This window comes from Monomorium pharaonis, chromosome 2, assembly GCF_013373865.1.
Source record: "Monomorium pharaonis isolate MP-MQ-018 chromosome 2, ASM1337386v2, whole genome shotgun sequence".
NCBI lineage: Eukaryota > Metazoa > Arthropoda > Insecta > Hymenoptera > Formicidae > Monomorium > Monomorium pharaonis.
Window position 1 is genome coordinate 30,423,482 of NC_050468.1, and position 1,063,954 is coordinate 31,487,435.

Consider the following 1,063,954-nt stretch of genomic DNA (forward strand, 5'->3'; position numbering starts at 1 on the left):
AGTGTTGGAAGCCGCGTCTGTGTAGGAAGATCCTTCCCCATGAACAGCGCCGGGAACATTCTTACACTAGCAAACGAGTTCAACATGAACGAACGGAAGGTATATGAGAACCGAATATCGTGAGAAACCATGAGGGGCGTTTGCGTGTGGGAGAAACTTTTGGCGTTCCCACCATGAGTCAGGGGCTTCGCTAGTCGTTAATGATTGCGCGAACTCTAGCCGAATGCATTAGCGAAAGTTTCGGGCTATGTGTCGTAGAGACATTTCTATTAATTTCGGCTGCGGTCGTTCGAAACAGATCGCGGTGTTAAGTAGCAGAATTATCCTAATATCAGTATCAGTTGAAAATCAACGCCATTCAAGCTGTTACGTTATCAAGCACGTTCGGTGTCTCACGCCCGTATCGTGCAGGAAGTCCGATATCGACGTCACGCGAAACGTTGATGTATTATGAATATAGACAGAGATAGCCGTGGTGCTACTGCTGCTGCTGCTACTGCTGCTGCTGCTGCTGCAACCTCCTCCTGCAAAATCATGAACCATCTCGTACTCGATCAGCGAGATCTGCTGGTGTGCGTCACGGCGCACATGTTACTACTACCAGCAACCAGTCATATCCACCGATATACCTCTGCAAACGTGGAGACATCCACGAACGCTATGACGTCCTCACACATCTGCATTAACATCGCCATCGGTGTCCTCCTTGCTGCTATACCAATACAGATTTCAGGAATACCGTTGCACGTTTTCCTCCTCACATACAGCACCCAAGACAAGGACACGGAGAGTCCATATCCCACGTAGGAACGTTCTTGTGTTAAGATCCTGCGTTCTCGCGCAGTGGTTCTCTTCGCGCAGGTCAGAATCTCCGTGACGGTTGACGAGGGTAGTAACGCAGGGGTGAGATCACGACGATCTATATACATCCGTCCATTTCTCCGTCTCCTATTTTCCCTTTCTCTCTCTCTCCATCCCCATTTCCCTTCCTCTCTCGCCTCTCCTCTTTCTCTCCCTTTCCCTCCCTTCTCTATCTCTCTCTTTCTCTCTCTATCTATCTCTCGCTCTCTCTCGCTTCGTTCATCCCTCCATCGCTAGCAGCTTCTCGCTGTGTTTACGGGGCGTCCCGACAGAGGTGCCACCACGGGGTTGTGTGGTCACGGTTGGAAGTTCCCGACGTCGATCGAATCCCCAATTGGGTGGGAGGCGTGAGCACCAAGGGTCGCTTAGCCATGCCGGGTGGCACAGGTGAAGGCTAGAGGGAAATACCGAACCTTCCACGCTAGCATACCATTCTTCGCGGGCACCCTCCATCCCTCACTCCCCCGCCACTGATAACGGTGCTACGTTGCCACTACGCGAGCTTGTGAATGAAGACGAGGATGGGCCACTTTGTGGGAGAGAGTTGTCCGGGAGAGAGTGTCTTTCTGCGATCGGCCGAGAAAAAAATCTTTAATGGCCATCCCGACCGGTGATCGAAAAGCTTTTTCGATGTATCAAAAAAATTGATGATTATATTTTAGTATTTTAAAAGTAGCCTGTGAGGTCAGCTAAATCATTTCTTATTTCCTTAAGTGTAAAAAATTATTTAAAATTTTATTCAGCTTTCAGAATAATCAACGGAAGACATACATAGCTAAACTACCAATCAATAAGATATAGAATGTAGGTATGAATATATCTATGAGGTTTATATGTATGTACATACATATCTTATCCTTGTGTGCGTGTGTGTATGTGTGTTGAATTAGATGGAATCTATATGTTTAATGTAATATATATGATATGATTATGTTCTCATTGTGTTCCTCAATATATCTCAAAAGTGAGGTACAAGATAAGGTATTAACTCGGTTAAAATGTCCGAAGATATAAAACTTACCGAAATTGTCGAAAATTCAATCAAACTACGATTGCACTTACTTGCTGGAAAACAAAGGCAAAAAAAAAGAAACCCAAGATAAATTGGCGAAGTTAATAAAAAAGGAATACTAGGCGTATGCATTTGTGACAGGGTGAATCAAGCTTTGGGATTGTATTTCCCTTTGTTTATTCGTCCTCTCTCGCGTTCTTTTGCGTTGTTTTTTTCTGCCGAATGCAAATGGAACAGAGAATGTGTGTGCCAGTAGAACAGATCGTTGCTCGGACAGATTTGGTCCGACTACCTGCAAAGAGCAAAGTGACAACACAAAATTCCGTTTGCTGGTAACTTATATAGTAGTCAAGAAGATCACAAAGAGTTTATTGTATAGAATGGCACATACGTTTGTGTCGAATCTTGTGTGATTCGAAGCTGCATACTCGATCAATGTTTCGCGCAGTTTTCACACTGCCAGTTATTTGAATCATCAGCATATTGTCATAATGTGATAGTAACAATATATAAATAAAACTTTTCTGGTGCGTAAAAAAATACTCGTATATCGGTATAAAATTGTGTACATACACGCGAATATTCATCTTTTAGAGATTTAATTTTTTTACCTCTGCCAATTTTTTTTTTAAATATTTTTTTTGTCAATTTTAGCCAGTTTTCCGTGACTTTCGGACCGTTTAATCTTCAGCTAAATAAATATCAATAGATACAACCTCTTTTGTTAATTAATGTCTCTGTCTCTTTTCATCTTTCTTCACAAAACTCTATTTTGATTATTTTTACTTCATATGCATTTTTATGTGCTTTGATAAAAAAAAATTAACTATTATCACAACTTAGTAAAAATAGAAACAAATAAAATAAAAACATTTATAACTAAGTAAATTTGAAAATGTTTTGAAAAAAATTAAATTATTGAAATTTAATAAAAATTTCTGAGGTAAAAATAATTTTTTATAATCAAAATTGATTAAAAGAATCGTATATGTATATTCTTTATTGTACTTTATAAAAAATAATTATAAATATTAATATCATTACTCATTTCCATGTTATACATTTAATACAAATCATTATTTCCCTCATTTATCGTTATTGATACTGTTAATAATGCTATTGAATATTGTTAATACACATTACATGCACAAGTGACTAATTACACGGGCTCGTATGCACGCATCGATCATTAAACTGTCACAAAGTTGATTATATAGAGTGTCCTAGACCTTCGACCGCGCCATTTAGCGAACGTTCGCAATTCGATGTCTCGGTTTCGTGCGACTTCGGACTATTTAACTCTCCGTCCAGACGAGCACCAATGATACTTATTCCCTTCCGCCTCTTTGAGGGTGTCTTTCTAGCTCTTTTTCACAGTGTTTGAAGCCAAATATCCTTCCGCTTCAACGTCTCCTTGTTGTTTTCCACTGTTGCAATACGACTTGTTAGTCCCAAAAGTTCTTTTAACGTTTGCATAATTTAGCGGGGTTCGCACCACGTGCAGACCACGCCCGCTTTTTATTCCGCGATCATCGATTTCCGCGAGAGCATTTTATTCATGCCATAAGAACGAACGTAGCGCGTGAAGTTCAATTACAAAATTTTCTCATAAAAATGGAAAAAGAAAAAGTTGACTAAATTAAAACATTTTCAATTTATTTAAAAATAAAAAAATTTTTGTTTTTAAAAGTTAAAATATCTGAAATATAAAAAATATCCAAAATATTTGATTAAATAGTATTTAAATAATTTTATAATTACGCAATGTATACTAAAAAAAAATCTTTTGCATTAAATAAACATATTTATTATTTTAATATTACACACACACACACACACATTTTTATATATATAAATAAATATTATCAAGTATAAAATAATATTTAGTAACCACTCCGTTATTAGTAAACATCGGGTATTTTGTGGTCATGAGTTTAAATAATCTCAACCGATTATACTGCATAAAGAATGCGTTACAAGGAAGCGTGACATAGCTAAAACATTTTTCATCAAAAACATGAGCATACCATTAATTTACAAAAGGATACTGACAACTTAACTGGAATTTATGATAAAATAATTAAATCGACATAGGCGTTTAAAGATATCGATTGTATCTGATGTTAGGTATTATCTTTGTTTGTTTATTTATATATTTTTACCATTAGACTCCGCACCGCAGTCGAGCCTCAGATCTCGAGGGAAACACACACATTAAACTTCAATGTATCCAATCATTTATTATTTCTTACTACACAAACTTGACCACACTTTTGATTTGTAAACATTATTATTGATTTGTATTTTTAGTGTAATTCTTCTGTAACTTACTTTGTTTATATTGTCTTTCAGATAATATCTAGGCACATATTACAACTCAAAATGTGTACCACATAATTTTTACGTATCTAAACACTTGATAAGAACCGAAACCAACGGTTGAAACGTTGTGCGCTATTTATTAAATATATTTGAGGCCAGGTCAAACGTAATAATTGCATTGTTTTTTCTTTTATAATCACTGGTGAATAAATAATCATTTTATAAAATAATATCTTTATAAAATTCTAAAATATTTTTTTAGTCATTTAAATCAAGGAAATAATTCTAAAATAAATATATTTGTTTAATAACAACAAAATCTTTTTAATATGTAATTAATAGATATAATATAAATAATATATTAATTACGAGCACCTTGAATATTTCAATTATTATTTATTATTGAATGTAATATATAAAATTACGTTTTCTAAAAAATATGCCTACGTAAAATGAAATAAATTTAAGGTTCTTCGAAAGTTCTTTTTATAATGAATATACAAAATCTTTTACAATTGCATAGTTTCATTCTATATTCATACTAAATAAATAAAGATCTATAAATCATAATCATTAACTCTACTAACAAGCTAAAATTAACAAGCTTGTTAACTGCATAATAAAAAAAAAGAGAGCGTTCTTGGCGTTAGCCGCGCATAACTTTTAATCATTGATATGTTTATGTAGAAAACACAGTTACGGTAACGTCAATAGATGTAATAATATTAACAGCTGCGTTTATACCAATCTCATGCAGCTGCTTTAATAATAGAAATGCACGCGCATATTTCCTCAGAGACGCGTTTCAGGTATTGGTTGAACTCCATTAAAATCGCATTAACGGAAGCACGCGTTTGCAAGGATATCAAATAAGACAGGGATTTCCGAGAATGTAACGGTGCATTGATCGAATATCTGGATACATTCATGAGCGTTAAACCACGTGTCGATATTAATACCCCGGTGGCCCCCGCATCGGGATCGATCTCATTTCCGCTCTTACGAGAGAGAGGCATCTTCGTAAGTGCCTAAAAGCAGAGATCCAGATCGGAGTCGTGGCAGAACCGAGAAATCCTTTGGCAACGAATAACTATTCACGGACGTGGAAAACTCGTTAGAGCGAGGAATACCTCGTCTCGTTTTGCGAGCTTATACCGGAAGTGGGCTTTAACGGAAGCAGCAAACTTACGATCCCCGGGTGCATAGCGACTCTTGTAATCCTCGAGGAGACACCGTAACGAAGTATCGAATATAAGAAGAATGATAGTAAATCAAATTAGTATACCCTATACTTTCGCAAAGGTATCGTCTATTAATGGAAAAAGTTATTAAATTTGATTGTTTTACTCTTGCATAAACTGTCTCCGAGCGCAGCAAAGGATTCATTATAGAACAAAAAGTTTTTCTCTAGTCTCTCCAAACTTTTCTAATTTAACGCTATTATTTCCTAATAAACGCATACACAATTATTACCGTCCTTTGTCAGTTTTATATCGTCTTGATATTTAAAGTAGCAATGACGTCCAGGTTTCTCGAGCGACGGCCGGTTCAAGCGCCTTGAAAACAAGCGAATCTGTAAAATGCAAGTTTTCCAGAAGGATGGCTCGCCGCCGAGGGAAGGATAATCGCGAGGAAGCAATCTTTAGGACGCCAAAGGCGTATCCTTTCGTAAGTAAAAAGAATAATGCAGCCGACTCCTGCTGCAGCCAACTTGAAGTTTTCGCTGCAAAGACTGCGCGCGATAAAGACTGCGCATTCCGGCAAAAAGCCATCTTCTAATAAACTTCGCGATGACAGACCGACGACGGGCGCGGTGCAAAACAGGAACCATCTGGCCTCTATCCTCACGTACGCATCAACTTTCCGCACGACTATGTAAATTCAGGGATACACGCCGCGCCGCGAAGTTTGCCGTGTGACGCACGAGTGGGGAAAACACGCTGTCACGAAACGCACGGTCTCGTAATTATCTCGAAGTTACCGATGAGAATTTTATGTCATGTCGATAACCGGTGTCGTTTTTATCGTCATCGAGAGCACGAATATTTATGTATTTTGTGCATATGGCCTGGCGATGCGAATATACGCGCTGAGTTCTGCATGTACCATATCTACACGCAGAAGAACGCGACGCGACGGTATAGCCTCATATTATGTATACATATATACTTCTGCTGTAATATGCGGAGCATCGCCGGCGCATTTCTTCTCGGCAAAGCAAATTCGTGCATGCGAACGACATGAAAATCGAAATAAGCGTAATGCGATGGCACACGTATGGAAAAGGGATGTCGGGGGGGGGGAGGGGGGAGAGGCGACGGAAGGAAACCGGAGACGAGCGAGACGCCGCGCGACTCATTTTCGGAAGTGGTCGTGCTCCTTATTTTATTCTATTCTAGTTCTTTTTTTTTTCCTATTCTTTACCATATCGCGTAGTTCTTTGTCCGCCGAAACAGAGACGGCTTTTGCGCACGCGACGGAGCGGGACATGGAAGAACGCAAAGGAAGTGAGCTTGGGAGAAAAAGGGAAAGTACCGGTTCCCAATCCTTCACGCAAGGACAAGGAATGTCGAGCTCGCCGTGTCACTTCCAACCCCCCGCAAAGACCTTCTTGGGTCCTCGACTAGTCTCTCTCTCTCTCTTTCTTTCTCGCGCGTGCGCCACTCTCGAGTAAAAGTATCTCGCACGTAAAGTACTCCTGGAACTCCGCGAACTCCAAAAAGTTCGCCGCTCGACTGCTCGAATGACACTTTACCATCGAGTTTCGATCGGCAAATATCCAATGTTCAAGTGAGCGATACGGCCGAGTTTCTAAAACGTTCAAGAGCAATTACGAAAGATGGGCTGAGAGGAGAGACGGGAATAATGGCACGGAGAGAACATTCCTAAATGTATCAATTAAAGTTCAAGAAAGTTAACGTATTTAACCACGTTATTACAGAGTTCGTGTTTAATTGACACACATTTTCTCACATTTAGTAAACTTATGTGATTTTATCGTTGTTTTGCTCATCACTCTTATTTTTCATATCGGTTATTAACATGATTAATATAAATAGCCGATCTAAAGAAGGATTCTTTACCGGGAAAAATAGACCATCGTCAAATTAATTTCCGTTTCAAAGTATATACTATCGACCGTAGTAGCCCGCAAGTTGCTGTAAGAGGATCACGCGAAGCCACAGTAGAGAATTGATTCTAAAGTAATACATCTACAAAATTTAATTTAAAATCTAGAAAACTTTTCACATCTGTAATTCAAAAGCAAGATATCGATAGAACGATGATTACGCAATAGAATGAAGCAAATGCATATGAGAGAAATGAAATAAATGAATTTTTTTTAATTCAGTATATTTCTATTTAAAAATTTCAAAATATTAGCAAACGTACATATTCTGTGCGTTTATATTATACTGAATTTTAAAACAGTGCATATATTGCTCTCTAATAAACTTCAGTGACTGCGTTTCTCGCTGCATCTTTCATACAGTTAACCGATGCGAATATTCCAACCATTGAGTACATTAAACAAAATAAAGGTAACAATGCGCATATCAATATATTCGTTGTAGTGAGTGCGGCTATACAACTGACTATTTTTGCAACTTGTGAATGTAACAGGGAAAAATAACAACGTGAGAAAATATAAAACTTGGTCCAGTTTGTGCAGTTTATAATTTGTCAGCAATTGCGCAACCCAGTGTCCAGAGAGAGAAAGAGAACGAAAGAGAATGCCAGCATGTTTTTCTCCGCAGTGGTTATAAAAAATTCTCCATAAGAACCACTTCTCAACGTTGTTGCTTAAATATGAGCTTGGAAAATAACCTTAGGCCGTTGGCGGTCGCTTTTTTAAAAGAAACGAGATTTTTCTGTCCGCCAGGATGGACGCAAGTTTTGGTTATACGACAACGTCATTGTTACGCCGCGTGCTTTGCGGTAGCATACTTAGTAAAACTCGTAGAAACTCTCGACAAAGTTTGCGTGACTACCTCAAAGAAAGCCGGCAGCTTCGAACGGGAGCGATTCAGTGGCCATCCTTTGTTCAACATTAATGTCGTCCTTCGTATTTAATGAACCGTTTACAAGACAAGTGCATCACCACGAAACCGAATTTTTGAACCGATATAGACGCAACGTTGCATACAAATACGTCCTCGGTCGTCGGTCGAGGAAAACTCGAGCGGCCACGAAAACTCGTTTATACTTTAATATACTAATCATTTCCCGTTGCTTATTAAAACTTGCTCTCGGCGCGGTGCACCGCGGCTCGATACGCAAAACTTCTTAATATCGGCGTATATAATTAATCGTGGTCGGATATAAGCAAAAGTAAATTGATACAGACGCCTGAAGCGCTTAACATAATTATCGGCTATTACTTTATAATATGCACAACCTACCATCTGATATCTCGTTGGAAAGAGTAATTTGAAAAAGCGCGACTAATCACAATTCTAAAGCTAAGAAAAGAAAATAATGTCCCAAAAAATACACACAGATAATATTTTATCCTACACAGAAAAAAAGCAAGTGTCAAATTAACTCTTTATATTCATATGAACGCATTCATTGTTTCATATATACGCAACAATATATAATCTTAGAAGAGTTTGAAAATCTTGAATTTTAACAATATTATAGCATTATTTCAATACTATAATTGTTATTTCAAAAATATAATATTATTTTTTTTGATAATTTTATTCTTAAAAAATTATAATCTTTGATTTGAACATACAGTATTTTCTATCATTTTTTTTTAACATTCTTTTATTTTCATTCAAGAAAATTATTCTTAAATAACAAAAATATAATTTTCTTGATTAAACTAAATAAAATCTTAAAATAAATCTTAAAATAAATCTTCATTCAAGTAAATTTTTTTTATTTAACGCAATATAATCTTATTTCAAGATTTTCATTTTAAAACTAAAGGTATTGTCAAAATAACAATATTCTGTTTTTCTGTGTAGTGAATTTCTAAAATATTAAATAATATATGCACTTTCAAAAAATTTAACAATAAAAATCTGTACAAATATTAGAAAATATATAATTAAAGCTAATTTAAAAAAATGATTCCTTTGTTTATTTGAAAACTAATTTTTCTTTATGAATTAAAATTAGAGAAAAGTCGTCATATTGGCATGAATCTTAAAGCGGTATCCCCTTATTTCTCAAAAACTAAACATTGCACTATATTAATGCTGATAAAAATATGATTTGCTTAGATAAATAAAAATATAACCCATATGTTTATGCTTTTTTTATATCAAATCTAAAAATGAGAATAAAATGTCAAAAGCAAGAATAAAATTTATCTTTCTTCTAAAATTGCATACAATAGATATATTATTGATAACTTTAGATTATTTTATATGTTTGTAATTTTCTAAATCTATTTTGTTTATATTTTTCTCTTTCATGTTTTGTTTTTTGTAATGCGATATGAAACATAAAATCGTCGTGGAGCATAAACCGATACATTTCTCTGTTATTCAGAATTTAGATTAGACATTATAGATACGTAGTCTGTTCTTTTTATGGCATAATTCCATTTTAAATAAATTTTCCATTTCTTAAATAAATAGTTTATTTTTATTTTTAGTCCTTAAATTGCTTTTATTCTGAAAATGTTCAACTTTAGTCTTTTTATTTTATAAATTTTTATATATAAAAATATTTAATAACAAAATTGCCTTATTATTAGTTTATCAATTCATTTTACAGTTAACTCCTTCATTACGAGGTCGCGTCTAAATTTTTTATTACTGCTTACTACTGCCAGTTTTGAGATACAGTTTCTTAGAGGTTTATTTTTAATTATGTTGCGAAAACATTTATTACTACAAAATATAAAACAATATATAAAATATGAAACAGTATTATAAAAACTTCTACACCATTAGATAGATGATATTTTCTAGTTTACATTTATGTTTTCAAAGTTTTATTTTCAGCTTTTGTTTAAGAAATATTGTTTGAAAACAAAGTAAGCCAATATTGGTGACCTTCTTCTACATATTTCTAATTTGAAAAGCTATAATTTTATGAGAATAGTTATATAAAACAAATAAAAATATAAATAAATATAAATAAAAATATAAAATATAGTAAAGTATAAAATAAAGTATAAAATAAAATATTAATAAATAAAAATTATTTTGAATTAACATATCTTGTTAAAAGATATGTTAGTTCAAAATAAGAAAGATTTAAATAGGAAAAATTAAAAATTTTATATCCACAAATTTATTGGATTAATGTTGACTCAGAAATAATTTTTTTCAGATGATATTTTTCATAATATGTAACACACATTCTAAGTAGTATAATATTTTACTTATTTCAGTATTGTAACTTTTTATACTGTTTTTAACTTTTATACAAAAAATCTTAAATATCTTTTTCAGATATTTGCAAAAGAACATTTTTGCGCTCATGCTGCATGTGCTTGAATTATCTTTCGCAAGATCTCACATGTCATGTACAAAAACTGATTGTCTCCCAGGTGATACATTGATGTATACATGTCTGTCTTCAAAGTGCTAACTTTGAAACTACTCAAACTCCTCAAACGCTCTTTAAAATTCTTCAATAATCCCGCCCCCCCTCCACACACACAAAATCTCAAAGAATCGATCGAAACTCGTTCGTCATCGTTTCAGGATGTAATCAACGTCGCAGTTCCATTCTTCGAAAATTTTTCACCACTATCCGTACGACCATGATTAATCGCTATTTTATTCTATTCGGTATGCCGGTGGTGTCGGCGTCTAAAGAAGGAGTTGCTAGTGTGGAAGAAAACCGACGAAAGTAACTAAAGAGGAAAGAAGAAAATCCATCGTCTCCATGCACTCACCGATGCAGGACGTCTCTTCCATCTTCGTTAATATATTCCAACCAAGGACAGGCCCTCGTATCTTCTCCAAGCAAGAATAAATTATTCCCGAACAAGTTCTAAATTATTTCTAAGTAATTTCATATTTTTTCAAGTGTGATAGATTATATAGAATTACTTATGTCATAACGGTCTTAATATACAACGGTAAATGTTGAGTCGTGAAACTCTTTACGAAAATATGGTTTATTTACTTGTTTTAAGATTTTCGGCTAGCGTTAATGGAAAAAAAACGTGCAATTTATTTCTCATTAGTAAATTGAAAGGAATAATTTATCTCCTTTGCCGAGCACTGTTTTGTAAGAAGGCGAAAATAATGCATTAAAAGTAAAAACGTATCCAAAAATAAAAATGCGCTCAGGGAAAGGATAAATTTTATCATGAAACACTCATTACCGTCACAATTATGCTTCTCATTATCTTCGGTGCTATTGTATTTCGTCGCATAATGCTATCGAGATTTCATTGCTACGATAACAGTCCATTTTGTATACTTCGAAGTTCAGAATTTATATTTATAATAAAAGCGAGTATATCGCACGCTGTAATTTGAAATAATGCAAAATCGCCTGCGAGAGTAAAAAGTTAATACGGCGCATCGCATACAAGTGGCTTATACAACGTACAACTATTTATTGGCGCGTTAAACTATTGAAATTCCTTGCAATCTCCCTACTATATGTTGTTTTCCTTTGTTCATTTCGTCGCTCATCCAGTACAACATTGCAGTGCGCATCGTATTGCAAATTATTATTACCGCGTTGTAAAAAGTATCAATCAAAATATAAATTATTTTTTTTTACAATATGCGTTCTTCCATGCACGAATAAACCAAATGCATTTTTAATATCAAAATAGCCTTTTTAAAACAGCAATTTCTGTAAACACCATGGTAATTACCACTAAAATAAAAAATTGGGCAGATTATAAATAGAAAAATTAAAACGTGGTTTATCAAAAAAGACGAGGAATAAGCTATTTAAAATTTTTCAATGGTAGGAAACAAACGCTTTTCCTTTTTCATTTATAAATAGCAAAATAAAAATAATTTTATTTATTTATTAAAAATGTGTAAATATGCACAGATGTTACTACTTATACAAATAAATTCATTTTTCAAATAATTTTAAATATTCTTTTAATAATATTTTTCTTTTTGAAAAAGAGAAAAAAGTTAAAATTTATATTTTAATTTATGTTTCCAAATTTATATTATATTTTCATATTTCATAAATTTTGTAAATTAAATTTAGAAAGATATTAAATTATTAAAATTATACTATTAATATCATAATCATCTATATTTCAACCAAACCTTTTAAATATAACGAATTTTTATCAGAAACACGTATACGGATAAAATGTTAAATAATGAACTATCGGTTATTACGCTGGTTTAATGGTATCGCTAAAAAAAAACGTTACGCTCTACAAAATTGATATTATTCACAATAATAAATAGCAATCACCTGTGCCTGACAAAGGCACTAAACGGGGCTATAGCGGAAAAATTCGTTGCGCAGGAGGAAAACGCGATAGATGACATCGATCGAGTCGCCGGGTCTGCTTATTAATCGCGAACGATTTCATTCGACAAACAAGCGGTTTGCAGTCTCTCCCTCTCTCTAGATTTCGGAGCAACTTGCAACGGAGCATATTGCAGCGTCGTGTGCAACCGACTGGACCAGATGCAGGATCCTAGGTGCATAGCTGGAAAATCACACGAGAGAAGTAACGCTATCGACAATGTGCCACGTATCCTTTACTCTTCACGCTCAACCTTACCATAAACGCGAATAAACGCAAACTATATATTCATTAATTGGCTCGTTATCGTTAAACGTCGTGATCGATTTTGAAAATTGTCTGTCAGTTTCGAAGTGATTGCCGAAGGACCGACGATATCAGGCTGCACACACGGCCACAACGAACAAGTTCAATCAGCACACGCAGGTAGTGAACTGAGTTTGTATATACGATCCCTGGCTCGTACTTCGAATCCAATATACGATATCTCGATCCATAAACCAGACTCAAATGTAGAACCAGACGAGGCAATTACGGCGATTCGTGTGGTCTTTGCGAGTGCCTCACAAGCAAAATGGTGTTCAAAAGAAGTAAAAGTATTATACATCGTGTTATTGTTACTACTCTCTCTATCATTAATATTTTAAATTTGCTGCCTAGTCCAATCTTTTCTAAGTAATATCTAAAAACTACATGGACAAATATGGCAAAAGAATTTATTGTACTTTATTGTTTTCTGACCGCAAGCAAAGTGTACGATTCTCTTATTTTACATATTTTATTCTTAACAAAATGTAATATCATATATGAAAAACATAAAGACGCTAAAAACAAAATGAAAGTAAAACAAAATGTTATATTCAATTAATTATATTTAATTAAGCATAATAAATATTTAATATTCTTTATACTTGACACCATCATGTAATATTAAACCTTTTAAAGTGTAATTGTAATAAAAAAAAGCTGTGTCCTTTGAAGCTATAATAAAAATCCATAATTAAACTAATACATAATTAAAATTTAACATTTAGTTATATTGGTGTAAAAAAAAAAATGTATATTTACTTTCTATCTTCACACATTGTCTGACTATAATTTTATCTCTATCACTTTCTTCTAACTTGTCTTTTAGTTACAAAAATATAAAGCTACTTATACATGCACTTTGCACTCATTGCATTACATCAATACGGAATAATACGAATCATCATACATACACTTTTCGTTTCCACATCGTCTCACAATAATTCCCTATAAGTCTCGATCACCGATATCCTTCTGTATTACTTCCTGCTTTACGGTTAGCTTTCATATAATGTTCCCCGTTTATCGTCATTCCAACACGTTTCTGATTCCGTCTCTCCGTCACGCTGCACCTCCCCGATCTCGTCCCGCCGTCACTCGGAGTCGGTTTCTACTGCGGGAAGGGATACGCGAGAGAGTTAAGCCAGACCGTAATAATTTTGAATTCGGTTAACCTAGCTCCGGCACCTCGGCAACCTTCTCGTCCCTATTTCCTAAACGCCGCCTGTACCACTACGCTCTATCACTGCGAAGGGTGTAAACTGCTTGCGCGCCCTGCGATAGCCACGGTAAATCATCAACCCGATAAGCTGACTTGCTCCTCCCAGTGCATTAGCTTAATATCGTTACATTGATTCGATTGTGTTTGGCACATCGCGATTTACTAGAAAGACACGATGTCGCATAATACAGGAAGTAATAACAAAAGAGAGGAAGATTCTCAATATAAAACATGGCTTAGTTTAATTTATTATTACGATAATATTATTAAAGACTGTTTAACGTAAACAGTTATTAATCAATAATTGATATTATTGATATATATTTAATTAACAATATACTATAAATAACGTTAAAAATAACTTAAAATCACTAAAAACCATAATTTTCAAGTTTTAATATTCTCAATATTTTCAAAAAAATTTATACGATAAAAATTAATAATAGATATTGAATTAATGGAAGAATGTTAAAGTTTTATATCATTGAGAATATAAAGATGAATAAATCACGCCAATGGTGTGAGTGCGTGACTAAAAGCAAAAAACGTTTTTTCGTTGTACCGCGTTTTGCTACTTGGAGATTTATAATGTATCCGTTGTGAGCGTGGCTTGGGATTTTTAATTAAATCGAACGACCTGCGGTCGACTCGACTCGTTAAAACACCGCAGGAAGAAAACGGCGATAGGAACAAGAAACAAAAAAATTTCAGAAAATATTCATATTTCAAATAAGTAAAAGAATAACTATTTATTTTGTAGTTTAATAATCAAACAAAGCAATCTTGTGTTTAATGGATGCTCAATTTTAAATAAAATAATTAGTAAGTTAGAATTGTAATTTTTGATCCGATATTTTTAATCAAAAATTTTAATAAATCCCAAAATAATAAATAACGTATACGTTTTTCTTCTATTACATCATAAAAAAATTTATTTATTATCAAACAAATTTATCCGGAAAATCTATGTAAGTTATAATATACAATATACAAACATAAATGTCATATATATAAATAAATTAAAAATAAAAACAATTAGAAAAAAATATTTAACACTTAACAACATTTTAATTATTTTTTGCGTTAAAAAATCAAATAACATATAAATGGCACACAAGCATTAACTTTCAAATATAAATTAATAAATAATTTTTTTATTTCATATATGTTTTACAAAAAAAATTGGTTAATATAGCAAGACTATAAGTTTGTTACACAACTTAAATAATATTTGTTATATAAAATCTAATTAGTTATAAATATTAAACTTGCATAGCAAGCTATAACTTTGTTTTTTTTTCGCTACTTTTATTATAAAAAGAATGGTCTAACCTTGAATTTTAATGCAATTGAAATTAATGAATATATATTTGTACAGTTTTACATAATCTTTTCATAATATGGAAATCTGTAAAATAATTTACATTTAAAATTTAACAAAGATATTAAACATTTTTAATATATTTACAGACATTATAAAAGATTTATTGCATAAAATTGAGTTTATCTTCTTTTATTGGAAATGCAAAACAAAAAAGAACTACAAAATTCATAGATTTGATGCTCCACAGCATATATGTATACGTATCACTTAAGCGCATCTAACAGGCATGTAAAACTCAATTAGAGATCACCACTTTGCATCAAAGCCCTGCGCAGATAAATCATTTTCATATTCTGAGAAAGCTTATAAATGCCGAGTGAATAGAGGAATACTATTGCACGCAAACGATTATCGTTATCGTTAACGTGTTTTGACTTTCGTTTTCCGTTTCCCAGGCATCCCTGGCAAACGATGGAATCATTTGCACGGGCAATAGCAAGAAAATCTATGAATTCAAATTGCAGCTTCAGGAAAAACGCCGCGTATTTTTAATTAAAAAGAAACGCTATCGCAGATAAGTACTGGGATGAAACAACCTCTTAGAAAATACAATCTCAGTCGTTAGAACTTCTCCTCGCGGCCTTTTTCGACGGCGCTTTTCTACGGCATCGCTCGTCGCCCGACGGTTCTCAGAATGCTGCAACAGCAATCGGCGATACACTCCTATTTCTCAACAGAACACAATGAAATGAAATTCGCTTGATGTCTTTTCCGATCTCATTGTTGTATTCCTCGTTATCGTGACAGTCGCGGGACATGCGGAAACGTGATTTTTCTTGTTTTCTATATTGCAACGTCGTTAAAATTTCATTTTTACATTTCTTTTTTACTTATATATACAATAATAATAAATAGAGACAATAAGAACTTTGTCAACTTGTAATAATTATAACTTAATAATCTGTATTTATTTTTATTATTTTTATTTAAACATTTCTTTAAAAAATGATGCATTATTATGAGATGTACTTTCAATTAACAAATTTACTTTCAATAATAAAGTTTCTTTCTCTCCTTATTTGTGGTATTATTTGTAGTTATTTTTTAATTTCATTATGTATGCGCATATTTGTTTTTCAGTTACATAAAGAAACAAGATGTTAAGCACAACTTTTAATTTGCTTCGCATAATCCTCGGATTATATAACATTCTTTTCTACGAATCTTGAATAATATCAAACATCAACTTTTTAATAGCTATTTTCTTCTTTTCCACTTGTTAAAGATCTTTCCCACGAAACATTTAATTTCTATTTTAGTTTAATTGACAAAGATTACACAATAATAATCACAGATTAATAATCGCACATTTCTCTATTTTATAAATTTAACTAGATCTTATCTTTATTCTATATTTTTATGATAGTAGAATTTTAATATTTTTATATTTGTATTTACTAATCAAATTTTTTTATTACAAATAAATTTATTGCAATTGCAAAACACTACAATTTCTACTACATATTTATATTGTTTTAAATTTTAATCTGTAAAAATTCCAAGCTTCTCAACTTATTTTAGAATGCGATATTTTCACTTGTATTTTTCTTTTTAAATATTAAATACACAGAAACTAACAATTAAAAAAAAAATTTTTCTGTATTATTTTTTTTACTATTTTTCTATACTGTTTTTCTACCTTTTAAGTATATTTGCGTATATCCTTTGTTTTCAATTAACAGAAATATTGAAAGCCAATAAATTTACAAATCGATATGTATTTGAAACTTTTTTTTCCAATTCGTGAAACATGGTAGAAAAATAGAATGTAACAAATGTTCAAAGAAAATTTGATCAAAATCGGGATAAAACACCATGTCTGACAGTCATCGATACTATGCTGAATGTGAATTTCCACATCGTGAACAGCAGAAATGCAAAGTTTGATCACATAGAAACAATCTAGCAAAGGGCGTTGCTTCGAAGTGCCATCTGATATATCGATTTACCACGTAATATCACAAAGAAATTTGACGAGCTCTGTGCAGCTCAAGAGAAATGATAATTATGACGGCAATTATTCTTTTAAGGCATAAAATATTATATAAAATATAATATTTTATTTGAGATGAAACCAGGATGTCTTGATTTTCAAACTGTACAGAAACAGACATATAATCGTTATTACATACAGAGTATCTATAAAGTTTCTCTATATTTCAGAATGGTTTAAAATTATGCAAAACCGCGAAATACGTATTTCATCATTTCAAGGGGCTTTTAAAGGGGATGTAGAATAGCCTTTTGAAATTATGAAATACGTATACCGATTTTCATAATTTTAAACAGGAATATAATGGGTAGAGACTGATTTTATAGACACTTTATACATACATTAAATATAAAAAAATATACAAATACAAGTGTAGAGGTATTACACGCATAAACATGAAATTAAATGTGTGTGCGTGTGTGTGTGTGTGTGTGTGTAATATGCATATAATATGCAACATATAGAAGAAAGTAGTCGAAATACCACTTTGTGTTTGGATTATATTTCAAATAAAAATTAAAAATAAAATTCTTAAAATATGAATACGAACTAGTAAATATCCTTTATCACGCGACATAACAGATTTTAATATCGTTTCGAATATTGTAAGTTTATTATTAAACGAAACTGAGCGTTCTAGCCCTAAAACCAATGTAGATAATAATACCACATTTTTCTTTTTTTTTATATGAGTTATCTATAAATAGTACTTATAAGTTAAAGTATGTGAGGATTTTTAAAAGCCTTTCACTTTCATGTAAAACGATGCTGGTCGATACAAATACTTTATGTTATTCCGCAAGTCGCAACGTGCAGCGCGATAACATAAAAATGATTAACTCAATAGATATATACAAAGATTATATAGATTAATAGATAGCTGTCATAAGTAGATCATATTTTTATCAATATTAATAAAGTGCTTAGTTTCCGAGTTTCTGAGAAACATGGAAATATTGCTTTAGGAGACCTATGTTTGAATTAGGTGACTTTTCTCTATTAATTTTTCTTTTTTTTTACAAAAATCAATAAAGCTTTCACGACAGTACCATGTGCCAAGTAGTAATAATAATAATAATAATCCGTACTCAGCAGATAGAGAAGCAAGAGAGCCCCTTTCATCCTTAATGACTCTTATTTTATAATAAAATCACCTGTTACATCATTTGTTATTATGCATATATGTGCACTTTCTGATAAATAGCACGCGAAAAGTGGATTTTCCATTACACTCGCTGCACATTTTAATAAACTATGTCGAGTAATCGCCATCGCTCTCGTATATGTGCCACAGATGTAAAGCGATTCGATATCGGATTATTAATCTCTCCATCCGTTAGTACAATTTCATCACACAGTTTGACGTTCCATTATCAAAACGCATTTTTTTCTGTATTTTCTTCGGTATTTCTACAACGTACGATTATAATTCATTTTCAGTGTAATAATAATTTAAAAATGTGTAATAATATAACAATGTTACGATAGTAATGTAATCGATAACACATACATTTTACGCATTTGTTTTCTGAAAAAAAACTCTTTTAATAACAGGTTTTAATAATTTCCCTCGAAAAATATATGAAAAATTCGTATTTGCAAACGATACGGAATAGCGATCAAAATTGTACTATTACAAGCAATGATAATCGTTGAATTAATGTTCTATTAACATGCGCAATGTGCACGACATTAACGCAAGCATGCATAAAGACAATGTTGTAGGATATGTTAGGCGCAGCATGCTCCCGCATAACTCCAAGGAGGCGGGCTGTAATAATCTATATGTAAGGACCTTGACTTGCAAATTAGTATATTATTTTCGCACGTTTACGGGATAACCGTATCGCCATCTCTCTCTCCTTAGGCTTCACAACGACGTAAATGCGCCTGACCTGCAGGCAAAGTACTGCTCTCTGTAATTGGACACCCCGCTAATGCACCCCGTCCTCGTTCGTCGAACGTGAACGGAATAGGGTGACTGCGAAGGAGCCGCGAGAAAATCGAAGGGAAGAAGCCGAAGAAGAAGAAGAAGAAGAAGGAGACGTGAGGAGGGCGTCACGTGCCGGTGCGGTAAGCGTCGTTATTTAGTTCGATCGCGCAACCGATCTATTCTACCTTCGTAGTAGTACCACCGATGGGGTAGTAGTACCTTCCATCTCGATTCTCTCGCCCTCGACACTCTGTCGACGCTTCTGTAGAGCTTTCCGTTCGGTGTGTCGCTCACTCAACTTTTTCACCGCGTCGTCCAGCCCGTCGTCGCTTTTACGCGGTTTCTTCACTCCGCATAATGCACTCCGTTGCGTTTTCCATTCGATGTCTACATCGACGGAAACCACGGTTACCATTTTTATTTTTCCGCGAGGTTTCCTTTCCTTTCGCTCGTTCGACGTCCGCCTCGCTCGTTTCACCTGGCACAATGCGCGGCACACACTTTTTCGACCTGTCTTCCCGCGATCCTAGCCCTCCTTTTCCTTTTCCATTGCCCTTCCCATTCTTTTGGCGTGTACTTCCTATTTCCAGATTGAATCCCTATTCTTCCGAGTCTACTTTAATGTGCGGAGCGCCGCTGCCCACCTCCAACTGCGGTGAACTGAATATGACCTTATCGTTTCGATGCTGCACGATGCTATAACGTCCTCCGCCGTTCTGCCATACTCCGATTCAGAGCCCGCAGCTTCTGGGAGCTTTAGTTTCTCCCGCAGCTCGAAGATGCTAACCTCGAGATAGAATCGACGACCCTCGAACGTTTCAAGAGTTCGCAATGGTGCTCGGCATGGCCATATTTCGTTCTCGCAAAAGCGCGATAATCCGCCCGAACTTTCATTTACCGAAGATGTTCAACTCAAGCTCGAAGACAAAGAAAGAGAGAGGGAAAGAGAGAGAGAGAGAGAGAGAAGATAAGGGAGCTAAAGAGGATGGTAGCGATAGACAGGACCAAAGAAATTGAATCCATTACGCGATAGATCCGATGATGAAATCTCGGAGGGGTTTATCTTATACCGTGCCGATGTTCTCGAAAGTTAAATGTTCTTCTAGGCTACATTACATTGTTCTCCGATAACAAGAAACTCAATCCGATCGTTCATTACAATGTAAGTAATTCAAGTCACTATCAACTTCTTATTAAAAAATTTCAAATTTAAGAATAAAAATTTGATTTCATCCCATCTTATAATATTATTCTTGTTACCTTTTTATCTGTGATACTATTCAGGGAAAGAGTGATCGATCTTCGTTTATATCATCGATTATATTTGCAATTCTATAAATCGTATAAAGTGCAGCTTATAAAATATTATATTTTACTATTTTAGTTATTTTATTATTTTTTACTATAGTATTTTTTGTATTATATAAAATAAAAATATTAAAATAAAAAAGTAATAAAAACTATAGTAATAAAATACTATATAAATATCGAAAACTTCGATTCAATTGACATTTGCACGACATTTTGCAGTGAATGAACTAACATTAACAGGCTAAAAAGTTTGACGGTAAGTTGATTCATGGCGCAGTGATAACCAGCGCTTCGTTTACCAAAAGGTGAGACGCGCCCGAATGCAGGAAGGAATAGAAATTGAATATATTACGGCTGAAGCGTCGCTGTATAACGCAGGGTCGTCTATCTTACTGATTTTCCTGGCAAACTCATTCGCTCCTTAGACGATGCATTCATATCGCACTTAAACTCGACAGAACATTGCCCGCTATACAACGTTTATTATTGACGAATAAACCATTCGCAAATTTTATGCAGATTCGTTTGTTTTACAGATAACTTTTATGCATATCATACATATGCATTTAGCAACAGCTTCAATCCTAATTTAATAACTTTCTATACAAACTGCACTTGATAAACTTGAACTTCAATGACGGTATATTCTTTCAACTAATTGCATAAACTGCATAAATTGTTTAAAAGAAAGCAATTGCAACTTCTTTAATTTGAAAAAGGGAGGAGAAGTCTAATAGATATCATTGCCATAATAGATACTTGCTCTAGCATTAGTATTATTAAATTAATTATCAATTTAATATTGGAATAATATTGTGCTTTAATTCAAGAAATTGGGTTTTAAAACTACAAGTAATGCTGCCGCGACAAACAATTTAAGAAATTAGAAAATGCATATACAATATTATTAACCACTAAGATGTTGCTATGATACTTCGTTGAACTTTTTTCGATTTTAAAAGTGTGTTACGCATATCACTTATTTCAATTACTGTCTGAATTATTCTTTAATTCTTTAATGTTAACATGTTATAACCTATACATTTATATAATACTAGCTATGCCCTGCCACGCGTTGCTGTGGCTCTCCATTCTTATGCTACGGTTTTTTAAAATTTTCTTTGCTTTTGTTGTTTAACTTTCAAGAGCCTTGCTTTACTGTTGCTCTTTTTATTTTATTTTTGAATAAGCATTTATCTATCTTTAATAAATATAATATTCATTTATTCACGTACTTCTAACTTTTTTTTCTAAAAACTGCCATGGATTTAGAAATTCATTCAAAAGACTGTTTTAAATAAGTTCCTTTTTTTTCAATAAAATAACAGCTATCTTTATTTTTCTTATTACCTTAATTTAAACACAATAGAAACATTCTTCGCCTCTCCTGATCTCTCCCCGTCTCTCCCCGTCTCTCCCCGTCACTTCCGGTGTCTACCCGTCTCTCCCGGTCTCTCCCCGTCTCTCCCGGTCTCTCCCGGTCTCTCCCGGTCTCTCCCCGTCTCTCACGGTCTCTATCCGTCTCTCCCCGTCTCTCCCGGTCTCTCCCCGTCTCTCCCCGTCTCTCCCCATTTCTATCCGTCTCTCCCGGTCTGTCCCCGTCTCTCCCCGTCTCTGCCCATCTCTCCCCGTCTCTCACGGTCTCTATCCGTCTCTCCCCGTTTCTCCCGGTCTCTCCCATCTCTTCCCGTCTCTCCCCGTCTATCCCCGTCTCTTCCCATCTCTCCCCGTCTCTCCGGTCTCTCCCGGTCTCTCCCGGTCTCTCTCCGTCTCTCCCCGTCAATGTGTCAAAATTTCAATAATATTAATAAAAAACTATTTATTACACTTAAATTATGGCCACCATTTTTTAAACACACGGTATTTTCAAAATCAGACCCCATAAGAACACTCCCGGTTACGAATGCAACGTTGTGTCAAAATTTCAAAGCAACCGGTGAGAAACTTACGGAGATCTTAGATAAGGAACAAACATTTGCATTTTTATTTATATAGATATGTTAAAAAGTAATAGCGAGATAAGAAAGAGATGTTCCTTTCTTATGTATATATATGTTCTTTATATATGTTTTATATACGCAAAGGTATCTGGAAGTAGAAAACTATCTTTAAAGTTATATTAACATATTTAGATCGAATATCGAATAAATCTACTGTACAAAAATACCGCTTAAATCCACAGATATTTTGCGATGCTAAAAGCGATTTTTATTACATATAATGTCCATAAATATTTCGAATTGAATATAAATTCGAAAAAATCTAAATGGATAGATATAAAATAATGTAAATATCGTGAAACATTTATTTAAAATATTTATACAAAGTCGGCAATATTTAATCAAAATTATATATATCGAGTTTGCTTGGAAAAATAGCTTCAATTTTTGTTTTTCTATACCATATCCGAGGTTCCTCAAAAATGAAAGAAAAAACTACAAATGTTTTCTCTATGTTTTTTCATTGAAAGAATAATATTGAAAGAAAAAGTAAACTTAAAACATTTTAAATGGAAAAGAATTAAATCTAAATATGAAGAATATGTAGATTTCAACGATGCAAAAATACACTTTCTATCTATTCGGAGCATATAAATGCGATTAAAATTAGAGAAACTATAAAGCATTTTATGAAAGTTATATAACTAAATATTAATAATTAAATTTAATTGTACGTTATTATACTACTAAGTTATTAAATTCGTAATATAAGCATTTCTCAAAGACAAATTTTTTATTTTATTTGCGTGACATGTAGAATCCATAAGAAAAACAATATATTAATTAATATAAAAATCTTAAATATTAATAAAATCTCGCCGCATAATAACTTGTAATAACTCTAAAAGAAAATATTTTTTAATATAACGATAAATTAAGAGATAATTATAAATGTATGTGTAAGTAATTATTAAAACATTCAACTTTTAAATGTTTAGTAATAAAAACTTAAATATGCTGTAACAGCAGCTATTTTTACGAAATCTAGTAAGTAGATACCGTTACATTATCGTTCATTATATTCCACGGTATCGTTAGCGTTACAGCTTCCGCGAAGAAAGCTCTCAAGAAAGAACATAATTATAATGATGACGACAAGAAAGCATAATAAGAAACTATGTTAATGTATTTCGAAACCCAATTATTAACAATAAGTAAGAAAAGAGCACATCTAGCGACTCTGTAGTGGCCCCCTTATGAATTTCTGCGTTAGATTATTAATGCGTTAAGATTATTTAATGAAAGGAATAAAGCGACACAAGCGTCGTTTGAAGGTCCGACGATGCAAAGCGGAACGAAGGAGAGGCAGGTAGTCTATTATGTACCGAGTCTAATAACAGCTTACCGGAGCTTACTAAAGCTTCCTGAGAGCTCCTGGAAGCGAAGTGATTGTTACAGATATCGAGCGTGACAACAAAGAGGTAGGACCAATGGGATTAAAAAAATATTCACTAAAGAACTCTTATCTTTTTATAGTAATTTCTGCGATTGTTGATTCTTTGTAATTGCACAAAAATCTGAGAGATTTTCCGAATTGATCGGCACGATACGAAAATTACAAAATGAACATGGAGAAATACCAATATTAGCTTAAGAGGATTCTAAAGCTTTTACCGATTATTTTGATTATTTTCAATTCACTAATCTTCTAATTGTATTTACAGAATTAAAAATCCTTTTCCATAATTAAAATACGGTAATATAATGCGCACGTAAGAATTTTATACAAAAAACAAAAAAAAGTTTAATATGATTGATAAATTAGAATTTTTTTTGTTTTTTATATAAAATTCTTATGTGCGTATTATATTACCGTCTGTACTTTAATTGTGGAAAAAGATTTTTAATTCTGTAAATACAATTAAAAAATTAGTGAATTGAAAATAATCAAAATAATCGATAAAATAGGATAGCTTTAGCATTCCTGCTCCTAATGTTACAGGGATTATTTGATTAACTTTAACTCATATTTATCGTAATATTGCTAATAAAAAATATACATTGTTTTTCAAAAGGTTAATCTTAACAATTTTTAACAAAAAAAATTAATATTTATTAAAATAAACTAAAATAATTGATTTTAAATTAATGTTATAGAATTCAAAATGGTAAATAAATTTATGCACATACATTAATTAATATAAGTAACGTATGTATAACATTATTAAAATTGAGAGGTCAGCGAACGATCATAGTAGGATTTTAATGTTCAATAATATGCAGAACTTATTACGGAAAATATTACCTCAGGATTTTCCGTAATAAGTTCTTTGCAGTACTTTAAAATATTTAAATATAATAAAAGATGCTCGTTAGCATCAGTATTATTAAATTGATTATCAATTTAATATTGCGATATTATTATCATGGTTCAGTTTAAAAAATTGTCTTTCAAAATAAATATTTTCGGTCGCGCTATTTAAAGAATCAGAAAAAATATATAAAATCACACAAAATGTTATGTTTGAGTATTAAAATCCTGTTATAATCCTTCGTTGGGCTTCTCTCGATTTCAATTATAATATGTGTGTGTATATTACATACTGGATTGCTAACAATAACGTATAACATTCTGTCCTAATCAACTTCATAATAAAAAATTTTTAATTCAAAAAGCAAAGCTTTCTTTTCAAAGCATTCAATCATTTCTTTAATTATTTAAAATACTATTATTTTCATATGATTTATATATTATCATTTGTCGATTTATGACAAATTAATTGGATTTGTTTATACATCATCAACATTTCCAATGTCTTCTATTTAAATATTTTTCTCTGAAAGGCAAGTTCTTTACTTATTCAAGTAGCTTTTATCATTAAACGGTATAATTAATCAAAAATATCCCATATTATCCGATTCATAAAAATTGGACGAAAGTAGAACATTTACGAGAATACTTTGATAAGTGAATATCGATTAGTGCGACATCGTTAGCTTGAAGGAACTATCGATCCGATTCGAGGGGCAACAGAGAATACTCAGGCGTCAAATGTCAACGAATGACAGCGTTCGAGTTTCACGAAAGACGATAATTCGTCGTGCAGATATTAATCGAGAAGATCATTTGTCTTTTACAAATCGCGAATAAAAAGGAAAGAATAATGGTCGTCTGTTGTCCTTACCTTTCCGGAGCCTCTCGAGTTGCATAGGAGAACACCGGCAGCGTGAATCCTGTACTCTTTGTCGAGTTGCTCGTGCTGTCCTTGAATTTTCCTGTAGACAAAGAATTTAACGGAAAGATTAATTTAAAAGCGTCTCATAAAGGCGAACACAAAATAGCTACAAGCTTTCTATAAGCTACTAAATTAAACGCATCATAATGAATAAAATTATGTTAAAAATTAATACCAAAGCTGAAGTATGAACAGTATACTCATTAATCACAAATAATAATCATTAATCACAAATTCATTGAAAGTAAACATTATCTTTTAATTTCTATGCTGAGAAAACATCTGCCTAAAGAAATATATCACTTTGAGTCCTATTTTCGCGTGAAAGGAGTAAAAAGGAGAAAGTAAAAAAACTGTTCGGCTACCACCTTTAGATCCTTTGGCTACGAGCCTAAGTCGCGGTAACGAGAAGAAGATGGCACCTTCACGACCCAATGACACATTTTTCGAGGGACTCTCAGCCGGTGATTCATAAACTAAAAAGTTCCTCGCAAGAAAAGCAACTTTAGCAATTACGAGAAAGCAGTCTTATAAATTAGGGTTCTTCCATTCGTGTGGGATGATCCTGTGCACTCACGTGCACTTGCATATGATCGCAAGCACATGACGGACTAGCGCAAGAGCGGGAACGTTCTCCATCTCGTATCCGGGAAATTCTCCAAAGCTTGACGGCGCAGTAAAGTTCAGAAGGGAATTAATTGCGCAGGCGGGAGGTATCGTATAAGCTTTTTTGTCGATTAAGCTGATTTTGAAAGCGGTTGCTGGACGCTTTAAACACGTCGAGCGACGGCGATAACATGCTAATCTTGTCTACAAAGACTCTGCTAACGTCGTAGACTATATACGAAACACTATACTCAAGAGAAATAAGGGAATATTAAATACAAAATTGAATAATACTTCATGGCTTCGCAGGCATTGAAATTATTAAAGAAGTTCTCAATTTTTTTCACGTTATAAAAGAACTTTTACTAATCAATTTTTAAGAATAAGTTTATGATTAATATATATATAGACATTCTTGAATTTTTTTCCAACTTTTTAACCGTACAGTTTTCTTTAAACTTCAAATATAACTTTTTGAAAAAACCGTTTTACTTTGAGAGAAGAGAATTTTAAATAATTTAATTACAGAATTATTAATATATATGAGAATTTTTAAGAACTGTATTTCTAAGAAAATCATTTTTGTATAAGAATATGAAACGTTTATAAATTATACAAGACTTTTTAAATATGATGTCATACTATGAATGAATATGTCACAGTGTCGCTTTTTATCGTGCACATTTAATCATTGTAAACATGTTGTTCGGAAAAATTATTATACTTTTCATCTTACGTAAGCGGCATGTATGTACAGTAATGGCAAAAAAATAGGTATACTTGTTTTTGTCTGTTTTTTTATTGTAAAAATTTTTTTTTGTAAAATATTTTCTATACATATAAATACACTTTTAATCCATGCCGTTGTAAAAAAAAAAATATTTTGTTTAAGCGTTAACGCACGTGTTTTCAAATTTAAAAATCAATAACAAGAGCAAGTGTATCTATTTTTTCTATCACTATTGTAGATACATCATAATTTTTTTCATACAGATATTTTAATTATTTTGTAATGTTTAACAAAAATTTTGACCTTTATAACTTTTATAAAGCATAGAAATAAAGCATAAAAATTTTATCTTTTTTGAATAAAAATTAATTTATTATATATATACTTACAATATCGAATAATAATCGAATTAAAAATCCGAAAAAAATTTTTATCAAAATTTAAGCCCGTTTATTTTTTTTATTCAAATAGATAAAGAAATAAGTAGATAAATGGAATTATAAGGAGTGTATAATACTCTACTTTCAACTTTCAAAGAAAGAAAATAATATAATAAAATGCCTTTGAACAAAATAAATTAAATCTGTTCAAACAAGCATAATGCTCATTGTGTTATACTGCAAGACAAACACTCGCAAGAAGCTTATAAAGAATCAAGACTGCTTAGAGATTTGCGAACAAAGCAAATAGTTGAATTATATATAGTTGACTGAGGATGTACGATTTCATCTCCCGTAACCTTTACCATGCAGAGAATAGAATTTACTGCGAACATAATTTCTCCTTTAATATTTCTTACAATATGCCAACATATTATACTAAAGTAATACTATATATAGTAATATTTCATCGGATAAATTTACATAAGCGTTATCGAGATTCGCTTTTGCTCCAGATTTTCTCTTCAAAAGATTTTCCAAGCCGCCAGAATCGATTTAAGTAAAGGTTACCCATTCGATTTCCCCCTCAAAGTACCTTGATTCCACGATCAGAAATCTTTTTCCTTACAGCTCCATTTCTATCTCTTGTCTCGGCCAGGATTAGTGGTAGCCGCGAAATAATAAATATGTAGACGTTTTTATAAATACCAAGAAATGTTGCATTTATCACTTTTATTATATAATTCTGTTATACTTGGTTACATTTGGATCTAATACAAATCTATAATATACTTTAATATTAATCTGTTCATAAATGTTTGTAACAACAATCTTACAATTAGTCTAATATCATTAATTTGTGTAACAGCCTGAACACATACAATTGCTTCCTTGAATACATACATATTGTCTCGTGCATTGGAGAAGAAGATTAGAAAATTTCCACACAGCCATTATCTAATAAATTTAGCAATGCTACATAATGAAAGAACCGACTGCGAAAGGTTCACCCGTGTGCAAACACGACGCGAATAGCGACGATGAAACTATACAAACAGCTTCGTATTATACGTGTGAAAAGAGTCTCGTGTCTCGCTGACCCGTTCTCTTTTTCAAAGTGTTATCTTCTTTCGTCACGTAATATCGCGAAGGACGAGAATAATTTCAAAAGAGTTTTAAAAATAAAATGAGAGATGCGTGATGCGGCCGAAAAATATGTCATGTTTCCGTTTCCGAGTCGATTCATTATGAAATCAACGCCAAGTATTTACGGTAAATCACGTAATTGAACTTTCACGTGACGATAAGATAATGCACAAGTTACGAAACTTTATGATGCTGCGTACTGTAAACTGAAAAGTTAGTTTAAACCTTGATATTAATGAGTTAAGCTTCGTTAAGACGTAATTTTGCTCGTTATGTTCGCTTGAGCATTATGCAGAGTATGCTGACGGTAACGCGATGAAACATTTTCTACGATGGGAGTAAAAAGTGCTGCGATAAAATTATTACTCCGTCAAGGGACCGCCCTCGCTAAATCTTTTAGAAGTTAAGCTCTTGCATTCCCTTAGGAGTCGATTCTAACATAAAGTTTGCGTTTATCCCGCATTTTAGTTTGCCTCTCAGTAGATGTATTATTCGAGAGTCTTTTGTTGCACAAATAATTACTTGTCATAACACATATAAAATTGCAAGAACTCTATCTTTTTCTCTTTCTGTAAAGAGAAAGGTAATTTTTGATAATCTTACTGATAAAAATCAGTGTGTCTGTTAAAAAAATTAACTTACACGTATAAAGATATACATGTAAAAGTATAAATACAAATAAAACAATAGAACGCGCCATAAATTGAAAGAAAACTTTTGCAATTTCATAAAAGTTAATTCAACAAATACGCATTTAAAATACACCAGCAGCATTCATATTTATACTCAAAGATATTTTTAGAGAAAACTTACGATATAGCGTGCAGCAATTCCTGTCGCTGCTTTTCCTTCACCTTTACGCTTCCACCTTCCTCGAGGGCTGCTTGCAATTCCCTTTGCAAGACTGCCAATTTGCGGCGCTCACCCTCCAAGAGTAATGAAGTAACCTGAAGCAAAATAAAGATTATTTGCTATCTCGCTGGATAATTAAACACATTTAATGAAATATATTTCGGCTTCTCGATACAGCATATCTCGAAATAAAAAACAAATAAATAATAATTGCTAAAAAGTAACTTTATTTAACTGGTATTATGTTCCATGTATGTACACCAAACAATGGTAAATTATCTGCAGCTACATAAATAGTGATATTATAATTGTCATTAAAAAAAAAATAAAAAGAAACGTAAAAAAATATTCTTTTGATAAATTCTTTACATGAAGATATTAAGAATGTCTTTAAAAATTGCTAAAATCTCAATTTCCGTAAAGATCCGGTACTATTCTGAGCAACAGTTGATGCATAAGATTTACTTATAACACGACTTTCTGTGAATAAGAGCTTATCATGCTTTCTTCTATTACCTTATTCTATTAAAAGCTTCTTACCGTAGACCATAGGCGTAAAAAGAAAGAAACTGTTACATTTACCATCTGAGAACACGTATGATAAAGAAGAGAATATTGGAGAATATATCAGCTGATGGCAATACAGTACTTTCTTCAATAATCGTGTGTTGATATATAGATTTAACACTTTGCCTATCGACAGGGTTTCCAAATTAATAATTTTTACCAGTACAACTTTTTTAAAAAAAAATTAAAATAAATATAATTTTAAAGATAATAAAATAATTTTTAATACGACTTTAATTTCAATAAATGCAAATAAAATAAATACAATATGTTTGTAAAAACCAGTTTATAAAAATTTGTGATTAACTTTTGTTATAAATTTTTTATGTTATATATACGTCTATAAAATCAAATGGCAAAAGAAATAAAAATCTTAAACATAGGAAAAAGACTAAATATAGAACACACGCACACGCACACACAAAGTAAAAGTTTACGCACTCTTAAAACTAAAAGACATAATGATATTAAATTATGAATTATAGGATTTTACTTGGCACAGTTTCTTATTACTACTTTCTACTAAAAACGTTATAGCCTCAACATTCCGAGCATAAACAAAATTAATGGGTTAAAGAAGCGTATATTCTTTATAAATGCTATGAAAGAGGACAGCGTAAAAAAATCTCATGTTTTTATTTATACCTCGTAACGATTTCAGTTTCCCCGCTGCGCCCACACGAGCGCGATAAATCGTGCTGTACGCATCAGGCGCGTATATTTCGATTTCACGCGCGCGTACTGTAGCTCGCGCGCGAGCGTCTCGTACGCAGCGACGCGTGTAAAACACACGCGCGCGTACATGGAAATCGTTTCTGCACTTGTAATACAAGCCATGGGGTCACTCGTGCACGTGTATATTCGCACTCGTATACACACACGCGCAAGGAGATACCTGAATAGATAAACATAAGAGGATACGAGCTGCTCGCCGCCGCGACGACTCGCCCTTAAGCTCGTTGCGCTCGACAGAGGATCGCCGCATACGAATGTATTTTATAATTGGCCGAAAGCACTGGACTTCCTACGATTATACGAGTTATTAATGTCAGAGTATGCTAATTCCCCAGAATGAAAGCTCGCGTGGTTACACTCACGAAAGCGCGTCGTGCTGCTCTTTTGGTTTTGGCGCACCGGTTAATTGGTTCCCTATCGGGAGACCAGGATAAAATCAGAAGATATCTTCAGAATGTGTCTTCGGTATCTTCGCTATCTTTTCCTTCTTACATTAATTTTATATAATTTAATATTATGTATGTACATCATATACATATCAAAAGTTTGACAATAATTATAAGATAACTGTAATAAAATGTTGATCTTTTGCGAAAAGTAGTTAAAGGATATAGAAAGATAAGTAAATTTAAATGATTATCTGTGTAATATAAAATTATCTGTTAATGATGAGAATTACACAACTAATTAATCGTCAACAGTCAGGCTATTACATCTTTATTCAAATATATGTATATTTTTTAAATTCTTTCTTTTTAAATTGAAAGAAATAAGACAAAGAAATAATCTGGCACGTGAGAATCTAGCAAAGTTGTTGGTGTGTAAATGAATATCTTCAAATATAAAAACTACCTGAATTTATTCATCAAACATATATGTTTCTCAATATGTTTCAATGCCAACAATAGATAAATCCATCCAAAAGATCATAAAAGCTTGAACAAATCATGCCAAATAATACAGTTTAAAATAAAAAAACAAATAATAAAAGTATATGTCACAAACAATTACTTATTATTAGTATTACTCTTAATTTTTTAGCTTCTCTTTTCTTAATCTAATTATATTTATGTTTACCTTTAAGTTTTTTAATTTTTATTTTAATACGTCAAAAAAGGCAAGTTTTGTTAAAAAAATTCTGTACATATAAATCTGCATTGCGAAAATCTATGTAGAGACACTAGCAGCCGCGAAAGAATGAAAGGCATTCAGCCTTTTACAACCGTATCGCGCGACATGTTAAATGTTGTGTTTCAAGCCAGAATTTAAATTATATCGCGCCGCAACCGGTATAAGGAAATTCGATTCAAGTAGTTATGCAATAAGCAAATCATAATACATTTTTACCCAATTTTTACAATAATGATTTATCTTACAATGAGTTTGCGCATTACGTAATATTCCGCGATAAATTAGAAAAAAAAAACTTAAATATAAATATTAATAAATAACATTTCTTGAAGTCCAAACGAGTACTTTATTTGCATTGCAATTTGGTGTAAAACAGAATGAAAATAGTAATTCATACATTTCTATACTATTACAAAAATAGTATTCGATTTGTATATTAATATTTTTATATTCTATCAAACTCGTAGAAAAGAAAAGAAAAATACTCTCTAAAAGAGAAAATTTAACTTTTCTGTTAATTTGCACGAATTTTTTGGCACAATAGTTTACAAATTTGAAAATACATAGAGGAAATATCAAGAACGTGATGCACAATAAAATCTCATCGTAAAAACTTCAAATCGAGTCAATTGCGAATATTGCGTTATGACGAATCGCGCCCGCACGTCAATGCAGATAGCGGATTTCGAGGAAAGAATTCAAAGGAAACTTCTTTGCAGTAAAAATTTCGTTTCGCATCTACGTGCCTTGTTATAACTTAAAAGTCTATTTCAACAAGCGTGCGGATAGATGTATTTGCTCCTCTCCAAGATACGTCTCGCTATTTTCAATTGTTCGACTGAGTGTCTCTGAGGAGTTTCTGAAAGAAATGGCTCTCACAAGAGAAGATCTCTAGAGGGTCATGAGACTTTGTCCCGGCTTTCTTTGCGAGAGATTTTCTGAGAGTTGGATCTCCTTGGTGGAGAGAACCCTTCAGTCCGCTATCAGTCGGGAATCGCGGCAAGCGCAACGTGTCGATTAGGTTCACGCGATCACCGGAAGTTTCCGAACCGCCACCGGAACGTGCGAGTGCTCGTTGCCAAAGGTTCGTTATTGCACAGATCAGACTACCTTAGTTTGAGCGAAGTTCAGCGATAAGTCAGTTTGAATTGCCGGTCTCGTAGTAGCACGGGTGTCAAATCAGACTTGGTCAGCGTAAACTTTTATTGGCGAAGTTTGTTGGACCGGAACCGCTCCGGTCAGAAAGCAGTTTTTAGTAAGACCGTAAGATTAAGAATGTTTTGCCTTTATGCCAATATACCAGCTAGAAGCTATCGAAATTTAAAAACTACAAGGCTTCCTAGATTTATCCTTTGTTGTTCAATCATTATAAGCAATGCTACAAGAAGTTTTAAGTTTTAACAATTAATTTAAAAGCCTAATTATAATGATCAAATTATTTTCAGATCCCACTAAATTTTTCGACACCCTGAAAGAAATGTAAAACAAAATTTGAATATGATTAATAAAATAATATCGCGTTGTTAATTAAAAAATTGTATCGTCTTAGCCAAATATTTTGATTAGACAAACTTTTTAATTACTACAACGGTATTGTTTCATTCCTCGTACACGTATATCAACCAAATTTTGCTTGCTACAAAATATTTTTTTCGGTGTACTTTAACAAAACCATTCTTTCTGTGTAACATAGCGCACAAATATTGTTTGCTATCCCGCTCGATAATAAATCTTGAATTTTTACGCCGTTGTTTTATCTTCTATTGTGAGCTTTTTTTTTATAGCGTATGCATATTTTTTTGAAACATTTTTATTAGATTTTCCAAATAGCACCGACGGACGCATCGTGTTGCATCGTAAAACGGATATACGACACGATGCATAGACTCAACCGTCTGTCGAAATAAAACTTTACGCAATCACTTGGAGCACCGACTCCGCTTATTAAAGATCGCCGCGATATCGTACTGATTACGAGTATACCGAGCTATTATCCTGTCTAACGTAATCGCGCGTTCTCGCTGGCTTTCCGGACGCCCATGCTGATCGAGATGGAGAAAATGAAATGATTGCTTTTAGATGAACGTTGCACACAGCTGCTCAATTATGCGTAATTAAATTGTTATCGATAATTCATCACAACATTCGTGCGCACCCGTAATCTCGGTGGAAATTGTGAAATGCCGGTAGCATGGATTATATAAAATGTTTATGAATACTCATACATGGTGCGGAAATCTTTATGATAATGCTCAGTCATAATATTCTTACACAGGTATTCGCGGAAGTCTTTACTTAAACATATATTAAAACATATACTAAAAATTCAACACACTTAAGGAGAAATAAACTTACTATATATAACTTTTTGTCTGAAGTTTCGCTTTTCTTAATTATCGAATCCCACAGCACGATTACTGCATGATTACTTAAAAAATTCTTTGTGGTTTACTTTCGAGTAATAAATAATTCGATGTCGTTATGAGCGATTCATGTTGCAACATAATTAGATTAGGATTCTGTGTATATGTGTCTAATCAATTATTTTTGTTTTTATCACAGAAAATAAAAAATAAATAAATTATATAATTATAAATAAAAGAATACTAAATTTGACAATTAAAATTTTTCTTGTAATAGTGACAACTGTACACTCTTCCTAATAGCACAAGGTATTAGTACAATATTGGGAAGTAATGTAAATGCAATATCCATCAATATTGATCCAATATTGTAAAGTGGACGCTTCACTTTATTTAGCCAATTTGTCTAAGCAGCAATATTAGTTCAATATTTGTTCAACCAATTGGATCAATGTTAGATCAATCAATTTCTCATATTGGACATTAATTGCATCTTAATTTGGAACCAATAGTTATGACCAATATTAGCATTACATGGGGAAAACATTGGCCAATGCACTCCCAATATAATCAGTGTTTAGCAAATATTAGCCTATGTACTGCCAATATATTGTGCTACTACTTTCTCTTTTATTTTCCCCTTTCTTTCCCTTTTATTTTTTTTTTTTTTTTTTATATCATATGACAACATGTAAAAATTTTTTGAGATAATATAACATTTAGGCTGATATCGCGCTATTCTCACGCATATTATACAGATTTATATTTTTATAATACAATATATTCCATTATGTGACTTTGATTTCTAAAAATTATAGACTCGTGTTGTTTTCAAAATTGATTCGATTAAAGCAAGCGTTCACGTTGATTTATTTCATCAGCGGTAAAACACGAGCCTTAATTTTGCTTTCGATTAGTTTGACGATCTCCTCAATCGCGATTCTGTTATACCGGAACATTACACGATGCGGTGGTTGAAACGGAATATTATCCATGATGAAGCGAATTAACTGGTAAGTCCAGAGAAATCTAGCATAAAGAAACGACAAAGAAGAAAATTTCTTGATTGCTCGCTCGTACAATCGTTTTTTCTTAAACAAATATAATTTGTGCGCGCGAATACTTAAACAACATTACCGGTGGTTCAACAATATACAACAATGTCATTAGCAAAATGCATACGCAAAAAAAGAACATAATTTTAAAACGTCAAAATTTAATTGACAAAAATTTATTTTTAATTGTAGACAAACAATTTATTTGTAATATACATGTATTACAGATATTCATCAGAAATTAAATTATTAATTAAATTCTTTAGAAGTGTATTATCAAAGGTAGGAGATTAAGAAACTGTGCGCGCAATATGCATATAATATAATGTTTTTCATATTATCGCATAAGTGATTACCCTTCATTCTAGGGTAACTGCCCCGATCACTGCCAAAAATTACCATTTTTTTCAATTGTAATATCAGAATAAAAAATACGTATGATAGTGTTGTACTAATAGTAACGTTAAATATATCATAATAATATAATGTTAAACTAAGATTATCATATAAATATATAAATAAATATGAAGACAATATTAGATATAATATAACACGTGCAACAGTTATCGAGATAAAATACAAAAAGACAATATTTAGAACATTGATTGGCAGTAATAGATTCATATTATGTTATTTCTTTCATTATATTTAAATAATTATCTTTTGAATTTGTTGTTCTTAGTTTGTGTAAATTAAAATTTTTACTTAAATAATAATAAAGAAAAATTTTATTTTTATTATTATGTAATGAAAAAGAATTTTATTCGTTATATATTTAAATAACTACAAAATAAGCATATCAACTGCTACTACGTAGAGCGACAATAATTGAAACGTGTAAGTTTGGTACAAGAATATTACTATATCATTATAAAAAAAAACTTATGGCAGTATGTGTCTGTGTCAACATAATGCCAGACAATTTGCGTGAAAACAAATGAAAACGTTTGATTTATCAATATCGAAATCACTGTCATTATTTTATACAAAGAATTCAGCAAACTCGTTTATTATTAATAACGAGACTTCAGGGCAACAAATATACAAATAATGGACGACTCGTTCGTTCTTTGAAGAGCTCTGACCTTTACAATTCTTCATGCCTAATGCTAAAGTGAAAACGATCCTGGATTCACAGACCGTAACTAGGTTTCATGATACGCACGTGCGCAAAACTTACAAAATGTGTCCGCTTCTTCTTTTTTCTCGATACTATTTCACTTTCGATGGCACGATATCCTGAATAATTTCGCAAGATAAATCGTGTATCCCGCGAGTTGTCGAACGAGTATTGATCAAGTGTGAATTATAGCAGTGAAGAACAGAAGTTCATTGTCCTCCAAAAGTTCAATTCTGGTTTTGTTTCGCTTTTTGCATCGTACGTGTGTATCTCATATATATCAATTTGTTACGGGCGCATCGATCAATTAAACTGACGCTCATTAAATACTAGTAATAACAACGAAACATCGAGAAACCATTACTTACATCAAATCTTTAGCTACCATTAAAAATTAATTTATGTTAAAATAATGGTTGCACTACATTTGTGTAATAATTCACGAAATGTCATCGCGTGACTGTCTTTGCTCAATAATAATATGTCATTCGTTATTCGTTCATAATCATGCAGTTTCGTTAATTATTACACAATACTGTACAATACGAAATTTGAGGTTTAACAAGTTATTTCTTATGTGGTTTTGGTTAATCATAACTTTAGGCTTAGAATATGTTTATCACATTATGTCAAGATTCTGAGAAATCTACTATAAATGATAAAAATTACAATTTTGATATTTTTCGATAATTAATAACCACTGATTAAGCTACAAATTTATACAAGGTTTAAAATAAGAGATCAAAATTACTGTTGACAAAATTAGACTAAACAAAAATGGTTTTAAGATTATAACCTCACTTAAACTAATCTTACTCATGAACCTATGTAATTTATGAACCAATCATGGACACATTTTGTTCTAAAAAATTAATTTTTATAAAATATAACTTTTTCATATCTTTGAAGTCATTAAACACGAATTTAAACTCAAATTGTAAGCATCCTAATTATACATTCTCCAATATAAAAATTATATATAATTTAAAACTTTTCACATTTTAACCGCTATATTTTAAATTCGCCATTTTTTATTTTTAGAATTTACGTTTAAATTCGTATTCAACTCTAAAAATAAAGAGATTATATTTTCAAGATTTATATATTCTATAAATCAATTCACAGGCAGTGTTTTAAACTCTTACATCAATCTTCTCAAACATGTTCTCGTCATAAAACTCTAAATTTTTATTAATTTCTCTTCAAAATAATTTTGTAAATCATTTCTTAATTAACAATTTTTCTGTCTTGCGCGCGCGCGCGTCTGTGTTTGCGTGTGTGTGCATGTGACTCAAGTCATTAAAAATTTTTATTGATACTATTTAAACGCTCCTATTTAAACGCTCTTTATACTTATAAATTATTAACCTTTCTATCGAATTGTAAAAAGATTCAATAATTGATTATTTATTTTATCATTGTAAAAAGATAGTCAAGAAAGTGGCAATTGGACATGGAAAAGTGAAATATAAGAAAGCGTGATTAGAAAGCATTCCTCATCAAGGCACAAATTCTCGAGACCAGATGGCGATCAACATCTGACTTTACTAGTACCCCATACGATCCGCCAGAAAACAAACGCGGAGAAAGGTATAACAGATTGATCTGCCGCGACAGGGAGGAGAGTGCAACGATCGAACTTTCCTTGGTCGTTTCGGTTTCAGGTAGCTGACCGCTATACCAGAACCGATACGAGTTTTCTGGGTCGAGCCTCTCACTGCATGGCCTACACTACAATCGCCGGCAAAAGTGACCATTGAAGTCAACCAGTATATGCTCTCAGGTGAATGGATAGCTAATCCTAGCTCGAATATATTTCTCACCCTCGACAAGGATACCGGAGATCGTGCATTAAGCTACGCTCGTTCCTCTTTCCCGATTGTTCTCACTTTCAAGATCTCTTTGCACTAACAAACCTAGTGCCTTGGAAATAATTTTATAAGTTTCGCGAAACTTGTTGTGTGAATCTTTGTACATTTCGGTTAATTGAATGAAATTCCCACATGAATCTTACCTCCAACTGCACGCCGAAGAGATCTCTCGACCTGCCTGGTCTAGGAGCATTCAATTCTTGCATCTCGGCTTCTCGTTCTACCAGTCCCATTTCTTCAAGATACCTGAAAACATACGACAAAATTCTAAGTCTAATTGGATTTTTATTTGATTCTTATTTCTTGTTCTTAACAATAATATATGTAACTTATATTCTAATAATTAAAAAATATGAATAGAAATTAGTATGCTTCAATATTACAACAGCTTCATAAAATTAGTGTATACATTAAAAACATTTTTTTTAAATTTTTATTGAAAAATTAGTTACGCTTTTTTCTCGATCAAAACAATATGTTATGATATATGAATTATTAATTGCGGCGCCAACAAAATAGCGCAAATAGCAACGTTACAATGACTGAGTTTAACAAATATGCTTTTCTCTCTCCATGATGTATTACATCCGTTTCGAATTTCTTTTGCTTTTATGAAACGGTTAAGCATCATAAAAATGATATATATCATAAAATGATATATATGGCGAAATTAAATCAGAAGTTTTCTCAGAGAAACTATGGTAAAGTAAACCGGCTATAACAGAAACAAGGTGAGTTTGATATACGAAGCATTCTGCAGTGAAACATGAATCATTCGCGAAAGACTCATAACAGTTGCAAACGCATTTAAATGTCTGCATGACGAGCCCCGAGACAAATCTATTTTTTATAGAAAAGCAGTTAAGGTAAAAAAAAACATTTAAAATATTAACAATTTTAATGTAATGGTAATATCAATAAACTCTCTCACTCGTAAAATTTAAAAATATTTTTAAATAAATATCTTCGTAGAAGATCTTAACGATAATGAGTAATTTCTAACTATAGAAAAACATTTACTTATTAAACTCATTTACATACATGTTAAAAAATTTAAATTTAATTTCAATTTAAATGTTAAGAAAACTGTATCTCGAAAAATTTATTATTATGTTCATAATTAATTTTTTTTTCATTTTCTAATTTTTATTTTTCTCGCGCTTTATCTTATTTAAACTTTGTCATTATCAATTTTCATATTAGCTTAAAGATATTAATTAAAATAGGAATGACAAGAACGACAAGTTGAAACAGCGGAGTAGCATAATTCGAGGATATGAAAAAAAGGATAAGCTGGAATTAAATTTGATGATCAAATTTAAGATATTTCATTAACTTTAATTCGCAATTGCATTTTAAATCCGACAACCATGCAGTTTATGAGGAACTGAAAAATGTATTTAATTATTAATATAAAAATATTATTTGTAAGCAGATTCGCTTCGACGACCTCTTCTTATTTCTTGAATTACTTATTATTAATTATTATGTAATTTATTTAATTATGTTATAATGTAGGAATATAATATATATAAGAGGTATTAATCTACATTTCTGAATTTTTATCATTTTCTCTTCCCCGCCAAGCGTGAAAACAGCTTGAAAAGGTTACGCTCTTCCTCTCGTTTCGCACATGACACTTTCGCGTAAGCGCTATTACTCCGTTGGCATTTAAAACAATTACGAAGCAGGGTCATTACCGCGGCGCCGAGAATACCGCGACGCGCCGCGGTCGTCGTCAAAGCGTGCGAACCACCGGCTCATTGTCTGGGCGCGATCCGACATCGAGGAAACAATAAAGCCTGCAGGAGTGCCTGCCTGCGACTCACGAGAAAAACCGACTGTGCGTCGGATACGATCCTGGCAAAGAAAATTTCCCGCGTGAATCATTCGGCGTCCCTCGCGGATCGGCGACTTCAATAGCAAGCGGTAGAAAAGCGTCATGAAGAATTCGCGTGATTTCGCGAATCACGAAAAGTGTTTGTTTTTTTTTTTCCTTGATTCATTCAAAGAAGAGGCTCGACCGGCGGGAGAGTGAGAGGGACGGGACGGGAGAGAGGTGGCAACGCATCAGCAGGATGCACCGCAACAATGCGTCTGGGTAACGCGCGCGAACAATGAACGATATACACGGCGCGTACGTCCTTGTACCGTTATCTCGCTCGCCGCGGAATTATCCGCTAATTATTTGTAATTAATCGCGGAACCGCATGCGCGCGCGCGGGAGAGGGGACGGGGAGCGACGCCCCCCCCCCCCCGACGCTCTAAGGACAGCATCGTCCTCCGTCGTCCTGGGTGTGCGCTGATGGCGGTTTATCGTCTATCGCGTTACTACATAGGTTGTTAACGCCGCGCTGTAACGAACGTCGTTGCGCGCCGAACGTAATTGGTCTCCCCGCATAATTTGTAATTGCATTATTATTATTATCTCCTTTTCTGTGAGCGTTCTAATGCGTCGTGCAATTAGGCGCATAATTAATAGTTAATGACTACTGGACTATCTTGCGGCCCGTTCCGTGCCTTATCCTAATAGCGCATCGCGCCGTATTAATTTGCGTTGCAAAATGATTGCGTTCGCCATAACTTTTGTTACGTCTCACGTAGTCTTCCCTTTTATATTTCCTTTCTAGTTAAGGATGTACTACGTGTCACGTCTTAGATTGATTATCAAAAATTAAAAAATTTTTTTTTTTAGATCGTTCTATCATTACGTTTGAGTATCTGTGCAAAATTTGAGCCTAATTCTCTTATTGGTTTAAAAGTTATTTAATTTTTTACTCTCGATCTTTATGTAAATTGGTGTTTTTACAGAGTTGAAAAATCAGTGTTAAATTTAACACATATTGCAGGTCCAAAACGGTTCACATAAATTTTTCTGTTAATTTAGCATATTAAGCATATGTTAAATAGCAACATATATGTTATATTTCAACATAAAAATATATGTAAAATTTATAATTTAATATAATTTTTATGTAACAATTTAATGAGAAAATTATGTTACAGTATAGACATATTACGTGTTACTTTAACACTATTATAATGTTAATGTAACATATATTACGGGATCGTGTCGAGAAATAAGTCTTTCGAAATTCATTTAAATTTTTGTTAAACCTCACTCGAGCTCAGTTTCAAATGCTAGTTCCGTAATTCCCCCCAGTTCTGTAATCTCCAACTGCAAATTGGCACTGCTTGCTCCAGTTCCCATGACGATCGAGTTAATTGAGGAGTGAAACTTTCCGACAGACGCGCATAAAGGAAATAGAGCCATCGGTTTATCAACGGTACAGGCTGTGTGTGTGGTATGCATAAAAGGATTTACAGAGCTTTCCCGTAGTAGCGAGAGAGGATTCCCCCCCGGCCGCACGGCGGCGATGTCCACGTTCGCGCGAGGCCAGAAGCGGAAGCGGAGACGACGGCGGCGCGGCGATGCACGCTGGAGGAGGCGAGCCAGGCCTAACGGGATCGCGATACGGATCATTAGCGCTGTTTAATCTACGAACGAGCGCTCTACGCGCGCCGATACGGCCGCCGGGGCTGCATCGGAATCGCAACGCGGCGCGTTGTAAAATCAACCGCGTCACGCGGGAAGGAAGGAATCCTCTCTCCCTTCGATTTCCGCGCCGCGGCGAAGCGAGCGTCTCTCCTGAGTCATCGTGAACATCATCGTGATTTCCGCCGCTGCAAACGGAGCCGAGAGTTATATACGAACCACGGATAGAGACGCGCGTTTCTTTCTTCGCCTCCTCGGGAACGATCGTTTGGCCTAAGGAGACCAAGAGTTATTGCCAAGAGACCGTATCGAAACGCACGACACTTCGTTGATATTTCGCTCAGACATCAGCTAATTACGCGAAATGATCATTAGCGACGGCGGATTCCCCAATCGATAGGAGAGGATGTTTTTGCAGGAGGGAGAATAATTAAAGTTTACCACCGCCGCCGCCGCCGGTGTCACGCAGCGTTCCCCAGTGTAAACAACACGCCACCCCCCCCCCCCCTGTCATTGTCATGTCCGACGCGAATGCACCGTCCGTTGTCCACCGATGGACGGTGGACAAATAATAAGCAGTAATAACAATGTGGTAGACGTTAAATGTGCCAGCGCATCATGGCCGTAGGTCTAATCGGAAACGGCGATCTTGACGAGCCATATCGTTGCCATCCCTCTTTTACACTCACTTATCTTTTTTTACCCTTGGCCGCATATAAACGTCGCACAACGTCAGTGGACATCGGCATTAGCATTCGTTTCACATAAACCCTCGATCCTTTTGTCTCTAGTAAAAAAATACTGGACGAATAAAAAAGAGTCGATACGCAGTAAAAAAATTTGTGTTAAATTTACACGGATGTCGCCTGTCCCAAACGGTCCACGGAAATTTTTTTGTTAATTTAACATATTAAAGCATATGTTAAATAGCAACATAAATATTATGTTATATTTTAACATAAAAATAAATGTAAATTTTATAATTTGACATAATTTTTATGTAACAATTTAATGAAAAAATTATGCCAAAATAACACATGTAAGATATTATTTAACACTATTATAACATTAATGGTACATATATTACGAAATTACGTCGAGAAATAACAGTCTTATATTATAGAATAAACTCAACATCATTTTGTCAATTTTAATAGACAAATTCTATCACTGATAATAAGGAACATATTTATTGTGTAAAATTAAAAATACGTGCACATTGTATTACTTTTACACTATTTTCAGTAATTCTAAAAACTTACACTTCACTTGAATTAACACAACAGTAATTATGTTAAAGTAACGAGCAAATGTGTTAAATTTTAACATAAAAATTTTAACAAGAACCGATTTCAACGTAAATACAAAATGTTTTTTGCTGTAAAAATTTATTTTACAAAAGTTTTTAATTAAATTTAATAAACTTGGTTCCAATCTGTGTGATAATATTTTTTCTAATTGTATTTATTCTAAATTTTTTTCTTTCTTCTCTCATTTACAAGCGGCAAATTTTATAACAGTAATAAAAAAAAAGAAGTAAGCTTATCACGATACGAAAGATTACATATCGCAGGTTGGAGCGTACGCCCAGCTAGAAAATACAAGGAAGGTTAGTAGGAACAGAGACGAGAATATTTTCATGGAACTGCAAGACTTGCAGTTAGCGTGCTCGTCCAGAGCCGCGGCTTCCGAGAACGCCTACGAGTCCGTTAGCACGCGAGTCGGTTGATTTTGTTAAAGAAGACCATGCAAATGCACGATTTGCATTTATTTTCTGCATTTGTCCGCGATTAGAAATGAAACTATCGCGTCCACCATCAGATAAGGGAAAGAAAGGTGACCGTAGGATTACCCGGCTTTAATGACGGTCACGCAGTTCTTTCGATCTCAAACATGATAGGATTAAATCGATCGGTCGTTTTTCGTCGAACAATGATCTCCGTCGAAATACTGCAGCTCTTCCAGGTTATCATAGAGACAAAGAGCACAAAACCGAGAAATAAAATTCCCATCGTCATTGTTATGTCCGAACGTTAGCGCTGAAAAATGACGACATTAACATTACCGGTAGTAGCCAAGTAGGTCGCAACTGCGAGATAAACGAGCGATCGAGACCACTGACCACTCCTTGACCTAGACGTCTCGACATTAACCTGGCCCGACCTACTCTTCATCCTGATCTTGTCGGAGCGCAATGTCACGAGGACGCGCGCGATCGTAAAAGTTGGTATACCAAAGGGTATCGTCAGTACCCCATCAGTGCCGTATATATATGTTTTAATTTAGTGCATTTATGATGAGGTTGTTTAGTACAGCGTGTCATGCAATCCTGTTATAATTACAGTTACAAAAAAGGGAAAAGTGTCTTAATAGATTTTAGTCAACTTATATGTTTCACTTTAATTAATAATTAGTATAACTCTACACGCAAATTTTGTGATGAATATGACACATTTTTTTTGTAACATACAATTAAACTTAATTGTATTATACCTTTTACATCCTATTATGTTATTACTTATAATTAAATTTATAAAACTATTTTAACCTTAAAGTTAAATTTTTCGTTGATCGATTTTCCTTTTATTCAATGCCCACTAGCTTTAAGTGCTCTTCCTTATCTTTAGTGTATATATTATACTTCTTTTATTTCACATGCAAAACAAATTATTTAAATACAATTTTAGTAAATATATTTCTATCTGTAATGTATCTACTGTTTCAAACATTTTACATGTGAGCTATAAAAAAATTAAGAAAGAATATCTTCGAGCACAATAGCCACATGATGACTATTATATAACAATACATACACTTGTGAATCGCCCATAAATCCTTCACCTTTCTACGCAAGGTATCATTTGTTATTATAGTACGTCTTCAAAGACTTGTCTTACGAATATATCATTGTTACTTCTCAAGAAGTAATGGAGAAAGAGAAAGTAACAGAAAAATGTGCAGTAAGTAAAAGGTATTTTACGGCAAATTTTAACACAAATTCTTACATTATTGTTATTTGTATTTTACATTTGTATCTTTATATTATATAAATAATTAAAAATACAGATGAAAAAGTAGGTACTCGTTACTTGTATGTTAAGATTTGGAGGAAAGTTTCTTTGGAACTTCAATCTAAACTCATATAAAATAAAATGAAGAATTTAAAATTTAAATTTATTCTAGCTTTGTAACATCTTAACATCAATTTTATACAACGTAACTTGAAGAAGATATTTCCTCTTTATACGAAAATAGATGTAAACAGCGCAAAAAAAGAAGAAGAAATAACAAGTGACAAAAAAATTAATATTAACATCAAATACGAGGTAATAAATATTTCGAGTAAAGTTATGTTTCATTAATTTCGTATATGTTGCGGCACGTTCCGTCACTTAAATGCCAACGAATTCTCATAGCAATCACGAGCAACCCCGATCGTAGAATACAAAAGGGTAACCGTTGACAATTCCTTGAAATGCCAACAGCGGGTTGTACGCGCTACGTTGCTTGTTCAGATTTTAAATATAAACGACATTTGCGAAGCACTTATCATATAAAATCTATTTGTCTATGCATTTTGGAAATCAGCCGTATCATTTAAAACTCATTTTAAGTTTCATTATTAATCTGCATTATTCTTTCATATTTATAATGCGTGTGTATACAATTATCATAAATTGACAAGTATTGTAATATTTATGGATGTTTCCTTTTCTGTCGATGCAAGAGATGTGTATTTTTATTACTTACCAAATTAGTTTCTTTATTGATTATTCTCTATTACCCAAGAAACGAAATTTCCAACATGACAATATTTATTAAATTATATGACGAAATTTCGCATAAAAATTATAATCTGCAACTATATAAATATATTTACAAAAATAGATGTAAAAGTATTAACTTTTTGTAAAATATTGATAACTGTGCAATTAATTTCGACACAATATTTCGTAAAACTATAAGCATATCTATTACAAATTATTTACAGACGTTTGTATTTGCAAAATTAAATTTAGAAAGAAACAATTCAATAATTAAGAAACACATTTTAGCTTTAATATAAAATATTTATAAATGTATTTAATAACGTCATATATGTACATGTTTACAAAAATATAAAACAAATTATAATATAATATAGAAAAATTATAATATAGAAATATTTCAACATAAAATATTACATATTTACCATAGCACAACATTTTAAATAAAAAATAAAAAGCTTTCTAACTTAATCGTAAAATATTAATATATCAAATTTAGATTTTTGTTTAATTTTTGACAAATATATATTATTCAAAAATTTTAATCGGATGAAACTATTGCGTTATGGCGTATAATCTTAGCACAATTATTGTGAAATTTTTATTGTCAATTCATAATACCATTGTGCCATATTTGCATCGAGAGTGACGTCAAATAATATCTTAATAATATTTTAATTTTTGACGTCTCTAAATTTGTTTTGCAGGGCGATGAAAATTATTCACGAAATTTAGAGATTATGTCATTCTTTCTGATGATTTGTAAACCGTAATTGCAGAAGCTATATTTATGTAAATGTAAATAGATCTTTTTACTGTATTTCTTACATAATCTTGAATTGCCTCAGCGAGAGAGTAAGCAGCTTCTGCACGGGATCATAAACTTCGATTAAAATTTTTATTGAAAGAAAACACTCGCGCGGATATTAAGATCGTTCCGACGTGGTCCATAATATTGCGGCAGAGAACCGCAAGAGCTGAGAAAGCTCTTGGGGAAAGACGAAAAATCTGCGAGCGCCGTCGCGCCGTGTCGTAAAGTCTTTCGCAATAAGCGGGCGATAAGTGTGGTGTTTCTATGTACGTGTGTGTCTTTTCGTCCTCCTATATATCTTACTTTTTTCCACTTCGATGTCCGTGCGTCTCTTCGCTCGTATAAGGATCGTACGTACCATGTATGTGTGTTGGCAAAGTAAACCCGCTTTATATGCGTTTACATGGGACACGGTATCGACACCTCATAAACTAGGAGGAAGTCGTACCTCTCTCGCTACACACACACACACACACACACACACACGCACACCTTAATAAAACGAACATTTCGCCGTTGTCATCGCATAGCCTGTCGCTTGTATGGACACACAAAAATATCGATCGGCCGTATTTCGCAACGCGTTGGTGCGAAAACATCCTTAGTAATAGAAAAATATCCCATAAAGAGACGATGGTCGAGTAACGCGGACGGAATTGCCGGTAATAATATTTAGACTGCCCTCATACTGCTCGGTAATGCATATTTAAACATACGTCATTCTCTTCTACTGCTTGAGAAAATTTTAATAATAGATTCGACAAGACGTTTTAAATCCCATTTAGAGTAATGTAATTTGATACTCTTTTCCGTACAAAATTATAAATTATATATTAATCTTTATTGATTATTTATTGGACAAAAAGGATCATTATAATTTATAATGCAAGATGCACACAAAAAAAATAAGACAGAATTTTTCACTAAAATAAAAGACAAAAAAAGATTTAATAATAGATTTGACAAATCATTTTAGATCTCACTTAGAGCAACTGATAAATCATATATTAGCTCTTATTGATTAATTTATTTATTGGACAATACCATTATAATTTATAGTACAAGACGTACCAAAAACATGTAAAAAAACTTCATTTTTTAAAAAGCGAGAAAAAATTTAATAACAGGCTCGACAAGTAATTTTAAATCTTAAAATAATTCATAAATCATGTATTCATTTTATTTCTTAATTTATTTATCAAACAAAGAACTACATTCTGTTACAGCAGCAAGGTATACAAGGTATAAAAAAGATAAAGTAGAACTTTTCACTATATAACAATAACTATACAACATTATATAAAAGAAAAGGGGCGAGAGCGGTCACTGGTTGCACTTCAAACAAGGAAACACATGAGGAAACATGAACGCGGTGTAGCATCGGCACCTCGTAAACAACACTGTCGCCTCATTGTCGGGTGTGCACGTTGCAATAAAACGGCTCGACGAGGTGCATCGTCGTGCCGCGCCGCGTCTTCGCGGCAGCGTTTCTTCCGGAACACGGACGCTTAGCGTACGCGAAAAGAAACGCACGTGGAAAACACGTAGGAACGACGTGCTTGCGTTTAAACGGCGGACACCTCGCCGTACGTCGTGGTGCGTCGCCGTAGCGCGCCAAGAACAAGAAGAAGAACGGAGAAGAATCACGCCTCGCTCGTTGCCAGCACGTGGTTACGCTTCGAATCTCCTCTCTCTCTCTCTCTCTCTCTCTCTCTCTCTGTTCAGCAACCAGTGCGGAAGGATCGAAAGACCGTGAGAGAGTGTAGACCGAGAATAGAAGAGAGAAAGAGAATGTACGCGAGGGAGGTCGATGATCCTTGAGAGGAGCTTCACGACCTTGTCCGAATAAGCATCGATTCGCATCAAAGGTTGATTACCACAATGTCAATCGCGCACTGGCAATCTCATCGAATCCTCGCTTCAACGTTCTGTATACGTGAAACCGATATTGCATTACGGATCGAATCAATAATAAAAAAAAAAGGTAAAGAAACCGACAATACCATCAATACCTAGGATAATTAAGTGATTCTGCAAACTGAACTAATTGACTGAATGACTTAGCGTAATAAATTTATTATTAGTAATGTCACGTGAAACGACAAGCAACAGACAAGCAACTGAAAAGGAACATAAATCATTGAAGAGTCGCATTCTTTTTCGCAGCTTTTAAATTCATTAACTATTGTTTTATTTTTTCTCTTTTTTAGCGATTCGCTTCCTCTAAGAGGACAAAGAATTGATTGTTATTAAAATATCACAATTACTCGCAAAATTATATGCGCCAACAATGATTTCGGGATTAATAATGTTACGCAAATAAAGTGGACTTTCTTAGATAGTCTTTCCACTTGGCACTTTCTCCATCGCACTAATCTTCGTTCGGTTAAACAGACGCGTCTCAAGTTTCACCGCGCAATATTCATCTTCTTGCACCTCCTTCGGCCTACCACGAAGTCCGCTAAGTCTGCATGGTGAACGTGGCGCAAAGCGTAGGAAGGAAGTTTTCTATCGATCCATGCCGGTGTTTTGAGGTCAGGGCGCTGCGCCAGCACTGCGGCTACCAACTACCGAAACCAAGCTACACCGACGGCATCCCCGTCTTTACCGTGCCAGACTCGTCGTACTTCAGTTACCGATCCGATTTCGACCGCAGGAAATCATGATAAATTGCTAGTAATTAATGGAAATAATCTCGATGATTTATAATAATTATATATCTTGAAGAAGTAATCCATCTATTAAACTAAACTGTAGTGTTAATAGTCATTTAAGACATTACAAAATTATAAGCAAAAATAAAAATCTTCCAAAGTAATAAAGAAATGTTACATTTCTAATTAATATTCTATCTACTTGAAAAATAAAAAATAAAAAATTCTATACTATTTAATTTCATAATAATTTAATCTATGATACTACATATATATAGCAAAAATATGTTATATTTTAATAAAAGACATGAATATAAAATTAATCAAATTTAACGTGCGCTCGTGTTAAATATTTAATACTTTTTGAATGTTTAATATTTAAATATACATCTTTTCCATATATGGTAATGCGCACGCGTACTACATTATACATGTAGAAAAAGGCACACTAAAATATTTTTGAAAATTCTCCCTTTAGTTGTTTAATATATTTTAATATATAATACAAATGGTGAATAAATACATAAAATAATTGTAAAAATGGCGATCATTGTGCCGGACATTGAAATAAACCGCAAGAGCCTTTCAAAGCACGAGGACCACAATGTTGTCGTCGCGTGACTTTTCAAGTAAGTTACTTCAAAAAAACCGTCGATCCGTCAGGCATAATTTCGCAGGTGCCCGTCGCCGACCGCATTGCGGATGGAATTTTCTTTCATCGCTTGCACGATCAATGGATTTATTATGCTTTCTTTTGCCAAAATCACAATCATGTATTCATGTATAAATTATCTTTAAAGAAAAGTTATTTCGACGAATACTAATCCTTAGCAAGAAATATGAAATATTACCATAATATAATTTTCTATAAAAATTAATTTCATATTTTGTAGAAGAAAAGTTTTTAAATTAAAGAACCGAGTAGTTTTTATTTATAAGTTAAAAAGAAAGTGTTTAATAAAATTGATTAAATTTATACATGGCATACTAATAATAGACATAAGAATAAAAAAGTGAATATTTTTACTTTACTGAATATTTATTTCATTAAATACTTAATTATATTTTACTTATTTAATATCTTTATCGAAGGTATCTTATAATCAAGAAAACGTGGCAAAATTAAAATATAGGATAAGGCATTTGTTTATCGTATGACCATTTGTACTAATTGTAAGAATAATTTCCCTGCAAATTTCATATCTTCTTTTATTACATTCGGTGACCGCATTACGAAGCAATAAATTCAATCGCACAATTTCTTTTCCTGGAAGTATAAAAGAAAACCGTATAACAGCGATAATTTTATTTCTGCGTGCAAAAAACTGTACATTCCAATCGTTGATGAAGATATCGCTACATCAATAAATTGGAAAATATCCGCGTTCTAAGTTTTGCAGGCATAACATTATGCAAGACGCAACATTGTGATAATTTATGATAATAATTAGAAAGAAAGTTAGCAGTTCCGGAGTATTATTAAATATGAGTTGCAATTTACTAGTGCTGCTCTGATAGTCGCGATAAAGAGATGTTTCGCTCAAGGACTTGTCTCAAAACTAGATTCAAATGTAAGATGTTATTGCATTTACAAATTAAGCTATATTAGTGTTTTTGCAATATATGCAAATCTCTGGTCAATAACAGTTTAGTTTAAAATTTAATTTAATTTTAATTAAAGTTCTAATAAACAAAATTTATGATAAAATATGTTCGTTAATGACAAATCAAGTTGTCATAGGAAATTAATTTGGAAATTCTCTTTATATTTTTTTTAACAATAGTGTAGATTATGCAATATAATTTTAAAGGAATATATACACCTACACAAGACCTAACTCTGCAAATTTTTTTATAAAAAAGATAGAAAGAAATAAAGAAGTGGTGTTTATTCCATTGTACATTTTTTTTATATTTGATATTTAATTCTAATTAAAAAGTAATATAAAATAAAATTGTTATTCAAGTTTTTCTATATCATGCTTTTAAAAACGTTATTTAAGGTAACTATTGCTATTCTCACAGATAGACAAAGTAAAATGACACAAGCTCTATAAAATTGAAGCATAAATCTAGTGCTCCTGACATAGCAGTAAATCTAGCACCGTTTTTCAAAATACTACGTTTATACAAAATGACAGCTGGTCAAAGTCAACATAGCAGTTTTTCACTGTAAGTTTTACTCGTTTTTTAGCTGCAACAAAAACTAAACATTGTTAAAAATATCCTATGTCAAGCAATAACTTTTAATATCTAAAACAAGTGTGTAAAGTAGCAAGTCAAGTCTGTCTTTAAGATATATTGATCACGTTTTAAAAATATGATTTAAACAGCGATGTTATATAAAATTGTTTAATAAAATTTAAATGCCAAGTACAGAAAAGTATAATCTTTACAATGAAATACAATAAAATCTTTACAATGAAATAAATACTTCCCTATATTATAGTCGAAGAATAATTGACTGTGATTAGTCACTTTTCTTATTGCCTAAGTTTTGTTTATGCCACGGCTCTAAAGAACTCTAACGTAAAATTTGTTAAGATTTGTAAATTTATTGCGCGATTTTTTAACGTATTTGATTATAAAGAAATGTTAAATATAACATTTAAAATCGTAAGTACTTTTTAAAATAAGAATTTTAAAAAATTGTGAGCAAAGCCTAAATTTCAGATGTTTTTATATCTTTTACTGACTTTTCCAAGTTTTCCTTGATTAAATTTAAACAAAATTGGAATTTTAATTTCCATTTTTCTTGATTATTCTGGTTTTCTCGATTTTCCATATCTACAATTCAGCGAATTCAAGCAACTGATTCAACGAGCGAGAGATTTTGCTCGTTACCACTATCATTTGCGTTTTTCAGAGTAAATAAGTGTCACCCTCTTCGTAAATTCCTTCATCATTAAATTTCCTTCTTGCCTACTCACGGAAGAAGTGCACCCATCGGCCAACAAATGAAATCATTCACCCCCGTAGATATTCCGTTTGAAACAACGTAGGGGAAGCTCGAACAAGTTTTATTTGGGGTGGGGAAGACAAAACCGGTTATTACATAGCGGTTGGTTCCACCCTCTTGTCCGACCCTCTTTTGCACTCTTCCCTCGCTGTTCTCCCCGCGCGTAGTGCAAGTAGCAAATAGTAGCAAATAGTGATGATGCATAACAAACAATTAAAGCCAATGTTGTCCCATATCAAGTGCATTATGTTATTTTTTATCTTTCTAAATTCGGAATAAAAGGTCACGTCAAGTAAAATAAATAAAGATAGATATTATTTTCACTGTATAAATACTATATTCAGATTTACAGAAAGTTATAAATACATGGAGAGAGAAAGAAGAAAGTAGTTACAGCAATTATAATATCATTATAATTTATAATCATTTGTGGACTCAACCATATTTTTACAGTTATTCAACAATATAAATTACAGTTTGTTCAAACTGTATTAAAAGTTGTCATAATCATAATCTTGATCTATGCAAATAGCTGCCATTAAAAGGTTTTAATAGAGTAAATTGTACTATGAAAAAATTATTATAAAGATCAATATTATCACATATAATTATCATTGCTTATAATTACTTATAATACTATAGCAACATTCGTAATAAACTATAAAAATGATATTCTTGACTGATAATTATTCTACTATGTCACTATGGAATTATAGTTGCACATATCATACTTTTGCTTTCAGGATTACTGTAGATATAAATTGTAAGAAATTATAAATAAGTTCACATGGGATAAAAATTGAGGAATAATACGAATAATTATTTTTTGTATCTTCTTGTTGATTTCGCAGGGTTAATGGGACACTCTATTTGTTGGAAGACGCAATTTTGTTCAATTTACTGGACGTTATAGCGGCGCGCCGAGCAGAACGATACTCCTTTCAACATCTATCTTACGGGCAACCGCACCTAGCTACGGTATCGCGTCTAACAGCCACGGTATCGTAAGATAGGTAGTTCACGTACATAGATCAGTTCAAACGCTCGGCGCGTACGTCCACGTGTAGCGCATACGTAGGAAAAGCTACGTACTTACGTGAGACATACGTGGACATGAATGACCGCGCGACATATGGCGCCTAAGCACACGTTGTGTGCATATTTTCACCTCTCTACAACCCTACTTTCTTCGCGATCGAAATGATCGAGCGTTCCCTTGTTTTCACTTCCCTGACGTGCGCCCGCGATCGAAATGTCCCCCAATAATGATCGATTGTTACCCTCAAAAACTAAATTGTAGTTCCGGAGAACACATATTGGATATTGAAGCACTGTTGTCGCAAAAACCAAATTGAAGCTTATCGCTGATGAAGAATAAGCTGGCAAGACACATTATTTAAAATTTTAACTTTGTAGAAATTAAAAAAATGCGAAATTATAAATGTTAATTGCTACTGAAAATTTGTAAATATATATCTATGGAAAATACATTTTATTCTTACAATAAAAAAATCTCTTCGTTTCTCTCACTCTTCATGATTTTTATGTCTTTTTTGCAGCTTTGGAAATTATTAAAAGAAATTTGTAACGGCTACGTCGATAATAATGGCCGTCGCAATGTTTTAAATACCGCCGAGACTTTGAGCGCAAAATCCGAGTAAAACAAACGCCATTGCAAGCAGCTTAAAATACCACGTCGTCTTAACGATTTTCTTCAGATGTGAAACGAAATTACCGATAAGAGTCGGATTCGCTCGGCCCGTCGGAAAAGCACCGGCATGGCGCGCTTAATAATATTCTCGTGACCCGAGACTGGTTAGTCGGGAACCTCCGGTCTGTTTATCGATCCGTGAACCGAGTCACGCCAACCGACCCTACGCCTCGAGGATTCGAGCAACGTTAATTCAAATTTCTTTCACGGAAATCAGAGAGAGACCAAGCATCCGCTCGTATTCCTCCAGCGCCTCCCAATGGGGATAAAAAATTGCCAAGTACGCATTGTAATTTGATATCGATCACCAGTATATCGACCGGCGGTCGTAGAATAATGTCAGACAGATCGCAAAGTCTCACCACGTGGACTGGTTCCACGGCGACACATGTTCGGACGTGAGTATTTCCGCCGATTTCTTTAATTCACGTAAAGGGACATCTCTTCACGCGCCAGCACTCGGGGAGAGATCCGGCTAAACCCCTCGTCCGAGGGGGTTCTAAAACCACCGGGCTACAAGAGGGGAAATTGCGCGCCGCGGAGGTGGGTCACGCAAAGAATGGGCGGAGATTCCAAAAATAGGACCATTACCGATAAGACCTAACCGAGGCGCGCCGCCGTAGGTAGGTAGGTATATACTGCGCGAGCTGGTCGGTGATGGCAGGTGATAAAGCGAGGGAAATGGGGTGAGTTAAGGGTGGAGGTAGGACGAGAAGGTGATGATGGCGTTGGCGAAGTCGGCGGAGTCGGCGAAGGTGGTCGTTGCTGTTCGCCGGCGATGGTAACGGCGCGATGGTGCTTGTTCGTCGGGCGAGGCTTCGTAACAATGGGGGGGGAAAAAACGGGGATCGACGCGTGAATGAAATAAAAGGTTATTCCTAGTTTGATATTGCGCCCTGTCCGCACCTCGACGTTCTTCCGGTTTGAGAAACCTAATTCGACCGGACGATTTCGATGGGAGAACCCCTTGTCTTCGTATTATAAAAACCCTATATTGTGGAAATAATATTTCTATAATTCTTATAAGTCTCTACACTTTTATGATTTGCCGTTTATTTGAACGCTCGATTTGCCCCTCTATTATACTACGATAATCGATTTCACTCACTCTATGGAATTTATATTAAATATCAACCGTTACAAATATTTAGTGACACGGGACTTGACGATCGAAACTTAGGTAACTCAACGATTTTTACGAGAAGAGGAAAAATTATTTTTAACGACGACTGAAACGTAAAGATTTCTGATGAACGTTCAAGGATATAAAGAGAGAGAAGAAGTGAGAAAGGAGACTAGGGAGAAAAAGGCACAGGAAAGGCTTGAGTGGCGTTCTACGACAGAATCGCGTGACTACTCACGGATCAATAGTTTACTCGTATACGTAGGAACAGGAGTTGGCTTCTACGAGGTGGGTTTGGGCGGTGGTTAATACCGTCGAGGGTAAAAAGACAGCGTTGAACAAATTCTTCGAAACTTTGTGTATATTCCGTCTTGATGGTATGTTAACAATAATCACTTCGGTTATAAGATAAGCTGTAAATCTGTATTATGACTTCTTTCTTATATCCTAACTATAAATATCAAGGACTTAAAACCGGACTTAAATCTAGCATACATACATTCTGTTTCAAGATAAGAAAATTTAGTTTTGTATTGCCGTAAAATTAAACCATAAGAATTGAGCGATAATGTTACGTTTTCTTTTTTAATATTATATAATTTAATATTTAAAAAATTTGAAGAAACAAAGTTTTTATTGTAATTCGTTAATAATATATATGTATATATATATTTTATATATATATAATATATATAATATTTAATACTAAATTTTAAAAAACATAAAAATTTATATTTAATCTTGTGTAACTTCTCGAAATTGAGAACTATTTCAAGTAAAATATCTAAATATCTAGTAATGCATATAAATTATTGTATTATATGTATATAAATAGAAATGGATACGAATATGCTACTAGAGAAAAAATAGTTTTGTAGTAATCATAATATCCCTACAATTTATAATTATTTTTGGATTCAATCATATTTTTATAGTTGTCTAACAATATGTTAGTATGTTAAAATTATATTAAAATCCTTATAATCATAATATTGACTTATAACTTATAATGTGGTTGTCATAATAAAAATTGAAATGTTAATATAGTAAGTTGTACCATAAAAGAATCACTATATATAAGCACTTATTATAAGCATTTCACTATTACCAATATTAATAATCACATACACTATAAAATTGATATTTCTGACTAATTATTTTACTATGATTATTTTACAATTATAGTCGCAAGTATCATACTTTTTTCTCAATTTAATGGACACGGAATTTTAACTGTCTACTTAGGCAAAACCGAAAATAATGCTCCGTACTTTGATACGGAAGAATATTGTATACTCACTTTGTATAGTTACGAAGAAGAAACAAACTAGAGTCGGATTAATTCCAAGGAATATTTAAAATACGCGTGTTCGTAGACATCTGCATTAAACGGATCGATTGTCCCAGCGCTTGTGCTAATTTTCATAGTGGTAGAAGAACTATGTGACAATAATGTGGCAGGTATTCTTTCCAAGCAATGGCCGGCGCCACTACAATCCGCCACCCCCTTTATCGTCAGCTTGTGGATTATAAATTAACGTTGAATGAGGAAAGTTATTTTCAACTTTGAGATCGTTGACACTTGATATTCTGCGAATGCATCAGACACAAATGTGTGTATTAACAAAAGGTTAAATCTCTCACTTCTTCTCCCTCCCTCAAAAAATTTATATTAAAACAATTATTTATATATTAAAAAAAATATAATATTTAGCTAGCAACAGTAGTGTTATCAATTTAATGCGAGCTATTTTTATGAAACCATTGCGAACAATCTTTATGAAGCATCAAATAACGATTGTTGTCATATGTCGTGTTGCAATCAGAAACGATAAAATCTCTTTTTCCATCGACCAAAGTGCGTTAGAATAATAAATATTATTACTACACTATCTGCATACATATAAATAATACACGCAGTTACCGTTTTTCTTTCTAAAATTGTGCGTGCAGACAAACGGGTTACGTCAAGTATCTAATCATATAATATGACAAAGCGACTTTTTTATCAGTCATATAAATATCAGTCATTTCTCTGTCTTGATTATCAAAATAAAATACACCTATTTTAGTAGAAGATATTAATTGACAAAGACGTGCTCCAATTATTTCAACTTTGAGACCGTTGACACTTAATATTCTGGGAATGTATCGGACTGAAATATACACGTATTAAAAAAAATTATATATAAAACTTTATTCTCCTCCCAAAAATATATTTTTTTATTAAAACAATTATTCGTATATAAAAGATATGACAAGTCCCCCATTATTGTTGCTAGTTTAGTGCGAGCTATTTTTATAAAACTACGACGGGCTGTCTAAAACATCAAATAACGATTATTGTTATATGTCGTACGTCGCAATCAGAAAGGATGAAATCTCTTTTTCCATCGGGCAAAGTGCGTTAGAATAATAAAACAAGTGCTATTATCATACCATGCGCGACGCGAGTATGTAGATGATACACGTATGCAAGAGAGAAGACGAGCGTAACAGCACGGCCTATCCACCGGCAGTAATGGCAGGCTGTATCGATCGAACAAAACGTTCTTGGAAACACGACAAGCTCGAAACTCTTTTTTCTCGTTCACTTATTGGACGTATGGCGTGCGTACGTGCTTACGAGCTTGCGAGCCCTCCAACACTTCAGAGGGATTTAGGCTCCTCCCTCCCGTCAGTGTCTAGAAATTTTGTAATGCCGAGTTTATGTCACGTATCCTGACGCTAACGCAAATTATATTCCTACAACTAATTTCAAGCTACATTTTACTGCATTAAACATAAGAGACACTTTGGAAAATACGCGTAATGATAGTAAGGTAAAGAGCAACATTCTCCACTGCACCTTAAAGTGGCTTTTTTCTTTCTCAAGGAATGTCATTAAATCATTTTCACAATTTATTTTCACTTTCGACTGATTTACATATTAATTTCGTTTTCGTGTTGCGTACATAATAAGAATATTTTTAACGTTTTCTAAAATATATGTATCGTACTACGAATTTGAGTGTAAACTATAATAAAAGGAACATTTATAATTTGACTGTCTCATTGAAATCCGAGAAAATCAGTGAAACAGCGTTTGGTTAACTCCGCCATTGATTTCCGTTGTATCCAACATAAATAAATTGCCGCGTTCTGTATCTTGTATCGAATTCTCCACAGAGAGAGAGAGAGAGAGAGAGAGAGAGAGAGAAAGAGTGAGCGTGTATACCTGTGAGCGGTATGTACACGCTCACCCACATCACGCTTGTGTACGCAATGATTGATGGACTTTTTCGTGACGTTTTCTTGGCAAAGGCATATCGATTCGTAGGCCGGACCCTCGCGCGCTACTATCTTCATGCATTTATTCGCGTGTATTAAGGCGCGTATATATGCGTGAAAATAAACTCATTTATAACCAAATATTAATCGCGTGATGTTTTGTTTCTGACTATTAATCATTTTTTAACATACATGTATGTATGTACAAGCTAAATAAAACATATATATTGTCCTCGCGTGTGCACGTTATATCATTTAAAATATTCATACTGCAAAAATATAAACGATAACTATTTAATTTGTATCAGTAGTCTGCTGTAAATAAAATTTGCTTTAGGTGCTCAATGTTACGCTAAATGCGTTTGACCGATATTTATCTTTTTTTTTGCCCAAAGCTAAAAAAAAGTTACTCAGAATAAATTTCAACTCGATACACTAAAAAAAGGTATTAAAAAATTTATTTTTGAGATATAAATTTATTTGGTTGAAATAAATATTTAAATATGGTGAAATACAATTTTATTCCTAGCAAATAAAGTAATTAATAAAAAAAAAGATATATTTTACAGAAATGTATGTTTTGTCTTTACGGTTAAATTTTTTTATAAACCATATAAATCAAAGAAAATGTCACAAATAACATTTGATTGCTAATATTTCGACTTTTTTTTCTCAATATTTTGACAAAATCACATAAAAAATCCTCTCTTTTTAAACTGACTTCTAAATTTTTTTGTTTAGATTTAGAAAGAAAAGAGTATATTGTAGTATCATTTACACAGATCAAAAGGGGATAAAAGAAGGGAAGGTAAATGAAAGATAGTTTCCCACGGGCAGAATTCTCACGTGACACGATGATCCGACGACCTACAGATCGGTCAACTTGATTAACACATTTTCCAGAAGTCGTCGTGCTCCAATTCGAGATTATGCTCAAACCTGAAAAGTCAAGCGACTCGAGACCATGCCAAGTACATACGTACGAGCCACTAGACGAGACCGTTATAGTCGCAAAGAAATCGGGCGACAAATTTCTACAGTGAGATTGGTAACATTTTTTCCAGCAATAAACAAATTGCATGCCAACAACTTGCTTAATAAATTCCAAGGTACTTTAGCATTTCTTAGCGTGACATAAAATTTATCGTAAAAATTGCATATTTTCCATCAGCCATGTCCTGTCTAATAAATTTACTAAAGCTCTATTTGTTTAAAAAAACTATGTAGCAATCTATTTTCTTTCGCAATTTATTTTTAACATCACAAATAAATAAAGATCGCATCGAGAAAAAAAACGTTACAGTAATCATAATATCGCTATATTTTATACTTATCTTTAGACTCAACCATATTTTTATAGTTATTTTAAATCATAGTAAAATATAGTTCTCATAATCATAATATTAGTCTATGTAACTTATGATTACCATAGTTAAACTGGAGATTTTTATATGGTAATTAGTACTATAAAATAATTATTGTAATTATTACTATAATATATAGTGATAATTACAATAGCTATTATTACCAATATAATAATAATAATTATTAAATAAAAATAAAATATTCCCGACTATAATTATTTTACTATGCAATTATAATCGCAAATGTCACAAATTTTTTTCTCAGTGCACATGCAAAAACTTTGTTAAATTAGACAGGAAATAGGATTTTTATTTATTCGTCCTTGGCCTTTAGCATTCATACTTCACAAAAGATAACGTCTATCTTGCATATATCTATGTGTACGCGCGCATAGAGAGCTGTATGGAATATAAATTTTCTTTCTCGCTTTCCCTACCTTTTCATATATTTCCTTCGTATATACCCGTCGTGATACCGGTCTCCTAATCGCAGCTTTAATATACGCAACTTGACGTAAGACAGCGAAATAATAATTTATCAGAGTGCGCATACGAGTGGCACACGTGCGCTCTAATGCGAATACGGCGAAGGGAAAGGAACGGTCGCCGCGCAGAAAGAGAAGAGGAGAAACCGGAAGCACGGCCGCGTGCGCGCTTGCTTCATTCACCTCTTGCCACCATGTTCGCTCCTTCGTCTCTACCGCTTCTCGATCTTGCCTTCATGGAATCTACGTAGAGTTTATTGCTATTCAACGGTCTCTTCGTTTGCCTCATCTAACTTTTCACTGTGCATTTCCATCATCGTTACCATCCTCCAGTGTCCCAGCTCTTACGTTATTCGACGGTCTCTCCCGCGTTTCTCGAGTACGTATGTTAAGTACATCTCCATCGCCTCCGTCATCATTCGCCCGCAGAGCGAACAATAGAACCGGCGATACCGGGAGTAATGCACGCCAGAGGGCGATTAATAATTCCGCGAGCGGGTTCAGCAGCTAGACGCCAAGCACGACATCCGCAACATTTCCTGCGACGGCGTTTCGCGATTACAAACTATCGTCTCGAGCCACACACGTAATACGCTCCGTGTCGCTCCTTCGTGCGATCGTCGAGCTCCTTCGTGATCCGCCGAGCCGGCAGACCGGATCGGCGAAAAGAGACTGAGGGAGACATGCATCTTTTATTTCGCGATCGATCGTCGGATTTGCACCCGGCCTGTACAATTATTACGCAAAAAACTCTTATTCGGTTCTTTTTTTCACATCTCTTTGCAAACGAAATACGCGCAGCATTTGAATCACTAGAGAACGTGATTCCCTCGTGGCGCCATTTGTTTCAAGATGTGTCGTTAGTTTTAAACTCCCTCTACTTTGATTATTCAACTTCCAAGACGTCGGACGTTTCGTGCGACGTACGTATCTAAATGTTGTGGCACGACGACGACGCCGCCGCCGCACGGCTTGCGTTGCTTCATACACACGCCGAGCAAGTGATTTACGGTTCAGCCGCACTTGGTAACAGCATCGCGCAGCCGCCGCCTCTTAAATTCCGTCTAACGTTACCGTGTACGTATTCCAGTAATTAGCGGCAATGCAATTATAGCAGTTATGTTTAATTGCAACTGAGGCCTGTGGGTTTTACGAATGAATATACTCCGTGCAATCGGTCACGCCTCGGACACGAGGAATCGTAAATTTACGGTTGGAGTACAACTGAGCGGAAGCGGTACACAAGCATCAGGTGCGAGTGGACCCACCTGCTTTACATCCATCCAGTCCTTCGCACCTTTGCCGACAGATATCCGTGACGGTTAAAAAAAAAGAGAGATAAATAAAATCATTTCTTTTAACGCTGAATAGAAATGATCGGAATTTCTAGATAGCCGAGTTATTACTGTTGATGGAAGAAGAAAAGTTGTATATACCGAGTCAATCGAACCTTCTCGTACAACCTGAAGCACTTTGATAAATTGACGCGCGATAAAATTATATCGCAAAATGAAGGATTCTCGGTAAAAACGTACAAATGTTGCCAACGTTTTCTATAATGTTTCATAATATCGTTTCTATTTTTTTTACTCCCTGCAAAGTTGACGATGAACTGATAGTCGAGGTGAATAAATAGAATCCTGGTTAACGTAAACTGAAAATTTCTACAATGGAATCGAACTGCAACTATTAACGCAATCAATCCGTAGTATCAATATTCAAATTTCAACAGTCATCGGGCGTAGTATCAATGTCAGTTAACGTCAGTCTCCGTAATGCCATCGATATCATGTATTAACACAACATTATGTTATCGAGGTAAGCTTCTAAAAGCTCATGTCGCTTTTGCTTGGAATGATCGCAAAACAAAACATAGAGAAGAGAGAGAGAGAGAGAGAGTGTGTGTGTGTGTGAGTGTGTATGTGTGTACGTGCGTGCAGAAATAATATTAAAAACAATATTGGTCCTAGAACAATTTATTTTTTTATTCTAAATAAACGTACTGACTGAGTTAAAAAACGTTGACGCCTTTGGTATTTACGGTCCGCTGATAGAAAAGTTGAATAAATAACAATTTCACAATAGCCTTGGGCAGATATATCGTCCATAGTTACGAAATGAAAAGCGGAAGAGAGGGTTGTGAGGATGCAAAAGCATTTGCACCTCTAAACGTCCGCAATTTTAGTTTAGTTTTCATTGTTAAGGTACGTGCATTTACGTATATGTATGTGTGTGTGTAATAAAAATTATACGCGTTATGAATCTAACTAATAAATAAAAAACTATATCCTATTCTTTTTTTCATTCTCTCTCTCTCTCTCTCTCTCTCTCTCTCTCTGCGTACAACTTTATTATTTTATTATTATCGAGATTTAGAAATGTGTCGAAATTAATTTCTGACTACGCCAATGCAGGCGGAGATTAGTTTGAATCTTTGAATAGGCATTGTTCCACTACACCCCCGCCATTCGCTGCATCTCTCAGTCTCGCTGTCACTCTTCTCTCGCTTGCCCGTCGATTCAAATTACCTCCGCAGTAAACACCGATTCTACCTGCTGACGTCACTTCCCATTTCCGGGATGCCGCCTAGCCGAGGTCGTGTAGCATTAACGCGATCACTTTGTAGCCAATAAAATCGATCGCCATCAAATGCTAGTGCTTTCTTCTGGTTTAGTACATTTACATGAAATTTTATGCTTCTCTTGTATAGTTAAAAAAAAATTATAATGCCAGAAATAAAAAGTATCATTTTTCGGTCGAAGCTGGTATTGATGCTTAATAATATTTCCATATCCATCATTAAATATTTCAAGCCCGACAATCATACCGCGTGTAGTTTCAGTACAATCGAAAGTGTATTTAACAATTATAATATAAAATTATTAGTGTCTCAGTTCCGAATAGTACTCTTTATTTCTTGTGTTACTCGCATCTTGATCTAATATTCAACTTACTGTAAAATAATAATCTACTTAGTAATTAAAAGTTTGACCAGGATAACTAAACACGTTTTTAATTTATACAATTAATTAATTAATTATACATTCGCATGCACATTTTGCTTCTGAGATACGGGAACGGAGCCTAAATAATTGTGGCCACGTTTCATTAATGATTTATGACCTTCCTCAACGCCCAAAATTCATTCCTCTCCCCTTCGACTGCCGTACCCGTGCATGCGGAACGTACGTATGTAGGGTACTCCGCGCTTCCCCTGCTTTTATCCACAAATATCTTAATTAGTTCGAAATGGACATTTCCATCAACAAAAGTACAGTGGTATCGCCAATCATTACGCGGACACTCTCTTGCGAGTGCGTGTCTGTGGCTTCAAGGCGAATCGATGGCTCGCGGAAAAGCAAAGCAGCAACGGCGGCGGCGGCCTTTCCGCAAGCGACGCGATTAATCGCCGCTTTTCTTACCTCTTGGGCTATACAGCAATCTGATTTCGCGCGTGCACGCACGCATGCACGCACGCACGCACGCGGGCTCGGGGGCGCGGGCAGGTGTGCGCGCGGGCCGGGGTCGGCCGGACTACCGTGATCCATAATGACGGCCGGGTGGTGGTCTTGTGTACACGTGGGGCTGGCATGGCAACCGGGTCGATAAATACCCCGGCACGGCACCGACTTCCGATTTCATCGTCGACGCCGCGCCGTGCCCGGCCTCATCGTCGTCGTCGTCGTCGTCGTCGTAAAACGCGCGCGCCGGCATTCCACCCGCGTGCCTTGTAATTCGCCCTTAACGTGGCATTAACGCCACGTTTCTTCAGAACCGACCCCTCCGGCCTGTCCTGCCCTGTCCTGCCCGCGTTATTTCAAAACCATGGCGGATCCGCGCCGCGTTACCCAACCACCTCGCCTCACGTCGGTGAGCTTGCGCCGATCTCTTCCTGCGGATTACGGCGCCCCCGCCGCGCCGTTCGGAAGTGATGGATCGATGTCATCGAGGAGGAAACTCCTCGCGGGGAAACCCTCTAATACGATACGTTACGTTCGCTTGCGTATCCTCTCGCCTGGGAGGCGCGATTTATTTATCGCTCGCGCGCGATACCGAGCGACGCGTCGGTCGGCGTTTTGATTTGAAAATTCATGCGATCAATTAAACCCCCAACAACTTCGATCCCTATCGGGGCACTTCATGAGCATGTACGTATATCGGGCTTTTTTTTGCCGCAGTAGCTCGTAACTTCCACTTTACATCGCGATTTCACGCGAGAAACACATTTCCCTCCCCCTCGCAACCCTGAAAAATTACATAGGCAAACCTATGACCTATGACGTGTGCAATTTTTTACGATCGATAGAAAACCGCTAAAAGTTAAGAATAAATACGCTCTAATTCCTACCATAACAACAGAGAGAGAGAGGGGTGAGGAGGGAAAAGGGATTCTCGTCACGAAGGTATAAAAATATCGCGTAAAAAGTCTCCCTCGTTTATCCTTGACACGTCGTTTTACCTATTCCCTCTCTAGATTTGGTTGCTAGCAAACCAAGAAGATTATTACGGAAGGGCCGCCTTGTGTTTTGCCACAACCACCGCCCCGCATACACCTGTCGCGATAGACGGACCTCTTATCTGCGGCAGGTGCACGGCCACGAGAAAATGTGGGCGAAACTGCACGTAGCGCCGCGATAAAACGCCTCTTTTTTTTCTCTCTCTCTCCTTTTTCTTCCTTTAACACCCGGGACACTACTGTTTCTGTTCGCGCGCACGAGGCAACATCCGATACCTCGGCCCCGATAACTTTAATCCCCACGTACACAAACACACGCGCGCGGGAAGTTTTCCGAGCAAAGTTGACGGGAGATCGCGGCTTTGCCGTGACGTCACAGCGCGACGGATTAAAATGACAAATTGCACGGCAAATCTCGAATATCGAATACCGGCTCTCTCTCTCTCTCTCTCTCCGATGCTCCGGAGTTCGATTTGATTTCTTAAATCACGACTATGCAAAACACGTAACGGTTATTCCTCGGTGTGCGGAGCATCGCGGGATTTAGATTCGCATTTTTTTTTTTTGACATTTTTACATTGTGTACATTTTATATTACCAGCCAAGTAAGCGAAAAAAAATGTGGGCAATTGTGCGCGGTGAAACACTTTCGTCACAAACTAAAAATCAAAATAAATGAAATATAAATGAAATATAAATTTTATTTCCACTTTTTTTTTTTTTCGAGAAACCAAAATTTGGCAGATCCGAGGACGCGCAAGAGGTGTGGCGTACATGTATAAAAATAGATTTTATTATTTGATTTTTTTTTGTCACTCTTTATTTCTGCAATTCAGAGGGGAGATACAATCGTTCGATCTTATCGGGCAGATATCGGGCGCATGCAGAAAACATTATTTTTCTACGGTATCATTTTGTTATCGTCATGCTACAGTATCACTCTACGAGAGTCCTATTCTAGCGCTACGATCGATACAATCACGCACGCAGAATATCTTGATATAGCTCACCGCGTTTCGATATAGCATCGCCCTAAAGCTATGCTAAACCAATTCCTGTCATTCGCAAATGGGGCCAACGGTTCTTTGGAAATCGACGAAAGGACCGAGGGGGGAGGGGGGAGGGGGATTGCTTTTCTACGCGCGAAATTGATTCGAGCCCCTCGGGCCCCGAGAATCCCAGGTACAATAGGAGAAATCGGGGAATAGTAACGTCGAGGCCACCGTGAATGATCCACCTCTTCGATTGGAAAACGCTTCGCCATCCCCGGGCAATTTATCGCGGTCGTCACCGTCCGCCCCGATGACGATGGGAAAGGATTACCGTTCGCCGTATCGCTCGTTCTTAATCGGGCGCATCGGGGAATAGGTAATAACCGCGGCAACGGAAGCAGCTGCAACAGCAAAGCGCGGGCTCCAACGGAGTGCATCTATACTTTCACTGGGCCAGGCGTAGGACACGCTCGAGAGAGCTCCCGGACTAATGATCCATGGCGCCTGGTGATATCCATTATAGATCGCGCCGGTCGCGGTCGGTTCGCTTCGCGGGCACGAATCTCGACTCACGAAATCGTAGAAAAGGCGATTGGATTCTTCGTGCAGCGACAGCGATCTCCATAATGTTTGTTTACCCGTCCGTTTCCTCTCTCCAAATCGCTGCGATCCGCTTGAAAGCCAAATTACACCTTTCGCAAGATTTCCAATAGGCAACCCCGGCAACATCTGCGGCGACAGTCGCGGTCGTCAATAGGTGTCTCGCCGAAATCTAAGGGAGAAACGGGGGGGGGGAGTCGGAAGTGTGACGTTGAAGGGGCGCGACGATGTCCCTCGTTGATCCGGTATCCAGCAAGTGATGGCATTGGATGATCCACGATTACACACTGCACATCTGTGAATTCTTCCAGTGCCAAGACCCGCCAGAACCTTCGCCACAATCGCAAATTCCAATTTCGCCTGGCGCAACAATCTTATAAAGTAACGCGTTGTTTTTGTACGCGACACACGACAGAGCCTGTACCGAGAAGTCGATCCGATTATTTGATAAAACGGCACGATCGTTGCGACTCGCCGGAGAAGGGCGGCCTACTTTAACGTCTCGGTTCCGATGAAGTGACGCGCGCTAACCGAAGGAAACGAAATACAAAGGTGGAGAAGAGAAGAAAGAACGGGCAAGGTCTCGCGACCATTTTCGGCACATGACCGACGTGTCTCTTACGTAACGCTACAGTTTTGCGACAGCCTTGACGTTATGCGGACAACGATTGTCTTCTTTTTTTTTTTTTACATCGAGATGTCGTGTGTACCGCTACAATTTTACGAAACTGAAATTTATTTACATAGCGCTACATACAAATATGAAATTCAAACGCTGTAACTTTCAAAATTGTTTATTGCAAATTCGAAGAGGAAATATTTCTCTTTTGGATTTGCAAGAACTGCGTTTACAGGGCTACAAATGTGCGAGAAGTATGCAAAAAAATTAGTTTCCGATTAGTAAAATGGATCGACGACGGTGACAAAATCGTTAAGATTAAATACAGTATCGTGAACGTGGCAGCGCCTCACTCGTATACGTCAGCGATGTTAAAAGCCGATTACATAACTATTAGATTGATACTATTCGATTGCGCTGACTGCAACAATTCCAGCAAGGCCGTTTCCGAGCCGTGGCTTTTATATACTTGTATATAGTATTTTGTATATAGTATATATATATATATATATATATACTACATACAATTACAAAATGTCCATTCTTTTCCGCCGAGGCAACAAATAGCATCCGGGTGAACGATATTCTAAACCATCAATCGAATCGTTACGCGAGTTTCCCGCGGGGTCGATAAACTCTTTCCTCACTATGACGTCAACCAAAACACCTGGCGGTGTAAGAAGGACCTTATTACCTTATTATTCATTACTCATTCCGAAGAAACTGGTTTTCCACCGTAAACTTTCCATTTCGTTTCCCGTTTCGTTGGACACGGTACGTATTTTACACGATAGTGTATACCTTGTTACTCGGAATCAGAAAATGGAATCAGGAAATATTATTCCGACGAGGTTTCTTCTTTTTGTGTTACACATTTTTAAAAATATACAAACCTTTACAGCTTACCGTATTTATCCATTTTCGTTATTGATAAAATAAGAAGTTTCACAAAACTTATTTGTAGCTTTAAAAATTAAACTTATATATGTATATCTGTTACGATTTTTTACTTGATTCAAAGAAATAAGTAAAAAAAAAAAACAAGATAAAACGAGACAAAACTAAACTACGCGACAATTTCGAGCGTGGCACTGATTTCGAGCAGGAATGAATAATTGAAATAGAAGAAAGATACGAGAAAAAGAGAGAAAGAGAGGGATCTCGATACGTGAATCTACAGACAGATAACGTCGAGGAAGTGGAAAGAGGAATAATAATTACGTCGACGCGCGGTCGAAATTTAAATTACGTTCGCGCGCGCGCGAGATCCTCCGTTTCGAACGGGATTTTGCCAGGGCCCCCTCCGGCAAAGCCGAGCGTGAACTACGCGAAGCGACGACACGTCGCGCGAAGAATGACGTTACGACTCTCAACGTCCGTCCACCACGTGTATCTGTACGTACCACACGTGTCGAGGCCGGCCCCTCTTTCGCGCTCGTACCGCTTCACCGGCTTAATGTTACATACGTCAAATTCACCGGATGCGCCGCTCAGCTGTCTGACTTGCGAACCTCCGGAGGAATCCTTGCGGTTTCCAGAAGAATTTCTCGAGGTCCATTAGAGACAGCCTTCCCGGCCAACGCGTCCGGCAAATTTGTCCTGCGGCATGTAAAATATTGACTTTGCTTTATCGCGTTCCCCTGTCGTAAATTCCTGCTATTTTATCTTCACTTAGTGGAGATAAAAGGAGGAAAATTACTTAGATATTAGCACATAGTACATAACGAAGTTCAATTCTTCAAATTAAAGGAACATATACATAATTCAATTTCGATTAATTGCCCGATCAACGGTGTTATTCGGGGATCACCGCCGTGGAATTTTTTTCTCACACATACAGTCTGGAAAAAGAATAGATGATTTCCACACATCTCCTCGCGAAACAGTAAGTATAAGCAATAGTTATGTAATATATTTCTTAACGCAAAATTTTCGTATTAACTTTATTGATTAATTTTGATTAACTTTATCGACGCTGCCGATATTAATTCGCGCTAACTTTAAAGAAGCTTATTGTTCGAGTAAATGCTACAATCGTTTCGATACGATAACTTTATCGAGCTCGTCTTTTCGTGATAAAAACGATACGCGCGCATGCGATCGCGGACTATTATCGATGAAATATAAGAATTCTAGGCTCATTCAATTATCAACTTTTCCTGCAAAACGACAGATAAATTGAAAGAAATTGACAAAGATGTATGCTTTATGTAAAATTTACAATCTATCGATCTCTGAAATTAGGCGCACGATCAAGATTCAAAAATATCTGTCGACTACTTTTCCTTAACTTCAATTTTCCCAACCGCGGATAGACCGGGGGATAATAATAAATTTGATTTCTAATCGAAACTTTACAATCGGCTTTAATCCAATCACATCGATCAGTTTCGGAGAACGTGAAAATATTGGAAAGAGAATTTTTTTGCCAAGAGAAAATTTTCGGAGATTCCGATTCACTCGATTCCTCTCGATTCACCCGCGCGGTCTTACGCCGGGGTAAATGAGCACTTAGGCGGTTTCCCGGTGCCCACGCGGGGCACGACAGCGCACGGATCGAGCGCGGCGCGCGTACTGACAATGAGCACGAAAAAAGCGCGTCTGGTTCCGCTTTCGCCCTTCCCTCCCCCCGACGCCCCTCCGGCCGAGCCGCCGATGGCTCTCGCGCCGGTGTTCCGCTCCCGGTGCTTCCGTCCACGGAAACGTATGTACAACGTACGACACAACTGGCGGACAGCCTTTTTTTTTCCTAATCCGCGCGATTTCCTCTTCTGCCCTCATCGCGCCTCTCTCCCTCGCCGGTCCGGTCCTGTCCTCTCGGTCGTCGTGCTCCTCGTCGTCCGTCCTTAGGCCTCTGCCGCCCCCTGCTCTCTTTCTCTCTCTCTCTCTCTCTTTCTCTCTTCTGCCCCATCTACGACCGCGACTTTCGGCCGCCGTCGACCGGCCGAAACTGACGACGGGGCGGCTGACGTGCCGCGTGCGGGGGTGCTCGTTCGCCGCGCGCGACTGCGCTCCCTTTTTCGAGCGTTCTCCTCCCCCCCCCTCCCAACCCCGCAAACTCCCACCCCTGCGGCGCGAACGCGAACGCTAGGAAGGGTTGCGCCGCACGACGCGGCCGTCGTCATTAGGCTCTGACCGATACCGCCCCTCTTCCTCCCTCCCTCCCTCCCTCTCTGCCTCCCTCTCTTGCCGGCGGTGCGAGTTGATTTCGGAAGAAGCACTCTCTTGCCTGGCAGTCCTCCGCGATTCTTGTGGAAAGTTAATTAAAAGTGTATACTTCAGAAAAAATCTAGCACGAAGAGATTTCGGATTCACCAGAACAGTTGTGTAACGAATACGAATTATCTCGATGTGCTGCAATCTTTTTTAGTCGGACACACGTAATTATATGAATATAATTGCGTAATAATAATGCATAATAATAATAATAATAATAATAAAATAATAATAATTGCGTAATAATAATGAAATAATTAAATAAAATAAAAATCCAGCCGAAGACCTTTTCTGAAGTATATACGTTTCCGTTGTAAAAGCAAAGTGAATAAAGATGTTATCTTCGCTGAGAGATATCGCTGAGGTATTACCGCAGATAAATTATTATCTCTTATTGCATCATATGTGTTATGAGTTTATTGAGATAATATCTGAATAATTAATCTGTGACTAATTTGTGGCGCTGTATAATGCACAACTGAATTTCAAAACCGGAGATGTTAAGATCTACTAGGAGCTAATGAAAATAAAATGCCTCAAGAGGATTGCAATATTTTTTATATAATAAAAAGTAACACAAAGAAGACACGTATAATACTACACGTTTATTTAATATCATTAATCTTCCACCTTATATCTTTTCTATGTCGATTTGATAACTATAACCAAATTATAATCATTAAAAAATCAAGATACTGGTAAGACGTATGTCGATCAGAAAAGTCAGAGTAAATGTCCAGCCTGACCATCTTTTGTATCCTTTTAAATTCCCAGTCATGTCCCAACGAACGCGGCTGCTTTTGGGCTATCGATCGCAGCCACGGCAGCAGTCTAGACCGCAAAAATTCGCTGTGAAATTTAAATAGACGTGAAAAATCGAGCAATTCGGGTCGAGAAAACTGGAACGTACGCGTTTCGCCCACACCTATATCGCCGATCGATACTAACACGTCGCTTAGACTACTACTACTGGCATAATCAATACGGGCTGATATATCTGGAATGAAAGTGAAAGAACGCTCGTAGGAAACGAAGGAGTCATAAACCACGGGGACGAACATCGACGATAAATTGTCGTCGACGGACAGTAGGATAAAAGCTCGAATGGTCGTCATAAAACGGCGGTTTCCTCCGGGAGAAGATTGTCATTCGCGAGAGAATCACGCGCCTCGTACGACTGTGTGTAAAGCAATGCGGATACGAGCTGTGAGACACACAAACCCGCCATACTGTAAAACGTAGATTTGTCGCCAAAGAATTTCAAACTTATTATTCAAGCTGATATTAAAAACAAATGTTTCTGATAAATTTAAAATCGATTTTGGGCTAAATTTTGATAAAATTCACTATCTTTGTTATTTTGACATCAATAAATCGAATTATATTACAATCTTGAATTTATGTGTATATTCGAAAAGAACATATGGAATATATTTGAGAGATGTACATTTGTAATACCATGTTTTCCTGTTATTTGTACTCTAAAAAATAAAAGTGTCTTTCTTTTAATCAATTGTGTTTTATTAATTATTTTTAAACAATTTTGAAGCAAAGTGTAATAAGCATGTAGTTTCTTTAAAAAAAACGTTAATTAAAATATTTCTAATTTTATATGTATATTCGTATATATATATTTATATCATGTCACAGAGAGATAGCAGAACAGTGAAATTTAATAAAAATATTATCTAATAAATGTTATAACAATTATCGACTGAGTAAGGTCTAGTTTCGATTTCAAGGTCTATTGAAGAAAAGTAAAACCTAACTCTAACTGTATATCGATCGATTTTTATTAAACACATCTTTCTTGCAATATTTTTGAATAATCACACAAAATGTTAGCGCAATGTTAGATAACGCTTGTCTGTTTAAAATTTATAAAAGTTAATTTTTAAGGGAACAGCGAATTAAAGGAATTGCCATCGGCCGTCAACGATAACACAATATTACCGACAACGGATAGACTTGAACCAAGATACGAAAGAGCTAAATTTTCTTGTATTTAAAAAAATCCCTATTTACACACATCAAACCACAGTTGCACTAAATGCTAAATTATTTTTCTTATTTTCTTTAACAAAAAGCTAACACGATAATAGCAGCCTTTTGTGGCAATATACAAGTCGTATAGCTATTATAGCCTATAGAAAGTACATGAAAATAAGAGACTAAATATAGAAAGATTGAAAAGAATTGTAGCTACCAGAAGAATTGTCTGGTGCGAGAACTGTAGAAGGTATATAATCAGCATTGTGACAATCCGGCACGTAATATATCAAACTGACAGAAGCTCTGACGTGTAAACCCGTTTCACATAGGGCTAAACCGGTTTCACGGGCGAAAAATTTATATGCGAATGTAAGGTGCGCGAGTATGATTTGCATGGATTTCGCCACTTCTGACGTCATAATTCACCGCGATAGGTGCACGTATCAGCTTTCAATATACGTGCGTTTGCTATTAATCCAGGTAATATTACCGTCATTACCAACAAACCTACGCGCTACGTGATCGACAACAACGCAGAGTGCAGTTTCCAACACCTGTTGCGTAATCGTTCCGCGCGGGCAATCTATCGATCCATCGAAAATGAAAAGATCCGCGAGACAGCGCGGGAATCACCTCTCTCTCTCTCTCTCTCTCTCTCTCTCTCTCTCTCTCGAACGCGCGAGGCAAATATGATTCTAACGGTGATGTAAATTCGACTAGATCTACCACTTTGGAAACTAACAGGATTCAATCGATCGCGTTCACGCGTTCTCGCTCCTGCAGAAACGTCCTCGTAATTTACAGTCAACTGAACAGGCAGTGAACTGCACCCGACGTTGCACAGAAGAAAGTATCAAATATAATAAAGCTATTATATTTAACACAATATTTATATATAATAAATATATCCATACTTACTGTGTAAATTAATTTTCTTTAAAGAATATGTATAAACTTCAATTTCAGCGAAATATTTTTAATATTGTAATTAATAGTCATCTAAAGAGTACAATATAATTGTTTTTATAATAATAGTTAATTAAAAAATGTTTATCCTTAGCTTAAAAATATTATTTTATTTACAACATTCTTTCCTCTCAGCTTTCAGTAAAAATTATTATTAAAAAAATAATTGAGAATCTATTTTTCTTGATAAAACTATAAAAAATTCTTGATAAGCAGTTATATGCTATTTAATCTCATATAATTTTAACATATTGAAAATAAGATCGTCAAAATAAGAAAGTTCTTTAGTAAAATATCAGTGACAATTCTGATGAAAAAGAAAACAAATAAGAACAATTTAATGTTAAAGTGCACTTAAAAATAAAATAAAAAACTTCCTACACTTCTGTTCCCCTTCAACACTTTTGTCCCAGTCTCTGTCTTAGAAAATTCGAATCTTTAGATAATCGAAAATTGAAACATCAAATTAATTTTTCGTCCAAATAAAAAATTGAACGTCCAGACAACGTTCGATTCTTGAATCTTGCGACCTTATTATGAAGTTCATTTCTCACTTGTTGTCTTTGCAACGTCATTTGCACCTAGTCTCGCTGACGCTTTCGTTTTCGCTGACTTTGCGCAACTTTTATTGGATCATAAAAGCGTAATTCTCAGTATCTTCTCATCCAATAAGACTACCGACAATAACAAATCTTTAGAGTTTAACGAGCTATTATATGCGATCTAGCGCTGGCTCAGTTACACCAAATGAAAATGATAATTTCTGTATTAGGAATGCGTATCGCCAAGCGATGCGCATGCATTACAAAACTGACGTTTATGATTATGGAAATAAGTGTGGCAAAGAATAGGATGGTAGGTCGTAATCCTAATCGCCCGATGCCTCGCTGTATCGCCCGATGTTGACTAACCGTAACCCACATTAGAATGGACTTAAAGATGGCGATATTGTGAAACGTCCCTAACACGTAATTGCAGAAACCATAGTGGCGCGAGCAGGTTTTGCAGGTAGAAAAAGATTAGAAAGTGCTTAGTAAGGAGGGAAAAAAACCGTGGAAGAAATTAAACCGCGTTGGAGCGAGGAGCATTGCTGAATCGAGAGGAAAAAAAAACAGATGTAACGAGCGTGGAAAGAACACGAGCAGAAAGAGCTAAAAGCGCAGAATAAGACCAGCAAATAGGTAGAGTGTAAGGTTGCAAAAAATTCAGCGGCGTAAACGTGCGTGTTAGAAAAATAAGTGTCTGAAAGCAGGAAGATAAGAAATCGCGCGCGGAATCGACGAGGGAAAGGAATGAGAAGCGAAAATCGCACGCGTCACGAAGTGTGAAGATGCTGAATAAAAAGAAGAACAAGAAGGCAGGAAGAGAACGTAAAGGAACGGGGCATGAGAGCCTGACAAAAGCCCCGCACCGTTAGGGTAACAGACAGACAGCGCGTACACACGGGAGAATAAAAGCGAATACGATACGACAGAGAGGGACGAGGGAGCGAAGACGAGAGGAAGAGTAAACCACTGAGAAAGAAGAGCCGCACGTCGAAGGGAAAACGAACGGACGATCGACAGGTGCCGTGGAAGAATTTCCGCGGCGTTAGTTTATAATAAGTACTGTCGTCCCGTTCGTCTAACGGGTGGTCGCGCCTAACTGCGCGCATTTCTCAACGCGATAATTCAGAGAGAACATCGAGACGAAACGCAAACAGATCGTAAAAGCTCGTAAAAGCGTGATAAAATAAAGTAACTTGGTTGGTGTGAATTAATATCGCTGTCGCCGAGGCGACTTTTACCTCATACATGATTGCATCCCGCGGCTGGTCAGACACGTGTGAAACTCGATCCTGTTCCGAGCCAGTAAATAATAGTCACGTAACATTAAAATGATGTAGTAGCAATAAGATGTTGCTTGTTAACGAGCAAACGGAATATTTAGGGTCAAATAAGAGTATTCCAACTCGTGCTCCTGCTGATTGAAATTCACCTTATTATGTTTTGCGTGTAAAAATAATCAGATACTTAAGTGTAATCGTGAGAAGAAAAAGATACTGCGAATAATAATTTTTAAAAGTATCTTGACGCATTTCTATTTAAATATAATTATAAGGATTTTCTTTTTCACATGTGAGAAAAATTCTCGCTTAACATCTTGCATCATAATTTTGCATTATAACCCCATTATAATATACGCAGAAAAATATGAATCTTATGCTAAGAAAACTGATTGCGCAACATTTTTTTTTTTTTTTTATAAATATCTTTGCAAAGAATATTTTCTTTATAACAGTTTTAAAATATGTACTTATTATTCACTTAAAAGTACTTACAAGTATTTACTTAAAATGAACTTCTTTGTACAGGTAGAAAAAAAATATATTTAATTTTTTTATTAAAGTACAAATCACTTGTTTTAAATATCTCATAAGTTTATATATTTTGATTCCTAGTAATGTAATAGTTAAATCAAGCATATTAATTAGATACAAAAATTCAATTTACTTATTATTCTGACTTATTTAATACATATGCAAAAAGTTTTATAATATTCTGTACATCATATAATATTTAAAACAGTATAAATATATAATACGTTCTTTTCGTATACGATAACAAGTTTTTCTACAATTTATAATAAGTATATTTAAGACAACTATTAAGAAAAGGTTCTTTGTCAAAGGTAACTATTACTTAAAAAAAAATTAAACAGTTTGTTTTTCTTGGCTGTATTTTTTGTGTGCAAAATTATAAAATTATAATATTAAAGTTGAAGATTAATTTTGTAATTCAGAAAAAATATTTAAACGATATCTTGCATTATCCACAAATTGCCAGTAAAAAAGTAGAGATGAGGAAGAAAAAGCCTTATTAAATTATCATCGATATTGCAATTTCCTGACTCAATATAATAGAAGGTTCAATTGCAAAGCGTGCAAGCAAGTTCAAGGGCCACGAACGCGATCTTACCGTAAAAAATCCATTCTTCCTGTAAAATCTACTCGTGCACTGGGTGTTTCGCGGAATTTCAATTCATCTGCCATTTACAAACTTATAATTCATTACTCGAACTCACGCGTAATATCAAAGTCGCTTCATTTTAATTTCAGATTCCAATCGCTGCTCCGAATCTCCAGCGGGTAATAATGAACTTGGCATACGATGATAATGGAGAGCTCGAGAGTAATAACCGATTTTTTTTTCACACATATCGCGCCGCAAACATCTTGTTATTTTTTTCTCGTGATGTGTTAACGTTGCACGTCGGCCGCGAGAGAAATAACGTTTCAGTAAACGAGGCGACGAAAAGTTCCGTTAATAACGAAATCACTGCGCCAGAGGCCAGGCATCACGCCTACCATCACGAGGCGCGAACAGTATCTCGCAATGGTATTGTATAAACACGCCGGTGTTAATGATTAATAACGATACAAACAAGATCGGCCGGCGTTGATAACTCACTCAGCTGAGTTCAGATATATCCGCGTAACGGACGCTAATTACTTTTTACGTAATCGCACCCGCTGCATTATCGCAGTTACGACTGCGAACGATTCAGCGATGGGTAATGCGACGATAATTGCCCCGTTCATTGTGCGCGTTAGTACTTTCTCCAGCACGATTATCGGCGTAATCATCGTGATTAGAGAGTCGCATCGTGACGCTAATCACGTGCCAAACCTTTTTGTTTTCCGCGCAGGGAGAACACACGTCGCGTCGTTATGCGGCGCTACGCGTTTATAAGAAACATATATCGTCGGGAGAGAAACTTTTTCAGACGAATCTGATAATAACGCGCTCTCCAGTGTCTCGAGGAAATACATTTCGCCCACGCGATAATAGTCCTCGGATTTACGCAACCTTTGCCTGCGAAATCGGAGTCGGATAGGCAAAGAGCGTTTTACATGGGAATCCGAGGAAAAGTGAAACCCCGCCGATGGCAGGAACAGAAGGATCAATAAGGCCTTGAGGTATAACGTGCTCACAAGCTCATCGCTCGGGCGGAGCGAGAGAAAGTGGTCGCGCGAAAAATATAATGACGGACGTGGTCTTCGTCGCGCGAAAATAGCGCGTCTGGGGCGCGATTTACGTGGCCGGGGGAGGGTGAAAGGGGCGCGTTAGGATATTTACGGCGGGGCCGTCATCCCGTAGAGATTATCCGGCCGACTGATGCGGAAATAACGACCGAATACGAAAGTCCGCGCGTTTTACGAACGGGCCATTACGTCTCGCTGTACCGCGCGGCTCGCCTCGTACTCGTCTCGTATATACATAAGTACGAGCCAGGCCGTAACGAGCGGGCGCGCGTTTACCCGCCTGGCTGACTGGCTGGCTGCACGAGCGACGACGATTCCGCAAGCTAGACCTTGCGACTGCAAATGGCACACAATGCGCCGCTCGTTTTCACCGCGCGGTTGTTTAAACGCGCATGGCTTAAACGAGGCACACTTAATCCGCCAAGGGATTAGTCTCTCGCCAATTTTCGAGAGGGTGCTCTCGATACGAGATGAGCTTACACGCGCGCAATGCACTGTTTCGCAATTAGTATGACGTGTGGCACCGCAAGGCGATAACGCGTAATCTGTATAACAGATTGTACACACAGAAAAGTATAATATTAACTTCTACTGCTGAGAAAAGTTATTACTCAATTTATTTTTTTTTTTTAGAAACAACATACTCGTTCAATAATTCACTTATGCAGCCATTGTTATTTATTTGTATATTTGTTCATATCAGAGGCTAATAATTTTCAATGTTATTAACTTTTAAGAAGTTAAAACTGCATCCAATTGACTAGAAATTTGTGAAAATTAAAAGATTAATTAAAGATAATTGTGACGTTTAGATAACAGTAAAGTAAATTCCAGAAGACTTTATTTGTAATTAATGATTAGTTTAAAACTTATTTATTATTTTTAGTTTCTTTTTTTTTCAGGTCTTCAGTTTCCAAAAATTAAAATAAAATAAAATAAAAGAACTTTTACACGCATCTAATAGGAAATAATGATTGTCTTTAATGAAAATATTTTCTAGATAACTTAAAATATTGTGTATATTCATAACAAACTTTAGAAAAACTCATTATTATGTATTTAAAAAGAGAATTTATACTCTTTCGGAGAATAGAAGAATTATCAAATTTTACTGAAGAAAATTGAAAATAATAATCAAATCAAACTTGATGTATTGAAAAGTATTAAATATGTAATATATATTACTAAGATTCTAGAACATATTTTAAATAAATTTGATGCTTGTGGCTGCGGTCAATGTAACGCTACAAATGCTTCGAAGCGTTTGTCTGACCAATGAAAACGAAGAATTTTACGAATTAATTGATCAAAAAATGCTTCGAAGCGTTTGTAATGGCTACGGTCAACATAACGCTACAAATGCTTCGAAGCGTTCGACTGATTAATCACGTGAAACCAAGATTTTCACGAATTAACCATCAAAGAATACTTTGTAACGTCAAGTTGACCGTAGCCTATGACAGATTTGCGGACATATAAATTTATGAAATATTTTAAATAACTAATAAATTTATTTAATTAAAATATATCTTTTACATAAAATATGTGCACGCAAAAGTCTATTTTATAAATAAATATCACTTATTTCAAGCAGATGATGAGCATATGCTGAGACGTTTATCGAGAAAACATTCTTTGTAAAAATAACCGTTAACTAAAAGAAAAAAAAAGCTAAAAGTTGAGTAATCGCTTTTCTCAGTACAAAAATGACATTCTTCTGCATGTAAGAAGCGCAAAGAAAACACCGGTGCCCAGATAAGACGGGAAAATACGGCTGCACAGTGAGATTACCAACTTTTTAATAATCGAGCCTATCAATAGCGCTAATAAATCACAAGTAAATAGCCCGTGCTCGTTTGCTCCATTGATTTGAAAGCAACAATAAAAAAAAAAAAGAAAAGAAACACAGTATTGAGTGTCAACGGAGAAATCTGCGTGCGAATATCCGCGTAACGTTATAGATATATCGGATTCGCGAGCACGCGAGATCCGTTTACTAACCTGGGCTGCGAGCGACGGTATTCTCAGCGGGGACGACGTCGAGTCGCGAGACGATAAATCCTCCTCGACGAGCAGCTCGCTTCCTTTCGCTCGCGCACAACGGCGACGTACTTCTTCTCTCCTGTGTGTTTATGCCTCGCTTCCTTCTTCCCGCCGCGAGGAAGAGATCTCTCGCTCTCCTCGGGGTACCCGATCGAGCATTCACCGAAAGGACACCGAGGGAACGGACGCGTATCGCATCGGTCTTGCGTGTCGCCTCGGTATTTCCTCAGCACCGATATATCATCCGCCTTTATACCGTATAGTCCTTTTGACTCGGCGGCGATCGGCGACGACGAGCGTGACGGAAAGAGTATCTCGGAAGACGCACACCACACAAAAGACGGTGGAGGAGGAGGAGGGTCACTCGACGACGACGACGACGACGACGACAACGCTGCCAGACGTCGTTCTGTTCCACGGCGGGAGCGGCTAATCGGCGGGATACCGTTTTAACGAACCTCCGAGTACGGCTTAATAAGCGCGCTCGTGCAGGTAATCGACAACGATCCGCCAGTCGTCGGCGTTATCGCCGTTCGATAGATAACAAAAGGTGTGCTTCGGAAGCGCTAGATTTGCCGCCGGCTTCGCTCCCGCTGCTATCGCTGTATACTGATGTCGTATTACGCTCTTCTCCTCTAATGATCTTAATGCGTTTCCTCCAGGCGGAATCCAATCGCGGATGGATCCTTTGTCCCCGCGCGACTGCTGGAGGACGAGCGACGACGCGAATGAACGGAAATGAAAAAGAGTCGGAGTATTCGGATACACGCGACTCTTATAATACTTGGCACAATCCTTGACTCCTCTTCGGAAAATTTTAACGATTTCTTCTTCGGGAGATTCCCGGCTCACTGTTCCCGATCCGTATTCCGTCCGGCACCACGCGGCTCGCACGACTCGCGGCGGCAACGGTGGCGGCGTCGATGACAGGCCTCGTTATCGTCTCGATGCGAAACGTCGTTATCGTCGCGACGACGACGAGAACGACGACGAAGATAGCGCGCAGCCGAGCGTGGCCCGAGGCCTTGCTGTCGCGGTAAATGGCGCGGAAATCCAGGTTGCGCCGGCCGCCGCGCGCGTTCGACCTGAAGCCGGCCCGAAGCCGATTCCACCTTCCCCGTCCCTGACCCGCTCAACCGGCGACCTCGATGAATCACGTCGGAAGCTGATCCCCCGGGCGGACAATCGACGAAAGTTCACACGCGAGGGGGAGCGAGGTCTCTCTCTCTCTCTCTCTCTCTCTCTTTCTCTTTCTTCTGCTTCGCTTCACGACCTTCGATGAGCGAAAAGATTCTCGCTTCGACGAAACGATTATCGAGATATGCGACTGATGATGCACGATAACGCACAACGGTGAGTTATCCAAGTTCTAAGGGCGAAAGTCTAAGAGGAGCGAGCTACGCCCGTTCCTTTCAAGATTTCTTCTTCTTCAACGTTCAGATTTATTTCATTTCATTTCCGATCGCATTGGGATAGAAGATGCTGGTATTAATCAATAGTCTTCGCTTTGTAGAGCTTGAGGGGGATGGCACAGAGGAATCCCTCTTGCGAAAACGGCGGCGAATCCACCCTGGTGAAACGTGTCCCGTCTGTTGTATACGAGGAATAAGCGCGTCTGTCTAACCGAAGCTCCGATCGAGCGTTCGCAGGAGGGAACGAGGCGAGTCCGCGCGAGGAATTGGAAATTATCCGCTTCCGCCTCTCGCTTCGGCGATCTCCGCGGGAATCTCGCGAGGAGGTCTCCGTTCAGGGCTGGGAAGTGACTCGTTGCTCGTAAACGAAGTTACAGTTAGAGTTACTTCTTTTCAGAAACTGTAACTTAACTGCGATCCTCTCTCTTTCTATATGTAACTGTAATTTTTAACTTGGTTACTTTTTTTTTTTTTTTTTTTGTATACCCAGTAAACTAATTTGGTAATTACTTTATGTATTTCAAATGCTCGTTCGTCAACGTGCGTTCAGCGAAATGAGAAGTGATAAAGCATCTCTTCGAGAACAACCGTCATGTGAACGTTAAAAGTCGAGACTTCAAAACAAATCCCGCGGGTTTTTTGTAGTCACGAAGAAACATTAATTTCATATTTTTTATGCATCCCAAGTAACAAGATATTAATTTATTAGGTTAGTTAAAAATATTAAATATCTTTTAGTTTTAAAGATACAGCACGTAACCGAGTGTTTGATACAATAAGTAAAATAATTTGAAGTAAAAAAAAAATGCAAGCTTCTTGTATTTAAACAAACAGCGGTGCAGAAAACATTACAAGAATTTAAGTCAATAGAGAAGTAACAACTCGTGACTTTTCGAGAGGGACAAACTGTAACTGTAACTAGTTACTCGAACAAAGGGTAACTTTTCCAATCCTCTTTCCGTTTGAAACAATCCGGTACACAAGGCGATTACGAAATCCGAATCCGCAAGCGCGCTGTCTCCGCGACCTCAGAAATCGCCTCGGAGGCGGCGAGAAGATCGATAGGGCATCCGTCCGAGAATCAGAGGCGACCACCTCCTCCCGATCAAGACGAGGTGCTTTGTGCCCCTTCCTGAGATACTTCCGAGTATCCTTCCGCGCGATTCGAGAGTCCCTTCCAAGTGATTCGCTCTCTTCAATAACAGAAGATCGTCTTCAATAACGAGGAAAATGATCCCCGGTGATGAAGACGGAGCCTCTCAATGACGGGTGATTACCGAGGCGCGCATCCGAGCCGCAGCGGATGCCAGAGACCGGTCGGGTAGCAGGCGCTACCTCGTCTTGTCGAATCATTCAGGCAGATTAAGTCGAGATTACGTTTTACCGCCGGGGGAATGGGGATTCGATTACGGCACACTCGCGCGGCACACTCACGAACATTCAGTGATGAACTTGGGCCGATGTGGATACTTTAAACGACAGAACCAGTCGAGCTATTCCGTCTCCTCCTAACAAACTAGCCGCGGCACAATTTGAACCCGCGGCACCGCGCGACATTCACACGGACCTCGTCTCACGGACAATTCTCTCTCCCGCGAGAGATATCGCGAACCGAATCCCGCAACAGCGGCCGACGATCTAGCCAACGATCGATCGATCGATCGATCGCCGCTCTTCCGCGCGCATCACGTCACCACGCGAAGCGGAAGATCGCGTCACGGAGATCCCGACAGCATCGCTCCCCGTCGAGGGTGGGAAACGCAAAAAACGCGCGTTCGCGCGCGACCAATGGATCCCGGGGATCTTAAAGCCGATCGTGCGCGCGCGAAAATACGATAAACCGAGCGCACACACGGCGCAGGTAAGAGCGGTTTTCGAACAACTACGTGCCGGTCGGAAGGCGGCGTTTCTTTCTCCCCTGCATCGTGCATCGGCTCGCCGCAGAGAGAGGGAAATGGCGAAACCGTCGAGGTAGGAGGTGGAGGTAGGTGCTGTGCTGCGAAACGCGAGGGGGAAGGGATGTGAGAGCGCGAGGATCTATGATAGTCCCCCGAGTGGATCGAGATCGGCGGTGGCTGGCTATCGCGAAAGAAATAGGGAGGGAGAGGTCTCTCGGAGACGAGAGAGAGAGAGCACCCTCCGGTGCTGTTTTTATCGGTTTTCCGTCAAACTCGCCGACAACGATACCCCTTACGTTGGTATGCCACCATCTCATTTTATGGAAATCTGTAAAACTTGGTCATTTTATTTATATTTTCGCATCTTTAATAATCATCTCTTTGTTGGTTAAACACGCGAACTATATGAGCAGAGCTCATGGATCATGGAACGTACGTTTGACAAAATTACGAATGACGTGATTGAAAAAAATTTCTCCATATACTTTTTAAACTTACATTTCATAAACGAGATTTTTTTTTAAATTATCCTTGTAGATTTGTAACGTATAACGTCCACTTTAAAATTCTTTTAACTCGAGCTCGGTCTCTAAATTCATTGCAAGTAAAATTTCAAGCGGCGCGATTGTAGCTTTTAAACCAAGGTACTGGGTTTTATTTTTAAATAAAAAAAATTCTATCTGTAAAATAAAAAATATATTTTGGAAGAGAGAGCGTTCTACATGCAGCGTACACAACTTAAGTCGCAATTTTACGCGCAGTGAATCGACTAACCCCCCGACTGTCAGTTGGTTCCTGTCTAAAGCAACAGGTGCTCGTCAACCGCTGCCATGTGGTGGTCGCACGAATGTAAGGCAGTACGCTCATTACATTTTGAGTCACGATATTCAGGATCGTGACTCAAAAGAAACCATCATTATTTGCTTTCAATTTTTTTCATGTAATCAAAGCAGGGTTGGATATATATGTTAATATTTTTTTATCTAAGTTAAAAGTTCAAGTTAATAGCTTGTAAAATTAATTTAGTTATATTAAAAGTTACATTAAAATTAAGTTACATTAAATTAAGTTAAATAGTAAAAGTTATTTTAGAAAGAATTATTTATAAAAGATTATTATATGTATATATAAATTAAAAAGTCGTAATCTTTTAAAGTTTGATTACTCAAAATATAATTATATAACATAAAGCATGAAATAAATTTAATATTTTATTTGTAAATGAAGTTTATATAAAATAACAAAGAAATATTATTTTTTTGTTATTAAATAATACAGTATTTTTCTTTTATATAAATTTTTAATTTAAAAAAGCTGATAAATCAAAGTTTGTGTTTTTAAAAGAAAAATGAAATCATTTAAAATTAAGTCTAAAAAAGTTAAAAGTTATTAGCTTTTTAACTTTATTATTCAACTTTCATCTTTTAATTAGTCACTAGTCACCAAATCAAATGGCACATAATTCTGATGTGCATCTTGGCGTAATAAAGAGGTAATAAAATAAATTCCCCGCCGATTCCTTACCAATTCTTTAATTGTTCATATAATTGTTTTGCTGGGAGGGATTTACATTAATGGGACTATAACACCTATGCGCGCAAATCTACAAATGGTAATCTTAAATATGCATTCAATATAATATTTTGCCACTTATATAGTGATTGGTAGACTTTTCTCTTCGCCTCTCTACACGTATGGTAGACAGATTATACAAAACATCATGTCGTACAAAATAGTAGTAGTAGTTTCATTTATCAATTTCGTTCCAACGGATGACCCGCTACGCACGGTACTGATTATATTCAGTCGCGTAATACTTACGCTTTATACTTCGAACGCGCGAGAATTCTAAGAAACATTTTTCCACTAGGGAAATTAACGAGCTTCGTGGTCCTTTATATCCCGAAAAGCGCCTGGCTTTTCGCTACTTAATGAATATATATCCAGAAGGATAATTGAATTCAAAAGTTCGATGTACCTCCTCTCTTCGCTAAAAAAATACCGTACGTAGTGGTTTGTTAATACAAATTAAAACTCGAAGTTTGAAGATACTCGATTCTAAAATCGTGATAAAGACAAAGCAATATAATTTCTAACATAAAAAACAAAACAAAAGGGGCGAATATCCTTATTTTTAAATATTTTCGAGTTCTAGAAATATGTATGACATTTAAAGAACAAGTCTGAAAATAAAACTTGTAAAGATAAGACTATTGCTCTCCGTAGATGCAATAATCTTCTTTTTGCAGCACACCTTTTAGACGTGTGCTATCTTTTCACGCTATATCTCGACAGAGAATATAACTCATTTTTTAAATATAAATTCTCTCTGTGTCATACTTTTTCTTTGCTGTATTTTGCGAAGTAAAAATGTGTATACGTGTATAAACTTTAAGAAATTTTATCAAAGTATTAGTTTTTGTACCATTATGAATCGTTAATAAATAAGCGTGGAAGATGGATCTCGATGTGCGGGACAGGATCACAACAAACAAACGAAACTGAAAAGACGGGAGACATTGTATTATGTGTGATTCAAGTTTTATTAAACAAATTAAATACAAAAGATATTCTGTTGCTTGCTGTCCGCGTTATATAGACGAATATATCTCGGGGTTATAAATAATTAAAACAACAGAATGAGGCATGGTATAAATAAAATAAAGAACGGAAGAAAATGCGGCCCGTCTTAACTTACGTTTCTCGAGCAATAAACATTCTCGCGTGTTCGCATTGTATAGTTTCCTGCCGAATTTCATTAAAAGAAAAGAGTATGTTAACTACGAAGCGTCCAAGCTCCTTTAAATTTATGACGCCATTAAAAAGTTAACATGATTTTATTGGAATAATATACAATTTCCATCGAGAATTCCGCATTCCAATTTGTATTATAAAAAATATATATTTCATATGGTTTAGTATAAAATTTATTTCTTATAAAAAATTTCTTGCATCTAAAAGAATTGTTAGAAACATGTCGGTATCTCAATTGTAATAAACAAAATAATATTCTCGATATTCTGAATTCTCGATAAAAATTCGATTCTTTTCGAGAGTATTATAAATGCATGTGGAATGATGTAAGAGCCTGGTACGCTAAAATGCAAAAGATGACGAGAGAAAGAACAAAGATAACAATAGATTTGTTGCATCGGGCCTGAAGAAAAGAAAATGATTTAGATTTCTTGATGATGCATTACGAAGTATCTTAATTACCGGTAAATACGCTTAAAAATTTTTTTCGAGAACGTTGGATAATTAATATTTAAAAGTCGTTAGGATATGTACAGAGAGATATAATATATGAATATGAAGTGTATATGTGTAAATATATTCCTGTCCCGAAAGACCGAGCTGGAACACATCCCTTTCGATCCTTCGGAATCAACTACATCGAAGAGTAACACAGTCTTTGTGGATTTCGAAGTTGGTCTTTTAATAAAAGAAAACAATTAAGGAAAGAAAAATAAGTGAGCAAATATTAGTAAGTAATGTTACTATTTAACAGTAGTTTGTTAAATGAAAGTTCTTCGCTTTTTTCCCTTTCTTTTTTTAGGAAGAGAAAGCCATTTGTTATCTGATGATGTAAACACGGCAAGACAAAGTTTGGAATGTAATTAATGACAAAGAACGGAGTATCCAAAAAAGCACTGTGTTGACTTTCGATACTCTTTTTGTCTTTCTTTCTGACACATTCACACTCTTTTGCATTCTCCCCTATTTTTTCTCGCGCGTTTTTTCGATTTCCGCTTACTTGGCAATCGCAAAAACGGTGCCTGGGTAATTAGGCCCTCTTTGCTAACGCGTCGATACATATCGTGCACGTGAATTACAGTTTTTTTTATAATACTTGTAAAAGGGACTCGAGTCTCGTGTAAGAATAGACAAGAGCGTATATGTATATGTAGGTGTATGTATGTGCGCGTGCATGTGTACGCACATATGTTGTATCTCTATATGTGTGTCTCTGTGTGTGTGTGTTTTATATATATATATATATAATATACATAGATAAATCTACTATATAAAGCCAATCGCTTCTCTCGTACCGACATGTAAAGTAGCGAAAATGTTATTTCTTCTTTTTATCTTTGTCCTCGAATTTTATGACATACGATCCGAAGAAATTTCTTTCGCACATTGTGGATTACATCCGTAAAACTAAAAACAAGTAACCAGGACATTCATAAAATAACAAAGAATATAAACCCGATGATAACTCGATGGTAAAGTATCGAACTAAAGACTGAAATTAGAAAAATAATTTATTTACAGATTAAAATTCGTTATGCATTCTGTAAAAATAAATGGAGCAAAGTATAGTTTCGTGGGTTATATAGACACGCTTAAAAAAACTGTGCTATTATGAAAAACAATTATCTCGATCGTAGTTTTCGAGAAATTCTTTTTCTTTGTACTTGATTACGTTGTCATTAAAATTCAGCAAAAGCGTAAAAGTACATCAACTTTTCTTGTAAAACTTGAATTGTCTGTACCAGAGCCAGATTGGCTATAGAAATCTTTTAAAAGGAAGGCGCTTAAAATGGAATAAACCGTTTCAAATAACGTGCAAACAAAATTTAAAACGATTATGAGACATTTCCATTTTTTACCGATAAGAAGACGAATCTTTTTACTTCTTAAACACATACATGCTAGTGAAACCACCATGTTAAACACAAGACCGCATTATATTCTAAACAATGAATCTTTGTCTCATCTCTCGTAGTCCCTCTGATCTTTTTCTCTAAATACTATAACACTACGCTATTTACACCAACTTATACTATTAGGGGACACTAAATATTAACCTACCAAGTATATATTACAGGACACGCCGTCATATATTCGTACTTTCTCTGCAGTATATATAACACATCTTTGGACTTGGTTTTATTACACATTTATATAGAATATTACGCGATCGTTTTCTCTTCTCCCTCATTTAATTTGCTTCTCGCCATCTCGTGAAAGCCTACGAGCGCTTACTCGAGAAGCGTTCTTTCAGTCTAATAAAAGAAAAGTATTTTCCTACCGTTTTCTCCCGCTTACCGACATTTATCATTTATTTGCCGTTTTCCACGATACGTTGTACAAATATTTTTAACGCTTGAGATTCTCGGTGATTCCTCCTTCAGGTTCGCCTCGGGGACCCTTGGAAGACAAGCGTTCCGTTTAAATAAAAATAAACGCCTTTACACCTAATAAAGTCTAAGTAGGTTCTACCAACGCGAAAATTGGTCTGCACCTCAAGAAAAAGTGTCACATGTTAACGACCATGAACCATTGAATTAGGATGCTACCGTTACGAATACAAAAAGATATTCGCCGTTACAAGAAGAAAGTTTGCAAGCGTCGTCAATCTTTCTTGTAGTCTCTCTTCATTAACGGTCCGCGCATGGTATCATCCGGAAACGATTTCTCTTTTAACCGTGTAAAAAGAAATCGTATGACAAAATTAACTAAACGGTAATCGAGACGAAACTCGTGGACCACTTAAACCGCCGACACTTGAGCGTCTTCGTCATCTGTAACATTTCAAAATATGTTTTAGTAAATGACACATTAAAGTGCCAAATATATGATAACTGGAGAACGAGGGACTCTAATTTAGATCAATACAATTTAATACGTGTAATTCTCTTCGATTTAATGATTAATCTATTAAAATCAAAGTAAAAAACAAAAAATATTTTAATAATGGTCGATAATGGAAAGATGTATTTCTACTAAAAATTAAAAAGCTAGAGTAAAAAAATTCCATGCTATGTGATACATTTTATATTTATTTTCTATATCTCTACATGTTAAAGTCTCTCGTTAATGCGATACTTATAAACATAACGTATTGCATTTTCTCAGAAATTCTAAATATAATTGTTTTAAATTAACTTAAAAAAAAAAAATAAACAATTAATGCAAAAAAATGAAAGAATAAATCGTGCGACATGGACAAGCAACAAATCATGCCTTGGTATCACGCAAAAGATAAACAAAAGTGCAAATTTAACATGTTGTAACGTTTCAATGCAAAATTCAATGATGATAGGCAAGCCAGTGTATTATGCAATGATTACTAATAATAAATATTGACATAATGCAAACAAATATGATTATATACGAAATAATGTGATTATGCTTAATGAATGCTGCATGACGAGCACATTGATTAAACATAAACTTTACAAACATGTTCTGCAGGCATTTTGTTCATTTTACAAGTAAATATATTTATTTACACTACATACTAAGAATTATCCGTCAACGTAATATTGTTTCTGTATGTTGTAATTGCGTTCAAAATTGTGTTCATAATCGTGTTTACTGTTACAATCGAGATTTCGTTTCAATTATGCAATAAAATGTTTTTCAGAAGTAAAAATAAAATCTTTTTTAGAAGTAGAAAAAATCATTCCAAAAAATAGTTTGCAAAAATTTCTAAACTAGCATCACATATCAGAAGAAAAGACAATAGCCTTAAAAATATCATTATCTGTTTAAATGAATACACAAAAATTAGAAATGCATAGCGTCAAGATAATAGTCATTTTCGGACGCATGATAAAAAATCAGTCAGACAAGAAAAATAAAAATAAAAAACATTGCGCAAAAATTGATGGCCGTGAGAGTTTATTTTACGAAAGCAATTCCGACAGTAGTGAGCTGACAGAGTGCTTTCGTCAACAAAATTTTGGCACTCCTCGCCGTGCGTGAACGTTGATAACGAGAACGTAACAAGCCTCAACGAGCGTAAATAGTTTAGATGTGTGTATGAGAGCGTGTGTGAGAAACGGTAGAGCGATTTGGCTAGATGTAGTACCATCTTCGTGATCGGTGCCCCGATAGGTGACCCCCTCGTGGCTGTTAGCACGACCGAGTCTGTGCAATCTCGCCATCTGCTGCGCGACTTTGTATGCCGGTGGTTGACGGCATTGCGGCGCGTTACTCATGCCAGATCGCATCGACGACGACGTCATGTTGCCCGCCATGGCACTCATCGTCGTCATTATGGTCGTAGTCCCCGCTCCGGGCGGTGGTAACGGGGCTGGCATCCCTAGGCCCATGTTTACTCCTAATCCCGTAGTACCTGAAAACCCTCGACTCTCTCGATCTCTTTTTCTCTTCGTTTCGCAGCCTCTCCTCCGCCCTCTCTCAACATCCTCCCTCTCGTCGACAAAATAATTCGCCTGCCACCGCGGAAACAGCGTTTGTAAGCGAGAACGTTGAAAGTATCGAGCAAATTCGTGTCTGCTTATATTACGTAAAACTCTAATTAACGGAATGGGTATAAAGAATTCGAACATCTTACGAAATAAGATATTAAATACATTGTACTCTTGCAAAATAAACTACATTAATAAAATTAATAAAACAAAAAGATCTCATTTTTATAACATTCCATATTTGCTTTCTTCTCTACACATTTATAATTTACATTTTGCAACGCGCATGATACTATTCAATATTATTATCCTTTCTTTTGTCAATATTCAATACATTGATTTATATCGATTGAAACCTCATCTTTTTCATCCTTTAAAAGCAGCATAAAAACAAATTACAGCATTCAATTAATCATTGGGAGAAATGAAAGATTGTCGCGCTTACAACCGAGATCCGCGAGAGGTAAACGAGTTTACTGAAACCCGCAAGAGACATTCGTCGCTAGCCACACTACCTGCCCAAGAGGAAGAAAGCACAGATATACCATTTTACGTTAATATCCTGAAAAGAACGGTCAATTATCTCCACTAATACTACAGTACACACAAATAGCACGGAGCAAGCTGGAATGCAATGGCATTGTGCTTTTCTAGGCCACATTCGAAACGAATAGTAGTACTACATGTGTCACCAGTTTTGCGCATTGGCAGATTCATTCGATAAATAATAGTTACACGCACGGCAACGTTACGTACCAGAAACGCAATCAAACACTTTTCCTCAAGAAAGAGAATTTCCATTAAGAAGATTGGACAAAACTTCAAAGCTGTGTAAAGATGCCAAAAACCAACAAGATTACTTTCTATTACCACTTCGATATGTTATTCCGCATGCATGAGCCATACTGTGTGTGCATCCTCAAAATAATATATTCCGTTTTCGAGACAGCAGAGACAATAAGATCAAGTCGCGATGAATCAGTGCAGGCCAAACAGCGAAACAGGCAAACAGTCGCGAACTCACCTTGAGGAGTTGGGGGTTGGTGGTGATGATGAAGATGATGATCGTGATAATGTTGGTGGTGATGATGGTGGTGATGATGATTGTGGTTCTGGTTGTGATTCTGATTGGCAGGAAGCGGAGGTAACACTGCTACCGCGTGAGGAAATGGGGGTGCTCCGCCTCTTATAACAGACCCTGCACCATACAGAGGCCACAATGCGACAGTTTTTTTTTTATTTACAAAATCTACAAATTTGTGCCGTCGCTGGATACGCGAAGAAACTCTCCCCCTCCCCCCCATCCAAACAAATTTGCTTTTATGCGATAGAAATATTTTCATTAAAAGGGCACAATTGTGATGAATAATGCATGAAATATCGCCTGCGAGATCGAAGCGAATAGTATAATAAGCTGTGAAGCGAATCTTAGAAGCGGCGGAACCTTAAGAAGCGATTAAAAGCACAGTTATTATATACACTATATACGCAGTGCTCGATGACGCGAGTATCAATTAAAAAAAAAACATGACACGCAATGTTTTGCTAACTATATTTAATTCTTTATGCGCTCATATGGATATTTACGATAATCCGTTTAACGCTTGAAGGTACGTGGCCATGGGACATACGTTTTTCAGTTATAAAATTTAGTGACATAAATAATTACATAAATAAAATAATACATCAACGAAAATTCCTAATATTTAATACTCGACAAATCAATAATTAAAATCATATATGTATTTAATGAAAATAATTTGTAAACTCAAGTCGTGATTGGACACTGAAATTTCGGTTTTTAATTTTTCAACGCTACAGTATCAAACACGAACATCACTCTTGAATACTTACAGCATTAAAATCACACCAAAATTATAATACACTAATTTTGACTCTAAATACTATCAAAAGTATTGTCACTCAATGCAAAACGAGAGACATGTAATCTCAACATAAAAACAAATCAAATAATGCAAAAACCAACGTAAAAAAACAATATAAAAACGAGCAGCGAACGGAGATGTAAACAACCGTAATCTCACATCGTAAAAGTGTGTATCCAGCTCTCATCGTGAGTGCGCCAAGGAAAATTTCGATTGCCGGTCCGACACCGGCACCGCGAAAGAAAGTACTACGTCTTGACTACTTCTCTACTACGGTGTGTCTCTACGGATCGGGCAAGAGGAACAGCACACGAGCACACTTCGTCATAATCCGTTCTCTCCGCCTCACTCTCGTTTGTTTATTTTTTATTACGTACCTTGAAGAGCGGAGTGCCGTCTTTGCGGTGGCGGTGGGCTGCCGCCCGCTTCCACGCTGCTCCCGCTGTGGCTGTCCAGTTGAGTGCTATGACCACTGTCACTGCTCGTCACCGAACCTACGCACAGGTTCCCAAGACACTTCTATCACTACACACGTTCTAACCGAGGGATTACGCCCTGACACGACTGCTAAACGGCCCTATTTATTGTCTACAAATCATCGACGCACATGCGCCTCTCGTTCATAATCTGTAAATCTTTTTGTTCTAAAAGTAAACAGTCTCACAGAGAGCCGGCGCAAGAGTCTAACGTAAGCTAGTCACTTCGCCACATTTCCTATCTATATATATCTTTCTTGCCGTTTACAAGCATTTACATCCTATTCATTGACAGAGCGTAATCAACAAGTATATCTTATGTGCGCGATGTTGAAGTACTGTACGCCGTTTTAAAGTCATTACCGATGGTATTTATTGATCCCTTGATTGATACGACATTCAGAAATCGGGTTGCGAGTACTTAAATGATTGATTTAACCTTCAATTTTTAGACCACGAATGTGCAAACTATTTTATAAATTTTTGATAACCTTTGCGAATTAAGATTGTCAAGATTTATATTTAATAATTTTCTATTTCGAGTGCGTATAAAAGCAGCGCTGTCGATCTCATTAAAATACGACTCCGTATGTCCCATGGTATGAGAGCTCCGAGTCGAAGCCGTAGTACGTTAGGAGTTAGGCATTTGTGACGTCTGATTGAAAAGAAAAGCTCGCGCTATAGTAATCGGCGTACAAGATGCGTGTGTGAGTGTCGTGTAAATATGGATCAACTAAATAACATGGAACATTTATGAATTGCGTAAACGGCTGTGCAGCGTGCATAATAATGAGACTCCTTGTTGCGAGACCTGACCAGTGTATGTAACGAGCAATGAAAGTGCGTGATGGTGCTGCACGAGATGCGTGTCTACAAAGTCGATATTTAATCGCTCGAAAAATCTATCGGTCTATCAATATGATCTAAAAAAGTTATAAACGAAAAGCTATTAAAAAAATATCGTAAAATAAAATAACTCGAACATCTATTTAGATGGAATAATCCATTTAAATGTCTTTAGAAAAACTTAAAGAATGTATTAATATCCCGGACAGCATCTCGCTTCATACCATTTCATAAGGAAGGAAATTGTACTCACCGCTTGTTAAAGTTTTCCTCAGTGGCTGTAAATTGCTTAAGCTAGTTACGCTACTGCTCTCCGCGCTAAGGTCAACCGGCGGCGGTAGGCTGGCAGGAGTATCGCTGTGGGATCGTTCATGCATCGGTACTCTGCTGCCAGATCCTACTCTCCTAGGTGCACCCGGACTTGGCTCCAAACCGCTCGAATGCAGCGCTAATCCCGGTACAGGTAGCGGTGGCGGACAGTGCTTAGGTTGATATGGTCGTGTCTTGTGAGGATCGGACAAAGCCAACATCTTCCTAACTGCCTGCGGCGACGCGGCGCCGAATTTTGTACCTATAAATTCATAATTGATACAAATTACAAAATCTTCAAAAAAATTTCTTACAGTGCAATTGTACAAAACAAAGATTCACCAACCTTGTATACTCTTCCTGCCTTCGCTGGTACTACTGGCGCTACTCGTGGTCGACAGAGTAGGCGACGGATGTCGTCTTCCCCGACTACCACCCAGTGGTACCGCAGCTGCAACTGCAACGGCTCCTGCATGTGGCTCGCAATCGACAGAAAGTTGATGCAACCGTTCCTCATCAGTGATAACTTTCATGTTTGCGAGATAGGCCTTCACCCTTCGGACCATCTGTGCTTCCTCAAACATTTTCTTCGGATTTGGTGCAGCTGTAGATTTTTTTCGTCGTTTCACTGTTGCAGTTTGGCCGCCTATAAATTACAATAACACAGATGTTCAAATATTGTATATTAGAAATCAAACTAGCGAAAAAGAATCAACTCACCTTGATTACCAGTAGTCATTTGATTCAGAGCTACCATCGCGGAACTTGGTGGTTGCCCGCCCCTTTCCAGCATGGTTAATAAATCATAAGGTGAGGAACACATGTTCGTTAATGTTCTCACTTCCTTCGCTATCATCCTGAGTTTTTCAAAATTTACTAGACCTTCTACTCTTGAATCATTACCAAGATGTATGAAGGTCAAATCTTTTTTCACAACTGGATAAAAAGGTATCTAAAATAATCATTTAACTCGTTAGTAATAATTAAAAGTTTTCATAATACAACTTAGATTACAGAACAAAATAATAAATCATAAACAATAAATAATAAAATAAAAACGTAAACGTAAAGATAATTTTGTTATAAAAGGATGACTCACTATCGGTGGTTGCGTTTGTTCAGACAACACCAATTGTCGGTATTTACTCATGTTACGACTGGGATCCATTAATTCTTGTAGATCGCTGAATAGTCTTTGATACTTAGTTGGCAGTTTTTCCCACGAAGCTCGTAACCTCGATACTGAGCCATGACCCAAACCGGATACGATCGCAAACATGGAATTGAAATTTTTGCACTCCTTGCATTGGCCTACACAGAAAAATATCATCAATGTAAAATATGTAAAAAATAAAATAATGAAAAAGGTGCAAAAAATACTTACGCGCTATTTTAATAAATTGTTTTATAATCTTACTGCGCCGTACGAGATTATGCTCGGAACAAACTTCCGTTACGACCCAAAACATTTCTCTGTTGACTAGTTCTGCAAACTGACTGAGCATAGGCATACCGTACCTACTTTTCAATTCAAACAAATCATCCACATACTCTGTGGATTCGATTTGTCTGTAACAAAACACACGAAAGTGAACTTATTATTACTATAAAATATATTTCAAGTTATAGATTTGCATTGAGCAAGTATTTGAATATTTTATAAAATGTCAAATTACCTGAATATACTGAAGTCTTGTAAAGTCAGTTGTATTGCTACTTCCACAGCATTCAATTGCAAAAAGTGTACTTGAGACTCTCGAATAAGTTCCGGAGCTTGATCGTCAGCTACTAAAGTTTCGGAAATCCCGTTGGTCTTTAAATAGTATCGAGAACTTAATCCAATTCGTTCCGCAAGATTCTGCATCTGATCTGGCAATCTACGTTGCTTGATCATGCCACCTTCACCAACGCTTACTTCCGCAAGAGAAAAATTGGAACTGCTCTCTGTTATACCAAATTCTTGAAGTGCAAGCATCACCACCTATAAACAAATTAACATATTATTATTATTATATAAACTATTATATGCATTTTTCTTTAGTTAATGTCAACGGAAAAATTTACTTACCTCATGAGCTGTCGTTTCTTTGTGAATAAGGAGATACTTGCAGGTTTGATCAGCTTTATATACTTTGAGCACATGTTCAGGATAATCGTTTGCCCTCAAGTCATCGTAACAATAAAGTGACGTAAGATCTGGATTACTCTTCGAATGGTATAGATTAGTAGTAGTTTGTGTAAGCCCTGTTCCCGGTGGTGTATGTGGTGGCGCAAGAGAATCATCTACATGTACACCGTCGCTATTAAAGTAAAAAAATATCCCATGTTAATAAAGGATTCATGTGCATTTAATTATTTATTATTAATTTAATTATTATTTATGCATAATGTTTTAATACACTCACTTGATCGTATTCTTTGGCAGTATGTTCATTTTCATAAGTGCTTTCTGTAATCGCCGTTTAGGTCCAAGAGTCATAAAGCCCTTGTGCTCTTTTTTAGCATCTTTGCATGGAGATACATTGTTGTCCGGAATTAATAACGGTACTCCACCAATCATAGGATTTAAAGGATTCACAGGAGTCATAGGATCTACATGCGTTGACAATCTAACTCGTGGATCCGATGGAAGCCTAGGTATTTCTGGCTTATTCGTTCTACCTCGGGGTCTTGGAGAATTGTCTGGCATTTGAAGCATTTCTTTGAAAGCTGTAAAACATCAAATAATTAAAGATTTAAAAAAGGAAAATTTTATGATTTCTAGTTTTTATTGGTCCAGTTGTAAACCTACCAAGCAAATTAGATTTGACAGTTATACTGAGATGTGTAGAAGATCTTAAAAGCTCGAGAGCTTTTGCATGATTTACGTGCTCAAAACTTTGGCCGTTTACTTCTAAAATCTGGTCACCTCTCTTTAAACCAACATCTTCAGCCTTAGATCTCTTATCAACTTTTGAGATAAATATACCAAAACCTCTTTCAAATCCTCCTAAAATGCTAAAATTTAAGACTTCTTCCCTGTTTGGCCTAGCTAACGTTACGTTTCGTGTCCTTGCTTTCGCCGCACATGCTATATTTAACAACCTAAAATTCCGATTATAAATTAATAATTATTTTTTGTTTTAATTTTTTTTTCTTTAAAAAATAAAATATTACCTTTGCTGTCCTAACATTTTCTCTTTTTCCAGCCCATTTTCGAATGCTTCTAAAAATTCCATCATAGCGGGATCAGTCTCAAAATCAGTAAAATGATTGTTCACCCATAAGAGCACGACACGAGCAACGCGATCTCGCACTTGTGCTTGATCAAACCACTCCAGCAATTGACTTGCAACTAACAACGGACTATCAATGAACGTTCGATGAGTCAATAAGAAATCCTCTACATAAGTAGGATCGGTAATACTGTTTTCTTCAATGAGCTGTAACATCAAACGCTCTGGCGTTCCCCGAATTACCACGTGGCCTTTTCGCGCTCCACCATCCAATGCTCCTCGCAATTCAGTCACTAGAATCACCCTTCCGTTCTCTTCATGCCTCCTAGTATTCTCTTCACCTTGATGTTGTATTCGAAAATAATCTGCTTGTGTGACGCAAACAAATTGGCAATCGTCGCACCTGCAAATAGAAAATCTCATTTTTATCTTCCTATACCTTTTCAGGTATTACGATTTATACATGAGTAGGAAAAAAATCAAATTACGAACTTTGTTCTCATAACTCCGCGATGTAATAATCTCTCCATAGTAGGCAAGATACCAAAACTATCGCCGAGACCGAGTTGTTCAATCTCGCCATTGCTGTGCTCAATCTCAACAGCCCCATTGATTAGCACGCTCCAACTGTCGAGTTCCTCGTTGTCGTTCAAGACCACCATACCGGCACGATCAACTACCGCGAACACCATTACGGCACACAGCGCTCTTCTAACAGCCAAAGTCATATTTGTGAAGGCTTTCAATTGTTGTGTGAATTCTAAAAGCGTCTCTATATCGTCCTCTGTTCTCTCAACAGGATCCTTTTCTAAACATTCTCGTACGGGATCGCGCACTGTTAAACTCTAAAATATAAAATTATTAAGAATTAGAATCACATCCAATGTATCTTTTAAAAAACAAGATAAATTGTAGTATATTATGCTTACGTCCATGCTCTCTGCCAGATCCTCCTCCTCATCGCTATCAACAATGGACTCCACAAGACCTGAAAGATCCACCTCATCAGGATCTGCGTCTAACGAACTTTGTACAGATGTCATGGTGTCGGATCCACTATACGCTGAACTTGTGTCACTCGAATGGCTGCTCCTGTTTGATTTCTGATACAGCTCCGGCCTGCCCGTGAGGCCCTGGGAGAACTACAAAAAAAACATTTTTATTAGCTTATTTAATATTATTTCTAAATTGCAAAAATATTTAAAGATCTAAACTGCATTAAAGATTTATGTACTTGTCTTTTTGCTATAATTTGTTAAAATCTACCATCTTTATGCACTATTTTTACAAGTAAAAAACATTTTCTATCAAACTTTATAAAGTAGTTTAATCAATTTTGTATTTTCTCAATACTAAATATTACATATGTTTATTTAGAATATAAATCAATATAATAAAATCTTGATATGCAACATACATACAGAGTAAATCAAAAGTATGTTTTAAAATTTCATGTGTGCATTCACAGATAAAAAGGAAGAACAATTTCTATCAAAATTAGACTAAAAATATTTCTTTATTGCAATAATGGATACAAATATATTTGAAATAACCAAATATCAAATTAGATTCTTCGTCCAGGATCATTTAAAGGCCATTAATTTATAAAACAGCTAACAATAAAAAGGATCTGTAGAAACTATAGAATCTACTATTATTTAAATAAATTTAATATTTGCTCCTACTGTATTTGTGTCCTTTATTTGACAATAAAGCATCTTTGACGCGACGTCCAGCAACACGCAAAATTTTAAAATCTACTTATGATTCAACCTGTATATTACATTCTACAAACTTTATAGAGTTAGCAATGAAGTAAAGAAAACAATAAAAAAGAATAAAACTTGGCAAACATTACGCTGATAAAAGATTTATCTGTCAGCATGTCTACACGAGTTGTACAAATTATAAAAGTATACGATGTGAAATACAAAACACTAGTAGTAAGTCATCTGCCTCATTTATTAACGATCAATCTAACGACTATGACAATGCACCTAATCAAGAATCTTCTAAAATGATGATCCTCAAGGAAGATCCTAAAAAAAACCAAAAACCCATGCTGCTCCTGAGGCTCGAAGACAACCTGTACCTGCATAGCTCTAGATGCAAAACAAAAACATCGACGCCGCTCGCTCGCTCGCAGAGCAAAGTAGGAAATACCAAGAATGGGCGTGATTAGGATACAGGCTCTAGCTCGCGGGTAGGTTAGGTTAGGTTAGGTCGCAGCGACATGACATCACGCACGCATGTACATACAAACGGTTTGTTTTTTACTTTTAATAGCTGAACCAATGTTCACTCTCCGTACCTGATGGGAAAAGAAAATGGACATGATTCAAAACTTGCGGAAAGCGAGAGGGAGAGAGGAAATTCCAGTGGGGTTCAGAGCGGCAATAAAAAAAATCTATACGTGCGTGCATCGGGACACGAGCGTACGTATACTTCACGCGCGCGCCCATATAAATTATACTCGTCGTCCAAACAAAACACCTACGACGAGACTGTTGTCATGTCATCGCGAGGGGCGGCCGCAGCATACATACGCCCCGCGCTCTCGGAGAGCCGATGCTCTCCCGACGGGGCGAGAGAAAGAGAGAGGAAGGGAGACGGAGAGAGAAAGAGAGCCAAGGCCATTTTGAGTAGGTATATCTTCTCGAGTGAGGCACTCACTTGATACACGCCGAACGCGTCCATCGCGTCGTCAGCGAGGGAACCCGCGCGTAGTCGTCTTGACTTCTCGTTGTTTATTCCTCCTCGGAGACGCGATTACGACGACGACGACGACGACGACGACGACGAATCGTCCGCGGTGGGACGCGTCCGCATTTTCCTACGCGCGCGCCTTATCCTTATATTCGCGATATCGTTTCTCACTCACTCGACGCGCGTGAAAGCGGACGACGCGACGCGGCGTGACCCTCCTCGTACGGCGGTCTAAACGCTAAACTCGTGACGCGTCCGACTGTCCGTCAGTCCGTTCGTTCCGTTCACTGTTGTCGCGACACACCGCTCGTCAGCTCAGCGGACACAGGACTGTGCCGTGCCTCTTCTCGTTCCCCCGTCGCGTCCCGCCGCCACCCGCGCCGCTCTCTCACCGACTCGAGCCCGCACCGTGCCGTGCCGCTGGCATTTTCTCTCCCTTCAGATCGCAGCGTAGTCACGTGACCCGCCGCGCCGTGAACGGATCCTCAGGTCCGTGTCAACGGAGGGGGCGCGCCACGCCGGCTGCGGGGAAGCGAGGGGATGCCGGGCCACCTGTAGCTTCCACGCGCGGTCATTTTTCTTTTTTTCTTTTTCTTTTACCGAATTCGATGTGGATCCCTTGATCACTTTGCCCGCGAACGTACCAATTACAAACCAGAGTATTTACTCAAATTTTGTGAAACAACTCCCGGGAGAAAATTCTCGATTGCTCGAGGAATTTTATCCAAGATTCCAGATAGAGATTTTTTTATGCACCTTGGAAATATATTTAGTTTATTATATTTTTTAAATGTTTCTCATATTTGTTTTTTTATATAATTGTAAATCACAAAGAGCAACTTGAAGGATTTTGATATTAAATTTGAGTGCTAAAAAGAAATGAGATTTAGCTCAGCAGAAGTACAGAATTCAAAATATGATTAAATACACATCAATTTAGAACAGTGTGTATTGTCTTCTATTCGCACTGATTTTTTTATAAAAACATCACACGAGATCGCACGTGAACGTACGTGATGTGTACGTCATATTTATTGCTAATTCATTGTCGACATTTTGTATTGAAAAAAATGAAAATCCCAGATAGTACACACTTTGGTGATTGAAACCGCGAAATTAAATTTGATTGAAATATAGCACCAAATTGATATCAGAATTTTACATTTATATTATGTCAAAAATTTGAATTACCTTTACACAGAAAAAAATGCTGTTATGTGAATTAAATCAGTGCAATTGAAATTATTGTTATTGAAGTAACATCAATATTAATGAAAGAAAATCAACAAATTGTTTTAATAATCGTGACGGTTGATTTAGTAATATCAATGATTTTGGAGAATGTAATTAAATGATCGATATATTTATATATCAATTATATATATATCAATTATAATTGTTTGTATTGTGAATTATATATATTTTTATTATAATTGCATATGCAATTAATAGTTTTGTTTATACGAGTATGTAGTTGAATTCTATGTAATTCATATAATTATGTTTGTTGTCAATTCAACAAAATAAAATAATAAAAATAAATCAACCATGAAATTGAGGGTACTTTGATTGATAGAAATGCATTATTTCGTTAATTTAAATACAATGTATTTAATTTGTATATTTTTTATATATTAGAACAAAAGAGAATTTGTCAGATGTTACATTGACTCCTTATTGCATTTATATATAATTATATATTTAGAAGAAGTGGAAATGTGTTTATATTAATTACATATGGACTTGATACAATCAACACGTGTAATTATTAATGTGTATATGTAGATAAAAATAAATATTATTAAGTACACGTTTTAATTGCAGCAAGCGTATGTGTAATTAATATAAAATCTTTCTATTACCTGTAAATAAATTAATACATATGATTCAATAATATTGAAATAAAATATAAGATTCAAGTAATACTGTCAATTTATTTACATGAAATGGTTAAAACGAAGCAACCGAAGAGTTAATGCTATTATAAATTACACAAATGCATTATGGTTGAATAGAAATAATATGCATTTAATATTGCTGAACATTGGTTCAAACCATTTATGTATTGTATCAATAATAAATAGGTTTGTATGGAGTATAATTTATTCTTGAGATGGAATTTTTTTCACTACCCACAACAAAATGCACTATCTTATGAATAAAAGGAGTTCGCCAAGACTGCGGAAAAAAGCAAGATTTCGTCATCAACATATAATTCTAGATCGAAATATGGCAATCTATAAAAGGGATTGAAAAGGATAGAATTGTAAAAACTTTTATGTGTGTAAAAATGTTTTTAAAACAATCACTTTTTTATTTTTAAGACAAAAATCAACGCTTAATTGAATCATATGTATAAATTATACAAATATATAACTTATGCATTTATCTGTATATTTAATCAAATCAAATAAAAGTTGTACATGATTAATATTGAAATACAAATTGTAATGTTTATATTTAGCATTTATCTCATAATTATAAAGTATTTAATTCTCAACTTAAAAAAAAAGTACTCTGATATGTATTCACTACAGTATTATATGTTATTGATTTAATTGTATACATAATTCGTTTGATATGCAAAATAAAAATTGCAATTAATAACAAATAAATTGTATGAATCATTTATGTAGTTGACAGCCCGCAACTACACCGTTTAATTGAAACAAGTCACTTTTTCATTAATTTTACAGCATTTTTTCCCGTGTACTTTTCCTATAACCTTTCGTATATCATGTGGAATTTACTATATAAAAAAATTTTTTTAATTTATAATTTTTTTGCTATGCATAATTTTGTCATTTTAACAGATAATAGAAATTTAAGGTGTGCAAAAAATAAAATAAAAGAAATTAAAGGAAGGATCGATATAAAGCGGAGTTAATATCGATATGTTAAAAATTGTTTCGTTTTATATCAACTGGAAATTCAATTAAATTTTGTTCCCCACATAAGGTTATAGAACGATGATTAAAGTTTAATGAAATTTTGTTATCCATATTGCATGGGGATTAAATTCAATTTTGTTACACTGAATACACACCCGTATCTCTAGTGTACCTCTAGTATATCCAGTATCAGTATTCGTAATTTCACAGTGGCTCGTAAACGCAGTACGGATTTGCATCTTTATAATCTCAATATTTACATGCAAGCAATACCGTTCTATGAAGACGCGTTCTACCATGCTAACATAGTGTATAAAACCATTGTTACTAAACTGACCTCATTACAACAGTTGCGGTATGCAAATAGAATTTCAGACAAAAATGAAAAATAAGGTGAAAATTACATAATAATAATAATAATAATAATAATAATAATAATAATAATAATAATAATCTGAATAATTTATTAACAATCGAGCTACTGTATGCTGGGAGAAAAGGGTTGAACGTAATTTGCGTACAAGGGAAAGGAATTTAAATAATGATAAGCGCCTGATTCGCGCGTGGGAGATTTTACTTGATGGGATTTGAAAGCAATTTGACGATGAATGATTATGAATCATTAGTTTGCGTGAAAGAAGAATAAAGGTTGTGACATTTAAAATTCTCCCCAAGTTTGAATTTTTTAAAATTATAATTTATATATTTTATGATACGCACGTCATATTAAAAAAAAATTAAATGTAAAAGCCATCATAACTCATTAAACACTCATTTTTAATTTTTAATTAAATAATAGAATTATTCGAGTCATATATATGTTTGTTTATAATCTTGAAAATTAACTATAATTAAATTATTGCAGTTAAGAAAACTCCGGTTTCAAATAATGACCATAAATGAGATTTAAAAAGAAAGACTTTTAAAAGGTATTTAATTAATCTCGTAATACAATTACTTTGAATATAGATATTTCATTAATAATGATAAAGAGAATGACAACAAAAATAACCGAGATTAAAAATACGATAAAGCTTGATACGTAATGTGAAGCCTGCTTTGATTTGCATACCCACGCAAATGTCAGCGGCCGATGCAACGTTGTAAGAATATTACTTAACACGCTCGAGAAAGCCGATCGAGAAAGAACGCGCCGATGCTCCCGCGCGATTAATATTCATCAGCCTTCGCGATTAGTTAAACGCCATGCGGAACAATAAGCAAACAGTGACGTAAATTGACGCCGATAACGACACCTGAATTGATCTTAAGAGGCCTCTCTATAGAAAGCCTCTGCTGCTGAACGAACGTGTGAAATGCGCTTAAGGAGTCGACGGACGGTCGATCAGGCCGCAAAGGACCGAGAGAGAAAGGGAGAAAAACGAAACGGGAGAGAGACGGATAAAAAGAGATGAGACAGGCGGATAAGGATAGAGAGGCGCCGCCGCTGGCTCCGCTTAAAGCATCCCATCCAGCGACGGATAGTAACCGCTCAAAGGCCACTGTCCGACCCGACGGATGATTTATATGACCCGTTATGTCGTTCGTGTCCCCGTGTATCTCACTTTTCCTTTTGTCCCGCGCCACCATACTACTTCCCAAATTGCCTCTCCCATTCAACTTCTTGCCCGCCACCGCGTCGGAAGGACGATTCTCCGCAGGTACCCCTGCCGCACGCGCTCTCGGACGACAGATCGGCGAAACCCTGATTATCAAAATTATCCGTTGACCAGTCTTGCCATCGTTCGCACATAGGCGAACCGATACCACCGTACTAGCTCTTTCGTTCAGCATGAATTTTGATAAAAATAATTTATCGTTTCTCAGTTTGGAAACGAACTATGTGTTGTAGACATAGATTTATGTCTACAAAAGCCTTCGCAGATTTTCTCATTAGATCTCAAAAAATTGCGGACGTTTTACAAGCAGCTTTTTTATAGATAACTCTTTTATAGACTGCTTGTCGTAGCAATTATTCAAAGAAATTTTAGTTGCCCTGCGTCCTGTAATGATTGGATACCAGATAGAAACGAGAAGAAACACTTTCATCAAGCTCCGTGAAACCAGATGGAATGGCAGTTTGTGAAAAAGAAGCCATACGCAACCATGAATGCCCGAGAGGAGTGATTTATGCCAACGAGATTTCCTTGAAGGAGAAGGGTTTCCTCGTCTTCGCAAGGTCGAAATAATATTTACTAGACACTATTTGCTCAGATGAGTAAAAGAAGAAACACTCGTATACGCAAGTGATCATGATCGCAAGAGATTATCATAAATAAATAAATAAAAAGGAAAATATTTACCGTGTCATCGAAGACCAGGTTGACCTGACGGTGATCGGTTATGGGATGGGGATGCGGTGGTCGATGCATCCTCCCTCCGCCATGAACTTCCGGGTAGTCGATCTACAAAAGACACATTGATTTATAATAAGCTGATAAGTGAACTATAAATAAATTATGTACAGCGCATAAAATCTATTGATCTTGGTTGGCAAGTAATTATGCGCGTGTTTCCTAATGAAACGTTTGAATAATCAACGAGGAATGGTTGACTGATTGTCAATTTGCAACCTGATATTGCGTTTGCTAACTTGAGCCGTTCAACTGAGACAGATAAGTGCTATATACAGCGATATTTCAAAGACAGATATTACTAGTATTATTAGTTTAACGTTCTAATCTTTCTTGACACAAAAATTTGATTGCAAACCAAACCATCTTTCAATCTTCATTGAACATCTTGATAACTAAACTATAAATTAAAATTACATCAAAGAATAAATGAATTTATTAAACAATTTTTAGATTTCCATTTCTGCTCTCGAGATGTCTTAAAATCTTCATTTTCAATTAAGATCACATTAATATTGTTTATATTTTTGTGGACACTTTTATCACAAATTCAGAAGAAAACCTTTAAATTGAAGTAATAGTAACATTTTTCAGAAAATATTATATTTATATATTTTTTTGTTTCTTACGAGCATAATCGTAATGAAATCGTATCAGTTCATCCTAAGATGACTGATATTTTTTTATATTTGATATCAATTTTACATAATTACTTTTTGGATTAGGCATATACACAATTTACAGAACATCTGATGAAATATAAATCGCGATTTAGATAAAAATAATAATAAATAAGTTCCATGTTATATGAGGCTCTGATACTCTCCCTACGGACGCTGATACAATGAAAAAAAAATTAAGTTTTGGTAAAATAATTTCAATGAAATGTTTGATTGATATAAAAAATTACTTAGTAATTGCATTAACAGTAACTAAACATAATAATAATAGTAATCAATCATTATTAAACAGTCAGCAAGCATGTATTAAGTATTACTTATTAATTTTTTTTATATTATTAACTGAATATTTAATTGAAATTATCTCACCAAAATTTAGCAACTATCTACACTGAAGAAAAAATATTAGTCATGTTAATATTAGTTATGTTTTCTTTAATAATTATTGCTTATAAAAAAATTCGAGATAAAATATATATTTCTGTAAAATATAATTTATTTTCTTATTAATTTGTTTATTTGCTAGAAATAACATTTCATATTTCATCATATTTAAATAAAAATTTAATTCATGAATGATGTATGATTCACAATAGATGTATAATTCACATACATTTTTAAATATTTTTCTTTAGTAGACTTGATTATTATTATCAAACCTTTTTTCAATGTAATCTAATTTGTAGAATGCTGCCTTGTTTTTCTATGTTTTATATGATATATAAAAATCATTAAACCCACTAATTTCAAATTTCTCAAGAAAAGTAATATAAGAAAAGAAGAAAAAAGTATGTATTAAGTATTACTTAATAATTATATTAACAATAAATTCACAAGTTTATTATGAAAAAGCAAGTGAAAAAGTCTCTATTAATTGAATATCACAGTATTATCGAAAAGTTAACATTTAAAGTCTTTAATTATTAACCGGTTACAACGTCGGTTTTTGACTCTTCGCGAGAGAGTCTTTTTCGGTTGACAAGCAATAGCATTCGTTACTGAGCAACGAAAAAAAAAAAAGAGAATGAAAGAGAGACAATGAGACGAGTGCGCTACGGGCCGGAACTCGTAGGCCGGACTTCCGGTAGATATGCTGGGTTATACGTTCCATTCACAGAACCGCTCCCTCGTGACTCGATTGTTACAACGAATGTTTAACCAATTTCACGATGAAAGTTCAATTTTCACAGACGATCAATCGATCGAACGACGTTCTGATTCGATATTTTTCGCAGTCACACACACACGTACACGCACGCACGCACGTACACGCACACAGTCATAACATAAAAAATAGTCCGGCGTATTGCATTACTCGTTAGATCGTATGAAAAGTGATATAACATGTCAGCATGTGCATTTTTCCCGGAGAATTTAAACACATTTATTTTCGTGCTACATAATCCTTAAAAGAATTGCAAACTAACGCCGGTATATATCAACATTAATGTCCTCGTACAACTGTACGCAAATAGCACATTTTATGCAATTATAGTCTTTCTCCTCCTCTTTTTGCTTAATAAAGCTTGAATCCAAAAGTACGCGTAATATTCATAATCAGCAATTAAAGGCAATCATGACGCAATATATAAACAAACGAGTGCAGAATATGCATGTGTTTTTGACGTAACAACTGAATTGTAAACAATTATCGCATGTGAAGTATGAATGCAAAACAATGACAAATTATCTGAGCAAAAATATTTTACAATGCGTTTAATTACGTCGCATTCAGCGCATACCGCCCATTTGCTACAATGACGTAACTCAAAAATTGTAACTTATTTCCTTGTCTGAAAAAAAAAAACCAGAATTTAAATAAAAATTTAATACACTAATGTTATATACTCAATCTCTATTAATTAACAGTCCAATAAAAATATAAGCATCATTTATATCGTAAAAATTAAACCTTTATCAAAAACATAATAAATAACAGCAAGAAAGGTTAAACATTAAATTGAAGATACAATCAAAATTTTATTAAGAATGAAATTCTTATAAAAATAAGAATATTGCAATAAAAAATACATCCTTCTTGCAATTGAATTGACATTCATGTACATTCTTCAGTAATTTCGAGATATAATAAAATTATTACTTATTCATATATATAAGCTCAAATTTATGTACAGAAATGAATAACCAACCATTTATACAAATTATCAATGTGCAATGAATAACACATTTTACAGGATTATTAAAACGCGGAATAAAATAAAATTTTATTTCGAGATGTAAAAAAAAAGTATTTATTTCTAATATTGTTCATCCTTCCATGATGAGCGGTTAACTACGGTTAAACGAGAAATACTCAATTATACGCTCTCATTCATTCCGTTTGTCGTTCTCCTACATTGTGCGCTCAATCTCTGCGTGGGACCTTCGACCCGTGCTTCGTAGGCGGCATACGTTTACACAAACGTGTGTATGTGTGTGTATCATGTATGCGAGCAAGATGTGTACGATCGCGAGAAGATGTCAACGTCGTTTGCCTCCTCGTTATTCTTTACGTTGATTTCGAGCGTTAATGACCTCGTTATTCGTAGACACGATCGCTCGTATCGCTCCAATGTACAAGGTTATCAAGAGGAATTAACGCCCTGAATCAAGATATCGCTGCAGTGTAATCGAAACCTGATACGAAATAAACGATTGTTTCCGCAACGGAAGAAGATAAAACACCAGCGATTAAAATCATTACGAAAGATAAAAGATCCGCAGCCGGATGCCTAGCGTGAAATGGAAAGGGAAATATCTAGTCAATTTTATCTTACATACTTTCGATAATGCTCTCTCTATAATGTGCATTTTTATTTTTATTAAAAATTATTTTCACTTAATTTAATTATATTAATCACAATTTATGCAACGCATAAATTACTACACAGAACTTGTGCAATTCAATAAGACATGGAATAAGCAAAAGGTATCGGACCAGTAAAATATCTCGAATACAAAACATTTGAGAAAAACACGTTTCATAGTTATGTAGTCAAGAGTTATGTAATTTGAACAGAAAATAAGGTAAAATTAATTTTCGAATCAAAAACCATTCTTCGAAATCATATGATGATAATCACCGTTTTTTAAATTGGGATTATATAATTTTTTTACATAATATAATTCTCCTCTAATTATTCTGCATATAAAGTATTAAGGTAAAATAAAATACATAATTTACGAGATATTTTATACTTTTTATATTGAAATACGCCAGAATAAAGTATAAAATACCTCATAAACCACCGGTTTTTCGATAATTTTATCTTAATACTTTTGTATCCAGAATAATTAAAGGAATTATATTGTGTAAAATAAATAGTACGATTCCGATATCTTGTTTTCAAAATATGTCTAGCCACTAGTCCGATGCTTTTATTCATTTTGTATAAGGTAAACGTGGCCGGACATGTATCTATACCCGAACGCTTACACAAAATTTATTATTATTAATCTCAAATGCTTTTGTTACCATAATATTACAATTTAATTGCAATCTTTAAATATTCAAGATTATAATTAAAATTTTATTATTATTAAAAAAAGAACATTCGAGATTAATATTAAGTTTTCATGTCTACGTTTACCTTATATGTTAATATAATCTATCATAAATGTACACAAATTTTGTGCACGCCGTGTTGCATGGAGATCCGTGTGTACTGAGATTTCGTCGACAGTTGTAACGGACGTAGAATATTCGGGAATCGGCAAACAATGCGTAGGCGCGTCGTTTCAGGTACGGACATGAACTCGGTGCGTCAATACTCGACGTCACGAGAACAAACCAGACTTTTCGAGGAACACATAGCGTGCATATATAAAGGGCGGCCTGCTCACAATACAATACGGCAGATTATTGGTCAAATCGGGCTGCAACGCGTTTCACATACCTGAACGACGCGCTTCCACTTTCACTCGATCCGGCAAACGGAACGCAACCACGACGCGTTATAATTGCTCGCCAAAGAGGTGATCGGAAGCCGAGACTTCCAGGCGGTATCATCGCGAGTCAATCCCGTAAAATAAAAAGGGAAATCGAAATTGTAACACAAAAAGCGAGACTGTAAAGTGAGTGCCACAATGAACTCAGTGACGCGAAAACACGGAGTGAAATTAATCACCTCGCTTCCCACGAAAACACGCTGCGTAAGCGGTTTTAAACTGTATTGTTATTAATTCAATTGTAAGAGCCCTTATAAGTTCAATTAATTTTCAATTAAAATATTTTCATAGTAACATAAAAGTCAATAAATTATATAGATAACGATTTGTTTGAACAATTTAATTTTAATTCAAATATTTCTCGTTTAAAGTGGCCTACGAAAGCGAAAGCGCTTTTCATCAGCTGTTTTCCGCAATTTCCGCGCAAATATTTTTGTTCTCTCAAGTTTCAGAGTAATTATAACAAGTTATTAAAAAAAAAAAAACACAAATTTGCATCATATAATTCGCAGCGGTAATGGATATTGACTTTTCGGATGGAGTGGACCTCTTTACCTCGGACGACACGATCGATAGAGTCTTCGGTGTACCAGGCCAGCTTCTGGACAACGAACGTCCCTTCCGTTTTCTTACGACGACCCGAGGCCGTCCAGTCCTGCTCGTCGTATGTTTCAACATCGCGAACGGCTCAGATAATTCAGTCGGAATTACACACTCTTGATCGCACACCGCGATCCATGCGATACCTTCATTGCCATCACCGCGCAAATCGTTCTGCGAACGTCATTACTTCACTGTGTCAACAAGACCCCACACCGGTCATCCCCGCGCTGCCGGATTCGATGTCTCGCTTCGATATCTATATTTCTCAATGCTTTTGTAATAACAATTCGCACATTTCCACGTTAATCCACTTTATCGGACGACACTTCGCGAAGGCACGTACGTGCCGCACGGAGAAAAAAAAAGATCGAGCGGCGGGCTGTAAAACGTCGAAAGCGATATATATCTCTCGCATGAACGCGGCCGGGATTTACGGGAGCGCGAAGGTAACTAACACAAGCGCTCCTCTCGTCTACGTGTAATCGCGGCGATTCTATCGTCTCCACGAGCGGGACCTTGCGAACCGTACAATCTCGAGGTCGACGTCGACGGAATCGCGGCCTCCATAAAATTGTTAATGCGATTATATCCCGCTTGGATATCGTGTTTCGCGTTTGACGTACGCGCGCCGCTCCCACGTACGTCGCGTCTCGCGGGGAACTGACTCTGTGGAATCGTTCACAATTCTTCAAGAGGGCCAAAGACCGACCTGCTGCTGCTGCGGTCACGTGATTTACGCGCTCAGGAACGTAGAAAGGCTTATGCGTATGTCGCAACGTGTAATTTTCCTGTCAACGCCGGAAATTTAAAAAAAAGAAAATCTCGTATGAGAAATTAATGGAGGATAAAGAATTTTCGTTCTAAATAACTCGTGATCGTAAAGAACTTAAAGTTGGTAAGTCGAACATTGAAGTCTGAAAGATTAAAATTAATAACTTAAATGTGCATAACAGTTATAATATTTAACATAAAATAACGCAATAAAGAAATGTAGCTTTTTATAGTGAATTTTATCATCAAATTTGTACACATTCAATAAATGATAAAGTATATATTATTTTTAATTTTTCAGGTTTCATGTAATATTATTCCTCTAATTAATCTGCATGCATATATGTATATAGAGTTATCAAAAAATCAATAAAGTACAAAAGTTATTTTGTACTTTCTGGCATATTTTGACATAAATTATATAATAAAATATCTCATAAAAATTATTGATATTTTTATACTTTAACACTTTTTGGATGCAGAATAATTAAAGGGACTATCTCATAGATTTAATCGGAACCGCAATATTCTTCTATGATAATGTTGACTATTCTGTGACATTTCGTGACGCAAAAGAAAATAGTGCTCTTCCGGCGTTGCCTGAAGTAACAGGCGTCAAATATCATACACACATGTTAAACGTAGAAGGCAACACTGCGTCTCTAAATAATCAAAAAAATATAGGACTCGTGTTACAATATTTTAAAACCCGAGACAAGCCACTTGTGAAATGGAGACGAAGGGGAGGACCTTTCGAAAAAAATCTCGTGACTGATTTTGGGCGTGTTTTAAACGGATTAGTCAAACTGAAGAACTTGATGTAACGGCGAAAAAGAGTCGAGATGCATTCGCCTAAAATAGTCTAAACCATTAGTTTAAATTATGGTCAATTTCAACCATTTTTTTTTTAATTTTCAAAGTCTCGTCATTTTACACGAAAGGCAATCAAAATGTGATCAAAAATTTATTCGTGATGACACGTAGACATATTTATCGGCCAATTCAAGGTCGGTAAAACATTCACACGTCATTCGGTGTCTCAATATTACAAAAAATAATATACGCGATGCCCGTGGCGCGCGAGGCCGTTCGCAAAATTTGAGGCCGCGATTCAACACGTGCATATAACGCGCGGAGAAAAAAAAAACGAGAGGCCGTGAATGTCGAATAAGACATAAATTACGATGAGAAAGGGCACGTTGATGAACGCGGACGCATATAAACCGTCTCCCCCGAGTCATGTCCTACAAGAAGTCTGCATTACGCGGGGCGGCTACACGCGGATGCCGCGCGCTAAAAATTTCTTTCTCTCCGCGAGACCTCCGCGTGCAAGCTGCATGGTGCTCGTTGGCGCCTGTCTACTTTATTTTCGGTCGTTCCTGCGCCACATCGGCGTCCTACGCGCCCGGTCCTAAAAACCTCTCCGGTCGCGCGCAAGAAAGATCTCATGAAAACACCACTGGAATCCATTAAAAAAGGAGACATCGCCGCCGCCGGTTGGCCGGTCATAGAGAAACGCAGAAATAGCACCGCTCCGCATTCCAATCGAATCGGGGAGGCGGAAATTTGCATAGTGCGCGAAGAGACGAAAGAAATTCCATTTCCAATGGTGGGAGGATGACAGATTGCCAGAACAGCGACGAGTTAAAGTTGTCACAGCCGAGGGATGAGAGGGAAAAAAGACGGTGAAGATATTTCCACCGGCGGAGGAAAAAATTACAATGTCTTACGAATTGTAAAAAAAATAATATATGTTTCCTGAAAAATTCGCGAGGCCCGCAAGATCAAAGAATAAAACGTCCGGTATTCGAGAAATCGCTATTAAAATTATAATGAGAAAGAGAGAGAGAGAAAAAGAGCGAGATTTCAAAGTATAGATATTTCTGCGTAGAAATTGAATTGTATCGAACGGAAGTAATTTGAGTTGCAATTATGCAAATTGCTGAACAATTATCGTTGAAAGCTTCAACGTGTGATTCGCGTACGTCGCGCCCGTTTAATTCTCGCCTTCCGAAATGCGCGCGGATATAGAGACGAAGCCCTGTACCCCAAAGGACACACACGATCGCGCTACGTGACGGAAGTGCTTAGCCGATAGGCTTCAAAGGGTCCTCGGGGCTTCCGAAAAAATCGTTTATCGTCGCCGACGTGGATGCCGAGGGAAACTCTATCGGCAAGATATTGCGCAACGCGACTTCCAAAGCGCGTTCTTTCACCGCAATCGCACCCTCGAAAATCTACTCGAGACCGCCGCAAGGTGATTCGTCTCCTTGACTCACAATCGATCTTCGACAAAAACGCTTCGCGTGCACCTCTCGGTTAGTATCGCACGATCGCTCGTCACTTCGCACTTTCGATCAATCGCTGTATCCAGAATACGGACGGCAGCGCGTCGTCGACCACGCCGAACGAGACACGAAAAGCGACTGCAATGTGTGCGCGGGATGCCGCACTTCGTCCGGCGTACGCCGGATGATAAGCACGCTATCTTCTTCTTCACGGATGTTCATTTTTTGTCGCGTGCACGAACACTTAATCACCACTGCAATCGCCGCACGCGGGAGACAGTTCTATCTTGCATACAGCGGGGGACCGCAGTGTCAACCGCTCGTGGAAAAAAGGGAAGATGGGAAGGGGGGGGAGATCGTCCGAGACAACTTTTCGATTTATGCACCTCGCTTAAGACCGAACCGGTCGTGTCATTTTAATTCGCCGACGTGTGTTCATTTGTCGTAATTTCTTACAAGCTATAACATTCCGCATGATGTTCAGCATATCTGATTTCATTAACAAACCAAGCTTCGGATAACAAGATCCTATCTGTTCAATTCAAATAGATTTGAGCTTTTTAACAGAATTTTAATTAAGAAATTAATTACGTATGAAAAATTGTAATTTAAAATTGGCTGTAAAGAAAGAGAAAATTCTGAACCGTAAAACTATAAAATACTTTTATTCCTGTATAATATATCAGTAGACCAAATTGTTAATCGCCAAATTCGCATTTAAAATTATTACAAAATTGTAATAGTTTAAAACTGCTAATAGTTTAAAACTTGTAATAGTTTAAAATAATAGTTTAAAATTGTAATAGTTTCAAATTTGGAAAATTTTGTTTTTCGAGTTACGTCATTGTTACAGCAAATGAGCGATATCCGAAATAAAATTTGCCAGTAAAGTATAACATTCTCGCAATCGGTGTCACAAAAGCAGAAAAAAGCCACCGTTATTCTCGAGTTCGGAGAAGGAAAAGGAAGCATTCAGTATAAGATAAGCCACAGAGCAGAGAACGATGATTCCAAGATGTTGGGCAATGCATCCCCTTATTTAGACACAATTTCTGAATATACATGTCGTCGTTATCGTGTGTTATCGTAACGATTAAAAAAACATTCTCGTAAGAATGTAAATATACTGAGAAGAAAAAAGATTATGACTAAGCTTCTTCAAGTTTAACTTCTTCAATTCAAAAACTTTCTCAGTTTAAGCATTTCAATTAAATACATAAATAATTAAATTGAAAACTTCAAGTATCTTATATATTTAAGTTAAAAGCTAAAATACTTGAACTGAGAAAATACTAAAGGCATTTAATCAAGTATGAAAAATTAACTCTCAAATTAACAATTTTTTCCCCTCAGTGTAGTTACTGAATTTCTTCGTGCGCGAATTTCTTCACTCACACATACACACGCACACGCACACGTATGTCCAATCGTGGGGCATGAATGAGAAGTCTATCGTATGATACAAACGCACGTACAAGTATATGTATCCATGCTTCGGGGAATCGATATAGTTCGCCAGTCAAGCTTGGTATCGTGTATCCTACCTTCGCCCACTCGCGTCACAAAGTCGCCGCAACAGGGCTGCAATCGCGATAATGTGTGAGCAATGTACGAACTGTGGTTTCCAGCAGAGTGCAAGTCCAATCGTAACCCATAATCGGTCGAGCGTACCGCGGTAGCCGTTGCCCGCCTCGTCAATAAACCACGGAACGTAGGCAGGTGACGGGTGCATCTAAGCGGTACTCAGGGGGAGAGGGAGGGGGAGAGATCTGGGTCGCGTACAATCACGTCACTTGCCTTCGTTGGCGACGATTTACCTTCACCGCCTCCAAGATCATCGAACGATCTTGCACTCTCAAACGGTGCACAGAACGTAGCATAGGGGATCAAGGGGGTACACGTTGTTTCGCTTCGAGTTTTTAAGGACTCGGAAAGAACTATTTCACTGCGGTCTATCTATAAATTTAGTTAAATATAGATCAGAAAATAATTTCACGTTTAATTATTAAAATATAAATTATGTAGAATGCCCAAGCGTGATAACATTGCTGCAAAAAATTTTGACATTTTAAGCAATCAGCTTAAAAATTTAATATGATTTTTAAATGCTTTAATGTAAATATTTTCAGAATTTTCAGCAAATATTTTCAGCAAATCGCTTTTTCTATATATTATCCGATCTCAAAAGCGTTATATCTATTCATACTTCCTAATTACACGTTAAACTAATTCCGACAAATTTCCGGAAAATTATTTGTAAATCTGAGAATAATAAATGATATTCGCCAACCACGTGTGCCCATTGAATCGCACGATGAAATTGCAAGCACGTGAGCAAGTACAAGATAACGGGAAATAACTCTGTGGCATGTGAGTGATTTAAACCGAGGAAATTAAAGATGCGTTTCAATAATGAAAAGAGATAGCGTACACTTCCTGCGCCGGAAGTGTGCTTATTTGGAATGCATATTTAAAGGAGCCTAGGAATACGGTATTTGCAGATAAAATATGACGAATGAGTTTAAAGTGTACCGACATTCCGACTGACCTGATTAATAAGATTTTACCAATAAAATAATTATTTGTGCGCCGGTCAATCTTAGAATTTTACGTATCACACTACATTACAAGATTAAATGAAATAATAACTGGTAATAACTCAAAAAATATAAAAGAATTGCCGAATGCGTATCACTTTAGTTATTTTTTATATTTTTCATTTAGTACTTTTTTCAATAAAATAAGTATTGGATATTGTAGTTTGATATTTCGAGTTCATTAATTTTTTTAATAATATTTAATCTCTCTTATTAATAACAAATTAATTTATTATAAGCCTTTTAAAAACATACGTTACAAAGGACATAATTTAAACAACTGGTCTCCTAAGTTGTATACCTGTTTATCTTATAAATTGTACCCGCCTTTGAAAGTATTGAATTAAGATAATTAGAAATATAAAAAGTAATTTATTAATACTCATTATATTAATAGTTTATCGAAAAAATATTTAATAATTAAGAGAAAAATGAAAATGTCGAAATAAAACTGGCATAAATTTATTTTGCAATTTATTTTTATATTAATTATTAGTTTTACTATCATTTATTAATCTTGCATTAAAATCAACACATTTTATAATGGCACGGTTATATGTCACTACTTAATAAGTATTAAAAATATCAATTTGATCTTTACAATATGTATATATAATGAATGTATATAAAATATTCTACAACCTTCTTTTATAAAAATATAAGAATTCAATATAAAATGTATAATTATCGACTAAATAAATTAATCAAAAACATTATAAAATTATATAATTTTTAAAAATATCAGCACATATAAAACAAGAGACATGGCATCTGTTTTGTTTATATTACTCATTTCTCATCTATTCTCTATTTTTGTCATTAAATGTGTTTTATATTAAATAAAAATGTAAAATATTGATGAAAGACAATTTAGATAACCGGTTGTCTACATTCGGCAACTCTCTCCTACCTCAAAAAATGTTTGAAAATATTATTTAAAAATAATTTAAAAATTTATTAAAATTTTACCATTACTTCTCATCGAAAAAACAATTACGTACGTATACAATACGCATATACATTATACAAAATACTCCATAAAAGAATGATCAAATATTGAAATCTACGGAAGAGCTAAACAAACTTGCATTACACAGGCAAGAGTTCACGCAACAGAAATGCGCTTCTATTCAGACGAAACGCAAACTTGAATCGCGTAGACGACCGGTGGAATTTACAAGCGAGGAAAAAAAGATGCTGCGCAGCACGCTCTTGTAGCACGGACTCGCACATAAACCAGAGGGGAAGAGAGAGAGAGAGAGAGGTAGGAACACGCGTTGTCTGGGCGGGAATTTATTTTCGGAGCGGATCTGGTCGCTTTCTTTCACTTTTTCCATTTTTCCATTCTGGCAAAACCGACGCGGGGTTTAGCATTTTTGCCAGTCCGAGAAATCCCGCGATTCCATCCGTCGTTGTGACGCCGCAATTCCGAGAAATATTAACCGTAACGAACAAAACCTTACGATACGGCTAATGAGTCTCCTTTGTACCATCGAGTTATGTCAACCGAGCTTGCTATTCAAAATAGGTTGGCGTTACAGGCTTTGTCACCCTACTTGACATTTTCTGCCGCCCCCGTAACTACACAAAGTATAAACTGTGAAAGAGTTATATCCTTCTCCCTTCAATATTATAATTTATAATTGAGTTGTGGCTACACAATTTGTATGGAAACCATACACGATTTTAATATGCGGTATTATACTCATGTAACCGAAACCAGTATATTATATCATAAATAAATTACGCGTATCAAAATAGTTACGTAAACAGTTACTTTTACAATAAAAAATGTATAATACAACTGCTCATTTAACACAGTGTTGTAATGCAAATACGTATAACGAGGAATGCCGGAGTGTCAAAGAGGCGAGAAAAGCGCCAATATTCACACACAATCGAAATACCAACTATGTTGCAATAAGCTAGTATATCTCACAATAACAGTTGGAGTAAGCTCCGATACAATATCAGGCCGCGCTGTTGGATATAGCAAAGTATGTCAAAGGATGAAAGGGACACGGTCAGAGTTCACCCAAAGTATGTCAGAGTATACCCGAGCAAATCGAAACTCGGACACTACACATCTTACATCGAAAATCAATTATTGTAGCAATGTAATGTTCAGAATTTGATTGTAGCGTGAGATAAAAACAAAGATAGAAAGACTGTGTGTGTGATTGTAAAAAATAAAATTAATACACTTTTAATATGATAAACTTAAAACATATGTAAAATCACAAAAAAACATTAACACTAAAATATTCTCTTATTGTGTGTGTAATATTATTATTATTATTATTATTATTATTGTATTTAAACTTCTTTAAAGTTTTAAAAGCAAATTTGAAAAAGTGTCAGAAGAAAATTATATAATTAAGTTAAGTCGCCGTTATGCGAGTTTTGCTTGTTTAATATGAAAATCTCATTTAGCATCGCATGAATATTAAGCAGCCACATTTAACGCTAAGTACACGTCGCGTATAAATAACGTCCCGCAGAAAAGTCCCTTCGCGTGGATAGCAGCGGGTGTTAAAAAGAGTCCGGAGATAAAACTGAAATCTGAGTAATACCACGACGAGTCACGGACCCCGATTATACTCAAACTTCCTGTACGCAGAGATCCCCGTAATGGATCCTTATCCGGAGGCGCTTACGCACGGCGGATGTGGCATCGTTCGCCGCGATTCTTACGTAAATGCGCGTATATTTATATCAAATATTCTCGCGATCGTATATATTTATGATCCTATTACAATTAAAAGAGAAAAAAAATAGAAAAACACTACGCGGCAGAGCTCTCGACTATATCGACGCGGACTTGGAAATTGCGCGACTTTACTCCCCGCGTTATTCGCGGATAAGAAAGGTAGTCTCGCTCGCATCTGGGTCGGTGAGAAATAATCGTGGGACAAAGATCGTAATTTGTATAATTGAGTGCACGGAACGTGTGCGCATGTGCGCGGAACGGACCGGTACGGAAATTATAGTAACACTGCAATATCGTGCGCAATTATTTTTTCCACGTATATCATCGCTACTCGTATCAGTGTATTTTTCTCTTTCCTTCTTTTTTTTTTCTGAAAATGCGCACAGGATACTTTTCCTCCCTGGATAGCCCAGCGCACTGGTGACGGTTTGCACGGCAAAGCGAGGAGAAATGTACGCGATCGGAAAGCGGAGTAATGCTTGCTGAGCGGATTATTCGCGGCGCAGCGGCATTACGACTGCAACTTGTTGGTCTCCGTAGAGGCGAAGTTTCCGTATTTGTTCATTCCGTATACGGCGGCCGTAATGATCGATTCGCCTCCGGTTATCGGTTTTCCTATGGAAATTGGCCCCGCCGAGGCCGATGCGCATGTACTTTTCCACGTAAATAGGAGGTTTCCCTTTGAGGGATAACTTTCCGTTCGCATGAAAAGCGATATCATCTTGCCGGAAGTTTCGTTCTTCTCCGTCCAAACGTAAATGACAATTTACTTTCTCAACAACAACAAGCAATGAAAATTGCCGATGGAGCTTCGTTTTAATTATCGTTATTTTCCGATAACGAGAATCTCATGTAACCGAATAAATAAATAACATAGATATCCAATTTTTGCGAGTATAATATATATATACATATACATACATATCGGTCGATTGTTATCGCTTTCACAATTTTAACAAGATAAAGTTCTTTTTTTTTTTTTACTTTATAAATGTGTATAAACAGCGCGCAATCGAAACTTTTAACAATTACAAAAAGATAACGTTCCATCCATTTACAATTTTACAAGAAGCTGAGGAACATTGATAAAATTCAAATGCAATACACAATTTTCCAGAATACATAAAATTAAACGTTACCCTCAATAAAATTTAAAAAACAAACATCAACAACACAGACAATGTTACATTCATCATTCGGTTTCTCGTCTGACGACGTTTCTTTCTGCTGTATGCGAATGAATCGTAAATGGCGATCTGATTGTGAGTTCCGCAAGGAACAAAGACGATTTATGTATCATAAACGCGGCGTCAGGCGCCGATGTGCTTTCAGATGCCCGACGTTGTTTCGTCACTAGAGATAAGCTTCTTGAAAATTGCACGCGCTAACGAAACGAGGGGTGCATGCGAGAGACGTGCTGGATTATGCAATTAATGCCCGCATCCTGCGCGATGCTCCGTTTCAAGCGATATTTCCCACAAATAATAGAGGAGAGCCGCTAATACCGATATAGGTAAAAAGATACCTCCTTATTTTTTTTTAATTAAACATTGCATTTTATTAATACTGATAAAAACATGATCTGCTTGAATAATTAAAAAAGTAAAACTCTATAATTCCTAGATTTTTTTCTTTATAAAATTTGCTAAAAACGAATTCTTCGATAGAAGAATAAAATTTGCACGATTTTCTTTTTGGCAAATTACATAGTTTAAATAGCGAGTTTATTATTGATAATATTAAATAACTTTATCTGATCGTAGTGTCTGTTTATACATTTCTTCCTTTTCTAATATTTCTCATAATGCAGTATTAAACCTAAAGTCGGGGTGCAGCGGAAACTGACACATCTGTCGATAAGACAGACCATAAAAGATAATAAAAACCATATAGAATAGAATGAAAGACCTAATTAAAAGATCTATCTATTGAGTTAGTAATTTAATCTTTATATGTTGCGCTATATATCATACTACGTGTTGCGTCTTGTGGAATAGCATAAGATATTTGTATAAATCAACAAAAACCGTTTTATATTGAAGTGACAGGCTTCTAAGAATTCTCATGTCACAAACATGTGTTTTATACAGATGACTCACGTTAAAGGAAAAGTAAAGAGAAATGTAGCATTATTGCTTGGTATGTTAAGTTTGAGGATCATTTTTCAGATATTCATTTTGACAAAAAACTGAATTAATGCAAAATTTAGAACAATATTATAAATTATATCATTACAGATAGAACTTTAGTTTATTTGTTATGTTTCCAAAGATTTTTTGTAAAAAAAAATTAAATTATTTTTTCTTAAAAAAATCAACAATTAAAAAACAATTTTTTAAAAGGGGTATGTTAAATTGGCGACCCTCCTTTACTGTTTCCTCGATCTCGGTATTAAAACTAATAACTCTCATTCGTTAGCCGCAAAAATAAATATTGATTGGAGGTAAAGAAAACAAGCCACGCGAACAAGACAGCACGAAGAATTATTATCGGAGCTGATTCGTCCTCAGCTGTTTGTAACTCAGATTGTTCGTTTGACATTTAAGAAACGACACGTCCAAAATAACTCCTAATTAATTGAAGAATCCGACGCTAAGAGAGAGAAGAAGGACACTTTGAAAGTTAGAGAAAGACACTCTCTAAAACACCCATATGAAATACATTTATATGTATTCCCTTTAGAATTAGGATGCGATATTTATCCGCGAGGAGAGACTCCGCGAGGCGATGATTAATCTTCATCCGAAGTGTCGGGCGTCGACGATGGAGCCCCCACACAATGAGCTCTCGGGTGGCGCGTGTGAGCGAAGCGACAGGGATAAAGTGCCACGGTAGTGCGAGAGGAAGGTTAAAGGTCAGACGTCCAATTCGCGTACAGGTCACAGAGTCGCCCGAGGATACACGTGAACTCGCGTGTACCCAACCTGCCACGGTGCCGCCGATATTTTTTCTGACATTGCGTGGAAAAAAAAAAAAATTCCACTCATCGGCAAACACGCGACCGGAACTCGTCAAAGCCGATAAATGTTGCATTATCTCGACGATAAAAAAAGTCCACGTTGATATTTCGCGTGCGTGCGGGAGAAAAATTAAATAAATTAAATAAGTTGTTTGCACTTTATGTTTTCAGACACTTTTAACGGTTTTGATTTGCATAAGCTATTTTTTTGTGACCTTTTCAGCGGATGAAATGCATATGCTGCAAAAACGATAACAAACGATAAACATAAAAAGCAAAACTACATTGTGTTTTCAAATTGTGTTTCAAATTCTGTAACAAACCATTATTTTCCTATTGCATAGAAAAACATCGGCTATAGGTGGAAAAGGTTTCACGGTTCGCGAGGAGTTCACGTTAGCCGGGGGTGAGTAAATTTTATAATTAACGTTTTTGCGAAATAACAATATGCAAAACTGCGTGGAGCGTTTCACGCTGCGAAATTTCAAAGTTCAACGCGGCGGGGCGCAATACGCGTGGTTATTATGAGCGATGTAACCATTGGTGAACTATCTCGGATGAGGCAAAATTGGGTGCAGGGTGCATCGATTAATACAAAGCTCGGATACAAATTGTATTCGAGTAAGCCGGGCGTTTAATTGAAAGCTGAATCTGATTGATATAGAACACAGAACTGAACCAGTTCAATCCGGTAAACGACAGTGTCTACAATTCTTCTGTTACAATTAAGTCGAATATATATTTACTGCAACGCTATAATATAATTCTAGTACTTCTTACTGATATTTTACTTATGGATTAAGATATTTAACTTAAAATTTTAAAAAATCATAAACATCTCTTTTCTCTTTTATCAAGAATAAAAAACTGAAGAGCAAATATTAATTTTTTTTTAAGTCGTCAAACTTTAAAAATTACATTATGTTAAAAGATTTTTTTATAAATAAATTTGCTATAATATAATTAACGATGCTTTATAAAAGATAATCTGTATATAAAGAAAAAAAATTCACAAAAAATAATGTTAAAATATCTAAATTCACTAAATCCTAATTTCCAGATTATTCAAAATATTTTTTTTCTACCATTTTTTTGTATAATCATATCGTCATCATGTGGTTTAATCGACTATCAGCAAGTACTGTGGCGAAATTTGTCGGTAAAGCAGTTTAGAACGCTCGAACAGATGGCAGCTCGAATCAGAAACTTAATTTTCTGTCCACACAGTGTAATTAGAGATGCAAACCAGCGTTTTCCAACAACTTCGTAGGTCCGAATAAAGTTCACCTGCAATATCAGTGCATTCCGTGCAACTCTGCAATTAATGTTGCGACTACAAACGTAATTAAATCTGGCTTATGCGATAGTCGTTTCACATTTTCAATATAATCTAATAAAAACGCACGAAGAGCAATTCGAAAGAGAAAATGTAGCATATTGCAGTGGCATTTCACTTTTCTTTTATAGGAAAAATCGTAACATCGCTTCAATTATTATTATTATTATTATTTTATTATTATTATTATTATTCGCTTCTTTTTTCCGCTGAGACTTGTTAAAGTACAAATCTATTTTTATAAAAGATTTTATACGAGATAGAAAATGTTTCATTCAAGATACGAGATAGAATCACTGAAAAACGAGATAATGGATTATTATTTAAAAAATAAATTATAAAATTCACAACGCGTAATAAAAATTAAAAAACAAATAAATATAAAGAGCTCGTTAATGCTAAGCAAAAATAATACGATAAACAGATCAATATATCGAGCCAAGACAAATTATCCTAATACAATATAATTTATTAAATAAAAAATATATAATTATAAATGCGACTAAAAAAACAACTGTGTTAAAAATGTTAAACAAATTTCGAAACGTTTTGACTATACATAGTCTTCTTCAGTCGTAACAAATTACCAATATTTATAAACTTAAACATGAGTGAAATAACGCAAATGAAATTATAATTAAACAGTTAAAAAATGATGACCATTGAACAATCATAAAACAACGCATATCGTCTATAAAAATGTGTCATAACAAATAAAAACGTGAATGAATAAATAATCCAATCAAATAAGTAATAAAATTTTTCCGCAAGTCGGTTCTCATCTTAAAAAGACAGAATAGATGGTCAGAAAGTATTAAAATTTTATCTTAATTGGCATCTCTTTCATACAAAATTCAAATATATATATATATATAGTAGAAGATCCGTTGAGAATACTAAAAGCAAAATTGCAAGGCAGGTGTCCATAATGTTCTCGAGATTTGCGATTGGCGGGAAAAAAGGGCAGCTTTCGTAAGGTTCGTGCAGATCTTCACGTCCGAGAGTTTGGCCTAATTTCGGTATATATGAGAATCGACCGTCGTTGGGAACGAAATAAAGCGAGCTAACTGCGGGAGCGTGACGGGGGATTCCAAAACTCTTCTCAACCCGCGAGCATAATACCGAGTGAGAGAAACTATCGATTAACTGTCCGCCACGGTTGTGTCTCGCGAGCGTCCAGAGAGTCCCGCATTGTCTTTTCGCCGCGCGATATCGCCGCTTATGCCGCACACGGCTCGCGTACGGCGCTCACGATAGAGAATATCTCCGCTCTGTAAACGTTTAAACGCACGCCGCGCGCGCGGCTGTTTCGCATTCCGCGGTAAACCAGGCGGAAAAAAAAATTACGCCCGCCCGCCCAGTTTCGATTGAAACTGCGAGCGTGCATGCGCGCGGAAACGCGAGCGAGTATATAACCCGCTCTTTCGTAAAAATGAAACTGAATAAATAAAGCGTTCCTTTTTGGCGCTTTCAAACTTTCTCAAAAGTGTTAATGATCCGCACAGACGCGTTCGCTTTTTTTTTCTCGTTTTTTTTTCCTTCTCCTACAGTTTCTTCCCCTGTTCCACCTCACTTGTCGCGAATAAGAAACAAAAATCTACTCACGACAATCATCTCGGATGGCTCGAGGACGAAGCATTCGTTGGGTCGTCTGGCGCTGCCACCCGTCCGCTTCCCGAAGCTGCAACAGCAATAAAAGAAAACATTTTTCCATGAGAACAATTGATCACATTATACGAATGTCATTACATAACACTTTTCTGTATACATTTTTAGATTTATATTTAAGAAATATATAGAATTACGTTACGTTATTATAAGTTTGTAAAATAGGTACGGAAGTAAATTTCCTAGATCTCTTAAAATAATTAAATCGCATAATTAAATGTGGCCTATTTGTGTTTGAAAAAAAAGGAAAAAAAAATTCTGGAATAATAGAAGAATTAAGTATATAATGCTGAATATAAAAGTAACAGCATTTTGTCAAGAGTCAACAGTCTGGTTTCTTTTGAATGTTGTATATCTTGTGAAGATAAAAAGGGGAGACTCTCTCGTGGAGATACAAAGGGGAGACAAAATTCATCGTATAAACCCCCTCAATTTCACATCGTTTCGAATCGAACAATAATACGAGGGTGTTCGCACGCTCGTGCACACACCTATTATTCCGTGACGCTATTCTACGCCCCAGCATTAACTTCTACGACCAATATTGGTTAGTACGACGCCATCGACAGATGTTCCCCATCGTCAAAAAGGGCACTCCCTAAATTAACCATAAAAGCGCAACCAATTTTCGATGATATAGGAGAAAATCTGCGGTTATATATTAGATGGAAGCTGCCGAAATGTGATTGCCCAAATCGAAATCGTTTTTTTCAATAGAAAGTATCATAGCGTCAAGCTACCTTATATTGTAGTTTAACTAACGCCATAACAAATTAAGAGATGAGATCCCCATCAAAAGTAACTTTTTCGAACTATTTAAAATTAATTTTTAAAAAAATACATGTTTTTCTAATGTAGATTATCAAAGGTCTTAATTTTCTATTTGTTTAACTCTTTTGAATCCGATTTTCTTTACAAATAGTATATTGGTTATTTTTTTAAGATTTCGAAAATTGCTACATACTAAAATAAGATCAAAACGTGAAAATTCGAAATTTAATATAAAAAATCTATAAAAAATACAATATCAAATAGTAATAAAATTGTTTATTACGGGGTTTTTACTAAAATACGAGATTAATAATCGAAACATGATTCAAAATGGCAAATCTAATATAGCGAATTTAAAAAATACAAATCCTACGAAATTATTTAATGTATAACCCTAATTAGACATATTTTGACTTTTATTGGACAAAATATAATAAAACTATTTATTATGAGTGTTTTTTTTTCGCATTTGTAAATAGTAATCAATCAATCTCATTTCTTCATCAATAATTATTTTTCCTATCATTGAAATACGAAAGGTTTGAAGATTACATTCTGTATAGTACATAATCAGAAATTTATATCTTATATTTTTTATATATTTTTTAGTAATCTCTACACAAAAGTAATATTACGCATCACGTACGAATCTTTCATCCGAAAACTTTCCAATTTTACTGAGTAAATAACTTCTTATATACTTTATTATTATGTATCATAATTCAATATTTTCAATTAAAGTTTGAACATTTTCCTGCAAATCAAATATTGAAGTAAATAGCTTAATATTCATCACAAAAATATGGTTTTTAAAAAATATATGTCCCATCAAATCTAAAAGAATTAATGAAGAAATACTACAAAATAAAAAAGAAATAACGTTCGCACAAATTAAGACACCGATTACCGCTGATGAGAAAATGTCCTTTCCCGTTTTCGAAGCGTTGTACCTTTTCACACCTGAGAATATCGTTTACCACGGAAAGTCCTCTCAATTTAACGGTGACGACCATGAATCGAACGTCGATGCTCGACCGACCGAGAATCGGAAAACCGAGATGTTGGATAGAGGGAAGGAGGAGGAAAGAAAGGTTGCAGAAGGCCGTAAGGTTGTCGAAGGCTGTTGACCCGCGTGTTATCCCGCTCCTCCCTTGACTTAAACACACAAGCGAAGCCGCGATGCGTAACGCACGCGTAACGCATGCGTAACGTATTGCTTATTCTATACGTGTGCATATGTGTATGTGTCCGCATGTGTAGGTGTGTATGTGTGCTCATGCATTTGTGTATCACTCAAAATTGAATTCGACGTGGATGACGTTTCTCCATCTCTTTAAGCCTATCGCGGGTTAATCCTGCAAATGTCACGTTGCTCGTTCCACTTCCTCGGGATTATAATTATTTTGTTAGGCATGTAGGTCAGCCATTTTCCATACGTGTGCCGACATTTCCGCTTTTACTTGAACAGAAAGATCTTGAAATGAACAATTTCCATCAATGTGTTATTTGTCAAACTAATTTTGATTATGATTGAATGCTAATTACTATTCGACCGATTGGACGAAAAGTGACACTGATTAAAAAACTAAAATAAAGTTAAATTACGAAAATGTGAACGAAGTAGTTTTGGTTCTGAAGTGTATATCTAATTTTGCAATATATTATCGATATTTTACAATTCTGTTGAGAAATAAATTTCATACATTAAATTTACTTGACGTTCTAAATTGATCGACATATTGACATTCGAGTATTCAGCTTGTCGACTGGCACAAATATGATAAATCCCTATTTGACCTTATTTCTATAGGGTAAAGTCAAGTAATATGGAATAACAGCTTGTTCTTTAAAGAAAGCACTGCATTCAGATGACAATCGATAGAAGTTGAGATTGCAAAACACGTTATTATAATAAAAAGGGAACCTGTACGACAATGATTTTCTTTGATATCAGTATTTATTTATTTTATTGCTCTAGAAAATATTGTGTTTTTTCAATTTATTTCTCATATGCGATGGTTTCTATTTTATGTAAAATGCATTTTATGTAAAATAAAACATTATTTTTTTAAATAACAAATATTTTATATAAGATATATGTCATTTTAAATTATTTATTCAAGTACAACAATATACGTTTTAATTCTTTGTGTTGTGAAAAATAATGTTTATTATAGATGATAATGTTTAACTTTACATCATAATTTAATAATGTAAGATTTAATTTTATTGCACGTACGTAATATAATATTATTCTTCTATGTGGTACTTACAATAAAAATATGAACTATATTTAATTATGTGTATTTTAATCAGTTCATATAAATAAATAAGTTTTTATTTATTGTGTTGTTTATTACCATTCCTAAAATGTGTATTTCATATTATATTCTTTCCATTTTTTAGATTCCCTTATTTTCACATTTTTATCTTTTCTTTAATACTGAAAATTTAAATTTGGGAAACTTTTACTAATTGGACGTACAGCTAGCATGTTTGTCAAAAGTTTTGTATAAATTAGAAATCTTATATTTATCGGAGTAATAGATTTATTCAAAAACAAGTGTGCCTCGTCATCTTTACCGCACACAAATCTATAATTTTTTAAATATAAAAAAAAATAAATGTATGTTACGTGATACAAAATATAGACGTTCATATTATAGAACGACATGAATGAAAATGTGTTACAACTTTCTATACGGCGTATACGTTTATACGGCTGCGGTATATATTTTATGTACATGTCATACGCACAAACAGAGTGTGAAAAGGAGAAAAAGAGAATGGCGAAAACCGAATGCAGAAAGGGATATTTAACAGGAGCGGTAGAGATATTTCCAACGGTTTAGCGAGCGATTCATCGCGTACCTTCAGCTTGTTTTCCGCCAACGCTCGTAACGGAAGCAATCAAAGTGCCGTGCGCGCGCGCGTCGTCGCATCGAATGCCGCGCGTCCGCTTTATTCCGCAGCGGCGTGTGAAGCCTCGGCGCAAACTTTTGTCCGGTCATGCCTTTCTGTTCCCATTTCCCGAAATACACCCGCAGGGGACACACGCTCGTTATAATTCGCTCTGATCTCAACCGTAGACCGCGACAATGGCGTAGCCAGTCGTCTCATTGTCGACGATCCCGCATGCCTAAGCGTTCTTCCTCTCTAGCTTTCTTTCCAAGTTTCTTTCTTTCTCTCTCCCTCTCCCTCTCTCCGTTCCTCGACGACGTCCATTTCGCGAAATTATCCGTGTCATTTCACAACACTAAGCCACCACGTGGATCCACTCGACGTAATGAAATATTTCTATGACGTCGTTAGAACTTATTACCCTTCCTATTATGCTTTCTTTTTAATCTTATTCACCGCACTATTAGGCTCCTCTTTCACGCGGCCAAAAGCGCGAAATTGGCCATCAACAACTTCCGTCAGGGGAAAATTAAATATCTCTTTGCAATAATGCAATGCCTTTTACTTATTAAAAAATATCTTGAACGCAAAAATAATTTTAAACAAAGAAAAATTCATTTCACATGAATTATCATAAAAATACTCATATTTCAAAAATATATTTGTAGTTCCGAAGTATGTTGTTAGTATTTACGGATTTTTAAGGAGAGAGAGAGAGAGAGAGATATATATATATATAAGTTATCTATACTGCACAATACATAAACCGAGATTGCGGCTTGAACTACTTACTTATCAACTCACAGAAATGAAAACAACAGGTAATTCAGACATCTCTTATGTAAAACTGTCAGATAACTCATAATCACAAATTACAATAACAAGAATGATCTTACATTTCACATGCGCAAAATTATATGATAACGCTTGCTCTCGCGATAGCGTATCAGTAGTTGAAAAAAATATAACTGCATCAACTGCCAACAGAAAAGTCTTTATTGTCAGACTAGTCATCTCTTAACACAAACTACCAATTTCTATCCTAACTTTCCATGCAATTCGCGAGATGATTCAATATCCGTTTTCCTCGTCACATCCAAATTATGCTAACGATAATAAGTATAACTTTCGCAAAAAAATCGAAAGTCGAAATATTTCCTCAACGTAAATCCTGCGGGGGACTCACCACACGGAAAATCTCCTCCTGGGGAATGCGGGTGGTGGCGGCGGTTGAGCTCGATGAGCCCTGTCGACGGACTCGCTCCTGAGGGCTTGCACCGCCTTAGGCACGGCCCTGAAGGGCTCCTGACAGGCTTTCGTGATTATGCCGCCGTTCCCAACGCCATCGTTGAAATTGCCCGTGCCCGTGCCACCGCCACCGCCACCGCCACCGCCGCCACCACCATGGAAGCTGTTCCATCTCCTCACCGGGCCCTTGTTGGCGCCGTGATAGCCGCCATTATGGCCACCCGGACCGCGAAGCTGGCTGGTGTGCTTGTGCATCCTCTCAGTGATCTTTTCGCCAGGATGCACTAGGTTCGTCCATCGTCTATATCGTGACCATACGCATTCGCGTGAATCGCCTGCATTCTCGATGTCTTTCCATCATCATCATCGTCATCATCATCATCATCATCGTCTTCTCTTCGGCCTTTCGGAAACTTTGTTAATATCGGGCGCACGAGCGAGATATTCAAAATCGATGCCTCTGTCCTCACGACGGATCACGCCGGCCTGGTAGCTCCATAAGCAGCGTTCTAAAGTAAACCAGTGTGTTCTCAGGATTACGCGCTCGAGTTCGAAGATCAGCGAGCCAGCCATCGATCGATTAATTTCAAAGATTAGTCGCGCCGCGTTGTATCCGGGATACCGGACACCGTCTTTCGCGTCTTCGATGTGTTTATCAACATAACTCTCTGCTAATCTTACTCTTTTCCTTCTGTTTTTATTGCAAAAGTTTTCCACGAACACTCTACATTTAAAAGAGGGGAGGGGAAAAAACGCGAAAAAGAACGGAAGAGGAATCGCACGCGTCCTACACAAAGAACAGGCAATTCTCACAAGTGGAGAGAGAGAGAGAGAGCGCAGTTATAAAGAAATACTGCACAATAATTTTTTTCCCATGGTGCGCGCGCGTGATATTTGGATCGAGTTGGCGACGGGGTCGAGTAGAGTCAAGTGATTCTTAGTAGTGGCTCTTTCGTACGTGGCCCGCATACATTTACCATGCGACTTATGGGACTCCTCGATCGGAGACTAACGGCGGTGTCGTCCGTCGTTTCTTTCGGCTTTATCGCACGCCCGTACGTTTTACGCGGAAATGCGATAACGGGGAAGAGAGAAAGAGAGAGAGAGAGGCCGGCACACGGGTGATTTTATACACCGGCGATAAAATCCAGGTATAAAAGGGAATAGAATGTCATGCAGATGCAACGATAGCCGGGGGCTATCGTGTCAAAGCAGCAGCGCGCGATAAACGCGTCGCCTTCCTCAAATTTCGGAAGCGTCGAAAGCGCTCCACTGCACCGAGAGAAAAAAAAAAATAATTCCCGTAACCGTGATATATCGCTGTAATTTACAGTCGTTTTTGGACCGAACCATATCTTTACAGTTATTCAATAATATAAATTGCAGTTTGTTTAAATTACATTAAAGTTCTCATAATCATAATATTGGTTTATACAACTTATGATGTGGTTGCCATAAGCAAAACAAAGATTTTGATAGAGTTCTACCATAAAACAATCACTATCAACATTTACTATAGCCATGTAGTTATTATTACCAAAATTAAAGTAATAATTACTCTAAAAATAATATTCCTGACTATAATTATTTTACTACACAATTATAGTCACAAATGTCACACATTTTTTTTCCTCAGTGTGCAACGTGTTATTATGTGAAGTGACATGTAACTTTTTTTTCTCGTGGTTATTAGAAACTGCAACTGATTCTTGCCTCCTATACTATTTAATATAATGTCTATATGATTTCTTTATTCATTAATATAATATTATCGAGTTTGATAAATAATTTGTAACGACGAGAGACCGAAGAGAAGAAAGTTCAGGGTTTTATAAACTTTTTTTTCCATTTACGTTTTTTTTTTCCAATGAAAAAAGAAAGGTATACTTTCGTGTAGATAAAAATTTTGCTGCTTACAAATGGTGATGTATTGAAAGCGCCCGAGGAAGAAAAAAGATATAGCCACTTAATTCTTTTACCCTCGTGTTTTTACCGAACCCTCTCTAGGGTTCGCGGCTTTTTAGTCTCCGTTCTCCTACAGCTCGACGACGCGCGCGCATCACTCAAAGCATCATTATTCATCTGACGATCTGCCGCACCCCGACGACCACGATTTGTCATGATATGTCAATATAAAAAAGGATCGGCACAATAAAACAAAGCCGATATGCGGCGCACGGACGCGACGGCGCTCTTGTGCCGTCGCTTCCCTTTTTTTTTTCGCGATTTCGCGAAGGTCTGCCGACGCTTCGAATCCGTGGGAAAATCTCTGGTAACAGCGGTGCAATCCGCAGCGCGCAAGAAGCCCCGGCCGGAAGAATGGGGGTTTGTAGGAAGAGGGTACGTAGGCCTCCCCGGACGGGCGTAGAAATTCAGGGAGCTTACGGAAGCTCTTGAGCACGCGCTCGAAAAGGAGCGGCTCGTTTTCTCCTCTCTCGGGGGAGAAACGTGAGAGACGCTCGATGCCCGGCGCGCTTTTTCACCGACGGGGCAAATAAAAAGCCACGACCGACCAATTCGCTCGCGTTACGCAATATAAGGTCTAACGCGATTATTATCCGCCCAACGATAGCTTTTCGGACTCCCGAGTCAGAGAGCTCGAGCGGAAGCTGTCAATTTTGAAAAACGCCCAATGTGAAATCGGCGAGACCTGTGACCTTTTAATAGACTACTTGAGCCACGTGGGGACGCGTGAATAAAATTTTCTGCGAAATCCTCGTGTGAGAGAACGACACGAATTATTATCTTAATGGCAGAGAGACAATGTGCTTCAGGCCGTTCGTTTTCTAGTATCTCAACGGGAAATAGTAACGAGGGAATCCCCCAGTTTTACTACTTGAAACGTTATGCGTATAATTCCGTGCGGAGAGGAGACCTCACTTGATATCGTTATGTTTCACTTTCTGCCGTGTGTGAAATTGAAATCGGCTGTTTGCGTTTTCGAAGAGACACAGGAAATACCGTTGCACGACATAATTATCACAGATCTAATAAGAATAATGAATATATAAGAAAATAAAATGATACAAAATTAAAAATAAACTTGACAATTGCGCGAAATATCTAAATTTACATATTTAAGCCAATCTTATAGAACAACATTAAAATAGCTTTATTGAACAAAAGTTTTGAAATCAATTCCAATTTTTTATATAATATTGCCCGAATTAGCTTTTTAGTCAGTTGACGATTATTTTTGTGATAAAATGTAAATTAAATATAGGTTAATAAACATTGATATAAGTGTGTAAAACGCAGGTTCTCGTGCACTTTTAAATTCGTATTTCTTGAACTTATGTGTACTTGAGATTTTCATAAAAACTTTCCAATATATCTTCAAACGTTAAAAAATAAATATTACAAAAAAATAAAGTTGTTGATTACTTCAAAAACATTTTTTTAAATTATCGGATCTAGAAATTTCGCTCTCATAATTCAAATGTTACAATAATAAAGGATATGTTTACATCAATCTTTCTAACGGCTGATGTTAATTAACGTTACGTTTCTGGCAAGTTTACCATGTAAAAAAAAAATATAAATTTTAAATGAATCCCTCTAGGCACTCGCAAAATCCGGTCTTACACGACAAAAACTACCTTGAGCGCACGAAAGCATATCTACGATTGTAACAGGTCAATTTGAGCTCCCGCTGCACGAACGTGCTAAGAGAGAAACAAGAAACTCAAGGTGAGAATAAGAAGCGCGTGAACCTAATCGACGAAGATGGCAATTAACGAGACGATGGAACGGAGGCAGGAAGAATTTCCATTTCCAGCGGAACACGCAGAGCGTGCCTTCCGGTACAGCGATCCAGCGGCGCGATTATTAGTTATATGTTAGTTATGTGTTGGTACATATCCCACCCCACATGCTTTCTGCCTCGCTGCCACGAAAGTCCGCTTTGTGTGCGAACAAGTGCGTCGCGCGCGTTTCACGACGCGCAACAAAAGCGGGAAAAAAATTCGGGGGAAAACGGGTACGCTTTCCAAGTTATGGCTAGAAAGTAATTGTAAAAATTAATCTCTGTCTAACTCTTTCTCTAGACTTACGTCAGTATGAAACGTAATCATTTTACCAAATAACGGACATCTCGGAACGAAGTATATTCGCTTACTCGCTTTACTACTTAACCCTGCTTTCTTTCACTTATGTAAAAATCTCATCTATCACGCTTTTCTATATAGCTGCACTAATTAGGCATAACAACTTCCCCTTTTTTTTTATAATTAAGAACGAGAACACATCAATCAGAGTTTATGCGCAATAACATTAAAATAATATGAACATTATTCATATTATTTTATGACATGATGAACGACGAGAGAATCGCTAAATCTAATTAAGATTGTTATTTATCATAAATCTAAATTAAATATGAAAAATTCAGGAACTGTCAGGAATTAATTCTTTCACGCAACATCAGACTACAAACATGCGGATTCTTCAAATTCTGCCATCCACGAGCTTTAATAATTATTCCTGGGCGACTGAATAAGTGATTATCGAGCTCAATGGGTTAAGAAACAATCGCCTGTTGCTATTGTCGATGATAATGGCGGATAGTCTTCGCCACGACAATGCGGCAGTGTGGCAACAAAAGAGCCGCGAGATCGGAGAAAACGGTAACAGTAGGCGAGCGCCCTCCGTGAGGAAGAGAGCGAGAGGAAACGGGGGAGGAGATGAAGCGAGACGGAGAAAAGTCGACGGAGAAGAGAATCCTTGCCATACAAGGACGACAGACTCGTCCATTGTTGCTGCACGCCCTAATCCCAGCGATCCCGGCATCTTCTCTCTCGCCGCGCGCTTCTGCTAACGAGCACCATTCCCATAAGTCCTTCGCTACCGGCGTCGTTCTCCTCCAGTCGGTAGCTCCTGTTCCAGGAGAGGACGTTCGCTGATACGTCGTTAAGAAGGCGCATAGCTCCGCGTTTCGATCGATGTTTACGCCGCTGTCTACGTGGATTTCTCGAGAGCCGCGGTTGATGTCGATACCGAGACTTCACCGCTGTTTATGCTAAGCAGCGATCCACGGCGAATTGTTGAACGCGTGAGAAAATCTTGTCAATAAGATCTATTATTGTTAGTCTAAATACCTTTCAAGTCACAGCGAATAAAGAATTAGCTTTTCATTTTACTGAAATTTAAATCTAAATCCCAAAAAACCTATCTTTTTTAAAATAATCAATTTAAATATAATATTAAATCTAAAAAGAATCCTACATGTAAAAAATGTATATTTTAAGATTGTTCAAACACAAATATACAGATCATATAATTAGCCAAGTATTTGACTACACGTGAAACATGAGACTATTTTATTAAATAAATAGCTTATCTAAATATCACTTTAACTCGAAAAAATATGTATTCCTCAAAGATAAATATTAGATCTTATTTTGCTGATAAAAAATATATATATATATCTTTTAAAAAATCTCACGTAATTTTCTTTTCTTCACAAATTATACAATATATCACCGCGAGAGAGGCTTCGAGCAGCCTCCTCCCTTCCGCAAAGATAAATTTTGTTATCTCACAATCTTGCTTTCGACGTAACATTTTACCCAATCTTTTTTTTTTTTTTTTTCATTTATATGATTAAAAGCAGGGATTGCCGGGGGCATCGAGGCACGAAGCGAGCGCACAGATGCATGGAAAGTGTGTATGCGCATCGCCACCGCGCGAAGCCGTAAAGCTAGCCTGGCCGCCCTCGTTTGACCAGGTTTTCAACTCTCTAAAGCCCGGGCCTTTGTCGGAGGCTGGAAATCCGCGTGTCTCTCCTCTCCTCTCGTTTCCTCTCCACGCTCGCTCGAAGAGGAGGACCCCGCACCGCAGTCCCGTCCTCCGCTCCCGCTCCCTCTCTCGGACTCGCTCGCTCTCGTTAAAACGGAAATGCGTATCGTAATTCGAATCGTGACCATAAATATGCACGGCGCGCGTGCATATGTACGTACGTGCGCGAGTGCGTGCCCGCATGCTACGTGTCACGTTCGGCGCGTGCGTCTCTCTCGGCCGCTCTCGGGACACGCCGGGTTGCGTGCGATGCAACTGCGACGCATCGCTCGATGCATCATCCGTTACGAAATGTATGGGATACGTGAGCATCCGGACGTTGGTGTTCAGGTGTACACACGCGCTCGTCTTCTCTCGATTGCCTTTGGTTATTTGAAAAAAACAAAAGTAATCGAAAAAGTTCGTCTTTCTTTTTTTTTTCTTTCTTTCTTTCGGCCGAGGAAAGCCGTTATTGTTTCATAAAGAATATCGCGCGCGCAAACACATAAGTTCTTATTATTCAATTTATTCTTCTCCATTTGCTCGCGTTCATCGTCGTGTGCACGTGTGCCCCGGATTCTAAATACATTTATCACTATTACTGCTACGACGACTATTATATTATATAGGTACAGCTACGATAGAAGGACATCGTGTCGCTAATAGCAGAACTAATTAACCAAGGTCGTTCGACAGCAATCGATTTTAAGTACCTTACACGATTATACATTTCATTATTTTAGCGTGACTCGTCAGATCGAAGTAAATTATCGAGAAAATTTCACTTCTCGTTATGCGTTTTATTCCTTCCCGTTTGTTTAGGACAAAACTAATTAATCTTTGAAAGGTGGAAGTTTCTTTTGATCCCCCAAAAGTGAAGAAAATTTTTCGAATTGCAATAAACGAACTAAATTAATACAAGGACACGTGAAATTATTACTAATTACTAATCAATACTTTTCTGACAGAGGAGAGAAGAGGAATCGCACGAAGCATGTAGAGAGACCCGCAATACTTTCGTATAAGAAACATCGGGATGATGGCGTGATTTGATCATTTCAGCACGCTCACCACGAATTCCATCGTGATGCTTTGAAAGGTACAGTTATGAGAGGTTGCTGGATGCGATGGAAGAGCGGAGCGCGGAGAAGCGAAGGAGAAAAAACCTATGGGGAGATGCGCGGGATGCGCTCAAAAGGGATGAGATAATGTTTCCATGGGGTCTTTCAAGAGGACCTGGTGCCTCTAATATTAGACCACTGTGTCCTACGAGATGCCTGTTGTAAGACTTCATCACTGGCGCTCCAGCGCTTTCTTTTAAACGTTGCCCCGTAAATAATTAGTACGGGAAAAGTATTTCTCATATCTCGGTGGCGCAAGGCGAGAGCTCGACTGGACCGATAGGAGGAGCGATGATTAAATAACTTTTTTTTTTTTATTCCACATGCATAAGCAATGGGAAAGTAACATTGGGTAATATCACAATGGTTTTATTCGAAAAATAAATCAAAAGTTCGCGAGTTTTTAACGAGTTTCGAAGAGAGAATTACAATTCAGGAATATTCCGCGTAATAACCTCACCGTATCCAATGTACTTTGAATTTTCTAATAGACCGTCACACATGCGTTTGATCCGACGCTCCGTACGCGGGGGATACGTGTGATTTGCATTTGATCGCACCGAGTCCCGCGGTCTCGTAAATTATGTGTCAATCACAGGGGGCGGCGGCAGTTAAACGTCGAAATCCTAGATAGGTAGCTGAAACGTTATAACCGATAACGCCGGGCGACATTTTGCGCTGTTAAAATGTGCAACGTGGGTGAAAGTGGACGCGCACGCACGCACGCACGCACGCACGTACGTACGTACACATTTGTCTCGCTGGCAGATCCCATTTTGTGCCTCGCACGTACACACGCGCACAAAACGGTGCGCGCACCGTGAGAGAACGACCCTGGATCGCCTTGGGAGTCGGCCTCTATTGAGAAGTCGTCGAGTTTCCCACCGGCATTCGCGGCGAATCCGCGCGAAGGAAAGGCACGAGGGAAGAAGCGCGGTGCAAAGTTCAGCGCACCTAAGCCGCATCGACGAACTTCCTCCTCGCTTCATACTGTTGTATATGTGTTTACAATCTGTGGCCAATGATCTGTTGCTCCGCGGATACGAAAAAAGTTTACCAGAACCAGCGCGGAACCAGCGGCTCCGTCGCGTCGTGTCTCTCTCTTTTTTTTTTTTCAAAATCCACACAAAAGCAAAAACGTGGCGACGCACGATATTGTCACTGAAATTTTAATCTTTCCGAGATCGTGCGCGCAATAACCGATTGATTTTCGATACCTTGCAAACGTCTCCGTTAATTAAATTTCAAACGTTAATTAAATATTTGCAGCCCGCCACGCGCGCTTGAATTAGAAAAGCGGGGAGGATTGATTTGCCCAAATCTCTTCTCGTGCGATCTCGTGCGAGAAGCTTTTTGTTTCTCAATTTGAACGCGAAATGGAGGAGTTATATCAGAAAAACGAAAAATCAAATTCCCGTCACCGCGAACAAAATCGAACGCGAGAAACGAGCGTTTCTCACGAGGGTTTCTCGGATATGTAATACCACTTTCCTCCCGTAGATGATGCGGCAGATCTAGGAAACACTCTCCATCTGGAAACACCATTACTATCTCCTCGGCGGCGCTTAAGCATAGCGAATCGCCTTAGCACAGCGACTGGTGACGGTAGCGGCAACAATTTTAACACGGTTTCCCATTTATTCGAAATGTCGACGCAACGAGATCATTTCTCGCGTACTCCCGAGGGAAATTCACCATCCGCCGAAGTAGCAGTTTCCACAGGTAGATTCTAATATGTCGGGACTCTTAAAAGGATAGAAAAAGAGAGCGACAATGGACGTGGATGCGGTACGGCGGGAAAAAAAAGACGAGAGAAACGAGAACGCTATGAAAAGAAACGACCGACGTCGAAAAGGCAAATTGATCGCGAAGGACACCGTAACGGTGAAATACCTTTTTATGCCTTAGGCCTTATTATCTCTCCCGTTAAACCGCACGGATTGACCGGGTCCGAAAAAAGCACGCTCTTTTAAAAATTCAATCACAAAAAGTTGAACGTGTCAGATTTAGGGCTTTGTAGAAAACATAATCGACGCTCACTACTCAAAAACAACTGGATCGGATATTGGAATTTTGGCGGTACACGTTTAAAATTCTCCCCGAGGAAAAGATGCTGCAAGATCTCATTACATGACGTGAAAAAAGTTACAGATTCAGATACGCAGATCATAATCTCAATCAAGAATTAAATAATTTAAAATTAAACAAACGAGAATGTAAGATAAATTTCGATTAACTAAATAATAATTTCTTCTTGGTGCTTGCTAACAGACATTTAAGTGCAATTTAAATTGCATCAAGGCGATATCGCAAAAACAATTTAATTACACGGAGAGAATTTTTTCTTAAAATTTACCCTCAAAATCTAGTAATTGTGGGATGATGTGCGACCTCAAGGAATTTTACTATACTTTTTAGTAAAATTTAATATACTTTTAGTAAATTTTACTAAAAAGTATGGTAAAATTCCTCGAGGTCACACATTCTCCCACAATTACCAAATTTTGAGAGTAAATTTTAAAAGAAAATTCTCTCCGTGTATTTATCATTTTACGTGTCATTAAATTATTTAGCTACTCGACGCTATGCGCCAGTTGAGATATCTAATTTCCATCCATGTTTCATTACAGTATCCATATCTATTTATACATTTCTGAACACTACGTAATACGATGCTTACTAATTATTACACGATGATACTAATTAACGAGCTGTGGAAGAAGCGCTCGCTTACGTATTATTTGATAAGAGAATAGAATTGCTTGGCGAAACTAATTCCTAGCGTGTGCAATTTCCATCTTAAATTTTGACGAGATACATTTGCGCCAAAGAGAAACAATAAAACTGAGCCAATGTAAAACTGATTCGCTTTAAAACTAAATGGACTTGATTCTTCCTCGCGTGTTTGATTGAAAATACTTTGCGTAGGGCGCTACGTACAATAGATGTACGGAAAAGAAAAGAGTCGATGCCCGATAAAAGTCTCTCGACTCAAGCCCGAGCCGTAGAAAGCCTTAGAAACTACCAGACTTCCTGCGATGAAAGTGAGGAGAGACGATTCAATGCGTATTCTCGGAGCAGCGCTCGGGTAGCTGTAGCTCTAATGGAATTGCCAGTCGATCACCGATTCCGTCTTAACGACGACGGTCCCGTATTTGTGTTGTAGACTCTAAACTTGCGCGACCGGAAATTGAAAATCTCAAATGCGATCGATCCTATCTCACCATCTTGGTTTGCATACGCTGTCAAAAATATTTCTATTGTATGCGATATACCGCCGATAGAAATTATTGCGATGATGCAGAGCAACGTTTAATTGTTGCATAAACGTTACGGTGAATAACAATATTTACAACTAGAAAGGAGTCGGAGGACAAAATCGCTTTTCATTAACGATACTTTAGCAATTTGTGAGAAAAAAACGTTTTTAAATTAATCCAGTTGCAAATTTATCGAAGCAACGATCGAGAAAGAAGAATATTACAAAATCGAACAAAAGAATGTAACGTGATTTAATGGAATTGCTTGCACACGATTTCATTCTTGCAGGAGCTCTGTCGCAGAGCGCTATAAGCATCGATCGGTCTCGGCAATAGTAATCGGTTTAATGTGATCCGATTACATTTAGAATCTGTTACCTTACGAGCGATTCACTCGATTTTTCGATTGAATTCGCAGCGGTACTCTCGAAAGAAAGTCAAATCCCTTTACGCGAAATAAATTTATAAATTTTATTCTTCGCCAAGTTTTTCCCTCTACGCAAAATTTATCGTGTACACATATCGTGCACAACCGGGTACTACGTTGATTATATTTCACGTAGTTTCGCTGCAGAAAATACGTAAAGAAAGAAAGGGAGAACGCAGGTAATGTATTCCATAAAGCGGAGCACTCCTTTCGTAACGATTATGACCAAGTTTTAAATAGCGCTCGAGGAAATCGTAAAATTTTGACAGTGTTATGAAATTTTAAACTACTCCCGTCTATGTCATTCCGCACTTAAGAGGATTAAATGCAATAAACGCCACGAGCATTTTCGTTGCATAAGTAATTTTTAGATTTTTCAGACAACTGTTCGTAATAAAGACAGGTTGATTTTGAAAACGTTTAGAAATTTGTGCCCTTTTATTACATAGTAGCAGTCGTGGAAATTGGCTGTGAACTGAAATATTTTTATCCTCGACGCATTTCATCCCATCATCATGAACAAACTTTACTACCGACTAAACCTAGCTGAAGGACGTAACTGAAGGACGTAACCGGGAATAATGAAAAAGTTTTATGTTTGAGATTTTTTGTGAGTTTTTTTAGGATATTCAGCTCTCTCGTCTCTTTTTTTTCTCTATTTTTTTCATTTCATTTCATTTCATTTGTCGTTATTCGAATTTTGTCACTCTTTTTTTATATGTAGATTCGGTATTTCGATATACTCTTCGACCCGCAAAATTATTACATGGGTCAGAATCTCGCACAAAATATCATGAATAAAATATGGAAAATGAAAGAGAGAAAGAAACGTCGGAAATGATGATAAATGAGCGGAATATTCATAAAAATGCTGGAATCAATTCGAACGCGAGTTCTTCGTTAATGCAAAACCGCGGTAACCGAAAGAACAACGTGAGTTTGATATTAACGGATGCTTATTTCGAGCGTGATAAATTTTTCCTGACGCCTTAAATTCCAATGCGACAGATAGTGAGTATAATACCTGGAAACATTCGCCACGTGAGAAAGGAAATATGACTAATAAAAGAAACATCTTTAGCCTTTCGAGATTCATTCAGAACCAGAGAGAAAGAAAGAGAGAGAGAAAGAGAGAGAGAGAGAGAGAGAGAGAGAGAGAGAGAGAGAGAGAGAGAGAGAGAGAGAGAGAGAGGAATAAAGGAGTAGTATTCTCTACCTGAATAATCTCTTATTTTTGCTCTCTACTCGAATCTAATGTCCGGATTACGGTTGGACCTACAAAAGGCATTAAATTACTTTCTAATGAGTTCATGGTGGAATATATAGAACTTTATATCAAGATGGAACACTCGCAAAAGTTCAAAGTAGAAAAGTAATATCATAGGTTTCAATCCAGAAGATAAATAGATAATTCGAAATAGATAATCTTCTCGACATCAAGATATTTTCTCTAGTACCATCTGTTCCGTCTTTAATACTTGTTAGATAGGCGAGCTTGAGATATAGAATGCTCTGTACAGCCTGTCATGTATAGAATTCACGAGAAACTGCTTTCAAGCCTTAAATATGCAGCTTTGCACATACACAAATGCTGTATTTGAACGCTGCACCGCGTTTCTGTTAGATAGCTCTGAAGATCAAGCGTGACGTGAAGCTTCTAATATATAAAGGATAAATTCCATAAAAGGGTACATCTAAAATATTTATATTAAAATGCAAAAACGGTCTGGAAATATTTCAATTTATCATGAAATAAAACAAGAAAATTGTTTAAAATTCTGCGATACGGTAACGAATCAATGATAATAAAATTAAGAAGTTAAATATTACTACCAATGTTGTAATTTTAAAAAAAGTGTGCTAACTTAAAATTAAATAAAAAGTCTTTATCTTCCAACTCGATTAATAAGTGCTGCTAAATACTTTTGCGCGTGCAAGATTTACACGCGAGTATCGTGATTACATTCTTCTCAAACTTTCGTAATCAATTACCGATTAAGTTGGGTTGACACTGACGACATACCAATTTTAGCTCAAGGTCCTACATTTACTTCAAACTTAATTAATTGTTATTACATCGATCGATGCAAAAGCGTGATGACCTTTTAGAAACGTGACTAATCGTCCTCATTCATTTCTGTGGAATAATGTCTGGAAAAATATTGATATTTATAATCGAACAGTCTCTCAATTTTTGAAATACGACGTGCTTCGATCGCTTCAGATGGTAGTAAACACAATATACATACGCGTGTCCATATTTCACACGATTCCAATTTTCTGTACATCCCCAGCGCATACATAGGCGCGCACGTGCACGCACTTATCCGCGTTGCATCGTCAATTTGGCAAAGTCTGGACGCGTGCACGCAGTTAATCAACGGATGAACCGAAACCAAACAGGTCAAACCGGTGGGTGTGTCATTCTCGTGCATTCGCGCGTTGCGTTCGCTGCACTTCGGTTCTCGCGTGCGTGCTGGAGTCCCGCTAAACACGAGTGTACCGAGGACGAGTGTGTGTGTGGGTGCATGTACGTATGTGTGAACGGCAACGCGTCTGCGTAAGTGCCGTTCGGCCGTTATTTGGAGCAATCTGGAGGTCATAAATCGCGGGCGGAGGTATCACGTTCGTACGTTCGTTTGCTGGATATACGCGAGGCGATAGAAAAATGTCAATAAAGCAGCCCCGGCTCGCTCGCTCGCTTTTTCCTCGTCACGTCGTCGTCGTCCAAAGTCTAAACGCATCGTCAACGTCGCCGCCCCGCCTCTGTCGACGCTCACGTTACATTTACCGCGTATCGATGTGACGGTGGCGAATCGATTTCAACGGCTCGCGTTACTTCCGAGTTACTCGCGCGACGTCGATCCACGCGCGTACACAGGCAAGGCAGGTCTGAAAAAGAGACGAGTGGAAAATACGAGTGGCGGCGAGAGATAAATAGCGCCACGTAAACGCGATTACTGTCCGTGGCAAGTAAATTGATATTTATTTCGAACGCAATTAACGTAGGCACTGTTACGTTCGACGCGAGGCGCGCTTTCGCGCATTTCAATGTCCGAGCAAAAATTCGGAGAGCGTCGAGGAATTTCAAGAGTTACTTCACCACGCATTAATATTACGTTTCAGCGTTTAGGACTGAGGATAGATCTGTTTTACCGGTAAAGCAAAAATCTTTGTAACGAGAGAGATTTTATATGCATTTCTTTTATAAATTTGAATATTTTTTCCGTTTTCGGTTAGGTCCAGTTTACAGACTGATATTACTACGTATACTTTAATTCTAGAAGAGAAACGTTCAACTTCGTAAAAGAAATACGTACGAAATCTCGTTACGAAATTTTCGTTACGTATTTCTTTCATAGATTCGGAAATTTTTCCCCGAACTAAGGTACGCGTATTAACGTTAGTCTGTGAACTGTGGGCTTTATATCGAGGACGACAAGGATAATACGCACAAAATCTTGTTAATAATGTGCGCCAGTGATTCTACATTATCGAGTTTGACGGTCACACCGGGGCGTTCCAGGGAGGCACAACACCGCGCGCGATGTTCACGCCGCACGATTTGCCTCCGTAAGCGACGAGCCTCTCGAGCGGCCGCTAGAAATAATCTATCTCTTCGTATTAAGCGATGTAAGTGCGCGCGAGGCGCGCGAGCTTCGTGGCGCGGAAAGAACGCGCGCTCGTCATGCATCGGCGGGATAACAACGTTTATATATCGCGCGGGTTTACGTCGCGATTTCTATCGGTCGGTGCGGACGACACAAAGTCCGCTGTCGCAAATATTTACAGAGAGCATCGACAAATCGATCCTTCACGCCCGAGCGCGGATCAACGATGCTATCCCTCTCCCCGTTGGAGGGGGCAGTGACCGGTGGCGAGGGGAGGAAAACAAGGGAAAATAGGTGCAAAAATCGATGACGCAATCGTTTCAGCGCACCGCGCGCATACTAGAGTATCGGTACCGGCTAGCGGAATTTATCCGATAATGCGATGATATGGCTGGCATGCGATGTGTACGGTGTCGTTAGTTAACCCTCTATAAACCACATATCTGCCCCTCTATGGAGAATATTATAATCGTCAGGGAGGGGAAAAAGAACGAGTACAACACCGACGGTGTTATCCTCGTCCGATCGATATCAAGTTAATTGAATAAAGCGCCATATTATTTGCATAATTAATGTAACGGTGAACCGCTTAGCCGATTGATCTCCGTCTTCCTCTTAGAGTTATTAAAATGACTGCGGGACAAGAAGACGGGCGATATACTGCTATTTATAAAAATATCATTTTCATCATTAGTTTTCACATTATAGATCTGAAGAACAAGAGCAAACAATGTAATAGATACTCGCGCTCTCTCTCTCTCTCTCTCTCTCTCTCTCTCTCTCTCTCTCTCTCTCTCTCTCTCTGAAGAAATAAATGCATCTACGCAAGTTCCAATTGATCGTCCTACGAAAAAAGAGGAAGGGAAAGGGAGGAAACGAATGGTTTTACATCTGTATGCCTTACGTAAGTCTCGAAGGGAAGTGTATCAGAAATACCAGCTCAAAGTGATTTCGAGAACTCAAGACACGTGTTTGTCCTTTGGCAGAAAGCGACGCGTGTATGTCCCCGCACGATCTTTTCACAATTAATTGGTAGACACAATGTCTCCGAGAAGAACTCCCGCCCTAATGCGAGTCACGTTGTCTTTAGGAAAATGCAAACGGTTGATATTTCTGAAAGATACTATTGCGAGAAATAAAGAATTGTAGCTATTTAATGAAACGGCAATGTGCCTTACAAAGATAATTATCGAGCACACTGTAAAAAATTATATAAATTATGTAATATAAATAAATAACATTATATAATATAATATAAACTATATGTTATTTAGCGTGATAGACTGTGATAAGTGAAAGAAATTGGCGTTATGGGTGATTCTGACTCTTTAATCGAAACGTGCCATGCACCTTTAGTATATAGTTCGATGTACATCGATCATCATTTCGCGATGTGTACATGGCAATCAAACTTCCACTAAATCATATACTAAAACGTCAATCACTTGTCATTATATTATAATAGGTATAGCCAACACAAATGGAATTGTTTTCAATGTTGTAACTCGTTAATGGAATATCGTATCGGAATGGAATATCGCGCGCGAGAACAAAACTTCCCGCTTTACAGATTTACAATGCGCGAAGGCACGTCGGAACGATTGCTTTTTATGGGTTTTTCGGAGTAACCGAGACTCAAAATTCGTTACGTAAAAATATGATTTTAACTTTCTAATGGGCATTTTTTCCCCCCACATCCGTTTTTCACGCAACCATCAATTACATTAATATTGTTTATACCGTTTAATATATCTAAAATCGAGAAAGCATTATGAAACATCAATTGCCTCACATATTACGCGTTATAAAAGAAAAAAAAAATGAGATCCCTATCTCGAATTCCAAATTTCACGAGTATTATGGGTGACTCTGACCAACAGGATTGAATATCCAATCTGAGTTTAACATCAACCGAACACACCGACGGAATAATTATCACGATGGGTGTCGCTCTGCTCCCGAGCGATTCCTATTGGCCGCCGCGATTAATTATCGCTGCCTGACAAGCCGTATTGTTTCACTTTGCTGTCCGACAAACGCGTCTGCCGCCGTTACCGGAGTAGAAACGGTAACTCCCGCCTGTACGCTCGTAACAGCGTCGAAACGGCGAGAGAAATGAGGAAGCGGAGCAACGACGTGTAACAAAACGCGTACGTGAACGGTGCCGATCGAAGCACCGGAAAACGAACGCGTGCGAAAATACTCGTCGCTCGGAGGAGAAGACACGTCGTCGTCGACGATCATCGACTAAAAATTAACGGGAGAAAGAGAGAAGCCGGCAACGCAAAAAAAAGCGGGCGCTTTTATCGAGATTGAAATCTTTCTCCTTGATATTTCGGGATTTCTACATATTCCAGGTGAACGATCCGTACTCGCCATCCATCTCGATGTGCCGTCGATGGAAAGGTAAATTTAGAAGCAACGACAGCGAAGCGCGCCAAAAATAAATTAAATTTCAAGTTATCTCGCTCCCATACTTGTAATAGAACTTTCCTTTTCACGTTTCAAAATTCAGACAAAGAAAAAATTAGTATCTACAATCATTGTTTCACATATATAAAAAAAAACATAAAATACTTTTTGTAGAATTGGATCATCTTAAATTTCAGCAAAAATATCATATCTTTCAATATTTTAATAGTCATTGTATAAAAAACACAATATAATTGTTTCGATAATAATAATATGAACAGATTCTAATTCTTTGTTTGAAGATCTTGTTATTTTTTATCCAATATTTTTTCCCCTCAATTCAATGAAAATTATTACTGAATAATAGGAATATATTTTTTCTCGGTGAAAAACTATACAAAGTTCTTCATATAAAGTAAACTCGAATATAATAGTGTCTTTAAAATGCAAAAAAAAACGTATTTTTATTTTTATTATTTTTTGATAACACATATTATATTTTACTAAAACTTAAAACGCGTAATGCTGTCTACATTAAAGAAAAAAATATTCTCAAAAAATATTATATTATCAAAATATTGAAATATAAGCATTGATCATTTTCCCTGATTTTTAGGCAAAAGATGGTCATAGTATTATGAAACAGTGGACCATACATATTTTGTATACTTAACATTTTATAAAATAATAAAAAAAACTTATTAAAATTTAAAAAATAAAACATCTTATTCAAACTGTGAGAGAAAGAAACAATTTCATATTTATTTTAAAAAAATAAAAGGAAATAAAAGATATAATCACATGTTACAATTTACATATCTTCGTTATGTCTCTAACATTGATTATGATCTCAACTGTAATTTATTCGACGTTGTAGTTTTCATTAAGCACAAGATAAACTTTGTAGGCAGTCGAAAGTAAAAACGTGATATAATATTCACAATATATTATGTCAAATAACGTACATAAATTACTGTAAATATTGATTATCTTCGAGAATAACCACAAGACATTTAGCAATTATTGAATAAATTTTAGTCTATGGTAATCTTTTTTCGTATGGCCATCATACTCTAGGAATCTAGTTTATCCTAAGCAAATCTGTTCAAGTTTAACAAGTTCCTTAATGAAGATTTCACATTCCTGCTTATATATGAGACAATGATTGTAGAATGATTTGAGACTAACTTTTACCGTGTAACAAATCGTATATTGAATTATTAAGCTACAACACGCGCGATCGATAAAAATCTCTTCTCTTCAAGTCGTATAAGAACTATCACCCAATCACGCGTCTTATTTTCATAAATTCGCGAGGCTGCATCTTCGTATCGCGGTAACGACGAGTAACGGCACTCGTTTACACGCGACTCGTTGCAAACGAACGTGGACGCTTTCAACGAGATTGGGTCTCGACGGAATTGCTCGCTCGCGAAAGGGAAAAGTTTCGTCGGGGGGGAAGAGCAAGAGAGAGAGCGAGATTCGCTTTTCTCCTCGATAGTCCCCGTAGCCGGCCGACCGTCTCATTTCGAAAACGAAGTTCTGGTATTGAGTAAATAAGTGCAGATTGCAGCACCACGGCTACGGAACGGATAAATATATATATATGTATACACGGGGCTTGAAAATAATTTCGTTGCTCGCAATTTCCGTTCGCCGATGTTACGCGATGTGCGCGCCGCGCGCAGTAACGCAACGTTAATTAAAAAACGGCGTAATGCAGTAACTGGCGCAAAAGCGCCGGAGATACGCCGGATTATTCTTTGCCGAGCGTGAGCTACGAGCTCGCGGGAAAAATTTGCATCGTCAGCGCCGCGCCGCGCCGCCGCCGTCGTCGTCGCCCCGTCGCGTTGCGAACGAGCAGCAATTTCTATACCGAAACTGCAGCGGCACGTGGTGCTCGTTCGGCAGCGTCAGCTGGGTCAAGGTCCTCCTCCTCCTCCTCCTCCTCCTCCTACGGAGTGCGTGTGCACGGCGAAATTTTGATCCGCGGGAGGAAAATTTCGCGGCGAGGGCGAAATTCCTTTCCGGCGGAAACACGAGACACGGCTCGGCGCCGAGAGCGCCCGCCCGCAATGTAAAATTACAATCCCGCGCGCGTTTAAACAATTCACACACGTCGAGCACACACGCCGGGTAAGCCGTTAAACAGCGGAATCAGATTTGCTAGAAATTATGCAAAGGTTTTCAATTCCCCTTTCTCACTGTTTATTTGAAAGCTTCGCAAAATATCAAAGGTTGCGCGCCGCATAACAAATTCTCGAAAGAAATTAAATTAAAACACGGCGAGTACCTTCAATCGTTTCTTCCCTTTTTTTGCCGAGCAGGTCTGAAATATATATGATTGCGACATAAAGGGGGATAATCATCGTCGGTATTCTGGAAATTATATAAAGCGCGGAGGAGAATGGCGTAATGAGACGCTCGCCGATGCGTTTTCCTCTTGCGTATTACGCAATTCTCGTAATTGCAGGAACAACACGTACGAACGCACATCAGCGCCTAATTCATATATATAGAGAAGGTGATTACGATTAGATGTGAAGTAATGGAATTTACGATTTACTTTGTGTTGAATTTTGAGGATAACTGTCTAGATTATTTCTTTACACATTGTGTAGATGTTATAACATTGCTACTAGTTATGAATATTTATCGCGCTGTCAAATAAAAGCTGTATTTCAGTATTGCGGGTAAATGAAAGTTTTGCAGATGTGTATTCTTTATGTCATTACGAGAAATATGTCGGGTATTAATCTTTTTAACTTTAGTGTAAAGGGTTGAAGGGTTTGAGTATAGCTTTTGAATGACGTAATTGAATTTAATTATAATTGAATTTAATTAATTGCATACATATATTTGACGTAAAAAAGTTATATTGCCTGCATTCAGGATTATGGACCACTTAAGAGTCTAAGTACTATAATCCATATCTAAATCTATACTTCGAATGTAATTTGATTATACTTTTATTTTACTTATTAACTAATATATTGTTTATTATAATACTTTAATAATACTCTTGTATATATAATGTGCAAAGTCGCAGATTCTTTTACATCTATTTTTGATACTTTTCTGTGCTATTATGTACAAGATATTGATACTTTTGTGATTTGACAAAGAGCGTTAATTTTTTACTTTTTAGACATAAAAATAAAATTTTGAGAATATTTGTTGATTGTTCCATATTCCCCTACAGGTTCCATAACCGCAATCTCTTCAGTAAATTATTAATTACGTTCGTTATGTATATCCGAAGAAGTTTTGCTTATAACATGATTAGAACTTTATGAGTGACAAACTTGTACCGACAAGAATCATGTCACGTAAATATTTACTGAGTTATTAAAATAAAACAAAATAGTAGTTCATAATCCCCCTTCTCTCCTCTATACGCTCATGGTTAATTTATATCGCGCGTTCTCGGCGGCGATATCGCGAGATAAAAGTTTTTTGCGTTAACGCTTTAATATTCCTTTAATATTCCAACGATATTTTCAAATCTTATCGCTGCTGACCTTCCCTCGTTCACGTTACGTTTGTTTCCGGCCTTCATTCATAGAGCTGCACGAACGTTGATTCATAAAAACTAGGTGACTATTTTCAACGACTTTTCCAGCCGGAATATATGTATATTTATATATATTTAGCGCGTTATGGTTTATTTTTTAATTATGCGCGCGCGCTCTCATTGTAAAATAGTCTTTCAACTCGCCATGCATATTCCGCTATGCATATTTATATCACCGCGACGCTTCTCCGCTCCATCCCGCGTGAAATGAAATTATTTTCGACAGGCTTCCTCATCCATCTCTTCTCGTAATCGAAAAATGCGCCGCGCAATTAAATTGAATTGATGAATTGGGGAAGCGTGAATCGAGCGTAAAACGGGCAACGCGGATTTCCTTTCGAGGTGAAAAATTTTTCTGAGAGAGGAAACCTCGAGTGCGGCATAATCGTCTATAACGCTTTTCAAATAATTAATGTAAATAAAGTAAGTTATATATTCTGATTGTCGAGTCTCTTACGGGGGAAAATTCGCAAATAAACGCGCGAACAAATTCACACGGTGCGCCAGACGTATATGTTAGAGTCGCGTGAATCGACCGGAAGCAAATAAACACACACGGCTGTTATATTCAAAAAGCCACGCATAGTTCCGGCTAGATAACGCGAGTACCGCCCGCCGCCGCCGCCGCCGTCGCCGCTCTCGCGAGAGCAGCGAGATTATCGCGGAAGTGAATTATCGTTCGGTTCGCGCTTTTAATAACAACGCGTAACGTTATTCTCAAATTTCCCGCCGCGTCAATGGGACCGTAATAATAGCGGCGGCAAACACATCGAGGCACGCATCGCGCGTGTGTACACACACGCGCGTAAATAGCGCCTCTCTCGCCGTCGAAAGCTATCGACGCCCAAACAGCTCCGGCAACAACAATACGTGCGTGTCCTACCTCAGAAATTCAGAATTACCGGCGATCCGGACCACGCCAATGACCGACCGAATCGATTATACATGAATATATTAAAGGGCTGGAATATATTTAAAAAACAGAAAAAAAAAAGAGGAAAAGAAACGTAAATAAAGATCTCGCGCGCGCGAGATGGGATTAATGGCACGATCGATGAGGCCGGCTCGCGCGAATCTCGGAGCATTGCAGGCAGAACCCGCCGCCCAAACAACCTGTCCTGTTGTCTCGTCCTGTCCTCTATCCTCGTCCTTCCTCCTCCCTCTCTCTCTTTCACTCTCCTTCTCTCTCTCTCTCTATGTCTCTCTGCCGCGTCCTGTTCGGTCGCAGCTGCCGCTGCTGCCGCGCTCGTAATCCACTCAACAAGCGGCACTCAAACTCCAAGATTGACACTCCGCGAACCGAGGGAGAGAAAAGGCGACGACGGGGAGGAAGGGGAGATTTTCCTCCCCTCGCACTGCCACGCGCGTAACGCGGTCGTCGAACGGGAAGGCGGAAATCACGACGAAATATTGGCGTTCGTCGATGTATTTTCCCGATGCGATGCGGCTCGCTTCGAAAGACCGGGAGCCGCGCGGTCGACACACACGCGCGCGCCCTCCGTGACGTCTGAAGGTATACTGGCGCTCTCTCCCGCTCCCGCGCCGCCGCTCACGCGCACGACGAACCACCACGACGACGCGCGCGACGCGACGCCGCGCCGCGCCATCCGCCGTCCGGCGCTCGCGCGCCCTGCCGGACGCTTCGGAAAGCAAATTCGGAGTATATCCGCACTCTCCTCGTGCGATCAATCCGACACCGATTGCGACGAGGTGAGAGATTTTCTCTTTCCGGCATGCCGGTTGCTCTCGCGCGGATCCAGGACGTTTTTACGCGCATAAAAGTATGAATAATCCACACACATTCAGGATTTGTGTATTTCTCAAGACGTCTGTATCTCTTTTTTTTTTTATGTGGACAGTAACAAAAACAACGGGAACTATTGTAAATTGGATATGACGATCAAAGCTGGAGATTTTAAATATAAAATATGAATAATTAACATTACTTGTATGTAATACAAACCATATAAACTATTGTTTTATACGTCGCCTGTAATAAATAATAATCCATAGAAGATTCAGGTTTCTATTAGAAATAGTGAAAATTGTATTTCTTTCACTTTTAATATTATCAATATTAAAGTTAGATATATAATATTATCAATTTCATGTGTAGTATTTTAAAATAAAACTATATAATACTAAAAAATAAAAGGTTTACCATTTCTGATGAAATTTGAATTTTCTATAACATAGAAAATTAATTATTAATTTATTATTGTTATTGTTATTAATTAATTATTGTTTACGCATAAAATATAATCGTTTATAACGTCCGATCCTGCTCACATTACATGTATATGTAAACTATATTTTACGTGTCATTTACATTTATGTAAACAGTAATTCATAAAATATGTACATAAAATGAAAATTTTATTATTCACAGTAAAAATTATATTCCATTTTTTAATTTTTAATGTTATACACTTTTATTTTATCAATCTAAAATCTAATATATATTAACAATCTTATAACCTAATTATTTTTGTCCGCAACGTAAATATGTAAATATAATCCATGTAGACGTAATTTTAAACTTTATACACAACCCTGCTCAGATCGGAATGGCTCTCTGTATTTTCGGAATTATTGACTTTAACCGGATCACTTTGTTGTCGAGAAAAAAATTCGCTCTCTCGCGGAAAATAACACATCCAGCGCTTTCTAAATGTTTTGTGATTATTTAGGTCGCCCTTTACGTTTTCAATTAATGTTTTCCCTCGCTTCTCTTAAGCGAGCCCTCGAAAAACACTACTGCTAAAGGGGAAACGCTACTCTCCGCTTTACTGAATTTCCCATCCTGTTCTCGAGTAGCAATTTCTCGCTAGCGCTCCAGCTGGCGGATATTTTGATTTACAACGGCCGAGCGATACAGCAATTTTTGCTCAGCGCGGAAAGGGATAGTTTACGTGGCACGCGGAAACGAGTAGATTTCCTATGGCAAATTAAATCCCGAGCCGAGATGGAAGATGGTAGGTGCAAGTCGAGGAGGACACGAGGAGCGAAGGAAATGCGAGGAAAATGCGGCGGATGCGCGATTCCTTTCGCTCGGTTTAACAATTCTGCAGCGCGCGTTAAAAAAGCTTCTTCCGTTTTTTTTTTTTTTTTTTTTTTAATTATTCCATTTAAATCCGCGTGGGCGCACGTACACGACTCGCGAACACGGTTCTTCCAAATGCAAAACTACTGCAAGTGCCAATTAGAAAAGCGATTAAACGGAGATAGTGATGACGGAGGCAGAAGTCTGTCTCCTCCGAGGCACTGCTTCGTAGTGAATTTTCCCCGCAGTATTAACAGTACGCAGAATTAATTCCGTTATATCGCAAATAATCCTTCTCGTTCGTATGTTCTAAGAGAAATATATCCATTTTTTCAGAAAGCATATAATCATCTTCATCGCTTACGTTAATTTTTTAAAAATAATATTATAAATTTGTAGTCTTTCTTCTCTCTGTTAATTTGACACGTGTTTCGTCATTTATATTTTTTAATAGTATCATTAATATTTCTTAATTTTTATCGATTTTATATTATGTTACATAACACAGAGAGAACTCGTAATATCTTAATGTTATATACTTAAGTGTATCACACAACTTCTGTAAATATTGATGTGTACAACCTAAGAAAAAAATTGTGTATTTCTTACCGTAGTACCTAAGCAAAACTTGAGGTAGAAATGTGCGAATCAGGATTTTCTGAACGCTGAACGAATCGAATTATTGATTCATAACTTTTAATTATTATTAACATAATTATTAACATAATTATTAACATAATTATTATTAGGTTGAAATTAATACATGGATAAATAATAAAATATTTTTATACTGTAAAAAAAATAATATTGATTATGAAGTTTTAAATAATTATTTGATAAGATATCCAATATATGTAATTCATATTCGAACCTCTTTCGTTCGTACATCTCTAACTTGAAGCCTCAAAATTAATATGTAAAAATCGTTCGCGGTAAATTCAGTCTCTACTCCCATAGTTATTGCTCCTCTTCTACTTAAGTACAAAACGCTCGTTACTTTACTCTCATCGCGATTCGCTCATTAATGAAAGCTTAATTAGGCGAGTTCGCCTTTTTATCCAAACGATAGTTACTTCCGGTTCCGCTTCCTTCAACTTCTGTGCAAATGAGCTGACTGAGATTATTTTACCGTCATCTGCACGAATCTATTAGAGTTAGAATTATTTACTCCCAAATCGGGAGATAAAATCGACAGCAATAATCTCTTTCCGCCGAAACGAGCAATTATATATTAAAAAATGTTAAAAGCCAAAAAAAATCGATATTTTATTTTCTTCCCAAGAACGTACCTTTTTGTTTTCTCTCAGAATAAAAATTTAAAAAAAAATCCGAAGCTTTCTTTTCTAAATAACCTCTTCGTGACGAGTTATTGGAGTCTCTTGAAAAGCAATCGTGCGTGCGTGCGTCGAGCAATAACTGCGTTGCCTACCTTGTATCTCTCTGCTCCCCTCAATTTCTACGAAACCATTAATTCGCCCAACGTCTATTAAACAGACTAGTCAAAATGACAATTGTGCGTTTTCCTTGTACATAATTTCTAGGAATTGATGCTCGCGAGATACAAAGCGTAACTTGACATACCGTGATACCGTTTCGTTTTCATTTCCATTCGCCACGTGGTCCCGCGTCTGCGATCCGTTTAAATAATTTTTGCCCCGCAATTACATCAATTTTCGCGCTAGAAGCTAATTAAACTCACGGCGTCACGCCAGCGCCGAGCATAGAGTGAAAAACGTTTCTACTTTCTTAATGTAATTATTGCGCTGAAGTATACCGAACGGTGTCCCGGTTATAAAATACGGATGATACCTGTTTTTGCCTATATTACGGCATTGTGAAAGTTCAACATCGCAATGCGAGAACGTTTCGCCAACGTTTTGCTACGTGAATATTGGGGAAATCGAAAACAACCGTCTATTGTGGAATAAATTGACATACATTTTTTATAGCTACTTAAATCTTCTCAATGTTTTAATATATTCTTTGCACTAAGAATATGTGAAAACAACATACAAAGTGTCCAAAAATTCGCTAATTAAAGTATCATAGTTCTAGAGAAATTAAGCAAAAATAACACCGCAAATAATATTATTAAATAGACGTAATCGGCGCTTTTTTTTATATGTAATATTAAAAATGATCTGATAACAGATCGAAACGTCTATTAATCTATTTTGTCACACATCTAAAGACAATGAATTGCTACATAAAAACCCCCCGTAATGACATCATTTCCATTAAATTTTAAGTAAAAACGTTATTTGTAAATTTTATGTAGTCTTAAAGCTGGTTAATCACAGATTAAACGGTCACCTGTGTCGCGCTACCGTACCAATACCACCGCACGCGTGACTCATGAACAAATGAGGTTTATAATTAGCCAGAGTTTTAAACCTTATTTCTCGGAAACTACAAAAAAATTTACAATTTAAAATAAAAGCTTGCAAATAACTTTCTTAATATTCCAAGGATTTCCGTGGGTCGCCACGTAAGTATATTACCAATACACATATATAGATGTTGACTTTTGACGCTATGTACATTCGCTTCACATTCTCTCTCGTTTCATTTGGAATTATTGATTCTTTAAATTAATAATGCGGCGCTAAACGAAGAAGTCCCAATGTAACATGTTAATCTTGATAAGCGTCGCGATCGATCAATAGCAGCTATTCATCTCTGCGTCATTTCAATTTGAGCCAGCAACAGTTGGCTCATTTCGCCTCCGTTACAGTCATTAATTGTAACTCATTTCGCGCCCGAATCCCGCGTTTGTAATACACTCACATCGCATGAAAAGTGTAACGGTGATGTGATACAGCGTGAGAACGGTGTTGAAGCGAAATGCGGTACGGTATACGATATACGATATAAATCCCTAGAATCCGTGAAAAATTGAATTTGAAAGGAAGCGAATTCTTCGAACGATTGATATCGGATCACGTTTTTATGCGTCATATCGAAAGCGCGATTTATTAAAATCAATTCTCCAAGACAAAATCTTAACAAATCCTCCTCCTCCCAGATGAGTGGCATCGCGAAACGAAAACGTGGAAAACGTTATCAAATTTCCACGTTTGCATGTACGCAAGGTAATTACTGAGACTCGTCCGGTGAAGAGACTCGGTGTTTCTCGTACGCGACGACGACTACGATGCAGCACGTCCTCTCCTCGAACCCGGTCGGTCTATCGATCACGCTAACGGTGCGCGGTGGCCGGGATCGTGTGGCCCTTTCGCGTGTACCGACCGTGATGTCTTCTCGTGCTTCGAGCCTTCGCGAATCGTTTGCCAATCTGCCGCATGTGCATGTACCCCCGTTGTCATTTCCCCCTCCCGCCCCCCCTCCCCCTTTCGACTACGATCGCGTTTTGCTCCTGATATTGGATATCCTCCTCTCTCGGCGCGCGTCGGGTCGTGTCCTGCGGACTCCGGTGGCGGTGCCATATCGACCTGGCCCGCCGTCTAGACTAGACCTTCACCAGAATACCATGGCGATCGACCCGGCAACGTACCGGGTTTCCGGTACCGTTACGACGCTCGCTTTTTTTCGTCCTCGATGTTATACGCGCGCGTATGTGCCTCTCGATGAGAACGGCGAGATGAAACGACCGCCGTGACAACAACGTCGCGATATGGCGGAGCTCGCGCGCGTACATACACGGGCTCATGAATTCGTAAAAACGTATATGTACCATAAAAAAAAAAAAGCATGAAAAACGTCGACGTGACGTTTTATATAGTGCCGCGGAAAGGCAAATGTACAAATCCACTGAAAACTCGCTGAAAAAGTATATGTAATATATACAGGGTGTTCCGAAACTCGCGAATCAAGCGGCAAGAAAGTTTTCTTAAATTTAAGCAAACGGTTATTTGTGGATTTTTACTTCAAGAAGTAATTAATGAGACACAAAAGCTCACCAAATTGATCAGTCGGAGACGCTTAGGCTTACATTAGATTGCCTGTCACGCGGTTACTGAACTGTCAGTCGCACGACTCACGCGGTTTGTCTTGTTTAGTTTGCGCGATTAGCATTTTTAAACTCCTATATTTAAAAAATTGTCGAAAACGAACACTTACGAATAAATATTTTACTTAACTTTTCGAACGTTTCCTCGTTGTAGTATTTGAAGTCGCGAATTTTGGGACAATCTGTATATAACAAATGTTTGTCTTGAATCTTGGAATATTATCAACGTTGAAATTTCATCGTAATTTTACAATCGATAAAACGTACTGTTTTTAACATAAGTTATCATTAAAAAGTGAATACCTGCATGTGTACTATTTGCAATAAACGCATAAAATAATTCACGAAATCTAAGCAAATTATAAGTTTCGTTTTAGAATATTTACATTATTAATGAGGCGTACGTTAATACCGGGATTCTCCCGAAAATGGCTTTAATCTTCTGATAATCGCCATTAACGAACAATGACAGTGTCTCTCTGAGATTAAACGTACGTCCCAATCGGATCCGATCTAATCTGGTATTATACGACCAAAATCGGAAACTGGCATCGCCAGATCCGTTCGAATGTTGGAAGAAATTTCCAAAACGACAACATATATACTATTTCCTCATGAATTGGAAGCTGTGTGAAATACGTCCAGCTATAAAATCGCCACGTAATTCATTTTCTGCTCTCGATACGCCAAACCTGTCGATACCAGCACTGCGAAATAACCACGTAACCGTGGGAACACATAGAAAAAAAATTGCGAGAAGATATAAAATATAGACGTCATAGTCGTGAATAGTCATGGAATATTAAACAGAGCGCGAGCCATAAAACTTGAAATTTTTCCTATGCGTAAAATTCGGAAGGGAAAAAAAGTTGCGTAGCACAGCCTAAGAGAAAACGTAAGACGTGTAGAACAGAGAATAAAGTCTTGTCGCACGCTCTCGTCGTGGAAGTTATTAGGTCGAAGCCACTTCAGGAAAAATGTCGACCGACGACGAAGCGGTGGCAGGATTTTCTAGCAGTGCAACCGGATATAACGAAGTATTACGACCTACACAGACGATAAACGGGGGTGGCTTTTTGTCACGTAATTGCGGTGTACTATTCCCGAACTTATTACGAGTACAGTACAGCGCATGAGTTTTTTAATAATTGCAAAAAACGCATGTAGCAAAAATGAAAAATTTCATCAAATCGAAAACGTTAAATGTAAATAATATACGTTTGTATTATGCACATTGAATTATACGCATCACATTGAATTATCAATTATATAACTCTGTAAAGATAATATTATATAATAAAGTAAAATAATATTTTATTATTATATCTGTTTCTCCACGTACATTTTTACTTTTATTCAAAAATCTATTGCAATATTTTTTATTTCAATTAACTTCACGAAATGTATTTAAAAAATCCGTATATAAATGGACTATCCTTGTTAAATAGACCTCTATGGTTTATTATACAAATGTATCCTGCAGAAGGCCGAAAAATATCATATGGCAAACACGTGCCCCGCTTAAAGAATGTGAGCTTAGGAGTAAAGTTAGGAGCTTAGGATTTTCTGGAAAGGTTGCCGAGAAATCAACGAGAAAAACAGATCTTTTTTTATCACAGATATTTTTCATGTTATCGCATACAGTATGAAAAAATAAACACGATCGATATCTTGCGGCTGTTGAATATATTAGTTTTTACGCGTTGGATGAAAGTAACAATCTCATGAATATTTCAAAGTAAATATATTTAAGGCAGAAATAGTTCCATTATAATAATAAACTGATAGATTGAAGTGGATGGAGTAAAATCGATTTCAGAGATATAGTATTTCGAGAATGAGACATTAGGATAGAAGATATCTGACAGCTGATCGACGAGGAAATTCACTTCGAGCAAACGACTAATTAGATTAGACCGACTCTTCGCATCGAGTATTCTATCCACTGCCATCCATTTTTAGATTTTCGTTGTATTCCTTCTTAAATATTTTCTGTAAATATTTCAACAAAATATCCAAATATAAATTAAACAAGAATCGTCATATCCTTTATAAATCTATCGATATAATTAATAATTTAATATTACAGTTTTTAAAATATATGATGTGGCGTGTAGCGTATTTATATATAAATTTTACATATAAATACAGTATAAAAGTATAAAATAATAATATTAAGTTATAAGATATTTTATATAAATAGCACAGGACATAAGTTTTTCGGTCGAAACAAATCTTAGTACTTAATATTTTCTTATCATTTACTTATTAAATACATTAATTATTAAATGCATATTTTTCAATTCTATAAAAATATAAAATCGTTATATCTTCTTAAAAAAAAAAAAAGAAACGAAATAAATCACGTTATCATTTATTAAAACAACAAATATTTTCCAATTATTTTCATAATTTTGATAAATCAAAATATCCAATTATTTTTATAAAAACATAAATTAAAAGTACATATTTTTTAAATTATGATTGGTTTAATAAACTTCGAATCAATAATAATTGTATACCATTATTTATAATTCTAATATTTCATCATTCAATAATTATACAGTAATTTATAACATAGAAAGATTAGAATTTTTGAAAATTTTGACATCTATAATTTTTTAAAGCATACATCCCTCACATCTCAAATCGATGTTTTGCTACGATCGATAAATCGCGAATGCACGTTTTTATTTGCTCGACCTACGTATCGGATCTAAAAAATGAAGAGGCTCTAAGAGAGTCTTGAGTAGCTGGGGAAGCGCAAGGTGACTGCATCAAACCATCGGTCTTTTCTTGTTTTTCTTTTCTTTTTTAATTGAAAGAATAAAAAAAGATGAGAGGGAGAGAAAGCAACCACCACCACGCCGTGAGAAGCGGTTTCGCGATGAGAGAGGGAGCACGGTATTTCTAAAGGTACTCGACGTACTTGATGAAGCCCGCGGCAAAGAGTGGTTCGCCTGCAAATAAGCCGGCTTGGTCTTTTTTTCTTCCCCTTTCAATATCCAACTATGAACTCGAGCGAGCTCATTGGATCCCGACTAAATACTCCAACTTCGCGCACCCTCATATGTCAATCCAAACATCGAAGTTTAATGCGCGGAATAATTAACACTTTATTCCGAGTATAACAGTTTTGATGCCATAGTTCTATAATCTTATTTAAATTTTTTTTAATTTTTCGTTTTACTTTTAAATTAGTAGTTAAATGTTCATGTGCATCCTTCAATGTGGCAGCAGCTGATTGAATTTGACAATTTGAAAATAAATCACAGCTCTCTTCCTTTTCGATATACGATAAAATAGTAAACATTCTTTACCATCAGCAAATTGTGCCAACAGTTTCGTTACCGATCGTTGTTCGCGCGCTCAAGAGATAAATACACTAGAATAGTAGGAGTGTATATAAATCTACAATAAATGAATTATTGCTGAAAAGTGCGAAAAAGTATTCGATCGATTAAAGACATCGAACAAAAAAAACATTACAATACAAAATACGAACTGCTTCGATTAGATATCATAACGTAATATGTGCGTTACATAAAAATACCCTTTTTTTTTAATTATTAGCATTTTTTATATTCAAAGCATCTTATTGCTATCTAATATTTTCTCAGAATTAAATATATATGACTAAATTAAGAAAATAGCTTTTGTATATAAAAATATGGTGAGTAATGTGACAGAACTTTACTTGATACTAAAAATATATTTAAAAACATTAAAAATTAACAAAATTACACTGTATGTTTGCAAATATTAATGTAAACAAGTATTTTTGTCACTACAAGATTAAATGATATTAAACAATGAAGAATTAATCTATTATTATTATCGTATTTGGAATCTCATCTTTCATCGATATTCATAAATCACATTGAAATTCTTAAATAAACCACTCAATCATGAAAATACCATCTTCAATATTATATAAGAGATTATTTTACCAGGTAATTGCAACTCGGTCATATCCCTTCCAATCGCGATATAGCTCCATCGATCAATTTAGATTAACAAAAACAAATCAGTAAATATATTCAAAAAGAAGCGAAGATTCTTCACATCAATTCCAATTCTAGATTATATTTATTTTTAGCTCGTTTTTTTTACCATTTCAACTAACAATTACGAAAGATCAGAATATATTTGAGCTCATCAATAAAATCACCGAAAGATTTAAAAAAAAAAAACAATTTGCAACTTGCATGTGACAATGCACCTAGCAGTCTAACAACTGTTTTTTTTTTATAATCTATTTTTAAATTACACTTTTCGAACATAAACAACACATCCCACTCGGTTTAATAATAAGAATATGACATTATACGAGCGAGTATAGTAAGTAATTATAATTTACAAACGACGCAAAATATGAAATTTTCAGCTCTCGGAAAGAAAAATTGTATGCTTAACGATTATGTAGAACGAAAAAACATGAGATCGTTCTAGTTAGACGACTTCAACTTCACAACAATCAGTAAAGCAGTAGAATGTGAAATGTAGACTTGTCGAATTTTTTCAATTACACTTAATTGGGAAACAGGAAACCTGGAGTATCGAGGGCAACGTATCGATCGCGATCTCGCGATAGTGCAGCCACGGGACGGCGATCCGATTCTTACCGATCCTGTCCGACGCAAATGCCGTTGCAACCGGCTCGAAGCAGTAAAACGAGATACACGACACATGACGGACCGAACAAACGCAATAAGTCGCCAGCTACTTTCTAGCCCGCGGCCCTGGCATCGCGAAACGCACCTTCGCGCGCTCTTCTCGCGCAGCTTCAACGGTGTATTCGCGTGCGTTAGCGGCTGCTGCGCGAGGGAGAATCCTTTTGTTCTTCATTTTTGACGCGCGGTATATATTACGGAATAAAAGTAACTACAATAGTAATTAACTATAATAAATACATATATTTTCATGTTTATCTTGTAGGAATCCGGAAGAAGTAATGTTTCTTTGCAGCATTTCATATAATTATTCGTTCCAAGTGATAAAGACTTATTATTTTACCAGCTTCTCGTTAGACATAAAGATTATTCCTCCAAATTTTTTTAATAATCAGTTACTTTCTAGGTTAAATTTTATAGATCTGTAAGAATAAAAGCATAAGTTTTTAGGCATAAGTTTACTTGGAAAGAAAAAGTAAAAAGTATTTTTGAATTTTATTTTTAAAATATACATGCACATAACTGTTTTTTGTAATGCACGTACAAAAAGAACGATTTGCTGAAGCATTTAAAAAATTAATCTATGGATGCAAACCTGAAAGTAATTTTGCTGAACCAAAACAATAAGGACACTCAACTAAAAATGTTGCAAAGTTTTGACATTTTAGCAACCAACGTCCCAATTATTTTGATGGTATAACAAAATTATTTTCAGATTCATATCCAACTAAATTTTTAAATATCCATTCCATGTATACATAATGTGTATGCAAATTCATATATTATTTATTCCAGAAGGAATAGGAAAAATAGAATATAAATTATTGTTTGGAAGACTTATTTTATTTTATTATGGAATCAAAGTATATGCGATTCCAATCATTCAATTATTTTGTATATCCCTGGAGAATATCTGTGAAAACTTAAAAAGAGCAATACCGAACGCAAGTGTCCCTTCACATCAGTCATGTGAGGTGACTTTTATATAATTCACATTACATCCCTGGAAATTTCGACGGTGGGCGGTCGCGTGTGGGATCTTAAAATGGAGTTCAAGGGCTCTCGTTCCGAAGTGGAGCATGCGAGTGTCACTTCCAGTTCTGGAAACTTAACAAACACCTCGACACATTGACGGATGTGACGATGTTGGGTCAAAGATGCGAAGATATGAATGACACATTACGATATTCCCATAAAAATAAAACTCCTAAATCCGATTATTTATCTTTAAATCACTGTTTTAATTTAAAAACGTTTACTTCCTTATTTGTTGGCAATGTAAAAAAAACTTGTACATAAGAAGAGAATATGATGCATACTAATATCTTCGAACATTGTTGTTGTGTCATTTGAAAATAAAAGGTCGAACGCCCTATATACACGTGTAATATTTTTCTCCTTCTATTTTTTATAATATCATATAATTATAGTGTAAACTGTATGATTACCGGTTATTATTAAGTTATTATGACCGAAAGAAAATTATAATTCTCTAGAAAAGTACATTTTCTAATTAAATAAATTATTGTATTTATGCAAATTCTGTAAAAGGACAGAGTAAACTTCAATTAAGTTTTAAAAAAAGCAGCATCGATTTTGTAAACCATGTATCCATCACTTACATGCACACAAACACATACAAAAATAATCAAACTATTTGACACATTATGTGAGTGACATAGAGACTATGCATTTAAAAAAATGCATTAAAAATAGAATTTTAATATATTTAAATTTTTAACGATACACTAATTTCATTTACAATAAAAAGCTGTTATCAAACATAATTTTAAACTTTTGTGCAATATTTATGAAATTTTAGAAACATTATGAGGAACATAATATGCGGTTAAAAATGACGCAAATTAAATATGATTTTAATTACTTAAAAATGTTTCATACATTAGTTTTGCTTATATTAATTTTAATATATAACTGCAATAACAATACACGCATATCAATTCTACTGAAGAAAAGTAAGCCGAGATTACTTGAAAATGAAAAGTAAATATTGACAATAATTTTTGTAAAAACTACTTGTAAACAAATATTTTTTAGATAAAAATATTTTTTACTTATTTAACAATCAAACCAAAAACTACAATTTTAATATACATATAAGATCTCTGTTAGAAATGTTCTTTTAAAAATAAGATAATTTTGAATCTAACAAATTAATTCCTACATAGCATACAACTTTCTATAAAAAATTAATCTCAAAACTTATACGCATACACACACACGTGCGCATACCACTGTATCCAAGAGACATTTAGAAATTTGCTTAAATAAATTATAATGCTTGGATAGAATAATATGACGGATAGAATAATATGAATAATATAATATCATATGAATAGAAATAAGCTATTAGGTCCGAAACTATTACTGTTGCTCGCATAAGTATAAAATGTGAGATTTCACCGAAACTTTCCTTTACTTTTCGCACGATATGCATTGTTGTCTATATCAAATAGTATGCAATGCATATATAGAATGCATCAACACGCATATTTCGGTATCATCACTTTTTTCATGCACAGAACAATAAAGTTCGTTGGCTGCAAAAAAGGATTATATAATATCTGAGATATGAAAAAATTCCGATTTCAATGAAAATGAAAAAGATCGCATAAAAAATAAACATGGAAGTTCTCAGAAAAATTATTTACAAACAGCGCTCATAAAGAAGTATAAATATTTTTTATTATTTCTTGATATTTAAAAATAGGAAAAAACTTGCAGAATTTGAATTTAATTAATATTTGTCTGAACAAATATTAAGGTTTTAATATTTAAATACATTATCACAACATCGAGTATTTAAGTAATTCGTTGTATTTGTTCAGTTTCTTTTTCTTTCTTGCAGTGTTTAATTGATAATATTATATAATACATAAATTTTCTTTTAATCAATCTTAATTCTCTCTCGAAATCAATTTACTAAAAAATTAAAAAAGAAACTTAAAACTTTTCAAAATAATAATCTAATGTTATTTTTTATTTTTATAAAAAATAAAAGATATAAGAAAACTCTTATAAGAAATTCAATCAATCCTAATTTCTTCTACAACCATTCAGCATAACCTAATTGGCGAAACCAGAGTAACCAAGAGGATAGTAGAACCGAGTCGAAAGTATCAAGTATCAAGAGTTGTCAGCGATTTGTGGCTATTAAAGTGACCATCCTAGTGAATAAAAATGATAGAACATGCGATAATAATGAGTTCGCGTCCGCCGTTTAAAGTAACAGGCAATGCCAAGATTTCAAGGCAATTCCAAAGTAATTCAAGGTGAGCACAAGATGGATGAAACGGTGCTCCAGATCAAAGCAGCACACATTCCATCACAGAGATTGGTACAAGAAAATGCGAGCTCTATTTCAACAAGATTAACAGTTACAAAACGTACCGTTACTTCTCGCGGTTATTGGTATCTCATGTTCCTTATTTAACATTTTCTTAAAGCTTTAATCTTTAAAACATGCATGAAATTAAAATTTCATGCTTAGCTTTGCATCATTTCTGTATCCTCGATTTACATAATCAACACGTAAGACCTTTCGATGCTACTCCGTCGGATAAATACTGCCTTTATTTTTATCGTGACAGCAATACAACGAGAAATTTATATTAAAGTATGTATAATACATACTGCGAGACTTTATTTATACCTGCCATTCATTCAGAATGTAAATTTATTTAATATAAAAGACAAATATGATTTACAAAAATCACGTAATACCTACGTAATCTGTAGATATTTCAGTTTTCGTGTCATCCGAAAAAATTTCAATTTTTTTTAAACAATTATTCATTTTAAATTTCCTCGCATTGTAAAATGATAATGTGACTGAACTCATATTTGCCGTTCACAAAAGAGCACGCGGAGAAAAGCGAGGAAAGAAACGATCAGAGGCGGTCAACGATCAGTTGAAGCGTGACGCTTCCATAATGTGCGTTCAATATTCGCTCTTGTAATACCACTAGACGGAAACCGGTGTACGCAATCGTTCGATCATAACGCAAGCCTAACCGTAAGATAAGAATCGCTCTCTCACGATAGAAATAAATTCATTTACGCAGCCTCGCGTCGAGGAGTAACATTAAAAATTTCTTTCTTCGCAAAGGGCGGCCGGCTTCCTAGGGCACGATTAAAAATACACTAATTACGTAATCGTCGCCGCCATAGGCGCGGGGCCCACCGAGGCGTGAGAACCCGTGTGTGTGTGAGCTCACCGATATATAAAAATATAAACTTTTACAGAATCACAAAGAAATAATAGAGGTCGGGGAGTGCGGTAGCTCCACGATGCAGGACGCGGCACGTTTCATGCTAATTACGTTCTCGGCTCTCGAGAACGTCAGCAGGTAAAAGGCTGCTGCACCGTGGTGCCAGGCCCGAGCCCTGCTGCTCTAAGCGGGATAAGTAACAGCGCCGGTGGTAGACGTAGTCGTCGTCGCAAGATATAGTGTATACACACTATAAAACACCGGCGATGGCTTCGGAGCCAATCGGGCGTTTCGCTGCACCTCGCTGCGCATTTTGCTTTGTACGGTGCGCCAGTGCACAATGCTCCCGTTGTCACAACACAGTGGGCCACGTAGCTAGACAGCTGTCTTTCTCTCTCTCTCTCTCTCTCTCTCTCTCTCTCTCTCTCTCTCTCTCTCTCTCTCTCTCTTTCTCTGTGGAATCGTGAAGAATTACTATGCTATGTGACACGTGAGGAAGATTCCGAATAGATAAAAGGAAAGTCTTGCAAACGCAATATACGGCAAAAAGCGTACGTGATTGCCTTTCCATTGTAACAAGCTGGAGAAACAGTAACGGCTTCGCGAATAACGCTTGTACAAAGTAAAGATTTACCATGGAAAGGCAATGTATGCGCCGACGACAAGTTATGGAAAAAACGTACATCAACCCATTTTTTATTCACAATCAGTCACAAAGAGAGAGTCACGGATTACGGTAATTTAATTTACTGCGCCAACTTTCTCTACCATTCGCACTTTCGTCGCAAAGTGTACCACAAGGAGGGAAATAAACTTGTGAATATTCGATGAGGTGTGGCTTTTAAATTTAAAAAAATTTTAAACTTCCCTACTCGAACAAACTTTGAAGTTTGCGTATAAGCAGCGAGAATAATTCCGTGTAAAGAAGTAAAACGGAATTCAAGATATACGAATTAGCATCGGAATTTATCTTAAATGTGCGCAACGATCCGAAAGAAAACCCCTCATTCAAGGAATCACTCGAGTTTACATGTACCGCCAATTAATTCCAGCCTCTCATTTTATTTGGTTCTTGAGTGATCACCGCACATTCTTTTCGTAAAAAGAGAAAAATCTCGAAAAACGCACGGCATAATAATGATACGATACGAGAAAAGAGAAAAATATCCCTGTATATTAAAAAACTTTTCGTTTCTACGTCTCACTGAACTTCGTTCGTGGCTCGTTTTCCGCCACGTTCAGCACAAATTGAGAAAAACTTTGGCGTGCGATATTCTACCGCGATACATACAAGATGTCTTGCAAATCTGAAGAAGACATTGTTATTTTTTTCTTACAAAATTTCAAGCAAGTACACTTCATCGAGACAAAAATTAAACTTCCATTCAAGACAAAAATTATTTTAAATAAAATTAAAGGAGAGTAAAAAAAAAGAGGGAAAAAAGAAAAAAATTGTTTGCTTTAATAGTAAAAAAAAACTTATAATTATTACAACTTTTGTATCATTTTAAAACTGTAGAAATTCTAGAAAATTAATATATCTTCACGTTTTCTACTATCTACTTGCATATATTGTTCAGCTGTTATCATTCTCCAAGGTTTCGAATAAAATAAGAACGAAACTCAATAAACTCAAATGCAATAAAGACTGAAAAAAATTTTATCAAGATTTATCCGACACCCTGTACGTCAGATGCGGAAAACGAGCCGGAGGAAACTCGTGTCGCTCCTTTTCCCAAGGGGAACAGACTATCGATCGTACTTACGTCGAGAGAAACAACGTGTCTCGATGCGGCACGCAATATACGAAAATTCAAGGTTTCCGAACAAGTTTAGCTCTGTCCTGTCTATTATATCAAAATAAATCGTAGTACTGTAATATTTCGAGGAATAATTATCGGTAAGATTCTTACTAAAAAATAAGAACAAATTCTATTGCGACAGTAAGTAGAATTGAGAACAGCGAAAAAAAATTAAGTCGGAATAAAATTAATTCATCACAAATAATAACTGTTTTTTAAATTATTAAAAGAAATAAATTTTACTTCTAAATATCTTGATATGTATTACTTATATTTTAATTGCAGACAAAACTAAAATATTATTATCCATTTTAAACATCGAACGTTGCAGCTCTTAAGAAATATCATAAACTACAAAATTTAATGTAAACTACGTTTTTATAAAGAGACTTACGGACCATCGTCGAGAATTTTACTATACGTTATGAAGTGCTGTGCACCTCGCGAGAACCTATTGTATGACCGAAAAGCAAACAACTCGAGTAATAAAATAATCTCGATTGCTAATTCACACAAATGTTTTCAGCACTCGAAAGAAAGGGGGATTTCGAAGGGTACTTTACGGTGTAGGTACGTTTACGCATTTCATTGAATGTCAACGGTCCTGAGAGACGCGGCACTTTCACGGAGGGGAAGAACAATCGGCACTATTCGGCACACGCGAATCGAACGAATACGTGCCACTCAAAACAATAGTCGAAGAAACTTGGACCATGGGTTTCTTTTTTCCAGACCGCATTTGCATAACGGATATTTTTCACAAAGCTCGCGTTTCGCAGTCACATGGCACGTGGCGCGCGCGGCGTAATGCACCGGGCCGAAGCTTGCAACGCGGCACGTGCCGCGTGTCATAAGCACGCAGTGAGTATCAACGAGATAGAATCGGCGGGATCGTTGAACGTAATGGATATCCGGTCTCATTAGTTAGCCATCTGAATTTCGATATTATCTAAAAAAAACGAACTCGCAACGAAGATGAATAATGAATTGCATATCATCCCCTTTTCTCATCAAGCTCATTAATTCAATTTTTTTGTTTAGTCACTATCTTTTAGACAGATCTTTAGTTTCCTTCGACTAACTTAATATTCCTTTTAATCCTTCCTCGTATTTAAACGAGGAAAGCACTGATCGTATTTTACAAAAAACAATTGTACACGGTCAGAATATTCTACGCACAATATATCTGTGTACAATTTTTAATTCAAGGATAATTCTTGTGCACAGATTTTCGTTGTACATTTTTTTTTTTACAATATATTTGTGTAGAATATTCTGATCGTGTACAATTATTTTGTGTAGAATATGATCAGTGCCGTATTTAAAAGTTCAATACTTCTAGTTAAATACTTTTTCTAAAACATTACGGTCACATTTAATCTCTTGCGAAAAAAGAGCACTTTATATATTTACAAAATCTCTTAAGAGGTGACAACTATAGGTATTATGTTTTATCGAAATAATAAAAAGCAAGCTCCCAGGCAGCTCCCGTGTGATATATTTTATGAAATAGAATTCTTTATAATTATTAGATATAAAGAAAATGCCATAACCTACTTGTGCAAGTTGTTTCTCTAGCTAGAATTGATTTCACGGAAAATTGTAAAGTGCTTCGAGGAAAAAGCTATTACCGCTGTTTAGCGCCGTATATCAGTGTCACTCCGAATCTATAACCTGCTCGAGTTTTGTTTGAACGCACACAATACCTTTACTCGTCGTCACCATCTCTCGCAGCGAGATAACTGTTGTGATTTAATCATTCGCATTTTACGATTTTTCCGGAACTAAAACGAGAGACAGCGGGTCGTTATCCCTCGGCCGCTTCGCGGTAATTACCACGTGCGAGCCGTGCACGCGAATCTCTACGTTCGTCGTTGGTAAAAAAAAGGAACGATACGACGTTGGCACGTTGTATCGTATCAGCCTCGAAATGTTATTCAAATCTCGAAGGGCGGCATTTAATCGATAACACTGGTAACACGATAAATTACTGCAATTAATTCAATAACACCGCCATTTAAAGGTTATTATGTGACATTACAACAGGCAGTTTCTGTTTTGCCACCGTCAGCTGAGAATCCAATCGGTCACCGTAGCTATTCGATCTTTTCCCTCTTTCGTTTCGTACTCTATCCATTAACTCCACGTATGCTTGAAATTTCACTGTAATTCAAGCATACAAAATCATAACGATATCTTGCAAAATCACATTACCGCAAATATTCCAACAATCTAGGATTAGATTAGAAAGTCAGGAAAATATCCGGGAAGATTATGGTTCAGGCGAGCAACTTTTTGTTACGAATATTGCCATAACTATTAAATATTATCAACAATCAAGCACTATTAATATCACAATCATTTATCAAAAATTGAACAAATAATTCTAATAAATTTTCTTCTTTAAAAACCATGCTTTTTGTTAAATAAAAATTGCAGCCATATTTACTCCAACCAAAATTTTTGGTTTAGTTTACCGCTCACACTGATAAACAATAATTGTAAAAATTAATTTGGTTTCTATTATATAAAGTTATAATGTGATATATTATACCTGATATTGATTATTTTTTATCAAACAATTTTAATCTTTAACAATCTTTCTACATCTACATTTTGGCAGTTTAATTGAAGCTTAAAGCCTTTCATGAAATATACAACAAATGCGAATAGTGAAATTAGAAGATATAAAGATATCGTTTCCCAAAGAAGTATGCCTACGGAATGCACTCGATAACCTTGGCATAACCCTCGTAAGACGGGTTTAAGTTGTGCAAGAGAACGCGTGTTCTGTATGGAGCCACATGAAATCTCGAGCACCTTCTACAGGACGTTCGAGATCGTCTTCTCTTCCTGCAAAGTCTAATCTTCGCAAAGAAGTTTATTCAACAATACAGATGAATACAGTGAAAACAATACAGTGAAAATAAAAAAAATAATAATAAAATAAACATTTATTTCCTCTTGAACAAAAAATTTGTTTTCCCTCGTCCAGTTTTAGATCAAATTAAATTGCACTTGTTTCTTATAGTGACAAAATGTGGTTTATCATACGTATTATAAAAATTGGCAATACGCATCACATTTCAATATTTACGCGAGAAATGAGATAATTAAAAATGTCAAAAATACACGATAAAGTGCGTCAAACTTTTGGATATCGTTACCATGGATAATCAGATTTAGAAAAAAACAAACTCTCTCGCGACAGGCACAGCATTTAATTTGGCTGGAAGACCGATAGGATGCGAAACGTCTCACGAACAAAAGTACCTAACGTATCCGTTTCGCATCCACGTGCTCACGAACCCTCTTACGTAGCACGAGCAATAAAGTATTTGTGTTATTATTAGATCGTCATCGATGGACCCTGTCTTTTTTTTTCTCCCGATACAAAGATCGTAGCCCGAGCTGTCGACGCTTTGCGCTCCGTTCGTACCAAGCTCGAACCACCGCGGCTTAGATTGGAAGTCGGTCGATACAGACGCTGACGTTGGAGCTATGCATAGTGAGTGGAGCATTAAACGAACCAACGATAGGAACCTCATTCAGAAGATCCGCATCTCGAGCTGTGATCGTTCTAACGATTCGTCTTTACGATCTCACAAACAATTTCTACGCTAATTGTATAATATTAAATAAAAAGAAAGATTTTGTTTTCGTTTCTTTTTAATTCAAACGTACAAATTTACAAAAATCCTTTCAACTTATTTAATATGAGATATTCAATTAAGTTCGTGAAAGTTTTCACGTACATCAATCTCATCGGGGAATCTATTAAGCGTATGAAAGTGAAAAGAATTTCTATCGTCACACAATTTTTCTTCTAACAGCGAGAATGCGGATCTCAATTTTTCAAATTAGAAAAATCAGGATTTAAATAAAGCGTCAAGACAAGGACTACCTTGTGCATTTCTCATTGCTCTATTTTCATGCAAATGTCATTTAGTAGATCTACAAATTAATGCAAACGTTGTAGGAAGAGCATTAATCATGCAAAACGAGAACTATCGAATATAGAACGACTTGCGTATTCAATTTGACCTCGAGTATTAGTCGTCGGCGAAGCGAACAGAAAGAACAGGTGACAATAGGAGATCGTATCCAACGTAACGTTCATTATACGTTATACGCTACAATGACAATAATAACTACTGTAAGCCGTCTAATTGTTTCATGAAAGTCAATAATTACCTTACTTTACTTGCGTCACATTGAGACAGAATGTATAGGGTGTTGTAGAAAAACTTAAATATGCATAGTAGCATCTTGTTAAAAAATCGCAAGGTCTCTTTCTTTTCGTGTAAATAAAATTAAGCTTTTCAAATTGATTTTTACTTATTGAATTAAAAACAAATTTAAACAGGCTCCATTCTATAAGAAACGAGATCCGTGATTCATATTTATTTATGAACACTACGTAGGTATACGTTGATATCCCACGTCATCCCGCCTTTTCACCTTTTTCTGAAATCACGACGAAACGGCTAGGTAAAGCGCGGTCAACCAACGAAAAATCAATACTCTATTTTACAAGCAATATCGAAAAGATCGCCGGAAGTTTAAAGCAATAAAACGCCAGCTGACTTATTTTCCATTTTGAAACATTGTGGAAGAACAACCCAGTTTACAGAAACCGTGAAATCTTTCATAGAAAACTGTCACCGCGATAAAGATAGAAATATAAGTGTAACGTCTTATCGAATTTCTATCTATTCTCTTAAAGTTTAATCAAACCTACTTTTGTTCCAAGAATGTTGAACATCAACGAAGTACTGTGACTTTTGTGACAATTATCGCTATAAATGGTCATAATATTATAACAAGATAAAAATACGTGAAATACGTATTTTACGTGATATATTTAAATGTATAATCATTTATATATCAACAAATTAATTCTCAAGTCAATAAGCTTTTCAAATGGCAAAAATGTGAAAGGTAAAAGTTTTATCTAAAAATACAGTTTCGAAACGATCTTAAATTAGAAAAGAATGATTTGCATTAGAATTATATTTTTTAAATTCTCCAATACAATTGTATCTTATACGAGTCGATATAAACAATTCAGAGCAAAATTTTTATTGTCCCACATTCCCCATCTTTCTCTATTTTTAAAGCAGATCTTATTTTACTTAATGCTTGCTGAAAAAATTTTCAAATACTTACTCATTAAAACATAAATATTTTTACACCAAATTACTAACTTATTTTCATTTCTAATTTTTTATCTAAAAGTTAAAAGTATTTCGAGTCCTGTATAAAATCTGCAAAAAGATTGTTTTTAAACAAAAACGATCACACAATGTTATGCGCAGATAGAAAAGTTTCGCAACGGGGAGTCCTTGCCACAACACAACGAACGCGATCCTAAGATTCTTACCCTCACGAAACGTGACTCCCCGATCGGCACATCTCAGCACCATTTTACTCTGTAAACCTTACCGTAACGCGATACACTACACTGTTTACCAAAAGGGAGTGAAACGTGACGCGAGATACTGACAATTCCTCGTCACGTGCACGCACGCGTGACAGCCGCGAAACAATACCCGTTCCGAAAGCCAACCACGAAACGTATCGTAGCTGAGCCTCAATGATCGCTAGGCCCATTATCCCGTGGATCGAAGCCACTCAGTCGGAAGGAGCATATCGAATTATTCGCTCAAAATTTCTGCTCAATATCCAACCCTGTCGACTAATCAAATTGATTACATAATCGTCCATAATCCGATATCTGATTCGTGGATAATTTGCTAACTACAGAAACAGCTCCAATCGTTGAACTTTCAACCTGTTAATTTATTTTTATCCAAATATAAAAGAACTAGTTTTCGTCGACCAAAATATATCTTTTAATTATCGTTAAAATTATGAAATATATATTGTACGTATATTGTGTTACCGTTGACACACTGCATATCATAATAACGCAAACATAAAAATATTTAACATCTTTTCTCTATTTTTATCTCTCTTTTTCATTTCAATTCACAAATTTTTAGTAGCACTTATCTTCGCTCACAATAGATTTTAATTTTGTCAAACACAAGCTCGAGCGTCTGTGAAATACGTGTTAATCAGGAGCTTAGTCGTATAGCTATTGTACTACGTCGTGCTCTACAATTTGTTTAATTTAATAATTGCCCTAAAAACCTATCTTCCCTCCACTTCAATTTAAACATTAAATCATCTTCAAACCTATTACACTATAGCAAAAATTAATCCTACTGGAGTAACTACGGCGATGTAACTTTCTAAAAATAAAAAAAATAAAAATTTGTGAATGTCGTAATGACAATAGATAACAATATTCGCCTAAACTCGCATGGATAATGACAAACGTGCAAGCGTTTACTTCACCGTGTAACACACGTTCACGAGAAGTTAATTCCAGAGTGTGGAAAAAAAATGTGTCATTCGCCTGCCACGCGTACGTGCACTTTTAATAACGGCGTAATAATCGCACTACCGCGCGTTACCTACGTTCAAGTCGTTAAGGATGATTTAAAGTTTCTCACCGGTCATCCTGCGTGACAGTAATGTCGGGCGGGGGCGGAGGGGGCGAGGCACCGTCTGTAGCATCCAGCTTGCCGGCTTTTACTGCGCTGCTTGGCTTCTCTGAGAGAGAAGGAGAGAAAGGAGGGAAAGAAAAAGAGAGAGAGAGAGAGAGAAATAGGGAAGGGGAGGGAGGCGAGACGCGTCGTCAGCCGACGAAGCGCGAAACACGTTGTGGTGGTGCGGTAACTCGCGGTCGTCGTGACTCGTGTCTTCACGCCGGCGACATCGCGACAGGCGGCGACGACGACGACGACGACGGGGTTGACCCCGGTGGAATCTCGCGTCGAGCCTCTTATCGCCGAGCCGATCGATCGATCGCGTGCCTCGACGGTGTCCTGCCGCGCATTCGGGGAGCGATATTCTCCTTCGCCTGTTATTCCCCCGCGCGTCCAGGATCCCCCTTCAGCTCCGTAACGCCGCGGCTGGAGTATGGACTCTCGTTGGAATTCGTTTAAGACGCGACGAGCCTCAATTGCCGTCGTCGTCGGTCACTCTCCTCGTGAACTCTCGAAAAGTTTCTATTGCGACCCACTTGGCGAGGGCTCGTCTCTCTCTCTCTTTCTCTCGCGCGTTCCTCTCGCGGGATGATCCTCTTCTTCTCTCGATCTCCTCGGCAATTTCGTAAGACGCGCAATCAGCAGCGTCGGGACGAGCGCCGGCGAGCAGCAGCGCGCGGCGGATAATATTCGCCGTGAACCGTTACTCCGAGCTCTCGCTATTAGATTTATTACGGAATTACCTGGCGGCTGCCGCGCGCGAGCCCGCGAGGCTCTGCGGTGAAAGCGAACGGCGACGATTATCGCGCGGTGCGAGCGGGCCGCGAGAGAGGAACCTCGGCTGTAAACGTCCTCGCCGTAAACGCGGTCGCTCCCCTGCGCGCTCTCCGAATACCAAACCGATCCCTCCGGCGCGATCGTCGCTGCTGCGAATGCTGCTCTGCGGCGTTTCGCCAGGTACCCGGATATCACCAGCCTGCCAGACAGTCACAAGGACGATCGCGAATCAATCGACGCTCAGACGGCAAGGTCCAGGAAATCGATCGAAAAATCCGAGCGACGAGAAATTCCTTAAAGTCGCGAAAGCGCGCGGGTCACTGCACGAGAGACGGGGTCTCGGACGCCGCTTTTCCGCGGAAAGGAATCGCTTCTCTCTTCCCGGACGTGACCCCGATGAAAATTCAGCTCAGCTCCGAGCTTTGTTTCCCTCGCTCGTCGACGACAAGACGCTTTCGGAAAAAGAATCGAATATACTTTCGTCAAGTCGACGCGCGCACGTGACCCTTGGATCTCTCTCTCTCTCTCTCTCTCTCTCTCTTTTTCTCTCTTTCCCACTCGTAGACGATAATAACGAGAGTTGATTCTCCTTTCGCGAAACGAAAATCCTGCTATCTGTAAGATTTTAAAGAGAACACTCTGCGATTGTCACCCGACGTGGTCGTCTTCGCGAAAATGGATGTACTCGGCGGTTACTTTCTCCTTTCGACTGTCTCTTGGCGATCAAGAGAGAGAGAGAGACTGAAGATCTGACTCGCGGCGATAGACGATCTTGAGATTAAAAGACGAAAGCTCGAAGAAGCATTTAATCTCTCTTTCACCTTCTTCTCTTCTCTCTCTCTTTCTTCCTTCCTCTCGTCTTCCTCAGCAAATCCTCTTCAATTCCAAATCCCCACACGTTAATCGACTCTCGATGGGAATTAACCGAGCACGCTCCGTTTCATGCGCGACACAACGCGCGGCGATCTGTCCTCGGACGCGATTACGTCACTTTACAGACGGAAAACAATATTACATCCGGCTTTACGGAGAGGCGCGCGCTCGGGGATTCGCGCGAGAGAGATTCGCGATTTCACTCGCGAGGAAGATGTCACTTACGCGTGGAGAAAATCCATCGATATCGATCGGGATCGCGCGGCGCGCCGATCCGCGAGTCCGATTTTTCGGCGACACGCGTGTTTCCGACGCTAGTACCATCGGACGAGTGACAGTCCCGACGCCGTCCCGACACGGTCCATCGTACGACACGGGGGACCCGCGGAATAATTTCCCGATCTACGACCGGCGCGACCGCATCTCTCTCGGCGCACAGAGAGAGAGAGACTGTGTGTGTGTGTGTGTGTGTGTGCGCGCACGATGATCCTCCGGACTCTGGAAATCGCGAGATCGGAATGCGAGTCGAGGGATCGCAGTCGCTATTAATCGCGCAACGCTCGCCGACCGCCACGGAACTCTCGACAAGACTGGAGGTACTCTTGGTAGGTGAGGCCGGCCTGTTTCTCTCTCTCTCTCTCTCTCTCTTTCTCGCTCACGTCGGCCCAGGAGCGTATCCGGCGTGTCGCGAACCCAGGTAGGTCTCTCTTCCGTAGAGATCCAATAAGTGTCTACAGGATGTGGGCGCAACGTAGAAAACTATCATTGCTAGTCGAGTGCTTTCGTAAGATAATGTCGCTATGCTCAACCGCTCAGGAGACGTGTAATTCTTCAAAAATATTTTTCCCATGTGTCGTACTTCCCACACAGAAAAAAAAAAATTGGTATCAATTCAGCGGTCATCACGTCTGACGTAGATATTAAGCGAAGATATTAAATCTCCTTTAAAGAGTTTGATTATTTTAAATATCAGCAAAATATTAATTTTTTTATTTTAATATCATAATAGAAATCATTTAAAAACACAATACAATTGTTTCGATAATAATACTATTAAAAGATTCTAATTCTTTATTTGAAGATTCATTTTTTAGTTTTTTTTCAATATTTTTTTTTCTTTCAATTCGATAAAAATTATTGAGTAATGAAAATGTATTTTTCTTGATAAAATTATACATAATTCTTCATAAACAGTTATGTCTGTTCAAGATTATCAAATTCTTTAAAAAAGATTTTATATTCTTATTTTTATATGGAACAATGATTGAAAACTTGAGAATACTTTTTTTCTCTCTTTTATCGAAATAATATTATACTTTTCATAATGAGAATATACACGCTATATTAATCTTATATAAAATAAATCATAGCTGATCTCATTTCCTATTGATTTCTTATCCTCTATTTTTATAATTTATTTTCAGAAACCAATATCATTTGCTCTTTCGTTCTTTTAATAACCTGTTACAGCTTTCGCAGAAACTTTCCAAAATTAGCCGAATATATATATTTTATTCGCTACGTTTGTAAATTTCGTTATCATGTACTTTAAAAATCAAATATATTTTCGAATTAATAAATATATACATAAATAAAAACGGAGTGGAGTATGTGATTAGTGTTACAATATTGGAACATATTGAACTACGTTTAGTTATGAGGCAATGCGTAATTAATCGAAATCGCGTCAGTGATTGTTGCATGGAATATTGCACGCTTTTGTATAACGCGGATATTACAAAAAGCTTCGTTATCGTAATATAGTTTTATTTTGACTAACACTATTTTCGAGCTGTTTGTAACACAGTGCATTGTACGACGCAGTTTATTCAATGTGACACGCCAATTAAAATTGCGTCGATGCTATATTATAGCGATCGTGTTACGTGTTTTTATATCAGTTGACCGATTCAAATTGCGTTGATGTGACATTAAGCGAGTTATATCTTGTTCGTAATACACAAGTCACTTGGCATTCGAATCGTCAAAAATACTAGCACATATACATATATTGGCGAATGCAGTGCACGGTGATAAAAGAAAATTGTAATAGTGATTAAACTTGAATGACAATCAATCATGTTCCATTTGAGATCGATTTAATATAACTCGCGATTGAAATATTCTAGTCCGTACGTTATGGAATGAGATAATTATAAAAAATAAAATCTATTTCAAGAGTTACGAGAGCTCACAAAATAAAATATTTCGCGTTTCGCTAATTATTATTCTATGATAAATAAATTATTAATGAAATTGAGTATCAATAGACTAGATGTGTAGTGCATACAGCACTGCACATGCAGCCTTTCTCACTTTATCGATGCTCTTTATCCTTCTCTCTCTCTCTCTCTCTCTCTCTCTCTCTCTCTCTCTCTCTCTCTCTCTCTCTCTCTCTTGCTCTCTCTCGTTCTGATACCGTCTCTGTCATACCAGACTACTCGCTTTAAGTAGGATGTCCTCGTCTCTCCCCTTTCACCCTCACTCTTCAATCTGACCGATCTCTTCTCTGCCATTTATACCGAAGTACCTTTCGGGTGAGTTCGTAAATTTTCGACACGAACGACAAAGAGAAGGTTAACGAAATGAAAGACTACAGATCAGGATAGAAAAAAAGACAAAAGAAAGAGAAGACACAATGGGAATTAAAAAGTATAATTAAATAACATAAATATAATAATATAATACTATTTAAAAAAAGATAAGACAGGAAAAAAAATGAAAAACAAAATGTAGAACCGTAATATACAACTAAAGAAAAAAAAATTATTAAAAAGTGTCAGTTCTTTCACCGAAATGTTAAATTACAAGATCTGGAAAAGATCAATGGAGTTCACTGTCTTAAGATATCTATAAGAATTCTGTGTCTTAAGATAAAAGTTTCTTTAGAACATTGTATTCGGGATAAATAAATGAATAAAAAAAGTAGATATACAATGCAAGACGAATGAGCACAGAGACAGGAAGAAAAAGACGTGAGATTAAGAGACAACAAGAGAGAAGTGTCATTTCGTCATCGCAGAGAGGCGAGAAATGGTGACACCGGTAACGAGAAGGAGACGGACAATAAAAAGAGCGACGGAGAAAAGACGACAAACACGGAGACGGTGGGAAAGAGCGGAGTTAAAATGAGAAAGAGAGAAAAAGAAATAGAGAGAGAGAGAGAGAGAGAGAGAGAGAGAGAGAGAGGGGCAAACGGGGATAGAGGAAGCGAGGAACGTAAGGGGGAGTCCCGAAGGGAACGAGAGGAGAAGGTTCTCTCCCACGTAACCACGCCCCACGTTCGCCGACAGATTTTTACGTGCAGAACGGAGGAGGGAGAGAGGCAATCCATGGGTCGCCAGAGTGCGGCCCTCGTTTGCACCATGAAACACATCTCCCCCTCTCACTCGCCTTCCTCTAGCCAAGGTGGAAATGCATGCGGCGCGTACACGCACAGAACGTCGCCCGGAGTTTTCCTCCCCTCGGAAATACGCTCGCGCGATACGCTCGAGCTGAGACACGCTAGAGCAACGTCGCGAGTTTGCTCCATCATTGGGGAGGATTCCGACAATCGGGAGAAGGCCGAGGGGGAGAGCGAGAGGGAGAGGGAAACGAGGAAACGGCGCATTAAAACGGTCATAGATTAATTTGTTGAAATTTGTCGGAATCGGGCACCGATGCGCCTTCCTCCCTCATGATAGTGCTCGCGCGCGCGGTCGGCCGCGTCCCTCTCGTCGCCATCGTCATCGTCGCATGCCCGTCTATGCACACCAGAAAGAGCGTTCCACCAAGCGGCAACCGAGCGTGTGATGGCCGCGGATAATAAGCGCTCCACATTCCCTTTTTTTTCCGCGGGCGGCATCGCGCGCCAGTAAAGAAGCGCCCGTCGCGCACGAGCGTGTGTGCCTTCCGCTTAAGCAGCCTCTTTAAGCGGAAGAAACAAAATAAAACATCGATTTAGTTATATCACACAGTATCCCCGCCGTATGCTAAACACGGAAGTTTCAGCCTAGTCCTTTAAACAGTATCATAATCCTTTAGTCCTTGTTTAGCATTTTTAAAATCTAAATATAAGTTTTTTTTTTTTTTAATGAATGTACATTATAATTTTTATATTTTAATTGTCAGTGATCGTAAACAAGATGAGTTTACTTTTCATGTTGTTAAATTATACTTTTTTTTCATTTTATAAATATATATAAAAATTGAACGATATTTGTCGGTTAAAAGAGAAATCAATTATCATGAATTCAAGAAATCAATTCATGAATCTCTATATGCATATGAATGAGGAACCGCTACGTTCGAACAAATAAAACGACAACAAAAGCTCAAAGAAAGCTGTTCCGAATTTAAGCACTTTACTCTGAATGTCTGAATAGCACGATTAATGAAAATTTCCGCGGTTTGAAAGGAATACTGGGAAAGAAAATTGCGACCATAACCCTGACGGAAAGAAGCCAATTTAACGAGCGCTTTGCATCTGCATGCGACATACGCTGTGTCTCGAAATAACGTCGCACGAATTACACGACCATTAATCCATTAGCTACGGCGTTACGCTATGACGAACATCCCTAAACGCGACGATATAAGCTTTATACGCTCATTATAACTCTGCTTATCGAGTTTAACGTGGGAGAACAGTGATGAAACGTTCCATTATGTACAAAGTTTCGGAAAGCAAACTTGTTTTCTAATAATATAAACAAGAAAATTTCAATACTTAATCATTCGTTACATTATCTTAACTAAACGATATAAAATCTTCTGAAATAGAGGTAGATTATGATTTTATAACTTTCTCCCATTAAACTGAGCAATAATAATGAAACTTGAAACAACAATTTCTGAGTTAAAGCAATTAAAGTAATTTTTTTAAACAAACACTACGTTTTTTAATAAAAGTAAAAAACAGTCCTATCTTTCGAAAATGTTACTAATAATAATTTTATTTATTAATAATAATTATATTAATAATAATAATTTTCAAAAGAACGTATATTAGCATAGATGATTTAAAACGCACCTGGTATCACGGAAATGCAATGTACGTATTACGATGAATTTTTAGATTCCCCACGTAAAACGCATTCGGTATATTAGAAAGCAAAAAGAAAGATATGACGACGTCATATTGTTGAAAAGATGTCACGCATACGGAGTATCTGATCGCGGTAAAGCACGCTACTATTTTGTGCATCATACAAACGTTTTCGTTAGAGCGCGCGTTTTCGTGTAGAAGACAAATCTTCCACAACGAATATTCCCTTATGATTATACGACCTACATCGGATTGTGAATAACCTCAGTTTTACGGAAATGTTTATGTCTAAAAATACGCGCGACCTTTTCTCCCTATTTTGACTTTTGCGCGTAACTGTGAGACCAGAATAGCGCCGAATTATTAAAAAGTCAATTAAACGCGCATACGTCAAGAGAAAGTTCATCGTCGTGCTTTCTCACGTGATGAATCTGACTGTAGAAAAAAAAAATGGGAACGAGAGATAATATCGTTCCACAGAGAAGTTTTTTTGTCTCGTGAGACAAAAATATATATTCACTGATGTAAAATTGTGTATAAGTCCTACCTTGAACGGGGGAGAAACATGGACCCATCGATAAATACAGAGCCGGAGAGAAGTATGTACCAACTTGTGGCCAACTCGCCGGTGCTGAAAATCATAATTTTTTTTAATTGCTTTCGGTATACATTATACATTATCGATAAATTTACTTACTAAAAAAATAAATAAAACACAGAAGAATAGTTTAAATATAAAGTTTAAGACAAAAGTGTTCATAGAATAATCACTGAAACATTAATAATTAAAAATCGATATTTATGATCGCGGGGGGATTAAATTTTTCATTAAAAATCTTCTCACAATTAATTACCTTTCTCGTAAAATTTTTTTTCTTATTCGTAAAAGTATAATAAAAGTAATATGATACAAGAACAAGCTTATACATATATGATATACATAAGTTATACATGAAAATATTTTATACAAAATGTCTTAGATCTATTATGATAACTGTTAATGGTTTCAATAAATTCCTGAAATTATTTTAAAATAAAAATTTTAGTATTAAAATACTGATTAATTATATTAATTTTTATAAAAATTTTAAAACTAATTAAATTGTCCGACATTTGCATGCTTAAACATATCGCACAATAAACCGATTTATAAACATTAATCCTACTTTCAAAACTGTTGTAATTTTATGTGAAACAGTGGTTCCAATTGTGGATCGAGTTCTAATTACAGATTAAATTTGCGAAATTAAATATTGTGCAGACATACACATATTAATAAAATTACAGAAAATTTACGTTATTCTTTAATTCTTTTGTAATAATTGTAACATAAAATCAAGTTCTCAATTATTGCTGATGTGTAGGAAAAAAAGCGGAAAGTTAATTTTAATAATCTCTCTAATAAGCTCCCAAATATTTTTTTAATTATTTCTTGAAATTCTGATACTCTTAATAGATTGTATTTAATACATTACATTAAACATGTAATAACGTATATTAATATACATTAACATACGTTTATTTATGCTAACCCATAATTGGGACTTATGCATAAACATTTATTCAAAATCGGTTTATTATATATATATATATATTATATATAATATTTTCTCTTTAAAATAATATTTACTACATTGACAATACATAATAATTTTTAAAAATATTTGTTCATTAAATTTACACAAATTAATAAAAATTATTTTACCCTAAAATGACCGAATTGAGCCGTCACTTTACTCTTTATATACATTCTCCTATTCTTATTTGGGATAAAATCAGATTGTATAGCATGTGTTGGTGAATGAACGTATTCGATTATTCTATTATTGACATTCGTTTCCATTAGAATCCTAAAGATCAAAGAAGCGCAAATTCATTCCTACTTCTTTCTGATTGGTCGGTTAACCCGTCATGTCACGCACACAACATGTAAGTTTGTGTTTGTTGTTTTTAATGTAAGGATACACGTGATGCGGCATGGTAGGAGTAAAGTTTGCGCCTCTCTGGTTTTTAGGACTCTAAGGAATTCGACATGTTGGATTGGGAGACTGTAACCGTAACCGGCTGAATCGAGTACGTGATTGGTCAAAACCTTACTGTTCCGTCTTACAGAAAGTCTGTGCCACAGACCTAATTTCCCTTCATCACTTGCCATCACTTGATGACGATTCGCAGATTCGCACGTCGTACACTTCTCATTCATAAGTAACTAATGCAGCCAGTAACGACATCTGTAGTCACGACTTCGTAAGTTTCTTTTACGATACATGTGAAAGAAATATCGTGACTCGATAAGATTTCGCGACATTACCATACTGTCGATAAAGAAGATTTCTTCCAGATTTAAGTAAACATCTGAAGGTACGTATAATGTGTATCACTACAATTCAATTTCACGTGATGATACAGTCGTCACATTTTACATATAGTACGGATACGATTGCATATGTATATGTACATACAAACAAGCATATGGCTCCATTCATAAGTTACGTCAAGAATTGACATGTCAAAATTTTTTGATTCTTTTTTCACAAAACTTTTCTTAAATATACTCAAAATTGTAATTATAATAACGTGTTTAATTCTATGTTTTCAACATAAAAAATATAAATTGGACTAAAATTCAAAAAATGCTCCAGTTTTATAATATTTTAAAATTTCATACAATTCTTTTGGAAACAATAAAATGCTTAAACACACGCATAATAAGATCTGCGGCTTTCATTTTGAAATACGAATTAACATTTTAGCTCTTCTATTTAAAAGCACTTAAATCTGAACTTTCCTTATTATTAATTTATGCTGAAATTTAATTAATACGTTTTCAATGTTCATTTTTAAGATAAAAAGACATTGTCCTACATCCAAATGTATCGGTCTTTTTAATCCAAAAATATCAGTTGCTCTAATTTTAAAATAAGACGTAAATAGAGAACGCTGGTAAATAAAGAAATCAATAACTGGCAACTCTCCCAGATTATCCTAGAAAAGTTCCACAATAACGGAACTTTGGACCATATATAAAAGCGTCTTTATCTTTTAGAAAGATGTGCTTCAATTTTTGCAAAATTTCTGTAACTTTTTAAATTACGATGTATTTTTACGTTAAAACATAGATATCTCTTTAAAACTTTTTTTTAACCAAATATATATTTTTTCATTTTGTTGAAAATAACTAAAAATTGTTGACGCAATATTTGACATGCAATGTGGATTTAAAAGTATCTTTTTAATTACATACACCTTTCTGTTTAAAAATTGATTACAAAATCGTTTGTACAAATCTGACTGAATAATCTCATATTTCCACGTGCCCAAAGTACATGCGATACTTACTAGTAGAGGACATGATTCGCATGATGTCTCTCGTAACGTACGATCTTGCAGAGCCCGCGAAGAACCGAGTCTCTGCACGGACGCAATGCCTCCAGACCCAGTAGCCCATAGTATATGATCTGCAGATCCTGAAAACAGAACAACAAGAAATAAAATAATGCGAGTGACCGCGATCCAAGGCCCAGCACGAAAGCACTTGCTTGCACACGTGTTTTCTAATCGGTATCATCGCGCGCATCTTTCGCGACCGGCCGTCGCGTTCAGTTTAGCAGTAAATTACAGTTGCAAAGCTAAAGTAATCGTCACGAACTCAATTTGCCACATTACCTCGCAGTGCGATCTATTTATTGGTAATGTAGGGCACGCAACGGCAAAACTTGTCGGCCGGTGTATCCGTAACTCGCGGCAGTAAATCGGCGTGTAAAAGTGATCTTACAAATTCTCGCGAACAAGAAAACAAACCGTGCATTTGCCTTACGCTATTTCTATCCGTTTCACGTTCTGCGGAAGCTGGTTCGTACATTTCAAACTTCCGCATCCGTTGCCTACTGTGCGATTTTCAATTAAACATATCACATAAATATACGTCTGTGATCTATTCCAAGCATTCATCGAATTAAAAGCGATTAATTCTTTCACTTCTTACGGCAGTTTGAAAAAAACTTCATTAATATTTCAGTAATGTACAAACCATATGAACGATGTAAAGAAATAAAACCCACTATTAATAATACGAAGCAATAGCATTTCTCCAAATTGTTGTATATATTTTAGAAGGAAGAAAGTTTATACATAAACAATATAAATTATTACATCTAAAATATTAAATCTAAAATATATGAATTAATAGATGGAGAAAACTTTATTGGATCAAAACGAATCTTGATGATTAAAACTATTTCTTGTGCGAATCTTGTACAATTTCTCCAGTAAAATACTATAATAGAATACAAAATTTTCTGAGAGAAAGTTCTTGAAAGACTTAATGAACAATGCTCTCAAATGCGTAATTGAGATGTAGAATAATTTCCATCGAATAATGTCTTTATTTTTAGATATTAATATTTTTTAAATGTTTTCAGCAAAGCATGAACTATTAGAGATGATAGCATTAATATTACATCTTATTAGCAGGAAAATATTATATAGATTAATATGTTCGTAAAGCTCAACAATAGTAATTTATAATACTGGAGGTTTTTAACAAGCTTTATATGCTGTTTTTAATACTTTTTTTAACAATTTAAAACTTTTCTGAAAGCTCAGATTTAACAGCTCAAAACAACATTACAAAAAAACCAATATTATTATTGCTTGCCACTCTGGGGGCTAAAATCAAAACTCATCCTTTGAGATCCCAAAGTGTCAGACGGCGAAGTTAACGGTGCAAACTCGCGCTCCACACTTTGCACGTATCGAGGGAGTTGCAGTAACCCTAATGTTCACGCGTGGCAACTTTGATCCGTATACCAAATTATTGCAAATCTAATTACCCTTGAGTCATCTTCGTTAGATACGCGGGCGGGACCGTCGCACAATTTCACGCTGGATTGCTGATCGAAGAGAGAGAGAGAGAAAGGACTTGCCTATCCATCCATCCATCTATCCCGACGGGACGTGCGCGCGTTTCTAACTCTAGGGCCAACTCTCATCGGCGCCGTTTCGTCTGGGTTGTTTGCGAACGCCGACCGCAATCAACGTTGTGCCACGCGAGAGGCGGTGTACCTACCGATCCGCGTGGCGCCGCTGTCGATTCGAAACATGCGACGATACCAATTTCGCTCGGTTAATTTCGAAAATGTCTCTCACCGCGGTAATTACATTTTCCCGTACGATTATGAACGAATTATGCGGCCTGCGTTCGAAACGCGCGCGATGTGTATGTACCTACAGCAGCGGTTTCCGGTGTATCCCGATTTTTGCGTTTACGTCCGCGGTGAACTGCAATCATGCTTCTTGCGCACAAGCTTCAGCCACGTTTATCTCAAAATGCTTATCTCGTGTCTGTCGTGAATTCTTATTAATTATATATTTTTATTATTGTACAATGTTTTTAGAATATTTATACATATGTAGTAGAAGCTTTGAGAGAAATAAAAATGTAAGCGACTTTATTGAGCTCATAGATTATAGAGAATGAGAAGTGAAAACGATATTAAAATAAGTTATTAATTCAAATTATGCAACAAGTTTGTACGCTACACGCTCATTTTTCGTATATTAAATTTTAATAATTCACATAATTACATTTTACATCTTTAATATTTATTTTATTATTGTACAGTATTTTATAATAGAATTATACAGCAAAACCTTTGAAAAATATAAAAATGTAAGCGACATTGTTGAACTAATATAAATCGTAGAGAATGAGAATAAAAATATCATATATTATAAGATAAGTTATTAACTCAAATTATACAACAAGCGTTCGTTTTATTACATTACAAGCCCAATTTTTGTATATAAATTTCAATAATTCACGTAATTGCATTTTAATCTTTAACTCGACGTCTACTATCTCAACTGCGGAGAATCATGGCCCGCATCACGACGCGAGTGAACTCGGGAGGATTTATAAAACTGGAATTAAGTGTCGCCAGATGTGATGCAGATAGTATAGCGTGGGACAAACTCCCGAGGGAGTCGAAACGAGATTATAAATATGCGCGAACGTGTATACGGCTAAGTATCTCCTCGAGAATACGTACGCCGCTCTGGGGTGTCTGAGAACGTTTCGCACGCAAAAGGGAACGGACTCTCGCTCGACTTTGCCAGTCGGCGCGCGATCTCGCGCGGACTCTTTTTCTTCCTTTTTCGCACGAAAAGTGGAGCGAACACCGGACGACCTTCGCGTACGGATCGCACGGTGCGCGCCTCATGTCCCGTGAGATTTTAAAGGGACTTTCCACTCGCCGGAGTGGACGTAAATCTGAATTATTGTTGCCGTGTGTCAAAAGTGCCGTCCGCGTCGTGCGAGCCCCAAGTTTTCCGACTGTTCCGGAGAGTTATGCATAGTTTATTATGAGACACGCGACGCCGTCGTGCAATCGGAACCCGCTCGTCGTCTTACAATCGGAACATTCGCTATCTCCGAAATTCTTATGTTATGTATTTATTAGTTGCGTCTGGAGAAAACGATAGCGCATAAAGCGTATTATATCTTATCTACGTACGCTCCTTTTTCTTCGTATGAAGCATTTTGAAGAGAGACTATAAATTATCATTAGCTTCTCTTTACGCAAGCATGCAGAGATAAAACGTGTTATTTGAATAACAATTGTTTTATCATGTCGCTGGCATAGACAGAGAATACGAGATTCACGAAGAACTAAACAATTAAATATAATGGCGGCTTGTATATAGAGCTTTTGACAATATGTATTGAATTGCTTCAATACATTCTAGAAAATTCTTGAAACGCGCCGTTAAAAAATATTTTATTATAAAATGATACTCTGTTAATCTTTCCTTTTTTCATGATGGTTTCTCTAAAATTCACCTAGCAATTTATTTATTAATATAATATTTTTTGCGAAAAATAAAAGTCCAAAAATTACATACACAAAGTATTTTTAGAATTTATTAAGAATTTTCGTGAGTTTTATTCAAAATTTAAGATTAGAAAATTTTTTAACACGGCTTTAAAATATATTTATTTTATTATATTTTTAATGTTTCTTATAATCGTACAATCATAAAGAAGAGCCACTTAAGTTTTGTATATTAAATTGGGGTAGGTACTAAAAATAAATAGTATGAACTAAATATGTCATATAACGATCCAGAATACATGATACTAACGCTACGAAAGCCCAAAATTCAAAAGATGACACACGCCAAATGGAACAATGTACCGTCTTCTATATCGTCACTAATTTTAAATAAAAACTTGCAGGTCACACGAGAATATATGTGTATATGCCATATTTATTACTGATCAATTTTAATTGATTAAGAAAAAAATGACTAAAGAAATAATTTTATCAAAAAAAAAAATAAAAATTAAATTTAAAATTTTCCGTAAGTTTCCCCCGAGTATCATTAAAATTTCATAAAAATCCATTATTTTCAAAAAATTAATTTCCTGAAAATTAAAAATTGTTCCGATAGTAAACACTAATATACCTAGCAATTCGTCGGATAAAGAACGATACCAGCGAAGGTTCATTAACTTGCATCATTAACGATGGCGCAACATGTTGTCGAAACTTTCTAAGAAAGTATATTGACCGTCGTGCATGTCGTGACAATAATTAGTATAAACACGACAAGTCATCGATTTCCGCGTTCCAATAAAACAAGTATCACAAGAGTGAAAATTTCCATCCGGTATTCTCGATAAATGACATTCTACTCAGCCGGAAAACAAATGTCATATACATAGATGTATTTTTAATTCATTCTAGACGAACATTTATTTAATTAGAAACCCATGTTCGTTTTCTCTGAAAAACTGATGAAAAATTTTCCGTATAAAGAAGTATGAATTGATTCTATACCGAGAGCCGCATACGGTTGAGAATTTGTTTGCGTTGTTTGTATCGGAAGATGCGTTCCCAGAGATTCGACCTCATAATTAAGAGAGTGTTCTTTCTCTTTGTACTCTAGTCGCACGCGTATGCTATCGCGAGATGTTCACGACCTAGCGGTGCAATGAATATGTTGCTGTTATACTTTCTAAGACTATTATCAGTCTACACGATCTACGATGCACGTGTTTCTTCGGAAACATCCTTCATGTACCGTTGATACGTTTCTCCACGGATTACTACTTAATTTATCGTACTACTAATAAGTAGATGCCTACGCATACACATTACACATTCGATACGTTAACGCGACAATTAATTAACCAGAAAAAACAATAAAAAATTGGACAAAAAAAGAAAGAAATTGAAAAATATGCTCTGTTCCGTAACTTGGTTAAATACCATGAAAGACAAATATTTGACTAATTAAAGCTCGAAGGAATGAAATAAAATCTGGATCACGGAATACTTTTTAAATAAGCACGATTCATATTTTTCTTCACAGCATGTTCTCATAAGTAAAAATAAAGAATCTCTATATTGTTTTAATATCAAATGTATTCACTAAACAAGCCATCAATAAATAATTATTAAAATATGTTCATATTTCATATTGTGAAAAAGCTCTCGAGGATCTAATCTCATTGGTGATTCGCAATTTCGTCGTATTTTACTTTTCTCAATAAACATGAAATAATTAATAATTGAAGACTAGGACTTTACGGAAGATTCACAGGAAGAATGTTATCTCGATTACGTAAAACTAACAGAAGGTTGATAGTTTGGAAAGTTCAGATTGCCTCAAGATGCCAACGAGAACCTTTGACCTTTACGTCGTTGTGAATGTACGCGTTTACATAGTCGAATGCATATAATGTGTATAATCGCGCGGCTATACACTCTCACAATTCTGCACTACGTTCATTACACTGAGAGAAAAAAGTTATTAATTTTACAAAATTTTTCAACTTGATTAGATTTTTTTAGTTCAAGTATTAAAATTAAATGCATACATACTTAATACTTAATCAATACTATTTCATTAATACTACTTCCTATTTAAGTTAAAAGCATAGATATTTGAACTGAAGAAATTTAATCAAATTGAAAAATTTACCTAAATCAATAACTTCTTCCTCGGTGTACATAAATGAAGAAGCTAATAATATGTTCATATATATATTCATAAAATTGCTCGCCAATTTGGTCTACGTCCAATTCAATTTCCTTAAAGAAACTTCAAAAGTTAGGGGGATAACAATAATTTACACTCACCTGGAGGGTTCGTCTTTCTGGATCACGGCAAAGAGCCCGAACAAAATGTGGATCCAAGTAGTCCGTCATAATAAGCCCGCAAGATTATAGCACAGTCCTTTTCTTAACTGCTCTCGCGTAGTTCCGTGTCTTGCTCAAATACTCGTTCCTGAACATTGCCGTCACCCTCGATCGGAGGGGCGACGTTCGATGATTTCAATGACGTACGCGCGACACCGTGTCTATCATTGGTGAAACGAGCTGTTCTCTATCATCTTATCAGTCGTCACAAGACACGTTGATTTCTCCTTTTACGAGGATATTTCCGGATATCATCATCAATTGGATCACGGGCGATACGTAAACTTTACAGTCGCGGAAATCGCGGGATATCCCTGTGGAAAGACGTCTTGGCGCATTTCCGGCATATCTAACAGCCACGGCGTGGGCGCCTTTCTCGATTTCGTCGATCGTATATACGGGATTCTGCAACAAAAAGACAGATAGAAAGTGTAAGTAGGAAAAATAAATTTGGCATGCTATTCGCGTCTCGCAAAGGCAAACATATCATTTTACGCTGAACACAATCAATGTTCCTTCTCCTCTTTTCTTTTCAACTTGTCTACTTTGTTTCTTTTTTGGTAAATCTCAAATGACTATAAGCACTTCCTTAAGAAAATGATTAATGAGCTTTCCTCGTGGTGAAAAATACGATTAATCTCTCCCCCGTGCAGATTTGAATTTCTCAGTGACGATAAAAAGCACCGTTACGAATCGCGGGACATGCAGGTAGAATTATAAACGTCGCGGATCGGAAGTCGCTCGTTAAGGTGCACCTGCAAATGTGCAACATGCATCGACCAAACTGGAAACGTCAGCATGTTGACCTTTAACTCCTTCACGGCCAGAAGAAATCAGTGGAAATTACGCCTTGGAACGTCGTCAGCACATCAATTAATAATCTTATATCAATAATTTGCAGTAAATCTATATATAAATTCACGTGTCGTTAAAAATTTAAGTAATTAAATAAATAATAATAAACTACACAGGTCTTTTCAATATTAAATTATGTGTAATCAAACATTAATTCAAATGTATCGAAATATATATTTTGTACATAGAAAAAATGATTTCTTTGAATAGTTTTTTTTCATTCCTTCATTTAGATTTACTTATTTTATTTGCTTTATTCAAATAACATAATGTTATATACAAACATTATCTTATTGACAGAAAAGTATTGTTTCATTGATAATCAAACAGTTTATTATTAGTAAATAATAAAATAATTATACTCGTTTCTTCAAATAAACAGTTTTGTTTGACTATTCCAAAGTAAATTTCCTTTGTTTTTAATAAATGTTACCAAATTTAAAGAAATCTTTATCTCCGTGCAATAAAATCATACAAATTTCTATTACACGTAATGAGATAATCTAAATATAAAAAATATAAATCACGCGCGTTTTGGTAGAAAATTTATAGCTATACATAAAAAATAAATAAACTAAATAAATCAATATTTGTGTTACAACACAAGTTGAATAAGAAAAAAAGACATTGCGCGTTACATAAGTAGAGAGCCTCTGCGGAAGAGGGAATTTAGATTCCATCGATTCCAAAAATCATTTTTTACGAAACGCAAAGAATGAGGGAGTTACGCGATCCTCAATTTCCGAAGCCATCTTCCGACCTTGGATAGGTAACGTCACGCGAGACACGTACCTTAACTACCTTGAAAGCGGTAAGTCGAGGTCGTGCAAGTACTCCCGGTGCTGCGTTCAGCACCCATGAACCCGACAAACGTATTTTAGAGGTTCTTGATCCTCGAGGAACGGGACTGGGTCTCGCTTCGATTGGATCGGGCACTTGAGAATTTATCTGATTATTGCGCGACAGCGATTTTTAATTTAAACTTTTTTCATCACCCGCGCGTAACACACCACTCGCAATTCTCACATCCATAATAACGTAAAATTACTCGATACTTATACATTGAAAAAAATCTTGATGAATTAATCGGAAATCTGGTAGGTTCAACCAGAATCTGATTGAACCTACCAGATTTCTAATTAATTCAACAAGACTCTTTTTTTTACAGTAATACTATAAATATTACAATGTATACTATACATGCTACAGTTGTTTACTGTAAAATGTCTTTACGTAATGTGAAATATCTTCGAGATTTTTTGCATAAATAGATTCCGCGCCGGTTTAGCCATCGCTATACGGGAAGAGGATAATTTTAGACGTGCGGACTAGCAACTTTTAAATGGTCAAGAACAAGTGGAAGATTTCGCTTCTTGATTGAAAGGAGACGAAAATAACTCGTCGGACGCGGACAAGACAAAATCGATCACGACCTCGAGTATATTCAATCCTATCTCAGTCTGGTGTTTCGCGTATTTCTTCCATTCGCCTGCAATCTCGCTTAAAAAAAGAACTTTATAACGCGCTGTCGCGCTGTCGAAAGGATTCCACGGTATTCATGTATTATTTCTCTGTTCGCCAATCGATTCTGTCGTTCGAGAATATTCTCCTCTCATTAACCCATTATCCATCGGCAGAACAGTTCAAGGTTCTAATTTGTAAAATATTTCATTGTACACCGCGAGACGAATTCTAAAAGAAAAAAAATTTACACCGTATTCGATTTGTTTGCAGGCAACAAACAAATTATTGAATATAACCGTCCGTTTTTTCCCCACGATACAGCGATATCAGAGGCACCGTAATCATTTCTAAAGGTGATCTCCGAATCACCATACGCCACCATTCAACAGAATTTCCCTCCATCTAAACAAATTATCATTTGAATTGCGCGCGTATGCCGAAACTTATTTACCGGCTGCCACGTCGCGTAAACCTTCACACGCGAATGTACGAGGGAGAGAAAGCAATCTATTAGGGATAAAAGCCGTGTGTATGCGAGCGAGGGAACATTTCGAAGGAGCTGCCACGACGGGATAGAGTACGGGGGGAAAGGGAAGAAGAAGAAGAAGAAGCGCGGAGCTTCGCCGGCCTTGCGGATCGTTTCTGTTTAGCTTTCGTACTACTTGTTTTTCCCCCTCTTCATCGTCGTCGTCGTACTCTTCTTCTTCTTCTTCTTTTCCCGCCCGACCGGCTCGTTCTTTCTCCCCTTCGCTGAAAGAAACTCGCTGAGTCCGCGTCTCCCGTCTTCGCCGACGACCGCCTATGCACCGCGAAGCGAAACGCCGTTAAACAAAAGCCCCGCGCCGCGCGCGAAGAGTAGTTCAGGCGCGTATATCAATTTACTAATCGCGCTCGATCATCGACCGACGTCGAGTTACCAACGCGTAACGATCCGTAATTGACGATGGGGGCTGGGCGGGATTGATGCCGGATCGAACAACAGCGGATACGTAATGAGTTATTGTATCAATGCCCAGCCGCGAACGTAACGTACGGCCTCATCGCATGTAGGTCGTCGATCGTCTCGTTGAGTCGAAACGTTATGAACGAGGCTGTTATCGGCGACCTGTAAAAAAATCTACAGGCCCGATAATAATGCGGGCGTGGCGCGGATGGAAATCCAGCATGCAACCTTCGCGGGAGCGATGTGTCCGCGATCCTGTCGGCGCGAACAGGTGATGATTCACCGTCACGAGTCATTACGAGTGGGCGCGTTGGATAACCGAACGACAATGATACACGTATCAAACGACGGGAAAATGTGCGAAAAGTATGTGATACTCTGTTTAAATTAGCTACGCGATAGAATTGTAATTACAACTTCATTTTCCATAATATCTGGGAGATGCTCTGGGGGGGAAAAAAATACGGTTATAACCTACTTTGGGGCTCACGATTAGATAATCAAATTGTTTGGATTGTTTGTAACTCTAATTTTACGTTTATTGTTTCGAATTAACTCTATGTAACTAAAAAGTGCAATCAGCTATTCTATCTACTTCAAAGATTTTTTAATTACACTAGTCAAATCTCTCAATTGGTTCCGTCGATATCCAGCTATGCAAAGATAATTTTTACTTAAGTGTGGCACTAACCAAAATATTTTAAAAATAATAAATAATATAATAAAAATATTAAAAATATATAATAGTTGCTTAACTACGAAAAAAAAACAATCAAAATCTTTCCAAAGTGATTGAATGAGATGATGCTCGATCTTTATCGGATACTGTTTGTAGAAGATAATTGCGATTAATGGAAAAAAAAGGATAATTCATGAGTGTGATTAAAGACTACGTCACGGCCTGTTTACCGCCGCTATGCTTTCCTAGACAACGCGTTGGTCCAAGAGTCAAATCTGTCTTCGGCCGTGCATGTAAACGGCTCATCGATAAAAATACCCTCGGTATATGGGGCAGTTCGTAAAGCCGCCTTCCTATGTGAAATGAGACCTGCAGAGCAAATACTCTATCTTCTAATATCGGACGACCGGCTTACATAATTACGTATTTATATTTCGGTTAGATCACGTCGTCATACGTCATAGCGTATTAACAGTATTTAACCTTTATTTCATCTGACGAAGTTGAATATATGAACTTAAAATTGTGACAGAAGTAAATTTCATGTGCAGAAGTCGTTTCAGTTAACATGGGAATAAATAACAATCCTCTTTTATATAAAGAATATTTTAAAACCGTAAAAATATTCTAATAATTTCTTTTTTAAACCATCTACGACAAATTTCTGCAATAAAGATTTGATTAAGGTTTATTATTTAAAAAAAATTTTTATTACTTCATCTTCTTTACTATTCTTATTAAACTCATTATTTCAAATCTTAAAAATATCGATTTTCATATATTTAAACAAAATCAAAAAACGTCTGTCTTGTTTTAAATAAACCATTTCTTCTCGCTAAAATCAAATCTTTACATTATGCAATCACTAAATAAAAACTGTAAATGCCTATTAAATCTTTCTTTTAATCTGTCTTCAATTTTTTGCTTATCACTAACTAGAAAGAGCAATGACATTCTATCTTAAACGTTTTTCCATTTTATTTGCAAAAACAGTTAATACCATGTTGCAGTTCCGATGACAAATCAAGTATAATTACCAAAGTAATAATTTTCCTGCCGTTACTGTAAGTCACTCTTATTTCCTCATCGCGCGTTTAGCGATAAACGTAACTGTCTTATTTGTCTAAGACTCGTAGGTTTCCTCAAAGCAAGAATCGTAACAGCAACATCGCGTGCTAAACGTATGTACAGTGAAAATATAGCGGCCGTTAAGTTCTAAGACTGCCTGAAAAGTTACACGCTACGGTAAGATATTCGAGGTAATCCGAACCGCTGATCGTCGAGACGGCCGTGCGGATTCACCGTATGTAAGCGTAAACGTGCCGTGACCATCGCGAAACAAAATGCCCGAGCGCTTGCAGGTGGACGGGTTGCATGGAAATGGAACGGGAACTGGAATTGAGAATGAAGCACGCGCTTACCGTTGTTTGGAAAGTGTATGCGCGCCAAGCGAGTAAATCGAGGGATTATTCGAAAGAACGTTGCAAGCATTTTTTAATTCGTCTGCAGAGGAAAGAATTCAATCTAGATCAGTCTGCGAGAATTATTGCGCGAGTACAAAACTTTTCGCCCTTTTTTTAGCTTTCCTTTTGTTACAATACCAATATATATGTCTATAGAAAGGTTAATTTATCAAGCATTATTTATCATCTTTAAAATAAATAAATTATATAAAATAGAAACTTTTATACTGTCCACTATTTAAAAAAAAATTTTGAAATATAAAATCTTTTTTTATTCGTCTTTTTACTTGAAAAAAATTGTAAAAACCTTTGCATATATATATTAGTTGCAGTATATCAAAAGAGATGAGCTATATAGTAGATTAAGCTAAACAAAGAATATGAGAACTAAGCACTTGTATTTTGTCGTATTCCATCTTTTACTATTCCCCTACACTTATGTCACTAAATAACTTCTAAGCCTTTTACAAAAGAAATAATCATTTTATGTAGGTTGTAATAGATTGTAATACGCTACTTATTCATTGACAAATCGATTCAACTCACTGGTTTCGTTAATATTCACAGTAAAAAAGCTGAAATTACACCGCGATACTAATATAACATAACGACATATAATAGGATGATTGCGTGCAAATTACCTTCGCTCATTCTACTTTCTTTTTACGCCTCTGCGGCATAAATATCGGAGTTGTTTTATGTCAACAACAGATAGGCGAATTATACTTTGTCGGAAAGATAACGTCAAGAGCTATTTAAAAAAAAAATGTGCTTGGTGTTATTTGACTATTATTTATAGTAATATTTTATATAGCAAAAATAAATTTAAAAAAGAAAATGTTTACGTGCGACTATAATATACGAGTTTCGAGGAGGAACAAAAATCGCGAACGCCATAAGAACATTGGAAATTTTTCAAATTTATCGCAAATTTTTTTTTACAGCGTCTACAATATTTTATTTCTTTCCGAAAACTTGCACACATTAAAATTGAAGACAAGTGTCCCTTTTTTAGATTCATTGGTGGCACAAAATAGTGACACGTAAATAAGTGACACCAACTTCTTGTTACAGACAACTCTTGACGTCACTCTTTCCAATAAATAATTCGCCGTGACGTCCGCACAGTGTAACAAGAGCAACGCCAAAAAAGGGCCATAACTTTTGCAACCAACCCCAATTCGAGATTCAAGCGCGAAACTTTATCATGCACGAATCTATCTGGCAGATCGATGGCAGAGGTCTGTATTTCAATCGAATCTCAAACATGCGCGATTAGAATGGGATAAACAGAGCTTGCTGTTTGTCACACGCGTACGAGTATTCGTCGAGCGAGCTAGATTGGATCGAGATATGCTGACGGCGATGTTTCGGACAGTGTACGATATCACAAAGGGCCGTCTGTTAAAAGCGCGACACGCTGCTGCGGAATGCCCTTCATCTCCTACTGGCTTATATACAACATAGTTTCTCTCTTTGACAGCTTCATGCAACACGGCGCAAAAGAACATAAACGTCCGAATAATGGTGGATCAGGGAGAAGTGATGTATTCGGTGTCCTTTTGTGTCGTGAAACAAAATCGATTACAATTTATATCGCTACTTTTCGCGTGACCTTCTTCCACATCGGGTTTTTCTATAACTCCCTACCCTGTCATCGATCGCGCGCACATTTGTTCATTGGCGTTACTCGCAAAAGACGTACGGCCGTCAAAAGATTATCAATCAAGTTCTTCTAAGAAAGTTGAGCATTTATCGGTCGTGTATCAGCTACGCCTTCTTGAAAGACGCTTGGTAGTCCAGTATCAGATGTCTATTATTGATCGTTGCCTTTTTCGCATACATACATTTTTCAGTCTGCAGTCTCCTGCTAGAATATTTACACATATACGCTCGATGTATATTGCACGTGTATGTCCATATTCAAAAATATAATGTATCTATTACGCAATAAGTAGATAACGTACGTATAATTAAATTAAACAATTTTAACGAATTTTACATTAACGTGAGGTTTTCATACAAAAATAAAATTTTGTAAAAAAATTGTTTACTTTAACAATAATTTTAATCAGAAAGATCAATAAGAGAAATCGTGAATATGAATTTTGATGTAGTGAATATTGAAATGCAACAATTTACAGTCTAAATGCACGATACAAGAACTTATCCTTATTATTATTATTATATTATCTGTAATATTTATGATAAAATTAATTTACAGGTTAATATCAAAATTATTTTTTATAAAATCTTTCGTGCATGCGCAAAAAAAAGTTAGCCTAAAATCTGCAATCATATAAGCAAAATTGTCTGTACAAGCAAAAATATAAAACCTTCTCCTAAAGAATTTAATAATTTGGAACACACATGACTTGCTCACATAAAAAGATTTTGCAATTTCATTTCATTATGATTGTATTCATATTTTTATATAAAAGTAATTTTCGTAAATAGAAAGAAAAAAATATCGGACAAAGAATAACAATATCTTCAAACCAAAAATTTGAATTTTTTAATACCATTCCTATATATGCTTCCACAACGAATAAGCATAAATCAAAGTTTTCTCGTAAACACGAGATATAGCACATGTTCCATTTTTTTTTTTTCACCGTAATAAGGCTATCGAACGTCTTCGGTAAAATCAGTGATCGGCCTCTCTGAAAATCCTTGGCCTACTCCCGCGTGTTCGTGCCGTTGTCAACGTTATTACACATCCGCGCTACCGTTACCATTATTAGCGCCGCTAACATACCCCACGACGCGATTAGAAACGCGACGTGCGACCTACGCCGCCATAATACGCGTACATCCTCATTAAACGAGCGGATCGTCCCCCGCTCGCTTATCTACGCACTTTTTTTTATATAACATTCTATTAATTCGCCTTTCCCCACTCTCCCACACGTCGCGCCATCGCGAATGACAAAACAGTCCAATTTGTGCGTGCGTGTATGAATGCGACTCTCTTCAGTAAAAACGAATTTAATATTAAGCGCTTTAATATTAAGTCTGGACAAAACAAAATCAGAATGAGAAAGAGAAAATAAAGTTATTAAAATAATAAATTAAAATAAAGAATATAAAATTTAGTTTGTTTATAACTGATTAATTTAGTTAATGTAAAATAATATCTAATTATGTATATATATATATATATATATATATATATATATATATATGATATTCAATCGCAATTTTCCATTCATATAAATTATAAATTATAATCATACAATACGTATAATTTCTTTCCTTACTTTTTGCAGATTAATTTGTGTGACATAAGTGAAATTTAGTAATATATTCATTCTCTTTTAAAATATTCTTATCAGATTCGATCATAAATGCATTTATTTCTGAAAAACTTTAATATATTTTATTTAATAAAATTGACAGATTGCGCTGTGATTCCTAAAAAGAATTAATTTTACTAATTTTACCAATTTAACTTGTCAATAACTTTTGCATTTACTAAGAAATCTTCTCACGTTATAAAATAATAATCTGAGTTAGTTTCATGTCTGCAGTTAAATGGATTACAAAATATAAGAGAAAACCGTTTGCGCTCTGTAGATAGTTTTAAATGGCGTACGTCGCTGGAAAACGGAGTAAACGAGAAACGGTTGGGAAAATTTCCAACAATCACCATAGTCCATCGCCACGTTGTGAACACCGAACAATCCCGAACGCCGCAATAATCCCTAGAAATACAATAGACAATGCAGCATACCGTCACGGATCTTATTTGGCACGGTTTAATGACGGTCGATACGATATTTCGTACCCAACAATCTTTTTATTAAGAATCTGAGGTACATTAATAATAATTCTATTAATCACAGCAGATTTTTTTAATATCATATAATACATATGCTCTGTTTAATATAATAAAAAATTAGAACATTGCATAAATATATTAAAATTTTAAGTTTTAAAATGATTTAAGAAAAATGCTCTGAGATTATTTACCAGCTAAAGTGTTTTTAAATTTAAAACAGAAAAGTTAAAAAAAAAATTATTTAAAACCGTTTGCCGTTTGTTTTTCTTATTATTAGCATATTACCTAATAGGTTACATTAGAAATTGGCATATGAGATCAACCGTTTACAGACTCACGTCCACGAATAGCAACAATGTTTGAAAATATGAGCAGCGTTCAACGTGGAAATTCGAAGCGCGCGCGCGCGCATGCAACTTTTCGAGAGTGAAAACGGTGGAGTGCCCATCACACAGCACGCTAGCACAGGGTTCGCGGGGGTGCTGACCCTTCTTTGCGCGTCCGCCATCGCCCCCGATTTTGCACGCACTTAACACCGGCTTCTCCAGCCGAAAAGTGCCTCCGTCGGCTACTTTGTTCGCGTGGAGAGCGACTCTTCAAACTCGCCTGATATCAGAATTACTGACAGAAAAGCCTTCCCTCTTTGCCTCCTTCCTTTCTCCCCTGAGCGGAAAATTAGAATATTATTTCTCTCATAAAATAATATTTCTCTATTCGTCCATCCAATCCAATGAAACATTTTTCGATCTTGCACAAATTTGACAAAACATACCACGCGCGATATTAATAATCATACTCGTAAGATAGTATCACGATGGATTTAAATTATAACGTTTCCCTCGTGTACAATAGAATTGGAAGAGGAGGAATTTAAAAAAAAAAATTATTCAATCTAAAATTCACAGCTCTCCTAGGTGAATGCAATTCTTTTAACAACAGCTAATTATACCCCCGTTTCAACATATCACGCTCGTGCGAGAGCTCGATCGTGTGGAGCTCGTGAAAATTCCTCACCGAAGAAGAAGAAGAAGCGGCAAAAGTGAACGGTCGAACGGAGCGGATGTTTGCTCGCGGAGCGGGATCGCGGAATGACGAAGGAAGCGCGGAGGCTCCTGATGCGCTCGTCACGATGGCATCGAACCGGCTGTAATAACCGCTTCTCCTGGCACGGCCATCCGCCCGACGCTACGCGCTCCGACTGCGGATGCGTTCCCCACGGCATAGGCACGGATGAAAAAGGATGAAAAGCCGAGCCGAGCTGGAAAAGTGGAAGCCCCCCGATGGCGCTGCGCTGTGTTGCACCGCGCGCTGCCGCGCGCTCCTGCGTGCATATCCGCGGTGCGTGGGATAGTTCTCATCGCATTATTATCGCCGTCCATGACGACGGGCGGCATATACGCAAGCACGCACGCACGCACGCATGCACGCATTCCGCGCACGTAGCCGATAAATGCTCGGCGTTATATGCAGCACATATAGAACGCTTCCGAGACAGCGGCGAAGACAGTCGCGATGGACGAGGCTTTCTCTAAGAGCCTTTGGTTGTTAAAAAGTTCCAAGCTGTAAAATTAAATCAATACGTGTCTAACAAAGTGTTGTGTTATACTTTTAGTTGAATTAGATGGAAGAGTTCTAATGTTTATTTACACGTTCGATAATTTAATAAAGCTATGATGTATACCTCAACAAAAAATATTGCTAAGAAAAGAATTTACTTTATATGAGCAAAAAGTACGTTGGAAAATTACATGTCCCGTTGTTTCAAAAGCGCTTAATATTGTTATTGAAGGTTAATTTATTCCCATTGCGAAATCGATCTTACAAGAATAACTTCAATGATCTAATCTCTCAGTAATTGCAGGATACAATAATTCAAAATTTAAAAAATTAAATACTTAATATAGTGTTCATCCTCTCTCTAGAAAATATATAATCTTAAAATCAGCTCTGAATTAAATAATGTTGTCAAATTATGACTAGCAAATGTTGCCAAATTAAGGCTAGCAAGTAATTAGCAAATAATTCCTATATTAATGATTTTTTAATTTGATTAATGTATATGGGTTTTTTCTATTGGCTAGACAGCTTAAAAGATATCTAGCCTTTGGCAACTTTTTTGTGGCTGAAGCAAAAAAAATTTTTTTCGCAACAAAAAATAGCAAATAATTAGCAAATAATTCCAATGTAGAAATCGATGTGTCCTAATGATATGGCTCAGCTAGCTTAATATACCTCAAATTATGTATTAAATCAATCCAATTCGGGTAGATATAGATAGATATTAACAACGGAAAGTATAAGAGATTCGTCACTTTGCTTTACATAAGCAAATTGAGAATTAGACCCCCAGGAGACATAGAAAACGAAGAAAAAAAAAATAACATAACAAGCCGAATTGAAAGCGGACTTGCGAACAGGCTCCACGAAAGGAAGCGGCTAACTATAAAAATAGGATACCCTTTATGCACTCACGCACCAGTCGGCACCAAGTGCCGAGGTAAAAAGTCGTTTCCGTTTGTCCATCTGCCGATCTCAGGGATAGGAGGGACAGAAATGTTTTCGGACCAGAGGGAGGGGATCGTCGACGTATTTCTTCCTCCCTCCTGGTGACAATGTACGACCTTGAGAAAACTCAATCACGGCGAAGGTCCCGATCTATAGGACAGCACATCTCGGTGATTCGTCGCGTCATATCAAAAGCGTCATGTGAAATAATTTACGTAAACGTGTGGGCCGCATCACGCAGCTCGTCGCACTTTGCGGTTTCCGTTACGCTCTGTGACAAAAGTGTTATGTATTATAGCTTTACGAAGAGGAATAATCGGAACGTTCTTCTTTACCGCTTCTCTCCCCGAACAAATATTACGTCACATAATATTACAAAGGTTTCAGGTGTTTATTCTGTCAGGCTTTAAATGTGACATAACGCGCTCTCCTGTTGTTTCACATTTCATATTTATCCAGCGCCATTGTAATATTACAGAAATCTCTTTGAGAATCTGCCAATGTTTCAATAAATTGCGTGCGCGTGGAAATGTAGATATCAATTTGTAAAGCATAATTTTTATCAACGTAACCTTCAAATGTCACTACAGCGTAGCAAATGTGATTGCATTTAAAATGATTATTTAAATTTTTTAAATAATTATTTTGAAAAATTAATATTTCATAAATTATATATGTATTTCAAGAGAATGCGGTATTAAAATTTATTGAATTTATTATTTTCCGTGATAGAATTATAATCGTACCAGTAAGTAAAATATTATATTTTTAAAACAAAACTATATACTATTGTAATTTTAGAAGAAACTTTTTAATAACGAATTTGAGTAAAAACATTAGATAATACGTATTAATAAAAGTACAATATTTTAATTTTTGATGAATTGAGTCTTTGTCATTGAAAAAATTCCTTTCTTTTTTGTAAAGCAAGTCAATTTTTTTCGACGTGGAAACTAGACGAATTTACGGTTGAGTAATCGATATTACGTCCGGATAATCGACGGGCACGAGTGAAGCTTCGCGAATGTCGCGTCATATTTCAAACATGCCTGCGTGCGTGTGCGTTATACCGTACACGACAACCGCAGGCATATGGTGTAAGGCTTCTGTTCGGAAACAACGCGTTGTCTCCGGTCTGCCTTGAGACTCGAAACGCTATTATTCTCCCCCATACAGACTGTATTAAAAACTGAGAATATTCTGGACAATATTTTTCTAGAGAATACGTTAAAACGTGATATCATATTGAAAATTAGTTAATTGTTCTTGTACACATATACCGATTATTATTATTGCTCCATCAAAAATTAATACAGCTCCACAAAAATCATCGAAAATTTACTCCCCTCTCGCGATGCAAAATACACAAGACTGGGGTGTCTCAAAGAATTAAAAGGAGATTTAGTTACGATAATCTTAATATGATTGATACAAGAATACATATAGATTATGTTTTCATTATCTTGCTGCAGTGTTTCTACCGCGCACAAAGTAATTTTTATCGGATTGAACGAGATATCAGTCAAGGTGAATAAAAAAACGATTAAACGAAACGACAAGTCGAGCAAGATGACACAGAGTCGCGGTCATAACGCGACTTCTCATTAATCTGATTCTATATGTATAATTAATGATCGCCGTCTCGTGATTATGCACGAGTCCTTGTAACAGCGATTAGCCGCGGGAGGCATTGCACCCCGTGCTATCAAGGAAATCGGCTATCTTTTAGCCTTCGCACGTAAGTTTTCTTCCGTGAGCGATTAGTCATACTTAATCGTTTCACAGTTTACGCGCGCCTTCAGAACTCACCTCTCTCTTTCACGCGTGCACATCAATGACACATAGGAAATTCTACAAAACGCTTATCTAACTCGTCCCGCGCATTCGCGACAACGACGTGAGTTTGTATTCACGATTATCCGCAATAGTTACATACGAACTGAACATGCAGTTCCACCGTCATTACAAACAGTTCCAGAACTCGTTTCATTATACAGAATACATTCCATCAAGTTGTCATTACAAACAGTTCTTTCTTTTCTCTCCATAAAAAAAAAAACATACGCAGAAATATTATTCTCGCTACGTTCACGTCAAATAAAATTAAAAAATACGTGAAATTTCACTGATTCACTATTTAAATTTTTCGGTAAAATAAACAAACGTAAATAATTCGCCATTATGTGCATCGCTGACAATTTAACGAACATTCTTAAGCTTAATGAGCCAAAAATACTAGTACTTTCGGTGTAATTCCATGTTCGCCAAAGCAATACTTAAAATTCCAACCGACGCACAGTGAAACACTGCTTTCTCTTTATCCGCTTGTCTTTATCCCTTCTCCGCGTTTCCTACGTCTCTCGACGAAGAACCTCCCGGCATAATCGACTTTATTATACTCTCTTTCGCTTTCTTTTCCGTCGGCCTTGCTAAAGCTCCTCGCAAAATTATGCCCTCTGCACACCAAAGACTCGCCATCATTTCTTTCCGTCCTATCGTTATTCGCAGCTTTACGCGACAACGTTAAAGTACATAATGATCTCTTCTCCATCTCTTCCTTTTAATTCCATTGTGGATCTTTCTGCGCTTAACAGAACTGCCAATACTTACGTCGATAGTAAGTCTTGAGTTCCGTGGGGAATATAAAGTTCGTGAAATCCGAATAGAGCGTTTAGCTCAATTGATCTTTATAAAGGAACAGAAATATCCTTCTCCCAGACGTAACATACATCGCGCCGGAGTCGTAAACCAGGAAACATGTGATCAATTTTGCACAAGGGCCCGAGGTTTTACGCATCACAGACGTCTCTAAACCCTCGCCGAATTCAAAATGCAAAAGGTAAAGCGCTCGTAAAACGCACGAAAGTACCGCATGAATACTGCATGACCCACGACTGAATGAAGAATCGGTTCAGCTTAACCCGGTATCCATACAAGCACGACATTGAGATTAGGAAATTATAAACATTTTTTAACGAGGGATCAAAAAAAAATTTCGAAGTAGTTCAATCAAACAATCGACAAAATGATCTACATTCCCGTTGCACATTTAGCTTTAAATGTATATAGCTGATACGATTCCCACCTTTCACTGACATTGCATGCCATCTTTGCATTAGTCAGATAAAACTTGATATCATATCGCCACATTTAGCACGTTAACGTGCGAAGTGAATATAGGTCAATGTCCCCGTTTTATACGTTTTTCATTTTAACTTTGTTTGCTTCGCATTTCGCTGGAGCTGTTGATGACGACATTCGTACGCCGACGACGCGTGCACCGAAGTTAAAGCCACGATACGGCTTAGCAATGCGGCATACAATACACAACGGAGCAACTCGAGGAGTCCGAGTTGCTCGATGGTCACTGAACCTCCCCTAACGAATCGATAGTACGACGGACGCTTTAATACGCGCGCACGCGAGATCACGGAGAGTGGCACGCGAGCGAATGGCTCACCTGCTGCGCGATCGAATTCCAAGTCCGCGCGCACCTGGCACCGTCGAAAAGTCAATTGTCTCGGCCATCACGGACACATGTGTTTTGCAGCTAGAATGATGCCGCGCGGCTTCTTCCACCGGAAAAGCAGCTAGCGCGTTAAGAATTGGCGACATAAAATCTTAAAAGAGGATCGCAAACTTGTATTCAATAACAGAAAGGTATAAAGTTCTTCGTTCCCTGATAATAAACAAGATTAAATTAACTCGTCTCTGATATAAGTGTAAAAAAATTTCGTGTCTCATTTATTATGTTATTATATCATTTATATTTTAATATTATCATATTGTTTGTATGTGTACAAAAATATTTTTAATATTAATTATTAATTATTAATCGCCATGTCAGAAAAGCACGGATGTAATTTTTTTTTTTCTTTTAGATATTGCAAAATAGAAACCATTTTTGAATGGATAACCGATAATGGATTTACCCGATACCGATACAGCTATGTTAAAAAATTTATATTGTGTTACATATTATAATTCACCTGTGAAAATAGCTGCGAGAACTTCATTAGAAAGTTCAATAATTAAAAATGATACAGTTTGGTGTATCGATTATCGATTACACGACATTAACTTACGCGACCGAATGAAATATTAAATTGAAATATTAAATTAATTGTAATTCTAATGGTTATATATTCAATTACATTCGTGACGACATTCTATCAACGACTAAGTTGCCAAAGGCAAAGAAACGGCGAACGCTACTTGCAGAGAGAGAGAGAGAGAGAGAGAGAGAGAGAGAGAGAGAGAGAGAGAGAGAGAGCTGGCGATCGATTCTACCTTTAAATTACCAGCTCCCTCATGTAGAGAGCCTACCTCTATATACCTTGTCGTTGCACCTGCAACGAAACGTTATCAGAATCAGATCGACCGCAACAAATGCCTTGCCATTTCTAATGTACCCACGCACCACCGTAAGTTCGCTCGCAAGAATTCATTCCCGATGACATTTTCGTTTCTGGGCGCGCAATCATGATACGATTGAATTTTCAGCACACGCGAAAGATATGTATTGTATGTTGCCGAGATAGAAGCTGTTATTATCACGGGCGACAATTATTTTGAAAGAGGAGAATGCGTGCTGTGTGCGTGGCCGATCGTAGGGGCGGGAACGTAGGGAGTAAACTCGTATCTGTGTATATTTTCTTTTCATGAAGCTAATATATGTATCGCGCGTGCACATAGGTTTTCAACGGTCGTTGCACAGGCGACAATAAACCGTCCTTTCCCGATACGTGGCCGTGCGTGTCCAGACAACCACTTCCGGTTCCTCGTGCCGCAGTCAGGACATGCCTCAAAAAAAAAAAACGCTACGTGGCATGCGGATTAATGAGAGTCGTTATTGCGTGCAAGGACGGGAGATTAAGGCTCTGCTTCGCTCTATGCGAAACTTATCGCTCTTATCGTGATAAAACGGCAAAGACGGCGTGTTATTACCAGAGATTAAAACCGGCACTAGCGAGTTTCATTTTCGAAACTTGCGGATACGTAAAAAAAAATATATATAGCTTATACGCAAACGCTCGCATTTTCGTTATCGTGAATAAAAACGAGCAGGTTATTTTCTTATGTCAACAGAACAGAGATTTAATTATAATTATATCAGTTTTTTCAAACATTGTGCAAAAATAGCGAATATGCGTTTAATCTCTCATTTAATAAATATAATCGTAATATATTTCAGTCTACTTCTGGCTAGAGATAAATTCTATCATAAGTATCGCAAATAATTTTTACTTCAAAAAGCGATAATCAATTAATGGCGAAAATTTTTCTCCTCCAATCAATACCGATTTAATTTCCAATTACATTATCAGAAAATTTCTCCGGTATATGGAAACGAAATGCTTCTTAGATGCGTTTCCTTCCCTCGTGCGAAAGTCTCGGTCTTTCTCCCCCTTGCTGGAATCTACGAAGGGATCAGGAAATTGCCGCGAAATTGCCCGAAAATTGACGCGTCACACCCTCCACGCATAAACGCATTTTCCGCGGCTTCTCACATCGGGAAAGCTTTTAATATAAATTTGAGATAACTTATGCCTGACTTCTCGTTTTCCACCTCGACATCGATCGCGCCAACCCCTGTACCCTGTTTTTCCTTCAGAAACGCACAGGAAATTCGTCACAAATTTAATCTTCAAATATGATAAAATATCCAACGAAAAAATTAAATGCAAATATTATTCGTGTTTATTTGAAAAATTTCGTAAAAAAAACCACACGTTAAATTGAGTAAATTTATCAACGATAACTGATAAAACATCGCCTTGTTGTTCCAATAAATATATATAATACATATAATTCACAATTGTAATAAAAAATTGAGTGAATTATCGGTATTTTAATTATATTATAACAAATAACATTAAATTAACAGTATGATATATTATATAACAATTTTTCATTCAAATAAAGTTTCTTGTAAGTACAAATTATATTTACATCATCGCAAATATTTTTCCTTAATACATTTTAGACATTTATGACTTTAAATACTCTCAAGCTCTCTTTCCCCACTGGACCCGAAATTCCTAACGCGTCTCTCGGTGGGGAACACAAAAGTGAAATTCCATGCAATTTTCGAATATTTACACAACAATGCCAAGAGAAAAAAGCAATAGTTTAGATATGACAAAAAAAGAAGACAAAATTTATCATGCCACAGAATTAAATCTATATTAACAATACAAAATTATTATATTTAAAAAATACATATTAATAACAAAAAATTATTTTTTTCTGGCACTAAAAAAAGTGTTTATTTTTTAAATATTGCAATATTTTACTTTTGTTTCCGTTTTTTGAAATATTTCAGTTTGACATTATATTTAGATTTAAAATATTAAAACGTTTAAAGCTGTTAAGGATATCAGCTTTAAACGTTTCAGTATTTTAAATTTAAACACTGTTTGAAACTAAAACATTTTTATTTATATAAAAATTGTAATATTTTAAAATAAAACACTTTCTTTTTTGGTGCATGTTATTCAATAAAATTCAAGTAATTAAAAAAATATTAATAAAATATACAAATTGGTAAGAATATTTATCATATTGTTCATTTTTTAAATTATATGTGTATCTACTACACGGAAAGAATTTTTTCTTAAAAATTACCCTGAAAATCATGGTAATTGTGGGACAACGTAAACCTTAAAGAATTTTACTATACTTTCGACAAAATTTACTAAATTTTAATAAATTTTATTAAAAGTATGGTAAAATTCTTCAAGGTTTACATTGTCTCATAATTATCACAATTTTCAGGTTAATTTTTAAAAGAAAATTCTCTCCGTGTATCGTAATTGTAAAAGAATAATTAAAAAAAAATAGAATAATGTAATAAACATAATTCAAGATAAACATGAATGAAAAACGAAGCTTGCAATTGCAATTATTAAAATTAACGAAATCGAATTGAGTATAAGATGGGGGAAGAGAAGCAAGAAAAAGAAGAAATAGAAAAAGAAAAAGAAAGAAGAACGAACGAGAATGATTCGACCGACGTGAAGTTATGCGAAGCGTGGGACCGGAAGAAATTCAAGATACAATTGGCCGGAAACGAGGACTCTTCGGAGATGATGCGTTGAATATTTCTTTTTTTTTTTCTTTTCCCCCTTGATAAGATCGAGAATAAATCGTAATCTCGTGGCGCGCGACCGGCTCTTTCGCGAATTTGATCCCGGACCTCATTTTGCAGCTACTAACTGCCTCTTGCCTGTTCCAGAGAGTGCCCAACGACAGTAGAGGCACGGAATTGTGCAACTCCGACCATTGTCTTTTGTGCGTGCTCTGCTGCTTTCTGGAAGACGTACTACACTTTCGACTTTGTCTCGCGCAAAGGTTAAAAGATCGTATTTCTCACCGATTACTAAAATCTCTTTATCCTCTTATTCTTCTAAGTCTCTTATCCTCTTTCTCGGACATCTGCTTCTTTGCTGAGACGTAATACTTCTCCGTTTGTATTTGCTTATCATTAAATCGCTAAAAAAATTATTTACTATAATAATGACTTTCATTTGTAATATGCAGTGGCATAATGATAAGTCACTAGTGAAACTTTAAAATTATTTTTTTCATATATATATATTTGTGAACAAGTTTCTCCAATGTTTTACTTTATTATTCGTTTGTCATTATATATTGAGGTTAATCACGATGTGTTAATTAAAATGTAACTAAAAATTGTGGAGTCATAATAACGGTTAAATATGAATAAAATTATTATGCTCTTTATGCAATATAAGATAAATATTGGTCAAATTTGTTTTATTGAAATTCTTCCGATAGAGAGGTAAAAGGAAAATAATAGAACAAAATTATAAATATTGACGTTTTACATGTAAAACATTGAAATACAGAATAAAGCAGGGATCTACGGGTATTAAAATCCTTTTATGTTGCGAAAATATTATAACGTGAAATCATTAATCAATGCAAAGTGATGTGCATGCAAATCCCCTATTGGAAACAATGCTCGCGTGATTGCGTGTAATGATTATTCGCAATAAATTAATTCAAATTACGTCCCGTGTGAAGAATCAAAATATCAAATGAAGACAGTTAATTAATAATTTGTGATAAATATCTATACGTAAACCATAAACAATGAAAATGTAATATGATTAAGCAAAACAAAAGTAATCACGAATTAATAAGGAAAGAGTCGTCGAGATTTAATAGAGATAAAATTAAATTAAAACTGTAAATGTTAAATAAACTGTGTATCTTTTAAATAAAAATTAATGCATCTCTATCTCTTTTTTCACAACTAATCGTTCATTTCACCTACAGAGTCGCCTAATGGGCTATTAATAATAAACGCTCATCAATATTCAATTAAAGAAGACGGTGTCACAGCCAGCTGCATATTAAACGTCTATAAATCAATGCCACTAATTTACGTAAATTCATTCAGATTGCCGCGCGGGAAAAAATCTCATCGAAAGACAGATGGACTTTGCGGAGGTTTTCAGCAACGAGATCGAGAGATCGCAGCGTTACTACTTTACACGCGGTAAGGCCGCAACTTTCCAGGCCCCATTTTCATCGGCTGTAATTTGCAAATACGTGCCGTATAACCGTTTGCAAATGTAATGTACGCAACGTTTGCGTCGCAGAGGCGCGAACGAGGCTGAGCACGTGTCGTGCGTGGGATCGTTCCCTTTACGCAACTTCTCGCCCAGCGGCGTGTAAGAGGCTTCGAAGGTCGGAATTTTGAGATACACCTGCGAGAGCGTACACAGCCGTGAGACTTTCTACGTTCAAAGAGCCCTCCACGAGACGGAAGCCCGAGATTGGATTCCTTTATTTCGTTACGCAACAAAATTTCATAGCGATTCCGAGCGATACCATAAAACACTTCCTTCAAACAATATTTAAAAGTCACCGAGGTCTAACATTTTTTTTATTAAGAGACCAAAAACTTTGATAAATTTTGAAACGCATGAAATTATAATTTATGTTTATCTCTTTTTAAATTGTCCATTTAACATACGCATCCGCTGTATAATTCCAATTAATGAATTCACCAGAGCGGAACACAATGCAGCGGTTGATTGCTGCGCATCGAGATAACACTGCGGAAGAAAATGGGAGGCATGAATGAAAGATCGCCGATTTAATAATTGACACGCCGGGGTGTGTCTCTCTCGCGGAGTGGCTCTTCAGCATAACCATCGCGGGCCATCTAAAGCCGCAGGTGTAACAGTAGAGGCGAATATGGTGCCCGTTGGCGGAAGAGCGAAACCGACGGCGGATGTGGAGGAAGGAAGGACAAAGACGGGAGAAGGAAGGACGCGCAGATACGAGGAGAGAGATAACGGAAGAAGGGGGAAGCGCACGTTAAGACAGGTGGTGCGGATAATAACATCTAACGGAAAGTGCAGGCACAATAGTCACACTGTCGGTCACAACAGTCGCGCTTATGCACAGCGCGACCATTTCGATCGCCACACTTTGGTCGCGGCTTAGCCTACTTCGAGAGACCAATAAGTCTCACGCATTTCATGGACGTTGTTATCTCGCTCGACTATCAGTTCGCGGCTTGTTACAGTGTGCGCGAAAAAAATTCTTCCTGCGAACCGATTAATAATCATATAATTTTCGGACTGCTACTCATTTTGAAAGAATATAAAATAAAATGCAACGCTTTTAATCAGCAAAAACTCATAAAGAATTATTACATAGATGAAAATCTAATATTTTCTTTAGTCTAATATTTGTCAAAGTTGGTTGAAATTTTTGAGAATTTATTAAAAGAAATTTTCACCAAAAAAAAAAATATCTCGATAATAGAGGGAAAAAATTCATTTTTCCTACATTGTTGCTTCGCATTTATCATCCGCGTGTCCTCCAATATGTTAATAAATTAAATTTATACTTCTGGTGAAATATTACGAGTATCAAAACAATAGTAACTAATACTACGACGTGATGGATGGCGTTTTACCCAAAAGGTCTATTCCCCAGTCATTCATAAATACACAACGTGTGTGCGCGTAACAGCGATAAATTCACTCTGCACTTCGGGAAGTTCATCCAACAACATCGCGTATCGCGACAAAAAAGAGAGAGCTTTGCGCCATAAAAGGTTAATCGATCTGGTGCATTCATCGCTTCCCCACGCGGCGCGATCACCTTCATTCATAAGTGCAACGAGCCACGATAAAACTCAATGTGCACTTAGAAGCGTAAATATCGCGGGCGCACCGGCGAGACAGAGACGCTAATTGATCGGCTTCACTTTTTTTACTTGACGTCTGCTCATTCATTCATTCTTATTAATGACATGGGATGAGAAACGTTAGAGAATAAAGATTCTCAGACAATTTTGCAAGCATAATTTTTCGAAAGTTACATTTTAAAGCAGCGTTATACGCTTTTTTTTTATTCAAGAATTTGGCAGAAAGAAATTTATCAAGTTTCGCAAAGTTTGTCAAAATTTTCCAGCAAAAAAATATTAGACACAATAATTTATCAATGTAGAATAACTTACGAGGTCATTCTGCGAATTCTGTTAGACACGGATGTGCGTAATGCATGTATGTATACGTTTGATTTACACTAAAATATGAAAACGGAACTCTACGGACCCCAATCGTGCCGACCTCGTTATTCGATCTGCACCGCTCAAATGCGTGCGTTGCACACATTTCTCTCCGATTTTTCCATTACCGCTATGCAGGCGGCTCGCTCTTAATCTCTCAACGTTTTCCGCGACGAAAGCGCAACGTAATCCCTCGATCGCCGTTCCTTTTGTTCGTGAAAGAAATCTTCCTTCGTTACTTTGTACGCTGTGCGAATTATCGATCGGTCTCGAGCTCGAGGTTCAGAAAAACGTATACGCGAGTGCAGGTGCATTCTAATGCAACTTACGCGCTCACGTCGATTTAAACTACCAGCAAAGTGGGAGCCGCAAGGAAATGCTGTGACTCACAATATAGAGTCATTATTAATAAATTTAGCTCGAAAAATGTTGTTCGATAAGCTTTCCTTGGCGAACAAGAAGGCTGTATTAAACATATAATATTATCTAGAGAAGACAAGGGAAAGAGAAAGAAAGAGATATATGACACTTTTGTCCTAAAAGTAAAAAGTTTTAAATGAAAACTATAAAAATAAATGTTCCATGTGCTGTGTTCTGCAGTTACGTAAAACTTGATTTGTCTCTCGGCCAAGTGGGACAGTAATCTCGGGATTTTCTGAAGCAGAAACAGCACAATTTCCCCAAACATTCGTAAAAAGAGAACAACAAAAATATCAATTGTTAAAGCGCATTTTATCTCTCTGAATCACGCGAGAGATCCAACAAATATTAAAATGCGATGTATAATATAAAATCACGCGTATCACAATACTTCAAAATTAATCAGCGTTCACACTCAAATATATAATCTTGCAAATTCAACAAAAATTATATGTGTGTAAAAATTAACTGAGATAAATAAATTATTAGCAAATACTGTGATACGTATATGTATTGCACTTACTCAATCTAACTGATAGAAGCAGAATTTACAAATTCTATACGTGGCAATCAAAATTCTAATAAATACAAAAATTTGCGATACATTTCAGGAATCTTTGAAGCTAGCACGACATTCTATTAATATCGTGCACATTTTTTAATTTTTATTTTTTTCATATACACTGATAAAAAAAATATTGTTGACTTGATAAAATTTTCTATCTAAATTAAAATTTTATCAGTTCAGGAATTTATGCATTTAACTTAAATGCACAAATTTCAATACAAGTATTTAGATAGTTAATTAAAACATATAAATACTTGAATAGACAAAATTTAATTCAGTTGGAAAATTTAGTCAAATTAACAACATTTTTTTCTCAGTGTAAAAATTGCAGAACTCTTTTTTATTTTTAAAAACAACGCGATAACTATGGAAAGTGCTACTAGAACTGTAATTATTTTTTTTTATATTAATAAAACCAACTTCACAGATCCACATTTTGGTTATGGCATCAAAACATCTGTTTATATCAGCAAATTTTTTTAGTGTACCGTTATCCATATAAAATTATTTAAATCATCTATGTGAGGAAATAACTTTATCTTATCTTTACCCAGCTTATAAGAATGTGTATATTATCTCCATTTTCATTTTCAATAAATGTTATTTTTTCAAATAATCTAAATTAATGTAAACAACAAAATATTGTCTTTAGCATTAATTTTTAACAATTATTTCAATTTATTTGGAAGTTTTACTCAACAGGTACCTATTTGCCTCTATTTATTTAGAAAGAAAAATAAAGATAGACACATTTTACCCGAGTGGATAAATAAGTTTATCAAGAGGTTGAAACAACCGTAAGCCTTTAAGTATATTAGATTATTTATCCTAATAGAACTTTTTGAAAAAGATAACAATAAACTACACAGATAATTCAAAATTATGTGGTTCGAAAACTTACAAAAAATTTTATCAGTCATTACAACGTGAATTATATATTTCCTCAATATTTTTCAATCAATTTTTATTTATGTACTAATAATTCAAGTCAAAAGAAAAACATTTTGTCAGATTGAATTATTGAAAGAATTATTGTGTTTAAGAAATAGAGATTTCTAAACAAAAAAATATAAATATATTAATTTTATATCCTAATATATATTATTTTTATATACTGTTTACTCAACAATATTATGTTTAAAATTATTATTTAGTTAAAACAATATATAATTTTATTTATTTAGATAAAAAAATCAAATTATTTTTACTTATTCTCTAAAATACGTTTACATGTAATTTGTCTTATCTTTATCTAGATAATGTTCAGTCATCTAGCGCAATCGTGGGATTACTTGTTCCTTGAAAACCACGCGAAATTTTTCTCGGCACAAGCATTTCAATATTTATCGAGCACAAGAGAGTGTGAATAGGTCTCCGCGGACAGCTTTTTACACGTTTTTTGCACATCGTTTTGCAATCTGCATCTTTCAGTTGCACCTAAGCGTCACGAGTTTAAACATCTCGTCAAAACAGCAAATATACGAACACTGCGATGACAGACCGGAGATCCTATTTTTCTTTTTTTTTTTTTGACGTCTGCGAGCCACACGGCGAAGCACACGGCGAAGCACACGGCGAAGCTCGCCGCATTGTTTCCATCCCGTTGGTGCATTACATAAATGAGAATAGTACCTCGTGCATTGTATCCGATTCACGACAAGTCACGTCACGATGACGTCCCTTCAACTCCTAATCACCGTGTAAAGTACCCTCTCTCCTCTCACAAATGCGGAGAAAGCACTTAGGGGAAAATAAATTATCGACACGCGCGCGGGGGCTTCTCTCGAACGCCATAAATGTCCTCTAGACATATACGGACGGATAATCGATCGATTTTACATTAAATATTAAGTAAAGGTTGAAAGTTTGAAAATTCATCGCGTCAGGAAATAGCGAGGTACAAAATTATATCGGCACACTTCCTTATATCATTCTGTTCGATCATTAATCATTTACGTTCCGCAGTATTTTCGCACAAAGATAGGATTGTATTCCTTGCCAAACGAAAGATAATAAACGTTAATTCGATTGGACGCCAATTGTGAAAAGTATCAGCTCCCATAATCGACCGACCTAGATTCCGAAATTTAAGGAAGACAATTTGCGCGTGTTTGTTCCGCCTCACCGGACGGTTTTAGGTCATGTCGAAAAATTCAAAGCGTCCATGCATCAGACGAAAAATTCACATTAAATTCTTTTCTCTGCTGAAAGCACTTCTATTTTACTATCGTATAAACAACACAGATCTAATTAAAAATAAATCAATATTAAAATTAAAAAAGATAGAGTTAATCAATAACAATCATAACAAATTAATTAGTACTCTTTACAGTATCTCAGGATGCACAAATCTCATTAAAAAAATGTTCGTTAATATTATTAAGTTATTAAATTAATAATTAATTTAATATTGTAAATACATTTTGATTTATTTTAAGGGTTACGTTTCGAGATCAAAAATAACGACACTTCGAAAAAGTCTAGAAAATATATTTAAATGTATATATATTTATATAAATAAATAAACATTATTTTGTAACCGCCTTAAAAAAACATCAAACATTAATATTATATTAATTTAAACACAAAGTTTGCTCTCATTGAACTCTTCATAACATTTTCAATATTTTAACTCTAGACAGCCCTCAGACACACGTCCTCCAGCTCCCTTAAGAATTTTATTCTCGATTAGTGGTAACCTCTTGAGAGCGCGATAATCAAGTATCGTTGTCAGTACCGCGTCCATCACGAAGCTGTCGTTCGAAAGTTGCTCTCGAAAAAAAGTAAGCAACTTTCGAGATGCATCTGGGCGGCCTTAGCGCCAACGTTAATCGCCGTATGCACCCGAGAGATGAATCTGCATGCGCGCGTAATTTCTACAAGATCGTGATTCGCGCAACCCAATTCGTCGACGGTATATCTCGCGGCCCCGGCGAGGTATCATCACCATCGGATTCAATTACAGGTAGTAGTCGCGCGTATGCGTGTGTGTTGCACAGCCGACCACCTGCTGTTGCGCGGATATAGTTGCGAGCTACTCGGATGAATCTCACGCTTCCTCGTTTTCCTTCTTTATCCCATTTAAATTCGTATTACGTTATTGTTACATCCTACTCCTAATTTGATTCTCTTGCGAACTCTACACGATCGAATTAAGCAGTAAGTATAATCATGAGAGTCTCGGAAGCCAACTTAAACTACTTCGTCGAATAGCAGGTAGAGAAAATTAATATTATAAACTAACAAGAAAACACGACCAAGTGTCCTTCCTGCGTCTGATTTCAATGAGCTTTGAATGTGTTGAAATATAAGGCAAAACTCATATGTTTAAGCGAATGAAGCACCTCTTTAAATCCGTTTTTCTTTCGAAGCAAATATATTAAACTATAAAAGATAGAAAAAAATATTTTAAATAGAGGAACAATTCGAATAGTACTTATAATAATAATAATAATAAAAGTTTTCAATAAAAATTAAAAAATTGCCATGTTATACTTTAGATAACATACAACTTTTATTTAAAAAAAAAACCTTTTTATCTTTTGTTTTCATAATTTATTTTTAAAAAACTAATTTTTTCAAAAAGATAATTTACTTGTTTAATGTGCAAGAAAGCATTTGTAAAAAAAGTCTTATTTTTATCTATTTTAATATATTTAAAACTCATTCAATTCGAAGACAAATACTTGATTACATTTCCTTGTAAGCTATAAATTAATGTTACAAACTGTTTATGTACTGTGATACTAAAATCAAGACAGAAAGCGGAGTTGGCCTGAGACCAGTTTGGCTTCTAAGAGGTTCATACATCACTGAAAACGTTTATTTCCTTCTACACTTGAAGAAAACTTCCACTTTTTGTTTAAATCCCAGTAAATTGTTTTCAGCAGAGAAGAAATTTATTCAATAAAATTTTAGGAAATTAAAACTTGCAATTAGTAAACAATATTAGCAATAATAATAATAATAATATTTCTGTAATTAATAATTCTAAACGGACGTGTTCGAATAATTCTAAGAATCGTATTTTGCAAACGAAAAATCTTAATGGAGTTAAATTGTTCCATTAATCGGGATTTCTATTAAGATACTGCGGTGATTAATGTTATTATCGTCAAAATGTTTCTGACATTTCCGCCAATGCCACGTGATGACGAATCCTCATCGTCGTAGGTTAAGTGATTAGACAATATTGCCGTACACCCACGTAAAAAATGACCTTCAGAAACGTGCCAAGATTATTTGGACAAACTGTAAGAACCTCGACCGATTCTTAAGAGATTTTATATCTTACAATCAATTCGAGATCTTATCCACATAACATTCGATCATTGTAACTCTACCATTAATAATAATTGAATTACAGTAACTAACAGTCAATAAATTAATTCAACCAAGCCAATTGTAATTATTAACACGCGTAAACTCCGCGTGCAAGAAGTAAATAAAATTAATTTCTTCGATTCGACATTCAATTTAATATCGATTTCTACATACTCAATAATAAATTATATCACGTATATTTTAATAGTACCTGTTAACTATTGAATGCACGGAACAATGCAGAGAACAAATTTTGTTAAAGCATTTAAAGATTTAACTCTGAATACACATCTGAAAATAATTTTGTTAGGCCATTAAAATAATTACACAGAACACTCAAGCTGCTTGCTAGAATGTCACAACTTTTTGTAGCACTGCTCATTATGCTTGAGACGTCCTTCGTAATGACTTTTGATGGCCCAACAGAATTATCTTCAGCTGCATTCAGCTAAAAATAATGAATTCTTAGAGATTTGAGAAAAAAACATGCGTGTGTACACATTCTTATTCATTATTAAGGGCCGGTTGTTCCAACTTCTTGGTAAACTTACCCAGGTAAATATATGTCTGTCTTTATTTATATAAGAAAAAAAATAAAGATAGAGGTAGAGGCATGTTTACCTAATAGATAAATTTATCAAAAAGTTGGAACAACCAACCCCAAATGATTTTCAAATATTACTCACTTACATGTAAATGTAAATAAGAATGAAAATACTTTTACCCTGAAGTTAAAGAAAAACGGAAAAATAACATACACATCGAGTCAGGAAAACCCACTTGAAAAGACTTACGAAACTATTTTTCTAAGATATCGTACAAGGCCAGCTTATATGTATATGCTGCACTTCACAATGCAACCTTCCAATTTTGCCTAATTGCATTGTACATTCGTCCGTGCCACCGTTAATTATTCAAATGTCCGTTGGCATTGATATCAAGCATTTCTCGATTCCTCCGTAAACACTATAATGCGAATCTAAATTGTAACAACAGTGTCGTCGAGACGTCATTAACCGGCATTCGTGTCACATATATATATATCGTGAGTACAGGCAATATCTATGCAAAGCACAGTGCATTTTGCAGGATTTCTTTTTTTTTTTCTTTCGCGACAGCATATCTCGGATGTATATGGTAAATGCAAATCTCGCGGCAACACGAACGCGGCACGACGAAGGTGAAGACCGTCATGACAACTGGTAATTATTCCCCGCACAAGGACGTAGAATTTTACCTTCTAGCCCGAGCCTACGACACGCGTTACAAGTTCCGGAAGCAAACGAGCATCAGCAAATCGTCCCGTTCACGCGGGTCACCAGCCTGGCCTTTAACGCGCCAGAGGTGCGTCGAGAATCAGAACTCCGGGAATCTCGGATAAGCGCGAGAGATACACGCGGATGGATCACGTATATACACGTCGTCCGGACGGAGAAACGAGTTTACGCGACGCAGCACGGTGGCCTAGCGCGCGCGAAGGCGCTAGGAATCCGAAACTCGCGGAATCCTTCCGCGAGAGTCAACGGACCGACCTCTCCCCTCCCCCCCTCCCACCCGCCCTTCCTCCCGCGCGATCGCGCGCGCGTTCGTCTCGCGTTCCTCCGCGTGAGACAGAGGGTCCACGCGATCGAACAGTTTTTTTCCGAGCATCGAGCGCGAAACAGGTATTCCCGACGTCGCGCGAGGAGGAGAGACGAGAGGGGACAGACGGGTAGGTAGGTTAGGTAAAAGTATATACCCTCGCTCGCGCGAGCACGTAGACGAGAACGTCGTTTTCCCCGAGTTACGACCGGGAATAAAACATGAGGACGCGGTGCCGGGAGTAGAATTTCCCGGAAGAGAAAAAGAGGGAAGGTCGAGCGCGCGCGCGCACGAAGGACGCGAAGGGCAACCGTTGCCGCCGCGGGCGAGCAGCGAGAGTTTCAAACGCGGAGCAAGCGCGACGGGGTCGGCGATCGACGGCGCCATCGCACCAGCCGGGAGAGGCAGTGCGGAGGACGGCAGCGCGAGGCGGCCGTTCGAAATGTCGCCGGCCGCGTTTCTCCCGTCGCTTTTTTTGACACAAGAATAGAATGGTACACTCACCGGTCACGGCGCGGAGGCGGGTCCCCCGCCGTCCCCGGCGTCGTCGGGGCGACGCCGGCGGTAATCCACGTGACGGATGATCAATCCGGGTACGATCCCAACGGGCACCACGCGACCAGACGTCAATTCAACACTCGCGGAATTCACACTCACCCGCACGCACGTTCCGTACGCTCGTAACGGCACGCGCGAGCCGCATCCATCCTGGGCACGATGTATGCGCGATGCGAGCGAAGGAACGGGAAAGGTGAAAATAAGAGAAGCGCAGGCGGAGAGAAAGAAAGAGAGGCACGTCTCTGACGGATGAAAAGCGCGGGGAACGCGACGCGCGCGCGACACACATTCACCTCACGATCGCTTCTCTCGCGTGGCCAGTCGCGGCACCGCTCCGTCACGAACTCCGGCAGATTCGCTCCGACTCTGCTTCGACGAGACCCGCTCCGACTCGTGCGTCTTCGTGTACCTTCGCCGCTCCCCGTGTCGTCGCTCTCTCCTGTGTGCGGCGGCGGCACCCCGTCGCCGTTCGGCGTCACTCGGCACCACTCGGCACCACTCGGTCGAAACCGCCGAATTCGAACTAAACGACCGCGCTCTACTTGATTTTCGCAGGAGGGAGAATGTTAAATCTTTCGTGTATTATATTGTATTAGATAGAAATCTTCGTAATGTAAAACATATATTTTAAAATTATATAACTTTATCTTTTATCGTTACAAAATTAAAAATAATTAGATATCTAGAAATTGCGTACAATAAGTTATTTTATTAAAATCAATTAAAATGAGATTTATTAATAATTCACTGTCAAGAATAATTTTTATTTGCATATAGTGGAGAAGATTAATGAAAAGACAATTTAAAAAAATAAAAATATATAAATTGTTAGCTTAATATAAAATTATAAACTATTAAAAAATGAAATATATATATATATAAATTGTTAATTTTTATTTTCATATTTTCAGTGTTTTAATTTAAGTATATCACATATTTTTTTAATTTTTGTTTCCATTTTCCATGTGCGTATCTTTCTTCAATTCATAAATCTGTAAAAAAAATACAATGGTTATCTTAATATTGTAAATTATAGGAAAGAAACAAGTATTCTTTTTCTATTCACCTGTATGTATGCTTCAGTGAGAGTGATCATTTGGGGCAAGATTTGTGTGACATGCAAATCTTGCAATTCGTACCAATGACCAGTGGCTCTATGCAAAATATGAACTCTGTACGTTCCTTGACCAGGTTCACCATCGTGTACTATATTGGCTACTAAATCATATGTCGTATATGGATGTTGAGCCTTTACTTCCGGTGTTAAAATATCTCCAAAATCGACATTTCTGCAAATATAATCAGGGTTTATAACTAATTGTTAGCAGACATATATAAAGTATACGAGAGGAGAAAACATCGTGTATACTCACTTAACGGGAAAATTCACAATTGTTGGATTTTTTTCAACAAAAAATGTATTTTTTGTGAATCTCTGAAACCAATAAAAAATTATTACATAATGCGAAATATATTAGCATATAAAAGAGGTAGTATTATATTTGTACAACAAATGTAATAATGGCTCAAGACTTACTTTTATGTAAAGTATGAGATATGGTGGTAGTTCGGTAATCTCAAATCTTTTCATGAAATTTTCCTTGTAAGTTTTATATTCTTTTTCAGTGATGGCGTTGAATTTGTTTAGAAGTGTATACAGATTTACCTGGATAAATAAAAGATAATTTTTAACTCCTTCTCTACATTCTATTTACAACATTCATGAATACAATACCAACCTGTGGAATAATATTTTCCGTAAATTGATCTTTAAATAATGGAGGTGGCGGAAGATCGCAAGTGAGATATAAAAATGGACTTTCTGTCACTGTTTCACCATATTCGACTGTGTGCAACAATTCGGTTCTTTGGCTGTCCTCCAGCTCACATGGTGGTATCTTTCGCGTATATATCCGCATATGACCCAAGAATGTTTTATAAATTATGCTAGAGTTACGTTTTTTTGTGCCGTTTAGTGCCAAGTGAAGAGCATTTAAGAACCACGACAAAAAATCCACCGGATCACCTAAACAATGGTTTATTGGTAAGAATTTTAATTATGCAGAAAAATAAAAATTGGTGAAATCTGTTGCGCACCTTGTTCCGTGAACTGAAATCTTTTTTTACTCCACAAAACTACTGCTTGCAGCATTTCATGAGGACTCACGTGAGCTTTAAAATTACGTGGATTCCACAATTTACGCATAAGCTCTCCAAATCTTTGCACCAAGAGATATGATGAATCACCAGGTGGTCTCCTTACATTGGAATAGTTCGATTCTCTTAGAAAGAAGTCTCTCAAAGGTGTAACATGCGAAAGCGCCTGTAAAATATAAAAATCACAAAATACACAGAATGTTGAATAATACAAGACATTGATTTATTAAAATAGAAATTACTTGTAAAATGACGTTGCAGTAATCATTTGCTTTTATGTTGTTCATTCCCACTATCCCTGGCGAATACATAGAGCCATCAATTGCTCTGGACTGTTTATCACTTTTGTCTAGTTGGGCTATTTGCATTTTGTCGAACGTTGGATTTAACACATATTTAATATCATCCAGAGATGAATCTAATAAATATATAAAATTTTAATCGCTGAATTACAATGTGTAAAAATATGATATAGGTTTGTACCTACCCACTATCTCATAATTATCTGGTAAACAATAAAATTTAAGCGTATGTAAATTAAGAAAGACATGATGACTCTCTGCCACACTGTGTGTATAAGCATGGGTATTAGTTCCCCTCCCTTGGAAATATTTGCCGCAAACCAAACAAGCATATACATTGATCCTCGACAATGATACAGAGCATAATTTTTCAAAATCAAAATCTAAAAATTGTCGATTAATCGTGTCCAAGTATGGACACAATCGTGGTGCATCCGATTTTCCTTTTCCGTGCTTTGCATTCTCTGTAACAAAACATACATCTCAGATAATGTTTTAGGTTATATAATTTGAACGGGACGTGTAAAGAGTAAATACGTGAGGCTAATGGTTGTTTTTTTTTTTTTCATGTTTTAATTATAGATCGACCCCCGTATATATTAAATGTACTGTAGAAATTCTTCTAAAAACAACGAAAATCATAGTAAATGCCACTTAACCTCAAATTGCATGTAAACAACGCTTTGTTGTGTTCTATTAAAATCGAAATGTGTATCTAGGATATCAATTTAAATCGTCAATAATATTACATCACACGAAATCACATGTACTTACTTTCTGTTTCATTATCCGAGTCGCTACCGGTATCAATTAACTTTCGTTTCTGGATACCTTGCTTATCGGACGCCATTTCTAGAATTATACATACACACGACAATTTAAATCACGTATAAGTCTCTAAAATTTATTCAGACAAATCCGCACAATTGTATAAAAAATAACAGAAAAATTTTAAATTATCAACCAATTAAATTTAAAAAAAACAACAATATAACTTTGTTTATTGGATACACAATACGGAATTCATATTTTGTTTAGCAACAAAATGCTCATACATAGCATCTCGAGAATGTGTTTAAGACGATCTTAAATTATATTATTATTTTAAATAGCGCCCGCAATTAGTTGATTGTTTCATGGATTTTTATTTTACATTCTTCCGGAGTTGTATTAAGTAGGTTAGGTTGGTTAAATGCACGTGGTTCGCGCAGTTTTGTTTTTTAGGTGTAACTTTTTATACTTTCTGCACTCAAACCGCTATACGTTTTAGATTCTGCAAAGCAGAAAAGCGTAAGGTTTGTATTATATAAGCATCATTTAGGGTCAATTGTTCCAACTTCTTGGTAAATTTACCTATCAGGTAAAATATATGTTCGTCTTTATTTATTTTAAGAAAAGAAATGAAGATAGACACATGCTTATCTGATAGGTAAGTTTACCAAAAAGTTGGAACAACCGGTCCTTGATAGAACGCTGTGAGCGCCAATCGAATGCAGTCGCGATGTAGAAAGTGCAACTGCACCGTGTTTATTCGTGCGCGTACAACTGGCAGGATAACACAAAACACACGGGTGAGTAGAGAGGCTTTTTTGTGTACCTGCGAAAAGGAATATTTTCGGGAACATTCGAATGCATTTCGTAGATTTTAAACGGACCGTGAGAAAGAGAGAGAAAACGAAAGCGAAAGTGAGAGATTAGATTAGAACTGCATTCCTACATCAGTAAGGTTTCTTTTCTGCTTTACATTTGCAGTAGTATGGTAATGCTTATCTGATAAGTTAATCCGATAAGAAGCATAAAAAACAATTGTGCAGTTATTATCACATCTGATCACATCGTTTTGTCTTGAGTTAACTAATTTTTTTATAATAATATATTTGTATCTTAAAGAATTATCGTAGATCTTTAAATTAATATAATCATTTACTGGTGTTTAACTTGAGTATAATATTTAATTAGAAACAATACCCTCAAAATAATATTCAAGTAAATCTTGAGTTTACATCGAACTTTCCAAAAGTAATCATGCCTCGTGCAAAGAGAGCCAGAGCAAAGAGCGACGATGTGCCCAGTGAAAAGAAGTTAAAACGATCAAATTCAAGTGTCATGGATTACATGACCCAAATACAGACAACTTTGGGAATTAAGCAACAGGCAGATGAAAATGGAGACACAAAGGAGCATGCTCCTGTTTCTGATACAAAAGCAAAACAAAATACAACTGAACATGATTCTGCGATACTTACAGGTGCTTCTAATACTGAAGCCTCTAATATTGAAACTTTCAATACTGAAGCTTCTAACACTGAAGAAAATGAAACTACAGTCGATCACACTTCTGCAGTATCTACATCCATCTCTGATAGATTACTGTTGATTGAACAAGAGCTTTGTACCAAATTACAGAACGTTACCTTTCCATCTGCCATACAGTATATTTACAATCCGCTTGAGTATGCATCCAAAACGCATGCTATGTATGTGCACAAATACTGCAGTGGCGTAAAGAAGATCTTGTTTGTTGGTATGAATCCTGGACCATGGGGTATGTCGCAAACTGGGGTACCGTTTGGAGAGATAAATATGGTGCGTGATTGGCTCAAGATCTCGGGTCCTGTTGGCAAACCCAAGAAGGAACATCCTGAACGGAAGGTGACGGGATTCCAGTGTACACGCAGCGAAGTCAGCGGACAGAGACTGTGGGGCCTTTTCCGGGACCTTTGTGGAAGTCCTGAGAACTTCTTCCAGCACGCATACATGCACAATTATTGCCCTCTCGCGTTCATGGACGGCAGAGCTCGAAACATCACCCCTGCGGAATTAAAGGCAATATTTATTGTTGTTGCATTCCTTTCTTCTTATGCTGAACTTTTCTGTACTTTTCAGGGTGATGGACAGAAGATCTTACATGAGACATGCGACAAATCCCTGATAGATATAATACAACTTCTGAAAGCAGAGATTGTCATTGGTATTGGTAACTACGCTGAGAAAAGAGCACAGATTGCAGTTCAGACAGCAAATCTTCCAGTACAAGTAATACATGCATATTATTTTTTAAGAGTATATATGTAATCATAATACGATTTGTATATATATACTCAAATATACTAATAATTTAAAAAAGGCTACAACGAGCAAGTTAACAAGGATAATAGTATTTATTTTTTATAAATAAAGAATTTAATAGTAATATCATGGAAAAGAGTTTAACAAATAATATTGCGATACATATTTCTACCTGATTTTCTTTATTTGCAATTTTAATTATTGATTGTACTGACAATATATTATTAAAATTAAAACCGTAATTTCAGTTGAAGAAGATCAAGTATAATAGAAACATGTAGCGCAACATTATTTGTTGAATTTTTTATTTATAAAAAATAAGTGTTACCATCTTTATTAATTTATTTGTCATGTCTTTTTTTGAATTATTAGTTTAGCTTGGATTTTTATTGTTATATGAAATAATTTATATTATGATTCTTTCAGGTAATGGTCCTGCGACATCCCAGTCCAAGAGCTGTTGGTAATCAAAATTGGAACGAAACGGCTATGAAACGGCTAAACGAATTGAAATTACTTAAGTATTTTGAAAAGAAGAGTACTGTCTAAATTTTCTGTTGTGCAGGATATCATTTTTTTTTAATAACATTAATTTTTTTTATAAAGAGTTTGCAAAAAATAATAGTTTTATAAAAAAAAGATCTTTAACATTGAATTTTACGAATATTTTAAACTCGGCAACATATATTACGATATTCAGTAATACTTATTATGGATGCTTTGGCATGGATGGACGTTGCATTACAAAAAGCTGAGGAATCGTTGAGAGCTGGTGAAGTCCCAGTTGGTTGTTTATTTATATATAATAACGAGGTAATTGCAACGGGTAATAATACAGTGAACGAAACTTGTAACGCAACTCGCCATGCCGAGATAAATTGCATCGACCAGGTCTTAAAGTTCTGTAAGGAGAAACGCGTGGAGTACGAAATAGTGTTTCGTAATCTAGATGTAATTGTCACGGTAGAGCCGTGCATAATGTGTATGTCAGCATTGCTACAACTACAGGTACGCAGTATTATATACGGCTGTGCAAACGATCGATTCGGCGGTTGCGTTAGTGTTCTCGAAGTGCCCAAGTTTTACGATCCGAAAATAGTAATACAAGGAAATGTTAAGGGAGAGGAGGCTATGAAGTTGCTCCAACAGTTTTATAAAGGTGTTAATCCAAACGCACCCGAATCAAAAGTAAAAAAGGGTCGTAACACTAAAGGGACTTTATCCACAGAGAGCAAATAATCTTTTTTACAGTTTTTATAATTTTATGTGAGACTTTTTTTTGTACATATTCATTTGATATATCACAACAATATGTGTGAAATATGTTTTTAGTAATACATTGCTCTAGCATACAATTTTATTGCAATAAATCTTTTTATAATGTCTTATATTCTAAATGTACAATGTACAAATAGAACAGTAATAATGATGCTATAAAATTCAACACTTTCACGCGTTTTTACTTTACATGTGTATTTCACAATGTTCATATGCTAGTGTTCCTACCTGTTTATACATTATATATACAGTTTTATACACTTGAAATAAATATTATATAGAACTCAGGATATATTTGTGATTATATCAACTGCACCATGTCTTATCCAATTTGCATTTTCCTTGATACCATCTAATAAGTAGTTGATTTCTCAGTGTATAGTTCTTCAGCGTCATGTCTCGCGTCTATAAAAGATACATCCAATTAAGATCTGGATGATTAGTTACATGAAATAGTATGACTTACTATGGGCGGTGGAAAAATTCTTTGAAAATCCATCCGATTCTGATGCTCGAGATAACTCTGCGTCAAAATAAGTTTTGTTTCCGATGTAAAGCATGGTCGGCATAGTTGGCACTCTACGCGAAAACAGTCGTCGCATTTCTTGCAAAGCTCCGGCATCACTGCGACATTCTTGTTCGCTACTTCCATTTCTTCCTCCTTTTTATTTCTGTAATATATCGACAAATCAATTATGTTCTATATAAATAATTCTATTGTATTTTTTTAGGTGTACAGTTACATTTCTAAAAATATCTATGTTTACAGGAATCTTTATCCTATGCTACCTTGTTCTCAAGGATTCTCTTCTAGTTCTCTTGGCGATACCAATTAACGCGAACGTATTGAATATCACCTGCTCGTAGAGCAACTGATTCGGTGGATAATGCGCGGAGGACAGATTCGGCGACATGTTCGCCTCCATCATGTAGACATTCAGATCCTCGTCGAGGGCTAAATCGAATCTCACGAGCTCGAAGAAATTTCTGCCGTTACCAAAGCGCTTGGAGACCTCTCTGATCTGCGCCTCCTTCATCAAAGTGACTTCCCGGATAGCATCGTACACCTTCTCCCACATTTCCTCCGGATCTTTTCCTTGCTCTCTGACGTATGCGTCGAATGAGTCCTTCATCGAGTGTCCGAGTTCAGTGTAGTATTTCTTCAAGGACGGCACGTTCCAAATCGGCAGATAATCATCACCAACTACGTACTTGTCCAGAATCTCCGGGTCGAACGGGTAATACTCCACTGGACAGAAGCGAAACAACACGTCGCCCTTGTAAACATACACTCGCAGCGGATCCACAGACGTGACGACGGTGTAGACGCCGATATCGAATTTATAGCCGTCCACGAGGAACGGCCGCTCGATGAACTCCTGAACAAACGTGCCGGCGGTGAAATTCGCGTCATTGCTGCCGCGAATGCGGATGCCTCGATGATCGTTCGACTTCTGTACAAACAGCTTTTCAGGATTCGATCTAGCATAATCAAGAAAGGCTTGCTGATCCTCTGGCATCTTGAATGCCGCCGGAATGTACCGGCCGCCATGCGATGTCGACAGGTCCACCTTATTCGTGATGTAGCCGCAGCCAGGGAAATGATTGACACGCTGATGCTGCTGCAATTTCTTCAAGCTCGTGGACAACACGCGAAATGGATAATCATGGGCCCATAACAGGTCCCAGTCAGATTCGTTATTGCTTTCCTGGAAGCCGAGTCGTTGGAGCACCGCGTACACGTGTTTCAGATAACTGGTGTCGTTTCTCTTTGCATAGACCCAGTACTTTGGTCGAGCTTCACTTATTATCACCGGTCTCTCTAATAGATGTTTTAAATGCGTTTGATAACGCAAATATAAGAAAAGTATGCCATAGAGAATAAGAGGACCCACTATAGAAGATAAAATAATCTTCAACATTGTCTTCACCTTTAGATTCATGATACTTCTTTTCATGGCACATGGTGTTTTCTGTAACAGTGTTGTGTCGATTAGAACTTTCTTAAATTAATTTAAAAAAATGAGAAAAATGTAATTTAATATCTCATGATATTAATAATTTTAGTTGCACGTTAATAATAAATGTTAATAATAGATGTCTTAGAAAAAAGGAGAGAATTAAATCTTTAGTTATTATTCCACAGCATTGACCTATATAACTAATTCACCATTATATAGCAATAAGAATAGTTTCTAATTCTAATTAGTTTTTACATGTCGTACCTCTTGCTCTTTTTGAAGCTTCTTTTCGTCTGACATAGCAGTATTTTGATTTAGGCGGGACTAGAATTAATTTAATCGGTCAGTCCACAACGAGTTTATACTTTTGAACAGCGAAATGCACATCTTGTGAAAGTATGTACCGTTGTAACTTATCCCCGCTTTACCAACCGCCTTCCACGTGGGAGAATCATTGAAAAACCGGTTTCTCTTTACGTGAGTACAATCCATGACATAAATTACGACGTTCATCATAAAAACCTGCATTGTTAGAAACAACAATACTTGTTTGTGTCAAATTTTTATATGCATTGTAATATATATTGGTGACTTGATATATTTTATGATAAAAATGATGTTAATTATATAATGTTAAAATAGATAAAATAAAGATTAACGAGACTCATATCTTATATATTTTTATGCATCAAAAATGTGATATTTAATATTTAATTTTAATTATATATAACTATTTTTAACTTTTTAATTAAAAATTTTTTAAATTAAAATTAAAGTTTAAAAATTAAATTAAAAATTTTAAATTAAAAATTTTTTGTGTAAAATAAGGTGTAAAATAAGAATTTAATAATTACTTTCTACATATGCTGTAGATATTAGATAGTCTGCAAATTACACTTTATGAAATTTTCTAGCGAGATAATTTCTCTATAATATTTAATAAAGTTTCTCTTTAATAATAATATTTGAATTTCATACGCGAGAAATTGCAATAAATACACGCGTTTTTCTTGAAAACTTAAATAAAATTTATTTAAAAAATACATACTAGTGTTTTTTAAAAAATATTTGTTTTATATATACATATACGTGTGTGTGTGGTGTGTGTGTGTGTGTGTATTCTCGCTTTATAATAAAATCTAATAAATTCTACTTGACGCATATAATAATAAATAGTTATTTTGTGTATTATTAATATAAATATAAATAAAAGAGAATAAGTAGATAATTTATATGCATTCAAAATAAGCGCTTTTTGATGTAATCACGTGATCGGGCGCTCAGATTAGATCAGGTTAGGTTAGGCATCTAGAAGTTGCCGCGCATGGTGGAGGTTGCAATTCTTCCATCTCTCTGATCTTTCATCTACTTCCTGTCTTTCACGTTTGTGGATTCATTGCAGGAGAAACCTGACAATACGCGCAAACATGGGTTTTCAGAATATTTGGTATTCACATCCACGAAAATATGGTCAAGGATCTAGATCCTGGTTAGTACAACGTTTTTCTTGTTCTCGCTAGTTTTTATTAACGAATTTTTACTTAGTACGTAGAATAAAGTGATCGACATAAGACTGTCGCGTGGCGTCGTCACAAGTCATCTCACAGTATTAGTAATAAAAAGTTAATTTAAAGCAAAAAGTTTGATGAGATAATTGAAATTTGAAGTAATTATTTTTTACATGTATTCTCGTCTATTATTCGTATAGTATGTGCAGACATGTATTTAAATGTACATTCTAACCTAAAAAATACAAGTTAAGTAAATTATCCATTTTGGTTTTTGACCAAATTAAACTAAAATTGTTCATTTTTTTTTTCTTTAAAATATTTAAAATAATTATAAATAAAATACATAGATGAACTAGTTTCTGAATTATATTAATATGCATATTATATTTCTTAGTCACAAATTTATGTATCATGTGGTCTGAATAAAATCGATTTTGTTGCAGTCGTGCCTGTGCAAATAGACATGGGCTTATTCGCAAATATGGCCTGAATATCTGCCGACAGTGTTTTAGAGAATATGCAGCTGATATTGGTTTCAAGAAGGTAAAAATTTGTCCATATCTCTTTGATTACAAGGTAAATGTGAAAAATTTAACATAGTTAAATATATTATTTTGTTTTATAGCTGGATTAAATGTAACGTAGGAATAGTTCAACTACTTAAATCAATAAAACAAAACTGGATTTCTACTATTCTTGTCTCAGCAACATCTTGGGATTAAATTGACATCTAAAAAACAAAAATTGTAACATCTGGCTTTCACTATGTGACATTCTTGAAATAAATATATTTATGTCTGTGTAATCCAACAGTTTAATTTTATATTTTCTTATATCCTTTGATGGGTGCAAACAGCTTTTTTTTAAATTTTGCTACAGACGTGAAAATTAACTAGAATATATTGTTGATTTGTTTGAAAAACATTAATATTACTACAAAAAAAAAAACAATATTAAGCATAAATATCAATTTTGTTGTAGTAAACAATACATTAAAAATTCTTTAAAGAATTTAGTTGGATAACTGCTTAATAGATTGTACATATATTTTTTAAATTTACATTTTATATTTTAAAGAGCACAAGAATCTCTAAAAGCAAATTACTGACATTTTAACAAATATTTTTGAATCAACTTTACAGAATTTCAAATTTTTTTACGTTATTAAAGCTTACACAAAAATGAGGACAAAGAACGATTTCATATTACAAAAATTATTTTAAATTTTTAACGTGCTTGCAAAATGTTTTTGTTAAAAGAATTTGGAATTTTGTAAACCTTATTAAAAAGTCTTTTTTAATTAGCTTGTCACAAGGATAAAAAAACCTTAAAGATCCGCGGAAAAAATGAAAAAAATCGGTTTTTTCCGAGCTTTTAAATCTATACTAAGAATTTTTTAAAAATGAAAAAAGCGCGAGAAAGATTCGCGGGCGATTCTAATTAGTACTGCCAACTGCTAATTTGGCAGCACTGCAGCAATGGTGGACGGCGGGGAGAGAAGGGCGTGAGACACGTAGGGGGCGTAGGGGTTAGGTTTGATGCGGCGATATCGTGCGTGTCTCTCGCGCTCAAAGGTATCGCGCGTCCGCGACGACGACACATGGAGAGAACGATGTCGGAGCAACCGGCTTTGCAGACGCAAACGGAAACAATCTCCCCTGCGGACGTCACCGATTCCGGGTCGCAGGTACGTGTAGGGGGCCACCCCCTCAACGTCGTCACGACATGTTGCGAGACACGGTCTCGGCCTCGACGCGATAAGACGAGATTTTGACGAGGGTTGAGAGATGGTGCATCGCACGACAATGTCGCTCTTATCACTTTTCGCGGCCTGACAGGTCGACATGCGACTTACGTCGCCGGGATCCTCGTGCAAACAATCGCAAAAAACGTCGCGTCATATCGGTAGCCGCGAGACGAGATTACGCGTTCTGTTGCGTGCCGCTTGACCTTTTGGGATTTAAAAGACTTTCGATCGATAATCTTGAAACCTTTTAAAAGTCTCTTTCATCCTGTCGAACTGTTCCTTTAAACGAATAACATCTAATACTGTATTCTTTATTTTACAATCTGCGTTGCAATTTTTTGAGTTGGAGAAAAACGCAGGTGCCAACGCCTACTGTCTCGTAACTGGGTACGTTTAAGTTGTTTCTATCTACGTTGTTTCTATTTTTTTTCTAATAATTCTACATTACAGAATCTTCAGTTACTATTATTATTATCGAGACTATTATTTAATAAAATTCCTCAATAACAATAAAGATTTTTTGAACTTTAGTTCTCATTGGTAGCAATTTGGACTCGTCTTCTCTCTCTCTCTCTCTCTCTCTCTCTCTCTCTCTCTCTCTCTCTCTCTCTCTCTCTCTCTCTCTCTTTTTTTCTCTCTTTCTCATTGCTGTTTGTCAAGAAAGAATACATTAACTCTTAAATTACCTAAGTGAAATTTAATCATGAGACTACCCAGATATCCAAACGCCTATGAAGTTGCCGTCATGTTGCTGTCAACCGTTGCAGCAACAATTTCTAAAAACTCGAGACAAGGTGCTTCAGCATTGTGTGTCTTAGGTTTACTCACGTGAATTCGACACTAGACTACAGCATGTTGACGGCAACTTGTTGATGTTGGTTTGCCTCACCCTGTATATTATGATAAAAGAAGTAATTTTAACTAAATAAATATATAGTGTTTTCAGTAAATTTAATTATAAACCTAATATTAGGCTTCTGGCCAGGGAAAGGCCATTAAATATCTTGTATAGGTCTTTAGATATCTTTGATATGTCTAGTTCGAAAATTTTAAAGACATCTTTTAAGATATCTTCAACAAAATCTTTTTAGATATCTTTTAGATATATTTTAGAAATGTCTTGAAGACATCTTAAATAAGATGTCTTTCCTATTTCTACAAGATATCGATGTTTACTGGGTTGTTGGCAAATTGTTGTAAACATTTAATACTTACACATTGTTTCAATTTTGTTAACAATGAGAATCAATTACAAAACTTCAACGATTGAGGACAAATATGGGATACCCGAAGGAAAACATTATCTCTTTTTCGTTACCATCAAAATGCTGTTGACCGCTGTTGAAGAAACGACAAGTCATCAGTTGTCATCATGTTGTCGTCACATTGCTAACAACATACCGTACTAATATTACTGACCGCTTGCTCTTAAAATGTTATCAACTGAATTCTTGTATAATCACTCACGTTGCTGAATACGATTGCATTCCTAATGTGATGATTAACCACGCTTGGTTATCTGGGTAGTGTCTCCGTGTACGTTTAGTTTGCGCTTAAAAATATTGCGGCACGTAACAGTTCGCCTCATCTTCAAGATTTTTGACTTGACATGATACGACGTGGAATACTCGCAACTTGCTGCATGCGAAGCCGCGCGGCGAGCGAGAGGCCTCTCGCATGGAGCCGCAGACGTGAATTCTGCACGGCCGCGATCGAGCCTGACGACGGTCGCTCGCCGTTGAACGGGATACGAGTTCTGGATCTGACGCGGATCGTGGCCGGCCCCTACTGCACCATGATCCTGGGCGATCTCGGCGCGGAGGTCCTGAAGATCGAGCGACCCGACGGCGGGGACGAGGCGCGCAACTGGGGTCCGCCGTTCTGCCAGGGCACGCGGGAGGCCACGTACTTCATGAGCGTGAACCGAAACAAGAAGAGCGTCTGCGTAGACCTGAAGAGGGGCAGAGATATCATCTACGAGTTGGCGCGGACGTGCGACGTCCTGGTGGAGAATTACGTGCCGGGCAAGCTGAACAGCATGGGCCTAGGATACGAAGATGTGGCCAGGATAGCGCCGCGTCTCGTGTACTGCTCGTTGACGGGCTATGGGTCCCAAGGACCGTACGCGAGCAGACCCGGGTACGACGTCATCGCCGCTTCCTTGGGCGGCCTGTTGCACATCACCGGACCGAAAGACGGACCACCATGCAAAGTTGGCGTGGCGATGACCGACCTGGCGACGGGTCTGTACGCTCACGGAGCTATCATGGCGGCTTTGCTGCAAAGAATGAGAACCAATAAAGGCCAATGGATACAGTGTAATCTCCTGTCGACACAGATCTCGTGCCTGATAAACATCGCCTCGAATTACTTGAATGGCAATAAGGAGGCAACGAGGTGGGGGTCTGAACACGAGAGCATCGTTCCTTACGAAGCCTTTTCCACGAAAGACGGATACATGACGATCGGGATAGGAAGCGACGCGCAATTTATTGAATTAGTAAAAAGATTACAAATGCCAGAACTCGGCACCAATGACAAGTTTAAGAATAACACAGTTAGAGTTAAGAACAGAACAGAGCTACTTGCAATTCTTAGAGATACGCTTAAAAAAAAGACAAATCAAGATTGGTCTGCAATACTGAAAGGGGCCTCGTTTCCTTATGGAGCAGTAAATAATATAAGAGAGGTGAATTAATTACAATCCGAACTGAGATCTCCATGCATTATTCGTAATGTAATAAATTTCATGTTTTTGAACTTTGCACATAACTTCTAGGTATTCGACGACCCCCACGTAAAATATATAAAGTTGGTTCAAGAAGTAGATCACCCAGTTGCTGGCAAAGTGAAACTTGTTGGACCACCTGTGACATACAGCTACGCTACCAATATAGTGCGATCACCACCACCAGCATTGGGACAGCATACGTCAGAAGTTTTAAGAAACATATTAAACTATTCAGATGATAAAGTAGAAAGTTTAAAGGCACAGAAAGTTGTGCGATAATTCATAAATCTCTTTTTATCTGTATATTTTTATCAGTGGGGTAACAAATCTCTATTTTATAATAAAACAGAGTTGTTATGAAGCAATTTTAATAATAGTGACCAATGCATATTGTATCAAGATGTATTTCATCATATTATATGAATGTTATATTTTAAGATTTGTATTTTATCGATATATATATTTTTTTTAAGACTTAAGATATATTTTACTTTAATAAAATGTAATAAAATTAAAAAACTGTAAATTTTGTTATATTTTTAAAACATGTATCATTTTTAACACACTTAATAAATTATATTAATTTGTATTATGCTTATTGTAACAAATTTTTTCTACAATCATTTAAGTTTCAATCATTCTACAATCATAAAGTTAATTATAAAAATCACTATGTATAATTAAAAAATTATAATATAAAAATTTTTATATTATATAGGATGTACCTACTGTACGATTACGTCTACGAAAGCCAAAATCAAATAAAAAGGTTCAGTGGACTCAAGGGACTGTAGATAATGAAAATTTAAATAAAAAGAAATCAAAATGTAAGTATATATATTTATTATTTCTGTACAATTTTTCCAAATTATTGAACGGAAAGACTTTTATATATAATCTTTTATTTACAGGTTGTTGTATTTATGAGAAACCAAAAACTTTTGGTGAAAGTAGTTCCGAAGATAGTGATGATGAATGTGAACATTGTCATGGAGATAAAGATTCTCATAAGAAAGTATTACCTAAACCTGGTGATCCTGCGCGAGAAGGAATGTCTTCACATCCTGGTAAATTTTTCGTAAATAAAATATGTTCATACCCCTAATAATATATCCTTATTTCATGTCATTGTTTTTCTTACAGAACCGATTGCAACAGGATCAACATAGTGCGTTTTCATGCTTACTGACGTTTCCCTAAATGGAAAACAAATTCCTTTATGCTATTTCTGGAATCAGTGTGTCATACCGAAAAAGATGATGGATTGTAGGTAAGTATATACACATACAATAATTAAAGAAATAAATTTTATACAACATTGATGACACCATGTTGCGTTGTCGTTTTAGGTACACAAACGATAACTATGATTTTGCACTAGTACATGTCTTTATATTACAGTGCTTTAACAATACCGCGCAGATTACAAAATGTTGTTCAAATTGTTAATTGTTATATACGGATCTTGAGAATAGTACATTGTCCAACATTCTTTGGAAAGTAACTTTATCATTCCATATATATATATATTATATTTCCAAATTAATGTCATTTTCTTTATATGTACTATTTGTTATTTACTATCTAATATAGAAATTTAGATCAATTTAGATTTTAAGTGCTAAGAAAATACGTGTTGTTACTTTTTGTGACTTACATTAATAATTTAATTACAATAATATTGGTTCACACATTTCATTATTACCAAATGAAGTTTAGAATCATTTTCTGATACGCAGGAAGATGAGGAATATGTTAAAATTTTATTTTTGTTTGGGAAATTTATTATATTTATAATCTTATTATTGATATATACAAGCTCAAAAAATGAACTAATGTATTACAAGTTACGGCATGTATTATCGTATGTCATAATTATAACTAATTATATCTCATTACATACGACAAAGAAAAGATAAAAGATACAAAATAGTGCACATTTACATTTATTCCTTGTTTTCTCTATCTATAAGTAGACAAATAAAATTTGTAAATATTTCAAATACATTATATATAAGACAAAATAAAATAAAGATTCGATAGATCATATTCATAAAAAGAAACAGAATTATCAGAAAAAAATTAATATTCGTTGCACACTTTCATTAAAAGTTTCAGCTTTTCTTTTTTTTCTTCAAAAATTAAAACTTTTAAATCTAGTTCCATATACATAGACTTTATAGTTAAATTTCAAGTTGACGATTTAAAAATATAACATGGAATAAAATGGGACATTTTTTATCATTAGGCAGATCACTAATCTAATATTTATGAGTTGAAAATGTTAAAATAGTTTGATAATAATCTGAGTAAGAATGATGTAATTTTAAAATCTTTTGTGTTAGATATTTTATAATTTTGCATAACAGATACATCAACAATATTCTTATGATATTTTTATTCTTTTAACAACTTTCTTAGTAATTTTTAATTTTTTTTTTCAAAATAGAAGTACTCATCTAATAAGATTCTATATTGTCAAGAAATGAAAGTCTGCATATCCATTTACATAATTTCAGATAATCAAAAATATATTCTCATCATATTAGTGCTTTTACGCAATAATAGCATTCTGGACGATTTTGTATAGTATAACTTAAGTGCAAAATATATCTCTAAGATCTTGTAAAAATAAATGTTTAAATTGGAAATTTAATAGTTTTTAGTCAGTCAATATTAGTAGCACGTTTTCGATACCAATGTCTCCTTCGTACCTCCATCCCCCTACGATAAGACTTTTCCTCTAATCCTAAAGCCTTCACCATAGCCCGACTCCGCCATATTTTAACTGTATAATCGTCACTGGTTGTAACTAACATTTCAGGATCGCGTGGATTAAAAGCTACTGAATTGACTACATCATTGTGAGGAAATTTTGCTAAGCAATTTCCATAATGTCTATCCCATAAGTAACCATGTTTATCCTCTGCACCACTGCAAACAAGAAATTTTATAGCAAATGTTTCATATTCTAAAAATATTTCGACATCAAATTATATTAAATTAATACAAATGTTATTAATTATCACCTTGCTACATATTCGTTACATACATCCAAGAATATAAAGAAACATTCGTTATTAGGCGTATATGCTTTGTGCGCTCTTAACATCGTGCCAACTTGTTTCAGTGTTACCAAATCGATTACATGAATATCGATTTCTTGAGCTATCGGCGGTGGTTGTAAAGGATTAGTAATAACGTAACCTTTCGGCCATGGTCTTGTATTCACATAAAGATATCTGAAAACATATCCATTATTAGTTGTATATACACATTTCAAGTATACATTTAGTCTGCATGATGATTGTTAAATGACCTATGATCGGGTGAGAGTCCCATTCCAATAATATGACCATGAAGATCAATTAAATGGTCTATTTTGTCGAACTTATCGGCCACAGATTCATAATTTAACCAATCTTCCACTGACTGTGTATTCCGTCTTTCTCGCGCTCTCTTTTGTTGTGCTATTCTCTCGCGCAGCGGTGGTCCTGGATCCAATCTTCGTGGAAAAGTGACTAATTTGATCCTCTTAAAGCCAACTTTATGCGGAGTATATGTTTTTGAGCCAGTTGTAAAAATAAGAAGTTTCTCGGGATTATTGGCTAACTCGTCCGTATCACATTCCTCGTTTAATGTCGATTCTGTAAATTTATAATTTATTGGCATCGTGTCTTATGCAGTGATTGATGATGACCGGTTATAGTCCCCTATTGCCATACATCACGCACGTGATTTTCCTACCTCCAGATTCACTCTCCTCCCACTTTACAATCTCATTTTCGCTGTCGCTTTCATGCAGTCCAGATTCACTCTCCTCCTCCACCTTTACAGTGTCACTTTCACTGTCGCTCTCTTCTGCGTCGTGTAGTTTTTTCTGCATCTCAACCTGCCTATATTCTTGATTGTACTGTATAGGAGTAGCATATTCAAAACCATCACCAAGTTTCTTCCAGTTTGAAAATGCACCTTCTAACGTACTATATCTATCGTATAGTATGTAATATTAGTCACTAATAAAAATGTATGATTTATTACACATATTAAAAAAAAAAGGAGATCATACTGTATTCTGGATGACGTAATGTAAACTGGCTCTTCCTGACCTTGCGAGCTATTGGACTCGCCCGAAGGCGACAACAAATCTTTATGACTCGGTGGATTTCCTTTTTCTTCCTTAGTATTCGAGGAAGATGGTTGGCTCTGTTGTTCGGTAGATTCAGCTGGAGCAGGTGCTAGACAATTTGCAACCATAATTGCCCTAATCGAGGAAGCATTTCCATTGTAGAATCTGTAAAGCATTACAAGAACACGACAAAAAAATTATAACTCCATTTAAGAAAGTTTCCTTATGTTTCTAAACGAAAAATTAAATTGAATTAAGGATTGATTAAAAAGATATTATACCGATTTATCACTTTACCTGAAAAGCTGCGTCATAATAGGCACATGCTCGCTAGCTGATTCCTGGTTTGCCTTATTGAGCCAAACTACGCTAGTACTAACCAAGTGTGCCAGCCAATGCAGATTTCCACTCAAAAGGTAACGTTCACTGTACCATGTACCAAATATGTCATACGGCTTATTCACTACTCTACATTGGAGGTCAAAGCCAGCTACATAAGTAAACAAAAAATATATGAGCGTTTATTTGCGACCAAAATAATTTTTAAAATAAAAATTTGTATGATTAGATAATTTTTTTAATTGCTTTATCAGTTTCTGCGTCGTGTAATCTTCATCTTATTGATACATATAAGATCTTAATCGTGTTTGCACTTACGTGCCACTCTGAATACTGCTATTTCTCCTGAAGTACTATGGGGTGTACCAAAGTGGACACCAGACACAAGAAGTAATGTATCTGTACAATTAAACTGGGAAAATTGTGTGTACTTCCAACTAAATGTCTTCATGTCATGCGAATATTTTATAGTAACAGGATACTGACTTTGCCATACCTAAAATAAAAGCGTGCAAGTAATATAAATATAAATGTTTGCGTGATAGAAAAGAATATATAAAAAAGCGAGAGGCAAACTTACAAGAATATATCCATCTTTTGAACAGGTTGCGAACATTTTGCCATTGTGGGAAAAGCTCACGTGTAAGACTTGATGCGAATGTTCTTTAAGAACTTCAGTTTCTATCAGTGGGGTGTGATATGCCAAGCGTTTAAATTCTCCAAACCAGGAGGTTTTTCCTACAAGAGGATAACAAATCTCAGATATTAAGATATTGCGTTGATAAAATTAATACATGTGCATATAAATTAAAACACAAGATAGATCTCTTCAAGTGCAAAAAGTTACTCTGAAATATTACTTTCATTATTTGATATAATTTTTTGCTTTGGTATCAAAGCAAAAAATTATATCAGATCTTTGATACAAAACAATTAATAATTTTTATTTTTGTTTTGATATCAATGATCTTTGATACCAAAGTAAAAAATAAAAAATTATATGTATGTATTGTAAGATGATCTCATGAGAGTATGTGAGAAGAAAAATAGCAAAAACAATAGTATTATAAAGAACCAATATTACTATTAATTTGTTAATAATGATTAGGAAATCTATGATAAATTACGAAACTCATTCAAGTTTACTCAACATTGTTTGATACATATCTCTCTTTTTCTTTAAATACTATTTTAATTTAAGAACTTTGCTCCAATCTTGAATCAAACTTCTTCAAAAGTAGATGGTATACAGAGAAATTTTTTCTTAAAACTTAATAAAATTTATTAAAAACAAAAAATCCTTTAGAATAATCAAATAAAACTATTTAAAGAAATATACAAATATGATTATTTGATTATTTATTAATCATAACATTTGATACAACGAAACAATACTTTTTTCAATATAGATAATAAAGATAATGTTTCGTATGACATTAAATTGTTTGAATGTAAAATAAATCCAAACAATAAAAAAACTTTTAAATTGTTGTCTGCATATAAATTTATGTATTTCCGACTTATGATATCCAGTGGGAGAGTATTATTCTCAATCACGTTAAAATGCCACGAATGTCGCATCCGTGGCGAGATGTACGTACCTGGCACGATGCCGACATCCGGATCTATCTTGTACGTCCGATAAAATAAATACTTCCACAGGAACTCGTCACGCGACACCCTGTACCACGAGCGGCACACCTCGCCCGCGGTGATCAGCTCCCTCGGCTTCAGGTACTTGAAGATGCTCAGGAGGATCGAGTCCAACATCACGTCCCAACTTATCTCGCACTCGCCAGACGACGAGGACTCGCTGCCGTCGTCCAGCTCGCTAACGTCCGCCTCTTCGCCGTCGGACGACCGCGCGTCGCTTCGCGCGGTATCCTCCACGTCGTCCATCGTCGACGGTCGTGCACGGCGGTTTATTTACTGGAACAGCTGATACCTGTCAAGCCAAGCTGACGCTCGGCCGTCACGCCAGGAGATACGCGGGCGAGCTCGACTGAGGTTAGAATCACGTAGCGCAGTCCGTCGCACGCGTCGTCTCGTCTTTCGCTGTTTTCCGCGCGCGTCCGTTCACAACTAACCGCATCGCGTCGCGCAACACCACGTAGCACCACAATAAAAATATGATACGAACTGTTGCATCGCTCGGAGGTGGGCGACACGTATCCACGCCAATTCGTGCTCGACGCTATACCCGCCGCCCTCGATGAATTTTGGAACGCCCCCTTTCACGTTTCTCCTCAGTTTCGATTGTGACACGATACGGCCAGGGTTCTCTCTCTCTCTCTCTCTCTTTTAATTCATCGATTGATCAATCGCGTTACGCGCAAATGCGAGTCTCTGAGAAGACAAAGAGAATGAAAAAACGCCTATATATAGATCTTGGAGAAAAAAAAGCGAGAAACTTATATAAGTACGAAAAGCGAAAGTAGAACGAGCAGATCTAGGCCTATTAAATGAGTATTTTAATAAATTTTCTTTCTAATAGATATTGGATCTAGATTCTGTTCATTCTATATACATATAGACATATGTTTTATTTGAGTTTTCCTTTTTTTCTAAACGTGTATAGATTAGAGATTAGATGATATAGCATCTCCTAAAACTTTCGGCTGGAGCAAGCAGCTAAGAATACAAGTAAATAAACAATTGTATCCCCGATATTTATAGCACGCTATTGCTGTCAATAAACTTTCTCAATGCAAAATGATGCCAGTGAATGCCAATCATAATTCAATTGCCAAAAAGTACATACAGCGATAGGTTTGTTCCTTGCTGAACTCTTCGTATACTTTTTATCTCTCTCCAACGCACATTTATCTTATTTTAAGTGTAGAAAGTACGAAGTAGTGCAGCTAGAAATTAAACACAAGCGGACAAACCTTGTGTTCACTCGTGTTTACCTTTCTGTAAGCTTCCTAACCTAGCGTAAACCCTTTACTTGTAATTTTACTGTTAATTGATTATTTATAAATAAATTTTAATTGTACAGATTACGCGGAAAGAATACTGTGTAAGAATGTAATATAAACTTCGTGCGTAATTTTTTTGTATAAACATAAGTACAAAATATGTATATATCTTTCTTAGGTTATCCTAAGTGTAGTGTATAAATTTAATAGAGAATTTATAAAATTAAATGTCTGTAAAATGAGGACCGTAAAGCAAAATTTTATTTGCAGGCAATAATGTTATGTAAAATCATTGATTACTAGAAATTAGTTGACTTTGTGACAACGCAGAACGAAAACTGTTTCAAGATGTTGAATCTAGTTTTAAAACATCCTATTGCTCTTAAAACATTATTATCTCAAGTACGATCTCTCCATGGGATAAGGCAAAAATATTTTGTATGTGACAAGAATATATTTTCAACAACAATGGCTGTTAGAATGTTTCTAATGAGATGCACAAGGTAAAAAATATGTTTATGATATAAAACTTTTAATAAATATATTTTATAAAAGTATAATGTTTTAGTTGTTGATTATTAAAAGAATTAACATTTATGTAAATATATATGGGATATTGTTGATTTATATTGTTACTTTTTAAATTTTAGATGAAAGAAATTAAACTTTAAAGTGCAATATTATTGTCAAGATATCAATATTGTTTTGACAGTTTTTGGGAAATTAATGGCATTTAATTAATCTACCATTTAAGAAATTATTAATTCCGAATTGAATATATATATATATATATATATATATATACGTATATATATAAGCAACAATAAAATTGAGATATCCTATATATTTTATAGTTACAAATTGATAATGTGATATCTCACAAAATAACATAATAAATCTTAATAAATATGCAGACTATCTGATGGAGCAACAAGGCCAACAAGTTTTCTTAAACCTAATGGATTACTACAAAATTTACAACGTCGACAAATGTCACAATTGGATGTAAACATAAATGTACAAAATAATGTGTTTTTATATAAATATGAGAAGCATAATTATTACCGAAATGTAAAAATTTTTGGAGTTGGACAATTGTTTGGTTGGTCAATATTGGCTTTTTATACTTATACACCATCATTTTGGGATATATTCACTACTGACATAAAGTTTAGAGAATATTGGATGAATCATATGTTTCGACTTAGCATGTTTCTTTTCTCACTTTTGGCAGGTAAGAAATATCTTTTATATATTTATATGTATAATTATATATATAATAAATTAATTTTATATAGATATGCATGCAAAAGATTTACATATTTTTTAAAGTGATCCTTTACATTTATTTTTATAAAAAATGAACATATTTTTTCTTTTTTTGCTTATTGTGATATTTATTTTATAGCTACTACCATGACTCTTTTAATTTATGCTATCTGCGCACGTAGCATCAAGTATATCATCTTAAATAAAGGTGGTGAAACATTGACAATTGTTACTTATCACTTCCGTAAGAAGAAATCCACTCTAAATTTACCAGTAGGAATGGTAAGAATTTGTACATATAATTACAAATATAAAGTTAATTAATATTTAGTATAAAACTAATAAAATTTTATATATAATAACATTATTATTTATGCTTTTAGAGAACATTAATATAAGGATAAAAATAAATATTTTTAATATTTGAAATGTTTCTTATTTAAAATATTTTTTTAAGGTAAAATGCAGAGCAAATAGAACGAGTACCGGAGTAACCTTACCACTTAAAATATTGGATAAAAGTTTTTTCTACTTGGTTGATAAACAAGGCACGTTTGTAAATCCAAAACTTTTTGATTATGCATTGGGATAATTTAATTTTATAGACAAATAGTATTATTATAAATGTTTTCTTGCTATAATAAATTGTACAGATTTATAAAAAATTATATATTTATGTTTTAAAATGTAAAAAATAAATACATACTTAGAATTAGCTCTTATTAGAAATGTTAATATATCGATACACTAAATTGTGCAAATTATCAAGTTAACACTGAACATTCTATATGTTATTTTTGGGAAAAGTGATTATCTTTTGTACAGGTTTTATATTTATATTAATATTACAAAAAAGGTATATTTATATTTTTTGAAAAAGAAAAAAGAATGTTAGTACAATATTTATGCAAATACATATAAGTACTATATTTTATTGCACTGAGATTAGTTTTTCTATTCGTCATTGGTTTTTAGATCCTTTGCGTAAGAGTTGGTAGAATAATTGATATTTTAATTAATAGTTTTTACCATTTTTAACATTTTAATCAATATCTCTGATTTTGCTTGTCGTAATACTTTCCCGAGTATTTGCTGTATCTATCACTGTAGCCATCATCTTGATATTTGTCTTCTGGTTTATAATAAACTTCAGGTGCTGTAGAACCAACACGGCCTTGCCAATAATGGGTCCAATATAGATCTTCTGGATTGATATCATGTGGATGTTTGGCATTTTTGAACACATGTACACAATACACTAAGCTACCGATTAATGTCAAAAATCCAAACACAAGAAATACTATTCCCAAAATCCTAAAAAAAATTTTTACATTACATATCAAATTTTTTAAGATATATTTTTAATTACATTTTTCTTTTACTAATAATTATTAAAAATATAAATTGATATAGTTTTGCAATGATAAATTAGTCATTTATAATTGAAATTTTTATATTTTGGCCGATTATGACATAAAAATTTATTATACAGTATACTTACCAAACAACCAACGGCTGGAAAAATTGTATGACGATAACGAAGCCTAGAGTAACTAAAATTAAGCCAAGATTGAGAAGTAACATGAGGCAACAGACGCCCTTGGTATTTGGACAGAACGGATTAGGCGTCGACATAGTTTCCACAATTATACCGCCTTTCCGCGACGTACGAGTTTTCACTGTCGAAGTGCCTGACCTACCGGAACCGTAGCTATAATGACTAGGCGCTCTGTGGTCCAATCTGGAGCTTGGTGCGAGGCTGTGACGCGATATCCGACTGTAAGACAAAACGTACATGTTATATTGCTAGTATATTTATGGAATATTGAATGCTACGTTTATAAAGCTAAGCGACCTTATGTCGGAAGTGGCTCTATACGCAGCGCTGGTGACATATATATCTGAACCATTGTCACAAATGCTGCCGTGTGAGGCACTTTTGCGAAGTGCATGCAAACTATGTTTCGAAGATCCGGATAGTACCGAGTCGCGAGTATTATGCGCGCTTCTGGATCTCCTGTCTTCTTCTCTGTCATATTTGTCCGCGTGATTTTTTCTTGTAGGTTTTACCTGAAAAGGAGTTTTACAAAATTTTTTTTTCCTTATTTTAAAAATAATGAAATGTGTACATGCCAATGTAATAAAATAGAATATGCTTTAAGCTAAAAGAATATATTTTCGCTATGCGAGTATATAAGACGTTACATTACCATGGTGGTATGTTCGTTAGCAACTATATACTCGGACACTGTGCGATCTGAAGGAGCTCTATGGCTCTCTTCGCCGTCCGTAATGTAATCACGATTTCCGTTAATGTGATATCCGGCATATCTCGAGGTATGCATTTTTGAGTCTGTATCAGTGGACTTTGTGCACAAAAAATGTGTCCTAGATAAGTACCTGACCGATCAATAATATTTGTCTAGCTCATCTAAAACAGAAAGAAATATAATCAATATAAATGAGTTAAACCTCTGAAGAAAATAAATCATAAAATAACGCCAAAGCAATCGTGTATATTAACAATTTTTTCTTGTCAGCGCAAGAATAATAAACGTTTTGGCTCTATAGAAATTTATTGACAAATTGTTAGGTTGGAAGTTATGGTCATCAAAAGACAAAAAGCAGGATTGTGCTTACTTCGCGAAGCGTAGAAACGTAAGCGTAGAAACATTTTTATTCCTATTTAAAATATACTACGTATTTTGAAGGAGAGTTATGCGTGATATGCATCATTCATGACGACGAATATACTTTATATCGTCGTCAAGAAGATGAGGTGAAAATTTTTTATGCAAGAACATATATAAATATAAATTAATAATTATACATATATTTATATATTTTTTTTATTTATATACTATTATAATTTTTTTACACTAAACAGAAATTTTACAAAAGAAAGTAATTAATATATGAATATATATGGACATATTTTGTTTATATAATTGTGTATATATTTATATTTATAATATATGCTCTTAGACAAAAAAATTTTACCGGAGATATTCGAGTTCTTAAATCTTTTTCCTTTTTTACATATCTTTGTTTCTAGTTTTGTTTAGCAGTAGCCAATTTGGGATTACTTTTTATCCAATTGCGTAGTTCTTCACGATCGAATGCAAATATATTATATATAGGTGTGGCATTCCATTAAGTTCTGCCTGCGCATAACGATTGCAAAATGGTGCATCAGTACGGGATTGTCTTGCGATCCGTGGGCAGTGCCCACGGCGTGTATGTCGCATTGGGCAAATCCTTATTTAGTACGATGATGTCATTTGACAAGGACATGTGCAACATCTTCGACCGATAATGCGTGCGTATTCTTTGCCTCTCCCCGATCATTCCCCCGCGATTTTTTCAAGGCGGCATCTCGTTGACACAATAAACTGTCATATCTCTCACAGTTATATCTTTATTAAATGTGTACGTATATTCAACGTGTCGTAATATTTTTTTATTCTTAATGTAAAACAATCCTGCGATCGTATTTTCAAAAGGAAAAAGTTTATAATATAGATTCATATCGAATTTTATACAAAATGATTTTAGTGTGAAGATAATAATAAGAGAGAGCGATACGTGAAAACGTAACAAATTAAAGATAAGCTTTATTCAGTCTGAATTTTAGTGATAATATTTCTTGTAAGTGTGATTTTATATAATATATATTTTTACTAAAATGTATACCAAATAAATGTTTAGTTTTGACACAGTTTTAAATTGAATGAGAATAGAATTATTTAAGATTAAATTGATAATCAATTTAACAATAATGATGCTATAACAAGTATCTATTATGGTAATGCCAATGAAAACTCCCTTTCCTTAAACTGTGCTGCAACACTGAGAAAAAAAAGTAGTTCCGGTTATACTATAATTTAAGTAATTTATAGTCATTTGCGGTACCATCTATGTATTTACAGTTATTTTAACCATGCAAATTATAGTTATTAATCGAAAGACTCGATAGTGTTTCGCGTCAAGTAAACGCGCGGTGTGAGACCGTCCGTATAGCATTACTGCGTAAATAATAAACAAATGTTAAGAAAATATAATTGTGTTCATTTAATTTATTTAATTTTTACCATATCTTGATATTTTGCTCTTGACATTTGAAATTATAATTTATAAAATTTACTCATAATTTATAAAAATTAAAACACACGATTATTATTATTATCTAACATTATAACAGTAACAATGATAAAAATGGATACCATACAATGATAGTCACAAATACCGAATACTTCTCTCACTGAAAGAATTATGTTGCGAAAACTAACACACAGCTACAAATTCTTATGTCGGGAAAAAGAGATTCTTATTGGAGATTCTATATCACACCTTAATAGAGGCTTGTCATTATTAAGTTGATTATCAATTTAATATTGTGATATTACTCTCGTTTTCAATTTAGGACTATGTTTAACTGTGTCAAAATTGAAAAATTATTCGATGTGCAGTTCAGTGAACTTGAAAATGTATGTAAAATCTTACAAGAAATCTCAGCACTGAAATACAACTACGATCAATGAATAAGGTTCATCTTTAATCGTATTTAAAGATAGACACATTTAAATAAAATATATTACGATGTATTATTACAATTCTCTAAAATTGAACGCCCAAATTTCGCCCAATCGTAAATCCAAATGGCTCGATCCTTTCTTTTCTCGTAACTTTGCGAAATTTGTTCGTAACAATTAACTAAAAATTTGCTATATATAACTAACAGTCCGTGTGAAAATTCATTTACTTTCAGGACAAATATGCATGACGGGCGATATCGATGATTAATGCCATCCGTCCTCTAAAATACGTTCACTCTCGTCATCTAACCGGTTATTAAGCTCTTACGTTTTTCTCGCGTTTTGTCGTGATTTTTAAATACACGGCACGCAGGAGACGAGGAAGCGGCGGGAGGACTGCGAGGCGCGCAGGCGCCGTAGATCCGACTGCGACCTGTGCGCGCGGCACGCACCGTCCTCCCACGATATAAATCCCCGAAAAACAAGGAAAACAGAGCGACGGAAAGAAACGTCAATGAGAGGCGGCTCCTCGCCGGAGCGACCTGACGGTGAAGCGTGTACGCGGGAGCGCCGCGCGCGGAACCGAGAGACAGAGCCGAGGGACGCGGCGCGTGTGAATCGAGAAAGCGTTTTCGCGAGGGCCGCTCGAAGGAAGGGCCCGGAACGGAGGACCCAGGGGCCCTCGAAAGGGACCCCAGAGTCCATTGATCATCACGAGTTGCCGTACCTTGCCGATCCTTTTATCCCCGGGCGATTCCTCTCCTCGTGGGGTGACGCGCTGGTGGCCGATCGTGGCGTGCCTGGATCGCCGTGACATATCGATCGCTCGGTCACGCGAATATTCGCCGCCTTCGGTCCATCCCGCGTCCTTTTCTCCTTTTTTTTTTCTTTCCTTTTTCCTCCTCGCAGATCGGTACGTTGTCCTTCCTCGCAGCACCCGCGACTCGCGCGTGACAATCCCGACGACGGCGTTCGCGCGGATCGACAAGCGATCGACGTCAATCGTATACCCGACCCGTCTCGCGACCGAGCCCCGCGCTGCTCTCTCGCCACCCGCCGACCTGTCTCTCTCTCTTCCTCTCTCTCCCTCTCTCGCCCGTTCTGCGGAGTCGCTGGAATGGCTCGACGACGACGGGCGGCCCGCGAGACCGCGCGCGCGAGCGAAAGGCGCGTTTATCGTGGCGTGTACGGCTTGGTTTTCCACCACGCTTCCGTCCGACGCCTTTAAAAGGCGCGAGCTCAGGTGTGTGTGCGCGCGCGCTAACTAGTCCTGATCGCCGCCCGCGATCGCGCGTCCATCCACCTCCCTGCGGATCAAACAGACGCAAAATCAGGTCGCGAGTCCCTCCAGGAGATGCCCCTCTGTCTGAGTTCTGTTCTACGATTTGCGATTTTCTCAAGAAATCCATAGAAAATATAATTATAACCCGGAGAGCGTGTTTCTACGATGTAGCTTGATTTTAAACTCGGTTTAACATGTCTTTTATTTTTTTTTTTAATTTCTTGAACTAGAAAAAGATTAAAGGTAAATTGAACCGAGTTTAAGCACAAACAGGTCTTAATATTTAGTTCGACAAATAAAAATAAAACATACGAGTTACATTTCTTCTATGAATGTATATAAGATATATTTAGATCTAGAAATAAAAGGTACAATTTTAATTAAGGTAAATGTTCTGGAGATATATTAGAAATTATAATTATTAAGAATATTTAAAATTTATGTAATTAATTTTAATATTAGAAAAAAAATTTAAATGATTGTCTAAGTGTCTGGTCACTGGGATGCTTCTCTTATTAATAATTAAAAATACGAGGCCACGTGATAGAATGTTTTTACACAGTTTGCGTCACATATAATGTTATAATTATATTTTCAAGTGAAATATATTTTAATCCTTCATTGACACACTGGGTGTGAGTCACCCATACGGTAACTTTGACGCTGTGTACCTTTTCCTTTTCCTTTTCTGACTTCGACGCTCTGTCTCTTTTCCTTTTTCTTTTTTGACTTTGATGTTCTCTACCTTTTCCTTTTTTCTGGTTTTTCATTGATCGAAACAGCCTATCTTCCATATGCAAAATAAATATCTGTCGAAATTGATCGAAAAAAGCTAGAGGTGTGTCAACGAAGGGTTAATCAAATTTATATGACAATTTAAAAGATTAAAAGTGTATTAATTAATTTGTAATTTATCACTGTGAACTCTTATTATTTAATATTTATTATTTCTTCGTGTTTTGTGAAAGTTGAGTATTTTTCGGTAATTCTCAAGATGATAACTAATATAAGAATGCATTTTATTAGCATCGTAGATTCCGAAAGTAATTTCACGATCGAATGCAATTAAGCAATATAGATCTTGCTCTGAAAAATAAAACTGGTTTTGAAAGCAGCCCAGATAATTCGAGAGTCACGATCTTGAAGTTCAAGAATCTCTGCAAAATGTGAATTCATAGCTCTGTTATATCAGCTCTCTGACATATCAGTTTCGTTAGTATCTTTCCCAAAGGCTCGAAGCTGCGAAGGATTAATTAAATTTCGATTATCCTGTCGCATTCCTCTTATTATCGCTTTGCAGGTTCAATGCATATAGCCAATAAACAAATAAGAAATTGAGCCAGTTAATAAAAATAAATAAAAACAATTTAATATAATTAAATTTTTAAGTAAAATGATATTTAAATCTGCATATAATATTGGACCTAATTCAATTTTATAATTTATTATTTTGAAGTGTTGTTTAATATTTTTCTTAAACACTATACACACAGTTGATGTTTATTGACGATTGCTTAACGACTGGTACGCCGTACAGCGATCCTATCCCGATTTTTAATTCTATTTTTTCTATTGCTACAAGACGCGACGATTTTACAAATTAAAAAAGAATTATTATTGAGATTTTATTTCGTATTATTCCTTGAATTTTTACATAATGCCGAAAAAGAACGGGAAATCTTCGTAGGTACTTTTGGTTCTTGATACGCGTGCGTGAGGCGGGAAATCGCGCTAAAATCAAAGCTGCCCGGTCGAACGTCCGATACCGCTGTTGTTGGTAAACAACGTCCGTTCTCGACGAGTCCTGCTGTCGTTGCCTGCGTTTGGATATTCACGCCTTATATGAAGTTTCCCATGAATGGAAGATTTACGATGGAGCAACATGGAGCTACTTTGCAAACGTATAATCAAGAGCTCGTCAAATGTAAACCATCATGTTTAACCTACAAAATGTCATTTGTCACTGTTTACGTGCCATATATCTATCATAGATCTGGCACATTAAACCTATACAAAAAAAAAAAAAAAAAAAATTTGTCACTGTTATGAAGTTACGGTTTAAAAGAGATATGTGCCCTTTAGAAATTAAGAAATTGATTAAAAGTAATAAGAGCATTATAGATAAAAGAAAACGAAAATTAAGAACAAGAAACACCTTGTGTCATGTAACCCAAAAGATGGATGTTGAAGAGATGTCTTGGTTTCTTCAACTGGAGGATATTTCAAAAAAATAGTTTATCACATATTTATAATTGTGAAAAAATAGGCAAAGTCAACAGTGATATAATGGTTAAAGGATCTTTGATTAATTTGCGCTTTGGAAAATTAGAATAAAGTATAAGTACTCTTTCTTATGCCTTGTAATTCCAACATGATATCAAAGGCATCTTAAACATGACATTAATTATCTCAATCTCTCTGGATTCTTACACTTATTAAAAAAAAGTTTCCCTAGGTTTGGAAGAGATGAAGCTGAGGCGAGCAGAACTTCAAGAACAAATAGAATCTCAGGAAGAGGAGAAGAATGATTTACAATGCGAAATCGAAAAGTTGTCATGTAAGCTCACGCAATTGAACGACAGCTTGGCAAAGAGAATCACGGTCAGAAATGAGTATGACAGAACTATTGCTGACACCGAGGCAGCATATGTAAAGGTAAAAGTTATATTTTTTTATTAATCCAGTTTGAAATTGGATGTTACTCTCATGGTACCTTGTATCTCTCAAGTCTTAATATTTACTTTGTTGTAGATTTTAGAAAGTTCCCATTTATTGCTCAATATGATCAGAAAAGAAGCTGTTAGTCTAGATCAAACTTTATTGAAAGCCAATATTGATAAGCAGCAGTACCGGTAATAAAATGTGAATTAGAGAAAAACTTGACAAAAAATTTGTAAGGAGTCAGATATTTAGAAAATGTATTTATTAAATTATCAATGAATCACAAAGATATAATAATTGATAAGTACAAAATTGTAAATATAGATTTTTAAAACGTACAAGTTTTTTCATAGCCTTTGCAAAATTTATTAATTATACAAATACATAATATGTTAATTATTTATTTTATAAAAATAATAATCAGTCTGTGTGTATGTGTATGTGATTAAATAAAATGTACAATAGAATATCTTCAATAGAATAATTCTATTTGTAAACTTGAGCAATGAATACATATTTGGTGCATAATTTATTATGATGTAATTATAACTATAAGTACTAGCAGTGCTTGTTTCATTTAAATGTGTTGCCTAAATAATGTGTAATATTGATAAAAATTAGGCTTTTTATTAAAAAATATTAATTATATAAGGACTGTTGTAGAACCAAATCTACTCTAGAAAAATTACATATTTTTATAATAAATCGAACGTTTTTATATAATTATGATTTTATGTACTCTATTTTCCATAATATATATTATATATATATATATATATATATATATATATATTGTATGTATATATATTATAGATATATACACGTATATATAATATTAATTGTATTATAACTTGAATATTTTCGCAAAGATATGCTACTGCAATACTTTGTTTTCTATTTTTAAATGTCTAGATCCATATAACAGTATAAATTATGAAATTTGCATATTATAAATAGATTTAAGCGTTTCCAAGAGCTTTTTGCTCGTTCCATATTTGTAAGAGTTCATTTGGATCGTCATATCCATGAGATGTTATGACATACTTGTAACTATACTTCGTATAAGCTTTTTTATAAAAATGAAACTCTTCGCAATGAAACGGTACTATATCAGCTTTCTTAGCTACTAAACCAAGAAAGATATCGTCGAACCTGAAATGCTTGGTATAGAAACTGGTGTAATATAAGTCTAAAAGAGCTTCCTTCGACAGGATGTACGCACCGGCTGTGACGTATGGTGGCCATAAATGATATGGATATTCCTTTAACGTGACGTACCATTTTGAGAATTTATGCCGATGTGGTGCAGCTCGCATAAATACGAATCCCGCAAACAGTCTAATATTGTCTGGTAGTTCAAAGTCGAAGATCTGTCGCTTTATTCTACTCAAGAGAGTAGATGCATTTAATCTGAGCAAATGTTCATCTTGTATTTTATGACTTTTATCGATCCATTCCCCTTGTTTCTCACGCGCGTTATTTTTCCAACTATTATTACTTGATTGGTGAGCAGTACAATTTTGTGTAAAAGACATTTTGATTTTTGAGTCGTATGTTGCATTTTTATTATTAAAATTAACGTTGTTGTAATCCATTAGATCAGATTGTTTGATTTCTCTTTTATGTATGCTGTACACTTTTCTGGATTCCATCAAGTAAAATGGATAGTTAGCTGGGTTTCTAATAAATGTCATTACATTTTTTACCGATACATACATGTCGTCATCGACAAACATGTAAAACTTGGAATTGGGACAATACTTGATTAACCATTTGAAACTCATTATCGTTTTTATAGTATTATTATAATATGAATCTATAAAATCCGCCTGTACGATATCCTTGTAGATTCCTGCCTCTAATTTTAGTTTGGCTTCAATTTCTTGGTCGTCTGGATGCGTACCTACCACAAAAATAGTCCTTGCTGGCACATCGAAGAATCTCTTTTCGTTTCCCCATGAATTACGTATAGCAGTTCTTCTATCAAAATTTTCTATAGCCGACTTTACCATATATACAAGACGAAGCGTGCCATCGGCATTTTTACACTTTTCTGGCTGTTTTAAGTTAAAAGTGTATTTATATTCGTTTATAGGTTCGACCTCAGGTTTTTCATTACGTCGCAGAGCATTCACAAATTCATGTACGTTGCCTTCGTACGGATATACAAAGTTTTCGTCGTACGTGATCTCAAACAGGTGTACAAATGCTCCAAAAAATTCTAACAGCGCTATCATACCAAAGCAAAAGAGTACGTATCCCAATTTAACTTTTGATATAGTTCGGCGACACCTTTGAAAATAGAGGCGGAATAGGTAATATTCGAGCAGATAACAGCACATTTTGTCAGCCAAATTTCTGCCTAATATTCTGGGCAAATTTTCTCCCTCCAAGAGAGTTCTCAGTCCTGTAACAATAGAAATCTCTATGTTTAATCAGATCAAAATAAATTAGCCAGAAGAATGGGTAAGTAAAGTTATTGAGATGTAACATAAACAGAATTTATTTATATTAAATTGAAATAAGAAATAAGGATGTCTTGTATTCACTTTTTTACAGCAAACATAATACTTTATACTCAACAAATAATTTAATTTAAAAATTACCTATAAAAAATGAAGTTAATCATATAAAAATTTAAGAAAATGTTAAACGTGAAAAATAATTTGTGAAAGATTGTACAAACAATTCTGGGATAAAGAAGACGAATTATACAATTTATACTTTTTACACAATTTTCGACTTCAAGATTCCTAAAATTTTTATATGTTTATCCTTTATACTGCAGTTTTAAAATTATTATTAACATATTACTAGTATATAGCTAAAGAAAACACAGTGAATACAAAATGTACTTATTTTCAGATAGACAAATCTGACAAGAGTACATACTGCAAATATATGTTGCATATTATATTAGCAAAATTTTAGCAACAGCTAAGTATGTACGTTTTTCTGTTCCTTTAATATCGATGAAAATGTATCAATAAACGAGCAGCTATGCTATGACAATGTGATAGTTAAGATGTCTTGCTGTATTTTTGTAATACTATGATTGACAAGATATAATGGCAGAAACAAAGCATTTTAAACAGAACACAGTGAATAGTGGAATCTACTCTACAATCATGATTAATTTGCTGGCACACTAGTGTTTTGTTATCTGGAATTCTTATTTCGATTTATATGATTAAACTACATTTATTACATCTTTTTGCTTACTCATTTCCTTCGCCAATTTATTTCATATTATTGCTTTGATTACGTAATGAGCTTGCTTCTACGTTTTAATCGATTATTTTTTTATTTATAAAGATACTATTATGCTTATACATATATATATACGAGAATTCATTATCGGTCTATTGTTAAGAAATAATATTTTAAATTTATTATCTCAACCTTATTTCTGTTTCTGTAATTTGGAAACGTAAGTAGCTACTAGAAGGCAAAATTTTCTCTGGAATAACATCTGAATGTACTTAATTGTGCTAAGCAATTAATTAATAACTTAATTAAAAACAGTCTGTGCGCTTGATTTATAAAGTGGCAACTTACGGATTGTCGACAATCATTTCTCGTTCAATCCATGCAAGAGAACGTGTAGAGATCTTTCACATATGATGTGTTTCATTTTTTTTAATATAAATGTAAAAAGTGCAACATTTTTCTTTATTTTTTTTTCTTGAACGCCATCTGACCGATCCCTTTCAGGGATCATCGAGAAGTGAATCGTGGCGCCTCTTCAGGAATTTACTCTAACTAAAATAAGTTAATCCGATCACATGCAGCCAGCCGACTTGACGTCAATATAACTGCGATTGAAAAAAATCTTGTCTCTCCGTTGGAGAAAGAAAAATTATTAAAACATAATATTTTGCAATACGATATAACTATTTTGATATTTTCGAAATTATGTTTAAAATATAATTTAAAAATCAATTAAATTAGAAAAAAAGATATATATATATAATTATAATAATTACAATAATTTAATATATAATAATATGAGAAAGAAGGAATACAGGGAAGAAGAAAATTATGTTTATTTTATATTGACATTTTATTATTTTATATTAATTTAGAATACAGCTATACTTTTCTCATATTGCATTATATTTATTTATATTTAAATTAATAAGAGATTTATTTATAATTTCTCAAATTTATTAGTCAGTTTTGGTGTCTCTAAAATGTTGGTGAAGTTGACTCTATCGCGTTCATTGTCCACACTTCTGTTCATCTGCCGTGCTTGTTGCGAATAAACTCAGCGACTCGGAAGGATGCACAGTTTACGTTTTATTTCGGGTTGATTGGTTACCGATTGGCAATTCGATGTCGAAATACTTCTGAGTACAATTTGTAAAAAAGTGAATTGATAATCATTGTCTTAGCAAAATCTTTATTTAACATTCTTACGTTAAATATCTTCATTCACACTTCAAACATTGTTCCATATTTTTTTTGAGTAATTAATATATTTGCTCCACCTTGAAGTACAGAAATTTCATACCAAAAAGTCCATGGTAAAAACTTTTTTATTTTAAATTTATTTTCCAGTTTTCTGCAAAAAAATATCGATGAAATGATGAGAGATATATAAATATACTCAGTATATAAAATTAAATCTCGCGATTTCAAAATAAAAAAAGTGCCATTTCTCAGCCGAAACAGATCGTGGTTAATTATGTATTTTTATATCAATTATTAAATATCTTTTTCAGTTCTGTAAACTGCGTGCCGATGTAGGATTTAAAATCATAACTTGATCATCATAATATTTCAAGTTAATTTATATGATCATCAAACTTATTAATATGCTATAAGCATCTTAAAATAACGCAAAGGATCTATTGTGAAAAATATCATCCTAGCCGGCATTATTTTAATTATTGTTATTTATTAGTTATTTTTTACATTTTTTAATATTCAAAAAATATTTTTTGTTCAATTTGCAACTTGATTAAGAAGGTCGGAAAGGCTTTTAAGAAATCTTCCAAGAAAATTAATTCTTTCACATATTGTTACATCTATTGTCAAGTCTTGCGAATCAAAAATTCGGCGGAAATTGAACTTCTTGTGCTGGAACAGCTGCGCGATCGCTTCCACGACATCCTCCGTCGTTTTGTCTCTAACACCCTTAGATTCCTTTTCTTCTCCTTTGATCGCAAGTCACTCGTTTTATAATAACATCTTCATATTTTTTCTCTCTCGCGTGACATCATCTTTGTAAGCCGCTTCCTCGACATTTTTATCCGTGACATTATTCGACGCGATTGCTCGCTTGCGTCGACTTCCCCGTCCAAGCGGTTTTTCCTAAGTGCGAGCACAAAAATTCACCGCTCACCCTCCTCTCTACCATCGCGACCCCGTTTATTTCACGCATCGCGAATGAATCGCGGGACCGCCCGTCGTTTCCGCGCGAAAACGCGGACCTCCTTGCCGCGGCGCCGAGGAACGAGGTGTCTCGGATCCGCGCTCATCGTCGCCGGTGGGTCTTTATCGATTGACCGAGCGGAAACGCGATCGGGCGAGAGAAATGTCTCTGACAATGTTTTCCGCTTGAAGGAATCAGCCGCCGACGTCGTCGTCGTGGGGACATCCTCCTTCGGCGTTGGCGACGCCATCGATCGCGCGCTTCTCGCCGACGAAGGAATACGGGACGGATCTGTGTTCGCTCGGCGGCGCCTTTCGACCTCGATCCCGATAATTTGACACCACGATTATTAATCTCCATATCGAGATTCCGCCGTTCGTCATCCGTCATCCCGACTGCCTCGCCGTTGACGTCAATTGCTTCCGTCAAGACCCTAAAGGGCTGACGACCCTTGTATCGGCCAATGGGAGAACCAACCTTTCCGAAAACCTGTTTCTCGACTCTCGTAAAATCGTGTCGTTTTTTTTTTAATTTATAAAATTTATTTTTTTCCTCGTTAGTGTGTTAATCGTGGAACGCATCCCCTCTTGTTTGCGCCTGTATAGTCTCTTTTCTTGGAACGTATCGAGTATCGGGAGGCGTCTGTTAGATACTTATAATATGCACGCACGTATATTTTTCCACGAAAATAAACGAGTTTATTATTCTTAGTTATTGTGATCCTATCTAATCACGCTGTCGCAAGGTTGCCATAAACGATACTTACACTATGGGTGGACTCGATTGTCGCACATACGTTTTGCAATTGTATCTAAACGAAATGATCGAATCTAAATCTTCAATCTCTTTAAGATTATCGCATTTTTGGCGCGGTATACTCTGGACATATTAAATTCATAGGAAATGGCAAAATTCCAATTTCTCTGAATGACGAATATTCCGTTTGTTTAACTGAAGAATTAATTTTGTTCCTCGATGTCTTATCTGTATTTTATATTTAAAATCGCCAATCGATATTTTCAACAAAATATACAAACTTTCATAAATCTATTTAAAGGTTTGCAGGACGATCGAGGAAAATGTAAGAAGCTCAAGATCAGAGAATTTAAGAGTTAAACATTTTTTTTAATTAAAAATTTTTTAAAGATAACAGGAATAGAATTTTGACACATTTTCTCTAGTCACATAACGGTGAAAATTATAATCAATGCCTTATCCTAAAATAAATTATTATTTTCTATATTGATCATATTATACGTGAATCGTCTAGGATAGAAATGACTAAGAAACCTAAGGTTAAATACGAGAAGTGTTGAAAAGTATTCTTTGTCATATAATTAGAAAATTGTATTTGCAACTGAAGTAAATTTCCCAAACGTAATGAATTAGTTGAAACTAATTGGCGTTTATATTCTTTTTATATTCTTTTTCTAAAAATTTTAATAAGCATTTAATAGCACAAATGGAGAAAGCTGGGAAACTCAAATATTTCTAATATTTATTAATTACAAAAATCAAAGTAGCTATGATCTCTTTATTCTCTAATAAAGGAAGAAGTAATAATGAAAAGTTCGAAAGGTGATAATCTTTGTAACAAAGGAAGCTTTACACGTTGGTTGCAGATTTTGTAGCATACGGCAACTCTGATCAATTGCATTTTAATCTTTCTTTATTGCATAATCTGTATTATCTCTTTATGATGAAGCATTTGCCGTAAACAACAATTAATAATAGACCCTGTTATTTGTTCAAGCAGTTTGACCTTAATAAAAGGTTTAAGTCTATCATCTGCTACGTGTTTAAATAAATCCCGTACACCTTTACGTTACCTTCCTGGAGCTTGCGCAGTGTATATTTTTCTAAAGCAAGGCCCATGAGGTGGATATGCCACAGGTAAACCTGTTAGAGTCTATCATGTCTTTATTGAAAGTAGATTTGCAGCTGACCGGAGATAGAAGGGGAGAGACAGACGTGCGTGTGAGAAAGACGTGAAACGTCAGACAGTAAAAAAAAAAAAAAGCTTTTATTTAACTCGACAGTACAAATTCTTTAACGGTGATCTTAATTCTTATAATTAATAATCGGCGGAACGTAAAATGCTGACAGGAATAATCGACGGGTTCGTATACCGCAGTCCTATAATAAATCCTTTATTAGCAGTAACGTCATTTTGTTTCACCTTATTTCTAATTAAATGTTAATTGAGTTAATTCTGAGTTTATCGCGAACCAAACTGGTTTCAGCAATCACGCTCATCATCGTCGGCAATAATATTTGTTATTCCTTTTGTTTCGTACGTGAGATCCTGATGAAGATGCTTTTTACAGTACTCAGTTGTGTTGTGAAGATGACAATTTCACGGTCGGACGCACGCCTATCGAGGACGACATTGCCCAGAGTCAGCTGACTTCTTTGATGCGGACTTCCTATGGTATCGTGGTCCCGATCATACTGTCCATCGGCGTTTTGGGCAATGCGGCAATCTTGGCTGTGCTGTCCAGTCCAGTGTTTCGCGGTATCGCGTACTTGTATCTCAGTGGACTCGCGCTGGCGCACATCGGTGTTATCCTGTCTTGGATAACGATCAGTTTGTATCCAGATTTCGACAATGTGCACTGCCGGAAAAAAAGTACCGCTTGGCCGAAGAAAACTGGCTGTTGCGTCCACGACACGATAACAAATAAATTATTTTTTTTTAATAAATCACAAAGGCTCTTGTCTTATTTATATTAATATTGTCGCTTTTGTGACAATTATATTTGATTACATTAATTGTAATTTGATTACAGTCAATGTAGTTTCTCAATGCATCAGCCTGTAATTCTTTTGTTCGATCGCTACAAGAATTTATGTTCGTAGCAAGCAGTCCTTTTTTTCAGTGCACAAGATGTTACAATATAATATGTATATAATAATTATAAGTATGTATGTTTTTCAGCGCTGAGATTAAGCTACGGCATGAGCAATAATTACCCGGCAGCTTTCTACCATGCTCATCTTGAGCTCGTTATTCTGAACGCCTTCTCGGCCGCCAGTGTTTTTATCATGGTCTGCTTAATTGTAGACCGATACATTTTTGTATTTTTCCCGGCGCGTATTCGCCCCGGAAACACTCGCAAGAACGTCAACTCCTTCATACTGTGTTCCTTTATTGCTGGCTTCATGGTAAACTGCTTTACATAAAATGGCACTCTTATATATTTATTCTTAAAAAAAAAAAAAAAAAAAAAATGCACTTAGGTTTTCTTGGTCGTAAAAATTGAAATATTGAACATTGTAATTTGTAATTACATTACGAGCGAATCTTCACAAGTAGAGGCAACAAAATAAATATGTATAATAATTCGATGCATAATGAAATAATTTTGTTCTGTTCGTTAGATCAGTGGCCCGCTGTCGGTTATGAGAATCGTTCGTGCAGAGCAAGATGAATTCGGTACTTCTTTTATATTACGTGAAAATGTGCTCGTTACGCAAAACAGGATATGGAGAATATATATTTGGATAATGGCGATCGCAGTGCGAATATGTCCGTCGATCATATTTATTGTATTGAATAGCCTGGTCATTAAGAGGTTTCTGCAGCTGAATGCGCAAACCCGACATTTCCATGCCGTTTCAGACAAGCTTCGGGCCAACAAGCCTGATACGTCGTTATTATCTCGCAATCGAGGATACAGGTATAATAATAATAATAATAATAATTTTAAAAAAGTAATAATAAATACATTTTATTTTTAATTTTTTGAAACAAAAGATTAGATATTGTATTTTTAATTTTTACAGAGAGGAGCAACACTTGGCGATATTGACGACAACCATGATTCTATGCTTCTTTATGACGGCAGTTCCGCCAAGTCTTACGTCCATGCTCTACGCCGATCGTCATCCGTTGGACTTTGATTATCAAACCTTCCGGGTGTGTTCAGCGATCATCGAACTCAGCAATTACGCCGTTTACATTTTTATATATCTTATCTGCAGTGCACAATTTCGAAGAGAATTGCTGCGAATTCTACAGGTGAGCTCACGTGCAGTCAATGCGACAATTCTCATTTTAAAATCCTATTATAAATAAATGAATTACGTTTTTAATAAGTCGCAGCAGTGAGAAATAGCGTAAAGCGATATTGCTGACGCTTTTGCCACTTTTCCTCTTATCACATTGCCTCACATTCCTATACATTCCTCTTATACTTCGATTTTTATTCCTATCGGGAAAAATGTCTTAAATATAAATAGACTATAATTTGCAATCGTCGAACTTAATGGGAGTACAATTTGATCAATTTTTTATGAACAGGGAAAATGTAACGAGAGTAGGGGGCAAGACATTGATCAGCCGATAGGCGAGATTGAAGACTACAGCCGGCACGGCACTACCGTTCGACTGTCACCGGAACATACCAAATTGAATTCCCCCGAGTCGCCGACCAAGGAAACCAAAATGGAGGAGGACGTGCAACCATCAGATGCAAACGAGCTAATGCTAGAAAATCGTGGTGTTACCGTATAATTGTACCCGCTGCGCGCTGAAATCAAAGACAATCGTTCGTTTGTATTATTTATTATATGTATTTATATGTATTATATTATTGTACATTTTTAATGCGTCCACAATGGAATTTTGTGTATAATTAGTAGCTCTGAGTTAATGTACGAAATATTAATTGTTGCGAGTATTATAATTCTGTATAATACTAATGTATGTATATCAATTTCTGTATTATAATATAATACTATATAATTTGGATTAGATTAATGTGAATTAAAAAGTCAGTCTCTCCCAATTGCACTGCTACACGTATCTAATAACATTAATTGCTTCTTTATTTAATTAATGCCACGCATTTACTTATATATGTTTATCTATATAAGAGGTTTAATTTTTAATATTGAAACATTTTTAATATGCAACGCTCTCATATCTTTTATTCTAATAATAGTAATTGGGACACTGGCAGTAATTGGAATATCCTAGATCAACTTTAAATTTAAAAATCGATATCGATTCTTTTCTTTCGTATCTCGTTCATCGACCTGCGATAGCTACGATCGATACTCTCGTTTCATAATTTTCCTTTTTGACTCTTTTGCTTTTTACTTATTCCTTTTTTTTAGTTTAATTATTGTTTTATCATACATCAGATTTATCTTAAGAGACAGAAATTATGTACATACATACATATATTATATACGTAGTTATAAAAAGCAAGCTTCATTGCGATTACGTGTTTCTCCACGAGGGAATTCTAACCTAACATGTAACTCTTGACCGATGATGATTTATAACCTAGATCTGAACTGTCAAAGTGCAAAATGACATGTTAATCACGATATTTGGTGATAAAGCAATTCGCATCTTAGTGTTATTCGATGTAACTCGTTCGTAAACAGATTTAGGTATTATTGAGAAATGATATTAAGACTAATATTGAGGAGTTGAGAAAAGAAATTCTCAACACATACGTCTGAAATTTGCAAGAGTTGTTGATTAATTACCGATTGTCACTAATTCTTTCAGCAAAGTTTCACGATGTTCGAGTTGCCGGCAGAATTGGTAGCTAAGCCTTTAGCTTTGATAGGTTTGACTGGATTAGACATTGCAAATCCAGTCCATCGTTCTATCTGGGATGCATTCAGCAATAATCGTAGACCAGATTGCGCAGCCGTTCAATTCAAGCTCCTTAGTTTGACGCACGAATTTCCTACAGTCAAGCCAAAGGTATAACGTTTAATAATGTGATACACTTGTGAAGGAAATATTCAAGTAACATTAAATAATAAGAAGAGAATATAAAACTGACATGTGAAAACACAACTAAAGACGAGCTTTATTCAATCATAGCTGAATTTTCTGCTGCTGATATTTTTTAATATGATTTTACATTAACTTGAAAAGATATAGTCTTGTCTTTAATTAGTTGTGTTTCTATTTGACATTATTTATCTGATATTGCTATGTATTATCTTTATGTGCTTTAGCGTAGCTCATACGAATGGTACATACCTAAAGGAATTTTAAAACGGAATTGGATGAACAAGTACCTAAATGACATTCCTTCTGTAGTTGTTGTATTCTATGATTTAGATTGGAATGACCCTCTGTGGAATGAGAAAAAGATGGAATGTGCTTCTAGAGTGCAATCTTTAAGGTAACTTTTATAATAACGTTTATAATTTAATGATATTATATTGTGGATGCATTAAACTGTGCGATATGATATTTCTTTTAGAGCTGCCCTTGATGGAAGAAGTACAAAAATAGCTGTAGTATTGATACAACATGCTATTCAACCGCTTCCTGGTGCCGAGGATGTAGTTGCAACTGAGCGTGCAACAGCACTGTGTGGAGCTTGTGATTTAACTGCGAAACTTCTATATATTCTGCCACATGCTGATCACTTGTTGGGTTATATATCTAGGTTTTTATTTTTATAGTTTTCCATATTTTTTCCATTTTTGAAAGGAAATAATATATTTTGTTTACATAGGTTAGAGACTGCATTCTATGATTTGGCACAAAACTTTTATCATCATGAATATCGGAATGTTAAAAGTCATCGTGATCAGCTCACTAAGAATGTTCATCAATATTTATTTGTCCGTCATCAATTTAAAATGGCATTTTTAAACGAACTCAAGCAGGAACTGCATCTTGCCCAAAAGTAAGATTAAAAACACATGAACAGTTGTCTATTGCAATAGATATATTTATTTATAAGCATATATATATGATTGTTTTGCAGGCATTATATGCAAGCCTACCATAATCTTCTGGAAACGAGAATGACAGATGCAAACGCAGTAGAGATAAAAACTATTGCTGGTTTTATAAACTATAAACTGTGCAGAATAATGTTTAGTTTGAATCTTCCAAAAGATGCCATTTCTCAATTTAGACTTCATACAGAAAGGTAAACATTTGCTGTAATAATTTACCAAAATTTTAAACTTTAAGAGTAATGATTAATCTAATAATATTTATTATTAGATTTAAACTAAAAACTGGGCCAAAGGAGCTTATGTTTGAACACCATGCTTGGATGAGCAGCCAGTTCTCTACGTTTGCAGAATTATTCGATGAAGCCATTCGTCAAGGTTTGCCTGCTGTTCAAACTCAACATCCAGGGTATTATTTCCAATTAGCTGCTAATCACGCAAGTTTACGACAGTCTGCGTGTAAAGAACTTTGCCAGGTACAAATAGTTCAGTTTTTTAACAAATAAGTATATCAGGGATACGCAATTTGCGACTCGTAATCCGGATTTGGATCCGCAAAGCTTTTCAGTTCAGCAACATTCAAATTTGACTTAAATTATTAAAAAAAAAAAAAAAATGAATTATTAGTATATGCTATTGAATTATTTTATTATTATTTATTAATGTAGAGCAATATATAAAATATTATGTTTTAATGTATATAAAATTTTATATATAATATATAAAAAATAATTCTATATTTAGTTACTGCGCTCTGCAATATAATTTAATTTTCAAATTTGATCCTTAAAAAAATCTGGTTGCGTTTCCTTGAAATACATTATGTTTTCTGTTTTATATTTTATTACTTGAGTTTCAATATTGTTTCAGCATATAAACAACTATTCAGATCCAGATCCATTATTGGGTGAAGAAAAACTCGAATTTTATGGACAACGACCTTGGCGACCTGGAAAGTTAAGTGCAGAACCTGCAGATACAGCTAGAGAAGCTATTGGCATACAAGCTTTACAATATAGAGAGAAGACTACAGTTAATCATTCTGTAAGATAATTATATATTAATTTTAGATAAAAATGCGATAATTAAATTGCTATGAAACATTTACATTCTTTTTCAGATGATAATTATTGGTTTACTAGGAAATGCGATATCGCAATTCAAGGTGTACCGTTGTCCAAGAATGCGGCGATTACTAGGTACAATTTACTTTTGAAAATTTACATACAAGATCTACTCGTAATAAATTTATATTATAAAATAAACTTTTATTTTTCTTACAGTTGTGCAAATGGCAGAAGAGTACTTTAATGCTCGAGATTACGGCAAAGTTCTTACGTAAGTTAATTCATCTTTTTTTTTCTTTGTTTGTAATGAAAGCAGCAAATAAAACTTTGTCATTGAACGGCAAAGTCATCGAATCTTTCATTATTTTCTTTAGACTTTTTTTACACGTTAATATAAAAATTTATTGATCAGGTAAAACTTTATTGATCAGGTTATTGATGCACATGTTATGGGAATATCATGGAGAACGATGGCCAGTCTTACTCACAGATATTTTAAAGAATGCACTACGAGCCGCGTATCTGTCGACTAGTATTCAAGATTATCTTACTTTAGCCCTTGAAGCTTTAGGACCTTCAACTACATTTTCAAAGGAACGACAAACTGTTATTCATAATAATATTATGAATATACTACAGGTTAGTTTGATGAGACATTTATGTTTTATTTATATACTTTTACTTATATGTTTTACTTATATAGTTATATACTATTTACTTATATAATGATTTTTGCATAAGTAAATAAAAATTTTATTTAATATGAAAACTAAACAAAAATGCAATAACAGACATAAAGCCTTTTTTTATTTATTAACAGAAAAAACCACCAAATCCAGAGCCAGATTTACCAGATGATAAACATCATGCCATGGAGAAATGGATGTTGGAATTAAATCGTTCAGAGCCAAATATTTTTACAATTGATGACAATAATATGACATCATTTGTTGACCTTAAAGCAAGGTTTTTGCAACAAACATATGCAGTGAACACAATGATAACAGTGGAAGTTATTATAAGGTATTTAACTCTGTCTTAGATTTAACACTTAGAAATATAACTTTAAAAATTGTTGAAAGTAATTGTATCTCTTTTGCTGTAGGAATTCTTACTGTGGTATGATTGCATTTTCTAATGCAGCGATAACAGTAAGTGGACCTGGTTACAATGTTGAAATTCCTATCGACGAGGCTCAACAATCAAATCTCGTTTTTCAAGCAAAAGAAACAAAAAAGTTTTACTTTAATTTTAAAGCGCCTCATCAAAATGATGGCGTAGAGATTCGTATTAGTACAGTTTCCTTACAAATGGGTGATAAGGCGCATTGCTGTATTATATTAAGATTTTCAGCTATGGGTAGAGAAACAAATTTGTTGGATCGTTTATATCCTGAAATACAACAACTTCGGTATGTCTATTCTTTGTAATATTTATTATTAGTTATTTGAAAAAAACTAACATGTTTATTTGTATTAGTGGAGGCGAGTTTGAAGCAATAAGACCGTTAATTCATGCAGAGATTAAACAGGAAGAATCGAGTTTAAGTCTAGATGTAGAATCCAATAATCCTGCGCTTACAGGCGAATGGTTACCAATCACGATATCCCTATCATCTAATGAGAGTATTAATGCAGTCTGTTTGTATATAATACTTGTGTCAGATGGTGGTAACGAGCAATCAAGTATGTTTTCACGTTTTCATCGTATTATATTTCTTTGTAGATTATTTTATATCTAGCTTGTAATATTCTTTTTCCATTCTTTTTCTATCAACTATTCTATGTATATTTCAGCTGAATTAAGTATTAATATGCTTACTAAAGAGTCAAAATTATCTGTTCTTGTTGGTGATATGGTAAGAGGCGCTTCGACCAAACATATTGTGTATATTAGAGCACATAAAGTAGGCGATAGAAATATCATAATAAAGGTACTAAACAATTATTTTTATACATTAATATACCGATTTTATAATGTAATATAATATTATCATTTTGATCATGATTAACAGGCAGATTATACTAGACCTGAACAAATTAGAGGAAGCAAAGAATTAACATATTCTTTAGCGGTTAAGAAACCATTCGAAGTGGCAACACAATTTTACACTACACTCTTTGAACCACTAACAAAGGGTTTTGTTAACGAACCCTTTATCATTATGCCTCATATTACATGCGTTTCCCCATGGCCTATAAAAATTCTAAGTGCATCTATAGAATTGGTGAGCTTCCATAAAATACACTTACATATCTAATTTAATTATCTCTAATATTCTTATAATATTCTAATGTCTTAATATAAACTTATAGAGATATAAGTTTATTATTAAGACATTAGAATATTATGGTGAACTCAAACTTAAAATTAGGCAGATCCTAAGGAAGAACAGATTCAAAGAGAGAACAATCTTGACAACCGGGAGTCTATTTTAGCGGGTATTGAACTCTGTAATGGTGAGACAGGAACTGATGCTTATTGTTTGATTCCAAAGATAGGTGGTGAGCAACCAATTAGCATTGGAATGTATACTATCAAGTGGAAAAGGTAAAAGCAACCAACCCAGATAAAACTTTGTGGCATAGTATAGTCTGTAATCCTCGTTATTTTTACAGAGCAAATGATGAAACTGCATTGGAGACTAGCAGTAGCGCAACTTTAGCTCCTTTATGGGTCGAAAATGCGGTGATTGGATTGGAAGCCAAAATGCCAGCCCATGGATGGGTTCGAACGCCATTCTGTATATCATATTTCATAAAAAACCATTCTGATTATCTTGTCACTTTACGTTTAGCTATGGAAGGCAGTGATGCTTTTATGTTTGCTGGACAAAAACAAGTACGTTTTTGCTTACATTTCCCCTATACGATATATATAAAATTTATTAAATAATTTTTCAGGTCGATATTTACATATTGCCTAAAAATGTTCGAAAGGTTGATTGGGTCTTACGACCACTGGTCGCCGGCTTTGTCGCTCTTCCAACATTATCGTTGACTGTACCTGCAGGTAATATCTGCTACATAGAATAATTAAAAAATTATATATATATATATATATATTTTTTTTTTAACACCAAACTGTACAGATGAGGAACACAAGTTGAGTAAAGTACGACTATCAGAGATGATTGAACGTTCATTGCCGAGTCATATATATATACTGGTAAGAATAAAAAAAATATCGGTAAAAATGTTTTAATAATGCTATATTGTTATATTTTTACAGCCGAAATCACAGTCTTTAGAAGAAGAAATAAATTCGACATTGGAATCTTTTTAAAGAAAAATATACCTTTTTCAATCAAACTGTAATTTTTTGCACAGACAAATAAGCTAATATATGTATCATATTTATATTTAGAATTATGAGTATATATTTTTCTGTAACAAAATTTATTTAAAGTATTTTATTATTGTATTTAATTAAATATTCTATGATTACAATATTGTACATTTTTAACAAACACTAGTAGTAGTCGTATTGCTATCACGCGCCACAATTCATATGTAGAAATCGATCATTTCTTCAAAAAGCACTTAAGCATTGTTACGCGTTACCGTGGAAACTATGCTGTCTACACTCTATAGTACTAGTAAACATAATCAATGGTTTTCTTTCTCATTTCTGTTTCTTTATTATAAAATAATTTTAGACTACATTTGTTAAATACTAAAAACATCGTTAGTGTATATTAATAATTATACTCGCATATAGTGGACCGCAACAGTTCCGTGATGGCGAAGAGCAGCAATATTAATATTGAAAGTATTTTTGAGGAATACCTGCAAAAAGAACAGCAATTCGAACAGGAAATAGAAGAACGGTATTCTGAAATATCTATCAATATTATTGTGGCTAATATTATATACATGCGTATCTTTCATACCTTTTTATGATTAACAAAAAACGCGTCATTTTTCATTTTATTTTGCAGTAATAAATTACGTTGTGATATTCGCAATAGGAATATTCTCAACATTTCCTACTCATCTTCAACAAACTTTTCTTTAAACTTGGAAAAATCACGCATTCGTAACCAAGCTCTTTTAAAGGTTTGTTATAGTATTTTTTTTAATATAAAAAGATATGAAAAATGTATAAGAAAATCATTGAAAGCCAAATTTAAATGTAATATAAAATGTATATAGAATATAGAAGCACGTGCGATATGTTAAACATGTTGCTACTTTAGTAATTTTTTAGTATTTTTTTACTGATAAGTTTGTAATATTGTTAATGTTATCTATTGTTTTGTCATTTTTTGCCATTGGAAGTTTATTATAAAGTCAATTTGAATGAACTCTTTTCAGAATAGAAGTCTTAAGTTACAACTTTATTCCATAACATAAAAAAGCTAGAGAGATATCAAAGAAAACACATGCACACATACATACAATATTAAAATACATAGTGAAATGAAATACATATAAAAAATTATATAAATAGAATTTATTAAAAAATTTAATTACAGATTGTGTCTAAAATAAGCTTGATTTATTATTTTTCTTTATTACAAGCTAATATTGAAATAATTTTTGAATTCAAAAGATCGATATTGTGAGATAATAAAACAAGATGTTTATATAAAAGTGTACATGTTTTGCGCAACTTCCCCCCCCCCCCTCCACACACATGTATATAAAAATTATCATATTTAGAGTAATTTAAAGATAACAAGGTTTTGTTTTTTGAAAATTAAACTTTATGATTTTTGTAGAATATAAAGTTTTTTAAAAAATAAAATAAAAAAATTTAATTTTCAGAAAACAGAAAACTTTAAATAGTTTACTGTATAGTAATTTGTGTGCGCGTGTGTGTATGTGTGTGTGTGTTAAAAAGTTATATTATATAATAAGTAATAAAACTTGAATAATATTAAAGCTTATATATTATTTTTATACGAGGATTTAGAGATGTCTAGAGCACGTCTGAGAACTTACGCTTCTTATACGCCTACCGATGCAGAATTACAGCAGATTTCGTCGGCCTATCGGACTCATCTTCGCAGAACTGTCCAAGACACGGAATCATGATAAACTCATGCGATTTCCATGCGATCGATTACTCGTTGATTCATCTTTTCAACCTGATAACTCGAGCCGAACGAACAAACTTTTAAATGAAAAGTTTGTTGATCGTTGGGATCGATGGATCGGGTTGATTACTGTGTGAACTATTTCATGACGTGGCCGATTCTTCGTATGGCGAGAGAACTGATCCATAAAATATGCAAAACGTGAGCACAATGCATATTCGGGCGTTACAACAATGTTAATTCGAGCGTTAATTAATGCGAATAACGGCTACTATATTTTTTTAAAGTAAAGTAAAGCAAATTGTCGAACATATACTCTCGTATTTTATGTATTTTACGTGAATCCATATTCTATTATCGCTTATAAAACAATTATCACCACATACGATAACATCATACATGCTACATTGTAACTCGAACAGCGTGAACGTGTAAAACAATATATTGCAAAGGAATATACGTTTGCGCGCGGTAGACTTTTTCTAACGAAGTATGAGCCGCGGACTGAAAGCTAACGAAACTAATTTGCATTTTAATCTATCCGTTCAAAGGTTTCGAGAAGCTTCTAATTATAAAGGCAAAAGCGTGTTATTTTTGAGGACAATCGCGCGACAATTGTTGGAGCTTACCGTGCGATAGGCCGATGGGATTGACGGAATTTTTTTTTTTTTTCTTTATCAAACCCTGTTGGCACCGTCTCCAGGAGCTTCTCGAGGAATTACACGCAGAAGAGGACGCGTAAAGAGGGTGCGTGGACAAGTGGCGAACGGTGTCCACCTGCGCGACTCACTCGTGCCATATTCATATTTATTTTCTATGTATGACGGGGCATTATCGTCGCCGATAATTATACTGACGTGCACAACGTGCATACACGATAGCACGGCCACGCATTCAGAAATTGCCCGATAAGAAGCTCCGGGGCCAATAATTTGCACGGGGAAAACTTGCGTTTATTTTAAGCCGCCTGCGTTTTTACACATTACACGACTCGCAAACGCGAATCCCGACGTTTCGTGGACTATTTGTCTCTTAGACGTGACTTTCCGACGTCAAATTCCTTGGTAGATTAGATTTACAGTTTTATCGTCGGCCTCGTAACGCGAAAATGGCTTTTCGAACTTTGAAAATGCGCAATTTATGCAAATTATCGTAGAAGTCGCGCGCGGCCTTGCCTGTAGTCTCACTTACCTGTTTCGCGCCTTCGGAAAATATTGGAAAGATACACGTTGATTGCGAGCAACGTACAAATAAATGTTCCGTACGTTGCAGAAAATTTGGATGGACTGGACTACATACGAAATGTAACGTGAATTCGAAGTTTTCGAGGTATAATTTCGTATTTCTACGTGGCATGTACAGCTATAACAGCTGAGTAAACGAAATAACGCTCTGTGGCTTCTTACTTTGACCATTGTGACGCCCGCAAACATCTGTATCAACAGCCTCATTATCTCGAAGATACCATTTCTTTCACGGTTTGGTCAGAGATCCCGCGACTCCCCACGAATCCATAAATTTCTTTTTCTCGAAATTGAGACCAAATAAAGATTGGTTTGTTCCTAAAAAAATCTAAATAAAATTTTCTTTTTAATCTAAATAAATCGAAAAATCTGAACCTAAATATGTATTACAATATTTGACAAGAGAGGACTTGAATACAGGTTGAAATTAATACCGCCCGCTTTTTTATTGTGATTAGTGAGTGCACCTGTATCATTTAAAATTTATATCACAAGTATCTACACTTGTCGATACGTTATAATCTGCATGTTGTACATCGTTATTTGAGTTTTAAAATAATTTTATATTATTGCGTTATTACAATAACGCAATAATATAATTTTTACATTATTACTACGACTTTGCGCAACGCTATAAAAACGTATGGCTTTTTTATGAACTTATTTATCTGGAGCACGTGTTTTGGATCACGCTTTTGAGCCACTAAGATGTTTTATGGAATTGATATAGAATATCGCGGTTTCTTATGTTTATTGTGTGTCATATAAGCTTAAACTTAACCGATGCAAGTTTTTTGTAACTGACCAGATAGACTGTCAACTGACTGTCGAGTATTAATGTATTATTGTCACCGCCAGTGTTTATTGGACGATAAACGTATGACGTTTACTGTCCTTGGTATATGCAATGTAGATCAAGACATTTATATAAATTTTTCATTCTATGTTTCTCTTCATAGCAAACTTGACTGAAGAATAAAGAATAAAGAACCGTAAGTTTTGTTATACAAGTGAAATAAAAATCTAAAAAAATTATATCTGTTTTAATTGATCTATTTGTTCTATAATCACTTAATTGTATATCGCAATAAATGTTGTAAATATATTATAAAACTATATTTTTTTAACATTATAAATTTTTTAATAACGAAAGTTATTACAATACTTATACTGCGCTTTTTAAATAATAAAAGTTGTGAATATTAATTTATTATTTGAATAATTAATACGTAAGGTGAACGTAAGGTTCAAAATTCGCGAATCAAACTATAACAATAAAATTCTTGAAAAATATATAAAATTATGTAAAATAATTGCTTAAATTTACAATCATCAGTATATGCTGTGCGCCGATAAATTCATCAGTCTTACAACAGTTTTTTTTACCGGAATATATATATTATTAATTAAATTGAAGCACGTGTATTCAAATACTTAATAGAAAATTTTTATTACCAGCTCGAATGATTTTTAAAATTATAAGAAATATGTATATTTAATATCGCCTGTATGAGCCAACACTATAGATGTTCGCGTATATAATTAATTACTTAATTTATAATCATCAGCATACTATGTAACTATATACTATACGTCGACAAATTCATCTTACAAGTTTTTTTTTACCGGAATATATAAATTAAATTAATTAGCAATTTAATATCTTTTTGATACTAACAAGCATCTATAAAATGTTACCCAATTAAATCTTGGGATGGAATTCATAGATCGATCTTAAGTTCAAGAATCGTCTTAAGTCTAGCCACGAGAGACTCTAGAAAAAAACGGTAAAGAAATTATTGTGAAAAATAAAACCTCAATCAGGGTTTGAACCTGGATCTTTCATTATTCCGTGAGAGCGTTCTAGCCAATTCGATCAGCGAGGCATATGGTGATACTTCTCGCAGTAACCAATATATATCTAAACAAATGGGATAACGCACACTTTTCAGTTTTCAGTATATTCAAATGCTAAATAGAAAATTGTTTTTATTACCGGCTGTATAATTAATCACTTAAATTTACAATTAGTATACACGCAAACATCTAGTGTCTGCTCATAAAAATTAAATATACATATTTCTGATTTTTAAAATTATTCGAGCCGGTAACAAAAATTTTCTATTAAGTATAAGATAATTGTAAATTATTAAAAAATTTTTGAGATAAGTTTAAAATCGAAAAATCAAATTAAAAACGCTTAATAAAATGTGATAAGTTGCACAAGAGATAATATTAGTGACAGACAAACATAATCTTTGATTAATTAACTTTAAATTTTGTATTTCAAATTTTTCATATATATTGTATCTCAAAAGTTTATTACTTTAAATAAAAATCGACAAACGTATAATTTTTGCTCAGTTTTTCGAGAACTTTCTTATCATAGTATTTTATTTCTTTATTTTATCTCTAATTTTGAGAGAACTTGTATAAGAATAACAGGCTAATATCGTATGTACTAGGATAAAATAATTTTATTCTAACGTATTAGTTAATTTGTTGTATATCATAAATTTATTGTCTTTTTAAAAAAACACAAAAAGATATTAATATTAAATAATTTATTAACTATCATGTAAAAGCAATATTAGACAATGACAAAAATTGTAATTTATAACATATACAATAATTATGTTTTTAATTTATACGTATTTCTTGATATTCGTTTATCACAGCACTAATTGTGCTAACAGCACCCTATTTTCATGTATAAACAAATAAAATAAGTTTATTGATTCAATTTTTTTAAAACTTGCTTTTTAAAACTTGACACTTTTTAGTGTAATATACTTTTAATAAAATTATTTTCCAATTATAAAGCGCTATTTGTGCAAAATTTTAATAAAATTGCATATGTTCAAGCATAAACATACATGTGTTAAATATAAATACAATCTCCCGTTAATTTGTACATTTTAGTTAGATTTTCATATATCCACTTTTCATAAAATCAACTCAATCTTAAGTAGCTGGATTCTTAATTTTAAATAACTGCATTCATTAATAACTCTAAACAATATTACTATCAATTCTCTAAGAAATTCTGGATTATAGGCGCAATTTTTTCAGGCTCATTCAAATGTACGTGATGTGTGCCTTTCACTTCGTGATACTCGAATTTTTTAGCTCCTACTTTTATGACGTCTAACACTTTCTGATAATTTTCTGGCTGTTCAAATTTCATTCCAGGAATAGCACGAATGTTGAGGTAAGCGCATTTGATCTGAGATGCATATTCAAGTATTATATCTAGAGATATCATGCCTAAAAGGGAAACCTACACAAAAAATAAATCATTTTAACAATATTAATACACTGTTCTTAGAAACATAAAGATTACAATCTTAATAGATAATATACTGTACGATTAAATGCTTTACCTTTAATCTTGGATCACGAGAAAAATAATATTTGTTCTTTACATATGCCGGTTGTATACCACGTTTCATTAATATTTCTGCTCCTTCCTTTGTTATAGAACCATCGTATGCTTTCTCTACTATCTCGAGCATTTCGTCGTATTCATAACATGGGATATTGTCCAATGTTAACAATTCATACTTCAAAAATTTGTCGATATACTCTCCAGTAATTGCAGCTGTTTTCTTGACATCTCTCACGCTCGGGCTAACAATATCCAAACTTATAAGAACGTCGACTTCATCTGGATATGATGCTGCATACAGAAATGATATAGCACCACCCAAGGAATGTCCAAGAAGTTTGACCTATTTTCATTAAATAATAGAATTATAACAAGCTTATACTAACTTAGTAAATATATAGAGGATATAAGTATATATTGATAGTGCAATAGATTTTGTGTGTAATTATTCTTATACATAACTTACATACATACATAAAATTCTAAATCACAACACATGTAACTTATATGTTAAATATTCATATTAATATAACTTCCATCTTTATAAAAAATCTTTATACAACATTTTCATGCAATATGCTTGAGTAAAATATAAATGCAAATCAAGTGCAAAATAAGGATGACTGTTAGATATGTGTGACTGTGAGAACACATAAATATCATATTATTGCAAAAGATTCAAACATTAATTTCGATAATAAATAGAGTGGGTTACATTTATCCACCCGCTAACCTTATTCCATTTGAAATGTTTAACAATTCTACGAAGGAATATGACACCATCCCAATAGACATAATAGAATTGACTTTTCGGATAGTGAGAAGATAAACCGTGCCCCGGCATATCCAAGCAAAGAATGGAAACATCATTGGACAACAATGGTATTAGTGTGTCAAAGCTGCCTGCATTATCCTGGCGACCATGTAGTGCCAGTATAGGTTGGACCTCACTAGGCCCCCACCATTTGCCTACAGGTAAGAGTCCCACAATTATTTATTTTTATTTCACTTTCTCTAACTCATTATATTTTTGTCAGGGCACAGATCTTGCTTTCATTAGCTTGTAGAAAAATTAATTAAATGAGAAGAGAAGAATTTATATTTTCTTCAAAAATGCAACAAAGTTACAGCTGAGTTAATAAGCTTTTTTTTATCCATCAATCGAGAACATAATGATAGTATGTTTTTACAACATATGCAGTTATACAACGATACTTTACATTATGTAAAATATTCTCTTGAATAATCACCGTGCTGTTTTATATCAAGAGCTTTGATATTTGTATCAAATATATATTACTCATACATATTATTCACAGTCAGCCTTTTTTTTAATTTATTTGATTAAGATTTATGATATAATTATATGTATTAGATAGTCAAAAAAGTTCTATTGGTTTTTTATGACAGAAAAAAACATAAAAAAAAAATCAATTTATTAATAGTTATTCTCACATATATTACTTGTTTCAATGAAAAACAAGCTTATTAATTCTGTTTTTGTAAACAGTATTGTAAAAAATAACTAATCTAAAGACGGAATTCATAGATCTTATCTTATTCAAGATTCATTTTAAGTACGATCTTGAAACGTCAATACCATTATTTCATTGGTTAAGTAAAGTCTTAATTCTGCTCGTGGCTAGACTTAAGACAATCTTGAACTTAAGATCGATCTATGAATAATATATAATAATATTCAGATAAGAATTTCTTATGCATCCTTATTTGCATGATGTTATCCTTGGAATTATTAACAATTTCTAAGCTTGCAGAATCAACAGTTCAGAAACAAAGAAATTGTCAAAAAGATGAACTTGGAAAACAGAGATTATAACTTTTACAAAGAACGTATTAATATTTACAAGTTTGTTTCTCAGAATAAAATTGAAATTAATTTGATAAATAAGTTAGTTTCTTTCTACATTTATTGTTTGTTTTATGCACGTTTGCTTTATGCCATAAAAAAGCAACTAAACTTTTTTGATCATCTAATATAAGCAGTGCAATGTAAATATCAAATGGTGAATTTTACAATGTGTTATATCTCAACGTTGAACATATAAACTGCCACCATTGCAAAATATAAATATTTCAAATTAAAAATATGCATGTTAAGTGATTGGAAAACAACAAATAATATAAATAAATTTAACATACTCCATAAGTTATTCCATAAGACCTAACTTTTGCAAACAAAGCATATAAAATTCATGCTTTTGTCTCTACCCCATGTTGTATTTGTAGCTTAAGAAAGAAGAAAAAGAAAAAATTTTAATCGTTGTATAACAACTGACTTGTATAACAACTGGCTAACCTTGTTCCACTTGTAATATTTAACAATTCTACGCAGCGCGAGAACCCCATCCCAAAATACATAGTAGAATTGTCCATCTGGTAGGTGAGAGGAAAAGCCGTGACCCGGCAAATCTATGCTCAGTATAGATACGTTTGGCAATAACGGTGCCAACTTGTCAAAAGATCCCGAATTGTCCTGCCAGCCATGTATCGCCACTATAGGCTGCTCATCTGCCAATCCCCACCATTTTCCTAAATTTATCAATACAGTGAGCTTGATGTAACATCTGTCAATAGATCTTTAATTGCTCTTTAATCTATATTGGTATTTTTTCAAGCTAATTTTGTAACATTTATGAGAAGCAAACTTATGATAACATTCAAACAATCATTTCAAGTCTCCTTAAACACGATACAGAGTAAAATTATTTTTCCATTTTAAAACCATTCACGATAGAGAACAAAAATAAGATAAGACGTAACTGACCTCGAATGTGGCCCCATGGCATTGGTATCTGTACGTCCTTAACATCTATAAAAGAAATATTTTGCAATTAGTTATTACAAAATACTATTGCAAAATACTTTCAAAACTGTTTCAAATAAATTATGAGATAATTTATCTAAAAAATGGGAGTATCTGTGTTTATACATTCACTACACATATATCTGTGTATAAATGATCACACAGTTTAACCAAAAGCGGAACAATCAACTCTTAAGCCCGGTTCCACAACTCACAGTTAAATTAACTGGCCGATTATTCCATTAGAATTGACCAATCGTATTTGTTAATTTTACTTAACGACAAATACGATTGGTCATTTCCAATGGAATAATCGGCCAGTTAATTTAACCGTGAGTTGTGGAACCGGGCCTTAACCATCTTTCCGCAATCTAGGTTTTTTTTTTATACAAAAAAACTTTACTCTTAATTTCATTCTTCATTAATTTTTTATTAAATCCAAAAGTATTAACATTCGAGTTCGAAAACTATTTGATAATGTAATATAGATGTTAAAAAGTGATCTTGAATTTTTCCAGATTTTCTGAAAGTCTAAATGAATTTTTTTAAAAAAGGTGAGCTGGATGAAAAGTTGCAGACGAATAATACGTGACACGACGGTGATTTAAACTAACCTTCCTTTTTGTATCCGTTCATTGCACTTTCGGGCGGAATCTTTTTCTCTTTGGCATCCATGTCAGCGATCAAAATGCGAAGAAGGACCTATGAACCTCGCGTACGTTTCGTCAAGAGGGCTGCAAGGAGAGAAATCGTTGATCAACGTCTCGGCCGAACGAGCAACCTCACAGAAATAAATCTCTGAAACGGTAAATTTCTATTTCGTTGGGTACGCTGTGCGGGAAGATTATCGATTCTGTTTTCGAAAAACTTACTTATTTTATATATCTGGCGTCGCAGGCACACAACTGAATTGCTCCGCAAAAAAAAAGTTGTTTCCGTTACTTGTTTGTCGTCGAGTACGGTTTCGTAATCGTCGCCCCTCAAGGCGTCGATGACACATGCAGAAAGTGATCAGTAGGTTAATCGTAGCGGTTTTTATCGAGCATGATTGAGCATGTCACTGTTTGCTCAGCACAGCCGCGTATTCTATTGGAGCGGTGTTGCTCGCGCGCAAATAGCGAACATAATAAGCAGAATCGCCGAGTGCGGACGGACCGGACGGACGGGCTCACTCGCGTACAGCCACAGCCACATCTAGCCACATCACATGTGCCCCACGAATTGGCCAATCGCGCGCGTCTAACACGAGAACGTGAACATATGGCCTGTTCGCGTTACTTGCACTTTTCGCACTCGACATCTTCGCTTTCTCTTTCTCCAGTGCTCGAGTATATATTTATCTCGTTTAAAGTGCAAAACATTTTTGCAAGCAACGCGAACAAACCTATAATTGCGGCTTAGGAGTTAGACGCGCGATTGGCCGGCTGCTCCACGCGTAATTGGAGCGACGTGCTTTCGAATCGATATATTCTTTTCTTCCGCATTCCGTATGCAGAAATATCACTATACATATATATCGGAGTATGTTACACTTTGTTCTTTTTGAATAATGTTTCTTAAACGAAAGGAAAATTTTGAAGTCATAAATGTATAAAGAATTATTAGAAAATGTCTTCTGTCTAGTGATTGTGCAACAGTTTTTATATATTATATATTTATTGTTATTTTATAATCACATTTCGCAACTGGCACGATATGGACTATATTTTTCGTTCTTTTTCTTTAATTTGAATGTCTTCCATTTAATTATTGTGTAACTGTGTGTGTGTGCGTGTGTGTGTGTTTTTTTATATTACTGTTATTTTGTAATCATATACTTCGCAACTGGCACGATGGACTACATTTTTCTTTTTTTTTTTGTTTAACTTGAGTCATTTGTATAAAATACTTTTACGAGTTAATGTATATGAGGATTTTTACAGAAGCTTTTCACTTTGATGTGAAACATTTATATTTTTTATTTTACATCAAAGAATTAAATAATGGTGTTAAATGTATATACATTTTATTTTCATCTTATTTATAATTATAAAGATGCTGATTCAAGATCATGAATTAAATAAAAGGTTTATTATGAGATTTGTGTATTACAGTTAATTGCAATTAATACAGTAATTAAATTTGTAATATAGTAATTTGGTTTGTATAATAATTGCAATTACTATAATATGCTACTTTTTACATTTTTGTGTAAAATTGATTATATATATATATATAAAGAGAAAAATTGCTAAAAATTATGAAAAGTAAACGCCTTTTTTTACCTCCTTTGTTTTCACCTCTAGATGACTAGCGAATAAATTAGATTTCATTAGCTGAATGCATTAAATGCGTAGTAAGTGCAATACCCGACGTCACACTCATAATTCTTTATCTAACTGTCGTATATCTAATAAATTAATCCTTTAGATGGTTAATTTTTAAAATTTTATTTTTTTTACGTAAAAATGTAAATATATATTTATATACATATATATATATATATATTACGTAAAAATGTAAATATATATATACATACATATATATATATATTTTTTTTTTATTTTTTTACGTAAAAATGTAAATATATATTTATATACATATATATGTGTGTATATATATATATATATATATATATGTATATATATGTATATAAATATATATTTACATTTTTACGTAAAAAAATAAAAAAAAATATATATATATATGTATATAAATATATATTTACATTTTTACGTAAAAAAATAAAATTTTAAAAATTAACCATCTAAAGGATTAATTTATTGGATATACGACAGTTAGATAAAGAATTATGAGTGTGACGTCGGGTATTGCACTTACGCATTTAATGCATTCAGCTAATGAAATCTAATTTATTCGCTAGTCATCTAGAGGTGAAAACAAAGGAGGTAAAAAAAGGCGTTTACTTTTCATAATTTTTAGCAATTAAGGAAAGAATTAAGATAAACAAATTAAATTATGAAAATAATTTTATCATTAGCCAATGCACGGTTTTTATATTACTTTCTGAAAGGGACAAATAGAAATTTATAAAAATTTAAAAATTGGATCGAACTAGCAGTGCTAAAAAATTATATTAATTAAGCTAAAATTTTCTTGCTATCAACGAAATATACTTTGTATATTTTCTTAATCCAATCATACATAACAATTGCATTATTAATGATGTTTTAGTACACGTCATTGCAAATGATAAAAACTTAGTTGCAATCAACATATTAAAATCGTCATTAATGTATGATAATTATAAAGTGTACAGAGAAAAATTGCGATAAAAGCAACCTTGAAAAAGAAGCACAAGAAGAAAGTTAGCTGAGAATGTTCGAAAAATTACTTTTAATTTAAATATTTCAATAAATTTTCTGTGAAAATAAATTTTGCCCTCTCCCCTCAATATAGGAACAGGAAATAAAGAAAGAGAGAAAGAGAGAAGATCCTTTCTCTCTTTCTCTCTTTCATTATTTCTGTTCCTATTGCCTGTTGCCTGGCATTGTGTTTAGACCCTTACAATCTTAAAACATATTTTATGGTTTAAGCCTTATGTTTTGAAGCACGCACAATAACTCTTGTGTCTTAATGGCAATATCGAAGACGACAAGAGGCAAAAAATATTGTCATTAAGACACAAGACAGTTATTGTATGTTGCTTCAAGACATAATAATGCTTAAACCATAAAACATGTCTTAAGATTGTAAGTCAGCCATTCTGCTAAGGCCCTATAATAGGGCCTATATCTTTTTGCGTGGAAAAAAAATCTCACAACCGCGCTTTGCTGAGCACATATCGCTGGTGCTTATTTTTTGTTTTGAAGATAATTGCAGGATGATAAAAAAAGTAACTGTAAATGTAGATTCCCACACAGCACACGTGGATTCTGAGAACGTTCCGCAGGATATCTGAACAGTAAATTGCGTAGATACTGGGAACAATCGAGATACGTACTGAGAATACAAACTAATAGCGTTTTCTACTGGGAAAACTGGTGCAGCACCAACGCTGCGGTAGATTTCGATAAAAACTCCACTAGCGTAATAATAGTGCAGGTTTAGTGTGGTTCAGTGAAACATATCATTAGACAGGTTTAAAAAATGCGTGCTAATTTAAACTGCACATCACCCTCGACAAATTTCCTCGAGCTATCATCAGCATAGTTAAATAAATCGGATAAATTTATTAAATACATTGCACTTGTAAGGCACCATTGGCGAGTTCTTTCAAGTTCTTTTCAAACAATTTTATTTGATTTAATTTACTCATTATAATACTGCCGATTATCCGCAAGGCGGCGCCACAAGTCTTAACAGGCCGAATAGTTTGTCCAAGTTTGTCTCACCGGTCTCACGTCTGTGTATTCTGTGTCTGCCGCCACTTTTAGCAGCGAGGAGCCAAGAGAAAGGTTATAAATGGGGGTTACGGGGATCTCTTTTTGATCTGGTTTGGTGATTTATACGTGCACAATTTGTGCGGGTGTCGTCGGTCGTTATCCAATTACGTGTAGTGCTAGTTGTGAGAGATAAATACTGTGCGAGGCAAGAGACAGCAGGATCTCGACAATATGGTGAATCTTCATGCTGTGCTTACGAATTAACGAGGTACTTGACAATGCGGCAATGGCTTAATTATCACCGTCCCTTTTCTTTTTTTTTTTACAGATGCAATTTATGTTACTGTTCAGTCGCCAAGGAAAGCTTCGTTTACAGAAATGGTACGTCGCGCATCCAGACAAGCTAAAAAAGAAAATCACGCGTGAATTGATTACTACGATACTGGCACGAAAACCGAAAATGTCGAGCTTCTTAGAATGGAAGGATGTTAAGGTTGTTTACAAAAGGTATGTAGCTCAATGATGTAATGATTCGTCAAGGGCGGATCTCATTAATTTTCATTTCCTTAACAAATTGACTGACTAATTTTGTGAATCGTCAATTATGAAACAAAATTGATCACTTCTAATCTTTTTTTTTTTTGCTAAAAAATGACTTAATATTGTTAGTCGAAAATATTATATTTTATATAAATAAACAGTAACTAGATGAGAGAAATAAAAATAATGATTAGTTTCGAGTTTTGTAGTTGGTAATTTATAGATTTAATCAGCTGATTTTTAAGTTAATTGAGGTGATTAGATTTTGGGCCATAAGAGGGAATTTGATCAAATTCCCACTAATTTAATTAGATTAACTTATTGAATATGATCTACATTTTGTTGATAAAATTATTAAATCTTTAATATATGGAACAAATACTTACATTTGGGACAAAAAATTATATAGAAATGCTTTGCTTTTGATAATTTTGTATATATATGCATATAATGTGAAATCTTGAAAAAAATTAATAATTGATAATGATTGATATAAATTTAAGTAATTAACATAAATACAATTATTAATTTGTTAATATATGAAATAAAGATTAGATAAGCAACAAGGATTTATATATTGTACAATATATATTTATTTATACATTGTATAACAGTAAAACATTGTTTTTATTAAATTAATTAGCAATTAATCAGTTTTATCATACTTGTCTGACATATCACATTTTGTAATGTAATTGTGCAAATTTTTTAAATGTTTTTATAAGAATCCTTTTATATCTTCTGATGTTTACAGATATGCAAGCTTATACTTTTGCTGTGCAATTGAGCAGAATGATAATGAATTGCTAACACTGGAGATTATACATCGATATGTTGAATTGTTAGATAAATATTTTGGCAGTGTGAGTATTATTGAACTAATATATTTAAAGTGTATTTTGTATAATTTGTTGTTTAAAATTATGTATTATAATTGTAATATATTATAATATTATAATTTATTATTGATGATATATTACTGTAGGTATGCGAGTTGGATATAATTTTCAATTTCGAAAAGGCATACTTTATCTTAGACGAGTTACTTGTTGGTGGAGAGATTCAAGAAACTAGCAAGAAAAATGTATTGAAAGCCATTGCTGCTCAGGACCTGTTACAGGAGGTTAGTTACGGGGATGTACCCCTTGAATTGTAACATGTCTTAATTTATTAATAGCACCCACAGGTTGTATACATGTTGTTTCCTTTTACAGTTTTTTTGGCTGTAAAAGAAGTGTTTTTAGATCGTTTTATCTTGCTACTATTTATACTATGTTTATTTAAGCAACTATCTAACAAAACAATCCACAGATAGAAAGTACAAACAAAAATGTTATACTTGCATTTGTTAATAGTTAATATTTATTAATACGTTAAAACGATCTATTGCTCCTTCTTGCCAGTCATGTATTATTTTGATTAAATAATTATAATATTGCAGGAGTTCATATGCATAAAATCTATTTAAACTAAATGAAATCATACAATCAAAAATTGCTTTTCATTTTCTTAATTTAATTTTTTACGCCAGAGTTTAATATTTCCTTTTTATATAAATCAACATGTGAAATATACAATATTGAAGCAATTTATTTTTATATATAATTAGTTGACTATTATCTATTTTTTGAACATTTGTATTCAACATCTAGTAATAATAGATTTATGTACATGAACGAATACTTACAGATGAAGGCATGAAGGCATTAAAAAATATTAATAATTGCTTCTTTATACGAAGCAATTCGAATTTCTTAGCTTAGTATTGCCTGTCTTGCATAATCACAATAATGTACATATTATATCTATTTATAGCCAAATGAGCTTTCTTTTTTGTTGACAATTTTGTGTTGTTGTAATATTTAATGTTGCACGATGTGATCGAACAATATCTAGCTTTTGCATTCATATTGATATTTTTCCGTAATTATAAAAAAATATTATTGCTCATATAATATGTATATTCACAATTTAGCACTATGCGTTTACAAATTATTTTACCTGTGCTGTCTTATATAACATACAGAATGTGACGGAATCTAATAACTTGTAATATTCCGTAATATTGTTTTTTTATATATTACTTATTACAAATATTACTATGGACTGGGAGACTTTCAAAATTAATAACTCTCTTATCAAGTCTTTGGTTTCTGTCTCTTTCTCTCTTTGTCCAAGGGTCTTTATTATAAATATAGCAACTTTCTATTCCAACTATCCTATTTTTTTAAGCATGAGCAACATATCGTCTGCATTGTAATGTTATATATTGATGATAGAAAATTGTAAGATAACAAGTTTAATTGTTAAATATTGAATGTCGTTATAGGCAATTCTGCGTGCGTAAACGCTTGAATATGCTTCTCGTTTGATCTTTATAAATGAATTTGTATAGTATTTTATTTTAACATTTTAATTATTGCCAATAATATGTATCTGTGCAACAGCATTTATGTAACAAATATTATGATAATATTGTTGTATAATTTATATGACATGAGACAAAGATATTTTTTGAAGTTTGTATTTTTCTTATAAAAACGTTGATCATTTTTAGATTTTTGATAATTGTAATTTTGATAGATGTAATTTAAATCAAGAAACATAGTACAAAAGAAAATATTTTTAATACTTGCTGAAAGATAAAAAATGATATTTATCAAGCTCAAAGTATTTTAATAACACACACACACACACACACACACACACACACACACACACACACACACACACACACACACACACACACGCGCGCGCGCGCGCGCGCGCGCGCGCGCGCGTACGTACACTGCAGAGTTTGCAGTCGATTTTATTTATTTATTTAAAAAACAAATAATGCTAAATTTTTTAACCTATGTGCTATGAAATTATTCTGTATATATTTTTGTGCTTGGGGTATTGATACGTTTAAAATATTGTACAGGGATTATATGAAACATATTGCTGCAAAAGAAAACTGAAAGATTAAAGATATTTTAAATTGGTGATATAAGCAAATGTATAAAATGAAAATTGAGGCAAAAATATCTTAAATTTTACTTAAAATATGCTCATTATTCGAAATTTCTAGATTATAGTAATGAATGAAAAATATTTTTTACTTATTTTATTCAGTTTGCCATTTGAATAGTTCAATTAATTAACTTGTATATTAATTATATCTATATATCCATATATATATAGTTTTCAGTATATATGCCATTAAAATTTTGATTAGAATAATAAAAAATATCATTATTCATTCTAGTCCATTATTAGTTTTTTTAAATTAAAAATTACATAAAGTTAACATGATAAATATCATATTTTACATGCACAAAACTTTCTAATTAAAAAAAATATAACTTATAATTAAGTTTACAAAATAAATTTAACAGAAAATTACTTTTTGTCTTATTTATAAACTACATTGTTCTATATATATTACGTGCTTAAACATTATTTCAAAAATGTGGTAGTTAATATGTTCTTTCATTGTTATTAGTAAGTTATAACAAAATGCATTGTTTTAAAATGTAAACTTTAAAATCTTAAACAAATGGAAAATAATAAATAAAAGTACTATGTTTACACTTATAAATAATATGTACATATTTATAAAAAAATATTACATACAAGATTTTATGAAAGAAATCAGGTATAATACAACATATAATTAATTCTTTGTAACATATTTTATGTAGACAACATAAATAAAATACTTATGTAGGCAGCATAAGTTTCTGTAGTAAGAGCTTATAAAATAGTGCACAATATCCATCGTATTGGTACATAAGTTATTTTCAATATCAAAATTGCGTTTGAGTTGTTTAAACTACATATGTATGGGTTTAAAATAAACCATGTGCATGTAATGTTGACAGAATGATGAAATATTTTAAACCGAATGAAGAAGTATTACTAATAATTAGATTGCGGATTTGTTCAATCAATTTGCTCAGTTATTGACGATAGTCATTGTGTCTGACGAAGATAGAAAAGTGTAAAGTATGAAAAATGTGGATACAGCAAAGAGAAAAATATTACTGGATATAATGACTCTCGTCAGAAACTGAGCAGCTCAATCAGGCGAGCTAATCCGTAAACTGCTATTAACTGCCATATGTCTATATGTTTATCGTACGAAAGCATGGCACTATTGCAACGATTTATGCACTTGTATCGTTTTCAGTAAAGATAAAAAATCGCGTTAATGTGTTATTGCCATATTAATATGTTATAAATTTGGTATTCAAATTTAGATTAATCAGTTATTTCATAGATTACGATAGTGAGCACTAGAACTAGGATAAATGAGAAGTGTATTACATATATGTTGCCGTTTATGAATAGAATGTTGATATGTGTACATGTATGTCTTCAAAATCTAATAAATATTTTTCAACAATTATATTTATTTTGTAACATTTATCTCGTATATTTTGTTTTCTAAATAATACATTACTTAGTCTTATTTTTCACGAAAATATTGAATTCCAAAGAATTTTATATAATTTTATTAATAATATTAATTATCTTACAGGATAAGGCATTTAAAGTATGGCATTTTTATTAATTACAACTTTTTAAAAATACTGATTTTTGGGGAGAAATGTTATAAATTAAAGTTGTTACAATTAGATAAAGTTAATTGTTATGATAATTAGCAATTTGTCAATAAAACTTTTTTATGTATTCTCCCTAAACAAAACGAGACAAAAAATGGAATATTATTTTTATATAATATTTATAATAATATTTCTCAAATTTTGAAGAAATAAGTAAAATAATATTGTAAAATATTCGTGTGATTTGGAAAGAATATTATAATTTTTCTAAAGAAAAGTTTGATATTATAAGTATTGATATTGTACAGTGTAATATCGTGTGCATAAAGCCGATGGTAGGGACAAAGTAGAAGTTTAGTGAAGACTAGTTAGTTTTTCTTTGTTTGTTGTGGAAGGACGAAGCTGTGGAAGGTGCTCTGCGGGAGATAGGGCTTTTATAGGTACCCTATTGTTTGCATGAGCTTCATGGACAAAGTATCGACCCACACGATCGACCGAAAAACAAGAAAAGGCTTACCGCTGCATGATATCATTACGACTCTACTATATAAATACATAAATTTTCAAGTCATCTTTACTAGTCATATACGAAACGTTTGAAACGTCGTGCATTTTCTTTCGTTTGTGACAAAAACTTGATGAAAAATAAGTAATAAAAATATCCATTAATTATTTTTTTCTTTTTAAATATTTTCAATAGATTATAATTAAATCTAAAATTTTGTTATAAAATATTTCTTGTCTATTAAAAGAAATATAAAATTTTTGTATATTTGAAAATTTGAAAAATACTAGGGAAAATTATTTGCTTATAATTCTAAAATTTGCTCTGATATTAAAATAAATGGAATAAATGTAAATTCTTATTATTGGTTTTTAGTAATCGCAGTTGACAGAAAGTGCACGATGCTTGGAGCACTCCGTGTATGTTATTAAAAATATATTTTTATATCGAGAAAAATTACACATAGAACAAGTTGTTAAGTTACTAACCAAAGGCTGAACAATGGTTCTTAATTGAAACTTTTTAACATACGTATTAACGAATAAGTGATATATATAGTTACCCTCTATACGTATTCTACTCTTCAACTATGGCAATAAAATTATCTGTATTTGTAAGTTATTTTTATGAAACGTATATTATATATTACTGTAAAGCGTCAGTATTAATGTGATTATTGCATAGAACGTATACTTCGTACACATCTATGTATCTACTTAAAAGAAGATAAAGGAAAGAATCTATCTTCATCACATAGAAAATAGAATATAAAAATAGAAAACATATATCTCTTTATACTCTTTATATATGTATATATGCATATATTACATAAGCATTGTCAATTTTTAATGTCATTATACATTAAGTGTATTAGTAATAAATATATTATACGAAATATTTATATTGTAATTGAAAATTAACATATAATACCTTGTTAGCCTTGTTAATTAGATCAATCGTTTATGTTAATTTTATGTAAAAGTAATATATCTCAAATTTTTATTGAAAATGGATTTAGTAAATTACTGGTATTTTTTAAATTAATAAATAATATAAGAGATTCGCAAAGATAATGAAATAATATGTTAGCTGCATATCTCTTATTATAAACTATCGCGCAGTGTGAGGATATCAAGCCGAATCGTTTTTATTCTGATCCTATCTGGAGAATGGGATCTCCATAATTCGACACATTGCATGTAAAACAAGCAATTTTTATTGGCGCTTAAGATTTCAATCGAGGCAAAACATGAACATGCGCTTTGTGTATCCAAACAAGTAAAAGTTACTCGGTTATATGAAAAGGGTTCAGTTCACCATTTGAAGCTGCATCAAGAAGGGAATTTTATTATGAAGTAGGTACGTGTACGTTTATATATATATTCTTTTTTCATTCTACTTTTTTGTAAAGTGTGTAAAGTGCAGCGTCAAAGTAATTGATCCCTGTTCATATTATTACAAGACATTTCAAATAATGGTATCGATGAACTTGTTCTTTTGTGTGTTGCAGGAGGAGACTCCTCAGGGATTCTTCGAAGATCACGGATTGGGATAATATTCTTTAAAACGATACGCGTGCTTTTTTGTAAGTCTACATTCCCACAACTATGTTTTACCATTCCACAGTTCCATTAATGTTCGATGCAATTTCCATTACTTGAATTTAAAAAATTAAAAAGAAAAAAACAAAAAGGACTTATACATTTTGGAGTGCAGACGTTATACACATATTTTCAATTGTCAAATTTATTATTTTAATGATATCGCTAAAAAATATGAATTAGAAATTTTAACTTTTCAGGATATAGGATTTTAGCTTTAAATAAAATGTATTTGCGTATGTTTTCAAGTATTATATGAATCATATTTACATAAGTTTATCGATTTAAGAAAAGATAAAATGGCAATCAGGCGTGTTTTAATATATACGTAAATAAATACGTCATCTATTTGACACACATTTTATTTGTTTAAAGCAAATAAGTTATGTAATTTATTAAATGAAAAAAGAAATGACACAGAATATTTAAAAATTATTAATGAGAAAGTAAAACTCCACGTTTCTTACGTATCACAGAAAATGGAGAGAAAAATATAATTTTTTAAATTAATTAAAAACTTTTTTCACAAAAATTCTATTTACGTACTAATACGAAATACGGTTTAATGAACTGAATGCATATAGCATTCAAAAAGTTTGAAACATAAGTTTATACACAATCACTCATAAGATGTGATGTATTGTTAATTAAATATTATATTTCGTAATATATTACATAATATAGCATATGTTACGATGCGCCCTCGCCTCGTTACCAAACATCTGTTTTAACGCTTCCCCGTAAGCAAAATATCATTAATACATCATAACAATGATATTTTATAATATATAACATTTTCAAATACATAGTTCTTGATGCTGTATACAATGTTATTATGAAAAATATCAGAATATTAAAATAAATATTACATTATGGAGTAACAATTCAAAAACATTGATAAAATATTATGTCAGTGTTTATAAAATTCACATAACATCAGTGTTATAAAAGATTGATTTATATAATGTTTCTTGCTTACTGGGCTTGCGCCGAAATGCCACGATGGGAAAACATACTGTCACAAGCTATCGATAAAGTTCCAGATCTTTTTTTGATCCTGGATATAAATATACAATAATAACTGTCTGCACATTTTTAAACATTGTTAACAAAAACATAATCTATAATAATAAAAATATTCTCTGGTTGAAAGAAGTACACAGACTGAATCGGTAATAAATATGTACTCTGCCGCAAAAATTGATAGACTTTTTAATAGGTTAAAATTGATCAAGTTTAATTTATAATTATAATAATTAAAAAGATAATAAGGTTTCATTTTGATATACGTTTATCAAATATGTGTTTTGTCAAGCTATATATGTTTACGAATAGGAATTTATTAATGACTTGTATGATTGCCGATTATATATGGCAATCATACAAGTCATTAAATTCGAAGAATCAGTAATTGGGTTGCTACTTGCGGTTTTTATTTTAAAAAGTTGAACATATCAAAGTTTACATCTTTACTACCGTTTATCCTTCACATAAATCAAGAGAATAATTAGAAGTATTAATATTTTTTAAGAATAATAATATTTTTCTTTAACTCTTAACTGATATAAGTTTGTATTTTAAGAGGCTGTTTTGTGCAAATTATTCTTTTTTTCCTTTCTTTATTAAAAAAAAAAATAAATTAAATTAATTACAACTATTTAAAAAAGTTTTTTTTTTGTAAAAATAAAAATATTATATTTGCTCTATTTGTTAAAAAGAGTACAAAAATGTGTTTATAAGAGGCAAAAGCACTCATATGAGAAAGCTTTTATTCGTTAAAAAAAAAAAAAACAAAAAAAACATTGTTCATTAGTATCCAGATTCATAAATAATATAAAAAGCTCGAAAGCGAAGAGAACAGTACGCGCGGCTAGGAAAAGATATGGAAATCGGCTCACGTTCATGTAAAGAATTATTACTATGTATTCGAAGTTAATGACACCTAATATTTCGATCTATAGCTTAAAATGGCAAGGTTAAAACTTTCTTTTTATCCCAATTAGGAAGTTCTAGGATCTCCCGTATTTCTACAGAACTAAAAATAACCTATCAAAAATAACCAAAAACACATTTTTTGCACTTTTGATCACTTATTTAAAAAACTGGAGCCAATTTATTTTTAAGACCAGATTCAGTGCATCCAAATTAGTAAACAATTTTTGTTGTAAAACAAGCTGAAAACGATAAAATTTTGTTAAACAGTGTTATCTCAAAAATTTTTATCAATATTAAATCAATGTTCTTGTCAATGATTGAAATGTATTCTTTCTTTCTCTTAGTTTTTTTTTATATTACTTTTTTGGTTCCGTAGTATATAATAGTAATAATAAATATTTTTACACCTCATAAATACAGTTAAGGGTTAAAGAATATTTTAATTATTTTTACTAGTATTTTATTATGACGATCGCATTTAAGTGACACAAATTGAATTTAAATTCAATTTTTTGGCAGTAGATTTATTAAAAACGCTTAATATGATATATATATATTTGCCTATGCATCCTTATTGAAGAGTTACATCGTATCGTGTATTTTTATGAAGCTTAAAGCGTGCATACGACGTATTAGTGTAGCGAAATGTAAAAGTTATCGATTTTCGTGTTTAATGCAGTTGTTGAAATAAATCGAGATATTTTGTTACATAAATGTACACCGTTGAGACGTGCAATCGAAATATACCGACATATATTTAAAATCTCGATTTGTACTATCCATGTTAAAGATCAGACAATAAGTTAAATATATTCTTAAATAATTCGCTTGTAACATTTATATGTTACGACATTACGATATATACACACGCGTTATGTACACACATATCTAATTATAATGGATGTAATTGAATCTACCGAGAGGTTTCATGTCTAATAAACGGCGTGCTCGTTTTAAATGTTCAATACGCAGTTACATTTCTTTAAAGATTTTAGAAGAAAAAACAATATTTATATAGTTATATATATATATATATATATATATATATATATATATATATAATATAGCCTTTTCATTCGATTTTCTATGTTTAAACAGCCTTTTTGTTACAAATATCGCTTGAAAATTGATAAGGCTTTAAAAGTAGGAGACATATGATATTGTTACATGACATATTATAAAAGAGGGAACGCGACAAAGTTTATATATCTCCGCCTATGACAATTAAATCAAACCTATTTCGTGTACCTGCGTAATGTTATTTCATTTGACTTTCATGTTTTTTAAAGTTTATTTTATTTTGGTCGCCCAAATATACTTACACATATCTTAAGCGAAGAATCTTAACATTCGTTTATCAGAATTAACTAACAAGGCACGTAACATTCTTATTCTTGCACTTTATCCAACGACACGATTGGTCTGTGACACGCAGATACGATAGTAAACGTCGCGTTTTATATTACGTTATACTATACAAGGCAGCATGGCATAGTGTACATACTTTGTCACAAACGAATCAAAATAGTTTATAAGTTACTTTTTTTGTTGCTACCGCTGGTACTGATGTTTGATGAAAACGACTGTAGGATAAGACTTTATCGATGTTAAGAATGAAATATGTATTACGTTAAGAACAAATGTTGCATTGACAAAAGACGATGCTTTGTGCTCCGTCCAAAAAATAAAGCATATAAAAACAGACGATTTATTTAAGTTATTGTTTCACCGAATAATTTCAGAGCTATCTTAACTTTTTGCGTCCCGTAACAAATTTAACATTTTGCTCCACCAGCTCTAAATGAAGGTGAAAGGATTTTGAAATAAAGAAATAAAAATTTTAGATATTTTTCTTAATAGAAAGTAAAGAATATATTTTAAATATTTTACAATTATTAATATGTATTTCAAAAAAATAATTTGCTATATATATTTTTTATTTTAAATTTTAATAACGTGTATCATCGCTTGAAAAAAAGCAATTACCTGAAGCTCAGATTTTCGTTTACAGGGAAAGAAATGGAATAGGAAAGAAAGAATGATTTTTTTTCATAATAAGATTAGGGTGAAAAAATTGAAAATTAAATATTTAACAATAATGAGACACAAAATATTGATATAATATAATAATGAATCATGTAATAAGTATAAAAAATAATTTTAATTAAAGTATAGAAGAAAGAACTCCTTGTGTTGAATTCGTTTGACATTGAAATCTTAAGGATTAAAAAATAAGAATATCTATGAAAACGATTATTTCTCACAGCAAAAAGATAGTGATTAGGATTTATGAACACTCCACATTTTTGAACATGTGGAGTGATTTACGCATTTAAACAATATTATTAGCCTGGAGTATTAATATCTGCGTGTATTTTTAAAAGACGATCGATCCAGTAATTGTCTCGTGTATATTCTTGAATATTAGACGATTAGCGAGTTAATTAGATGAGTTGGAGGGGTCGTAATTTTATGTCAAACATTTGCTAAAGGCTAAAGCAATTATATCGTGTGCCTCCGTAGTTTTATGCCGAATAAAAAAGGCATTACTTCTTCGCGAATTTTTCGTAAGTTAAACGACGGCAAAGTTAAACGACGAAAAACGGAGAAGCTGTTATCAAGATTACCTTATACTTAAATTTACGCTTTAAAATTATGCTCTCTATTTTTTTTTTGTTATGTTTTTTTAATGTAATTTATTTTAAATTATATTCATATTATTATTTTAATTCTCTTTTTTTCCTTTAAACTTTTACTTCTAAAATACTTTACATACTGTTTCACGTTGTACTCTTATGTTGTACTCCGTCCAAAACTGTCATGCTTTTTCTATCATTTTATGTCAGTACGCTTCAAGAGATGCTGTCCCAGGCTCTTTAATAAATAACGATTCTAACGATTCTCTCTCTCTCTTTCTCTGTCATCGAATGTAATTCGATTTCTAACGCATTTAGAAGCGTATGATTATAACACTAGTTTGTAATAACGACAGTTGATGCATTTAGCACGTTTCTCTCTCTCTCTCTCTCTCTCTCTCTCTCTCTCTCTCTCTCTCTCTCTCTCTTTCTATCATATTGAAATTTAAACCCATTTCATTCACATTCGAGCACAATAGAGAAAAGCAGAGAGAGAGAGAAAGAGAGAGAGAGGTGGGGGGGGGGGGGTAGGAGAGAAAGAGAAAGAGAGGGAGAAAGCGCGGCGAGAGATATAACTTTATAATGTCCGTCAATGTAGGCATGTGCAGCAGACGGTTTAATGAATACAAGGGACGTGACAGGGATGTGAAAATGCGTGCCACCCCCTCGTGCTTCCGTTATTGAAAAATCCAGCGCGAAGCGCGTCCGCAACCTCCTCTCGATTCACGCGGCTCATTGTGCCCGTGTGTACGCGCATGGCCGTGTACGTTTGTACGTGTGCAATCGCATATATCCCGGATGCGTGTATCGCGAGCGAGCACAAGCGCGCGCGGGCCATACAATGCGACGACGGGCGTCGCGACGATAATAGGCGGTATTCATTATCGAGAGGCGACGATTAAATGGAACGCGCTGCCGCGCTTTCTGTTTTGCCCGCCTTCTGCCTCGTCCTTATTCACACGGCTCGGCGAAGAATCGAAAGGGGGGGAAAAGGGGGGGGAGGGCATCCGATACGGGGTCGCGCGGTTTGGACGCGGCCGCGAGCAAATCGGCAACTATAAGTGGAGGACAGGTGAGGATCTCGCGCGAGAGGGATTCTGAGAGGGTGAGCGAGCGAGGGAGGAGCGAGATGGAGCGTGCCAACAATGGGACGCGCACGGGCGCGCGGCGGATGCGTGACACGAGGCGCGTCGCGGTATAGAGGGAATTCGAGAGGCGGCGGGAGTCTCGCGTCGGCGCGCCGCCGCGGAATACGACGTTGACGTCGCGCGCCGTCACTGACGTCGACGCCATCGCCGTCGCCGTCGTGCTCTCGTCGACGTCGGGACGCTCCGCGCGATCATCATACTCCGATCATCGTCGCCGATCGTCGCGCACCGGCGGGTGCGAGCGTCCGCGGCGCGTGCGCGCGCGCGCCTTTTGCGAATCGGCGCGACGAGGAGGAGAGCGGACGAGACACCGTCGTCGTCGTGGCTCGCGCCGCCGTTGCGTCGTTGCGACGGGTGCCCGTCGTCGAGGATTGAGAGATAGACAGAGAGGGAGAGAGAGAGAGAGAGAGAGAATCGTGAAAAATTAGAAAAATTACAAGAGGAGGAGCGGAGAGACGGTATCGCGGACTCGCTCGCGCGACCAGCGCGACGTCGAGGAGGCGAAACGTAGACGTATAGGCGCGCGAATAGGCCATATTCCTGTTTTCGAGATAATGATGTTATCGAGATTGAGACGCGGGTCCCGAGCGAGAGAGGGGAAGGGGGAGACCGATCGGAAATAGACGACGATGGTTCTAGCTCTCTAGAGGAGGAGGCGAGGAGAGGACGTTATAGTTGTGCGTGCCACGCAGGGGGGAATTCACGGAGGGAGGGAAAAATACGACCGCGTTTCCGTCGCTGCTCGCCATCGTCTCGGCGGCAGCGGCAGCGGCGGCGCAGCGGAGATCTGGAGTGCAGCAGTGGTGGAGAACGAAACCATCGGATCCCCGCGTGTACTCGCGCGCTGTCCCACGTGGAGTGAATTTTAAAGGTTGGCCCGCGCCGCGTCGATCGGACGATGGGAAGAAGAAGAAGAAGAACGACGACGACGACGATCCCCCGAGAGTAGTAGTAGATCAGAGAGTCGAACGGCGGGGGTGGGAGGTGAGGGAGGGAGTGGAGTGCGCCCTCGAGGGTGCCTCACGGAAGAGGGCGGTTCGCCGCTCGCTCGCTCGCTCGCTCGTTCGGCTCGGCTCGGCTCGGCTCGCGGCCCCCATATGACGCCCCACTTAGGCCGCTAGGGCAGCGCATCCGCCACTGGCCGGTGGCGGTGACGAAAAGGGGCTGATGTCAGTGCGGCCACAGTCACACGGCGGCGACGTACGGCAGCAGCGGAGGAGGTGGCCCGTCGGATGCGCGTATTACGCGACGACATTGCACGCATCGCATCGCGAGCGACGACGACGACGACGACGACAACAACAACGACGAGGAGAAGGAGCGGCAGCAATAGCAGCGGCGGCAGCACTCGGGCAACAACGCCAGTGGCAGCAGCAGCAGCAGCAGCAGCAGGAGCAGCAACAGGAACAGCAGAAGCGACGGTGATGCTCGGCGGCGGCCGCGAGATCGGAGCGGTGGCGATCGGTGGCGGATTGGTGACGATCTACGACGTCGACGACGACGACGCATCTGGCATCGCGCGCGATCGTGGCTGCAGCGGACGCGACGACGACTACGACGTCGCACGTACCGTGGCGCGGCTCGTGGAATAATGCGTGTTAGGCGCGACGACGACGACGTTACCACGACGAGGCGCCGTACGAGACGACGACGACGACTACGGTACGACGACGACGACGGTGCGAGTGCGGGGCCAGCGTGCGGCCAGCGACGACGATCACTACCGTTACTACTATTACTACGACGACGACGATCATCATCACCACCGCAGCAGCAGCAGCAGCAGCAACGACTGCAGCAGCAGCAGCAGCAGCAGTAGCAGCGCAGTTATGTACGCGTACGGTTTCGAGATCACGTAGTGTCGGGCGTGTAATTATGTTGTCATCGTCATCGCGCGGCGCGCCCTGCGTAGCTTCACGGTGAAAATCTGGCGTGAACGGTTCCGCGGTGGAACGGGGAATATGGCGTCGGTCTCGGCCGAGACTCCAGCCAGCCATGGGCACAGCTTCAGTAAGAAAACGTTTCACAAGCCGACGTACTGCCATAGCTGCACGGACATGCTCTGGGGCCTCATACAGCAGGGGTACATCTGCGAAGGTAAGCTCGAACCCCCACCTCCCCCTCCCCAGCCTGGTTCTCTCTAACGTACGTCCTTCTTTGCTCCGACTCCGACCGTGTTGCGAGCAATGTCGCGATACTTGTCATTTATTGTTGCGAACGATTCTCGTCGCTGTCGCGTGTACGCGGAAGCGAGAGAAAGAAAAATGTGCGAGCCAGCGAGAGCGAGAGTCGCGAGGGGCGAAAAGGGAGGGAAAGCCCGTAAGAGGTCCTTTAAACGCGTCCCCGTGGGGGAGCGAGAGCACACGTATCCTCCCGATCTCGTCCACGCCGCCGGAGGATGCGCACAGGAGCGGAGAGGAGCGAGCGAGCGAGCGAGCGAACGAGCGAGCGTACGAGGGCGCCTCGTCGGGTTAATACTTGCGCCTCGGATATTCCATATTTACGATTTACGCGATGTGTCCGCTCCTAGTTGGCCCCCCCCCCCCCCCCGCGCGAGTTGGTCGCGTCGACCCGTCGTCGCGCAGGAAAGAAAAGAAAAGAAACGAAAAGAGGAAAGAAAGAAGGAAGGAAGGAAGGAAGGAAGCGACGGATACGCACGGGTTCTCGCACGCGAGGGTGCTGCTCTTTAAAATTTCAAGCGACGAGATACCGCGGCGAGTCGATCGATAGTCGACCGCGCGCTCGGTAACGCGCTCGAATCCCTTGGATTCTTTCCCGCGATTCCGACTGGCACGATCGAGATACCAGAGGCACCACCGAACGGCGGCTGACGCTCAATCGGGTCAGGGTGTCGCGTTCCGAGTGTCTCGGGGCATTTTAGCGCCAGCCGCGCGAATCAGTGCAACAGCACGCGAGAGGTAAAGATAGATAAAGAGAGAAAGAGAGAGAGAAAGAGGGAAAGAGAGATGGAGTAATCCGTCGAGAAAAACGGAAAGGGAGGCCAGAAGAAGAGTGGAGGAGAGAGGGGGGGGGGAGAGAGAGAGGAGAGAGAGAGAGAGAGAGAGAGAGAGAGAGAGAGAGAGAGAGAGAGAGAGAGAGAGAGAGAGAGAGAGAGAGAGAGAGAGAGAGAGAGAGAGAGAGAGAGAGAGAGAGAGAGAGAGGGGGGGGGCGACCGCGTACACGCAGAGGGCGCGAGCGCGAACGCGCGCCCACCTTTTCACGAGCATTGATCGCGAGGGGTAGGGTAGTATGGCTGAAAGACCATGGATAAGGTTGACGAAGTGGAAGGGGTGCGCGGGCGCTCGACGGCGGCGGCGGCGGCGGCAAAGAGGGTTGTCTCGGGGTAGGGGCAAGCGTGAGAGCTCGCTGACGGGTAAAGAGGCGTAAAGGACCTTCGTTGTAACGCGCGAGCGGAACGAGCCGTGGTGTGTGCTCTCCTCTCGCACTCTCTTTCCTTCGAACACGTCGGTAGGTTCGATCAGGGAGAGCCCCTCACCAACCACGCGGCAGCGCTTGGACTCCGCTCGAGGTTTCGATCTCCAGGCCTCCGTTCGAGAGCAAACTCTCGCGGACCTAGTAGTACATGGATATTACAGCTAAATATGTTTAACATTTCGAGAAGGGAGGCGGTGCAGGGGAAAACTATAAAAAACGTTCGTTAGGAGTCTACCGTCGTTAAACAGGTCGTTAAGGCGGTAATGCAAGCCATTAGGTAGCCACTATCAAGACGGCCGGGACTTTAAAGCCGTTATGTTTGGATACGGTTCAGATAAAAAGGTTACCGAAGTTATTTTATTCAAAAGCGGATTACGCCGTTACTCCGGAAACGAATACGTTGTTTCTTATAAATATCTTCACGATATTGCGCGTTTTTGTATTACACCTTTGAGACGCCACTATCAATCGACACCGTTATTCAATTTAAGAATTCGAAAATGCCAACTTCACGTCTTTATGATAGCAAAGACTGGCAATAACTTTTTTTACTTGAATCAGAAGTCCCTGAAAACATTAGATTTCCAAAAAGAAGTTCTTTGGCTCTCATGATGAGTTAAAAAATTTATTTAATATAACAGTTATATACCTCGTTACTTTATTATAATTATATATTTGGTATAATGTGAAATTGGCATATCTTTAGACTGTTATTTTTGCATTCGATCGTCCGAACTTCTTTTGAAGACGTATCAGGAACTCCGGAATTGGTCGGTGAAAGCCTGAACTCTATCAATTATATCGAAATCCTAGAAATGGGATGCTAACTTCACAAAGGGCGAGGATAAAGCGTTATATTTCTAAAGCCATTGTTAAACCTTGCTACACAATGTATTGATCGCTTTGCCGTCGGCTGCTTTAAATAAAGTTGTTTTTATGTCTGCAAATTATACTTAGCATTGTCAGAGTTTAAATCCAATCCACGATATAAAATCCTAATAGCTGTTTACAAACTCCTTTGAGACGATTCGAGTTTTATGCTTATTTTTTATTTGAGCTTCGAGTTATTTTTCGAGTGTTAACTGTGCATTATTGCACAGTACGTTTATTTATATTATACAATCACAATACGCTGAAGATGCCTTTGATGAAAAATGTTTGTTGAATTTTACACGATCGTTAATGATTAATGCACAGTGATCACGATAAATGGAGCAGCAATTTTTTTATATATAGTATAAAATTGCGTCGGTCTTAAAGATTACATTTTCAATATTTTATTTTTATAAAACAAGCGCAAAAACATTAAATAATTTAAAATTGTACCATTTGGATATTTATTCATGGCTGTGCGGGCGCGCGCGTACACACGCGCACACACAATGCATCCATTTACATACTATTGTACATGGGAAAGTTCTAGTTTTCATATGCAGAAATGAGATAAAGGTCTCAGTTGATACATCCGTTACCGTACATGTCACACATGTGTGACATTCCGATTCGCGTAACAAATCGTTTATAACAACGTTATATAATGGCAGCGAACGCCATTAAAACTTGCTCAATATGATAGTAATAGAAATGAGAATAGCGCGTAACTGTAATTTCTTATGTCATTTTAAAAACAAATTCTAACGCAAAGTGAAGTAATATTTTGTTTACTACTTTTCTTTAAAGTAACGCGCGGCATAATAGTGATGATAAAGTAATACAAATGTAATTTGAAAAGTAATGTTTATCTTCCTGAATCTCTCTGTCTCGACGCAACTATCACGTTCTATGTCATGTGTAATAAGAATTCCTTTTTCCCCTTTATTATTAGCATTAGCATTAGCTAATCCTCAATTATTACAGAAACCATTAGGAGTGAATCGTGTTTAATTTTAATATCAAATAGTATTATCTGTATTCAGCGGACAAAGCAAATTAATAATTTTTTTATTATGATTGGTTTCTATGATTGGTAAATTCAACAAAGAATTAAACATAAGGACAAATAATGTTTAAAAAAAGATCACTGAGCACTTCCTGATCTGCTTTGTTTGCTGAACGTAAGTATTGAGTTTTATATTAACGAATTGAAATGCTGTAATTATGTTTCTCATAAATTTTTTTCAAAGACACATTGAGAACGATAACATACATGAGGTTATATAAGAACTTGAAAAGCAAGAATATTAAAGAAAGAATATATTGACGACATAAACGTTAATAAAACAAAATCATGAATACGTTTTAAACTGAATAACAGTTGTATTAACAGTATCACACGATCTTTGGCTATATTCTGAAAATAACGTATATTGAGTTTACCACGCATATTGTATGTGACTTACATTATGGAGCAAATTGCAGCAATTTTTATTTATTCGTTTATTCTTAGTTCATTTATTTTTGCTTTCCCTCCAATTTGCTATATTTTCCACAGCTCATCTTGATTCTTAAATAATAGCGCCCGTGATGACGTATGAATTTTATCCGCACAATTGTTGATCAAAATCACAATGACACTATGTCAACTCAAAAGCTTATTAAAACAGAAAAGTAATATTTGAATCATTTATAATTTATTCGAATTTGAGAGTAAAGAGAGATAAATCGTATATTCACACACGTATTAAGTTACGAATAATCTTTATGCCTGTTGAATTATTGTATAAGTTATATTTTTAAATAAAAAATTAAACATATTTTAAAGATATTAATTTAATATCACGTGCCCTTCGTGCCGGGAAATAAAATAGAATAAGCAGCTCGAAAAATTCAGATGTACAAGAGATAAGTTTAATATGCACTGATTGCCAACTTATAATTACTTAATTTAGAAGACGCACATTTAAAAAGCTCAACTAGTATTAATTATATTATCATTATATTTGGCGTTTCTCGCATAACTTTCAAAACAGATTAACTGTCTTTGATGTTTTCTGTTGACAGTATATATAGGTACTATATATATGTCTGGTTTACACATAGATTAACGGCATATACGCTTCTCTTTAAAACGCTTTTTTTTACATCCGTACGAAAGCAAGGTACGCTTTTTATTCTACTCTTTTCGGATAAGCTTTTTCTAAACAATGAAAATTGATTGCCAAAGCGTTGCTAATGAAAAGGATCGTCCATTAAAGGTATCATATATATATCGCGTATCACAGCAATATCGTATATTTTGAATGCATGAAAATCTGAAGTGTCGCATTACAATTTCACTGCGTCGCTTCAGATCTCGTGTATTTATTCCACAGGAATATCTCGCAAGGTAGGAGAAAAAAAGACGTTTCCTGCGATACATATTGTCCTAGTTTACACCGCGTACGGCTTTTTAATACGCGAGTCAAATGGTACGCACTCTAAAGGTTTGATCTGAGTACGCATTGAGTTACATCGGACGATACCAAGTGAATAGAGTTGATGAGTAGTACAGATAAAGTTTCAATAAAGGATCACAGATTCGCTGTCGTCATACTGTTAGCACAGAAGACAACTGAAGAAAATCCCAAAAATCATTACCCAGAAAATATCGAGGTCTTATAACTATTTTATTAAAGATATTTTTAGATTAAAAGACATCTTTAAGGATATGTGCCACATAAAATCTTATCTTTTAGATCGCTGAAAGATATCTTTTCGAAACCTTTCGAAAAAATGCAAGACATCTCAAGATGTGGTAAGATGTCTTTTAGAAATTCAAGAAATATCCTTTTGTTTGTGTGGATATTTAATACGCAAGCGTGTTTAATAAGCAAGCGCTACAAATGAGTACTGAGTACTCACACTAATTTGATTCGATACATCTTTTTCTGGTATGTATCGTATCAGGCTAGTACGTTACCGTTTGAACATCGTTTGAACTAAGTTAATTTAGTACGAATAGTGCTGGATATAGCGTATCAGACGGTCGGTGATGTAAACTAGGCCATTAATTAACGCGCTACATGCTTTGTTACTGTCTTGATTTTCTATATTCTTTCCTTTGAATAACTGTATAGAAGAACTGTAAAGAAGGAAACGCAGACGATCAATGTTACGATAAATAAGACTATGTAGGAATTTGGTTTGATCTCTAAATTAGGAAGAAACGTTCAGATTCGAGAGGTAGTCGTGGCGCCGTTCTTCGCAGCATCGATAGCCGATTCTTCCAAAGCACGAGTAATCTTAGCCTAGGCAATTTTGGTTAACTTATCGCGCTGCTCCTGATCGATTGGGATCGTTATAAATAGGACGACCACCTGCTCCGAAAGCTAATCGAGTAATAAAAGCATGCAGAGAGTCCCAAAGTGATCACCTAATACTGTATATTGAAAACCAATACCGCTGTACTCGATATTATTACATGATTAGCAAAGGATGAATGGAATGTAAAGAGGCTTTCTCTTTCCTTGTTTCCTTTTTACCGGGTAGGCACGATTTAACGCATGCATCTGCATTTGTTCCTTCAAGGTCCGTTTGCATCACAACGTAGCTTCAAACTTGGTTTTATTTATTTTCTATCTTTCTGGCTCTAAGAATTAGAAAGGTAAAAGTAAAATAAATCTAAGTCTAATTTTATAGTAAACCCAACGCAGACATCGACAGAGATTTTCTTTTCTCCTTCTTCCTCGCGTTTAGAGTAAAAGCATACTTGTTTCATAGAGAGAAGAGAAAAGGGTGTTTAGATATATACAGTAGAGAAACGGATTCCAAATCCGGAAACTCGAACACAGCACTCTTTCCGAGAGTATCTTAGAAAACTTCTTCTAATGACGTAAGTTGTATTAATTGTCTTCCTCCTTATCTTCGAAGAATTGTATGCCATCTTACCTATTTTCTCAACGCTTTAGCTTTGTCTCATTATTCGAGCGGACGAGTGGCGCCTGCGTTGGTCGACGAATGATGATATAAACACAATTCGCGGCTAAGTATGTATGTACATACATTAAAGGCTTATTGGGATAGATTTGCATAGGCGCGTGCACCGCGAAACGTAGACCGATCGCATGTACAACGGCGATTGCGTCAAAGAATCCGGATGAAGATTTTCAAATACCTCGCAAATACCCGGAACAAACTTTAACGTCCATTTCCACCAGTGCGAATTAACTTTGATCTCGGTTTATAATTTGCTCTTCACCTTTTTTTAGTTCTAAGAATGGGAAAAGGATAGAAGAGCGAGAGAGATGAGAGTTAATCTGCATTGCTAGAAATGGACGTAAATGTTTCAAATGCTCGGAAACAGACCTTGAACGTTGCAAACGCTTGAAACAAATCTTACACTTCGTAAATGCCTAAAACAGACTTTGCTGCATACTAGAATAGATTTTAAACATTGCAAATGTCTGAAACAATCTCAACTCGTCGCCTAAGATGTTTCTTACGCCTCAGTAGTCAAGAAACGAAGCTCAATACGATAGAAGAATTTCTATTTATTTATTTATTTTTATTTTTCTTAATTTATATACATAATGATCGTAAATACATTAAGATAAGTAGAATAATTGTTTGCGCAAAACGACTAGGTGACTATTTTCCTATTAAACGTCGCGAATACCTGGAATAAATTTCAATTATTTCAAACGCTTGGAAGAGATCTTAATCATTGCAAGAGAATGTCCGGAATAGACTTGAAGCGTGTCTCAAACGGATCTTAAGTGTTACAAATATCCAGAACTGATATTAAGCGTTGCCTAGAACGGACCTTAAATGTTTCGTTAGGCGAACGCTCGTTTAACGTAACGCATGGTATCTTTTACGAGCAAAAGGCACGCGTAAACAGACGGGATCCTCTTCCTCCTTTTTCCTCCTGCTTCTCTACGGCTACGGTGACGAGTCTATCTCTTCTTTTCGATTTGAACTGCCCACTCGGCGAGTTAAAGTTAACTCGGCATTCGTGGAACGACGGTCGATCGTCGATGGCGGCTGATGGCGCCTTCTTAACGAGGCGGATGCACAGTACTATTTCGGGCCGCACCTGCGCGCCGATGCGACAAATTTCCCACATCTTGCCTGATTAGCGTCGCAAGAGCGCGCGATAGAACGCGATCATTACTCTGCTCCGCAACGCGATGATGGGGGAGAACGTGCGACACTCGTCACCTTGTGGTAGCGAGTGGACGATGCCGGATAATAGCGGCGGGTGACGCGATATCGTCACCTCCGCCGAACCCTGAAAAAATATCCAATTCTCTCTCGGAGAAAATTGGCCAACCGGTTCTTCCGCACGCAGCAGCTCGGAGGGTCCCACTGTTTAACACACACGACGCTCTCGATATCGACCCTAAATTTATAATCGATAACATTAGCAGGCCTGTACTATCGGCTTCGTTGCAATCTCTGTCGAGTATATTGCTTTAGAAACGAGAGAAAGCGCGGGCCACCCACTTTTAGGTAAAACGCTTAGATAAAAAGAGAATATCGCGAGAATCGAGCAAAACGTGATTTTCCAAACAATTGCGTATATTGTATACACGTGTTTTTTTTGTTTCTGCAAAAGTTTAGTGGATCATCGCCCGCATATTTGCTGTCCGATTACTGGTAGTGGCATTAAATAACGCCAACCGCGTATGATTCTCGATGTTTTTTACCTGCACCGCCGAAAGGTCAAAAGATCTTGTTATAAATTACGACATGAGAGCGGCTCGTATTGATTTATGCTAAGGTGTATACACTAGGCACTAGCCGATAATGCTAAATCTTCGATTTAACGCGATTAATCTCTCGCGCGGATCTCCTCTTCCCTCCTGCGAATTTCTGAAATTTCCTCCGCCTAATGCTTTTTTTTTCTCTCCTCTCGTTGCAGTGTGTAACTTCGTGGTGCACGACCGCTGTCTCAAGGCCGTCGTCTCTCCCTGCTCCAGCATCGCGGCAAGCCTGATTAAGGTAAGACAACGGATTAATCCGCCTGTGCATAAATATATAACGTCTATACTTAGAATATAGGAAAGCAATCTTCTCAGGGATATCGTAAAATTACTGAACGTTACAATAAAATGAGCAGATTTTGCAAGTTAAAAGAAAAGACTTGATGTCAAGAAGAATGCCTGGTTGCCCGTTGCGACATGTTCATGTATTGAAATACCCATTGTCACCTTGTAGAAACCAATCTTAATGTATGTATAAGAAGATATTAATAGAGTTTCTTCATTGGATGTGTTGCAGAACCCGGTTGCACACTGTTGGTCCGAACAAGTACATCGCAAAAGGAAATTCTGCAATGTCTGTCGGAAACGATTGGATGATAATCTATCCATACACTGTGAAAGTAAGTTCTGAAGTTTCTTTTACTCAAATGAGAGACTCGAGGCGCCTCGAGAGGGGCGTTAGCCCGTGTTTTGGGTTTCTACTGAAAATGTTAATCACGGTTCACGTTTGCCCGTAGTATGCGAGTACTTCGTGCACATAGAATGCCAAGACTTCGCTGTGGCAGACTGCAAGGAGAATGCCACGTACCTACCTGGGAAGGCTCTGTCAGCAGTGAGGCACACTCACCACTGGCGGGAAGGCAATCTTCCGAGCAGCTCGAAATGCGCCGTATGCAAGAAGAGTTGTTTTACTGCCGAGTGCCTTGCCGGGTTCCGTTGCGAGTGGTGCGGCATGACGGTAATAAGAAAGAAAGATTCGTTACATCATTTAGATTGCCTTTACTTTGATTTTTGCGTCTATTCATTCCGTTTCGTCGGAAATGGAAATTAGAATTAGAATTAAATATTATATTGCATTGTTATATTTATTTACTTCAAATCAAATACGTAATACGTGGCTCTTATGAAGAGAGAGAGGAGAGAGAGAGCATATTTTGTTAGCATGATTAAAGTTCTTCCTCCCCCTCCCCTTCCGTAAAGATGATACTTAATGACAAATTTGATTTCGTCTCTTAGTTGCACGCGTATTGTTACAAGAATATTCCCCAAGAATGCACCTTTGGTAACTTGGAACCAATTTACCTGCCGCCACACGCAGTTAGTATTCCGCGATCCGACGTTCCCATGGAAGCCATCATTGGAGTAGAAGTGCGTCGTAAAGAAGTGCTGGCGCGTGAGTATTCTTGCCGTAAGTGTCTGCCGTGTAATTACGATGTGCGTGTTAACAGGTAATTAGAATAATAGAATGAGGAATTGCGCTTTATCACGTGCCGCAAAGCACCTTACTTAATATATTTTGTTAATCAGTCCAACCGGGAATATGATTTGAATATTAAAGCAACTCTTTTTACAACGATCAGGAAAGAGGCATAAAATTAAACTGAGATCAGTGGATCTTTATCTAATTTTTTTAAATTGAAGAATGTAGCCGTCTTTAAAGATATTAACGTTACAAATTAAACTATATCTGTAATCGATAAAACACATATCCGCGTTGATAATTACTAATACATCGGTACTTAGCTATAAATATATAGCATAACTATAAAATCTTGTGAGTATATATTATACGCAGTAAATACACCATTTTTTACGTACGCGAGATTTACGTGTTTCTAAATAAATTACATTAATACATTAAACTCAGATAACAAATAATGGCAAAAATACCACGTCGAGAGTCTCTATCCGCTCCGTTTAATAGAATTGGACATCGTATAGATTATATCGCGTTTTTCATGTGTGCACTGTGAATTTCATTGTTGATTAGCGCTTCATGAAATTTTTTCAGTCCATCATTCAGCATTTCCGTATTACCTATTGACACAATTGATTATTTTCACACTGTGTCTCATATATGTATGAGATTTTCTATTTTTACTATGCATAGCACATGTACACGTATGCAAATATGCACTGATGATTGGTAGCAGAAAATATTCTACACCGTACTATGTAAAGTTTGAAAAAAGAAGAATGTAGTATATGAAATATTTTTCTTATACATTAATAGAGAAGTACTTGTAAAGAATATAATATTAATTTTTGAAACTAATTTTTGGAACAAATTTTTTGCATGACACATTATTTTAGCATTCACTCACGCGTGTATAAAACCGTCGGTTTGTAAATACATATACATGTTCTTCCTTCTTTTCAGAGCATGCAACGTTGACTTTCTTCAATATGAAACGAAAAAGATCCTACCTATATTTTGAAAGATTATTATCGCCTCAAAACTTTCATTGTTCTGTTACATCATGAATTGAAAAACTACGTATATACCGGACGTTATCCAGTAGCCAAACTTTTGTAGTCAATTTGATATTTTTAATATTTTATATAAATATGTATGTATATATATATTTGCTACTTGCAGTTTTTTACACTCTCAGCTTTCCATACATTTCTACAAATACGACATTTTTATAAAGACGCTATTAAATTATAAATATTGATTTTTTAAACAAAATGAAAAGAAAGACAATGGATTGAGTTAAAACGTGGAAAAGTATTACAAGATACTTTTATAATATATAGTTTATACAATGCAATCTTTACATAGCAAAATGTGTGTACTAGATGCTAGGGATAGGAAATAAACTTTTAAATTATAGAAAGTGTGATTGCTGTTTAAATATCATAATACACTCGTGATTCAGCCATTTATATCATCAAATCTGCCACGTGAAATCTATCGTGAGAGTCATATCATCAGTTGCGATTATAGGTCAAGATTTAAAAAATTATTATTGTGCGAGAGTTGCATTAGGATCATGACGTATGCGTAAAAATTAAATTGTACAAATAAAACTTTGACAGATAATTTAAAATTGTACAAGCTTCTTAAGCAACGTTAAAACTACGTCTATACATATTAATTAGATATTTTGTTTATAACATATTTGTAAACTATGGCTTTTGTGGCTGGTTGCTCTTATTAATTGCTACTTTCAATGTGCTTTTAATAGGCCTAACATATTTTAATAGATACAGCATCTATTTTATAGAGCTTCATAATTTAGACAGTAATTGGAATGGCGTTTACGAAATTAAATAAGTTTACTAAATAAAAATTGAAAGTATAACAATATTTTATTTTAGTAATTACAAACTTTGGATGTCGTTACTGTTCGATATCACAAAGAAAGCAAGCATCTTTTTATAAAATTAAGCAAACTTTTAACAGACAGAGAGAAAGAGAGAAAGAGAGAAAGAAAGAGAGTAAACACAACAAAATCACCACAAATCATTACAAAATACCTAAACAGAGGTAAAATTTATAGATTTGAAATTGTGGTAACCGTTAAAATATTCGGTCTATCTTTGCTTCTATGTGAAGATAACATCGGAGAGCAATTCGATTTCGCTGAGAGTGAACAAAACGGGGCTGCAGGCCGCCTAGCCGAAGCTTTGAGGCGCCTTTCGCTAGTTTTGCCACGTAGCTGCCATGGAAATTGTCATGCTTCCCCTCCTTATGTTCGAGGTATCTAGAATATTATCATCGTCAGACATTCATCTGTGTGAATGTACTCAATTCTAAGATGTACTTATCGTACGAGACTGAGAATAACTTGAAATACGCTACGTAGTGGTCGTTATTGCTATTATCTCTACATGTAACTATACTTATTCAACATTTGCAGTTAGGATTGAGAAAGCGCTGTATTAAACGACGTAATCATATTTATTTATACATTTTTTTAATTTTGCATAACAGCAATACAAGTATTTAGCTTGCTTTCATCATACTTTTCGACATTAATGAATGACATTTTACTGTCACATTACATACACATATTTTATATGTAATTATTTTATATGTATTTACTACTTCATATATTTAAAATACGATTGAACTAATTTCCTGACAGGAGCTTTCTTATAATATTATTCTTTATCGCTTATGAATCTGTTTGACTCGCACAAATGTGAACAGTTGACAACAAAATATAATATCATTTACGTGAAATTAATTCAGGAAGTAGGAAACAATGGCATATACTTGTCAAAATAGATATTGTCTAAATTGCATATAAATATAATAAATTGTCACACGACATGCATTTACATAAATATCATAGTGCACCAACCTTTTTTTATATAGATGTTATTTTGTTACTGTTTACGTTTTAGCATGTATGTATGTCTCGCTTCAGTGCATGCACTGTCATTCAGCCCACTGGATGCTATGAGATTCCATGACGCTTATCACTCTACTATGCAGTGAAATGAAGTTCAAGAATACTACTGACTAATTCTTCCTATCGTGTCTGTGTTCTACAAACCCATCGTAAATAATCGATGGTAAGAGATGTAATTTATTTTCGAATGATGAACAGAGTTGTTACAACGCTCTTTGTATTTATATAAATTGTTTTTAAATTTATTCATTACTTTCCTTAAAGTATCTGTTTTATGCAAATCTTTCTCAAATATTTGTACGCAAATTGTACGGTAATTTATGCACCACTAATAATTTTTACAATTAATCGAAATATTGATTATAAATGAATAAATTATAAATAAATATAATATCGAAATATTAAATTAAAAATAAATTGTGTGGTAATTTAATGATGAAAGTGTTACAGCATAATATTTTTTTAAAGATTGCATTAAATTTTGTTGTTCATAAAATATCAAATATTTTATAATGCTCTTCAAGAGAGAGATACCATTAATGTTATCTGAGTGAAAAAATAAAACATTTTCTCAAGTTGGATGTACTCAGCGGAAGGAGATGTATTATTAATTTTATGTTTTATTTAGGTATTATTGTGTATCTTGTATTAATAATATTTTGTTACATTTAGGTATTTTTGTAATCTATATAAAATAATATTCTATTATTCAAAGTATGATTTTTGTTTGTGTTAACAGCGCGGAGCATATCAGAAGAATTTGGTAGTGATCCAAGGTATCGTGACAATGGAGAATCGACACAGGGTGCAACGCATAGCCGTGATCCGCGTTCTCCTAAAGAGAAAGAAGAAAAAGATAGAGGTGACGAAGGTATTCCAATATGACTTCCAATTAATAGTTGCAGAATTTTCGCCTCTCTAATCTATGAATTCGAATTTTCTCACAGAGATGATCAAAGTGTACGATGGCAACAGTTCCTTGAGGCGAAGAATATTTCGGGTAATTTCGGTACCTAGACAGGCTACGATAGAGCAGATTCTCACATCGGCACTGCGCGCATTTCACATCACAAAAGATCCTAGTATGTGCATGTCAACTAATTTAAAATATAATAAATATATATGGGTTAAATAAATTTACTAATTTAATCAACTTTTCAATAAATTCGGGAAAATTTAGGTACCTTTTACTTAACTGACCTGTATGCTGCGGAGGAAACTGAATTATGTGACCCAACGCCTGTTTTAAATTTGACTCGCAAAGAAGGCAAACGTCCGGCTGTGTTCTTGCGATTTAAGTAAGTTTATACTACATTTGTCGAAAATAAGAAAATATATCGAATGTTATTATATATGTTTCTTTATTAATAATTTTTTTAAAGAAAAAAATGCGGTAGAAGATGAATATTATATTGAATAATATATATATAATATCGTATTAAAAATAAAGATGATATAATGATCATTGATTTTTTTCAGAGATAATGACAGCGGAGAGGTACGAGTTTATCCGGGCAGATTGCAGGTATCAGAGTCATTCTGTATAGTACCTGTCACTGAAGCGACAACCGTCACAGATTTAATAAGCGAGGCACTGGAGAAGTTTGGTTTACAAAATTTTAACTGTGATGACTTTAGGTGCAGCGAAATTCTTTTAGACCGTGGCGGTACGTTTCAAGTTTTTGTCCAATTTGACGTTTGTAATGTGGCTTAATATTCTTTAAGATCACGTCGTTTTGCGCGTTATACAGAAAATATAAAAGTTTTATTTTTCTATTAGTAACGGAAAAAGTTTTGCCCTATGATGCGCGACCCTGGGATATCGTCAAACAGTTGGGAAAAGATTCTATTAGACAAATGGAACTGATGCGGTTTTACCTACAACTAAAGCGAGATCCCCATGGACCTAATTTGGCTTTATTCGTGGGCAACCTACCGCAAAATCTTTCTGAAAAAGGTTATGAAAACTTACTGGTAGAATTAGTAGGAAAAGGTTGGTGATTTAAAGGAAAATGAACGTATCTGTAAGATTATAAAAATATCTATCTACATATATATATATATTTTTAGAAAATAAGCCTCATTCAGTTGGCCCATATTATTATGAATATGGTTCAGTGGTTGTTACATATGAAGATTTGGATGCTGCGATTAGAGCATTATATATATTACGAGAGACAAAATACGAAGACAAACATCTTTTAGGTATTTTTGTGATATATATTTTTATGTATTTATGAAGTGAAAGAAAACATTGATTAATATCAAGATAAAGATTTATAATATAGTTAGTTACGTATAATTATGTAATTAATTAATGCATGTATTATTTTTTCTATTGAGTTATTTTTTGCTTTTATTTAAATATTGAAATATTCTCTTTTCTTTTTTTTGCTAGTAATGATTTTACCAAGTATCGAGCCGAGTATGATACCAACGGGCGTTCAACCGCTGCTCGTGTTTGTAAATGTAAAATCTGGTGGTTGTCAAGGACTTCAGCTAATTTCTAGCTTTCGTAAACTACTAAATCCTTTTCAAGTGTTCGATCTCGATAATGGCGGACCTCTCCCTGGGTAAGCAGATCAATATCTTAAATAAAGAGAAATGATATGTATATATATTTGTATGCATGTATATATGTATATGAGATATATATATATATATATTATATTATACATCTTATATATATATATATTATATATATATATATATATATATATATATATTATATATATATATATATATATTATACATCTTATATTATATGAAGCATACACAATATTATACACTCAGCTAGAAGTAAGTATTCTTTTTATGTTACAGACTTTACGTTTTTCGTCATATAAAGGACTACAAGATCTTAGTTTGTGGTGGTGACGGAACGATAGGCTGGGTATTACAGTGTTTAGATAATGTTGGTCAGGATAGTCAGTGTTCTTCTCCTGCTTGTGCTATTGTACCTTTGGGAACGGGAAACGATCTTGCTCGTGTACTATGTTGGGGTTCAGGCTACACAGGTGACGAAGATCCACTGAACTTATTGCGAGATGTTATCGACGCGGAAGAAATAATATTGGATAGATGGACCGTTGTTTTTTATCCAGATGAAAAGGAAAAAACTCCAGTAGTTTGTAACGCTGCAGGTAAGAGAGGCAAGTTTCTTAATACCACAAGAGAGTTTCAGAATTGAAACGAGAAAATTTTAATTACGAAAATGTATTACAGCTTCTCAGCATGTAGCATCGCGCCATTTGCAAATCACAGGCGCTGGTATAACTAGCGAAGACAATTCGCAAATGTATGTAATGAATAATTATTTTGGCATTGGCATCGATGCAGACTTGTGTTTAGACTTTCATAACGCAAGAGAAGAAAATCCTAATAAGTTCAAAAGCAGATTACGAAATAAAGGCGTGTACGTGACGATGGGTTTGCGTAAAATGGTCAGACGTAAACCGTGCAAAGATTTACATAAAGAAATTCGATTAGAAGTAGACGGTAAATTGGTCGAATTACCGCAAGTAGAAGGAATAATAATTCTGAACATTTTAAGGTAATCATTATGGAATATATGTCATTACAAAGAAAAAAAGATGTTTTAGATACAGTTTTAAACAGATGCTTCTTTTTCTCGTTTAGTTGGGGTTCTGGTGCTAATCCTTGGGGACCAGATACCAAAGAAGATCAATTTTATACACCGAATCATTGGGATGGCATGTTGGAGGTTGTTGGAGTTACAGGCGTTATGCATCTTGGACAAATACAATCGGGTTTACGTACGGCCATGAGGATAGCCCAGGTAAATTAAAATTAATAATACAAGTAAAACACGTTTTTCGTTTCTAATATAACATGTGTCAATTTATTTGTTTCGATTTATAGGGCGGACATATAAAAATTCACTTAAACTCAGACTTACCTGTACAAGTAGACGGTGAACCGTGGGTTCAGAGTCCTGGAGACATCGTAGTCTTGAAATCAGCGCTCAAGGTATTACTTTGACGTAAGAGTGTCTTTTACAGAACTCCCCATAATTCCACAAAAATATCGGACAAAATTGTAACGTAGAAACATTTTGTTGACATAATAATATGATATATGGAACATTAGTGATATATCTTTTGAAATGTAATGAATAAGAACTATTGCATTTCTTACTGTTCGAGTTTAAGTAGAATAATGGGGCTTACATTCTTTTGTGGCACGTAAATCTTTTTAACAAGCGCATCCCTATGCATTAATTTGTAGCACTTTATTTTCATATTACAATACTCTATCGTATTCATCGTAAAAAGCGTAACCTCTGATTGCTGATGATACCTATCAGCGCATGCTTCCCTCCCCTAATTGCACTCGACTAATATCTCCTTGTTCCTTTGTTCACTTCAGGCTACCATGTTGAAGAAAAGTAAGATCAAGCGTCGCAATACCGAACCGTCGATTCTACCTGCTAATGGGGAGGGGGGCAAGAGCACGGACGAGTAATCCAACTATACCACAACTTACAACCGCTCGATTGTTTAATCGTATCTCTCTCGTAAGATGCGCAACATCACAGCCTAGACTCCTCGACGCGCACGAGCGGAATGCACGCGCGAGAGAGGAGTCTCGGTGTGACAAACGTGCCGTCTAGAATCCGATTTCACTATCCCTCCAAAGAAAAGAACGAAATATCCCTCCCGATCCCTTCGTTGATGCATGTAAAACCAATCAACTTCCGTGATACATTCTCGATGCCTCGTTCCAAATGCAGCTAGCTCGAGCTTGTAATGTGTGGATTAGACGCATTATATCGGACAGTAGTGTTAGCTTTACAAAAAACATTTCTTCTCTTCCTTCTTTTTCTACGTATAAGTTGACCATGAATTTCGTAATTTCCATTTTTTCTCTTTCTACTTTATACTTCTACTTTATACTTCTATTTTGTCAGCAGTATTGACTGACATTTTTTATCGATTGCTCCTTTGTGCGCTCCCTGATCCTGTCCCTTCCTAGGCTACGATGCTGAAGAAGACTAAGGGTAAAATGAAGCGGCGTAACACGGAATCCAGCATGCAGTTGGCGCTTCAGGCTGCACCGTCGAGCGATCCGGACGAAGACATCTTCTGAGTGAACAAACATTATGTGAAAGTGATCGAATACGTTGCGCACGTAATGCAAGGCACGTAGCGAACTTGATCGACTAGCGTATGTAAACAAAACAAAAGGCCTCGAAATCGTCCGACGGCGTTCGCGCTGTACGAACTTAACATAAGTACTTACTTACAAGGCGAAAAAGAAAAATCACTCGTGGAAGTAAGAAGGGACGGGGTAGATAAGGTTTTCAGATACACGGACACACTTATATACAGCATAAAATCCATTATCGACTCAATGAGATTCTTAATGTTTGTTCTTACATTAATAGAAAATGAAACTAGATCTCATTTTTAAATGTTAATAATTCTAGCACCGTACGTAGCTCTTATCGATTAATATTTTTTTAGTAAAATTATAATAGATTTTAACACACACGTTACCACACATACACGTACACACATGTTACCAGTATCGAAGGAAGTTGACACGCTCACGCGTGCTTACGACGATGTTGATTTCCATTTACGTTCCAAGCTTGGTAGTCGAGCAAGATGGAGGGAATCGTAATGTATATTACGTTTCGTATGGTATTCTACCGATCTATGCAGTATTGCGATACGAAACGTGTGTATCGAACGATATAAAAAATACGGAAACAGGTGTTAATAATATATTATATATATAGAGAGAATATTTATGATTAAAATATTAATATATTTACATAATATTGTATTAGTATTACGATATTAAGTTGTGATAATTGTTATGTATGTCTGACTGCTGGGCAGTCTGGAATTCGCTGAGTACCAGTGGCAGTCAGTTTTTTTCTAGGATACGATTAAGAAGAAGGTAAAAGAACAAGATTACTGTAACTTTCATAACAATAAGACCGCATTGCGGGCTAAGCGCTTTGCCGATCCGTCTCCGCGAGACGGCGAGAGGAATGTATAGCGAATAAAAAAAAAATCGCGATGCGTACACATACACATACACATACACACATTTACACATATATACGATGCGATGTCAGAGAGTCGGATTGGCAATGTACTGACCACATTACTGGCTCTGACAGGCTCCTGTAAACGACGTAAAGTTCGGCGGTGCCACCGGCGACACACATTCCACTGTAACACGAAGGGTGAGGAGGGGGTGATAGACGCGAAGAGATATGTATATTTGTAAGCTATGCCAAATATGAGAAGAGGAGATACGGGGCTTGTAATCGTCACGCTAACACACTTAAAAGAGATTCGTTGGCACGCGTCGTACGTAACTAAAGCGTTCGTAACGGGCGACGGCCGGACCACGCGAATCGGAGGCAATACTATTTCTCGAGCTTCCAAGGTTTCGATCCTTGGTGCACCGGCGCACGAATCATCGAGTGTTATCAATGATCACCGAGCGATCGCCGACTCGTGGCGAACGACGAAATACCTTTTACCTGATGTCGCTCTCGGACACACGCTCTCGCACGTTCACGTTGGATCTTCGCTGGCATCGTGCGATTTGGAAGGGGGGAAAAAAAAAGAGAGAAAAAGAAAATGTAAAAGACAAGACAACCAATTCGGTGCCAAACAATTGTATATAATATTATAAAAGTAGGAACTATACATATAAGACGGATAATCGCCAGTTAATCACGATGGCATTTAATGCGACGGACGTGAGAGAAAGTAGTGCGCGAAAGGGGTACTTTCTTAACGTTAAGAGTATTCTTCAGAAAAAAAGGGGGTGGGGTGGGAACTCTTTTGAATTACGTACACATTGCGTTGTTTCGTGTAAACGTTTAACAAAACAGAAAAAAAAAGAAAAAAAGAGTGCAAGACAGCGCGTACCTTTGATACGTGGGAGGTAAACCATGGGGCGGAGGATAGGAATTCTTAGTACGCTTTTAGTACGCGCTGTGTGAACTTAGTTAATTATCTAACTAGACTTCTCTTGTGGATGTCTTCGATTATGAAAATGATTATCAAAAAAAAAAAAGAAACTAATCAATCACATTTCGAGCAACCAAATTTCAAGCGGAGGCCATCATGCCCGGATGATTGATTTGGCCTCCGGTATGTCACAACCTGCCAATGATGTTCACATAGGCTCGGTTATTCATGTTATATCCGGTGTAGCGACGTGGATAATCACATCGGCGGCAGATTGGAGAAAAAAAAACGTTTGTTAATTTGACCAAACTATAGTATATTTGCTGTTGCTATAAAAAAATAGAAAAACAATAAGCTATGAACAATCTACGTATAATAAATCAATGTATGTGCTACAAGTTGACTATTCTTTTATTATCCTTATTTGGATTTTTACGTTTACCTCGTGTTATTCTTCTTCATAATTTCCATTACCGATCTTGGGTGATTTTGACTAAATGTCTATTTAATCGCCTGCGTCGTTTAATTGTTTATTATGGATAGAATTATTTATTATCTATTGTTTCATAAACATGAAAAATTAGATAAGTTTATAATGAATTATGTAATTATAAATGTTGCAAACACAATTTTGCTCATCGAGAGTTAGTTAATATATAGTTGGTTAGTGAGTTAATTCAAGTTTGGCCGAAATCACTGTTAATGATATATTCATATTTATGTATCTCGTCTTACATTAAATGAAGAAAAAGATTGAATAAATTTATTTATTATTTAGTTTGTTCCTTAATTAGATGTATTTATTAAACATAATTATCTATATTAAATAATTTCTTATGAAGAAATGTGAAAAAATTCCTAGTTGTAAATAGAGAAGATAAATTAGAAATAATATTATAGTTAAAAGAACAGATTAGTTAATATTCATACTATTTAGAGTGCTTACAGTTTTGAAATATCTTAAATAATTTTTATAAAAAATGTCATAAAGATTTTTTTTTAAAGTGAGTATAGTTGGTGACTGTGTTGCTCATGTCGCGCATGCGCAGAGAGCCGATTCTCGTTCTGGCGCACATGTGCGCTCATGCAGTGCGTTATGCATATAGCAGCATATAGTAATATAGGTTATATTAATTTGCAAAAAAATATTAAATTGTGATTTTAATATAATAATAATTCATTATTTTGTCATGCCTACTGTAGATAGAATCAAGTAAGTTATTTGTCACGTATTTCAGTGTATTTAGAGTATAATAAAGTAATATTGTACATTATTTTTCAATATATGTAGTCATATATTGAACGTCATTGCTTATTTGCTGCAACATGGAAATTTTCCAATTTAAATATTTTGAATCATTAAAATCTTGTAATATAATTTTTTAATCGAGATTTTGATGTAGTATTTGATTGTAAACTAATGAAAAAGTATCATTCAGGGTATAGCTTTTTATTCAGTGTAGTAAATTCTTAGGATTCTTTTTCTTTTTATGAACTCAAAAACCATCAACATTTGTATTTTGTGTAATATACTTTTTGTAGAAAGCCCACAACACACAAGGGCAAGAAAGCTATATTGAAGAGAGAGCCTAAGCTAATAGAAGATGCCAAGGAAGCTTTATTTTTTAAGGGTAACCGTACATCACAGATGGTTATCGATTTTATGAAAGATTTGGTAAGCACGCATGAAATAACTTTTATTATGTGTTTTAAAATTTTAAGAGACAAGACAGTTTAACTTATAAATAAAATATATTTTTTCCAGTATGATCTAAAAAAACCTAATGTGCAAATGATGAAACAGAAGAATGACATACTGCCATTTGAAGATATTACACCTGTGGAGAGATTTGCATCCAAGTACAATATGTCTCTTTTTATGATGGCTTTGCACAATAAGAAACGCCCACACAATCTCGTGATGGGTCGAATGTACGAGCATATGTTACTGGACATGGCAGAATTTGGTGTAGAAAATTATAAAGGATTAAAGGACTTCAAAGTTGAAAAGATCATCTCGGGAATAAAACCATTGTTAGTCTTTAATGGTGAACTATTTGAGAGTAATTATGAGTATGGCAGGATCAAAAACTTGCTCATTGATATGTTTCGAAGAGAAGAAGTTGAAAAGATCAGATTGCAGGGTCTTGAACACGTCTTAAGTTTCACAGCTGTCGAGAATAAAATACTTTTACGTAGTTACAGGTAAAATATTTTTCTAAATATTTTTGTTTCTTTAAACAGTAATGAAAATTGAATATTGCAATAGTGTGAACAGGTCAAGGAATATGCTTACAATTTTAATACACAATTCTATTTAGAATTTAGAATATAACTATTGATTAATATTTATAGGATACTTTTGAAAAAATCCAACATGAATATACCTAGGATAGAACTTGAAGAAATAGGCCCACGTGCTGATTTAGTTTGCAGGCGCAACAAGTTTGCCTCTGAAGACTTATTTAAGCAAGCTTGTAAGAGGCCCAAGACACTCAAGGTATTGTTTTATAATAATTATTTTAGATTTTTATAAATTATCAATGAGTAAAAAAGAGGAATTATTTAATAATTGCAATTACAGATGAAGACGAAAAAGAATATTTCCAAGGATACCTTTGGAACAACGTATGGCCGTATACATGTTGGTGCACAAAATATTCAGAAAATTCAAACAAGGAAGATGAAAGGGTTAAGAAAAACATTATCAGAAAAAAATACTCAAAAGAGAAAAATTACCGATGATAATGATGCCGACGCAAAGAAATTAAAACAAACTGTAGATTGAAAGATTGATTGGGATGTTTATAATTAAAAAAAAAGTAATTTTAATACACTTTTATTCAAGATATGATTATTTCCAACTCCAACTACTAACATTTTGTTGATCCTGCAATCAATAATATAGATCTCGTATACACATTTTTTAATCTATATATTAACATATTAATTTTTTAACATTACTAACATTTTAAAATATGATTATTGTACAATTTTACCTTTACTATAATCCTGCAAGTAGATAAGCATTTTCTTACGTTGTCGCATTCTTTCAATATAATTGTGTCTTTTGGATTTTGCTCAAGTGCTCTGATTCTAACAGCCGCTCTGAAGTTTAGGAAATGATCAATAATGTCTTCAATTTGTTTATTTTCTATTGTTGATTTCGTAGATCGTGAAATGCCAAATTTAGAAAGAGTATTCGAAAGATAATTTGAAACAGCAGCAATAGCGCTTACATTATTACTGTGAGGTGTCTGCAATTAAAAAATAAGCATAAACAAATAATTGAAAAGTAATATGAATGTTATAAATAAATTTGAGACATTAGAGATATTAATATTTCTTATGTAACTGACTTACAGTATCTTTATGAAGCATCTTGTTTCCTATTCCAACGAGATTTATAATTGCATGCATTGCTTTTGAAGTGTCAAAATCATCTGCTAATGCTGAGTGAACTTGACTTCTCGTGTCATATAAAGTCTAAAAAAATATTTAAATTTAACATAACAACTTAATAGTGTAATATTTTTTATTGCATGTATATGATTCAAAAAAGAAATTGAATATTTAACTATAAAATTATATTTTGTAAATTCTTGTATGTTTGCACATTGCATACATAATGATTTGTATTAAAAAGATAAACTCATTACATGTAGCAATTAAATTGACTATATATAAATAACTTACTGCAAACAAAAGATTTTCATCAATTTCACCAGTTTTAAATCTTCCAGCAACATAATTATCACAATCATTTATGAAGTTATCAAGTTTTTTGGTCACCGACACTGCATTTTGCATGATTTCATCTGAGAATTCAATATCTGCAATAGAATTCAGTTCATTACACATGGATTCAATTATATAAAATTTATGTTGTACATTATTGTACATACTATTTCGATAATGAGAAAGTAGGCAAAGCATTCTAAGATGATTTGCCGAATAATTTTCGAGAAAATCTTGTATGCTTATGGTATTTTTTAGACTCTTCGACATTTTTACATTTCCTTTCAGATTTAAATGGCCACAGTGAAGCCAATAATTAACCCATTGATTGACACCATGATAACAGCAAGATTGTGCCTCTTCATTCTCGTGATGTGGAAAAGCCAAATCTATCCCACCACTGTGTATATCTACAGAATTTCCAAAGACTGTGCTGATAAAAACACATACTACTATGTAGATCGGCATTGTCGTACAGACAAGTATGTTTAATATTAAAATTTGCAAACACACACACACACAAAATTGACTTTTAAAATTACCTTGCAATTGCGCTGCATTCTATATGCCAGCCTGGTCTACCATGGCCCCATGGAGATTTCCAAAATGGTTCGTTCGCTTTCGCCGCTTTCCATAATGCAAAGTCCAATGCCGATTTTTTCCCTATATGCTGATCTGTTACAACATCAGATTGTAAAGGAGTCGACAATTTACCATATTTGTCGTATTTACTAGTATTAAAATAAACGGATCCTGTAAAATAAGATTTCTAAATAACCAAGTCAGATATATTTTTTTCAGACAAAATCCAAATGTGTACAAATATCGTACCGTCCTTTGTAACGTAACCGTCATCCTTGGCTATTAGTCTTTCAATAAACTGAATAATTTGCGGCACATAGTTTGTAACTCTACAGCGTAAATAAGGCTCGCGGATATTTAACTTATTCATATCCGCACAAAATTCATTCTCAAAATGCCTTGATAAAGTCTCGAAATCCTTTTCACTTTCAATGGAACGTTTTATTATTTTATCATCAATATCAGTTATACCCATAACCAACAACACATCTATATCAAAATAATCTGATAGAATTCGACGAAAAATATCAGATTTTATGTAAGTGCTACAATAAATAATAAAATAAATTTTTTCATATAACGAGTGAAACAGTAAAATTTAAGATTGTAAGATGATATTTTTAAGTCTACTTGTTACAATTAAAATAAATAATAAATATGCTAGCAGAATTATATAAATTATAATCTTGATGCTCAAAAAATAGTATTCCACTGCTATATATGTCAAATATTGTAATAATAATCAAAAATTCTTATAACACTTTGTAACATTTTTAATAGAGGAAAAAATTAAAATCCCAGTTGTTGATTGAGACTCGAACTCAATTTGGTTTAGCCGTAACAAAAGCAAATAAAACAGCAATGGTGAACAACAGTAAACGAAAGTTCTTATAATATTTCTTACGTTGCATGCCCAATATGTGCTGAGTCATATACTGTAGGTCCACACATATACCATTTTAAAATATTTTTTGTCTTTAGGATAAGTGGCATCTTGCATTTTGTTATCGGATTATATATAGATACATTGGTTTCATATCCCACTGGTTTTGTCCATTTTGACTTGTCTTGACATTTTGCCTTAGTGTTTACAAAACATTTGCAAACTTGGATCAACTTACATGTTACCAAGGTTGGGTAGTAACTAAAAAAGTTAAAAATTTAACAAAGTTAATAAATTTTAATTTAACTTAGTCAATTTTAAATGATTAAATTTTTAACTTTATTAGCTATTTTTAAAATGTGTAAACTTCAAATTATTAACCTTTTTTCAAGTTAAAAATTTATCCGTATAAAACAAAATTAAGAAAAATGTTTCCACAAAAAACAAGATTTCTTTGTTATTACATATAACTTAATTTGTAAATAAAATAGTAAATTTGAGACCCAATATTATTATTCTTTTGAGTAATCTAACTTTAAAAAATTGTGATTTTCTGATTTGATATAAATAACGTTTTTCAAAAAAAAGTTAATTTAATTTAATTTTAACGTAACTTTTAATTGAATTAAGTTTTTGATGTAACTTTAGAAATTAAATAAATTTTATAAGCCATTAACTTTAACTTATTTTAGTTAAAAAATAATTAACTTACCCGATTCTGTGCGTTATATTCATTCTTTTTTTTTTAGTTATCTTATGTATAAGTTTTCTAATCCTAATAATCTAATGATCTATTTTTCTCTCTTTTTTTAAGTTTACTGTGTCACATTAATGGATCTGATACTTTTGACTGTATTTCGGTTTTTTCCCCTTTAAAAAGATTAAGGTTAGATTTGTTTGAATGTCTTCACTATCTGTTAAATTATTGATTTGGTGTAAAACTTTTTAACTTGTATTAATTTTCTTTTCAATTAAAAACTCGAATAGGTTTATAAATTAAATATATATTTTCAATAAAAAGATCGATACCTTAACCTGTAAAAACCGCACACATCAAAATCGTAAAATTCTCCTTATAGAAAAGTGGCGCTCTACTTTTCAGCGCCATCTACCTAATAGCCCTGATATGACGAACTAAGATTGATCACGTGATGACGAAGGAGTAGTGTTAAATTTAAATTTGTTTCGTAGAAGAACCTGCCTATATATTATTTGTAAAAATAATAAATTATAACTTAAATAAATTAAAATTAAAATAATTAATGAAAAGAAGCTCTGATGATGTAAACTGCAACGTTTGCAAAATGTTGGCGCAACGCTGTACTAAGATGCGGCATGTATTCGAAATTCTTTTCTATTGGAAGCATAGAGATATAAGAAAAGAGTACGTAAGACAGTCGAAAAAGCGATAGAGAATTAGAAAGAGAGCGCTAAAAGGAAAGGAAATAAAAGGAAATTGAGCAATCGTTTAGGGATTTGTAGACATATATAAAGAACAATATCTATTTACATGAAAGCGTATAATCCATATTTTCTATCTTGTGAATATATTTATTAAATTCTCGTTGAGTTCTGTAAAGCAATATAATAGAATCTAGATGTTGGAATTAGTTAGCTGAAATTAAACAGCTGCTATTTTGTTTGCTATATGTAATGATAGTATAGTGTTTATTTCTTTCAATTTCACTTATTAGAAAATAAATGTTACTTAAAAACTTGTATAATAGTTATATATTATTTTCAGTAACTTTTCGATTGTTAGGCTATGTCTTTATAATATACATTTTACATAAAAATAACTGCAGTAATGATAATTATTGGTATAGGCAAAATCGTTATTTATTGAAATTTATTGAGCACAATTAGTTCTCCTTATATTTTACACAAGTAAATCTATATTAAAAGTTGTTTTTGAAATTGTGTTTACATAGTGTCTTAAGTTTTATCCTTTACACACACAAACACACGTGTACATATGCGTATGCTCGTATATTTGATGTACGTTTTATATTTAAATTTATTCTCTGTAATACCCACACGATGCATACTAACAGTACATATCAAAGTCTTATATTACACTGGCGCAATAATAATTATAGTTATCTGACAAAATACGGAATCTCTGATTTTGGCGCACAGCTATCGCCACTGTCGTTTATTCCCTCTCATTCTTTTTATTATTATTATTATTATTTTTATTTATTATTCGTGTACGCGAGAATTGCGAACTTCCCTCGCTATTATTACTTTACGAAGTATTTTAAAATTTAGATTACAAATGGAGCACTCCGACTCTCGTCGAGCAGTTCGAACATATTTAATCGTTGATTTTTATCAAAGGGGACAATAATCTCATCGTTTAAAGTGAACCAGAAAGCTCGCATACGTCAGAACACATCGATACTTTATATTTCCGTTCGCTTATTTCGTTGCCGTGATTTCTTCTCTGTCGCATTCTGAAAACAATTTCTTTTACTTTTATACTTATAACATATACGGATGACTTTCCTCGTACAACTTAAAACTAGATGGCTATGTCTGATGCTAAAGTACGATCGAAAGATAAAAGAATCATATAAATAAACGTACAATTATCATATATATAAAAAATATCTCTACATTTTACGCATTCTCATTCTGTAATAATTATGATACCAAGTATCGGCCTATCGTTAACGGGGAGGGGGAGGGGGAGGGAGGCAAGAATTTTTTATACGTTTGCGTGTCTTTTTCTTTCGAACACCGCATTCTGGTGAATGTGAGATCTCTGATTCCTCTAATATCTACATCGTATAGTTTGAAACATTGAGCGAATACAGTCTGTTAATCGATAGTGCATTATAGTACTTACTATTTCGGAGAAAAAGTGATTCGAAGATAAAGGTTAAAGTTTAAATGCAAACAGAGTTTTTGCTGTATGATAAAAAAAAATAATATAAAAAATTGTATAAAAATTGTTTGCGGGACAGTGTTATCTGGCAGTTTGTGAGACAATGTTCATAAAGAAGGTGAAGATAACGCTTATAATGATGTTTCTGAAAGATTAACATAGCTTTTCTACACGCTTCTGCAATATCTCTTTCACGTTTGCATTGTTCGGCACTCTTTTCCTTTTCAATAGAGGTTTCAATATTAACCAGCTCGTACTAAACTTGCGAACATTGCTAAATTGTTACCCTTAAAGTAAAGAAAAAAGATACGAGTAGATAATTAACGCGAACACGCTGCTCTTTATTACAATCGACGCTGATTTTTAGCCACGTTTCGCCTTCGGTGACACGAGTCGTGGTGGTTACACTATACAACAATAATATAGAATTCGTTCGAACAACAGTCGCTTTCGCGCTACAATCTTATGAGTCAATGAGAGTGATGTAAATTGTCCTTAATACTCTCTTGCTCTGCAAATTAGTTGAGAGAAAAATGTTTCTTCCTTTTACATCACTCCCATTATAAACTCATATGTCAGAGACGGGCGCGATTACATTATATAAATCAATTTATGCTTCCATGAATTTCGTCTAAGTGCTTAGAGCAATCTAATAAATAGATACTATTATTCAATCAAGAAATTCTAATAATAGCAATCGTGTAAAACCACAAGTTTATTCTCAATTAAATTTAATAACGCTAAAATGATTATTTTGATTATTAAATATTGCTTTAATCAATTATAAATTTTTATAAACTCTTAATATCAATAAAACAGAGAAACTTTTACTCTTTATTGTTCCGAACACAATTTTTACTTTCTTTCACCCAACAAGGTATAAAATCATTTCTCGTCATTTGAAAATCGTCAATTCTCAACAACGCTAACGTACAGTGATCTTGAACTTAAGTTTAGCAATATAATTCTAATAAAAATCGTGAGATTGATTTGCGATTTATTCGATCGAGTTAACGAGAATAAAAGACAAGCCCGTCCCTGTTATATGGCACCTTTGCGTATTATAAATCCTGCGGTCAGTCTTCGCGAAGTGTCGCGTGCGAAATCTCGCAAGGATTTGCGATAATGATCATCATCATCATCAGTATCATCATCAAATCATCATCGGACGAGATCATAGTAGCGTTTCGTTTAACTTTTCAAGTCTTTCATTCCGACGAGAAGGATTCGTTGCGTCGATGATCGATCGCGAACCTTAGAATCGCGCCTCCTCGTTTCATTTGCCTTCTACGGATTTCTATTCTGTTCTATCGGCAAGTTCTATAACGCTTGTTCTAAATAAAACTGTCTACACTAAGTAGATACTACACAAGTAGCGGGTAACTATAAAATCGAAGAGAAAAAAACGTTTCATAACGATAAAGTCTGTCAACGTACAACGCTTCTTTCTTAAAAACGTATGCAGTACTTCATAAAAGTAGATGAACTAAAATGTATGGAAAGAAATTCAGGTCCATAATAATGTCAATATTTCATTTCCATCTAGACAATTTTACAATTTGCGATTTTTGCTTTAATTTTACTTTGACTTTATGCAAATAAATAAATGCCGCATGATAAGTGCGGCAATATGATGACCAATAAGAATTTATTTTAAATCTTAATTTTCATTATCTTAAAAAGAATAATAATATAAATTTATAATATAAATAATTTAAATGTATTTTATATAATTCCTAATCGTTATCTTCTTCTCTCTTATAGGAATAAAATGAATAAACGGAATATTAAAAAAGACATGAAAATTGTAATAAAATTATTCTATGTTAGAAATTTGTGTAATAAATTCTAATTCTTTTTAATTTATCTATCTTTTACAATCATATATTTAATAATAATAATATTATTAATAATTTGTTTTGGAAATTGTCATAATTAAATTTTAGGGCAGTGTAATTGGTTCCAATAAAAAGGGCAGTGTAATTGTTTGATTTTTATCATCTAATATACTTTAATATTTTTTAAAATAAAAAATAGGATTTATATAAATATGTTTTAGAAATCTATAAGTTACTTAATTAAAAGTATTATAATTTAATGATGATAAATAATGATTAGGATATCTAAAATTTAAATAATTCGAATTTTAATAGCATCTTATAAATGAAGCTTGAAAGTAATATCGAATGAAAAATTCGTAGGACGGTACAGAAGACGCAGGGTTATATGATCAAAAAACAATCGCGCTGCTAACTTTATCCTACCAATCACACTAAATCGTTGCGTTCGCAATCTATTTCCACCGGCGTTGTTTGATTTACACGCTGAGGCGAGCGAAGTGCTATTTCGATTTTTAACTCATACCTACGAGCACTTGTCAAAATCAATGTATCAAACATTTCCAATAGCCAAAATTCCTCTTTACACAAAACTTTGGAGAGATATTGGCATTGATATCACGTCCAATATCGATAAATATTAAAAATCACTGTAACTTTTCAATTATAAGATTTACTAACTAAACTTATCTTTAAAATCTTGTAGAGAATGAAATGTCATTTCAAAAGAGTGAAGATGGACTTTGTGCAATTTCTTTGAGTGATTTACTACTTTAATAGAAGTCAAAATTCATACTTTATAGAAGAAAAAAATTCACTTCTATGGACTGAAAATTGAGCTACAATTTTCGAATAATTTGTTATTCTACGAGATTTAGAATATTTAGAGAAATTGCAGGAAAGAAAATTAATATAATTTCTACTTATCCTAGAGAATGCTCTAAAATATTCAGTTAAAATTTTTCGTTTAACTTTAAGTTCAACTTTTTCTACACGAAGAATCAAATAATGTTCACGGGTATAATTGTAGGTACGTAAAAGTTGCAGAGAAACACACCGGTTTTTTTGCACCGCGCCGGAACAACGGTTTTTTTTTACACGTAATTATTGCCAACTCTCCGATAACATTCATCGAACAACAAATTCTCGATCGACAGTACGAAGTGAAACGGGATCAAAATAGTGCGTTCGCCCCGCCTCGAATTTTACGGACGGCTGAAAAACAGTTTTCGATCTTTTTCCCGGCTCCAACCAACCACTATCACAAAACACTCGGTAAAGCGCATAATCTATATATGTGTGTGTGTATATATATATATATATACTCCGCGCGATTTCATTAATTACTTTCATCGTCGAACGAATCCTCTATTTATAACACTCGTAGTAAAGGTCTAACAATCTCTACCTCGGTGGAGGACCATGGCACCTCCTTCGAAGAACTCCTTAACACGTACGTAGATCGATGTGTACTTTTATTTTCTTTTTCTTCCGAGAAGGGGGCAGAGGGGAGAGGGAGAACATTAAGAGACGTTTAGGAGCGAAATGGAATCGTGAATTACGATGCAGCTTGCTGGAATCATGTCGTTGGCGCGTTCGAGGAAGGCGGCGCGTCGGTGCGCCAGATTGAGCTGCCCGAGTGGCTGATCGTAGTGATCTGAAAGAGATAGATAGAGTGTAATTAAAGACTAGTTATCGCCAGTTGAGTAGCGTTACCGCAAGCAAGCAACAACATCGGCTTATCTCAAAATTTAATTAGCTCGCAATTTGCTGCACAAATCTCATTGTCGCCCAGTTTCATCATAATTTTGCATTAATTGTCAAGCATTCTCAATACGATGCTTTTTCCCCCTCAAGAAAGTTTAATGGCATTCGAAAGCTGAGGCTTTAAAATGTCTATACGAAAGTTTTAGTGATTATTCTTCACAAAGTTATGTAAATTTTTATTATGTTATTTTGCCAATTTGAAATGGTCTTTTAATTTTGTCAAGACACAATTAGGTCTCGAAATAATTAAATGTTAATTATTCAGCACTTGAATTATTTTTTCAGGTAATTTTTTAAGAAAATCTTTATTGAGGCAAGTATTTTGATTATATAAACAAAATGTATTTACATGCATTTTCGTGAGACTCAACAAAATTTTTGATGACCATGATTGGATTCCAATAGCTCTAGAAGCTTTGATAGATCTTTAACTATAATTTGACTGATCCTTAATTACAAGGATTATATTAATTTTTAGTAGACATTTTTCAGTTGGACCTATAAAATTTATAAATACATATATTGACTAGACGTATTTCTCTTAATTAAAAAATTGTGTTGGCATAAAATAAATTTAGTATTAACATAAAATTCTGATATATTTAACCAAAAGAAATTAATTATACTTATTTGGTAATGTGTTATAAAAATTTGTCTTTTTGCAAATACACATATTGATTAAATTTACCAGACATCCATTAACGCTATTGGATCTCATGTCTAGTTGTAGGATTTGATGGAAAGTAAATTATAAACATATCGAGACTACAACAAAACAGTTTGTCACTTTTGCACGTCTATTACCTTATTGTCGTGTCCGATCAATGGTGTCTCCGCCGTAGTTTCGTCGCTAGAACGATTCATGTACGGGTGTGGCGGTGGCACGTAAATCGGTTTAGAATGACTGGCGACTTGCGCGTAAATCGTCGGCTCCTGCATCGGCTGTCTGCGCGTCAAAGTCGACATGGGCAGCAGCTGGGGCCGTTGAATGCTGGAGATTTGCACAGGCTGGTAGCAATTCGGAGGTATTCGCCGGTTTCCCCTTAGTGCTAATTCGACGTATGTTAGCTCGGGTCCCTGCTAACAACAATATTGTTCCCAGAATTTGAACAATATGATTTGGTCGATCTGACTTAGGCACCTAATATCGAATTGTATGTTTAAATTGTATTTTTAAGGGGATGCTGGACTGCCTCTCAAACTTGATCGAGGTCGATAATGTAGAGTCATTTGTGTACATCATTAATGAGATTTCGTATATATTTCTTTTATAGATTTAGAAATTCTTTTCCAGAATTAAAATACATATATTAATATTAATCTGTGAATTAAAATAATGCTCTGTTTCTATCCTCGGACCGCCTCGGACCGATTCCTCACTCACACATATATACGAAATTTTCTCTGAGGCTTTTTTCTTACACCAAAGCTTCTAGCTCATTTCTACAAGCATTTTATTATTCTTTCATGTAATAAGATTAGTGTGTACTAGTTATTTGTACGTACAGAGTCTTTAAAACTTATGTGTTACAGATGAAAGATATGAGGCGACTGCACAAAAATATAATTTTCTAACTTTTTTTGTTTTTTACATAATATTATAGGTAGGCACTATTTGTTATTGTCTATACTTTAATTCTGGAGAAGGATTTTTAATTTTATGAAATCAGTAAAAAAATAGGCTTAATTAAAAATAATAACGTTCAATCGATAAAACAAACGACTCCAGCATCCCCTTAATTGGTGAATTTTTTTATTACAACTGGGAAAAGGAAAGAATCGTAGCTGTAAAAAGTACATAATTAGAGAAGTATTTAGGAAAATGAAAATCTTATACAACAGTCAGTTTGATGTGTGTGTGTGTATAAAATAAAATAAAATAGATAATTGTTTAAAAATAGATAAATAAATACAAATTGTTAATCGTAGCTCAATTTTTTTTAGAAAAAAAATATCATCTAATATCATAATAAGATATAATCTAAAAAGTTATCTATAAGTTAATTTAAAAAATATAGCTTTTTTTCAATTAAATAGACAATTTTCAATTTTTATATCATAACATATTTAGTTTCAATGAGATTCGTTAGTTATGTTTGTATAAGTAAACATGTTTATAAGTAATAAATTGTGACGTTTAACAGATTGAACTTACGTTGTTCGTCGTTGATAAGGTATTCACTTCTGAACGTTGCTGCTGCAGTACATATCGCGGTGATGCACTTTTGCATAATTCCGCATACGAATTTTCTACAATACAATAAAGTACTGATACAATCATTGTTATTTCGTCGCATTATTAAAATCACATACATGCGTTACAACTGATTATTAAATTAATGTTGCAATTCTTTCTTTGAAAAAACTTTGATCGAAAGATCGTTTTCGCAATTTATTTCATCTAATATTTTTTAAAAACAGTTTATAATTTAAATTTATTGAATCTTTATAAATATGCATGGCTAAAGAATAAAAAATTAAGATTGAATTTTCGTGAAAGACAGTTATTTAATTTTAATAAATTGTAATTAGTATGAAATCAATTTACTTACATTAAAACACATGAAAAATATTTTGTGAAAACGATCTTTAATCTGATAATTGAATTTTGAAGCACTGATTAATTCTTTTGCGCTATTTGATGTGAAATTAAGCATAATTAGGAGATAAAATAAAAAGATAAAATTAATTAAAGTCAAAAGCTTGTTTTATTATAAACGTTTTTGTATTTAAATAAATCGCTATTATAGTGTTCTTATTGATTAACAACAGTAATCTATTAGTATCTGAAAGATTGTTCTTTACCACAGAAAAAATATTAGCATTAATTCATTGTCTCATATGTGAGAAAACAAAATCTTTTTTTAAAGAGTTTGATAATCTTATTGAACAAAATATTACACTTTTATTTCAATATTATAACTGTCATCTAAAGAGCACGATATTAAAAAATTATAATTCTTGATTTAAAGATTTTTATTATTTTCTATCTGATGTTTTTTTCCCTTCACTCCACATAAAAATTATTTTTAAATAAGATTGAATTTTTTATTTATAATGCATTCTTAAAAATATATTTGTTTGATAAAATATAACATAAAATTTCTTCATGTGAGCAAGTTATGTCTGTTCAAGATTACCAAAATCTTTAAAGATTTTTCATATGAATAAGAGACAATAATTGTAGATATAAGACTAATTTTTTTTCCCAGTAGAAAAGCAGTCTAGCGGTTAATAACGAGAGCGATTTGTCTTACACATGGGTACGTTTATCATGCAATCACCGGATAAACCAGATCGAGGAGCATGCTGCGAAGCGGAGTGACAGGTACTCTCGCCTACCGTTCGCGTGCGGTATTATATCGGGATTCTTCTCGAAGCTCTCGATGCTATCGGTACTGAGGGGCAAGGTCGACGATTTGTCATGCGGAGACGAGGTGCCGGTTCCTGACGCCGCGAGATTCGCCATGCCGCCGTCGTCGTGAGAGTCCTCCTGAGATCGGGGTCGATAGCGGAGCTTGACAGCCAGCACGATCACGAAGATCACCAGAAGCAACCCCGCTGCGGCTCCCACCACGGCGCCCAATAGTGGACCCGACAGCGACAGCATAACTGGTGTGAGGGCTGCAAATTGTGTCCAATTGTTTCGGGGCGAATACGAAGAAAGGGGGAGGACAATAGCGGAGAGTGGTCGAATTTCGCGAAGGAAAGTAAAGTAGTTGCAATAACGCTTCCTTGAATTTTACTGGAACTGGAAATGCTCGCATTGTGTCGTTCGACCAAAAAGCGCAGGAAACATTATAATAATATATATTCGTATAACTTTTTTCCTTCTAACGAGAGAGGGAGGGAGGGAGGGGGAGAGAGAGAGAGAGAGAGAGAGAGAGAGAGAGAGAGAGAGAGAGAGAGAGAGAGAGAGAGAGAGAGAGAGAGAGAGAGAGAGAGAGTTTTCGCAGAAAATGTTCTATTTAAACTTAGGTTAAATTAAATTGAATAAATTAAAGAATATACTTTTATTTTTCTCCGAAGATGCTGCAAATAATCTGTTCGTTCTTTAATTATAAGGAATAACGGCATTATTTTGCGTCTTATCTTTACGAATAGAGAAAACTTTGATGTCTTTTATCTTGCTTATTTAAAAAAAAAAAGTGTTAACAAAACAACATTGGATAGAAAATGCGATAAAACGGCGATGAAAAGAACTGCATCGCTACGTCGTGATTTCCTCATGAATGACGATTCGATTATGGATAAAGCATTTTTCGATACAAAAGCGGCTTTAGTGTAATCCTTATAGAGAAAGCTCTGAGTTTTGTTTACAGTTTGACTACTTTTATCGCGACTGACCGAATCAAGACAATCGCGTTGCCAGATCAGATTTGCGAGAAATCAAGTACAACGTGTTTGATCTTCCCAGTGGATTCGCCATGTCTTTCTCACGTAATCTTTTCCTTTACTGCTGCCGATTACAATAATTTTGTTGACGATAACTAAAAATAATTATTCATGTCGTTGATTTATTATACAAGTGGTCTTTTTTATTATGTACGCTAGAAAAAAATACGACACGAGCTCGTAAAACAAGAAGGGAAAAAATATGCGCGTCTCGCGTGTCGGAAATATTTATAGGCAAGTGTCGCGCGTAAATTTATAAATGCAAATTATGACAGATTGTGACAATCGCGTGAGCTAATGCACGTGCACTCGCTTTAAGCCCGTATTAAACTACGCATTGAAGATCGAGAATTGCGAGTTGAAAATTAGAATTCAACCAATCAGAACAAAACTAATTAAAATTATCTAATTGATAGAATTTTAATCTTTGATTTGCAATCCTCAATATCCATTGTATTGTCTGATGAGGCTTTAAAGTAAAGTCTCAGTAATCGGACGTACACCTATATCTGGTGTTATTTTTTTAATTAAAATTTAAAATTTAATTGTGATCAAAAGAGAATTGAAGGCAGAAAGGGCAGAAAAAGAGTTAAAAAAGATAAAACTTGAAGCGGTGTCAAGAAGTTTGTTGTAAAGTTAAAGTATTATATGTGTAAAATGTTTAATTAATTTAAAATTGATAGAACTATAAAAATAAACACATCACTCCAAGTATTATTTTTTTACGCCATTCTTTCTCATTGAATGAGGAATCAGTTGCAACATTTTCATTTTTTTTTTAATGAATAGATTTTTCTAATTGTAACCAGTTTATCATGAAAAATGATTTTTATATCATTTTATTTTTAACTTCTCGTTATTATTATTATCTATATCACTTGTGCTTTCAATTTTTGATTTAATTTTTTGCCTATTTATTTCAACAGTTTATTACTTTTGACTGATTAAGTCTATCTATATTTATATTTCGGTTCACTGATAACTTCGTAAATATAACTGAATAAATTCGTAATGTATTGCATTAATTTGATTATACGTACTAATAAATTACAATTTTACATTTTAATTAAGTTCATTTTTTGTCCTTTCTTAATTCTCTTTTGCTCAGCTAGTTTCAAACGTAAATTGATACTCTTAATTATAATATTTAAATATTTAAAATTATATTTAAATTTTAATAAAGAGAGTATTTAAGATCAATAATAAGTTTTTATGTGGATGTCCAGTTACACAGACGTTTATCTTAAGGTGTTACTCGACAAGAGGAAAGCTCGAAAAAGCTTGAAGAAGGCAACATTCTTTAATTAAAAGAGAGAGAGAGAGAGAGAGAGAGAGAGAGAGAGAGAGAGAGAGAGAGAGAGAGAGAGAGAGAGAGAGAGAGAGAGAGAGAGAAAACGAGCGACGACGTGAAATGTATCCACGTTTTTGACCGCGAGGATCTTAACGAATATCTTTTTTATTCACGTGCGATTAAAGTCCGTGGAAAGTGTAGCTCGCAACATAAATCTAACTCGGAAGCAGAAACACTATGCCGCAAGCGAAGCATCCTAGAAGCATTCTGTATTCTTCTGATACATTGGGAGTATGCGCGATAGGTACGTGTGTGTGTGTGTGTGTGTGTGTGTGTGTGTGTGTGTGTGTGTGTGTGCAGGATGTGCGGTATGGACCGTAAAATGTGTGGTCGTAAAAAATGCGCACATATAAGGTTTCTCTTAGCTGCGACGCGCGCGATAATAAAGGCAGCTTCGGGTCGGAATCTACCTACGCGGTAGCATTCTTGGGGTTTATCACGATCTGCTCGATTTATGGAATGCAATGAGAATTTATAACGTCCCCCTCCCCCTCCCTCCTACGTATCTTAGAGATAATCTAATTATATTGCGCCGGCGTTGTTGCTTCCCGGCTGTTAATATCCATCCGAGTATCGCTAAAAATTTGAATCATTCACTCGCATAAAAAAGGGGGTAAAATAACGGCAAATTAAAATTCTCTACATTCTACCCAGGTTTTTATATCCGGCGTATAGCTTGTGTTAAAAAGCTTCATTTTCCCCGTTTGTAAACTTTCAGTTATTTTCGCTTTAAACGTGTGATGATCGTAAAATTGAAACTTGATACGGAACTCGTTCTCGCGATTAAATATTAGTAGAGATTCGAGTGTAATATAGCTTTGCGACTTTTTCGGCGAGTGCCAAATCCGCGCGCGGTATTATCGTAAGAGGTAAAGCCGGGATTCGTGGAAAAATAATCCCTCTCAGATACGCGGTCGTCGAGTGTTTGCGCAGATCATAGATCATACAACCGCATTAGCAATGAATTTGGGATTCAAATGCACTCCATTCTGAACTCCGGCGGTACACTCAAGTTCGAGGCTAATCAAAACCCACTTATATCCGCGAACTCTGTTAAATGAATGCCTCTCTGGCACTCGTCCTTGTTCCGGCTCCGTTCCTTTCTCCTCATCCCTTCCTCCTAAGGTAATATTAAAGCCAAGGATGCGTCAACATTCGCGACCATCAAACTAAGCTAATGACGATTTGAATTCATGCCTTTGTATGCGCGTGGAAAATCTATTCTGTCAGACTTGCGAATCTTCAGATAATCCCTCTTCATTTTTTATTTGAACGCAGAGTTTCAGAGAACAGTAGCGAGAGATCATAAACAAAAATTCTTTACGAGTTTATATACGTATTGAAATAATATAAATCAGAGAAGATATTTTAGTAGTACTAAAATAGACGCGAAGAAGACAGACTCGACTAAAAATTTTAGTGTTTGCAAAAAAAGTGTATCAGTTTTTTTATTAAGCTTGCAAAGCACTGTCTCCTCTGATAGTGTGGAGTAATACAATAAAAGATAACGATAGTAATAAAACAGTAATTCATTGATTATGCCGAGAAATCATGAAATATTTACTCTCTGACAGAAAAGAATGGTCAAATGAGATAAATAAAAAGAATGTCATGTAAGTTTCGTGAGATATTCAACAAAAAAATAAAATCAAGCGGCAATGCGATACGAGCACGGTAAGTAGAGCGCAACAAATTTAAGGTAACGAAAATCGTAAATGAACAGTTTAATGTATGCACGTTTCGGCTCTTTTTTGGGGCTTTCTTCAGCAATAGAAAAAAGAAGAAATAGTTAATCAATAAAGATACATAAAGATAAATAAAGAGACAAATAAAAATGTAATAAATATTAAAATCTGTATCTAAATATAAGATAATCTTCACTTTTTTAGATTCATATATGAAAAGAAACGTCTTTGAAGTTTAAAATGCTTATATGTTTATATGAAATGTATATTTACAGCTTCTTAAAATAAAGATTTTAATATTTATTACTGACTTCTTTATACGTAGTTTGTTTATTTTACCACTCCTATTACATTGCGTTGAATAATACGAGCTTAATCAAATATATATTTTTTTGATCACTCTTTGATTTTTTATTAATTAGATTTCGTAATATCTCTTGCATCTATCATTTTACACTAGATTTCTCAAGTGAAGATTTTCTCAAATGCGTGACACATAGCGATTAAAATTTTGAAAATCGGCCAAAATTCTAAAAAAGATAATCAATTCGATTATTAAACTTGAAAATTCTTTAAATTTTAATTTGCGTCGTAAATTCTAATAAATAAAAACGTTTTTCTTTTGCATGTTATTAGTTTGCACAATAATTTTTGTTAAAAAATTTTTTTAATATAAAAAGTTGGAACAGGAATTTTTAATAATTAGCTGAAAACTTCACAAATAATAGAAAATAATATGTATAAAGACAAAATATATAAACACCAAACAAAATGAAATATTATCGAATCTGAAGAGATCATGAATCAAAGTGTTGCCACAAAATTGTATTATTATTGTCATAATATCAAATAATGTACTATAATATATATCTGTAATATCATGTAATGTACATACATTCAACATTTATTGCAGCTTGTCGCAATTGAGTGTTTTTGGATTAAAAACTTTTTTAACTAATTGTAAATCCATGTTAATTATCTACAGCAAAATTTAATTATACGGCGTTTGTGCAAATAAACAAATTTGAAAATAGATATAAACAAATTTAATAAAATTTTCTTTCTCTCTCAACCCTTTGCAACGATATAAATAGTGCAGCAAAAAACCGTTGGAAAAACTGAACAAATTTTATTCATCTTGACTTTTGATCTTTTAACATCCTTCGTTAATTAATTTGACTCATATTTTGCCTCGGTGAAGCTAAATTCTTAGATATTTATTAGTAAAAACAAAGTTTGAAAAAGTTAAGCTACAATATTTTTGAAAAATATTGTAGGTAGAAGACCAACACTGTAATATTATAAAGTAAAGTTTGCTACGCCGATTTAATATCCGCTTACTTAATAATGAGATATGCGCGCAATCTGCGTATAATATTCGCTGAATGTCTACGAAATTTCCGTAATGATACATGAAGCGGGATAAATGTAGCCGTCTTTGAACATGAGATTAATTTAAATTAGATCTTCCGAATTTATCCCGGACTTGTCTTACGAAACATCTCACGATACAATGGATGGATGGCGAACAAATCTCTGGTGCATGACTCGAGCTCTTCGTGCAATAACGCCGCGTTCCGTTCCGCGCGTCACTTGTGCGTGCAGCTTCATTGTCTTCGAACTTAAGCCGCTTTTGGTGACCTTATCTATTAATTTGCGAAAGATTAATTGAAAGCGCCGTTCCTGAAACTACTCCCTCGTGCTACACGTTGCCTCGCAGAATCTACTTCATTCGGGAAGCTTAAGATTGTTTGATCGTAGCAGCCTGTTGTATAGGCGACCGTATAGCGGAAACATTGTATAAATAAATGAAACATTAATAATTATACATTAACGCGTTTAAAATGACGACAAAGTCTACAGATAGCGTAAAATGTATTTTGCAGAATGCGAACACACACGTTGGCAAGTTTAAATTTTATTAAATTAAATATATGTCAATGCGCGCGTGTCAAGCAGGCGACTGACCGCACATTGAAGTTTTGACATTCAAGTTATTGACGTTTCCGTTTCCTCCCGATAACATTTCTCGTGATACTTGAGAGAAGTTTACGTACATCGTACCGCGCTGACGATCGAACTGGAAGATCAGGCTTGGCCACAGAGCAATTTTGGATGAATGCTTCTCGACAGGATTTACACGTACAGGCGGTCGCCTTAGCGGTATCCCTTGGAAACAAGTTCTTCCGACTTTGCTATCTCGTGCGCGTGTTAACTGTTCGAGGGATACGCCAAGGGTAAACCGACTTCCGTCAAGAACGCGGTGAAACCTTCAATTATCTGTGCCAGTTATCTTCACGGTGTCGCCCGTAATATCGCTATGTGCATATTTAAGTCTGGCAATGAGAGTGCAATGCAACAATATAATCGCACTTAAGTTCGATAATATGCGCTGCATATAAATTGTTTGCTAGCGCAGTTGGTAGACAAAGTTATAGCTCTAATTTTTGATAATGTCACTTTTAGTTATATAGAGGCATCGCTTGAACTTCTAAAAATGTTTCGTAGAATAGAACATAAAAATATACCACCTAAGTAAATCATTTCAAAATTTATTATAACTTCACGTGCGTGTACTTTTTAAAATAATTTTATTAAAACAGCGACCATGTTGATTTAATATGGTATATTTTATGTTAAAGTTAATGAATATTTTTCTCATTTATGTCAGTTTTCACTTGCATGGATATGTGGTAGATACAAAATCGATAAAATATTTTCACATGACGAGCAAAGTATTTATAATACGACCGATTGTAAAATATAATTACTTTAAAACAGCTCTCTCTAATTGGAGTTGCACAATATTTTTTAATATTTGATACGCGCGCGCCGCAAAAACATATAGCGAAATTAGATTTCTTCATCTCTCATTATGTCATATGTTAAATGTGATTAATATGTAGCAAGAAAATGAAGAGAAAATAATCATGACGCGTCAAAATGATCACATTAACACGCTTTAGTAAATAAAAGTGAATTTGATATATAAATTCACTTTTATTTCTTTGACGTTTTAAATATTACAGCACAAGTATTTGTTGCATTTGAATATGAATAAAGACTCATTCCTTTGAGCAGTTTTAATTAAATGTACGACGGTGACATTTCATCAACAGACTGTAACGTTTGCTTCTCGCTAAACCTTATATTAAAAAATAAATAAATAAAAATTCATAATTAATTAACATGCAAAAGCATCAGCAGCGCTTTTCATATAATACAGACGTACGGTTTCTTTCTGTATGTTCTAAGTTATACGTAATACAGGAAAATTAACGAAATAAACATTCACGAATACGTGCGAGAGAAATTTGCAAGCGAAAGTTTGAATATAAGGAAATTTGAAATGATATAATTGCAATAATTGTCTATGTTAAAACAGGTGATAACAATACATACATCTAGTGATTGAATCAAGGAGACGCTTTCTACAACGGTGACCACGTAGCGTAACGCGTTTTTTTTTTTTTTTATGTTAACACGGATCTGGCGCATGCAAGATCTGACCGTATCGTACAAAACAGCGTAACAATATTTTACAAGTCAATCGCGAGGTTCCCTGGTGATTGCCTTTAACTCGATGGTTCGAGCTTCTCGATGGACACGGGGGAGGGGAAAAAAACTTGTGTTACGTGCGCAAAACAAATATGCAAATTTTCGAGATACTTCGTGATGAATTTGCCAAAGTGTTGACCTGTCGAGTGGTTTCCACTGACTGAGCATTTTCATCGCGAGCGAATTGTTGTGTAGAACGCGAAGTTCGTTTCAGCACGCGTTGCACGATTCGCGAATGAAACGTTTTTCTGTACAAAGCATTCGTCGCAACCGCTTTCACCGACCGCACGGACCGTATGAGACCAATATTCGTTAATAGGAAGAAAATTTACTATCTATTCAAAGTAAAGGCATATAAAAGGATAGTCAATTTCCGAGCAATTTCGTGTTTCTTGCTCAAAACAAGAGTTGCAGAATATTATAAACAAAAATTCACACAATAGGAGAATCGATGGCCACTTTTAATCGTTATTTCATCAATTTTACAGGAGAGTATTATTTCCTGATTCACTAGAATAATGCTTCGTTCAAAAACTGAGGGAACGGAAACAAATGTGACGGAGCGCGAGGGATTATTATACTACTGCACAACATGGAATCACAAGAAGCAATCACAGATTGCAAATACAAGCGGATGTGGTCGAAAGGTGGAAAATAAATTTACTACTTGGGTTTTCACACATGACTAGAAATGAAATATAAACATCGCAGACCAATAATCTGCTTACTCTTATTTAATTATTGTATTTTACTGCGATGCTTGTATTTCTATTACCGAGACATAACTCGTACAACGTAAGAATTCGGGAACGGTAGTATTCGAAAAAATGTAACAATTTCAAACACTGATAACAGAACGAATACACACTCGATATAGATCTCGCGGCCGCGATATGACAGCAACTCTTCTCCAAGGCGTCAGGGAGAAGAACAATTTGAATTGTACAAGCGGTAAAGGAAATCGACGCGATCGATTTTCGTAGCTCGCTCGACCATAACGGCGACGTCGCTTATCGCTACCGCGATGAGCTCTCGTGCAAAAAGCACCGTCGTGGAAGAGTAACGGGGGAGGGGAAGGTTGAGGCCACAGGGCTTAGAGGGTTGGTTGGTAGGACGATCCATTGTGTATCTGGGCCCTACCTGGGTAACGTTGGTGCTCCTTATTGGTATTACCCTCCTGTACAAAGTGACTGAAGAGGACCGTCGCGTCGCTCATCGCTTGCTCCGTCATGATTCTGAGGGACAGCATGAGGCCGGAATGGCTCCGGTCGGCCGGCAGATTCGTCACCTCGAGCATTCTCGGCGTCAGGCTCGATGAGGACGCCAGCAGATGCCTGGTGTCGGCGTCGAAGACCTGCAGTACGTAGATGGCCGTGTTCGCGTCGACGTATTCGCTCTCGGCGCAGCTCACCCGCACGGTCGTCCGGCTCTCCTCCCGGATCGTGCAATTCTCCGGCGAGGGTGGTTGCGCCAGCTTTTCACCTGCTACCGGAAGTGGCACAACACACCAGCCTCAGCCTTCGTCTAACTGACTCGCGAGAGCGCGCGGGATGGGATTGCCGGACGGGGGATAGGGGGAGCTTCGACGGCAACGCGTGGTCGAGAGGTGTTTTTGACAGTAGGGAGATGTACGTGACGTACGGTGAGTGAATGAATGGCAGAAGATTTACGAGTGGATTATAGCGATGGTAATAAGCTTGTTTTGAGCAATGAACTTTGGGGGGGGGGGTAATCGGCGAGCTCGTGTCATGTTACAATTGGAGAGAAAGATTGACGAATAAACAGTTTAAAATGTTCTCATTTGTATAGACGTGGGAAACCGAAGAGGTGGAAATTAGAACTTACAATTTTGTCATAAAGAAGGAAATTCAATCGCAGGCGATGTCTCCTTTTTTTTAAGACTTCATAAATCTCCCGCACAGAAAAAAAAAGATAATATAGCCAATAACATATGTAATTGCGGGCTGCCAACTACATAAAATACTCAATACAATAATATTTACTGTTGATGCAAGTACAATGTTGATACTGCAATAGCATATATTATTGTATTGAGTATATCTGTAGTTGGCAGCCTGCAACTACATATCTTATTGGATATATTACTTTTTTTTTTCAGTGTGATAAAAGATACGCATCAAGATTATCGATATTCAAAGATCTCAAAGTTGAAGAACACGCTTTTACATAAAATCACGAAGAGTAGAGTTTCTCTTAGTATATGTATAATCATATCTTTCCTTTAAACATTGTTATGAACAATTAGTGTCGCTAATTCAATCTATTTATATTTTGTACGGTTATATTTCTTTAATATTAAAAAAAATGTTTGAACTCTTTTAATCAAAGCGATAGAAATAAAATAGTTTGGTGATTTTTTTTTATTAAAATATACCAAATCATCTATTATAAAAATAATAGATATTCGAAAAATCCACGTGTTTGTTAATGTTGAAATTGTCAAAAGGTTTGTTCACAAATTTGTCCACGATTTATATTTATAATGCTAATTACTTTCTGATTTTCGTACGACGGGTCCTAAATTGGATTTGTCTTTGAAAGGATTGATGGGCCGCGGAAATAATTGGAATTTTTCGCTTCGGTAATTTACGGCAATCCATCGAGGAATCGCTATCAAGACACGTAGTACACCTGAACGAACGGAGCTTAATCAGTCGTAATATTGCCTCCCCTCCCCCCCACCGTAATGCGTCCTCGCGTTTCCGCGAGTCTGATGGCGCGCGAGAGATCTCCTCGAGAGAGCTCGATCACCCCGATGGATTTCCATGAAATGTGCCAATCGTTCGTCACGCTACACATCGACGTATTTTAATGCAAAACGTCAAAATGCAATCGATACCTGCCAGTCATCGTGCGAGACGAACCGATCCGCGCGCGTATTTTTGTCATTTTTATCACCGCGAAAGCTGCCATTCGATGGTATGTAGTCGTTTTAACGCGTGCTACAGCTTTTATATTGCGCGAGCAAAGTGTATCTTTTTCCGCCTTTGTCCAAGCTGAATTTGGAGTTCAACAATACATAAAGAGTTCCCTCACACTTGCTTTTTATTAATGTACAGTTTTCAGCTCCCGTAACGAGAAAAATTCCGGACTCGCGTTTCCTATCTCGCCAGTACGATTCGTGGAACGAAGTTTGATTGAATATTTTAGAAACGTATACACCTATATGGTAGAATCAAAAACGGAAGCAAAATTGTGGCGCTTTTGAAAGCTCTTTTTTTTTTCCTTTTGCAAGGGCAACAAACACGTATCGCCAGGTCTTGTTAGTTCAGGCGGCGGCGAGATCGGATATAAATCGGACGAGAGTAGCGTAAGGAACGGCGATTTGTAACGAAGGAGGGCCAGCTGACGCGAAATACGAAAGCCTTTTATAGTCTGGTTTACCCGTATCTCGGATCTACCTGCAGTCCAGCGGTGGCCGCAGTGGAGCGGATAAACGGCGAGGCCGACAGGTTCCGCAGCCGCCTATTAGCCGCGCATTATTAACGCGCGTAACACCGCTTAACGTCTGTCTACGTGCCACCCATGGGTTAATCGCGAGCAATTAGTTAGAAGAATGTGGCAGAGCGGACCGAGGTCGCCGGCGAGCTTAAATTAGGTCGAGAAATTTGTTTAATGAGGTTACGGCATAAAGTTATCACCGAAAATGTAGCTCCCGTGACGCGGATGACTTTAGAAGCGCAGGCCAAAGTGCACGCCCAACAGCAAAAATTCTTCCTGCTTTCCTTTAAGCATCCCGATTAAAAGGAGTCATAACTTGCGCTTCGATTTTATTTAAAGTGAAATACTTAACATCAGAGAATAGGATGCACCAAATAAGTAGGAGAGTTGCTGAATACGCACCGATCGCCTAAATCATATTTCGTCGATACTTTATACTTTTATTTAATACAAACAATATTGACAAAAAAAATTGAATACTTGAGAATATGAATGACGCGTAGACAAAAATTTAATAGATTACATTTTGTTTTGTGCTAAAAACACTTAAAAAATCAGATGCAACTGATATGAATTTTTGAAGAATTTATACAAAGAATAATGTAATTACGGAATTTTTTATATTGCAAAAAAGATGAATTATAAAATATTTGTTGTATATATTGCAATTATTATGAAAAATTAAATAGTTATTTTAATAAAATCTGTCTAAGCGTTTTAAACGTTTAGTACTACACAAATTTTACGATAATATTAATAAATGCAAGATTGATAATAGCAAAATAATAATTAATATAAAAAATATGTAAATTGCAAAAATAAATTATATTAGTTTATTATTAACCTTTATCTTTTCATTATTTTATTTATTATTTATTAAATATCTTATTCTTTTCGATATAAATTATTAATAAAATAAGTATTATAGTTAAAAAATCCTTTTTATATTTGTAATTACTTTAATTTATAAATTTATGAAATAAATGCCTTCACATATGCACACACCTAAAGACAATATGATTTAGGCACCGGTTGTCTACACCGTATTTTTTATAGCATGTTGCATAAATGCTTATAATAAATTAATTTATTATTGATAGAAAGTTAAACATTGTAGTGAGAGGAACTCATCAAGTTACAGCTTAAGTAGTACGTATTCGGCTACTCTTCTCTATATATGCTTAAGAAGAGTTTGTCTTTTTATTAATTTACGTTGAATTCATGTGAAATAAATATCTATGTCGATAAATAATTATCAATAAATTCTGATAAATCAATAATATAAAACAAGTTTTTCTGCGGGGGACCAAAAACGACGAAATAAATGCATTTATTTTTTCGAGACAGCCCGTATATAATATTGATGCGTGGAGTTATTACTAATTATCTTGTTTATTTCGTCTTTGATTTAATATTAATTATCATCAATAATGATGGGAATAAAAAGGTACGAAACGGTCATTGATGAGCTATCATGCACCGGTGTCGGTGTACATCTAATTGCAGTACATTTCATAAATATTGTACGATCTGCTACGATCTCAATGCAGTTCTCTACGTAATTCTAATACGCTTACAGCTCCATATGACATGTGCTTTGATTGAAGTAAAAAGATAATACCGTCATAATGCCGAATAGACGTGGGTTTTGGACGGACGGATCCAATATCATCGTAACTCGTAAAAAATGTATATTTTTCGAAAGAGTACGTTTCATACACCAAAAAAAAATTTCATATATACATAATGCATGTATATTCTGCGAATATATTAGCGAAACATGACGCTTGCCCTCTGTATAACATTCGTGTTCTGAAAACTAATATATATAAACGCCGTTGTTGAAATATTTTGTAATCAGTTTTCTTTTTGCGACGGCGAACGAATGTTAAAAATAATATTATATAAAGCACTGTCGAATACCTCCAATAAGATGCAGAAAATGCCAGATTATTACATAATTTAGAAAGAATTTTTTCTTCAAGCAGCTTCTTTTAAAAAACTTGTTATAATATTTTTATTTTAAATACATTTTTTCATCTTTATTTTCAAAATTCAACTTTTTCGATTGTCATAATAACATTTTAAACAAATATATTATAATTTTTTTTTTCTAAAAAGAATAATAAAATCACGTCAAAATGCATTATAATACGCATTCTGAAAAAACGTATATTCCAAAGGAATAAATATATGTATATATTTTTTGGTTAAAATTTGTATTTACTGAAATAGACTTTGGATTTAACGAGTTGCTGCATAAAAAAGTAAAAAAAAAAAAAAAAGTCAGTAGAAGATATAAAAAATATATTTATGCTTTATAATTTTATCGTCGAACACGTGTTTCTCATCAAAGTTAATAAATTACCGTACGTCCCACTTATCAAATAAATTTGCTCAAATTCCTTATTTATATTATATTATTTTCTTACATTTCTGCCAAAGAGAGGGAAATTGAATTCCGCTATGATCTTATTACCGATTCAAACTTTTCCGTAGTGGTTTGTCTAACTCATCGGGCGGTAATGAGGAATATCTAGTACAAACTGCCCGGGATAATCTCGCGTGAATCAACACAAATGTACGATATTATGGGTCGTCCGCGCGTAATATACTCGTGAACTTTCATGCGGCCACTCAAAAAGCCGCTGAAATCGAGTTACGATGTTATTGCACGAGAGACATAGAGAGAGAAAGAGAGAGAAAGAGAGAGAGAGAGAGAGAGAGAGAGAAAGAGAGAGAGAGGATCAACATGTTCACACGAGCTCTACGATGCAAGGCCGTGCAGCGTAGCGAACAGTGCTCAAAATATTAGATCGATTCATAAGCAATATCCGTCTATGATGCTTCCTTTATATTCCACTTTCCGTTCATATTTCCCGCATGCATTTACGGCGCATTCATCGTTTTACATCGCGGTGATAGCGAAGCGTATGGGCGGTATTGTTACGGCATTCGCGCGATCAGCAGATACATTATAGACTACTCGATAAACTATATCGAATCTATTACGTCGAGATTGAGAAAATGTCTCACCGAGAGAGTGTAATTATTAAATTATGACAACACATTGCTTGAACGATGTTTAAAATCCTTGATTGTAAAAATGCGTTATAAATTAATAAAGTTAAATTTTTTAAATATACACTGAGAAAAATATCTAGTTAATAATCGTGTAACCAGAATTCTGGTTAATCTCGCCAGATATTTTTCTCAGTGTATCTTTAATAATTACTCACATATCCACAAAAATATTATATATGCGTACACAGAAAGAATATTGTTAATTTGATAAAATTTTCCAACTTGATTAAATTTATTCAGTTCAAATATTTAACTTAAATGCATAAAATATTTAAACTTTAATTCAAATATATATATACATACGTATATATTTGAATAAATACATAAACTGAAGAAATTTAAGTGATTTAATCAAATTAACAATTTTTTCTCAGTGTAGACTTTCATAATAATTGAGAAATACGTTTAAATCGATGACAAACAAAATACGTAAAAATATGTCAGAATTTGGAATAATTTATATGGTCATTAATATAGTTATTACTACTGTTAGCGTTATTGTTATTAAAGCAGCTTTATCGTAAGCGGTATTTCACTCGAAACACAAAGCCCCTTAAAACTCTCCACGGAACATCTCCCTTTCAAAATCGCTTAACGACACCGCACCGCTTCGGGATGCATCGCGAAGCTCACTTATGAATCGTCTAGTCAGATACATCGTGGACGACTTAATCGCGATCGATCGTTCTCCCCGGTACGTTTTGTGTTCGCGGCTGGACGACTCACCTGTTCGCCTCTCAGGGAGATTCAGGGTGGTGGCGCGAAAATGCACGGTCTCGCTGCGACCTTTGGCGTTAGTGGCGTAAATGGAAACCTCGTAGTTGCTGCCGGGATCCAGATTGCTGACGGAGAAAACCGGCACCTTGCTCGTCTGGTTGTAGACGGTCGTGGGGCCGCCGCTCTTGCCGGACCCGGGCTCACGGTCCACCTGCATGGTGAACTTTTGCGGCAGGCCGCCGTCAAAGCCCTCAATGCATTCCACGTAGATCGAGTCGGTGGTTTGGTTTAACAAGGAGCAGTTGTGCGGCGTGTCCGGGCGGCCTGTTGGATTTTCGCGCGCGCGAACAGCGTCAATATAACGGATACACGGATTTCTGCGTGTCGATTAGCGACGTAATTAGCGAACATGAATAAATGCCTAATTGGCGAATTTGAAGGGTATCCTACGTTATCGGGGAGAATAATTTCTAGCCTGAGGTGGAAGTGATTCCCGCAAATGAACATGATGGTGGAAACTGTACGTGGCAAGAACCGTGTTAATTAAATACGTAATTATATTTGGCTTGAGGATGTAATTTGATTCAACCGGAATTGTTTAATTGAGAGAAAGTTTTTATTTACTCTTACAATGTCTATATACTTTATACTGTATATTTGACATAAATTTTGATGTGACAAAATTGATTTCAAGTGTCCGAGAAAAAAAAAAGATATTACTACATATATCCACTTAAAACTGCTGCAGCGTTCAGTCTTTTATTTGTACGCGTAGGGTTGTGTACGTTTAAAGATCACTTTAAAAGCTCTCGGTAAAATAAAACAATTGTCTATTTTAGACGAAAATGAAGCTTTCAAAAAAGCTGCTGACACAGCAACTGGCTGATGGCAACGCGCTTCTAGATTTAATCGCCTCTCATCGGCCGATACGAGTTTAGTTTGAATTTTCGTTTTTGTCCGAGCGACTACGCTGGTACTCAAATTGACATGTCCCTTTTGCGCAATGTTCACTTTAATGACGGTTTTTATCGCACGTTCCAGTAGTTTAGTACCAAGCGAAGTACTAAAATGCGTTTGTCACGTATTGATGCGCCCGTCTACGACCCACCATCTCATACGACCACGATCTTTACGAACCAGGGAGATCTTCTATGGCGAAGATTCTTCCGCGATGTGTGTGAAAATGGTTGCATGCTCCCTTAAACCCGTTTGCACGCGAATCTTTATGCTCAGTGTGGCGATAAAAATGCGACGACATCTCTTTTCAATGTTTTGAGAGAATACGAGTTTTCCTGATAAACTATATTATCCTACATTAAATTAACCTTCAAAATGCAAAACCGTATAGTAATACTATATATGTGCCGACAATTCGAGATGCACAATTTAAATAATAATCGTGGAAATTGCATAACGTCTTCAAAATATATCAATATAAAAAAATTATAATAAAAGTTATGATAACTTCTTGCTTTTACATTTTATTTCTCAAGATAGTTTTTTTGTTAAATGCAAAGTTACATGGTAAAAAGTAAAGAATTAAGTTAGTGTATTAGTAAGGAATTTATAAATTTAATATATTCAATATATTCAAGAATATAAATTCAATGTTTACGAAACATTATAATTCTCCTGTTGTTATGTGATAACAAATGCAAATGTAAAATAATAACGGCAACGCACAAATATAAATATATCGTTTTAACCGATCGATGTTAATGCTTCTAAATTAATTCAGGCTCCTTTTCTTATTTTAAATAATAGTTCTTTATTAACAGTTTCTGATTTATTCTTGAATATTTTGAAAATAAAGTATTGGAAGCAAAAAATTCGAGGGGCACGTCGAGATCTATTGAAGTTACATTGAGTCCCCTTTACGGTTTATTGAGATGCCGATAATTCGATAGAGAACGCGTTGCATTTATAATTCAGCGGATGTCGGATGGTAGTGTTTCGACGACAAGAAGAGTAAATGCATCGAATCTATCGCGAATGCGCTTTTCAAGAGTTTCGGAACGGCACAACATTCGTTTCTACTAAAATCGATTGTCGTACTCTAAAAAGTTGTGTCGCAGCTGCAACGTCATCGAAAGATTTATTTCTGTCTTCGTTCCATTTGATTTATCGTCACCTGGCGACGACGATGTTAATATCAGCGATCGCGCAAGGTCCATAGAAAAATAATCAAACGTCACATCATTTATATCAATTTATGTAATTCTTGTAATTTGCATGTTTGCGTTTCGATTCAATCATCGTGTTTCAAAAAATTCAAAATGCACGGCGCGCGATTACGATTCAATTCAGAAAATACATTCCATTTATTGCGTTATTTAATTATGCCACTTTAGACATTTGCATATGATATACTTTCGGCGAAAATTATTAATTATTTCGTAATTGGTTTCAAAACACACGTTGCGCAGCAATTGCAATACGAAATAACAGATATTATCACGATATACTCAACTGTGAAAACCGCGTCTGCATTTCAATATTAATTCTCACCTACGGTACGCGAGATAAAACCGCTTGGAGATGAATCTAAGAAGATCGCCGCGTAAATATCCTTTTGTCAAATCGATCGAAGCGAAGAGGGTGAGCGCGCGAATTGCGAGGACACCGGGAGACGTATGTGGGCCAGATCCTAAGCAATTTTTCCGACAGTTCAGCGAGGTCGAGCACTTACCAGCTGGCACGATATGGTAGACGCACGGCTCGAGCTGAGTGCCCTGGTCATTGCTGCCCCAGCAAAGGAGAGTGCCGTAGTCCAGCTCGGTCATCGGTGTGTAGGAGGCTGTCGAGCGTGTACGGTCGCTTGTGACGTGCGCCTGAGGTATGTCCACCGCTTCCATTGTATTATTGAATTTCCAGGTGAACGATACTTCCGGCGGGTTCGCCTCCAACTCGCAGGGGATCCTCACGGTCTCCTGTCGCGCCACGCCGAATACTTTCGTCTGCCCGTGCTGGCATACCGGCACGACTGAAAATGTAAATGTTTGCTCGTGCCGTGAGAATATAAGCTTCGGGCCGCGTGAGTTTATCTTGCGCGAGAGCATCATCGCGATGATAAACATCATTCGACGGCGGGCGCATACGATATGTATTTCGCGACATGCCGTATGCCTCAATTGAATTTCAATAACTTTCATGTGGAGCACGTGGCTAAAGAGGACGTGGAACGATCCTCGCTGCTGCTTTCCAATTACGATCGTTAGAGATAATAATAATAATAAAAATGCGAAGTCTGGTAAATAATCAAAGTTACCTAACGTTTAAGAATAATTTTGTGAAATAATATTAATTAAAGAAATGGAATAGCACAGTGTGTTTTTAGTTTATTAAAAAAAATATGTAACGTAACATTTAAATAATATAATAATATTGAGAATATATTAACAATTTTTTAAGTTAGAAATGCAGAGATGCGGCTGATTGTCTGCTTCACAATGAGTGCCATTCATCTATCACTAGGTGCATCTAGTAACATGATTACATCTTTTCATCGGTGATCTGTATTGGGGAATGATCGACATGTATATTCTAGTATACGTCGAACGCTAATACGATTATTAAGCACTACCCGTAATTAAGCATTAACGATGGAATTCATGTCCCCGCACCATTCCCGAGTTTCGTGTCAACCTCAGTCGACACGGTATCTGATATCGCCGTAATATACATAATACGTAATATACATGTACATATCCTGTAATCTACATATTGCAATAGTGCGCCATTAGTAGAGCATGTCTTCATTGTTCAGCCAAGGGTGGGAGGCACATTTCGCGCATGTTATTCACTATTTTCTTCCATTATGTTCTCCGCCCGGAAACGGTTACCAACATCGTTTCACAATTCATGGCAACTGAAAGTACATTGTTACCTACTCGGTAAGAAAATAACCCCCCGGTTGCACGCCGCGGGGGGAAAAAAAAGTGGGAAACGTGCATTCTCAAGTACTTTGCGAACTATTCGCGCAGCAGTTCGCAAATGAAGAAACTGTATAAGTTTTAGATATTCCTACACTCTTCAACATACCAACTTTCTCTATCATAATATGAAAATGATAATAAAGTTTATATCTATGAAATAAACTTTATATACTTAGACTATATACTGGAAATAAAGGTGGAGGATTCGAGACTATGCATTGTATGATCTTCCTGTATATAATTCTATGAAAGACATATCTTTTCTGAAGCCATTTGACAAATAGACAGTTTTGACAAATGGATTTCGAATAATTGAGTATATCTTGAAAAATGTATGTATTAGATGAAAATTGTTCGAATTATATATATTTCTTAAAGCTATATTATAAAACTGTAACAATGTGACAATTAAAATAAATAAAAGAAACATAAATCTTCAATTACGAATTAATTTATGGTTAAAATAATTCTCATTAGTGTAAATTTAACGAATAAACATTTAAAAAAGTTAATGTTAATGCAAACAGTAAGTACTATTTTAAAGAAAAATTATTCAATAAAATGGAAAATTAAGTGTTATGTAATATATATGTATTTAAAAATTAAGCATATATCTCAGTGGTCGAGATTACACTAGACACTTAGACACGTGTCCCGGAAAGTCCTAAGTTCATTCCGTGAGTGAGATGTTAATTTTCGTAACAAGGCAAAAGTAATTGAATGCTTGTTAGAGTCAATTGTTAGCATCAATTGATTATCAACTTAATATTGTGATATTACTATTCTCGTTCAACTTATAATTGTGTTTCAAGAGCGAAAATTTATTTAGCATAAAGTTTGATAAATTTGAAAAGGTATATAAATATAAGAGATATCAGCACGAAGAGTTAGCTATGACCGAATAAGTTTCATTATTTACATTTTTATTCGAGTTTTAAACTGGAAAGATTCACTCAAGTGTAATATGAGAATGTTGTACAACATCCTACGAATTAAAATAGTTCTTGCTTATAGTTATTACGCATCCGGATGCATTTGAAGGCGTTCATCAACGACCCCGAGGTGCGCGATCGATCGTTATCTCCGGCAGTATCTGCAATTGACATTCACTTCCATGGACGAAAGAAGATATTCGGTGTAAGCTGACAAAGGATCCCCTGCGACCTCGACTCAGAACGGAAGACTAGTCCGTCTCGTCTGGAAATTCAATAATACTTTGGACGTGGAAGTGGAGAGCCGTAGAGCATGCGGGATATCCGGCGCACATATAGAGACTAGACCCTTCATTGATTAGATCAGTCATAAAATTCCGGACGGTATCCGGTGCCTGCGTATTGCATCCCCTTTGTACTTTGCACAGTTGTCGAAAGGAGTCCGATCTTGGGGATGCTTGGAATGCTCTGGACAACGTCTTCCTGCCCGTACGTTGCACAAAGTTATACGAAAGGCGAACCTTTGTCCTCTTACGGCGATCGTTGAAAAATATCTTAAGGATGTTATAAGGTTGCAATAAAGGTCACGAGGTGGAGCGTTACACGATTATGTGCTAGGAAAGCGAATTCACCTTTTGTGACAAATGCGATTCCGTATTTCTGCATGTATGCAGATATCGTGCATTCGCTACACGTTCTACAATTCATTGGAAATTTATTGTATAATATATTTCAAAAGGACATTTTTCTAAAACGCCTCGAGAAAGATGCCTTACTATAATTTGTCCGTTAGGGCAGTTTGGAAAATAATATACGTTCTTTCGTAAAAAGAAAAAAAATATTAATTCAATTGTGTAATAAAATATATTTTACATAGAAGCTAAACTTGATTTACTTTGTATCTATTCTTCTTTTATTTGATATTTATTTTTACCCGCATTTCATGTTATAGTTAATTTAATACACGATCACCAATACTGGAATATCACTTTCCTTTGAGATGATCTTTCTAAAAAAGTAAAACTTTGAACATAAATATAAACTGGAAAGTGTCTTTAAATATCTTAAAATTTATCTTAAAGACTAAATGTAATTACACCTCTTTTTTCTTAAGTGTTAAGAATATCCTGCTTGGACAGATTTGTTTTTCTGGTATAAAAGTTATAAGAAGTGGTATGCATATTCCCTTGAACATTTATCTTAATAACGAGCTTTATAAATAATCGAATAATATTAATCATTTATCGCGTCCCCCACTTTAAATCTTTTATCGACTCGCGCGGAAATATTAAGAAAGAACGAGCCACTTCGTATATGTTGCTCTGTACTGTAATACTTGAAAATATGCATAAACTTACGGAAATAAATGAATATAAAAGTTTGTCGAGAAAAATTTCGAATGTTCAAGAGCGTGTACCGCGAGGAACTTGTAGAATACATCGGCGAAATGGACTTTCATAACATAACACTGGAAATGCAAAGTGCAGATTTTTACATGTAAATTGTCGATGATGGTTAAACTCGACATGCGCACAACGCATGTACGCGGTCACCGCATATGCCGTTTTCGAGAAAGGGCTATGAGCTTCCGGGCTAAGAGGGAACTCTCTCTAAATCGGAATCAGTGTATTATTCATTGGAAGACAGTGAATCTGATTTCAGTGCTACACTTATAACTGTATTAATCAGTAATACATGCACTGCCTTTTAATGCTAATATACCGATTCCAAGAGTATCACCTTTTTATAATCACTGAAAGACAGTAATTTAAATATTTTATTGATAATTACAGTGAGATTTCACTTATTCAGAGATTTGGAGAGCTTCTCTTTCTCTTAAGGTGGTCCTTCAAGATTGAAGATCGTGGTTTCTACTTATTGCATGTTCTCATGCATGCTCCATGATGCTAACTGTCTTGGCAAAGATATTCTCTGTGGTTTTACCTTCCGAGAGATAATTAATTAAAAATTTGAACCCTGGGGCGCAGGGAGCAGAGATGCGCACAGAGTAGAAAACATTTTGTATTTTCGTTATAACCAATCCTGGTTAAATTTTTTGTGTTAAATTTTTAACATGTTCAAATATTAATATAACACATTATGTTATTTGAATATTTTTTAATATGTTGTTAGATTAATACAATTTATGGATAAATAAGCAAATAAAAAAATATTTTAAATAAATTTCAAGATAAAATGTTACTGTATTAAATGTTAGTTTTGTTAAAGAGGTATGTTTCCATATTTCGTTTTCGAATCGTATTAAAATACTACATTTCTTGTTAATTTTAAAAATAATATTTACGTTACTGTCTATCAAAATTTATTTTGTGTTAAATTAACACAAAAATTTGAGTGGACTGTTTGGGACATGCGGTATATGTTAAATGTAATACCAACTGCGCGACTCTTACGACCACCACAGAGAGCTCGATTCGATCATTTTATTGTCTCAAAAAATGTCAAACAGAATTTCTTTCTGCTCCCTGACAAAAGCATGCATCGAGAACGAGTACATCGCGATACCGCGGAAACACAGAATGTGTTGCGATCGATGGTCGAGGCATTGACAATAACCAATTAATGCCGGTCATTAAGCATCAGTGACAGATCGCTCACGCCAAGCGTCCGTGCCAGATATCGAAATGATATCTGCGGCGTGGATGCATAATTCAACGGGCCGCAATATCGGCTGCGTCGTGAAAAATGCACGTCGATCTGTCGCGCGTGGATCGCATGGACATACGCGTAGAAACGAAATATGGGGGCGAGCAGAGAGGGGGGAGGGGGGAAGGAGGGAAAAGGGAGGTACGCTTTTTGTTCTATTTGGGAGAATTCGGGCGGTCCATCTCGATTATCTATGAGAGCGAGTCGACGTGAGGGGTGTAACGTATCCTAAATATTTCGGAACTGCAGAGATGTTTTAATCCCAAACACGTCGGAAGGTTCTTTTTGCTTTAGATTATAAGAGCTAATACAGAATTACTCTATTTTTTGATAATTCCTTTCTCTCTGCACGACATGTAGTCTCGCCTCGCACATAATTTACATATACGAATAATTTTTTCTCATAAAATATACAACCTTATCTCTTCAATAATTTCTGTTTCTTAATAGAAAAAAATAATAAATATTGATTGAAAGCTTAATAAAAAATCTAGTAGAAAATGTTGACAGTTCTAGATTACATCGTGTGATCATCGGTCACAATCATTTTTAATCTTAATCTTCAGGTTTTAAAGAAAGTTCAATTTGTGAACCGCGGTACAATTCTCTTGAAACAATTAAGGACTTGATATTATAGGAGGCAAAGAATATCCTACATGCGCATAAAATAGATTCAATTTCAAATAAGAGTCTCTAACACCCCAAAAACACCTCTCCACTCGAATATAACGTGTACGCACGCTATTTATTTAACTGGGAAAGGGACGTCTTGTTATTACGCGAGCGCTTAACGAACTTCTCGCGCTCTTAGGAGAGTAAAATTACATACTCGACTATATATATATATATATATATACATATTATACATGTATAAAGTCTGTTAAAGTCTTTCCGAGCGAGCCTGACAGCAAGTATACGTCTGTAGAACACGCGCGGGGGGACGTCGACCCGCGGAGTTATCGGATATCCTGCCGTCGACAGATTCCTTAGGAGATTTAACGGTACATTAGTCCCAGGACATCCTACACAGGCAACGGGAGGGGAGGGGGTGAGGGAGGGGTGCGCCCAGGCACGGCATATTATTCTATGTTTGCGGTATTTGCGTCATGAATCTTCGTCGATCGCAAGTTCGTGCCGCAACAACGTGGTGTACATCATCGCCGCCGTTGAAATTCGTAAGAACGTCGCCGGGGCGTAAGTATACGTCACGGGGAATTTATAATAATAATAATGTACGGCGTGCGTGTACGTGCGTGCGGACGGGCGGGCGAACGCCGCGTGCGAGTGGCTATTACGTCAAATAACGAAGATTTATGCCCGCGCCGTGGCGGCGACGACGACGACGACGACGACGACGACGACGAGGACGACGAGGACGACAACGACGAGGACGATGTTGTAGATATAATACACAGGTTGCGCGGGCGGGCCCGCGGCGCGCGACTACATCGAGATATTATATGGGCCGAGCGTGTGGCCGGGACTTGCGGGATGATACATGTGTGTCGATGCCTCGCCTAATCAGATACATTAATTAGCTGGCGTTAATGGAGCCAGTTAGATACGCGCGCGCGCGCGCGCGCACCATGTGGCCGATCAATGGATCTTCGACGGAGCGTTATCGAGCGTCGTATCTCACGCGCGATGACTATCGGCGACTATCGGCGCGACAAGGATCACGTCTCCGCGGGCTCTTGGGGAGGGGAGAGGGGGTGCATTCCCGAAATGTTCAGCGCCGGAAAAATCTCGTCGAGAATTTTATCTTAATCCGAATACCTCCCCGATTAATTCGGAGCGTTAATGAAGCCGTCGGTCGCGCGCAATCGCACCGCCGCGCCGCGCCGCGTCGAACGCTATCGAGCGACGCATCTTCGACGGCCGTCAGGGTAATTATCGGGCGACGTGAGCCGCGCGGCTGCATCTCCAACACAATGGCCCGTCCCTTGAGATATTAATACAGTGAGTAATTAATTCGCGCCGCATTCCACCGGGGGAATCCCTTCCTGCCGCCGTCGCCGCCGCTCCCGGAGACTGAACTGAAGAATCGCTTAAGGAATTCCGCCGCAAACCATCACCTAAAACGTCGCCCGGCGGCGGGCGACGGCGTCGGCGTATTGTTAAGGATTACAGATGGGTGACGTTACGTATCGATCGATCGCCATCCGGGCGACGTCTTGGCTCGGCTTTTTTCGCGCGACTACATAATCTATCCAATCTATCACGGCGAATAAATCAAAACGCCCCGGCGAGAAATCGAATTCACTTTTGCAGCGCGAATAAATGTCCGGGCCCCGGCGGCTGCGATAAATTCATTGACATATTTCATTCGACGGCGACGGCGGCGGCGGCGGCGGCGGCGGCGGCGGCTGCATTCCAGTTTGTGCCGTCCGTCGTGTAATTAAATTACAGCGGGCGGAATCTAAAGTTAGCGAAACGAATTCCGCGAGAGCGCACGTATTGTGCCCGATAACAAGCCGGCTGACCGATGACGTACGTATCTACTTCCGCCGGGGAGTAGAGAGAGAGAGAGAGAGACGGTCGCGGCCGGGCGATCGAGTCGCGTTATAAATCGGTATGATTTTGTTGTCGCGCGCGAAAATAAAGCGCCCCAAACCTTTTACCATATCGCGATAGTAGTCGCCAGTTAATTCGCCGCGTGCACGCGCGTGTGTGCGCGTCTGTGTGCGCCACTACGAAACTTTTAATCCCGGCGCACTCGTGTTTAATACATATCGCGTATCCTAAAGCGGTGGAATTCAAATTTTTGTGTTATTAATTTAACGCAAGACGAACATGTTAGATAACATAAATATTGTGTAAAACATTATCAGAAAAATGTAATACTCTGGCACAATTTGGAAACAGCGTGGAAACATATTTCTTCAATAAAATTTATATGTGACATACATTTTGTTCATTAATATCTTAAAATATGCATTTTAAAACTACATTACTTTTGTTTATTTTTTACTTTTATATATTATTAGTAAATGGTATTATTAACATTTAAATGCATTAAAAATTCAGCACAAAAAATTTAACAAGGATCGGTCTTAACATAAATATAAAATGTTTTTACTGTGTAATACAATTATATTACGTTAAATAATGTTATTCCGATATGTTGAAAATTGAACACAAAAATTTTACTAATGATTAGTTTTAACATAAATATAAAATGTTTTCTAACATTTGGAGATTTGTATTAAATTTAACATACATATATTGCATTTTCTAAGCGTTCCACTTTTTTTCATTTAACTTATTGTATTAATTTAATAAAAGATGACTTCTTCAGTAAAATTTACATTTATAATATGATCATTTATCTTAGAATTTATGTTTTTAGAATTTTCAAAACTATCTCAATTTTATATCATTATATTATTCATTTACCCATAAATTATTTTAACACTAAGCAATGTTTAATATTAATTTAACTGTAATATTTAAATAATGCATAATTATGTCACATTATGTCAAATTTAGAGTATGTTGAAAAATCAATCCCAACAAATTTAATAAAGATCGATTTTGGTAAATGCAAAATATTTTTTTATTATGTATTTAAACGTATAAAATTCGATCACATAATTACGTTTGGCATACGCTAATACGTCTAATGCTTTATTGAATAAAAGATTTATAAACATTTTAAATGATAATTCTGTAAAATATACTGAGAGTGACAGATTAACGAAACACAATGGGAATTACTCTTGTTTATTAAAAAAAGAACGACAGTTCAAAAAATTTCAATCCATTTTGGGCTTATTCTAATCCTTTTGCAAGAGACACTATCTTTTGCTTGCCCGTATTATAATTTTTGACGCTTTCTGTATATCATGTCGGAATAATGAATCACCTAAAACAAAGAGATTCCGAGAGAGCGGACCCAGGCCGAGAGAAAAATCGTCTAATAACGAAATCTCGCCGCCGCTTTCCTTCTTATCGTTCGATTTATATTCGCGCTAAATAAAAGAGTTTAATATTTCATTCGCATCAGGGTTTCTCGCGTGGAGTTCACGTGACAAAAGTTCTATAAGCGCGCGAAATTGCCGCGACGTGCAATTAAGTATTAATCGCGCAATTTCTATTTGCGCGACCTGGATTATTTTGCGAGCGGCTACGCTCGCGTCGGCTGGAGGGCCGCGTGTTTATGCCACGTTCGTTTTGAGAAACCGCACTGTTACGACGAGAGAAAATGAGATCGTTCGAAGGAACTTTGCGTGCCCGTCCCATGAGGAGTATTATGATAATCAGATAAGAAAAGTACTTTGATAACTAACAAAAACAATGTTACAACAATCTCGCTTTTTTTCTACTCCGGAGAGAAAAAAAAAAGAGATGAACCCAATGGACTTTGTATGGCAAATTCTACTTTCCTGGTGTATCTTATTCATACGACGTTGATCGATGTGCAATTTTGACAGTAATGTAAAGTAATAATTCATATCTTTTTATTAAGAGAGATAAGTTATCTCTGACGTAGGTCTGAGGTAGGTCAGCGTGACTTTTCGACTAAAACGTGTCGCCTATTATTGGATAAACAATACTACTGTCATAACAATAATAATACTCGTGTCTGTTGAATATTTTAAAAACTCCTGTTCAGGTTTGAAAAGAGGAGAGCGGCGCATTCCGTTTTCGCATTATTTTCACAGTTGTGCTAAATTTTAATTCTGCGTATTTTCACGTCGTCTCGCTGCGCAATGGTGTGCTGCGGCACATATATAATTTTCTTTTTCTCTCTTTATCTTAATCTAGATAATAATATTCAGCTTACATATGTAAGCCAGTTGTCGACCAGTCGCTCCCGGCTAATTACTGTTATCGGCTTTAATCGCCGCGTTCCAGTTAAAAAAAAGCACCTCCGATTAAGTGCGGCGTTAACTTCAACGAGTGGCAGAATTTTTAGGCTCGACGCATTAATTATGGGTTGTTACGACGATGCTTGCCTTATAATTTGCGCGATACTGACGGAAGCTCGAATTCCTCGTGCTAAACGTAACTTTTACGCACGCAAAAATCGAGGGGAAAAAAAAAAGGAATTCAGTCGTCGACAATCTTCGCTTTCTAACGTTGGTTGGTATCGATTCGTCTAAAGTCTAAAGTAACGTACCTCGAGAAAGGTTACACGTGATCGCGTTAGAAAGACGCATTGCGGGTCGGTGAATTTTTAAGCACGTGTCGTGTCCAGAAAACCCAGTATAGAATATTTCTCAAGAATTTCGCGCGAACATCGTGCGTTATCTAATTTCGCTGTTAATGCTGTCGGACAATTTATAATCGTTACGTCTTTTCCTTAATGTGCGTTAGTCCGACAGTGATTAACATCACTAATTCGCATCTGCTCAACGGTATTGTCTTACATTAATAACATTTTTTATAGTTTGGATTCGTATAATATTTTTGAACTAAGTTAATTTTTCTTCTTAACCAACATTTTATTCTTCTCGAATTATTATTTTAATCAAAGATGCTAGAGAATAATCTCAAAAATTATTTATTATTATAATTTTTATACGTAATAGTATTGGTATTATTATAATTTTACATGCATATAGCACACAAATATTTTGCGTACATTATCCAACATTAACCTGATTTTTGACATGGTAAATGTATTAGGATGTTCGAGAAAATCTGCGAACTCGTGTGTACGAACGAGTAACGTAGCTTAAGATTTTAATTCAGTTTCAGCACGTATAATTATGCGCGCGGCAAGAAGCTTCTCCTTCGGGCTCTGCCGTATCCGGGATCTTAAGCCGCTTAGTTAGCTGTAAAATAGCGAGGCTGTAGCCTGGAGGAACAAAGAAAATACGGATTATACGGGAACATTCGACGTTCACGAGACTCTCGTCCGTTTACCCTGCCAAAAGGGTTATTAAAACCCTTATAATCGTAAGTATAATTACGCGAAATTTTGTGTAATTTTTACCGGCTGTCTCGGCATACAAAAGTGCGCACATGAATCCACGGTGAAGTTTCCACGAAATACGTTCTGATGACGCGCGACATCTTTACTGGCATGTACTCTTTGAAAAAAATAAACGCTATTTTAATTTAATGCTGTTTCAACAGAAAGGAATGGAGAAGATTAGCACAACGGCATTGCAATTTCAGTTAGAGCTTTAGTCGCAGACATCCTACAACGACAGTTAAATGATAAAGGCGGATTTTGTTGATACTGCATTCATAAAGCGATGAAATGATGAAAATTTCCGTTAATCCGCGCTTTATTTTTTCATTGTAATTTAAATCAGCATGCGACCCAAATGAAAATTCTTTAATATATCTCTCTTAGATTAAAAAATTCTACAAAGTTCAATAATACAAATATAATAAATTTCTGCTAAATTTAAAAAGAAATTTTTATCACCACCCTTACTATATTGTAATAAACAAAGATGTTCAAATATTTCTCGGAATATTATTTTTTTTATTACTGTAATTTTTTTCTTTCGATTTCTTAAAATAATTTCTTTTCCTTGCTAAAATGTAATCATGTATATTTTGTGTATCAAGCTAATTTTGTTGAGATAGCTTTGTTTAATTGTTTATGAAATAAGTCCCCTTGATATACATGATCTATACATATATTATGATTAAGAGAGAGAGAGAGGGAGAGAGAGAGAGAGAGAGAGAGAGAGAGAGAGAGAGAGAGAGAGAGAGAGAGAGAGAGAGAGAGAGAGAGAGAAAGAGAGAGAGAAGGTACTGATATAGTACTGATCAACTATTAACCTGTACACGGATTAATTATGGATAATTTATGTGCATTAAAGCCACTAAATACTGATGAGCACACCTGCTGTATAAACGTTGGCGTATGTCAGTCAGTCGTAAGTTACACGCAGACTTTAGGACTATTCGGTTACGCGTGTACGTGTATATGTTCCTACGTATGTAAAGCAGTTGGAGTGATTTAGTATTCGCTGAATTCTACACGGCGAAAGACATTTTACTTAAAAAATGCAAAAACAGATCAGCGCGTATACATTACCGTAATAAATTCCTCGTAAATCGTACAACGAAGGCGGCAATATTTCTCGTTAAAATCTAGCAAGAATTTTGTACTATTCTGTTACTGAATTACTGAATAAAATACACCGTGTAATATATGAATGATTAACGAGAATTCGGGACACAAAATCTTATATCGATATACATCGAAAGCCAATTACAACTTTCCAGATAAAATGAGAAAACAGGATCTCTTCAATTTAACCCTCTCGTGCCTTTCGAATTTTTGTAGAAATAATTAGCATCAAATTTACGTTTTGCTAAACATTTCGGATCTGTCAAAATTTTAAAACCGCGGTTTAAAACAAGTGTTTATTTAAATGGAGTTTATTTAAATCCAATAAAATTTAGCATTTTGGTCCCACATTGAATCCGTCATTTTGTTAATTAAATAGTAACTTTTTTTTCTTAAAGCTCTTACGTTGACTTTTAAAATAAACCCAGAAATAACTCATTTAATTATCTTGATTTTTATGGAATATATGTGTTTTTCTTTTATCATATTTTACGAGATTTTATTTGAAGAGGTATGCAGATTAAGAGATAAAATTCGCTTAAAAAGAGTGATGATTTTTTATGAAGAGTTCTATCTTTTTTTTTTTTAAATGAGTCCAGAAAGAAATCACCATTTTTATTTTTGTGGAAGATATACATTTTTGAAGGACCGGGATATATAATACAAAAGTATCTATAAAGTTTATCCTCACTTTTTATTATATATTTTGATCTCCAACTTCAAAAAAATAGCCCCTTAAACTGATTCAAAACTTATTTCGCGGTTATCATGCATGTCACGCACCAAGCAGGAAAGAAATTCGGCAGAATCAAAATATTTTTATCCAATTAGCATTTGTTTCTCAGGAAATCCGTCGATTAATTACGCGACAAATTTTTCTGTCATACTCGTAGCATCTCGAGTTTTATAACTCGTAACGTTTAAAACTAATATCGGGACTTGCAATCCTTTTTATAACGCGTTGAAAAAGCTGTCGAAACTTACTTATGGTGTTTAAGTTAACGCGCGCACGCGAAATTGCCTCACGGTCGCTCGGCTCCTCGCCGCGGAAAGCCTTTATGAAACCTCGTTTTCTTTTATAGTGCGCGATATTAAACGTCAATATGAGGCCTGAGATCTCTCGTCGCCTCCGCTCCGCGAATGCGCGGACGTTTCCTCCTGCGTGTCGGATTTATGTTCCCTCGTAAACAAAGCGCATCCCCTAAGCTGATTTAACGTCGATCCGCGCATACCGGTGCGTCAGTATCAGTTACGTGCCAGAGTGCGGTGAATGCAGTGACACAGAAATTAACTCTAGCGTCTGGTCCGGAGAGACTCTAGATTCGGAGGACAACGTACTCCGGCTGTCTCCCGTTTCCTATTTTGGCTAAAACCGTCGTTTCTCAGTCGGTAGATACAGGACACGCCGAGAAATTTCGTATACAAGCTGCATCTGAAATCTGCACTGGAAATTTAAAAAGAACGAAGAATCGTTCTGTCTCTTTCATTCTCTCTCTCTCTCTCTCTCTCTCTCTCTCTCTCTCTCTCTCTTTCTCTTCCTCTAAATGTAAATTTCGAAATTTCTTATTTAGGTTCATAAGTGCGAAATTATATCATATAATAAAAGTTCGAGCATACGTTCCGAAACTTTTACGAAATGTAACGCAAAGATTTTACCTAACTGACTATTATACATTTCAAGTAAAAGTAATCATCGGTTAATCAATTTAAAAACAAAAGGTATATATTGTATGAGCGCTGGCGGTAGATTGTCACGAATAAATAATCTGTGATTAGTTTAACCTAATTAGAGCATCAATATAGATTATGGCGAATGACGGGAAATACGGGAAATTGTGTGTGTATGCATGTGTAACAGATACTCACACTTTATGTCCAAGTTCAGTGGATTGCTCTCGCCGTCACCCTCTTGATTATTGCCAATGCACGTGTAAATCCCAGCTCTACTGCGAGTGACACTTTGCAGCACCAGGCTCTGATTACTTATTATCGTTCCGGTTGCCGCGTTGTGATACAGCGGATTGCCCTGCGAATGCGAAATCAAATGGGACCATATTGTGCTTCCTCAGTTATTATACGAACAAACGCGAACGCAGCTCAGAGTTACGCAAATCACAGACTACTCAAAACTTGCAAGAGATACATTGTTATTACATATTTTACATTGGCAAATCGCAAATCGAAAGATTCATATGAAAAAAGAAAAAGAATCAGAACCATTTTCCCTTCTTAATGAAAAATTTCGCAATAGCTGGTAATATATAATAATATGCAATGAAAAAAAGAATAAATAATAAATAACTAAATACTACAAAAAAAAAACATGGACAGGTAAATTATATACTTGCTACGTGCGATATTAACGCTGCGAAAAAATGCGGGTGGAGCTTTTTTGCGCTTAGGCTAAGCTATAATAAATCCCGCATGAGAAATTCGCGACGAGAAGCGCTGACAGTTTTTCGTTCCCTCGTCGCATGTGCGACTTTCGAGACTGCGAAAGCGGCTTTGAGTTTTCGCGAAACAAATTTCGAGTCTTTGAATCGAGGGAATTGATTGGGATTTGCGTTTTGCGGTGTTTCCGCGTATACGACATTCGTTCGCGATAAGAGCCGTCGAAATTGGCTCGAACGGATATCAAAGTTCAGAGAGCACCGCAATAACTTTAATGTTATAACATATATGTATATTCTTTTGAAACATTATTCTTTTATCTCCGCGTTTATCTCGGAGATGTATTTGTCAGCGGTAAATCAAAACTTGCAACTATTACAAATATTTTTAGTTTCGTTGTTTCTCAACCAATTTTTCTTCTAATAAATAGTACACCACTCTTAAGTTATAAATTTTTAATAATTAAATGTGTAATGTATTCGATATTGCAATGTTTGCTCGTTATTATCTACTATTTATTAATAATAAGCAGATTTTTTTAGTTCAACAGAACTTTTGTTTTTCAATTTCTCAGTTACTAAAGGTACATAAAAAAAGGTACTCAAAGTTAAGAAAAAAATATCTTGGAAGAAAACTTAAATAAATTTGTTTTAAAAATAAAAGGGTAAAAATTTGTTTGGGAAAAATTTCCATTTTTATATTTAATAACTACTAAATGCTGTGAATATGTTCGACAGCAGTAAAAGTCATGTTTTATATCGTAGGATTAAAAATAAATTTAGGATGATTGAATGCAATTGCTTCCCGGCCGTTTAATTGCGACAGGAGATATCTTTTGATTTATACGTATGATTCATGCTGTGTCATCAATTCCAAATCAATCGCGTTTATGATTTTATCATGAATAAAGACAAAACGTTCAAAACGAATGAAGAGATTAAAATACATTCGAGCATTGACGTATGGCATTCTTATTAATCGCTGATAAAATGTTCCGATTTATACCTGCATTTCGATCTACTGCTATTATTTCTGTTCTACATCAATGACGCGAATCATTCTAATAGCGAAGAAAAACATTGTATACTTAAGCGGCTTAGAATAAATTCGGACAAAGCTTTGTGCCGATGAATTACCATTTGCATGGATACTCCGATATTTATGTTGGGCGATTTGCATTCAAGAGTTAAACACGCGAATTATTTTGATATTAATAAAGGTAATTTGTTTTTACGCGCGCAGTACTTGTCTGTTAATTTATTTTAAAAAAACAATAAAACAGTTGACGTACCTAATATTATCTCTCAGTTTACAAAATAAAAAAAAAAATTGAAAAAATATATAAGAATAAAAAATTAAATTATCTCTCCTCTCAAAGAAAAAAATTAGAAATAATAGTTAAATATTTGGGAGTTTATAATACTGATACTGAAAATGTTTGGCAATAAGGTGTCTTTGATTTAATTTAGTAAATGTATAATGTTCTTTTAAAAATTTTAAAACTTAGACTTTAACATTATTTAACCAGAAAGATTGTTGACACTCGAAAGTCGCATTACCATTAGACATTGAAAATCACGTTGTTTCAATGACGGAAGTCTAATTCGAAAGAAAAGAAATCGCATGACATCTCTTAAAATGCAAAATAATTGTGAGAAATTTTTCTGATTGTTCTCCGAAAATTAATTACTGTACGTGGAAGTTTCGCTTTATATGCACGTTTCGGCGATACGAATCCGAGATCAAACGCGCGAGTTTTCGGCCAAAAGTTCGTGTGACGCAGGTGCGCACCGTCGTTCCCTTATCTCGACGCGATTAAGCTTCGTCGGCTTATATTATCGATTTCTGAACGCGATTCGTTATCTGCGTCCCGTACGATGGGCGTGCTGTGTGGACTCACGTTATGGCGCCAGGAAACCTTGTAAACCCAGGGATTGGACTTGATGTTGCACTCGAAGTAAACGTCGATACCCTCCCGAATAGCGCTCGAATTCAAATTGCTGCCAAGCTCGAGGGTAACCACAGGCTCGTCTGAAAACAGAATCACACATCAAAGCTGAAACGCGTGAAATGTGCCAAAATGTGCCAAAATGAGAAACTTCGCTTTAATTACAGTAATTGACGTTATTAATGCCTAGATATTGCTCTCAAAAAAAAGAAAAAAATACGAAAAGTTGACCTTTAGATAAAAAAGGAAAATCAAAACGTTTCTCTTATCACATTTTGATATTAATATCGACTCATCAATTATTACCAATTATATTTATTTGGTTTATTTTATATAGAAAAAAACAATTTTATCAAAGTAAAATCTAAAAACTTACAATTAGTTAAATACGGATCTAAAAATAAATTTGTCGGACCATTAAAATAATTATGAAGAACATTCAAATATAATGAGCAATGCGGCAAAACGTTTTCACATTCTACATGCAGAAAATTATCATTCTCATGCTAAGAAAAGCAATTACTTAATTTTTAGTTTTCTTCTTTTAATTAACGGTTGTTTTTGCAAAAAATACCTTCTTGATAATAGTCTTAAAATATACTCATTATTTATTTAAAACCAATAATATTTATTTAAAATAAATTTCTATACTCCCCACACAGAAAATAGATACTTAATTAAGTATAGACATTATTTAAAATATTTCATAAATTCATATATATTTTTAATAATATATAAGTAATATATAATATTAATAATATAATATAAAATTAAAATAAAAAATTCAAATTGGTCTTAATATTCTGATTTTTCTGCTTCTGATATAATTTTATAATATTCTTCGTAAGAGTACAAATTCTTTTTTTAAGTATGTGACAATAAGTTTTTCTAAAATTCGTGATAAGTATATTTTAAGACAATTATCACAAAAATATTTCTTTGTTAGAGAAAGATTTCACCATTTACTTACTAAAACAAAAGATAAATGAGTAATTATTTTTCTTAGTAATATTTTTCTGTGTATAGTAATCATTTTGAGCGTCGTAATTATTTTGATAGTCTAACAAAATTATTTTGAAATCTATATTTTAGTTGAACTTTTAGATATATACTTTTGAAAAACTGTTCTTTGCATCTACACACATGTGAATTATATACCGAGTATACAATACTCGATTTTATTTTTCTCTTCAGTTTTTGCCAAATTTAAAGCTAAATATCTTTATGAATCCTTGTGTTTCAAGTAATAGGAAATTAAAAAAAAATCATTAAGAGATTGCTTTGTCGACTAATAATCATTTGTTGTCGAAATATTCAAAACAGTTTCGTTAATCTAACTCGCAGCACGGATACATTTTTCGACATTGTTTAAATAATGGTCTAGCGCATACCGACGCATTTTTTCATCGTCCGGTGTCCAATCCGCTGTATTATTTTCATGGAAAAAAAAAAAATGAACGCATCGAACATTACTTATGATTTCTTTCGCGGCGATAGCGCCATCGCGAATCCGATAATTCCGATTCGCCGATTCGCGCTCACAATAAACGCAGTAAGAGTAAATTTCCTCGGCCCTCCCTCCACCCCCTCCTCGGGAACACAGCCCGCCCCGTAGAATTACTGGCGAACGCGCGACTAAATGGAAAAAACCGTGAAAAGACGAGAAAATGGGGCTGCCAAGGTAGTCGAAGTGGTGGAAAATGCGACGCGTAATCGGACTGAATCTTCAGCGCGGCGGATCGGCATGTGCCATTAATTTCCATGCGATGCGAACCTCCCTCTTGCTCCTCCGTTTCTCACTGTATCTCGTTCTCTTTCCCCCGCCCCGGATCGGTTAGGGGAAAACTTTTATATTGGACAGTGAAATCACGGCGTTAATCCTGGCCGGCTGCAACGTCGGACTGCGACGCTTCGCGGCGATTCGTCCTGCAACTTTGCGTATTAATGGCGTTGGAAAGTTGCACCGGGGGTGCAATTTGGACTACGGCGCGGCGGACGGCATCGACATTCGTTGGACGACATGACCGTTGGGCCCACGCCGGTCTTCCCTGCGCGCCGATAAATTTGAAAGAATCCAGAACACGGAAAACTGTCGAGTGTGTAAACGTGCCGGTTATCGATAAACGATGGCGGTGAATCGAGAAAAGTCAAAGCATTTACCGAGATTAAATGAAATTTTCAATTGCGAAATTGATGGCAGGCATGTTGATCAGAAATATCTTCTTTTTATTTATTTTGTAAAGATGATTTGACTGCTCGATCAGCACTCCAAAGGATATAGCAAATCTCTCTTTTTTCTTTCTAAATCTTTTACATTAAATATTAAAGAAAATTGTACTAGATTATTTAAAGAAATAAGTCGTGTACTTCAATTTTGGTGCATAATTTCCTTGGATAATTTAGTTGAATAATTGGTAATTCCTTTCTTCGAAAATAAATAATTCTATTTTTTAATACAATATAAATTTAATCTTTTATTAAAATCAAAATTTAATAATCCAGTATTACAGTATTAAATGTTTACTTAGTAAAATTAATAATAAATTTTTTTCGTCCAGTTTGAATTTATTTAAACAAGAAAATATTCTTGCTTTTGAACTTCACAAGATCAATTATTTTTTTTGACTAATTGATTGTTTAAATCTTGAAAAAGAGAGAGCTTTTAAAGATAAGAATTTTGCAAAAGTTCTTATTAACATATAAACTATTTTAACGCGCTTTTTTAAATCTAACATAAAAAAATTGTTGCCACTCATCTAATTTTAATCCGATTGACTCAAAATTTGTAAAAGATAAAGAGAACTGCATTTATATAGATTAGTAACTTCCTTCAATTTTTATTTTAGATGTGTAAAGAACAAACAATATTCAAATATCATAAAGTGTACCAAGCTTGTAACTAGTTTATATTTTTTAAAAAAAGGAAATTGAAAGATTTAAAGATTTAAAATTGCTACTAAAAGCGAAAATATTTCCTTAAATCAAAGCTAATATCAAATTAAAGGAAAATTAATTATTTATACTTTTGAATCTTAAATCCCAAGTTTCCTTTGATTCTTGATATTAAAATATTTTAGAATATTTTATAGAGGAAAAAACAGCTCGACCAAGAAATCTATTGCTTCAGCGTTACGATCTTTAAAATGAAGTACGTAACCGCTACGTTGTGGGTAGACGTGATCCCAACGGTAAATGTTGTTGCGTTTTACGCAAACAATCCGCCGATAGCGGCGAGAGATCCGAAGTACAAAGAACGATTTAGAGAAGTAGATTCTCGATTGAAATTTTAATGTTGACCTTATACAGCATACGTACGACGGCATGCATGCGCGATGTGCCTGTAAAAATATTACATTGATGGAAGTTCCTACTGTCGCGGTCGCATACGCGACATAAAATTGCGGGAGGACACCCTCTCTCTTTCCGATGCGTTTCTATGAAAACACTCACGGAGTATATCGAGCTTCCATCCTTCCTCCATCTCCGAGTCCGGAATATCTGGCACGCTGGCGCGACAGTAGAGGAACTTTCCGGCGTCTTCGATACTCGGCACGAATGTGAGGACGCTGGTTGTTACATTGCCGTCGGGACTCGTCTGTCGGCGAGATTTCATGAATTTAAAACAGTTCACTAAATAATTTAATAGGCGGTATGTATATACACACTCTGAATCGCCGTCGTGATCGGATTAGGACCGCTAGATGACAATGATTACGCCGATATTGGACGCCTATATTAGTCAATTACGATGGCAATATTCGTGCCTCCAGAAGTTTACAACTGTCACGTCGGACGATATATAAGCTGTCGCGTTATATTTTCATCTATTTCGGAAACTCATAAAAACAAATTAAATTTAATAACAAAATTGAAAAATAAATTATGTAAAAATACATTCTTCTAATGAATAATAATACAAAAATTTGTATATTTTTGGAAGGGGGCGGGGTAAATATTGATAAATATAGATGTATGCAATTTAACAACCGGCAATTGATCGCGGAAAATGTGATACATTTGTAAATAATTAGTTTGTTACTCGAGGCAATTTTCCACGCCTATACATCGACGCTATATATCTATCAGTTTTCGAAACATGAGATAATAAATTAAAAAATAATCACAGAAACGCGTTAGGATGCGATTTTCGAGACACGTGTCACGCGTGATTTATGAGAGTGCATTAAATCGCGCCGACGATCTATTTTAAATCGTACCGTCTCTCGTGCATTTCGCAGTATCATGTTCCCTTTGGACCACGTGATCGTCGGGTTTGGTCTGGCTCCGACAACCTCGCAAGTTATCTCGTAGGTCTTGCCGGCGCTAAGTGGACGGTTCTCTCCTTGAATTCGGACCCAGAGCGGTTTCACTGTAAAAGAGTGTGTCACACTCGGATTTAAGCACCCATCGATCCGCGTACGGGGGTCGTAAAGTTAATAGAAATTTCTCTGGCAAAGACTAAATCCACTGGTGCCTCCTGAGTAAATTGAAACAATCGATACGCGACGTTTGTTAAAACTGATGTCACATAGTAATTGAACTAAATTAATAATTATAAAAACGTATTTTTAAAAATATATTTATTGGTATATGAAGATATATTTAAAAAAATGCGTTTTTCTAATTATTAATTTAGTTCGATTACTATGTGACGTGGGTTTTTAACAATCGTCGCGTATCGATTGTAACAAATTAAATATAACGAATATGTATCTCTTGTTCTTCCTTAATATTATCCATCTTTACCATATTAGAGATATGTGAATAAAGATTATTTGACACTGAATCGAATTTTATTTCTTGTTACATAAAACTGTTACTTTTGTTCACTTGCCTTTCAGATCGCAATTGGAAAATATCTTACTGTCGATACTCACAATTCATATCAAGTGACACCGAACTTGATATCGGCGCCACCATGTTGTTGTTCTTAGCTTGACAGGTCAGAAATGCACGCAAATGTTCGCGACCTAACTTTTCCAATTGCAGCACGTTCCGCACCCTTTTAGCATCCACGGTCTCGTAGGTCTTGTCCAGTAGAGCAGACCCCTGCCACCATGTCACTTGTGGTTGCGGTCGCCCTGAAGAAACGTAAGGGTTCGGAGTAAGTATATGTCGATGCTACGTTGCGTTAACTCGCTCGGCGTGTAATCGCATCTCGAATCTTAACGCTCTATTATACAGGCAGAATTAAAATCTTTTTAGTGAGATTAAAATTGCTGGCAAGTAGGAGATTCGTAATTTCGGTTTTACAAATAATGTGGTAAACAATCTCGAATAGTTGTACATCAATTTGTTAAATATATCTTATATATATATTTTTTATACTTTTGTCGAATTTTTAATTGTTATTCGTTTTAATGAGAAAAAAATTATTTCAAATTTGAAACAGAACACCCTTACAAAAAGATCCAAAAAGGGCCCCTATAAAACCCCAGAACTTGTTATTTATGTATCATTTATACATAGTTGAGTCGATATTTTAATTTAATCTTTTCAAAAAATAACAATTATTTTACTTTTATTTGAAAACATGTAAAAATATATTTCTATTGTTATTAAATTATATTTTCTTTTACAATAATTTATTATATACAATGTATAATTTATTTGTTATTTAGACATCTTTAATGATTATTACAAAATGTAACTTTTGGAATAAACTTAAAATTTTACAAAACAAATACTCACGATGGATCGGGGCTTTTAATAATGTATATTATACATTTGCAATAATAATTAAAAATGTCTAAACAACAAATAAATTTTACGTAGAATTTATTTTATTAAAAAAATAAATAAAAGAAAAAAACCTGTAAGAAATATTTTGCTAGCAAATAAAATAACACTATAATTATTTTTTGTATAATGCAAAAAAATATATTTAAAAAATAAAAGCACGTAAGAAATGCAAAGAATATTACCAAAATAAAATATTATCAAAAATAAAAATTTATTAATAGATGCAACAAATAAGAAATGTTGTAAATTATTTTAAAGTGCATCGCGCTAAATTTTATTTGGTGGTCAACTAATTAAAAAATATTTAAGAAATGTTCAAATTTTTTATATTATCAAAATATATTATACCCTTATTTTTTCTTCTCCACTGTTTGATATTTATACTTCGCTTTACCTCCGAAGGCGTTACTATCTATCATTCGAAATTCAAAACGCAAGATCACGTGTAGTACATTCGCTTAAGCGTCAAAGAAATCGAGCCGCATTTATTTTACGTAACTCAAGTACCGAAAGTCGAGGGAACGACGTGGCGCCTGAGCGTTATGAGAGAGCGAATGCATCGGAAGTGCATCGTCGCGTCGTACACTTACCACCGGCGGCGACACACGTGATATTGAGAGACGCTCCTTCAGTATACGGGCCAAGGATGTAATGGGGAATATGAGACCTTCCGTCTTCGTCCAATATGCTAAGCTGCTCCGGCGGTACTACAATAATTTTCACAGTAAGAAGCTTTGCATTTTTTTTCTATTTCGAAGTGTCTATGGAAATGCAAACGAGGGAAGGGGAGAGGAGATCTCAATCAATTTGTGTAAAGCTGTATCAGTCGTATAATGTCACCCAAGAAGATAATAACGGTTACGACTGCGACTTTATACGTTACACGTAACAAATCTCCATTTAAACGTAAATGAAATCCGCAACGAGAATCAGAGCGAGAAATCTCTGAAAAAACGTGAAATTTTTTTAATATCAGAAGGCTATGTTAAAAAAAAATACACGCTTTTTCTGAAAATGCTTTCAGTAAAGACGTCACTGAACTGTCACAAAAATTACACCGTGGAATTTTCACCTCCAAATGTGCTAAATTTGCATCTAAAACCAAAATCCCTGAATCAAAGTAATTTTAATCTGAAGGCGTTAAATAAAGAACATAAAAAAAATTCTGACGTAAATGTAGCATGTCAGCCGCAAAAACTGCAAGTATGCAAGCGGCGTACAGATACTTCGCCAGCACGTAAAGTGTTAATGAAGTCGAGAGAATGGCGGTAATTATCGTTATCAGTTTCATGTCAACCTCATCTTCGTAACAGTGCAACGTACAAGAAAGAATTTAGATAAAACCGTAGGCGCGCTTGTCTTCTTAAAAAAAAATTTTATATATATGAAAAAAAGAAAAAACTGGAACAATAAAACATGCAGATGTTATTTACTTTTAGAGATCGAATTGTATGCATTTGTACGTAGTGTTAGAATCTTTTTTTTTACATACAATAACTATCTTTGAAATTTTAAATAGGCTTTTGCCTATTATAATCGGCACTAATTTTATGCATAAAAAAATTCGCGATAAAAACATTAATGTTCGCGTCGGCGTGCGAGTGCCGGCGCGAAGTGCGAGGTGAATCAATTTGCACGGCGATGTATCAGTCTGCGCCGTCACGTATCGCCTTTACCATTAAGGGGACGTTGTTTCTAAGATAAAAAATAAATTTTAATGTACCGGTACGAGAGAGCGGAGGGGCTCGATGTTTATCCGCCCGGTATTATCGGCCACGGTCACGTAACCGTTCTTCCATTAAAGGAAACGTTACTCTAACGCGATGCAAAAGAAAAAGCTAAATACACAGCCGGTGCACTATTTTGAGAGTGGCGCGCAGGTGGTCGGATATCGGCTATTCGACAATAACGATGTCGCTTCATATTAAATACGGTATGGCGAATATGAAATTGATCAACGTAATCTCGGGGTATGCCGTACAATTTCATGCTTCGGAATTCGATTATTATGAAATTAATAAAAATTTTCAACGTTTCCGACAAATTATATAAAAAAATTTGTCGATTAGAAATCATAAAAGAAAAGTCCTTTCGGTTTACTAATTGATAAAGGACCTCGTACGTAGCCGCATAAGAAATTGTCTCCAGGTGAATTTCGTTTATCTTTTATAAATTTGTAGTCCATGTAATGCTAATCAAAAGTGTAAAAAGAGACAAAACTCTCTAGGTACTAGAGTTCAGTCTGCAGAAAACGTTAAAAGTTGAAAACTTTTAAAATTATAATGATAAAATTATCATATTTAAATTCTCTGTGAATATTAACATATGAAATACCCTAGAACTCATCACGTAAAAGTATCTGCAATTCGATCAATCTCATGCTTAAACAACCGTCCGTGAAGCACCGTATCTAATAATTGCACATCGTGATTATAATCTTCTAATTAATAATAATCATAATTTTATTACATTACCTGCATCTTGTACTCCATTTAAAAAGTTTGACGATGGATATTTTATAATTTTATGTCTCGCATACTTCAAATACTTACTGTAAAATACTATTGACACAAGTAAATATTTAAAAATAATTTTTTGTTTTGTTATCGTTGGATAATGTAAGTTTTTCAGGATAGGACATTCCAAAAGTCCGGATAAGCATGAGAGAGATATATACTTTAATATACAGCTGGTGTTTACGAGAAAAATCAAGAATGCGTATCGAAAGCGTTTCCAAATGCTTTTAGATCGCTTATTTCGTTATCAGAATTGTTTGGAAATAAGGAGTACATATAGAAGTGATACGTATTCAAAGGAACGCGCGGCGCGGGTCCTAAGAAAGTTACAAAGGAACGTGCCTCGCTTCCCTTTATTGTCGGGCGCATCTTATATTCAGGTCAATGCGGAATATCGTTTAGGAACTCACTGATGACCGTTAGATTGACTTTGCTGTTGCGCGTCGGCGACTGCTTGAAGTCGACTCTGCATCTGTAAACAGCTGCGTCGCTCTCGCGAACCTTTTCTAGAGTGAGCTTCGCGGAGGTTTCGGAGTGCTTAAAGAACGCTCGTCCTTCCAGGCTGGGATCCTGCCAGTGATTCCCTTGATCCGGGGTGTCCCTCGATCTTGTGTCGAAGCTACGACAAAAATCAAATTAAAGTTTATTAAACGATGCAATTTTTATGAAACATACTTCATAAATCAATTCAAAAAATTTTGAAAACAACAGTATTATATATATATATATATATATATATATATATATATATATATATATAATTTGTTTTAATATTTTACCATGTCGTGAATATTGATGGAGAATGCAGACGATTGGAATGTATTAAAATTGTTTTGTTGTCGTGATAAAATTATATATATATTACACTGAAGTATCTAAAAGTTAAGCTAGATAAAAATCTAAAAATGACGTTGTTGGAACTATGAAAATAATTATGAAGGACACTCGAGCATGATGAGCAATGCTACAAAAAAATTTTCACGTTCCGGCAACCAGTTTGAGTGTCCTACATAATTATTTTATTTTCAGATCTGCATTGAGCTGAATTTTCAGATACTTTAGGTACAAACCGTTTTTTTCCGTACACACACGGAATGAAATGGCGGATTATCGGTAACAGTGATTCTCATGTACAATTAGTAACAGTTTACATACAATCTATTGCATTTACGATTTCGCGTTAAAAAATGATCGGAAGTTTGTCTATAAAAAGCGGGAAATAAGAAAAGCTCTCGCGCCCCTCATATTTTCTCTTCTTTTTCCTTCAATACTCACTAATGCGCGTCATCGTGTTTCTCGGACAGGCGGACGTATAGAGAGAAACTTTTATATTGCCCCTATTAAACTCTCACGAGACGGTCAATCGAGAAAAATGCCCCGACGTGGCGTAGTTACCGAAGAAAAGTACAGAGTCACGCAGGATTCTCGTAGCACTTTGCCCTCTAATATCGGCCCTTTTACGTTAGCGCGCTGCCCTCGCTAGAATTTCTATCGGCGAGCGGCGAACAGAAACGAAGCTAACTGAATTTATGCGGCGTCGTTGCTACAAAGAAATTTTCCAAAGAAATTTGCGACGGATCGGGGCCATAATGAAATTCCTTGGTAACTTTTCAGAACTCATTATTGTGCTTGAGCGAAATTTTCGACGAAGCTTGGACCCAGCACATTTAACATTAAAAAGGTAATTTTTCTTCGAATAACGTTTATATGCATCATTATTGTTCGCGCATTGAGCATATAGGATGTGTTCCGGATCTTAATTTTAATTAAAGGTTTCCGAACTTCCTTTTTAATAAAACATTATCGATCATTTTCTAGCTTCAATGAAGCTTGAATCAAGTGACTAAGTTGTGAAGTTATAAGTTTTCAGAGCTTAATTAAATAACAAAATCTGTGTTTAAAATTAATATAAATTAATTTTCACTTTTAAGAATTTTAATTCAAGATATAAATGTGCTAACATATTTAATATCGACTATTAAGATATGATAACGCGTGACCATTTTCTGATGTCTTCTTTAACTTTTAGAGGGCCGGAAATTATCTCATAGATATTTTCTCATAGATGTAAGACATATACAGTATTCTAGTATACATGAACACACATTTATACACGCAGCACACTTTTATACATACAAATACACACGTATATGCAAACGCACACACACACACACACACATAACATGCATATCTATAGGCAGAAATTATAGAAGAAATTTGTATAGATAGACTATGTTCCAAACTAAATCATTTTTTATAATAAAAAAAAAACAATATAAATTAGAAATAATTTTAAATTAAAAAAATCTCTTAAAAATTGTTTAATAACAAAATTTTTAAAAAATTAAAAAATTTTAAAAATAGACAAAAAACTACAAAAATAAACAAAAAAAAGGAGCTACATAAACTCTCTACGTCCATGTTATTAGCGCCGGGTAATGTTAAAGGAGAGTTATGATGTTTGAATTTTTAACATTTTTGGGGATAATAATAAAGTTAGGAGTAAAAAATTTCAAAATTTGACGTTACCGTATTCAGCGACTCCGAAAACCTTTATATAAGCTTTATTTGCAAAATTAAAAATAAAAAAATTTTTTTTTATCCTTGAAGGCTGGAAAACCGATGTATCGGCTCAATCCATGATCGGAACTTTGTATATAATAAACTCACGATATAAGATACAAGTCTGCGTTATTTTCAAAAGAAGTTTTAAGATCTCAAATCCCGGCTCTCGAAAGATTAAGAAAAATTCAAATCGTTTACAGCTAAAATCGAACCCGATATTCCAAAAATATTACGAGGACGCACGAAATTTTTGAAAACAGTTAGAACGACTTTAATTTAACACAACTAAGCTAAATGTTGCTAATTTATTCCCTTAATTCACCTCAATTGGATTCGCACCGCAAGGAGATCTAAAGCGAATGCGATACGTACACTCGAGGTAATAATTAACCACTATAATTTCCTTATCTCTTCGAAACGTATACGGTTCTAATGTGCAATACAGCTCTGGGTGCATCTCACAGCAGTTTCTGCGATTCTGTCAGCGTTATTATACCATGGCGTCAGCTGTACGCCACGGCATTCCGTTATCATGGAACTTTTAAGCGTGCTGCGGTAGACATTGTCTGCATATCGGCGGTCATATTTTCCTTGGGATTTTGAACTGTCAACTCTGCACGAACGTGCATGAGAATTTTGCATATAACGTCTAATTATATCTCTTGACAAAACCGAAAAAAAAAAACTAATTTATTTAAGCCAAATAATTAATAGAATATTGATTATAAAAAAATATCTCTTTATATTATAAATATTATAAATAGACAATATTTTCTTCTGTATTAATAACATATTATAAGATTTTTCATATTATTAATACTACATATAATAATAATAATAAACAAATTATTATTATCAATATGTTGAAAGAAAAAGATAAAGTCAACAAACAATTTTGATCGTGTTTTGAACTTTAACTTTAATAAACTGTTTATTTAAGAAAGACTATCATTACGGAACTATTTCTCTTTGGAAAGATCAACTGTTATAGAAATTGTAAGAAATCTTAACCACGTTCTCCCGAGGAAATAAAACGATATTTTATTAACGCTCCCGCAAATATTTTTCGTTTTGAAAAGAAGAATCGGCGTTCAACAAAAATAGTTTAAGTACCGCCAACTTGTATTGAAAGTCGAAAATTGGAGGAATTGATTTCATTCGGGATGTGACGAATGTTGCTCTCGTTCGCGTTGCACCTGCTCAGGTGCGGGCGCATCCCCGAAGCCGGAGGAAGGTTTGCCGCGCCGAGCGATATATGTGCGAAGTAGTTTCCTGAAACCGGTCCTTGGAGGACGTTCATACTTTTATATGATCGCGTTGGTTCGCCAAGGCGAGTTACATCGTCAGCCGAGCGTGTGAACGTTCGCGCTTGTCCGAACGATTTTCTGCGTCTTCGATTTTCTGGAGCGCCTTCCTCGGGTCTTTTGCTAAACGGTCGAGCGATAAATTACGTTAATCAAAAGGGACACCGGCCGCAGTGATGAGACAACATACGCAGGAGATATAAACACGACATATCCGTTAATGAGGTGTATGTTACTATCGTCTTTAATTTAAAATATATTTTAGGCCGCGTCAGTTTTATTCCGACTATTACACGTTATTCATTAAATTATTGCTACTTCATCGAATTTCGAATTTCGAAGACCCAATTGCGGTAGGATAAAAAAAAAGAGGGTAAAATGTATTTTTAAAGAGAGCCACAAATATTTTTAGTTTTGTTGTCTATTTCAAACCTACTAGGGTGGATTTATCGTCATATAAGTAACGTTTTGTATGGCAGACATAAAAGGCGAATTGCTTAATGTAAAATATAATTTGTAGCAATTGCAATCTGTAACAAATGTAATTAATTAGGAACGTTATTATTCGACATCGTTTACAAACGCGTTTATGTCTCGTGTAGACATTTCAACAGCAACGAGTGGAATAATCGTATGTTGGACATGCAAGTACAAAGGATTACTACACTACAAACAGATGAGAGATGCGCATCACGTGCAGAACGTGTCACGCTTTTGCATTTCCTTTGTCAACGTTGCGGCATCGCTTTGACTGGCCTCCACTATTATCGATAATCTTCATTAATTATTTGTCCGGAGGAAACCGACCGTAATGATACTTTGAGAAGAGAATCTCTTCTGCGACTTTTCCCGAGCTATTGTATTATAAAGCATACAACCGACAGAATTTCTCTCATTTGCAGGTCTTTTGGCCAATTCAAACTTGATTTGTTTGAATTTTAAGAAACATGACACAAAATATTTTTTAAATGAGTGCAATCGATTACGTGTAATTTTAAAGATATGTTCTGTTTTGTACGTTAAATTTAAAGAAACATATTTTCAAGAATTTTCTTTGTAGAAAAGTATTAACTCAATTAAGTGTATTGAAGCAATTTGTAGAAAAGTTGAAATTAAAATATTCAAAATAATTTTGGAAAGCTGCCATTTTTTCCATTTTCTTTTAATCAAATCAGAATTTTGTATAAGAAATAAAAAAAAATTGTTTTTACATTTTAGATCAAGTGACTGTCAGTCAATCCTATAAAGAGAATTTATAGTCCCTAACTTAATATTATCTACATATCATTCATCGGGTAGTGCATTAACAAAAAAAAACCGTAATTTACAAAAATAATAACTATTTCAATTCTTAAAAACATTTTTTAAATCTAATAAATAAAATATGCCCTTAAGAGATTTGGTTCTTAATTTGAGAAACCTTTAAACTTGAAAAAAAAATTATCAAAAGAAATAAAACTCTAAAAGAGAAATTTTCGCACTTCAGGTATTTTTGTATAAAAGAAGAGAATCAATAGCTCTATACACATACACATACGCATTACGACTTACATCCGTTGCCGATGAGTTTCGAGTCGTGGCAGCCCGGAGCCCGGAGCCGAAGAAACAGACGAAGATAAATCAATTGGCGCGGGAATCGGGCGTATCTCAAAAAACAAGGCCGCCGCGGCGCGACGGAGCACTTCGTCACGGGTCGGGGGGAAGACTTTCAACTTAATAAAACCGCGAGAGTGCCCGGGAGGGATAACGCGATAGATACGCGTGGCTCTGCGCGCGCCAGAAGAAATAATATCGCATCCATAATTTCGTCCTGGGATACCTTTAAGAGTTACCGCGCTACAATTCATATATCAGAGTCGCCTCTCCCGGCGACGTGTTCGCGAGAGAAAAGAACGAGAAGCAGAAGGCGGAGAATGAGGAGAAGAAGGAGGAGAGGGAGGGACGACGGAGGAAGACGGGGGGAAGAAATAAAGGGCAGCAGCCAATTCGCTATATGGACCACCCTAGGGGGAACACTTCCTCGGCGGGCGCGGGGAGTATAGATATACGCGCTAATGTAAGTGTGTCACGGGGTTGGGTTGCCATGATCCCGCGAGCCCGTGGAAAATATGGGATTCCTGGCATCGCCTCGTTTCTATGCATAAACCGCGGATATCAACTCGCGGAATAAGAGAATCGAGGGGACGGAGGAAGGGAGGAAGGAAGGGGGAACGGAGAATGCGTGCGTACCTTAATCCAGGGTTTTTCCCGCGATCGAGAAGCCGTTTCGATCGGAACAACGAGATTAACTCTTTTTCCCAGTTCGCCCTCCTTCAATTCCCAACCAACGTACGGGGCCGCGCATTAAATTGCAGCGCCCGAACGACGTGACGTTGATACGCTTAGATAGTAATAAATTAATTTATCGTACGGGGCCCCTCGCGGGACTTTATTACTTTCGCGCGGGCAAAGCAAACGCGGGCGATTTAATCAAATTACCGTAATAATTGCGCTCGCTTCTTCGCCCGCGTATTAATTCTCGTGCAGTGCGTGATTTTGTGCAGACGCATCGATTGTGCGGCCGCGCATCGGTTGCCAAGCAACGAATACATTATCAAGATCGAGCGTTGTTGCACGCGTGCTATAACGGGATAATTTCGGCTATCCAGCATGCTTAATGCATTACTCTGCCATTTAGTTAATAACCGAACTAAAGCAACGCAACGCGCGCTACGCGGGGCCAAGCGCGAGCCGCGTGCAATTTCCTCCGAAAGTACGCGGGGCACATCCGCGGAACTTCAAACGCGAGAGATGCGTATAAATCCGCCGGCAAATATAATAAGCCGACAATCCGCCGGCAAAGTTGGCAGTGCCAGTTGATTACGTTTCTGGGCCGTGTAATTTACAAATTAATTGTGTCAGTCGTATCACGAGATACGCATGCGTATCAAGCAATTTATCCCGGGTTATGCGCAAGCTTCTCTCCCTCTCTCTCTATTTCCTTTTAGTCGTGATGCGTGCATCCATCGGGCGAATTTCTGCGCCGTAAGTCAATCGTGCGTTTAAGCCGGCTCGAAAAATTCAGAGGATCCAGCAGTCATTGTATTTCCTACGGCAATTGCGCTTCGTTACGAGAAAATATGCGGCGGCGCGCCGTGTTTAAATCCCCCGATGGTGGAATCGCAGTTCAAATTGCAGCCGCTACAGCGGCGTCGCGAATTAATTAATCCTCCGAGTACAATTGGCATACATTAATTTTTCCTTTGACGTACCTCGGGCAAACTAATATCGAGCTGTCGGCAGAGAGAACTCTTTAGCGAATTACAGACGTAAGACGCTTAACGGGAAAGTTTTTTCATTTCAATGAAAACAATCTGCTGTAATGCGCCAGTAGTTCTCTAGAAAAGAGGTTCAACACGGTAGAAGTGGATTAAACATCTATAGGATATCCATTTTCATCGCGTTATCGTTATCGTTCTTCCTTATTTGATCTATTTAATCAATTTATGATAAATTGATTTTAAAGGTCTTCCATAGCAAGGGCATAATAAAGAAGTCTTCAAAAATGTTAGAAAGAATTGGAAACGTTTAAGTCGTGAGAATAATGTACCGTATAAATTTGAATTTATATATTGTTATAAAACAGAATTGACGTAGAAATGATAACATGTTTTTATAATTAAAAGTATATCATAAAACAAATTTTTAAGGATAAATTTTTTAAAAATATACGAAGCGTCAAAATTCGTATAATAAATCGCCACGGAGAGCCGATATATAAAATTTAATAAAAATATTATATGGTAGAAATATTTTTATACAAACATAAAAATAAATTCTGCATACATATATCGAATGATTTAAAACTATCGAATTACTCTAATCGGAGGCGTTATTTATATGCAAAATAAATATAACAAATGGAAATAACAATAATATAGTTGAAACGCAATGACATTTGCAGTACACATTGTACAAAAACATTTTGTATTTATGTTAAAATGGGTCTTTGTTAAATTCTTTATTAAAATTTTTAGCATATTCAAGTGTTGATTTAACATAATGTAATTATGTAATTTGAATATTTTGTATTAAAATGATATTTAACATTTTTTAGTGTTAAAATCATTACACAATTTAAATAAATAATTGACATAAAAATAATGTAGTTTTAAAACATAAAATTAACGAATAAAATATGTGTCAATATATTAAAGAAATATGTTTCCATATACTCTGTTTCTAAATTATATTAAAGTTTATATACATTTTTTATGTTAATTTTTTACATGTTTTTATGTTACTTTTTAGCCTATTTATCTCGTGTTAAATTAACACAAAAATTTAAGCAGATTATTTGGGAACTGCGATAGAGGAGAGTTGCTGAATGCGTATCAGTTGACTAAAGTGCGTACCTTTTCAATATTTTCACTTATAGTTTTACTTAATATAAGCAACATTTAGTAACCGAAATATAAATATAATACTTATTTTAGTAAGCAATAAATGAGTGAATATAGACAAAAAATCAACAGGTTACATCTTGTTTTATGCCATACAGCATTTTAGAAAATTTGCTACAACTAATGTAAATTTTTGATCAATTTATATAGCTGATAATAATGTAATTATGCAGTTTTATGTAATTATGAATTTTTATGTTTTCTAAACGAAAGTTATTGTAAAATATTTTACATTTATAGCATATAAATTTACAATTATTATAAAAATTACATCATATGTTCAGCAAATTTATTAAGTTTTCTAAATCGTATCATCACAAAGATTTCTATATTGTACTAGTATAATTTAAGACACATACTAATATACTCATGCTCTTATTTTTACGCTACGTAACATAATCTTTTTTTAAAATTTTATTTTTTATTTTTTTACACGATCAAAGGTCAAGTCTCTTGGCAAGAGAATCGTCGAGTTGCGTTAAATTTTTAACTTTATTTATATATTTGAACTTTTCGTTTGGTAAATTATAAATAAATAAGTATTAGTCCATGATTTCTTTTATTAATCTTACATTTTAATTATTTTTATTCATAAATTTTTAGTGCTTTCAAAGAAGATCCGATTTAGTATGACAGGTTTCCTAAATCGTATCTTTTGCAGCATGTTACAGAAGAGCTTATAACACATTAATTTGTTATTAGTAAAACTTTTAACATATAATAATAGGTGTTTTCAATACAATTTCCAACGTTTATTTGTATCCCAAATAATACCAAACGCAAAATATCAAAAATAATTTAAACAGTATGCATTTAGCAACTCTCCCGTATATGTTAAATTTAACAAATTTTCCAACTGTACGTAAACAGTAGTTTAAAGTTTTCTTTGTATGAAATGTGTCATGCGTGAATGGTACATGTGATGAAAATCTAATTAGACCGACTGTAAATACGACTTGCTAGTAGTACAATTCATTAACAATGATCATATTGTCAGACGTTTACATCGTTTGATCGACGATCGCATTAGCGGTCAATTAACATATCTCTCAGATGTAATTAATTTTAATTTAATGAACGTCGAAGGGTCCTAACTAGAACATCGAGCGATTTTCCTGCAGTTCTCTGATATGTCACTTTCGCGGGGCGGAATGTAAATTATGCCTGTCTTTCTGTTTGAGAGGCATTTCCATTTGCACGAATTAAGTCCAATGCGGAACAAACGGAAGAAGTTCGTTTTCTCAGCTGACTCGAGTATATCCCGCGCATAATCAGAGTCCCGTCTCAAGAAATTGATAAATCTTATTCTAAAATAATTACTGCTTGCAATTATCTTGTCAGAAATATTATTTGTACCATTCTTCAAGCATTACACATTAAATTGTTTTGTTGTAAAATTATTTTATCGTGTAACTTTATAGTTCAAATAGCAAAGGGTGTTCAAACGGTTCGTTAAATAAGTTAGTCTATATTAAGATATTTATTTACATACTAATTTTACAAATTCGACTCCAATGCATAATTTTATCGAATGTTAGTTTCGTGGAAGCTATTATCTATTATTTTTATTTATAATCATTTGTTACAATAATTTGTTAAAGCAAGTTTGGTGCTATAAGGAATAGCATTGCGTGTAAAATCGTACTATAATTTATATATATTGATAAACAAATAAAAAAAAATTTTGTGATGTTTTACGTGTGTCGTAATGCCTCTCATATTTTTATGTTGTATGTGTATGCGCGCGCGTGTGTGTGTAATGTTATCATTCCACATATAATATATGAAATGGTTAAGCATTGCGTTGCAATGTTAAATGTGTACAAAAGAATTATTGTGTTAGATATCTAAATCATTAGTATACGTTATATATATACATATATATACGTTATACATTTACATATACATGTATGTATACTGTAAAAATTAACAAAAGTTAAAAATTAAAAAAGTGAATAAAGTTTTTATTTGCAGTAAAAGGATTGAGATCAACTTCTGTCAGTGAAAACGCCGAGGTAATACCTTCCGTTATAAATCAGTCGAAATATAACGGAAAACTTTTTGTTCATTTTATTTCTTTACTGGCAAAAAAATTTGGTTTAATCTAGCGTGACGTAATGGACTTTTGGAATAACCGCTGCAGCAAGAGTATTTAGAAATGGGAAACTTAAATCCTTTATGCTAATTTCATCCCGAAGTTAGATATCAAAATACGAAATCTGCAAATAACTTACAGCGTCAAACGCCGCCGTAATAATAATGAGCACGCGACTTCGCGGTTTGGTATTCTAAAAGCGGGAACGATATTGCATGCAATCAACATAAAATGGGAGAGAAAGAGGATTCAAGCGGGAAAGAGAAGCGTGCAGAAATGGAAGAAGAAGAATTTACCTGTATATCGGCGCATCTGCCTCTTCCTTATACCAAATAACTAGGTGCAGCTTGTCCCCCGAGAGCGGTGGTTTCACGTCGCATGGTAGCTGAGCAATTCCGCCTGCCACTGCTTCCGCATCTGTCATTGTCACTGTAATGACAAAGTCGGGTCGAGAGTCAGACCAAGATCATATAACCGGAAAAACGTGGTCGGAATACACGCGGGCTGCAGAGCGCGACTAATCTGCCTCGTATTAATGGCTCGATTCGCGCCCGGTGATTTCACTCCCTCACGACGGGATTTAATCCGCGACGACGACGACGACGACGACGACGCCGACAACGACGACGACGTCGCGTCCTCGAGTTCACAAGATCACTCGTGCGCGATTTCCTTCTAAGCCGCGGATCTTCTCGAAAGGTATCTCCGATATTTTTCCAGACTGTATTCTCTGCTTGCAATTCACAAGGGAGCGAGTCCCGGGAGTGAGCATTTCTTTTCACTCCAAATCGGCATATATACGTAGAACGTGCGGAAATATAAGAGACGTATTTCCTTGTATCGCTGATAAACGATTTCAAAAGACAAAACATCCCTTGGAAGTTTACTGGCCGAAGAATTCTTTATTTCACAATAGAATGTAAACTTTACTATTTGTCATATTGAAACATATTTTCAACAAAAGTTATTTAATTTTTAACGTAAGGATTACTAACAGCAATGAAAAGTTATTTTGAAAATTATCGATTTGCAAAATTCAAAGCAATATTATATAAATTGTTATATTACCTAAAAAAACACTTTTCACTTATGTTTGTATTTATGTAAAGTTTTATTTTTAGTTCTTATTTGTATTAAGAGGTATGTAAGTCAAAGAAGTAAAGTGATATGTCAGGATTAACAATCTTCGTCTAATAATTTTGTTTAAGATTATGCTTTAACTTTGCAATGCTACTATGATGAATTTTTATCCAGGTGCTAATTCATATTTAGTATTTAGTAATTAAAGTTTTTTGTAATAAAAATTATGATAACTTATAATAACGGTTAATAAATTTTTTTACGTTAATATTAATTTAATTACTCTGACACCTTGCAATCTATCTATGTATTTCTAGTAATAAAGTAAAAATAAAAAAGAGATGAAAAGTTCTTAATTATATGGACAAATTTTCATCCAAAATAATATTAATCTAAGATAAATATGAGCATTCCACACACAGGATTGATCTTACAAATACGTGAGTGACTGTTAGAAGATGAAAATTTGACAGTCGACGCACGTTTCTATTTAATCGTAACATTGGCGACCATACTGTGGTCCTCGAACAAAAGACTATATATAACTTCCATCACATAATAGCGTCGATTATAATAACAATGGGACAATAATTTCGACGGAAATGCAATCGCGCTCGAGGGCTGAGAAAGATAATGTAATTAAGATCATTAATCAAATGTAATTATACCAATTAATCATGATATTTTAACAACCAAGTTGGCTCAAGATGTGATCTGAATGTATAATTTTAACTAATAATTAAATTCAAACAGAAAACAGATATCGTGCTCGACGTAACGGCAAATTCGCTGTTGTTAGTAATGTTAATACCGAAAAAGTATCTCACATTTTATTTCTATTGTCAACGCATTATCGTTATACGATATTATAAACTTCAGTGTTTTACCACATATACAAGATGTCCAATAATAATTGCATCACTTGTCGTGGGCAGATATAAAATAGATTAAAGAAGAAAGTTCTGCAAATTCCAACAATGAATAAAAAACTATTTAATAAAAATCCGCGAATCATTGACGAAAAACAATTCAGTGTTTAAACCGCGTTTACATTTGCTACGAGCGATATGTTTAGAGATACTCTATGAACGACACAATTGTAGTCACGCACTTCTCTCGTCAGTGCTGTTTGTAGAGAGAGCCGTTAATCAACAGAACTCCTTTTCTAAACTACAGAGAACTTTTTATCTCTTCAAAATGAAACAGGAATTCATATCAAAACTACCGAATTTTAATGTGTGGGGGCTAACTTAATACGCGAGAGAGCCTATCTCTAAACATCTCGTGCATCTCCTACCCATATACAGTTGCCAGACATTATGACAAAGCCGATGTTTGGCTGGTTTATGATCGTTAACTATTCACCAACATTCTGTTTAGTCGGTACTGGACCAGCATTGGCCACCAGACTTGCAGCACTGTGTGATGCAATGATAGCACGACCGGTTCAACACTAGTTTCGAATAACAATATGGGCCCAATGCTGATAATCAATACTGGCGCATAGAATTATGTTGATGAGTATCGTAGCCGCCGCTGAAGCCGGTCGCTGGGTCGGTAATACCTACCATTGCGGTATCATCAGTACGTAAGTTTCACATTTCGATTAAATGATCTCTTTAAGTTTCCTAAAATGTATGCATCTCCTACGTTTAATTTTTATTAAAAGAAAAAAAAGTCAACTTCAAAACGTTCGGCGTTATTTTGCGTATTGCACGATTATCGTTGAAATTCTGCCGAAAATGCTTAATGATCCGGATGTTCAGTAGAGCGGGCCTCAGTACCTTTTGAATAGTGACCATGGCATCTGGTTATAATTAATGCACGATCAATTAATTTCGTCCCTTGTTTTACGCCGTCAACGACAAATTTACCGGATCATCGTCGCGTGGCCGGCGAATTTACGCGTTTTAACGTACGCCCGTAAAGCCGAGTGCACGCGAATCTATTTAATGCTTCCGTAATTGGTGGCCGATATGACGCGAACGAAATCGCAGCGATAATTGGCGCTCACGGGGCTCGTTGGCCGAGTATAATCATGTGTTCGAATATATTATGGCCGTGACGAAGTTTCTTCCTAAAATTGTATGCGGCGTTTAATATCCGTGTTTTCGTTACGTATTCAACGCTAAATGTTGCCACCCTTTCTGTTTTTGAGCTTTATTTATCGAACATGGAGAACGCATTAAACGCACATATCGGAATGAGTAGAAAATGAGCGCCACAACGGGCGGCTGCTAATGTGCGGTGCATTTGGGTCACGCTTTTATTCCTTTTTTCCTAACCTCGCATCAAATTACGCTGTTTACTGTATATGTCGTGTTTTATTTAACTTTATTATATCAGGAGAAAAAGAGAAAAATCTGATAAGTTTACCCTTTTGTTATTAGACCTTAATGCGTCCAATTATGCTACATTAAAATATAGCAGACGTAATACAAATTACAATTTAGAGGAAAGGAGAAAAAAATTTGACGAATACGTATTTAGAAACAATATTGAATTACATTTGTATACGAAATTGAAAACTCTAATAAACTATTTCAATTTTTACTCTCAAAATATTCAGTCAGCACGCCAAGCAAACGTTCTCTTTTTCTTTGTCCTCTCTCTGTATTGTTGTTATTCAGAGTTTGATTTTTTTTTAAAACGTGATATCCAGGACGACATTTCGAGGCAACGACATCGCCGCGGGCTATTTATTGCAAACGCCGCGGGCTAAACTCGCAGGATCGCGATCTCCATTTTAAATGTAATCCCGCAAAAGTATACGGCTGCGGCCGCGTGGTATCGATAATGGTAACTGTAATCAAGCCGGAAGATGAAATTTAACCGATCAATTTTGAGGATGGCTATATTAATAAAATCGATGCTGCGGCCACGGCCGCGTTGTGCGCTCGTGACATTTCCGACCCCGGAGATACTCTTTTAATTGAATTTTTATTCTTTTTTCTTTGCGAGTCCGATAGCGAAACGTGGTCACATTTGAATATATAATTGGCAGCTTTTTCCCCCCCCGCTTGTGCCCGTTTGATCTGATCATCTCTTCGCTTCTTTGTGTCTTATGTTTGTGCATTTTCTTCCGAGCCATCGACCAATAAAATATGATTTAATTCCAATTCAAAATGAGAAAAGCGACACGCGAATATAAAATCGCTCTGGAACATTAATGAAAATGTCAATATTGACCACGCACTCGAAGCATCTCGTCGCAACTTTCATATTTGTTTACCTCTATTTCTCTTTATAAGTACTGATCACTGATATATGGATGATATATGGAATAAACGTATACCAATCTCTGAATCTTTGAAATAAAATATAGCTTTGCCAAACAAGTTTCTTTATGCTTCACAAAATTGTTTGGAAAAACTAGAATTAATGTACATAATATAAAATTACTTCGTAAATAATTCTGTTAAAATTGAAATGCTCAACGAAAGTAGTCAGAAAACAAAAAACTTTTAATAAAGCAAAATATATCGTTAAATATTGAAATTTAAAATAGCTTGCAAATAAATGTAAGGAATATTTAGTGTACCGTTAAATATTAGCGTAGTGCTCGTTTAAAACACATAAGTATATTTTATAAATGTTTGTCGTTATTATTATTTATCATTATAATGATTGCTATTCAGATATCAAATTTTACTTAAAAAACGTTATTTGAAATTTGCAGTTGTTAACAAATTTTAGTTGTTGAAATTCTTGAATTTGATGTCACGCACATTGCAAGTACGATAAAAATATAAATTCAAATAGAGTACGATTTAGTACGATTTAGTACAATTTAATTCGGGATAAAATAATGTTATCGATGTGATATGAATTTGGTATAAAATATATTTATGAAATTTTTATAAGAAAATGTCACAGAATAGAGACAAAACCAAATTTTTCCCCTACAAAAATCCACCAATTCGCGAAACATTAAGAATTATTACAAAACATTTTACCTCGTCACGAATTTTTCGCGACACGCCAGTTTCAAATTGAGGGTCTTTTCTACACGCGGCGAGTAGAGAATGTTTCATTCCCTGAATATGCGGAACGCGGCGCAATGATGCAACTTTCGCGCAGAGAGGCTTTTACCGCGCCGCAAACAACCGTTTTCATTTAGCTCTCCCGCGACGCTAAGTGAATTTTGCCGGACGCCTTTCTTCCGTTCTCTTTATACATACGTACGAGCTCGTGAGTCCCGTTATAAAGTCCGGTTGAATTTAATCCCTGCTTTTCATGAAATCCGCCGGCCGATCCGACGCATTTGCAGAAAAAAAAAAAGAGAAGATAAAAATAACGCGCGCGCGTACGTATCGTCGCGGTTGCGGTAATTCCGAAGAAAAAACCCGGATGTTAATTATTGCCATCGGCGGCAAAATATCATCCCGCAAATTACTCTCATCCATAATAATAAGAGCGCTTTCGCTTGTGTATTATTAGAGATGATGCGCGCAAAGGACTGGGGAGAGGGCATATATTTGGCGAAGAGTTTGTTGCAAGTACATGTGCAGATAGATGCAATGTAAATGCCGAGTGTACTCGATGGTTTTGCGCGCCGTGGTAAAGCAAGTTCAACATCGCTGCGAGCGATGTTTGACCGAAAATATAATGCGTGTCCCGGATTTTCGCGAAATTCTGTTAAACATAGAAATTTTCATCTTTAAATACAGAAAACCCGCTTCGTGCTACCGACCTTACGGCTACCGAAAATGTGCATTAAGATCTTGCAAATTAAAGCGTTCGGATTAAATTAACTTATCACAGTGATAAAAAATTATTTAAGATTAGTATCTAATCATAATTATTAATAATTTTGAGTAGAAGCGAGGATCTTAACATCTGTTAAATTAACATGGAGTAAATGGCTTACAATTACTGACAGCGTTGAATACAATTCAATCATAAATTATATTTTTTAATTAGAAGATTGAAATTTTGTTGTTAATAAAATGTTCTAATGAATAATAAGATTCTTCAAGAATTCAAATAAAATTAAATATAATTATGTAAAGAAAATAATATATTTAATTTCCATGTATTAAACAACAAAGTTTATAAAATAAAAGACTAGTATTAAACATAAAAAAATACAAATTTATTCGAAATAAAATTGTTTCACTCATAAAAAAGGCATGTTATTGATTTTCTATCGCTTTTTTCATCGATACTGATTGTTTTTTGATTGTCAAGTTCGTGCTCTGTGATTTGTTTCACTTTGTGCCATCTACTGCTAAAAAAAGGACCCTATATATATGATCTGTTCTCAGTAACAAAGAAATGTACTTGTTTACACTCTACAATGATTTCATGTTTCAAGTTGCATTGTGAGAAAAAAAAGCGAAAGAGAAAAATATAAACAAAACAATTTTAGGAAGCCACAAACATGTAAATAATTTAATATCATCACTAATATAACTCACTATTGTTTAAACTGTACAATTTGTAAAAGAAAAACTTATTCTTGCTTTAAAAAAATTCGTTTTTTTACAAATTTTATACAAGAAAAGAACCTCAAAAATATAAACTATATATAAATATGTATTTCTTTAATTATCTAAACAGATCATATTTTTATCAGTATTAATACAATGCAATGTATAGTTTTCGAGAAATAAGGGAGTGCCGCTTTAAGAGACCTATGTCAATATTGTGGCAACCTTTATCTGTATTAAAAAAAAAAGTTTAAGATAAAATTTCCAATATTCAGGACACTGTCAGTAATTTGGCTATTTACTATATAAAAGAAAAAGCAATGAATTTGCCTGTTATTATAATAAACATTTAATGCTCCCCTGAGTTCTCTATTTACATACAGCATATAGCTATTAGTGGCGCACTCGCGATTCCAGCTATTCTTTTATCGCGGATTCCGCCGTTTTCATTTGCCGCTTCGCCTCAGCTGAAAAGACTCCTCCCGCGCGCAAAACGCGCCGTTACACAACTCGATATGCACTCCAATTACAACGCGGCGTATCTCGCAACTCGGATTGCGGCGCGATAAAGAGAGCAAGGGGTGACTGCTGATACAACCGGGCACCCTTCCGTCTGCAACTCGTCCTCCCTGTCTCCCCCCCCCCTCCCTCCTCCCATTTTTGTTCCATCTCGCGCAAAATAGTCTCATTGTCTCTCGCGTCCGATTGTCCCGACATTGTCCTTTCCAGGCGCGTGTGCATATGTCGGAAAAAAAAAATAAAATAAAAAAAAAACTGTGGGACCTAACCTCCCGCCACCTCGAACCCTTTCACCTGGTAGCCTCACCCCCCTCCGAAAGTTTCTTCGGGCGATGGAGCGTGCCATATGTCATTAACCGAACGGCATTCATCGTCGTCACCCCAGGTGTGTACGTTCTCTAATGCACCGTGCACCGTGCACTTCACGGGGGTCACCTCGTCACATCATTATCCACTTAACACCTTGTATTTATCGTTCTTCTCGTCGAGAACATTCTCGTCGCGTATCCTTATGTCGGGCGCTTTGGCTCGTTTCCCTTGCCGTATAATTACGGAAAACACGGAATGACCCGTGTAATGCGACGCGAAAACGCGAGACGGCCACGTTAACGGATGAGAAATGCGCGTTGAGATTGCGCGTCGAAACGACAATGGAGTTCTACGATAAATCCGCATTAGTTGCAAGGTAGCATTAGAAGTGGATTGGACTTCTACCCTTCGGGGAGATCAATTTGCGTCTTTCTCCGCCGGGCGTTGCCGGTTATCGAGCGACGAACACGAATTATTTCGAAAGCAGCGAAATTACGTAGCTTTGAAGAGATATAAATAATTCAAACAATTTAAAAAAAAAAAAAAAAAAAGGCAAAATCGATAATGCAATACAGTAGTCTAATCTAGGATCTGCACCGTACCATCTCGGATATAATTGAGTAAAACTGAGAATCGCAGTCTCGTTTTGACATGACGGAATCTCCCGAGCTGTAATAGAATATAACGAACGGTATACGCGATATCGCGCGCCTAAGATCCCGCGAGCGCCTACACCAACCGAGAGGGTTAAGCCGGGGGTCTCAGGAAGCACTCTGTACACCGAGAGTCACTGACGGTTAACGTAATACGAAACGTGGCACCCTTCCCCGTACATACGTATATGTGCTATCGGTGGAAACCTACGCGCTGATTATAGCAGGCGCTACGCAAGCACGTGCTACGCGTACGTGCATGCACGCGTGCACGAATGCGTGAATGAATACGTGCACGCGCGTGCACAAGTATGTAGGTACGCACGCTCACTCTCGGTCGCCGCCGGGCGACCCTCCAGATGCAGCCGGAGAAACAGGATTCGGTGTGTGCAGTCGAGAGATACGTGAAACTCTCGTGCCGATGCGGAGGGGGGGGGGGGAGGGAGAAATGAATTCATATTTACGGAAGCTGCATGCATATGCGGAGCTTTAAGGCAGCCTCGCGTGATACGCGGGCGGAGATACGTACGCGGGAACTTCCATTCAGCCCGGGCGATTCCGCCGTGAATTACGCATACGGCGTATAAAGAACGAGATATATCCGCGAATATCGCGTATATCGGCACGATTTCCGTCGCGATCGACGCTATTCCGGCTCTTTCTCTCTTCCCCTGCGCGTCGACGCACATTCGTGTTCCACGAAAAATAACGGGCCACGTTTGCATTGTCTCTGACTTTTCGGTATTGCCGCGCGAGTTAAATTCGGAATACGGAGTGCCACCGAAAAATATACGTATACGATAACGCGGAACTCCGCATTGAACTTCAGCTTTAGATCTTCTGAAGTTCGACGGAATCGCTATCTTTGTCACAACATTTGAATTTTAACAGCGAATATTTTAATAATATTTTGGTATAGGTATGAAATTTTTATCTCGCACGAACATTGTAGATCTTGTGAGAAAGCTTTGTACGCGGCAAAAGATAGTAAGTGAAAGAAACGCTGAAGTTTATGCCGATAGGAGCTACGTTAAAAAGTAAAGAAAGGTCATCAATACTGACGTACTACTTTTCCCTTGGATTTTATCATCCAATCATTTCTTAAAGCTAAAGATAAAACTTTGAAAACAAAATGAAAATTAGAAAGTGTTTTCTATTCAGATAGTCTAATAGGTTTTTATAGCATTGTTTTGTATTTTGTAATAATTTATGTTCTTGCAATATAACCAGAAATAAATGAGAAATAGGCCCCGTAATAGAAGAATAATAAAATATAATTTATTATTAAACAACAAAATGTGTAAAATAAAAAGACTAGAATATTAAACATTGTAGAAATAAAAATTTAAAGACTGAAAAATAAAAATAAATAATTTATTTGAATAAAATTATGTTATGAGAAAGAAATAGATTATGTCGATGATATGTTTTCAGTAAAAAATGCACCAGCTCTACGATTTTATGTTTCAGTATGAAAAAATATAAATAAAACAGTTTTAAAAAATTGCAAACATGTAAAATAATCTAATATTATTAATAATATACTCATTATTGTTTAAGTTACGCAATTTGTAAACGAAAATTATGTAAATTTTCATTTCACCGTTGATGAATTCGTTTTTAGCAAATTTTATGAATACTTTATTAATTATCTAAGTAGATCATGTTTTTATCAGTATTAATATTGTAAAATGCAATGTTTAGCTTCCGAGAAATAAGAGGGCACCCCTTTAAGAGGCTTATGTCAGTATAGCCGACCTTCTTTTAATATGCATAATAGTAACTGCTAGTTCCAAAAAAAAAAAAGATAAAATTTGATGTAAAAATTATCTTTTGGCAATTTATTACCCTCTCGATAGTAGAAAGTTAAAATAATTAAATTCCGCAAATTGTAGGGGTTAATTAAGTGAGACGGAAATAAGAGATTATATTACTTCCGGGTTTCCTTACGATCTTCCATGTCGAGCGGAAGAAATATCTATTATATTTCGTCGCGGGCGCGTATGTGCATAATTAATGCAAACGAGGATCCTCCCTTATCAGGATACCACGCACGACTCGGTCCTAATTAATATCAAGGCCGCTTCTGGAGAGGCTACGACGGAGAGGGCTTTTAATCTGGTCGTAGTCTATATCAGCGGCAATACCGTGCACCGGCCGTGCGAGACAACTAAAGATTACTCCGCGTTGCATTATTACGGCTGCCCCTTTTAATGCAAAGTCTGAAAAAACCTAATAATCGCGTTGAGAGAAAAATAGCGCGCGAATTTTCTGACAAGAAGGCATTCCAAGGGAAATTACAAAACACGATTCAATGCAATCATGAATAATTAATTACGAATAACCTTCTTGCACAGGTTTCACAAATGAGCTTTGCGTATTTATTTCTGGTGTTATGTTTTTCACGATGAAATTGTTACAGACAGTGTTTACGCATTCACAATTAATGGCTTTACTTCTTTAAATAAGGTGCTGTAATACTGTCAATAAATTGAGAAAAAAAGAGAAAGAAAGTAAACATTCATTACGTAAAATTAATTAAAAATATATCACAGAATATTGCAGAATAATAAAATAACGGATTTTATTTGCCACTGTAAAAGGGGTATTTATATGTCTACGTTAACTTTCGAGATATGTATCACAGATTGTTTGCGGGGAAAAAAAACAAACAAAAAAAACAACCGACATGAATTATGAAAGAGCTAAATTATGTGCGTAAGTATGCTGTGATTCCGTCAATTGTTTGTAACTACTTTATAGGGTATATTGTTAGTAATAAATTCTAATATAGTTGCATCACTTTTCACGATAATAAACCAATATCCGATATAACCTGCTCTTTATCTGTTCCTCCACATTACTTCTTAACAATCTACAACAAAATGGATACGAAATAAATTGTAACAAATTTACGCGCTATAATTAATGATATCTCATTATATAATTTACGGGCGCGTAAAAAGCAATTCTCTCGAGTTAATTTTGACAGGCAAGCTCGTATACCGTGATATACGATCCGTTAATTACGCACATGATCAAGACCAACTTCATGTACTTACCCCTTTACTTTACCACCCCTTTTACTACTACATCCTTCTTACCATGCAGATTTAATCTTGACTTAGCGGCGAGATTACAAGATTTGTCGTCGTGATAAACCAGTTACTCTCGATGAAGAGCCGAAACGTCGAGTCAGCATCGTAGAGAGAGGGGGGGGGGAGAGAGAGGGGGAGGGAGGATAGAGGCTCTAGAAATCTCTCGTAGCTACGTGTGTGAAATGTCGCGTAACTTCTCTCACTCGTGCGAAAACGCGCGCGCGAAACAGAAAGACGACTGACGTCTCTCGCTAAAATATTATCCTCGTAAAAGAGACAACGCGCGCCGGCCCACCAGTTATCCGGGGGTAATCCGGGAATGTCTTGTGTATTTCAGCGCGACGACGACATCGGCGACTAGATAAACGGCGTTGCCTAACAGGGCCGGTTCGAAATACTCCGGAGCCCCTTACGAAACGAGATTTGGCGTCGCCGCATATAAATCTACGTAGATTATGAATTTAACACGAGTAAGTCTATCTCGACCGAGTAGCGTTTTATGTTTCACGTGTTACAGTATCGTTGTAATCCGAACTGTCGTAATTCAATTCTGAGAAGGAGAATTTGTTTCCTTCGCGTTACTAAAAATACCGCTCACAACTTTTGCAATTTTACTTACCCAAGTAATATTTAAGTGTTTCAGATTACTTGTTTTTTGTGCACTCTAAAGATGTGTCGGATTCATATATCGGAATAATAAGGGCAGGACGCGTCCGCGGCTTTTATTTAAAGTAACATGAGAAAGTAATCAGTATGAAAACCAGACCGCGAAATCTGAGAACGATGCTGGTCCCGTGATCAAGAAATTATTAAAAAGAACATAGGATCTCCTCAAGTTTTGAATTTCATTCTATTATAAAGTATTGACCCATTAATAAACATTGAAAAGAGAGTCAACTATTATTTCATTATGATAAGTAATAAAGTAATTAATCAAGTAATAGATTTAAATAATTTTCGATACTGCAACACAGGAAATACTTTGTATTTATATTTTGTATTTTACTTTGTATTTATTTACTAATAAATTGTGTTATTTTAACATTAAAAAATGGTAAATATCAATGTAATGATGTAAAATATAAATACTTTGTATTTAGAAAACCAATTCTTATTAAATTTTTAACATTTCCAAATGTTAATTCAACATAATGTGTTAATGAACATAATGTGATTGTAATTTGAATATTTTACATCGTTACATTGATATTCAACATTTCTTAATGTTAAAATAACACAATTTATCAGTAAATAAACAAATAACAAAAAAGTAATGTTGTGTTACAATACAAATTCTAAGATTATAATAAATAAAATGTATGTGTCAACATAAGTGTCAATTTTACTGAAGAAATACGTTTCTACACCCTGTTTCTCAATGTATCAAAGTTCAACATTCTCTGTGTTAATTTTTCACTTTGTGTTAAATATAATATAACTTTTGAATGAGCTGTTTGAGACATGCAATGTTAATGTATATATGTTAAATTAATAACTCCAATTTTTTAATTATAAATGCACATGTGTTTGAATATTAATGTACAGTAAAATATAGTTTAAATAAAGTCTTTCCATGCTGAAAATTACCTCGAAAAAAAAAGAGAGAGAAATCGAGTGATTATGACGCATGTTATTAGCAAAATTTTTAGGAGCAATATTATTAGGAGTTGTTACGGTCCGGAGATCTTCGGGTCTTTCAGGCCCGACAGAATAGCGGACTCTTTTGCATCCGTGTGCCGGGCCCCGTCATTCAATATGCGAAGAAATGGGGTACCCGGCACAACAATTATGTGGGCTCCTTTTTTATGAGACGGCCACGTGCACATTTTGCAGTGCGAGGGGAGCAAAATCACATTTACACAGTGTATGTTTACGGCCTTCATGGAATTCTGCCGCGCAGAACTTTTAGCCTGTTTCAACTGGACGGCGCGGCGTTGCAATTGGGTGATGTTAATTTGCGGCCATTCGATTCGTTCGTTTCGCGTGTGTGTGTGTGTGTGTGTGTCTTTTTTTTTTGAGTTTGCGCTGAGTTTGCACGGTCCGCCTCAATGTTCAGTCAGCACGAACTAGATATTAAGAGGTAGATCCTCGCTCTCTCGGTACATTTCATTTTGCTTCCTCTTGGGCGCGTCTTACACATATTGCGATATCGCGGGTAGACATAAATAAAACGTAATTTTCAATTTCTTTTATTAAAATTTCCCTTTTCAATTTTCGGTCGGAGTGCTAAGAATTAGTTTGTTCCTGCTCACGTTATTGGGAAACGCTATTAGCGCAAAGATCTCAAACAGAATGTTTAGTTCACAAGCAAGAAGACAAATAAAACGAAAAGACGCACACGCGCAAAGCTCTTTCAGTCGCAGACGAGAGAGTAGCAGTTTCGAGCGCAAAGTTCCAGCAGTAGACGCGGTAGACGGGAAGTCGCGGGAGCGCGCGTTATTGCAAGAAAGGCTGGGACAAGCGAACGAGCGAGTGAGCGAACGAACATGCGAGACAGAGAACGGGACGAAGCGGCATCAAAGCGTGTGAGACAGGCCAAACCAGTTGTTATATCCTCGAGGAGCATTCGAACTCCGACATGAAAAGAGAAGCCCGCAGTGTTAACGAGGATCTGTGTAGAAACGCCTCGGGTTGTACGGGAAGCGAGGGAAGAGAGGGGGGAGGAGGAGAGGAGAGGAACTGTATATACGCACGCTCCGACGTCGCAAAAGGGAGAAAGAAAGGGGTTAGCGGGGTGGAAAAGGGGCCAAGCAGAGAGAGAGAGAGAGATAGAGAGAGAGGTGGGGGATCGCACGGGGTTCGCGCGAGCGAGTTGTTCCTCGTGAGCACTCACGACCCTCCGAGCACTCCGTGCTCTCGCTCACCCCTTCGCTCTCCTTCTTTCATCTGTCTTGCGCCGAGCGCTTGGGAAGCTGATCCCAATTAAAGCGAGTAGATATGCTCCACCGCGACGACGGTTCAAGGAGGCCAGGGTGGAATTCATCGTCTCAGTGGCGACGAAAAGGGAAGAAAGAGAGGGTGGCGGGAGGGGGAGGGGAGAATAGAGAAAGACGCTCTGGTAATATTGCCGCCGGATGCGATCTCTCCGCGGCGGCGGCGGCGGCGGCGGCGGCGGTGGCGGAAACGGAGAGGCTCGCTCGGGTATGGCCGATGAGAAGCTGAGATGGGTCCCGCGATAAATTGAGGAGGGACCTCGCCACCACCGGAATTGATCCTCTACCAAGGGCGGCGGAATCTCGAGTGCTTCCTTCGGAGCACCCCGGTCGTTTGTTTGTTTACCCGCGCGTAACGGTGGGATCGATCGATAAGACGATTGTGCTCGGAGGAATCGCGATCGCGATCTAGCTCGATCGATTCTCCGCTTTTGCGGAGATTCCATCCTCTCTTCCGTGATTTAGCCGATACGTTTGGGGGAGGGGGGAAGGGAGGAGTGTCGGGGAGCTCTCCTGATGCGTGCCGGTCGCATACGGTGAGTTATTGTCGTTGTTTAATTTATGTGAATGGGCAAGCCTTTTGTACGTTTTGAATGTAATAGCCGTGTCGGACAAATGGGATATTTATGCGGGGTGCATTAGAAGCTTCAAACACCTCTCCTAGCCACTTCTTCTGCGCGCTGCTCCGTATGATAAATCTGAAGTTGATGTCCTTTCGATGAAGACTTTGCGCGAAGTCATCATTGCGTTGCAGAAGTCTGTGACATGTGATATTAAGTATCTTCACAATTAAGCATTAAATTCAGTTTTTATTAAAATAAAATCCGCATTAAAAAGTAATGTTTTCCTATTTACCTAGTTAAGTTTTAGTTAACTTCGAAAGTTCAAAGGTTTGAAGCTTCGATCATAATTATTTTCTATGTTAAAGTTTATTGTAAAAAAATGTTACTTCTCATTTAATATTAATCTTATTTTGATAAAAAAAACTAAATTTAAGCTTTGAACTCTCTCGAAACTTCAAATATTTGGAAAGTAACATATACGTATACGATAATTTATGTAAACCTTAATAATTCGATAATACAATTTTGCCGCGAAAAGATGGTCACAAGTTTAAGCGGCGCGAAACAATGTAGGTATTGTCCAGCCATAACGAAATCGTTGTAAATTCACCGTACCTTTTCGTCGATGTACTTTTTTTTTTTTATAAAGCACGAATGTACATATACGTCTCTGATCGGATCCAGTAAATTGCGACGCGCATTCAACCGCAGTTACAGTATGCCTGACAACATTGTTCGCGGTGCGCGATTTATTTGCAGCGCGCCAGATGGCGCGATGCACGCGGAAATGGCGCGCGCGCGCGCGCGCGCGGGCGCATAAAAATCCCTGAATGACTGCTATCGTCATTATTAACGAAACTATAGCAGCCTCGTAACAAAGGGGAGAAACGACGAAAGACAATCGGGAAGTTCCGCGCCTCAACGCGGGTGACAAAGCGGGTGTTGCACGAGAGGGCGAAGGAGGATGGCAAAAGAGGACGGCGCGAAGGGAGGAAACGCGCAGCACGTGGTGAGCTGCGGAACGATATGCAGGGAGTCATACATTAATTACTCGGATGTTATATGCATGTTGATGAGATACATATGTATGAGCACTCGTAAGTAAGTTGCGCCGCGCCGGCAGGGAATACACGGGTATCGAGGCACCCGCGCTCGGCACTCGGCGCGCGCGTTCTCCACCGAACAAGTGCATCGCATTGTCCCGGCGTCGCGTCTGGTCTGGATGCGAGTCGGGAAATTGCGCCCGCGGCGCATTAAATTAAAACCTTGAACAGGGCGAGACGTCGGAATTGTCGCGAGCATTCACGCGGATACGTACAGGAGTATTACCGGCTGAGAAAAATCGGAGTACGCACGTTCGCGTAGAATGCACCGAAATAACCGCCCTCCTCGCGCTCTTCTAAATACGTGGAATTAAACTGGAATGACCGTCGTAAAGCGTAAAGCCGGTATTGTTTCTTCGGATTAAAAGATGAAAATTCTGTTTGCGGAAAAGTATATTTAATAATTGATATGGAAATATTATTGCACGTAGAATACGTTTTACATTTATGATAAAATCGGTCCTTGTTAAAACTTTGTGTTAAATTTTTAACATATTTAAATGTTAATTTAACCTAATGTGATTATATTATTTGTCAAAGGAAGAGAAATGCAAAATTATTTTAACAATCATTCTTAACAAAATATTTATTTTAAAAATTAGTATCAATTTAACAATTATTATCGCGTATGAAGCAAACGAAAATATAAAATTTTCTTTAAAAAGTTTGATAACTTTAATTTCAGCAAAGTGTTATTACATTTTTTATTTCAGTAATAGGTAGCCGTCTAAAGAGCACAATATATAATTGTTTTAATAATAATAACATTAAACGAGTCTAATTCTCTGTTTGAAAATATTGTTACTTTTGATCCAATATTTCTTCCTTTCAATTCAATGTAAATATATTTTTCTCGGTAAAATTATACAACATTCTTCGTGTAAACAAGTTATATGTCTGTTCAAGTTTAACAAATTCTTTAAAGAAGAATTTTATATTCTTACTTGTATACGAGACAACGATTGCAGATTTAAGATCAATTATTTTTGCGTAGAAATTTGAAAATAAATTGGAACAGAAAAAGAAGAAACAAAAATATAGGTGGCACAAGTATAGATGTGTGTAATACCTCACGGGCGGACATTATTAAAGTGATGTTAACGCATGTTTGCGTTTTGTTCTGAAAAATTTCTGCGGGGGCGATAGCGATAGTGTACACTGCAGAGGAGATTTATGGCGGGGGGATCGCCAACAAACTTCTTTCCAGAAAGACATCAATTTTTACGTAGCTGCCGCGCGAAATCAAAACCGGTCTTTCCGTAGGAAAAGTAAATGCCCTGAATTTTTCATCGACCGCGCTGTTTACTGGCCGGGTTAACCGGATAAAATTTATAAATTTTCATGCGTCGATTACCTTGGAATAAAACCTGCAGGCCGCAGGGTGCATGGTCCCGGCGCGTAACCTGAATTTTTCATCGCTTCGTGCGAAACGTTGGCCCTTTCCTTTCGGGCTCATTGTTTCAGGATTAACGAATCGATCGAGTCCGTCTCGCGATAAATCGCTGCCGCTAACGCGACTCGAAATATAGCCGGTCGTAATTGAACTGACAATCTTGCTCATGAGAGAACGACGTTTCATTATAATGAAACATTTACGAGGCGTCCACGTTGAATTTAACGTTTTCATTGTATGACTCTCGATATGAATAAAATATATTGATTGACACTGCCATTGGAAAAGTTATAAACAACATTCGGCCGGCAAAACTGCGGAGAAACAATTCTAAAATCGAATAAATCATTGATCAATTGTTCAAACGCAGAAGCGAGTAAAGAAATTAAGCGTATCTATTCAACGAGAACATACGACGAATGCAACTTCAAAGCCGGCTCCGGCGAGACTTGTTAGCGCAATTTCCATAATGCGACCGTAACTTATACACGTTCCGAATGAGCCCGTGCACGATTGGATTCTCCGACTTGCCTTTATTTACAGTGATACGTGACTGTATTCCTGATTACGGTAAATGCGTGAAAAGTGCTTTAGTACTTATCGATACATTTCGCAGGATTGCGCTTTGTTACAAACAACCGTGTAACTTAAGAGAATCGAAGATACCTTCCAAAATTCTTTTCTGAATTATGCAATAGTCTCCTTTCATATGTTAATCATAACGGATATATGGATCATCAAATTGTTGAAAAAATTAATTAATATATTGCCTATTATAAAATAATTAATTATAAATAATTATACACAATTGTTGATAACGTACAAAGGTAAAATCTTTTTCCTTTAAATTTTACATTGTTCCATATTACTTAACCATTTATTGATGCCGGATTAAATTGACAAACCTTGTCAATATGTTCGTCCAAATTGGACATGGAAATGCATAGCGCCGTAATAACTATAGTAGTTAATTAATTCATAGCTTGGCTTTGTAATCGGTTCAAAGTGAATTGAATCTAAATATTCCAGTAATTAGTATTCAGTATAATGCATAGATTCGTGGATTACAGCGGATAGTGTCCTTTTTTTAATCCAACATTTTGCTTCACCGTTATTCCTCCTGCAAAGTTGCGCAAACGTTTCTCGTAATTATCTGCGAATTTTTCTTCTGCTCGCGGACGCGGAATTCTCGTATCCCGGCAGCTAGGTCATACTTATTATAAGTTAACCGGATATAACGACGAGAAAGTATATTTAATTCATTAAACTCTCGAGGAAGTCGGATTTCCGGTGGATAATTTATCAAACTCCATTCGCATCGGCGTTGCTTTTTTTTTTTTATTACCGAGGACACTGAAGCAGTCTGAATTGAAAGTTAAGTACATTCCCATGCAATCCCTAATGAAATAATCTTATCGGAATCGATCGTGTAATACAGTATTCTTGATCACGACGCATTTAATTTGGAAAAGAAGGAGAAAGGGGCAGAGCAAAATATTCGCAATCAGAATATTTAAATTAGATGAAAGTAAAGTTTACGTCTCTAAAAGAAAGAATATCATACAAATGCAGACAGTAAAAATCTACAATTTCTTTTTATAGTGGACTATTATGAAAAATATTAAGGGAACCGGAAATATATAATATCGTTTTTTTAAATCAAATAAACACACACACACACACACAGAAAGAGAGAGAGAGAGAGAGAGAGAGAGAGAGAGAGAGAGAGAGAGAGAGAGAGAGAGAGAGAGAGAGAATATGTAGTTTTACTAAAATAATTTATTATTTACTCAATAATATAATATATAGAGAATAATGACAGTTATATTATTGAATAAATAATAAATTATGTTAATAAAATTATATACTATTTATGGACTGTATTTATTTATGTATAAAGACAATATTATTTGTCGGTTCTCTTAAAAAGAATAATGAATGTGTAATCAAATAATTTCGACATATCTTCCTTAAATTTTTAATATTAAAAAAAAATACATAAGAATTAAAAACATCTAATTATATGTAAGTACATTTAAAATTGTGATAAACTTATGTAAATGAAATGTACGTATCTCTACATTCAAGCGTTAGAGATTGATTTAAATTTTTCTAACGGTGTAACGTGGGAGCTCATCTAATTTAATTGGAGCAATTAGGAAGTGGTAGTCAAAGTTGTCCACTTGACGGCGCAATTTTCTTTTTCTTTCTCTTTCTTTCGTTTCATCACTCGCGAGAGCACGAGAAAAGAAGAAGACGCGATATTCGTCCTCCGCTTGTTCTTTCCTTCTGCGCGCACCAGTTGATGGAATGCATAATTAATTTTTCAAGCCGGGTGTCAAGCACGGTCCTTTTCACAAAATCACCGCGATAAGAGTAAGTAGATTACCACGGGCGTTGAGAGGACGTTATACCTTGTCCAATTTTACGTGAATTTACAAGAATTCCGAGGTCCCCTTGCTCCTGTCTACAAAACGGAACTTTTGATTACTTATAAATTAAGACCGGTTGAAACTGTTATTCCCTTGCAATTCGCGAGAGAGTGAAATAATTTCGGAGGGGGGTTTGATTATCTGGAGAACCTAAGCCAAAGGTGAAATATGTTCCCATTACGCGATAAGAGCGGGAAATAAAATCAATGAAATAATTTATTATCCGTATTATCTGTATTTGGGCGTGGAGACTCTATTGGCTGGAAAATTATTCGAAGCTTAATTGCTTCATTTCAAGCAGCACTACGCAACTTTGGTAATTTTACGTTGCCTCCTCTTTGCATCTGTTCGCACTTCATTTTGCGAAGTTACATGCTGGCGCTTCGCACATTTTCGGAAGTAAATGAAAACTTGATGCTGTTGGCGTCGACTTGGTTGCCCGCGAAGCGAGTTCTACCTTATTTCTTAATTCCCTAACTTCTCGCAGTATACAAAAAAGTTTCTATCTACTTCGCGTTGTTTTCTTTTTTTACGCAATATTTTGAACAATTTTCTAATCATCGAGCATTTGTAACTTTTTAAATGACAAACATTTGTTTACAAAGTGCAACGCATTTTTAAGAATTTACCAACAGCGAAAAACTTATTAATTACTAAAATTCGTGTAGCTACGTCTGTATAATATTTTCATATTCCAATTTTTATTCTGTTCATTTTGCATTGCTGCTGGTGAATATTTCAGAAAAAAAAAACGCATTCAGAACCTTCTTTCCAACGAAGATACGAAAACTCTTTTGCATGGAACATTGGTCTTCGAATGAAAAATTCCATAATAGCCGTCTACAAAAGAGCGAGTGCACTAAAAAGCAGGAAAACAATTGTGGCCCCTCGACGACCGCAATTAATGCGCGCTTCTTAGAGCCGCGCGGCGAAGAATTGCTGCAGCAACGCCGATGCGCGTTTCAATTGCAGCAGAGCAACGAGTAGCAATTAAGTGTGGCTGCAGTGAAATAAGTCGCAGCATTGATTATTGGTCATCATTTGAATTGAGACGTGGAGCATCACAAAAACTAAAAGAAAAAAAAAATCGAGAAGAGGAAAACGGGAAAAATTCTTTATGCATTCGAAGCGGTGAGAACATTGCAAAACACAGGAGAAGAGAGGAGAGAAAGAGAGAGAGAAAAAGAGAGAGAGAGAGAGAGGGGGGGGGGAAGAGAGAGAGAGAGAGAGAAAATGCGTCGAACGAAAGAAAAGAAGATCTCTAAGATCCACTTGTGCTCGTTGCTCGATGAAAAGTGCTATTCGCTAAGAAAGAATGAAAGAAGGAGATGAGAATGGAAAAAAAATCAAAGAGCGGGATGAGAAAAAGAACGACCACGACGGGGGATAAGGAAGACTCTGAGAGTCTTTTCCACGCGGCTATCTACAGGGTGACCGCGAATAAAGCTTGAAAGATTTTCGGGGATTATGAGATAGACGTTGACTCTAAGCTGAACTTAACCCGTGAGATAAGACGAGATAAATTGTGGTTAATTGTCGACATTCTCGAGAAACTGTACGCGATAAAATAATTGATAATAAAACGATACCCGAAACTCTAAACCAATACAAATGGGTGCAAATGACCGCCGAATAAAATTTGCGTACATATCTGCAAACGCGCTGTAACTTTACCTTAAAATCGAAGTTAAACTGTATTGACAATAAATTATATAGATATCACGAAATTCAATTGCAGAAGTCATTAGGTTAATTATATTATTATATCATATGCAATTAATTACAAATTTAAAATAATCACATAATAAATAAGTAAATAACATTAGTTTCCATATAAATTATAATTTTTTATATTTATTATTTTATAATACGATTATATGTAATTGCAAGATTAATTAAAATCCAAACAATTTAATTTCGGCCTAAAGTTGATCACGTACATTAATCACGCAAAAGTGCAGCTGCCCTAAATAAAATTAATTCACGCGAAATAAATTTTGGTGTCCACTTTATCTAGATGAGCGCGATAATTTTTGAATGTCATTTAGATTGTTAGTAGGACATTGTTTAAGCGTACTCTACGGCCATGCGGCCGCGCGCTGATTAAATCTTTTAATTAAACACTGTAGATTTTGCGCGCACAGCCTACTTAACGAGAGCGCAATTAAAATTGGGGAAGATTGAATCGAGCGCCGATTAATTAACCGATAACTTCATCGCTTAACGTATCAAACGGATAATAGAGCTTTACAATTATAATAAATAATTTAATCTGTATAAATAAATTATGCATTCTGTATCTCTTGACGGTGACTGATCAAATTAATTCCGTCAATTAATTAATCGAGTTCAGGTGAAACCACCGTATTTAGCTCATAGTAATTTCTTATGAGCTTATACCACCCCGTAGACACCTCGGTGAATGAGACGCTGGAAACCGTAAGAGCGACCAAATGTCGGCGAGGGAGGGCAAGGGGGAGGGGGGGTGCTCAGAACGGGAGTTAGAGGAGGGTTAGAAGATCAGTTGGAGCGCGTAAACAAGGGCTCATCAATCATCAAAGTGCAAGGAAACGAGAGCCCATTATGGATGAGGTTCCATAAGGAGAAATCTCGGATATTTTCTGTCCTGTTCACTACAGCTCTCTCTCTCTCTCTCTCTGTCTGTCTATCTGTCTGTCTGTCTCACCTTCCTTTCCTCTTTCCGTCTAGTCTATATATATCTATTCGTGCATAAATCTCGACGTTTCGGCGCATGACAGCCAAACTCGTGCAAATATGTCGCGCCCTCGTCGGAAAGGGGAAAAGGAAGATGCACGATCCTCTCGCAAGGATGTATTATAGATCCGTGCAGGAGGGATTAAGAACTGCTCGAATCGATTGCTCGCCTGTCGGCAGAATGGCGATGAAGATGGACACACGAGCGTTGGCGGGATAAGCGACGATAAGATGGTGGATGGTAAATATGGAAAGATAAATCTATCCGACATTCCCGCGGAGAAGTGGGAAGATAAATTTAAGAAGGCGGCTCGGCCTTGGAAAGAGCGACGAAAATGGCTATATCGAGATAAATTTCTGATAAACCAAAATAAAAGTAATTGAATCTTATTAAAATCTGTTTAGAAGTAATCAGTAAATTTTTACTTTTGCTTGATTTGCATAAAAATAACCAATAGTTCTCCACTATTAAAATCTTTTCCAATCAAATTCTTACGTTGTAATTGGTCGCAGAATAATGAAAGTTATTTTTAATGACAGATTATTAAAAAATTTTTTAATTTTATTTTTCCCAAATAGAAATATTAAAAATGTTCATTGTTATTGCAATTTTTAAAACATCCCATTGTGTAAAAAGCACAATTTATAATACATTTAATATAAAATAAAAATTGTTTTACTGTATTTTACTGTTCCTTTTGAAATGTATAAACTAATGTACCAACGTACTAAAAGGGCTCGTGAAAAATCCTTAATAAGGACTACACAAAGACAATTCCTACTTTAATGGTTTTGTTTCGCAACATTTGATCTCTAAGCTGATCAAAGAAGCTGTTAGAATTCGATTATAATTTACTTTAGGGCACAATGCACATAGTAAAAAATTGTAAAACATGAGAGCAAAAATATTTATAAAAATATGTAGAAAGTATTTTCATATATTATTAAACTCATAGTGTCAAATTACACTCAATTTGAGTCATTTTTAACTATTCCATAAGTTTTGCCTCTACTGCTAACCAATATGTTATTAATTTTAATAAAAAACATGGAGGTTAAATTAAATAAATCAACGGCATATTGAATAGATATTTACTCAATATTAGTACATTGAAAAAAAAGTAATATATTCAATAAGCTATACTCAATACAATACTGATATACTCAATACAATAATATATGCTATTGCAGTATCAACATTGTACTTGCATTAATAGCAAATATTATTGTATTGAGTATTTTATGTAGTTGGCAGCCCGCAATTACATATGTTATTGGCTGTATTACTTTTTTTTTTTGTGTAGATTTTACTCAATGTCGTTAATTATGTTTTATTGATTTAGTCAAATTAATCAAATAATGAGCGATGGCAATTCAATGAAATTAACAATGTACTGTACAACGTATAAAACTGTATGTTAAATATTGTATATACATATAATATAGAGATGTGCACGAGTGCGATACGATTAATAAAATCGAGTTACTGGCTAAAAATAAGAAAGATATATGATAGGGACCATTCAGAAATATAATCAAAACTCAGTATTGCACGTGCAATAAAACGCATTCAAAAGCATAAAAATCTCGCGAAATGCACAGGTTATTGATAAACAGTCGCGGTTTTCCGCTATTTGAATCAATTCGTCCTGCGATCTGTGTATCATTCTTCGCTCCCGACATTTAAATATGGAACAAGTTACATTTAAATTGGCAAAAAATTTAAATTAAAATGTAGTCAAAGTCTAAACATTCTTAAAAAAAAAAAATTATTATCGATAAATAACATACACGCAAACACAAATAATTTATAATTCTTATTTTCTATCGCTTCGATGTTTCCATCTCAAATGAATAAATCGCGAAATATCTGCTTTGCAATTAAATAATCATTATTTCGTAATGCTCGTGAAATATTAAATATGGAAATTAAAGAATAATAATCGTTAATTGTTTACAGAGAATAATTGCGATTTTCTCTTAATACTTGCCGATTTCTTGTTAGCAACTCATTCAATCACTTCACAAATAACAATAGTAACAATGCATGTATAACAATAGCATTTTGTAGGCCAGGTTGTAAAAAACGGACATTCTATACCATCTATTTCGCAGCCACAAAATCTATAACACACCGTTAAATTAATGTCGAATGTTCTGTTGTCTGCATTTTTGTTTTTCTATTTCAAGTCAACTTAAAAAAATGGGCTATTGTTGTATTTATATAAATCAAATATTTATTTAAAGAATAAAAATTATCTTCTCTGTAGATAAAAAAAATTACGTAAATGAGTTCATCATTATTTTCGTTACATTTTTACACATTTTAAAATATATAAAATTATGTAATTTTAATAAATCAAAAATATTTATTGTTTACTTTAATAAGTCAAGAAAATGAAATAAAACCGTAAAAGCCGCAATAATTTTTTTTCCTTGATTTATTTTAGAAGTTTATCCAATTTTATTCCTCTCTAAAAATAAAAATATACAAAAATGTATTATAATTTTTATTTTTCGAGCAAAATAAAAATAAATATCAGTATTTGTAAATTCACAAATTGTGAATCACAACTGATATTGTATTGTATTAAAAGATTTAATAATTACACATTTAATAATTTTTAAAACTAAACTAATTACTTAATCATGCACCTTTTATAAAAAGAAAATGTTAAATAATTTGCACAAAACGTTTAAAATATTCTTAATGTTTAAAATACTATTTTATCAGTATTAATTAATTGCTGCAATATATATAATGCCTAGACATAAGGAATTAAAAGGTAAAATCAGCTAAGCAGTAAAATCAATGAATTGATAGTAAACGATAAAAATCAAATAATACATACAGAATCTTCGGAAATCAAACATGACTGTAAACAAATTTGGACATTATTTACAAAATGTCAATTGCTTCATCGTTCTTATTTATTTTTATGTTATTTTGTGTTATTTCAAATATGACACGCAGTGCGCCAATATCATCGGAAAAGCGCACATTCCTAGCTCCGGGAGATTTTTGACTTCTTTTGCGTAGAAACACGAGGAATTTTATTTAGTATCTGGCACTAAACTCTCAAAGAGGAAATGCCTTTGTACTGGACTCTGGTCCAGTACTGGCTCTGGATTTCCAAAGTATATACTCTAGTAAACGTCTGTCGACGAAACGATTCGAGGACACAGCTCCGCCCCGTTGAATTAAGCCTTTGCTCGCCTATCGGGTGGCGTGACCGAAAGAAAGCCCGTTTGCATGTAGTACTTTAAGAACGGGGTATTCAATTTCGTACGCACTCTATATGTATATTTATCATCTTTGTAATCATCATCCAAATTTTTCCTTTATTTAATGTTATCCCTACGTTCAATTATACAATATCAATGCAACAAAAAAATTAAACAAGTACATGTATCAATTGTACGAATTATGGATTTAAAACTAAAATGTAATTTTTTAATGCGACTAATTTATTATTTTGTTAATTTTTTAATATTAATACAGGAAAGTCTCCAATACTGACAATAGGTCCGTAATCTTCTAAAACGACATTCTTTTATTTCTTGGAAACTGAACATTGTACTTTATTAAAACCAAATGTAATTTGCTTCAATATAATTAAAGTAATAAAAATCCATAATTCATGCCTGTAGCCATTTTTTTCTACATAATATCTATTAGAAACAAGTTCTCTAAAAGCGAGAATAGATTTTGCACTTATTATTATTATATTATTCATGCATTAATATACATTTCATAAAAAATAAAATATTATATAATTGTATATGTATATATAAAATTACTTATTACAAAAGTAATTTTAATTTATGTTGAAGGTGATTATTTTTAATAACAAAATAATATAAATTACAACTACACAATGTTAAAATAATTGAGAAATAAATCTATAAAAAAAAGAAAAGAAAAACTCAAGAAAAAATTACAATATTATTGATTTGTTTATCGAATAAATAAGCAGTCAAGGTAATTAATGACAAAATAATAAAATTATATACCAACAAATTTGATTACACACTTTCATCAATTTTTAAAATCAATTTTCTTGCTTCCATAATTAGAAATACGTTTTACACTGTTGCTAATTGGATATTTGATTTCATCACTGAAAAATTTTATCGTTTTCTAATTATTTCTAGATTGTTCATTATATTTATATTAATAGATTTCCTTTGCAGATCTCTTTCGTAAAATCACATAATTTTATTTTAATTTATATTTAATAATTATTTTTAAAAGATTAAAATGTTTTACTGTTAAAAAATATCTTTAATGGAGAGTGTGTAATTAATAAAAATTATATCATTGTTTTAAAGTTAACACAATTTATTTTCTTTTTCTATCCTATTAAATTATTATCATATTTTTATATAATAACAAGGTTATTTCAAATCAAATTATATTATTTTTGCTTTTATATAACTTCATTATAATTTTTCATATGTGTAAAAAATATTATCAATAAATACTATCAAAAACAATATCATATAAAATTAAACAAACAATTCAATCAAACAATAAAACAAAAAGTTTAGTAAAATTTTATATATATACAATCAATGTTTATAATCAAACTTTGAATTTTTTAAATCTATATTTAATTACGTATTTAGTAAAATAACAAATTTAATTTTTGCGATGTCTACAGTTAATTTTGTTTTTTTTTTAATTCGCGTATTGATATTGCGTATGTTTTGATATACATTTAAAATAAGTATTCGATTAATATATGTAAAAAATAACGATTTGACAATTACACCGATTCAAAATATATGATCAATATTTATATTTTGACAAAGATTCATAGTTCTGTTTTAATGAGTACTTTTAATGAGTTAACGCTCCTTCACGTAGTTTTTTCTATTTCTTATAGTTAACGATCCATAATATGTATAAAACAGTTACCTACATAATGGCCCAGCAAAAAGCAGTAAATAATCTGGTATTGCAACATATGGCTACAAATGATATTTTGTAGTACAAATATTATGTGAGAATTTTTTTAATAAAAATATTTTTTAATGTTTACGGAAATAACAATTAAAAGCATTATTTGACGTATTTATTTCATGAATGTAATATAGGATATAATATCAGATATAATATAGTAGGAATATAATAAATCAAGACGAAAAAATCCCAGTACATTGCTGGATAAAAAGACATTACATAAAACTGAAAAAAGTATAACAGTATAAAAGTATAAAAGTATAAAAGTATAAAAAATTATTATTTCATAGAATTCAGTTATAAAAGCCATATAAAATTTACATTTACACTTGAGAAAATTTCATCCAGGCAAGTTAACAGAAATAGAGATGAGAGATAATAAAATCAGTTGAGATTATTATCAAATATATTGGTATTTATTCGATATAGAATTGATGTACGATAAATAGAAAGTGAAGTTAAGAAATATTAAAAATCTAAAGAAACACCAATGTATTTTACTTTTTTTAATATAAATAATAATAAAAATAAATAAAAATATAAATGTAAGTTGTTAAAAATAGATAAAAATACAAAAAAATTAATATAAAAATATGTAAAATTATAAAGCAAAAAAGTATATTATTAAATAAGCATCTATGGCTAATTATTGGATAAATACAAGTAATTAAATTAAATTTAAGTAACTTATTAATATTTCATGTAATGCAAATATAATAAATTCCAAATGTGTAAATATAGGAGAGAAAATTTGTTAAATTTATTAAATAAATAATATGATTCATAAAAATTTATAATTTATATTATTTGTTACGTATGTATAATTTATAAAAATCATAAAGATATAAATTTTTTCCTTCTTTTTTGTAAATTTACTTTTATATTATTAATTAATATTTATATCTTAATTATTATATTTAGAGACAAATATAATTATTTTTATATATTTTTAATACTTGTTAAGCCGATTTTTATATCCACTTCATAGCCGGTTTTTCAATATTAAAATATAAGCAAATATTACATTTAGTTTAATTTACACAGTATCTGATTATTACCATCTATCAATAACATAAAATAAGAATCCTAAAATACGAGATAATTCGATAATTTTAAAAAGTATCATTTTCGTTTCGTTAAAAAATTAAAATTACTATTTCGTTACATTTTTCCTTACTTTTTTACAAAATTTTAGTGATCTTTTTTTGGAGTAGTGTTCAATTTTCTTTTAGTAATGATCGTAGGTCAGTGAGTTGTCTGCTCTCTGTGTCGGAAATCCTGATTTGAATTTTACCTATTAAAAACATTTAATTTCTCTTCGATTGCTATCTCTCGGTAATGACAAACCACTAAGAATATCTTGACATGAGATCTTGCCATTTTTATAATCTTATCATTTGGAATCGGCGTTTAAAACTGTAGGAGCATGTGCATTGTATGTAAATTGTAGGGCGTATATACTATAGATATATACTACAGAAATATACTGAAAAATCACTATGCAAAACAAGAGGCTAAAGATTGAAGGAAGTATCCAAAATATTGTTCATGTCGCTATTTGATCAATTCAATATAAAATCTATAATATGATAGTTTTGAAAGGTTGCAAATCTTTTCAGTAACTCTTCAGCAACTTTTCTACAAAATTTTAAGTACAAGAATTGTGAACATTTTGCTATTCCCAAGCTGTCTCGGAAATGTTGCAAACATATTTCGTAACTTTTATAAAATGTTTCACTTTTCAGTTGAAATATTTCTAAGATACCTGTGAAAATTTTCGGTGTTGTATGGGCTCATACCTATACATTAACTCGTAAGTACAGATGGCTTATGTAGAGAAGAAAAGAAAAGGAAAATATAACATTACATACACTGCTTATTGTGTCAGTTTTGAGATTCATTTTATTTTATTTATTTTACGAAAAACTTAATTATTACAAAATTTAAAACAATATTTTAGAAATTGTTTTATTATCTGATAAAAGACACTTTAGAAACATAAATACAAACTGGAAAGTTTGTATTTATGTTTATAAAGTTTTATTGTTAGTTTATTTTTAGTTAGGAAATATAATTCAAAAACAAAGTGGTTTACCGGTATCAGCAACCTTCTACTGAGAACACAATATCACAATTTAGCTTCCACCTACGTCTATGTTACAGGATATGCTCTTGTATTGCAACAAAACGTTGATATGTAACGTGCAATGAATTATAGCGTTATTAAGATCCGTCATATCGCATGAAGATATGAAAATAGATTAAATGTTGATCCGGTTCGGTTGAGCTCAACGTATAGCAAAATGTGTGGCAAAATGAAGGAAAATTTCATAATTAAATGCGCGGTGGGTATTAAATGCGCAATTTTGGTGGTATTGTACATTTGCGTGCACAGGAAGTAACCTACGGTTGCAAATAACGCTAACAATCTATTGAAAAATGGATTGAATGACAATTTATTCATACGTTCGCGTTGTGTGCATCGTTACGCGCAGTAAAATGTGCTCGTTCCATTGATTGGCTTTAGATTATGGCTTCCTCGTTCTCTTTGCTGATAAAATTGATGCCAATCAATGTTCGCCGCGCATACGTATCGCAAGTAAACAAAGTCCGAAATGACGGTCGTTATTTTTTCGCCGTTTCACAGAGCAATTGACGCGCAAGGTATTTTTACACTAGCAATCTACTCGATATATTTAAATGTCTCAAATCTAGAAGTCTCCTTCAATTGACGACACACGTTTGTTGCGCGTTCCGAGGATACGTGAGTGCATGCGCATGCTACGCGATCAATGAGAGAAACGACTAGATTACGATGATTAATATCAAACGAAAAGTATAAATAAATATATATATATATACACATATATGTTTCCGTATATACATATATAAATTATTCATATATAAATATATTATGAGGATAATCTATAAGGTTTGCAATTTTTTGAAAACCTTTTTAATAGATTGTTTGACTACCGTTGGCTACTAGCCATTATTAAATTCTTCCATTAGAAAACTTAATTATAGATCACCCCCAAAAATTTTTACTGATACAGACAGATTACTTGATGTCACCATCAAAATGTATCGCTAATTTTTGTGTCTGTTAGAATTTTGGCTGTCACGTATAGAATTTATAAATTCTGCTTCTGTCAGTTAGATTGATTAAGTGCAATACGGAAACGTATCACAGTATTTACTAATCATTTATCTATCTACCTCAGCTAATTTTTACACACATATAATTTCTGCTAAAATTGCAAGATCATTTTTTGAGTGTACACAAATGCACACAAATACTCGAGTGGAGTGTAATTGAAAATTTAGAACCAGATACCTAAAGCTGCGACGGGGCGGCATATTTCTTCGTCGATTAACTGGTCGGCGGCGCAATTAATTGCCAGGCCACCAAATAATTTCATTGCACCCGCCTCTGCGGTCTCGTGGAAACCTATCGAGAGGACCATCGACTAGTGCGTGCAACACGGTAGAACGGACCTCTGCATTATGCCCTGCCTTCGTTGCGGTATCTGCCGTCGATCGTCAGCGGATCGCTGGCGGTGGTAACAAGCTCGCTGCAATAAGGCACATGGAAGTTGTAGCTCTTCGCCATCGAAACGTGATCAATTGAAAATTCCGACGTACGTTCCGACTCGACACGGTGATATTTATGTCAATCACCAAACGCTCGGAACTTTTATTTCGATACAATTTCGATTTACAGAAATACGCGTAACTCTTTGATTTTGCACTTCAAACGTAAACGTTAAAATACTACAAAATGCCTGACGTTAAATATCCTGTAGTGTATACAGAATAACACAATGTAGCGATGTGTTTTGTAATACTTGTCAACAGCTGAAAGAAAATTTAATCACTCGCTTTAATCTTCCGCTTTAAGCGGAGATAACATACGCTGCATAATGTATTATAACATTCACGAAATTATTCTCGCATATTACATGTTTGTCGAAGCATCAGAATCGATCAAATACTGTGAATATTGTATAATTATTCTACTTTTATTATAATTTTCAAAATATGTAGAATGCTGCAAAGGAATATTAAAATCGTCGAGTAATTAATGTTAGGAGGTGCGATTATAAATTCGCAAATATGACAAATATTTCCGTTAATACTTGTAGTTGTAAAACGTGACGTGATATTGCTCACATCATAAAATTCTCGTTACATTTTAACGTTATTGCTAATATTGCAAATATGAAATTTTTATCTCTCTTACTTTGAACGAGGATAACGCGTATCACGCGCCGCCACTATGGTAAATGCTGATCTTATCCTCGTTGCTGAAAAGAAGTGAAGTGAGAGAGAAAAAGAGAGAGAGAGAGGGGGGGGGGGAGAGAGAGAAAAGACGGCGCACATGCCTCGGCATTTACTACGGCGGCGGTTCGAAATTGGCACTTTCGGTGAACACTTAACACCCCTTTCGCGCGTGCACAAAGGCGCAACGATCCAGCCGCATGTGCGCGTTTCGGTCCTTCTGGTACGTTTCCAACCCTCTCGCGACCCTTTTCACTACTTATGGCTGGTTTTAAGCCGAACGTAAAAAGTGCGTCGTACCTTGTTTCATTTTAACTAAATCTATCAAGAAATATTGTATCAAGAAAAAACGTTATTAAACGTTATTAAAAAGCAGTTATTAAAGTCGCGAAACAGTTGTAGCTAAAATTTTTTTATGCAATTTTTTTAGTAGATTTGGTGACAAAATTTTCTACATATAAGTAATACGAATATATTTTTTATTCTTTATTTTAGCAAGTTGTTCAAAGATTTGTTCTGAGAAAATTTTTTTACGTAATTCATATTATAATAAATAAATTAATTATTTTTTGTTTTATATTTTATGTTTTTAAATTATTGTTTATTATTTAAAAATATTTGTAATAGATATGTATATTATATATATACATATATATATATATATATAATAAAGTGATAAACTTATGTCCCATCATATTATCTTCTATTAAAGATTTTTAAAAAATCTTTAATATCGACTTTAGAGAGAGAGAGTGCAGTTCTGCGTTTGAAGGTAACATGATATTGATGCTATGCTAAAAGTAGAGCTGGTATTAATATATTATTTATGATATTATTAGCCGCACTTGCAGGCAATGACGTCTTCTGAGAGAAGCATTTATAAAATAAAAATATATTGATTATTCAGAGGTGTAATAAAATGCCTTGAAAATTCTAAAAACGATCTTCTAAAACTCTTATTTTATATTATAGAAACATTTCTTTTTTTTTTCGCTCATTCCCATTTTTATTTTAGCTATTTTATCTTAAGATTTATGGTAATTTTTTTTAAGCCAAAAATCTAACAATAAATAATCGATTAAAGATGTTTTTCTATTAAACTACTAAATTATTGATGAAAGATTTTGAAGTGTCTTTTTTTCATACAACATAAATTTTTTCGTAAGTTTGTTTACATTATTCCACAATACGTATTTATGATTTTGTAATATTGACATTCACTTTTATAAAATCGAATATTTGTAATAAATTTAATACCGATATTTATAATACAAATATTAATTTATTAATCAAAAATTCTTACTATTATCACATCGGTACTGTGGGCAGATTTTTTGATAAAACGGTATTATCGTCACCCTCTACACTCGAGTATCGCCAGCTTTCTCCCATACGGCACCCCCTCTTCCGGACAACGCGGTCCAAAATGAAAAGCCCTCAGCACGCTTTCCGGCCGGGTCCAGGTGTTGCTTCACCAATCGACAATAGCCTCTCGCTCGTGTTATAGATCAAAATGCGCTGCCGGTTGCGCACTCATTCGCGGTAGACAGCCAAAGCCACCCTCGGAACTCGAGAGGGCGGTCACCGCGGGACTGGGCAAGGGGCGGCGGGACGTAAAACGCTTGTCCCCCGGTTCTGTTACTCTCTGTTGACGTGGACGCCGCTCGTTGACGCGAACGTCAATTGGGGGTCGACGGGTTTTGCAATGTGACGGTTGTTTGCGAAATGAGGCAGCGGTGCCTCGGTGAAATGTGCGACAGAGAGAGAGGTGAAGGGGGTGGAGGAGGAAATGGGAAAGAAACGGATTGAAAGAGGGGGAGATTCGGTGAAATTTTGACAGATCGAATTGGACTTTGAGAAAAAATTAATCATAATAAGTAAATTCTTTACGAGCACTACTAGTAATCATTGTTTTGCGGTTCTCGGTGTGCAGTTCTTCGGAGGTAAAACTTAGATCTTCTTATTTTCCGTCTCGTTTAAAATTTAAGAAAAGATTAAACGAATTATTTTTCATATACAAAGAGAGAGAGAGAGAGAGAGAGAGTCGTAAAAAGAAATCTTTATAAAAGGTATACAATATCTCAAAAAAAAATTTTTTTACGACTCTATATGTGAAAAATAATTCGTTTAATCCTCTCCTAGTTATGTTAATTGCATTAATTGTAATTGTCTGTGCGTAGGTAACTGACGGATCAAGAATTAAGATCGTGACTCTTATTTTCCCAAATCGACACGTAAACGCTCTTCCTATTATCAGAATCAAATTTTGTTTGTCACGCAAGGCTCGTAACGTTATAACATCCAGAGAATTAACATCACGTTATAATCCCATCATATCGCCATTAAACCCAATGAACTCCCGTGAGCCTGTTAATGACGAGGGCGCCAATCGCAACGGCTCACGCTCTTCTAATCATTAAAACGAATTATTCACTTCTGTAATCCCCGCATAACCGTCATTAACATTGCTGTACGCCGACATGATCTCCGCCAACCGTTTGATTCCCAGCGATCGTCGTCGAGCGTGGCGGCGCCCGACGAAAGCGCGCCGCGTCGCCTCGTTCTAATTCGCACGCGAAACGTTCAAGGGAGGCGGAGCGCGTCGTTTCACGCGCTCGTCGCGACGTCCCTCTCTCCCCGGGCGGGCAGCAGGGAGGGGGGGGAGGAGAATTAGCGTCGAGGCAGCAGTTTTCGCTCCTTAACCGATTAATTAATCGCCGGTCGAGCGTGATCGAGTCGGAGGTCAGAGGTGGCGCGGAAACCACCACCACCATCATTCTCTCTCCCCCGGCAGCACAATGGAAGTGGTCGATGTGCATGCGCGCGCGCTGCAGCGCATCTAGGATAAAATTATTTGGTCAATGCACAATTATTGAGAGGCGCTTTGTAACGCGAGGTGCTTGCAAGCCGCGGGCGCCGCGGCGCGCCGCGCCGCGCCGCGACGCCTCGGGGATTGCGCCGCCAACAAAGACCGGGAATATTATGTGCGCGCGACTCCGGCAAATAGCTGAGAGCGTGGTTGAATGCCTCGTGACCAATCGCAATCCGTAACTGTAGACATGGTATAGCTCTCTCCCCCGCCGACCCCGACACCGGCACGGCCTCGACGCAGGCGGACGTCCGTCGGAAGCGTTTCCTAATTGGAGTGGCGTCGCGCGTCAGCGAGCCCGCGGAACGCGGTACTCCCCCGTTTGTGAGCTCTCAGTCGATTCGTTCCTCACGAACGGCGGGGAACGCCGTCGACGAGCTTACGCGGCAGAGAGAACGTTTCGGGATCTAACTGAATGACTAACACGGTGATCCAGACGAGACGACATTCCCCGCGCGCGTACATCTACGTATATCTACGCCCGGAGCTGACGTAATTTCGCTAGATAGGGTGGAAGGTATTTACTTCCGATAAACACGGAAAATAAACCGTACGTCAATTATCACGGTCGTCTTTATTGATCGCAGGCGTAGAGATCACCTCTGCGTCACCTCGGATCGTCGCATCGGAATACGAAATTATATACGTAAGACGATAGAACATTAATATTTTTTAAAATAATTTCGATATTTTCTTCATCGCATTTTCAAACTCGTGTGATGTATGGATTTTCGAATTTGCAAAATTTTAAATCTTCAGATCTACGTATATTATAACGTGGAATATATAAAAAGAAAAGATAAAATAGTAGCAATAATAGATTCCAATTAATTTGATTAATACAAACATGGCTTATTTTATTAGAATATATATCATCCAATTATATATATAAAATTTTGATATATTAAATTGATTAAATAATACATAGGATTGTAGAATTGTTAATTAAATAAAGCTTGCCTGAAACTTACATTACGTATCTTTTCAATCAGATTTGTTCTTGACGCATTGGAAAATTTCATCATTTTTCAATACTTCTGTCATACCGAAAAATGAGCAGAATTCCATTGACACGCTGTGATGTAACAAAAAAGAATGACGGGACATCAAAATCCGCGCTCTGCTTGTATTGAAGATGAAGAGTTTTTCTCGAATAAGATTACTCATGTTCGGGAAAAGAGCTGTGTCATCACTTAACCATTTTCCACTTGTAATGATGAAAGAAAATGAATCTTACATTACTCGCATTGTACTTCTATTACATTTCGTTATGTGTGTAAATTTAAGGAAACTTAAACAACCGCGGAAGAAAACAGTAAAATACATTAAATCGAGTTAAATAATTATTGATTATTAAACTTTAAAATATTCTTCTGTTTCCAATTTTCACATAAATATAATAAATAATCATTTAATAATATATTAATAATCTCCTAAGTTTTTATAAATTCTTTTTGTATAATTTCTTTAATGTATCTCAACAAATACCACATTAATTTTATCTCAATGTGAAATACTGTTAGTGTTTCGGAAATCAAGATTTTAGAAGAATAGAAACGAAAAGCAAGCTAGAAAAGAAACTCCTCAAAGATTTCACATATATTTAACGCGGACAATGCAACGCTCTAAGAATTGCTCGTGTATTTGTTAGGTAGTCCCGGGAACGTTCTCTGTTTTATGGCCTTCAGAGCGGGGCAAGGAGTCTATGAAGTAAAATCGTAATTCTTAAGGAAATTTGCATGCAAAAGCTGCGGCTTTGCGGGAACGGAAAGAGGAAGGAAAGGGAATGACTGCATTACTGTGATACGCTCGCGCACGTACACAAGTGCACGCAAAACCGTCAGCACACATCCCTCGAGGTGTCTGCTACGCGGCGTTTGTTCACGCAAAAATAATGCTCGTTAGTTAATTAGTATTCCTATAAAAATTATAGCCAGTGTAATTTTAATCGCATAATAGCCGTAATTATTTTTTTTTTTAATTTCACTAACTACATTAAGATGCTATCAGTACTATATAAATGAAAATAAATGAGTAAAACTAAACTCATGAAAAAAGTGAACTTGCCTACGTCTTTCGAGACTTAATTCAATTTTATGTTATTTATAGAATATTTGAAAGAAGAGATATATAGAATAATTTTAATTAACATTTTTTATTTGTGCAGGTGTAAGCATTTGTCTCTCCCGGTTAGTAAAAAATTATAACTAACAATAATATATTTTTACAACAATATTTTTTAATTAGTTAAAAAATTTTTCTTTATACCGCTGTGGGTTGCCTCACATACGACCGGCATCTGCAGTTACGTTTTAAAGGTAGTATAAACTTAAAATTTTAATAAGATACATTTTTATAATTAAAATTTTTATTTTATTATACTTTTAATATAAAAAATTTAGTCGCATTTTTGCATGCAAGAATTGATTAATGTATAACTTCTTAGATATATATATATATATATATTTTTAAAGACAATAACTACACTTAATGTAAATTTTCGATAATTATTAACATTTTTGTTTTTATTGAAAAAAATTATTCTTTTTGCTGCATACTTTTAAGATGTTAAATAAATTGAGAGATTAATCTAAATGTTCGAGATATTTTGTAAGTGTTGGATATATCTGTTGGATATATCAACATGACAGATGATGCATTTGTTTCAGTCGTATCAGTCAATCCCATAACAACACAGGCAACATGAAAATGTATAAAACTAATGCCATGATTTATCGTTGATTTCCTCGAAAGGCAGAATACCTTCTTTTTCCAGTTTCAAACCGGATCGCTGACATATTTCATTCTAGCGTATCCTCCACTTTCCGGGGAGATCCCGAAAGAAGGACACGTGTGTACGTGTATGTGTGCGCGTGTGCGCGTGCATACGTGCAGATGCAAGCACGCAGACGATACACATGTGTAGTTCCTCTTTACAGATCGTTTTGTCGACTAGAATTTGATATAGTGTAGCAAGAGTGCCGTTCTTCTGCGAGAGACTTTTGTGAAACGCAAAGTAGCATATCGAAGTGGTTATCTCGTAAATCGTGGGGGGGAAATCTATGTAAAATACGAAGATGTGATTTACGACGTCAATTTATTTTGCGAAATTTATGTTAAGAAAATGTATTTGTCACGTGTGCGTGCGCGTGACGTAGAGAATACGTCGGAAAAGTCATGTTTAGGAGGGGCTTAAATAAAATTACATAATGTCTGCCTCAATATGTGTGTGAGTTCGAGATTAGACCGGCACGATAAGACAAAACGTTCAGAAATTAGATGAGTGGGAAAAGATTAAAGTTTCTCAATAGCAACGTGATATATTGCAAGATCCAGGGGAGTTATCCGCAGTAGTTTACGGTGATATATGCACGCTTGTTTTACTCATGTAACTGCAGATGCCGGCCGCATGTGAGGCGACCCACAGCCCACAGCGAGGCTTTTCCTGGCGTTGTTCAAGCTTCGCCATTTTCCGCGAGAACATTTTCGGGGGCGCATGCGTGCGTATTCTCGCGTGTCTGCAGTGCGGGCACGTGCGGTTTTAACATCGAACAAAAGAAAATCTTGGCACGGCGCGACGGTGCTGCCGCGCGTGTGCGTGCGTGCGCGGCTTGCAATTTTAATGCGGCTTAACGAGTGTTTTTGCCACGACGACGTTCTCGCGATAAGGGGAACGGACGTTCGTCTCTTTCTACAAAATATTTCTTCATCACTTGTCCTTGCTTTACTTCAGAACCTTTATTGTATCTGTATAGGCAAATTTATTTTTTAAGAAGCTCCGTCGAATTAAACGACATTTTTTATCTCAATAAACGGCGGGGAAGCTTAACATACGACAAGCGTTATAAATATAATAAATCCATTTGTCAATATCTTTTTAACAGTTCCCAATAAAATCGTAAAGTACAGAAATAACGTAATTATTATTCAGGGGAGGGGAGGGGAAAAACGAACCACGTGGCGTAACAATGACAATTCATCCTGTTCATGTTACGCGCGAGATATAATTGAAAAAAAGTACAATTAATACACGCACAACGACCACGTTTCATGCCGTGTATGGATTAATATCAAACAGGATGAGAAAACACGGGCGCGTCCGCATCGACGATACCGAACGTATGAAAGTTTGTTCCGGCGGGCGGAAGCGAATCAACATTTGCACAGTCCGCGCGCATTCCCGGTTCCCGTGGGCGCGTTTTTGAAAGCCGCGAAGCGGCTGCCCAGCTCGTGAAAAGCGCCCGTTCTGCCTGGGTCTAAGGGATCCGCGCTCGCCTCTCATCGTTCGCAAATTCGTTCTCGCGATCAATCACCACGTCGAAACAGCGGAATCGAGTCCACCGTCAATAATTCTTCTATCACGCTCTCCCTTTTGCGTCTCTTTCTGCATATATATATTTTTTCTCTCTTTTTTTTCCTCCCTCTTGCTATTTTCTTCTTTTTTTTTTTGGAGGGCGCAACGTGGCTCTCTCGTCGACGCTGTATTGACTCGTCAGCCTCGATCCGTTCGACAATTTACGCCGCGACCGTTCTGCCTGCCTCGCTCATTTTTCTTTCTCTCCCTCTTCCTCTTCCTTTTTTCGGTGCAGCATCGAAAACGTCAGCGCGAGCATAAACCGCCGGAACGCGACGGAATTCATCGAGCGAGAAGGAACGCGGCTCTCTTCAGCAATTTGTCAAGAGTTCGCGCCAGTGGCACCGATTTTAAGATCAGTGCACACTTTTATGCATTGTCAATGTGTGCGCCATTCTCTCTATTCGATTCTCATCTGATTTTGATAACGGCACCTTTGGAGGCTGCGGTGCACTCGACGCCGACCCTACAAACGCCTTCGTAGCATTTTATTAATCAAAGAATTTTACGAATTGGCCAATCAAAGAACGCTTCGAAGCGTTTGTAGTAGCAAGACAGCTTCAATCGCGGGGAGGGAGGATGGCGTGCGTGCGTGCGAGTATCGGCGAAAAGTTAATAACTGCACCCTTTATTGTTTTAAGGCCGATAAACGCTCGAACTGAAAAGTTATAAGGTGATAAATGATAGCTTGAAGGTTTAATTCGCGCGGGGGCTCCGACCCGCGTCGATAAAATTCAGGAGGATTTATTCCCGGACCTCATCTTTTATTGCTGCGACGCAATTTGAGCGTTTTATGGAGCGTTGTCGTCGTGGTAGCGAGCGCGGGGTACCCCGAAGTGTCGTATATACTACCGCGCTCGATGGATAAACGCAGCTTTCGCAAAACTGCGCCCCGTAAAATCCGCCCCGGGTTTTTATGACAATCGGGGGGGAGGGAAGAGACGAAAAAGTAGCGCCATGTGAGGGCCGGAAAAGGAAATCAGTATGTAACATGCGAGACAATGGATGATTAATTTTTTATACACGCCCGCTTTATACAGTAACCAAGGAAACAATTTTATCGTCTACTTGAATATAACATTATCGGATTTTTACTCGGAGAAGACTGTCAGTGAGGTGATAGATTGCAATGGTAACATTCACGAGAGAACGATGGTTATTTATGTCTTATTTCGAGGTTATATTTTAAATTTGGTTTTCCCTTTTAAATTAAAGACAATAATTGCTGCGCTGTCTGTTTTCTTTCCTTTTATCGTCACAATAGCAAATTTCGTAATAATCTTACTTTTTCTTATAATTATCATTGCAGCTTCGCGCAATATCTCTGTTTAAGAAGGCTTAATAACAAAAGGCAGAAAACAAATAAAAATTAACAAATATACTCGATATAATTAATCTCTATAATAGAATAATTAATTAATATTATATTAATTTATCAGTAATTATAACAATTTGAAAGTGAAAAGATTCGAGCGTTGATTCAATCGTCACCCGATAATAAGAACTAATTACTCCATAAAGAGAAAAGGATTAACATAATCGTTCCGAGAACGGACGCTGCATTAATTCATCTAAATTCCGAGAGTCGTGAGAACTACTAAGAAAATTTGCGTGGCACCCGCGGGAGATGTCAGAGGTGCTCCGGAGCATCACAGTAGTCATCCTGAGCGAGAACCGCTGAGAAACCGAGCAATTATTTTCCTCCGAGCGTTTGAAGTTCCGGGGGACCATTATGACGAAAGGGATATTTGTCTTGGCCGCGGGATGTTTTAACAGTGCGGTTGAAAGACATATGAGAAATATCAAGATCTAATCGCAAGCGTATTGCGGACTCACTTCGAAACGCCGGTAATTTCGAATTGTCGAATTCATGATACCGTGGTCTCTCGAGATTATTAGATTATCGAGTCCTTTGGATTTTGTGGTGCTCGAAGGGATCATCGAATCATAGCATTCGTAAATCCTCGAACTTTCCAAACTTCAGATCTTTGGATCCTTATAAGTTCTCGAGACCCATCTTGATTCTTAAGTCCTCGGATCTCCACGCCGAATTAAATCCTAATTACTTTCTTGTCGCGATCGATCTGTAATTATATCCGCAAATCTTTTCTATACTTCGGTACTTGACAAGTTAAAGAATGCAAGTAAAAGAGTCATTTTCGAGAAAACGAAAGTTCAAGAGATTGTAAATATAATTTTCCAGATAAATTAAAAAGATAATTACATCTCAATCATCCTTGTAATTCGTATGTATTAGGTTTTAGCGTGACATTGATTTTTTATTAATTATTTTTAGCTAATTTTAGTGAGAAAATAAACTATAACTATATATATATATAATTAATAAAATTGAACAACGTTTTTCAATCTTCTAAGAAACTATTCGAATATACGAGTATATGTTAATCAAATGGAAACATATAAACGTTTGATTTTAATTCTACAAGAAATTTAAAAAAAAGTTCAATAAATACCAAAGACAAAGTATGCTCGCGTATGTTCGAAAAGTATTTTTAGTCTTGACTTTGTCATGAAAAAACACGTCGCGTCGTGAAAAAGAACGGTTAGGTACAGCTACAAATTCTTCTTAGATATCTCTCCCAGGGCTTTCTTCTCCCTGTCCGATCTTTGTGGCCACTTTCGTCCCACTATCACAGTGGGAACATAAATTTTCGATTTCTTCCGCAAATGCGCACTTCCGTTCCATCGTGATAACCATCCCAAAGTTAATCGTCAAGTGGACGATACACGAATAACAGTAAATTTTGTTAATCCATTATTTCCATCAATATTTATTTTGAGAGTATTTATTTCAAAGTGTCAAAATTATAAAAAAAAACTTGTTACTTTAAATATTTATTCTAAAATTTTGGAATATGTATATTTAAAAAGCTTCACCAATCAATTATCCGAATGACTGAAAGATAATAACGATTTCCGACATTTTTACGACTTTTACTTTCCTCGGTAAATACGTATACGCCATAACGCAATTATTATTTATTATAATAATTATCATCGTTATTTCTATCTATTATTGCGCGAAATACAGTTACAATTTTAATCTCAACATTTGTTCTCGTTATGTCAATATTAAATTAATTATAATTAAAATTTCAATTATAACAACAATTTTCATTATAATCGTAATTACCGTTTATTATTGTTCACACTATTACTACTTTTGTACCAAACATCAGGCGATCTCGTCTGCGGAATGTCGCGTGTAGTTTAATCGCAAAATTAAGATAGCACCGACGCGATCATCGACTTTCCGAGATCGAATGGTGGAAGTGCAGTTTCGATGTCTGTCCGCGTCGTCCTTTACTTTCGTTTCCTCCTACGGCGATGAACGGATACACGAGTGGCGACTTGCCGCGTAAAAAAAAGGAAGAACTGCGTTACCTCTTTTACGATCGACCTTTGAGATCGGCCATTGCGGGCGAGTGCGAAAGAGATAGAGATTGTGAAGAGAAAGAGAAAGAAAGAGAGAGAGAAAAGTCGGAAGGCTAGGGTGGATAAAGTAAACGTTGTTCGTAGAAACTTCAAGTCAAGCGCGGCGTTTCTCGGCTGCTCGCTTTATCCTTTCCATCTTCCCTTTCTCGCTCTTCGACGAACTACTGAAAAATAAGATACGCAAACTTGTCTGTCTCTCCTTCCCACTTTTTACTTCCTCCTTCTTTCTTTTTTATCGGAAATCCTGCACGGATTCGTTCGGCATTGAGGCTCGCGCTTTACCAATATCGAATCGGCGGCGAACTTAATCGTTTGCTTACCTCAGAAAGCAAGGGGGCCTTTAGTAGAGGTTTACCGGAATGTACGCGCATTTCTTCTCATACTCTCAATCTCAAATTATTATTTTTTTTTTTAATTATTAGTAATTAAAAATTTAACAATTTTAATTTTTTAGTTGTATATATTAACTCTAAACGTTTTTTCGAACCTCACATTTTTTTAAATACTTTAAATTGTTAAATGTTTACTTCTTTTAAAACCGAAAATGAGATTAATTTACAATTATTTATATCAACAATTTTTCGCTAAATTGAGAGAATCTTTAAGAAAATTATTCTTGATATTTTATCTTAAAAATTTTCTTTATGGTAAATCTTTTTATGCTAAAATATGAGCATATTATAAAATGCCACTCTACGTTATAAAATGTAAAACGATTGGTATTGTCGACAAAGACAAGCAATATAGACAATAGTTAAACAACGAGAACGATCAAGAACCGCGGTTAAATTAATTTCCTCCTGTAACATCCGCCCCGTCTATGTCTAACAAGGAAAATTCCACAGCGCCAGTTTAAGAAAAGATGGGAAAGATAAATGAATTTACTTATTTAAGCTTTAAGTAAATTGGATGTCTCGTTAACCGTATAACTATTTGGTCTTTAAAAAGCTTTCCAACTTATTTTTTTTCCAATCACAGTCACAATACTGACGTTTTAATAATAATTAATAGTATCAACTAAAATTAAATTAAAAATTAAATTAAAGTAATAATATCAACTAAAATTAAATATATCTTCATTTATATACAACGTTATATATAAGACAACCTAGTTTAAAAAAATTTAGAAGTAACGACATGAACTTTGAGAATTAACAAAATTTAAAAAAAAGTAAAGAAGAGAAATAAAAAGAAAATAAAATCTAAATTATTTTAAAAATAAATGGAGTAAACATAGATAGTTTAAGTAAGCATTAAGTTGACAGTCCTAACAATATACAATATAAATTAAAAACATACGCATTTTGTCTCAAACGAACAACAATACGAGTATTTCTTTCTAAAAGTTTTCCTGTTATAAAAATAAATTATTGGATAAATACTAAGTCTGAGGAAGTTGGCGCAATCCATTACTATTACACTTGTAAACTGTGCGTACTCACGAGTAAAATACAGTCGCTCAATATAGTCTACTAACTAGATAAAAAAACAATCGGACCAGTAATCCCCCTCAGATAAAAACAATCGTTCTTCCATGGCTGATCCTCGGGAAGTCGTAGGAACGAAGGAGAGTAAATGTTTCTGTTGGAAATTTTACACGACTTTCTACTTCATGGATCCCATTTACGGGGGTTCCGATGTTTCATTGTATTAAAACAGAATTTTGAATCCTTCCACGGTATGTATAAGCGCTGGGAAAGGATTTTCTAATAGTATCGTTAAAGCCTATATATTTAATAACGTGCAAAGTACGCGTTGTAACACATTTAATGTAACGCCGGCGCCGTGACAAAAAAGCGGATTTTGAAACTGTATATTACTGCCGACAAAGAGGCTTGGAATAAAATTCTTTCGATTACAAGCAAGAATTAAGCTATAATGAGTTTTGAGCTATATAATGTTTTGAGAATAAATAAATTGATAAAAAAAGATAACTAAAATACTGACATATTATTTTGTTTTTTAGTATTTCTTAAATAAAAGTAAGAAATAAAATTTTAAAAACAAAAAATTAATTTTAAAAGTATCTTCTATCAAATAATGTAGTAGTTTTTATAATATTGTCATATTTTGTAATAATTAATATTTTCGCAACATAATAGAAAATAAACTCAGAAATTGAGTCTCAAAATTGGCATAGTAGGCTACATTTTCCTTTCCCTTTTCTTTAACATAAGTTATGTGTATAAAATTTACAAGTTAATAACAAAAACCAATAAAAAAATCCATTAAAAAAAATGTTACTATAATTTTATTTTTGACAATTTTCCACGATGATGATTGGTTCTTTTGCTACGCTTATTATTCGTGCTTCGAAGTAGCTGTCATTGCAATTGAATTTTGACAGCTGCTTTTGTATACATAAATGGTTATTTATAAAATTATCGTTGCAATTATCGTTGTTAAAAAGATTGTTATTGTTTAATTGTTACATAAATTTTTGAAATTTATATCTGACAGCATGAATATTATAGAATATAATATCTATTTTTTATAGAGAAAACGAAGAATATTATAAAGAAAAAATTTAACTAGAGATAGCAAGAGAGAGAAAAAGAGAGAAACAAAAAAAATGTATAGAAAAATTAGAAAGAAATAGAAGGGGCTATATGTATATATGTATAATTATATCATGTTTTCACTTTTGACTGCAAAGTTTTTCATGTGTTCATTAAAAATTTCGACACCGTTGAATATGTAATTTTATATCAAAATTTTCGACTCCGTCAAATATATAATTTCATCATGTTTGAATCTTTGCAAATTTTTAAATGTGTTTATTAAAAACTGTTTATTAAAAACAATGTAGAATAAATTAACAACGTTAAAATCAACGTTAAATAAATTACATTTAATTTATTACAATTAACGTTAAACACATTAAATTTTGACAGCTGTCAAATTTCTATAGATGGTTATCTATACAATCATCGTTGCAATTTATTTTTAAAAAGTAAAAAATAAAAAGTCAAATAGCGCTTCTGTGGTGTCTAGTAATTTCTAAAAAACATAGTTATTAAAAAAAGAATTAAAAGAAAATTAACCATTAAAATAATGTTTATGATTATTTGATAATTAAATTGATAATATACGTGCGTAATGTACAAATCAAATTTTACTTACTATTACTAATTTTTTATTTTTTTATTACAAAAATTAAATTTATAGGTGTAAAAATACACAATCTTTGTTTGCGTATTAAAAAAAAAAACTATGGCCGCGCATAGTTGAGGTGAAAAAATTTTCACTTGCCTTGAGGCATTAATACCGGAATAATATAGATTTAAGGGGTTAAGCCACGCTTTGGTCAGTCGGCGCTTCGAGGCGAAAGGAAATCTTTGGTTGGTAAAATTTATGTTTCCTCTCGTGGAGAGCAAGCAAAAAGAATGCACCCACGGAGGAAGGGCAGAGGAAAGAAATTCCTAAAACGTTTACCTTCTATCCTTCTGCACCGGTGGAGCTTAAAAGAAAGCGCTCGATTATTCTTTTATCGTCGCATCGCGAAAATGTACAAAGACGTGTTTTATTCCAGCTAATAAAAAGGAAACAGAATTGTCGACTGTGTATGTGTGTATGTACGTGTGTACGTCAGGACAAAATGTGACGCATCTAAATTAAACCGTTAAACTTGTGTTTCGTTTTTGCCGTCTCTATTAATACAATAAAAGTTTAAAAATAAAAATTATAAATTATAAAACAAATTTGCATATTCTAATTTCTTTTATATGATGATAAACATATACTTATATGCGTATTTTATATATTAAAAATTACTTTCTCATTAGCACTTGTAGATAGATTTATAACAAAATGTACTTTTAATTCACAAACAAACAGAAAATGTTCAATTTAATAAAAGCATTTCTATTTATTTTTCTTCATCTTCTTTGTTAAAGCTTGAATTAATTTTTTATTTGCGTTAGCTGTAACCACATTATTAAAGTAAGCTTCCATTAAGCACTTAAGCTACTTTAATCTTCACTTTGATGATCGCAATTCAATCTTAATCGTATATCGCGGTACCCATTGCAGTCGTTCGTCGTTATTTCGATCCCTAACCCCGGCAGATGTAGTCAAGAATCGCGTTAATAGAGCTGACAGCAAATAAAGTCCCGTATTTACGATGGTCACGAGTGCTTGGCGTTAATTCGCGCGCAACGGTTCGGACAATATGACCGTAATATCCGGTGCCTGTGCTACGTTAATGCCCGCTCATTGGCGATCTTAATGACCGTGCGCAAGTACGAGGCGCACGCTGATTACGAGTCCGGAAGTAACACCCGTGCGGATTGTTTTAGAACAGAAGTGTTCTGAGAAGGTAATCAGGTGCGCTCAATCGAATTCTCGCGCGTCGCATTAAGATCGCGCTCGAGTCCAGCGCGTTATCAATATCTCTTTTATGACTTGTATCTACATAAAGAAAAAGGAAAAGGAAGGCGAGGAGAAGGCGACGAGTGCCATTATTTACTTTTCCGCTGTTATGTTGTTGTGCTAAGATGATAATTCCTTTCTAAGTAATTAGAACTTGCATGAGTTCTGAGTAATCGGATTATTTAGAGCCGGTACCAATAGTGTATTTAATTTCTGTAGTGTGCGCTCTACATTCTCAGTTAGAAGTAAAAGCGTAAAACATTGCAATAATTTGAAAATAATCAACAATTTGAATTACAAAGTGTACTAACTATATATAATTGCAGCTACCAAAGAGAGAATTTTATTATAATTTACAATAAGAGATATTTTTTCAAAGGATAAAATATTTTTTTAATTATTATACTTTTATAAGTAATAATAGATAAATGTAGCGACATAATTTGAAATTTTATATTGTGTGTAATATATAAAAATAAAAAAAAACACGTATTATAAATACGCGTATATAATTATAAATATAGAAAAAAATAGTTTGTTTCGATATAGTAAAGATATAGTAAAGATATAGTGAAGATACTCTTCCACATTTCTAAGTCAAAGATTCTTTGAACATAGCATAATCCTGTATTACTTTTATTAGAGCTATCAAGCTCTCGCGAAGCAAACTACGTTAAAATATCTTATCTCCAGTATCGCCAATTATTCCTGTCACTTTAATTATTCTCAATTTTATTATCGGAGAGCGATGAAGGTTCCGCGTAATACGTTAGAGTTCTCCGGGAGCCAGCGACCCTTGCTGACAGATCCTTTGCATAATACCGTAACCACGAGACCGCCGTGGCGAAACTTCGGCGGTGACCTGATAAAAGTCTCCGACCACAGTTCACGAAAGCGCGCGGAGGAAGGGGTGACTACGGTGGGTGAGAGAGGGTGGCGGTTGTAGGCGTGCGGGCGATAAGTCGTAGAAAACGAACTAATCAAGGCATTAATCTCCTTTACCAGCCGGGCGGACTCACTCGCGAGAGAAGCGAGAGGGTTGAAGGAGGAAGCCGGGGGAGGGGGGAGGGGGAAGAAAGGGAAGTGTGTACGTATATATATATGTAAATGAATCTAATTCCTATTCTCGTCGGTGCCTTCGGTAGAAAATGGCGGCGTCGTAAAAATGTAAATCTTGCTTTGAATAATATTCTCCCCCTCCCGCCCCTACCGTATGGCCACCGGAAGCGGTGGTATACGCGGGAAAGGAGAGGCGCGGAGGTGCGAAGGAGCGAAAGGGGGAACAAGATAAAACATCACGTACGACAAGATAGAGAAAGGAGATGGACAGTGCAAGAAGAGAACGAGGTGGGGGTGTGGGGGAGGAGTTGGAAGCGGAGGCCGACGGCAGCGGCGCGCGAACTCGGGAGAAATAATGAAGGCGGGGGCGGGGGTGGCGCAGGGGGATGCGGTGCCGCGTAGGTCGAATAACGGGAAATGAGCTTTACTACGCGCCTTTTACATGTAAAAGAGAGGGAAACGGCTGTTATACCAAAGAAATGGGATAAATAATGCCGGCGATGCGCATCCTCCTTTGAAATCGAGTTAACGTGATTTATTGGTAATCCGATAATGTCTCTGAGTCCCGATGCGCGAGCCATTAAAGCAGAAATTTCTCTGTCTTCGCGGCACTTATTGGCGAAATACATGCCCATGCTGCCTGTCACGATGCTCATCACTTTATAACACGAGAAATTTATTGCCGTGCATGTGTTTGCGAAGAGATTTTCCAGTTTAGCGCCAATTCTTTCGATTCCTCCACTAAATCATTCATTTAATTTACGTAATTTAATTTAATTTACTTAATTAAACTTAAATAAATACTTCGATTGCTCATTAAGAACTCAATTCCCAACACGCGGGTCTTTTTGTTGAACGACGTTCATTCTCAATTGCGCTTTTATTAAGAAAAAAAAAAAAAAACGACAGCAGTATACGAGAGTATTGGCGTAAGTATATGCGAGTCGTAAAAAAGAGGGTATAAGCAGAAGAGGTAACGAGAAGAAATAAAGAGAGACTGTTCCGATAAAGACACAAGTTGCACCGGGGAAATACCTGGATACCCGCAGTGTACCGTTAACTATCGCTTACACGAAGAGTGACTGTTTTAACGATGGCTCCCGTGTTTATGAAAGGCATTACTAATATCGCATAAGGGAGCGAATAAAAAGGATACGCGCGCGCGCGCAGAAGCAGCTCGTAAAACGCGAACGTAAAAGGAACGTCGTCGCGTCGGGTGGCGTTGGTCGTCGACGGACGGAAAGGAAGGGTATGAAGAATCGGCAGAATACACCGAGAAACGAGAGTGAGGAAGTTAAAAAGACGCTGGCTGCCGCCTTGTGATACTGCGAGTGCCACCGACATCGATCCTTGCCTCTCTTATTGACCGGTACAGGCGGCACGTATTTTCGTTCCTTTCAAACGTCTCCTCGCGAGGGATACTTCTCTTCCTGAATGCCGAATCGACTCTGATCGTCGTCGATCATATTAATACAACCGGACAATTCGTAATCGTGCTACCGTGACGCTATATTACGGCAACGACGACGACGACGACGACTACGACGACGTTCGCTTTCTACAGTGCAGTGACAGCATGACGGCAAACGTCCTAGCACAAAAGCGACCGCGAGACTATCAAGCACCGCGAGGTCTAAGCGAGATTCAGATGACACGTGAGCTATGAACGTCATCCATAATGCAGGCTTCGGTACTTCGCGGTGTTGTCATCGCCTAGCAGGGATATTTATTGGCACGACTAAGCCGCTCTCGCACGAAATTTATAGCACATTCAAAATCTTCTGTTAATGGTGATGAGTCGCCATTATTCGTTTACGTCAAAAACCGCCATGTATAGAGCGCCACGTACACACAACACAGCCGTCAGCTCGTCCCGTATGTCGGTAGTATTTGTTCGAACAAAGCCAAATAGCTTTACGTAAAGCACGACGTTGATTGTATCACGTTAATTGTATTTACGTCAACATTTACGTTAATAGGTCTCAATTGTCAACTTTAGGATACGCAATTTCTGAGGGAAACGAACACCCAAGTGTAGTTTATGTTCCATTCAATGAGACATCTCTTTTTCGTCGTTCGCTGTTTTGTACACAATTTACTTGATACGCCAAGATATGTATGTATTGCAGAGTCGTAAATAGACGCGAATAAACTTTATGCAAGCTTGAAATTAAACTAGAAGCGTTCGCTCTCTATACATTTGTCGCATTACACGGGCGTTCTGCAATTTCTCGGTTACCGTTACCTCATTTTCATCATTGTCTCTTTCGACGTTTATTATATTTCCCCCCGCCGACAAGCTGCTTACTTTCGCGAAAGTCCCGTTTCACGCGACGCATCGACGTGCGCTCTCTTTTTTCGCCTCTATCTCTCTCGCCGCCTTTGTACGAGATTAGTGTCGTTTCTAGTAGACACAAAGCATAAGGTGCAACGTGCATCATACGAGGCTTATCTGGCCCCCGGCGCAAACGCGCGATGTATGCAGCTGGAACGTTGCGCTGCGTGCATGCCTAACTAACCCCGCCGACATAACTTCCTCCCGAGGGAAACCACCGTTTTTGCTCGCCTTAATCCCAGGCTTTCTCACTGTTACACCGTATACTCGTTCCAATTCACACTTTTATCGTTTATATTGTACTCGATTAAGCATAAGGTAAACCCCGTCTTCCTCGCGAGCAAAACCGCACGGGGAACTTAGGGCATCCGCGACTTTTAAAAAGTGGAGAATTTTACGCGGGCTAAGACCAGCGCGGAATGTAGGGCAGTTCAGGTTTAAATTACTGACTGAGGTAATATTTTTTGCAATAAATTCTTTACAGAATTTTAGAGAGAAAGAATTTTATGGACATTTATTGGTATCAGTATTATTAAATTGATTATCAATGGAATATTGTAAGTATTACACAGTAGAACACATTTTGTATTTATGTTAAAACTGATCTTTGTTAAATTTGTAACATATCCAAGTGCTAATTTAATATAATGTGATTGTTATACAAATATTTTGTATTGAAATATTCAGTATTTCTTAATATTAAAATAATACAATTTAAAGGTAAATCGAAAAATAACACAAAAATAATATAATTTTAAAACATAAATTTTAAGATTAATTAATAAAATGTACCTATCAACATAAATTAATTTTATTGAAGAAATGTTTCCACACTTTGTTTTTAAATTATGTTAACATCATGTTACTTTCTACATATTCATCTTATGTTAAATTGACACTCAACTTTTAACTGTTTAAGACATGCAATGTCCTATGTTAGATTTAACACAAATTCTTCTGTAATATTCTATGTTTGATAAGAGTTGCGTTTCAAGACCGAAAGTAATGGCGCACAATTTAAAGAAAATGTATTATAAAATCATATAAAAATCGTTATTTGAATAAAGATTCTGTCAACTGTTGATGGCCATTTTTCCCGATTTTAATTATACACATCACGATCTTATTTTCCATCTTGTTAGATAATTTTACTTTAAAAGAACGAAACGTTTGTATTTTTTTTTTTTACATTTATCAGAGAATAATTTTAACTATACCGGAATTATATCGGAATGATAATTTTAACTATGCGATATCTTTAGATTTGAAAAGAACTGGAGACAAGAAATGATACAATGGTTATCCACGGGTGAATCTAGACTGTTATCAATTCAAATTGTACGTATGCTTTCGCAATATTATGCATCTTGAATTTTCGCGTCGTGATGCAGCAAATTTATGTTAATTAATGCTGTCAGCTAACCCGGTTTCGGATTAGACCGACAACATATTGCAACAGGGGCCACGCGCCTTGTGACATCTGTGAGTAGATCATGTTGAAAGGATTGTTAAAGGGATAAGGTAGCGTGACTAGCAACGTACATTTTTTAGTAGAAAAGTTGGCGCGCTTCTTTTCTTATATCCCCAATCCAATTACGCCCCATCCTATCCTCATTACATTTATTTTAAGAGAAAATGCACGCAGTAATCGTCATATTATTTATCTTATTCAACCCACGTAACATTTCCCATCCTTTAACTTCTGCTTCTGCCATTTTGGTTAGTCATACCTCTTTAATCGCTTGAGCCATCGCACGTCGGACCCTCGTTAATCGCGGATGAATTTCTTTCCGACGCGTTACGTGGCCCTAATCTGCTTTCGTCCTTTATTCCCTTCGCGCCTGCCTGTCCCACTTTGTCGGTCCCGTTTTGTATCACAGAGCATAAGCACGAGAGCATTAATAATTGCGTAAACATGAGAGCATACAGCAAGCACATGCCGTGCGTGTGTATTATACGTGCACAGCTTAACTATCTCGTAACAGTGGATAAGCTACGGCTCGCAAAGCTCATGGCTTCCCCCTTCAATCCCCATCATGAGTAAACATTCATTAATGTTCAATTAACGACAGTCACGGTGTTATTTTTTTATCTTATGTACAATGCATTTTTGGCCTAATAGTAACAGGAAATCGCTGGCGGTGTTCATTCGTTATTTAACAAATCAATGTTGAGATACTGCTGAAAAGGATTAATTGAACAGATATTGTTTACAATGCAATACCTTCAGGTTAATGTAGATATTCACAGAAGCAATTTATAAACTTCGCAGTACAATAACGCTCGATAATGATATTATTTGGAAACACTTTTAAGGGGTTTTATGATATTCTAGAGCGGGGAAAGGTAGCCTCTTTTTAAGAAAAAAACTATTGCACATAGTTTTTTTAGACTTTCATACATACTATTTGTATATGTTTCATACATATCTACAAAATTTTTGTATGGCTGAATATTTATTAGTTCCTATATTAAAACGTAAATTTAAAACAAACACATTTTTCAAATTGACTGACATGATTTCTCTCGAAATTACTGAAGCTGTGGACTTTTGCATATATGTAAAATACACGTCTGTTTGTCATATGAGCTAAGATAAATTGAATTTGAAAAGAACAAGTATTAATTTCAAAACAAAATCCATTACATTTAATATAAAAAAATAATCGATTTCTGATTTATTTATTTTTTCATTTATTCATTTTGAAACTAACAGGTTGAGTTTACCACATTTTTAATTAATTTCTAAAAAGGACTTCTTTCAGTGATTAAAATATTCTTACATATAAAAGATAAGCATTTCATTAGATCAAAAAGGTAATAAAAACGAGATGTATCTGCTTTACAGATTTACAAGTTACATTAAAAAATTGCATATATGTAGAATTATAAACTTAAAAATTAATATATGTATGAATTTTTGTACAGCAATACGTCGTCGGTCTGAATATCCTCTCGCTTTATTCAAGTTATCACCGACGTGATTTACGTAATACATCACAAAGTAACTAGTAATTACGATAGAAATATATGACGTATGAAAAGGAAAAAGATGAAAAATTCGCGCATCGCGAAAATGAACGTACATCTAACGAAACAGTTGGTTTTGCAAATATAAAAAATGTAAAAGGAGATTGCAACAAGAAACACCGACGTAGAGGAAAATACGGAGACCAGAACAGAGGGAAATAGGAAACGGTGTGGGTATAAAGAATTCTTGAAAATGGAGATACGCACGCAAGAAAAATGAAAAGGATTAAAGGGTCCCCGTCCTCTTTGGAGTACAGCAAACTTTTCTGCGTAATTACATTAATGATTTCAACGTGTTCCAGCGAGTTAAATATTGAAATTCCTGCTACGACATTTAGTTACACCAAAGATAACGAAGCGTTGACCCTCCATTTAAGCGCGGGCATAATGATATTAAATGCCATATTTACCATAACATTGGTGTCGTCGAGTGTACAATCTTCAGTTGGATCTCCGCAAACTTAATTATAATTCGTGCGGTATGCAACATATTAATAACTCTATATTACTTTTACATGCGACGGCATGGAGAACTAAAGATAAATTTTCTCAAAGAACGTTAAATATTATGAATATTACATTTAGTAGTATATGTGCGAGAGCAGAGAGATAAACTATATCTTTCTAAAGTATATCTAGGTTTATAAAAAATATTAATATTTTATTTTTATGTAGGAATGTATGTACTTGCAAAATTAAATTATGAAAGTAATGAGATAATCAGCGATTCCGGTTATCAAAAAGTCACAACGAGAAATTTAAACATTATTATATAATATACAAAAGTATAAGTTTATTTTCACTCTTATATTTCGATTCAAAATTATGAAAAACGCCGAAATTCGTATTTGATCATTTCAAGGAGCTGCACTTCCACTTTTTTTGAAGCTCCAGCTCGTTGTATTTCGCTGTTTTTCATCTTTTTTTTCTGCGAAATACAGAGGAGACGGGTTTTGTGGACATCTTATATTATCCTTCGAAATCGAGGAAATAAGATAAAGGAACTAACATTATTGTCTGCTTTCTGCCAAAGAAGAACAAATGTTCCCTCACCGAGGGAGCTGAAATTTTCACGTCGCAACTTTATTCACATACGGAAATCCCTACAAAGGCACCGGGTACGCTCTTGGCTGCCCAAAAGCGCGAGTCTAGAGTGCAATACGCTCTAGAGCGTAATATTCGCGCGAATGAGTTATATCAGTCCGATGTTTCCCGTAAACATGCGGAGCGCAGAACGGGCTACAATAAGTCGTTGTGGATGGTGCTTAACGTGGCCCGCTCGTCCCGAGGGAGACGGCGCTTTATACATACCTAACTACCCTCCAGAATAACTTCTCGTAGCGCCGCCGCTTATCCTCTCGCGCCGTTCCAGCGCCATCCTCCAGCCATTCTCCACGGTTTCCCGGTTTCTTCGATTTCTCGGCATTCTTCGCGGTTCGCAGTTTCCGCACTCGCCCGCATTCTGTCCGGACTATCCCGTTGTTTTTGCTCCGGCTCGCCGGAGCGGCACGCCTTCCGCGCTGGATTTTCCGTCGCGTCCGTCACAAAGTAATTCCACGTTGATGAATTTTTGCGCATTTCGCGAGGATGCTGCTGCGAATATCATTAACGTACGCGGGGGGAAGAGAGATTTGAGAGTTAGCACATTTTCGTAATTTTATCGCTACACGAATAATTTTCGTGAAATATTTGGCATCATTCGTTGGATAATTAGGTAAAAACCATTTAAAGGCGCTTCATAATATTTTCAGAACATATATTTTGTAAAGCAATCTGTATCCTTTATTATCTTATCATTTCGATTGTTTTCGACTGGACAATTGAAACTGCGTTTTACTTTTAGATTAAAGCCCGCGATAACAAATGTACTCACTTATTCGAATTTTATTTCGAATTAGCATAAGTAGACCGAGAGACATTACGTCAGTATCAAATGACCTCGCGATCGATCGTTAATATCTCGCCAAGAACACCGGCAGCGGTATGACGCGCACTTTGTCAAAACGAGAGCATCGGATCCATTCAACCATAGTGCATCTCATTTGACAGAATTATGCAGTCTATTGTTGCAGTCATGCAACGGAGCGTCTCGCACTGTCCAATCAGGCATGAATCATCCGGTTTCGGTTTCCTCGTGCATCTATTACCCGCCGCTTGTCAGTCGACTAATTTGCTGGTTAGTTCATTCGCCGCAATTATGTCCGCGCGACCACGAATTCGTATGCCCGGCCACTTTGAGATGAGTATCGCCGGCGCGATACAATATACCATCTAACAATTTCTCAAACAACAGGAAGCGTAAACAAGACGTGCATTTGTAATCGATCTCGGTTCACCGGGTTCGTACACAACCGACGAAATTAACTCCAAATTGTATAACATAAATTAAGATTGTATTTCTTTTTTTATTAATGTAGAAAGACACGCGCCAATCTCTTTTTCTAATGCTTAGAGCTAGAAAAAGAAAACGAGAAGTAAGTTAAGCTAAAGTTGAGATTAAAGTTGATCTGCACTGGCGAAAATGGCAACTGGACACTAGAGCGACAAATCGAAAATCATCGTGTTCTCTGCGGTACTCGACAAAGTATTCTTGTTGTGGTTTTGGATTTGATCCCATAACGGCAAAGGTTTAATCCTCTTTCCGTCGAGTCCGCCGCGCAGCCGGCTTGGTTTCCATACTCCTATCACGAAAATGATTAACCTATCGGAGCGAACTCGGCCGTCCGACGCAGCTCGGACTTTGTTGCCGAGCTCAGTGGAAAGCTCGACTACACGGCGACCTGTTGGCGCGATCGTCTACTTAAACCACTTATATACGGCAACGTGCCCACCAACGGGGCGGCCATCGAGTAGACTTCGAGTAGAAATAAAAGAGAGTCGATAGGCCCTCGAGACGCGTTCTCTGGTCCATCTCCCCGGGAGATTCTCTTCTTTCTTCTCCTGCCATGCCCTCCCCCTCTTTCTCTTTTATCCAATTCCAGCTCGTCTCTCCTCGCATTGCCGGAAAGAGAAGAGAGAAGAAAAAAAAAAAAGAACGACCGCCAAGCGCAGAGCACGGCGACCAATGGCCGCACGCGAAGAATCGTAATAACATCGTCGCTTCGTGTAACGATGCGTTCACGTGGATGTTTTTCCTGATAGTTCGTAATTTGAGCATCGGCGGATTGTAGCCACATCTCAGATTTCACGATACTCGAATTTCAAATTTTTTAACCAAAGAGAAAGATGCATGAATTGTTACGAAGCCAATTTCTCTAATTAGGAGATCGAATGACCCCTATTATGTACCGCAAACGTAATTGCGTGTTTTAATTAATTGCACAGTGTAATTGATAAATTGAAATTTAATATTACTAGGTTATCGCGTGATAATGTTGATATACATTGTATACGAAATTATATTTCGCCGTAATTGACACTTGTGTTTCAGCAGCGAGTTGAGGAAACAAAACACAGTGCGCCGTGGACGCGCGTGTAATAATTCAAGAAATCTTGAGATCAAAGAGATGAAACGATATTACTGACGTTTGCGGGCGTAGTACACAAATCTCCATCATTATATCGTTCCGATACGATCGATATTGGAACGAGTGTGCGGTTTTGGCCCTCGCGTTATTACATTAACAGATCAAACGTGACCGGTGCGGACAGATCGTTCAATCCGGCGATCGCGTTACCGCAAAAACGTGGAAAAACCGGCGAGAACTCACCGTGTTACTTCCGATGATCCGATGTGTCAGTTTAACGCGAATTTCGGAGCGGTAAACCGCGAAATCGGGTTTTCGAAACTATTCTAGCGAGCGGCTCCGACCGGCCCGCGGATAAATCTGCGTTGAATCTGATATAATTGCGTAATTGTAGTGAATTAGTGGGTGAATTAGACTATTTAACATTTCGTTAATGCATCAATGGGACAAACCGGGGGATGGTACGCGTTAAACGTGAACCGTAAATTCCTGCCTTTTGTTAACATTAAAGTATGAATACTTTAACACGAATGATTTCCTAAAATTATTTGATATTGTTATATTTATTGGATCTAACAATAATAATTTTATTATTGATGCAGAGAAATAAAGTTTGAAGAATTATACAGCTAAATATTGTTTTAAACTCAGTGCCTCATTCCTTGAAAGTACGTATGAGAATTAAATGCATAACATAAAAAAATATTATTCAACATTGTATAAGATCTTTATTTACCGCATTATTTTTAGATTCTTGATATCAATTTCAAGTTGTTAATTTTTATCATATCATGATATCAATTTTTTTCTTACCGTATAATTATCGAAAAATTAAAGCGATTATTATTTAGATCGACTTTCACTATAATTATAATTTTATAGCTGAACGTTAAACTAAAATAAAATTAAAGTTAACTGTATAAAAACTCTGTTTCGTCATCTGTTTTTCTCTTGTTCTTCTCCAATCGTGCATGCAAAAAGCCTCTCATTTTCAGTTGCCACGCTGGGCGATATTTCTGATATTCTTCTTTGTAAAAGGACAGAACATCGTGGTAAAGAACGTGGTAAAAACTGGACGATCCTTTCCGATCGAATTAGCTCTTCTTTAGATAAAAATTCTGTTTACTGGTACGTGGTATTTGTCACTGTCGCCCAGACTTTTGAAGATGAGTTATCTCGGGACTCGAGACGAAACACTCGTTGCTAATGCACTTTAAACATTAATTTCATCAGTCAAATAACGGATAGAGATAATCGAGCGTTCTGGTTAGAAGTTACTGGCGTTTTTATCTTACGGTCATTGCTCATGGCTTAGACAGGTTCGGCAATTTTTCTCATTATACTTATCCTACTCATCCCTCCCTATGTTCATAGTTTTGCTTTTTACTCATCTCCGTTTCCCGCTCGTCTCTCATCCAGTCCATCTCGCCTTTATTATCCCTCCTCGCCCCCCACCCTCGATCTGCTATTTTTATTTTCCTTCCCTTGCACTATGCACACGTCCTTTTCATACGGTGCCTTACCAGATGTTCAAACGATCCCTTTCTCACCTTACATATACTCCGCATTTTTCTACACCCGCGTCGCTCGTTCTCACATCTTATCTTCTAACTTCTGACTTTCTTTTGCCGTATCTTCACATGGTGTTTATTTCTGTCGGACTCTTTTACACGAAATTACACCTTGCGCGGAATTGTACTCAATAAAACTACTTGGAAATGTTGGTATTACGTTTCGTAATTTTCTTCAAAGTCTCTCTCACACACACGTACATACACAAATATTCTATTGCGCAGAAAGAATATGTATTAATATATCGTATTAAATTATTAAATAAAATGTAATGTAAATGTGTCATTTTACATTAAAATATAAAAACACTAGTAGTTTTATTAAGAGTACATATATAACGTAATTAAAATAAATATAAATAAAAAATAATTCTTTCTTCATCAAAATTTAATTGGACGTCATTATTTTTAGCAACTTTTATAACCTGAATAATATTTAAAGCTCATTTCCATCCCAGAAGATCTTTTATACTGTATTTTGAAAAGCGAAAAAAATAATTTATTTTAACCTATTAAGCGTAAGCCAAACTGTCACGGCAGAGATTTATTAATTCATGTATAACAAACTTGCGAAAAATTCTGGGGACAGCAATCTTTCTCATCAATCGAGAAAGATTCTTTGTTATTACAGGATAACGAAAGACCCTACTAGAGATTATGCGACAGACAATTGTAAAGTTAGATTGGGAAATTTTGCTTTATTCATCACTTTCTTCGGATATTTTTAATGGATTATCGTTTTCAAGGATCTGAACAATATATAGCGGAAAACATTTACAAACAAGAGAAATTCAGAAAATTCATTGATTTTGTATCGCTATTCCTGCTTATTCAGATTATGACGTCAGAAAATATTTTTTTTAATCTTACAAAATATATTCAAATATAATTATTTTTCAATAAAGCAATATTTGTAATTAGAATAGACTTATAAAATAAAAATGTCTTTTTGTTTCGGGGAAAAATTGAATTATATTTATTTTATAAATTACTAATTTAACAGCTCTCATAGCTGTGAACGTATTAAACTTATTGCGTTTTTAATTATATTTTATTTACTTCTATATATATATATATATATATATATATATATATATATATATATATATATAACTAGCTATGCCCTGCCACGCGTTGCTATGGCTCTTTATTCTTATGCTACGTTTTTTTCAAATTTTCTTTGCTTTTGTTGTTTAACTTTCAAGAGCTTTACTTTACTGTTGCTCTTTTTATTTTATTTTTGAATAAGCATTTATCTATCTTTAATAAATCTACTATTCATTTATTCACGTACTTCCAACTTTTTTTCTAAAAGCTACCATGGATTTAGAAATCCATTCAAAAGACTGTTTTAAATAAGATTCTTTTTTTAAAATAACAGCCATCTTTATTTATCTTATTACCTTAATTTCAACACAATAGAAACATTCTTCGCCTCTCCCGGTCTCTCCCCGTCTCTCCCGGTCTCTCCCCGTCTCTCCCGGTCTCTCCCCGTCTCTTCTCGTCTCTCCCGGTCTCTCCCCGTCTCTCCCGGTCTCTCCCCGTCTCTCCCCGTCTCAATGTGTTCAAATTTCAATAATATTAATGAAAAACTATTTTTTACACTTAAATTATGGCCATCATTTTTGAAACCGGTATATCCAAAATCAAACCCCATAAGAACACTCCCGTTTTCGAATGCAACATTGTGTCAAAATTTCAAAGCAATTGGTGAAAAACTTACGGAGATCTTAGATGACGAACAAACATTTACATTTTTATTTTATATAGATATATTAATAAAACAAAAGTGGATCGTTACATTAATTGTTCTTTTTGGACACCCTTCTTTTAAAAATCTTTGACATTTATGTATTATTTTAAATGTAATAAACCTGTCGAATAAAATTTTCGAATTTAAAGAACATGTCATATTTTGTTATGACAGAGAGAAGATAGATAAAGATTTATTGAACGCTCCAGAATGACATCCTTGTAAGCATTAAAAAAAGAAAGAAAAAGAAATGAGTCAAAATGGAAGAGAAATTTATCAGAGAAATTTATTTAAAAGGGCCATTATTATTATTTTTTTAAAATATATTTTGTATAACGTCGTCATGCATTATCGTCGCGATGAATGAAATATGACGTAGCGCTTTTTCTTTCTATCGTGCGGCAACGTCATTCCATTTAGGAAATTAATAATAACCATTAACTACTAATGACATGTGACATATGCATCGTAAACTTGACACGCGCAGCGAAATGGCCGGCTTAAATGTACGTCAGCGTGCTTGAACTCACCTCGTACGGCGAGGTCGGTCGAGCGCATAACACCCGCCCTTCGGTAATCGATCGTACTCGTTTCGGCTGCAAACGTAATTACGTCTGTCAAAGGAAATGCTTTCTATCTTTTGTGAAAGGGACTGTACACGCCGCTCAGGAAATAGAGAGAAAGATACTCTCTCCGGTCGAGAATCTCCGGGCACTTTGATGACCGATCGCTTGCTTCTTTCTCTTTCGTGCTTTAGTGCATGGACTTTCATTAGGTGGATCGGAATCTGTTTCTTTCGCTCCCGATGCGGAAGCTCTCCGGATATTTGACCGGGATAGTAGCGATCACATATCACGGTGGACGAAGCAGCGGAAAGACGCCGCATGTTTCTAAATTTAGTTATTTAAGTAATTTATTTTAAAGATTAAGTTAACACAATCAGAATTTCAAAAATCGGCTTTTCGAACAAATGTGTTGAGTCAAAGCTCGAAATTATTATACATATCAAGATTAAAAAAAATATCAGATATTTTAATAAAGCTTTAGACATCTCCATTTTACGATTATGCACAATAATAAATAAATGTTTTTATTAATATTACGAGTATTTTGTGAGTATATAAAAAATCATAAATAAACATCATAGTTTATTTTAATAAAATATAATCCGTATAAAAGTTTATATTCATATAAAAAGTTTTAATATTTCAAAAGTTGTATTTAAACGCGCGCGGTAAATTTAAACTAGATTTATATAGTTGCCATGGTTCATAAATTTAATTCCAATTAAAATCACTGTTAATCTATTAATTGAATTATTGACTATCATCAGTCAAATACCGATTAAAATAATACAAAATCAATTTAACAATATTAAAAATATTGAGTTACATAAATAAAATTTCGTGATATGGGGGAGTATAAAAAGTGAAATAAATTTATTAAGAATATTAAAAATATTGTTTTTCTATATGTAAATAAAAAAAACAGTAAATGTTATGAAAAATATGTAGAAAAAATATCTGCTATTTTATTAATAAATATTTTGATAAAAATATAATTGGCTTACCAGAAATGATTATAACAAATTTACATTTGCATTATGTGTGTATTTATTTTGTGAATCTCTCTCACAATTATATTATATATATTATATATATATTTATTTTAAACTAAAATTTAATATTATAAAATATTGTTTTGTAACAAAAGTACAACAAAAATATTGACGTGATAAATATGTATTTCAAAATATTTTAAGCTTCTTCAGAATCAATTTTTTTATTTTTGAATACGTATAAACATCCAATTAATTGAATATGTCAACTGCATAACAATATAAGAAATAGAATTAATAAAGAATTAAAAAAAAAATTTTTATTAGAGAGAGAGAGAAAATTAGAAAAAAATACTGCTGTTAAAGTTTATTAAAAAATAAAACAGAACATAAAAATAGAATAGAGTGATTAATGTCTCTGGAATGTCCTACGAAATTGAATATGATGAGTCATGGATGAGAATAATGCAAGGGGTCTCTATCGTTGCGAAGAGGAAGTGCGAAAATTTCATTGGCGTTGCGTTAATGGATTTTCACGTTTCTCCCGAGGGAAACACTTGGTCTTGATGACCCAATTAAAAGGCGGAATAACCAGGCATTATCGTTGAACTGATAACGTTGGATAGTAACGAGCGCATGTAAGCGCTTTTCCACGCGTTACCTCAATGGTGGCTACTAAAAAATCGAAACTGCACGATACATGTGCAGTGAACAAAACGCGTATACAGACAGGTCATGTTTAATTAAAATTGTTTCCGTTACAATGGGTTCAATGTACCTCGCCGAAAGACTGTTTTTATCGTATAATTAAATAAATGATAAACAATATATTAAACGATCACGATTATCGTTTGTCAGGAATTTGTTTTTATAATCACATTTAGCAATGTCAGTGATTTTAGGATTTTATCTTTTAATAATTTATATTAGGATTATCAAGATTGAATTTTTGATCCTCTTGTAAAGAGGAGAGTACAATTATTTTTATTAAAAAAAAATGTTTATAATATTAAATATTATATATTGTTAATTACAATTATAACATCTTTATATAATTAATTATTTTATTGTAAAAAAATGATTTATATGGTTAATTGTATTTCCATTATGAGATCTTTCTTTCCTAATCTTTTAAGTAAATAAGAAATATTCTCTTATTCATGAAATAGATAACAGATTGTTCACATTATATTATATATAAAGAATACACAACGCAGATCTGCGAGATGTTTTGGCACAATTCTAGTGAATGACCTGTTTTATGAAGCAGTTTTATCTATGACTCTTGCGTTTCTTCGTTAATTTTCAATTTATGCCGTGCAGCCCGCAGCGGCATGAAATATTCCGCTTCTTATTTAACCGGGCATCGTACGTCAGAAGTATTTTAAACGATCGCTCATGAATAAAACAAATCGTCACATTTAAATTACCGTGGCCAATAGGATAGCGCGCCATAAATTTTCATAAGCTCATCTTTATTAAACCTTTATTAAAGCAAGTGCTGCCGTTTGCAACAAAGTGGTTTATTCCACGCGTGTCTTTCCATTTTTAATAATTGCGACAATAATTGCTTGTTTATTATTCCTCTCTGCAATTTTACATTCGTTAACTGTCGTTCGATCGTTTCTCACGTAATTCATGACAATGCAATTGTAATTAAAAGCGTAAATCACTTCCAAAAATATGTATATTAATAATACAATTTATACTCTCTCTTTATCATAAGAAGCAAAAGTAACTTCGAAGCTTAATAAACAGAGGGTAAAAAATTACAGCGGCGATCAATCTTATGTGTATACAAAAGTCTTTTAATTTAATTTACCGCATAACAATAAATAATGTTTAATGAATTTCTGCGCGTAGGCGCCCGCGAACCAATTTCGAGAGAGAAACTCTCCGGACGTTAATTAATCGCCGCTTGACCATTTCGTGCCAGCTTGTTAATAATACCGGGAGCTTTTTCGATCGAGATTGGTGACGACAAGGTTTTAAATTAATGTCAAGAAGAAGGTCACAGATTGGTGGGTTCCGCAAGATGGCACACGGCGGATCGTAGAATTCGACGATTACAAATTACGGGGCAAACTGCGACCACCGCACCGGCGCGGCGGTCCTTAACCCCCTCGCCCCTCTCCCCCTACCCCCCGCCCCTCGCCGTTCCATCCTTGCCCCCGCTACGAAACCGCGCGTTCTAACGTAGGAAATTTATGGTCGTCCTCGTGAATTCGGCCGGCTGGCGTTACGAAAATCGAAGGTGTAATTTATACGGTCAACCATCATTTTCACTGAGCCCTGAAGCCTTAATGGCACCCCTCGGAATCCGCCGCCGTCGTCGTTGTCGTCGTCGATGTCGGCGTTGCCTGCGACGTGCGTACGTCACGTCCGCCGCGCCCGTCGTTTCCCGACGCGACACCGATAATTAACGTTTGGACACGTTTCGCGTGTCTCGGACATCATTCCCGTGCAGTTTAGGCTTGAATGGTAAAAATAATCGCGCGTCGAGCGGTCAGCAATTAATACGCGGCGTTCATTATTATAATTGACAATTTTTAATAATTCCTTTTGGATAGGATAAAATTATTCGCAGCACGCGCACGCGAGGGCGATCTAAAATTATTATTATCTTGAAACGCGCATTTTTTTTTAGTTTTTGGCATGCCGTTTCCGAGACCCATAGATAATTCATGGCAGTCGATGATCGAAAAATCATCTGCGCGTAACCCACGTGCAATCGGGCGTGAATTCCGTTATTAACGTAGATTAATAATTCGTCACGGTAAACGGCAGAGATAATTAATAATTACGATTACACGAGGCACGATTGTGACGGTATGATACGCGCTGCTTGTGTCGAACTATTAATTAACGATACGTCGATATAGTGCAACATTTCGTTAGACAATTATCAGGTAAAGAAAGAATCACGACCCACATTGCACGAAATCAATTAACTAAAAGAGGTTTTTATTTTTTAATGCACTCGATATTCCATGTCCCATTTACGTATATTTCTCGACTATCTTATACTTATACAGTCCCCTCGAAACCGTCTATTACGTTTGAGCTAGAGCTTTCGATCCTCGAAAAGTCCTGATTTCGTTCAATCCGTAGATCCTTGATTGCATGCACTCGACTGCGATGATTGGTACATAGGTACACTCCCTCGAATCGATTATGATTGCGAGACACTCGCGTACGGCTCGATCTCTTCCTCAAACACCAAGATTCTCGTACATGGCTGTGTTATACCTAATGCAAGAAGTTTCTCAATTTAGTTCGCATTGGAGTACATTGCGACTGCATTCGCTATTAAACGCACACGAAACTAGGGATACGAGTTGTGTTCAGGAAATGCGGAGATTTCGATTGCCTCTAAAAATGAGCAATTTAGCCATAGAAATTAATTAACCGTGAATATAGCGCAACAATGATCACGTAAAGTTGTAGCAAAGAGATTCTTCTCTGTATTCGCATTTTAATTAAGCTCACTCATACGTAGAGTTGTCCAGTAAACAATTCTTTTATTTCACATTATAAAAACATAATGTAACATTACATAAACAATACGTTTAAAAATTGCACAATTTATGTAGGAACAAATATATATTCACGATTTTTATTTTTACATCTTGTACATGTTCTGACTGTATGTCTCGATTCACGTGAACAGTTCGTGTTTATTTCGTGGGTAAGACGTTCGCATTGTGTTTCACGTCGGAGCGTTCGAGAGTTCGCGACGAGACCCGGAGCAATCACATGACAGCGCGAGTCGCGGGCCGAGTTTTATATCGCATCGAGATTGTAATTGATTCTGAAAAATACATTTTTGTCTATCGATTCATTTACTACTGTTATTTTTCACACCGTCACTAAAATCATTATATTTATAAGCCAAATATGTAGAAATTTTTAATATTTTCATCTTTAATTATTTAAATATATGTATATCTTTATCCAAATTCTATTAGATAGAAAATTATATTTGTACAAATAGAGATAAATTAAAAAAAAAATTATATATTTTTCTTATAAATTGTGCAACTTTTACACGTACTTTTACAGTCCAAAAATGACTCTATGATTGATAAAAAATGAGCAAATTTATATTCTTAGTACTCTTCACAAATTACTTTTTAAATAATAAAAAATAAAATATTAATTAAGTTATAAAAAATTTTTAACAATTTTGATCTTATGTATTTCGGTTATTCGTATCATAAATTTTTACATATTTAACACTTGACCAGTATATAAAATTAATTCATACAGAATTTTTATAGTGAAAGTAATGAAATTCATAATTAACAGAAGAATTTTGCGAATACAAATGATTTTTATGTAGCTCTGAGCAATCTGATAGCGCAGTGAATATTGATGTAAAAATCACGTTTGGAGCTATTAACGAGTGTGTTAAAAAAAAAAAGAGATCCCTTCGGCGCGTTTCCAACGCTACATTTCCGCGAGAAAAGAGAGATCCTCGAATGCAGAAATTATTTCCGCCAAAATGTGCGACGTTAAACGGACGTTCGCGCACACATTGAAGCGACGGCGAAAAGATCTTTAGAAACACGCGTACGCGATAAGCACGATATTTCAAAATGTGGTACGTATGATAGGAGAACTTCTTCAATTTATTCTTCCGAGCTGCCGCGCGCGCGATGCGAATGCAATACGCTCTTGTTGAATGCAATCGTCGTGCAAAAGCGGTAAATCTCTCATTGCAATCTGGCCGACAAACGACGAGCGCCAACGATAACAACCCTTTCTCGAATTCAACGGCTAATTATCTACCGTGTCTTGAGAATTTCTAATTGTACATTTCGTCATTCTACAAAAAGGGCTGCTTCAACTGCAGCATAAATATCTAAAATTCTTTATTATTTATTTAATTATCTTTACACATTTTTATACTTATATAGAAATATATTGTGAATTGTTTTAAGTGACTTTTTAATTGTGTAACAAAAAGAAATCCGTAATGCTACAGGAAATAAAATTATTATAATATAATGTTCCGTCATACGTGGAATTTATTATAACATAATATAATAGGATAATCGTATATTTGCTAGTCTCTTTTGCAGCGGAGAGAAGTCAATTAAATTAATAATCGATCCTTTTCCAGGTTCAATGGGTATATTACGTAACGTTAAATTTATAACGCTGTAATAAGTTGCTGCGAGAAGTCAGTTGATATTTTAATTACTCTCGATAAGATCAAACAAAAGTTATTTGCAATTCTCTCAGTCATCTCGAACCGATTTATCATGAAACGGTCAAGGTGTTGGATCGTGAACGCTTTTTCTTTTGACTTTCAAATAATCCGGTTAGGGATCAAGCAACGTCGCTTAGATTTTGTCGACTCACACTCTTCGGCCTATATGCAGTCTCTCTTATCGAGCGGCTCCGATGAGTCGCCGAAGGTATCTAATTTATTCGCGTTTCGCGCTTAAGATAATGGCTGGCAATTATCGTCGGTTTGATGCATCTGGTTTTTTTCTTAATGGACGCCATGCGCGTGCAGGCCCACCCGCTGCAACGTCGTCATCATGGACGGCGTTAATTCTCGTTAATTCCCTTAATTTCAATATGCCTCGCGTGCAACGTGGATTTTACGCGATGGCGATTAATTATGCATCCTTATCGCTCGTCGTTGGCCTGTAGCGCGAGTTACGTTCGAGTAGCGAGCGCGTATCGCAATGAATTATAGCGCTTGCATCACGAAACTGATTTGCGTTGTTGCTTCTTCCCGATTCGCTCAAAGTTCGAATGTACTCGCACGTGCTACACTAATTATTCGTTAATTAGAATAATTTATAATAATTATAATTTACATTGTGCACTAAAAAAAAAAGAGTTTGATAAAATAATTTCAATTAAATGTTTAGTTAATATAAAATATCAAATATTTAATGATATTTAGTGATTATATTAATATATAGTAACATATAATAATAATTAATCGGTTACTAGTAAAATAATACTTAGTTATATTAAAAATTCCAACATTTAATTAAAATTATTTTACCAAAATTTAATTTATCTCTTATTTAGGCTCGATTATTATTATAAAATTCTTTTCTCAATGTATAGAATCTTAAGATGGGTGTAATGAATTTTCCTTCATAGATTCTTTAAGGTTTACTCTTTAAGGATCAACTGAAGACCGATTTAATGAAAATGTCGAGAAAAATAGTCATTAAATATTACAAGTGTCTTGATATCTAATTTTAATATTACTTATTTTGCTATAAAACTTCGAATTAAATGAAAAATACATTTTCTATTTGTCTGTATTTTTGAAACTTAACGTTTAAAAAGCTTTTGAAAAAAAAAGGGATGGAAAGATAATTCTGGAAAGGTCCATATTATAACCATATCGAGATTTTATTCGAATGACAGGGTCCCCATTATCACGCAATTGCTTATTTTCAAATCACGCGATCACAATTCAACGTCATGCTACGTTTTTGCTCTTACCATGTCAAGCTTTTGGAACACACGAGAAGTAGGAGAGGGGGGGGGAGGGGAGAGCGAGATTCCTGAGAAATCAGAAGGGATTTTTTTTATCTCCAATTCTGTCACGCGTGCATGTGCACGTGGATATCCTGATTGGCCGATTCGGCCAATGGGTGATGTTTGCTTATCGCGGAGGGACGTAAATTAAGGAACCAGCGGCCATAAATCACACAACTAGAACGGACTGTATCGCCGTCAGAATATCAAAACGCGTCGGAAGGCTCGACGCGACGAATATAGAGTTGGAATAACTTAGCGAACGTCAAGGAAAAATCGCGCTTTAATCGCGTTCGTTCGTCGCGAGCTTTAATAGCGCACTCGACTCCTAGAGAGTAACATTTATCTAGAGCCCTCATTCTTTTCCTCTTTCCATATTGCGCCGCGACGTTACGATTATACGAGTTTTCCAAGAAAACTGTACAAACTGTGAAAAACATGCCCGGTAGAAGCTCGTTTCTTCGGAAATTTACATATTTCTTTTCCTTGGATAAAGGATAATCCTTAAGCTTAGTTAGCCATTTGATATTAAAAATTACAGCTGCAGAAATGAGAAACGTAGTGAGTATTCATTTTTACAAAACGTTAAAAAATGCATTTATTTTGAAAATTAAAGTTAGTGTAATTCTTAATTATTTATTTAAATACATATATAAAAGAATTAAACATTTTTTATTATGTATTAAGAGTAAAAATTCACTCTTATAGAGTGCATTTTCACTTTAATTAGAGTGACAAATCACTCGAACATGGATATGTTCGATTTTCATTCTTTTAGAGTAATATTTCATTCTAGGAAATTTAGAGAGTAATAAATATTTTATAACTTTGAACTGAAAATCTAATAAGCAACACTTTGATAAATATAATTATAAAATTTCAACTCAAAACATTGATTATTAACAAAGTTATTAAATAAAATATAAATGGGTAGCCATATTACTACCTTCTCCTCTACATGTTAAAATTACAAATAGATTATATGTTTATAACTTTTATTAGATAGATCATTTTTGTACTATTTATAATTATAAGAATATGTAAATGTTAAAATTTATAAATAGACACATAACATGTAGACATTTATTAGATAGGTTAATTTTCTATAATATCCATGTAAATATTATAAATAAATCTATATGACACATTATAAATAATATAATGTCAAAGTTTACAAAATGGCGATTTGTTTCTTCGTGTTGCTTTTATCAGAACATTTCAGTTGCTAGGAAATTATCCCGATTCGTACAACGAACCTTAATTAGCATAATAAACGCTTTAATTTCAAAACGCGTAGCTTCGTTTCGAAAATTGCTAGTCAACTGTTGAGAAAATACTCCATTTTTACGTGATTCGAATTTCAGAGTTTTCTGTTCGTTAATCTTTACGAAGTTTATACTGAGAAAAACTTCCAATTAACTCTACGACGTTTACGATCGGCGGTTAGAATTGATCATTCTAATAGTTAATTCGAATTCCGCAGAACATGGCTATAAACGTGATTTCGGGGCGTATTCTAACGATTTATCGCATTCCTTATGTACGTGTCGTAAAGATACGTGTGTTACTCGCTTCTTTAGTCTTCCTTCTCTCAAAACTTAACGACAAAGCCCTCGTTGAGGTTTTATTTACTTAATAGTTACGTTTTGAAATTCCGGCACGGTCACGTCGTCGAAATTCAAAGTCTCGATCTCGCCGCAAAACGATCGAGATTGTACTTTGATGTGTTTCCTCTTACGTGCCTCGAATTGTATTTCGCACACGCAGCCATTCTAGTTTCGTGTCTTCGCGACGTTTGTTAGAGAAATTATAATTTGTCTTACGGGATAATCATCGGAATTACGGCTACGGAAAACAGATTTTCACAGCAGACTTACCTAAAACACACAACAAAACGTATTCATTAGTAACACCTTCTTAAATCATAAATGTAATTCAATTTTTAATACTGGGAAAAATGTAGCTGTAACTATAGCTGTAGTTTCCATATACGTTCTATATATGATCGTTTTAATACGATAGGTAACAAATTTATTTTTGTAACTGTATGTTTTTATAACAGTTTATTCACTTAAAATAAGACATGTCTACGTTTGCGTCTTAAGATAAAGAGAAGAATAATTAGAGAGGAGAGAAATGTATAAAGTACAGTTCAAATGAAAGAGAAACAGAAGAGATCTACAGTTACTATTATATTATCTTATTAGCTATTCTCCTTTAAAATAATTTAGATTGCGATTTTATATTTTACTTCTTATTTCGCGTGCAGAAATAGGGTGCGATCGATAAGTGAAACTTAAAAGAGTTTCAAAATAATATCTCTTTGGGAAACTTATTTCTTTCTTGTAACTTATAGTTTAGAAAACCTTTTACTCTTGTTAAGTTTATATACTAATATACATATATATATACATATATATGTATATATTAGTAATACAATTTTAGTAATAAAATTTTAAACTTCTTTAAGAAAAAATTCTACGTGAATAGCTTTGATAATACCGTTCTGTCACTTATTGGTACTTTCCACAAGCTTGGTTCGCTAAAATCCTTCAACTTTAATGGCAACTTTAACATTATAGTTATGGTAATCTCGCCCATTAAATTTCCTATTAAATTTTAGCTAAGAAGGAACAAGTATAAATTGCATAAAATACAGAACCCTGTTACACGTCGATCGAACAGAACGGCCTGTAAATTATTCATCATCAAATTGATACTCCAAAGAAGAAAAGATTGACAATTTTTTTCACTCGATATAGAAGGTAAAATCAATTTTACAACTAAACTGTGCTATCTTTGACATTCGATGTTGCTGACATAAATCGAATTTTTTAAATTTAAGACAAATTGTCATACGATAGCTGACTATAATAAAAATGACGTATTGGCATTGCCATCATTTGATTACTCACATTAGTAATATCTAATAGTTGCATATTTCAGATTTTGTCACGTTTCATAAAAAGTAAAATTTGTGATTTTTTTTTACATTTGACCACGATAATAGAGGACTAAGAATTTTTATGAAAAATAAATATGGTATTTCTCGTATTAAAAATTTAGAGTCTACTTTTGTCCATATGTTGCTCGTAATTTTTACAGTAAAAATAAAGAATAAAACCTTACATGCTGTTATACAATTAAAGGTAAATTCTGTTTCAATATATATTAAATAATTTTAAATTAAAAATAATTCAATAAAACATTAAATCTAAAATTTAATTTACGCTGCAAAAAAATTGTCCTTTTCAATGCTATTAAAAAAAAATTTCAATTATGTCCTGTGTATTGTTATAAAAATTTTTTATACTGGTTGCTGGAAATATAAATATATAGAAAAAAAAAAAATAAAATAAACAAAATTTTTATGCACGACGATTTCTGCTTGGAATTGTCTGCGTTATTGGCGCCGTTTAATTAAGTACGGCGTAACTTCCGTGTTTGCGGTACTGTGTGTAATATCAAAGATCAGTCAACCATAACGAAGTTCTGGTGCTTTGTTAGGGGCTGTGTCGAAACGATTGGAAGATTCCATAAATGCTGAGATATTTTGAAAATCGCAAAAATTAGCGAATAAATTAAATGTATATATTTTTTACACTTACAATACTCATTTTATTAAAAATTTTGAATTATTAAAGCATTTGCTTTAATATACATTATTTCTATATGTGTGTATCTGTAAAATTACTTGTTATACAATAATTAAAAAATAAAAGAATATATCTTGGAAACATAATTGCAACTCCTTCAGGCGTTTTAAAATTCAGTCAGATTTTAGTGCGTGATTTTTGGATGCAAATTAAAATTCATACTCCATTTTCGAGATAAATGTTTTACGGATTGAATTAAAGACAAAGATATTTTAAAATCGTTTAAGTCCATCGCGAAAACATCGTCTATGTCGAATTTTATGGAAACTCGACATGCACGCTAAGCCACTTAATAAATTCATGTCCATACATATCATATATCAACAAACCGGACAGTCTAAATCTCTGTGATTTTCACCTGCTGAATGCATGCGAGATTCTCTCCATGAAATGATGATGAAAAATATTTAATATTCGTTATTTGCAAAACGACATAGCGCGACAATGATAACAATAACCGAGAGACGTTATTATTTTCCATAAAGCTGTACAATAATTTATCCATGTATCGAATGTAACAGAAAGGTTTTATTCATATACATATATATGGCAGTAAAAAAGTCTTATTTGACATGAAATAATAATGCATGATGCCTATTAATCATACATAAAGCAGAAAATAATACATTACGTAACAATCAATTCAACAGAATTTAAATGTCTACTTAAATGCAATTCAGATTTCTAATAATGTACTTTTATAACACAAAGCTCTCCGAATTGGAAATATACTTTAGAATTGTTCAAATTACTCTCGTCTCTTCTTCAGATTTATAAATACTAAGCGTCACATATGCGCAACAAATAACCGTCAATCTACAAGAATACAATTTAATTTAACGAGCGTTTATGAGTGAGGAATATTCACATAAAATCGTATATTGAACTACGCATCAAGCTGGTCTTCTGAATACAAACAATCCGGTTTTTCGGTGCCGTTTGGTGCGAATAACGACGATATAAACAGGAAGGAGAGAGCTCTAATCGTGGCCAATTAAAAGAGTCCCGCTAATGGAACGAACGTTTATACCGCACTTCGCTGACGCGGCGGTATTAGGTATGCCGTTCGGCCCGATATTTATCGAGGATTCGGCGTTCTCGTTTTGTGTTCCTCCCTACGAAAGGAGGAGCGTACCCTCCGCTTGTTGTTTTACGAGCGTGATCGCTATTCGATCAGGAAAATGCTGTTCTGCCATTACAACAAGCAACATTTTTCAATCTCTCGTTTTTTTTCAATCGTGAAATACAATTGGATCGTTTGTTTCCGAAAGGGAACACATATTGGAAACTAAATTTTAAAGAAAGCAAGAAGAATCTGTTTATTCAGAGAAATACTTCGAAAATTTTTGTACGCTGCTTCCTCCCGAAAAATGTAAAAACTGTAGTTTCTCCCAAAGGCGATAATCACATATATGTAAATATATTTTATGCGGGATTATTTTATGCATGCGCATAACGTTCATTTTAATTCAATTTCATAACGTAACATGTTTTAAAATGTAAAAGAATAACTTAAATTACTGTTTAATTTCTGCACATTTAAAACTAATATAAAATAAATAATATAAAAAATAATGCTGCTTTGTTGTAAAAATTAATGGTCCTTGAATATGTTCTCTTTAATATTCAAATATAATAACCAAATATTATATAATTACAACTTATTAAAGTTAACAAGAAAACAAAATTATAAATATGAAAAGTGTGTATATATGAATATATATAATAAAACGGGCAAAAATCACATTTCTATGTTTAAACGAAGCTTATTAAAAAAAGATAACGGTTAAAATTTTAGCGTAATAATGTATTTCTACATGCAATTAAAAAGTGTCATTAACATTAATTGTCTTTTTATCATATAAAAGTTTATTTAATGCACAATGTTAATAAATCAATTGTGATACGTTTTAATATGCATTGTCGACTAATAAAATTGAGTCTCACGGAAAAATAAAATTTATTTCATGGAAAAAAGACAAAAATAGATTTAAAATCTACGTTAAACCTCCGACAAAAATATCTTGTTTTTTTCCTGCAGAAAAACTGATATCCAATCTATATAATATTGAACTACACGTATTTTTATTCAATATTGTTTCTTAATGTTGACAAATTTGCAAATTGGCAATATTGTTAAATAATATCGAAACACGATTAATTTTAATTCTTAATAAAGGCGCTGGTTTTAAAAAATAATAAAGCTTAATCTGATTTTGATAATCAGTCGTCAGTATAATCAGTTATCTCCAAAAGTAGATAATGTTTTTTTAATCAGCCTTGTTATTTGCATTAAATCCCGCAGTCGAGCGCTAATATTTAAAGCGTGATAAAAAAATCGATATTGTTCATTTGTAAAAGATAAAAATCACGGAAGTATGATGGAATCGACTATTTGGTTGCAGCGACTCTGCAACATGTCACATTGCCAAGAGCTCTACTCGTGAGCTGGATGTGCAATTCCCGTTTCATCTGTCTAATTAAATTTACCGACGGATATATGCAGGATTTCCAAACGACAGTCCGATATTTCCTCATTTCATTCTCCAGTGCATTTCGTTACCGTGCTGCTCCGCAGGTGCAACTAGTCCCCCCCCCCCGACCGCCGTGCTTTACCACAGTCGTCCTTTCGATTCTAATCGCGTGCGATTATGCGTTCGCGTACATGTGAATTACACGCGCGGCGACCGAATCGCACGAAACGGTGAAATCGAATTATTCCGAATCCCCGGTTGGATCCGTTCGACCGGGTCGAAACAGCGTCGGACAAATAGAGTAAGCTAAGGTATTCTGGTGTGACACACGGAATTCATTGACGATCTTTCATCAGGCAATAATCAGTGAATTCCACACTTTCATAAAATATGTAAAGTACGTACTAGGTAATACAATATATAATATACTTAAAAAATATTTTTTACATGCACCGCACAAGAAGAAAGAGAGAAAAAAAAGAAAAAGTTAACTTTATAATAAAATTTCATAGTAATATTTTTATGCTTTTACTTATTCTATAATGTAAATATTTTAATTTTTTTGTTATGTGGTACAATGTCAGTAAAGAAAAAAACGTTTCATTTTCATATTCCAGATATTATATTTTGCAAGCTATAATAATCACATCTTGTTCACGTTATTATTATAAAGTATAACTTTTGAAGTCGCGTTACAAACTCTTTTTTTTTGGAAATAATATGAGAATATTATAAAATATTCTGGAAATTTTCTAAATTGCTCTACGTTATTTTCCTATTTCCTGTAACTCGTAAAAAAAAAATGTTATCTTAATGTGTAATACATGACTATTGAAAGTTCAATCATTTTGTAAAAAGCGTTTCGCTCAAAAACCGTAACTTTTGCAATCTGACGTTTCATACGCAACCGGTTAACAGTTTTTTAGCACTTTCTGTAAGAGATCGTTTACCGATGGGAGCACCGCTAGACCGAGAGATTAGTTCAAACAAACTGACGATTAGCGTCGGTTCGAAGCGAGCCGGCGCTACGACTTACACGTACTAAATAAAGGTGTAAGCCGGTGTAATTGAGTCCGCCGCCGGAAATACGGCGCTAGCACTTGTTACTCCGCAGGTAGAAACCGTGTTCCCGGTTTCTAATTAAGCCCCTCGTAATAGCACGGAACGTCCACTCCGGCCGGCAGCCGCAAAATCGTCCGCGCGATCGCTTTTTGCCACGCGCAAATTTATGGATGTTGACTTTACCTAGCGCACGCGGCGATGCACGATAATTGATACGGGGATCTAACGATCGTTTTGCTTACCTACGCTACGCAACGCCTCGATATACGCGCTTCTTATTTTTATTTCCTTTCGGGCGGGACCGGAAGAAGCGGCGCGAGTGTCGCGTTTTCGCAAAAGTGCGGCTATTTTACGGAAAAAAAAAAAGAGAGAAAAATACATATGTCGCATGTGTGTGCGTGTGTTCCGTATAGCAATCAAATTAAATTGTATTTTTATGGAGCGCATATACCGACGATATACGGGTCAAACCGGTTTGCATCGAAATTGGAAATAAGCGCATCCAAAGGTAAATTTATACAGGACGCATCCTTCGATTAAAATCTCCTCATGCCTTTTTATTAATATATCAGATGAATACATATGATACATTCATCATTATTAATAAAGACGATCGCGGACGAAGTATGTTGACTCTGTCGGATCTTCGTTGCGTTGTTACTACTACTTATTGTCCCTTGACTATCGCTGATACATAACTTTAATTTACGAATCATCCCACCTCACCGCGTATTCGATCGGAGTTGCGAAAATTGTCCCTGCAAATTTTAACGTCCTTCGACTGCAGTAGGTTGATTTTCGATCTTCGCTTTCACTTCGTCAAGGGTATTTGACTTCATCGTTCTGATTTCGAGGTAGATTTCATTACGTATCTCCTAATCGACTTAGCTAACTTAAAGAGATGGAGCAGCCACGTGCTTACCCCCCCCCCCTCCCCTACTTATTTTTACGTCCTTACGAAGTTTCCAACACACGCTAACTCTTGGATAACTATTTCCATCGGGTTCCGAAATTGTCGGATTAATCGGATAGACGTGTCGGAAGTGCATTTCTGGAGAAGCACGCAGCAATAGTGCCGGCATTCGTTTGGCGGTCTCGCACGGATGCAACTATTCCGAACTATCGGTCGAAACTGTCAATTTGCACGGAAGAGTCAGTCCACGGTCGAAACGCGTCCTGCAATGGCGAATAAATAACGTTTGCCGGAAGCACGTTACAGAATCCTCCGCGGTACATTCATTCCAGGCATGTAAAGGCTAATGCATCTGACAAAATCATTTATCAGGATTTCGTTACTCGCATACGGCATTGAAATTAAATGGGGAAAACAACGTAAACAAATTTTGTATAGAAAGTAAGACTAGAATTTAAAAAAAATGAAGAACACGATTGACTTTGTTTAATTTAATGAAACAAACTGACAATTTCAAAAGATAGCGAAAAATGCTTATTTATCTAAGAGCAAAAAAGTTAATATCTAAAATCGTTTAATGACGAACTCATGGTAAGTTTGCAGAAAAAAATCACCTAGGTGGAAAGAAATGGTTAAAAAAAACTTTCTAGCGGGTTACGATCTTTTAGTAATAGTGATTTTCGTTGCGCTATTCTTTTTTTGAAGCTATTGAAAAAAATTTCAAGTTCATATTTTTTTGTTTTTCTTAAACACTTATAAGTTACCATTTATAATTAAACATCTACAATTGTGGGTTCTTAAACGCGTAATTCTAAATTAGTCGTTGCATGTATAAGTGCTATTATGCTTCTAGAATAACAGTGTAAAAGAAATATGAGCGCGATGAAAGTGTCCCATTATGAAAATATTAAAAACAAAATATTTTACTTCGGAATACGTTTCCGCGTGCGCGACGATATCGCTTGATCCCAACGGTCTCTCATATTTGAATAGCTTAAGAAAATCCTTTATGAGATATATACTTAGGGCTTCGGTCAGGATATTTCACTGTCCGGCGCAAAAGCGCGGAAAAAAGCAAGGAAAGAGTGGCACGTTGGAAAGATCTACCGCGCGAGGAGTGAAATTAACTCCGTCGATCCAGATTGAAAAAGTACCTATAATCGTAAGAGGTTTTTTCGCGTTACCGGCGACGGGGAGGAGTCGACAAATGGAGGGGAAAAATGTGGAAGAAAATAAAGCCCGAGACAAATGGTGCTCCTTGTGCGTCAGTTGCGGAGAACGTCCGCGCCTTATAAATCGACGCATCGACACCCGTTACATCGGAGGAAAAAAACTAAAGATGGCAGGCTTTCTCGCTTCGGAAAAAAAAAAAAAACTACAACTATAAATCTTTCTATAATGACGCACGGTTGATATGTGAGCTTTTTGCTATTATTTCCACTGTTTTTCCTTCTCGTTACCTCTCTCTATCGCACGCAATTTTCGAGAATTGGATCGAACTGATAATAATTAACAACCAAAACTGTTAGTCAAATTAAATTGTTGAAATCGGAGCGGCTTGTTTAACGCCCTTCACATAACTGATGTAACATCATAGTTTTGTGTGAAATCATAACAAAGTCGTTAGTTTAATTGGACACGCATGTTCCACAGATCGGATCGTTATAATTTTATTTACGTTATTGACCTCACCATTGAAACGAATGTATTTCGTGATAAACAATTACTGTCGCTTTGTTTTTCATTTTCTCTGTCTCTCTCTTTCTCCCTTTAATATTTATTTCTATGTAAATTAATTGTTTCTAATTGTTTTGTATATTATTTCTCATTCTCACTTTAATTGTACTTTTATATGATGCTTAGAGGACTTGCCCTAAAATGCCGAATATAATTCATCCATTCATTCTTTCTCTTTCTCTCTCTCTCTCTCTCTCTCTCTCTCTCTCGATTCCCTTTCCTTTTCCCTCTTCTTTACTCTCCTTGCTTTCTCGAAAAAGATAAGCGATGATAGAGAAAGAAAAAACTTTCAGCACTTGGAAAAATTTTCGCCTATCCAAAACCGAGATTAACTCGAGAGATGCAGCTGCAGCTAGAAAGGAGTTTCCCGCCGCAGAGCTTTTCTCTTTGCGCTGTTAGATAAAGAAGATAGAGAGAGAAAGAGAGAGAGAGAGAGAGAGAGAAAGAGAGAGCGGAGAAAATAAAAAAAAGCAATGTGGTGTGTTTCAGTTGTGAAAACGCTTGCTCCTCATAAATCTTCCTTCACGGTACTCGCTCGAATCATCCTTCATGTTCTAAAATAAAATTAATCTCGCTGTCTATCCAACAAAAATGTCGTCGTGACGTTTTTTCAATAAAATAATCGGAAGAATAAAGCATCTCTCTCAGAATTTAATAAAACGTTTATTCGAAGAGCTTCCAATCCTTATAACAAAATTACAAGCTTATAAAATTTTAGCTGTGTGCTAAAAACAGAACATACGTTCAAAAATAAAACATTTATTTCATTTCTATCAGTTTTGTGATTGAACTTTTATAATCTTTCAAAAATTATAAAATATTGCCAATTGAAATAAGTTGTTGCAGAAAGATATAAATTTTTAATAATTTCCACATAAAAAGATTGTCTACAAAAATTCTGTGTTTATGACACGTAATATTTTTTGTAAATGTTATATGCCCCACATACGAAGAAAGGGAGAGAAAAATACAAGCAACAATATAAGTAACTTTTATGTGTAGCTTAGTGATATATTTTTGTACGTATTTCAAAATTTAAAGTGATAATCTAATAGAAAAAGAGAAGAGAAGAAAAGCAACAGAAAAAAGAGAGAGAGAGAGAGAGAGAGAGAGAGAGAGAGAGAGAGAGAGAGAGAGAGAAAGGGACAAAGCAAATGAAAAAATACTCGAAATGGATGCACGGGACATATACAGTCAATACAATTTTCTACGTGTGTCAGTAGCAAAAAAACGCTTGTATGTCACGTATCACCTGACTTCATAGTCGGAACAATTCATGAAAACTAAAATTAAACCAAGCCGTTGGAGACCACGGAAGAAAATCCTTTCGATCGCTCGGCATATTTCCGGAATGAAAATATTCAAGTGTCGACAATGACTCAATTTGTATGCAGCTGCCGTCAAAAAGCGGCTGGTTGAAACAAACCGTATTGCTCTAATATAAAAGAATTTTTGTTAAAATTAATAGAGACATGATAAAGATCCTGGTGTTTGCACAATTTTCTTGAAACAAAATATTATAATTCCGATGAATCAGCATTAATTTTTCAATAAATTAATTCGTCAGTTTTCATTTTATGTTTTATCTTCATATAATAGTTAAGAAACATATTCATTAGCAAATATATTACTACATGCAATAGTCTTGTGCTTGTATGAACATATTTAAAACGATATTTCTCGTCCAGTAGACCGTCGTGCAAGCGTACAAAAACTTTTTGTTGCGTCTAATATTTTCACTAAATATTAAATATAGCATTTTTATAAGATATTTTATACTTTTAAAACTGATGTATGTATTTAACCATCAGATTGCTCATCTTGAAAAATATAAAAAATTATGCCTATTTTACTTTTACCGAGCACAACAGAAACATTTTTTTTTGTAATACTTTTCTGTCGGATTAAGAAGATATAAAGAGTGTAAAATGTATATAGAAATGATATATATAATACTATTGATAAAAAAGAAGTGGAGGAGGAAGAAGCCAATACTTCTGTATTGAATTATCTTAAAAAACTAGTCATTTATCACAAATTGCTTTGGCAAAGCTATTCTCTCAATGGAAATAAAATTAATGTTTGGAACTTGACTTGACGAAAAAGATCCTATAATCTTAAGAGCTTTCTTGCTATCACATTCGGGAAAAGAATACAAAACAGATGAAGAGAATAAGACAAACGTACGATATTTATGCGCTAAACAAACATGATGAGAGAAACTCATTAAAGTAGGTATACAGAGAGAGAGAGACAGAGAGAGAGAGAGAGAGAGAGAGAGAGAGAGAGAGAGAGAGAGAGAATAAAAATACAAGAAGTATATACATGTTTTTACATAGATATAAAAAAACTAATTTTAGAATTGTATAAAAAAATATTAAACTTAGATATCTATAATCAGATAAGTAAATTATAATTATAAGATAAATAAATAAAAGTTATAGTACTAAAAAAAAAGGTAAAACATTTATTAATTAATGCTACTAAATTTATCAAAGATTAATTGCACCCCAATTTACGATATAACCTGAAACAAACCAATATACGCTGTAAGTCGAACATTAAAAATAGATTACAATAAAAGCCAAAACGGCCGAAAGAAAAAAAGAAGAGGACAAACGGATAGAAAAAAAATAGAAAAAAAATAAAATTGATGAAGGTGCAAGATCGATACGTAAGATAAATAGATACACAGACAGATGAATAGATTGATTGATTGATGGATGGATACGTACTTTGTATTGTTTCAAATAAACGCCCGTTAATACAAACACACATTACATGCTATATGTATCAAAATAAAAAAAAATTAAAAGGCGAAGTTAGAATAGTATCAGACAGATTAAAAATTATTATATAATTATATGATTTTAAATAACAGGCTACATTTTCTATCGGAATCTAAGAAAATCGAAGATGTATTTATGTTTTTCCGGCATAAAATGTGCTAATGCAAAATACATTCATTCGCGTACTTCAGTAGTAGACATAATAAAAATGAAAGAATCGGTATAAGTGGTAAAAAAAAACGAATGAATAGGAAAAGCACATAAAACAGGCACTAAATTCTCGTGTCGCATCATTCGCACCAAGATCATGCTCTTTACGAATGGTCCCACCATTGACACCTGTGAGCACCATCAATTGTGGTCCCGTCTCTCTGTGATCTAACATCGGCGCCTACAGCTATGTAGTCTGCCATAAACCTTACCTACTATTTCTACTCAACGTTCTCTGCGCTTCTTCTTTTCGCGCTCGTATTTGCTGGAGCTTTCCGTTCTCAACAGAGTAACAGAATCAAAGAGAAAGAGTAAATGGAACGAAAAGCGCAAAGCATCCATTCAGTCATTTGGCGTATATAGTTCTTCTATAGCTCGACAACTTTCGAACCTGTCAATACATTTTCGACCGTCCGCTTCCCTGGAATTCTAATCCGATAATTAAAATAAACTTTATTAATGTAACAAACCACAATGTGCAAACCGTGAATAAGCAATGCAGATACCGCCGAAAAATACATGCGATAAATTAAATTATAAAAAAGGTTTAATTTGTGATAATTTAATTTAAGACTTAATTATAATGTATCTCTTTGTGTTATTATGTAGACATTATTATTTTAAATTGTGATAAAACATAGTGATTCTTTTACTCTATATGATCAAATAAAGTAAAATAGATAATAATTTTAATTAACACACTATAATGCTCTTAATCAACATACTAATTATTAAAGCGTTCATGTATAAATATTTGATAATTGTGCATTTTGTATTCTCTTTTTCTTTCTCTCTCCTCTCTTTCATCTTCTTTTCACTTTCCTCTTCTCTTCATTTCAATAATTTATCACTGGTAAATATGCAATTTAATCGTGATTTATAAGAGTGTAGCAGATGTTCTTAAGAACAATTTAACCGATATAAAAAATCGACCGTTAAAAGTTTCAATTTAAACTTGGTTATTTATAAATTTCATAACCTTCCAATTTGACTTCGTTATATTAATTGCATGGTATGTATTCAACAAATAATTAGCCATTTACCATTTGTAAACAAGTTTCGTATGTATATGCTCAACGATATTTTTTCGCTATATTCAGATATTGCTATCATCAATAAAGACTGACTATGCACATGACTGTAAATTGAAAGCAATTATTAAATGCTTGTTATAATTACGTCGTTAATGATAAATCGTCTGCCAGTCCAATTAAATTAAATTTATGAGTATAATTACAAGAGCTTATTTTTCATTTGCTCTATATAATATAAAAAACTTGACATTTTGATAAACTCTTTTTCAAATTTAAGTTTATATTTTATTTCTGCTTCGTAATCAAATCTGACACTTGTTTAGCTTACAACTATATACAACATTATAAGGAATTAACATTAATATAATAAAAAAAGTAATTTATTTATACATAACTACTTTATATTTTAATGCTTTTTAATCGACGACGGCGTTATATAAATTAATCATTTTTCATATTTTTATAATTTTATATGTTGTTAATAATATTATATTTTTATTTAAGATTAATATAACTAAAACAGTAAGTATTAATAATGCTATTGTGTAAAAAAGAAAATCTTAATTAATTCAACGGTTCTCATAAATTCGGCATCCCGTAAAATAATAATTATTGACATCCGTAGATTTCGACATCTGTCCCCTCTTCTTCCTTTGATCTTTTTACGACGACATTATGATCGGATCAGAATGGACCCTTACGCGTGTTCTTTTTCCCTTGTTCCTACGACTCAAATTCAACGAAGATTTGTCCGATTCCCTTGCTTCTCCCTCCAGACTTATGACTAATGTCGACTGGTTAGATACGAGAAAAGTTCATGGAACCTTTCCGCAAGGATTAACGCAAAGTCGAATTCCCCAGATGAAAAGAAAATCGTTCTACGAAGAGGGTAATAAGGGAGTTCTGCACTTCTGCGGCAAAAATTACTTGTCTGGCAAATTATTACCTTATTACGATGATACACAGTATCGCAAATATTACGATAAGATAGATATAAAGATAAAACGACACCAGCAGAAAAAGTAATTAAAATATAAGTAAAAAACAAAAAAAAAAGAAAAAAATATAACAGCACGAATAATGTCACTCTTACATCGTTTTGTATTTTCAATTCATATTTGTCATATTTTATAATCGTGGTTTATCATATACGTTATAATTTGTCACAATTTATGAGATTTTCATTATTGCCCAATGAGAGGAAATTTCATACAATCATAGCGATATCGGTGGAATCAAAATTAAAATTGGGATATTAAATGGCGACATAATTTGACAACAACGGAAAACGCGCAGCGTCACACGTCGATCGGTACTGGGACATTTAATTAAACGTGCACTGTCCGCGGGTTTTATCGCAGCGCGTCGTCCGCGTCAAACGTCACTCAGGTGGCAAGTAATCGCGATATGATCGTGGCAGCGGTATAATCAAATGCCAGATCATTAATTTTGCGAATTTTGTAATTTGTACAATCGTGGGTACGTTAGCTCTACCTTTCGGCGACAACAACGTCGCGAAATTTAATAATAATAGGTACATACTTTGTCGTCAGCGTTTATTAAGCGTTTATATTTATCGTATAATGCTAACATGATATAACGAGATAATGTACCATACATCAACGAGATACTTATCGTAGTAATAATAATAAAAGTAATATTATTAATTATAAAGTAATATTAATTTTACAATTTTAAGATATAAACACGCATGTTTTTAAACAGTTACCGGATAATTATATTTTAACTTCTGTCTAATATTAATTGGAAGTAAAACTATTTGGAATTTCAATCAAAATACAATTTACTTGCATATATGTTTATAAAAAATGTGTAAAATTAGAGCTATTTAATGAACCAAAATAAGACAATAAATGGACTATATTTTTATCAGAAAAACTGCTTCAGTCATTGAATAAAATTCTAGGAAGTCTCTCAATTTTCCATGCAGTATTATTACAACTATTACAACGAGACTACAGTAAACTAAATAGTAATTGGATAGATTTTCAGGAAAATGCATACGTTTCTACTAAGAAATGCGAATATTTCTAGCTTTAGAGCGTACATACATGTATTTTTTTTTTATCTTTTGTTAATACACAAAATATTATACCTTTTATTATTATAACAAATTAAATTAACGTTAAAAAATCTTAAAGAAAAACATGAAATTTGTACTGGAGATGATTATTAGTTCGTAATTACATAATTATGATTGAGACAATTTTTAATAGCATAATAAGGTTCTCGTTATTCATTTACAATGCTGCACAACGATCACGAATGTAATTCAATTTTCACAGATAATTTTACGTTCTATATCCTAGCGGTCAATATTACGACACGATAGAAATGTCCAAATTAATGTCATCGCATATGTACACGATGTGTACATTAATGTAACGAACAAACAATGCATTTGCCACTCTTACGAGTTTTCAACTTCGACAGTTTTGAACTCGATCATTTTACACACATGTATTCATGCAATTTTTACGCGCAATGGAATACATTATCGTATACGTTTTTTTAGGATCGTGTTTCGAGATCGATAAACAACTTGTGCGTTCAACGATTCGCGTTTCACATTTTAAAAGCCTGGCGCACGATTATCAAAAAGCAATATTGACAAAAAATGTTTTGACAGATTGTTGCATCAAAAAATTGTTGCGGTATTATTGTTATTGTTATTAAATTGTTAGAATCGAAAAATTTCTAAACAAAGAAGAAGGAGAATAAAGAAAGAGAGAGAGAGAGAGTGTGTGTGTGTGTGTGTGTGTGTGTGTATAGGAAACATTAAACTCTGGATAGACGATACAGAATCATGATCATTGATTTGTTCTTCAAAGATACGCTGCTGAGTTAGAATAAGAAAAAAATTGTCTTACTTTAACTTATTGTACCAGTTCAGTAGTGCTGCTATAAAAAACCAGACCACAAGTAAAGTGTTTGAAATCGCGCATCAACAATAGCAGCTTACTTTCGTTCTCAACGCCAGAATAAAACAAAATTTGGAGATCACGATAACGATGATGTATTCGACGCATTTCGCGTATGCTGGGATTTTTCGACGCGGCATAGAGAAACATAAAAGCGACATAAAGAACTGTGTTGCGACGCTGCGTTGAGCTCTCAATATACATATATGTATGTAATAATACAATATAAGAGTAGTGTATATATACATACATATATATATATATATATATATATGTATATATATAAAACGTACTACTTGCAGTTATGCCTCCTCGTAGACAGACTCCTGCAGACTATCCTGGAGAGCGTGCGAGACGATGCGGGCGAAAGTGAGACGAAGACGGAGAGAAAGAGAGCGTATGGGAAATAAATTACTGCCAGCATCTGGTGATAACTGGAAAAGTTATCATACGTGCCAACTCTTTCACGGGCGCCACGTACGCACGGAATGCCCTCGTCCTCCAAGTTTTCTCCCTGTCTGTCCAAGGAACGTTGCTCATACAACGGATGAGAGAAACGCCTGCTGGGACCGGACAAATCTTTGTTCGCCACTTTAAAACGTGCTCTCGCGTCAGAGATATTATATCTTTTCAGAGCGACACGGGCATACGTAATTCGCAGAGTGCTTCAATCTTGATTTGATTACTTTTTTTTACATGATAAATTTTAGATTGCCCCTTTTTTTTACATTTACGACAGAGCCAACGTAACACAGAGTCGAGGGCATCCTCTGTTCTTGTAAAAATTAAAAAAAAAAGAGAGAGAGAGAGAGGAAAGAGTACCCCAAAATATACTTCGCACGAAGCTTGACAGCAGGAGAGGCTCGATAAATCCGATCGTTCCCAATTTCCAAGCCATTCTCCCTAACCAGGAAATTATTTTCGGTTGAATGGGGGAACGATGGCCGAGTCGCAATTTTCGGCAGCCGGCCCGTGAAAAACGTCACGCGTGTTCCGCGCATAATCTTCGACGGATTTACACGCGCGAGTGACCAGGGACGGCCGTATCTGCCGATGACACGCCTTGTCGAGGGCGCGTGTGAAATTTAATAAATTGTCGCGCCGCCCGCGCCGTATCGTTCCCGCCGTGGAAAAAGCGTCGAGTATATTCGTCGCGTCACGTCGCATAATTCAATCCGACCGATCGACCGACCGACCGACCGACCGACCGATCTACCAACCCCGGTAGTTCGCTTTTATGAACTGGCATGCCCGAATCCAGCGACAGATTTCTCCGCTCGCTCTCGTTGTCTCGTTTTCCACGAGCGACTACTACGAATATTTAGACTACGGAACTTGCTGTTCGCATGCCGTCCTGTACACACGTGCGATTTATTTCACTTTCTCGCGCCAATAAATGAAAGAGAAAGATATAGGATGAATCCTGCGATAATGAAAATGGAGGCACGCTTACGATGAGATTAATGTTAACCACGACGGAGACTAACGATCCTTACTTAAAATATACGAAGGTTTTGATATTCCCTGTGTTTCGTAAAACTAAATGTATATTTTGTTAAATAATATAATTTTCCATTAATATGATATTTTTCAGAGGATAATCGCGTGTTGATTTCGTTACGACTTTATATGTACGCTTTACACGTTTTTATCTGACTTCTATAACGTCACGTATACCACATTATACTTCCATCTGCTGTATGTTGTTTATGAAACAATTTTGTGCTTGTTACATACGACATATGTACGCTCCTAATATGAACTCATAAATTATAATATTTTTGACAGATTCATATAACATTATTATCATTTTTTTCATAAAAATGGTAATAAAATTGGACATACGTATATGCATGTGTTCATATCCCATTATATGCAAATAAAAAAAAGTTTTGATGGATTTCATTCTGTGGATTCGTTACCAATGTTCGTATGTGCGCACACTCTGTTCTTTTTGAAATAAAATTTAATATTTTAAATCTCACATCCTTTTCATATTTATTTTAATTTTCAATATTAAATATCTCAACAAATAAACCTGAAAATAAAATATTGTTAAAATAATAAATGAGGTAAATTTGTAGTCGCCAGTGATAATAAACGAATGTTAATAAGTCGACTTTCTGGCAAAGGTCCGTTTATTGGAGAAACAACGTTTCTATTAATAATTCTATTAACTTACAGAAAGATATTGAAGGTTTGAACACGGTATGTAATAGAATTATCAAGGCTGCTTAATGTTTACTTTTTACACATATCTTTTTATACCTTTTTATGATCTTCAGTCTATTTGCTAATATCGTGCACGCTTGACATGATTTTTGTTAATTTGACGGATGGTACTTTCCAAACAACATATGTATTACTTGACCACATTGTATTTTATAACTTTTTCATTGATATGGACATGTATGTTTTATGTGGTTTATGTTCAAATATATTCGCGACTGTTTTTTCACTTTTAAAATTTATTTATTGTTTTAACTTACATCAATTATACTTCCATTGTAGAACATTGCTTTATATTTCGTTGATCCGAATTTATTAAGCGGTTATGTCAATCAATTTGCGAATATTGTAATTATAATCTGAAGAGAATCCAAATTAAGGGTCGAAACATTGTTTCTCCAATAAACAGAATTTTTCCAGAAAGTCGACTTATTAACATTCATTTATCGATTGTTGAAATATCCATTAAAAATTAAATAAAGATCAAAATCGTTGTTAGCAATATTTTTCTGGAAAACTGAGGAGAATCTATCTTTCATTTTCTGTTAAATATTAATATTTGAATTATGAAATATGTTTAAAATGTCCATTAGAAAAATCAACGTCATACTTATTTGTACTAAAAATTACCATTCAAGCATATTTTTTTTACAAAAATTGCTTGTTAACATTTTGTTGTATAAAAAAAGGCAAAACAAGACAAAATATTTTTGTGGTACCACTGCTGGGTATCGTGCTTCTTTCCCTATGGTGAGCTCGTTGAGCATTAATTTCGTGTTTTTACGGTGTTTGGTACATTACATTAAAATGAATTAGTCTGCGTATTCTCGATCTGCGCATTATTTTGCCTGATTTCGTTTTTCAAACTATCAAAAGCATGCACTACGCTTAACCGATACAAATGCGATGGTCTTGCAACGATGATTGATTCTAAACTCTAATGGTACCTGCTAATGCACCAATCAATCGGGAATTAAATGGCTACATGTATGGATAAGCTCGATAACATTTAGCTCTGTTAACATTAGCGTGAAACGCGGATATTACGATTATGTGGAAACGTATATGAAAGTTTCATGATTTTGTTCACGGATTTGATGCTAACGAAGAAATAACTATTCTACAAATTTATTTTTATCAAACATGAAAATTACTCGACCTCCCTCTTATCGGAATAAGCTCTTTTTGCAAGTATATAAAGTTTTAAAAAGATGGATTTAAAAAAAATGCTTTTAATAAAAATTTTTAATTAAAATTCTTTCAACTTAAAAAATACATTAAAAAGTAAAAATTTACTGTCACAGAGTACAAAGATATTGTGTCTAATTATTCAGAATGTAAGAAAGTGTCTTATTCTATCAACTTACATTTTCAAAGTCTAATGAATAACAAATTGTAAACGCGCATGTTCGAGTGCATCGCTTGAAGCAATTAAAAAGTTAATTTCCGGCATTATACACAAGCCGCGTACTACTAGCGCTTGTAAAAAGAAGATTATCAGAAATTTTACGTCCGCACCGTTCCCAAGTAGCAACACGGGATCCGCGAATTCAACCTTAAAAGGGCCGCCGGCCCTTTTCGCACGCTCGAGAAACGCGGCGATACACACGCTGTGTATCGATGGATAATAAAACCCCGGATATTAGATACGTGTTTCTTTTCGCAATGGCGGCCGACGTAACGTTAATTTGGCGTCGTGAAAACGCGCCTTCGCCGACCGGCTTTAATAACACGGCATCCGTGGCGCGACGTGCATAGCGTACGTCTCGATTTTGTAAAGACGTGTGCGCGCGTGGGGTGGTCCCTCCCGGCGGGCGTTTTTCATCGCGTAAATATCGCACGGCCAAATTGCACGATAATGCAACAGCTTGGTTCGGAAAACACGGCCCTCGATCTCTCTATTCATCCGACCGTCTCGTAAATTCTCGCGCTGCCTAAGGGCGAAACTTTCGCACAGTACGTGCAAATTACTTGCTCGCGGTCGCCACGACCGTAATCTTCTCTGATTTTATGCCGCCGATTACTGAAGAGTATTTTACCGCCCTGCTGACGACTATTAGCGACGTGAAACTTGCTTCACACATCCGCATCCATCTCGTCTCGTTATTTGTCACATTTTTTTTGCGTTTATTACGGCTGCATTCCGTATACGCTGTATCGGCACTAAAAATTTATAGTTTTTACGTTACACATGCTATAGACTTTTAGTATCGATATTGAATTTCGAATCGCAGCTTTAATTCATTTTTTTTTTTCACAGAATAGTCATATTAATAAAAAAATCGCCGGATTTATTACATCATTTTTGTTTTATAAATTCAATATATGATTAATTCATACTATTAACAAAAAGCAGATATTAAAATTTTTTTCATCAGTACGCAACGAGTCAATATTTCCAATTGTAATTTATTAAATTATACTTTATCTTTTCATGAGAATTATCTGATTATTGAATTTAAAATAAATTAAATTCAGTTAGATATATATAATATTTTTTATTTGCTCACATTAATATTTTTTTCCTTTTTCTCAATTTTCACTTTGTGGATTATGAAAAATATAAATGTTAATTTTTACATACCCTTAATTATTAAATCCCTTCCGGGGGATAAGTTTGCGCAGCTTGCTGACTTCAAATACTTTCGTCATCTCTCGCGTTCTCGTTGCTTCTTCCGACTTTCCGAAACGTTATTGGTAAGTTATCGCGAATTCTCTGCTCGGCGAGCCGCAAGCTTCTACGATTACGATCCTCTAGCGTATCCTAAAAAATTGCAATGGCAACGGCAACGCAAGCCGATATATTGCGAATACATTGCGCTCACTCAACCGTTACGTGTATTCGCTTGCGCGTGATGCAAAACACTTTTGGCGAATATCCATAATTCGCGAGTCATCCGCCGTCCCGAAAGTTAAGCGGTGTCGTTTGGAAAATCGCACGGCCGCAGCTATGCGGACTACGAACTGGAATTCCATTTGTATGAATTCACCGAATTTCATGCAACACTGCTGCAACGATTACAACAATGCCACATCTGTTTTGCGCGGTTGTATAATCGAGCGCGTCGGCGATGTCCGGGATATCAAGAAGCTTCCTGTGCGATGCTCAAATTTCGTACGTCTTCTTTTCGACGGTGTAATTAATTATACGGTTAAATCGCATTTACGAAGAATAAAAGGAATCGTTTGAATCGCGTATTCACGGAATGGCTTTGTGAATGAGAACGTACCGAATACCATTAATGCATCCGACTGCACAATCCTGCGTACATGTAATCTCGTGTGGCATATGTTACATGTTGCTGGAATGTGACGAATAATTAAGATTGCGCCTCTAAATATTTAAGATATTCATGTCCATTTCACCATGTCCTCATTTCACGCGGTGTATTGTACGTTGGCACAACGGGAAATTTTCAGCAGGTGACAATTCGAGCTAAAGTGCAAACTCTAGTGCATAAAAATTTAAGATAGAAATTAAATAAAACTATAAGTTAAGTAAATTATATGTAACTCACTTGCAATAGCATAACACAAAAAATCGAAATTTTCTAGTTTTTTAAGTATTTTAAAACTTTAATATTATTTCTAAATATGTTTTGGGTATGACGATTTGGTCTACTGATTCTATACTGATTGAAGAATAAAAGTATTATTAGCTCTTTACTCGGTGTATGAATCCTCATAATTCTTTTTTTTTTTTTTTAGGAAAATAAAGAATGACACTTTTAGTTTGTCTATAAAAAGAATTCTAATAAAAATTAATTACATTGAGTGAAAAACTAATAATATTTTTATTCCTCTATATAATCGTTAAACGACTAAATTGTTAAGACCAAAATTGTATTTAAAAGTAATATTAAAAAATTTTATGATTCAACACATTCAAATTAGAAAAAAAATTGTTTTTTAAATTATATCAGTGTTACAGCAAATAATATATAAATAATATTAGATGTATAAAAATATATTCTTCATGCAAATTCCAAATTGCAATTGATTTTTTCAAAAACATTGCTATTTGCTATGCATCTTAAAAAATATCCTGTTGCATTACAAAATACACATACAAGATATTTTTTAATTATATTATAATTTCTTTGTTAGTATATATAATATAATCATTTTTTTGATTAATGTTATGTTTACAATCATATAAACATGTATCCAATATTTGTAGCAATAATTTCCTTCGTTGTTGATTGATGTTGCATGATAATTAAAAGTCGTGAGCGCGATCATAAAATAATTCATTACACGCAACAAATTAGACGACATTGCTTTCTACAATCAGAATGTAATGCTTAAATTTAGATGTTAATTTCAACGGTAGTAATAGACTGGATTAATGCGGAAGCGGCGCACGTACGCGACGCCACCGCGCGCAGGGAAACGGAAGCGGGAGGACTGCAATTAGTTCGGCGAGCTGCACTACTATCGAATCCGCCTGCCTGCGGCCGGCGACGTAATTGCAAAAGTTACACATGTCATAATTTAATTGATACCGACCGCGTACTCACCTTGATTTCACAATCGTGGATTTTAAGATCTATAACGATGTAAGTAAATCGGCTCTCTCCCTCTTACTTCCAAGAAATATTTCGAAATAAAAATTTTTGACTGAATTACCTACTTGCAACATACAATAGACAATGTCATTTATCAAAGTATCATCTAAAACGGCTTCTCTTCATTTTCCGAAAACTAAATATTGTACTGCATTAAAACTGAATAATCTGTTTAAATAATTAAAGAAATTCATTCATGGCTTTTTTTTATATAAAATCTGTTAAAAACAAATTCTTCAAAAAGCGAAAAATTTACATGATTCTATCTTGCAAGCTGTATGATTTTAAACAATAGTGAGTATATTATTGATAATATTAAATTATTTTACACATTTGTAACCTCCTAAAACTGTTTTATTTTTCTCTTTCGTATTTTTTCCACAATGTGAAACACAAAATCGTGGATCGCAAATTGATACATTTCTCTGTTTCTGATAATAAGTTATGAATGTGACATCTGCTCTTTTCAAGATATAAATTCACTTTTAAATTGTTTATATTACATCTTAAATAAATTGTTTACTTCCATCTTTCGAATTGCTTTTATTTTTAAAATGTGTGCGTTTATTTTAGGAGATCTGTATCGGTATTGGCAATTTTCCTCTATTTTCCTATCTTTTCAATAATACCCATATAAAAAATATCTTATAAAGTGATTTTATAAAAAATTGCTTTAATATCTTTGCACAATTAATTAAGAAGCTTATATTTTTAATTCTCTCCAAAATTTTTATATAGATTTTAATTAAAAGTTCCTCTATCATCTGTAATAAAAATGAATGAAAACGTTAATTTTAATTTCTCTGAAAATTCTCCATCATGTGAATAAAATTTATACTCAAACTAAGTTAATTTTAAAAATACACTACACAATTGAAATAAGCAGGCGACTTATATTTTATGGTACATAGGTATATAATTCTGTTAAAAACTATGTACACGTCTGGCTTCTAATATTCGCATAAACGTAAAGAGAGATAGATATTTGAATGTTTGGATTTCCCAGGGCGGAAAGATTTTCCCACTCGAAGATTTCTCTTGATTCGATCGTATAGAAAGAAAACAAAAAGAAGAAAGAAAAAGCGCGCGGACATAAACCAACACGCTATGGTGCATGGAAACCGCACGCGGCTGTAACCGAGTCTGCAAGATTACGGTTTGAGTGACACAAGATGGTGTTTACGTCTGTGGTTGAGAGTCTTAAAAAGAGGATTCCAGACGTTGCATTAAACCTGTGGGAATCACGCTTGAGGCGAATTGGTCGTACGCGATGGATCAAATACGTGCATGTTGCGAAATTTGCGATAATGAGAAGCGACTTTAGTCGCGCGTTTGTCAAAAGTATTTTACACTAGTGTTGTCACAAAATCTATTATTCTGTAAAAATGTCTTGTTTAGCTATCGCCAGATCAAACGTGAAAAAGAGGATTAGTTCAAAGAGATGTTATCTCAATTTTTCAAGTCTGTAATATTCCGACAAGATTGAAATTTGATAGAGTAAATCATTGCCTTAGAATTCATCAACTGCATCATTTATCAAAATTCTATGTAATATTTAAGATAATTTTTTCTCATTACCTTAGCTCAAATTTTATTGCAGTTTACTTTTCATTCGTACTTCAATGCAATATATAGATATTGCATTAAAGTACGGTTTCGAATTATTAAAATATCGGTGCAAGGGAAATGCAAGTGAGTCATTCTTCTGGAAAAATCAATTATTCGGTTATATAAATTGAATCTGCATGTTTTGAGGAATCTATAAGTAAACTTTAAATTCCATTTCAATAATAAGTTTAATTATTCCGATCACTATTATTATCATTTCAAAATTCCAGATTGATTAATATTTTAAAATATTCTATAATTTCTCTGGTAATTTGCGAGATATTACGTTATATAAAAAAAAATATATGCTCTACTAAAAATGTATTTATGTTTTTGTCATCTATATTTAAACAAATAGTACAACTTTGTAACGTTTCTTTTCCGAGTTATTTTGATCGAGTAAAAAAATAAATGTGTTTTTTAGCGGAGAGCAATTGCTGAAATTATAAAATGTAGACAATATAACGTTATGTGTGAATACATCCTTTGAAAATCATTAGTTGCGTTACAATATATAATAAACAATACGAAAAGTATTTGTAAAAAATTACACAAAGATATTTCTCAAGCAGAAATTACAAAAATATCTGTAAAAGAAATCGGTCTCATAAATCGGCGAAAAGTCTGTCAAAATTAATTAAAATCCGTGAATAAGGTGGAGTTCTATACCAAGAGATGTATATTTAAAATACAGATCAATAGAAACTAATAATACACAAGCGCGCGAAGAAAAATTTCAATGCTTAGCATTCGGCGCTCCCATCCAGCCGGGTATTAAAATCTAATTCAACTCGCCCGGCGTACTCATTATATTTTCGTTTCACCTTTCAGTACGATTTAAATTATATTTCCGCAGCGTCATAATTGATGTGCAATGCAGTCCTCCTCGTGGATTTTTACAAAGTCGCATCTCTGTTACGCCGCCCGCACGAATGAAAGGTAATTCAGCGCAGTGCGGCGAGTTCTTCCCTCGCGTGCGAATCCTAAAGTCTTGTCGCGCCCGCCTGCATCAGATATTTCTCGAAGCCAAGGGCCCCAACGAAAAAAGAATCGCCGTATACGAGATACGATTTTTGCGAATGATGGGTGTCCGATACGTTTCGCGTCGATTTACGCATCGTGACTCACGCGCGCACGTATCTTTGACTTATTGAACCTGATACGACGCGAGCGCAATTTTTCAGGCGAATACGGCGAGTTGTGTGCTGCTTTTCGCCCTTGTAATTTCTATCATAAATTCTGGCACCGATTTTTCGCATCGAGATACGCCCGATTTTCGCGGCTCTCACTCTCTCTTTCTCTCTCTCTCTCTTTTTCCCTGCTGCTGCGCGCTGCACGGAAAATCGCAGAAGTCTTACGATTTAGCACTCGCGTCATCCGCCATGCTATTTGTCGTCGTGATTTATTAATCGACCCGGCGGATCAATATTTCACAAACCGCTCATTTTTCAAAATTTCCGAGTTGCATGTACTTTACTTGCACATTCAAGCGTGCGCTTGGCGAAGATATTTTTATAACCCTTCACCGGTGACTTTTCTCGGAAAGTCAGAACCGCACGGATAAAAGATATATTAGCATAATCGATTCGTGTTTTTTAGACGTACGAACTTTTTTGTTTTATATACTGAAACTCTCTTAAATGCTAACAAATATTTATTTCTGTTACCATTCTCTGTCATTTTTATATACGTAGATGTAATAAAAGATATTTATTATGATGTATAAATATTACATTTTCAATTGATTTAACACTATCTTTTTTAAGAAAATATTAAAAAATACACATAAAAATAGAGATAATAACTGGCAGAATATGAAACCTCAGAGAAGTAAAATAAAACGTTACGAACAAAAAATACAAGTAATATGGAATTTTCACGATGCGATATTTCGCAAATTTATAAACGTTCCATCATCGAGCAAAATTATTCGTATAATAATCGATGATAAATGCAAAGAGAGATATAAAAACATTTCAATCAAGCAAGCAATTTTTTACTGGATAACCGTAAATCGCACTATTAAAATTTCGATGGAAAGTCGTGTTAAAATCCTAAAAAACAAAAAAAAAAAGCATAAACCGCGTTACTGAAGTAACAATGCCGACACGAGCACATGCGTAAAAATGTAAAAACACGCTTTTGTAACCCAAAACGATACGAGCCAATATACAGCGCGTTGTATATTCGACACTCGGCGGGGTTTAACGCATCAACCAGCACCGCCAAACAGCGACACAAAATATTAAACGGCCGACTTGCGCTCGCGCTCGCGCCGAGTAAAACGTACTAACGACGCGTAAAAATCCGGACGATGAATAACAATACCGTCAGGAATATGTAGCGGCGGGACAGCTTACCCGTGAAAACGCGAAATGGACTTAGCATGCAATGTGAAAAAAAAAAAAAAAAGCGTGAGGCTTTCGCCAGCCGAAAAGCCGCCTGCACATTCGTGGGCGTTGCGCGCCGCGAGTAACAGAATGTCACGCGTGTCGTCATACCGGTATAATGCTATTTTTATACTTCTGTTCGAAAATGCGCTCACATCAATTAATCGCGTACAGTATGCGGCCGCGAAGAGATTATCTTGTCTATCAGACAGTGTATAAAGTGACGGAGAAAACAGATTTTTTCGTTGAGTCAACAAAATAATTCGACACATTGTGCGTGCAGATCGTAAATCGTGCCGTTGCGTGTGACGTCACTGACAGCTACATCGCCGTTCGCTAACCGATATTTCATGTACCGCGAACCTGACAAGCGGAGATCTCATCACGCCTGTGCATACACGCGGGCGTCGCAAATGCGCAAGAAAATGGATCAGCAAGACGGTGAACAGAATCGGGGCTGTTTCCCGTCTGATTTTCGTGAGTCTCGCGAACGTGTACCGAAATACGTGTCACAATTTTAAAAAATCTTTTCTTCTCTTTTTTCACCTGTAGAAATATTGCGTATTGTACGTACTCCTTTATAAAATATTGGGCGAGCGTAAAAGTTTGATGGATGTTCGATAGATGTTATCGATACCAACGGTTTTTTTTAAGTGCCGAAAGGCGATCGATCTGTCAACGTTTAATTTATCAGCGACTCTTCTTCTGTGGAAGTTCGTGGTTTCGTGTTTACTAAACCATGCGCCGTTGTCACTGTTAAAATCAAAAGACCGCCCGGAACGTCATTTGTCTTTGAAATCATCGCACTCTTTTCAACTTTCGCATTGTAATTGTTACAGAATTCTCTCCGAATAAAAGAAAAATGTTTCTATGCTACTTTGAATATTTTGTTCTTTTCTAAAATTCATTATTATTACACAAAGACTTTTTTGCTCATTTTTACTTTTATTTAAAACGTGATAATTTAATCAATGTCTATTCTAAATGATAACTAATAGTATTGCCTTAAATGTATTAATATTTTTCAATAATGCAAAAAATGTTGCTTACCTCTATTAAAAATCATAAATTTTGCACTCATTTAATATAATATTTGGTGAGAAACGATTTATTTTTTCGAAAATTGAACATTCCTTAATTTTCTTTTACGTAGTTTTTACTTTAATGGAAGAAACAACAAACTTTTCTATCGTTCTGATATATCTGGACATTCTGCATTTGAAAGTTACGGTTAGTTTAGTTTTCTATTTTACTTCGATCCGCCACGTCGTCTTCGTTCTTTGTATCAGATAGTCTTGACTTGTTTCACTTCGGCCGTTTCCTCGATGTCCGAGCGATACACGATTCGTTCTACTGCGCCTTGCGTGCTTCTTATACTCTTGTTACCAACACAAGATCTTCCTTACGTTTAATCTTTTGTACACGGTATTTACGTCAGTATTGCGTTTTAAAAACGAATATATGGTACATAAGTCACTCATAAATCATTCTTACTTTAAGAAAATATTCTAGTCTAAAGCATGAAAAAGTAGTTTTCTTTTACGTTTTTATACACCAATTTACACATATTTAGCAAATATCTGTAAATGTTTGTTAGTTAAGTGTTTATTACACAGAAAAAAAGTAATATAGCCAATAACATATGTAATTGCGGGCTGCCAACTACATAAAATACTCAATACAATAATATTTACTGTTAATGCAAGTACAATGTTGATACTGCAATAGCATATATTGTATTGAGTATATCTGTAGTTGGCAGCAACTACGTATCTTATAACAACATATATATTGCATTTTTTTTCAGTGTAGTTTTCACGTTGTTTAAATTTAAAACAGAATATTTTCAAGCCAGCTGACACGATTTCTCAACTACTGAAACTATTGACTTTAACTTTTGCATACATATAAAATACGCAATGTTTATTAATTCACAATTCTTGTGTTGAATGTTCAATAATTCACAAGTCGTTTTATTCATTCAAGTTCATGCAATAGACATGTATGTTACATGGATGCAAAGTCGATAGTTTCGTGAAAAATGCGTTTATTTTTAAATTTATGTAACATAAAAATTAATAAACATTTATACAAGCATATTAAAATTTGTAGGCATTACTAAGTATATTCAAGTATATATAGAAAAGAAATGTGCAACAAATGTCTTTACAATAATGTTAAAAAAAATAACACGTTTTTACGCTAAATTAGAATATTCCCTTAACGGAGCTCTCATAAAAATATTATTTATTGCACATGTATTTATTATAAAATTACTAAGTGTGCTAATTCATTTATGATACGTACGTAATGATCAACCGTGTATGAAATATTAGCTTTGCCATCTAGTAAATTGCCATCTCGCTTAATTAATAATTTCCATTTTTAAGTGCACTAAAATTTACATAGCTCGGTTTATACAATTGAGCACAATTTCCGTTATGGAACGAACGATTTCGAGGAATAGATGTCGATAATTGATCAGCCCCTTTATTCGTCACGCGAGGTTTCAAAGCGGTTTCATAGAAATCACGTTCGTCCGCGTCCCACGTTTAAAGTTTCGCGTACGAAACGAAATATAGCCATTGGCAAGGAAGGAAAACATTCAAAAGCGTCAAACGGCATACATCGTCGGGATTGGAATGTGTAAAAAAAAAAAAAAAATTGTACCTCGCACACGTGTGTGTTCCGGCAACTCGTTACCCGATTTTCATCGGCAGCAACGCGCAGTAATTTCGAGTAATATCAGCGACATATTCTCCGCGCGCTGCACGCGAATATATTCTCCGCGTATTGCCGAGGGCCGTGCGGCACGTAGAAAGGCTGCCGGTATAAAAATTTTAATGAGTAACGACCGCCCTTTCGCCTCGTCCGAGAGAACAGTGGCCCTTTCGGGGCGATTTTATGGCGGCGATAAATCCTCGTTTCCGCCGCCCCTGATAAATCGTACGCATCGCCCCGAAGTATGTTTTTGATATTCTGTGGCGTACGATCCCGGTAATGGAGTTACACGCGGATACATGGACAGTATACACGTAACGCGTGATATATCGGGGACGGCGCGGTGTGTCGAGAGTGGTAGATGAGTTGCGCGTTGCCTGCGTAAGATTTCATCGCGCGCGAAGCGAAACACGGCGCTCTTTTCAGCCGCCATACAGCGAACGGGTCTACGTTCCGCTCGTCAACTTGAAATCCTCGATTCTGCGCTCTCTTCTGTACAAATCGTGACAGCCGGGTACCGTCGCCGCCGCGCGACCTGCAACATGCAACTCTCAACGCTACATGTCAATTTTTGACAAAAGGTGGAATGGAATACGTTTGCCAAGTTTAGACCGATGCATCTCGGGACGTCTTGCATATACATATATAATTTCCGATACGCTGCATAGCACGCGGAAGCCCGAGAAAGTTGCGAGATACTCGAAACATTTTCTGTTTTCTTCCTGATGTGTACGTGATTATTTAAAAGTCATAGCTTTCTCGAAAAAGCATTTGTTCAGTGATTCTTTTCCCATAATTGCGAAAAATAAGAAACAATTTTTCTTTTAATTTTATTAACTTTTCTACATCTGCTTGTTCTCGTGAGAAAATTTATTTGGTATACGAAACGAAAAAGAATTAAAAAGAACAAATAATTAAAAACAATTAAAAAGCATAATACAAACACTCTCGATATTAGTATTAAAATTTATAAATAAATTAGGCAAATGAAAGAAGACGGTTCTAAATGTAGCCAAAACGTTTAATTGTACTGTTTAATTAAAACATAATATATTGTATTTGTAAACTGTATGCCAGGTATCGCGCTTCGCTCTCATTTACCTAATTTATTTGTGAGAAGTAAACAATTGTTAATGTTTGCGGAGCATAAAACATTAAACAAGGAATACATAAAGGTAATAAGATCCGAGCAGAATTCAAGATATATACTTATTAATAAATTAACAAATGCAGTCTTTTTTGTAAAATGTGCACGTTAATAGAGTTGTAATAATTTGGTCCAATTAAAGTTTTATTTTGACGGATAACAATCTTTCCTTTATCTCATTTAATTTATAAGATTTTCCGATGCTCAGTTTATTTCCCCTTTGATAATCAGAAAATAATTTTAAATTATTGACAATATTAAATGTTTACAATAAAACAGCCAAAAGCATGTGATTTTAACTGTTTAACTTATCATTCAAGTATTAAATAAAATCATCGATATTCGAAAAAGTAAAATAATACTACATTCTCTCATCTCTATGTGTTGTGGACCACTGAATTTATTCGTAGTCAGCAGTGACGTATTAGATGACTAAGAGCGGTTGACGTTGTAACAATGGACAATTGCTAACATTTCGATGGGAGCGTTTCAACCCAGAATAAAACAAACACCGCATACATTATATGCCATCCAGTTTGATAACTGTTACTCCAATTTGTACGCGCATACAAGAGAGAGATAGAGAGAGAGAGAGAGAGTGCATGTTCCATTTCAAATAAGATCAATCGAGTACAAAACAAGCAAGGCTCGATCAACTGTTTCGGAATAAAATCGTGACAGTTTCGAGGCAGATATAACTGTGACATGTTGTTAAAGTTCAATGATAAATAAAAGAAATAATATAAAATAATAAAAATGTCACATTTAGAGCTACAAAAGTTTATAGAATTTCTTTTTTACATCTTAATTTTGTAAACGTGAAGTATTTTATGTATAATATTTCACTTACTAAAAATTTTAATAGAAAGTACACGAGAGAACTCGATGCTGATGATAAAAGATAACATAACGATGGTTTATTTATTAATAAAAGTATTATTTAATTTAATAAATATTAAAATTTTTATTAATTAACATTTTTTAAATAAATCAACCCTCACATTTGTTTTTTTTAATATTAAAGATACTAGTTAACGTATTTGTATAAATCGGGTTTGTTTTTGTTCAAAGATAAAATGTATTATTTAAATAAAAAAAATTTTAATTTTTAAAAGTCTCTAAAAAAATATTAAGCTTTTTATCTTCATCCTTTCTATTCCCATTTTTGCGTACGACACAGAAATGCATTATTAAGATTGTATGACTCGTAAAAATGTTTATAATTTTTGCCATTCGCTTTTATTCACAAAGCTATATGTAGTTCAGACAACTTTGTGAATGAAAGTCATGATCATTTTAACTAATACTAGAGTAGAGTAAATTTTTGTGCGAATCTGCTCTAAGTGAAACGTGTTGTTTAAACTGGCGTAACATTTAACCGAGCGCATAACATTGCAAATTGTCTAAAAACTAATAAGCGCGAAAATACTATCCATACGCAGAAGCAGCTTCAACGTAATCGGTAATACCATTACGGACGTATGTGCATGCCGCATGTTGGAAATATAGTCTATAATTCCCAGGCAGGCGAGAAGAGAACCGTGAAATACAAGGCATTCTGGAATTCCGCATGTTCCGTGAAATTTTCAGCAATATATCTGCGAATCGTCATCATGAGGATTGGTAAATATTTAATATTCGTAACAGGATTTAGTTACGTTAAAGTTTTCTATGAATAATGTAAATGACATATATGCTAAATTTCAATTTATTTATAATTTATATAAAATAATTTTTAATTTTTAATATTTTTAATATGAAATTAACCGTAAATTCAATTAATTACAAGTAACAATATTATAATAAAAAAAGTATAATCTAACATTTTGTATTTTTTGAATAAATGTATAGTAAATAATATATTTAAACAAATTCACAATAACACCGAGAAAATTTGCTCTACAATAAAATCTATAACAATGTACACAAAAAAATTATTTTTAATATTATAAAAATACTGTAAAATAAATTATTCTCATAATTAAATTAATTAATTGTTTTACTGATTTAAAGTTATTACTGATGTAAAAACCAAGTAACAAAGTTAATTTTTTTATTTAAATAAGCGACATAATGAAAATTTTCTGTAGACGTGTCAATGGAATAGCGAAAATGTCTGTAAATGTTTATGTTATGCGTAAAGGGTGTACTCGTTTGCATACTAGTTGATAAATTGCAATTTGACGTAATAATCCGGGATAATATTGAGCAATTATGCAAAAACGTGCGTCATTGCTGATAGCTGTAAGTTATGCATGAAAATTAGGGCAATAATTAGTAGATTTTAACGCTTATTTCCTATAGGCGTTATCTTATTAAAAATGTACTTATAAAGAGTTCGGCTTTGCAATAAAATGTAGTTAACAGATAATAACTAAAATTTGTGAGAAATTCATAACGTGCTGTGACTATTCTGTTACTAATTATTAAATAATTTGTAATAACGATGCGCAAAACTCTTTTTAATCATGTTTGATTCTCTCGTATCAAATTAACTCTTTATTCGTATACATGGATTTTTATCGAGTATACATTCAATACTTGTTCAATTGCTCTTTGACTTTATTGTCAGTAAAGTATCACTTTCCAAGAAATATATTCGATATAAAATTATATACTATCCAGAAACATGATCAAAACATTAACGCCATATTTCTGTTAAAATAGCACAGCAGATTATCAGATATCTGCATATACTATAAAGTGCTATTAACAAATTAAATATGTATCACAATAAATACGTATTTATATATAACATAGTTTGTTTAAGCTTTCTCGTGTTAAATTATATGTGTGGTGGTACTACTTTATTATATTTTGTTATTATGCAATAAAATAAATGCTTTCAGATATCGAGAATACGAAGGCAATATAAAATGCTTTTTTGCACTTTTCAATCAAACTGCAGGACATGCACGCATGTGGTAGAAACAGTGCAAAAAGTTTCATTCCGTAAAAATTCCTGAACTGTATTGCAATTCGCGCTTTCCGGTATCCAAATATTCGAAACTTTGTTACACGTTTGACGATGAATTAAAAAAAAAAAAAACTATGTTTTTAAAATAACATTTTGTATACATCATTTTCTTCATTCCTCCTTTCCAGTTATTTAATAATGTTGAAAATTAATGTGAGATTACAGCAATGCATTTGCGATACCAGCATTTGATGCAACAATTCGTATTGATAATGTCGCCAAACGGTGAAATATTATTTCGGACATCGCGAGAATTTGAAAAATGATAAATCGCAGATAAGAGCCGTATACCTGGCGCGAGAATAAAGAATCAAAAAAAGGGGAGATACAAGGTGGGAATATATCTATGTGGAAACGCACGTGGGGCCTGGCGTTGCTGCGGGAGACGATGAGAACACGACGATAAGAAGGTCGATCTCCTTTCGTATGCTACACGCGCGATGCTGATAATAATGTATGCTGATAGCGCGAGCAATATATTTTTGGCGATAAATACGGCCCGCAAAATGCAAGCAAAATGTTACGTTCTGAATCTTTAATGCAAAATCATTTTCATAAGATCACAACCGTGATTCGCGAGATATTTCTCGAGATTGATGAATGTGTTCCGTCATTAACTTTCCACTTCGGTATTATCAAAGCGAGACTAATGACAGATCGCGAACTGATCGCTTTTGTGTGATAGTGCAAAATAACGTTACCTATTTTTTTTTTTCTCTCCTATCTGGATAATAGTAACACATTTTAATCGTGCTATTTACGTCAAGCAAAATATAGAAATGACGTTTATGCAATTATGCGTTTTTAATACAAAATCAAGTTGCGGGCACGATATTTATGATTTATGATAGCCCCTAAGGTTAATGAACATATCCTTTTATTAACCGTTCCTCTTTCTTCCCGGAGAAAACTGTTCTTTTATAAAGTTAAGTGATTAGCTCCATGATAACCAATCATCTCAGCGTCACGATGCATTAGTTCGCGAATATCGTACAGCATGGAGAAGATCTTTCATAATTATCCGGCAAAATACATAAATAATATGCAAGGTATCACGTTAAGCGTGATACCTTGCAAATAAATAGAATAATGTATGCTACCTGGTGCAGAAATTTCCGGGTAAAATTTGCAAAAATCGGAGAGACGCCCTTCTCTCTAGAGTGAACGTCCTAAAGTAAAACAAGACAAAAGCCTCTTATACACTATTATATATTTGATCTCTCTCTCCCCCTCCCTCTCTCTCTCTCACTCTTTCCGCTGCTTATTCCAATAGTTGCAGTTTCGAACCAGGGGCTTTTACGCCGGCTGCATTTATGCGCCGATTTTCCAGCTGTCTGTTCGAGGGAGTATCATTCGACGGTCGATCACCCATTATATCCGCTCTCGATCTCTGTACAACGCCGCCGGGAGCGGCGCCGCTCTCCCCGCGTATCCCTTTCCCGCACCAAGAAAATGAAATTGGCAATATCAATAAAGTCCAAGTATGCCGATAACATAAAGGCACCTAAAGGTGCAAGCGCGAGCGCACATTTCTTCGCGAACGGGCCCATTTAATTTCCAGAGAACATTCCGATGTACTTACGAAGTATCCGCGCCACATACAGTAAACGAGGAAACGGCGTGGCCAGCTGGTGGCGAACGAGCCGGAATTGGTTCCATCATCCAAGCGGGACCCAGAGTAGAAAAGGGAACAAGGAAGCAGGAAAGGGAGAGAGCGAGATAGATAGATGGAGAGAGAGAGAGAGAGAGAGAGGGAGAGCGAAGAAGTCGCCCGAATTATCCGCGGGAACTAAATCAACCTAGCAACTTACGTAACTTTGTGCGTGGTAACCCCGTCCGCTCATTCGATTATGTCACGCTGTAGAGGAAAGGCAAGTCCTCCATAGTTTTCCCCGAGAGTCGCAAGAGTTTCCATTTCGCGTGCGCGCGCGCGCGCGCGGTTTCGATTTTAGTAAGTTTTCGCGTCGTACTAGCTTTTACTCTTTCCACGGGACGGAACGCTCCCATTTCGCCCGACTGCTCCGTATCGCTTTTTAATCGCAACAATTTGTGCAGCCGGCAGTGCTCATTTTCCAATCACGTGGAATAATTTTACGTCATTACTTAACGAGCAAGTGTTGCTGTTAATTTCACACTGAACCCCCGAAGTTCTTTCCTTCAGAGAATTCTCTGTTTATTTCAACGTTTATTCAAACAAATTTCAAAATAACGTCATGAAGCGTGAATTTATGATGACAAAATACGACACAGCTTTCATGAAATATAACCGCGTGCTGTTTCATAATGTAAAACGTTGGCAACATATTAAAATCATAAATTGTAAATGACCGAAGGACTGACGGACAATAAATAATAAATATCACATTCATATTTTTCGCATAGAGTGCAGGCCACGATAATAATAGTGGTAGCTAATAATCAAATAAGCGGCGATACGTACTCTAAGCTCTGAAAATTTTATGGCGCCGCGCCGGATCGCTTTTTGCGGCGCGCTTTCGCGGTAAAATAGTTATAATTTCGGCGTGATTGCGCCGGAATATCGTCATCGCGCTCTTTGCTTCTCGTCGCGCGTCGCCAGCTTTTTGCGCGCGCGCAAGAAGCACGCGAGCAAATGATTTACGATTTGTTTTCTCGTTTTTTGCATCCGATACTTTCGACGTCGACTTCGGTCCAAAGCGCTCGTCCGACCCACCGTACACAGGCGCGCACACAAATTTATTCTCCCCCCCTCCCCCCCCTCCCTTCCGCACTTATTCCGTCTTCTTCATTTTTCGTGACCCCCTCTTCTCACCAGTAGCTGTTATCTTTCTCTCGCGGCTTATTCCCCCGGGAAAAATATATTGGGACAAGAATGAGATTTATGAATCTGTAGAGCGAAATCTTGAGTCGTATTTATGGTTCGAGTGTTATTACCTCACTTTAGAGCATATCGAGTAACCATGTATCTTTGTCAGTGATGCGTGTAATCCTCCAACAGCGTATATTGTATATTAGCTGATATCATTATTATCACATCTTCATTAAATTACGTTTATCTACAATTTAAATATCTTGTGATGTTCCAAATAAAATATATATTCACGTTCGCTCTTCGTAAAGTGTTCTACTTTATATCGTATTATCTAACAGTCTATTTTAGTTGGATATTTCTATACTAGGTAATAATGCAATAATAGAAAGTAATAGTAAATTCGTGTTTAAAATACCGAATATTGGATTCAGGACTAAAAATTTACGTAATGAAATGTTCTAGTTACTTTTACGAAGAATAAATAACAATATCAAGGTACCCAATTTGCTAAAAATATAGCGATATGGGTCCGATAATTTACTTAATAAACATAAATAAATAGCAACAGCAAATACAAATGCGACGAGTAATGCGAGTCTGGTCGGCAAAACGACAAAGTTATTTTTCCTCGCTTTCCATTCGACGCATGCAATCTCGACTCTCGATGCATTACGTGAAATTCCCTGAGCTAGAGTGCAGCAGGAATGGCGACACTTTCGCGTATCCGTTGTGGCTGCCTCTTGTGTTCTTCCTTTTTCGCCTCTTTCTTCTCCCTGTACAGCCGTTGCATCTTTCTTCCAACCGGAGTAAAACTGTTCCAAGATGCGAACGGGCGATTCATACATTCCAGGGAGGGAATCGATCGGGCGATCCGCTTTCGAAAGATTACAAAGCCTCCGGCATTGCGCCGCGTCCCGAATATGAAGTACGCCACAGTGAAACGAATCCATCGTATTTTGTAAATAATGACGCCAATGTGGTTCGTTACAAAATATTTCAGACAGTTCGACGCTCGCGACGAATAAAAGCATTAACCCTGAGAATAGTCTCATTTTATCTTTTTTTTTTGCGTAAATGATTATCTGGAATGATTTTTACATCCCATTTGAAAGTCATTGTTATTAACTGTATATGTTGTGTATTATTAATTGTTCTTTATATTTTATTAATATCTAAGGAAATTATGTATAGACTTAATCAATATTTTCAGAAAAAAGAAGAAACCTAGAAAATATTAAGTGCAGACACATTAAGCAGCTTATTATAACAGTACTTCTAAAAATATAAAGACATTAATTAATAAAATTTAAATTGAGGATTTTCGTTAGGATTTGTTGTATATTTAAAGATTCATAAAAAATAGTTATATTACAAAAAAAGGAAATATATTTTATAATATTCATTTCATAGTAATTTAAAGCTAAGTTATATTATCACATAAAATTATTTATATTGCAGAGTAATAAATCTTGTGCGGTGTAATAAAAAATGGTTTATTTTTATTATAACTTTTTATTACATTATATAAATATAAAAATTGTGTGAAGTATTTGTTAATAAAAATAGATATGTATAGAAACAGGATATAAACTTTTTGTATCGTGTAAACATAAAGATATCGATAACTTTTATCAAACTTTTTATTGAAACTTTAAACTTACACTTTTATGTTTTTTGTATTTCGAATTTATAATATAAACTCTTCACACATACTTGATTAATTTTATAAACTATATTCTACTATTATACTATTTTATATTTCTGTATCCAGTTTATAGTTTTAATACTATAAATCAACAACTAACTTTCTAAATTTCTATTTGATAAATTGAATCTCGAAATCTCCGAATAAAATGGGTTTCGGTTCAATAAAAAAATTTACGATGACGTGAGCTTCACTTTCTAACTCTATAGTATAAAAACATCCCAGATAACAGTTCTTGAATTAAGACTTGTGTAAAACTCTAAATTCCGTTATGTATCACATTAATCAGCTTCGAACTTAAAAGTTAACTATACATAGTCAAATATATTAAATATATAGCCAGATATATAAAAATATTTAATCCTAATTGAATATATTTTGAAAATATAAGTATGTAGTTTATATATAAGTTAAGTTAAATAAGGAAACAAATACATAATAATCTTTATTATTGTATAACTTCCAGTTTTAAGAGAAAAAACGTCATAGAAATTTTAAAAATTTATCACTAAATATTGCGCATATATTTATTGTTTAAGTTTAAAAAGTTAAAAAATTTAGTATTATAATCTTAAAATAATAAGTAACGCTACTTAATACACATAATATCAAACTTGTTAACGAGAGAAAGCATGTTATTTATGAACTCTAAGTTCCATTTCAATTAGAAAACATCAAGATGTGGATGCTGTGGTATTTCACAATGGTTCTGTTTATCGAAGAAGACTGCGGACGAGCGGACGAGTTGTGAGCAAGGTGGCGGAGAGAAGGAAAACAGAAAAAGAGGCGGACGCGCCCGGAGTATCATGTTGGCTACCACCATCGAGCTGCTTTTCAACCCGGAGAAATTCCACGTAATGTATCAAGCCGAGATTACAAATATCGCGCGGTAAGGAGAGAAAATAACGACAATTCACTCAATTCGTAAGCTCCGCGCGCTTCAAAATGTTTCTACATTTATTGCGACTTACTTCCTGAGAATATACTTCAGTACCCTTTGTTAAATTGATTTCGGATTATTATAAAAAGGACAAAATTATTGTTTCTTAAAGATTCAACTGTTCTCGTTGATAGTCTGAACTGTGATGATAGATTTATCAAAGAGAAGAACCTTAGAGATTACAGGAGATTAACGAAAAATTATGCAAGTATATAAATTTCAAAATAATTTTAAGCAACCTTCTAATTTTGAATGTATGTATATATTATATATATTATATATTCATACGTATAAACTGTGTAAATTTATATTATTTCTGCTTAACTATTAGATATATAAAATAATTAAAGTAATTGAACTGTAACTAAAACAATTTCTTTATTATGCTATTCAAGTCTAGTGATACATTGTCATTTTTTAATTTACAATAAATTTTCAAATAAAAAATTAATAATATTAAAAATTCCATCTAAAAAAACTACATAATGTATCTAGTGTCCTATAGAGTGTTATTTGAAACGATGGCTGCAATAGTTTACACGTAATTCTTCAAAAAAATGGAAACGCTATAGTAGGATTTACAGCTTCGTATTAATCTTCGCGCGGAAAAGCTAGCGCTTCGCGCTTCCGTATAAGCCATTTCGTCGCTACAGTTAACATGTTAAACGACCTATTATCAACGAGTAAACGGTTTTCAATCTTTTTCTGCCTTCGCGCGAGATATATGCATGCAAGCCTTGCCGATGATCGAGCACGTATTTTTCGTATGCGAGATAAGTCGCGGCGCGGCAAGGCGCGCAGATGAAGCGCGTCGGGGGCTTTCTTTTTTCATAAATCTACATATCGCGATCCCCGATTTCGGATATCGAAAGTGCCGCTTGATAAAGTCTCCCTCTCGAGTCTCCCCGCCACACCTGCCCGCGATGTACAACCTGGTTGTAGCCCGCGAGCGAGAAGTATACATCGCGATAAAGCGGGATTTATGCTGTCCAAGCGCTATCGATTGTTCGACTCTGCTTTCCCAGGCTATTTACAAAAAGGTCTATTTATTGTAGCGCGCCAAACAAGACACACTTCGCGAAACCATTTCGCCGATAATTGATACATCAGCTGTTTCAGAATAAACTGCGAATCGGGCGGGAACTATCTCGCCTTCTATCCTCCGTCAATAATCGCGACGTGAAACGTAATCGACGTTTCGAAATTAGTTGATGCGCGATATCAGAGAACACTTTCTATCGGAAATAGAAAAACAGCGTAAATCGAAATCCGTTTAAGTGATGTATAAATCGTTCACGGTAAAAACATTTTGTGTTAAAATTCTTATTAAAATTTTTGTGTTAAATTTTTTACATACGTGAAATAATCAAGTGACACAATCACATTATATGTTATTTGAATATTTTGTGATAAATTCATATTTAACGCTTCTTTTAATGTAAAAAATAATACAATTATTTAAGAATAAATAAAAAAAATAATTCTTAAAAATAATGTAGTCTTGTAATGTACAATAAATTCTAAATTTTAAATGAATAAAATAAACTTGTCGATATATTATAAGTATTAATTTTATTTAAAAAATGTGCTTCCGCAATTTGTTTCCAAATTTTGTCAGTGTCATATTTTCTTTGTGTTAACTTTTAACATATTTAGTTTGTTAAGTTAACAGAAAAATTGAAATCATTGTGATTATTTGTAACATGTTAAATGTATTAAATTAAAACCAAAATTTTTATTACGTTGTAAAGGCTAAGGCAACATTGATATATATTCAAAGTTAAATAAAAAATTATATAACTTGAATAAATAAGAAGAGATAGCGTTTACATGAACATTTATATTACATTAACCTTTTTGCTCGAATTCCATTCTCTGGTTGTTACACAAAGGATGGGTATCAATGAGTTCTTTTTATAGAAATATCTCCAATATGTGTGACAACTATGATGATTTTAAAAATATCGTCACAAATGGATATACTATTACAGATTTTTTCATAAGTGTTTCTTATAAAAAAAGCAGATCGCGAGTCAAATTACTCCGATCGGTGTTAGGGGAAAAATGAACGATTCCTAAGGATCTTCCATAGCGATCTCGATCGCGGAGAGGGAAAAACGAGAGAGGAAGAGAGAGAGAGAGAGAGAGAGAGAGAGAGAGAGAGAGAGAGAGAGAGAGAGAGAGAGAGAGAGAGAGAGAGACCGATGGAAGTAGCCGTGGTAACGCCGGAAAAACTCAATCTAGGCATAAATCATGGGATATCGATTCGACTGCCAACTTTCCTCGCAGTCTCGCAGCCTCTCGCAGCCCGACGTATCGGAGATTCATCCTGTGACGCGGCAATAACATCTCTCGCCGGTATAAAAATTCAACTATACATCAAACTGTCATATATAGCACCGTATTTGTACCTATCTCGCTGATATTTCCTCCGTTTCCTACCGAATCCCCGCGCGCAATGCTCGACCCCCTTTCTCTCTGTCATCCTCGCTGACGCCGCGCTCTGCTACGGTCACCACACACGGGGTGTACGTACACGGAGTGTTCCGGAAGCCAGGCAGAGTCGTGTTAACAACCGATGACGATTTCACCGCTCTCGTCGTCGTCTCCGTCGTGACTATTTGTCTCTACGCCAACTATCGGAGAACTGTCATTAAAACTGTCATTAAAATTAAGTTCGCGAGCTGTAGAACATTAACCGTACGTTGTACCAACGTGACAAATGTTAGTATCTCCTTTTACAAAAAGTTATCTACATTGCTTTTAAATAAAACCGTAAAGATATTTTAACGTTATAAAATTTTATGATACAAAGTACACGGAAAGAATTTTCTCTTAAAAATTACCCTGAAAATCGTGGTAATTATGGGACAACGTAAACCTTGAAGAATTTTACTATACTTTTGACAAAATTTTGTAAATTTTACTATACTTCTAACAAAATTTACTAAAACTTTGTCTAATTTTATTAAAATTTTACTAAATTTTAGTAAATTTTGTTAAAAGTATGGTAAAATTCTTCAAGGTTTACGTTGTCTCACAATTACCACGATTTTCAAAGTAATTTTTAAGAGAAAATTCTCTCCATGTAAAATCGGTTATTCATACGAATTTACGTTTATTTCGCAAGCTAATAATTTTCTTAATTTACAGGAAGGAGGAAGTATCTTTATGCGCGTTACGTTACGTACATGTATGATATAAAGAAGCTCGTTTATTTTTTTTTCTTTCGTTTCTCACAGTTGCTATTTTCCTCATTTTTATCAATTTTTTCGAAGCTCTCAACAGAACGAAACATTTTTCGTGTCAACGTTTTCCTTCGCGACAACACACCGTCGACGCGATACGCGGGTATCTCCCCTGTGCCGTCGGCGGGACACCCAGCAGCAGCGAAGGCAGGAAACGAAAAGGAAGAACTCGCCGCTTTTACCTCCCCATCGTTCGCCACAATTTTTCTCCGATCGCCCGCCCTTCGAGCCACCCCCTTCGCGTCGCTATCCGGCTCCTCGCGCGGCACCTTCTCTCAGCAGCGATTTTCCGCATTCGATATTTGCGATCTCAACTTCAGATATCGAGAATTCCCAGAGCGGAAGTGCCGCTTGATCGTACTCTCAGTGACACTACTCGGTCCCTTTTCCTCATTGGCCTTCCCTCTTCTTCTCTTCTTCCCCTCCTCCCCCCCTCTCTCTCTCTTTCTCTCTCTTTCTCGTTTCCCTCGACCACCGGCGGTGGAGTTGAGCCCTTCGGCGGAATTCCGCACGCGAATGCGAGGACTCGTGTGAGCTGAAAGTGGATCGATTCGTCGATTTGCACGGTGAGGGATTACGATGCGGTGGACGGGCGGGCACGCCTCGGCGTGTTGTTTTGCATGCGAGCTCATGTTGCTCGTTTGTTGCGCTTTGATTCGACAAGCGGGCGGGCGAACGAACGGGCGCGCGGCGCGAGTAGTACGACTACGCGGTAGTGCCGCCGCTGCTCCGTCTCGATTTTGCTTTGTCCGAATGCACGCCGCGCCGTTTGCATTGAGATTTTCCCCTCCCGCCGAACGTGACTCGATGATAAGTGAATTTCTCGTTTCGATTCGAGTCGCATTGAGATTTGGATACCGGGAAAACGCGATAAGACCATATATCGTCTGGAGAATTACGGGCGCGATACGCGCGAAATGAAATCGAATCAGTGATGTTTTGTACGTTCGCATTGTAAACGCGATGCATTATAAAGAATTGCGGTGAATGTAATATAACTTTGTAAATCTTCTGATACTTTGCGTTTAATCCTCAGGGCATTAGACTCTCGCCATAGAAAGAGGAATGTTGTGAAAAAGACTTTTTGCTGTATTGAAAGTAAAAAATCGACATTATTTGTTATAATTTTTCAGACTGCACTCTCGTACGATCTTTGAAAAACTTGAAGAATTATGTCACGCGAATAACTGAGATTGCTACGCGTTTTCTTTCCTCTGATTTAAACTCGATTTTTTATATGTGTTCTCGTCGTATGACGTAATTTTAACTATTTCCGATTAATATATCAAATGGCTTGTTTTAAAAATTATAAAAAATTAATGTCTATTTATTTTTACCGAATACGATAAACACAGATCTTTTTTTACACCTTCTTTGAAATAATGACTGGCATAGATGCTAATTATTAATAATTACGTTGTAAAAAAATATGAGTTTATTAATGTTTTTATATTTTTGTTTACGTTTTGCTTTCAGAAAATTCAAAATAAACATTATCCTTTTTACTATTTTATCATGAGAAAAAATTTAAAAAATTTTCAACTTAATAGCGCTAATAATAAAATTAACCACAAAAGATAAAAAGTTCTATATTATGTCCTGAAATTAATTAATTATTTATCTATATAAAATTTTTGAGACACATTAGTTTTTTAAACTTTCCTACTTGTTCGCCACATAAATTTTGAAATTTCCAATTTGTTTTGAGAATTTTTTAACTTTAAATATAATTTAAACAATAAAAAGTAAGCTCTTGTCACTTGTATAAATTTATTGACATAAAACACAAACAAAGATTAAATATTTAATTCGTATTACAAATAATTAAACAATGGAGAATTAAATTAATAATTTTGTAGATAATTTAAATTATATCAACAAAATTTTATATTTATTATGCACAAATATGTTATGATCCGATTAACATTTCAATCGTTTGTTAAAATTCAATAGTATTAAAATTAATATCAGTATTAAGATATTTCTGTATCTCATATTAAAACATTTTTTTCAGACATATTAAAGAGACACATATATCTCGTAATATTATCATATATTAATTTTTTCTTTCTCTTTCTCTTTCTTTTCCTTTTTTAAGAATTTGGATTCTATGCAATGTACACAATATATACACACACTGATTTTGCAGCTATGCGCGTCGATCAACTTTCCAGCAGTTTCGCGTATCTCTAATAGTTTGTGGGACGCGCAAGTTGGATCGGTTTTGCGAGTCACGTCGTATATCTTTGACGGTCGAACGCGGGCAAATCATGTTGTCGGTGCGAACACTCCTTTTGCTACAAGCACGTTGTTGCCAGTACGAACCCATAAAAGTAGTTGGCCTACGTCCAGACGCGTTCCGGTAGTGCGAACTTATTGTCGACGGCGACAAACGAAGGCGAGAACGGCGGCGGCGGTTCAGTTGCCTTTGTCGGTAGTTGACCATCCCGAAATCCGTATTGTCGTACTAGGAGGAACAGAATTCATGCTCGGCGTTCATAATTCATGCTCGCGTTAAGAAACATTTGAAATTGGATCGGGTTAAAAATTGCGCGAGAAGCGAGTCGTCCATACTATACTGTTTTTCAAATATCCTTCGAGAAATCAATAATAAAGTTTTCTTATATTCATCCCTTTTTTGTACGTGATATTTATTTATTTTAATTAATTAAAGCAATAAGAGATTACATACGATATTTATACGAATGACAATCTACAGCAATTTCAACCAAAGATTTTGCTAAGAAATCATGATAGAAAACGTAGGGAACCTTGAAGAATATTTTTAAGATAAACTAATGAATAAAACCATATTTCTATTGTTGTAATATATTTACCAGTACCTTAAATATTATTCTAACAACAATAAAATAGATAAATTTATTTTTCTTAATCTTAAAATTTTTTTCATATAAAATCTAGAAAAGATCAATAAACGATCAAAATAGAATCTTAGTGCACAGTAATATTTTTTATGTCATCTTACATGTTTTCTAAGTTTTTAAACAACGCACCATTATTTTCAGTTTTGAAACGCAATTGATCTGAATTAGAACAGTAATATTGTAATATTAATTTAATGATCAATTTAATAATACAGACAGTAACAAATATCGCCTAACTATTGCCATAATAGATGCTTGATAGCATTAATATTATTAAATTGCTTATCAATCCAATATTATTATTCTGTTTCAATTTGCGTTTTAAGATCAAAAATAACAGCGTACAATTTAAAGAGCTAAAAAAATGGATATAAAATCACATAAATATCATCAATATGCAAGCGCTAAGATCCTTCCTTGACCTTTCATTAGTTTCTTCTTTTTCAATTATGTTATACATTGAAAAAAAAACTAGATTAAAATAAATATTTTTTTTGAAATAGTACCAAGCTGAAAGTTTATAAAAAAAAAAAAATTCTGCTTGGTACTATTTCAGAAAATATTTGTTTGAATCTAGTATATTTTTTTTCAGTGTACATATGTCACAGTCTTACCGTAGTTATTATAAATATTTTCATTTAATCTTCAGTTTTGTTTTTTAAAGATGCTATGTACTAAATTCTATTTATACATTTATAAGTAGATTTAATTATTTTTTATCTATTGCTAGATGTGACACAACGTTGTGTGTCAATTTTTAAAATTTTTATTTTACAAAAAATATCTATTAAAAAAATACACACACACACACACATTATATAAAAAGTATTCTTGCAAAAATGCGTCTGCAAGATTTAACCTGGATTAAATATCAAGGCATTTATAACATTTAATGCCTGTAACGTATTTCTCCCAAGCGCCATCGCTGCTGTGTTACGTCACCGATAAACTCGTATTAGTCAACGCCGCCTAATCCGTCGCATCCGCGCTGATTAGATTATTGTAACGCGATTACAAATGTGCAGCGTTCATCGTCGCGTATTATATTAATTGCGAGAAATCTAACGACATCGCGTCGATGGGGCGCACGCTCCCGCGTCGATTACATATAATTTGATGCAATTCAAGCTTCATTGACGCGCGCGCGAGCAATCGTGAACTCCGATCGACTCGCATTGTAGCGCTCGTTAATAAAAGCGATCTGACGAATGATGCTGCGACACGGTGACGCGCGTCCGTCACTCACTATGTATCGATCAGCAATTTTGCTTTTTCGCCGCCTTCGATACTGTGAGCTGTTGCGTTGTGCGCAACGCCGTGCAACGTCATCCGGTCAAAGAGATCTTGTTTTAACACATCGGGCAAGAATAAATTTATCTTGTGCCTGTAGACGTTGTCTTTTCATCGTCATCTTGTTATTCAAGTAAGATGTATATATATATATATGTACGCACTTTGCTACGTCGAGCAAAGATACATGTGTGTGCGCATCTTTACTTTGATCGTGCGGTTCAATATCTTCGATATGCAAAGGGTACATGTGATAGGAAGAAAGTCAATTCACAGTAACCGTTATCTACGTTATTTATATTTTTTAATGTTCTACAAAGATAATTTTTGTATTAATAAAATTTAATAATATCTAAAAAAATTGCATTTTACGGCCTTTTAATATTTTTCACTGGCGACTAATAAAGAACATATAATATAATAATCGGTTAATATTTTTAAACAAGAATCGATTTACAGAGCTGGATTATTGCTGATCGTTGATAAAATGACTGGATAGATTAACTTTTATTTGTTTCGCAAACTTTTTCAATTTATCTCTATTATTTCGTTTAAAAATGATAAATAATATTAGATGCATGGTTAAAAAAAAAACAAGCGCTCAAAAACAGTGCATTGATATCGCGAAGTAATCAATGTTACAAAATGAAATTATTATGAAAATTATAAGTTCGTGTTACATGTTCTAGATCAGACGTTGATATGGAAACCTAAAACCATTGTTAACTGATCGACGTAATTTCCGCGAGTATAACGGGAACGTTAATATTTTATGCAGCAGGGTTACTTCCCGATACTGCTACAGTAATTATGTTTGCCGGATTTTGCTATGACGGTAAGTCGGTAGAAGGGCCGCGGCGAATTATCGTTGGGCCAATTAAGTTCGAGACGCTTCAAGGGAGAATGGAGAAGAACATTCACAGGACGGCGGCGGAGCGAGAGAACGAGAAGCCATGGCAGGAAGACGAGTACGTACGAATTAAATTACATCCGGCAGAGTTGGCGCCCGATTACTTATTCAGTCCGCGTCACCCGCGACTCTAATCCAGATTAAACGATCGATCCCCGTGGATTAGCGCATAAAAAGCGGGTCGTCACGAGGTAGGTCGGTTACGTGGGTTTTACGCGTGTGCGCGCCCGCGCGCGCGCGTGCGTGTGTGTGTGGAAGGGGGAGTGTATGAATGTGCGCGTATGTGTTTTTGCATGTGTTGTATCTACATATATGAAAATATGCGAATAGCATTTGACATGCGGGCACACGTAAGGGTAATTTTATTAATAACTCTATCGATACGTATTTTGCTATCAATTCCTAGTAAATCATCAATTTTCTACCTCAATTTAAAAACTTTAATTTATTTGTAAAAAAATTCCAAGCCGTATTAATGAAAATTTGTCACCACTTAGTAGGATGTGACAAGAAAAGTTATTTTTATTTAAGATTTCTAATGATTTCGGACATAAAGTATGACATCAGTGTTATAAATTGAGAAGATTTCATGTGTAAAATCTTAGAAATATTTTGGACATATCAAATATATATATATAACTTAATTTTCTTGTAAGAAATTATATATATATATATATATATATATATATATATATATATATATATATAGCAAGAAAATTAAGTTTATGCAAAAAAAAACAGGAGATTCCTCTTCTTCAGAAACTTATAATCTTTAATCAACCACATAATTGGTTCATTATATATTTTCGGGGCATTTATTATACCTTACATGATTAATTTCCCTAGAATCTGTACATTATACCTTGTATCTTTACCGATAATAAGCGTCATAAATTTATGACGTCGCATAATTCCGCGCCAAGATATCGCCACATTTGACACGCTCTTTCCCAGCGAGCGTCTCGCCGGTTAATATTAAAATTGGCAATGACTGGCTAAGGGCAATCAGATCCAGGTCGTAAATTTATTAAGACGTGACGGTGCATAATACGATCCGATAGTGGCAGGGAGATGATGGAGAGAAGGCTGTACAAAAAGTGTTCGTAGACGTGTTCTTGTAGGCAAAGGAGAGGCTGGAGGGGGACTCTAAAGCAAAGGGAGGGAATGTCTTAAACGTTTATCGGACATGCATAGCATACACATATCTAGCCTGCGGCCGTTTCAGGAATGTCTCGGTCAGATAATGCAACAGCCTCCCCCCGGCCCCCCCTATCTTCCCTCCTGCTCGTCTCACCGTTCTCTATCCTCGAGCGAGTCCGAAAAAATGTGGAGTTTGTTAATTGAAAAGATCAAATCGTTGTGCTGCCGTTGTCTTAATCGCATAACGAATGGCGGATACCGAGACGCTGTAATTTTCGGCAAGATACCGCGCGCCGATTTGCGCGCACGGTCCGATTGGATCGGGCCGATCGTAAATCATACGGCACTTACAGGCGCCTGTTATTCACGATGGATTAAAATCGAGAACAATGCCTCGGACGAGACGGTAACTCCCGGTAGGATACGTGCCCCCGGACGTGTATACGCTTCAATTAAATTTACATTTCGAACTGCGCTTATACATAGATATCTATTATTGTTGGAAGCGAAATTGGCGTTGCAGAGATGTATTTCGGATCGGCGGGAAACCTTTCGTCCAATTCTTTATAAAACTTAAAGTTGATGTGTGCTATGAACAGTTTTTGAATTTAACAAAATCAAAGATAAATTAATATCTGCTATTGCTGCGTAATTATGCGTGAAAGTGTAGTATCTCCATTTTGATTTGGAAAATTATCATAAATTGTTTAATTAAACGTCTAGCAATACAACGCATTCAGTAAATTTTACTCGTACCGACGTGATTAAAATTGGTTCGCTAAAGTTACCTAGCTGGTCACGTATGCATCACTTTTTGAATTGGATGTGACTTCAATTATATAAATCAATTAACGAAATTACCACTTTCGTTTGAGATTAAATGTAATAGGAGATAATTATAATTAAAACAGAATGTAATTCCATTCATGCAAGGCATACATTCTGGCTTAATAATAAAATGTCGATGCCAGATTTTGATGAATTGTACTGAGATTTTTCAATCAATATAATTAATTTTATTGTATTTGGAACTATATTTTAGACTTTAATTAAATTTATTTTATTTTAAAATTAATAATAAGTTGAGAGGATAGATGATATGTGACGTAATAAGAGATCAAACACTTTTTTATAAGTTACTATAAATTGGACAACATATATACAAACAAGCTTTTTTTATTATCAATCTAGTACACTTTATAGATTCATATTTGTCGGATTAAAAAAATATTAAGCAAAAATAATAAGATAAACAGATCAATATATCGAGCCAATACCAATTTTCCCAATACAATATAATTTTTTAAATCAAAAATATATAATTATAAATGCTATTAAAAATAACTGTGTTAAAAAATGTTAAATAAATTTCGAATCGTTTATACATAGTCCTCTTCAATCATATCAAATTACCAATATTTATAAACTTGAACATGAGTAAAATAACACAAACGAAAATATAATTAACCAGTTAAAAAATGATGACGATTGAATAACCATAAAAACAACGCAGATCGTCTATAAAAATGTGTCATAATAATTAAAACGTGAACGAATAAATAATCCAATCAAAAAATAATAAAATTTTTTTAGAAATTAAGTGAAAATATGATCAGAAAATATGATCAAAAATCTTGTCAAGAAATCTAAAAGATTAAAGCCGATGGAAAACGTGTAATTTATGAACAACATAAACCAATATGCGTATTGTAAAAAAAACTATAAACTTATACAATATATTAATTTCAGACAATATTAACACAAGCAAAAAAAAGTCAATAGTTTCGACAAAGCGTTAAAACGACTGTAACGTTCAGTAGTCAGAGGCAGAATGAGCGAACTTATTGTCCGTTAGTCATTTTCGACAAAATGCCAAACAAACAATAATATGAATTGTCGATATTGGCTCGATATATTGACCTGTTTATCTTATTATTTTTGCCTAGTATTAACGAGCTCTTTATATTTTGTTTGTTGTTAAAGAAATATTACTCTTGTATTCCTCAGATATTGTTACAATATTAATGTTCACGCAGACGTACATTAAAATATCTCTCTCAAAATATATTACACAATATACATATGTGTTATTATATAATATACTTATACTTACTATACCATTTTTTATCAAATGTTTAAATCCAAATTTCGATTTAAACGCGATTTTTTAAACTTCTGTTGTAATTTTGTAAATCTGTATATTATATTCATGATGTTTCATATAATCTCTCTAAAAAATTTTTAAGAAAAACATATTTCATGACTTATCTTTAACATTATATGTTTTGTTTTTATACCTAGATATAACTATTCAAAGCACGCACAATAAGGAGTTCGTATCATGGGTTTAAGATAAGAGATACGTTATTATATATATATGTATATATATGTTCAAACTCATTTGTATGTCTAATTAATCATTCGCATCATTCGCAAGCACTGGTCCGTACACACATACATCCAGAAGCATAATCTCATTGCGAATCGCGTCGGTTTAATCCCGCCCATTGACAAAGTGGATTGTCAAAGCGGCGGCGTAACCGATGCCATAACTTCGCAAATTCGCTCCATGTCTTAGCGGGGGTTAAATCCCGGCCGCAGCCTGCGGTGCCGCTAATGTGGGCGCACATTAAAGTCATAATTAGCGACTAATCCGTGGATCAACGGTACATCGTGTACCACGAATGCACAGGCGGTCTCTGTGATAAGCACGGCTTTAAAGAACCCGCCGCAAAGTACTTTCTATTGACGATGTTGGATGTTCACGCGCCGTTGTTGTGCTATCCTATAGTTACGAAGTTATTTATTTTTATAACAACATTATTGAAGTTATCATCAAAAGTGTCATTCCATCGATTTACACGTCAACACTTTCTGCCGGCTAGCCAAAGCAATATTCTGTTTATTCTAATAGCAATTTTTTATTTCTTTACTTGAGAACAGAGAATTTATTGTCAATACAAACACTAAAAAATTAATTAAAAAAAAAAAATAAAAAATGTTAAATAAAGTCTACGTATAAAGATCGCCAACGAAATTAGCTTTATGAGATATGTATACGAGATACAAATAAAATTTCTTAATTACATTATAATATTGACAAGGTTCTTTGATACATGCAATTAACTAAAATTTTATTAATCTATCTTGTTACTGATAACGTGATATTGTATATTCGTATATCATGTATTATACCATAATTAGTTTATTGAAACTAAAGTTTACGTATTTATGTTGACCTCAATAAATTGATTGTGATCACTAATTCATTATAATAATTTCAACTAGAATTCTGCAATAATTAAAATCATTCAATGCGTACTGAATAGGATTTATATCTTGCAGAGATCATATCATATAGCGCTCACGCGTATCAATCGTGCTGCCGTGTGCTAATCCTGAAAAACTTATCGCTATCTTATTGTTAGCGTAACGGCATCGCTACCGCGCGTAGCGCGGCATATTTCTCTCTCTCTCTCTCTTTCTCTCTCTCTCTCTGTCTCTCTAAGATACAATAGCTGGGGATAATCCAGTGGATTAAAGAACCTACCGCGAAGTACTTTGACGTGTTCTCGCATTTCCCCCGCGTTGTTATAGATGCGACCGACATTCTCTTAATCTCTAATTACAATCTCGCTTCATTTTTGGACATCTGCCAAGTTGAATTTCGCCGAATGCACGCGCGAGTGTAGTAGATCCGCATGCTCGTTTCAAAAATTCAATAACCTGTTACTTGAGCAATGACCCGCATGTACTTGGTTAACAGAATTGCAATTGAAGATTCCCGTATTTAAGCCATTCAAAAACAGGGGAAAATATTTTCCAAATCTTTCGTGAATCCTTTAATCTGTGATGCCTGCATTCTTTCATCACTCGTGAGATACGTGTGTCGATGTCGTTTGTAATCGACGTCACTCAAATTAATATTGCATGTCGAATGCATGTTCAGAAGTGTGTCAACGTCACGTGGGGATGTCGTTCGTCGTTTAACGACGTGAAAGTTTATATTGCATAGATGTTTATTCATACGTATCAGTTACATGCCGGCGCGGAAGTCGATATTGCAGAAAAGTGTATTTATTTAGACGATGTAACCCAATTGGAAAGTCGTTGTAGTAGCAATATTGAAAATTACTATGATCTATAATTACAATTATAGATGAATACTGCAGCAAAATCATTTTCCAATTCTATCTGATATCGAAATATAAAATAAAATTAACCTGTGCGCCTTTTTTTTAACACTAATTCACATATAATGCTTTATTTACAACGATTTTTCAAAATAATTTTTACCTAAATTTTTGCACACAATAAAATAAACTAATTAAAAAATAATTTTTTTCTTTCTTTAGATTATGCTATAATCAAATTTACATTGTAATTCTGCATACAAAGTTATGTTAAATATATGAAAAAAGAGAAATGTATTTAATCTTCATGAAGATACAAAAAAGTACATTTGCAGACTTTTTTTAAATTATAGGTTGCGTCATTTTCTTTCAGTTAATAATGACAGCCTTCTTTTCTTCAGATAAATTTAAGTTAATCACCTTCTTTCATTCTATTCTATCGCTACGTTTTGTTGAATTTGTTGTTTCTGTTTTTATCATATATCATTCTTTATGTATTTTGGAGAAATCTACAAAGAAAAAGTAATACTTTTATGAGTAATAAAAATCTGAATCTGGTTTATGTTAAATTAAACAATTTCTAATTAAATTATATATTATACATACATATATATTTTCATTTAGATATTGTTAGTACTCTGAGACTCATTTGAGACTTATAAAGCCGCCATTCTTTTAAAAGAATTTAATGTAATTCTTTGTAGGTTTGATTAGTTTTTTAAATATTTGTTATTTATGTTTACGGTTTGTGAAACTTTGTTCCAAATAGTTTGACTATCGTAAGATTAAAGACATTCTATATCCCGTTGCTTTGTACTTGGTTAACAGAGTCGCAATCAAAGATTCGTAGTTTCCCGTCTGTGTGTATATTACTTAAAACAATTTTCAACAGCATACTTAAATGAATAATAAAATAAGTTAGTTTCAAGAACAAACTTATTTTATTCTGCGAGACTTCGCAAAGTTTAAAATTAAACAACAGAAGCCGAATCAAAAATTCAATAAAAATTCTGTCTTTCAGTTTTGCATCAGTTAATACAAAAGCAAGAGAAAAGGTTTATCAGAATGAAATAATCTTTACATAACACATAATTTTACATATCTATACATTTTATGATGTGTTTCTGATGCTTGCAATACGAATGTGTAACAAAATAGTAATAATTGCATACATGAATAGTCGCTATTTTTGTTCTAATCTTCTAATCAACCGGTTAATAGTAGAAAAATTGATAAATTTTTAATGCAAATTTCAATATACTTATACTACTAAATTATTCGAAAATCAATAACTAATTAAAATTATCATTTTAAATGCCGCAATCACATAGATAATACGGATAATTTCATTTTGTTAATTTTAATTAGTCTATTTTATACAACATCTATATTGATTCAATTCTGCGAATAGAATTCTATTTATGTAATTTTACAGGTTAAGTAACAAATATGTGCACACATAATTACATATAAGCAATCTAGTCTAACATTCGAGCTATAAACGGCATGTTAAACTGTTGGACATAATAAGTTGGCAATTAATCGCCGTTTAGTGTACCAGAACGTGATAAAATGTTGATGCTCACGAAGAGAGCGAGAGAGGATTTGCGTTTATTTAAAATTCATTTAGCGCAACGGTAAACTCGACTTACTTCTCGCGTCAGACCATTTATTAATAGACTCAGCAGAGAGGATTGCGAAGAGAGGAAGTGCGCTATGCGCGACGACGAATTTCCACTTTCCGCGAAGTTTCCAACCGCGAAATTCGGACGTAATATCCCATCCAGCGCCATCATACAAAATCTCTTTAAACAGTGCAAGGTGACTGCCACCGCAAAGTGGCAATGGCTCAAAGGAACGGGTGACAAAGCGGCAAAAGGAAGGGATGAGAGATGTGCGCACACACACGGCATGCATAAAACACGCATCGGTGTACACGCATACCAGTACACACACTAGTCCACGCAAACAACGTAAAAAACGCCGCGAGCGCTACGTGATCGGCACGTACAAAGGTGCGTAGAGGAATAATAAATCTTCCCTCTCTCCTCCTCGAAAAAAAAGGGACTACACGAAGGATCGGAGTTGCATTCAACGAATGAATGGTGCGCATTGTTATCCTGCTGATCTACCCGGGGACTCGAACATGCAATCCTTAAGCACTGCGATATTTCTATTAAAAAATATCTGTAGCGTTGAGAAATGTATTAATAACAAAATTCTAATGGCTCGTATGCCTAATTTGTCAAATTTCAAACGTGCTCTTTAGTAGTTTTATTATATTATACTATAATCTAAATATTTTTAAAAAAATGTTTAATAATCATGTTAAAATGATATTAATTCTGAGAAATTTATGCATCAGAGGACCGGAAAGTGTTTTTACGAATAATGTAAATAATGTATATAATTTCTTCTTTATTTAATAATATAATCATCATTATGTAGTTTCTGCAATGCTCTTCTACAAATTTAATAACTTTTTATTTTCTTAAAGAAGTTCTAGCCGACTTATTTTAATTCTGTAATAATAATTGTTAATCGTACGTAACGAAACAGATGCAACAAGAAATTTGAGAATTAGGCAAATATTATTTCATCCACCTTATGCATCTCTCATCGGAACATTATCTTTTCCGATCATTGGAGCATTCTTTTACAAAAAACAAGTTTTGTAAGAGCAAGTGATGTTGGAATTATCTTAGCCACATTTTTCGAATCAAGCCGATTAACTACTTAAAGAAAGAAATTAATAAGAAAAAATGAATAAGTAAGCGGGCGACCGTAGAAAATGATGGTACTATTTATATTATTTATAAAAACGACACTACTTTTGCCTAAGAATTTATGAACTTGAGAATTTAATGTATCATTCAAAAAGTACATATTTTTATTAAAATCTAGAAAGAGAATAAGGGAAGGACAAAGTTCTAATGTAAATAATGCGATGCTAATTAGAGTAAATTATACTTTTTCTTAATTAATAAGAAGTACATAAAATTTAAGTAATATAAAATAAGTTTTTAACATAGAAATATAATAATCCCAACTTGTATTTCTATATTTGCCTTAAATAATCTTTTACTATTTGTTTCATTCTTTTAAAGATGCAATAATCTTTTGTGTGTATAATCATGTAAAAATTATTCTTTTTATGTAAATATTTATATGTATAAATTCGCGTTATTATTTATCTCTTTTTAAAACTACATCGGTCTCTATCCAAACTTTCGAAAGACTTCGTACCAACGACGTGCTGATTTTTCATTTAATTTAGATCCGTTTGCTTTTCATATTAATGAATTCTTGGATATCAATGCGTTCGGATATCAACAAAACTTTATTTAACAATCACATTTCCATCAGCGAACCACTCTGGTGTTTCACAGAGAACCCACTTCGATCGGAATATTCATTCGTATCTGCCGTCGTCTAAGAAACTTCTTTCCGGCCAGAGCTCTTTGGCTTCCGGTACCACGAAACTTGCGAAGCTCCACCATCGACTCCGCGAGCTAACTCGGAAGATAAAATCAAAGAGACAGGAAGTGGGAGGGGGAAGAGGGAGGAAAAAAGGGGATCGGCAGAGAGGGGCAGGACGGTGGGATGGCTCAAGCGCGTTTCTTGGTGGAGGAGATTCTCTTTCTTGCCGCTTGCCTGTAATCCGCAGAACGAAGACGTCTTAATTGGGGATTAAGGGTGAAAGAAAGCGCGGGTCACTCTCTGTTACGATAGCCGCCGGTGCAGCTTCCCAGTGACCCTTCCGGATTAATGTTCCGTATTTGTCCCGTACCTAACGATGCACTCCCGTTCCACTCAATCGAGGAAGTTCGAGTGTATCTTTGAGCATTAACAAGAGCGAAGAGAGATAGGTACGTCGCGTTACCAGACAAACGTCCGGATGAGCGGTGTATGTACCTCGATTTACCAATCGCAAAGTTAAATAAAGTGTTAGGTTATTGTGAATCATTATTATTGCGAGCAAAACATATATATAGGGATTTCCTTTTATGGAACGAGTCTACAAATTGAATGTATCACATTGTGAGAAATGATACGAGTTTCTTAAAGTACGCTTCAGTTTTCGCGAAACGGCTTTCTAAATTACAACGAATTCTTGCGTGGAAATGTAGAAAATCGAGTAATTTGTCTAACGGCACATTCTATGACTTCGGAGTTAAGGAAGTTGAATTTTCCGATCCGCAGGGAGTGAATCGGGAGCATTGTGCATTTTCGCGACGTTGATAAGCACGTAACATTCGTTGCACATCTTGCGATCTGCAACTTGATCGTTGATCTTTAATGTGTACGACCCAAGCGTGATTATTAATGTAACTTTTGCTCGTACACGTCAGGGGCTTTCCGCATAAACTCGCATGTTTATTACTTTGGGTAAAGTTATATTAGAGTTCGGATGCATGTGGATTAAAGCTCGACTCGTCGCGGAACGAACCGGCGGTGGCACGAACGGTGGTCTATTTCTCGAATTCGATATCGGAAGCGCTTTTAGCGAGAATTTCTCGCCGCCTGCTGCCATCGGGGGAAAATTCGGACCGGAAGGCAACAAATTTCTAAGGCGAAACTCGCAGATAGATGAATATTCCGAAAGCTCCAATGAGTTCTCACCGCTCGGTCGGAGAATTCTTGAGAAAACGCCGCGCGGTCGAGAGAATGCAAACATAATTATTAAATGAAATCACGAGAAAGTTTCACGTGGTTTACCTGATCGAGTGCTCGAAAAGTTACTTTTGTATCTCTTCCGCTAAACGAAAATAAACTTAAGAAAATTTGGTATTGTTTCAAAATGGTATTATACATAACAATGCTTCCTGTACATATATGCAGAGAATATTTGAGATTACTTATCCATCCCTTTTAAAATGACGAAAAATGATTTTAATAGGAAATCCAAACGCAGAGAGTTTTAACAAGTAAATCGCATACGTTCTATCGAATGGTGATATTTTCATTTTCGAGTTCTGACCGGAAATAGACTATACAAACTGGGATGTTAAATTTTATATATATGTATATATAACATGGTATTTTTTATTGGAAATTTGGATTGTACGCAAAAATGTAACTTTTGTCTGAAACAATTTTTCCTAAAAAAAATTGATCAATTTTTGCTTTATATAAAAATAATTTGCTAATATTTGTTTCGTATAAAAATTTTATAGTCTGTACAAAACAAGAATTGTTCAAAGTATGGATTATACAAAAAAAAAACAAGTTTCTATAATTAGACTTAGATAATAAAGAAATTAAAGTTGAAAATTTGTGAGTGAGTCTATATGCGATATTGATGTAATAACGTAATATGTGATGATGTATTCATGTTTTGTAAATTGTATGCATGTATTGTAAACGTGTAAGTCGTTCAATCGGTAAAACTGACGATTTTAGTATCTTAATAAAGGTATTTTTAGAAAAAATATTTAAAATAAAAAATTATTTTTTTATAATCTAAATCTAAATAAAGTAGAAAGTACCATGTCCTTTTCATTTCAAAAAAGGAGTATAGATAATTTTTTACACTATAAATATATATTTTGATTTATTAAATATTAATCGATAATATACAAAAAATTGTAAATCATAAATATTGAATGTTTCACTTTTTATTACAGTCAAAATAAATTGTAAAAAGTTATGTCGTAAATAAAAAAATATGAAGCATTTTATAATGCATTTAAAAAAATTTAAGTTGATATTCATAATTTACCAATACTTAGGAAAAATTTTCTATGCATGTGACAAAGTATAATACAAAAAGTATAAGTGATTAAATTTACCTTTCGAAACACCACATGAAAAAGTGAATTAGCAGTAATGAATATGAATATAAAAAATTACGTTTTATCCGAGAGAAGTTAATACGAATTAACGCATAAATTGGATAAAACAGCAAAAAAAGGACACGAGAGGAAAAAGACAAAGAAAAAATATTACGAGAACAATGGATACTTGGATTTTCGATGTTTAAATATTCATTGAGATCATTCGTGGATTTGTTTTTCCTTTAAACTTTTGTTAGCCTAATTTCCGCCCCGGAAAATATCCGACGATTGACTCGATCAAACTGCCGATCCATTTTTCACGGGTCAATAGAGGAAAAATAAAGTCTGAGCCAATGCCCAAGAAAAAGAAAACTTTCACATTTCGAAGGCATTTGCGCACGCAAACGCTCTATTTGCTTCGCTTCGCTCCGTGTATTAACAAACTTTGGGATCTGGTTGGCGTTGAGCGGAGAAATTTTTCGCAATTTTTCAGGACCGGCGAACCGGAGCGGCGTATCGGGGCTCGTAAACAACTAATCGTCCTAACTGGATCTAACTGGGTATAGTCATCGCTGGGAGGGGAAAAAAAAAAGAGGAGACACAAAACGCTCGCCCGCTTTACTAATTGGCTCTCCGATCGCGCCACGGCGACGCTGTACTTTCGCTCGGGATCCCAACGCAATGCGCTCGATGCGTTTTTTTTAAGCGGGAGTAGTTTAATCTTCACGGGATGCGCACCTCCCTGGCTTCATCCCCCCCGGCATACTCTTCGCGACCTCGCGTGAGCGGTCGAGCGCTGGTGCGAGGACAATTCGGCGAAGTGTTAACGTTGCGGCCCGCAAGTGCAACTTGCGTTAACCGCGCTTAATTGCGCGCAATTACCCGAAATGGCGAAGTAACGACCGGGTCTACTCGCCTAGTACTATGTCCGGCGACCGACGCGACATGCCACTCGCTTTTTCGCAAACTCATCAACGTATCTCTTCAAGACACCTCCCTCCCCGCCCGCTCTCGGCAAGATTGGACGAGCGAAACTACAGCTAATTTGCATTAATTTAGAAAAACGATTTATACTTTGTCGAGTAACACTTTATTCAACGTTTTTCTTTTGCGTTAAACGAATTCCTGAGAGTTCTTATGAGAAGGCAAGCCGCTTTCTCTTTTAACGATAAAGTAATTAATCGTTTAGTTAATCGAAAGATGAAACGTTGCACGCCACGAGTATAATAGGTTATATAAAAAGATGCGTTTGTATTTAATAAATATTGCATTTATCACTACTCTTTTTAATAAAGCAGGAATATTATACCATAAAAAATATTTTAAAGAATTTTATAAAAGCTAAATAATTTATGCAAACAAATCAATTACATATTTGTGTAAGAATTATTATAGATCTAGATAATTTAGAAAAAAGAAAAACTAATGATTTATTAAGATTCCTAAAATTGTATAATTTCGATAATATCGATTATAATAAAAAATATTTGTCATGTATTAACATAATGGATATATTTATCGTTACATTATTTTCAATACAATTTCGCGTTTAGCTATTGTTTTTTCAATCCAGCCAATTTTTTACGGGATGTCTTGTACAATGTCAACTGCAGCAGTACTTTCGGTAAGTAAGGATCTTGTTTCCGCTCAATTATGGTGCAGTCTTGCAATTAATGATCCCTCGTAATCGTTCTGGATTTGTCGCCTTCGTCCAAGGATGAAAAACCACGAGACATTTCACGACGTAAGTGCACTTGTTATTTCGCCATTCTCGGTAATTGCACGCAATTAAGCTCGGCGGTCATGCAGCCTCGGCTACACGTATGTGAATACGGCTAACACGGCTTTCAAAAGGCCGGCACTCTCGTAAAAATATTTTCATTTTATATAACTTGAGATTTAATTTTTTTATTAAATTCTATTGTCGACATCACACGCATTCCTTTCCATTATGCCATTTTTGTCTTTCGTCCAATTTTTACTCTCAAAACGAGTACAGGATAAAACAAACCTCGATCTGTTTTATTATTTTTTCAATAGAAATATTATATGTAACAAAATCTTCAGATCGCAATCCGCTATTCATTGTATTCTGTTTCTATAATTCATCCAAATAATCGTAATATTTGTAAAATTGATTTCTTTTAACTGATTAGACTCATCTTTTCTCATCTTTTAAAAATAAAATTAATAATTTTGCACGCAAACCCTCGCGGATAGGTTTGAGTTGTCAACATTATTCTAATTTTGTAAATATGATTCCCCCCTACTCTTGCCACTGTGAAAAAACATGTCCGTATCATTTTACATTAGCAACGTGAGGATGAGTAAAATCGAGTCGAGACGGACGCCCACGTCGACAAAAGGAATGCAATAAGATTGGGATAATGTTCTTTTTACCTCGTATTGTATTGGGACCACCGCGAATGCGAACGCGTATCTCGCACTCCTGTACCTTGTCCGCCGCATGGTTACCGCGAGGGTCAAACGACGTTAACACTTCACCGAATTGCCCGGTCGACTGCCCCGCAATTCGCAGACTGATCTAAAATTGAGATCAAGGATCGAGACGTCGATCGATTCACACTTGTACCCCCTGATCGAACTCGCCTTTATTCCAATTGGGCTCGTTTAGCGCCCGCGTACGGTCGGTCGTGCCGAATGCATTTGCATTTCCAACTTGTACGTTGCGACTTTTGGGATTATACTGTCGCCTTCGTGGCTTCCACTTTACAGCCTTCTCCATCTCCTTCTTCACCGAGAGACGCGGCACTTGAAGCAAAATTTATTTACGTTCTCGGTAACGAATAAAAAAAGTTCAACATGACGGATGTTCTTGTTTATATTTTACAAAACGCTTGTCGATTTAATTTTTGATAATATTGTATCTTAATTCACGCATTTTGTAAATAATCTTTTATAATGCTGGTAAAAATGAATAACAAATAATATTCCATTAACAATATATACAAAAAGTAAAATCTGATATGCCAGGCAATTTTCTTATTACTTGAAATGTGACAAACACACACAGAATCAAATTTGTAATAAAATAAAAGAAAGGGCTAAAAATAAATTGGTCTCTTGTTTAATTCTTTTTTTGTGACCTACACATATAAAAACGCGAACAGCAGCAGTAATTTCGATGGCACTTGACCGAGAATCGCGCGAGATCAAGTTTTTCTAAAGCTCGCGCGAGTTTTTCGTCGAAGGCGACAAATCCAGAGCAATTAGAGGTAGCCGTTAGTTACGAAGCTTTCGCTGAATAGAACACGAAAGAGCTGCTTTAAGCAGTAGTTCATTGAAATCTAGGTTAACACTGGTAAATGTATCCTACCAACTACTCTCGTTGTTAAATTACTCATTCTCGTTACTGACGAACGCAAGAAACAGATTTTTATTCTAACTTTCTGAATGGGCATCACTCGCTCAACTTGTAATTTTTTACCGGCAATGAGAAGGTATGATTATCCCACGACGAGAAAGCAAAAAAACGCAAGAGATAAAAATTAATACAAAGTAATGTTTGAATAAAATATTTTATATGTACTTTCATAATTCCAATGAGCTTTTAACAGTGATATTCACATTCTATGGAAATTTGCGCGCGCATGAGTATGTGTGTGTGTGTGTGTGTGTGTGTGTGTGTGTGTGTGTGTAACAAAAAATTATATTTATTTCAAATAATAATTAAAACGTGTCATAAACATAATAACTAAAGAAAATATATTAAATTAAGTTATTTGCAGTGATAATTTAATATCTCAATAGACATAAAATTATTTTATGTCTGTTATTTTAATTAATGTAACTTTTATTAATTAAAATGATAGCCGGAAAAGCGATGACACGAGGGCGTTCCACATAATGCAGCATAATAAACTACAAAATAATATAATCAAACGGGATTATAAAGTGAATCGAGCGGGTAAAAGTACTGTCGTGCTATCGCCCTACAGAAATTTCATTCATTATTACGCGCTGCGCTTTATCGCCTAGATACAATAAAACAGTTCAATAGATTCTGACGATCCTGTGTTCCTAAATTAATAAATTGCAATTGATATTTCAATTTTAATGATATATTTTCTAAAGGACACTTGGAGTTTTACTTATTAAAGGGAAAAACGCAGCAATATGCAATTGCACAAGATGTTCCTTAAAAAAAGTATGTAACTGTAACGTATAACTTAATATCGTGTTCTGAAAATTAATTAGAGTTGACAATTCTAATACGAAATCTATCTCGAGATCGTAATAGTTTCCGAGTTATACGCGATCAAAGTTGTTGCATATATTGAGTAAAGTTTGTGAACTCAAGTCCCTAACTACATATACATGTCGCAATCTATTATCTATTATTGATTTTCACATTGATATTGAACAAATTAAAATTACAAAACAATCACTATAATCTTTTATCATAATGCAGTTAATAAAGTCTACAAGTCTATATTCTACTCAATGATAATACTGAACATCTTTTTATTTTAAATATAAAAAAATTATATTTACGTTTCAAGAAACTTTTAAATCAATTTTTTGTGTACTATTGTCATTTTATATTATACAATATTTCTATCTTTCTTTATACAACACAAATACATTATTGTGGGCTAAAATAAATCCAGACAGATTAATTTTTTTAAACTATAAAATATTTATTTCAAAAAAAGTTTTTGATCAGGATTTAATATATACAATTTTTGAAAGTTTATTGTTTCAAATTTATAACAGCAAATATTCACATCAAATCCATACTAGGAATCACTTTCAATGCTTCGCACAGGCTTGCTCTCCATATTCCTTCGTTTCTGGTTCTTCGTGGCATATACAAATATTCACTTGCGAAAACACCGTTAATTATGGACGTGCAACTGTTCGCACAATACTCTCGACGTTAATCACAACACATACTTTATTCTATTGTGGTAGCAGTAAAGAGGAAAAAATATGATCACGTATATTACATTTTACTCGGCATTCGAAGTAAATATCTCTCACAAATCACGAGAATTTCAAGTGGTGGAGATACCGATACATTTTGTACCTGCAATGTTCTATTAATAATTAAAAGATTTGAGAATAATGTCTCGGTAATTTAAAGGAAATTAAATTATTCAAAAATGGATTATCAAAATTCAATATTAATCGTGCGTATTTTAGAATATAAGTAAGTATATTTCGTAAAATATATGTACTATATTAATAAACGAGTTGTTATATCGTGCCTTTATCATTATTTAAATTTAACGATCAGTATATCTATTCGCGCTTAATCCGAAAATAATAAACAAATTACCGTTTAATTGGCGAAAAATTGAAAACATGCCGCGAGATATATCCGAATCCAAATATCATTAATTCAAAAATTGTCACCTGTTTTTTATACCCCAGCAATAAGAGAATAAAGTTCAATAATAGTTTTTTCGTTTGATCGAGAATCCATGCCTATTGTTTCCACTTCTTTTCATTTTAAAAAATATTGAGTGTAAATTTATATACATATAACGCTCTCAAATAAACTATACATAGAATTTTCACAAATGAACTAGGGTATTTTCAAATAAAAAAATACGCTTGCGTCGTCCATAAATATTATAGATAGACTATACATAGTAACGCGAGAATCATTTATTATTTGTAAACCCTATCATTACGATTCTAGTTTGAAGTGAATAAGTTATAAAAGTTATCTCTGAAATAGCATTTTGAATCATTAATGCTTTCGTTCCAAAGAACGTATATATTGAAAAATGAAGTATACATACTACATTATATAATATACAATATATATATATGTACATATATATCCACACTTTTCGTATATGTTCTTTGAAGTGAAAGGGTTAATTACGGGAGTTAATCAGTACACGCGATGTTGGTAATAGCAGGATCGTGCTTAGGAAATATCGCGTCCGGTCTCGATACCTGCCGCGACCACGTTCCGAGAGAGAGAGAGAGAGAGAGAATAACACTACGAACATACGCAGCGGCACGCGCCGTTACCTGCTCGCCCGAGCTTCACCATGCGAATGACAACACGGTGCACGGTAGCCTTGCGTATGATAGTACGGCATACGTTATCAAAACAAATGCCAAAGGCCATAGCCGGTCCTCGTTACCACGAAATATTTGCGTACTGCAAAACCGCACATTCTGTTCTGAATATTCTGTTCTTGATCTTGACGAACGTGTATATCATCATTACATTTATCTGTTACTTTCTTATAAAGTTTGCACGTTTTAAGAAAAACAAAACTGTGTTTTAACAAAAATTCAAAATTTCCGTAAAAATCATGAACTAATCTCGTTTTTCTTATTATACATTATTGCAGTGTTATATAATGATTACGAGACGTATTCTGTATACCTTTTTACCTATTAAGTTTAATTTAATATTTTATGAAAATAAAAAATTTAATGTTTATTACGCTCGCTTATACAGTGTCAATGATGATACATAAAAGTGATACTACGGCAGACAAATTAAACAATTTTAACCCAAAGAAGCGGCGACCTCGCAACGCCAGCTTAATTACACTTAATCAGCCGAAATGACGGAATAACGAGTTCATTCGAGGTTCATTCTGTGGCTAAATGCGGTCGTACGCGGTTTTTCATCCTCGAACGGCGACGCCATAATTCAATGTAATTGCCGGAGCTAGTATTCAAGGTACTTCCTTCCTGAATGCTACGCGAAATAACCGTAAGAAAAATTTATTCGGGTAAAGTCGATCACACCAGTCGCTTTTGCAAAAATAAAACATCCACAAATAAATAAAAGGCAAATATTTTTAAAATATCATTTTCTTTATACCCTTTATTTTATAGCAAAATTTTGTAAAATACCATATTATTTATCTTCAAGATATTTTTATCTTATAAACAAATGTAATAATAAATTGATAAAAAATATAATTTATAATACTGGACTTCACAAAACTATTGTCAATTTATCTATCATTCTTTACATTTCTCTGTTTTTTACAATGATTCGTACATATCTTGTATATTTTTAAAATTAATTAATTAATGTACTTTGTGCGAAACAAAATTACATTCTCTAAATCTTCCTTTGTGTCAAAATCTGGACAGTGCTAAAACGTTGAACAAAAGTTCTGATCACGGCACGAACGGTAAGATCAGCTCTTAAGTATCTTTAAGAACCATCGGTACACGGCACGGAATCGAGCGAGCTTAATAACGGATGACGTGAGACGGTTGGTTTACCTGGGGGGGGAAAAAAAAAAAAAGAAAGATCCGATCTAGAGAATTGCCGCTCCCATGGGAGACCACGTCGTCGTTGTCGGAAATCCGAGCAATTAGACGTGCCACGGTGCAAACGTCAGTTACGAAGCCCCAGTCGTGTTGAATCGAGGGGCACGCGGGGAATGGGAAGAAGAGCGGGAAATGTTTTAAAGCGAGCTTTATTGAAATCTGGGTTAACACTCGACTAGCTCAACTGTCGGTCGAGTTGTGCAGTCGTTTCGAACCGCCGTCGCTGCGCTATCATTGGTCCCCGCCGACTCTCCCGATTCCCGAGGGAATAAAAGCCAATGCGGGGAGTCGGCAAATGCCCCACGACTCCCACTCATGCGAGAATGGCGTAATTACCGATGTTGGCAATTAAGCAGCGCACTTTACGTTTCGCGCCTTCGCCGTCAATTAAGCGACCCGGCGGCGGTGCAGGCCACGACCTCATTCGTCAAGGAAACATTCATTCGCAATGACACATCATCAATACACCTCGGGCTCAGATAACTTCTTCAGTACTTCAGAGTCCAAGATCTTTCAACCGTCTTATGTTTGGGAAATCGTGCGGATAAATGGGACTAAATTAAATTTAAACGGAAATTATCGCGACGCGGAGTGCAAAGAGAATTATGTTATTTTAATAAATATATAACATAATATCAATTTTAATTATTATGCACGCTATACGTAAATCCATCAAGCAAATAAAACAAAAATTGATTTTTCTGTTCAACTTTTAATTTAAATAAAATTAGTAGCAAACAATGTTGACCATTCAATTTAATTTAGTTAAAATTCTTTGCATTTGTAATAAAATTTTAATAATAAAATATTGTTTTTATTACGTCATTGAATTTTTAGTTAGTTCAAAATTTTTATTTTAAAGTAAAAAAATAAAAGTATTATATATTGTCATATACACCATACTGATTAAATATAAATTACAAGATGATTTTTATTTACATATTTAGCATTTAGTTAGTTAAACAATAAAAAAAAGTGCAGATCTTGTTAAACAAAATACACATTAAATGAAATACATTATAAAAGTGACGACAAACCATCTAAAGCTCTTGAGCCCTCATAGGTTGCCAAAGTTTTCACGAAAATCCCAACAATACCGTCTCGGGTCACGAACCAGGGCCGCTTCATCAGTCCGGGGAAGTCGATTAATTCAATTAATTCAATCTGGTAATTGCTTCCCATCGATCTTGGCCCTACGAAGCTGGGTTACCTGGCGGTATATACCTGTATATATACCACCCGTCCGCTTTTTCTCGATTTTCTCACCCATCCTTTCCTTTCCGTCCTTAGCCAAGTGACAGTCGCTTAAGGCTTTACGGCACCAGCTTCAAGAAACGCGCAAGAAAAGGAATAAAATCCGATTTTCTTCTTATTCTGCGTCACGTTCGTTCGTGGAGAGTTTAATCAAAATACAATACGATTTTTTTTTTAAACAGCCGAGATTAATTCCAATCAAATTTAAATCGCGGTAACGTAATGACAGAGTAATTGGACAATTTTTTTTCAGGCAGCAACCTAGTCGATTTAAGTGTTAAGTGACAGTCAGCAAAAAAGTAAAACATTTATATCCAAACAAATCTTTTAAAGATTATACAAATTAATTTCATTGTGTTAGAAAATAATAAATGAATATCACGAATATTTCAAAAGATCATCGAAACATTGGACCTTTCAAAAATAAATTAAAGGATTTGCTTGACACAAGTTTTTCCCGAGTGGATTTTCATAAAATGAATAATGTATGAGCGAACAGTCGTAATAATACAACAAGATCGTCAAATTCGTTGACTTATGTAGGAGTCCACGATATAATCTAAAAGGATTTAATATCACACAACAGAGTGTTATCGTCGACTTTTCCGTACAACCGTCACGTAATGTCGCAGTCAGACTTTTAGACTGTACCGCGTTTGCATTGCGTTAACTTGCAAATAGCTCGGAAGACATTCATCGAATTGTTACGGCGTGGCGCCGCGCGTTTCTAATTGCTCATAACGGATCTTGTTTAGCAGCCTGCATTGCCGTCGCCGAAGCATCGAAACGAGGAAACTTCGGCGAAAACGCGGAGTCAATACGGGCGAACGCGATGCGCGACTCTCAGTCGAATTTTCTGTTTATGCGAGCTAATCTACTCAAAGTGCTATCTTTGCGTACGCGCGAAACTCTAGTCGCACGGCAGTTGTCGCACGAAGGATTCGCAAAGTTGGCAAATATCGAAATCTACCTCTTTTTTTTTTTAGGGCCGCCATCCTTCGCAGGCGTCGTTCTGCACAGATGCCGTTTTCGCGAGATGCCATTCTTCGCAGATAAGCAGATTTACTATTTCTTTATCTTTCGGTTTAACATCGTGATAACAAAGTTTATATTGCTGAAAGATTGGAATTAACAGCACAAACTTACGTTAACTTGCACTCGTATTATAAATTGACTTTAGTCATATAGATTACGCGTGCAACTTTGTTCATCAGAATCGTATGTACTTAGTAAAGTGCTCCATAGCAGGTACTTAATTTGATTATCTTTTCAAACGTCTATTATAATAAATCGAAATATTTTATAGTAACATATTTTATAAGCTTTTATTTTTATAAATACTGGTCTAAGTCTTTTTTATAAATCATTTCATAAATTAATATTAACTTATTTTATACAAGTTGCATATTGTACTGGGGTCATATATTCGTTAACCGTTTCCTCAATTTTTTGTTCTACGAGTATTGACTGCAATTTTCGAACCTAAATAAATAATTCAAATATCATCCATCTCATCATAAAATGTCCTCCTTCGAAAGTAAGTGCATTTCGAGTATCTACAGAAATAAATGCATCATCGTTAAGTTGGAAAAAATAAAAAGAGTAATTGTCGAAGAGAGATTTCTATTAGAGATTTCGCGCATTGCTGGGCGATTTTTTTCGGAAATGCGGCATCGCCGCCATCGTAGTAGTTATGAAGTTCGCGCTCTGAAACGTCGAATGCAAGCGACGGCACGAGAGTTCCTCAGATTATGCTAATAGGACTCTCTCGTCGTGCTCGATAACTAACTGGATCAAAGTTTTCAATTAATAACTTGTCACCGGCGGCGATACCTTACTCCGAAACTTCGCGCATTACTCCGCGCGTCAAATCGGCCCTCGTTACAGTATTTTCGACAGAAAGGTTCTCGCAGGTAGATCACGCTGCTAATTGACAGTTCCGCCGCTCTAGCCACCGCCCGTTCGCAAGTTCATGTGTTGATATTAGCTGTTATCTGCTCTGATTATGTTAAATACTTGCAAAATTATCATATCTGGACAAATATATGCTAAAAACGATAATTTATTAACGTTGTTGTGTTATTTGTAGTCACATTAAAACTTAATAAAATAAAATATTTTAATAATTGATTTTAATTATCTGCTGTAATAAAAATAGCCGCATTAAAATTACTATAAATACTGTTGATATAAAACTTTGATCGCGGAATTAATATTTAATACGCTCCTAAAAATCATTCAATACTCTATCAGAACACGATTAATTATAAAGATGCTAAGTTTTATTAAGATCATTATGTTATTTGTAGTCACATTAAAACTTAATACTTAAATATTATTAACATCTCTATAATTATTCGTATTCTGGGAGAGTATTAAATGGGAATAGTGCGATCGAAGTTCTATATCGATAGTATTCATGGTAATTTCAATGCGGCTATTCTTATTATAGTAAACAATTAAAATCGATTATTAAAATATTTCCTTCTATTTTATTAAAAGTTTTAATTTTAAGAAGAATACTTCTTTTTATTCAAAATATTTGAATGCTTTTTACAACTTATATATTTGACCTAATTTCATTGTAGTAAAAAAGCAAAAGTTATAAAAAAGTTATAAAAAAAGAAGATTAAGTTTCATACGTTATAAAAATATATTTTAGTATTTCGAGAACTTTTTTTATAAATCTGATTTGTTCATCCGATTTTGATCTCTGCGTATTTTTACCGAAAGAAAAACCAGCATTCAACTTCCAATTTCAATCTTTCGACTTTTCTTTAACAATTTAATTTAGTCAGTTGCATTTCGAGCGTACATTCCGTGCGCGTAACCAACGCTCTCAAGACACTGATTACGAAATCGTTTGCTAAAAATTGCAGTACGAGATCGGGCGGCAGCGTTGTGCATTCGACACACGTAACCCGCGGCGGCTGTAGGTGCACGACAAACATAGAATGCGATTCGTTTCAGGATGGAAATATGAAAAAAAAATCTACAAAAAGAACCGTGCGCACGACAGAAAATAGCGACCTGCGAGATAATAATCTCTTGCCGCAAGCCGGTGGGAATGGCGCAAAAAAAAAAAAAAAATCAGATCAAAATATCATTCCCCATGAAACGGTACGATTCGCAGTACGATTCGAAGATGGACTCGAGGACATCTTCTTCGAAGTGTTTGCAGAAGCATTGAGAATTCCCGCGAGACGCTATAGATCTTAACAATGGTATGGAGTTTGGAGAATCATTTATATCTACTAACACTCGACGATCGCGCAATTGTAAATTTGAATTGTCTCGCAACTCGGTTGATAGCACTCGACGTCGTAAAGCTGCACGAGATTTGTGAAAAAAAAAAAACCTCTCAACTCGCGAACAATTTTGATTTATAAACTTTTTGATCAGTGACTTTCTATCTGTTAACTTCTAGATGCGATCTAAATTTTTTTAAAAGCAATTTAAAAATAATTTTAAAATTTCTTGAGAGCTTTTAACTCTTTGTACCGCTGTGTGAGTTTCGAAGTTATAATTTCACGTTTGGTTTTGCGCAAAGAACTGAATGCAATAATCGAGGCAATTGAGATCTACGAATAAACGAGGAAATAAATTTTCTGTAATAAAACTAGTTGCAACAACCGATGAATATATAAAATCATAAATGTTAATACGAATAAAGAATATTAATATCCTTTTATTATTAGGAAATTAATATATTGTTTTATTTATTCAATGGTTTCAATTTTATCACTCTAGATGTCACAGATTATAATTAAAAAGTCTTTCACTAAACATAGAATTTGATAAATTAAACACGATACTAAAAAATCCGCTCGAATGCGTTAACGAGAGGACGTTTTGATTTCAACGTCAATGGGGAAAGGTAAAAAAATTCAAAAAAACTTTCTTCTAGCGAGAGAATATCACACGAGCGAACATATCGCGTGATTCCACGCGTAATTATTGCACGGTTTTTACAGCGGAATTTGATTTCTTTGTGAACTTTTTACCTTGCGCTCGAACGCACGCGGCATGATATCGGCAGTGATCATTGTTCAACATTGTTCGAAGTTTGATTTCAATATTTCCGCGACGTGCACCAAAAAACACGTAATCCAATGTTGTAAATTAATTACTGTACATAAAGTTTCGCTTATATTATTTTGCTCAAGTATTTTTTGTAATTGTAAATTATATAAAAATTTTTCAATTAAAAATTTTCTAAGCATTCAGTAATAGAGTATCTGTATCCCATATGGCCAGGTATCCAATTTGACTCACCCACCATTTCCGTATAGTTACACAACAAATTTCGCAGATAATCCTAATGTATCGTTAGAAAGTCAATACGATGTATTTACCAGTTAACTGCTTTCTACAACTTCTAATCACACTTTATTCAAAATTTGTGTTTTTCTGAATTTAAAATTTCAGAGGTAAGTTTTTACTTTGTATAATTATCATGTAACAATTATAAATATCCGCGATCCATATTGTTGTAGCTTTTTATTATATTCATTTTATATTTTTATTAAAATTTGTTCATAATTAAAGAAAGAAAACTCTTTATAACACCATAATGGCCAGGAATACTACTAGAAACACCATATATCTTATTATCATACAAAAGTTAAAATTGTTTCTTTATTTAGTGCTTAACTTTTGATCTTATCTTTCTCCAGTTAATTGGAGAAGCTTTTTGACTGGTAAAAGTTAAGATAACGTTTTGTAGTAAATAAATATAGTTTTATATTTAGTAAATATTTGTATATGTAATTTTTTCTACAAGTATGTTAATAAATGTTTAATTAAACATGTTGATTTCGTGTTTTTTTTAAATATTTATAAAAAAGAAAAATATATAACTAGGTCATATTGAGTACATATGTGAGATCAACGTGGCCCCCACAAGTGCTACCTTTTTATAAAATTTAACTGTACTTATAAGTAATTAAAAATATTTCATATATTTTTTTTTGTTTCAGAAATGTTTCCTATTTCAAATCTGATATTTATTTTTCTATTCTGTATTCATAAACAAATTAGAAAATTCCCCAAAGCTTAGATGGACCATATTGAATACAGGTACTTTACATAATTACTTGTTTTTATTCATGTTTTTATTATTTAAGATCAATTTAACGCAAAGATATATATGTTTTAGTTTACATTTATGATTTACGTCCGATGACGGTGTCAGATGTATCGAGAGGGGGAGGGAGACAAAGAGAGATGGGTTTAAGGCGATTCGCGATAATTAAACGGCTCTGAATGCCATGCCGTTCGCGGAACGATCGCAAAGACGAAGCAAGTAGCTGTAGACGCGGCAATGTAATCCATGAAAATCCGATTTTCCTCGGCAAGAAGAATGATTTACATAAACCTTTTACCGGAAACGGAGAAACGGAGTTACGGCGAGTTAAGGGAGCGCAAACGAGAAGTTCACGTCGCTACTATGTGGGGAGGGGGGGAGGAGGGGGCGAAAGTTGTTATGCGAAAATATGAAAGGGGGAGGGGGGACGAGAAAGAGAGACACGTAACGTCGGGTTGCCGTTGTCGGCGCATTCGGAAAATAAAAGCGCGGCCGCAAGTGCGACGGACGCCGGGGGAAATTTCATTTTGGACCGACGCTCGCGAACGTAAACGGATTAATACGAGACAAGTGCTTTTATTACTCGGACGCCGGTTTCGTCGAGCGGTCGTCCCTCGCCCCTGTGCGAACACGATTAATTTCTCTTGTTGTTCTTCTTGATTACACCGCCGCGACGAACGAGTAAATGCTACACTTGTGAAACAAGCTCCTCGGATTTGCGCGACAATGGCAACACGCGTAATCGATGTAACAGTGCTACAACGGTAAATTTTAATAACGCGAAATTAGCATGGGACCAAGTTGACGTCGTTCTAAAGCGTGTATTAATCATAATCATAATTTGGATGCAAATTGACTCGTTACTTTCCGCTATGATGCCATATAGAAAGAGATCACCAATACTGGCATCTCATTTTGCTTTCAGATAATATTTTTCAAACAAAAACTAAAAATAAAATTTTACAAACATAAATGTAAATTAGAAAGTCTTCTATCAAATGATACAGTAATTTTTATAACGCTGTTGTATATTTGGTAATAATTGTTTCCGCGACATAACCAGAAATGAACGTCTGAAAATCTGGGCCCTAAAACTTAGTATAAGCTACATTTTCCTTTAACATTCTAGAATCCTCTCATTTCAATGTAAAACATTTTTTCGTCGATTATACAAATATTTTATATTTTATATTTATATTTTATTTCTCTAATCATGTTCAATTTCCGAGAAATAAGGGCATACCACTCTATACTAGTATTGTCAGCCTTCCTCTGTATCTATTATGTAAAAAATATTAATATTACATATGAACGGTCTATAATAAAACTTTGGAAATTTAATGGATTTATGTGCAAGAATTAATATGTTGTCATTGCTGCTGTATATTATTAAATGACATTACCGTAATTATTATTATTACGTTATGATTACGCTATATGTTTTAATTTATATATTTATTCGTTTATTTCCATTTTCCGATGTTTGCGTAAATCTGCATAGCTTTTATACATGTATCTTCTAACAATGCAACCATATTTGCCGTACTTTTTACAGCTTCCTCGCGCCTCGCGATTTTTCTTAAAATTTTTCTTAATCCAACGCTCGGTTCGTGGGAACCTTAACAAAGGTTACTATTCATCCACCTATTAACTCACCTCATAAAAAGCGCATTTATATTTTTACGAAAAGCTTGAAAAAAAAAAAAAAAGAAACGAGCGAGAGACCCGCCGTGACGGACTCGATGCAGGTGTATCTTCCTACGATGAAAACCGTAAAAGACCAACGTCTTCGCACGGCATGAAGTTGGTGGCACAGGCAAACCACACGCCAGGCACGAACTTTATTTGCGTATACGGCGTGTACTTTCGTACGACGATGAAAAGAAAACAAACTCGCGGTTTACAGCGAGGCTCTTTTTTCCTCTTTTGTGCATGTCTCTCTTTCTCTCTGCCGATGATAAAACGCATGGGACGAAGGGACTCGGATAAGACTCTTCGCTCAGAAATGAGATGGCAAAGAGGAGGAGGGGGTGAGGGGGAAAGACGTTTGATTTCTCCCACGTGTATATTGACTGTGAGGGGTTTTCGAACCAGAAGTCCTTTCCGTACTTACACCTGCACGAACGCGAAAATCATTTCCTGGAAGTCGCTCGAGGTTGAGAATATCGTCGACCCCGTCTGTGCCAATGCAGCTGGAGTATTCTCAATTTAATCTCAAACGCACCTCGACGCATACGTTTTCTCAGAAATTACGCGACGGGTAGAAAAAATTTATTGTACAGCCATCAATAATCTTCCCTTTTTTTTTTATCCCCAGCCTCTTCACTGGTTGTACCGTACATTTACCGGCTCCCATACACTGTCGCTGTAAATCTCACTCAGAGAGACGGACGCTGTGAATTAACTCTTTCGGACGTGGGAGAGAGAATCACGCGAGCTCCATTCAAAACGGCCGCGCTGTCCTCGATTCCGCGTTGGTTTGAAAATTTTTTCCATTTTTTACATCGTTAGAAAGTGCATTATTCCGCGCGCCACTAGATGCGCGCGTGCGTTTGACGCATAGATAAACGGGTATCAGGGCGGTCGGTGAAACGCCGTTAATCCTTTGTTTCTCTTTTTTTCTTCTCCCTTCGTTTGTCTCTCTCTCTCTCCCCCCTTCTCTTTCTTTTTTGTTCTCTGCAGGTCGATGAAGCGTCGACGAAACACGACGGAGGCGGCGCGGATTATTTTTCCCCGATCGCGAACTTCGAGGGATCGGGCTGCCCGGGACCGAAATCGAATTATCGAAACGAAAATACATTCGTAACCGAGAAATCGCCGCGCACCAGCACCATCGTCCGCCGGTAGTTCGTCGTCCCTCGACGCACATAACTCGCGTCGTCGCGGCACGAATCGGATCGTTGCTCATGGCGCAGCCATCTATCCCTCTGACCGTGGGCTCGTAACTTTTTTTTAAAACCCCGTCACCGCCGCTGCCGCCAATGGCGCTCGCCCGTTCGCTCAAATATACGCAGGGAGAGAGTTAGAGAGGTAAGGTGTAGGAGAGAATTTATTTACCTTAACATGCGCGCGCCACTTGGACGCCGCTTGGTACCATCGGGCTAGCCAGCCAGCCAGCCACCTAGCCACCTTTGTAAGTCGTTAAATGCACCCAACTTGAAACGCGCAATTTTCCCAAGGTAAAACCCAGAGTAATTCCAGACATTCTTACATTTAGGTGCGCGTACCGGTGTCACTTTCGCGGAAAGAATGAATCTCGTTGAATTTCTTCTGATTTGCTGAGTTCTGAGAGCCGCGCACCTGCGCGCGCGTTCATAAAAGTTCCACCGTACATTTACAGGAGAGTCGCGGTGCCGCGCTGTAAGGTGTAATAAATACAAATGGAGAAAAAGACGTACGTAAATTATCGGGACATAACTCTCAAAAGTTTACTTTTCTATCTGTTTTATAGGAGGAGCCATTCTGTATGATGGAAGCTCGCGGAGCACGACATTTTACGTGAAATTACCTAATACGTACATACTCGAGCTAAAATAGAGTATGGTATTATATGACGACTTTAATAAACAAGGTATTTAGTAGTTAGAGTACACTATGAGTACTATATATACATGTCGGTTAATACAGGAATATAGAATGTACATGTATACATAGCGGGGAGAGCAATACAGGTTTACATATAACGTCAGAGTTAAGCTTTGGGTACGCCTGGCATTCTATGGTATACACGGCGTAGGCAGCTACATTGTGGACGTAGTCGGGAAAGTGCAGCATTTTTGTCATTTACCTCTCCATGAACGGTAAAGTGAAATCTCCAGTGAAATATAGTAAGATACATGATAAAATTTCACAATGCCTTGGAGAATTTCTTGACTTCTCTGCGACACTTGGAGGGATGGATTTTCTAAATTCCCACATCCGCGCGCGCAAACTTTCGTTTATTTTATAAATCTAATTTGAAAATGTTTCCCGCGCATTAGAACTTTTCGTTTTCTCCGGCCAAAGTGATATCTAAGTGACATATGATACGTTGCCTCAATTGCCATTCTTAAGAGTACTTTTGCATGTTTTTTTCATGTTTTTTTTTCCGTCCGTCAAACTTTATCCAAATACGATGTTATTCAGTTAGTATGAGATCGCCCTTTTTACAGAGTATACATTTATTTCGATTCGTTTCGTTGAGAAAAATATCACGTCAACACTATCTCCTGTATTTTCAGACTGTGAATTTAAACGCCTGGCACATATCAGTGAAATCGGCAAAATTGGTTTAAATTAAATCTCATATTTCTTTCAAAGACATGTAAAAGGTACACTGCCGAGAAACAAAAGAATGTAAAAACAAATCCCCAAGTCAAAAAGTCAATATAAATACGTTATATTTTTCACAGGAAGTTAAAATTCCATATCAATTCACTTCCATTTGTACGTTTGCTTTATATTTTTAGTATTTTTCATATACGTGGAAAATTAATCTGATCTCTATTCACGTATGCAATAGGTAATTTCTCTGAAGACATATCTCATCGCAAGTAGACACAAAGTTTTGCGAGAACTGCCCTTCCGATAGTTACACACGCGAATGGTTTCCATTATTCCACTAGAATAAAATCGTGTCTACAAATCGCATTGTCCCCATCGGCATTCTACATTTGTAGAAATGAGGATCGCGGTAAAAACTGCGCATAAAGTATCAAAGAATTCTTTGTTTCGATAATAGAATACAAATATTAATAAAAAGAATTGTATAACAATTCTTCTCTTCGAATACTGCAATGTTGATTCACTCCTTTTTTAAATATTTAACAATTTAAATATTCTCTTTTTTATCATACACAGTAATAAAATCATATTTAACATATTTGTAATAATGTATGTATAATAGTCTTAATAAATAATACTTTTACTAATTATACAATTATTATTATTACTCGAAAAGTGATCAAAGATAATCACAATTCTAAGAAGGTACTAAACTTTTTTAAAAAACTTTTCCCTAAAGCTCATTGTGAACGGCAGATTGTCTTTTCTGAAATCAAAACGGCAGATCTCGTGCAAGATAAGATAAAGTCGAGGCAATTAATTTCTTCCATTGAGGTAAAGAAGACGGGCCCTCGTTATAGTACACGATATCTCCTAATTAGTCTAAACGACCCCGCGCTCGGATCGACAACGGGCGGCAGGGTATATCTCGGCAAGAAAGTATCGAATCCGATTTCGAGACGCGTCTAACGAGCATCATAACTCGAGGCATACTCGGGACTGCTTGGGAACGCATAAGAAGGCTCTTGAATGCAATTATAGTGCCATGTCAATTCATTAATAATGAATATCGATACGTGAATAGATACACGTATCTGATTTATTTAATACAAACATCTCTTTCTATGTCTATTTTTAATAAAATTATAGTGATTTTCTTTCTTACATTGCATATTTTAATAACAAATTCTTAAAAGAGATAAGAAAATATATGCATCTGTTACTGTTACCAATGTACGTTCGCTTAAATAAAATAATAATAATTTATGCGTTGTTCGACTTTTTAAATGGATTGCAACTTTTGCGAACGTAAGTACTTTAATACCTAAGCGTATTGTGCTATTCTGTTTGCTCTTGTGAATACACTTTATATATAACATGCGTTGTGTGGTCAAGAGTTAAATATGGAAATCCTAACTTTAAGTTTTACGCGCATGTTTGATGTTGCCTCACTGTGTTGTACACACAACTCCAGTGTTTCTCAAGTTTTATGATAAATAAATTTCTAGGTCTTTGTAAACGCAATTTATTAATTCTATTTTTTTCTCGTAACAAATATCAAGCCTCACAAATCTTATATAATGCAAAACCAATGTATAAAAATTTTTCTACGTAATACTCTCCTTTACACACATATCTTTACTTAGAAATAATAGAATATACAAAGATTGAAAAGAACAAAAAATTGTAAGTACAATAGAAAAATCTCTTAATCTTTTGATAAATTTTTTAGCGATTAAAACTAAAGTTTGCACGCGTTATGTAAGTATTTTGAACTACTTTATCTTTAAAATCACGATTCCATCGGCCAAGCAATTCTTACGCAAACCCCGGTAGTAGTTTTACATTTTAGTTCTAAGTGAGTTTATTTAGTTTAATTTTAGAATGTCCGCCATTTTAACAGTTGGACGGATCCTGCAGGATGTTTCTTTGCGCTTCACTAAGCGCCTTAAAACAACGTAATTCGCGTTAGCGCAAATTACGTCGACGACCCTGCAGGAGACTTAATTACCCGCCACGCCGAATAAAACGCGGTTGCAGTTTCGAAAACGGCAACGACGCTCGCTTTAATCTATCTGGATGAGTGCAAATGCCCAGGATATCTTCCAAGTTTATCAAACGACCTAAAATAACAAACTTGCTGGGTAATGCAAGCTACCACCGGTCGCGGCAATTATAACTTGCGATGCACTTCGCGCTGAATAATATCGCTCAAGGTAAGAAATAATAAACATTCGCCATCGCGTTCAAAAAGTCGGATAATGAGCAACGAGATGTATCAGTGAAAGAAGATACGGTGGAGTAAAGTGCGATGCAATTTCCATGAACTTCGCATTTTATTATCGCAACGCGATATACAGAAGCGTCTGGTACAGGAAAAGAAACTCGACAGTTTCCATATAGATTATCTTAACGAGAAACGAATCGGAGTATTTATTATGTACAGATAACAAGAAATAAATTTCTTTGAAAGTAGTTTTGTAATTGTAAAGACACGTAATAAAACAATAATGAGAAAGGTATTTTAAATAATGAATTATTTGGATTTGTGTGCGCGCGCGCACCCTTCTTTCCATTAAAAAAACTGATTTTAATAGTAGATAGTAATCAAGTGATAATATGAGAGACACAAGAAAAAAGAGTACGATTTAAAAATTCTGTGATTGACTTCTTATTATCACGATTTTCATAAAAGTTTTCTATACTACAGCACAAAAAAAATTAAGAACGAGCAAACCCGTCGTCACAGAGGCCAAGAGTTCGTGGACCACGGGAAATTGCGTTAGATATGCGGAACAAGTTGCAATTGGAAAAGTTTCGCGGACTCGCAAATCTTCCAAAAACAGCGCGGCAGCCGGTGATGATGAGCGGAAAGCGTGGTAATACGTAAATTGTTAATTTGTACAGTTGCCGGAGTCATCAACGAGGAAACTCGTAGTAAAGTGCAGAAAATAAAAAAGTATTCGATAAATAACTTAACACATTATGTATTACCATTTTTCTTTTCTGCCGGAAAAATTTAAAAAGTTTAAAAATTTAATAAAAAAACAAATTTACATGAATCTATTTGAGCAAGCAAGATATATGTAATTATTTATCTTTTGTAAAAACATTTTGTCTAAAAAAGTGTAGTTTTAAGTTACAATAGTTTTATTTCAAGTATAAAATAGTTTTATTTCAACTAAGAATGCTCGTTTGTTAAAAAACGGTATTGTAAAGATGTATAATAAAATATGTTACAATGTCACAGATGCGTGTGTTTATTCAGATTACTTTTGCAAATTTCCAAAAGTTTTTCAATTTCTTCATAATCTTTTAATGTTAACTATAGAGAAAAGTATTTTCAATAAAAGTATTTTAAATCAAAGAAATCATGAATGTCATAAAAATTATTACAATATCATGTATAATTAGTGTGTATTTATATGACCAACATGACACTTTCCCGAATAAAAGCCGTTTAACGCAAAGGGAAGGCAGAGTGCTTCTCCAGCGCTGATTTTCTCCCAAGAGGATGTGCGTGTATCTAAAAGGCTCTCTTCGCGAAAATTTCACGGTGTCTGGGCTCTTTCCTCTTACGAGGAAAAGTTACTGGCTGAGAAATTGATGGTACAGTTGCAGCGTGAAAATAAGAAGATGTCGATCGTCTTCGAAAAATCTAGCGGAAATCTCAGAGGAACTGCCTTCTATCTCCGCTAACCGCGATGCGGACTTTTCCAACTAGCCAATTTCGATAATTATATTAATCGTTTGAGAAATCAACGGAGTGATTATCTGAAAAAAAAAGTAATACTAGAAAATTCAGTAATCCAAAAGTTTTGCGTATCTCATATACCTCGTCGAAGCGCAGTAAAAGCGAAACATCGTCAAACTCAATCATGCCGCACATTACGGAACTATTGAACGACTGTAATAACCAGACTGTGCTCAAAAGTTAAATAATGACTCTGCTGTATCGTAATAAAACAAAAACAATACAGCACTGCACTTCTGTTGAAGTGCAATTAAAAATTCGAAGTATGTCTCACCGGGGTGTCGATGTATCTTACATTTTCTTACATTTCATTATTATTCCTTTACTGTAAATAATTAAAATAATAAAACGGACAGTGTATAGTTTCTAGAAATTATTACGTAACAATACTTTAGAAAATAAAAAGAAATTACTTGCGTCAAAAGAAAGGATAAAAGAAGCGATGCAAGAAGAAACATATGCTGAAATACATCAAGCGCTGTCAAGCGCTGCAAGCAATATATTTTATTATCGTGTATGCGACATGGAACATTATTAAAGTTCAAACGTTGACGGTCTGTTTATTTTGTGAAATAAAAAAAAATACAACGTAAACATATTGACAAATATAATACAGTAGCACAAATTTTAATACGCTGGTGAAATTCGTCGTTAATAATAAATCAATAATTGACATTTTGTAACTGACATTTTTAATGCAAAGCATTCTGATATTTGTCAGAATTTTTTAAAAGAGATGCGTAGTGATTATCACAAATCCTCGTTGCCGTAGACAGAGTCATACAAGTCAATTGCTTCAAACCGAGTAAAACCGGTATATTGCAAACGCTTCGGTATTTACTGCCTGGATGAACTTTCATGTCACCTCATTCGCGACGACGATTCTCGTTTTAAAATTTTATTTCAATTCCATATAAAAAGTTAAAATATAAGCATACGACGGAATGAATATGACGAGGAATAAAGGTAGTGGGTATCATTTAAAAACTGGTATATTGCGTGCTGCTCTATGTATTTTATAGTCGCTGGACGCTCGCTGAACGTGTAAAAAAATCACAGGCAGGATGTCGGAGCCACTGGTGTGCTTTGGGAATTGTTACGTCAGATCTAGGCCGGAAGTTCGTGAAATATTGCGTGAGGATAAACGCTCTTTTAGCGCGTGGCGTTAACTCTCGGATAAAATATTAACTTGTTGGAAAAACGTGACGTAAATGCTTCCGCGCGTGAACGAGAATGAAACAGCATAGCGATTGGATCGAAAACAAAAAATAAACGGGCGAAGAGATATTTATTTATAACGGCGGTATTTTATTGCGTTCAACAAAGTTTTCAGCTCTTCGGTTTGTACTTTATAGATGCACCGCAACTCTGCACCTTCATATCTTCTTGTGTACAGGTAAAAAGGTACAATTCCTTGCACTTTAAAATAAATTGGACGTCTATATCACGTATCGCGTCTATAATCTACCATAATATACACAATCTCAAACAAATCTCGTTATGCTTTATATATGTAGATTCTTTAAAATAAGAATTAATTTGTTATAAGCGATTAAAGATGGAAAGTTTTTTTCAATTATAGAAGACACAACGTTCGTTTAAAATGTTAATCGGTCGGTTTCAACCGATGATAGCTCGGATCTGTAAAGCTGGCATGACGTTCTATTAATATCGAAAAAATGATTACAGTTCTAGTAGCACTTTCCATAATTCTCGAGTTCTTTATAAAAATTAAAAAGTTCTGCAATTCTTATATGAAAAAAAAAAGTGCTAACTTCGCGAAGTATTTCTTCCCTCTAAAGTACAAGAAAGCAATAAATATTATTATTTTTAATACCAGTTCTAGATAGTACTGCTAGAGTTCTAGTATTATGTGTAATAACACAAACAAAAATTTTAACAATTTCTGTTTTTTTTTTACACTTTTAATATTAAACACGATGCAATAATTATAAATACTTAGCACGACACTCGGACAAAAAGTGTCGTGCCAAGTATTTACAATCATTGCTTTGTAATCACTTTTAAAGTTCCGGTGAGTAAACATTTTTAAATAACTTTTTAATGTCTAAAATCAGCACGATACTCGAACAAGATATGTCGTGCTGAGTATTTTTCGCAGTTCTAGCAAAAATTCTCGCTAGTTCTTGCAGAGTTCTATGCTCTACAATTATTTTTAAACAGAGTTCCGGCGAGTGAACATTTTTAATGAATTTTTTAATGCCAGAAATAAGCACGACACTCGATCGAGAGGTGTTGTGTTAAGTATTTGTCGCAGTTCTAGAGAATTCTCGTTAGTTCTTGCAGAGTTCTATGTTCTACATTTAACTCTCGCTAGAACTGCAATAGATATTCAGCACGACACCTCTTTCTCGAGTGTCGTGCTGATTTTGGGCATTAACAAATTTTAAAATTTTTACTCGCCGGAACTCTATTTAAAAATAATTACAAAACTTAGAACTGTATAAGTACTACCGAGAATTGTCGCTAGAATTATCATAAATACTCAGCACGACAATTTTTGTTCGAGTGTCGTGCCGTGTTTAATATTAATTAAAAGTGTAAAAAAAAAGGAAATCGTTAAATTTTTTTTGTTATTACACATAATGGTAGAACTCTAGCAGTGTTATCTAAAATTAGTATTAAAAATGATAATATTAATTGTTTTCTTGTGCTTTAAAGGGAAGGACTACTTCGCAAAGTTAGTACATTTTTTTCATTTTTATTTTTATCATATAAATATCATAAATTGCAGAACTCTTTCTTATTTTTGTAAAGAACTCAAGAACTATGGGAAGTGCTACTAGAACTGTCATTATTTTTTTCACATTAATAGAAAGTTGTGCCAGCTTCACAGATCCTGATACCCCGAGCTTCCAAACGAATCGATACGTTCATCCGATTTCGTGAAACCAGAACTCCGCAGATTGCCTCTGATTCATACGTTCTTACATCGTATATCCTTTGATTCCTCACGTCCTTCATCCCATATCTTTCTGAATCTATTCCCGAATTCACTTCGTAGTCTGCACGGGATTTGTAGGAATACGATGGAACTTTTCGCACCCGATCCCCCCGTGCCGGCGGCAGCGAGAACGTTCCGTGAGGCTGGATCGTCGACGAGAATGTGATCGTTGAAGGCTGTCAACACGCGCCGTGAAAAAATAATTTCACGAATAACGGAACCGCGACACGTGCTCGTGCTACGAACAGTTGCGCGCCGCGCGCGCCATAAAAAGCACGCTACCGAGCTCCCTTGCGCCCCCCCCCCCACCCCTTGTGTCTGTCCCGATTTGGTATTCATGGGGAGGAACATTAAATGTGAAATTTCCAACGTCAACCGCGCGGATTTGTAGCCATGAAATAACAGACGGGGCAACGAGAAACGAAAAGAGGTAAGAAACGAGAACGAAACTGTTGCGCCAAGCAAAGGCAGGAACAAACGCCGCGTTCAATACAACTCTGTCCTTCTCTCTCGCATTACCTTCCTTTTCTTTTTTTTTTTGCTCGTACTTTTCGCGCTCAAACTAGCTTTTTCCTTCGAACTCTCGCCCGTAACGCCCTGGGAGCGTTGATTCGACGACGATAACGACCGGGTACACACATTACATCCAATCAAGCTGATCGAGTCACCGCGATAACTACTGCGTACACATGTTAGTTCCAATTTAATTCTGCCAATGCGCACATCAGCCGCGATATTGTGGCACAATTATGCGGCGATTGACGGGTAAGAAGCGAGGCGCGGGCCGCCCGTGATCTTCGTGTAATTAACCGACGTAATTAGGTCGGCGATTAGCGGGGACCATGGAGATTTTTGGCCGCGCAATCGTTTGCAGGCTGCGACCACCGTTTTCTGCGAAATGTGTAATGTGGCAGTCGATATGGTATTGCCACACCGCAAATCTTCTGAATGGAAATCAGGCTTGGCTGGTGAACCGCCCATTCGTTTGACTCACGGCAACTTGTAATTCGGTAAATGGTTTGACTTCTGATGATAGCGTCACTACGCTATACGATTGCGGCTTCTATACATAATACACGACGAATCAGAGCAGAGAATTTTCGATCATTATAATTGAACGTATCCTAAGCGATTCTGAATTAATGGATTGGATTTATATTGCTGTGCTTTTATCACGTAGTCCCGTTTATTGTATTTTCTGTTCGACCTAAAGTCACTTCTAATCTTAGAAATGGAATGCGGATATATGTCACATGAATCCAATATATAATATTATTTCACGAGAGACAATGTCCACAGATCTCCTTCATATCTGAAGTTTTCAATTTTTCGAGAAAGTTTATAAAATATAAATAGATATGGGAGAAAAAGGCTGAGGTACTGTGCTAGTCGATACATCGAGATCTCGTATATGTATGTGAATTTACAGGACTATTGTCATTTCATCCGTAGATCTTCTGATGAAATTGGAATCGATTTTCTTTAAAAAAAATGTCACGTTCTCAATAACTCTTGAATTCTACGAATTCCTCTACGAAAATCAAATATCTTTTGTGAACTGGATCGTAATAAATGACGAGATCTTGTTCTTCAGTTCGCGAGGTAGTTAACATCTAACGTATCAAAAATTCATGGAAAAATGTGTTACGTGAGGGATGGTAGCCAATAACAAGAAGGCATTTGAATTAGATGTTTATCAACCATTCATGACTGATCAGACTTATTTAGACTCTACAAATGGTGATGACGACGTATTTTGCGACTATCGTCAAATTGCAAGCACAATAGAGAAAAAATTGCTGTTTTGTACTACCAGTATATATTCCGATATTTCTCCTGTAGGTGTATAGGATAGATACACTAAAGAAGGTGGTCTCGTGACGACGACAATCGTTAATTTACGACGAGTTGTTAACAACGAGCGTACGTGCCCTGCTACACCTGTGTATACTGCATCTCGGGATGCGCCTCCCGATTGTTTACAATTAATTTGCCCTGTATCACTTCCATTGCGTGACTACAGTTACGCACGTGAGCAAATGGTATTTTAGTACTGACACGCTATTATCCTACACACACACATCCTTAATTAGTTTACAACGTCAACTATTTGTTACTAGTAACCATCATCTATTTAACCGTAAAACGCAGTTTACGGCTAGACACACGTATCGATACACGTACATGCGTACGTGTAGATGTATAAAATGTACGCGTTAATTACACCTTGGCTTAATTATTCATCCCGAGTATTCCGAGTCAGCCGAAAGGCGATAAACCATCGCGATTTCACGGCAATCAGAAGACCCCGGCGGGCAACAGAAGCTGCGGGATCGAGTCAAAGTGATTTCACGAGAAGCTAAAACGGAGATGCTGGCAGAAAAGGTGGCAGGCGCATGGAGGAGGGGGAGGGAAGCAGGGGGGGAAATGGGGAACACTTACCGCGATCGGATCGGAGGAATCTTTTCAAGCGGTTCGAGTCGGGCAGACCTAACCCGACTCTGGAGGATTTACGCGAGATCCGTCGATGAGAAGGTAAAAGACTGGCGAAGTGAGCATCGCGCGAACGAAGGTGAAAAGGAATCGAAAAATGGAGGAAGGTAAAGAGAGAGAGAGAGAGAGAGAGAGAGCAAAAAAAGAAAGAGCGAGAAGAACAGGTGATTGGATGGAAGGGGCAAAGGTAGGAAGAGACAGGATGAGAGAGGAGACAGAGAGAGAGAGAGAGAATAGAAAAAAGAAAAGAGGGGTGGAAAGGATGGGAGCAAGTGTAGCAAGATAAGAAAGACTGACTGGTTCTCAGTTTGCGCTATTTTCTTGTCGTCGGTCCCTGGGAGAGAATAAAAGTTAAGAGAGGCGCGGAACCAATTTCCCAAAGGTACAACGGATCCGAAAGCAACCTTCGCGCAAACGCACGCGTCTACGCAGCTCAATTTTCAGCACAGTTTATAAACGGCTTTCCGCATTATGAATTTGTCGATAAACGTGGCTCTCGTTTCACCAAGTATCATCATAAAATCATGATTTATTATGAATTATAATATATAACATGAAGTATAATCAGGCAGCGTCAATACATAAAATTCAGCGATAAGATATAAAGATCCAACCAACGAATATCTTACAACTATTAATGTTTAATATTCTTTTCTGTTGTTTGTACAGACAGTAGACCTTCCACTTTTCGTTTATATTTAAATTGTGGTTTGTGAGATACAAATTTGTGAGATTCGTACGTCGAAAACAGCTAGTTCTAAAAATATTCATAAATATTTGTAATCTCGGCAAATTTTCAGAGGAATTTTATGTTTTAGGGTTCAGAGGGAAGTGATACCCGGAAATTGTACAGGACTGCGCGCACCCTTCCAAAATCGATAGAATCTTGAGACTCGCTCCGACTTCCCACGACGTGCCACGACGAACGATAAAAAAAAAAAAACGAAATCAAGGAGGCAGCCGACGGATGCAGAAAGCGATCTCTAGGTAAGAGGAAATGGAGAGACGGAGACACGGTCTGACAGCGCTGGGTGGATGAAAGCCAGTATTAAGTTAATAAGACTCCGCGACGCCCATCGAGAAGGATGAGTTCTAATTAGATAATTTAATAACACAAAACGAATCGATCGGGTGCGGCAAAGCCCGGGAAAAATAGGAAAAAGGAAGAAGGAAATGCTCCGAGGCATTGCACCAGAAGCTCTCCATCAATTGGAATTTGTCACGTCTTGGTAAACAATTATTGGAAATAGTCGGAAAATTTCAACCACTGCGTTTGTTAAAGATCTGCAAGTTTCTTCTTATATTTTTTCAATTCTCTTGGTACTCGTAATATTAATTTTAAAATATTGAAGTATAATAATAATCGAGAAGTAGAAACTATTAAAGTACATTTTATTTTGGAACTGAAACGGTAATGAGCGCAAAAGAATCTTGTTAACAAGTTGCTATTCTTCAGTGTGCAAAGTTACAGCCAATTATAACCCTATGTAAAGAACCTATAGCAGCTTCTTCCTTTCACAAACGCACTATAAAAGGAAATAAAAGCTTCAATTCTGCGCGCGAATATTTATCAAAATTTTATTTTATTTTTCCTTCCTTTATCATCACTACCTAACATGACGCTTTGAGTAAATTAATTAAAGGTTTTCTTTCGGAAAGAGTAAGACAAATGTGTTATTAGAAAATTTAAAAACTAGGATACAATTATGATACAATTAAAAGTAGAAAAAGCCTACAGTCTTAAATTTATCCAAAATAATAATAATAAAGTAATATCGCAATATTAAATTGTCAGTTGTTAATCAATTTAATAACACTAATATCCTACACTGTGAAACTCGTAGTGTCAAATTTTACTCAATTGAGTCATTTTTAACAATTTCATAGGTCGCCACTGCTCCTACCTAATAAGAAAGTTAAATTTAAATCAACGAAGGTTAAATTTTAAAAAATCAAGGATGTATTGAGTAAGTATTTACTGAACAAATTAACTACTTTGTTTAGTCAAATTAATCAAATATTGAGTAGGAGCAATGGCGACTCAATAGAAATTAACAATATAAGAAAGATCTCTAACTATATTGATGGTAATAAAAATTTGAAATACTGCAAAGAACTTAGTGCAAAGAAAAATATTACTTCAGCTGGGGTTTAAATCTCCTTGTATTCCGCGCGTGACGAGCATCTTAGGATATATTCATATATAAGATACTGTAGTAAATATGGCAGCACGAAGCTTGTACAAAACTTTATTTCTGTATCACGCTTGGGTTGCTACAAAATGTTCCGTTTTACAATTGTACTATATTTTCGCAGCGTTATTTCAATCTTAAGGTAGCAGAAAGAGGACTTTTCCTTAATCGAATCGACGCGACACGACTGCAGTAATCGCGTCACAGTCACAATGGACGTCATCATTTAAGAACGACTCGCGGAAAACTCGTTTCGCCAGAAAACCACGGACTTTCTACGAACAAATAATGCGATCCGTTCCCTAACTCGCGGAGCACTTTCCCCGATCATCGTCGCGCGAATTCTCAAAAGTTGGATCAGAACCGATCTGATCGTGGGTAAGTGTTCCCCGCTACCGAAATCACTCGTCCCCAGCTACTATGGAAATTTTCCCGATTACCGTGGAGAATTTCGCGCGACAGTCTTTCCCCTCTCCCCTTTTCGAAAGCTTCTTCGTTCGCAGCTCCATCGTCTCCTTGTTTTATCGACAGACTTCGTGTAATTCTACCGAACGATCGCTTTGACGCGAAGCTTTAATGCGGACTTGACGAGGAGAACCTCGCCGGAAAAAAATATGCTCTTAAAGAGCCGTAGGAGAGCTTTTTCCCTCGTACAGCCAAGAGAAACGTTGAAATTCAATAAAAAAGAAATACGAATATATTATTGAAAATAAAATAAATATCTTTTGTCAAGACACCAAGAAAAACACGAATATATTACGGAAAATAAAATTAATATCTTTTCTCATGAGACCAAGAAAAGCAATTTTTGCGGATAATATAAAAATTTATTTTAAACAGTATAAGCAGACCAAATATGATATAAAATTAAAATATATTATAAAAATTTTAATTTTAATTTACAATATGCTTTTGCGTTATATTTACGCTTCGTGTAAAAACAGATTATTAAAAAATTCAACTTTTATGTAAAGCTTATAATTTTAAATTATAGAAACTATAAAAAACTTAAAAACATCAAAAGAGAGTATTAAAGATAAAAACCTGTATTTAAGTAATTCACACTATGAAAATGCTATATAGTGTGTAGTATGTAAGATAGGTTTAAGAACGTGGTAAAGCTACCATTGTTAGTCGTCCCTGAGAGGCGATAGATTTTCGTTTGTTTTCGGTGCCGAACGAGCGCGTCCGTGCACGCAGTCTACCACGATCCTGCGGCCAGGAAACTTGTCCTGACGCAGCGATATCATTTTTTTATTAAACATTCATAACCAAGTGCGTATTTTATTTGTGCCAGCCATCCGACTATCCTATCCCTTACAACTTTCAGAAGTGGGATTAAGTTCGTTAGATCCATTAATTAATTGACTCGAGTGGCTTGGTGGCTCAGTAGCGATTTATATCCGTGTGATATTAACGAGGAAGAAGCGTGCCGAATACCGAAGATACCGAGACGCGGACAACCGTGCTAAGTAACGACAAAACCGAGAGGAGTTCGGGAAAGGTCGAGAGCAGGAACCGCAAGAGGACAAGTCTGAGGAACGGCGAAGAAAAAATCGTAATTGAGGGTCAAGGACATCGGTTACGAGGAAGACGAGCGAAGCGAAGGATATAAGTGAGACGTATTCGTCGCGTACGATTCTGCTGCGTGTGAATTCGAGTGGCTCGAGACTCGAAGGAAGAGATACGCATAAGTGTGAATTAGAAGGCTGTGCGAATAAGTTCGGCAGTACAAAAGTTCGAGAAGCATCGAAGAAATTTGGCGGCAAGGCTGCAAGTGTGTGCGTCGTAGAAGGTTAGCGACAAGAAACGGCGCGACGGTCGGTAACAACGCAGGTTTCAGCGAGTGAGTGGCGCTGATAAGAATACGGTCAATAACGCGGTCGATAATTTGATTTCGATTTTGAACGCGGTCAATAACCAGGTCGATAATTTGAGTTCCGCTGGGGCAGCAGCTACGCAGGATAAGAAGGAACAGATGTGTGATCGACGATACCGAGATGAAGGACCCGAATGTGTTCACGGTAGCGGCGTTGAAGAATAAGCTGCAGCAAATGAATTTGAGCACTGCCGGCAACAAAGCTGAGTTAATTTCGAGACTGAATCAAGCAGATCCTTCCGGTCAATGGATGGACGACATTGATACCGATGTGAGGACGACGGCAACAGATTCCGGAGAGGCGGCGCACGTAACGACAGGCCGAGATACCGAACCGGATGAGCAGATGTTTGAGCCTCAATCTGAGATACCGAGAAATAGAAACCGAGAAGCACGAGAAGCTGAGTTGGCGAGAAGAGAACGAGATTTGATGTTACGTGAATTAGAATTTATGCGACGAGAAAATGAGCATTTGCGTGCTACGTTGCAAACGACGCCAGGTAACGGTATAAATTTGATGACATCTAAGGTTAGCTTGTCAAATTTGAAAGAAATGTTACCGCCATTTGATGGAAAAAAAGGCCTTTTTCAGTGTTGGAAGGAACAGCTGATGTTAGTGAAGCAAATGTATCAGCTAGACGATAACATGACCAAATTGCTATTAGGAGCAAAATTAACAGGTGATGCAGCCGAATGGTTTCACTCAATGCCTGCACATCTTTCCATGTCAGTCGACGAATTACTGGTGCGCATGGAAGCCATGTATGATCAACGAGAAAAGAAGTTGACATTGAGGAAGGAATTCGAGGCGCGGACGTGGCAGTCAAGCGAGACGTTCGCTGATTATTTCCATAAGAAGATTATTTTGGCAAATAAGGTACCGATAAGTGAAGACGAGATAGTGGACTACTTGATAGAAGGTATCCCAGTCAAATCAATCAAGTATCATGCAATGATGCAACGGTTTCTTAACAAAGAATCTTTACTGCGAGCAATGGAAAATATTTCATTGAGCTCCGATCACAAGACTCCGCATAAAATGGAGAAGACGTCCACTAATAAACATACGGTCAAGGCGGCGAGTTCGAGCAAGAAGAACGACGGTGACGCAGAAGGAAAAGCAGATCCGAAGTGCTACAATTGTAATCAAGCAGGACACATAGCAGTCAAGTGCCCGATGCCGAAACGAGAGAAGGGAGCGTGTTTCAAGTGCTTTCAAACGGGACACAAGGCAAAGGAGTGTCCCTCGAAGGAGCAGGCGAAAAGCGGAAAGAACAAGGACGAGGCCGAGGAGAAGACGGATGTCAACAGCGTGTCCAGTGGAGAAGTTGGAGATTTCCATAGGAAAGTAGACTATCAGATAAGTGACGAAGCCAATAATTGTGTAGTTAATTTAAAGCTTGACACTTTGTTAGATACGGGTAGTCCCGTCAGTTTCGCGAAAGATGATTTCATACCGCCGAGTTTAGTTATACCGGTAGTGCCGGAAGATAATAGATACCGCGGAATAAACGATAGTGCGCTAGAAGTAAAGGGACGTGTTACCGCTCAAATCACGCTTGACGATAGAGTACAGAAAAACGTATCGTTGTTAATAGTACCAGCGCGATCAATGAAAGCGTCTGTAGTAATCGGTCGAGATGTTTTGAAATTATTCTTTGAGAAGGGGGATTCGTCTGATAAAGCATTGGAAGATCAAGTGATTAAAGAAATATTAAGTATTCGCGTAAATGAACCACGTAAAGATTCGTGTGAAGCATTAAATATAAATCAAGACGTAAGCATAGAGGCACAAAAAGCGATAAAGAAATTATTTATCGAAGAGTATGTTAAACCGAAAAGGCCAGAACAACCTGTTGTCGATGCGGAAATTAAGTTGAGACTAAAAGATGACAAACCGTTTCACTTTTCTCTTAATAGACCGTCATATGCGGAACGAAAAGAACTTCGCGTTCTACTAGATTCTTTGCTCGCGAAAGGAATTATACGGCCGAGCGAATCGGAGTACGCTTCACCTATCGTGTTAGTACGTAAGAAAACGGGAGATTTGCGATTGTGTATCGATTATCGTGAATTAAATAAAGCGTTAATAAAGGATAATTACCCGTTACCGAATATAGAAGATCTTATTGATTCATTGTGTGGCAAAAAATACTTCACGAAGCTAGATTTAAGAAACGGATTTTACCACATACGAATGTCGGAAGAATCCATTAAGTATACCGCATTTTCGACGCCTTTTGGCCAATTTGAGTTCATGTGTATGCCTTTCGGGCTAAAAGTAGCTCCGTCTCGATTTCAGAGGTACATCAATCAGGTATTATCGGAACTCATACGAGAGTTAAAAGTAGTTGTCTATATGGACGACATTTTAGTGATATCAGAGACAATAGAACAACATATCGAAATATTGCGACGAGTGTTTGGATTATTTATAGCAAACAGGCTTGAGCTTAGGATTGATAAGTGCGCTTTTCTGCAAACGAAAGTAGAATTCGTGGGTTATTTGGTTACCGAAGCGGGCATCAGTCCGACGAAGGAAGGTGTAAGATCTGTACAAAGGATACCGGTACCACGTAACATTAAAGAAGTGCATAGCTTCGTAGCATTGTGTTCGTATTTTCGTAAATTTATACCGGCTTTTTCAGTAATTGCAAAACCGTTATATGACTTGTTGCGTAAGAACGCATCTTTTGCTTTTGAAGTACGCGAATTGCAAGCCTTTGAAGAATTAAAAAATAAGTTGACACAGGCCCCTGTTCTAGCTATATATAACCCAAATAGCGAAACAGAATTACATTGTGACGCAAGTATTGCTGGTTTTGGAGCAGTATTGGCGCAACGTGGTAGTGACAAACAATTCCACCCGATATTTTTCTTTTCGAGACGAACGACAGAAGTAGAAAGCCGTTATCATAGCTTTGAGCTAGAAATGTTGGCAATTATATATGCGTTACGGCGTTTTAAGGTTTATTTAAGCGGAATTAAGTTTAAAATAGTCACGGACTGTAATGCTCTGACTTTAGCCATTAAGAAAAAGGATATATCACCGCGAATAAGTAGGTGGATATTGGAACTACTTAATTACGATTATGTTACCGAGCATAGACCGGGAACGAAGATGGGTCACGTAGACGCATTAAGTAGATTACCGAGCGAAATATTAGTCATCGAGGACAATTCGTTTGAGTTAAATCTTGCACTTAGTCAAAACCGCGATAACAAAACGCGAGAATTAAAGGAAATATTACAAAAATCCGAAGATCCTTATTTTGAATTAAGAAACGGAATTGTATTTAGAAAGGACAATGGTGAGTTACTATTTTACGTACCGAGCGTTATGGAAGCGCATGTTTTGCACAGGTATCACGACCAGATGGGCCATTTGGCAGTAGAAAAAACATTCGATAATGTAAGAAAAAGTTACTGGTTTCCGAAAATGAGGCAAAAAATTAAGGACCACATCGCGAACTGTTTGAAATGTATCGCTTTTTCACCGTTCGAAGGGAAAAAAGAAGGATATTTGCATTGTATTCCTAAGGGGGAGATGCCGTTTGAAATTTATCACATAGACCATTATGGTCCTATAGACAAGGATCGGTTAGCGAAACGATACCTTTTAGTTGTCATTGACGCCTTCACGAAATTTGTGAAATTATACCCGACTAAGACTACAGCAACGCAAGAAGTTATCAGTCATTTGTTAGTTCATTTTAGTAACTTTAGTAGACCACGTGTTATCATATCTGATAGGGGTACGGCATTTTCATCGAGTGAATTCGAATCGTTTTGTAATGATAGTAATGTACAGCATGTTAGAATTGCGACTCATTCACCCAAGGCGAATGGCCAAGTAGAACGTGTTAATAGAGTATTAGGACCTATGATAAGTAAGCTCATAAATAACGACGAAAAAGTTTATTGGTACAAGATAATATCCGATATCGAATTTGCGATTAATAATACTGTGCATAAGGCTACCAACGAGACTCCAAGTAAACTCATGTTTGGCGTTGAACAGCGAGGAAAAGTTGTAGACGCTATTCGTGAATATTTAGATGTTACCGTTAATGCTACCGAAAATAACAGAGATTTAAGGCAATTGCGAGCGAGAGCGGCAGACAGAATAAAACAAAGTCAAAAGTATAATAAGGAGTACTTCGATAAAAAGCGTAAACCTGCACATAATTATAACATTGGCGATTATGTCATGATTAAGAATATAGAAACGGCCAAGGGGACTTCCCATAAAATTATTCCTAAATTTAAGGGCCCGTATGAGGTAGCGCGAGTTCTTAAAAACAATCGATACGTTATAAAGGACATAAGTGGTCATCAGATGTCACAGAAACCTTACGAAGGTACGTGGGAGGCAGTAAATATGAGGCCTTGGATTAAAGGAGTTAACTTCGAGGGCGAAGTAGGGTCAGGAAAGGCCGAATGTAGTATGTAAGATAGGTTTAAGAACGTGGTAAAGCTACCATTGTTAGTCGTCCCTGAGAGGCGATAGATTTTCGTTTGTTTTCGGTGCCGAACGAGCGCGTCCGTGCACGCAGTCTACCACGATCCTGCGGCCAGGAAACTTGTCCTGACGCAGCGATATCATTTTTTTATTAAACATTCATAACCAAGTGCGTATTTTATTTGTGCCAGCCATCCGACTATCCTATCCCTTACAAGTGCGCTTTTTCATCATTATATCTTTCATTAAATAAAACAAGGATAGAATGACAAAAAAACGCGCTAACATTTTTAGAAGCGCGTTCCGAATACAGGCTATAGTAGACAATTAAATCGCATTAGATTGAAAACATTAACTGCAAAAGTAAATAAAAAATATACAATCGTATGACTTAAACGCTATTTTATTTATTATAAAATGCTCTATAACAAAAGCCCAGGATTTAATTAATTTTCCTAACGGTTCTTGCAAAAAAAAAGGCCGTAATTAAATTAGATTTCCACGGCAAGCAACGTGATGTAACTACACGTTCCCATCATCAGTAACTGTAACCCGATAACAATTATTCGTGGCGAAATGAAAATTAATCATCTTTGTAATATAGACGAATATGCGCGAATGTACAACGTTGCACATATTCCAACTCACTAGTTCCATCCAGTAAAAATGAAACTAACCGGTCCAACCGAATTGCGAAGTTGTGTGTTAGCGTGACTCGTTGCGCTGTGATTAAAACCGGAAGAGAGATTTAATTCGCTCGAAATTCACCGCAAAATCTCTCTTCCACTTCACCGACGACTCGCGCACCGATCTACGGGAAAACCGCAAAAACGTCGACGATCGTGGTGTACGAAACTTCGTAATGAACGTGAGCCAGATGTTCCCAGAACGAGTCGGAATTATCCTCGGACTTTTCTAGATGACTATCGAGAGAATGAGACAGAGAAAGAGAGTGCTCAATCAGAATTTTTGTAAGACCTTACATCGTGTAACAAGATCTACCAAACGCAAGAAGAGAAATCAGACTGATGAATTTAGAAACAAAAATGTTAAAAATGGTTCGTTGAGAAATTCTCATAAAAGCGAATTAAAAAGTGATAACAAAAAGAACAAAATTCAAATAGTTTCACTTTTGTTTTATTATTTTTTAACCTCTCCTACCTCGAAAGTTACATCCCTCACTTAACAAACTTCTCCCTCTAAAATTATACGAAAACCTATTTTGAGTTATAAATTATTCTACACTAACTATATTCATGTACCCGTTGGTAATTTATATTTCTAATAAATATATACTACCGTAATGCATACAGTGTTGAGTACCTTAACCCAGGTGGACTTGGATGAAAAAAAAAATGTTAAACGGCAACGTAAAACTTTCGAGGTAACAAAACGTCAGAGCAAGCAGGCGAGAAACCATGATTTACGAAAGAACGTATTTTTATTCTGGAAACACACGTACGCGAGAATCGCGCGCGTATTCTCGGTCCAAGGTGTAGACCACTTTGTTACCCCCCGTAGTCCCAGCTAAAGCCCTGCTTTTAAACATTGAAATGCTGCGTTTGCAAACGCCCACGTAGTTACACATGGAATTTTTTAATGAAACTTCGTTCATTTTATCTCGGCAGCAAAATCGTTCACTGAAATGTGTATATGAATGTACGCGAGTGGCCTTTCAAACAAGAATGCCGTGACCCGCAAATAATTATTAAATTGAATAACTATCTATTTACTATTAAACAATAATAACAAACTAATTGTCTATAATTCAATAATCCGTGACAGAAAATTCAATGTTTGCAAAGTAATATTTGCTATTGATGTTTGATACAGCAAACATTGAAATAATTAATTTAATTATAATAAATAATTATAAAATTAATATGGTATTAAAAGTTTTAACAAATATAAGATAAAGTCATAATGTCAATATTAAAAAAAGATTCACGATAAACATGTTGCGTATTTTATTGGTTGACTTTTGCGCGACTGATAAACTTCGGGTAAATTACTGCGATACATAAAGCAATTGCCGCGATGGCAGCACAATAGACGGTAATTTATCTCGACACATTTACTCGTGTTGTTCATAATTATATCGCCAGCCGCTCGTTATACGACGCGCACACAATACGCGAGAGGACATTAACCACCGAATGCCCACTTAGAATGTTCGTTTCAAGTCTTTTGATATTGGGGCACTCAGAGCGCTTCAATTAAAGAACCTGCGCTTTTATTATAAATAAAACACGAATATTTCGTGGAATAAAATAATGAAAATTATTTCTGTGTAAATGATATAATTATCCCTTGAAAGCAGATTTTACTTAGTTTTATGTAACATTTCTCTATAATGTTTCAAAATTAAAAATAGACGGTATATATATATAAAATATATAAAAACTAAATGCAAAAAATTTGTTAGATAATTTTAAAAACCGATATATTAGACAAGCATGTTTATCTACAAAAGAGAAATGTAATTCAATTTAATGCGGATTTTTTCACATAGCATGTTGCGATAATTAATTTTAAATAATACAATTCAATTTCTCCTTTCATAAAATCAATTGCATATAATATTTATACATTTTATAAGATAAAAAATATAATTTACAAAATTACTGTCTGTAAAGACTGTAAGCAAATAGAAAAACAAACAATAAAGCTTCGCTCGCATTAATCATGAGATTATTTTTCTCTGTTTTAATATATTCTCGAATAATGCATTAAGGAAATGTACTTTGCAATATCCATAAAATAAATTATTCGCAAATATATTCTGAGGCACACAGTGTTAGAAGATATTCCTTATCTCGTAGAAAATAAAAAATCGCGATCTAGTTTTTTCCGTTTTCAGTACTTATCCCGTACTGTCATTAGTCATTAGTTGTTTCATGCAAAAAGAAACGTACGACTCTATGGAACGCTTGAGAGACTCGATATTTTTCGTTTTAATGGCCGTACCAACTTCGATGGCCATTTCAGAATTATTTTGTATGCGCTCGGCCGCCACCTCGCGAATATCCCCGGGATCACGGTCGGATAATGGTTGGTGATATGCAACTGCGTTACAAAGAATTCCTGCCAGAACAAGAGTTTTTGTTCGGGAATCGACGTGTAATGGAGGAAATGCAAATTTAATGGATGACTTTCAATCGGCGCCCATAAATCGCCCGAGATCTCTCACAAACGTAAAGCTTCATTTCTTTAGGCATCCGTAAAATTCCCAAGATTCATAAACGTGGCCGGCATGGCCATACCATCGACTTAATTGGCAAATCTTACCCTTTCGAAACATAAAACGAGAGGAAGAAAATTTGTTTAATTTAACATTCACCGTTGCAACTAAATTTGCAAATTTAAGTTTTATTGCCAGTTCGGATATTTGATTTTTCTCTAACATAGCAACTTTTACTATTACTATTGCTATATTGATCTTGGGTATTCAACAATTTGCATGTTATCTTTAACTTGTTTTTCTTATCAGTTAATTATACTTTTTCCTCTTTAAAGTCCTCTATAATTTTCTCACATAAATATGCCAACTACCCTTTTTTTATGGAGCGACTTTCTACACGATACCAACGATAGTCAGTGAGATTTATGATCATCTGTATCTCCCACTATTGTAATCGTTAATAGCAAAATCTTGTTACGTTATTCGCTATTGTCAAAATGCAATCTATAAAATTAAATGCTATTATTAAACGTGATAATAGACCTTTTAACGTAACAATAAAAAAATACAGATAAAATATTATAAAATTTAACATAAAAAAATTTTGATATATAAAGTAGCATCAAAATAAAATAGACAAAAAAAATTCAAAAATATCGCGGTTTAAAACATATTTCAAAGAAATAATGTTTGAGTTTTTGTGCAACAAATCAATTTAAAAATTAATTTAAATGTTATAATTATGAAATACTTTTTCCACGGTCAACACATTTAAATAATTTAAGCAATCCTTTAATTTATATCAGTGGTTCCCAACCTTTCTTTGACCAGGGACCACTAGGACTCTTTTGTTCGGTGCAAGGGCCCCAAGGTTTAAAAAAAAACATTTCTAGAATTTGAAAATAAATTTTAATCATAACTTTTAGTTAACATTAAACTTAGAATAATATTTGAATATATTTTTATGATAGAGAACTTTTAATTGAAAATCAATGTGACTTTATTTTGCAGACCTTAATTTAGTTCTCGCGGATCCTTGGTGGTCCGCGGACCGCTGGTTGAGAACCCCTGATTTATATCGATAATGCAACAGAAAATTATTTCGCATAATTATTTAATCGAAAAGACTATTATCCTTTACCATCGTTACCACTATCTAATTTACAAATTACTTTTCACAGTAGAATTATGTTTCAGTAACAATCGTCGACAAATGAATAAAATAGCCCTAGTAATTTTGCCATTACTACACGCAATTTTTTCCTTCGCTAATGTATTCAATTTGAAAATTACTGCACCTCATGACGTCGATTATAGAAAATGGAGAAAAAAAGAAATAAGATCGCATCCAATTACTCAAACTGCACCGATTGTCGGTTGTTGATGAGGCAACTCAAGCGAGAACCTCGAGGACACCAACTCTCTCTTCCTCTCTCTCTCTCTCTCTCTCTCTCGTGACTGTTGCCCTAGCTGTGGATGACAGTTTCCTCGGGAGACCTCACCCCAATATATCACGTCGTCCTTTAACCTCGAATAATTGTACGATTCCCGCGTTCCCTTCTGCCCTCCTCGTAGTCGCTTTCGAAATACCTGCAGGTATCCTGAGACGTAAAATAATTCATTTGCGAACGCGCGCGACACGCTCGAGTAGACGGTTCTGATACCGCCACGCAGTCGGAAAACACATTCGAAACGTTGCCAAAGCGAGTCTGTTTACCCACGGAATAATCTTGGAAATTCCGCTGACTTGATACCACCGACGCTTACAAATTGTAGTAATAATGGAAAATCGTAATAATTACATGTCCTACTTGCGACGGTAATGAGCTTGGATAAGACTTATATTCTTTGCACGCTAAAATTATAAACGCTTCAATTACAAATAACAATTTTTATAGCCGTCTGCAAGTAGGTGCGATCGACTCTTTTTATGAGTGCTTCACACAGTATTAGCACCAGAAAATGTAATTTTTCTGCAAATAATAACTAAATGCCTTGCTCTTCTTTAATAATAAATTTCATTGGCATTAACAATGCAAAATAAGCATAATAATAACCAAATAAGAGTTGGTATCTCTACAAATGGAGCCACAGAGAAAAAAGAAACTTCGTAACTATGGAGTTACGGAGAAAAGAAATTTCATGCATATACAAATGCTGCAAAAGGTTCACGTTTCTTTTAATTAAGACCTGTTTACTGCTGGACAGCTCGCAGCAACACGACCATCTTTCATAAAAAAAAGGTAAGGCATTCAAACGTAAATGCATATGGTATACTCTTACAAACAGAATATAAATTCGACCAAGCGACTTTCATGTGGTACACTTTGAATTAAAGCTAATGCCAGCGGTGGACTAGAAAATTAGAAACTTTACAATTTTAACGTTTCAAAATTCAGGGAAAAAGTATGCTGTGTTAATTTGCACGCACAATTACGCATACTCGGAAAGAGATTAGTTTCCAAAGACGATAATATTTGAAATGTTCAAGAATTTTATTCCTCAAAAAATAAATTAGATCGTTTTAATGGAAGAGAATGAGAAGAATTATTATCTCGTTAATATAGACATAAACGTAAAGTATATCTTTGTATGATCGTTATACATTTTACTATAGTTTGAGTCACTTTTTCACTATCTCGCATAACAATTTTGTTATTTTATCAATAACAAACGCTGACACAGAATTATGTAGATACTCAAAAGCGGCCGATAATCCAGAAGCGGCGAATACCAAAGGGCGTCATTAAGCAGCGCACGAAACTTTTCGCAAGATGAAAAGGTATGTTGAATCGACGTTCGCCCTTCCAAAACTCGATTCAAAGTTGCTTTAACGTGGTATATAGGGAAAGTCTACCAGTTACTAAAACACTGCTATGTTCCACGAATAATAAATAAAGCGTTAATATTATCGATATCTTTTTTATTAATAATTCCCATTTGGATATAGCGCATTCCTCGAAATTGATTTAACACTCGAATTACGATTTAGCAAGAATTTATAGACTCGCAATCAAATTAATTTTCGCAAACATAGCTATTTCCGCAAATTATACACGTGTACTTGAAATTATCGAGTTTTTAAAGTTGTATACGTAAACAAAGATTTAATTCGTTTTATATAATTTTTATAAATCCTTCGTACTGAGTCACAGTTTGTCAATTAAAATAAGATTGAAAAAACGTTATAATAAATATTTTGAAACTTTCATGATTTCTGTATACATTCATAAATTCAATGTATTTTACTTTGGCTTGAACTAAAAAATATAATATAATAATTATTTTATTATGTATAATCAATATATGATTTTCTTTGATTTTCATACTTTTAGATTAACAGAAAATTTTTTTATTGGATAATATGCCACGTTTTCACGTACATCTTGGTATCATTTTTATTCTCATTATAGTATTGTGTAAGGTTATTTTCTCTTTAGAGATTTAATAAACGTGATGACTCGTGGCCGAAGAAAAGCGGCACGAAAAAGCGGACGAACTTTGTTATCTGTCATCCAGTTTCTTCCAGTTCTGGTTTACACCCCCTCTCCATTTCGGCCGTCGCCGATTTTTCGGCGTCCCCTTTTTATGTGTTTTTCCGCAATGGCGTCTCGTCAACGTCGCGAACTTCCGATGCGTCGGTAGGCGAGCCTCTATCCTTTCCTTTCTCTCTTCTCCGTTTCGATTCTTTTGTCGCAAACTTTCGAGAGTCGTTCCGGAGGGAGGTAGCGCGCACGCGAATCAAGTGTCAAATATTTTGAAAGTGTAAACAGGTGGAAATGTCCATCCGTTCCCGTTTCAGGGTACGGATCTGTCATTTTCTCTGCCGTTTTTCTGGGAGCCGAAAGTTCGGCGGTCTTAATCGCGAAACGCCTTGACCCGGCAGGACGAAAAGGACGAGAGCTAAGTTGACACTCGGCAACGAGTAAAATTTCTCTTTGCACTATCCGAGCGACAAATCCGTGCCGTCCGGATTTTCACGGGAATATCTACCGGGTTTAAACACACTGACAGATTTTTCTATATAATGGAAATATTTATCACTTTGGTTTATTACAATGTTAAACGAGATAAGTAGGATAACAGTAGAATCAATTACGTTATAATAGTACGTTCATTCCAATTATAAGTTAAAATTCTTATTACCTTTAATTAATTATAACAATCATTGTTTTCAATATCATTCAAGCTTTATGTTACTTTGCTTGAAACACTTGACTTATTACTGTAATGCGTAAACAATACGTAAGATTTTATAAAAATAGATGCCAATTAATGTGCCAATTAATTTCTTATGTATAAAAATTACATTTTAATTTATTCATAGTACTGTGATAGATTTTACATTCAACTGATTATGCACTGGTGATATTAATCCGTGCAAAGAATGCAAACAAATGTTAAAATTATGTAAGCCATATTGACATAATTACTGGGGATTCATGTTTCGCAACCTGTAAGTGAATTATGTAAATTAAGTGAGCTGCAGCATGCTCCTCCTCGTGCTCTGAAAATGGCCGCGTGAAATAAACGATTATTCAGGAATTACCCCGATAATTTATGACCGCGCAATAAACATACATGTCGAATATGTGATGGACGTTTAATAGCTCCATAGAAATGCCTCTTGTCCGCTTTCTGTTCGATATTCTGGAAATATTTACCACCTTTATGAAAGTAGCGCGATTGGGAAAACTTGTTTTTTTTTTTTTAATGGGAATCTTGTCACTGCCATTACTTTGTCGGTTTTTATTTGACCAGTGAATTACAATGTTAAATCATTAAAAAAGATTAAATATAACATGTTATATATTATATTTTTATATTATATATAAAAAATACATTAATTTTATTCTATGACGTAATACGTGTAATTTAATATTTTTCATAAATATAATGTAATCTATATTTTTAAATAAATCATTTATATTCTTTCTTTGTTAAAAAGTGTCAAGCGTTCACATTTCTGTAAAAAGAATGTAACGTTACCGTAATACATTTGTCTCTTCGTAGAATTTTATTTCCAATTAATAGCTTTTCTATAACCAATTTCGCAGTCTCTGGGAGCTCGTCGAACCAAAATCGCGACGCTATCAAGTACGAAGCAAATCACCGTTACTATAACGACAGTTACGATGTAGCAACGACGGTGTCGTAACGCACGAGAGCGAACTAAAGATACCGGCGTTTCCGACACACACCGAAGGTTCGTCTGTTCGAAGCTACCTCGCGAATTCTGCGCGTCGATAATTGAAGGTGAAGTCTAAGCGCATCACATGATCGCACTGGCAACCTATATATCCTACATACCCTATGTGGCAATTAACACCATGTCGAAGCGAACGCGTCCATTGAACAGCTTCGCAGCTTCCAGCGTCGAATGGATATACCGTGACACGTATCCACCGCAACATGCGCATTTTACAGTTCGTGAAAGCGCTAATAAATTAACCGCGCAATATGCGCGTTAATTTCGTCGTGAGGACTAACTCCAAATTGTTCTACCATTTCATTTAACATTCCTTGTGCACGGACTTCTGACACGGTCTTTCACATCACCAACGATGAAGGATGCGAAAGACATACGTAGAGTCAGTGCAGAGAAAAAAGGTTTAAATATATGCAGCATAATTTATCAATTTATAAATAATAATAATATAGCTTTGTTATGATAATTTTAAACACAAAATTAATATCAGTTCAACAATTATTGTCTCATACGTAAGCAAAAATATAAAATCTTCAAAGAGAGTTTAATTACCTTAAAATTTTAATAAAATATATTTTTATAAGATATAAATTGTTTTGATAATAATATAGTAGATAATAAAGTATTAAAAAATTATAATTCTTGATTTAAAGATATTTTTTTCCTTCTCACTCATAAAACTTATTTTTGAATATACATAGATGAACATATTTGTCTCTCGATAAAATTAATCAATCTTTTTTGTGAGCAAATTATGTCTGTTCTAGATTATCAAATATTTTAAAGAATATTTTACATTTTTATATTTTCTTTGTTTATACATATATGAGATTGTAAGTTGAAAGTAATTTCTTCTGTGTACTTACATTCGTTCGTTATTTATAGATCTTTCTTTGGAAATAATTATAACTTTCTTTTACTGTAAATCTAAATTTTTTAAAATATGAATGTTTGGCAAATTATCTTTTAACTATGTATAATATATATATATGTTATTTTAAAAAAAGCGGAATTCGTAATACAATTAACACGCAGCAAAGTATTCGACTTACGTTTCGCAAACAAAAACTTAATAGATATGGATAGATATTATCAAAATTTAAAATTTCACCTAATAATAGCGCGACCGAAAGTGCATCCAGATTTGACTAAAGTATAAGAAAACACGGGGGGAGTTATTACGGGGACTATTAACGCACCATTTTACATTATACGACGTCGTGGCTGCGACGGAGGTAATTTGGCACAAGAAAATATTTATCGGCCAACAAGTTTACCTGGAATAAATCCAGAGGAAGGCCGCTAGCGAACGGCGACGGGAGGGGAGGGGGGAAGCCGCGTGATGCGAAAAGGGCGAGGAGGATTAAGTTTTCCCGGTGCCTAAGTTCACGAGGCGAGCTACCATAAAGAAGAAAGCGAAAGAGAAAACGAGAAAGAAAGAGAGGAGCGGGGAAAAGAGGAGACAGATAGATAGAGAGAGAAAAAAAAGGGAGAACACGAAAAAAAAGAGCAGCCCGAGAGGTAAACGGTGCAAATTAAGCACGGCGCGCGGGAATGCAGTTTTCCTTTCCCTGCACGGCCGGCGCCGGCATTAAGCGCCCGCCGCCTTCAAGCTTAACGATCGTCCCGGCCGAAAGAAAACGCCGAAAACTTCCGTTCTTCCTCGCAAGACGATCTCTTACCTTTTTACGGGCGGCAGCTGCCGTAGATCGATTTCGCGGCTTGGTCGCGGCTAAACTTGTCCCGACACGCCATAAAGGCGGCGATATGTCGCGCTATTAACGCGGTCGAAAAAGCCGTGAGAGAAGAATATCCTGTCGTGCGGCAGATATACTTCCCTATGCCGAGAGCGAATTTCATTATTTCCTTCCGCGGGAACGTTATACACGAACCGTTGACGCATTTTGTAATCCGAATGACGAATTGTTGGCACAAGAACATAATCAATACAATTTTTTATAAAAATTCTTACTACAGTACAGACGGACTTTGAAATAATTCCTTCTATTTTTCAGTAATTTGATATTTATTAAAAAAATGGAGAATATTATTCATTTTTTCGATTGCAGAATATCGTTCAAAAATGGATAACATACGGACAGAAACGAATCTATTTTATCAAAAGTAAAACGCAATTGAGAGTGTGCGTGCCGTAAAACAGGAATATCGCAGAGCATAAAACGAATTTTCATCGACGTTTACCCAAAATTGAGTTTCGAAATCCGCGTGTCTAACAGAATAATTTAAAAAAAAAAAAAAAAAAAAAAAAAACGGTCCAAACGAACGACAACTAAAGCGACGTTGATGCCTTGCGGCAAGTTAAATGCTCTGTCGTAGTATTACGAGATTACGCAAGATGTGAAACATCAATTTAATTGATTGCGACATAAATTCGTCAAAACGCATGCGTATACACATGCTGGAATTCAGGAACGTCGTCTCCTCTCCCGCTTAAAATGTTTCGTGTTCTCCGTTACATATCGAAAACATTTCGACGTCGATTTATTCGCTGTCAACCTGCCAGCACGATTGTCCCGTATCATAAAGCCTAAAAAGTATCATTTCGTTTCCAGCGGTTTCGAAAACGGCGCTGTTGGAAAATTTGCGGGGCTATTACGCGCGCAAATTTTATTACAAAACGCAAAATTTGCTCGTTTAAAACGCCAAGCTGCGTGTGCCACGGCTCGTGACAGATAATGGTTAATGTTGTCCTATCAAATCCCGCAACGCTATATGTTTATGCGACTACGTAACTGTGCATAAACGTAAAAAAGAGAAACGATTATCACAATCTTCTAAAAACATTGTAATTCTTGACATATAGGATATTTAATAGTTTGTCAATTCTAAATTTATACAAAATAACGAATTTTTTATTCTATTTGGTTTTTAAAATTACTTGTTAATCTGATTGTGAGTTAATAAAAAAAAGGAACATAAATTTGAGAAATTAGTTCGTCTAAAAAAGACTAAACGTGACATTATCATTCGATTAGGCTAACAGTATTTTACCTCGATATTTAATAAACCCAAGTTGTATTTTTATTAAAAAATTCCGTTGCGCTAAATTTTCGATGTAATACGTAGTGCCGAAAAGGTATATAATGTATGAAAGTTGCAAATGTTTCGCCGTGTGTTGCAGCTTTAAAAATACATGGCGAGAATGAAACTCGAGTTGAGTCGAGCTCTTACGTATATACTCTTGCCTTAACTTAGCGGAAACCTAAAGTTCGTTAAAATTTTTAACTTAGAAAAATGAAGAACATCGTTACTACGTGTCTTCAGAAAGCAAGATTGTCATTAAAGATGTATAGACTGTGATGCACTTTATTTCTGAAATAAGACGTAATAGTATTGTTATTAAATTATAGCGTAACCGTTAAATTCTTTCAACACACTGCGCAATCGTTACACTAACAATTATATACGTGTCTGTTAAAATAATGATTAATAATCAAAAAAAAATTTTAATTGTAAACTAATATTTTTTCTTACTAATAATTTTACTACACTACATTCGAATAGTAGCAATAACATATTTTATAGAAAATGAATAATATTTATTTGAAATAAGAAATATTTTCAAAATTATAGAAAGTATTACTTGTTTTAAATAAGTATTATTGATTTTCTATAAAATATGTTATTGGTACTATTCGAACAAATATTTATTTGAATTAAGCATTCTTTTCTGTTAGTGTAGTAATTATCGAAATTCCAGTTTATTAATGGTCTTAGAGTTATAGTCTAGCATCCCTAAACTATGATCGTATCGATAAAATCAATACATCAAATTCATGTTTCCACGCCATTATGAATAATTATCTTGAATGTACACAAAGCAAATCTGTCGCTCAACTCACATTAGAGCCGTTGAATTCTTAAACCATTCGATCCGCTTAACATCACGCACATTGGTTTAGTACTCTCGAGAGATACGTGCCCCAGAATACATAACAAATTCATGTCCATTTCTCGCCCTTCGCACAAGGCTTGACCATAAAAATACTCTCAAAGGGCCCGGGAGCCGTTTCGTCGCGTTTGTCACAGATCGCTCTTGTCAGCGTACACATTCGCGAGCATTTGTCGACGTTATTATGCCAGGGCATGCCGATGTATATCGCACCCATATATTGACGCATATTCGTGCATACCGACGGACGCATGCCGCGAAATATTTCCCTTCACGAAGTCATCGATCGTGCGCGTACCGCCACACAATCGTCCGCGCACGTCTGCGTGTATCGCGGTACCGTGAGCGTTGATCGCGCTGATCTGTAATAGACATCTAATTGCAGTAATGCGCTAATGAGGCTGCGCTGCCCCGGATATCGCATTCCGCGCCGTAATTCCGTGCGTTGTTTAACTTCCGAAAACACGCGCGCGCGCGCGCGCGCACCAGATACTCGCGGATTCCACTCTTAGAGTGTGTTTGTGTGTACCTCTCTACGCGGGTGTATTAAAATTTTCGTTCCCACATTGTTGAGTGCATCGACACGGATTGGTTACCGCCTCGTTAACATTAATCCATTTTCAACGTTGCGAAAACATCTTTTTCCGAGTATAATGTAATTTTGTAAAAACCCTACGTGTATAAAAAAGCTTATTTTAAAAACCATAATTTTATTCTCTTTCTCTCTCTCTCTCTCTCTTTGTCCTGCTCTCTGTTCGTTTCAATACTATACTCCAAAAAACAAATAGCAAATATTTTTAAAGAATTTTTTCATTTAACGTTTCGTAGACAGTACATTATTAATCTTTCAATTTGTATCTTTTTTTATCTAGCCAAAATTTTTTTACTGTTCTAGATTTTCAAAAAATTTAGAAAAAATTTAGGGTTACTTTTCATCATTTCTGCTACATTAACAAATAATTATTTAATTCAAAAATATAAACATTTTTATTTAATAAAAATTGAAATTTGAAAGAGAAATTGCGCTTGTGTAAAAAAAGATCCAGATTGCTTACGAAGAGGAAATATTCCGAAAATTTTGAAATATTTTAGATTAAAAAACTTTTTCATTAATATTTGTTAATTTTCTCTCTGTTAAAACTATGTAACAAATCAATTGAGAATTTACTATCATATTTCAAACTTATTCTCTAATGATAATAAATGATATCATGTTTTTTCATCTTTTTCCAAATGTTCAGAAGAACATCAAAAAGAATGCAAAAAAATACAATATGTTAATTTACTATCAAATGTATTTATAGTTCTGTGAAGATTTTATTGTAAAATCCAATATTAATTCTCTAATTAAATTGATTTTTGAACTATATATATTGCAAAATTATTTCAATGGTATACGCTATGCTTTTTGTACTATAGCCGTATGGGACATCAGATAACGCGGTAGAATAATCTTTTATGTAGTTAATCCTCGTTTTTTTCGCAGGCAAATAATAAAAATTGGAAAATAAAGTTGAATATTCTATATTTTTTAATAGTGGACTACTTCAATATTGTACGAAGTATATGTATATTGAACATCGCGTTGTGTTAATTTAAATCAACGTACATCAATATCAAATCTAACACATTGACCTAGAAAAAACACACTGATATACCAAACTTGTCTTAATTCTTCATCGTAATTGTAAACATTATAATATTGTATTAAGTATGTATTTAATATTGTACTGATGAGGATGAGTAAAGTTAAAACGTCTTAATTTTATCTAAATCGTGTTAAGTACTTTTGTATATCAATAAATCAGTATTTAATTTTGCAAAATATATCAAAGTATATCTCATTATGATTTTTATATGTTATTGTTTCTATTTTAGAAAAACAAGTAAAATGTCTATTTTATGATCATTTCCTATATGTTTATTAAGTAAGAATTGTAGCAATTGTATAAAATATAATTCCTTTATAAATCAACAAAATATTTCTTTAAATCAAGAAAATATTACTGGAATAAATAAAAAATAGATTTACTTAATAAAAACTTTTTAAGTGTATTATTTTACGATTATTATAATATTTTAATATCTCACTACTTTAAAATTTATTATACACTAGCTATGCCCTGCCACGCGTTGCTGTGGCTCTCTATTCTTATGCTACGTTTTTTTCAAATTTTCTTTGCTTTCGTTGTTTAACTTTCAAGAGCCTTGCCTTATTATTGCTCTTTTTATTTTATTTTTGAATAAGCATTTATCTATCTTTAATAAATCTAATATTCATTTATTCACGTATTTCCAACTTTTTTTTCTAAAAGCTGCCATGGATTTAGAAATCCATTCAAAAGACTGTTTTAAATAAGTTCCTTTTTTTTCAATAAAATAACAGCCATCTTTATTTTTCTTATTATTTTAATTTAAACAAAATAGAAACATTCTTCGCCTCTCCCGGTCTCTCCCGTCTCTCCCCGTCTCTCCCGGTCTCTCCCGGTCTCTCCCGGTCTCTCCCCGTCTCTCCCCGTCACTACCGGTCTCTACCCGTCTCTCCCGGTCTCTCCCGATCTCTGCCGGTCTCTTCCGGTCTCTCCCCGTCTCTCCCGGTCTCTCCCGGTCTCTCCCGGTCTCTCCCCGTCTCTCCCCATCTCTACCCGTCTCTTCCCGTCTCTCCCGGTCTCTCCCCGTCTCTCCCGGTCTCTCCCCGTCTCCCCCTGTCTCTCCCGGTCTCTCCCCGTCTCTCCCCGTCTCTCCCCGTCTCTCCCGGTCTCTCTCGATCTTTCCCCGTCTCTCCCGGTCTCTCCCCGTTTTTCCCCGTCTCTACCCGTTTCTCTCGGTCTCTCCCCGTCTCTCCCGGTCTCTCCCCGTCTCAATGTGTCAAAATTTCAATAATATTAATGAAAAACTATTTTTACACCTAAATTATGGCCATCATTTAAATTTCTAACAAAGAATTTTGTTAAATATTAAAATTTTCGTTGAATAGAAAAAATGATTTTAATTTGTGTATTACTTTTAGAATTATTAGTATTTACCATTCTGAACTCTATCATATAAGAATTTAATTAACAAAGAAATTTATTTAAAAAAAAAATATTACAAAATGTGGCATAATTTTAACTAGTTTAACTTTTGGTTTGAGAACTATGAGAAATAATGTCTATTTTACTTTCCTCGAACAGCAAAATTAGCCTTTTCGTAAGACTCTTCTTTATATTTCTGTTAAATAATAAGAAAAGTAACTTTAATTTGCTTATAATTTGTATGCCAAGATAAAAAATATAGAGCATTAAACGGGAATGTATAAAATGACCGAGACACGAGGTCGAGTAAAATGGGATCGTCGGAGCCCCATAAAATCCGACGAAGACGGTCTTGTCCATTTTTCGAGCTATACAAACAGGGAGGCGAGGCGCGAGCGAGAACCGAAAAACACAATAAGTGCTCGCAAATGTAGTTACTGCGATTTAGTTGCGGTCTCTCGCCGCAAAAGTGCCGTAAGGTTACATCTTCTAACCGCGTTTAATCTTCTCGCGTGAGCTTCCATTAGTTGAAAAGGACAGAGGCGAGAGGAGACAAACATACTATATAGACGCGCGAAAAGACAAGGAGGAATGGACGAAGGGAGGAAGAAACGTTGGGTGAAACGTAGAAACAAAAATGGATACAGAAACAGAGATATAGCGAATAGCGGAAATACGAAAAGGAGAAAGAGAGCGATGCGCGTGACAGAAAAAGACAGAGAAAGGAAGATGGACCACGCAACGGTAGAGTCATTTCTCAAACTGCAGCGACTCTGCAACCTTCTTTCTTTCTCTCTCTCCCTCCCTCTCTCTCTCTGTCTCTCTTTCTCTTTCTTTCTCCTTGCCGCTTTGGAGCCGTAAGACCTTTCACCCACTTACCAGCACTTCGCGCTAATTGATTTCAAGTGTAACGAATTGTTTCGGCCACGTCGAGCGAACGTCGGGACGATATAAATGGGTTTCGCGGTATGTAACGACAGAGCCCACGATGTTTGCACAGAATTAAAATGCGCGGATTCCAAGTTGCATTATCGCATTCGAGTGACGTCCGAATAATCAATCTACTCAAAATCGCCGAAATTTAATTTAATATAGCAAATTATATTTTCAACATACAAAAAAAAAATTGTTTTGACAATGTTACGATTAAGACAAATTCTGCGATATTCTAGATTTTATCGATTTATTAAAAAACTAATTTTCCCAAACAGAAATAATCGCTATTTAAACGAAATATAAATACCACAAATAATGAAATAAGTATAATACATATGTGAATGGGTAGGTGTGTTTGTGTGTATAGTTGTACGCAAGCAATTATTAGTAATTTACAAAATGATCGAGGATGCACAACTGCGACTTGGTTGTAGAAAGGAAGCGGCGCGCGCTGCAGTTTAATGGAGTGAATTTCTAATGAAATCCAGTGGGCGGTAACGCTTGTTCCCGTAATTAAAATAAAAAATTGCGCTTCGTAACTCGGCGGATAACGCGCGCGCGATATCTCCCGGAATATTTATTATTATCACTCTGCGCCATTGTTACAGGAGCGCGCGCAATAGGATTCCCGCTAGCATCTCCGCTCAGGCGTGATTAAAGAGCAGCACGTAGAAGAATCTTGACAATTTGAGACGCGACTGTCGCGGCGTGGTCTTAATTTCAGGAAAATTATAAATGCAGAATTTCCCCTGCTCCCCCCCCTTTCACCCCTCCCATGTCATCTCTTCTCGTTTTCTTACCTGCTTGCGCACGCGAATATTTACGCGGCGCATTTCCGTGAGAATATTCGAGCGGGATAAATCCGATCTTTGACAACCAGAATATTTAACGGGCAAACGGCTTGAAAAATATTTGTCATGCAAAGACGTGATTTGAATCGATCTTTCCAGTAATAAAGTTATTATGTAGATATTTATGCCGTAAAGCAGCATCGAGTAATCCACGGATTCCTGTTTTCCTTCCATTCCGACAACACATCGATATTTTCCGTATTTTTAATATAAATATTTTGTTAGCTATTTCTCGCTTTCTTCGTAAACCTATATTTTTAGTATTTAAAAAGCCGGTGAGATCCGACCCCCGAAACAAGAATATACATACATAAAAAAGATACGAATATCGATTCCTGTCTCTCTCGCAATAGAAAAAACATAAAATCGTAGCGCTGCTCGGAAATTTTTTACGAGTTTATTGTAAAATGTTGCAACAGCAACGGGCGATCCGCTTTTTGAAGAATTGTTCTCTTTTTTCGCGACGTGTCATGATAAAACCGAAGTGCGTTTTTGGCGCGTTCCGCCTAATAAAACCTTTTTATATTTGGATTAAATCTCAATATTTTCAATAAAAACTTATATTCTAACGTTGAGTTAGACTTTAAGTTTAATAAAATTTATTAAAAATTAATTTCATATAATGGTACCTGCTGCAACTACACAATAAATAAAATAAAACTAATGTTCAGTTTTCAGTCAATCAACGATACTCTTCTCACAGATAAATTGTTCAAATAATAAGATTTTTTTTTTAACAGATACAAAAAGATGAATTGTTTGCTGAATTGAAAAGTTAAAAAGTTCATTTAAAGTATTCATTTTAAATAACAAAACTTGTGATTAATTCTTTTATATGATGTGCTATAAATATCTGTCCCGATTATAACTTATATGTTTATATATTTATTATATCAGTTTGATTCTCAGTGTTATAATGTCAAACATATTATATTAATATCTTATCGTTTTCTGACAAAATTATATAATAATTTTTACAACCTGTACATGTAATATATATTGTGTAGAAGAAACGCATGGATCACAGTTATTTTGTAGACAAGTTCTCTGTACGCACGTTTTATATGATAAATGTCTCGTAAAATTTTCACTGAATTCTTTTTATCAAAGTACAAGGGTTTATTAGCATATAGCAATGCGATTAGACGTCTATTATGGGATTCGATGCGATTCTGCGGTCGATGTTACAACAATATATCACCGCTTACAACGGCTTCGATATCGACGTTACAGGCGCCAATGCATCTCTTCGGCCATCCATGTCCGATCCAGAATGCGATTTATAATGGCAACAGACAGTTTTTCAAGTTACAAACAGTGGTAAACTAAAATATGAAATTAATCGGCAGAACGAATGACACAAGACTTGTTATATTCTAAATTATTATTTTTTTCAAAAATGAGAGAAAGAGAGAGAGAGAGAGAGAGAGAGAGACATAGAAAGAAAGAGAGAAATTAATTATTAATAATTTTAATTCTACGTCTGTGCAGGGAAAGAATAATTTTGTTGAAATATAGATATAAAATAATTATCAAAAAATAATTATATTAAATCATTACAAAGATTATATTAGACATTTAATTAAATACAGAGAGAATTTTCTCTTAAAATTTACCCTCAAAATCTGGTAATTGTAAGATAATGTGTGACCTCAAGGAATTTTACTATACTTTTAATAAAATTTACTAAGAGTATAGTAAAATTTACTATACCTTTAGTAAATTTTACTAAAAGTATAGTAAATTTTACTAAAAAATATGGTAAAATTCCTTGAGGTCACACATTATCTTACAATTACCAGATTTTGAAGGTAAATTTTAAGAGAAAATTCTCTCCGTGAACTAATTATTAGAATAATGAAAAACTTTTTGCAACAATATTATCATGTGTGAGTGTCTTACATAACTATTTTAATAATCCAGCATAAAATTATTTCCTGATCTATCAAAAATTTTTTAGATACTGCAGTTACATTATTCTTTCAGTATCAATTTTATATTATTAAGTAATTAACATATGTAACTTTGTGTGCAAGTATAAAGTTCAAACTTTATTAAAATTAATTATTAATTATTCTTATCACAATAAAATTGCTTCTTCTATATACTTTTACTTTGTTGGCTAAATATAGATAGTAGTAAGAAAACTGCTACCTATATTAAATCATTGTCTACAAAATACCGTATTCGGAAAGTTTCAATTTAATGAACTACTCATAAAATAGACATTTCTTGATCGTTAAATATTATATACATCACATCGAAACAACATAACTCCTTTATGAAAGTATAATTTAATTTTAAGAAATATTTGTAAATTTTCAAATTATAGTAAATTTGTACTTCGGAAGTTTTTATTTTAAAAAAGAATACTTCCTGAAAGAGACTGATTTAAAGAGTCTGTCTGATATGTTAAAGAAACAGTTTATGAAATAAATCCTACATACAACGAGCAGCATTTGCAAAATATTATAAAATTTATTTACTGTATTATGTAATTGCTATGAGCTATATCAATCTACGGCGCAGTCAAGAATTTTTATCGAGAGATTATCGAAGGTTTCTTAAACTTGAATATTGGCCTTTCCTTTTTTTTCTTTTATTTTGATTTCTTCATTTCTGTGGTCACTAATGTGGTACCAAGATCGATGAGGACATGATAAAGCCGCTCACAACTGGTTCTATTCGCCAATAACTTCTCATCGTGTATTTCTTTTTCTTGCAATTCGCTCTCTGGCATTGTGGATCTCTGTAGTTGCCAGCTCGTATCATCATAACAATGGTTGAAACTGCATGGCGAGCTATGCTCCACAAAATTCTCGGAATTCTTGATTGTTGCGAGAACAAATTACGCCCGCTAACGAACGAAAAATTGTGTTGCTTTAAAAATAACATTTATGATACACAGGAATATTTGTTTGTTCGATCTGATTCGTAAAAATTTTTTCTCGTATAGGACATTTTGTAGAGTCTTCGTAAACATTGGTTAGTCATACACATGTTAGAAAAACAAAAATTTATTTCAAATATATTCTACGCCAATAGCATGTTAAAAATATAAGCAACGATGACCCGATTATTAATCTTAATTAATATTCAATTTTAGCATAAAATAAGAAGTATTGAATAATTGTTATTATATAAAACATTTTATTACAAAATTTAAAGAAATAGTAATATTTTCTATACCAATTTTTGAGTATGTTAGGTTCTTATAGAAATTTAATTTTGCTCATTATAATATAACATACTAAAAAAAAACTATTTCTTTAACTTTTTATAGTAAAAAGTTTTTATAGTTAAAGAAATAGTTTTTTTGTAGTATGTTATATTGTGAATGTAAAATGTAAATGTAAAATTATAATGTAAATGTAAAATATTTATATCAGAAAAAAATTGTCGGTATTTGAAGTATTCAAAGTCGGTATTAATATTTAATGTGACAACTGATATAAATAGCCGCTAAATTCCAATTTAACGTGTCTATGTTTTTTTTATTATTATAAAGTTTTTAGTAATTTTGACAGACATGTGGATTCAATAAAATATTGTTTTTGTCATAATGCCTTTAATGTTTCTTGTTCCAAGCTTGCTCGTGGATAATGACACTAAAGATCGATAAAGCAGTGCTGTCAGCTAGTATTATCTTGATTCTTCTTTTTATTCCTCGACGTCTGACATTTCCAATTGTTTCTGAATCGATGTCACCTTCTTACAGAGACAATTATATCACGTTATAAAGCAGTTAAAGAACAATTTATCGTTCATCCTTCATGTTTGAATCATCTTTTGAACAGATCAAACAGAAAAGTTATTGACTCTGCTTGTTAAAAAAATGAAATATGTAAACTTATTGTGTCTTCTGTAATTAATAAAATTAATAATGTAATAATATAAAACATAAAAGACATAATAAAATATTTCTAGTATATCTTTTTTTATAATTATCATTATAAAGATGGCAGAGCACACATTATTCCTGACGATATTTAACACAATTAAAAATTTATACACTAATCTCATGGAAACTTGTAAAGTAAATAAGGTTAAGATCTGAGAGCGTTCTTTCGTATCCCAACTTCGTCATGTTCGTTCAACGAAGCTTCTCGTTTCAAATGAACAACAAACTCCGAGAAATTAATTTATTGCCGTAATTAACACTGACATGTTTTGCAACATAGAGAAATTCTCGCATGAAAATCGACACTCTGCGTCCGGAATTAATTGGCTTTATACATAATGATTTGCTCAATTGAATGCTTTCAACATAATGACAACTTCGTCATCGAATTTCCAGTTACTCTAATTCAAAAGTAATTTTTGTGTTATATTATTGAGCCATACATTACGCAAGTGTTCACGATTTAAAAATCGTGTCATTTTTTTAGATGTACAAGTGAAAAAATTTTTATATAATTTTTTCATTTCAAATAGAAATAAAGATATAATGTAATTGTTGCTTTGAATATTTATATTTTCGTTTAAAAACGCTTAATTTTCTAATTTTTATAAAAATATTCTAATAATAAAAACGCGCATATAATACAGAAATGTATTAGAATTTTATCGGTTGTTCTACTACTTTTTTCTTCTTTAGAATTTATAATCAAACGTTACTACAGCAAAAAATAACCTATTTTCCTTCATCCTGATTAATGTTGATCGTTTTCAATACAATTGCATTCTTTAGTTTTTCTAATTAGGCAACATATTTGTTTAAATTCAACGCTTTGTTAGTTGGATGTAGTTTCTGATAAAAGATCGCTGGACCAAACACTCAACTAATCTCACCAAACACTTAACAAAACTTTACGCGAATGTAATCCTGGCTTTGCGGGTTGCTGAAGCAACTCATTTTCATTACATCGACTTCGTATCTATATAGTATTTCGATATAGGATTCTTGCTACCAATTGCTAAATATTTCGAAGATTCTTCTCTCATTCCACAAACATATTTATATACACAAAGAAGGCGAAAACGTAGAGTTTTAGTTCTCAAATAATTATTTAAATTGCTAAGTATTTGACATATCACATGGTTTGCATTTAATAATTTTCAATTCGCGATATTCAATCTAAAATGATAAGGATGTATCGCGTATTGAATTTTCGCTTTTGGTTTTCTCGACACGTTTACTCGCAGGGGACATTGATACTGTCAAGTAGGCGATCGAAAGAAGACATCAAGAAAAGAACTACTCTCGTAACTGATCGCGAAACGAGGAGGGAAGCTGTGCAATACCAGGATCGCATGGTTCAACACCACCGCGGTAGTATAATCGGAGGCTTGGCTGCACTTGAAGGATAAAGTTCGCCCGGAGGCCTCCCCCTGGAAATCTTTAGGCGGTGGAAGTTTTCGGCTTTACTCGCGCCACATACCGTCACGGGGACGCCGCGATGCATCGCGCGTTGCATGCATAGCAGCGGTGCATCGCGAGCGCGCTGCAGCCAAAGGCGCGGCGCGGCGCGGCGCGGAGGCGGCGCGGTAGTGGCGCACGGTAAACTATCGCGAAAGTGTATTTAACTCGTTGTCGAAACTTGCCGTACGGGGACGTCGAATTCCAACTTCCCCGGTCCGTTGCTACCCGCGTCGCGCGCGCGTTTACAGTGTCGAAAAATACCTATTCGCCGACGTCGATACACCGCAAACCGCGACGACCGCTGGAAATTACTTCAATCTATATTTAAATTAAATGTGGATTTATCGCGCGTCAAGTGCGACGCGCGTCTGTCTGGAGAACGAAAACGTGTCGGACACAAACGAATCTTCTTTTCTTTTTCGTTTAAAGTTTATTATTTCACGGTAATCGGAACCTACACGCTTCGAAAAATAGTAGTCTCCTATCTGCGTAAGTTATTGTTTTAGTACTTGCTTTCAATAAAAAATATTCAATAGTTTAATTAAAACAGCACAAACAATTTTGTTTCTTATTTTATCTTCAACTTTTATTTTTTAATTTCATAATTTCAGCTACATTACATTTTATCGGCCAAAGTATACATTAACTATTTAGATTAATTATAACTGCGTGCAAAACAATTAAAACCGCGCGCGCATTTAATATTTTTTTATTTTATCTTCTATTTTCAAGTTTCATTTTTATAACCATAACTTTCTGTATGTTTTACCAATCAAATTACATTTTTTCCGCAATGCTTATAAAATTTATACAATAAATGTAATTAATGAACTTTTCCTTCGAAACTACATTTCATATAAAATATCTGCTTTAAATATTTCTAAACATAATTCAAAGCAATATAATGACGTAACGTTAAGCGATCATCATTCATTAAAAAAGACGCTTGTTAAAAATCGCACGTTGTTAATAATGTATAGTAGTAAACATAGTAAAAAAGAAATTTCTTCATTAAAAAATTATGTAGCAAAGATTTAAGAGCTTAATCTTTACAGCGGCTTGCGAGAAATTCTCAAGAGATAGAAAAATATGGCTTATACGTGCTGGCACGACGAATACTGCCACGAATACTCGAGGAGCTGAAATGAAGACACGACGAGAAAGATTGAAGGGCCAGGGATAAGGTCAGATACGAAAAAGTACGGCGACAAAAGTTAGAAATGAAATCAACGTTGGATTCGCCGAGACTAACGACCACTATAATTAGAGAACCGCCGAATCTGCCAAAGTTCCGAACCACATTGGTTGGCTGACTTTTCAATTTCGCGGAAGAAAGATCCGCAGTGCTCGGTGAAAGTTCGTGCTCGCTCAAATTAAATCCGGGATGTTGTTGCATTCAATCTCCGTAATGGCGGCCAAGCCATAAGCGGTCACTCGTTACACCGATATTCGCCAAAAGAAATTATTTTCGATAACCTTGATTCGTTCGGTCGTAAATAATAATTTTTTTTAATTATTGCATCTTAACTGTTGCAGCTTAATGTTAAAAAAAAAGTAAAAGATTTTTTTGATGGGCAAATAATGTGGATGTTAAAGTTTATTAAATTAGTATTAAAATATTGAGAAAAGCTTGTGTTCTAATAGAAATTGGACAATTTCGTTTAATTTGGTACTTTCTAGTTTAAGACTAAAACTTTTAGTAGGTATATTAAAAATTCAGCTCCTTTCCGGTGCTCATCAAAATGATAAGTCAAAGTTTTTTAAAATTAAAACGTCAACCGCAATCCTTTTAACATTAATCAATTTCCGCAGATAAATAACCAAAATTAATTAAAACTTAGAATATGAGAAACAGACAGAAGTTTAGGTTAATAAATTAAACATACATAACTTAATATTCAAGGAGTAATGTATATGTATAAGATGTTGAACGTTTAAATATCATATTCGATGAAAATAGGATAATGAATTTATTGCTTTAACTTTTGACTGCAAGAACCAGTCACGTAATAAGCATATCTGGTGTTTGCAACTGTAATATATAGTAGTTGTAACTATATGAAAATGAAACAGTATTTTTATGAATTCCTTTAATAAGATAAAGTAATGAAAAATCCAATAATAACTATAATAAAAAAGCTATTTCAAAATATTTCAATTAAAAAGTACGTCAAAATAAAAATAAAATAATTTTTCATGCATATAAAAACAAAATATAAAATACGAATATAGCAGCAAAAGGAGTCTTATGATAATATGATCGAGAGAGAGAGAGAGAGAGAGAGAGAGAGAGAGAAAGAGAGAAATAAAAAGGAAAAGATAAAAATATAAAAACTTATAATACATTTTTAATACCAAACGGTATTTAAATGGCTTTCATCTCAAAATCCGGATATAAAGCCATTTATTTGTTCAATAATTTTTTTGCATTTGCACCGCGCGTTGCAACTGCAGCGGCTTGTTGTCGACACCAGCAAAAAAAATGTCATTTACGATAAAATTTAATCTGGATAGTAATATTCTTGATTCGGCAAACAGCAAGCGCACGTACAGGAATGAGTACTATCGTATAACGAGAAACAATCGTATAACATCAAATTGCATCTTTTTTTTTGTTAAAACTATTAAACAAAAATTTACATTGAATTGATTCATTGAATCACGTTGACATTTAATAGCAAAACAAAAAATATACCAACACATAAAATTTAAACAATGAAATTTGAGCTCTTTTGACGTTCTTTCGAGCGAAATTCGAAACACACGTTAATTAAATACTCTTTATACTTTTCCTTCATTTGTTACATCCAAATATATAGTTTTTTTAGACACGTTCGATACTCGTTGTCCCATTTCATGGATATGTCGTAATTCTCTCAATAAATAAAGAGTCGTTCGCAACAGTTAATTAAAGAATAAACGCGTGCACAAATCGATCGGCATCATTATCTGTGTTATTGCAGAATGTAGTTTATGGTTACTGAAATTTTAATTTAGCATATGTGTCAGGGCTTTGCATTTGTTCGACGTAACAACTGTAACGGTTGCAATATATAATAATTATTTACGCAGTGAAGTTATATTATTGTGAATTCCACACAAAGGACCGGCAACGTCCACAGAGCGCATTTCAACCAACGAATCGATCTACCGTTTTGTATTTCGCCGTCAGTTAATAAAATTACATCCGTACGGAAGCATCTACTCGAATGTGAACGAAACGTTCTTTGAGAAATTGCGGAGTCTTTTTAATCGCATATATATTCTCTCGAGAATGTTATTGACACAGTATATATTACGGATCGTATATATCCTTGTCTGTTGATTTAAAACGACAAAACATATAAGCATTGTTTTAAAAGTGTTTTCATAAATTTAAGAATAAATCAACATTAAAATTGCTAGTAACTTTTTTAAGTTTAACTTTAAGCTAGTTTTAAGTACGTAATATTATAATTTATAGCATAATTATATAAAATAGGCTATAAAAACAGTCTTCCTATAAATACACATATACACACAAAATGTACATAAATTCAAATCTCACGTAATTTTAAGAAAAAAATATCACAACAAACAGTTTTTATATAGAGAAAAAAAGGGAGAAAAGAAGATTTACAAATCCTTAAAAATAAATATAAATCTAATAAATTCTGAAACTATTTGCTTTTCATTTACAATTTCCATATCGCAATCGCTTGCAATTATAAACTCTACAATAATTAGTCTTCTAGTAAATGTCTCCTTTGAAAAGCGATAGGATCACATTTTCTGACACTTTCAGAGCCTCCGTTTTACCCTCAGAGTCATTACCTCGTCCAGAATCGCGATCGAGAGCGACATTTATGAACCGAGAGACTCACAAGGATATTAATCTTTGCAGAAAATGGCGCAATCAAAGGATGAAGGCGGAATAAAATTCTCGGAGGTTCGCCGATTCGCCCCTGCGAGGGTAACGTACCGCGAAAGGCCTTTTAGATTATTACACCTTAGCGCGCGCACAGGTCGAAGGGTGAAACGGGAATCGCGGTTTGCAACAAGGGGTCAGGCTCGCTCGCTATACGCAGCTGAGCGACTCCCTGCTCTAAGATACCATGTATTATCATGCCTCCGCTCTTTATGTACTCTGCATCCTGTACCGGATATGCGCTCACACGGTTGCGGATACACGGACGCGCTCGTATTATGTATGTACGTAACTCACATGTGTGTATGAACATGCATGAATACTCCTACTATCTTACGCTTGTTAATGCGCTACTAGACGATACCGCGGTTCCTAATTTAGTAGTAAAACTTGATTTTCGGTTGGAACGATATTAGTCTCTTACTTTAGATAAATAACGGTAGTAAATTCTCGAATTTGGAGATACACGGTTCGTAAATTTAATCGTCGTAGCGACAAACGATAAACGATTGATTCTGAAAAATATATTTTCTCGTGCCAACAATTTCTTGATTTGTTCATTTTTATTTCAAATTCGTGATTGAAGTATACGCCTTTAAATTAAAAAAAAAAGTTATATATAATAGTTAAAATTATGACTTGGTTAAAACGCTGTGTATTGAAACGTAGAAACGTAAGAATAGTCTTTAGAACAAGAATAGTTTTAACTCTCTCTAGGCACATTATTTTTCAACATCAAACTAGGCACATTTACGACACTTCTGAGTTAAAATACTTTTGAAAACTTGTGAGTTAATTATTTTTATATATAAAAAATCTTTAATAATTTTTATATATACTTTAGCATTTTAAAAGTAATATTATATATAAACTGTTACTGTTTTTACGCTGTTGGTTAAACATAATTTTAATAAGTACACGTATCTAATAGTATTTTTATATTTTATTTTAATAAGAATATGTATGAAAATAATTAATTATTTTATGTTAATTGATATACGCGGAATCAAATCAATGATCCATTTGTTTATTTTTCATGTTGATAACGCAAAAAGCAATACCTTTTAAACAAATTAAATATAAAGTATATTGTGAAAAGAAATAATAATATCTTTAGAAAATTTACTAGTCTTATTACGCAATTTATTGACTTTGTAAGAGCGGAAACGAGCTAAAGTTTGAAAATGTACGATTCTATCCCGGCGGCTGTCTAGGAACGATACTTTCGGTTAATCCAGCAAACGAAACGACTGGTCAAGGTAGTACATTAAGAATCCTTATGCTCGATTTCACGCGTAACGAATGAAGTCGGGATAGATAAAGCCGGCAAGGGAGCGAGAACAGAATTTATTCGCGAAAGAATTTATTTGTTGATAACGGCGCTACGCAATTAATCACGGACTTTTACAATCGGGGAAAAGCAAAAATAATAAATAAGAAGACAAAAAGAATATAGCCAACATAAAAAGGAATATAAGGAATGAAACAAAACAAAAACGCACTTAGTTAATAACAGTCATTCAGCATAATCAAAATGAGATGTATATTATAAAATAAGATATATATATATATATTTTTTAATATGTGTATTGTGTGTGCATATGTGAATGTACTGGATGTTCAAACTATTAAAAAACTCTCTTTTTAATAAAACCCTCTAAATTAGAATTAGAATGTGTTATTCACTGAATGACGATGAATAGTTTGATTCCAATATACTTATAACTATATCAATCAGTGATACACACACACACACACACACACACACACACACACACACACACACACACACACACACACACACACACACACACACACACAATTATTCAGTAATACATTGATTCTAATCAATGAGAGTGATTCCTCTTCTTCTAATGGAAATTATTAAAAAATATTAAATAATTATTGATGATAGTTATAAATATAACACTGCAGATCATATTCACAGATTTACAGAGAAGCAATTTTTATCACAAAAATTTTAATGCGTATGTTAAGTTAAAACCCACACATTAAAATTCGGTAGTTCTGATATGAGTTCACGTTTCATTTTGAAGAGATAAAGAGTTCTCTGTAGTTTAGAAAAAGAGTTATGTTGATTAACGGTCGAAAATTAAAATTTAAAAAATTAGGTGCTAAGTTCTTATCGAAATTTCAGAGTGAATAGTTCTAAATGGCTCAATAGCTTCATTTTGCGATTATCTAGAGTTCCTGAAGCATTAAAAAAAAATTCAATTAAGTAAAAAAATTAAAAATTGTTAAAAATTCGATTTTAAGATACAATAGTTCTGAGATGTTTCTATTGTTATTTTATTTATTTCAAAGAATTATCGACGAATAAAAAAATTTAGATTAAAAAATTAAAGAATTATGGACTATAAACAAAATTTCAAAATCAGTTAAAAATGACGTATTTGCTTATCATATGTTATCCAATCGCTTTGACTTGTAAGACTTTTCGTTAAAACTCATCGAGAACTACCAAAAAATGGAGTCAGAACTATTCGGAACTCTAACTTTTTCTGAACTACAGAGAACTATTTATTTCTTCAAAATGAAACTCATATCAGAATTACCAAATTTTAATGTGTGGGGGGGGGGGCTAACTTAACACATGCAATTTTAATAAGTAAATATCACAAAAAAGTTATCTTTTTGCAAATTAAGCCCGAATTATTTTAGAAACGTGCAAGTAAAATCTGATCTACATCGTTTTCAACATCTAAAAATTTATAAGAAATACCTTGTCTGTTTCAAAATTATTAGTAGTTACGAATTTGTATAATTCGTTTCCAATAATAATTTGAAAAACATTAATTTATCATTTATTCAACATTAATTTAATAATTATTTTACATTAATTATTCATTTAAAATAATAATTTCGATACTTATACTTAACGTTTGTTTAATTTATTCAATACTTATGTTATATTAATAATTTATTTTCAATAATGATTTTAAAAAACGTTTATTTAACATTTATTCGATCTTAATTTAATATTCATTTTTTATTAATTAAAAAAAAATCGCCAATATTAGCATAAACCTCTTAAAGAGGCATTTTTTTATTGCTCAAAAACTGAATATTGCATTGTATTAATACTGATAATAAACATGTGATCTATTTAAATAATTTAAAAAATAAAAACCTATAATGCACACACAAACACACACGTGCACGCGCGTGCACACACCATAACTTTTTAAATACAACATCTGTTAAAAACAAATTCTTGAGCGAGAATAAAATACGTATAATTTTTTTTGTATAGTTTAAACAATAATGAGTATATAATTAATAATATGGGGTCATTTTACATTCCTTTTTTTTGTAGCTTCCTAAAATGGTTTTGTTTATATTTTTCTTCTTTGTATAATAACAAAACAATCTAAATACTATTCCGTATTTGAAAACAAATAAAAACTATAATTTAATATTTATATTTATAAAAAAAATGTCTATTGGAAGCAAAAATATGTTTTGACTATACATGTTCTATCTTCTTGGCAATATTTATTGAATTAATCTGTTAGTATAATATATATATAAGTATAGTATATATAACATAAAAAGTGTTCATGAAGCATCATAATGTATAAGTTCTCGTACGATCACAGATATCAAGCAAGATTGAAGAATTTATATATGAAATCTAAAAATTTAGTTAGGTAGGATATTATTACGCTGGAGTATGCAAAAAATTTTGACATTTTAGTAAACAATTAGGTGTCCTACATAGTTATAGTTATTTTGATGCACCAACAAAATTACTTTCAAATCTCTGTATCTATATATCCATACATGCATATATAATAACAAAATTTTCAGATACTTCAATAAAATTACTCTTTCCGCGCGCATGTGTATGTGAATGCATCCATTATAATATAAATTATCTGGAAGTAGAATATTTTTAAGAAGTTGTAAAAGGCAAATCACAGAACGGATACTTGCCTCGCTGGATTGCGAGTGTAAGCGTTATACTTTAGATCGACTTGTAATAAGTTGTAACCCCATTCTCAACACGAAAAATCGCTTTGCTCCAACCGAATCAAGTCGCGACGGCTCACCCGTGCAGGGAAGAAGAAGAAGAAGAAGAAGAAGAAGGGGAGGAGGAAGGAAACGCGACATTTTTACCGCTCTGACATATAAAATGGCTCACGATCAATTGCACCCGACGATATTGAGAGGGCAAAGGAGGAATGCGGTATATACGGGTGTTACAAGACGAACAAGGAAAAGCGATGCTCATCGAACCTTAAAATACGCCCTTATCATATTGCCCCATCCTGTATTAATACCTCATCCCACAACCGCTGTCTCCCCGTCTCTTCTCCTCTCGTCTTCGACTTACAACTCCCCCCCTCCCCCCAATTCAACTCCCACCCACAAATCTTCTACGCGGCGATTCTGCATGCAGAAACGAGACAAAAGAATGCAATTCCAACGCCGGCGGTCGTACTATCCCGCGATTTTCCTCTTTTCGCGAAACGTACGGTGCCAAGAGCCGAGTGCTGTTCCTGAAATATTTCCAGTGCTACTAAGGGGTGGGATGGGAAGTGGGAGTTGGAGGGTAACTGACGGTGGTGGTGGTGGTGCGCATGCCGGATCTCGGGGGTGAGTAAAGAGAGAGAAAGAAAGAGAAGGGAGAGAAAGAGAGAGAGAGAGAGAGAAGACGAGGAACGGAAGCCCCAGAGAACTCTAACAAATTGTCATTTGCAGTGCAATACTCGTTCCGTCCGCACAATAATCCAGTGCGACGCTAGCTGGCATCACGGGCGTCGGGAGAAAATCCTTATACAGAGCGGAAAATGCTGGACCCCGACTAAATTAGACGTCCGTGAGATTTGGTTTCAGCAAGTGTCGGGTGTACGTCCCTACGGGAGTGGAACATCTTCGGTTTGCATTTTTTACCAAAGGATAATTTTAAATCAACGCGCAATCGGGTTGTTAGATTTCTTTTCCGTTTAAATTTTGTATATGTATTTGATTATTTTATTCCTGACTCATATAATATTGCAGTTTTTACAGCTGATACGTACATACATCTTTCTCCTCAATTATTTACACTGAAATATTGCTCTTTTTGACGTCTTTACATTTAATTAGTTAATTAAACCCTTCTTCTATCGTCGACCCGAACAATAAACTCTATCCTTTCCCGCCGTCCTTTCCGCCTCGCACTAGTTCTTTCGATTCTTTGGAATGTTCGCAGGAAGGAAGGCGGGCTTGAAATCTTTTTGAGACCGAATGATTGCGCCCGAAAGGAATCCAATAAACGCACTCTATTGTTGCTGAGAACCGCGGCTAATTGCAAAGTTGGGCTTAAGACCAAGTAATATTTTTGAGAGCGAAGAATTCTCAGTGAAATATACGACACGCCTTTATCGGAATCTTTTTTGGTTTATAACAATGAAATTCATCCTTTTTAAATCCAGGTTTTTTCAGATAAAACATATAAACTCAACGAAATAGTTCGTAAACTTGGTAGAAAAATATTAAAATGCATAACATTGCGTTGTTAAAAAGAAAAGTTAAATAACAAAATTATTAAAAGTTATACAAGAAAAGATTTCAAAATAATTTTGTTTTTTAATACAATAATGAATTCTACATATAATAGAAAATTTCATCCTATAAGTACACATTAGTGCAAATATGTATACGGAATAAATTCCATAATAAGAATATCTCAGTAAAAAATTTCATTACAATATGTAAAATTTCTCTTTTTTATGAAGAGATCATAATACTACAAACATATAGATTAATTCTGCTATAAATAATTCATTAAAAAAAATTTTTATAGGCAATTTTAAGATGATTATTGTCATCTTTTATGTTTGCATTATATCTATCGTTACAAGAAAGTAAAATACTTTCGTTATTAGAAATATGTGTAAGAAAAAAAAAATATATATACCATATATATATTCTTAATCGAAAATTTTTATAAAGTGTCCTTTTCTTAACAATTTTTTAACATTACAAAGAAACTTCTTAAAACATTACAATATTATCTTTTATTCATATTATAATAATAAAAAAGATGAAACTATGTTCTTTGTTATGTTAGTTTCGTGACAACACTTTTTGTTATGGTAAGAAAATTCTAATTAGTGAGAAAAGCAAGAGAATTCAATTATATTCAATACCGAAATGATAACTTGTCGGACATATTGGGTCGCATTTGACCCGTTTCTGCCATTTGCGAACTATGGCAAGTATGTCCGGCGTCCAAGGGTTAATGTAGAGGTCTTACTCAAAGAAAGGGGCCATAAATTGCATTAAACGACATTGTCCGCATTCCGAAATGCTCGAATCCAAATTATTCCTTATAGTGTTATTGTGATAAAAATATTTATCACCAGCCATTATTTTCATATTTTGTTGCCGCGTAAAGATACAAAATAACTTATTAAAACTTACGCAACAAATAACTGCAAATTTTCATGAAAGAATAAACAAAGCAGATCTCTATGTAATATTAAAAATATGAACCTATCATATAAACATTCATTTTAATATTTTATATCGTTATTAACCTGTGTATTTCCGCACTAAATTTTCGCTATAGAAAAGTCGACTCGATATTCAAGTCATTAGTAACTGTCATTAGCAGTTAATGAGGCAGAAAGTTTTAATTGTCAATCATCAACAATTTCGCCTCGTATCATTTTGCGGCATGATGTATCGGGCTTTGATGTTGGCATTTGTACCATTAATGAAAATCAATTTCTCGCGAAACGCCGCGAACATTACTACGCCATAAAATAATACTCGCTGTAATTCTGGATAAATCCCAATTCCATTTCCGACTAGTACTTATCCCTCTCCACGCCATGCTCCAAAATTAATCTCTTCTAATAAAGAAACGGAGGTAACTTTGAATTATCCTCGGAAATGCGCAGAAAAGCCGTTCGCAATCCGCGTCATCGTACCGTTTCGCACACCATATTAGAAAGAAAAAAGGCAATAAAAAATTTCACATTTCGATTTTCAATCACGTCTGATTTAGCCGCTATTTCCATGCGATGTTCGCTTCAGAGGTGGCAATGTTTAAAATCTTTTCGAGGCCAAATTAAAGCATCAAGAGTAACCCTTTAAAGCCATTCCATTGTTGCTGCAAGCCTTTACTAATTGCTAAACGCAAGAGAGAGAGAGAGAGAGAGAGAGAGAGAGAGAGAGAGAGAGACATCTGGTCTTTAAAATCGATTGGATTTTAGTAGACCGCGAAATGGATCCCATAGTGGCTGCAACAAGGAGATACGAAAGATCAAAGGAAGTAGAAACGTGGATGCACCTGCAATCACTTGACGAGACTCTACTCCCTTTTGTGTGACGCATCTTCGAAGAGAAAAGACTCTTTTGTAGATACAGATGAATCGTATTTAACGATATTTCTATCATGCGATGCGTATACAGAGAATCTTCAAACAAATGTACTTGTGGCAGCTTTGAAGTGGATGATTTATTCGGTAATTATCAAGCACGACTGATTAACAAATTAAATTTATATTCACTATTAAATATAAATAATAACACACGCGTAAATATCAATTATACTACAAAATATGTAATTATAATATATCAAACAATTCTGATATTTACAAAATGAAAAATAAATAAGTTTGAAAACCAAATTAAACGCAAATGATAGTGAGAACGATTATAAATCCTAATAGTTTTATTTATATTATCATCTGCCTTTAATAATTCATGTTTGTTTTTCAATTCTTCAATAATAAAATGTTCGAATATAATGGTATATACCGAGAGATGTAATTTCTAGTTCGGAACAAAACTGTACAATTAAATATTATTCGGTCGATCAATATTTAATAAAAATCCAATATCTATAAGAAAAGAATTTGTTATAGCATTTAGAATTTTTAATATATTAAAATACCTCAAAACTTTGTAATGCAAATAATTACCGAATTATTTGGTCGTACAATTACGTGATTACACAATTGACGACATCGCATTATTCGTCGCAGCTTTATTCGGAGACGAGCAGCAAGAGTTTATGATGTTCCTTTATGAAATATTAAGCAATCTCGCGCGCGGGCTCGGATATGCTTACGCGGAAAATTAGTGGTACTAAAAAGCTGCGACGTCGAATGAAGATTCCATTACAATTCGCGAGAGAGAGAGAGAGAGAGAGAGAGAGAGAGAGAGAGAGAGAGAGAAACCCGCGGGTAAATGTACATGCGCGATGCGAAATAATTTCCTCCTAGAATAGCCTGAAGTGCGCAGCATACCTCTGAAAAGGAAAAAGCTCTTTCGATGCGGCTGGGCATACCGGCCACATCCGAGAGGAATTCGATAAACGCAGCGTATTGTTATTACAAATGTCGGCTAATTGTAATTGAGAGAACGTACACGACCCGCGAATTGAAATCTTTATGATCGATCGGAATGCGCGCGACGACAGCGCACGGTTTAACACGGTGTAATGTGCGCGACGCAACGCTCGCTTTGCAGCAGTAAAACTGGAACGCGAAATAATTGATCGGCGGCGCCGCGCCGCCACCGCCGCCGCGGTAATTAAAAACATTTTATTTACCTTCTAAATGTTATTTTTTGGTTTTATTTTGTGGAATGCAGGTTGCGCGACGGTGATATCGGGCCATTTTGTCCGGCGCCAAAATTCTTGACGTTCAGCTCGTGCGATTCGCATAACTGCAGTCGATTCTTTTCCACCGTATAAAAGTTAAATAAAAACCAACGTTTGAAAGACTTTAAAGACTGACATTTTCAAATTTCTGAAATGCTTTTGAGTGTTTTTACATGAAAATTATTATGCTTGTAAATTATTCAGTTCATCGCAGTTGCGCGTGCACCGTGAATTTTAGCCACTGTTTCGTGAAACGTTAGATATATCTCACATGTTCCATCCTTCCTCCTTTGCAAAAAAATAAATTAAAAATCTTGAAATGTGTATCCGGCGCGTGCTGATCCTGCATAAAGCTCTATCGCGTTATTATCATTTCATTTAACAATTGCTGCATGGAGAAACTCATTAACCTGTTCAATGATTACTCGTGAATACATCAATTGGACAAATTAGAGAATTTGTAGTCGCATGAGATTTATCACGAGATATTACGAAGATCGAAATACCATAATTAGTCGCGTGACACCATTAATAAACTATATAATGCGATCAAACCAATTTATGCGTGTATTTTCGGATTATAATTAGTATTAGGATTATTGTCGCTCTTGAGTTTAAATATTCCGCTGGATCCATTATATCAACATAAGGCTATATTAAATCTCTCTCATCGAAGTATGTAATAAAAATAAGCAGACACTTTTTTTAAAACATTATATTTTTTGTGTTTTAATAAAATTAGAAATAAGTTCTCTCGCAATAAAAACTGCAAAAATATTTATTAAAGTATCATCAATATTAATGTAAATATAAAAAAACCAACATCAACAACAAATGCATCACTGCCTTTCATGTAAAATATCTCAGCTGTTTTATTTGTAATTTGTAGATAGATTTATGACGTTATTTTACAATGAGTTAAAAGTTAAGACAATTTAATCGACGCAATCGAAGCGTTGTGTAGCATGCTAGTCGGACAGATCGGAAATGTCTTTCTATCAGTCGCGGGTTGGCAAGCAGTCAAGGGAAACGGTTTACGAGTTATAAAACTACGCCTTGTATAAACTGCAGCCATGATTGGTTGTCTCGCTTTTGCGACGTATAGTCTATGACATTAACCGCTTAAACTGGTACGCTGAAACTAGGCGCGTAAAGCCATATCTTCGTTTACGTCGCAAATTCATCCCATAACTTCTACCATATCACCTTTTTTGATATAGGATTTTCCAGAATTTTATAAATTATAGCAATTTTAGTTTACTTTTATGTAAGATTTGTTAAAGTATCCGAAAATAAAGTTTTTTAGCATATTTTATAATTTCAAGCAGATTTTTTAATTTAAATATCAACTCGCAAGATACATAAGCTTGAAAATTGAAAACAGTACATGTAATAATTTTGTAAAAAGAGAAATTTTAATTAATTAAAAAATTCGTATATCAGAGATATCTTGTGTTTAGGATATTATAAAATATTACAGAATATTATAAAAAGTTTGGATTTCAGTATCTATAGAGATCAACTTACAACAAGTGTAGCTAGAAATAAAAATTGAAATATGAACCGCAATAATACACGATCGAGAGAGGCAATCCACTAATTCCTCTCTCTTTGAAATTTAACGCAACACCGACGCTCACACTCGGTACACCTAGCAAACGGTAAAAAGCTCGTTCTGTCGCGAAAGCTTTCGCGCGTAAACAAACGTTAGCCGCATCGAGTTGATGCTCCTATCCTAACTTTCCTCTTTGCTCTTTTCACCGACATGTTGGCATCCCGCGCACTTCGATTTTCTCGCGACTTTTCATCGTTCCCAACGGCCTCATCGGCGCGAATCAACGAACCGTGTGCCAGCATGATTTTTACTTATGTTACATCGTGTAAATCAAGTCGTTCGCGAATGATTGATATCCGCGTCTTGATGCATGCATCAAATATCATGTCATTCAAACGATCCAGTTTTCTCTTATCTCTCTGCTCCTCTCTGATTTTTATTGGATTCATATATACATATTATAAATCTTAAAATAAGAAAAAATGCATTTCTTATAAAATGTTTTAATTAATTTTAATAATTTTTCTTTTGAACGAATATCATTAAAACTATTACGTTATTTTACAAAAATTGTTACTATATAATAATTTTGATAATATTCGATCACAAGAATATCATCAAAACTATTACGTCAAAAATTATTACTATGTAATTTTGATAATATTCGATTAGATATTTCAAAAGCAAAAGTGCTTTAAAAATTTTTAACATTAAAATAATATTGGAATTTTTCCATAATCATATAACGGTTTAAACATTGTAAAATTTTTATTTAAAAAATTTCGGTAAGCTTCGAAATAACGTTTTATCCATTAAATCTGCAAATGAGTACATGTAAAAAGTATCTCTTATATTCGCTTACCCTGTATGTGATACAATATAGAAACTCATAAAAAAATGAACGGGGATAGTCTTTTCAGTTTTTTTCCTTCTTATCCTTCTCTTTTTACATTTTTATATAAATAGTACATTTATTGAAATATTTAAATTAATAATAAAACTTACAATATACATATACTTTGAGTATATATCAAATTTTTATATAACAAAAATTCATGTCGAAATACATATTCTAAATAAGAAAATAAAATTGCGCGCATAATAGAAAATATGTTATACAGTGCATAATGCCAAATTGTGCGGTTGCCAGACAAGTCGCATTCAAACAACGAGTTTTTGTCGGTGCATAACGCGACATGTATTTTACTTCCGTAAGCTGACCTACTAATCTAAGAATTAATTAAATCTGCTGTAGCAGCGAGATTTCATTTCATGTAATTCTTCGTGTATATTGCTCGTATAATTCACTTCATATATGACTATTTGCCAAAGACACGAAAATATATGAAACGATGCCGAATTTTAAAACTGTATTATCTCAGTTCGTTACTTGTTGTTAAAATATTGCAATATTAAAAAATATACAAATATTGGAATATCATAAAATATTTATACTTTCTGTTATATTATTTGTATAATATAAGTATAAATGAGTGAAATCTGGAAAAATGTATTTTATAAAAATATATATAATATAAAAAACTCATAAATGTTACATTTTTATTTAATTTGCTATTCATATTTTATGTATAACTTTTATGTTAAACTTTTAAGCCTCAGAGCTACTGACATTATTTGCAGTACTGCAAATTTTTGGTTTTAAATTTTCGAAAATATCCATGCGCTTTAAAATAAAAATTTGCTTCTAAAACTACAGGATTTCCAATTCTTTAAAATCGTAAAATATTTCTTTACAATCCATCTCTTTCACCTATTTATTTATCTCTCATCGGGAAATCCTTTGCTCAAATCCTATTCAAAATAATCCGTTCATATTACCACTGGGCTGCTCTTCCAGTTCATGAAATATGTATTAAAAGTGCCGTGATGCCGGTATACAAATTAACTCAGCTACCTCAATTTAAAAAGAAAAACGCGGAGACGACGTATCTCATTTGGTTGACGCGTCCTCGCATTCCCCACGGAAACGCCTCGCTCGAAAACTTTCCCGAAGAATCCGACGTAGCGACGTCTAATGCATCTTGACGCGCGTTTCACGAGGAAAATGCGGAAAAACTGCGCAAGCACTGAATGTCGACAAATTCAACCTTCAGGCGGCGAGATCGTGACAAAAAGTCAGATTGGCAAATAACAATGTTCTTATCGAGATTACAGGAGAGTCAATTTTTCAAGTTTTTAGGTACCCTTTTTCAAGTCATGAGTTATTAATGTCAATATTTAAGACAATAAAAGTATTTTGTACTTTCATTTTTATTGCTGCATACCTTTGCTAATTGCTAAATGAGAGAAAAAGAGAGAGAGAGATTTATTGTGGGAAAAATTTTGATCGTTTTTTATATAGTTAAGTAACTTAATATTTTAGCCACATAAGTAAAAATTATCTTTGCGCAACTAAATATGAATGGAACTAACAGAAAGATTTGACTAGTATAACTTAAAAATCTTTGAAATAGATAAAATTGCTTTGCAATTTTTAGTTACACAGAATTAATTTTCAAAAATAAACGTAAAATTAGGGTTCCTAATCAATCCAAATAATTTAATCGTGAGCCCCAAAGTGAGTTATAACCGTATCTTTTATCCCAGAGATAGTCTTTGCCACCTTCTCAAACCATTCTCATTTAAAAACTATTGTAGCTTCGATATTTTAATATTGGATTTTCTCATTTCGAAATAATCTCAAAAATCTGCCATTAACAGATGTCTCAATCAATCTGAGACACTCTGTATAATAATAGTATTTCAGAATTTAATTTAAAATATTAAATTGATATCAGATAAACTTATTTTCAAGGGCTATGATTGTAACGATGGTTGCAAAACTTCACCAACGTCTCTCTTTCTCTTTCTTTCTCTTTTTATCAACCTGCTTTAGCACATATATAAACTTTTGTCCCATAATTAAAAGATTACTGTCAGAAACGATGTCACTTTACTGCCAACATATTCGACAGTCAAGTAATTTACGAACCGGAATATTCCAAACACAAGGTAATATGCGTATGTGACAAAAGAGGAAAGTTTGATGAAATGCGGAGACTTCCTGCAGTTTTAGAAACGTATGAATAAATCATTCCAGAGTCGCGCGCACAACGAGAGCTACAGCATGATACTTTAAAATCTTTCTTGCAAAATTCCTTGCAAAAATCGAAATTAAAGCGGTATAAAAAAATTAAAATTTTCTAATTTCGATAACTAATAATGTTAATAATAAATACATATAATGATAAATTATATATATAATTAGCAAAATGTCTAATTTCAAATTTATAAAAATCTGCATAAAAATAATATTTCTATCATTTACTAAAAAACTTTACTCTTTCCACAATTTGCATTTCATTATTCTTCAAAAAAGAGCAAAATCACTGTTAACTCTTACTTCAGAATCAAATCTCATTTGTAATTTAAAACAATTATCAAAATATTTAGAGGTAAATGGCTTACTCGTTTAATTAGCTGTCGGAGCTTTGCAAACTCCCACGACATTCTCTTACTTTACGCTTCGACTAGCTGTAATTACTTCCGCTTCGCACTTAACATTAAATAAAACATATTCGACGTCATTTAATAGCACAGGCAAGTATGAGTAAAACTGATTACATTCTGATTTCGCCCAAGTTGTTTTCTTGTTGCTGCTATTTTTGTTAATGTTGTTGCGAGGATTACTACGGATCTTTAACAGAGTCCCGTTCGGACGGTAAATATTTAAACGTGAAACGAATCTGAGTACGACCAAGTTGTTCGCTGACGTTGCAATCACGTTGAGCTTTAAACGCGAGGTCGCCTGAGAAATTAACTTGCGGTGATTTAGCGATTCAACTATTAGGACAGCATCAATTCGTAAAATGGGTAATTTCGTTCTCGCTGGAAATTACTAAATAAAACATTTACGTATTTAATTAAAATAATTAAGTCATCCACATTACAATTGTATGTAACAATATTGTACAATTGTTAACGTAAAAATCTTTTTTTTAAAGTTTTTTTTATGCAGTGATATATATATTTCAAGACAGCACACATTTAAATTTTAGAAGATATTGTAATAAAATTGTTTCAAAGAAAAAAGAATTACAAATCCTAAAATAGGTGATTTTATGGAATGCATATTTGCTTCGTGTCAGTGTTCATAAGATGAGATTAAGATTAAGATAGTAACCAAAAATCGTTATATACGTGCCACGTATAATTAATTCGTTCATGTCAGGTATCAATTAAGATAGCAATCAGAAATAGTGGTACATAAATATTAATTATTTCCTCGATTACATCAATCTGTCTATGATAAACTCAATCTATCTACGTCTGTTTAATACATAACTCCAATTTCGACAGTGATTTATCAGCAAAAAATGCAGGGCTACGTCTCGAGCGGTGACGATGTAATTTCTGGAGGAAGGGATGGAGGCAGTCCGTCGCGCATTTTCTTTTCGCATGCAGCGTGGCGCCCAGCCTTGATGGTCCACGAAATAACGGCGACATGGCGATCTCGTTAAAGCCGCGGTGTGTAAAATGGGTTAAAAACCCCTCATTTTCACGCCCGAGGGACGAAATTACGCGGCCGGAATACCCGGTGGCTTTTGTCACCGGGTGATTCAATTGCCACGTTACCAACAAAAGTATACGTCGCTTTGTCCGCGTGTACACAAAGCGACGTTGCCTCGCGCGAAAATTGGAATAATGTCCGACTCGCAAAGAGCCCGGGCGCGTGCCTCCTTACTCATCCATGCAAAGAAAGTAGAAATTATTATGAAATACGTATGCAGATACTTCTTAATAATCCCACTTCCCGACCCTCTCTCAAGTACATTTCTAAGTTTCATTTCGTTTCAATTTCCACAGTCATATGGAGTAAAATCCATTAAAGCTAAAAAAGTGATACGGGGTTTTATTGCTGAGCGCATTAAGCAATCCTATTATTTTAAGATAAAGACAATTTTCCGAATGAGAGCCATATCAACGTTTACGTTTAAATGTCCATTGTCCGATCGGAAATCTTTATTGAAAATTCTTATAGCAGACTTCACGATACGAGCGAGAAAATAACTCAGGCAAAATACCAGAATTTAATTTTATTTATATAATTTAATCAAATTACTTATACAAAATGTTATTTATACTAATTATATAATTCATCGAAAGTATTTTGTGTTATATTAAAAATTTTTTAACTATTGTTTATAAAACTCAATATAAATTGCTTTATGACTTCAATGTAATTAGATATAACGTATTCTTATGTTTCTCAACTATTTATTGTCAGAATTTATCGTCAAAAATCTAAAAGAAAAAATTTGGTTGATACATCATTTAAAACGTACGTATCTCGTCCCAAGTTCACGAATATTTAAATTGTTGCGAATTCGTCTAATATTATCAACAGAGCACTAGTACAAGTGTCGGAAACGATAGACAGATTAAGTTCTGTAATACTGTTTTCGAACTGCGCGTAACAACTAGCGGAGTAATAATTCTCCATCAGTACTATCTATTAACAAGACTGATAGATTTACTCCATGCACATACGATACACAGCGAGACTCAATTGTGTTAAAGCGATCACGTATTCAGCGATCGATATTTACCCCTTTAAAGTACGATAACTCGTATCCTCGAAATTCTAGCTCGCGATATAAGTTATGTAATGATGCGGTTACGTACTGATATACAGATACGGAGAGATTTACATTTTGCGTAAATTTATCTTGAATGATGTGATATGCGCGATTATATCGATTCGCCGTGTATATTTGAATTTTTACAAACACACCAATATTACATCATGATTGTACGATTACGACCGTATACGCGTTTGATAAATGCTATGATACTCTATAAACCTCACGAAAAGTGTCAATCAATAAAAATGTATGAAACATAAACTGTATTCTCCGTTATTTAACTCTCTGGAAACGCGTAATATCATAGCCATAGTATCATAAATTCGATCTCATGTCTGGCTGCGCCGATATGATGTAACAACTGATCATATTTATATTACCGATATATACATATGGGAAAAAGTGTGCGTTCGTCTGTTTTTCAAATCGTACGCCGAGCTTTTACCGAAAACTTTTATTCTGTCACGGATACGCTCGGATTAACTCTCCCCTATAACGGTAGTATTAAACAGAAAGTCGTAACTCCTCTACTTTCCTCAAGAATGATCGATCAAAGAACTTCTGGATGTTTACTGGTCTTGGAAATGTTGAAATAATCAAGCCAATTATTGAAAATGAAATACATCAGCCGTAGGCAGCTGAGCGTGACTCCGCTTTAGCGGAGTTAGTTCAGTTTTATTCCGTAATTGCCACGAAATGATGCATTAACTGACATAGCAAATCCATTAAATTCGTCTTTTTTTTTCTACTTTTCTTAACTAATCGTTTCTTATCTATAAAACATACATTAATATAAAATAAATCTACATTGTTTCAATTAACGCCCCATCCATTTTTATCACAGAAAAATGAACGTATCATGTTTGCAAACCGAGACATTTAACTGTATTACAGTCTTTTAATCAGTTGTTTGATCGTCATTTTGATCGTCAGATATACATCGAACGTATATAAATATTCAATTATATTCCCTTTCTGAAATTCAAATTTAATCCTGTTCGTTCTTTTTACTCCAACTTTTAATACCATCGTCTTTTCGCTACGATGTGAAAAACGTGAAATATTTTTTTCAACTTTGACGACCATTTTCCACGCTCAATCGGCTATAGATTATTTAAGGTAGTACTCACCGACTTCCTGATCGGTTATCCTGGCATAGCAGCTGCTGCAAGCGTAGAGTAGAAGCGTGAGAAGCGACGCGAGGGATCCAAGGGGGGTGGCCATCTCATCTCGAGGCATCTCGACGCCCCGACGTCACGTCACGTTACGTCACGTCACGTCACGTCGCGTAGCGTCAACTCGTGTCAGCGACACACACTTGCCCCGTTCTTCGTCTCCTTTTTACAAACACCCGTCGTCGTCTTCCGCCGCCCCCGCGTCGCGCCGACGAGCAGCGCGAACCAGGACCCAGGTACTCTCGTGTGGAAGCACTTTCCGCGACTCAAACTCTCGTCGTCGAACTTTCCCTCCACAAATTCTTCTCATTCGTCCGCGAATTTTTCCTCGTCTCAAACCTTCAAACATAACCATCAATACACTGAAATCATCAATAAATCACGAGAACTATTTTACGCGCGCCAACTTTCATCTTTCTTTATTTATCTTTTGCTTTACTATCACTCTTCACGCCTATTCTTTTGTATAGAAAATCGAAGAATACGGAAATACGCTTAACAAAAAGAACTTTCAAGTAGAGAAACGTTATGAAAAAAGCAATTATGACGGCAAATAAATTTTTACATTATGTTATGTATATCCAATATAAATTGCCATTCACGAACTTTTGAATCCGCAACATTATTCTGGATTTTAAAGAATGTAACATAAAAAGTGTATCATAATCACTTTTTCTTTAAGATTTTTTTTGAAAAACGTTAGCAAAGTAATCTATTTCTCTTATTATATTCTCCTTCTTTATTTACGTTGAAGGGTAGACATGCAAGGGAGACAACAAATCGCAAGACAAATCGCTAACCTGAGGATAATTCAGACTTTGGATAATCCTGCAGGGCTTTAAGCATCTCAAACTGAAATTAGATTGACCTCGAGATCTATTACTTTGATTTAGAGTAAAACGAGTGAAACTTTATAAATAAATAAAATATTGATTTCTCTTAACCATTAATGTTTACACTTCATAAAAATCTCATAACGTTCACAACGCTCGTTTAGACCCCAACCACTTAATGCTTACTGTGACAAAAGTACAAGTTGATTGTTTTAACTTGAAAAAAATTACTGAATAATCTTTGAACATTCTTTTTTAAAAGGCAATTGGTATTCTTCATAAAACTTGATGTCAAGTATAAAGAAAAAATTCGAGAAGCGAAAAAATTTCTTTCTATTTAAAAATTCATAACTTTTACAATTTTTTATATTTTAAGCTAAAAATTTAATGAGACATTCTTCAAATGTTAGACTTTGAGGACAAAAGTAGTTTAATCATGTCCGTTTCAAACAAGATATTTATTTTAAGAATTAAAATGGTAAATTTTAAAGTAAAAAATTGGAGTAAAAAACAAAAGACTTTTACAAAGTATACTTATTAATTAATAAAAATGTTTTTTATTAATCTCAATATGTACAAAATTATTCACAATTGTTGAGTTAATGTTATTTAATAAAAAAGACCTTATACAAAGTTATTTAAAACTGAGCTTTCTTGAGATCGGTAAAACTGTATAATAGGGACCTATACGAGAAATCAATTGAAAAGTAGTAGATCTTATGTATTGGTCTCTGAATCCAAAATTGTTGTTAGAATTAGGAGATTGCTTGTATTTTTTAAAATATTGTCAGGAAAATTACAAAAAACAGTAAATATTGCGTTTAACGAAGTACAATACACACACACATACATAATATGTTCTCAGAAAACGCGTAAGCGGGGGAGGGGCTTAGCCCTTCCCCCTTCCCTTAATTTTTCCTAACTCTAATCCAACCAATTTTATGTCGTTATTTGGATAATGCGAAAACATTAGAAACGAACAGCGTAGATTTTGTTTCGGGTAGAAAATTGCAAACTCATGTCGTACAGTACAAGCGTGGACATCGTTTAATCAAATGCAATTAAAAAATTAAATATTCGAGCTCGGCATTTTTCTTGGTTTTCGTCCTTTCATTGATTTTCTACACAAAGCAAACCCATTCGGCACTTTTACCGTAATATTATTAAACTTGCACGTAAAGTAAACGACGTCCACGCTTGTACTGTACCACATAGGTTTGCGACTTTCCACGCGAAACAAGATCCACGCTGTTCGTTTCCAATGTTTCCGCACTATCCAAATAGCGACATAAAATTGGTTGGGTTAGTTCTACCTTGAGATCCTTTAGATCCTACAATAAACATGTTGAATTCCTCGATGCACATCGAGATAAACCAACTTTTGCATTAGAAATAGAACTTCTCTTGATTCGTCTGCGAAAAACAGCTATCGTGTTAACTATGTGTGGTACGCGATTAACGCTAGACTAAATACTCAAATTTATCAACGAAACACTATTTACTTCCTTCCTAATGTGGAACTTGCTCGCGTGCAGCGTGTTACGCTTGACACCGCGATTTCGGAAAATTGCGACCTTTGCAAATGTAACGTGCAAGCCAGCGTTACCCATTTCGCGTAAACGCCCTTACGAGGTCTCCCTCTCAAATTCTATTCTGCTGATTTTCCTTTCTCACCTGTAGCGAAACGCACGCAATTCCAATGGCAGTTGCTCCTGCCGCTCAAACTCTCTCGATAGCTGACAGAGAACATTCAGCGTAATCACACGCTCCTGTTTCCTTCTTCCTTCCCTCTCTCTTCTACCTTTAAAAAAAAAAACACTCGCATATCCGGAGAAAGAACAAGCGAGAGAGAGAGAAAGAGTTGCCTCTGCTTCCTCGTGAATATTTTTTCGCAAAATATTTTTTGCATCTATTCCCCCAGGAACAGGAGAAAGCGAGCGAGCAAGCGAGAGAGAGAGAGAGAGAGAAAGAGAGCAACGTGCAAAAATATTTCAGCCAGTGATGCAATTGCTTCCGCCATGGATAATTCGATCGACAAAAATCCAGCAGAAGGAGAACAAAAATATGCACAATCCTAGCCGCATACGCTTGTATTCATATCGCGGTGTATATACAAAAGTGCGCTTCTTGTCCGAGTTTTTGATGCGCGCGCGACAGGCCTCGGTCGATTGTGACACGGCGGAATGACACACACGGCGCACCGACGCTTAAATATCGCGATTGTCGTTTAATCGAGTTACGTGCCCCAGTTATTATTTTATTTACCAATCGGTCGTGCAACAAGTTTATTTCCGGCCGTAGTCGATACTTGCCGTGGCCGCCGCAGTTACCACCCTCGTTATTATCGTGACTCGTGCGTTCGTATCGTGATATATCGCATCGCACACGATTTTCTATTAACTTCGATATAAGATATGAGAGAACGCGCTCGCCGATCGAGACGTTTGCGTTTCAGGGGAAACGGTAACAAAGTGACGTACCTACAAACGTAAAATAATACGTACGCTTTTCATTGTCTCTTTTTCTTGGAAGGAAAAATAAACAAAAGGCACTTTCGTAGGAAACAGAGTTAATTTAAATTTAAAGATTTTTCTCCCTACTGCTATTTCTGGTTTCGTAGATGTTACGAAGAGTTCCCAAGAAGAAAGCATCCGAACGCATTAAAACTTGCAAGTCTCAACGGTATTCATAAAGGACTATCTTTAAAAAGTAATGAAAGTTTTTCAATACCAATTGAAGTAAATTATCGGGGGACACGTTTCGCAGCACGGTCTGCTACAATACCCCCATCTATAGTATCGTTACTTGGGAAATTACAAGCACTTTAAAAACGGATAAGATCGGACATAAATGTGAGATTGTTTCGAAATTGTCGCACTTTGCAAGTGAACCCGACGAAAGCGTAATTGTTTTTATAGATGCCGTAGGTGTATTATATTATGTAAGCAAGTTAACAAAAATAAGACTGAATATAAATCAAAAGTATTGATCGTTCCCTAACTAATGGATTGTTATATTTTACGATATAGAAAACGCACTAATCAAAACTTGAAAAATTAGATCGGATAATATAATAGAATTATTCAGTAGCGATATATTTGAAATGTAATGTTATATCTATCATCAATTTAAACACAATTTCGCTGTAAAACTAAAAGTAATGTTTTATAATAATTATAAGTAAGCAATGCGATTTAAAATACCATGCAGTTAGCACGGAGGAATTACAAATACTTTAAATCGGACGGTTAATGCCGCTCGATGCCGTTCAATACCGGCAAACAACTGCGCCTTTAATTACCTTTCGCGGGTGAGACTTGGAGAAATATAAATAATTAATTTCTCCCGTCGCCTCTTTCCATCCGCTCGAGTATCTAACGAAGCAAAAAATAGCATCAATTTTCACGATGGATGAGTAAACAAACGAGCGAGCGGGAGGAAGCAAGCATGTATCGAAGGACGTACATTGCCCGAGAAATTGCAATGTAAAATTGTAAAATTGCACGCGGGCAGTATCGGACCGTTTAATTCGATACTAATGAACGATTCAATCATGTCCCACGCGCAGATATCACAAGGGACTTGGTAAATTACGAGTCATTATTCCACATAGTCTATACATAAAAGAAGTGCCCGGACAGTTCCATTCGGGAGTTAAACCGCTAACTGAAAATTTGTGCACTAATCCCGCAATATCCCGAACATTTCCACTAATAAAGGAGAAACGGTGGTCTAAAATAAAATTCCATTTTTTTTTTTTTTCAATATTATATGAGATTCCGATATTCTAAATATATGTAACAATATATTACTTTTTTTTAATTTAATGTAATTTAATGTAAGACAGATATAATTAAAATAGATATAAAAATCTACATAAAATCACATATACGACATTTATATCTTAGCTGAGAATTGCTAAAAAGTAATAAGATAAAAGTACTTATAGTTTTATACAGAAAAAAACTCTTTAAAATAATAACAAATTCTATACAAAACTACAATAAATATTTTAAAAAGTTATAATTATAATTAACAAATGTGTTATTTTTGTGCGTATGTACATTAAAAGAAAAAAATAAATAAATAAGAAATAATTATAATTTAACTATAATTCATAATCATTTTCGATGCAAACTATATATTTATAACTATTATAACCATGAATCTGTAACTATTAGTTATTACTATTATATAAATAGTAAACAAATGCTAAAAAAATTATATTATTTATATTCATTATAATTGTGATTACATTTATCACACAGAAATGCTTATTTTATCTTTACTATTCGTATCTCTACCTTTCTCTTTCTCTCTTTCTCTTCTTTCTCTGGGAATATTGTAATTAAATTTCGAAAAACTAAAGTATGTAAAAGAGTATGTTTTATAAAAAAGTAAAAATGTATGATTTATTACTAGCCAAGATAAAGATGTGTGGAAGTATTTGAGAGAATATTGAAAGAGTGTATTTTAAGTAAGATATAAGATTATTCTGTATAACTACAAAAGCTAATAAAGATCATTTATTAATTCATTCATTCTCGACGTTTTACTATATTATTAATATTTAAAATTATTATAATGCATAATAAAATGTAATCACATATACGAAACACTTTTCTCTCAATATTTTTCTTAATAAAGACGTTCAAATGTGAAACATTTCAAAGTTAAAATAAATAATAAAAATGTTGCACGGATTAAGCTCGTATGTTAATTTACGTACGTTACTCTACTTTGAGATTAAATAGAAAAAATTGTTTTTATCCTCTACTACGAATAACAAACGATTTAATTTATTTGATACCTTTATGTTAGAATGAAACTGCGGTATACCAACAAAACAGGAACACTAACAATATCTCGCTGAAAAGTTCAAGTTATATTTGTAAATAAACAGAAAAACCAATTCAAAAATGTTATACACACAATAATTTAGTATACAACTTAGTATACAACTCAAACAAAGTATACAACTTGTATAATACCACAAATGAAAATATTTTGTCATAATAATAAAGCAATATACTCCATTGTTATAATACAAAAAATGTTTCAAGTCATACTTCTTATAATTTATATATAACACTTCAATTAGCTTTTTCTATATACCTGTAATATATATCTTGTTTATCTTGTATCTACTATATTTTAATTAAAATTTCAAATCAATATCCAATTATCCAAGATTTACTTTTGTCTAATACGACAAATGTCGCATTAGAAATAATATATGGTTGTATTTTAGAGAATATTTACCACTAATGGCGTAATCGATTTATCAAAATTCTGGCATGAATTAGAAACATCACGATGCAAAATGCCAGGGATTCTTAGGACAGATCGCGACCAAAATCTATCGATGAAACAGCATAATGTCAGGAATGTAATCGTCTATCTACAGTCATCAGAGAGATTTCCATGTAAATGCATTGACGCATCTATCTATGGTAGAATTATTCGGTGGTCAACCACCCGAAGGATCGAGGGTCGAGCCCTAACCATCTTCGCCGCTCTGATCTCTACACGCTTATAACGTGCCAGACTGACAATAGGTGAATTTAATGATCGCGAGAATTCTGTTTCGCTGCGCATGTGATGTACATATCTCGTATGCGACGTTGTCATTACAGTTGCAGTTTCCGCACTAGATGAAACCGCACTTGTCTTGTCCCCTTAATATTCTATTTAAATCGATTTCGTTAAAAAATACACAGATTCAATAATCCAGTAAAAATTTTGCAATACGAGATTACTGCCGTTGCGACGTTTCCAAGAGGGGGCGACGGGCGATTTGAAATGGACAAATGTGAATCACTGAATTAAATCAATAAAAATGATGCAAATATTTCTAACGGATATTTCAAGTAAGCAAAATATATTTATTTTAAAATTGAAACAAAAATATACTCCATGTCTCGTATAAGTAATTCTTGGCTTTGAATTCTTGACTATAAAGTATGATTTTTATTTTATTTGTAATATTTGTAAATGTATTTATTACTGGAATACATATTATATCAATTTTCCTCATATCAAAATCATAAACAATTAAAATTCAAGTTTTTTTAGCCTTCAGCTGTTTATGTTCTTCATATTTTTTGAAATATTATGTCAATAGAGGCAAACTAAAATGTAAGCGAATATTTCAATATGTCACATTTATACTCTGGGAAAAATAAAATTTTCCCAAAATAAAATATTATAACCCACGATTAAATAATCAAATTATTTGAATTATTCATAATGTTGAACAATTTTGACCGTTTTTTTTTTCTAGTTAAACAACAATATTCTGGTTAGTATCATTTATAAAATACACATAAATAAAAATTATCTTTGCGTAACTAGATATCGACGGGACTATAATTGAGAGATTTAATCAGTATAACTTAAAAATACTTTGAATAGATAAAATAATTAATTGCAATTTTTAGTTAATACAGAGTTAATTTAAAAAAATAAATGTAAAATTAGAATTACGAACAATACAAATAATTTAATTATTTAATCGCGGTCTCCAAAGCGGGTTATAAGCATATTTGTGGGAAAGCTATTATTTCCAGAGTTTTACTTCTCGAAGCTTTATAAATAAGAGCAAAAGTATTCACTTTATTTTATCCGTAATCCAATATGCACAGAATAAATTTATATTTAATTTAATCAAATTTAATTCATTCTATTTAATCGAATTAATCAGTAACATAGACAGACCATTTGCTATTTTAATAAAATGGCTTCTTTAATAAAATATTCAATAAAAATTGTCGATTTTATATTAAAATTAAAAGTTTAAATATATACGATAACGAATATGTATTAACTCATTTATCAAATAAACAAATATATTTTATAACAAAAAAGATAACATAATTCTCAAAAATTAGCTGTTGCAAATTTGGATATATTAGTTTTTTTTTAAATTAAAATTACTAAACTATTAAAACCAAAATTATCAAGTAAAATCAAATTGCATTAAATCTGTCTTTTAAATCCTCGATAAAAAAAGTACAAACAGTAAATAAATTTAATTTTATTTCAATATGTAACATGTTCTGGTAAAAATCGTATTAAACATCAAGGTACGCTGATATTGATGTATCGGCAATACAAATGAATTAGATTTAAGAAATTAATACGACAAAAAAAGGGACGTATCAGCGGTTTCATTCAGGATCCTCGTATCCCAGACAGGTATAATTTCTAACGTGACGCGCCGACTTTTTATAGGAGATTCTTTCATCTTTCCGATCACACAAAGGCATAAATTGTTTTCGTGACTGGCAACGCGCCCCTTTTTCGAGAAAATTGCCAGTCAACGAGTGACAAGCACCCAATTTAAATCCCGTGTAATACGTCTGTGAAACTGTTGCCGGCATTATCGCCGTCCGATTGATCGTTCCATCGCATGTGAACTGCCATCGCCGCCAAAAAAGAGGTTTTTTTTTTTTCGAGAAGAAAGATTCTTACGCGAACGCGTAGATTTAGCATGGGAATTTTACAAAGATTAAAATTCTTCGCAGGAAAGTGCGAAGTCGCTCCAGCGCGGATGCTCGCATACGACGCCATGATGGACGAGATGCATATTTATTCTCAAAATCGCATATGATTTATGATACATGGAAACGGGAGGCGGCAAGCGTCAAGAAACAATGTGACACGATTAAAATTAATTTAAAACTATATTGTACGGAAAGTTTCGAGACACGCGATATATTACATCAGTTTCACTTCATACATGTGACTGATGTGAATATTGTAATACAATTTTATCGCTGCTCATAAATACTTTAGTGATAGAAAACTATATACGGGTTCTATATCGCGGCAAAGCAGGAAATACTCGATATTTCCGTACACGGTAACAAAATATTTCCAATATTCCGTATTCACGTTTTTAGAGCAATATGGTTCGCTTGAAGATAGTAAATAATATCATCTCACTTTTATTTCGACATAAACCCGCCGAATAAAATTCATTCCAATTCTTTCTCAATTCTAACAACGCCATTTTATTTGTACATTTACGCCGATCTCACGTCATCGGTTAAAAAATACTTATTTATACATTTATTTGTTGACATAAAAAAATTTTGGAATAGTTTTATTATTCACCACGCTTTCTGATCACGCATCAACCACGATCAATGAAGCTCGTTGTTGTTATAATTAAAAAATTTTAAATTGGCTCATCGCGAAACTGTCACAAAAATTAAGGGCAAAGGTTGTAAAGTGAGCAGTGTTAACGAGCGTAACAAAGTCGAACGTGACGCTCTGCGAAAAAAATGCTGCGCAATTTTTAATTTGGAATACCGCAATTAAAAATTACGAACGTGTAACTTTTTGTATACGGAAATACGAAATAAGCACGCAAAATCGTGAGAAAAAATGCAAAATTTTAATGATGAAATAATGAAAGAAAAGTAACACAATACGAGAAATGCATTTAACATTACGTTATTGTTGCCTGATTAAGAAATATTCAAAATGGTATTTCAATTTTTATGTATGTAAAAGTACGTGAAAGAACATTCAAATAAACTTGTCAGAACGAAATATGTTTTTGATATTTTCTACGGCAAAATATATTACGTCTGTGAGAGTGCAACAAAAAATCTACGTAATATTGTTTGATAAAATATTTATAAAATATCTCTAAGTTCGAATATAATCGAAATAAGAATTTATTACATTGTAATATTTTAGAAGCAAAACGTACGCATGAATAAATTCGAAAGTTTCAAAAGCCGTTTTTATAAAATAAGAATTAAAATAAAATTTAATTTTCTTGTCATAAAATTTAATACACGAGTATATTTAAATGTACAAATATTAAAATATACACGTATATACATATATATTTGAATGTAATTTTTATATAATTAGTAATACTATAAAATTATATTTAAATTTCATATATAATAACAAGAGGGATAAATTTTTTTAATTTTTATCTTAAAAGACTCGCTTTTCAAATATTCAATTTTGATTTGTTGAATGTTTCAAGCTTTGTTCCAAAAATATTCTGAAACGTTGGAATTGGCAGACGTCGGCAGCAAAAAGTTATTTTCATGAAATATATAATTTCATGGACGATTAAAAACGCCAATCCTCACACGGTTCCAGAAAGCGCGAACGAAATCTTCAGGTTGCTCCAAAATGCTCTTTCTAATATCGTCAATTTGGAGTAGATATTCCTATACGTAATATACGATTATGGATTCGGCTAAATGGCGCAGCCAACGGATGATCAACATTTACTAAATGAGCCCTCACTTATTTGTGCGAGGGGCATTAACCGTATTGACCATTTGGCCGAAATATCGTCCGTCGACGCAAATCGTTAACCTAACCTCTCGCGAACGTTCCATCGATCGTGCGATCATTGCTTTGCATTGTAAACGCCCGCGTGCAATCTCGGCGAGAACGTGAGGGAAGGAGAGGAAAAAAAAAACAGCAAGCGAGGTAAACGCGCGCGATCTTACCGTGTGGAAGATCCTTGGGAGATAACAGTCACAGCACACGGCATTCCCTTTGAGCGCGATCGCCTGTCACTACATCCCGCTTCACGTTCGGAGATTCGATTACCATCGTCAGAAACGCACAGCCTCGCAGCTTCTCACAGGGCCATCCACCGTAATTAATCCTCTCGATCACGAACACACACGAAACCTACCTACTCACGTAGCACACACTCGCGTAAGACGACGGGGGAGAAGACGGAGGGACGGAGGCGAGATCGCCGGGGAAAAGAAGTATACGACGCACTCCTTACGTTGGTGGGCAACTTGTTGCGAGCTGGGACCGCGCGGAGGTTGGCACCTCATTCGGATCAGATTCGGACCGACATTGTCCTCACGTTTCGCGACACTTGTCGGTCTCCCGTCGAGTTTCGAAATAGAACCGTCACCGGTCACTTTCACCACCGCGCGGGATTTCGGAGAGACGTTGAAAAGAGAGAGAGAGAGAGAGAGAGAGAAAGAGAGAGAAAGAGGGAGAGAGAGAGAGAGAAGTGTCTCAAATTCAAAGAGAGCCGCGCCGCTCACTTCACGGCTTTCTCGCACCTCGTGCGAATTGCACAGGCAACTTCGGAGCGGTACCGCGCGCGCGACCGGTAGCCAAGGGTGACTTTTCGCTCGCCGCCGTCACCGTGGTAGGGATAAGGACGCGACGACTGCACGACGGGCACTGAGCGACGTGAGCGCCGAGTGGGGCATGGGGCGCGCGCCGGTCGCTCGCCCGAGCCCGGCCGAAGAACGCCGAGGCGGGCCGAGGCGGTCCGCGGAGTGTGCCCCGGCGCGCGCGAGCGAGCCGGAGCGTCGGAGAGAGCGAGCAAACGGAGCTTCCGCGTGTGATACGTGCGTTTCTCTTCTTCTTCTTCGTCCTCCTCCCTTTTTTTTTTTTTTTGGTTTATTTCCTTTTATTAACGCGCCGATGACCGTGACGCGGTGCGCGCGAATCGTGTTTCCGTTTCGCGAAGGGCGAAATTTACAACGATGATAAATACACCTCCGGGGCGAGCTCTCCGAGAAGCCGGAAGCGAGATCGCTTAGCGCCTTTACTCCCCGACGCCCTTCCGAGCGTCCTGTAACGTATAACGGAACGATATGTATAAGTCGCGCGTCGTCCTCCCGACAACTCGTCGTCGTGTCACGCCGACCGACGTACATAACCTTACGTACGTACGTCGCGCGTTTAATGTCGCGTAAGTTATTCGATATTTGCCGGGTAATGTCGCGTAACTCGTTCGATATTGCGACAGTGATATTTCTAACGTTCTTTTACGCGGCGCGGACCTCTCTCGCGACGATAAACACTCCCCGTCCGACCCGAACACTTCGCGAACCATCGACCTCTACGTTCGATCGCTCCTCTCCGTTGATGTGCCGGGGCTGCTTTCTGGTAGGTAATGGCAATTGACGCGGGGCAACGATTTCGCATCCGCACGGCATATTTATTTTGCCGCGATGGTTATGGACAATGGCCGTCGAACGAGTGACTTGAAACGTGGGTACGTTCGCAGGTATGTAATTGTTGAGAATAGAAATATACTGGAACCCTCGAAAGCTTTTGCGCTCCGCATCGTAAATGTGTATTAACATTTCCATGAATATTTAATCCATAAATCGACGAATATGAGCGTGTATCGTGTATGTATGTACGTTGCGCTAGAAATTATAACACACACGTATGGTGCGCATGAGCGCGTGCGTGTGTGTGCGTTCGTGCGTGCATGTGTATGTGTGTGTGTGTGTGTGTGTGTGTGTATGAAACTCTTGCCCGATGTCATAATTATAATGCAATGTAAACAGCAACGTGAAAACACTTCAATATAACATAAAAATTGCGCTGTAACGATAATATATGATAACATAATTATGTCAACATAAATATTAATAGTAACTGAATAATAAGACAGTATGCAATTATCTCTGCACAGCAAAAATTAGAATCAATTCGACAATCGATTCATATTTAAGCAAACATATAAAATTCTTTTTAAAGAGTTTGATCTTAAATTTAAAAATGTTATATTGTTATTTCAATATTATAATAGTCATCTAAAGAATACAATATGATTATTTTGATAATAATAATTCAAAGATTTTAATTTTTTGTTTGAAAATATTGTCATTTTTATCAAATGTTTCTTTGTGTTTACGTATTATTATTATTGCACAAGGGAATTCTTTATATTATTGGTTTTTTTAACGAGTTAATGTGTGTGTTTAAAAAATATTACATATTTTATACAACTATGATTATTTTATTTTTTTTTTTGCTTTCAGCGAATTCAACCAATTCTGTGTGAAGTAATTTTGTAATAACGCACGTGCTATTGACGTACCAGGCGGCTGATCACACACGGTAAGTTATTAGAAGTTATAATTAATACATACATAATTAATAATTAATACATGACGGCCTAACAAAGTTCTGAGATTTTCAAAAAATTTCCTTTGTAACTGTTAATAATCTGATCTCGGAATTGTATCTTTGGAACGAATTTAATTAAAAGGCAATTATTCCTAATTTCTAATATTATTTATTAACTAATATTCTTTTTTTTCGTGCTGCAATAGTTCCTTATTTTATATTATGTATAAAATGTTTCCCATTATACATAAGAAAAAGCAATTGTGTGATAAATATGATTGTGTCAATATTAAATTGTCTTGAATTTAAAAAGTTTAAAAACCCACAAAAGAATGCAAAAGTTGCGTTCCATGTTATCAGTACGTAAATGTAAAATACGTCTGATTTTATTTCGCAATGCATTATTCATCAAAATCATTAACAGGATTAAAAGATTCCTGTATATGCGCACACAGTCTGTATTTTCAGATAAAATAATTTAAAATACTCTATTTCGTCATGTTTTTATGTAATTTGTAATAAAGCTTTTTAATTATACGATAATAATTATTCATAAACATCAGCGTACGTCGCGCAGTGAATTCCGTTTATGCGCGGCATACAGGGAAATCCCGCGAAATATTCCGCGAAAGACGCGCGAATAAGATTAGAGAACGAGAACTGCCCCGTAAATTTATTCGTTAGAGAAGAAGCTATTTTCGCACGAAAGGCAGGATTTAATCTGGACGGTGTAACCCATCGCGTATCCGTATGTGGTTTATGAAATGACATTTCGTTCACGTCGAAAAAATATGATCGTCCAATACGGAGGCTGCGCCATTATGTAAAACATGGAAAATCCCGGTCTACCTGAAAGTAATTGGAACATTTGCCCTGGAGATTTTTTGGATCGAACGCATTATGCGCCGTGTTCCATGCATTTTTTGCGAGTTACGAGGGCGTCGTATATACGGCGTCGTTTTATTTTGCGGAGCGTGGCGCTCCACTGTTTGCGGTCTGAGTTGAGTATCTGCGTTGAGTGTGTTGAGGGAGCATGTACTCCCGCGAGTTGTCGATATGTACACAAACACTGGGGGCAGAAAGAGGGTGAGGGGGAGGTATGTGCGTGTATGTGTGTGTGTGTGTGTGTGTATCTCTGCATTCCCTCTTGATGCACTCACCAAGGTACGCATGCATTTTTATAAGCCGCCACAAGCGGATATACTGGTTACGCTCCTTGATCTCAACTTTGCGTTATCCCTGCGGCAAGCCCGCGAAAAAAAAGTTGCGTAATAATTATTTATCTTTGGTGTAAACGAAGGAGCATAGGTAGAACTGCTCCGGGTAGTAATGATGAAAGCATAAAATCACGAATTATTATGAAATACATGTGGAACAAAGTTAGAACGAACGTAAATAATAACGTAAAGGATTTAAAGGATGAACGACGTCTAAACATGTTATGGAATACGCAGTTCAAAAAGTATATATTTCAGATTAAGAATATTTTCAAATATTTTAACATGAAAGATGGAAAAAAGATAAATTTTTTAAAGTTAACAAACAGAAGAGATCTTTTATCTTAAAATGAAATTGTGAAAGCCATCAAAGTGAAAATAAAATCTAAGATTTTTAATTGCCAATCCGTATTCCGATAACAAAAATATAAAAATTTATTTAATTATATTTTTTTATTTTGTGTTGCATAAAATAAATCTGCTTTTGTAAATGTTGCGTCAAAATATATATTAAGTAAGCACCCTTTTCAAATATAAAATGAAAGATATATATATATTATTGTATATTCGTGCGTACATATGTATTTAAAATGCAGCAGAGCATTTCGAGATGCAATAGCTTGTGCGCTTGAAAGAAAGTTCACGCTCTTCTAACGTCTACCCAGCAGGTGCACTCGTGTGATTTGCTCATCTCGGTTGATGAGAATACATGCTCCGACACACCGCAAAAAGACTTGGCCGCTATAATGCCATATTGATAAAGATAATGACGGTAGGTCCTCTCCCTTCTTCCTACCCCCCCCCCTCTCCCCTCCACCCCCCTATAACCTAATGCAATAAAGATAAGAATGGCACCAAGGCAAATAATAAGTCTTTTTGCATCACAAGGCAACGCTTTTTATTATTTTTATAGAATTAGACTGCACCGATCCATTTATGTCGTAACAAGCTGCTTGCTAGCCAATAAGATATAGTTTTCATGTTATATGAAACTTTTTATGAATTTATCTTAAAGATGAGGACATAATATACGCATAGCTTATTTTCAAAGTAGTGCAGGTCGAATTTTGTAACTCATGAATTTTAATAAGATGCAAACTGCTGCAGTATATTTATCTTACCAAGATTTTGCAACTGAATCTTCATCTTTAAAATAAGCGGCTTACATTCATATATGTGCTTTTAATATACATACGTCATAATATTCACTATTGTGAATATTCCTTTATTTAAAATGGAACGTAATATTTGATTTAGTTGATGCCGCGTGATCTCGTTTATAAAACGCAATTAGGAAATGCCAAAACAAGTTTATTAACAAGTTTATAAACGAACTTTGAAAAACAATATTTAAGAGCAATATAATTATATAATTTTTTAGAAAGTAACAATTAACATTCTAATATTCTAAAGAAGCTGATATATTTATAAATAAACAGAATAAATATGAGAGTAATTTCTAGAAAATAAAAAATTATGTAAAAATATCGCTTATACAATAAATATCGATGGTTTGTTAGTTTACTCGCGATATTACAAATCGTTTAGTATAATTTTCTATTCTTCGACGAAATTCGTTCTTTTCTTTTCTCTTCCTCATCGATATAAATCACGCGAAGCAAGCTAGCCCCTTATTAAGCAGTGGCCCTATCGGGTGGCCAATTATTCAAATATGATCGAATAAATACATAATCAAGCGAGAGACAGTTAAGTCGCTCTGGAGCGACGCGATGTCGTTTGTATACATATAAAAGGCACCGACGAGCGATCGTTATTCCCCGGGATCTTCTTGTCGTCGGCGATGCGAGCGCACCTTTTTCGTGCTGGATGCACACTGGCGGGAGAAAGAGGAGAAGTTTGTTTCAAAAGAACAGCGCAAGAAATTACGAGTACCTCGGCACGAAGACCATCTAAACAACCTCGCGTTTTCTGTCATCATTCCAAAGTGTATACACGCGCACACGCACATTTACGGATATAATCGCGGTGAATGCTCGCAAAGTAACGTTTATCTTAATTACTAACTATCTTGAACAACTGCTGCGAGGTAACATGGGCGTCGATGTGAATAACAATGTGTCGAAAAACATCTGAAATTATCTTTAATGAGTATTATTATGTTCAACTTTGCTAGTGTGAAATGGTATCGCGATATGTAAAATGATTTTTTTTCTTAAAACTTTTCTTTGCACTAAAAAAAGCATTGAGAGTGTGAGTTAAATTACGTTGATACTACTGCAGAAGATTAGCTGCGATATATATACGTTAGCGATTAAAATATACGTTTATTATATAGACTAACTTGTGCAAACTGTCGTTAAACTTTCAATCTGCAGATTGTTTGATGGAAGTCAATATTAATTAAAGGTCGATCTTTCTTTAAAAAAAAGTCAGCATATCGATCATCGCAGACTTTTACATTTTAAGTGATTAAAAATAAAGAAATCTAATCATAAATTGCACTAAGGAGCAAATATGTTGTTTTTTTATTTCTTTTAAATATATTTTGAAAAGAATCGCAGAATTTGAAATTGATTATTATATATGCGGAATTCAGTTTCATAAGAAAAGTCACATAAAATTGAAAATAAAAATTACTGGTATATGTCTACAAAATGTGAAATTAAGAATAAAATTTTATTAAAGCTTTTTGAATTAGGTAGCCATTTAAAAAAGTCGTGACAAAGATTTCTATTTAAAGATTAAAAATTTTATATAATTACACCTGACAATAGATATTCTTACATAACGTAATATGATAACAATAACATTGATTGTGTTAATCTGACAACTGATCGCGTTGAACAATCTTGCATTTTCTTTTCCACTAGATATTAAATGAGAAATCAGGGGATTTGATTAAGTAGGACACATCGATCAGACATAATTTCTCCATTCTCTTTTCTCTTTCTCCCTTTTCCATCCTCTCAGCCTGCGACCACTATTCTTTTCATCAGTTTTCTCGGAATACATTTTGACAACATGCAGAGAGCCAACCGCGATGTCCCGCGGTCCCGTCGGAGTTTTATGAGAATGCATGTCATTGGCCCTATTGTGCGGCTTATGGACCCCGAGGAGGGAGAAAGAGCAGACACGAAAAAGGACCCTTTTCGAGATGCTCGTAAGAAAGCAAGAAAACTCTCTACACATGATATCCCATTATTGTTCATTTTAAGCGCTTCGACAGCAGGTACGCGAGAGACTTTTATTTCCGCCCCGTAGAAGCGCTTCAGAGGCTTCTGGTGAGATTATTGCGCGAGAGATGTTACATCGTTAGAAATTAACACATTAAAAGGACCGCTCCTTTTACTCTGACGAGTGCAACGCACTCATTCACCATTTTTATAATTTTTAAAATAGTAGAATTTAAAAATTTCTATACACTGAAAGAACAGTTTGGTAATAATAATAATCTTGTCTAAATGATAGTTACCAAGTTTTGACGAAGTAATTTTAATTAAATGTTTGGTTAATATACTCAAATATTCAATAACATTTAATAACCATTTGATAACCATTCAGTAATTAGTTGGATTATTACTATGTTTGGTTGCTATTAATTAAACATTACTAAATATTTGGCTGTATTAATAAAACATTTAATAAAATTATTTCACTAAAACTTGATCATTACTCAACATTTTTTCAGTGCATTTTATAACAAAATGAAAAACACAATTTTTTTTATAAATGTATAATATTTATCAATATTTCATAAATAATGAAATAATTATTATCTGAAGGATTTATTATCGATAATAATTAGATTTTTTACACTACGTAATTACTTATTATTAAAAATAAATTGAAATTTGAATTAAGTGGAATATGTCGAAATAAAGGAAGTAATTTCCTTACTTCACAAAATTTGTCGAAAAAACCTTACCATCATTATAGTATCCTGTAGCAACTATGCGCTCTGACATGAACGGGTTAAGCGTGCGTAATAAGGTTAATGGCCCCCGACAGGCACCTTGCGGTGAGAAGAACCGCAGTACGACGTCTCGAGACTTAAACGTGTCGCTTTAAATAGTCGATCAACCACTTAATGTCTCTCGATTATGCCAATTTGAGGGAAGTAGTGCGCGTCACGCCACTCAGATTTTCAGCAACACTATTATTTCAGTTTGAATACATACCGAAAGACGCGAGTTGTATACTGTTCACGAGCTATTTGGCTTTAAAAGATTTATAATATTATTAAAAGTTCGCGAAAGTTGCAAATTTAAGGAGACATGTTAGTTAATGAAATTTTTGTTGGAAAAAAATTAATTTCAAATCCGTCGTAGAATACAATTGCAAATTTATCGATTTCTGCTCAAAATTGCCCCGTAGTATTATCTTGCAATAACTGAAGAATGAAAGAGTTATTGATTATCGTGGATGCCAATATTTGCACCGATGAGCAGATGGAATTAAACGCTAGTAATCTATAGATACATTACTATTTGACGATTTTTGAAAGGTATATATCGAATAAAAGCTTACAACAAGAAGAACTCACGGCCGGTTTGTCGCAAATTTATTATCGAATTCGTTTCAATTTGTCGACTAGATGTTTTATTTCACTCTGCCGCCTCGTAGGTTGGATGAAAATACGTCTCAATACATGAATCTTTCCGCGCGTGACGTACTCGAATGGGGATTCGTCCAAAATTAAATCTTTTTCGATATCCCTTTTGATGTAATTCGTTTTAATTTTAACTCGCCTTCGTGCTTCGGCACTTCGTGAAAACAATGTATAGAGACAGGATGGATGAAGCTTCGCGAAAGAGAAAATACGTGAACAAACGTTTCTGTATAACTTTTTCCCCTGCAGGTATCTTTTATAGATCTATAAATTTGTAGAAACGATCAGGCGGAAGTGAGATGTTGTTTATTTTAATTCACGGGCTATATATTCAAATAGAGTTATCGAAATGGAATTATTCAAACATAGTTTGCAAATAGCATTCTATCGAATAAATATTTTATCGAGTTTTCGTATGATATTTTGTTAGACATTATACTCACTCAATTGCAAAGTCCGTTAAATACTATGCTAAACTTTTTTGTCACAACTTTTTGTATATTTTCCAACTTAAAACATTTTGAGATTTTCATCTTCGCAGAAAGATGCTGGAAGAAAGGAATTTTGGTTTGTGCGCTTTGCGCATAACTAATTTATATCTTAGCAAGGGGATCTTGATTAAATTTAATCCTACTTAAGGCTGTTTCCATAATATATGGTAATTAAAAAGTTAGGTTAATTATAACTTGAAAATTAATTAATACATACTCTTTCATAAACTTATCGTTGCATAAACTAAAGGTTATGTATATGTATAATATATGCGTAACCTTTAATTGGTTTAACTATTATTTAATTTATTTAAGCTTGTGAAAGTATGAATTAATTTTGAATTAATTTTTAAGTTACAGTTAACTTTTCGATTATTTATATATTATGAAAACGAGCTTTCTTGTATTTTATAGATCACGATTTGCAATAATGCATAATAAATTATTAATAAATTGTACTTTATAAATATTTACTCAATATATACATGTATATGTGTATATATGTAAATATTGATTTGGCTGTTATCTAAATAATAATGAATGAAATGCTTCAATCTCGGAATCTATAGAAAATTTATTTTATTTAAAAAATTGCAGAAAAATAAACGTGCATATATAAAAAGCAAGCCTATTATTAGCTTGTTTTATTTGTACCTGGCTAGTGAAATTAGCTTTTACTGAATTTCTACTGTTTTGGTTGGAATTTCAATCATATCATGACATATAGGTTGAAATTAAATGTAAAACACAAACAGGAAATACATAACGTCGCATGTGGCGTATATGGATATTAGTTTTTATTCATGACAACAAAATATAATATTTTAACGGAAATCCGCTTGCATTTTTCTATAATATATATAATGTATAAAACTCAATAACAAAACAATAATGAAACAAACCACAAAATATAAAGAGCTTGATATATGCAAAGCAATATGTCTATACATCGAGCCAAGAAAAATTATCCTAATACATTATAATTTATTAAATAACAAATATATATAAGTATAAACACGAATAAAAACCAATATATTATACAATATTAAACAAAATTTCGAAACGTTTCAACTTTACAAAGTTCTAGCTCTTCAGTGGTAATAAAAATAAAAATAAAAATAACGGTATATATATATATATATATATATATATATATAATTTAAAACAAGAGTATAATAAAGCCGAGAGTACAATTAGATCGTTGAATATTGATAACATTCGAAAAAACTAAATATCATCGCATATCGTCGGTAGAATTGTATCATACAGATAAAAAAAATGATAGAATAAATAATACAATTTCCGCAAGTTGTTTTACATATTAAAAGGAATAATGACAATAATTTTTCCGTTTGATGGCAGAAAAAAACGTAGAGTCAGAAAAATAAAAGTGCGGGTATTACCGGTCAAAATTGATAGTCAAAAAATCTTGTCAAAGAACTTATGTTGGTTACAGATGATACTATACAGAGCATAGAAGCCAGATTCAGACAAAGTGTTAAAGCGAGTGTAACGTTCGGCAGTCAGAGACGATGTAACAACAATAAGGAATGACTCAGCCTTTACAGTTTACTGGACGTTATAAGAATTTAAAGTAGATAAACATACTTAAAAGTGCAAAAAAAAAAGAAAAAGCTAACACTGTAATCTTAACAAAAATCAAGTGAATCTCGTTTTTTGGCAGTAATAAATGCGACGATTATGTCGTTGTGGACGTCAGCTATATCGCGAGAACGAACGATAAAATCACGTCCGAAACGAGTGAGGTTTAAATAATCTATCAGATGACAACGGTCGCACGAATTACAAGATTAGCTCGGAAGCGAAGTCGGCTATCCGGCTGCTTAACGTTAAGAGACGTAAACGTCGGAGAACGTACTCGAGACTCGAGTATGCCCCTTTAACGTAGAAGGGAAGTGTCCAAAGACATCGAGCGGTCGACGCGGCGCCGGCCAGCGCATTTCGTAAATATTTGGTGGCCACCACGAGGATATCGTAGACGGGCACAAAGCGACGGCGAGAAAAGTCGGATCACAGTGATATACTCGTGAGAAAAAAGCAGCCAAGCGCAAGGTTTGCTAATCCGCACCGCTTTTCGGGAAATATTAAACGAGCGCCAGCGGGGAATAAGGCAAAAGTCCGCGCGGCTCTAATGATGATGGGTGAGGAAAATAGTGAAAAATAAAAAAAGATTTACGTGCGAATGCGAAAGAAAAGTAGTGCATGTCCTCAAAAACAATTAATTTTACACAGGCGTGCGTAATATCAAATGCGATCGATTGTTTGGATGAAGGATTACTTTTATATAACATTGAAACAGTGAATTCTTTTTATTGAAAACAGATGTTTCTATACGTTCTTACATGAAAAGAGCGGTTTCGCTGAAGAATCTAAAAAAAATTAACTAGATTTGAAAATAATTTTGTTGACCATTAAAATAATTATGCAGAATGAGCAATTTTTCAAAATCTTCTGGTTATATTGCGAAAACATTAATTATTATATAAAACTACTGTATTGTTAAATAAAAACAATGTTTAAGCTTTATTTTAACTTCTGTTAGAAGTACTATCCAACAACAAACAGGTACATTATATTGATGACCTTTTCATACATTTCAATATGCTTTCATTAAAGTGAGATAATTGTTAACAATTTATTAGTTACAATATTTACTACATATTTACACAAATAAATTTTATAGATTTCGTATTCTGCATCATTTTATTATAGAACTTTAATGCAATAGTCGGATACAAATATTCGTTAAAGTGTCATTTAAATATACTGATAGGACTTAATAGGCTCGTATAGAACGTTTAATCGATAAGCCTCGTTACGTTGCGCCGATAATGATACGCGAGCGTGAAGAGCCGAATTTACAAAAGCAATCGACAAGCGGTTGGAATTTTGCTCCATCGCCGTTGCTCCGCTTACACAACCAGAAACACGTCGTAAAAATTCATTTTAACCCACACGCCTGGGCTTGAGCACGGTCTAAACAATGCACGTTAGTTGTGGAAAAAAAAAAAAGAGGGGAAAACAAAATATGCGGGAACAAAGCAAAAATCGCTCGAGCACGCATCGATTTCGATACATTGATCTGCTGACGGGCAGATTCATTGTTTCGATATTTTCCATCACATATTTTAATTGACACTCGAGAAGCGCGTCGCGAGAACCATCCACACATCAACGCGCCCCGGCATTGTGCGAAGGCTCAATGCCAATCGCCGGGAAGCGTAACCGTAACTCGTCTCTGTGAGAAAAAGTATTAATTTGTTTGCTCTTCCGAATAGAATGGAATGAAAAGCCCGAGTGTTTTCGCGGTACGAGCGGGCAAAAATCTGCCAGTTTCTTTCGAAATTATTGTGCGCGCTATGAGAGCCCATTTAAATCTTCCTAATTTACGGACTCTTTTTATTATTATCGCACATTATGCATTAACGCGAAATCTTTTCTACATTGCAAATACATTAGGTCCTGTCAACTGCTGATATTCCGTGTACTGCTATAAAAGTATTTATTGCAAGTTCGCAACTCTAATCGCAAGAATTTGAATCAAGTCGCGTAACTTTATTATTAATAAAAATTGTGTTTTGTAAGAGCTGTTTTCCATTCCTCCAAACAAAGTCGAAAACATATGTTGGAAAGTTAGCGCTGTTGGCAATATGGAGTGTTATCTTCTTGAAAAATTTTCTGTAATCACGCGATTCAACTTCTTCCTGGTAACATCGTTGTGATTCGCGATGTCGATAGATGTGCCTCCCAGTTATTTTGCCAGTTTCCATGAAATTTCAAGAGCATTAAATCGAAGCACGTTCCTTATCAGCCATGCTCGATCCACTCTGTCATAACGCATCTGCCGAGCCAGCTAGTTTCACAAGAAAACAGATTCGCGACACTCTTCAAGCTCCATCCGATCCTTTCAATTCATTCAATCGCACGAATCTATGGTACTTTTGCCAGACACAATATTTCAGAACCGCAAACGTGAAAAATATATATAATAAATATACATAATAATTACGACAGCATTACAGCTGGATTTTCTTTAATATGTAATGTATAAAGTTTGTTTTCCTGATTAAAATGATTTGAATAATATTAATATGTATAATTAATAGATAGAGAGAATACTTTTTGCTGATTAAATATGAATATTTGAGAATAATATATGCTATTTATTTATGATTTTATCTATTTAAATAAAACTTATATTTTGAATATTTTACTGAATACATAATAATATGAGGATTATTATATTTATATGTAATGACGTGTAAAGCTGAGAGCGCGAGTGTGTTAATGGAAATTAATCTTGGAATGTGATTCTAGATAAATTTTTTTTACGCGCCATCAAGAATTTATTTTCTGTGTAAAAATATACTATCATATGCCTACATATAATACTGTAAATTAAAAAAGATTATTATAAACGCTTTTCTTATAAAAAACATTTTACATAGCTCAATATAACTATAATAATTTAAATTAATTTCCTTCTCTGATTAAAAGTAATTGTGCGAATAGCGTGGATCTTAATCTTAAGATAGCGAAAAGAAGAATAAAGGTTAATTAAAATGCTGACGCTAAAAGTATTGTGCGCATTTTTCTCTATACGAGAGTAGGGCGCGGGGGGATCCGGGGGGAGTCGAAGATCGAGTATCGGCGAATCTTTTCCGCGAGCGGTGCGCTATTTGCCGCGTGATAATGAAGCTGGTGGTTCATTAGTCGAAAAAAAGCTCCGGTAGCTAACGTTATTGGACAATCCGGCTAGCGTCAGCCGCTTTATCTCGCTTTTATTCGGTCCTTTATTCGCGTTTCCTTCTTCGCTCTCTCTTCCTCGCTAACATTGACTACCGCCCTTTCCCTCCCATTCTTCGTTGGTGGCAAATCCCTCGCGCTGCGTAGAATCGCAGCCTCAGTCACTGTTCCACTCCAGGGATTAAGTGTATATCAGATGATACGAGATTCCGTAGAATTGAATGTGCCACCGGCGGCGGTACAGTATCAACGATATATACATATACATACATATATATACATATGTGTGTTGTGTGTGTGTGTGTGTGTGTGTGTGTGTGTGTGTGTGTGTGTGTGTGTGTGTGTGTGTGTGTGTGTGTGTGTGTGTGTGTGTGTGTGTGTGTGTGTGTGTGTGTGTGTGTGTGTGCGTGCGTGTGTACACACATATATATGTATCGGAGGGAGAGGGAGATTATTCTGTTATTTTATCGGGTACCCGGGATCGAACACGCCTGAGGGCTTGACCGAGGTGCACCCCCCGTTTGTGCGTTGTTGGTCCAGCGAAAAGGTGGGCGTGCATATTTATCGCATAGTCAAGAGTTTGTTTAGGTAACGATGGTGATTCGTATTTTTATCGAAAGAAGTACAATCGACACTTTACTAAGTGTCAATCAATACTAGCCATAATCATTATGGCTGAAGAGGAAGGAAAAAGTAAAAATATTTTATTTAGTAATATATACAGAGAGAAATAAAACGATCGTTTATTTAACGAAATTTAAAAGATGTTTGATTAATTTAATTTGAAGGAATGATTGCAAAACAGTTAAATTTTGTAGCTTCCTTAATAATTAAAGAAATTTTATTGAAAAAGATTAAATTGATATTAATGAAAATAAATTTTAATAGTAGGTTCTTTTGTAAATTCTTAAACAAATAAAATAATTACATGTAATAATACATAATATTAAAATTGCACGTTAAAAAAGAAATTAGTATGTGTTCATAAAAAACAAACTACTATCGTAATACCGTACTTGCCGTGATAAATCGCTAATTCGCAACAAGTAGTTAATAGCGTCATAACGTTCGTAGTAATATAAAATCCTTCTCACTCGGAGATTACAACGCGACACGATAACATACGATAATTTCTATCGTATAGCGACCGTGATCTTTTTTTCCCTACTAAAGTTATAACACATAACTCGGAACTCTGTTTAAAACAAAAAAGAAACACTCGACGAACAAACGTGTTAATTTAATATGCTGCACACAAAAAAAAATAAAAGTCAACCTCACCGAACTGCTCGTTGGCGCATCGAATTCTATATAATTTAGTAGTGTGCATACACATTTAACCTTGAAAGTGAAAGGCCGAATTGGAATTTAGGAATCTGAACACTGCAGATTTTTTTTTTAATATAAAATGAATTCAGATTCCAAAGGATTTGTCAAGAGTTTTGTATAGGTATTAAAATATTTAAATACTCAGTAAAAAATAAAACCACTAAGATGACTACACTGAAAAAAAAAGCAATATATATGTTATTATAAGATATGTAGTTGCGAGCTGCCAACTACAGATATACTCAATACAATAATATATGCTATTGTAGTATCAACATTGTACTTGCATTATGTATTGAGTATTTTATGTAGTTGGCAGCCCGCAATTACATATGTTATTGGTTATATTACTTGTTTTTTCTGTGTATTGGAGACGCAAGATTTTCTTACACATTTTCTCGCTTTTAAAATTAAGTAAACGTTTATCTAAGTAAACTATACAATAAATCTTTAAACATATAAGAAAGAAAAAGTAAAGCGTGAAAAGTGTAATTAAGTTATATAAAACTGTAATTGTAATTCTAAAGTTAAATGAGATGTAAAGTTACAAAATATTATACACTTATTATTATGCAATGTAAAAATACTAATAGATAATTCTAAAAGTTTAATTCCAATATAATACATAAGCTAAGCTAGAAAGTACAGAAACTTCTGAATGTTATCAATAATAGTCACAGTCATATAGTTAGAGAAAAATTTAAGAACGAAATTTTTCGGAACACGCAAAAATATTTTACACAGAATAAGATGAGAGAATGCGCTAGGGTAGAAAAGAGACACATTAGATGCGATCTCGTAAAGATCAATGTAACTAAACTGGTCGCATTGTCCAAACAAAATTCTCACAATATCCAACCGCAGGAGATATTCTGGGCAAGTGAGAGATATACTCACGAAGCGTCCAGAAGCGGCGCGAAACAGCTCGTAGAAGGGTCGAGGCAGAAGCGATAGATGGAAGAAGGAGAATGTTCGGAAGCGGTACAACGAGGACGCTACAATGAAACGCGGAACGTAAAGAAGAGGGATAGAGCGAGATGGAGAAAGACCCTCCAATAACACAGTCGCCTTCCAGCTATCCAAAGCCGAAGGGAATCCATGTCGCTAGAGCGGGAATCTCAATCTTGAGCCGGAAAAGGGAGGGGACTCGCCGCGCCATACGATATTTGCACCGACCATTTTCACGAAACTGTTTAACGACAAAAAGAAAGAGAGAAGGGAGATATTTATGTGCCAAACTGACATGGGGGATCTTAACCGGATTTATTTCGACCTACGGAACTAGGGACCCTTGTTAATCTCTCAATTCGTTATTGACGCCGAAGTCCCTCTCAATGAAGCGGTCAATTGCGTTCCGTCGGTTTTTTCGCTTAAAAAAAAAAACTATACTGTGATGCATTAGACGATCAAACGATACATTGATCGCTTTTCTCATTTCAAATTGATAGCGTAAAATTACATTTCAATTTAAATCTATTTTGAAATAAAATTCCATTGTTTTAAGTTTTACGTGTGCGTATAATAATTATGAGGGTTGAAAAATTTTATACACAAAGTTCGATCTTTCGCGATAATATTCGGAATGTCGCACGAGCATGTAAAGAAATCGGGAGATTGCAAATAAAATTGATCGATTACCGAGAATACACGGTTCCCATGCAAAGTACGATATTGATCGACAGAATTGAATGTAATTCTCCTCCTTGTCCATCCTCGCCCGCGAGCGTCCATCTTTTTGTACATTCAAAGCTCGCGGCATCACCCTATCATCCCAATCGGACATCACAAGCAATACTCCTGAAGTTCCTTAATTAAAGGGATTGACAGCTACATTACTAAGAGCCGCGTTATCGAGAGATCGATCTGCCGTGCGGTGGAAAGATCGACCACGGGTGCATCCTGTTTTTTTCGCTTTCATGAATTGCCTGCCCGGAAAGTAACCGACGGCTGTCTTCCCTCGGGTCCTTTCGTAATTCCGCAGTTGAGTCGGTGCCTTTGAGCAGCCGTCTTTAACCGTTTTAGTATGAAGAATCGAATTCTCTAACAAGAGAGGAGACGATACTACGCTTTCTCTAGTTCCGACGACGCGCGTCGGGATTCCACCAAGTTGAAAAGGCAATGTCTTTCGCAACTTCGATCGTTCAACCGTATTCTCGAAATACGTATTAACAGACGTTGAAACGAATTTTAAAGAGAAGTCGACAAGTCCAAGTCAGCTAATAAAACGGTACGTAGATCGTGAAATCCTCTAGTGAATGATAAAATAGTAAAATAGTCATTTAAGGAATTCTTTTCTGCGTGACAATTCTAATTTTTCAAATAACACAAAAATCAGAAAAGTTAAAATCTTTTCTTTTTTATAATACAGTTCAAGCCGACATAGGTCAATAACGGGTGTAACGAACCCTAGTGGTTTTCTAGTGTAATTTATACATTTTCTAGTTTATTCGAATTGCGCGCTGTTACGTTTTCTTCTTTTAATGTTCGATGTTCAATAACGAAATTCTGCGCGAAAATTTTAGAGAGCGAAAGATAAACTTTAGACAATGAAACGGAATGATCCCAAGTTTCTCGAGAAGTAGTCTATAATGTGTTATTATCTAAATTGCTATTCTCGGTTAAAACTCCAACTGAAGCGTGAGACGGGTCCTTGAGGTGAAAGGATCGCTTCTCGACTCTGCAGGAAGAATTATTCCAGAATGCTTACTTTCGCTTATCGTGGAGGGTATGCTTGAGCCCGGGCTCTATATGCAGAGTGCTTGTTTAATAATCAAGAGACTTCGCGCGGGATGCATCGCGGTGCCGGCATGCCGGGGCCGCTTAATCAAAATTCTATCGCATCGAGCGCACTCCTCGAGCGCTGGGTCGCTGCTCCTTTTTTCCGCCACTTTATGACGCGTCGCCAGGAATATATCTGTCGGCAGGTAAACGGCCGTACCTGCGATGAAATGATTATTCGGCCTTTATTGTTTCGTGACGTGACGAAAGCGTTGAGTACGTTTGCCGCCGACAGGTAGAATTTGATATCATGGCAAATATAAGTGACGTATTTGGTGACGTATCTAGTATTTTAAGTTGCCGTGAAAAATTTAAATTAAATTGCCAGACAAATACCATTATTCAATTTCTATTATAAATTTTATATTATTTCTATTGTGTTTTCGATTATTAACTTTAGATTACAAAATTTTAATAAATATAGTCAAATAATAAATAAAGAAAATGAGATATATTCTGTAAGCGCTACAATTGTAATAAATTTTATTAAATTTATATGTGAAGTTTTATATGAGATTTTTTGTGAAATTTTGAAATACAAAGTAATATCTTTTAATCTCTATACCAGTATTGGCGACCTTCCTTTTACATAACAACGTAATAATTAATTTTTTTACATTTGGAAATTTAATAATTTACACGATTTGCGATTCTGTTAATTTTATTAATAAAAATTACGTGAGATACATTGCATTATTATATGCAATATAGTTCGGAAAATTTTTTTTACATAATTTAAAACTTTGTTGTTTTTAAATTGGTTCAAAAATTGTCAACAATAAATAAAAAGCGTTTTGAAAATATACATTTACGTATAGCCGTTTTCTTTGTGGGATTCCACAACAAAACTCGCAGAAGTCGCAGGATGTGCGTAATTAATGGCATTCTTCGTGGCAGGCAATGCGCTCGCGCGAAAGCACTTCGTTAACCAGACGGGGGTATATGGCGTTAATAAATTTTCCTTAGCTGGTGCAGTGTATTCTCGGTGAGACAGGTGGTAATATGCTAATTAGAATTCTCTTAAACCTGTTTACGGCTATCTCATATATACAAAATATATATAAAATTGATAAGATAACACGAAACCTGAAGGTTTGATCTCATCAGTTGTACAAGCGGGCATTCCTTTCGCTCCACAGATTCAAAGCCCTTATTCAATTTATACGATGCATAGATACGCACTTGTCGCTACTACCACGCACGATACGATCATAATGAATAACCGTTATATATCTCGTGGAGGACATAACACAGTACAATTTTCTATATTAGACTTTCGTGTCGCATCAAGCCGTGTCGCATCAGGTAGAGTCATTAATTTCAGAATAAAAAAATTATACTTTATTGCGGTTCAACGTATCCGTCATATACGTCAAAATTAATGTCAATATATAATAAGTTATATATTGCAACAATAAAAAAATTATTTTATTAAAATGTGTCAGAAAGTAAAAATGCACATTCCATATATCAAAATACACATTTCATTTATCCATAAAAAATTTGTCAAAATATCCGACATAATTAAATTAAACGAATAGTTGCAAAATGATAATTTTTTTTTAAAACTTTGAAACTAAGGTTGTTTGTATTCTTTCAGTGCGATCTTAATGGGATCTTAATAGTAAAGAATGGAAAGAAAAAAAAAAGAAGAAAAAAGGTAGATGTAGAAGGTAGAAGAAGGAAAAGAAAAGGAAAACTTATTTTCTACTAAGTAAACCGGTAGAAAAAAAGTTTTTTAATCTAGATTAATAAATTTAAAAAGAGAAGAAATAGATTTGGGGACAAAATTTGTCAGAATATCTTTATAGCGACAAGGAAATAAAAAGATCCAAGTTAACGATTGTTACAACTAGAAACTCAAATCAATTCCATCGCAGCTAATTGATATCGTAGGCATAAAATAGATGGTTGTGGTGATCGTGAAACTTGCGTCAAGTGGCGTCGGATACCAGCCACCGAATGTTTCAGTTATAACTTGTCATAGTTCTTGAACTAAAATCGATAGAGCGTAAATTTCGTCGGCTTTGCGTTAAACTCGTTACGGAGGATAATGGCCGGCAGCTTTCGTATCCCACAGACTCGAATCAGGGACAGTTTGATCGAGTATTCGATAGACGAGTTTACGATACGTTCCCATGCCACCAAAAACATGGAAACATAAGTAAAATCGATACGCAAACATTGTATTATTTTAAATACCTTTTAATCTATTTCTTATAACAAATAATATATTATCCTATGATATTATCCGATTTGAAAATAAATGCATGTAATCATCAATGCTATTATTTATGGTTTGTAAGATTTTGCAATTAACTTTATATAAAATCTTAAACTATGTTGCAAACATGTGAACAGAGATTTGCAAAAATTTTAGTACAGAAATTTAACAGAAAATCACTTCTGTTTGTAAAACGTCAGTATTTTATAATTTTGTGAGGACAAAAAAATTACGTATCAAAAATTTATATATGTAGAAACGCACATTTTTAAACAATATTTAACCATTAATATTGAAATACACGAATTATTTGTAAATTTGCTGTGACATCAAACTGAAAATTTAAATTGTATTTTAAAGTATTAAAATTTAACTTTTTTTGATTACCGTTTTTCTCTATTACGTGTGCAACATACGTATAACGACAAATCACTTTTCATAAGTGCTGTTGTACAAGGCTGTGTATATGCATGCATTTATTCAAATAACGCCACGGAATGTCAGAGAGATGTTTTGCGGCGCCGGACGCTCTCAACTAGCTCTGGCATTCTTTTCTTCTTCTCTTGCCAGCACGCTCGTCACAAATAACAGGTCGCCCGATATATATTTTATAACTACACGCGTGTCGATGCCGGCGCGTCGTTATACGCTCCTCTCGAACCCGTAATCATCACCTACCATCTATTCCTACCGACGAACGCAGGTATTGGTGTTACACCGCTGCACATCGCTCGAGGGCGAATCCTCTGCCCTCAACGAGAGGAGGGACATCCTCCAGTTACCACGGAATCTCCAGACAATAAATACAGCACACCACAAACCTCCTCATCACTATGAAGTTGTCCTCTCTCTCTCTCTCTCTCTCTCTCTCTCTCTCTCTCTCTCTCTCTCTCTCTCATTTTGTGTTTTTCTCTTCCATCGTTAACGATGGAACGGCTCGACCATTCAAGAAGATCGACGACGATGTACGATTGAATGATCGGTAGTTATCATTAATTGTCGTTGGGACGTTGTCGACGTATCTTCGAAAAAATCCGTGAATTTTTTTCTTGAATCTTACAAATTTCTATCCTAATGCACTTTTCTATTTAACGCGACAGCAGAAGTATTTTGATTTTTCTGAGTTAATTAATTAGACGCGTCAAAGAATTTGTTCGGAAGAAATAAATTATAGTAAACATCATGAGAGTTAAAGAAATCCGAAAAAAGTCAACAGTCATCAGTAAAAACAAATATTAACATATTATTGTAAAAAATTTTAATAACATCAATATTTTAAGATTTTTTATATACCTTTGAATTCTTTTAATTATAATTTTCTTTGATTTTTTATTAAAATCTGTCTGCTATAAATATGGAACTTTTTATCAGTGCAACTTTATTTTATATTTAAGTTTTCACTGTGATAAACAAATATGCATTAAAATTATTATAGAATAATAACAATTTATCTAATTTTTACAATAGTATTTACCTTATAATTATTTAAATAATTGGTTATTGTTAATTATATATTATTATGGTTATTTGTTCTACATATTAGTTTTAATCAATTTTAATCAATTTAAACAGAAATGTCGAGATATTATATCAATTTGTAAAATCTTAGTATTTCTTCACAATAACAAATTTGATCTTATTTACCATTTTAACACACAATTAAAAAAATAAGATTTCTGCGAAAATATGAGAAAATTAAAATATATCGTTTTTAATCTCATAAGCCTCTGGAGGCAGATTTCTTTATTTCGTTGAATTCTTAAGAACTGGCACACATAGTCGCAATTTCACGAGAACATGAACAAAATGGAGCAAGAGGGAGGTGTACGAGAGGATATATTCGATCGCATCACATTTTACCTGCGGGTAGAAATTTACATCTCCCGCAGAAGCATTTAATCAGCTGGTGCCCAAATGGAATTTGGTGGCGCTTTAAAAGGGCGCTCGAGGGGAACAGGTCGAGCAGAGAGAAAGAGAACGCGGGTTAGGCTCGTATATGGCATATTCGATACCGAGTAGCCGGTGCCACTCAGGCAGCTTTGTTGAATTTCACGCCATTTGAGTAAATGGGGGAACAGATCAAACAGTGTGGATATTTTGCGCTGTTGCAACGCGTGGTCAACGTAATTCCACTCGCGCGGCGTACTTCCTCTGCCCCTTTTCCCTCTCTTCTCTTCCACCCCTCTCTTTCTCTTCTTCCATCTTTTTCCGATTAGTTGAATACACTTTCTCTCCCTCTCTCTCTCACGCTAGAATGGCGCTGACCATCATAATTACGACCTTTCCCACCTCCTCTGGCCCCTTTTCTGGCGCGATTTCAGCCAATCTGCAATCAACGCGCGGACAAATGATAGTGTCGCAATTTCGCGATCGAACACCGTCGCCGTCGCTTTGTCAACCAGACACGCGATTTTCTTTCTCGATGGATCGTAAAGTGGTGGCTTGGTCATTCTTTACTCTTCTACTTTAAGAGCAAGAAAAGTGGTCTGATAGAAAATTTGATAAGATGAAATGTGTTCTGCCGCGGAATGAAACGGGATAACGTCCAGCATGAAATTATATGTATATAATTAATTTCATGTACTATTTTACATTAATAAAAAGATCAGCATACGTTTTACCTCTAGTTGCAAAACGAAATTTTGCAACTAGATTTCATTATACGATATTGACTTTACAACTAAAAAATATTTGTCCGAAAATTTCAGCGCCGACAGGAGCAATTATTTAAATATTCTTAATATATCTTTATTTATTACTAACATGTAATGTCCATCTATCATGAGAAAGTATGTATGTGATACACAGTGAAATGTTAATTAATTAATTAATTAACCGTTATCATGATTGTGAACATAATAGCGATAAATTAGGTGTATCTTATTAAATACCGTTCCGGACACGCGAAAACAACATTACACGCATTTCGGATAAAATCACGAAACTACTGCATACACAAATACCACAAATCGTGGAAGTGACATCTCCATCGTCCGCGCTATCGAATAACCATAAACTCTCATCAATCTGTCGTATCTTCTCCAATTACCATATCTTTATTCACGTGTGTCTATCCCATTATCGCTCTCATTCAGCAACTATGCGTCCTCATTACTGCGGATTCCGTTTGACTCTTCACCGCGCGCGTATCCATGTATCATCGCTCGAATGACCAGTCCGCGCGAGGATGCTTCCCCAAGGAAACTCCACGGGTTCCTTTAACTAATGAGACGTCGAGCTCATTATCAAATGGGAATAAAATGCCAATGTGGAAAACGATGAATATTAATTTCGGCGCTAAACAGCGCCGTTTTAAATCTAATGGCTCGTTTACCATAAATTCGAAAATTTATCGACCATTCCGACAACTCAATTTGCTTAGGCCCGGGATAACAAACGTTAAAGTATAAATAGGGACGGCCATAACGGCTCGCCGTAATCGCCGAAATCGGGTTTCTTTGTTGTCGGCGAAGCCCAAGCGCGGCTCTTGCTCGATACTCAAGCGGTGCCCTCAAAATTTCTCCATTAAAACCCGATACGTTGATGTCCATGATAGATTATTACTCGTGGATATCGATTACCGCGAGTAACCAACAGCGATGAACATCGATTATCGTTTATCGATTATCGTCTGTACCGCTTCCGAGCACTAATGGAGCTCATCGACACTCTTCGAATCCATATTGATTCGCGACGACTCCGGTGGTTTCCGGTTACGATTAACAAACAATGCCAGACGAATCGACGATTAATCTGGAATAGTAAATCAATCGACTATTTACGCCCATAACTGTCTTTTTTTTTTTTGCGAATCCTGGACCGAGGTTGATAGTTATAAATTGTCGTCAGGGTATTAGAGGAAGTATTGGAAAGGATTGATCGAAAAGATTTATTGCTTTGCACACCACGTTGCATTTGCATTCTGTTATACAGTCGTTTACTTTATTTATTACTTGTAATTTTTTTATGTAAATAATAGACCAATATTAATATCGAATCTTTAAAAACTTTGCATATTGTTTATAAACATTTGTGCATGTAGACACATATGAAATTATTAATTTTGTGATGAAATTATTAATTTTGTGATATAAATAGTACAATATTTTATTTCACTTTGTTTCAATATATTATACGTGAAACTCAATCAAATCAATAATATGAATTAAATTTTTAACTCTTCGCATTTTTGGCTCTATTTTATTGCACTTATAATTATAATGAAATAATTTTACTTCAGCGCACGGATTATATATTTCATCAATTCAAAGCTTAGTATCTATGGATTTGCGATGCACCAATACGCATACTCCTATTAAAGGGGGCGGAGATTTTCGTGTTAATACATCATTAACTCTATGTATTACGGTACGATTACGTGGCTGAAAACGATCTCAATTTACTCTCAGGAATCTCCATTATCGCAGCGTCATCAAAATATAATATTAAAGTATACTGGGTGCTCTTCATCTCACATTATTTTTTAGAAGCAAATTTTTTTACCAATTTGAAGGCACATCTTATCTCAGTTAATATATCGCGATATTTAGTTTTTGAGTATCCGAAGCTTTCCAAGAAATTTTAGACAAATTAAGCTTTAGATGAGAAATCAGATGACAAAAATATATTTACGTAATGAATTTTATAATGTAAATTTTATAATATTAAAATTTTAAGTATTAAGCAATAGCTAAAATAATGTATCTAAAAATTTGTGAAAAAGAAGATTTTTTAAATAATTTTTTAAATTAAATAGTTAAAAATTGATTCCTGAGAAATTCGATAAAATATTGGGACACCTTGTATGCTTTCCAATATATTATTTATATTTTCATTCCAGTTTAAGAAATTTAATTATTTGTGCACTGTCTCTTTTTGTAATATTTTTTTCTTCCTTGGGCAATTTAGTCAAAACCTTCAATCTTTCAAATACTAATGTTCGATAAACCGTTTTAAATACATTGACAAGGATTGGCCACCATGTTAGATAACGTAATATTTTAATTTACTTATATTTTATGCTAATAAAACATATATTTAAAAAACAAAAAAGTATAGATATTTTTTTTTAAATTTATTACTTAAAAACTACACGATTAATTTAAAATCGTGATAAGTCAGTAAGTTAATTGTAATTATCGTCATATTGATGTTAGTCATTATATTAATTAAACAGTTAGAGGATCACTACATATGCTATTTATTATACATAGAAAACATGAATTAATTTGACATTATTAAGTGCATTTAGGACTGATCACTAAGCGACTAAGTAGCAATTAAATATCATTGATTTGTATCTGTGAATCCAATCATTCATATTTAACTGCCACTTAGTCGTAAACATTCAGTGAAAATACTTATTAATAGAGCTTTTATTAATAAATTAACAGAAAAAGCATGGTTACTTTAAAGCTTTAATTAAGCTTTAATTAAGCTGTAAATTAGATTAGTGATGCTACAGTGTTATTTTCAATCTATTTAACATCAATTCTCATTAAATAAAGATTCCGAAATTAAATTTTCGAAGAAATAAATGTAATAGTTACGAGAATATCATTTATGTAGATAATTATTTTGTATAGAGTATTGTTTATCTTTGTTTTTATTAAAATTTTTTTCTTTACAAAACCTTATCTTTTAGAATATTATCATTTCAAGTTATTTAATTTAAATATAAAATAAATTTCAATTTATTCCAAATATAATTAAATATAAATTAGATTAAACGAATATTTTATTTTACCAAAAGAACACAGAAAAAAATCACGAGTTGTATAGGCCAGATGAACAAGTGAAATGATATTTCGCGCGTGCGAATGACGGAAATTTATGAAACAAATGATTTGGTCAGTGACCACGATTCATTGGAGCGAACAAATTAGATCGTGCCAATAGCGAATATTGCGCTGCAAAATGATTCGATGAAACTCATCGATCGACATTACATTTCCAGCCGCACTGTGACCTACTGTATTACGCTCCGAGGCATTATTAAATGCCCATCCGCCCTTTACTGTCGAATATTGCTGCAAAGTGTGTCTCAAAGGGAATCGTGTACATCTTGATTATTAAACAATTAAACGTGGATATTATTAATTTCTTAAAAATATTTACATGACTGAGAAACTTTGTGTAACACAGCCTGATTTTAATTAAAAATTTAAATATAAATATGACTGCACTAACAAAGTTGTAGTATAAATTTTATACTTACTGTAGAAAGTATCGTCTTATATAGAGTGAGAAAGATTGATATTAATGTATAAAATTTTTTTAGTACCTCGAATGTGAGATAGAAACATTTTTGTTTAATCGTTTTTATTTTTTAAAACTTTTTAATTGAAAGAAGATTTTGTCAAGTCAAGTTATTTTTAAATGATTTTAGACTTGAAAATGGTACACGAAGAAAAAAAATTAATTAATTTTTATATAGAAAATTTGTCAAAAATTACCGTGATATAGAAATGTGGGTACAATTATATTGAAAAGAAAACAGTCTTCTAATTTGCTTAATTTTTAGAAAATTGAACAAAAAATTATTATTTATGTTTTACTAAAAAAATAAAAAAAGCACGCTTACAAATTATCTCACTATGCTAAAATTTTTCGTGCCTCCACTATAACAACTTTTTTTCCAATTTAATACATTTTCATAAGCTGTTTAATTATCTGCTTACAAATTCCATTTATTAATTTATTAGATATCTATCTGAGAAACATACATACAAATAATGATGATATAGTAATAAACATAATTTATATAGCCGCTCAAACCAACAGGCTTGTTCGTTTTAGCTGGAGTAGCGGAATTAATTCAGCTCAAAAAAATAGATTTTATAATAATTCAGATTTATAAAACATTTAATCTTAATTTCTTTTCATATTTCTCTATATAATATTAGACAAGCGTATCTATATACAAATTGTTTCACTGAATAAAACGTTGAAAGAAAATTAATACTTATGTTGTTTTATCATCTTACAATCGCATATATTAAAATAAAATTCACTGAAATTCACTACATTCATTGAAATTCGCCTTTAATCGATTGGAAGCTATACCGAATAACGCAATACTTATTATTTGTGTTTTGTCGCGTAAATACACGATCAATACGATATGAAACTTGAAGATAAAAAGTAGAGCAAAATTCCAGAGATAGCAAGGTAAAATTTTATGGGCCAATCTTGTAAATATTCTTTGGCGTAGAAGAAAAGTTTACAAGTAACACGATAAAATTTAAAATAAATTTTATGTTTAATTATGAGCAACCATTAATTTTTTGCCACAATCAAGTAAAAAAATTTTTTATATATATTTTAATATACTAAATTAAAAATTTCATCTCTATTTTTTTGAAAAATTGATCTATTTATTTGCATAAAAGATTGTAATTTTTCTTTTATTTCCTTATAAATTTACACTAGAAAAAAACGTTTGCACTTAATTTAGAGTGTCAATTTTTTTTCAGTGTATAAAGGATGAATTTTCTAAAATTCTCTACGTATTGTTTGAGAAATTGTCTAAAAATTATAAATAAAAAATTAATTAACATTTTATGCACTTTGCATTTCAGCGATATACCTTTATTTATTACATACACCTTAGTGTGGGAAAAGTGCGAGGTGAAAAGTGCGAATTCGTCCTATTTATCAGCTTGGGCTTAAATTAATATGTCAGCGTTTGGTTTAGGTCGGAAGCGTGATTAATCTCACGGGTGACGCGCGGTACGTCGCTTAATTCGCAAAAGTTCCGACGCGGCCGACAATGGAAACAGCAGCACCTGATACCTCGGCAAACCCCGAAGCGCATTCAACGCGCAAAACTCGCAGTTGCCCTCTGTGTTTCCATGCTATCTGCAACGCGAATGCCAAGCAAGTTCGGAAATGCGCGTGCACAAAGTGACCTGCGCGGCGGAATCACGACGACTGACGGCGACGCGTCGGCCCTTCGTCGAGCGCGATAAGACCTCGAGTTGCGAACAGTTGATAAGGCGAGGCTTGTCAGAGAAACGGATCTCGCGCGTACAGGGAACATCGCCGCGAATATCGGATTCGCATTTACGTCTGTTGAGGTCTATTCTACGTCATTACGGGGATCGTTATCTCCATCCGGAGGAGAGAAGGAAGAATATCCATTCTTCGGCGTTAAAATCCGCTCTTATTGAAAATATCGCGGAATAAATCCCGATCGAATAAACGATCCCCACTTACCGTTGATTCTTATCGCGCGCGATTTGCAGTAATAATAACCGTTTTACGAATCCGTGGAAGCGGAACTCGCATTCTATTTTACTCCGCGCTCCGGGACGTAAACGAGCCACTTTACACAATCTCTCCTCTCCTTCGTCTTTTGTCAGAGAAGCCCAGGCGAGAGAGCAGCCGTCCAGCCGTGCGCATTTAAGGCGGGAGCGAATTTAAGTTCCTTCGGCCCGGTATCATAAAACCAAATTTAACATTAATAAAGTTACGCGCGCACTTTGTATCTGCGCGCGCTTCTGCCCGCGGCTAATTCTTCGCAAAAGCGGCGGGAACGGGTTTACCTCTTGCTTGAGCAACCTCTTTATCCGCGAGAAGCCTTTTAAGTTTGCAATTAAAAGTGTTGCGGGCCGTAATGCGCGGCCGCGCCGAGCGGAAAAGCGCTAAACGGAAGCCACCAACCGTTTTATGCTCGACAGTTTAACGCTTCGGATTTCAGGTTCCGGCTGTTATAACACGTTAACGCGTTGTATTTTCACGCATTTTAACGAGATATGCGCGCCGGAGAATCTCCATTCTCACTCGAGGATTTTATCTAGTAAAATATTGTTGCGTTAAGCATCTTAACGAGAGTCTGTTTTCTATTATAAACTTAACCTTTTGTCATGTGATGTTATGCTTTAACAAAATGTCTATCTATAATACGGGCATTATCTCATAAAAGAGTTTGAATACCACATGAATGTTTAAATACCAAATGAATAAACGCACACAAATACTTATGCGCGCGCGCATATTTTTTTTATGTGGTATATATATATATATATATATATATATAAGTTTTTAAAGTAACATTTTACACAGACTACATTCCATCTCTCTTTTGGATTATAGAGTGACAATAATTCTTTAATAGTTTGATACGTATCGTCATTTTTTCTTACAATTACGCTGAGAAAAAACTTAATTTAACTTTTAAAATTTTTCAACATGCACAAAAATAGTCTATTAATGGTCTGTTAATGATTATTTTGTTAATAATTTTTTCAATAATTTTAGATCAAGTCAAAGATATGCAAGTGACGGCTTGCAATTTCCAAGCTTTATTTGTAGAAAAAAAAACTGAATTATTAGCGCATATAACACCGATTTTTTTTTATTTATATGGATTTTTTAATCTTTTTTTTTTTAAACAAACGTTGCGAGAAAAAATTTTTTTGATATAAAAAGGTCCGCGGTATAACCATGAAATTTCACATTTGGCTCGTCTAAAAAATTTAGCTGCGTTACTCTGAATTACATGATCTATATTGCTAAAAGCTTTTGCATTACATCAACAGTGTAATTAGCAAGTGTGTTTACTCTAAAATTATTATTATGTATATATTGCTACTATTTCACGTTATTGCATTTCGCGAATGTTGACACACATCACTTTCGGTAAATGTCATTAGTTGTACCATGGTAACTATTTTCGAGTATTTTCGTGTAGATTTTCTCTCATGGTCAGATGGCACGCGCGACATGATACAGCGGGATTGCTTTAGCGGTAAAAGTGATTAGAACTCATAATGTAATCGCACCATACGTATTACTTGCTGTATGCTCGCTACGAAGGATCCAATTACGCATCGAGTTTCCGAGGACTAACTTGATGTCCCGCGTACGGGAGAGTTCAATCTGTGGCAGGACAGTTTATAACGAACTAGTAAGTCAAAATTGTAGCCGCGGTAGAAAACTTACGATTATACGATAAGTTTTTTGCGAGCTTACTGTAAAATGACATTTTATTATTACACTTGTGCCACATTTCATTGAGCTATTTAAGGTACCTGAGCCGAATAAGAACCATTTAATTAATTTTATTTTTTTAAAACTCTAATGACGTTTTCGATCGGTGCTGGATTAACTTGTCTCAGGTTCTTTTCCTCTAAAACTGACCAATCACAGTTATTCTCTTCTTCAGAAGAATGATTGTGATTGACGTCATTAATCGCTCCCGGAGCAATTAACCCAGGCCGATCGAAAACGCTATAAGTAATATTGAAATAAATCAACAATATATCTTAGTTTCAATCACAAAAATAAAATGTATTTTTATTATATAATATTTATAAATATAATAATATTATTTATAAATAAACAAAATTAATTAAATAATAATATTTATAAATAAAATTTTTTTAAACTCCGACAACCTTGTTATATGCTTAAGTTTTATTACATATTTGTATTTATGTTAATAAGATCTAATCAAAAATAAATTGAAAAAAACGAAAAGACTAAACATAATCAGTTTTTAAATGCTTAGTAATTACAAAAATAAAATTTCTTAAAGTTTACTTTACTATTAAATATTACAATTATCTTTGATTTTGTTTTAAATAGTTTTTTTCATTTTTGGACATTTCTAGCTTATTGGGTGCAATTTTAATTTGTTAAAAAATTAGCAGCATAAAAAATTGTTATTCTTTGGGTTTACATGTAATAAACAACAATAGTTGTATAAGTGAGGCTTTATTTAATGAGCACTTATTGGGTATTTATTTCTAAAAATACTTATTCCAAAAAATATATATGTATGCATTTAAAAAATAGATTTTTGAAATTAACATTTTTTACAATTTTAATGTAGAACTTTTTACTTTAGATATGATTTTATTTATTATAAAATTTTAAGGCAATAATTTTTATATAAATTTAGTGCTTTTTTTTTATTTCTAAAAAAGTATTTTTTTTACCGGAAACAAATTAGTTTTTATATTTCTAGAATATGCTAATTTGATACAAATTGATCACCTTTCCGGTAAAAAAATACTTTTTTAGAAATAAAAAAAAGCACTAAATTTATATAAAAATTATTGCCTTAAAATTTTAGAATAAATAAAATCATATCTAAAGTAAAAAGTTCTACATAAAAATTGTAAAAAATGTTAATTTTAAAAAACTATTTTTTTCATGTATATACATATGTATTTTTTGGAATAAGTATTTTTAGAAATAAATTCCCAATCACTATAAAATAGTCTAATTTTAGAAACAGTGCATTAATATTTTAGAAAGTGTAATTAATTTCCATGTTTATAATGCAACATTTTCGAATCGTACAGGGAAAATAAAATGCATTACAGAAGGATTTTACAATGCGTATGATCTACGACAAAATAAATTATTGCTCTGCGTAAATCTTTTTGCGTTATGATTCCTGGCTGTAAAAACAGGGTATGGTAAAGGCATTAGGGCATTCGCAATAAAATAGCTCGCAATAAGCCATCATACGTCGATATTTCATTGCTTTATGTTACAATATGCGCTGTCGCCGGTCAAAGGCGTCGCATCGTCCTGGTCCATTTAGCAGGATATATGTTTTACGAGCGATAATCGGCCAGGTATTGGAAACACTTTCAACGGCTGTTTATTAGTAAATATCGGACTTCTGTACGCAGGCTGTTATTACGGGAACGAGGAACCTGACGAGCGTGACCCGATAAAACGGTAGTGGTTGGTTTATCGACCCGATCATCAGCTGGTGGCGAGAAAAAAGGTGGCCGGAAAATTGCACGGATTAAAATTACACGTACACGAGAAGAGAGCACACTTTTATTTCGTACAATTTCCTTTACGCGTAGCGAAATATCGGCTCTCTGATGAGATAGCATCCAGGCGTTCTTTTTTTTTTCTATTGTGTGTAATCGTCCATTACGTAAAATCGCCCATACAAAATAAATGATGCAACGTATTGCTTATATAAACGCTATAATTTAAATCAATTTTATATACGTACGATTTTTACTGATATTAATTATTCTTTACTATTGCACATGTTAAGATATGCCATTATTTATACTTTCCCGTAATCGTTCTTTTTTATAACGAGTCGATAATTTTCGATGATGTAATCTGAGAAAATAATGAGGAAGAAATGAGCTGTTACCAGAACATTGATGTTAAAATATCGCAACTGTGACATAATTACTAAAAATTTTTTAAATTTTATTTTATATCTACTTTTTTCCAATAATTGTATTTTTAAAAGATGTATTTTGTATAGTCAGAAATATATTACAGAAAAGATGGTAATCATAGCTTGAAATGGTTACATTCGCTTTTTCTGGCAGAAAACAGCAAGAGAGCTCACAATAGTGTCGATAAAATTGAAATCTACTTCCTACTCTACTCCGCTTTTATTTCCTTTAAATGTGAATACTGTTACTATGAACATCAGGCTAGAAATTACAACAATATATTTGCGTTTTTAAAATTTCAAAACGCTAAGATAATTGAAATTAAAATATAGAAAAATTTATTGATAATACAAAACATTTTATATTAACGCCAATAATAATGACTTTTATCAATTAGAATTAGTTTTGACAATTAGTATTAGATTAAATTAAATATTAAATTAAATTTAAAATAAGTTTTATTTAATAAAATCATACAGATATTTTAATATTTCTTCCATTTATTAAGTTTCAATCTTATGTTTACCTGAATTATGGAATAACGTTACACATTATCGTTTTAATTTGAATTAATTAAAGTAATGAATGAATATGGTCTAATTGATTAATTTTCTTAAGAGCCGGAGCACAAGACATTCGTAACATGTTATAATATGTTAAGTATTCACTATAAACCTAGGCTTATACTTAAAAATAGACTTAACGCACAAAGAAATTCTTAACGTAAGAATATAAGAAATTACATCAAGGATTTCTTTGTGCGTTGACTTATGTTTATTTTTAATGAGCTTAGATTTATGGAGTACTTAATGTAACATGTTACGGATGTTCTTGTGCCCCGGCCCTAACTTTATACCACAGGCATTTTGTAAATACTAAAACAGTACGCGCTTTACGTCCCATTTAATCTCAAAATTATTCAATATAAATACAATTTAATATATAAAACTAGCTTAAAATCATTTTACATTCTTTTACGTAAATATAAATGAAAGTTATAAATATTTGTGCGCGTGAGTTTAACTTTGGACTATAAATGGAATTCTTCCAGGATTCGACTTTTAATAATTTTTTTCTAATGTTATTGTTCTTAGACATTGTCCTCACACGGGATGAACGGAGTATTTTTGGATCTCGGTTGTTAAAAATAATTTTTTTCTAATATTATTCGACATTGTTCTCACCCTTGTACGTTTTGGCACAAAATGCAGAAGCGGTCGTTAGAAATTTTTTGTTTTACATATTCATGTTTGGATACTTTTGAATAAGAAGCGGTTATATACGTAGTAAAGCCATTTAATTTATCGTCGACGATAGATATATGAAAATCAAAATATAACGCTAATGTTTTCATTTCAGCAGCAGATGTTACACGATACGCATTAATAATTCACAAAAAAATAACGTTAAATCCATATTTCAGTATATTCATCAAAATTATCAGCGACTTAATTCTATAGCACATTCAATTTGCTATTCAAGTTGCTTTTAAAACTCTAATGACTTTAAGAGTAAATGCGAATCCTTCAATACTGTGCACTGAAAGAGCTGAAATAAGTGATTAATAAGGTTCTTCAGCTCTTCTCTTTATACCTATAGTTTCTTCACTTTTTCATAATAGAGCAAGACTGCTAAGATATATATTTTACACTAATTAGCCTTTTTTTATTCAAACAAAAATTAATTTTGTGAGATGGTGTAAATACAACTTATCTGTATGTCTCTCTTTCTTTAATTATGTATTCTTGTCTATTTTGTCTATCTTTCGCTTACTCTAATTAATCTTACGTCTTCTGCAATTTTGAATAAAAAAATGTAAAGTTTGATTAGATATACATACACATCTACATATCTATACCTACATACATACATACATACCTATATATTATACTTTTATATAAATTTATATATATATTTTTTTATTCGCCTCTGCTTTTTTCTTTCTTTTTTGTTTTTTAAAATAAAGTTTTTAATTTAATTATTAAAATTAATAATTCGATAGTTGGAATTGACACGAAGTGAAGCAAGTCATCACAACGCACTTAAAAATGAAATAGCGAGACAGCCAATTATCATCTCGGAAAAGCGACAATATCAATAACATCTCCTTTTTACAAAGTAGATGGATAGTTATTTATGAAAAAAGAAAAATTTTTTTATAAGTTTTTTTTTAATTAAAAAATATTAAATTGAAAAGATTTTTTTGTTTAATTTTTATATTAATTTAATAAGTTTAATATATTTAAACTGTTATTAAAAAAAGAAATTTTTTATTAACATTGTTTTAATCACTTATTTCTGTGTTAGATAATTTAAATTTAAATAATTTGTATTATAATTTAAGAACGCGTATTTAAAAATTGAATTTGGTATTTTTAATTAGCTGAAACACATATGCACTGTATTTTAAAAAGAAAAGATACACTTTTTATGTCTGAAAAAGTTAATAATGTAATAATATAAACGATGGGAAATAACAATTAGATTTTATTATGTTGCTTTTTTAGTACGTTCCGGTTAGTAGACTTCGTTAGAGGGTTAATGCATTTGCTGTAAGTACTATACAGAACTTTATTGCCCAAAGGACAAGAAAACGTATGAGTCGACGTAGGCCCTTCGATCGAGATAACATGTGAGCATGTGTCTCGATTTTGTAGATAATTACTTAATTAAAATACTCCTGGGCTGCTAGTAACCTCGGAGTCGCTATGAGATCAAACCTTCGTATCGATCTTCGAGCATTTTTCTCTTCTTCTCCCGGCACCCGATAAATTCCAACGTATTATGTCTTGATCGGGACAAGATTATTTGCGGAATGAAGTCTTGTTTGGAAAAGTAAATCGCGAACGGCGATGTATTGATAAGGCGTAATCTATCGTCTATTAAATAATGCTGGAGGCTGTTTTCGAACATTGCTTAGAATTCGATGGGTTGTCTAGTCTAATGCATTAATAATAATGGTATTTCGTATCAGATTGCTTCAATACTAATTAGAATTTAACTTGACAATTTAAATAATTATGATATTTAACCAATTCTAAATTCTATTCTATTCTAAATTATTAATTATATATATTATAAATGCATGGAAATAAAGTTAAATTTGTGTCTCTTTAATAAAAAAGTTTTATAAACTATAATTATATATAATTTTATATAATTATTGCTTTTTTATTTGTAAAAGAGATGTACAGTCATGGACACGAAGATTGACACACACAGGTTGCAACACTTTATTTTTTAATAAATTCAAATTAAATTATAATAAAAAACGCAATATAATATTGAATTGCAAGTTATAATATTATTCTCATTTTCTCTATACAATATAGTTATAGTATATACATATATTGTATGATGATAATTTACTAATGATTAAGATATAAAATAAGTTTTATGGCAGTATAGCTACAAAATATTGTACTTTCTCTCTCTCTCTCTCTCTCTCTCTCTCTCTCTCTCTCTCTCTCTCTCTCTCTCTCTCTCTCTCTCTCTTTCACTCTCTCTTTCTCTCTCTTCCTCTCTCTCTCTCTCTCTCGTTCACTATTTTAAATAGTGAAGGCGGGGCAGTTAAATCCCGCTGGAGAATGAAAAGCGCTCGTTTACATTGCACCGAAGTTTTGCGGCGCACAGACGTCATATTTTCTGGGGCAGTCGTTCTCTATTTGGAATGGTAAAGGCGTTCCAGAAAGCCAAGAAGCGAGCAAAAATCCGCTCGTCAATGGCAGACAATGGTTGTAGCTGTACACGACGGAAAAATCCCTCAGTGTCAGGAAAAGGTTTGACCGAGACAACACTGGTATGGTACGTCGTCCGGAATAAAAACTCTTTCATGTTTCTTGTAAATTACATGGTACATGGTGGGTCTCGAAGGGTTAAGACCTCCTCGACAGCCGAAAAAAAAATCTGTAACAAAATGCGCGCGAAATAAACTAGAAAACACATGACGTACGTTGGAAAATGCATTAACATGTTAATTGCAACGAACAGAAAATTTGCGTACTATTCGTAAAAATTTTTGAATATTTTGTAGAAAACTACGATGTAACAAGCTGGGATAAAATAAAACAATGCAATTTTTTTGATAAATACAATTATTTTTATTAAATGCGTAATTGTTGATAATTTTAGGTACAGAAAAATATAATTTATATAAGTCTAGTTATTAAAAAAAATAATTTTTAATTGAATGTAAATCTAGCAAATTTAAGTTTTGAGTATGAGAAATATTTAAATAAAAAAAAAGAGAGAATATTGTCATAATAGTTTGTAAATTTTATTTTAATTAGATTTATTATGTCAGATACTTATATATTTCTCTTATATAACATGTTCTTTTATATAATATCATAAATTATTCTAGAACAGTTGGTGTTTTGAAAACGTAATAATAGTTGTAACAACATTTTAAAAAGTTTCAACCTTATTTTAAATATTACATTATTTTAATGAAACGAGGTATAATACCATAATACTCAGTGGACGCATGGACGCGTACTTTATATATAAATGCAGGTTACAGCTGACCTATTTCCTTTTATTTTTTATGTTCCTTTTATCCTATTTTTTACATCAGTGGCGGCAATGGACTCTATCCGACTTTTCGATCATCCGATTATATCGGGTGCTCAAAAATTAATGCATTATACGAACGTTTTAATTTTCATACAATATTTAACAATTACGAATTAATTATTTGAATACTTGAATGCAAAAATATTTTAATGAAATGAATTTTGAAATTAACAAATCTGCGGTATTATTTTTTAATAATGTATTATAGTTTTTATACTTTTTTTCTTTCTTTTTCTTTCTTTGTTTTGCTGTTTTTTTCTATCTATAAATTTCTCTTAATAAAAATTTTTTACAACTTTTCTTAATAAAAACTTTATATTTAGAGATTTTTATAACAATTAAATTCGAAATTACGATATGCAAATATCGTGAATACAATATAATTATTATATTATAATGTAGCAATGAAGAAGTTAATTTAAAATTTTCTCTGAAATAAGTTTCACTACTAGTATGTAGATTTTTGGAAACGGCCGTATATTCACGTTCGCGCTCACATGCCACACGGGTATACTTGTACGTACAAGCATGTACCTAATTTTACTGGGAAAGCCTGGTAATTAGAGTGCGCCCATTTAAACGTGATTTAAATGGAAATTGTCAAACTGCCGGAATAAATGAGGCAAAAGATTAAAGAATTGTGTGATCTTGCCACTTGGTCATAGTGGAATTTGACATTAAGTGTATATTTATTCTTCCTCACATTTTGTATTTTTCAATTTTATATGTACTTACCTCTTTCTGTATATATTTACATAAATATGCTATATATTTTCTTTAATAACTGTTTTTTTTTACTACAACGGGTATTAACAATCATAAATTTGTTATATATGTATAATATATGTGTTATACATATAAGATAAATGTATTTATTATACTCGTATATGTAAATACATCAACAAATAAAACAATGAAAGAAGATCGGCATTGTAGAATTTTTAACAAGTATTCTGAATTTTTAGGTAAACAAGCAAATAAATTTTTTAACACAAAACTATAAAATATTAAAGTTTTTTGCTTTACATTAAAAATTTTACGATGTTTTTATAAAATTGCAGTCCGTAGATTATTTATTCAAAAATGTCAAAAATTTAATAACAAAAAGAATAACGAATGATTCTTGCAAAACTATTATATTAAATATTTTCTTATCTTATTTTTTATTTTATAAGTATTATATTACGTATATGTGTGTGTGTGTGTGTGTGTTATTTTTTCTTGGATTGTTACGCGTAATCATGTCTCTTATGGCCAATTTACGAGGGTAGTCCCAAAAGTACCGACCTAACAAAGAAAACAAAAAATTTAGGAAAAATTTCTTTATTTCTCAACATAGTCTCTTTTTATATTCTGTTTAGTAAGAATCGTCTTCGCCTTCTTTGGAGTCAATCCTCCCTCTTGCAGTCCATTGTTTTGACTGTTCCTTCGTCTCAGGTGTGAAGTGATGGACCCATGTTTCATCCATCGTTATGAATCGACGCAAAAATTCGGCTTTATTACTGTGAAACATCGCCAAACACTCGAATTGAAACATTCTCACGACGCTATTTTTGTTCTACTGTGAGCAAACGCGGTACCAATCTTGCGCACAGCTTTCTCATCTTTAAATTTTCAATCGATATGCGATGTATAGCACTTTTTGAAATGCCTACGGTGTTTGCTAGCTCACGCATTTTCAGTCGACGGTCATCCAATATCATTTTATGGATTTTCTTCAGCATTTCTGGCGTGGTCACCTCATTTAATCGACCACTGCGATGTTTTGTCTTGGCAGCTCGTATAGCCTTGTTTAAACTCTGCCACCCAATATCTTACTATTGTAAACGAAGGAGCAGACTTCCCCAAAATAGAATCTAGTTCGGCTTTGATATTAGTTGGACTGAGACCTTTCAAATGAAAGTATTGTGTCACATAACGATGACCAATTTTTTTCACATTTCCAAATTCACTGAGAGAGTTCACTATTGATGGCTGCCGAACGAATACTAAATAACGTAGCGTCTTCAAATTTCACACTTAAGCTTTATAAGGTTGGTACTTTCTATCATAGTTTTTTTTTTTAACAACAACTACTATCTATACGTCAGGTTGGGTACTTCTGGGACACTACTCTCGTATATAATATTACTTAATCCTACTTGATTCCAACCGTAGACCTGATAGATACGGACTGGCAGTGCCAAGCGAAACCGTGTCCATACTTCTCTCTCTAAAGTGTCCGGAAATATGTTTCGCGCATGCTTGCACATATTATACATTAAAATCCAACAATTGAATACGTTCTGGTCACGGATCTAGTTATGTGTTTTAACATATATATGTATTATATATATGGCATACATATGTATATATATATATGACACACATATATATATATATATATATGTGTGTGTGTGTGTGTGTGTGTGTGTGTGTGTGTGTGTGTGTGTGTGTGTGTGTGTGTGTGTGTGTGTGTGTGTGTGTGTGTGTGTGTGTGTGTGTGCGCGCGTGTGTGTGTGTGTACATGTATATCCGCCCCTTAACGGATGGACTGGGCGCCAGGGCGAGGGCGTATTGGAATTCAAGTACCCCCTATTACATAGGGGGAACTTGAATTCCAATACGCCCTCGCCCTGGCGCCCAGTCCATCCGTTAAGGCGCCAGGGCGAGGGCGTATTGGAATTCAAGTTCCCCCTATGTAATAGTGGGTACTTGAATTCAAATACGCCCTCGCCCTGGCGCCCAGTCCATCCGTTAAGGCGCCAGGGCGAGGGCGTATTGGAATTCAAGTTCCCCCTATGTAATAGGGGGTACTTCAATTCTAAATGCGCCTTAGAGCCTTTACTAATACCACAGTCCTATATGTTTTTATTTGCTGTTATATACACACATATATATATACACACATATATATACACACATATATATATACACACATATATATACACACATATATATACACACATATATATATTACATAGGGGGAACTTGAATTCCAATACGCCCTCGCGCTGGCGCCTTGACGGATCGACTGGCATATGTTGCGCTGACATGCGCGATAGTCATTTTCGGTAACTTTAGAGAAAGAAGTACTAAAAAGTCTGTTTCTCTCTCGCACCTCTTCTGGGCACCGTTTTCTATACACAAACTGTAGGCAATTGCCGGTCCATATCTATAAGGTCTATGATTCCAACCAATGCAATTGAAAATGTCGCGGTCAATGTATTACATTCGTAATGTTAATCTCTGATTAAACGGCATTGTTACTGTGGATGTTGTAAAATCCGATTGGAAAAGCGTTTTGAACATTCGTGGAACCCTCTGGACATAATATCGATTCCAGCTATGGTATGCACCGTCGAGAACGCAACGAAACGTTTGGCTCGCTGGATTCGAATACCGATGTGCCATCCGAGAAGTGTAATCTCATCCACGGATGTAGAGCTATTTCGTTTCGTTTCAATTAATCCAGCAGCCGTAGATCTCTGACATCTCATTCTTAATCACTTCCGATATACGAATCGCGCGAAATCGATACTGGCAATAACACATAGTTATTTCTTGACCTATTTTTAGCGAATATTTTTCTCTGTATTATATAGATATGTTTTTGTAAGGTAATTGATATTAGTATGAAACAGTATAGCTTTCCATCTTTTTAAAATTAATGAATAATTATTCTTGACACGCTTCTTTTGAGTATTATTTATAAATTATGATTATTGTTACATAAATTATTCTACTAGAATTAATAGTGTCTGACTTGTACAAAAAGACTCACACGGAATATAATGAGCATAAGAAATTAGAATTGTGAGCAATTAGAAATTAATGCTGTTTTGCATTTTATGGGTTTTTCTTGATATTCTTACAAATACATTTTTTTGTCATTTTCAATATAATAGACGCAGTGTAAATTAACGTTGGAATATTTTCTTACACAGGCAATAAATAATTATTTTATCTTTGAGCTCTCCATATTTAAAACGTGCTCGTGGTCATATTGCACCATATGGTTCGTATATAGGTAGGCGATGCATTTTAAAGCCTAGGAAGGCGATTTATGAGTGATTTATTGATAATAAATAAAAGTTCAACTAATTTTACTTGTATTTTCCGACAATCTGCTGCTATAGACTTGCTTATATTTATTCTCGGCCATTACTGCAGTTGGATTGTAAAATACTATAGTGATAATAAAATGTAACTTTAGATTTAAAAATGTAAGACGGTATGTAAACGATGCATTGCAAATTTAATTTATATAATTAGAAAAGAGAACGGGGATATAAGAACCACCATTTTGTTTTATTTAAAAATATTTATATGACATAATTCTTGTCGGTACAAGTTTGTTACTCATAAAATTCTACCAATCATATTATAAACAGAAGTTCTTCAGATATACATAATGAACATAATTAACAATTTACTGAAGAGGGAAAAAAGTTGTCGTTATGGAACCTGTAGGGAGATATAAAACATTACCAATAAATATTCTTGAAATTATTTTTATTTCTAAAAGATAAAAAATTAACCCTCTGACAGATTTTGCACGTCAGTATCACAAAAGTATCAATATAGTTTGTGTTAATTTTTTTAAATAAATAAAAATTATATTATTTACAATAGTAACAATAATAATATTAATAATTTGCCAAAAATGCATGAAAAAGTATAAATATGCATGCACAGTATTATATTTTTCTATTATTATAACAAAATTGATATTAAAACAATTAATAATATTTCTTTTGATATAATTACACACACACACACACACACACAGACACAAGTGCACAAAGCACAGTTTCATTAAATTATTAATACAAATAAATTTATTTACATCGATTATAATAACATTATATGAAACAATTATAATAATGTTGATCTCTGTTGAACAGTTATTTAAATAATCCTTTGCTTTTCAATAATATCCGATTGATAAAATGGTTAATAAATGAAACCGGCAGTCGGGCCAAGTCCAACGTAACATTTTAAATTCTCGCGCTATGATATGCGACGAAGGTGAGCCAGTTCATCGATCAAGACGTAGATCGAATTAAGAACCGGCCATCTTGACGGCGATATCATAAGTGGATCAGCCGTCTTGTTATTTATGAGCGCATTAAATGAAGGAAATGTCTTATTTGACGGGCATTTGCTTTAGCGAGAAAATGAGTTCTTTTTTTTCTAATGAGACTTCGTTGAGATGAAGAGGTCATTATATAGGTTCGATCTTCAAGCATATCCAGACATCAGATCTCCATGATTGTCGCATCTTTTTTACATTCTTTATATCAGATTTCTCGAGAATCAAATAATTTTTTTAATCACTTTATCTTCGAAATGACATTTCTCCTTAAGAACTAAAGATATAAAATAAAGAAGATGAAAGCAACTGAAGATTCCGGATTGTTATATATATGTATATAAACTGAAAAATACACACATGGTCGTTTAAAAGTTAATAAGAGACAACCGTTATGGAAACTATTGTGAAACAATTAAACTGAATTGAACTGAATAATGCTCTACGACAATATTCTTGCTTTATCCGGTCACCGGGAGTTCTTTATACATGCATTTATTTTTACAAAGAAAAAAAGAATCGTCAATATCGGGGCACGCGCAAAGACCGTTCCACTTTGAATATTATACGCGTTTCATCCGTATGTCCATGTATTATATACGTATATATATTCCAAGTCAAAAACGCGCTCGTTCCATAGTCAAAAAGAGCCTGGAAAATGCCGCTTTATTCCACGCATACTCAAAAAAGGCCGTGCCGTCAAGCGAAAGAGAATATCGAGGACCGAAGGGTTCTCGGGGCAAACGTCGTCCGTCGAATCTCGAATTGGATTCGAGACACGGGGATACGGGATAGGAAGGGCGGGAGGGGAGGATGGGGAGAGTGTACGCGCGATTCATCGCGGCGAACAACGAACGCGGTCGGCAGCACTTAAGGGCTTAACGAAGATAATTCCGAGCTCTTGCGTGGAGTATCGTGCGCACACAACACTTACCATCGAGGTGTAATCCCGAATCAATGCGCAACGCCGGACGCGATAGAGCGCAGCGTGGCGTCACGTCGCGACGGCGGCGGCGGCGATCGACCGTCTCTCGATACACATGCCGATGGTCATTTAACATAGCGTCGTTATTGGTCAGTTGCCGGATTATAATGAGGCTAGCATGTTGAGATTAAACGTACTGCGGCGCAGTGTGTAAATGCACGTCGTTACGAGCGACGAACACACGGCCGGCGAAGATGAGACGGTTAGGCTTTGTGCACACCGACGAGCAACGATGGATAAGGGATAGATCGACTGTATATCGCAATCTGATTTTGATTAGTTCGAATATGCTCGTTGAAATAAAACGACAAATGTGATGAAAGGAATCGATTTTTTTTTTTTCATAGGGGAGAAGGTGGTATTGGTTTCCATTTACATTTTATGGAAGAACTTTCTTAATAATCAATGTTTTAAATTGAAAACTCAACGATTATATTTATTAAAGTGATTTTTTAAAAGATTCTAGACGCAGAATGGCAAATTTATTACAATGGATATTGTTTTAAAAAATGTATGTATTAAATTGTACCATGATAAAGTTTCGACACGCTTAAAGGTAAAAATACCTCATGACAAATGTCGGCTATTCTTGCAGGTTATTAAACAAATAATCCTGTAAGCAATTATTTAGAATTCATGAAATAACGTAGCTAATACGAGGCCACAGTATTTATACAACTTACATAATACCTGCACTTTCTTCTCTATCCTTGCTAAAGTTTAAAACTCAAAATAATATTATATATTATTGTTTATTTAAAAAAAATGTTTTTTAAACTATTTAAAAAGAAGTATATTTTTAAAATATGTTATTTATCTTTTATGTTTTTAACTGCGCATACAAGAATAAACACCATAAATGCAGAAAATCGATTTAAACAAATTTTTATTAGGTTTAATTATTTAAAATTTTTAAATATTCTCTGACGTTTCCTTCTTTAAAGATTTCAAGTTTTTTATAACACTTCCATAAAAGAAGAGTCTTAAAATCACAAAGTTTAAACGCTTTTATCGATCAGCCATACGAAATGGCCGACAGCGAAATGCAGGCTTAAGGTAGAGCATGAGCGAGTAGAGCAACATGGTTAAACAATTCACTGACAATGGATTGCGCGATTGTACCAGATTTCTAATGCGGATTATTATCGCGAAGAGTTAATCGTAGCGCTTATATGCATGACTACTGCGCGCAGAATAACTGACATTATCTATGATTAATCTGAGACATTTGTCTCAAATGAAATCTTGATTTAAAAGCCATAACTTTAATGTAAAAAATAAATATAATATTAACAATTTGAATTAACCGCAAATGTCATGTTTTAAAGATTTCCATTTAACATTAGAGATTATGATTATTTATTAAATAATTGATAATTTAAAAGTAGCTATATGTTAAATTTCCTTGACTGACATTTAATAAACGTTGTTATTGGATTAATAACGCGGCATGACTATTGACATCAAAAGTCAATAGAATCATAACAATTTAAAATTATTTAAGCATAATTATGTCATTTAATTTTATTATGCAATTATAATTTTCTCAATGTGAAATATTGCAAATCTTCCACAGATGATTGAACACTCCCAATTTACTATGCTGCAAATCCAATGCAGTCCAATTTATTCATTAGACTGAATTGTAAATATTTCATAAAAGCAACATTATAGGTAATATAAATTGAGTAATATTATATTATAAACAAATAATTTCTTACCACACTTAATATATTTGTACGACAGAAGAGTTTATTATTTTACATACCAAATGAAAATTTTTACTTTGACATATTTTACAAACGATAAAGATCAAGATTACGAATAAAGCGTGAACTATAAATAGTCAGCGTGTTGTTATTGATACAGTAAACAATAACAAAATATTAGTATAAGTATCATTATTTATTGAACTCAATCGATAAATTACATAACATCGCAAACGTTTCGGTTTCATTTAAAGTTATCTTGAGTGCTCCAGCATTGCAAATAAAATAAGAGTACGATAAAAAGAATAAAAAGCCCGTGTAAAACATATTAATATTGATGTTACTATGATCCAAAATCGAAATCTATTCAGTCGGTTTCTTTACCGGATTGAAAGAGTCAAGATCACAGCACATTATTCCAAACCAATATATATATATATATATAAATTTAAAATAAATATGACAGAACATATTTAGTACGTAAAATTACAAAAATAGTTCCAGACTAAGACGAAAGTAGTTGTTCGATCCGATGTCACAAATTAAAATAACACAAATTAAAATTTACTAGTAATATACACAATATTATGCAATCGGAATTTATTATTTTAATAAATCAAATTGACTGTATAAAATCATTGATTTTATTTAAAGAATTACATATTTTTAACGAGCGAGTAATGGCATTTGCGACTTTATAGATATTAAATTCACGTGCACGTGACGCACGAACAGCGATAACACTCGTTATCGCAATTTCTATGGTAACTTGTTCAAATAAAGGATTGCGCTCGACGCGCTGGCATCTGTTGGACCTTTTGTTTGTTCGTATATTACAGTTATACTCAATCATTTCTTTGTTCTTTTGCGGTTTCTAACGCTTTCAGCGAACATGATCGATAAATACAATTGCTCTCGCAAATAAATGTCGATATCATTTGGGTGACTTTTTTCGAAAGTGTTTATTTGTAAACCAAAATATGCAAATTTGCCAATTCTTTATACTTCTATATTAAGTATTTATTTAGACTATTTAGAGGAAGGTTGCTAATACTGACATAGATACCACTTTGTTTTTGGATATTTTTTTAAACAAAAGCTAATAATAAAACTTTACAAACATAAATATAACTAAAAAGTGTCTTCTGTCAGATAACATAGCATATTATCAATTGTGTAAACACTATAAACTATCTGTCATAACCATATTATTGTTTAAACCATGCAACTTGCAAAAGAAAAATTGTGTAAAATTTGTTTTAAAGAAATCGTTTTTAGCAGATTTTATACCAAAAAACTATGAATTTATGGATTTTTATTTCTTTAATTATATAAGCAGATCATATTTTTATCAGTATTAATATTGTGCGATGTTCAGTTTGAGTGAGAAATAAAAGAGTGCCGTTTTAGGGAGTCTATTCCAATGTTGGCGGCCTTCTTCTAAATATTGATAATTTTACTTGTTTATGTAACATAAAATAACACATAAGATATATTATATCTTTTATTAATTAAATTGAAACACATGAAGACAAATTTTACGATAAAGATGTCAATTAATCAACTTAAATTTATTTGTTAATTAAACTTTTACATACTTAACATTCAATTTAATACTGAATCATAGTTGTGTATGTGTTTGTAGAAATATTAATTAGATAGCAATTAGAACTGTGGAACGCGCTTATCGCAACATCACGATGGTTATAATAAATACTCATCAAGGTGTCACGGCAAATCGTTGTCACAATCTCGCATACAAATTAGAAGCGAAGAGATTCGAGCGATAAGCCAAACATTCGATCTTTTCTCTGTCTTCTTAAAAAAAAAAAATGATTAAGCTTTATACACATGTTAAATCTGTGACTGTGATAAATGAATATAAATCAAATAAATAAAACATTAAAACAAATAAAACGAATTTATAACGATGGGATATTAAAGAATAGATATTTTTAGCATTAGTTAAAATATAAAAAAGATTAAACAGTAAATAATTAAAAATTGCTTTTTATAGTTCTTGTATAAAGATTTGGTTAATTACTTTTCTATTTTATTATAAAATTAATTATTACTGTTTTTAGACAATAATAATTATAGAATATATTCGAGATTGTTTGGGCTTTCCTAAATTTGCATTGTTCCAATGAAGGATGAAGAGCAGTTTCAAATTTGTTCTTCTTCTACTTCATTGTAATTCGATTCCGACGCGGCATTAAACAAAGTACTTAATTATATCACATCCCTCATAGCATACCCGCAGTCCTAACTGTGTCCGGAACTCAAGAAGCGCGTCGTTAGTTTTGTCCATGAAATATTCATTTGCTACCGACAAATATCGAGGACGACTTTTCATCCTGCGGGAGGGCCGTAATTTTCGACCGGTCGATGAGTTATGCCCGTCCGGCCTAATGAGCCACACATAATGGAATAACTGATCCATCCCTTTTTTTTTCTCTCCCGACCTTCCGGTTCTTTTTTACACAGCCTTCGGCCACGAATTATTTCGCTGCAACTAATGAACAATTCCTTCTGGATGCTCTCTGCGTTCCATCACACATTACGCGCATGGCAGCTCGCGAAATTCTATTCCCCGCGGTTACCTCTTTGGACGTCCTTTGAGATTAACTGATGTAATCTAAAATAAGCGCCGCAATATTGGAATACTTTTTAGTCCTTCAGGGCCAAAGTAATGAAATGTAGCAATATATATGTGTTACCAATAAGATTACGATGTCGCGATGTATAATTGATTTCTGTTACGTCGTTTTTGTCTCTTTACCTGAGAAATAGTATGAAATTATATTAGTAGATATTATTAATTTTATGAAGTATTTTAGTTAGCGATAATAAAAGTATTTGCACTACTGCTCTTTCCGACATAATTTTATGTAAAGAGAGAAAAGTTGTTATACGTGCTTCATTCGGTATAGTACAAATGGAGAGAAAAATGTATTCTAATGGAAATACTTCGTGCTAAAAGCTTATTGCTTATAAAATGATTTCAAACGAGATAATGTGCGCATACACTTTCTTCGTTCACGTATAAACTATGTATAACCTTGTTTTTATGTATTCCACATAACTTGAGATGTGAAATGTTATTCCTACGTCGCTCTAATTGGAGGTTTAAGGGGAGAGAGATTACTTGTACCTTCAGAACAAGCATAAACGCATTTACGCCTGCTATCCGAAGTTAGCCGAACCGGTGAACGTGATTTTTCCTAGAAAACGCGCGACTTTCAATATAAATCACGCACTTAGCTCGCCGACAATCCGGTACAAGCGCACGCTGTAAATTCAACAGGAACAAAATAAAAATGCGCGGCGTTGGGTATAATTCGAGTATCACCCGGGCATGCACTCGACACCGGGTGTCTCGCATAACGTGTCTGAGAAGAAGAAGAAGAAGAAGCGGGCATTCGAAACCGCAGAGTGCGATGGGGGCAGAGATGAGATGGTAATGGAACGATTTCCACGGCGTCGTCATCGACTCTCTCGGGCCCCGAGAAAAATCGACTAATTCGAACGGTCGTGGAACGCGAGGTTTACCGCGTGTCTCGCTCCGACAGCGAATAAAAGAACGGGGAGAGCGGCACAGAAAAAAAGTCGGAGCGGCGAGAGAGAAAGAGATTGACTGGCTCGCATCTCTCGCCCCTGGGCAATTCTCAGCTTCCTGTCTCCGTCCTTCTTGCGGCATCTCGCGCGGTCTCGTCTCCCGTTAACGACCTGAAATCAGGACCGGCTACCAGATCCTTTTTTTCGATTATTATAATACTATATACGCCACGACACGCCAAGGTACGTCTTAAGCTAAATGCTATTATTTCTCGCTTTCTTCTTTTATTTTATAGCAAGTTTTTTGTCCCGGCGGCGTGGGAAAAGCAATCTTCGGGGATTATGCACAAGGGAGAGCACGAGCGTTTCTGAAGGATGTCATGAAAGGATTAGACTTGTTGGATGTGAGTACTCAACACGTCTATCCAATTATCCTTCGAGACTTATAATACGGAATAAACAGATTAACATAGATACAGTACGTACACTGTTTATCGTTAGAGACACGATAGTCCCAAACGCTATATATATAAGTCAATCAAAATATTATCTAAAAAATGCGAATCATACGTTTCTTCATAATTGTATTAAGATGAAATAGAGTAAATGGTCTAATTACTGACAGTGTCCTAAATAATGGAACTTTAATAATGCTTTCCTTTAATCAAATTTCATTAAAGTACTCTTATTTTTAATGAAATATTATAAAAACAAATATACTCCTTAAGAATTCAAAATAAAATTAAATATAATTATGTCATAATACAATTTATATATCTAAAAACACTTAAGCTCGAATTTCTAGTATTAGACACACTGTTAGTAATTAAATTACTTACCCAATTAATTATTATCTAGAAACTTTAATTTATTGTATAATATTAAAGCCGCGCCATCCAAATGTTACTTCAACAAAGAGTATTTTAAATCGTGAATGTTGAAAAAATTCCGGAACTTGCAAAAAATACAGCATACAATGTCCACACTAGCTGGTTAGTCCAAGTTTTAAGCCGTGTTTACCTGAAACCATGTTTTTCCACGATAATTCATGACTGTTACAGGTTTTGCGACTTGTTAGCGCGATATGAAACCTTTTAATAGACGATGCATATAACGGTTGTTAAAAAATAAATAAATTTTATTTTCTTTCAAATTCAGAAATTTCATTTTCAGCTGATTTAGCAGTTCCATTTTTACAAGATGTTTTAAATGTACTATAAAAAGAATATAATACATGATATAAAAAGGTATTATTATACGTAATATAAAAACATAAAATTACATAAATAATATATGTAAAAACCACACAACTTACAGTACAAATATATTATTAAAAATATATAATATTTCTACTAAAAATTGTGTAATTTTTATATAATTTTGTGTATTTTATATAATTTTAGATACCTTTTTACAGTATCAATTTTTATTCATATAGTTAATTTAACTTGTAGAAACAAGAAATTCAATGTAAGATAGGTATCCATAATATAGGATGTGATATGCGGGAAAAAATGTTTCATATAAAAACATATAAATATATATAAAATATATAAAATATATATAAAATATGTCCATATATGTTTATATTAGTTTCCTTTTTTTTATAAAATTTTTGTGTGATATAAAAAAAAAAGTCATACTGAAAAGATTTAAATTAATTTAAAAAATAATTTTCGCATTGTTTTTTTTTTAAGGCTAAGTATGAAAAATTGTCCATATATAATCATAAATATTCCGAAATATATATCATTATATATGGACAATTTTTTATACTTAATTTCTTTAAAAGAAGCAATGCGAAAATTATTTTTTTAATTAGTTTCTATCTTTTCAGTATGATTATTATTTTTTTATATCAAACAGAAATTTTACAAAGGAAAGGAAACTAATATATGGACATATTTGATATATATATTTATATATGTTTTTATATGAAACATTTTTTCCCGGGCAATGTCTTTGTAATTGATAGTGTCATTTAACTAAGTAACTACTCTGATCGCAGTCTATTATAATAAATTATTAATACAGTGCAGTTGAAATTTTTTAATTACTATAAATAGATTATTCACCTTTTAATTTACTGAATAGGTTATTTCGTGCTTTGATCTTCCGTTAAAAACAAATCTACATTTTAAGATAAATAATTTTGAATTTTTTGATGATATATACTCTAAATTTACGTTTAACAACAATTTATTTATATTTTTTATCTTGTTTTATAACGTGAAAATGTTTTTTTAAGGATTATTTGAACAATTTATTTTTAAAATAGCAAGAATTAAATTTTTTTTTTTTCAAACGTTTTTCATTTATTATTTTATGACATTTTGCTTCAAGCGAATGAAAACTTTATACTTGAGAGTATGTAAAATAAAAGAGATGTCTTCCCAAACTCCTAAATAATGCCTTTTATTACTTTCTAAATAATAAGTATGCCATATTAGTTATATATATTTTCCTTACACTGAATCAAAACTGTAAATTCTAATGAAATATTTATTCTACTAATGAAAAAATTTTTTTAATTTGTCTAATGAATTATTTTATTATCATGATGTTTTATTGTAATAAAAAATAATTTGTTATATTAATAAATTTATTTGTGGCTAATGAAAATGTTCAATGTAATATTTATATTATTAACAAAAAGTTTATTGTATCAATGAATTTTAGTCAATAAACGTCATACATTGATACTATGAAGAATATTTTTTTCAGTGTATAATTTTGCGGATGGCAACTCAATATTTCAGGATTTAAATATTGACTTTATAAAGATCGAATTTTCGAAATTTCATTAGAGTTTATATAGTAAACATTTCACTGTTTGTTATTTTACGATTTATCTCAATAGAGCTATTGGTTACAATAGACATCTCTCAGATGCTTATTTACAATTTAAAAAATATCTCTTTTATTACGCAGTTTGTGAGAAAAGAGGATTATTTGTAGAACGAAAAACAATAAATCGATAAATTGTTTGCCCAATGTGCGAGGAGATAAAACGATAAAAGCACAACAGGAATAAAAGTTCAAGCGACTTACAAAAGGCTATTACTCATCTCACTTGACTTAAAGTCTCGTCATGGTTAAATTTGATTATTTTGCTTTGTCTTTTTGAAATCTAACTTTAAAGAGCAGATCAGAGTCTTGCTGAAAATCTGTAAGATTTTCGTTACGCTTTGCGGAAAATCAGTCATTTTAACAAATTGAATTTGCAGTGTCGAAGATCTCGCTTTGAACAAATAATATCGACTTCTTTAATTGATTATTTAATTATTTAACAATTACTTTCTTGTTTCTGATAATTATTCGCAAATTTGACATCGAGTCTTTGCAAATTACGAAAAAATACGACACATTTCTAATTAGATTTTAATAGATAAAAAATTATTTTACTTTTAAACCAAAATTGCCATTTTGTTTAGTAGATGCACTAATAAACAAATATTCCGTATAATAATTATATTTTTTAAGAAGACGAATAATATGTTTAACGTAGCAAAAACTATATATGAAAAGTATTGTCTAAAAAACTTTTACGTGCTCATTGTTGTATATATTTCATCATCTTTTGTCGCGAGCTCATGCTCTCTGATCACTATATAAGTTTTCAAAGCCACTTGTCGCGGGTCAAATCCAATTATTTGTCCTAGTTAGTAGAGCCTTTTTTTTAAAGATCACCGATCGAGACGATCGGAAGCTCTCGCTTTCTTCGTTTCCCTCATTTCACCTTTCTTTCCTTCCGCGCGACGACAAACGACTTCGTGCCCGAAGCAAACTCGATTACTCCTTGCTAGGTTGGTTCCTTGAGGTATCCGTCCCAAGGGACTCATTACGGGGGCGACTTCGAGTTCTGAATAACTCGAGCGGGAAATTTTACTGTCCTCGCGCTTTCATCAATGACGAAATATCAAAGGTAATCCATCGAGCCTAAGTTACATTAATTATCGTTACTTTTAGAGTGCGTGCAAGCGTATCGGGTGCCGCATCGCCTTTAATCGCTCAAGGCCTTCTTCGTCTGTAACTCAACTTTGCTGGATTATTCGCAGGATTATGCTTTAACTTGCTGATAGCGCGCCAAGCGATACAGTTTTAATGCGCAATTGGAATTTATAATTTAATTTGTAATTAAATTCGCGCCTTAATTTGTCTTCGTCGGAGTTACGCGGTGGCTCGTAGCGACGCCAGCCGAATGTAATGGCACACGTACGCAGCTAATCGTATAATGCATTTTTAATGCACGATCGATCGGTATATTTACGCTTGTAATTTAATTCGTAATCTTATTATCGTTATCGCTCCTTTTGCTATCTGCATTGCATTTTCACTTTTCTTATCTTCAATTCTCTTTTGAATAATTTAATTGTGAATTTAACATACTTCAATAAACAATTCGAGATTAGCGCACAATTTACGCGCTCATCGCATCTCACATTTAGCGCCTTGAGACTATAATGTGAATACAGACTGTACTTATTATTATGCAGCAAAATACTTTCCTTTTAACCTTTCCTTCAGGAAGTTCCACAGTTTGAACGAGAACTTACCTTATATATATATATATATAAGTGTATCGTCATTTAAAACTTTTCTTCAGAAAGTCCGAAAAATTTTAAAACGCGATGAAAAAACTTTATTTTCAATCCACGCACCGCAACTTATGCAACAATGGACTTTGAAGATTATTCCGCTCAAATGAGGAATTCTGTATAACCAATCGACAGCTAGTAAAATGCAATCGACAAAATCACAGCGAATTCAATCGAAAATAAAATCAAAAGCAGCCATGCACCGCGGGCATATTCCATGGCATCTCGTCGAAAGGCCATAATTTTCCCTATCGAACTTTGATAAAAAGCCTCGGTGGCGCGGGGTACGGAAGGGGGTAGGGGGGGGGCAGGGCAGTAGATATTAGCCGGATGTCATGGAATTGTTGGGGATCACGTGCGCGTGCAAGCGCCACGATCGCAGGACGCTCTGTAAAATATCGCTGCAAATTGGAAGTGGCACACAATGAGGTACGGTTTAACAATGCGTTTGATTTGAATCGAAACGTCATGAAAATAATCACATCGCCAACGGGACCACTCGAATTAATGGTCCCCGATATCCCCGGCATGTCCCCAGCGCAACTCTCTCCGCCTCCTTGTTATCTCCGTCCTCGTCGCCGCCGTTTGCGCACCCGGCACAAGAGAGCGAGAGTCTCAGCAACGACGACGACGACGACGACGACAACGAGGAGAACGAGGACGAATTTATCGAAAGTACTCGCGCAGAATACGTATAGAGGCGTCGGCGTCGTGGTGGCCGCGCATGTCTCGACTGCTTTGTTCTACGAAGGCAAACACCGAGAAGATGAGGCGTTCATCACCGAGACGATTTATTTTGCGCGCCATCGCGGAAAATGACTGGCGCGCACGTTCCGATCCATTCATTCTTTCGGATTTCGCGTGAGCCATCGGCACGGAACATATTCGGGCACTTCCGGTATGTATGCGCGCCGTATTCTCTCTATTCATCGCGTATAACTACCAACCGGGCTTTTATAATGTCACGTTTGGAAATTATTGTAGGATTTTTACCACTGATTCGAAATCAAACATCGAGAAACAGGATACATGAAACTGAATATGAAATGAATATTTTTTTTGCTTTATTAATATTTTTATAAACCTTAACGTGTGTGTTGGTTCAAATTTGTGGGAAAAAAAATGTTTCTTTTGTAATTTATTTATTTATTCCATTTCTCTATTGTTCGCTAATTTAATTGATATTATAATAAATATTAAATTACAAACGAAATTAATATATACTGTAAGCATGTAAATATGTTTTGCAGATATGATATAAAATATTATGTCATATTTGTTTTGTTATATATTTATTGTCTTATAAATATAAATAATACTTACCTATATATCTAAATATATATATATATATATATATATATATATATACATATATATAATATAAAATATATACTTATACATATAAGTAAAAATGCTGTTAAATAATGAATTAAATATATAATAAAACAAGTATTTTTTTTATTGTGGTAAATTATTAAATGTACAACATGAATATAAAATTAAATTAATTTTTAATTTTAACACACTTTGTACATTTGTGCCATTCAATCATATGAATCGTAAATATAATAACGATATTGAATTTATATATTAATGCGAGAGCTGTGCCGCAGACTGAAATCGTTATTTCCGAAATAAATATGATCGCATTTTATATGAATTTTAAATAACTCTCGACAAATTGCTCTCGCGCGGAAAAAAGTTAGTTTTAAATTATATAAGTTCTGAATTGTACGAGATCTTTAAGAACACATTTCGTGTATAAAATGCAAACGTCTTGTACATTCATTATATAAGCATGTACTGAGTGTCTCAATTTCAGTACTTCTCTTTTTAATGCGAGATCTTTTTCAAAAATTTGTAATACTTTCTCACAGTAAAAAAATTGAGAAGAAGCCATCGTAAATTTTAACTCTTTAATTTTTTATCTTAAATATCTTGGTAATTAAACTTTTGATTAAAGTTCTTTATAATTAACACGTAAACAAGTTTTCTTCGTCCACTTTTCGTACACTTTTGAAACTTAAAACTTTAAACTATTTACTTTTAATGTTAAATATAATTCTTAATAGATGATCAAATTTTTGCTGGGAAAAAGTCAGTTTTAAATTCTTAAAAAGAAATAAAAATTATTAAATCTAATACTTACAATGTTAATAATAAAAATAATAAAGATATGTATTTAAATAAGTTTTTATTAATGCAAATATATTTACACTTGTCATATACTTCTGTATATGAGTATTAATTTTATATATTAATTCGCTAGATAATTCACAGACCGGTATTCATAGTCGATTCTCAAATTTAATACTGTCTTAAGTATTGTTTTAAGATATTATCGATCAATCACAGAGCCATATATTAGGATTTTAAAACATTACTTAAATAGTTTTGAAATAAGAATTGCTTATAAATATTTATAGTCAAGCTGCTGTTATAACCCAACAAATTAACGTATGACAGTATAATGATATATTTATTCCTGATTTCTAAAAAATCAATCTGTATAAATAATGTTTCTATTCTATTATTGAGTTAGATTGATATTTTTTGAACTTTTGCATAAACTCAACCTAAGCTTTCCATCTTGTTATATCTCAGACAACACAATGTCCAAAATCGGGACATAAGACGTCTTAAAGACGTCTTTAAGATGTCTTTTAGGCGTCTTATATTATATTTTTAGAAAATGTCTGAAAAACGTCTTTAAGACATTTTATGTCCCGATTTTGGACATTGTGTTGTCTGGGACGTGTAATATTATCAAAGGAAACGTAACGTTTATTTAACAATGGCGACCAATCTACATACATTAACACACTTTGGACTAAAGATGCTAAGAAGATTAGGAGTTTAAGGATTAAAAGGATTAAGAGCTTGATGTCGGATGATATTTTGAAACGGCAACGCGTTGTATCCTCACTTAAATGCGATTTTAGAATGTATTAATTCGTTGAAGCATTATGCTTTTATAGAACATAATAATATTTCAATATTTTAATTGTGTGTTAATTCCATTTTTTCTTTCAAAAAGGTCTGTGTATTGGTATATTTATATTTAATTAATACACAAATGTCAAGAAAAAATATTATTTTTATATTATATTATAAATAATCGAAAGTCGCTTTTTGTTATATAAATCAGTGTTGCAAATAGTGTGTATACAAGTATACCAAATCTTTCTAAACATCTTATACAGAGCAATTATATTATATGTGTTTGAAATAAAAATGAAACGAGAAAAATATAAAGTAAAAAATAATATATTTTCCAATTTGATAATTAAATAATTATGAGTTTTGTAATTTGTTGGTCAAGCAAAGCTCATTAGCATCATTTAAAAATATTATTTAATATTAACCTACCTGTCTTATTAAATGTGTAAAATCACAATTAAAATATGGAAGTTATTTTTATTATTTTACTATTAGTATTGCAATATAGTTTGATTTATTTACATGGAACTTAATACTTCTTTATAAAACCTTTCGAAAATTGTGTTACAAATGAAACTATCACTTTTTTATTTAATTGTGTTTTTATTTAATTGTACTAATATTATTATTGCTAAGAGCGCCCATTATTCAACTAGCGTGCTTAATAGAGTAATAGTACTGTGGCAAAGAAATTATAATGGTCTAAGTTTATTTTAATCATTAAATCTGTCAAATTATATCATCACTCTTTTATCTACTTTAGTAACTTGTGTTACCTTTATATTGTTATCAACATTTTTATCACATATTTTGCTATATTATCTTTGTAAGGAATATTTCTCTGTCAAATTAGTTTTTTTAACTCTAGCTAAGATGCACGGCATTCCGCTTTCGGCGGCACTTTGTGTGTATTATCTAACAAGAAAATTAATCCTGACACTCCCGCAATCTCCGGCGCGCGCATTCGCCGAATTATCCGGGATCGGAGCGAGGCTCGTGAATTATTTAAAAAGTCGATAACATCGAAAGAGAGGCGGCAGACGAGTTTCGCATTCGGGACGAGACTCGCGTGTTTTTCTCCTGGCGCACGCAAACGTTTCGCAACACTCGGAAAACACGAGCACGCCCGCACGTTACTAAAAGAAGAGAGTGACAAGATTTTTTTTTCAGTTTCGCATTATCTTATCAGATTTGTATCAATCCTTTATTCTTCTCTCTCTTTCTCTCTCTCTCTCTCTCTTTTTTCTTGCTTTCCGTCTTCCTCAACAGTTTGGTTTTTACTGGCAACAGGCCATGAATATAAAATTACCCCGATGGGTACATTTAGCTCTTTGCCAGGCTCCGCTAATTTACCTCACGAAGTTCCATTCCCGCCAAGCACTCCCGATGCGCGCGAATTCGTTCCGATTGTCTCACCGCACCCTTTAGATGGCCTCTTACTAAATTTTAGACATTCCGTCGGGAAATAAATTTCTGAGCTGCGAAGCGTACGATGTAAGTGCTTTTAGATCCAAAACGTTTACATAATCGATCACGTATTGGACAAAAAAAATGTCAAAATTTTAATCAATTACTAAACAATCTCTTCTAAAAATAACATTTACAAATAATTCGTTACTAATAAAATATACGTTATTTTATTAACAATGTTTTATTATTATTTTTTATACAATAATTATTAAATCATTTTTATGATTTTTTTACAATGACTGAGATATTACGATACATTAAATATAAAATATGATATAATGAAGGGTGAAAAAGAAAGCGAAGAAACCTAAAAGTGCAAACATTTTCAATGTCTGCACGCAATTTTTCGTGCATATGAAAGGATGGATTCCGTTCTTCTTCACAGCGGTATCACGGCGGCTGTATCCATCTGGATTATTATTCCGCTACGGTGTTTATGCAGGTTGCCCTGCTTTATTTCTTACTGCCATTTGTTTTTTTTTTCCCCTAAGTTCTGACTTCCTTGTAACAGTTGCATCCAGTCATCAAGCCTCGCAGCGTGATTATTATCATACCATTCTCTTTGTGCCGCGAGGGCGGCGCCATTCAAATAAATCAAGAAACTCGCCGCTGCTCCTTAATCATATCACCGACTGCAGTTACTTATTTCTTCACGCTTTTTGATTGCGTGCCGACTTGATACGGATACTTTTACATATTCTGCTAAAAAAAAAAAAAAAGTCAATTGTTTGTCCCATCAGAAAGAGCATTTTCTTACAGAGTTATAATAGGAGATAAACATTAACGAATTAACATGTAAAGTTGTTCTAATCATCTTATTTGAGCTTCCGCCTAAATGTACATTACTTTCAACAGCGACGACAGGTCGATTGATCGAAAAGAAGAATTGCGCGATATGCGCAATTAATTAACTTCGCGCGAGAAAGCGATATTAAAAGCGCTTCCGTGTCTTAAATATCCCCACTTCTCCCGAGCGAGAACGCCAACGGAGGAAAGTTCATTACGCATTCGCGAATATATCTCGCATTGTGCCGAAACAATGGCGGGAGACCGGTAACAAAGAATGAACACGGAGAGAGGAAAAAAAATCTAGCGAAAGAAGTCCGAACGCGCTGGAATATAATAATCCCGGCGGTATAATGTAGCTTTGTAACAATTTACTTCTCTCCGCGGCGCCGGCTACAAAATAGTGCCTATGATGGAGAGCTTAAAGGTTGCGTCGGCGATAGTCGTGTCCGGTTATCGGGTAATCTCGTAAACACTGCCCCCCAAGGAGCTACTGTCATAACAGATATAAATGCCGATTACATTGTTGGATAAATATTTGCATGCTGTTGCGAATTGCGTTCTACGTAATCAATTTTAACATGAATTTGATTATGAAGCACTCTCTCTCTCTCTCTCTCTCTCTCTCTCTCTCTCTCTCTCTCTCTCTCTCTCTCTCTTTTCTCTTTCTCTACCGCTTTCTCGCATGCGTGCCATTTGTAAGTAATTATTTCGCGTTGATGTATTCCCTACGAGTGATTCAGCCGCATTTTCTCCTGCTGCAACGAATTAAATAGTTCTGCAGTAATTGATCATTTTAGTTTGACAGAAAAATTAATCACGATTATTCTTTAATGTTAGGTATTTGAAATATTTTACAACAACACACACACACACACACACACACACATATATATATATATATATATATATATATATATATATATATATATGAAAAGGTATCATGTAATATATAGTATTGTGCTCCACAAGCATTTTACCTGCAAGTCATTTTTTGGTTACATGTGTGTCGAAAGTTGTCCTTTTCGTGTCCTTTTTTGTCGCAAATTTTAACACTAACAGTTCTTGTCCTTCAATGGATGCCGTGAGAAAAAACTTTTCAACACAAGCGCATCATCTCGCGACACGCATATTGTAACTCTCGCAGACACTATTTATCGACGCTTCATCGCTTTCGTGAATCTAATCTTGACCTGTCAATTTGCGAAAACTCAAACACTCAATGGACCACACATCGACGCATGGATAGCAAAAAATACAGTATGCAACACGGACATAACGGTCTTTTGTCACATAATGTACTACTTATTAATAATTTTTTTCTAACGAAAGACTTTGCTGTATCTTTCTGTTTTATATAGCATAATTTTGCCTTTGCGTTTAAATTATTTAGAAAAAAAACTGGCAGTGTGTACTACACAAAATAAAATACTAAACGGAACAAACGAACGAATTGAATGCAACGATTTAGCGGATTAAGAAACTTTCGAGGGATTAACATGGCCTTCTTCAATCGCGTTTTATACAACAATATAAATAAACGTTTAGTAAGTAAAGTGCTATGCAGTTCAATCGCGGAGTTTTCAATCGGAGGAAAAATTTCTCTAAGAGACGTGCAGCTTTCCTAACTTCCGCGCGCAATCTCCATAATCCTGAATCCAGACAGTGGTGATTCGCCTCACCTTCGCACACGCATACGCTCGCGTGTGCACACGCGTGTATATCCAGCCGTACGGTCGGGCTCCTTACGAAGCGCCGAGCACACATCCGCCCAGCGTATTCTCAGTCACGGTCCTGATTAGCCTAATAGAAAACACAAACACGGCCTTAATGTATACCATCGATATATCATCCGCACATCCACCTCTCTGAAATCTAGTCTGGCTAAGCTGGGGGGAAAAAAAAAGAGAAACCATAACTGGGTTAACGCGAAATAATGCGGTTCTTTCTACGCGCGTTTCCGCGAGCGTCGTCGAAAAAAAAGAGACCCCTCTTCCGAAGGGAGGAAATATTGGACGCAAAAGATATCCTTCTTTTACCGGCAAGCGAGGAGATATTTTCTCGTTGTACGAAAACGCAAATAGCTAATTAAAACCTCGAGATTACGATAAAACACTGTGGTATAATGCACAATTTTCGGTACAACTTTGACCTTTTCCTTTCAATTAATCTTTTCCGTTCTTTTAATTTTGCGTGAAATATTGTTGCACTGATTTTTACACAGCAAGAGAGGAGAGCAAGTGAGATTATTTAAGAGGATACGAACTAAAAAATGGGCATATAGGGGCTGCTGATTCACTTTGCGCGCATACGAGCTATTGAGTGGTATTCTCCATCGAAAATTGATGCAAGTTTTCCTCCGAAATTTAATTACACGCCATTTTTTGCGACACGTTTTTATCACTTTTATAATCTATAACGATAAAAAAATTTTATAACATATAAAAAATTATTAATAATGATCTTCAATTTTAATATAAACGTTTTAAAAAATTAGAAAATGAATGTTGATATATATAACTTGTATGCTTTTAGTTACGTAAATTGTTAAAAAAGAAAAATTAGTTTAACGAATTTATTCGATACAATTATTTATTATGTAACGTACAATCGGAATGTTCTTACGTTATCTTAATTAACTATTAAATAAGATGAATGTATAATAGAAGACTATTATTGCTTTGCGATATGGATTCAGTGGTCCTAATATAACACAAAGGAGATTATTACGATGCACTGGAATTGGATAGCTCCCGGCTATCTGCATTTCCTGCTATCTCGCAATCAAGCAATAGTTCAGCTAAAATTTTGAACTCTCGATTTAGTTTATTAACGCATATTATTAATTACTTATATTAGTTAAATTCAATTTTATATTTCTGCATTCCTAGACACGTAGTAAGAAAGATTAACATGAAACAGACATCAAATAAACATTTTAATCTTTAAATAGTAGGTGAGACAGCATCTCGAACACAGATTTCTTAAATATTTTATACTTTTATTTAGGTGTGCAACAGTTTATTACCTTTCATCATTTAAGTCTTAAAGTTTTTATTGTTTTTACGTTTCTCTCATAACGTCATAAATTAAACTGTATTATAATTTAAATTTAACTGTAACATAATATTCTAGTAGATCATTTACCAAATGTGTATATGTGTCTATTTATAAAAAGATTATAAAATAATATATTTAAAAATTAAAGGATAACAAACATACACGTCAGTTGTAGGACAGTCATATAACTTTTGAATATCGTATCTTAAAAGTCATACAAATTTTTCTCTAACTTTTATTTAGCGGTAGCTACACATCCTTGCAATCAAGACATTTATACTTACGAGGCGATCGCGCGCGGACTTATAAACGCGCGACAATTGTGAAGCGGGAAAGGAGCGGCGTGTCTTCTTCCTTGCGTAATTCCGAAAACCGTAACCACGAAAATTTACAGTGGCCCCGCTCGGCAATTGTGGCATGCCTTAAATCCCGCGAACACGATAGCCCAGCGGGATTTTCCAACTCGAAGGGGGGGAAGGATTCGACGACGTGTTTTCCAGCGCTCTTCGGAAATTGCACGGCGAAGCTAGCGTATTTTACATCGGGTATCGTTCACGATGTAACCAGAGCCAATTCGCCGCGGCGCCAACTTCCGCAATTTACGCCGATATTATTTCCGAGCATTCGTCCCTTGGAAGGGTCGCGGTGTGGCCAATCCACATAGACCCTTTTCCTCGTACACCTCTGCGTTTCGATATCCTCGTGATAACACGCGGTCCAACCGTGTGTCTACGGCGATCGTTGCGCGAAAAAACCCACGCCCCGATGCGATACGGGAAACTCTAGCCGGAAAAACCGCGCGGGCGTTTTATCGTGCTCACGGAAATTCGTAAATTTCATAAGAGTTTTATGAGGGTGAAAATTTCACGTGCAAAAGTAACGGCCGCGCGGTAAATGTGTTCTACCTAAGCTTTTTCTGGGCGGACGCGGTCACGAAAACGCGAAACTCTTGGGCTGACTTTAATGAGCATAAAGGACTAGGATGTTACTGGCCGAACAAAATGTGGCGTTTGTATATGACTTGTTATGTAAAACTACACTCGGGTAAAAATTTATCGATACTTGCGAACTATCCGTATCTTTTACGCTTTTTTTTTATTTGGATTTATTTGAACAAGCGCAAACTTCCGATAAAACGAGTTGCAAAATTTTGTAACAAGTTTGAATGTCAAGTCGATTACTGCATATTTGAAGTTAGAGGTGAAAAACTTATTTAGTTTTAAAGACTAATAATTTCTTTCTAAAGAAAAATTGATAGACACGAAAATTAATTTCTCTTAAGAATCTATGTAATAATGTACACTGTGTACAATAACAACAAAACAATAAAATAGAAAATTTAGATAAATGTATTATTTAACTTCGATTTTATCACGTTATTATAACGTATCAACTTATTATATCAACTTTAATAATATTAAATATTTTGACGACAATCTTTCTGCATGTAATATTGTTTTATCAATTTTATATTTAAAATCTAGAATGTTGCATAGTGGACGGTTTTTAGTCACATTTCACATAAAAATGTTATTTATATTCAAAAAGCTAGAAAATTATTCTGCTAGAATATTTTTTCTCATCTAAATAAATTTTCTTTTCAAGAAAAATGTTGTATCTCTTTTGAGGAAATATTTTTAATATGACTCATTATAAATAGCACACACAAAACTCTTTGTCATGAATGTTAGTAGTTCTAGATAGAAATATTCACTTTACAGATTTTTTAAAAATTATTTCAAGATTTTTTAATTAAACAACGATTAACATAAAAAATATAAAAATATATATAAAATATATTAAAAATTTAATATTTAAAAAATTAAAAAATGTATATAAATTCACGTATAAAATATTATTTCAATACCAAGATTCATCATGCCGACCGTTGTCGGCTTTTTCTCGATTTTAATTGTGTTGGTATCTTGTGTTTCAACAATAGTTGTTTTGATAATTAGCAACTCTTGTAATTATTCTCAAATGTGACTTATACGAATTATACGAATATTTTTTACAGCGTTTCGTTATTTTTTTTACAATAATAATCAATGTAAAAAATATATAAATAAACACCTTTTTAAACATTTTATACTGGTTTACAACATTAAAATATATTTAATGATAAAGTAAGAAGGAATATCATAAGCTTGGCAAAATGAAGAACGAGTCGCCTGCAACTTCAAAAACAGCGGTATCTTTCGTTACTGCTATTCTCAGCACCAATGTTGTCGCAACCTTTGAGAGCTTATATCAGACAGGAAGAACTCGACGCGTCTCTACGGCCGTCTCTTTGCGCTCTTAGACTAATAAAGACGCGTACACAAGTTGCGCAGGAAATGAAACTACCGGCAAGAGTGGCGGAGATAGCTCCCTACAAGATTCCTTATTGTTTTTAGGAGACCCACGAGACGTTAAGGAAGACGTTATTATGACGCGTGCGAGCAGCAGCTTCTTTATTAAAATTTAATAAATAATGTGCGAGAGAATGGGGAGCTATTAGGATAGAAGTTTTTAAACCGCTTGTCCGCGACCAATAAATCATCCCTCTTCTGCCTCTTTATGCTAAGAAGCCGGCGTGCCGGCGGAATGGTAAATGATGAAGATGGATCAAGATTGCTATTGCGCGTGTCACGCGCCCCGTTTCTTTGTCGCGTCGCGCTGTAAACAGGATTTTATTGGAAAGTCGCGCCAGGTTTATTCTTACTTCTTGCTTTAATGCCCCGTGGAACTGCGTAGGAGACAAATGGTTGCAGGCATAGACGTGTCGTAAAGTATATCGTGACGTGGGATAAGTTAGGAGATGCATAGTATCATCCCTCAACCCGATTCTATATTTTTGTATCTAATAAAATATACATGAGCTGAGATTAATGGCGGCAATAGACGATAATATTTTCCAAAGATAGGAATCCACTTTGGAAAATATCTAAAATAAGCTTAAGTGCTTTCGTTATTTTATGTGTTATTACACTTCCTACTTTCCTCCTGAAAATGTATTGTATTTGTCAGTCGTTTTTATGAGACTAAAAAATATTTTCGTCAACATGTAAATCGGTTTATCTTCAAAATCAAAATTAATGTTACAAGCTTTGCTTTTTTAATATTATATACTAAATACCACAGTCGCGCGCGCTATTTAGCTTTTTTTAACTTTTTGATTCCCTATTTCGTTATTACTTGATATTTCTTCTTAGTTCTTCCTTCTTAACTTTCTCTCTACCCCTTCTATCTATCTATCTATCTATCTATTTATCTTACCTCTCTATCTCTCTCTTCTTTCATAATTTTTAGAAAAAAGATGGCCATAGTATTATAGGACAGCTGGCCATATATATTTTATGCACTTAACATTTATAAAATAAAAAACTTATAATTTTACATATTTAGTTTATTTTTACATTATATTTTCACACATATTTAATTTTATTGTTTAACATTTTTAATAATAAATGTTTATATAAATTTAGCATCTATTTAACTCATTGTCAACTAAAAAAAATATTGATATATCAAATTTAAAATATTAGGTACGCAATTTAATTCTCGTCTTTTTAATAAAATACATACAATAAGCACGTATCCCGAAAAAAGTCATGGACCGTTCTTATCCAAACTTTGAGAGAAAGATAGTCATAGTATTTATTTAAAAAATAGAAAAGGAAATAAAAGATATAATCACACATTACAATTTACATACCTTCGTTATGTGTCTAACGTTAATTGTGACAATTTGAATTTAATTTATTCGACGTTGTGACAACTTATAATAAACACCTAAAAAAATTTGCAGACAGTTAAAAGTAAAAACATGATATAATTATATATAAGTAAAAACATGATATAATATATATACTTGGCGTTGTCAAAATTTTTAATGAACACATAAAAACTTTGCTGACAGTTAAAAGTAAAAACGTGATATAATTATTATGTATATAGCTCCTTTTTCCTTTTTCTAATTTTCTTATTAATCCTTTTTGTGTTAATTAAAATATTTATTTTAATTGTTTTTAAGATTACAAATTACTTGTCAAAAATTCTCGAAAAGCTCGATTGTAGACAACACCAGACGACAGTGTGAAGCAAGTCACACAACAAACTGACAACCAACAACCGACCAGCATCGCGGAAAAGCGGTGATAAAATCAATAACACGCCTTTTGTTTTTAAAGTGGACATAATTTTAGTAATAAATAAATATTCGACATATTTAAAATAATAAATTATTCAGTTTATCGATAATGTTGCGCATTGAAAGAAGAATAAATTAGAAGGAGTGCAAGTGCATTATTATTAAATACATATTATTAAACAGACAATTTTTTCTCAGAGCACCACTAGAAAATTCCACTTATTTAAATATGTAGAATGCACTTGGAGCATAGCTAAAATCATAAATTTTAATCGTAGCTGTCACCTTCTTTTGTTGTCTTCCCAATTTAACCGTCGACGTGCCGACGTACCTCTGCGACGGAATTAATCCGGATCAACCAAACGCGCTCTGGCCTTTTTCTCGAGGGCGCCACGGCAAATGGGAAATACGGCTAAGGTCGTGCGGCATTATAATTCAATCTCCTACGGTTTCCCGCCTCGCGGCAATAAATATTCAGCGTGCAGCGAAAACTCGTGTTAACGTTTATAAGTAAATCAGCGTCACGGCGCACCGAAGCGTGTACACACGGCTGGACTAAACCTGTCATCGCTGCCGCTTCTCATTGTCGAATTGTTCGCGAATCGCAATTGTTTCTCGATATTTCGCGTCCTCTCCTCCCCCCTACGTTACGCTCTCACGGAGGGAGGAAATGCGCCTACCGTTATCAGTTAATTCATATCGAACGATTGACAGCCGCTAATACGGCCATATCTATCTCGCGATCTTTATTGTTTAGCGTCATTGTTCGTTTAATTGTCAAATGATTCGCTCTATAATAATAAATGTCAATTTATTTTATATCGTGCCTGTGTACCGCCAGATAATTTTTTGTTACACCATTCGTCGATCGCTAAAACGATTTATTTATTACACTCAACTAATCTTTATTGATTGTTCCTACCGCCGGAAGCGTTCGCAGCCGTACGTGTAAAACGCTCGTACAGAGATTTAAAATTGACAGATCATACGCAACGCTTTCCGCGAAAATATCTGTGTAACGATGATAGCGAGATATCGACATTTATTCATGATACTGACATTCACACACACACACACACACATTCGTGCAATCGAAAATATTTACGTGCAAAATATGATGCAATTTAATATCGAATTTAATATTTATCACTTAAAATGCTATAACGCACATTAAAAGTTACCACTAAAAATCGCGAAAAAAAAAACTTTCTTTAAATTTACTCGCATGTTAAACGCGGATAAATAAAGAGGAAAAATATTCTCTAAAACACATATACCACGATTGGCGAATCAAAATATTATGAGAAAAAATAACCCTGTCTAAAAAAAATGATACAATGATAAATTATTTACACATTTATGCAGAGATTCTCCTATCAAATAAAACTGTAGAGTTTTCGCTAGAAAAATCTTAAGATTCAAACAAGCGTTAAATTTCCTCATTAACATGAAAGAGTTACGACTGCGCGCAACAACTTTATTACCCATGTCGAATCCGGACATATTAATTACACTTCGTTTGAAATTACTTTTTGCTCGCGATTTAGTATCCGGAGCGAATGTAATACTGGCTACTATGAAGTCATTCATATCAAGTGGAATGTAAACGACACGCGAAGAGAAAAAGGTGCATTCCTCAAGTGCAGACTGCATTCAGCTGGTTGAATGAAATTAATGCGTTTCTACGGTCATTCGGCAACGTCCGACCCCATCTTTCGGGAAAAATAGCGTTCTGCGTGACTCTACAGAAGTGACGTTACATAAATCAGCACCGCTGTACAGCATGATGGAAAATATACAAATAATGTATACGATGAATTCTCAGAGAAACACGTGTACATAAACGGATCCTTTATTAACAGAATTTCAACAACTACACTGAATTAATCGTTGTTAAATAACGCACTGTTTATAATGCTCTCTACTAAAAGATGAATTAACTTTGTTCAAACAACGCATTTTTCACGTAATTTAACGGTGTTCTCTCCATTTTTACTAATGAAATTAATCTGACACCGAAAGGAAAATGCATTTTCCGTAGAAAAAATACAATAAAAGATATAAATTTCCGGAAAAACACAAAGAATATCCTCTTGCTGTTGATACTTTATTCAAATATCACCTGTACGTTTGTTGTTTGCGCCACCCTCGGAAATTGCTGCGCGACTTCCTTGAAAATTTCGACCGCGGAATTTATTTTTCCTAGAAAAGTTGTCCAGAGTATATGCACAGCATCGATAGATTATGCCCGGCATGCAAGGAACATACAATGGAGTCTCTGCGCCAAATCTTTTCGATCGTTCACACGGAATTTTTACTCGACAATCACGATGATCCTGGATTATGGAGCGAACGCGGACAATCGCGAGCGAAAACTTCGACGATTCTCTAGCTGGTATTTTTGGCATGTGCATATTGTATTTTATGTATACATTTTTTACAGGCGCATATAAAGAATGTATCACTTGATATCTAAACAGTACAACTTGACATTATGTCGAATCGTGATTATGTAATATTATTATAAATGAAAAACCGTATATAGATGAAACAATGATCGATTCAAGTGCTAAGTAATACACGGAGAAAATTTTATAATAAAAATTATGGTAAATAGTGAGCGCGGATCAAGAAAGGAATTACGAAAACTTTAACTATGTTTTTCATCAAATTACCATAGTATTTACACTACTTATGGAATCATTCTCAGAATTTTCTTCTTATGGTCCGTAGCTACATAGTAATTTTTACTATAAAACTTTCTCTGTGTATATATAAAAAACAGCAGAATGTCATAAAATAACAATGCTGTGCAAACAATGGCAGTTTCCAAACGTAAAGTTTATTGTATAATTAAACATTATACACAGTAATAGTCATAATAGTTAAATGTGTAATAGTTAAACTAAATGTAAATAGTCAAATATACACTTTACATAAGCATTTGAATAACATTATCAATAATTAATAAAGACAATTATTACTGTATAGAACAAACTATCCGTGAGAAATTATATTATGAATAAATTATAAATTTATAAACTTAAAATAATGCGGAAACATTTTCTTTATATTCAATTCTAAATTTTTGATGCAATTTTGACTAATAATTTGAAATAATTAATAAAAATAGATACGGTACATTATTTTATAGATATCAACTGAAAACTGAAATATGTAATAATTTTATTATGTGTGTTTTAAAAACATTTATTAATGAATTATTTTGAACGAATAATGGAACGATATTTACGATTACAAAAAGATACGATTGTCAAATAACAACGAAGGTTCGTTCTTTGCATTGAACGGGACACCCTGTATTCAAGCGTCGCATCAAACGGAGAGCCGAAAAGTAACGGGAGAAAATCGAAGAGAATGATACGTAAAGAAGCGCCCTGCTCCGCCGGAAGTGGATGAATTGGCTCAAAGGCGATATGGCCTGAAAGCCTCAAAGAGGAGGATCCGGCACTCAAGGCGACATAGATTATTCATGTAATTCTGCACTCACTTTGCCTCGCGATCGATCAGTCACGGAACGATGCTCATCTGAATAATGAAATTCGAGGATTCCTTGCGCCGATGACGCGACGGAGCCCGCTGAGATTTTCGAGTTCTCGAAACGCGAGTGGATCCGGCAGAATCCGCTCCTGAATTCCGAAATTTATCTCGGGGATCTGAAATTTAAAGATATCAGGAGAGGGTACCCCGATTATAAATTAATTTCGATAAAAGCATTAGATTGTAAATTCGAATAAAAGAAGGTAGTGTTTTCAAGCGTTGAATTTCAACTACTTTTACAATTCTTACTTAGAATGTTTTTTTACATTGTTGCTGGTTATTTTTTTTTATTGATGTAATTTTTACAGAATTATCGGTAAAATATTGATCTTTAATATGTATATATATATATATATATGTATCTTTAATAATTTCGAGAATATTAAAAGGTATTCTATATAATACAGTACAAATAATTAAAGTTATGCAATACGTTACTCAAAATATAATATCAACCTTCGATAGCTTTTTTTGTTAAATTAATAATTTAAATTATTAATTTACTGACAGCATGAAACATTAACAATCTAAAACTAAATCAGAGAAGTTACAGAGTTGTAGTTTTCACTGGGATTAAATCAAGTAACAATGGCATCGTAAATTGCATTCAAATTGCTTTTTAATTATCCTTTAGATCTATACACTAAGAAAATTTTATAGTAAAAATTATTACGATAAATAGTAAGCGTGGATCAAGGAAGAAATTATGAAAATTTGTATTATATTATATCTTTTTATCAAATTACCATAGTATTTACACTACTTATGATTAATTCTCTGAAATTTCTTATGGTCCGTAATTACTATCGTACATAGTAATTTTTCACATAAAATTTTCTCCTTATAGCTTCTAAATAAAGCGTTCTCATTCTTAAGTTTGATGTACAACGAGGAGAAGGGGGTCTACTTTAATAATGGAAGATTCTCATCTTTTACGAAATACGATAGCAAAAGTTTGATCTTATTAATTTCAGCAATTTTGCAATGAAAAATGATATGATGAGATCCGTGGGGAAGAATTCTCAATGCCATCACTGTTTTGCCATTGGGATAGTTTCATCTGTATATATTCCGTGCCTGTACTCACCCTCATTGTCCTCTGCAGTCCAAATTAAGTTTACCGTACTTTGATGTTCTAGCTTAACAAGGTTCTAGGGTGCTGCTTTTGTTGCTTAGTGTCTGCACGATCGCATTCCTCGGCAGCTTACGCTGTTTGAAAACTTTTCTTTGAACTGTTCCAGCTGACAAAGAGAATTCTGTATAGCGTAGAACAAGAAAAATCGACGATTACGATTGACCGATCGCCCACTAATCACCGGCGTTCGTTGTAATTCCCGTCGTGGTGGGTACAGGTGTGATAAATTGTTTTCTCTCGAAACGAAAATCAAAGATGGATTCAACGGCGGTAAAAATTAACATGAAACAAATTTGCAATGAGTTCCCTCGTAATTTTTAATTTTTTTTCTGATCTTTACCCGTACATCAATATTTTGTCAATATTATGGGCAAAGCGATTTTTTCGAATTAACGATGCTGAAGGCACAAATACAAAACGTATCTACTATAAATCATCAATCCAACCTGTCGAAACCTGCAACGCGGTTGTAGCGTGCCAATTCAAGTGTTGCAAATGAACTTAATACTCTGTAAACAGAAAACAAAAGCGTCCTTCCATCCCGTATCGGCGATACTTTTTTCTCGTTTATTTACGTTTCTAAAATTAAATCGCATTCTTTTCGTCAACTCATAATGGCGCGTTTAAACGAAGTTGCACAAAATCGATATTGTATAAAATTAATTTATGTAAAAAGCGTTGTTTATATGTAGCTCTTGCGTTCTTTATAAGATTACATGTAAGCACTTTCTTTTTGTTAACAAATCAGTTCAATGAATTACAAAAATATTGACGTTTAATAAATAAATGTTAAACGTTCAGTAATGTTCTACATGTACGTTGTGATAGGATTAAGGAATTCAGGATATGAATCTATGTAAGAGGCTTAATGGATTGTAACCAACATATACATGGACCAAACATTCTGTCTGCGGGTGACTCCATGTCACAGCCTCCTCGTAAGATGGGATGAGAAAGGTACTGACTGAGCCTTCTCCTAGGGGGATGATGAGCCTTGATTCAAGCACGTTTATATCGCTTTAGCTTATAAATATAACTACAAATGTCGTTATATCGCTTTAGCACAAATATGACATTAAACATAAGTAATCCAGACAGCCGAATCTGCCAAGAGCATGTATTAAATATTAGTAGAACTCTAACACAACAGCTGAGCAAATTCTATTATTCCTCTAATATTGGTAAAAATGTATTAAAAAGTGAAACAACTCTGCGTTATGACATTATGATGGCAAGGTGTATTCTTGGTATTCTTTTGTTGTTATATTATAATTGCAAATTGCAACGGCAGAGAAACTAAGCTTAAACTAGCTGAGGACTTTAAACTGATGGAATTACCAACATACAAGGTACAAAATTTTCCAAATTGGCTTACAGAATTAAAGCTTTTTTTGAACAATTTAACCTTTTTAAAGTACAAACAAAAATAAATATTCAAATTGAGCTTGAAAACGAAAAAAATTAAAAAATAATATGTGAAAAAATAATTTTTTATTTTTTTTTTTATTTCTAAACTCAAGTTGAGTATCTTACTATGTATCATAATATGTAGAAGAGTTTTCAATTTTAAAGCAAATTCGATGAATTTTATATCACGTAATGTCGATAATTTCGTCAATTTAGAATCCTCCTAAAGAGGACATGGTGAATAGGAATCTGCTCTACAATCATGATCGAAATTGCTGGCATATACTGTTGACAGCTATCTTCTAACATTTCGCTATCTGGGAAAAGTTTATCGTAATTTCGTCACTTTATAGTGTCATTATTTTACACAAAGTACAAAGCACTTTGTAGCACGCGTAAAAATAAACCAATGTGAAGCAAATATATCATAGCGGAAATATACGGCGTATAATATAAGCCGTAAAACATGAGACGCTCTTTCGATGATTTCTAATTAAAAAGAAATAAGAAAAGAAGAAAAGAGTGCAAAGAGCAGTTGAGAAATCGTATTTCCACGCGCGCAGCACTTCGGTGTCCCACTTTGATCGTATCCCGCGTTTCCCTTTGGCATGATAAGTCCACGGTGTTTCTCGTTTCACGGCGTAATAACCATTTGCCCGGTTTGCGGGCAACGCGTGTTTCGCTGGGCCAAACCAGCAACAAGGTTTTACAACCAGTCTCGCGAGACGATGAAATTCCTCCGGCCTGTCTGCGCGCGCTTTTGCGGCCTTCGAAGAGCTGTAAAAAGCCATCCCGGGACCGAGGTGCGATTTCTATTTGCGCCTGCAGCAAACTGCTACAACACACCACGAAACAGCGTGAGCTTTCCGAGAAGAAGATATTTCCATGCCGCAGCCGGAATAAATTACGATGACAAGGCTGTATCGATTACGATAAAATTTTGTTTGTAGCAAATGTGTAAACAGTCACAGTTATCTCTGTAAAGTGCATAACGGAAACAACAAACATGACTTTTACTAATATTTTGGAATGGAATTTATCTCTAATAATCTATCACTTGTAATAATTCGATAATAAACATCTCTCTAACCAAAAACTGGATTAAATTATTATTTTTTCAAAAAATGTACTCATTGTAAAAAAATTGCATTTAGAAAGTTTAATTTGTTTTAACATTTATAAATGAAAATATATTAGTCAAAGTCGCTTATATTTAGATTCAAATTCTTATTTATCGGCATATATTTACTAAAATAATTTATCATCTGGTCTATACGTTCAGTTACAGTATGTATAATCGATTGTAATTTCGTTCAATTTTAATGGAACTATCGACTGATCAATTAACTTAGAATCTTTCGTTAAGAATTAAGATTCACAACCAACCGAAGCTTCTGTTTGCATGTATTACTTTCTATGCGCATACATTAACGGTTGCGCTATGTGTTGAAAACACAGTGTCGTTATGCAATGCGCGTTGAAACGCGACTCGTTACGCGCACTTCTTCGCGAGCTGCAAAATGCGTAAATGACAAGAGAGCGACGGGCATTAATCTCTCGTCCTTCCCAGCTGATGAAGTGGCAATTTCCTCCTGATAGTAGGAGGAAATAGGGTCTGCAGACCAGTTGATCAAACCCTGAACAGTAGCCTCGTACGCTACGCCCTACTACCGACTCGGTTACCCAATGGCTATACTGCATCCACCAATCGATGGTGCACTGTATGCACCTCGACTATCCTTCGGTTCTCTCTATTCAGTACCCAGGAACGTATTGCATGGACCGAGCTCTGAAACGATCTCCGCGGTACAATAATTAACGTCGGCTTAAAGTATGCGACTGTAACTGAAAACCATTTAATAATACTAGTCTCTGCAAGAATATACATAATTTTTTTAGCTCTCTTTAAGCACTCGCAACAAAAACTTACTCGCACTGAAGTCAGAATTTAAAAACGAAAAGCAAAAAGATATAATTAATTATATAATAAATAAAATAAATGAATTGATAAATAGCAAAAAACTATCAATAAGCTAATTGAAAATGTTGTATATTTTCTGCGAATAATTTCACAGAAATAAGTGAAAATATGTATATAGATCTTTATTTAACTAGAATAATATTTTTAATTTATATTTTTATTACATGTATGGATACACACACGCAGAGAGAAAGAAAGAGAGAGAGAGAGAGAGAGAGAGAGAGGAACAGAGCTTAATATACATATTTGTTATATTTTGCGTTACAGAGAGACAATAGAGCGTAAATCATATTTTTCTCGTTTTGAAAAGCAACGACATTGTGTTACATCTGATACAAAATACAGAATAATATAGCAAAACGCTTTTGGTGTATTATTCTTTCATTAGCATAAAATTTCGTAAACAGAAGAATAAAAAATATTATACCGACATACATATATACACTAACCATTCTTATAGAAACAATGTTATTTTGAATAGTTGATTTACATTGAACTTGAAAATTTCACACACTTAATTACTCTCTAAAAACGCAAGTTTTATTGTTAGAAGATAGCGCAGGACTGTCGGTCAATTGCCGATCCATGAAATCGAGGAATTATGATAAAAAGTACGAGAGGAATGTATCCAGCAATCAGTAACCTGCGGTGATTGCTCGCAAGCGTCTTATCTTTCCGGTTAATGAGTGTCCCGACAAAGTGTTTGGTTGTTGTGGAAATTTGACTCCGGGATTGCGGAGCCAAAAAGTTGCAGCCAGCGCCGGACTGCACCGTTGGGGGCTCGCCTACCAGCCCCGTCGCGCCATAGTCAGTGACTACTACTGCGGGGGATTCATACCGCTGGTAGTAAATTACACCGTATACAGGGGCGCCGTGTGTGTACGTTGTCCGGCGCGCGCATTGAGTAACATTTTCCCGGGAGTGCATTTACAACGGATATTACATCGAACTGGCAGAAAAACGGGCGCGAGTGCAAGCGCGACTCGAGATTAAAAGCTATCGCTCGTCAGCGCCGATGAACTCGTTTTTTCGCCGGCCCGGTTCCTCTCGCTCGGTCCTCTCTCTCTCTCTCTCTCTCTCTCTCTCTCTTTCTCTCTCTCTCTCTCTCTCTCTCTCTCTCTCTCTCTCTCTCTCTCTCTCTCTCTCACTCTCCCCTTCCTTCCCTGTCTTCCCCGCTTTCCCGTCTCTTCCTCTCTTGCGCCAAACGCATAGCTGCGAGATATACCGCGTAGTGATATTGCCTGTGTGCTTGCGCCATACGGCGATTATGTACACGCCCGCCCGCGCCATCTCGAAGGAATGATCCGTCTGTCGGTTCCGATTTCTGTTTGGCCGGTGATTCATCGATCGATCGATCGATCGGCGTATGCAGTGTGCTTTATTAATTTCTCCGCTACTCCCGTGATGCCTGACGCGATTTGCATGATGTTTGCCGTACGGAAATCTTACATTCACACTCGCCATGCAAATATCGATTTTTCTTCTAGCCGTAACTTTTCTCATAAGCCTGTGCGGCATTATAATTTATCACGCATGATGGACGGGTTAAAAGAGAAAAAGTCGTAACGAATGACACTTAATACTAAAACACATACGCCTCGGAGTGCTTGCATCTCTGAAAATTTGCGCATTTATTTTAGAAAGATGTCATTTTACAATATATATAAATCGTTATTTATTAATACTGGAAGAACCAAACTCGTTAAAATAACAGGTTTCAGAGTTCTAAATTAAATGACAAAAGCTATTAAAGTAAATTTTTGTCAAATTTGTTATTTTATTATTGAAATATTAAAGAAATTAAAAATAAAAAATGTAAAGAAGTTAAAAACATTAAAAAGTGATAGGAATAAGTTTACATTTAATGCCGGTTGTTCTAGTGTTAAATTAGTATTATTTAAGTCTTGAAAACAAAGTAGCAACTAGTGGAGATTAAATATATTTTTGGATTACTTATAAACTCTGTTTTATTTTATTTAAGTCATTACTTTTGCACCGATTGACATTCCGAAATATCGACTCTTAAATATTTGCATTCACCGGAGAGATATTAATCACGAATATGCCATCCAGGAAAAATTATTAATGTCTAAATTTCCATATGATTTATAGCGAGTTCTATCTTTTATTACTTTAACTTAAACGAAATATATTATATTACTGTTTGCCCACGATATTTAACATGTTATAAAAAATTTATCCTCCAGAGAAATATAACAAAGTTATTGCATTAAAAAATTTTAACGGACTTCTGTGACATTTTTCCTTTTTTTTATAAAAAAAAGTTGATACATGAGAACAAAGTGTGATAAAAATTTTATATCGATTCGTCGCGTAATGTGGTAAAGCGTGTTAAAAGACTCGCAAAATGTGTAGCAGAAATAATTCACGTTTCACGTTGCATCTTGAATAAAAAGTGAAAGTTGCCACGTGATAAAGAAATCCTCGTAATATCTAGGCTATTACGCGGTGATAGGCACCTTTCCCATAGGACGGTCCCTTTAATAAACACGGGGACGCGTTTACCGCTGGTGTACGTGCGGAATCTCTGACGAGCCACGGTCGTTTTTCTCTCACGAATGGTAACTCTCCGCATCACTTGCCGCGAAAGGACCGGCTCTAATACCGCTGCTGTTTGCCCGCAACAAAAAGTATCAACGTCGGATACGTTGGTGCGCTCACGTTGGTCGGGAAAAGACGGGGGAATAAAAAGATCGCAATTAACGAGCGCGCGTCAGCGGCTGCGAAACCGACACCACCGCGCCCGCGGCCCACGTCGCGAGGTAGAAATTTATCGCCCCGGTGCGGTTCTCTCCATTGAAAATGGAGAGCGAACGACGGCGCGCACTCCAAGTCGCCACCGTGCCGCGCCGGCTACAACGACGGACGGCTTCGACGCACGACTGCAAATGCTCACCTCGTTACACAACTGCAAAGATGTTGCAAGCTTGAAATTCCTCGACATTCGTACCGTTACGTGTAATTTACGATATTCCTCGTTTATATGGCGATTTGTCTCTCTCTCTCTCTCTCTCTCTCTCTCTCTCTCTCTCTCTCTCTCTCTCTCTCTCTCTCTCTCTCTTTGTCTCTCTTTCTTTTGCTCTGTCTCCTCTCTCTTCCTATCTCTCCTCTTTCCTCTTTCTACTAGAGCTTTTCACCATCGTTACATTGCTTGAAAGGTTTTTACGCGAAAGTAACACTTTTTCAGCGATAAAATTAAAATTCTATAGCCTTCGAGAAGTTCGTATATTCCTCGATACATGGTATGCATTCTCTGTCTCCCCTGAGACCCTTCTCGAAACTTTCGAGATTAAAAATTCGGAAACGCCGAAGATATTGCTCAATGAAATTTCTTTCAAAATATAAAGTTTAAGATAACGAATGCGATAAAAATATTACCATTGTGTATCACGTGAATACAATTTGGGCTTTTTGAGATATCCTGTACATGTACACCACCGCACAATAATAGAAGTGGCCATTCAACTCAAACGATTCGTAGTGTTTGGATGTCTGGAAGCCTGACCACACAAGTATATTTACTACTCGAGCATTTACCTTTGTTCAACCGGATACGCGCCGCAACTGCACGAAAGACTAATTCGCCACTCGATTACACTTGTGTTCCCTGATCACAAGTACCTCGATTATTTAGATATTCACGAGACTGACTGAGAAAGAGAAGGACTTCTAATACTATTATCCAAATTAAACAAAATAAACTTGATTTATATCAGTAGAATATAGCGGCGTACTGAACGTAACAGTAAAAATACTCCAAACAAAATGATGGAGTGATTGACAAAATAATATAGAAATCATGGATTTTTAAACCTATCACGGGTACATTATATTTTTTTATATTAAATAAACTTTAGTGAACGATTTCAGTGTATGACTGAAATATTCAATTGATGTAATGTGACGTGTAGGATGTAATATTTAGTAATGTAGGACTATAGGCATTAATTTGCGTTGTTGATTATATATTTGTTGATTAATATTGAACGGTCACTATAATGCAGATAACGTAGATTATATTCGATGCAAATGTCTTTTCATGACTGTAAATTATTTTACGAGCGAGCAAACAAGGTATCAGCTTTATTTCATGATCCACGTAACGCGCGAGCCGCATGTAATTCGTCCGAAGAGTGATGAAAGCGTCCGATGATGAAACCGATAGTATGATTAATAATTTAGTCTGCCATCGATCCAGTATGCTAATATACTAAAGATTTATCGACTGCTGTGTGAATAAATTAAATTCGGGTGATCCGATCACGTTACATCTCCTCTGCCATCTCGTTTGCATGGCACAGCCATCTATGGAAATTGATATATATATATATGATATATATTCAATATATATTATATATATATATATATATAATAAATGCTATGTTTAAATATACCATGTCATATACACGTATTTTCATGTTATTCTGGGAAAATGTTATTTATACATTCCGCACGATTTGTCACAATAATTAAATAAACAACATTGAATTATTAATAAAGTTTCTAATACGTATAAAATGTCCATAAATTTGTAAAGTTTTTATATAGTAATCAAGAAGTAAGACTTCTTAGTTAATTTAAAAATTAACAAATGATTTTGAAGTTATAAGTTTTACTTTCTTCAGTTATAAGTTCTATTTCAGAATTTTATTTTTTAATTAATTTTTTTATTTATACAGAATATTAATTTAAAAGATTATCAAAATATTTATCGTAAAAATTTTTGAATAAAAATTGATATTAAAAGAAAAATCAACTCAAAATTAATTAAAACGTTCTACATGTAGGATAAGAGTATATTTATAAATATCTTACATAAATTATTTGCATTATAACTTTTTTTATTTATATATAAATAAAAAATATATCACGTGTTTATTTAACTTTATTGAATTAATTTATAAACATTAATATCTATTTAAAAAACAGATTTTTTAAACATATTTTTGTATATATATCAATCATACACACCAATAAAAAATTTTTAATCAAAAACATTTTTCTATTAAATTTTTACTCTAAGAAATTAAGCTTTATCAGTAATTGTAATTATGCTTTTATTGCACGATATACATGTTATCCAATGTTTCAAAACATTTTTATCTTGTTTAACAATTAATCATTATTACATTGCGCACATCCAGTATCATTAATATCCAGAAGCGAACTAAGCCGAATCAGACAGGCGACAGCGCCGCAACTGGACGTTTGTTTTGCGTGCGAACTTATTTGTAACTGAATACTTCTGACAGACCAAACAGCGAAACATTTCCCCCGGAACGACTCGTCTGGTTATTGTGGAGTTTCGCTTACTCTATGGCTGCTTGGTTTCTTTCGTGGCATTCATTAAAAGTAAAGACTGCGAACAAAAGAAAGACGTGCGTCACGCAGTCACTAATTGCATACAAGATTCATTTACGCGATGAAGATGAAAATAACAATAATATTAAGGGGATGCTGGACTGCCTCTCAAACTTGATCGAGGTCGATAATGTAGAGTCATTTGTGTACATCATTAATGAGATTTCGTATATATTTCTTTTATAGATTTAGAAATTCTTTTCCAGAATTAAAATACATATATTAATATTAATCTGTGAATTAAAATAATGCTCTGTTTCTATCCTCGGACCGCCTCGGACCGATTCCTCACTCACACATATATACGAAATTTTCTCTGAGGCTTTTTTCTTACACCAAAGCTTCTAGCTCATTTCTGCAAGCATTTTATTATTCTTTCATGTAATAAGATTAGTGCGTAGTTATTTGTACGTACAGAGTCTTTAAAACTTATGTGTTACAGATGAAAGATATGAGGCGACTGCACAAAAATATAATTTTCTAACTTTTTTTGTTTTTTTACATAATATTATAGGTAGGCACTATTTGTTATTGTCTATACTTTAATTCTGGAGAAGGATTTTTAATTCTATGAAATCAGTAAAAAAATAGGCTTAATTAAAAATAATAACGTTCAATCGGTAAAACAAACGACTCCAGCATCCCCTTAATGATAAAAGTATATAATTTTTAAGAGTATATAATGATTGATTTTTTATTTTTTATTTCCCTTATTATTTCCCTTATTTTTTAAAAGCTGACGATTGAATGAACAATGATTTATATTTTATGCGTTGTAACGTAGTTATTAATTTATTAAATTTATAAATTTTGTTAAACATTCTTGTAATTATCGAAGTTTAATATTATTAGTATGATTATCTTCTATTTCTTCATGTGAACATGTACATTTATGTTGTTACAACTACTAGATCAAATACCTCCAAACATAATTTCTAAATAGTTAAATCCGTAATTCTCAATATTTCACAAAAATTTTGAGTTAACACATCAAAATTACGTTATTTAATCATATCTGTGCATGTCAGTTTTTTATTCATATTATGGGACAATTAATATTATGTTAAAATGTCATATCTTTATTAAGGTACGCGTTTAACAAACAAAATCTAACAAATAATAAAGGATAGACCATGTTTCATGTATGCTAGAAAATTGAGAACTACTGACGGATAAAGAAGCAACATAACGAGGGCCGTCAGCATCGAACAAAGTTCGCTTTTGATGGTTAACACAAAGGCCTCTTTCGATGCAGAATGTTTGACTGGGTTCATCATTGACGGCTTTCGCTAGCGATTAGGTAAATGGTCCAGTCGAGGGCATCCAATGATTACTCTTTATTGATCTTTCCATATTGATTTAGTCACCTTTTGTACAGCAAAATTAGATCGCGTTAACATACAACTGATGTAGTACAATACAAATAGATGACCTAAATTATTTAGGTTACATGTTTCCATTTTCTCAAATTTATATACAACAGTTAAATACATTTTCCTTGAATATACATAAATAGTAAAAATAAAACATAATGTATAATATAAATTTTGATTTTTTTATTGCAATTTATTGTAAATTAAAAGCATTTATAAATTTTACTTACTTAATTTTTTTATTATAAATTACAATTATTTGTACAATTTAATTTTTAGTATATAGAGCTTTCTTATCTGAATAAAATCGTATAGGATCTAAGATGCTTTCTTTACTTTTTTTCATTTTTAAAAATTAGGTTTTAAATATATCTAAATGTTTTTATCTCAAATTTTTCTTGTTATGCTATTTTTTAGTGCTATTTAATTTATGTTATAAATATCAATTTTGTATATTGAAGGTTTAATAGTTTAAAGGCTCTAGACCTCATTAATATTGTACAATATTTAAATATTGTTTAATAATATTGAGGATCTAGCCGCCGCTTAATATATGCCATATATACAAAAATAAATTATAATTATTTTATTGTTATAATTTTTATCTATTATATGTATATATTTAATTAATCCACTTTCGATTCTGCATATCATAAACAACATGCAAATAAGTAAAACTTTACGTAATCGGAGAAGACTTAATGTAGCAGGTAGCAGGTCGATGAGACTGTGCTGACTCTACTACTAATACTAAAACCAATGATGGAAGCAGTTATAAAGAATGTCCAAGCCCTCAAGTATATAAAGTTTAAATCTTCTCAAGGTGAAATCCAGCAAATCCGCTGGCATAAGTAGGATTTATGTTAGACAGGAGAAACGAGTGTCTAACACTGTAGCGAAAATGGAACAACCTTGTCTATTAGAGAGACAAGGAATCGTTATCAGTTTATAAAATCAACACTTCTGATTAAAAAAAAAAAGATTTACTGAAAGTAAAAAATTACAAAATATTAACTGTAATGATATAGATAGATAGAAAAATATATATATGGAGAGAATACTATTATGTTTTTAAAGTTTATCTTACGGGATGCAATATGTACCAAATAATGCAAAATAAAAGTTGCATTCAATGAACTTCCTGAAATACGAAATAAACAATCCAAACTTTGCATTTCAAAATTTCTAAGAAAGAGAGAGAGAGAGAGAGAGAGAGAGAGAGAGAGAGAGAGAGAGAGAGAGAGAGAGAGAGAGAGAGAGAGAAGAGCCACATTCCTGACTCAGATTTCTCCTTTCCAACTATCCATTAAGCAAACTTCTAATCGATTTCTCGGCTTATCGTTACAGAAGTCTATCGCTTTATCGCTGCCGTCATCGTCGAATCGAATAGTAAAACGTTTTTGGTCGTAACGAGATAGCACGACGACCGTGAAACAAATGTGATCGTTTCTGAAACTTGACAGGTAGTTCCGATCTTCATTTTCCATGCGCAAATATGAGGAAAGCGTGTCGAAAGGAACTTTTTCGGTTATTTAATTATAAGATATTAGAAAACAATTTTGCTACGTAAATATGGGGCTAGAACGATTTATTCGATTTTTAGTGGCGCAGGTGCATCACCATGCCGAGCTCAACTCAGCCGCCACGGAATTCAACGCGATCGGCAGGGAGAGAAATTTATTCAACCACTAAATAACCATGATTAATTCTGATCACGTAAGCCAACTAGCAGGGCTCCAGCTTTACGTTGCTTTCATAGTCGCTCTTATATCGTAGCCTAATCGCCATTCTCCCCGGGGATCATTACTTATGTAACCAGCTTTTATCCCGCTGATTGTAATCAGTTCTGTTTCGTGCGATTAATTCTTTGTTATATATAAACCCGATCTCAATTAAATAATAATCTCAAATTGTTATAAAAACAATCTGCTTTTTTCGTAGCATGAATGCTCATAAATTAATAAACTGATAACAATTTATTTTTGACAATTTTTGATTCTTATATTTTTAAAACATTAAAAAGCAATATTGCTATGTTTTTAAAATTAAACAAATAAAATTATCTCTAGCATCTGAAATAATTTAATTTAATTTAAATTTTGTGCAATAATCAATTTTCCGTCACATTTAATAGTAATTTCTATAACAATCAACAAGATATTAATGGTATTTAATCATGAATAATTATTATTATCTAATAATTATTATATATAAATATTCAAAACATGGTTAACGAGTTATTCATAGATTATACAAGAGGTTTTACAAATAAGAGCAATATTTTTAAATTAACCCACTATTTGATTAAAAAGTTTATTCTTGAAATATTAATATAAATAAAAATTTATAGAATTAATGAAGATTATAATTATCATTGTTTAAGAACTATTTAAATATCAATTTTACCTTTTTATATCGTATTTTTATACATTAAGCTTAAGCAATTTTGTTAACAACTATAACAATGAACGATATTAATTAGCAATTTTTAATCGTGAATCTTTTTGTATTAATATAAACGTAAACAACAAATACAATAGATAAGTTATTGGTGATGAAAGAAAGAAAGATAAAAGCTAGTAAAGATGGTGTCACGCTCGCTCTAATCGTATCTCGCAACTTTAGCCCCCGGGACGATTCTTTGCCGCGCGAACGAGACAAAAGGGCGAGGTTTGGACCGCAAAAAAGGCGAAACAGATTTATTTTTCTTCCAGCGGTCTCTCCTCCCCGCCCGCCATAGATCTTTCCCTTTTATCCAGCGTAGCATGCGCGGCCCCGAAACGCGGCGCGACTTTCCCGCAGCGTGGTATTTATAACTTCGACTCATTTTCCCTCATTGCGCGGAACAGCGGGATCCGGATAAATAATTGTTTTTGCCGAAAGTTTTATTGCGTTTCCGCGCGTGTGTGAGAATGCGCCGTGCGGTATATGTATATATAAAGGAACGAACGAACGGATTTATGGCTAAGAAGTTCCTGCGGCTCTACATACTCGCGCATTCGTTGTTGCACGATTATTTGAACTGTGTGTCGAGGTAATTGTGCGACAACTCCGCAATCAAGATTCTCTCATAAGCACTTACAATTAGAAATGACTGATCAAACATGTCTTACTTTGCGAGTACCAAATTTGACCGAAAGTCCATAAACCAGCATAATATGTGTAAATAACAGTTAATTTTTAAAAGCAAAATTTTTATTATACATACATACATGCCATTGCAAAAATATATAATACAGAGCAGTTTTAAATTGGTTAGTAATTATATATATATTTTTTATTCGCTCTTTTTTTTTAAGTACACATGCACTCATAAATATAAAATTCTTACATATATAAAATGTATGTATATTTTACATGCGTTTTACATCTAAATGGCTATCAAAATAAATAAAACTATCACGATAAGTTTAATACAATTAATTGGAACAATTTGATTAAAAGTCTAACGCAATCATTTTGATTCAGGAATTTTTACGATAAAAATAATTGAGGATCAAATGCTCGCTTGCATATATTGGATATTGAATAGGGCTGTGCAAAAGAGAGTATTATTGAACTCCGAAATCGTTACGTAAAGTCGGTTCAAGTAATCGTTGCATCAAAGAAACTGACTTCAAAATCGATATGTGAATTGGTCGAAGTAATCATAGAAAGAACGGAGTACACAGAAAGAACTGATATTGCCTTTCGGATCGTAATACTTTAAAAAGTCAATATCCTGAATGCATATGGTTTTGCATGTTAATTGTATTAAAAAAATTATTTACGAAAATTAAGAAACACTATACGATTTAACGTGTTCGAATCAGGATTAAGACACATGTCACTCTTACAGAAATATAATATTGAACGGTATTAAATTGGCTAGTAATTACTTATTTTTAAAATAACAACCGCATTTTTAATACTTGAAATAAGTATTAATTACTAACCAATTTAAAACTGCTCTGTATTATACACGGAGAGAATTTTCTCTTAAAAATTACCCTGAAAATTGTGGTAATTGTGAGACAACGTAAACCTTAAGGAATTTTACTATACTTTTGACAAAATTTACTAAAATTTTAATAAAATTTGGCAAAATTTTGTAAATTTTACGATACTTCTAACAAAATTTACCTTTGCCCAATTTTATTAAAATTTTACTAAATTGTAATAAATTTTGTTAAAAGTATGATAAAATTTGTTAAGGTTTACGTTGTCTCACAATTACCACGATTTTCAGAGTAATTTTTAAGAGAAAATTCTCTCCGTGTATATTTCTGCAAGGATACGTATGTATAATGAAAATTTTGCTTTTAAAAATTAACGGGTTATATTACGCTGATTTATGGACTTTCGGTCAAATTTGGTACTCGAAAAGTAAGACATGTTTGATCGGTCATTTCTAATTGTGAGTGCTTATGAGAGAATCTTGATTGCGGAATTGTTGCACAATTACCTCGAAAGACAGTTTAAATAATCGTGCAACAACAAATGCGCGAGTATGTAGAGCCGCAGGAACTTCTTAACCATAAATCCGTTTGCTCCATATAAACGGCAAATAAAATATATATTTTAAAAACATCATTGTGCTCTCATCCGCAGAATGCGGATTTATTTCACACTCTTTCTGTTATTGCATCATCGGCGTATTTTACGCGATATGATACGTCGCGATGAACATATTTAAAACAATATCGTTAATTTTATATCGCACGAGCTAGATTTGTTGCCGCAATATCGATGCGTTAAACTTAAACTGTAATGATTATTTATCTTTCCATTAGTTGATACATCAGCGAGTTATAATTTAAAGCTTAAAAATACGGCATTTCACTAATAGCAATTATCGAATGTGACGCATTTCCGATAGCGGTATAAAGGGGTAAGAAACGAGAATGCAGAGAGAATGGGAAATTGAATGCAGCGGATAAAACCTTTTGCATTTGGGACATCTATTCGCGCGCGTTGTTATTCACGTAATATCCAAAAATACAATCGAATGTGATTTAAACAATCTTCGGTCCGTTAATTCCGAAAATTCATGAATAAAAGTACACATTCTTCGCAAAAATCATAAAGGCCAAATATCTATATAATTTTGACAAAAGCGCTGCAAAAGCATAGCATTGTAATAACAATGATCACGGCACTTGAGATATGCGACAGTAGGAAATTTTATCTAAATTCCTCTTTAAGTTATAAAAATTTTTTATTTCTTGTTCCATCAAGCGTTATCTTTTGAAAAAAGTTAATATTTTTTTCAACATCTATTGGATATTACAAGAGCATTACATCATGTTCAGTTTCGCTTAGAAATTCTTTGTACGACTTGCATTCGATTTTTTAAATTTTCAAGCAAAAATTACAACTTTTTAATGTTTAACTTTGAAGAGCTTTGTAATTAACTTTTAAATTACAATCCTATTAAAGTAAAGTTTGCCTGAAGTTAAATGAAGAATAAAGTTCTGTTATTCTGAAACTTAATTCGTTAAAACTACTATATATTTTTAATTACTTCTAACTCAAAAACTAGTCAATGTCTCGATATTTATTTAAAAAATTTTATACGAAAGTGTAAATCTCAGATTAGTATGTGCTTATACACTGTAATTTATATAATCCGAAATCAAAAAAGAATAAATATTTGTATGCAACCGGATAGAACAAAGTATTTCTTAAATAAAGATTTTACAATGTCTTAATGCTTGACTAAAGTGCATTTATATGTTATACATTAGTCAGAAAAACGATGATAACAAGAATCAAATGTTATAATACATTATACAAGGGGTGCGTAACGCTGTATGCATAATATTGTCGATAATGTCTAATAATAAACTTCATAATTACGGTTGGCCGATCAGTCGTAATGTTTCCAGCGTATATTTAAAGTACATACTGTTCTATTCTTTTGATTTGAGGGCTCATGAATCGGCAATATTCTCTGAAGCGAAATAAAATCCTCTCGGTTAAAGAAAAGATAACAATTAATGACAGACGCGTGCAAAGAGATTTCGTAAAGATCACGAAAAAGAAGACTTGTTCAAGTGTCGTTCGCACTTGGGTTTGTGTTACTGTTAAGGATTATAAATTGTTCGGCCTGTTCTTTTCAAAGGATCGTCCGTCCACCAATGCGCGCCCCGCGCAACAACAGCCCTCACAAGCTTCTCCAACCTTGTCCAGCTGCGTGGTGCACTCTCGCCCAGATCGCGGTAATGAACGCGTTCTGCAGTTTGCACTCGGCGCGAGTCCGCCATGATTGCATTGCTCGGGCTAAATAAATTATTCCGTCCGGGCTTTTGTGTGCGCCCACACGTGCGCGCGAGGTGTTGCGACTCGGTTGTGTCCCCGACGGCGGATAGAAGAGCTAGCGCTCGTCGATCGGTGGAACATTCGCACCGACTGTGAAAATTGCTAATGTATTGTGCGCGAAATAACGCGCGTTCGTTGGAATGATTGTTCGTGCTGATCTATTATACGTGGGGAAATGTTTAATCGAAGAATACCCCACGAATGAAATAAAAGTTGCAAGAGGGAATTGTACAAAATTGTATAATGAATTAAATCGACAACTCCTCGCGTTCTCAAAAATCAGACGCGATTTGTGTAATTATCTACGCTTGACTTTTTATTTCACATTATATAAAACTTATATAATGAATATTAAATAATAAAACATTTATTATTACTTTATATAATTTACATAAGTGTGTAATTATTTTAAGAAATTGTATTTATTATAAAGAAAGGTCGTCGATACCACTTTGTTTTTGGATTGTATTTAAAAATTAAAAATAAAACTTTGTAAGCATAAATACAAATTAAAAGATGTCTTCTATTTAATAATGCAACAATTTTTATATTATTATTTTGAATTTATAATAATTAAAATTCGTCTTAAAATAAACAAAAAATGATGGTCTGACAAAATGAATTTTATTTTAAAACTATACACAATAGACAGTCATGCTACATTCTTTTTTTTTCTCTTACAGAAATTATTTGTATAAGATACTTATAAGTATATGAACCTTATTACTCTGATGTAAAGCTTTTTTTCGATTTATACAAATACTTTATGTTGTTTCTGAAAATGATTAAACCAGATTACTATTTTAATACGTTTTATAATGTTCTTTAACATAATATAACGCTTTTTATTCTAAATCTTATATAGTTTTTTGCCTTATATTGATATGATACTTATCTTATCGATAAGTGTATTAATTAATTTACGCTGTATTTCAGATTTTATATTTAAAACCTTATTATAAAAAATATATAAATAAAACAATTTGAGAATGTTCTACAAACATATAAAATGATCTAATATTATCAATAATATGATGATGAGTTATATAAATTACGTAATTTCCTCCAAAAATCGCAAGAATATTATTTTTGCATTTGAAGAATTTGTTGAGTTGTTTTTTTTTTATAATTTGGTAAAAAAACAAGCCACATAGATATATAAAATGTGGATTTTTATTTCTTTAATTGTCTCTAAGTAGATGTTTTTCTCGATATCACTGAAGTGTGTTTGTATTTTAAGAAATAAGATCGCTTTAAAGATTTTCGTCGATATTGGTGACTTCCCTTTATACGTATAATTTACGTTGCAAAAGATTATTATGAAGATACATAATAAAACGATGTCATTGTATACGTTAATTTAAATTATATCCTTATTACAATGTTAATTTCATTTCTAATTTTGTTTATTTGAATGCCTTTAAGAAAGTAATTTAGTCCACAAACTTAGGTGTAACGATCGGCATATACGCGATACGTTTGCCTGATATATAAGTGAAGTATACAATAGCAGTATCGCGCACGCTGCATAACTCAGCAAGATATTGGGTATACTCTATTATCATAGTAAACCTCTGTTCCTCAACAGCTCTTATGATGACGTAATTATCTTTAGTAATTAAAGTACACATATACTTTAGGCGGTTATTGGCTCTTTAGAGACAAGCTGCGGAAAATTATGGAAATTGTAAGCAAACAAGCTTTTATTTCTCGATCAATGAATTATCCATTATAATCCATTAAACGGCGCTGCATGTTCACGATAGATTAACATGGTTAATAATATATTTCATCACAGTAAAATTAAATATTATTTAGGTATATATATATATATATATATTCTGATGAATTTTATTATTTATAATAAATCGACCGTATCAAGCATTAACAACTTTTTTTTCTGCATGGTCATTATTTCGTAAAACACGCACACACACACGCACATGCACATAGTGGCAAAATTTGTTGCGTGAAATAAACTATTAATCCTAGCAACACACCGTCAAATAGGATAATGCTATCCGCATCGACCGTGCATTAGCATTAGGTATTTCGAATTCCCCGGCTATCTGGCAAAATGTAGAAATTATAAAACCGGCCGGGAGTGCACGCGACTCATCGATCGTGTCTGGAAGTGTCATTACTCAGAGTGGCAGTGTCCGCGCGTTGGTTCGCGATACACGATCGATAGGATAAAAGAAACCGTGATGGAATGGCTGCTGTTGCTGCTACTGCTGCTGCTACTGCTACTGCCTTCCACCGCGCGACTATCCTTCCCATGCGCGACAGAGAGGGGAACAGACAGCAGAGGGTAGTAAGTGGGCTAGTAAGTTTCACGATAACAGTTATAAATGACCCTCTCGAAGCACGGCGCCGCAGGACTCTCAACTACGTGCCAGACACTGGCCCCCTGCCTAATACAGGCGACGTCACACGGATATAGCCGTAAAAGGCACTAAACAAACATACGCTAAGTGCCTCGGACCGGCGTACGTGTGTGTTTACGTACTCTTGATCGATAATCGCGCCCGTCGATCGCACGTCCCCGCCATAACCGGTCACCGCCGTGACTTCGTCGAGAAAACGTCACTTTTTTCCCCCGTCGTCGTCGTCTCATATAAGAACCCGGTCGCAAATTTTCTCAACGACCGAGTTAATATTTCACGCGCGACATTGTCCGCTACTCGAGATTAACTTTATAAAATGCCCGATTCTCTAATCGGTCCAAAAACGTCGGCAAAGGTCACTTATTGCCACTTTGTGATTCTTAACATGTTTTATCTTTGTATCTAAGATTTGTATATTAAAACTTTCTTATTAAAATTTGTTATAAATACCCAGATAGAAAATCGTGGAGAAACGGCAATTCCACGTTCAGTCCATGACGTGGAGAACAACATAATTGATCAATTTTTAATCAAATATGACCTTAAGAAAAGTAAAACACCATACTAATTCTTAGTTATTGATCAATAAATAGAATCTAAAATCTGAATTATCAATGATCAATTATTGACCCTATAAGCGGACATATCTTGAACAATTATTGCTTTAAAACATAAAGTCACTTTTTTCTCAAATATACACGAATTGTTGTACTCGTTAAATGGTCATTTCTAGATCATTTCTAAATCAATTATAAACCTTTTTATTCAAAAGCTGTTTCTCCACACAAGTGTCGGCACAAGTCATGTAAATGGAAAGCATCCCTTGATTCAATTCAAGTGTCTCCACGTGACAAGAAATAACAGCATGAAAAAGTGTACGTTCGTGTAAAAAGAATAGTACACATAAAATTATATTATTATTTGTAGTGTGAAAAAAATTCCAATAAACGTCTTATTAATAAATTTTATAAAAAGCGTATAATTACTTTTTTTCAAAACACCTTAAAAATTTAATTTAATTATAGAAACATATATATATATATATATATATATATATATATATATGTAATGTTTTTTATTTAAATATCTTGTAATTAATACAGAATTGACATTTTAATATTAGATTACATTAAGCCATTATGGAGTTACAATTAATTTTAAGATTTCAGGTTAAAAATATTCAATTTGATTGATGTAGAATTGAGTAATAATTGGCAATTTTATATTCAGCTTGTGATCGATCTAAAATTGCTTCATTTTGTGGATATACTTGGACCAATATTCTCAATGGCGTTTATCAGTTCTGCAAGAATTTTAGAGATATTTTGCTATCTGGGTATTTATACACAAAAAAATACAATTTTAGAAAGAAATATTTATACTACTCTAGTATATTGATACTACCCTTTTGTCATACACACATATAGTTTTGCATAAATAAAATGGCGCTGCAAAATACCTCGTTTGGCATACTACGAATGGCTGTAATGTACTGGAATAATAGCATTCTGTGTTTCGCATAAAATATTCAAATAAAATCATTTTAAAAGAGCATGAACTTCTTTCTTTTATCAGAGACAAGTATCCTCTCCGAAACTTTAACCAAGTATCATAGAACATTGGTCAAGCGTACTTGCTATGATATATTGTTTGTCAATAAATTGCGGCCGTACTGGAGATAATGTAGAAATTAATGAGTGAATTATGCACACATGTATACGGGTGTGTACATGTATCTGTGAAAGTGAGGAAGAAATACTTCCTTGCTTGTTTTAACAATGGCGTAAGTAGACGAGCAAGTGCCTTGGGGCACTTAAGTACTTTTATCCTATCTTAACATATATGTCCATTTTTTGCTCTTCCTCTTTCTTCCCCTTCTTAAAAATTATAAAATAACACATATATTGTCGTCAAAAAGTATTGTAATTGGAACAAATAAATATTATGTGCGTAATATGAAGGTAAATTTCAGCCTGTGCCTATAATGTACGTTATACGTATCCTTTGATCGAATTTTGGATACGCAGAAATGTAGGAACTTCTAGACAGCATGGCGTCACCTCACGGAGGACCCGCTACATTACGCGCCACTCGAGATAGATGTTGCACCATAATTGCACTCTCCTTTGGAGGAAATACGGTGCGTTATTCGGCGGTATTATGAACACAAATCTGCGTCGACTCTGCGGAATGTTAAGCGAAAGTCGCATCTCAACTCGAGAGAGATCCTCGTTTTCGGGAATGATTTGCCCCGCGGTTCCTCCAAATGGGGACGTTTCTCCGACAGGTACCTTTTAAGGAATTTATCCAGCCGCACATTAAACGGCGCGGATCTTGATAAATCCAAATGGATTTCCCATGTCCGATTCACTTGGCGTGCGACTTTCGGCGCGATTTGGCGATGTTACCCGACGCCAGAAGTCGATTTATTTCACAGTAATCGTCGGTTTGCGGACATTTACATTTTATGGCATATTTCCATATTAGAATTTAGTACAAGCAGTGTAGTCGGGCAAACAAGAGAATACGAAGAGAGGAATACAACCGCATGGCATTACTTATTCCATATGTATCGATATTTCATCGTTAAGCTGATTTCATTTGAGAACCTATATGAACGTTATTTTGCTCACTGTCACTGATAGTTAATATACATGTTTGATTTTACACTTATTAAAATATTTTTTTTATTACATGATTAATTAAAAATTCCGTTTTTAGTAAATTTATCAATTTTTGAACATCTGTATAAGCTTTAAATATCTTGAAATATAAATCTACTTATAAAGGCTGTTTAAAATTTCATGAAAAATACCATTTTTTAAATTAATTATTGATATTTTTAAAACTTAATGTTTACAAAGTTTTTTAAATTTGTTATAAACATTTGTTTTGTTCATTTACATTTATATTAATTATATTTGTGTTTAATATTTATTTTTTTTAACTTATTTAAATAAGTAAATGATACATTAATATATTTTAATTAAAATATCTAAATACATATATTTAAATATTATTCTAAAGAATATACAGTGAAATAATTCCAAAAAGATAATATCTTTTATTTCCGAGAATTAACGAGATCATAGAATCAAAAAATAGACATGTAAAATGTAATATTATTTTATTACCTGTATTTTATCACTATAAATACGCCATAAATAAGTCCCAATAATTATTTATAGCGATGAAAAGACGACAATTGATGTAAAATTCTTTTTTGCAAACTCATAGCATCGGAAATCGAACTCGTCGAAATTATACGGGCTTCAATCCTTGATATAAAAACTCTCCCTTCCTCCCCCCCTCTCTCTCTCTCTCTCTCTCTCTCTCTTTCTCTCTCTCTCATTCTCACTCATTACAATAGTCTGAATGCATTTCGGGTTCACGATCTCGTCGATTTCCGCGTTTTCGTCTTCGTTCAAAGCGCGCAGATGCAGACAGGCGCGAACCACCCCTGCACACCACTGGAACAAGTCGCGCCCTGAACAGACAGCGCGAGCGTCATGGCGACGACTTGGGATATCGATCGTGAACCAGTGGGATGCTGGCCGTCCGACGTTTTGCCGATCGCGCGCCACCATTCAGTACGCAAAGTGTTTTGTTATCCTGTTCTCTCGTCTATTTTTTACACCTCTTACTTGTAAAACTACTGCCAAGGTACATGTGTCAAAGGGTGGAACTCTATCGCAGCGAGTGCCCGCGAGTGTCTTATCTTTGCACGCACTTGTAAACAGCACCGAAAATGCGGATAACGGTGCTTACAGTTTTGCTCAATGTCTTTAGCATCGCTTTTGGTAAGCTTACTTGTCTGTTATCAACTAAAATAATCCAGCGAGAATACAAATAAGGAATACAATATTAAATAAATGTATTAGACGCAATTACCTCGTTTGTCTCATTAATTGTCGCAGTGTTTATTAAAATGACTTAATATAGGACATAATATAGAGAAATTGTATTTATTTTTTATGTATTTTTATGATAATTTATGTGAGAAACACTTTTACTGTAAAAAGGCAATTTAAGAGCATATTTTGTTAAATATTATTAAATAATTAATACACATAAAATTTAATTAAAACTGGTTTTAGACAGAACTCATTTTAGAAGAAATTATCCCAAAATTTTTATTTTTTTTGAAACAAAAGACATTCTATAACGTTAATTCTATTTAATTGTGAATGCATTTTACTGCCTATTTCTCTCTCTCTTTCTCTCTCTCTCTCTCTCTCTCTCTCTCTCTCTCTCTCTCTCTCTCTCTCTCTCTCTCTCTTATTATTTACTTTTTCTATTGCTATATGCTTTTATTCTATAAATGCTTTTGTTATCTTTTTCTATGTAATAGAAAAGAAAACGTTTGAGATAGAGAGTTTGCTTCACACTTATAAATATAATATTTTTTTAATGCATATAATCTATTCTCATAAAATAAGTAATCTGAATCATTTTAAATTCTTTTATAACCGAGCATAACAGTCTGCTTATTTCTAATATAAGAATGTAAATTAAGATAGTTTATTATTTTTATTTTGTTTAAAACTAAGATTTTATTTACATGTAAGATTTGGTCATAAATTAACGTCAAATTTTATTTTTTATTATTATATATTTTACGTAATATTTTATTTTAATATATATTACTTTAAAAATGTTAAAACGATTCTTTGAAATATTAATAAATATTTTTGCAGGAAACACAGTTTTCGAAGCAAATCCTGATACGAAGAGACTCTACGACGATTTACTGTCCAATTATAATAGATTAATACGTCCCGTTATTAATAATACAGAGACTTTAACAGTTTGGTTAAGTTTAAAACTGTCACAATTAATAGAAATGGTACATAGATTGATATATATAAATGCTACTTCGATATTTTAAAAGAATTATATTTTGCTTTAATTTCATTCATTCTACTCTATTCATATTACATTTATAATATAAACACCCCCCCCCAACACACACACACACACACACACACACACACACACACACACACACACACACACACACACACACACACCACGCGCGCGCAGTTTTGTATATATTCATATATTGTATATTTATAATATATATTACAAATATATATTTTTTGTTTCTATATTTAAGAAATTTATTGTTAATAACTAACGTTTATCTTTGCAGAATCTAAAGAACCAAGTGATGACGACCAACGTCTGGGTAGAGCAGGTTGGTTATATGTTAGCTTGTTTCACTTTTACGTAGTAGTAATCAAGCGTTATAGTCAGATACTCAGCAAACTAATATTTTTTTTTTCTTGCAGAAATGGTTTGACTATAAATTACAGTGGGATCCACAAGAGTATGGTGGAATAGATATGTTATACGTGCCTTCCGAGAACATATGGCTTCCGGATATCGTCCTATACAATAAGTAAATTGTAGATTTTTTAAAAAATATGATTCAAATAAAAATAAGTAAACTCTTTATTCCATAACAAATAGTAATAAAAAATGCTTATTTACTATTATGTAAATTCTATAAAAATTTGAAAAAATGGATATTTGATACATTAAAAAATAAGACGCTATAAAAAATTTTTTTCAAATTAATTATTTGTACTATTTTATTGTACAGCGCAGATGGAAATTACGAAGTAACGTTAATGACGAAGGCCACTTTAAAATATACTGGAGAAGTATTTTGGAAACCACCAGCCATTTATAAGTCATCTTGTGAGATTAATGTAAAATATTTCCCGTTTGATGAGCAATCGTGTATTATGAAATTTGGCTCATGGACTTACAATGGTGCTCAGGTTATAAAAATATATATTTAAGCATATAAGTAATGCATATTCTAGAAAAATTAAGCTCTCTTTCTCTTCCTCTCTCTCTCTCTCTCTCTCTCTCTCTCTCTCTCTCTCTCTCTCTCTCTCTCTCTCTCTCTCTCTTAAAATCATTCAATAAAAAATTTTATTACTTTTCATAATTTTTAATTTTGTTTGTATGATATAAATATAATAAAACAATAAAGTAATTTAAAAAATAACAATTTATGTTAAAATAAAATAAATATGATTAGTTAAAATATTAGTTATAATATATTACAATGAATAAAAGTTTTAATAAATATTTTGTGTATAATTTTGTTTAACTTTACACATTGTAGCTTTGATTTAAAAATATGCTTTTTTCTTTTTTTATTAAAAAATCTTTTTTCTGCAGGTAGATTTGAAGCATATGAAACAGGAGGCTGGTAGCAATTTTGTTCCAATCGGCATAGATCTTACTGATTTTTATCTATCTGTAGAATGGGATATCCTGGAAGTACCAGCTACTCGCAACGAAGAATATTATCCATGTTGTACGGAACCTTATTCGGGTAAGCTTTAAAAAAATTTTAAACTCTACAAAAAAATTCACTTATTTTAGTTATAGCTTTCTAGCTAACTTCTGACTAATAGCTTTTAGTAGCTCTTAACAGTTTTCTGCTATTTGTCATTAATGAAGTAACTAATAATTAATTTATCTTTAATCTATTTTGGATAATCATAATTATTTTTTAATTTCAGATATTACATTTAATATTACGATGAGAAGAAAAACTCTATTTTATACTGTCAATCTTATTATTCCCTGCATTGGCATCACATTTTTAACGGTATTGGTTTTTTATCTACCCAGCGATTCTGGTGAAAAAGTAAGTATATTATTTGAGAAACTATTAAAAGTTGTACATATGTTATTACGGAAAATTTCTTTATACTTATAAAATTGTAATATTTACTAAAACTTTTGGGCTACATTATGGATATGAAAACGATATATATCTGAATGAAATAGTCATAAATTCAGCAGGACAAAAAACGTTTAATTAAGATACTTTAAGCATCGCAAATATATTTATTATGTTACGCATTTTTTGCGCAGGTATCATTATGTTCTTCCATTCTCCTCTCATTGACGGTGTTCTTCTTGCTCTTAGCTGAGATTATTCCACCAACATCGTTAGCTATACCTTTGCTTGGAAAATATTTATTGTTCACCATGATTTTAGTTACTTTATCCATTTGGATCACTGTCTGCGTCTTAAATGTACACTTCCGGTAGGTCATGTCATATTTTATGTATTTTAGAAACATCAACTAATTTATGTCTCTTAAATATGAAATTCTATACATAAACTGATTTGGAAATGAACAAGTATATTAAATGGAAAACATCCACATATTTTTTAAAAATAAAAATAAAAATATTTATCTTGTAAAATGCAAATTATTTTTTTGTCAGAATTAAGCCATCTAATCTGAATTTATAACTTTGTGATTTTGCTATTACGAAACTAAAAATTGCGTAGAATAATTATCATAATTATTATAATTATTATAATTATTATTATAAATTTTGTGAATAAAATAATATTGAATTATTTTTACCGTAGATCTCCTTCCACGCATAATATGTCGCCATGGGTAAGACAAGTATTTCTGAATTGGATGCCGAGAGTATTAATGATGCGTCGCACGCCATATTCTACACCAGAATATGATGATACCTACACTGATAATGCATACACCAACGAGATAGATTACAGGTAATGTCACTTTTTTAGATAGAGAAGAGAAGGAAATTATGAACTATATCATTTTGTTTTACATAAATAACAGTAAATATTTATCATTCTTGTCGGTACAAGTTTGTTACTTATAAAGTTCTATTAACCATGTTCAAGTTACACTAAAGTTGAAAAATTAATATTTCTCAAAATAACGTAAAATATACTTATAAAATTTTTGGCTATCTATAATACTGTATAATACAATAAATTAATGGCCACTAACAATCAGTGGCCATGTTTAACGTCTAAACAGCATGTAAAGAAGTAATTAAATTGATTATAGAAGTCAAAGTATACGAGATATCATAAATTTCAACTAATTCATAACCGCCTTATCTTCTCTATTTGTTAGAGATGTGTAACATTAAATCCTTTAACACGTGGAATTTTTCACGACAGTGTAAGTGACTATCCTTTGGAACTAAAAGGAAGTCCAGACGCGTTTGAAAGTGTTACTTCAACGTATAAAAGTATTAGAGATGACGATGCACGGCAGCCGCATGCATCAGGTAATATTTCCATTATTCATCAGAAATTTGTTATTTGTCAAAATATTTCTATCTTTTAACACTTTAATTAGCTTATTCTTTACTTTCATAACGTTTGTACTGATGATCCAAATAATAATTCGTAATTTTTTATTTACAAGAATTTTTAATTTGTTATACACAATTATGCTTCATTGCAATTTGCATAAAGAACACATATGTGTGTGTATCAATATATAATAATCTAAATCAATAAAATAACATTTTAAACATCAGAAGTTTGTTAAACACATTATTAAACATAAAGAAAAAATTGAAGTATTATATTAACTTATCACATTTTAGTTACTGACAGCGAAAATATGATGCCAAAACACTTATCCCCAGATGTTATATCAGCTCTTCAAGGTGTGCGCTTCATTGCTCAACATATAAAAGATGCAGATAAAGATAATGAGGTAATTAAGTAACTAATATTCACTTTTACATTTCTCGTATTTTCTCATAAAAAATAATAATCTATCAGATATCAAGCATCAATAAATTTGACAAAATTAATGATATTCAATTTTATCACTTATATTACGAACGTTTCTCAATAGGTCATAGAAGATTGGAAATTTGTAGCTATGGTTTTGGACAGATTTTTTCTTTGGATATTTACATTCGCATGTTTCGGTGGCACACTGGGCATAATAGGTGAAGCACCTAGCCTGTACGACACGCGAGAACCTGTGGACCAACGACTTTCTAGTATAACATTCCGCAAATATATGTATCCACCGGGAGTAAACGGGACTTTTGACGAGTTCTAATTATCATGACACGCATAAAGTAATTCGCGTGTAAATAATAATGGCATGCTATGTCATATGTATTCCATTAATCACATTCGACACGTACCCTTTTCCTCTATATTTCTCCCATCAAAATATAGTTTTCCATGTAATTCAAAACTACAAATCTACAAATAGTTTTCCAATTTCTTGAAACACTAATCCTACTGAGTAAACAGCCATTGTAACATTGTCAGACATTAGGTCACTTATTCCATTGGTACAAAAGATAATTTAATATCAACTGAAACATGTAGGAACTTTTTGGAGTAATCACTCGATAATTATATGTATTCTTTTTTATTTAAAATCTAGATATTATACAAAAGTTCAAGATTATATACTATAATTTACGCAATTAAATCTGTTCTTTATACCAATATTGTTATATTTTTGCCTTCAAAATGATATATATGTCTAGTTAAGTGTTAAAAAAAATAAAAAACAAAAATATAGAAAATTTGGCGATAAATGACAGAGCTATTTATTAAATTTCTTATCAACATAATTATTCAAATCGTGCGAATTTTTTCATATTTTACAAGGAAAAATCAATTTTCTCGAGTAAAATTTATAAAATATTGTCTTAATAATTATAAATCTTAATTATATTTTTAATATCAGACAGGTATAAAGTTAATTAACATTTATGTAGCAACACAGACCAATTTTAAAGTTTTTCGATATACTTTATTACGTGTTATCACAAATAGTAATGTAGAAAAAAAAACTTATTTTGACATATAAAGCAAGAATCCAGTTTTTTGTTTCAAATGCCATAACTCACTGTAATTACAATATAAGACTAAAGATTAATTTTAACTTTTATTAAAAGCATTGTCAAACAAAGCTTTCATGCATTAAACTTATACAACGAACGTACCAAAAATAAGTAAAATATGAATTTGGTAATTTACATACACGAAATCTCATGTCAAAATGAAAAGTTTGTTACTAAAAATGCAGGTAACTTTATTTTCATTTACATGATTATCCACACATATCGATTGTATTACAATCAATTAAAATAAAACTTTTATTAAAATAATCACTTATCGCAGTCTCAGACTCAACTTTGACTTAACTATGTTATTTGTCAAGATTGAACAAAATGTGAATTGTATTTGTATATGGAAATGCAATGTTATTAAAATTATAATAAAAGAAGGTCTTTATTTACCTGAAACTTCTTCGAAAGCAATTAATAATAAAATTGTATAAAATGTAAAATTTTCGATTAAACCTATGGATACAGGAAAAAAGATTAGTGAGACTTTATCACAAAATGATTTTTATAAAAACTCGAGATTATTTTAATATTAAACATTTCTTTATTCTAAATCAATTATCATCAATTCTGGCGATTCACTTGTACTACTAATGGAGCTGGTCTGCGATTTCTTTGGCGATGAAATGCCACTAGCTGATTTCTTTGTACTTTGAGTCGGTATATTATCCTCGTCGTCATCATCACTATCAGATATCAAATCGATAATGACAGCACGTTTCTTCTCCTTTGGTGCCGGAGGATTGCTTTCATCTAAACAAACGAAATGTTAATTATCTGTAGCATGTATTGTCTAATGAGAGATAAAGTAAGTTAATCACTAAAGAAATTAAAATTAAGATATAAATGTTTTCAATTTTTCAGAAAAACAAAATCTATAAAATAAATTTTTAAATTAATTAAAAAATTTTTTATATTAATTTTTATTCTTTTTTTCTCTTACTATAAAAAATTTATTATTTTTATTAATAATTCTAAGCTTAATAGTACATTTCATTATGTGTTTTAAATAAAATTTAAATAAATCTTGAAAATTTATTCTTTTTTTTAGTAGTGTCGCCTATCTTTTAAACTTTTTCTTAAAATATTCTATGAAGTATTTTCCTTTTTACCTAAATCTACAGTGTCCACATCAATTTTATTATCCCGTGAATCAGTTGGAGTTTTTGTTTCACTTTTCTCCTTGTCTTTATCCTTATCTTTTTCTTTTTTCAGTACTAAATTCTCCCACGAACCGTCTTGTAGTAACTGAATCTCGTTCACGTCTGGCAGTAACTTATTTGAATTAAGAACTTCTTGAAAATATCCATCAATCACGAGATTATCGTAAAGTGCCGACTTGTCACAGACTGGACAATTCCAAGTAGGTTTTCGTTCATTCATTTGAAGGAACAAAGAAGCATCAAAGCATTGCAAATGAGAACATGTTGATGCACGACATGGAGTACACATCCTCATCTTTCCCAAAGGACAGGCTAATGATACTCTCAGTGACGTAGTAGCTATTTCACTATCCGCATCTTCGTTTAATTTCTCCTTAACTGTAAATTAATTCACAATATTTTTATAGTAAAAATTCTGTTGTTGCTATCCTCTTTAATACTATTTTAAATAAAATCTGTTAATTACTTAAAAAAAAACTTAATTACTTACTTAATCCTCTAGTGTAATCAGAGTGCCTTACGCCTCTATTTTTTAACCTACTAAGTAATTCAGCACTAGTTAACTTTCGGACGAGGTATATTGCGATTGCATATCGTCTACCATAATCAGCCGACCATGTGACACGAATCTCATTTCCAACAGTAGGTGACAATTTTACCAACGGACTAATATTAATAGGCCGTGGTGGTCTTTTCGGTTCTACACTTGGTTTATTAGTAGGTATAGGATTCTAGAAAAAAAAATATTTATTACAATAATTGCAATCTAATAGCTATTACGGTTTAAACTTATTACACAATAAAAAACATGGGCAATAGGAACAAAGAATAACGCAGACAAAAGATTTTCATGGACATTTCTATGATAAATCATATCGTCGCTTCGGAATAAAAGGGTGTTAACTCAGAAGCCGTTTGAAAAGGGCGTTAACTCAGAAGTCGATTAAAAAGGGCGTTAACTCGGAAGCCGGTCAAAAAAGGTGTTAACTCGGAAGCCGGTTAAAATAGCGTTAACTTGCGCCCTCAAATTTTTCTTCTCAATTTAAGTTTTGACAGCATTGCCGAAATAATTTGGTGCTCTACCTATATGTGCATATTCATTTTCGTTTCAATATGTTTATGTTTTAAATCGAGCACCAAAATTATTTTGGCAGTGCTGCAAAATTAAAATAAAGCAAAAAATTTTAGCAGACAAATTAACGCCTTTTTCAACCGGCTTTCCACTTAACCTCTTTTCTAATCGGCTTTCGAATTAACGCCTTTTTCAACCGGTTTCCGAGTTAACGTCCTTTTTAAACGACTTCTGAGTTAACACCCTTTTATTCGGAAGCGACGATATATCAGTATAATAAAAAATCTAGGAACATAAAAATTATCAAATATTAGAGCTTAAGCAGTAAAGCTAAAACAATAAGCAAATCAATCAATCACAGTCGAAGATTTCTCAAGACATAATGTAAGTGATAACAAATTTAAACTATCGATTTTCTTATTGATTATGTTTTTTATAAGTCATTATAAATTTTTGTTAATCTGTTAGAAACCGTGAGACCTAACCTCAAGCCGAATCATTGCCGATCATGAATGTGTAGAAATTATAAAAAGTATAATTAAATATAAAAAAGTATGTTTAGTGAAACAGTAAGGTGACTGTGTAATATAATTATTATTCATGGAGTGTTTTGAAAAAATCTCATCAATCATCTCCTTTCAGCGCTACTACTTTAAATTTTAACTCCTGCGTTTCTAGTCCCTACTCCAAGAATTCCGCATTGACAGTGGCAACACAGCCATAAGTGTTCACTATAGGAATAAAACAATTATAAAGGCGAGAAAGTAACAAATTGACAATCCAATTTATTCTTGCATGCCATTTCGTTATTATTCATGCTAATAGTGCTATATACATGTGATGTATTTGTAAGGCTCCTAAAATTGTCCAAAAATTAAAATTAGTGAAGAAAACAATATTTGAAAAATACATTTTCCGTTTCTTTCGACAGCTTTCGCACTGCGTGTTCTGTCACATAACTAGACTTTGTATGACATTTATTTTATGATTGTAAAAAGGGAAAAAGTTTTCGGAACTATTTTATAATAAAATTGTACTAAAGTGATTTGTTACTTCACAAAAATATCTTTTTATTTAGAAATGGCACGCAAGAATCCTCAGCATGATATTTCTCACTTCTAACATCAGGACAAATTCAACATAAGATAAAGAGCCAGGAGTTTCAAGGTGGACTAAATACCAGAATTAAGTTTATTGTATTATACAAACAAAATTCTTAATTATTCATTATTTTCTACAAAGATTAAGATCATTTAACATCATTAAAAAATCTTGTATATATTTGTTAAGTAGAAAGTTTTATTTATATTTTAAAAAAATGATCAGTCTTATTATGTCTTATTATATCAATTAAAACTTGTGCTTATATTTATAATTTTGAAAAAAATCTATAAATTTAGATTAACTCACCGGTAAAGGACACAATTTTCCGTTAACTTTCACTGCAATGTTTGGAGGAAAATAATCTTCCTGCTCGCATGATGTTTCTTGTAAACAAAATCGCATTTGTACCTAGTTATAATAAATTATATATGATTCACATAAACATACTAATGATATATTTTTATCATTTTCTTACATATTTTTTATCATAAAAATTTTTAATTTATTATACTATAAAATTACATTCTATATATGAGATTTCAACATACCTGTACAACGTAATCCATTTTACTACCAGCTCGACAATCACGTGAGCTGGCAATATCTGTCGCCTGTTGTGGTGTCAAATGAAACAAGAATGTGTTCTCCTGCAGTCTCATTGATCCCTGTGGCATTAAACTAGAAGGCTTCAATAATTCACCTAATAAATCAAAAAACGGAAGTTTCTTCAGCCTAACATCTGGATGAACCGGGTATTGACTTGTAGGTGCCATTTGTAATGGACCAGGTAAAACTTTGGTTGGATATACAGGTGGCTGATACGGATTATATGGCGTATTTGTAGTACGCTGAAAAGATTTAAAATAATATTTTTAATGCAATTTATAAATATGAATAATTATATATATTAATTATATATATAATAATTATATATATTATTAAATATTTTTTATTATTTCATCGTCATGTCCAGAAAAGATTAAATTTTGAACTCTAGAGAGACCAAGAAATAGCGACGTAAGAGAAAGTGGAAAGATATTTGGAGCCGGAAGACTTGTTGGTTAATATTCGGAATCGAAAACTTATATCGATAAAACAAAGCCGTAAGTTTTTAATCAATTAAGAACTTATAAGCGACCAGAATAAAAATAAGAATAGTTGGACCAGTAAAGACCATTGCACGTACATTTTCTTAATCGTAATCGTAAGAAATTGAGCCATGCGATTGGTTAATTCAGTCGGTTACGACTAATTTGAGCAATATGATTGGTCGAAATCTTACGATTACGATTAAGGAAATGTACGTGCAATGGCGTTAAGAGAGCTAGTAGCCTGTTAAAATTATTGGAATTCCGAATTCGAATTTACTTTTGCTCTGAATTTTTCCTTTAAAAAAACACGGAGATAGTAGAATAAGTGCGAAAAAAAAACCAAAACCATCTTATTGTATTTCTCTTATATTGATTAGGTGGGAACATGCTTACGTGCATACGTATGTAAGCGCATAAAATTATTAAAGTCATTAATAATAAGAATTATTCCCCCCCCCCAAAAAAAACACACATACACATGTACACACGCACGTGTGTGTACATTCACACATACAAAAAATGCATTAATACCCACAACAAAACCTGCTAAGAGGATATATAGCAAGTGTCTTAAATAGTAGTCACAGTCAAACAATCTACTGTTTCTTTTATATTATCAGAAAACGAGTTTTCCTTAATTAATTTCTCATTTAATGACGTTGACTTTTTGTAATCATTTAATGAATACTATCTACAAAAATATAACTCCTTTTTGAACACCCTATATATTTAAAAATTTTCAAAATATAACTTTTTTTAACACTCTATATATTACAATATACATTTTTGCTTACTTGTGGTGCTACACTAGTATAACCAGTTGACTGATATACTGGATTGGTTCTAGGTGCCTGAGGTAAAGATGCTTGATGCGCTGGAGTCAATTCCTTTCCAGCAGAAACTGATGCCTGTTGCTGTTGCTGCTGGCTAATCGCTTGCCTTGAAATATATATTTTTATCATATATATTATATTTTTCTCCTTTTTAAATACCAAAGCAGACTGAAAAGTTTGTCCCCTTTAATAACACTTTAATAAAACAGTAATAGGGAAAACAGAAGATAAATTGACAAATGTCTATTGCAGATTTAGAGTTCCAAGTTTTAAACTTGGTTTGGATGATATTTTTTACAATAAATTCTGTTTACAGTGTTTGTAGTATCATTATTAAAATTGCCTATTAATTTAATTTGAGATATTATTTTCAGCATCAATCTATAATTACATTTCAAGTCATTATTAACCAATAGTTTATAGAACTAAAAATGTATTTAAAATTTACCTATAAATACTATTAGATTAAAAAACTAACCTCTTGTTAGCACTTCTTTACATATTTGTATGTGTAAGTTTCAAGTTCATAGCTTTTACATTTTTTTCAAAAATGTAATGTGTTATGTATTGTCTTTTATTGTCGCTGATTTCTTGATGAACTCATGAGTCCCATAAGAATAAGTAAAAATGCACATGGATGTGTGTATACCATTTTTATTGCTAATCAATTATCAACATTTTGCATTATCAAGAAAAAATAACTTAAAAAAGAAGTATTAAATTTAAATTTTAGGATAAAATTCCTCAATTTCTCTGAATATCAATAAAGTAAAAACCTTAAGAATTCAAGAAGATAAATCCTTTAAAAATTATAAATTTTCCTGATTTTTTTTTATATCAAACATAAAATATTAAACCCAATCTACAATGAGTAACATAGCTATAAAAGTAAAGATTAAACTATTTTTAGTAAAGTAAAAACCAAGAGTAAAAGCTACTCTGCAATGGTTGTAAGCAGTACAGAATGATGAGTAACAAAATGGAAATTGCTTTAATCAACTAACCAATCATGTTCAAATGTACAGTAAAACTAACTTTTTTGGCTTAAATTCGATGAAATATAGGTATACTAAAAACAATGTTAACGCAAGAAAAGGATATACTGGAAAAGATTACCTGTTCTTGTCATACAGTCCAATTACAAAAGTTAAAAAGTTCAGACTTTGGCATCCATCAACATAGAGCATGGTCTGGTATAATGCTAGTCAAAAGTAAGTTTCGGACTGCGGTCTACATTTTGACGCTACATATACTTCAAAGCATCTTATTGACCAATTAGAAGAAAACAAAGAATTTTATGAATTAACCAATCAAAAAATGCTTTGAAACGTTTGTAGCATCAAATAGATCTTGGACTCAATGTGGAAGGATAGTAGGCGTTGATGGCCAATTTTGTCTTTATTCTGGTCTTAATCAATCAGTATCATAGACAAAAATAGAACTATTTGATAGCCACTTGCTATCTCACTCATTTTTCCAAGCCCAGTTTCACATATAAATAATATAGAGATGGTGTAATGCTCTATGTTGATGCATGCATCACATCTGATCACATCATAATGGCACATTTTTTCATACTGTACAGCACATAGAAAGTTAGAGAGGCAGAGGCAGAGGCAGAGGCAGAGGCAGAGACAGAGACAGAGACAGAGACAGAGACAGAGACAGAGACAGAGAGAGACTGCCCTTTCAGATAGCAGTCTGTCCTTTTGTGTTCTGCTTATGCCATATGCATACCACATTTTCTTTGCATTCTGGTTATGCCAGTGATTAAACATGCTTATTCTCTTTATCTCTCAAATGTTAATAAAACATAGGAAATCAATCAAAGCTACCAGACTCTAATTTGAGAGTTTCTAGTAGGGACAAAACTTTTCTCATATATACTGTATATATACATATTGATAAAAAATACCTTGTTGAATAATAATTTCTATTGTGCATGTTTTGGTCAATTTGTGGCTCAGTAGAACTACCAGTTTGTCCATACATTTGATGTGTTGCCATTTGATCTGCCCTGGAAAAAATTTTCTTTCACACTTAAAGTAAAAAAAGCTCTTATTATAGTGTGCTGTCTCAATATGGTAAATGATTCTTCTTGGGTGCATTCTACTTAGCATTTGCAATGCTTTTAAAATTTCTTTCTTGTCATTTATAAAATATTTTAATATATTAAACAAGGACAAAGTCAAGTAAAACTTGCCCTTTTATATCACTTAAGGCATGTTTCACTTTAATACTCACAAACGTCATTTATCTTTGTTTAATGTTTGATAAACAAGGAAATAAGTACAGGATCATTTCAAGCATTAAGTAGAATACACTCTTAAATTAATTTTATTAGTTTTGTAACTTTAGAATAACCACAAATATGTATATAGACCTGTTCTTTGTCGCTGCACTACTGAACTGGTGCAACAAGTTAGAATAAGACAAATATATTTTTTCTCATTCTAACTTATTGCACCAGTACAGCAGTGCAGCTACCAACAACAAACTTTATAACTAGTAAAAAATATCTTAATATTGTTAGGCACGTATGAGCGCTGAGATTTTTCACTTGCAATTTTCCACTTACTGTATTGTCTTGTATAATTCACGTATTTTGAGCCGGATGGCTGGATGTGATCTTAAGCGCAATAATTCCAATGCACGCGCTTGCAACTCGTTTTTTCTGCCGGACTTATTTCTACCGGCGAAACCAAGAAGCATCTGAAGCTCAGACACTCGAAAACTTAATACCATATTCTGTAATCAGAACATTCCATTTCCCCTTATACTTAGCATCATTTTCCACAAATTGTATTTTGTAATAATTGTATGAAAATGTGTTATTACAAAGTTATTAACAAATGTTTTTTCAACAAAAATTATCAGTGTTATAAAATTTTTTGAATAAAAAATTAATCATAAGGACATCTCATTATGGACAGTGTGTTCAGTAATGTAGATTAATAGCACTCAGTGTTTCTTTATTATTAGTTTCTACTCTTCTAGATCCAACGAAGAAGAACTAAAAACAAGAACCAAATCATATTAAAAAATCACAGAGCACTCACTGATCCACTTTGTCTACTGAACACGCCTATACAGCAGACAAATGCAAACGACTTATTAGCACTCTAAAACGTTCATTGAAAGCACCAAACATTCCAGCGAAGTTGGAGCAACGTTTCCGCAATATTGCTGAAATCTTATATTTTGTTTTGTATTTAGAAAGCTCGTGTTACAAAAACGACATGATGGCACACGAATCTTTGGACAATCGCGATATCCAAAAAGGCGCACAAACGATAAGTGTTGAGGTTACCCATAATATGTTTACATGCAATGAGCGCGTAGCGAGTCGCTGGAGTCACAAAGTTCCATTCCTCAGAACTGTGCCCGCCGCGATCCACCGTTAGTAAGTTAACGCGCGGCGAATTATCCGTGGCAGTTTCGTTCCGCGTAACCGTAGTAAACAGATGTAACCAGCAATACGCGAGACACGAAGTGCGCGCGCTACAGAAGGAAAAATGGACCGGCCACGCATCGGGGGCGTGCATAACACGGGGGCCGCAACACAAAGCGAAGGGACTCAGCTCAAAGTTTAATAGATCGGATGGTACAGGACGAAACGATCCATTCAGCGCGACACGGGTCCGGGAAATTGGGAAAATGGGGGCCTTTAAGCTGGTCAATCGGCATTTGCCCCCCCACGATAGTTCCGGAAATCGATGCGCGATAACGGACAGATAATGTGACGCGAATGTCCGTCAATGGAAAAAACTGTGCATTTTTCCGCCGCCCTTCATTACACCTGTTCTCTTTTATTAGCGCGCACTCACTCACCTCGAGTTCTTCAGTATCCGCCATCTTCCTGGCCGACTTTTTAGCCGCAGCCGTTTTGCCGACAATTATTTCACGAGAAATTCACAAGACTACCGCGCGACCGCCGCAGTCACGCCCGCAGCCGGCCTCTCTTCGCGTCGGCCTTTCGCTCGTTCGAGCACTATTACTCTCGTTCTCTTACTCACTCTCTCTATCTCTTTCTCTCTCTTAGCTTCTGTCCACTCAACGCTACAAACGCTTCGAAACGTTTGATTGATCTATCGAAACTGAAAATTTTATTTATTAATTAATCGAAAAATGCTTCGAAGCATTTGTTGCGTTAAGTGGTCCATATAGCTTATTTTTTTTCCTTCTTCTATTTTTAAATCACTTCTTTTGAATCACGTATACTTCTCATCCACGAGAATATTGGCGGCAATGAGAGAAGGCGTTGCCAATTTTCAGGATCTGCTACCGAACCACGATAATAGGGCCTGTTCGCGTTACTTGCACTTTTCGCACTCGACATCTTCGCTTTCTCTTTCTCCAGTGCTCAAGTATACATTTATCTCGTTTAAAGTGCAAAAAATTTTGGGGATTTCAAGCAACGCGAACAAACCTATTTTACTTCGGCTGCGTTCCATTTGGCGCTCACAGCGCCGTGAGCATGTAATCCTCAAGGGAGTGATTGGACAACGCGGATATCGTTTTCTATTGGTCGGCGGCCATTTTGATCAAAACCGAAAATAGAGAAAGAGCGAGCGAGTAAGGCCGGTATTCATAGTCAAATCTTATTTAAAGCAGAGAGGAACCTGAGAGCGGCCACCGTGGCTTTTTTCGTGCGACCAATATTTGACTAGCATCAGCGCCAAACGTGGATGTAAAGCCCGTTCTACATTAATTGCAGTCGCCAGTTGTAATTTGCAACACCCAATAAATGTCTAGCTTTAACTAGAAACTAAGCGTCTATTGGATGTCGCAAGTCGCAACTAGCTGCTTGCGATTAATGTAAAACAGACTTTACATCCACGTTTGGCGCTGATGCTAGTCAAATATCGGTCGCACGAAAAAGGCCGCGGTGGCCACTCTCAGGTTTCTCTCTGTTTAAAGATTGTCTCAAGCAATGTCTTAAGATGCTAATACCAGGCCTGCTCGGTTTAGGAGTGGGGGTATAGGCATACGTAGAAAAGGACAATCGTAGACGTTGAAAAGGGACGGACGATATACCAGGTATTTTCTTCTCTCTCACACGCAGGCGTGTGTAAGAGAGAAGGAAATACCTGTTATATCGTACGTAAGCCTTACCCCCACCCCTGAAATTTGGGACAATTCTCGGTCTAGATATACTATGTCTATGGCTAATACGGTGTCTTATGTCTTAAGATGCTGGGGCTCGATTCTTGAATTCATTTGCAAGAGAAACGTATTCGCAAATTCTGTTCTTACAGAAAAGTTGAAAATTTATTGGCTATCATATGACTTTTAACCAATAAACTTGCAACTTTTCTGTTAGAGCGGGTATTTGCGCATACGTTTTCTTGCGAATGAATTCAAGAATCGAGCCCCTGCACTCTAACAGAAAAGTTTATTGGTTAAAAGTCATACGATAGCCAATAAGGTTCCAACTTTTCTACAAGAACAAAATTTGCGAATACGTTTCTCTTGCGAATGAATTCAAGAATCGAGCCCCTGTGATTGATTGATGGCATCTTAAGACAGTACTTAAGATGATCTTAAATTTAAATAAAAATAATTTTTTTTTATATTTAAATAAAAAATAATTTTAACTTAAAAAATTATTAAATGAAAATAAATTTCATAATCATCAATAATTACAGTAGCTGCATATGAATTGCTTCTAAAACTTAAAAAGTTAATATTTTTATTATTATTATATTAATATATTGGTTATTTAATAACCTATTTTATATTTACAAAAATATCTTATTATAATTTCTTTTAATAAAATACGTATCTTACAAAAAATTATAATTACAGTAAATAAAATAATCAAATTAATTTATCACTGATATGTTTTTACTCGTGGTGAAAAAGATTTTAGAAAATATTGTCAAATAAAATAAAAAGTTAACCTCGTTAACCTCGTAAATCAATCTTTGGCCGGAATTCATAGTCGAATCTTATTCAAGTTCCAGCTTAAGCACGATCTTGAGACGTCAATGCTGTTATTTCATTGGTTAAGTAAGTCTCAAGTCGGCTCGAAGCTAGACTTAAGGCAATGTTTGAGCTTAAGATCGGTCTATGAATCCCGTCCTTTGTTGTGTTTTTTGAACGTGTCTAACTGCCTACTAGAAGAAACGCGCGAAATTTCTGATTGGCTGATTCCCTCTCTATGAGGGAGCGTTTCCACCAAGCGCGTCACGTGTCGCGTTGTTCTTCGCGTCCAATCAAAACGTCCCATTTTATTAGGATAAAATATAATAGACGTTTTGATTGGGCGCGAAGGACGACGCAACGCGTGACGCGCTTGGTGGGAACGCTCCCTTACTTTTTCGAGATTCCGTTTTCCGAATTCCGGCTGCCATGGGACAGCACCCTCAAGAAGACTCCCTCTATATTATATATTTCTATGCTTCCACAATGATATATATATATATATATATATCTTTGAGTATATATACATGGAGGAGGAATTGCTATGGTTTCATGTAGACCGAAAGTGTGTCCAAGATCTGTGCGAGAGAGAAAGGTATATTATGATACTTGCTCTCTCTGCGCATGCATCAATGCTCTAGTTTACACCGAGCACTTGGTACGCGTATCAAGTAGTGAATTTAAGCTGATCAGCCAATGATTAAACACATTTATTAGTTAAGTCACGTTTATAAAATTTTATCATATAAGTCACGTATATAAAAATATAAAAAGCGAAATAAATATTCTATGACACGAAACACGCACGAAACGGAATTTTCTACAATCTTTTGAAATTAAATAATACATTCAATACTATAATAAGTAAATGTATTTTTTGTATGCAATTAGAATGAAAACTTGCTCTTTGTAATTTCATTCATCCTCCATGACATCTGAAAACAGCGTAGTACGCAACTGGAAAGAAAAAATTACAAATAAAAATTGACGACTTACTAAATAAATAATATAGTATGTAAGTCATTAAAGTACAATACGTAATATGATACGTAATATATATAGATATGACAACTTACATTCTTTTCGTCTTTATTCTGACATTGTTCCGAACAACTGCAATTATTGCAGGCAACGCCATTCTTTCGGCACGTACATACTCGCGTAGCACATTTCGTTTTACAAGCACATTTTATTGGACATTTTAGCTCATTGTCTTCCATCTTAAAAGTCAATTGTTGACCCGACAATTTTGATTTTTTCTGATGAAATGAGTAAGACCATTATTCACAAAATTACAGTATAATTTCAAAATTATATAATTTACGTAACTTGTTATATTTTGCATTCATCTACTTGATAATAAAAACTTTTTATATAAAGGAAAGGAGTGCAATTAAAAAAATATTATAAGGCGCAGCTTTTTTCTGTAGCACAAAATTACCTGTTGTATACGACTATAAAGCGGTGTTTTTTTCCAATCTGGATCTTTGTCGACATCGTCTACTATTGAACTATTGTTATGCGTTAGGAAAACATTTTCGTCGATTATTTCTATTTTACTTTCTATTTTCTTTATTTTCTTCAATTTTTTGTTTACATTCAAATTAGTCTCCGTTAAAACCTGAAACGTATAATCATATCTTACCTTAAGAAAACTCGCATAAAACATTTGTCTTTGACATTATTTAACATAAAACTCTTTACATTTAATTACCTGTCTGTTAGATTTTGTCAAAGATTTTTCACTACAAAATGTGTCAGATGTATCTTGCATACCAGATGTCACGGACAAAACTTTCTCCTGTTTTTTAAATTCTTCTAGTTGTGCTTCTAGATTCTGGTACTTTTCCTAAAATCAGCCAATTATCTTTGTGTTATTAATTCACATACATTTATTCACATTTATATTATATTATTATTACATAAAATATTATATTAAAATAATTTATTACAAAATATAATTTTTTTACAATATATATATCTAGGTATGTATTTACTAACTTTCAATTCGTTATATTTGCAACATTGTTGTTTCCTGTCTTGCGTAATTATATGGAATGCCGTTTCAAATGCCACCTTTGCATCCGCTATCGTACGTATCATATTCCATCTGGTATTTGCTCTAGTTTCTAAAGAAAAGACATTTGACTTGCTATTGCCATTTATCACAGGTACCCTACTGTATGTGAGATCCGCGGTTATTAAATATTATTAAAATTATTTCCAAGCTCTTACCCTGATCTGACTCAAGAATCTTTTGTTGTAAATCTGCAATTTGTGCATTGCGTAATTCTATGAATTCTGTAATAGTCTCAAGCTTTTCTTCATCCAAATCGCTTTTTTCTTTTAGCTCTTCTAATTGAAGTACCAAGAAAGCTCTATCTTGCATCAATTTCTTCAGAGAATAATCCGCTTCTATGGTGGCCATTAATACTTCTAATTCGTGAGTCATCCAAGTTTTTATCTCCTCTTTGCTATTGACCTTTCTTTCTTGTCTTTGCGCTGCCTTTTTTTGCATCTCCAATGCACCCTGTACACATAAAGAGTCTAGCAATCAATAACCCGCAAAATACTAAGAAGCAAAGCTTTTGTATTCTTAGATATACTGTCGGCAAAAAAACATACCTTCAATCTTTTGTTCACTGCAAAAGCTTCCTCCATTTTTCTCTTGAAAACATTCTCCTGTTTGTCATGTTTTATTTTCATACGTACCATTTCATAAGTACGCTTACGATCTTGCATTCTTAATTTATTAATTTCCTTCTCCTTGGATTGTTTCCACTTTGTAAAATTATTTGCATCATTACGCATCTGTTTGATAAGTTTGACTCGAGTTTCTTTTAACGATTGTATCTCACTAGAGAGAGTTTTAATTCTTTGATCCTGCTTCTCCTTCGCCTTGATTATCTTGTTCTGTTCTGTGCACTTGCGCGTCAAGTCTGCTATCTTTCTTTCTAATTCTTGCACTTTTTTACGACGCGTCTCAGCCAATCTGCACAAAGAGTATTCAAATAAAATAAATAGAAAGCTTCGTCTGCGTAGTAAACCTTTTGCTTCAAGCTCTAAGGCGTTTATTTCAAATTTTTAACTCTTCAAATTTTAAACTCTACAATTGCGATCTATTTGAAACCCGTATGAAATTATGGGTTGCCAGTCACGATTTCCGATTGGCGATTGATAAATGGATACAAGTAACGACAAACTAAATCAGCAACCGATAGATCGCTGCTGAAGTAGAACCACCAGGGACAGAAATCCAGTCGGGCCTCAGAAGAAATAGGACCACCAATCGTCAACCGGGAACCGATAACCAATCATCCGTAGCTTGATACATACTTTGTAAATCGCATGTAAAGTTTAAGCTGAAAAGCTAAAGGCTTACCACACATCATCTATTGTATACTAGATGTTAAAATAATTGTATCAACATAACATGCGCGGTGACGCATGGCGACGCGTAACTCCACATGCAAGAACAATTGATTTTTAATCGGCAAATCCCAGATTCGATCCCAACCATGGTACCAAATATCGCGCTTTTCCAAGCTCAGCCCCATTTTACGAGAAAGTGAGACTAAACAAGCTTAGTAATTTGGCACTTGTAAAAATTAAATAATATTTAAAAAAGCCTACAGAAAGATATTAAACAGAACAGAGTGGCTATTAGCAAAATCGACACTGTAAAGAAAATTGACGATCTACGCTCGTGAACGTATCTATGCATTGTATATACGTTCAACTTACTTAGAACTGACATTGTGCGCATGAACCGTTTGCAGATGCTTCTCTTTTTCCGTATGTAGCCGTTTGATCTCTTGCTCCATCTCTATTACATTCCTACGGCTTTCCACAGTTTGTTGACTTTTCAAGAGTTCCGACACCAAGTTTTCTTTGAGTGCCAACTCTTTATTAATACTTTGAACTTGGTTATTTCGTTCCGCTTGCCGTAACGTATGTTCCTCTTCCTTTTTGTCAAAGTAATCCAAACTATCTTCGACATTATTCAAATCCTCTGCACGTACACATTCCACATCTTCTATGTCCGTACCACAATTTCTCGAGTTGAATATTTCATGATTTATGAGTTGTTCAGATGCTTTTCTTTCATCATTTTGGATATCTATAAGAGTAAAATGAACATTGAATTAAAATTTTGCATATTGCAAGTTTATATTGCAATTTGTGACAAAATATTCGGTATAATCAACGAAAGAAGTTTCGGCCAGAAAAGCTCACCTAACATCTTTTCGTATATCGCTTTTAATTTATTACGCTTCTCGTTATCAATTTCAGGACAAGTATCAAAATTTTGTAAAACTTGCTTGAATTCATCCAATAATAATGCCATAGCGAATCGGATTTTTTCCCGAGCTTGTTCGGCCATCTCCGCTCGTTCGTGCATAACAACAATTTCTTCTAAATTTGAATTCAACTTTTCCGTCATGTCTCTAAATTTGTGCTGTAAAACGCTGTATTTCTTCTCAAGTGCTTCGTATTCCTTAGGACATGTTATATTAAGTTCTTGATTCATAAGAGCTAGCCGCAATTCCTGGACCAATTTGTTCAACCGATTGATCTCCACTACTTTCGAATCTTGATTCACAATCGGCTTGTTCTTTATCTTGCGCGCACGGTCCGCATACCTCAATGTACTAAGTGTCTCATCCAAATTATAATCTGCAAGAGATAGAATTTTTTAATATTAATACTAAAGTACAAGTTAAAATAGATGTAAAAAAAAAGGGGAAGAGAAAAAATAGCGATCAAATTCTCGAGTACCAACCAGCGGGACTGACACAGGCAACCATAAGAGTCATGGAGTTACCACCCAAAGAATCTTGTAATAATCTTGTAAGTTTACTATCCCTATATCCGATATAAGTTCCAGAGGCACCATCGCCAAGTTGCGAAATTACATTGCCCAGTGCCAGTAATCCTTTGTTTATATTTATACCCTCTTTGAATCGTTCCCCAGTGGTTTGAGTTTTTTTACTACGTTCAGATCCCGCTAAATCAACCAGATGAAATTTGGCCACTGTCGCTGTACCCCTGCTTTAAAAGACTCAATTATTTTCGTTATCACAAATTTGTAATCGGTACAAAATGGTAATTCAGCGAGAAAGTACATCGATAGGAATAAGAGACCTGTAAATTAATTATCACTCACGGATTATCTTTCTTTTGCTGACATACACATAACGTAAATATTGCGTGACTACGACTACTATGCGCATTCATTGCTGTCGCTCCAGTTACACGACCCATGGAACCTTGGGTCAAACACTCTAATGTCTCATGAGCATTTATTACTTGTTTTTCAGTTATACCAACAATTCTAATGCTCTTTCCATCCTCTCTAATATCTACTATGGACTGACTCTTCTGCTTATCAGACAATAGATCATATAATTGCTCCTGATATAATTCCATAAATGAGACTGCAACTTTAAAGCTCCAATCTTCCTTGGATTTAATTACTTCAAATATGTCATATATAACTCTTGGTATAATACCCTTTTCTCCCACACCTGTATAACTGGTACCCATGGAATGAGTCTTACCACTTCCAGTCTGTCCATATGCTAATATTGTAACGTTATAACCTGAAAGAAAGAGAGAGAGAGAGAGAGAGAGAGAGAGAAGTAATGATTATTATTTATTTTTTATGTTAAATAAGTGCACATAGTAGTATATAAAAGATAAAATATAAAACCTTGCAAAATTATGAAACATACATATTTACCTTGAAAAATATTATCTACGAGTCCCTTAATTGCTGTGTTATAAAAATCCTCCTGTCCAATATAAGGAGGAAATACATAATTGTAAGTGAACGCTTTGTCGGTATTACATATGCGAACTTGGGGTTCTCCAGGAATAGCCTCTAAGCACATTTGACATCCTTTTTCTAGTTCACTTTCCACTAATGGACGAATACGTAGAGCAACACGCACAGTATCGTCACACATCTACAGTGATAACAATGTTACATTAAATATAGTCGTTAATTTTTAAACTTTGGGAGTATGGAATAGTAATGCTAATTCCTAATGCCTTCTTATTCCTATTATTATTTACTATTTTATATTTATTTATTTTTATTTTAATGTAAAGACAATATCAAATGAGACTCCTGATAGGTATTATGAATCATTGATGATAAACATGAGTTATCTTTATAAGTCTGTAACTATGATACATACATATAGTAATTATATACAAAATTTATATTTTAAGTCTTACTTTACTAGATATTAATAAGTTAATATATATTTCAAACTTTCCATTAAATTATATAAAACCTACAAATTAAATCATAAGAGAAATATCAAATCTTTGTGTCTAACATACATTTAATCTTTTTTAGGATGGACTTTTAAGTTTTTACACTGATGTATAATTTTTAATGTTTCAAAAAAAAGTCTTGTTTCGAAAGGTCCTATTTTATATGACGCTTTTTTATCAAACAACACTAAATTGTTGATATAAAAAAGATAAGTCAAAATCTTATACAATACGTATACACACACACACACACACACACATATATATATATATGTATATATATATTTATTTATTACAAAGCACCTACACAAATAATAAAACATCTACCTTTAAAAAAAAATTGCATAAAATTTGCTGTTATTAAATCATAACGTATTAAAGCATTCATTTCTGTAAGTTTACTAAAAGTATATCGTTTATACTTACTTTTAATACAATCCCTCGATAAGAACTATAAAAATCTACAGCGGAACGTAGTCTAGCGAACTGTGTAAGGTTTTCACATTACATACGTATCTACCGCATGTTTATCAATATTCATACTGTAAGAACACTTTGCCGACGATATGATTTTCTCTTTCCCGCTCCACGCCTTGCGCGCGTGGTCGACCGAAAGCACCTCTCGTGGGCGAGCGAGAGATTTTTTCGGTCGACCACGCGCGCAAGGCGTTGAGCGGGAAAGAGAAAACATTTTTTTGTCATTGCAATTGGAATTTTGCTCCCGCACAAACTTTTGCACCGGTATGAAGTCAGCTGTTGTACTAACACTTTTAATAATTTGGAAAACGCTATTCGATTGCTAGTCGTTTGCTAGTTTTTGCATGTTTTTTAGTTTTGTTTGCATACTAATTATTTTTTGCAAAAAATCGAAATAAAAATTTGGACAAGTCGCTATTCGGAAAAATCGCTATTTGGAACTTTTACTTATGAGTCCGTACTCAGAACGCGCTAACAAAAATGTCATAAGGAATTGAACAATTACAATTGAGTATTTTTATAAAAATCTACTGTGATTCGTCAATTTCCTATGGCTTAAAGCTTAAATCTTCATTGTAGACTACGCCTAATAGAAAAGTTGCAAGTTTATTGGTTAAAAGCCATAAGGCGGCGTGGGATCTTAAGACGTAAGATTTAAGAAATTGATTAATCACAATTGAGTATTCTTATAAAATTCGACTGTGATTGGTCAATTTCTTAAATCTTACGTTTTAAGATCCCATTGTAGACGCCTAAGGCGTAGTCTACAATAAAGACTTAAGCCATAAGAAATAGACCAATCACAGTCGAGTTTTTTAAAAATACTTAATTGTAATTAGTTAATTTTCTTACAACTTAAGGCTTAAGTCTTCATTGTAGACTACGCCTAAGATAGCCAATAAATTTCCAACTTTTCTGTAAGAACAAAATTTGCGAATACGTTTCTCTTGCAAATAAATTTAAGAATCGAGCCCCCGGAATGATTAGCTAAAGTCGGTCGAAAACGCTAATAGTCTCTTGGAAATATTTTTGTTTATTTGAGATAAGATTTTTACAACCGACAATCCCTGATAAAAATTTAATTTTTAACGTTTTTTTTACACTTCATTGTTTCAACACACATACACACTTTAGCAATTATTTTGATTAATCATTATAATGAAGTAAATAACAGTCTATAATCATTCTGTAATCGTTTTGATTATATGTATAAATTTATAAATCTATCGTTAAATACATAATTAAAAACTTTTATACAATTACAGAAAATTCATTTCAAATACTGAAAATTTTTTAAAATTTGAATTGTCTTTATAATAAAAATTATTGTTATATTGTTGAACAGTGTATTAATAAATTCTAGGATCCAATTTTCCTCTTTTAGGAATGCATTTTACTAATATATTATTTAATAATTGTATATAATAATAAGGTGATAAAATTATCTCATACAACACAATGTTCTATTGATAATTAGAATCAATAAGATAATTTGTAGAATACATGCATACATTTTTATCGTTTCTATCTTCCAAATTCAAATTAATGTATAAGAGATTTTCTATACGTTTTGCATAAAAGTTTTGATCACAATATCATAAAATAATAATAAAATTAAATTTGATAGTCAAGTTTAAGTCAGAATGTTGCTGATATTCTCAAAATGTGTAAAAAAATTAAAATTGATAGAATTTCAAGATTGCGAAACAACTATGCGTTTTATTCGATTGATAGAGGTGTTCTGTTTGTTGCTTCTTTAACTTTTAATTTCAAAATTATAAAACTTTTATTAGTAAAACTTAGTTCTATATCAATGAAATTGATATCAATGAAGGATATATATAGATGGCCACCACAAAAATTAATGTAAAAAATTGGCTTTGTTTAAAAAGGTCACAATATTTTGTTAGAAGTATATATATATATATTTGTATAAAATAAGTTGTTATATCGAAATATTAAATACTTAAGTGTACACATATTTGGGTGATAATGCGGTTAAGTTTAAAAAGAATGAGGAAGTATATGTGTAATTAAATGTGTAGTTAAAATGTACTTTAAAAAATTTTCAAAATTCTTAAAAGTAAAAATGTCTTATAATAAATGTTGACTGTTGTGTTTTGTCATATTAGCGTTATTATATAACAGTAGGCTACTAAACAAATAATATCATAAATAATTACTAGAATTCGTCAGCTAATAAAGGAGATAATATGAGTGGTCATATTATTCGCACTGGCTATATTACCATCTTCTCCTCTATTATATATATACTAGTTTAAACTATATAAATATTTAATCGCATATACGATTACTAATTATAATTAGTAACCCTATATGTAATCCAATATATTATGTACATATATTAAAATGTTGCTTATTTAACAAAAAAAATTTTTTAAGCAGACATTTTTCTATTTTGTTTATAACTATAAGAAAGCAATACAGTATTTTTTAATTTTTAGATAAAAGTAAGGATCGCGCTACCAGAGCAGTTAAAGCTGCAGTTGTCACTTCTCATAATTTTAACTGCTGCTAGCGATTCTTACATCTTATTTAAAAATTAAATAAAATTTAAATTAATTGTATTATGTTCTTATAGTTATAAACAAACCAAAAAAGTGCCTGCCTTAAAAAAATTTTTCAAAAATTTTTTAAATATTTTTTGAAAAATTTTCTTTACTCCTTCGGTTCGTGCGTTTTCCACTCCCTACACTTATGGAAAATAGCCAATTTTTTGCATTTATTATATAATATATTATTTTTTACTTAAATAGTATCAAATAATAATTATATTGTTAAAATAAATTTATTGTTTAGTATGAAACAGATTGAGTGTCTTTAAATAAAGAATTTTTTATTCCACTTAAAAAAAAATTTTTTTATATATGTTAAATATCGGATAAACTTTAGACGTGTAAACCTTATCTTTAAAATCATAATGAAATCATTAATTGTTTTTTATTGTACTCAATTTGTATCTTCCTGTCTATATCTTATATTTTACGTTATCACCGCACTTATCTTTTAAAAAACGTCAGAGATGTTTTATCTAGTAAAATATTTTACGCACTTAATAATGGCAATTTAGCGTAACAGAATATATTCTAATATTTGTCACAGTAAATATAAAATATTCGAGAGTAATATTGTAGAAATATTGCAATATTGTTGATACTGCTGAAATGGATTGTGCTACATACTCTTATAATAGTTATATCTATTCCACACTTTTGTATTTGCTTATATATATACTTTTACATAAATACTTTTTGAATATGTTTTGTGTTTTAATAGCAATCTCAAGATAAAAAATCTTCCTCTGCTTTATTTCTATTTGCAAATCTTTGCACATCTTGACGCGTTACATTTGATATTAAAAAACAGATTCTCTTTATTGTTAAAAACATAATTACGTTTGGCTTGCGCTAAACAAATGCAACAGCGCGTCCAAGTAGTGCCTATTGATTTTATATATTTTTTCTAACAATTATGAAACATTAGATTATGGAATTAACATTTAGATATTGAAAGAAGTCATGAGTCATGACATAAAAATTTTTTTTAATTCAGCAATATAAGCAAATAAAATGTTATATCAAAGATTGTGAATAAATAGAAACTGCAACGATGTGTATATAAACTAATATAAATTCTTTGAGATGTGTGAATTAATAACAAATATTGTAGAATTTTTTGTATTTTGTATACACAATTCTTCGATCAACCACTTATATAAAAGTTTTATTATGTCATGCTTCTTTCAATACTTAAATATAATTCTGCAATCTTTAATATCTAATATTTTCAAGTTTCGAGCTTTTTTTATCTTAGAATGACACACTGTTTTATCACCGAAACGACATATTATAACCGAATATATTAATTCCAATTTAAAATGTTTTTTGCACATTTTCTTTAATTTTTATAAATTACGACTTTTTTACTTAAATTTTAATAGTTTGTGTTAATCGGATCTATAATTATTTCTTAAGCGAGCTATTTAGTGTGTTAATTCTATTATTTTTAATGCACTTTATTTTGAATCTTCATTCACTTACACATGAATTTTAATACAATGTTGTGCGTTTACAAATTAATAAATATATTATAACTACACAATTTGAATTTTAATACATGTTGTACGTTTATAAATTAATAAATAATTATAACGACACAATTTGATCCTATCTTTTTGGTCGAGTTTTTTTATCAATATTTTTATATAAACGTATCGTAAGATAAATACATGTAGTTATCAAAATACTTTCTTATCAAAATACCTCTCACACGACGTGATTAGATTTATTTGCGACAATGGATATCTTTATCAAGCTTATCATATAAACGATTTAAGAGAAGTGAAACATATCTACGAGAAATATTTTAGCTGTAAGATCTACGATAAAGAAAAATATATGAATAATTTGCTAGTACTTGATAAATTCAGGTGATACATTATAAAGACGATAATTTATACATCAAGAGAGAAAAAAATTATTAAAAATTTATTTTAGACAAATAATTAAATTATTCTCAAATATCAAAAGGCATCAATGGAATTATTATTGGGATCAAAAATGGATGAAATGGTTGCGTCATACTTAGTGATAATTAGCAAAAATTGTAGGAGAAAAATGTAATTCGTATTCAGAAAGTAATATATCTGTTGCTTGCATTATAATATTTGTAATAGACATATTGTGCAAATATAACATCATGAATTGATAAAAATTTCTTAATAATTGCACTAAAATAATGTGCTATATATAGCTGTTTTGTCGAAAAAAAATTTCTAAATAACATTTGCCAAAAAATAAACAAATCTAAAAGTTTGAAATATCAATATTTAACTATTATTTTAAAAAGTTTTGATTTCTTTTTTATTAAAAATGTTGCCATGCTAAATGTATAATATTTATGTTGCAATATTTCTATATATTTTTTATTTTCTACACTTATAATTTAAAAATAATTATGCATTTTTGTAAACATATGTACAGATTCATTTTATTTCTAAATATTATATACAATATAGCTAAAATATTTCTTTCAATTATTGAATAATTTTCCCAAATTGAATTTTGCAAATATATTATTAAGATGTTGGTATATTGTCATAATTTCAACAAAATACTTTGAAATTACGCCAACAGTTATCAATATTTTATAAAAAATCACTACTTTTACATCTATTTTTATTTTTATATGGTTATCTACGCGCGTGCGTAATTGTAGATTACAATTTTATGCAAGATTTTATCAAATAATTTAATGAATATTGTCTTATCAGGAATTATATTACTATCAGAATTTTTACAATTACAGCAAATGTGTGCATTTGTTAACAAATTAATTATTTATATTATTACGATATGATAATTATAAATAGTAGCTTGCCAGTAACTTGCCGACAACTTTAAAATTGTCATTAAAATAATAATCACCCGATAGTGAAATTCTTTAAATGTTTCTCCATTTTTTATTTTTTCTTATGCAGATATTTGCACATATTATAAAATAAATGTACTAAAAAATAACATATGGTACTAAAAATGACATATAAAATTTTTATTAATAATTTTTTACTTATTTCTTAAAATATATTTGATTTAATCTCTAATGATAATAATTCTCCGTGATTTACTGATATTGAGATTATTATACAAAAATGATTCGCCTGTATGACGCATTTTTATTTATTTTGATACAAATTATTAAGAAAGAAAGACAAATTATATATACATAGAAAAAAGATAAAGAGAAAGGAAGTGTTTGAAAGAGAGAGAGAGAGAGAGAGAGAGAGAGAGAGAGAGACTTTTTTGTTTGCAGGTCAGTTTGCACCAATATAAATTAACTTTATAATCGACCTTACATTCGATTTCTTTTGAATTCTTAAAACTAACAAAAAAAAAAGTTAAACTAGATTAGGCTTATGTTTTTTATTTAAATAAAAGTAGCAATCATATATAAATATATATACATATATATAATATGGACTATTAATTTGCGTGACAACGGTATTGAACGCGAGAAATAAACATGCAATATGATACGGGCTATTGTTCTTATTATGTTGTTCACCCGAAGTATATACGCGATACTCGACCTTCGAGATCAAAAATAATAAGAAGAAAGTTGAAACTTTAAACACAATTAAATGTTTTTTTATTAGATTTATTAAAATGTCTTAACAAAATATATATTGTCTAAATTCCTACAAATACAACAGCATATATATATATAGTTTTAACAGTGTTTCTCATACTCTTCGTCACTCTCAACTTTTTTATACTTTTTCTGAAATCAATGATTATCTATACCTAATTATCCAGCTGTTTTTATTGTTTCTCACGTTTATTGTGGCATTTTACATTGGTATTATCGAAGGATCCATAAATGCAATTATGTATTTTCTTCTTTTTATTTTCGTACTGATAATACAATTTACAGTCACACCCGTCATTTTTCGAGAATAGATACTAGGCAATCGTCATCTCTGATTATATTTTTAAATTTCTTGACAAAAATAAGAAGCTTTATAAAGCGTTGAGAACCATTTAATGAGAGTTTTCTGAGAGTTTATACGCTTTCAAAATTTGTAAAAACGCTTACACGCCATTATGTTTTGAATGCTTTCGGAATATTTATAAAATGCTGTACATAACGTTACGTGAAAATTTTACAATTCTAAAGCAGTTCACGTCCCTTCTTTTTTTTCTTATACAAATGCTTTTCAAATATTTCAACGTTGCAATGTCCGCTCTACAAAAATTTTCCATTAACGTTATGAAACTCTCAAAGAAATCTCGAAAATGTTCACATAAACGCTAAAAAAATGCTTATAAAACTTTTCATTTTTACCAAGGTAAGCAACCAGCATCTACTGGATTCGTACAGAATTTCCGACTCTCGCTAAAATGTAAACCGCTCGGACATTTTTCCAAATACCAATCTTCACCTATGCATGCATAATATTTATTGCAGTCACAGTTGTGGCTCATCTTATCGCCATTATTGCATATATATAGTCGCTTCTGAAGGCAATCACCTCCAATGCAGGTCATCGTCGTCTCGTCAAAGTGCCATCCGTTAGGGCACTCACGTAAGGCCCATCGACCGCCTGATACACACGTATAGTATTTATGGCATTGGCACTCATGAGCTTTATTTAGCCCTATCGTGCAAAGTGGAGGCGGACCAATGATACAATCATCCTTACTACCCGGTTGGCAGGACTTCGTTCCAGGATTAAAGATTTCGCCGACAGGACATTCACGCAGAGCTTTTGCACCATTTTTGCATTCGTAGAATTTTTCGCATTTACATTCGTGCTTTAATAGGTCACCATTAGCGCATTCACCAGGAGAAGGGGTCCATGGAACAGTTGGGGTCCAGTTTGAAGTTGTGCTAGCAAATGCGCAATCCGAAATCTCCAGATTGACACAACCAAGCCACTTTTTGCTAAAGTACAAGCCGGCTGCGCAGGAACGTAATTGCTTCTGACCATTTTGGCATTCGTAGTACCTCGAGCAATCCGTTTCGTGAGATATTAATACCGGCGGGCAAGGAGTCCCCGCTGGACATTCATTCACAATTGGACAATCCGAAATGTCTCGGTTGACACAACCAAGCCACTTTTTGCTAAAGAACAAGCCGGCTGCGCAGGAACGCAATTGCTTCTGACCATTTTGACATTCGTAGTACCTCGAGCAATCCGTTTCGTGAGATATTAATACCGGCGGACAAGGAGTCCCCGCTGGACATTCATCAATTGACACCGGGCAATCCGAAATCTCTCGGTTGACGCAACCATGCCACTTTTTGCTAAAGAATAGGCCGGTTGCGCAAGAACGCAATTGCTTCTGACCGTTTTGGCATTCGAAGTACTTCGAACAATCCGATTGGACAGCTATTAATTTCGGCGGACAAGAGTCCTGCGGTGGACATGTATCATCATCAAAGATAAACGGTGATTTACTTGCGGTGATTACGGTCCAAGATGCCAGGAAGGCAATTAGATGTATTTCTGTGTCGAACAAAAAAATGTCTTGATCAAAATTTGCTCTAGTAAAAATCTCTCTTTTTCAGAATTTTTATACAACTTTTTACAAATACCCCCAAAATTTATTTTTTTTCTCAGCATTTTTTATGTATGTGAAAACTATAAAATATTTTAAGTTTTGTATAAAAAATTTATGAAATTTTCTAAAATTTCAAAATTATAAAAATTCTGAACAATTCTAAAATTTATATAAAAATTGAGAAAAAGATTAGATTTACTTTAACTACACTAGCGGCAAACGTATTCCATCGCACCCAATTACACAAATATTTTATAATCTTTATTTTTGTTATTTAGAGTCCTATACACTTTATTTTCTATTATATTTGTAATAAATAATTATTTTTTAACTTTTCTCTGTCTCTCAAAATGTCTAATTATTATACCAGACCAAAAAATATCAACATTTTTAATAAAAAAAATTCTTTTTGAAGAAAATTGTATAATTTTAGTGAAAAATTTTCTCTGAATTTTTTATAATTTCTATGTAATTTGTAACGTTTTAGAAATTTCTTAGATTTTGTATAAAAATTTTAGAATACTTTAAAATTCACATATATTCTGAGAGAAATTCTAATAAAAATATTATAAAAATTTTCTTAGTGCGTTTGAATAACATTTCAATTTCTACTAAAATTCTGGAAAAATTTTTCACTAAAATAGTCAATTATTATTGCAATTGTTAAAATATTAATCATTTATATATAAATTGAGATTTACGAAGTGATTCTCTTATAAAATAGAAGTATTTTTTAATGGTTTTATTGCACTACACTTTTTATTATACAAATTTGTAAATACTTACCCTTCATCGCCTATCACCTATTCTATCACCTATTCTACTTGAAGATAAGACAAATTTCGTGCTGTGTGTATATCAACTATTTTTTACTAATTACACCTTACTAATCACACCTTAGTTGAATACTGACTGAATTAAATTAAAGCGTGTCGGCTTTTATAATCACGTTATCATGTGATATAAAAACAGATTAGCATATCTCTTGAAAAACAGAGCCGTCTTTATTCCTTTTGGTACCCTAAATATAAAATTTTCGCGGATTCTCACAGTATAATTTATATAAATCCAAAGAAAACAAAAAATTTAATAAATATATTATTATATATATATATATATACACACGCATACAGAAAAAAAGGATATTGTTATTTTGACAGTACCTTTAGTTTCAAAATGAAAATCTTGAAATAAAATTATATTGCGTTAAATAAAAAAAATTTACTTGAGTGAAGATTTATTTTAAGATTTTATATAGTTTAATCAAGAAAATTATATTCTTGTTATTTAAGAATAATTTTCTTGAAGGGAAATAAAAAAATGTTTGATAGAAAATACTGTATGTTCAAATCAAAGATTATAATTTTTTTAGAATAAAATTATCAATAATATTATATTTATAAAATAACAATTATAGTATTGAAATGCTACAATATTGTTGAAATTGAAGATTTTCAAATTCTTCTAAGAAGATTATGTATTGTCGCGTATACAGGGTGTCCCAAAACATATGGGTCAATGCTCGTAAAAAGGTAGAGATGAATATAGAACTCCAGTATTATCTTGGGGGTCTACCAATAATCGAGATTTGGAATCTACAAATAATTTAATTGATTTCTATCGTAATTGTGAACAATAAATTAATGAAAGCTTATCATACATTCACAATAAATTTTTTTTCCATGTTATAGCGGATCAAGCTCTTCCCTCGCGCTCTTATTCGCATAATTTGAAAAATTAATATTTCGATTATTGGTGGACTTAATCCAAGGTCTAACCTAAAACAATATTGGACTTTTATGTTCATCTCGATCTCTTCTATACCTTTTTACGAGCGTTGACTCACATGTTTTAAGACACTCTGTATATATAACAATAAATGCGTTCATATAAATATATAAGAGTTAATTTGACATTTGCTTTTTTTCTATGCAGAAATATTTATTATTAAATAAAAATAATTAATGTTATGCATATCCATATTACACGCAAATGAGTAATTTATATTCCAAATAACAAATATTTTATTAAAAATTATAATTAATATATATTTCTATAAGTATGCGGTTATTTATTTAAAAAATTTTATAAAATTTTAAATAATCTGATAAAACATTTTTTATATATAATTATTGTATATTGATTTTTTTGTAATGTTCTTTTTATTTAAACAAGTAATCAAAAAGTTAGTCTATATGTAATTCCACGTGTAAAAATTAGAAACTGTAAATTTATATTTGTTTATAAAAATTTGTTTAACTATATATCTTTCTGACAATTTTCGATGACGGTCTTGGATAGAATAACCGCTTAGAAATTTTTTAAAATTTTACTGGTAAAAAAGAATTTTTCAGTATTTTTTTATAATATAATATTAATGTTTTAATTATAATGTTATTGTGTGTATTTTAAAATATGTAATACTAAATAATAAAATTTAATTATTTTAACAACATAATTATTAAAAATTTTAAAGACATTTATTTAATATTAAGACACATTTTCTAAATGTTAAAATGAATATTTTTCAAACATTAAGTAAATGTTAATTCTTTCAAATGTTAAAGTAAATGTTATTTCTAAAAAAAAGGGAACTTTAAGTTCATTATTTTTAAAATTAATAAAAAATATTTATTAAAAAAATGTTTTTCAAATATTTTAGAAGATATATTTATTCTTAAAAAACATTTTTATGCTTAAACAGTTTAGGAATTATTTTACGAACTTATTTAGAAACACTCTTTGTCATAAGATAGATTATTTTTAATTATATTTTTTCTTTCTTTTATTTTTATTTTTATACGTGTTAGATACCGAATAAGTTTTAGACATGTAAATCTTATCTACGGCCTTTCAAAGTTATTATAAAATTATTTGTTTTTTACTGTGTTCAATTTGTCCGTCTATATCTCGTACTTTACGTTATCATTGCACTTATCTTCTAAAAGACATCAAAATTTATCTAGTGAAGTATTTTACGCAATCGATATTAACGATTTAATGCGCCCATCCAGCGCAGAATATTCCAGCAATATTGCATTAACATTTTCAACATTTCTGCAGTATTTCTGAATGTTTTGTGCTATACAAGCAGTCTAACATTTTCACAGTATAAAACAGTATCATAAAAACGTTGCTACGACATTGCTGAAATATATTGTGCTACATATTTTCATAATAAATTTTATTCCACGCCTATGTACATATTTGCTAATGTATAAATACTTTTAGAATATGTTTTATATTTTAATCCCCAAATCGAAAATTTTTCTCTGCTTTATTTGTGTTTGTAAAATTTTGCTCATCTTGATGTACGTTACATTTAATATTTAAAAGAGAGTTTATCTTCAAGATCTTTATCTTCAAGAACATAATTACATTTGATTTGTGCTAAATAAATGTGATGATGTAACTCAAGTAGCGTTTGTTGATTTTATATATCTTTATGTATTTTTATTTAACAATTATAAAACATTAGACGTTGAAAATTATAGAGTTAGAATTAGGTGCTAAAAGAAATTATGACATAATGAAACTTTTATAATCACAAGCGAATAAGACATTAATCGAAAGTACTTTTTATCTTTATACTCTAAGATCAGATTACATCAATGTAGATTAACTTTATAATCAACTTTCTATTTTAATTTACTTTCTATTTTTTCTAATTCTTATATAGAAGTAATAAAGAATAGAAACTAAGTTAAACTAAAATTAAAGTTGAACTACATTAAGTCTAAGTTTTTTATTTGAATTAAAAGTAACAAACATAACATGGCTATCAGAAGATCAAAAATAATAAAAAAGTTTGAACACAATTAAAATATTTTTTATTAGATTTATTAAAATATCTTAACAAAATATATATTATCTAAATTCCTACAAATATAGCAGTATAGTTTTAATAAGTATGTAACATGTTCCTCGTACTCCTCGTTATTCTCAACATTTTTATACATTTTCGAAATCAATGATTATTTAGGGAGCCATCTGTCGTCCCACTTGTTTCTACAATCTTTCACATCTTTTGCGGCGTTGCATTTTAGACTGATTCTATCGTAATAGGATCCCCAACTGCATTCATATAACTTCTTCTTGTTATTTACACACTGGTAATACAATCTACAGTCGCACTCGTGGGGCCATTTGTCGGGAGTAGGTACTGGACAAATGTCAGGTTTTAAAGTGTCGTCGCAATCAGCCGTTAGTGGATCCGTGCATATTTTCAAAGCCTCGCTAAAATGTAAACCATTCGCACAGTTTTTGACGATCCAATCCTCATTATCGCATTCATAGTATTTATCGCAGCGACATTCATGTTTCTCCCTATCGCCATTATAACATATAGGTTGTTTCGGGTTGCAGTCTGCACCTACAATGCACTTCAACGTCGTGTTGTCAAAGTGCCATCCGTCATCGCACTCACGCAAAGCCCATAGATCGCCTGGTATGCACGTGTAGTATTTTTTGCATTGGCATTCATGAGGTTTATTTGTCCCTACAGTGCAGCCTGGAGGTTTAGGAAATTCGCAAGTATCCTTATCACCCGGTTGACAAGTTTTTGTCGTAGGATTAAAGATTTCGCCATCTGGACATTCACGCAGAGCTTTTGCACCATTTTTGCATTCGTAGAATTTCTCGCATTTACATTCGTGCTTTATTAGCTCTCCGTTAACGCATTCGCCAGGAGGGGGTGTCCATGGAGGTGTCGAGGTTGTAGTTGTGGTAGAAGGAGTAACTGGCGGGCAATCCGAAATCTCCCGATTAACACAACCTTGCCATTTTTTGCTAAAGTATAGGCCGGCTGCACAAGAACGCAACACCTTCCGACCGCTTTGACATTCGTAGAATTTCGAACAATCCGTTTCGTGAGCTATTAATACCGGCGGGCAAGGGTTCCCCGCTGGACATTCTTCAAAGGTAATAAACGGTAATTTACTTGCGGTGATCACGGTCCAAGATGCCAGAAAGGCAATTAGGTGTATGCCTGTGTCAAACAAAAAAAAAATCCTAGTTAAAATTTGTAAAAATCTTTTTCAAAATTTTTATACAAATTGAAACATTCTTTATAAATACTGAGAACGTCTACATTTTGTCCCAAATATTTTTTATACGTGTGAATTTTGAAATATTTTTGTATAAAAAACTTAAAAAATTTTCTGAAAGTTATAAAATTATACACAGAAATTCTGAACAATTTTGAAATTTATATAGTTATGAATAATTGCGAATAAGACTTATATAATAATTGCGAATAACTAACTTTTAACCGTATCGGAGTGCAAACGTATCTCATATAATTATGCGTATTTTATTAAAATAATCCTAGAGCCAATTACCAATACTTTTTATTTAAAAATATCGTTGAATTGGTTTTACAGAATTTCAAATTCTTTTACACAATTAAAGTACGTATAAAAGATGAACAGGGCAAAGAGTAACTTTAAATTAATGATGTTATTAAAAGGACCCTAAAGCCATCTGATGACATTTTTAAAATAAACTAATTTTCTCATTGACTTTATTGAATTGCAAAGTCGATCTTTTACAGAAGTACGCGTAAAAATCTAAAGAAAAACGGTTTATATAAAAAACCAAAAAAAATTTATAAGCAGCACCGAGATCTAGCTGCAATCTTTCTCAACTTTATTGATATGTTAAAAAAAAAAATTATTTTTGGTACATAGAACTGTCATTTGAACACATACATTACAAAATCTACCATATACATGTACAAAATAAAACTGTATTCTTCTAGGAACAATAAACAATATCGTGCAATTAAACTAAGATTAAAGCCTAAAAAAAAAGATTAACATCTTTAATTTTTTATAGATGCAAGATACAAGAATAAAAAGAGCAGACTAAAAAAATTTTTTTTATTCTCGGTATAAAGTTCAATTCATAGACTGATATCCCAGACAGCACACAATATTTATGATAAATATTTATAAATATTTATTTTTATTTATTTTTAAAAAATATTATATAAATATTTTATGTACATACATGAAGGAAAAATTTTTATTCAACATACTATTGAAATATAGACTAAATAATATTTTATACAATATTTATATTATGGTAAATAATAAATAAAAATTTGTAGTAATATTTTGTAAATATTTATAAATATTTTATAAATATTTCTATAATATTTATGATAAATCTTTATGATCAAATCTAAGACCACAAAAATATTTATAAAATATTCAAATAAATATTATAAATATTTTGTAAATATTTTATAAATATTGTATGCTGTTTGGGATATTAATGCGTGTATTTTAATTCTAAAATAAGATTTCCAAATCTATAAAAAAAATACATACTTGTTAATCATGTGCATGAATAATTCTATATTACCGATAAGGTTTGACGGGCACTTTAATATTCCCTTACAAGGTCTGTCGATGGACAGATGGCGCTAAGTAAGGTCTTATGTTATGCTTATGCAGTTTATGCCAGCTTATGCCCGATTTCTTCACGTCCAGTTATCTTGCGATTAAAATTATCCAGGAGATAAACTATCAGATTCATGTACGCGAGTGGTTAAACTTGAGATTTATCCTCCGGATAACTTTATCGGGAGGTGAAGAAATCGGACATTAGCCAAATACGTAGTCAGTGTGGGTACTCAAGATGGCCGCTCTCGCATTCATGCACACATTATACACATATACATACACACGCATACAACACATGAAAGCACACTATAGAAAACATGCTGCTGAATATGTCACAAACATAGACTAACGTAGATGGAGCCTTTTGAGAGGGGTAGCTGATTTTTGCGGTAAGGGGAGAGTCCATGAACTTCGGTCAGTTCCGTCGCGATTCGACTATGTTCGGCATTATATCGTCCGTCGCTCTCTCTCTCTCTCTCTCTCTCTCTCTCTCTCTCTCTCTCTCTCTCTCTCTCTCTCTCTCTCTCTCTCTCTCCCCCCCCCCCTCTCTCCCCCCCTCTCTCTCTCCCTCTTGCAGTCATATGTCGAATTATTAGTCGAATATTATCGAGCGTACCCGAATTCAACCGAAGTTTATGGAGTACCTCTTCACTCCGAATATCAGCCCTTTTTCGTCCTAAGTGATAGGTAATGCTTCGTCTACGTTATAGTCTATGGTCACAAAAGTGGATACTTAAAATGGCTGCTCGACTACATCCGTTGCCAGTAAATCGTACCCCCACCCCCCCTCCACTGATACGGGATTTCCTGTGGTTTTTTACTCTTTGAGTAATATCATAAAGTAGTAATAAAATTATCGATTGTAAACGTACTAAAAATATTTTTATTTGTTTTTTTTTTTTTTTTTTTTTAATATATTCGACTATTTATTGTTACATTTTTATGTACATACTTTAATTTTGTAAAAGAATTTTGCATTTTATAAAGCCATCTAAAAATATATAGTTGAAATAAAAAAAACGTCAGTAAAACAGATTTTAGGATCTCTTTAAAATGTTTATTTTTGTTACTTAAAACTCCTCTACAAACTTTATTTTTTATTATATTTACAATAATTATCTTCTAGTTTCTCTGAATGTTTAATTATTGCACCAGATCAAAAAAACACCAATTTCTTATTTTATTTTAGTTAAAACTTAAGTTTTAATAATTATTAAAATTTGAAATCCAATAGTCTACTCCAAAATCCAAAACTCTACAGGTATATTTATATAGATCAGATTTGGCTAGCGAGGATATTAAAAGTAGTTGAGGATTTAAAAATTTGAGAAAAGTTTCAAAATCTTGATGAAAAAATTTTCCTCAAAATTTTTGTATAAATTCTAAAATTTTTCATAATTTCTATATACTTTCTATGTAATTCTGTATAATTGTCCGCAACTACACATTTTATTGACTTAATTACTTTTCTTTTTTGTGTAGTCAACAATTAAAGTCTACAGAAAATTATTATACAAAAAATATTGAGTAAAAGTAAGTACATTAGAAACTTTAAACGTCAACTTTGAAAAATCGACTTCAAGTCCGCTTTAAAAAGATAATTTTATATCGGCAAATAATCATTTACTGTGTGAGTGTATGATGTTTTAAAAATTTTTGTAGATTTTATATACAAATCATAGAATATTTTAGAATTAACGTATATGAGAAATTCTGAAAAGAGATGTAAATTTTCTTAATATGTTTGAATACAACGTTTTCTATCAAAAAAATTTGAGATTATTTTTTACTAGAATGATCAATTATTGTTACCATTATTGAAAGATTGATTATTTATATATATATATACACAAAGTACTGTCACAGTACGTAAGTACTTCTTATTGCTACAATTTTTATTATAAGAATTGATATAATATGGTAAATGCTTACCCTTCATCGCCTAACACTTATTCTATTCGTATTTGAAATAAAGACAAATTTTATGCTGTATACATAAAATATCCTTTACACGTTACTAATTAGTCAGTTGAATACATGACTGACTGAATTAAAGCGCGTCGGCTTTTATAATCACGTTATCACATGATACAAGGACAGATTGACATTGCTGTTAAAAAAACAGAGCCGTCTTTGTTCCTTTTAGTACCCTAATATTCTTCCGGATTCTCACAGTACACACATTTCATTGCCAGTCGTATTAGAGATTTCTCTATAATTTTTATACAATTTATCAAGAATTTATAAATTTGTGGAGTTTTTAGTTATTATCGAAAAAGTCGAAAAATATTTTTTTCTTTGTAGACCGGAAGAAAGAATTATAAGAATTATCAAAAAAAATGATTATCGTTTGTATTTACCCAGATAGCTAAGTTTGTTGGAAATTGATGTTGTAAATCCTGTATAAAATGTCTTATTCAAAAATAGTGTTTTACATTCATGAGATTTTATTGAGAATTCTGCTTTGCAAAAATCTCGGATTGTATCGTATCAGTACTTTTCAATGCAATATTGAGAATAAAACCAAATCTTGAATGCCTCTGAATCTGATAACAATTAGCAGAAAAAGAGTGAATATTTTCTAATCCGAAGATTTGCATTTATTTGAATACTTCTTATTGCGATTAAATGCGAAGAATTCAGAAAGTATTCAGAAGATATTCAATTAAATATATTTTGAATATCTTCTTAATTTTTCTGAAATCTGCTTTTTGACAAAATGTCAATATTTTTTAATTCTTTTCAATCCGACGTTTTATGCAGGTAAATGTTGCTACTAATTTTTTTAATAAAAAGGCACTAAAGTTGATACAAATTTGGTTATATTTGATGTCAGTTAATTAGTGGCAAATATACAATAAAATCTGTTGGCATAATAACAAAAAATTGATAACAAAAACCATATGAAACTTGCTGAAAACTTGATAGTAAATTGACTGCACAAATCTTATTATGAAACCAAGTTTTGGTCAGTTTTTAACAACATTTGTTGTCAGATTATTATCAGTAACTTTGTTCTTAAAAATACAAGCTACAAACATCGTAGCAACTGAGTTGGTGAATATGTTAATCGAATTGACAAAAAGAAGGATGTCCAATTTGGTCGATCGGAAGAAACTTAGGATTTAATTTTTCTTCACAGTTTTGAGGATGCTGAGTTCAAATATGATAATCTAAACTATTAAAAACTTAGGAAAATACATTATAGTTGGAGATAATGTCAGCGATATGTATAATTAATAGCGAAATTCAAATAAGGAATAACGCGTATAATATATTAAGTGAATATGCAGATATTAATATTGCAAGTTCCGCGATGACATACCGAGAAAAGATTATGAATATGTGCACGGAGAGAATTTTCTCTTAAAATTTACCCTGAAAATTTGATAACTGTGGGATAACTGTATAGTAAAATTTACTATGCCTTTAGTACAATTTACTAAAAGTATAGTAAATTTTACTAAAAAGTATAGTAAAATTCCTCGAGGTCACACATTATCCCACAGTTATCAGATTTTGAGAGTAAATTTTAAGGAAAAATTCTCTCCGTGTGTGTACAAGAGTATCCGGAATGTTTATATCTTTTTATGATAAAAAATTATGAGTGTTAAAAAATTATTGTTGTGCTTATGCAACATGTTATTTTCTTATATTTGGAGTATTTGGTTATATGAAGAAGAAAAAGAGGGGAGAGAATGCATTCTTCATGCGTATGGATAGGTGGGTGAGAGAGTTTATGGATAAATAAATACGTATATATATATAAATGCATGATAAAATATTATTAGCATAATTCACACTGATGGTTTTCGAATACTGCAGCCTTATTATTTTTCTGTATTATTTATACACTGAGAAAAAAATATTGTTAATTTAACCAAATTTTTTGACTAAATTAAAATTTTGTCACTTCAAGAATTTATCCATTTAACTTAAATGCACAAATTTTAATTCAAGTATTTATATAGTTAATTAAAATATGTAAGTACTTAAATAGACAAAATTTAATTTAGTTGGAAAATTTAATCAAATTAACAACATTTTTGTCTCACTGTATGCATACACATGAAAGATGCATCCTCTCCCTTCCCCTCCCTCTTCTTCATATAATCGAACTCTCAGAAATGACGTGTAGCTTAAGCACAACGATAATTTTTTAACACTCATGTTTTTATCGCAAAAAGATATATGCAATTCGGATACTCTTGTACACACATGTTTACAATCTTTTCTCGGTCTGTCACCGCGGAGCTTGCGATATTGATATCTGCATATTCACTTAATGTATAGTATAATATGCGTTATTCTTTATTTGAATTTTGCTATAGTTAATTATACAGATTGCTGACATTATCTTCACCTACAATTTATTTTCCTAAGTTTTTAGTACTTTTAGATTATATCATATTTGAACTTAGCACCTTCAAAACTGTAAAGAAAATCTAAATCCCAAAGTTTCCTCCGGTCGGCAAAAAATTGCTCTTTTTCATTCTTTGTATGCAAATTGTTAACATTTTGCTATCTTAATTTTAAACAAATAATAATAAATTTTTGTATAAAAATAATCAAGTATGAATTGAAAAGTTTCACAAAGTACAAAATAAGGAAATCAGAAGTTTAATATTAAGAATTTAATAACTAACCATTAAATTTGATTTTGTCAAGAATCTTATTGTAATTTATTATTGATAAGAAGAATTAATTTATAAATGTAAGAATAAAATGGAATTATTTAAGATGTCAAGGCACTTCTTGATTAGATAACGATTACGAAAAATATTTTATCATTAAAATATTTTATCTTTTCGCGGAAGAATTATAGTGTAAAGTGACTCTCCATCCCTCCCTCCCTCCCTCTCTCTCTCTCTCTCTCTCTCTCTCTCTCTCTCTCTCTCTCTCTCTCTCTCTCTCTCTCTCTCTCTCTCTCGCAATTTAATTAATGTGCCGAGATTGTTAGATCAAGAAGACTATCTATTAACAGAAAAAGGTATTAAACATATGTATTAAGGGAATTCCTCCGCTCAAGCCCGGCACAACAAGTGGCACAGAGGTTCAAGTAAAGAAAAATATTTAAATGACCATTTTGTTGCCTTCTTTTTTTGCTGTATATGGTCTAAAGTTAATAATGGTGAATATAAGAAAAAATTCGGCTATGAAGTACTACCTTCATTACTAAAGTAATTTTTTTAAAAATTGAAAATAAACATTATTCACTATTATACCACTCTTAGATAACTAAATACAATTTGAAATTCATGTTATATCACACATTTACTACACCTACGTGTATACTATACCTACTACACCTACCTTCGATTAATGTAAACCTTTTATATCTTATCAATTATTTCATTCAAACGAGCAAGTGCACTGTTTCAAAAATTTAACAGTACTTTTCTGGACAGCTAAGATATGTATCGTTGTAAAATTTCACTAACATCTGTTTATTACTTCTACATTTAACCCTTTCAGAGGCACATTTTTTTTAACAATTATGCAGGATAAATCTTATCATATCTGTATGTTTTGGATTATCCTAAGACCGAATCCGAGGTCAAAATTTAAAAATTCAAAATGGCGGATCTAATATGGCGCATGTCAAACATAAAAATTTTAAATTCGGGAATTAAAAAATTAGAGCCGCTACACAAAATTTGTAATAAAAAGGGTCCCTTTCGGTTTTTTGCTAAAATGCTTTTTGCTAAAATAGTTTTCGAGAAAAAAATTCCTGGAATAATATTCTTGAAATTCTTTTATTCGTTATTTTGTAGCCGCTATTTTAAATTTTACATTTTTCAGGTTATTTTCATAATAAGCAATCCAAATAACCATTAGGTATAAAATTTTATACAATTGACTTATAAATTAAATGAATAAATCATTTTTATATGCCAAAAATAGCATTTTTGCAGTATATTTTGTTGAATAAAAAATAATAACAATGTACTTTCTGCAACTTCAACTTAATATGATTTAGTTTGTCATTTCTAAAATCTAAAATTATTATCTGGAAGTTTATTTACATTTAAAAGGCTTCTAGAACGAATTTATCGTAAAAAAGAGCATTTTTCATCATTCTTTATTTGTTAATAATTGCAAAATGCATGATTAATACAAAACTAGTATAGTAGTGCATAGTTCTAACATAGTAACATTAACAAATATAGAACAGTTTATTTCACGATCGTACGATGTAACAGACTTCAATTATCTTAAAAAAACGAAGTAAATGAGGTGGGAAGTATACTTCCCACTGCCCCTGAAAGGGTTAATACGACAATAAAAAGTGAAAAATTTTGAAAATTTATTGATTCTATAAGAGCCCATGTTAATAAAATATTTAATATCTAAGTAACTAACTAGTTCAGTTTTTTTAAATTTTGACAGTCAATTTATATTACTAATTTGAACTTCTCTACAAAGTTTTATGAAAATCTGTTCATTTTAATTTAGCAGCAAAACTCCCTCAACTGTAATTATATGTCAACATAGCACTATATAAGTATAGTTATTATTTATATTGCAAATATTTTTAAAGTAAATGTTTTTATGTAAATTTTTAATATTCTAATTCACACACAGATATTTATTTCTTATTTTTATTCTGGTAAGAGGGAGAGAGGAATAGCATTTTGAAACAAATACTGCGCTTTTTATGAGTAAGACTAAAAATAAAATTATTACTATCATAAACAACTTTATTCGAATAACGATACTGCTAAGTCCATTAAATTTGATATAATCTTATCTATCTAGACCTTGAAATTTTGTAAGTGGCATTATCTCAATTGGCACAATATTATCAAAGTACATATATATGTACCATTATTGAAATGTGTAATGATTTCGAAATTCGTGTTGATACAATACGCGATATCGAAAAAACATTTTTTAATGCTTATCGAATTAGTTAAGAATAAATAAAATGTACTCTTTGTTAAAAAAATTCTTTTTATCTTGTAATGTTTGATATGATTATTTATTTTTTTATTTGATTCTATATTGCAGAAAATTTTTATCCCATTTTGTCATTGTTTAACTTTCACACACATACACACGCACACACGCATGCACGCACGCACATACACACACATTGCAATTATTATTACAATACTATTATTATTTAAATGTTGTTCTTTAAACACATGTTGTGTATAATCTTCGAATCAATCATGATAACCCGTGGAAAAATGTTTTATATAAAAATATATATAAATACACTAGCGCAAAAAAAACGAGACAAAAATTTTGATCAAATTTTTAGACAATCTTCAAAGTGATGCAACTTTGCGAAAAATCATCCAAATTACATGAACTTTTTTTTTAATTAAAGGGCAAAGACTTTACTTTAAAAATCTTTAGGCGAAAGTTTGATTCGTTAAGTGTGACCCTTTTGTATCGCATGAAAAGCAAAACATGTTTTTTTTTCCATTGAAAAAAGTAAAAGTTTGTTATCATTTTTCACAAATTTCTCATTAAAAATCTTGCTAATATTAATCCGGATTCTTAAAGTTTATTCTTTTCTAGGCAATTAGAAAAAACATGTCGATACGATGTTTTTGTTGATTATACACGAGTTTGAAATTTGCACTGTATTTTAGGGTATTTTAGCGAATAAATACAATATTTATACTTATAAATTATACTTAGAAATATTTATTTATACTTATAATATGTATTTAGACTTATAAATATTATATATTTATAAATTTAAACTTATAAATAAATACAAAAGTTGTTTGTCTTAAAATTCTGCACAAAAAAGGTCTGTTTTATTTTTTTGATAGGACTAATCCTTTATTCGAAAATCGCAACTAAAAAGATATAGTTTTTGAAAATAACATTGCAATATAAGCAGCGATTTTTTTATATGTGTATTTGATGTAGAAAAAAAATTCTAAATTATTATATTTTTTGTCAATCATAATTTCTGCAATTTCTAACTAAAGAATTAGTTTTATCTATTCTAGTATATAGTGATAACAAATATAATAATTTAGAATTTTTTGCGACTTTTGAGTATAAAGGATTAGTCCTATCGAAAAAAAAAAATTTTTTTTCGTGCAGAATTGTAAGACAAATAACTTTTGTTTAAAACATTTTTTCGTATCTGCATTTGTTTTCGAGAAATTTAATAAAAACTGTTTTAAGGGTAGTTTTAAATATTAAACAACCTTTAAAATACTAAACAACAGGGATGGAGGAATCAGAAAACCATTTTGACTAATTCTAGTAAAATCTCCACTGTTATCAAAAAAGTATTGATCTTTTTTTTGTGTATACAGTGCTTGTACAATATTGAGAATAGCGAGAATTTAGTCACTTTGACCTCCCGTATTTCCAAAACTACCCCTATGCTCAACTTAAATTTTTTTGGAGATTAATGTCCCATCATATAGAATTAATTAGCATATAGTTTGATTTGAAATTCGAGTGGAAAAAAATGGGCGAAATTTGGGGTGACTCTTTCCACCGATGAATTTCAGAGCCACATGATGTGTAAAATTCGATCGTCAACCTCCACATGGTGCACATTGAGTCACTCTGATGACGGCAATAATATTGAGTTAAACATCAATAAAATCAATGTGCGATATTATATTGATACCGTTTCATGGTATACAAAGATATCGTATTTATTCGCTAAAATACCCTAAAATACAGTGCAAATTTCAAACTCGTGTATAATCAACAAAAAACATCGTATCGACATGTTTTTTTAAATTGCTTAGAAAAGAATAAACTTTAAGAATCCGGAATAATATTAGCAAGATTTTTAATGAGAACAAACTTTTACTTTTTTCAATGAAAAGAAAACATGTTTTGGTTTTCATGCGATACAAAAGGGTTACACTTAACGAATCAAACTTTCGCCTGGAGATTTTTAAAGTAGAGTCTTTGCTCTTTAATTTAAAAAAAAGTTTGTGTAATTTTGATGATTTTTCGCAAAGTTGCATCACTTTAAAGATTGCCTAAAAATTTGATCAAAATTGTTGTCTCGTTTTTTTTTTACGTCAGTGTATATATGAAATATGCCCATATATGTTTATATTAGTTTTGTTTTTTTTTTAAATTTTTGTTTTATATAAAAAAAATAATAGTCATACTGAAAAGATAGAAATTAATTAAAAAAATAATTTTTATGTAAAAAAATAATTTCTTCTTTTAAAAAAGTTAAACATAAAAAATTATCCCAAACATAATCATATATATTTCGAAATATATATGATTATATATGGACAATTTTTCATACTTAGCTTTTTTAAAAAAAGTAATGTAAAAATAATTTTTTAAATTAGTTTCTATCTATTCATTGTAATTATCATTTTTTTATATTAAACAGAAATTTTAAAAAAGAAAAAACTAATATAAACATATATGTACATATTTTATATATATTTATATATGCTTTTATATAAAACATTTTTTTCCCGAAAAGATTCTGAACCATATTGATAAATAATCGTTACTAATTGCCTCATTTTCTCTTATTTTCCTAAATATGTAGAATTTAATTTTGACAGACCAGAGTAGCAATCGGGTGGCATATCAAAAATTAATCAAGATTTTAAACTAATGGAGGGAATTTAACGTGCAGTACCGGAGGCCTCTCTATTATAAGTTATGTTGCTCTGCTGAAAATTCTATGTATATCTAACAATAAGATAGTACACTCAAAAAATGATCTTGCAAATTCAACAAAAATTATGTGTGTAAAAATTAAGATAAATAAGTAGCAAATACTGTATACGTATTGCATCTAATCAATCTAGCTGATAGAAGCAGAATTTTCAACCTCTATACGTGACAGCCAAAATTCTAGCAGATACATAAATTAGCAATACATTTTGATTGTGATATCAAGAAATCTGCTTATAACAACAAAAATTTTTGTGTGTATACTATAACTATAAGAATAAACTGTATTCTTATAAAAATTTAATATTGGATAATATTAAATTGTCTAGTAATTATTATTTATTCTCAGCATTAAGAGTGTTAACAATGCTTTTAATACTTATAATATTAATTACTGACCAATTTAATATATTGCCTAGCAAAGTACTTATACCTAATATGCCATCGAAGCTTTGAAAAATAAAAAATCTTTTTTGTAAATATAAAATTAAAAAATAAAAGTTAGTTTTAAAATAAAAAACATTATTGAAAACCATAAAAAAATAATGAAAGTACTTTTAATTACTTATGTAAGTACAGTAAAGATTTAGAGGAAAATTGGTACGTAGCACTTGATTATGTTGATTACATATATATCAAATATGGCTCAGTTACATATTTTCATTTCTTTATTAATATTTTTGGAAAAATGCAAAATAAAAAAATCAACATGTTTATTTAAACACTTATTAACATATACTTATGAAAAATTTTACACATATATAACTATTTATTAAATATAAAAACTATTTACTATGAGAAGTCTTACCTTTTACCTGTCAAAAAGCTTTTCCAATTAACTGGAGACAAACAAGAAATATTAATCAAAAGTTAAATATTAAATAAAGAAATGGAATCTTAACTTTTGTATAATAATAAGATATGTTTCCAGTAGTGTCCCTGGCTATAATGTTTTACTACAAAAAGTTTTCTTTCTTTAAATACAAACAAGATGTTTTAATAAAAACGTAAAGTAAATATAGTGTTAAGAAACATAAATAAAGAGCCACAATAATATAAAGTGCAGATATGTATAATTGTTACGTGATAATTATACAAAAACTTACCTCTGAAATTTTAAATTTAGAAGAACACAATTTAGTGCTAGAATAAAGTGTGATTATAAGCCGTAGAAAGCAGATATTGACTAGTTAACTGGCATAAATAATCATATCGATTCCCAGAGCGATATATTAGCGTTATCTATAAAATTTGTTGTGTAACTATTTAAAAATGGGGGGTAAGCCAAATTGGGTACAAATACTTGACTACATTTCTATAAGAAAAATACAAAAATATATGCAATGATGTAAGTGATGCAAGTGATGCATTCTTAAATATGTATCGCTAAAATTAAAGATACATGTTGAAATAAAAACCCTATGTAATCATCAGCGATAATATAAGAAAAATGTATCACCAATTACGAAGAACACGAGTATATATACGTATCCAAAAATTAAAAGTTTAAAATTTTTTATAACGTATTTTAATGTATTTCTAATTTTGGCAATACATGCTTAAGAGTGTATTAGAAATTCTTAAACACATTATGATGAACATAATTATATAATAAACAATAATAAATAAATATATTAATACTTTTATTTGTTTTTAATATTGCAATTTATAAATTTAGTGTAAAATGAGTTATTTAGTCAAACAATTTAATAATAGTCGTTGATTTCTTGTTCAGGACGTTATCGGTAACATTAAATTGTGTAGTCCAAATTTATACATACATTTATTTTCATATCGCGAGCATTCATAAATTATATTCTCTGCTGCAGTTAAATTATATTTTTTAAAAATAATTTTAATTTTTAATTAAAGCAGAGAATATTTCTTAATATAAATTAATTAGATTTAAATCTTCAATCACAAACTAGTATTCCCTGCTATAATTAAAATTATTTTTAAAAAAATTTTTATTTATAACTTCAAATACAAAATGTTTTAGTTAATACAAATTAATAAGGTATAAATTTTTAACCACAAAAAATTCTAAATGTGCAAAATTAACCAAATTTATTTAATTATGATCTGTTAAATTTTGATTCCAAAATATTCGTAAAGACCACAATTTAATGTTATCAATCTTGAGCAAAAAGACAAGGATTGTTATTAAACTGTTGGTCTAAATAATTCATTTTAATTTATAAATTGCAATATTAAAAAGTATAAAAACATTAAAGAGAATATCCGCAGTATCTTTACAGTCATAAATTTATTATGTCCCTATACTTATTGATATCAAAAAATTTTAAAATTAAATTTAAAAAAGGACTTGAATGACAATTTTTATTTTTAGGAAAGATTTTACACATAAAAATACACAAATTTACAAAATTAGAAGAAAATCAGTAAGACGTTATATTAAATACATTTATTGAATATAATTATTTGAACAAAATAAATTATTTTTAAAATAAATTTTTAATAAATAAAAATGACAATTTTAGGGTTCTTTTTGCACAATACGAACTTGCCAAAAACTTGGCAATACCGATCATTAGCGTCAGCTAGCTTATGGATTTCCAAATAATAGATATTATTATAATAGAATTATTTAATTTGGAAATCTGTAACAACAATAATTCACAAGATAATGTTGTTATTTTATTTCAATAAAAACTGATTTCTCTCTCATTCTTACTCGTACATATAGGCTGAGATCGACTTAGCATTATAATTGCTTCGAAATATTTGAAGTGTGAAGTCGACTGTAACTGTAGTTCACTATAGCTAATTGTAAGATCCAATTAATCCTACAAACGCTTCGAAACAATTTTTTAATTGATTAATTCATAAAATTTTTTATTTTGATACATCATTTATAAATATAAAAATTGCTTACACTTATACAAAAAATATGAAGCACTTATTAAGAGTTCATATCTTTATTTTGTAAGAAAAAATTTCCTACTCAGGTGACATTTCTTCGTCCGAGGTGTAAGATTTATCAACGTTCTTTCTTAAATTATTTAATTATCATTTGTATCTTTTAATATAAGCTTGGAGGCGTAAAATATAAATTAAGAATTTTTAATCTTTCGCTTCTTATCCTTAAATCACATGATGTGCAAATTTTCCATATCTTGCAATTGATATTTGAATTATAGTCTTGGCACGAAGTTCAATTTCTATTGAATATCTGATACTATTCAATCAAGGGACACGCGTGTCGTCTGATTAAGCCTACTTAAAGTATTTAAAATTAGTTTTGACAAATATATAATTGCTTGTTCTTAAAAGTATATGTAAACTCGTTAAAATTGTTTTATATATAAATCACATAATTATTACATATTTATTTATATACATAATGTGTACATAATTATATATACAATATGTGTGTGTAATTGTATAGAGAATTAATTGCATAATTATATGTTTAATTATATATAGTAATTAATTACATAATTATATACAGCAATTGTGAGTGCGTCTACTTTTCATGCGTTTACTTTTCATGTCACAGAACCTTAGTTCAAACCCCGACTAAGTACCATTTGATTTTTATTTAAGCCGATATATCGGCTCAATCCATCATCGGAACTTTGTATATAATAAACTCATGATATAAGATACAAATTTGGATTATTTTTAAAGAAAATTCTAAGATTTCATCCCGGCCTTCTAAAAGGTTAAACATATATTATATGTATTCCAAATATACATAATATATTAGTAAACCTATATAAAATTATATACTATGAACGGAATTCATAGTCTGATCTTATATGCAAAATTATCTTAAAGGGTTAGGCCACTCTAGCGACGAAAAAAATAAGCATATTTGGGGAATTTTTTTCAGCGGAACAATGAAATAAATCAAAATTCTGAAAAGGGTCCTTCATTATACAACTAATAAACTGTAAAAATTATTTTTTTCAAAGCAACACGAAACAAAATAACGGCTGTACAGCTTTTCTTCGATGAAGCCTTTTTTTTAAGGGTGGACGGCCGGACCAGCGGCACCTGCGATTTTTAAGTTAAGATAAAAAACAATTTTTTTTTTTCAATTATATATGAGACTAGCTACAGAAGCACGTAGGATTTTTTTGATATATCAATTTTTGCAAGAATGGCGCGTTTTTAAAACAAAAGTTTAAAATTTCCCCTAAAAATCGCCAGAAAATTGTTTATAACAAAAAAACTATGCAATATAATGAAAAAATCCTAAGTACTTCTATAAAAAATATAATTTTGAATATACAGTTAAAATTTCAAGTCAATCGGTAAAGATTTGTTCGAGTTATGAATCCGGCCGATTTGAAAAATGTAGTTTCGAGAAAAACGCGTTTAAAGTTTTCAGTACTAAAAAACCATAGATAAATTTTATATACTTTTAATCGGCGATACCTGCACCATACAATAACACGAAAGCCTAACACGAAAGCCTCTTCAGATAGCAAATGCCTTCACTATCCCTTACCGTTTACCTGCTCCAAACCTCCTAAATTACAGCGCGCCGTAGTGATCATAAAAGACGCTCGTAGTAGGAGAGGCTGCGTCAAAATTCAAAATTTGAGTACTTAGATATTTTTTTTACCCATAATCTTTTACTACATTATTTTTAAGGTATTAAGGCACCTTTTAAGCAAAAAAAAAGACATCGATCTTTTCAAAATACTAGAGTGGCCTAACCCCTTAAGTACGATCTTGAGACGTCAATACTGTTGTTTCATTGGTTAAGTAAAGTCTTAAGTTTGCTCGTGGCTAGACTTCTTAAGATCGATTTATCAATACCGGCCTCTGAGTCACATTATAATTTATATTTTTCACTCAGTGATTAATCAAGATATCGAAAAACTTGATAAGATAAGAAAAAGAATTAGAAAACTTTTAAAGTTAGTTTAGATACTTTAAAACTTATCTTAAGATTTTATCAAATAACAAGTATTTCTTTTTACATGAAATTGTCTAGAAGAAATCAGAATGATTAAAAATGTGTCTTATTAAATGACCAAAATATTCATTTATCGCAATAAATAGGATAAGTTAAGGTATGATGGCCATACGGAAAAGATGGCCAATGGCTATAATTTCTCCAATAATTGCTAAATAATGTGTTCTCGTAATTATTTTCAAATATAATCAATATTTACTGTAGTATATGTGCGTATACTATTTGAAATAATTATATTGTGGATCATATCACGTTTTTACTTTTGACTGCCTGCAAAGTTTTTCACGTTTTCATTAGAAATTGCCACAATGTCGAATAAATTACAGTTGTGCTGTTGCAATGAACGTTACCCACGTAACAAAAGTATATAAATTGTAATGTGTAATTATATTTTTTATTTCCTTTTTTTATTTTTTAAATAAATACTATGATTATGTTTCTTTCACAGTTTGGGCAAGATAGCCCATGACATTTCGGGATAAGTGTTTATGTATATATAAGTGTTTATGTATATATTTTATTAAAAAAGACGAGAATTAAGTTGTGCACCTAATATTTTAATTTGACATCATATATATATATATTTTTAGTAATGACAATGAGTTAAATTGATCCTAAACTTGTGTGAACGTTTAATATTAAAAATGTTTAAAAATAAAATTAAATATGTGATCATATGTGGCAATAAAACTAAATACGTAAAATTATAAGTTTTTTTATTATTTTATAAATGTTAAGTACATAAAAAATGTATAGCCAACTGTTCTATAATACTATGGCCATTTTTTCCCTAAAAATTGTGAAAGATGGCCAATGTTCATGTTTCAGTATTTTGATAATAAACAATTTTTATTAAGTATTTTCTCTTTAATGTCGATAGTTTTATATACTTAAAGCTTCAGTGAAGTAATATACCAAACGTTATTAAAAAATAATAAAAATAAAAGTATATTTTTTGCATTTAAAAAAACTATGACCATCTTACCCGAATTTACCCTATATACATACATTTAATAGCATAAATGTATTATCTTAACACTTGAAGTTACATTTATTACATCCGGTAAAAAATATAAAAACATTTATAAATATATATAAAAAATATATAAATATATATATAAAATATGTCCATATATGTTTATATTAGTATCCTTCCTTTTATAAAATTTCTGTTTAATATAAAAAAATAATAGTCATACTGAAAAGACAGAAACTAATTTAAAAAACAATTTTTGCTTTTTTTAAAAAAACTAAGTATGAAAAATTGTCTCTATATAATTATATATGTTTTGGAATATATAATTATATATGGACAATTTTTCATACTTAATTTTCTTAAAAGAAGCAATGCAAAAACTATTTTTTAAATTATAGTTTTTGTCTTTTCAGTATAACTATTATTTTTTTATATTAAACAGAAATTTTACAAAAAAAAGAAAATTAGTATAAACATATATGGACATATTTTTTTTACATATATATTTATATATGTTTTTATATGAAACATTTTTTCTCGGACAATTATTACATTTATTACAATTAGTGACACATCTGTATGTTAATTGTATTCAAATATTTATGACCTTGTGTATATTACTTAATTATATTTGTTAATATAATGTGCGTGATTTTATTCTAATAAATAATAAATAACAACCAGAATTTATAATAAATAATAAAAATTTTAACAATTAAATATTTATAAAATTAAATTTAAATTTTTTACCACACTTATTGCACATAATATTATTGATCAGACAAGATTGATCAATTAAAAATGAAATATATAGTCGGGATATTTCGAGATAAAACGATTTTTAATGTTTATGCTCTGCAGTTTTAAACGATTTTTTAAAATCTATCTAACGCACGTAAAAATATCTTCAATATATGTTAATACACTTTTTCATATAAAAATGGATATTGTTTAAAATATGAGTAAGATATCAATGTAAACTAAAAATAGCTACATTCAGAAAACACAACTGTTACACAACAGTTGAGTAATTCGCTAATATAATTTAAGATCTAAAAAATATACACCAATCGTGGATGAAACGCACTTGCTTTCGTATTTGAAATATTTTCGTACGAGTTCAAGAATCGGATCCTAGATGACGCGACGAATGTCGCGCTCAATGGAAATTCAACCATATAGTGATAAACACGAAGTTTCACGATTCTCCACGAGAAGTCTCTGACGGTATCTTTTTTCATGACAAAGATGAATGCGACCAGCCGACCATCTTATATTTTTTACATTTGGCAGGTTTCTCCGCGTATATCCTAGATAGAACTTCTCATATATATCATCTGTATCTATGACAATTTAAAAACATGGCTACCATGTGAAAATTAATTGGTTGGTTTGCGTACTGTAAACAAGTTTCTTTCTATCTCCAGTTTTGTCATGAGAGAGCACTGTTTTGCATTGCCAATTGCACGAATCGTCGATTGACAGAAACGTGCTTCGCGCTTTGGGGTGCTGGATCGAGGATCCACCGAAAGCGCCAAAACAACTTTCGGGAGTGAAAGCCCTTACGCAAACTGACAGTATAGCGCAGATTCTGTTTCTCACGAACGACTGATGTCCCGTGGCCTTCGTTCCATTATCTGGAAATATTCTCGTCTTTCTGCGAGATCGAAGTGCACTGCAAATTTGTGTATGAAAATCCCTTTAAAAGTAAACACATTCTTGTTTTCTCGAGACACACGGCGCTTCATAGTCTCACTCTTACTAATTATATATACATATATATATATATATTTCTTTATTGCAGATGCAATTGAGGAAGCGCTGAGAAGTGGAACGTGAGAATTTTACGTGCGAACATTATTATTTACGAGGAAACACACTGCTCCATAACAAATATCCATGGATACTGCATGTTTTGATACCATTATGTGTCATCCGAAAACCATCATTCATTTGGATGTTGATTGTTTCTACGCTCAAGTGGAGATGATTAATCATCCAGAATTGGAGGGAAAACCATTGGGCGTCCAACAAAAGAACATAGTTGTCACCAGCAACTACCTTGCAAGAGATTATGGAATAAAGAAATGTATGTCAGTGCAAGAAGCTTTGCGGTTGTGTCCAGAGCTGTCGTTGGTGAATGGAGAGGATTTAACGAGCTACCGTCATTATTCAACTAAGATATCTGAAATTCTGCATCAATTCACACCGCTAGTAGAGAGACTGGGCTTCGATGATAACTTTCTTGACGTGACGTCGATAGTAGAGAAGCAGCTTAAGTCTGAGAATGATGAGCTTGATATGAGCAATGTGGAGTTTGAAGATTTAAAGGAGGTTACCAAGATATTTGGTCCCTCAGAGGAGGAGTGTCCATGCGGCTGTCACACGCGCCTGATGATTGGCTCGAAGATAGCAGCTGAAATAAGGAGCCGCATCTACGAGGAACTTCATCTCACTTGTAGTGCTGGAATAGCTCACAATAAACTTCTAGCCAAATTGGCGGGATCGTTGAACAAGCCAAATCAGCAGACGCTCATCTTCCCATGCAGCGGGCCGATGTTGCTTTCTACGATAGATTCTGTATCTAAGATACCTGGTGTCGGGCAAAAAACCATGGAATTTTTGTTGTCGAATAATATAAGGACAGTTCACGATCTACGTAGAATACCTTTGGAGAATCTGGAGCTAAAGATTGGCGTTGATCTGGCGAGAAGATTGAAGGACAACGCAGAGGGAATCGACGAGACAGCAGTAAAACCGTCTGGAAAGAAGCAGTCCATAGGCCTGGAGGATGGATTCAAGAGCGTTTCGCTGGTGGCCGAGGTGGAGTCGCGACTAGGTGCGCTGTTGAGAAGATTGACCGAACTGGCGATGGAGGACGGTAGAATTCCCATCGCTCTGAGAATAACGGTGAGAAAGCATGACTTGAACAAACCCACCTCGGGCAAGAGGGAAACCAGGCAATGCCAGTTGCCGAAGCATCTTTTACCGTCCACGAAGAACGGCGTGTACGATCACAATAAAATGCTGACGCTCGCCCTAAAGCTGTTCCATCGAATAGTCGATGTCTCCAAGCCGTTCCACTTGACACTGCTGGGTGTCGCATTCACGAAGTTCGAGGAGAGGTCATATGGCAGAAGCAGCATCGCACCTTTCCTGTGCAAACAGGTCGCCGTTCATTCTGTTTTGGACATCAGCTCGGAGGAAGGTATTCCCGAGGCAAATCAGGGCTCACCGATGAGTATCAATCAGGACAGCAATGACAGCTCGGATCAGTCGACGACGATGAGCCTGACGAACACCGCCGCGTCGAGTCTCTCCTGCTCGCCGATCTCGAAGCTGTGCGTGACGAATCAGAACGCGGAGGACGATCCGCAGAATGAAATAGAGCCGCTGCCGAAGAAAACCAAGCTGGAAGTGTGGCTGAGAGGTCCTCGAGAATCGCCGAGTAATGAAATGGCTGATCTGAGACTGAGTCCCTCGTCGCCAATGCAGTTATCACCCACTGTGGACCACGCAGTTTTTAAGACTCTCACTGTTGAGAGGAGAGATGTCACTCGTTCTTGGCCCACAACCAGTAAACCAAAACCGAACAATATACTTAAATATTTTATAGCCAATAAGTGACCGAGCCCCGTTACCTAGTATTGAATGTCGCGTTTACGTATGCACTTGAACCGACAACGTTAAATGGCAGCACCGCGTAGTATTATACAGGATACGATTCTTTATATATTTTTTAACATTTTAAATGCCAAATTTTAAAGTACAAAACTTATTATATGACGAATTATCCAGGCTCTTTTTTCTAAACTAACAAATCGAAAAACCTCATAGTGTTTATATATATTTACAACAAATGTTTCTGATACTTTGTTTTATTAAAAATAGAAGAGATCTATACAGTATTAATAAATATGAATTTGAATTTGAATGTATTATTCAAGATGGCTACTTGCAATTTTCTTTAAATTAATTGGGAAAACAAAGCCTGAATAATTAATACGTCACCTTTTTATTTTATTGTGCTCTAAATTGATGCCCTAAAATTTCAACTAAGAATCATCCTGCATAAATTTCTCTTCTGTGCCTTTATATCATAAATATTTTACTTTTTCAATCAGTTTTGCAGATTTTTTGAACGAAAGAATATGTGTGCGTGTGTGCGTGCGTGTGTATATGTGTATCTATCTTCAATTGCATTTAATATATTATTCTAGTTTAATTTAACATAATGTGACGAGAGATCATAGTTTTACATTGATCTATAGTTTATATTATTTTTATTTTTACATTTTTTTTGACAGCTAAAATGATATATTGTAACGAAATATGTTTAATTATAATTATTTTTCAATATTATATTGTCATAGTAACATAATTCTAAAGAGTTATGTATTTATTTATAATAATTTAGTTCTATAATTAATTTCAAAAAAATCTTTCAGGAAAACAATTGTCGTGAAGATTCTAGTTTTGTAGTTACAGTATTTGTCATTGGTGCTGTCGCCTTTACTAAAAAAAAAAAAAATGCAATGTGTGAGTTGTATTCATTTACTGTAACGTATATAATTTTTATATGGATACAATACATATATTAAGAGCAATCCGTTTTTAATTGAATAAAACTGCAAAAAGAATATATTTATCTAATTCATACGACAAGTTTAATTGGTAAAAAAAGCGCATTAAACAAGTAAGAAATAGGCTAAAAAAAGAATATATTTACCTAGTTCATACAACAAGTTTAATTGGCAAAAAAGCGCATTAAACAAGTGTTAAGCGTATTAAATAAGTATACGCCTATCGTGTTGTATGTAAGTGAGATAAGGTGCTGACATTCGATGTTGTAATCCTCGATGGATAAATAATTATATAATTTAATATCCTGTGAAGAGAAGATTCTATTTTTAGTATTGTTAAATCAAGGATCGAAAACGATATAATTGCGATGAATTTAGTTTTTCTTGTCACAATATAACACATTCACACATGCAAAAGAGGATTTTACATCAGTTTTCACATTTTTACTGTTATTAAATAAAAGTTTGAGATTTTCGTGTGTCTGTAACATCGAAATCTAAATTCATAGTTGATGAAATATTGTTTTCGATCTCTGCTTACGTAATATACGTGGGATATCGGGTGAGACACAAATGTTGTGTGAAAGGAAATACTCGATTGTTCCCGTCAGGATCAGCCAGCTGACGTGGAGCTTTTCTTATTAAGAAATATAATATATAAATATATGTATATGCAATTATTCGGAAGACAGATATACTAGACAATCATAAAGTTTTTAATGCCACTTCTCAGTATGGCACACACGATTTTATATATATATATATAAAATATTGTTTATATATGTGCATTTATATGCCGCGCGTACACACGGTATTAAATGTATATTTATATATACATATATATATAAATGTCTATTAATATATATGTATGTATATTTCGTGACATGTATGTATGTTTATATATGTCATGAAGCACACCATCCATTGCCGGCTGCGTGACACAGGATACAGCCACGCGCGAGTTACGATTTTACTTTTTACAGATACTTAAAGGACACTTGTCGCATATGGGTGAGGGAGTCCACAGGTGATAAATTGAAACAATGTAGCTTTTGTATTTGCGAAACATAGAATATTCACTAAGATTGGTTACGTTGTGTAAGAAGAAAAGAAAAAGAAAAAAAGTAGGAGAGGGCAAAGAAGCGATGGAGGACTCGGCGCTCGGTAAAGGCTCTGCTGAGGATCTTTATTTTTATTTATTTTTATCGTTACAACATAAAAAAAGCGAAACGGTGTCGTCTTTATTTTTAATTTCTGGTTGTGAATACCCATTAATAATTGCGTATTTTATACGAACTTCGTTTAGGCGTGAGTACACGGCGTTGCGAAACACCGCTCACGGGTCAACGTCGAGGTCGAGATCAAACGCAGAGCTTTGCGCTTGGAATAACAATACGTCGGATATCGGCGAAACAGTGTTTCAATATCACGACCTAGGCGACTGACTTTTTTTTGTAATGCAACGCGTAGCTCGTGTTACTTCCGATTTATTTCAATAAAAGAGAAAAAAAACTTGAAATACCACGATTTTGCGTTAATTGTGCGTCCTATCCCCGATCTATTTCCTTGTATAATTATGTTACATAATTAAGAATTTGTTGATATTACTGAAAGCTGGATGCAATATCCTTTAACTATTCGTCTAAATATTTGCAATAAACAAATACAATAATTGAAGAGATAAAGAATATATCTGTTGTATACCTGTAGTCCAAATTTACATTTATATTAAGCGTAAGCAAACGAAAGTTTACGAAAATATAAAATCAATCGATTTATAGCATTTATGTTAAAAAAAAAAAATAGATTTCTCGATATTTTTAAAGAATTTCCTATTACTTTTTTCTGGTTTAAAATGATCCGTTAAAATTTTTAAGGAAATGCATCAAAATGCAAAGATATCGAAGAAGCACGCACGTTATCAAGTCACTCGGCAAATGTATCAGAGAGATAAGAGTATGAGTGCGAGGTTCAATTTTACAAATATCTGGCGTGCCGCACCATGAATCGTCGACGACGATTATGTGAAGTAAAAAACGTTTACAGGATACAATGAATAACACATAATGAAAATAATATATTTAGCAAAATGATTTCATAACTTTTATTACAAATAATTTTAAATGAGCAGAATCACAATAGTAATACATAAATGTATCCGATAAAAATTGAATATAAATATTTTTACTTATTATTTATTTTTAAACATACAAAGATGAAAATATGTCTATCTGTTTAAATAAAGTTTCCAAATAAATTTCAATAATTCAATATACATATGTATAGTCTATTAAATTATCGTTAATCGTTATTTATTGATTATCTTTATCGCGCCCAAATTGTATTGCAGCTTGTTTGAATAGTAATTTAAATCTTTCGGTAGTACTTACACTATTGTTTCCTTTTTCCATAGCAGTGATAGCAACATATCCGGCCATAAATTTGGGTACTACCGGCATATCACTCTACCTATCTCATCGCACGTGAGATACATCCGAATCATGCATTTTCTTTTTCTGACTGGTGTCTGACCTAAATTTAAATATTCAACACTTCCTTAATTGTCATCGTTTACTGTGTATATAAGAGCTAGTGGTGGACGAGCGTAAAGTTCGGCATTATACTTTGTAGAAAACTAATAAAACATTGTGGAAAACGATAATTTGATCGTTGTCCATAACAATAGTTCATTGTAGAAAGCGAGTTTTCGTGAAGGTTTTACTAATATCATTATTTACTAAAAATGTTGTCGATACTCTTCATCTTAGGTAGTGTTGCAATACATGGACTGTCAGGTAAAACCATTAAAACTGGTGTTTCTTTACTCTGCGATTTTCTTATATATCATTAAATATGTTCAACAAATATGAATTAATAAAATATATATATAATTGTACAGCTGAGTCGCTCGAACAAATCACAAAAATCGTGGGTGGTAATACTGCCAGTGAGGGGCAATATCCTTATCAAGCATCTCTTCGTTATGGCGGACAACATTTTTGTGGAGGATCTGTAATAGATAAAAGATGGATTCTTACAGCTTCTCATTGCCTGTCCAGGTATGTGCCCTAGGGATTATTAGAATAAGATTATTTCACATATAACAATATTTTTATCTTAATAACAATCAAGCAATATATTTCACAATTTTTAACAAATTTAATAATTAATACGTGTTTATATTTATTATTTTATATTAAAAGTAATTTGTAATTAATTTTAATTAATATGTTATAAATCTTCTTAAAATAAATTAAAAACAAATTAAAAAATTGTTTGCCGTATAGACAATCTACTTCATTGATATATTTAAAAATTTTTGTTTACTGTAAATTTAATATTACGATAAGAGTTTTAGATAACAAATAATTTTTATATAGTATACGTATAGCCCTTATATATATATATATATATATAGCTTTTTATAATTTCATAATCTTTATTTAATAGTTTTAATGATACGGGTATTGATATTGTACTGGGTACAAACACTTTGGACAAAGGTGGCGACGGGTACTCCTCGATCAAGAGATGGATACATCCTTTTTATAATCCCGCTCTCATCAGACATGATATTGGGTTAATTAAGCTTAATAAAGATATCGTTTTTGGAGACAAAGTGAAACCGATTGCACTACCTACCAAAAACTTCAACAAATCCGATTATCCGGCAACATTATCCGGATGGGGCACTACCAGTGTAAATATTAAAGATTTGCCAATCGTTATGTATTAAAAAATATAAAAATTTATAATTTAACTGTATACATAAATGAAACATGTATAATATGTATACACGCATATTAATAATAGTAAGATTATTTGTTTACCGAATTTAAAATACTTTGTATTTCTTGTTAATTTCTTGTTAAATTGTTGCCAAATTTAAATAATTATTTCGGTAATTTAAATTATCATTTAGATCAGTAGTTCAGTTTAAACACACTACCACACAAATACACTTTTGAATAATTTAAATGATCATTTCACGTGGATCACATTGCAGTATCCGGGCGACACGCCAAACGAATTGCAGCATATTCAGCTCACGGTCATCAATCAAAGGCAATGCTTAAGCACCAGCTTTCGCATCACCAACAATAATATCTGCACACTCAACAAACAGGGCGAGGGTGCCTGTCACGTAAGTACCATACATTCTGATTGAGTATCCAGAAAGAGTGCTTTCACAAGGAAATGCGCGCTTGATATCAACAATACATGTGCATTTTACTATGTAAAGTTAAAGAAAGAATCTGTAGAAACAATAGAATAATATATTATTACATTTTTTTTTTTTTTAAGAAGATATGTTTTAGCTTTTTGTAAGCGTTGAATATATAATTTTAATTACAAAACAAATAATAGTACACAATACAATTTAATAATATAAGTTTACAATACGTGATTAGCTTCCGTTACGAAAAGTTTAAAGAGAATTTATATTGTTTGGATGTATGCAGGGTGATTCTGGCGGTCCTCTGGTAGCCGATGGTGAACAGATTGGCGTGGTATCCTGGGGAATACCTTGCGCTAAAGGACGTCCGGATATATTTACACGAGTCTATCCCTATATGGATTGGATCAACAAACATATCCAAGAGGATAATTAATTATAAATAATTAATTTGAATACTCTGTATAAAATATTATAAAATTTTCGGAACAACGAATGATTAAATACATCTTATGCTAAAAATTAATTTTTAGTAACAAGAAGTTAATTGTCAGATAGTAAAGTTAACGGCAATTTTATTTTAATTGCGAGTTTATTATTCATACAAGGTTTACGATTATTTTAAAATAGTTTATGCAATTTTGTTTGAGTCAGATAAACGTAATAAATAAATAAATAAATAAATAAATTTAAGCATAATTTTTCACGTTTATTTAAGTCCTCTTTAACTTTTGCTTTCAACAAAAACTAAATTATAAAATAAGTATGCAAATAAAATAATTCAAATAATAAATAATATAAGCAAAAATAACAAATAAAATTTTTAATCTAAATAAAAAAATAATTAAACATTTATTTTAAAAATATCCTGCTCAATCGGTTGAGGCAAGGTTTTCAAGCAAGAGTGATTTAAACTCTGCAGCTGCAGCTGCCTGCCGAGACTAAACAAACGTGTTGCACCGTTTGTTTCGCTAAATGTTTTTTTTTTTAAGTTTTTTAACTTTAAACCGGCACGATTCTCCGACTGACGTATGATTGAAAATTCAACAATCGACAATCAAAGGGATTGAGAAAAATCCATAGTAAGAGCCACATTATGTGCGCTTTGTTTAACAACAAACTTACGTTGCAATATATATTAATAAAAGATCTTACATTAATTATAATTAAGTTTATGTACGGTATATTTTACTAATAAAAAGCGACAAAAAATTATTATAAAATTCATAATAAAAATATTAGAATTTATTGTCTATAAATTGTTAAATTACTTTTTTTTGTTATTACGCAAACGCGATAATGGTATTAGAGTCAAATATACATACATAAATGAAACATTTGTAATGCGTGTTTCACAAACTCAATGGTCTACGCGGTCAGTAACATGATCTAGATTAATTAAATATTGCAATTGTGTATAATTGACATTAGCATAATTTCAGCAACAGTAGACATTATGTTGCGTCTAGCGGAACGAAACTCTTATACTTGTGGACATTGCATATACAGGCTATTTAATAATAACCGACTTAATAATGATTAATTTTTCATAATAATGTATAAATATTTTCTTATTATTATTGTCATTATTGTTATTATTATATTACACTAAAAAATAGTTTGGTAATAATAATTTGATAATTAAGTTTTGATAAAATAATTTCAACTAAATGTTTAATTAATATAAAGTATTTAGTAATATTTAATCATTCCTGGTAAAAATATAAATCAGCATAAATTAAATGTAAAGAGAGAATAATAGAAGCAATAACGAAACTTCTGTGAAGCGTAAATTGAAACAACCGTTAACACTCCTTTTATATTTCATTGTTTCAATTTACGCTTCACAAAAGTTTCATTAACGCTCTTATTACTTTACTTCTACATTTGATTTACAATCTTTATATTTTCAGATATTAGATAGATTTTTAACGTTTTATAAATTTTATAGATATTGTATTATATTATTATATATTATTATAATGTAATTTAATAAAAGAATATTTTATAAATAAGATTTGTCTCAAAATACACGCAAGTGTCAAAATATTTATAATTCTACATGTTCGGCAAGGAGTCATATACGTTTGTATAATAATGTAAAACATTTATTTATTATTTGCGTTTTTGTTCTAAGAAGATTTGAAAAAAAGATTATTTACGTTATTTTAATAAAAATTTATATAAAAACATTTGTACACTAAAAAAACTTTTTTATAATTATTAAACAATTTCTCTCTTAAAATTATTTTACAGGCACAATTTTATAAGCACAAAATTAACTTTAAGATTATTATTGCATTCACTTTGACATAGTGCTTTAAACATTATTTCCGAGTAACCAGAAAACTAAAATAATATTTAGAAATTATGATTTTATGTATATACTTTAAACGTTTTAAAAAAAAATTGTATAAATATTTCAGAAAAATTATAAATGTACAATTTTATTAAACTATCTAAAAACTAATTAATTAACTACTAAAAAATTATACTATCTAAAAAATAGAGCACATTGTAACATAAAAATCGGAATTGTGAATGTTGACATTATCGACATTATCACATTATCGATTTTATTGACATTTTTAGTTTCGTAAGTGGCGGTGAAGGAGTTCGATCTCTCCAGCCTCGCCAATGATTCTAGTTTATCAATCCCGATCAAATGTGACCGCCACTCCAGCATCCCCTCATAAGGAACTAGCGCGAAATCCTGGCCCCGAAGATTTCAGTCAAGCTCCTAATGACCTACTTCCAGCGGCGCATGCTCGAACTCCAACTGCTTACTTTAAGGGTAGGAACGTCGTGGCGCGTAGCCCCCGCCGTCAAGCGGTGGCTCTCGCGCGTGGAATGAAGTTGAGGGTGGAGAGAGAAAAGCGCGAGATGATCGAATGATCCGAGTATCGCGGTCAGTAGAGAAGATCAACGCGTGATCAGACTTCCGGAATATTCTCGAGGAGGACTCTTGAGGATCTGGGTCAAGGATGCGTTTTGATCGAACGTCGCGCGCCTCGTAGACCATTGGCAGCGATGCTCTTCTAGAGTGCTAAAGATGATCGGCTTGAGATGCGCCAGTACTCGACTTCGGAATTCAGAAACGGATCCGTCGTGGGATTCTTTTCGGAGAACTAAGGAGATTCTAGCAAGTATCTTATTTCGCAAAATAAATTAAATATTATTAAAGAAAATTATTTTGCGCTATCATTTTTAGTAGGATTTTAATTAGTATTCATAATTCGATCTTACATGAATTGTTTTAAGTCTGGCTTCAAATGGTCTTAAGACTATCCAGCTAATAGAAATTTGCAATCTGAGTCTTTTTGATACAAGCGAGTTTTATTCTCAAATTTTTATTTTTCTCCAGTTTTTAAAAAAATTAAATCTTTTAACATTTGAGATTGAAAATTTTTTAGTAATGTAATAGAGATGTTGAAAAATAACCTTGAATTTTTCTAGACTATTTAAAATTTTAAAACAATAACAAAATTAGGTAGAACTCAAAATATTCAGATTGCAGACAGAAAATTAAATATTACATAGAATTATAATTGTCATCATTAGAGAAAATTTGTAAGTTTCTTAACTTAAATTCTTCAACAACAATTAACAATTCTGTCAATAATAAACGACTTTCTTGTTCTTTCTTAAAACCTCTCTAAAATAGTATTCTTTCGAATAACATTAACCTTTACAAACATGAGGATTTTGCGTTTAATTAATTTGTAGCCATAAGTTTTTCAAAATTTTAAAAATAATGCAATTATAAACATAAATATATTTTTAGCTTTTATAAACTGCACGCCGTACTTACACAGTAAGTCTCAGAATTGCAATTATAAGCTAAAGCTAAAAATAATGTCACAAAACGAAGTTTAATACTGATTACAAACGTCTTAGAAAAACAACACATTACAAATTAAACTATATTTTTAAGCTAATCATTTTCAAAGATAATTAAAACTTATACTACATTTTATTTTTTTTTTTTCAAAATGCAGTATAAGTTTAATTAGTATAGTACATTTGGTCTTGAAACTCGAAAGTTTATTTGTGATTTTTTAAAGGTTTTTTGAACTACTTTAAGTAGGTGAAAAAGTCGATTACGAAAGTATCAATGTTTATATGGACGACACTGTTATTCATATTATAACAGTCGCGTTAACTGTTTGTTTATAACGGTAAACTGAGCTATGATTGCGTCATCGATATTGAAGATGGTCGATTTATAATCGTTCTCTTAGTGAAAAATTCACTGGACGCACGTCTAGATCATCCTCGCTGAGCCGAAGTCGAATAAATCGCGCGTCGCGACGCGCCCGCGCGCCGCGTGACCCAGATAGCGCGACACGCGCGCACGCGCGCGCGATCCGCGAGGGTGTGTTTTCATCCCCGCTTCGTCCCCCCCCCCTCCCCCGTGCGCGGAGAAACACTCTTTCTCCTTCTCTCTTTCTCCTTTTCTCGATCCTTCCCTCTCGTCATCGCCGTCGTCATCGTCGTCGCTGTCGCCGCCTTGCAGTGAGAGACACACGACAGCTGGTGCCGTGACACCTGCTGCAGCGCGCGAGATCGATATCCGGCTTCGTCCTTGCCACCGTCCGTCCGTTTCGGAGCGGAACGTGAAGGGTGACCGCGGTAAAACGCGATCATGTCCCCGAGGTCGGAGCGGCGCCTCCTGTAGCCTTCCTCGCCGTCGTGTGTCCCGTCGCGGTACGTCGCGCCGGGTGATGTAGCGCCGGAAGTGGAGGAAAACCCTGCTCCTCGAAAGTATCAGTGAGTGTATCCGACGCAACGTCTTCCCCTCCCCCCCCCCTCCACCCGGCGCGGCGGGGTGACTCGCGCGATCACGTCTCTTTTGCGTCGCTCGCGGATGAAGGACGTTTGGATTTCTCGGTCCCGGCGAAAATGCGCGACGAGAATTACGCGGCTCTGACGCAAATCTAAATTTGAAAACGCACGTCGATCTCTCACCTCTCTTCTTCCTTCGCGAAGAAGGAGTTCGCCGCGAATACATGAACTTTTCCGCAGCTGGCTCTCCGTTTTGAGCAGAAATTTTGTGAGACCAAGTGCGGGAAGATTCCGCGTAGGCGAAATTTTTTAAAGGGGCGTCGGGAGTCGCGCGCGCGCGCGCGTGTCAAAATTAATGTATGCGACTACTTAATATACTCGTGGAATTTCCGCGTGTCATCGATTCCGGGCGTGGGGTTAACGCACCGGTGAATGCCTCGCCAGCGAGATAGCCGCTTGTAATAAGCCTTTGATAAACCGCGCCGATATACGGTTTCTTTCGCAGTCCCCGCGACACGACGACGACGACGACGACGGTTAACGGCGCTCCGTCCCGATCGAGTGTTTATATACGCGCTCGCGAACACTGTTTACGTTTCTTCTGCGCACGTGAGCGCAGGAGGAACGCCGCGGTATCGATCTCGGATGGGAACTCTTCTCTCCGGAAGAAATCCCGTCGATGAGAATTAAACGGAGACCGTAATACGTCGTGTTCCGCGTTCTCGAACGCTTTATAGAAACGAGCGACGACTCGTTAAAATGATAAAAGCGCGTTAAAAATGCTGCCGAGTTATTTTTATGGCTGTTATCGAGATACCCTCGCGCGAGCGACGCGGGATATAAAAACGGATAATGTCACGTAGCTAATTGGCGCAGCCTGACGTTTTGACAAGTGCGACGCAAAATTTATCTTGTGCATCGGACAGGTGGCCGCAACGGATATTTTTAAGTTTTTATTGAGGGGGAATTGCTATGGTGCGAGCTTCACTCGAAAAGGAGAAATGAGAGAAAACATTATGACCGCGTGAGACCGTTCTTGGCTGACAACAATTCGAATCGAATACCTGCGGGAGTAACCGGAAATTTGTTGTTATCACAGAAAGCTACATGAGCTGCTGCCCTTTCATGTGAGTATCCGTCATTCTTTTCATGCGTGATGTATTTTTAACGTAACTTAATTATACCTCTCACATATTTTTAATTATACAAACACTATACAGTGAGAAAGAAGTAGTTAATTTAACTAAATTTTTCAATTTGATTAAATTTTACTTTATTTTTTAAATGTACTTTCATTTAAATATATAAATATTAGAATTAGTTCTAGTATTTTATGTATTTAAGTTAAATACGAAAGTACTTCAACGGAAAGAAGAAATTTTATCAAGTTGAAAGATTTAGTTAAACTAACTACTTTTTTTTACTCTATAAAGGTATTATTTGTAAATTAAAAAACTACTTTTTTTTACTCTATAAAGGTATTATTTGTAAATTAAAAAAATTATTATGTATATGTAATACACCTAATTGTTAAAATCAGATGTATTTATATTTACATTTTTTTTCATTTGTATTTATTTATTGTCCGCTCCTTTTTTAATAAAATAAAAAACAAGATTCTATTGAGAGTAGAAGACAACAAGATTAAAATTCATTGATTTCATAAAGACATATTTTTCGTTTCTTTCGCATCACCCTCTTTGCTATAAAATAGGTACTATCTAAAATGATTTAATTGACAGAGTAATCTTGTTGTCCGATCCCTCTTTCCAACAGAAGAATCTTGAATTTTGCGTTCAACAAAATAAGGAAAAATATTTTGTATTGCCTTACATTGTTTTACATCAAAGCACATCTCTGAAACCACCAATTTGTTAATAAAGATTTTTTCACTGTTGGCTTTCGTTGTCTTAACAAATTAAACACGTTTATCCGAGTACAGAAAGATCAAACTGATATAAATTCAAGAAATAATGTCATCTACAAAATTTATAGCAATAATTGTAATACTTCTTATGTGGGACAGACTAAAAGGCAGCTCAAAACCAGGATAAAAGAACACGCGAATAACTAGAAACTTGAATTATCGAGAAAGTCTGTTGTGACAGAACATAAGTTAAAAAACAATTATCTTTCCATTGGAATAACGTCAGGTTCCTAGACTCTGAACCACGCTACCAGAAAAGACTCATTTCAGAAATGATTCATATCAAAGAGCAAATTAACGGTAGCAACCTGCAAAAAGATACAGAGTTTCTGGACAATTCCTATTATTGTTTATTTGACATTCTGTCAAAAAGTAAAAGCGGATAATATTGCCAGCTCACATCGCCGGTGACTGTCAAACAGTTCACATGCTTCGAACTTTGTTCCTATAGTTGTCTTACTCTGGTACAACACCTATAATTATCGCAAGTATGATTTTTGTTTTTTTATACTTTGCCCTTTGTTTTTATATTCCGTATATACTTAGTTCCTGTTTTTTCCGGTTATTTTACACAATATTATTGACAACACTAATCTCTAATATTTTTGACCGGAATTAATTACCTTCATGTTTTTATGATTTGACTCCACGTTTTTTTCGCCATGGAACGAATAAACTCCGGTTGGACTCTACGTTTTTTCGACTAATATATAATATTTTTGCGTTATTTTGTATTTTTACATCTTTTTTATCTCTTTGACTTAATTTTCCGGCGATATGTTTGTCACTTCAAGTTTTTTCATTGTTTACTTATTGTGAACATTATAATATTACTTCATTTTGTTTAATTTTATATATTTTTTGTATTGACTGATGAGGATTTCATAAAGTCGAAACGTTTCGAGAGTTTTATTATTATTATATTGCGTACTAGCTTCCATTTGTATGTTACATTTTTTATCTTTATTTTTGGTAGTCAATAAATTATATTTTTGATAGGAATACTGTATTAATAGCTCGTTGTATTGACCTGTTTCTTTATATTTATCGCTTTGTATTACCGAGTTTATTATATTTTGTTTTTTTATATGAAAAATAGGTGCCAAATTGTAAAACGTCGAAATGAGAATTTTAAAAATAAGAATTAAGAGGAAAAAAACTCTTATTGAAATATTAAACAAAAAAGTCCGAGCTGTACTTTTTCAAAGCACTCTGCTTTGTTTTGTATCTTTACGATTAATCTAACGTCGAATTCGAGAGATCGTTTGCATGCGACATCACGCAGCACACACACACGCGCGCGTACAGTACGTGCACCGCCACAAGTGCAGGCGCAAACACACGCCGGTCGCTGCACCTTTCGGAACGACTGCGCAGTGGAGAGTTCACGGGTTTACACACAACCGTGCAGTACACGCGCGTGTGTATCTTTATGCCGAGATACACGGCGCGTTGCCTATCTCTCCCACGCTCTCCTCCGCGCGATTCAGCCTCGCGCTCTCCGGCACCGCTGGGCACCGCGCTATCGCGAACAATTCTCAGGACCGTACGATCTCTCTACCACCAAAGAATTTGGTCCCAAACACGCTCAAATTTGTATCTTCAGTGAAAATTATACGGCTAAAGATCTTTTTATAGCTGCTCCTCAAATTTTCGGAAAATTAATTTTTCATTCTAGAAAATCGAGAACTTTCAAATTTCAGAATTTTATTGGTGAGAAACTGAGAGACTTTTGAAATCTTATTGTTAAATTTTATCTTTGGTTTTCTCATAACATTGTTTCTTTTTGGCTATTTTTTTCGATGTACATCTGTAAGATTTTATTTAAAAAATTGAAGACAAAATATCGTTTTAAATTGGCGGTATGTGTTTAATCATTTTTTTAATTTTATGCTTTCAATGAACTACATCCATGCATTGCAGATAAATATATACCATATTATATACCTTATTTTATTTATTTAATTGTTTTTAGTACATATTTTTTCAAATTTACATTTTATTTAACATTTAAAACTTTAAGTTACTTTTCTTTCTGATTGCATCTAATAAAATAAATTATTTTAAAATTGTATTAAAAATTCTCTACTTTTAGCTAAAAATTTTTTTGCAAAATTTGAGTAAACATTCTGTTAAAGTAAGAAGTACGTTTTAATATGATTTTAGTTAAACGTTACTTTCATGTTAGTTCGCTTTGATTTTCACTGTTTCAAACTTTGAAGCTTCCGATTATTTTGTAATTTATTAAGAACCAATTGTTTAAACTTCTTGGTAAACTTACCTGTCAAATAAACATGTGTCTGTCTTTTTTTCTAAAGAAATAAAGATAAAATACGTACGGGTAAAGCTTCCAAATAAATTAAATCATCAAACAATCGATCTTAAAATTTAAGTTATTACTTTGAAACCAGGTAGCATGTGTATCAAAAATTCAGAGCTAAGAATAATAAAATGTTCGTGTCTACCAATGTAGATTAATTTTAATTTTAATTTAACTTACTCTTTATTGCATTTTCTAATTCGTAGAAAACTAGAAAAGGATAACAAGTAGGTTGAGATTAAAGTTAATTTAATTTTTAGTGGAAATTTTTTTTTAATCTTTATATAAATTAGAACACGTTAGAAATACTGAAAGTCTTTTTTCTTAGAATTTTATATCTATATATGTGTATAAATTTGGAAATATTTTAAGATTTCTCATTCTACAGTATTTAAAGTATTTTAAATTTTTTATAAGATTTGCTAGAAAATTATATTGAATGAGGAATTTGAGAAATCGTATATATATATATGTAATTCGTATATATATATATATATATATATATATATATATATATATATATATAAAGAATTCTAAAAGAAATATGTAGACTTTTTTCTCAATATTTTTGCAAAATGTACTTTTTACAAAAAGCTGGGAGAACTAGTAAAATTGTAAGAAAAGTTATTCTGAAAAGTTAAAAAATTTACATAAAATTCTAAAACATTGTATAAAAAATTCGGAAAAAAAATTTTATCAGGATCTAGATGGAAATGGGCATAAGTGTATGGGAACCACCGAAAACCCGTGTATATCACGGTGGTGTCGGCATGGCCAGCCGCGGGCGACGAACGCGCGCAGCCGTAGCACGAACCAACGTGAGTCCGCTGGCCGCTGCGCTCTGCAGCTGATGCGGCTCGCTGCGCCATCCGCTGTCGCCGTCGCGCGGCATCCGTATTTTCGGTGGTGCTCCGTTTTTAGGAAAGATGCGCCGCGGTAAGAACCGACGATCCCGACGTCGTCGTGCCCGTCTTTGATCCCGCGTCGTCGAGCTTTCGCGATCGGTGTCGTGTGTATGTGTATGTGTGTTTGCGTACGCGACAAGACTTCGATCTGCCGGGGCTCCGGAAGAAAATTCGCCGAAGAGGATCCCCCTCCTCGTGTTACGAGCGAGAGAGAGAGAGAGAGAGAGAGAGAGAGAGAGAGAGAGAGAGAGAGAAAGAGAGAGTGTCCGTACATACGTCGGCTGAAACCGATCAGATCGTGGCGATGCGGCGCGCGGAATTCGACACGGCGTGCGTGAGTTCGCTCGTCCGGACGATGGTTCGCGAGGAACGAAGGTAGACAAAGGGTCGACACGCACGCGCGCGCGCGCGCGCGCGCGGGTGGTCGCTCTTCGTGGTCGCGTCGAGCATCTCCCGGCGTGTATTTATTTATACGCGAGACATGCGACCGTAGGAAACGCGTGTTCCGCTCGACGTTCCGCGAGTTCATCCGGTAAGGGTTCCTCGTCCGCGAGGAATTCGGAGTCGTATCCGTCGCGATTACATTTTCCTCCGTGAATTGTCTTGTCTGTCCGTCTGTCTCTGTCCTTCTCGCGCGCCCGGCGACAGCGAGGGTGACGCGACACACGCGTTATTAGCGCGATATGCACTGACATGCACCGCAATCGTTGGAATCTTCAGAATTTCCGTGGAGGTTTGAGCGACAGGGTTGCGTGCGTTGACGCGGATGGTGGAGCGTGCTTTAGATAGACCGCAGACCAGAGTATAACTATTATGGAGGCGTTGCGGTTAGCTATACAGTGAGTGCTCCCCTTTTTTTCGACAGATGCACCCCATAATAAATTGTCTTAGTCACGTTTGCTCAAAACGCTATTGATCGTAGAGGGACGTTGATAGAAATGATATCTCTATGGTATTAAAGTAATTGTTTTGATTCATTTCTAGCGAAAGTCTTGAAATTTTGAATAACAAAGAATGTAATTTTTAAGTGTATTATTTATCTTATTAATAATTAATTGTAAATTAATATGTAAAAATTTTTACAGAAATTTTCAATTTTACGCAAGAATTTTTTTCTTAAACTCAAATCTTAAACAAGAAGCTAGACAAATTATATCTTCTTATAGTCTCTATGGCTGGTATTCATAGATAGGTCTTATATTTAAGATTGTTTTAAGTACTGCCTTAAGATGTGATCAAACAGTCACAGAGCTGTATTAGCATCTTAAGACATTGCTTGAAACGATCTTGAAATAAAATTTGACTATGAATACTGGCCTATGAATTATATACTATTTAACTTTGTTTAAAAAAAAATTTTATATAAGTTATGTACTATTAAGTTAAGTTATATTTGTTTAATATAATTTTTTAAATATTTTGCAACAATACTTGAATTGCCTTGATTTTAATTAGCAATTTTTCTTTTGTTTTTAGGACGCGGCTTGGGGAGAGGATGGTCAGCATGAGCTCCATGCTCGTAGAGACAGTTAGTATAAATTATGAAGATTTTAATGAAAGTTTTTTAACATGTGGCACCTGTCTCTGCGTTTATGATGGCAGCGAGCATACACCTAAATTACTACCATGTTCACATACGGTATGATATATTTATATATATATATATATATATAAAGTTTGTTGTGTTTAATTGTATAACACACACACACACACCCCACACAACTTGCACATATCAGTAAATCTTGATATCTTTATAATCTTATATTTATTTGTTATAGGTATGTTTACATTGTTTAACAAGAATTGCCGCGTCTCAGACACGAGAGACAGGAGCGTTTCGATGCCCCATTTGTAGAGAATTAATAACTATTCCTCGCGGAGGGGTACCTGCACTGCCTCCGAGTTTTCTCGTAAACCAACTGCTCGATCTTATGTCTAGGCAAAGACGAGAGGTATGTGGTTGAGCAGAATTGTTAATTAATAATTTTTATTATAGTCTCAATATTGTTATATTTATTTGCTCGCAGGTCATCCCAAAGTGTTCAGTTCATATAAATCAGGAATTATTATTTTGTGAAACATGTGATACGGTGTTCTGTACTGTGTGTACTGGCGGGACACATGCAGGGACGTCACCTGGATGTACAGAACACACAATCATCCCCTTTAGTATTGCGATAAAAAGAATGTCGGAAATATTACTTTATAAAGCAAACGAGTGTATATCCAAGGTGAAAACTAGTTTCTCTTTTAATTTTTAAGCACTATATTTATGCCTTATAGCATGCCATAACAATTTTATGTTTTTAAATATTATAGTTTTTTATTTTTATTTTTTATCACAATTATTTTCCAATGTTTTATACTATGTCTGGAGATGTTAATAATCAATTTATATCTAAAAGGCCATCTATGGCCCTAAAAATGCCTTTAAAGTTTTTTATAACACCTCAAAAAAATTTTGTAATAAATTATCTCATCTTTATGTTGTACTTTTGTGTTAAATAAACACTGAAAGTTCTGAAAATTATTATCAAATTGTAGTATATAATATAGATCAATCCTTACTGAGTTAACAGTTACGTTTTTTAGTTAACACAGGCACAAGATTCTGTCAGCACGGAACTACAACGTTTGGAAGCTTCTACCGAAAAATGTTTGAGCGCGGTAGACACTGAATTCTCCGAAATTATCGCAAAGATAGAGAAACGACGAACGGAATTGCAAGCTGCTGTGACCGCTGCTGCTCGCGATAAGAAACATGTACTTGAGGAGCAACATTCACTTATTGAGGCGGAGAAAACCAAAGTGGAAAGAGAATGCGAGGGATTGCAATATCAGGTAGAGAGTAATAAAGAATTTATTGATATAATGTTACTTCTCTCGCGCGTATCATTTTACATATTGAGATACAATCTTACAGGTCGAGGTCCGGAATATTACCCAACGTATTAACAGCCTGTCGGATCAGCTTGACGCGGCGACTGCTCTCAGCGAACCTAAAGAAAATGCCTTTATCACATTCGAGTTTAATCATAACGACGCTATCTCTCAGTTAGAGCAAGCACTGAATAATTTAGGACGAGTACGTTCTAGTACAACATTACCAGGTATCTTAAGGATTAATAATATATTAAATCTTAACTGAGGAAACTTTTATAGTCTCCAGTGACGATAAACTATTAATAAATGTTGAAACAATTTTGCCAAAAAGTCGATTGTTTCAACATTTATTAATATTAAATCTTGTTTTAAAAATAATTACGCTTGTTATAATACATTGCGTATTTTTTCTTATGTCTATTATTTCTTACTTTTGATGTCAGAAATAGCGTCATAGTCTAATATGAATTTTTGATCGGATAACGTCATAGTCTGATATGAATCAAATACCTCAAAGGTATTGTAATACGACGTATTTTCTATTCTTATACTTTTTACGTCAGGTTTATGCCGAGCCAGATTGAAAGATCTAGCGGTAGTGAAGTTGCAAACAACTGTTATAGTCGAAACGGTAGATTACCATGGTCATCCCCGAAATGTTGGCGGTGATCTTATTAGTGCTGAATTGACACTCGCGGATAATATACACGCGGAAAATCAGAACGCTCCCATTGAGACAGAGGTGAAAGATCTGGAAAATGGAACTTATGAAATTTACTTCCGGCCACCGACAGCGAGTCGATACGTCTTGAAGGTATCGGTGTTCGAACGACCTATAAAAGATTATCCACTGTTTTTTGATGCGACCGAGCACAATGAACCTATTAAAATATATGGGAGACGTGGTAATGGGAAAGATGAGTTCCATCAACCAGTCTCGGTTGCAGTAGACGATGAAGGGATGATCTATATTTTAGATACTGGAAATTCTCGTATTAAGGTTTGTTTGAAACTATAAGAAGCGTAATATTTTATATAGAAAATTTTGCGAAATATTTGATTCTTTTAACTTTTGTATTGTTTTAGGTACTCAATTGTGATTTGGAATTTCAAAGGCACATAAACAATGAAGGCTTAGAAGGTCGAAGTTGTACAGGCATAGGTATTTCTCAACAAGGTCTCGTAGTTGTAAATTGGCGGACGCGAAAGATTACGGAAATGACTTCGTTGGGCGATACAATTCGATCTTTCACACATAACGCATTTCAAGTTAGTAATTTTTATTTTCGCAAAAGTTTCACATAAATGCTTGTTAATTAAGTTGCATTTGGAAACGTCCTGAGTATCATTTTATTCTTGTTTCACATTCGACACACAATAAGGATAAAATGATACGTGGGAGCATTCAGATGATGTTTTCAAACGCTGTCTTACGATGCCATTTTCGTATTGTAGGAACCCATAGACATTGCAGTGGACAAAAGTTACGGGCACATACTTGTCGCTGACAATGGTCAAAGCTGTGTATTCGTATTTGACTCGGATGGCAAGATCTTATTCCAGGTTAATTTTTGTTTATATAAATATATGAATTTTTACTGTACAAGTTATTTCGTATGGTCCTCGTATAGTCATCATGAAATGTTAACAGGTTGGTAAGAGAAGCACGTTCAAGCTAATTAGTTCTGTAACTGTTGGACCAGCTGGTGAGATTTTAGTTGCCGATAGCAGAATTCAAGTGTTTTCCGCGAAAGGAGATTTCTCTGAAGAAGTATATCCCGAGGGAAAAGGTAAATTTTAGAATATAGTTATATATTTATTTGAAATATTTGAATGGAAATGATTAAAAAGATGTAATACTACCTAATATCTTGTAACAAATTACAATGAAAAACTATTAGGAATTGGAATTTTCAGTTTCTTCAAGAAATACTAAATAAGTAATAAGTTGTGTCTTGTATGACACATTTATTGTCTTATTCATATTTATTGTGCGTTGCGTTTAATTTTTATTCCTAATTTTATGATTTCTAATATTTAATATTTATTCCAGTTCCTAATTTTTTTTTTTTCATTGTGCCCAATACTGTATTTAAAAAAGCAAGAAACATATAGCTTATAATGAAGATAAAGATTTTAACATACTTAATTTATAACAGGAAAAGGTATCTACGGAGGAATAGCTGTAGACGCAGACGGCAAAATAATTGGTACCCGTACGGACAAAGGTCGTAGCATAATACAAGTATTAAAGTTAGGCGGAGGTAATATCTTAACCGAGATCGACTCACACAGCTCAAAATTGAGACGTCCCTCGGGCATAGCCGTACTGCCAGATAATCATCTAGTGGTCGTGGATTTGGGCAATGATTGTATAAAAAAGTACAGGTATTGGTAAAAAGTAATTATTTGTTTAACCATCAAAATTCAAATGGCAAATGGGAAGCTCATTGCGAATTTAAGGTACCAAAAGTCAATCTAATTTAGAATTATTTATTCAGGTTATGGAACTTGTAACATCACTTATTATGAATGTAATACCTATGTTTTTATAAATTTTTATATATAGTTTATAAATTAGTATAAGACGTGAGATATGAAAAGGTATTGTCAAGAAATCTTGACATTACTATTCTAATTTTGATTTGCATATATATAGCACCATATTTGTTGCAATTTATATTTTGCCCCCATCAAATTTATTTAATTTCTTTTGTGTTCTTGTGATGCTGTGCTTTCTTTTGTTTTCTGCATATCTGTGGGAAAATTGTCACCATTCATAAAACGAAGTCACTCGAAATGCTCAGTACTTATTGTATGTATACTTTTTGTATTTGATAATTTTTTTTAAGTCATAGCGATTAATATTTAATTGTTTGAATGCATAAAACAACTTTGTTGTTACTAATTAATCTAGATAATACATCTGTGGATAACAATCCTTTCCTGATTTTGTCAAGTTAAACTTGAAAGTTGTTTATCTTGTTTTGAACGTTAAACACCATATGATAGTTAAAATCACAATCGATTATATATTGGATATAAGAAATAATAATATAATTTTGATTACATAAATATAGACTGCTCATAGACTGCACATCTTATGCAATATTAAGCAAAACATGTTACAGTATAATAATTTTTGGTTAATCATAATCCACGTAATAATCAAATCTTTATTCTGGTAAAAATAAAGATTAAAAAAAAGATATATATATATATATATATATATCAATTTTGGTAATCATTGTAAATCAGTCACTACCAGTCTGTACTTACATAGTCAAAGATGCACAACTAATAAATAATTTAATGATTTTTAAGTGAATATACATGTCACAGAATTTTTAAGGAAAAAATTCACCTTTGTTTTTATTATAAGTATTGCATTTTTATCATTAACAAATTTTTTTAATTATTTGGATTCATATCTTAATATTTCCGATTTGTACAAACAGAAACTTATTTAAAATACTACTTATAATGATTAGTTTAATCATTAAATTAATAATGATTTAATATTTAGAAATTTTTTGATATTATAATTTCATTGTAATTTCATGTCAAAATTTTTTAAATCTAACTATTATAATTTTATTAATTACAAAGAGGTTACTTTGTGCACTAGATTGCACTAGATGAATTAAACAAGATAATTAACTTCTAGTTTTGATTTGTTATAACAAGAAGGATTTATTCATTATTCGCAGATGTATAATGTTATATAAAAGTATTATATTATATATACCCACACACTGCCGTTCCATATTGTTTTACATCTCTTTCACAAATAGAGTACAGAGTTTTGCATTATATAAAATCAATCAGATATATGAATCGATTGTTTAAATATTATACTGTTGAGACAAATTTCTTTGAACTATGAGCGTATGAACATTAATCGAAAAATTATAAATATTTTTTTTATTTAAAATTATTCGTACTTTTGAATTATTTGTATATTTGAATTATTCTTTTTATTTATCCTATGCATCACATTTCTTACACTAAACTTATTAATTATACTGTAACATAGAAAATCTACTTTTCATACTTTTTTCCCTATTTTTTTCTTTCTTATTTTATCTTCCAACTTTGTAGTATTTATTATTTATAATAGTTTTTTGTCTTTCTAAGAAACAAAAAATTTGGTTCGGCACTACGTGATTTTTTAATTAACTAAAAATGTGAATTATAATTAATGTAAGATAGCTATGCAAATAATTAGAAATATAAGAATTGTATATATATTTTTTCAGTATTATCATTTTATAGAATTGGCGACATGAATTTTGTTTATGTAGTGATATTTTCTAAATTTTATGAAAGACATAATTCTCTCGACAATGATGCACTTTTTTGAGGGCCTATATCATTCATCATGAATTTTGTTGTTAAAAGAATGATCCCGTCTTTTATCAATTTTATAAATTTCAAATAACTTTATTGTTGAGACATGTACATTGTTTAAGTTGTTTTTTGATAAAGTACGAGAGATTGATACCAAAATTTAAACAGCAAGGATTTATTATATCACGTGGTTTCTTTTTCGTACATCCAGAAATATTGAATATCTGTCTATAAAAGACTACGGTTATAACCACGAAGTGTTAGCTAAATATCACCATGATGCATATCTACTTATTCTTGGATACTTACTTCTTGACACTGAGAGTGATAAACTTACATACGTACGGCTTACAGTCTCTATTTCTTTAAAGCAGGAGAATATTTTTTCACGTAACATACTTATATTCACATAGAATCAATTTTTAAAATAATTAGTCTTAACATTTTTATACTATTTTATCTTTTGCGAGTAATAATGTGGTTTTTTAAAAATATAATTATTTGCCATAAATATCGACAAGAAATCCTTATTATATCGTAAAAATCTTTTAGGATGTGCAAGTCTACGTTGTAAATGAAAACAATAAATAATGATGAGTTTTGCGGTTTGTATCTTTGCAGCGGATGTAACATACTTTTATTCTTTCAGTAACTTCTTATTTTTCGGATTGTATCATAGAGATACGACATTCCTTATAAACTGCTTTGCAGAGTGATCTGTGATTACGTTCACACGTCACTATTAATCGGATTCAATAACACAAGTAATAACTACAAAATAAAATATGTAGATCTCAATTAAATCCGGTTTTATAAAATCAATTGTTATTACTTTACACTTGTTAACAAAAAATTGTAGACTTATAAATCCGGTTTTATAGAAAAACGCTAGGTGAGTTGTTATGGCTTATTGCCAACTTAAAATATAATTATGAAAAGTATATAATACATATACACAATCATGTATTCAACTTATTTTGCTTAGAAGTTATAACGTAGGTAAGCATAAACAGAATAAAATAACTTTTGTTATTATCATGTAAAATGTAAACGAATATCCGTTTAAGAAGTTATACAGATGTTACTAAATCCGATTAGTGTGACATGTAAACATAATCTATCATAGGCTACACTTAATATAAACTGTCGCATATTGCTTGTATGTATGTACGAAAATGACGAGTCATTATAAAATGCATTATCACATTAGTCTTTAGCGAAAAACGTAACAGTGCCTTTATTGAAAAGATGCCACCGTACGATTTATATCTTACGATGTGATTGATTAATATATACATTTCTTTCTTTCAAATTCGCGTTATATTCGCTTAACACTTTGATCGTCACTTGTGATCTTAATCATGTTTACTTTGAAAGGAACTATGGTATTTTGATAAAAAAGCACCCTTTATTATGATTACTTATGAATGATAAATGCCAGTAAGAACACTAAAGAAACAAGTCAGATTATAATTATATTTTAATAAAATTTGTTAAATTTTATTAAAACAGAATTGTTTTAAAATTACAGTAAAATTCTTTAAGTCCATATTGTTCCATGATTATCATGATTTGGGGGCTAAAGAGAAAAAAAAGAGTTTTCTCCGTGCGATGTAACGTGTCAAAGTGTTAAAATGGAGAAACGCGGAGTTGTAAATCGAGAATCAAATCAGAACTTTCGCAGTGATCAATATTGATTACGCAACTATATATAGACTTATATCCTAATTTTTTAAAAATCTTATTTATGAGTTGACGTGTATTTAGAGTCATCGACATCGTAAGTCGCATTGAGTATATAATTTTGTTCAAAGTCTGATCCTGAAAGCCTGATTTATCATCAACGTCCTAATATTGTTGCCTAAGTGTTTACCCTAAGTAGCATACCAACTGATTCGATATTTTTTCCCCTTCATGTGTGAATCGTACAGCCATCCATCGCAAACGTCATGCAACTTAGACTGATATATATCTCTTGTTTGTATTTTTTGATATTATTTAATCTAGTCATATGTCAGGTGTGTATATATATATATATATATATATATATATATATATATATCAAGACTCCATCATGCTGTAATATAAAATACATTGTAAATAAATATATAAGCTTGATTCACCGAGTGATTTTAATGAAACACCATTACAGAATACTCGATAGTTTACAATATTTATTTTTCTACCTAGCTAATCGAGTTTTCTTTTAAATAGCTGATTCAACCTATCGAAAATGTAGATTATTGAATATTCCATCATTTTAAAACATGTTAATAACATATAAAACATACATAATAAAATTTTTATGGAAAAAGCTTAAAAATTGTGTTTAACAACAATACTAAATTTTCACGTATTTTAAATTATAAATATCTTTCAATTTTTTCAATACTATTATGTTCATTTGTATCTATTCTATATACATCAACTGGAATTTAATATATCTTTCTAATTCTCACAACAAGAAAAAACCAAAAAAGTTAAATTTTAAAGATTAAAATTACATCACATTGATAAAGAAAAACATTTAATTAAAGATTCTGATTTCATTTTTACTAGAATAATATAGATTTACTTTACTTACCAAACTTTAATCTTGGTTTAACTTATTTTTTATTCTTTTCTGAAAATTAGAGAAAGATTAAAATTAATCAACATTTAATAAAAACCGACATGTAATGAATGGGTTATTTAATTGATGATTATATAACTTATCGAATAATATCGACCCATAACAATTAGTTAAAAAAAATTTTTCTCGTTTGACAAATGGAACAAAAGATCAGGGCTAATTGAATCGCGTAGACATTTAACAGCGAATGATCCAAATCAGCTGAATTAATCGGCGATTAAGTTAATGGGAGTTTGGGCGAAGCCGGCGCGAACGAAGCGTCGTGCCGTCACGCTACGCTGTCTCGTAGAGACCGCGCTCCGGCTTTTGGATTACGCGATCGCGGCGCGGTGCCCGGCTAGTAGGAGCAGAAGCGCGCGCGTAGGAGTCGACGTCCCTGAGCGCGCGCGCGCGACAGAGCGAGAGAGAGAAAGAGAGAGAGAGACGGGCGAACGGGTGCGCGCGTGGGACCGAGACGACGATAGGACGCTAGCTCACCCAAGCTCACCACACACTCGCCACGGTGTTGGGCCGCTACGGTGGTAGTGAATGGAACGCGGTGTGCCGCACGTCTCCTCGCGTAGTACGATGCTCCGCGGGCGCCGCGCCACCAATCGTCAGCGCGCGCGGCGGTCACGTGACGCGCGTGCCGAGCCAGCAGCAGCAGAACATTGCAAATGACAAGACGCGTAGGGCATTGTCGTCGCGCCGCTGCCGCCGCCGCCGTCGCCGTCGTCGTCGCCGTCGTTCGGGAATACCTTCGGTCGCGCGGAGGATCACCCTCCAATTCGTGGTACCGCTTAGCGCTCAGGTGCCTCTCCACATCGGGACGCTAGGCGTCCCTGAAGCGGCCCGTAGTCGTAGTCGGTAGTCGGTAGTTGCGCGCGCGACTCGTCAGGAGCTCCCGCGCCCTGAGTGAAAGAGCGGCCGCCAGTCGAGGAGGAAGCCGCCAGCAGTGCGCTTAGCGTCCGCATCGGTTGTACCGCGCGTACGGACCCGCGAGAATCATCGCCGTCGCCGCCACCACCGCAATAGTGAAGAGAGAAAGATGTCAAGCTCACAGCGTATGCGAAAGTCCTCGCCATGCTCGAAGCAGGGCCCGATGCGCGCCACCCTGCCCGTGAGCTCGCTGATGAGGCAGGGCCGGCAGAGTAGCAGCCTCCGCAAGAGCAATAGCAACAGTCCCACGGTCTCCCCGACGAACGCGGCCGCCTGGCGGGCGCGCATCTCGCCGGAGACGTCGTCTTCCTCGGGACAGCGGAGCCCCGGATCCCTGTCCTACAAAGGTACGTCGATCCTCCTTTCCCCCTCCTCCCCCCCCTCTATCTTTCCTTCCTTTCCTTACCCGTTCACCCGCGCCCTCCCCCCTCCTCCCCCGCAGGCTTGTTCTTTGTGCTCGTGGAGTTTTGACCGAGGAACGCGTATTCGCGCGCGTGAGCATCCGGAGTCGGCGTCAGGGACTCCCTGATCGTCGCGAGTGATGATGACTCCGGAGCTCGAACGGGTTACCGGTACTGTCGCTTGACCCTCGAAAACGTATGTGATCCCTGGAGTTTTCGGTCCAGCCGAGAGGTACGTAGATCGCGGAGTGTTTTGCGCGAAGTTGATATTTGTTAAACAAGTTTTTTTTTTCATAAGACGTCTTCCGTTACTACTCGGTTCAAGGTACGTAAGTCGGAAATTTTTATTGCGCTTACCGCAAATGAGAGAGGCCTCTGCAAAATACTTCTTGAATCCTTGAATTGTTTACGAATTCTCTCGTCTTTTTGTTATTTGCAATATAGAATGGAAAAAAAAACAGAGGAAAGAATGACTTAGGACATGAACCGTGTTTATCATCTTTGAGTATCAGAAATTTTCTGTATTATTCAGTTGAATTTACAAAACAAAGAAAATATTACTTTTTCATACAAATAAATTGCTTATTCCAAATTTATTTTTTTGTCTGGTAAGTATCTAATTTTTGTTTTTATTAATGTTTATTTGCTATATTGTAACATATACTTACAACTTTGTTTCGACAGTTCATAAATTGTCTTTTGCCCCAATTACTCATGTTTATACATATTTTTTAGTTGTTGGGAAGATTAAAAATTATTTTTCAGACATCCAAATAATTAATTTTTTTATTCTTGTGTGTCACAATTTTGGTAACTCGGGTAACCGAAGAGACATTTTTAGTTCGGTTACACTATGTATTTGTTATTTTTATATCTATATTTACTTACTATTTTATTTCACAAATACACTTTTTAGTTATTCCAGTAACCGAAAACAGTGCTTATAGTCGGTCTGGTGCACATACTTGCACTTAATTCTATAATTTACTAATTTTAGATTGGATTGCTTGTGTTTTTAATTAATTGACTGTTATTATATTTACAGCCAAATCAAAAACATTGAGCGGCCGCTGTAGTGATAGCTTAAGTGGAAGCCAGAGCATTCGACGGACAGCATCTTTGGATACAATTTATCTGAAAGGACAATGGCCACGTGACTCCTATTATATGCATTCCAGTCTTTTGGTAGACAAATCTACTCAGGTGAGTAGACCTCTTATTTTTTCCTTAAAACATATTTAAAAACTTAAACAGTAACCTTAAACAGCCTGTTTTTTTTAACTGAATGTCTTGTATTACTCGTGTGGTCAATCTTTTCTCTTTTACTCATGTTTACGTTGAAGAGAACTGTGCAAGAAGTTTAAACTAAAAAGAATAGTTCTAGGCTGCATTCCAAAATTCACTGTCAGTACTAAAAATTTGTAATACACATAACATGAACTATACATTTTCAGTACTGGCAATAAATTTTAGAACACAGCTTTAATGTCATGTTTACATCACATTTATTTAATTTGATTTGTGTGCATCTTGTATTTTTATTATAGACGGAAGAATGTTCCAATGAGCCAAGAAAAATGCATACTCGTCATCCCACAGAACAAACTGTCACTGATGAAAAAATGGAGAAGAATTACTTCAGGCATCGGTATGTGTTCAATTTATTGCTGTTTATATTTTTTGTATGTCTATAAAATTTATGTACGCTGTTTCATATATTTTTATCACAGATTACAACGTACAAATAAGGAAGGTACTAGCAGTAGAGAGCGGACAGCGGCATTTGGACTAATAATGCCAGGTGGTCCACCACCTGCACTTCCCGGAGATCATTCAGTAATTCTGCCCAGTATTGCTTCACAGACATCCATACGTGAGTAACATACTAAAAACCGTTCTATCCATACAATTTAGTTAAATAACATATACTTGATGTTTATTACTTTTGCAGACAATCAATTTAGCTTGAGTACAAAAGCAAGTCCCATGAATATTCCGGTGAAACCAATAAGGCCTCCAATGCGTTCGTCTATCGAAGGACTCAATCAAGAAATTGAAGGACTTGTGCTCAAAAATACAGCTAATAACAGCGATGCAGACCATCCAATAGAAGACAAGGTAATATACAAAATTTTCCATATTATTAATAAAATTTAATATTTTAATAAGAAAAAACGAGATTGTAAGAAAAAAATTTGTCATTTATTATTGTGTTATTTAGAAAAAGGTAGAAATTTTGTTTTAAGAAAAATACACTAATTTATATTTTATCTAAAAAATTAATTTATTATTATTCTCAAAAAATAGTCTTATAATGAGTATTTATATCTAATGTTTTTTGCATTTATATATAGGTACCGAAAATTAATTATTGCAAAATATCCTGTAAGATAAAAGTTTTAAATTTACATTTTTTAATATAATGATTTTTGCTCACACGCATGTCTTATAAAAATTTTTGTTTTATATAAATTTTGATAAAGTATAAAATTTTTTTTCTTTCTTTAGTATGCACGATATCGCGAACACATCACTCCCGAAGGACATCACGCCCCTCTAGCAGACTTATTGCGGGCTACTCGTAGTGTCAACACACAAACACCAGCTACCGACCTTCCTTCCAGTTCTTATTCTTCAGGTAAATTATGCGATGACGTTTTGTGTTTAATTTTCAGTAAAGGAAAGTACATGTAATGATTATGCATAATTACGATGTTGTAATTATAATTATGATATTACATAGATATGCAAAAGATTTGCAACTAATGACATAATTCATAGAGTTCTTCATAAAAAATAGTTGAATAATAGCCAAGAAAATCAGGCTATTTTAAAATTATATTTACTCTATACATAGTGTGAATCTCTTAGGGCTAGTTCTTTCAACTTCTTGGTAAACTTACCTATTGGGTAAACATGTGTCTATCTTTCTTTCTAAATAAAGACAGATAAAATAGATATTTGTCGGGTAAAGCTTCCTAATAAATTAGAACTTTCCAATAAATTTTGAGCCTTAATAATTTTACATAAAAACAATATATGAAACATATAGAATAAAATTTTTTTACTCGAAGTTTATTTTTAAAAAAGTATGAAATTATATTCTGTAAAAAATTCTATTATGTTTTTAATTTATTTTTTGTGTATGATGATATTCTTTTGTTTATCATCAATCAAACTATTATAGCCAGTTTGTGTATAAACATATTCTTTCTGGCTAAATGCAACAATATAAATAACACACTAACTAAAGGTGTGTGCCTGTTGAGACAGGCCCTCCATCTAGGAATTCTGAGTCTCCGCTGATTCCTGGTGTTATGGATGCGTCCCGTCCGCCTAGCGATCTCTTACAAGGTTGGAGCACATTTGCGGAAAGATTTGATTTTTCGTTTTCATAGATCTATCAGCTTTCACTTAACAAATTTGTTTGTGTTTAATTCCTCGATTTGTTACTGTTGATATTACATATTAACTTATACGTGTCATATGTATATAAGAAAATATTTTCATACATATGTATATATTTATACATAAATGAGTACATGAGTTATATTTTTGCTAAAATCCATTAATATATTTATTTTATATGCATGGTATTCGATTTCTAAAGACTTTTATCAGGATACGTATATAAAACTTAAACTTGTAAAAGAACATCATATTTTGTTTACAGACAAATTTGTGGTCATGATTTTTACAATCATATTATTTCGGTTACGATCGAATTTCTATTCAAGATCTTATCCATTTTTTACCATCAATAACATGCATATCATTAGATGATATACAGCTTATAATAATATGTAATAGGTAAACCAGAGATTAACAAAATCATGTACATATATCTGAATTTGTTGCATGATTTGCTATTATTTATAAATATTTTGTATACTTATTTATTCTTTATAATCAAATATTCCTTTTATAATTATAAATATTGTCAATATATTTGGAAACATACATATTACGCAGCGCGCGTGAACACACACATACACACACACATAAAATAACAAACAATACATTATAAGTGCATGATAATTACAATTTTAATTCAATATATTTCAGAATAAATATTAATATTTATTTTATTTTTTTAGCACCATGAGAAAGCAAGAACATCAATATATATTTTTTTTCTCTGTATTTTTAATATTATGTGTAGCATGTAAAGAAATAACTTGTTTTACACATTTGTTTATTTTTATTACAAAAACTTACAAAGATGTTTCTGTTTTGTATAAATCTATATCTTTTTGTGTACATACATAAGTGAGCAACCATACTAATTTTTTGAAGTTAAAATAGTGAATGGCATGAATTCCTGTTACATACTTCGATCAACATAAAAAATAACATGCTCTTTGAGTTACGTTTTCTACGATGACATGACTTCAACGTTCCTTTTTAATTTGTAGGTGGAAGCCGTGGTTCGACACCTGAACAAGATAGAGAAGGACGTCTCGGCACTTCTCCTCACATTAACAGGTTCCTCGCTAGAGAACCGCCCGATGGCTGTGAGAAAGTCAACCTCAAATTTGTGGAAGATGCAAGGTAATATAAAGATAACTTTATTCTACAGTATTATCTGCTATGATTTGAATATCTTTTTTTTTATGTTTCCCTATGTGTAGGCGGCCCATGATAGATTTGAGCAAACTAGAGTATTGCCCAAAGCCGTGCGTTCCAGCATTCCAGTTAAAACCCAGCTTGGGATCAGCGTTCCTGCCATTGCAACAGCCGGCCAGTCCGACAATGGTCGCCAGTGCATCACCCTCCGCGCATACAACACCGACCACACCTCCTCCAAATCCATAGTCCCACTCTTTACCTTGCGGTGTTACACTTATAAACTCGATTAGTATATATACATATATATATTTTTTTTTAACGACCTTGTGGGTAGAAAGTGATTTACTTCGAGATAAAGGCATATAACGACAAAAAAGTTACCGAACAAAAGAACAGCCTGTTCCCAGTGCACCCCCGTGCGGACATCGCGCGGACATCGTGAATTGTGTAATTAAAGAGAAGTTGCAATTGCATCGATAAAAAAAGTTTTGGAAGATATTTGAGAGCTCCGTTATAATGATCGAAACAATAATAAATACGAGGAACAATAATTTGTGATAACTAAAAGGAAAAAAAAACAAAAAGAAAAGAAACGACAAATGGTTTAGGAATGAACATTGTGTTCTACAGGGAAAAAAGACTAATGAAATTGTGTATTCTAAATTTAGTGCTAAATGTGCTAAACGACTTTAATTTTGTATACACGAATAAATATTCAAGATGAGAAAAGGTATTAAACTTCATTGTTGAAATAAACAAAATTTTACGGATATAAAAAAAGAGCACGTGTTCACGATATATATATATGCATATGTATGCATATGTATATATACATTGCTGCTTGTCTCTATAATGTTTTATTAGAATCTTCATTGCTTGAAGTAACTCAATTACCTAATGACAGATGAATCACTGTTAGAATTTTGTATCGTTTTGTATTATTACTTGTATGCTAAAAATATTCTCAAATTATTATTATACAAGGAGCTAAAAAAATAATGTGTCCCTCTGTATGTATGTATGCGTGCGCGTGCGCGTGTCTTTGTTTTACAGAAATGGCTTTGTAAGAATGTTTGTTTTTATGTAAGACAGATACGGGTGATCGTTTATCGCAAAAATTTATTTGGAGTTAGATATATTTATGGAAGTTCAGTTTTGACAAGCAGAATTAAATAAACTCTAAATTTTGAAATATTAAAGAAATATGTCATATTTTATTTGAAGAATTAATAATGCCTCGTTTTCTGTTCTATCTTGTGACAATACTATAAAATTAAAATGTTTTTGGTTTATCTTATATTAAATTGCAATCTGAATATGTATAATCAATACAACATACAGTGACAAATTGAATGTATGATGGAATGAGTCCAATGAGACAAGAATATAGATATGTATTGAATACAGAAACAATGAGTGATAATACTAAATAATGATCGATGACATGTGCTTTCACTAATATGGTATCAGATTTGAGTAAAAACGGTTCCCTAATCTGGCATGGAAGATAGGTATGCGTGTATTTGTATAGACATGGATAATTATGCTGAAAACATATAATCTGCGTCTTATACAAGTCACAGTATGCATGTGTTGTAATATCAGAATCCTAATTAAGCCATTCACATGAATAACTTTGAAAAAAAATCTTCTAACAAAGAAAAATCATCTTTAACGCATAAAATATTTGCTCAAACGCAATTATCAATCTATGTCACATTAGATCATACAATTAGCAATTCAGATAGAAAAGTCGTTTTAAATTTTTACAAAGGTATTTACTACATTTTATTAACAGAAATTTAAAAAATAATGGATTTTTATTGAAAGTTATTCGTGGAGTGGGTTAAATTATTATTTAGTATATGCAGACATAGCCACTCAAGAACTTCAAGTTTATTTTTTGCTTTTTAATAAGAAAAGTTTTTGCAAACGGTTTTTATAGTTACTGTGGAAAATAAGAATCTTGATAGAATGTAAAGTCAAGAGCAGAAGGAACGGTTTTTTAAATACGATAGTAATATACTTTCTAATAATGTAATATATATCTAGCCACAACAGTGAAGAAAAAGAAAAGAATGTTAACACATAAGTACCTGGCACACTGGTCTATGCTCTCTTATCCAGCTCACTAGGAAGTTCATGCCTTAGAATGCGTGGTAAGGTGTGCTACATAGACAGGAAGGTTAATCAGAGAGTCATACACAAAAAGAGAGAGGATATACATAAAAAAGATGCACTGGCTAGTTAAAGTGTATACAATACAAAGATACTGTAGTATTTACTAGTTTAAGAGAAAGAACTTCGTTTTTATTTATTTTGCTACAGATCTAACAACACCTCATACCATCACTTTGTCGTCTTATCTATGAGTGTAAAGCAGCTTTTAAAGAAAAAGAAAACGTATTCAATTACGTACTCCAGTCTGTTTGTGCTTTGCACTTCGAACGGAAAATGATTCCGACGTAACACGACAATGTATAATTAATGTTAATGAATAAAATGAAAGGTTTTCGTACTTTTAATAAGCAGTAACTTTTAATGAGCAGTAGATGAAAAAGAAATGGTGTTTCAACTAGCCTCATTATTTTCACTGTACTTTATCATAAGGCTCCACTCTTTAACCTTCGTGTACTTGCGTAATGTGTTATCATTATTGTTAGCTTTTGTTGTCAATTCTGTAAGCAGAGTAACGCGTATGAAGACTGCTAGAACTGAGAATATTACCTGTTATTCGAATATATCTAAAAAAATTTAAAGATAAATTAGGCTCAAATCACTGATTACTTATGAACGAGTATAGATATACTCTTGTAATTTATTAAATATTAATCTCTTTACGTCACTATTGTTCGGTACATTCTCTCTACATATCTAAATCTGAGCAGGCTTCAGAAACGGCAAAATGATTATGTCAATTAAAAAGTTCATTTAACCCTAGGACAGTCTAGATGTATTGTTGCAGTATCTTGCACACAAAAAAGTGAAAATTGTTGATCATATTTATTGTAATTTGTAAGATGCTCAGAATTATACAAACTTTTCAATACATAAAACATGTATAGTGTATAAAATATCTTTAAAAAAATTTATATACCTGCTGAAAAATTAAATGCAACTTTTATTCACTGTTTTATAATAAATATATAAAACTATGTATTGTTTTTTACTCTATGAGGGCTATTATTGACCCACTTTCTAGAATTCCGTACTGCTTGTTCGCGAAAATATGTGTTTTAAAAATATTTTGATGTACCGAGCAATGTATTTCTGCTATTCGAATGACGCATACATATTTGCTGAAATAATCAAAATTTGATTTATACTTTAAATTTATTTGAAAAAAACAAAGCTTACGTAAATAAGCACTTTATTTCATTCACTGTTATATTATACTGACATGATTTATAAATGTATAATATTGATAAAACGGTTGTTTACACACGAATCAATATTTACAAAATTGTGAAAATTCTGTATTTTGTCACATGTATAAGTTCGCCGACTTGGCCTAATAAATACATAAATTTGAATTTCTAATATAACGAACATAATCGTTTGTTTTACAATTAATTACGACATTCTGAATATTCTGAAAGAGTATCTTACAATGCCACTTATAATATTGCTTTATGTTCTGTGTCTTATAGATTGAACAGTTAGAATTTGTTTCTAGCTGGTCCTAGGGCTAAATCAAAATTAGTCAGAAAAGAGAAATAGAGCATGTAAATAATAAGTTATCGCTTCTTGTACTAACCATTTCTAATACATAGTGATGCATATTTTCACAAAATTAAATGAGTTTATTAATAAAGCAACAATAGCATGTTGGTGTATATATATTAATGTGTACATATACAAAAATAATTTTGTGCTCATATTTTCGCAATAATTACTTATCAATAATTATTAATAACTTTTTTTTACTTACAAGATGTTCCCAGATTGCTATATACAGAAAAATTTTTTAATTTAAAAATTGGTACTAGATATTAATTTTGCTTTACATTTTCATTAAAAAAATTTATTTCAATTTTCAACGGGAAATGATATATATTATTCTAAAACAACTTTGTATATTCTTGTTCGTTCATGATTTATTGGCTTGTAGTTTTATAAATAAATTTTAATATTATAATATTTTATCTGAATATATACAATATACAATTCTAATTACTTTATTAAATGTCTCTTTCGCAGTTTAATGATATTTTAATATATTCTCGATTAATTATCACAAATGTGTATTCAGGAATTATATAAAACAAAGTTAGCATTGAGAATATTAGAAAAAAGTACTTTTTAATATCTATATTGAAATCTTGACATGCTATAATTTAAAACTAAAATTTGTTTAATTTTGTCGTTTTTAAATAATTATTTAAAAAATAATATGCACAGTTTAAAAATGCTTATAATGAATACGATTATATTATACTGCGATTGTGATGTAATGTAATTTGTAAAGCTCATGATATTTCGTTTGGCCATGAAAACATCAACTGTTATGTGATGGCTTCAACAAAATGATATAATTACTACTGATCTTTATTCGTCGATCAGGAAAAAAGAGATGTTAATAATAATAATAATAATAATAATAATAATAATAATAATAATAATAATAATAATAATAAGTATATTTGTAACTCGAAACGTACCATGCCATTAAGGAAGAAAGAACTTCTCTCAATATGGAAAGGTGAGCACAGCCAAAGTGTTGCCTAGTACAAATATATTGTAAAGAAATGAATTGTTGTTTAAATGAGCCAAAAGTGCTACTTGCGTTTTGCGCAGATTTATTTCGAGATATACTTATTAATATCTTTGATCTCATATATGAGTGTCCTCTTATTATCTTACCTCTCCATAGTGAGAATATTTTGTGTAAGTTATTAAAATTTATGATTTTTATATACGATTAGTTGTACTCTGATTTATCGGCATAATATTATATGTACTTATTCCGATAACAATATGCACCTTTATTTTTGTCATAAAGGATAAATGGAAAAATGTACCTTTTTATATTACTATTAAGACGCCTTACGTAAATAAACTTTTTAGAAAACAAGATAAAATCTTATAATTCGATATGCATTATGAATAAAAAGTTCATATTATTCATTTTTTATTAAGAAAAATTATGATATATATCTGAATAAATTTATACTTCAGTCACTTTTTCATGCATGTGTTACTTTTTTTATTGTTTTATATACGTATCCATAATTTTTTAGCAAAAATAATTTACATTTTATTACTGTTATTATTTTACACCTAATTATATTCAATTATATATATTGGGCTTCATAAATCGAATACATACTAATATTGGATTTAATAAAAAAATAATTTATTATTTTTAAACTTTCTTCTGTAATATCATTAATAAAGGATTTCTGAAACTGGGATAATTTCTTTTGGTAATAAAACATTAAAAAATATAAATTTTACTTGCATAAAAAAGACCAGCTTTTAATTATTTTGCTACATATTAATCTTAAATACACATGCTGGTATCATATATAAATCGCATGTGTTATATTCTTAGATATATTCTTATTTACATAAATACATGCAACGATCCTTATTTGCTTAATTATCAACAGTGTATATTGTATATAACAAGATACTTGTCTGCAATTAAATTAAGATTTTTTTTCATTATGTACAAATTGTCTATAAAAATTGTCATAATTATAAACCCATGTATTGAGGGGAGGAAGAAAAAGTATTTCTTGCAGAATTATTTTTCCTCGATTCCTCAGCATTAGGACTATCACTGAAAATAGAAACTGATTGTAATATTTTGACAAAAATAAAAAAATATATTTAAAAAATAATCTTTATCTTTTGAGGACAAAATTTTTTAATGATCCAAATTAATGATCCAATTCATGAAATGACGTTTTACGTTAAAAGTAGTAAATTCTGATACATATCAATCTTGAAATGAACGCAAGTCTTATACTTAATTATACTTAGCGCTAAATATAAATATTTATATACTTAACGCTAAATTCAAGTAGATATATATTTAAAATTATATAAATAAGAAATTTCTTAATTTATAGCAGTGTTGTCCAGTAGTAAAATTATTCTTGTTATTATTGGGTAGCATTAATTATCGAAAATTCTTATAGGTTAAATAAATTACCCAAAAAAAGGCATCAGAGACACGAGCGTCTGTCTGCTCGGTCTACACGCAAATACAGGTGAACACTGCGCTACGCGTCCCACGACACGTCGTAACCACTGCTGCAGCTTTTGCCGTCGTTCTTCCACAAATTTTGCATCCTAAAAATTATTAATATTCTTGTTGTTTTAAATGTTTTTGTTATTACACTATAAATATGCCTTAACATATCAATCGCTTACCTTATTTCCTATTGTTTTCTTCGGTGGAAATTCGAAAGTTGTAACAATAGTGTCATGTTTCTTTAGCTCCTTATAAAGCGCGTAAAATTGAGCATATCGTCGGTAAATATTCCATTCTATGTCTCTTATGCGTACGTAAATCTGTGTGCAATAAATAAACAAATTAAATCACACAAATCATCTTGGTAAAAATATTTTAGTACAAACACAAGATGGTCATACTTGATAAACGTGATGGATATCAGATGATTGTCCTGTGAGAAATGCCGAAGGAATCCATATGTGAATAAGACATGGTGGTTCCGCAGGTAAATCGTCTTCGTTCAATGGTCCTCGGAGACACTCCAATTCTGTTTGCAACATCTTCACTAATCTATCCCTGCACACCAAGTGTTTAAACAATTTAGAGATCTATTATCACAAGGCTACCCATATGACCTTGCATCAATACACACCTGTTTGTCAACTGCATTGTCAATCTAGCATTAAATTCCATTAACTCGGCATGCATATCTGCAACTTGTATTAACTTTTCCTCGTATTGTCGAGCTTCATTATGGTAGTCTAATGATGGATCCTCCTCGGACACCGTGGAATTGGAATCCCGTCTTAACATCTGAACAGCAGTGACATACTTACGCAATTGCTGTCGTAAGAGTTCATTCTCTCTGCATAATTAAAAGCGAGTCAAACTAATATGTACTATATTATTTGATATATTCACAATTACTGTTAATAATGCATATTGTATTATATAATAAATTACACAATTTGATTCCAATTACATATTTTTTAACAATTCAATTAAAGTAAATCTACAAATTATAGTCGCTTTCTCTTTGTGTAAAAATATTTTTATTATAAAATTAGAATAAAGTTACATGATTTACTTAGTATATATCCGCAAAATAGTTTATAAATTAACCGTATAAACAATTATGATTACCTGTTCAATGTTTGCAACTGTAATTCGTGCTTTTCCAAATAATGTTGATGTTGTCTTTGAAAACGAGCTAATTGCAATCTACTTGTTATAGCATCTTCTCTAGCTTGTTCTAGAACTTCTGTCATAGCTAAAAGTCTTACGCGTAACGTATCTATATCTAAATTCTCTGGATTTACATGAAACTCTAAACCAACTAATGGTTCTGTTGCTTCCAATGCAGGTTCTGTTATTTCTGATGAATCCTATAAATTGAAATAACATAAAAAAAATATATTTACAAGTTTGTTTTAATCTTGTTTTTAATGTAAATTTTGATAAATATTCAATATTTATAATATGTTGATAACTTTTTACTTTAAATCTTCAAATATTTATAATAAAAATAGATATGTATGTGTTAAATTATAATTGTTAAAAATAATTAAAATGTGAACTTACGTCTAAATAATTTGGCATAACTAACATATCATCTAATGTTTGATCAAGTAATGAAACAGGTACAAGGCCGCCCAAATTTTCAGTGTCCATTACAGGAGTCAATATTTTTTCTTCTTCAAAAGATTCACTGTACATATTAGATAAAATTTTATAAGAAAAGGTACTATCATATGTACCTATTATTGCATTAGTTGTTCTACAAGATATTTACCATTGTTCCCATTCTGGAAGTTTTGTATTGGTAACTATACTGTTATTAGAATCTACTTGAGGTTGACAATCTGACAAACATGGAGAAGTAGAATCTTTATTTGGAGTTACCACTGGAGAACTGGGGCATGTTGATGGGGCACTAATAGAAGTTACAGTTTCCTTGCGTTCTTCTTCCTCATTGTCATCAAAAGAAATTATACGAGTTTGTACTTTCTTTTTCCGCTTTTCTTGTTCAGACGGTAGAGATTCTGTTTAATAACAATTTGTATATTAATTAATAATACTAACAATTACAATAGTTTAAATTTTCTGTTAGATACTGATGTAAAACATTTTTCACATAAGTTTAAAATAAAAGAATTATAAATTAAAAACTTTAGGGTCAGAAAATTTCTTTCTAAATAGAAAAAATCAGAAAGTAGTGATTATTTTAATTAATAAATAATAATTATTTCAAAATATGTATATAATCTTGTAACATTATTTTTAATTAACAGATATAAGAAATATTTTGCTTTTTTTATATATTTATATATATTAAGTACATACCTGGTATAATTGTAGAAATAATTGGCTCTGATTGCGCGTATCTATTTCTATCCATTTCTTTTCTGTTTAGGTCATCAAGTTCCTCATTGTCTGTTCTTATCGCAAATAAAATTGTACCAAGTCCTAATAAGTATGCATATAAATGATTAATTGAATATTTTTTAATAAGAATTTTGTAAGGCAATTATTTAAAAATAAATACCTGCGGCTACATTAGGCAACACACAACTCTTTTCTTGATCAAGTAAAAAGGCCCATTCTTCATAAAAAGGAGACAGTGTACTAGGATTTATGATAGCATGCAAGTGCCGTTCTAGAGATTTTTCATTCAAGGCAGCTCTCAGCCATGCTCTGCCTCGACCATAATCTGTTTGAACTTTTCTCAACATACTAAAACGCTCCTGTTCATGCCAAGTAAGTTGATCCTTTATGCATGGCCAGAATGCTACATCCGCTGCATTGCCAGGTCTTGTATTGCCACCAGAAACCAAATCAGATACATGTCTGTAAAACAAATATACATGAAAGAATTCTGTTATCTTAATGCAACATATTTTTATAACACATTGTAATTTATAAATAAATTTGATCACATATGTACAAATTATGCTGCAAAGTTATCAGAAGAAAAATTATCCATGTATTTATTATCTTGCTGAGTCATGTTGTAGATAAAGCATGTGATCTGTTTTATGACCTTGCATGCTTTATGCAGGAAATATGATAAAAAGAAGATAAATAAATATAAACATTACCTGAATGCTGAATTGATTTTTTCTATGTAATTTGTTTTTAACCCATGACTAAAAATCAATTCAAATATATGGCAGAGCTTTGCTACACATGCTTCTGATTCTGTGGCTAATTCTGTCTTCGGTCCACCAAATCTAACTTGGCATTCTTTTTGAGACACTAATAGTTCTTCCAATAACTTTTCCTTCTCAGCCACATGATCTACTATATTTTGTGTGTTCGGCACTATCGCTGACATAATACGCAAAGCCTAGAATAAATACCTGTTTTACGAAATAGATCTATCTTAAATCAACAGTTTCAAGAAGAATATTAAAATTTCTTAAACTATATTCTTTATTTTTATTAATGTAGAATATATATTTTATATATATATATATATATATATATATATATATAGTTACAAAAAATTATTTCAGAATTATTTTTAGTAATTGTTAGTCATATCAAATTATTATTTTAATCATTTAAATTAATATTAAAAAATTACTAATACTGGCACAACCTTTCCCTTTTCATTTTGTTTATGAATAGTATTTCTTAAATAAAAGCTAAAAATAAATTTAAAAAAATATAAATGTAAAATGTCTTCTATCAAATGTAGCAGTTTTTATAATACAGTTTCATATTTTGAAATATAATGTCACAACATAACCAAAAGCAAATGTCTGAGAATTTGGATTCCAAAACTGGCATAGTAGGCTATATTTTTTTTTCTTTTAACATGTTATTTGTTCAAAATATTTACAAGCTAATCTATGTTAAGATTCCTAGAAATCTTTCACTTCAATGTAAAATTTTTTTGGTCAATTATGCAAATATTTTATACTGTTGCCATAAAGATACAACATGTAGCGTAATTATATATGAATGTTAGATTAGATTAGATTTGTTTTTAATTATATATATAAAGACATCATAAATTTAAAAACTATGGATTTTTATTTCTTCAATTATTTAAACAGATCATGTTTTTATCAGTATTAAAACTATGTAATGTTTAGTTTTCGAGAATTGCCACTTTAGGAGAAAAATAAGAGCATTTGATGACCTTTCTCTACATAATTTTTAAACATATAAATAATTATAAATCAAATGTAAATGTAAAGTTTTCTAAGTAATAAAAGCGAAATAAAATTTAAGAAATATAGGACCAACAAACCTTGCAAGATGTTGGATGCAATTTAATGCATAAAATAATTGATGAAAATCATCTAATTTACAAACGTTTCAACCAGAAATATGGTCATCCTCAAAGTATAAAAATTACAAGAAAATTCATAGCCATTGACTAAGTCTATATTAAAAGAGTTTGGTTCATTTAAAATACCAAGGCACACCATTACGTTAAAACTATTTGGTCTCTCAGCAGCATATTTTTATGTCCGTTGACTAATTGCCTTAATATTGACTATTGTTTGACGAATAAATGTTTCCTGTATGATATTTGATGAGAGGCTTACCATTAGGAATGAATTATAAGAAGCAAATATTATGAATTTTTTTACATTAAAGATGACCATATTTCTGGTTGTTTGTAAATTAGATGACTTTCATTAATTATTTTATGCATTACATCTATTATCACATCCAATGTTTTGCAAGGTTTGTTGGCTCTATATTTTCCAAATTTTATAAATAATTATATATATATATATATATATATATATATATATATATATATTTCAGATTTCACAATATTTAAATATTGGGAAGTAAATATCAGATAGTCGCAATAACCATTTTGAAAAATTTTCTTTACAATGCATTTTATATTTGAAGACAATATTATTATCATTATCAATAATATAAATAAATAAAGTATTTATTTAAATGATAAATATGACATCTATTTTACATTTAAATATTTTTGAATATATTTCTCAATCATTTAAATATCAGCAATATTTAAAAAATTAGTTATAACGTAACTTAACAAATTTTTACGTTCAGAAAAGCTATTTTTTAAGAAAAATTATTCTCATAAGTATATATACATAAAGACCCAATTATAGAGATGACAGAAAAAAGTATATACTTAATTTTTTTTTTAAGAATTTATGATAAGGAAACTATAATATTGTTTGTACGTTTCTAAATGCAATAGTAGAAATATAATTATCGGAGAATTATTCGTATAACAATTTGTAAATTAAGAAATATTGTTTTGATACAAAGAAAATTATCTCTCTCTCTCTCTCTCTCTTTCTTTCTCTCTCTCGGTGCTACCGCGTTCCTTATAAGTCATCACGCCTTCGGAGAATCTGCGTATTCCTGGAGATTTGTCAATCAGATCTCTATGCAAAACGTACCCACGCAAAACACGAAAGAACTGCCATGAGAAATACGTAAAACGGCTCTGCAGCCCAACGATAATTCGCGACAGGGGAAATGTAAGGGGACCGAAACTCTCTCAATTTCTCCGGATTTCTTTCGGAAAACACACCTCGATACTCGGTGTTGTCGCGACGCGTTATCGCAGATCATCGCGATAATCACCCCGCGATTACGCACGAACGTGGTAGCGCTGACGTATTACGATATCAATGACAACCACGATATGCGGCGAGGGGAAACAAAGGGAGACCGAGCTCACCATTTAAGCGAGGTATCACCGCCTGGATTCACTTTCACGGACGAGGCTTGGCCAGCGTTCGTTAGGAGATGACCGCGCGACACTCCGCGGCGGTCCGTAGGCGGGTGACCCGCGGCGGGCAGGTTAACCGTCACTCTCTGAAGACACGAGGAGGCTGTCGGTGCGTCGTCGCGTCATGACATACTTCACGCGCGCGAGCATCCGATCGCAGTTATTGCACAAGACAATTGCGAAAACTCGCGACGCCAGGGGCGGAACTGAGTCGAACTGACCAGTCATCATCGCTGCCAATTGCAGCAACGCGACGGTTCCGTCGACCCGCTCGACGCGCTGCACGGCAGCGCCACCACGGACGCGTCAACGTATCAACGAGACGAAGATAGATGCGATTCCCGCGACGGGGAGAAAGAGAAGGCGCACGAGTGGAGGCACGTTTCGCACGCGCGCCGCTGATTGGCTGAGAAATGGCGGGAACGCGTAAAGTCCTATTTGTGCGCGCTGCTGGAAGTTATCCAAAGAGATTTTGTTTTCAAAATTCGAGGCCTGTCTTACGTTCTCCCGCAGGAACGAAATCCAGACCTCGCTCTCACTTGATTCCTTAACGTTTTTTGTGCTTCTGAAACGAGATTTCGCATGTCCGGAAGATAAAACAAAATGCGAGGTTCGAGTACGCAAAATTGCATAAAGTGCAAGTAGAACGAACAGATCCGTTGGCTGAGGGACGTTGCGACACTTGCGACGCGTTCGGTTGATTACAGGTCGTTATCAATCCCGTGTTTGGTTGTATTGGATTACTTGCACAGTCGCCTAGAACCTATTCGAAATCCTTATCGAGGTTCGTATCGGGAGCTCGTTTAAAAACGCTTGTTTCGTTCAATTTAGTTGGTCAAAATCTTGAGAATCGGCAAAGCGACAGTTACACTTGCGAATGTACAATTGCATTCCGCGAACATGCCTCGACATTTTTAGATATATATGCAGTTATTCAATTACTTATTTCGTTGCAATACGAGTAAATGTTCTAAAACGCGTGTCCCATTATATTAATTTATTATATTTATTCCCAGTTCCGGGGAAAAATGCGACTGTGGGAGTAACAAAATTAATTAAGCGTGTAACATCGCGGCGATAGTCGTTCCCGATCGTTCCTACTATATTGCGTGAATAAGTTGGCCGGACAGTTTTCGAATTACTTCCGAGACTCCGGGTGATTTGCGTGATTTCTGCCCGTTATACTGTGATGAGATACGTGAGACTGAAACGTGCAAAGTGCCGCTTGTAATTAACAATTTTCACATGTGCGAGTGCCACAAAGGAGTAAATAATGGAAGCGAGAAGGACGAAGGAGGAGGAGGAGGTTTGGGAGATATCGGGCGACAACAGACAACTGCGAGGTGAGTGATTTATTTATTACTCAACGTTTTCGAAACATCGTTGCCGATCGACCTGTACCTCCTTTCTGTTAGACGGAGTTTTGTTCAGGTGCAGTGGTAGCGCGCATTTTGCATTCGCTCTACATGAAACGGTGCATGAAACTCTAAGTAGATGGAACCACACGTGCCATTACATCGCGCGCGTAAAACTCGGATAGCGCGTTCTTTAATGAATCGAATAATAAAAGCTTAGAAAATGATTTTGTATTTTTGTTAGAAATAATGTAAATTCCGGATAGTACCTACTTCCAAATTTAATGAACTTTGCAGCAAGTGTAGTTCGTTAGTAGACATGTAAAAGATTTTTTTTGTGGAAATGAAGAGAAGTAGAGACATTAGCACGAAAAGTTCAAAATTAAGTAATTATATAGTAATAAAAAAGCCACCTCCGATTATTTTGACATATGTTATTAAGATTTCGATATTAAATGTCGTTTAAAAAATGTTAGCCGCGTTGATTATTTGTAAAAAACATATATCAACAAAAAATGTTTCATAAAAACAAAGACGAAAACCTATGTAGAATAGAACTAAAACAATTATTGATCATTTCGGGCCGTAAGCATAAAGGGATAAATTTTCCTTCCAGCTAATATATTTTTTGGAAGTCTGCAGGGACGTGATTTTATACATATAATAACATATGTCAAAGTCAAGACAATCGGAGGTGGCTTTTTTATGCTATAAATAATGAACTAGTTTTAAACTTTTCAAGATAATTTCTCAACTTTATTTCCGTAAAAAATTCTTTGCACAATTAACATGTTTTCTAAAAGTCCTACAATTACTGCAAGTTTTATCAAATTCAGAAATAGAGGCTATTAGAAATTTGAGCCAAAATAATTACGAATCTCCTCTTCAACGCATGCAATATAAAAAATGTCGCACATGTATTTATTTGCAATATCTCTCACAGTTCACCTTATTTCTATGTATTGAATTATACGTCTTGTTAACACGCTCCATTCCATTTTATAACGAAATGCATATTCCTTTAAAGAACTTTGTCATTAATTTTTAATTAAATCTTTCTGAACGTATATCTCTATTAAAGTTTTTTTTCTAAAAAAAGAGATATATTGTATATTTTTTGAAATAATCGAAAATGATTCCGACCAGACTACGTTGGCTTTCTTACAAACAAAATGCCTAAAAATTTAGGTAAAAATTGCGATGCAAGTTATTTTAGCGACCAGCATAACGAAGAGTGAATTCAATGCCAAAATTGTGAAATATAAGCACGCAATGAGAACTAAAACTGTATTATGTTTGCGATTTCTGTCGCATTCTGTCATTTTCCACTATAAATTATTATACCTTAATTCTGTAAAAAAATTTTGCTATAAAGCCAATTAAAAATATATTTAAATTAAAAATGTCGATAAAACAGACAGCTTTAGGATTCTCTTACATATGTAATAATTTATTCAAATTTGCTAAAGCAAATAATAATAAATAATCCAAATGCTTGCTAGAAAGTAAGCAAAATGGAATCTTAAATTGGACATAAATTCTGTCGTGCAAGAGGATGCCGACAAATTGTTAGCGGAAATATAATATAATATACTTACAAACTTTGCCAGCAAATAGTCGCCAAATATCAAAGTTTGATGATATACTACTCACTAAATTGTCGGCAAAAAGCGGGCAAGATCTGCGTAACTTAGTTTGACATCGAATTGCTGTCAAAAAGCGTCAACTAAGTTGCGCAGATCTTGCTCGTTTTTTGCCGACAATTTGCTGAGATCGAGATCGTGTAAGAAGAGAGATGAATTATTCCCGAGGATGTGCAGTAATTTTCGGCTCGAAATGCTAAAAAACAAATAACTGCCTGTACATATACATATCAACGCATATAAGATTGTTTCGTATTTAATTTTCGGGTGCATATTGTCCCTTTGATTGTTTCATCGTTTACTCTCATTATTACATGCGCAATGTTTCACTTTTTTTCTTATATGGTGGTCAAGATATGACGCAAATTTGGCTAGTAAAACAAACTGATCGCGGACACAAACGCTATAAAATTTGATACTAAATTTTGAACTGATTTGTTACCAATTTGACGACAATGTAATAATAAACTGTTTACTGGGCAGGGTAGAATAAAACAATAATGTTGATAGTGCGCTTCTCGAAACAGAAGCGATTTATGCGTTACGCAGAAATCAAATGCAGTGCCGCAGCTTGGCATTAAAAGATCATTCATATCAGCAGAATCCTATATCATAAATCATTGCGTTACTGGCAGTCTGCGGTAAATCAAAGATAAGGTGGAAACGCGTGTGCACGTGAAGTAGGAGGAAGTAGGAGGAAAACGAGAATCGTCACAAAAAGAGAAACGAGAGACATCGCACGGTTTATAAAATCTCTTTGTTTTTTTTTATTGATGCTTTGACAACATGGGCTGAGACACACACATTTGCTCATAGTTCATATGAATTTAACCACTGCGTGTTCAAACGTATACGTACACAATCCATTAAATAATCGTGCCGCGCCGACCGATGTGCGCCATCGTGTCAACTTAATTTCGGGCTTATGTTAAATCACACACGTATAAAATGTCGATACGAATGTCGGTCGTCGCTCGTAAGCGGCACGCGGTCCGGGCAATTTTCCGGCCGAATCGCAGAGCCAGGGGCGTAATGCACTAACCGAACACCCACGAAATAAATCATTACGGAGTCGTATCACGCCACATACGGGCCGCGTCGTCGGCGGAACACACGTCGACGTTCGCGCGCGCGATAACGCACTTCGGCACACGCAGATTGATAAGGTCGTGCAATCGTTACACTTTGATATATCGCATGAGCAATAACAATCACTCTGAACCGTCAGGAAAATTGTTCTATTAATCTTGGACACCGGGAGGGACACTCGTCAAAATTCCGACGAAGTTCACGTGCGTATACATATATACGTGATTATTATTAATTATTTAATTTGTTTTTTTTTAATCTCATGTAACGAATGTATAGAAAAGCGATATAAAGGCGCGAAAGCGCTTGCAGTTGTTTCTTCACAGAGTTTTTTAAGAATAAATGGCAGTCACTTTCACAAGTTACGTATTCTATAACTTTTTGAAATATTAGCTCCGTATCATCGTGTGATGTAGCGGCAATCAATATTTCTGCAATTCCAATACAGCTATTCAATTATCTTTGTTTTATTTAAAAAGAGATCCTTCCATGTTACTTATTTTATCATTATTTAATTACATTTTGCAGAAAGTTTGCAAGATAAATTGTAAGATAAATTTCTTTGCTGCGGTTCACACTTTTCGTGTGAGCTTTTCTTATATAATTAATTTAATCGAAAAGAGTTTCAATACCACATTAAAGATGCCTGTTATTCTATTTTCGCGAATAATTAAGTAATTCAATCCTAAATTTAGTTAATTAGCGATTATTCGCGCGAATAAAATAGCAGCATTTTCCACAAGCACGTGATGGGCATCAGAAATGACGAGGGAGATCTCATCCACGGGGACGCACTCGTCACGTTATGTGTCCAGGATTAATGTCCACATTATTTTCACGCAATTCGTGCAGGAGCGTCGACGCGCCCGACAACGCCGGAGAGGATTGAAGCGAGAAATCGCAAACGGTCGCGAACGTAGCGTCCTTATCTTTATTGCCACGAGCGTCTCACGAACATTTAACGATGAAGATCTTACACATTGATCGTCTGAAACGAGGACGGGAGATTCTCGGGGACCTGCTGGTGGTCACCCGACGAGTCTCGTGCGTGCGCGTGCACGCGTATCGTCAGACGCGCGCAAGAGAGAATCCGCGCGCGTGTCGCGTCGCCACGGATCCCCGGGATCGGCGAACGTTTCCGAAGGGGGATTACCTTCGTCATCGGCACGAACAATTAGCACGCCCGTTGATACACGCGCACGCACACATGTATGTACATAGATATCCGAGGAGATCCACATGGGTCGTAAGAATAGGTCGACAGGATAGACTCTTCTAATAGACTTTGCAGACGGACATAATAGAAATAGTTAATATATATATAGCATCATATATTAATATAATATTCAGTAATAATATAATATCTATTATATATTAATATATGTATTGATATTCTTTTCCCCTTTACAATATAGTGCTTCTCTTCCTGCTTTCCTCTTCTCTTTTCTTTTTTGTCTTGAGGTGTGATATCCAGCGATTTGCTTTAGGTTTAAATGGATATGATGTAAAAAGTACATATACGCGTCAGCCTTATTACACGTGCTTAATCGTCGAATATCATTCCGAGCCGCTTAATCTCTCTCTCTCTCTCTCTCTCTTTCTCTCTCTCCTTAACGTTTGTGATCGCGCCTCAACCCTTTCGCTAAACCTTAGCAAGTAAGCGATTATTTGCGTGTCCGAATTGGTATCAGTATATAAAATAAAGATGTAGTGGGATTTTAAGATTTGTTAATTAAGGTGCTTTGCACAATTGTGTAAACAACAGATAGAAATTGCGTTACTTATATGACTTATAGGTAATTTGCGAAAACTCGCATTTATTCTCCACTTTTCCAGGAGATTGTAGAAATCGCCTTAAAACTTTTAACGGCGTATGATATATTCTAAATATAAGTAAATTATGCAAATTGTAATCTTGTGCAGGCTGCTTAAATTTGCAGAGCTTATTTGAAAATTTACTCATCATTTATTCTCGAATGTCTTCGACAAATGAAAATGGCGAAAGGGTTGAAATTCGTAGAATTTCAGGTAAACTATTTTCGCGCAGGATTACATCGAGGGACGCAGGACAAGTTATTTTCACGAGAACCTGGAGAACCTTATTTCTTTATCAATTATTTTCGAATATATTTCATGAATTTTAGAGTTTCTTATTCTTCTATTTTGTTCAGAATATTTCTATTTGATCTCCATATTCTTGTTTAAACAGCTCATTCTGTATACGCTCAAAATAATAAGAAACAACTTCGATGTATAGGTGCTTGTACGATGCTCGAAATCAAGTGTGAACGTCTGATCGCATTTATCTTTTTCTTTTACAACCAAATGTCGACATGAATAGCCTTTTGTCGACTGTGACGTTCCAAAAGCGAATTCAAGACCGATCTTTGCGTGCTCTCTTTTTTATAGGTACATCGACTCGAATTAAACTTGATTTTAAAAAACGCGTATAGAAAAACGGCGTTTCTTACGTACATAGCGTAAACAGTGTTTGCCGTTTTTTATCATCTAGTAAAGAAATAACTTTATCTTTATTTATTATTGAAACGTATATTATCTTTATTTATCTTAGGTAAAACAAGTGCCAACTTATTTAGATAATGTTGTCTTAGATAATTTAAAAAAGATAACATTTTTTTATCTAAAATAAATATAATATACATTTCAATAATCTAGGTTCTAATTAATCTAGGTAAAAAGAGACAAGGTAAAACTATTTTTTATCTAGATAATTTTATGGCAAATACTGAATATATGATAACGTAATTCTTTTTGTACAGAGTTTGTTGAATTGAAGGGACCAGCACATCACAATATTTAACTGTTTTATATTTTTCTCTTTATCTTTATATAGCAAACAATTTATATAATAGAAAAGTAACAATTAATATATATAAGCAGAAAACTATATTTAAAATTAATTAAGCAAATAAATTATTTTATTTTGCTTATTTAAGTAATTTTTGACAATTATATTTTATCGCAGACATCTCAATTCACTGACATTTTAAACTTTAGTTATTATTCTTTACGCAGATCTTTTATGTTTTACAATTTTTTCCGTTGTTGAAAAAATATTATTAAAAATTTTGTTAAAAAATATTATATTAAATATATTGAAACAAATTTGTCAAAATTTATAGAAAAAAAAGATTTATTGAATTAATGCCAACAAAATTTTAAAAAACAATTCTAGAGTCTTTTAGTTACGTTTATACTGGATCAGATTACCTGATAGTCAAGAAAAAATCACTGTTTCATTATCATCACATAATCCTGTCGATAAAAGCAACGCCGTTTTTCCAATCTAAACATCTTTCAATCAACTTTGATTCAGTTTCAATAAAACGGAATTATTAGCAGAATTTTTTAAGAATATTTTGAACTGATTTTGTCACGCATTTTAAGAGTGCAGTTGCCTTAACGTAGCTGTATTATACTTTATTAAATAAAGAAATAGTATATAATTATTTAGGCAGCAGCAATTATAAGCAAAAAATCCATATTATCAAGAATAATATGCACTATTTTTCGCTAATATATTTAGATATGGACGTTTGTTACGTCAAACATTCAACACATATTGTTCTTGTGTTTTAAAATTATAAATATTTGTTAAGAATTTTCGAAGAGTTTGAAAAACTCTTAATTCGACGCATTGTAATAAATCTGGATCAAGTTCTGCAGGAAGGAAACAATTTAAAGTGTTTGATTTATCGATCGGTTCCGTCTCTGTAGAAGTTGCTCCGATTTCGCAAGTGAAACTGTTACAATTTGTAAAGTGACAGTTTCTTGTTTTTATTTCGATATAGCACATTTAAACATTGAAATGAAAAAATCCTGATCACATTCGTTTTTCCCGTAAGGATTCTCATTCATGCCTTATCGAAGGGTGTCGCCCATTCTTATATATAATGGATATGAAACTTTCTCTTTTTGATCTTCGAATGAAAAACGCACGATTAAAAGTTCGAAACGATAAGCGCGTGGTCAAGCGCTAATTAATTAAAACTTCGGCCTACTATCGCACATTAGAATCAGATTTGCCGTCGAATACTCGAAAGGCATGCGCATAATTGTTGTTCCTCGCTTTATGCGACTGGTAAGGATATTCTAAATATTCACAGTTAAAAACAATTATCGAATATCAAGTTATATATAAACGTCTTTTTAGAATATACTTAATCTCAATCCGAGAAAACTAGATTGGATATTTAATCACAAGTTATAATCGCAATTTGATTTAGCCGTAATTTGTAATTGCTTTCAAAATTTGTACGTTAGATAATTGATTGTTACTGTAAGAGTTTGCGCTGTGTTGGCGTAATGGAATAATTATCGACCCGAATATTCGCAATTCAAGCATGCGGATACTCGGGGAAATCCCATTCGGAATAATTACCACAGCTGGAATATTATTATTATTATTGAATATTCGAATTATACAGTTGCACACTTCGAGTAATTCCGACGGTACTGGGTGGAATGCGTCCAGGAACCATATTTGCGAGTTGAATGCGTTGCAATTACAAAACCAGCAGAACATACTTGGACTACCCGAGAAATTCTCCGCGTCCGTAGATTCCTGCGTGTCTACTTGCCAGCTCGAAGAAACAGAGTACATGTTACAAAACGAGTTAACGTACGAACACAAAAGCCTCAAGTCACTCAATGCATACTTACGCGAAATATTGTACATTGAATTACGCTAGAAGAAGTGCCTTTAATCCTCCCACGCGTTAATTTAATGCGAGAAAAAAATGCATACATTTTAAATAAAGCCGTTCAACGCATATTAAATCGCGCAATTTGACTAATTTCTGTAAAAAGACAAAAAAACAAAAAAAAAAAACAAAAGAAAACACATTAAATCTCATATTTCATTCAATTAATGCATGATAATAATCTGAAATTACTTTAAAAAAAAGTTACACACGAAACAGTAAATTTCCTCACCCGAAAGATTCTCTTCTCGCAAAATAAAGATGCTTTGATTTTTCTTCATGTTGAAACGTGAGAGGATTAATGAGAACAATAATTACTCTGCTAATTTTCGACGTACAATCAGTTAAATCTTATATTATTACATTTTCTATTATCGACTACCATTCATCTTTGATATATTATTATATTTAGTCCCGAAAAAATAACATCCGTACAAAATTGACTACAGCCGATTGCTTTTATGATGTGTGTGTGTTTGAGTAGGTCATTTTAAAATCATTTTCGTGCGATGACAAAGTGAAGTTCATCGATTATTCTATGCCTTATGTTATTTCACTCCATTTCATCTCGTTCATTACTGCCGCACTTTTTTTTTGCTCTTTCCCTGTCTCCTTCCTCGCGAGATAGGATGTGTATACATATTGACCTGGAATTTTCCGACCGGTAGTGCTAAATGTGTTCATAGGATTGAGTGAAACGCTCTATGAAGATAAAAAAATATGCGACGATCTGCATAATAAAGATATCATTTGTTCTTTCTTTTATACGTATATGTAAAAGTGTCATTGTTATCCTCTCGTTTCCTCGCTTTCCTTCGTTGAACAAAATATTTAATTTTAAATTAATTATTATTATTTACACGGAGAAAAAATTGATATTAACTATAAATCATGTGTAACATTTCTTAGAATAATGTTTAAAATAATAATTTGTGTGTTACTCTTTTAACACACAAAGTGAAATACGAAATATTAATTAATTAAGCAATTTATTTGTGAATACTTTTGCCGTTTAAATAATTTCAGAAATTTAATTTAAATGTGTATTTCTCCAAGTATATCAACGCACAATAGTTTTCATTTTATTATTTAATAATATTTACGATTTAATGATGAAGATGAAACTTGCCTTATTACTAACATAAAACGGCAAATTTTCACATAAGAATATTGCTATGATCATAATCTTAAAACATCTTTAAGATATGGCGTTTATGGACGAAATAGTTAAAGATCCATATATTGCACAAATCATTTGCAAAGTTTGACCAACACCGGATGAGATTATTTATGAAGGACGCGACTCCCACATTATCAGGATATCCTCTTTGCATTCTGAAGTTGCATTTTACGTATTATATATTCTCCTCGTTGGAATAGACGGTGATACAAGTGTTGGTGTTTGGTCCATGGCATAGCTCAATCTCTCTTTCTCTCTCTCTCTCTTATTTTTATTAGTAGTTACTCGTATCGATCACAATATTAACTTCGATATCGTCGTGGAACTAAAATTCGTGCTCGTAGCTGCGCTTGTGACTTAGCTTAGCTGCTAGAAAAAGATCGTGATAAATCCTAAGATCATTAGAAAAGTTGCGATACGCAATAATTCATAGGAGCAACGAGCACTTACTGCCTGGATCGGTGCTAGATATACTTTCTTCTATGTTACAATAGTAACATTATATCTTTATATATTAGTAATACTAGAATTTTGCTAGCAAAGTATTTTTCATTGTGCTAGTTAATCGTACATTTTTTTACAAATAAATTTCAAATTTATGAAGGAATTTTTCAGAAAAATACCAGATAGAATATATTTCATGTAGTATTTTTAATTTAAAAAGTTAATTAAAATTATTATGGCGTTATTTAACAAATTTTGAAGAAGTATTTAAAACAGAAATATGAACGTAAAAATTGTTTAGGAAGAATTAAACAGTATGCAATAATTTAATTAACGTAATTTATTTTGGGAAACAGAATTCTTATTTTTCGAGAAACATTTATTTGTATCGCGCGCTTTTTCTATTGAATTCTCTTTTCAAATTACCTTCTTCAATTGAGGTTTTATCGAGCCCCGATCCAGACGCGCTCCGAATTTCTCAATGATATTGAATGCTTTGAATTCGTGAAGATCAAAGGTAAAATGACACCTCGTGTCGAAGATAACATCCGGTCGGAGGGAATAATCAAAATTGACGCGGAGGGGTTGCTTTTTCTACATACTTTTATCTTATTAGGCCGAAAGCCGTCTTCGAGACGCGCTTCGTCAAATTTCATATCCGGCCGGGCATTATCCTGGTGCAACGACTTTCAGTTTCTTTCGGATATTACGCACACTTTTGTATGAATCCTGATCCTATCTTATATCACGCTCACATAAATTAAGCGCTGTTACAGCTTTCTTGAATAAAGTTTTGTTTTTGTAGAGTGTTAAATTAATGTACTCTTACTGCTACCTGGCTCCACTATCGTTGTGATATACATTGTTATTTCTATAAATTTTATTACAAGCAGTAATTTAATTCACGTAAATTTAATTACAAAATAATTTTCGAGAGAGCCGAACTATATATTAATACACAAATACGGGCAAAGTTAAAATTATTAATAGTATATGATGATGTAAACATGGATACCGGATGAAAATTTTAGTTTGATTTGCGCTTCACTTTTCTCAGTCTTTTTCAAGCAAAAACAAAATGTAACTGTTGCCAATTTTGATTTAATTTATTCCATTTTAAATTGTCCTTCGTTCAATTTAAGAACAAATATAAATAAAGGCTATAATTTATCATGGTACGAACATTGATTTTCTGATAGGAAACAATTGTAAGTAAATTTTCGTTTAATTTGAATAATCTTTGCTTAATTTGCTTTAAAGATCATCTGTTTTACTGTAAAATAAAATATATCTATAAAAATATGTAAATTTAGCTATGAGAAATTTCTGTCGTAATATAATTTGTTCGCGTAAAATAACAAGCAATAATAATTGATTAATTCCACTGAATTAATAAATTATATTAAAAGACATGTATAACGGATTTCTTTTTTTTTGTGTGTGTAATTTACGTTTGTTCTGCACTCTCCCGTTAGAATTTTATTAATCTCATCTCTAGTATTTAAATTTTAATTAGAGAGAAACAAGTTGAAAAGTACCTTCAACGACTGTGGAGCGAGAATTTTTATCTCTTTATCTTAATGAATTACTTAATGGTAATTACTTACGAAGAATGGAAGTAGAAAAGCTGTCGTACTTGTTTAGTTTAATTGTACATCAAAATATTATCTTGTCATTCACGATTTTATTAACTTTCTCCCAATTCTTATTAGCAGAGCAATTTATGTGAAAAAACAGATATGTTACTTTGATATTTCCACTATATTTAATATTTCTTAGTTATATATTTTTCATTACACACCTCCTTTGTGTCGAGACGAATTTTATAAATCATGTAAACAGTTGTGTGTGTGTTAAAAACAAATTTTTCCTAATAATCTCAGTTCTCGAGAAGCACGATCAAGTGGAGTAATTGTAACTTGCGGGCAAATAAGATAATATAATGAACTTTCAATGACAAACGGTTGTAGTCATTTAATGACTGTACGAGGAAGCGAATTTCGTGATAGCAGTTTTTTTTTTTTCGCAATGCCTCAACTTTGTTGAGAAATTACTATCGTTGTCTCGTTTATGCGTCGCTTTCCATCGTACCTTATTTTCTAATTGTACGCCCGGGGTAAGACTCGGACAGGAAACAGGAAGTCGCAACACCAGGGATCAATGCCGCGTGGCAGAGTGATAGATATCTCCGTATATATAGTATCTCGGATCGCCCTAATATTTACAGTAAAGCCGCCTACCAGTCGATGGCCGCGCACGACCGAGTGTGCCGAGGTTGCCACTCGATCTTCATCTTCTCGAGAGTTCCACCTGTGGAAGGATGAGTCTGTACAAAAATGATGAGCCGCATGTAGGATATTACACGCGGCCGTACGTGGATGCACGAGAGACACAGATGCACTTTTGCGGAGCACTATTTCGCCGCGGCTGTCTCACCGCGGTGTGATACGTTATCCTTAAATTTTCATATCCTAGCTTCGGGATGGACCCGACACCACCTGACGTCGGACGGCACGGATATCTCTCTTTCAGGGGATGCATGAGTGTGTGTTGGTCGCCTGTGCCGGCGAGGACAAAGCGACGGAGAAGTCCGAGTCCAGCACGAGGTCGCTAATACAACCCACGATGCCCTTCCTGTACCTACCCCCCGTTGTCCTCACGATATCCGGTGCACCACCTTCGGAACAAATTAAATCTTCGTGATAAAATTTGTTTTTCCCATACGTAACTTTTTATTTTGTTCGTAAAACTACAATTATTAGAGCATAAGGATGACAGTTAAAATTCTCGCGACGATTTTCATCTCTGAAATAGCAAATAAAAACAATATGGTTTTTGTAGTTTTTTGTTTTTATTTGTATATATATTTTTTACATTAAAATCAGCATATAAAAAGTATTAAATATCTAGTACTGTAAATTATTATTTTTAAATTTTACAAATGTATTAATTCGTGTTTTTCTGCTGGCAAAACATGATAATGCACTTGAGAGTATTGTTGTTTATTACGTCTTTTAAGGACTTTTTTTATAATTATTTTGTATTCTATTGTATTTTTTTTACTACTGGAAATGTAAGATTCATACAAAAAATATTTTTAAGCACCACGATGCACTCTTGTGATTGAATAAAAGCTTTCTTCACTTATTAATTTGTATTATTTACATCGATCATATTGGTTGATCCTCACTTAATATTGTTCATTTTGCTGCGATTTTACTCTTTCACATTAACAATTTCCATAATAGCTTTACGTATATTTTATATCGTTATATGCTAATTTTACATTTTCTTGAAAATTTTAAATTTTCAAAGATCAGAATCAGACTCAACAAATTCAAAAATTACAAAAACATGTACCATTTTTACTTGCCGGGAGCTAAAATTAGCCTATTTTACTTATCGTTTTTTATTAAAAATTTTTTAATCAATTAATATTTTTTTAAAACAAATAGGCATTAACTAATTTCATAAACATTTTTATCTTCTACGGTGATGTAGAATAAATTTGTAAAGTCCTTTCACCGAGAAGTATTGCGGCAGTTGCTTTAAGATTTTGTTATCTTTAAATCTATGATAAAAATAGTAACAATACATATTTTGTTTACTCACCAATATAAAGACCGGTATCGGTGTTCAGTTGTCTCAATTGCCCCGGAGAAGATGCTGAGACACCGGTACCACTATCTACCACGAGAGATGCCCATTGCTCGTTTCTAGAAAAAGTCAATGTTATTCATTGCTCTATCACCCATTTCAAACATAAACATTTTTCTTTTCTCCGGTTTTAATAAAAAAAGCGATTTGCTTCGGAAAGAGGGAGACAGATATTTTTTTATCGCTTTAAGCAAAATATAAAAGGACGGTGCGCAGATTAATACGTGAATGTTTATAAAAATATTCTTCTTTCATGAAATTTCATGGAAATAGTACTGTTTTAAATGATAGCCTCAAGCCAGGCGGCTATATGGAAAATTGGAAATAGAACAGCAGTTTGCACACAGTATTCTAGTTGCACATATGAAAACTTCATATTTCCTAACTAACAATTTTTAATGAATTTGAGCCCATTTTTTATTTAATTAAAATTGAATCGTTTTAGACTGTTTCTTAGTTTTTATTTATTAATTGCATTTTAATAACTAAAGTTGCGTTAAAATCAATTTAACCAATTTAAATGTTGCATTTAAAAAAATATCCAATGATTGTAAAAAATCATGAAAATAATTATTTTCTCGTATATTTAACAGAATATTGCGACACGTCTCTCAATGTCCTCTCTCTTTATATATTGATCAATATATTAAATAAATATTATAAAAATAGGCGCGCAGGCGGAAGGGAGGGCTGGGTAATGAAGCGTATAAAGCGTTTGTTCTCACCTAACGGCTCTGATACGATGCCACAGATCGTCATCCAATCGCGTGAGATTATATCGTAGCACGGCTTCCCCGGAACCCAAATTATACGCGAGAGTGAGATAACCGTGATCCAGGCCGAGGGCGAGGAAATCGTCGTTCTCGTCCCTTTGTTCCTGAGGATCCGACTGGCGACCGCTCCACAGCAACAGGCCGCTGCTGCTGCTGGCGCGGAATCTCATATTGATGTCTATCCTATAGCTAATTATCCTGCAAACATTGACGAAGGGGTGTTTTAATGGGAAGGTAATAAAAGGAATCTCAATGAGCGCGACCACACACAATAAGAGGGAAGTTCGATCTAAAGAGAAATAATTCAGTTTTACATTAATTTTAGCTATCAATAACTGTTCTATATTTTACACAATTTATTTAATAAAATTAGCATATATTGGCACAAACTCTTTATATACACTGAGAAAAAAATTTTTTTAAATACATTTAAGAAACTCGGTTTTCTTATTACAAAGAAATGATTTATTTCAGTTTAATAATGATACTATTGATGTCATTAAATCATTACTTAGAGGAACAAAATCAAAAATGTACGAAATGATTTACTTAAAAGAATAAAATATTTATTTGTTAGCATACATTGTTTTGTTGCTGTAAAAAAATATATGTTTGCATCAAAGAATTCTATTTAAAAAAAATGCATTTTCTTGATTAAAAGAAATTTTTTTCTCAGTGTATAAATACTGAAATACAATATACACTGTAAAAAATTTTTGTAAAATAACAATTATAATAATGGGTAATTTTGAGACCAACTATAATAGTTGTAAATTTTTATGTTTATGTAATTTTGTATATAAATTTTGCAATAATTTCTTAATTTGTTTTTTACACTTGTGTATATACCGTAAACAAGTTGATAACATATTAAATTATTTTTACTTGTATACTGCAAAATTATAAACACGAGAAAATTTAAAACTATTATAGTTGGTCTCAAAATTACCCACTATTATAGTTGTAATTTTACAAAAATTTTTTACAGTGTATAATTATATGCATACAAAATATATATCCATATATGTTTATATTACTTTCTTATCTTTGTAAAATTTTTACAATTTGATGTTAAAAAAAATAAAAAACAAAATCTAATTAAAAGGCTAATTTTCGCATTTGTTTCTTTTACAAAAAATTAAATATTTAAAAAATGAGAAAAAAATTGTTAATATGTAATCATATGTATTTTATAAATCGTAAATATATATTATTTTCAGTATGACAATTATTTTTTTATACCAAACAGAAATTTTACGAAAGAAAGAAACAAGTATAAATATATATAGACATATTTTATATATAATTTTTTATATTTATGCATGTTCTTATATAAAAAATTAATTTACCGGAGTTATACGAGCAAGAAACGTGAAAGTTAAAGCATTGGAAAATTATACAACGTTTCGTCAAAGTAATATTACACAACTGTTCATAAGTATATGAATTAAAGTTATTTAATGAAATAAAAATTATTTTTCCTTAGATCGCTTATCATTTGTGCGTGACGCGAACGTTCGATAAACTAACGCAGCGCACTATTAAATCAGGTCAAGGAGCGATTGTGTAGTGCAACGTGTAACGCTGTTTACCGCCCCACTCGCCTTTCAAACACCGACATGTCGCTTTGACATTTACCGAACTTTTGCGTGTTGCCGATTATTTCACGCTCGCATAAATAAAATGTTAATAGACGAATCAACGGAGATTTTTAAATTATAGAAAATGGGTCGCCGACACACTTTACAAAATCACGAGGGTGAGAAAATGCGTCGGTTGACGAGCGCAGAGAATGCATATCGTAAATAATTTAAAATGCAATGGCAAATGTCGTAAAAAGTAGGAAGAGAATTTTTAGTTGCCTGGAATTCTGTGCATTATTATCTCGAATGAAATTTAAACTGTGCTCATTTTCGCTCATTTCTTTGTACTTTTTTTATTTCATTAAATTTTTCAATACTTCTCTGACAAAAAACGTCATGTTTGTATATATCATCGTTTTCTTAATAATAAAAAAAAGAAAAAAAAAGAAAGAAAGAGAGAGAGAGAGAGAAGAAGAAGAAGAAAATGCACCACTTAATTATTAATTTACTCCTGATAGTAAAGATTCAGACATTTAAGGAATTTGGAGTGACGTTTCACGCCACTTTTGTCTTAATATTCTTGATTTTATAATTAAAGTATTTATTTGGTTGATTTATTCAAAGCATAGCGTTATCATAATTCCTTGTTGTCATTGGCGCTGTGTCGCTCATTATTTTTGAATGGAGCACCTTTTCATCGTGTCGGCGTCGTTATAATGTAGATAGCTCTCGCTGCCTGTGAAACTGGGCACAGCTCTCTCATATCTCACGGACGTAGCGGCATTGTTGCTGGCTTTCGCCGGTGGCGGGACCAACGGCATATAGTCGTCCGGTGCGGGACAAGGGTGCGGCACCCCTGGACGGCACCGGCAGGTAAAACGCTCGCGAAGAGGCCGGCATTCCGCATCGCCGCACGGTCTGGCCTCGCACGCGTGCCCACAATTTCCTACGTTCACTCCGCCTAGCGCCTCCGCTAGAATCCCCATCTACGACATAGTATCATAATAGTTACGAATAATAACGTAAATAACAATAATACAAACGGTAACAACAGTTTTCAAAATAACGAATGAAAACGGGAAAAGAGCAAATCTGTTTGTGCTAAGTGAACTATTTCTGTCAAAACAAAGATTCAATCCTCACACAATTAAAAAACTGATCACAACTTTCTTTTCTTTTTTGCTTCTCCGTCTCTCACAACTAGCTGTTAAAGAGATAAAAAATTCAGATCTGTATATTTTGTTTAATTTTCAACTATGTATTTTTATATTAGAATTGTGATCTAGATATTTTTGTGCAAAAACTTATATTAAAAGATTTTTTAACTTCAGAAGTTTAACTTCAAGGAGCTCAAATCAATTTCAAGAGAAATTTATTTTTAACCTGAATTTTATATTAAATTGTTAAAACTATCATTTTCTTTTTTCTATTTACCAGTAATTCCCTGAGGTTGTAATTATGCATTACGTTTACCCCAATTTGTTTCAACTTATTTTAAAAAAATGTCAGAAACGACGATAGAAATTTAAATCCAAGTGATTCAAGTGGGAGTTTCATCATCTTATCTACCAAACCAGCGAGGGGCTCGAACTCCGAGGCATTCCGACGGTAGCATTATCTACCGCGCAACTTCGGAGCAGCCTGTATAATCCCTCGGTGTTCTTACCTCGCGATTATTCAGCACGATCGTCTGAATGCAGCCGACGAAACTGGCCGTAGTTTTCATCTTCGGCGAGTACATGTCGGAGGACGGCGCGCCGCCCAAATAGAGGTTCAGCGGTAAGGATAATTGCGTGAACGCTCCGGGCGCCAGGATTTCCTGGGGCGGGCCGTCCTCAACTTCTAAGGATGCCAAACGACCTGTCCTGGAGACCCGAACTTCGACCCATTCGCCAAGACGAACTGGATTTTCGCTTCTGAAACGATAACGCAGATATCACATTGAAAATGCAGCGTCATTATCTTTTTGAAGGGCCGGGGAATATTTTGACGTGGAAACCTGAAAACTTTGTCAGATAGAGAGAAGAAAGTTTTCTAATTAGTGGATACGAATTTGTACATATGAATTATACATTACGTGTCATAAAGTCATCACCTTACTTAATTGGTGCTCTATATCTGAATCTGTGAAGTTTTACTGATTTGCAGTGCTATGTCGTATTTGCATCGTTATATAATATTTATAATCATGAGTGACTATTCACGAGTCACTGTTTTTTAATGATTTCGATTAAGAGCAAAGGTAATCTCACTGACTAAAAAGTTATCATTGAAAAATAATGCATATTACTTTATTACAATTATTAGATTATTATAGTTATTAATATTGCATTGATCTGAATCAGATTATTTACTGTTATTTAGGGAGTATTACACTAATTCCAATTTAGAAAATAATGACATTTTTTTAGTCATTTTGAATCTAGAAATGATTAACTAATCAATCCGTATAATTATAAAGTGACATTAGAAAACCATTCAAATGTTAGTTTTTTTACTTTGATTGAAAATTATATCAGTTATTTGCTATGACATACTTCAAGAAACAAAGTTTTCCAATTTGAATTATTAAAATTTTATAATATCACTTTCAAATGCACTTTTGACGTAACGATTTGTTGATTGTAGAGGATTAAAAGTATAATTAGCTCTTCATTCTCAGTGTGAATTTTCCTCCAAATTCTCTTTACGTCTGCAGACAGTTTTAAAATAATAATTTTTGAATTACGTCGTTATTAAGTGAATGATTTACGAAAAATTTGTAAATTATTGTAAATACGGTTTTTTAATACTTTTCAGGAAGTTATGTTTAAATATTCTTTTAATACCTTTTTGATTAAGAAAATTGTGTTTCAAATAAAAGAAAATAATTTAATTTTTATCAAAACTAAAGTTATAACTTTATTCTTTATCTTTATTTATTTTCGCATTACGTATTTTCCCGTAAATTAATTTTTTTGTTATTATTTTCAGAAAACGTATTTTATTCTAATTTTTCCTTATCTTTTCCTTTCAAGAAGAACAAGAAAATTCCCTGAACAGGAAAATGAAGTATAGCATGAAGAACGATATGATCCTTCTAACTTAGCGAAGTATGGCATAAGGTTCTTGAAGAATATCCGATGTTAAGAAAGAGAGACGATATCGCTTTTTTACGGATTTTTTTGAACAATTTAATTTTTTTTGAAAATAAAATCTCATACGAGGACGTCTTCTATTTATGCTCTCACAAAAAAATCAATCTCACCGCGATTTTACGTCAACTTTACGGGGATATCTATCTCGTATTTTTACATAGCGCCTTTTCCGCTGAAAATCTAATGTTAGAAAACATTCCGCCCCGGAGCAACTGCACTTTCCATGAAATGAAGCTCTCGCGGAAACGCGTTAGCGTTGAAAAAGTAGAGCGGGACTCTCGCATGGAAAAATTGGAACGGCTGCAGCATTTGTCGTGGTGTCCGCGTGAAGCAATTAACGCGGGCCGCGCTCTTCTCGCCGCGTCTACAATTATAATCGACGTTAACTCGATATTGACGGACGCTCCATCGATTTGATTTCGCAACGACACCCGGGAGGCCGCAGCGCTAGCCAGTCGGAGCCAGCCGGGCTCTGGAGTTTTTCTCCGAGCGGACCGATAAGAACGAAAATTCGCGCACGTACCGCGGAAACTTTTACCCGGTGCGCGGCCACAAAGTCAGATCATTCAATTTGAATTTCGCAAAGGAAAGTCGGGCCGCCTGTTCCGTAGACAATGGAGTCTTTCTCCGTAGGCGGAGACCGGCACTCCTTTCTCGAGAGGATTCGACAGAAGAAATTCTTGCATAATTAATGTCGAATCGGAAGGAAGGAACAGGTACAGGCAAGGGAGGGCGAAGGAGAGAGGAGGGTTCGTGGGATCGTAAGCGGGAAGTAAATTGCTAATTAATAAAGGGACGAGATGGAGTCGGAAATTTTCATATTGGACTTTTCGCCCGACGCTATTATGATAAAAGATCGCGGCGCGCTTGGAACTTCGAGGTTCGCTTGTTAACTTGCCTCTTTTTTTTTTCCTGATACGGGGTTAAATATCCTTGTTTAATAGCGCACGTAATAATGCACGGTTTTTTATGTCGGGGTTTTGCAGCGGCCGCTTTTCATTTAGCGGAAAGGAGATGTATTTTCGCATAAGATTTATTATCTAGCGAACTGAATTATAAATATCGTATAAACGGTTTCTGCACAACTAGAGAATTGATATTAAAAGTATAAATATATTTAATATTACATTATGAAGATTATTCACATGAATTTATTCATAACACGCGGCAAAAATGATAAATTGTATATTTATTCTACATTTATGAAAATGTTTGTATGATGGCACAATATTAAAATAACACATTCATTTCTTTCAAAATCTTTTGATATTTGTTTTACTGAAAATATCAAGCAACATCTCTTGATCTAAAGAAAACCAAGCTAAAGAAAACTTTACTTTCTTTATAGTAAACATACAATTTGAAATTGGTAGCTAACATGTTATTAAGATTTAACAAGATGTTGTTTAGTTGTTCGGATTTAATCTTGAAAATTGAAAACTTGTAACATAATCTCTTTTGATGCTTTCACAAGAAAATCGATTAAAAGTTTATTAAATACTATAAATGCTGTAACAACATATATCCAGCAATATACATGCGCATATAATATGTAACGAAGCTTAATGTAATGGCAAAAATACATGTTTGCAATAAACTTAATGTAATATTTGTATCTTTTTTGGATTATCGATTTGTTTAAAATTTTATTCCATTGTGAAGTATAGATGGATATTCCAATATTCAGATTTTATTCAATGGAATTGAAAGCAGTCTGATAGTCAAGCCATCAGAATGCGAATGCAAAGCATTTTGCAACTTTATTTTTAGGAGTATATACTTTTAAATAACTTTTATATTAGTATAATACAAACGATTGTGTGTTGTATTTGCTAAAATGATTTCATTACTTGTTTTCAATTCAAAAGTGGAGATAAAAATCTTGAATAATAATAAAAAACACAAGTTTTAAAAAATAATATTTATTTGTGTGAAAAAATGAGATATTTAGATTTTAGTTTAGATGCGTTCTCGTAAATAATAATGCAATCTTTTATTAAAGAAGAAAATCTTTCTTAATGAGAAATCTTAATTTAGAAATCGTTTTCATGTTTCATAATTATAATCGATAATAAAAAAATATAATAACTTGATGCAAATAATTAGAAAATATTTAATTAATATTTACAATAATTATCCACAAAAGTAATTTGTAATTGCCAGTTTTGATCGATTTTACTTAATAATTTCATCCGTTGTTCATTATTACGATGAATTAAATCGAACAATAGGATTAGCATTAGGGCTTATTAACGTTTCGCTTATCGCAAAATGTTATCGCATACAAAAATAATAATCAATATTAAAAAATATAATAACTTGGATGTAATCGCTCGTTAAATATTGCCGACGTTTATCCAAGAGAGCAGTCACAGCTTTGGAATAAATTTGCTTAACAATTATCTCATTTGTCGTTAATTAAGTGCAGCGAATTGAATCAATTCGACGAATATCGGCGTTAAAACGTATTAAAAACTATTTTTGCGAGGCAGGTAAAAAATAGTTTCGGGCGTATATCGCGATACGATATCGACACGCGTGTCGGTTTAATTATCTGACGGTGCATACGTAAACGATGCAATTAGCGCTTGCCGTCGCCGATACTGTTCTGCGTGCGGTGTGAGTAACGTCTATCGCGAAACGAGCAGCTCCGAGGGTGGATTGTCACCTCGAGCTAGCTGTTCGTTGCGCTCGGCGGAACCGTTTGCAGAAACTTTGTCGAGGGCCATCGGCTTACCTCAAAGTGGCAGGTCCTGTTCCGAGGTCGAAGGTGAACTGCACGTGGCCCGAGGAGAGATAGAGAGCAATAAAGTCACCGGTCGCGTCGCTGTGATGGCCATTGTAGAGTATCACGCCGTCCGGCGCGGTCGGTTTTAACGTGACGGACAATTCCAGCCACGACAGCGACGTGTCCGCCAATCCCGGATAACGTAGGTAAGAGGATCCGTTGAAGGATGGAACCTGCGGGAATAAAACACCGTTGTGGTCTGAGATTGCATGGAAATGTCGTTACCGGGCAAATGCATTCCCGTTTTTGCCGCCCACCCTTAATCGCCTGCTATTGGGGAGACCGGCGAACGCGTCGCGTATTTGTTACGTTTCGTGCCTTTTAAGCGGTAGTAGACTGATGGGCATAAAAAAATACAGGATGTCCTCTATGTCTCTGGCAAGCTCTATCTATTCTTCGACCAATTCGCGCTCGATTTTTTGGCACCGATACGACATAAATCGCGAGAGATGTTCAATTGCTACAAGCTTTCATCATTATCAGAAAGAACTTATTACTAAGATTAATAAATAGCCAAACTGAAATTCAGCTAAAATTAAATTTATTTCTTTGAAGCAATTTTTAAAAAGTCCTTCGTTTACAATTAAAAAACAATTGATGTTACACCGATGTTTTTGTAAAAAGAAATTACTATTGTATATGATCAAAAATAAAAAGAAATTTCTTGATATGTCCATGGTGTCTGACATATTAACACGCGAAATTATTAATAAATTACATGAAAAGTACATGAAAAGTAAAAAATTCTTTATTTCTTACATGGAAGTCAGCAATTTTGTTTAGAAAATTGAATTTTTAATTAAATAATTTTTAATTTAAAAAAAGCAGCAGAGGAAAGAATGTAAAACAAAGAATGTAAATAGAAACATGAATAGATAATCGTAAACAAATTATTATAGATCTGCATAATCTTCCTATTTTCTTAACTAAATTTGGAGATATGATATTAATAGAGATTTCTAGTGATAATGTTTCGGATACGAAACGTTAATATCATACCAACTCGCGTGTACCTATTGTAAATGATAATGTAAGTTCAAGGAGGAAATTGCCGTGATAATTCATAACTGCTTCCCTGAGAACGCGAGACTTTAACGTTTATAGTATTCCTAAGTATGATATTCCAAAAGGGACTATTATATTGTAATAGCAGAACTATCTATGAACTACTAAATATGCATCATAGAAGGCTAGGAGAAACATTTTGAAAAGAGCATTTTACAAATAAAAAAAAATTATTTTAATTTATTATAAATATACATTATATTTTATTTTAAAGCAATATTTATTTAAATAAGTGAATTAGTTTCGAACAAATATTTATTATAATAATGTGAATAAATATCATATTATTGATGCAATTAGTTTTCTGTTGTATTAATATATGATGTCTTTAATTAATTTGACATACGTTTTTCCTTTAAGAAATTGAATTATTATGTTTATTCTAATTATATTGATTATTATATGTCTGTTATATTAATTAAAAATATATTTTGTAAGTATATTTTTTAAGAAAATAGTTCGTATTAATTTGAAAGTGCTTATTTTCTCCTTCTGGTACATTTAAACTCTCATTTTTCTCGTTTACTTCGGATATTTGTCCCTTTATTCATAACAATTTTCAAATCGTAATAGATTTCAGCAATATATTTCTTGTTCTTACAGACATATATGTTTGCTATCTCATACACACGTTTCTCTTGTGGCAATTGTAATAACTCTTCTCGTCGTCAGACATAAAGTAGAGAAACTCCTGAAACACACAGCTGTTGTTATTTAATTTACGGCCGGCATGGGATTTTGCGCTTTTCGTAAATCGGAATGCAAATACGTTGTACGTCACTGTCTCAGATAATCCTTAATATAGCTGCATTCACCAAGTGCCTTAAGAGCAGTAAGAGGTCGAAGCAGGCTGCTTCCGTCTTAATGAGTCTGGCTGATAATCGTTTGTACGTCAGTTAACTTGCTCAAGATAAAATGTAAAACATAAACGCTCGCGCAATCCTAGGGCGAATTATATTACAGTGCCTTGACGAGACTCAAATGAGAAACATCAATGTGCACGCCGTGAATTTTATACTATAATTTTATCTTATTTCATCTTTTTAATCATTAGATATATTATAAATCAAGAGATATATTTCCTCCTATTGAAGCTTCACGGATTGTTATTCTAGTTTGATTCTAATATTCTTATTTATCTGATCGATAAATAAAATTTGAAATAAAAGTACCAAAATATGTTGCTTAAAGTGCAAATTGTTGACTACAAACGCTTGGCAGTCAGAGTATAAATGCATGGTAACCATACTGTATATGATAGAAAATTTCCAAATTAATCTAACAATTTCGATTAATTTTTTGAATCGAAGTGATCGGCAACTATATTCTTTTTAATTTAATCTTTCTTTCTATTTTTTAAATGTTTAAAAAGAATGTATTGGAAAATTTTCATAAAAAATCTCAAGTACAGTTGAGTTAAAAAAATATAAACTTAAAAATTTACGAGATCCTATTTCATATACGTCAATGTTTAGCAATATATATTTAATTTAATTTTTCTCACAAAAATAGTCGGCAATCGAGTTTCAACTTAAAAAAAAATACCAGTTTAGACAATATTGTATAAAAAATGAGAATTTATTTTAGGATCCGTTTGAATTGATGGTAAAGCTATTTTAGAAAGGAAAGGAAATCAGAGATCATGGATTATTCTTTTTTTTAAATATTGAGCAATAAGAGAGTTCTCAATTAAATATTGAATTAGAATAATAAATGGAAAAGCTTGACAAATCTCTACTTCTGGACGGTCATTTAATTATAAATATGTTCGTAAGTATAGATTCGCGCAAAAGATTTCGATGAATACTTCAGATTAGCTTTTAAAATAAATAAGAACTTTTATTTATTTTAAATTTTTCTGCGATTAAAGAGAGAAATATCCGTCTGTTCATTCTTAAAATAAGAATTTTATTTAATTTCTTAATAGAAAGAAATATTCTTTTGAAACATGATTCACATTAAATTAATAAAATTTTAAAGTTAATAATAAAATTATATTTTGGTTCACTTTCAAAAACTCGCCAAAATCTCCTCTTATATATTTGATCAAAAACTATTTATTTCTATATATTTATATAAAAAGATATTATAGCTTTTCGAGTTGTAAACAAATTACCTATTATGCATATAAATCACGAATATCATTTTCTACCTTTCCATTTTGCCACTTACTCGATTTCCTTGCTTGGATGCTCAAAGATCCTTCAACGTACTTTTCGTCGAGTTGTCGAGGGGAACGGCGAAAAATTCGAAAAATCAAAGGAACACGAAAGCGCGAGCGGTTCGTTCAAAGTACGGCGCGAGAGCGGCGGCGGTAAATTAATTATGGCAAAACGGAAGGAATCCTGACAGCGCCGTTAAGTCGGGCGGGATATGCTCCTTTAAGAAATTTCCAGCTATCCCGCACGACGCCTATATACTCGTTGCCCTCCTTTTCCTTTTCCCGCTACGTAAAAGCTACGTCCCAGTGATAAGGAGCTCCCACGGGAAAGCTAGAAGAGAGAGAAGTAACCTTGTATTATGCGAAAGACCAGCAACTCGTAAGATCCCCCGGGGAACACCCTTTCTCACCGCTTACGACATCGTCCTTCTGTTCGGCTTATGTCCTCCTGATGTTCACGGTAGTCTGCGGCGCGCAAAGGCCGCTGATAGGTTCACGAATTTTTTATGAGGCAGTTTTGAACTTCGAAATGTCCTGTTGCATTATCGAATACGTGTGACCTCACGTGTCAGCTATTACAAACGCCATTGAAATTAAATATTGTTTTACTACCGAACGATCGTTTGATCTTTGAGGGTGACGCTTTGCTGGGTCTATTGATTTTGTTGTGTTGCGGAAAATGCTTTCCCTCCATGTTATGTTTACGTTTATTAAAATCTTAATTACGTATTTATATATCTATTTCAATACATATTTACATGTTTTACATATTTTAGATTTATTTTATAAATAAATAATGCACTTTAAGTAAAAATAAATGATGTGGCAGAGCGTATTTAGCTTTTATGCAACCTAAATATTATTTGGTTATGAATAATAAGAGTTCATAATATTTTTAATTTATGTAATTACAATATTCAAAGGGTTGTACGCTTTCAATAATGCGTATTAAAAATGTAATTAAGAGATTACATTTTGTTACACATTAATATTAAAATTGTATATGTTAATATTATTTTTTATTCATTATCATTAAATTTATTTCCTAATAATGAAAAAGTGAGATGAACATTATTTTAGTTTATTATTAGAGAATAAATTTAATGCAGAAATGTCATGAAAAATAATAAACAAAAATGTAATGAATATAGAAGCAATAGTTATGGAACTTAAAAAATGTTTTTAAATGTAAAAAGAACCATTCATATTTTTTTTAGCAGCATAATTTTATGCTTACGAGATGCAATGTATCCTTCTCTTGGGCACGTAATTTCTGGAAAAGCTTTTCACATTTCTTCGTTTTAATGTAAAAACCACTTTGTTCAAATGGCGTATGAATAGAAAGAAGGTTCTAATTTTCATAAAATTGCAACTACAAATAAAAAATTCCACATTTTAAGCATTTTTAATAAAAGATGCTACAAATTTTGATGAATCGTAGTTTCAAATAAAGTTGTATAGTGGAGATATTAGATTCTTTTAATATTACATATTTGTTTAAGTTGCAATAGATAATCAAATTGATAATTTAAAAAAAAAAGTATATTCTTGCAACTTATCTCAATTTAAAACATGCATTTCTTACGATAAAAGCACGCTGCTCAAGCCGTTTAGCTTTACTTCGACATTAGCGTTTTATTTCGGCATCCGGTAGCGATCGTCTTTCGCCGGATGTTGCAAAAATGGCGGTCGTCGTAAATTACGACGATATTCCGACGACATTTGGTTATTGCGGCTATATCTCTTCCGCTTGTACGTTAATGGAATTAAACTCGGGAACGGTCGGGCGAGACCAAAGTTCGAGAACGAGTTTCGAGTTTGAAGTGATACTCGTTAACTCGAACCCTTTATGGTCGTTCCTCGAACTGGTTTATGTTCCGATTTCGAGATCGAAAACGCGGTAATCCTAAGCGAAGGATACATCTCTCTTTCGACGCTTGCAGTTCCTGCACGTAAAACGCGCAGTTTGCAACACAAAGAATACAAGCGCGTCAGCTTTTAATATGCTGCCTTTGGTATATAGTCATTAAAACATTAACCGGTAATAAATATTCAACAATCACGAATAATTTTAATTTAAGTCGCTGCTTGCAAAAATTAACTGCAATTGAATTACTGAAAAAATACAAAACCAATATATCCAATTTCGATTTAAAATATCAAACAGCACGGCTAACACACGAGTGCCGAAGTATTTTTAATTTGCGAAATACTCGTTGAGAATATTCCGATTCGTTGACAATTAATCTTAGCACAAAACCGTCTGATGTATGTGAATAAATCTATAGCTCGGCTATAGCTCTCTCTCTCTCTCTCTCTCTCTCTCTCTCTCTCTCTCTCTCTCTCTCTCTCTCTCTCTCTCTCTCTCTCTTTCTTGGTGTCATTCCGCTTCGTGCCGGAAGTAATATCGGCCGAATGCCGATACCAATTTCATCATATTGCAGCGAATATACCCCTCTGCTTTCCGCCATTGCCATAATCGATACCGTATATATAACCGCGCATAATCCGCGAGAAATCGTGCACACGCGCGGGCGAACCGCATACGGTGACTTCCGGCGAATGCGGCCGCGTTCGCTCCATTAAGTCGACTGATACGAATCGTGAAGATTTCAATATACATCGTTCGCGGTATAAAGTATATATATATATATATATGTATATATACACGCACGTTTTTATATATGCACGTGTGTATGTATATCGATGCGCAAATTATGTCTTTCTATTCGTTTAAGCTGCCTCGTTAGCGGCGCGGATGTTAATTACTCGTAGCCGCCCGGTTATTGCGCGGATAAACGCGTCATTTGCGAAGCGGGTGGACGCGATCGATTCTTGTATGCCGCGTCGCATTTTGCGACAATGCATTAACGCAGCGGAATAATGCATATCCAAAGGGCCGCTTTTTAATACTAAACAAAATAGAGTGATATTTTATGCGAAAATAATGTGACAAACCTAAATAATTATAATAATACGAACTATTCTAATATTATGTATCACCTCATTTCTAAAATCGCCTAAATTTTGAAATTTCATGTAAACTCAAATCTCTACAATATTTTCCAAATAATTTAAAATTTTATATATATATATTTTTTTAAGAACAGAAGAAATAGACGAGGTCGAAGAAAACTAAAACATTGTGAACGAATTAAATACTTTTTCCTTCGCGATAGATACGAATTTAATTAAGAAAGAAACAGCTGATACTTAGATCGAGCTTATTCTATCCATGTTGTCGATGCAATCAGGTCTTAGATTAAAGTAAGTCCGCGTATAATCCATCAAATCTCGTAACGTGACGGCTTCGGCACAACGTCATGTCTGATATGATGTAAACACGTTTGCCTACGCATTTGCAAGTGTATAGATGCAATACCATTCTCGTGTATACAGGGAATCAATCTCGTATACATGGAAACAGTTTATAAATATATGAGATGCCGCATATAACTTAATCCTTGTCTGTAAACACGTGTTTTTCAAAAAAGAGATATTTTAAAAGCCGAAGTTTGTGTATTAAAATGTTCTTAATTAATCGCGCGGTACGAATAATTTAGAAAAAGAATATTAATTTGTAAAATGAAAGAGAAAGTAATTTGACATTTAGAAAAATTAATGTCCGTCTGCGAAGCTATTACATGTATGATGGATGAACCCGTAAGTAGAAGCGTATATGCCAGCAAACTTTTACAAATGTGTACTACGTGTGTACAGGATGTCTCAGATTTTTCCACAAACTTTACCAGTGTGTTTAATGAGTAGAAATAAGAAAAAAACGTAGACACATACGTTTCAAAACCTAGCTTCACTTGAATTTCAAAATATCCATGTCAATACAAATTTGATGTAATATTGAACGTGTCATCCTAGGATTTTCACTCCGATTGTGCTTAAGAAGAGATAGTAGAATAAAAACTTTAGTAGAGTAAAAATTAATTTTTTGTTTTTTCGATAAAAATTAGTAAAGTTAAAAAAAATTAAATTTTACTGTGATTTCTTCTGTAGCATGTTAATTCCTAGAGTAATAAATATTATATTGATGTTAAGTGTTGTATTAACATGACCGGGATTTAAAATACAAACTTATTATTAGATAAAATTATTTTTGACACGTTTTATATTTTTGCTATAATTTTTTAATAAGGCATTTTGGGACTTATGTTTATATAACCTTTTTTTGCTCATAGAACATATTAAAGTTTACACGAACAAACCTGATATTTCATAATATGACAATATGTATGTATATTATATATATAGAGATACATTATATTGTATATGTCAATATATGTATACTACTTAAAAGAGAATAGGGAACACTTTTCGTATATCAAAAATTTAGGCTATTTTCAAACCGCTGAAACTCAGCAAAAAATTATTGCAGAAATCAAATTTAAAAAGCGTTTTAAAGCTTAAAACTTCTTCTTTTAAACGCTGTTTGGCGATTTTATTTATTTTTTCTTTTACCAACATGGCACAGTGATAAAGCTGATCTGTTGAAATGAAAATTTTTAATGCAACTTTGCTGCACTGCATCTGGTGTGAAAAAAATCATAGAAAATTTTCGTTATTTGCATCTTGTAGCGGGATCTTTTCTCTTTATTTTGAGTAGTCGTTCATTGCCGTGCAATTCTTTTGACCAAGTCATTGAGATTTTAAGAAAAAAGATTACATAAGATTAAAAAATCGCATATTTTATGGTTTTTATTTAATTCAAATATATTGGTGTGAGGAAAGACCCAATTACATCGCTATAGTAAAGTTTTATAGTACGATTATTTCCCAGTGATAATCGTTTTTTGATCAATTACTGCTTGTAAACATTCTCATATATTTATGTACCTCTCAATAATGCTTTGTGTAATTTTGTGCCAAATTTGCCTAAGTGCTTCTTCCAACTTATCAATCAGCATTGGAAAGTGCAAACTTTTAACTTTCCATTGTTTTTTTTTGCGGAGCGCTGTACGTTGATCTATTTACGAGCAATAAGCGATGAAAGTCAAAATGACAACTTTTTCTTAAAATCTCAATAACTCGGTCAAAAAAATCGCACAGCAATAAACGACCACGCAAAATAAAGGGAACAGATTCCGTTATAAGATGCAAATAATAGAAATTCTCTATGATTTTTTTTTTCACGCCAGATGTAGCGCACCAAAGTCGAATTAAAAATTTTCATTTTAACGGATCAAACTTTATCATTGTGCCATGTTGGTAAAAAAAAGATAACTGAAAACGACGAAAAGCGTTTGAAAGAAGAAGTTTCAAGCTTTAAAACGCTTTTTGGATTTTGTTTCTGTGATAATTTTTTACTGAATTTAAAAATAGCCTAAATTTCCGGTATACGAAAAGTGTTTCCTATGCTTTTTGAGTAGTATACATGATGTATTATAATTATCGTAGTAAGTTTGTATTTTCATGGAATGAAAAACAATGCAAAGCTTGCCATCCAAATGGCTTCGAGGATTGTATTTCTAGAAATATTTAATAAATCTGCTGTTATTCTCATTATTTTTCAATCATATTTTCAATATTTTATAAGCTTTTGCATTTTATTAAAATATGTTGTAAAAGTAACTTTAAGAATAATTGCAAAAGAAATATATATGTTAAATTGCCGAAAACATAAAACGTGTCATGAAAACGACTTTAGTCCCCCGTCGACTGAAAATACATTGCAGTGAACATTATTAGCATGCAAACGGCACCTTGCAATATTCGTTCGAGGTGCCCGAAAGTTGCTAAAATTGGACTCGAGATCACAAACGTCTATATTTATGCCAGTAACTAGTTTAACGGGTGAACCATAGCAATTTGTTATACAATTGCTTTTCATTTGCAACGTAATGAGAAGAAATCCATTTTGTAACTGTTTTATCTATTTTGTTATCTGTCTACAATTACTCCTATAACAATTGCATTTTTAGTTAAAATATTATATGTTACAAAAATAAAAACTTTAAATGTTTTAATATAAATGCGGGAAAGTTGCTAAATGCATACTACTTAAATTATGCTTAAATATATTTTTTATTTTCTACTTTTATGAAAATAAACATTGAAAACTGTAGCTTCGTATATATTTTAGGTTGCCAGTATGAACAGTATGTACCATATTACTAATATTTAACTTCTCTCTCTCTCTGTCTCTCTCTCTCTCTCTCTCTCTCTCTCTCTCTCTCTCTCTCTCTTTCTCTCTCTTTCTCTCCCTCTCTCTTTTATTCTATCCCTCTCTCTCTCTCAATAACAAATTAATTTATTGTAAGTCTTTTTGAAATGTGCAAAAGTTATGATTTAGGCAACTAGTCGTCTATGACACCTTTGAAGTATTAAATTTATGAATTAAAATAATTAGAAATATAAGGAATTATTATATTATAGAATCAAGTATTTAATAATTAATGAATAATAAATGAGAAAATGTAATATTAAAATAATACTGGCTTGAAGTTATTTTTACAATTAATATATTTTAAGTCAATTATTAGTTTTATTATTACTACATATTATCAATTTTATATTAATATCATTTATTGTAACAAAATTTGTAGTTGTATAAAAACTCGATAGATTTTTGATAATCGATAGATTTTGATAATTATGAAAGTATTGATAATCCGTATTCTAAAAATGTATATACAATTAATGTAATATATATTTATATATTCTACAATAATTTTTTATTATAAAAGTATAAAATTGCATAATTACATTGCATGTTATTATCGATTATATAAATTAATCAAAAATTAATATTAGTACTTGATTTTTGAAAGTATTATTAGTATGCACAAAATAAGATATAATTTGTCTATATTATTGATTTATTTAACACATTTAGTACTGAATATTGCATATATCAAGTAAATATATAAAATATTGATGATTTAAGCAACTAGTACACATTTAACAACTCTCCCTTATATAAAATAAAACTATTTTGTTAGAGAGAAATTGTTAACAAATTCGTGCAATATAAATTTTGTAATACTAAAAAAATGCAGAAAAATCATGTACATATAACAATATATTCAGTACGCACTCATTTGCAGAAATACAAGAACTGTCACAAAATAAATTAGATAAAAAACCAATACGGTTTATCACCAATCATTCGTAACAAATTGAACAGATTGTCTTGATGTTCTTGACAAGTGATTTTCTAAGTGGTTTCATTTACTATGTTAAATTGCAGCATAATGCGAAAAAGAGCTTTAGGAAATTTCGTAATGTCATCTCATTTGTAAGCTTAGTGATTGTTCGTGCTTACAATTCCTTCGAATTGATTCGGTTACCTGTAGATCCACGCGGGTCTCACAGAGATCGCCGGTGTAGCCGAGCGGGCAAAGACAGACAGCCGTGTCGCCTCCGGTTGTCAGGCATTTTCCACCGTGGGAACACGGCACCTTACTGCACCTGTCGGCCGTGCACTCCTCTGAAACGACAATAAATCAGGCGATTTAATAAAAGTTCCGGCGGAGTGCGAAATCAAGAGTTACACAAGTGAGAATCGGATCGAGGCCGACTCGATTCGACTCGACTTGACTCGACTCGACTCGATGCGAGAGATTCGACTGCGCGCGAGATAAAACCAATAAAATCACTCGCGCCTCGACAGGCCGTCGCGTCCGATTTATCGGAGTGGAGAAGTATCAATCTCTTCCGCCTCATCGTATTTTCGACGATATCATTTAGCGTGCGCGAACATTGACGGGGAATTTTTTTGCGCGCGTCCGCGACGTCGACGATCGCGATATAACACTCGATGTTGAGCTTTACGACGTGACAACTGGCCGGAAATACGCGATTCTCCGCTCGCGTTGCGAGATATATATTTGTCGTTGTTTTTTATGTCCACTAGCCTCGGCTAATATTCCGTAAAACCACGTATTTGCGTTATCACATTGCAAAAGATTTGCTTATAATCGACTTTTTTTAAATATTATACAAATTATGTGGCAACTTGCAAAATTAGATAAAATGTATTAATCACAGCTATTTCTACTCTTTCAATGAGCACATTTAATAAATAATAGTTAGATATATATGTATATATATATATTTATTTATTATTATTATAATTTTAATGACAAAGAAAATAATAAATCTCTTTAAATTTTTAATGCAGATGCATTTTTCATTTTATTTTTGGTTCAACTTATTTACGTATACTTTATTTGTATAAAAACACACACACCTTTAATTATATAAGGTAAATATTTTCAATGTGTGTGAAAAAAGAAATGTAATATTTTAAAAAATGTCTTTTTATTCTAATTTATAGTTATTTATTATATCTCACACACACGCACACATCATACTAATTCTTTTTATATTTATTTGTTATTAATTTTATGTAGAAAAAGAAGCTTGGTAAATTAGAGGACAGATTAACAATGGATTAAAATCGTTCCTATAGATAAAGATCCAAATCGGAACTCCTAAGAAAAGGTCAAACCGGTGTCGATCTCGCAATAATGAACGACCCCTACGATTTTTACTTTCTGTCGGTTATTCGTTTCCACGAGCGCCAAAGTGCTCGAACTTTGCAGACCAAAGTTTTCCAATCTAAATGGTGTTATCTTTTCATGGGTCTCCCCATACGTCCGACGTAGACTCAATCGGAAAGTAATACGGAACTTTCGATTTAACTCGTCTCCACTTATCTCGTGCGAGGTACTGTTGTAACAAATCGATAATTGAAGACCGAAACTAACGAAGCAAAATAATAATGAAATGATTTTATTTGATCTCTCTCTCTCTCTCTCTCTCTCTCTCTCACATACATACACACCTGATGTTACGAAAGAAATTTTATTTTGCATATATTAAGTAGAATATTAATTACTTTTTTACGTTTTCCAATCCATATTGAAGAAATAACGAACGCGTTTTTGGAATAATTTTTCATAGTTTTGTGCAATAATATAGTCTCCGATATCATTGTCTGATATTTTCTTTTTATTATGTTTTAAGATGTAATAATTGTCACAACAATACAATAATAAATTATGAATACGTCTTATATACATGCGTATAAAACATACAAGCTTGAATTAAATATCTGTATAGTAGTAATTTCAACAATAAAATTTTGCCAGTTGGGTTGACAATAAGATCAAATTTATTAATTATTTATACACTGGTGACTAGAAGCTTGAGATTCACATTATTAAATATCTGTATTAATAATATACGATATTTGTACATTAACGTATGAATTGTAAATAAAAAGAGGTTTCAATTCTGCAATTGGTATTTCGTAAATTTACATAATGATACCTCGATTGATATCAATTAATCCTTGATAATTAATGTTATGTTGATAGAGACCATACTCCATACGTGCGATATATTTGATTAACCGATTATGCTCGCGGATGTGTTTCATCCGATTTTAATGTATTACATCCGTATGGCATTGTGTGCATTATGCACAAACGGAAACACTAAATTTTGCTTGGAGGAAGGAAACCTATAGATAATATTGATATGTATCTTTACAGACAGAGTATCAAATTCAAATCTTTTTGTGCATAAATCATTATAAGATTAAATGTGTTTTATTCATGCAAAATATAAAACGCGCTTTTATTTTACTTTTCTACTTTAAAACAAATACTTTTGGTAGTTTATCAACAGCATTTGAGCTTTACTGTTATTTATATTCTCTCTGTTATCGCAAATGTTTACTGACATTGATATCGTATCTGTCACACGATTGGGTTAGTTCGGATATGTACGACTGCATATGTCTAAATTATGTTCCACACATATTACGAACAATGGCACATTCGATATTACAAAATAGAGATAACATTTGGTTGGTCGGCTGCATCGTGATATAAATACCAGGCAGATGTCCATTACTCAGAGATAATTAATGCGACATACAAAGCAGCTGTTGCATAGTCGGACCTACACAACTTCCTACACAAAATGTTGACAATTAATTACTGACACTCCGGTAACGATAACGATAATTATTCGCGATAATCATTGTCTTGGCTGACGCAGCGATTTCTCCTTTGCTTTTCGTCGACAAAAGGGATAGTCTCACGATCGTATTTCCGATGTAATTAAATGCAAGAGACCTATATTGTTCAAACCTCGCAGTTCCGTAGATTTTTTAGCAAGAGAAATTCGATAATCTATAAATCTATAATAAATAAAAACTACACAAATATAGAGGTAGTTCAATCTGCCCGAGAATTGCGGATAAAAAACTGGATGTAACAACCATTTAAATATAGAACAATTGTTCAAATATTTTCTGTTATCCTCAAGTTAATAAAAATATTGAAAATAATTAAATAACTAGTATTGTTATTTTTGATGATTTAGTTAATTTAGTAAAACAGTATGTAATGGCTATTCGTCGAAAAAGTCCATTTAACTTTGTACACAAAATAATCTTTTTTTTTAATATTTAATAATATATTTTTTTAATAAACGAAAATTAATTTAACTTTGAGATATTTGTTGTCCTAAAAAACTATTATTTAATTAAGAATGTGTTAAAGTTTTAAACTAACTTATATTATACTATAATGAACAATCTTATGTAAAAAAAATAACAGATATTATATTTTAATTTATCAATGTACGTAACGAATTTTATTTTACGTCTTTTTTATCTAATTAGCATTTTTTATTTAATGCCTCTTTTTTTAATTAACTTATTGTCACGGATTTGACGTACCTTTTTTATCTTCATAAATTTTTATTATGCAAGAAAAATTCGAATGTTTAAATGAATGGATATTTATATAATCTGTTTTGAATTTGATGAAACATTTTAATTCTGATTTGAGTACGCTATTTAATCATTATTGAATCCATTTTAATTGCATATGTAGTTGTCTTTACAAAGTGGAAAAGCTTGTTCGTACATTTCTCATAAACAATTGACATAAGCAAACGCGCAACTCGTATTACGGTGCAACGCAAATTTCCTGTTAATAAATCACTAGTTGTAAAAAAGAGAAAGCGAAACGTTTAACACGAGACTGGTACATCATTTATTATCATGCAAACAACGAAATAATAAAGGTGGCCCGCGCGTGTCCGTATGTGCAGAGATTTATTATTATTATTTATTCTCCGTCGCGCGACAGCTGTAAAGTTAACGTAGGACCGGAGCTAAAATATTTAAAACAATTAATAACTATGAACTTTAATTAGCTGCCTTGCATCTACGACATGATCGGTTGGAATGCGACAGAGCACCGCCGGATGACCGAATTAACAGTTACCTATATCGGCAAACGGACAACAGGTGTCACATGAATTTAGTTGGCAAATCCTCCGACGCCCGCTCGATTTAACTCGGAATATATTCTTTGTTTTTTTTTCCATTGCTGTGGGGAAGCAGATTTCCCAAGTAGCTCAAACTCTTCGTGCCCGTATATCGACATTATTATACTGATTGAGAAATATAACAGCTGAACTATCACGTTACGAAACCTTGCTACTTGCAATAAATATAAAATTTAAATATTTGTTTAATAAATATAAAAAAAATTGTTAATAAGAGCACAAAACTTGTATGTGTGAATTAACTGACTTTATTATATGTTTAATCAATTTAATAATGCTAATGCTAACAAGCACCTAAAGATTCCTCGTTCCCTTGATTATTAATTTAATATTGTAATATTATTTTTCTGATTTAATTTAAGAGCTATGTTTAAAATCGAAAGAGTAAGGCGTACAGTTCGAAGAATTAGAAAATGTATTTAGAAATCACATAAGAAACATTATTCAGTCTTAAAATCTATGACTATCTTTTGATCCTTCTTGATTTGAATTGTGTTATACAAATCGCGATCTTATCCCAGTTACTATTTTAATAAAATTAATTCGCTCACGCCAATCTAGTTCCTAAGATTATTTTTTTATACTTATTAAATTTATTTTGTAGAGACTATAATCGAATTACTATTTAAAAAATTTGTGTACTATTAAAATATTAATCTATTAATATATGCATTTTACTGTATGTATACCTTGCTCTTTCCGTGCTTTGAACTTTCATATAGTTTGTGAAAATTATCACGATTATGTTATGCGTAATCTGAGTCGGAATGATAAAAAATGTTTTAGCATCTTTTGTGATAAAAATAAATTAAAAAATGATACCGATACAGAATAGTCGGCGCAACTACTACTGTGTTCGAAAGCGATCGCGAGAGAGTTCAATGATTAAGAAACTTCGACACGGCAAAATGCCGAAACCGAATGCTACGCCGCGATGCTGTATACTCACCGATGTCGAATCCATTCGCGGCATCGCCCTGCGGGGCCAATGGGAAGCGATAATGGTGCTCGTTCGCCTCCAAATGCCGGATGCAGCCCTTAAATCCGGTCCTCACCGGAAGTCGCTCCAAACCGGTCGTGTTTCCGGGTCCGCCGACGAAGAGCGGCTCGCGGAACGTAATTCTCGAGAACAAGCCCTGCAATTGAAGTCGGAATTCTCTAGTTATACATATGTAGTTGCAATGTAACGCACGAACCGGCACAATTGCACGGTTGTCTGATTAATGCATGAAATTATTCCATTTGGCGTACAAGCCAGCGCCATTTCCTACTTCTTTGTAAATACATGACAACTTCGTATTTTTTTTACAACCATGACAACGACGTGTGAAGATTAATCTCTACGAAATAGTTTAATTATATTTAAATATGTAATAAAATATAAAACGAGATTTTATAAATATAAAAAGTAATTACAAATAAATTTTATTCTCGTAGAGATTTTGAATTGCAAAGAATTAATTAACGCTTTGTTATATCAATTGATAATAAAAAAATTAAAATGTTAAGATGTTTGTTTTAAAAAAAAGTCATTAAAAATATCGAGCTGTTATTGATCCTTTTTACTTTTCAAATTAATATCATATTTCTAACAGATTGGATTCTGAAAATTTTTAACTTTTTACCCATTATTTCCTTTATTTTGATAGAATATTTAATTTTTTATTACTTTCTTTGGTTTCGCAGTAATTCATTTGCTTGATTCTTTTAATGAATAAATGTTGTACTTCTGGCGTTAATGAAATAACTACACCGTGAATCAAGAAGAACTAATTATGTAAAGTGATTAAATTAAAAATTAAAATTAGCAACTACAGCGGAGTAATAATTGCAAAATGAACACGGTAATGTTGTAAGTCAGTGATGTGAAAGAGGAATCTTTCGTACCTTCTGAAAATCCGTGTCATTTTTGGATGGCGCATTTCTCGCATTTTTCTATCCCGTATCGGACGGCAAACTATGCCCATTGTCATACGTGGCGTCATTTTATCGTGCATTTTATATTTGAATGCACGCGTTTCGCGCGATCACATGGGCTATCGTCGCTTCTCGAATTCCATTTTTAAAGAAAATTCCTCAAATCGGATGAGAGAAGATCGCGCGCGCGATTGCGAAGGCTTTGGTAACCAGTTTCGCTTTAGCCTCTTGCTCTTTTTTCCAAAGAGGGGAGAATGTGGCGATGGGAAAAAAGAGGGGTGGGAGGGAGGAATGGCGAGAGAAAAAGAGAAAGAACCGGCGAGAACAGAAGAAGACAGCGGAGAGAGGTCAGGGATGGCTTCTCTAATTACGACGCTGTCGTTAGGACACCGAGTGCTTAATGGCACTCTAGGATAAAGTGGGCTTGAAACGCGAAGCCATTTGCCGGCGATGCTGCCCGATTTTAAAGGTAATTAAACCTAGCCTGGGAAAAACAGATGGGTCGAGAACCAACCGATAATTCCTCGTTATCATACCGCTATTCTGGATGCCTGAGAGACTTGTTGAAGAACGAGGAATTGGAGATTGGTAGAAAAAAGTAGATGAGACATTTATCGACGGCTCTTCCTCTCTTAATATTCAGTGTTCAAACGTTGGTGATTACCAAATTCGATCAGCTCAAACATCTCTGTCATATTTACGTATTTATATTTCTACTTTTATAATTTTCTAGAGAAATCTTGCCCAATGTCTTAAATCTATTTCGTAAAATTTACCAGAGAAGTTATGCAATAAAAGGTTAATAATAATGTATAGAAATATGATGATACAATAAATTTATTATTATTTAATTATTTAACCTTTTGTGCTCAACTTTTTCTGGGAATAACGTCTAATTCACATTTTACAAAACGTTTTTTAATTTGCTAATTATGAGTCCCAAAATTTTTAAATTCAAGATGGTGGATAAAGATGAGTTTTATCTAATTCAAATAAAATTTAACATTTTGGTATTCGCCATATATAAAACATCATTTTTAATTTTTGGAATTTATACTGGAGATTCGTCATCAACGATCTAAAAAATCTATATATACCAGCTTACATGTAAATACAACAAAATTTAGCCTTTCAGTTTGTCACATTGAATCTGCCATTTTGAAATTAAGTAACGATTTTTTTTCATATAGCTTTTATATTGACCTTCAAAATGAACCCAGAAAGAACTCGCTTAATTTTTGTAAAAGACGTATGCATTTTTCACTTTTACTCCGTCAAATATTTTACGAATATTTGACGAAATATGCACACACCAAAAGTGTTGTAAGCCCACAAGAGTATTGAATTTTTTATAAAGAAATCTGTCCTATCTTTCATCTTTAAAATAAAGAGAAGTTGCCATCTTTATTCTTATGAAAGATATGAATTTTTGAAGGATTGGAATGTATATGTCCCACAGGCACGAATCGCGTTAAGAACGCTGTCAAATTAATAAAAGCTTTGTAAATTATCTACGATATCTACAGTAATCTAGTTCTTTACAAGTATTTCTTAAAGGCTATCCGTTATCGGTAGTGTAAAAACATTTCGTAAGTCTCAGTTACACTCCTGATCCTTCGTTCTCGACGCCGCATCTCATTTGCAAAATAACAAGGCAAATGGGCGTCGCAGAAGAAGCGATGCAAACCAAATGAAGAAAAAAAGAGCAAGAAATGGGTGGCAAGCGCCGAATACAATTAAAGCAAGGAACGGGTTAGTTAACAATAAGATTCGTTTGCAAAACAACTACGGAAGCCTCATGTCAAAGAACATTACACGGCGTTTGCATTAGAAAGGAGTTGCATTATTCTGTGGCATGCTGATGCATCGTGAATTAAATCACTGACTCGTAATTAAGCGCGATTTTCAGACTTTGAAGATGCGGAAGTTCGTAACTCGAGTGTAATCAATCTGTATTTATTTTGATTTGTCGAAACAAATTTAATATCGCAATATACAGCATGCAGTTCAAGAGATTAAATATATAAATTGATGATGATTAATTAATTTTGACACGTATATTACAAATAAAAATGTATTGATACATTTGTGCACATGTATGTGTTGTAAAAATATGGAAATATGGATTTTTCCTATATCTGTATAATTTTTTAACGGTAATAAGGTTAGGTATTTGTATTTAAATGCAATTAAATATTGAAATCTTGCGGTCTATGAATTGAGTTTGATAATATGAAATAATTAAATTGATAATAATTGTTATAATGATTATTATTTCTCTCTGCCTGTCTCTGTTTCTTCCCATAATTATAAAATAACTTCTGTTTAATCATTCCTGTTTAATGGGGGACGATGATATCATATATTAATGCTGGCAATATGTAACTGATATAATTGTGTAAATTATACAATTCGAAGAAGTATTTCGAACAAATACAATATAAAATTTTTACTTTTGCGTATACGTATATTTAAATTATTATTGATGTTAATACTGATAATATTGATAATGAACATTAAATTTCTTTTATATTCATAAATAATCCGTGGATTTTATAATATTTTCGGAATAAAAACTGTCAAAATTTGCAATAAATGAAATTAAAGTGGTTTCGTCTCGATCTTCGAGATACCTAGAAATATCTCAAAACATTTTCCCTAAACTGTTGTCTCCAGTCAACTATTAGTTGAAGATTATTTAAATTGCCACGATGGCTACGTAACAATAAATTTCTGTACCTATTTAAAGGCATTCCATTGAATTTCCCTTCATTACATGGGTTTCCTTTATTATGTGGTCTCCGACTTAACGCTATTTTAATGAACTACGAATAAGAGCAATCGATTGAAACGGATTAATATGGGAAAGAACGAAATAGATGGACGATTACTTGGCCGGAAGTACCTTATTCAGACATGTTTTATGGACAGTGGCACTTTTTCTGATTAGATTGATCGAGAAGGTGCGGCCTCGTTCTGGGGTGTGGTTCTTCAATTTTAACTTCCGCCGTCTATCTTGATATCCAATCATTTATACTTTTTCATCTTTTTACACCAGTGCTTTCGCATTTTCCCAAATTTTTGCTTATTCTTATTTTTTTATAACTACACGGTTTTGTTAAACATCTAAAAATGAATTATATATATATATGTATGTGTGTGTGTGTGTGTGTGTATTAAAGTATGATGAGCAATACTGTAAAAAATTCTTACATTCTAACAACCAATTTGAATATTCTACATTACTTCCTTGATCCACAAAAATTATTTTTAGATCTGCATTCAGCTAAATTTTTAGCAGAATTATTTTCTCTATATACTTTTTTTTCACTTTTTATATTAAATTTTTTAGTTATTGTTTAAAATTTCTTTTTTAAACAACAGTGTTATAATTAACTTTCAAATGTTATGTATTATAATTTCATATATTAAATATAACATATATACATTATAAAAATTATTTTTCCAAAGTGTAAAGTCTAATAAAAGTTTAATTATATGTACATGCAAATTTGAAAATAATTTTGTTACACTATCAAAATAATTAAGATGCTCAAACATGAGCAACGCTGCAAAAAGTTTTGACCCTCTAGCAAGCAGTTTGAACGTCCTACATAATTATTTTGCTGGTCTAATTATTCGTTCTTTCCGTGTATACACTTTGAGTTAAAACTCTTTCAAATTAAATTCTACTTGAAATTACTTTGAGAGAATATTGTGTTTTCTATGCTTTCTTATGCAAAATAAAACATAAATGTATTACTGTTGTTGCAATGAAAATTGCAATCTTTTCAAAGATCTGCTGTTCGCATCTTATTTCTTGTGATATATCTAGGACAGTGAAAATACAGGGAACTTCTCATGCGAAGCTTTTGCGGCTTCTGTAGCAAAATGAGAATTTTCAAGAAAGAGCCGAAGTTTTGTTGCGACAACATTGTGTAATGTGTTTTAGCACATATCGATATAACTCGCAACGAAGTTTCAACTTCGCGCGCGAAATAAAAAAAAAAAAAGAAAGTCAAAAATTTTGCGCAGCCCACATGGAATACTCCAGAAAGAAGTTTCGAAATGTAAGAACATTTCTTCAATTTCCGGACTACATTCTCTCATTAAAGTTTCCGGGAAGTTTCTGTGAGATACAACAGCGTTTAATGTTGGTTCCGCCTTGGTGCTATTAAACTTTTTGCGAGTGGATTTCGTTGAATAGAAATGGTTTTATTTTACTGCAGCGCTGACCATAAACATTGATGACGTTCGACTAAAAATATTGCGTATTGTTGCCACACGATACATTTATTCTCTATACAAAGTTAATAAATTTATTTTCCATTATTGTTAATTGGTATATCTTTTGTATCATGCAGTATTTATTATTTTAATTAAAACAATCTATTAGAACGACGACAGATTTTAATAGTTAATATTTTAAATTAACGTTTGCTTAACGAAATGAAAGGCTTATCGCTATGACAATGGATTACTATTATCGTGATCAATTCAATTTCGTTTTTTCATTCTATTTTTATGTAAAACACGAACGGAAAGTCCCGGGGGAGGCGAGCGAATGAGCGAACGAGCGAGCGCGTGGACGTCACCATAAGAATCTCGAGAATTCGAATAAACTCACTGGTAATCCCGATAATACGTCCCTCTGCCTCGCTGCGGAATATCGATTCCCTCCTTGAATCCGCGGTATATGCAGGTAAATAATATCCGGCGTCTGGCCTTGATGGAAATAAAATGAAGTGCCCTTACCTTTGATCGTCCCTCCACCCTCTTCTCCTGATTCAGCTGGATCCAGGCGTCCCATCGATGTCTGTAGACACTCAGGGTGTTCCACTCATTCAGCTTCACCGTTTCCGTGCTCCTCACTGTGCCAACACCGCTGCCACAATCGAACCTTATCACAAGAAAGATACGAAATAACGTTAATCGATTGGAGAATGTTAGACATATCGCGGGATATCTGTACGTAATCCATAAGTAATATTCTTTGGATACATAAAACTAAATCTAGCACTAAATGAACATAGATTTGCTTCTATGAAAGTGCAAATGGCGCCGCCAGTATTTATTGAAGCAAATTGTTTACTTATGCATATTCACTTTTGTTTGTTGATTCAGTTTTATTGAGCACAAAAAATTTATTGCGCAATGAAATAGTGAGCTTTATATAGAAATTTGTATTGTAAACCTTTATAACTTTGAATTAATAATTTTAATATTTTAATAATTAATAATTTTTAAGTAGAAAGTTTTTCTTTAAACATATTGAAAATTAAATTTGATTTATGTAGCCTTTACGTATTTTCTTTTTTTTTTTCTAAACTTTCTAATATACGAAAACGCTGTCAGTATAGGAAAATTAATTATCAAACGTATTTGCTTATTTAAACGATTTATTAAATGTAATAACCAATTGTTATTTCTTAATACCATAATGAGTGATAAGCTTATATTAACATCGGGAAAGAATATGACTATTCGAGCATTCAACATTGCTCCAATATATTAATATGATGATATATATTGTTGACATTGTTTACCATATTCAATATGGAAATCACATCATCAGTGGCGATAATCTATTTGCAATCATTGCGAAAGTAATCCTTTAATATGTAAGCGCGTGCAATAATATTTCCTGCTTAGTTAATAAAACAATAAATCCATATGGCTAAGCATTTAGGTTTGAATTAATGAATTGTGGAAACGAATTTGAGAACAATAGGCAGCCACTGATGTCAATGAATAAATCACGTGGTATGTTTGATGAATGTGTCTATGAATTCGGTATTTGGTCTACGATTTCAATCCCTTTATCATGTAATCTCAGTGTAAAAAACTTGAATAGAAGCTATTGCGGAAATCCATCCTGAGAACGTATATATTTCTTTTTTTGATAAATATAATTGGCTGTCATGTTCTTATTTATATATTTGATAAATTCCAAACTTATAATTTTTTACTATGATATTTTACTTATAGTAATTTTGATATTAAATAGAAATTTTTTATATTTTTTAATATTTATAATCAACATAATGAAAATTAGCTTATTTATCTTATATAAAAATAAATATCATTATCATAAATTATTATTAGCGTCTATTTTAACAAACTAAATAATTAATATATCTGATTGTTTTAAAGCAAATTAATTAAAATAAAGTTAAATGTTTGTAAAATACATTTTAAAAAAGCTTTAAATATTGCATTTTTGCACGGTTTATACATATAATAGTTACGAGTAATTCTATAGAAACAATTATAGGCACAGAATTCAATTATAGACTACAACACAGAATTTAAATTCTATTTAATTAAAGTATTTGAGAAAGAGAGATAAACTAACACAAGTAACTGAACTTCTTTTTTACTCTGTGTTCTTTAGACATGATTTTTTAAATTTTATTTAAATATGTATAAACATAAAAATAAATTTAAACATCTTATTTTAATCTTTATACATAAAGATGCAAATACTACATAAGGAAAAGAAATAACTCGAGTCAAAATTTTATTTTAAATTGACGATTATTATATTGATTATACTCATTAAAAAATATATATGTATATATTTGTATCATTTTATCCTCCTATTTGTTCTAAGATAATAAAATTTCAGAGATATTATACTTACAATTAGTTTTAATTATAATTTTAAAAAAGCCACTTTTTTCAAATTGCTGGAAAAATCCAGAAAAAACCAGTTTTTTTTTTTTGAAAATTGTTTTTTTGGGGGGGAAGAAATTACTGTTTGCTGTATATATGCGAACAGAAATGCCTGGCTATATTAATTACACTAATTTCGAGAGGTTTCTGAGTGTATCTTTCTCTTTCCACATGTTTTCGTATTGAAAAAAAAGACACACTCTGAACTAGCGCAGTTAGTGTAGCCAGACGTTATTGTTTGCGAGTATATGTACATTGCGCAAAGAATACAACAGCATCTCAAATATATTAGTAAGTAGTTTATGTTGATTACAAATTAAAATTAATTTAAAAACTTTTATATACATATATAAACTTTTAATCATTCTCCTTACACACACACATACACACACGCGCACGCGCACGCGTATTGTACTTATAATACTAAGTTTATAAAAACATTAATTCTTAGAACTGCGAATAAAGTTAAGTTTTTTAAAAAAATTATAATTTATTTTATTTAAAAAATTTTATAATTTATTTTAATCTACTTAAAACATATAAATGCTTTTATGTTTTTTTCATAAAGTTTATATATAATAAACATTTTGTTTAAATTATATGTTACAATTTAATTTAAAAATAAAATATATTTTATAGTAAACAAATATATAAATTATTTAAAAATATATTAATTCTGTTTTTATTTAATTTGATTTGATGTTTCCCTTGTAATTAATACTAAAAAGTACTTTAAAAAGAAGAAATATATGACAAACCAACTTCAAATTAACTCTAAAAAATTCAAAAGTAAATGTAAATTTTACGAAAAACATATGCCAATTTTTTGACAAATTATCTTTATGAAAAAAAACTGAAAAAATCCGCGGAAAAAATGAAAAAAAAACCGGTTTTTTTCCAAACCTTTAAAACTATAGTTTTAATTCATAGTTGCTTTACTATTATTTTTTTTTCTCTCATTGTCAGATTCGTTCATTACACTTACTTGAAAATACAATTAATTACGACTACACGTACTAATCGCCAGAATAAGATTATCTCACTGCACTTTACACGGTATTCCCGACGTTAATCTCATCCGACGCGCACTTTATTATTGTACATCGCAGCAGAAGAAGAACGCGAAAAAAGTACGAAGCTTTATAATCCCCTCGACACCCGCAAATCTCGCAAATAAACACAACGAATATAATCTCAGACGGCGGAAGGCTTTATCAAATCATGAACGATGTATAAATATTGAATTTATGCTAAGTCTCAATTGACGAATATTAAGATGCTCTTTAGTTATTATGCCATTAAACATCGTTCAATTTAAAACGATCCGCTTCGTATATGCAATGTTTATAGCTAAAAAATTTGAAATAACTGTTATTTTTACTGTGTAATTAATAAAGTAGAATTAGTGACTAATTGCGACACAATCATGCGGAAGCGTACTACAATCAAAATTTAGTCAATTATGAGAGTTAATTAACCGTACAGGTTGTTAGTCATTTGTAAAAAAAAAAAAATCGATAGCTAATGCAACGGCGTAACCTCTACTCGAGTCTCGCCAAATGAATGACAAAACGATGTAAAGAGAATTTGTGAGTGATTGTAGTGAGAGATCCAACAAAAAATTGCACCGTTAGTCAGTCTGAATTGAAATATTTTATATTATGTATATATTATGAAAAGTAAACTTTAAATATTTTGTTTCTTCAATTTTAAATTAATTAGATATATATATATATATAAATATATATATATACGATAAACCACAGCTTTTCGTTATTTGAATAACTTGACACGACGTTTCGTATATTATTTCACGTTATCAATATTGAAATATTAGGCAAATTACATTTAAGCCAAAAGTTCAAAGCGCGATACAATATGTATATATTCGAATTCAAGCGTCGCTGAGAAGATAATTATCGCTCGTATATATCATGAAACAATAGTTTGCAATACCGATTTCTGCTCAAAATGAACGATGTATTTAATTCATAAGTATAGTCGTAATAAAGCTCATATTTTAATACTGTCACTTGCATAGCAATATACATTCGGTATTTATATATCTTTTGTGATTTATGAAAACCTTCCGCCGTTTGAGAATTTGTTCGCTTTGCGAGATTTGCGGTTTCGAGTCGATAAACTGCGTAAAATATCTGCTTCGATAAGTAATTATCGCTGTTTGTGAATCTTTAGCGCATGGTAATAATTGCTTGTTGTAATAACTGTGAGATACGATAATGTTCAGTATTTTCCCATATTTGCCGCGACTTGTTTTTCGAAGGTTTAATGCAACGATAAATAGAACGGCTATCACCGTTACCTGCCTGCCTGCTTGACTTTATTACGCAAATGATAATATCGTGTACAGGAGTCTCTTGTTTCGCGCTGCATACAAAACAAGCTCACGAAATATTCACATCTTTTAATATAAATTAATATAAATATACAACAAATGTTCTATCCATTTTTAATGAATTCGAAAAATATGCATCTATATACATTATTTTGTGGATTCATTAACGTTGCCTAATTTTAATTTGAATAATAGATATTAATTTTATTTTGATATAAAAAAATCTTTAACTTGTTATTTAAAGAATATAATTTATGTATCTTTATTTTGATAAACGAATTATTTATGTCTATTTATTTATTATTATTAATTTCAGATTTTATGTATGAAAAATTAAATGGTTTTGTATTTAATTGAAAAATTTCGGAAAAAATTCTTATATGTATATTGACTAAAGACTTTTTCAACAAAACCGTTTATAAATACGAATAATGTATACTAATATGCAAGTATCCTATCGTATACTGCAATATCAAGGAAAATATCGTTGTAATATTAGAAGTGTCATGTGATGATACAACATTTCGCAATGTACTTGTTGGCGAAACTTTACGTAGTGCGTTGTAAAATAAATCCTACGGCATCGTTTTCATGGCGAAAAAGTTTTCCGCCGATGCTCGACGGGGTGGCGCAAAACGCTGTAAAAGAGGTGGAACGGGATCAGACTATATTGCAAAAGGTAAACTTTTAGTTTTTGCACGGCGCTCATAAATCGTACGTAGGCTCCATTAAGTCACGGCTTATTAAGCTGTAAACGAAAAATTAGTCCCGGCACGGAATGCTTAATTAATGACCATGTCAAACTTATGGCGAAGTCTCTCCGAAATTATGGCGCCGAAGTGTCCTATAAAATGTCCCGTATAACTTTATATTCAATACAGCTTGTTTCTTCTTGAGTAAAGGAAAAAAAGATCGATGAACCACGTTCTTGATACTGTTTAAGAAGTTTACGTTCTCGAAGATTCTTCATCACACTTTGACATTTACGATCTCTTAGTTTCTAAATAATATTCTGATATTACTTGTTTCCTCTGTATACTTAATCCTATTAGATAGTTTGCTATCCGTTTCTTTCATGATATTATTTGTTATCATTTTTATTACAAATTTCATACTGAATACTTTTTTAAATATTATTTAATATATTGCACAGATTTATGCGATCTATTCCGTTTTATGTAGTACGCAGTATTAAGATAAACAAAATTCAATTGTTCAATTCCCAGTTGGGTTTTTAAAGTCACATAATTGCACTGCTTTCGTGGTACGTAAAAGAAATTAGAAAGATAGTAATAGTAAACTAATTTTCATAAATACTTTTTTAATGGACACAAATGTTATTTCTCAATTAAACTTTACATTTTATAATATTTAGTAACATATTGCTGTCACATTTTATAACATACAAATTATAATTACTATCACTTAACTGATAGTAGATTTAAATAATTAGTGTAAAATGTAAAATTTTGAATACCTGAATTCGATAAAGCCATGATGCAATATCAAAGCCATAAAGTCGCCCTGAAGATCGTCCCGTTCTCCTGCAAGGAGAAGCACCCCATCCCATGCTTCTGGCCGAAATTCCAGTTCTAATTGGACATGTTTGTAAGCGGCTCTTAAGGCGGGAAAAGCCAGCCAGCCTGAACCAGTGAAACGTGGCGATCTTACTTCAGTCTCTGAAATACAACACATTACATAAAGTCTTTTCACTGATTTAATGAGACTTGTTTTATCAATAGATTTCGTTGACAATTGTTGGTTTGCTTTTAAATTAAATTATGTTATCAGTGACGTATTTATATTATAGTCTATATTAGAGTCTATATTGGATAGATTTGCAAGGATTTATAATCCTTGTGATATCGAGTAGAAGAATATTGCATTAATATGTACATAAGAATAATGTTACATATTACATACTACCTATAATTCCTCAAAAATACAAGCTGAAAGAATTTTCCGCTTTTAACTTTCCTCTTTATTATATTTTGAATTTATATAGAGAATAACCTTACATATTACTATATTTAAATAGGCTGTTATAATATCATCGTTATTGGCAACGTTCTTAATATTTAGGTATAATTATGCTGAATGTACAAATGATATCAGCATATCGAAATCAAAAATATTATTTCTATAACTCTTTATGACATTTATTATTGATGAGAGAAGCAATATCTCAATAAATAAATTTTTTAAAAATATTACGAAACGAGTAATCTCGAAGGGTACGTATCTGTTGCAATTTGCAGCCGAGATACGTGCGAATGGTTAACATGCTGGTATCGTCGGCCACTTTCGAAGGATACATCGACTGGAAGGGAAAAGAGCGGAAAATCGGGAATTCCGGCCGCACGCGAGGCTTATGGAACGTCCCTTTACCCCCACGATCTACAACCTCGTATCAATCACGTGAGTGTACCGCAGGGTGTACCCGTAGGAAGAGCCCGAGCACGTGGAACACGTGAACGTAAGGGTGACGATAAATCAGGCCGGACCAGAAGAATAGAAAAAGTTGCGCCCGTGGGGCCTGGAAATGGAATTCCAGTTCTTGATAGCGCCGGGAATCCTCGACGCTATCGTGTAACAAAGCGTCGTTCGGCTGGCGCAATCGTACGCGCAATTACAACGGGTGATATCGGAAAGACGGGGAGAATTTATCGTATACTGACACGTTGTGTTAGCGCGAGAAAATATTTTCCATCGATCCTCCGTTATTGCAACGCTAGTTTGATTTTCATTCAAATGTCAGGCGCGTGACGTTGCATCGATATTTAATTTATTATATAAAAAATTAACACGTTGCAATTTATGTACAACTATTTCCTTTTTGAGGTAATGATATATTTAAATTTTTGTTAACCACAATTGCAAGTGATTCCAAATTATAATTTAATTTTAATTAACTTCATACGAATAGTTTAATAATTGTTATAATTTAATCATTGTGAATAAAGCACAACGGGGCTGAATATTGATACGAGGTAGCAAAGTAATTTTAAATTTTGAAAAGTTTAAAATAATGATTAAAAAATTTAATAATAAATAGCTTATATATAAAATGCAGGAAAACGCCAACACAATCGAAATACTAATATTCTATAAATTTCTCTATCCGGAGTTGAATAACTAAGTTGTACTCAGACCATATATTCTCTCTTTGCAGTAGAACAAGTACATCGCGGGCAGACCATAGATTCAACTCCACAGTGGAATAAGTAAATTATAGCCGGATATATTTCTTCCTCTACCAGTAGAACAAGTACATTATATTCGAACCAATGCAATTCTCTTTTTGATTACACTCATGTGTTTTCAATATGCTTAGAATTAACTGTATTGCAGTTGTAGAACTACGTGCAAATACATTCCTTTGTTACATATATATTTAATTTTTTAATTAAATAAGTAAAAATTTATTTTAAAAATTTAAAAAGGATAGATACTGTTATACCAGCGGTTAAAATTCACAATTAAAATGTAATACTTCTCTAAAATTTATTTTAAAAAGATAATAAAATGTAATGTCGGATTTCAAAATTAAGCTTTAGTTAAAATTTTACACATATGTCAAAAGACGCGCTGTAGCATCTCGCATCAAGTATATATTTTTATACAGATATGTAGATTTTATACCAATCTCACAATGTGTGTGTGTGTGTGTGTGTGTGTGTGTGTGTATGTGTGTGTGTGTGTGTGTGTTTCAAACATTAATGTATTCTTTACTGTAATTGTGCTGCAATATTTAAAAAAATATATTATATATAAATAATTTTTTTAGCGATTAATACTAAATGAATTAAATGTTATGAAACATATTCGACATGTGATTATAATGTACTTAATAAATTTTTTTCTAGATTTTTTAAATGTCTATTATATAGCACATAAAGTTGTAAATAGAATTCTAGCCTAAATGTTGACACAAATCATAAGTTTCAGTAAATCAGTAAATCAAATATCTAAAGACAGTTTAATAAAAAATAAACGATCTCTCTCTAATACAATCAATATCAAATAAATTTAATAACATGTACTTTTTTAATTGTAGCCCAAGTACAATAAAAAATACATTAATCTTACATTTACAATATTATCCCAGTTTTGTTATTAGCTTTTTTTGCGTTGCAAACAATTTAAGGTGCGTAACAGGTAAACAAGTTGTTTCATTGCCGGAAGACATAAGGGGCAAAGGAGGAAGTGCTCATTGATTGAGATCGAACATTTCAAAGTTATCGTCTGATGTTCGCATTGCGCTCGACTTAACGCGAGAAACGAACTTTCGGAACGGGAGTAACAACGTTTCCGCCGTTCGCGGTCTAGCGAGTGTAAACTATCGAACCGATCGAAGCGCCGGCCATTCGAAAAGAACAGCGATGGTTACTCGTTTCCCGCGGCGACTTGATTGATCGTTTCGTCATTCGAGGCGTGCATTTATGCAAATTAAGCGGATCAAAAGGCTCCCGCAGTTTCCATCCCAGCTTTGCAAGCTGGACTTAACCAGCGTTGGTCTCTTCGACGTACTGCTCTACGCGAATGTTAATGAAGATCATTTATTTCCTGCTAAAAACTGCCAACTAACAAGTGTTACTTGTTAAGTGTTACATCTTAATATAAATTTACGATACATGAAAATTATGTAAATAAATATTTCGTGGAAACTTTGCATTATAGAATTTTTATTAGAGAAAGAGACGAGTAACAAAAGAAAGTAGTAAAAGAATAATAGAAAACGACGGATACAGCGATTAGCATAATTCTAAATACATTTTTAAACGTCGTGTGGATTATATGCACATTTTTTTTAGTCATTACATAAACCAAATATTGTTCTTTTTTAAATATCACATGTCTCCTTTTTCATTACATGATATTTATTCATCTCTCTAAAAATTTTAAAATTTTAATTGCCGATAATATCACTTATGCGCTGGCTAATAAAACAAAATCCTATCATTTGACCATTCGCCAAAGTATAATAACTGAGGAATAATTTACATTTAAAAAAATGCAAAATCTCAGCATTTTACGTTTAATACTGGACCAGTCTTTTATGTGGAAATCTGGGATTTCTAATATATTTTGCCATGTAGATAAATGAAAGTGCACAGGCGAGCGTATTTCACAACATAAATAGAGCAATATATAATACATAACATATGAATACGTATTTTCATTGTCATAATAATTTATGCTGATTTAAGTAAAATAGACATAGCTGTGGTCTACGCAAACTTATATACACATATAGCACAGATTCATATTTATAGTCGCGTTTAAGTAAAACATTTATTTTTGAAATTGATTTCGAGATAATTTGAATAAATCTCAAAAGTCAATTTTCGTTATCACATTCAATTGAGGAATTCATATAAAATTGAGATCAGTCTTGAAATAAGTTTTTGTTTCTCACACTTTTTACCATACATATTATAAAAATAAACAGGCACGTTTTCAACTTCTTCCGTATTGAAAAAGTGTAATACAAACTTTAGAAAGAAATAGTTGAAAAAATATTGAGTAGTTATTTCATCTTTGTTTATTTTATAGTAGCTATATTCAATTTTTATTTCACTTTAGATATTGATAGACCCCCTTCTCCCCCACACACACACACACACACAGAGAGAGAGAGAAAGAGAGAGAGGGAAGGGATTTCTGCATTTAAAAAAACAATAAATGACAGTACAAAATTTTGAAGAATTAGAAAATGTTTATAAAATTACATACAAAATATACATATATTATTATTATTATCATCCAATAACAAAAACTATTATTATCCAATAACATTTGTTATAACCGTTAGTTTTGTCTAGATTTCAATTGTATTATACACTTTACAATCCTAATATATGTATATTAATCATTAAATAAATTTTTACAATCGTTTAAACTTTTATTGTATACTTTATTATAATTACGTCACGATTAAGTCAATATAGACATGATTTTATGAATTGTACAGTATTGCAACATCAACATTTTCATTATTTTTGAATTTTTTCGATTTTAAGTAGAACGATATGAAATAAATCGACTTCAAATTAAGAGCATTTAAAGTATTTAATTAACAAATATCTCATTTAAGCCTGTATTTGAATAATTTCCTGTAGTTGAATATTCATTTAAAATATAAATCTGAATTGATTTGTATCATTCGTGATTTGTTATAATCACCTCTTTAGCATTTGAGATTTTGTTGTGCTTATTTGTGAGATTTGCGGATGTCAAGAGGATCTTTATTCTTTTTTTTTTTTGTATTTTCGCGATACAGCAGTAAAGCAAAGTACGCGTCGCGTATAATTGTGCAAAATTGGGAGTATCATTCAAAATGCTGTATAATTGTCAGATATGTATGTATATATATATATATATATATATATGCATAAATAAATATATATTTATTTTAATTAAGGTATAAAACTATATATCAGTATATAACATTTAACAACATAGATTTATTACTTTGAATTAAGTTAGAACAAATTATGAATATTGATTGAACATAATTAAACTCAATATAACTGCCGACGTAAGAAGAAATTCTTAAGTATAATTTTAAACTTTATTTTTTTACAATCAACTGAATATAATATATTTTTAACTCAACTTGATCTCTAATTGAAGTGTAAATCTCTCTCCCAAATATAAAACTTAATGTTAAATATTTCATCTGATGTGTCTTTTAAATACGAAATTTACGTAATGACTGTAAGTATATACGTATAATACGCGAAAATTGATCGATTGTATGACGTGCACTTGCGTAATGGCTATAACGCTTACTAGTAATTATTACATGTCAATGACGTAAGGTTCGAACATTTCGTATCCGCGAATGTTTCATAATTAGTTCCGTGTGATTCTGACAATTAACAGATTCGATGGCGGTGACATAGACATCTCGTAATAATTGTGTGACAGATCAATGGTACGTTACAAACATGTACCAGCCATGCCAGCCATTTTCTCCGGGACATTACCGACCAAAATGCGGATCGTATCATCGTTAATGTCCATGTCCCATTCCCATACTCGCGTTGTTATCGATATGAGACAAAGAGAAATGTCGTATATCGCAGCTTTCATGATTATACAGGAAATTATGACGCGCTACAATTATAACACGCGCGATGCACACACGATGTCGATATTGTAATAGATGTTGGTAATAATCGCGGTGCATACAATTGTAATAAAATCGATTGTTAATTGTTGTAATAATAAGTAATATTTTAATATTTTTTTATGGTGAAATAATATGATTTTGATACGTTGTGTTTTGCAAATACGAACGATGTGTACATATATGTATATTTATTACTGCAAATTTATACGTTTTGTACATTAATATTCGTTGCTGCAGATGTAAATAATAATATTTGAAATTACAAAAAACATGTTTTTAAGAAAAATCTTTTTATTTGAAAAAGCTTTTTTTTAGGAAAAGCTATTTAAATTAATCCTAAGTAGTGCGAGTCTATAATTTCTCCGACGTTCAGATTTTGAAGACCCTACAGCGTGATACTGCTTAAAAGTCAAATATAATCATGATCCAGTATAATCTAAGATGAAAAACGAAAGCTGCTTGAAATATCCATAATTAAATATGACATTAAATTGACATAAAAAAGACTAAGTGTCAGGAAAAGTCACTTATCTCTAGAAAATTATTTTCCTTAATGATATTTATTAAGAAAGGTGATGAGAAGTTTTCTCTCTCTCTCTCTCCATCCATGCTGGGTATTAATCACTTTGTCAATAATATTTCGCTCGTGACTTTGATAACAAAATCTTGGTTTATTTTTATTGGAAAAATGATTTTCAGACTTCAATAGTTTCTAGCAGTATTTCTTCTTCAAATATATGTTTCTTTTTAATCAAATTTATTAAATTTTTATTAAGCAGTGTTGTGTGTTAAGATAACATGCTGTTAGGACAACATATTTCAATAATTTGTCAACACTGACTAAAAAGGAAGACAACAAGGTTTAACAATCCCGTGATTTTCCATTGCGGTTCCTATCTTCGTTGTTCACGTTTGTTTCATCAATTTTCGCTTCATCCTCTATTTACACAAGCGTACACTTCAATTTGGTCGACACTGGCGAACAAATATCATCTCGGCGGGGCTACGTCGAAGGTTGGAGAGATCCGCGGAGAGTACAATTTAATTGGAAAAAAGTTAACTCGCGATGTCAGTATCAAAGAGCAATCAAAAGGACGTATGTTGGCGCGTGCCGAACGGTGTGTCATAAGTCAACGAAGAACAGTATGCAGAGCACGACTTGTACATGCATGTTGCCGTGCGCTATCGATTTTATAATCAAGGCAGAGGCAGTGAACCGCGTGCTCTCGTTTCACCACCCGCGAAGTCGTCCCTGACACCACGCGAACTTATATCCCGGACGTCACGAGCCTGAAATACTTTGCGGTGTACACAAAAATTTCTAATAGTTGGGAAATATTTCATGCGACCGATTTTGGAATAGCGCTTCCCCTTCAATATGTGAAGAAAAGTACCCTCTTGGTGCTATCATGGGTATCTCGCGTCTGACTTTTTTTTTATTTATTTAATGTGACTAAGAAAAAAAATCCTTAATAATTCATATTTTAAATTTCTATTAAAGTCTAGAATAGATGTGTGTTCATTTTGGAAAAAAAAAAAATTAAACGTAATATAACTTAATTGCCAATAATGGAGAAATCTTATTGTTGCCTGTGATCATTCTCAAGAAATAAATTTCTTTGATGGTGAAATGTTCAGTTATTAATAAATTTAAATCAACATTAAGTTTTAATTTTCAATTTAGGTCCTTTTCAAGTGTCTTAATAACAATCTCAATGTGTTATAAATACTACAGAAACATCATATATTCATAAGTGACAAAAATTGACAGTTAAATAATGATAATTTAATGTCATTACTTAATAATTAATTTTATAAATTATTCTTGGTGTTCCAACCAAGAAATTCACTGGCAAGAATTTATGAATATACATGCTTCTTCTTTTACATGACATTGTCATTGAGATAGGTACTTGAAAAGGATCTAAAATTGATCATTTGAAATTAAAAGTCAAAATATTGTGCTGATTTAAGTTTATTAATAAACAATCATTTGCCAGTTTATAATCAACTTAAATAATTAATTCATCTCTTGTTAATTTTATTACCTTTGAAACTTTGAGAAACTTTTGTGGATAAATTGGTCGGATATGAAATGTCCATGATATTCCTTAAAAAATATTACCTTACTAATAATCTAAACTAGTTTATTAATTTAAAAAAACGACAATTTGATATCTGAAGTAAATTTATTGGGTTTTAATAATAAAAAATTGAAAAGTTTTTTAGCTTAAAATAAATAGAAGTGGACGAGATATTATACTTAGAAATTTAGCGTATGTTAGATAATGTTCGATGTCTATTGCAATAATTACATTTAATTGTTATAATTTTTACGGTTGCGCGCAGATAGCGTAATTGGAGTGTGCAAAGTTGGCTGGTTACCCTGGCCGCATAAACCGTAACAGCATTTCTACGCGTTTACCCAAACTGCGATCAGAGATGAGCCTGCTACCGCGTCCACCATTAACGAATAACGTTGCGTGAACGCACAAATAAATTCTAAAATTAATTGTATCGTTGTACGCGCGCCACGGCACGATTTGCATAATTGGAGCGGCTACTCGTCGCATTCACGTAGAATTATGGGAATCTCTACACGCGTAATCCGGCAGTCGTCGTGCATGTGCTCGCACATGCACCTGTTGTGGCGTATCCCGTATCTAATCGATTGACTATCCGCTGTGACGCGACAAATTGCGTTTGTCCCTCTTGCATTATGGCCGACACAATGGCCATCCCACGTGCCTCTTTTTGCTTCCAATCGCGCCGTAACCCTTTCGCCGGCAATCGAGTAAAGGTTGCCGTTGACCGGGTTGCCCTTTTTTCTCACGTGCATCGGTAAACGCATCGATGAACGTGAATGAAGTTTTACTCTCTCGCGAAAATCAGGATCGTGCTCCCCCCCCCCCCGTCGAACGATATTTTGCGCGATCGCCATCATTATCAGAATAACAAACTTTGCTGGTAAACACGTCGAATGCAGCGCTAAATTGATTGAACTACCTGAAGACTTTGCATTATAATTACTGAATGCAACTTTTGATAAATAGCTTTTTAAAGTTGTATATCTTATCAACATTAAAAAATAATTTTTTATATATAAAAGAAAACTGTCAATACCAACATCTTTTAAAGAGACTTTATTTTACAGAAACAAAATATTGCATCTTATTAATACTAATAACAACGTAATCTGATAGATAATTAAAGAAATAAACAAAAATAAACTGTATTGAATAAAAACAGAGAAAATGTAGGATTACTACCTAGTACATGTCGGTGTGGAGACTCATTTTATTATTTTTCTCATTAAAAAATTTAATTATTTGAAGCAATATTATTAAAATTTGGTATATTAACTAATAGAAGGCACTTTTTATTTTATAGTCATGTTATTTTTTATTTATCTCTTTATATATATGTATATATGTATATATATATTTCCAATTTATTTCTTCTTTTTGTTTAGGAAATAGAATCTATATCTAAAAATAATGTGATATATTGATGACTAGCAATCTATATATTACTATCATCAGATTATAAATCTTACAATCCACATTTACAAACAATTTCCTTCTTACGCTATTATTAACCACTATGTGATTAATAATAGCGTAAGAAGGAAATTGTTTGTAAATGTGGATTGTAAGAATACAAAGAATTGTATACTAAAATACATATTTTGTAAGGTAACGGCAGTAAAAGACAATCGATTAGCGGAGAAACAAGTTAAGTCGTCCTTTGAGAATACTTCAGTAACAGGTATGTCGAGTTAACTTACCGTCAAAGCCAAATAATTAAATTTCCTTGGAAACTATTAAGACATCGTGTGACTTGATGTAAACGAAAAGAAGTGATTGCTATTTTACAAAGAAATCTATATTAAAATTTATTAAAAACAAAAAAATAAGTGTCTTTTACGTATATAATAATAATGATATGTATCTATTATATTAGAGCTTTTATATGTATCTAAAAGAAATAATGTTTTTTAAATTAAAATGAGTTTTCTAAACGAATAAACGTAGCACGAAAATAATCTTTCCTTGCAAGTTTGAATTATGACGTAAATATTGTCGAAGGTGCCGTGACATAAATTTGCCGGAGGAGTTATTTTGATGAGTCGAGCTTTGCGAGAGTGAGTGAGAGAGAAGGAAGGGAAAGAGAGAGAGAGAGAGAGAGAGAGAGAGAGAGAGAGAGAGAAAAGAGAGAATGAGAGAATGCGCTCAATAGCTAACAATTCTAAATATTCTTTTGTGTTTCGCGTACGATCAATCAGTTCGAGGTTACGTAACATAGCGCAAAGTAATTTTGTTCATAGAGCGCTTCTACGAACAAAAATCTGAATGTTTAAAAGTTTACAAAGAATGTTCAAATATTCCGTCATATAATTTGAAATTATGGCTAAGAAGTCACGATAAAAATATTGCAGGTAGCAAAATTTCTAGATCAATTACAAAGCACGTATATTATAGATTTACACGTTTAGAAATATTTCTTAAACGTGTCAATATGTTGTTAGACATATCAATATATCTACGCGAAATAGTTCTGCTTTTCAAACAAATATAAAGGGCTCGTTAATGCTAAGCAAAAATAATACGATAAATCGGTCAATATATCGAGCCAAGACAAATTTTCCTAATACATTATAATTTATTAAATAACCATTATATAATTATAAACGCGACTAATAACACTGTTGAAAAATGTTCGATTTCGAAACGTTTCGACTATACTTAGTCCTCTTCAGTCATAATAAATTACCAATATGTACGAACTTAAACATAAATGAAATAATGGACAACGAACATTTTTCAACACAGTGTTATTAGTCGCGTTTATAATTATATAATGGTTATTCAATAAATTATAATGTATTAGGAAAATTTGTCTTGGCTCGACATATTGACCGATTTATCGTATTAGTTTTGCTTTTTTTATTTAGAAATTCTGCATCGCGCCAGGAGACGAAGAGCAAAAAAGCACCCGTGACGTTTCGCTCCTGATATGAGTAAACGAGGACTCGGCGAATTCGCGTGACCAGAATAGTCTTTCGAGTAGTCGGCAGTATCGACAAAACGATTATCGTGACTCGTGTGCGTTTATGTATATGCGTTTCCGCGTACGTATGTGTGCGTTTCTTACGTGTGCTGTTAGACTCTGGGCAGCTGTTGGCAATAATTGCTGGGTGGATCGCGCTTTACCACTCCCTGCGGTAGGAAGAGACTCTCGCGAAGCCGGTAAACATAGCGAAGCTATCGGGACGTCGAAGCAAAATTGGTCCTTCGCTGCTTTCGCGCGGCAGCTACGGTAATTCCGCCCCGTTTTCATACCCATTTCATTTCGTCTTTACACTCGCGCCGTTGCTGAACGCCGTTGAATCCTTACATATTATGCCCGGATCACACTAGCGATTGAATCTGCGTTTGCATTTGCGTTTCTCAATCAATCGGAAAAAAAGCTGCTGTTGAAATGAAGCTCCTTTCTGATTAGTCAAGTCTAACTGTAATTAACACACATCGTTGAAGTTTGAATTGTATTTCGTTACGATTTAAGTCGTGCTAAATTAGTGTGAGGCAATTGTATCTATTGAGTTTACAAGTTTAATTAGTTGATAAATCTTAACATATTTCGTAACCTATTTTTTTATAGAGAAAAAAAATGTTTTAATTCTCTTTTTAAAAGTGAGTTCCTTGTTTAGAACAGAATATGAAGAAAATGAGTCTCTTGATGCAATTTTTTTCAGTTTAAATATCCGTAGACCTATTATCAACTTTTCGATTCTCTCGATCGATATACATTTAATTGATCGATACGATTTTTTTGTAAAGTTATTTTTTTCTCATTAACTTAGAATTAATAAATAAAGAAGAAGCAAATTTTATACCTAATTTTGACATCTTTAAAATAAATGTTTCGACTCTTATATCATCTTAATATTGTGAGTATTACCAATACAATGTACGAAGACAAAGTATGCCACGAATGGCAAGGATCGATAGCTCCGGTTCTAACTTCGGTAAGTGCAGCGAGCTGCAGCTTTCGTCCTTTCGTAAATATTGACCGAACGTAGCTCGTTGTGTAGTATCGTAAGCGTAGTATTAAAAACAAAGGAGTGATCGATCGTTTCTTATATAGATTGTATTTTTGTATTATATATCTAGACGCGAACAAATCATTGTACCTCGTGATACTTTCCTGAATATAGATCAACTAAAAAAACTAATGAGATAACTGAAACCGCACCGCAGAAAAAGAATATTTTATATAATTACGATTTAATACGTTCGCTGAAACATATACTGTTACACACAGGTTTTAAAAAATTGTTAAATATTTTTTTGGAAAAAGAAACTTAACGTAATACTCGAATTTTACTCATTTTACATCATGCTAGCCACGTAAAATAATCTATTAGAATAATTCGAATTATGTATCACGTGCAAGATAATTTGTCGAGCATTGTATTACATTCGAGATAACATACTTCGAGATAACACGTAATCAGTAACGAACGTGTTAAAAATATGAACTAGCACGAGCTGTTTCAGAGGAATAGTAGGATCTAATTGACCTCGATGTAAAATAGACAGTATTTTTCAAAGTACTGTAATTTTGGAAAATGCCATTCCTTCGAATAATATATTCCGTTACGTTTTAGCTTTTCCCAAAATGTGCTTCATAAAAATTTGGTATCATAATGACAGAGATATTATAGTAACGTTTTAAGATATTTATTATAAGACTCAAAGATAACTAATCTTTATTATACTGTATATAGAATTTTGCCTGGCACTTATAAATATATTTTTGAATTATTTACAGTATGTCATATATTTAAAGTAGAATAGAACCCGCGTGGTAGGCAATAGTATATAGTATATAAATACAATATAAATACAATAATAATAAAATATGAAGAGAGATAGATTTAGTTTTTTTTCTGACCTCTGCGACTTTTTAAATTTCTTTGTAACTATTCAGTAGAAGATTTTTACATATTTAAATACAATACTTGATAAAATTTATATTTTTTGTAATTTTTAATTTCTGTTACACTAAACATTGTTGAGGAAGTAAGATATTTTTAAAACTTTTATATATAAGCAGTTTTCCTCAAATTTCTTTATTCGCATTTAAATTGATATGTTAACAATAATTTTCTACTTTGAAAAGTCTCGATCAAGTCTCCGTATTATAAAGTGTTATTGTAATAATATTAAGAGTTTGCGCAGTGCGAAACGCAAAGTAAAGTGTTCTATTATAGAAATGTTTTTTTCATGAAAAAGAAACTATACAAAATAACATTCGAACTTCAGTTAAACAATTATTTTAATAGGACGCTAATTTATAATAATAATTTTATAATAATTCTTATTTATATAATTACATACACACATATATATATATGTGTGTATGTAATTATATAAATAAGAATTATTATAAAATTATTATTATAAATTAGCGTCCTATTAAAATAATTGTTTAACTGATATATAAGATCAATTAAAATGTATATATACAAATTTGCCTAATAAGGTTTATAAAATTATGAATATAAATTAGCGTTTCAATATAACAAATGTTTAACTGAAATTTAAGTGTTTACTTTGCACATTTTCTCTTTGGTTAAAGTTGCTACATAATGGAATACTTCACATCGTTTCAATGACGTGACATCACAAACTTTTCGACATTATTACAGTAAGACTATATTATAGAGACTTGTGACTTTATAAGCGGAAAATTTTTGCTGGCGCGTCAGTTTAAGTGTGGAGAAGGAATCTTAGAAAAATTTTGAAGAAAAGTTAAAGAAAGAGGATGTAAGGATAATATAAAGATAAATGTAATTTATATTTTGTTTTATAAAAGAGTCATTAATTCTGCTATTGAGAAAACATTTTGCAATTAAGAGATTTGAAAATCGTTATCTAAGAGTTATTAATTCTGCTGTTGAGAAAACATTTTACAATCAAAAAATTGGAAAATTGTTACCCAAGATTCTTTTTTTCGTGTAAGCTCGATTATATACGTATCCATTATAGAAGTACGTAAAACACAAGTCTTTCATAATGTAACAACAACGTTATTAATGTTATGAGTAAAGTCACTTTTTCTAACGTGTCGCACAAAAGTCATTTAATAGCTTAATATGAACTTGAGTCGGTTTATAATGGTATTGTAACAGGAATTACATTCCGGAAAAGTTGAAAAAGATAACTTTATAAGACATGATATTTCGCTAATAGCTTCGTGTAAAGTAATTTTGATAATCCTCTTTCCGGTAAACACCTGCATTGTGAAATACGGTATATTAAACTATAAAATAATTTTATCGACAACAGAAGTATTGTCGCGGCTTTTTATATAAAGATTTTTTCTTACTCTTCCCATATATCGTGGAAGAGCGAAGAATATTTACAAGTTGCCGGCAGTTCGTTATTTTCGTCGGGAAGGATAGATGGACATAGAATGAACTCGCTATTCTTATTGAATGAGCTTAACGAAGTACATAGGTATAGCTTCGAGTTGTGGAAGAAACGGGAGTAACTTTTAACGAAGCACGCACTCCATTACACGCGGGTTGTAATGCAGCTCACTCGTCTAACGCGCGTTCGCTTTCTTTCCAAACAATATTTGTCTCGTTCTGGAACTACTGAGCTATTCATTCGCGTTCGATACGTTTTACGGCTATATCAACCAGACTGAGTAACGCGACTGCACTCGTTGTAGAATACGAAAAGATACTCTTTTATTCCCGAGCAATGCTCGAGCTGTACTACTCGAAAATGTATGTCTGAGAAAGAAAGAACAGATCGATTTTAAAGTAGGTTAACGCAGATGTATGTTAGAAATATTTTGGAAGTAAGATGATTTTTGCTTATATTTGTTTACACAATTTCTTAATTGTCAGTATTAAATATTTTTAAAAGATTGATTAACATACAAATATTTAATCTGAATTCTGTTAAAATAGAAATTACATAAAAAAATAAAAAATAAAATTTTGTTATTTAATTTTTGAAAATTAAAACATAAATAAATAGATAATTATTTATAATAAATAATTAAATTTACAATTTATAAGATTTATAATACTAATATTATTAATAAATTATTTATAAATAAATTATAAAAATTTCTGAAGTTTAATTTATATATTAATTCATATATATCTCAATTTGATAATCTAGGTCACATTATTGTATTATTAAAGAGGAAGATGGTATTACAGTTTTCCACACATTTATATTTTGTTCAATAATTTTGTTAATTAATACTTTTAAATTAAAAAACTTAATGATTATGTACGTCAATATATTGTTTAATCAATTCTGGACTCAAAGTTATGATGTGGCAATAATACATCGTCACGATCCACCTAAAGAAAGTACATTAATATAGCGAGAATACAATGCATATTTGGCGTGTACAGAAAAACACGAGTTAGCGATTCAATAGACTGGATATTTAAACAGCAAGTATTTATATACTACTCGTGACTAGGCAAAACGGAATATTGAGCATGAGCAATTCAGAGGAATTACATGCTAAACGTTGAGTTTATTTAAGACAGCGTTAAATTAAAGAAATGGAAAATTCGAGATTGTCGATTAATAATGATTAGGAGAAAGGCCTAGAAATAGAAAACAATTAATATTTAGGGACACAAGAAAATTCAAAAGAGACGAGTCATTAGGAGAATAGAATAGAGATTCAAAGAAAAGTCAAATCGGAAAGCTCAAAGAGTGTCATATATAATATAAAGACGAAGAATAAATCGGCAGTGACTTTACTCGCACGAGAACTTAAGATTATTGTTAAATGCCACTGGAACTTCTCCGCATTTCACATAATCGTGAGTGACAAAATTTATTCTCGTCGCAAAGCGAATAAACAAATCGGGAACTCTTTTTTGTCGCGCGTTTGCAGTAAAATCGCCACACGTGTGGTCGCAGCGCAAACTAAAATGAAATAAAAGTTATGAAAGTTATGAAATTTTATTACAGAAAGTTATAAAATTTTATTGCATAGGATATTATAAAAATGTGTAACGACACTCCATGATGGGTCGAAGAGAAACAAAGATTGCAATTGTAGCTTTCTTTACAAAAATAGATAGAAAAATTGATTTTGTTGAAAAAATACGGTGTTTTGTTATAAAATTATTTAATATAGATTCAAAATAAAACAATATTACAGAATAGATACAAATATATATATATATATATATACACATAATGCTTTCATATATGTATAAACACACACTGCAGCAATAAAAATGTACAACGCATTTCATATAAACTATAAATTAGCAAAAAAAAAACTACAATTAACTTATCGAATAACTATATTACTTTGATATAAAAACTTTGAAAAACCAATATTATGTCTGTTGAGACGTCAGAGCGCTTACTAGTCTCTGCAGTAGCAAAATTTTATACTATTATTTAACTTTGCATAATTTAAAATGTGTACAGTTAAATAAAATATTAAATAAAAACACTCAAGTGTATATACATTAATAATAAATTCAAGTTTAAAAGAATAAAAAATATATATGTGTAATTAAATACAATACTATGTCTTGAAAAAGTTTCAAAATGTTTAAAAGTAAAAATATCTTATAACAAATGTCAGCTATTTACGTATTGTCTTACGCAACACCACTGTATAATGGCGAGCTACCAAATAAATAACTCCACAAATAATCATTTAGAATTCGTTACTTATTAACGGGGATATTTTGAGTGATCATTAATCTACAAAAATTATACCATCTTTTTTTCTATCAAAATGAGCTACTGAGATTCGCGAGTAATTGTTCAATGTTATTTAATCTAGAAACAAAATCCGTAAAGTAAGCAACCAACCAATGCGTTCAATCAATTGTTGTTTTAATAATATCCGTCGCGGAGCAATGGTCGTTCGGACGTGAAAGTATATACGGCGGAAAAACGTTACAGCGCAATTACGTCGTCGGGCCATGCACGCTCACCAAGTTATTCGCTAAATTATCCCCGCAGTAACATCCGAAACGAGCGGCACGAAAGTTCAACGCTCGTTAAGCACGTGCGCGGGGCCTTGCCGCGAAGTTACGTCGTTACACGAGGAGGGAGAACGTCTCCGGGAAGCTGGGAACACCGGCTGGCTGGTTGGCTGGGTACACGCGAACGGATGTCACCCCCCCCTCCTCCCTTCCAAATACCTTTAATAGGGCGCAACACACGTGTTTTAACGTTCCAAGATTATGTCATGCTTGCCAAGCTCACATGACAAGCGGGCTTAAGCATGTTAACGAGAACGTCATTCCACGCTGTTCCGCATCGATTTTTGAGACGACGTTGATCCTCGACATTCATCATGTCATACGATATGTGCACGGGCAAAAAAAGTTTAATGAGATGATTTCATCGATAATTTTGAAAAGTTTCTGTGAGAACAAAAATGTTAGAAGAAAGAACAGTAGAAAGGCGAAATCGAGGTATCGGATGATTAGCATTGTATAAGTACTTTTCTTTTGAGTTTTAAATTGTTGACACAGTTTTCAGATGGATTTTAGAGTCCGGAATAAAAGAACTTCAATTAAAACAGTTTTAACGTGGCATCTAGATTAAGTCAATATCTACTGGCTCGCAGGATTCCAACTGGTAAATGTAACAAAGTCTTGGCCACTAGGTTGGATATTAACAGCAGCTCGATAGTTCAGACAGAGTAATATAATATACCTACTTAAATAACATTCATTCGCTACTGGAAGGGAGGATGTGAGCGTAATTTCCTTTTTTTTTTTGCGACCGCCTGCAAAAAGTCCGAAACGCTGATAAGACTTTGGCGAACAGCTTGCGTGCGCTATCGTGGAGTTTGATATAAATGATAATAAGCTAGCGAGTCAGACATTCTTGGCGAACACGCAAGCTAGCAGGGGATTCCCTTCAGTCACGGCATCCGTGGCCCTTCGATCGAAACGCCGCGCCGCGCCGCGACGCGCCTCGTCGCTGCGCGCCGGTCCCCTTTTACGCCTTCGTAATTCTATGCACGTAATTCCATCCAGCTTTGGAATGGCGCCTTTGTACGAGCGACGCACGCGGGTACCCGAGCTCGTACACACACCGCTCACCCGAAAATTTACGGAGTCGTTAAGATCGAGAGCTTTCCCGTGAGCTTTCCCGAGAAACGAAAAAGATCGGGACCAAGAGGCGAAAACTAAGAACACTAACTCGTGCCGTTATACGATCAACAGAAAAGCACGATTCTTCCGCTTCGGCCCACCTTCTCGTGTTTCGCATACCAAATTCGACATTTGTGATTGATAAATTCAGAATTCGTGATATTTGAATTGGTTATCGTGGAAAGCCATTGCGCCACTAAAGAACAGGCTTTGCAAACAAACGTAAAAGGGGAATAAAACAAATTTTCGTTTCGATAAAAATTTATGGAGCCTGCTAGTGGAAATCTTACGTCTTTTATTTTTAATAAATAGAAATACGGATCTCTAAGAGGATATGATACGCGCGATAAATAAGCCCGACATATTGATGAAAGTATATAAAATAATAAAGGAATATTACCAATACTGAAATAAACTTCTGAAATGGCACCTTCTTATTTCTTGATAACTAAACATTGCACTGTATTAACACTGAAAAACATATTCTACTTACATAATTGAAGAGATAAAAACTTATAATTGATACATTCATGAATTTTATCTACACAAAATTTTTTTTAATCAAATCTAATGTAAATCTTCAGATAATCGCGCTATAGGTTGCGTTTTGTAGAATAATTATAATATTTGTATAATCGACAAAAAAATATTTTACATTGACGGAGTTTCTAGGAATCTTCGTATATTACTCATATACTTGTAAATATTTTGTATAAATAATTCATGTTATAACAAAAATTTTAAAAACGTAATTTACTATAGCTACACGGAGAGAATTTTCTCTTAAAAATTACCCTGAAAATCGTGGTAATTGTGAGACAACGTAAACCTTGGAAAATTTTACCATACTTTTAATAAAATTTACCAAAATTTAGTAAAGTTTAGTAAAATTTTAAGAAAATTTGGCTAAGTTTTAGTAAATTTTACTATACTTCTAACAAAATTTACTAAAACTTAGCCAAATTTTCTTAAAATTTTACTAAACTTTACTAAATTTTTGTAAATTTTATTAAAAGTATGGTAAAATTTTCCAAGGTTTACGTTGTCTCACAATTACCACGATTTTCAGGGTAATTTTTAAGAGAAAATTTTCTCCGTGTATGTTTCGAGACACTTATTGCATTCTTAGACGTTAATTTTTGGTTATTAGGTACAGATGAAATTTTTTAGTCGACCAAACAAGTAGGTTTGATTAAATAAATAAATTATTACGTTTTTATTTTAAGTTTAGGACCTTTTTAAGTAATATTAATATTTAAAAAAAAGGACACAGAAATTGTTACAAAGGCATTATAAGTCAGATTAATGGTTTGATATATGTTTCTTGTGTCAAAAGAACATTAACTATATAAGTTATATACTAACTTTCTTTCGGCGCTCTGACATGTTTAATAAAACTTTTACTTCTTTTCGATATTTTAGTTATTTAATTATTGTAAGTGGTTCTTTGATTATAGTTGACTATCAAGATGACGCACCTTAATGTTTCTTTAACACAAGAGACATATATCAAACCATGAATTTACTTCATAATTAACTTACAAACTTATTAATGGCTTTGCAACGATTCTATCTTTTGCTTTTTTAAATTTATGTTACTTGAAAAAGCTAAAGTTAAGGTCCAAACATTGTAGTTTATTTATCTAATAAAAGTTGCCAGTTTGATCAATTAAAAAGAATTTTATATTAATTATTACTGGCGACAATATAAACAATTTTTATATTTTGCTGTTTTCTGGTTATGTTGCAAAAAAATTAATTATTACAAAATATGTATGACACAGTATTATAAAAACTGCTATATCATCGGATGGAAAACACTTTTAGTTTTATATTTATGTTTTTAACATTTTATTTTTAGCTTTTATTTAGGAAATACTATTTAAAGCAAAGTGATTTTTTTCTATTAGAACTATACGACAGAAACATTTTCTGTGTGCATTATTTTATATCGCTACATAAAGTAAAAAATGCTTCTACGATTATTTTTTTCTGATGGGATTTGATGATAGTCCATAGAATTTTGATAAAATGCGATTGAGTCGCCGAACTAACGATAGGACTACGTAATAAAAAGTTTATGTATCACGGTCGGCTTTTCAACCTGTCCCTGTGTGCTAGAAGAAAAGACAAAGCGAAAGATCAAGTGCTCAACACGACGAAGAACGCGACGGGGACCTAACAATGGCCGTACCGAAGCCCTACTCTAGAGAAAACAATACGGCTCGCTGCAATGGTCAGAAGAACATTGAAACCTACTCCTATCGCATGCACAATGTACCTATGCAGGGCCGCTTTGAGCTCACTTTATATTACCGATCGAATTAAGATAAATTCTAGTATTTCTCGCGTGATTTTCTGTTACTTTATAAATTTTTATTTAATATACAATTATAAATGTTGGATAAAAAAAAGTATATATGTAATATAAATAAAAGATAAGATAAAGAATAAAGGAATTTACAACTGGTTATCCAGAAATTACTTTTATAATTATCATAAAAAATAAAGGTTTGTATTTTAATATATATAGATTGAGCCAAATAAAAAACAATAAATAGGTATATACACAAAATAAATAATTTCTTTATAAACATCTGTACGCAGTTGAAAAGGAAATGCTTGTTTACGGAGAAATATTGTTACATAAAAATATTAAATAAAACATCACGTTTTAACAAAAAAACCTATTTTAATTAAATCGTTAAATCAAATCACGTAAAAATTAAATAATTATATATAATTATTATTGAATATATTTAAAAAATTTAGAGACGAAAATAAAATTAGCGTCTGTAACAATGTCACTTCCTGAATAAATTTAATTCCACTCTTCTTCGTATGCGGGATCGTTATAACTTCGTGACATGTATTTATGGCTTCTTGCGCACGTAAAGCCAAGCTTAAATATTAGTTTGCGAATTAATACAGGACAATTCTCCGTGCACAATAACACACGGGTCCAGATGTACAAATTATTTTATCAAAGACAACCAAATTGATTTATCGCGACCGCGTAAATGTTTGCTCGCGGCATACTGAGCTGCGGCCCTGAAAGTGCATATGCATGTGCATGTGCCCCCTCCTCTCCGTCTAGGTACATGTACAATGTACATACATATACATATGTATATATACACACACGCACACGTATACATACACCGGTGTTGCATGCATACCGCGGCCACACGTGTATCCATGTATGTGGTTGTACGGTATATGCGGCTCGCACTGCGGAAGACGCAGGGTACTTCGCGCCTCACGTCTATCGCTATCACTTGGAGACCCGATACGGAGCGATATTCGCGAAATGTTTACTCTCTCAACAAACGACGTTCGTGCCATTTCCCGATGCAACCGGATGTAAAAATCGTCGCGTTTGTCATCACCAAGGTTGGCTGAGGTAAAAGCAATCTGGTGGAAGAAATCATATCACCGGAAGATTAAATCTGTACCCATTATCTCGATATTTATATACTTTATAAAGTTTTATAACTTTCCTGATTCTCGTCTCGTCTCGTCTTTAGTTAGCTGTTTCTACACATGGACCACGTCCATGTGTTTTCCTATTATTATTTACTAACGTTGTTTGAATTAACCGCAGACAGGCATTTGAATTTATAAATGACATTGCAGTGCTGCACAGTAGAACAAATATAAATCATTCAACGGCAAGAAATGTTCGAAGCGATATACGGATGAATGATTTAGAAGAGTAAGGCTAAAGATAACTTCTTACAAAATCAAACATTGCGGTTTGAATAAGAGAAAAAGTTTTGATGTTTTAAAAATATTAGTCTCTAATATTAATCAAGTTACAATAATACGACGAAAGAGTCGATTATTCAGAAAGCGTAGCTTTCTCAGCGCAAAATTGAACACGTTAGCACATTGTACGTAAATTTTAATTATTAATCTTATTAATTAAATTATACTTCGTATTCCATTTGTTTAACAGCAATTAATTTCACAGATAATAATTATGTTGTGGCGCAATTGATTCATTAATTAACGAACGCGGTCGTCTCGTTTTTCCATTAATTAATACACGAGGATATTAGGATTGAGGATAATTAATCCGCTTAGGTTTTTTACCTTTAATCAATATACGTTCTGTAATTTTCAATTAGAGCATGTGGAAACAATCGGAAAATATGTCCCACATTGATGAAAGTTTGCGAATTTAATTGAAATCTGCACCGAAAAAATAATTCTGAGATACAATTTTATATAATTTAATTAACATCATAGATATATACGTACATGCATATGCATTGTCAGTCTGACGTTAATTATGAATCATTTTGGGACAAACTTTTAAGATAGATATTCTTTGCGAAAGAAAAGTCTAAGAGGATGCAAAAAGCTTCTAGATTGTTCACTCGACTCCCGCTTTATTTTCTCGTCTTTGGGATATTCGTCATCGTTATTGCGAAAAAGCTAGTTTGAAGAACTTTTGACAATGTAAGTAACAATACGTTATATCGCAGTGAAAAAAAAAGCGGTCGTCTTTAATGATTCGCTTTCCTTCGCCTCGCATTTTGTGTCTACTTCTTTCTCACTTGCCGTTTCTCGTATATACTTTATTAGTGTATATTCTCCGAGTGCAACTCGGAGATTTTCGCCAGACTTTTATGATATATCGTAAAGCGGGAGGAATAAAGAGCCAGCAGTTTATTATGGTGCGAGTCTGGCGGGACGACGTGTTATGATGAATAATTCTTATTTGCCTGAGTACAATTATAAAGATAACTGTAAAAACTGACAGAAAAAAAGGAAGATGTAAATAAATAATAGTTGTGTACGTGTGTGTACATTTGTGTGTGTGTGTGTGTGTGTGTGTGTGTGTGTGTGTGTGTGTGTGTGTGTGTGTGTGTGTGTGTGTGTGTGTGTGTGTGTGTGGTGTGTGTGTGTAATTTATGTAATAATTAAAACATAAAGTACAATGACAAAAATTATTACATAAATGATCACATTTAAGCAGCATGATTATGTGCGCATTACTTTTATCTTGTCATATTTGTATCATTTTTGATGCTTGATTATGATGTTATATGCGAAGAAATCACGGGCTGATGCACACGAACGATTCTTGTGCTCACATAATCGTTTTTTCATGAATGAATTCACTCTAGTCCGATACGGCGGACTTCTAAAATATGTACGAGCTCTGTTCAATCCGGATATCGGATACATCACTTAAAAACGTGAAATAATTTTAAACATCGTATTTAGATTATCTTCCGTTGTTATCTGCATTGGTAAGAAATATGGCATTCATTCAATCAATGTTTTTTTCATAGTTTGAGTTAAAGATTGATAGCAGAATTCTAGAAATGTTTTATTCATTTATCTTTTTACTGAAAATATGTGTTTATATAGGTATAATTTTTTTCTTTGGGAAAATTATTTCTATCTCCTCCTATTTTTACCGCTTTTAACGTCATAATTTTAGATGCTTGGCTATAACTACAGCTTAACACTTAAGAGCGTAATTTTATGGAGAAATATCAGGTTGAAGAACAGAAATATTTCGCTGTTTTGTTGCATTATAAGATAAACTATTGCCCTGTTTCCACTATAAATATAAGAAAAAAAAGGGAACTTGAGCAAGGAAATAATTCCTAGCAAAAATTTAAAACAAAATTCAGTCATCTACCGCGCGTGAATCTCGCAGTGGAGAATTGTTGCTTCCTTTCTCTCGGCTCGCAATTTTTCGTCTCGCACCTCGAAAGAAAGGACTTAATGGAGACGCTTTCGAGATGCTGGAAAACAAGCGAGAAACCAGCGAGATCAACGATCTACCTCAGACCACTAGGCGCTCCTTTGTTCCTGAAATCACTGCTATTCGGTGGCCGTTCTCAAAACAATTATACGTCATTCTCAGTAGCACGAACATACGATATACCAGACGGAGCATAGAAAAAAATGTATCAAACATTATGCATGCAGAACGATTAGAATAAAACTCATTTTTTGTTAATGTGCATTCATAAATTCATTATTTAAAATAAAAACCATAAAATTATAATAAGAGAGACAAAAATTATACATATTATATTATACAAAATAGTATAAAATTTAATTTATATTGTAAATATATTTTTTTATTAATAATTATCAATAAAATATCTCATATTTAATGTATTGCATATGTAATAGTATACTATTGACATATTTCTAAATTTTTATGTATTATTTATTGTTAAAAAAAGTCGGAATCACATAAGAAATTATCTGTTTTTTAATAATACCTAAAGTTAGTCCTTAAATTTTACTGCTTAAAATACAGTCATTTCTACTCGCGTCATGACCCACTTGCGTTATTTATTTCTTAGTGCATTCTAGATTCAGCTTAAAGTATTCGCACTTCGTAATCTCGTGGGTACCGCGCACGAAGTATCTTAAGAACAGTAACTCTTGGAAGATGTGCGAGAGAAAGAAAATGGGCAGGATAAAAATTGTAGAACTTGACGGAAAGCGTCGGAATGTTACGATAATTCATGACACCTTCTAGTTCACGTGAAAAGATACAGCCATCCATTTATTTCTGCCGTAAAGAAACGGAAAATCTGTTGTTTTCATGAAAATATATCTCAACGGTCTTTTTTAACACTTAGAACGCCTTGCGGAGAAAGAGAAAGAGAGAGAGAGAGAGAGAGAGAGAGAGAGAGAGAGAGAGAGAGAGAGAGAGAGAGAGAGAGAGAGAGAGAGAGAGAGAGAGAGAGAGAGAGAGAGAGAGAGAGACAGAAAGAGAGAATTATATTTTATTTCCATTTTTTCGTATCTATCTGTCTATATTCCATATATCCATATATTACATTACGTATTACAATTTGTCATAGAATATTTTATACATTTGTATACTGGACGGATATCATAAATTCACTGTAACGAATATTTCAGGATGGAAGAATGAAGAAAAAAAAAAGGAATTGAATATTTGATAGAAATTCCAACTTAATTCGAGATCCTTGCGGGAGATATCCGCTTGAATTTTACAACTCGGTAAGGACGCGTATCGCACACCACCTCGTTAACGAAATGGATTATCGGACACGAATTCTGATCGCGTTTCATAATTCATCCATGTGGATGATCGGAACAGCGCGCGAGATTTCCATCGCTTCGAGATGCGACAGACGGCTCGCGCGTTCAAAATATATCAAATTATCAATGAAGCCTTTCAGCCAGGGGAATCGTGCCGCGCGAGCGACGATAATGGGGCGCTTTATGAGCCGATAATGCGGTAACCGAATTATATCTTGCAACTGTGCACGTCTTGGAGTAGGTAGATGCACTTCGGTAATGTCAGTGCGCGATAGCGATGTATCGCGACTCTACGTTTGCGCGACCGTTACGTATGTATGCTTAAATGTGTACGCCCGAAATACGACGAACTCGCGGTTCTGCGCTAATGCTATCACGTCGACACGTTTTACATTTAAATGAGCTGCCTTACGTGAAATTTGGCAAACATCTCGATACAAGTTTAAGTTAGTCGCGGAGATAAACATGTTTTAATATTGTAACATACGTATATCCAGTGGTTTATATACTTCAGTCACTTTATTATTTAAAAGTAACGGAGAAGTAACCGATACTGAGAAAAAAAAGTGTTGCTATTTATGACTCACATAATTGCATGGTAAAATAATTTCGATTAGGAGGTACATTTTTATAATTATTACTGCTCTAATGTTAATAATAATAAACTTACGTTTATAGCTTTACTACTATGAAAACTTGTTACTATAAGTTGTAATAATTCCAAATAATGTAATAAAATATCAAGACATTAAAGATGATAAAAGTTAAATATTTTATACATTAAATAATAAATGCAATCGATTTTAGTAAATATATAATTATTTTTTTAAACTTGCTTATTATTCACGTAGCATTAATAACTAATTTGCATAATTAAAACAACTATAAATATATAGTTGAGATAAAAAACGACTATGACTTATAATTAATGGCAACCATTTTTTCTACTCTCAATATGTGTACTATTTACAATAAAAAATATAAGTCATTAATTTTAACACATTTTGATTATTTATATAAGAGCATTGTATTGATAAATATATCAACGTCAAAGATATAACATCGATTGTCGCAAAGAGCGACGTCAATAAATAAAATTTAAATCGAGAATGTGTCAATCAATTAAACTGATTTTATTTCACCATTCTTATTTACTTATTCGTTATTTAGTTTCTTTATTTATTATATTTCTACATTTTTCTCTTTTTATTGCTTTAAAATCTTTAAATCAATAATACGTCATTTTGTCGAAACTGATTACGCTGTAGTTCGCGACTTTGACTAGGTGGAAATTATTCATGTATTCGATTAACGAGCGTGTAGCGGATACCTGGGTATACAGGATATCTGGTCGATACTGAAAGCATGGTGTAATACAATTAGATTTGCTATTCTGAAGAGTATACTTTCCCAAAGCAACGAGAAATATTCAATTCTAGCGTATTTAATGATCAAATTCAATTTGTGACTGCGTGACTGTGTGACTGTGTGTGCGTGTGTGTGTATGTGTGCGTGCGTGCGCACGCGTGAAAGAAATAAAAAAAGAGGAAGAGAGAATTATAGGTTTTAAGAACAAATTACAACGTATGTACTTAAAAGAATGCGTATATTAATTAAAGAAAGATCGCGCCAATGCTAAAATAAACTTGCTAAAGCGCCATTTTTTATTTCTCAGACACTAAATATTATTATGTATTATTACTAATAAAAACATGATCTATCTAGATAATTAAGAAAATAAAAATTTATACATTTATGGCTTTTTTAAATATAGAATCTACTAAAAATTGAATTTAATCTTTATATATAATTGCATTACACATTCCATCTTGCGGAACAATATAAGGTATTTGTATAATCAACAAATAATGTTTTATTAAAGTGAAAGGCTTTTAAGAATCCTTATATATATTATTTTATATAAATAACTCATAAAGGAAAAGAAAAGGAAAATGTAACCTATTTTTAGAACTCAATTTCTCAGATGTTTATTTTTTGTTATATTGCAAACATTAATTATTACAAAATATAAAATGGTATAAAAACTGCTGTACTATCCAAAAGACACTTTATAGTTTACATTTATGTCTTCGAAATTTAATTTTTAGCGTTTGTTTAATAAATACTATTCAAAAACAAAATGGGAAGGAGAAAAGAATATGCCAACATTAGTGACTGTTTTCTATAGATACAATATAACTTCAATTATTTAATTTATTTGAAGAGAGATAATGAAAAAAATTACACGTACAATGTTTTTTATTTGATAAAAAGGGTTGTTAATCATAATTTAAAAAATGTTCACAACTTAAAAAATGTTCATAGCAAGGACAGACCTAACCATTTCACTGAATTTGTCGAACAGTTTCGATCTACTCGCGTTACTAGATTATTCAATTGTTCTCGACCAGATTGTAACAGGCCACTCAATCAAACGCTTCAGAACAGAAGTTCCATTCCTTTTAGGAAAGTGGAAAAGAGAATTTAACGCCTCGAAACACATTACGTCGTATTAAAAATGCAACAGGCTGCTCGTCTAACATTCACTTCACAGGCAGTGCAAGATTCAACTATTTATCGATTTTTTACCTGAAAGTGCTGCAAATTTTTTTATATGTAGCTTACTGACAGACCAAATAACGAATAAATGAAGTTTTAAACCAAAGTTCGGCGCACCTGCGTCTTATAAAAAAAAAAAGAAGGAAATCTGTAACCGCTTTTATTTTGCAAATAATAATCCATCAGCTGTTATGGTTTGTGTCATATCAAAAAATTATCCCAATTTACGTCGCAACAATTATTAACTGTCTCTTTTATTGGCACTCGCGTGGTTTGGAAAACCGGTGATACGTAGCAATTTTACATACTCTAGAAAAATAATGGAAAAAAAAAAGAAATTACGAAAGTCATCCGACTAAAAGTTTTCGTTTAGATTACACCTTTCGATAGAAGATCGATTCAACTGTTCTGCCGTGCACCACAATCGTCCCTGTCCCGACAGGCTAACACTATAATTAACCTACCCGGACGCATATCGTTCGTGTTTTCCCTCCGGCTTAATGGAATAGGAATCGCACAATTAGGAAGGCGCGATTTATCCGCAAACAGCAAGAATTTAACGACATTTGGGCCGAGCTCTCTGTCCGGCGTTACAATGCCCACTGGAGACGTGCGCGGTTAATCTGCTTAATCTAGCGTGTGGAGCGCCATTTTGGCGGTGCGCCAATCTCGTCGGATTTCATCCCGGTTCGGGGCCGGCCGACCGGCTTCTCCCGCGGCCGATGATCATTGTAACCATAATATAATAGCACACCGCACCGCGCGGAATGGTCGGCAATTCTCCGACGATTGCTTCTGAAAGAGAAGGCGACGATTGCTAGTTCTTTGGGTCGGCACTTCTCTCGATGGTCCTGTATATCCCTATATATATTCCTGAGAGCGTGCTCCAGAGGGAAGGTAACAACGTGATACTTGAGTTTGATCTTCCACCGCGACACAACTCTTAAACTGCAGTAATTTCCACTCCACGCGCATGTGGCAATTATGGTGTGAATATTTCCACAGTTTCTTAATACAGATCTTTTAATTTTTGTACGAGAGAAAGGACGACATTACGCGAAACTCGCTGATGCAGCTGTAATATAATTTTGCTGCGACAAGATTCTTTTTTTTTTTTCCCGGCGCGTCTGACGTGAAACGAATAACGCAACTGCACACTCTTCTGGCGTGCTCCATCGTCATTCAAAATATTATAAAGAAGGTAGATAATATTACGGCTATTGTTCGGGAGGCGGATTCCGGTTTTGGCTGAAATGGCACGGAAGTTCCCTTGATTTATGTCCGGTTGTAACGAGGGGAAGAGAGAGGGGAAGGGCGGCAGCTGGTGAAAAAATAATTCTTCCGCTCATCGCGCCACGTGCGCAGCTTCAACCGTGACATAAATCACAGCAAAGCCGCCGTCTCTCACACCTCGCGATGGCGGACGGATGATGCGGAATTACCGAGCTGCACTTTGTAATATTAAAAGTCCGGATAATGTATCACTATTAAAATGTAGCAGGCTGAAGTTACGTCTCGACGGCGCGACGACTGCTAGTAAATTTTTGTTTCCGCTGCTAAGCCGTCGGAGAGATATTATTTTCGCGTCTAAATTGTAGAAGGAATTGCAGTTTATCCTTATACATAATATACGTCCCGCTTTCGCATTAATTTTTTGACTTATCCGCGAAATTTATCATTATTAAACATTCGTTCCTCCAGACTATTGTTTTGCCGATCTTATATCTGAAATGTGTGATTTATTACGAGCAAATATTCCCGACGATAATTAATTGCGGTATATATTTACAGACGTAATTATTATTACTTAAGCTTGACATTTAATTTATTATGATTCCCTTTCTGTTAAAGAGTAGAAAAAAAGATATGTATTTTAATCCTGCTGTATTTTTTCTATGACAAATTTGAAATATCATAACATATCTCGCACACAAATATAAATACTTTGTTGTAGAGCATCTTTATTTATTTTTATTCGTAACGACGTGTGAATAGTGCAATTCAATCGAATGCAATAGTTGATATAAAATATAATAATTTGTTCTAATTAACTTAATTTATAAAAACATATTACAAAGTTATAACAGACACATTTTCGAATTTATTTGTTATGCTGATTATGTCGCATCTGCATCGTAGAGTCACGCGGTTTTTTTTTGGTGCTAATAATCAATATTTTTAATGCGCGCAGATATTCGCAGCTCGGGCATCTTGTCCAGAACGGACGTATTTCGCATTCGGAAAAATAAATATTTATATGTATAAACAGGAACTGAGAGCGCGAGCAGGGTGCAGTGAGCGTCGTTGATAAAATAAATTAAGCTCGTTAGATCTTGCTCAGAGAATCAACGAGGACGACTCGGTTTGCAGGTCGCGTTTGCTTTAAACCTTCGCAAGCGGAATTAACTGGCAGGCAACGCCCACGTCGTGGTTTTACCCCAAGCCGCTCAGCGAGGCTTAATTTGGCCACGCCGAATAACAAGGTGGCGAATAATCCTGTACTAGATCAATATAAAACAGGTCTCTTGTAGCACGTGATACATTCAGAGCGCAATGTAGAGTATCGTTCGCAATCAAAATACCTGTCGTGTAAGTTGAGGACGTTTGATTTGTGCGTGCTGTCGTGAAAAACTAATATACAGTTATTTATACATATGCATAGACAACGAGAGAAAAAAAAGTAACAATACAATATCATTATTGTACTGTTACTCGTTTATTATTCCGTTGTCAATCAGAAAAATATAATATACAGTGTGCCCGATAATTATTGACAATGCAGATAGACAGGTAGAGCGGGCGAAACTGAACAGAAAAGTCCTGTACCGTTTTGCAATTTTTTGCAGTGGTTAACTAAAAATTAATTTTGCAAATATCTACGAATCAACGTTCACGTCCGCGTAATTCGCCAATAAGAGACAACCCACCGTTTACGGTTATTAGGCGCGCGGTGAGGCAGTGGGAGGAGCGATCTGTAAACAACAACGTGCCACTCGTGCATAACCGTTGTTGTTTATAGAGTGCTCCTCCCATTGTCTCTTGCAACGCGCCAAGCAACCGTTAAACGCTATGGTCTGTCCCGCGTCGCCGAATCACGCAACATGCACGCTGTCGATTCGTAAGTCTTTATAAATTAATTTTTATTTAACTATTGCGAAAATCATAAATTGGTGCAGGACTTTCCTGTTCTACTTAGTCCGCTCTATCTATTCACAAGCATTGTGTCGATAATTATCAGACACTTTATAATATATAAAACAGCTTTAATAAAAATTTCTGAAAAATTATTTTCTCATAAAAATAATTTTACTTATTTAGCCAATAGAATGCTACTCCAAATACTTAGCGTAAATTAATTATTATAAATTAATATATTAATCAAAAATACAATAGATGGAATAGATAAATTATATTGATTGATAAACTGACATAAAATATTTATTTAATCAAAGATTACAGTGTTTCGATCCTTCTCAAGTAAAAAATTGATTCATTAACTATAATAATACGTTACAAAAACATTACAAGCCACAAGGCCTTGAGAAAGATCGAAATAAATAGTCAAAACGTTGTGATCTTTGATTAAATAAATGTTTTAACTAGTCAGTCTGTCGACTAATATAACATAGTATTTATTATCTATATTTACTGACGACACAATAAAATTAATTATCAATATCGTCGAATATAATGCATACTTTATAAATAAAACTTTTAAAATTGGACTAATAATTAATTTTATTATTATAATTTTTATATATATTTAACATTATTTCATTTCCACTTTGCTGGCTGAATTTCTAACTCTGCTTGTACTACACAGAAGCGTTATTGACTCGTGTAAATAAAAGCGGAATAAGCGCTCTTAGCAGAGGTAGAAGCGAAAGCATGAAGCAAACGCATAAAGCGAAAGGATATCCGACATTTCGTATGAATAATCTTTTGCTTTTACTACAAAGCATTTGCTTTCTGTTGTGTACTTGTAAGCATTATCATTCTCGGAACTAACATCAATAACGCCACACAGGTTATACAGGATTACAATATACAAATCATACTCTTTACCATTCATATTTTTTCCACAGAATTTTCTGTAATTCTTCAATCATGTAGCAATATATTAACTTTAAAAATAAGTAAACATTAATACACAAGTAATCTTTATGCACTAGATATGTTCTTTATGATTTATTTCTTTTTACTTATATCTTGTATAATAATTGTATATGTATAACATGTGAAAATATTTTACCCACAAAAAGTTCAGATATATTTTACACCGTTTTCTTTCTAATTATCACACTCTTAGCAAAAATTGACTTCAAACAAATTCAATGCAGCTGCTGTTAATTAACAAGCAGTCTGCTGTGCAATATTATTCAGAATAATTATTTCAGATAAGCGATTGTACAGTGCACCGCTCGTTGTGAGACCTAGATGAATGTTTGCCATATCGTAACTCTTGCATCGATCCACGTCATACTATAACTGTACGATAAAACACTCAAAAATTGAGGCGTAAAACATACTTCAAACCATGAACCATCGATCTCCTCTCGCAATTTTTCCATCGCTTAATCCTATGCAATCCCATGATGCAATATAAACCACTCTGCAAGATTAAACCGAATATCGAGTAGCTAAATCTGTACATTTCGACCGCTCATAGTGCAAACGATGACCGATACATAGCCGATAAGACAAAGAAAATATGTTTTAATCGGCTGCGAAGATAATCTTTATTTATCACATGCTAGATAAATACACACGAAACTTCTAAAATTGATATTCAGCTATCCCGAGTCCTGACTACGTATTGTCTCGCTTTGTTATCCATAAAATGTCAATATTGGTGTATCAGTCCAGTTATTGGTTTGGTATTGATAATGCTGAAGTAGATATCGACTTTTTTTTTCAAATAAACATTTCTATTTGATGCGCTTGGAAATCGCAGGTATCGAAAGCGACTAGTGTATTGATTGGAGGCTTATCGTTATCCAAAGCGTTGTCTTAAAGGTTTGTAATATGTCAACCATATTGAATTACAGTGACAAAAAGAAATGAAATAACATGAACGTAATTTTTGTAACTCAGATTGTAGGCGAAAACTCGATACTGAGAAAATAGTTCAGTAATAGCTATCGAATGTTAAGTGAATGCTACTTAAATATTTAGTTAGTACAATATACAACCAAAAATTTTTTTTCCTAAATGTTTATAATATTAAATATGGTCGTACGTATTAAATATTTGAGAAAATCAAATTATTTTTTATTACATTAACCAAATATTTAATTGGCATTATTTTACTCAACTAATTATTATCAAACTTTTTTTTTAGTGGATGAAACAGATTTACATATTAAAACTTTGTTGTCAGTCCGATTGTTATTTCTTCTGCGCTATATATGAATCATTCTAACTGTACTTAATTATTCTTTATTTCTATATGTCAAATTGATAATAGCATGTGATACACCATTTGTATCACATTTTAATAACGATAATAATTTATCAATAGGAGATTTATTTATGTAAACATAAATTAGTAATATCACGTAATCCTCAATGCAATTCAAAGATACTGATGGCACGATGGTGAACTTCTGCTCATGTGTACACCATCAGCAATTTACATTTCCGTAACGTGACGTCGGGTATCCAAAGATCCTCCGGAGCGTTTAACGTTATTCGCCGGACAGTCGCGCGCGCGCACCGCAGCGGGCATCTCAAAGGGTTAAAAGTTTGAGATTACCAAGAGCGTCCCGTACATCGAGTTTCCTGGGAGTTTCCGTAAAGCAACCAGGTGCAAACAGATCTGATCGCCCCGAATGCGCAGAACTCTCGGGACCTCGAGGCGAAAACAGTACTCTTTCGACTTAGATGCCGTAAGTTTTGCGGACTGAGGCGGAACAAAACGCGGACCAATGATGAGCAAGTTTTCAATTCTTCGACCCTCGCCGCTTGCAATTCTTTCACCGGCTCTCTCGATCTTGGGTTTACTTTTACGTCGACATCTTATGTCTCACTTGTTTATCGAGCTTAACTTTCGCCTCTCTAAATGCCTTTTTCTCTACCTAACGTTGCCCGGGGGAATGACGGATGAAAGATTGCGCACGAAAATTTGATAGCATTACTTTCTAACTTTTTGTGAAAATATCAATTTTGAAGGAAGAAGTTTCGAGGCGAAAAAGTTATGGCAAAATTAATGTAGACACGTCTCCGATCTTTCTTCTTTCGAGCACATTGTAAAGTCAAATTTGTCATTTAATCAAGGAAAATCCTTGTAAATATTATTCATGAAATAAAGAATAAAAAAGAAAATTTTGAGATAAGACAAAGGAGTATCACTTACCGAGCTGACAACGATCTCCACCTCTTCCGAGAGGACACTGACATCTCTGTCTGAATGTTCCTTGCTTTCGTCTGAGGTTTACGGTATTGCCCTCGAGGTCCACGGCTGCGTCGTCATCGTCGTCGCCTTCGATCACCACATCGACTTCATCTCCACGAGATTGCTCGATATAACAATTTCCAGCCGGGCCACAGTCCAAAGAGCACGCTGGCTCGGTGCTCACAATGCTCTCCATCGTGGACGGCAGTTTTTGCTCCAGATTTGGGCCCTGAACATCCACGGGAAAAAGAAATATCATCATCGGTTTTATATTGGATTGCTCCATATTGGGCGTATAAAAATTGAGATTTAACGTTGAGAAGAAATTGTAAGAAAGCGCCAATTTTCTTTATACATCTATTTTACGTTACATGCATTTGAAAATCGATAAAAGCAATTGCGAATTTTTTATTACTTATATTTTTTATAAATTATTTATTTCTTAACTTAGCTTTCTATACCACATGTTATTAAATTGCGGAATTGTGTTTCTTAATCAGATCATTCGAAAATATTCATAGTACCTCATTTAACACAGTGTCAAGTATCACATTTATCATAATTAACCTATCTGCATTAACAAGCGTAATTTTCCCGCAGGGATGACTGATCCGCAGTCATTTGGGCTTAGCAAACTCACGAATCCAAGCTCAATACACTGCGGACATTCATATACATTAACGTCTACATTTGACACACACATACACACACACACACACACACACACACACACACACACACACACACAGCGCATGTGATAATGTAATGAATAGTTGAAAAAAAGTAGAAGCTAAAGCCACTTATCTTAAAAAGAGGAAGAATAATTGGAGACTAAATAATGTATATGTGTTAACAAATTTTCAGATTTTTTAATTGAAAAATGTTATTAAATTAGAAAATTGGAAGCTTAAAAAAATAGCGTAATTTGTGAAACATGAACGTCAACATAATCTTAAATAAAAACAATTTTTGACCAAATTAAGATACACTGATAGAAAAAAATGGTTGCGTCAACCATAATTTCACTATAATTTATGATTCATTGGAGACAGAACCATATTTTTATAGTTATTCAACAATGTAAATTATAGTTGGTTTACACTATATTATAGTTCTCATAACCATAATATTAGTTTATGCAACTTATGATATGGTTGCTATAATCAAAATGGAAATTTGTATACAGTTAGTTGTACCATAAAACGATCATTATAAGCATTTACCATAAATATATAGTTATTATTACAAATATTATAGTAATAATTACTATAAAAATGATATTCCTAATTATAATTATTTTACTATGCAATTATAGTTACAAATATAATATATTTTTCTATCAGTGTATGCTTGAATAGAAAGTACTAAGTTAAACTAAGTTCTATGAGAGCGTGTTTTTCACATAGTTTTGAGCATAACAATGTGAACAAGATACATGAGTTTACTAAGCAGCCAACGGGGAGAGAATATTATTTATGAGTTGACCCGCTTTCTGACATCCGCCTCATCATTTATTGATCCCTCTGCTTACTGTTGTCGATTCCGGGCCAAGAAATTTTCAGAAATAATGGGATAGTCTGCTGCATGTTAAGAAAGCTGCAGCGGATGTGAAGTACCTGTTGCGCCACTCATGTTTTTTATTTGAGGAGGCTTTTGAATAAAGATTGTCCTAGAAGCTGCGAACCTCATGCTTAAAACCGAGACTTTCGAAATATTATATTACATACATTCATTTACCCGTTCGGAAAGGAAAATCATTCGAGAGAGTGTCGCGTTCACATCATATCAATTTTATCAAATAGGGTGTTAATTTGATGCCATCAAAATTTCCGTGTGAATTGAATTTTATTAAATTTTAATGATGTCCCATATAATCAATCACAAAGTTAATATTCATTTGCAATAATTACGGTTAATTTCTATCAGTCGATGTACATTTTACATTTTAGTACAATTATAATGTTAGTTTATATTAATGTGTAATCTCTATTTCACCTTTAATTTTGCTGTTGTCATCATGAAAGTAGTTGTTCAATATTTAAAACGTGAAATATCATTGCGCGCAACGTAAGACGAGACATACAAAGTTGGTGCCTTTAACACATTAACAATTGGTCAAACCGAATCCTTAATGTCGCCATACAAAACTTTACGTCCCTTGTATGTATCGAGAATATTAATTCTAGCTCAAAGGAAGATTCCTCAGTTGAGAACATTCCGGCTTGTGCTCGATTTCACATAATCACCATTTCTATACCCCGCACACAGATACGTATACCCATTTACGTCCCTTCACTGGAATGTACTATTCTGGAGTGCTGCTTAGTCCAAAGACATTGTCCGATCGATTCTCTCCATTTAGTGCAAATGGTGACGGCACGTGGACATATCGACTAAATATTTTCCATTAGTGTGAACTCTTGCGATATTGGCTATTTTTACACACGGTATCGAATATTTATTCTGAATCAATAGAATAGAAATTAAGTTTAAATTCTTATTCACATGTCAGTCAAATCTTAAAGCATATACACCAATATACGTACAGAGCGTTCGGCAATTTGCGGATCAAAATACTACAGCAAGAAAGTCCTCCAAAAATTAAATAAAATAATTATTTGCGGATTTCTATTTTAAGGAGTTTTCGAGTTTATCGAGAATTACACAAATTACGTTTAGACGTAATATATTTGTCACTAATACTACCACGCAAGCTCTTGATAATATAACTAGTACAACACGTAACAGCTAAAAAACATGTTACATTATGCACAAAAATAAGAGCTCGTTATTACCGCGTTTAATATATTGCGTACGTACTTTGCGCAATAAAATAGTAATTACCCCACACAGAAAAAAAAGCAAGTGTCAAATTAACTCTTATATATTCATATGAACGCATTTATTGTTTCATATATTCGCAACAATATATAATCTTCTTAGAAGAATTTGAAAATCTTGACTTTCAACAATATTATAACCTTATTTCAATACTATAATTGTTATTTCAAAAATATAATATTATTACTTTGATAATTTTATTCTAAAAAAATTATAATCTTCGATTTGAACATACAGTATTTTCTATCTAACATTTTTTCATTTCCATTCAAGAATATTATTCTTAAATAACAGGAATATAATTTTCGTGATTAAACTATATAAAATCTTAAAATAAATCTTCATTCTAGTAAGTCAATTTTTTTGATTTAACGCAATATAATCTGATTTCAAGATTTTCATTTTGAAACTAAGGTATTGCCAAAATAACAATATCCTTTTCTTATGTGCAGCATCGTTTTGTTGTACTTTTTTCATTATAGATCAAAGATCTTAGTTAGATTTTTTAGCGAATGCCCCTCTGGAATTCCGCATAACAAATGGTGACAGAACAACATGCAAACACTTACGGAGCAATACGACAAGCTAACCCGGGAAATATGGCGAATAATGTTACCTGAGACGTGGCGCGCAGCTCGATCCGATCCGCGCCGTTCGCCTCGTTTATCTTCGTCGCGTTCACGGTGGAATTCTCGGCTGGGGCATCCAGATGTATCGTGAAGGTGGCACCGCGCATGTAAAGGATGTCTTCGACCGCATCCTCGTCATCGGCGTTGTCCGCGACGTTCGCCTCGTCGATCTCGGCCTCGTCAACGAAGTCGCCGAGCTCGCTCGTCGATGGTGACGTCGAGTTGAGTTCTGTAACGAAATAGCCGTTCATTCTGTTAGAAAAACTGTCGAGAACAAGCTTGGAATATCGAATAAGCCGCAAGATAATATTGCTGTCTGTCAGAATCGTTTTTATGGAAAAATGACATCGACAAATTATCGAATTTCAAGATTTTTTTTTATTGTTGCCTCTTTTTCGCCATTTCAATTAATTCTCGCTGTGTGTGCGGGGATTATATTTTCTGACGGTTTTACGCCGCACGGCTTACGCAGTTACAGTAATTGTGTAACATAATATTATTTTTGTTAATACTATAATTTTCTCTTAAATGCATTGAAAATTTTATTGCGAACGAATGACTAGCACTGCGCCATACGTCATGAATTATCATTTCTGCGTATATTAATAAAAAAATCTAATAAAACTAAATTTTGTCTAAATTATTTTATTAAAATAATATATTTGAAATCCTAAAGTAAAACTCAAATAGGACAAGTATGCATAAAAAGACTATTAAACAATAAGGCGTCGAACAAAAAGAACAAATTAATTTTAAAATTAATAATAAACTTAACAAAAGACAGTTATCAATTTTTACTCATTTCGACTTAATTCTATAGTACTTCAATTTTCAAATCACTTTATCCAGCTATCAAAGCCCGACGCAACTAATTATTCATTATTCATTACAGCCTTCCGTGAAAGTGCAGTTTTTCCATCTCATTTGATAACAGATTGCTCTGTTAATTAAAAAAAAAAGAGAATAATGAAACTTGGCATTCATCATCTTGCATTTATAATGTAAAATAATTTAATGTAGCAATAGTTACAAATAAATCATTAATTTAAATTGATTATTTCATTGAATTCAGACTTGAACATTGTGCCCGCATGCGAGTCTTTATTTGAACAAACAAAACGCAACAATTGATACAAGTTTTGTGTACTCACAATACCGGAAATTGAGTTTATTAAAGTTAGAAGAAAGCAATTTATTATATAAAATCTATCGACATAATAAACGATATAAAACGCCAATAACGATATACCACTTTGTTTTTAGATCGTATTTTTTAAACAAGCACTAAAAATAAAACTTTAGAAATATAAATACGAGCTAGAAAGATTCTTCTTTGATGATGTATTAGTTTTTTCAATATTGTTTTGAATTTCAATAATTAAGTTTTTTCATAAAATAAGCAGAAATAAGTAACAAAATGAATCTTAAAAACAACATGATAAACAGTTACATTTTTCTTTCCTTTTTCTTTAACATGAGTTATTTGTACAAAATATTTACAAGTTAATGTACATTTATAGAATCCTTTCACTTTGATGTTTTCTGTCGATTTATATAAATATTATGTCGTTTTACAAGACGTAATAGTTTGATACATAAAGATTAGATTACTAACTGTATAAATAAATTTAATGCTGTATGTTTTATTGTATCCTGTATAATTTTTGCTATGTTATAGTTTTATCTCAACAAATATGTCAGTTTATATCGCCCATTAATTTTATGTTTAAAACCACATTAAGAAAGAAATAAAAAAGGGAAAAATGTATGACAAACAAATTTAAGATGCTACAAACATGTATTATAAAATAATTCAATATTAACTTAATTTAGTATATTAATAATAGAAATACTTACTATATATTGTTTAATTTATGCAATTTGCAAAAAAAAATTATATAAATTTTATTCTTTCTTTTTGAAGAACTTGTTTTTAGTAGAATTTATCTAGAAAGAGCCATAAATGTATAAACTATGGACTCTTTTACTTCTTCAATTATCTAAATCAGATATTGATCGTGTTTTTATAAAGTGGGATATTTAATTTTTGAAAAATATACCGGTATTGACGACTTTTCTTTAATATATTTAACGAAATTAGCGTCTCATAAAACAAAAACTCCTATTTAAAAAACAACCTGGATTTCTTTCTAACATTTATCGTCTCTTCTACTAATTTAAATTTTTATGTCGAACGAATTCGACGCATTCGTTAAGAATTCACACGAACTATTGCATAACAGGACCAGTTCACTGCACATGCAACTGGCGCGACGGCGCGGCGCGGCGGCGGTACCGAGGTGAAGGGTCGTTAAGAACTTATCCGTTGGTCACACATGAGTGTGAGTTTCCACATGTACAGCACGAGTAGTCATGTCGACAGAGTAGTGGATAGCGCTCCTCTCGAGTTCCTTGAACGCTGACCGAAACTCGCTTATACCGTCTATATTGCCATAAATGGGAGCGGTGAAACAGAGAGAGAAAGAGAGAGAGCGAGAGCGAGAGAGAGAGAGAGAGAGAGAGAGAGAGAGAGAGAGAGAGAGAGAGAGAGAGAGAGAGCGAGCGAGAGAGCGAGAAAGAGGGTGAGAGAGGGTGAAAGCGACGGCGAGGAGGACCAAAGCCCGGCATTGGATCGCTCGAGGCGAGCTCGCGATACCGAACTTCGGGGCGCTTACGCTTGCAGGTCGTCCTGTCTGTGTAAGCCTCGCACAACTACGTGCGCCGCATCGGAAATTCGTGTATAGCGTTAATTTGGTTATTACCGGGCTTGCGGAATAATAACGCCGGCCAGCGAGCACGACCGGCGCGAGGGCGGTGGCAGCGGCAGTATCGAAAGTCACCGTCGAAACGGGAGACGCGTAGCGTATAGGGATCGATGCCACCGGGATAACGCCGGGTTACGAAACTCCGTATTGGATTTCGTTTTTGGGGAGAATTTATTTGCGCCGACCGCGGCGAAATTGTGTGTTGCCCTACGTACATCGTGTTTTCGGGGGGGGCAAAAGAGCGATCGGTGGATTCCGTGGAAACTTGAAACAGTCGGCCAGTAACTTCCTGAATATGTAACATAATATTCTTCATGAATAAAACCGACGAGTTCGCCGCCGCCATTGCCCCCAGTTCACGAACTGGTCGAAAGGTTACGACCCATCAACACTTGTATAAAAAAAGCTGCCCCTTTCAAAATTTTTCGAACAATCACTGTTGCATATTATATATAAAATGCGTAGAAATTTTTGAAGTTTACATATATGCAGTTATTTTTTGCAACATTTTGAAAATACATATAAGTATTTTTTTAATATTATCACATTGATATTTTAGCCGTTTCTCTTAACTATTTTAGAAACAATTTTTAATCTGAAAGTTGTACTGAAAATAATAATAATCAATTATTTACAATATAAATGAGTGCATTCAATGTATAAATTTTTTGCAGATAGCTCAGACACAGATAGATCAGATTTATTATTGTTTGTGCACTTGTGAGAAAAGAAAAGTTGTTAAATTTTTCAACTGAATTAAATTTTTTAAATTCTAATATTAATATATTCAAATTCAAATTCAAGTATTTTATATATTTAAGAATGAATAAATTCTTGAACTTAAAGAAATTTAATCAACTTGAAAAATTTAGTCAAATTGACTTTTTTTTTCTCAGTGTGTAGATACCATAATGGTGTTTGCAAACAATTGCAGTAATTACACTCAATAATAGCTACTTCGTCTAAAAGCTACCGACTTTCAAGAGGACACTCGACTTCTTTTCAACGAGGTTTTCTTGTGCCAAGGCTTCTGCCACGATGCCTGCCAGTGGATCATGTGGCGGGCGAGCTCCAGCATTTAATCCTCGGGCATTTAAAATTTAATGGGCCTGTCGTACACGAAGCTTCCACTGCCAGGTGGATGCCTCTTGAACTTGCTTGAATTCAAAGCCCTTTGACGCTACCCATTTTTATTCAAATGACGCCTGATAGACCTTAATTGATGCTAATCTCAATTTTATCGATTCATAAAAAGTATCGTGTCCTAAATTGTAGACTCAAAATGCAACGGTGCAATATTATCGATAAAAAATCCCCCTCCCCCAACTTGAATATAGATTTTATCTTATTTTATACATTGAAAGAAAAAATTGCTTGATTTAAATAAATATGTTATATTAGTACTATTTAAATAACTATTTTATACATATAAAATCAGTAATATTTACTTCAAATAAATAATGTTTAAAAATAAATTATTTGAATAATAACATATCTATTGAATCAAATAATCTGTTCTATTAGTACATAACTTATGTGAAGTATTTTTACTTTATATTTTTTCTGACATTTTTAAATTAGTTTTTTTTTAGATTAAATCTTTTGGAATTTTCCCTTTCTCTCTCTCTCTCTTTCTTTCTCTTTCAGTCCTTCTCTCTGTAATTGTTAAAATTAATAAAATTTATTGGGTTTATATCATTAGATAAAATTTGAATTAAAAATTGTGATACAGAAGTTTTATATCTTCTCGCAAGCAAATTATTTCCAGTAGGACAAGAGTCATAAGTTTGTAAACTCTGTTACAATTATTACCAATTCAATACTTTTTCTAAATGTACAATTACAAAAAAAAAACTGTAGTTAAACATAGTTGCTTGTTTACTGCTTTTAAAAATTATTTTAAGAAATTACAGTATAATGGACTCTGAAATATTAAAGTGTTAAAACACGTATGGATGACCTACATAAACACAGGTGCGCCTTATAGTAGTACCGAAATAGAAATTTTATTGCGGGAACCTACTTTAAAGTCGTGATAAACAAGATTCTGCTTGTACACTGTACCCGTATATTTTTAAATTATATGAAGTAAGACATCAATCCATTAACAGTGATAATTATTTAAGATAGATATAGATAGAAATAGTATTTTATATTGATATAGACAATAGCATTTCATAATTTATAACTGCATTGCAATTTATTGACAAACTTATAAAATAACTTTCACGAAATAGTTTGATAGTTGAAGACAAATCGAAATAGCGTAGACAAAATAGATTAAAACGAACTAATTTCAAATAAACCCTTTGCAATAAATATAAATAAGTAGTGAAAAATCGTTATAATTAAAAAAAAACTTTATTAAAGATTTATTGACTTTTGACCTTTTTACACTCAACTGATTTGTCATATTTTGCTTTGATAAAGCTTTGATAAAGATTTTTTAATATTTATTGACGAAAATAAAGTTCAAAAAATTAAGCTGTTTTTGAAAGATCTAGGACGGACAAACGGACAATCAATACTCTACCAGATCAAAACCAAATCAATGTGAAATTTTTAAGTTGTTTACTATATTAAACTACTTAATAACATAAAATAAAAAATCAGGAAAACATTACATTTTTCATGAGGCATTCGTCCAAAAAAAAGATTACAGTTAAATTATCAGAATAAATTGCATTTGTTAGATTCGTGAGTAACAAAACATAGATCAGCCGGATCTTATTACTAGAAGAACGTCAGTCCAATCAGAAATTACAATCCTGGATTTACGCGGTGCAAAAATCGTCGGCGAAATGTTGATTTTCGCGAATTAAGGTTGAAACGACCCTTGAATTCAAAATGAAGCTCGAAATGCATTTCAAGCATTACGCCTCGCAACGCGGAAGGAGACGAAAGCAAATTGCATATAGCTGCTCACGATGTGCAGTGCTGGTATCCACCATATTTAAAAAGCCTTAAGAGTCCCAGGTACCAAGCAGTCGTTGGAATATTCCTGAAACTTCGACAATTCCGATCGGAACGCGTTTGTAGAGTCGATTTAGAAAGGATGCACATTGTGGAGCGCGTTCCAAGACCGGCGGTAGCATTATTAAAGGAATGGTGATCAAAATAATCGAGAAACCGTCGACGAAACGAATAATCAAATGAATGAATAAAGAACGAACTTAGCAATCAGTATTAATTTTGATGATTATTATGTTATCTTTGTTATATTTATAGCAACACAGAAATACTTTGTAAACAAATATAAAGTATAACACAGTATTTGAGATTAAACAAAAAAATTATAGAAAAAATTCTTTTAATCTTAATTTTACCGAAACTTGTTTATTTGATGCTAAATGTAAAGACGAATTCATGGCAGTATTCGGTAAACTTAAGTTTCTTGTGTATTTTGTAAATGTAAATAAGTTTATTTCAATATCAGATTGATTCAATATCATAAATAATCGATTTTTGATTTCTGATTAAATTGTAAATTTTGATTATATATTGTGATCTAAGGTTTGTAAATATTTGGTATCTGCTTGTATAATACCGCAATTGGACTCCATTTGTTATACAATAATATCGCAAATGGATTGCATACATACTGCGCACAGTGGAAAGCTAATATTAATGCACATGTTTGAATTGGCATAATAATGAGTATTAATTCAATTGTAAGTATAGTTCATCATACTTCATATAAATAAATAGATAAAAAAAACAGATAAGTAAATGAAAACCATTAAAACAAGAAAATATCACAAAATATTTGATTTATTAAAACTTTACATTATTACAATTTTCGTAAAATAAAATTAAAATAATATCAGTATTGACAAATATTGAATAATTTTTGGTCAGTAATTGCATGATACATTAGCGTATCATGTCAATTTATATTAACTTATATATTAAAGATAGAGAGAGAGCGAGAGAGAGAGAGAGAAAGAGAGATTGTAATTTTATATATGTATATAATTATATAGATGTCATTTTTGACCAAAGTAGATAAACTTAATTATACGATGTGATCAAATTTCTGAAAATTAAATTTTACTGCAAAAATGAAAAAATGGATCAGATCGTTATCTAATCTTAATTTAATATTATTTTTTATATTGCATTTAAAAAACCTCAATTTTCTAGCCGTTAATTTACGCAAGTAAAAGTGCATAATAAGTATATATATATATATATATATCTATTTTATTATTCGTCGATTAGTAAACATTTCTAGTTCTCGTGGAGTAATATAGTAATGTACTGCATCACTGTCTATTTCACAAATATTTCTCGCGTTTCTTGGAAAATCTCTAGAAAATTGTATTAATTCCGTCAACTCTTGCGATCTGTCATATGATCTGGATTTTCACGACCCAAAGTTTTCAAAAAAAACTTTAGTACTTCAACTTTTGATCATTTCACGTTCTGATTAACCAAACTTGCAGAAATTTATAAAATAATACATTTTAGCTCTTTTTTTTATTAAAAAAAACTTTGCCAAAAAAACTTATTATTTATTTTTTATTATATTATTATTCTATTTCATATGGACTTTGCACTTATTTAAAATCTTATTAGTGTTATACAAGTTCCTTTATGTACGACTTTTCAACTTGCAAATTTTCGGATCTACTAGCATGCTATTGGCTCAAAATTGACTAATAGATTATAATGAAGTTGATTAAGTACTCGGTAATCAAATTAAATATCCATTTTTTATAATAAATATTATATCAAGAGTTATATTTTTAAAACATAATTGTTTTTTATAACTTGGCATTGATCTATTGGAATTAATCTGTGTTTACGCTAAATATTAATTTTATAAAATAGCCAATATTTTTAAGAGCGATTAGTAACACAATTAGTTGGGTGTCTGTTTTCTAGACCGAAGACGGGAGTTTAAATTCGATTGATCAGAAACATTTGATTTTTATTTGATCGTTACGTCTCGTAAGACAATGGCGAACTAAAAGTATTTTGCTCGGAAAAATCCTTTTAATTGGACCGTTCAAAATCGACGTTAAACTATAAGTTCAATACATTTGTATATAAAGCATATACCACAGAAATACGCTGTAAGATCGCGTACGATCATTATAGCCATGACATTATATGAAGGTGTTAAGAATTATAATTCTTAAAAGATATTTTGTTTTCTTACATAAAAAAAATATTTATAATTGTTTTTGGTAACAACTACCAAAATTTTATTACTAAAAAGTAATAAAATTATTATTTTACATAAATAATATTTTATTTACATAAAATATAAATGCAACTCAATTTATACGATCAATTTAGTTTATGACTAAAATCTCAGAACATAATCTTGTCATAAATAAAGGGATATCTGTATATGAAGATATATTGTAGTCATTTTTTAAAAATGTACAGTATGGCATTTTAAATATAATTATTTAAACAAAAGTACAAAAAATTACTAATATAGTTTAGCTCTATAGAGATTTATTTTTTTTGCTAAAGCATAAAGCAAAAAAATACGTTATTAGTAAACGAAGAATTTGTATTTAAAATGAAAAATTGCTACTCAATTAAAAAATTTTAAAGAAAGATTTAATAGCATCAGATAGTAATATTTGAAAAAAATATTATTAAACGTTTGTATCTATCAAGCTATTTACCATATTAGATAGATTACCTGTTGATCAATTATGCAGTCAATCAATCAAAGTAAATGATATTGAATATCTGTAATGGAGAAGCTAATGTCAATTAATTATACATTTGATACAACTTGTTTATTAATTAATTACCATCGACTTAATCTGTTGCATAAACTAATTCTTACAATATACAATATGAAAATTTTTGTAAGCAAAATTCAACAAGTTAAAGAGTAAATCAATTAAAAAGTGAAAAAATATCTATTAATTTTTCGGTCATAGTAATCTTAATCCCATTACACCTTCGGTCTATATTTGCAGTTTTAAAAAATTCATCAACAAATAAGATATAATTTTATATTGTTCAATAAATAATAAATTTACTTATAGTTGATAAATTCACAATTACTACTGTGTATTATTTCTGTATTAATTATAAAAAACAGCGATAAAAAAGAAAAAAAACTTTCTACTTAAAATTTCATTTCTTTTAAAAAAATTATCGGTTCTTCAGTATATATACGGTTTTTGTAACTGAAGGGTTCCTTTAAAAATATTAGATTAAAGGTCAGAGGAAGCCTTAGGCACTTTCTCAGAGTGACGACCAAGTTTCGTATATTACGTAAGTTCTCTCTTGGTCAAAGGAAGATAAACTTTAGTTTTTAAGTAAATGTTAAACATTCTCTACGATATCCCATATACTAAAACTGATTTGTAATGTAAGGAACAAGTGAATATTATCTATTTCTTATACTGCTTATAAATCATTAATGATAAAATTGAAAATGATCAATTATTGATTATTTATTAAACATAAAATTATTTTATAACATGTTAAATATTTTGGATAATAAATTGGATAATAAATTTTAAAGAATAAATTGATCAACATGAAGCTTGTGTAGTATACAATATAGCATATACACATATATAGCATACTACACAAGCCACTGCATATCTAAGAACGCCATGTTTTTTTTATTATTTGCACAGTAACACGCGAGTATGTAATGGTGCGACACTTGCTTCACATACCATTTATTGAAACACAAACATTCTCTACGATTACTTATCAATCAATATTCAAACAACTTTTACAATTAATCATTTGTGAACGTTTTATTGCACCGACTTTTTATCAAAAGAAATATCTCGCGCGAATTTGTTTATTCCAAATAAAAATTGCGAAGAAAATAAAAATAAGCAATAGAGAATAAAAACTGTAATTTGTTTTTCAAAAAATATTTCAAAAAATATTTTACACGTTTTAAACTTCTTATCAATATAAAAATAACCTTTATTATTTTTGTATTGAATATTCTTATGCGGAATAATATAAAATAATAAAATAGGATAGAATAATAAATAAACGTCATTGTATCGAACGATACAAGCGAGAAAATTCATTATTCAATAACATTTACATTTTATTATTTTAATGTTGATATATAATACGTATACTTTACAAAATTTATACATCTGATATGTATATTGTATTTGAATTTCAATTATTTATTTTGTTACGATCAATTGAATTATAATTATTCATTAATTTAGTTTTATAAAATACACTGTTTAGAGTATATATGGACATAAAACATTGCAATAATTGATATAAAAATGATTTTAAATCATTAAAAAGAAAATAACGTTTTGAAATGATAATAAGTCACTTGGCACACGGTGTTTGCTTTTGGAGCACGCCATTGCGTCGGGTCACAAGTCACCGCATTACCATTCACCACCATTCACTTATTGGCATTCGAGCAAGTAGCAATGCGTACCATTCTGTGTATCATTGTATTACTCTTCAAGATGCGATCGCAATAGGTAATAAACGTTGTATTTTACAATTACTAGACGCGCGCTTCGTGCGCGCTATTTAACTTTTTATTTTTTACTTTTTAAAAATAAATTACAGCGATAATTATATAGATAACCATCTATACAAATTTGACAGCTGTCAAAATTCAATCGCAATGACAGCTACTCTTGCACGAAGTAAGCGCAGCGAGAGAACCAATCGCTATCGCGGAAGAGCGACAAAAATAAATTTCGAGAGATGCGAGCAATCGACTTACATGCATTTCTTAAGGATATATAGGATAGGATTAGAATGAATAACTATTAGCACGTGTAATTTATGATTCATAAATATTATATCAAAATAATTATCAAAGTGATATATTTTTCGCGATTTACTCTTTTGATAAAAATGAAAATATATAACATCAAAAATACAGAGAGAAAGTGAGAGAGAAAGAGAATTACAAATTGTTATTGTAATATCTATCAGCAATAATTATTTCTTTATACACATGAAGTAAAGAACAATTCTGTTAATATATCTAAAAATTTTGCTGAATATCTAGACATCTAAAAATAATTTAGCAGTTCAAAATAATTATGTAGGATGCTCAGATTGTTTATTATAACTTTTGAAAGTATTGCTGGAGCGTTTTTTCATGTTTTATATATTAGTGCTTTTAATTTTTCACGTATGATTGATCTCTAGTGGATTGATTTTCTCGTCTATTAAAATATAATTAGCTTTTTATTTTTAAAGTGCATAATGTCAAGTAGTCAACTAACAATAAGTCATATATTGGCCAATAACCATTTCGTGATTCAATAAACCAAAGGTTCAGCAATCATTTGGAATATTCTACGACGACGCGGATTTTAATTTGCACACCATTAAACTTTCCTGTTGAACTGACCAATGCGCTCCATATTTATTTTTAAAGGTGAACCAATAATTACATGGCTTTTCGCCGACGATACTTCTCCTCCCCTGGGTACAATCTTGACGAGGTGGGAGGGTCCAATACTCTCTCTGAGGGTACAAAAACCCAAACGACAGGGAGGATAAGTATCCATTGCCATCGATTTAATTAACTAAACGAAGTTGGCCGCGTTACGCGTTAGTTTCGGGAGTGCCATTTAAGTAATCGAACTAAAGGATTTTTCACAAAACCCATTCAAAATTATCCTAGTTTAAGTTGATAATGAAATGAAATATTTATAACATATTATCGCTATTTGAATAAATTCAATATTTTATTTACAAAATGCTATAGAACGCAAATTGTTCAATATTTTGAGGAATATTTCCAAATTATCAATGAATTTAAACAGAAATTAATTATTATTAAGTATAATGTTTTACATTAAAAATAATATTTTATACAGTTTATGAATACCTTTTTGAAAATTTGAAAATTGCACTTTTGGCTAAATTTTTCGGATTTTTGATTAGTATTTCACGGTTTGATGTGTCTAATGAAAAAAATATCATTGTGGCGTTGCCTGAAAAACGTCTTCACACAAAGTGCATCGTAGCGCCAGATATTTTGTCCAGTTGCGTAATATTTGTGATATGCATATTTGCATGGCTTAAATGATTTTAATAAATTACTGACAAGTCGATAATTGAGAATGCGCTCCATCTTTGACCAACAATTTGATATCATAAAGATCAATTGATTTAGATTCATTGTTTTTATACTACTAATTATACACTCCTTTTGTTTACTAATTATACGCGATTCACTATCTATAGTTTAAATTACATTTACATTGGCTTGACTGATTCAGAGCGTTGACGAGAAATTGAATCGCATTTCCTGGTTTGCCTTGTTAGGCATTAGCAATGGATATCTTCTCTCTCGTTACGTCTAATCTGATTTAAGATATTGGGATATACATCACTTTAGTGTCTCATCTGAATCGTAGTTAATTAGGGTAATTGAGTCAGTTCTAAATGTAATTTTTGCACGAGACAAAAGCCATCAATTCGATCAAATCCGTCTTCTTTCGGTTGGGACTTAATTTTGCTTGGAATTACCATCTCTATTTACTCATTAACTTGAAGTGCAGGCTTATCCGACAAAATGTTTTGTTATGAGCTTTATAAATGGGCGTGATAATAAATCTGTGCGTGATTATAATTATTTACGAGTGATTGCAACAAGAGGCTTGACCATCGAGACTTCTGAAAAAAAAGCCTTCGAAAGGCATCGACAGAGAAACCTAATTGATATAATTTTGATATAATTTTTTATCTGCATACACAATTAATCGTTTTGTTCTGTTTCTTCAGACTGTGTGTCGTTAATTTAGAAATCATGATCAGAGAAAAACAAGTAATCAAAAACTTTGTAAAAGTTTATTTTTGCAAGGATTTTTTGTATAAAACTTACAATTATTTTAACAATTGTTTTTACAACATAAATTAACTTTAATTTCGATTTAACTTGTTATTTTTTATTTCTAGTTCCAAAAATCAGAAAAAGATAAAGAGTAAGTAAATTGAGATTAAAGTTAATCTACGTTGATATAAATTGGTTTAACTAAAAAACAAATAAAAAGCTTTGAAAATTATTCCACGTAATAATTATGTTTTAAAATATTTATTAATTTGAGCATTAGTTTAAATCTTATGTTTGTGTTACAGAATTATTATATTTATGTGACCCTTAATTCCGCCAGTTCTGCATTGCATCAATAAATAATAAATTTTTTATGAAACTGTGCAGTAAACAAATCTATAAAATGTATAAAATTAAACGAATATTCAGATATTCGTAGAAAATATAATTTTTGAAAGATTCAGTGCTTTAAAATAAATAAGCTAAAACATGTTTGATGACTAATTAATTTGATCAATATTTGTTTTTAAATTGTTACATGATTTATAACAACTTTTATATTTTTAATATTAAGAAATGAACATGCAAAATATTTAATTTAAAACTTTGTGTTTAAAAATCAATAACTTTTATTATTAAAAAATTTCTTAAATAAGAATGTAAAGATTTCCGTTAAACCAGAATTTAAATCAAATTTTTTTGCATTAAACTCAAATTTCGAAGCAATGCTTTTGACACGACTAATAACACTTATCATATAATAGATAAAAAATTAGAACATTACAAGAGAATTTATTTTTCTTAAAAATTAAATAGTCATTGATTAATTTTAATTTATTACCTAATTAAAAAACGGTGGAAACATATGCATATAACAATTACTTAAAAAATTGCTTAAAAGACAAGATAAAAAATAGAGAAAATGAAAAAGTTATTATTTCATAATTATGATTTAATATTATTTTAATAAATAACATAAACACAGATGAGTATATCTTAATTTTTTAATTTTTATAATAAAAAATAATTATTTCTTGGCATAGATCCTAGTTTAGAATATCAAAATTAATTCTTAAGTTATTTAGAATATTATTTAATAAAATATTTGTAAATTTATAAAGAAACTTGATTTTTTTTATTGATTAATTTCATGAAATATAATATATACATATACATACACACACACACACACACACACACACACACATATATATATATATATATATATATATATATATATACATATATATACATATATAATGTTCAAATATATTTATTCATTTCAACATAATATTACATTTTATTTATAAATATATTTCGTTTATAACCACTTTTAATAATTATTATTTTGTCCACTGATTGACAATTTTTTCTCTTCCTTTTTCTCGTTTTTCATCTTTTTTCTTCTTTTTATCACGTCTCTCTATTTCTTCTGTTATAATATTCTATATAATATAGAAAAGGGAAAGGAAATTAATTATTAATCAGTCGATATTTATCTTTCAACACTTTTAGTTGATAATCCGATAAGCCATTAGCATTCACTATCGATTCTAAATAATTTCTTTAATTTATAATAAAGTTTAAATAATATTCTGGAATATCTACTATCATATTAATAATGACTTATTCGTATTTATTTAAATATTTACAATATGTAAATTAACTAGCACTGAAATAATATTAATATCTAGAAAATAATAATAAGTAACAAAGTTTAATTTTCTCATTTTTCAACACTAGTTGTCTATAATTCTTTCTTCGTGATTATTTATATTTGAGGAAATAATCAATCGTTTTGTAGATAACTTAAAGTTTATGATATTCTTGATCACCATGACAGTGACAACCTTGTTGCTTAAAAATGAAAAATTGCTGTAATAGGTTATAAGCATAAATATACATGAAATTAGAACCAATTATCATAGATAATTCTTAATCCAGAATAAATTCCTTTTTTTATTTAAAAAGGATATCTAATATATTATCCCAATAAAATTATTAATAGTGAATCTCGATCTTATATTTAATATTGAATTTTAACACTTTAACTAATTATATTATGAAAAAATGCTTTTCATGAAATGTAATAGAAAAAGACTAATAAAGTTAGAAACAAAAGTAAAAACTCATAGTGAATTGGGCCGCACTAACGCGCACTGGTGCACATTAAAGCCGCTGTGCTCTAATCTAATTTTAATCTAAAGTATAAAAATGACATATTATATGTCTATACATTGTTTTGTAACGACTTCAATGTTCACCAATGCTGTATCTAATAGAATTTTTTATAAAGAAAACGAAGACTAGATAATAGTTCACTTGTAAGATGTCCAATTAGTTTGAGCCTCAAATCATCGTAGATAGCTGTTCTCACGAAGTCGTTGACGGAGCAAATCAAAATGCCGATCTAGCAAAAGTTATTGGTACAATTAAATTGCCGAAATTCGTATTCGCAGAAGTAGTTCTCAAGTAATTTATCTAACTGGTTTACCTCCGGTAAAACTTTCGCGCAGTTAAGAATTACTTATTGTTAATGGTAAAATCAATGGAACCATTTACGGCACTAAGAAAAGGAAAAAGCAGAATTAATGTAATGCAGAGGAACAATCTGAATACCGAAGATGACAACGTTCATATTACGATTCACATTATGTGTATTCATGTCATCATTCCATTCAATGCAATAGCACTGAATAAATTCGTATAAAAGATTAAAACATTAAAATTGATAACGGAGTCAGTGTAATCAAAATTATCAAACCTGTGGGGATGGAAGATGTTGAGATTCTATCATCCTCGGAATTAGCAGATTTCAGAGGAGGGATCTGGTACTAAAAACAAAAAGAAATCGACTTATCCGATTTACCACGAGCGCAGAGGTCGCCAGATTGAGAATCGGAATCGGCGATAGAATTAAATATAAGAATCAGATTTGCAGTCCCTGCCTGTGTTGGAGGGAGCACAATTAGTGCAAGACAGCGGATCGATTTGGATTCGTGGCAGCGGAGAAGGAAGTATTCACAATGGCGGTACCATCAGATTCAGCGCGCAAGAGTTGAACAAAGTAGAAATAAAAGATGTTGGAGTTTTACCAGCCGCGAAATTAAATCCAGGAGGAGAGATCCGAGCGGAGAGGAACGAGGACGCAACATCCATGTTAGTTAGATTTCACGATTAGATTCGGCGAACAACGAATAGAGGATCGCGGAGTAAAAATTCGACGGGCTTGAATTTATTGTGTTACTTGAGGAGACGTTCTCGATATAGGTACGTAGTAAAACCAGTAATCACAATCAAATTCGAAATAGTTATCTTCAATAGTTAAATTAAGACGAAAGTAACAAATTTATGCTTTATTTGCATATAAAATACAACAGAACTGAAACACATTTTCAATCTAATGGCGAACGTTCCAGAACAATTAAAATTGAAATGGACACAAGTTCTTTTTTCGAGCTGTATTAATTGTGCAATATTCTCTATTAGAAACGTCGATCGAATCCGTTATCGTTCATTAACTATAACTAACGAGTTATACCGCGTAACGTGATAAGTCAGGAATATAAGTAATATAATTTCTTTCTTGCAATTCTTCTTCGTGTTCCAATCGTAGCAATTAATGATCGTTGCAGGTTTTTCGTTCACACGTAATTTTTCATCGACTGTTTCAATTTATGCAAAGCCTGCTCTTAAAAGTACCTGGTAATTTTGATGGACCAACTCAAATTTGGTGTGTTTTGAAAGCTGCATCCTTTTTTATAAATAAAAAAAAAAAGGAATGATCGATATGATAGAGAGAAAAACTTTGGTCGTGAGTGTACCGAGATAAGCATTCCGATCGTGGACAGACTGTAATAATGGAATTCCGCGAACAATCAATCGGAAAGCAATTAACGGAGGCGATCGTCGGCGAACTTCTCACCAAATTTCCTGTCGCATTCGCTCGTGAGAAAAACGTCTATTGGGTAAACGGAACCGCGTAATTTTGTTGCAACAGTTGCATCGAGTAATGCAACTCTATAGGTCAGTTCGAATTAATCGCGCACATGGCGCGATTAAAATGTGCGGAATAAAACACGTAAACTATTTTAATATTTCACATTCTTTCAAATGTAATTCTTTATTTTTTCATTTCAACCCAAAATGTGCGAAAATGTAGCATAACAGGTAACAAAAAGTATTAACAAATACCAGAAGAAAATAAATAAACTGCTGTATCTGCTGTTAAAATAAAAGTCGAATTGTTACGCAATTTATTTTGCTTGAACGTTAAACATCGATTATACGTGTCATATTTATGATAACGTGATGCTTAGTTCGAAACACTCTTGCTATAACACACAAAAATGTTATCATACTATAAAATTTAACTAACGATAAATCATAGCTGTCCCCAAAATTCTTTATGATTTATGGATAATTTTACCATATTTTTCTTTCACAATGCCTTCTCTCCGTATTTCATAAGCCCGACGCGAAATGTATTCCGCGCAATTCCACGCGAAATGAGATATTACCTTTAATACGGGCATGGCACTGTAAACAGCTTGAACTTGAGATTGTCGAGATAAATTTGCAACCCCGTGCGCGAGCTTTTTACCTCGTAATTTTTCGATGGTGCGATAAATAAATTTTACACGTAACACAAATTACGTTATTGCTTCTACAGATATTATCAAATATCTGAAAATATCCATAAAAGTACTGCGATATTTATTCAATTTCTTCATTTTAGTGATTCGAGAGAAATTCCCCTCTTTACAAGCACTCTCTTTACGTCGTACACGAATGATTTGATTTTACATATATTAAATTAAGACGTTGAATTAATATGTCAAAAGCGGGAAATAATGATTTTTTTTCTTGTAATATAAACACATCAAAATAAATTAGTTTTTACAAACGTCACTATGTAAATGTCTGATAAAACAGATTATAAATTAAAAAATATATGGAATATATAGAAATTTCTTTGCACGCGCAATTCTCAAACTAATGAATAGTTATAAATTCTAATTACTTGTCATAACAGCCAGATAAGAAATATTGCATATAAACAAATTGAATTATATTCTATTTAATAAAAAAATTAAAATAAATATTTTTTTATATATTTTATCGGTCTATACAATTGTAAATAATGACATAAAAAATTAGTTGACTTCAAATAGAAAAGAATTTATCTCAATCTTGCTTTCTACAATTTCATTAAAAAAACAAAGAGTCTTGCTTACAAATAACAATATGATTTTATTAACAACGTGATTTTCATAACGAAACACAAATTAAACTAAATCAAATAATACAAAGAAGATATATGTATATAAACTTATATGTAAAAATACACATGTAGAATATTAAAAACAAGCATTATTCACTTGTTATATATTTTTAATATATTTCTTGTATAATTTTATATTTTTTTTCATTTTCAGTTTATCAAATTGTGCGTCGAATAAATTTTCGGTCTTCTCGGTTCTCTAAAACAATTATAAGTCAAAAAGAATAATAATATACGTATAATATTAAATTGATAATTAATTTAATAATATTAACAAGCATCTGTTATTCTCTTCTTCCTAAATATTGTAAAGAGTAATATTGTAAAGTTGTTATGAAAAATACTGCATCAGTCAAAAATTGAATCTGGACCTTCCGGCTTTTCGAGGGTGAGCCACTTCTATCACTGATGCAACAATGACATTTTGTAACAATTGGTACTGTTTAGAAAAAATATTACGATAGGGATATAAAATTAGATATAGATCTAATTAGAGCCGCATAACGTTTGTTTTTAATTAGTTAAAATAAAAGAAAATTCTTAGAAAATTTAACCCAGAGCTATTGCAAGGGAGAACAGTTCTGGTAAACGAAAACTATATCTAGAGAAAGAAATCTAATCGGAAGCGTAGTTTCATAAAAAAAAGTAATTATTATTGTAAAACCTCTGAGTTGAGATGTGTCTCGTAAAAATAGAGAGGGGAACAAAGAGAGAGAGAGAGAGAGAGAGAGAGATAATTGTAAAATAAAAAACTATAAAAACTCTCGAAACATATTTCTAAAACTTTCGAACCCTCAATGGATTTCCAACCTAGTAAAACTGCAATGGTGTTATCAAAAAAATATTACCAACAGTTCAGAGATAATAACGGTCCGCGCTTGAAGGATACTCCTGGAACAAAACTCTCCGGGAATCAAGTGAGAGATTCAACAGCAGCAGCAGCTGGCAACAGACAGTAGCGCGGCGCTTGGGAAACAATACGGGCGTCGCGTCAAAAAGTTTCGGCGGCACGGCGCGCAACGCAAAATTTTATTAGGGAAATCAAAGATGTCGTCCGCCATGAATGCGAATTGCAAAGCGGGATAAGGATCGAATCGTGTCACACACACTCACCGGCGCAGCTGTATCCATTTTTATGTAGTATGTAGCCGTCCCTGCAGTCGCACTCGTACATGCCGTCGTGAAGTTCGTAGCAGAGCTGCTCGCAGGGCGATCCGTGCCCGCATCTTCCTGAAACACGGTTGGAAAACGGGGACGTGAGTAAGTTATGCGTGCCGGGGGAATTCGAAGGTGGCGCGAAGTGGCGAACAAAGGGAGAAACATCGGGATAGACGGCGACGATGAGTTGCAAACGCAACTGTTCGAGAGTTTCTCCGTTCTCATCCTTAATAGCGTATTTACCCAACACCATCTTTGAACATACTCCGTACAAGATCGATCCGTACAAAAATTCTAGTGTAGAACGTGGTCTTGCGTATACCTGCGATTTTGCTTTTATCTGTAGAATGTCATATAATCCTTATGTGTGATACGAATAGTAAATTTGTGAAAGAGAACATTTTTAGATATATCTGTAATCTATCCTCTCTTTGGAAAATATTCTAAATAATTTGGATGTAGATCAGATAACGAGCATGTTCTTATCAGTTATTTAATATGTAGATAATTAAGTGTCAATTTGTGGTACAAATTTACACCTATCTGGCATTTTTATTAAAAGTTTTTGCAAAAACAAAAAAAAGTCGTATCAAGTTGAGATAAATTATTATTATGAATTGTTAGACGGCTTGAAAATGATCAACGGTTTAATCAATGTTATTCTTTTACGCAGCTTTCCAGCAAAAGTTTATTCTTTATATCTTGCTGATCCCTGCGGCCAATCGTTCTTACAAATCTTTCAGAAACAAATGAGTTCTGTGTCTAAAAAAAGAAATATAAAGTATGTTAATTACATTTGACTAGCTACTCTATTTAGATACTTAGTTTAATCAACATATCGCATTAATACTGATTATGAGACATGAAGAAAAGTTGTATGAAGTGCACAATGAGAAAAAAGTACCATGTACACAAACAACTAAATGCCATCGAGTTGATTGCAACATAAAAATATTTCTACCGAAATTTTACTTTGTTATTTAACCTAACATATTTACAAAAAAAATCTAATAAAGTATTAATTATAATGGAGGCATACAAATTATAAATTTAATACTAAAAATAATAGCTCAACAATTAATTTTTCATTATGCTGAGTAATACCTACAAAGGGTTAAACGTTGTATATGTTATAAGAATTCTATAAAAATAATATTAAGTATAAACATAACTTAAATAATTTTGTATAATAATATTTATTGCAAATCTATAATATTAAATATAAAGATTAAAGTTTGTAATATTTTAATACTTGCTATCATTGCGTCTTTCTCTCTCTCTCTCTCTCTCTCTCTCTCTCTCTTTCTCTCTCTCACTCTTTCTCTCTCTCACTCTTTCTCTCTCTCACTCTTTCTCTCATTTTCATTTATATTTAATACATTCATAAATATACGAGCAGCTGTTAAAGCATATTTATTTAGTCGTATGTAAAAACAGTTCAACAATTGACATTCGTTCAATACGACCGTTCGATACGGTTAAAAATTTCAGTGCTAACATTTTATGTCATGTAATCGTCGTTGCAACGCTGAAATTTACTGCAACATTTTACGTCTAACAATAAATTAATCAGTTTCACTGTTGCAATGCACGCTGGTCTTTTATATGAATGCACCGAATCACTGCACATAATATGTTACAGTGTTATATTCGTCGAAAAAGGAAGAATTTAAAATTATACAGGTTATTAAAAATATATACAATTTTTGTAAATCTATCGAGATAGCAGCAATTTAACAAAAAACAGATATTTTGCGCGATTTATTTATCTGCAATATAAATCGAAGTAATGGGGTATGAGAAATTGTTAATTACAACGTTTATGCAAACGTTATTTCTATACATATACAATACTTTTATACGATAACTATTTTTAGAAATTATTCTAAATATTCTATATCTACTTCAAATATAATTTTTTATTTTACAAATGAATATGATATTGTTTACATGCATATTATTGTGTCATTTTCTTTTTTGTGCATCGTGACACATGTTAAACTATTAATTACATTCACTAGGGAATACATAAAGTTGTACTTTAATTTGAAATAATGGATCTGTGAATTTTGTCGTATATACAACAAATTTGAGTAGTTAAAAACTTAAATTAAAAGTATTATTATAAATAAATATAATGTTTCTTATTATTAACAATATTTTAGTTGATTCGAATAGCGCATGTAATCTGTTTATAAGAAACTTAAAAGATGATATTAATTAAATATAAAATAAATTATTTTAGTTGCAAAAATTGGTAATTACGTGATGGTATTAATTAAATTGTACTAAATTAAAACAAATGTTTTAATTATTTTATAACTCAAAAACTTGCTTTATTAATTAGGATTCTTTATTTAAATTAATATTCAGAAGATATATTAAAATATGAAACACAATAATTATAGAATAATTTTTTCTAATAAAATTGTTTTAATACAACATACTTATAAAATAACGTTTTCAATCATTAAAAAAGAAATTATACGTACAAAAAATAAAAGAGTAATGAATAATGATAATAACAACAGTAAAATAACTACAACATTTGATGTTTAAAACTAATAATTTAATTAGTTATAGATGTATATGTAACAATGATAATGATACAGTGGTTTACGAATAATGTTAAAAAATGTTGCAAATTGTAATATGCAATTGTCAAGAGTACTACAGGCGAATAGCGATTTTGTTTTAGTAGCGTTACCATTAAATATAATAATAACATACTTCCTGACGATTTTGCAAAATAATCAAAATAGCGACATATTGCGAAATATTTTGCACAAAGCGCGATTGAACGGGGACAAGAGAAAAACCCAAAATATTTAATAAAAAAAAAGCATTACGTTAAATGCAGTAAAATTTCATGCGCTTTTATTTCAAGCGAGCTCATTTTTCGGACAGGCATTACGACTGAAAATAAAGCACATTCAATTTGTATGCGGACTTTTCAATTTGCACATATGCATACCTAATGCGTATATTTCACACTTAATTTTAGTTTAACGAAAGTGCTCGCTAAGTGGACCTCACATAAAGCCAGCCGGCCGCACAACGATACGTACAATTATAACATTTCTATGTTGTCGCTCTGTTTATGAAAACGTTTTAATCAACCAGGTTTTATTTCTGATTTTCAATTTTAATGAATATATTTTATGCTTTTTGGAGCCAACATGTTTCTGCCATTTAATACAAATAAATAGAAAACCACATGCTGCCTTACGCGAACGGGTAAATGTATTACTTTGCACAGATATGACCTGTTCCTTTCAACAATGTAATTAACAAATCAAAGACTCACTATTAATCCATGCGTGAAAACTACATGAAGCACGTATCGCGTAATATCATACAAAAAACGCGAGTGTATTACACACGGAGTGACTTTGTTTTTCCTATGCCAAATATTTTCCTCTTAATATAAAACAGTGCGCAAACTTCTCATATGTTTTATAGAGCACTATAAAACGGGACGGAGAGTAAATATTTTATACCCATCTTATATATTCAAAGCTACGAGAGCAGCCTTACACTTTTTTTTTTTAATGTTTAGCTTCTTACGTGTTTACCACGTTGAGATAGAGGCCCTAATTGAATAGCAAACAACCGTGTTTATCATATGCTCGTACGCCATGGTTATATATACTACAGTTTATACATATACAGAATCTCTCATTTACATAATGGATGAGTCGGGCACGGGATCTCATGGATGCCTCAAATATAGTAATCAAATACAGTACCTGTGTGTATTACATGTTATGCATACGGCACGACGGTAAAAGACGAGCGTAAAAAAGCGGAATTGGCGGACGTAAAACTATAAGCGTTTGCATAACGAAATAATTAATAAAACATAACGCGCGAGTAGAAATAATACGGGAAGAAGCGAAATTCGCTGTTGCAGGCTGTGCAACGACGCATGCACGCCGTCAAAACCTACAGAGCACACACATGCACATTGCGCGCTGCGTCGTCCTGCGATGAATCACGCGGCTCGTTGCACCTCGATGCACTATGTTCTTCCTATAGCGGCGCCCACCCCCTGTGCCTCGCAGACACGGGACATTGAAAATTCCAATATCCGACTCGATCGCAGGTATGTGTGTGTGTGTGTGTGTGTGTACGTGTGTACGTGTGTGCTCTTTACGAAAAACCGGCCGCATGGGAAAAACCGGCATTATTTTCAGGTGATACTGGGCTATATATGCCGGGGAATACACATATCGCGCTGCACTTGACTTGTCGATGCACCGGTCGCGTGTAATAAAACCGATGTTTCGTGGAAACACGATAAAAATTTTATTCAGATACCCACGATCGTCCACGCTTCGAAGGTACTTTCGATCGTGCTTTCGATATGTTTATTTATTTGTTAATCTTACGTAATCGACCTCTCTCGCCGATCCGATCCGATTCGAGATCTCGTAACGGTGCAATTTCTCTTTTGACGGTGTATTTCCTCAGATTTTTTTATTACATCTTCGCCATCGTCTTTCTGTCGCGTTTCCTATTTTAATAATTTTCTGTTGTGCGGTACATTTTCTTGCGAGAAATTACAGCTAAAGGGTGCTCCAGCTTCACTTTTGGCTCAGGAGAGCAATGAATTCAGACTCGAGATATTGATATCCGGTTACCCGGATACACCACGCATCCGGGTAATTACTCGACTTTCGAGGAATATTCAAGTTCTCATTACCCGAATACATTTTCGCATGAAATGCGGAATTCAAAGCATACGCGATGTGTGGATAGAGCATATGAATGTTGACACACACACACACACACACACACACACACACACACACACACACACACACACACACACACACACACACACACACACACACACACACACACACACACACACACACACACACACACACACACACACAGAGCGGAAATAGTTGCAGATAATTCGCAATCGGCTGAAATTAAATAACGGGCAATGACACACGCGGCACACAAATTCAGACGTAAAATTGAAAAAAGAATATTTTGTATTTTACAGCGGGAGTCATACCGCACGTATCGCTTTGCTCTTTTGTCATATTATATTTTAGCAAACTCGTCAAAGGGTCCGCTAAAATGTAATATAACGTCTGTGTTTTCGTAAATCTATTAACGTAAATACTCGAATAAAAGTCATAAAGCGATTTCCGTTTCAGCTAGACATCGGACCAACGATATCGGGATAAAACAGAACGGTTTGGTTTGGGGAGGAGCCTCTCTCTAAAACGGAATTCATGTTAGTGTTTGCATCCCCTTGCGAAAGCGAAGTGAACCGATTGCGTGGCATATGTGCACCTGGGCTGATATATGCATGGCTATGATTCTACCGCGCGCCATACATACGGAGCTACACAAACTATGCTGTATGGCCTTAAGTACAATGTGGGTCTTGGTTTGATTCGAGGTGACGCGACGCGACACGACGCTACGCGACGCGGTGCAAAGCGACGACGTTGCTAACATTGCCTGCAATGCCATGACATGTATAATCGCTCGTGTGCCGCGGATACTCCAGCACTTGTAGACAGGTATAATCGGTAATACATATACTCCAAGCACAGTACTCATTATAACAGTCATAAACACGAGAGTTCTGTCATTAAATATTAACGGACGGTTGTCAAAAGAACGTATTAACACGTCAAGATATCTGGAAGACCATTATCGTCGAATACTATTTTTTGCAAGTATCACTTTTCATTATGTTTTCTATTTTATCCGTTGTTATTATTTATTATTGTTTCATTTTTTTGTTTTATCAGAAATTATGTGGATCATTGGGACATTGTTTATAACGGGATAATGTTATCACGTGTTTATTAACCGGTATGTGTTACTGGGAATGAAATAACTAAGAAAAATAAAAAGTACGATGTCACGTTACTACATCATAAAATACCGATAAACAATATCACCAACTTATCAGCAAATGAATTATTGAAATTTCTCTTAAATGATACATTTTAAGTAATAAATTACACCGTTTATCAATTTCTCTCTTTTCTATATTAATAGTTGTTCGTTATTTACCAATCTATAAAACAATGAAAGGGAAAAATATAAAATTGTTTGATATAACAAGTGATCTTGGTTAACGTCTATCTTATAAATTTCTATTTTGCAAATAGACGAGAATTAATTTCTTATGTAAAAATGTGTACCCTTCTTATAATTTAAAAACAATTATAAAAATACAAAATTTGTAATTTATCTGATAATGTAAAAGAGAATGTCGACTTAAACATTATTTTGGGAGTTTTGCAGTATAAATTATTCTTAAATTATTCTTGGATAGATTTTTCTTTCTTAATTGGACAAACTACATTTAAAAAAACAGATAACATGAGTATATTCGATGCATTACGGTATTTTACATAATTTATTATTATACTAGTTATGCCCTGCCACGCGTTGCTGTGGCTCTCTATTCTTATGCTACGTTTTTTTCAAATTTTCTTTGCTTTCGTTGTTTAACTTTCAAGAGCCTTGCTTTACTGTTGCTCTTTTTATTTTATTTTTGAATAAGCATTTATCTATCTTTAATAAATCTAATATTTATTCATTCACGTACTTCTAACTTTTTTTTCTAAAAGCTGCCATGGATTTAGAAATCCATTCAAAAAACTGTTTTAAATAAGTTCCTTTTTTTCAATAAAATAACAGCCATCTTTATTTTTCTTATTACCTTAATTTAAACACAATAGAAACCTTCTTCGCCTCTTCCGGTCTCTCCCATCTCTCCCGGTCTTTCCCGGTCTCTCCCCGTCTCTCCCGGTCTCTCCCGGTCTCTCCCCGTCTCTGCCGGTCTCTCCCGGTCTCTCCCCGTCTCTCCCGGTCTCTTCCGGTCTCTCCCCGTCTCTCCCAGTCTCTCCCCGTTTCTCTGCGTCTCTCCCGGTCTCTCCCCGTCTCTCCCCGCCTCTCCCGGTCTCTCCCCGTCTCTCCCGTCTCTATCCATCTCACCCCGTCTCTCCCCGTCTCTCCCGGTCTCTCCCTGTCTCTCCTCGTCTCTCCCGGTCTCTTCCGGTCTCTCCCCGTCTCTCCTCGTCTCTACCCGTCTCTCCCCGTCTCTTCCCGTCCCTCCCGGTCTTTCCCCGTCTCTCCCGGTCTCTCCCCGTCTCAATGTGTCAAAATTTCAATAATATTAATGAAAAACTATTTTTTACACTTAAATTATGGCCATCAATTGTTGAAACACCGGTATATCCAAAATCAAACTTCATAAGAACACTCCCGTTTTCGTATGCAACATTGTGTCAAAATTTCAAATCCTGCCATTGATTCTAAATTGTCATATATACTCCCGGTTACGAATGCAACGTTGTGTCAAAATTTCAAAGCAATCGGTGAATAACTTACGGAGATCTTAGATGAGTAACAAACATTTTACATTTTTATTTATATAGATATAAATATATTATCAATCAATAAGCACAGAAAATTGATAAAAGATTTGATTTAGAGAATTGATTTAGTACATTCTCTTCTGCGACAGCATTATTAAATTCTTAATAAGCAAATAAATTGACGCAACGTACGTTACATTTGATTTGTAAGTAAAAATTATTAAATTTTGATAACATTTAATAATTAGTTTAATTACACGAAAAGAACGGATTTTCTAAAGCATCTAAAAACTTATCTGGCAACAGATCTAAAAATAATTTTATGTTTGAATATTCTTTATTATTATTTCATATTTACGTCTAATATTTACGTCTAATTAAAGTTATTTTTAAATCTGTTTGGCAACATTTTTAGATACTTCAGAAAAGCTATTTTTTCCACGCAAAATTATATATGTGAAATAATCTTTTTTAAATATCCACGATGAAAAAAGTTTTATCGTAATTCGGTACAGAAACTTATTACCTGGCATACAATTTAAATAAAATATATTTAAAGAACAATATTCCATTACTTGGTTAGTAATAATTGACAGATTTAATTGCCCAGATTCTACAAGCCAATATTTGTGTCCTAGAAATGTCATTGCACGTCGCGAAAGCCACGTGAATTTTAATAAACTACTATTCGCGGTTGCGGAATTTTCCATCTTACGCAAAGTTCGATTATTCTCTCTAAAGCTTTAATCGCCGTCAGTCGTTGGCGGCACACCGATCGCTTTTATAATCGGTCAATCTTCGAGTTATGAGAAAATTGGCCCACTTATTATTATCTATCGCTTTTTCGTTGTATAAGTGCGCGTACTTTTAATCGACGTCGCCGGTGGCCGTTATCGTACACTTAAAACTCCCGACATGACTTTTAATGTCCCGGAAATGCGTTAAACAATAGCACGCGCGAAACAATTTAGACGCGCAGAGAATCGCGCCACTGCGTAACGCGGAAAGGGTGCGTTAATGTTAATGACTCGCGTGCACACGCTCCATCTGTGCGAGTGAAACCCGCCCCCCGCCGCGCGTGCGGGGCCTATTTGCTAATGGGTAGCGAGCGATTAATATCGTAGGCGTTTGATGCCCTTTAGGCCGCGAGCGAATGGCGGAACGAGCTTTCTGAGAATAGCGGCTGTATCCGGGAAATTATGCACGAATATATCCATGTAAAATGTATACGGACTTTGTTTAACGGCTGGTGGATGAAAACGCGGCACGTTTTGCGGTGTAAATACGTATTGCTATTAGCTCTGCATTATGCAAGATATTAGAGCTATACGATAGGTATGTGATATTCATATGTAAATTTAGAAAATTTAATAATCTAATAATGTAACGCGGTTAATTTACTTGATAAACACGAACTTATTTTCCTTGAAAACTCATTAATAGTTTCATTTAAATAGTAGGAAATTTCTAGATGCAAAATGTTTAACGGTAATTAAATAGTTACAATTTTCACCTTTAATAACGGTAATTAAACAATTGAATACACAAAACATGCATAACTTTTGCCTACAGAGATCTCAATAATTATTATTTTTAATTAAATGTTTATTATTCTCTAAAAGTAACGTACAAACTTTTAGTAATTTTATAAATATATAAAATATTGAGATAAAAAATAGATAATGTATTTGTATTTTAATTTATATATCTTATTGAAAAATTTTTTAAAATGTTTAAATCTATAGTTTATATTATTTATTTTAAAATGAAATTTTAGGAATTTATTAGATATACGGGGTTATTTGAATAGGATAGGTGAGTTAAGCTGAACAATAAACAAGTAAAAAATAAAAAAATTGCGAAAGTCAAATAGTTGAAAAAAATCAACATTCGAGATTATACGTACGCTTATTTTGTGATCGAAATCGTTTCATTTGTTGCATCGAGAGGTTTGGCTACACAAGCCCGCTCTTGTGTAATTATTAGTTTCATCCCGTATGAAATACGCCTGCTGATTGTCATGAGAAATAAATGAAAGTCATCTTGTTTCACGCAATCGCACTGGACGTGCCCGCATTCATTCGCGATGAAAAATCGGTCGACATTATTCGCGTTATTGCCATTGGAATATTGGCAGGCCGGGAGATGGAGAACGAACCTCACGACAATACGGCATGCCGGCCGATGTCGGTCGGTCGGAGAAAATGGCGGAAATATAAAGCTCTAATGGCTTTTGGCGGGACTGGCGTGTATCGATTCTCCGGTATATGCGGCTCCCGGCGCATTAATCGATCGTAAATGTTGCATAAATACTTGCGCGACCGCCGCGAATCCGCCGAATAGTTCCACGCGGAATAACGTTGGCCTTGCTGGAATTCAATTCATTTCAACAGGTCACATATAATTCAATTTAACGCATAGTCCAACGGTGTTGTTTTTACTGTCGAATCAACACGTTTCGCGTCGCGATATCGTTTTGTGGAATGCATTCACGCCACCGATATGTTACATCATCTATACCAGACGCGGTCGCATTTCGATTACTGCTTTTTCATTACTTAATTAACTTATTATTTAATTAATCTTCTAATTACGTGCACGCACCTGTGCGATCGCGCCTTCTTGAAACGCTCCCGCGTTTGATATTAATACGGGGATCGTACGTGGATTATCTTATCTCGTAAATATAATGCAACAATGCAATCGCGATTCATTGTCATTAAATCGCCGTTACCTCCCTTATTTCTCATTTATACGATATATATATATAATGATAAAATAAGCGGGAATGTTTGCGGCGCGCAATAAAGCAGACGTCAAGCCGCTTAATTGAAAGGGCAAGCATATTAAACGTGCGCGTCATTAATTGCGTGCTAATGCGATTAACGTTATTACGATTTGGCCGGCTGACAAGTAGGTGCATACACACATTGACGTATTAGCCGAAAGGCATCATCACGTTCTCGGAATGTTTTGAACATTCAAATACGTTGCGAAAGCAAAAGCCGGCTCTTCGTCGAGCGGTCAAAAGTGTTTGCACACGGCAGCTTGGAAATTGTGAGCATTATCGCGCGGCTCGATCCTACGGCACTCTCGCATTCTCGAGAGGATCGATACGAAGGCTACAATTAACTGGATATAGTCGCGCCGGCAACCGACAGATATTTCACTGACTGGCGTAAAATATTTCGCTGGCTCGACTATTTTTTTTTTTTTTTTTTAATGTCTTTCTCTCGACCCTCTGCTCGTTGGTGGAATTCAACCGGCGCGCGAGGTAATTTTTCAAAAATTATCCGTCCGCTTCATTAAGAATAACCAAGCGCCGCAAATGGGGGTGCAAACCCGCGGAAATTTTTTTTCGGAATAACGGAAAACTGTTATGCAGGTTCTTCTATTCTGCGTACAAACTTTTCACGTCGAGAGCTGTCGAGAGACGTTGTCGTTAACTTTTTACGTACCGAATGGATATGGATTTTCGATATGAAATGTATTTTAAAAACGAATTCAATTATTTAAAGTGGTACTTTTCGAGGTCGATAATTCAACCTAATCAAAATATAGAAACAAAAATAACGAATACGAATACTTCTACTTTACAATGTGATTTTTGAAAAATATAATGGAGCACGTCTACATCTTGAAGGTGCACCGATAAAGTAAGGTAATAAGAAGTAGAATCTATGATCCATATAAACGACGAATTGTCACCAAACTTTTGTAAGCCCCAGGCTACAAAAAAGGTACATTATAAACTGTTTTGTTCGGTATAAAATGAACTTAACTTTCTTTATTCTCTCTTAATTGAAACTTTTTCACTTAAATCTTTATTCAAGATTTACTGAAATGCTCGGAATATATTTAAAGTCAACTTTTAATTTATTATAAAAAAAATATTTGCAGTACTAATTTTTTAATCTTTTTTAAGATAGAAATAAAAATAACTTGAATTTTTTTTTATATTTATGTTATATTAAAATATTTAATCTTAAATTTATATTAATTTAATTATTCGATTAAATGGGCAAAATAAAAGTGTGCAGTTTATATTAAAAATATTTAAATTATTTTTTTTAGAAAACAAATTATATGTAATTAAAAAAAATTATATATATTCTTTAATTATTTAATTTATATTTTTTAAAAAAACGTTTCTCTTATTTTAACATTATATTGTACTATCTTATTTTAATATTATATGCTTTTTTTAGCAAAGTGTAATTTTAATTAAAAACGTTTAAATTTTGTAGATAATTTTATACTTCAAAATTACTTATTCTTAGTGCTTTTATTAAGATATAATTAAATTTAAATTGATTAAGGAAACGTTAAGAACCATAAAAATAGTTTAACACGTATAATATTATATATAGTAAAATATCTTGGATATTTTCATCTTTTGATATAATTACGTCTAAATTATCTTAATATGGAAAAAGAACAATATCCATGAAAAACAGTATCCATGAAAAAATAATTTAAAATTTGGATTTTATGAGTAAATCTATAAAAATAAAAAATAAAATTTTCTGAATTATTTTTACTGTATTATGTATAATATTAACTAATATTAAAATACTTTTTACTTTAAATTTAGTCTATTAACATCACATAAAGTTAATTGTAAAATAAATAATTTCTATTATATATTTAGTGTTCAAACCCATAAGCTCATTGTTAAGCTAACAATGGATGCAGATAAAAATTCTTTGATTGCTCGCATGGATTTTTAATTCTACAGTGTTCATAATTAACAGCTAGATATATTACCTTGTATATTGAAATTTTCCATTACCTCCTCATTTTTTATGCAAAAAATGTAATATTTTTTTATTGTACAGTACATATTCCTCGAAAAAAGAAATATCGTCTAAAATTTATTTATTTCAAAGAAAAATGCGTTTCCCAAGAAGCAGTAAATTAAAATCCTTTCTAGAAAGGAATTATTATTATTATACGTGTCGCTGTACATAAAGCTGCAATATAAATTATATAACTACAAGACAGGAAAATTATTTAGAGATGTAATAAAATTGATCAAAGAAAATTTTACACTATCTACGTATTTAAAAAAATAATCAAGACAGAAGTAACAACTTCATGGAGAGATAAAACTTATGAGATATTTTTTATAGGCATTAAATTCTTCTGTAAAGGTTTGCGGTGCAAGTACGACTTACTCAGCCGTTGTAATAACTAAAATTTTATTACGTGAGACGAACTAAGATACGTATTTAGAATAGCAAATCATCAGTTTCATTGTAAGTAGTTTCGTAAACGTAAACCACTTGTTAAAATAACGGAGCAATCGTATGTTAGAACTTTTTCAGAGTAAGAATGTTGTACATCAATCTCGCGACCACGAGATGATCTGCAGCTTCTTTTTACAGTAATACCGTCCGTAAAACAGAAGTCGAGTCGGTATATTATACCACTTACATAATGGTAGTTACCTGGGAGTCCATAAATTCGAGGAAGAGGGGGGAGGGGGGGGACAAATAAAAACGACTCACCTTGGAAAGCAGCCTCGAAGGTGGTCTTCTCCTCCACGGGGTTCTGGGCGAGCACCGGAACGACCGACAGGTATCCCAGGATGACGAAGAGCCGGCAAACGTAGCGTAGTCCAGCCATTGTCCAGCGATAAACATGCACGTCGCTGGGGTCGATAAGTCCTTACTGTCGCATGCTCCAGCGAATCCCTGTCAATCACTTCGCGGCACACGCGAGACACACACACTCTCTCTCTTTCTTTCTCTCTCTCCTTCAACTGAATCACTAATTACTCGCGACTACTAGCACTGCAGGCGATTCGAGATCCACCGGTCCGAGACACTCGTCACAACGCGATAAACCGATGATGATGCGACAACCGATCACGCGTGTCCCGTTGGCTATCTGTGAACCAAAATGAATAAAGAGACCAATAAGTGAAATAGAGATTACAACGAAAAGAATATCTTTTTTTTTTTTTTTTTAAGTGTGCTTCGTAAATTTAAAATAAATGCGCTACGTTTTAAACATTTTGCGTAATAATAATATGCACAATGCGATTATTATTTACAAAATTCTTGCAGAAACAAAATTTTTATTCCCGAGGAAACGTCGTAGCTTCCGACCACCAATTTTGCCTAAGCTGGAGAAGGAAAGAGAGGCAATTGTCGCTAAAAGAAACTTGCAGACGCTCTAAATAATGATATCGCGTCGTGAAAGATGAATCGAGCCAGCTGTCGTGATGATCGCGAGTATCATTCATACTTTTGCAAGGGTGTATTGGCACAGGTCGAGGTCGATTCAGTTGCAAATGGCGTGTACGTAACAAAGTATCCGCGGCGTTTACTATTCTCGTTATATCATGGCAAATGATAGCTCTCTATTTTCGCACGATACCCGATGCAAATTTACTTGACACCGTATGCATATCAATGCGGGCATGCATATTTCCCGCGGGCTCGCACAAAGGGGGTTGTTTTCGCCTCGCTCTCGGTCTCTATCTCCGACTCGCTCTCTTTTTCCTTCTATTCTCTTCGTCTTCTTCTTCTTCTTTCTTTTTTTTTTCCAAAAATTCGCGGAGCGCGGAGAGACAGAATATAATCGTGCATCCTGCCGGCTCGAGAGAACTCCCGAGACCACCCTCTCTCTCTCTCTCAGCCGAGAACACCATCCTCGCCCCGGCGAGGATGTTTGCATGGCGGAAAATGTAAGGCGAATTGCCACGACGGCCGGATTAACGCGCGAACTCGCGAGCATTAACGTCCTTAGTATTAGAGTTTTTTCGCTTATTGCCCGGCTCGCACTCCGCCCTCCCTCCGTCGCGGTGTGTCGCAAGCGTCACGTGAATATGCAAGACGCCCGCGCCGCATCCGAGTCGACGCAGCTGCGGAGGAAAAAGCATCGCGCAACCGTATATATAATTTTAACCGTGGTTAAAATTAAATTTTCGGGGTATCGTCGCAGCACGTGACTTTGTTATGCGGAACAATGTACGAGGTAAGTTAATACCGCGCGCGAATCACATTTCATCGACGGCTTAGGTGGTTAACTTGAGCGATAAATTTCTTGAACGAATAATCTTATCGTTATTTATGCGCGATTGAATTTCTTCATATTTTCAAGGCAGTTTATCCAGATTAGAAAAGAGATTTCTCTCTCTCTCTCTCCCTCTCGTAATTAAATAATCGAAAGAAAAGGAAATCTATTATGTATGCCGTGGGGAAAGCGTATTATTTTCGAAGAGGGAATTCGCGAAATAACTGAAACTCAAAGGGATGAAAACATCCCGCTGCAACTTCGCCACATAAAATTCGAGGAAAAGTTAAGTAATCGGTTTGCCGATTATATCAGGCAAGCTACATCACATCTGCCGCCTTTAGATTTCGACGAGGATCGAGGTAGACGCGGAGCTCGATATCGACTGTCGCACCCGATAGTTGACGTTTCAGCTTAAGTCACCGGCTGGTGTCACGAAGTTGCGGCAGATAAGATTACCCCCGCAGAGCCTCGTGGCCGAAATTTCCATCCCCCGGGTCGCGCGATGCAAGTTGCAGCCAGTCGGTGGGGTAAAACGCATCGGGTTTACATCCATCGCATCACTTCCCGATGTCTTATCGAATGCGGCTCATATCTTACGTTCTTCTCGCGTATCGTATTGAGAACTGGATTTTTTAACTACCGAATCCGCGAAATCAGAAACCGCCCGTTAAATCTTTTGACAATTGGCTGTGATAAGAAAATATTTAATTTTTTTGAAGATTTAAGTATACAGAATGAACTTGTGACTTATCCCCTAATCTTATTCGACGATTAATTTCTTTCAATTAAATCGATTATTCACAATTTATTTCGTAAAGATAGTATGAAATGTAAAAATAAACAAAAATAAATTTTACGAAAACTCATATGATTGTGAAATTACAAAAGTACATCGAGTGTAAAACCATTAAAATTGGAACTATTAATAAAAATATTTAAAAAATACAAATTTTTATTATTAAATCAAGCGCTTGCGAAATTGTCGACGCGAGTAATAGAGAATTAATTTCGAGAAATCAAGAATCTAGAAGTAATTTAAACAAGTAATGATATTTGATATAAAATTCACAAATTTGCGTGTTCTTTTAAAAAAGTCCAAAATATAACATGCTTAGAGGAGAAAATGATATTATGGTCTTCCATTTATACTTTGTGTATAATAACTTTGTTAATAATTAATACTTTAAATTGAAAACTTTACATTTCCATTCGCCAATATGTTCAATCGACGCAATTAACCGCAAAACTATGAAATATCTAATACTTATTGTTATTTATAAAAACAACCACTGCACAACGAATTAAAAGAAACAGGGATAATGTATCCTCCACTTTAAAATAGATTTAAAAAATTGGTTTTTTTATTAAAAAAACAGTGTTTTGTTAGGAAATTATGTATTCAATCAAAATATAAAAAAATTATTATAGAATATATGTACACATGATTTCTTCAGTATAGAATACTGCAATATTAAAAATGTATAATACATGTAAATATAAAGATGTATAGATTAGCAATAGAACTACAATTAACTTATAGAATGACTATTTCGACATGGAAACATCGAAAACTTCTTAAAAAAAACATGTTGAGCCGTCCGTATGTTTAGAGAGTTACATTAGCAAAATCCCATAAAATTGTTTAACTTTGCAACTTAAAACGTATATAGCTAAACATAGTGTTAAAAAAACATTCAAGTATACATATATTCATGTAATAATACGCCCATAAAAGGAATGAGAAAGTATGTGTAATTTAACGTTAAAATATACCTCAGCGTTTTAAATGCTTAAAATGCAAATACCTTATAACAAATATCAATTATTGTATATTAGCATATTAGCGCCACTGCACAACTGCGGACTACTAAATAAATGATTCCATAAGTAATTATTAGAATTCCTCATCTGTATTAACGATAATATTACGATCCATAATACTATCTTTTCTAATGTTTAACATAACAATATAATTTAAGTTTTTTGTATTTTAGAATTGATAATTTCTCCCTGTTTGTTTTTAATAAACCTAATTATCATATTTATCATTTATGCATATTGGATAAATTATGTCTTGCAGGATATACAGATTCTCTCTCTCACTATAACTTTTGTTATTAAATTTTACTTATTGATTGATGACAATTTATTAATTTATTATAGTCTGTATTATATCAGTGGTATGTATTCTCTATCTGTGTAAGACAAATCATGACAAGTTAAATTAGCAATTGCAAATTTATATACATTTTAATGTGCTGATTATATATATACGTATATAGACTTTACATAAACTACGAAATAATGTGCAAAATTCAATTAACAATTTTCTGCCACAAACTAATATCATATTTAATGCCATTATAATTAAATATCGGATATTGTAAGTTTAAATATGGAATATAACAAAGTCGTAACGGTAATTAAATATGACGATCAATAATTAAAGAGTGTTCGTTCTGATACATTAATATATAGATAAATTAATATTTTTCATGAAAAAGATATTGGAAGTGTTTATCCACTATAAAACCGGAATTTTCTTGAACATCAACTACATTTAAAAAAATTGATTAACACATTAATTATCGTTTTAATCTTGCTTTTTTATCAGCTTTCCTTTAATCATTTATTTCTTCTTACGTTCGATTTTTTGTATGTATGTATTAAAAATTGTATTTACAATGTACATGACGTACTTTTATCAAATATAAAATACTAACATCTCATTGTATTAATTTACCAGTATGTAATGCAAAAGTGCAATAATTATGTGCGAAATATGGAAATAACTTACTTCGCCATAGTTCATAATAATTCAATATTTGCGCAACACAACTTGTCGAGAATTTAAGGAGAAATTTTTTTTTACACAATACAATTCAGGCTACTACAGAATACAATGTAACAAACGGAGACTCAAATTGCACTATTGTACCATTATCCAGCGGCTCGATAACAAACAGGTATCAACCCTTAACAAACTGACGTTCAGTGTCATTCGATACGTAGCTCAGAGTTCCGTGTCACAGTTCGATTGAAGCAAATACTTATTTACAAACTCTAAACTTCCCTAATGTTTGTACTACTTAATACAAAAATCGTGTCTGTATAAATGATAAAAACCACTTTTGTGTTAATTAATATTCTTTTTTTTAGTCGCTGGTGATAATTAGGAAAGAATCCGTATTGCGATATTTAACTCGACCGCAACTGGCAATTTATTATGAATGGCATTTATTGTGAAATTTATTAGCAAAAACGTCGACTACTCAGAATAGCTAAAAACGCATTGAAACTGATAAAAATGATATTGATCGACGTGTTAAATATTTTATTTAGTCAATTTACGAAAATTCCGATCTGCAGCAAAAGGGCACATTAAATATCTCTTTCGTGTATATAAATATTGACTCGTATCACGGACAAAATTTCTTGACAGAGAAAATATCAAAATTTACGTATGTAGAACATCTGTTTAACTGAAAGGATACTTTCTTGGATACTTTCCCATGCATTGACACATTAACGCCGTATCAGTACCGTAACATCTCTAACGACTACTGAATAATCTACATGGCTAAGCGTGAAATTTGTTCCTCAAGAAAGCTGGGCTTCGCCTGTTCGACGCACCAGTCCGTGGCGTGCGAGCAACAAGCAACCAACCTCGGAATAGCAATAATCTACGCCCTCGCAGGGGAAACAGTTAGCCCTGCCGTGAGAATTACACGTGAAAAATAATTTTTTTTTTTCCCCCCCTCGATAGCAGCCGAAGTCTCTCTCGCGCGCGCCGAAAATACACATCTGCGAATGTGCGTGCGTGCGTGCGTGAGCGCGTGCGGACACACAGCTTATCGAGCGATCGCGCCGCGGGTCGCGGACCGAAGGGCCGCTGAATCAATAAGAGAAAAAGCGTCCTCGCGAGGTTGCCCTTTCGGGGTAAGGGCCACACTGTATGCGCGCGTCCGACGCGAATCGGAGCGGCGATCGCGAGCAGCACGACGCCGAGATGTACCACGGAACTCCCGGTTTTTCCCGTAAGGGGGTTCGCGGCGCAACCCCCTTCGCCGCGGACCACACCATCAACCCCCGCGTTTCGCGTTGCCTCGCGTCGCCCCGCGCGTCGCACCGGCGGAAGCGGAGCTCGGCGGTTTTTTTTTCCCCGTACCTCTCGCACAACGCGGCTTCCTCTCGCTCTTCCGTTCCCAGGCGGATCTCACGCCTCTCCGTACGCCTTTTTTTACTCCTCTATAGCTCTCTGTACGCGAACGAAGGAGGCACGTACGAACGCACACACGCGTCGCGGAGCGTCGCGACGACCGTCGGTGCCGGCCGGTGTCTCCAATCGAACTGCGGGGGTAGTTCGACGGTGGCGCCGCCGAGGGACGCCGCTGTCGTCGTCGCCACCACCACCACCACCACCACCACCACCACCACCATCACCTCCGCCGCCTCCACCACTATCGTCGCTACCGTCGCCGCCGCCGCCGCCGCCGCCACCGCCGCGCGGCATGCGTCATAACGCCGCCGCTGCCGCCACCGCCTTCGATCGGCCGCCGCCATTTTTTTGCCCGAACCACCGCGTTACTAACCCCCCGAAAACATTCCGCCTAGAAATGCGTGCCTTCCGATCGAGGGTGCGCGAGAGACCCGACAGGGACGTAGCGCCGGAGGTGCGAAACCAGTACGCAAGGGTATGTCGCGTTCGCTGCGCGCGCGTCTCAAACACTGCGAAAAAAGTTTGTGATATTTGCGACTATAATTGCATAGTAAAACAATTATAGTCGGAAATATCGTTTTTATAGTATTATAATTATTATTACAATATTTGATAAAAATAATCATATTATAGTGACGAGGATTTTAATATAGTTTAAAAACAAACTACAATTTATGTTATTGAGTAACTAATAGAAATATGGTTGAGTCGAAAATGACTATAAATTATAATAATATTATAGTTACTGCAATTATTTCTTCTCGGTGAATTATATCTTCTGTCGCTTCGTGAAAGTAAAAGAAGAAAATATTACACAGACGATAAGAGAATTAAGACAATAAAATTTGCATTAAACTATGCATTAAAGATTATATTGAGCTCGCATCATATCTCGGAGATTGAGATTTGATTGATTAAATTTAAAACGGGCAATAATTGAGATTGAAGATAATTTTAAAATCATGTTACCGTTGCATCAACCCATAACGCGCCAAGTTTTAATCAATAATTGAAAATTTTTTAATCACTTTAAAGTAATTTTAATCTTAATCTCTAACGCTGATTTTTAACGATTAAACAATTTTTTAATCTCTTCAAAGCAATTTTAATCTTGATTTCTAACGCATTAAAACTAATATAGATTAATTTTCTTAATGGACAACAAATTGCTAATATTTAATTGGAATAATCCGAGAGAAAAAGAAAACGTTCTTACGACGTTATTATTAATGTTTTAAGTTAAAGATTTTCTTTTTGTTTATAATGAAGAATCTCTATAAAAAGTATCGGAAATTTTTATTTTATAATTTGACTTTTTTAACACAATTAGTTTTTTTATATTTTAAATATCCCTACTAATTTTTTTAAAGCGCGTTATGTGTATAGATATATAAATTTATAAATTTATGTTTAAAAAAACACATATGTGTATATACTTCCAATATGAAAATAGTTGATATACGGGTCTATGAACTCGTGCGCTCCAGTTACGCGAGATGTCTTCACCACTCCAGTTAAGGGTTAAATTGACCATTACATGGAGAGGATTCAACAAGAATACCCAATTGCCTAGATAGAGAGTGGTTGAAAATTCAATGGTAGCGTTGCAGAGCAATGTAAAACAAAAGATTCAAAACACAGTAAAAACACGTTGAGTTAATCACTTTTTAACAGAATGGCCTTACAAAGATTTAAAGCTATTTCGGACTTTAAAAATACATGGTGGTTTTAGCACGCAAATTTCTAGCATTAATAATTTGGAACAAATTTTACACATATTATGGCACATACGTACAATAGGCCAAAACGAATACGTTGAATAAAGAAACTATAGCTTTCAATTTTTATTTATATTAACATTGAAGATCTAATTTCCAGCATTTTTTAAATATGTATTTATTAACAATTAGTTTGAATTTTATTTTACTGTCACGGTTCCAATTTTTATTTCTGAGTATACTATTTCTGATGATACATTAAAAACCTTTCGTGAGAAGAAACACTTGCAAGATGATACATTTAGTCTATTGTTCAGACTGAGTTACAATTTCTTGAAACTTATTACTTATATCAAATTTATACTAAATAATGTGAATAAATTTTTATTATAACCTAATTTGACATTTTATAATTTGATATTTTATACGTAATAACAAAACATTTTGATAAAATGTTTATTCTTTTTATTATTACAAAAAACATGATTTATGATACTTTTATTTTTTTAATGTTATATATAATGCCATCAAAGTTAAACATGAATAAACATATGTGATATTACTAATTCACTTTTATGTAAATTATTATTATGAAAAATTAAAAAGAATTTTTACATATTTCTTTTATTCTTTTCTATATATATATATTTTTTTTTAATGTTATTATATTAATTATACATATAAATATTTGATATTTATAAGGGTACCGAGTAATACATATACAATCCTGCGACAACCTCAGCTTTGTTGATTGGTTAACGTGCCAGGTGAGTCTGACTATTATCGGAATGTTATCACTGAATTGTCCGTCATGGCTAGCTTCAAAGTTGGCCTGTAGCCAGAAATCAATAGAACGAGAACGTTTATTGTCATAGATTGTATCTTATCAATACCTATACTCTTCACTTTTACCTCTCATGTTCATTAATTTGCTATCTCGACATAGTTTATTATTTACAATACCGCATATATTGAAAACAAAAAGGGAAAGGGATTAATGGATCTTATCGTATGATTAAATTACAAAATAAAACATAAAGTCTAACGAAAAAACCAATGTCAGCAAAACGTGCCGAGCAATTTATGTGTATATAATAATTTTTTTAAATAAAAATGTTTGATTTGTAACACATCCACACACAAAATCAATATTTATATTACAATTTTTTGTATTACATATGTAACAATTAATAATGAATTTATTAATTTACAAAGTTATGTTTTAATTTAGCATCATTTAAAGCTTTTTAAATCAATTTGTGTTTATATATTAGTAAAAGTTTAATATAAAAATAACATACAATAATGAAAATCAATTATTATGCATATCGTAAAAAATATTTTTGATAACGGAATTATATTCTTGATTATTAATAAATAAAGCTTTATCAAGACAGCATAATAAATTTATCTTGTGTCTAAACGTGTTTATTTTTGTGCTGAACGTTAATCAACATCAATTATGCTCTCCAATTGTCCGGTTTATTTGCAACACCCCTTATATAGCGCTATGAATTTCATCAGTTTGCCGTAGAGCTCCCCTTTATTACTTTAGAAAACTCAAGTTCCGCGTAATCCGGTTAACAGCAGCACCTCATACTTAATCGTGTTCAACCGGTGACCTATTCTGCAGGATCCTGACGATAAACGGATGATCCTAGGGAGATAATAAAGAAGGTGGTAATCCTCGCGAAAATCTTACAAACGGGACTCACTCGACAAGATAACAATTCCATTTAATAGTTAAAATATTAAATTATTAATGTATCTTTATTTCGTTCTATTTGGCACAGAAATATTATTGTTAGGTTGCAACATTGCAAGTATATTGTATAATACAGTTACATTATTATTGTTGGAATATCTATATTTACGATACTTTTCTTAATTGTCGCTCTTGGTGCATCGTCCATTGTTACATTTTACAATAACTTGTAGTATTTTTATATAATTGTAGTATTTTTATACAATTTTATGAACGTTATTCCAATATTGCTACTATCTTGTTAAAATTTTGCCCTTTTTTTTTTTACTTTGCTACGAAAGTATTTGCAATATTGCACTGTAGTTTTTGATACAATTCTATAAAAAGTTCTGTGGTATTCGCGGTGTAGTATATCGTTGTAACAGTGCTAAAAATCAATAGCGAGAGAGCTCATAGTTTTACTAACCAATCATCTCTGAGGCAGCAAATAAACACCCCTACGCTAACGAATAAACAATACACAATGAACAGGAAGAAGAAATCAGTTTCGAGCCTGCTAGAAGCATTACTGTAATATCAAATATATTGCAAGCTCGTTTAATTTGTTGCATGTTATTAATTTTGTTATTAAACATTTATTTCATTAACATAGATATTATCTTTATTTTATTCCACGAGTATGTATCATCATAACTCGATCTTGATAACAATATAATGCATTATTCGATACATATACATATGTATTAAAAAATACACTACATTTGTGTTTTATTGCGATACAAAACATTCTTACATGTTAGAAAAGTACTAACGTATTTAATTAGTATATTTAAAAATAATTTTATCTGTATTAATAAGCCGTAAAATAAGACGCAAACCTTTTTAGCAATTACAAAATGCCAAACAAATTTCTGACACGTTTTGCAATTTTAATATGTTATACTACGCGCTTTTCACGAACACTCTGTACGTTGCTAAACTATCAATTTACTTTCGAAACATGATAAACTTGACCGTAATCCATCTTATGGTCATTGAATCCAGAGTCCATATATATACGTATGTGTATGTATATATTTATTAACAATCAATAAGGCTAACAATGTTATGTACCATTGGCATTGCCGATCGTAATCGGTCACAGAGGTCACAAGGCGATAGGTATTGCGGCGTAATAGGTATAAAAGTATGCAATGTTTAAAAGTAGTTGAAAAAACTAATACTGTAGGTTAATTATAAATAAGTATTATATAGAAGAGTAAAAAAGCACCATTGGCATAAAAAATTGTCGAAATTTTATAGCTGCAATCTCTATCTAGTATAAATCTTATGTTTACAACAATTTCTCTTAAATTTTTCAATTAAAGAAAAAACAGAAATTAAATTTGCATTAAAATTAAAATAAAAGTAACTTTACTGTGATTACACTGTAAAATTTTAATGAACAATATTCACGCAAGAACATTATTATTATTATTCTTACTTTTTAATAATTAATATTAAAAAATTTAATAGTGATCTAAATATAAATATAAATTTACTATATTATAATATTTACTATAATATTTCTCTGAATTTTCAAAAACCCTTAAAAATTATTTCATTTTTTTAAATATATAGATCTACAATTATTTGCGTAAACTGACGAGTATAATGTTGTAAAACAAATTTGTATATTTTAATTTTTTATTATTACCGCAATCATGTGTAATCGCAAATTAATGAAGATTACATTATTGTATATATAGACGTATATTCACTTTTTTACGCTTATTTATAAAAAATTTACTTTAAAACGTTAGAAATAATTTAAATCTTTCTGAGCGTATTTAGAAATTGTGGTATTTAATTAATCCATATTGTATAATATTATAATTATTATGATAATTATTGTATAGACATTTAACAGATTTTGATGTGTCCACCGTAAAAGTGTGATGTCAATAACGCATTTATATATCGTTATATTTATCGCTGAAGGCTATATATAATATACACTAGCATTAGCAATACGAAATAATCGATATCCAACAATTGTGATGTATTTTTTTATTTCTCTTTAAAAATATCTTTATACGATAAGATTATCCGAAAATATGCAATTTTCACTCTAACCAGGTTAAAATCTGGATTAATGACAGTTTTCTACTAAAATGTCAAGGAATCAGATTTATCAACAATAAAATAATAGAAACTATATGCAATCGCAGAATATTGGTATAATAATAATGAAGCATATAATGAATGTAATGTAAGTGTGTTAATGTCTTTTTTAAGTAAATTAAAAATGTTATATATACAAAAACGTATTTCAGTTATGATATATCGATATGTAATCAAAATGGACGATTCTTCTAGAATTCTAGAGAAATCTAGAAAAAAGGGGGTATAAAAATGATCGTCGACCGACATCCTCGTCTTCGCCCGTTGCATACACGGCGCGATTTGCATCTTTACACGAACAGGAGGATTTATACGTTCCTCGTGTTAATTTGCATACGGAAGGTCGCGCCGGGAATATATTGTCACCGCGACGTCTCTCCTATCCGGTCGGATCCGCGCGAGTATCGCGGTGGTGACGAATATTTCCGTGGCGTCGATTAGCAGCGGCCTTAGTAATTCGAGATAGTGTTGGTGAAGGTGGCCCACGTTTCCTCGATGGGTGCCAACACGGTGATCACTATGAGGACTGCGGCGAACACGACGATAACCACAAAGTACACACCGAAAATGAACTTCCGCATGCCAGAGTGCTGTCGGGAAAATATTCAAAATGAGAGCTTTGCTTGCACACTGATATTTGTTTGTGCACTGAATTATTTTTTAACGCGATACAGCCCTTTGGTATCGGTATCTTTTTTTAATATCACATTACTGATTGATTTCTATAATTTATCGCTTTACACCTGAGAGATGAGATCTTTATGTATTATAAATGTTCTTTGAATTTTTTTTTTTTTTTTACTAATTTCAATTAAAACAAATCGGATTTCTTAAAAAGTATCCGAGTAATTTTATTTATAAAGATATATTTGTTTCTATTTGTGAAATTATAAAATATTAACCAGCCATCTCTTAGCGCGCAGAATATCCTTCTAATAATATTATTAAAGAATATAAATAGATTTGATTAGATTAGATTGCCATTTTTTTCTCTTGTCTATTTCTATGTCTCATTGGCAATTTTAACGTCTGACGTAGATCGACACACGTTAGAAGACGGCTTGATCATGTCACTCTTATTTTAGAAAATCTTACGGGAGCGTCTCGTCTCGCATCTGGATGCATCATTGATCCACGAGAATGCATGTCTTTCATCGGGAATGAATTCACTCTCTGACTAGCTTGCCTGTCAGAGGCACATCCGAGGAACTGCAATAGAAGTAAAAGTGTCACAAATACCACAATCAAAATTAAGTCTCGGAGTAAGGTGATGGTTATTCGACATTGACATAAACTTCCGTTAGATATCAGGATACTTAATTGTTCGTTTCCAAGACATTGTCTAAAATTCAATTTCTACGCGATTTGCATTTTTCGCGTGAAAATGTAATAATCTAAAATAGGATTTTATCCTATTGGTTGATTTACATCCAGTTGTTTAGATCAAAAAATTATTCGATTAAATTTTTTCGTGATTCTTCTCTCGGACTTCTTGAGATTTTTAAATTTTACATGAATGGAATAAAAAAAATTCTTACTGTGAGAATGAGGTGAGTTAGAACGTGGAAGACCACAAATGCTGTGAGGATCCAGTCGACCCAATCCGGAAGTTTAGCCTTATTCAGCCGTACCGCAAAGAAAAGCGCGATTACTAAAAAAAATTTTAAGAGAAATTAATCCTAAAATATTAATTTATTTCCATAAATGTTTAAAAAATTGATATTTAAATATTAAGTTATGTTTTAATTATTATACTAAACAATATATGAGATTAACGTAAATCAAATTTTCCATTTTTTTATTATTGCCATAATTTTTTGCTGTAAAAAAACCACAAAGGTAAAAAGTATATAGAAAACAAAAGTTTTCAAATAACAATAAATGTGTTGAAAAACATAATATTGAAAAGTAAAAATTTATTTGCTATATTTATAAACTTACAAGCGCAAATTTTTGCCACGTTACCGACGAACCAGTGAGCCCAATTGAACAGAGCTCTTCGTGGTGCGCCAGGATGTGGTCTCATAGCTGCCATGAAAGGTTGGATAAAACACAAAATCGTGGTCGCCAGGCCGACCGAAGCGTGTATCGTCTCGGAACTCCACGTGCCCAATTCCACGAATATTATCACGAAGGCTGCGAGCGTCATCGACCACGTGAGCACCATAAAGAATCTGTGCCACTTGAAAAAAAATATCGATAGACCTTTATTACGAAGAAAGACGCATGGGAAAAACGACTAGGATGCTTTTCTTTTGCGTGATTTGAACACTAATAATACACACTTTGATCACTAGGAGTACTAGTATTTCGTTAACGACATTAAGGTATTCGAATAATGTAAAATTAACGATGTTGCATGTATTGCAATAAAATGTAGCACTAATAAGAATATAAAAATAAGATAATAATCGTAAATCTTTTATATTTTATGTAAAGGTTTAACTTAATATTATTATTAAAATATTTTATATAAAATAAACAGAAAAGTATTGAATTGGTAAAATATGTCGAAAATAAGAACAGTTAAAAAATGTTTTATACAAAAATTATCTGAAGGACAAATAATTCTATATATTAATGATTTGAAGAAGTTAAATAATCGTAAAATTATTTTTTTAAATTAATTTTTAAGATCACGTGATAATTGCAATTTTTTTTAATATGATCGTGTTTACTTTCTTTACATAATATCATTTCTCCAATTAATCTGCATATATAAAGGTATTTAAATAGTTACTTAAAGAAATAAATAGTTTACTAGAAAGATATTTTATTATTGCATATTTCGATAAAATATCTCATAAATTGTTGGTTTATTGATAACACACTCTGTTTTGATTCTTTTATATGCAAAATAATTTAAAAAATCATATTATATAGAAAATATATAATTCCAATATGTTGTTTTCGAAATATTTCGCAAGTCTGATACGTTTACTTAACCCTAGAGTATAGATAAAATATGAAAAAATATAAAACATGAAAAAATTAAAATTCAAGACTTACAGATATTAATAATATACAATCTTTATATAGTATTTTACTTTTGTTGTTATACATTTTTAAATATTATAATAATTTGCCTAAAACAAAAGTAGTCTTTTTTTTCGAAAAAAAAATAGAAATAAATTAACTGATTAGATCTTTAATCTGTTAATAACTAATAATAGCGAGACAGATGTTTAAAATCGATATACAATACTAAGGACTCGAACGTATAATTAAAATAAAAAAGATAATAAAATACATTTAAATGTATTAAATAATCTTTTTTATTTTGCATATACTACATTTAAACATAAGTATGAAAATTTAAAAAAATTTAAATTTACTCATAAAAAATAAATTTTAAAAGTTTATGTGAATTTATACGTAAGAACCGATTATTTTTTTAATGCAAATTATTGCAAAATTAATAGATGCAAATATAATAGAAGCGTGATAAAGATAGGTGAGTTCAGTGAGTTCATTAACCTTCGGAAGATTCATCATAGGATTGCAGCTAATTCTCATTCTTAACTCACACTTTATGGAATACTCGTTCCGCATATATGAATAGTACATAAAACCGCAGTAAAAAAGCAGTTTCCTAGTTTGACTCTTTTACATTCTTACTATGTAAAGAAGATGTACGCGTAATCTTCGATTAATGAATATCCATCGAATCTCAAGTGATCTAGTCATGACTTTTTAATAGAAGCACTTTTACAAAGTCAGATTGGAAAAAAGGAAGCTATGGGAGTAAAAGCTCTTTCATACAACTTTATAATTTAATAAATGAATACATTACAAACAAAACATCTTTCTCTTACTATAATTGCAATGTTCAATGTGAATGGATTGAGAAGCATCGATGCGATTTCGAAAGAGCGTGAGAAATAATGTTAGATGGAATATTCGCGCTGTTGCTTGAAAATTGCGCACTTACAGCGAACCAATGATCCTTCCCACACAACTGGGAGCTGACCCAGGTCTGTCTATAATATCTCGCGAGTAGCATCCCGATGGAGGCTGTGCCGATCCACGATGCCAGCATTAGCGCGCCGTGAAGGCGAATCAGTAGGTCAGTGGCTGCGGTCCATTCCCCGACGTCAGACAATCTCTTTGAGGTGCCGGTCCCAGCATAGACGAGAGTGTGGAAGTCAACGCCGTTTGCTAAAAGAAAAACCCCCCCACCAAGAAATTCATTCGTAACCATTCGCGTTAAACAAACTTGCCATATATATCTTGCAGTTCGATCTTGTTGTATAACGTTACTTTTAATCAATTTCCAATACCCGTCGCGCCAATAAGAATTCCAGAAACCGATCGGCCTGAATCGCACTTCATTCACGTTCCCGCTCGCTCGAGCGGAAACATAAGGAAGCTATCAAATTTGCAGTTATCGCAACCTGCGACATGAAAGTCGTAAAGTTCTTGCACACTTTGCTCTCTGCGAAAATACACGGGAGGAGAATGGACTTCGCGAAGTCTCGCGCTCAACGTTTCTTCTTTCGTTATTTAGAGAAGCGCGATGGCAGATCGTTATAAATCTCGCGATTATCGCGATCGTTAAGCCGTAGAGGCCGTCGCTCTGCTTTAAGTGGAGCAACAATTCACTGCAATTACCCAGTGAATATCGTTACACGTTAAAATTGTGCATTCCACATCCTTATACGTACATCTTAGATCCGTGCCGGCGGCCAAGAGGAGATGGTACGGAGTGTTGACAAGGTCGTATTTACGCCCCTGAACGTAGGTGAGCTTGTCCCGTCGAAACTTGCAGTATATCATGTCATCTTTGATCGCGCGGTCCTCCAGCTCGAACGCGCCTTCCGGCTGCGAAACGAATCGCGATGGTAGAGCAAGGTCAACGATTGGCCGTCCGCGAATCGCGAGAAGGAAGTCAGAATGATTCGGACCAATTGGTGCGTAATGTAAGAGAATTCTAAAGTAAATCGCCATACTCACTCGAATATCCCAATTTGCCGGCGAGAAAATTGATCGAGCGCATTCGAGTATACGACATTAAGATCGCAGAAATGCGGCGGAGTTTAGAATGTGGAATTTTATCGGTGCACTCTGGAGTTGAATCTCGTTGAAGTTGTGTAAAATTTGATGTTTAACGCGCCACTTCTCACCGCGATTGTGGCGCGGTAAGATTTGAGGGCTGGGCCGTTAATGACCGGGGCTAACAGCGAGTGGCGGAAATACCCCCCCTTATACGGGCTCCGAGTAATTATTTGTAGAGCTCAAAGATTTACTGCATTATCGTAGCGGGAGCGACACACCGCCGGCTATACGGTTGGCACAATAATAATTGGGATTTAATGGGCCAGACTCGTTGGCCGCGCGCGCACGACGGAGCACAGGGCGAATTAATTAATACGAGGGCGTGTGCACCTAGTCGGAGGACGGTGCGACGCATAGTAAACGATACTCACCATCGTGTAGCGCGTATTGCGTCTCCCGGTGTTCCAAGACGTGTGTAACGCAATTCCGTTGCCCTCGTTCGTGCACTCGACCACGCTGTCCTCACCCTGCGTTATACACACCATTACGCGTATTGTTATAACTATTAACCATTTAATTGCCGATCTGGCAAAATTTACGCGCTTAATTAATCGCAAACACGTCGCATTAATTTCGACAACGAATGGCGTCGTTAATTGCCAGGTATTGCACGTTTCGGCAATGTTAAATGAGCCGGTCCTGCGCAACAAAGAAATCCAATCGCGTCCGCGTAATAACTATGTGCATTAATTAATTCTAAGATTGAAATACGATTCGCGTCAAAATTATCTAATTAAATCGAGACAGACTCATTATGTCGACAGTGCATTTAGTATTTTGCAATTAATGTTTTTCAAAGAGAGATATAGTAGCAGTCTTCAAAATTCTAGTAAGTTTTGTTTCACTTTCTTTTTTTCCCTCCGAAAGCAATCGCATCGAAGGAAAGAAGTTCGGGGGAAGGCGCGGACAAATATTGCAGCAAGATAATAGAAATCTCCGAGAAGACCGGCGTAGAAAAACGGGGCGGCGAGAAAAGTAACTTCACACACTTAATATAGAATACTTTCACGGGGGGAGGGGGGGGGGAGGATTATGCAAGTTTCCGCTTAAATCGCACGGGAGTTTGAAAAGAAGCTGCGCGGGCGCGGCGCGCAATTACCATATTCTTATCGTCCGACAGGCCGACGGCGACGTATTTGGCACCCTTCCGCGCCTGCATCTCGAAATGATATTCGTCGCCCTGCACGATCACCGCCACCGCGGCTACGCAGTTCCTGGTTTTTATGCAGCCCGCGGGCTCGCCGAAGCAGTTCTTCGTGGTGTGGCAGCCCGTGTAGAACGGGTCCATCTCATCCTTCGCCTGCAACAGGAGAAACACATACACACCTGGGGGATGACGCAGGGAATTTACAGGCCGGGAAATACCATCCGCGCGCGATAGTATCTCGTGCGGAACGACGCGATTGCGGAGATTGCGCAACGTTCCTTCCGTCGTTTGATTCGAAGTCGTGCGGCGACGCGACGCGCTTGAAGATGAGCGAAGCACCGGGTAAGGGGGAAATTTCAGATGCTTGTCGAACATCGAAAGACGCTCCGGGAGTCTCTTACGCATTATCCCAGAAGCGTTTAACTTCGATGTATCGGAGGAGGGGGAAACATTCTCCTTCGCCAAACAAGTCGCACAGGAAAAGTTATTTAAGGTGTATCTTAATTGAAATAGTCTCTTAGATTGGATAAATAAGATAAAGAACAAGATTTAGGGAGAAAATACAGATTATATTAAAATATAGAACTGGAAAATGTACCAAAAATGACGATTATTTCAATTATTCTCATTCTAATTAAAAATTCTATCGTACAAGGAAAGAGAGAAAGACTCAACTTTATTATGAATATAAAGTAATTCATATGTAGTAAAAAATATTTGAAGAAATCATCAGAGATGCATTTTGAAAAATTGAAAGTAATATTATTCTAGTAATCACAAACTTATATAACTTTTGATACGAGAGAAATATTGAACTTTGTATAATTTAAGCACAAATGAAAAAATATTGCATGAAATTAAAATAATTAATGCTACATTAACACTTATCTATGGCGCAAGGATTCCACAGTTATTACAATATATGAATATTAAACGTTTGTGCGTAGGATTCCTCTTGTCGTAAGATCAAGATGACATATATCTATTTCATAATGCAATCACAAAAGGAATTAAAATAGGGTAACTCCACGTATGCCGTATCTATTGAAAATTTTATTTATCAAGTATTATTTATTACGTTTAAAATAAATAATAAATAAATTATACTAATGAAGACTTTATACTGTCTACTACAATTGAAAAAAATTTTTTAAGTAAAACATTTTCTTATATTTGAAAAAAAAGCTTTTAAAAGCTTGTATTTTAGCCGTACATTAAAAGAGGCATGTTGCCAGTCGTGAGTGGGACTATCAAGCTGAACAAAGAAGCTAAGCACTTGTATTTCGATATATTCCAATCTTTATTATCATACTACACTTATGTATCATGAAATAATTATTAAGCCTTTTACATTAAGCCTTTTACACTCTCTACAGAGAGAGTAATCATTTTATGTAAATAAATAGTTTTCAGAAATAAATTTATGAACTTTTTCTCCTACTCGACCTCATTAACACATTGTACTACTTTAATTTTTCTGTGTGTGTGTGTGTGTGTGTGTGTGTATGAACATCTGTATATACAATACCTACGTAACGACAGTACACAATACTAAATTATCTTATTGAGTTTCAAAATATAGCTGCAGCAGACCTATTTTGTAACTCATAACAATAGTTTCGTTATTGTTATAATGTCTTTATACAGCCTTTTTACTGTATAGTATATTTAGGTAAAAATATTACAACGATAACGAAACTTAAGAGTTACAAAAAGAAAAGCTAAATACAAAGCAGAAAATACGAGTTAAGCGTGATACAGGTGAACAAAAATAATTTAAATTATTGTGAATGTTTTTCTTCCATATTTTAATCTCTTATTCGCTATTTTATATTTGTTTTTTGTTTTTTTGTCAATTTCACGAGTCTTATTTTATATTTTTCGTATATTTTCTTGAGAGTTACGTAAACAGTTACAAATGGGTCTGTTGAAATCAGTTGTAAAAAACAGAATAACGAATATCTGGTTTATAATATATTTACATAGTGTGAATTATTTATATTTTCATCCAGTTTTAAGTAAAGAACTTTTAAACAAGTGAAAAATAAGTTTTGAATGAATTTATTAGTGTATTTAAAATATTTAATTTAATTCGTAATGCTATTTTTTCATAAAATTTATGCAAATAAATTACAAAACACATTGCTACATAAAAATTAAGTGTAAACAAAAAATTAAATAAGTTTTATACTAATAAAAGAATTGTATCGTATATTGTATTCAAAATTTTACGTAGATACTCAGCTCAAACGTAACAATAGAACAATTTGTAAAATTTATATATTTTTTGTTATGTTTTGAGATATAGCATATATATATTCTTAAAATCTAAAAAAATTTATCAAGATTTAATTTATAAGTATTTTTATAATATATGTAATGGTATAATGATATTAATTTCTGTAAATCTAAATATTACATAAAATGTACATATAAAAAGTAATTGCATATGAAGAAATAATGTAACATTTTGCGACAAATTTCAGATAGGACATTTTTAACGGAAATCGTAAAATTATAGAGTAATAAGTAGTTAGGCTAATTATTGTATATAATTATTTTATCGCATAATAACTATATTATGTTATGCGATTAATATACTATATATATATATAGTATTAATATATATTATTAATATATATATATCATCTTTTATTCAGTTTAAAATAAAAATTTCCACATATATGAAATATAAAGCAAAAATTTTTAATAAACAAATTAAAAATTTTTATGTTTTCTCTCGTTTCTGATTCCGAAATTAAATATTTAGAATTCATCTTGATTAAATATTACAAATACTGCTTAAATAACGAAATAATAATAACTTGATTTATACATATATTGCTATATAAATAACAAATAAATGATTATTTAAATAAATATCTAAATAAATGTGTAATGCAATTGTCTGTAATAAAGTTCAAATATATACAGTGTGAGTCAGCAAGACATCTTAATAAAGGAGACCTTGTGAAGCAAATCGTGCGCAACAATTTGCGGGAGCGTAGCTCAGAATCGAACGAAAAGGAAATCTGCGGCGGGAGAAAGAGAAGTTTGACGACCAGCCTTCAACTTAGATACGCTTCGCGAAATCGTGCGTTCACGCTCCGGCGACCTCGTTCGCCATTACCGCTCTTTGGTGTACTTTTACACTTTTTATCGCGAACGATCGAGCGCCGTTTTCAAGGAAAGGCCACTCGTCCGCACGGCAGGATGTAATTATTCAATAAAGCTGTCGTATGTATTGTTTAACTAAGTCAGAAAGCAATTTATTTTCAGGAAAAGTAATCTGAATTCATTTTCGACGGAAAAGCGTTTTCGCAGCGGCGCTCGAGAGATTCTTTTAAATCGCGAAGTTATGTGTCGAGAACCCTGATAACTTATAGAAATTGCAGAAGCGATCGATACGTCCTTTCGTCTGATCATCTCATTTTCAAAGATCTCTGTAAAGTGCAAATGGATTCTATATATATATATATATATATATATATATATATATATCTGTATGATAGAAAGTTTGTGTAATATATAAATGCAAGTATTATAAATTATATGAGGGATTTTCACTTAACAGTTTTAAATAAAATTAAGAAATACAATACAGAAGATTGATAATTGCGATGTCTTAAATTCGATTTAGACTTAATTTGCAAATTTGATCTTATATTTTTTAGACATACTGCATGAACTCTGGAAAGATTTCTCTCAAGTTTCTCTCAGATTTCTCTCAGATTTTTTATAAATTCCTATTTCATATATTAAGAATTAACCCTGCACTGATGGTCGCACCTCTTACGAGTATACTGCAATAATTTATTCATCTTTTCTTAATATAACACCTTTTAGCCAGAGATTTCGAATAAATATTTAAATTTACTGTTTTTTCTTAAAAAATATATATATGTAATATTTACTATTTTATATTTAATAAACTAAAAAATATATTATTTTCAAAATTGAAAAATTTTACAACGAAAAAAAACAATAGCGAATCTATTGAAGTGCATGCAAGTAATGCAGAAGTCATAAAAATTTCGCAACTATAGAAAAGAATTTGAAAAATATAGCGCACTAGAGATGTGTTACTTAAAATACTCGTAACATTTTTCATATCTTTTTCTCTTTTTCTAAAATCCCAAACTTCTTTTCGTTTCATCAACGACGTTCGATAATACCTCGACCATTTCACTTGGCGATTCTCATGCGATAAAGATCAAATCCGTGGGAATCAAATAGCGAGCCGTAAAAAATTCGCGACACGAAATCGCGAATGGCCGCGGAAGTGAACGGTGAAAGTACATAAAGCATAAATTCCAGAACGTTGGTTGCGGTCGCGTGTTATACGTTTGTTGTACACGGTTAAGGGCTGTGCATGGTACATACATGGAGATGCATAATTCATGCATCCGTGCGTCACGCGCCGTTATATTCGCTTCTCGAATTTTTTACTTTCTACGATAACGTAAACCGACGATAACGTATTATAACGGATGTACGGTACAAAAAAAAAAAACGGAAATTAACGAGAAGAGATACTTTCTATCGTTGTAATCAAAGCTTTTGAAATTTTTATTCATATAAGTGATGGAAACGAGAACGTACAAAAAAGAGAACGTTACGGTGACTCAATTAATGTGTACTTTTATTCTCTATTTTTAATAGAACTTGTATTTTTACTAATTATCCACGCCGTATTTTCACTAATTAATACATTTTGTGTTACAAGATGTCTATCGAATTAGATGTGCGAGAATATAAAAATATTTTAATTAAATTTCGCGAAACTGTAAAGTACAGATTTGTGAGTGCGCGCGCTATTTTATTTCTCATTCAATATTAACGGCGGATATAATTACTTATTTATTTTGCAAATGTAATACACTTGGAGCTGACATTAATTAGAGTATTATTACGATCCATCCATGCGAATGAGAATTGAAATGTATTTTAACTCGGCGTTCATTTTAATCCGTGGGAACATAAAATAACGAAACAATTCATTGAAAGCGAGTTATTATCTTTTAGGAGAATTTTTATAGGTTTCTTTATTAAAATAAATTATCAAGCAAATTTCTTATGTAATACTTCTCATATTAACAGCCATTGATAATCAAACCGTAATAAAGTTACGTTTATTAAATGATCAAATTTATTTAATATTTCTCAGGATTAATCAAGTATTTAAATGTAGAAGTTGTTAAATTAATCAAATTAAATTTGACAAACATTTTAATAAATTTTATACAAATATCTTCTAGTAGAAAATACTTTGCAGTATTAGCTATTTTTTTAGCTATTATTTAAATAAACTTCAAGTTAAAATTAAAGTTTACTTGAGATTGACTGAAAATTTCATGTATTTTTTCCACGTTTTTTAGTAAAGTGCAGCTTCTTAGAATCCATTTATTTTTGCACAATAATAAAATTATAGATGCTTCGATATGGGGAAAGAAAGGGGAACAATCGATGTCGAGTAGATCAACAAAGAAGAAATTATGAAAATAACGTTCTTGGTCGGATTTTGGAATATTCCATATGCAACAAACACAAGCTGAGTAAGTTTCTCGAATGCGAGTAAGTTCTTTGAATGCGAATTAACGAATATCCTCTGTACTCGGTGTTTAGGTCGGCTGCTATGCATCCCACGAGCATATTCGCATATTCGCAAGCCACCTATCAGGACTTACAGGCCGCTTACATCATTTAACGCGCTGTAATACCACCACGCGCATTTACCTTATAATGGTGACGGAGCGCGCGACAGGAAATATAATACTAACCGCATAACTGACGGTGCTGTAGTAGGGTGGCGTGGTGGTCCTGAAGGTGGTAATGGGTGTAGGCGGGGTCGATACCCTGATGGACCGCTTGTCAACAATGACTCTGGGCGACTCCACGCCGACCCAGTACGTGCTGTAATCCTGAGCGAAGGTGGAGCTGCAGAAGAGACAGAGGTCGAGGATCAAGTGGTGAAATGAAATTTCATAAAAATGACAAAAATTTATATTAGAGCATACAAGACCAACGTTTTATATAACGTTTTAATGTTATGATACATCAAGAAACTTAGTACTTAATATTTATATATATTTTCTTTTCATACACAGTGAAAAGAGCTACGCATTTTTAATTTATAAATTATTAAATGTTAATTTATAAATTTAATTTTATAATATTTTCAAACAATTTTTTCTTTAATACTGAAAACCATTTATAATACTCTAATTTACTGATTAAAAATTACATGTAATAGAGAACATTTCTAATTAATGTACATTAGTAACGTTTGTATAAAATTATGATAAAAAGAATTGTTTACAAATATGAAACACACGCGTTTTCGCAATTTTGCACAAAAATAGGTTAATTACACAGAGAAGTTAATTGCACATTATTTAAGCGAATTGGGAAAAATTTATTTTACTGAAACTAAACATCCAACTTTCAAGAAATGGTGTTTAAATTTCTGCACTCTCATTTATTTGCATACATACTGGAGTAAATGCACTAAATGTGGTCCATATGATACAAGATATACCCAGTGATATATCTTAATAAGAGCTTCACATCTTATATCTTAGTAAACGACTCATTTTTTCTAATTTCCGATTGTCTCTCATGAAAATTGAAATGGATGGCCAAAAATAACAGATACAAAAAGCAAACTTAAAACAATTATAAAGCCAATTCTCCGAGTTCGAAAATCAAAAATGTACCACATTACAAAATAAATTTTTAATCTTGCTTTTTAAATCTTGTTTCTCTCAGAACATTTCTGTTAGAACTTATTGTTAGAACTGACGTTGTGTGTGTACAATGAGATTACAAAACTCTTGACATCTATTAATCTGTGAGAGTCTCTATTCATGCAGGACTATTAGAGCACGTCGAAATTTGCAGCGAGCCAAGTGCGACGTTAAACGTATTAAAAGTATTTCGTAGATCTTTCTTTATCGCTTTTGCGTTAATATTGGCCGTGGTGAAATATAAATATCAGAATACAAAAGCAGCGAGAAATTCCCAAACGGTACCGTAAAAACAAAATAAAAACTTTAAAAATAAATTACGAAGTTTTAACAGAGAGTCGCAGCTGCGCGTACTATTAAACATGCATTAGTAACTTCACATCGATTATTACGAGGAAAAGTTCATAAGGAATGTTTCGCGCGTTTCTCGCACCGTTATGCCCGCACGAGCGTGTTGAATTCCAAGCACAAGCCGCATCCACGTGTACGGTAATACCTAATTGTGATTCATAAGTGTGATGCGTTGCACGTGTGTGCGTGTGGATTTGCGTGTGCGTGTGCGTGCATGTAGCGGTTGAGATCAGACGCTGCTGGAATCATGAGTCAACAATTAAGCCGTTGCCAGACGCTGATGTTTCTCGTTCTAAATTTTATAGGTATTCAGAAACTTCGCGGTTTCGCAAGCTCGCGGAAATAAACTCCTGCGGTCTCGATGCGGTTTCTGACGCAACAAATATCCGAATCTGATAAATAATCTGCTTTATATCTGCGTTAATTAAATTAAATTACATATGTAACAAAGTAAGGAGAAACTGCGGTAAATCTCTAAAAAAAAAATTATTTTGGTATTTCGGATTGCGATGTTTTATTTTATAGAATTGTTAAAATTGAAAATAAACGTACACTAATACAAGTTGCACTTATATTTTTAAAATGTGTAATATTAATTATATAATAAAACAATGGTTGTTTTTGCGGAACATAGATTGAGCGATACGAATTCATCAGCATACAAGTTTTGAATATATTAATGTGTGAATATGAGATTTTTTAAATAAATATCAATGAATTTGTTTTTATACGATATACTATCGAGATTGTATCGAGATACAAAAATTCTTTGCTACAAAACTCAAAAGTCTTTTAATTCAATCCTTTGTTATGCCTAGTGATTATCAGAAACCATTATGCTTACATAAAGATACTTACTTGAAGATAATGGTACCTTCGTAATCGACCGGAGCCTCCCAATCGAATTCAAGATTATGCTTTTTATTGGTGTTTATATGAGTCACGGCATTCTAGACACAAGAAACAGGAAAAGTTTTTTCGTTAAGAAATTTCCACGTCATTCACATATACGAAAGAGATTGGAGATAAATGATTAAACCTTGAATAAATAATTAAAATATGACACAAAATGTTTGTTGTTTAATAATAGAGCGTTCTGATGCATTATATTTTACGGAAACGCAAAATTGTAGAGTTAATATTGTGAAAATAACAGTTAAAAATATAATAAAAATAACAATTTTTACAATTACTGTAATTTAGAAATTAAAAATTGGAAAATTTAATAGAATACTTAATTTTCTTCTTGAGAAATTAAGAAAAATTATTTATAAACGAAAAACAAAATATGTTAATTCTAACAAGGAAAAATTCAAATATATATCTTGCGGATTTTGAAAAATTCAATGTTAAAATATTACTTTTAGAACATTAAACTCTATATCTTATTATTAAACTTTTTAAAATCAACGAGACATATAACTGGAACTTCTCTTGTAGAATTAAAATATTTTTGCATTTGACCTTTCCATTTCTGAAGTTCATAAATATTATCTCGGCGTTTATTTTGTTCTTCAAATTCTTTTAGCTACAAAATTGGTACAATTTAAAACATAACCAGAAAGGGTAGAAAAAGGAGATCATAATGATATAATATGCAGAAAGTACCTTTACGCCTCGGATGCACTCCACGATTTTCGCAGAATCGGGCAAGTTTACGAATTCTCCCACGTATTCGCCGTTGTCGATGTCCCTGGCAAGTATCATAAAGCCCTCGTATGCGAGGCCTTCGGGACTTCCAAGGATCAGACGGACCCTGTTTTGACCTGCTGCGGGTAGTACCTGATAAGGTGGATACGACGATTGCATCCCAGGGCTGCCGGGATGACGTGGCGTCAGATCGTAGCATGTCTGCGGCGGTGCTCCACTGGGTAATCCCAGCACCTTTACAAGCAAGCCGACGACCAGAAACAGCAACGTCTTAGGCATTTCTATAATAAAACAGATCCATGAAATAGAGACGAGATATAAATAATATTTTTCGTGTACATATTTAACATTTTTATTGACGATAAACTGAATTAAAATTGACCGAGAAATGTATCATTAACAGAATAGCTATGTAAGTCTTTTTTGTTTTAAATGTTTTACGCTGACATAATATTTATTCGTGAAAACTTTTTACACTGTTAGATTTTACTGTTTAAATTGCTTTTAGCATTAGATTTGCAATTAACCTTGATGCACAGTACTCGTGAAAAAGCAAATTACGAGGTATTCAGGATTATATTTCCTCACGAGAAGAAACAAGACAAAATCGGGAAATATTTAAACAGAAACAGCACATTTGTTTAAATAAATGCATACAGTACGCGTTGTGTCTAACGTTCTCCGCTCACGTCGATGTTGAATTTATTCGATATGACGTAAATGTGCATCTGGCAACAATTCGCTGTCGCTTATCCATAATGCACGTCTTATTCCCTTGCTTATACGTAATCTCATGTGTAAATTTCAATTTCAACTACCGCATTTGCATTAGTGATTGCTGAACGTAGAGGATAATGACTAATCTAATTTTATTAATGTATGATCTTATAATTTTATTTAAATAATCAAGTCGCGCGAGCTGCAGAAATATCTAAACTGTGGATATATATTTTTAACGATCCTTTTAATATTCATGTACGTGCTGGTGCAGGATTTTGATAATATAGATATCCAGACTCCAATTATTAACAATCTTATAACTCTCTCTTAAAAAATGTAGATATTTAGATTGTTCTCTTAATTAAATAAAAATAATATGTTTATTTTATAGGCTCGTTTTAGTATCTAAAAACATGAAAATCCCCAAGTACCTCGATAAAATGTCTTATGTATTTTTGATATTAGCATTCTAACGATAATTGATAATCGAAATAGATTAGATAGCTTTCATTGGCGATAAACCGTTGACAATTTTTTTATGATACGTTAAAGTACAAGTTAATTGCTCAATCATGTGAAGTATTACAATGGATCGAGATAATAAGAGTCGCTATTGAGACACTAATGAGCGACCAAGTGTGGTGAGAGAAGTGAATGACTTGAAGAAACGGGCGCGCTCGCTTGTGCACGGCCCACGCCTGAAAGAACTGACTTTCACCCTTTGGGAGTTTTACTCCTTACGAGTTTCTTAGCTCGCGCATTCCTAAACGCCCCGCCACTACTGAAATATTCCCCATTGCCTGCCGTTATGTAATGCCGACTGACCCTCGCCATTGAAATGCCACGCAGCCACGGCAATGCCTGCTGCAGCAACGTTTCTTCTTGTGTATCGGAGTTGAGGCAAAATCGCATTAAAATCACTGCTTTACATACTCACTGAAACTTGAAACTCACTGTCTTGTTGCTATCTTAAATTTCATTTACCAGCGGGACAACTTCAGTTTTGCGCAAATTTGATACATAAGCTTCTTTGTGGAGAGAGCAAACGAAGAAGAATGAGTACAATAGCACATTATATTTAGAACTGAAAAATTTTAGGCAGGTAAGATCAAATAAAGTCCATTCCTTTTAAAATCTACTCAAACAATCAATTTTAAACAATATTTGAAAAAAAAAATGTTTTTTTGCATTAGTGCACAGAAAAAAACATTAGTTTCAAATTGACAATATCATTGTCAACACATATATAAATAAGAATATAAAAGCGATAATAATTTGCTTACACAAAGAATTTATGTTCCTGTTAATTATTATCAACTTTTGCAATGAATATTCTACATTCTTCCTTATGTACATGAGAATAATATTGTTGATTTGAAATTAATGTTGTTTTTACTGTGCACACAGAAAAAAAATGTAATATAGCCAATAACATATGTGATTGCGGGCTGCCAACTATATAAAATACTCAATACAATAATATTAGCTATTAATGCAAGTACAATGTTGATACTGCAATAGCATATATTATTGTATTGAGTATATCTGTAATTGGCAGTCCACAATAACATATCTTATTGAATATATTACTTTTTTTTTTTTCAGTGTACAAAGAAGTATTATTACAGCGAATATTTTTGTACATATTTCTGCAAGATTGCATCGCACTAGGAAGTTAAATAGTACCTTAGTCAGCGGTAAAACGCGCGTTCTCCGCGTGGCATCCGCAAATCCCTGTTATTGCAAAATGTGCACATTCGAGGCAAGGTCGATCACTTGCGATAACTGTTAACCGCACTGTAGTATTGCACTTTCACAACAGGCAACGATACACACGCAAACACACGCGCGCGCGCACGCACACACACACACACACACACACACACACACACACACACGTATTCCAATCAGTCAATTAGGATTAAGCCGTCTGCAATACATGTAGTTGTAAGTTCATCGGAGGAAATTGCAGACGCTTGTCCTGTCGCGCTGTGGAGGGGGCATACTAGCATGGTTCATTCATGAAGGAATTCGGCGGTGACTTTTCAACGCTTTAAACGATTCGTAATAACTGAGACAAAAATTCGCAAGATTATTCCGGATGAACAAGATTCTTAACGGAGATTAGAGAACTCTAATTAATCAACGTGTTCTAGCATTATAGTTGCATAACACAGTGACTATTACAACAGAGATGGCTATTTTAAAATATAATTTTGCGCGGCGCGTCTTCGCGCAACAGGCTTTCGCGCGCAATTCCTCTATAATGCTGCATCTAAAAATAATGCTATATTTACATAATAACGTAAAGTTTATACAGCGAAAAATAATATCCAATTTTTTTACTTAACTATTATTAGCATATCGTTATCTACACAGAAAACGTGTACAGAGAAATTACAAAGTTGACGTAAATTAATAACATATTTTTTATCTTTGCGCAACAATTCTATTGATTTTAACGAAATCTTTTGAAATCTTTATAATGAAGAATAAAAAAGGAAAAAAAGGGTGAAAAAGAAATCCAGGTACAATATTGGCACCATATTGGCTTTCTGTTACTTATTTTTCACTTCTACTACGTCTGTGTTCCATGTTCACGTTACAATAAACGACACGTGAACGGAATAATCGATAATTGGAAAAGGCGTTTGCGAGGAATTATCTCAATGCAGCATAGCAATCGTGAATGAATCGAGGTGAATCGATTTCGGTCCCAAGATCGATATTGCGGGTGAATTTATATTTCTCTCAAACGGAGCCCTCAATTTGCAAACAGCCCCGATCACGTGTGTACCTACACGACACGCGCCGTTTACACGTACATGCATCAAGAAATCAGGACGATTGGCTTTTTCAGTTGTATAAAAACCCGTGACAATTCCGCGGATAAAAATCTCGTTGGTGGAGTCTCTTTTTCTATGCGACAGATCGAGGAGGAATTAAGATTGCGATAATCACGTGCGTGCCTAGCATTATCATGTATCATTATTCTATTGTATGTACAGGAGAGAACGAGCACAAGGCTTCGCGTTTTGCGGTTTACAACGCGTGTGTGACTCATCCGCGGCGTCACACTCATACAATCGTGTACGTACGCATACAGGCATGCACGGCTCGTTGACACGTACACCGGGGCTCACATCTACATTGATCTACCGCAGGTTGACTACATTTTCTTCCTGCGTGGTCCTTTGTGAGCGCACAGGAAATTCCCAACTGCGTACGCGACTCCAAATGCGTTGATTCGATAACTATTTATTGCGAACAAAGAAATATCATCGTGCGGACGTTTTATGTCAATTGCGTTGCTGCCCATTTTTTTGTGATAATATGTTAACACGTTGATCTCGTAATACTACACTGACATTCAATTCTTAGTGCTTAAAATTCTTAGTGCTTTAAGTTCTCAAGTTTATTTGTATAAAAGAAACTTTAATATTATGCGTGTGCGCTTAAATACGAATTAAAGAAAAACTTTTCAACAAAATATTCAACCAAAAAAAAAACAAAAATAATTAATTACCTTGTTTATTGTTTAACTATAACTGTTTATGTAAATATTTGCGAGTTCCTTAATCGTATATTTAAAGTAGAAGACTAATGTTATTCATCAAACTAAGAAAAAGAAGCAATTGTGATGACTGCACGTTTAAAATAAAGTGTTGCGGCAATCGGTATTAAATGACAGAAATAACAGTTCTGTAACTTCAATAAAAGTTATCAGTATTGCTTGGTCGTTAAATTTCTTTTGCCTCTATTGTCGTCGCAATTACGTTTGCAACGAAAAAGTTATTTGACACGTCTTAGCAATATTCAGAGAGTGCGAGCTTCTCAGTAGCACGCTTCTCTTTTGTTATGTAATGTGATCTTCACACAATGCACTTTCGCGTAGTCGTGCGTTTAGTTTACTTAGCAGGCTCTTACTAATTTATCTGTTTGATATTAAGATTACATTATATGTTATTTAAAACAAAAAACCGATTAGTGCGCAAATATTTAATATTACATCTTTATAAAAATGTAATACTGGCCAGTATTAATTAGCCAATAATTATTATTTATTTTGAATATTAAACGTACTAACAGTAATATTTTTAATACCTAAAATAAGCATTAATTACTGGCCAATTTGCTCAGTATTACATTTTTATAAGAGTATAACAAGTATAGTAATAATATGAAACAACTGTTGAAAATTATACGACTAAATGGGACAATTAAAAATTATTTTTAGAAGGTCTAAATAAAACAGTTAATTATTATAAATGTGTACATAGGGAACGGTTAGACACACCCTAATATTCAGTGCTTTCTAATTGAATTACTTTTTAATTTGTGTAATACGAGGCGCTTTTAAAAATTAAAAGTTGTATTACAAAAAATGTATTACAATGTATCAAATTAGAATGTATTAAAATAGAATATTTTAAAAAATATATTAAAAGAAATGTATACGCTGCTTATAAGCTCTTTATACATTATTTATTTATCTATTTTATTTGTTTCACTATTCTCAAGACTAGCTGCTTTTTTTATTTATTTATTTTAAAATAGCTGCTTTATTAATCTTCTTGCATAAGGATTAGTGCAAGGATTTTTGCAAGTTGTAAATAAAATACTGGCATTCCGAATGCCAGTAGTCCGAGTTTCTTTTAAGCTGGACGTATATCGCGTCATCGAGTAATTGGGTATTCATGACATGTTCCTTCGAATGAGATACATTTAATTATATTCGCGCAACTTGCAAATTTCTACCGCTCCGAATGTCATCAGGCAAACAAAGTATCGTGCCCTCGTGTCTTCCGTGTTTGGTGAACGCATTGCTATGGTTACGTCGCCCTGTTGTCCTAGAATTTCCACGTCGAGCATTACTCTCGCGTCCGTACGCCAAACCGCAAATTATTTTATCGGTTTATACGTAAGCGAGAGACCACCGAGCAAGAATTCAGAGAAACGCCATTCATCGCCGCCGCAATTATTCCTGACGGCCTCCTCTTTAATGAGCACTGAGCTCCCTCAGCTTATCGATCTTACTCCGATTGTTTCACTTTGTCTTACGTACAGGTTGAATCAACCAGTTAGAGCAATGTCTAAAAATGGATGCGGGCATGACACACATTATCCTCGTATCTGTACCTAACGATATCTTCAAACTCCACATCAAAAAGCTTATTTTTCCAAACAGATTTAAGCCTGTGCTTTTGAAAAATATTTTTAAAATAAGAAAATTTATAGAAAAAGCATTTGTAAACAATTTATTTTTAATTAATTATTTGTTTTAAAGTTAAAGAAAAAAAATTTTTAATAACGTCTTGCTTATTTATGTACAATGGTAATAAAATAAAGATTTATATTAAAACTCATTTTCACATTTCATTAGAAAATTACACATAAGAAAATTAGCAATGTGAAGATTAGTCACGGAATAATGTCTTCTTATATGTCTTCTTGTATGTTTACACAATGAACTGCCTACGGTTATTTAGGCTTATAATTAAAAGTAACTGAAATGAACTATTAATGTCATTTCGTGTTTTTGAGAAATAATTCAGTTAAATTAATGAAGATGACTTGTGATTCTTATAAACGGTAAAACCCAGCAGTGAATCATTGTATAAATTATTTGTGTATGTGTGTGTGTATGTGTGTTGAGATGGAATAAAGAATAGTGTATCCGTATAATAAAATACCGTTAAAAAGAACAAAAATTTCTCCAAAGTCGATTAACTTTAACCGTAATTCAATCGTCTTTGTACCTCTTTTGGGATTTTATCTCTTTATATAAGAGAAGACACAGAGAGACTATTGCTCCATGATTAAAGGCAATCGACATCGGAGAAATCAACCCTAGAGTGATCGAAGCCATCTAAAGGAACCACTCGATCTTCTTGCTTATCGTTGCGCAGAATCACGCTTCCATCGGCCACAACATACAATGACCCGGATTTTAAAAACCTGGTAAATTGTTCCACGTTTATTTTAAATATAAAAAATATATTTATACCTTACCATTTGTAATGAAATAGAAAATTCTACGAAATTTATCACGTTTCTTTCTTAAAACAATGTAAGATAAACATTTCACTGATATATATTTATATCAGACTCTTACATAAAACTTGATTATTATTATTCCTAAATGTTTTTTTAATATAAAAATTTAATTGTAGGCTTTAAATATTTAAGATTATAAATTTTAATATAATGAAATTTTTTTTAATAAATGATATTTTGTCCAGATAGAGATACATATTTAAATATTGAGACGTTTACTTATATAAATATCATTTTAATGTTTTTATTAACTAATTTATAAATATTTTTATTAAAGAGAGTATTTGGAATATACTTTGGCTAGCAACTTGTTTGTTCAGGAAGAACTTTTGTATAGCAAATTTAATTAAAATTAAGAAATTGACAACTAATTATATTATTAAAATAATTATATATATAATATAAAATAAAGAGAATACATAATAATATAATAATTTTATAAACCGTTTGTAATCACAAAATTAACTTTTTCTGTACAACCAAAAGAAGATTTGAATCATCGTCACGTTTCCCAGAATTCTAAAACAGGCAGGAAGCAGCTGAACTTCTTATGAATATTTCGTACAAGCTCTTCATAACGATATTCCATAAATTTAAAATTAACTATATTTTTTATTTTTATACACAAGTCGCCTTCCTAATTTTAATTTATGTTATATTTCATATAATTCAAATAAAAAATCATACAAATTACTGTCGCCTAAAAATACAATTATAATACTTTTTATTAGTATAATCGATATGCATTCTTATTTTTAATGACTACGAATATTAGTTGAGAAAATGCTGATGTCTCAGTTTGCACATTAGTTTGCGATTGTTAGCAGTTATATTCTGTTTTAGGTCAAGTTATATTTTAAAGTAATTATTATATATAAAAATACAAATATACTCATAAAAATAAACTTAAAAATCCTGTCACATTAAATATTTTAAATTATTAAAATATGATTCTTTTATGGTTTCGATATCAAGTAAACCTTGTTTATTTTTTATTTACCTTTGTCTTACAAAAGACAAAAGAAATTTAAGTCTAAGATTTTTTAAAGAAGTAAACAGTTTATAAGCAGTAAACACAAAAATTAGAAAAAAACTTTGAAAAATTATTTATTTATCTTTAGACGGTAATACATCAATTTATGAATTGCTAATTTTGAAGATTAGAGTGATGAACAAATGATAACAAAAAAGTTATTAATTTTAATACTGATCAATGAGGCTAAAAAATGACATATGAATGTTAACGAAATTGGGAATATGCTACAAAAACATCATTATCGATAACATAACAGTATGCTTTTAGAAAAGATAGTATTCCGGCATAACTTGTTAAACAGCTGGGTCACATACACTTGCTTTTTCTTCGATTCCGAACGGTCAATTACCCAGGAAGAACCAAACACATGTTTATAATATCTGTTTCGCTCGTAGTGGCTTTTAAAAATTAAATAGCAGTTCCACAACGCTATATTTGAATTCATAATATTATTTTATCTTGCAAAAATCTTACGGTTTTAATAATAAGAGAATATTGACTGACATGTGAAAACGCAATTAATTAAAGGTTAGACGTAATTAATTAAAGATAAGACTTATCGATTATAATGGCAGACAAAGATAGTTATATCACAATATTTAATTGACAATTAATTTAATAATAATAATATTACTATTCTCGTTCAACTTAAAATTGTGTTCAAGATCGAAAATATATATGAAGTCACACGAGAAATATTGACACTAAAATTTAAATACAGAAAATATTAGTTCTGTCGAGAAAAGCAATGGTTATCTTCAACAAAGAATATTTTCCTAATAATAATTTTGAAACATATTTATCATAAATTAAAAAAAAAAACTTATTATAGATACTTAAAAAAGAAATTTACACTTTTTCGAAACGTGATATAAAATTGAATCAACAAAACTCAAAATGACAAGTAAATCAAATTTTTATTTTAACTTAATATTCTCGATTAAAGTATTAAATTACCAAGATTCAGGATACATTTTGATGCTCAAGACAAACTTACAATAGAGTTGCAAGTATATAAACTTATAAATTGTTTGAAATAAGTGACATTTATTTATCTCAAGTAAATACTTTTCTGTATAGACAGAAGTAAATTATATTTTAAGTAAATATTGCTTACTTCAAGTAAATGATGAGTGTGTTTGAAAACTATTCATCAAGAAGATATTCTTTGCAAAGATAATCGCTACTCAGTGTAAAAAAGCAAAATAAAAAAATAAATAGCTGTTTTCCTTAGCGTGAGAACGATTTGTTTTTCTACTTGTGCTGAGGCACAAACTCGCGCGTCTGCGACTCTGCCGCGACAAGCACTCACCGGTCCTCATCTCCGCCGCAGAGATACAGATCCTTCGCCGGACGACGCTCACCGTGGTGTAAGCACGCGCGCCAAACAAATTCGTAAGGGGTCACGTGTGTGCCGCGCGCCGGCGGCGGTTCCGATAACACGCGCGCACTTATTTCCCGGTCCGCGTCAGAAAGACGGCGTCCATCGGCCGTGTTTCCCCACCCCTCGCTCGTGGTCCTGCGACGCGTCCTTCCGCTCGAGTCGACTCCTCTCCGCCGATCCGTCCTGCACTCCTCGGAGGACAGAGAGGCGCTCCGAAATAAAGGAAAAAAACGCGCGCACCTTTTTTTCCCGCACCGTTTTTAAACTGCGCGTAACCAAAGGGGAATCCCAGATTGGGACTAGACGCGACGCGCGCTGGCCCGTCGTCGATCGTTCGCCGAACGTGGATCTCGCGCGGCACTTGTTGATCCCGCCAGCGGCATACTTCCGTTGACAGCCAGTCGAGAACCACACCTTGCGAGAGACTGTACGAGAAATACGGACCGAGTTGAAAGGCCCTCGGCCGTGAGACCAGCCCCAGGTCCGTAGTTACACACTGGTAGTACACATCGGCGATCCACGCTGCTCGACGCGGCGTAAGGCGATCGAGAGATCGCGCGCGCCACCGTCTTGCCACCGAGAATATTTAGCAATCCTCCGTGAGAAAGATACCGTAACAGATATATCATTTGTAGGAAGAAGAGAGTGTTATTTGTTGTAAAGACTTTTTTTTTTTTAATTGAAGACGTTTAATTTTTTATTCTTCTTTTTCTCTTTGATAGATATATTTGTATCTATCAAAGATATGATTAGCTCGAGAATACACTGATTAATCGGTGAAGTTTTATCAGAATCGTTCCTGTTCGCTGTAGTTTCCGTGCTTCCTCACAACTGTGTTCTTTCCGATGAAATGCATATGATTTATTTTATTTCAAGTGCAGAAATAATCTCTAATTCTATGAATAAACAATATACATATTTATAAATGAGACTATATTTTATAAATATTATATCGTTTGAACGTCTGCTCCTGTCTACTTAAATATCATTGTAAATTTAGATTTCTACAGTCTCTTTATTCTATTTATTTCCTACCTATACTTAACATTTTTTATATATGTTGTTCTATTTATATTATTACAATCACACTGTTTTTCAAATAGACAGTATTTTTTAATAGATTTTCGGCTTTTACCTCTAGGTTTTTTAAAAATTATTGAGATTTTTTTTCTATCCAATATTATTTATCACGGTGTGTTGTTTCAAACACCTGCTTTAAAGCCGGCACTGAATCGTGTCAAGAGAGAGGGACTAACGACTATGCCACCAAAACGGTACGACGCGGCGTACCGTACGTTCACCATTCGTCGTTCATCTCAGTTTTATCAATACGTGTTTTTCATCTTTCTCTTTCGCATTCTCTCTCTCTCTCTCTATCTTTTTCTCTCTCTTTCTTTCTCTCGTGCACCGGCAATGTCTCGTGGTCAACCACAAGTGTAAAAAAGGAGAAAAAACTTCGATACACTGATTTCTCGAAATATTACTAGAATGTTTAATATAAATTAGCTTTTCTCTTGAACTGCCTCTATAATATTTACAAAATTAAATAATCGATAATTTTAATATTCTTGTTTATCATATTATATATACACGATTTATGTATGTCATGCCTCGGATAAGCAACACGTTGTGTTAATGCGTGCTTTACATTTTTACGGTAAACGGAGTCTTATATTAGTGCCACGAAAGTGTAACGTGCATAATATTTAATTCTTAAGTTTCTTTATGTCAGCGTGACGCGCGAGATGAAGCTGAGCTTTAAGATGGCTGAGCCTTTCTCAACGCATATTAATTTGAGGCAGAGAGCGTTGAATTTAAGCGCGCGCGAAAAAGGATCGCGCGGCTTAACGAGACTCCCGAACGCGATTTGGACGCCACGGAGAGAAATTGCTAATGCGCTTAACGAGACGATTAGAGAATATCCCGTGCACTTTGTGCAGGTATGCGGTTTACTTTTACCGAACGCGATGTAAATTGATAAAACCGGTTCCCCGGCTAGTGTTACGCTCCAAGATGTACCGCTTACTCGCGTGTCGCCGGTTTAGACATCACTTTATCAACCCTTCGTCATTAAATCAGAAAGCGTCAGACTCACAAACTTTTATCTTAGCCTTTAATTAGTATCAGTCGGTGAAAGATGTTCGTGGCAGTTCTTTAAAATGCATGGGTCGTTTTTTCTGTTTATCTTAATATATAACGACCTGCGCAAAAATACATCGGTTTGATTTTTGTGACAGTTAATTTGTTTTATTGCTCATTTGCAACATTATTGTTTATCTATACGTGTATATTAAATTTAATTTTGAATCATCTTAAATCCGTATTTTATGAAGTTATGTAATGAAAAATACATATTTATATATAATTTAACATGTTATGATTTTCAAATAATTTTTATTTTTAAGTTCTTTATACGATTTTCAAATAATTTTTATTTTTAAGTTCTTTATACAAAAAGTGAAAAAATTATTATGTTATTCTATTATTATCCGTGATTTATTTATCTTTACGCAATTTACCATTTGCTTCTCCAACTCGCAGTTCTTGCGCTGTTCTACAGAGGTCGACTATTTACACAATTCCTTATTTTCCGGAATTTTATTTTTTTATTCATCTTTCTATTCGTCTATTAAATTTTATTAATAAAAAATTATGCAAATTGGTTATTTATTCTTTTACACAACAATATATTTTGATTATTTAATGATAAAATTATAATTATAAAATACTGTATATTAAAATATTTAATATTTATTTTCCTTCAAAAAAAAATTTTATAAGATTTATATAAAAATATATTTTACTTGCAATTGTTAATTTACAAAAATTAAGAAAAGTATAAAACAAAGTAATGCATGCAAATAAATAGCTACCAAATGATTCACAATCATTTCAAGATAAACGAACGGTGACTAAGGCGTCAAAGGCGTATTAAGAAATCGAAGATTCCAAAAAATATATTCCACATTGAAAACATTGTCAAAATAAAGAAATTCATTTACAACTGTAATGCGTTATATGTAATTTTTATAAATTAAAATTTTATTGTTTAATGTTATTAAGTAATAAATATAATTTTTATTTGTTAATGTTAAAATTAGATATTTAGTACAAGTGCCAAATGTTCCAGTCACATCCCTGTATACCGGCTTGGATCAAGGTGAATTTCACGTTTTCCTGTTTTGCAGTTCTGCTACTCCCGCTGTTGCGTTAACATGCGTAAGCAATTCGAGCGTCTTTTCGTGACGGAGGTAAGACGATAATATTTTCTAGAGTTATATTTTAATAAAATCATATATACACGCGAATACATGTATGCATGCGAACATGTACATCATATATGTTTATAACGCGAATGTGCATTATACATATATAATATTGAGTAATATTGCATTATTATCAAAAATTAAAAACGTAAGTAAATTATTAATAAGTGGAATTGGAAACAGGGAACAAGGAATAAGGAACAATTTAATATGTTGCATAAAAGCCATTTTGTAATATATAACATAGATCACAGGTCGTAAGTGCGGATAACCTAACAGAAACGTCAATGACAGGGTCGTCGTAAGCGGGCGTGCAGGCCATACCCGCACGCGGGTGGCACCATCATCACCAACTCGATATCAAATTTTTTGAATAATAATTTTATAAATTTTTTTTAAAATACCTACTTTAAAATTTTCTTGTCTTGTTTCGTCAATATTAGGTTTGTTTTTTATTCTTGCACTGCTGCACTAGTGCAATAAGTTAGAATAAGAAAAAATATATTTGTCTTATTCTAATTTATGGCACCAGTGCAGCAGTGCAGGAATAAAAAAACAAACCTATTTTTAATATGATCCGGACTATAAACATGAGGCGCCAAATTCAAACTCGCACACAGGCGCTTAAATACCTAGCGGCGGCCCTGATCAATAAGATTATTAACGATTTTGTTTGGCTATTTTTTCCGCGTTTAATCTGCGACCCGGATATTTTATGTAAAATGGTTTTAAAGGAAAGCATAAAACTTTCCTTATTTAATATATTGTTTTTTATTTCATTTGTTGTGCACAACTTTTTAAGTTTTTTCCTTAGAACATAAAATTCAATAACAGCTTACAACAGTACTAAAATGGAATTTATGCACACTTTTTTATTAAAATAATGATTACTTATACAAAATAGACTCCTCTATTTTGTATAAGTAATACTTTTGATTAAATAACGTAAAATATTTATAAGAAAGATTAAAACATTTTGAACATATATGCATAAATATTTTAAATACATATTCTTATGTTTAGAAAATTAAAAGAAAATATTAAAAATAAAAAACTGAATTTAATAATTAACACAGAAAAATATTATTAAATATATAATATAATATAATATATATTATATAATATATATTAAAAAGATTATAATAAGACATTTACACATGCTCACACACATACACGCGCGCGCGTTTATAGAAAAATTCTATAAAATCCTTTTTATTCACTTTTTTACTAGCTAACTAAATTTTTAAATATTTGGAATATATTTATAAATATTAGGATAAATAATTTGTATTGCCTAAAGATCAGAAAAACCATTATGTTTGAAAATGTCTTAATTTTGATTATCTTAGGGTTAAAAAAAATTATATAAATATGAGTCTAAAAAAGTTTTAAATCTTATGTTTATATAATGTATTAATATATATAAGTATATAAAGAAATCATAGGTTTAATCTCGCGCCCTATCTTATTGTACACAGAAAAAAATTATTCTTAAATTGAAACTTATGTATTTAAATTAACGCGATCATTGTTTCATATATAAGCAATAATATATAATCATATTGTAATTTTATTTCGATATTATAATACTTATATACAAAATATATGCTTAATTCAATTATAATAATATATTCGATTATAACATCTTTCGATTTTTTCACAAATTTTGAAGAAGATGAGTATTGTACTTTTTTTGTACCAAGTAAATAATATAATATAATTTTCAATAATATTAAATTGTTTATATATGACGAAAAGTTATCTAAAATATATTTTAAAGTTAGTGCAACAATTAATCCATTTTAGAATATTGATTTCTCAAACAAATTTTATCTTTTTCATTGCAATACATATTTGTCTTCATACAAATACACATTATGAATTTTTCTAAGTTATTTTCAATCTTAGAGTCTTAACAACAATAACGTCATGCTTCACAAAGTTTATATGTGCTGCGAAACCGGCTATGTATTCTTATACGATGAGTGCAGGTCATTGTGAGATTTTATTGAATTTCTTCAATAACGCGTCTAGACGAATATACATATAATATATACGTTTAAAAACAGGAATTAGGTTTTCTAATCCTTGTTCCAATAAATTTTCCATCTTGAAAAACAATCAGGGAATACAATGTGAAAGAAATAAGCACACAATATGATGTAACAACATCATATTGTGTGCTTATTTCCGGCTTACCGTCTCTAGCAGAAAAGATGATAAAATAAGCGTGAACGCATCTCGCACGAGAATTAAAAAATTGTTATTTTAACAATATGATAGAATTAATGAAACATTATTAATCTTAAATTTATTAATTGATTAATATTTTAATTTTTAAAACAAGAAAAAGAAATTGTTGTAAATAAACACTCTTAATAATTTAATTTAATTATATGAACAGCTCTTTCTAAGAATATCATATTATCAAATAGAAATAATCTAATCTTATATTTTAAAAATAATAATTTTTGCTTTATTCAATTTTCTTTTACTTTTTGTAAGAAAATTGTTCTTTAATAATAAGTGGTGGTAGAATATATAATTTGTTAGTGGAACAATATAACATTTCTTCAATTAAATTATATTCGTTTAACTCTTCATAATCTCATTTCAAGATTTATGTGCAAAGAATAAACATATTATCAAAATATTCTTTTTTTTCGTGTATCAAACATAAAATTTTATCTCGGAAACTTTGCTAAAAAAACGTTTTTAATTTCCTCTTTCTTATTCAATCTTGAAAAACTTGAAGAAGTTTATTTTAAAGACATAAAAAGATATATTTTGCAGAATTATTGCTCCAGTAATAAAAAATTATTGCAATAGTTAGACTAAAAATCCAATCGATACATTGCGATAGATTGATATACACTGTATATTCTCTGAAATTTGAATCTCTCTGAAATTTACAAATAAAACATTCAGAAAAAAATTCTCTTCGTGGAAATAAAATATTCTGCGTGTGTAAAAAAATATTCTCTGGATTCTACGAGAAAACACTATTTAAAAAATTCTGCAAATAAAACATTCTAAATATATTAATGGTAGAAATAAAAAATTTACTGAGCATTGACTTTAAAAAAAATTACTAAAGAAGTCAAACAATTCAACTATGGCACAAATAGTTCATTTCTTTTTTTTTGTCTCTCTCGTCTTTTCACAAAAAAAAAATGCGCGCGAAACAATAAGATTCGCGGATCTGCGCGTGCACCATGCCGCGAGCGCGCATGTGCGTCTAAAGAGCGACGGACTAGATTCTCTCTTAGACATATCGTTTAGTGCGAGAATATTACATGTAGAAGATATTACGTGTGTTCACTGACGTAGTCATGGCCCGGGGAGGTTCGAACGACTTTGTCTTTCAATATTAGTTTTTGCCTTTCAATATTTGACCTACTTATCAATTATCCATTGCTTTGACTACGTGGTCGATTCGCTCCTGTTTATTGGGGGAGTGGGAATCATAATAAGAAGAAGAAAACAAAGAAGAAAACAAAGAAGAAAAAGAAGAAGAAGAAGAAGCAGAAGGAAAAGACTGACGTGGCCGTTTCAGGATAAAAACCCGGAAAACTTGGCGCATCTCTCGCAGTAGCTATTACGCCAGGTCGCGATCGGTGCATCAAACAAGTTCGATTCGTAGATTTCCTTTCTTTACTTATATAATCACTCAATTGATTTGCATTTACATAGTGTCTTCGAAATTCTAAATAGAAAGAAAGTGTAGTATTGCGTCTTGTGTAAGAGTGAGAAAAAAAATCAAAAAGAAGGGAAGCAGCAATTTTGTTTCACACACAATTGGTTGCGACAATTAAACTTTAAACATGTCGCTGTTTGTTTGTTGCGTCCGTAAGGTGAGTCATTGTTTGTCAACAATATATAATTGTAAAAGCGTACACACAAATTAAAATTGTTCTCGACATAGTAGACATAATTTTTCAATCTTGCGGTTAGTCGATCACACGCATGTGAATCGCACGATACAGTTTATCACTAATTTAATGATTAAGACTAAATTAAGATTAAATAAGACTAAATTTTATAACAAAACTATAGTTTTTTTTTAAACAAAATTAATTGTTTAAAATTTATTTTAGCAGAGGAGCTACATTACCGGCATTTCTCTTCGACCCATTTTACAGTGTTATTACATTTTTATGAATAAAAATTAAATAAATCATTGTAAATATCCTTAATAAAATATCCTAAATGTTAAATATTTTATAATTTTAAAATAAATTGAACAATATATTACCGAATAAAAATGATAATAGAAATATTGATTATTAATAAAATTATTGTTCAAATGTAAATGAGAAACCATAATTAAGAACTCCTCTTCTAATATTTTCTATTTTTAATGACAATTTTATTATAAAATGATATCAACATATAAGAATAAGAGATAAAAGACCCTGCATAAAACTAATGAAAAAAAGACCCCAATCAAATTAGCTGAAGTTTAGTATGATAAAGTTCAGACTATCCTGATCAAAAATTCTTAATGGCCGCAAGTACAGAAAATGCCCAGTTTTCGAGATACTTAAAATGTTGAAATCAACGGCTTATAAAAAAATTATTTTCAAAGCTTATTTTCAAAGCTTTGTAACACATTTGAAGGTTCTTTTGATATGCATCAATTTTATGGTGATCAGCATATTTGAATATATACATATATGTATTAACACCTGTATAACACATCCATATATAGTAATGAAAAGGATTCGAATATACCTAATGATGCATATATCTTTTCAAAAACGCCTACTATTACTCATTCATGAGTATATATATATTTTATATTAACCTCTGTATAGGCATGTTATGTCTGCTCTTATTTATTAATATACATATGTGAAGTCGTTTTTCCATTAGTTTTGTGCGGAGTTCTTTATTGCTCTTATTATAGTTATTCAAAATTTATATTCTTGATTACAAAAAATAATATTACTTCTGTTTTTTTTTTTTTTTAAATTGTTTTTGTGTTGCCTATTTACTATTTTTTAATATATTTTTTATATAGTCTATGTATGATTAATTTTATCTTATATTTTTTGACAAATATACATATAAATATTTTATATGACATAAGTAAATAAAAATTGTTCTATAAAATAATAATTAATTTTTCTTTTTAATTACAATTAATTCTTCATTATTTTTGAAATGCCTTGATTGTTGAAACATATATTTTAATAATATTAATATTATAATATTAATAATAGCAATACTTCTCTTTTAAATTTTATTATTTGTACAGTCGTCAATCGATTAAAGCAGTATCTGAATGTGTTAGTGTTTAATTTAACTTAATAAACATAACATTGTGCACGCTGCTATTTATTTTTAAAATCGTTAAATGTAAATATAATAAAGTACATTTACATAAAAATATATTATAACATTATTATTTAATAATAATATAATATTATGTGATATTTTTCTTGCTTTCTTCTCTCTCTCTCTCTCTCTCTCTCTCTCTCTCTCTCTCTCTCTCTCTCTCTCTCTCTCTCTCTCTCTCTCTCTCTCTCTCTCTCTCTCTGTCTCTCAGTTTTTGATTTTTTAAACTTTTTTTACAATCTATTACACTTTACTATAAAAAGTTAACTGTCAAATTTGACAGCAGCAGATAACATGAGTGTGAAATAAGTCACAGTGCATGAACTTGACTAACTAATTACAGCATCGCTGAAAAGTGATGATAATATCAATAATAATATCATAATAACATGTTTTTTTTAAGAACAGAATATATTTTTTATTAGAAAAAGTTAAATTAATAAGCATATATTTTTAAATAGATAATAACCTTTATATATGCATATGTTTGTATAAAATTATTGGAAGAATTAAATAGTAGAAAATATTAATAAAAAATATAGATTATACATAAATGTATTACACAACAACTGATTAATATATACACAAAACGTTATGATATTTTTTTGTATAAAAATTATAACGATTGCTAGCAAAAGCTACAACATTGAAATTGTTTTACAATACAAAATAGTCTGAATTCTCTTGGCTCACCCCTATCGTTCAGGTGGCAAAATCGGTAAATAAAAAAATGTAAACTGTAGAGCTGCCACGAGCACTGCATGCATGTGCGTACATGTTGCATGTGTACATACCCGTATGCGGATGTGTATGGACCATATGTGTTTACATATGCGCTCGCGACAACGAAGAGAGTGAACGTCAAGCCGCTCGCTACGGTGAACAGATACATTTTACGCTATTTAACGGATTTTATGCTCAAGTGTCAAAGAGACAGGCGTCCTTGCTTGTAATCAGAAGGGGGGTTGTATTAATAGAACGGCGATTCACTGTTTTGCAAAATTTTTCTTAGAATCGATTTCGTCGCCCTTTGCTTCATCGATGACGTTGAGTTCGAACCGCGAAGTTGTTTAATATCATTGCAAAGCTAACAAGCAAATTGCCTACTATCTTTTTTTAGCAAAAAATTCTTGAATATATATACAATATAAGTGTAACTATTTTTTCGCTTACTTTTGCGACAGGCTTATCAAACTTTCCGCGAATGACACAACATATACGGGAAGCGTAAGGTTTATTTTTGCAATAACTCTTTGAGGAAGTGTGTTTGTAATTTGTTTCACTGGGAATTGAATCTTCAATTCTAAGCTAACATTTTTTCCCGCAGAATTCGTAAATTCAACTGCAAGTTTTAACAAATGTTTTTTTTTTTATTTTATTTTGAGAGTTTAGTTCGCACATCTTTGCGTTCATTTACAGAACAATCGAGCCGCGGAGGAGGCGCATCAGCAGATGCTGGCGAAAAATCCGCCGGAGATCTCATGGGAGAACACACTGGGCTCGCCGCACGGCGTGCCCTTCGACGACGATACAAAGGAGCTGCTAAGGAAGTGCCTCAACGTCTCCGTGCCGCCACCAACCAGCGTAGCGGAGCTAATCAAACGAAGTAATGCGTTCCCTGTGAAGTTTCCAATTAACACCGTAAGATGCACCGCTTTGAAGGACAGAGGAATCAGCTCGGATACTATCGAGGTTTGCATAAGAAAGCTATTTGATCGAGCGATCAATATGTATATACGTATATGTATAGTCAGACAAAGGGACATAATGTTTCTATTTTAAATAACAATTTTCTTGAGTCTTTTTAAATTTATTCAATAAACATTTAATAAATATTTAATCGAGTATTTTTAGAAATAGTAAATAGTTTATAAAAATGTAATTATTTTAATTTGTCTAACTCTCATTCTATATAGTTTAGAGATTTTTACTTAAGTTTAAGTTTTTTTTATGATATTTAATAATTCTGATTACTTTCACACATTTAATCTTTGACATCTTGCAGTTAAATGCAAATTCGGTATATCCGCTGATTCACGAAGCGATGTTGCCCTTGATTGCTCGGTGGCTGAAGCACAAGCGGTTGTATGGTAGCGCTGTTGAGAAAGTTATGTACGCGGAGATGGGTCTCATCCAATTCATTCACCGTCTAATGGATAAAAGGGCGGCATCTTTCTGCGGTCCCAACGATCGATGGAAATTGCTTGATAACAAGAGTGGTTTCGATGGATGGGAAAGTGTTGGTACTGATCACGAAAAGGAACCATTGGTAAGCACTTGATATCGTCTTAGTTAATTAAGTCATTCATTAATTCATCAATTCATAAGAACATAATTATAATAATTGAATTGAATAAAATGAAGTGTAATTTAGAATAACAGTGAAATTAAGAATAAAATTTAATGTAGAAGACAAATATAAGAATATTAGTTTATTTTTTAATTTCGAACTTTTCTCAAATTCTGTACAAGTGATACAAGTAGCAACATCCATTGTCTCTCATTAAAAACTCTGAATAAATTTTGAACAAAGAAAAAATATTCTATATATAATAGATACTTCTTTGACGGTATAGAAAAAGCAATAATATTTTTCTTTTGTATACATATTATACATATATTTAAGGAATAAACCTTGAAGTACTTTTCTTGCAATTTTCTTATAAATAATATATTTTCATAAAAATTGTTGTCTCTCTTCCCTTATTCCTCTCTTTTCTACTACACTTTATTATAGCCTATTAAATTGCCTATGAACGTAACGTTACATACATTTACCGATATTGGAAGTTTATAGGATGTTAAAAACAAGATAAAGTTTCATAATATCAGCTTCTCTCGTATATATAATATTATCCTCTTTGACATCTCAATGTCCTAATAAACACCTTTAAAATTAAAATTGGATGAATAGGTCCTAGCAAAATGCCTGAGCTACGACGAGATTAAACTGTCGGCAATGATGGTGGTGTCGTCTCATACGGAGTTCATAAACGACGGCTCGCGAAATAATAGAGGTATCGTGAGCAGCGACCCAGACGTCGTCCAGCCTAGAGGGGTTATTATGGGTGTCGTAGGCACAAGGTTCTATGCATTTATTTAACCCTGCCTTCTTCAGGAATATTTTTATACTTGCGAACCTCGTGACGTTGCCGTCGCGTCTGCAGATGCGTGTTCTATTTTTATCTCTTTTGCGTGCAGTTATTTTTAATCATTAAAAATGTTTACAGTTAAGAAATCATTAAAATTATTACAAATACGTTAGCCATTTTTAATAAATACTATTTTTTAAATAGACTTTAGAATTTGTCGCAAATTTGCGACTATTATACACATTTGTCGATGTAAATTAACTTTAACTCTCGATTTAACTTCTTATCTTTCTTCTAATTCTTACTGTTCTAATTCTTCTTATTCTTAGAAATAAGAAATTAAAGCTGATTTATATTTATAGAAATGATCATCAATCTGTTATTCTAGATTCCAAAGGCCCCGATATATGGAATATCAGGACATTGTCATCACGCCACAGCAGAACAATATAGATAATGGGTAAGCAATAACTTTTTGCAATAATAATTAAAGCGTAAATTTATTGAACAGCCTATATCCAAGAAAAAATTTGAAATTGTACTGAGTAACAGCGATGTCTTAATAATATGCTTATATTTTATAATTTTTTTCTGTTATATAATAATAAAGTTAATTATTACTATGTTACAAAGTTAATTATTATTATATAATAAAGTTAATATTCTATTATATAATAATAAAGTTAATAAGGTGAGCGCATCACTTCTAAATCTGTTGCATGTCACCCAAAGTGAAAATAATGACGGAATAATAGCGAAATTAAATTATAATATACGTTCTCTAGTTCCTTTTGCAATATACAAATGAAATTTTTTTTGAAAGAATAAATCTGTGCGAGATAGGTACGGACCGGGTATAGACGGCACATTCGAGGAAAAACGCGGCATGCGAGTTTTATGGGCCAAGTTTTATGGCGAGGATCATCATCCGCTCTACGACGAAACCACAAAACGTATGAAGTCGAAAGAGAACAGGCGATATATAACGTTGGGCAATCAGATTATCTTTGATATCGAGAATTACATGAAGAGAACGCTCCTCACCGTAGAAATAATACTGCTCGAGGCAAACAGCCGAGCCGAGAAGCAAAACACGACCGCTTTCTTGCACGTGGTTGGCTTTGGTCTCGGTTAGTGCGAAGCTTTTATTATTAAGCTTTTATTATAAAGCTTAAATATTATTTAAGCTTGAACGGTTATAAATGTTATAACAAATTATTAAAATTATTTCTCACAATTTTCTCTTTAATTATTAATTAATTAAATAATAATTGGCAGGTGTCTGGAAATTAATTCAGGATCAGGAAGTCTATTTCCTGAAAACGTTCGAGATTGCCCTCAGAAAAATGAACAAGAAGCTCAAATACGTTTCTGACATCATGTTCGCTTATTTCCGACAACAGAATTGCGGCGGTGCGGGAAATGGCGACTATCTTGGCGGTTAGTAAACAATAACTGTATAAAAATAAATATCCTTACAACTTACACAATAATGATATTTTTAGATATAAAGATACATTTTGCCCTGAGAGAACCGCACAGCAGACTGTTTCGACCCAACGACGCGAGTAAACTCCTCGTTGTAACTTACGCTTGGGATGGAAATACGTTACCAGGTTTAAATATGATTTATTTTATTATTTATCTTCTTAAGTATCAATTTATGTGATGTTAAACACTGATATAAATTTCAACGCCTTATTTAATAATTTAGTATTATTGATAAGAGGAGAAGCTTTGAAATATGTGTCTATATGAAATATCCTCAGTCATTAATATTTTCCAAGTAATACAATATTCTTTTTGCAGGGAATGAGTTCTGGGTGGGAAGTCTAGAAACCAGCGGCGATCCAGCGGCCGCGTGCAGCACCCAAATAACCGAGCTGCATAATTCCAAGATCAATCCACGCGCGTGCGGCTCGAGCTTGCACGTCGCATCCGCGGAACATGGAATCCTGCACATAGCGGATTACGCGAAGCTCCATCTCACTTAGGTAACCCCCCCGATAAGCGCCTCCTTATCGACGCTGGTCTTCCTTGCTGAACGAAGTTCGATTTTGTGAGCGTAACCACCGTTGCCTTTGGATTATCAATGCGGCAACACATCTCCATTTAATTGAGAGGCCATCTCAATTTTTTTCTTATCTTTGTATTCATTAGCAGAAATAATAGAAAAATTATCGATGATACATTGCATGTGTACTTATCAGAAAAATACTCGATTATCGAAAAAATTGAATTATTCGTTGAAAAATTATTGTTAGGGGTTTATTAAATGATTCATTCCCTCTTTCCTCCGCTCCTTACCTCCCTCTAAGTAATAAGATTATAGTAACTTAATTTATATAATTAATTTAATTAATGACACTTAATCAGCAATTAAAGTAATTAAATCTCATGTTACTCATTAGATTAACAAGCAATATTGAATTAATTATCAATATAATTTTCAATACAGATTTATCATATGAAAAACTTTATTTTCGAAACATTATAAAAATTTGCTGCAAGTATATCTAAAAAAGATTCAAACGTTAGATATATTATTATACAATTATAATTATGAAATACGGAAAATAATACAAGCTACAAAGCAAAGAAATTTGGATAAAAAATTCGTATTATTAAAACAATTAAAAAAATTTGTTTTTATTCTTTGCTACGTATAAGATAATGAGTTCGTTGTCATTCAAAGCCATTACAAAAAAAAAATATCACAATGCTATTTATATAAAAGCATACTGCACCATCCCACTGCGCGATCAGTATTTCCCGACGAATGCGTTCGCTCAAATCTTAGGAAAGGGCCGGCCCGGTGGACAACAACGGGCAACTACGAAGACCATCTCGGTCACCTCGCAGTCAACGTAGCCGCAGCGCGGACGTGGACTGCCTAAAGAAGTACACGGAGCGTCGCGTGGAGGAACGCCGGCACACGGAGATCACCGACACCAGCAAATTGGACACCACGAGGTGGATGCCGCTACCGAAGAACGTGCCTCGGGGTCAGCAATTGGGACCAGCGGCGGCCAAGAGACCGTCAAGGGACGATCAGCAGGAGAGCGTCGACGAATCGACGACGGGTCAAACCGAGAAACGGCTGGCGAAGTCCTCGTCGACCGAGAATCGACCCTCCGCCGGTCGGCCTCAGCACGCCATCCGGAGTCACAGCACCGACGTGACCACCATTAGGAAGCCGGAGAAGAGCATCACCGAGCAGCGTAGGCACACGGACTGCAGCGACCCGCGAATCATCGCCACGAGGTTGACCGCGCACATTTTCCACGTCCGAAAGCGAGAAATGCCGTGATCGGGGTTGTAGTTGAGATTCGTAGGCGCGATTGAACACGGTAGTCGTTATGGAGCCTCCAACGGGTAATGGCGTCTAGTTTCGGTCAGATTTCTCTGTTTCCTTCGTTCGTGTCTCTTCCTTCGATGTGACCGAGCCGAATTGGCGGTGAATTTGCTGATGAAAATTCACGTTGGTCGTGGAATCGCGCAACGTGGAAACATAGCGGTGCCTGGTTTGCTCCACCGACCGGAACTAGTCGCTAATATCTTTTCCACGTTGCGACGCTCGTCGTGCTTGATTATCGTTTGATTATATTCGTGGCTGTTATCGATTGTGGTCCACGTGTTGGACAAAGAGATTTGCATAAAAAGTAGCTCACTCGATACATAATAACGAGAATTTTCGACGTTTGTAGAAGTTTGTCTCGATGTTCAAATGTACTTCCTCTGTCTTCCTTTGTTTATGTGAGACAAGTATTTTTATACGTTATTGTTGTTATTTAAAAAAGGAAAACGGTCTTTTGATAAAAAATTATTTTAAAGAATATGCATGGATAATTAATATACTGATTTTGCATTTTTCTTTTCGTTTTACGATAACAATTAATTAATACTTTAGCATTCTTTATCTGAAAATATCAGAATGAAATCAGCTTAATCAGTTGTATGTACAAATAAAAAAATTATTTCGTGCAATAGGCTACTTTAACAAACAACTTCAATAAAGATCAATAAATTTGCTATGACGAAAAACGAATATTTTATCATTAAAAGATACAGACGAAGTTCATCAATTTCCTATTGAAGTTACGTATATGTTGAAGTAATCTATTACAGTTAATCGTGGATAGTGATTTTATCAAAGACTCGAGGTAGCTTTGCATTGTATGTTCTTACGTGAATATGCGTCAATATATGTATAATTGAATTAACAAACAAGCGATTGAGGCAAAAGCTCGATCAATATATAATTTTCTCAGATTTCCACAAATTAACGACACGAAGTTTCACCGAGAGGCGTCTCCCCTTGCAAGGATTGGCTGTGAAATCAAAAAGAGCACGGCTACGCGGTGGGTAACGTTCATCAAGAGTCCATCGCCCAGTCCTACACCACCGATAAATCCCGAAAGTGGAGATTCCACAGCTGAACAACCCGATGGAAAGGACGAAGGGTCGCGCAAGGATGCGGACTCCTCCAAGTGGCAACCCCCCAGAAAATTCTCCCCGGCAAAAAGCGAGAAGGGACGCTTACAGAGGCAAAGTACGTAAGACGATGATTCTCGTTTTACGCGGGCTACTTCACACCGAGAAAAAAAGTGTTGTTAATTTGGCCAAATGTTCCAACTAAATTAAATTTCGATTATTCAAGCATTTACATATTTTAATTAACTATATAAATACTTGAATTGAAATTTGTGCATTTAAGTTAAATGCATAAATTCTTGAACTGATAAAATTTCAATTTGACTGGAAAATTTTGTCGAATCAACGATATTTTTTTTCTCACTGCAATAATTGAATAACGTGATTGCAGATGAGTTGGATATTGGCAGAGACCGCTCCTTGAGCATTTTCGACGCTAACGAGCGAGCGAAAGACCGTTCCTCGAGTCTGGTCAACGCTAACGTTGAGCGAGTGAAAGAACGTTCCTCGAGTCTGGTCAACGCTAGCGTTGAGCGAGTGAAAGATCGCTCCTCGAGCGTCGTCGACGCTAACGCTGAGCGAGCGAACCAACTCAGCGAACGTATGCGAGACTTGTACGATTTCAAGACGGAGAACGAGTGGCCGAAGAGGGCGGGACCCTCCCGAGATAACGCTTGGATTAGCAAGAGCAGCAGCGAGGAGGAGAGACCCAACTATCCGCCGATTCGCAGGAACAGTCAAGATTTGGAATTTAACGACAGAATCGATATTTTCAAGGTATCAGCGTTTAGGTCTTTCAGGACCTGTTGGGATCTGAGATGTTCAGATAAGCCGGCTTATCTCACGTCTTTTGTCTTTATCTTCTTTCAGTCCAAGGTTCCACAGGAGGAGGACGTGCGAAAGCCGAAGCGCAGTACTCACAACGCCAGTGAGGTGTTCGACGACGAGCAAGATGAGCGTCTGCGGAAGTTCAACGAAAAACTGCGATTCAGCGAGGACCTCAGGGCGGCGCGGACTCGCGGCCGCGAACGGCGCACTTATTCGGACGACTACGACGAGAAGGTCCGGCGGGACTCTCGCTCCTCCCGGCAGCCGGAGCTGGTGACGTTCAAGAGGGCTCGACCGGAACAACCGGAACTAGTGACGTTCAAGAGGGATCGACCGGAAGCACCGGCTGTCAAGCGACTGGTAGACAAGGAGAATAAACGGAATTCGGACGTCAGCATGAGACCGCGCGATTCTCAAGTCAGCTACGTAGAGATAGACTTCGCAAAGAGGAATGCACGTGCCAGCGACGTCAGCTATGTCAGCGTGAACTTGGGCAAGCAGAGCAGCGTCGATTGCAAAAGCACCCGGAGGATCCCCGACGTCCCACCGAGAAGAGCATTCAGTCAGAGCGATGAGCGACCGGCCACCCCGGTGCCGCCGATTGAATTCAATGACGAACGATACGTCCCCAAGAAGTTGTCCCCGGAACCTTCGAAAAGGGACAGCACTCGATATAAAGTGTACCTAACATAGGAAATGCCTGCGAGAGCTGGCATCTCGCGAAGCGAGTGCCGCTTTCGCAGGCCTTTAGATTAACATTTGACGTTTCGATAAAAAGAAAGTACAAGTTCGACGTAGATGGAGAATTAATCACGCGAAAGTCTCGATACGATTTTCACAAGAGAATAAGTGTCGACGCTGGTGTGTCGCCAAAATTAAATTCGGTGTACAGTGTTACCTCTGTGTTGGACGATGTCCGTCACTTTTGTCGAATGAAAAAAAAAAACGAAATTTTGAATATTTACGAAAAAAAAAATGGATAAGTATAAGCAGTCTGCGATAAATATGATGAAGTTGCTGTCTATGAATAACTATTAAGCATTCAGGTGTTTATTGTGTTCATCGTAGAATAATGCGATGTGTAAATGAATGGATGCACGAATACATTCTTGTTACATAACAACAAACGGCACCCGACCGGACGCGGGGAGCTTGATACATAAATATATTTGTAGCAGGTTTACAATGAGTCAACGTAACTGGAAGTTTCCTATTCGTGTTTTTCATGTCTATGTTCAAAACGTAACTGCGATATTAATAATGTACAAACGATGTAATACAAAAAATAATAAAATATTCTTTGAAGAATGTTCCCTTTCTATCCCTGGCCTTGTCTGGATATTCTATTGATTTATCTTTCTAATCATGGCTCTCTTAAAGGACAATTTTTGTTTAAAAATACATTGTACTAAAGAACGTACGTTTTTATAAAATTTTAATTAACGTAACATTTTTTTCTAATAATTAAAATATTCAACATATTCAATTTAGAAAGGTTAATCTAAGTTCAAATTTATATTATAAAACCAATCCTTCGTGAGATATTGTTTTTAGAAAGTAAACATTATCTTTATAACAAGAAGGGATTTTTATTAAATCAATATTTAAATGAATTACAAAATTAAATATATATATATAATAATTTAACGAGAATAGAGTATTTAGTATAGAAAAAGTATCTTTGGTATTTAAGTAATTGGAAATAAAGTTTTGATACATTAACTCAAGATATTAAACACGAGAGATTAAAGAAAGTATTGAGTTAATTTCGTATCGTACGTCACAATTATTGTCAAATACAGCATAAGAGAAGTATTTACACAACGTGCGTGCACTTAAAGCAAAGTAATCAGTTCGACAAACAGACCTCTCTTGTCAATGCTTCACTTGCGATCTGCACCAGACAAATCACGAAATCCTGAACTTGAATCCTTTATGAATGCAATTTTGACTCTTTTCCTGACCGGGATATTATGAACAGGCGGTGGAGGTGCTCTACAATCCCTCGACGCCTGGTCTTCCTCTTCTCGCTCGACCTTAAATCTTTTTTGGGCACAGTTCGAACCGCTCGATCCTATTCCGTTTGCAACCGACGTATTACCCGTCAAAGATGAAGAGGAGCCGTTAGGTACTAAGTTAGTATTCGCTGAGACTTGCGGTGATTTTGGGAAACTTGAGGACCGTCCACTCGATGGAGAACGTATAATATTTCCGTTGCTGTTACTGTGAGAAACATAAAACTGGAAGTACTAGTACTGTATTAATAATTGTAAAAAGAAAACAATGCACAATAAGATTGATAAAACACTTTGGTCCATACTATCAATTCACTTTTATCGATAAAAGCGCTTTTAGCGCATATAATAAATAAAAAAAGTGACTTGTTTCTAGAATAATGTATAAATAAAAATACCCAAGCTAGTACAATGTGTTTTTTCATTCCAACAAATTTCGAAAAAAAGAAAGCAAATTGGTTCTGGCAAAAATATATACTTTTAAATTTAAACCTGTTTTATCCATACGCTAATTATTAAATAGAAAAAGATAAACAAAGAATCTTTTGCAAGACACTTTTAAAAGCTTAATTTTATTTAACTAATAATTAATTTTTATCTGAAACGGAAACCTAAATAAAAATCAAAATTAATATTAAATTGATTGTTTGTACTAAAACAAAAAATGAAGAAAAATATATATAAGAGAAAATATTAAGATAATATATTATATTTGAAATAAATAAATGTGTACATTATTCTATCCAAGAAAAAAAGAACAATTTAACGATCCAAAGAGTTTAAGAATTTATAAATTTTTATGAAATAACTATATATCAATTTGTTAAATTTATGTACTTTTTGCAGACACAAAATTAGTTTGGCGTAATTTACCTGTGAAAGTTGCCTTGAGTAACGACGATGGAGGGAGTAACGCAGCGTTTTCCCGCAGAAATAGCTGTATTGAGTCCGCTCGGGGCAATCATCAGTAAATTGCTGCCGTTCTTGTCACACGCGTGTGTACTATGCTTCTGCGCAACATAATTACCGCGAAAAACGTGAGAATTTTCGTTACTCAGCTTCTCTTGCTTCAGAAATGTTATGGCCGGCTTCACGTGGTACGTGGCAGAGATTTGGTTGTTCAAATGCGACTCGCACTTGATGCGTACGTCGTGTTGCATCCCATTACGATCTTGACTCTTTTGCCATTCCAGAACATTGCTTAGTAATCTTATGTATCTATAAATTACAAGATTTATTGTTACTTTAATTTTGAATATCAAACGATCAATTTTTACTTGAGTATTACTCTTATTAATATTGCTTAAAAATTTTTATTAAATATTATGTTTTAATGTTACACGTTTCATTAAATTACTAATTAAAAACCCCACATTTACATTTTATTATTAATAGAAACACATTTATGCAAATCTTAATATGTTATTCTTAATTATTCTTAATTGTCCTTAAGATAAATAAAATTTGCCTTTGAGTTTTCTTATTATTCAAAAAAAGTTCTCTAAGAGAATATAAGTGAAAATAAAAGAAAACTTTTTTTCACCTCCCTTCCTTTTAATTTTAACCCTTAAGGTTAAAACATATGGTTATGTAACTAGAGAAATTTACCTTATTGCCATCCGTAAAATCTCATTTTTTGACAACTTCTTATCTGGCGGATGAGTCGGCACTAATTTACGAAGTTCGGCGAAAGCACCGCTTACGTTTTGCTGCCTCCATCGTTCACGGCTGTTAGTAAATAATTTCCTAACTCCTAAGTTGCCTACCCGGGGCGTAGGCGATCCCAAATGACCAGAAGACGAGATGCCGTCTAGCTACGAGATTATCACAAATTTTATTAGGTCGTCACTAATTAAATCGTTGTTCGAGTTCCGGATAAGATTAGCAAAATTTAAAATTAAGGCACTATACGAAATCTTGTTAGATTTAACAACAATTGAAATCTCTAAAAATGTAACTACTAAAAAAAACAGTTTTGTTAAAGTATCTAAAATATCTAAAAATGTAGTTACATATTTATGAATAATTTGGTTGAATCATCAAAATAATTATAAAGAATGTCTAAATATAATGAGCACTGCTGCACAAATGTTTAGCATAAAATGTATTTTAACAAGCAGTTTGAACATTTTGCACAATTGTTTTAATAATTTAACAAATTATTTTCCGGTCTGTATCCAGTTAAATTTGTACATTTGTTAATTAACTCTTTCTAATAAAAACAAGAAGATAGTGATCTTTATTTTGCTCACGGAGCTGGCACGGTCCCGTCGTCTTTTGCTTTGTTCTTCGTCCTCGTCTGTATCGTGAGAATAAAACTCATCAGAAAGCGTGGCTTCCTCCTCAGTATCTCTCGATGTTCCAGGCGAATCACCGGCTTCTTCTCCTTCGCCGGATAGTAATGATCCTGCTGGGGAACCATTTTCGGCCTCCGCAGCTCCTACACCACAGCCACTATACGTTAACATTGGCTGCAACAATTGATAAGTATGGTGAATAAATATGACAAACATACGCGCACAAAGAAGTTTTACCACCATTTATCAACGTCCATCATAGCGTTTTAATTCTCACGAATAAATACAGAAATTTTTTTTTACAACTTTGTATGCAATTTAATTTATTTAGTTAATTTATTGATATGTCTGTCTTAATAATCTATTAATCCATTAATTTGCTTAACAAAGTTAGAAAGTTATTTGTAACGCCGTTACTTTGTTTTAGTAACAATTGTTACTTTTTATAAATTATAACATTATAAATTATTATTTTTACATATATTACAAAATAGATCTATTACAATAATTTCTTATGTACATTTAGATTATTTTATATAGTATAATTAAATTTATATTATTATCAAATAATGAGTTGGTTATAAATCCATATAAATAAAAATGTAAATGTTTGTTCCTCATCTAAGATCTCCGTAAGTTTTTCACCGATTGCTTTGAAATTTTGACACAACGTTGCATTCGCAACCGAGAGTGTTCTTATGGGGTTTGATTTTGGATATACCGGTGTTTCAACAATTAATGGCCATAATTTAAGTGTAAAAAATAGTTTTTCATTAATATTATTGAAATTTTGACACATTGAGACGGGGAGAGACGGGGAGAGACCGGGAGAGACGGGGAGACACCGGGAGAGACGGGGAGAGACGGGGAGAGACGGGAAGAAACCAGGAGAGACGGGGAGAGACCGGGAGAGACGGGAAGAGACGGAGAGAGACGGGAGAGACCGGGAGAGATGGGAAGAGACCGGGAGAGACGGGAAGAGACGGGGAGAAACCAGGAAAGACGGGGAGAGACCGGGAGAGACGGGGAGAGACGAGTAGAGATAGGGAGAGACGGGGAGAGACCGGGAGAGACGGGGAAAGACCGGAAGAGACAGGAAGAGACAGGAAGAGAACGGGAGAGACGGACAGAAACGGGAAGAGACCGGGAGAGACGGGGAGAGACCGGGAGAGACGAGTAGAGACGGAGAGAAACAAGGAGAGACGGGGAGAGACGGGGAGAGACCGGGAGAGACGGGGAGAGACCGGGAGAGACCGGGAGAGACGGGGAGAGACCGGGAGAGACCGGGAGAGACGGGGAGAGACCGGGAGAGACGAATAGAGACGGAGAGAAACAAGGAGAGACCGGGAGAGACCGGGAAAGACTGGGAGAAACGGGGAGAGACCGGGAGAGGCGAAGAATGTTTCTATTGTGTTTAAATTAAGGTAATAAGAAAAATAAAGATGGCTTTTATTTTATTGAAAAAAAAGAACTTATTTAAAACAGTCTTTTAAATGAATTTCTAAATCCATGGCAGCTTTTAGAAAAAAAAGTTAGAAGTACGTGAATAAATAATTTATTAAAGATAAATAAATGCTTATTCAAAAATAAAATAAAAAGAGCAACAGTAAAGCAAGGCTCTTGAAAGTTAAACAACAAAAGCAAAGAAAATTTGAAAAAAAAAACGTAGCATAAGAATAGAGAGCCACAGCAACGCGTGGCAGGGCATAGCTAGTATTTAATAAAGATATAATAACAAAACAGTATCATCTTTAATCCCTTGTCGAAAGCAAATTGTATTTGTAGGCCAAAAGTGCGTAAAAAAATATTTTACATACCAATATTTTATATACCTTATATATTTTATGCTGTATTTCGATATTTACATTACTACTAAAATTTTATAATATATATGTAACGTAAACTGAATATAGATTTTACTAAAATAAATACTGTAATCTATTATTAATAATGATATCAGCGCTTAAAAACTATTAAAATTTTTTTATAAAATTTGCTTTTTTGATTTACAATCAAAGTTTTTATAAAGATATGAGTATACTAAAAAAGATATTAACTTTTTGTTACAAAAATTTATCTACTAAACATATTTTGCTGAATTATAATATATAAAGGTTTCTAAAATTAAATGTAAATCTGAAGTAAAAATTTAAAAAATTAAAATAATGAATTTAACGTGGAGACCAATTAAAAAAATTAACTATGGCTTATTTATGTGTAACATTTTATACATAAGAGTTCTTTTTAAGCTTCTGATTTCAATTGTGAAGGAATAGTAGGCGTCAGCGTTGCCTCAGATATCGGTCCAAAAGTCAACTTAATTCCGAGTACTGCCTTGATGAGTAAAATGCATATAATTCAGGACATAACACTGCAACTTTTATTAATATGAGCTTTCGTTGATATTTTATTTTATTGATACATTGATATTAATTTAATCTCTAGAATTTAATATAAATATATAAGATTTTAACTAAATGTAAATAATTTTTCAAAACAAAATCTTGCAAAAACTTAAATTCTGATTTTAATAATAAAACTTTACGTATGTATAGGTGAGGCAAATAGATAAATTTAGTGATAGATCAAGAAGACCGACAAAATTATATACATTTATGTTACCTAAATAAACATATAAGTCTCAGAAACACAACAATATAAAAAATAATTATAATTTAATATTAAAATTTGCCAGTTTAACTGATCAAAAGAAAGGGATCTCGATACTATACAAATATGTTACATAAATTAATTATAAAATACATAAAAACTGCGAAAGAAATGCTATCACTAATTAAGGTCACTATGCAACAAAGACTATAAATTAATATATAAGTTTAGAAAAATTATCATATAAATTAAATATAAAAAAATTTTTATGTAAAATAACGGTAAAACAAATAACTTTTTGCAAAAAGTAATGAAAACGTTATTTTTTTAAATAACGTTTTCAACCGTAATTAATTATTATCAAAATTTACAAGCGGAGTCGGTGATAATTCCATGACAATAAAAGTCGGTTAAGGATATGTGAAGATATCTTTATAATTAGCTATATAGTGTCAACAGGAAGTTGCTGTCTTCAACTGTCCCTGACATTCGATAGATATAATGTATGCCACTCGATTTATCTTTATACGTTAGTCATGTATTCATTTGTCGTCTGCATATCAGTTTTATTTATATGAAAAAGGAAGCGTTTCCGTCTATACATTTACGGCTTCTCTCAGTCATAATTTTAAACTCTTCAATTCGTCTACATTAGAAAATTGATCCCTGATACTGATGATGCATTTCCTGTCAGTCAATAGATTTTATAAGTTTAAAAGTGTTATTTATCGTCGTGCCAAATACATTTTAATTATTTTTTTACTGTACTGACAAGACACTAGTAGACAAGACACTACTTCATATTTTTTTATAACTATTTTATTTATAAAAAAAAATGTTTATATGTCACAAAATTATAATAAAAATAAAATTCATTTCATCATAATAACGAATAGCACTATAGCTACACAAGCACACATACGCTACAATTTTTTTTACAATTTTATAATTTGTCAAAAGATTAAAACGAATGTAAACTGAACTAAAATGTTTGACATTTAAATCGTGAATTAAAGAGTTAAATTTTTACAATAAATTATGATACCGCTTTAGATTCATATTTTTGCGAACACAGAAACTGCAGGGTCTACAAGTCGAAAGGGTTGAAGAATATGTTTTAACACAATCACACATGTACGCGAAATAATCAGGACTCACCATTTTGCACATGAAAAAATCTAACAATACCACGAGATTAAACGACAAATTGGCTTAGAGAACAAATGACTTGAGGAACAACTCGCATTGCGATCGTGATGAAGAGTAACACCGATGTCAAAAGAGTCGATCTAACTAGTCGTGAGTCCGGGGTGTCTCTCTGGGTTAAATGAATTTCACGAGGGCGGAGCGCAGGCTTATGGGTGGAGCTCGTGTCAGGTCCGTCCCATCCAGCATCCCTGTATCGATGCTTCTCGAGGATCACATCTTCATATATCCAGCAAAAACGCGACTTCGCCTCATGTATTGATCCTCAGTCTACTTAATATCGTTGTTCCAAAAATTAGCTATAAATACATATGTTAGCGTCACTTGTACTTTTCAAACTTTGGTTTCCAAACAGCACAATGTCCAAAATCGGAACATAAGAATTCAAGTTTTATATGGTTTGATCATCAAATCCAATTTAAAAAAATTTATTTAAGAGAAAGTTTAAATTTATAATTAAAATTTTAACTTAGTAATTTATAATTTTGGTAACTTATAACTTTGTTATTAGTAATAATGATAGTAATCAAAAAACATATTTCTAATATCTATTAAATTGCAGCAAATTTTTATATTTATAATAGATTAGTTGACGATATAAAAAAAGTTAGCCGCGGTGTGTGTGTGTATGTGTTCACGCGCGCGCAACAGGACACGCGTAGGCAACCCGAGGGTAACGCACGTGCCTTTTGTACGCCGTTTATTTCGAGATTAAGGTTTCGATATATTTTAAAGGATCTGTGTGACACATATACATTTAATAAAGTAATGTATATTAAAAAATGTTTAAAAGACACCAATGTGATTTTCTATACTCGTTGAATAATTTATACAATATAAATAAAATGCAAACATATTGTTATTGATCTACATATTGTTATATATTTGTCTTTTTTATTAATATTTCCAAATTTGACTGAGAATTACTGCAGCTTTTTATGTGGAATAGCAAATAAAATACATTATGTCCTTAAAGTACATACATTGATAAATATCGAAGATAAATATTGAAATATTGAAAATTAAATATTTCTTGTAGGTTATTTTTTTCTATATTTATTTCTTATAAAGATATTTATTTGTGAAAACAAAATATACATTTCTAGGAAATTCAACTTTTTTTTTTTATTAATTGGTTTACTTTTTAAGAATAAAATTTTTTAAATAAAATATATACATTATTTCCCATAAAAAAATTTTAAGTATTTTTTTCTAATAAATGATTTATTTAAATACTTGAAATATAAATTTTATTTCTAGCAAATAAATTATTTATTTTTACGGTCAATGAATATAATCTTTTTAAATAAAATATATTTTACAGAAACATATTTTGTAAGTAGATTTTACAGAATATCTTATTGAAATGTATTTCTTAAACTTTATTCACAAATAAATTATTTTATAACAAATAAATATCAAAGAAAACAATACAAGAAATATTTAGTTCTATACTTCAACATTTTTTTCTGTGTAGGCGTTTTTAAAAACTCTCTAATCAGAATTTGAATTTAAGAGATATTATATATCTACAATTAGTTTACTGTGTTTTATCTTAAGAGAATTCCCAAAAGGAATTCCAAAAGAAAAATCTAGAAAACTTGATTTGAAACTGCCAAGGAATCTCTTTTTATCCTTGAAAATCATAAATTGTCATAAAAATTTATTCGAAACTTTTGGAATTTTACTTTTATATTTAACTTCTATCTCTTTTTCTGTCAAAATTATATATAATACAATAAATTTATTTTCAAACTATTTCAAAATTAATTAAAATTTTTTTTTACTTAGACTTTTGTATAAAATGCCTAGAAAATTTTAAGAAATTTCAAGAAATTCTTTTGCAAAATGTCAATACACCCTGAGAAAGAGAGAAAGGGAGAGAGAGAAAAATAAAAATGAAAAAGATAAAAAAAAGAAAGAAAATATATCTTCTTCAACGAAAAATGTCACGACTAAGCACTAATTAAAGGGTAAACAATAGCGCCGCGTAATCGTCATTATTTTTTTTCAAATTCATACATTTTGATTTATTTCCATATGCGCAAGTGTGTATGTTTCATATATCGCGAACAAATCTATTTCCATCTTTTTCTTGCTTTAGCTTATGCCATGTGTTTGAAACATGCTATCTACAATACTAGAAACTTACGAATTGACACGTGTCAAGTATTATCATGTTTGCATATTATCTTATCTACTATTATCCACTATGATGGAACGGATAAGAAACTCTTTAGAAAAAGCATAAACACATTCCTTTGACATAAAATGTCACATCGCATTTTAAATTATTTTACTTTCGGCATTTATTTTCAACATATCTTGAGATGGTTTTGGATATATTATTCATATAAATAATTTATTATGTTTATCCATATAATAAATTTCTTCCAAATTATTGTCATACTGATTTTTTTCCTCATAGATAAACATGTTAGAACATTTAAAATATTAGTCAGGGAGATAGAGAAATTTTTATAATTTAAATTGGTAAATAATGGTTATTTGCCATTGATTTTCTGCAGATAGTCACACTACACTTACCCAAAACCAGACCAGGTCCCACGCAGATTGGCTCGTAATGGCGCTCGAATGAGCATTATGAATGATATCATTTAATCGAGCTTCGACGATGACACCCCGGCGCATCCTACTGGAAAATCTGTAGCACCCTTCTGAGGTGTCACAATAAAACAACCCATAGCTGGTGGCCACTTGACGACGGGGGGTAGTGATGCTTTCTCACCCTTAATGTATATTAAGCAGGGCTTTCGTTTTTTATGCCCATCGAATCGCGGAGATCCGACTAATCGAAAGTTGATTGCTTGGGAAAAGTCTTCGTGAATGCGTCATCTATTTTATTTTACGCAATTCTATCGTAATATAATAATTTCTTTTCTTTTGAATATTAATTTTATATTGTATTAATAATTAAGTGTTGTTGTGTTTTTTCAAAAAATATTTTATCTTTTTACTACATCACATATGCTATATATTATTTTACAAAAGTAATATTATTACTTTTTATTTCTTTACAAAAAAGAATTATAATTAATATTAAATCAATTGTTTCATATAGAAACAAATGTACACAATTTTTTTAGACAGATCTAATTTACTCTTACATAAAGAAATTTTAAGAAGTATAAAAAATATAGTCTTATAAAAAAAGGTATATTCATCTTTATTTAATAATAATTTTTATGAGCTGAGAGAAAAAAATGTCGGAAAAAACAACAAAATTTTTAAATGAAAAATTAGAATTTTGTAATACTATATTATTATCAAAATTATTATATGTGGATGTATATATATTGTAATAACTATTATAATATTCAAATAAAAATATTAAAAAATATTATATTTTGCTAATATTTAAGATTATCAATCTCTTAAAAAAAACTTACATTTTTGCTTATATATGAGATAATTGTTAATTTGATAGTAATTTGTTTTCTATGTTATAATCAAATTTTTTGTAGGAATATTCAATTTATGGAATTAATCAGCGCTATGAATTTTTTTAACATTTAATGTTAGTACGTTATTGAAAACTTTGTTCAATCTATGTGCACTATTATTCCTTTCATAGGCGATAACATACATAAAGGAAAATTGAAAAATAGTCCAACGAAAGCCCATTACAGAAATCGACAAAGCGGCAGCACCCCCAGGGTGCCCCATAGAATTTAATAGGGGATATTTTGTAGCGGTTTCCCACAGGCCTGGCAACTCGCGGTCAATTTGCGCGTGTCAATGAATAAGAATAAGGTATTAATATTGCCATCATCTCACGAAATTGACTCTTATCGCGGTCTTTGGCGTCGTGCCGATTTTCAGATAAAAAACCGGAATGTTATTTATCAACGGAATATCACTTGAAAGATTTATTTAATTTATAACAAATGTGTTATAAATTTAGCGATATCGCGAAATCATAATTATAAATACGTTCGATCACAGTACAACGATATCGCAATTAATTATAAATATTCTGAGAACTGTGTGATTTTCCAGCGTGTTTATTTCCGAATTTATTTGCGCGTAGCGAAAAACACCCGAAACCGTAAAAAAATGCAAAGATTAATTACAGAATGACGTAGCGTAACTGTTAATTAAGCGTCGAGGTAATCCTTTCCCCTTTACGGCACCTTAAAAATTAATCTCCCGTCGATTTGTCCGTTTAATCCTCGAGATTAATATCTCACGCCGTTGCCGGGTCCTCCAACAACTTGACCCTGCAATTCTACGATCGCGAGGACGCGGGAGGGTGACTGCCGCAAGAGGGCTGCAGGGCGGGGCATCCCTTATCAGCGGCGAACACTCGCACAGCCTCCATCTCCTCGTTTCAATAGCGTTCTGCTCAAAATCTCAGCGGCACTTTCACTTGTATATGAATGTTAGATAGTCATCTTAGAATATTGTCTCCTTGTTGCAATATAGCTAAATATATTAGGTTATGAAAAATATTGATTATCTTTTTCAGTGAGCATCCAAATGTCACAATGACAAAGGTAATCACAATGACGAAACGTAACGAGATTTAAAACTTTAATTAAATTGAACAAAATGATTATAAAATAATTTTGCAAAGAAATAGTTTACCTGTTTCTTTTTAATATATCATTGTTTAAAAATATTGCTGCCATTAATTAAAAAATTATTAGATCTCAAATTTATATTTAACTTTAAAAATATATTACAAATAATAAAATGCGGTAGGACTTACATATATTTTTTAAGTAATTCTGTTTTTTCAATTATTTTTAAATTTTTATAATTATATCAATTATGTAAAATTGCGTTTCAAGTAACGCAGACTGAAAGTCGTCATCAAAATGTTCATCAAGAAATTTTCTCTCTTTCTTCCTAAGCCTTTTATAATGCTTTCCTACAAAATTTTCCTATTTTTTGGAATTTGAAATTCTGACCTGGCAAACAATTTATTTTCATAGATTCGTGCCACAACTACCCGATAACTTTTGTTTAGCGGAATGCCAGAGTGCAATTGATTTCTGTCAACGGAATTAAATCACTTCTTTGAATGGGGTAAACTGGTGTTCTACCAGGCACGTGTAGGTATTGGGGTACTTTCACCCCGGGTGTGTCGGTGGGAGAGAGGCGTGTCGCTGGTTTTGCGCAGCGTCCCATGAACGTCAACGCGCTCGAATGGAGCATCCCCGTGCCGCGAGGGGGACGCGAGGGGTGAAATCAATTTTCGTTATCGCCGTCAACCAGCCGCCCCACGCTAATCCCATTATTAGTGTTTGTTTTCCATGTGTGGCACTCGCGCCTGCTGACATATCGATCATCGAAACGCGCGTTATGCGTAAGACATTTATAGAACGAATATTAACTCCCTGCGAGTTACACGGTGTTACGTCGTCGTGAATTATTTCTGCACCGTGATTCCCGAGACGAAGTCTCAAAAGGAGAAAATTCTTTTAAGACAATTAATTCGACGCAACCTGATGTCACACAAAGCTTGTAACGCAACATTTTACCACATTCTCGAAAAAGTAAGAGATACTTTAAAATTAATCATGTAAGTATATTTATATAAATCAGAGATCCGATATATCAATATTAATCACAATGACATGTATTTAGTATCAGCGAATAATAAACAGACCGACATTACTCATATCTAGTTTTTATTTTGGTTATTATGTAAAACCGAAAAATACTACATTATCGGTATTTTATGTATGTATACATATAGATATATTTATAACTGTTCTTTATACCATTGTTATTTATTAACTTTTGAGTACATCAAGATATTTGTTGATTTGATAAGATTTGATAAGATGTGGGTAACATTGATACTTAAATGCTATCGTTTAATGAATCATTTTATTTACACAATTTAACAATTTATTTTACTGTCCAACAATGTATTTCGATTTAATTGTATTGTTCATTATCTTTAAACAATAAACTTTACGAAGTTGTATCAGATGCAATATCTCACTCAACATATCACGGACCTTCATATCACTCAAAACACGCGTATGAATCGCAAGTAATCTAGAATATTTGCAACAGCCCAGTAGCGACTATGTGACATGTAATCTCAGTACTTATATTATATTGATTACGTATAGTGTTAACAGTATAAATCTATTCTTCAACAATTAAAGTTTCGTCTTGTAATCATAATATCTTAAGATTAACTGCAAACTCAGCCTTTGATACATGTAATTTAACGCTTTGTCTTAGTTAATTGTCATTTGACTCAGTTAAGTCAGAATCGTCAAATATCAATCACAACTTCCTTTCCTATTGATCTAATTTGAAAAGGATTTTATTATATAATTACTTACGTTCACAGAAGAATTCAAATTTTACGACTATAAAAGAAATAATTTTATGAAAATGCAAAATACTTTAAAACTTCTAATGTATTCTAACTCGACATATTCGCAAATCATATCGAGTCGTATGTAAGTTTTCTTATCAGTTGCCAAATAAGTTCAATTGTTCGATAAATTCGAATATTTCTATATAGATTTCTGAATACTTATAATTAAATTCACATGTTATAATAATATATTAATTATTTTTGTATAAAAACAATGGAAACCTATTTTTTATCGTCAAACTTTGTAGCTAAAAATATTTAATTAAATAACAATAATTTATCAAATATCTTTACTTAAGTTAATAATTACTCGATGTATGCGTAAACAAATTTGGGTAGAATATCGAATAATTGATTCCGCAAACCTACACGTCTTCAAAAAATACAGTCTTACTAAAAATACATATTGTATTCTCTAAATTACAATCAGTATATTATCACTAATTTGCAGTGGTATATACTTATAGCTGTGATAATTAATAAGTATTCACTATCTTTTAGTAATTTTTACTTCAGAATTAGTGTATAATCACTGAAAAATCAGTATATTTTCACTAATTTCACTGATTTTTCACTGATTGTAACTTAAAGAATACGTATAATAAAACAAAAATCTATATATATAATTGCATAAATATAATCACAGCATATTCATATATGTTACAAGTTAGATCGAGCGAAGTTCTACAAATTAGTTGTTCAATGAGAAATTAAAAATATATTTGTATGTAATTCTTTAAATTGAGGAAAGACTTGTATACAGATAACTAATAACTTATACTGATAACTGCAAATGAAGTTAGCATAAAATAGATTAAAAATATAGCATAAAAATATTTGTAAGATTATATCAATGAACAAAATATATATTCTAGCATAAAAATTTTTTAGTTAAAATGTTTAAAATCTTTTAACAAATTAAAAATCAATTTTTAATTGCATCTATGTTGTTGCATAATGCTACCTACTTACATCTTTGAAAATATCTATTATTATTGCAATACAATGATATACTTAAAAAATCTTTTACTTAAAAAAGACATATTCTTTAAAATATATATATATAATTGAAATCTTTTCTTTTAAATTATTTTTATCTTATAGCAAAATAAAAATAGTATTAATATTTTTTATGATTAATTTAATTAATAATAATAAAAAATATTAAATTATTATTGTCATTGTTATCAAAATCCTTCCTTTCTCAAATGATTGGTAGAATAATGATATTATTAATTACGTCAACAAAAATATGTATTATGTACATAAATACTGTTAATAACAATCTACTAGTGAAAAGCAAAGCAAAGAATCAGCAAAGGTACCATGATAACACAAATGCTGTAAACCATCGTTCTTGGTTCGCACACAGACACACCAATATATTCTTCATTCCATTGCGAGTCATTTCCATTTAATGGCAGTTCTAATACCGTTCTTTCATTACTGAATATTTTAAAAGGCAACGAGCACTCCGTCGTGCTGTTTTGACACGCGTGCACGGGATTCGATGTATTGTAGACAGTCTTTAAAAGATCAAATTTCACTCTCACATAATTAGGTTGGACTTCATTTTCCGAATTAAAAACAAAGAAGTAATATCCATTTAGAGGTACTCTACAATCAAATAATATAAAATATATTGTAAAAATATGTGTTTAAATTTACAATTAATAAAACAATTGCATTTACATTTAAAAAAAAGTATATTTAATTTAAATTGTTAGAAAAGAATTTCTAAGATCTTAATTAAAGCCAATATACAAGAGAACTAAATTAATGATCGAATAAATCCATTCTTATTTTGGGAAAAAAAATTAACGAAAACAATTGTTCACTTACCTATATGTCACCGTATTGGCGAAGGAAGCTGTAGAATGATCATTTTCGTGTTTAGGTGTACAAAACCGATGCGGTGTTAAAGGTAAATTCAGAATAAGACCTTTGCATTCCAATAGCCGTTCTTCGGAACTGCTAAACGAGCTCCAGAACTCGGAGTTACTTCTGTCATTCAGAGTTGTTTCGTTTACAGTACCTCGATCTTCTGCAATACCATCTGGATGCAACATATCCTAAAGAAGAGATATAACGAATTTATATATCTTAATATTTTTTATGTTTCATCAATTGAATGTAGTAAACTTTCAAAAGTGTTGTCTTTAATAGTTTGCACACACACATATTTTAAATTATGATACATTGCATTTTCTTTAATAAACTATAAGATATATGTTACTAAATTCATGAAAACTAGAAATAAATTTCAAATAAGTAAAATTTATAGCATAAATTAATTGGACGCACTATAGTGTGTATATGAAAGTCGTATACAAATCAAACGTATAAAAGATATTCATTTAATATGCACATGTAAACAAATAAAATCGGAAAATCACAATATTGCACTGTTGGGTAAAATGTATATTTTATTACTCGAGATATTTGCATTTTTTATACAGGTTAGATCTGTGCACAACACCTTTAATATGTGCGCCAATGCGCACTAATGCATTATTACTAATTCATAATATATTCGTATTCTCTGCAAACAATGTCACTTTATAACATTGCATATACTAACAGTCAAGTATATTAGATATGAATAAGACTAATCAAACATCATTACACACGGTTTAAGTATACTCTATCTATTGATATATCTTGCAAATATAATCCACTGATTTAAATAGGAACAATTACGTATACACTAATATCTAATTCTGCAAATATAGCTATATAAGATATATTATTCTACTCATTGTAATAAATACGCGATAAAATTAAAATTCATTAATCATTTAATAAGGAACAGTATACTATATATGTGATAAAGATTATGTCATTTTCTGTATGGTTGATACTCTTGCGCGTTATTTTTAAATAAGCCAATTTTAGAGTTAATTAAATTTCTTAATATGCGGTTGCTAACAGTAAATATAGAAATATCTAAAACTCAATTTAAATTACTGCAGAGTAATTATAATTACAGAAGATTAACTTATATTACACTTTAAAGCACAAAGAATATGTAAGCAAAATAAAACATCTACCTCTTCTAATGCTACGTCGCCATCTTCGTCCTCCTCTGTTAGTTCTTGATAAAGCGGCGACGAAAGGACCAAATCTCTTCTTCTTCTCCGTTTAGCTTCACTCGACAATTTCTTGTCGTTCATCGTGTCGTTCACCAATTGTTTCAACGCGACGCCTTTGACACCAGCTTGTGTATCAATTGTATCCATTAATTTATGCAACATTTGTTTACCGCGGGTACCTAAGGAATTGATTTTTCGCAGGATATCTTGAAACACCTCTTCTGAATTTGTCTGTTCGGGTTTCGATTCCTTTTGTTCTTTCACAATTTCCTGTACTGTACTAGACTCCACTTGCCCGTTGGATGTTGTAGAATTTGAACGGAGATTAGGAGAAAACGTAGAATTCTGTTGGGCCTTAGATTCTTTGTGGTTGTATTGTTCTTCTTGAAGGGAAACTGGTACTTTTGAAGACAATGGCGTAAATCTGAAAAAAGTAAACATACAATTTTTAATTACAAAAAATTGAAAAAAGAAAATATTAATATTAGATACAAATAAGACTTGTTTACAATCTGCAAATTCAGATTGAATTATTTATGTGTTTGATATTAATTTTCAAAATTTTTTTAAATTAAAAAAGGGAATTATAATATTTATTGAAATATTATAATTCCCTTAAAATTGTTAGGAAGAAATTACATTAATAAAGAAAATAACGCACTTGGTATTATTTTCTGATATCTTTTTATTGTCGTTAAATTTGCTTATTTGCTTCGCTCGATGCTGATCTTGTAAATTTGTAGGATAATTTGTCGCTGGTTTATCTATATTAGTGATATCCCTAAAGACTGCTTCATAATGATGATGCAAATTCTTTTTCTGCTTCTTCCTTGTGTAATCGGTTTTGGCCAAAATCTGGGTGAGTATATTACGCATCGCTTCAGCATCCAATTCGTGACTGGCTAACTGATGTCCAGATGATCTGGAACCGTTCAAACGAAGAGCTCTAGCTTCATGATAAAAATGTACGTCCTGGTCTGCTCGTCTCATTTTGTCAGGTACATTACTAAGACGTGCAGCCTATAATAAAAAAATATAGAAGTGTATGAATAAAATTGTTTTATGTATTTGCAGAAAAGAAACATGCATTTTTGAAAGAAACAGATAATACACCTCCGTAGTGCCTTTTATATCAAGAAGACCTTCTTCGTTAGCGACTTCAACGAGTTCCTCGAGTTCCTCGCTACTGTCATCTCCGATGAAGGCACACTCATGTAAATTCTTGAATCCACGAATTATTGTTAAAGAAGCACCTGGCCATCTAAAAATAGTAGATTAATTATAAATTACATAGTATAATAATTAAGTAAAAGAAAATGATATTATGGCCCTTATTTACATTATATACAATAACTTTGTTAATAATCAATATTGTAAATTAAAAACTTAACATTTCCACTAGCCAATATGTTGTTCAATCAATGTTAAACTCAAAATTATAAAATATTTAATACTTAGAATATTATTTATAAAAATGTGACAGCATTGCATAATAGATATAAAAAAACAAAGATAATGTAGTCCCTCTATTAAAATAGATTTTTTAAATTGATTTTATTAAAAATAAAACTTGAAAAAGTTTCAAAATGCTCAAAAATCAACAAGCCTTGTAACAATAAAATATCGATTGTTGAGTATTAATATATTAGCATATTAGCATCGTTGCACTGCAAAGTATTAAATAAATAATTTTATAAGAAGTATAATCTCTAGAATTCCTCATCAATAGATATCAAGAGTGTATAAAAGATATAATACTTAGAAAAGGGTCATAATATTACCTTCTCCTCTACAGAATATTACTTTAAATGGGTTAAAATAATTCAGTTGAAGAGAAATGGGGACAATTACATATATAAACAATATTTATTGCATATAAGTAATAAAAAACTTTCTTTTTCTTTTGAGATTTACGTGATAATAAGCCCCCATTTCTGTAATTCTACCTTACACAAGCTGAAACAGTGACACTACTGCCATGCAGAAGATAAAATCCCCAATATTCCTTCATGTCGTCCTCCATGATGAGGTGTCTCGTCATCGAAATGGGTATCGCCTCCTTTTCAACTACTGGCTCGTTACTCATTAGGTACGCATTGAACGTGGTATTAACTTTGATTACTTGGCTCTGCAGACAGTAATCGATTTACTATCAATAATTTTAACTTTTTGAAGAAAAAAAGAAAAAAGAAAGAAATAAAAATTTTTTTAAACACTACTTGTAATAAAAAAGAATTTACTTAACTCCCATAAAAACACAAATCTTTATAACGTAGTTATAAAAAACAGTATTATATTTATTTCGTAATTTAATAGAATATATAATAAATAAAGCAAATTACCATAATAAGCATCTTTTAAGATTTAATTTAAAATAGTTACAGAATTTTTATAAAATTTTCAAAAATTTACATAAAAAAATTTTTCATACAATTTTTGAAAATTATAAAACAAAATAAAGATTGTTAAAAATAAAATATTAATACCAAAATGCCTTACTTGACACCAAATGGTAGATATTTTGTTATCAATCAGTCTTTGATCCGATATTGCTAAAGCATATAGCTGTTCGGAGTACACGCGGTATCGCAGATATAGCGGCCCAGCAATGAATCCTAACGGCAAAAGCATTCCTAGCAAACATAATCGCATCAATCTCAAAGGTACTTTATAACTCGATCTTCGCGGTTGCCAATCTCGAGGCCGAATACCATCTTCTGCAAAAAATGTCACCAATATAAAGTATAATTATCTTAGTCTTCCGAACATTAATCTGATATAAAACTCGATTATTTTTAATAATTAATTGTATTTTCTGTGCATTAATAACGTTAGAAATCTCCTAGAGAGTTAAGAAATTCGTTAATTTAAAGATGTAATTGAATGCTTTTCCTTCAGTTTTAAGCTTTATATTTTAGTTTAATAAGCCTAACAATGTGTGTGTGTGTGTGTGTGTGTGTGTGTTCCAACTGTTTCTTTCACATTCAAATTTGAACCATATTGTCACCATTCTTTTCCTAGAATTCTTTATAACTTTTCATAATTTCTATATAAATTTCAGACTTTTTTAAAATTTCTATATAAGTTTATCATGTGTGTGTCTACCGATTTTTTTTAATTCTTTATACATATATGCAAATTGTTTAATATTTCAGAATTTTTAAGTTTTTAATTTCAAAAAAAATTTATAAAATTCTAAAAAGATTTAAGATATTTTTTTCAGAAACCTTTATAAATTTAAACCCTAATAGTAAAATACATTGACAGTATATTGGCTAATATTGGTTAAATATTGGTTATATTGGAAATGCATTGGCCAATATTTTCCCAATGTTTCCCAATATAACGCCAATATTGGTTATAAAATATTGGCTCTAAATTAAAATGCAATTAATGTTTAATATGAAATATCGATAGGTTCAATATTGGCCCAATGCTAAACCAATATTGAACCAATATTTCTGCTAGACAAATTGGCTAAATAAGATAAAGGATCCACTTTACAATATTAAACCAATATTGCAAATATTGTCTTTATATTACTTTCCAATAACGCGCCAATGTTTTTTGCTACTAGGAAAAAGATATATAAAATTTTTCAAATATTGTGAAATATGAGAATTTTTATCAAAGCAAAATAAGAAAAGAAAAAATATCGAGTAAAAAGTAATTTCGTATTTTGTAGGCTGATAAAAGAAAACGTTTACTATAAATTTTTTTCAATATATAACACTATTTGTTCTTTTGAAAGTTTTGGTTTTCCAGCAAATTTTAAGCTGTTATTTGTCTAAATCTATAACAATAATTGTTATTTTCGGTTATTTGATGCTTTTCTATTTTCGTAAAAAGAAAAATGCAACGCAAACTAAAAAAAAAGATACATGTATGGAGAAGATGCCATAAGCAAACATGTGTGTCAAATTGGTTTGCAAAATTTCGTGCTGTCGATACGACACATCAAGATATAAGTGAGCGTTCAGGTAGGCCATTGGTAGCTGATGACGATAAAATCAAGACATTGATTGAAAATAACTCACGCTATACGACACGAGAAATCGCAAAGATAATCAACGTGATTACACAGCCTTTTAAAACAAATTTTAAAAGGCTGTGTAAACCACTTGCACACACTTGGCTGCGTGTTTCGGTACGATATGTGGATACCTTATAATTTGAGTTAAAAATTTTGAATAGTCCGCATTTCTACTTGCGATTCATCGCTCAAACGCAATGAAAACCTTATATTTTTAAAACGCACAATAACGGGCAATGAAAAGTGGATTGTGTACAACAATGTAGAGCGCAAAAGATCATGGAGAAAACAAGGTGAATCGTCGCAAATCACATCACCGAAGCAAAATAGCCATACAAAAAAGTTATACTGTGTATTTGGTGGGATTGGAAAGAAAAGTTATACTACAAACTTCCGCAAAATCAAATAATTGATTCAAACAAGTATTGTTCTCAATTGGACTGTTTGAAAGCAATCGACGAGAAATATCCAGAAGTGAGCAACTGTTATGGCGTCATATTCCACTAAGGCAACGCTAAATCTCACGTATCTTTGGCAATCTAGCAAAAATTATTGCAGCTTAATTGAAATGTCTTTCCTCAGTCTCCGTATTCACCTGACCTGGCATTAGACTTCTACTTATTCAGGTCTTTGCAGAATTCCCTCAATGGAAAAAAATGTTACTTCTTTGGAGACCTGCAAAAGCATCTTGAGCAGTTGTTCGCCCAGAAAACTAGGAAGTTCTAAAAAGATTGTGAAAACTTATCAAACAAACGGTGCATATTGTTCGTTAAAGGTTCGTTAAAGGAAATTACTTCTTACTCGACAATAGCAGTATGTTACAGGGACAGTAAAAAGACATAAAAGAGAGAAAGAAAGAGAGAGAAAAGAGAGAGAGTATACTTTTAACTTTTTTTGAACTAGCTATTATTGTCGCTCGATATCAAGATTGATAATAAACAATAGACCTAATTAAGCGTATCAATTCTCTCGATGTGGAATGTAACGGATGTGGCAGATATAGTTCTTTATCATTTATTATCTGCAATAACAGGCCATAAGATATTCGCCTATAGACGTGCGTTTATGTAAACAAATGTAGTGGAAATTTCCCCGAATCTTTTACATCTTCGCTAAAACACGAGCTTTGTTTTATGGAGTTTCTATTTTACTTCGACATACAAAATTTTAAATTCAGAAACACCTTATCGCACGGTATTAACAGCACGTAATAAAACATCTGTCTGCATGTTAACGGCTGTACTCAATAATACTATAAATCAATCTTATCTAAGGAAACCCAGTTAGAACAAGACGATTCTCGAACTTCTACGCGATAAAGATCAACATATTTTTGAAGACATAAAGTAATTTTATATGATTTAGTCTGCAATTTTTTCGTTTCTCACCATATAACAGAAATAATATTTTATACAATAAAAATTTAAAGATTGTTTAAAAGTTAGATTTATATAATTTATAGAATATTAAATCGAAAAAATAGAGCATTTTACAACATCATGTAAAACCTTTAAATGTAAAATTTTAAATCATTAGATCAGCTGATAAATTATGTTTAAATCAGTTAGTTGTAGTTGCTTCAAGTTATCGCTCCAAAAAATGTTTTAAGAAAAATATCAAAATTTAACCACATTTTTACAGTGTAATCTTGCACCTTATTTTGTTAAACAACTATATATGTATACTTTTAAAACCGAAACAGATTTATTTATTTAAACAAAAGTTATACATAATGTAGAAAAATATTCTATTTTTTTTTGTTTTCTAGGATTATATAATCCATTAAACAAATCACACAATTTTATTTGCGTCAATCAAAAAGTAATTTAATTTTAGTATCGAGTTAAGAATGCGTGACACTTATTACGCAATTTGTTTATAATATTTCATAATACTAAGTAAATCGCTAGAAAATTTGAAAATCGCCACAGCGGATTATACTTAAAGGGAAATACGTGTAAGTAATCGGAACAACGCAGATTATACTCGACGATTTTACGGGAGAAACGCGAATGGTCGTTACGAGAATCTCGCATGATGCCAGATTTGATACTCAAGAGGTCATCAGTCTCACCTTTATACTTCAACAAAACGATGACCCGATCTATAGCATGATACTCTTCTCGATAACTTATCACATATCGCATTGATAACTCTTTTTTTTGTGGAATGGATAGGGAGATCATTATTTACCCAGACGGCTTGAGCAAAACATAAAAATTAAAGTGTTAACGATGAAACAAATTAAACGGTTTACAACAATTTTCTTCATTATCGGGAACTATGTTATATGAGAGCTCATGCTTAATTCAGATTAAAAAGACGCAAATTTCCCATATCGACTAATTAAATTGGCTCTAATGACCCATATCTAATATGAAAATGATATATTACAAGTAAAATAATTTTAACTGATAATTAATCTTTTTTTGAACTCTTCGTTGTGACGAATTTATTGTTTTAAAGTGTTTTTTTCTAGTTGAAACAATTCCGCGTCTACGCTTCGCCTTAAAACAAATTTATAAATAGAAAGAAGCATAGTCTCATAGCTGGCTTATATCGCGTTGTGCGTCTTGCGTTTGTGGAAAGAAAGAATCATTCGAGCGTAGAACACGTGCTGCTAAAGTCATGGCCAGCCAAGTCAAGAAATTTAAAAATAAAACCAATCTGTACATCTTGCGAGGGCGGCACACACGTATCTGTAGATACTATTACGATTAAATGAGCTACATTAAAGAAGAATGCGCGATTACAGAATGAATGTGCCGCCTTTTCAAAGGCAACCTTTTCTCTCATTGCTATACAGAAAAAGTTCATACTAAAGCCATTGAAAAACGCTACACAATATACCGAAAAATCTTTATTGCTTTATTTTATAATTATAGAGAATACGCTAGCATTTTCTTTCTTCCTTATTGTTTAATCGAACATTTCTTTTTACAATTAAATAAAGGAAGACACGTATATTTACGAGTTTCCGCTAGAAAAAAAGAAGTATCGTTAAAACGCACTTCTGCAAAGTACAAATAAATATTGTCGTCGTTCAAGGTGCAACAAAAAATCAGACGCGTTGCGTATTTTATGCGCAGTAGCACTTGCGTCTACGTTGTTTCCATAATGCACTATCATCCTCATTGATAACGTATTAAAGGCACGTATTAATGTAGAGAGTAATGACAGATCATCGACGAAGATTCTTACTAGCAGGGATATGTACCTATTCTTAAAGGTGTCGTTGACATCTTTCTTAAAAGATTGCATAGACCTGCTCGTTCAAGACTCAAGAAGTCGCAGCCAGAACTTTTTCCTCCCGTGAGACAAACAAATAAAATTCCTTTATGAAGCACGCACTACGCCTATATTTACTTTTCGCATTCGATCATGTTATATGTATAATATCATTTGATTGGATAATCACACTTGCAAATAAAAATGTTAATTGCAGCTTCACTCTCACTTTTGTAATATCAGGAATTTATCGCAAAGTTAACGCATATGGTAAATTTCAATTCTGTTGAAATAACTTCCTGACTTCGCGCATTAATCTACACCCGAACTATTAATCACACTTTCTTCGATGAGAAAACAATTTTATACAAGGTGTCGCCTTTCAACAAGCCTTCACGAAACTCGCTTATCTAAAAAAAAAAAATTCTTTCAGCGGCGTGATGATACGTTAATTACGATTCGATCCGTTATCGCGAGATCAAACAAAACGCGCGATGCGTATCGGTCGCCACCGACAGATCGACTGAATCTGCGAACGAATCCGCTGTGCTTTGTATCAACGTCTTATCGGCGCTTTAATGCACGCGAATTAAAGATGCCCCAATTGACGGTTTATTTGCATAGGATTTCTCACGCGCATCTAATGCTGTTGTCGCACTTATCACATATGTAAGACGTAATAACGCATAACTGTGCCGCAGTAATCTGCCCGCTTTTCGAAATAAACAATGGAATCTTACATCAGGAAAGCTGTCGGTTTCCTCTTTCTTTCATATGTACATATAGATATTTAACAAATACATTACCGACAATGATTAAATCGACAATTTTGGTTGAACGTAAAACGCACCGCATAAAAATAAGCATAATAAAAAATCAAAGAATTAGATAACATTATTCAATTGCAGTTAATTAAATGAAAAAAAAATTGCGACATTTTATTGATCATTAACATCAAAAGAACTCTTGCTATCATACTATATATTTGTATATAAATTTAAAAAATAATAGAAATATTCAAAAAGTTTATCTTAATAAAATATAATATACATAATTTTTTACATAGTATACAATTTTTTATATAGTATACATAAGTTTTAATTTTTATAGACACTTATTGTATACTAATTAGTAAAATTAAATACCTAAGTATTTAATATTACACCAGAATCTCCTAATAGAGCATGATTTGAAATACAATACAAGATAAATACAAATACAAGGTAACCGCAAAACACGTAAATAACGGTTGTATCACTATTCTCACTCCACGCTACTCACATACGTCAAGTGCAAATGGAGGAGAACTTTGCACGCTATTTCAAGGTGCTCTGTTTAAAAGTTTCAGTGTAATTAAAATAATCAGTTATATCATATAACAATTATAAATTATTCTTATGACGAGAATAACTTCTATCACCTTTGTCTTCCTTAGATTTATTGGATTTTTCTCCTCTTCGTCGTTTATTCAACGGATTCCGAGGATCGTAGATTTCGAACCAATCGTCGTCCTTTGTGCTGGCATCCTTGGCGAGCACCGGTGCCTTGTCCTCGCAATGCAAAGCATGCGTCAACCAAGATTTATCGTGAGGATCATCTTCTTCAGTGTCGTTTGATGTCTTCTTATCAGAACTCATAGTATTATCCTTCATGTGCTCCTTGGCGTTTTGAAGTTTATTTTTGAATTGATTCAACAATTCTATTGCAAAACTGTCGCGCATTTTGCCTTTCTTAGGCAATTTTTCCTCCGCTTTTTTATATTGTTCCCGTGTTTCCATATATTCTTTCATTATTTCAGACTTATTTTCTTCCTCTTTGGTTTGTTGCTTCCGATCCGTCTCCTTCGCTTTCCTCTCGTTTTGTACACTGCGCTTTAGATCACGTATTTCTTTTCTTATCGCTTCTCTATAAATTAAATTACAAATATAAATATAATTTTTTTCTAAAGATACAAATTTATTTCATATATCTCTTAAAATCTATATAATAAAATAATAATACATACGCTTTTTTCTTTCGTTCTTCTTCTCGATCTTTTCCCAAATAATATACCTCGACTTCTGCATCTTCATTTATATTTTCATCTTTGATTTTATCTTCTTCGAGTTTTACTTTTGATTGGGAAATTATTTTAGAATCTTTCAACTTATTCTTGATTCTCTCTCTCATAGCTCTATTATTACAAAACATAATATTACACCTGTTTTGTTATACAATATTTTACTTTTAAACAACTTACTCTTTTTCTTCTTTTAAAGCTGCCAATACTTCCGGAGTTCGTGTTTCATCATCACTCTCACCACTGCTGCAATCTTCTTTGATTTTTTTACTTGGTGGTCCGGAAGGTTCGATTACAGGTAGCGAACTTAACTTTGGATCGGATAAGCAATCATGCGCTGATTTTCCTTTGCCACTATATTGTTTATTTAAAACTGACGACTCCTCTTCATCTTCTTCAGCTTCTTCTCCAAATGACAATAGTTTAAAATTCCTAATATGTTTGTAAATATAAAAATTAATTATTAAGCTCAATAAATACAAATATAATTATCTTATGAGATCTCAATTACTCAATAATTCAATAACTTTGCTTCAATCTAAAATAGATAAAAATTTACATGTATACTGTTTGTTGTTGCTTAAATTGTTGCTTAAATAAGCCGAATAAAACAAAGTATAAAAAGATTTAACTGACGCATAATATGATTTATACATTCTTTAAAATTAAACAACTACGATCAATCTTACATACTTTGGGTATTATTCTTTTTAATTTTTTTATCATAGCTTTTTTAACTACTGTAATTCATCATGACATCATAAATATTAGAATTTATTAAAATCCAGTTCATAATTCTCTTTTATATAATATTATTTTCATATAATCATATCAATAAAGTCCGAAATACATACATGCTAAAGTTTATATTCTCATATTTTCTTATAAATCAAGAATAAATGTATAGAATTCTTTTCTTCAACTATAAAATTGCTCGTGTTAATCAATTTCATAAAAAATTTGCAAATATATTTTTAAAAAAATTGTTTATAAAACAACCATATGTATATTTACTTACTTTACACCAGTCTTCTTCTTTTTTTCTTTACTGTGCTCCTTCTTTTCAGATATTATTCTCGGAACAATATCATGAAATGGATTATTCAAGACCTCTGTTTTTAAAATTTTCTGTGGATACTGAGGTCTGTCATTCTGTCAAATAAAAAATGTTTTTTATCAGAAAATCATACATTAATCTTTTTATACAAAAAAGAAACAAAATATATACGTATGTTTAATATTTACTTTATCTACAAGTGCATCTTCCAACTTGAGCATATTGTAAATTGTTTCACCAGTGACTTTTCCAAAGATAGTATGCTTATTTTGCAACTCAGGTGTTGCCCCGAGGGTGAAGAAAAATTGAGAACCATTGTCGTCTTTGCCACCATTAGCCATAGCAAGCAACCCTCTCCGACAAAAACGTAATCTTGTATGAAATTCATCCTGCAAATAAATAATATAATATCATAAATGTTGAATTAATAATTTTATAAGCAAAGAAGCATACCCAGCTGAAATTATTAATAATCATACCTTAAAAGGATGTCCATATATACTCTCACCACCTTCTCCAGTTCCTGTTGGATCCCCACCTTGCGCTATAAAACCTTTTACAATTCTGTGAAATATCGTCTCATTATAATAACCTTCCATGCAAAGCTGTATAAAATTTCTGCAAGCCTTGGGAGTTTCCTTAGTCCATAATTCCAGGTCTATATCACCAACTGTTGTTTTCATTACCACCTATGTGACAAAACAGGAAAGTAAATAAAAAAATAAAAAGTTTATCATTTATTTAACTACTTTATAATACTACTGTAAAATAATATTCAAAAATATAATAAATTATAAATTATAAAAGAAATTATACTATATTCTCACACATTAATTAATTCAACTCTTTATTTGCAAAATTGTGTAGATCTTATCTTATGACTTTGATATATTTCTTTATGTATCTATAAAATAATTCAAACTTACTTTGCCTGTTGTAGGCGGTTCTAGTATGTAAATATTACTCATATTTATAACCTCTTATTACAACCGTTTACGGAGTAACCATGCAGAGAAGCATAAAGACGCACGCCAACGTATGCGAATCAGCAAGTAACGGACCAAGGCGAATCGACTGCCCGACTGGGTTCAACAAAAACATCCGATATTTCTAGCTATTCGAGTTTCCAGTAGATGGCGGATGTTTCCAATCTGCTCTGTGCATAACACTGTTCTAAAGCAATGTAGACGATTAAATATTATTATTAATAATATTACAATTATTAATAATAATACAAAGTGTTATACATTTATATATAATTAAAAAATACAACTATATAAATTATTTATTGCAGTTTTTTTTGTAAAAATGCGCAGCACTTTATATAATTAAATAAATTAATATATCTTCTTATTGTCCCGACATAATTGTCGGACATTGATATAAATTTCATTAATATAAAGAGCATTAATATAAATTTCAATTTTAAATAACAATCGCATTATCTAGAATTATCTGCTTCGTATAAACGTTCAAAAATCGAAGGTATACCTGTATCGATAAAACATGCATAGTATCCAGGGAACTCGATTCTGTGAGTTTGTTAAATACAGAAGAAGCTCTGCAATAATTTATAACTGTGTTTTAAATAAATTTGCTACTAATTTATAAATGTAGACGAGAAGGACGTTTAAACACTGTTAATAATATTTTATAAAATTATCGTGAAATATCAATCAATTAAAAATTCAAACATATCTAACACGTATATTCACGAACATGGACTGGGATGTCTTGGAATCAACCTTTGCGATGTCTCAATGTCCAAATTCCAATGAACCGAACCATATTCGATTAAAAGATTACATAAAAGATATTTATGTTCCCGAATTTTCGGCAGAATGGAATAGAAGCATATTAAACTTGATACCACCCGCGGACAGGCAAAAATATTTATCTTTCATAAATTCAGTACTGAATGAAGTGAAAGATATGTACGTTGAAAATATGAGGGATTTCGTATTGAAATCCATACTGTCCTGCAAGATGTACAGGAGGGAACACGTTACTTGTGAAGAGTGCAATGTTCCCGTTGACCTAAAACAAAACATCGCTGAAGAAAATAAATTGCACGGTCACGCAATATTTTTGCAACGTCGTAAATTGTTCGCCAAGAGATACTTTCTCTCCCATCCGATAATCAGGCATATCATTAATATAGCGTGTCGTATTCTACCCGCGGTCATTTGTGACTTCAGACGTTATCATGAATTCGGAATGCTGACACTGCGTTGCTTTCAAGATCTGATTCTCAAGGACATTAAGAGAGGCTCTCTAGTGATCACCAATCAATTTTACACGGAGACGTTTAAAGCTATACAGAGATCGAAACAGCTGAAGAGCGCCACTGCGAAACGCCTGTCCCAATTTATGCGATGCCTCACAAATGTATTTGTCCAGCAGATTCTCAATGTAATGATGAGATCGATCGATCACGTAATAGACACTATGAGGGACGGCCATTACCGTCCTCAAATTGAATTTCAGCTGGTATGCGAAAGGGACCAGCTTGTAACTAAACCAGACCTAAAGGAGGTCTTTGCAACGTATCACAATATTATCCGAGACATTGAAGGTATCGCGCAAGATCTGATGCCGTTGGAAGAATGGTTGAACGTCAGAGCGCGAGAGAGGTATATAAAAATAGCGCTTCCCGACTGGTTCGTCGAGAAGTCCCACCGTGATTTACAGGAGATACTAGACGCTCTGTTTCAACCTGTGAACAAGCACGTGGCGTTCATCTCCGTGGAGTTCAGCGGTATATGTGCGTCAAGTGCCAAAAAACGAATATCATCTTTGACATCTGAACGACCGAATTTTGATGCCTATTTTGAGCACATATGCCAGTACAACGAGTACCTGAGCAAAACAAACTCCATGCTTTCCAATTTGTATTACAACGTGGGAAAGTTGGAACAGAGCAACGCCAAGGAATCCTTAAGGCAGATCTGTTGCGACGTTATAAACGTCCTTACAACGAAACTCGTGAGATATCATCAAGACTTCAATCGTTCGATCTGTTCGGACTTTGAGGAACTGAAATCTATGGCGTCAGACATTCCGAGGGACGCAAGTTCGTTAATACAATTAACTGAACATATGTCGAGAGCTTCGAAGGTGCTGATGAAGGAGCAGGAGCAGAAGATACGAGAATCGATCTGTATGCTGAGTAAACTGTTGGAGATCACTGTATTAACTGACGAGCACATCGACTTGAACCGAATCACCATCAATTGGCTGCACGATATCCAACCGGTGTTCGCGCAGAACAACACGCTGTGCGAGGCTATGAAGAGCGAGCTGGAAGAGGATCTTCAACGGAGAATAAATGCTTTGAACGCTGAGGTTGACGCGATGTTTCCACAGCTTATCATTCTAGACAACATGGACGACGTAAGCAAGGTCGGAGAATACGTGGAGTATTATAAGGACTTGATGAAAAAGTACAAACGTATAGACGAGGAGATGCAAGCTATCAATTCGGAGGAAAAACTTTTCAAGTTTCCCGAAACGGAATTTCCAAAAATAATCGAGCTGAAAGAGACAATCCTGCCCTTCTATAAACTCATATGTACCGTTCATCAGTGGCGAATGGACAACTCTGTTTGGCTGAATGGTCCATTCGAATGCCTGGACGCTACTGTTATCGAGAAGAAGACCGTGAATTACTTCGACGAAATTACGGATATGCACAAAACGATGAAGTCGCGCATCAAGATGGACGCGACGGCGAATAAGTCGTACAAATTTTCCGGCATCGCCGACGATCCCGACCCGATGCAGCAGCCCGCGCCTCTAAAACTGTGCTGGCAAACACTCAACAACGTTAATGAGTTTAAAGTTTACGTGCCACTCGCGGTTTGCATGTGCAATCCGGCTTTGAATGCGCGCCACTGGAAGGAGATGTCTGCGATATGCAATTTCGATCTTACACCGAATGCAGGAACGACTCTGAAGAAAATGATCGACATGAATCTGATGGATAACATTGACAAGTACAAGGCGATAAGCTCGGGCGCCAACAAGGAGCTTCGCCTTCAGCAGGAACTGGCTGAGATGATTGAGAAGTGGGAGCCAATATCGTTCGAGATGTCGACCGACTCAGAATCCGGTATGGTATTTTTTAAACACGTGAATGACGTCGAAACTCTTCTCAGCGAACACCTCATTAAGATTGAGGAAATGAGAGCGTCACATTTTGTGAAGCCGATATTGTCAGACTTAATTGACTTCTCCGCTGTTCTGACGAGGATCCAAGAAACTCTCGATCTGTGGACACGAGTGCAACACCGCAAACTCTATCTAGAGCCAGTATTTTCTTATCCAAAAATAGAAACACGTTTACGCCAAGAAGCTGTGTTATATTTAGAAGCAACAAGCGTTTTGCTGGATATTAACAACAGATTCATGAAAAATCCAAGTTTTCATGAAATCAAAAGGGCGTCGGGCTTGCTGCAAATCTTAAATGAAACTAACGAGAAATTGGAGAGAGCGATCAGAGGGGTAAAGGATTACTTAGATATTAAAAGACTGACGTTCACGAGATTCTTTTTTCTCGAAGATTCAGAAGTACAGAAAATATTATTTGAATCCACTGACACAGGGAAACGGTATGCACTTGTGAAAAAGTGTTTCACTGGTGTAGAACGATTGAAATTTAATAAATCTAACTGCGTTCGAGGCATTATCGGACATTACGGGGAGGTGTTATATCTAAGTAATAACATTTCCTTATCCACTGAGCAGGAAGAGCAATGGTTAATTCAGCTTGAAAAAGAAATGAAAGACGCAGTTCATAAAAGTATTCTGCAGCATCATTCTTTGATCGATGTCAATTCGATATTTATTCCCGTTGATAACTTTCCAAGCATGTCGATCATTTGTAGCTTGCAACTTTATTGGACTCGCTCGGTCGAAAAATGCCTTATGTCACTGAACATTACGATGTTAAACTCCTTATTCACGAAATACACCGACGGGATAATCTCGACAACTAACGAATTAAAAAATAATTTAACGCGAAGACGTAGGAATCTGTTGACGTCATTGATCATTGTCATGCTGGCTCATAAGGAGATCATAAAGCTGCTAATGGAAAGAAATACTGTTAAACACACGGACTTCGAATGGGTCGCGCAATTGAGATATTATTGTAATGACAAAGGTATCAAAGTGTCAGTATTCAATACAACAATTACATACGGATACGAATACAACTATTATCAGCAGAACATTGTTAACACTCCTTTAACTGATAGATGCTTTCGTACTATATTGCAAGCTTATCATTATCATCTATATAGCAGTGTCGTAGGTCCAACGGGTACCGGAAAAACGGAAACAATTAGAAATCTGACGAGGGCTATCGCGAAACTATCCTATGTCATCAATTGCAGCAATAGCATTTCTTACGATTGTGTCGTGCAAACGTTTAAAGGAGTAGTCTCTTGCGGAGCATGGATTTGCTTTGAGAACTTCGACAGATTAGAACTAGGACTGCTGTCGATCGTCGCTCAGAACCTTACGCAGATGAAGCAAGCAGTGTCGTCTAATTTGAAAACCGTAAGCTTTGAAGGTTGCAACTTGAACTTAAACGTCACCGGGAACATATGTGTTAACATCAATTCGGAGCAATCCGAATACATTAATCTACCAGACAACTTGAAGGTTCTTTTCCGCCCCGTATCAATGATGGCGCCGGATACTGACAAAATTGCCGAGGTTGAACTCTTCGCCGCAGGTTTCCTCCACGCGAAAAATCTTGCGACGAGGCTAACTGTCAGTTATAAATTATTATCCGAACATCTGGGAGAAAAGCGTCATTATGATTTTAGTACATCGTCACTGAAGACCGTTCTCGCAACTGCAGTTAACTTGAAACGAAATATCCCAGACGAGAACGAAGATTTTCTGCTGTTACGTTCGATGATACGTATAAATATCCCGCAGCTATGTAACACCGATATACCGATCTTCCAAAGTATCGTGCAAGATGTCTTTCCTGAATCCGTTGTGCTTCCTTTTGATTGTTCAGCGCTTCTGGACGCTCTAGAAAGGGTGTGCGCAAAGAAGCTACTAACGCTGCATACGGTCTTCAAATTAAAAGCCATACAGATCGTCGAATTGATGTACGCTCGTCGTGGTCTTGTGCTCATTAGTAACCCTCTCGGTGGAAAGACGGAAATCTTACACACGCTTGCCGAAACATTGTCCTTGTTGCATGATGAAAGAAGCAAAATTGGCGCCACGGTAAACCTCGAAACGATCGTGCCAGGAGTGGTGGACAGCAATGCGCTCTTTGGACATTTCTGCGACAAGTCTGGGGTTTGGAAAGATGGTTTGTGCACCACTATACTTCGACGCTTTGCGGAAGATATCGTAACGGACCGCAAGTGGTTGGTGTTCGATGGTGACTTAAGTGACACGTGGATAGACAATTTATATACCGTTCTCGACGAAAACAAAATGTTATACTTGACATCTGGAGAACGATTTACCACGACGGAATCAATGTCCATCATCTTCGAGACGATGAGCACGATAGAAATTTCACCCAGTATAATATCACGGTGCGGAATAATCTACATTGATACGCATTCCATTGGCTGGAGACCATACGTGTTGTCTCACATCGCCAAGCCATTCTACGAAGGATATAACAAGATACTACAAGCTCTGTTCGATTGGGCGATAGATCCATGTCTTAATTACCTAAGGAAAAATGAAGGTATACTGGTAGGTCAGGAATTACATCTCGTTATGTCGACTGTAAATTTATTCGAAATATTATTGAAAGACGCCTGTGAAGAAGCCGCAGGGGATAAGGAAAAGGACAATCACTTTGTCATATGGGCGCAGGCCGCTTTAATCTTAGCTATTGTTTGGGGATTGGGTGGAAACTTGATCGAGGATTCGCAAACGCGATTCAACGCTTTCTGCATATCATTCTGGAGTGGCACAGATAAAGAATATCCAAAACCTAAGATAATTAAAAGTTTCGACGTGACATTGCCTAACGAGGGTTTAATCCAAGACAATTTCTACCTCTTTAAAGGTGTTGGAAACTGGAGGCATTGGGGCGATCTGTTGAAAAACGAAAAAATACCCGAGATATGTAACTTCAATCAAATTTACGTTTCAAGTATCAACAGTATGAAGTACAATTATATTTTTTTAAAACACATCAAATATCGAAAGCCTTTTCTCTTGTATGGCGACGTTGCTGTTGGAAAGACGAGTATTATGGATGATCTGAGAAACAAGTTGCCAGAAAATTGTCTCTCCAATTTTTTTAGTTTCACTTCAATGGTCACGGTAACCAGAACGCAAAGATTATTGCTCTCCAAGTTAAATAGAATACGACGTACCGCCTACGGACCAGGAAGAAATCAATTTTGCGTAAACTTTGTAGACGACGTGAATAGAATCGCCGTGCAAAAATCAGAGGCACAGGCTGTATTTGATCTTTTCCGTCAACTACTCAATTATGATTACTGCTACGACACAAAGGAATTTAATAAAGTGTTTGTGCAGGACATTATGTTCACGCTTGCGGTTACTACGGGAAGAATCGACGGAAGCTTATCTCCTAGATTTTTGAGACACTTTAACACCTACATGATTCCCGCTCCTACGACAGATAACATATTCAAAACATATTTCAACGTGCTACTTGCTAATTTAAAGAAGAATCTGTTCGCGGCGGACGTTACGGGTAGCGTGACCAGCATAGTGAACGCGACGATTGACGTTTACAAGTCTATAATAAAGACATTGCGGCCTGTGCCCAGTAAAATGTACTATTATTTTGATATGAGAGATATATTTAGAGTAATTAGTGGATGCGGTCTGCTCCAGAAGGAATCGGTGGAAACGAAGGTAACGTTCATTCGGCTATGGGTACACGAGATCTTACGCGTGTTCAGCGATCGCATGCTAGACGAGAGTGACAAGGAATGGCTCTTCCTAAGAATCCGCGAGGCGGTGAAAGGCAACTTTAAAGACTCTTTCGAGATCGCCTTTGATTACCTGCCCAAATTCGAGAATCAGATCACCAAAGATAGCTTCAATGACCTGCTGTTCGGGAATTTTATGGATACAGGGAAGAGCGGCAAATGCAGACGGTACGAGGAAATCGGATCTATGGAAGCCCTGAGGAACAAAGTTCTCGCTTACCTGGACGAATATAACGCTAGTTTTAAAAAGAAAATTAACGTTGTCGTATATCGTTACATGTTGGAATCTTTGATCAAAATTTCTAGGATCCTGAGCATTCCGGGCGGAAATATGTTAATGATATCCACTGCGGGTTCCGGCAGGAAGACGACGACCGCTCTTGCTGCCTTTATGCAGCACCAAACCTTTTTTGAAACCAGCATCGAATCTTATTACGACATAGACGCATGGAAAGATGAATTGAGAAAAGTTCTACGGGAGTGCGGAACGTTGCGAAAAGATGTTACGTACTTTATGAGCGAAAGACAGATGAAGGAAGTGTTTTTGAGCAACATTAGCTGTCTATTAAGCACTGGGGAGCTACCTGACTTGTTCTCTACCGAAGACAAGCAGAATATAATTGAGATGACGCGATTGCATGCCCAGGGTGGTGACCGAAATGCAGAGCTCAGCGCGCGTTCGGTGATGACCTACTTCGCAGATCAGTGCAAGAACAGATTACACTTTGTACTCTGTTTCAGTCCTACCAGTGCCGCGTTCAGAACATATTTATGCTCGCATTCTAACTTAATAAAACACTGTACGGTGAATTGCTGTCAAGTTTGGCCCGACCAGGCGCTCTTAGAAATCGCCGTGAAGCACGTAAAGGACGTTAACGTGCAGGAAGAAGTTAAAACTGACGCAGCAAGAATTTGCGTGCAATTCCATAACAGTGCAAAGAAAATGAGTTTGAAGTATCGCGAAATGTTCGGTAGGGCCATTCATGTGACGTCATCGGCCTTTCTGCATATGCTCAAGCTGTACACGCAACTGACGTCGAAGAAGCAGGAAGAAATCGTCGCGTCGCGAAACAGGTACCTAGCGGGATTGGAAAAGTTGGAATTAGCGGCCCAGCAAGTCGAACAGATGAAGGCCACCCTGACGGTCTTGAAGCCCCAATTGGAACTGTCCGCTCGACAGACCATGATCACTATGAAAGAAGTGGAAAACGAAAATATTACCGTGGAGCAAGCTACAATCCTCGTGAAGCAGGAAGAAGAAATCGCGAATAAGAAGGCGGAGATCGCGGGTGTCTTGAAAATCGAATGCGAGGCCGATCTTGCCGTTGCGATACCGATCCTGGAGGATGCGGTAATCGCATTGAATACGTTGAAGCCGACCGATATCACGTTGGTGAAAGCGATGAAAAATCCACCCGACACCATCAAGCTGGTAATGGCCGCCGTTTGCGTAATGCTGGGCGTTCCTCCAGATCGCAGTATCGATCCGGCCACCGGGAAGAAATTCACGGATTACTGGGGCCCGAGCAAACGTATTCTGGGTGATATGAATTTTTTGCAGAATCTAAAGGACTACGACAAGAACAACATAGCGCCCGCGGTGATGCAGGTCATCAAGAAGACGTACATGACAGACAACAGTTTCATGCCTCACATAGTTGCGAAGGCATCCAGCGCTGCCGAGGGTCTCTGCAAATGGGTCCGCGCTATGGTGTCTTACGACGAGGTGGCAAAGGTAGTTGCGCCTAAGAAGAAGAAACTGGCGGAGGCACAAACGGAATGCGACGAGGCCGAGGCGTTCTTGAACGAGAAACGACAGACCCTGGCTGCCTTGAACGCAAAACTGGCGGTGCTGAACGATAATCTTCGACAAACGTTGCAGAAGAAATTAAACCTAGAGATGGAAGTGGCGACATGCACCGCCAAGCTGATCAAAGCGGAGAAGCTGATTGCCAGTCTAGGAGGTGAGAAGAGCCATTGGATGCAATGCGCTCACAATCTTCAAATGAATTACGACAATCTCGTAGGCGACATGTTGCTCTCGTGCGGAATAGTGGCCTATATGGCATCCTACAATACCTCTTTTCGCGATGAAATGTTGATGAAATGGAAAGAATTTATGGAGGCTTCTAAAATATTGTACACTAAAACGTATGACTTTGTGAGTGTTCTCGGTGTGGAAATTGAGATTAATTATTGGCAACTCTGCGGTCTATCGAAAAATCGCTTTGCAACAGAGAACGCCATTATTTTGAATAATTCGGAACAATGGTGCCTTTTCATCGATTCACAGAATCAGATAAATCAATGGATCAAGAGAATAGAACAGAAAAATAATTTAAAAGTTGTTAAACTAACTGACTCCAATTATATGTCAATCATCGAACGAAATATTGAAACTGGTACCCCAGTTCTGCTAGAAAATGTCGGAGAAAGCCTCGAAATTGCATTAGAACCGATCCTCTTGAAGAATATCTATAAAGATAAAGACTGGTACATTGATATTGGAACTAAGTCTGTAAAGTACTCACAAAATTTTCGATTTTACATCACCACAAGGCTGTCAAATCCAAATTATATGGTTGATATTTTCGCTAAACTTACGATAATCGACTTCTCGATGCCGGATGGGACTCTTCGAGATAAACTTTTGGACATTGTCATTTCGAAAGAGAATCCAGATCTTCAAGAGAAATTCGAAGCGCTCCGCATTCAAGATGCCACTAACAAAAAAGTTCTTCAACAGCAAGAAGACAACATCTTGAGCACTCTCTCATCAACCACCACGAATATTCTGGAGGACGAAAATGCGATACAGATCTTAGATTCATCCAAGAATCTCACCGTGAATATCGTGAGGAAACAAGAAGCAGCCAGAGCGATGACAGAGAACATTAATGAATTCAGAGACGCGTATTTACAGTTCGCCGATCATTGCGCGGGTTTATTCTGTACGTTGACCACTCTATCCAATTTGAATCACATGTATCGATTCTCGTTTTCCTGGTTTATTCAATTGTACATCACCTCAATCGAGACTTCGAACAGGAGCGTTGTTCTCGAAAAACGACTGCAGTTCCTCAAGTCTTCGTTCACGAAGAACCTTCACTCCAGCGTCTGCAGATCGCTCTTTGAAAAGCACAAGCTCTTATATTCCTTTTTGTTGTGCATAAAAATTTTGCTAGACGCTGGGCAAACTACGCAAAAGGAAATCAAACTCTTCATCTCTTCGGACTCAAATAACAGTGCGGTTCCGGAGCCAGCGTTGGATTGGTTGCCAATGGACAAATGGAGACAAATTTGCACACTGAGCAACGTAGTGCCCAACCTACGCGAACTCGCAAATGACTTCCGTGTCAACAGCGCAGCCTGGGAGAAATATTGCAACGCGGTACCGTTCCAAAGTCACCTGATACCAGGTACGTGGACCGACAGTCTGACTCGGTTTCAAAAACTGATGCTTATCAAAATCATAAGATACGACAAGATCATCGTGGAAATAATGCGTCTAATAGAGGATACCATGGAGAACGTATTCGATTCCTATCCTCGCCTTCAGATATCCGAATCCCACGCAGAATCTAGCTGCCTCACGCCAATCGTATTTATTTTGCCGAGTTACGCCTCGCCTCTGTCTCTCGTCTCTACATATGCGAGCGCGAGAGGCTACGCCTCGAAGTTCGTCTCTCGGTCTATGGGTGACGGGCAGCAGACCAACGTCGAGATTCTGGTAGAGCAGGCACGAAGGGAAGGCGGATGGATACTTTTGGAAAACTGCCATCTCGCCGTATCGTGGCTACCGCGACTCGAACAGATCTGTGAGAACCTGTCCGGTACATCCCTGGACTTTCGACTGTGGCTTTCCAGCCGTTCCACTCCGCACTTCCCGATCAGTGTCCTACAAAACAGCGTGAAGATCGCGTACGACTATCCGCTCCGACTGAAGCAGAGCTTACTCAGGATGTACCGAACGGAACCCGTAAGAAGCAAAGAGTTTTTCGAGGGATGCCCCGGAAGAGACAAGGAGTTCTCTAAACTCTTGTACGGGCTCTGCTTCTTCCACGGAATCGTCAGAGAGAGAAGGCACTTTGGGCCGCAAGGCTGGAATATCCCGTACGATTTTGATCAAGCAGACTTCGAGATATCCATTCGACAACTGCAGAGTTTAATCAACGAGACCGCAAATGTACCGTTTGATACACTACTTTATCTAATCGGGGAGTGTAACTACGGTGGGAAAATCATGGATCGCCTTGATCAAAAGTGCCTGCGACACCTGTTAGACTCTTTCTGCGACAGGCGCATAATCGAGAACGCTGAATGTTCATTTTCCAACTGCGAGGAGCATTCGGTACCGCAACGATGCGAATACCGCGATATCATCATGCACATTAGTGGTATGCAACTGGACGCGTCGGCAGAAGCTTTCGCCTGCGACGAGAATGCTCTTATTATAAAAGACACAGCCGTTGCCAAAGAATTCTTGGAATCGGTATCTCGCTTGGACCAAATCAGATCGTTGGATCATGAAACTGTACAAGATCAGGCGCTCCAAGCGATTAATGAGATTAGCAGTAGATTACCCGCGTTGTTTAACATCACCGAAATACAGAACAGGTGTCCTACGATATCGCGCGAGCTATTAAACGCGATTCTCATCCACGAGGCGAAACTAATCAACGAGATTTTGTCAGTGATCGCAGACTCCTTGAGCAATTTAAAATCGGCGCTGAATGGCGAGACCATTCTGACCGAATCTTTGGAAGATCTGTCGAAAGAAATATGCAATAACGAAGTTCCGTGCGTCTGGAGGAGGATCGACGTTGGCATTGCAACCAGAGGTTTACCGAGCTACATCGACCTGCTCCTGAAGCGCGTAAACTTCGTGCGACGTTGGTGCGATAACGGTCTACCTCACGGGATCCACTTCGACGCGCTATCTTGCTGCAAGAGATTTCTATCCGCGACTCTCCTCGCGTTCTCGCGACGTCGTGGCGTGCCCGTCGAACAAGTCGCGTTGGATCTTCAAGTGACAAACGGCGATTCTACGTGCAGCGAGGAAAACGAGGATGTTTATTACATTCACAACTTACATTTGTCTGGCGCCCGATGGGACGTGCAGAGACGTGTATTAACGGAAAACTCAACGAACGTATTCTGGTACGACATACCGCCGATACGTCTCACATTTAGCAGAGAAGAGAGAATTATCGATGGTGCGTACGAGTGCCCCGTATATGTCTCACCGACAAGATGCGACGAAGGGGATACCCATGCGAGTACGAAGATGAGAAATTACGTTATGAGCGTACCATTGGAAACTGATAAGTCACATGTATATTGGACAAAACGTGGCACAGCATTATTCTGCCAAGTTGAGAAATAATATATTTAGGTACTAATCATTAATATATACCTTCTACTTGTTTCTTGCGAATGAACGATAATTGAGTATTTTCCTGATTTAATCTATCTAGTCTATGCATGTTAATTAATATTATTATTATATTATTTGAAAAAAGATCAATAAGACTTTCTTTGCAGTAATTGTTATAATTGTAAGTAAATATAATATTAAAGAATTTAATAAAAATATAATTTGCTGATTGTAACAACGTCATGTGATGTTTCGAACATTGAGGACAGTTGTCAACATAAAAATGTAAATCGTTGAAAAATTTAAAATATAGTTCTGTAAATATTAGCAATAAGTGACAATTTATAATGTAATCGAAGTTTGGAGCATTTTTTGAATAAAAAATAATATTTAACATAAACATATATAAACATATTTTACATAAATGACGTTCAATATCAATTTATTCTCCGGATTCACGGTTAGCTATGTGAATCTAAAAACCAAATTTGAAGAAATATATTTTCTTACGAAAAATGTTAACATTTCGTTTGTAGTTGTTTGTAATAAAAATAATTTTGTTTGTACAATAGTTTCAGCCAGTAAAAAATAAAAATTTTTTTTTAATGACTAGCACCCGACATTGAGATATCCTAAATCAACTTACGGGATTTTCTTTAGAATCGTTTGCAGTTGTTTATAGTGATTTCGCGCATTTAAAACTATGTGCAAAAATTTAAACGCTAAAACTGTGTTTAAAAACGATATTAAAGCACAAAGCAATACAAGAACTACCAAGATTTGTCGCCAGAATTGTTATAAATATCCAGCACGACACATTTTTTCGGGCGTCGTGCTGATTTCGGGCATTTAAAATTATGTGCACAATTTTAAACGATAGAAATCTGCTTAAAAACGATATCAAAAAACAGAGCTATGCGAGAACTGTCAAAAATTGTCGCCAAATATGTCAAAACTATACAGGACGACAGTTTAATTCGTATGTCGTGCTGATTTCGGGCAATTAAAATTATGTGCACAGGTTTAAACAATAGAACTCAGTTTAAATAAAATGTCAAAGCACGGAGCTATACAAGAAACTGTCGAAAATTGTCGCCAGATATGTAAAAACTATCCAGCACGACAATTAAAATTAAATTTCGTGCTGATTTCAGCCTTTTAAAATTGTGTACACAAGTTTAAACGTTAGAACTCTGTTTAAAAATTAAGAAAAAACAATGCAGAATACGAGAACTGTCGAGAATTGTCGCCAGATATCTAAAAACTATCCAGCACGACAATTAAAATTAAATTTCGTGATGATTTCAGCCTTTTAAAATTGTGTACACAAGTTTAAACGTTAGAACTCTGTTTAAAAATTAAGAAAAAACAATGCAGAATACGAGAACTGTCGAGAATTGTCGCCAGATATCTAAAAACTATCCAGCACGACAATTAAAATTAAATTTCGTGCTGATTTCAGCCTTTTAAAATTGTGTACACAAGTTTAAACGTTAGAACTCTGTTTAAAAATTAAGGAAAAACAATGCAGAATACCAGAACTGTCGAGAATTGTCGCCAGATATCTAAAAACTATCCAGCACGACAATTAAAATTAAATTTCGTGCTGATTTCAGCCGTTTAAAATTGTGTACACAAGTTTAAACGTTAGAACTCTGTTTAAAAATTAAGGAAAAACAATGCAGAATACCAGAACTGTCGAGAATTGTCGCCAGATATCTAAAAACTATCCAGCACGACAATTAAAATTAAATTTCGTGCTGATTTCAGCCGTTTAAAATTGTGTACACAAGTTTAAACGTTAGAACTCTGTTTAAAAATTAAGGAAAAACAATGCAGAATACCAGAACTGTCGAGAATTGTCGCCAGATATCTAAAAACTATCCAGCACGACAATTAAAATTAAATTTCGTGCTGATTTCAGCCGTTTAAAATTGTGTACACAAGTTTAAACGTTAGAACTCTGTTTAAAAATTAAGGAAAAACAATGCAGAATACCAGAACTGTCGAGAATTGTCGCCAGATATCTAAAAACTATCCAGCACGACAATTAAAATTAAATTTCGTGCCGATTTCAGCCTTTTAAAATTGTGTACACAAGTTTAAACGTTAGAACTCTGTATAAAAATTAAGAAAAAACAATGCAGAATACGAGAACTGTCGAGAATTGTCGCCAAATATCTAAAAACTATCCAGCACGACAATTAAAATTAAATTTCGTGCTGATTTCAGCCTTTTAAAATTGTGTACACAAGTTTAAACGTTAGAACTCTGTTTAAAAATTAAGAAAAAACAATGCAGAATACGAGAACTGTCGAGAATTGTCGCCAGATATCTAAAAACTATCCAGCACGACAATTAAAATTAAATTTCGTGCTGATTTCAGCCTTTTAAAATTGTGTACAAAAGTTTAAACGTTAGAACTCTGTTTAAAAATTAAGAAAAAACAATGCAAAATACGAGAACTGTCGAGAATTGTCGCCAGATATCTAAAAACTATCCAGCACGACAATTAAAATTAAATTTCGTGCTGATTTCGGCCTTTTAAAATTGTGTACACAAGTTTAAACGTTAGAACTCTGTTTAAAAATTAAGAAAAAACAATGCAGAATACGAGAACTGTCGAGAATTGTCGCCAGATATCTAAAAACTATCCAGCACGACAATTAAAATTAAATTTCGTGCTGATTTCAGCCTTTTAAAATTGTGTACACAAGTTTAAACGTTAGAACTCTGTTTAAAAATTAAGGAAAAACAATGCAGAATACCAGAACTGTCGAGAATTGTCGCCAGATATCGAAAAACTATCCAGCACGACAATTAAAATTAATTTTCGTGCTGATTTCAGCCTCTTAAAATTGTGTACACAAGTTTAAACGATAGAACTCTGTTTAAAAATTAAGAAAAAACAATGCAGAATACGAGAACTGTCGAGAATTGTCGCCAGATATCTAAAAAGTATCCAGCACGACAATTAAAATTAAATTTCGTGCTGATTTCAGCCTTTTAGAATTGTGTACACAAGTTTAAACGTTAGAACTCTGTTTAAAAATTAAGAAAAAACAATGCAGAATACGAGAACTGTCGAGAATTGTCGCCAGATATCTAAAAACTATCCAGCACGACAATTAAAATTAAATTTCGTGCTGATTTCAGCCTTTTAAAATTGTGTACACAAGTTTAAACGTTAGAACTCTGTTTAAAAATTAAGGAAAAACAATGCAGAATACCAGAACTGTCGAGAATTGTCGCCAGATATCTAAAAACTATCCAGCACGACAATTAAAATTAAATTTCGTGCTGATTTCAGCCGTTTAAAATTGTGTACACAAGTTTAAACGTTAGAACTCTGTTTAAAAATTAAGGAAAAACAATGCAGAATACCAGAACTGTCGAGAATTGTCGCCAGATATCTAAAAACTATCCAGCACGACAATTAAAATTAAATTTCGTGCTGATTTCAGCCGTTTAAAATTGTGTACACAAGTTTAAACGTTAGAACTCTGTTTAAAAATTAAGGAAAAACAATGCAGAATACCAGAACTGTCGAGAATTGTCGCCAGATATCTAAAAACTATCCAGCACGACAATTAAAATTAAATTTCGTGCTGATTTCAGCCTTTTAAAATTGTGTACACAAGTTTAAACGTTAGAACTCTGTTTAAAAATTAAGGAAAAACAATGCAGAATACCAGAACTGTCGAGAATTGTCGCCAGATATCTAAAAACTATCCAGCACGACAATTAAAATTAAATTTCGTGCTGATTTCAGCCGTTTAAAATTGTGTACACAAGTTTAAACGTTAGAACTCTGTTTAAAAATTAAGGAAAAACAATGCAGAATACCAGAACTGTCGAGAATTGTCGCCAGATATCTAAAAACTATCCAGCACGACAATTAAAATTAAATTTCGTGCTGATTTCAGCCGTTTAAAATTGTGTACACAAGTTTAAACGTTAGAACTCTGTTTAAAAATTAAGGAAAAAACAATGCAGAATACCAGAACTGTCGAGAATTGTCGCCAGATATCTAAAAACTATCCAGCACGACAATTAAAATTAAATTTCGTGCTGATTTCAGCCGTTTAAAATTGTGTACACAAGTTTAAACGTTAGAACTCTGTTTAAAAATTAAGGAAAAACAATGCAGAATACCAGAACTGTCGAGAATTGTCGCCAGATATCTAAAAACTATCCAGCACGACAATTAAAATTAAATTTCGTGCCGATTTCAGCCTTTTAAAATTGTGTACACAAGTTTAAACGTTAGAACTCTGTATAAAAATTAAGAAAAAACAATGCAGAATACGAGAACTGTCGAGAATTGTCGCCAAATATCTAAAAACTATCCAGCACGACAATTAAAATTAAATTTCGTGCTGATTTCAGCCTTTTAAAATTGTGTACACAAGTTTAAACGTTAGAACTCTGTTTAAAAATTAAGAAAAAACAATGCAGAATACGAGAACTGTCGAGAATTGTCGCCAGATATCTAAAAACTATCCAGCACGACAATTAAAATTAAATTTCGTGCTGATTTCAGCCTTTTAAAATTGTGTACAAAAGTTTAAACGTTAGAACTCTGTTTAAAAATTAAGAAAAAACAATGCAGAATACGAGAACTGTCGAGAATTGTCGCCAGATATCTAAAAACTATCCAGCACGACAATTAAAATTAAATTTCGTGCTGATTTCAGGCCTTTTAAAATTGTGTACACAAGTTTAAACGTTAGAACTCTGTTTAAAAATTAAGAAAAAACAATGCAGAATACGAGAACTGTCGAGAATTGTCGCCAGATATCTAAAAACTATCCAGCACGACAATTAAAATTAAATTTCGTGCTGATTTCAGCCTTTTAAAATTGTGTACACAAGTTTAAACGTTAGAACTCTGTTTAAAAATTAAGGAAAAAACAATGCAGAATACCAGAACTGTCGAGAATTGTCGCCAGATATCGAAAAACTATCCAGCACGACAATTAAAATTAATTTCGTGCTGATTTCAGCCTCTTAAAATTGTGTACACAAGTTTAAACGATAGAACTCTGTTTAAAAATTAAGAAAAAACAATGCAGAATACGAGAACTGTCGAGAATTGTCGCCAGATATCTAAAAAGTATCCAGCACGACAATTAAAATTAAATTTCGTGCTGATTTCAGCCTTTTAGAATTGTGTACACAAGTTTAAACGTTAGAACTCTGTTTAAAAATTAAGAAAAAACAATGCAGAATACGAGAACTGTCGAGAATTGTCGCCAGATATCTAAAAACTATCCAGCACGACAATTAAAATTAAATTTCGTGCTGATTTCAGCCTTTTAAAATTGTGTACACAAGTTTAAACGTTAGAACTCTGTTTAAAAATTAAGGAAAAACAATGCAGAATACCAGAACTGTCGAGAATTGTCGCCAGATATCTAAAAACTATCCAGCACGACAATTAAAATTAAATTTCGTGCTGATTTCAGCCGTTTAAAATTGTGTACACAAGTTTAAACGTTAGAACTCTGTTTAAAAATTAAGGAAAAAACAATGCAGAATACCAGAACTGTCGAGAATTGTCGCCAGATATCTAAAAACTATCCAGCACGACAATTAAAATTAAATTTCGTGCTGATTTCAGCCGTTTAAAAATTGTGTACACAAGTTTAAACGTTAGAACTCTGTTTAAAAATTAAGGAAAAACAATGCAGAATACCAGAACTGTCGAGAATTGTCGCCAGATATCTAAAAACTATCCAGCACGACAATTAAAATTAAATTTCGTGCTGATTTCAGCCTTTTAAAATTGTGTACACAAGTTTAAACGTTAGAACTCTGTATAAAAATTAAGAAAAAACAATGCAGAATACGAGAACTGTCGAGAATTGTCGCCAAATATCTAAAAACTATCCAGCACGACAATTAAAATTAAATTTCGTGCTGATTTCAGCCTTTTAAAATTGTGTACACAAGTTTAAACGTTAGAACTCTGTTTAAAAATTAAGAAAAAACAATGCAGAATACGAGAACTGTCGAGAATTGTCGCCAGATATCTAAAAACTATCCAGCACGACAATTAAAATTAAATTTCGTGCTGATTTCAGCCTTTTAAAATTGTGTACACAAGTTAGAACGTTCGAACTCTGTTTAAACATTAAGAAAAAACAATGCAGATTACGAGAACTGTCGAGAATTGTCGCCAGATATCTAAAAACTATCCAGCACGACAATTAAAATTAAATTTCGTGATGATTTCAGCCTTTTAAAATTGTGTACACAAGTTTAAACGTTAGAACTCTGTTTAAAAATTAAGAAAAAACAATGCAGAATACGAGAACTGTCGAGAATTGTCGCCAGATATCGAAAAACTATCCAGCACGACAATTAAAATTAATTTCTTGCTGATTTCAGCCTCTTAAAATTGTGTACACAAGTTAGAACGTTAGAACTCTGTTTAAACATTAAGAAAAAACAATGCAGAATACGAGAACTGTCGAGAATTGTCGCCAGATATCGAAAAACTATCCAGCACGACAATTAAAATTAATTTTCTTGCTGATTTCAGCCTCTTAAAATTGTGTACACAAGTTAGAACGTTAGAACTCTGTTTAAACATTAAGGAAAAAACAATGCAGAATACGAGAACTGTCGAGAATTGTCGCCAGATATCGAAAAACTATCCAGCACGACAATTAAAATTAAATTTCGTGCTGATTTCAGCCTCTTAAAATTGTGTACACAAGTTAGAAACGTTAGAACTCTGTTTAAAAATTAAGAAAAACAATGCAGAATACGAGAACTGTCGAGAATTGTCGCCAGATATCTAAAAACTATCCAGCACGACAATTAAAATTAAATTTCGTGCTGATTTCAGCCTTTTAAAATTGTGTACACAAGTTTAAACGTTAGAACTCTGTTTAAAAATTAAGAAAAAACAATGCAGAATACGAGAACTGTCGAGAATTGTCGCCAGATATCTAAAAACTATCCAGCACGACAATTAAAATTAAATTTCGTGCTGATTTCAGCCTTTTAAAATTGTGTACACAAGTTTAAACGTTAGAACTCTGTTTAAAAATTAAGAAAAAACAATGCAGAATACGAGAACTGTCGAGAATTGTCGCCAGATATCTAAAAACTATCCAGCACGACAATTAAAATTAAATTTCGTGCTGATTTCAGCCTTTTAAAATTGTGTACACAAGTTTAAACGTTAGAACTCTGTTTAAAAATTAAGAAAAAACAATGCAGAATACGAGAACTGTCGAGAATTGTCGCCAGATATCTAAAAACTATCCAGCACGACAATTAAAATTAAATTTCGTGCTGATTTCAGCCTTTTAAAATTGTGTACACAAGTTTAAACGTTAGAACTCTGTTTAAAAATTAAGAAAAAACAATGCAGAATACGAGAACTGTCGAGAATTGTCGCCAGATATCTAAAAACTATCCAGCACGACAATTAAAATTAAATTTCGTGCTGATTTCAGCCTTTTAAAATTGTGTACACAAGTTTAAACGTTAGAACTCTGTTTAAAAATTAAGAAAAAACAATGCAGAATACGAGAACTGTCGAGAATTGTCGCCAGATATCTAAAAACTATCCAGCACGACAATTAAAATTAAATTTCGTGCTGATTTCAGCCTTTTAAAATTGTGTACACAAGTTTAAACGTTAGAACTCTGTTTAAAAATTAAGAAAAAACAATGCAGAATACGAGAACTGTCGAGAATTGTCGCCAGATATCTAAAAACTATCCAGCACGACAATTAAAATTAAATTTCGTGCTGATTTCAGCCTCTTAAAATTGTGTACACAAGTTTAGAACGTTAGAACTCTGTTTAAAAATTAAGAAAAAACAATGCAGAATACGAGAACTGTCGAGAATTGTCGCCAGATATCGAAAAACTATCCAGCACGACAATTAAAATTAATTTTCGTGCTGATTTCAGCCTCTTAAAATTGTGTACACAAGTTAGAACGTTAGAACTCTGTTTAAACATTAAGAAAAAACAATGCAGAATACGAGAACTGTCGAGAATTGTCGCCAGATATCGAAAAACTATCCAGCACGACAATTAAAATTAATTTTCGTGCTGATTTCAGCCTCTTAAAATTGTGTACACAAGTTAGAACGTTAGAACTCTGTTTAAACATTAAGAAAAAACAATGCAGAATACGAGAACTGTCGAGAATTGTCGCCAGATATCGAAAAACTATCCAGCACGACAATTAAAATTAATTTTCGTGCTGATTTCAGCCTCTTAAAATTGTGTACACAAGTTAGAACGTTAGAACTCTGTTTAAAAATTAAGAAAAAACAATGCAGAATACGAGAACTGTCGAGAATTGTCGCCAGATATCGAAAAACTATCCAGCACGACAATTAAAATTAATTTCTTGCTGATTTCAGCCTCTTAAAATTGTGTACACAAGTTAGAACGTTAGAACTCTGTTTAAACATTAAGAAAAAACAATGCAGAATACGAGAACTGTCGAGAATTGTCGCCAGATATCGAAAAACTATCCAGCACGACAATTAAAATTAAATTTTCGTGCTGATTTCAGCCTCTTAAAATTGTGTACACAAGTTAGAACGTTAGAACTCTGTTTAAACATTAAGAAAAAACAATGCAGAATACGAGAACTGTCGAGAATTGTCGCCAGATATCGAAAAACTATCCAGCACGACAATTAAAATTAATTTCGTGCTGATTTCAGCCTCTTAAAATTGTGTACACAAGTTAGAACGTTAGAACTCTGTTTAAAAATTAAGAAAAAACAATGCAGAATACGAGAACTGTCGAGAATTGTCGCCAGATATCTAAAAACTATCCAGCACGACAATTAAAATTAAATTTTCGTGCTGATTTCAGCCTCTTAAAATTGTGTACACAAGTTAGAACGTTAGAACTCTGTTTAAACATTAAGAAAAAAACAATGCAGAATACGAGAACTGTCGAGAATTGTCGCCAGATATCTAAAAACTATCCAGCACGACAATTAAAATTAAATTTCGTGCTGATTTCAGCCTTTAAAATTGTGTACACAAGTTTAGAACGTTAGAACTCTGTTTAAACATTAAGAAAAAACAATGCAGAATACGAGAACTGTCGAGAATTGTCGCCAGATATCTAAAAACTATCCAGCACGACAATTAAAATTAATTTCGTGCTGATTTCAGCCTTTTAAAATTGTGTACACAAGTTTAGAACGTTAGAACTCTGTTTAAAAATTAAGAAAAAACAATGCAGAATACGAGAACTGTCGAGAATTGTCGCCAGATATCGTAAAAACTATCCAGCACGACAATTAAAATTAATTTTGTGCTGATTTCAGCCTCTTAAAATTGTGTACACAAGTTAGAACGTTAGAACTCTGTTTAAAAATTAAGAAAAAACAATGCAGAATACGAGAACTGTCGAGAATTGTCGCCAGATATCGAAAAACTATCCAGCACGACAATTAAAATTAATTTCGTGCTGATTTCAGCCTCTTAAAATTGTGTACACAAGTTAGAACGTTAGAACTCTGTTTAAACATTAAGAAAAAACAATGCAGAATACGAGAACTGTGAGAATTGTCGCCAGATATGTAAAAACTATCCAGCACGACAATTAAAATTAATTTTTGTGCTGATTTCAGCCTCTTAAAATTGTGTACACAAGTTAGAACGTTAGAACTCTGTTTAAACATTAAAAAAAAACAATGCAGAATACGAGAACTGTCGAGAATTGTCGCCAGATATCGAAAAACTATCCAGCACGTCAATTAAAATTAATTTTCGTGCTGATTTCAGCCTCTTAAAATTGTGTACACAAGTTAGATCGTTAGAACTCTGTTTAAACATTAAGAAAAAACAATGCAGAATACGAGAACTGTGATGAATTGTCGCCAGATATCGAAAAACTATCCAGCACGACAATTAAAATTAATTTTCGTGCTGATTTCAGCCTCTTAAAATTGTGTACACAAGTTAGAACGTTAGAACTCTGTTTAAACATTAAGAAAAAACAATGCAGAATACGAGAACTGTGAAGAATTGTCGCCAGATACCTAAAAACTATCCAGCACGACAATTAAAATTAATTTTCGTGCTGATTTCAGCCTCTTAAAATTGTGTACACAAGTTAGAACGTTAGAACTCTGTTTAAACATTAAGAAAAAACAATGCAGAATACGAGAACTCTGATGAATTGTCGCCAGATATGTAAAAACTATCCAGCACGACAATTAAAATTAATTTTCGTGCTGATTTCAGCCTCTTAAAATTGTGTACACAAGTTAGAACGTTAGAACTCTGTTTAAACATTAAGAAAAAACAATGCAGAATACGAGAACTGTCGATGAATTGTCGCCAGATATCGAAAAACTATCCAGCACGACAATTAAAATTAATTTTCGTGCTGATTTCAGCCTCTTAAAATTGTGTACACAAGTTAGAACGTTAGAACTCTGTTTAAACATTAAGAAAAAAACAATGCAGAATACGAGAACTGTCGAGAATTGTCGCCAGATATCGTAAAAACTATCCAGCACGACAATTAAAATTAATTTCTGTGCTGATTTCAGCCTCTTAAAATTGTGTACACAAGTTAGAACGTTAGAACTCTGTTTAAACATTAAGAAAAAACAATGCAGAATACGAGAACTGTCGAGAATTGTCGCCAGATATCGAAAAACTATCCAGCACGACAATTAAAATTAATTTTCGTGCTGATTTCAGCCTCTTAAAATTGTGTACACAAGTTAGAACGTTAGAACTCTGTTTAAACATTAAGAAAAAACAATGCAGAATACGAGAACTGTCGAGAATTGTCGCCAGATATCGAAAAACTATCCAGCACGACAATTAAAATTAATTTTCGTGCTGATTTCAGCCTCTTAAAATTGTGTACACAAGTTAGAACGTTAGAACTCTGTTTAAACATTAAGAAAAAACAATGCAGAATACGAGAACTGTCGAGAATTGTCGCCAGATATCGAAAAACTATCCAGCACGACAATTAAAATTAATTTTCGTGCTGATTTCAGCCTCTTAAAATTGTGTACACAAGTTAGAACGTTAGAACTCTGTTTAAACATTAAGAAAAAACAATGCAGAATACGAGAACTGTCGAGAATTGTCGCCAGATATCGAAAAACTATCCAGCACGACAATTAAAATTAATTTTCGTGCTGATTTCAGCCTCTTAAAATTGTGTACACAAGTTAGAACGTTAGAACTCTGTTTAAACATTAAGAAAAAACAATGCAGAATACGAGAACTGTCGAGAATTGTCGCCAGATATCTAAAAACTATCCAGCACGACAATTAAAATTAATTTTCGTGCTGATTTCAGCCTCTTAAAATTGTGTACACAAGTTAGAACGTTAGAACTCTGTTTAAACATTAAGAAAAAACAATGCAGAATACGAGAACTGTGAAGAATTGTCGCCAGATATCGAAAAACTATCCAGCACGACAATTAAAATTAATTTTCGTGCTGATTTCAGCCTCTTAAAATTGTGTACACAAGTTAGAACGTTAGAACTCTGTTTAAACATTAAGAAAAAACAATGCAGAATACGAGAACTGTGAAGAATTGTCGCCAGATATGTAAAAACTATCCAGCACGACAATTAAAATTAATTTTTGTGCTGATTTCAGCCTCTTAAAATTGTGTACACAAGTTAGAACGTTAGAACTCTGTTTAAACATTAAGAAAAAACAATGCAGAATACGAGAACTGTCGAGAATTGTCGCCAGATATCGAAAAACTATCCAGCACGTCAATTAAAATTAATTTTCGTGCTGATTTCAGCCTCTTAAAATTGTGTACACAAGTTAGAACGTTAGAACTCTGTTTAAACATTAAGAAAAAACAATGCAGAATACGAGAACTGTGATGAATTGTCGCCAGATATCGAAAAACTATCCAGCACGACAATTAAAATTAATTTTCGTGCTGATTTCAGCCTCTTAAAATTGTGTACACAAGTTAGAACGTTAGAACTCTGTTTAAACATTAAGAAAAAACAATGCAGAATACGAGAACTGTGAAGAATTGTCGCCAGATACCTAAAAACTATCCAGCACGACAATTAAAATTAATTTTCGTGCTGATTTCAGCCTCTTAAAATTGTGTACACAAGTTAGAACGTTAGAACTCTGTTTAAACATTAAGAAAAAACAATGCAGAATACGAGAACTCTGATGAATTGTCGCCAGATATCGAAAAACTATCCAGCACAATTAAAATTAATTTTTGTGCTGATTTCAGCCTCTTAAAATTGTGTACACAAGTTAGAACGTTAGAACTCTGTTTAAACATTAAGAAAAAACAATGCAGAATACGAGAACTGTCGAGAATTGTCGCCAGATATCGAAAAACTATCCAGCACGACAATTAAAATTAATTTTCGTGCTGATTTCAGCCTCTTAAAATTGTGTACACAAGTTAGAACGTTAGAACTCTGTTTAAATATTATAGAAAAACACATGCAGTATACGAGAACTGTCGAAAATTGTCGCCAGATATGTAAAAACTATCCAGCACGACAATTAAAATTAATTTTTGTGCTGATTTCAGCCTCTTAAAATTGTGTACACAAGTTAGAACGTTAGAACTCTGTTTAAACATTAAAAAAAAACAATGCAGAATACGAGAACTGTCGAGAATTGTCGCCAGATATCGAAAAACTATCCAGCACGTCAATTAAAATTAATTTTCGTGCTGATTTCAGCCTCTTAAAATTGTGTACACAAGTTAGATCGTTAGAACTCTGTTTAAACATTAAGAAAAAACAATGCAGAATACGAGAACTGTGATGAATTGTCGCCAGATATCGAAAAACTATCCAGCACGACAATTAAAATTAATTTTCGTGCTGATTTCAGCCTCTTAAAATTGTGTACACAAGTTAGAACGTTAGAACTCTGTTTAAACATTAAGAAAAAACAATGCAGAATACGAGAACTGTGAAGAATTGTCGCCAGATACCTAAAAACTATCCAGCACGACAATTAAAATTAATTTTCGTGCTGATTTCAGCCTCTTAAAATTGTGTACACAAGTTAGAACGTTAGAACTCTGTTTAAACATTAAGAAAAAACAATGCAGAATACGAGAACTCTGATGAATTGTCGCCAGATATGTAAAAAACTATCCAGCACGACAATTAAAATTAATTTTTGTGCTGATTTCAGCCTCTTAAAATTGTGTACACAAGTTAGAACGTTAGAACTCTGTTTAAACATTAAGAAAAAACAATGCAGAATACGAGAACTCTGATGAATTGTCGCCAGATATGTAAAAACTATCCAGCACGACAATTAAAATTAATTTTCTGCTGATTTCAGCCTCTTAAAATTGTGTACACAAGTTAGAACGTTAGAACTCTGTTTAAACATTAAGAAAAAACAATGCAGAATACGAGAACTGTCGAGAATTGTCGCCAGATATCGAAAAACTATCCAGCACGACAATTAAAATTAATTTTCGTGCTGATTTCAGCCTCTTAAAATTGTGTACACAAGTTAGAACGTTAGAACTCTGTTTAAATATTATAGAAAAACACAGCAGTATACGAGAACTGTCGAAATTGTCGCCAGATATGTAAAAACTATCCAGCACGACAATTAAAATTAATTTTTGTGCTGATTTCAGCCTCTTAAAATTGTGTACACAAGTTAGAACGTTAGAACTCTGTTTAAACATTAAAAAAAAACAATGCAGAATACGAGAACTGTCGAGAATTGTCGCCAGATATCGAAAAACTATCCAGCACGTCAATTAAAATTAATTTTCGTGCTGATTTCAGCCTCTTAAAATTGTGTACACAAGTTAGATCGTTAGAACTCTGTTTAAACATTAAGAAAAAACAATGCAGAATACGAGAACTGTGATGAATTGTCGCCAGATATCGAAAAACTATCCAGCACGACAATTAAAATTAATTTTCGTGCTGATTTCAGCCTCTTAAAATTGTGTACACAAGTTAGAACGTTAGAACTCTGTTTAAACATTAAGAAAAAACAATGCAGAATACGAGAACTGTGAAGAATTGTCGCCAGATACCTAAAAACTATCCAGCACGACAATTAAAATTAATTTTCGTGCTGATTTCAGCCTCTTAAAATTGTGTACACAAGTTAGAACGTTAGAACTCTGTTTAAACATTAAGAAAAAACAATGCAGAATACGAGAACTCTGATGAATTGTCGCCAGATATGTAAAAACTATCCAGCACGACAATTAAAATTAATTTTTGTGCTGATTTCAGCCTCTTAAAATTGTGTACACAAGTTAGAACGTTAGAACTCTGTTTAAACATTAAGAAAAAACAATGCAGAATACGAGAACTGTCGAGAATTGTCGCCAGATATCGAAAAACTATCCAGCACGACAATTAAAATTAATTTTCGTGCTGATTTCAGCCTCTTAAAATTGTGTACACAAGTTAGAACGTTAGAACTCTGTTTAAATATTATAGAAAAACACAGCAGTATACGAGAACTGTCGAAAATTGTCGCCAGATATGTAAAAACTATCCAGCACGACAATTAAAATTAATTTTTGTGCTGATTTCAGCCTCTTAAAATTGTGTACACAAGTTAGAACGTTAGAACTCTGTTTAAACATTAAAAAAAAACAATGCAGAATACGAGAACTGTCGAGAATTGTCGCCAGATATCGAAAAACTATCCAGCACGTCAATTAAAATTAATTTTCGTGCTGATTTCAGCCTCTTAAAATTGTGTACACAAGTTAGATCGTTAGAACTCTGTTTAAACATTAAGAAAAAACAATGCAGAATACGAGAACTGTGATGAATTGTCGCCAGATATCGAAAAACTATCCAGCACGACAATTAAAATTAATTTTCGTGCTGATTTCAGCCTCTTAAAATTGTGTACACAAGTTAGAACGTTAGAACTCTGTTTAAACATTAAGAAAAAACAATGCAGAATACGAGAACTGTGAAGAATTGTCGCCAGATACCTAAAAACTATCCAGCACGACAATTAAAATTAATTTTCGTGCTGATTTCAGCCTCTTAAAATTGTGTACACAAGTTAGAACGTTAGAACTCTGTTTAAACATTAAGAAAAAACAATGCAGAATACGAGAACTCTGATGAATTGTCGCCAGATATGTAAAAACTATCCAGCACGACAATTAAAATTAATTTTTGTGCTGATTTCAGCCTCTTAAAATTGTGTACACAAGTTAGAACGTTAGAACTCTGTTTAAACATTAAGAAAAAACAATGCAGAATACGAGAACTCTGATGAATTGTCGCCAGATATGTAAAAACTATCCAGCACGACAATTAAAATTAATTTTTGTGCTGATTTCAGCCTCTTAAAATTGTGTACACAAGTTAGAACGTTAGAACTCTGTTTAAACATTAAGAAAAAACAATGCAGAATACGAGAACTGTCGAGAATTGTCGCCAGATATCGAAAAACTATCCAGCACGACAATTAAAATTAATTTTCGTGCTGATTTCAGCCTCTTAAAATTGTGTACACAAGTTAGAACGTTAGAACTCTGTTTAAATATTATAGAAAAACACAGCAGTATACGAGAACTGTCGAAAATTGTCGCCAGATATGTAAAAACTATCCAGCACGACAATTAAAATTAATTTTTGTGCTGATTTCAGCCTCTTAAAATTGTGTACACAAGTTAGAACGTTAGAACTCTGTTTAAACATTAAAAAAAAACAATGCAGAATACGAGAACTGTCGAGAATTGTCGCCAGATATCGAAAAACTATCCAGCACGTCAATTAAAATTAATTTTCGTGCTGATTTCAGCCTCTTAAAATTGTGTACACAAGTTAGATCGTTAGAACTCTGTTTAAACATTAAGAAAAAACAATGCAGAATACGAGAACTGTGATGAATTGTCGCCAGATATCGAAAAACTATCCAGCACGACAATTAAAATTAATTTTCGTGCTGATTTCAGCCTCTTAAAATTGTGTACACAAGTTAGAACGTTAGAACTCTGTTTAAACATTAAGAAAAAACAATGCAGAATACGAGAACTGTGAAGAATTGTCGCCAGATACCTAAAAACTATCCAGCACGACAATTAAAATTAATTTTCGTGCTGATTTCAGCCTCTTAAAATTGTGTACACAAGTTAGAACGTTAGAACTCTGTTTAAACATTAAGAAAAAACAATGCAGAATACGAGAACTCTGATGAATTGTCGCCAGATATGTAAAAACTATCCAGCACGACAATTAAAATTAATTTTTGTGCTGATTTCAGCCTCTTAAAATTGTGTACACAAGTTAGAACGTTAGAACTCTGTTTAAACATTAAGAAAAAACAATGCAGAATACGAGAACTGTCGAGAATTGTCGCCAGATATCGAAAAACTATCCAGCACGACAATTAAAATTAATTTTCGTGCTGATTTCAGCCTCTTAAAATTGTGTACACAAGTTAGAACGTTAGAACTCTGTTTAAATATTATAGAAAAACACAGCAGTATACGAGAACTGTCGAAAATTGTCGCCAGATATGTAAAAACTATCCAGCACGACAGTTTAATTCGCGTGTCGTGCTGATTTCGGGCATTTAAAATTATGTGCACGCGTTTAAACGATAGAACTCTGCGTTTCCAGCCGCGCGGCGACTGCTACATCCCTGATGAAAATATAAAATCGGATCGTAAAAGTCAAGTGTAAAGAAAGAGTAATAGAAGCGTTAACACTTTCTTTATATTTCATTGTTTCAATTTACGCTTCATAGAAGTTTTTTTACCGCTTCTCTCCCTTTACATTCGACTTAGGCGCTGATTTTATATTTTCACCAGGGCTTACGACCAAGGGCCGCTGACATAGGCCCCTGATTCGGCTCGCTTTTTTTTCTAACGTCATTGATCTTAGGAAATGTCCTCGCGCTTATATATTTCGTCTTGTATATTAAATTGTGCAATTTGCAAAAAAAGAATTGTGCAAATTTTATTCTCGTTTTTGAAGAATTTGTTTTCAGCAGATTTTATATAGAAAAAAAAAGCACAAATGTGCAATTTTTATTTTTATTTCTTAATTATCTAAACAGATCATATTTTTATCAATATTAATACAATGTTTAATTTTCGAAATAACGGAGTGCTATTTCGGAAATTTTTACTAGTATATGGCGACGTTTCTTTTTTATATAAATGGATTTTAACAGCGCATTTCCAAAACACGCGCGGAGGCGCACTTTGTACTTCCTCTAGACTCTAGAACATTCGTATATCCGGTTCGATTCCGCGCGGGACCGTGGCGGGCGCGGAATCGAGGGGAATGACAGCTGGGCGGACGGACAGACAGAGCGAGAAAGTTGACGTGTGTACTGTGTAGTGTGGAGGTGCGTTATCTCGTAGAAGGCTGGGTCACGCAGGGTGGACTCATCGCGACCGGGGTCGCAAAAGGGAGAGAGAAAGAGAGAGAGAGAGAGAGAGAGAGAGAGAGTGAGTGAGAGAAAGAAAAAGCGGTGAATAGACATCGTGAGTTTTTTAACATTCGCAGAGAATGGCGAGCCGCGACGAGCTGGTCTCGCAATTCGCGGACGTAACTGGTGTTGATGCCGAGAGAGCGCTATTTTACCTTGAGTCATCCGCTTGGCAGCTCGAGGTGAGACAGCACATTTTACGAAAACGCCCCGGAGAGACGGACCGAGACCGAGGCTCTCCCTCGTTCGTACGCGCAACGCGAGCGCCGCAAAAAAAATAAACACACCCCACGTCGAACGTCTCGTCGACTGGCGATGATCTCGGCACCAGTTCTCATAACCTGTATTGTCGCGCCCGTTTCCTCGCGTCACGTTTCTCTTTCCCCGGTCGCGTTTACGCTCGTCGCATCCGTCCAGGCGGCGCATTCGCTCTCTTTTGCGTTCTAGTTCCTAAGACTCGTGACGACTTTTACCGGCGAGATTTAACGATTTACGAGTTTGTCGAAACTCCTCGGCAACCCCGTCGTACGCTGTAAGATTTCCTCGTGTAATAAGATTGTCGAAACTGTGATTTCGTCAATTCTGTTACACGCGTTGACACGAATGTATTTACTTTTGTAGATCGCTCTCACGAGCTTCTATGAGAACGATGAGCCGGCTGAACTAACGACGACCGAGAATCTTGACAGCAACGTACAACAGCAGGCGGAAGGCTCGGAGGACAGTGTTACGGGAGCGATGTCAAACAAACAGACCAAATCCGACTCGGCAGAGTCGAAAGGTGCCAAACCGAAACCAAGATTCGGGACGTTGAATGATCTACAGAATAGTGACAGCAGCTCCGAGGAGGAGGAGGGACAGGCGTTTTACGCAGGCGGTTCGGAGTTCAGTGGGCAGCAGGTTCTAGGACCAGGAAAAAAGAAAAAGGACATCATCAGCGACATGTTCAAGTCGTGTCAGGAGCAATCTATCGCCACAGACTCCCCCAAAATGGGAGGCCAACAAAGGCCAAACACGTTCAGAGGCACAGGATATAAATTAGGTCAAACCACCTCGGATAGCGAAGGTACTTTCAAGCGGTTTTTTTATTGTTTTTACCAGAAATTAATGCAAAATTGACAAATCCTGTTTATTTACATTATCTTCATGTGATAATAGTAGTGATGGGAGCAAGCGCAGATCAATCTTCGAGCGGTCTTATAATATTGAAATTATGGAAGGATGGATTTACAATAAATGATAGCGAGATACGATCGTACGACGAGGCTGAGAACAGAGACTTTTTGGATGCGATTAAGCGAGGCGAGATCCCAGCAGAGATTCGTCAGCAGGTACAGGGTGCAGAAGTGCGACTCGACATGGAGGATCATCGTCACGAGACTTATGTTCCATCAAAAACCAAAGTAAAAGTTTTCGCTGGGAAGGGACACATGCTTGGAAGGTACGTTACGAATTCATCCTTTTCTTTTATTACAAATTTGATCCTAGAATTAATCTCAATTCGAGAGATTTCTATATTTCCTAACTTTCATTTCTGTTAACATAACAAATATTTGCAGTCCCTCGCCTGCTACTGTAGGCATGACGATCCCAACGGATCCTGCTGACCAAGCTGCCAATGAAGCGCAAGCGAAAAAGGAATTGGATCTAGATACTTCAAAGCCAACTACGACGTTACAAATCCGTCTTGCAGACGGTAGTGTTGTAAAGGCTCAATTCAACCTATCACATACAGTCGCTGACCTTAGACGATATATAATAACGTATCCTTTGAACTCAGTGTTTTTAAATGTGCTTATAATTTTTTCAAGTTGACCTATTTAGGCTAACCATTTGCAGTAATATAGATTAATTTTAATTTCAATTTAACATCAAACATTTTTTTAATTCTAAAAATTAGGCCCAATTCTACAAATTACTCTCTCTCTCTCTCTCTCTCTCTCTCTCTTTAATCAGAGCTTAACAATATTCAATAAAAAAATTGGTTATATATATATATATATATATATATATATATATATATATAACCAATTTTTTATTGATATATATATATATATATATATATATATATATATAAAATATATATATATATATATATATATATATAAAATATATTCTTATAAAGTATATATTCCTCTATTCTATACGATTTTATACGAAACAAATTCTATTGAATATAGTTGAAGTAATTTGTGGAGAAAGAAAATCTGACCTTAGAAAAAGATGATAAATTAAACCAAGATTAATCTACATTAATGCAAATAAGTCTTAAAAAAAGATGGAAAGAGAACAATTTTTCTTAACATACAATCTCAGTATGAGACCTCAGTATGCTCTAAGAGATTTCAGTTTATTAACGGTGTACCCAACGAAGGAACTTGTGGAAGAAAAGACGATCGAGGAGGCTGGTTTACAAAATTCGGCTATAATGCAACGACTGAAGTAAAACTTTTTTCTAAATCCTTAGATTAAATGAGATGTAACGATATTAGACACCAAATATATGTTAAATCGCTTGAAAATAAAATTTCTATGTATTTTTATTAGGAATACAATACCTTTTTCTTACTATATTCTTTTTTTTATAAATTGCCTATTTCCTATATAATCGCGTATGTTAATTTTAAGTTCAACAATGATTAAAATTATTACACAAATTTAATGAATAGATGCAATGTTTTTAATTTTCGTTAAGCATTAGTTTAAGTTCTTTAATATTGGTAATAGAACTGCCGTATGTGCACATAACACCTAGCTGTTATCACGGCATAATATGAAAATTTGAAACAATTGAAAGTAATAGTATTTTATTATATAGCTTAGATTTAAAAACTTTGAAATGTATACAAAAATGTATACGAAAAATAGCTGATCATGTCACGACTAGTAGTTGTACAGCTATGACGTGATGATTAAGGCACCTAATATGAAAGACGGCATATTATTGATTAATAAAATATCTCTATACGAATGAATAACGCAAATAGAGCATTATCCTATAGCTTGTGCAAATATCAATTTAACATTAGTCATGCAAGACTAATATTATCCATATCACTTTATATCTATATCAAGAACATTATAAGATCCAAGATATTTTTTAAGAATCGACGAGTTTTGTATATCTTGGACAAATCTCAAAATTGTGAGATCCTCCACTTCTCGACTCTCCCTATAATTATCACAATACTTATATTGATTTACAGCGATCAAATGTTTCCCTACCTCCTTGACGTATGAATGAAAATACTTATGTTGATTTACAGCGATCAAATCTTTCCCTACCTCCTTGACGGATAAATGAGAATTCTGCAGTGTTACTTGTGGCTCGTGTATATAAATAACACGATCTTCTGGACTGTTTACGTCGGTTTTCGTCTTCTTCAGTATCATTAGCGTAGAATTGGCATACTGTTTATTGTCGGTTTGTTGCGTGCAAAAAGTCATAATTTTCAACTCATAGCGATCAGCAGTCAATTTGAACTGCTTGAAATCCGCCAGTAGATCTATCATTGCATGATGGTACTTCAAATTTATGTATTCGTTCCATGAGAGCGCAATAGCGTAAGCAACACTGTTATACGTGCGATATAAACAATCCATCTCGATGATCTCTTTTATAACATTTTGATCAATTTCCGTAAAAGGAAAATTCCATGGCACAACAGTATACGTGAACTTCCAGAAAGAAGTTGGGTCACTCGCCATTTCCTTCAGTCTGCTGTTAAACTCATTTGAAATTCCAGAATCGTATATAATGAAATTATCCATTCCAATCAGCGCGTGGAAGCTGATGAACCCTATCATGTCTATTGATTTTGCTGGTTTCATCGATGACTGGGTCACACACACACCTATTCTGCTACTTGAACCACCCTGTCGTTGTATTTTTATGGGAAAAATAGGTGCGTAATTGAGGTACTTATTGGATCTTGTGACGAAAGTTATCCCAGTGGGCATCTCATCGCTGGTATACGTACAAACAAAGTGATATCCCCCATACCTTGAATTCTCTCCTAGACTTGAGGCAACTGCGTTGCCAATTGGAATAAATCCGAAGCTCCCCAATATAGGTTTATTCTCACTTTCGAAGAAGACGAGGCATTGCATATTCGAGACGCCGTTTATGGTCCCAAGTCCAATTGCTCGTATCTCCTTGTCATTGATGCTATATGCAGAATATATATACAGATCATCTTCCAGACGCTGCCAGGAAGGAATCGGCTCGTCAAATTTTGCATTGAACGTGGTAAAAACTGCACTAATGTTTGTACAATTTGCATCCGCTATTCTCGGCCCAGGCTTTCCGAAGTAATTGAAAACCTCCAAGACGTATCTCAGCTTATTATATTCATGTCTGTAGATGAGCAGAGATATAAGACTTATTACTGCTATAACAGCTAAAGCAGCTTGATAATACTTCCTCATGTTATCGACAGTTTTATCTTAATCTCATACAACGTTGTTCCTAAATGTTAAGGTAAACTTTTCATGCAACATATTGCTCTTCATCCTCATTGCGAAATCACTCTCTGAGTCCACGCTGAAAGAAAATAGACGGGATGTTACTTAACTCCATAATACCTGTAATTGTTACAGCATGCACGCAATTAGGAGTATCCCTTTACTTTCTGTTTTATCTATTTTAGCTGCAAGTGCATAGTACATTTCTCAAATCATAACCAATCTCACCCGTTTCATTCAACGCCAAAATCAACGTACGGATCAAAATTATTACGATACATCAGATAAATTTTTATAATTTATTTTTTAACGATTTACAAAACACAACATTTAAAAAATATGAATGTACGTATGTAAGTATACATACAAACATGCAGGAACAGCAGGAGTGTAGCGTTTGGTAATGTTTGGTAACGTTCAGTCGTTCGCATATCGTTCGCTAGTAACTCTATGTATTGGTAGTGGGAGGCTGGGGGGGTAGGGTATGCCGGGTATGGACCATTGGTGACCTTTGGTGACGAAAGTATGTCACGCAGCTATCATAAAAAATATCACTTTTTTTTACATTTGTCAGCATTATCTTTCAAATTTTTGTTGAAACTATAGAGTATAGATAAAGGGTATATATTCTGATACTGAAAGTACTAAAAATCTACAGTATACGTAATGTAAATAAATTTTCAGTACTAACAATGAATTTTGGAATGCGCACAAATGTACACATACATACACACACACACACACACATATATATATGTACATTATACAGGGTGTCCCTGACCATGTGAGTCGCATGCCCAAAGAGGTAGATGTTGTAAACGGCCCCTTTTTTGGAGGATTGCTTTTTCCGGCGTATGCGCAAATACAATACTAGGAGAAATGAGCGCGATAATTAAATAATAAATCTAAATCGAAAAATGCAATTAACAACATAAAATACATAAAATATATTAAAATTTTTCAAAATGTTGGCAGAGTACAGGCGACTGATGAACTTAATCTTAACTGCTATATATGGTCACTTTGTGCTTAAACTAGCTTAAAGCTACATTCAACGCGTATGCGCGAAAAACCGGCATCAACATACCCAGCGCGCGCTTCAGACCGTTGATGGAAAGCGATCATAATCGTCATACTCGTGATCACAGTCGACTGTATAAGAGGTAACTATATCTGCTCGTAATTTCTCTAAGACTAATTTTTATTCGTCATTTCGTTATTCAAAAGGACTTCCCCGTTGAGGAAATTAACCATGTCTGTGATACCGTTGCTGTGTCCCGGCATGTGGCAGGATTTTGAATACCCGGACCGGTTCTTGAATCAGAACATCGGCCTGGGTACTCGTTCGGCTGAACTGGCGGAGCCGACCATCTTCGATCCACAATTCAACCGACATCTATATCCATTATCGCCGTATTATCGGCCATGGGGCAACTTATTGCGTAGCAACGAGGAAAGCGGCATATCCACCGTTAGAGCAGAGAAAGACAAGTTCCAGGTGATCCTGGATGTGCAGCAATTCAAACCAGAAGAGATCAGTGTCAAGGTCGTCGACAAGTTTGTGGTGGTCGAGGCCAAGCACGAGGAGAAGCAGGACGAGCACGGCTGGATCTCACGGCAGTTCGTACGCAAGTACATGGTACCCGAGCAATGCGATATCGACCAAGTGACATCGAATCTGTCGTCCGACGGCGTGTTGAGCATCACCGCGCCGCGGAAGGATCAGCCGAAGTTGCAGAACGAGCGGCTGATCAAGATCGAGCACACAGGCAAGCCGGCAATCCAGGAAAAGGTGCAGGGGAAGGAGAAGAAGGAGAAAAAGAAGAAATAGAAGAAAAGAAATAAATATTTAAATATATTACCTCTACTATTGTATTCTTATGAAATGAAACTCACTTTGATGAGTGTTGTATTTTTCTTTATGAAAGTTCTAATACAAATTTGTGTTTATACTTTTTCAACTTTTGTTTTTATGAGGTAGTAAGATATTAAATAAATTTTTCGATAGAGCATAATCAATTAACAGTTTTTTGTGTTCTTTTTTCCAATCCTTTGTAAATTCTTATGAATTCTTACTAATATAATGGAGTTAATATGCATTAAACCTTATGTCTGTGATGCTAGATCTTAGTTTGAGTCAAATACTATAGATATAAAAATTGTTAGAAAATTATTGCAAAAAATACTAGTAATTCAACCTGAGATCTAATATCGTAGACACAGGCTCTACAAATTACTTTAACCAGAGTTTAATTAAAAACATCCAAAAGATGAATGTTTTATATAAAACATTCTATTAAATACAGTTAATATTACTCTGATTAAATCAAATTAGGTCTTAGGTTCTACATACAAATGAATGGAATAGGGAATAAGAAATAATTCATTATTTCGATTTAAAAAAATCTGATAGTCTCTAACATATTGAACTTAATCTCTTCTATTCATTAATTGTATCTGGATTTTTAAGAAAATTATTGGATTGTAAATTAACTGTATAAACAAGAGTTTCTCATTTAATATGGCGCGTGATTAGTTCCGTTCTCGTTTTGCGTTACACTATTCCATTAGGTTTTGCATCGTAAGTTTCTCACTGATTGACTAATAAATTTTTAAAAATTCCGAGAACTCCACGCGAAAAAACATCACTTATAAAAAATAATTTTATGTAACATTTTTTTCTTAAAAAAGTAGTTAGAATAAAGAAAAACAAATTAGTTATAAATACTTTTTTATAATTATTATATATTACAAAAGTCCTTATCTCCTCTCTTATACTATGCATAATCTATACAATTGCATATTGTTCATATAATAGCTCTCGCACTTTATAATATTCTTCAGAAAGGCAGCCTTCTAATATTACCTTCCCAGCTTCATGCTAAAAGAAACACAACAATTATTTGTATGACAATATTTTATATCAGAATTATATGTACTTCTTATACTTCATATATAACATGATTAAATATGACCTTAAGTATTTTATTTTTAAAATACAAGATGTCAAAATAAAAAGTAAAATCAAATTTAGATAAAAATTGAAATCAAAACTCTAAAAGCTTCACTTTTTTCAATTTTTTACTTTTTAATTGGAAAACAGCTAATTGTACATAAAAACACAAGAAGCAGTTGGCAGTTTTGTAGAGTTTTAGTTCGAGATTTCAAAGAAATTATTAAACTTAAAAAAAAATAATACAATTTTTTTCATTAAAAAAACTTAATTTATCCATATGTTCCTCATTGAATCTAAAAATATTTTATCCATAGTGGAAAATTATTCTTAATACTACATGCATGCACTAAATTTAAAATAAAATATCTCTAAATATTTCCTAAATTTTTAAAATTTTTTTACATTTTTTTCTCAACTTTAATACTTTGTATTTTAAAAAATTAAGCACTTTTATGAATATGTGTTTACAAAACTTTTCTTCACGAAATAAGCCAAAGAAAAATATCTTTTTAAAATTTTTATACATATAGCATCCTATATTTTTGTATTTTTTGTTCAGCACCATACATTTTAAACATAAAAAAACAACAGAAATTTTAAAAAATGTCCATTTTTAACAATGTAAATTAACTTTATAAATGACCTCTTTGTACATACTTTGTAAATGGTTTAAGTTACTCTCTTTATACTTTCTAACTTATCTTTTTATAATTCTTAAAACTTAGAAGAATATAAAGAATAAACTGAACCAAAATCAAAGTTAATCATTAGTGAAAATAATCATAAAAGTGCAAAATATACAGATAAATAAAATATTTTTACTGATGTACAAATAATACAAACCCTTCTAACAGCGATGGTGTTATTGCAACACCACAGTACTCCTCCACTAAATTCTGATGGAATGTTACTTTTGTTCAAAATCTGTTTAAAATCCGATAGTTTTAATTCATTTATGAATGTTGTCTGATGACCGGGAACCTGTAGAAATAAAATATGATATTAATTGAATTGCACGTTTTTTCATATATAAATTTACTTATAATCTATATCTCACCTCGTTTAATGGTAAAGGTTCCAAAGTCAGTATTTTGTCACTTTCGTCAATAGCGTTCTCGGATTCGGTATCAGCAATAGCATCTCGACAAATTTGATCACGTGCCGTTATCATCGCGTCTATCCACGCTACCTCGGAATCGCCTTTACCCTTCGAGAAATTCAGTCCACTCACGAGAGCATCAGTTAAACGTACCTGCGATAAGAAAAATACATTTTACATAACAATATATCAATTTTTTAATCAAATACAAATGAAAAAAAAAAAAGAATTATAATTATATTTAATGTATTGGCAAAAAAGATAATTAAGATAATTAAGAATTACTTGATAAATATGTGTCTCTGTCGTAGCATCCAACGTCTCTCCTCTGCCTGGAACAAATACTCTTGCACCAGTACTTTGTGCTTGCTGCGCTAATATCTCTGTATCTTTAGGCGAACCTCTGACCAAAACAACTCTTCTCGGCCTCAGTTGCGCTAAAATTTTCTGTAGAGATTCGCCATCGGATCTACCCTCAAAGTCTATATATGTTATCGCTGCGTTAACAGTCATTGTGCGCGAAACTTGTACACATTTCGTTGGAATATCCATAGCTACTTCCGGATGATAATTGGTCTCTTCTTGCTTCATTTCTATGTTCTCCTTATTATCTTCTACTTCGGGCACAGTCTCTGCTATCTTATAATCTTCTGGTCTGCAATAACAAATAAATAATAAACAAAAATTATTCACAATACAGTAATACACATACCACACAACACACATATAAAATTAAAAATATGTTTATTTATAAATAAGCCATTATATATGTTTATTTAAACGAGCTATTATCAATCATTATTATAAATATAGATAAATACAAATAATTTTTAAATATATTTCTAACGTTTTTCAAATATTTTGTACAAAGATGTAAATCTTTGGAAAGATTAAATGTAATTCGCTAATATTAGAGCTAGAATCTTATTAAACTTTTGTATATATATAGTAATAAATAGAATACCCTTACTTTATGATTTCTCCGTATTCATCAATTTTAATCTTTTCCTCCACAAATGGAAACATGGGATGCTGCTTCTTGCTTTGTTTAAAAAAGCCAGGTTTACTTTCTTGTTTCACCAATAAATCATGCTTTCCTCTGCCACCACCAACTTCTATCTCGTCTTCCGACTCGGAACTCACATCTGCAGTTTCCCTAATAAAATGCATCATAAACATAATTAGTAAAGCGTAAATTATATCAGAGCGATAGTTGGATATACATTACATCTGTTCCTGTTTCAACTGCTCTTGCTTCAGCTTCTCTCTTTTCTGATACTCCTCCAACTCAATACCTTCCAGTTTCACTCGTCTCTTTACATCTAAAGTAATATTTCGATTACCACCCTTTTCTACCAAGTCTCTGCCGAGTGTACCAGGAGATGTTCTACTCGTTAATATAATACTGTTTTGTGGATTAGTGCACCATTGAAGAAATAATTCTCGGGAAAATCCACATTCCATGTCGGGAGTGCTTGCAAGAACTACCTGAATAAAACAATTTAAAATTAATCAAATATCAATTTAAAATAATCAAATCAAGTGATCTAAAAACGCCAGATTTTATTACTCGTTTTATTTACCTTTGGACTCGGAACTTGATTCAATTCAGCCATACTGTGACAAAGTTGCAAGTGTTTAAACTGAAACGGATTGTTGCGCGCACCTTCAAAGCTTCTCATTAATTTATCACTCATCCACTCAATTTGCGATTTTGCAAATTCCACGACATTGTAGCTAACGTTGTTGAGAAGAGCTAGCGAATAGGCGAGTAATCCGGATTCCTTGTTACGCCACAGCTGATCCAACATGTGTGCCAATTCTAATACACGACCAGCTGTGTCTACGCTGACCAATACATTTCCACCTCCTCGCAATGTTTGTAGAATATTGGCTAAAATGCAAATAAAAAATATATATTAAAAGTGTGTTTTCTCTTTATTCATTTTAATTTGTGACTTTAAAGAACTTGAAATTTACTCATCAACTTCTCATCCCTCGTTCTTCGTCTGGCTTGTTGATACGTAGCATTGAACGCATCTGTTATCAATAACGATGGCCTTTGCAGTCTTTCCAATTCACAACCATTCAAGTGACGTTCCTTCTTATGATTAAAGTCCACAGCATATATTATATCCTCTTCTCCGACTTTTACAATCTTCCAAATTGTCCCCCCAATCATGTGTCCTGCTGGTAAGGGTGTCAATGTGACACCGTACCCTTTACCTTTCATTGATATGCTTTGATTGTATTTCAGCTGAACAATTTTATCAAATGCAGCATCAACATCATCCAAAGTAAAAAGATCAAAATCTTCCATATTGTGACGGGACTGAAATTGATATAAATAATTTAAATACTTTAGTATCAGTTTAAGAGATTGATACTTGAAACATTTCTGTATACTATAGAAATATACCTGGTATATATCATACATAAACATTTGACCCATTTTGTAGACAGGTATAGTAGCATATATAGGACAATTTAAGCCACATTTACCTACTAAATATGGTAATGCACCTAAGTGCAAAGGATCTGGATACGAAAGTAATACCGCATCTATTTGATGTACGTGTCTAGAAATGATAAGAAATAAAATATGTATACGAGAATCAACAAAGTAGATTTTACAATAAGTCACTCGTCAATATAATACCTCTTTAATTCTTTTATAAAGTCTTGATCGAAATTTTCATCCCATCCGCAGTCTAACAATATCCTCAGTTCATCCACTTGTAATATGTAGCAAGGTGGAGATTCGTTCATCGCTCCGGAGATAGCGTGAAGCTTTATAATAGATGTCATTTTGTATACTTTCTTTATCTGTATAAAATATAAATGTCCAATAGGTTGCACTATAGATGCGTTACGTTTTGATCATCAATCCTTAAAGCTTAGAATCGTTCTTTCATTACTTCATAAATTTTATAAAATCGATTCCTATATCATCCTAACCTCAAAAAAACCAATGGCTTGTACAAAATACAAATTTACATTAAATAGACTTATTATTTTATATTGAAATCAGATCATTTATCAAAGTGATAATCTATAATACGTTGGAAAACAAGAAAAAGTTTGTATCTGAATTACAGATCCAAAACTGAGATGCAAATATCTTGCTGGATCTATCAAAGAATATACTGGGATTTTCTGACGCATGTACAGTGAAATGCAGTTAGTGCAGTAACCAGCAATGACGCAGTGTACAATCAGTGACTTGCTAAAGGCAGGGTGAGGGTGAGCCGGTGAGACACAGGGATGCCAGAGAAACCCTAAGAGAGCTTTTTTAGAGGAACAAAAAAAATTTGCATGTTTTCTTTACTATTCATGGATTTTATTTTTCTTTGTATTATTTATTTTGTTAAAGTTATTTAAATTAATAACTTTTTTTAGATCTATTATTATGTTCAATCATATATTGAAATTATGTAATTCTTAAAATAATTAATACATATTTATTAAATATTATTAAATATTATATATATATTATTATAATTTAATTTATTTATATTTTTACCAATGTTTATATAATCTTGCATTTCATAACGAGAGAGAAATTAATTATATATCAAAATAATCAGTAATTATTGTACCAAATGTAAAGATCTATTGCACATTTCAGAATAATAAATATTATGCATATTTTATATGTAATAATAAATATATATTTAATCATTAATCCAGATTTTACATAACCAATTTGTGGCTCAAAAGCTAAAAAGCCGTTAGAATTGCAGAAACAATTAATACGTAAATCTTTAATTAATATTTAATCTTAATGTCATTTTAGCGCTTTTCAAAGAATAGGAACATAGTTGAATTATATCATAAAAAATATAAGAATATAATTATAAAATAAAATAAATTAATTATACAATTATACATTTATGCTTTTTTGGGGAGAAACTTTTTTATGTTATTAAATATATCTTTATTAAACAAATGTTATAACAAAACATTAAATTTGTTAAGATTTGCTAATAATATCAAATGTCATTTCACTGTTAAATTTTCTTAACACCAATCATCGCTATTTATATCTTGTACAATGTCTGTGTCTTCTCTCGGCAAATCTTCGACGTCAATATCGGTAGTTTTCTTTGTTTCCTTATTTTTTTTGCGCTTTTTCGCCTTATTTAATGGTTTCGTTTTTGTTTTGACTTCCGTTCCCTTCAGCCGAAACTCAAGCTCGCTTTCTTCTTCACTGTCCTCTGCATTTCGCTCATCTAGTTTCTGCCTCTTCATTGTTCTCATTGGTACATTAAGTTCTTCCTCGTTTTTCGTAAGAAGTTTAAGCATCTGAGACTTGTGAATAGTAATCCAGGAAGCATAGAATTTGGCTATTTCTGTAACATTCGTCTTCATTCTATTTTCCCAATTTGTAATTTCCGCTGTATTCTTCAAATCTATCGTTATTTTCGCACGCTCAGTTTCGATGTACTTTCTATTTTCTTCAATCATATTTAGAAGTTGTTTCATCTTCTTGCAGTAAGTTGCCACATGGCATTTCTTCAGAAATGCTTTTAACTGCAAGACAAAATCAATTTAATTCAATTTATCAGACATCTAATAAAAATTATATTTTGTCAAAACAATATATTTTCGCTTTAATATTTTTTAAAATACCTGTATTATACAAGGTATGTACACATCCGGAAAATATATCTTATGACTTTCATTTGCTGCATTTTCCAATATATATCGGTAAATAGTTTCAATAATGTTATTTTTAAAACCATTTTCTACCAATTGCGATTTTGACATCCTCAATATGCAATTAAATGGTATAGGTTTCATTGTAACTGCTTTATGTTTTTTATTAAAATCATAAGAGTCCAATACCTGAGACAAAAAATTTTATATAAAATATTAGCATATAAATTACATGTGTTATTTAAGAATAAGGAATTGATACCTCAAAAAGAAATGGTAAAATAGGTATAAACGTTCCTGTCTCCTTAGAAATGGTTATTAACATTTCCACACAATGAAATCGCAATGGATAATATTGTGCCGTTGGAATGACTTTTATTGTTCCAATAATAATCTGTTCGTAAGTAATTCAATATATTTTTTATTAAATTATAACTACTTATATTATTTGTTTATTTAAATTAATTAATACCTGGACTAACGGATATAATAGCGATCGTAACATCGATTTCTCCTTTGATTTAATTATCAAGTCTGTCCAGAAACGCAACGAATTTATATACTGCCAATTATATACAGCTTGAAAGTTTTCCTAAGAAAAGATTTTAACAAAGATTAAAATTTCAGAATAAGTATTATGAAAGTATTCAGAATAAGTATTCAATTGCAGTTTTAAAAAGTACCTTTTTTTTCAATGTTATGGCATTTCTTAAATTAATTGCTAATTGTCTAATATATAGAAATGCATGATTATATGAAACGTCATGATCGAGCAAATAAATCTCAACCAAGGAATGTTCCATAAAATTTATTCCTGGTAATGTGTTAGGTGAAACAAATTTTGTATTCTGAACATATTTCACATACATGGTCTAAAAGATAAAAATTTTTATAATACATTGATTACAAGCAATCCATGAATATTTACTTTATCGTAACATGTGTAAACCTTACCTTCAACAGCTTCTCTAATACAGATTCTTGTTTAGTTGCAATGTGTAATATATTCAAAAAAGCAGTAACCCGAACAGTTTCTTCTGCAGTTGACCAAAATTTTATTAAAATCCTTAATAATGGTTTTGTTAAAGATGAAAATGAGCGGGTGTAAGGCAACATTTGGCGTAGATGCTTTAAAAGCACCGTGAGAATATTGGATGATGCTACACTTTGTAATAACTAGAATAAAAAATGTGTTTATTGATGCTACATGTTTACTTAAGACAATTGGAAATTCAATATATATACTTACTTTGATTAAATCAGACAAATACAATTTTAAGATTGATCGTATTTTTCCAAATTTTTTGGATTTATGCACTTCCTGCGATTCTGGATCCAGTTTTAAAAAGCGTTTAAATGCATCAGGCAGATACATTATACATAATTGCATTACACCATTAAATGCTAAAATTTTATTTCAATTTTAATATAATTAATTAAAAAATAGTAAGAAGTTTAATAAGTTAAATATACCTGCACTTCCTTCTACTTTATATTCCGTATTTATATCAGGTAATTCTGCAACATTAGCTAATGCTGCATGGAAAGCTTCTACAGCACATTTAATAGTAATTATTGATCTGTAAATATTAAATATACGAATAATATAGAGTTATCATTTTGTCATTAATTCAACAAAAAATAAGTTAGTGGTAATTCACCTATCTGTTTGTATTTGTTGCTGCCATATTTTCAACAATTGCATAGTGATTTTCTTTTTAGAATCACCTTCAGTTTCTTCTGGTTGAAAATCACTATCGTCACTAGCAACCTACAAATAATACATTACTTAAAACAATACTTAAAAATTACATGTATATATATTTAAATATATAATTATAATTGTTGATATACAGCTAATATACCTCCAAATTTTCATTAGGAATATGTCTGTTGTCAGAAACATCATCGTCATCATCTGATACTCTGAAGTCCAGAAGATTTTTGTCATTTTCCTTCAAATATTTATAAAACTCAGGATCAGTGTCTTTTAATTTTATCAATGACTTTTTATGTTTTTCAGGATTCCAGTCATCTTCACTGTTATCACTATCCATCTGCTCATCAATGAGTTTTTCATCTATGTGGAAAAACAATACAATGAGATACAACAATTTAAAATATAAAAGACATTCAAATAGTTTTTTACATTATACCTATATTTTTATCTTCTTTGCTGTCATCATATGCATCGTTATCTGTTTCAAAATTTTGTTCAAAAAACTCTTCCGTAGTTAATTTGCTCAAATCATTTTTCTTTCTCTTCACAGTTGTCACTTTTTTCTTCTTGGATGAATTAAGAGGCTTCTGACTTCCTTTCTTGATCTTCATTTTGATAAATTCTACGTATTTGAATAATCTGGAAACAATTTTGTAGATTGTGAGTGTAAAATGCAAAAGACATGTTCATAACCCCATTTTCAAATAAAAATTAAAAATCTATTATTTCATCAATATGGTAAGACTTTATTTCTCGTACCCGTAATCTTTATTTCATCACGTTATTAATACATAAGTGCTAATGATATATTCATAAACAAATCTTTGCAATTTCCACGTGGCTCCAAATCCCAAATCTCTGGATAAGTATATATTCAGGGCACTGAAGAAAAAGAAAACGAAGATGCCGAGTGCAAAAAGTGCAAGTACCAAGAACATCTAAGGCCCGGTTCCACAACTCACGGTTAAATTATTCCATTGGAATTGACCAATCGTATTTGTCGTTAAGCAAAATTAACAAATACGATTGGTTAATTCCAATGGAATAATCGGCCAATTAATTTAACCGTGAGTTGTGGAACCGGGCCTAATAAATGCGAAAAATTAACCTACAAGAAACAAACCTACCACTACGGTACTACCAATCCCACCACAGATCTTGAATGTTTGTTAAGTTTTGGAACAATAGATCTGTAAAAGCTGAATCCAGACCAAAAAAAGAAAATAAAGAGTACTGACGCGCTTTACATTTGTTTACATCTGTGTATAAAACAATATAAAAGAATTCTATATGCACTTCTATGTAAAAACGATGTTAATGGACTTCAAGTGCTCCAAGAGTGATCCGGATATTCAAATTGGATAGACACAACATACATAAAAGAATAATAATTATTGTTTATTCTGATAAATAATTATATAAATTGTAAGTTCCATGGAAATAAACAAAAACGTTCGTGTGCGTTAACTTTACAAATTATATATAAAAGATAAAAATAGTAATAAATATATATAATGTAGCCTAAAGGTCGTAATTATAATATATTGCTAATTGCGTAATTAATTCTTTAGATAATTACATCTTGTCTATTTAACTTTTAATTCTAATAAGTGGAAAAGATGTGTTTTATTTAATTATTTTATTTATTCTCAATATATAATATATATTTTTGGTTTATAAGTGAATAAACATAATGTTATGTTACAACATAAAATTAAAAATTTAGAGATTTTTAAATGGCAGATATCATGGATAAATCGGATGCGGCTCAGACAACAAATGTTTCGGATACCACAACTTCAACAAAAAGCCAATCTACAGACGAAAGAAAGATACCATGTATCATCGTACTTGGAATGGCTGGTGCTGGAAAGACATCTTTCGTTTCCAGACTTGTTTCTAGATTGTATGATAAGGGCAGGCCATATGTCGTTAATTTAGATCCTGCTTGTAGAGAAGTTGCATTTCCTGCTAATATAGGTAAAAATAAACTCATTTTATATAACACTATGCAGTGTTAAATAAGAAATATACATATACTATGATAAATATTGTTATTATCATTATTATTGTTTTAAACAGAGCAATTTTTCCTTTCAGATATAAGAGACACCGTAAATTATAAAGAAGTAATGAAACAGTACAGTTTAGGTCCAAATGGTGGCATAGTTACGAGCTTAAATCTTTTTACAACAAAATTTCACCAGGTTATCGAGCTTTTAAACAAAGCTAGTAAAGATTATAATTATGCGATTTTTGACACACCAGGACAAATTGAGGTATTCACATGGTCAGCGAGTGGCTCAATCATAACAGAGGCATTAGCATCTCAATTTCCAACTATTATTGTATACGTAGTGGACACTGTGAGAAGCGTTAATCCCGTTACATTCATGTCCAACATGTTATATGCTTGTTCCATACTTTACAAAACTAAATTACCTTTTCTTATAGTCATGAATAAGGTATTTAGTCTTTACTTTTATCTACATGTAATTTACATATAATGGTTGAACAATTTCGATACATTATTGAATCATGATTACTGATTATTTTAGATCGATATTGTTGAACACAGTTATGCAATTGATTGGATGCACGATTTCGAAGCCTTTCAAGAAGCACTCGACCAGGAAGGCGGATATATCAATAATCTTACGCGTAGCATGGCACTTGCATTAGACGAGTTTTATAGTCATTTGAAAGTTTGTGGCGTTTCTGCCATTACAGGTGCTGGAATTAATGAATTTTTAGAGTTGGTTGAAGCTGCCGTGCAAGAATATGAAATGTAAGAGAACTATTATACATATTGAAAATTGCTATGTATATAAATTGTTTTAGTGATGTATTAGTGACGATTCATTACATAATTAAACAAAGTATTTGGCGACAAGTAAAAGATTTAAGAAATAATTCTGGATTAAATAAGACAAAAATAAAAAAAAAGTTGCAATTAAAGCTTTGCTTTTTTATCATAACTAGACACCACAGACGCGCGCTTCGCGCGCGCTACTTAACTTTTTATTTTTCAAAAATAAATTACAATAATAATTGTAGATAACCATTTATACAAATTTGAAAGCAGTCAAAATTCAATCGCAATGACTACTCTCGCAACACGAAGTAAGCGCAGCGAGAGAACCAATCAGTATCGCGGAATAGAGGCAACAATACATTTCGAGACTTTCGAGTAATAAGGAGGAGAGAGGAGAGGAGAGGATAGGAGGATAGGAGAAATGTTTAAATAATTATCTAAAAAGGAATTAAAAAACATGAATATTTATACATAATTTAAAAAAACCTGTACTGAAAATTTGATACTCTTGATTTTGTAACTCTAAAAAATTAAATACTCGTATAAAAAATACCTAAGATGCATGTGCGAATATTTAAACATTTATAATAAAAAAATGAATTTTTTATCACAATTCTTAATTTTCGACGAACGCTCGATATATATTTTAATGAAATATGGAATGAGTTCTTATTTACTCATGTTTAATTTTTCAATTATCAAAACTAAGGCAAACATAGACCATACAGTCGGAAACCTGATATCCATCAACTACGAATCGACACGGAACAATACGTCATCCTGTCACATATATAATTATGCATTATTCATGTTTTATTTTTGTAGAACCTACAAAAAAGACTGGGAAAAAGTAAAAATGGAGAGAGAAGCACAAAGAAAAAAGACAGAGAAGGAACAATTAGAAAAAGCTAGTAAAAAAGCAATGGGAGAAGCTGTATCTTTTGTGACAACCGTTAACAGTGGTCGTGAAACTTCGGAAATCTATTTGAAACACGCTTGCAATGAATCGAGCGAAGACGAAGACGGAACGGAAAATAATTTTGAGGAAAATAAAGATGAAGAGAAGAAGGAAGAAGAGTCATTTAGAAATTTCTTAGAAAGACATAAAATGGAACAAGCTAAACGAAAGAGTAATCAGGAAAGCGAACCCAATACAAGTAAACATAAATAAAAACTGATAAAATTATATAATTTTTTAAATCTTACAAAAAGAATGTTTTCTAAATTTCAATAAAATATTTTAATTAAAAAATTGTTTACTTAATTTTCTGTTGTAAAATAAATAGTTTGTTTTATTTAAATTTTAATTGTTAACACTCATAGTTACCACTATTTATACATTGAGATAACTTCTACTATAACAGTTTTAATGAACATTTTATTTTCTATCGATAATACGAGAAAAAAATAGTATGACTGTGCGTGCTTCAAAAAAGTCCAATTATTTAGTAACTTTAAAATAATCAATAATTTTGAAAATAGGAAAAAGAAAAATTTTTACAAAAAATTATTTCATTTTAGAAATGGTCACTTAAGTAAAAATAATTTGAAGAAAGAAATATATTCATAAATGTATTATTACATGTAATACTGCACATTTTTTACAAGTACAGAGGAGTTTGCTTACAACAAACTACTTTTTACAGCGAAATATAGGAATAGTTTTTTTTATCACGTTTCTCAAAAAACAGTGTTCTCTTCTTTTTTAATTTATGAATGCGCATAACTTTAAATCGAAAAATATCAAATAATTATTTTAGGGCACGCGTGACTCATTGTGTATTGTGTATGGAATGAATTAGATCTGTAAATTTTATTAATTTTTTTCTAATTTTATATTAGATTTCACAAAATATTGAAAAAATGAAACTTTAAGAGATAATTTTGATCCAATGAAAAATTGCTATCATATTTACATTAAATGTTATAATATTTAAAAACTATTAAAACCGTCATTTTTAGTTTGCTATAATAATAATTCAAATTTTTTAAGTTGGCACTTGAATTATTTTTTTTTCTAGTTTGAAATGTCAGTTGTAAGAAATAAAAATATTTTTCCTTTAATTATTTTTATTTCAAAGTTACAAATTTTTATGAAAACGCATTTCTCTGAAATTTTTAATCTTGTCGGCTATAATTATAATTATGTAATATTTACATATAATTTTTTAAAATTAATTATATTTTATATATTATCTAAAGATATTAAAGTATATAAGAATTGAAGATTATTTTATATTTGTAAAAATTAATTCTAACGCGAATGACCCAGTCATGTAGCCGATACTAAAAAATAACAAAGATAAAGATTTAAATTTAATATAATTTACAATTTAACAGACATAATATTATAGTAACTTTACATTGTAATATAAATATTGCCTAAAAGAAAACTGAAACTCTACTTAGTAGTTCTATGCCGATTTTAATTAATATTTTTAATCTTGAAGTGTAGATTGCGTTTACCCATCGTAGCAATATAAATTAATTAATGATATGTGTTTAAATGCTGCATTGGTCTTTGAGAGGAAGAAGCCTCAAATATTCTACGTTTCGTTCTATCGTAGATTTTCGATTTGGAACACTGTTGAATTCAATTTCGTACAAAACAGGAACTAAAACATAAATAATTGTTAATAAATATTTAAGATATTAAAGATATATTTAATATTTGACACATTATCAAAATAATTTTTGATAAAGTTTACCCTTAAAAAGATTGACACTAATATTTGTTGGAAAAAAAGTATTTATTTTTTATTTCATCAAATTTTAGAGATATATTCTTATTTTTGTTGTAATAAATTAAGTTAATATGTATTAAAGTTAATAAGAAAAAAAAATTTTTTTACAGTGTAATTTCTAAGTACAAAAAATTAAAGATTTCTGAATTTATTTTGTAGATAGAAAAAATCCTATATATGTCCTAAATTGCTTTATTTTTTAAATATAAGGTGTTGTCTAACATTGTAAATATATTTTATTAATTAAAAAATTAATTTAATATCACATATATGTGCATTATATTTGAATATAATATATATTTTAATATTATCTAGATTTTCAAAATTTTGATTTTTTTTCTCAATTTTGATATTTTGTATTTTGAAAAGAAATATTTTTTATACTTTAATTTTTTGTATTTTATAAAAAAATTAATTATTATTCTCTAAAGAGACTTATATTGAAGAAGTAAAATTGAACTTGTTAAACTAATTGAAGAAACAAATTTCTTAAACAATATATTCTAATAGATAATAAAATATTTTAATATTTTAATATTATTATACCTATATCTCCTTCAGAATTTCTTATACGTTTTGGAGTATTATCCTTTCTTATAATCAATTGTTTCTCTTCATCACGTTTTCGACGGTACTCTTGGCTAATTTCCTCCAAAGCTTTAGTCAGAGCCAACTATTGGAAATTATAATAATTATATATATTACAATTCTATGAGTATAAATATAAACTACATTTTATTGTTAAAAAATTGTTTAATATTTAAAAAATCAAGCAATTAGTATATAACTTAACTACAAAAAATTAATAAATGTTAATGATGAATTTTTTCAGCCTATTCCAACAATTTATAATGTAAATTAAGAAGTGAAAAATCGTACAAGTTTGTTTTTATATCATATAACGATATAACGATAAAAAAATCATATTCATCAATATACCTGACACTGTTTTAAGCGAGACATGCGATTCGTTTCCGATTGCGGATTCTCCTCGGGATTTTTCGCAGTCTCGTGCTGCATACAGCGAATCCTTCCGCCGGCCTTCCGGCACACCTTAGACAGCAGATCTATCCGGTCGATGCGGAAGTTGTCGTGCAGGAACTCGTGCACGTGCGGATTGCAGGAGTTGCAGGCCGGGTCACGACCGTGGCACGTAATCTTGCGAAAGCCGTAGAGATTTAGCTGCCTGATGAAGCTCGTTATGTTGTTCGTCTTGAAGATGGGCCGGCGCGCGTCCAGATACTCCGCCTGGAATTGCTTGTAGTCAACCAGTATGGTGTCGCCGCTCGCGCTCCATCGAATTGCCCCGGTCTTGCACTCGTTCACGATCTGCCAGAGCTTCTGCGGGAATCGCATCGACTGCAGCACGCAGTCCTCGTACATCGTCGCGGTCGTTTTGGAGCAATCCAGGTCGAACGGTTGATCGAACGGCGCGTTTCGAACGTCCCGTCCCGTCCGTGCGTTGTCTCGTTCTTCCTCCCCCTCGAAACAAACGACTGTCGACGTATCACGGCGATCAGGGCGGCCCCCGAAAAACGGGCGTATCACCATCGGTGAAGACTCGATCTGTCTGTCTATATCCAGATCCGCGATTTCTTCTCCGACTTTAATATCAAACTCTTTCCCGCACCTATTTTCCATGTTTTCCCGCCGTCTGGTCTATATATCCTGCACTCTCCGACTCACTGTAAAGATTAATTTATTCCACGTTCACCCCGCAGTTGGCTCTTGTTAACAGTAGACTGTTCCACTTATTGAACTATGAGAAAAAAAAGAAGATATAAATCACATAACTATCTTCACGTTACATCTGATGAATTGAATATATGTACATATACGGATATATCTCTATTTATGACAAGAGGTCACGTTCGGAGAGACTTCGGTTGAATTGAGCATAAGACAAACAATATAAACTGCCGTTGTAATATATATTTACATATCGTTTAAACTGTAATGATATTATTTCATATAAATAAAACAGTTTTCCTAATTTATTTATATTTATTTTGTTATATATTAAAAATGATTATCCCTGGTGAAAATGTAAAATCGGAGCGTAAGTCGAATGTAAAGGGAGAGTAATGCGTTTACATAGCGTTAACAAACCTTCTACGAAGCGTAAATTGAAACAATGAAATGTTAAAGAAGTGTTAACGTTTCTTTTACATTTTATTGTTTCAATTTACGCTTCGTAGAATGTTTGTTAACGCTTCTATTACTCTCCCTTTACATTCAACTTACGCTCCGATTTTACATTTTCACCAGGGATAGACTTCAATTAAAAAAATAAAATAAAACAGTCGTTATTGCTTAAGAATGTAATTTTTAATATAATATATTTGGAGTTATAAACTTAATATTTAGATTAAATACAGATTAATTTCAACAAGTGATTAAAAACTGCGACCGCAAATATCGCGGTAAGTCTAAAAATTCACAAGTTGAAATAATAAATTTATAGAGGAATATTTGTATACATATATTGAGGAAATATTTAATACATTGTACATAAGTTGGCTTATCACTGTTTTTATTACTTCTATTGTAAATTCTTTTTAATTTTGAATAAGGGAAATAAAACCATTAATTATCATAACAATAAGTCCTTTTTAATAAAAAAAATTACAATACTCTTATTGCATTATTTATATTTAATTATGATACACTAAAATAATATTTGCGTTAACTATTGAGAATATTTTCTATTTACAGTTCTTAATTTATACATATAATCACTTATAGTCTTCACCAGAGTAAATACACACGGAGATAATTTTCTCTTAGAATTTGCCCTTAAAATCATAGCAATCGTGGAATGTGTTTCACTTATGCGTAATGCTGTTAAAATTTTTTTTTGCTTGCTTAATTATTAAATAAGGACAAATAATGATCGCGAGCATTGCGAATGTTAATTAAATAGGATTAATCCATAGTATTTCAAAAAATTTTACATGATTTTATTTTTATTATAATAACATAATAATTATTTGTCACAATAAAATATAAGATAGATTAATAAAATTTTATTAAGTCTATATTTAATTTTTTAGAAATATGTTCCATGACTGCCATAATTTTTACTGTAAATTGTAAGAAAAAAATTTCTCTGTGTATCAATATATAAAATCTCAAGTAGTAAAAAATTTTTTGTATACATTATCGTGCTCAATAAATGCAATATAATTTTATTTAATTAATTTTATTTTAACAATTATACTTATTACTTTATTCTACTTATTTACTTGTAATATATATTTGTGCATTTTGGACATTTTAATAAAATAGTACTAACTTAAACATGACATAATACTATCTCATGACATGTATTCCAAAACTAATATTTCAACTTTTTGTACATTCTTTATACAAAACACGTTTAGTTAACACTTTCTTATATGATGGTTATTATTATTAGAGTCTATAATTATTTGTACATGAATTAGAAACTTTGTTAGTAATTAACCAGTTGGTTAATCGGTAACAACACAGAATGTAAAAGCAATTTTACATCTTAATTTTATTTTAATTCTTAATTAATATTTTAATTAAATTGTAATATAAATTTATACATATTAAATAAATATTGATTTAAATTTTTTATTGTAAAAATTGTATTTGTATTTTAAATAAATAAAGTTGCTACGAAACATTTTTTATCAATATGAAATCAATCTTTCTTAATAAAAATGTTGGAAAACTTAAGTAAAAAAATTGAATAAAAAATTGAATAAACAAATTTAATTATATTAATTAAAAATATATACAATATATATTGAGAAACTGCAGAATTCAATTTCAAACTTGTCGAAGCATCTGCCATAAAAATGTTGTTCACTCTCTATATATATATATATATAGATATATATATATATATATAGATGCTTGACAAAATGTGCAATTTGTTATGTTATTATTCTATCAGAATAATTAGATAACAAAATAGTCTCAAATAAATAGAGAACCATATACTTTTAACTTGTCATCTTCAATGTTGTTATATATAAAATGCTGTGTGTTTCACAACCGGAACTTAATAATAATAATATTAATTTTAAGTTCTTTGAGGCGAGCATGGTGTAGTGGGCAACGCATTGGTCTGTTACAAAGGTCCTGGGTACCCAGCCAAAACCAAATTAATTGTTACACGTTTCTTTTCCTCTTTGATGGAATGGCAGGCTATAGGAGTATTCTATGCTCATAGATCTCTCTAGCCTACCCGTTCGGAACTGGCGTTAAATTGTAGGTCCCGCATGTCTGTACATAATCTATATGTGCATCATAGATATATACAGTAAGAGAAAAAAAATTTTTAATAGACTTTTGAGCCTATTACACGAGAAAGAAGTTTTCTTACACAGGAGTTTGATAAACTTCACATTTATTCCGTTTATCTTCCACGCACATTGCAACACATATCATTTCACTCGCGCAGCATGTTTTCGAAAATTGAGATTTTTTTTAGAGGTCCTTTCACTGTTACAAATCATCAGTCGGAAACTGGAAGGGTCTCCAGATACTCGCGGGGGATCGCAGGAGCCGGAAGCAGGTAGCCGTCCGGATCCAATACATCCGGTGTACGCAGCAGCACTGGACCTTGCGGCGGCCTGGGCAACGTCTCTTGCCGGTTCAATTCGTTTTGCAACTTCATCAGCCTCTCCAGAATATCGGGAAACTTGATTCGTTCCCGCGGGTCCTTCTTCCAGCAATCGTACATTATTTGACAAATATTGGGCGGACATTCGTCCGGCGGAATGAGGATTGTATCTTGAATTATGAGTCCTATGGCCTGGAACAATCGTCGAGAAACACATTTGAGTTTCCGGTAGAGTTGACGAGAGAAAAATTTTAACATATTTCTTGCGTGTCTGACCTCTGTGTTACTAAATCCATAATACGGCTGCTTTCCAAATGAATAAATTTCCCAGAGGACAACGCCAAAGCTCCATACGTCGGTCTCTAAGGTGAAACGTCCGTAAACTAAACTTTCCGGCGACATCCACCGTACTGGTAACATACGTGATCCTCCAATCTAAAAAAAAAAATAATTATAGCACATATGTGTGAAATGATATAAAAGTAATTTTTCATTAATAAGCTCACGTAAAAAAAAGCAATAGCGTAAAAAATATGATAGGATGTCTCTTTTCAAAATTTTTTGAAAAAAAAAGTTTTTATATAAATATATAAAGATTTTTCAAAAAAATATTACATATAATATTATAATGATATTATAACTATATATATTATGTTATAATGATATTATAATCATACATATTACATTATAATTATACTATATATTATATATTAAAATCTTCATATATATTATAAAATATATAAATTTATTTTTAGGCAATTTTACCTTGTAATAGTCGCAAGTGTAAATATCTCGTGACATGCCAAAGTCAGCGATTTTTACTGTTAAGCCTGAGCCTACCAAACAGTTTCGACACGCGAGATCACGATGCACGAATCTTTGCTCCGACAAATACGTCATGCCAGTCGCAATTTGTATCGAGATCCAATGTAGCGAGTCCTATAAAATATATATAATGACACGCCATCCTCGAGTTATTTCTGCTGATAAAAAGTTTCGTTAGAATTACGTTAAATAAAACGTTAATGTCACTCTATTTCGCATGTGCAATGAATCATAATGTATAAGATACGAGAATTGCCATGATGATTTGCGATTGAATGCGGAACTTCTGCATTTCGTTGAAACGTTATCGCAAAATTTTCTTAGCTAATTAAAGACGGTTGTAATACGATGCCTTTAAAGGAAAGATTGAGAAGTAACTTGTATTTATCGCGTTATTTTTTTAATAACAGCTTTTTTAAATAACAGTTACCTTTTTTAAAATAATAACTTAATAACGTCAATATTATTCTTTTTTAGTAACTGTAACAAAATATTTATATTTTTTAACGTAATGAATTTAATAATTACTTTTATCGTTACTATTTACATTTTAAACATATTTTCCGTTATGCATGTGTGTTCAATCTTCAAATGATATAATTTATAGTTTGTTGTCACGTTTAAAATTATCTTAAATATAGTTTTAAGATGTCATAAATCTATTATATACACACATATTATATACACATATTATATACACACATACATTTTTAAAAACAATTATAAAATGAGCATGTTAAGATTTTTACTTTTTAAATAATGATAACGGTACGGATAAATTACTACCAAAAAGTTTTTTAAAGTACTTTCAACTTTTCCAATACTATACCTTCGTTAATGGCTCTAGTCCAGATTTAGACGATCTGAATCGCGGAGAGTTCGATCGTAGTACCTCGGTGAGATCACCATATGGCATATATTCAAACACCATCCATGGATTGTCGGTCCTATCTCGAAGTACCATGCCCTTCAGAGACAAAATGTTTGCATGACTGAACGTGGACATGATGTCCACTTCGCGCATAAAGTCCTGTTCGGTTTCAGGTGTGGCGGTATCCTTTAGAACCTTTATAGCGACAAATTCCTTTGTGTCACCATTGTGCCATTCGCCTGTAAAATTTTAATTACAAAAAGATTTAGTGTTACATGATAAATTCTGTGAAGATAATATGATCCTGTGAAAAACATGAGTAAATTAAAAAATACTAAGAGGAATTTATTTTTTTCACGGTATTTGGTTATAATTTTCTAATCTTGTTGAATTAACTTTGGAGAAAGAAAATCGATGCGTTCCTTCATAATTTATTTTATTTCTATTTATGCAAAATAATTTTACCTTTGTAAACCTTTCCAAAACATCCTTCGCCAAGGTCGTGTAGAAATATAAGACTTTCACGTTGTATTATTGGAACTCCCGAAGAATTGCAGGTAAAATATTGAGGATTAGATGTATACTTATGCGATAATAAAAGTCCTTTTTTTAGATTTATTGGAGTTCCCTGATAAAAAAATAGTTTACGATGAGTGAGATAATTACTAAGAATAATTAAAAACATGTTATTAAAAACATCACTGGAGTGCACGATCTATTCATCGATCAACGATGAATGCAAAGATTAAAATAAAAAAATGAATAACTAATTGTGAGAGCTTTATCTATTAATTAAATGTATTATATGAATATATTTGTCACAATTTTAGTATCTTACACTTTAACAATTATAAAGGCTCGTATCGGCACAATTTATTATATTTTGATTTAATTTTGGAGCCATAATCATTCTTCAATTATATATTATAAAAATAATTTTAACATTACATTTATTAGGCTAAGAAATGTAATTTATAAATTATTTATATTGAAAGAAGACAAAATTTTTCAAAAAAACATACGGAAAATGTAATGCAAATACGAGAATATATCGCATCTCAAGGCGCGGCATAATATGGTGAAAAATATAACGACTTACGTCTGCAGGACTTCTTTGCGACTTCATGTTGTAACTCCGCCTTCTCACGCAATATACGACGCTCAGTAAGAACACAATTACCGTAACAAAAGCTACGGTTATTCCTACAATTTCAGGTACTCTGTATTTCAATCCCTCCACCTGCATTATTTTGAATAATTTATTACATTTGTAAACAGCAATAGTGCTTATTATGTAACAGATTAAAATTTATATAAAATATTGGTTCTGAAGAACAATAATAAAGATACCTGCTCAGCTTCCGGAAGCGTGTTTGTATTATTTGTGCTGTTGTTGCCACTTGGAGGTATTATATTATGTATAGGACGAGGAGTTAGAGGAACTAAAAGAATTATTATTCTATTACATTATGTCACACATTAATCGTAATATCAATTTTATCGATCTTTGTTACAATAATTTTTGTTTGACTGATTAGGTCTTCATTGAATTAAGTCTAAAATCTCTAAGTCACTGTCGGTCTCTCAATCGCCAAGTACATCATTGTTAATTTCAATCAATTCAATCAAATTGTTTTTATGTTTATCTAAAATGTTCATTTCTTATAGTGAGATTTTTTTGTGAAAAAGTAGTCGAGTAGTTTTACCGGTTACACGATTCGGACATCTTAAGTCCGCTGTTGGCGGCGACAAGTCATGAGGACACACGCACTTCGACGTGTTATCTGCAAAGCTGCGGCAGGCCGCTTCCTTTCCGCAAATCTGCGGATAATCCTTGCATTCTGTGATCTCGGGTCTTCCGTGATTTGGAGACAATTGCGCTATGTCTAATTGGTGTTGATAAGATGCGCTCACTGGTAAATCTAAAATAACATTATATTTATTCTTCTTACATAATACGTTATTCTTTAGTAACAGGTCTACATTTTCGGAAAACTAAAGCGCTAATATAGCTTTTCTAGAGAAAACCTTGATTTGTATTTATCTACTTATATACTTATTTGTAATAAAGTTTAATAAGTTTTATTACTTCTGCTTTGTGTTTTTGCGTAAAATATGTTAAAAATTGAAAATTAATTTACTTGCGTTGGAAAAATAATCCTTATCTGTATTATACGTTGCCTTCAAAGCAAAAGAAACAACCGGTTCTTAGTAGTGACAATATAGAATAGGCATTGCATCCAAAATACTATAAGTTAAATAGCTTATATAAAAAAATTTGTTAATTAAATATTATAATGCATCTATTCTTTTTATTTTTAACTTTAATTTTTATTTGTGTAAGTATTGATTCAAAACAAAAAGGAGTATTTTTCATCTGATCCAATTATTTGAAGAACTATATAAAATTATCTAGATAATAATAGACTTAGATCTACAATGTTTTATTGTGTTTGTATTTGAATTTTAAAAGTCTTTACTTTCACGTTTCAATTTAATCAAATTTTTATTTGATCTTTCTATTGATTTTTCTTTTTGTGAAAGCAAACGAGCGTAAGGTTTCAATGCAAAATCGGTTCTTGATTAAAAGTTTGATTTTTGTAGTCTTCAACCTTTGAATGTTCAAATTGTTTCGAATTGTTTCAAACCGTTCACATTGGAATAAAATGTGCCGAAGGTTGAAGGATTTAAATTAAATTTACAATATAAATTTACAACCTTTCTACGTGCGTACGGGGAAAGTGACGGATAGAACTGGCTGCCGTCGCCGCGCCGCCGGTCTTCGCCGGGTGGCAAAGAGATCGCCGTTACAGATTCGCGGGACCGTCGCAAACGGCCTGTAAAGGGCGGCCAGGGAAGAAAAAGGGCCGCATATTTGGATTGGGCACAGGAAGATATAGACAGTGAAGGCATTCATTTGGTACTCTTGGAGCTTGTAACGGGTCAAAGCGTTATCTCTGCGGTCAGCGCTCCCCGACAACGAGTCTCGCTATGTGTACCTATTATCGCCCCCGTATTCCGTGCAGCGCGTCGAAGTATCTCCATTACGAGATTTCCTTCGTATTTACGAGATCGACCGTTTCTCGGCGCGAGATCGATCGCCGCCGCGTTCTACTCGAAGCGACGTAAACCCGCCGTGAAGTGTAACGTGAGATATGTAACGAGTTATAACACCGAACGATTCGTCTCCAGCCTCTTGTGACAGAGATGCAAGGGAGGAAAGAGAGAGAGAGAGAGAGAAAGAGAGAGAGAGAGAGAGAGAGAGAGAGAGAGAGAGAGAGAGAGAGAGAGAGACGATCTCTCCTCATCGCGAAAGCGACGCGACCGCGTTCGACGATCGGCCATCTCGTTTGACCATCTCGGAGAGAAGGGCCGCTGCCTTTCGGAAGATCCCGCGGATCGCATATGTAATTAATCGAGGATTAATGCTCGCTTCGATATAGCCATCCAGCAGCCGTCCACAATCAATTATGCCGCCGCAGACATCGTGATTTTCGCATTTACGCTACATTATTACTGACCTCTGCTCTTTGCCATCGCGCGTACGCGACATAGAAACCACTATTGGCTCCGCCAGCTGACCCTCGATAGCACGAGTATCGCGTAGTAAAGCTCGTGGAGAATTATTTTAGTTTACGCTCCTTACACTTCAGTAATTATGATATAATGTAAAATTATCCTCGTCAGTTTTTAAGATTAATTTGCTTACTAATCTTAATGACGCTTTCCCGATGCGTACGGGATTTAGTTCTTATCAAAGAAATTTTTTTTTAATCACTGCTTTTTTCTATGATATCTTAATAAATAAATTTTAAATAAAAATTTGTAAAAAAAGAGCTAATTTAATTAAAAGTTATGTTAAAATTAAATTAACTTATATTAAAAGTTATTTTGGGAAATGTTATTTATATTAAATCAGAAAATTATAGGTTTTTTAAAGTTAAATTATCCAAAATAATTGTAATAGAGCGTCAAATAAATTTAATATTTTATATAAATCATGTTTATATAAAATAACAAAGAGGTGTTGTTTTTTATGTAGAAATGTATTTTTTTTATAATTTCTTTCTTTTACGTATATAAATTTTTAACTTAAAAAAGAAGTAAGTAATTTAAAATTTATGTAATTTGAAAATAAGTAGTTGACGTTAAAAATTAAATTATTTAAAATTAACTAAGTTCAGTTAAAAGTTATTATCTTTTTAACTTTATTATTTAACTTTTAATCTTTTAATGAGTTACTATCCAACCCTGCTTACAATTCACATAAACATTCTGTATGCAGATGTTTAATTCAAATTAAATTCTCGATTATGTTTGGATACTGTGCAATAGCCAGTAGCCAAGTTGAGGGATGCTTTTGTCTGAATAGAAACAATAACAGATAGTAATGACATTCGATCCTAATTGAGTCTATATATATATCTTTAAACTGTTATGGTTAACGATAAATTTGGAAATTTCAATACACCCACGCTTGGAGACGCGTTTATTTGCAAATCCAAGCTTTAGCCACACAGACTACAATAGAGGCATTATATGTACGGACGTCTCATCCTGCCTAAACGTGCAATTCATGAAGGGATCGAAACAGATTGGTGAATATCGTGGGGTGCTCGTAAAACAATATATAGATACACATAAATATGTACAAAATGAGATCTGCAATCTGTTTATCAAATGATTCCTTATTTAACTCTGAACTCTGCATAAAAGAACATTGAAGAAGAGCCAAACAAATTTTAATTTCTATATTTACGTATAATTTTATTTTTTAATAATTTTATAATAAAAACAGATCCGTGGACATTCCATATGTTTTCTATAAACTTACGTAAAATAATTTATCTATCTAAATGAGAAAAACATTCCTACATAAAAAACAATTTTATATAGTTTTTAAAAATATATTTCATTGTTATTTTATATAAACTTAATTTACAAATAAAAATTAAATTTAATAATTTATATTGTAATTATTTAATTTTAAAAATAATAATTTTATTTATAATAATAATTTAATATATAAATAATAATATTCATAATTATAATATAATAACATTTTTTATCGTATCATAAATTTTAATCAAATTTAGTTTTTTATTCATGTATCTTTTAACGTTAAATTAATTTTATAAATTATTAACTTTAATTTAATTTAGCTAATAAAAAATATTAACTTATTCAATCTTAGAATTATTCAATTATAATTATTTTCTAAATTTTTATTATATTTTTTGAGGAAAACGAAATAATAATTGAAATCAATTTAAAAAAGTTTTATAATTACTCTTTTCTAGTTAAATAAGTTTGTTTAAGTTAACATTTATTTCCTAAAAACATAAATTAAGCTTTGAAGTAAAAACTAAAGTACCATTTATTTAATTTTCTATTATACGCTACAGATCTTTGTTGTGTATACGTGTATTTGCAATAATAAGCTTAAAAATACAGAATGTTTATGTTTTATTATTTTTCTTCCAATAGTATACATATGTTATTCTAAAAATTTGTCGATTAATGTGACATTATCTCTAACACTATGAAATGTGGTTATTATCTTGAACCAAACTTATCGAAAGGTCGAAAGTGTCTGATATTAAGATAACGACAGAGGGCAAAAACGGGGTTGATTTGTGATTCCCAAAAGAACATCTAACATCTTAAAGGAAGTAATATTAATCAAATAAATAGATAAATGTATTCTAAATATAAAATATACTGCCGTTTAAAAGCATTTGTTAACCTTATTTTTTTTTTGTTTCATAAATATATTTCAGTCTAATTCTATTATCTTTTTTTATATATGTAAAATTTTGGTTAATATTATTATTAATAATTGTTAAGCCATCAAGATTGTTTTTAAGCTTAATATTTAGAAGATTAAAAAGAAAAATTAAAATTTGCTCTTTATCAAAATTTCCATCATTTAATCAAGAAATACAAACTGGGTAAATATTTGTCAGCGATAATGTATATATACATATACAGCGATAATGTATAGATAAATATAATTAAAAAGATAAATATATCTAAATTAAATAGATAAATATAATCATGTTTTTAACATTATATTTATATGTATTTTTTCAATATTAAATTCATTTAATTTATATAATAATACATTTTTATATTTATTATAGAAAAAGAAAATATAATGTATATGTATATTTAGCAGCATTTTGGAAATGTTGGCTAAATAACGATATGTCAAAAATACAATTACATTTAAATTAATATTAACGTAAATAGAATTGTTTGTTAAAAAATAACGTAAGATAGAATACATACTTAATTATGCCATTATTAATTGCTCATTGAACAACATTTGTATATTAATATTTATAAAATTTAAATGTATATAAAATGTACGTTTTTATTATTTAATTTTATAATTTTTTAAAATTCTCATAATAAAACCGAGGAGAAATAAATATTTCTCCTCGGTTTTATTATGAGTATAAAGTCGCTACATAGATATGTGATCATCGATTCATTATTGAATCATTTTATTTATTCTTGGAATATTGTTCTTTATAGTCATTTCTTATCTAGCATAACCATTAACTAAAACATTTAAATATTAATAATGCATTAAGCAAGCAAATTTGCGATAAAATGCAGTATATAGAAATATAACAGAAATTTAGCTGGAATAGCATTATTTTACAGAACGTTAATGTAATCCTTATCATTTCCAATATTTTTTATAACCAAAGTTGAACACCATTTGTGAAGTAATTATGTAAATTATTTTTACTAATTATGATTCTTCGTACTTTACGTAACAAACCTAATTGAATTTGATACGTATTAGATGACTCTTATATTCATTCCACGAATCTATTAACTTAATGAGACACGGAACAAGCTACCGTGTGTATTCATATTTCTCAAAAGAAGCTTTCAGAATTTCTCCAGCGCAAGCAAACGCATATGTCAAAACAAACTTTTAAATCTTCATAAGCATTTAATACACATAAAAAACATAACAATAAAAAAAATTTATAAAATATTTTTCTTTAAAAGATTTGTATAATTTTTTTCGCAATAAAAGATATAGCTGATTATAATCGTTTTCCTAATATTCATAAACTTTTAATGTCTTGATTTTATTTTAAAAAATCGGTATAAAAAAAGAATATTTTCAAATTCAACCCAATAAATAATTAATGGTTAATCAAGTTCACAACATGTAAACATAAGAAAAATTAGATACAATAAGAAAAAAAATTGATATTATAATTTAATTAAGAAAATTAACAATGCCTCCCAGAAAATTATGCAATCAAAATGTGTGTAAAATTGATTTTTGTTTGATTTTTGTTTTTATCATAATTTTTTAATATAGATTCTCTATATTTTTTATATTTATTTTTATTTTTATCAATTTATAAGAGTTTAAGCTATATATAATCAATCAAAGTTCACTGAACTGTGCGCCAAATAGAATTTTTGGTCTTTAAAACAGCTATAAGATAAACCAGATTAATAATATTACAATATTAAATTAATAATTATTTTAAGAATAATAATAAAGCTAACAAACATCTGTTTCTCTGCACCCTCCCGCAACTATTGTATACGTTCCAGGGCGAGTATCTTAGCCAACTCGACATAATGATTTTTATTAATTTGTGTGCATTTAATAAACATTTTAAAAGTTATTAACGTCAGCGTAACCAGTAAACAATTTTAAAGAGAAATTATAATATATTCAATAAATTGTAAATTTAAATAATTGTAAATTAAAAAAAATACATAAAAATGTTTATGTATAAGTACATCAATTATGGATCAGTATTTACGTTATTGCAGTTATATGTTCATTTTAAATGTATGTTATTATATGTTTAGTGTATTAAATGCAATTTTAATAAGTGTATATCATAATTTCAAAAAATTGTTTAAAAATTTAGAGAACTTATTAGAAAAATAACTTTTCACTTTATTTCTAAATATCAGTAATTTAAGAAATAATTTTATATTACAATAATTACAAAATATTAAAACATGTAAAAAGTTTAAAAATGTAAAAAAAAAGTTTTGTAATTTTATTAACACATGTATGCTTATAAAATGTTTAATTTTGCAAATTTGACTTGTAATTAGAACTTATCTCATAATTCGTTATACATTATATAATGTAAATACATGTAAAATTTAATTCCAATTAATGCTGTAGAAATAAATTGACGATATATTTACAAAATATATTCTAATATTTTATTTAGTGCACAGTTCAGAAATTTGAAAGATATATAAAATAATACAAGGATAATATCAGCACGACCATGCAGCTTTGATGACCGATTTAGGGATATTCTACATGATATGTTTACAAAATATATTTTATAGCTTATTCCTTGTTTAAAGATAAGAAAATATGTTAGGTTCATGATGTAGTTCATCAATATTATCATTAGAAGTAAGTATAATAAAAACAATGTTATCAAGAGAATTATGCAGTTTGAATTTTACACATTTTTACTGTACAATTTTCTGAAGAATATATTGTTTTTTACTTTAATTATATATAATTGTAATTGATACATTTCTGACCTTATTTTTTTATCGCGACCATATAAATCTTATATTTCTATTATTTATTTTTATTTTTACGTTAATTTCTTAGTTTTTTGTTTCTTAGTTTAATGTCATTGCAATATATTATATTATATTATTTTAACCAACTTTATGATTCTATCTCAAATTCTTTGGTCTAAAGATTATCGGTTACGCTGAGAAAGACTTAGTAGTCGAAAGTACTTTTTCATTAATTTATCATTTATTATTCATTTATTTGAGAATAAATACGCTTTTATTTTTTTAATTTTCTTAATTGATTTGTATTATATTAACCGTTTTCTTTTCTTATTTAACATGAGAAAAAATGACACATGCGAGATTTTAAGTGCATCTTACCTGTTCGCGTTTCGGGAAAGGAGAGACCTCTTTTCCTCGGCATCCTTCGTACGTATCTCGTGTGTCAGTACAAATAAACAATAACGAATGGACGGAACCACCTTCCTTGGTTAGAGAAAATAATTCTTCGCACTTGTTTATCGCACTTTGCACTCTTTCTTCTTTCTTGCTACAAAGCGGCAATTACCATCAACATGCTAATTGCATCGGCATTACTTTAGCGAGAGAGATATTACCGCTCTTATAAATGCCGCAATGGATTTGGGTGATGGACCGAAGTCTTATAAAAAAATCGAGGAATTGCCGTGATTGTCGCGACGTTAATAAATTATAGCATCTCTCTCCCGCTCTTTTTTTTTCTCTTCTTTTTCTTTGTTTTACATTATACGCATCATCACGTAATACATAATAGAACACCAAACGAACCCCACATTTTTATTCCTTCTTCCTTTATTTCCGATCTAGATTTGCATATCGCTCTTAGATTTTTCGAATTTTTCCTGTCGATTTTCCCCGTAATCCTGACTGAGATCAATTTCAAAGTGACAGCAGATTCACATTGTTGGAGAACGGAAGTCCTTTAGAGTACGCACTCCCCATAGATACGGCGACCGCGTGGGTGGTGCTTTAAGCCGGAAGCCGAAACCTCGGCGTGTCAAACCCAGGGTGACTCGGGGGGGAAACGGAGAAACGGCGCAATTGGGGACCGAAACACGGAGTGAGATGTGTATTCTCTCTTCGATGAGCGCTTAACCCAAACTGGAGACCGCCTTCGAGACTCCCTCGCTTTGCTACGCGTGCGCGCGTGCAGAGCACCACTACAGCCGCACGGAGTGCGCGTGTGCGTGCGTTACGCGCGTATTATACGATAGAGATTTACGCGAGATTTCAACTCGGCTCATCAGTCTCTTGTCAGCCCGACCTACGCCATCGGAACGAGCGACGATGGTTCGCCGTAAGCCTCCGAATTTCTTTAAAAAAAAAGGGTGCGTCTTCGCCCATCACCGCACGCTTGATACGCGCCGGGCCGTCCACCTACGCGTTCGCGCGAATATTATCACACGTAACGAACGACGACAGAAGTTTATGCCTTGATGATATGGAACAGGTTGTTCCGGTAGCCGGAGACTTATTTAACGTGAGGCAGTAATCGAAAAAAAGGCAATTGCTTCGGGGTAATCTAGATTCGTCAAAATTGATTGCTGCAAAATAGCTATTCTCCTTATAAGATTCTGAATTATTTTACAGAGACGGTAATTAAATCGCCCGAGCGAATGAATATATGCAATGATGACGCACGTATCAATATGCGTTGCCTGTAACATGCTGACGCTATCGCGACTGTAGCTTATCGTTTATTTATTATTTCTCAATTGAAGGAAACATACAGATACTGCATCTAATATTTTTATTCTAAGTTCGAGTTATGCTGCAATCGTGGCGGCTGAATAAAATAAATCAAGTCATCGTTTTGTTATCAGAACGAATTGGAACCTTCGATTCACGTTTTGATAACGAATAATCCAATTACGTCGACAAGTCAAAACATTAAGTACTAATTTTAAAATTTTTTCTGCTTTAATTTAAATCTAGAGAAGGCCAACGAACATAGCGGGATGTTAATGGTTAATAATATTTCTTACGTGATTTTATATACATTTTCTAATTTTTCACTGCGTACCACTCCGTTACTAACCATTCCGAACGCAATATAACACCCAACCCCTCCCGTATCACAGTCATATGTTTTCCTTAGTATTCCTTATTTAATGATTGCAATGTTAACTATCGTCTGAAATTAACTGTTACGAAGATATTCCGATTTAAATAACTTTATACCTAGTAGTTTTTTAAATGGTTAATTGTATTATTAAAGAATTCAATATAAGTTCTATATTGCATAATACCTGTATAATAAGTCAACTTTTATTTATGAATAAAAGTTTCTTCAAATTATTGTATAATAACTAGTACAATATCTAATTAAAAAACTAATTAAAATTTTTTACATTTTATAATACAATGTCATAATTACGCAAATAAATATAAATTTATTTCTCAATACAATGTCGTAATAATTACGCAAAGTAATTTCTTTTACAAGTTTTTCAACATTTACACCTTATAATTACAAAATTTGTTTTTAGCAAAACAAATGCGTTTTGTAGCATCATTTTGCAACAATTATTACGAAATTGAGGTAAATAGAGACATGCAATAATAGTGTATTTATTTCACAATTTTTCTATTTGAGTATTATTAAAATGATTACTAATTTAATTGTGATATTTCTATTCACGTTAAATTAAAAAAACTACGTCTCAAGATCGAAAATAACGCAGTTTGAAAAATTAGAAATGTATACATAATTACATAAAGAGATTATTCAGCATATAATAAGATCCTAAGATACTAAGATGATCACTCATTAACTTTCTCTATATTTTAATTATGTTATTACATCACGATCTTATCTCTATTATTGTAGCTATTTATTTTTGTATTTATTTATCTTATCTATATATGTATTTTATTTATTTAATCTATTTCTATTTTAACAACACTACATTGTGTTTTAAATAAAATAATGATAACTTTTGCAATTAGACAATCTAATGTAAAAAATATAAAAGGTCGATAAAAAGTTTATATTTTTGCCTAATCGTGCGTGCTATTTAATTTGAGCAAATAAAAGAATTATCAGTTTGATACATTATTGCCTAACGAACTGCTGTCTCCCACTCCGTTCTACTCTTGGCGAACAAACCGACTTTTCAGCTTCCGATCATGATAAACAAGTCGACTCGAGAACATGAATGTTCTGTACAGAAGTCATGTGTATACTTCTCGATGTGTATCCGTGTCCCGATGAATGCCTATCTGCAGTACATACGTACACATGCAAGAAATTTGTCAGAAATTATTTGTTAATAAAACATGATTGAGATACAACCTCGGGCTGACAATTGGGAAGAAATTTGTACCCTGTACGAATTATTGCGTATTACGGTGGCACAATTAATAAAATTTCAAATAAACTAAAACAAATTCCTCTCTGTATTTTATCGTAATACTCATTTCTGTCAATATGTTTCGAATTTCGAAGAGAAGAAATTTAAACATTAAAAAAAACTACTGGATTTCATATTCCACTTTATAATTTCACTAATTTGTTCTGCGAAGCGCATAAGCGGCAGTTTATTTCTCGTCTCTCATAAACGGCGACGGTTGATGAAAGGCCGTTTCTGTGGCGCGGCGAGATCGTAGCCCGAAATAATTTTGAAGGATCGCCATTCGCGTATTAACGCACGATTGATGCCGTTTTCGATCCCGATGTCAGGATAGCACCGGTTTAACGCCGGAGATCCGCGGTCGTTAATAAAGAGAGTGATTTATAGTTTCTAAAGATCAAAACACGTACCAAGTAGGTGAGAAATGAGTCGCAACACAAAAGCATAGCGAGAAATGCGAGACAGAAAGTGAGGAAGGGATACGTTAAGAGTTTCCGAAGAGCCTCCGTCGGAATGGCGTAAGTGTTGTATATTTACATTGGCGTTACAAGCTCACACCTGGACGTAAGAATAGCGCTTCTACTTCTTCTTCTTCTTTTTCTTCTTCCCCGAAGAATTTTCTCGTGCCATACGTCAGACCTGTTTGACAAAAGCTAAACCCCTAAATTCTTGTCCTGCTGTATTAAAACAGTTATTTCGGTGATTATGCGTTTTTAAAATGAGAAAGTGATACTCTGTATCCCCTTATTATTAAATGATTCCGCACAATTAGCGAGCGTTATTTATATAACGATATAATGAAATTTTTTCGTAGTGCTAAATACAAATTTTCTAAAAGACAAATTCTATAATTTTATTACTCTCCTCATTTGATTAATGTAATTATCCAAGGAAAAACATATCTTATTATTTCGGGCAAATTTGAAGTATCTGACATATATTATCTGCAAATTAAATTTTTCTTTAATCTGAATAATTATTTGCTTTCGTACTATTATCTATCGTGGAACTTTTCTATTGATTTCTATATCTAGTTATATATATTGTTGTCCATTGGTACTTTTATCTTTGAATTACAGAATATTATTTTTTGTTTTAATGTCATTAAATCTGCATAACGATACTCCTAACTAAACTATTGTCGTTAAGAAATTAGAAAATAGAGGTCTGAGATTAAAATAACTTTTGTACCTTATCAGAGAAAAAGAGCTCAGTTATATAGTTTACTGATTGAGAATTTATATCTATTTTTCTTTATTTCTCCTACTTTTTAAAAATATTCACTAAATTATACAATAAATAATATGCAATATAAATATATAGTAATTTGTAATTAAAGTGTAAAAATTACTCCATAAGTAGGCAAATATATAAAATAAAATTAATAATTATTTCTAGATTAAAATAAACCTTTTTAGAACTTTATTGAGACAAAATAATGTATTTTGAAAAAAATATTTGATGAAGATTTTGTTTTTTTTTTGCATAGAAGGGGGTGTCGTTTGAAATTGTATCGGAAAGAGGGTAAGATGTACGCAGGGTGGCTTACACCCGTCGAACATTATGGATTGACGCTTGTGTTCGGCAGCCGACATAAAGTCGGCATGCGTGCAGATGGCAGCCGTAAGAGGTTGGTCTAAAAAAATAAAACGGCGCGGGCAAGAAGAGCGGAGATGTTTGTGTTTCCACGCGAGATGGGTGATTCTTAAATGACAAGAAACAACTGGAACAACTTATAACTCGAAACAATACTACGTGGAATCAAAAGTAAGAGAAAGTGCCTCTTTTTATCAAGGGTCTACAAAAGATAAGGATGCGATGTTTCCGCCTTCTTAAGATAAATTCCCAAGGATATACATATATTTGATATACGATACATATCGATATTATACATCACTAAGGAAAGAAAAAGTTTATTTAAGTAATTTGATTAATATTTTTAACTTAAATAAATTTTTTCAATTTAAGTATTTGTGTATTATATAGTTAAATATTATAAATACTTAAATTGAAATTCAAGTATGTATTTAAGTTAAATGTATAAATGCATAAAAATATTTTTAAAACATTTGATAAATATTTAATGCTGTCTGGGATATTATATGGCAATTTTCGATGTGTTAAAATTTGGGATACGCATGAGTCGGGAAAAATTCAAATAAAAGTTAAATTTAATAACTAAAAAGTTATAATAACTAAATAACTTCATTTGATAATTTAAAATAAAAATTTTATTATTATTTAAGAAGCAAAAAAATTAATTAATTTTCTAATTTAAAATGCTTTTTATTACATAATAAAATTTTAGATTAGAATTAATATCTGAAATAATTTATTTAATTTTTATTTACCTTGTTAATTATTTGTCTTACATTATTCACATATATAGCAGTATTTCATAATATACGTTTATTCATTCATATGTTTAGAGAATTAGATCACACTTTAGATTTCCATATATGAGCTAAAACAAAATGGTACTTTATAATTTCCGATAGTCGTAACAATAAAAATATTTTGATAAATAATAAATCTCGAGCAATATACATATATAATATTCCGATACTTACGACAACTTTGATTTACAAATTTTTGAACTTAATACTATTGTTTAAAAATTAGTAGATTATAAAGGTTTGAAGAAAATAAATATAATAAAATTAAATTTGGAAAGAAATTATTTATAAGTTTTTTTTTTAATTATTTACAAATAATTAAAAAGAAAACCTTTTATGAAGAAATGTCTTCACTTTTTGTTTAATATAAAAAATTTATTAATAGTCCTATAGCGGCGGCCCTATGGCGTTTTCGATTAGAGCTGGGTTAACCCGTCTCGGTTTCTTTTCCTTTAGAATCGGCCAATCACAGTTATACTATTTTTCAGAAGTATGGCTGTGATTGGCGTCATTATGACGTCATTAATCGCTCTCGGAGCGATTAATCCAAATCAGGGCTGATTTCACCAACTCCGGATACCTTAACCGGCCATTTTGCTTAACGACAAATACGATTGGTCAATTCCATTGGAAATTTTACTTAACGACAAATACGGTTGGTCAATTCCAATGGAATAATCGGTCGATTAAGATAATCGGAGATAGTGAAACCAACCCTCATTCGCGCAATAGCGAATCAAATCTTTCCCTGCGTAGAAAAAGTTAAACTCGATTCAATTTTTGATTGGCTACATGTCATATTTTGTCACGCGACAGAGTTTTCGCGTCCAATGGACACGATAGCCATTAATAGCATTTTTGATTGAGACCGATTTCACCAACTCCGGTTACCTTAACCGGTCGGTTATTCCATTGAAATTGACTAATCGCATTTGTTAATTTTGCTTAACGACAAATACGATTGGTCAATCCATTGGAATAATCGGCCAGTTAATTTAACCGTGAGTTGTGGAACTGGGGCTCGATTCTTGAATTCATTCGCAAGAAAACGTATGCGCAAATACCCGATCTAACAGAAAAGTTGCAAGTTTATTGGTTAAAAGTCATACGATAACCAATAAATTTTCAACTTTTCTGTAAGAACAGAATTTGCGAATACGTTTCTCTTGCAAATGAATTCAAGAATCGAGCCCCTGGACCTTAGCCTTGTTCGTTTTGTCTGTTCTGGGTTTAACCCGGATCTACAATAGTGTAGTAAGTTTTATGCCATAAGAAATTAACCAATTATATTCGACTATTCTTCTCATATTCGATTATAATTGGTCAATTTCTTATGGCATAAGGCTTACTACACCTATTGTAGATCCGGCCTTACTTGGAGCAAACCCAAGCAGACCAACGCACTCTAATAGGTTGATTCCGACGACGCCAACCTATTAAAGTGCGTTGATCTGCTTGGATTTGCTCCGAGTAGACCCAGAACAGACAAAACAAACAATACTTTTATCTTTCTCTTTTTAATTTTTGGAACTAGAATAAGATAACAAGTAAATTAAACCGAGATTAAAGTTAATCTACGTTGGTAGAAACAGATCTAAATCAGAGACAAATCTAAAGCCCGTATCAAACTAGCGATTGAGATTGAGATTGGATTGAAATTTGACGAATCAGAACAAAATTTTTAAAACTTTTGCTTAATTTACCCACTCTAATTGGTTAGATCCAATCTCAAACCCAATCGTTAGTCTGATACGGACTTAGGCCCGGTTCCACAACTCATGGTTAAATTAACTGGCCGATTATTCCATTGGAATTGACCAATCGTATTTGTTAATTTTGCTTAATGACAAATACGATTGGTCAATTCCAATGGAATAATTGGTCAGTTAATTTAACCATGAGTTGTGGAACCGGGCCTTAACGATGCTAGT

At 33.8% G+C, this 1,063,954-nt stretch overlaps 48 protein-coding genes, 3 long non-coding RNA genes and 1 pseudogene across 126 annotated transcripts; 27 read left to right on the plus strand and 25 right to left on the minus strand.

The window, feature by feature from the left end:
• Positions 1 to 25,180: 25,180 nt before the first annotated feature.
• Positions 25,181 to 83,442, minus strand: LOC114255463 (annotated as a pseudogene).
• A 439-nt stretch (positions 83,443 to 83,881) lies between these two features.
• On the minus strand, positions 83,882 to 219,123 carry LOC105831101 (rap guanine nucleotide exchange factor 2). 11 transcript variants are annotated; one of them, XM_036283494.1, is made up of 21 exons: positions 218,675 to 219,123; positions 188,971 to 189,435; positions 183,164 to 183,291; positions 180,372 to 180,455; positions 123,709 to 123,784; positions 104,161 to 104,262; positions 97,190 to 97,402; positions 96,753 to 97,105; positions 96,202 to 96,663; positions 95,837 to 96,129; positions 95,451 to 95,754; positions 95,114 to 95,345; positions 94,722 to 95,026; positions 94,430 to 94,614; positions 94,145 to 94,356; positions 93,766 to 93,997; positions 93,392 to 93,691; positions 92,990 to 93,307; positions 91,792 to 91,908; positions 90,553 to 90,726; positions 83,882 to 87,893 (listed from the first exon to the last, which is right to left on the minus strand). In XM_036283494.1, the coding sequence occupies exons 2-21, from the start codon at positions 189,037 to 189,039 to the stop codon at positions 87,862 to 87,864; spliced, it is 4,191 nt and encodes a 1,396-aa protein (XP_036139387.1). In that variant the 5' UTR covers positions 189,040 to 189,435; positions 218,675 to 219,123; the 3' UTR covers positions 83,882 to 87,861. The 11 variants fall into 11 exon arrangements, with proteins under 11 accessions (XP_036139387.1, XP_036139384.1, XP_036139386.1 ...); XM_036283491.1 differs by lacking the exon at positions 90,553 to 90,726 and adding an exon at positions 89,186 to 89,452 and having other exon boundaries at positions 218,675 to 219,122; XM_036283493.1 differs by lacking the exons at positions 90,553 to 90,726; positions 218,675 to 219,123 and adding exons at positions 89,186 to 89,452; positions 217,827 to 218,661.
• A 348-nt stretch (positions 219,124 to 219,471) lies between these two features.
• On the minus strand, positions 219,472 to 222,492 carry LOC105835023 (U4/U6.U5 tri-snRNP-associated protein 2). 2 transcript variants are annotated; one of them, XM_012677952.3, is made up of 10 exons: positions 222,243 to 222,492; positions 221,962 to 222,039; positions 221,373 to 221,651; positions 221,128 to 221,303; positions 220,826 to 221,051; positions 220,468 to 220,754; positions 220,266 to 220,394; positions 220,102 to 220,163; positions 219,795 to 220,017; positions 219,472 to 219,720 (listed from the first exon to the last, which is right to left on the minus strand). In XM_012677952.3, exons 2-10 carry the CDS (start codon positions 222,035 to 222,037, stop codon positions 219,670 to 219,672), a joined length of 1,509 nt encoding a protein of 502 aa, XP_012533406.1. In that variant the 5' UTR covers positions 222,038 to 222,039; positions 222,243 to 222,492; the 3' UTR covers positions 219,472 to 219,669. The 2 variants fall into 2 exon arrangements, with proteins under 2 accessions (XP_012533406.1, XP_028050411.1); XM_028194610.2 differs by having other exon boundaries at positions 221,962 to 222,492.
• Positions 222,493 to 222,652: 160 nt separating this feature from the next.
• LOC105835025 (single-strand selective monofunctional uracil DNA glycosylase) lies at positions 222,653 to 224,878 on the plus strand. Of its 2 annotated transcripts, none has more exons than XM_028194611.2 (4): positions 222,653 to 222,758; positions 223,147 to 224,013; positions 224,074 to 224,223; positions 224,683 to 224,878. In XM_028194611.2, the coding sequence occupies exons 1-4, from the start codon at positions 222,678 to 222,680 to the stop codon at positions 224,803 to 224,805; spliced, it is 1,221 nt and encodes a 406-aa protein (XP_028050412.2). In that variant the 5' UTR covers positions 222,653 to 222,677; the 3' UTR covers positions 224,806 to 224,878. The 2 variants fall into 2 exon arrangements, with proteins under 2 accessions (XP_028050412.2, XP_012533408.2); XM_012677954.3 differs by lacking the exon at positions 222,653 to 222,758 and adding an exon at positions 222,765 to 222,908.
• Positions 224,879 to 224,929: 51 nt separating this feature from the next.
• Positions 224,930 to 225,822, plus strand: LOC105835026 (tRNA-specific adenosine deaminase 2). The gene has a single exon (XM_012677956.3). The coding sequence runs from the start codon at positions 224,968 to 224,970 to the stop codon at positions 225,493 to 225,495; it is 528 nt and encodes a 175-aa protein (XP_012533410.1). The 5' UTR covers positions 224,930 to 224,967; the 3' UTR covers positions 225,496 to 225,822.
• On the minus strand, positions 225,498 to 228,083 carry LOC105835024 (probable tubulin polyglutamylase ttll-15). The gene is made up of 4 exons (XM_012677953.3): positions 227,760 to 228,083; positions 226,324 to 227,507; positions 226,001 to 226,205; positions 225,498 to 225,939 (listed from the first exon to the last, which is right to left on the minus strand). The coding sequence occupies exons 1-4, from the start codon at positions 227,793 to 227,795 to the stop codon at positions 225,841 to 225,843; spliced, it is 1,524 nt and encodes a 507-aa protein (XP_012533407.2). The 5' UTR covers positions 227,796 to 228,083; the 3' UTR covers positions 225,498 to 225,840.
• Positions 228,084 to 228,826: 743 nt separating this feature from the next.
• On the plus strand, positions 228,827 to 229,811 carry LOC105835012 (40S ribosomal protein S29). The gene is made up of 3 exons (XM_012677932.2): positions 228,827 to 228,984; positions 229,450 to 229,549; positions 229,632 to 229,811. Exons 1-3 carry the CDS (start codon positions 228,923 to 228,925, stop codon positions 229,638 to 229,640), a joined length of 171 nt encoding a protein of 56 aa, XP_012533386.1. The 5' UTR covers positions 228,827 to 228,922; the 3' UTR covers positions 229,641 to 229,811.
• A 684-nt stretch (positions 229,812 to 230,495) lies between these two features.
• Positions 230,496 to 236,135, plus strand: LOC105835018 (E3 ubiquitin-protein ligase PPP1R11). Of its 2 annotated transcripts, XR_004962388.1 has the most exons (5): positions 230,497 to 230,693; positions 234,203 to 234,311; positions 234,396 to 234,551; positions 234,628 to 234,754; positions 234,834 to 236,135. XR_004962388.1 is itself a non-coding variant. In XM_036283510.1 (4 exons), exons 1-4 carry the CDS (start codon positions 230,607 to 230,609, stop codon positions 234,651 to 234,653), a joined length of 378 nt encoding a protein of 125 aa, XP_036139403.1. In that variant the 5' UTR covers positions 230,496 to 230,606; the 3' UTR covers positions 234,654 to 236,135. The 2 variants fall into 2 exon arrangements, 1 of the variants encoding a protein (XP_036139403.1); XM_036283510.1 differs by having other exon boundaries at positions 230,496 to 230,693; positions 234,628 to 236,135.
• LOC105835014 (succinate--hydroxymethylglutarate CoA-transferase) lies at positions 230,700 to 234,196 on the plus strand. Of its 3 annotated transcripts, none has more exons than XM_012677935.3 (3): positions 230,700 to 231,140; positions 232,332 to 233,442; positions 233,533 to 234,196. In XM_012677935.3, exons 2-3 carry the CDS (start codon positions 232,363 to 232,365, stop codon positions 233,761 to 233,763), a joined length of 1,311 nt encoding a protein of 436 aa, XP_012533389.1. In that variant the 5' UTR covers positions 230,700 to 231,140; positions 232,332 to 232,362; the 3' UTR covers positions 233,764 to 234,196. The 3 variants fall into 3 exon arrangements, with proteins under 3 accessions (XP_012533389.1, XP_012533388.1, XP_036139393.1); XM_012677934.3 differs by having other exon boundaries at positions 232,349 to 233,442; XM_036283500.1 differs by lacking the exon at positions 230,700 to 231,140 and having other exon boundaries at positions 231,147 to 233,442.
• Positions 235,257 to 239,878, minus strand: LOC105835013 (F-box/WD repeat-containing protein 5). The gene is made up of 9 exons (XM_012677933.3): positions 239,554 to 239,878; positions 238,533 to 238,690; positions 238,271 to 238,448; positions 237,911 to 238,103; positions 237,554 to 237,778; positions 237,232 to 237,473; positions 236,804 to 237,131; positions 236,514 to 236,726; positions 235,257 to 236,418 (listed from the first exon to the last, which is right to left on the minus strand). The coding sequence occupies exons 1-9, from the start codon at positions 239,849 to 239,851 to the stop codon at positions 236,151 to 236,153; spliced, it is 2,103 nt and encodes a 700-aa protein (XP_012533387.1). The 5' UTR covers positions 239,852 to 239,878; the 3' UTR covers positions 235,257 to 236,150.
• Positions 239,879 to 240,235: 357 nt separating this feature from the next.
• Positions 240,236 to 243,717, plus strand: LOC105835016 (transmembrane protein 223). 12 transcript variants are annotated; one of them, XM_036283504.1, is made up of 7 exons: positions 240,728 to 240,867; positions 240,951 to 241,060; positions 241,141 to 241,373; positions 241,785 to 242,104; positions 242,279 to 242,421; positions 242,597 to 242,687; positions 243,632 to 243,717. In XM_036283504.1, the coding sequence occupies exons 3-7, from the start codon at positions 241,219 to 241,221 to the stop codon at positions 243,685 to 243,687; spliced, it is 765 nt and encodes a 254-aa protein (XP_036139397.1). In that variant the 5' UTR covers positions 240,728 to 240,867; positions 240,951 to 241,060; positions 241,141 to 241,218; the 3' UTR covers positions 243,688 to 243,717. The 12 variants fall into 12 exon arrangements, with proteins under 12 accessions (XP_036139398.1, XP_028050415.2, XP_012533395.2 ...); XM_036283503.1 differs by having other exon boundaries at positions 240,951 to 240,993; XM_028194613.2 differs by having other exon boundaries at positions 240,951 to 240,971.
• Positions 242,798 to 247,817, minus strand: LOC105835015. The gene is made up of 5 exons (XM_012677936.3): positions 247,402 to 247,817; positions 244,350 to 244,570; positions 243,995 to 244,209; positions 243,641 to 243,916; positions 242,798 to 243,453 (listed from the first exon to the last, which is right to left on the minus strand). Exons 2-5 carry the CDS (start codon positions 244,482 to 244,484, stop codon positions 243,186 to 243,188), a joined length of 894 nt encoding a protein of 297 aa, XP_012533390.1. The 5' UTR covers positions 244,485 to 244,570; positions 247,402 to 247,817; the 3' UTR covers positions 242,798 to 243,185.
• Positions 247,818 to 247,837: 20 nt separating this feature from the next.
• LOC105835017 (Sjoegren syndrome nuclear autoantigen 1 homolog) lies at positions 247,838 to 250,908 on the plus strand. 2 transcript variants are annotated; one of them, XM_036283508.1, is made up of 4 exons: positions 247,838 to 247,917; positions 249,644 to 249,880; positions 250,403 to 250,611; positions 250,708 to 250,908. In XM_036283508.1, exons 2-4 carry the CDS (start codon positions 249,799 to 249,801, stop codon positions 250,810 to 250,812), a joined length of 396 nt encoding a protein of 131 aa, XP_036139401.1. In that variant the 5' UTR covers positions 247,838 to 247,917; positions 249,644 to 249,798; the 3' UTR covers positions 250,813 to 250,908. The 2 variants fall into 2 exon arrangements, with proteins under 2 accessions (XP_036139401.1, XP_012533396.1); XM_012677942.3 differs by lacking the exon at positions 247,838 to 247,917 and having other exon boundaries at positions 248,009 to 249,880; positions 250,412 to 250,611; positions 250,708 to 250,907.
• Positions 250,909 to 251,084: 176 nt separating this feature from the next.
• Positions 251,085 to 254,356, minus strand: LOC105835019 (beta-1,3-galactosyltransferase brn). Its single transcript, XM_012677945.3, has 2 exons — positions 254,176 to 254,356; positions 251,085 to 253,024 (listed from the first exon to the last, which is right to left on the minus strand). The coding sequence occupies exon 2, from the start codon at positions 252,957 to 252,959 to the stop codon at positions 251,577 to 251,579; it is 1,383 nt and encodes a 460-aa protein (XP_012533399.2). The 5' UTR covers positions 252,960 to 253,024; positions 254,176 to 254,356; the 3' UTR covers positions 251,085 to 251,576.
• Positions 254,357 to 257,929: 3,573 nt separating this feature from the next.
• Positions 257,930 to 260,747, plus strand: LOC105835021 (probable G-protein coupled receptor B0563.6). Its single transcript, XM_012677949.3, has 6 exons — positions 257,930 to 258,113; positions 258,322 to 258,581; positions 258,933 to 259,159; positions 259,376 to 259,674; positions 259,781 to 260,015; positions 260,298 to 260,747. Exons 1-6 carry the CDS (start codon positions 258,091 to 258,093, stop codon positions 260,508 to 260,510), a joined length of 1,257 nt encoding a protein of 418 aa, XP_012533403.1. The 5' UTR covers positions 257,930 to 258,090; the 3' UTR covers positions 260,511 to 260,747.
• A 181-nt stretch (positions 260,748 to 260,928) lies between these two features.
• Positions 260,929 to 268,379, plus strand: LOC105835020 (trafficking protein particle complex subunit 11). Of its 3 annotated transcripts, XM_012677946.3 has the most exons (21): positions 260,929 to 261,397; positions 261,519 to 261,719; positions 261,980 to 262,149; positions 262,231 to 262,419; positions 262,489 to 262,662; positions 262,744 to 262,911; positions 262,989 to 263,193; positions 263,588 to 263,761; positions 263,838 to 263,916; positions 264,001 to 264,055; positions 264,216 to 264,423; positions 264,605 to 264,807; positions 264,890 to 265,195; positions 265,264 to 265,469; positions 265,581 to 265,717; positions 265,799 to 266,011; positions 266,159 to 266,334; positions 266,403 to 266,625; positions 266,688 to 266,796; positions 266,876 to 266,952; positions 267,016 to 268,379. In XM_012677946.3, the coding sequence occupies exons 2-21, from the start codon at positions 261,531 to 261,533 to the stop codon at positions 267,067 to 267,069; spliced, it is 3,315 nt and encodes a 1,104-aa protein (XP_012533400.1). In that variant the 5' UTR covers positions 260,929 to 261,397; positions 261,519 to 261,530; the 3' UTR covers positions 267,070 to 268,379. The 3 variants fall into 3 exon arrangements, 1 of the variants encoding a protein (XP_012533400.1); XR_004962389.1 differs by lacking the exons at positions 260,929 to 261,397; positions 266,688 to 266,796; positions 266,876 to 266,952; positions 267,016 to 268,379 and having other exon boundaries at positions 261,531 to 261,719; positions 266,100 to 266,334; positions 266,403 to 266,544; XR_003626718.2 differs by lacking the exons at positions 260,929 to 261,397; positions 266,688 to 266,796; positions 266,876 to 266,952; positions 267,016 to 268,379 and having other exon boundaries at positions 261,531 to 261,719; positions 266,163 to 266,334; positions 266,403 to 266,544.
• LOC105835022 lies at positions 267,498 to 272,798 on the plus strand. Of its 2 annotated transcripts, XR_004962390.1 has the most exons (4): positions 267,498 to 267,613; positions 267,725 to 267,842; positions 268,695 to 269,026; positions 270,098 to 272,798. XR_004962390.1 is itself a non-coding variant. In XM_012677950.2 (3 exons), exons 1-3 carry the CDS (start codon positions 267,525 to 267,527, stop codon positions 268,821 to 268,823), a joined length of 336 nt encoding a protein of 111 aa, XP_012533404.1. In that variant the 5' UTR covers positions 267,498 to 267,524; the 3' UTR covers positions 268,824 to 269,205. The 2 variants fall into 2 exon arrangements, 1 of the variants encoding a protein (XP_012533404.1); XM_012677950.2 differs by lacking the exon at positions 270,098 to 272,798 and having other exon boundaries at positions 268,695 to 269,205.
• Positions 272,619 to 277,723, minus strand: LOC105835027 (probable serine hydrolase). 4 transcript variants are annotated; one of them, XM_012677958.3, is made up of 6 exons: positions 277,154 to 277,723; positions 276,896 to 277,079; positions 276,243 to 276,287; positions 274,191 to 274,426; positions 273,453 to 273,800; positions 272,619 to 273,349 (listed from the first exon to the last, which is right to left on the minus strand). In XM_012677958.3, exons 2-6 carry the CDS (start codon positions 276,954 to 276,956, stop codon positions 273,098 to 273,100), a joined length of 942 nt encoding a protein of 313 aa, XP_012533412.1. In that variant the 5' UTR covers positions 276,957 to 277,079; positions 277,154 to 277,723; the 3' UTR covers positions 272,619 to 273,097. The 4 variants fall into 4 exon arrangements, with proteins under 4 accessions (XP_012533412.1, XP_028049946.1, XP_012533411.1 ...); XM_028194145.2 differs by having other exon boundaries at positions 276,896 to 277,095; XM_012677957.3 differs by having other exon boundaries at positions 276,896 to 277,015; positions 277,154 to 277,718.
• Positions 274,346 to 275,359, plus strand: LOC118644613. The gene is made up of 2 exons (XR_004962391.1): positions 274,346 to 274,432; positions 274,495 to 275,359. It is a non-coding gene; the product is annotated as an uncharacterized LOC118644613 (long non-coding RNA).
• A 2,884-nt stretch (positions 277,724 to 280,607) lies between the features above and the next one.
• LOC105840646 (AP-1 complex subunit sigma-2) lies at positions 280,608 to 289,590 on the plus strand. Of its 3 annotated transcripts, none has more exons than XM_036283514.1 (5): positions 280,608 to 280,874; positions 280,935 to 281,113; positions 281,901 to 282,009; positions 282,132 to 282,269; positions 286,089 to 286,328. In XM_036283514.1, exons 1-5 carry the CDS (start codon positions 280,851 to 280,853, stop codon positions 286,131 to 286,133), a joined length of 495 nt encoding a protein of 164 aa, XP_036139407.1. In that variant the 5' UTR covers positions 280,608 to 280,850; the 3' UTR covers positions 286,134 to 286,328. The 3 variants fall into 3 exon arrangements, with proteins under 3 accessions (XP_036139407.1, XP_012543099.1, XP_036139408.1); XM_012687645.3 differs by lacking the exon at positions 286,089 to 286,328 and adding an exon at positions 287,709 to 289,590 and having other exon boundaries at positions 280,611 to 280,874; XM_036283515.1 differs by lacking the exon at positions 286,089 to 286,328 and adding an exon at positions 287,709 to 289,590 and having other exon boundaries at positions 280,616 to 280,840.
• Positions 289,591 to 294,653: 5,063 nt separating this feature from the next.
• On the plus strand, positions 294,654 to 295,471 carry LOC118644612 (THAP domain-containing protein 11-like). The gene has a single exon (XM_036283516.1). It carries the CDS (start codon positions 294,686 to 294,688, stop codon positions 294,941 to 294,943), a length of 258 nt encoding a protein of 85 aa, XP_036139409.1. The 5' UTR covers positions 294,654 to 294,685; the 3' UTR covers positions 294,944 to 295,471.
• LOC105832020 (diacylglycerol kinase theta) lies at positions 295,443 to 315,297 on the plus strand. Of its 10 annotated transcripts, none has more exons than XM_012672595.3 (18): positions 295,443 to 295,615; positions 303,735 to 303,814; positions 304,094 to 304,196; positions 304,314 to 304,534; positions 304,813 to 304,984; positions 307,139 to 307,282; positions 308,680 to 308,811; positions 308,888 to 309,022; positions 309,121 to 309,238; positions 309,420 to 309,607; positions 309,721 to 309,933; positions 310,011 to 310,145; positions 310,339 to 310,513; positions 310,764 to 311,092; positions 311,166 to 311,493; positions 311,580 to 311,739; positions 311,823 to 311,930; positions 312,330 to 315,297. In XM_012672595.3, exons 1-18 carry the CDS (start codon positions 295,480 to 295,482, stop codon positions 312,423 to 312,425), a joined length of 2,973 nt encoding a protein of 990 aa, XP_012528049.1. In that variant the 5' UTR covers positions 295,443 to 295,479; the 3' UTR covers positions 312,426 to 315,297. The 10 variants fall into 10 exon arrangements, with proteins under 10 accessions (XP_012528049.1, XP_012528045.1, XP_012528046.1 ...); XM_012672591.3 differs by having other exon boundaries at positions 312,936 to 315,297; XM_012672592.3 differs by having other exon boundaries at positions 310,764 to 311,083; positions 312,936 to 315,297.
• LOC118644614 lies at positions 298,005 to 303,728 on the minus strand. The gene is made up of 2 exons (XR_004962392.1): positions 302,634 to 303,728; positions 298,005 to 302,486 (listed from the first exon to the last, which is right to left on the minus strand). It is a non-coding gene; the product is annotated as an uncharacterized LOC118644614 (long non-coding RNA).
• A 660-nt stretch (positions 315,298 to 315,957) lies between the features above and the next one.
• Positions 315,958 to 317,735, plus strand: LOC105832022 (ribosome production factor 2 homolog). Its single transcript, XM_028194560.2, has 5 exons — positions 315,958 to 316,112; positions 316,442 to 316,574; positions 316,665 to 317,104; positions 317,255 to 317,399; positions 317,484 to 317,735. Exons 1-5 carry the CDS (start codon positions 316,090 to 316,092, stop codon positions 317,685 to 317,687), a joined length of 945 nt encoding a protein of 314 aa, XP_028050361.1. The 5' UTR covers positions 315,958 to 316,089; the 3' UTR covers positions 317,688 to 317,735.
• On the minus strand, positions 317,723 to 324,719 carry LOC105832021 (probable cysteine--tRNA ligase, mitochondrial). 3 transcript variants are annotated; one of them, XM_012672601.3, is made up of 10 exons: positions 321,132 to 324,719; positions 320,815 to 320,972; positions 320,124 to 320,363; positions 319,469 to 319,764; positions 319,180 to 319,390; positions 318,805 to 319,070; positions 318,596 to 318,732; positions 318,263 to 318,385; positions 317,899 to 318,156; positions 317,754 to 317,789 (listed from the first exon to the last, which is right to left on the minus strand). In XM_012672601.3, exons 2-10 carry the CDS (start codon positions 320,835 to 320,837, stop codon positions 317,754 to 317,756), a joined length of 1,590 nt encoding a protein of 529 aa, XP_012528055.1. In that variant the 5' UTR covers positions 320,838 to 320,972; positions 321,132 to 324,719. The 3 variants fall into 3 exon arrangements, with proteins under 3 accessions (XP_012528056.1, XP_012528057.1, XP_012528055.1); XM_012672602.3 differs by having other exon boundaries at positions 317,723 to 317,789; positions 320,815 to 324,719; XM_012672603.3 differs by lacking the exons at positions 320,815 to 320,972; positions 321,132 to 324,719 and having other exon boundaries at positions 317,723 to 317,789; positions 319,469 to 319,708; positions 320,124 to 320,289.
• A 145-nt stretch (positions 324,720 to 324,864) lies between these two features.
• Positions 324,865 to 598,971, minus strand: LOC105831779 (nephrin). 6 transcript variants are annotated; one of them, XM_028194116.2, is made up of 17 exons: positions 598,839 to 598,971; positions 588,473 to 588,856; positions 382,722 to 382,854; positions 372,430 to 372,638; positions 370,094 to 370,210; positions 368,639 to 368,842; positions 367,979 to 368,130; positions 367,212 to 367,356; positions 363,714 to 363,844; positions 361,289 to 361,448; positions 347,539 to 347,832; positions 344,859 to 345,173; positions 338,727 to 339,071; positions 329,940 to 330,209; positions 328,753 to 328,847; positions 327,402 to 327,677; positions 324,865 to 326,487 (listed from the first exon to the last, which is right to left on the minus strand). In XM_028194116.2, the coding sequence occupies exons 2-17, from the start codon at positions 588,579 to 588,581 to the stop codon at positions 326,410 to 326,412; spliced, it is 3,033 nt and encodes a 1,010-aa protein (XP_028049917.1). In that variant the 5' UTR covers positions 588,582 to 588,856; positions 598,839 to 598,971; the 3' UTR covers positions 324,865 to 326,409. The 6 variants fall into 6 exon arrangements, with proteins under 6 accessions (XP_028049917.1, XP_028049916.1, XP_028049915.1 ...); XM_028194115.2 differs by having other exon boundaries at positions 327,402 to 327,674; positions 329,940 to 330,221; XM_028194114.2 differs by having other exon boundaries at positions 329,940 to 330,221.
• A 633-nt stretch (positions 598,972 to 599,604) lies between these two features.
• LOC118644477 lies at positions 599,605 to 647,869 on the plus strand. Its single transcript, XR_004962252.1, has 3 exons — positions 599,605 to 600,376; positions 601,143 to 601,221; positions 646,971 to 647,869. It is a non-coding gene; the product is annotated as an uncharacterized LOC118644477 (long non-coding RNA).
• A 42,826-nt stretch (positions 647,870 to 690,695) lies between these two features.
• LOC105839089 (acetylcholine receptor subunit beta-like 2) lies at positions 690,696 to 696,570 on the plus strand. Its single transcript, XM_012685139.3, has 12 exons — positions 690,696 to 690,986; positions 691,884 to 692,032; positions 692,339 to 692,383; positions 692,478 to 692,587; positions 692,792 to 692,972; positions 693,382 to 693,538; positions 693,729 to 693,856; positions 694,087 to 694,262; positions 694,598 to 694,750; positions 695,174 to 695,283; positions 695,608 to 695,720; positions 695,865 to 696,570. Exons 1-12 carry the CDS (start codon positions 690,935 to 690,937, stop codon positions 696,075 to 696,077), a joined length of 1,587 nt encoding a protein of 528 aa, XP_012540593.1. The 5' UTR covers positions 690,696 to 690,934; the 3' UTR covers positions 696,078 to 696,570.
• A 475-nt stretch (positions 696,571 to 697,045) lies between these two features.
• On the minus strand, positions 697,046 to 706,372 carry LOC105839088 (E3 SUMO-protein ligase PIAS3). Of its 5 annotated transcripts, none has more exons than XM_036282706.1 (10): positions 705,980 to 706,372; positions 705,208 to 705,341; positions 704,727 to 704,896; positions 704,064 to 704,165; positions 702,110 to 702,254; positions 700,773 to 701,072; positions 700,531 to 700,632; positions 698,539 to 698,779; positions 697,998 to 698,426; positions 697,046 to 697,638 (listed from the first exon to the last, which is right to left on the minus strand). In XM_036282706.1, the coding sequence occupies exons 3-10, from the start codon at positions 704,891 to 704,893 to the stop codon at positions 697,430 to 697,432; spliced, it is 1,695 nt and encodes a 564-aa protein (XP_036138599.1). In that variant the 5' UTR covers positions 704,894 to 704,896; positions 705,208 to 705,341; positions 705,980 to 706,372; the 3' UTR covers positions 697,046 to 697,429. The 5 variants fall into 5 exon arrangements, with proteins under 5 accessions (XP_036138599.1, XP_036138600.1, XP_012540590.1 ...); XM_036282707.1 differs by lacking the exon at positions 705,980 to 706,372 and adding an exon at positions 705,474 to 705,959; XM_012685136.3 differs by lacking the exon at positions 705,208 to 705,341.
• Positions 706,373 to 708,860: 2,488 nt separating this feature from the next.
• On the minus strand, positions 708,861 to 716,670 carry LOC105833178 (chromosome-associated kinesin KIF4). Of its 2 annotated transcripts, none has more exons than XM_036283138.1 (13): positions 714,785 to 716,670; positions 713,817 to 714,042; positions 713,241 to 713,676; positions 712,857 to 713,125; positions 712,310 to 712,750; positions 711,818 to 712,193; positions 710,699 to 711,065; positions 710,309 to 710,603; positions 710,075 to 710,202; positions 709,788 to 709,922; positions 709,515 to 709,694; positions 709,150 to 709,332; positions 708,861 to 709,030 (listed from the first exon to the last, which is right to left on the minus strand). In XM_036283138.1, the coding sequence occupies exons 2-13, from the start codon at positions 714,040 to 714,042 to the stop codon at positions 708,989 to 708,991; spliced, it is 3,078 nt and encodes a 1,025-aa protein (XP_036139031.1). In that variant the 5' UTR covers positions 714,785 to 716,670; the 3' UTR covers positions 708,861 to 708,988. The 2 variants fall into 2 exon arrangements, with proteins under 2 accessions (XP_036139031.1, XP_036139032.1); XM_036283139.1 differs by having other exon boundaries at positions 712,857 to 713,122; positions 714,128 to 716,670.
• A 4,316-nt stretch (positions 716,671 to 720,986) lies between these two features.
• On the minus strand, positions 720,987 to 731,386 carry LOC105830103. Its single transcript, XM_036283052.1, has 3 exons — positions 731,259 to 731,386; positions 726,896 to 727,906; positions 720,987 to 722,885 (listed from the first exon to the last, which is right to left on the minus strand). The coding sequence occupies exons 1-3, from the start codon at positions 731,263 to 731,265 to the stop codon at positions 721,696 to 721,698; spliced, it is 2,208 nt and encodes a 735-aa protein (XP_036138945.1). The 5' UTR covers positions 731,266 to 731,386; the 3' UTR covers positions 720,987 to 721,695.
• Positions 731,387 to 746,155: 14,769 nt separating this feature from the next.
• On the plus strand, positions 746,156 to 749,426 carry LOC105840302 (DNA polymerase iota). 2 transcript variants are annotated; one of them, XM_012687200.3, is made up of 2 exons: positions 746,156 to 746,602; positions 746,700 to 749,426. In XM_012687200.3, the coding sequence occupies exon 2, from the start codon at positions 746,795 to 746,797 to the stop codon at positions 748,520 to 748,522; it is 1,728 nt and encodes a 575-aa protein (XP_012542654.1). In that variant the 5' UTR covers positions 746,156 to 746,602; positions 746,700 to 746,794; the 3' UTR covers positions 748,523 to 749,426. The 2 variants fall into 2 exon arrangements, with proteins under 2 accessions (XP_012542654.1, XP_012542663.1); XM_012687209.3 differs by having other exon boundaries at positions 746,156 to 746,582.
• Positions 749,427 to 751,140: 1,714 nt separating this feature from the next.
• On the plus strand, positions 751,141 to 754,350 carry LOC105840295 (chymotrypsin-1). Its single transcript, XM_012687185.3, has 5 exons — positions 751,141 to 752,273; positions 752,378 to 752,537; positions 752,929 to 753,178; positions 753,485 to 753,622; positions 753,942 to 754,350. The coding sequence occupies exons 1-5, from the start codon at positions 752,222 to 752,224 to the stop codon at positions 754,089 to 754,091; spliced, it is 750 nt and encodes a 249-aa protein (XP_012542639.1). The 5' UTR covers positions 751,141 to 752,221; the 3' UTR covers positions 754,092 to 754,350.
• Positions 754,351 to 756,615: 2,265 nt separating this feature from the next.
• Positions 756,616 to 769,834, plus strand: LOC105833209 (tripartite motif-containing protein 2). 6 transcript variants are annotated; one of them, XM_012674758.3, is made up of 12 exons: positions 758,127 to 758,425; positions 759,304 to 759,567; positions 765,069 to 765,231; positions 765,371 to 765,544; positions 765,620 to 765,823; positions 766,185 to 766,433; positions 766,516 to 766,702; positions 767,039 to 767,475; positions 767,562 to 767,744; positions 767,931 to 768,038; positions 768,127 to 768,265; positions 768,635 to 769,834. In XM_012674758.3, exons 2-12 carry the CDS (start codon positions 759,548 to 759,550, stop codon positions 768,871 to 768,873), a joined length of 2,103 nt encoding a protein of 700 aa, XP_012530212.1. In that variant the 5' UTR covers positions 758,127 to 758,425; positions 759,304 to 759,547; the 3' UTR covers positions 768,874 to 769,834. The 6 variants fall into 6 exon arrangements, with proteins under 6 accessions (XP_036138729.1, XP_012530212.1, XP_012530213.1 ...); XM_012674759.3 differs by having other exon boundaries at positions 759,367 to 759,567; XM_012674757.3 differs by lacking the exons at positions 758,127 to 758,425; positions 759,304 to 759,567 and adding exons at positions 763,511 to 763,623; positions 764,313 to 764,431.
• Positions 769,835 to 774,448: 4,614 nt separating this feature from the next.
• LOC105833210 (protein FAM117B) lies at positions 774,449 to 782,891 on the plus strand. Its single transcript, XM_012674762.3, has 9 exons — positions 774,449 to 774,722; positions 775,822 to 775,979; positions 776,324 to 776,424; positions 776,507 to 776,649; positions 776,728 to 776,894; positions 777,285 to 777,414; positions 778,050 to 778,130; positions 779,192 to 779,327; positions 779,408 to 782,891. The coding sequence occupies exons 1-9, from the start codon at positions 774,485 to 774,487 to the stop codon at positions 779,589 to 779,591; spliced, it is 1,338 nt and encodes a 445-aa protein (XP_012530216.1). The 5' UTR covers positions 774,449 to 774,484; the 3' UTR covers positions 779,592 to 782,891.
• A 1,905-nt stretch (positions 782,892 to 784,796) lies between these two features.
• On the minus strand, positions 784,797 to 791,479 carry LOC105833211 (sorting nexin-29). 2 transcript variants are annotated; one of them, XM_012674766.3, is made up of 12 exons: positions 791,222 to 791,479; positions 788,628 to 788,888; positions 788,075 to 788,376; positions 787,873 to 787,995; positions 787,322 to 787,571; positions 787,111 to 787,237; positions 786,673 to 786,914; positions 786,182 to 786,394; positions 785,949 to 786,105; positions 785,727 to 785,867; positions 785,506 to 785,645; positions 784,797 to 785,130 (listed from the first exon to the last, which is right to left on the minus strand). In XM_012674766.3, exons 2-12 carry the CDS (start codon positions 788,861 to 788,863, stop codon positions 785,046 to 785,048), a joined length of 2,016 nt encoding a protein of 671 aa, XP_012530220.1. In that variant the 5' UTR covers positions 788,864 to 788,888; positions 791,222 to 791,479; the 3' UTR covers positions 784,797 to 785,045. The 2 variants fall into 2 exon arrangements, with proteins under 2 accessions (XP_012530220.1, XP_012530219.1); XM_012674765.3 differs by having other exon boundaries at positions 788,628 to 788,875; positions 791,222 to 791,478.
• An 11,651-nt stretch (positions 791,480 to 803,130) lies between these two features.
• Positions 803,131 to 915,685, minus strand: LOC105833207 (pikachurin). The gene is made up of 15 exons (XM_012674756.3): positions 915,477 to 915,685; positions 909,793 to 910,174; positions 896,877 to 896,993; positions 877,924 to 878,165; positions 874,428 to 874,695; positions 840,622 to 840,823; positions 834,869 to 835,013; positions 829,146 to 829,332; positions 824,173 to 824,312; positions 813,595 to 813,818; positions 809,387 to 809,636; positions 808,411 to 808,706; positions 806,090 to 806,335; positions 805,320 to 805,423; positions 803,131 to 804,384 (listed from the first exon to the last, which is right to left on the minus strand). Exons 2-15 carry the CDS (start codon positions 909,908 to 909,910, stop codon positions 804,236 to 804,238), a joined length of 2,688 nt encoding a protein of 895 aa, XP_012530210.1. The 5' UTR covers positions 909,911 to 910,174; positions 915,477 to 915,685; the 3' UTR covers positions 803,131 to 804,235.
• Positions 915,686 to 920,986: 5,301 nt separating this feature from the next.
• Positions 920,987 to 945,197, minus strand: LOC105836359 (putative ferric-chelate reductase 1 homolog). Its single transcript, XM_012680333.3, has 12 exons — positions 945,188 to 945,197; positions 936,021 to 936,343; positions 935,271 to 935,362; positions 933,096 to 933,252; positions 927,268 to 927,468; positions 926,540 to 926,635; positions 925,778 to 925,934; positions 925,045 to 925,271; positions 923,055 to 923,295; positions 922,652 to 922,764; positions 922,209 to 922,322; positions 920,987 to 921,703 (listed from the first exon to the last, which is right to left on the minus strand). Exons 1-12 carry the CDS (start codon positions 945,195 to 945,197, stop codon positions 921,563 to 921,565), a joined length of 1,872 nt encoding a protein of 623 aa, XP_012535787.1. The 3' UTR covers positions 920,987 to 921,562.
• Positions 945,198 to 948,447: 3,250 nt separating this feature from the next.
• LOC105836361 lies at positions 948,448 to 959,890 on the plus strand. Of its 3 annotated transcripts, XM_028194239.2 has the most exons (10): positions 948,448 to 948,510; positions 955,285 to 955,557; positions 955,871 to 956,134; positions 956,780 to 956,949; positions 957,346 to 957,417; positions 957,801 to 958,087; positions 958,236 to 958,397; positions 958,463 to 958,573; positions 958,767 to 958,951; positions 959,758 to 959,890. In XM_028194239.2, the coding sequence occupies exons 1-9, from the start codon at positions 948,475 to 948,477 to the stop codon at positions 958,949 to 958,951; spliced, it is 1,560 nt and encodes a 519-aa protein (XP_028050040.1). In that variant the 5' UTR covers positions 948,448 to 948,474; the 3' UTR covers positions 959,758 to 959,890. The 3 variants fall into 3 exon arrangements, with proteins under 3 accessions (XP_028050040.1, XP_028050039.1, XP_012535790.1); XM_028194238.2 differs by lacking the exon at positions 959,758 to 959,890 and having other exon boundaries at positions 958,767 to 959,655; XM_012680336.3 differs by lacking the exons at positions 948,448 to 948,510; positions 959,758 to 959,890 and adding an exon at positions 951,686 to 952,379.
• On the plus strand, positions 959,631 to 963,513 carry LOC105836356. Its single transcript, XM_012680330.3, has 5 exons — positions 959,631 to 959,693; positions 959,758 to 960,221; positions 961,229 to 961,509; positions 961,783 to 962,168; positions 962,262 to 963,513. The coding sequence occupies exons 1-5, from the start codon at positions 959,631 to 959,633 to the stop codon at positions 962,910 to 962,912; spliced, it is 1,845 nt and encodes a 614-aa protein (XP_012535784.1). The 3' UTR covers positions 962,913 to 963,513.
• Positions 963,514 to 963,788: 275 nt separating this feature from the next.
• LOC105836358 lies at positions 963,789 to 970,486 on the minus strand. The gene is made up of 5 exons (XM_012680332.3): positions 970,300 to 970,486; positions 966,487 to 966,705; positions 965,843 to 966,048; positions 965,108 to 965,452; positions 963,789 to 964,442 (listed from the first exon to the last, which is right to left on the minus strand). The coding sequence occupies exons 1-5, from the start codon at positions 970,309 to 970,311 to the stop codon at positions 964,103 to 964,105; spliced, it is 1,122 nt and encodes a 373-aa protein (XP_012535786.1). The 5' UTR covers positions 970,312 to 970,486; the 3' UTR covers positions 963,789 to 964,102.
• Positions 970,487 to 977,819: 7,333 nt separating this feature from the next.
• LOC105836363 lies at positions 977,820 to 987,139 on the minus strand. Its single transcript, XM_012680337.3, has 8 exons — positions 987,057 to 987,139; positions 982,306 to 982,523; positions 981,753 to 981,934; positions 980,920 to 981,067; positions 980,468 to 980,826; positions 979,765 to 980,230; positions 978,557 to 978,786; positions 977,820 to 978,331 (listed from the first exon to the last, which is right to left on the minus strand). The coding sequence occupies exons 1-8, from the start codon at positions 987,079 to 987,081 to the stop codon at positions 978,004 to 978,006; spliced, it is 1,956 nt and encodes a 651-aa protein (XP_012535791.1). The 5' UTR covers positions 987,082 to 987,139; the 3' UTR covers positions 977,820 to 978,003.
• On the minus strand, positions 985,644 to 991,337 carry LOC105836364 (spliceosome-associated protein CWC27 homolog). Its single transcript, XM_012680338.3, has 7 exons — positions 991,110 to 991,337; positions 990,663 to 990,872; positions 990,372 to 990,572; positions 990,145 to 990,278; positions 989,307 to 989,558; positions 989,073 to 989,240; positions 985,644 to 988,972 (listed from the first exon to the last, which is right to left on the minus strand). Exons 1-7 carry the CDS (start codon positions 991,149 to 991,151, stop codon positions 988,450 to 988,452), a joined length of 1,530 nt encoding a protein of 509 aa, XP_012535792.1. The 5' UTR covers positions 991,152 to 991,337; the 3' UTR covers positions 985,644 to 988,449.
• A 343-nt stretch (positions 991,338 to 991,680) lies between these two features.
• Positions 991,681 to 1,003,978, plus strand: LOC105836357 (dynein heavy chain 7, axonemal-like). The gene has a single exon (XM_012680331.3). The coding sequence runs from the start codon at positions 991,903 to 991,905 to the stop codon at positions 1,003,522 to 1,003,524; it is 11,622 nt and encodes a 3,873-aa protein (XP_012535785.2). The 5' UTR covers positions 991,681 to 991,902; the 3' UTR covers positions 1,003,525 to 1,003,978.
• A 16,804-nt stretch (positions 1,003,979 to 1,020,782) lies between these two features.
• LOC105836982 (NSFL1 cofactor p47) lies at positions 1,020,783 to 1,023,510 on the plus strand. 5 transcript variants are annotated; one of them, XM_028194563.2, is made up of 6 exons: positions 1,020,785 to 1,020,960; positions 1,021,019 to 1,021,123; positions 1,021,563 to 1,022,007; positions 1,022,100 to 1,022,382; positions 1,022,501 to 1,022,704; positions 1,023,258 to 1,023,510. In XM_028194563.2, exons 2-6 carry the CDS (start codon positions 1,021,022 to 1,021,024, stop codon positions 1,023,385 to 1,023,387), a joined length of 1,164 nt encoding a protein of 387 aa, XP_028050364.1. In that variant the 5' UTR covers positions 1,020,785 to 1,020,960; positions 1,021,019 to 1,021,021; the 3' UTR covers positions 1,023,388 to 1,023,510. The 5 variants fall into 5 exon arrangements, with proteins under 5 accessions (XP_028050365.1, XP_028050364.1, XP_012536868.1 ...); XM_028194564.2 differs by having other exon boundaries at positions 1,020,783 to 1,021,123; positions 1,022,103 to 1,022,382; XM_012681414.3 differs by having other exon boundaries at positions 1,020,785 to 1,021,123.
• Positions 1,023,466 to 1,026,241, minus strand: LOC105836951. Of its 4 annotated transcripts, XM_036282371.1 has the most exons (3): positions 1,026,097 to 1,026,241; positions 1,025,773 to 1,025,941; positions 1,023,466 to 1,025,484 (listed from the first exon to the last, which is right to left on the minus strand). In XM_036282371.1, the coding sequence occupies exon 3, from the start codon at positions 1,025,367 to 1,025,369 to the stop codon at positions 1,023,996 to 1,023,998; it is 1,374 nt and encodes a 457-aa protein (XP_036138264.1). In that variant the 5' UTR covers positions 1,025,370 to 1,025,484; positions 1,025,773 to 1,025,941; positions 1,026,097 to 1,026,241; the 3' UTR covers positions 1,023,466 to 1,023,995. The 4 variants fall into 4 exon arrangements, with proteins under 4 accessions (XP_036138264.1, XP_012536808.1, XP_012536817.1 ...); XM_012681354.3 differs by lacking the exon at positions 1,026,097 to 1,026,241 and having other exon boundaries at positions 1,025,773 to 1,026,090; XM_012681363.3 differs by lacking the exon at positions 1,026,097 to 1,026,241 and having other exon boundaries at positions 1,025,634 to 1,026,090.
• Positions 1,026,242 to 1,026,386: 145 nt separating this feature from the next.
• Positions 1,026,387 to 1,027,424, plus strand: LOC105836998 (protein lethal(2)essential for life). The gene is made up of 2 exons (XM_012681445.3): positions 1,026,387 to 1,026,568; positions 1,026,633 to 1,027,424. The coding sequence occupies exons 1-2, from the start codon at positions 1,026,516 to 1,026,518 to the stop codon at positions 1,027,234 to 1,027,236; spliced, it is 657 nt and encodes a 218-aa protein (XP_012536899.1). The 5' UTR covers positions 1,026,387 to 1,026,515; the 3' UTR covers positions 1,027,237 to 1,027,424.
• Positions 1,027,425 to 1,028,119: 695 nt separating this feature from the next.
• Positions 1,028,120 to 1,032,268, minus strand: LOC105836935 (probable cleavage and polyadenylation specificity factor subunit 2). Its single transcript, XM_012681331.3, has 10 exons — positions 1,032,120 to 1,032,268; positions 1,031,880 to 1,032,039; positions 1,031,441 to 1,031,792; positions 1,031,044 to 1,031,354; positions 1,030,689 to 1,030,948; positions 1,030,431 to 1,030,616; positions 1,029,746 to 1,030,115; positions 1,029,419 to 1,029,613; positions 1,029,205 to 1,029,342; positions 1,028,120 to 1,028,286 (listed from the first exon to the last, which is right to left on the minus strand). The coding sequence occupies exons 1-10, from the start codon at positions 1,032,266 to 1,032,268 to the stop codon at positions 1,028,194 to 1,028,196; spliced, it is 2,214 nt and encodes a 737-aa protein (XP_012536785.2). The 3' UTR covers positions 1,028,120 to 1,028,193.
• On the plus strand, positions 1,032,268 to 1,040,136 carry LOC105836969 (GPN-loop GTPase 1). Of its 3 annotated transcripts, none has more exons than XM_012681401.3 (5): positions 1,032,268 to 1,032,711; positions 1,037,583 to 1,037,819; positions 1,037,940 to 1,038,304; positions 1,038,398 to 1,038,627; positions 1,039,480 to 1,039,906. In XM_012681401.3, the coding sequence occupies exons 2-5, from the start codon at positions 1,037,588 to 1,037,590 to the stop codon at positions 1,039,823 to 1,039,825; spliced, it is 1,173 nt and encodes a 390-aa protein (XP_012536855.1). In that variant the 5' UTR covers positions 1,032,268 to 1,032,711; positions 1,037,583 to 1,037,587; the 3' UTR covers positions 1,039,826 to 1,039,906. The 3 variants fall into 3 exon arrangements, with proteins under 3 accessions (XP_012536855.1, XP_036138265.1, XP_012536846.1); XM_036282372.1 differs by lacking the exon at positions 1,032,268 to 1,032,711 and adding an exon at positions 1,036,930 to 1,037,264 and having other exon boundaries at positions 1,037,566 to 1,037,819; positions 1,039,480 to 1,040,136; XM_012681392.3 differs by lacking the exon at positions 1,032,268 to 1,032,711 and adding an exon at positions 1,036,931 to 1,037,264 and having other exon boundaries at positions 1,039,480 to 1,040,136.
• On the minus strand, positions 1,033,109 to 1,036,761 carry LOC105836943 (nucleolar complex protein 2 homolog). The gene is made up of 12 exons (XM_012681342.3): positions 1,036,599 to 1,036,761; positions 1,036,276 to 1,036,478; positions 1,035,985 to 1,036,199; positions 1,035,781 to 1,035,890; positions 1,035,593 to 1,035,699; positions 1,035,369 to 1,035,523; positions 1,035,074 to 1,035,295; positions 1,034,803 to 1,034,991; positions 1,034,592 to 1,034,711; positions 1,034,382 to 1,034,513; positions 1,034,093 to 1,034,308; positions 1,033,109 to 1,033,993 (listed from the first exon to the last, which is right to left on the minus strand). The coding sequence occupies exons 2-12, from the start codon at positions 1,036,448 to 1,036,450 to the stop codon at positions 1,033,481 to 1,033,483; spliced, it is 2,154 nt and encodes a 717-aa protein (XP_012536796.1). The 5' UTR covers positions 1,036,451 to 1,036,478; positions 1,036,599 to 1,036,761; the 3' UTR covers positions 1,033,109 to 1,033,480.
• A 731-nt stretch (positions 1,040,137 to 1,040,867) lies between the features above and the next one.
• Positions 1,040,868 to 1,043,350, minus strand: LOC105836928 (heat shock transcription factor, X-linked member 4). Its single transcript, XM_012681321.3, has 3 exons — positions 1,042,338 to 1,043,350; positions 1,041,945 to 1,042,071; positions 1,040,868 to 1,041,269 (listed from the first exon to the last, which is right to left on the minus strand). Exons 1-3 carry the CDS (start codon positions 1,043,037 to 1,043,039, stop codon positions 1,041,157 to 1,041,159), a joined length of 942 nt encoding a protein of 313 aa, XP_012536775.1. The 5' UTR covers positions 1,043,040 to 1,043,350; the 3' UTR covers positions 1,040,868 to 1,041,156.
• A 1,810-nt stretch (positions 1,043,351 to 1,045,160) lies between these two features.
• Positions 1,045,161 to 1,059,004, minus strand: LOC105837008 (high affinity nerve growth factor receptor). 2 transcript variants are annotated; one of them, XM_012681457.3, is made up of 9 exons: positions 1,056,617 to 1,059,002; positions 1,049,398 to 1,049,613; positions 1,049,042 to 1,049,133; positions 1,048,791 to 1,048,931; positions 1,048,157 to 1,048,319; positions 1,047,650 to 1,047,930; positions 1,046,761 to 1,046,934; positions 1,046,272 to 1,046,430; positions 1,045,161 to 1,046,187 (listed from the first exon to the last, which is right to left on the minus strand). In XM_012681457.3, exons 1-9 carry the CDS (start codon positions 1,056,657 to 1,056,659, stop codon positions 1,045,888 to 1,045,890), a joined length of 1,569 nt encoding a protein of 522 aa, XP_012536911.2. In that variant the 5' UTR covers positions 1,056,660 to 1,059,002; the 3' UTR covers positions 1,045,161 to 1,045,887. The 2 variants fall into 2 exon arrangements, with proteins under 2 accessions (XP_012536911.2, XP_036138983.1); XM_036283090.1 differs by having other exon boundaries at positions 1,045,161 to 1,046,430; positions 1,056,617 to 1,059,004.
• Positions 1,059,005 to 1,063,954: the final 4,950 nt, after the last annotated feature.

Excerpts from the sequence above, each read along its gene's own strand:
- LOC105835014 (XM_012677935.3), top strand. The coding sequence starts at position 232,363 with ATGATACGACGTGGAATACTCGCAACTTGCTGCATGCGAAGCCGCGCG. Across the intron at positions 233,443-233,532 it reads CAGTAAATAATATAAGAGAG|GTATTCGACGACCCCCACGT; the intron begins GTGAATTAATTA and ends CATAACTTCTAG.
- LOC105836361 (XM_028194239.2), top strand. The coding sequence starts at position 948,475 with ATGCGTAAGCAATTCGAGCGTCTTTTCGTGACGGAG. Across the intron at positions 948,511-955,284 it reads AGCGTCTTTTCGTGACGGAG|AACAATCGAGCCGCGGAGGA; the intron begins GTAAGACGATAA and ends GTTCATTTACAG. Across the intron at positions 956,135-956,779 it reads ATCACGAAAAGGAACCATTG|GTCCTAGCAAAATGCCTGAG; the intron begins GTAAGCACTTGA and ends TTGGATGAATAG.
- LOC105833209 (XM_012674757.3), top strand. The coding sequence starts at position 764,406 with ATGGAGGCGTTGCGGTTAGCTATACA. Across the intron at positions 766,703-767,038 it reads TTCTAGTACAACATTACCAG|GTTTATGCCGAGCCAGATTG; the intron begins GTATCTTAAGGA and ends TTTTTACGTCAG. Across the intron at positions 768,266-768,634 it reads AGTATATCCCGAGGGAAAAG|GAAAAGGTATCTACGGAGGA; the intron begins GTAAATTTTAGA and ends AATTTATAACAG.
- LOC105831779 (XM_028194114.2), bottom strand. The coding sequence starts at position 588,581 with ATGCCTCGAGATGAGATGGCCACCCCCCTTGGATCCCTCGCGTCGCTT. Across the intron at positions 382,855-588,472 it reads GATAACCGATCAGGAAGTCG|TGACAATGACAGATGCGGAA; the intron begins GTGAGTACTACC and ends TTGTCATTACAG. Across the intron at positions 361,449-363,713 it reads AGGTTTCCTGGCGCCATAAC|GGCAATCCGCTGTATCACAA; the intron begins GTGAGTCCACAC and ends TCGCATTCGCAG.
- LOC105835025 (XM_028194611.2), top strand. The coding sequence starts at position 222,678 with ATGCAGTCGCGATGTAGAAAGTGCAACTGCACCGTGTTTATTCGTGCG. Across the intron at positions 224,014-224,073 it reads TCACCCCTGCGGAATTAAAG|GGTGATGGACAGAAGATCTT; the intron begins GCAATATTTATT and ends TGTACTTTTCAG. Across the intron at positions 224,224-224,682 it reads CAGCAAATCTTCCAGTACAA|GTAATGGTCCTGCGACATCC; the intron begins GTAATACATGCA and ends TGATTCTTTCAG.
- LOC105840295 (XM_012687185.3), top strand. The coding sequence starts at position 752,222 with ATGTTGTCGATACTCTTCATCTTAGGTAGTGTTGCAATACATGGACTG. Across the intron at positions 752,274-752,377 it reads TGCAATACATGGACTGTCAG|CTGAGTCGCTCGAACAAATC; the intron begins GTAAAACCATTA and ends ATAATTGTACAG. Across the intron at positions 752,538-752,928 it reads GCTTCTCATTGCCTGTCCAG|TTTTAATGATACGGGTATTG; the intron begins GTATGTGCCCTA and ends TTTATTTAATAG.
- LOC105835021 (XM_012677949.3), top strand. The coding sequence starts at position 258,091 with ATGCTGACAGGAATAATCGACGG. Across the intron at positions 259,160-259,375 it reads CCTTTATTGCTGGCTTCATG|ATCAGTGGCCCGCTGTCGGT; the intron begins GTAAACTGCTTT and ends TCTGTTCGTTAG. Across the intron at positions 259,675-259,780 it reads TCTCGCAATCGAGGATACAG|AGAGGAGCAACACTTGGCGA; the intron begins GTATAATAATAA and ends TAATTTTTACAG.
- LOC105839089 (XM_012685139.3), top strand. The coding sequence starts at position 690,935 with ATGCGGATAACGGTGCTTACAGTTTTGCTCAATGTCTTTAGCATCGCT. Across the intron at positions 693,857-694,086 it reads CCAGCGATTCTGGTGAAAAA|GTATCATTATGTTCTTCCAT; the intron begins GTAAGTATATTA and ends TTTTTTGCGCAG. Across the intron at positions 695,284-695,607 it reads ACGGCAGCCGCATGCATCAG|TTACTGACAGCGAAAATATG; the intron begins GTAATATTTCCA and ends ATCACATTTTAG.
- LOC105835022 (XM_012677950.2), top strand. The coding sequence starts at position 267,525 with ATGGCGAAGAGCAGCAATATTAATATTGAAAGTATTTTTGAGGAATAC. Across the intron at positions 267,614-267,724 it reads GAACAGGAAATAGAAGAACG|TAATAAATTACGTTGTGATA; the intron begins GTATTCTGAAAT and ends TTTATTTTGCAG. Across the intron at positions 267,843-268,694 it reads GTAACCAAGCTCTTTTAAAG|GATTTAGAGATGTCTAGAGC; the intron begins GTTTGTTATAGT and ends TTTTTATACGAG.
- LOC105830103 (XM_036283052.1), bottom strand. Across the intron at positions 722,886-726,895 it reads CGACAGATGGCTCCCTAAAT|ACATTTTTTTGTTCGACACA; the intron begins AATCATTGATTT and ends ATTTTGATCAAG.
- LOC105835018 (XM_036283510.1), top strand. The coding sequence starts at position 230,607 with ATGGAGAGAACGATGTCGGAGCAACCGGCTTTGCAGACGCAAACGGAA. Across the intron at positions 230,694-234,202 it reads TCACCGATTCCGGGTCGCAG|GATGTACCTACTGTACGATT; the intron begins GTACGTGTAGGG and ends TATATTATATAG. Across the intron at positions 234,552-234,627 it reads AGGAATGTCTTCACATCCTG|AACCGATTGCAACAGGATCA; the intron begins GTAAATTTTTCG and ends TTTTTCTTACAG.
- LOC105835026 (XM_012677956.3), top strand. The coding sequence starts at position 224,968 with ATGGATGCTTTGGCATGGATGGACGTTGCATTACAAAAAGCTGAGGAA.
- LOC105836364 (XM_012680338.3), bottom strand. The coding sequence starts at position 991,151 with ATGAGTAATATTTACATACTAGAACCGCCTACAACAGGCAAA. Across the intron at positions 989,559-990,144 it reads AAGAAGAAGACTGGTGTAAA|GAATTTTAAACTATTGTCAT; the intron begins GTAAGTAAATAT and ends CAAACATATTAG. Across the intron at positions 989,241-989,306 it reads GCTTTAAAAGAAGAAAAAGA|AGCTATGAGAGAGAGAATCA; the intron begins GTAAGTTGTTTA and ends TTGTAATAATAG.
- LOC105837008 (XM_036283090.1), bottom strand. The coding sequence starts at position 1,056,659 with ATGCCGAGGAAAAGAGGTCTCTCCTTTCCCGAAACGCGAACAG. Across the intron at positions 1,049,134-1,049,397 it reads ATGTCCGAATCGTGTAACCG|TTCCTCTAACTCCTCGTCCT; the intron begins GTAAAACTACTC and ends TAATTCTTTTAG. Across the intron at positions 1,048,932-1,049,041 it reads CGCTTCCGGAAGCTGAGCAG|GTGGAGGGATTGAAATACAG; the intron begins GTATCTTTATTA and ends AAAATAATGCAG.
- LOC105835024 (XM_012677953.3), bottom strand. The coding sequence starts at position 227,795 with ATGTCAGACGAAAAGAAGCTTCAAAAAGAGCAAGAG. Across the intron at positions 226,206-226,323 it reads AGAGAATCCTTGAGAACAAG|AAATAAAAAGGAGGAAGAAA; the intron begins GTAGCATAGGAT and ends GATATATTACAG. Across the intron at positions 225,940-226,000 it reads GAATTTTTCCACCGCCCATA|ACGCGAGACATGACGCTGAA; the intron begins GTAAGTCATACT and ends TATCTTTTATAG.
- LOC105835027 (XM_012677958.3), bottom strand. The coding sequence starts at position 276,956 with ATGGATGCCAAAGAGAAAAAGATTCCGCCCGAAAGTGCAATGAACGGA. Across the intron at positions 276,288-276,895 it reads GAACGGATACAAAAAGGAAG|ATGTTAAGGACGTACAGATA; the intron begins GTTAGTTTAAAT and ends TTTCTTTTATAG. Across the intron at positions 273,801-274,190 it reads AACATTTCAAATGGAATAAG|GTCAAACTTCTTGGACATTC; the intron begins GTTAGCGGGTGG and ends TAATGAAAATAG.
- LOC105833207 (XM_012674756.3), bottom strand. The coding sequence starts at position 909,910 with ATGGCTGGACTACGCTACGTTTGCCGGCTCTTCGTCATCCTGGGATAC. Across the intron at positions 806,336-808,410 it reads GACGCCGACACGATGAAAAG|GATAATTAGCTATAGGATAG; the intron begins GTGCTCCATTCA and ends CAATGTTTGCAG. Across the intron at positions 805,424-806,089 it reads CATCGTATCAGAGCCGTTAG|AAACGAGCAATGGGCATCTC; the intron begins GTGAGAACAAAC and ends GACTTTTTCTAG.
- LOC105839088 (XM_012685136.3), bottom strand. The coding sequence starts at position 706,003 with ATGGCGGATACTGAAGAACTCGAG. Across the intron at positions 704,897-705,979 it reads CGGATACTGAAGAACTCGAG|AATATGGTATTAAGTTTTCG; the intron begins GTGAGTGAGTGC and ends TTCTGATTACAG. Across the intron at positions 701,073-702,109 it reads ATACTAGTGTAGCACCACAA|CGTACTACAAATACGCCATA; the intron begins GTAAGCAAAAAT and ends AAATCTTTTCAG.
- LOC105832022 (XM_028194560.2), top strand. The coding sequence starts at position 316,090 with ATGCCTACTGTAGATAGAATCAA. Across the intron at positions 317,105-317,254 it reads ATACTTTTACGTAGTTACAG|GATACTTTTGAAAAAATCCA; the intron begins GTAAAATATTTT and ends TAATATTTATAG. Across the intron at positions 317,400-317,483 it reads AGAGGCCCAAGACACTCAAG|ATGAAGACGAAAAAGAATAT; the intron begins GTATTGTTTTAT and ends TTGCAATTACAG.
- LOC105836943 (XM_012681342.3), bottom strand. The coding sequence starts at position 1,036,450 with ATGAAGATCAAGAAAGGAAGTCAGAAGCCTCTTAATTCATCCAAGAAG. Across the intron at positions 1,036,200-1,036,275 it reads CAAAGAAGATAAAAATATAG|ATGAAAAACTCATTGATGAG; the intron begins GTATAATGTAAA and ends TTTTCCACATAG. Across the intron at positions 1,035,296-1,035,368 it reads ATTTGTCTGATTTAATCAAA|TTATTACAAAGTGTAGCATC; the intron begins GTAAGTATATAT and ends TTTTTATTCTAG.
- LOC105836969 (XM_036282372.1), top strand. The coding sequence starts at position 1,037,576 with ATGGCAGATATCATGGATAAATCGGATGCGGCTCAGACAACAAATGTT. Across the intron at positions 1,037,820-1,037,939 it reads TGCATTTCCTGCTAATATAG|ATATAAGAGACACCGTAAAT; the intron begins GTAAAAATAAAC and ends TTTTCCTTTCAG. Across the intron at positions 1,038,628-1,039,479 it reads GCCGTGCAAGAATATGAAAT|AACCTACAAAAAAGACTGGG; the intron begins GTAAGAGAACTA and ends TTATTTTTGTAG.
- LOC105835012 (XM_012677932.2), top strand. The coding sequence starts at position 228,923 with ATGGGTTTTCAGAATATTTGGTATTCACATCCACGAAAATATGGTCAA. Across the intron at positions 228,985-229,449 it reads GGTCAAGGATCTAGATCCTG|TCGTGCCTGTGCAAATAGAC; the intron begins GTTAGTACAACG and ends ATTTTGTTGCAG.
- LOC105832021 (XM_012672602.3), bottom strand. The coding sequence starts at position 320,837 with ATGAATATAACGCACAGAATCGG. Across the intron at positions 319,391-319,468 it reads CGGTTACGTTACAAAGGACG|GATCCGTTTATTTTAATACT; the intron begins GTACGATATTTG and ends CTTATTTTACAG. Across the intron at positions 318,157-318,262 it reads AGATGCTTCATAAAGATACT|ACACCTCACAGTAATAATGT; the intron begins GTAAGTCAGTTA and ends TTTTAATTGCAG.
- LOC105835017 (XM_036283508.1), top strand. The coding sequence starts at position 249,799 with ATGAAGTTTCCCATGAATGGAAGATTTACGATGGAGCAACATGGAGCT. Across the intron at positions 249,881-250,402 it reads TAATCAAGAGCTCGTCAAAT|TTTCCCTAGGTTTGGAAGAG; the intron begins GTAAACCATCAT and ends ATTAAAAAAAAG. Across the intron at positions 250,612-250,707 it reads CCGAGGCAGCATATGTAAAG|ATTTTAGAAAGTTCCCATTT; the intron begins GTAAAAGTTATA and ends ACTTTGTTGTAG.
- LOC105836357 (XM_012680331.3), top strand. The coding sequence starts at position 991,903 with ATGGACTGGGATGTCTTGGAATCAACCTTTGCGATGTCTCAATGTCCA.
- LOC105832020 (XM_012672591.3), top strand. The coding sequence starts at position 295,480 with ATGGCGTCGGTCTCGGCCGAGACTCCAGCCAGCCATGGGCACAGCTTC. Across the intron at positions 303,815-304,093 it reads TCGCGGCAAGCCTGATTAAG|AACCCGGTTGCACACTGTTG; the intron begins GTAAGACAACGG and ends GATGTGTTGCAG. Across the intron at positions 309,608-309,720 it reads AATTCTTTTAGACCGTGGCG|TAACGGAAAAAGTTTTGCCC; the intron begins GTACGTTTCAAG and ends TTTTTCTATTAG.
- LOC105836998 (XM_012681445.3), top strand. The coding sequence starts at position 1,026,516 with ATGGAAAGCGATCATAATCGTCATACTCGTGATCACAGTCGACTGTAT. Across the intron at positions 1,026,569-1,026,632 it reads CACAGTCGACTGTATAAGAG|GACTTCCCCGTTGAGGAAAT; the intron begins GTAACTATATCT and ends GTTATTCAAAAG.
- LOC105836982 (XM_012681414.3), top strand. The coding sequence starts at position 1,021,022 with ATGGCGAGCCGCGACGAGCTGGTCTCGCAATTCGCGGACGTAACTGGT. Across the intron at positions 1,021,124-1,021,562 it reads CATCCGCTTGGCAGCTCGAG|ATCGCTCTCACGAGCTTCTA; the intron begins GTGAGACAGCAC and ends TTACTTTTGTAG. Across the intron at positions 1,022,383-1,022,500 it reads AAGGGACACATGCTTGGAAG|TCCCTCGCCTGCTACTGTAG; the intron begins GTACGTTACGAA and ends AAATATTTGCAG.
- LOC118644612 (XM_036283516.1), top strand. The coding sequence starts at position 294,686 with ATGTCAGTGCGGCCACAGTCACACGGCGGCGACGTACGGCAGCAGCGG.
- LOC105835020 (XM_012677946.3), top strand. The coding sequence starts at position 261,531 with ATGTTCGAGTTGCCGGCAGAATTGGTAGCTAAGCCTTTAGCTTTGATA. Across the intron at positions 263,762-263,837 it reads AGACTACAGTTAATCATTCT|ATGATAATTATTGGTTTACT; the intron begins GTAAGATAATTA and ends ATTCTTTTTCAG. Across the intron at positions 264,056-264,215 it reads GATTACGGCAAAGTTCTTAC|GTTATTGATGCACATGTTAT; the intron begins GTAAGTTAATTC and ends TTTATTGATCAG.
- LOC105833210 (XM_012674762.3), top strand. The coding sequence starts at position 774,485 with ATGTCAAGCTCACAGCGTATGCGAAAGTCCTCGCCATGCTCGAAGCAG. Across the intron at positions 776,425-776,506 it reads AAGAATTACTTCAGGCATCG|ATTACAACGTACAAATAAGG; the intron begins GTATGTGTTCAA and ends TTTTTATCACAG. Across the intron at positions 779,328-779,407 it reads AAATTTGTGGAAGATGCAAG|GCGGCCCATGATAGATTTGA; the intron begins GTAATATAAAGA and ends CCCTATGTGTAG.
- LOC105835019 (XM_012677945.3), bottom strand. The coding sequence starts at position 252,959 with ATGTGCTGTTATCTGCTCGAATATTACCTATTCCGCCTCTATTTTCAA.
- LOC105836359 (XM_012680333.3), bottom strand. Across the intron at positions 925,935-926,539 it reads GCAATACGCGCTACACGATG|CCGGAAGGCGCGTTCGAGCT; the intron begins GTGAGTATCGTT and ends TTCGTTTCGCAG. Across the intron at positions 922,323-922,651 it reads TAACTCACCTCATTCTCACA|TTCCTCGGATGTGCCTCTGA; the intron begins GTAAGAATTTTT and ends CTTCTATTGCAG.
- LOC105836935 (XM_012681331.3), bottom strand. The coding sequence starts at position 1,032,268 with ATGACATCTATTATAAAGCTTCACGCTATCTCCGGAGCGATGAACGAA. Across the intron at positions 1,030,116-1,030,430 it reads GAATACGGAGAAATCATAAA|ACCAGAAGATTATAAGATAG; the intron begins GTAAGGGTATTC and ends TTGTTATTGCAG. Across the intron at positions 1,028,287-1,029,204 it reads ACACCATCGCTGTTAGAAGG|CATGAAGCTGGGAAGGTAAT; the intron begins GTTTGTATTATT and ends TGTTTCTTTTAG.
- LOC105836928 (XM_012681321.3), bottom strand. The coding sequence starts at position 1,043,039 with ATGGAAAATAGGTGCGGGAAAGAGTTTGATATTAAAGTCGGAGAAGAA. Across the intron at positions 1,042,072-1,042,337 it reads CTCGCTTAAAACAGTGTCAG|TTGGCTCTGACTAAAGCTTT; the intron begins GTATATTGATGA and ends AATTTCCAATAG. Across the intron at positions 1,041,270-1,041,944 it reads AAATTCTGAAGGAGATATAG|TTCCTGTTTTGTACGAAATT; the intron begins GTATAATAATAT and ends TTTATGTTTTAG.
- LOC105836363 (XM_012680337.3), bottom strand. The coding sequence starts at position 987,081 with ATGTCAACGACACCTTTAAGAATAG. Across the intron at positions 980,827-980,919 it reads ATATAAAAGGCACTACGGAG|GCTGCACGTCTTAGTAATGT; the intron begins GTGTATTATCTG and ends TTTTTATTATAG. Across the intron at positions 980,231-980,467 it reads ATATCAGAAAATAATACCAA|ATTTACGCCATTGTCTTCAA; the intron begins GTGCGTTATTTT and ends TACTTTTTTCAG.
- LOC105833178 (XM_036283138.1), bottom strand. The coding sequence starts at position 714,042 with ATGTGTGACGATACTGTGCGTGTTGCTCTACGTATTCGTCCATTAGTG. Across the intron at positions 713,677-713,816 it reads CGTAGATAATATTTTTCAAG|GTTATAACGTTACAATATTA; the intron begins GTAAATATGTAT and ends TCTTTCTTTCAG. Across the intron at positions 713,126-713,240 it reads CAGCAAAAGAAAGATAATCC|CAGGGGTACAGCGACAGTGG; the intron begins GTGAGTGATAAT and ends AGTCTTTTAAAG.
- LOC105836951 (XM_036282371.1), bottom strand. The coding sequence starts at position 1,025,369 with ATGAGGAAGTATTATCAAGCTGCTTTAGCTGTTATAGCAGTAATAAGT.
- LOC105835015 (XM_012677936.3), bottom strand. The coding sequence starts at position 244,484 with ATGCATACCTCGAGATATGCCGGATATCACATTAACGGAAATCGTGAT. Across the intron at positions 244,210-244,349 it reads CTAACGAACATACCACCATG|GTAAAACCTACAAGAAAAAA; the intron begins GTAATGTAACGT and ends ACTCCTTTTCAG. Across the intron at positions 243,454-243,640 it reads TTCCAGCCGTTGGTTGTTTG|GATTTTGGGAATAGTATTTC; the intron begins GTAAGTATACTG and ends AATTTTTTTTAG.
- LOC105831101 (XM_036283490.1), bottom strand. The coding sequence starts at position 128,946 with ATGCACAAGCACACCAGCCAGCTTCGCGGTCCGGGTGGCCATAATGGC. Across the intron at positions 95,027-95,113 it reads AAGAAACGACAGCTCATGAG|GTGGTGATGCTTGCACTTCA; the intron begins GTAAGTAAATTT and ends ATTTGTTTATAG. Across the intron at positions 93,692-93,765 it reads AATGACTACTGGTAATCAAG|GCGGCCAAACTGCAACAGTG; the intron begins GTGAGTTGATTC and ends TGTAATTTATAG.
- LOC105840302 (XM_012687200.3), top strand. The coding sequence starts at position 746,795 with ATGGATACTGCATGTTTTGATACCATTATGTGTCATCCGAAAACCATC.
- LOC105835013 (XM_012677933.3), bottom strand. The coding sequence starts at position 239,851 with ATGGACGACGTGGAGGATACCGCGCGAAGCGACGCGCGGTCGTCCGAC. Across the intron at positions 237,474-237,553 it reads ATTACGTCATCCAGAATACA|ATATAGTACGTTAGAAGGTG; the intron begins GTATGATCTCCT and ends ACTATACGATAG. Across the intron at positions 237,132-237,231 it reads GGAGGAGAGTGAATCTGGAG|AATCGACATTAAACGAGGAA; the intron begins GTAGGAAAATCA and ends ATAAATTTACAG.
- LOC105833211 (XM_012674765.3), bottom strand. Across the intron at positions 786,106-786,181 it reads ACAATGCAGTTGACAAACAG|GGATAGATTAGTGAAGATGT; the intron begins GTGTGTATTGAT and ends CTTGGTGTGCAG. Across the intron at positions 785,646-785,726 it reads AGAAAACAATAGGAAATAAG|GATGCAAAATTTGTGGAAGA; the intron begins GTAAGCGATTGA and ends AATAATTTTTAG.
- LOC105835023 (XM_012677952.3), bottom strand. The coding sequence starts at position 222,037 with ATGGCGTCCGATAAGCAAGGTATCCAGAAACGAAAGTTAATTGATACC. Across the intron at positions 221,652-221,961 it reads CTCGGATAATGAAACAGAAA|AGAATGCAAAGCACGGAAAA; the intron begins GTAAGTACATGT and ends GTTTTGTTACAG. Across the intron at positions 219,721-219,794 it reads TCACTGAAGCATACATACAG|ATTTATGAATTGAAGAAAGA; the intron begins GTGAATAGAAAA and ends TTTTTTTTACAG.
- LOC105836356 (XM_012680330.3), top strand. The coding sequence starts at position 959,631 with ATGAGTTCGTTGTCATTCAAAGCCATTACAAAAAAAAAATATCACAAT. Across the intron at positions 959,694-959,757 it reads ACAATGCTATTTATATAAAA|GAAAGGGCCGGCCCGGTGGA; the intron begins GCATACTGCACC and ends CTCAAATCTTAG. Across the intron at positions 961,510-961,782 it reads GGGACGCTTACAGAGGCAAA|ATGAGTTGGATATTGGCAGA; the intron begins GTACGTAAGACG and ends ACGTGATTGCAG.
- LOC105835016 (XM_036283505.1), top strand. The coding sequence starts at position 241,219 with ATGTTGAATCTAGTTTTAAAACATCCTATTGCTCTTAAAACATTATTA. Across the intron at positions 241,374-241,784 it reads TTTCTAATGAGATGCACAAG|ACTATCTGATGGAGCAACAA; the intron begins GTAAAAAATATG and ends ATAAATATGCAG. Across the intron at positions 242,688-243,631 it reads CTACTTGGTTGATAAACAAG|TATACTTACCAAACAACCAA; the intron begins GCACGTTTGTAA and ends TTTATTATACAG.
- LOC105836358 (XM_012680332.3), bottom strand. Across the intron at positions 966,049-966,486 it reads GACGGGACCGTGCCAGCTCC|CTAGACGGCATCTCGTCTTC; the intron begins GTGAGCAAAATA and ends ATAATCTCGTAG. Across the intron at positions 965,453-965,842 it reads ATTTTACGGATGGCAATAAG|ATACATAAGATTACTAAGCA; the intron begins GTAAATTTCTCT and ends TGTAATTTATAG.
- LOC105840646 (XM_036283514.1), top strand. The coding sequence starts at position 280,851 with ATGCTGTGCTTACGAATTAACGAG. Across the intron at positions 280,875-280,934 it reads TGTGCTTACGAATTAACGAG|ATGCAATTTATGTTACTGTT; the intron begins GTACTTGACAAT and ends TTTTTTTTACAG. Across the intron at positions 282,270-286,088 it reads CTCAGGACCTGTTACAGGAG|GACGAAGCTGTGGAAGGTGC; the intron begins GTTAGTTACGGG and ends TTGTTGTGGAAG.